Source organism: Eulemur rufifrons, chromosome 15 (genome assembly GCF_041146395.1).
Source record: "Eulemur rufifrons isolate Redbay chromosome 15, OSU_ERuf_1, whole genome shotgun sequence".
Lineage (NCBI taxonomy): Eukaryota > Metazoa > Chordata > Mammalia > Primates > Lemuridae > Eulemur > Eulemur rufifrons.
Window position 1 is genome coordinate 23,525,713 of NC_090997.1, and position 1,153,433 is coordinate 24,679,145.

General features: G+C 37.2%; 9 protein-coding genes across 24 annotated transcripts; 6 read left to right on the plus strand and 3 right to left on the minus strand.

Moving 5' to 3' along the window:
• Nucleotides 1–35,777: 35,777 nt before the first annotated feature.
• On the minus strand, nt 35,778–479,180 carry DST (dystonin). 11 transcript variants are annotated; one of them, XM_069487489.1, is made up of 104 exons: nt 478,758–478,938; nt 478,130–478,164; nt 427,918–428,118; nt 383,052–383,259; nt 288,947–289,008; nt 259,682–259,771; nt 259,037–259,135; nt 257,295–257,372; nt 255,489–255,581; nt 230,297–230,463; nt 212,759–212,871; nt 212,557–212,663; nt 210,258–210,377; nt 208,016–208,111; nt 207,792–207,919; nt 204,620–204,713; nt 204,154–204,308; nt 202,530–202,992; nt 202,315–202,443; nt 202,084–202,161; nt 201,814–201,975; nt 201,622–201,726; nt 199,543–199,638; nt 198,774–198,899; nt 197,997–198,149; nt 197,647–197,801; nt 197,323–197,449; nt 196,655–196,838; nt 195,303–195,460; nt 194,650–194,828; nt 194,003–194,141; nt 192,969–193,162; nt 192,558–192,720; nt 191,764–191,847; nt 189,293–189,400; nt 188,684–188,782; nt 178,702–178,830; nt 176,375–176,463; nt 175,302–175,437; nt 168,722–174,211; nt 168,443–168,592; nt 168,081–168,296; nt 167,754–167,903; nt 166,354–166,587; nt 164,971–165,123; nt 163,397–163,630; nt 162,666–162,932; nt 159,163–159,708; nt 157,958–158,134; nt 151,388–151,511; nt 146,872–147,080; nt 145,909–146,226; nt 145,252–145,418; nt 143,548–143,704; nt 142,490–142,616; nt 139,926–139,985; nt 139,094–139,335; nt 138,086–138,215; nt 134,920–135,119; nt 132,932–133,427; nt 129,712–131,183; nt 114,103–114,264; nt 112,408–112,578; nt 108,225–108,391; nt 105,866–106,025; nt 105,335–105,661; nt 104,715–104,799; nt 103,356–103,597; nt 102,235–102,441; nt 93,567–93,686; nt 93,260–93,367; nt 91,680–91,898; nt 87,601–87,804; nt 86,134–86,365; nt 85,035–85,261; nt 83,536–83,658; nt 83,304–83,405; nt 81,003–81,104; nt 78,169–78,342; nt 77,712–77,867; nt 74,616–74,813; nt 74,151–74,279; nt 71,266–71,436; nt 70,192–70,347; nt 69,785–69,991; nt 67,041–67,160; nt 64,427–64,596; nt 63,307–63,466; nt 60,103–60,297; nt 59,464–59,592; nt 55,843–55,986; nt 54,952–55,140; nt 53,311–53,440; nt 49,846–50,009; nt 48,916–49,078; nt 48,000–48,154; nt 47,753–47,827; nt 46,819–46,836; nt 43,921–44,038; nt 42,580–42,651; nt 41,455–41,654; nt 40,920–41,030; nt 37,951–38,074; nt 35,890–37,057 (listed from the first exon to the last, which is right to left on the minus strand). In XM_069487489.1, exons 1-104 carry the CDS (start codon nt 478,936–478,938, stop codon nt 36,795–36,797), a joined length of 23,451 nt encoding a protein of 7,816 aa, XP_069343590.1. In that variant the 3' UTR covers nt 35,890–36,794. The 11 variants fall into 11 exon arrangements, with proteins under 11 accessions (XP_069343595.1, XP_069343596.1, XP_069343597.1 ...); XM_069487492.1 differs by lacking the exon at nt 42,580–42,651; XM_069487491.1 differs by lacking the exon at nt 42,580–42,651 and having other exon boundaries at nt 478,103–478,164.
• Nucleotides 117,159–118,541, minus strand: LOC138395584 (uncharacterized). Its single transcript, XM_069488443.1, has one exon. The coding sequence runs from the start codon at nt 118,539–118,541 to the stop codon at nt 117,159–117,161; it is 1,383 nt and encodes a 460-aa protein (XP_069344544.1).
• A 277-nt stretch (nt 479,181–479,457) lies between the features above and the next one.
• BEND6 (BEN domain containing 6) lies at nt 479,458–535,806 on the plus strand. The gene is made up of 7 exons (XM_069488589.1): nt 479,458–479,811; nt 497,843–498,062; nt 503,233–503,410; nt 519,597–519,817; nt 521,158–521,350; nt 522,520–522,656; nt 534,540–535,806. The coding sequence occupies exons 2-6, from the start codon at nt 497,943–497,945 to the stop codon at nt 522,645–522,647; spliced, it is 840 nt and encodes a 279-aa protein (XP_069344690.1). The 5' UTR covers nt 479,458–479,811; nt 497,843–497,942; the 3' UTR covers nt 522,648–522,656; nt 534,540–535,806.
• Nucleotides 535,807–545,549: 9,743 nt separating this feature from the next.
• Nucleotides 545,550–553,709, plus strand: KIAA1586 (KIAA1586 ortholog). Of its 3 annotated transcripts, none has more exons than XM_069488204.1 (4): nt 545,550–545,767; nt 546,316–546,399; nt 549,892–549,972; nt 551,177–553,709. In XM_069488204.1, exons 1-4 carry the CDS (start codon nt 545,747–545,749, stop codon nt 553,349–553,351), a joined length of 2,361 nt encoding a protein of 786 aa, XP_069344305.1. In that variant the 5' UTR covers nt 545,550–545,746; the 3' UTR covers nt 553,352–553,709. The 3 variants fall into 3 exon arrangements, with proteins under 3 accessions (XP_069344305.1, XP_069344307.1, XP_069344306.1); XM_069488206.1 differs by having other exon boundaries at nt 546,338–546,399; XM_069488205.1 differs by lacking the exon at nt 549,892–549,972.
• Nucleotides 553,710–576,529: 22,820 nt separating this feature from the next.
• Nucleotides 576,530–647,740, plus strand: ZNF451 (zinc finger protein 451). Of its 3 annotated transcripts, XM_069489104.1 has the most exons (15): nt 576,530–576,610; nt 577,159–577,242; nt 583,219–583,299; nt 606,474–606,599; nt 611,222–611,333; nt 613,349–613,499; nt 614,592–614,718; nt 621,272–621,425; nt 621,919–622,066; nt 626,193–627,799; nt 629,666–629,809; nt 630,856–630,986; nt 631,881–632,067; nt 637,964–638,029; nt 645,846–647,740. In XM_069489104.1, exons 1-15 carry the CDS (start codon nt 576,590–576,592, stop codon nt 645,890–645,892), a joined length of 3,186 nt encoding a protein of 1,061 aa, XP_069345205.1. In that variant the 5' UTR covers nt 576,530–576,589; the 3' UTR covers nt 645,893–647,740. The 3 variants fall into 3 exon arrangements, with proteins under 3 accessions (XP_069345205.1, XP_069345206.1, XP_069345207.1); XM_069489105.1 differs by lacking the exon at nt 629,666–629,809; XM_069489106.1 differs by lacking the exons at nt 606,474–606,599; nt 611,222–611,333; nt 613,349–613,499; ... (7 more) ...; nt 637,964–638,029; nt 645,846–647,740 and adding an exon at nt 585,062–586,558 and having other exon boundaries at nt 576,556–576,610.
• A 2,108-nt stretch (nt 647,741–649,848) lies between these two features.
• BAG2 (BAG cochaperone 2) lies at nt 649,849–660,701 on the plus strand. The gene is made up of 3 exons (XM_069489107.1): nt 649,849–649,991; nt 658,149–658,258; nt 659,586–660,701. The coding sequence occupies exons 1-3, from the start codon at nt 649,879–649,881 to the stop codon at nt 659,996–659,998; spliced, it is 636 nt and encodes a 211-aa protein (XP_069345208.1). The 5' UTR covers nt 649,849–649,878; the 3' UTR covers nt 659,999–660,701.
• Nucleotides 660,702–667,745: 7,044 nt separating this feature from the next.
• RAB23 (RAB23, member RAS oncogene family) lies at nt 667,746–683,086 on the minus strand. The gene is made up of 6 exons (XM_069488414.1): nt 682,908–683,086; nt 680,393–680,478; nt 673,043–673,199; nt 671,371–671,453; nt 670,443–670,535; nt 667,746–667,885 (listed from the first exon to the last, which is right to left on the minus strand). Exons 1-6 carry the CDS (start codon nt 683,060–683,062, stop codon nt 667,746–667,748), a joined length of 714 nt encoding a protein of 237 aa, XP_069344515.1. The 5' UTR covers nt 683,063–683,086.
• Nucleotides 683,087–768,018: 84,932 nt separating this feature from the next.
• On the plus strand, nt 768,019–778,547 carry PRIM2 (DNA primase subunit 2). 2 transcript variants are annotated; one of them, XM_069487959.1, is made up of 5 exons: nt 768,019–768,131; nt 771,661–771,823; nt 773,998–774,101; nt 776,714–776,793; nt 778,116–778,547. In XM_069487959.1, the coding sequence occupies exons 2-5, from the start codon at nt 771,670–771,672 to the stop codon at nt 778,252–778,254; spliced, it is 477 nt and encodes a 158-aa protein (XP_069344060.1). In that variant the 5' UTR covers nt 768,019–768,131; nt 771,661–771,669; the 3' UTR covers nt 778,255–778,547. The 2 variants fall into 2 exon arrangements, with proteins under 2 accessions (XP_069344060.1, XP_069344059.1); XM_069487958.1 differs by lacking the exon at nt 768,019–768,131 and adding an exon at nt 770,848–770,919.
• A 189,004-nt stretch (nt 778,548–967,551) lies between these two features.
• On the plus strand, nt 967,552–1,043,733 carry LOC138395945 (DNA primase large subunit-like). Its single transcript, XM_069489062.1, has 7 exons — nt 967,552–967,753; nt 1,001,789–1,001,877; nt 1,005,452–1,005,604; nt 1,005,998–1,006,124; nt 1,012,349–1,012,431; nt 1,035,670–1,035,738; nt 1,043,166–1,043,733. The coding sequence occupies exons 1-7, from the start codon at nt 967,552–967,554 to the stop codon at nt 1,043,388–1,043,390; spliced, it is 948 nt and encodes a 315-aa protein (XP_069345163.1). The 3' UTR covers nt 1,043,391–1,043,733.
• Nucleotides 1,043,734–1,153,433: the final 109,700 nt, after the last annotated feature.

The window sequence follows — 1,153,433 nt, forward strand, 5'->3', positions numbered from 1 at the left end:
ACTCTCAAAACATCTATTACCCATGCGACATTTCTTGGGAAGTTTTCAGAGAATATGTTCTAATAAAACAAAATGAGCAAACTAAGATAGAGGAAGGCATAAGTCCATCAGGCACATGATCCAACCAGAAGAGAGATGGAAGGAATCCAAGGGTGATGATGGAAGCAAATCCCAGGACACAGGCACAGAGAACAGACCGGGAGGACAGAAGTCTCCAGGAGCCATTACCCAAGAAATAATGTTACTGATGGACAACCTGGTAGATCAGAATATTTTAAGAGAAGACCTACACATCTGGAGGAGAGTTGCAGGATAAATTAGAAAAGACACACCAAAAACTTATTTCGGGGTGTTTCTTTAGAATACAAAAAAAAATTATTAGCTCCAATTGAAATAAGAAATATATTCATAGTACACTGTGTGACCTAACTATGACTGAAATTTACATGGGAATAATTCTGTGAGCAATGAAGATTGAGTTAGCCAGATATTATATAAATATATTACACATGAGGAGGGGAAGTTGTGTGAATGTGTGTATATGCTTGTGAAAATATCTGCAATATCCTAGGCCTTTGAGAGAAATCTAAGAGAGCTAAATCCTCACCTTCTGTAAATGGTACTTCAGTAGATAATCGCTAACACTGCAAAAAGTAACACTAGCAATATAATCATGTTATTTAGAAAAACGGAGAGAAATAGTTAAATCAGTCGAAAATGGTCGCCTGCGTGAAGCAGAAACAGGGTTGGGGAGTGCTATACATTTATAATAAACATTATGGAGCTGTTTGACTAACCAAAAGTATAAAACTTCCTTAAAAGAGAGAAATGTAGCAAAAAGTATATTCAGAATTCACTTACTCCTCATTGCTATTTAGTATTCAGCTCTACACGGGAGAGAGAAATCTCACAAAAGAGGCTCAAAATATCTTGAATATGTATGTCATTAGGAAGTGGTAATGAACTTGTGTGGATGCCCATCCGTCATTCCTTTCAGAATCAGATGTATATTAAGGTCTCTCTACCAAGGAGACATGGACTCAAATTCCACAGAGTTCCACAGTCTTCCTGAAGCCCATTCACGGATGCTTTGGACGTCCAGAGATCACAGTTTAAGAGCCCTTCCTTGTTTGGGGGAAAATAATAAATATGCAGACATAATGTAAAAGCCTTGAGACGGGCCACATGAAAAGGGTTTTTTTACTTACCTGAGCGAGGTTCATAAAATTGGCTATGATCACATGGCAAGGGGTAAGCCGTTATGTCTTTTTCTACAAGTCCAAGCAGATCTCAAATAAAGCCAGACTCTGAGCCTCTGAAATTATTTCCTGTTCACAGTGGTTATAAGACCAGAGGGCAGTGTTTCTCCCAGGTATTAAATAGATGTCTTTGTGTCAAGAGGAAAAGAAGGCATGCCCTGGAGACTTGCATATGCAGGGTCCCCACACATTTTCTCTCCATTAGCAATGCTTTGTTTAGTTAGAAAATGTCGGTCCACAGTTTCATCTTCTGGACCCAATTTGGCCATAAAAGATTAAAGAAACCCAAACCACATTCTTTTCGCATTAAAAATGATGAAGGCCCCATGGAATTTGGTATATGAATGTTTGCAGTTAGCATAGAAAGTCTTCAAAACACTACTGAGACAAACCAGAATTGGCCAGGAAAACATATTTGCCAGATTTTGAGTCATTTGTGGGGGTCCATTTGGGGGTTTTTGAGACATATTATAGAAGACATGCACAGAAAAGAACTATATTAAGAAGCATTAGGCAAAGTACTAGTTTGGAGTGGCTTTGAACCAGTGAGCTTTTGCAGTTGTACAATGACTATCTGTTGAGTAAGACTTTACACCAATCACTCCCTTCAGTAATCTGTAATTCACATACAGCCTGGTGCCAGATTAAAAGGATGCCAAGTAACATTAGCTACAAAATGCAGTAAGTCTCTATCTTCTTTTTTTTATACTGGCAGCCCTCCCTACCTGAAAGAAAAAAAAAATTAAGATTTTGCCAGACACTCATAAGAAAGAAAAGAAACTTCATTTATTTTTCAGCCTTCTACGAACTGGTCAATTACAAAGCTACCCTCCCTCCCAATTTTTTTTTTTTTTTTTTTTGGAAAAATATAGAAAGCTACCTCAGAAAGTACTAATTTTCCATATTTAGGCCTTTATTCAATTGATTTTCCCTACAGCCCTCTCAGTTCCTTTGCTTTTTCCAAAAAAGGCCCTTGTGAACAGGAATATTTAATGAAACTATTTGTCACTAACAGTTAAGAGGCTTCCTTTACACGTTTTCCTTCAATGTAAAACAAAGAATCCCGAAGGATTTTAATAAGAAGAATTAAGAATAAAATGTGACAAATTGTATATGAATTGATCATATGTAATGAAATTGCAGGGACATGATAAAAGACAAACCAAATCATTTGCCATTTAAGAAGTGACTCCTCTAACAGCAGGGCAGAGGAGAGGGCCTTTAACCGTCCCCATAGCTGTAACCACCATGACCTTCAGAATTAGGGGCTAGTTAGTACCCAGCCATCTGTGTCTCCAGACCACCGCTCCAGCCCACTTCCCCTCCAACAGAGGCCAAATGACTTTAGATACCTAGTCACCTTCTAACTAATCTACCTCAGTACCCAAAATAGGACGATTTGCAAGTGGATGTTTAATAATATTCCTAAATAGTGGGGAATGGTGATTGGAAAAGTAGCTGAACTCTTTGTAACTCAGAAGCTCTGTTTTCACTGACTAGTTACTTACTGTTGCTAACCATAAGAGGGATCAGGCCATCAAAACTTTCAGAGTTAGAACTCTGCCCTGGATGGCACAGCCAAGGATATACATTTATTTTAGCCCCGTGTCCCCAATGCTTTAATGTCTTGTCTAATTCCGCTTTACTTGAAATATTTGAAAGACTACTTTGTGCCTTTTGGACCCACCCACCCCCACTTGGAACAAGTCAAGAGCCCAGTTTCCATTTCCTGCCTTTCACAAGTCTCCCCTTAATTGTCCTCCAGGGATACGGCAGAAGCCATCAGGTGCCTACACGAAAGCCATTGCTCTTGCTGTCCCCGATTTTATCTGTATAACCTGCTCCCTCCACAAAGCTGCAAGTGTCATCAACCTACCTTGGCAGCCCCATCCTGCTCGCTAGTGATTGGTTTAGGAATAGTCACGTGATGTAATTTTGGCCACTCACTCACAAGAGAGGTCTTCTGGGGTTACATGGGGAAAACATGCCCTGAAAAACAAAAAGGACCACACTTTCTCTGGGGCCATTGTGACGTCTGGAGGTAATGCCTGGGGTTGCGGCAGCCTCTCGTTACCAGAGCAAGGATAGAGCCAATGCTCAGAGGAGGGTAGGGCCACAGGGACCACAGAGAAGCAAAAACAGAGCTAACACCTCGTGCCTGGAACATGCCTTACCTCAGGACGTCCTGTGATGTGAAATAATGAATCAATCCTCTCATTGTTCAAGCCAGTTTGGCCCGGGGTTTTCTGATCCTTTTTAACAGACAGAGGGTAAATCCCTAGGAACTTCACCCAGAGGATATTTCTCTTCAGTCTCTGCTCTGTTCTTTGCTACTATTGCAACAATTCCCACCCCAGAGTGCCAATAAGCAGTGAAATAAACCAAAGTGGAAAAGATCCACGGGCCAGAACACTCATAAAATTTCCCATAACATCATCTTAAATAGGCCAGATTTCCTGAAAAAAATGTCAAGATATATCTTTGGAAAATTCTCGGAAACTAAGTTATAGTAATGACTATCGAAACAGAGCAGCATCCCTACAGAGCGAGCTTACGGGCAATAACCATTTGATCAATTATTTCTGTTCATGTTGGGGATTTAAAGAAAAAAGTGACAATTTATAAAACAAACAAACAAAAAGAACTATCTGGAAGTCACAGAAATAAGGATAAAGTTTGGAGGTATAAATTGAAAAAGAAAAAAAAGCAAGTATAATGCAAATATATAGTTCTCCCCAATTAAGAGAACTTTAATATAGTTTGTTTGAGAGATTTCACTTCTAAATAAATTATATTTTAAAGTCACCAACAGATAAAAGCAATAAAAACTTCATTATCAGTTACATGATGTAATGTTAGCATTAAGCCTGCACGTGGGCTACTGAGCACTATAAGGGTGTCCATAGAGAGCTAGGTATCCTCAACTTATATTGCAAACAAGGTTTCCAAAATGAACTAAATACATGGTAGGGCCCAACAGTCAGAGGCAGCGTGGAGCTGCCGTGGGCTTTAGCTAGTTGCTAGAAAAACACTCAACACGTCAAGTTAGGAGTAGAAGACAGTGATCCCACTGGTCTCTTGCACTTTCCTGGAACATCTGGGTGGATGTCATTCTGCTTTACTTCAAACAGGCAAAATTCACTCTTCAGATGGAATTGATAGAAAGCGAAAGACTGGGTCGAATGTGGTAAGGAGCTGTAAAAAGATTAGTAATGGCTTTTGGTGGAAAAACAATTATGTTGAATTACAAACACATCTGCCACATTCTCAGAAAACTATCAGAGAAGCCAGATTTTCTTCACATTTTACTTCTTGGACCCTTTTCAATTTTCAAACAGAATATAGTGCACTAGTTATTCTTTATGTGCATTTTCTTTAAATAAACTCAGAACAAAACTTCGCCTGATATTGTTTCGTACAGAACCTTTTTACTCTCTGACCACTCAGCTAGCAGGAAATAAAAGCAGCACTCTCTAATTCTGTAGTGCTTCACAATTTCAAAATTCTTTTATGGCACTCATTTGATAAAGAACATTCATTAATTCATTTACATTAATTCATTTGATAAAGAACAATAAATTTAGGCTTCTCACAGCTCCGTTGAGAGCAATTTTATAACGATGAAAGAGTGTGAATTCATGTCTGCTGTCTCCTTCATTCAATAAATATTTATGGCCTACTATGTGCCAGGCACTGTTCTAACCTCTAAGAATATGGAAGTGGGAAAAAGAAATAGACAAGATCCCTGTCCTCATGGTGCTTACGTCCTCATAAACACAGTAGAATTCTCTGACTTATCTCCATTTAATTATGGGTCCATTAATACCAAATAGCTTAGTATCTTAGTTTTTCTGTGCTGCGTTTAGCATGGGGGAGGTTGAAATAATTATTTGAAGGAGCAAGACCCAAAAACTAATAAATTGAGGTATATTATTGCTTTAGAGAATTGGGAAAGTTTATTAATTCATGATATCAAAATACTTTCCTTTGAAGTATTTCTCAGGTAAGAGAATAGATTTTTCCACTTACTGTAAGTCCAGAAAAGAACAACACACATCATGGTACTTCTTACATCCATTGTCACACACAGATTACTGATGAGTAGACCATATTACATTTATTTTCACTTGAATGCTCACATCAACTCCCAGAAAAGTATCCAATTTTCCTGATTAAAACACACACACACACACACACACACACACACACACACGAGACTCAGAGATGTAAAGTAATCCGCCCAGAGTCATAGGTTTTTGGCCCCTATGGTCGCAGACCTAGATTATTCTACTCTATCCTGCTATTTCTGAAGACCCATGACTCCCATGAACTTAAACTTCTCATTTTGAAGAAATTACCAGAAGGACTAATTCCTTTTCCACTGAGCTTCCAAAATATGTTTCCTGTGTACCCCCTGTGGCATTTATCACCCCAGTCTCATATTAGGTTTATTGACATTCTTGTCCTATGCCTTCCTCTGAACAGAAGGACTTGATGGTCATACAGTCTGGTTTATTGAATGAATATGACTGTGTTGTTTGCTTTTCTTATTAAATAAAACAGTGGATTCTTCTGTACATCTGCTCCCAACCAAGGGGAGCTGAAATTGCCTGAGCAACAGAAGATGGTCAGAGCAGAACCTTGAGGGGGGCAGGTCTTACAGGAAGACAGATCAATGATATTATTATTGAGCATCTACTGCATGCCAGGCACAGTTCTAGGTGTTTTGCATGTATTATATGGTAGAAGGTCAGCACCAAGGAGTGGTATGTGTAGTGTCAAGTGAGTGAGCTCTGGAACTAGGTCGCCTTTGTTTGATGACCAGCCCTGCCACCGGCTAGCTGAGTAGCTTTGGGCAAGTATTTAACCTTTCAGCAAATTAATTGATATAACGTACTTGAAACAGTGCCTGGCAAAGAATAAGCATTTGATAAATGTTACATGTTACTATTATTTCACCAGATTTCAGGATGAGAAAAGAGATCCCCATGGAGATAACTCACCCAAAGCTTACAAAGCTGGTGAGCACATATCTCCTCAGAGGGACTGAAGAGGGACCTGATCTCCCCCCAATACGGGTTGTCACATCCAGGCCATCCTGCACATTATGTAAGTAGAGAGCCACTGCTAGAGTACTGCCTCCATATCATGTTAAAATACACTTAACTTAGGTAAAAAAAAAAAATGGGGTAGGCGGCCCAGCACCCACTAATTGTATGCCTGTCCACTTGCTACTTTAGAAATGAGAAAAAAGGATTCTGAAAACATTGAACATAGAATGCTTCCTTTATGGGGACAGGGACAAGGTCACAGTGACAGACAGGCCTGGGTAGGGTGAAGTTCCACCACCCCCAGCAGCCAGGACAAGGCTAAGGGAACCAGGGCCTGGGAAACACCAAAGCCATATGCCTGCTTTGCAATTTGCCTGGAGTTGTCACTCTTCATAACATACCAGCCATACTTCCTGGGTGATAGAGACGAGGACAGTGACAGCAGAAAACTGCAGGGCTGTGTCACTCCTCATGTTCTATCCCTTTACTTGTGCACAGTTCATTGAAATCTACATGTGGAAGTGTCTAAGGTGATGGGGCACAGTTGAGGCCCAGGGAGAAAGGAAGAGAAATAAGAGTCCTCACTTTGGAAGAAAAAGTAGTCCCTATCCGGGTCAATTCAAATTAGTTATCTAAAAAAAAACAAAAACAAAAACAAAAAAAACAAAACTAATTTACTGTAGCACTCTCGTAAGTCTCTACTAGGCAAAACTTTTGTCAAATTATTATATGGTTTCCATTCTCTGAGGTTTGCTTTAATTACTAAAACATTACCCAATTTAATAGCATCCTCGTTAGTTGGCATTAAGGTCTTTACTTTTTTAGATTGAGCCTGCTAGATAATATTAATATAAGGAAGCTATTTTGGATACATTTTTGTTGAAAAGGCATCTCTTTCACGGCTCAGCAATCCAGTTTCCCTGGGATGATCCAAAAGCAGAGCGTGTTCACCCTTGCAGAAACCCTCTGGGCTACACTGTCCCCTCCGAAAGGCCTCGGAGGAAAGTGCTTTTCCTTGTTTGCAGCTGGGTCTGGGGTTACAGATGGAAATGATCAGAAGCTGAGCAGTGCCCTGTGGCTTCCCGGGGGCTGTTGGAACCCTCTTCACACTGGAGAGTCCCTTAGAGCTGTCATTTTGGCCTCTTGGACTGGTTGTTGTAAATTGTAGGTCAAAGTTCTATCTTTGTATATGGTCTGGCCATTGTCCATTTGTAGATTCAGTCTTTCATCTTCACGCTGGAAGGGCCACTAGAGTCTCCTCCTGAGAGCACTACAGGCTTAGGGCCTCTCCTGCTTCTCCAGCCTGTAGGCTCGTTTCCATCCCCTCTGAAAGCTGGAATGCTAGATAAGCTCTGGCTTTCGTTCCAACCCCTCCGGGATCCTAGAAAGCCAAGTGTGTGTGCCAAGCAGCCCTGACCTGCAGTATCCACCACAGACCCGGTTGCAACTGCCAGCCTTACGGTTTTAGAAAGGAATCCCACGAAGAGGCCAGAGAGAATCATCTGTGTCACACGGGATCGATTTATTGGCATAAAAGGCTAATGATAAGCGAAGACTTGCGAGATCTTCCTAACTGTTCTTTAAAAGATGCAAAAGTATTTAGCATCCTTTAAATGAAAAAAGCATACACAAAAGCTGAAAAGACTTTTGTCCTCTGTCTGTAAGTCCATCCCCAAGCCCAGGGAGGCCCATGAACTCTTCAGAGGACTGTGTTAGGCTAATAATTCTTCGGGAACAGGAGGTGACGGATGTGCTGAAACCTCCTCAAGAACCGTTTTCCCCCAACAGCCAGCAGTCAGGGAATAGCAGGGGCGAGTGAGGCGCCCTTGGCAGAGACAGGGAAGTCACACTGGATGCCGGGTTCAAGAGGAGGTCAAGAGCTGTGCAGCAAACACCACCCCATTATAATCTATTTGTGGAAAGTATAATATGTATTTTCGTGAAAGGACAATCATACACTGAGGAGAATTAAGTTGGCAGTCTTGTGTTCAAAGAATCCATATAATTGACAAATAAAGAGGAAAATTTCCCCAAAAAAATTTGACTTGAAGGAAGATGTGCTCAGATGACAGATAAAAAGCAACAATAGGCGGCATTTGCTTAGGTCAAAGTGCCCCAAATGACAGAAAGTCATACTGCTTTCTCAAGCTCTGAAAAACAGGGCCCTGCTCGAGCAATTCATTTACTATCCGGCCAACCACAGACTTGCCCAGCAAGGCATGAAATTGTGTCTGGAGGCCAAGCCCAGAAAGACACTTCATCACTTTCTGGAGTGACTTTTAAAAATTTAAAATAGGAAAGACACTCCGTGAAAAACTAGATACTTCATTGGATGCTGCATCTAGCTGGACTAATAAAATCGCACTGTTTAACTCTATTTACAGGACAAGAGTCAAAATGAGGATTATTTAAAAGAACCTCCAAAAATAATAATAAATTATCTAAGAGCATCTTTTCCCCGATGTTTTCAGATTGTGGCTTTGTGTAGCAAGGGGTTAGGTTGGTAAATGGCTAAAACATTGTGAGGTTATGTTTCCGTGCTTCCTAGAGAAGAAATATTAATACACGCAATCATAGAATTACCTCTGCTTCCTGAGAGCATCTAATCTAGGACAAAACTATGCTTCCTTGAACTCTCAAAAAAAAATCACCTAACACAAGCCCAAATCCAATAATGTCCTTCTAACACCCCCTTAACAAGACAGACCACAATTCCCCATGCAGTGAGATCACCCTCACCCAAAACCCAAATTCTCTTCCACTTACATGTGGATTCCTGGTGGTCTTTGACCAGAGAGCACTGACAATTTCACAATACACAAAAGTGCTGGTGCGATTTTACAGTTCAAACCGAGGTAGGTCCCTTCGGCTGTGTACACATCTATCAACAAAAAAGGTCATTGGTCAGGAAATTCAGTCAGACTCTTTTAAGAACCACCCCTATTCATTCATTAAAACGGGGTCAAAAGTCATTAGACAACGCATATTTGTAGCCCCTTTCCCTGCCTCTGCCTCTCCGGAGACTCCATTCTTCTTCCCTGCCTGCCCCATGTTCCCAAGCAGGAAAGACTCCAATGGGCTTGGTCAACTCTGGGCCATTCATTGTACAAAATCTCTGGAATGGGAGGACCAGCAGCAAGTGAGAGACTCGGGAGAGGTGAAATCAATCTACTTGATGAAGAGGTGACTGGGTAGATGGAGGAGAGAAAAGGGAGGGTCTGCTTCTACTGGATTTAGAGGGGCCGATTTTGGAGACGAGTTGGGTGTCAGCCAAGACAGAGACTTTGAAGCAGCTGCAGGAGTGGAGACATTGGATGTAAAAAAAGATGAGGAAGGAGAATTTTAAAGAGGTCCTCCTGTGCTTTACGAAAGTACCACATACCCCTCAACTCTCTCATTGTCCTATTCACCTCTTTCTTAAAAACAAAAACAAAACAACTTGGTATTTTGGGAGAGATGGTGGGAAAGATCTCAATTTCTTTTCATTATTTTGTGGCTGCTCGTCTAGGTTTTTTTTTTTTTTTTTTTTAACTGTGACCTCCCCAGTCACTGTGGCATGTGACAGTGGAGGTTTATACAAGTTTCTTTTAAAAGTTGTATCAGGAGACCATAGTTTCTGCCCCTTTCCTCACCCCACCCCTGCCTTCTGGTGTTTATATCCACTTCCAGCCAGAGAGGGCGGGGCAGAATGGCCCATATCAACCTGCTGTCATTTCTTAATTGTCAGGTCTGTCTTGCCTACTGACACATGGATTCCTTGAGGGCAGGGACTGGGTCCTATTGGTTCTACTGTCTGCAGGCAGCTCAGTCACTGGACATACTTTGTTTTCTCAGTAAGTGTCCTCTGGCTTTTGTTTTAGCCATCAGCACCCGGCCCTGTCACTGACAAAGCATTATAAGGTGCCCGTCTCAGGTCAACCAGCACTGACAAATCCCCTCCGAACACTTCTGCCATTTGTCATTTTCCTTCCCAGTTCAGGCTTTCTTTCAGAATAATAATGATGCATGCTGTTTATGGGCACTGTACTATTATTTCTATCATACTAATCCTCACAACAATTCTGTGAGGTAGGCATTGTTTTGCCCATTGTAAGGTTAGAAACCCGAGGCTTGGAGAGGTTCCATGACACCCCTAGGACACAGCTAGTAAGTAATGAAACTGGGGCCCAACCCAGCGCCCATGAGTTTCAGACCTTTCACTGTTGTGCTGTGAAGGACAAACAGAATCTCATGCAAAACCCTTCAATAAGGCCCTAACCTGTGTCATCAGACCTAGTTCCATCATCTCCCTAAATCCCAGCTCAATAGGACCACAGGGATTCTCTTCAAGTGTCCCCACAACTTTGCTTCTGTCGATACCCCCTCCGCATGTCCCCCTCACGTGGCACCATGTTCAGAGGCCAACTTAAATGTCTTCCCTGCCATAGGCCATCTCTGCTTTCTCTGCCTCTTATTTAGCTGTGATTTTTCTTCTCTCTCCCATTAATTTGAACTTCTCTGACAACACATATTATATTCTGCCTCCAGTTAGAGCTATTCTGATGTACATCTTTTACTTTGTCTTTCTTTACCTTCTCAACTAGGCACCATAATAGCAAACACATATGATGTTTACTAGGTGTGTGAGAATGGCCTAAGTACTTAACATATATTAAGTAACCAAGTTCTTATAGCAACTCCATGAGGTACGTGCTATGTATATTCATCCTCTCTATTTTGCAGATGAGAACACTGAGGCACAGAAAGATCAGTACACTTGCCTGGGATCATAAACCCATGAGCAGCAATGGCAGGGCTCACACCCAGGTGACGTGGCACCAGGGCCTGCGCCATGAACCATTAGGCCAGGTTGCCCGCACGTAGCAAGATCTGCTGAGTCAAAGAATGCATGAATGCACAACTGAATGAATGCAAGCCAGTCAAGTCACTGTAAAATGAACCAAGCCACTCTCCGTATTTTATTTATTTGACATCCACTTACCCCCAATTTTTGGCAGTGAAAAGAATTTTTATGTATTCATCATTCAGTTTTTGAATTCATTTAATAAATATCTTCTGAATACTAGATTCCAAACCTAGGGCTAGAAGCTGGATGAGTTTGTGTCCTCAAGAACTCACAATTATGCAGTGAGAGGAGCTTGCGGGTGTCAATCATTTGCAGAGAGGATTGGTTGTATAGAAATGCAGTATCTGGGACTTTATGATGATGCTTGGCTTTCTTCCTATTATGAACCATGGACTAAAGCAGTGGTGCCCCTCTCCCCATTTAACATCCTCTAGGGACATTTTTGGTGTCACAACTGGGGGTGTGAGTGGTCCTGGTATCAGCTAGTTAGAATCCAGGAATGGCAGCAAACACTCTATTATGCACAGGACAGCCCCTATGACAAAGAGTTATATGACCCCAAATGTCAAAAGGGCTGAGGCTGAGAAACCCTGTAGCAAAAATGTAAATAAAAAATCCCTATACCAAAACTCAAAGATGGACGAAAAGCTCCCATTGAGGGGTACCTTTCAGACTCCTTGAGGGAAAGGCGTGTGTAAAATTGAGAGGAATAAATTAAACCACAGCAGTGACAAAGAAACAAACAAAGGATACACAGCAAAATAAAATCAAGTATGAAAGCCTCCACGAATCCACAAGAGCATTTAGCAAATTAATCCAATTACTGGGAATTTTGCCAATGCTGGCAGTGGTGCTGGTGTGCTGGAAGGAGGAAGATTCAATTTCTAGCCTCCCCCGAAATTCACTTAGGAAAATCCATTAGTTAGCTATCTTTATGTGCCACAGGGCTGAGGTTCTAGAATGAGAAACTATCTCATCTAAGATGAAACGATGTCTAAACTTCAGGGGGACAGGAAGCCTGGCTCAGGAATACCCACTCTATTTTGGGTTAAATATGGGCCCAGAGCCCACATCCTGCAGATTAGCTCTCAGAGAGGTGGATGAGATGACTACCCCTTTCTTGGCTACACAGGCAAATTTGGGCTTTAAGAAGCTCCAAGGAGGGGTCTCTAAGGGATCCTGGGGGAAAATCCCCCCCACTCACCTTCTTTTGCCAAAATACTTCTACTCAACCCTAAATCTCAGTGGGGAAAGACATGCCCACTCTCACAGAGGACTAAAGGGAATGAGAATCATGGAATAGCACTGGAATGCCTGTGTTCAAGTCCCACCTCTACCACATACTAGCTGTGTTGACTTTGGATCAATTACTTAGCCTCTCTGTGCCTCAGTTTTGTCTTCTGCAAAACGGGAGATAACAACCCACCTCATTGGATTCTTAGGGGAATTAAAGAAATGAATGCAAGTAAAACACTTAGAACAGTTCCTTGCACACATTAACTGTAATGTAACCTTTGGTTATTATTATCATTAGAGTGTGACTCCATTGAAGGAAAAGAACATATCTCATTTTTATGGATTTCCCGTAGTATCCACGTGTTACTCCCACAATATATTACCGTAATTCAACTCCCAAGTGATTTGCTTTGGTTTGATATCAGTATTTTAGTGAAGTTGCCCTCTTATCAAGGTTGATATAATTTTGAGATTTTGCCAGGTCTGATTTAAAAAGAATATGTATCCTATAGTTTTGTGGTACTGACTTTTTTGTCTTTATTTGTTTTATCAGTTATGGAGAGAGGTATTTTTAAGTTTCTGTTATATATAGTTTAAGAATATATTATTAAATGCATATACATTTAGAATTATGTTTTTCTGTTGAATTGACTTTATTATTATGAAATGTCCCTCTTTATATCTCTAGTAATATGCCTTGTCTTAAAGGATATTTTGATTGTAACATAGCCATGCCAGCTTTCCTTTGGTTACAGTTAGCATGGTATATCTTTGCCTTATCTGTGTTCTTACATTTAATGTGTATCTTACAAAGAAGTATTTGAGATAATTTTTAAAATCCAATCCTGCAATCTTAGTCTCTCAATTGTCATGTTTAATCCACTTGCATTTAATGTACTGATATATTTGGGTACAAGTCTCCTATTTTTCTTTTTGTATCTATTTTTTTTTTATTTCAGCTTATTATGGGGGTACAAAAGTTCAGGTTATATATATTGCCCATGTCCCCCCACCCCCCCGAGTCTGAGCTTCAAGCGTGTCCATTCCCTAGACAGTGCACATCGCACTCATCACGTAGGTATGCACCCATTCCCTCCCCCCACAAATTATCTGGTTTTTCTTCCTTTGATCCTGCTTTCTTGACTTCTGTTTAATTAGCTTAATCACCTAATTAGCTAATTAGCTTAATTAGTATTTTTCAGTATTCCAATTTGCTTTCTCTGTTAGTTTTTTGTTAAGCATTTTTGAATTATACTTCTAGAGAATATAAAATGTAATCTAAGATTGTAATATGTATCTCAATCTACCTTAAATAAGTAGTTTTGCCACTTCATGAATAATGCAAGAATTTCAAAACAGTTTAACTCCATTTACTCTCCTCCTGCTTTTGTGCTATTATTTTTAAATATTTTAGTTTCACAAATATTATAACCCCCACAAGACATGATTATTGTTGTCACTTTAAGTAAACATAAGAGAGAAAATATTTAAAAAAAATTTTTTTTCACATTTACACATCCTGAGGAATCTTCTTACAGATTCCTGGGATCATTTTCTTTCAATCTGAAGAACTTACTTTAGGAATTTTTTTTATTGTAGGTCTGCTAATGACAACTTTGCTCAACTTGTAAGTGACTGAAAATGTCTCTGGTTTGCTATAATTTTTGAAAGACTTTTTTGGGACATAGAATTCTAGATTGGCAGGTTTTTCTCTTTCAGCACTTTAAAAATATCATTCCTTTGACTTTTGCTTTTATAATTTTTGTTGAAAAGTTGGCCATTTGTCTTAATGTTGCTCTTTGAAGAAGATCTGGTCTGAAGCACATGCTTCTTATATGTCTATAGTTTCCATCTCCCTCCTTCACATAATGTAAGCTGCTCAATGGCAGGGACCATGTGTAACTTGTTCATCACTAGCATCTAGAATTGTGCCTGGCACATCTATATTCGATGTATATTTTTGGAAAGAATTTACAAACGAATGAATGTTATGTCATGAGCACAGTGCAATGCCTAACACAAAACAGCCACTTAACAAAGAGTGAATGAATGAAGTCATTGTTCCTTGACAAGATCCCTACTGTTATTTCTAAGTTCACAGTACCATTCAGACTGTTGCATAGACCTCTAGCTTAAATTAAATTTCACCACTGTATAAACATTTCCTTAACCACTTCAGCAGTTTTGATCAACTCCACTTATATATTATATATCCTGATAATAACATCTGAAAATAACATTCTTTTTAGGCTATCTATTACATGGAAGATGAGCCAGGCCAAAATGTGTTCTTTGGAAATTAGCTTTCAGATACATTTACTTCATAATATGATCTTCAAAGAATGAAAATTTATTAGACACAGATATTAAAAGAAGTTCCAAGTGATTTTAACTAAGTAAAGATGGTGCTCATCCTCAGAAAGCATCATCCTTAACAACTATCAGAGCCAGACTTACAGACAGGTGAAATTTCTTCTCCTTCCTAAGGGAAGGAAGAGCCTGTATTTGAAAACAAACCAGTTTTGCAGTTTACTGTCAGTACTTGTTGCAGCCTCGGCACTTTCAGTGTTCTTGTCTATTTGCAAATGGCACAAAATCAACTTACGTTTCACCTGAGTGATTACTTGGATGACTTCTAGATTTTTTCTATATCACTTTACAACAAAGGAGGCAAGCCTTTGAAGCTCAAATGCTTATCCAACCTCTAGTTCTTTAATGACATGATAAATGCAGGCTGGGCATTAGTCATTGTGCCATATCCAATAAAGGATATAGAAAATTATGGGAAAATGGAAAAATTGACCATTTCTTTCTCAGTCAGATTTTTTAAATGTGGCTTTATCTTTTGAAATCCCCCAAACAACGATTTTCAAACAAGCACGAATGAGTGCTATAGAGTTTACTACATGATCTTTAGATGATCCACACTCTGGAACTTCTCTAATAATGCGAAGAGCTGAGACCTGGCTGTCTTTGTATTTTGAAACATCCATCTGAGACCAAGGGTTCTTAAAATCAAGAATAGCAATGAATACCTTATTAATTTGTTTATCCAACAAAAATTTACTGTTCACCTATTATGTGCTTATGGCTTGGGATAGAATGGTGAATAAGATAGTCAGAATCAAGGTGATCAAGCAGCTTGCATTCCATGGGGGAGCCTGAGGAGAGTGACAGCCAGGACAGTACGCTGTGATCAGGAAAGTGCCATGATCAGCAAAGGGCAGGATACAAAGCTGGCAAGAGTGAGATGCACAGGAGTTGGCCCGATGGTGGTGGGGCGGAGACTGTGGGGTGGAGACGGAGAGGGGGGTGGGTGGAGACAGGAACTCAAGAGCATTCACAAGGAGGCAAGTGATTTTCTAGGAACTAGGACATGGAGATATCAGAACTTCCTGGCTATGAACACATTCCCCACTCTAATGGGTGCCACGTGAGGCAGCCAAGCACCTATAAAGAGAAATAGAGCTACTGTTATTGATACTGGTTTCTTACAAGTACTTGTTAATAGGATAATACCGGCAACTATTTGTTGCATGCTTGCTCTGCAAAAGGCGTTGCACTGAGGGTTGTGGAGGCCATCGCATCTCATCCTCCACTAACCTAAGCTGGGCATTTTTTATCCATGTAATAGATATGGCCACAAAGCCTTGGAAAGAGTAATTTGCTCAAGTTCACAGAAATAATAAATTGTTGAGCCAAGGTATTAACCTGGGTCTGCCAGACAGCAGAACTGTTGTGTTTGGTAGAAGTCAAAATATGTGACTGAGTATCCAGAATTATTCAACAATTATTTATCCAGTACCCACCATGGGCCGGGAACTGTGCCAAAATCGTAGATCCAAGGGAACCTTAAACACATTCTGGCCCAATTCTCTCATTTTAGGTGTGAGAAAAACTGTGGCTCACAGAAGTTTGACAGACTTAGTAAAGTGCCATACTCTCTTTGTCAACTATGAATGGGAGAGAGAAGCTAAAAAGAATGGAAAGAAATGATAGATCTGTGGATTTTTATTTTAAAACACTTAAAAGATCAGGAGTATAAATTTTCCCTTAAAGTTGCCTCTCTTCAGTTAGTCATTCAGAATGAGTATGAATTAGAGGAAAGTTTAAATTAAAAAAAAATTAAATGACATTAATTTCCCCCCCAAAATACTTTCAGGGTGAAGACTGTGGCTTACATGCCTTCGTGCTTCTGCATTTTCACAGTATGCTCTTTGGTTTCCTTTCTGGAATTGTCCTTCAATATGTTTATAATGACTTGTATAGACTGGTTGGAGACTAGTCTAATTAAAAATGGCAACTGAAAGAAGCAGTACCTCCTCCACAAAGCACTCTTGGCTTTTAACTGGAGTCAGGAAGACTTTAAACATTCCCCACCAAACAGTTTTTGGCCCACCAAAAACTTGGAGTTTGCAGTTGCAGTGGCATTACATGAGATGCATTCACTGAATTGACATCTGGGTATGGTTATCAGTTTGTTTTCATCTGGAATATTTATTTGTAAAGTTTGGTCCACACTCCCCATTTATTTTTCAGAAGGTAAATGAGATTCCAAATACTTTAAACAACCATGGCACAGACATCAACATGGCTCAATTCTTGGTGAGCACATACAAGAGGAAAACCTCTATGAGCTAACTCACACCCCAGTAATTTGGGCAAATTGCAGTGGGTAAGGAGAGCAGGTTGATACTAATTACTAAGCAAGGGTGTTCTTTATATAAACCACAAAGGTAAACCTTAATCCAGGCCCAGGAACGCTCGTAGATTTCTAGTTATGTAGTCTGACTAATAGGCCATGATTTACCAGAGGGCCCTGGCCATGAGCCTTGTCTTTTCTAAGTGTGTTCCATGGAAAGATGATAGGAAATCAATGTGGGCGAAAAAATAACTTCAAAAAAAGGGTCTTGCATGCAAATAGATTTGGTAAACCAGGTAAAATCTGAGGGCAATGACAATGTTTCAGAATAGTCATCAGTCTATTGTGTATTGTGCCTCTTCAAACTTATTTGAAGACATCCCTTTTTTTGGCAGTCATCTCACCTTTATCTTTTCCTTGCTGTGTGTCCTCATGTCCTAGACCCAGTCCCTCACCACTGTAGCACACAGCTTTCTCATTTAAAAAATAGAATAACACTTTATATCATGGGGTTAATATGAGGATTAAGTAAAAGTTTACATACATGTAAAAAATTGCCCTGTAAATGATAAAGTATTATATAAATGTCTGTGTTTTTAGGCATTATTGCCATAACTTTGGTTGTAAAATTTAATACATACATCTATCTCATCACACTTTTTGCTCATTTAGACAGGTATATGGCCCTTCACAGCATAAAAGTATGAAAACTTTCTCTTTCTTGAGCAACCTCATCTCTGCTTAGGCTACTTTGACCTCTGTTTCTTGCAATTCTATCCACAGCCTCATTGTTGCATTTGTCCCTTCTGTTGCTAGTATACACGCATACACAGCATTTTCCAAGGTGCGAAATTTTGGGGAAACACAGTAGTAAACAATGTTCAACAGATATCACATGTTTCAGTTCAGCAAGATGTCTCAGAGCCTTCATTATGCATAACATCATTAGGCTCCAACAGGGAAATATGATTTGCAGCATATTTTCCAAATTTGTTTTACAATGGAATTCCTTTTGTCCTGGAGTATCTGTGAGTATCGATGGCTTACAGAACACACATTTGGAAAAGGTGCTATATAGGCCTGTAGAAATAATATGATTTCACTGCTAAAGACAAAGAATATCCCAGAGACTATATCCCCTAAAATCTCACAATGCCCATTGTTATTGATCTATAGTTTAGGTATGCCAGTTAAACTTAAGTATGAAATTATGAAAGTTAAATGTGCTAATTGCACCCAGTTTAATTACATTGCCATAAAAAAGTTTTGACAATGTTATAGTTAAACAGTTTCACAGATAGCAAAATCCTGAGTAAACCGAATTTCCCAGGGTATGAAGTACCTGAATATATTGAGTTTTCTGGTTAATTCAGATAAAATTTTAGGTTAAAAGTATTTATAAAATTTACAAGTATACTTTTTAGGCTTTGTCCATTCAATATTTATTTATTGAACATAATTGAAACATGTTTTGATGATTCAGGATCTTTAATTTGTGCAGGATGTTGATTTTATGCAGTAACTATTAGGTAACCCTACAGAAGTAGGGGGTTGTGGAGGTTTGGCTTGAATCTGTACTGATCCCCAACATATGCTAGAAGCCTTTTTGAAAAATTAATAAAAGCTTATTTTCTAGATATTTGTATCACATCTCAGAGTTTCAGCCATGCCAGTAATTATCATCTCATCTATATCCTATTATCAATAACCTACCACATGGACAGTCTTTGGGTAGGACAACTCTCTGTACCACATGATCCTCCTCTCCCAGCCCACCCTATAACCTCAGTCACAGATGACTGGACTGGCTACATAGTTGACCTGAGCTTGGCTCGTCAGATTCCTTCTCACTGAAATTTGAAAATGAAAACTAAAAGTCTGAGTCAGTTGGACAATGGTGAGTGCTTGTGATATAGATTTGGGGCCAAGGGAGGCCAAAGCTGCACAAGCCACTGAAAGTAAATGATTCATCTATTAGGACACAGATTCAACCACTGTATTAAAGATAAAAATAAAATGCCTGAAACAAGATAGGAGATCTTGATTTTCTCTCCCATATATAACCCAGACTCGATATAGCAACACCCCATTGCTGGGGACCTAGGCTCCTTTGATGTTGTGGCCTACCCACTCTTAGGGTTGAATAGCTCACTACCATATCCATATTCCAGACAGGAAGAGGGAGAGAGGCGCACGACCCCTCCCATGATCACAAAGTTACATGCACCACTTCCACATAAAACCAGAACTTGGTCATGTGGACACACTTAGCTGCAAGGGAGTCCAGAAAATGTAATCTTTAGCAGGAGGACATGTGTCTAGCTAAACAAAAGGGTTCTATTATTAAAGGAAGAAAGGGAGAAGGGATATTGGAGAACTAGAGGTCTCTACCACAGGATGTGAGTAAGCTGAGAAAAGGGGTGCTCAGAAAGAATCAGTAGAAAGGAGTCCACATGCTGTAAAAAATGACAGAGAGACAGAAACAGAGAGTCAGGTACTGGTTGTCTGTGACTTCTCAGTTTCTGGAGATCCATCTGTCTTTACTGCAAAAGAAACTGGCTTCTGTGAAATTCCTTTGTAGACTTTCAACAAGCCCCATTCTTTATTAAGCTAGATTGGGTCAGTTCATGTTTCTAATAACTGAAATAATGCAGATAACATTTATTGTAATTACTGAGCACTCACAATGTGCTAAGGGGTGTGCCAAGTGCTTGCATGGATTGTCTCATTTAAACCTCACAGCAATCCTATGAGGTAATTACTGTGCCTTCTCAATTTTTGCACCCAAGGAAAATGAGGCTTGGAAAAGTCTCACTGTTAGAAGGCAACAGAGCATAATTTGAACTTGATCCCTAAAGCTTTGCTCCACATGGATGCTCTTCACTGCTACCAAAGCCTGTGGATCTATAGCAGGATGAGGACAGGACAAGGCTGGGCCGGGGACTGGGCTGACTCACTAAAATTAGGCAAGTACTGAGGAGCCACACACAGTGATTATGTCCCTGGAAGAATCTCAGTTGGAGGTGGAAATTCAATGTCTGAGGACACACAGGTAAGCAGTTGAGTAGTTGAGTATATGTAAGCTGAACTGTTGGGGGTGTCTGTTATGCATAGTGATGGTGGATTCAGGAGGAGGCAGGAGGGCTGGCGGCAGGTGGGCAGCAGTGGGTAAGTTTATCAATAGGATTCCTGGACACTGACTGGTGAGGTCAGGACACTGAGAAGGGCTTCACAAAGGCATGGCAGGGACTGCAAAGTAGGAAGTTTCTGACAATCCTTTACTTCTAGGAAAAGGTAGCTCCAGTTACAGCAGGTTAATTGCATCTTGATTAATTGCAGTTTTTGCTGAGCCATGTTGACCTCTGACTCCTAGGAAAGTTCTAGTCCTATGACTTGTTGCCTAGAGGCTTGTCTATCATGACACCTTCTGTCTTTGTATGACCCACATTTTGTCTTTGCACAAAGCAGCTCATATGACTACACGGTAGAAACCACTGGAGAAAAAGTCTTCCTCCTAAGCAGATCTACATACACCTTAATTGATATGAAGAGAAAATGTTTACTGTGCTTAAATCTTCATAGTAGAATAATTGGATGACTTTCAATAACATCTTCAGTTTAAGGAATGAGGATTCTACCAGTCACAGATACTCAAAGTGGTGCGTAATGAGAGTGGTCGCATGAATTGACCTAAGAGCAAAAAGTTCTGAAGTTTCCTAAAAGAGATAAGTTGACTTAGTTGCTAAGCATTTCAGATTGTCAGTTTTCCCCCAGTATTATGTCTACCCATTTTGCTGCCAGACTCATACGTTTCTTGCCTTTCCAGGTGCATATGTGTCTTTAACATAATGTAGGTCAGTTAGGACGCCTTTAGATAATTTTCAGTGGAATTCTAGATCCATAGAAATCAGCCTCCAAAGGTTTTCCAACAAGCCTTGAACCTAATGTTTGCCAATGTATATTCCTGCTTGTAGAAGGAGTGGGAAAGGGAAGATATTTTCTTCTACCCTGTTTCCGACAGGCTAGAGATATGAAAGATAAAAAGAGGCACACTCCTTTTACAGTTAGAATAAGGAAAGGGGATTTGTGATTGGGTCAGAGAGGGAACCTGGAATGCAAAAGCTAATTAACAGAGGATAAAACATCAGAGAGCTAATTATGGTAGTTCCCCCAGGGACAGCCTAATCTGGGATACTATTGAGACAAGTCCCTTTAAGTCACAGATAAGGAGTAAATAAGATTTATTAATAACATTCGTTAATAAGATTAATTAATTGTTTCAAAAATTTAGATCAGTAATTCTCAACACTGGCTGCACATTAGAACCCAAATGCTCAGGCTACAATTGGAGCAATTCAGTAAAAACCTCTGGGGGTGGGAGCCAGACATCAGTCTCTTAAAAATCTGCCCAGCTGATGCCAGTGTGCAGCCAAAGTTGAGAACCACTGATTTGGGTACATTTGGGACAGAAAGATTGAGAAGGTCAGCACAAATTATTTGGAGTATTATCGGGTAGTTTCTGAGTGCAAGAGATGGTGAGGGTGGAAGAAGTATTGATCATCTACCAGGGAACGTGTCCAAGAAACGTCCTCCAGTGAAAGGTGCAGGTGAGGCCTGGCAGAGGATAAGGACAGATGCAGGCTTGCTGAGAGAAACTTCTTCAGTCCTCAGTTTTATAAACAATGAACGTTTTCAGAAGACCCAGGACTACTGACTTGTCTCTCCCTCACTACTCTGCCGCATAATGCAGAATCCGGGGAGTGTGTCAGAAGGAAAGTAAGTAAAGAGAGTTAAAGTCGTGAACACCAGATGATTCAGCCGTGTCTTTAGCTAGTAGAAACAGCAAGAACTAACCTCAGAAGCAGATGAAGATTTTAAACAGTTAGCTGAAAGAAGTAGGGAAATGAAACATTACGGGTATCCCCTACTACAGAGAAAGATGTGCCCTATAGAAGGGGGCCCAAACGTCTGTTGCTATGGAAGCTGGCAAGTTATGCAAGGCCTGGAATAGTCAAAGGCTGGGACAAAATGCTCACCAAGTACAGGAAATGATTCTTAACATCAATAATCATTAGGGACCTGCAGAACAAAACCACAAGGAGACCTCACACTGATTAGGATGTCTACTATTAATATCAAAACAAAACAAACAAACAAACAAAAAAAACCCACAGAAAATAACAAGTGCTATTTTGGAGAAAACTTGTGCACTGTTGGTGGGAATACAAAATGATGCATCCCCTGTGGAAAACAGTATGGAGGTTCTTCAAAAAAATTTTAAAAAGTTTATCATATGAGCCAATAATTTCACTTCTGGGTAGACATCCAAAAGAATTAAAAGAAGGGTCTCAAGGAAATCTTTGTATAGCCATGTTCAGGTCAGCATTATTCACAATAGGCAAGAGGTGAAAGCAACCCCAAAACCCCTCAACAGATGGATAACAAAATGTGTTGTATATAAAACAATGAAATATTATTGAATCTTAAAAAGGAAGAAAATTCTGATGCATGCAACAACATGGATGAGCCTTGAGGACATTACGCTAAGTGCAATAAGCCCATCACAAAAAGACAAACACTGTATGATCCTACTTATATAGGTACTTAGAGTAGTCAAATTTGGAAGGACGGAAAGTAGAATGGTAGTTACCAGGGGCTGGAGGGAGGGGAAACTGGGGAGTTAGTGTTTAATGGGCACACAGTTTCAGTTTTGCAAGATGAAAAGAATTATGGAGGTGGATGGTGGTGATGGTTGCACAACCATATGGGTGTATTTAATACCACTGAACTGTATCCTTGAAAATGGTTAAGCTGGTAAATTTTATGTTTTGTGTATTTTACCACAATTAAAATTTTAAAAATATATATGACCAGATATTTTTAGGTATAAAATCCAAAGTATAGTACAGTTTATATCATATTCAAACATTTCAGGGTAGGAAAAGGGGATAAAAGTTAGTACAATCTTTCTTATGCCTTACTGTATACACACACATACTTACACACACCCACACACATTCATGTCAAGAACCATCAGAAGAACAAATAGAAAATGAATAAAATGAGATGGAGGGGGTAGGACTGAGACATCTCACCGACATGTTACTTACAGTTTTGACTTTTGAATTATTGAAATGTATTGCACATTAAAAATAAAATTAAGATTTTTTTTCAAAAAGTTGAGTTTGGGGGAGAAGCTGGTGGAGCAAGGATTGATCCTCCCTGGCCTCCTGGCACATTAACGGTGACTTCATTCCAAGAGTTTGCAGCTCCCATTTGTAGCTGGATGAGGCAAATGTGAGATTACAGGGAAAATGCTCCTAGGAGACAGGGTGCCAGGGCCGAAGAATTCCAGAGCAGGAGGCAGTTGGAGCAGCCACCCTGGCACGGGGACAAACAGGGCCTGGCGTCTCACTGGGGATGGAAGAACAGGGAGGACTGCGGAGGGGGAGTGTGCTTGGAGCACTGCATGCTGTGTAGGGAGGGAAGCCTGGGCCCTGGAGGCGGGGAAGGCCATGTCCCCTGGAGGAGTAGGGAACACAGGGTCACAGGGGAAAGAGCAAAACATAGAGGAAGAATCCTGGAGGGTCTCAAATGCTGCTCTCTATGGGAGTCGTCAGTGTGATGGGAGCCCCTTCCCCCATTTGGAAATACAGTGTCCCAGCTGGCATCTTGATGGACCAGCTTTCTCAGTGGAAACTGTTGACAAACTGTCTCCTTGCTCTGGACTCCAGCTCTGCTTGACCAGCATCCTGGCAGGCTTGAAACCAGGGATACCTTCTCTACGCTCCGAGTTCCCTTCTCCTCCTTCCCAGGGGCAAAGCTATTTCACCACCTGGGTCTTTGGCTGGCAAAGCCATGTGGGTCTGAAGAGGGGAATATTTTTCCTAGATAATCATTCCGGGATAGCACACATGCTTACTGGATACATTTCCAGACGTAGTGCTGTCAGGTCAAAGGGTACGGGCACTTAAAGCTCTGACAGATATTGCCAAATTGTCTCCTGAAGAGGCCACTTCTATTTGCCCTCCCGGCAAGATTGGGAGGCCCGCACCCTCACATTCTTACCAACACGGTGTGTATAATCAGATTTTTCTATATTTGCCAAACTATCGGGGGAGAAATGTGATCTCATAACTCTTACATCCGAGTAGGAAGAGCCATTTATATCCTTCTAATGTGAATTTTATTTTTATGTCCATTAAGAAAATGTCCTTTTCCATTATTATGGAACTATGACCCCCAGTTTGCCTTTTGACTTTGTGGTATTTTTTTTTTTTTTTTTTTGATAGACAGACATTGATTCATCTTTCCTTCGTGGTTCTGGATATTTTGTCTTGCTTAGAAAAGCTTTCCCCACTCTAAGATTATATTTTTAACAAATTCTCTCCTCAGACTCTTTCAGTTTCAGCCTGGGTAGGAAACATTAACAGAAACTTATTTTGAGGGAAGGCCAGTTTCCACTAGTTAAAATTATGAAAACATTTCATAAAATTGGGTATTTTTCTTATATATTGGTTCCGTAAAGACATCGTGGCTTTGATCCCTGCCTCTGTAGGAGCATTTTTAAGTATTTCTCCTAATTGTAACCTAAAAGTATGGCTACAGAAACATTGCTACCACCAAACACACGCATGACTGATTTTTCATGCCTCGGGCGGCCTGCATTCTGTTCCGGCACCCAGACGGAGATTGTATTTACAGTCTTAACAACCGTCGCTAGTAAACAGATCACACTGCATGGGAGAACCGACTTTGAAAGGGTCCTCAGTTGAACTTTCATTTTTTGTCAATTATCATCATGGAGCCCTTCTTATGGATTACATGTGACAGGTCGTTGATACCATGTGCTCGAAGACATCCATTAAAAAAGAATTCCCCTGAAATGTTTTATTCAGAAACATTAAGAAATGTTTCCAAAGCAATGGTTTCATCAACTTTAAAATAGGGCCAACTTTTAACTTACCATCTAGTGTGATTTGGAGGATCTTCCAGAAGTTATTTATGCTAAATCCCATCTTTAGGGCAAAGACTCCCAAAGCATTATTCTTTGGGGAACAAGACATAAAATATATTGGATGTGCTGCATCTTGGTGGTGAAAATTTCAGAATTCCTGATAGGAACACAATCTTCCATATAAATGTGTTTCCAAGAATCTCCACCTAAAACACAGTTCAAGAAATCTTCATAAGGAGCAAAATGTTGTTCTCTTTTGTACCCTCCACTGTCCCGTGTACCTAGCAGGGGCTGGTGAGCAGCGAGATGATCCTGCCAAAGGAATAGCAAACAAATAACACGGAAAGAAAAACACAGAGAGCTACTGTGTCTCAAAGCCAAGAACTGTACAGTCATTCATTTTTCCCCAACACCTAGGCCAGCTCTGGACTCAAAAGACACATCCACGAAGAAGATGAAGTCTGGACTGCACTCTGCACACCCTCGACTCTACCCTCTGACTCTCAGATCCTCAACACCTCGTCTCCATGGGTCATGGGTGCTTTTGCTATCCAGCTACCTGGAAACACAATCTTTCCCATGTAGGGCTGACAGATTGAGCAAATAATATACAGGATGGCCAGTTACATTCAAATTTCAGATAAACAATGTATAATATTTAGCATAAGAATATTGTATGCAATATTCAGGACATATTTACACTAAAACTTTTGTTCAATGTTGATCTGAACTTCAAATTCAGCTGGGTGCCCTATATATTATCCGGCAACTCTACTTCCAAGGCAGCCACCTTAGGACGGGTGTAATGAATAAAAAGTTCTTCCTTAGGATGAAATAAAAATCTGTGTTCTACCCACTGGTGGCCCTTCAGATATTCAGAGACAGCTATGGAGTCATTAAAGTCAGACAGACTTACGTTAAGCTCTGTGACATGTGAACTTGGGCAGTTTATTTAACCTCTCTGTTTTCTCCTCTCTAAAATGAGACATTAAAACCTGCCTCACAGGGAAACCATTCTTATTACAGTCCTTATGAGCCCTGAGTAATCTCATTAGGCCTTGTTAAAATAGTAGCTGTAATCAGCCACAATTCTGAGTGATGTTCATGGCAATCTAGAAAAGACTGTTTTCACAAGGCTAAACCATTGAGATGGCTGTAATCCTTTCCTTGTGGGATGGGGAGAAATATGAGAGAAATGGTTAGAGGATGCCTATCTGCTGATTATTATGGAATTTAAGTTAACTGTATACATGGTCTGTATCTGGTCATTGTGAAGTCAGGTTCCTAAATCTGTCATCTGAAAAGTACAAAGAGCATTCCTGTAATACACAGAGGCTTTAAGAGTTATTTCTCAACTATGGTAACTGTAATCTTGAGACTATGTTTATTTGCTATAGAAAATGAATGCTAGTTGTAAAATAATTCTTGTTAAACTACTTAAATTTATTTACCAAAGTTGTGATAATTAACATGTTAATTGGATTTCATTGATGTTGCATTATAATTAAACAGTATATAAACTTTGTAAATACTCTTGCAAAATAGATTTCTTTGCAATAATTAAATTATTTATGTTAAAAATAACATGAAATCTTATTCCTCCACATTATGATGTCCATTTCCAATATGATACTGAGCTTCTCCCTGGCAAAGTACTTGTAGAAGCTGAGCAGCCGCCTTTATCCTACAATGAGGTACCACAGTGGAACAGAACTTTCTCCTTCTCCCTGTGCTGGATGCTGTATCTCTATTAATGCAGCTCAAGATCGTGTGACAGCCACATCACCAACTCACTTCCACTGAGCTGTCAACTACAACTGCTTTGTTTTTCTTATATAGTCCATGGCTAAATTTGTCTTACATCCTACATTTCGTTTTTTCATTCCCAAATGCATAAAACTTGTTAAATTTTACTGTTTTTTTAAAAATAGATTATCAATCTAGTTTTTGTACTCTTCTAAATCTTCATCTATCATCTGATTGTTTTTAAAATACTTCTTGATATAGAAAATAAGTTTTGCGGCAGGATGACTGAGGAATCTTTGTTTTAAAAACTAAAAGAGACCCCACTATGTAGAGTTACATTGGGATGAGGGATTTTTTTTCTTACCAGCAATTGTTTGGTAACCATCATTCAGGTGTGTTAACAGGCACCAAGGGGGACCAGATGGGTAATCACTCCAGCTGCCTGCCTCGCAGGGAGAGGATGGAGGGAAGGGAATGGACGCAGATGATAGCAGGTTTTTGCAGTATTCTGAGCTCAGTAGAAAAATAGATGAGATTTCCTTTACATCTTCAAACGTGTTCTAGAATGTGTACTCGAATCAGGTAATCATACTTCCCTAATGTTTTCCCACAAACCTGTTGGTAGGTGCGCATCACATACCACTGTGGCTCTGGCATTTACAGTCATCAATATGGTTTTGGAACAGCTTTCTAACTGGCAGCAGGGAAGAAAAAGGCACTTTCCTCCAAAGGCCATCCTTGATCTTAAGAGGCTCAAGCACCACGTATCAAAGAGATAAGAGGCAACTATAAGCCAAGATCACCGATTCTTGGCAGAGAGGATGGACTCCTCCACCCATTTGAAACCATAATTCAGTCTAATCCAAAACAGTGTTTATACATTATCTGCTAAAGCCAAGGATTTCTCTGCAAAGTCGAGCACAAATCAGTTGTGCATTTTGAATTTATATCACAATGCCAAAAGGCCCACATTTCTTGTTGCTTCCCAATGGCCCTGTTACATCTTTCTACTTCTCTTCTTAAATTTTTTTTTTCTGCCTTTCTCTTTCTAATCTCTTCCCACATTTAGCTCTCAGGTAAGTAATATATGCATACACTAAGTGAATTCCGTTTTTAAAAATATGTGCTTTCTTTTTGTTGGTGGTGGTGAAGCAGAATGGGGAATATATTTTTAGTTTTTTTTTTTTTTTTTTTAAGTTGCAAAGCACTATAAGGCAAGAAACTGATATGGGCTGAGACAGAAAATAAATCTAAAAAATAATTGCTTGCACAAGTAATATGGGATAGTAGAAAGACAGTGGGCTTTGGGGTTCAGCCAGAACTGGGCTATGAAACATGAACTTACCTACTTATTGAGTAGTCATGGGCATGGAATTCTCAGAGCCTCAGTTTCCTTATCAGCAATTTGGGATAACTCTAACCTCCAAGCATTGGCTGAGAATTAAGAAAACATGAACAGAGAGACCTGCAAGAATCCTAATTCCTTTCAGTTTCTGCCAACAGTATGTTTAGGTGGGAGGAAGGGAAGGGAGAAAAGAAGGGTCCCATTCTCCAAAATGGCTGCAGTATTCTTTTGGCTTTTCTCTAGAAGCAATAAAAACTGGAAATTAGCTCTGTCCCCTAAAAGCTGATGCATGTATATGGTATGAAAAATCCTATCTCAATTGCTTAATGATCTTTAACAATAATTTGTTGGCAAGCTGGCTCATGGCTGCTGTAAAAACTCTAACCAGTGTTGCTTCATTGTACATAAAAGCTCTTGGATAAACTTCAGTTCGAAGTCCACAAAATAGTGCCCTGCTCATGAGGTGTCTTGTGCACGTTAGTTTTCCAGAGAATACTATGAAGCAGTTCTTCTGAATATGAAAGTGATTTCACTGGCACAAACCAAATGTCAAACCATGCTGGAACACCCGTACAAGGAGGGAGAGGCCACAGGAGCACATTTTATCTGTTGCCAAACTTACTTCCTTTGCATCACAAGAGAATGGATCTTTTAACATGCATGTGCCACAAATGTGGGATCTCTTGGAAGAAAATTTAAATGCGATATTAACCCTGACCAGCGAATTAATTTCTGGGAGCTCCTAGGCCAAGAAAGGAACATTTAGGTGCCAATGACAACAGCATATATTCCCAGCCATGAGAATTAGGTGTCCCCCATAGAGAAAATTTAATGTCTCCATGTAACAGCAACCTAGAGCCCCCAGGGTAACAAAGGGAAGGAAGTTAATTGAAGAAGAATGAGGTAAGGTGACGTTTAACCAAGATGGGATGAGGTGGGTTCTAGTGAGTTCCCAACCTGAAAAGTCTTCACCCCATCAATCTTCTCACCTTATTTGAAGAATATTTGTTCAGTAACTTCCCTGTGCCTCCCTTTTAGGGAGTCATTGATGTCCATTTATACTCTAACCTTTTTTGTTTGTTGTTTTGAATGTTAGACAAACTCCTGTGGCTTGGGATAGACAAATGTTTCTGTTGCTCATTTCCAAATATTATAAGTAACTTCTTCAGTAAATGGAAGTTTTGAAGAAACATTCCTCTTCCAATCTAGACTGTGTTGAATCAGTAATTAAATTTTGATGCGTCATGCTTTAAACCACAGAATGACAGAAGAGACTTTAGAGATTTTGTTTTTTCCCCAAGATTTTTAAACCAGTCTCTTCATTACATAAAAAAGTTAAGGGATTAGAGTACAGCTTTTCTGATTTCGTATTGTGGCAGGCAGTTTTCCAAGATGGCTTTCAACAATCCCTGCTTCCTGGTAATCATGTTGTTATATAATTCCCTGTCCTTGAATGTGGACAGGACCTACTGACTTGCTTCTGACTAATAGAATATGGCAAAAGTGATAAGATGTCACTTTTATACTTAGGTTATGAAAGACTATGACTTCATCTTGCTAGACTCTACTGCCTTCTTGGCTTGAACACTTAGATAAAGCCAGCTGCCAAGCTGGAGGGGCCCATGTGGCGAGGAACTGAGGGGTGGCTTCCAGCCAACAGCCAGCAGAGACTGTGAAGTCCTTAGTCCAACAGCCCGTGAAGAATGGAATCTTGACAACAACCAACCAATGAGTGGACTTGGACCCCGTTGACCCAGATGAACCTTGAGATGACTGTGGCCCCTGGCTGGCACCTTGATTGCAGCCTCATAAGAGACTCTGAAGCAAAGGACCCAGTTAGGTCTGGCTCACCTTCCTGACTACAGAAGCTGTGAGATAATTTATTTGAAGTCATAAAATTTTAGGGCAATTTGTTGTCCAGCAATAGATAACAATATAAATATCACCCTATTTGCAGTTTTAAAGACTAAAATGATTACTAACAAATAACTTAACAGTGTCTTTGGCCGGTTGTAGCTTAAAAACATAACTGGGGATACTAAAACTATAGTATGACATTGAAAATTTAAAATGACAATCACCCCTAAATTTATCAATGATTTATTCTGAGTATTGGCATAACAAGTGATTTTATTTTCTTTTTAGTACTTTTATGTATTTTCTAAATTTTCTACAATTAACTAGTTTTAAAATCATAAATTGACAATAAAATGTATTACTGAATGTACAAAATAGTCTACTCTCAAAATGCAGTCAATAAAAAATCAAACAAATGGACTAAATAAAAATTCTTCACTGAATTCGCTACCTTTCAAACATGGTTTCACAAAAGTGAATGATTCGACATGGATATATGAAACTGATATTTAAAAGACACATTTTCAGAGGTGCATTAGAATAAGAGTGAACAAGAGAACACATGCATGAATGTACTAACATAATTTGAAATATATTTGGTGATAGAATCAGGATAAATGCCTGATTTATAGAACCACCTTATAAAGCACTGCACTCAAACTGGCCAAAATGAAGCAGGAAAATCTGAATGTACATTATTATTTATATATTTTTATTAGACCTTTTTTTGGTTAGGTGACATTATATATGTCTCCACACTTGAAATATATTTTTGGAAATCACTTGATTTAAAAATAATCCACTGAGACACACACAGTCAATGAAGAGTCCTAACATTTATATATATATTGTTGATGAACTTAAGCAAAAGGTAGAATATTCAAAAGTCTAATTCAAGTAAGTCATTTAGGATATTATTGGCAGCAGGGGAGGAGTCAGAGCTCTTTGATAGCTAAGTGATGACACAACTTTACAGGGGAACTCATTGTGCATCTTGTAATGGTTGAAGTGGGAAAGGTTGTTAAATATTAGCTGCCTCAAATCAGACCATGACTCAACAAACCAATTCTATCAGATTGCTACCTTCTGGAACCAGATAATTTGATGAAACATGAAACAATGGAACATAAGGCATTTCCAATACTCCACAGAAGAATCTAAAACTATCTTAATATGAAGTTTGCTACTCTGGAAAATCCAGATGTGGTATTGTCTCCTGAGAAAGGCCATGATCACATCTTCCTTATGAAGTTACCATCTTTAGAAAAGAATACATAGGCCCTGGTAAAATGGTGAGATGCAGTGGAATGATCATTGGTCTCAGCATGGAAATATCTATCTACTCAGTCATTTTCTAGCTGTGTGACCTTGGACAAATAACCACTTCTCTTGCTTCATTTAAATTATTCATGAAATTCAAATAATATCTATCTACTAATTCAATGACTGGTTGGGAACCTCATATAAGATACATATTTATGTTAAGAGCTTTATAAACTAAAATTGACACACAAATGTAAGACAAAAAAATCAACATGAGTGTAATCAAATATAGTAGCTAAGATACAAAAAGTCTCCCAGGAGAAACAACTCAAAATTAATCCATTGTCAGATATGGCACTGTAAAATCTAAGAAGACATTGCTTCAAACCTATTCTCTTCCTCTGACTTCAACGGTCAGTTCTCAAACACATATGCCGTGACTATTGACAAGAACATATGTCCATTGGCAGGTTATTTTTGAAACAAATTTTTCTGTACTGGATAATTAAAAACATAGCCTTGTACATTTGTCTACCTGGTTGGTTCTCCTTTCAGAAATGTAGTCTTTATGGTAATTCATTTTTAACTCATGCCTGGAGCTGTGTCTAATGAGTATATACTGAAATATTATACTCCTGGAGCCTGACGCTCCTGCCTTCTTGAAAAGCCAGAGCTACACACACATACCCCTCAGCCTACTCAGGGCTCTGACAGCTGAAAGGCAGCCTCTTCCACTCTCTCCCCCACCGCAGGGGGTGACTGTGATTGCTGTCTCCACTCAGAGTCTGTTGTAAGCATAATAAAAATCAATGAAGAATTGGAACAGCTGACACTAATTTTTAAAGAGATGCTAAGGCCCCCAAAACGTATGTTCTCACAACCTTCAGACAATGCCCCAAATATAAGTCCCTCTTGGACATACATTCGCTCCTGTGAGCTCATGCCTACTTCCCTAGCCTTCCACCACCCTGACCCAAACTCCCACCCACAGTGCGCCTTCCTCCCAAACCCTTTCCTCTGGGTACCCTACAACCTGATTCTGAGGTAGAAACCCATCCTAGGGCTCCTGCTTCCTTCCATTGCTTTACCTGTTGCGCCTGACTGAAAAACTCCAGCTCTAGATCAATTACCTTTCTGTCCCCTGCTCCTAAGCTAGGCTGCACCCTGGGGATCGGGGTAACCATAAATCCATGGCCTCAGCTATTTCAAACCTTCTCTGTTCAACTTAAGTATCTTAATCTCTGACCTTTTCCTTAACTCTAGGCAGGAAACCTTATCTTCTAATTTACTGAGAAATAAGGCAGGGCAGAGTAACTCCCTCGTCATCTCTCGTCACGTCTTACTCCTCCTTTCTTCCCGTCCTTCACATCACAGGGCATGTCCCTCCCCATAAGGCCAATTCCTCCCACCTGGTATCTGAGGACACTGGAAATGAAGAACTCAGCAGATGGTCGTTGTAGTCGCACGAGGGAGAGGTAACGGGGGCTGGAACTATAACTGTGGCTTTGGGAATGTTAGTATGTCCCCTCAGCCTCTCTCTACCGGAACAGGTGTGCATGCCCTTGCATGACTAGTATCAGGGCAGAAAGGAAGAGACTTCGTAGCATAATTCCACTCTCTGGAAAAAGATGGTTGAGAAGAGGTAGAAAGAAGAAAGTAGTATAGAACGATGAATTCTAAAATTGGATGTATGCAAGGTGACCTCATAGGATGTGGAAAGAAAATAAGACGTCTGTTTATGTTTACATTTCATCTAAAAGGAGGAGGAGGAAATTAACCTTCACTAACATTTACTACAGACTGACCCTGCTGCCATCTCTCCAGTGACACCCACAGTGCACTGTCCGTATCTGAGGTGACCCGAGGGCAGGGTGGAAGTCCCAACAGCCCTCAAACTCTTTGGTTTGCTTTCAGCAAGTGCAGCAAGCTGCAGTTTATCTATGTCAAGTTGGGTGAAAGTACACATTTTTGTTATGTCTTTTTCACTAAATAATCTTTATAAAAAATGGCCAAAACAGATCCCTGCAAAGTAACCATGGCTGTAAGACATTTATAATGCAAGAAACAAATAAGCAACAAGAAAAGGGCAGAGATGACACTTCTCTTCCTAGAACAAGTTCCTCATCAGCCACAGCATGAGTTAAACCAGAGACAGTCTCATCCGATTTGCAAAAACTTGGCCAAAAAAGTTGTCAAGACTATATAAGATATGGATGTACACCAATGTTGCTAAGATAAATCTCATTTTAAGACTATAGTGAGCCTTGAGAAATTAACTAATGATAAAGATAATGCAAATAATATCTTAGAAGAAATTAATGTACATTGGAGGTGTTTGCTCTTAAAACTTGTACTGATAGGAAGATGCCAACAAAGAAGTCTGGAGGCCATTGGCACAGAAGTCAGAGTCTAAGGCTCTGGGAACTAAATTTCTAGTCTTTGCCCTGGGGCAAAAATAGCTGTACTTTAAGATTAGTAACATTCTGAAAGAATGTTTTATTTTTATTTGGGAAAAACTTTTGAAAACTTCTCAATCTCTATTTTATTCTCATCTCCCATGCAGTCCTTAATATCCAATAATGGAGTACAATAAAAGTGTGAGTAAACCGATATGAAATTCCTTTGAACACACTTTGCTTTACATATATTCTTAACTTAGCACATCAGAAGCAGCAGCAGCATAAAAGATCTCCTATTTTTGTTGTCCTTCACCCTAACTAGATATTCAACTTCTACGTAGCCACAAGAGTTACATAAAATCAAGCAAAGTTGCACAGTTAGATAGGTTAAGTTAGATATTTTAAATACTCATACTAATTATTTCTCGTGTAAACACCTTGTCCCTGATTCTATTCACTTCCAAGTGATTCTGGTAACTGTCAAATCCATCTCCAACAGGACTAAAAGGACTTTAGTTACTAAAGTACTAAACGACAAAGCTAAAGTATCTTTGCCTTCTTTGGGGGCCCCAGGTGGCAGTGTCATCAGACACACACAGAGAAACAGCAGGCACTTGCAAATGTATTGTTGCTGGTATGAGATCACCCATTTGAAGAGAAAGTTGACACATTTCAAAGCACCTGCTCAAAAAGGAGTAGACAGCTGTATCTCCTTACAATTTCCCTTGTTACAAATATAGAGAACAAGTTTAAAATGACCCAAAAAAGAAAACAGGATCCTTTCTTCACCTCCTCCCCTCTTTTCATTTTATAGGTCAATCCGGGACAGCCCTGGGGGCCCTTCCCAAGCCCTCCCACCTGCGTCTGAGATTGGGCCAGGCCCATCCACTTCTGCACTGATGTCAAAGAGGATGCTCCGCTGTTTCGAAGGAAGGTAGCAGCACCTGACAAGAAGTAGTTTTGATTTTTAAGACAAAAAAAATTTATTGATTCCACTTCCCTTGTGCTTGAGAGCCAATCTTTCCAATTAAGATGTTTAGAGTTGAGGTTCATTCTAATGTTCTGTTTTTTAAAGAACAAAAGAAAACAAAAAAATAAAGAGGAGAATAAGAAAAGGAATAGAGAAGGACTGTTCAGAAATCAGCCTTGAGGCTCAAGACTATCAGCTTAAGAGGAGAAAAATGATCAGGCATCATGTGGAAGTTAGGAAATCTCCCCCTGAGAGCCAATGCTCATTAACTGGGAGCAGTTCCTTAAGACTTCTTGTATTAAACCACTTATCTTTTCCAAAAAGCTTCTTTTACCATTAAAAAGGCAAAATACTTAGCTCTTTAACAGGGGTAGTATTCAAACAGTTCGAGATAAAATCATTGCCTTAAATTTGTCTTTGAAATGGAAATGTGATCATATGCAAAGCACTAAAAGAGTAAAAACAATTTCAAGTGCCTTCTCAGCTGACATGTTTATAATTAAATGCATGAACCATACAGCATGTGATCCCATAGGTTAGAATTACCCTTTCCACCAAGGGTTCCCACCTGAGATCCATGCCTTGACAAAGAATGAATTATTATCACTCAAAAATGGCACCTAATTTATGCTGGTGGAAACTCCAGGCTCTTTGGTGTTGGCCTCCATTATAAAGGCCAAGCGGGAAAACATAATACTGTTCCCTTGAACCTGAACACCACCGCTGCCACTTGCTAAAATAATTTCACAAAGTTATGCAGAATGTTGGGTCTGTCATGCCCAAAAGGAACAATCTGCTATCCTTCTAATGATACCTGTGGCTATTTTCATATTTAGGAAAATTTGACAATTTGACTTTTAAATGCACACAGGCCAGGAGAATACCACTGTATTACCTTAATAAAATCAGTCACCCTGTCACACATCCTCTGCTTTCCGGTCATGTTTTTTAGTGATTTGTTTATTTGTTTACCCCTTGAATATAAGAGGGAAGGAGCCTGGTGGCCTCAGTGTCACTGACAGTGGCTAGCACAAGGCTGGCACTTAACAAAAATATTTGTCGAATGAATAGTTAACATTATTTTGACTAACTGTTTTTGATGTCCCCCCAATTTAGCCTATTTACTATTAATAAACATAAATATATAACCTTTATTTAAAACAAACAACAGAAAAATTCACTTTAAATAATCAGGTATTCCATGTATTCAAGTGAATATGTTTTATTAAATGCATACTAATCTTTCTATAGTATGTGAGTATACATAATAAATTAAAATGTATATATTTATTAAATATAGATAGATATAATACCAGAACATGATTATTTCAGATGAGAAATCAAAATAAACCCATTTTTAAGTATCTTTTGGTCACTCCAAATTGATATTTGCTCATAAAAAAATACACTAATTTTCCCTGGGGAAAAAAATTAATTCCGTAGCAATGCAGTTAAGGGACATGTTTTATTTCATAGCTTTCTGCAAGCAAAATTGCTTTGATACAAAATGAGTTCAATGATACAGGTGCTACTGTCCACTCAAAGCAAAAGAAAACCTCACATGTATATGAATGCACTTTATAATAATATTCTTACAGTATAATAGGTCTAATGTCCAGGATGCCTCTGGCCTCACTGAGAGCAATGGCACAGAAATGTTGCAAGGTACTTGAAGATCAGAGTCCCGGCAAGTGCTTGAAGTAACTTCCTGTGAGTTCTCTGTCAGATACTGCTTAAAGAATTGTGTGTGGATGTGTTTGTCTTTCTGTCTTGTGTCTTTTAGTTTACCATTACATCATCTTAAAATATATCCCCTGTGTGTGTCTTTCAGCTTTTCGGAGTTTCCATAAAAGGGAGAAAATGTCATGAGGTATCCTTAACGTTAGCGATGCACGTAGTGCTGTGGTTGTCAGAGAGGATGTAGACTTACCTGTAGGTACAGTAACTGATTTTAGTGTGTGCTCTACACGTTGCCGTGCAGAAATGTTAGTGCATGTTAAATTCTTTCTTCCCCCTCACATATCATGTGACTGTAACCCCTGAATATCTGACAAAAAAGAAATCATACAGATAAAATAAAAAGACAAATACACAAATAAGGCCATCTGCAGAATTTTAAACTCGCCTCTTACAATATTTCACAAGAATTTCTACATCGTATTTTACATTGTTCAAACTTAAATAATAAATGCTCGAGGAAGAATCTTGGTGGAGCCAATTGCACTATCTCTTTGAGGACTTGTCCAATTTGCTGGCAGGTGATTTCCTCTGCGGTGTGGGGATTTTGGAAGGCTTGGCTGTGGATGGCCGAGAACCTGCTCGGGGCGTAGGTCTGTGTGTCGGGGGGACAGTCTCCACGTCTGAGCACACGGACTGGATTTCTGAAATGTCAAAGTCTGATGCATCGCTGCCTCGGCGGCTGCTGGCCCTGCTGCCAGCTTTGCTTCCAGCTCGACTTCCTGGCCGGCTGGGAGTCTTCTTGGACTCTGAGGAGAGAAGGCAGGGATGGATGGGTCACCTTTATGACTGGGTCCATCTACAACTGATTCTTGAAACCCAATGGTGCCTTTAATCTCAACGTTTTTCCCTGACACCTAGTAGGCCTTCAGAAAATACTTGTGCATTTATGGCCTTTCCCTGTTATGAAAAGGTAGGTAGCTCTACTCTAAGTAGACACAATACAGCAAAGGCTAGATTTACATACAAAAGGTAAATTTGGGCTCACCTCACTTAAAATGCGATTCCATCTCTTACAAACAGACATAAGGAATATACCTATCATTTAAGATTATGCTTTCTAAAGTTCAGCATGTGCACCCAGGGATGTGTGCAGTGCAATGAAGGAGCAAACTTTTAGGTATAAATCTCGCCTGAGAACAGGTAACTCCAAGAATGTATGAATCTGAAATATGAGACTTGAAACTCTAAAGAAGCTTCATTCTTGCTGAGCTCAGGACCCAGGGGTTAGCAAGTTCACTGTTCTGTGAAGAAATGAGAGATGCACTGGTGGAAGGCTCGGTGTGGCTGAGTTTTTCCAACCACCCAAAACAGGGAGCTGCCTGCGCAATCTTCACGCAGGCAGAAGAGCCGAGACCTTCCACCTTGAAGGGGTCGAGTACTGTTGTATTTTTTCTTCTGTTCCACAGTAATTCTTCCATCTTTCTTTGGTACTTTCCAAAAGGGATTTTTTTTTAGTCACTTGCTACCATGACTCATTTATCCCCTACCTTTGCTGGAGGACAGGGACTACATGCCATTTTAAAAGAATACAGCAGTGTTGATTTGTAATTTCTTCCCCAGTGAGGGGGAAAAAAGGGACTTTAATCTTCAGAGGACCATGCTGCAAAAGTCATTAAAAAAAGAAATGCACCACACTCACCAGCAAATTGTGTTCGGACTCTGGCAGCCGCAGTTGTTATCAAGCCACTGTCCTCCCCAGAGTGGAAGCTTTTCCCTGATAAATATCCTGGGAGTCGGAGCTTGCTTCCTTGTATTGGTGTTCCCTGTGTTGAACCAGCGACAACACATTTCAAGATATTGCTCCTGTGCCATGATTTTCCACCAACACCACTTTACAAATGGGTGGAAACCCTCTGCTAGACCTCTTCAGGAAGTGAAGGGGGAAAAACTTTTCAATTAAACAGGGCATGAGGTTCTCATTTGCTTTCCCCCCATAATTTCTTATTCTCTCTCTAAGAATTCAAAGGAAACTTTCTAAAGAAAATTAATTGATGGTTAAAGAGAAAACAAAATGGAGATTCCCGATGGAGTACGAAAATGATGGCAAGGAGTGACAGACAAATTAAACAGTGAGTACATTAGTATCGTTCAGACTGTCAGTGAATATTGTAGAGTTAAGAAAGTTTTCCCAAAAAGATGGTGACTGCAGGGTGTAGAGAGAGCACCAGAGGCAATGAAGAATTGTGCTTGGATATTTTGCTGCCTCCAATGCTTTTAAGGAACTAGGCAGACATAAACAGAGATAGAATGACAAGTAAACAGATGATGCCTGGACAGCCATGATTTAAACAAACTGAACTGCAAAAAGAAAAAAAGAGTGACGTTTTATAACTCGGCACCATATCACTTCACTTCTTGGCTCTATCACCTTCTACAGTCTTTACATACAAGATACATAGGGCAACATTTGGGGAAAATTCTTTTAAAATACCACAGAATTTTGTTAAAAAAAAAAAAAAGTCTAAACAATCGTAAGTATGAGATTTTATTGTAAGGCTAAAATCACTGCATTTTTTCCAGATCACTACAACATTTTGAAAAGTCTCTCAAAATTAAAAAGATAAATAGATCTCTTGAGGAATATAAGGGATGCAATACTCCTCAATGAACACTCAATGAATAGAGCCAGGGATCTAATTGGAGGAAACGAATCTATACAAATTAGATGGGTGCATTTTGTAACAATTGATTTTACCTTTATTAGAGAGTTTAAAATGTTTAATAAAACATATGGAAGATCTTTTGAGACATCAAAGTTACATTTATTAATATTCATATCATTCATCTATATATACTAGACATATACTTAGGTATAGTATTTCTGTGTAATTTGTGTACATAGAATGCTCAAGTTTTCAAAATACTTTCACATTCATAACCATAATAATCCTCACATTCACTTAATTCACATCCTTTCTACAAATGTGAAAAATTAGGGCCCGTTTGCCCAAGATCTGACAACAATGATCTAGTTAAATTCCTAACTTAAACAGAATCCCAACAGTCCATGAGGGAGTGAGAACTCACAAATTATGAGACATATCACTCAAAGTAGCATTACCCTGAAAGACCAAAATCATTCTTCTCAGAATGCCTTTGATGGTTTTTATTTTATTGTCACAGACCCTTCCATAGAAACAAACTGGTTTTTTTTTTTTTTTGCGTGGTTGATTGTTTTTCATTTTATGAGGTTTTTTGAAATGAAACATAGTTTGCCATTAAAAAAATAACATACTTTGCCTTTAATTTGGGGGAGTTTCTACTATTTAAAAACTTAAACTAACATAGCCCTAAACATTTAAAACAAATGTTAATATTTCACTTGAGGTTCTTTAAACCTTTCTCTGTTTTTGCTACGGTAGTTCTACTAAGAAATGACAGATGTCTCTAGATGTAACGTATGATACTAACATTGCCCACTTGGTGGGAAGGGGTGGAAATGATGGGCTTGGGGGAATGAAGAGGAAGAAATAAGGAAATGCTGAAGAATGGGTTGTTTTGGTCCCAATTCTCCCACTTATCAGCAATGGGCTCTCCATGAAGTCATGAAAGTAAGGAACTTTTCTCTGTCTACCGCTTATTACTGATGTGAGGATTAAGTAATAGATAAGAAAGTGTTTGGAAAGCATGAAGGGCTGTGTACAGTTATTATATTACATTTTATACAAGGGTCCAGGTTGTTAAGTTACATTCTTGATCTTTAAGATGAAATACCTACTTAATTTCAAGAAAAAGGTACTTAGGGACTTTTTTCACCCTAATTACTACTATAATTCTAATGAAATAGGTGATATTTGTTTGGTGCCTGTGTTTGTCATTTCACAGAGAAGTTTTTTAGAAAGATATATGTTGACTTTCAATTGAATGTAAATGATCTATGAGTTAGTCTTGGTAAATTTTCTATCACCTAAATATTTTATCCCCATATATCATGCCATATTAGAAAGCTGGAGCATGCTTAAGTGATACTAGTTATTAGAATCTACAAAAGATATATTACTTTTTGAAAATGACAGATAACTTTCTGCACATCTAAGCTCACCTCACTGACCCCTGGGCTGATAAGTGACAGCTTATGTCATACCCACCCAGTATGTCATGCCCACCCAGTGTTTTCGGGCAGAAATGAACGGACTGTGACTCAGAAGAACCACGCCCACAGCGACAACTCAATACACATTCTCTTAGTTTAAGTGATTCTCTTGCAAATAATACTGCCTGTTACTCCCATCTAAAGGGATTTTTCTTCCCAAATTATATCCAGTAGCAAAAGCATACCATAAGCTTTAAAAGAAATTTTACTTAGGTCTGGATATAATCCCCTGTATTTCACTCTCCCAAGATATGAAGGTAGAATAGCGTGAGAACCAAAAAACAAAGGCGGTATAGTGCCTGCAGGTGTGACTATGCCAGGCTGACACTGTTCAAAAGGCTATAAACTGTCTTTTCTGTTAACCCCTTATTTTCATGTCTTCCGAGAACTGCCAGGTTGGTTCTTATTTTATGGAAGTCTATAAAAAGACATACAGGAGTGGTGAAGCCATGTTAGTGGGTGATAGTTTCAGTTAAAGAAGACTGTTAAGACCAGACTCTGGGGCCTTACAATACCTCTGCGGATGGCACGGCATAGTCTGAGCACTCTGCAGGTTTACAAGGAGTTGACATTTTGCTGTTTGTCAACCATGGTTTACCATAATTGCGTGTTAAAGGATGGAGAATCTGTATGGAACAATGGCAAATCAAATGTAAAGGACAGCAGATAAAAAACAAAGCCACAGAAAGAGATATTCATAGCAAAGAGTCACATTTCACAGTAAGAATAATAATAATAATCAAAAATAAGTGGAAAGATCTGATGGTAAATCATACACACCAAAACAAATAAATAAATAAAAGCAGCTTAAAAAAAAAAAAAAAAACAATCTGAAAGATAACGAAGTCCCTATACAGACCATCTGTATATGGGCCACTAGGCAAAAGCATATATATATTTTTTAAATCCTTCATTTCCCATATTGTGAGAAGGGACACAAAGGGAGACAGCTGGTCCTACAAATTCTAGGGACGTAAATAAAACACTCAAACGCATACCTAGGACAAAGACTGCATAGGAGGAGGAACAGATTTTACCCCCGAGTCCTACCTTGGGTGTGCTGGTGGCAGGGACCTGTGGGGAGGCCGCCTGCCCAGCCTGACTGGACACAGAGGCAGATCTGTTGGGGGAAGCTCCCCGTGACGAAGGCCGGGATCTTCGGCCCCGGGGTCGGAAAGCCGCCATGCCCTGACTGGCGCCATCTGCTAAAATGAACTTCTCACGCAGTTCCATGTTCGTTCTTCCTTTGGCTGGATTACACACACGCAACGATGCACATGAAGAAAAGAAGGAAAAGAAGAGGTACTCAATCGTTTATGAGAAGAACAACCACCCGGCACCAGAGATCACGCTGAGAATTTCAAGAACATCTTTTTGCCATGCCAACTCCAACTCAGCATAACAAAAAGTCAAATGCATTCCTTTACAATGCATTCCTTTTGGATACAAGTGAGTTGGGCAAGGAAAAAAAAAAAGTGTGCTTATTCTAACACTAGACACCAGCAAGAATAACCACTATTAAAGAAAGTGTCAGCATGAAAATGGAAAGCTCATGCTAAAATACTGTTAATCCACCAGCTACTGATGCCCACATGGTTTCACTTCCCTTCCACCACACTGCGAAGACAAGCCGGTAGGGCAGGGACTGTGTCTTTTGCATGTACTATTGAGGTCAGGAGAATGGCAGTATTTTAATACTGGGGTTAATTAAACGATAGAATTACACAGAATGAGAGATGGCTTGTTAGTCATGATGACAACATAGAAACTTCCAGATTTTGCACTTAAATGAGGCAGCTGGTATTTTCATGTGATGCCTTGAAAAACCGTTTTACCAACATGCAATAACAAACACCAGACCCAAGGATCCGTGGGCTCATCAGTGATGCAGCACCCATACAAACACATATGCACACGGAGAACACGCCACAAGAACCCGATGAGCAACGTGTTAGCATGTGTTCGATCACTTACACAACACCTGCCTTTGCAACACACCCAAAGGGTGTCAAATTTGCAGAATTTAAATTGGGAAGCACCAGCTCAGTTGGATATGAGTTAAGCCATACGCGATGGATGAAGCGTGTTACTTTAAAACAAATGATTAAAGCAAGAATGTAAAAAGTAGGAAAGAGAAAAGGAAAGAAGGGAGAGGCAAAGAGAGGGGTTGCCAACCTATAGTAGGCTGAGTAGTAGTAATTGAAGAGTTTGATTCCGAACGTAACATTTTACTCCCATGATGATGAACTAGAAAAAATGACACAGGATACCAATCACATTAAAGAATACTGTTAGCAGAAGAAGAAACAAAGTACAGCAGTTGAAAATGCAAAGGGTGCTCAGATCCGGCCTTTAGCACACATTTTAGAAGAAAAGTTGCATCAGGAAAAGAAGCACTCAAAAGTTTGACTCGATTAAAAAAATGTATCTGGAAGATTGTGCCACAGTCACACTAAGTTTCCTAAGCAACCCAAGAACACTACGCATTCTAATTTCTTCATTTCATAAATGGAACTGCAATTCACCTTAGGCTGCATTATTTTCAAAATATAAAACAAAATAGTTCCTAGTTTACTTCTTTGGCCAGCAGAAAGCAGGGCTACCGCATAAGGTTGTATAATAACCCCTGGTGGCCTTGGCAGAGAGGCCTGCTGACTCTGACCAAAAGGCCCTACTGGAGGAAGCCTGGCCTCCCACTAGGTAGGCTAAATAGGCAGCACTGGCACAAACATTTGTTGTTCGTTTGTTTAAAAGAACTAAAATGAGTTCACAGGTTAAAGAAAATCATAACAATTTTGTTGTTTTTCCCAAAGGTAGAAAAATGGATCTACTGAGTAAATGGTACCTAATTAGAAACTGCAATCAAGTGACCATTTGTAATGTATTAATAAATCAATTAAGAATTCAAACATTGACTACAGGATCGGAAGACAGGAAAACGAAAAGCTAACCTAGGACCCTTGGGCTGATAGATATGGAAAGAGCTACAGCATTATATGTTTACATTTTTAATGTTCTAATCTGCAACTTCAAAATAAGAGTCAACTTAGTGGAGTATTATTTCTAAAATGGTTCAGTATTATTTTCCTCACTTCCCCTTCATTTCATAAAAGCTTTGACTTTTAAACTTTTACTATCCAGTATTTTCAGGCTTTATCAACTCAATTTTCTTTCATTTTACTTTGCTGTTTAATGATGGACAAAATCCTTTCCAGGGTTGGTGTAATTGCTTTGAAAATCGCAGAGGGTCTCACTAAGAAAATCCATTCTAGTATTTCCTGCTCACCTGTCTCATATTTATCCAGAAGAAGTATAAAAAAAAAAAAAAACAATGAGAAGAACATGGTTTACATGACGCCACAAGTTCTCTGGGAACTTTAGGCTGACAGACCAATGTGAAACATTCACTATTGGAATAAATGACCGAAATTATGCCTGGTATGTTTTTGATGCTGGAAAGTACTACAATTGCTATTCTGTAATGATGCTGTTATCTTGACACAAGCATCTCCTTACCCCTGCAAGGATCATTTTTCACTAAGAACTCATCCAGAGCCATCCATCCACCTCCAACACGAACCATCACAGTACTTCGTAGGATCCGAACCAGTCGCAGTTGCTGGGAGTCTCCGAACTGTGCAGTGAAGACAGAAATAACCTCTAATTGTCAATAATAATTCTAAAATAAACAATGATCTGCAATCTGCAGTAGCTTAAGCAACGGACTCTAATTTCTTGCTTAGTTCATAGCGATTAGTAAAATCTCAGAAAAGGGGGTTTGTAATGATCTGCGTTAGACTGCTGCATGCTGATTTTAGCCCCAAAGAAACAGTTTGAAAAAAGATTACAAAGGTTATCAAGTATAATATTGAAGCTTTGGTCTAAAAATTATTTTTCTTTCTTGTGATAGAAACAATATTAGTAAGGTAGTAATTTTTAAATGTTTCCAGAAATTAAACACAGCCATGAAAATAAACACTGGTCCACTTGTCCAGGGCTTATACAAAAATAAGATGACTCTAAGGCAAATTTAATACACTTTGATTCCTCTTCATTAAAACTACCTTTTACACTAAAACTGTTTTCCACTAAAATATATGGGAGAAGCCGTCATAAGCTCATTTTGTTTTCTCTAAGAGCAGTTTTGACTTACAGAGAATAAAGTCGTGAATGAGTAAGACAAATAAAAATTTCACAGTCAACTAAAACTTTTGCATCCCTAATGATCTGGTAAACCAATTTGCTAAAGGCTGCATGAATATGCCATTTCAGATTACTGTAATATTAGAATGGCCATGGACACATTATTAATGATGCAGCTTCCACATCTAAAAGGGTTTCTCCCAAAGCCGTTGGTACCATAACGGTTGACACTGCCAAGCGATCATCCTTGTCTTGCCCTTTCAATGGATCGCCCATCACCTGGATATGCTAAAAATTCTCCAAGTCCTGGATAAATTTCTAGACTACAGGTAGTTCCTAATCATAGCTTTATTTGTTTTGAAAGCCTGTGAGAAATGATTTTATACTTTTAAATCATTTCTAATAGGCTCATGTCCAACTCATAAAAACTACCAGACTGAATTTCATGGTTGCCAACCCAGAAGATAACGAAGCAAAATGAGTAGTCAATTAAACATTAATAGATTCTCTTTAAAGCAGGTAAAATGTAATTGTGACTTTGACTATGTTGTTAAAATCATGATGGATAAACAGAAAACTCTAAAGTAGAAACAGTCTGTTACTTTTCAGTAGGTTTTGCCATTGAATTTCAGGAAGAGAACCCTAAAACAAAGCCAACCAAGTTCCATTCCGGATCCTCAAACTCAGAAGGACCTAGAAAGCACGTAAAATGCACCAGTAGGAACTCATGTGTTTACCATCAAACCTTGTTAAATCACTATTTCTAAGTCTGATTTTAAACATTGAGTCTCAGACTTTCCTATAATTGAAACTGTTCCTGAAATTTAAATGAGAATTTTAAAATAAAAAAGATATATTTATTTTGTTAGAAAACATTTGGTGCTGCTCATAAGCAAAGGGAAAGAAGGGGATTTAAAGAAAATTACCCTTAAGGAACCAGATAATTTTGGCCCAAGATTGTGCTCACAATGGAAGTGTTAAGGAAATCACTAAAAGTACTTTATAGAGATGATATTTCAATTCCAATAAACGTGAATAATTTTCAATTTTATTTTAAGTGGGCATTCTCCAGACAGCTAACATTGTCTTCAGAATTTCCCTAATTTTCCCAATAGCCAAATTGTGAGACAATAAAAGATAGACTAATATTGCTATTTGTGCTTTCAGTGAATAAAACCTTTTGAGGTAAGTATTTCTCTCATCCTCTCCACAAATAAACGAGGTTATCTCATTTGCTGACTCAGAAAATAACAAATATGGAAAAGTAACATGTTATGTATTACGGTATAACTAATGAAAGTTTTTAAAAAAAATCTATTCAAAGTAACCAAGTATTTCTATTTTAAATAAATTATTTGCTTGCAATAAATGGGAGTAATAGATAATTTGAAACCTGAGAGGTACTATGGCTTAAAAATGAAATAGCAGAGTAATATCTAATAGATATGGTCAGGTACTGTAAATAGCACGATTCTTTCCAAAAGCTTACAGTAAAAAGAATCTTCTTCTTGAACATGTTGAAATCAAAACAGTATTTCTTGTCTTTAGTTTCAAAATTCTGATCATGATTCAGTGCCACTAGACAGTTTATATTGCCTCAAAGGTCAATATAAACATTTGGTCAATATGGCATAAAATGTGACTTTCAGATTTTCTGTAAGTTACCTGTGATAACTTTCCTCAAAAGGAATGACATCATTTAAAACCTGCAGGGTTAATACTGCTACTCAGAGGATGCAAAGCCCTAAATCAATGATTTAGAATGAGTGGAAAATAGCTGTTGTGGAGAGAACATGTTACTTGTGGCTGAGTGCCAAGGAGACCTCTTAGTACTCTGCCTTCCCATGTCACTGCCAGATGCCAGTCATCCTCTGCTACCTGTATACCACAAGTCCTACATAGTCATACACCAATGAGGCTACACACAGAAGTGTGGAGAATCAAATTTGTATTCCAATGAGTATTTGCATAAAATATATGCTAACAGTATTATAAAATATGGGAATTGAAAATCGCATTTGAAACATGGTAGCCAAGCTACAATTCATTATCTGGTTTGCTTAAAAGTAATCTCCTCCTTCGAGACACAAGGCAAAAAGGAATCCTGGATCAAGGACCCTTATAGCGCTTACAGAGACACCACGCCAACCAACAATGTAGTAGCTAGGGAGACAGCATGGGGAAGATTGGCCATGGCAAGCTTTAATGACTATGAATTAAAGTTAAAAAAAAGTCATCAGGAACTTGAGAATACATTCCACTGGTTTATACCTGATTTCCCAGGAAGAACTGATAAAAAAAATGAAAAATGGAAGAAAGACACAATTAGTTCAACAGGAAACTTTCTATATGACTCTAGAACACACACACACATACTCACACTCTGGGCTTCTGGATGTAGTATCTAGTTTAGAGATGTGCAAGCACCCAGTTGTCCCAATTTCAAACCAAATAATCAGAAAATTTTCTCTAGGAAAATTTTTTGAAAATCTTAGTATTTCAAAATTTAAGTTAAAAATTTGAATATATAGATGAATATTTTTCAATATGGAAGCATACAAATATACAAATGAATAATGTTGCATTTACAAGTAACACACCGTATTAGGGAAACTCAGCACATTTCCTATCTAGCTACTACAGATACGAGATGTTCCGAAAAAGTGAAAAAAAAATAAAATAAAATAGAGGAAGAGTGATGAAGTCACACTGTTGTTCTGCTTTGAAGCGGGTGAACCAAGTTAATTGAGATTTTGAATAAAAGCAAAAATTACTGCACAAGTGGAATAAACATTGCCTCTTTTTCATATTTATAAAAATGAGTCAATATTTTTAACTTTGTGGTTCTGGTTTAGAAGAGCTTTGCTGTTAGAAATCTGAAAACTTACCTCTAATCATAATAAAATGTATTATAAAGTCATATGAAACAACCTAAATATTGATATTTGAGTGTTTTCTTGTGAATAATTTTCTACTTCAAAGTAATGTACATGTTGTAAATGTCAAAGATATGTCCTAATGTACAAAATGCAGGCTACCTTTATATAATTTAAAATGATAAAAGTCGAGAGTTTCATATACCATTAAATTTTCATATAAGGTAAAATAAATAATGAGGATTCCTGGAAAACAATGCAGATCAAATTGTACACAAATTTCAATTTATATCCTTTAAAGGAACTACAAAGTTATTTTGAAAACTTACCCTGTACTTGTTATCACCAATCTGTTCAACTTGAAATCGTTTTGCACATTTACACTTAGCTACCTGCCTTGTCACCTGCCAAAAACAACGATGAAATATTCACTTTAATGTTAATATTACGTAGTGGAATTCTTAAAACTTTGACACAACAACTAAAGTGGAAACAAATAAAATGGTTGCATGAATTGTGCATGATATCCTGGCAGAACACACTTATTGTCATAGGCAGTGGAAAGCTAATGAGTACCTCATCTTCAATTTTGTCAGCATCCGTGATAGGTTTATATGCATCTTTATTTGGGTGAAGGGCTGCTACAAATTCGTAGTAGTCAATATATCCATCACCATCTCTGTCAAAGATGTCTGCAACTGCACTCATCTCCAGGCGACTGGTTGGAAACTCTTAAAATATTCAAAACAAGAGTGAGTAGTATAACTTGTTAATTCTGCCTCAAGACATTCTTGACAGCACATTTTAATCTTGATGTGGCTGGTTAAATTATCAGGGTGATCAAACATGTCAAAATCATTTTTAAGAAACTGAATGGTAGCTATACATGTGATCCAAATTTATCTTTAATTACTATTTGGGTGAATCATATAAAAATGTTTTTGTGGGTTGAAAATGGTTTAGTATCAGCAATTTTAGATGGCTCAGCTACTACTGAAAAAATAATTAATATGAAATTGACTTTAAGAATGATGCCTAGTAACATCTGTCAGGAAAATCACAAATGACTGCACCATCAAACAAGAAGGTGGCTAATATCTTAAGAATTTTTATAGAGTTCTGACTTCCTATTAATAACAATGTTAGATCACAATGTGAATCAGAATGAAAAAGAAAGGGGCTTGCATTTACTGACCTATTATATGCTAGGCAACACAAAAACTAAAGAATCACATATTATTGACTCTACTATACTAATGAGGACACAGCGTCACTGGAGTGAAGGAACATGTCCGTGGCTACACAATTAGTAAGTGTGCCTGACTCCAGAGCCATAAATTTTACCAAAGACACTTTCGGTGGTGACTTCCTAGCCAACTTTAAAGACAACGTTGTATTAGTAACACAAATAAAATTGTGGCCCCACAATTTTAAACTGTGCTTATTTTCTTTAAAAATTACATTAGTTACAGTCACCTCTCTTGGGACTTACTTGAGGAAAGAATTCCATCGATAAATTCCTGTCGTGTGATTTTCCCATCCTGGTCTTTATCAATTCTCCTGAAGAAGTCCATCACTCGAGATTTCTTGTGATTCATCCACCGCATGTATTTTTTGCGCCAGATATCAAAATCGAAGTTAGCAAATTCCCTCAGCTAGAAAGGACAGAAGGTATTTTGGTCAATTCTGTGCTCAAATTATATCTTATACTATATGAATAAATTCTTTAAATGACTTTCTAGGTAATACAGGCATCTTTTCCATTTCAAAAAAAAGGTATGATCTTGCAAAGGGGATTCAGAAACAGCTTTTCTTTCAAGTTTATTACATTACCATCACTGATTTTTCTTTACAAATAAAACTCCTAAAAACTTAAACTGAAAATTTCTTATTAATGCTCATCACAAAGGCAGTCTATCCCAAAGTACTGCCACTGGTCACGCTCCCTCCTAGCGGGCCCAGCTCAACAGCACTCACCCAATCCCTCGCTCTCTCCCTCTCTGTACTATTAGCCTCTCTTAGCTCCCTAGACTTCTAAAAATTTCCCAATTTTGGAATCTAAAATTATGAATTTTAGGTCATAAGATATATATAATTAAAAAGTATAAATGATTATATTTGCCAGGTAGTACCACCAGCAAACATTATGCCAAGTTAGATCTTAAGGAATCAGCTTCTGATTATTAAAATATAATAGTTTTTTACTTTATTGATTCCCTAAATCCAAATCCCATATATCAGTTTTCCACAAAATCATACATACTTGTGGTATTCATTTTAGCAGTAAAACATGCACTCAGATAGCAAGAGTCTGCTTATCTATTATGAGAAAAGTTTTTTTAAAAAAATCAAGATTTTGGCAATGTGTTATGGTGAATGAGGGGAAATGACAATATGGTGACGAGTGTATAAGTTTCCTAACCTCCTCTAGCCTGTCCAAGGCATCGTTGAGCTTTCTCCTTCTTTCCAATGCGAGGAGCCAGACTTGCTGCCATTTGCTCACCAGTAAGTTTACCCTGGGATTCTTGGTTTCGATTTGTGTCTGTGATCCAGAGGGATATAAGCTTGACGCTGGGAAGCGTTTTCCTGTTAAAATATAACTTTAGTTAGGAAGGCAGTTTCCAGGGTCCTGAAATGTGGTTAAGGTTTGACCTTTTTCATTCCTAGCTAAGACCGAATCAACCTAATTATTGAGTATTACAAGTAAAAATATCCTAATTTAGATGAAGCATAATGTCAAGGTCCAAATCTGTTTTACTAGGCAGAATCAATATTGTTAAAATGTCTATACTACCCAAAATAATCTACAGATTCAATGCAATCCCTATTAAAATACAAACATCATTTTTTACAGATCTAGAAAAAATAATTCTACGCTTCATGTGGAACCAGAGAAGACCCTGTATAGCCAAAGCAACCTTAAGCAAAAAGAACAAATTGGGAGACATCAATTTATCAGACTTCCAGCTATACTTAATGGTTATAGTAACCAAAACAGCATGGTACTGGCACAAGAAAAGAGACATAGACCAATGGAATAGAATTGAGAACCCAGATATAAAACCATCCTCATTTAGCCATCTCATCTTTGACAAAGCAGACAAAAACATACACTGGGGAAAAGAATCCCTGTTCAATAAATGGTGCTAGGAAAACTGGATAGCCACATGTAGAAGACTGAAACTGGATCTGCACCTTTCATCTCTCACAAAAATCAAATCACAGTGGATAACAGACTTAAACCTAAGGCATGAAACCATAAGAATTCTAGAAGAAAATGTTGGAAAATCTCTTATAGACACTGGCCTAGGCAAAGAATTTATGGAGAAGACCTCAAAAGCAATCACAGCAGCAACAAAAATAAATAAATGGGACCTGATCAAATTAAAAAGCTTTTGCACAGCCAAGGAAACTATCATTAAAGCAAATAACCTACAGAATGGGAGCAAATATCTACATTGCTATACCTCTGATAAAGGGCTAATGAATCTATATAGAACTCAGGAAAATCAGGAAGAAAAAAATCAAACAACCCCATTAAAAAGTGGGCAAAGGACACGAATAGAAACTTTTCAAAAGAAGATAGACTTATGGCCAAAAAACATGAAAAAATGCTCAATATCTCTAGTCATCAAGGAAATGCACAATCAAAACCACAATGAGATATCACTTCACTTCAGTGAGAATGGTTTTTATCAAAAAGTCCCAAAACAACAAATGTTGGTATGGATGCGGAGAGATAGAAACACTCATGCACTTCTGATGGGACTGCAAACTAGTTCAACTTCTATGGAAAATAGTATGGTGATACCTCAGAGAACTAAAAGTAGAACTACCATTTGATCCAGCAATCCCACTACTGGATATCTATCTACCCAAAGGAAAAAAAGACATTCTATACAAAAGACATCTGTACTCAAATGTTTACAGCAGCACAATTCACAATAGCAAAGATATGGAAACAACCCAAGTGCCCATCAATACATGAGTGGATTAACAAAATGTGGTATATGTATACCATGGAGTACTACTCAGCCATAAAAAAAAAACAAACAAAACAAAACTGGTGAACTACCTATTGCATTATCCTGGGTGGAGCTGGAGCCCATTCTAAGTGAGGTATCACAAGAATGGAAAAACAAACACCACATGTACTCACCATTAAATTGGTACTAATTGATCAACACTAATGTGCACATATGGGAAGTAACATTTATACGGTGTTGGGCAGGTGGGCGGAGGAGGAGGGGATGGGTAAATTCACACCTAACCGATGCAGTGTACACTGTCTGGGGGATGGGCACGTTTGTAGCTCTGACTCGGCAGTGCAAAGGCAATTTATGTAACCAAAGCGTTTGTACCCCCATAATACTCTGAAATAAAAAAAATAAAAAGAAAGAAAGCAAACAAACAAAAAAACAATCTGTTTTACTTATTAAGGATCACACACTGTTCATGTAATTTAGAGAAATGTATCTTGACACGGACATTTAAATATTTGACATTTATGCTTAAAACATCTTCCAGCTTAAAATTCACGCCACTTCAATGACAATGAAGCATGCTGTGATCCTCATCTTTGTTAAGCCAAGATAAAATAAATCTCCCAGGGCATTGAGACAGACGTTAAAGTCAGTTACAACAAACTCAGCCACCCTTCTTAGAGAATAAGGCGGAAACGGGGAGCAGGTGAGGGCAGGAGACACTGGGCAGTGATTAGAGTCAGAGCAAGACGCTTTACAAATCCCAACTAAATATGAGAGTACACGTACAGGATCCCAGCTTTTGCTCAAGTCCATTTTCCACTGAGATCACGTGTTTCCTGTGCCTAGTCTCATACCCAAGTTTCCTGCCTTACTAAATTTTCTCCCACTTTCTGGCTGTTTTTCACAAGTTTCTATAACTTTACAAAACAATTATTTCAATGCATTTTCCTTATCTAACTAGATGGTTAAATGTGGGCCAGAAAAATCACTGCCCTAAGGTCACAGAGAATGTTAAGTATCCAAGCTGGGATTTATATCAATAACTAATATTTATTGAACATTTAACCTATAAGTATGTTAAGTACTTCATATGCATTTGCTCATTTAATTCTCACCACAGTCCAAGGAGGTTATAATTACCTGCTTTTACAGATGAGGAACCCAATGTTCAGAGAGAGTTTAAGTAATTTGTCCAAAGTTATGTTTCCCAGTTGGTAAGTGGTGGAGACAGCCAAGGAGTCTGACTCCAGGGTTCTTAATCAGTTTGTTACTTTGTCTCCTGGTGTAATACAGTAATTACAATAGCTCTGACACTAATCCTTTTTTAATTGAAAGAAAAACTAAGAAATATGCAAAACATATGACATAAATTGTGCTTCTTTTAAATCTTCTCTAAGCTATTGTTTTTAATGTTATTTCATTGGATTAACATAGTCCAGGAAGTAAATAGAGCTGAAGTCACATGAACATGGATAAAATCTGTCAGATTACTGGTCACTAATGAACAATTAGGTCATGAACTTTATATAGGTCATGGTCATTTTTGTTATTGTTCAGCTTTAACATTATTAATAATAGAAGAAAAATGAGACAATTCAAAGGAGGGTGATTTCTGTTCTTGCTGCAAATTTTTCCAATTTCTTCTAGTTAATCTGAAAGATTCACTTCAAGCAAATAAAGCTAAATACAGAAACCTGCATATATCTTTTTCTTTATTTTTAAACAAGTTGTTACAATACTTGAGCCCATGCAGTCTTTCAAGAAAATCTTTTATGATAGAGCACTCATGTAGAATCACCAACTGCTCTATCATTTTGAGAATCAAACAAGAACTCAAAATAAATGAAAACTATCTTCCTTGCTTAACCAGCTACATTTGAAAGAAACTGGCCACTGCTTACTTCCTGCTCGTCCCTTATCCAATACTGGAATATGGGATTGTAATGAGGACGGATCAGCTGCTCTCCTCTTATAGGTCTTGGTGACTTTATCCACATCAGGCTGTTTTCTGGTCATTTCCTCCATGAAGGTCTGAAATGAAAAAAAATGATGCCAATTAAATAAAAGTATACCAGAGAAAATCATCTTTAAAAATGAATTAAAAACAAAAAGATAAAAGAACCATACTATTATTTCTGAAGGAGAATAAATCATCAGGTTTTATCTTTAGGGGAAAAAAAATCTAAACCATTATCATACACAGCGTTTACTAACTTTTAAATATAACAAATCCAAAATGTTATAGCTAGTAAAGAGAGTAAATTTAAATTAAAAATAAAAGTAATTTGTTTCAGTTTGAAGACCACACGTGGAAGCAGTCATGTGAATGAAATAACCTGTGTACCAAAGAAGATCAAGCTTCCAAGCCCTTCTAGAGGAATCCTTAGTTAGCATTTCTTGGCAAAGGAACTAGTTAGCTAGGGTGTTCCCTGGGACTTTTCTGTGGCACATTTCACCTAAATATTTGAAAAATGTAAGATGGCTTTGACATACAGTGACACAATGCATTCACATTAAATGGGGATATATCAAAATACTCATAAATAAGATATTCCGAGGATGGTAGAAGTTATTTAGGTTAAAGTCTATTACAGTTATATTTAAAAGGTTTGACTATCTTGTCATTGCTTATTTTGTCTCTTTAGGCTTATTATTGGTGTTGTTATTGTTTCCTAGGTATCCCTATGTCTAGAATTTGTAGCAAAGGCTAAGGAAAGGCAGAAACTGTGAAAAGTGATGGGAAAAAGGAAAAGTAGACAAAAGTGCAAAGTGAAAGAATGCATTTCTGGAATATTTGTCACACTGGAGAACTCAGACCACTTCAATACGTCTGATCACAGGGAACGCGACAGGAAACTCTTAGGGATATTATAGACAGTGATACCTTAGACTTTTATTAAAATATAAAAACGGCAATGTGATCTGCTTACCCAACTGAGCTGACACTGTTTCTCTTTGTAAATGTGCATTAAACAAACTAACAAGCAATCACATACATCAGAGTGAGTGTGACACCCATCATTTGAGTTTAAAACAAGTAGGATATACCGGGGAAGAAACTTTTCTCAGAAAGGTCATGTGTTCCCTTTTACTTCTGATGTATCTGGAGTACCGGTGGTCATCTTGGGAAGCAGATGAATGTGCAAACACTGAGCAATAAAACAAGGTACCAGTTGAGGCCATGAGGGTGAGTGAGATCACCAAAAGCGGGAGCAGAGTGAGAGGAGTAGAGAGCTGGGGATAAAATGCAAGCAGTGAGGACAGCTGATGTTTAGAAGGTGAGAGGTAGGCAGGTGCCAGTGTGAGACAGTACATATGAGTATTAACTTCACAGGGGTCAAAGGAGAAGGTCACAGAGGGTTACTGTGAAGACAGGTTTTAGGACAGCTGTAGAATTTAAAATCTAGTTGCAAGGAGCAGAGGAATATATTTGAAGAAGTGGAAATAACAAGCACAAAGCAATGTTTTGAGAAGTACAGCACTGAAAGAAAGAAAATGTCTGAGATGATGGCTAACGGGGGTTAGGATTATATTTATTTTACCTGGTGTTCTGCAATGAGGGCTTTCACCTCTTCGATCTCCTGGGGGATGACTTCTTTATCCTTATCAGTAAGTGTAGTTTCAGCCCATTGCAACCAAGCTAGCAAAGCTTCCAACAATTCCTGTTTAGCAATGAGCCCAGCCAGAGCACTTGCCAATCTCTGCTGATGTTGTTTTGCCCAGGCCAGCACCTGTCAGAGAAGCAGAAATTTCTCTGAATTTCTCCAACATAGTAAATAATTGCATTGATATAAAATAAACAAATTTTAAATGTCAATTAGGATCATCCTCAGCTAGGCCCATAATGCTTCTAGTCTTTCCAGGTCCCCTTAGTGGCAGGGAGACCCAGCTTGAGGAGGATATGAGAGCCCTCTCTCTGATGTTCATCGCCTGCAGAATTTAAAGATGTATGTCAGTCATCCAGGCTTCCCTTTGCTTTCTAATTTAAAATTGAATATGCATTCTTTGCAGAATCAAGTATGCTTCCTCCATGTAGCAGAGTAGAAATAAAAAAAGCTAAGATTTTAACTAGAGAATTAATTTACTTTGTGTATACCAATTCACTCCACAAGTATATACTGCTCTGAAACATTATTCAACTGCTGGATTATTTAACAGACACAATGTGGAAATGGGACAAAATGTTATACAGTGAACCAAATATTTGCCTTTTAACATTCCATAGACAGAGCTGTAAAATTCCTTTAACTTTTTAACGAAAAGTGCATTTCAGAGACTGGTAATGCACATAAGAAGGGTATTTTAAAGAATATTATCTATGTAGAGGTCTCATTTTCCCTTGGTCGTTAAGTGCATCTCAATTGTTGAAATTTCCCACACCCCCCAACTCTCAAAGCTATTGCTCCTCTGAAGATCATCTGAGACGTACTGACCTCCTCAAACCTGGCCCGGATGATGGTTATCCAGTGCTTGATGGTGGTGATGGAATCAGGGTGGCAGATAGCCAGAACAGCGTCTCCCATGCTGGTGGCTTTATTCAGTTCAGCTCTTTTTTCTTCCAGTTTCTTCATGAATTCCTACAGCAGAAACAAAGACTCCAATTAGCTGTTGCTACTGGCTGAAAACAAGACGCTGGTGATGTTCGTTTGATTGTCAGAGTTAAACAAATAAAGAAGAACTTGAACTGGTTTCTTCACAGTGGAAATCATCCACTAATTGGGAAGGAAACGAGGATAAAATAGAAAATGTAGTACTTTCTATTACATATTTCAAAATACAAGTACAGTCATCCCTCAGTATCCGTGGGAGATTGGTTCCGGGACCCCAGTAGATACTAAAATCCACAGATGCTCACGTCCCTTATATAAAATGACATCGTATTTGCATATAATCTATACACATCCTCCTGTATATTTTAAATCATCTCTAGAGTACTAATAATACCTAATATAATTTAAATGCTATGTAAACAGTTATTATACTGTATTGCTTAGGGTATAATGACAAGAAAAACAGTCTGTGCATTTTCAGTACAGATGCAACCATCCATTTTTTTTTATTAATAATATTTTCCATCCAAGGTTGGTTTAACCCACAGCTATGGTAGAAGGCCAATTGTACAGGATGGTATCTCATGCTTTAAAAATGCATTATAAAAAAAAAATAAACCCTCCTAAATTTGGACATATTATGATGATATTACTAATGGACAGTAGGATTGAGAGAGACAGCATTGCTAGAGATAGAAAAAATGCTGATTGCAAAAAAAGTTCTAATAAATAAGATAAGGAGGCTAGTATTTAAAATAGCATTAATTGTGCCAGGAAAGATAGGAATATGTACAACTAAGTACCAAGAAGACAGAAGGCTGGGTAAGGAACTCTAAGTGTTTAGGGGTATGGGAGAGAGGGCCCCAAGGGTCTAGACAGTGAAGACTCAGGGGGAGGTTGGAGGGAGGGGGCCTGACAGCAGGCCAGCCTGTGAGAAAACTGTCCCTTAGAAAGCCATTAAGAGCCGCTCTCCCCTGTGCCGGCAGTTTTGGCACTTCTAGCCAGTCTCTGTGGGAGAGCAGGATGAGCAAAGCCTTGAACAAAGATCATCCTTGAACAAAGATCAAGGATGATCTTACGAATAACCTTTTTATAAATGTCTCACATCCATAATTATACTTTCTACCATCAGAACCATCCATAGATACATGGATCACAGAACTCCAAAAGTATAGTTAAAAAATGGGGATCTGTGCCCTAAAAAATGTGACATGCTTTCTCATCTGCAGACACCCCAATCTATCTGGACCCTGGCACTAAGAGAGATGACTCGATCACTCCGACAGTGAGTACCACAGGCTGCAGACATAGATGATACCCTTACTACTCCTGCCATGTGAACAGGGCGTTCATTTTAAAATGTGTACAGTATAATACATAGTGACCTTGTGTTTTTAAACTCTGTGAAGCAGCTCAGTTAAACACTTCCTACTCTAGCATTTTGCTATGTTATAATTGTTTACACACATGTCTACTAGACTTTAAGTCCACAAGATTAAAAGATTGTGTCATTCAGTTTTCCACTTCCAGTAACTGGCTCAAAAGAGTTTTGTGATTGATTGAATATATGCTTTTTAGCCCTTGTATTTACACATGTTTACTATCATGGAGTCAAGGTTCAATGAACAATATACTTTTATACCACCACCTACTTTTTCAATATCATAACCTATTTTTTGAAAGTCTTTTAATTTTTCCCAATACAGACCCTCTTAAATGAAAGAATTAACAAACCCCACTTTATTAGGAAAAGAAAAATGTACATTAACGTAAGAGCTGTGTTTCCCCAGAGAACAGCTGATACAGATCACATACTTTCAATCCCTTCTACCTCTAGAAGAGCCTAGGGTCATGCCCAGAATTTGGTAGCCTGGACTGTGAACTTCCCACCTCATTCTGTGCTTTTCCAATCTAGTCTGAATGTCCCCGTAGTGGTTTGTACTCGTGCAGGGAAGCTGGGTTATACTGAGAAGTCTCTAGTCCTGGTGCTAAGAAATTAAATTAAATATCCTGTTTTTCTTCAGTTGGTGAATGGTGAATGTGAGAAGGGAAGCAGAGGAAATGAAACAGAATGAATAATGTTACTACAAAATATTATTACTAAGAAGCACTTCATCAATTGCAGGTAATTTTATGCTGTTTGAAAATATTTAAAAATAATGTGTTGCAAAAACCACTACCCCTGCTCTGAATACTAGACTCCCAAGGGTTTCCTGGTCCTGCTGGGATGGTGGGGATGCCACGAATAGGCTCCTTTCTGTAGGGTGTTTGATATGCACTATGGGCTTCAAGGAACGTTCAGCAGATACTTTATTGCTACTCTGAGACCTAATCCCAAGTACATTAGTAGAACTGAATGCCGGCTGATGGTCAGCCCACAGTAATACAACATAAACTAGATTTTTGAAATATTAAGCTGAATTAAAAATTTACAATAAATTGGATGTAATTGTCCTATTCTTATATTCTAGCCTGAAATTTAAATGGTGTATATAGCATTTCATTTCTCTGGATAATGCTCTGCAAGCTTATATGACTTTTTTAATGACAAGGCAATATTTCATTGCCATAGGTTAGGCACTCTACCTTTGAGACAGGGTATTAATTAAAATAAAAAGTCTACAGATGATGTAATCCATACTGCAATGGAATTAATGATGTATTTCCAACTTGACCTTGAAAGATAGGGTTATTTAGTGGTGTTAAAAAGATCCCTTAAAGTTAACAGAAAATGCTGACATCAATACCACATTGAGTGTTACCATTTCAAATTCCTGACTTTTTGAGTCAAAGGTTAAAAACCATCTGTTAAGAGCTATCTGCATCACTCTTGTTCCATGCATTGCCACAGGAAAGCTCTTGACTTGAAAACTCAATGGCCGTACTTTTACTTGGTTAATTATTCAACAGTGTATCTACTGATGGAATTCATTTCTTAAATTTATAATTTATATTACAGGTTACTTCTAAAAAGCGTTTAAAAAGCTCTTCATTAAGAACAGAAGCAGCAAAGACTTAAAAATAAAATTTAAATATGAGTTATTAAATTACTTGCTTATCTTGCTTTACAAAGGTCAAAATTATTAATTTACAGTTCTACTGGTGTAATTTTATAAATGCCAAATGTTCATTAAGGAAGTTTCATTTTTTGAAACCCACATAAAAGTGCAACGAAATTGACCAATTTTGGTCAGAAGCCAAATAACCCTCTAGAAAAATCTATGTGCTTCCTAAAGACAGGAAAAAGAGTGACTAGTTTTAGAAAAACCCACTTCTCTAAAAAGAATGCATAAAAAGATAGCTACACATATGTGTGGGCAGGTGCATGGGGACACATGTATGTAATCAAGGAGGAGAGAGCTAAATTGGCAAACGTACTAGATGTTTAATTACTTCCCAGGAAGGGAAATATTTATGCAGTTGATATTTGTCATCATGAGTTTATTTTCTCCACTTTGTTTGACTTTCTCATTTAGTTTTACTTAGCATTTACATATTACTCACTTTATGCTGATCGATGAGAGTCCGGAGAGCATCCTCGTCGTCCGGGAGAACGCCATGGAAACGCAGGGTTTGCTCCGCCTCCGCCAGCCACTCCAGGAGCGCGTGTACCACTGAGTGAAATTCCTCTGCCTGTCAGTTCCCACACACACATCCCAAACAAAGATTCCCAAATATGTCTGTTAGCAAAATTTACAGAACTGCACAGTAGATTCTTCCCCTCCAAGAATAAAAATTTAAATTGATTACGTATATGCATTATTACTCTCATTCAAAAAATAAAGATATGCACATTTTATACATGTAAGAAAACATCTCATATATCAAAAAGGCCTATAGGAAGAATAACTCCCCCTTTTAACAACTTGATTTTAGATGAATGGCAGCCCATCATACTTTCAAGCTGAAAAATTACTCAAGCATTCCTTTTATGTGAAGATTAGAAAATCTCCCTCTGTGAGTAATTTAAATTCTTGAGGGAAGGCAGGGGGAGGATGAAGGCAATTATGCTACTAGAATTTCCTTTTCCATGACTGTCCGGGTTGAGAACCGAGGAGACTCATAGTTCTTTACGAGAGTAGCTCTTGCTGAGGTTTCAATACTTTCCCCATTACACCCAGCTATCATTTACATGGCTGTTACCTGGCGCAGGGCTGCCTCTAATCGTGTCTGCTTTGATATAGACAGTGCACACACGGTCTCCCAGCGTGTGCTCAGTTCCTGCATCTGGACCTTGACCCAGGAGGAGTCGTCCCGACTGCCTTCGATGAGCTCTCGGGCCGAGCGCTTCAGGGCCTGCACGCTGCTGGTCCGCTTCCCCAGCTCTTTCTGGAAGGCCTAAGAAGACCACATTTTTAAAAAAATTAATTTTTAGTTACAAAACCAAAACAGGAAAACATACTGTTTGAAATATGTATGTGTATATAACACCATATACAGACATCAAAGACTTAGAGTTTCATGACTATATTTTTGGCAGAATCTTCAGAAGATAAGAGATGACACACTGCTCCTATCTGAGCACTGTCAAAGACACAGTCTTGTATAAATTTGTTTAGTCTTGTAACATCCTCCAGAGGGAACAAGATACGATTAGATAGGGTCTTGTTCTGTCACCTGGGCTAGAGTGCAGTGGCATCATCATAGCTCGCTGCAACCTCAAACTCCTGGGCTCAAGCCATCCTCCTGCCTCAGCCTCCCTAGTAGCTGGGACTACAAGCATACCCCACCACACCTGGCTAAGTTTTCTATTTTTGGTAGAGATGGGGTCTCGCTCTTGCTCAAGCTGGTCTGAATTCCCGGGCTCAAGTGATCCTCCCATGTCAGCCTCCCAAAGTGCTAGGATAACAGGTATGAGCCACTGCGCCCAGCCCAATTACCTTATTTTTTAAATGACACATTGGATTTAAATAATGGCAGTCAGCCTTCTTAACTTCAATTCCATTAAGAAAATGCATAAAATTCTTTTTTTCCTATGATTTTTTTTAATATGGCATCCTAATCATTCTCAAATCATGAATGTGAGGGCCATGTGTGTGCTGGCTACCACACTACTATAAGAGACACAGCTAAGAGATTACCAGAGGACTAGGCAATCCTGGTGTCCGCCATCGGGGTCTCAGCATTATGGCAGGGAATCCCACAGGGACTTGGCATATGGTGCTTTCATTCTATGATATGCCTTGGTCTTTCACAACATTCTAGGTGCTAACTTACAATGTCAAATTTAGAGGCTTAAATCCCTACCTGTCATCTCAGAGAAAAAGTTTTTTGGAGTTTTTTTTTCACCCTGTCTAATTTTGATGAACTTCTGATGTGCCAAGAGTTACACTGGCTACTTTTGGCCACAGACTTAATCAAAGAAGTGAGCCCAGGATTCTTCATTTTTGATCCAAGCGTCCATATATGCAACTAGATATTTCAAATAATGAACATTCTGTCTATAATAAAATTAACTTATTTTTAAAAAATCATCATAAACTAATATTATCATTTGGCTATATCCATACTTTTCTATTCTGATACTCAGATCATTCATAAATGTGAGCCCATCACAAAAGTGATAAATTATTTGACTGATTTCACTCTAACAGCGTTAAATGAGATGTACCTGCAGATAGACAAACACACACACATACACACTAATACATATGTATGTACACAAAAACACATGTACAGAAGGTACGGTATGTTAATACTCCATCTATGATTGGATTAGTCCAATATATCCAAGGAGACTCTCCATTATACTTTGTATACTTGAACTTGAGTCTTTCAATTGTATTACTAATGCTAAATGAGTAATTCACTCTTGATGGCCTTCAATATATAAAAAATCTGGCAAGTGTTTAAGGCAGTAAATATTTAGACAGTGAGCTTACAAAAATGGTATTTATGTGAAAAGTAACATTACACTATTCATTACTCATTGAATGAATGCCAGGAAACAGCAAAGTTTGTATTAATCATGCACAAAACATTTGTTTCAATATATGCAAAGCAATGTAATTTTTAAAGTTTTTAATTTTTGTAGGCCTGATCAATGTTCTTTACTTATTCTTTTATTTTCTGTTAAATATTTAAGTTTAACAAACTCTTTATGGGTAATGACAGAATAGAAACAGAAAACGGAAAATAAATATGCAAAAGGACCAACTATTTTCAAAAGAACAGGTAAGATCAAACAGCATAATCAGTATAAAGAGAATGTTTTTAAATGAAATAAATTCTCTGAACTCAAAAATTATAAAGTAGAGAGGAAATACATCATGAATTCAAAAGCAGAGTGCTGTAAGATATTTATAAATAAAGTCAACTCTGATACAACCATTCTACATTGGTACTGTACTTGTTTCCAAGGTTAAGTTGTTTCATATCATTAGATCATAATTTAGAACCTTATACTTAGTGGGACACCTTGAATATTATTACCTTTGATTTGCATGACAGTTTAACATACATATCAGGAGATTGCAAGGAAACCAATTTTCCTGACGTAAATAATAATCAAATCTCTCATAGCACATGCTGCTGACTCATAAACAGCTATGAAGGGCAAGGTTAAAACAGTTTTATTTTGTTCTTTTGTTTTGTTTTGTTTTTTTAAAAAGCAGCTGGTCATGACCTCTCCATGGATCATGTCACAAATCTACCCACTCATGCAATGACTTAGTGTCAGGTCACTGAATGAATGATTTTAAATTTTATTACATAATTGTTTAAATGAAAAACTAGAGACAGTAAAACATTCACGACACATGTTTTAAAGTACCATGGGATGAAATCACTTTCCAAGTTCGAAAAAGGTTTTAGATCTGGTAATTAACACATTAACTGCCATGTGAGCTATACTTAACTCTTACTAGTTTTGGGCCCGGGGACTCATGAAGCATATATAACTATAGTTGGTTCATGAAAATCTTCCTTCTTGATGTTCTTATTTTACAATTAATATTGACAATTTAATCGCATATAACTCACACACAGAAAACAATAAAAAAATAACAAAATGTTCAGTAAATTAGGAAGGATCATTTTGTTTTCGAAATTTTTACACTATTTTCATAATAAAACACCGTGGCCCCAAGGAAAATTTTTTTTTCCAGTGTGGCAGTCAACGTGTTAAAAACAAAAGTATTTCACTGATACTAAAGTGATTTTGCTCCATTACTTTTAAAGTTGGCATCCTGATTCTGCTCAAACGAAAACACAGTTCAACAATAAAGACTATTATGTAGTATGATATATACTCTCCTGATTTTAAAAGACTACTTTAAGTGGTTTATATTTCCTTCCATACTCAGAATAATCACAGAAGATAAAATAAACTGCCCCAGATAACAATACCTTGTGATTATCGATCAGATTCATCACTAAATCAATGTCTCCATGGACAGGCTGGTCTTCCGCCAGCTGGGGTTCAACTCTATACAGCCAATCAATGAGGGCCTGCAGGGCATCAGTGAATTGTCCAGAAAATAACAGGGCTTCCTCCAGCTTGTTTTGTCTGGGGAACAAAAGGAGGAAAAATTGATCTGAGCAACAAAAAGCCATCCTTATATATCTGAATATCTGAAATTCATTTATGAAGGTTGTGTGGTATCAAGAAGACCTCCACCACCACACTGATACTCGTTGTTATTTCTCTGCTTTCTTTAGTAAATATCAAAACTTTTCTCAAATTTTCTTTTTTATTCCTTAAATACATGGCATCTGTTCCAGGAAAATTTCCTTACTACCACCGTTGGAAATCACTGACATTTAAGTCCCTTCATAAAAACAGATCTTTTTAATTTTTAAAATATTTTTTCCAATTTTTTTTTAAATTATCAGTTGACTTTCTTTGGTGTCCAGTTCTATGAATTTTAACACTTATATAAATTCATGTAATCATCCCCACAACCAAGACACAGAATAGTTCCTCCATCCGGGAAATCTCCTTCTTGCTCTCTCTTTATAGTCACATCTTCCCCCATCTCAAACCTCCGGCATTCACTGAACTGTTTGCTGGGACTGTAATTTTTTGTCTTGCACATCACAAAAAGAAGGCTTTATTTTATTTCATGTCCAGTAGTAAGTCCTTAAAGGGTATGAAGAACGGGAGTGACAAGATCTCATTTACATTTTTAAATAACCATCCTAGTGGTCATATAGAAATTAAGTTAAGGGAGGGATGAAAGTAGACCTGGGAAGACCCGTCAGGAGCATTTGGTGTAGTCAGGTGTGAGATGACAGAGGCTTGGAGAATGATACCACTTTTGATAGTAACGAATAGTTAAAAATAAAAAATAATGAACAGCTAAGCCTTCTCAATGCCAGTGCTGTGTGAATGGGGCATTTAGGATAAGCAGAAATTCCCCAGGCAAAGGAGGTGTTTAAGGTTCCTAAAATGTCCTTGCAAAACACCACTACTATGTATTACAAAGTGGTCTACAAAGTAACCAAAATGCTTTAAAGAATATTTTACCTTTCCACAGATTTTCCGCATATGGTATCCCATTTGTCTCTGAGCTCACTTAGCATGTCATCTAGTTTCAGGTTGTCATCAGCCAGGGAGGTTTTCTCCTTCAGAGAACGTCCAGTTCTGTTGGTGGTGTCGTAGACAGAATGCTTGGCTCCCAGTGATTTCTGAAACTCCTATATATTTAACAAAAAAATAATGTGCCTTTTTACTTGGGACTAATAAACAAATAGGTAAAAGGCATTAAAAGAGGCATTGCTAATAAATGGAGATTAAATACAGATGGTTCCCAACTTATAATGGTTTGACTTAAGATTTTTTGATTTTAAGGTGGTACAAAAGCATAGACATTGATTCAGTAAAAACTGCACTTCAGTATAGTAGTCAATAAGTTACATGAGATATTCAATACTTTATTATAAAAATAGTCTTTGTGTTAGATGATTTTGCCCTAGTGTTGGCTAATGTGAACGTTCTGAGCACAGTTAAGGTAGGCGAGGCTAAACTATAATGTTTATTAGGTGTATTAAATGCACTTTTGACTTATGATATTTTCAATTTATGATGAGCTCATCATGACACAGACCCATCATAAGTACAGGAGCATCTGCATATTCTTTCTACACAACTCAATTATAAGCTTTTATAGAGCAAAGAACGTTGTCTTTGTCGGCCTCTCATTACCATCTTAACAGCTTGTAAGTGTTTATAAATATTTAACAGAAAGAACAGAACAAATGAGACAATTGCTATTGAATAAACAACCTCAGGGATGAGAAGAAAGAAAGGTCAACTTAATGGGCAGCTTACAAGCTCATAAAATATCATGGAAACACTAATATAAACCTGATTCTCAAACCTGACAGCACATCAGAATCATCCCAGATAGTAAAATGCCATGCAAATGTACACTTTTCTAAAATAATCTCAACATTACCATTACCTAGTAAGTTTTACTTGTTTTAGAGAGATGAGGTCTCGCTATGTTGCCCAGCTTGAATTCCAACTCCTGGGCTCAAGGGATCCTCCCATCTCATCCTCCTGAGAAGCTGAGACTATAGGCTTTATTGTCTTTAAAACCTACACACTTTGAATGTTCTAATATGACTAAATTATTTATCTTGCCTTGTAATAGGAGGCATTCGCACCTGGAAATTTTTAAGTAATAAATACCACAATTACAATGTCATACTATTTCTACAGATTGTTATCTGTAAATATTTTTTTCATGTTCTTCTAAATAGAATGTTAGTTATTAGAGTCATGGCATTGACATAGATTTTATTCATGCAGCAGACACATAATAAACATTATGTCTGTATACAGGACAGATTAATGCTTTTTAAACACAATGGCACTCGAATGATGAATAGAAAATTGGCTTAATGAACTACCTTGAATTTGTATCTCAGAGAAATGGTGACTTTGCCAACAGGTCACAGGAAAAATAGAGACTCTAACAGGGTAGATATTGTTCACATATTCTTATTTCTATGATTCTCTAACTTTAATATGCAATATACCTTTGTAAGACTACATGATACAACATCTGCGTTCAAGTTCAAATAAGGCATTCTATTTTGAGAAGGCTCTCATTTTTCCATCACAGGGGAAGGACAGAAGGTGCTGCTCATTGTCACTGTGCTTCCAACATTGGATGTGGCAGCTCACAGGCAGAGGGTGCCAGCAGAACGAGCCAGTGACTGACCCTCATCTGGCCAAAGAACAGGTGCCAATATATTTCCTCCCATCATGACCTCCTGAGGTCAGACCCACTGAAGGAAGCAGCAACCTGCGTGAAGATGACCGCTAGAATTTCCTGATGATGATAAATTTTACATTGCCCCAATTTTTCCAGCCTTTTAAAATTATCATGTTTCAAGCACCACTTTATATGCAGATGCCTAAAATTATAAAACTATTTGCAGGAACCACTCTCCTTTGACCCACATCCTCACCCTGATGGCTGGCTGTCACTTCACAAACAGAATTTTAGAAAGACCCAAATTCAAAAGAGTTGGGGAAGGGGGAGGGAATGCTCTTTGAATGCCCTGTAGAAGGAATATAAAAGGTAGAAAATATAAAAAAAAGCAATGTTTCCACATGCTTTTCCAGTCTATAAAAAGAAGTCACTGATTATGTGTCTTTGAAGTCAGCGGTGGAATTTTATATACACACAAATAAAATACCAATTTAGGTACAGGCAACCAATTTTTATCACTCCACTGTTTAAAAGAATCTGTACTGAAAAATCTATATTAGTTTTTACTACAGAATTACCTTCAAGGTGGCGTTTGGTCTGTAAAAGAAATTATAAGACAGTTGTCATGAAAAACTGAAATGGCAATGTTCAAATTACTACAAATCCTTTACATGTTTTAGATTGTAGGAGACTTCCAGTTTCAATTTTGTATGTTTTTAATAATTAACCCTACAATCATTAATGAAATGGCCACTGGACAAGTAAAGACATTATTGTGACCTGACCAACATGAAGGGCAATTGCTTTTAATATAGGTTCACATTGTATAGTCTTTTTTATTCCACAGGATCAAGTAAGAATTTTAAAGTGATCTTGAAATACATAATGAGACAATATTGTTTAAAATTATAGCCTCACCTTATGTTGTGCAAGTTGTGTTTTTATTTTGTCTGGATCATTGGCAATTTCCAGTTCAGAATCCAAAGACTTTTCTGACTCTTCTAGCCACTCCATAAGTTTACTCCAAGCTTCATGGAACTGTAAAGGAAATTCACATCTTTGTCCGAAAAATTTTCAAGCATATAATATTTGAAATCTAGTATATTTTTACAACATAGATTAATACTAATTGCTAAAAATTGTTAATTCAAAATTTCTGCTGAAGAAGAAAAAAGTAAAGCTTTCATCAGCAAATTATAAAATGTCTTCATAATGCTCAGTATTTTGTGGTTGTGCCCCCTGGTCAATTTGTTATAACCCATTTAACACATCATCTCTAGCAAAAAATAGAAATGAGCCTAGAAACAGTAAAGTAGCTCCAGGGAGGACTTCCTTTCTTTCCTTCCTCCCTTTGCTTTCTTTTTGCTCAATAATTAACATAAACTCTCAGAAAATGTTTTATCTTTTTTATTTTTATTTTTGATCCACTGCTGGCTCTTGACAGATCTGGGTTTACTTCTAAAGTGTTTAATTCCTATATTAACAAAGAGGAATAAAAAGGAGGAGGTGGAAGTATAAAGCTTGCAAATTGGTTTTTAAAAGCAGCAAGAACAACAGGGGGCCATTTCATTCCTACGTAATACAAAGATATTTCAACATCTTTATTGCTGCCATCAAAACCCTCAAATTAATGCTTGTGCTTCACACTGGTTTTATATGTACGAGCATCTACAATACTTGAGTTCTAACAAAATATAATTCTCGTTGGCATCTAGTGCCTTGTAAATATTCTGGTGCTATGTATGTTTGATTTCAGTCACAGTTTCTTTTCTGTTTATCATAAAGAACCAGCGGGTACTATTTTTAGATACAATTGTGAAACTGGTTATAAATTATTTCTCACAATAAACTTAAGTGAACAGATACATAACAAAAACTTCAGTAATCAAAATAAAATCTGTTGTATACCAAAGCACATTAATAATGAAACAACAAAAAGGCATCTAACAATAAGAACAAAGGAAGAACACAGAATCACAAAGCTACGAGAGCTCACTAGAGATCATCGCATTACAAAGCTGCTCACCCTGCATTTCCCTGTCACGTGCTAATCAATTTCAACATGAAAAAAATAAAGGCCAGAACAGGTACATGAACGGCCAAAGTCAGAGAACTACGATCAATATCTGAGCCAAAAACTGAGATATTAGAATAAGAAAAAATAAAGAAACGTCTAGGCAAGGGGTTAGGTGGTTTGACTCCAAATAATACATAGGCTGTAATGGCTAGATGGTAAGTTCAGTGACATAAATGCACAGGTTCTAAGGCTGGTCCTACTTTCAAAACTATTTTTAAGCCACATAAACAGAAGGAATGCTATACATTTGCACTGAAAACAGTAGAAAATATTTATAAAGTTAATTAAACAAAATGAGAAAATAAAATTGATGAAATGGAGAAAGGAGGAGGAGAGTGAGCAACTGGCTACTGGTAGCCAAGAAACCTTTCCAAATTAGATGTTCACAACTCAAGAAATGCCTGTACTACAGATGGCGCTGTGCCACATAATGTGGAGAGAAAAATGTCAGGCTCAGAATAAACACTGTGTTTACGAAACATTAGAGACTGATTCCATCCCAGAGACTCAATCATAATACTGAACATTTCATACCTCCCACTCAATAAAAGATACATGGCATGTAGTCCTGTAATGACGCAATTTCTCATTTCTAAGGCCTGTAAAAATTCATACTGATAGATTTAAACATTGAAACACTTGACTCCCATGACAGCTTTTTGCATCACTCAACTGTGCCTAACTCCGCCAAACAGTGGGGTACAACACCAGGGCTAGGAAAATGCAACTGAATGGGGCAAAAAAGAGTAATTATAAAATCCTGCTGTAATATTATACTAAGTTTCTAGTGAAAATCAAAGATATTTAAAAAGAAGATATACAGCAAGCAAGGTAGGTACAGCTTGCTCTTCCACAGAGTACAAAGCAACAGACACAGAATTTTACCTCTTTTCTGTGTTCAGTCTAGAACAGAATGTTATTAACAGGTAAAGGGAATGAGGAAGTTCCTTATGAGATTCCTGAAATTCACTAGCTTTAATTTAAAAAGCAGCCCCAAAAGATTCAAATGATTAATTTCAAAGTGAGATGGAGTTGTACCAAAATGCTAGAGAAGAAATGAAGGCTTGTCAACAAGAGAGGTGGGGAGTGCCAACCAACTCAGACACAAAATATGCCTTTTCAGAAAGTTGTCTGCAGGGCTCCATGTTTGGCTCTCAGCTCTGATAGTCTGTGAAGAAAGTCTGGATTAGGAAGTAAACAAAAGGCAGCAGTACAATAAAGTATGATATCTCACTCAGTATGAGAGTGGAGGTTGAAAGGACAAAGGAAAAATAAACAAACTCAATAACAAACATTTTGAGCTGTTTTTTGGCCTTAATGATAACGGCCTGTCTATGAAGTCAAGCTATAATCAGTCTTTTCAAAATTAGTCCCCAGGGCCTGAAGTTGTTGCCAGGTCAAAAAGTGATGTCAGCATCGAAACTTAGGCCACAGCCCTTTTAGGAAATAAACACCTTGGCTCCATGCCCTAATTGTTGTACCTAACACAACCTGCAATAAAAGTACTTTAATATTATAACATTTATTTCAACAGCTACAAATGATTTATTGACAAGTTCAAAGAATTTTTGTAAAGGATTATTACCTGCTTGGCCCTCTTCCTTGCATCATCCAAAGATCTTCCTCTTTCTACTAACCGTTGAACCACTTTTTCCCACCGACTTTGTACACTGATAAGTAGATTCTTAATTAGGACAACATCCTGTTTCTGACTGAAATATTTCAGGTGAGTTCCAGTTTTGTCCAGCTCTATTATCTGCTCGCGGTGAGAATTTACTTCATTGGCAAAGACCTTTCCCGAAAAAAAGGACATGAGTAGAAACAAGTGAAAAACGGATCAACCTTAAAAATACTTAATACTTCTGGGGCCATAAAGCTGAAACTATTTTAAAGGACAAAAGATAGTTTTCACACAGACCAAATGCATGCTTTTGACATTAAAATGGGCCCGTGTTTGAAAAGAGAATGCTATCCATTTGAGTCACTACATACCTTGTGTTCATCAATTTGAAACAAGACTGTGTCCAAGATAAGACTTGGCCGAGAAGCTACATTTAGAGTCTGTTCAGCCTGGGTAAGCCAGTTGATGAAGTCTTGCAGAGAATTGTGGAATTCCATTGCCAAGTTGAGGGCCTCTTCCAGTTTAGTCTGCGAAGACAGATTATTTAGTATTTGATGTTTAAGGGTTTGGGTTAATTTGTTTGTTTCAGTTTAACCATCTCTGGCAGGTTCCTTTCCTATCTCCATTTTATTTATGTATATCTGTATTAACTAAAAATCTTATAAATGCATTGGGCCTTCACCAGAATACTTGCAGACCAAACCCCTTTAAGTTTAGTAAGAAGCATCTCCTTGCAAATAGAAAAAAATTTAATATACACTAAATTATGTTTTATGGCAATTAACCAAAGAGCACAATTACTAAACAGTATCTGTAGGAAGAAAAATTGGCATTCATACCATTAATTTTTGGGGTAAAAATACTATGACATACACTTTATGCACTATCAATGATGGCATATATAATCTAGTATTCCTAGCCTATTGTTTTTCTTACAGCATTAAACAGGAATATTGGGATTTCTTAGATTGCTTTTCTTGTGGTTTTTAAAAAAGTGACAAAAACATATTCATAATTTAACATAAATTTTAATCACTGCCTCATGTTTTTTTATGTAAGTGCACATAAAATATATATACAATCATCTCACTCTCTTGTTCTCCCTCCCCATTACAAACAGCCCCCTTGTTTAATAAGTGTTAGAATAGAATTATTTAACAACCCAGAATTTGAGTGGTTCACAACATTTAAAAATACCCCTGAGCAACACTTGATCTATGCTATATCGTTATCTATATTGACTGTAACCCTTTAACTCTGGTCACTGGTGTTAAAATAGAATACTATTTTCAACTGACCCCAGGAAACCTCCAAATGCATACAAAAGATTTTAAAAAGAAATCATTAAAAGTTATGCTCCTGATAGTTCTCCTCAAAAATAAGGCAAAATTCATGAAATAAAACAACTAAAATACTGGTTCTAGTATATCAATCAAAGCACATACTTTTCTTTCATTGAGCTTGGTTTCCACCGATTCCCATTTTTCTTTCAAGTTATTTATGTCTTGGTCAATATTTGTCTCTGCAGATTTGGGGCATCTTGCAAGCATCTGCTGGCCTTTCTGCATCAGACTCGTATATGTTTCTTCTTTAGCATCAAAGGCTGCACAGATTTCCTAAATTGAGATACCCCCAAGTTATATCAGCTTTAAGAGAATAAAATCTAAGAGTTCTATTTTTCCAGGCCATCAATCCCAAGCCCCCATCTTATATTCATCTTTCTTTGGCATACAGAGCAACCCCGACATATTTAAACTCTTCACTGTACTGAAACAACACCGAAACCTATAGTGATACCCTGTCTATTGAGAAATCTCAGAAATGGTGCTATCATTATCAATCCATTCTGGCAGGCTAAAGTTTGAAGTGATAGTTTACATGCTGTCAAGAAAGCTTTCACTGTACAGTAACTACAGCTCTGTGACCTTGGGCAAGTAACCTCTCTGAGCTTTAATTTCTTCCCCTTTAAAATGAGGAGCTCTCATACTCTGATAAAATGACTGCACTATCTTATTGGTAAAATTTAATTCTATATTCAGAAAATATGCAATGGGTAGAAAGTAAAGAACCAGTACAGTAAGACATTTAAGTTGATTATTCAGATATTGGAATTACAAGAGCCAAACTTGTGTTACTATGAAAATTATTCTCATTTATAACATTTGTTAAAGCTTCCAACTGGAATGCGGTAGGTACCTTCTATAGAGCATATAACACTGCTTCAACATATGTGACATTTAAAATCAATGAAACAACAGTTACATTACATTTTTTAAAAATTAAGACCAGTTTTATTCTATTTATCCAATTATGTGGGTTAAATCATAGTTCCCACTGAAAAATTATATATTCTATGTCTCACATTTTCAACTTTATAATTTTTAAAAATTGAGATATAATTCATATAGCATGAAATTTCAAAATGATTTAAAATTGTACAATTTGGTGTTTTTTAGGTTATTAACAAGGTTTTATAATCATTAATACTAACTACGGAATATTTTCATCACCTCAAAACTTTGATAATTTCTTAATCCTTTTTAAAAAATAGCCTCTTTCTAAACATATTTACAATATCACTTACTAAAAGTTTTAAATGCTAAAACAAAACTTTTATATATTAGCTAAAAACTCCGAAAACTAATATTACAGGTTTTGCACTTCTCTTCATTTCTAGCACAACCAAATCAAAAGACCCTTAACTAAAACAGTATTATAAATATCAATAACGCTTTAGAATTTTTTCAATCATAGAATTATTTCTATGGCCTATTAAATTATACAGGGTTATAGGAAATTCATTTTAAATATCCTATTCAAACCAAATAAGCTGATATTAAATATTTTTCTAAAAGTAAAGCATCTTAAAGATAAGCTCTTTGCTTTCAAGTTCTTATATTCTTCTAAATTAACATTTAAAAAATATTTATGTTATCAGAGAATAATTCCAAGCGTCGATTTGTTCAACAGTGCATTAAACTTACAATTAAAGGACTCTGTAAAAGCTATGCAAGTACTTGCAGGAAAGTAAGGAAGTCACTTGGGTTTTATGGAAAAGGAAGACAAGTACTCTCCAGCTATTATTTAGTTAATTACTTTCTCAGTGAAACAAATGGGTCTCTTGTGGGACCAAAAACCAATAACAACAAAAACCATACATACAATAATTTACAAAAATAATGAATATACCTTAAAGATTTACACAAAATTCTATACTGGATTAATAGGACTTATTTTAACTGTTCATGGCAATTGTGAAATGAATAGGATGTTACCTACTGTCATAGTCTATTTTATTTCTTCACAACACCTAAAAAGACGGTTACTTCCTTTCCAAATCACCAAATTCAAAATTATTTCCAAATAACTACAGTATTAGTAAGATCTTACAACAATGTAAGATATCTATTAAGGATCCTAGACTTTGATCCACAAAGGCCGATTTCTTTTACCAAATCTCTAAGTACTTCTACTTGTATTTTCAAAGATACTAATTATCAGTATTTAAATCTTCAAAATAAATTTCTGATGCAAATTCACAAGGGTAAAAATTAGAGGAATAGTTTTCAAAATCTGAAACACTGTTTTCTTTCAGAACTTTTAGAGCTGAATTGTAATGGAATATAAATAGAAAATGTCAGTAAATCAAAGGCAGTCTCAATTTAATTTGTCAGTCTATGTTTCCATGAAAGAAAGCCAGCCAAGGTTTCAAGTTTCATTATTCTTCCTCCTCCTTCTGAGTTGACAGTGCCACAGAATCTGGGTGGGAACTGCCCACAGGCAAAATGTTCCAGATTAGACAATTAAACAGAAGCTTCCTCCTCTCCATCATATCTGGTGTAGATGTGAACTTAAAGATAAAGCTCTATCACCATTAAAACAAACCAGTAACTTTCTTTTAACAGAACAAGAACATATTTTCCAGCCTTCCATGAAACCAGGTGAGAGTATCATGCTTGGAACAATATTTTTAAGTCAATTCTGATTATTTTGGAGATTTTTTTTTCTATACTTCAAGGCACAAGGGTTTATAATTTACACAAGTACCCATACAAGCTTATCATTTTGTGGGGGAAGATTTGCTTCTAAACAATGTCTAGAATTCTAAAACCTCTCTTCATAGACTGACACGCTAACCTTTGAAATAAAATAATAGGTCCTGACTTTAACCAATAAATGGTGGTGTTTATAGCACGTATACATAGTGATTTCTGCCATAAAACGGTGCATCCTTTAAAGCCTTCTCCCATGACTTCCGTATCACCAGGCCCCACACAAAATGGTCAGTTTGTTCATCTGAGGCTAGAGCTGTAGGAAATACCATCCTTACCATATGGGCATTAAGCTGCTCCTTGGCTGTTTCTGGTAAACCTCCCAGAGGTTTGGATGCCAACAGATGTCGCTCCGTGTCAGTCAGCCACTGCTGTAAATCCTCAATTTCGCCATGGAACCCTTTGGCCTGAAGTAATAAGAAGTTTTAAGTTGGGGCCGCAAACACTGTCAGTTGTAAGCAGAAAATAAGGTTCAGACAACCCCAGCCTCCTAAGCCTCTCTATGCATTCTTAAGAACAGCCAGGTACCACTGGATTTGCCTTGCCTTTCCTCATTAGGAGAGCTCTAGTAGATTAAGAGTATTATGCTAAGAACCAGAGAGCTGCGTTCTCTTCTGCTCTGTTCTTTATCCCACTTATTTTCACTCCTCTCCTAAAGGTATAAAAATTCAACATGAAAAGAATTCTATGCTATTTTGGTCTTGAACGCCATAGAAAGTTTCAGAATTTATTCTCTTATTCACCTGGCGCAAGGCACCATCCAGCTGCTGCTTCCTTTGTTCTGTTTTTTCCAAAACATTTTGCCAGCGTTGATTTAAAACCTCTAGCTTGTTCTGAAGGTTGCTTGCTTCTTCTCCTGCACTCGATTCAATTAGATCATTTCCTGCTTTATTAACAGCTTCCACTGTGGACTGGTGGGCTAATACATCATTTTGGAGCACCTGCGAATATTAAGATAACACCGTGTTTGCTAGTTTGTAATCACTTTTAATGCAACTGCTTTATTTCCTGGTTAGGAAACATTCTGAAACAAAAACGTCATATAGAATATGACGCATAGAATCTTAATATTGAGTTTTTAAATGATGAACTCCTTTCCCTCAACTTTGCAGCTTTCCTGGATATACCTTTAGTCTACCAACATACCCTTATATGATTGTGTAAAAACACTTTGCTAGTGATTCCCATTAGAAAGATCTTGTAATTGATGACACGAAGTATCCAGAGATTATAATTAAAAGATTCTAAAATTTCTTGTTTCAAGCTATATAATTATAATTTATGCAATAATTATTATAATTATCTTATAATTATAATTAATTGAACTTAATTCTCATGTCTTAAGTAATTAATTAAAAAGATATTTTTACCCCTATATATTCAATTTCAAATATAAAATGATCAAATCTCAGATATACAGTACCATATTTTACAACTAGCACTCTGAAAGGGAAAAAAAAAACCATAAATTATTCCTTTATCTTCTTTTGTTGGAAGAGGTCCTAGAATTAACTGCTACGTTGAAAGGAATCCAGGAAGGCCTGAACACTAAAGGGAAAGAGATTTCACTATGTATCAGGGACACTCAAGCCCAGCATTCCAAAGTTCAGCTGTTCTTTTACTAGAAAATACACATATGAAATGCTTACTGCAGATCCCAGTAAATAATGCCTTTCTATTATACAGTGGAAATACAAGCATAGACGAATAATGCTTAAATGCACTAAAATGGGACAAGAGTGGTAAGTACAGAAAGCAACCCAAAGGCTAAAAAGAAAATCAATTTCTTATTTGAAAAGAATTACACTTTAAAGAACAAGTGTAGCCTTAGTGATAGTTTCCTTTCAAAATGACTATGCTTACATTTGTGGAAACCAGAAGAAACCTCCCTCTAAAGTGAGTAGGAGTTGATCACAATCCTACCCTACACTCATTGACTCAGGGTTGGCAAAAATAAAGAAAAAGCACACGTCTCCCGGCCTGTGCACAACAGCACACATCTGGAGGCAAATCCAGCCCAGAGAGGATTTTCAGTGAAGAGCAGTAACCATCTGAGATCACTATTCCTCTCACTGTAGTCACTCATTTTCTGAGGCATCTGGTGAGGGAGTGTTTTTCAAAGGCTACAAAACCAACCGAGTAAGAAGTTATCCTTACAGAAATCACGGACTTTGATAGGTTAACAGTAGGGATCGCTCTCAAAATGAAAGAGTTAAATGCTCTCGTGGTCAAGATATAAAAGATAATTCTATAAAATTTATGCTTCCGAATGGCCTGGGTTCTAAAAGGCAGAGCTTGGGGCAGGAGAAGAAAGCAGGAGAGGGACAGAAACCTTCCCTCTCTAGTAGCTCTGCTGCGAATTCTAAGTCCTCTAACTTTTGATCTTTGAGAAATGTAAGAAAAAGAGAAAAGGAGCCGTTTCTAACTACTGAAAGACAGATAAACAAAACCAAAGGGTCCCTACCAAACCCCTGCTAAAATAACTGGATCAGGCCACCTCATTCTTCCACCTCTACCATATTGTGCACAGTTCCTACCACTGATGTATCCTACTTTTAAGACAATTGCTAGGTTTATAAGAAATGTAAATACAGCTATAAACTCACACTATGAGAATAAACAGATTTTATTTTTATGCACAGTCTCACCAGTCATTATTGCTCTAAGCAAAGGTAAAATGTAGACATTAAATAATGAAACAAGCTTCTATGTAAACACTAATTATGCAAAATAAACCTTAATTGCCTAATCAAATATGGCGGGGCAATGACTGTCAGTGCAGACAGAACCAGATAAAGGGGAAAGAAAATTTTAAATTAGAGAGCAATTACTCTCTAATTGTGGGGGAAAGTATAAAAGAAGAACTAAAGAATAGTCAAAAACTGTAAATCATGAACTTAAAGTGCTAAAAAAAATCCCCTACCCTTTATTCTAAAATTGTTAATAGACATGTAAAATAATCAAAAAATTTCTATTTGATAATCTAGGAAATTTATTTAAGGATAGGATTTAGGATTCTGAAGACAAAACTATTAATGTCAATGTTAAAGTCTATGAAAGACTGTTGAATTTCAGGATAAACTATACTGTGCATAACCTTTTACTCATTAAGTCTAGTGACTTAAGGGATAGGGAATGATCTATTAAGAATTGCCACAAAGGTGACAACAATACAAAATTGTTTTGCATATATCTCTTAAGACGAAAATTTTCAACTAATAAGCTTTAAATCAAGTATAGGACATATAAAAACTCTTTTAAACATAACACATATTTTTAAGAACTAATTCAGAAAGAAAGGGAATAAGACACAAAAATCCAGTCAAAGATAAGAGCAACACAGAGACAAAAGAACAAACCCCAACATAATAAGAGATGTACGGACATGGAGAAAACGTTAGCGTGCCAAACAAGCTGCAAGCGAGAGGGACATGGAGACATGGGCGACCAGAGGAGAAACACACAAAACCGGCAGCAGGATGACAATATCTTGAGCCTACGATTTTTTCGGGCTATCCCCAACAACTTTTAAAAATAGGTATAATTAGGGATTTAAATCTCTGGTGTTTGCCATGCAGCCCGAATAAAATTTAGCCACAAATTTTCCATCCTTGCTGTGTTGGACAATAATTGCCTTGAACAATGAGAAAAATATTTTGACCATAATCTTTTAAGAGGTGTGTTTTAAGTAATTGAACCTTTAGTTATAAATGTCAAATATAAACTTGTGTTAAAATCATAAACTTGAAACACACATAAGGAAGAAGCATACCGAAAAAAATCTGATGACACTAGAAATACACAGAGGAGAAACATAATATGCAATGACAGATACATACATGATGCTTAGCAAGTTCAATTTCAATGGCTTTAGGGTCTCCTCCAACAGGTTTCTGTTCACTTAGCAAGCCCTCGGTGTGGGTCAGCCACGCCAGGAGCTCATCCAGGGCATGTTGGAACTGGCCCAGTGCTAATAACGCACCCTCCAGCTTATGCTACAGAAAAAGTGGAGAGGAAGAAAATTCATTTACAAATTTAGTATTACAAATAACAGATATTTATAAAGCAAAGGCAGAAAATCAATTGTTTCATGCCGCATGAGTCCATAAGCATATCCAATGAAGCCTAATCGTCCTACTCTTCTACATCTTAAGTTTGACCATCTTTGCAGTTAAAAAAATGGCACATGAGAAGCGGGAAGTAGGAAGAGTCCTAATTTTATTTGAAATGATTATTCAACATTAATATCTGAAATTGAAAATGTACAGCTTCTTAACAAAAAGTCTTGGTATTTACCTGTCTGTTGATAATTCTCTCATCCAGACTATCCCATATCAATTTCAGTTCCATTAGTGGGTCTTGAACAGTGTGTTTGTCGCTCTCTTCTGTTACCTTCTTCAGCAAAAGTTCTGCCTGATGGTTCAGTCTTTCCATTTCTATCTGTTGTTGATAGGCCTCTGACTTAAATTGCTATTTACAAAAAGAGATACACAAGGAAAATATTGTAAAAATCAATAAAAAATTCTATCAGTTAGATATTTATCCTAATTTACATTTCTTATTGGAGGGAGGTGAAAAAAAATTAAAATCTAACATGGGGCTTACCAATGAAAGAATTATAGACAAAAAAAAAAAATAAGGGAAATCTTTTCTCTTTATTCAATATTTTTTGATGGAAAGATGTTTCTATTTATAAGTTTGACATTTCAGTTTTGTTCTCTACAATAAAAAGATTAAATTTCAAGACTGAACTTATTCCAATGCCTAATTATAAAAATATAATTTGTATTGACATATATGAAACCCAGAAAAGTGTTGAGAAACTCAAATTAATATTTCCTGCTCTAAAACATATACACATCTTCCATCCTCTGATAATTTTATGTTTTCTGTAGCTGTGCTATGTTCAATAACGTTTAGTTATTCCTATGCCTCACACATTGCTAATACAGAATAACATTATTCTCTCTCTTGGTGTTTTCTAAGTCACTGACATGTATTTAATAATCTTGGCTTTGCCAACCAACAGGTTAGCAGACAGTTGCTTGTAACAAAAAAAAATGCCCCTTCATAAAATATCTTCATAAAATATTCATTTTAATATGTAATAGTAAATAATTAATGGCTAAGCAGTACCTTAATTTTTAAAAGAATATAAAAATAATAACTAAGGTATAGCGAGCACTTGGTATGTTCAAGTTACTTTCAACTAACTTAAAAGGAAAATAATTTTATCTTTAATTGAAGCTTAGGACATAGGAGTGAAATCAGATAACTTTTCTAAGGTCATTTGGCTAGTAAGTGGATGAACTGGGACTTCAACTCAGACTACCTGATTTAAGAGTGAGCACTCCTAAACAAGCTGCTATACAAAAACCACTGAGATGTATGCAAGTATTCAAAATACATTCTCCTCCACAATTGTAATTGTACATAAAGTATATCATATGTTTGCTACATGACCAAGTTAAAAAAAAACCCTCTATCTAGTGATAGTACCAGTAAAATTCTCAAAAAAATTATTTCTAAATGAAATATTCGATGTCATACTTAGAGATGAAAACATAATAATTTTTTTTTTTTTTTTTTTTGAGACAGAGTCTCACTCTGTCGCCCGGGCTAGAGTGAGTGCCGTGGCGTCAGCCTAGCTCACAGCAACCTCAAACTCCTGGGCTTAAGCGATCCTCCTGCCTCAGCCTCCCGAGTGGCTGGGACTACAGACATGCACCACCATGCCCGGCTAATTTTTTCCTCTATATATTTTTAGTTGGCCATATAATTTCTTTCTATTTTTAGTAGAGACGGGGTCTCGCTCTTGCTCAGGCTGGTCTCGAACTCCTGACCTCGAGCAATCCACCCGCCTCGGCCTCCCAGAGTGCTAGGATTACAGACGTGAGCCACCGCGCCCGGCCTCGAAAACATAATAATTTTAAAGCCAGATAATAATTTCACATACAAATTTAGTAGAGTTCATTGCAAATGGTATGTTGTCTCTGTGTATGGAGACAAAGTTAGGAAGGAAATAGCTGATTCCACCTTGATAAATGATTATTGGTACAGAAGAATTCAAAGAGAAAACAGTCCAGCCATTTTCACAGCTGCAGATCAAGAACCACAAAAACAAAAATTATAGGGGAAAGTGATGGAAAACAACAAACATTCACAAAACAAACATTCTGGGAAACACTATTACACCATGGACGTGTATCTAGCCTGTTAACTAAATGAATTACTCAGAACACACTCAAAAGGTTGGGTGTGGTGGCTCACACCTGTAATCCTGGCACTTTAGGAGGCCGAGGTGGGAGGATTGATCACTTGAGCCCAGGAGTTCAGACCAGCCTGAGCAACATAGTGAGATCCCATCTGTACAAAATAATACAAAAATTAGCCAGGCATGATGGCTCATGCCTATAGTCCCAGCTACTCAGGAGGCTGAGGTGGGAGGATCATCTGAGCCCAAGAGTTTGAGGTTGCAGTGAGCTATGATAACACCACTGCACTGTAGCCCAGGCAAAAGGGAAACAAAAAAAAGAAAGAAAGAAAGGAAAAAAGAAAAGAAAGGAAAAGAAAAGAAAAGAAAAGGGAAAGAACACACTGAAGAAAATAAAAATGTTCCTGTAGTGTATGACAGTAATATACTACTGAATAATTGAATAAAACAAATTATAAAAATCCTTACAGTATGATCTAAATATGTCTCTCTGTCTCTGTCTCTGTCCACACACATCTCACACCCCTTCCTGTCCCTAACCGGAAGATTATCCCTAATGTGAAGATATCAGAAAGACAATAAATCAAATATTAAGAATGTTTGCCTTTTGGTACATAACATTTTGGTGACTTCAAAAAACTTGTTTTTTTCATTTTTTATTTGTATTTTCTGAGTTTTCTATAATGAACCGATATTAAATTAATAAAAAGAAAACCACTAGTATTGTATGCCTTTATTTAATGAGCATTTACATACTGCTTACTATGTGCAGGTACAATATATATATATTAAACTAGTTTTATAATCAAACTGTAATATTTCAATTAGGTAAAGTAAGTTTACGTAAAGAATTCTATGAATTCAGAACTTAAAAATGCAAGGAAGTCTTTGATAAATTAGTTGGCCCCACACATACCTTTAGTTCTTCAATCTGCTGCTTTACAGTTTCAAGATCTGTTCCGATGGGAGACATTGAAGCTAATTTACCACCTGCAATATCTACCCAGTCGAATATTGCCTGAAAGACACATTAGTCCTTGTGTTGTTGCAACAGTACATTTCAAATTGCTACAATATCTCAAGTGTTACAGAAAAGTGCAATCACAAATCTAAAAAGCTATAAAAGAATGAGCCTATTTTATAAAAAAGTAAGATGGTTCATCTAAATAAGTAAAAGCAGCAATATACCGAAACAGTTGTCCCAAATATGAAATAGATATAACCAATTCTACATCCAAATCTGCAAAAGAAATTCTTTCTTGAATAGATTCTTAGAACTTTCAAAAAAGTTCATCTGAAAAAATTTTTAGAAATTCAATCACATAAAATAAAATTCTCCATTTTATTTTGATTGCCTAAAAGTCAGCTTATATAAATATATTGAAAGGAAAAGATTCAAACCTATTTTTTATTCAAATAAGCAACAAGTTATTGTTTAGCACTGGAGCAAAATATTTGACTCAACCAAACACTTATGTATTATTTAGATTAGCATTAAAATCCTGTATGTATAAATGCTTAGTAGTAATACCATTATTCTCAATTGTAACATAGACTTCAGAATTTCCTTTTAGGTAACATAAACAGTCTAAAAAGGCTCAACTCACATTTCTTTTTAGGTACTGAATACATAACGAAATTATTTTGTACTTTAATGAAGTTGCCAGATCATACAGTAGCAGGAAAAATCTTGGAGTTTTAAGTTATCATTAATCAACCCTGACTAAGAACTTAAGCAACAACCTGGGAAATAAAATATATTTTACTTTACAATCAAACCTTGAAATCTCTGGGGCATCTGGAGCTTTTGACATCTAGCTACAGCTAGCTGCAGCTATTTAATAAATCAAGCTGCCCTTCATTACCAAAGGTGATGCTACCAACACGTGACCAACAGGATTTTTATGACGGGCCCTGCTTTTCTGGTAGTGATGGTGTCTTGCCTATGGCCTCCCCAATGTCTGCATGTGGTGGCATTGCCACCTCTAGTCATTCAAGAGAGCACAACTCAGTGATTTACCAATGATCTGGCCTCATAGAGGGCTGGAGCTCAATTTAGTTACTGGCCATTGATAACTAACTGATAAATTGTCACTTTGTTAAAAAAAAAAAAGAGAGAGCAGGGAGGAGGGGATGGGTGTATACATACATAATGAGTGCAATGCGCACCGTCTGGGGGATGGACACACTTGAAGCTCTGACTGGGGGGTGGGAAAGGGAGGCAAGGGCAATATACGTAATCTAAACATTTGTACCCCCATAATATGCTGAAATAAAAAAAAAGGAAGGGGGAATTATAATAAAGTGTTATTTGTAGTGAAATTTTTTCATATATTTCCAAAGTTCAAAAACTTTTCAGCTGGCATAAATCCTGGCTTGTGATATTTATTTTTATAAATATAGAAATGGAGTGGTGTAATGAAAAAGGAAAAGACGTTCTCATCTGAGCTTTAAAAATAATATTCACTTAGTGTTATGGAAATACTTAGAAAGGCTTTTTCCATATGGTCAGAGGGATGAAGGATTAAACTCCTGCCAGCCTGTTAGGAAATGGAACAAAGTTGAGGAAGGTAGGGAGAGAAATATCCCCGAGTTGGCCTCGACCGACAAGCGAACTGAATGAAAACCCTTAAGAGATGCGGAAAACAACTATTAAAAAGAAATTATATATAACGGAAAAGAAGAAAATACTTTTTACACACCAGATTATGACTTAATAAAACAGACATCTATTTTAGCGCACGGAGAACTCTGGCTCCAAATCAAATTTCTTTACTTCTAACTTTAGTGAAACTTGGTGATATTTTTAGATAGTGTTTACTTCTTTCATCTTATTCCACTCAACTTTAGAACAGAATTCAGATGCGGTTCCATTTCACTGTCTGGTGCGGAGCCATCTATGAAAAATACTGTGTGGGAACATTTACTTTCACGTAAAAAATAAAAAACATTAAAGTATGTCTTTTCAAAGTAAATTTCACTGAACGTGTGTATAAAAGTGTGTGTAGATGTGTATATAAATCTATATATATTTGAAAGGTCAGAAATAATCTTCTAAAAGACAAAACATGAACTGAAGTCCCCGTGGCAACTGCAGGACGACTTGCCCATGGTTACATGCACCCTTGCGGTCCTGGGGTCGTGCCAGCGTGTAGACGCCAGTTAGTGTGATGCCTCCTTCCAGCAGAGAGCAGCGGGCACACCGCAACCCTCTCACCTGCAGTCCATCCTGGTACTGAACAGCAGCCTGCATTGCCTCCTCCAGTTTGTCGACCCGGTCTTTCCAAGCTTTATTTAGAGAATCCCATGCTGAATTTAACTACAATATAAATGTTAGAGCTCTTTTAGCGCCTTATTTTACATTTTCAACTACTTTTAACAAATATATTTTAGTTAACTAAATTTTTAAAAGAGCATTCTGATAAGAGTAGAACATAAGCCAGCTGTACCTCATCTATACTCTTCTTGACAATGGGTTTATCAGGTTCCCCACACGCGGCAATGAGCTCAGAGCCCAGGTTAATAACTATATCCAGCTCTTCCTGTAGCCCATCTATTTCTTCTCTAATGGCCTAGAATAAGAAAATGACAGCCTTAGAATTTTAAGAAAAACCACACTGAAACTAAAAAGATATACACAAAGATATTAACGGTAGTTATTTCTGGGAAGTGCAATTACAACCGTTTTTATTTTCTTCTGTTTTCTAAGTTTCTACAACAAATTTTTCGACAAGGGGAGAAATATTTTAAAGGAAGAACAGCACCCTTTGAATAATAAATGCTAAATGTTTATGATCAAGACAGTATTTTAAAAATAAGAAATAAAAAATACTATAACAAATACTAAAACAATTTTAAATATCAACCACACTGTAAAGCATAGAAAGACTTTTTGTTTTCCAAACCAACAAGTTTGGCAATATACATTTAAAGTAGACATAAGTAAAATATGAGTTCAAAGACTGCACATCAATTAATGTATTTGTTAGTAGATCTAACTTGGGAGTTACATTTTATGTCATTACCGTCGATAGGACCTGTAAATTATAAAAATACTACAACAGAAATGCAGTTATCAGCCCTTTGCTTTCATCTTCTTGGTTAAATATATTAATTCATTCAACAAACATTAAATAAGCATGAACCAAGCCCTCCACTAGGCACTGGGGACACAAAGAAAAATAGGTACTGCCTATTTCCCTCCCAGGGTCCAGGGTCTAGTAGCAAAGACAGATGTCTGAGCAACCGTAAGTCATACGATGTGCAGAGTCCTTTGCATGAGGAAAGTACTATGAGAACACAGATGAACTAACTCTGCTAAGAACACAAGAAAAGACTACATGGTGCCTAGTAATTCAACTGAACATTGAAGCTCAGTTTCCAGAAGAGTGGCAGTGTGCAAAGGCTCAGATGCTAGGAAAGAGCAAAGCAGTTTTGGGGAAAGCCACTTTCTAACTCCTGGAAGAGAGGGAGCTTGGTAAAGGAGTGGAGGGAAAAATGACTTTGGGATCACAGGCAAGGGCTAGGCTGGGATGTAAAAGCTGCATGCCCTGTTCTAGGGAGGGAGTCTGAACTTTTTCCAGCGGGCAATGGATCTTTGAGGAGGATTAGGCAGCAAGACGGTAAGAGCAGATCTAGAGAGACGACTGGCAGCAAGGTTAGATGCCTGACAAGGAAAGACACTCTACACTTTGGATTACTTTGGAAGCCAAAAAAAGAGATAATGAGGCCCTAAAACAAGGCAGAAACAGTGGGGATGGAGAGAAATTATTCTAAACAAATAGTCTCCAAGTGAAATTTGTGGGTATACTCTATCTCCTGCTGTATCACTGCACATTCCACTTTTGAAACCAAATATAAATTTTAACAGAGTAATTCTGAATGTTTACCAAAGGAATCCAGGTTTCATTATGGCATAACTTATTTAAAAATGAGATTTTCTGCTTACCTCTGCTGCTTCTTGCTGCTGTTTTACTACTGAGGGATCAATTCCAGGATCTTCCAGGTCCCGGATGAAATCTTGAGTATCTTTAGTGGTAACTACCAGTGACATGTGATCACACCAGAACTTTTCTGCTAGTTCCATTACGTCTAGTAGTTTGGCTTCCCTTTCTTCCACCAGCGTGTGTATGTTCTCCCAAATGAAAACCATTTGGTCAAGCTTATCCTGAACAGCTAGGGAGCAAAACAATACCAACAAGGCTATGGGTTAGCCCCATGGAAGTAATACAGCCGAATGTTTTAGATTCAACTTGCTAAATATCTAAAACTGAGCCAAGTTTTGGTTGACCCCAGTCTAGTGGGTGTATCAGTGGGACCTATCCCAGACAATGCAAGGTCGCTGGGTCTCCACTCCTGCTGGACCAAGCTCTTCCTGACAAAAGTGGATGCTCAAAGCTAAGTGAGGTCACAGTACAAGGAAGTTTGTCAAGTTTCAAGTTCACTAAGGCTGGCCTTAATCCAAAAGAAAGTGTAATAATTACCTAAGTATATTTTTTATGCTCTCCAAATCAAGAATAAAATTGTCTGTTCAGTCTCAGGAATATGATGATGTAGGATATGTATTTTGGGCTTGTTTCTTAGAATACCCTTATCATGAATGTCTTCTATACACAACACATGCTCTTCCTTTTGATGCCCAGCGCATATTTCTAAGAGGGCTGGCTATGGCCATGGTTGCCATTTCTGTGGCTATGGCCTGGAGTAAGCATTCTACGTAAGCTAGTATAGTCAGTAGTGAAAAAAGGAAACGCCTGGGTTTAGCCTTATAAGCATTAAGCTTTAACTTACTGGTTTAAAAGGCCCGGAGAGCACACGATCTTTGTATAATGGCATACTTTGTATTTGAATGACTGATTTTACAAACACAGGAAGACATTAACAAGGGATAAGTGTACACAGTCCTTTACCCTAAACACATCACATTGATAATACCTTTTCTAAGATCTGGCATTTTGTTATGCAATTGAACCATCAGTAAACAGCATAAAATTTTGGAATTGTTTAAAGGGTAAAATTTAATTATTTCCTTATTCCAAAATTATTACCTTTGGCAGATATGTCTTTATCAGTGCCCCCAGATCTAGCAATCATTTCCTCTCCTCTCTGTTTGAGAGTTTCATACAATGGTTGTAGCTTTTCCATGTCTACTGACACATTCTTATTTTCACTGATCTGCTCCTTGATCTTCTCGACCTCCGCAGAAATAGATGGTGGCTGCCTCAAACGCTCCACAATGCGCTCCAGGCTCTCCAGAATCTGATCTGTCTTGTCATGGAACTAGTAGTAAAACAAAGGGATCAGATATGGGGAAAAAATCTGTAACACCGAAAGTAAAATTGAGATGAAAAAAATCAATTTATATCACAATTGAGAATTAAATCTTAGCCCCTTTATCAACATATCCATCCAAAGAGTTACATTCTAGCTGGTATATGAGGCATGATGAAAGTCATGATTTGTATGTACTGCCTATGTAGAATAGACTTAGTTTCTTATAAATAGTGTATTCATTAAGAGGGGTGTATGTTAAGGTATAACTGGACCACTGGACAGCAATATCTGCTTTACCTGTTGCTTCATTTTATTATCATAATTCAAATTAATTTTTAAAAATAAGTTCAGTAAGCTAGGTGTTCATTCATTGAAACTGATTGTTTTCCTTTTTAATGACTATTCTGGCACCTTAAAAAATTATATTAGTAAATGTGAAATTCATGAACAATTTTGATTAGATTCAAGGATTCCTTAGGTTATGCATTTCCTGAACTGAAAAATGTTAAAAAATTTAAACAAAACAAAAACTTCCCCAATGTTGTATCAGAAGTTTGTATTTAATTCATGGTCAAACACATAATCAGATACGTGGGAGAATTTTAAATTTGTGTTTGCAAAGATACCGCAGACAATTAAGCGAAGTTATAAAAACTTGTTCATTCACAGGTTCTACCCTATCCTCAAAGTTAAAGGAAACATCACGTAGGATTACAAAAAATGGACGACTCAAATGTCCTGTACCTAATGATAAAAACCATTATCACTGGAAATGGAAAAATCTATAGGTATTTCAAAATTTGACTTCTTGAAAAAAATTTTCAAAAAACAGAAAAAAATCAATTTCTAACTTCACATTCTTTTTCTTCTTAGTCAGCCTATTATTCTTTCTTCTTTTTGCCTTCTTGGGAGAATTTTATTAATAATGCTTTCTCTTATCTCTCCCAATGACAAATATCACATTTTACTCAGGATGGACACTTAGTTAAATATTTGGACAATGATGACAATTGCATATTTCTTAAGTCACTGAAAATTATTTTTTATTGTCCACAAGCAGGAAGAGAAATATAAGGGCAGGACCCAAGCAAACATCACTTCCAAGAGACAATGACATCACTACCCAGATTTAATGTAGTGAAATAATTTTAGTTGAAATTTAATCAGAAAATCCAGGAAAATGCCTTTCTGTGCTCTGCTGTTTGGCAGAACTCAATTCTATTTCTAGTGTAAATGATTACCTGAGTTGATTGAGAAATGGCTTCATCCAATGCCACAGCTCGCTTTTTGACATCTTCTTTAATTTGACTGTAAAGGGTGTCAGCTGCCACATACTTCTCTTGGATAGAAAAGCCTTCCCCTGGGCTCAATTCCAGTAACTGTGGCCCAGTTTTGTTCATCTTATCTATATGAGGCTTGTGTTCGGCTATCAACTCTCGCAGTTGCTATAACAAACCAAACAGCTTCTCAGTATCTCAGGGTCACACCTCCACATTACAGCTGTCTACACTCCCAATGCATCCAGCTGGAAAGAAACTCCAAACAAACACCCTCCCCATCACAAGGCATTTAACACACGAAGGCTCATACAACCCTTTGCCAGGAAGAGATGGCCCTGACACAAAGATTAAACAACAGTCTGGTCATGCCAAAGCCCCTTAAAGGGTACTCACAAAAATGCTGGCTGAGTAAAATAATGAATCCTAGTTCATAAGGCGTTTCATACCAAGAGCAGCACATTTTGCCAAGAGCATTTGACAATTGTATTTATATACGTGAGCCAACATAAAATGAATGCACACATATTGCATTATATATGTATGTATGATTTATTCTACACATATAGGATATAGACATACATGCATGGAGGAACCTATTTCTATTTATTATTTTAAAATGTTAAAGCTTACAAGGGTAATCAATCTATCAAATACACAGCTGTATACTGAGCATTATTTGTAAGGTGTATTTAAGGAAAAATGTGTGTCATATGAATATGTTGCATAATTTTGTCATCTAATCAAGAGATAGAATGATATGTACACTAATGAGTGGGTGTGGAATCCAAGTGGAGCCCATTCCCTCTAATGGAGAGGATATGTTGGGAACCTGAATAAAACTGGAACATCTACACACTTCACGGATCCCAGAGCTTCCACTGAGAAGTTTTTCTTGGGTCAAATCCAAAGCCATTCCCAAGGGGAGATGTCTTTGCCTGCAGGTTTCTCTGAGGCTAGCCTCCATGCAGTATTGAGGGGATCTTGCATTATTGATTAGGTTCCCTCATGAGCAGTTCCTTGTCCTCACCAGAATGTATAATTTCCAAACTGTTTGCTGTCCACCCCCTAAAAAAGCCATCTCTGAGATTAACTATCTCTAGACTGTCAGGAAAGACAGTCTAGAGATCAGCTACCAGTATCTTCCTGGAAACTTTAATTTCTATCATTCATCAAGAAGAATCACCAGGAGGGCCATAAACGTAGTTGTTATTGAAAGTGTTTACTAAAATCAATCATACAGATTATTTCGAGAACTTGCTGAGAAAATTGGTACATTACATCAACTATCCCCAGTGTAGCAAATTATTTTTTAAGTTTTTCAGAGGAATTCCCTAAAACACTTTTGGATAGGACTAAATAAACACAAATTCAATTTTAAAAAGGGAGGGGTCTAATCTAACATGTTGCACGTAAGAACATGGGAGGGCCACGTCTGTAATCTTGTGCCTGCATGTTCCGGGCTGAGGTTTTGTTATTTTTGTTTCATATAATTAGATCATATCTTCCTGCTGCTTTACCAAATGGAGGTTGTGATGGTAATATCAGCAATATACAATCTCATGGAAAAGGAAAAACTGTAGATGTCACACACATTCCAGTTTCAATATTCTAAAGGCACGCTTGGGTAACAAGCTTATACTCTGAGTTACCAAGAGGCTGTAACGTAAAATGCAAGAGCTCTGCTGAGATTTCTTGAGTTGCCTAGAGTCTAGGCAGATCTCATCTGTACAGCACCACCATGATGCAACTTGGCTTGAGGAGTAGCAAGATGAGCCAGTTTTAGACTGTTCCATGACAGGCAAGAGAACACCTATTGGATGTCCACTTGGGGGTATGTGTGTATGGGAAATAGGGCCAATAAGAGGTGCCTCTTGCCTCACATGTGACAAAATGATTCTTGGCAACATACTGTCATAGGAGTGCAGTCATGCTGGAGATTCCTAGTGTGACTTTAAGATTATCTATCACTCGGTAACATGGCCCTTGGAGCCATTTTTCATTCCTGGCTAGAATGAACTAGATCTTCCCGAAAACTAGACGGATAGGATGTTGTGGAGCTGGAGAAGAAATGCCATTGTGGGACACTACAAATATTCTGAAATGGCAAAGCTTTCAGTTTAAACAATTTGAAGACTTGGCTACAAAGTTCTGTACATATACAATCACAAATTTGTTTTGAGAGCTTAATGATATTGCAAAAAAGGAAAATTGACTTTGTAAATTTCAGCTCAATAATGAGCCTTTCCATACTATTTGATGTTATGCTAAAAACATAGCCATTCAAATCATCTGAAAATTGGTACAACCTCTATGGAAAACAGTATGGACATTCCTCGAAGAAATAAATGTAGACCTACCATTTGATCTAGCAACTCCCTGCTGGGTATCTACCCAAAGGAAATGAAGTCATTTTATCAAAAAGACACCTGCACTCGAATGTTTATTGCAGAATAATTCACAATTATAAAGATGTGGAATCAACCTAAGTGCCCTTCAATTCATGAGTGGATAAAGAAAATGTGGTGTATGTGTACCTCAGAGTACTACTCAGCTATAAAAACGAAAGATATAATGTCATTTGTACCAACATGGAGGGAACTGGAGACCATTATCCTAAGTGAAGTAACCCAGGAATGGAAAACCAAACACCATACGTTCTCACTAATAAGTGGGAGCTAATAGATGGATACACACAAGCACAAAGCAATATAAAGGACAGGAGAAACCAAGGAGGGGTAGGGCAGGAGGGTGGGTGTGAGATAAAAACTTACTTGTTGGGTACAGTGAACACTATTTACCAAAAGCCCTGACATAAGCATTGTACAAGATATCCATGTAATAAAAACCTGTACCCCCTTAATTAATATTTTGAAATAAAAAAATTTAAAAATTCCGTGGATTCAGGATTTCTACCACAAATAAACCTTTACACTAAAATTCAATTCAATTCTACATAGTTTGTCTTTCTCTCTCACTGAATGACTTAGATAGAACCTCATAAGATTTCTATTTTGCCCTAGTGGTCTCTAAAGCTCTCTTCTAAATAAATACTTCAGTTAGAGATAGTCTTCAGTGCCAATACATTAAAAAAGTAAGATTAACAAGTATGTCACATATTCCAAAAAGTGATGTAATATACCCTGAGTTAAACTGCTCTCTCTCTCTCTCTCTCACACACACACACACACACACACACACACAGACCATGATTAGTCTCAGAGTACCTCTTGTACAGATTTGGAAGAGCAATTAGGTTCACAAGTCCATAAATAGCAAGAACTCCAGGTTTTCTCCTGATAGTCTTGAACCCTCTCTCACCCAAACCGTTGCAAAACTTTAAGCCACATTAACAATTAAGCGACTGTTAAAATGAGGTCTTCATAATGCCATTTCATGTATGTTTAAAACTGATATAATTATAGTTGTAAAGGTATTCCCCAGTTTACTTATCGACACAGGAGCAAGAACTTAAAGAGTTCCAGGTACAGAAGATAAAAAAAAAAAAGAGAGAGAAACAACTTGTCTCTATTTCAGTATTTTTCCTGTTCACAGCTTTCACGATATTGCTACTTTGACGCATTCATTATATTGTACATTTTCTCCAAGCTCAATGGCCTTGTCTCTGGCTCATAGGGGTCCAAACAAGGCTGTTCCGTGTATTTCTATTCTTTATTTACATTCTAGATATATAAACTGAAAGCAATTTAATGTGTGTAAATTGAAAGAACTTCAAAAGCTTGTTTCTGTAACATTTTAAAATGAGAATTATTTTCTATCCAGATGGTTTATATTTCATACTATTTATAGCAGTTGTGATGTAATTAATGACATATACAATGTGGTCTATCTAAACAAGTCTTCCCACTGTAACCCTAGATAAGAAGGTAAGCAGTTATGAAGCAAGCAATTATGCAGACCAAAACACAACATTACTAAAACGTCCTATTCATGTGAGGTGTCTAACAGCATTCAGAAACACCATAAACATGATGATTCTTTTTTAACGGGGAGTAGAACATTCTCTTTCACACCAAGCTTACCCGATGTTCTTCCTGCTGTTGTCTTAGAGTTTCATATTCAAGGGCTGGGGCAGGAAGTTGCGAGATGATTCTTTGTGTTTCTGTCAGCCATGGCCAAAGTTCTTCATATGTTTCCCAGAACTGGTTAACCAGGGACTGTGCCCGTTCTAGCTGCAGATACCTCTCTGAGTTTATCTGGCAGATGGCATCATACTTCTTCAGTACCTTGTCCAGTTTTTTCTAGAAAATAAGATGATGAAATGTGTTTCATCGGTCAGGCCAAGTGGCACCCGTGCTCCAGAATGCTTTGTCCGGCACAGAGCAGGCGCTCAACAAATGTATGTTAAATAAATAAGTCCATAAAAGCTATTTAGATCTTAATCATTTCCATGTATAAAAGTTCATTTTAAATTAAAGGGCCTCAACTTATTTATAAACAAGGCACTGAGCTCTCCGAATATAATAAATAAAACTCTCCAGCCATTCTTACAATGTCTTCAAGGTTAGAAAACAAGTATGATATGATTCTAGTAACATTTACCTTATTTTCTAGAAAAAGAGAAAGACTATTTTTTGCAAATGAAATTGTAAGAAATTCTAGTCAACAAAATTAATTATATATATTAGAATTAACATAGAGCATTGTGCCATACACTGATTTTATGGGGCAGTCACAGTGATACAGATGATATAAATTCATAGCAAAAGCTAATAACAGCAGATAAAGCACAATAGCAACCCAACAAACCACAGAATAACAAAGAAATTATTTCATGATGATCTGTATTTTTCATGTCAGATTCTTTACAAAAATAACAAAGATTCAATTATAAATAAGCAAATTTCCATTGCAGAGCACAAATAAAAGAGAAAGTATCACTATATTGCGCATTCTGTTATTTTATCTATGGTATACCTTAAAAGCAATGAATACTCTTTAAAATGTGATTTTAGGCATAGAGAGCTATATGTATTTTTTGGCCATGAGATATTTTTCCTACCAGAAGCATTAATATATATTAATTTCTTTAGGCCGCTCAGATGTCTGAATACGAATTGAACATTTTTACTTGTGGCTGAGTTCCTACCAATTTAAAGAATCATTAAAGTAACACAAACTGGATGCTTCCTTAATTACTCAGCTCCTTTTTTCCCTGTATAGCTTACTATAACTTTATACAAAATGGATTTTAGCATTAGAGAGAACCACATATTTTGGTCTTTGTTTCAGTTCAAGAGGCCCAAATGTCCCTGAAGCATATAAACAATAGTTAAATATATACAAACAATAATTTATACCAATAATAATGGTAATAATACAGCTAACATTAATTAAATGCTTAATGTGTGTCAGTTAATCAAGGATTCAAACCTTAATAGCCTTTATGCCTATTAAAATGGATTGTGCTCATGGTAATTCCCTTAAGGAATATTTCTTTCACTGTTATTCTGTAAACTTGAAAAATGCCTTATTTAAAACTAACGATTTCACTGCTTAAATAGCAGCTGCAGATAAAGGAAAAGTGCTTTTCTAGGACTGAGAGCTTAACACATGCTGTTTCTTCAAGAGTCCCACCACCAGCCCCCAGACAAGATTATACCTTCATTGACTGCTTTTCCTCTTCACTGCATGTGGTCATGACTTTATGCCCGGATTTAACAAGTTCATCAATAATATCCTTGTGTCTCAAAATCTCCATGGTGAACGTCTATGATTTACCAAAATAAAGACAAAAACATTAAAAAAAAAAAAAGCATGTGACTAAAATGAAAACAATTAGGTGAAGTAGTTAAAAATAACAAGTAACATTAGAGGGGTCTTGAAAAGTAAATCATGCAAGCACATTTTATAGACTTGGAGCACACCAGCAAATAATTTAGATGGCAATTAGAAATGTATTTCTTCACCTTTTGAACCTGCAGCTGAGCAGAAGTCTGGTCTTGCTCAAGCCTGATGTCACCCAGAGACATCAATTTCTTTTCTGTTTCAGTAATCCAGGATAACTCAGCATCAGCTGCTTGGTCAAACTAAACAAAAGATAAATAATTAGGTCAGCAAGTTCCTGTAACTGGTGTCAGAAAAATACCTATCTACATTTCTTTTAAATATCCTCATTACACAAGTGGAAAATCTGAGCTTATCTCTTCAGGGCATCTTAAAATAATTCATGATAATGACTGAGTTATAAAGAAAGGAGAACTTTCCACAGAGTAATTAAGCACAAGCTCTTAAAACATGCTGAATTCATAACACTGCGTTAATGATTTTAAGACAGCTAGCACTGTTGCCTCCTTTTGTAGCAGTCTTAATAATTTGCTCCTTAGGAGTACTATCAAATATAACAGCTACAAAAGTCAACAGCTAGGTACCATCTTTTAATCATTTCACCCATCACCTCAACTCATATGATATGCAGATAGCATTCATGATTCCCAGCAAAAAGAATGAAACATTCCCATTTATTTATTATACCATTATGTATAAATGCATTTGTAAATATATGTCTCTATGTATGCAGCATGTACTCCCATATGATTCATGTATAATTTTTGAACATCTCATTTAATAATGGCAGAAAACACTTTCAAGAGCATTCATAAATATTTTAAGAAATTTTATCATCCTGATCATAACAGTAATTCATGAGCACAGTAGAAATTCATAAAGCACAGAAAAATATACAGGAGGAAATTAAAACATGGAGGTAATACTGTTGGTATTTTAGTGTATTTTCTTCCAGAAGTTGAAAGAGAAGATTTGTGAAGGTCTAGGATAACATTGTATAAACAGTTTCATATCCTGCTTTTTCATTTATTATGAACATTTCCCATGTCATATTCTTTTTAAATAACATCACTGTATTCTAGCATACCTGGATATTTTCATTTAGGCTTTCTGCATTTTTTGCTATTATATAAACAACCCTGTAATGACTATCCTTGTGCATAAGTTTCTGATGGCATCTCTAATTAGTTCCTTGGTGTAGATTCCTAGAAGTGACTGCAAAGTCAAAGAGCATGAACATTTTTAATGCCTTATATCAGATAAGCCCATTGCTTTCTGGGGCCAAGCAGTTACCATACGCGAATAAAGTGGGCATGTGACACCCCAAAGCACCAATGATGAATGATAACGAACAATGGCCTCCATTGGAAGAAACAAAGGAGAATGAACATTGTGGGTACTCTAGTCCAGTACTGGTAGATCTGCCAACTTTTCAAAAGAAGCTGGAAATCCAGATGTGGGTAGGGGAATAGCTAGGTTAGGGGAAAGATGGGTAGAGATAAGAAAGTAACTTAAAACATAATTCATACTTTTAAAACTCTATGCAACACTATGCCAACTAATGGGAAGATGGAGTAGATGAACTTTCCTCTGTTCTTCATGATAAGTATGCCTAAAAATCCTGGGCATTATATTATATATAGAACATACAAGAGAAGACACCACAAAAAGAAGAGAAGAGAGCAGAACTGCTATGGACCTTAGGCCCTGAGGGATAACATGGTGGTGAGTTCTCTGGGTTTTCTTTTTGCCTCACTTATCCAGGATTGGATACTAGAAAAACTGGCAACATCAATGTGTTTGAGAGCAGGTCTGCCTGGGGCTTTGTCAGACCTGCTCTCTTTAGCCAAAGGACCAGGAAAAAAGTAGCCTAGCAAGACAGAAAACTTTTAGACCGTAACTACTCTATTCCAACCAAACACCACAGAAAGAAAAAAACTGTGGCCCCAACCAGGCTCATGCCAAGGAAGGATGAAGGGGAAGCCTAGACTTCTACCCTCATGAGGCTATGACAAGGTCCCCAACACCCCTGCTGGGATGACGTTAGAGAAGGCCAATTAGGGAGCCAGAACCTTCATCCCCACTGGCCAAAAACAAGGCCCCACCCCACAGTGTCACTGGAGACCATGGGGAGAGCTGGAACTCCCACTCCCACCCAGAAGTGAGGAGCACACCCCCTCACTAGCAACAGAGGTTGCGTGGGGAACCTGGACTTCTACCTCTACCTGGTAGGACCCTCAGCTTCTTTTCCCAGAGTGGTATCAGAGAAAGGCAGTTAAAACAGAAAGTTTAAAATCCAAGACTCATAACATTATATAAGAACCGGACGATCTCAAACTGAATTAAAGAAGATGATCACACAGAAGACAATACCTAGATGGCAGAAATGCCAGAATTATCTGACAAAGATTTTAAAACAGCTGTGATAAAAATGCTTCAACAAGCATCTTTGAATGCTCATGGTTGAAACAAATAAAAAATTAGAAGGCCTCAGCAACAAAATACAATATCACATCAAAGAAATAGAATACACATAATAAAAGAAGACCCAAATGAAAATTTTAGAACTGAAAAATAATTGAAATAAAAATCTTAGTGGATCAGCTCAATGAAGGGGACAGAGGAAAGATTCACTAAAGTGGATGATAGAACAACAGAAACTACACAACCCAAACTGAATAATAGAAAAGAGACCAGAAAAAAAAAAAAAATCCAAGAGAGCCTCAAGAACCTGTGTACCCATAAAAGAAGATCTAATATTCATGTTATCATATTCCAAAACAGAATGGAAAAAGAGCTTGTGGCTGAAAAAGTACTCAAACATTTTTGAAATGATAAAAGTGTAGATGTGGAGACTAGATTTGTGGTTGACAGGAGTTTAGGAGAGGGTAGAGGTGGGAGGGAGTGGGCGTGGCTATAAAGGACAACATGAGTGATGGCCACGTTCTGTATCTTGGCTGCATCAATGTCAATATCCTGCTTGTGCTATTTTACTATAAAGATATTACCATGAGGGAAACTGAGTAAAGGGTAAAACAGGATCTCTCTGTATTATTTCTTACAGTTGCACGTGAATCTACAATGATCTTATAACAAGTTTAATTACAAAAAGAAAAAAGCAAAGCAATTCTGCGGGTAACATCTGACCTGGAAGTTCCTGTTTGCATTCTCTCCTTCAGATATATACTGTCAGATTGCCCTTCAGAGAGAATGTGTTACTTTATATTCTCACAAGCAGTTTTGCTGTACCCCCAACAATATGGGGTAGAATTTATTTTTTAATATTTGTCAAGCTTAGGGGCAGACTTTCTTTCATTATAAGGAATCCAAGAAACCGCTTGAAAAAGTCTATCTTAATCTGGCTCAGTAATTACAATATTTAAGTTTAAATGGAGCTACTCATTAGCAATTATTGGTTAATATGAAAACAAAAGAAAAATATTTCATCAATGAATTCAGCAGCTTTAGGTGTGGAGAAAGAATCCTCATGAAAAAGAAGTGAAAGAGTCTTCTAATGTGGATCATTAGCTTTCAAGGCATACACAATGAAGCTGCATATTTGATAGTTCAGGCCTTTCTACCTGAGTGTAAATGCTTCAAGATATTCGAATAAAATTTAACAGTCATGAATTTTTTTCTTCTGTTGTCCCTGAAAAAATAAAGTGATACATCACCCCTCTTGTTTGTGCACAGGCTGTTAAAAGTAAGACAGCATTAATATGACAGTTCTATTAATAATAAAGAAAGTCAGGCTGTTAAGAGTTAATATTCACTTAACACTATGTCTCCTCCCTTAAAAAAAAAAAAGTATCCAGTGAAAACCAGTATGATGATACCATCTAAGTTGCCAAAATGGAAAGCTGAAACTTAAACAATGTTTCTTTGACCAAGTCAAATATTTGTTCTGCTAAAAGAAAACAAGTCTTCAAGCAGAAATACTTCTCTTCTGCCATTTGAGAATAAATTTTTATTGAATTAGCAAACATTTATTGTTAAGCAACAAATGGAATAGCCACAGGGTCTACATGAAGCCATTTACAGGGAGGCAAGGCATTTTAGGTCTATGACTCATTCAAATGACTGGTTAATGTGTGTATTTGCAATGGACTATAAAAATGGCTCATTTTACATGTGAGCAACATGGTGAGCAATACTATTGGACCAAATTTTAATAATTTTGGTTACTGCTCATACAAGTAGCAAAATTTGACTTAAAATAAATTGTTGATAATCTCGGCATCCATAACTGCATTCTGGGAAGTATTTTAATAGGTAGCATCAGTGGAGTCTAACCATCAACCCTAGCTACTGTAACTCCTATTATAGCTGAACGAGCATTTCAGCAATTTCCTAAAAAGTTAGTGAAGATATAAATGGCTCTCTCTAAATATTCCTGAAAAACTCCCTAAAACAATAGCAGCCAGCATCTTACTGAACACATTGTTCTAAGTGCTTAACTTGCAATATCTCCTTTAATCCTGCCAACTGTATAATGTGGGTATTACCATTAACTCCACTTGCAGCTGAGAAAAATGGGGCAAAGGGAAGTTACCTACCTTACGAAAGATTATCCAGCTAGTAAACGCTGGACCTGAGAGTCTAACCAAGGTGGTCTGACTTTAGGACTGCACTCTTATTTGCCATGTTTACTGTTTGTGCTTGTATATAATTTGGGCTTCATGAATTAAAAATATTCATGTGATTTCACCAAAAATGGTTCAAATACCACAAGAGTCAATAAGTAATAGGTTTTAACCTAATATTTAAACATTTCGCCACTCTCCTACAAATTGAGTGGAAATAGAGGACTAAGACAAAGTGATATGCAAGCCTTAACCTCAAGGACATCCTTTCTACTCCCTTCCCCTGACGGGGATCTTATCACTTTCTTTTGATTAGCATTTCCTTCCACTTTGCTTCTGATTATTTATAATAGAGCCCGTGTTTTCCCACCCTCAACACCTGGAGGGTCTAAACAGATCTCATTTCCGTAGCGGATGTTTACTTCTGGTTCTTTAAAAGAAATAAACAGGTGGTATTTTTCTCCGAGGCTGATTCCTAATGACCCAATGAGCTGTTTGTTTTAATTGCACCCAAACCAACAATCCATGGGCCTTTATAACAGGGTTATTATGGGGCCCACTTACATAAGCCAAGCAATTAAAGCTGCCGAAGAATGCTTGGGATTCCCAAACCCAGCGAGATACACATATTTTAGCAACTTCTGACAATTGTACATTTGTAAGAGGCAAAGGATGATGAAGTGCCGAGGTTTAAACAAACAATCAGGGTAGTCTGAATTCAGGATACAAGTTTGTACACATCTTTCAAGCAAAAGTGCCCTTTCCACATTTCCACAGAGCTTGTAGAAAGAAAGCAACAAAGCTATGCTACTGTGTGTAGGTTTAAAATGCAAAAATATGTACAGTTTGTAACTCAGATAATGGCATGTATTGTGAGAGGAGGCAGTTTAGCTCAACATCATTATTTACTAAGCTGCCTCTCTCTGCTCAGATTTTTCCTAATGTAATGAATGGGCCCAATTCTTTTAAAAAAGAATATACTTTTCAAAACATCAATGCCTGCAAATCTGTAGAGTCAGATGTAGGAGCTTGTTAACGGGTAGCACCTAGCGCATATAGTCCTCAATCATTTGCCCATAACCAAGGCTGTTCAATTATTTCTGAAATAATAACAAATAGGGTCTGCGTCACTATGATATCAAAATTCAATAGCATATCCCTTCAAAACTATTATTATGACATAGGATTAACATGGAAATCTAACCATGTCAAATCAGAACATTTTTAAAAACTAAATGTATACAAGTTGGTTACAAAGTACATGCTAATTAGAAGATACCTCCACGCTCCCTTCTCTTTTTTCAAACTTTTAATTCTTTTCCATGTTTTTCTTTGCATCTCACACGTGATGTTTGGAAGTCAACACACTCTGTGACAGTGGCTTGCCAGTTTGCAAAGTGCTTATAATTTTGTTAAATTCCAAAAAGCAGGTTACAACATTATAAAAGAGGTATATCTGTATATAAACAACGTTAATACTGGGCAAAATATGAAATATCTTAAGAGAAATTTGCTTAGAAAACCCAGAACATCTAGCCATTTAAAATCTAATCTAACTTAGCAAGGTCATTCAGGGACAAAGCACTAAATCTATAACTTTTAAAATTATCAAGTATTGTTCGAGGCACACATCCTTACCCTATCACTTACGGGTGTGGGTATGTTGGAGGTAGAGGTCTGGGGAAGAGTCTCTCAGTTAATAAAACAAAGTGTGTGTGACTATAGATGTATTTTAAAAGGTGAACTGACGTCAGATCATGTCCATATTTCATATGGAGAAGAGACACAGAATGGTAGATAATTTATACAACATAAAACAGATAGTGTAAAATATGTGGCTAACATCCAGGTCCAAAGGTGTTTTTTTTTTTTGTTTTTTTTTTCCATCATTCCTTTTTACATTTCATGGATATATTATCATTGGGTAAAACAGAAAACACTTTATTACCAAACTGTACCCTGGTTCTAATTCCAAACATCTGTAAGTGGCCAAGCTTATAAAATAATTTCAGTGATATATTAGCTCCTTTATAAACTTGAAAATTATGAGTTTAGAAACTTATCTTTTAAGTGCAAAATCTCTGCCACACCAGAGAGACAGGTATCTACTATTCTGTTGTTAAACTTGCCTACACAATGATGTTCATGACTCTTTTAGCATTACATTCTCATGTTCCACAATCCTTATGGCTGGCAATATTTTCATTATATACTTCTGTTTTGCTCTAATAATGGCACCTTCCTTCAGATTAGTGAAGAATATTAAGGAAAAAATGCATCACCCCTCAGGGTTTTTCCTCTCTCTATAAGTTATAAGGAGGCACAGTAGTGAGGTAGAAGGAGATCTGGATTAAATTCTAGTTGCAACTCCACCACTTACTGGCCATGGGATCACAGGCAAGTTGCTTCTCTACATGTTGTACACTGTACATGGTCCTCCCAGTTATAGATACCTGTGTCTGTTTAGGCCTGCTGGAGGTATTTCATTGGACAGACTTGCAGGCATTTCAAAGACATGAAGATACACATACACATGTGAACAACCAGAAGGTATTAATGGCATTAATATTAGCTGATGACCTACCAGTAGTAAGACTTTTACTATATATATATTCATTCTCTCTCTCTCAAAAGAAAGGTGGGAAGAATATAGACCAAATTGCTTACATATTCTTTCTTTCATGAATTTTTCTGTATTTGTTCAGAAAAATCTCAAAATTTTCTATAAGAAATGATTATATCAGGAAAAAAAAACCCAAATAATTATTTTCCAGTAGGATGTATGAAGTATATGTTTTGGCGTTCTAGAAAACTTACACCGACCTGGTTATTTTCTTTCCCTTTGGAAAACAGCTGCAAAACCCTGAATAGAATTAGGCCACAGTCAATGACCTTGGCGCCTATCAGAGCTTACTAACCAAGTGAAACTCAGCCTGTGACCTTGCCCTTGTTACACTCTTACTTTATTGAGCTAATCAACCATAGTCAATTTCTCAAGAAAATCTTACTCCCAGGAGTACAGAATGCTTGTCTTACTATTTAGAGAAGTCTTCAGTGCTAGTTCTGAAATGTTCACATAATTTCCAGTGAAAAAAATTCAGTATTTAAATACTCGAATAAACTTCACAAATAAACACACTTATTTTCCTATAATAATAAGGCATATAAAGTCCTCTAAACTTGAAAAACATAGAAAATACATTCCTCAAGTGTGAATGCCCTCCCTCACAAAAATTTCTTAGGCAGGGCCTTTGGTATCATTGTATTTCATCAGCTTTTGTGATTGTCGAGCACAGCACTAAAATGAGGAGTGGAGCATTATGCTTCAGAACTATATAAATTACACTTTTACGGCAACATTAGAAAATTAATTTTGGATGCTCCCACAGAATCTGCTAGATTTGTGTTTCTTGCTTTTGGCTTGTACAAGTATAAGCTTAGTCACATCCCTTCCCAAGCTCTGCTCTCAAGTACAGAGTGATAGCACACTACCCCCACACATAAAGTTTATAATAAGTCTGATGACTTCATGTAAATATTCACAGAGATTTCAATAAAAGTTAATCAAACATGCATTATAAACTTCTTTTTCCAGGACCCCACTCATGGCCCACAGCACTCTGAGAGAGCTGTGGTAAAGGCTGGGTGACTAAAAACCTCTTGCAATATATACACTCTGTATGAGTTGCAGACAGGTCAGAAACTATAATTGTTTCCCCTTCAGTCATCTTCAGAAAAAAAAAAAACTCCACATTACCAACAAAATAGTTTCCATTTTAAAAAGAATACTTTCTCTTTGCCATAGTTTTCTGTAAATCAACAGTTAATACTGACTTACATGGTAACTCAAAACATTTACTCACATACAGGTCAGGCTTAGTCAAGGCATACAATTAATTTTAGCAATATGCATATACATAGACAAAAGCAGTTGGTTTGGAAAGCATTGATCTTCCTAGGGTCTGACTTGATAAGGACAAATCTCTGAAACAGGGAGGCAGATGGCTGTTAACAATGTACAGATTAGCCTGGCCCTGGCACTCAGACACCCAAGCAGCCCAGTCAAATTCTTTTCGAATCCACCCTTTCATTTTTGAAGCACAAGAAATGAATGGAAACACTATCCACAGGCGTCTTTGTTCAGGTAAAGGCTCTGGGAACAGCTGGAGAACATTGATTGCTTAGACAACAAACCACTTGTCCCTACCTGCTGTGATCTCAGAATGGCGGCATCGATCTCCTCCACTTTCTGAGTGATGGTGTCGCTCACTAATCGGTAGCGCTCGTTGTCCTCAGCTACCATTTTCTCAAGTCCTTCTCTTGCCCTCCATGGTACCAGTTCCAGCAAAGCACTGCTCACTTCGTTAAGGGAGTCCAGTAAGGCTTTGTTGTTCTTAGCTTCCTTCTGCAGTTCCTGAACACATACAAATATGTGGGTACCCCTTAAGAGTTTGGACAGAATTTTCCTTTAACTATTCTTGGGGCCAAAGTTCTGTGCAGGCCAATAATGTGACACTTCGGCCATCCCCTTAGTTTCAGTTAAGTTAAATAAACCTTTGTTATTTAAAGCTATTTTGCAAAAAGGAAAGTGTTTCCTGAGAAGTTCAAAGAACAAGTCATTTGTCGACATGGCAAGATTTTATCTTTGAAATTTAATATAAATATTTAAAATTTGGGAAACAATACCAAGCAAGTTAACATGTATTATTCTTTGCTTTCTGAGAACCTCTAAGTAATCAGGTAACAGAAAAGTTTAAAAAAAAAAAAAAAAAAAAGGAATTAAGCCAGAATTAAGTGAGCTTCAAAATGAGGACACACTGGCTTTCAATCATTCTAGCGGAATCATTACAGGCTCAGTGAGCCTGACCTCACCAACTCCCCTTCACCCATATGTGATCATATTTCAGGGATGATAAAAACAGAGACCGATATCTCTGAAAAGAAGAATGATTAGCATGGCAGTATGCTATTTTTGTCATATAATTAGATAGCCCACCCCATGCTAGTTTACAGAAATATTGTTATTCCAACAAAATTATGTGTATCTCTGAAACAATGATCATTTTCCTTTTTTTCCTGTTCTCATCATTCTGTCTCTTGTGTAATAAGTATAAGACTCTTAAAAGAAACCATAATATACTGTTTTCATCTTTGGGTTCCTGAAAGTTTAGACTGCTGATCGGCTGCCAATTTCTGTTGGGTCCCCGCCCACCAAGGCATCTTTCAGCATATTAGTAATGACACAAGACAAACACAATTTAATTCCTGTGTGAATAAGACTCCTTAAAAGATAATAAACTGATCCAAAATGTATAAATCAGAGCATACTTTTTGCCTCACTTGTGCTTGGCTTGCTGCTTCTCCTTGCAGAACCTGAGTTTCATAGGAAAGTAATTCCACCTCCACTCCGTCCAGCCAGGTGCACAGAGCCTCGTGCGTGGAGTGCAGCCGCCTTGCAAGCTGCAGTGCCTGGTCCAGAGTCTTGGCTACATCGGTGCTCAGTTTGGTAATGTCTTTGTACCTTGCTTTAATGGCTTCCAATTTATCTTGAATGATTAAAACTTCATCACCTACAATTTCAAAGGCATGTTATTTCTTATGAAAGGCCAAAGTTGGGGGAGGGGGCAGGTTCTTCAGATATTATGGCTCACTGATGACATTTTCTGGGGGGAAAAAAGAGACATTTTTCTAATGATGATCTGACCCAAGAGAAGCCCTTCTCTAGATTTTAATCTTTCCCAGGATTTCAGGCAACTCTAAACCATTCTGAAAATACAAATGTACATACTGGAAAGGGCTAAGTGCCTTTAGGTATGTGCAGGGCAGTACTTTTGTATCTATGTATGAGGCTTTCAGTTTTCAAAGAACAGGGGTTAAAAACCTCCTGAGTTCAGATAGTGACCTCATGCATGGCTTTAAAGGTGGGTTACTCTGGGCAAGATGCTTAACCTCTCTGCTCTTAGTTACTCATCATTACTCAACTGCACTATTCCAGCGGATCCTTAATTGCCTCTACCTCATTTTCAGATACACCGAGAAACTGCATCCTGAGCTTCAGACTTCTAACTCAAGGCTCTAGATATGATATTGAATTTCTCCAACTCATAATAAATGGTACTTGCCCCCACTCCATACATATTGCTGAACTGGACATAGGTACAGTAAAACTCCTATGGCCAAAGGAATCACTAAAACAAGTTAGTCTCTCTGAGTTGTTCTAAAATCTTCTCACGTAGATATTAAATCAAGCATTTGTTTTCTTAGTGATTCAAGCATGAAGAAATGAAGCCTATGTATAGCCATGCATATAACCATAATGTGTGTTACTGCAATGCGATCTATCTTAAAAAAAAAAAAAAAACTGTCTACAACCTATGTGTTCATCTGCATTCCACAAGTGGAAAACTAATGTAACTCTGTCGTGGGCTTCTCTGACTAGCTCCTGTGCCAAAGTGCTTTATGAGTAATACACACAACTTCCATCAAGAACTCAAGGGAGATCATGAGAAAAAGGTGAGATCATATTCTAAACCCCGCCTTGATTGGTCTTGAAAGCATTCTCCAGAATGAAGTCTTGGAACGGTCCCCAAATTATAAAGTGTTTTGCTTTGTTCCCCATCCCTAAAATATTTTGCAAACAATGCAAAATGCTGACTGCACGATTATTGGATTGGAAAGATATCTCACCTGTGGTTTGTTTAAGTAGTTCTAAACCATTTAGTAATGCCTGATCTACATTTTGTTTCCTGAGTAAGATGTCCTCTTGCAGAACCTAAAAACACAGGTACCGGTTTTTATGTAGGAGAGAAAAAATTAAATCAGCATTAGCATTAGTTAATCTCAGAGAATTTCAAGTAGGTTTCACAGAGCTATTTGAGTAGATACCTCACATTTTCAAATATTCATTATTGTTGCCATGTTTATGCCTCTTCTTTTCCCCACTATGCCCCATGTCCCATGTTCTTATAATTCACAGTATTCTCCCTTTCTGAAAATACTTAGGGCCTTATGGAAATGGGCTACGTGGAGGTACTGGGGTGCTGCTTAATGATGGGTCTTTGTATCCAGCAATAAAATAACAAAATGAAAAGTGAAAGATCCAGCCAACAGGATAAATTCAATGTCTTTTTAAAAAATGACTTCATTAAAAAAATCTGCATATACAGGCGAAGTCTTTTTTGAGTGCAGCGATTCATCTAAATTATAATGGATATAAAATAAATAACACAGAAACAAGGAAGACTGAGAAAATAATGACAACTGAAATGAAAAAAAAAAAAAAAACGAAATGAAATAAATCAAAATACCCGAAGTTCAGCCTGCTGCTTCCACAGCCCCTCGGGGCTGCACTCCTGGACTGAGAGCTTGCTCAGCTTGCCATGCACTTCGTTCAGCCAGTTCATCAGCTCAACTTCATCTTCCCCAAAAATCTTAGCATTACACAAGGCCTGTTGGAGGAGCTCAGACCTGCTGTGACTTTTCTCTTGAATCTCAATGTACCATACTTGAGAGGAGTCTAATTTATTCTGCACCATATCTTTATCCTCCCTGGAGCTCAAAACCTTTAAGGACTGGCCAATGCTAACAGCCTGGTGTAAATGTTTATTGTGATTGATGATGTCATCTTCTAAGGCCTAAATAAAGTTTAAGAAAAGAAAGGAGAAAAACAAAAAGAATGGACAAATAAAAATGAAAACATAAATAAAACTAAAGCATGACATTTGAAATGGATTTGGTTTGCAATAATGCATAAAACAACAATAGTATGTAACACAAATTTATGTCATAAAACCACAAAATAAAAACTGAATCTTACTAATGTGTGAGTTATATCTTACTTTGTGCTGTGCAATTTGTTCCTCAAGTTTAGCTGCTTGGGTTCCTATGGGTTCACAATTCACCAGCCTCTTTTCCACGGTTGTAAGCCACTCATTCAGCGGTTCTAAGGTTTCATGAAATTGCTGTGCTACCACCGAGATACCTTCCAACTGACGATTCCTACAAATGTGCCAAGATAAAGGTCATTTAGGGATGAAGAATGTGTGAAATATTCAACAAAAATCTTCAGTCATGCTCCTGAATTCTACTCTAAACACTTTTTGTAGAAACCATCGAGGTTAAAATTTAAATCTCTAATATTGAAAGAATATGTTAAAATAGTATTTCAATTAAATAAAATTGAAGTTGACCAACAGGTCTTCCTCAGGTGCCTGAATCTCATGAAAGTCTGAAGTAATCTTTTGTAATAATACTTCTAATAATTATAGCTATAATAATAGCAATGTTATAATAACAATGGCAATAATAATAATAGGTAATATTTATTGAATACATATTCTGTGCCAGGTCTTATTTTAAGTGCTTTATATATTAATTTTGATTGGAACACAAGTTCCTCAGATTGCTTTTAATCAAATGGTCAAAACTGGATTCAAATTTTGAAGAGCATACATATCTCCTTAGTGGAATGAATAGGGATTCCTACTTTAAAAAGTTCGGTGTCAGGAATATTTCCCAAAAGCAATAGTTAATATTTTATGGATCAAAATATCATGAACAGAAGAGAGATAATCCAAAATATTCCTTGGACTTTTACTTGTAGTTTGAAGTACTTTTAGAAAACACACAGTTTCTTCAATTGCAGAGGACTCATGTAAACTAAAACCAGCTTCCACTGTTCTCAGTGCTTACCTAGGGCAACTGATTGTATTGTGTTGATTTGTACACAGAATACCTGATTCAGTATCAAATCCTGTACATGATTTCTGCTAGGATCAAGAGCTGTTGTCTTAACTTCTTATCACATTTAATTCTTATGGAATTACGTGATTTGGGAAATTAGATTTTTATGGGGAAGAAGGGAATTATGGAAAATTGGCACAAGCTACTAAATACAATTTCTGTATCAATATCCCACAAACTATATATACATATATTTTTTAAAACTTTCAGTTGAAATACACTTGATCCTAAAAAAATGAATAAAATTACTATATTCTTTTTAACTTCTGGATTATCAGTATCTATGACTCTTGTTTTCTAAATTCAAATATCTAACAATATAGAATCAGTGGAAATAACTATTTCATGATTGGGTTTCATTTACTATGATTTAAATTGTGAACAATAAATCTGGGTGTGAATCGTAACTATTACCAACATCCCTCCATTTAACATCACTGTCAGGAAGGTTTTGGGAAAAGAAGACCAGTTATGGCAGTAAAGCAGAGATCCAGACATTCATTTATTTATTTAAAAAAAAAATTACTGAGAGTATCTTCCATCACAACCAAGGCACAACATCCTAGGGCATTACACAAAAGGGTTAATCCACTGACACACATTAAGGACAACATGAGACTTTCAGACTCCTTAGGAGCACCTCATTCTATGGTCCTAAAACTATATTTAATTATACTTCATAATTCAAAATTAGACAAACCTTTCTCTTCACCATTCTAGTTCCAAAAAAGGTAGAAATTTATGGAACATACTCATTCGATTCAATGGTTTATCTATTTTCAACCCAACCAGCCTAGATGGCTACTCTTCAATGTAGCTGCCACTTACTGCTGGTCAATGTGGCATCAAATGCAGAGAATGAAATAGGGGTTGAGATTTTGTAATAAGAAAACTGCTGAGAACAGCCTCCATGAAGTTAGAGCACCTTCTACCTGCTTTGTTTCCCAGCTAACCCCTGCTCCTCCTTTAAAACTTAACTTAGCTGTCATTCCCCTGCCCCCAGACTAGGTTTCCATAACATGCTCCCACAGCGCCTTGTATTTTTGCTTTGAAACATCACATTTGTCATTACTTCTCAATGGCTATAAACCTTCCTAGACTGTACCCTATCTGAAGGCAGAGATGCTCTGTCCAGCTCACTCCTGTAACTCAAGGCCTAACTCAGGGCCTGATGTAGCCATGGTAGACTAGGGAGTAACTATGTAATAAACAAAGGAATGAATCACCCTCAAGGAAATGTTTTTGTTAAAACAAAGAGTTGGGTTATAACTGGTGATTACAAGACATTAACATTAGAGGAATGAGGAAAGAGGCATTACGGTCTCTGCTATTTATGTCCACATACATGATAAACATAGGAATATGACGATTTGAAAAAAAGTATTACCAAAACACAAAATATCAGTATGAAGGCCAGTGCTACTCTTTGAAAAGAATCGGAAGTATGTAAGTTACCTTGTTTCAGCTTTATTAAGCAATGCCTCCCATCTACTATCCAAGAGACTCAGCTGTTTCAAAATCTTCACTTTATCTGCAGGCTCTGCTGTGGCAGCGATTTTTTCTCCTTCTCGTTTGATTACCTCCACAGTAGATTTGCGGTCGTCCAACAATCTTTGGAGAAGCTTGAGATGAAACATTAAATATTTTTTTTAAAGGCAAGGGAATAATTGTATAAACATAAAGTAAAATGTGCCCTAAGTACATCTGATCTGTGACAAAATATGTATTTTGTATGGATGCATATACAAAAGGATCTGAGAAGTAGAGTTTTACATTTTACTTAATGATTTATTACTACTGTGTCAGATACTGTGGTAGGGGCTTTACACAGTAGGCAAAACTAATATTGATAAGGCCACTAGACTCCCTATTGATTTTTTTTTTTTTTTTTTTTGGAGGCAGAGTCTTGCTTTGTTGCATGGGCTAGAGTGAGTGCCCTGGCATCAGCCTAGCTCACAGCAACCTCAAACTCCTGGGCTCAAGAGATCCTCCTGAGTAGCTGGGACTACAGGCATGGGCCACCATGCCTGGCTAATTTTTTTGTTTGTTTCTATTTTTAGTTGCCCGGCTAATTTTTTCTATTTTTAGTAGAGACAGGGTCTCGCTCTTGCTCAGGCTGGTCTCGAACTCATGACCTCAAATGATCCTCCTGCCTTGGCAAGACTCCCCATTAATTTTTAAATATAAAATAATAGCACAGAAGTGCTGCTTAGGATAACCTCACTGAATCATGAGAAAACTGCAAAATCTCCATTACTGTAATGAAATGGCAATGCCCTAAACAGTCAACAACTATCTGCCCTGTCGAGATACAAAAGATTCCTATAAATCATTAATGTTTTCAAAACCTTTTCCCACATTAAACAATACATTACAGATAAGGAAGTTAAGACTCAGACCAAGTTCACAAGTTAGCAAGGCTAAAACTAGAGGCTCTTGGCTCCTTTTACTAGGTGGGACTAGCTCCTAAAATACTTTAAAGATGAAGACTAAAAAAGCCTTTAAATATTATTCCCCAAAGGAAGATAGGGTAGAAGATGTCTAAAATCTCCAAAGCTGGCTAAATAAGACCAATACTTCAGGATTTAGCAGCAGAATTAAAATTCAATTTAATTCCAATTAAACATTTCAAGATGCCTGAAATGGAATGTTTGATATAGGGAGCAAGGACTCAGGATTACGTTGCTTTCATCTAATCTAAACAAATCGTTCATGAGCAACTGCTATGCACATACACTGTGTTAACAGCCACGAGGAAGGCACAGGTGCATAAAACACTAAATATTTCATTGGTTCCTTAATTGACCCTGACTGATAGCTAAGGATTAAAGATTTTACAGTTACCCAGAAGTAAAAAGCTAGAAGAGTATTTTGAGATCAAGACCACCAAGGAGGTAAGAGGAACTTATTTAAAAAGAAGGGAAAGAAACACAAACCATATTGACACAGGCTAAAGTCATTATACAGTCAAAGTTTAACAGGTGGTTTAGGCAGCAAAAAGAACTAATTAAGTGTATTATTTTTGATAAATTTTAATAACAAAGCGAGCAACTAAGAAAGTAAAATCAAAAAACAGGTTTTGTTAGCTAAGCATCATTTACTCTGGGAGTTAATTTTAAATTAAATTGTAAATGATAGCAGTTATGTTACTCAAAAATCCCATACATACAGTGTGTTTCCAGTTTTGTTTCCTAAATCCTCACCTTTAAATTTATTTCTAATGGGTAAAATTTCCCAATATGCTAAAGTTTTCAAAGAATTTTTAGAGAGTTATAAAGAATTCTTAACATCACTAATTATCAGGGAAATGCAAATTAAAATCACAATGAGATATCACTTTACCCCTGCCAGAACGGCTATTACTAAAAAGTGAAAAAACAATAGTGCTGGCATGGATGCAGAGAGAAAGGAATGCTTATATACTGTTGGTGGGACTCCATATTTCCTCTATGGAAAACAGTATGGAGCTTCCTCAAAGAACTAAAAGTAGACCTACCATTTGACCCAGCAATCCCACTACTAGGTATCTACATATAGGAAAAGAAGTCATTTTATCCAAAAGATACCTGCACTCAAAAGTTTATTGTAGCACAATTTACAATTGCAAAGATGTGGAATCAACCTAAGTGACCATCAATTCATGAGTGGATTAACAAAATGTGTGTGGGGGGTGTGTGTGTGTGTGTGTGTGTATACACTACAGTGTATACACACACACACACACACACACCATGGAGTACTACTCAGCCACAAAAAGAAATGAATTAATGTCTTTTGCAGCAATTTAGATGGAACTGGAGGCCATTATCCTAAGTGACATATCTCAGGAATGGAAAAGCAAACACCACATGTCCTCTCTGATAATATGGAACTAATCGATGGGCACAGAGAGAAGTCAAGTCATTGGAAATCAAGAAGGGGGGAGGACGAGTGGGGTATAAACCTATCTAACAGGTACAATGAACACTATTCAGGTGATGGGCACACTAACAGCCCTGACTTAAGTATTATAAAAGCTATCCATGTAACAAAAACATTTGGACCCCTGAATATTTTGAAATTAAAAAAATCAAATTAAAGCAAGCAGTAAGTTTTCAATTAAAAAACTTTTGAGATGAAATGTGGAATGTTCTGTTGTTTTTTCCCATTTTTAATTGACAAATAATAATTGTATACATTTATGAGGGACAATGCGATCCTTTGATATAGGTATACATTGTTGAATGACTAAAACAAGCTAATTAACATATCCATCACCTCACCTACTTACTTTTTGTGGTGAGAACCTTTAAAATGTATTCTTCTAGCAATTTTGAAACATATAGTATATTATTATTAACTCTGCTAACTGAATAAGCCAAACACAGAAAGATAAATTTTAAATGTTTTACATTTAAAAATGTTTAAATGTAAAAAAAAAAATTAATTACTTTAATTTTTAAATTAAAGTAATTAAAATAACCCAATTCCTTCTTTTTATAAGTTCTACATGGAAGAAACCTTACCAGTGTCCTCCATGCCACCACTTCCCACGTCATTTCAAGTCATGGCTGACAAACTACTGCTGAAAGCATCATTAAATACTTCATAACTGACCACTACCATCAGAAGCAAAAAAACTGTACATATGGTCCCAAGTAGTTATCATACCTCTAAAGATCATGTTTTCCCAACTTGGTCCCATTTTAGCAATGTCAAAAGACACTATTAAAGACTAGTACATTCCTCAGCACATATGAATCAAGTATTTGCCTCTTTAGTAATAGGTTGAACCACAAGAAACTGTCAATATTTAGTCTATTAAAAAGGCAATTTCATCTAGGTGTGGTGGCTCACACCTACAATCCCAACACCGAGGGCGAGGCAGAAAGATTGCTTGAAGCCAGGAGTTCGAGAACAGCCTGGGCAACACAGAGAGACTGCACCTCTACAAAAAAAATACAAAAATTAGCCAGGCATGGTGGCATGCGCCTGTAGTCCCAGCTACTCCAGAGGCTGAGGCAGGCGGATCACTTGAGGCCAGGAGCTTGAGGCTTCAGTGAGCTAGGATGATGCCACTGCATTCTAGCCTGGGTGATAGAGCAAGACTCTGCTTCAAAAAAGAAAAATTAACAAAAGGCAATTTCACATGGATCAACCTAGTATGTAAGGAAACAATGATATTGCCATCCAAATGTCATCCTGTCAAGGAAGCCTTCCTTGACTATGTGTTTAAAATTGCACACATGTCCCTTCCCTTGGAACACTTCCTGTTCCCCACCCTTGCTCCATCATGTCCTGATTCCTTTCCCCATCTCTGCTTTATTTATCACTTGCTAACTTATCACAATTCACTTATTTACTTTATTTATTGTCTCTCCCTCCTTGTCCCTCCCTCCCCACTAGACTTTAAACTCAATGAGAAACTTTTATCTTTTCTATTTAGGGACGTATCCCTAGCACCTGGAACAATGCCTGGCCCACAGCAGATGTTTAATAAATATTTGTTGAATGACTAAAACAAAATATTTTCTATAGCAGCAATAATCAGTTAACTAGGATATACTATTAATAAAAATAAAGAGAGTCACAAGGCAAATTTTTACTTTCATTATTAAGATTTAATATGAAACCCAATACAAAAGCATCGCTCACTTACCTTTTGCTCTTGTATCTGGGCCTTCACCACTTTGAACTCAGCCGACGGGGGTTTCTGATTGGCCACGAGCTCCTCAGTGTCCACCATCCAGCTGAGCAGGGACTCCAGGGCATCCTGGAACCTCCCACAGTGCAGCAAGGCCTCCTGCAGCTGGGCTGCTCGCTGAGCCACCTGCAAAGTGACAGTTGCTTCAACTTCTTATTTTGTACAATGAAATCTGCCCACAGGCCACTACGTTTCATGTTAATTTTCCCATACATTCACAAATTTCCTTTTCCTTTGCACTTAAAATTTACCCAAAGCATTGGCAGTGGGCAGGATCGGAGTGGAAAGGAGACAAACTTTAGCTAGCAAGCCATGAAAATAAGGTTACCATTACAAATAGTCAATGTAGAAGACTAAATCTTTGAGATTTTAGAAATATCCAATACATTTATGATTAGCAATGATTCAAATATTTTAAAGTTATTGTAAGAAACAATGCATAGTCATTTTTATCATTTTAATTTTTTATTTCCTACTGGTGAATATCAGGGATAATGATTTTTAAACGACTAAGATTAAAAGAAACTATTATGGCAGAATCACAGTGATACTTTGCTAGGCAAAATAACTACAATGTATCCAATTAAATTCTGCTAGCTCCAAGCTCTGAAGTCCTTTTTCAACAAACCGGGGCCTTTGTCTTCTAGTAAATGGACTCTCTGTGTCCTACATAGAGATATCCTATTGCCTTTCTCATAGATCTTTTCCTTTTGGACTGAAAAAGTAGTTGGCAAGACATTTTAAGCACCATGGAGTATATTTACACCTGACACTGCATTCTAATTGTGTTTAAAGGAGCACTATAATGTGAATCAGACTTTAAAGAATGATAAATGTAGTTTTAAGATCTGGCAACTACTTAAGATTTCAATGTAGGGAAAACAGCAACAAGAATCACCACACCACCGCCGCCAGATATGCACTGTCATCCCATGGCAATTTTCTGACAACTTATGTTAAGTGAAGAGACAGCTACCTGCCATTGTGTGTCAGCATTATCTCCCTAAGACATCAGAGCATTATTTCTTGCATTTTCCTTCATGAACACTTAGAAAAATGTGGGATTACATCTTATAAATAAAATAGTATTTGAAGATGATGGTCTATAGTAAGGATAGCAAACCCCTCGTCCAGGACTGACAGAGAAACACAGCCTCTTTCGCTAGTGTAGTGTTGACTTATACAGTGTAAAGTTAGTCACCAACACTTGAAAATTGGAAGGTTTCAGATACAAAGAGAGATTTCCATGTCCTTTTGAAAGTCAGTAAACTATTTGGCCACAGTGAGCCTATATCCCCGCATGTCAATGATTTGCTGAAACTAAGTAGCTACCTGTACTCTTAGAGGTGCATGTGATGCCCTCCACACAGAGCCACAAATCATGGCCATCTGCCATCATCCTGCAGCCATGTCTCTATCAAAGTCAAGAAAATAGCTGGGAAAAGCCCTATCTCACCCACCTCACTTCTTTCATTTATATTCCCTACCAGCTCCTGTGGGCATCTGAGTTTCAGCCATCCAGTTTATAGCAATATGAAAAAGTAGACATATTTAGAAACTTTTGGCTACTATAAATAGGATTCATGGGCACAATAAATGATTGTGAATAATGACCAACAAAAATGATAACGAAGGGGATGAGAAAATTACCTTCTTATTGAGAGTCTTCCACCGTGCATTGACATCGTCCAGGTCATGCTCCAACCCCTGAGTGCTGGTGCCTTTAGCAGCGCTCTGAATAAGGCCTTGACCTAACCAGTTTACATCCTGCTGTTTCACCTGCAAGGGTTCAATCTCTTCTTTCTGGAATATCTGCAGTTGAAAGAGCAATAATTACATGAATTATATTATCTAACAATCATCAAATACATAAACATTTCTGTGGTCATTAGGTTGTAGAAACTATCAATTATTTCAGAGATAAAGATAATTTTTGTTGCCTCTTCCTAGGTCGTAACTACTTTATGAGTGACAGTAAGAAAGTAAACTAAATATAAAGTCATAGCATATCAAAAGCATTCGGGAATATCAAAGAATGATAGTCTAAGTGCATTTAATCAGATTATTTATAAAATCAAGAAGAGAGTATATATGCCCTCTCTTTATTGCTTCATTGTTTAGCATGAAGAATTTCCTATTGTCCCAATTTAACTTTAGCAAAAGATTTACAGAAAATGCTAAGGAGTAAAATGATAAGTCAGGACCAAGATGAGCCTTACTGGGCAAGGAATCCTTACAGACTCTCCTAAGGATGGCTGCTGCTAGCTGGAAATTGAAGCCTGAGACTTAAATTGGAGATAGAGAATCATCAACAAGAAGATGAGGAGCCCAGTGGCCAAATACATGGCTTGCCAGGAGGGCCAAATTACAGAGATAGGAAAAGGAAAAAGACACAGGCATGTGCTACAGTAGCATGGATCCCTGGCACGTCTAGCCCCTCCATGCCTACCAGGACGCCCATGGGGTTGCAAGAAGTATGAAGACGACACCCCATGGATCTCATCACACACATCGCCAGCACAGCAACTCTTGGGTCACTGCCAGTGGTTTCCTAGCATTCTCTCCCCCACCGTCCATTCCATTCCTACTTACGGTCCTCCAGTTGTCTGTGACTAGCAACATGTTAGATTATAATACAAGCTCCATGAAAGGAGAAATATCTATCTTCCTTGTAAGTAGCTCTACACCCTGGGCCTACCATGGCACCCAGTATGCAATATGTACCCAATACTTACTTGCCAAATTAGTATCAGTATGGAAAAATTACATTTCTATCTTAGGTGGATGCATCAACCCCATAAAAGATAATACTAGGGGTAGATAGATATCATTTCTTTCATAGATAACATAAATGTTTTTAATACAGGGCTTGGAAGATGCTATAAGGAAAATCAATTATTTTAACTAAGGAAGGAAAGTTTCAGACAGATATTAAGGTAAATATTATTTGCAATTATGAATTATTATACTAAAGGACACTATATAAATATAGCAATGATTGGACAGTTAATCAGGATATATGGAAACATAATAAAGGCAAATATTAAAACAACACTTAAGAAAAAATTACAGGCACAATATGAAAAATAATTTTGAAAGATGTAGAGACTGCCTGAGGCAAACTCCCCAGACTCTGGTCCAAGGCCTCACATACAGGATACTCCTGTGTTTCTGTATAAATGAGTAAATTAAAGAAGAGCAAATAAATTAATAACCATTTCCTCTGAAGTCTCCTCCTAGCTAAAATCCCAAGCTGCTTCTTCCACAGAAAATCCATATAGACAACTTCCATAGTGGCTAATTGTTTCTATATAACAATACTCAATATAAAAAAATCAGTTACACATAATCAAATACATTTTAAGATTCTCCCAAATTAGTGAGAAAAAAAGAAGTTTTCAGAATTTTTCAAAAAGGTATAAGTCAATGGAAAGTTGCAACAGGTGGTGAAGACAGACTTTGGCATTGTAATTCTATTTCTTTTCTATACCACTAAGTTACTACTTCTAGAAACTAATAGCTTTAGATATGTTTTACTCCTTACCAAAAAGTAGGGACTATAAAGAAATTGCTACATTTTTAACTCCAGGAACTTATATGATAAATAAGAATTTAGAAAAAAGTTTTATTCTCACTCTCAGATAGTTTTCAGGACAAAAAACTAATAATAATAATGTTCTTGTAAACTGCCTTAATCTCTGATCTTGGCCTTAAATTAATTTTAGAGGTGTATATCAGAGCAGGTCTAGGTGAGTTTGGTAATTTTCCAAAGTGCCACAAAAAATATACTAAGAATTTACAAAAACAACTACTAAAGAGTATATATTTCTAAGATTTAATTACTTTCTACAAATAAACTGAAAAATCCTTTACAGGAAAAAAAGTCCTTTGCTAAGCTTTTAAATTGGCATGCCATTTGCCGTATGCATAGGGAAAAGGCATAACTCACAGGAGCAATTATTTCACAGATTGAGAAGAGGAACTTCTATGATATTGTCTAAATTCCTCATCTCTCAGCAGTAACAAAATACCTATGAAAAGAGACTCCCCCCCCCCAGTCTAGCCCATAACACACAAACACGAAGAGAAGCTTAAAATAAAATAAAATTACCTCTGAGGCAAAGTTTACCAGAAGAGTTTAGTAAAAGTACCAAAATAGCTGAACTTCAATCTGAGTGGGAAGAAAAAAATTACAGGCTTCACAAACAACCTCTACTTATTACCAAGGCTGCACCCTTTACTTTCTTACCTCATTCACCACTCAACAAAAAGTTAGGAGCTATAACGCCTGCAAAACACTGCATAATAACTCTACTCTCACGTGCAGAGCTCCTGAGAGAAGTTTTTCAGCACATTAAAAAAGTCCTTAATTTGGGTTAGGTACTTTGTGGACCACAACAATATAATATTGTGTTTGTACTTGCATGACTAAGCCTGTTCAAGCTTAATAAATCCAATATAACAGCCCTTAAATGGCACTGTCTTAAACCACAATTTGTATAAAAGCCTAACATTAACATAAATTCACAGTGGAGACATTCCAAACGACGGAGAATAGCCACCCTCTGCACAATCCATAGCAGGACCCTAAACAGCTGGGAATAATCAGTCCTCTCAAAACAGTCCCTAATTAATTTGTTATAATGATCAACTTATCAACAAGTGGCATCTTTGCGGGGTGCTAGTCAAACCCCCCAAAGAAAGGACTAAATGTGATCATTATTAGAAACACTAGTGGCCACTCTGAAACAGAACCACAAACTTTTGGCATTGCAGAGTTTCACATTTCCATTAATTACCTGAACCAACTGAAAGCCATTGCAGACTGTGTCCAATATGCCTGCTTGGGCCACTGCTTTTCTGGGCTCTGCTTTCTTTCTTACTGGTGTGAATTTCAGGGAGCACTTCATAGGGATCACCTCCATCTCCTGGTCAGAAAGGGGAGCCTCCACGTCTTTGGATGCTATGTTGAATTCTTCTGAATCATATTGTGTCAAGAGTGACACATTTTCTACTAAACTTGGGCTGCCACCATCTACATCATTATCCCCCAGATCTGTGTGGGAGAGATCTAAATCCCGAGGGGAATCTTTCATAAGTTCCCTACTTTGTGCTGTGAGTTGGGATTCTCCTGGTCCATATGTTTTCCCCTCTTCTCCAAGGTTAGAAATATGCTCGTTTTCTCCATTTCTTGGCATACTTAATGGATGATACTTAACAGTACTCTCTTTCAAATCATTCTGCAGGCAACAATTTTCATCATGGATTTCCCTTTGGCGATTCACACTTTTCATTTCCTCTAGTGGAGAAATATCATGTAAAATCATCTTGAAGTTTTCATCAGGGTGGACACTTCTACATGAAAGCAGTGGGATTTTCTGTTCACTAATGGAATTAACAGAAAAAAATGGCCTATATTGCTCTGTTATATGAATATCTTCAGCAGAAGACAAGCTTCTAATTCGTGACTGGTCTCCAGTTAAAATGCCCGGTTTTTCTTCCCTCTCTGCTGGAGGGCTACATAAACCGGAGTCATCCTCCTCCGAAGTTAGAGAATTAGTACCCCATCTGCACTTGCTGGCCTTGGCAACAGTATCTGACATATCAGTAGGTTCAACAAAAGAGCTTTCACTTTTGTTTGCATAATCCATAAAATTGGCTGGGACAAACATTCGCCATGACCGTCTATGCTCTTTCTTTTCTGCATGAGATTTGGCTTTGGGAAATCCTGTGGTTCGAATGATATCACTATTTAGTTTGAGTGCATCAAAGATCATCTTTTCATCTAGTTTGTTAGCTTCACGACCTCTCACCTCAAATACACTGGAAGAAGTAAGGGCACCATTAGAGCATAAAGAGCTAACATCCAGTGTTCTGTGACTGTAGGGCAAAGTCCGATCTGTAAAATGCCTGGAAGACAGGCTGCCTTTTGAACCAGAGTCTATCTGTTCATTTAGTCTAACAGTATCATAGATTGACCGCTGTGGGACATAACAGTCTTCGATATTTAGGTCCTCCTCTTCTTCACCCTTCCCTACACATGGGGGATTCTGACGTAAACAGTCTGGTCTGCTCAGTGGCTTCCCCATTTTGTAGATAGTTAAAACAAATATTGCAGCTCTTGATACAAAAAATAAGAAATAAGATAAAGCATCTTTCAAGAAAGTATACTTCTGAACAGAGTTATGAAGTGTCTTCAGCATAAAGACATATGCTCAAATAATATATGTCATATGAGGTGTTTAAGGTCATCAGCAGTGCATCAGTATAAATGCGACTATCCTTTTACCTGGTTGATTTTAGGACGATTTTAAAAAATAAAGTGCATCAAGAACAGAGAACAGAAATCTCCTTTGTCCACCTCCCCAGACCCCAAAGTTCCCTTTCACACACTCCAAAACACAGAAAAAAACAAACACACACTTAACAGTGGCTCAAACACTCAGAACATTCCATTGTCAGTCCATTTCCCTTTTTAGTCTAATTTTGCATCTGAGATTTCCAGATTAAAATTTCCAAATGAGCAAGCATTTTAACAGGCTGAATGTTAATTTCAGCAGAGCTCTGGTGAACTGTAATCCACTTAAAGATGGCTTGCAAAACTCCATCTCCTTTATAAATAAACCATGCTTCAGAAACTTAAAAGGCAAACACAGGGACCGTGTATTGTCCAGATCAAGGCACAGAACAAATCTTCAGAGAAAAATAAGTCTAATGTTGTAAGAAAGTTAAAATTTTCTTTTACTTTTTCTTAGGGGGTGAGTAGCTATAAATAATCTTGATTCAAAAGGCAGGTTTTCTTCCCATATTAAGCTTCTTCAAGGCAATTCAGAACTACCCAAAGGAAAAAAAAAAAAAAATTAGACTTTTGGACAAGCCAGGGCAGTACAATCCAGCAACCGTTTAAAGTAAACAGAAAGCATGGTGTACTATTAAGCTTCCCTTTAAAAAAAAAAAAAAGTCATTTCCAAAGATTCTTATCTGATCCTCCTTAAGAAGGCTTACTCCACCTGAAGCAATTGCAGCCACGAAGAGCTCCGCGGTTTCCTCTAAGGCACAGGCAGCGTAATTCACATTCAGATGAAAACCAAGAGACTACACTAGCCTTTGAAACTGACCAACTGCTGCGGCCGCAATTTGGCCTTCATTTCAGCTGGAGCTGGAGAGAGACAGAGGCGGCGGTGGAGGCGGCCGAAAGGGAACTCCAGCAGGGAGCTCCTGCGCTGTCCCCGGCTCCTCAGGGCAGCGTGGTCCCCGGCGGGCATCCTCTCCAGCCTGGGCGCTTCCAGCAACGCCCTCTCTCCTCGGGCAACATCTGCTACGTGCCTGGGCCCGCAGGGCGCCCCGGACCCGCGCGGCTCTCTCTTATCACTTCGGTGCTACGCCCTCCGGTGACTTAACTTCGCAGTCATCTTTTCTCTGACTCCTCGCCTCTTCCCCGGAGCCGCCGAGCGGTTTCAGGGGGAGGTACCTCGAAGCCGAAAGGCTGCCGTGCAACAGCCTGGCGGTGACATCAGCGCAAAGCAGGCCGAGTCCGGCAACTGGGGAGAGAGGCAGCTCGGGTTCAGAGATCGCTGAAACCCCACCGCCTGCTTCCACACGGGAAGGGATCCGAAGGGCTTGCGGAGGCAGAACCTGACACCGGGAGCTCCGCGAGGAAATCATTTTGTCAACGACCGCAGACTGCGCTCATTTGAATACTAAATGGGAAAAGGAGAGCTACACAGGTCCCTACGCTCAGTTGAAAGCACACTCCCTTACACTGAAGAGTCTGTTGTTTAAGCAGTATCTGTGTTGTTTAAGCAGTATCTGCGATGCACAATGCAGATCACTTTGAAGTTGAGAGAGTTTTGTCATTCCCTTTGAAAGTCCAAGTTCAAATCTAACTGTTCTCCAGAGTAAATTATTCCTACCATCACGGTGCTCTGAGCACTGCTGACATGAATATTTGTAGTTACTAATACCATGCAGTCCTCTTGAGGTTAATGCAAGGCCCAGGCAAAGATCAAGGGTAGTAACTCACTGGGGATATTTAATAAACAAAATCACATCCACAATGTTTACCTATTGAACCAACATCCTTTAAAAAATAGTTTGGAAATAAACTCAGTAAGCCAACTCTTAGCCTTTGTGGGAGAAATTAATAGCTTTATTTAAATAAAATCTATCCATTCTTTATTTTATGAAATAAGCAACATTGCCAGAGTAGCAGGCAGGCTTACAAATCAAGGTAGATGGTCTTTTTTTCAATCTCACACAATGATTGTTTGAACAAGAACCAAACTGTGCTGACCCCAAATGAAGAAGGCAGTTCTAGTAAAAACAATCTTATACTTTCTCTGATCATTTTACATAAAAGATGTAGGAGGAAACTTCTGTACCTTTAATGAGAAAACATTATCTCAAAATTATTTTTATAAACCCAAGGGCTACACCTTTAAAAAAAATCTTTTCATAACCAGAACTCTTTTTAGGTAATTCATCCATTTAGCAATCGTTAGATGCCACTCAGTAGGTGGCCATGATTAAGTTGAAAAATATATATACACATATAGTGTGTGTATATTATTAATATATATATGGCTAGGTATAAAAAAAAAGATATAAAAATACCCATCAACACCACAGAATCAATGCCCATTTTTCATGGTCAAGAAGTGAAATATTTCAACAAGTACCTGATTCTGTGGTGTTTGAGCACATAGGCTGTAATGAGGCACTGATACTAAAAGAAAGAAAAACATGCACATAGTGGCTATGCTTGAGCAATGGAGTATGTACTAGGCTGAGAAGTAGTAGAGACCAGGGGTCATATTCCCAACTGCCACTATCTTGACATGAAACCTCGAAAGCCACTTATTCAGGGTGATATTAATAATAAAGTTTTCACGAAATCTGTATGAGTGCCTTTCTCTGAACATGTGAAGATCCTTACAGAACTCTTCATGAGAAAGAATGGCTCTAATTCAGTCCACTGTAGACTGTAACTCTGAATCATTAACACAATATTATTCTAGCCTTATGAAAAGCTACGAAGAGCCACATGTAACCTCACATTTGAGGTGGGCAGTACGTTTTTTAAACTGCATGGATAATCCATTCATAAATTCAACATTCAACAAATAGTGCTCACTGTCTGCCAAACACCATGGTAAGCACTGGGTGAATGATGGTGCACAGGGACACAGCCACCGCTGTCCCTACACAACTCACAGTAGAGCGGGAGTGTGAATGGGAAAATGGGCACAATGCAGTTTGGAAGTGAGGAGTGCTCTGGAAAAAGGTAGATTATAATTGTTTACCTATGTGCCATTTATTTAACAACTGAATTCTTATTTTATTAAACTGATTTCAACTTCTTATATTCTGATTCAAGTTAAAATGTGTGCCATTATATTGGAATTTATGATGATAATGTACATGTATCTTTGTTACTTGAAATCACATTCCAAAGTCTTATCTGGATAACATACAAGGACTTATATAGAGAGCAGAATTGAATTGGTTTATCTTTTCCTCCCAAATTTGGTTTATACAGCTACTATAATGTCATAGTCTCTAATATTAATAAAATCAAAATATATTAAACTCTGTTAAATATTAATCATATCCAAATCTCTCACTTTTTCACAATGAGAGAAATATAACATGAATATGAGCAAAGTTTTCCTGAAAAATTGCCAACATTATTATTTCATATATACAGAAGTCATAACGCTAAATGTTTTCAAAATGTAATTTTACTTACTTTACATAGCCTACTAGATATAGTTCAGCTAAATTATCTACTAAAGCAGATGATTTGGGAAAAGAGTACAAATACTAACTGAATTATAAGCAAAATAATACCATTTTCTCATTTTACATTCCTAAAGTTTAATTAAATCTTTAAAAAGGAAAGTTCCTGAAAAATCTGACCACTAAGTGCAACAATTCACTTCACAGAAAAATTAAAGACTAATTCTATCGATTAAAACCTGGATTTTTTAGAGTTGAAAGACTGGAGGTATTAAGTTCCAATGTGTAGTTAAGTGGCAAGTGTCTGTGTAAATAAATGCAGTATTAACCATGAAAACTAACAAAAGTACCTTCCTGGCCCAATATCTCTTAAAATCTGGATTAGAAGTCAAACAAGAAATATGTGTTTTGTGCCACAAGTACGTAAACAGGCCATAAGAGCAACAATTTCTATTGTTCTTTCTAAAATAGATAAGCTATTGGCTAACGAAAACTAAAAGCATCCCTTATTTTTACTTTTCAAACTGATAAACTTCCTCACATAAATGACTAGAGGGTTTTCAAGGATATTCATCAGGTGAATACGCAATAGCTATTTATATCACAGAAATATAGTTTATATTTAAAAAAAAGTAGAATATTCAGACCCAACCACAAAAGTAAACAAATTTAGAAACATTTAATAGATTCAGTAACATTCTGATGGGACTTTATCTTGGTGTGAAGTTAGTATCTTTATTCTTCCTATAAGTTACTACAATACTAAGACTATGCCTTTCCCAAATCTTCAATGAGGTTTTCCAGGTGACAGTGGATAAAAAGTATTCTGTGTAACAGAAGATGATTCTATATATAAACCTTATTAATTGAAATATATACATATTTCATATATTTTAATACAGGTATATAATGTCTAAAAGTTCAAATTTTTTTTTAAAAGCCATCCAGCAAGCAAAACAAATGCACACGTTACTGACCCCAGGCAATTTCCTTCAGAGAAACAAAAACGAAACAAAATCTGAAAAATACTTTTTGTATTAAAACACTGACAAAAGACATAAACTAATCTTGCAATTAAGACAATTAAAATATCAGAAATAGGACATGTGAGTACAGACATTTTGGAGGTATCCCAATTCTTAAGCAGCTCCCAAAGATTTTCACTTAATTTACAATAGCAACATTTACCTCTCCTATGCTGATATTTAATGAATGATAAGAGACCTAAACATTTAAAAAGTAACATTTACTTGACAAGTCAAATTTTCTTATCAAGAAGCCAATGTATAATTTCCTACTACAAAGCAAATTCTTGTGTCTCTCTCTCTCTCACACACACAAACACACCTTTAAGCAACTTTCCACATTAGTAAAACAAATTATAGAGGTGTCTCTTTACCTAAGGGAGGCCTATGATAATGACAGTAGAAACTACAGTTTGGCTCTTGTTTTTGAACCACTTTAAAATGGTGATATAGGTTTATCCAGTTAAAAGCAAAACAACACAACTACCACCGAAATATCCTATGTTATAAAAAATCTCTGGCTGGAACTATCTTCAAAAGAACCTACTTTAATTTTCCAATCTTAAATGAAGCAACAGAAGTTAAGAGGGGCTAAGTGACATAAAGGGTCACAGCATGAGTCAGCAGCAAAACTGGAAAGAGAACCCATGTTGCCAAGTTCCCTTTTGACAATCCTTTCAGAGAAGTATGTATGGTACATTCCTCGTGTAATGTAGCAAAGAGGGCATCCATCCAAACTATGCCTAGTTTGTGTGGGTGAGAATATGAGGTATTAATAATACCACACAGCAGATCAGCTCCAACTCTTAACAGCTAGGTGTGGTCTCTGTTTTGTCAGGGTTTCTCTTTTGCCCAGCAGATGGGGTATTCTTTCTTCCTAAAAATCTTAAATGTCACCTTGATGTGGGCTGTTAAATAATGTGACCTTCCCATAAAAGCCCACGCATCTAGTTACAGTTTCTATAGTGAAAATGTTTTCACCTTTAAAAATACCAGAGGAAGGGATCATGCAACCCCTTTGCTAATGTAATCCCATTAACAAAAATCCAGTCTATTAAGAAATTTTCCCTAACGAAAACCTCTTCTGCAACAGCTTTATCTAATTTCCCTGTTCTCAACAAAAATGGAGAACAATTAGTCACTGACCTTTATATAACAACATGAATACACTTACAAACTACTATTAAAATATTCTTTGAATAGTTTAATTTTTTTTTTTTTTTTTTTTTTTTGAGACAGAGTCTCGCTTTGTTGCCCAGGCTAGAGTGAGTGCCGTGGCGTCAGCCTAGCTCACAGCAACCTCAAACTCCTGGGCTCAAGCAATCCTCCTGCCTCAGCCTCCCGAGTAGCTGGGACTACAGGCATGAGCCACCATGCCCGGCTAATTTTTTTTTTTTTCTATATATATTTTAGTTGGCCAGATAATTTCTTTCTATTTTTTTTAGTAGAGACAGGGTCTCGCTCTTGCTCAGGCTGGTCTCGAACTCCTGACCTTGAGCGATCCACCCGCCTCGGCCTCCCAGAGTGCTAGGATTACAGGCGTGAGCCACCGCGCCCGGCCTGAATAGTTTAATTTTATCTTTAAAACTATGGGGACCTCACAGAGGTTGTTTTTGGATAATTTAATAAATACCTTAATGAGAAATTTGTGTTCAAACCACCTGGCTTCTTTAGACCCATGATACTTGGCATTTTAGCTTACCCAATATTCAAGTAATGATACCTGGATTAAACAATGCGTTCACCTGGACCAGAGAAAATTTATTACAGTATAATTAGGCATGTGTTCTGGTTCTTGTCTCTGATTTCAACTTGGCTTAAAAATCCTCTGCTCTATGTAATATGTAATGCTATAATGCTATCTCCATTGTGCAAATAAAAAGAAATCTTCAGTTCAGAAAGACTTGCACTGGAGATGTGTTCATTTGTGGGGACAAAATGAATTATAATTGGGGCAGGAACAGAGAGGCCAGAAATAAACAGTAAGCAGGTTCTGAGGTAAGACTTTTTTTTAACCTACACAGCCTACATAGAGGTGGGGAGGGGAACAGATTTAGCTAGGATGTGACTATATATATTCACTAAAACATCAAGGTTCTTTGATCTTTATTGAAATTAAATCAATTCAATATGGTGATAATCATTCCTTCATGATGATCAGAAGACCTGATTGGCTGTTAATGACATCATGGAAATTACTGGGATGTGTCCCTGTACACATGTCTTTGATAAATAAAAACGTGGAAATATTAATGTTACTTAATAATGTACTTTAGATTTGAATTTAAATCTAAATTCAGGGATAGGGCGAACACCAAAGGGGCTTTTTTCCCTCCTGCCTAGAGATACACACAATCGCTCTGCTAGTCAATCTACCAATTTATGACAGTATACATAGAATTTAATTGTAATTAAATTACAACTAGAGAAGTATAAATAGAAAAATGGTTCTCTGACTTACCAACAGCATAGAAAATACCCCACTCTTCAGACATATTAGTCCAATGATTAGTATTTAGAAATAGGAAAACGTATGTAACAACAGAACTTATACAGTCAAAATAGTTAAAAAAAACTTGAAGCTAACTAACACAAAAGGTAACACCAATCTATTTTCAAAATTTCAGAATAGTTTTTACCGAGAATGAGTTGAGACATTTGGTTCAGAATAGCATTTGTTTTTAATCATTATGTTTGGGTTGGTATCTTAAACATGAATTTTGTCCTTTCAAGGAAACCTGAAGTAAATATTAATAGCTATTTCTCAGGTTAAATTTTAGGGGAAAGAAATGGACTCAGGGAAGTCTGTCTTACCTGGTTTAAATAATCTATTAAGCTCCCACTGAGTATAAAGCACCCCCTACTGAGTAACTGGGAAATAGCTATTATTAAGTTTCAGTCCTGCTCAGAAGGCAGTTTATTTTGTATTAAAAAGAAACTATTATAGAATTTTATCTGTCACATTAGGTTAAACTGAAGCTACCAGATAGATTAATGTCAAACTGGATTATATTTCAAAGTCGATAATGAAAAGAAACCCTTCCCTCTTCTTTTCTGTTACATTTTTAGAAATTACAACTAGCTTTTTCACTTTTTCACTCAAATTATTCCACTCAAAAAATAAAAAAAAAACTTTCTCAATATATTTTTAGTTTAACAAAAGTCTAAGGCCCAAAAAAAACTAAATTAAGTTCTGAATGTTAAGCAACTTAATTGACTGCTTTAATCAAGAAAGATACAATCACTAAGACAATGAAATGTTTGGTTCTGTCTCAGTAGTAGCAGTACGATAATCACTGTCATCATCCTCACCCTCATCATCATCATCATGATCACCACAGCATCCACATAACATCAGTTTCTAAGACAGTTCTACACACGTTTGTCTCACATTTGTCATAGCATCCAGTTTTATAGAACACTTCCCTTAAGTGAGTGTTGCTGGCGTTTTAGATTAAGGTGAACACTGGATGGTTATTCAGGCTGCCCAAATCAGGCTACGGCAATGATGATTTGAAAATTTCCCAGAGAAAATATCAGAAGTGAAACATGATGAATAAAGTTGACACAAAGCATTGCATTATTTCCGTCAAAACATTCAGGTTCTGACACTTACTACCTGCGAGACCCTGGGCAAGTCACTTAGTCTCCCAGGACCTTGGCTTTTTCACATTAAGCTGGGGACTAGTAATAGCATCTACTTCTTATGACTGTTAACAGGATTAATGCCAGAGAGTTTAAAATAGTGCCTGACACATAGTCGGCCCACAATAAATGTTAATTGTTGTAATCACTATTTTTTAGAATAGATACACAAATAAATAGAATTACTGGTTTTGTAAGCTACCATCTTTATTTACCATCATATTCTTGTTCTTTTTTTACCTGTGGCACTGGACTATATTACGTGCAGATTTGTCCACTGGAAAAAAAGTTGTTTTGAAGTCACTGGGTTTCCAGACACTAACAGTATGTCATGATACTCTTTATTGCTGAACTTCAATGAAATCAATTAACTCCTTCTAAGTAATCAGAATAACAAACAAACACAGCATGCTAAGTGGCTTCTTTTAGGACAAATGATCACTCTGTTTTTCTTCATAATCAAATAAGATAATTTCTGTAGCTATTAATGGTGATGTTGCTTATTTGGTGCTTTTTATAACAGTTTGCAAAACACTTCCAATGCAATGGTGAGAAAGCTCCTCCTAGCTCTTGCTTTCTCTTATTTCAACTCTCCACATGAAGAGCCACATTTTCTTCACTATACTCATGCTTGTGAACACAAAGGGAAAGCATCCACAAGTAACAGCATCAACATTATTACTTTTCCCCATTTTCTTACAAGTAGTTGAAGCAGCGAAGAGAAATAAAGGCGTACCCTTTTCTCCACACAAATTCACAGAAAACTAGAGAAATCATAATGTTTCATAAAAGCACTTAACATGGTTAAATTTCATTAGTACAAAGACTGCTTGATTACTGTCATTTAAGCTTTAAAGGTTTGTCAGGGTTTCATAGAAAATTTCAAACTTTATTGATGAAGGAAGAGTCACTCACAAGATCTCTCTGTCTTTGAAGCAGCAATTGCCTCAGAACTATGTTCTTCTAATAAAGGATTTGCTCAAAAATCTTTATTTTGCAAGTCAAAAATATGAAAATTTAACAGTAATGAAGGAAGTAAGATCAAAGGTAAGGTAGTTTCCTTCACCTTCAAGAAGTAAGATCTAGGCTGGGCATGGTGGCTCATGCCTCATTCCAGCATTCTGGGAGGCCAAGGCAGGAGAATCGCTTGAGGTCAGGAGTTTGAGACTAGCCTAAGCAAGAGGGAGATTCTGTCTCTACCAAAAATGGAAAAAATTAGCCAGGCAGGGTGGCTGGCACCTGCAGTCCCAGCTACTTAGGAGGCTGAGGCAAGAGGATCACTTGAGCCCAGGAGTTTAAGGTCACAGTGAGCTATGATGACGCCACTGCACTCTACCCAGGGCAACAGAGTGAGACTCTGTCTCAAAAAAAAAAAAAAAAAAAAATCAAGATCTAAAGAATCATAGATTTTTTAGCCTTGAAGAAAATAGGCTTCAAAGCCATTTAATAATTATGAAATAACCATAACAATAACAATAATACCAAGAAAAAGAAGTTACTTTTCAAAATTCAGTCACCTAAATAACATTATTAAAGATGAACAAAGCAAACAGTATATCAAATACAACAGCATAAAATTTGGAAGTCCATTTGATTTATATTCATTTCTCATGGAAACAGTTTGTAGTTTTACCGATTCTGTTTTTATTTGGTCTTAGTTTATCCTTTATGTGCTAATGGTACAATATACCTTCACCAGTAAAACACACCTCATACAACAAAACAGGGGCCTTGGCAACCCCAACGGTTTATACCAGTCCTATGTAGCAAATAGGACCCTCTTGATACTGAGGACCCTCTGTCTCTACAGATGAACCTATCTTTTTCTTCTGTAAAGATGCAACTTCTGCTCTCACTATCATAAATAAGGCCAAATCCAACCACACTGAAACTGGCCCACCATTTTTATCTAATGTTCCTTTCATTAAGTGTTACTGAGCGCTATCAAGTAGCAGCCATTTCTTGGCAGTGAGGAGTTTATACAGGCCAATCAAAAATAATTTACTCCTAATAACTCTAGGGCATGAGCCCAAGATCTTTGTTTTGTGAAACCAGGATTACAACATGGAACTCCACACTGCCTTTAAAAATATGAGCTTTTAGAAGAAAAAAGTTTGTAGAAGAAATTAAATTAAGAAGGATGAGAAGACTCTAGAAACTAGAGAAAGGGCAGGAAAAGATAATAATAATTCATGATTTAACACATTGACTGCCATGAAAGTTGTATTTAATTCACTCTAGTTTTGACCCTTGGGCCACGTGAAGCATATTTAAAATCTTACTTGTTGACATTCTTATTGTTACAATTAATATTGACAATTTAATTCTTAAAAAATGGATTAAATGAAGTCAATAAATTTCATTTTTCTGTTTACATTTACCTTTAAATTATACTCGAAGTTTTTATTCCATTTTTGTCGTAATAAAACACTGTGGCCCCAGGGAAAAGTTTCTGATTTTTTTGTGTGGCAGTCAATGTGTCTTAAAAATGCTGGGAGAAGAACATCTGCTGCGGGGTCAAAGCACAGCTCTCGTCACTACAGCTGGCAGTTGTGAATGACATCAGACACAGACTCCGTGATGTCAGTTTCAGGCTTGCCTGGAAACTTATCAAACACGCTTCTGACCTCATGATGTTATCTCAGGCCTTATCCCATGAGGGCTGAAATCACCCAGTAAGCCTGAAACTGCCCAACATTTCTGGATGTTACCCCCTATATGCTCATTCAGGCTCAAATACTGTGTGACGGTCATATTAGAAGGTTCTACAAAATACGCAATCTCCTTTCTGTATACAATTAGAAATTTCTTTTACAACAAACACACTTGGCAAAAACGAAGAATTACCTACCTTGAAGACATCGAGCTGCTGATTAATTGTCTCCGTTTCCATACCAACGGGACCTTGTGACTCTTCATGTTCTTCAGCTTTCTGAAGCAGAGTAGAAAAGTCTTTCAATTTGCTGTAGAATTCTTCAAGACGCTCAATTGTCCCTTCAACCTGCTCTTCTCTGGCTTGGGCTCGGTCCAGTAACTTGTTGCATTGTTTGCTTAAAGCCTCCAAGTCCCTTTTGATTCCAACGAGGTCAGGAGATGTTTCTTCTGTGGCCAGCATCATCTTGCAGGTTTTATTGGCATTGTCGTTGCTTGCTATGAGGGCTTCTAGTTTCTTCAGAAAAGCTTTTATAGCCTCCTTTTGCTTTTGCAATGTTTCTACATCTCTCCCTACCGGAGCCATGCTATCCAGTTCATCATCAAACTCTGCAAACTGAGAAAACATTTCTCGGATGGTATTCTGGAAATGCCCAATGCCTTGAAGCTTGGTTTCTAAGAATGAACACTTTTCATCAACCTGCTGACTTACTGCATTATGCTCTTGAGATAAAGTTTCTGCTTGTAACAAAATATCAGAGGTTCCCTTTGAGTCTGAGGTTTCCACCACAAGGTCCTGTGCAAGTCTTTTGGCCAAATCTACCTGGGGCTTCAAGGTCTGCAGTGATTTCTGCTGAGTCTGCAACATGGTCAGGTTTTTGTTACTGTAAGCCTGGGGTCCTAGGGAATCATGGATGTCCAGCTGTTCCTTTGCACACTGAAGCTGCCTTTGAGCTTCTTTGGAAACTTCTTGAAATTCCTTAAACTTCTGAGCCATATTCTCCAAAGAGAATTTCTTACTGTGAAGTTGTTCAGTGACCATGTCTACCTTCTGGATCAGTGATTTATTCTCATCTGTAACAACCTCTTTGTCTATCTCACAGACACTGAGCAGGCTATTGGCTGTGTTGTTCAGTAATTCTACCATACCAAAGTGTTGGTCCATTTCCTTCTGCAGAGACTTTAACTTGGCAATAGAATTCTCCGTTTCAGCAGGATCCAAGCAAAATTTTATTTCCTCCAGGTCGTTCTGACATTTGTCTATCCACGGCCGGAGAGTCTCCACATGCTCTTTATACTTGAGGGCTTTTTCCAATGAATCTTTTAACTTGTCTTCTCTTTCTTTCACCTGCTTATTAAATCCATCCCAGTTGGTTTTAATCGTGTTAAGCTGTAACTGTAAGGCTGCCTTCTCAGATCCTTGTGTTTTTAATAACAGATTTTCACCTTCTGCAATGGTTTTTTCATAAATATTAGACTGGGCCGTCAAGGTTTTACTAAAGTCCTTCTGATCTTTGATTAATGACTCTAAGACATCAAGTTTGGCTGATATTGGACGAGACTTGTTTTGCTCTTCTTTCTTCGTATCCAGCCAAGCCTGAAAATCTCTGGACATTTGCTGAAATTGATGAGAGCTTGCACAGGCTGACTGAAGGTGCTGGACGTGGTTCTCTAAAAATGAAATTACAGATATGTTCATTTTACATCAAAATGTTAATCTAATCTATGAAAAGTCAAAAGAAAAATCTCTAAATGAATGTCTGGAATTATCTGAAAGCAAGGGCTTTTACCACTGACTGTAGGAACTGCAAGTGTGCTTAAGTCATTGACAAAGGGGAAAAAGAAGCAAGAGGCAGGCACAACAAAAAGAAAAGAGACAGACAAGTCAAGAAGCAGGAAACAGATGAGAGGGGAAAACAAAGACTATGGGAATAAGTAAAAATGCATAAAGGTGCAGGGTGCAGTCACATCACACATAGCCTGCTGTGCTAGTGTCTTCTCCACTCCAGTGTGAGAAAGTGACAACTACAAAGTTCTAGGTTATATTGATAAATAATCCATCTCTTATCAATAGGACTTTTGCACTTCTATGACTTTTACATATCATGGAGGCCACATAACGTAGCATATAAGAACTGCATGAGTTTGTATCCTGGCTTCACCTCTTCAGAGCTGGAAGACCCTGGGAAAATGACTAAACCTCTTAGGCTCATTTCCCCAATTGTAAACTAGCAATGTTAACAGTAGCTGTTGTGAGGATTAAATGAAAAGTTCTTAGCTTAATGCCTATCACGTGAAAGTGTTCATACATTACGAATAATAATGATAATAACCTATCATTTTTATTATCAATATCATGTTAAACAAAGATGTATGAAATAGTTGCTGTGATCAATAAACAAATCCAATCAATCAAAAAACATAAATTGAATATTTACTAGGTACATGGCCTAGACACTAGTGTTACTTTCCTTTCTTTCTTTCTTTCTTTTTTTTTTTTTTTAGACAGAGTCTCGCTCTGTTGCCTAGGCTAGAGTGAGTGCTGTCAGCCTAGCTCACAGCAACCTCAAACTCCTGGGCTCAGGCAATCCTCCTGCCTCAGCCTCCCGAGTAGCTGGGACTACAGGCATGCGCCACCATGCCTGGCTAATTTTTTCTATATATATTTTTAGTTGGCCAGATAATTTCTTTCTATTTTTAGTAGAGACCGGGTCTCGCTCTTGCTCAGGCTGGTCTCGAACTCCTGACCTCGAACAATCCACCCGCCTCAGCCTCCCAGAGTGCTAGGGTTACAGGTGTGAGCCACCGCGCCCGGCCTAGTGTTACTTTTCCAACAGAATAAACAGAGCTACAAAATGTGCCTTTGTTTGTCAGGCCTTTCTGAATCCCAATAACTCATTACTGCTGCCTCTGACAAATAGGACGCCTGCCACAGAACGATGGCCGCAGTAGGTGAGAGAGGAAAATAGTGTCAGACGCTTCTCTTTCACACATTTCTCTAGACAAGTTTTCTGTGACAGAATTGTCACAGTAATAGCAGATGATAAAATGATACAAAGCCTTTTCAATAACTACTCATTTGGGGTTTTTTTCTGGGAAAATAAGACTACGGCACGCCACAAGAATGTTTACATCTTTTAAAAATCAATTTGGGATACCTGAAATTTTAATGAGCCTCCATTAAGTGGATTTTGCCAACAGAGCATCTCTGTATTATCTGCATAGAATTGCCCTGACACTGTGCGTGCCTGTGAACACAAAACTGCTCTTCGTGCTCCTGTGTTCAGCCTCGTCTTCACTTATGTTCTCAATGGGGGTGGGGGATTTCTTTAGGGTCCTGGATTACTGGCAACAGCTTGGAAATAGGCAATGTGTATCTATTTCGAACCAGGAAATATGTGTACTAAAAGAAGACAAACCTGCTTTTTGTTCAATATCTTTAAACGATTTTAAGATGCCATCTAGTTGCCTACTCAGTTCTGCTTTTAAGTACTCTTCTTTCACCAGCGCTGACAATTCCTCACAGAGTGCCTGGGCCACTTTTATCTGCTTCGTTTCCTGCTCTATTTCCTGCTTCATTTTTTGGGCTGTTTCCAACTGTTGGTTCATAGCATCAGGGTGCGTGCTCACGGCCAGACTGCTGCTGAGTTTATTATCGAAGTCACTCAGTTGATCAGAAAGGCTTCTCAGGAGGCTTTGATACTGTGTGCTTTTCACAATGGCTTGGTCAATCCAGTCGCATCTGTCACTCAATTGTCCTGTTAGGCTGTCCCATTTTTGGGTCACAGCTGCCAGTTGCTCTTTCACAATCCCATGTAAAGAAGGGTCTTCTCCAGGTCTGCTCAGAATGCCCTGGCCAGCTGCTGTTAGCTGTTCATACTGAGGTTTCCGAGTATCAAATTCTTGCAGCAGAATCTAAGGTAATGAGGACAAACACACAAATTATTATATAATTGATTATAGAAAACATAGCTTTAAGTATCCAAACAGACAGAAATGGTAATTATTTATCCAGTTTTTGTTTTTATTTTTTAAATTACCACTTTCCTAATTTTTATTTAAAGGGCAGTATAACTAACTTAAACAAATCCAAAGCATACTAGTGCTTTACAGAGATAATATCTTGTCTAAACTAATGACATTCTCCTAAAAGCAAAAAAGAATAGAATAAATATTTTTGGTAATGTGGGCAAAAGGAACAAAAATTCATGAACAAATTTGCATATACAAAGGGAAAACACTGCTATTGGACAAGTTCACACTGCACTAACACCAAATATGTATTTTCCTACTCAATTTTTTCTCTTTGTAGGATTTTTGGACTACTCTGGAGCATTTTACTTTAAAGAAAATCCACAGAGATAATAGTGATAGAACATATTAATTCATGATGCATTGATTTACAAAGGTTTTTTAACATAAGATTTAATGATGTTTATGGTCTTTATTATAAAGGTTTTAGCCAACAAATCATGCTGCTCAGAATGTATAGGCTCAACATGACTCTTGTTATAAAATGAATGATCCCAAAATTTCTTGTAGTATAATATTTTATCTATCTTTTATTTTCTATTTTTATCTATATTTTATCTATCTATTTCTGGGAGACTACCAAGATGAAAGGCAATTACTTATCCCCAGATATTTATTTTTATCTTTTGTTTTCATTCTCTTCATATTATGGATATGAACCAGAACATGTGACTCTTACCAAGACTTATTTGTATTTTCAGCTTATAGAATTAGCCTCCCTGCTCTAAAGCCAGTACTCTAACATAAGAAAAACGAACTGAAACCACAACGGAGCTTTTGCTATTACACCTGACTTAAATTTCATGATTTTTTTTTTTCCCCTTGTGGATTTCTCTGCTTTGTAAATACAGGAACATCTGACTAAGGCACTGGGTTTCGGGGTTCCCCTCTGCTTTCCTTATTCTTTGTCCCCTTCTTATTCTGTCTCTCTCCCTCTCAGGACCCTACTGCATGGGCTTTACAAGTTTCATTATCTACTACCACAATCAAAATGAATAAAACATCAAAGGAGTAATTTCTGAACAGTAAAGAGCATATACTAGCTTCTCATAAAAAAATTACTTAATCACATTAATACTTCAAAGAAAGCCCTTTTTAACAGGATCTGTACCACCCACGATATGACTGAAATAATTGGAGGACTTGGCCTACTCACAGGCTCACGGGGACTACTCTGGGATGCCTCATAGCTTTAGTTCTCTGAGGGTTTCCCAATAACCTCAGGATGGTACCTTATGGGCATCTGAAGCATTACAAATATACTTCAAAGCAGGTAACGCACACACTGCCCAGAGCTAATGTATTTATAATGAAAATGAAAACATTTGTTAAGTCAAGTTGCTGTGCATGAGGTAGGTTACTAGGTAATACTCACCTGCACCTGCTGCCTTTGCGTGTTCAGCATATTTGGGTCAATTGACAAGGGCCCAAGAACACTGACCATCAGTTCTTTTTCCACAAGCCACTGTTTTAACTGGGCCTCTATAGTCTGGAATTGGGTTAAGTTATTGGAGGATTCTTCCAGCTTTTGTTGTCTATCAATTGTTAATTGATTGAGTTCTTGCCACTTAGACTCTGAAAGAAAAAAGGATGAAACTGGTGTTTGGTTTTTATGCATTTTATATGAATATATCTAGGAAGACTGTATGATATCATTCAAAATGATATGTAATGGCTATCATTCCATTTTTATAACTCTTCTTACCTAGTTAAATAAAGGTCTAACCTAAGAGAATTAATTGCATTGAATGATACAGATTTTATGGACCTGGTAGTGTGTGTCAACTGAAGTATAAGAAAAGGAAAACAAATTTGAATCTGATTTTAGAAGATATTGTAGAATATGGAATAGTCCTTAGAGCAAACAGGATCCTGAGATCCCTCATTGCTTCTAGAAGTCCTGTAGAGTCTGTTTATTTAAGCATAACTAACCTACTACAACAATGAACATTAATTCTTTTCTTTAATATCAAATCTTCAGTTATCAGGTCTAGGTAAATGGCTCCCAAATTTGTCTATTTAGCCCCAATTACTCTCTCCTATTCAAATCACACATTAACAACCAGCTGCTGGAAAGTTACAGTAGGAAATCTTACCAACCCTTTAAACTCAACATGAAAAAATAAAATTTATTAGATCTCTCAAAACTGGTGGATTTTCTGACTTTTAGTTTTCTTTCAAAGGTTATCATCTCTCTCGTGCCACTGAGATGCAATAATTCAGAATGTTCTTTCATGAGTTTCCTAACTCTCTAATATTCTTGATCATAAAACCTTAAGCCCCTCCTTTACATTCCTTATGCTCTAATTCCATTTTGGCCCTCATCATATGTTGTTTTGTAAAACTTTTTTATTGCTACATAATAGATGTACATATTTTGGGGGCACATGTGATAATTTAATACGATCCCCCCAAGTGATGAGTTAACCTCACCATGTTTTGCCTGAACCAGCAGTTCTCAGACTTGAGCTGCATTAGAATCACCTGGAGGCATCCTTGGCACACACTGCTGGGCCCCACCCACAAAGTTTCTGATTCAGTAGGTCTGGAGTGGGGTCTGAAATTCTGTGTTTCTAAAAAGTTCCCAGGCGATGCTGTTGCTGCTGGTTCCAGGAGCACGCTTTGAGAACTACACATCTAGACTACCAGTCCTCTAACTGGTTCTCCATTATTAGCGTTTCTCAGCTGCTAACCATTTGTTTCTAAAATAATTTCCCTACAAAGAAAGATCACTTTTAAACACATCACTTCCCTGTTTAAATCCTTCAGTAACTAACTCTTCACCCCGTAGACGATAAAATCTGAAGACTTTTGCCTGACATTCAGGGCCTCCTGCAATCTGGCCCTAGTCTACTGCACACTTGATCTTAGCCACAAGGCCAAGAAGTGATGGCCCTAGTCTACTAATCTTGGAGAGTCTGTACTTTGAGATGAATCCTCTAATCCAGCCCTGCTGATACTATCATAACCATCCAAACAGGCTTTTTGCTCACGCTGGTCCCATGTCTGAGATGCTCTACCACCTGGTCACATATCCCAACCCTACCCTCCCTTCATAATTCCAACAGATCTTATCCTCTGTGAGGAAGTCTTTCCTGCTCTCACCACCCTCAAGACTGCACGCTCCCTGCAGCCAAGGGTTATTGCTCAGAGCACTTAGTCCAGCACTTGGATACATTAGTTGCTCAATAAATATTCATTGATGGTTATGTTTAGTTGATTTGAGAGATTTTTTTCACTTAGCATAATACACTAAAGGGATGATTTTCATACCACCTAATCCCTGAAACCTTATCTACTGACATCATTCTATATGGCATGTACTAGTCAAATGTAATCCGACAACAAAATAATGCAATCAGAGCAATCAATCAGGAAAGAGAAACATCAAAGTCATCAGGAAGCTTTTTTAAAATGCACATTCCTCATTCCTACCCCTATTCTAAAATGTCTTGATAACACTCTTCCCATGTAATTCTGATATCCCAAGGGAGAGCCACTCAATTAGGGCCAAATTAATTACAATGCAACAGGAGTCTCTATAGTTGCATTAAATATATCTTTGAACATTAATATCCCTTAGAGTAACCTTTTTCAAACTTAAACATACTTCCAGATTTCTAAATTTATCACAGCACACCTGACTCTAAAGGAAGGACAATATTTAGATAAATACAATAGAACAATGGAAAGTAAAATAATTATTATAATCACAATATATACCTAAATAGCACTTACTATGTGCCTGGTATTATTCATCTAAGCTATACACATACTAACTTACTGAGTTGTCCAAACAATACTATGAAGTAGGGAAAATTATTTTCCTTCTCTTATACTAGTTTTCCACATCATTATAAAAATTTTAAGACAATAGGGCTAGTGAAGAAAATTCTGCAACTGTGAGGAGCAGTTTGTACAGGCACAGTATAGAGGTGGGAAGATAATTCTAGTAAAGAATCAAAACTACCAGTCTTCAGTGATGGGCTACTTTTTAATACTGATTGGGAGAGAGAAGACAAGAGTAAAATATGGGTCTGGAGCAGTCCCAGGAATAAGTCCATAAAGAAGGGAGCCTACTTTTTCCAAACAAGTAAATGAAAGGAATATTTAAGCTAAAAAGATAATAAAACTTTAAAAAAATAATAAAGCACAAAGCACCATAAAACTAGTAAAAAAGTCAATAATCATTAATGAGTACAATGTTACTCAATGCACAGCATTTTACTAACTAGTATCTACCTTCTTCAGAAAAATAAATTTAGTTACTGTGTTTACCAAGAAAAACACAAGATAAGATATAAAACATAAGTATATAAAACTTAAGATAAGATACATATAAACATAAGCTATGCCAGTTCTCTGCACAATATAATTTGAAATGACACCTTTAAATATGGAAAAAATAGATTCTCAAACATTAAGGCAAATCCAAAAACGTGTGAGGCTGTTGGATGTTTTCTGATAAAGATTGTGATACAAATGAAAAATGAATGAATGAGCTTCTGTTCAAGGGCTTTCATGTAAGTAATACAACATACCTATTTCTGTCAACATCTGTTTCCATTTGGGGGCCTCAGGAGTATCTGGGTTCTCCTCCAATAGTTCTGTTAATTTGTCTTTCAACTCCTGTACTTTGTTTACATTTTGCTTCAGTTCAGCTTCAAATGACTAACAAGGAAAAAAAAAAAAGTAACGACATTAAAGTGTGCCAACAGCAAAAGACCAAAACACAATTATGATACAGCATTTTTTTTTCTCTAGCATGACCAAAAGAGGAAAAAATCCACTGCTAAATGATCAAGCTGGTGAGGACGTGGATTCAGTAGTTATTTTCCTTTCCTCTTCTCAGCCAGTCTTCAACTGTGTGACAAAGAAATCCCACAGAGGAGCACTCTACCTACGGAGATAATGACTCTCATCCCCATTACTGAGGAAGAATTTCATATTTTCAAAGCAACCACTTTGGAAAAAAGCAAGATGGCATCAAGATTGTAATTAATAAAAAAAAATCAGCCTTGATAAAGGCTGCTAGCATTTGAGAATCTACTAGTGAATAAGCAGTTTTTTGGACAACACATAAGAGTTCAATTACAGGTTACTTATAGAAATTTTTGCCGTCATTGCCGCCATGTAAAACCATTCTCCCAACCTTGACAACTATAGAAAGAAATGTTGCCTATTAAAGAAAGGGAAGGCATTAGTTACCCTATTTTACACTAGACAGAACAGATCCCTAATACTTTAGCCCTTAAATAAATCTTTTCCAATAGTTGGCTGGTTAATATCCCAGACTTCAACTGATTTAAAGGTGGTAAAAGTTGCTTATACCTAATAGTTTGCTCATCTTCATAATGTGGGTATGCAAAAAAAAAAAGTGACTATTATCATCAATCTCTACACAAAGGCACATTAAACAAAACTATCAAATTTTGTGCTGAAGGTTATAGAGCTAGAAAACAGAACAAAGCTGCTGACCACAAGGGCTCAGTTTTGAATGCTAATCTGTTTTCTTTCATGTCTTCAGTAGGTTCCCCCATAGAATATACCTTATTCTGCTCAACCTGAGTCTTCACAGCTTCAGTATCTGTAGGTGGGGGTGTCTCATGCCATTTTGTTGCAGTTTTGTTCATTTTCTGTAACCACTGCATCATTGCACTTGATTCTTCCTGAGCTTTTTGCAATTTGGAGAGTTTAGAATTCAATTCTGCTATTTTGTCCTTGAGTAAGAGGCCAAGATCTTCATAATCATGATTTATGTCAGTCATATCCTTTTTAATGGATGTTATACCTAAGAGGGAGAAAAAAAAGTTATACTGACACATTTTCAGGACATTTGGAGCAGAGGTCTAGAAATAAAAGTTTGTTTTACATAGTATACTCTTTTATTTTGTCACTATTAAGCCTACTACAATAAAGTCATAGACTTTTTAGAATTAAAAGGTTGGATCACCTTATAATGTATTTAATCACAAATAATTCAATAACATTGAATAATACAAGTGAAAGGAAAAAGGTATTTTAAATGGAATAAAAAACTCAAATGACAAAATGTTACTTACTAATTCCTCAGACACCAAACTCAATAAATTAGGTCAGATAATGTTATCTCAACTGACAAAATTTCTCAAATTAACCAAATAAAAAAGAAAACAAAATCAAGTGCCAAACTGAACTAGATTTTTACTAATTTCAGATGAACAAAAATGCATGGAATGTCATATAAATGATATTTATAGAGATTTGTGACTATTAGATTAAATACCATTTTAATTCAGGTTTGAAATTTCAAATATAACTACTGGTCGCCTCTAAGAAGGTTTTCTCTCTCAAAAAAATATCAAGTTACATTAATCAATAAACAATTAAAATTATTATTACCTTTATTTGCCAAAAATTCCTGAGTATTTGCAGCTGTTCCTTCACCATTTACTACTCCACCTGTAAAAATATTAAAACTGAAGTAATAGTAGATCTCCATATATTTCTATACATTAATAGTAGATAGCATTACATCAAATCCTATTAAACAGTAATCATTCAAAAATGTTATTACTACTTGGAAACACAAAATGATTCAACTTCAAAATCAAATGAAAATCTAAAATTTAAATATGAACTATATCCTCTCTCTTTTTTTTTTTTTGAGACAGAGTCTCACTCTGTTGCCCGGGCTAGAGTGCCGTGGCGTCAGCCCAGCTCACAGCAACCTCAAACTCCTGGGCTCAGGTGATTCTCCTGCCTCAGCCTCCCAAGTAGCTGGGACTACAGGCTTGAGCCACGATGCCGGGCTAATTTTTTCTATTTTTAGTAGAGACGGGGTCTTGCTCTTGCTCAGGCTGGTCTTGAACTCCTGACCTCAAGCAATCCTCCTGCCTTAGCCTCCCAGAGCACTAGAATTATAGGCGTGAGCCACCGCGCCTGGCCTTAATTATATCCTCTCTTCTATGTAAAATTTATTCTTAAAGTAGTAACATCATCTTAAATACTAGAGTTTCAATATGTTTATATTATTATAATATAAATTAATCATTAAATATTAATCCATAAAAAAATCTGTGACAAAGTTGCTTTATTGCTAATGTTATCTTAATGATAAAGGTCCTGAAGCTCAGAAGGTGCTCAACATAGAAGAGTGTTGAACACAGTATAAATCACTGACAAACCAAGGAGCATCTGTCTTACTTAGGGATTGAAAATTGGCTGGTGCAGTTACACGGTGTTGTCATGGGTTTAATGGAGGCAGAATGATTTTTTTAAAGACATAAAAAAACCTAAAAGTTAAAAAACAAACAACTCTATTACTAAACTGACACTACAGCAATGCTGAGAGAGAGAGAGAGAGAGAGAGAGAGCACGCACACAGTGGTTAGAAGTACCTGAGTCTTGGTGTGTGACGCACCCGAATTTAAATTCCAGCCCCACTAATTCCTAGCCATGTGACTGGACAAACTAATCAACCACACCGATGGGAATAACAATACCTAACTATGGGAACTAAAGACCACTGTGAGAACTCAAGACCCACTGTCTAGCAAACAGGAACTACTCAGTGAGTAGTCAACTAATATTTCTCTTTTATTATTAATCTATTACAATCTAGCGTTGGGATCTTTTCATAACCAGAATCTTAAAAAATCAATTAGACTTTCTCATACTAGAACCCATTGGCTACCTATTCAAAACACAAACTCATTTCCCAAATCAACCACACAAGAATAAGTATAAACACATATAATAGAAACATTTAAATATCTGAAACTTAACTTTTGTCCTTTAAAAAAAAATCACACACAATGGCATTTCAGATGGAAGTGGAAATACCCCATAGATGCTCAAGACTAATTCCTACCATGCTTGGTAGTTATCAAGAGTCAAAGAAATAAAAAAGAAACAAACAAACAAAAAACACACACACACACACAAAAACCCACTTGGTACTTATATTGCAAATATAAAGGGGACATAAAGAGCTAAAATAAATAAAACACAAGAGAACTCCTTTTCTTAAAATTAAAAACCAACTTGACACTTTAGGAAGTCTGATTAGAAGAGAAAGGAGAAATCATCACACCATATATAATATGAGCATTCCCTGAAATGGGATTAATAGAGTGGAATAAATGGTTGGTTGAGAAAGGCCCAGCTGGAACAAGAGTATCACAATAGAGACAGCTGGGGGCCTGATCGGACTAGATAAACCACAGAGGATACACAGAACTCTCAGAATAAAGATATGAGACTGCCTTCTGTCTATGCTCGGAGTTTTTTTTGTTTTTTTTTTATTTAATATTGCATGTTTTAAACTAAAAACTATACCCACAACTTACTTAATTTTAGAATCAGTATTTATATGCAACTCTCCCGTTTTGTTGAGAAGAGTGGCTCAACCATGACTTAGATTGTGATTTAGATATGCTGGCCAACATGTTGAATAATTGTTTTCTTTAGGAATAGTATACCGAATAAAGAGGATGGGAATAAAATAAGAGAGGGCCCCTCTGCAGAAAAGAGCCATTTCCTTCCCCCACTTCTTTCCCAGGAGCCCAGACTCATTTCTTCATTAAAGATTATAATGAGAATAGAAATATTTCAAATAGAATTTCAATATACTCATTTCATTAAGGTAAAAAACAAATAAATTTGAATTTGATCTGCCCCCTACCTCAATATAACACTCCTTACTCTTATATATTAATTCGGTTACATTTTAATTGTGGTCTATAATAAAAGGAAACATAAGAGGGATCTGAAATTTGACTAGTACAGATACTTTTCCATGGCAGGCTTTAGTGTATTTATAGATGCCATCTTTCTTGTCACTTTCACTTCGTTATTTCTGAGGTTATTTTATGCATTAATTAAAAAATAACAAACACACACACAAATGAAATTAACATGACTGATTCTTATAGTTTTTGCCAAAACGTAAATAAAGCACATACCTGATTTAACTGCTGCTATTGCCTTTGCAGGGGTAGTCACAGCACTTATTAGGTTACATAGTGAGATCCCACTGTTGTTCACTTTCTGAATCTCTGGTGTTTTTAAACTCCACTTTTCTTGTAATTTCTTGAGATATAAAAACACATTATTTTTCAGTCTTCTTAATAGTTTCAAAGTTGTACATTATAACTCAAGTTCTTAAACATATCTTAAAGCTGTAATAATTGTGGGCCCTGATTTTGGGGGGAGTTGAGGAAAGAAAAAGGCACCATCCCTATTTGTTCCCACAGCCAGGTGACTGTTAGCGCTGTTAGCAGTGAGAAGTAGGGTATGGCCCATTCTGCATTCTGCTCCTTGCCACAGTGGAAGTAAGGTTATTCCTAGCTGCTACGGGTTCCAAAGCAACTGTCAACTGTTAAGTCTGTAAAACTGTAGGTCACAGCCAAGTTACAGGACAAAACAAAATGTCTTAGGAACATTAAAAATAAATGGGAATTCAGAATTCTACTTTATAGCGTGTTTTAGTTATCAAAATTTCAATGAATTTTTAAAAACATACACCTCCACAAATTTGGAGTGGAAAATTGCCATAACTGGTCACAGGTGTCATAACTTGAGTCAGATAACAAAATACTTGTGCACTATTTATGCAGGAGATTCAAATAATTTCTATCTTCAAATATGGATTATAGTGACTTTTACAAGCTAGCATAAAATGCTGAGTGAAGAGAAAGATCTTTTACTAAATATCATGAGAAATGGTATCAAAAATAACTGAAACTAAGTAGAGATTTAGTAAGGAAAGAAACTTGGATCCTAGAGCTGTCAGCAACTCAATACATCTTTTTTAAAAAAGCAAATTAACTGAAAGTATACGTCCTTCCTCAAATGACCAGTTAACCCCATGTTATGATTTCCAAAGATCAACAAAATATACAGTATATAGATGAGGATCTAACTTACATTAGATATTAGATCAAAGAAAATCACCATTAGTCTTTTAACCTTTCGTTACTGACAGTCAAATGAAAAATTAGTATTAGATACAATCATTCACCTTAGTTTCTTCCAAAGATTTTCCTAAATCCTCTGCACCAAAAGAAGGCTGCACAATGGGAACTCTTTCTGTTGTTTCTTTTATCCATGATTTCAATGATTTCACATGGACTTGGAAAACATCCAACTGTTCTTGACAAGAAGTTACAGCTTCTTTTCTAGATAACAAAAGTCATAAAAATTTAAGCCACAGAAAGAAGATGCTCCAAAGGACTAATTACTAATAAATAAATTCTTATTCCCATCTCAGGCTTAATATTAAGAAAACATCTTCCACGTGCAATCTAGTCCTTTGATATAGGAGGAAAGCTATCATAGGTGGTAAGTGAAATCGGCTAAATAACTCTTTGTTCCTCAGGCAAGGTTCACAGATAAAGACAGCAGCAGTCAAGAATCTGTAACCCATATGTAATGGCACTCTGTAATGTTACATAAACTCTAAGACTACATAAACAGTTTTAACATTATTTAGATTCAATGAGCTTTGATCTGTCTACTTTATGTGATGCTTAATGCCAGCAGGCACAGACCCAGAGGGAAACATTTACAAATCACCGACTTGAGAAAAACCTAATGCCACCTAGTGGTTTGTACACGCCACTACAGGCATGTTAATGGACGGATAAACGAGTGCTTCGGGAGTACAGATTGAAGTCTCCCAAAATGAGATGTAACCTAGTGACTGGAGAGACTCAGGAAGCTCCATGATGAACCATATGGATCTTTTTGCACGCTGAGCACCACGGAGGGAGCATACACACCCAGCACGCAAACCACCACAAGGACAATCACATGGAGCATGTGGATGACATGTGCACACATGCAAGTGTGCAGACACATAGGCAAATAAGAATACACCACAGTGGGACTGATTACTGATGACTACATGGTTCTAAAGTTGGACCCATTTGAAAGAAAAAAACCTAGAGATTACCTAAGGAAACCAAGAACATTTCTGTGGCAATGTGAACCAAATATCCCATGACATGATGGAAAATACAGCTTTGTGAGAAGTACAGACATCACTCAAAAGTTTTAGGTAGAGAATTTTGAATAAAGAAAGAAGACTAGCTGAAAGAGAAATGACTATTTTCTATCTCTTGGGGGTCTTCTATATCAACTCCAGGAAAATCTGAGGTATATTCTAAAGCAACACAAGATTAAAAATACAAAAGTTAAGTCACAAGGCCCTGTATAGCATTTTGGCTCAACTTAGGTTCATTCTCTTATTTCTTGTTTTTTCATGGACTCATGTCTCATCTGCTACTCTTTAAAAAATAAACTATTACATAAAAAAGGCCACACTGAAATTGCACTTAGTTTATGAATTCAGCTCAGAAAGTAAAGAAACAAGAGCTGTCTTTCAAGGCTATTTCTGCCTTTGCAAATAAAAATGTGATATTTGCTAACGGCTTCAGATATAGCCAGTTTAGATCATTTTCAGAAATACACTATCACCACCATTGTTTATATAATGCTTTCTGCTTTATATAAGAAGTATTGAATTTTCCTCTTAAACATTTTAACAAATATACTTAAGTTTAATAGCAAAAAAATTATCAAAAAATACTTATAAAGTAGCTGTATGCTTATTCTTAAGTTTTCAAAATTGTTTCAGTTATCTATATAAGTAAAAAAAAAAAAAAGGAATTCATTCTAATTAGTATCGAGTAGAAGAAAACACAGTTTTTTAAGTGGTGCTTACTTTTCTTTGATGGTATCCTCCATTTCTTTGAATTTCTTTGACAAATTATTTGTTTTTTCAAAAACCAGAGCCTTATCACCTGGTAAGCCATGGCTGGATATCTCCTTCAGGAGACTATGCAAAACTTCAAGGTCTTTCTTATGTTCTAAGAATTCAGAAGTTGATTCCTACAAAGCATTTAGATACTCAGTCAATACAGATGTTGCTAGATCTTCAACTGACATTCCATCCAGACATATGTAAGGGATCAAAATAGCTCTATTCAGAATTTCACAGAAGAATAAGTCTGCCTATGATCAGTACTCTAAATATAACTAAACACAGATAGGCTATTTGAAAGAGAATACAGTAAACTTTATTTAATTTAAAAATGCATTCTATATTTTGTCTCTTTGTGGGTTCTGGCACATAAGATGATACTCATTACCATCTATGATATGTGTGATAAATAGTATTTATTTCTAATCAATGAGCAAAGGCTTTAAAGGAGAAGATAGGGTTTTGAGATTTTTAAAAAGAGAAAACATAGATCTTCATTAATCTGTAAGCAATTAAAATGACAATTACTAATTAATTATAATTCTGCCAATAAGCATATGAGTTTGTCTTAACTGTTAATCTACTTGATCAGCGTCATGAGGATTTAGGGAGACACACCTGCATATGCTGAGACAATTCAGTAACATCTTTTCCTGGCACATCTACTTCAGTAAGAGCCTGAGTTTTTGTTTCCAAAAATGTCTGGAGCTTTTCTGAGAGGTTCTCAAACAGTTCTACTTTGGTTTTTAGCTCCTCCATTTTGGCAAGTTTTTCTTTGTGTTTATGACTTGCTTCCGCAAACCGAACAGACAAGTCCTTCATTTTGGCTTGCAGTGAGGATGCGGTGGATGGGTCTGTTGTTTCCATAAATTTCTTTACTTTTTCACTCATGGCATTGATACTGCTCTGACGACCTGCAATATCCTGTTCCAACAACTGAAACAAATCAAGTATTGCACATGTTTTATAACGATGTTTACAAATAATGTGACAGAATTTTTTAAAAAAATGACTACTCATAACAACATAAATTTGAACCACCTGTGACTAAGAGGGTTAACAGTGGAAACTGAATGACAAGTTTGAGCTGTCCCTTGAGGAATCTCATCCCAAATCTCTTCAAGGGAGCGTGGATAACAGCTGGCTAGTTGCCTGAACGAAGCAGGAGGCTGCTGCTACTCAGCAAACCCCCAAGATCTAATGGAGCCTGGGGATTAGCCATGGTCCTAATTTTTAAAAGGCCAGACAACAACATGATTGATCTGATTAGCCTCATGTGCAGCTGGCTGAAGCAACGATAAACAAGATAAGACTCAATGTCTGTATAAGCCCTCCATAATGAATAATATTCAAGAAAAAGTACACAAAACCCTTTTCTATACTTCTTTACAGGAAAACAGTTTTATATACTTTATTTCCTGCAAGCACTACTTCCCATACTGTTATATTCAGGAAACATCTTTTTTTTTTTTTTTTTGTATCCTTAGATTTATCTTAAATCTACTTATTCTTTAAGCTTATAAAACTGTTTTTTTTTTTAACTGTAAGTGGGATTTTTTTTCTTTTTACAAAGTCACTTACAATGTTTTTACTGATGATATCCTGAAGAGCAGCAGAGTTTAAGGGCACTTGGCCTTGTTCTTTCAGAGAACTTTCCACACTCCCCATCCAGTCCAGCATTTCATCCAAGCCGTCCTGCACACTCAGCGAACGCGTCAGGGTTATCTGGAGTTTTTCATTTCGTTCATTAACAGACTTGGACAGATCGTCGTATCTCCCAACAATGTCATCTAATCCAAACAGATCAGGAAATGTTAACCACCCCAAGTTCTATTTGCCCTATTCCTTTTCAAAAATACACCAAGGTACACCAAAAATTTTCTACACAAAAATTTAAAACAGAAAAAAGTTTAAATGATAAACTCATAATGCATAATCAGGATACCACCTAAAACCTTAAGAAGTAAAGAAAGAAGAGAGCCTGATGGAAAATGAAAAATTGAAGTCTTAAAAAAAATATTATGTATATCATAATAACTGCATTTGAAACCAGATTTTTTGGATGCATAAACATTTGAATTATCCTAGATGAAAGAGCAGTCCAAACAGCAAACCTTTGGAATAAATATTGGTTCTCAATCTAACATTTCAAATTAGCCATCCTTATTGATAACTATTTGGAGGAAAAAAAAGTGACAGTCAATACACAGCTATCCTGAATAGACAATACACTGTTATATTTATCAAGAATTAACTTTTACATGTAAAAATTATCACTCTCCCTCTCTTCCTCCCTCATACACATATGCTAAGCTTTGTCATCCTTCACAACTTAAGCAAAGTACTCAAATACACAGCAATTGGCAGATACAAATGAATTGAGAAAATAATGAAAATCCACTTAGAGAAAATTGAGATTTGCTTCTAAAATAGACAAAAATTGAATTTATTTAAAAGTTTAATAGCAGGAAAAAGGGAAAAATAAACTTAACAGGCTAACTAACCTATCTCATATGAGATAAGCTTTACTTTCATTTCTAAAGATTTTAGATGGTAAAAAAAAAAAAAAAAAAAAACCCTTTCTGGCTTAGTTTTCATTTGACTACATTTTAACATCCTGCATTCTATATTGCAGACCAATAAGTAGTTCAAAGAACAATGGTTTTTCATGTATTCATCTCTCTGAAATACAATTTTTTAACCATGAATTTAATTCGTCATCTATTGTTCAAGAATTCAGAAAGTATTTGAATTATTTCTGAATGCTTTAGTCTGAAACATTGTAGAATGCTTCAAGAGGAGAAAGTTGTGACTTGAAACATCTCTATAAAAGAAATATCTTACATGCTGTGTTTTGTCCATGAAACATAATCCATATACCAAAACAATATTTCTTTTAGATTATTTTAATGCTACATCATGAGAAAACAGCTGGTCAAATTTTCACTGAATTGAGAGGTTAAGTTTAGATGATTTAAAGAGACAATCATGCTCCTCTGACTAAACACAATGAAGCCCACAAGAATGTTTGTGGGGAGGGCTAAGGCATTTAACATGCACCAAGATGCTATAAGCAGAGGAAACAAGCAGTGGGTTCAAATATGAGCCCTAATTTTAAAGTCACAAGAGCAGATGCTCTGAATTGCAGCTGGAGATTGGCAGGTTAGCTGCTACTCAGTTAGGCAACTCTGTGATCTGTTTAGCCATGGTAAGTGATTTTTCCAAACAAAGTCGGCTATTGTCATATAACAAACACACTTTAAGTGCTACTGTTTGCTATGGACTGAATGTCTGTGTCCCCCCAAATTTGTGTGTTGAAGCCTAACCCCCAATGTGATGGCATTTGGAAGTGGGGCCTTTGGAAGGCGTCCTATTATGATATAATAAGAAATATTAGGTCTCTGACCTCAGTTCCTGACACAGTTCCTGACACAGAGCTCCTAAGACCTTTGTGATTTCCTAAGTAATAAGGGCATCTGACACAGTTCCTAAATCCCTTGAATTTCCTGGGTGATAGGAGCATCTTTTGTTCTAAACAGGTAATGATCAGTGGACTCCTGGACAGTCTCAGGATGGGGGCTGGTTGACAGGGGAAGCAATCATGTCATCAAGAGTGTTGGAACTTTCAGTCTCATCCCCTAACCTCCAGGGAGTGTAGAGCATCTGAGAGCTGAGTTAATATATCCATGGTCAATGACGTAATCAGTCATGCCTATGTAATGATGTCTCCATAAAGGACTGGGCTCGGGGAACTTCCAGATAGCCGAACAAATGTTAGTGTCTGGAGGGTGGCTCAGAGAGGGCACAGAAACTCTGCTCCCCTTCTCCCATACCTCACCCTACTCATCTCTTCCATCTGGCCATTCATCTGTATCCTTTGTAATATCCTTTATAATAAATGGGTAAATGTAACTAAAGTGTTTCCCTAATTCTGTGAGCTACTTTAGCAAATTAATTGAACCCAAAAGGGTCATGGGAACCCTGATTTATAGCTGATCAGTCCAAAGTATAGGTCACAACCTAGGATTGGTGACTGGCCCCTGAAATGGGGGCAGTCTTGTGACACTGAGCCCTTAACTTTTAGCATGTGATGCTAACTTCAGGCAGATAGTATCAGAATTGAATTGCAGGACCCCCAGCTGGTAACCACTTGAGAATTGCTTGGAGTGGGGGGAAAACACCCCACACATCTGTTCATAGAAGTGTTCTTTGTTGTGCTGAATGGCATGAGAGAGGAGGAAAACCACAGGGTTTTCCTATCTCTCTGAGGAGGTAATGAGGTCCTGAGGGTGGAGCCCTTGTGAATGGGATGAGTGTCCTTATAAGAAGAGACGTGAGAGAGATGATCTCTCTCCATCACTCTCGACCATGTGGGGATACAGCAAGAAAGAAGCCATCCGTAAGCCAAGAGGAGGCCCTCACCAGGAATCTGACCACACTGGCACCCAGATCTCAGCCTTCCAGCATCCAAAACTATGAGAAATAAACGTTTGGTGTTTAAGTAACCCAGTCTAAAGTATTTTTGTTACAGCAGTCTGAATGAAAACACTGTTTATTCTATACTTCTTAGTGATAAAATATTGTCACTGAAGTAAATTCTTTTTCTAAAAATTATTTTAGAAAAGGTACAAAAAATCTACTGTAAGAATGTTATTTTTTTCAAAGTCATTGGTGTACTTAGAAGTCAGATATATCTTGGAGAAACTCCTCTATATCTTAAATACAGTTTCACATATTCCTAGAAAATTGTGCCAGAGAGTTTTAATGTCTTAAAATAATGTAACAAATGACTTTTAAAAAACTAAGAATGGAACTGTATACACTTAACAATGGGAAAATGTCAAAATGCTTCTTCAAATAACAAAAATATAAGTAAGATTAGTCTGTCTTTCTCCTTCAAATCCCTGTACCCAAGTAGGTCCTTACAGCAATGGCCTCCAGTATGGATACACAAGATGGTACATTGGGACAGGGAAACAATGTTAGAAATTCATTCATATTTTCATCTTATACTTTAAAATTCTATATTTTTGTGTTTTATAATTATAGTACATATAATATAATAGTATAGTAATATTACATATAATTTATGTGCATATATATGTGTACATTTGAGGGTACAGGCTGAAAATCATTTTTGATAAGGACACATGATCAAAAAAGTTTGGATGTCTGTAAGAATGAAAAAAAGCGTTTCCCTTCTACAGAGTGGTCTTAGAAAAGCAAAGTTCCATCCTTCCCTTCATATAAAATTTCTACCCAGATTTTAATTCATGCTCTGTCTGGGGTGAAACATATGTCTCATCATCTGCTGTGAAGGTTTTTATTTCACACATTCCCACATAGAAATATATAATAACCTCAACCCACACATTAAATATTATGAAAAGCAGCAAAGTAAATACAAAAATACATACAATAAGACAGTAAAAAACACTGAGATAATCCATTGTACATTTAGCATAAACTAAATACTGTGAGTAGATAAAAAGAATAATACCCAGTAGTTCTCTCAAGAAATACATTCACCTAATGCAAGAGGGCACAAAAGTATCACTATAACTACTAACAAATTTCTAGCATCACTGAAGAATTGGGGTAACAGGGACCCTAAGTTTGAGTGAGACCACTCAAAAACTTCCTGTAGAGCATAGAGAAGCACTGCTTTAAAGCATATCTCTCAACTCCTTAAACTCCCACTATTGATAAAGACCCTCAGAAAGTCTATTTTGAAAGTCTATCTCTAGGTTTGAAAGTCTATCTAGGTTGAAAGTCTATCCTCTGCCCAATCCCATCAACCAAGAGAATTTTGTAAAGTTCTACTTCTTGTGGTGGACATTACATAAAGAGTTTCTGTTACATTTTATAAATATAAAATTTAAATTTAAATATACTCATTTCACGAGACATAGCCCCACCCCTAAGACTCTAATATACTTGTCAAAGAAGGCATGCCTTTTCCCAGATTCAGCAACACCATTCCACAACGATCACAAACGACATAATAGATAGTCGTGAACATTTTCTCCCTATCTATCAGAACATCTTTATTTAGAATTCACCTGTGAGACAGGAAACAAGGCAATGAATATCTTACCAAGTGTTTTCTGGATATCATTCTTGGCTGGAAGTAAAGATCCCCTGGCATCTAAAAGCACTTCAGCTGTTTTTTTCAGTTTCTCTACAGCAACCTGCTGACTTGATATTTGTCCTTGCAGAGCCTGTAGGATTAAATGCTTTTCAATTATACTCAGTAGGACTAAATAATAGATTTCTAATATGGAAAAAAATGATTTAAAAGATAAAAGTTAAATTGGACAGAGTAAACTTTTCATCATATGAACTTTCACCATCATAAACTTATTCCATTGTTCTTAAAATAAAGCCAGTTATAAAGCAGCATTAGCAAAAGCATCAGACAAGCTGGATAATGCAAACTCAGTTTTACAATAAACCCCTGGGCATATGTTCATAATAATTTGCCTGATCTTACAACCCTCTAACTTTAGCCTGAGTTATCCCTCAGTCTCCACTTCTAGGCCTTGTGCAATATCCCAGCTACCACCAAAAAAAATGAAAAAGAAAGGAAAGGAAGGAAGGACAAAAAATAAAAACCTTCTGGACTATTTCTTACTTCAGGTAAAGAGATAATCAATGACGTCCCTATCAGTAGATCTTGACTCAATGCTGAGTCATGTTTATATCTGTTAATTCAATAAAAGTTGCCATCTTACTTCAATTAGAATGGACATTATTAAAAAATAAAAAAAATAGATTTTGGCAAGGAGGCGGTGAAAAGGGAATACTTATACACTGTTGTGGGAATGCAAATTAGTTTAAACTCTGTGGAGATGGGTACAGAGATTTCTCAAAGAACTAAAAGTAGATCTACCATTTGATCCTGCAATCACACTACTGGGTACCTACTCAGAGGAAAAGAAATCATTATATCAAAAAGATGCCTACACTCATGTTTATTACAGCACAATTCACAATCACAAAGATATGGAATCGACCTAAGTGCCCATCAACTGATGAGTGGATAAAGAAGATGTGGTATATATATATATATCACATATATATATGTATGTGTATAAGTACATATGTGTATATATACACATATATACACACACACATATGATGGAATACTACTCAGTGATAAGAAAGAATGAAATAAAGGCATCTGCAGTAACTTGGATGGAACTGGAGGCCATTATCCTTAGTGAAGTCACTCAGGAACAGAAAAATAAATGCTGCATGTTCTCACTTATAAGTGAGAGCTAAACTATGGCTACACAAGGGCACATAGTGTGGTATAATGGACACTGGAGACTCACATGAGGGGTGGTTGGGAGGGAGCGAGGGATGAAGAATTACCTATGAAGTACAATGTATACTACTCAGGTCATGGGTACACCAAAAGTCCACCACTATACGATATATACACATAACAGAATTCAACTTGTACCCCCTAAATCTATTAAAATAAAACAAACAAAAATAAATCAATAAAAGTTACTGAACATTTAAAAAATTCAAAAAGTCTTGCTATATTTGTGAAAATACAAAAACAAAACCAGACACAAAGCTAACCCACAGGGATCTTACACTCTAAGGCAGGAAGTGATAAGAGCCAACGGCGAGTAAGAAAAATGTTACTGGAAGTGCAGAGGAAGAAATATTCGGGAGGGAAATGAGGGGTCACCTCAATGGTGATGGGTCCTCAAGAAAAGTATGGATCTGGGAGAACATTTCCCTGCAAAACAAAAAGAGGACACCAAGATGGGTACAGAAAAATCACAGGAGAAGGGGAGAGTCCTACTAGTTTGAAAATATGTATGGGTGAAAAAACAAAAATAGGGCTGGAAAAGCCTCAAATGTCAGGCTAAGGAGTTTACATTTTTTCCCGTAGCAATGGGAATTATTCAAGGCTTTTGAGTAAGATGTTGACATGCTCAGGGGTGTCCGATAGCAGGGCTAATTTCCCACTGCATGGGAAAAAGTCAATGGGGAAGAAGCAAGGCAGAGATAGACACCAGTTGGGGGCAACTTCAGCAGTAACAAAGCAGTGAGGACCACTGAGGACTAAGGATAACTCTACTCCTCAGTCATCTGGATTAAGAAAGTGGAATTAGTTACAGAGTTGGGAAGAGTCCAAAGGAATTGGTAAAATGTTACCAAAATTGCCCAATATGGTAAGGACTAACAACGTGTGGCTTTTCAAATTTAAATTAGTTGAAATTGAATAAAATGAAAAATTCAATCCCTCAGTTGTACTAGCCACATTTCAAATGCTAAGAAGCCATGTGTGGTGACTAGTGCCTGCCTACCAGAATGGATAGAGCAATTATAGAACATTTCCATCATCATAGAACAGTCTATTAGACAGCACTGCTTGAAGGGGCAGGAACAAAGGACAAGAGGAGACAAGCTGAAAGAAGTATCCAAAGATTTTGAGCTAGACATTAGCAGAACTTGTAAACAAAAGTGAGAGCGAGTTTAGGAGAAAAGGAGAGGCTGTTTTGGAGTTCATGACTTTGAAAGTGGTCTTAGGACCCTCATATAGGAAAAAACAGCAAAGCTGGGAACTGAGGAGCCTCTGAACACAAGCTGGAGCTAAACAGAAAGAACCGGAGGCCAATATACATGACAAGACAATGAGACAGCACAGGAACACTAGAAAAGGAGATTTCAAAGAATCATGAAGAATGTTTATATTTAAATATAGAGAAAGAGATAGAACAAATGTGACCAGGGAGGTGGAAATGGGCCCAGAATAATTCTGTCCCCAAAGCTTAAAGGAAAAGGGAAAGGGAAAAAGGTTAACGGTGTCAATTGCTTCAGAAAGGATAATGTAAACCAAGACTAATGAGTCCTTGAATTTACTGAATAGAAGTCCCTGCTGATCTCTGAGTGAGCAGATGCAGTTCAACAGTGAGAATGAGGAGAAAAAAGGTAGAAGCAGGAGCCACAGATAAGTCTTCCAGAAGTTTGGCCCTACATTCCTAACACCGCTGACAGAGCCCTGCCCAAGTGGGCTGCCTGATCACACAGGTCCTATGCTTGGCTTTGATTTCACTCAAGGTACTAGCTCCGCTTCTACTCCTACATTCAGATTTCCCAGTCCCGTATGTTCAATTACGATGAACTCATTCCTGGCGATGGGCCCAGGTTTCCAACTGCCTCTTGAATGTTTCCATCTGGGTGTTTCCAACAGTCAACTCAAACTCAAAAAAGCTAAATCTGAACTCATCTTCTCATTCCCTATAGCTGTATTTCCTTCTGGGGTCAAATCTAATCACCCTAATAGTAAACCTGAAGCTCCTCCTAGACACCATCCTCTCTAAGGCTTCTTTTCCACATGCAAATCAACCATCAAGTCATGACTATTTTACCTGCTTAATATTTTTTTAAAACTAACTTTTGCTCTGATCAAAATTTCTGGATCACTGCAGTATAATTTCTCAGTTAGATTACTGCAGAAAGACTCCTACTGTGCTCCTGTCTCCAGCCACTTCTTTGCTATAGGTCCCAACATATTTTATCTAAAATATATATCTGACCATATATCACTCCCCTGTTTAAAATCCTTCAGTAGCTTCCCTTCATAATAAAGGCCAAGACTTGAGCATGCTGTAAAAGGTCCAATGAAATCTATTCCCTAATTCTATTTTCACTCTCATCTTTCTCTACTTCTTGTTCCAGAAAAATCCAACAACACAGCTATTTCTTAGCTACTTACTCCCACTGGACCCAATGCCTTAACTTCTCTACATATCAACCTTTTCATGCAACTGACCCCCTACCGTCCTGAACCTGGCTCTTATTCGCCCTTTAATACTCAGCTGGGAAACCTTCCCTAACTGTCTCCTCACTCCCAGTTTTGTGAAGTACTCTCCAGTAGGAGCTCCCATAAATACCTGGTGACTATTACTGAATTTATTTGTCTCTTCTATCAAACTATTATATCCCCGACTTGAGAACTAAGGAATGTCTCCTAGTCAGCTTTCTAATATCAGTGCCTAGACCAGTGCTTGACTGACCCATAGCAGGCTCCAGTAAAATTTTCTGGAATGAATGAGTAAGTAAATAAATGAAGATATTAAGTGCAAGCCCTAAATAGGGACTCTTCTATTTCAGTGGTATTTATTATTATTATTTTTAAAAAATGCTTAAAGCTAATGACAAAAATGTCCTCAACTAATCATAATCCAAGAAACAGTGACGACATGCAGGTACATGTCAAAAGGCCCACTATGTTCAACATGTCATCTGAATACCAGATCCTACAGTTGTGCCAAGAGACCAGAGAATCCTCATCAGAGTGGATCTGTTGGGAAATTCTCCTAGAGGTTTTGTTACAGAAAGTCTCAGAAATACCCCAGGATATGAATTTTATCTATAACCAAACTGAAGTCTAGGCTACAGGGACAGCTTATTCACATCACAAGTTTATTTAGGAGATGAAATAAAGTTAAAGGCACCCCCCACAAGAAAATTATTTTTCAGTGTGAGTTCACCAAGGGCAAAGGCAGAGTGTTCATATCATTGTGTCTTCACAAAACCCAGCACACAAATGTATATATATATGAATAAATGAATGTAAAAGTTATCACGGTTCTATAAAAACATCCAATGCCAAAGATGGTCCTGCCTATCACCTTCTAGCTTAGAAGTGAAACATAAAAGCAGCAGCTCCTCTTCACTTCTTTTCAAAACATTCTATGCCATTACTCTTGATAATTATATTTGATAGAGTTAATAGTTTTTAATTCCTAACCTGTATCAAGTTATAATTTAATGAAAATAGTGGTTTATAGTGCCACTTTGAAACAAAACTGCTACTTATAAGTACTCAAATAGGTACCCTTACATTGTTTTGAATGGATTTCAAGGAAATTACAACACGAAAGAAGCATTTCTGACAGGAAATACTCCAAGATTATGCCCTGGGTCTCCTTGCCTGGACCAGAAAAGAGTGAAATCTATAAAACTGTGGGCATTTGTCCAGTTAATCAAGGTTTCTGACTTTCACACCCTTCCAGGGATCGGTGCAAATCTGGAAGGTAGACATCGTCAGTCAACACGCTCTGACCCCAGGGCTGGTTTCAAACCCAGGCCTCTAGACTGGTCCCAGAATCCTGTCTTCTGTGCGTCTTATGCGGCTAAAATCTTGTTTTATCCACTGATGTCCCTGGAAGGGGATCTTGAGGAATGTTACAGCACAGCGGTATCAGACTACTGACAACAAAGTTCACAGTTCTTCGAATAATAATGTTAATAACACCATACTATTGGACAGAATTATTTCAAATAAACTAATTGGGTGTCCCAAAATTCCATTTATTATACAATAGAATCTAAGTAGGACATAGTATGTTAAATGTAGAAAGGAGTGATTTTTATAGTAGTCTTATGTATTTATGTTATGGTTAAAAGAAAAGTAATTGTAAAACGTTGTTAATAATAAAGAAAGAAATGGAGACAACCTAATCCTCATAAAAATTTATCCTTGATACATTCTGAGATCCCCTGCAACAAAGATGTATACATATGCCAGGAAGGACTTTATTATATATGTAATTTTTAAAATTATGCTGTGGCTTAATTAGAATTCATTTTCCTTTCAGATGTCTCTCTCCATTTTATATTCTTTAACTGCCTTAGGACTAGAGGAGTCTTCTTTTACGGCACTTGCCAAGTAAGTTCTTCTGTTTTAAAATTAATCCATGCATCTGTTTAATTAAAAAGTCATAGCATTCTAGCATTCTTTTGGATTTTTCTTTCTTTTTCTTTCCTCTAATTATATAAAAATTATTTTATACAGGATATAATCAATTACCTAATATAGATCTCACTTTAAACGTATTTCTATTTTATATATTTCCCATACTAAAAATATCGAATTTACTAACTAAATGTAATACAGGCAATCTTAATCATTTTAAACTACTGACATTTCCTACCAAAATAATGGCCTTAATGTCACAGTATCTCCTCTGCTCCCATTACATACACTGTCCGTGAACATACAATCAGGTGGGAACTGAAAACTTAATTAAAACAGATCTGTTTTTGTACTTGTGGAAAAGAAGAAGAAAAATAAAAACAAAGACAAAAATCCAGGCCAGGCACACTGACTATAATCCTAGCGCTCTGGGAGGACAAGGCAGGAGGATCACTTGAGGCCAGGAGTTGGAGAAAAGACAAAAATCCAGGACTGAAAACACACATCTGAAGGAAAGAGGCGATCCCTGGGAAGGCTTCATCCATCTGAGGGTGCTGACCTGGCCCAGGGAACCTCCCTGGTATCCACTGAGGTGGGAGCATAAACAATGAGAAAGATAAATAAGTGGCCTGGACAATATTCAGTTTTGTGTAGGGAGGAGGGGCTGTGGAACGCAGGTAACAAACCCTAACGGCAATGTCAAATCGGTTAAATAACAGAAGAGGGAAAAAAAAAAATGAATGGACTGTGGAGAAACAGAGTCATAACTCCCTCTGGAGGAAGAAGTATACTTTGCACATCATTTTTCCCCTACCCTAGGTGAAACTATCACAAAAGTATGGGAAACTGGAATCCTTTCAGTGAGACTATTGAAGGATTGGATCTCTCTCTTGTGCACACTCAATCTCTCTCTCTCTCTCTCTCTCTCTCTCTTTTTACCTTGGTCTCTTCCAATTGTCTTTGCAGATTTTTGGGGTCCACAGCAATAGGTTCAGATAAGTGTTTGCTCGCTGTGGCCTCACAGGCCTGGAGCCCGGAAATAAGTCCACAGGAAGCGTCTTCATAGTGTTGATATTTATCCACCAGATCCTTAAGATTATTTCCAAGAACATTGCACTAAAATTCAAAAGAGAAAAGGGGTAGGAGATTAAAACCCATTATTTTCATTTGCTTCAAGTAACTTTAGGACCTCTGAACTACGTAACTTGGAAAAAACGAGACTTCAACCAAAGTTAAGGAAAACTCTGTAGGGCTAAGATTTTCTCCTTCATATGAAGAAGCATTCTCTAAGAAGCCAAAAAGTAACCATAAAAATCAGGAGATAGTTCTAGATTTTACCAAGTCAAAAACATATTTACGAGGGCTGGGTCTTAACTCTGAATGAAGGATAAAGATATCAATCATCAGTGGAGGCAGATCTACAGGGCACATTCCCAGTGGGTTTTATACACCATGTGTATAGACATGCATTTGATGGGAAGGTTTTTAAGGTGCTTAATAAATTGTTTCCACATGTTGCACAAGATTAACACAAGGAAGGCAAATAGTCTATTTGAATGAAGTAACGCCCAAGAGCCAACGATGGTCTTCAAATCATTTATGCTACCTGGTAAGTCTGTTCAGTTTATGTTGCAAACAGAGAAATATATTCTAAGCTTTTCTTTTTAAACAGCACTCTTTTACTTGTCCACAGAAGAAAAAGAAGCAAACCAGTCTGCTAGTCATTAAGTATTGAAATAATATCCTGATCCAATATCTGTAAGACAAATACTTGTAGTATTTGTGAAGAGAATAATCTGAGACGAAATTTCTGTCCCCAAGCTTGAGAGGCAGCAGACTAGAAATACTCTCTTTGCTTAGCCAATACGTAAACGCCATCTGGTGGTCATATTGGATATTAGACCGTTTCAGAGAGAGAGCTTCCTGGAAATCACTCTCAAAACTAACTAACTTTAAGCACCTAATCTTTAAGCACATTTCTCAGAGGTAGAGAGTATGAATAAGACTGAAATGTGATAAAACTACCTTTTCTCTCTGCTTCGGTTTTTAGATTTCCTGCATCTAATTCCAAAACAAAGAGGACAGAGTGAAAATATCTATAATCACAGAATTATCTTTCCTTTAAAAAACAAAATTAAAATTACCTTAGAGTAGAGAGACCTGAACCGATCAGTAGCATGATCCAGTTTGCTCTGAACTTCTCTGTGGGTTGCAGAAGTGTCAATATTGGCCTTGTCAACCTTGCTGCCGTCTCTCTTGCTGCAAGATTTGGCAGCTTCTAACACTCTGTTTCCGGAAATGGTGATGTACCTCAAGTCACCTTTGTGAGAAATAACATCTTCTGAGAAACTCTTCTGCCTCTTCAATTTGGTCATTAAACCACTGAAGTCATCTGCACCTGCCTCCAGGTTTTCAAGTTCTTGCTCTGACTGCTGTAGCCAGTGCTCAAACTCGGCATAATCAGAGTCGAACTTTTCTAATTCTTCCTGCAGAGAGTGCGTTAACTTCATTTTCTTCTCTGACTCAGCCAGCGCAGTTTCATAATGTGCTTTCAGTTCTTTCATGTTCTTTTGCAGTTTCTCCTTCTCCTCAGGGGAGAGATAGTGACCCTGTTTCTCGAGCAAGGCTTGTGCAGACTGAGTGGCTATGATGACTGCTTGGTGCTGAGAGATGATCTTCTCATGTTGGGCCTATGTAGAAACAAATTCACTGTAACCTTCAAGCAGTGACAGGGTTACACTGTAGACAGCTCCCTGTTGCTTCAGGACTGGCAGGACTCAATGATCGACAGGGCTATAACTTGCTTCTCATTCCCCTTTTCAAGCTGCACAATATTCCCCTTTTATGCATGAATTTCAGAATAGGCAGAGCTGCATTTTGAGCACTCCAACCTTATTTTTAAGGAAGTTTGCAACCTTCTCTAGAAAGTATTTAGACAATCACATAGGACAGATATTGTTTTGGAGAAGTTTGGAAAAAATGTGATAAATTTCTACTCCAATTCTAACACAAGCATCTATAATCTGATCTCATTTTGCTCACTGCTTCCTTACAGTTACCCAGAAAGGACCGCTAATGTCTGTACCTAATTATTGAGCAAATAAGTACAAAATGTTTTTTATTAGGAAATGATCCTGGAAAAGCATTTAAATAGGAAAAAGAATCTGTAATTTTAAAGCTATAAAAACATTTCAACAATGATTAAGCAAGGACACTGTACATTCAGAGAAGCTCAGTGAAAGTTACAGGGACAGATAAGAGAGAATACGAGAGGGAGCTATCAGCTTCACTACGCCTCAGTTTCCTGCATGTGAAAATGGAGACAATAACTCCCACACATCACAGGTTTGCTGGAAGGAGTACATGAGATCACACACGCAGAGTACTTCCCGCAGAGCCTGGCACGTGCCAGAGATTCAAATCCACTCTGAAGGCAGGAAAGCCGGGCTCCCGGGCAGGCGTGCTGTGAGCAGGTCACAGGTATGAGCTACTGGTCCCCTCAGCCTCTAGGGCAGCAAGTGGGCCTCAGGTGGCTAGAGTCCCTTTCCCTCCAGCCATAAGCATCTTTTCCCATTCACCCCAATATGCCACACAAATGAGGCAGAAAGGAAAATAATCCTTTTGGGCAATTTTCTGTGTTTCTTATAATGGCTTACATGGAGCCAAATAACCTGATCCTGTTACCTCCTAGCTCCTTCTACTACCTCCAACCTCTTTGCTGCTCCCACCTCTACCGCCCTCCCCACCTTGGTAGACTTTAGGGTCTTTTTCTCTGTTGTTCTTTGTCTAGTAACACATCTTTCATCAGTCGTCTCCTTGAAGTCCTATTTAAACATGGAAAACTGGCCCCCAAACCCACGCTCAACCATCTTCACCTAACTCCTTAATGTCTCTCGCTTAGCACTCACCACCGTCTAACACACCGTCTAACTTAGTTATCGGGTGCTGTATCGCCCTCACCCCCCTAGCATGCAAGCACCAGGACAGGAACTTACTTTGCCCACTGGGGAGTCCCAAGCACCTAGAACAGTGCTGGCACATGGGGGCTGCGTACAAATGACTATATGCTGTGAAGTGAAAAGGACTTAGAAGCACTGCTACAGGGCAACCGTTCACTGATCCCCATTAGTCAGCTGAGAACAGGCTCATTAACATCAGGACCCTCATCTGTAACAATGCCTGCCGCATTGTGGGCGCATGATAAATATTTTTGACTAAATAACACTTCTTCCACCGACTGTCTTTGGTATTTGAATTATATTCATATGCTACACTCCAAAGAGCTTTGCACATAATATCATGGATAGATACATAGAATACCTTATAAATTATCAAATCCATCCCCTTCCTTTTACAGTGGAGGAATCTCAGCTTAAGGAGGAGAATGGCTTAGCTGAGGACATGTGGCACAAGTACTGAGAGCTAGAAATCTTGGTTCAGGCCCTTTGGCCATCTCTCCACTCCACCAGGAGATTAGGACTTCCTAAAACGCATTCAGATTCCTATATTCTTAGAGGTAAAAAGATCAGAAGGGAATTGTCATACTGTCGCTAAAAACAAGGGCTTTCCTGTGTGACATCTTTATTGTTTAAGTCCACCCACTGGTATTTGTCACTACTTTGGGCAAGTTACTAAACTTCCCTGACTTCTTTGTAACTGACTCATAAAGTTCCTTTAAGAATTCATCAGTTTTTTCCATTTTAAGAAATCTTATTTTTTATAGTAAGGTCCTATAATAGTCCCTTAATACTGGGACACAATAAATACTTCCACACTTCTTCTGGCATAATTTATATTTTCTGTAAGAACCTCACAGACAGCATCCTACTCTAAAGATTCCAAAGACAAATAGTGAAAGGAAAATAAACTGAACTGCAAAAATTTCTAAAGTCCAGTCATCCAACTACCAAAAGCCAAACATGGAAATAAAAGTATCAGTTACATGACACTTGAGAAATGGTTCTACGAAAGTTGCCCTTGTTCCTAGAGTACCATTAATGTTAGCTTTAATTTCCATCATGCAGTTAACTTTTAGAAGGACTTTTATACCTCTTCTTAAAAATAGCCTTCACCGTATAGATGAGCTGAGCTCAGGAAGAACTTAAATGAGCTCAGGATTGCACAGCAAGCTAGTCCATGAACATGGATTAGCATTTAGCAGAGCAACTGAGCACGTGGCCCAGTTTTAAATCCCAACTCTACCCCTTAGTAGATGTGTAACTTCAGAAAGCTCCTTTAATACTGTAAGTTACAGTTTCCCCATCTGTAAAATGAAAATAAAAACCTCAAAGAGTAACTGGGATGACTAAATGTGTTAGGATGGAAATTGCTTGGAAGAGTGCCTGGCCCACTGCAATTGCTCTAATAAATATTAACTATTATTATTTCTAAAATTAATTCCTTATAATTCGGCTTCACTTACATGGAGAATGCCATATCTAATGATTTATTTCTCATTACTTTTTTTTTACTTTCTTAGAAGTCTCACAATAATTTATATTTGACATAATGATGAATCTAGAAAAAAAAGGACTTTACTCTCCGTGGTCATTAAGATTTGAAAAGATAACTCATGTGCTAGGTTTTTTCCACCTTTACTGACCTGGAAATAGAATTTAACAATATCATTACATTTACAACAGCGTACCTTAACTTTCTGGTATTGCTGGTTCAGATTCTCCTCGGTGGTTCCAACTTGCCCATCAACATCAGTTTCCAGCAGGTTACCGTTAACTTCATCCTCTTCTCCCATCATCGACTTGCCATCACTTTCTTGAAAATGGGTCCCATTCTGCTCAATTACCTGTTTGTGTTTTGTCTCTGCCCTTTCTGAGTCTTTGTCGACATTGGACAACCAGTCTAAAAGGTTTTCTATCTTGGTTTTGCTTTCTTCCAGCTGCTTCACAGCTGCAACCTGGGCAGGGAAAGTTCACAAGAGGTCATCTGAACATGGGCTGAGGCAGTTTTAAGACATTCCAGAAGTGATCAGATCATTTTAAATTAGAACGAGGATGCTAAAAAACTGACACACATTGAAAACTTAGCTCATTGAAATTAAATGTGAGAGCAACAGGAAGTTACTTTGAAGTTTTCACTGTTCCTAAAAGTGCATTCCAAAATCTTATCATTGATGAGTGATCACATATTTCACAAGTGGAAAGTCTCACCGCCCCACTTACATTTTAAGAAAAAGTTAAGCAAAGCCAACTCGTCAAACCTTTTGTAATATTTGGTCAGTTCCATACCTAGAAACCCAGAATTCTAGCCCTTGGTGCTAATCATTACTTACTACCACCTGGTTTCCCTTAATAACTCAAGTAGCAGTTGAGCTAATCATTGTTGACATAGCAATAGTGTGCCACATATTTGAATAAAGACCTTTTCAGTTTCTTCCTTGATTGCTGTCGTCACAACTTTATCCAGCTCCTTTTTCGACTGTTCTGCTTTTAAATTAAGCTGTTCACACTTTATCTTAGCTTCATTAAGTTTCTGTTCAATCAAAGCCTTATCTTCTTGTGACAGCTTTTCACCATTCTCTTTCAAGAAGTTCTCTGTATTTTTCACTAGTTCTGCCAATGCCTGTGCACTTCCTTGTATATCATTCTGTAATTCCTTATAAAAAGAAAAAAATATTAAATTATTATCTATTTAACTCTTTCAGAGGTGTAATTGTAAAACGAGGAGAAAGCACAGAGATGAAAGTCTAGCCCACGTAGTTTGAAAAACAAATTCAATATGTTAACTTGAGTTGGTTTACTTAAATTATGATATTTAATATAATTTAAAATCTCAAACATTAAAGAAAAGCATGGCTTTTCATGTTTAACAAAAGAATGTAGTCTGTGAAATATTGAAAACACTGAAGCATTCATTATCTAATCTATACAAATTTGTACGCACCAGATTTTTAAGCTTGTAAATATATGATAATATTTATTGTTTCTAAACCTTTATTTTTAAATACATACCTACTGCTCAGGATAAAAACAAATAGTTTCCCCAGTGAACTAAGATACTTTCTTCATCTAAACACTAGCCTCTATAATATGTTATGTTTGCTTCCTTGCCCTGGCTGCTAGGAAGCTCAAGATTAAGATCTCTCTTCAGTAGTTATAGTGTTCCTCTGTCTAGATTTCTCTATGTAATTTTTCCTCTTCTTTTCTCCCTTTATTATGCATTTTAATTCCCTATATTATACTGTTTGAGTTTTAATATTATTTCTCTCCATACTTTATTTTAACCCTCAAATTTTTCTGAGAGGTATCTGAATCAAAAGAAATCCCATTAATTGAGCCATTAACATGTGACATTAACTGTGCTAGTGACTTACACAATATTTACTTAACTTCTACAATAAAATAGCAATGGAAGTATGACCAGTGAAGAAACTGAGAATCAGAGAGATTAAGTTATAAAGCTAACAATGTATAGAGTCTGGAATTTGAACCAAGAGCTATCTAGTTACAATGAGAATGTTTTCTCTCCTGATCCCAAAATAAAGATATCTTTATTTGTCATTTTCATTATTTTTTTCACCTTCCTTCAATACAAAGGAACAAATTGCAGAGAAAAAGTAAAGAAATATGAAGGAACTAAGAAAGAGAAAGAACTCAAACTGATGGCTATTATTCCTGATCTGCATGTGAGCAAGTTGGTCTTAAATCGACCCAAATTTTAATTCATCACGTGATATTTCCGTTATCAAATCTCCTTTATATCTCCTCCACTCAGCAACTCTCACCAAAAAAGTGAAGAAAATTTCCTGGCTTGCTTGAACTTGGAAATCTCACTTTTAATATGAAGTTTAAAGCTCAAGCTCGGGGCATCTAAGTATGCCTTGCTTCTGAAATGCTAAAATTACTGGTATTTTTCAATAATCCTAACTACCTTCCAAATGATAGTAATCAAACCTATCATCAACACAGGGCTGCTGATACAAAACCAAATTCTACCTCTTGCTTGGACTGGTACTTCTTTAACTCAACTGTGCCGTCTCCAATCACAAAGGCTTCTTGGTGACCAATCAGCCGGTTTTCAGTTTGGGTGAGGAGATCACAAATGCCCTGGAGTTTCTCTTTGTACTCCTGCTGACGCTCTGCCACAATCTAAAGTGAGGAAACACCAAAACATCTTAAATGTGTGGTCATAAATATCACTATCATGCACCATCATGATAGCTCTTTATTAGAACACATTTTCAAGTTTCCTCTAATAAGCTTTCACAAGTATGCTGTAAACATGATAGCAGTGGGGTACAAACTGAGCAAGGTGAGACAGAACGTGAGCTTGTCCCTTATAAAAGGAAAGAGACCATGTTTAGATGAAACTGCTCAACAGAATACTGGCCATGCATATGTGTAAGAGATGGAACTTCTGACCAACAGGAAGAAACATCCCGTTTTCTTAAGCTCTTGAAAACTGCGACACACAGAATTAATTCTGCAAAAGGACATCAAAAGAGAAGTTAGTCGTGATTTGTCAGTTAACATATTTGATATGTGTATATAGGTTATCATGCTAGAGACAATGCCTGGTGCTTCAAGAAATAATAAAAGGAACATTGCATGCAATATTTTTACTTAATCACTATGTCTAATTGCAATCCTACCTCTTTGCTCATTGTTGCTATTAGCACGCTAATACAATTCGTTAAATCTTCTAAAAGATTAACTTAAAAAAATCAGTACTAACAACCTGCATCTTTCATTTTCCTGTTATATATACACTAATTATTCATCTTATAGATCATGTTTACTAAAAGTCTAACACATGCTAGGCAAAGTACAAAGTGTTTTTCTTTTAAATATACGTTCTTTTATCAATGTTCACAACACTACCAGATAAGCACTATTACTATTTCCAATTTCCCAGTAAGATAACTGAGCTTAAGCGGCTTGCCCTGGGTCACACGAGTGAGTAGTACAGCTGGGATGTAAACTAAACTTGGCTTCAAAGCCATGCTCTGAACTGCTTTGCCATTTCACCTCCCAGAAGAAAAGGAAACTCCTAACCTTCTTTAGCCATACATTTATCAATTTATTCCTTGCAGTTTCTGAGTGCATACATATTTTCTAGTCTTAGGGGAAAATTCAAGACTCTCACCTGAAATGAGTATTTTTGAGAGTCATGAAAATTAAAATCAACTAAATTGCAACATCATTATGGAAAAAAAGAATCTTTAAGTATATTGTTATACGCTGTAGGATCTCTGTGCTATACGCTGTCCATTAATGCCTTTACAGAAAATCTTTCCCATCATGCTATAATCCCTGGGTATCTACACTACAGTTTCACACTAAAAGCAAAGAATTCCAACTCCACAAAGAAAGGCAAACCTTCTGATCATCAAGATCTTGTTCTAGCTGTAACTGAGTCTCTAAACGTTCCACCTGAGTAGTTACTGATTCCTGTACATCCAGAAAACACTTCTGAGTTGTGTTTAAGAGCCCCAGCAGTTGTTTGTTTTGGTTGGGAGACAGATCTTGTGCATATTCAGAAATGAAGAACTGCACATCAAAGGCAGTAGTTTCCAGCTGCATTTTGGTATGTCCAAGTTCTTTTATTACATTCTGTGGACAAAGCAGTACAAGTTACCAGTAGAGAGCTAAGCCATGATAAATTTTACATTAACAATAATATTTTTAAAATATGCTTCTTATATCAGTGACTGAAAGGTTTATTGACTTTTTTGTTATTCGTCAAAAATCTATTCATCATCTAGTAATAGACAATGATAATTAATTGTTTAAATACTATGGTAACTGGTCTTATATGAAAAGATATATAACCTCTAAGAAGGTTACATCACACTTAAAATGACAAAAGGCAAAGATCCAATTTAGGTACATTTAGCACATTGAAGGGAAACATCTGCATTAAAATGTTTCTTGCTAATATTTACAACATCCTTGAAACTGTGGTAACACATAAACAAGACTATGGGAAATCTGAAATATGAATTAAATGAGCCAGAATTTCAGTTTTCTGACTTCCCAGGCTGGAAGCCTAACCATGTTCATGAGGCATTCTGTTCAAATTAAGAACTTGGGAAAAAAATCCAGCACGCCAAAAGGGACTAACATATAAATACAGTCATGCATTGGATAACAATGTAACAATATTTCAGTCAACAATGAACCACATGTATGATGGTGGTCTCATAAGAGTATGATACCATATTTTTACTGTTCCTTTTCTATGTTTAGATATGTTTAGATACACAAATACATTATGTTACAGTTGCCGACAGTATTTAGTATCATAACATGCTCACAAGTTTATAGCATACAAGCAATAGGCTATACCATAGCTATACCTTCTAGGTTCTTATAATTACAGTCTATGATGTTCACACAGAGACAAAATTGCCTAATGACACATTTCTGAGATGTAGCCCCATCATTAAGTGATATATAACTTTACTACTTATACTATTACGTATTTCTATCCTTATTTTTATATGACTAACTACTACTGTTACCCATTTATGTAACTAACACATAAATACAAATCTCAACATGTCAGTGGTAGTAAGAGTTTGATAAGGCATTTGGCATAGCAGTAGAATGGCATCCATAAAGTTATGATTATATTATAGTTGTAAACAAACATCTCTAGAGACAAAGAAAGATAATAATCCCTTATAGCCTTAGCAAAGTCATATTTTCTAAACATTAATTGTATTAAATCCATAGGTTTTTTGAATATATTATGTCATATTTATTTTGATACTTGCCTTGAGAAACTCCAAATTCTTCTTCACATGTTCTGTATCTTGAACATTCACAATCTCAATATCCTTCACAGATTTGCTCTTCTCTGATATCCAGTCTGAGAATGACTTAAGTTTATGCAGAAATTCTTCATGGGAAACTGCTAGTTTAGACTAGAAAATAAAATTGTGCATTCATTTCTGTCTGTCCCCCAAATTTCAAATCTTTACAAATAGTGATTCTAGTGTAAGAGTTTAACCCTCTAAAAATAAAACACTTCATCTTATGACTAAATTCTCAAATAATCAAATTTTCTTCAAAAATCAGAATTTGACATTTTATATGCCTACCATTTCAGAGTCGATTGCAAGCATGATCTGTTTCCTTCTTTCTGAAGACATGTTGCTGAGGGAAGAGAAGGCGGTCTGCAAACTCTGGTGGCTTACACTTAATTGCTCAAGACATCCTCTGGGAAAGTCACTGGGAACAGACTTTAAGAAATCTTCTGCCAACTTCATATCTTTTCTTAAAATAACAGCAATTGGAGCCAATCCCAATTCAAATGTCTGCAAAGAAACTTATCTATTTAGATTTACTGTTTAGTGAAAAACACAAATATAAACATGAAACATAAAAGTAAAGGGCTCTGCTTCTTTTTCCAAACCTAACATCAGCTGACTACCATCTATAAATAGGCGCAGACAACTCTTACCTCTAACTGTTTAAACTGATTCTTCAAAGTTTCTAGATTGTTATCCAGAGACTCCTGGTTGTCTAGAGGGGGTTTCATATCTTGAAGCAAAGCCAAATACTCATGCATTTTTTCAGTGTGCTGTAAACACTGCTGCAACTCGCTGGAAAACTAAAAACAAATTTGGATATTTTACTTCAATAGCCTTTATGCAGATTTTTTAAGCAAATCAAATATATAAGATTATTCTCAAGTGTTTCATGCAGGTACTTCCATAAGAAAATGTGTAAGTCAACTTACTTGTTCCATTGAGCTATCTCCAGAAGTCATTCGTTTCGACTCTGAAATACATTCCAAATGGTTTGGGGAATCATTACATAGCTCCTCAAGCTTCTCATCTCTTTGCAATGCTGATGCACACACAGCAGAACTTTCTAGTCCAATTTCTTCTGTAGTTTGTAAATTAAGAGAACAGTGACTTCCTTCTTTGCTTTTAAGATCACCAAGAATGTGTGGCTTTTCTTCCCCCATCTCAGAAGAAGTACATGCTTTTTGATTCAAATCTCCAACCTGTTCTACTTTTTCTGAATATCCGCCAGCAAGCAGCTTGCAGAAAATATTTTCAAGTTGCAGTGGAAGGACTTTAGATGTAATACCTCTTTTGCTGAGGTCATACTCCATTTGAGTTAATTCTCTCATCAATTCAAATGCTCCTGGAATCTTTTGGCTATGTTGATTTTGCTTCAGTATAGCAAGGAGAAGTTGAGACTTAAGATTTGCAACAGGATCATCTCTACTCTCCGATTTTAGTTCCGATGAACTACTAATGGGGGAAACTCCAGTATGGTCACTGATTTTAGAGTCACTGGGTATATTAGATGCTTCATTTACCAACTGTGATGTGCTAACCCTTTTAATTAAGTTCTGAATTAAAATCCTAGTGTCTACACAGGCTGAAGATTCTTCAAACTCTTGAGGATTCCTATGACTTTCTTTCAACCTGCTTTTTAAGATACCCTTTACATCCTGAACAAATTCAGGAATCTGAGACTCCTTTTCTTGGGATCTTGGAGACAAGCCTTGCTCTTTTGGTGGCTGTTTCTCAATTCTTTCTTTCTCACTGTTAATTTCTAAGGATGAGTAGTCAGTATCTAAAGTGTTACTGGAGTTATCATTTCTTATTCCATTTCTACAGAGCTCTGATGGCACAAAATCAGTATTTTTTCCAAGGTCTTCCACATTTTTAAGAGGTAAGATTGAAAGTGTGGTTTCTTTATTTGCTGGTGTGAACTGAAGAATTTCTGTTCCTCCTTCTGAGATGCTTTCTTCAGTACAAAGATCATTACTTTGGACCATCTCATTTAGAGGCGAGTCTTCTTGGAAATGAGTTGACTTCTCTTCTGCATTATTAACTCCTAATTGTAAATGCTCTTTCATGGGAGGGGCAGCTATTAAAACACAGCTTGGGACATTTTCATATGATTTCGGCAGATCTTTTGCTTTTATATTTTTAGCACAATGTTTTAAATAAGTAAATAAATCAGCCTCTTTTTCAGGTCCATCAATGAGTGAATGTTTCTCAGTATGTGTACTCCCTTCAGAGGATGGGATGTCTGAAGTAATGTCATCACTGATAACTTTGGAAACTGATGTGTCAAATATTTCTTCAAGGTTCTCAAACTGAACAGGACTTTTACCAACTGTTGTTTGTAGATTCTCTGGTTCATCTTCAAGTGCCACAGTTGCTTTTTTAAGGCTTCCTTTCTGATTAAGTTCTTCAGTGTTTGTGATTTGTGGAAGTGGAAATGGACTATTAACCAGATCAAGACCATCCCTTGCACTTTTACTAGGCAAAAGTTTGAGATATTTATTTTCTCCTTCTACTCGACCCTCTACAAGCATTTTTCCTTTACCCAAGTATGTGTTCTGAATTGATGTTTCATCTTCTGTTGGTGCATCATTTTTTCCATCTCTCCCTTTAATAAGATCTCTTCCATTTCCTTCATGATCTTTGTCAGTGACAGAAGCTATGGATGAAAAATGGCTTCCCTCAGCAGGTTCTCCTATTAAATTAGGCTCAGAATAAATGATTTTATCCAAAGATGAGTCAATTTTAGGTGTTACATTCTCAAAATATTGATCTCTACCTTTCACAGAGTCAGTAGATTGTGGCTCTTGAATCATCTTAACCTCTGTGTTTGTTAGATTATCTAATTCAGAAGTTGAACTGATATTATTATTATATGAAATATCTACAGGGTCAAAGGTTTTTTCAGATTCAGCATCTTTAATGGTAGGCAACAATATGTCCTTAAGTGTTATCTCATCATTCAACAGATTTTCTTTGCTTTTTCCGACAATCTCAGTTGTATATTCTGGAACGTTGCTTCTTTCAGTAACTAAGCTACTCTTACCAGTTGATTCCATCTGTAAAACATTTGCACTTTGCTGTTTTTCTATAAAACTATAATCTTGGCTTTTATCCAGGAGAATCTTTTTATTAATACTTTGACTTTCATCTTCGTTTTCCTTTTCACTTACAATGGAGGAACACAACTGGATATCCGTATCTTCAGTCTCATCTTGGCACCTGGGCTTTCTGTTCTCATCTCCCACTCCTCCTCTTCCTTCTTCAACACCAACATCGACATCACCATCGCCATGGTCATCAGCACTACCATCATCATCGTCATCATCCTGATCATTACTGTCACATATATAATCCCCATAACTTTCTTCACTTTGCATAGAATCTAAATGATCAGTATCAGATTGAAATTCTTGTCCAGTTCCATACTCTTCTTTTCTTCCTCTCCAACAGCCAGTGTCATCAAATTTTAATGAAGCACCGAAGCTCTCTTCCTTTCCTACAATTTCATAATCAGTCAAAGAGTCAGACTCATCACCTTCAAGGGTATTTGTGCATTCCCTTTCTAATATAGTTTCCAGAGACCGTCCGTTCACTTTCTCTGAGCTAAATGAATTTAAATGTATTCCTTCACCAGAATCTAATTGAGCTTTCTCCACACCTGTGAGAAAATCCTGAAGACATTGTGCTTTGCCCCTCACACTTGAGCTACCAACTAGTCCCTCCTGGGGAACCACAGAATTTTCATTCCCTTTGGAAACCTCATAAAAAACATCATCCGGAGAAGTCATCCCATCATTTTCCTCTCGCAGTGTGTCATAGTCCTCAGGTTGCAGACCATCCCGATCATCACCTTCAAGCAGCAGAGAATCATGGTCATCATCTTCAAACAAGGGAGTATCGTAAAAGTCATCGTCACTATCAGTGTCTGTTCCCGTGTCGCTCTTCTGACCATCCAGCAGCGACGTTTCATAGTCACCAGCACTGACAGTTTCTTCAAGCAATAGCATCCCACAAATAGGAGCTGCACAGGGGTACTCTTCTAATTCAGCCTCATTTTGCTCATCTTCAGGTTTCCACTGAGAAGCAGTATGTATGTTTTCATCCTCACCAGAAGTATATGAAATGTATTTATCATTGTGATATTGTACTTGAGGATTATGACAACCAGTATTTAAAGCTTTCTGTCCAGAGTGCTCTCCCTGTAAACTAATGTTAATAGCTGCGATTCCCAGAAACTGGTCTTGAAATTTTTCTCCCATTCTATGACCCAGTAACGTGGTTTGGTCACTGAATGACAATGTAGAGGTGTCACATTTATTTCCACTACTGTCTGGTGTGTGTGCATCATTAAAACCTCCCTGACTGTGCCTCAATCTGTCATGAGTTAACAAGGCACTTAGTCTGGGTGAATAGTCAAAGATAAGTGAATCCTTGTTTATATTATCTTCATTCTCTGTTTCATTCAAATCACAGAATCTAGTCGTTTTTGATTTCACGATAGGATTTGTTATCAAATCACTTGCAAAGTTTTTAATGTCTTGAGAATGACTACATTCATTTGCATGTTCATTAGTTTCAACTTGAGTTTGATTTTCACAGTGTTTAAATATGTTTTCAGAGTCATGTCTAAGCATGCTAACTTCTGCAAGTTCAGTCTGTGTTAAGTATGATACGGGATTGGGAACGCACACACTGGAGGAACTGTTAACTTTATGATCAATTGGTATTATATTTGCTGGGCTTTCTGTCTGACAAAATTCACTATCGATAACATTATTTCCCATTTCATGAAATTCTTCATCTATGGCACAGTTTTTATTTTCAGGGGTCTCTTCATGTTCAGGCTCTCTGCAATGACATTGATCAAAACGACCTGGTGAAACTGTACATTCAACCTTTTCTTTACTTGAAGCATTATTAAGAAATACACCAGGGAAGCTTAAGACATCAAGACAATCCTTTATGGGTGTGTCCCCATCTAATTCTGTACTACAGCCTTCCAGTAGCATGCCAACAGCTTCACCCAAATCTCCATCGTACAGCAAAAGCCTTTGCCCTGTATTTGCATCCATATAGCTATTTATCATCAAATAAGATAGGAATAATTTTTTAGTTTGCTCTGAGCTCTGAGTTGCCACTGGCTCTTCTCCATCAAAAACATCCTCTTCTTGCCTATAATCATGAACTGTGGATGGCTGGAATTTACAAAAAGAGAGCCATCTTCTGGCATTTTTACAAGTTTCTAAATCTCCTAAATCTGGCATTTTATCAGGTAGTATTATATTTTTTAAAATCAATGCTGTGTTATTATCTATAATCCCCAGCTGTTTAGCAACATCCAAACCAATGACTTGAGAACTTTCTGGAATATAAAGAGCAGCTATTTTCTGCCTGCCATTCAGGATTTTGTAGGCCAGTTCATTCGTAATCAACTCTTGCTGCAAGGATGAAGATGTGGGAAATATTTCACCAGAGTGGGGCCAAATGAGTCCAACGTAGCCTCGCTGAGCCTCTAGTACCAGAAGAGCACTACTGGAAGTGATTAAGTCACACTGGACTGCTTCGTCTACGGTTAAACGTTTGGCAGGGTTCGAGTGGATGATTCCACCAGTCTGAACCTGGTAGGTGAGAACACTGCTGGCAGTGTCTCTGTCAATCACCCCTTCTGCCACAGCTTCTTCAACAGTCATTCTCTGACCAGAGTTGCCATTGATCAGCCCTCCAGAAAGAAGCTGTGCCCCTAATAACCTAAACATGGTTTCACGGTCTATGAGACCTTCATGAGCTGCCCTTAAAATGCTTATGTTTCTTCCACATTTTAATGTTATTCTACCTCCTTCCTGTGGTCTCACAGGTAGAAGCCACATTCCAGTGTTCTCTTGTAAAATACTTCTTTGTACCATATCTATTAAAGACACCTTCTCAGAGGTGCAGGGGTCAATAAGATCTTTGCACATATTTTGTCTTTCCAGGACTTTAGAAAATAATGTGGAGGAAATCAAGTTCTGTTGGAAAGCCTTCTGTAGGGTCAACTGTTCTCCTGTGGCTGGAATAACCAGAAAGCCTGTGGAAAGCAGTATCTCAAGAACTTTGATGGCCATGGATTCTGATATCACGCTTTGAGCCAGAGCATCCAGTACTGGAATTGTAGTAGATGACACAGCAGAAATAATCTCCTTAGCTTTATTTAGTTCTTGGAGTTGGCACAGAATTTGTTCATCAATAAGGCCATGACTTTCAGCATCTTTAAGATCAAAGCACTTTTTTAATTCTGGTGAAATTAGACCAGAAATCATTAGCTGTGTCTCAAGCAACCTAATTCCTGTGTCATAGTCAATGAGGCCTCTTAAAACTGCCTGAAAGATGGAAAGGACTTCTCCAGTTGTCTGATCAACGGTGCCTGCAATCACTTTATCCAGCTGAAAGGAAAATACAAAAAATTTCAGGTCAGTCTGTCATACGAGGGTGGGCAGAGTTTCATGCAACTTAGGTTTTTTTTTTTTTTAAAAATTAATAATACACTTCAACATAAAAATCCTCTACTTACCAAGGTGCAGCAATGCTGTGAATGTTAGGCAGCTCAAATGCACAAGTGATCTATGTCAGTGATCTATTCAACAGCACAGGATGTGATAAAAGCTTTGAAAACAACATGCATCTGTGAATTGAAAACTTAATATCGTGTATATTAACAAGGTTAGTGAAGACACACAGAGTAGATGATGACAGTGAGAAAACAGAACACATACCTAGAAGGCAAATCATGCTTTCTGCACTTGGGTGAGATTAGAGTCTAGTGGCATGAAAGAGAGTATCAAACCCCATGCTATTGATGTTTACAGCATATGGACTTCCTCAAAGACAGTAAAAAACTAAGAAACCAGAAAAATTGTTACGTACCCCCAAAACATGAAAAATTATGTGGAAAGTATTCCCGGGAGTAAAAAAATTAAATATAAAGATAACTTTTTGAATATTGAAAATTATGTTGGGCATGTTGATATGTACAGTCAAGTTCAGAAAGTTTAAGTACCACTCAAATTTTAAATGATTTGTTATATTTTAAGAAGATGCTAGGGCATCCTCACTATAACATATGGCCTTGTATTACTCAAATAACTCTCATGGCTATCTCTGAAAATCAAACAAACTCCATAACACATCAATGTCACCTTTAGAGATGACTCACAGGCTCTTTTAAAATATCATATTATATAATATCTAATATACTAGAAGAATGGCTTTTAAAGAGAAGAGTTAGAAAAATGAATGATATCTTTCTTTTACCATGCAAGGCAGAGATTAAGATGTCACAGAAACTGATGATCAGCATGTGTAAGACTGCATTTAATAAACACCAAGATCTCCAAACATTTAAATAAACTCCATTCATGTTTTATCCATGTACAAAATTCAGTTATATTTCTTTATTATTGACATATATTTCCACAGCCATGCAATAAGACTAAGCTTCTTGAAACAGCTTCACGTTTAAATAAACAACATTACCTTTTCCTCTACCTTTATATCTCCTGAGGTTTGTGATTCTTGCAGTTGTTTCAGAGATTCACTGAATAATAAATTATAACCTTCTTGGAGAGTTTTCATTTGTTTTTCCAGTTCATTTCTTTCTTCATCTGTCATTCTAAAATAACCAGAAAGTATGAAAAGGGTAGCACAAGTCTTCAAGTGATAAAGATGATATATTCGGTTCAATAACTTTGCCACATGATTACAAAATAAAATACAACCTCACATACATATTTCTCAGCTCTTGGTATGAATGTATAGGAGTCTTTGCCTTGCCTGAGAAAAGCACTGAAGGAAAAGATGTAAACTTTAATAATATATTGGCACTTCTCAAACATACAAATTTCCAGAATAACAATCGCTATTATCTGACAGAATGAAAGACTCCATTGTTAGTCCTAAAACGGAAAAGGGACAATAAGGTACCATTTCTCAAGATGAAATTTGTTTCAACTAAAGGATAAATAAAGAGGAAATTTACAAGGAAATTAACCTGACTCTCTAATACAAAGTCATTCTGGAATAATCCTAAAGAGGTCATCCAAAAAGGGTTTAAGAAAAGGACAAATTCCTTCCTTGACTGAGGCATTGGTTGAAATATATGAGGTGCCTTTTTGCAAAAAGTAGGACCAAAATATGAGAAATCAGGGTGCCATAGGTCTCAGCTAAGAAAATTAAGAAGATATTACACATATTTTCCAAAAGGTAAGTAAGTCTCATAGAGTGCTACTTAGCATTAAAACTTAACTTGGAGACCTTATTCTATCCTTCACTAGCTATTAAACCATAAAACCTTTCTGGGCCTGTTTCTTTATTAGTAATGTATGGGGATAACAGGTACATTTCAGAGTTGTGGTAAAGACTAAAAGTGGCAATTAATTAAATTGCTAAGTTTATATTCCTTATGTTACCATATTAAGCAAAATGTGATTAGTTTGAGTTCCATTTTAAAAATCTCAATGAAAATCTTCCATCTTCTGCTTTGCTGAATGTTTTTATTAATAACAACCCTTCCCCACTTTGACTCAAAGAGCTAATGACAACCAACATACTTGTCTCCATGTTTAGCCAAAAAAAGCTGCATGGTTTGAAGTGTTTCAGATAATTGTTCCTTCTTGGTTGATATTTCCTCACTGGATATCTGTAAGGTAAAGAAGTCACATTCAAACTCTCCCCTCAAAAGAACTAAACAACACTAGTTTTTAAAGAAACTAATCAAATTTTAATGAAGACCCAAATGATGGGCCTACTTTCTGGGTGACTCAAGTCAATAATCTATCAGTTATTAGTAATCTATAGGCCTGGATACAAAAAGAGTACTTTATTTACAATGCTTGTTTAAGGAAAGCTCCTCTCTCTATCCTTAATGCCATCATTTTCATTAGGAAATAAACATACAACATTATAACATTCTTAAATTTATACCAACCCAACCATTAATACAGGTGGCTTTAACACCCAGGTGGCCCGAGGTTCAGCACTGGCCCCACGTCATTCTTGTATTGATACATCATAGAATTCAAAAAGATACATGAATGTGGAACACGGCTTCCAAAGAGTATCTTCCTCTTCCTAGGTTCCTAGATACAATGCTCCTTTTGAAAAAATTATGGTGATCTGTAGGTATGCAGATCAAGAACAAATCATTTCTAATGCTAAGACCCTCCTTTGTTAAAGTTGCCCGTGAAGGTTAGAGAAATAAAATTCCTCTGTTTGAGGGAAAGCAATAGGTCTTAACACTTTCTCCTAATCTCTCAGTGTTTCACTTCTGAATTTCTCATTTCAGAAATTAATTGCCATTCTTTTAAATGAGCAGAAATAATGATCCAATGTAAAGATATATTTTTCCCCTGTGTATTCTATTTAGAGTCAACTTAAAATCTATTTTTCACAGTTACAGGTAATCATGAGGCCATACTGATTTTTGAAGAACACATTCACATCAAATTACCTTAAATTTCATTTAACAAGAGATAATCAAGGTTCTTAGAAAGTTATAATTAAGATCACTATCTGCATTAAAAAAGTATCTCTCTACTTTAATGTGGACCAGGTCTAAATCTGATCTAGTAATGTTTTGGAGCACTTAGAACCACAGAATGTGAAAATACCAAGGGTTTATAATCCACATTTCACAAAAGAAACTTGTTCTCCCAAGATATTTTTATAAAGGTTTATGTATTTATTTTAGTCGTCTTCTTATCTGATGAGAAAACAAAAGGGAATAATATATTTTAAATGAAATATATGCATTAAATTACTTTGAGGGTTTTTCGATTTAAAGCACCAAATGTAATTGCTTTCCAACTTCTCTTTTCTTCCACAATATAGCATATATAGTGTATGTAAGTCTATGAGCTAATACAACTTTATTTCAATTAAATAATATTTCAAGTACATACTCAGGTCTGTACATTTCACCAAAAAAGATTCCCAGATAATGTAGATTTGCCTGATCTCATAGACAAAATTAGACAAGACGTTGACATTTTCCCCTATTTACTCGTGTCAACAATGTCTGTTTTAACTGATGACAAGTATGTACTGATGCAGAGCTATAAGGGGGAGCTAAATATTGAAATTAGACGATAGCCCATGAAATTTCCAAATGTGAGGCAAGAGCAGGAAGGCAATAGAGGAAAAATATTCCTTGAGAAAAATGCTTATCTTAGTGGAAATTTATTTTTAAAAAATTCAGCAGCAGTTCCAGTGCTATCAACAGCAGCAGAAGTACTAGAATTTAAACCTTAACCACCAATGTGCTAAGAGCTTCAAGCATTGCAGTGCAATGGAGCACTAACATCTCACAAGCTGCAGCCTAATGCTAAGTAGTTGGGGAACAGAAGGTAGCTCATAGGACTAAAGAAATTCACTTGGGTAAGGGAAAGAAACTAGAATTTGCAGTGATTGACTGTAGATACTTCCTTATGAAATAGAAAAGATCCAGAAAAGCACAACTAATGTTAATACTCAAGAATGTTAATATCCCAGTTTGTATTTTCAATGTTCTTGAAACTTTGTTATGTTTACATCTTTATGATATGGAGTGCATGGATACTCAAACAGGATGACTCTGCTCTTCAGCAATTCTCATTATAATAATCAGGAAGCAGATATAACTATTAGGAAAAACAGTATACCATATTAGTTTACTAATAGTAGGGCCAATATATAGAGTTTAGGTTTGGGAATCAGAGATACCTTCTGCCACATACTAACTTTGATTCTTTGGGCAAGTTACTTAGCCTCTCTGATCTTCATTATAATTGCCAATAAAAATGGAGAAAATTAAGGTAAAGAATTAAACACTGTGTTAGGTGGACTATATCATCTCAGTAAAGTCTACCCACTATTATTAAACCACGACCTCTGTGGATACCTTTTGCTTAGAGAAGGGAGATTTTCCAGCCTTCTCTCCATCTTTCAATGTCTTGCTGATATTTGATACCCATTTCTGCAATTCTTTGGCTTTATCAACATGCTCTTTCTTTTCTTCTTCCAGTGACTTCTGACAAGTGTGAGTGGTTAAAAAAAAGATACATTCCAGTAAATGACTGTGCTATTAAACTGACCTCTCCATAGAAAACAAAAATGTCAAAATGTTTTTTCACCACACACAGGTTACTGAAATATTTTATTCATTCACTTAACCATGTTTACCATGTTATATAGCATATGTATCTCCAGAATGTTTATAGTAGCAAAAAAAGCTGTGACAAACACTCTTTAGTGATCGGTCCAACCTCCCAGCTGTTCCATCAATATGACAAATTTAAAAATTCAACTTTATTCATGAGGCACTAGAAGATCTTTGAATTGCTGCCTTTGCATTAGCATTACAGTCATGATTGTCTTAACAGAAAGGTATCAGAAAATGGGAAGAAGAAAGAATAGAAAATGTCTATAAACATAAGAAAAATACACAGAATGAAGAAAAATCCTTCCCTTCCTCAAACACACAATGCATTCATAATGTTAGTTTTTAATTCCAAAGTATTAACTAGAAATGAGAGATTGTGGTAAACATTTTAATATGTAAAGAAAGTCACTATCTACGGGAAAATTCAAAGCTTTTTCATTTTTGGAAGCAATCCAAAACCCTGCAGCCTCATGGATGTGGGAATGAATTATTACCTTTCTCTTGATTCCACGGTGCTTTGTGAAGTGCTCTTTCAGTGAGTGCAATGTAGTCTTTACTAAACGGGAAAACTAACACCAGGCTGGATCTACTCCGTGAAGGGGAATTTTAAAGAAATGATGCTGTGAACTTGTTGCAGTGCATCAAGCTTATGCCATATTCCAGGTAAAACATGTTTATTTCAGTGTGGGCAAGATTCAAAAAACTATTCTCAAAGCTACATGGAACCATTTTAAGGGCAGTAGAGCTTTTGCTATTTTAAATGTAAAAATTATTCTCTCTTCTGAGCACTAGGTAATTTCCAGCCCTCAAGAAGTAAACAGAGTATGTTACACACAATTCCCAGATGGCGTATTTAGCCGATGTCATCGTGCTCTGGACAGATAGCATGAATCAGCCGGCATCACCCCTTGCACGGAGTTTTTAAACATGTCCTATCAAGAAGAATAGTAGAGGCTAGAAATTCCTGTTATCAAGGGTTCTGACACTTCTAACAGTTTAAGTCCTGTGTGGAAATCAAAATCAGCTTTTTCTAAGGCTTCTTTATATGTCAACTTTCTTTTTGTCTGGGGACATATTATATTTCTGACGTAGGACTTTTGATCTTTGAGTTTGGTAGCGATGAGGACATCTATAATACCTACTTGGAGAGCCTCTTCTATTGACAACCGAGAGTGAACCTGCGGCTCTATCAACCCCCCTGTCAAGTACTGAAATTCCAGACATCGGATTCCCATTTCCTTACTTATGATATTTGCATTCACAGCTTCCAACACTGACATCACTTTCTTAGTGACGGGATGGCCAATCCCTGTGATTACTAATTCACACTGTCGCAGTTGCTGGGCAAACCCCTCATCCACTAGGCCTCTGTGTAAAGCTTCAGCCACCCGGTACTTTTTGCCAGTGAGAGGATCAATGATCCCCCCTGTACTGACTTGGGCTTCCAGGCATCTGAGTGCAGTAATCCGATCAACCAAATTTCTACGGGAGGCCTTTAGGACAGAGATCCTTTCCCCACTAGTAGTCAGCCAATACCCTGCAACAGGACTATGCAAATCCTTCTTGGGAACTACCCGACAGAGCAAAGAATCAGCAAGTTCTGTAAGTGTGATGAGGCCTTCCTGATACTTCTTGACCATGGCTTTGTCAACTGTTCCCTGCTCGATAGCCTCATTAATATTGAACTGTAATCCTGTTTTAGTATCAGTCAGCATATGGGAAGGATGCCCATAGGATTCAAAAAACGTGGCTTCCTTCCACTGATATTGCTGCCCTGAAAGTTCAAGATATATACTTTTTTCAATGAGGCTTCTCTGGAAAGCCTCATATGCAGTCAGTTCTGCTCCTGTTTTAATATCCACTACAGAAATTTTATGAGTTTTCTCTACATTGAGATTGGAAATGTTCCTCTCCCCAAATGGAAACAGAAGGCACTGGCAATCTATATCAAATACACACATTCGCAGTAATTCTGAGTAATACAGAGCTTGCCTGTTATTGGGATTAGGAAAAACTCTTGTGTTGCTGGAGGGCTCGTGTAAAAACTGTAAGATGGCATTATTTAATAGCCCTTGCTGCACAGCAATTTCTGGAGGAACACGGATGCCTCTCACAGGGTCAATGACGCCCCCACTGGCAATCTGCGCCTCCAAGATATGTTTGCCTTTTTGTCGGTCAAGCATTCTATTTTCCATAGCCTGAAACACGGACAACGTCTTAGAAGAATGTGAATACCCCACAGCTGCCTTCTCTGCCTCAAGAAGCCTAACTCTAAATTCAGAGTCAACAACTCCTTTCAGAACCGCATCTTCAACAGAGTGTGTCTGACCTGAAACGGGATCGATTATAAAACCTGTTGCAGCCTGAGCCTCTAAAAACGCCAAAGCCATCATTTTGTCTATTATGATTCTCTTGGCTGCGGAGGAAAATGAAATCTTTTCTTTTGTAGATTCCAGGTAAAGCCCTGCAATTGAGGTGGCTTTTGTCAAAAACTTGCTAAGAGTTCTCTGAACTTCTTCAACAGTCTTAAGACCAAGTCGCAGCTGCTCGATCGTTCTCATGTCCAGAAGCTTAGCTTCAACCAACTGCCTGGCAGTCACAGTGTGCCTGAGCCCCTGGAATGTAAACTCGTCATCCCTAACTGAACACGCATGATCGCCATCAAAGTTCTGGAACGTGTCTGGTTCTAAGCCTTTCTTAAGGAAATCTCTCTTGAGTCCACCAGACGCTCTGTACCCTTCAAGCATCCATTCTTCGGCACTCGGAACTGGATTCTTTTCTTGTTTTAAGATTGTGACTTCCGTATGCATCTCACACTGCTTGTTCTTAGCTATCTGTAACAGGAATTCGTAAGATGTTAAAAGTCACCTAAAGAACATTATTTCACTTCACCCATTCTCAATCCAAACATTCTTCCTTGGATTACAAAAATGAGATAAGTGAAGAGAAGAAAAACTTTCAAACCAAGGTGGGATCACGAATAATATTATTTTGAGAGACTGAAGTTTACTTTAGACAACAATGAAAGGTATTAAAATGGTATGTTGAAAAAAGATTGAGATGAAATTTAGCCACAGAATATGTTAGAAGTTAAAGTTAACTGCTTGGTTCTTCTAGCGTTTTTATAGTCATATTTTTCATAACGTATTTCCTCAGATAGAACAGTATACCCACTACATCCGTGTGTTTAATCTCAAATATTCAAAAATTAAAGAATGATAATTTGTAATAAGGATTCCGGTAAATCACTAGAAACATTACAATGTTATTTTCCTGTCGGAACTAGAAAGAGCCGATCACGTTAAAAATTGTGAAAAATTTAGTCTAGGAAAGAAAGGAAACAACAGAGGAAACCTGACATTAGGGAGCTGACAGGGGCTCAGAACACAGAGTATACCTCTAAGGGCGTCAAAAGCTTCACCAGTTCCATTTCACATTTGCTATCTTGATACTTAACAGGTGGTCTGGAATTGTGCAGGGCTTGATCTCTTATCTTCTCAATTTCTGATAGTCTTGTCATAGGGTTTGTCTCATCAAAAGTTATCTGTAATTCAGTGCTTGTTTGAGAAAAGTACTCGGAGTAACACTGCTGGCTTTTCTCTTTCTCAAGGGGAGCCCCGGGTGGCCAGAGTGGAACCTCTTTTGGTATTTGCTCCACAACCCGATGCTGCCATTTCTCCTCTAACTGCTTTGGTTCTTGAGTCCATCTCAACAGAGGAGTTGTGGCTGCTGGCTGAAGGTGTCCAGTGTTCCTAGAGGAGAGCTCTCCAGATTGTTGACACTCCTTCACTGTGGTCTCAAAATCTGGTTTGAAGGTACAGTCTTTGGCTGTGTTCTTTTTTTGGATTTCACACTGGAGCAAAACTAACTGATGCTCATGCTCCTTTACCTGTTGGTCCATTTTTTGCTTCAGGTGTTCAACTTCACGTTTCTGGGCTATCAGCTCATCCTCAAGCTTCCGACATTTTTGGTAATGGTTTGCTTCCACGTGCCGCCCTTGTTGCACTTGCTCACGATATTGTTGAAGCTGTTTTTCAAGTTCTTTAATATTTGTTTCACAAAGCTTAGCGTTCTCTTGAGCTCTGTAGTTTTCTTGCTGAAGAGACACAAAGTCAAGCTTAATGCCTGAAATATCATTTTCAGTGATGACTTTGGACTCCATTAATTTTTCCATCTTTTTCCGAAACTCCTCTGCTGAACGCTTGAATTTATCAGATTCTTCCTGAAACAGAACCATCTTTCTGTGAGTCATCTGCTCCTCTATGGTCTTTAAGTGCAATTCATCTTGTACCTTTTTCAACCTGTTGTTTAACTCTTGCACCTGAGCTTGTTGTAGCTGAACTTTCTGCTCTCCCCGTCGCTTTTCTTCTTTGGAAGCATTGAGCTCTGCATTCAGATTTCTCACTTCTTTCTCGGTATTCTGGATGATAATGTTCTGCTGGTCACACTTTTGCTTAAACTCACTTACTAAACTTTGACTTTTGGCCAGATCTTCTTCGAGGCATTTAATTCGTCTTTGGAAATCCTGTTCTGTTTTTGTCTGTTTATGCAAGTGTTCATTTGTGCTGCGTAGCTGATCTTTAAAACCATCTGCCTGAATTTTCAGTGTTTCACATCGTTGCTGGATAGCTTGTTTCTCCAAAACTACTTTCTCTGATTCTGCCTGAATTCTCTGCATCATTAATTTGGTTTCATTATTCTGCCTAGTCAGCTCATCCACTTTTTGTTTCATCAATTCTGCACACTGGTTACTTTTCTCTAAGTCTTCATTAAGCTTTTGGATTTTATCATTATTTTCTTTTTCAGCTTTAATATTTTGAAGCAACTGCTCGTGGCTTTTCTCAAATTGTTCTTTTAGATGATCTGATTTTCTCTGGCAGATTCGTACTCTTTCAAATTCCTTCTTATCCTGCAAAGAATGAACTTGTGAATTTAAATGCTGAATATCCCTCTCAGCTACAGCGTGTGCCCTAGTGATTCTGTCTACTTCTCTTTGCAGTTTCCCTTTTTCATGATGAAGAGATTCTAATTCTAACTGATAATTGTGCTTTATTTTCTTGAGATCATTCGCTTCTTGCATGGCTTCTTCAGCTTTACCTGTGGTTTGGTTTAACTGCCTACTAAGTTCTCGGAGTTGTTGAGAATACCCTTCCTCTACTTGATTCTTCCTTTCCAACTCCAACTTAAGGCACTTTAGTGTATTATTTGTTTCATCCAGTTTATCTTTTAGCAAACGAGCCTTTTCCTCAGACGACGTTTTTTCAAGCTGGAGGGCATCAAGTTCATACTTCAGCTCCCTCATGTCTTTTTCGGCCTTCCTGTTGGCGACTGTTAGTTCGTCTACCTGCTGTTTGAGTTCTTCTGCTTTCTGTTTGTCACGTTCTTTCTGAAGACCAGCTACTGCCCCGCATGACGTGGCCTGTGTGATCGCATAAGTTGGCAATGCAGTTTCTCTACATGCATATTGAATTTCAGTTATTTTTCTTCTTGCTTCCAATTCAATCTTCTGCTTTTCTTTCAACTGTTTCTCTGCTACCTGTTTTTGAAATGCAAGGTCTTTTTCCATCTGCTTTATCAGCTTTAAGAGTTCCTCCTCATTGTCTCTCTTTCTTCTTAGTTCTTCCACTAACTTATTTTTTTGTTGCTCCAGATCATTGAGGCTTAAATCTTTCCTTTTAAGATGATCTTCCAGTGTTCTTCTGGTAAAGGTGTTTTCCTCTAACTGACTCCGAAAATTCAGCAGGTTGTCTTCCACGGCCGCTCTTTTAGCCTCGGCCTCGATGGTGAGCTGTCTCACCCGCTCCAGCTCCCGTTCTGCAGCTTCCTTCTCTCTCACGATGGTCTCAAGTTCCCTGCGGTACTGCTTGGCTTCACTTTCAGCCCTTATCTTCTGCAGGGCAATGTCTTCTACGTTTCTCTGCTGCTTTCTCAATTCATTTTCTGCAGCCTCCTTGACCTTAGGAAGTTCTTCCTCGACTCGAGACTTTTGTCTCTTTAGTTCGGCTACCATTTTTTCCAGTTCGCTTATCTTCCCCGTGAGTTTGCTATTCTCAATCACTGTTGCCTTCTGACGCTGAAGCAGATCTGAGTATGCCCCATGTTCAGAAGTCTCCTTACACCTTTTCATCTACAAGAGATGTTTTGAGAGTGTCAAACCTGTTCTACTCAAATTTATCTTAACAAAATCGGAAGCAATGTTCATAAACGTACTTACAAAACCAAGTGAACCCAAATGCAGAACAAGCACTATCGCCACCACCAGCACCACCTTCTTCAGAGGAAGCTTCAGAAAGTTAGCAGGAGAAGACAAAAAACCCTTCATGACAGGCTTTCTGAAGAATTTCATTTTGTCTCTCAGAAATAATTTTATTTTACAAATTAGCTAGCTCAGGATTTTTTAGCAAGAAAGGAGACCTCACGAAACATATAGCATGACTCCAACCTTTTATAGATGAGGAAATGGACATACTGGAAGGTTAAATAATTTTGCAAACTCACAATGGGTGAGTGACAAAGTGGGAACTACAACTCTCACAATGGTGCTCTTTCTGCTCTTGCACACAACTTAGTCCTACGAGCTAAGAACAGACAACCTATAGGAACTGAAAGACACAAAAGAATTTAGTTTTCTTTATCTACCCTGATGGAAATTAAAAAATGGTATTTACATTCCCATATTTGATGGTAAAGGAAACAAAACAAAGAACTTTAGAACAGAGAGCCAAATTAAGAAATAATACTTGACATAGGGAAAAAAGAAAATGTATAAAAACTTGAAATTTCTAAAGTCAAATTCCTTACTTATTTATATTTGCCATATTATGACAATTATAATGATCAGAATTGCTAATGCAAAGGCAGGTACAGTCCCTGATGGCTTTAGAAAAGATATGCTTCATATACTCACAGATTTTGTTGCTGTTGATAATGACATGCCTCATATGAATCCACCTTGACAAGTACCTAATTTAGATACTCCATAAATATAAAGATATTTGTTAAATATAATAGCTTCTTTCAAATGTACTTAGGGATTCAGCTTCAATTTGTAGAATAAAATATCAAAAACCCTTTTTACTCCACTCATGATAGAATCAATCTCAGCTGGGAGGAGTACACTTTACATTAACTACACAACTACATGATCAAGGTTAGTTTATAATCACAATTTAATTTCTCTTTATTAATACCATAAGTTGTTAGTTTTGTATCATCAACTCAAAATAATTAGAAACAATTTAAAAAGTAGTACAGAAATTATTTTAGACAATAGATTTGTTTTCATTTTAAACCCTACGTCTTATTTTGTTTCCTCTGATTTCTTGGTCCTCAATAATTTTGATGAGAATTTGCTCTGCTAACCTAAATATGGTTTCTAATAATAATTCATACAGAAACAAAATCTCATCACAATCTGCTATGCTCAGGGCTCTATCTTCTTTATTTTGGTATCAAGGTCAACTCTTTGTGACACTGAGGCATTTTATCTATTGAAATATTGAGTTTTCAATATTTTTAGAAGATTATTTCTAAAAGGTTCATTTTCAGTTATCAAACCTCCTTTAAAACTTAGCTACTGCTAAGAGCCTTTAAGTCTTTTTTTCCCCCCGGTCATGTTTTCAGGTTTAAGAAAACAAAAATTCTCTCAGAAAAAAATATCTGTTGTTGAACCTTCAGTACCTTTTAATTACAGTTAAAATGATTTGTTAATAATCTCAGTTTCCTGGATAACTCTTGAATTTTTAACAAATGCAAAAAAATTACTAGGAATAATAGTCCAATGGCTGATTTGCCTTCTTGTAGATCTCAAACTTACTTACATAAAAATAACTTACTCAAGCTTTTCCTAAATGTTCTTCAATGTTGTCCTTTAATCTCAAAGATTAATATATAATAATATTTCATCTATTTTGCTCTGAACATAGACTACAGAATCTCTTTATCACATCTATGATCTATTATAGATAGTCTACCAACATTTCTCTAGCTAATTTGGTATTACTTCTGAAATTAATTTGCATCTATCTTTGATTTTATATTACGGAAAATTCTGTCTTAGACCAAGGTTTCTCATGTGGGTCTTTCAAGACTTAGTTTCAGAAACACTACGCCTTTGATTTTAAAAACTGAGCTATATGTCTTTTACAAGACAATATGTTCCTTAATGGCGGTTCTCTTTTCTATCTTTTAGTCTTTGCATGTTCATTCATAACTATATTGTTTTGCTTTTCAATTAACTATAAATCTTTAATATTTCAAAGAATGACAATAATAATTTATATATGTTTTAGGCCTTCTGAAATATCTTTTGTTTCTATCAATTGCTAGTATTTTGCCTCATCAGATAAACTGAGCAAAGTGATCCATACATATATAATCAGATATAAGAAAGGAAAAGGACTTAAATTATTTTATTTTACATTTAACTACTGTATAGACAATTTACAAGATCTGAATACCATTTAAAATGGTATCAGATCTCTCAAAAACTAAAAATGTAAAAAAAATGATGGATGTTCTTTCATAGACATTCTGGTTCTCCTTTTCAAGCACAGAGGAAGCTGGTTATAAAGTCTTGCAATTAGCTGTGTTAGTGCCTTTATTGCAGAAAACTTAACTTTGAACAGACTAAAATAGTTCACAAAGAAATCACATTTTTAGAACCTAAGAAAGTAACACCTAATAGACATTTACTAATATTCTGCTCTCTTATTATGTGAATGGAGTTGCACCAAGTATAATCATCTTCAGAATTTCAACAACAGTCTAATTTAAAATGGCTAATGTCACCCAATTTACTTATTTCAGCATTCAGTGTACTATTTTTGTCTGTTCTGAGGAATAGAAAGCATACTGAGATAATACAGCATAGCATAATCCCTTTAAGATTAGATACAATAGTCTTTTATGACAACTGATTTTTATAAGTAACTCCTTACTCTTCTCATTTCTGAATATAATTTTTAAATGCAGCATCAAGGCTGCAAAAGTCCTCCAAATCAGTATGGTACTTAAATAGTTTTATTACTACGCACCATTACCTTTTTGGCAAAAACAAAAACAAAACTAAAAAGTGCATCATTCTCAAAAAAATAATATTGTTTTGCACAAATACCTACTACTTCTAGGTTAATGTCTTTTTAATATATTTGTTATTTATAATAATTTTAATTTCTTGATGCTGTAAATCAATTTACAATACATAAAAAAATATGTCCATATAGTATCTCTGCAGACTTCATAATAGCAATAACTATACTTCAAAGAAATATATTTCTGAGCTGCATAATTTTAATTTCTTGACGCTGTAAATCAATTTACAATACATAAAAAAAATGTCCACATAGTATCTCTGCAGACTTCATAATGGCAATAACTATACTTCAAAGAAATATACTTCTGAGCTGTGAGAAAGATGAAAAAAATTCCACTAAACTGCCAACATTTCATAATTTAAACAGAACCATTTAAGACATTAACCCTATAGAGTCCTGAAGTGAAATTTTTAAAATGCCTTTCTATGTGAGAGAATCTAAAAAACAAACAAATATCCTAGGCCTTGACTTATTTTCACCGTAATTTTATAATTAAATAATTACTTGTGTATCCGCTATCAGCCACATAAATTTATCATGAAACCTTTTTTGCTTTCACAAACAATTTTGTAGCTTCTGCTCATATCTAGCTCCCTTTCATTTATCTGTTCATCGTTAACGATTACCTCCTCCTCTTCCAGCCTCTTCAATGAATCACCAGCAAATTTAACATATTGTGTCATGAGAGTGACCAGAGCAGTATACCGAGTCCTTAGATCCATGAACTGCAAGTAAGGAAAAAAATAATAAAAACATAATCTCCAGCTGCCCTTATTAAATTAAATGAACTTTGAGTAATAATTATAATACTTACTGGGCTTCGGAATAGTAAAGCTCACAACTCCCCAATAATAAATGGTAGGAATGAGCTTATTACTGCTATGCAAACCACACTAAATGATATTTCTCTTCTAAATTTAGCCATGCAGTACATTTATTTAGCTCTATAGTTAAAGATTTTTAAAGGTTTTTTAAAAACCATTAATAAAAAGGTATTGTTTGGGGTACATTCTGTCTGGGATGATAGAAAAGTTCTGGTAATGAATAGTGGTGATGGTTGCACAACACCGTGGTCTACTGAAATGCCATTAAATTATACCTTTAAAATGGTTAAAATGGTAACTTTTATATTATGTGTACTTTGCCACAATGAAAATAAATAAAATTGTTTTAAAAAGTGTTGTTTCTTTCTTTTATACTCCTTCCTCTCTCTCTCTCTCTCATACTCTTATTACCTCTTGAATAATGAGATCTGCTGAGCTCTGCATTCTTCGGCGTTTCACTGGAGACTTTTGTTGTGAATCTACCATGGCCCGGTAGGTCATTGTTTGTAACTCATAGTCCTATAGAATGGAGTTAATAAGATAAAATTAATTAAAGCAAAGCACTAAAGCTTCATGCTATCGTGATTTGATGCAGATAATTAGAATCTAGTGTCACTGAATGAATTTTAAATAAAGAAAATACAGTCATGTGCTGTAAAACAATGTTTTAGTCAAGGACAGACTTTATATATGACAGTGGTCTCAAAATATTATAATGGAGCTAAAAAATTCCTAGTGATACCATGGCATAACACATTATTCACATGTTTGTGGTGATGCTGGTATAAATAAATCTACTGTTCTGCCAGTCATATAAAAGTAGAGCACATACAATATATAATGTATTTGATAATGATAATAAATGACTAAGTTACTGGTTTATGTATTTACTATATTATACTTGTTATCATTATTTTAGAGTGCATTACTTCTACTTATTTAAAAAAAAAGAAAAAGAACTGGCCGGGTGCAGTGGCTCACGCCTATAATCCTAGCACTCTGGGAGGCTGAGGCAGGAGGATCATTTGAGCTTAGAAGTTCGAGACCAGCCTGAGCAAGAGCGAGATCCTACCTCTACTAAAAAAATAGAAAGAAGTTAGCTGGACAACTAAAAAATATATAGAAAAAATTAGCTGGGCGTGGTGGTACATGCCTGTAGTCCCAGCTACTCGGGAGGCTAAGGCAGGAGGATTGCTTGAGCCCAGGAGTTTGAGGTTGCTGTGAGCTAGGATGACACCACAGCACTCTAGCCCAGGCAACAGAGTGAGACTCTGTCTCGGGGGGGAAAAAAAAAAAAAAAAAAAGAATTAACCTCAGGCAGGTCCTTCAGGAGTGTTACTGTCCTGAAGACCTTCCAATGGGTCAAGATGCGGAGGTGGAAGACAGTGATGATGATCCTGACCCTGTGCATTTGGGTCTTAGTTTCTAACAAAGAAGTTTAAAAAGTAAAAAAAAAAAATTTTAATAGAAAATTTTAAAAAGCCGATAGAATAAAAATATAAAGAAAATATTTTTGTACAGTTGTACAATGTGTTTGTGTTTTAAACTGTGTTATTACAAAAGAGTAATACAGTTTAAAAAATTAAAGCACATATAAATCAAAAAGTTTAACAGTAAGCTAAGGCTAATTTATGATTGAAAAAAGAAAATTTCTTTCTTATCAATTAGTGTAGCCTAAGTGTACAGTGTTTATAAAGTCGACAGTAGTGTCCTAGGCCTTCACATTCACTCACCACTCAACTCATATAGAGCAACTTCCAGGCCTGCAAGCTCCATTCATGGTAAGTGCCCTATAAAGGTGTATTATTTTTATCTTTTATTCCCCACCTTTACTGTACCTTTTCTATGTTTAGATATGTTTACAAACACAAATACTTACCATTGTGTTATAATTGCCTACAGTATTCAGTACAGAAACATGCTATATAAGTTTGTAGCCTACGAGCAATGGGCTGTACTATACAGCCTAGGTGTGTAATAGACTATACCCTCGAGGTTAAAGTATACTCTATGATGTTTACACAAGGACAAAATCACCTGATGATGAATTTCTCAGAACATATCCCTGTTGTTAAGTGACACATGACTGTACTGCGAAACTACATTTGTAGCCAGACATGGAGGTGCATGCCTGTAGTCCCAGCTACTCAAGAAGCTGAGACAGGAGAACTCTTTGAGCCCAGGAGTTCCAGGTATCAGTGAGCTATGATTGTACCACTGCACTCCAGCCTGGGAAACAAAGTGGGACTCTGTCTGTCTCAAAAAAAAACAAAAATAAAAAACAAAACAAACAAACACACAAAAACCACACTACATTTTTAGAAATCTATCCAATCCTGGAGCTGTTTCCAAGGTGGTAATAAAATCAGAAACATGTAGCGTGGTTAGGTAATTTCCCAAGTCTGTCTGGAAGCTCATGAAAATAGTTATATGCAGCCTTCCTTTCCTCCAGCTAGGCAATGGAACTGTGGATCTGGAAGGCTAAAACTGAGAAGTTGTCAATGGTAAATTGAAAAGCATGAGAAATGTCCCCTAAATGAGAAACTTTGAATACTCTAGCAATGATAAAAAAGAAAGAGAAAGCAAAAAGTGATAAGAAACTAACTTGAGAGCTCTGTATTCATTCAGGTGTGTGTGGGTGTATGTGTTGGGGGGTGCCCACAAGCTCATGCACAGGTGTGACACAGAGAATATGAATGAATCAGGGCTGTTATTTGACTCAGATTTCACAAAGAATTATTAGATAAGTGTCAAAGAAGTTGTGAGTATTCCCTCTTTTTACTTTTTAACACTGTGTGAAATGACTTGTATGGCTTTAAAAGTATATTGTAGAATCACATACCTGAATATTAAATTTGCCTAGAGTAAATGAGTCTTCTTACCTTCACTGTAGCTGAGTACTGTTCCGCATATTTTTGACACTCATCCATTTTGCTCTGTTTCATTTCTATTTCGGACACCAGCATCTATAAATACATACAGTTTAGTTTAGAAGGAAAAAGCACAAAGAACTCTATGCTATTCCAGTATTTAAAATACTCAGGAACTAAGAAATATGCACATCATTTAACAATATATATCCTTAGCCCTTTGCACTTAATATGCAACTTACCTTATGGGTAAATAACAAATTTCAGCCGAAGCCACATAAATGACCCACCCTTATGGGGCTTCCAAAGCAGAAATTATTAAACCCCACAGGAATTATCCAAAAACAGACTTGATGCCCTTGGCCACCACCCATTCCTGATAAAAACAGAGCTAGAAATTACCAGCTCCTAAAGATAGAACAAAATTTTCAAAGAATTCAACTTTCTGTCAGACATGACTGTTTAATTTTCTACCACTAACCATTTTTATTTATTTAGGAACCCACAAGACTATTGTGGCCAGCAAAGTATCAAAGAGATTTCCAGACCTATCATTAAAAGATCATTAGGAATTTGAAAACTATCCCAACATGTTACTTTCTCATTACCTATACTTTCAAAAATGACTTCCAAGAAATCAAGATAAGTGATGTATGCAGGTTTGGGTAGCAGGATTTTAATATTTACGATATAATCCCCACCTTTCTCTAAAGAGTTGCTGACTTTTTCTTCTAATATAGGAAAATAAGGATCATGACTGACCAAATGCAGACACAATCTTAGTACAAGCAACTATTTTTACATACCTTCTGTTGATTCAGCTGTGTGGCTAGGGTTTTGCTATTTTCAGGTTGATTTTCCTGAATTTTTCTCTGAGTAGTTTCAACCTGCTGGATCCAATCATCTAAAAGGTGATAGGTATCTCTGTAGTACTTCAGCGATTTGCCAATGCCTTCTAAGTCTCGTAACCTAAGAGAATAGTAACAGAATAGTCATAGTTTCCAACAGTATCCATTAAGAGAGGGGAGGGTAGAGGAGGGAGATAAATGAAAAAATGCTTATTTGAGTTAAATGTCTTACTATTGTCTACTGTATAAGAAAGAAAGAACGAATGAACTGTGGAAGTAAAAAAAAAAAAGCCCAATAAATTTAGATTTTACCTAATACACAGATGGACATTAAATCTGTACTAAAACTAAACAGAAAAGGATACTAACCTGTTGTCAATCTGCGCGTGAACATTTTGCCATCTTTCAACTAATTGATCTGCTTTTTCTTTGTGCCAGTCAAAATCAAGGTCCCGTTCTTTATATGTTTTAAACATTTCATCACTGATGGCTTTAGCTTTCTGCAACTCATCCTCTAATGCATGGAATACCTCTCTCTTTTCATCTACTTCAGATCTCCATTGCTAAAATACATTAATTGATAGAAGTTATAAAAATGTCAAGTACTTGCTGGGTAAACACAACATTTACCTATTTTTAAAATTTATTTACAAATGACTGATATAAAATCAGATAAAGGAAAGACTATCTTTCATTTACAAGGTATTATATTAGGTTGAACCTTATGAAACTGCCAATATTTGACTATACTTTGATTTTTCCAAAATGACAATTTTGTAAAGTTCAACTTAACAGAATTTACACATCAATAAAATAAAATATATTCCATAAGCAAGATTTTTACATCAATAAGTAAAATAAGTCTTTTTTATTGTCTATTTTTCAATGCCTACTAATTCTGTTGTTAAAAAATGAACACATGCATGAAAAATCACTGAGATAACTTTTCACAATTGCTTTGCAATAGTTTTACTAAGTGTTTTATATATAGAAATATAGATACAGAGGAACACAATTACTAGTCTTTTTCTTTTCTTAGATTAAATGCTCTATTTACCTCCTTGATATTTTAAAATAAGTGCCACTTTTAGCAAGTGTATCTATTACAAATGATTTAATTTTTAGCTTCAACTCCTCTTTCTGCCAAGATGAACTGACTACCAAAAAGCTGCTGCCAAAAAAGTTTAAACTTCAAATGAGAAGAACTCTCCTCAAACTGAAGTGACTAGCCATACTTATTTACAGTAAGCCATGGAATTACAGAGACATGAAATGGAATAAATCCATTCAAAAATACCTTCAAAGTAAGATGCTTAATGCTTGATGTTTGAAGATCTGAACTAGTGCGAGAGAAATACTTGCAGATTATAATCTTGAAAAATAGCCAAAAGTGAGATTCATACCTTTAAAGTACTTATTAGATTCTCAATATTATTCTTGTCAGCTATAACTGCTTCTTCTTCACACAGTTTAGTTTCATAGAGTTTTACAAGGGCTTCTGCAGCTTGAGTGTTTTTTAACACCAAATTGACAGTTTTCAACCTGAAAGAGGGAGTTAAACAATAGTCACCTATTGTTAAATGTTTATTTCACATAATGCCGTCCTAAAGCACTGTTATGACATAGTATGTTCTTCATCTTGGAACACTGACACATTTACTATAAGATTAACATTTATCTGACTCTCTACTTAAAAGACAGCATGTGCTCCACCCCACGCCCTACCCTACAAGCGGTATTTAGCAAGAGATTCCAACACAAGACAGTTTCTTCCGGACCTTGTTTAGGCTAAGCATGAGAGGAAAATCCTGTAGGCTAGAGCAGCTGAGCTACCAAAACTACTGGGAGGATAATACATCATGCAATAATCTCTGAGGTATATCCCCTTTTAACATAGAGAAATGTCATAAACCCATAAAAAATTTAATGTATTTCTTTAGACAAAATAAAATTGAATATTTACATTCATAAAAATGAATTTTTAAATTAACAGCCTATAAAAATGACAGTTGTATGAAGCCACTTATATATTGAGGTAGCAGTTACATACTTATCTATGTAAGTGGAAGACATAGAGTAGACTTGGTTCATATTCTGAACGACCACACTGAGCTCAGACCGCAGGGTAGGAACTGAAGGAGAGGCTGCCGCTTGACTGAAAAATTCTTCACATTTATTTGTGATTGTTCCCAAATCATCTTTAAGTCGTTCCAGTTCTTTCTTTAGTTTCTATAAAACAGAGAACAAACATAAGAATTAGGCAATCACCTCAGATGAGGCATTTTTCTTAAAACAGTTTAAAAACACCCATTTCACATTATGACCATTGACTTAAAAATCTACATATTCTTTACTTTTTCTTTATCAAAGAGAATAATCCATGACATTAAAGTTTTAGAATCAATAATTCCCTTACTGCTCAGCCCCAAGATCTAACTTAGTGCTTTAGCATATAGCAGGTATATAATGACTCTCATTATGAGAAGCCTTTATAGCCTCCACTACAACAGGTGAGCAGGTACATGTTCCCGTGTTTACCTGAGTCAGAGATTGAACTGATTTACAGAATCCTAGTTTACAATCAGCAACAAATACATACTAAAACCTCACAACGTGACCAGTGTGGTCATGGTAGTTGATGCCTAAGGCCATTAAGACAGAAAAATTACCTTATTTTTTCCCCCAACACATTAGAACTCTCACCTCCTGCTCTGTGATTCTGAACACACTTTCATGCAAATCATCTCTTTCCAGGGGAGTTCGGATCTGTCTGATCAATCGATCTTCACAGTTCTCTAACCGAAGTCTGATGTTTCGAACTTCAGAGATATAGAGATTATAAATTGATTCCTCTTGCTCCTCTGTGAAAATAAATATAATGTTTAGCAAATACCTTGTTTTCTATCTTTTGGATGCTCTTTTTCATGTTTTAATATGGCAATTTTACTATTACTGGGACATAGCTAGTCAAACTAATGGTTCCTGATTTTATCACAAACCTATCCAAAACGTACAAACCTTGAAATATAAATTTTAAAATTTAAGAAGTGTTAATAAAATTTCCCTAATACCATTTCAAGTACCAATTTCTGATTAACAATGTCCAAAGAAAGTAATATATTGCTCTTTTATGTTCACAAAAATATGAATTATATTAGTTGCAGATTAATTATAAAAATCAAATTAAAAAGTAGGTAAAGAATGTGTTAATGGTTCAGATTTAAAGAAATAGAACATTTACTAATAAAATTTGTTTCTAATTAATATCACAAGATTTCAATATAAAATCTATATTTAACAAAAGTAAACCGGCCGGGCGCGGTGGCTCACGCCTGTAATCCTAGCACTCTGGGAGGCCGAGGTGGGCGGATCGTTTGAGCTCAGGAGTTCGAGACCAGCCTGAGCAAGAGCGAGACCCCGTCTCTACTAAAAATAGAAAGAAATTATCTGGCCAACTAAAAAAAATATATATAGAAAAAATTAGCCGGGCATGGTGGCGCATGCCTGTAGTCCCAGCTACTGGGGAGGCTGAGGCAGTAGGATTACTTAAGCCCAGGAGTTTGAGGTTGCTGTGAGCTAGGCTGACGCCACGGCACTCACTCTAGCCCGGGCAACAGAGCGAGACTCTGTCTCAAAAAAAAAAACAAAAAAAAAACAAAAAAACCAAAAGTAAACCACACAAAAACTTTTGCTTTAATTACGATATGAAATCACAGTTTAGTAAATGGGAAAATAATTGAATCTTTTCTGAAACTAAAGGATCACCATTCTGAACATTACATTGCAAAACGGTGAAAACACTGAAAAGTAGATGTAGTAAGAATGTTTGTCATACTATTTGGTTGGCACCTTTTTGTTAATTCATCATTTGGAAATAAATGAATCCCTCCTTGCATCTTTGTACCTCAAACACACTTTTAACGTTCCAGCAATTGTGTCTACGTATCATAGGCTGAGTGACACAATTCACCTAAGATTTAAATTCCCACTGAGAGCAAAAAATAGCCTGAGCTAAATACCTATGGAGAAAAAAGACAAGGATTCCCATGCTTTACCTCTTTCTGCAGATTTAAGAAGTTCTTGATAATACTGCTTACATACATTAACCTCTTTTTCCAGTTGTGTTATATCTGAGCCTGAAAATATTTGGGATTCCTGGCTGTCTTCTAGAAAATCTTCAAAACGAGACTGTAGATTACTCAGAACTTGCTGATGTTCACCAGGTAACATTGTCTTTATCTAAAGAAGACCAAAGGTACATGTAATTAAACAAGTATAGTACTAAGAGTTAAATTTGAATGGGACAGATCTCAATATGGTCTCATAGTATATGCAAGTTTAAATTAACAGTGATAAATAGAAGAACCATTTGAAATTAATTTTTTTCACTAAAAATTTCAGGTTTTAAAAGACAAGGAAAAACAAGTCTACAAAATTCAATAAATGAAATCAACTATACCTATCTTTGTATGTCCAAACACTGTCCTGTCTCCCTATCTCCCAGTAAGCACTGGAAGAAATCTGTGATCTCCAGACTTCCCCAATTCTTAGAAAGTGCCTAGTATACAGCAGGCATATAACAAATACTCATTTAATGAATGAATATTAGCATTGATTTGCTGGGCTCCATCCTATTCTAGAACAAATATAAACTCCTCCCTACACATGACACAGTGTCCCACATTTTAGGACACATTGGGTTGACATGTAGATTTATACTTACTGAAGCCACATTGCTAGCTCGAATTTTATCAATTTCATTGATGAGATAATGCCAGGATACTACACTCTTCATGTTTATGTGAGACTCATGCCAAAGACTCAGGACATTCTGGTACTGTTGCTCAATTCTGAAATATATGAAAGAAAAGACATTTACTCCCTCTGAAAACATGCTACTATAATTGTTTTTCTGTGTGAAATATCCCATGTTTATTAGTTCTAGAGCCTTTTGATTCTGCAGGGCCTTGATAAAGTAGTGATTTGTTTCTTCAATCTTCAGAGAGCCCCCAAAACAGCTGTATGTTTTTAGCTAATCCCTACAAACCTGTTTGCAAGGTCAACCGCTTCTTTGTTTGGTGGAGGAACGGTGAAGCACACGGATGGGACCATAGCCTCATTCCCAGTAGGACTAATGACCTTCCATTTAGCACGATGAGAGTTGTTCGCCAAAACACATTCATCATCTTTGTAAATGGTTATCTGGTTTTAAATGAAGAACAGAAAAACTAAATGAGGTCGTTGTTAACTAATCATTTTCCATACTTCACCTTGTTTTTTTTTTTTTTTTTGCTTTATCAAGTAGAAAAACTTTACCACTAATAAGCAATATGATCTCATTTTTTTAAATAGATGAGTAAAGACAGAAATAGGTCTATTCCAGGGAGTTACAAGTACCTCAATTTGTCTGTAGTCACAAATAGCTTTGATTGGAATAGAAGTTTTGAGTGGACAGTCGGAATTCCTTGGCTTCAGCTGAATTATTGTTTTCGCTTTCCCCATCAAGGTTGCCACTGTGCTTTTGTACTGCAGAAGTTCTTCTTTCTCTTCCTAAGTAATAAAAGCGATGGATTTTTAAAAATAAGGCTTGCACTCTCCATTCCTTCAGGGCTTTACACAAATGAAACTTCATCAGAAAAGTCTTCCCTGCCCACCTGGTCTAACCCTTCTATCACTCCCCTCCCCCTCTTGCATCCCTCTTTCTTTATTTTGTCTGTTTGGCTGTCTCTTTTCTCTTTAGCATTTACCACTATCTAACAGATTGCATATATTTTACTTATTTATCATGCTTATTGTCTAGCTCTCCCTCTAGCATATTAGCACCATCAGAGTACAGATTTTTATCTGCTTTGTTCCTGCTGTATCTTCAGAACCTAAAACAGTGCCTAGGCTATAGAAAGTACTTAAGAAGCATTTGTGGAATGAATGGCTAAACACCAACAGAGCACTGTGAAAGCATATCACAAGGCTATCAGATATCAAAGCTATCACGTAAAAAACATGATTGTTGTATTTGTTACCAAAAAAATACTAAAACTCAATGTTTAAATGCTTGACTGAGATAGAAATAGCAAGAGTGCCAATAAAATATAAAGTTCTATACACAAAAATATAATAAAAAACTAATCACTATTATACATTATTGATAAAATGCAGAAGTTTTTGTATGAGTACCATTGATTCCTGAACAAGGTCTTCCAGCTTGTGAATGCTGCTTGATCTATCACAGCTGTACTTCCGCTGAATAGCATCTTTGAGATTCCTTAAGTAATCAGTAGCTTCTTTGGCATCATTGAAAAACTAAGGAAAGAAGATAAAATCTGGCAGTTAAAGTGTGGTAAATGCCAGTAAAGCACAGAGTTGTCAAGTTCAGAAACCAGGGCCCTGTGTGTGCCCCCCATAAGTGAAAACAGAATAAAAACACAAGACAACTTGATAGCCCCATCCTTCCTTGACCCAGACAACAATCCTCGAATTCAGAGGGTTATGAATGAATAGTCAGTGTCCAAAGTTTATGTGTATATTATGTCCTGGCTCTATATTATTTTGATTAAACATCCGTTTTACTTTAGGGTTCAAACAATTTTTAAGTAGGGGTATAATTCCAGGAATAGTTTAAAAATTCATAAAAATAAAACAAAGAGCTCATTTGGTTAACTCTCTATGATGAAAACATTTCCTTAATAAGAGACACATTCGTAGAATAAAGATTTTGTGTTATCGGAAGGGATTTTTAAAGGATTTCTTCCTTAACAGAATGCTTCAATTCATCCTATAGACCATGAAACTAACCCTTATGTCCTACCAAGAAAACATTTCCATTTACTGCCCCTGCACATTACATATATGTTTACATATCCTAACAATAAACGATGAAGAAGATTTCTGCAAGTCAGCCAAAATCACAATACCATCTATTGAAGCTATGACTTCATTCACAGACCTCGAAATATGCGGTGTTCTCCTTTATGTGCTGCTCCACACACTGGCAGAGCTGTAAGATCCAGCTCCACTGCGTCTGCATTGCCGCTCTGTAGGCCTGGAAGACAGAACACAGCCATCGTGACTGGCTAGAGGGTAATAAGGTATGTATACATGGATTCTTTTAAACACTCAAATACTCTGCTATCTCAACAGATGATGACATTGAAAACAGTAAGACTTACACATCATGGTAATAAAATGCCCGTCTTATCTAAGAGTTCCTACTTGCACAAAGCCAGTCCTAAAGTTTAAATATAACATTTTTTAATCAGGCCAGTTTATTTCTTTCCAATTTTAAACTTCTTGAAATTTCTTCTTAAAATGTAAAGAAAAAGTTAACACTGGCTATTTTACATGAAAAAATATTTAACCCCCATTGAAATCAATGTAAGCTGTCCCTCCTATTGAGAAAAACCAACCCTCTACTCCTTTGCTACCCATCCTTATACCTGCTGTGCGGAATCCACATCTATGCTTTTCCTTCATGACTCTTTTTTTCTGAATTTTTATATTATTGGATCATGAAAGACACCTTCTAACACAGAAATATATGGTTCTGTAGTTTTCTCTTTGTTTTTGCTGGGGAAAGGTTTTGGGAGGTGGAAAAAGGAGTGCATGCCCTCCCAAACTAGGGTAATTCTGGAATTATAATGATGATAACACCAAGAATTTTTATTAAAAATTTCATTTGCTTAAACTTTTAATTTAATGCAGGGTATATCTTTCATGAGGGCAAAAAATATTGTAGAAAGGATATCAACTTCATTATGGAAACATGAAACTCCCTGTGTATTTAAGGTGCAATTCAATGACTTCCAGGAGAGGGCGCTCTAGATGCTTTAATGACTATTTTAAGCAAGCCTGTCATTTTTCCTCCTTTTGGAAAAACCAATTCCTGCTGAGCTATGCTCAGGCAGCCTTTCTGAACCGAATGTACAGTGCAGCATTGGAAATCTGGCAACATATCATGATCATATTATGTGTGCCCTCAAATTAAGCTACTTTGAGTAAACTGACCATAGGAGACATATCATTGTTAGATTACTAGTTACTTTTTTATATAAAAGATCAAAGTGTTGATAAATTAACTAAACATTATCCATGTACCCGAAACAAGACACAGAACAAGACAATAGCATCATAAAGATTACTAAGGATTCATTTTACCCCTTAAGAAACTTTTCGTTAATTGGATTATCATTTTACATACAAGTGATCAGACTAACATTCACATTTTCCCTTCCCATCAAAACTCTTAACCTACAATCCCATTTCCTAACAGCTTTCCTCTCTCTACCCTAAGGAACACTCTGTTTTTAGTTTATTATCATACAAAACTATATCCCAGACCCTGTATTATTCTACTTTCCTTTCCCTAGCAGTTCCCTGATCTTCTCTACATCTTTAACATTCATATGTGGCATTAAAGAAGGTCAAAATATAATATTCCCAAAACTTCCTAATGAGGCCTAGAGTTTTACTAATCTTTTGTCATGATGATTTCAGCAACGACTATCAGATTCCTTCCCTTAACTGTGAGTGAGTTTGAAGCATGTCATCTTTTATGCAAGGCATCATTTTTTTCCCCTAGCAATATGCCACATCCGTCTGTCCAGGAGTGCCACTCCCAGTCCTCTTATCTAACCTCCTTTCCCATTCAGAAAGTCACTAACTCTGCCTAGTAAATATCAGGCCTAAAAATTAAAAACACCACAACTGTACGAGTAACCTGATAAATCCCGTATCACTTATACACTTCTATATTTGAAAGGTTCACTGTACACCATGAAGCCTTGCCAGGATGCTGTTGCAATACACCTCACAAAACCATTTCATAAAACCAGATTGGAAAATTATTAAATTAAATAATAATTAATAACAGCTATTAAATTAAACTGTGAAATTAATCAAAGGCACCTGAGTCAGTGTAATAAAAGCTTGATGGTTTGTATTTGTCAATTTATCAGCAATAAAAGATTCTGAAGGACAATAATCACATGTCAGTATTCAACCAAGACCGTTACACTTTCTGACTTACTTCTATAGTTAGCCGGGCTGGGTGATTTTCTAGAAGTAACTGCTCTGCTATCTCCTGAACTGATTTAATATTTTCTTCCTTTTGATCGAGTTCTCTCATTAGCTCCTATGAAGAAAGAATTAAGAAATGTGTTAGAAAAAGATCTAAACTGGAAATACAACCTTAGTATGCAACGGCAGAGGTCACACTTACGGCATGGTATTCTTTTTTCCGAGCTATGTTAGTATTTCTCTCACTCCAGTCATAAGCAACTTCCTCTTCTTCTTTTTCATTCAGCCAAATAAGTTCATTAGTTGCACGACTCACAAAATTATGGAGTGTATCAAGGTGCCGTTCCTGATTCCTGGATGTATTCTTTATGAGGAAAATCATTACAAGAATTATATGTCTTTACCAAACATAGATAAAGGAACCAGCAGGTAAAAAAAAAAAGAAAAAAAGAAAGAAAGAAACACCACTTACCAAGAGTTTTGCATACTGACTCTCTAATCTGTGCAATTTTTCTGCATAAGTTAGTTTAAGAGGTGCTGTCATTTGAATCTATAACATGGAATAAAAAGACATCAAAATTAGGAATATGAAGGAATCCTGACTACACTTAACATATCTATTATTGAGTTACAAGGTCTTTATGTAAGGAGCAAACCAACAATAAACTAAAATGAAATATTCCCAAATTCAGAAGTCACATACCTCACTGATTTTAGCTTCTTTAAGGCTAGATTCAAATTCTTCAATAGCTTTGTGAACATTTTTATGATTTTCTAAATGGCTTTCAACACTTGGCAAATCTGAGCCCCACTCAGTGCGGTCCAGCTGTACCTTCAAACAGCAAAATACTAGGTTAAAAAAAGAAATTGATAGCAATAAAGACTGAAACACTCAGATAAAGTAAACTTTTTTTTTACCTGCATCTCATCAACCCAATTCAAAAGATCCTGAACAAATTTCATGTTGATTTCCTCTTCTGTTAAATTTTGATCCAGCAAAGAAGACTTTAGAAGGGGTTTTCGAATCTGCATCAACTTCAGAGTTTGCAATGAATTTGGCTCTACTCCTGAACTGAAATTTGAAACCACTCCTGATGGGAAACCAGGTGTATAAGCTGGAGTGACAGACGGAGTTAGGCGGGAAGTCATCCCTGATGACAGGCCAGAAGTCACACTAGAGGAGGTCAGGGAAGGTGTTAAACTCTGGGTCAACCCTGAGTTCAGACTGGGGTGTAAGGTCTGTGAAAATCCTGAGTTTAAACTCTGGGTGATTCCGGATATCATGAGCTTCGTCTGTTCTGTCGTCAGCAGGCGTCCTTTGCTGTACACAGAGGAACATTCATTCCTTAAGGCCATAATTTCATCACGTAGTTTTGCAACCCTGAAAAAAACCCAAAAAAGCATAAGGTACAATATAAAGGCACTGGCCACAAAAAGTGAACCCTAATGTAAACTATGGGCTTTAGTTAATAATAATGTTTCAATGTTGGCTTACCAATTATAACAAATGTACCACACTAAGGCAAGATATTAATAATTGGGGAAGAGGGAGGTATGGGGGACATATGGTAACTCTGTATTTTCCACTCAATTTTCCTGTAAACTTAAACTGCTCAAAAAAATAAAGCCTTTAAAAAAAAGAAGGTCATTGTAATCATATCAGTAAAATTGTGCATCATAATTTTTTTCAGGGAACATTGTCCTGTGAGGACTTTCCATATCATTAGTATTTATAACTATAATTTATAATGAATACTATTATAATGTGATCATTCTCCTATTATTTGACATTTAGGATAGTTCCAAACTTTTGTTATTATAAAATACTTCTGTCATGAACATAAAGCTTTTTTTCCTACATTTATTTATATATTTGCCATATTTAGAACTACTATAGATTCCTAAAAGTAAAATTACTGGGTCAAAGTATCATTTAAAAATTTTGCCTTTACATATAGATAGATGGATGGATGGATACAGAGAGAGAGTCTACAGCCTGAAAGGTTCCATACCTACTCCCAAACCCACTTCTCAGAGACATAAATTTTTATACACATATATTTTTTCCAAAATTTTGTTATAAATATTTTCATAAGATAAACAAAAAACTGAAAAATTGAATTAAAAATGACATTTTTCTTATATTTTTCCTCTTTTAAAATGTCACATATAAATACTTTAAGTGTATGTGTGTTACATATATGTACATATATACATTTAAAATGAATGCTTATATGTAAATGTATAAATGAATACATATATGAAACATATATACCTTTAAAGTATTCATTTTAATGAATATGTTAGTTACTGCAGCAGTAAATATTATATGCATCATAAAATATTTTTTCTATTACTAATCTTTGAAGAACAAATACCTATTTAACATACCAAAATATACCAGAATTAATGTGACACACATTTTCAACTGAAAAGAGCTAAGAAATATATTTCATTAAATTGTCATACTCTATATTCCTATTGCAAATGCCCATAAAACAGTAATACAAAAGGACAGGATAGGAATAAGTGGCACTCTTACCTCTGTACCAATTGATCTGCCTGGTAATATTTTCCATCAATAAGAATCTGTACATCAATTACATGCTGGCGTAAAAGGTTCTCACATTCAAGTATATACCCGGCAATTTCTGCTTCATTCTGAAATTGTACCCCTGATTCTAACCTTTTAGAATCCTGTATTTTAAAAGAACTCAATATTAATTCTGTGAAACAAGTTTCAAAATCATCCCTAAATATGAAACTCCAAATATTAGAACAGAAGCCCACTTGTGCTTTCCTTAGTTTTCCTTGTTGGTTCAAAAACATGTTTTCCCTTTGCTTATTGTCCCTCAAGAGAGCACACCGATCATAATCTTTAACAAACTTTAAGTTTTAGTGGACAAAATATACCAAGAATCAACCAAACATTACACAAAAGTTTTAGTTCATCCAAACCCGCACTGACCCCTCTACCACAACCTCAATGATTCCCAAAATTAACTTACAGACTGGAGAGCATTTCGGGCAAGAATCAGTTTGTCTTCACAGATGACACTGTCCCTCTGAACTCGGTTGGCAATCTGCTGCAACATTTCCAACCTAAAAGACGAGACAAAAAAAAAATAAAGCTTCTCCCTTTGAAGTCAAAGGCTTACCATTCCTGAAAAACGCTGCCCACTAAAAGTAATACACAATCCCACACCAATGATTCAATACCTTCGTCCACCAAAGGATTCATTGCCGAAGCTAATGCAGGAGTTGATCAATGTGGGACCACAATGAACCGAGAGAAGATTTTCATTTGAATCAAGACTAGTTCGAGTACTGGTGGTATTACTAAACACAGAATCACTGCTATGGTAACTATAACTACTACTGTGCATTTTTACTCCTGAAATGCTATTCTTTCTTTGACGATTCAAAGTAGACTTTTAGAAGGTCTAGGAAAAAAGCTCTACTTCTAACGGTGAAAAGCGGCAGCTGAATGTTACAGCTTTTAATGGCTCCTTAAATATGCTTCAACATGCATATGCAACACACAGCAAATAATATGCTGATAACTATTCAAAAGAATCTCGCCTAAAGCCATCGTTTGCTAGCTGAGGTTTGCCTTTTGTGGCTTGCATTAAAACCCTACAAGTACAGACAAAGCAGAGTGATTTGGGCGTCCCTGGAAAAGATATGCCAAATATTTTCACAAAGAGTCATCCAATTGCAACCACCTAAAAAACAACCCAGATGCCTCACAGAAGCCCAGGTACAGCAAGTAAAGATTATTCTGGCAATACAAACCATCGGCTACAAGAACACAAATATTCGATCATGGCCTGACTTCTGCAAAGGGCCAGGTCTGTGTTGGATAACATAACAAAGGCAAAAAGCTAGACATCATCGAGTACCTATAAACAAATGAATTTGATGAGAAACAAAATACATTTCCATTTTAATCACCATGTCATTTGTTTATTAGGTTAAATTAACTGGAAAATTATCCATTTACCTTTTTTTATGTAACATGTTCTCAGTAATGTTACTTCTAACTTACTATAGTTACATTACATTTTTAAAAGCCAAAGTACCAAGTAGAGTATTGATGCAAATTCAATTTGTCCTTGCTTGTTTTTCCTTTCTATAGGTTGTTACATGGCATAAGAACATTGGCTCTTTCCCATTTGTCTTTTACACAGTCCCGTGCCATGTAGCTATTATTTGTGATACATGGTCAATGCCAAAAAACCTGTTGCATCAAGAAAAATGGAGGTATTTATCCAAACAACCTCCTAAATATTTTCCTACCACCAAAACTAGAAAGCCGAACTGTTGCTTCTCCACGATAAGGAGAGAGATTTTTCTTTTCAGAAGTCAAGAAAGGGAAAATTTGAGAGTGCCATGTCAAATATAGTGAGTAAACAGAACAGCTCAAAACAACAACAGCAGCACCTAGCACTTATTAAGCAATTATTATGTGGAGGAAAGTAACTAATCATTCTACATATATTACCTCTCCTCATATTCATAACCACTAAATGTGGTAGGTATTATTAAAACCTGTTTCCAAATGAGGAAACTGAGGCTTCGAGAGTTAAAAAACTTGTCTAAGGTCACATAATTTGCAAGCTGACTCAAGATTGAGTGGATCCTGGGTCCTGAACTATCAACCATGCTCTGTATTCTTTTATTGACATATAATAAAATTCAGCTACTATTGTAATGACTAAAAATCTACTCTGTATCCTTTTTCCAGCATACTTCTCCACTATTCCAGATGATTAGCTTACTGTATCGTTTTAATCACTCTGAATTACCTCCTCCATAAAAGTTCTATTATGTGTATTTCAAGTTTGTTTTGCTTCTGATGTTCCAGTTAGGTGATATAACATTGTGCTCTAACAAAACTGTAATCAGTAATTTAGTAAAAGACTAACAAGTTAGACATGCTCCTGGATCTTCAACACATTATTTCATAGTCCAACAATGTTGAAGTCCATGTGGGAGGCACAAAGAACATGACCATACTGAGCACCTCTATTGTATACCAGGCACTGTGTTAAGCATCGGCAACACAAGGCACAGCAAAAACAAGATTTTTGTCTCCACCGTCCTGGAGTTCCCATCTGTGAAACAGGCAGCGCTTAAACAAGCAATTTCAGAAACAAATATAAAATAACTACTAAGATAAGTGCTACAAAGAAACAATACAGGTAAATACGAGAGTTCTAAGCAAGACATCTTAGCTAGCCTGAATGGGAAGTTTCTTGAGGAAGTTAACATTGGAGGTGAGATCTGAGAAGGATTAGGAATAGAGTTGGGAGCAAAGCAGTCAGTGTGGCTGCTCTGCAGACAGCCAAGGAGGCCAAAGAGGTGTGCCTGACCACACAGGCCTCGGGCTGCAAGGCCCGGGCGCTGTGGACCTCATGGCTGAGGAACACAGATCCCAATTCTCGTGTAGCACTCGCCAGGCTGTGAGGTAAGCACCACGACTGAGACAAAAGCTTCCTGAAGACTAAGCAACACCTTCCTGGGCAACTGGGTGTAACAGAGGAGAATGGTAAACAGCCAGTGATGATTTCGTGGAATAAATGCATTTGTAGAAGTGTGGCAGGAAGGAAATCTGAACTGAGTGTGTTCTAGATGCCATCCCATCCCCCTTTAAATGGAAAAGGGCTAGAATTGGTTTCCACTGCCCCATGGAAAGCGGGCCATAGCCAAAAGTGTAACAAGAAACAAAATAAGTTCATTGTTGACCTATGAGCTTCCAGATCCAGGCCCTGGTGAGTTAAGGCCTGTATGAGAAATTATGGGTAATTTCGACTGTCTTTAAAGCTATAACATATCATTAGATAAGACTTCACATACCAATCCAGCCTACCAGGTCCTTTATATGTGTATGTGTGCGTGTGTGTATATATATACATATATATATATGTGTGTGTGTGTGTGTGTGTGTATAAACTTCACTGAGTTATTCCTTAAAACCTTTTAAAGAGTTTCTAGATAAGAAAATTAAGGATCCTCAAGACTAAGTGCCTTATCCAAAGTCACACAGCCAAGTAAAGAGAAAAGGTAAATTTTGGTCCTGTGTCTGCCTGGCTCGAAAACTTAAGTTCTTTGCACAATAACAAAGACACTCTCCAATTCCCCCACCAAGATCCATAGCAGAAAACATCTCTGGCCCACCTTTCTACTTCTGGACGAAGGGCCTTCTCCCTCTCGAGCATGGCAATAATGAGTTTCCCCCACTCTTTTTCTATGTCATTTGGATGATAACCTTGAAGGAGTTTGATGCGTCCAAATTCTATCCAAATCTTGAGAAAACAAAAATATTTAATGTGAAGCAAAGATGTCAAAACAATATAACAACAAAAAATACACTTAACACTACAAAGCAAATTTCAGCTTACCTCTAATAATTTATATAGGCGTTTAATTTTTGATTTTTCTGTCTCCTTTGGTGGAATTTCTGTTTCCTTAAACTGTAAATACTGATTATAAAGTGCCTAAAATGAAAGGGAAAATAAATTAAGGGCCAAACTTCAAAGACCTATTTTTTTCATTATCTCACTAAGTCCCCATTTTCAAATGCTATTTAATGTGTCATACACATTCAGTGGAATTCCTTCATAAAATTCACAATCAAAAAGACAATACTGATTCCCAGCCAGTTGGTGACCTGGGTTATGTGAGATTTGATGAGAGTGTAATTATTGATGTGAGCCATGATTCAACACGTGCCACACAGGGATCTGGATAATAACAAACCATGGCAGTATTTACTATGGCTCTTCTAAAAATTTCTCATCACCCAAACAAGAAAACATATCCTTTAAAAGATGCACTTTCCAAATGCTGCTCTTTAGCTTTTAGTTTTTGTAAAAATAATTTGATGCAATTTCCATAAAGGATTTCATAGTTATATCCTTGAAAACAGGATTCTTGGCAGATAGATAGGGCTAAAATTTGGTTTCAATGTCCTATTGGCCAATTTAAACTTATTCTTTTCTTCTTTTTTTCCCTTTGGACTTCTGTAATAACTTGGAATAAACAGATTTTTTAATAAACGAAGGTAGATGCAATTAGTTGATGGTGCTATTATAGAAGTTTCAACCATATAATTAAATTATCTTCTAATTTGTAGATATTAATTTGAGAGCCTCTTACATATAATTTATTGTATTTATTAACAAAGACCTTCATAAAAAATTATGTAGATAAAACATCTCCACATTTAATAAGCATATACTAATTATTTCATCATAATTGATGCTGCTTTAAAACAAAGCCCTGTAAATCTTCAGGCAGACACATTTCTGAAGGATTCCATTCAAAGTTCTGCTAACACAACTATTTGGCACTTCTCATGATATATTTTCTTTCCTGTACTATGTCCTATCGTAGGAACCAGCAAGGAATCGGTGTGGTCACTCAAATTTCTTCCATAACTTTAGGAATCTTGCACTAATCAGAAGCCAGTACAAATTTACCCAAGGGTCTGGACAATAGCAATCCATTTGGAAATAAGTGTGTTTGAACATGAAATCTGAAATTGATTTGAGGTCAAAATGTGATGTTTTAGGACGTCTGTCGGTCACTAAGCACTTACTGCCACTATATGTTAAACACTGTTCGTGGTACCACGTGGTGGTAGAAGAGAAAGGCTTTCCTGCCCCCGAAGGTTTTACATCCATTTAGGGAGACATCGCACAAACAACATTAGAACACTTAAAAAGTTTCATATCATCAGATGCCAAATAACTCCGTGCCAAGGACACACTCCCTCTGGCAATGGGAATGAGAGCTGTTCCACAGATGTTCTTTATGGATGCAGAAACATAACAAATAACTCCAACAGGGCCCACCCTGGGTTACTACCGTTTTTTTTTTTTTTTTCAATTTCAGTTTGATCATGAAAACAAAGCTCACAAAGCTAGGAGTTAAGGCTTTGTAATCAATATTCACATTACTGGCTTCTAGAAATTAAAGTAGACTACTTTGCTACAACAAATCTAAATATGCAAAATGAAACAATTTATTCTTTGAGAAGTTTACATATCTACTACACCTTTTATATTTCTTTAATGTCTTTGCCTTAAAGAGCTTGACCTAAGTTTTTCAGTATTAGCAAATATTTTACCAAACCATGAATTCACTCGTACTAAAAGTCAGATATGTATTTTCAAATTCATGGTAAAATACAGTATGTACCTCTTGCTATACAAAAGAAGCCTCTGAGGCAGTTCTTAACAGGACTGAACCACAAGCATACTCCCAACCACATCACACTGTGTGCACTTCCAAGAGGACCTTCCTGCCAGCCACCCAGTGGGCTCCAAGCATTTCCCATACACCAAAAACAATGTCAGTTCTAGAGACTCTCTCAAATTAAACCTTTAAACACTGAATAAATCAAAGCTTAAGGACTACAAATTTCTCTGAGATGTTGCCGCTATTATGTTTTTCATTATCAATGTTTACCTCTATTTTCTCTGTATAACAGAGGGATGAATAAATAAAAATTTTTGTCTACTTATTAGTGGCTTGCTAAGGGCAAATTTTCTTGAACTTCTAAAATTACAAAATTTTTACAGCACTATTTAAAAGTTTACAATCAAATCAACCCTACTCAATTTCTGTAGTGACACTGACCTTTAGTTCCACAGGATTATTAGGAAATGTTCTCTCAGACATTGTGGTCACATGGTGTCTAATCCACTGGATGAGGTAGTTCACCATATTCTGGTATTCAATCCATTTGACTTCAACATCCTAGAACAATGACATGACAGAAAAGGTCCGTGTCGGTAGATAATAATGTTCTTATCTAACATGATTTAGTCGGAAGTCATTCGTGAATTTACACGTCTTGAAGCCTGACAGAGAGAACCAGCTAAATGTTTTCTTACTTTCTACCCAGCCCCAATGCCTTCCACATAAACAGCTTTAAAAACATGCTATTGACATTTGGCCACTAACAGTAGCCCAATGAGTGCCAATCCTGATCCAAAGATAGTGGCTGCCTATCAGTTGACAAGGCTTCTGAGGCTGTATCCAAGTATAGCAGAAAAAAAATCCATGGTCAATTCAGATATTTTCTAGGGCTCAAGAAAGGGAAAACAACAGCTTGTATATAAGCCAAGTTAGTTGCCATCTCTGCCAACCATTTTAGATCTAAGTCCACTGCATATCTGAAACTCAAAAGAGTTATATAATATGTAGGAAACCAGATAGGAATGAAAACTATAGGAAATATGTATGGTGGGATTATTCAAGTACTCAGTAAGTAAACTTTTTAAAAATGGAAGAAACTGGAAGGCTGCCAACTACTATGTTCAATTAAGTATTTGATGAATGCTTATTATGTTCAAAGACTGTGCTAAGTATTATAATAAAAAATAATACCTTGAGACATAATACCTATTGTCAAGAGCTACTGTCTAAATGGGGAGGCAAAAGAGATATATAAACATTTAAGCAAAATGAAAAGCAGTATTTAATTACATGTTGAAATAACTGAAACAGGTAGTATATGCTAGTCAAGATAAGAATCAAGTAAGTGTGTTTGGGCCTTGAAACAGTCACTAAAAGCTTCTTGGAAAAGGTCGTCTCTGAGCAGTTCTGCTATCATCAGTAAGTAATTGTTGGGGCGTGGGGTGGTGGAGAGAGTAGATAAAAGACAGGGGAGTCCCAAGTGAGACAGGACACAGACATGGAAATGCCCCAGCTGTCAGTAAATGGTTCATACTGGAAAATCATAGCTAAAAATGTAGGTGAGCAGAATAGTTAATATATGCAGAGTTTTGTTATATGTCAGAATATCTAGATTGGATTTAACCTTGCAACCAATATGTAGCCACTGAAAGTTTTCAAGCTAAAGACATCGGGTTTAATAAGATTAATTTGGCAATAATGTGCAGAGGTGGTGGGAAGAGGGAAAAAAAAATAGAGATGGAAAGCCGTAAGAAAGCTACCCTAGTTCCAGAGTGATAAGAGGCAGGAGTAGGGTGGAGGCAGTGAGAAGAGAAAGCAAGCGATGGCCAAAAGAAACATTCTGAAGCAAAACTCAACATTGAATCGTGAGGGGCAAGCGTGGGAACAAGTTAGTGAGAGATCCAAAGATGATAAGATCTTTAAAAGAAAGAACCCAAGGAAGAATACGGAAATAGGTCTAGCACACAGAGCTGGGATAAGAGACCAGAAAAGGGAGATCCTAATCCAAGGGAGCTAATCCAGGCTGAGCTCCTAAATCTTCAGAGTAACATGTAAAAAAAAAAGGCATCTGCACAGAGGAGAATAGAAGCCTGACTGAAGGGGATCATTCCGCAAAATACAGTGTTTCCTGTTCTCTTGCAGAAATGCATAAGCCCTTGTTAGCATGAGCACTACAAAATGCATGATTGAATTGAATAACAAACCTTTGAGAAACAGAGAACTAATAAAGAGCCCAAAGCTAAGTGTCAGAGACCTTGACCAGTTTACTAACTAGCTGTTAATCTGGCCAAATCCAATAACCTTCCTCTAGACTCCTCTTTTAAATCAGAAAAATAATATCTAGCTTACTTATTTCATGGGATCATATGAGTTAATAAACTTGAAATTCTTTCCAAAAGTGAGACATTCTATACACAGCAAACAGCAGTTGTAAAACAACAGCAAGCTAAAAATGAAAATCTCCAAATTTTAGGAGTTTACAGCTTTTATTCATAAAATGACCTATAACTCTAAATAGCCTGACAGAACAAATGTTTTAATTAGTTATATTTTAAATTTAATGGTGGAATGATGCCATGAAATACACAGAGTGTCAGTTTATTAAACAGCATATTAACGCAAATTCTTTAAAACATATTTTATATTTAAAAACTGCAAAAGTACTAATTATGAAAGGATTTGGTTAACTGGTCATTACTGAATCCACAACTTCTAGAATGGAAAAATCAATACTCACATTTGCACCAATGCCTTCACCACCTTCAGGGACTTTAGGAAATGCATCATAGAGAGATGAAACATAAGTTATTACTGATTTTTCATCAGGTGAGGAGACATCAACATCTAAAAACAGCAACATAAATTATTTTATGATGTTAATAGACTACTTTTGATCAGACTTTCACGCCTGTCCATATATAGTCAAGAAAATAACTCACCTTCAGGGTCCAGGAGTCTTATGACACCAATTTTTTCTGCTACATAAAAAGCGTGCTCTAAATTTGCAAGGTTGCTTTGAACAGCAACAGTATTCATGTCTATCAGGTCCGGCCTAGGAAAAAATTCACCATGTTAATTAAGTTTTCTCAAGTGCCAATTCAACATTGTATTTACAGGTGTACCTATTTATATAACAATGTCTGCAAATATTAATACTAAGCCTGTTTTAAAATAGAGATTTTCATCAAACATTTAATATTGCTTACTCCTCGCAGAAACTTTGGTGTGTCAAAAGCAAATATAACAAGGAAAATATAAAAATGTGAACACATGTAACTTTCAACAAAGTCTGCAAATGTCTCATAGTCAAAATATACATGAGTATCTGTCTCATTCAACTGATTTAAGCTCTACTACTCCAATAGCATCTTCCCAATCCAACCAGCACCCTCTCAATATTTCTCCCCAAACACAAAAAACTCTGTGCCCAGTTCAATGCCATGTCCATGGCATCCCTACTCTTGCATGTCCTTCCATGTCACTGCTGTCTTCTATAATCCTACTCAACCTTCCACAGAGAGATCAAGCCACACCTCCTCTGTGGGGCCTGGTTGATCTTCCCAGTCCCCATTTCTCTCTCTGTTCCCTACAGTCCTTACAGCTCCTGGCCTGTGCCACTCAATGTGGCACTTAGGATAATCTTATACTTCCTTGCCCTATTAAGTCACCGTTTTGTGTACATGAATATCTTGTTTCTCCCAACCAGTCAACTCCAAGATAGTAAGTACCATGTATTAATAAAATTTTCTATTTTATCCCTCTGCTGAGATAGTGACATATACAAAGTAGACCCTCAATAAATAACTACTGATTAATTGGTAAGTAGGCTGGTTAGTTAGTAATTTGAATCATAAATGAATGGCTAAAATAAACACTAATTTATATCTTCACAAGCACCCACGTGTGCATATATGTGCAGGCAGGCACGTACACACACACTCTGTCACTCTTTCTCACGTACCAGACGTCATTTGTGAGACTAACATGATACTCTAAACCATGGGGATACTTTGAAGCTAGCTCAATCTACGTGAGATGGGAAAAGACTCCTCAAATACTCCTTGTAGTGAAAGTGCAAAATATGGTAGTTGGAAGCGTCACTCAAGACCAGAAGCCAGTCAGGAAACTTTGATCTCAAAAACAAAGCATTAAAAGAACACAGAAACAAATGTGGAACTAGCAAAGCCTTCCAAAAAAGTGGCACTCACCCCCAAAAATCACTGAGTAAGAATCTGTTGATCACCTTACAAAAGCAGGGCTCTCTATAATCCCCCAGGCATTCTGGTTTGTTCAAAATAATTATTTGGGGAACCACAGAAAGAGTGGGAAGGTTCAGAGGCAGTGTGGGAGGAGTGAAATGCAAATTATTTTGAATACTACTTGGCAGGCTGCTTATATGAGAAACTCTTTGAAAACATACCATTAATCTTAGAAAGGTAAATGGCAATTTGTACTCTTATTGTTACAGTGACCTCCCAAGAAATCTACTTATAGTTTTATAGCATTTTGCACTGTTCATAACCTGGAAATGCAGCTACCATTACCTACATGCTCATATCCTGGGAAATTATTAGAAAATTCTTTAATGTTTTTCACGTGCTATCAATATGATCACTCAAAAGTGATCCTACATTTATTATATGAACAATAAACCCTTTGACAACAATAGAGGTAAATGACAGACCTCTAAAAATAACATTTTTAATTCACATACAAGCACATTGAAGAATCTGCCAACTTCAAGATTATTAAACAGGTAAGTATAATAGTGTAGACAAAAATGAATTTAGATTTTAGATTAAAATTCTTTCATTAAAGAAATTGCTTTGTTTCCATAAAGTTAACACATTTTGGAGGAATAAAAAGCAGGCTTTCTGCATCTGCCAAATCTCAGAACAAGAAATGGCATGTTAGTGAGAACCCTGCCATTAGCAAAGAAAGTAAACACTGACTAATCCCAGAGAGAATGAATCAAGTCATTGAAGAATCAAGTTTTTTAACTAACAGAATAAAACATAAGACTTACTTCAAAATGACATAGTCATTTTTGCACAAAAGCAGCTGTTATAATGCAATGAATTTGAATAAGTCACCTGTTCTAACATGATATTTAACACTTTAATGGCTTTTCTCCACTAAAAGACAGTACTGGATAAAGAAAATTAGTTAAGCAAAAATGGAAAAAGGGAAAACTTTAAAACCCACTAGGAACAAATAAAGCCTGTAAGTCTTCAAAATGTTATCCCTTCCCTAGCTCATCTCCTAACCGTGGTCATTTCCGTCGTTCAATCTTTCTTTCCTCTGTTTGCCTGGAGCATCCAGAAGAGGCCTGTGCTGTGTCTTCCTTACCTTCCTTCTTTCTATCTAGTCTCCCTGGGATAATATAACCTTTAACACGTCAGTAATTTTTCACATACAAAAGATATTTATTTTCATTCTAAAGGTTTCATTTCACTGTAACATATTTTTATGGAAGGTTAGCAAGAAATTTCATTTCTGTCTTGGGTATGACTAACCAAAGAGCACTAGACTATGTTGTAAGCACGTAGAAGGTAGTGGCCATGTTCCTGTATTAGATTTTAGATTAGTTGAACATTACCTATTCGAATTTCCCTATTTTATGGAAACTTTTCAAAAGCATATACTATAATCCTTCGCCCCCTAAAATAATACATACTAGTCCCTCTATGGAGAAAAGGACAATTTCTTACTTTTTTTTTTTTACCTTCTATGATAATGTAATCTTTTCTAAATGACTCAATCATCATGGATTGTAATTTTTTTAAACTTATATTTATAGCCCACCTTTTCTTTCATAAATGATTAAAAACAGCTTACAAAGAAATGAAAATCTAAGAAGATAACATAAATTTTAAATTTGAAGCATAAAACCAAGAGAAGGCCTTAAAATGAAGTTGTAAGTGCAAGCAAAAAGTATAAATCACTTATATACACACTTAGTGCCCTTAATTTGTTCCAAAAATATGGGGCAAAAGGTATCAAACACAGTGGTATCGCCAAAATACAAAATAATTTCTAGATAAAAAGAATGTTTATCTTTCATACAACACCCATCTCAAAAGAGTATCCTCCCTAGTTAAAACAGATATAATATATACCCATGTGCATATATACATAAATATGTATGTGGGCATTTATGCATATATAGGTGTGTGTATATGTATGGATATATGGATATAGTATAAGGGTATCATCACCTATACCAAGAGACTGCCAAAGACAGCTGAACATTAGAATTGTATAAGATACTTTTTGGTATAGATACCTCCAAAGTAACTTTCCAATCCTTACTCTATCGACATATTAGCTCACATGAGAATTTGATAGGATTATGTGAGAAAATCTGACTTATACAGTGTTATAAATGGCTGAGGATTAGCACAAGAGATTACCTAGGTAAGTTACCACATTATATCATGCAAACACCAATACACTCAATTACAAGCAGCATAAGACAAAGTCAAAATATTTGGAAAGCAAGTACTTAGAAGCATACTAGAGGGCACACTGATTAAAGTTGGCTAACAAAAAGGAAAGAAATGTTAGCTAAGAGAAGAGTACATTAAGACAGATACAAGATTACCAAATCCTGAACCAAAAATGTGACAACAGCTGAAAGGACAGATGTAAGAAATATCAACAGTCAAGGTTCAGATCGGGATTTTGTTTTTTAAAGTATGAAAAAAGTTAAGTGATTTAAATTCATACATTTGTTAGGTTGTGCTGGCTCTCAATCGGCACTTAAGAATTATCTAAGTAAATTTAAACAGTTAGGTTTTGGCTAAACCCCATCAGAACTCCTTTCCCATGTTTGAGAAATTTACCTTTCACGAGTCCTGGGAGAAGGAGAGGGGCAAATCCTGTTTTCCAATACAAAAACAAAAACACCGCAGGTTTTTCTTGCCTCTTTCCTTTGCTCAAGAACTGTCCACTGCGTACCTTGCCCCCATACACGACACTACCTGGCCAACTCAGATTCTCCCTGAGACTTGGTTTCACCATCATCTCTTCCAGGAAATATTTTCCTCTGTTCCCAAATGCTCTCTGCTATCTCTATGTCTAAATTTACCACATTTCATTAAAACTATACATTTGTCTGCCTCTCATGTTGGACCACGGGAAGGGCCTGTGTTTTGTCCATGTTTATAACCTCAGTATCTAGCATAATGCGTAGCACATGAACTTCTGAGGAGTGAATAAATAATAAAGAAATGAATGAGCAATAGGGGCTGGAAGGAATTAGTGATTCAAATTCTTGGAGACATTTTCCATCCTAGGTTTGGTCTTTTTCTCTTATTTTCACTAATTTCTACAGACAAAGCCACAATCTATCACCTCCAACCAAGATTTCAAATCCTTATCAAAGTCCACATGGAATAGGTACAATATCATACCTTCTTCATACTCTAAACAAGCACATACCCTTCTGAGGTTCCTAAAGGCTTTTCTCTGCTGAAAACAATTTGAAAAACAGGCATACAATGAAAACAATAAAAAGCATAAATTGTCACTTCTAGGTTTCCCCTCCCTTCTTATGCACTCCTGTGCCACCAACTTCAGCTTATGGTAAAATTGGCAATCGGGATGCCTTATAAAACAGTAACAATCACAAAACAACAACAGGGACTAATATATAGTGACACACAGTATGTGGTAGGCAATGCATTAAAGAATTTAAAGGCATTATATCTCATTTAATCCTCTCAACAACCCTAAGCAGTAGGTTGTGTTATTATCCTGAATTTGCAGATGAAAAAAAAAAAAAAAAATCAAAGCATAAGGAAGTTACATAATCTAACTAAGAACACAAATCTGGTGAGTGGCAGTCAGGATTTGAACCCGGTCTGTCTGAGTATGAAGCCTGAGTTCTTCACCACACTATCCTGGCATTATAAACCGTGAACTAACTAAAACAGTAACATCCAATATGAAGCTGAGAACTCCAAATAAAGAAAATAGAGAAGAAATCACGCTTCTGCTGTAAGAGAAAAGGATAATGATGATAATACCCACAAAGAAACACAAGAAAGCATGCGTGTGTATATATATATATGTGTGTGTGTGTATTGACATACTCAAAAAAATACGATGAAGTTCCAGATTGTTATCAAAACAGTACTCATCAATATATATTATACTATATCAATGTTTCTCATACTTGAAATGGCTTTAGGGCCCTAAGTCAAGTTAAGAACAGAAAGAAGGGCGTGGTTATCTGTATTTTAAAAAGTTTCTCCCCCTCCCCTTGGTGATTCCTATCAGGCAAGTCCAGGAACTAAACCATGTTAGAATTCCTCCTTTCTAATAATTCTTTAATTTTTTTTCCAAAATTATGAACATTTTGCATTGGCAAAAAAAAAAAAAAATACACAATACTATCAGATAATTATGTAACAATACAAAGCACATACAAACACAAAAATGCCTACTGCCATATACCCTCAGTAGGAGACAGTGAACCTTTTAACTCTTTTCAAGTGTTTATTTTTATTATTTAAAACTAGAAGAAAAGGATACATTTAGTGTTGGCAAGAGGAGTTGTTACATTTTGTGTTGGTCTAACTCTGCAGTACACTGTAAAATGACAAAGCCTGGAAGAGACCGCATTTGATCACAGAATTTCCTTTTGATCAGAATTTAAAACAAAACAAAACAAAACCATTTAAACTTTGTGATTTGAGCTACCAATCATCTGAAAGACACTGGGCAACAATTCACTTTCTCAATTCAAGAAAAAAGATATGACAGAAAGTAGAACGGTGGTTGCCAGGGGATGGGGGAGAAGGGAACAGGGAATTCACGTTTAATGGGTACAGAGTTTCAGTTACGCAAGATGAAAAGAGTTCTGGAGACAGATGGTGGTGACGGTTATACAAAATGTGGATGTACTTAACGCCACTTAACTGTACACTTAAAAATGGTTGAGATGGTAAATTTTATGTATATGTATCTTACCACAATTGATTTTTTTTTTAATTTTTAAAAGTTGATTTTTCATATATTTGAGAGAAAAGGTATATTGAAGTGGAACGAAAAAAAAAAAATCACAGAGCTGTGATTCAAGTGTCTTGTTGATTTAGTTGTAACTTGGTCTCTGTCTGGCTTTGGACACACATCCTGCAACCAGTGTCTCAGCTCCTCCCACAAGAAATGAAACTCAGAAATTACGTAAGTTAGAACAAAAATCACCTAGGGAGCATCTGGAAATGTGTGTGGGTATGGGAGGGAGGATGTTAAGGGCTGCTGCTGGCATGGGATTGGAAGAAAGAACTCAACTGATTTGCCAAAGGTCTCAAAAGAGGATTTATGGAAAGTAGCTGTGAAACTCAGCCTAAAGAGCAACGTACACAGGTTATTAAGAAGAGTCTATTGGCACAAAAATAATGTAACGAAAATGCAATCAGAGAAGATATAACTTGATGCTTTGGTATATTATTTATAAATAATTCTTCCCAGTCAACAAACTAGCAAGTTCACTCACTCATTCAGTCATTCACTCACTATTTAATATGCATCTACCACAAAAGGCAATGAGAATACAGTAATTGTGTCCATGGAGGGCTCAGAGCTCCAAAGGGAGCTCGGGAGTAAACCAGGAGAAAACCTGGTGGAAGAGCATCCAGGTGGAGGAAAAGCGTTGCACAGCCCTGTGGAGGGAGGGAGCATGACTAGAAGGAGACCAGTACACGGGTGAGGGGCCAACAGCGAGGGGAACACGGTGAGAGATAGGCTGGATGAGTGGCAAGGGACCAAGATGATGCAGCATCTCATAAACTTTTTAAAGGATTGTGAACTTCTTTCTAAGAACTATGGAAACCATTAAAATGCATTAAGGAGGATCATAAGAGATTAAATGATCCAATCTGGGGTCAGATGGAAAAGAAATTTAAAGTGGTGAAAGTACACTCAAAGGATCTGGGTAGGTGACCATGGTGGCTTGCAGAAGAATGTGGCAGCAGTGAGGAGAAATGGACAAGTCGGGAGATATTTAGAAGGCCAAATCTACAGAACTTACTTATATAACATTAGTTATAATACTCAAGGCTGTAGATGTGGACGAAAGACGATGTGGACGGAAAAGAGAAGGCACAACATGCAACCTTGCAAAACTCCAACATGTCCTGGCCTTGTGAAAGAGGCTGAGTCTGCCAAGACAACTGAGCAGGAGCAGCCCAAGAAATGGGAGAAAAACCCATGAGTATAGTGCCATAAAAGCTAAGGAAAAGAGTATTTTAAGAAGAAAAGAATGCTCAATAGAGCCAAATACTAAGAAGTAAGTGAAATGTGGCCTGGAAAAACCCCATCGGATTTAGTCACACGGAAGTCACTCGTGACGCTAGAAGAAGTGTTTTAGTGGATTACGGAACCAGAAAACAGATTAGCGTGGGTTGGGGAATAAATATGAAGTGAAAAAATGAAGATGGTGGATACAGACAACTCTTCTGAGGAGTCTGGCCTTGAAGAAAAGGAGTGATATAAGGTAGCTTGGGGAAAAAAGCATGGGGCTAACAAGAGTAGTTTTGTTTGTTGTTTTATTAAGGGGAGAGGCTTCAGGGTGCTTCAAATCCAAAGAACAAGATCTGTTGAAGGAAAAAGTTGAATATACACGAGAAAGGAGGTTTCTGAGGCAATGACTAAGAGGAGATCCAGGGCACAGCAGGAGGGGACAGGCTTTGGATAGATGGACAAAGGACTCCAGAGCTGAACAGGAGCACAGGGGTGAGGATGGATGCAAATGAGGTAGGTTTGTAACTTTGGTAGCAAAAAGAAAGATTTTCCACTTGTTGGCTTCAGTTTTCTCTATGAGCAGGAGTGGAGATCATCTGTTAACAGTGAGGAAAAGGTAGTTGGCGGAAGCTGATGTGAGGGAGAGAAGGAGTAAATAACAGGAACAGGAACAGACTGCGGGTCAGAACCATCTGAGGCTGGTGCTGATGAGTTCTAGCGAAATCAATCTACCCTGAAGTATGACTCTGCTGTGCTTCCCTGCTGGGTACACACACAGACAAGCACATGGCTGGGCTCATATGGGCTCAGTCTTCGCTGGGAAAACAGTGTATTGTATACTCAGCAGTTTGCAAGGAACTGGAAACGGATTCTGTGGAAGTTTAAAACAAACAAACAAAAACAAACCAAAAAAACCACTCCATTTACCTAAAGATCATTCTTAGAACACCCTCTATACTCCAGAACACAACCCACACACAGATGCGTAAAGCCACTTGGGCCACTTAACATCTGCTCTTCAAAAGATCACACGGTAAGAAGATGCATTCAGTATGCCTCACTTATCCTACGACACGAAAGCAGTTACCATAACAAATTCCTGAAGATGACTGTTTGGATGAAATCATGTTCAGGCTTAGCATATTCTTTCTGTTCTTACTGGTCTGAAAAGCACCTCAACTTGCACTCCTCCCCCAGGAAAAACCTGTAATATGGTCCTCCCCTCTCCCCCCGCAAATAAATACGAACACACAGAGGACCCATGCATAGTTGCATAACTGGGTGTAGGCATTCCTTTTTGCTCATATTTGGGCACAGATTACTGAAAGAAACAAAGCTAAGAACTCCAAGGTAGCAACAAGCTATGAAAGTAATCTTCCCTTATTCTCAAAACTAGATGCCTGGACAAGGTGAGTCAGCTCACGCTTGTAATCCTAGCACTTTGGGAGGCTGGGGCGGGAGGATGGCTTAAGGCCAGGAGTTCAAGACCAATCTGAGCAAGAGCCAGACCCCCATCTCTACAAAAACAACAGAAAAATTAGCCAGGTGTGGTAGTGTGCACCTGTCATCCCAGCTCAGGAGACTGAGGCAGGAGGATGGCTTGAGCCCAGGAGTTTGAGGTTGCTGTGAGCTATGATGATGTCACTGCACTCTAGCCCGGGTGACAGAGTGTGTGTTGTATAACAAAAATAAATAAATAAATAAATACACTAGATGCCTAAAAAACTAGATGTCCAAGTTTACTTTATATATTTTTCTTTTTTCCCCTACAAAGTGACTATTAATAGCAAGGCAGAGAGCAAAGAGGAGAAACACTACAATTTATAGCAAGCTTTGTTAGTACTTCAAGATTACAATCTAACAACTTCGATAACTGCAGGATACTTGATGAATTATGATTCTCACTTCACAAAGAACAATAGGCCCCATAATAGCCTCACAAACTTTAATACATACAGAGAATAATACTGATTTTGATAGAGGAGTATTCCTCCAGTGCCTATATTTTAGTGAACTGATAAAAGTTTAAGTAAACCTTAGTGACAAAGGGATAATTACTCCCTCCCCCAAAACGGGGGGCGGGGGGGGTCAACTTGTTTTTACTGTGGTAGAAAATTAAATCTTAAACTACTGCGTGTCATAGAATAAGATGCGAATGCGAAGAAACAAGTCAAAATTAAAGAATTTTGAAACAAATAGATGAGCCTATCAAAAAATAAATAAATGGCAAGACACATGCCAGCTGCTCCTGTAGTGTAAAAGAAATCTTAATATAAGAAAGAGGTAAGACTGGGAGGCCGAGTGGGCGGATCGTTTGAGTTCAGGAGTTTGAGACCAGCTTGAGCAAGAGCGAGACCCCGTCTCTACTAAAAATAGAAATTAGCTGGACAACTAAAAATACATATTAAAAAAATCAGCCGGGCATGGTGGCACATGCCTGTAGTCCCAGCTACTCGGGAGGCTGAGGCAGGAGGATTGCTTGAGCCCAGGAGTTTGAGGTTGCTGTGAGCTATGATGACTCCACGGCACTCCAGTCCTGGAAACACAACAGAGTGATATTCTCTCTCAAAAAAAAAAAAAAAGAAAGAAAGAAAGAGGTAAGAGAGTGCTGACAGGAAACAGGATAAAAGAAGGACAAGTTAGGTTTCAAAGCAAGGAAGTCTCCATCAAAGCCCATCTTCTCTTGAGCTCTACAGTCAGTGCTCTACTGTTAGCGGATCAGCAACAGTGTACTAGGGAGGAAGGGAAACTAATGTTTATTATGTACTTCCTAAGTCTCTGGCACAGTGATAGGCACTCTGTCATATGCTGTCTCAAGATAGCCCCCCTGCTGATATTGTAACTTTTTCAGTGATCACATCACTCTGAAATTTGCCAACTTACTTAGTCATTTTTTCCCCCAACACATGCATGTTTAGACTAACAGCTTGCACATCAAACAAAGGGAAACATGGGCCTGCAACTTCCGCTCTGGCACATCTATAAAAGCTGAAAATAAATCATTTTATGTGTAAAAGGGCAAAGTAAAAGAAGGAAGAATGGGCCAAGCACAGTGACTCACGCCTGTAATCCTAGCACTTTGGGAGGCCGAGGTGGGAGGATTGCTTGAGCCAGGAGTTTGAGACCAGCCTGAGCAAGAGCGATACCCTGTCTCCACAAAAAATAGAAAAATTAGCTGGGTGTAGTGGCACGTGACTGTAGTCCCAGCTACTCAGGTGGCTAAAGTAGGAGGATAGTTTGAGGGAGTTTGAGGTTGCTGTGAGCTATGATCATGCCACTGTTCTCATGCCCGGGCAACACAGAGAGACCCTGTCTCCAAAGAACAAAAGTAAATGAAATTAAATTTAAAAAGAAAGAAGAATAGAAAAAGAATGAGGTTGAGATCTGCTAAAATGCAATTAACAATCTAGGAAATGTTTCTTTCTCAATGGCATCATGGAGGGAAAACAGTGCATAAGGGCTATGTATCAGTATAACCCTTTCTGGCAGACAATTCAGAAATACGTCTTAAACTTTTAAAGGTAATACCTTTTGATCCAGCAGTTCTACTTCTACGACCTTATCCTATAGACACATTCACACATCTGCACAAAGACACATACGAAGTTTTAATAGCAAAAAACAATATAATGTCCATCAATAAGATACTATAAATAAATTATGTTACATTCATACAATGGAATACTATGTGGCATTTTAAAACATCACAGATACAAGAAAAAGTAGGACTTTGGCAAGGAGTGCCTACTGTAGAAACTGCTACCAGGTTCACCAGGCTTCCATGGAGAGGACGGCCAATGAGCCATCTTCCTATTATGGCTGTGTCACTTTTTCCGTTTTCTGGCTCAAAAATGAAAGTAGGAGAATGTGGGCTATATCTGACTTCATATCTAGAAAGATCTACTTTACATAGTAATGGGAGGTTTAGTATTACAGAGAATTTCTATAAATTGATCTGAGCAAGAGGGCCACAAACATGGAAAGAAAGAAATACATGCAGGTGTTTCTTTAAATATTTACATGCCAAATTACATCTAAAAATGTACAGACACAATAAAAATGGTCACTGGATGTGGGCACTGACTCCTACACCTCACTTGGACACAGATGCATTACATTATGAGCAGTGTACGTTAGCTTTTCAAGGATTTTAAAATGTAGTAATAGTTAGAAGTTACCCACTTCTGCTCTCAGACTTCAACCATTTTGAGTTCACTTGATAAGCACATAAACAATTCGATTTTGCCTCACAAACTGAAATACCAGTCTGCATACACACATACACATACACACATACACACACACACACACTCTCTCTCTCATACTTCTGGATTCTGCAGCTTGAAGGCTAAGGGACAAGAACCACCTAGTCAACATTAATCCAACTTCCTATGGAAACATTTCAAACCCTGAAGGGCCTCCTCCCAGTAGGAAACCAGTCCAGTCCAGTTTAGCTTCTACGGTGTGACTGAATCCTAGCATGTGACTGAGTCACCAGCCTCCAGGTCACACAAACAAGATGACTCTGACCACAACTTTACAGTCTAATCTTCCCAATTATAGCATCTTTAAACATGTAATATAGTGAAATATGATGGCCCCATTTTATTCTAATTCAAAATGCAAAGAAGGAACAAAATAATTGCTACCCAACTACATACTCAGACAAGTGAAAAGTTCCTGGCTGCTTAATTAGAAAACATTTAAGTAGTATGCTCCTGCATGCAACCTATTCGCAGAAGCTTGACTCTCATTCAGCTAATATATTTAAAACATGCCTAGGAAAAGAATGCCAGGAGCCTTAAAAGGAGATTTAAATAAATGAATGGGATAAATTAAAAACAAGAATAGGACAAGCAGAAACTAGTAAACAGAAATAATCTTTCTGCAAAACACACACCTCCCTAGCATTTCAGTCTTGACATACTTAGTGTCTTTCCATATCTCCACCTTAGATTTGCACAGCCCTCCTGCACATTTTGCACTGTTCTTTCTGGCCTGCAGGCACATATTCATGTTCATGCCTGCTCAAGCAGACATGTCTTCACATTGAGCAATGCTGGGTGCTGCTGTTTTGGAACTTGGCTATCGTCAGTGTTCTAGGGCAGATACCCACTTGGAGAGACTGACAGAAGTCAGACAAGTCATGGGCTGAACTTCAAGCTGAAAGTCAGAGCTTTATCACTCTCAGAAAGAAACAAGTCAAATTTACAGTGATTCCTGAGCACACCCATAAATAAGGGCATAGTTGAACTCCCTGCCCATAACATCTACCCCTGAAGAACATGCAGTACTGTCAAAAATTTCATTCTTCCCTATTGACCTAACTCTTAGTGATATATTAATCCACTAGTGTATAGAACATACTGCTGGGCTCCCTTGCCGATTGGCTCTTGGTTAATTCTACTTCATCCTCTCTTGCTTTTGAGCTACTTACTCATCAAATGTTTTTGTGACACCCTTTTGATCTAAGTTCATCAAATCCCGTATTCTTTGTTATTCTTTTGAATGAAAATTAAGGGTAGGTTAGGGGAAACAGTGAGGCTTATTTAGCTAAGATCCCTTACCAGTTGTGGTTTTCAGTAAAAAGATTTTATGCTGCTTTAAAGAAAACTGAAACTATACAAACAAAACAAGCAGAAACAAGCACAGATATGTGGTATATCTGAACTCCTTCTACTGAAGACTGAACATAACAAACAGAAGTTCCTAGAAGGAATTAGGAACAGAATTTTCTAACACAGACTTAATGGAAAAACATAATGTATTTTAACAATGACCTGTTTAAACAGAAGATGTAGAACTATCCCTTGTAATCTTCACCACTAAACCATACGACTTTATCATTCTTATTACCCATGACATAATCCAGGCTCTTCATCCTCTTTAGGATAATATGACATACTAAAACTACAGAACAGTTCATCTGCGATTTTGTTCTTACTCATTCTAAGTGACTTAATGTTCTTTTATCTACAATATTCCTTCCTTTCTTATGAGTTGCTGCTGATGCTGTTTTCATAGATGGCTAACTCTAAGTTTAGCAACTAATTTTGTCCCTAATTAATTTTTTGCAAGGGGCAAAGACTTCAGCTGGCAGATATATATGGCACTATTCATTTAGTCATTTCTGAAATTCATCCCATGTATCTTCGCTGAACATTGTTAGTCTTCAAGACTGCACTACCACAACTGTTCTGGTCAACAGTCCCATTTCTGAAATCTAGTTTTTGCCTAAAGGAAATTATATAAGAGTTACAGAGAAGTATATAAAGATGAGAATCCAGAACATTTACCTCCATTATTTTAAAAGTGTGTGATGTCTAACGTATGAGTCACCCTTTGAGCCTCAGTTTCTTTATTGACAAAAATGGAGTCACAATCTATTTCACAGGATTGTGGTAATTTTAAAAGCTAACACATGTTAAAACACAGGACAGAAACTGCTACATGATCAATATTCTACATATATTTCTTGGGTACCTATTTTGTGACAGTTACTTTCTTTTACCCTTATGGATCATTTTTATTCTATAAATGATCCTTATAAATGTCTCTTCATTTGTATTTCATATAATAGTTCTTTTAAGAAACATGAAAATTAGAAAATTAAGTTTTCTATGGAAAATTTTAGGATACAGAATTTTTAGTAAAAAAAAAAAAATACTGCTTACTGAGGTTAACATTCTTTTTATTTTGAAAAGTCATAGTCTATGTGGGAACACTTATAAAGATGTGCTCCAGTGGTCCCCAACCTTTTTGGCACCAGTGACTGGTTTCATGGCGGGGGCGGGGGGGGGGAGGGTGCGTAGGCAGAGCTCAGGCGGTGATGCGAGCGATGGGGAGCGGCTCTAAACACAGATAAAGTTTCACTGGCCCACCTGCCGCTCACCTCCTGCTGTACAGCCCCAGTTCCAAAGTTTCACGGAAAACAATTTTTACACAGACTGGGGGTTGCGGGGGCAGCAGAGTTCTGTGGCCCGGTCCATGGACCAAGGGTTGGGGAACCACAATCCAAAATAATGTATTTGATTAATAACTTTTAACAATACAATTTACACTAACAGAAAATATGAAGGATGCTGTTCCTGTTTCAGGTCAATATTTATAAATCTTTAGAAGATATTATGCATAAAAAAATCTTACCAAATCACTTATTACAAATAATACTGACTTACTTTTAAATGAAAACTGTGATATGTTTTCCTTCTGATCTCCAGAGAAATATTTCCTATGCTATACAGAGTGTGCAAACCTGCTGTATAAGGGTAGCCACAACCCTCTTTCCATCCATTGCAGCAATCAATCATGAGGTTCTAGCCTGTTAAGCCCTCACTCCCTCTTAGAATTCTTCTCAACAAAGTATTTCATGTGATTAGAATTTGTATTTGAGTAGAAACCAAACTCATTATGCCACCTCAGATAATTTTTATTATCGAAGCCAAATAAAATCCATATAGAAATAAAACTTTCTATCTAAATAAATACAAAAATAAATCCCAGTTAAATGGATATGTTTCTACGGCAAATCCAAATTATATCACAAAATTTATGGGAATAATAATCAAGTAAAAACAACTGTTAAATAAGGCGCTACTCTCTAAATGTGATTATTACTGTCCAATACCCAAAAATATGCTCACGGTGATAATTCAATTGTTTATAACTTTGTCTCTTTCGTCTTTAGAGCAAATCAAGGCACTCCCCAGTTAGAAACACCCTGCAGTTCAACCCTCTTCATTTAATTCTTACACATGCTAGAGGCAGAAAAGTACTCAACTGTATTTTTAAATAAAGAAAGGCCTAAGAACTTTAATTAAAAATACAGTTTAACAGATGAAAGGTTTCTTCTAGTGAAAGAAACCACAGTAATATTTTATGAGGCACAGAATAACTTCACAGAACTTCAGCAACAAAGAAATCTTGTAAGCATTTAAACCTGATAGGTGGTATTTTTACTGTGAATTCTAAAAAAGGAAAACAAAGCAAACTAGGAAAACCAGAGTTAAAGCTAAACGGTTTTCTGAAAAGATTTCTGCCAAAAGAAAAGTTCAAAACAAATAACATTCACTAGGTTCAAATTCTCACCTAAAGCAATAAGAGCCAGATAACATCAAACTCTCCTAGGAAATTTTAGGATCTTTGACACACAGTGAATTATTTAAGTACTTGGGAGAAAAATGCACAGCATATATACACCAATTTGTATTTGTAACCTTTCGTGAGTATCAAAGAGACAATACTCAAAGACTGTTGTTTTTAAAAGTAGATTATTTCAGAAGAATAGCTGGCTAGCTGCTTCTAAATGTTTTACTTCTGCCTAAAAACTTCAAAGAAGAGAACACAGCACACTCTCAAAGATGCATCATGACATAATTTCTTTAGGTATCACAATCGAAATATTTTAATTCAAAAGCCACAAAGATTTTATTATCTCAAGTACAGACATGTCCAGCCAAACAGCCTTCCTATGGCCTCATGTTTTAAGTCACCTGGGAAGTGCAGTGTGACCATGGCCATGTCTGTAACCATTAAACCTTCTTGGCACTGTTAAGAAGATCCGGTACTTTCCTTTAAACAAGTGTAGGCAAGTTGATCTTGGTTTTTCTTTTAAATTCAGCAACCTACACCACTTCTATTTAAATGTTGTTCCATAAAGTAAGAAGAATATTCCAGAGTGTAAAAATAGGGGCTATTGGGTGTGGATACATGGGGGATTCATTACAGTTTTGTAGATGTTGAAATTTCCAAAATAAAAAAAGAGAAAGAAAAGGAGAGAGACAAGAGGAATGAAAGGATGGAATAAGGGAAAGGAGAGGGAGAAAGGGAGAATGAGATGTGAAGCCACAAAGAGCAGGGTTTGAACCTTAGCTCTGTAACTTATTAGCAGTGTGACCTTGGTAAACCTAAGGTTTCTTCATCTGCAAAATTGAGATAATAACAGTTCCTGCTTTATGGGCTTGCCAGGAGATTTGAAGGAGATTATAGATAGATAGATTGATCAATCACTTAACAGAATGCCTCACATGTGGAAAACTATCAAACCATTAACTATTCTATATAATTATTGTTATTATAATCAAGTAAGTTTGTTAGTTTAACAAGTTTATAGTTTAGGCTTATTCTATTTAGGAATATATTCAGTTCTTCAACAATACGACACAATCTTTGTAAAACTAAGAAAAATAACTGAGAGCAAGAAGTACATAGTTTTCAATAAATATTTTCTGGGGCTTTAGCTTCTTATAAGGCAATAGGAACATGGACTCAAGGACTAGCCTGTCCTTTGAATTCCAAGTCTGCCACTTGCTGGTTGCATGACTTCAAGCAAGTATTTACTCAGTGTTGGCTCAGTTTCTGTCTGTCAACTGGGGATGACAATAGAGACATTGTGAAGATTAAATGAATTAGTATATGTAAACTGCTTAGAACGGTGCCTGGCGCTTAGTAAGTGCTATTTAAGTGTTAACATGAATTTCATTGTTAATTCTCACTAGGAGACTCTTTACCACCTCTAAATTGGCCAATGTTAAGCCCAACTACTCACTAGAGTACGAGACTAGGAGATATGATTTGGAAATTTGTGAGCTGTAAATCTGAACTAAAACTTTACCTTCCTACTCAGAAATACCTTAGAGACACAATCCTGGTCATCTACCTGCAGATGCTACATATCCAAGTCTATCTGCTAAGTTACTGGCAAAATCCAAAGATATTACAGCTATGTTTGTGTGTGTGTGTGCACTAAAGTATTTTTGGAGACAGAGTCTTGCTCTTTTGCCCTGGCTAGAGTGCCATGGCGTCAGCCTAGCTCACAGCAACCTCAAACTCCTGGGCTTATGCAATCCTTCTAACTCAGCCTCCAGAGTAGCTGAGACTACAGGCACGTGCCACCATGCCCGGCTAATTTTTCCTATCTATTTTTAGTTGTCCAGATAATTTCTTTCTATTTTTAGTAGAGATGGGGTCTCGCTCTTACTCAGGCTGGTCTCAAACTCCTGACCTCGTGAGATCCTCCTGCCTCAGCCTCTCAGAGTGCTAGGATTACAGGTGTGAGCCACCGCACCCGGCCAGACTATGATGTTTTCATTTTAATTTGTCTGTATTTTCCAATTTTCTGCCATGTAAATATATTGTTTCTATAACAATAAAAGGTTATTTTAAAATTTAGAAATGAAAGCAACATATCCCATACTTGTAAAAAGAAAACAACTCCACAAATTCCATACCTGTATTTATGAATGATGGCATTAAATAGTTTTCCATCTCTCCAGCAGGTAGTGAAATTTTCACATCGAATTCCAGCATAACCCTCTGTTGCCTGCTGTGTCCACAGTAGCAATCTCTCCTTTGCAGACATATCCTCTGACTCTCCAGTAACATGGATATCAGATATCTAAACATAATAGAAAGTTTTAAACACTTAGGAAGGAAAGAAGCTAACTCAGATTAAGAACCTACTATGTACAAAGCACTTTACAAGTGCTATTTTATTTAATCCTCATAACTCTCATTTATAAGCTAAATAAATTTCCCCATTTTACATATAAGAAAACCGAGTTTCAAAGAGATTAACAACAGATTTTAAAAGTCAGATTTTATTCATTTGTGTCCAATATAAAAGTATCTAATCCATTTTTACTACCCCAAGGCTTCACAGCGTTGAAAATTCTACAGTCTTCTTTGCTAATCAGATCTGCTAAACAACTTAAGCAAATGATTTTCCCAGTTGATCAGAAGTAAAACCTATAAATTAGTCTATACTATTGCCTGTAGAGCAGAATTTGATCCAGCAGGTATTCTGTGTAAAGAACAAAGAAATAGTACTCTCTCCTGTTAACTATATTATATAACCATTTGGCTGAAAAGTCCCTAATTCTCATGAGTCCTTGCTCAGCTTACTCAACATGAAACCTTTATCAACTGATTTTTCCCCCACACTTTATCTGTTTCCGTGAAGTTTTCTAAATGTCTCTTCCAATGAACAATAATAAAACAAGTCACCAGTTTGCCTGATTTATATTTTCCCCAAGAGTGCCTCCTTGATAAGGGTCCCACTTAATCTGCTGATAATTATATTAAGGCACAAAGTGACTTGAACAAGGGTCACACAGTAATTCCAAGCCGGGATTAATACCAGCAACAACTGTTCCTTCAATCAGTGCAGGACGCAAAGCCAAGGGATCAAGAAGCGAGGCCACAAGCCAGGATCAGGATGAGCAAGTAAAAGAGATGGGAAGTAAGACACAGGAGGAACAAATCATTCCATAACAGGAAAAAAAAAAATCACTAGAGTCATGAGAGAGGCTGCTAGACCTGGCCGCTAGTCCCGTAGCTTTGGATAATTCATTTCATGTCTGTGAGTCAACTTTCTCAACTGCAAAATGGGGAGGAGGTGGGAGGCAGAAGCAGATAATGTTTAAGGCCTTTTTCAGCCTAAGTCTTTACTAAGAGACTATAAATACGACACACAAATCAGAGGTCAAGATAGGCAGAGTCAGGCAACTGAACACGGAGAATAAAAAAACCCTAGAGTGAAGAAAATCTTTTCTATGTGGCAGCGCCAGGCTCAGACAGGAAGCCCTTTATTCCTCCCAGCTGCCACAGGGCCAGGGGCACAGCCAACCGAGGACCCGGGGCAGGAATGCAGCGGCAGTTGAAGCCCTCGCCAGGCCTGGCAGCCCCTCACAACACCACTTATTGGAGACGATGGCGGGGGCCTCACACACTCTTTCTCCAGTGTTCAGCAGAGGCAGCCATGCTCCAGGCCCTTCCCTCCCAGCCAGTCTGAGCCACTCTCCTTGACCAATGGCCAGCATTTGAAAGTGGAGCAAAGTGTCTCAATTTTAATCATCCTTCCTAGGAATCTGTGCTAATCTCTGTAGCATGGAAAAGAACTGTGTGAATGAACACACTCTATAGTACATATAGGAGGATTTTTTTTTTTATGTTGAAAAAAAAAAAGAGTGTAAAATTCACCAGTATTTTTCCACCCAACTTTCAATGATATGCTGGTTTAAAACTATGCCAGACTGCCTTTCTGGCACATCTCATGCGTTTAAATTCCATCTCCACCATTCACATGCTCAAGTTACTTAAATGCTTTAAAACCCATCATTCATTTGTAAAATAATGATAAGAATAATTATTATGCTGTGTTCCGAGAATTCAGCAACATCAGCACCGTGTAATGCCTGGCACGTAGTAAATGCATGCTCAATATAGGTTAGCTATTCTATTGTTGTGGTTACTGTTATTCTTTTTGACAAAGGGAGAAGCAAAAACTTGACTTTTTATTCTTCCATTCTCTTCCTGTAAAGAAGAGTAATAGAATATGTTTTTTTTTTTTTTTTTTTTCCAATTTGGTGCCTCAAACTAATCGAAATCTATGAACACAAGGGTTCAGAGAAACTAATCTAGGAAACTGTGAATGAAAAAGTTAAGCCTCTAGGTAAAATTTCCCAACAGGTCCCTGTAAGCCTATACAAATTATAAAATCAACTGCTTTGGGGAATGCTTACAATGCAGGAACTACATGGGTGGTGTTTATAGCAATATACAGAAAAAGCAGATAGCTGGGGAGAAGGGGGACTGTTTTTTGCTGATTCAAGGACATTCCATGTCAGTCTAGTTACAAAAGTAATTACCTATTAACTACAGTAGTCAGTAAATTTCAACTTTAAGGTACCAGTTTAGTAGGTTCAAGCGCTACACAGCATTTTTACCAGAGAAAGGATGTTAGAGGAGTTTAGAGGTCACAAAATGGTCCATATATCAACAAAGAGAAAACAATATTCTTATTACATAAGTTTCCAATAGATGATTTTCAGATCATTACACACACACACGATTTCAGACTGTTTTACGTACACATACTACATCAGACTTTTCATGATACTGTGCACCCAAAACTAAAAAGAAAAATAAATAAAATGCTAAAAATTGTAAGTCTGCAGTTGCCATTCATAATCCCTGATTTGAAGTTTGTGTATTCAGCGAAACAGCCTGAATCCTCCATCAATGACAGGTTAATGATGGTTCCACATTCAGGTCAGATTCTAGGAACCTCCCTTCAAAACCTGGAGGCAATACAGTGATGATTAGAGATGGTTTCAATTCATGCTGCCTGGATTTAAATCTCAACGTCAACAGCTAATGAAATGAATGACCCAGACTAGTCACATAATCTCTCTAAAATTCATTTTCTTCATCTTTAAAATTTAAATAACAAACCATCTAAAAAAGAAATCAAGGAAGAAATCTCATTTATAATAGCTACCAAAAAAAAATATTTAGTAATACATGTAAATAAGGAGGTAAAAGACCTTTACACTAAAAACTAAAATATTGATGAAAGAAATTAAAGACAACACGAATAAATGGAAAGATACCCCATGTGCATGAACTGAAAGAATGAATATTGTTAAAATGTCCATACTAGTCAAAACAATCTACAGATTCAATGTAACTCCCACTAAATTTCTCTCATTTTTTACAGAAATAGAAAAAGCAATCTTAAAATTCATAAGGAACCACAAAAGACCCAAAGCAAGCTTAAACAAAAAGAGAAAGCCTGGAGGCATCAAACTACCTGACTTCAAATTATACTACAAAACTATAGTAATGAAAGCAGCATGGTAATGGCATAAAAACAGACACATAGTTAAACAGAACAATAGAGAGGCCCGAACAAAATCTACACATTTCTGGTCAATTGATTTTGGACAAAAGTGCCAATGAAGAAAGGGCAGTCTCTTCAATAAATGCTGTAGGGAAATCTGGATGTCCATATGCAGAAGAACAAAGATCCCCATCTCACACCATATTAAAAAAATCAACTCAAAGTGAATTAAAGACTTAAAATTAAGACACAAAATTGAAAAACTACTAGAAGACATCATAGAAAAGCTTCTTGATGGTGGTCTGGGCAATGATTTTTTGTATATGACCCTAAAATCACAGGTAACAAAAGCAAAGATAGACAAACGAAATTACATCAAACTAAAAACCTTCTACACAGCCAAGGAAACAATCAACAGAGTGAAGAGACAACCTATAGAACAGGACAAAATGTTTGCACATCATTCATCTGATATTGAGTTAACATCCAAAATACATAAAGAACTCAAATAACTCAATAATAAGAAAGCAAATAACCCAGTTAAGAAATTGGCAAAGGATCTAAATAGACATTTTCAAAATAGGACATTCAAATGGCCAACAAGTATGAGAAAAAAATGCTCAACACCACTAAACATCAGAGAAATGCAAATTAAAACCACACTGTGATATCATCTCATATCTATTAGAATGGCTATTTTCAAAACGAGGAAAGATAAGTGTTGATGAGGATGTGGAGAAAAGGGAACCCTGGCACATTGTTAGTGGGAATGTAAATTAGTACAACCATTATGGAAAACAATATGGAGGTGCTCCCCAAATTAAAAACAGAACTATCATATGATCCAGCAACCCCACTACTGGGTATGTATCCAAAGGGAATGAAATCAGTATGTCAAAGAGATATCTGCACTCCCATGTTTATTGCAGGGTTATTCACTATAGCTATGATATGGAATCAACCTAGGTGTTCATCAACAGAAGAATGGATAAAGAAAATTTGATATATATACAGAATAGAATATTATTCAGCCTTAAAAAAAGAAGGAAATCCTGTCATTTGTGACAGTATGGATGATCCTGGAAGACATTAAGTGAAATCAATCAGGCACAGAGAGACAAATATTGATTGATCTTACTTATATGTGAAATTTAAAAAAGTTGAACTCATAGAAGTGGGAGAGGAGAATGGTGATTACCAGGGGTTAAGGGTAGACGATGGAGATAGGCTGGGAGATGATGGTCAAAGGATACAAAATTTCAGTTAGATAGGATGAATAATTTCAAGAGATATATTGAACACCATGGTGTCTGTAGCTAATAACAATGTATTGTATTTACAGTCTACTCTGTTAGATTTTAAGTGTTCTCACTGCAAAAAAATGACAATTATGTGAGGTAATGCACATGCTAATTAGCTTGAGTTAACCATTCCACAATGCACACATATTTCAAAACAACATGCTGTGCACAATAAATATATACAATTTTTGTCAATTTAAAAAAACTTAAATGATGATATTAATATAATAATGTCTAATTCCTTGGGTGGTTCTAAAGATTAAATGAAATAGTCAAGTGCCTGGTACATAGAAACTATAAATGTTAGCTTCTTCCACCACAATTTTATTACCTGTGTTAATACTTTACGAAGTATTTGCTTCTTAAAGTTCACCAACAATCTGTCCCTAGCATCAAAAACAAACATAATACTTTATACCAGAGTTCCTTTTGGAAACTTGAAGCTCTCATGCCTCACATCCTGGTCATTGCTGGCTACCACCCAAATTCAAGTTCTTCCTGTCACTGAGCCTCTCATGTCCATATTTCAACTGTGCTTCATCTCTCCTGACCCAGCTTGCTACCATCCCCAAACTTTCCAGAAATATCTACTCCATGGTAAACAAAGTCTCTTACATCTTCAATATCTTAAACTGCTTTTACCTTCTTACTGAACCCAAAGCCTCCCCCACTGTGTTAACTAAAATTCAGCCAAGTCCCAAAGGCAGGGCAGGCATATTCTCCCTCCCCAGTAATGCAAACCCAGTGGTTTTCAAACAATTATCCATACATACAAAAATGTCATTTTTTACATTGTAGGCCACCCTTACTCGTCTACCTCCTTCTTTCTCTACTACATTCTTCCTCTCCTCAAAATGATGCCCGCATCCCCACCAAGGTGTGACAACTAGATGAGTGTGTGCCTGTACTCCCAAACCCTGTCTCCATGTAGTACCCACTCTCAGTCCTTTGTCCTCCTCCCTTTCAGCCAGTCACACACCTGCGTCCTGGATCTCATCATCTTGAAATGGAATTAGTCCATCTCAGATATTTAACTCCTCACAGCAGTTTCCTGCTCTTCCAGCACTTTCATTAGCTAACTCTAGCTAAACCAATTATCTGACTTCATCAACATCTCACATTCCTTGACTTGCCCAATTTTTTTCCAATCTATGAGCTGCATGGGAGGAAAAGTAATGTTTTCCTCAACTCTCATAAGTTCTTAGTTGGAATGGACAAGAGAAAAACAAACAGAAGCTTATTTATAGGTATATTTCACATATACTTGGGGGGAAAAGGGAGACTCTGGGAGGCCAGAAGATGCCACCCTAAAATATGAAGGATTGTTTAGATGAAGACAATTAAAAAGAAGCAGATGCAGGGAAGCTCTCTGCCCTTCCTCTATCTTCCTAAAAGCAGGACATACATTTACAAAGAAAAAGGTATCTTTCCCCCTCTTAACCAAAGAGAACAAAAGTTAACCACTGAAGATAACTTTAGACCATGATGGGCCTAGAGATAGCACTAGAGGAATCCATATAAACAAGCTTTATTAACTAGCCTTTATCTGCAATCTATCTGTCTTCCCATAAATTGCTGCCCTAGAGACTAAAAGTTTTCTTTTGCCTTGTCACTTCTCTAAATATTAACTGCCCTTTGTTGAAGATGCTATATAAACTGGAATGCAAAGCCACCTCTTTGAGAACTGCTCATTCCCTGGGAACCTTATGTATATACAAAATATACATGTTAACAAACTTCTGTGTTTCTCTTGTTAATCTGTCTTTTGTTACAGGCATCCATTCTAACTAAGAATTTATGAGGATTGAAGAAAAATCATTTTTCTTCCCCAACAGGGCCCTCTTTTATCTTTACACCCTTCTCTGTCTTGTACTGCATTATCCATCACTTCCACCACTTTCTTGCTAATATCCTCAACTCCCTCACACCCTTGTTCTTACCCTGCAACCATGCAACCAAATCTCAGTCCTAATCAACCCAGCTGTGTATCTTCTCCGCTTTTGCCCTAAGCTATAAACCTCTACTAGAAAAAAGCCATACCACCATGCAGACTGAAGCACCACAAACTCCAGGTCTGCGATCTCAGCTAGGCACTCTAAGAAACTTGGCAATTCCCTTTGGTGTCCTAACTGGCCAGTTTTTCCACTCCTCACAATGCTTCTTTCAATTCTTTACTATTTTTCAATAACTGCCTACTCTACCACCTCTTCTTTTATGTTTAGCAAACAATCACTTTTTCATCTCCTTCTTTATACAGAAAATAGCCATCTGGGTGAGAGCTCCTTCACTTCCCTGTCAACCACAAACTTCGCTTCTACATGACCTTTCCTCTTGTGCTCTGAATCCTTTCACCTCCTGCTTCCTAGGACTCTCACTCCATCAGTTATCCCCTCTCACCTGGGTCTCTCAGTACTCAAAATTTTCCCAAGCCTCTTCCATCCTAAAATAAATAACCTTCATAAAATCAACTCCCTCTCTGCTTATGACCATCTCTCTCTCACATTCCTGTCAGTAAAGCTACCTTTAAAAAGTATTCTATGTTTTTGTCTTTACTAATGTCACTCCTCTACCTGTTGGGATCTGGCTTCCATCCCTATCACTCCAATAAAACAGAGTAGAAATGACCAGACAAGGAAATGAGGGAGTTCTTGTTCACAACTCTATTTTCCCAGGAAAGAAGGAAATTAAATTGTTTGCTAAACATAATAGATGCGGTAGGGAGGGGAATGCTGAAGAGTTGAAAGATACTGTGAAAGATCATCTATCATCTCCTCTTTCACAGTCTCCACTCATTCAGCAAACACTCATAAACATCTGCTTGTACCATTAATAGGAATTGGTTACAAAACCATCCTCATGGAGCTTACAGTCTAAGGATAGAAACACTACATGGAGAAGAGCTCGTGGGTTGTATTCCAATGGTTCCATTTTCTAATCCTGATCTCTCTGAGGCATCTGTCACTGGCAATCTTTCCTCTTTGGCTTCCATGATGTCACCCCTTCCTGGTTTTCCTCCTGCCTCTCTGGCCATTCCTTCTCAGTGCTCTTTAAAGGCTCCTTTGCTACCCAATTTTGTTTATTTATTTATTTTGAGACAGAATCTCACTCCGTCATCCAGGCTGGAGTGCAGTGATATCATCACAGCTCACAGCAACCTCAAACTTCTGGGCTCAAGTGACCCTCCTGCCTCAGGCTCCTGAGTAGCTGGGATGACAGGCACATGCCACGACACCTGGCTAATTTTTCTATTTTTTTGTAAAGATGGGATCTCGCTCTTGTTTGGGCTGGTCTCAAACTCCTGGCTTCAAGTCATTCTCCCACCTCGGCCTCCCAAAATGCTAGGATTACAGGTGTGAGCCACCATGCCTAGCCAGCCAGTTTTTAATGCCATTCCCAAGGGCCTGGACCTCAGTCACCCTCTCTTTTCACTCTCCCTAGATAATCTCCCTCTATTACAATGGCTTCAACTGCCTCCAACTCCCAAATCCCTATATCCCACCCCAAACATTACCCCTAAACTCACCCCAACTCCCTAACAAACACCTCTGTGGAAATAGTAAAACTAACCACATATTGAGCACTTAAATTAGCCAGACATTGTGCTTGAGCACTTCACAAGTATCTCTTACAATCCTTACAACATACAATCTCATTGTATAAATAACAGAGAAACATAAAGTGATTAGACAACTTGCTCAAGTTCACCCAAATTACTTACAGGTAGAAGTAAAATTTGAACTTGAATCTGTCTGGCTCCAAAGCTGCTCCTCTTAGCCACTGTGCTATACCTCACAACCTCTTCAAACTCAGTACATTGAAAACTGAATTTCTCTTCCTTCCTGCTCTTCCTTCTGTATTCCTAGTCCAGAGTATGGCCCCATCATTTACACAGTTGCCCCAAAATAAAAAACCCTGAAGTCATCCATGATGCCCTTTCAACCTCTGTACCCACATCCATCTGGTCACGTAGTCCTATGCAGCTTCATCTCTCCTTCCTCCCCTCTAACACCCACGCCAGAAAACTCCTCTGTGCTCCAGCCACACTAACTACTTCTAGTTCCCACAATAAGAATGCAGCTCCACAGGACACTACGCATTTACACGTGCCACCCCCTACCCACAGAATGCCCACACCAGCCCCCACCCCACACTACACTTCCCTCATCCCTCTCCTTGAGGAAGCTCCAGCTGATTCTGCCTCAGGGATCTCTGTGAGGGACCTCACTGTCCCCTGTGCTTTCGCAGCAACCCACACATATTGCTATGATAGCAGCACATGCTGTGTATCGTTATTGTCTTTTGATATATCTTCTCTACCTTCACTAAGACATGAGCAACACACACTGAATACAACACACACAATGTTGTATTCACCTTAGTATTACAGTGCCCAGCTCAGTCAGTACTTGGCACATAACAGACATTCAGTAAACACCCGATGAACAAATGACTTTATGATAGAGTCAGACACCTTTGGAATCTGCACATCAGATCAATGGCAACATGCATATTCTTGATCACCTCTGCTTTATCATATATTTCAAAGTCCCACATAGGAGAAGAGCCTTTGTTACCTACAAAGATATACAAACCCCAACCAACAAAACTGATCCACCTGTAAAAACCTCACTCAACCAAGTGGGTTTTATCTGCTTATTATTTACAAAATACAAATGACCTATTTGACAACATTTTTCAAAAAACTTATTTTGGCACTGTCTAAAAACAACCAAACTCTAGTGTTTCTCCTACAAATTGAAGGTAAGTGTAATGAGAGGAGGTCAACATGCCTGGATAATGTACCACTGTGTCATAAGTCCAAGTGAACTCCAGTGTCCATCCCAATTTAAGACTTAGTTATGATAAGCCTAGAATGATTGGACTCAGCACAGCTTCATCTTCTTCCAGACTGAGTCTCGATGTTAATGGAAATCAGAGAGAATGAACTGTCATGCCTCAGTCTGCCTCTCAGAAGCTTCCTATTTTACTTATTATCAAAATCATTATTTTGGCTTATTTTCTTTAACTTTTCATAACTAACTAAGCAACTTCACTAACCTTTTGGCTGGCTTATCTGTGAAATTTCAGTAAATAATTTATCACAGACTCTGCTTAAATTTATTTTTATTATCAGAGACAATTAGATTAACTCCCACATGAAAATGGCATTAAATTGGTTAAAGCAAATTAACACAAAAACACCCCAATCTTCATGTACTTTTTCTTACATATACACTGAATCAGCCAAATCTTTATTTCACTTGAATAACAATGAAAATATTATTTCCTCCCCATGGAATAAAACCCAAAATGTGGTGGTGCCACCACACAGCTCGAGCAAGAAAAGGCCAACCTGCCGTTTATCACTTATGTGGATTCCTTTTCCAAGATATTCCAAGCTTAAAGTAGAAAGAAGAATCTACAAGATTTTTGTGTCAACTGCAAATATTTTCCAGAGCCCTGACAAAAGCTGATTTACAGAGAACAGTTCTGGGTTATAAAAATACTCAACATGAAGCATTCTCAAAAACTGCCTGTACATGTTAGAAAACAAGTTCTCCAAAGGCAGATTCTAAAAGTATTGCTCCTGCTGGTAATAAATATTCAGATAATCTCGCTATTTAGATAAGAGGTCCTCAAACTCAGCTGAATTAGAAATTTGGCAGGTGGCTATATTTTTAGAAAAATAATTTTGGGCCCCCTAGGGCATAAAAGTATATCCAGATAACCAATATAGAAAGTCACTTTCATAGTTCAGGATTCTGGGCCTTGAGAATAAAGAAGTCGCCACTTCTATTTTACCTTTTCACTCCATATAAGCGAGCTCAAAAATGGAAATAAAAATACTAAAAACTAACTTTAGCCTAAAAAAAATCACTACCAACAACAAAAAACCCTCACACTCTTTTCTACATTCACTGCTCTTTCTCCCACAGTACCGCTAGTCTTTCACACAACACTGATACTTTACTCTGTATTTTCCCTTCTCCTTGGTAAAGCTGAGACAACATCCAATGATCGAAGCACCAATGACTGGAACTAAAAGAAGGTGGTGCAGGGGATGTAGGTGAGAATCTGGGGGAGAAGGGGGTGTGGGACGGGCAAAGTTCATATACAAAGAATAAAGTCTGACGCTAATTCACCATAGTTCCAACTGTGGAGTCACCAGACAGGCCTGCTCATGGTTAGTGAGGGTTGTAAAACAAAACGAGTTTTGTTTCAATGTGCAGGTCTGACCAAGTGCCTCTTGTAGCACAGTCAGCCAATGTGACCCACAGTCTCAACAAGCAGCTTAAGGACACAATAAATACCTGAGAACAAGCAGAATGTTTTGCTTCTGCAATCTGGGAACCAAAGCAACAAGTACTGAAGCTCTCAAAGCATAAAAGTATCCAACGTTTCAGACTCTTCCTCATGTATATTGGCTCATGCTGCCAAAAACTCATCTGCTCGTCTCCCACACCCTTAGGGAAGATAATATAAGCTCCTACTGATATGGATATGTTAACTGTCCTAAGATTTTTGCAGGCAGATTATCCCCATTTCCTCTCTTTTCCCACTTACAATTTGAGTTGAGACAGCTACTGTGTCTAGTCTGGACGGTTACCTCTAGTCTCCAAAGTCAGTACGAACATCTGTTAAAACATAGTCATGACAGGCCCAGAATAATACTGGGCTTCCACCTTCTTCTGGAACTAAGCCTCAGTGTCTGGATTAGTAACAGCCTCCTAACTAGTCTCGCTGCACCGAGTTTTGCACTACTCTCATTCCCAGTCCAATTTGTTCTTTACTCTTCAGCCACAGTAATCCAGTTCAGTCTTGGCTGCTCTCTCCAGATCCACACCATTCTCCTTGTGTGTGTGCAAACCATATGAACATCAAGCTATATGAACCACGCTCTCCCTCTCTCCTAGGATCTCCTAGGATCCTTTGTTCAAACTACTTCTCCCCTTGGAACATTCTCCCCATACTCTGCCCCACATGGCACATATTGGGTGCTCAATAACTATCTGCTGAATAATATCAGAGAAGAGTGAGAGAAAGAAAAGGAAGTCAGAAAGAAAGAAAAAGTACGAAAGATCAGAAACACGTTTCGTGTTTTCATTTGGTATGAATGAGTTTTAACCTGTCGTGTAAACTTTGTCATTTTAGAAAATTTAATGGTTTCCAATTAACCTCACTTTTCAATAATAACAGAATGCCCTCACCACTGCACAAAAGTGCCCAGCAGGGAGCACAAGTCCAGAGACCACTCAGTGAGAACCCAATGTCAAGTAGAGAAGCTGAGCTTCCTCTGAATCCTTTCTCTAAAAAAATTTCATAAACTTGACATGGTATATAGCCTCAAAATGTCTTTTCAATGAAAGAAAACAAGCCAACATATCCCATCTTATAGCACACTCTAATTTCATTCACAGTTTATTGCTAAATGACCCACTTACTGCTAAATGAATTGCAACAGCCTCACCCGTGTTAGTCAGCTGAACCTGTAAATGTGAAAGTCCTATGAGCAAAGTCAAGGCCACCAGACAACTGGGCAATAAGAATATCCTATTTTTACAGATGTTGTCATGGTCATGGCATGCACTGAGTATACAAGAACAGCCAACTCCAAAGTTGACTCAGATATTCCCTAAAAGCTAATTCCCATTTTTAAATATATGTAATGCATTATTCTATACAAGCAAATAAGGCAACTTTTATTTTAAAACATTTTAAATAATTATATAATTTGTTAAAAAGTATTATCAAATCTACCATCTAAATATTCTACATAATACAGTAGAAAAGGCAACATCTCTGTAGTTAAGAGAACAGAAATTTTTTAGCTTAGAGAAAGTTATAAATATAGTAAAGATTAAGAAATCATGGGAATTCAAACTGAAAGAAAGCAGAGCCATTTGGCGGATGCCCTCATTTCAGTAGTGAACAAGATGAAACTAAAAGAGGTGATGTCACTCGCCCAGGGTCTCACAGCACACTGGTAGGAGACCTAGGGTATGAACCCAGGAATCCTAAATCCTGGTTCAGATTTTACAAGAGGGTGAAATTTATCCTTTACATTTAGAAAAAAAGTCTATTGTTACAGCTCAGACTAATCTTTCCTCTGTGTCAGCAGCCACAGTGGATGCCACTAACCGGGCTTCCGTGTCAGTGCACTACCGCTGGGAAAATGGCTGCACAGATACGGGTCATGAAAGGGAATTCCCCAGCTTTGCCCCACCCCTAAACTCAAGAGCCTTTTCACTGCAGCTCCTCAGCCTCCATATTGGCAGAATAGTGGAGACAAAGAACACTACACATTTTCAGAGGAAGACACACTCCTGGATTTCCCACATGAACTGGATTGTCAGGGTTCATAAAAATTTTCCTCACTAGAACAGTCACACCTCTTTAACCAACAGCCTTTTCCCTCACAGAATAGCAGATTTGCCTCTGGCATTATATTCTCTTCTTCTCTCATGTCACGGTTACTCTCAATAATTCCTTTGAAATGTACTCCTACCTTACTAGTAGTATAAATAACCAAAATGAGCTTCAAAAATTGGTTCCTCCAAGGGGTATTTCCATTCCAACAGATTGACAAAGTTTTTTGCTAGCTATGGAATTTGAGGAATATAGTCAATACATTGTCTGAATCATAATAGGTATTCAGTAAATATTTGCTGCAGAAATGAGTGAGAAGACGAATGGAAGTGGGATTACAGGGAGAAGGAAGATAGCAGGTCACTCGGGTTATGCAGAATGCTCTACGTCCACAGGAGAGAAAGAAGTGTCCTGTTAAAAACAGTGAAAATTTATAGAACTATTCTATTCAGAGGGTGCTTACAAGACGTTTCCTCTTTTCTCCAGGAGCAGAAAACAGTAGAATAGAACGTATAAAGCACTTCAGTCTTCTAAGTCTTTTTTACATATATGACCTCATTTAATCCTCAAAACAAGAAACCACCCCATTTTTACAGATGTGGATAATAAAACCTGGGTTAAGTTGAAGTCTTCTGACTCAACATCTTGTAAGTTCTCTTCCTCTACTCCACCAATCTAAGGAACTCCCTACAGCACTGCAGAAGGAGCTTTACCTATCGATAAACCACCTCATTCCACAGAAGCAGAAACTGACTTGTGGGACACACAATGGATGCAGAAATGATGGCTGGTCAATTGTTCTTCCACACAGAACACAAAACCTCTATTGATTTAGAGGGCTAGATACAAAAAATATTATCAAGCGAAAATTCAGTTCCTTCATATGTTTTTATTAAAACAAAAAATAAAGATTATATTCTATTGAGAGAGTTTAGGTATTAATAAAAACGAAAGCCGCAGGTTGGAAAAGGTGGAGCTCAAGATTCTCCTCCTACCTCCCCAGTCTCAAGTTATTTCAAGAGTAAAAGTTTAACATTAGGAAGAAGATTGGTACAGAGCTGTGGAAGACAGTGACTGGCATTCAATTCCTGATCCCAGTAATCCAGAAGTCCTGTGACTTCTCTCTTGTAAATTGAGGATAACAATAGTACCTCCTCCATGTTGAGAGACTGAGGTGACATGAACATGGGGCTCAGAACTGTGAGTGAATGCACGTAACTGTTTAAGGGGGTGAATATCATACTGCTTAAACTCTTTTATCATATCACTTGACACTAGTCAAGCAAAAGCAAATTCCATATTGAATTTGTCAACACAAGCAAATATTTCCAAGCTAAGTTGTTTGCTTCCAAAAACAATTTCTTTAAAAATGTCTCAACTATTTTGGCAGAAACAAATGTAATCAACACATTTTAGCATCTGCTTCCAAGTTTTTTTTTAAAAAAAAAAAGTGTGAAAATGCTCCACAAAATATTTTTAACTGCAAAGATGGCACAAACATTTTGAAAATGCTAACTGGATAAAAACTGCCTACATAAAAGGAAGGGTTAAATGGAGGACAAAAGCACTTAAAAAGTTAATAAAGTTCAAATGTTAATGCTCTGAATAGATGACTACCTAGAGAAAATTCTCATCTATTTCTTATTCAAAGGGGGAGAAAAACTAGCATAAAAATAACTACCTTTTTTGTAGAGCAAAGGACTTTAAACTTTTGCAAGTCCTTCATTTAATTTAAAAGACAGAGGCATTATAATAATGCCAACATAGGGATCTAAGCCTCTATGCAATTATTTTAAAACTATATTTTCACAAACTGGTTATGAAATCTAAATGATTAGAAAAAGTCAAAAAAGTCCATAAATACATCTTCCTTTTAAGAAAAGAGATAAAATGTTCAGAACAAAATGAGTTAACCAGTCAACTACAGAAAAAGTGACATTTGTGTTCAAGATTTGTGGAGGAAAGTTATCATATAAAGAGAAAAACACATTTATATTTTATTATAGTCCTTGAATTCTAAGTGAATTCTGTAGGCTAAACTTCATAAAAGATTTGGCTAAAGAAAAAATAATGAAGAAATATATTTCAGGGAAGTTGACTATTGATGTATTCCTCTCATATTCTAAGATGGTCCTTAAAATTTTTTCAACTTTTTTTAATATAAAAGTCAATGTAATAAAAATATTCAACTCTTCATTATTCAGAGGCTGATAATATAATCTCTATAATATCCACGCTCCTATTTCTCCTCCTTCTCTCCTTGGCTTCTTTCCTTTAGGTCATTGCACTATCTATTAGCAATTCACCAAAGGATGGAAAGAAACATAAAAGTAGTTCAATTTTCATTAGTTAATACAGCCACATGATTTGGTGAGAAGTTAAAATTATTCATGATCATCATCCCAGAGTCCTAATTTTCAGATGACTAAGTTTACAGCCATGGTCCCTGTCATTTGTTATGAAGAAACAATGGGATACAATACGTACAAAAAAAGAGCTACGTTTTACTGATCTCAGAGTGGCTAGTTTTGGTTCAATACATAATGCATAATAAATGTTTGATACAGGAATAAAGGAAGAGAGGGGAAAAAGGAGGAGTAGAAACACTAAACAAGCAAAAAGGTACACTTATGTATATGGATTCACAGAAATTTGAAACTGGAACACATGTCCGTAGGAAAAATAGGGTAAATTACATCAGTTAAGAGTTCAGCTTGGTAGACAATTTTGGATCAAATCCAAGCTCTACCACTTACTGGTTAAGTGAATTGAGCAAGTTACTTAACTTTCCTAAGCCTCAGTTTCCTCATCTATAAAGATGGAGCTTACCCCTTCATCAGCTTGCTCTGAAGATCAAATAATATAATCAGGAAGTGCCTGACATACAGTAGGATCAACAAACAGCATAATTCGTAGTAATAGAATCTTGATCAAGTCCAAGATGCTCCTCTTACGGAAAATGAAACGAAGACCCAGAGAAATAAAGAAGACTGCCTAAGTCACACAGCTCTCTCCGGTGGCAAAGCCTGACTAGAAGAACTCAGACCTCCTGCCCTCTAGGCCCATAATCCACACTGCTTATCAGAAAACCTATGCTGAGAAGAAAATGAAACAGTAAATGCTAGGCTAAGGTGATACTGGTCTTCAAAATTTAGTGTTTTTAAAAATACACAAGACTGTGCCTAAAACACATGGAACATTCTCTCATGCCCCACCAGAAAATATTCCAAGTAAATTAAGTCTGGGGTAAGATGTCTTCACTAAGCATTCTAGATGATCCTCCTGCAGGGACCCTGGGGCCACACTTTAAGAAACACTGCTATAGAACAAGACTTTTAAAAAGCTCCCTATCCATAGTCTTGACCATCAGAATCACCTACTGAGCCCCACCCTGATCTATTACATTAGAATCACTGCGGGTGACATCTAGACACTGATCTTTTTGGAAATCTCCTCGGATAACCCTTATATGTGGTCAGGTTAGAGAACTCACTGGTCCATTGGTGGAGAAAACAACCATCTTTGCTAACATCAACTTAACAAGAATGGGAAGTGGTACGACTTGTGAAACTAAAGAAAGAAGAATGCTTTGTGGGAGGAGCTCAACGGCTAAGGTAGGAGGTGCAAGGTGAGTCTTAGACAAACAGGGGATCCCTGGAAAAGGTACGGACACTGAACTCATTACTGCCTGTCTCCTAACATGATCTACCCCTTGGCATCTCTGTTTATAACACTCATCCTTCATGAATGACCCTATAAATATAAACCCCTGCTCTGACCTCTCAGCAATTTCTTTTAGAACTTCCCTGACAACTAAATCAATGAGGATGTTGTGCCACAGTTTAACTCAGCTAATCCCATTTGCTATGTTGCCCTAAGGACTTATTTAACCTCTTTGAGTTTCCATTTTTTCATTTTATGTAAGAAGAACTGCCTATTTTGCCTATTTCATACAGTTGTTGGGATGATCAAAAGATACAATGTGTCTAAAAGCATTTTTCCAATTCCAAAGCAATATATAAATCTAAGATATTCTCTTTTTTTAGCCTATCTATCCTAATAAAGATGCAACATGCTTATGACATTTATATTCAGCAGAAGGGGCTGGCTAAGCTGCCTCCAGAGTCCACCTGAGCCCCGAGGGCCACTCACTGCAAGGATTTAAAGAGGAGGTAGGCTAGTAAACTGTACTGAGAATGACAGATGTCACAGGACCAGGGGAAATAAGGCAGGTAAAGATAAGCTCAAAGAATTGTACACTGTTCTACTTGGAAGTTAACTCAAACATAGAGTCCAACCCTACATATGACCAAGAGTAAGAATAGATCAAATAGGGAAGATATGAAAAAGAACTTGAAAGAACAGAGAAAGGAGATGTTGGCCAAAGGATCATTTCTGGGATGAAATACTAATGAAAGGGCCGGAAACTCTCATTTGCATCTAATTCTCCAGGGAAAAGTTTAGAATACAATGTAAGATAAAGAGCTCTGGGGTCAATTCTAACCAAAGATAATTAAGCAGAGTCACACACTTCCAAGGTAACAGGAAAAATGTCCTAAAAGGAATAGGTAAACTTTTGGTTCTAGCTCTTTGTATGCCACAGAATAAATAGTTTTATCTGAACTATAAGGATATGAGATGTCAAATTCCTCAGATAAAGTAAGGACTATCCCATTCAGCTTAGCCCTGGAAGCTGTCAGGCTTTGTTATATACCTCCACATCATAATTATTTAACAAATCAGATTGGCCAAAAATCATGAGATATACAAATTACAAAGAAGGGTAAAATCCTTGGTTTGAGAATAATACAAATTTTAAAAGGCTTATGAATCACTTAGGAAACAGATTTTAAGAATTTCCATTAATGAAAAAATGTACAGCTCACTTAAAGCCAAATTATGCAAAAAACAGTTGGAAAACCTATGTGAAAATAAAGCAAGTGCTTATATTCATAAACATGTAGCAGCCAAGTAGTTTTCCTTTGCACTGGCCTTTATGCCGGACTTACATGGGTAATGACATAGACTGGATGCTTTCTTTTTAAAATGTTAACCACAGTAAAATATAAACAGAACTGATGACTTAATATTGGCATGGTGTGGTGGTGTATATAAACAGGAAACCTTCAGGAGAACTCAGCTGCCAAGGTCAATGATCGTGATGCACACTAACCTTAGTAAAACCTCATTCTACCACTGTGCAAATGATCTCTGCCTAATCATACAATGACCTTGCCAAGAATGTTTAACATCACAAATACCATTTATGTCTAGATTCTTTGTTAAAAGATAAAGTTAAGAATAGCTTAAAGAAAAAACCATCAACTCCCAACTAGTAACATGCAGAAGTTATCTGGGTAATGTATTTCTCAGGCAAGTAAATAAACACATATCCAATTACACTTTAAAGGCAAGTAAAAACCCCAGATAAGTAACTTGTCTAAAGCTAAATATCCGTGTTAGGAATAAAGATCTCAACTTCCTGCCGTCTGTGTCATATTCAAATTCCTATGACATGCTACCCTAACGATTTCTGATTTTAGACTGAGGCCTGGGGAATAACTCACATAACAAACAGAACAGATTTGGGCAATTTCATCTGTGCCCCCACCCTCAGCACAAACACATACACAAAATTGAGAGCAATTATATGAATGTTTCTCATACATAAAAACTAACAGAGAACTAGAGTCTGGCTTTTCAAACTTAAGGATCAGCAAGTCAGTACTGAATGATATTTTACTGTGTCCTCTCTATGACTATTTTCCAATTTAACTTTTACCTACAGTACGGCTAAGTTTCTACAGGCTCTTCCATCATAAGCAAAGTCAAGAAACATGAACTAGAGAAATTCAACAGATATGCACTCTCTTAAACTAGAGCTTTTCTAAGTCTTCCATCAATAACAAAAACATACAGGATTTTTGAAATTAAAGCATGATTCAAGAATGTGGATAGCACAAAAAATAAAATCATAATAACCAAACCTAAGACTACAAATAAAATGCAACAAAAACTCTACAGCTTTCACATAAACTAATATAAAAATAACTTTTGTAAAAGACAAATTACAAAACTTCAGCTCTGTGTGAGCACCTGGAATAATTACACCTTAAACTCAGACCCCACATTTCACCTACCTCGTTTCCATTTGTGTCCTTGGAAACAGAGGACACATTAGCACAGAGAGAATGGCATCTCTTCTTTTTAAACTGAAAATGGTGTATTGCATGAGGGCAAAATCTCTCAGTGTTTTGCCTTTCTTGAACACTGCTATAACTTTTTGATGACTCTTCAGCAAACTCACTTTTTTCAAGTGATCTCTCTGTACCATAGTGAATAGAATGTAAGCTGGCTGCCTTTCGAAAAGAAAAAACATCAGTTTTTTCCTGGAATGTTATTTCTCTTGTGTTGACATCATCTAAATGTTTCTTCCTCCTTGCACAACATGGAGTGCTGTCTTTTTCTGTAATTCTTTCATCCACTTCACTAACTTTTACTGCTGTTTCACCGTCTTTAGCAGGAGAAATGTTCACATGGTAATAGCAACTGCTTGCAGCACTCGGCAGAAGTTTGTGTTTAACACTGTCAGCCACAACTTTAGTCTTCTCTTGCTGAATACTATCTTGCAGTCTGAGGTTTGGGGTAACGGATTCCTCCTGTACCAGTCCCCTGGATAAAAGAGCTGGCTGTTCTTTTGAAAGCTGAATGCTGCTCTTCTTCGTGCCTTCATTTTCATCGTTGGGCTCTACGGACTCTGTGTTACTTCCAATATTTTTGATCGGTTTTCTTCTGAAATATTTTCTTCCGGGAGAATATTCTTCAGGGCTCAAAGGAGTTTTGGCAGGATCTAAATACTGTTCTTCTTTCTCAGCTCTGACACATCCACAGACATTCCCCATCTGATCTGCAGGAGATCACAGCTCTACAAATTTGCTCATTTCAAAATCCAGGGCTTACTTAGATCTTCTCCATTAAGTTTGAAAACTCCACTCTGACCTCTAATGCCTCGCAGACTTTGTGACCATCCTCTTCAGTCTGAAGCCATTTTGCTTATGAGAAAGGCACACGCAAGAAATGCTGTGGCATCTTGCCCAGCCGGGTCCCTGTGTCTCATTAGACACTGTGGCTTATTTCTGGCCACCAATCCTCTTAGACAAACATTACTGTTCACTGTCAAATTACAACACTGATGAGCTTTCAAGGCAAACCCTTAGCTGTACTGTATGAGAAGATTATGACCCTCGCTTTAACTTTCTAACTGAAATGCAGACACACTACCAAAGTTTGCACTTAACCTTTGAAACTTGGTGATTCAATAAATCAGAGCAAACAGAAAGCAAATACCAGTCAGGTGAGACTTAGGAAAGTGCCTTTCAAACTTAGTTTCAAGGTGCCTTTCAAATTTACTTTCAGAGAGTCTCTACCCTCTACCAAATAATTTTTTTTCTTAAGAAACACCAACTAATTTTGGTACTTGCACACAAACAGTATGATTCAATAACAAGCCAATGGAGAGATAATAAATATTCAATCCTTCAAATAATCTAATAAAATTGTTTCTAAAATTAACGGTTTAAAATAGTTTGTAGTATTTTTTTTAAATTACGTAAATTTCCAAGTCATTGCCATTATCCAATTATTAGGACTTTCATATGAGCAAATAGATAAAATTTGTGATGAAACACTTAGCCAAAGGAAATATCCGTGCATTCTTATACATGAATTAAGGCAGTTAAACTTTATACATAACTTTTATAATTGTACCCTAGTTAAATATTATGCAGTTATACTAGGGCTCTATGGAAAAATAGTAAGTCAGCCTGAAACCTGATTAAGGTGTGCATATTTCTAACACTGAGTCATAGATATGATAAAAAGGAAATTAGTATGGCATTAAATGGACTTACACGTAAGCAGAAATCATGTGACTACTAGAAAAAATTAATAACTGCCTTTCTCCAAGTAGTCTTTATACTGATCAAAAGATGACACTCATCATATTTTGCTGAGTAAGAATATTCAATTAAATAGTCAATTTAGCACTGATGTTTCAGATGTTTGTCAGCAACAGACCCTGCCTTGTAAGGTTTACCTTAATCATTCAAAAAGAAAATTAAATATTCTCCAGTGGCAAAAACTGAACATCCTAGAAAACAAGATGGTAAAAATAAGGTCTTCGATTTGTTTTTTTTTAATTGACAAATAATAATTGCACATATTCATGTGGTACACAGTAATATTTTGATACATATGATGTACAGTGATCAGATCAGGATAAGTAGCATATCCATCATCTCACATATTTATCATTCCTTTGCAGTGGGAAATTTGATTTTCAATGTCTTCAAAGGCAATGGAACAGTATTCAAGAGAATTTAAAAGTATAATGGCTGATATTTGTGCTGACATGTTGGAAGGACAACCAGTGATTTGCATTCACCCTCTTCCCTCTAGCCCAGCCATGCTAAGCAGCTATCTCCATTTGCAGGCCATATACACTGCTCCCTCTCCCAGAAATGGCTCAACTTTAGTCTCTGCCTGGCAGCTGGCATTCATCTTGCAAAGCCTATCTCTAGTGTCTGTACAAATCTCCCTTATTCTCTAATGCCTTCCGAATCCTACACAAGGCTCCCTCCCCATACATTTCTATTTTTATATATACCACCAATGTTCATCATCCTAGATTATAGTTAATTTTGTGTAAATTCCTCCAATAAATAGAAAACATATATATTACCTTAGTATCTCTGGATCTAGCATATGGTGGAACTAATGATACAGGATTACTGTCATGGTAATGCCTACTTTCAGAAAGCCTAACTGAAAACAGATTCAACTTATGATGCCTATAACAAATATTTTTAAATAAAATAAATTGGTCTTCTGAATTGCCTTCATTATTTATGTAAAGTGTAGGGAAAAAAGCTCAGACACTCTACGTGGGAACGATTACCACTGTTATAAATATCCTTATATCTTGGAGTAAGATATTAGTTCTAATATTAAATTATCATAGTACTAAGAAAAGTTATTGCATTTAAATAAGAAGGAATATTTCCATTTTACTGAAACATAGATGTGTTCCATTTTAAAGAGACCTCAGTCTAATTTTCACTTTGGTGATAATTTATCAATCATAGCATCTTGTAATTCAAGCCCAAAAATACAATGGATTCTATAACATCATGCCACAGGATCATATTAGGAGAAAAACTTCTTTTGGTACTTTTGTGACTAGTTAGTTCTCCTTTCTCCTTGAAAGATGGCTGAACCCCAAAGGGCTCTCTTACTACATAAGTCTCTTTTGAATAAACTTTTGCCTTATTTTCTTCTAACAAAGCCCAGTGTGGTGGATCACACCTATAATCCCAGCACTTTGGGAGGCTGAGGTGGGAAGATCATTTGAGGTCAGGAGTTCAAGACTAGCCTGGGCAACATAGTGAAACCTCATCACTACAAAAGATAAAACAATTAGCCGGGTATGGTGGCACACGCTTGTAGTCCCAGCTACTTGAGACACTGAGGCAGGAGGATGGCCTAAGCCCAGGAGTTTAAGGCTGCAGTAAGATACTATACTCCAGCCTGGGTGGGTGACAGAGCAAGACAGAGCAAGATTCTATCTCTTAAAAAAAAAAAAAAAAATCCTCAAATATAGGAAATATATTTCTAAATACATTGCTTCTAATTCCTGACTCTCTACACTTGCACATTTCAATCTGTTATTTTCTAGCTTGCACATTTCAGTTTGTTTTCTTGTCTCTGCTCCCAGTACCTTGAGTCTCCAAGGTCTTCCTTCTAGGCAGAACATTAACCTGCACTCTGTCTTAAATTTCTCACAGTCTCTAGTGGAGTTTCATACTGCTCACTATTCCTTTCTGCTTGAAATTCTCTTCCCTTGGTTTCATCAATGCATTCTCCTGCTACGTCATCCATCTCTCCAAATGTTCGTTTTCTATCTTCTCAACAGAATCTCCTCCTATACCCATCATCATAGGCCTTCCCCAAATTTCTATTCCTTAGCTCCTGGCTCTTCTCCATTTGTGCTCTTCTGGATCCTCTGAAGATCCCTTCTTTCTGACAGAATCACTGACTACCCGTATAGCGCTGACTCCCAACTCTACTATCTGTACCTCTGACTGTCTCCAGCTGCTCAGCAGACAGATGTGCAGGATATCCCACCATCACATCAAACCCCTCCGGCCATGAGTTTCCCCCTTACCATCATCCCCATGTCTCCCAGAGGTCTACTGTTTTTTGATCTCCCAGGCTAAAAAATTTGGTTATTTATAACTAATACATCTCCTTCATCCTCTATGCCCTACATCTAAGTCCCTTTCTTTCTTCCTTCAAAATAGCAACTCTTGGATTCAATTTTTTCATTCCCAACTGCGTCTTGGACTTTATGACTCCACTCTGAGATCACCGCTTCAGGTTCCTAGCTTATCTCTCTAACTCTGGACTCTGCTCATTTCTATCTATTTTACTAGATTGATAGATTCTGTTTCCTAAAATACAATTTTTCAAGCTCAGAGTGGTAAAGTGACTTACCCGATGCCATCACAGCAATAAATGAAAGAGCCAAGACTAAAACTTAGTTCTGCCTCTCTCCAAAGCCTGGGTGCTTTCCACTGCCCCACCGTGGTCCTTAGTCTGACATTCCAAACTCAGACACACACTGCCCCACCAGCCCTGTGCTGATGAAGTGATTGGTTCTCTGCTCTGATAGGCCTCTGACTTTCCCATCGGGGGTTCCTGCAGTTTCAACCCTACTAAAAGCTCTGGGACCTGATCCATTTAGGGCTAATTAAAGGATCCTTGAAAAAGGCACTGAGGACCTCCACAAGCTATCAGTTTTTTGGCCAGTTCTACTTAGACTTTACCCAAATCTGATGACATGGTCTGGCTCTGTGCTCCATGCACAAATCCTTGCCTTGGTTTAGTGCTCAGTATCCTTGATCCCCTAAGGATGGATTCCTCCAGTAATGGGGACCCTCAGTCCTTTGGAGTCCTGACTTCCACTTACTGGCTCTCCCTGACATAAACAGCCCAGCTGAGTGGACATTCACCTATATAACTACTCTACAATCTGGCTACCTAACACCTTTCCTCTGCTTGCCTGGGTCTCCTCCACTTTCCTACTGCTGAAATTGTTCAGCTGCCTCTTCAGGCCCTAGAACCTACCTAGACTCTACTTCCTGTAGCTCCCTGCACTGTCAAATCTATCCTGTTCCCAAATGAGCCCCAGGTACATTATTTTCCACTGTTCCCCTACAAAACTTATATTTCAGCCAAATTTAAAACAAAGTCTTACTCCTCACAAGATTTGGTTCAAATTCCAGCTCCTTTCTGAAGCTGGCAAGGTATCTCCTGCTTCAAGGAGCGAGTGCAGAGTAATCAGTCAGTAAGAGGTACTGCATGCCTATTGCAGGTCAGGCTCTGTGCTGCACAGTACATTTCTTAAGCAGACCAGCAGTTAATAAACTAAAGCAAGTTCCGAAGTTAGGAGTCACCTTAAATCAAATGAGGGTGATTTTTTTAAATGCATCATTTCACAAAAACTAAATCAAAATCAGTCCTCTATCAGCACAGGTTTATTAGATAATAATTCATAGTCAATAAATTTGTACTTTCCTCAAATCTAGAGTGAGAAAGCACAGCTCTACACAAAACATGGATACTTTTCTTCTAATTCAGATCTCTTTATAATTTTACTGCCATCTAGTGTCTATCGAAGGAGAAAACGGTTGACATAGTTGAGAAACTGTATAAATAAAAACCATTCTACAGAAAGTCTGAGTCACAAAATCTTTACATATCTGTAACAGGTAATACTGTCCGATGAGCAAAAGAAATGTGTCTGCATTCAGTAAAAAGAAATCTCTGTCTTCCAACTCTGAGATTACAAACACTGTCCTTAAAATTCATTTAAATTCGGTAAGAACAGGAAAGGAGGAATTCACAAGCAGCATGTTACTTGAAAGAACGATTTAAATATATTGTTTCAGAAAAGAAGTCTGAAATTTTTTTTTCCCATAAGACATGAATGCATATCTTACCCTTCATATGAACCACCTGAAAACTAGCAATGAGAGACCAAAACAAGTGATAATTAAGAAATATTGGGCTTACCTGAAAGTGCAAAATTATTGTCCATATTAATCCCAAGGTCAATTTGGGATTTCCATCTGTTATGTCATCATTTCTAATGTTCACTAATTTCACCTGTTTTATATGTGAAGAAGAGATAAAACAAACTGTTTATCAAATCAGTAGATAAGTTATCTTTACCTACATAAAAGCAATTCTAAATTAAACAAAGAAAAAACGGAATGATTTAAATATCAGTAATACCCTAAATACTGTTTTACCCTTATCTTCAGTCATTTTAAATGATGAATTACAGGATAGCCACAAAGGAAAAACAGGTATTACTGTAGTTTTTTCTTTTAGAGTAAGTTTAAAGCAATCACTTGTCAAAACAAAAACAACTCAAGTGAGAAGTCCTAAATACTTGACATCTTATTATAAAATTAGAAATAACTTTGTCTTTTAAAAATAAGATTTATTTTACTCTTACATTAAGTAGAAAGCTGTCAGAACCATAAAATAATTTTAAAGATTTTTCTCACACATCCATCACAAAGTTTAAAAAAAAAAAACTAGCATTATTTTTCTATCAATTTACCATAAATAAATAAATAAGTCACTGGGCATTTGAAAAGCTGTTCAAATATTTTTTTAAAATATAATTCTCAGACATAAAGCTGATCAACTGTCAAACTGTATGTTCAGGTAAATAACTGCAAAGATGATCTCTGACATTTATGTCCTGGACAAAAGAGTTTAATATTATGAATTTACTGAGAATTATATACCATATTTAACATTTTACTTCCTGGACAAAACAATGGCAAAAACCATTTCAGACAAGGAGGCATAATTAATGATTAATCCTTCTGGAAACTTCCACTAGAAAGAATGATAATGAGGCAAACGCCAATAACATTTAAAATATTTAATCACTGAGAATTTGCTAGTATTTAATAACTAAAAGCATTTTCATATTTATGATAAAGTAAATGATGGGATAATAACAGCTAGTGTTTCCTTCTCCCCTTTCCTTTCTTTCTTTTTTTATACTCCATCAAAAAGCAAAACTGTTGCCACCTTTGATTTCTCACTGTTTTCAGTAATTTTCAACTCTTCTGCATTTCTTTACCTTCTTTTTTCTAATTTTTCTAATTTTCTAATTTTTAATTGAAAAATTACTAATATTTTGGTTTATGCCACCATAATACACAATGCCACCAGATCAAGATCATATCCAACATAGTGCTAATTCTTTTCCATAATTTCTCCTGAAACTTTAAGCTAACTTGGGATTATTGTCAGAAATGTTTTATTTTTCATTAAAAAATAAAACACCCATAAGTTATCCAATATTATCTAGTTATAAAAAAAATAAAATATTTTTTATCACTACTAAGTACTAAAAATGCTTACACTAAGTTAACAGTATTATATAAAATATTTTTATAAAAATAAAGTGTTTTTATATACTAAGTATAAAAAATAAAGTATTGCTTCCCCACAACCAAGAACGGTTCATTGGCATTCTTAACATTCTGTTGCTACTAAAATGTCACTAAATTCCTAGGCAAATGCATTCTGACTCAAACAGAAGGAAAATCAGCAGCTCTCATACAGATGGAAATGTAGCCACTTATAATTCCTCTGAGCTTACACCTACTATTAACTTCATTTTCTTGGAAGCAAATGTTTAAAAACATTTTTAAATATTTGCCTCACCAAAACACAAGCTTAATGATTATAATTCACAGCCAAATTTAACCTTGTCATTCCCTGACATGTTTCTATGTAGATATACTTAATCACATATGTTCATAGGATTACAGTCTTTGAAAAGCATCATACCTGGCGTCTTTTCAAATAGTCAAGTGCAATTTGTACATTCTGTAGTCTGTGAAAACGCATCCGACCTTTCTCTCTGGGCTAAGAATAGAAAAATGCAGGTATAAAAAACACCATAGTTTCTGATAGCACTGACCACGCTAATTTAAATATACTTTCTGCTCATCTTAATATATCAAAACAGTATTTACTATTTAGGTAAGGCTATAAAATTCTTCAAAAAGTTTTTAATTTCTTTGCCTTACCTGGGATTGAATTTAAATTACTAGGGATTTTTTCCAAACGTGTTTTTATTTAAACATATATTAATACTTTATTCCAAATGTCCATTTAAACCAAAGGAAAAAAGAAAATGTCATAGAACATACAGATTTTTTTTGTGTTTGCTAATATAACAATTCTGGCCTATAGTTTTTTAGCTATGGAGCCACAAAAATAACTAAATACTATTCCCCATTCTTAATAAACACTAACTATTAGCAAGAAGGTTTTTTATAATTATATATGGCATGTTAATGAAAATGAGGTAAAGTCGCATGCAGTTAGTATAAAAATCACCAAGAAGGAGAAAGAGAAGGTTTACTTAGCCATGATAGAGGAAGAGAGAAACACAATTGAAACCATATAGTATATGTTCCTCTTTATTCACAAAATTGGACTCTACAATAATCAGAAAGGACTCTCTACTAGTTTTACACTACTTGGGGATGGGCATGGTTATTTTCTCAGTGTCGGGAAAAGTGACAAACTAGAATCACTTTCCTTAATGCCGTTTCCCTTAAGAAACGTCCTAAGTCAGCAGAAGGAAAACAAAAGGAAACAGGGCTGAGAAATGTTTAACAAAAATACAAGGAATGGAGTTGAAATTTATCACATAACATCTTCCAAAGGGAAAAAAGAAAAAAGAAAATGGACAGCTTAGCTTCTTAAATATGAATAGGTTGCTGAAGCCCAAGCGCCATAATAAAACAGACAGCACACCACAGGAGGGAGAGTAAGTTTTCTATAACAAATAGAAACGATGTTGATAAATTCACCCACCGGATCCAACAAAAGCACAATTTTCAATGAAATCAGGGGGCACTAGGCATGTAGAAGACAAAATAAGGACATCTGCCTTGCAAAGGTGGGCTGCAGTCAAGTAAGAGTCACGGAGATTAAATAGCTCTGTGAGTTTTATCAGGACACTAGATTTTAAATCTTTCTCCCTTCTCAATACCATGAGACGTATTAAATAGTTAAAAAAAAAAAGTCCATCAAATACTTATTGCCAATAGGTATGATTTAAAGCAGAAACTTAAATACTAAATAAAATTTCCCTAAGTCCTTCAAAAAAAAAAGCAATAAATAGTTGTCCTATTTAAAATATCAATTCCAGAAGTGGAACAAATTCACACAAAATTAGCAGACTAGTTGTAAGATTTTTCCCTATTTATATACAACATATATAAAATCATTTAGCAAAAATTCCATCCATAAAATTTAGGCAAATATGTCCAATTACCATGCAGTGCACAGTAATGTAGAAATGATTCAATTGTTTTCATTCTCTGAAAATAAATTTAAAGAAAAAATATTTCCTTTGTCCTATTTTTTGGTACACACATGTCTGCCTCACTCTGGGTTTTCGTCCTTTCTATACTTTTCTCAAAAGGAGCCTGAACCTGGGAGTTACTTCTCTTGTCAGGTTAGCGCTCACCACACTGGAACGGCTAGGTTAGTCGAGTTACGGGGGCGACACCTACCCCCTTATCCTCATCCTCCACATCCTCATGCTGTTCATATTCGCATGCTTCTGTTGCACTCACCAATCGTAAGGTCTTCAAAAAATCTCGCTCCCTTGGCTAATGAATATAACAGACAGAAGATAGGACAGCAAAGACACAAGACAGACCAGAAATGAAAAGAAGAGCATGAACAGAACATAATGAAGGAGAACAGGTAACCAAGAAGGGGAGGTCATGTTCACAAAAAAGGAAATGACACCTGAGGAATGGGTTAGACCATTTTTCAGAAAGTGACATTTATTTCCTTGCTATTTGTGAGTCTTTTAATACGTGGTTGGTTAAATTATGCATTCAATTTCTGCTAAGCAAAAAAAAAAAAAAAAAAGCCACCAAAGATAAAAAAAGAAGCAAGAACAAAAATAGTATTTTAATTATAGAACTGATTATTTAAGCTAAGTAATCAAAGTGTTTCAATCTCTCAAATTCATATCATTTGAAATCTGAAAATGTTTAGGAATCTAACCAGAACTGTTTCTCAGGCAGAATTCACAGCTCAAAGGAGGAATGTTGCACAAATCTGAACAGTCTGTGTTGAAAACACACTGGTCATATACAGAAAAGATTGCATGTTCTTCAAAATAAAAGAAGAAATTTAAAACTTACCAAGGTATCTCCTGAAAGAACCTCTAAAAGAGAAATTAAATTGTGTCCATCCCTTAAGTCTTCATAGAGATCATTCACATGTTTTCGAACCTAGGTAGAGAAAAGCAAAACTTTTGGTTCTAGAACTCAGAATCATCCTTAACGTTCTTAAACACAAAAGAGGGCAAATAGAAACCATTCCTCATATGGTGTTCAGTCATGCAGCTATTTTTTTATTTTTTACTCTCTTATTACTTAAAAACTAAATTTAAACTTAAAAACTAAAACAGTGAATTTCAGAGTAATAATTCAAAAAGACAATTAGAACTATTACAATTTTAACACACTAGAAGTTTAGACTACTATGTGGGGTTACGATTTTTTAAATACAAGCCATGCCCTGATTTTATTCACGATTCCTGCTATAGCAACCAGAGCTACTTTAACAAGAGGTTAAGGTTTTTACCCCCCAGTTGGTCTACCTACTCTTTAGCCCACAACAGAATCAAATATGTACAGACACACACTCTACATTTTAAAAATTCATAGATGTAAGCTGGGCAAAGGGGTACATGAGACTCTATGTAGTATTTTTTGCCATTTCCTGTGAGCCTACAACTATTTTCAAAAAAAAAGTTTTAAAAAAATCTATGCATGTCAGGTGAGAAGGCCACTGTCCAAACCCTCATCTGCACAACATAAATTTTCTTATGGTAGAGGGTTTTCAAAACTAAATAACACTAGCACAAAATTAACACTCAACCTATAATAGCTTCCCCCATCCCAAAGGCCTGATTTAAGCCTGTGATTTTAGGACTCAAACCACCAATGATTTCCTAACTTTGTCCAGTCTGCCAAGTAGGGACAGCTCCTATAACTAGTGGGCCCACTACAAGGTTTGTGCTCAACAGACAAATGTCAAAGCAGGTTATTAAGATGGCTGCTCCACAGTGGGCTGGCCCATTTCCATTTTCTCACCTTGTAGGATTCTGGGCTGCTCCAATGAAAGGAGCTAAAGAAGTGGTCCAGAAAGAGGCAGGAAACAGAATCCCACCTACTTAACCCACAGCACAAGCCCTGCATGTTTGCCAATCTTTGGAGTAAACTATGAAGGTCTTGCAAATCTTACATGGTAAGTCTCTCATTCCCAAAAAGCAGTTTAAATGCCATTAAACTTTATTATCTTAGTTGACTAAGATATATATATATATATCTCCAGTGTTCTGGGACTTTTTACCTAAGTCACAAAAACTTTTCATATTCAATTGTTGATCTAGGCATCATTAGCCACAAATAACATAAGTATTAAACTTAGGCTCAATAGCTCTACCACAAAGTAACTGTTAATGTCAATAGTACCTATACCTACAAAATGGCCAGCAAAACTGAAAGAGAGTCAAATTATTATGCTTTTAACCAAATCTCCATCTTCACAAACTGATATTTTATTTTGATTTCCTTATTCCCAAGGAATGTCAATTGAATTTCTGGTGTCACAAGATTATACCACAGTAAGAAAAAGTTCAAAAATACTTCATTTCTTTTAAAAAAATTATAACACATTTTAGGCAATCCTTGTTTAGAAAATCTATAAATATCCAAATAGGCTATAAAGGAATTATCCATTCCATTAGAGTATTTACCTTGGGATATCATGAAATGACAATCCTCTCAAATTCTCAATTATATTTCAGAGATAAACCAATTTTCAAGGATCTTTTCAGGAACATATGTACTACATGTATGACATAATACACATGGAGATAAGCACTTAGTGAAATGAGTACGAACACTATAATTTTCTACTCACATATTAGAACACTATAAGAATTTACCCAATCGCATCCTGAGGCACAAACTTGAATTCATAAGGCTAAGACTGACTTAAAAACAAGGCAGAAAAGCTAAGCTTGCAAATGTCCAACACATTAATGCATCTAAATCTATAGGTACTTCTTAGTATATTTCCAGTGTCACCAGAAAGCAGCCTAACTCTAAAAGAGCCTGAACAAGAACACTAAGACATCGTGTTTATATAAACAATATTATACAGCTCGTGATCCTCAGCCTGCTGCTTAATCTCTCAAAATAAATGACTTTATTGTGCAGGTCTGACATCCTCAGCACACAGAAGGGCAGTGGAATCCAAGCACATGATCAGAATGGGGCCTCCCAGGACAGTGACTAACACACAGTGCTGAGAACTCTGTGCTCTCTGGTTCACTATGCCCTCACCCTGCCAAACTCACACTTCACTCCATACTCTACTTCCTATGTCTTTCTCACTGCAGGACAGTTAAAGATGGGGTGTGATTCTGAACACTTATTTCATAGGAAGGCAATTTCACAACCTGCCTTGCCAGATTGAACCAAACCCTCTACGTCAGGGAAACTTTCCAAAACCAGCTGTCATTTAACACCATGATATTTATGTGACAATAAAGAAAAATTAAATTAGGCATGTTTAGAGGAGAATAATAATATTATGCCACGCAAAACCAAATTAGGAAGGGAGCAAATCTGTGATAAGGGGAAAAGAATTAGGAGACCTGCATTTCAGGCCTGCTTCTGCCTCAGCCTCATGAACTTGAACCAACCACCTAAACTCTCTAGGCCTCAGTTTTCACATCTGCAAAATAAAAGTTTGCAAACAGAAGCTTTCTAATCCAATCTAAAGAACAAAAATCTATGATCTGAAAATAAAATTATCCTTAAAAAAAAATCAATGACCTACCAACTTAGAAAATGTGTAAAATGAAAAGCTACTGTTAAGACTTGTGGCTAAATATCTTAAGAACTTTAGAAGAAAATTCAGTTGACTAATTTAACTTCTATAATGCCTGAAAAAGTCCTTAAGCATTGGCTACCACGTAATACTGCCTGCTTTTCCTGTCTCAGGTGATTATTCTGAAGGTCCACAGAAATAATGTATATGGAAAATGTTCTACAAATATAAGATATTATCATCTCTATCATTCTTTGAAAAGAAAATGTCACCATTAACAATAATAAACAAAAATATACACACCATGAGTTATTACGAGATCCCTGATCCTGCGCTAAGTGCTTTATAATATTGGCTCAGTTTCCTCACCACAAACAGAATAAAAGAGAATGTTTATCAAAAATTTAAAATCAACATTATGGGGAAGAGGTGGTAGTGAATGAACTGAGGGGAAAAAATGGGGTTCTAGAATAATATCTGATCAAGTGAGCACTTCAAGGGAAAGAAAAGAAGGGAAAGTAAACAGTTAAGCCTACATAAAAAACCTTTTATGTTATTCCAAGCCTGAGTCATAGCCATTTGGCCTGGTAACTATCCTTCACAAATGACTGTACTGCCAATAGTCTTAACCTTCCATTTTCAATTTTTAATAAAACATTCCTTCTTCTCTTTTTTTGGATATTTTCTCCCTGTGGGACAAAAAACTGTCAGAATAAATAGTGCTAGCGGAAGTGGCAAGCAAAGTAAAAGCACTATGAGACACACTGGGATTAAATTATATAACTTGAATTACATAACAAGGGTGAAACAGCATTTTTGTGTTTCACACAATTCTTACAGAATTTTGCAGCGCTTTTTAAAAAGGTGTGTACAGCATTGCAGCTACAGTTTACCCCTAGGGGGCGCTAATCTTTTGCTTAAGAGAATATGCTAATGAAGAAAAATAAATAGACGAAAACATTCTGTGAGCAACAAAAATTCTAAACAAGGTACTCCTGATGATATAGACAATATTTTAAATTTATTTTGGAGAGAGAACAGAGTAGACCATGCATGCCAGATCTGTATTATCCAAATGGCTTAACTGATAAAAAATACTACACCAAAAATTTCAATTTGTTAACCTACAATTGTTTGGTTTTATGTAGACTAAATCAAATTCAACTTTGAAGAAAAGAGGATCATCCTATAGCTGCTTACTTAATGTTTAAACATCCTTTTTCACAAGTCTGACATTGTAGTGGTTGATGTTTATCTATACAAATTCCACAAAAATTCTACTTCCCATATTTAAATATATTGCTATCTATCATTTGGCTGTAGTTCAATTCAGGCCACTAAATATTTACTGAGCATACATCATATACCAGAGTATCCTTTAACTTCTAAGGACACAAAGATGAATAATAAGAGTACCACCTCTTGAAGCCTACAATCTGAAATGATAGAAATTTAGGGAGGAAATTTCAATATAAAGTGAATACACTCAGAGCATGCTCAGGAAGCTGTGAAGAGCTTTAATCCAGTTTGGGGTCCTCCCAGCAAAGATGGGAATATTCCAGGTGAAGAGAAGAGCAAGAACAAAGGAAAAAGGCAAGGACACACAAAATTGTATGTTCCAAGAAGGAAAGCAGTCGTGAAATCAATGAAGTATGTTGTGGAAGATAAGGCCAGAAAGGTAGGCCAGGAGATATGGTGGCTTTATATGCCAGGTTAAGAAGCTTGGACTTTTCCTAGGCAGAGAAAAACCATTAAAGGTTTTTAAACGGAATGTGGACATAATATCGCTGATCAATATAAAAGCACTCTTGTAAACTATTATCTTAAACACAAATCACAGGTAAAGCTGAGGGCCCAATGTGTGCACAATAATGAAGGAAAGGTCCCTCAAGAAAAAGCAAACTATAGTAGACATTAAATCAATGAACTTCAGGAAAAATGCATGCATCCTAGCATAGCAGCAGAGAGCAGAACATCAGCCACATAAAGGATTCACAGTCCTCTCTTAAAGAAGTTCTACTTCTAAAGGATACAGTATTCTGGGAAACAATTAGCTATCTTTAGGAACGTAAATAATGCAAGAAGGCTAGTGCCAAATGAGAGTGCCTCACTGCCTTACACTAACTGGGTAAAGAGAAGGGAACAGTCTGCTGTAGTGAAAACTATGAATTAAAATGTTTTTCAATGCAATTTTTCAGTTCAAACAAACATGTTCATGAAAAATAAGCTGTCAGCTTCTCCTGGGAGAGCTCCTTAGATGGTCTACTTGAAAAAATAAAATTTACATATGTATCAATATATTATATCCATTATTGATAAGAAAATTGATGCTTTTAAAATACACAGAAATGCTTAAAAACAACGTATTCTCGTAGGTAGCTGCCTTATCTGATCAGTTTTATTACAAATTTATTTCAGTACTACTTCTTTAAGAATTGTGAAAGAATAAAACTAGAATTCAGATTCTACCTAAATTTACCATAAATTTTAAATTGGTGCAGTTAAGTATAATGGGGAAATATCTTTATTTGGTATAGTGAAAAGATGGTATAGCTTTCTTTAGGCACTTTGTTAAGTCAGCATTAAGGTCACGTAATTCACCTTTTTTTGGTAAACTATAAATAAAGATGTTTGACATACATCTTAAAGCACCAATGAATAAAATAATGAAGAGTTTTAAACAAATCCATGTTGGCACTAGGCAGTACAAATAATCTGTCTACTTCATAAGATTAGTTCTTTGACAATGAATGTTTCTCTTTTAAGCTTTCGGGTTGATAATTTATAATCAATTAAAAAGCAAAACCAAAAATGTCTTTTCTAGTCTCTTACCACAAGGTGGAATGATAGGTAGTTAAAAAAAACAAAAGCATTTATATTTCTGATAAACACCTAAGATTTGGGGTATTTTAGTCACTGTTTCATCTAGGCATTTTTAATACAGTTTCACTATAGTTTTAGCAACCTTTTTAAAAGGCTATTTCAATTTAAAATTTTTTTTTAAAGTGTGTAACTCTTTACTATAACAGCTTGTTTGGGGTTTGGGTTGGATGGTCTGCTTTGGTTTGGGCTTGAGTCTTCTATCTTTCCTTCCAGCTCTTCCCTTTTATCAACAGGAAAACAGACAGAAATCTATTTTTTCTCATGTTTTCCCCTCACCCTGCAGATCTTTCATCTCTTGCATAGTTGTACATATCTTGGTGCAGAACAATTATATTGTAACTAAAAGGGAGAAATAAATTCAGAAATCAATATACTCTGCATAGTTAATACTACTTCTGGTATCTGTCCAGTTTCTTAAAGTTAGTTTTATTAAAAAGTTGTACCCTAGAGTAGTGGTCCCCAACCTTTTTGGCATCAGGGACTGGTTTCATGGACGACAATTTTTCCACAGACTGGGGCAGTGGGAGATGGTTTTGGGATGATTCAAGCGCATTTCATTTATTGTGCAGTCAAACCTCTCTGCTAATGATAATCTGTATTTGCAGCCGCTCCCCAGCGCCAGCATCACCGCTTCAGCTCCACCTCAGATCAGGCATCAGATTCTCACAAGGAGCATGCAACCAGGATCCCTCACGTGCACAGTTTACGGTAGGTTCGCACTCCTATGAGAATCTAATGCCCCTGCTGATCTGACAGGAGGCAGAGCTTATGCAGTGATGCAAGTGATGGGGAGCAGCTGTAAATACAGATGAAGCTTGGCGGCTCACTGCCTGCCCCGCCCGCCCACTGTTAACCTCCTGCTGTGCCGCCCAGTTCCTAACAGGCCACGGACTGGTACCAGTCCAGTCCACAGCCCAGGGGTTGAGGGCCGCAGTTCTAAACAACCTCCATACGAAAAAAGGCAAATAAATGAGCACTGGTTTGTAAAGGCATTAGCATTATCCACTCCATTTATGAGAAAGAGAAGAACGGCTAATAAATATTACTGTGCAGTCTTCTTAAAAGAGGGGGAGGTATTTTAGGTAACACCAAGGATGTTTCTGTCTAGTATTCTGTCACTAAAGGTAAAACTAAGCAATGTTTGGCAGGAGAATATGGATATAACCTTTTAAAAGTTTTTCAAATATCCTTCTACTTCATTTCTTACATAAATCTTTCTTTAAACCATTTATCATGTCAAAAAATCATGGTAAGTGCTACTATATCAAGACCAGTTTTTAACAATAGCATAAGGAAAAGTGGAGGAACCAATCAGTGGCATTGTTAAGCTCACCCCTTTCCTATTCCTCCCGATTTCTCACAATTTGAGTACCCTACACACACAAAAAAAGCTAGGGAAGCAGGGGTCATAATCACTCAACTAATGGGTAATTAATAAGCTACTCAATGGAACAAAATTTTGATATAAATGGATATCTGTGACCATAGTAATATAATGAGACAAATAACGACAAGTAACTAGAATGCTATAATAATAGCTAAGAACTACACAGCTCATATATGGCACGTCTTAAAAAATATAACTAGTGTGTCTAACAGTGCGTTTAACCCAGGTAGTCCATAACTACAGCATCACAGTCCTGCCCTTTACCACTGTTTTAAACAGACTCCACCATATTTTCAAATTCCAACTTTTACTAAAAAAGTTTGGAAACAGAACTGTGAGTATTTTTTGATAAAAATCATGTAGAAGTTATCTTAAAGAATTTTTAATTAGTTTTAAGTTATATTCATGACCAAAATTCACAACTAGTTCAAAAAAAATGCGTATTTCTTCAATAAATGCCCCACTCAATGACTCTCTGGTAATGTTACATCAAATTCATAAATCAGGTTCAAATTAATTGTTATAAATTAGAGATGCATTCGGGTAAATCCATACAGTTCTTTGAGGAGAAAGACAGCTCCTGGGATACAGCAACCTTTCAGTCATTTGCCTCTCAGTGCAAGGTGATTTTATCAGACTGACTTTCCTGTTTACAGTTACCTATCATCGGTTTCAAAGAAATCTTAGTCATAGTTGGCAGTCAGAGGGAATAACTTGCAGGGGAGAGGCACTGCAGCGTAGGGCATGGTATGATTCCAGAGTGAAAGGCAGCCTGAGGACCCTGGGCAGCCGGTGAGTGGCGAAGAGTCCAGGAAAGGAATACAGGGAAGTGGCAAATAAAAATTTCAACTACTTTGCAATTCTGATTAAAGTGCTGGTTGTGGCAACTGCCCTGAATACTTCTGAGCTGAATCATCTCTTCCAGGGCTTTTGTCCAGTGAGCTACAGGTTGTCAGTGCCTGACCTGTTACACAGAGATTCAACAATTAAATGGATCCTTGCCCCAAATAAGAACTGTTTTCTCTCCTTCTGGCACCATTTAAAACACCGAGCTTTTACAACATAGTTGTTTATAGAAAAAAAAAAAAAATAGCTACAATCTCAGCGCGTGCGTGCACACACACACACACACACACACACACAAGTCAAGGAACCACCTAAGCCCTCAAAAATTAACTTCCTCTACTTCCTGGGTGATGTCTAACATGGCTCGGTCTATCCTCAACCAGTGAGCCACTTGCTGGAACGGTTATAAATGAGTCAGGCTATAGGCTCAGAAGGACGCGAGGTCCTCAGAGAGAGATGTGTGCTAGGCAAGCAATGGAATCCGCTGCAGGAAAAGTGTAGCTGGGGAGAGCAGATATCTTCTGGTCATACCATCATGGGCACTTCCTGGTGTCCCTTTCAGAGTTTTATTTGCCGGGGTGAGAAGAACACCATGGGTAGGCATGACACAAGTGGTTGCTTCATCTATTTTAAAGTTTCAAGGACTGTAAAACATAGAGGTCTCTCAGCAGCAAATTTTATAGTTTTAAGGCCTTTATGATATCCTGATACTCTCTGACACTTTATATGCAAACCAATTCACTCTTCTTTAAACATAAGCCCATTTCCTCAAGTCCTTACAAATAAACAACTGAGAACAACTGGTTGCATCCCCTTCACTAACCTTTGAAAAAAACCAGGATTATGATCAAGACAACTGTCACAGGGAAAGGAACGCCAAAACTATTTTTAAAGACACCCCCAGATGATGAGATTCCACTGCCTCTGCTATGATCCATTCTGACGCTTCACGCCTCTTCCCTGTCAAAGAGCGTTTCCTTAAGTGCAGACAACACTCCAGGTCCCTAGTACCAAGATTCATATTTTTCTAAAATGAAACCACTGAAAATTCTATCTGGAGAACTGATATGCTTCCCAGATAAAGCAGGTTTATTATTTTAGTTACCTAATTCTTTTAAATACTTAATAAAAATTTCACAGATGCTATATACACTTTCGTCAAACTCCAAATCTCTGCAACTGCAAAACTGCAAAACTCTACAAAAGATATATTCTTTCTGTAGGATTAAAACTTTCAAACTAATCACTTCCTAAAAGACATTATAATTTTGCCAAATTTCCAGACTCCAGTCTGTTAGGTAGACAATGAGGGATTCCCGGTCTCCTAGGGACTAAAGTGGGTGCTGCTGTGATTCACCCCCTGGCAAACGGGCTTTCAGAGAAGCTCATGAGAGATCTGCATGTGCAGTAAGACTCAGGTCATATATCTCCCAACTGTCTAATCAAAGTGATTCCATGGTGACATCTGAACCACGAGGGAGGTCCCTATCCAAGCCCTCTTCCTAGGAATCCCATCAAATAACCAGGAAAGATTAACCACCCCAGAAGAGAAACGATTAAAAGTCCTCATCAGGCCCAGAGAATTTTGATGTATTTTTCTGAATTCAACTCCAAAAGATTACCTAAGAGACTTTACCTGCATAATAAGACAATCTTTGTTCACAGTGAAGTTCTGTCCCTCACCTTCTAGCCACCTTCCTCAGAGCTCAGAGGAACTTTGCCCCAGACCATTGTTCTCTGGGCTTATTCATCTCCCATGAAAATCATTTACTACCCTTCTAAAATTTTCCACAGCCCCCCACTTCCCTCTCCCCTATGGTTGAGGGTATACAATCCTCAACCATCTGGCCCTTCTTAGAGTCACATTTGCAGGACTCCCATGTCCATATAGAGGTAGATAAATTTATATGCCCTTTTTCTCCTATTGATCTGTCTATTGTAGACGCTTCAGTAAACCTTCAGAGAGGACAGAAGTGAAGCTTCCCCTATACCCCTACATTCCTTACCCATCTAAATTAGTCTGATAAATGACTGACAGGAAGAGATTCAGATAAATCAAATTTCTAGATTTAGTGATGAATCTTAAAAGAGAATGTTTTTACTAAAAATAGATATCTAGATCAATGGGACAGAATAGAGAGTCCAGAAACAGACACATATATTTACAGACAACTGGTTTTTAACAAAAGAACAAAGTCAGTTCAGGGGGAAAAGGATAGTTTTTTCAACAGATGATGCTAGGAAATTGAATATTCCCATGCAAAAGCATTCGTTTGAATCTTTTCCACAAAACGCATCATAGACTTAGATGTAATAGCTAGAACTATATAATTATAAGATAAAATCATAGCAGTAAATCTTTGTGACCTTGGGTCAGGCAAAGATTTCTTATATACGACACCAAAAGCATATGTGACAAAAGAAAACTGAATAATAAGAGCGTTTAAACCCAATTTTAAAATAGGCAAAGATATAAACAAAAATTTCACCAAAGAATGTACACAAATAGTCAATGAGTACATGAAAACATGCTCAGCATTATTGGTCACCAGAGAAATACAAATAAAAATTACAGTGAAATAGCACTTCACACCTACTAGGATAGCTAGAATCAAAGACAGACAATGACAAATGTCAGCAAGAATGTAAAGAAATTGGAACACTTGCACATTGCTAGAGGAAATGTGAAATGATGCAACCACTTTGGAAAACAGTTTCACAGTTTCTTAAAATACTAGTTTGAGACCAGCCTGAGCAAGAGCAAGACCCCGTCTCTACAAAAAATAGAAAGAAAATTAGCTGGACAACTAAAAATATATAGAAAAAATTAGCCGGGCATGGTGGCTCATGCCTGTAGTCCCAGCTACTCAGGAGGTTGAAACAAAAGGATTGCTTGAGCCCAGGAGTTTGAGGTGGCTGTGAGCTAGGCTGACGCCATGGCACTCTAGCCCAAGCAACAGAGCGAGACTCTGTCTCCAAAAAAAAAAAAAAAAAAAGTTAAACTAGATTTACAATATGACTTGAAACTTTTACTTCTAGGTAAACACCCAAAAGAAATGAAAACATATGTCTACACAAAGACTTGTACATTTATGTTTAGAGCAGCATTGTTCATAAGAGCCAACAAGTGGAAACAACCCAAATGTCCATCAACTGCTAAGCAGATAAACAAAATGTGATCTATCTACAGAAAGGAATACTACTTGACAATAAAAAGGAACGAAGATACATACTAAAACATGGATGAACCTCAAAAACATGCTAAGTGGAAGAAGCCAGACACAAATGAACACATATTACATGATTCTATTTATGTGACATATCCAGAAAAAACAAATCTATTGATACAGAAAGTTTATCAGTGGTAGGCTGGGAGTCGGGGGGAGCAAATGGGTACAAGTTTTCTTTTGGAGTTGATGGAAAAACTCTAAAATTAAACTACGTTAATGGCTGCACAATTCTATAAAGTTACTAAAAATTGTTCAATTATATGTGTAAAACATGAATTTTATGGTAAGGAAATTAAATCTCAATAAAGCTGTTTTTAAAAAATATTTTGGGCTGGGCGCAGTGACTTGCTTCTGTAATACTAGCACTTTGGGAGGCCAAGGCAGAAGGATTGCTTGAGGCCAGGAGTCCGAGACCACCTTAAGCAAGAGAAAGACTCCGTCTCTACAAAAAATAGAAAAATTAGCCGGGCATGGTGGTACACACCTGTGGTCTCAGCTTTTCGGGAGGCTGAGGCAGGAGGATCACGTGAGCCCAAGAGTTTGAGGTTGCAATGAGCTAGGATGACACCACCACATTCTAGTCTGGGTGACAGAGTGAGACCCTATCTCAAAAAAAAATAAAAATAAAAATAAAAAATATTTTAATCACGCTCCTTTTGAGAGCAATGTTTGCACAGAAGATATGTTTATATCCATCACAATTCAATAAGAATTAATAACAGTGCCCAGAATATAGGACAGGATGTCAGACTGTTCTGATATGGGTCAGTACACGCAACTGAAATACATTTAAAAGGATGAATGATTTATATGTATTGAAAAATTGTCTCAAAGATTATCAGTGAACAAATAGGCAAAAGGACTGACCCTAACACTAACAAATACAGAAAAGCTGTCAATCTAGACCACTTATAAAACCTTTAATCTATACCAAAAAGGAAGTATACATTAAGAGAGCAAAAAGCAAATGGAAAAGCCACGTGTAAAAGGTTGCCCAAGTGATCCAGTTAGGAACAGATCTAATGTGAGTGACAGAGGAAACATTTCCTCAGTTTTACATCAGCATAGACTGCAACCTCAACACTTACTTACTGAACTCTTACTTAAAGTGACATTTGGAATGACTATCACTCATGGCCACATCTTGACTCAAAGAGGATTACCACAGAAATAAAAATTTGCGTAAGTAGTAAAGCAATATACTGAATTGGCCTTTTCAAATACCTTTTGGTTAAATAAATCAAAGAGGCAAGTTCATTCAGAAAAGTAGCTATGGTAGAAAATTACATTCATAGAACCGTAACTAGTTTTACATACGGGAAAGGAAAGCTGTCTTCATAAAAGATTCAGGGGAAACATAAAAGGCCATTCCCTTTTTACTGTTTAAGTGAATATACACAAAACTTATCCTAAGACAGGGGTCAGAAAACTTTTTTAATAAAAGCCCAGATAGTAAATATCTTGGGCTTTGAGGACCATAAAATTTAATAATACATAAATGAATAAGTGTGGCTGAGTTTAATACAATTTTATTTATGAACATTGAATTTTGGATTTCATATAATTTTCATGTGACACAAAATATTCTTCTTTTGATTTGTTTTCAGTTATTTAAAAATGTAAAAAATACGCTTAGTTCACAGACTGTACCAAAATACAGACTGTGACTAGATTTGGCCCACAGGCCATAGTTGGCAGCCCCCTGCCCCAAGACTCCTTGGCTACAATGCAAATACCCTGAGGAGGAGTAGCACATTAGTCATTATCAGTCCTTAACTCCTTTAAAGGGGATGAATTATGCAATTGCCTTCCTTGCTGTGGCAAATTAAGAGTGGAAAAGACTAAGTTTTTACAAAATAGCATTATTTTGTTCTTTTTTGTTAGTAAAAGTAATACATGTTCTTTGTAGAAAAAAGTAGTTAAGACTAAAGGAATTATCCTACAATGCAGGCAGGCGAAAACACTGTAAAGGTAAGTAAATAGGTAAATTGCAATATGTGCAAAGGTAGGGAGGTGAAAGGTAGAAGATAATACAAATAGAGTTGAGATCATAATGTAGATTATGATCTAGTTCTATTATTAAGAACTTTTGCCTATGTTCTTATTGTATAGCTCAGAATAGTTGGCAAACTTTCATTCAATTCATTTCCTGTCCTCAACTCAATAATCTTAACAGTTTCAAATGTAAAAACTGAAACAGAACATGTTAGATAAAGAAAATTACAATTAAAAAAATCTTATCACATGAGAATAAAATAAAGGAAATGGAACTATTTGGTTGACAAATAAAAAAAAGTGGAAGAGTGGGGAACAAAATAGTTTCTTCAGATATTCAAGAGCCGCCATACATGTCTTGTATCATTCTGGCAGCTGGCCCAAGATAAGTGAGTGGAAGTTATAGTACGCAAATTTTAGACAATGAAAGAAATAACTCAGTTACAATTCAAGTGAACCAAAAGGATAAGTTGTCCATAAATTAGAAAATCAATGACCCGTTAAAAAGGGCTGTGAGAAAACATTTCTGCAATAACCAGCAAACTAACTAGATCTAATCCAAATCTGTAATTCAAATTACATAAAATTAATTAAATTTACTTAAAAGCAGTCACTTTAAAACTCTCCTGCAGGATTTCCCAAAGGGATATTAATAGATATTCTTTGTTAAAATGAATCCAAGAGCAAGTGAATTTGGGAAACAATAGATTACACATGGTTTCTCACCACAGAATTTTTCAGTCTTTAATATGGAAATGTGTACCATAAATCTCTTCAACCAGAAATGCTACTTTCCAAACCCTTTTGGTAAAGGAAACCTTTTTCCCTCCAGGGCATCTCACAATATTGGTGCCCCTGGGAATCTGATTTGAGAAATGCTGTTCCTCTTAAAAAAAAAAAAATCTTATCAACTCTGGAAAATGAATTTTAAAATTCAGCAAGAACATATTAATCAGAAATTAAATTTGAATTATATTTAACAACCTGGAAGAAATGTTAAAATTGTTCTATAATTTATACTTCTCAGTAAAATCAAAGTGTCTATAAATGTGGTTTCTTAAGTTTTTTTAATTTATGTAAAATTCAAGTTAAGTGTTTAAAATATTTGGGAACAATAACAAACTGTGAGGTAAAAGAAAGGACAATATTAAAACGTTAACTCAGACAACAGATCTATAGGAAACATTTCTACTTTTAGAACATTTAGAAACATCTATACTATTTTCTTCTAATATAACCTAAATCTAAGAGATGGAATTTTTACACTATTCTTCAAGTATTCAATAGGTAGTACTATTGAATCTCCAATCTTTTTGGACATTTCCGGGTTTTGGGGGTTTTTGGTTTAAAAAAAATAAGTACTGGAAAGCTGCTAATGCTCTTGTAGAAAACCTAAATGCCAGATTCTCTGCTCAGTAGGAGGCTGAAATGCCATGTTGTAGCTGTGGCTCTACTGGGCTATTACTCAGAATTATCTTATCTAGGCTAAACTCAACCAGTGATATCATGGCTCATAAATAATCCAAACAGTCCACTGCCATGCACTCACACCATCTCACCTCACACTGTCATATCCATGCAAGGGGAGAAAAAAGTGTTACAGTGGTTCTTGGCCAGACCATGAAAAACACATTCCTTATTTAGCATCCACTATTTAACTGGCATTCATTACTGTGATATTATGATAAAACTACTATAGCTGCACATTACGCCAGTCTCCTCTTTTCAATATATAGGCAATATCACATTCAAATCCATAAAAAAGCAAACATCAGGATCACAACTGCCACTGTTATGGAAGAGGACAAATCTGAAGTTCTTAGATGATTTTGAAGGTCTATAGATATAAAGATACGTAACAGCCTATTTTATATATATATATACACACACTTCTCTCTCTCTCTCTCTGACTACATTAACAAGCATGTTCAAAGCTTTATATGTACTATTTCATTTACTCTCTATTATAACTGTAGTAAGAGGGCATTATTCTCATCTTTCTTTCACAGATGAGAAAACTAAGGCTTAAGAAGGTTGAAGGTCATACCACTAGTAAATAGTTGAGGGGAGATGTGAGTCCAAGCAGCTCTGTCTTGTCCACAGCCTGTGCTCTTTTTTTTTTTTTTTTGAGACAGGGTCTCACTCTGTTGCCCAGGCTAGAGTGAGTGCCGTGGCGTCAGCCTAGCTCACAGCAACCTCAAACTCCTGAACTCAAGTGATCCTCCTGTCTCAGCCTCCCGAGTAGCTGGGACTACAGGCATGCGCCACCATGCCCGGCTAATTTTTTCTATATATATTTTTAGCTGTCCATATAATTTCTTTCTATTTTTAGTAGAGATGGGGTCTCGCTCTTGCTCAGGCTGGTCTCAAACTCCTGAGCTCAAACGATCCGCCCACCTCGGCCTCCCAGAGTGCTAGGATTACAGGGGTGAGCCACCGCGCCCGGCCCACAGCCTGTGCTCTTAACCACCACACTGTGCCACCTACCCTGGGTTCCAAAGTACAATGAGGGAAGATGCTACAGCTAACCAGACACCAGCATGACTAGGTTATTTCCATGCTGGCCTTCCTATGCACAGTTGACTTTTCTTATTGAATCTATTTGAAACTCCACCAGAGATTTATTTTCCAGCGGGATAGCTAAAGCTCTCTATCATTCACAGACTATGGTGAATTAGGTTGCCATCAGTCTTTCTTCCTGGACCTTACTGAAATCAGCTGCTCTGGGAGTCCAAGATGAAACATGAACACTTTGGAAAAGAGAGTGCCTCAGAACTCTGAACCCCTTGGGACAAGAGGGTGATTCTAAGGAATGGACGAAGAAATGGAGTTAGGTGGTTTGAAACTTAAATCTATTTGGGGATGAGGGGAAGGAACTACTCTTTCTCCTTTAGTGTATGGCTTATTGATGTCAGGACTTAAGCTCTTAACATGTGTAAAATAGGATATGCGTTAAATAAGATCTAGTGGGCTAGCCTGAGAACAAGACCAGTATTATAACAAATTTCACCCATTTAGGGAAATGCAATCTCAGGACTCTAAAAATGACTTACAGAAGTTCCCATTCCTATATTAAGGACTCTGTACATATGTAGTGGCAAAAACCAGCCTTATATTGAACGTCATGGTCTCCTTCAACTTTACTTGAAACCTAGTGGTATAATTTCAAAAGAGTTTTTTTTTTTTTAAATCACAAACAAGAATATTTGAAAAATTATGATAAAAATCCTTTAAGCAAACAACAGTGTCAGATTATGTGAGCACTGTACATCAACAGCACAGTTCCATCAGGCACAAATTTCAGCATTTTTAGAAGCAGGCAACACACTTCCCAGCTTTAAAAGCTTCCTTTTGAAGTCAGTCCTCCTTTCCTTTTTCGTAACACAGAAATTTCTTCTATACAGGCAGTCCCTGGATTATGGATGAGGTACATTTCTGAAAACGCCTTTAGGTCGGATTTGAATGTAACTTAGATACCTGATGAACAGTGCATATATGGTAATAATAATAATAACAACAATACTATAATGGCTCATATGTGGTAATAACAATACAGTATAATACTATAATAATAATAATACCCCTGTACTGTAATAATAAGTTACAGAAACTCTTGTGCTTTCTTTTAATTCCTAGGCTAATAGGAATGTTATGTTTATTTTGATCTTCTAACCAAATCAATAATAACCTTTCCACTTCAATAATTAATCCACTAAGCTGCTTAATAATAATTGATGCTTTCATTGGAACACTGCCTTTCACACATTCCATTATTCTCACTTTATGCTTTGTGATTGTTCCAATAGTCCAGTAACTGAAGCCTAATGCTCTCCCAGTGAATAATGGTGTCTGGCCTTTCTCCGAACACTTAATTATTAAGTATCTCTACTTTCATTTCCGTTGTAATCACCTTTCTCTTCGCTGCAGGCTCACTAGACTTGCAGTGGACTTTCACTTTGGAGGCAGAGGTCATAAGGGTAAACACAGACTCACAAAATTGAATTAAAACGTTAATATGAAAGTGATGCTGTTTGTAAGTGACCATAGGAACAATGAGACTAGCTGCTAGTGCAAAGGTGCTGCACCAAAGAGCCACTTGCACCATGTATAAACTATCCTTATGGGGAGCCTTGGGAGCCCATTCCTAAGGAAAGAATGTCATAAGTCAGGTGGTCAGTAACCTGGGGACTGTCTGCATTATATTAAGACCAAATGACTCTATTAGTTTCCAAACTCCTCAGCAAGTCCAAAGGACTCACTGCTACATTTGACACCCTGACCACTTTCATCATCAAATTCCCTCCCTGGAGACCACAGCCTTCTCACACCTCTCTGATTACAGGCTTCCATCTCCTCTGCTACTTGCCTTCCTCTCTCAGTCCCTTTTAAAACTAGTTTCTCAGTTCTCCCTCAGGTTTTCCATATAGCAAACGCTGACTAGAGCCTGGAAATGGGATTTTATATGTGATTCAGTGCAAAGGAATATCTTAGATCCTCAAAGAAACCTGACTACATCTGCAATAAGACTGTGGAAAATCTAGTAATTTTATTAATTTATTATTAGAGAATTTCCAAATGAGAAGAATCTAGTTCTAGCCAATGTTCTTCTAAATTCTGAACTGATGAAAGTAACAGTGGTTAACTATGGCAAAGCTAATTAGTAACCTTGGACAAATAACTTAATCTCACCTATGAGTATAAGTAAACCTCCCACTACCCAGCCACAAATGGAGAAACTGATTTATGCAGTGGACAGAACAGGAAAGAAGTCAGAAGAATGAATCCTAAGTTTGGCCCTACTGGTCATGACCTGTTGGACTTGGGGGTCTCAGTTTCTATACTTACGATGAAATAGGTCTTTTCAACTTTAAAGAAGGAAGCCACCATAAATTTATTTTTCCTGCAGACTAACTCTTACCTCACTCCTACCAAAATGACCCTTTTACTTCCCATCATAGTAGTTCTATATTATACACAAGTAGGGAAAAAAACATTTTATTTGGTTTCATATTCATTCATTAGGCAACAAATTCCTTAGTATGATCTGAGAAAAACTGCTGTATGTCAAACAAAATGCTAGGTGCTGGGATGCATTGTTTAATAAAACAGACATACCCCTATCCTCACGCAGCTTAGAGTCTAGCATTAAATAACAAACCAAGTCTTCTGCTTTAATCTACCTACTAAAGAATGCATACACTTCTGATGTGAAGGTCTGTGCATCATGATTTAGAATATGCTGGCACCACTGATCTAAGTGTAATTTTCTCTTCTTTGAAAATGCCCAGTTATTACCCTTCTCCAGCTAAAACAATGACCTTCAGAAAATCTGCTTGCCTTGTTTGTATACTTTTATCTATATCTCTAAACTCCTACAAAGTATGTTGATTAGAGAGGAATGCAAATAGAAGCTAATGGCCACCTAAAGAGGACAAGGCATACCAGCAAAGTATATGAGGAAACACTGAGAGAAATTAGAACAGAGTAAAGAAGGAATGTGTCCTAGCATATTGCTTTTTTTCCTACTTCTCTCTCTTCCTTTTCTTCTCTGTCTTCATTTCTTCTTCAAGAAGAAACAAAAGATGATATGGTCCCCTTTCCGTAGAGCCAGAAAGACCAAGGACTAAATCTCAGCTCTTCCAGGTACTAGCTACGTCATGTTGGGCAGATCACTTATCTTCCCTGAGCCTCAATTTCCTCACTGGCCAAATAAGGATTAAATCAAATAATATATACAATGTATCTAGTGCAGGGTCTGGCACATAGTAAGCACTCAATAAGTGATATTGATAGTGGTAGTAGTAATAATGATAATAATGAATAAGGAAGTCTAGAAGAAGAAAAATTATAATCGAACACAAGATAGAACTAAAGTTATTTGATGAAATTAGAATAAAATTTTGATGTTCTTAATTTGAAAAGATAGCTCACAATTTTATCAACAAACACTAAAATCTCTTGTAATTGCTTAAATTACCCTCATAGAAAAAAAGAAAAAGTGTGCTTTCTTGTCATAAAATAACTAATTAATTATATTTTGAACTTAATCTCCATTCTATATATTAATAAATAAACTCCTGTTCTGTAGTCTTCAAAAATGTCAATGTCATAAAAGCCTGTAAAAAGGTTGTAAAACTGGCCAGGTTCAGTGGCTCATGCCTGCAATTCTAGCACTATGGGAGGCTGAGACGGGAGGATGGCTCAAGACCAGGAGTTCGAGATTAGCCTGAGCAAAAGCGAGACCCCGTGTCTACTAAAAATAGAAAGAAATTAGCTGGACAACTAAAGATATAGAGAAAAAATTAGCCAGGCATGGTGGCGCATGCCTGTAGTCCCAGCTACTCGGGAGGCTGAGGCAGGAGGATCGCTTGAGCCCAGGAGTTTGAGGTTGCTGTGAGCTAGGCTGACGCCACAGCACTCTAGCCCAGGCAACAGAGTGAGATTCTGTCTCGGGAAAAAAAAAAAAAAAAAAGCTGTAAAACTGTTCCCAATTAAAGCAGGTCAAAGAGACATGACAACTACATGCAATACTTGATCCAAAAACTGGATCCTGCCCTGAGGGCAGGGTCGGGGTTAGGGGTTGCTATAAATGCTCAACCAAAAAAACTGTATGGACATTTAAGTACTGTACCATGGTAAATTTATGAAGTTGTTTACTATGTGGTTCCAAAAGAGAATATCGCTGTTCTTAGGAAATAAATACTGAGGTATTAGGGGTAAAGGACCATAGTGTATATAACTTACCCTTAAATGGTTCAGATGAAAAAGTATATGTGCACGTGCACACACACAGAGGATGTAGGGGGAATGATAACGCAAACTGGGTAAAATGCTAACAAAAGTTCAATCTGACTAAAATGTCCCCTGTACTATTTTTATTTGTGCAGATTTTTAAAGTTTAAAATTATTTCTAAACATACAGTTTAAAAACATAAAAAAAAATCTCTGGTCTATCCCTGCTAATTTGTATTTCACATATGTCATCTGTAAGAGTCATCTGATTATATAATCTTGCTCTTGTAAAGTATCTTAGACACCACCTAGTTCACCCTCTTACCAATGCACTAATCATTTCCATTCCATCTCTGATACATTATAGCTAAATCTGCACACAATTCTGGTGGAAATTCAGTGATGGCTAGGGAATGCCCTGTCCCATGAAGCTGTTGGTGAGGGTTTCATGTCACATGTCAGCCAGTTGTTATTGTTCATACGTGTCATACATAGGCTGAATGGTGGCCCCAAAGATATTAAGTCCTAATCCCTGGAAACTGTGAATGTTACCTTATTTGAAAAGGGATCTTTGTAGAGATGATTAAATTAAGGATCTTGTGATGGGGAGATTATCCTGAATTATGCCAGGGGGTCCTAAATCCAAACACATGTTCTTGTAAAAGAGAGGCAGAGGGAAATTTGATGCACAGAGAACGGGAGGAGGCAATGTGGCCACAGAGGCAGAGACTGGAATGGTGTGGCCATAAGTAAAGGAATGCCAGCAGCCACTGGAAGCTGGAAGAGGCAAGGAATAGATTCCCCCTGCAGCCTCTGGAGGCAACATGGCCTTGCTGACACCTTGATCTCAGCCCAGTGAAAATGATTTCAGTTTTATGCCTCCAGAACTGTGAGAAAATAAATTTCTCTTGGTTATAAATCACTGAGTTTGTGTAATTTGTCACAGCAGTCATAGGAAACTAATACCTTAGACCCTTGCTGTCCATCGGGAATTGGTTCCAAGACTCCCCGAGGATACAGAAATCCACAGATGTTCAAGTCCCTAACATGAAACGGTGCTGTATTTACATACAGGGTATTCTTCCCATCTGTAGATCTGATAAGCATGGCCTCTCTGACTTCATCCAAGTATCTGCTACAAAGCAGAGGGAAGAACTAAGAGAGAGTTCCCTAGGCTAAGCCAGCAGTCACTTCCCTGTAGGTGCACTCATTCAACAAGCACTTACGAGCTCTCATTATATGAAGACACAGTTAGTCATATCCTGGAATTCACAATGTAGTTACATTTAGTCCCTTAATGCTTATATATGAAAAGCAGGGTTCTTCCTAAAATGTCAGCATGTCACTCTTAGCCTCAAAAACTTCCAACAGCATCCTTGGCTAACTGATCACATCTGCTTCTTATCTGGCTTCACGTTTTCCTACCTACCTTTATTTCCTTCCAGCAAGATCTAGCAGTCTAACACACCAGGGTCCCTGTGTTCCCTGCCCTACGCCTCCTCTGTGCCTGCCCTAAGAAACCCTAAATATCGGAGCCGCCCCAAATCTCCAAGCTCTGACCTCTTAAAACCCAAGTTTGCTCACTCATTCTGGCACTTATCATATGCTGTCCAGCATGACTTTTTAATGGTTTCACAAATATATATTTTATATCACCAACAAAATGGCAAGGTGCAATGAAACAGAGAGCTTCCTAAACTGTATTTCAAATATAGCCCTAGTTATACAAGAAGTTCAATATATAGTCCTGTTGAAAGTAAGCACAGTGTTATTCTGGAAATTTTTTTATTGATTGAGGAATCTATCACCAAGAAATCATTATTCTTCATGACAAAAGACATTCAGAATTTCTTAATCCCAACGTACTATTTGTCTATAAGAAACCATTTCACCCTCTTCCATGTATCTCTTACAAGTCTGAAAATGTCAACTATTTTTTCACTTTCATAAAAACCTCATGTGCAAGATTTGCTCCTAAATTCCATGCTTTGGGCCTCTAACTATACATTTCTCCAAAAACCATTTAACCTTTCCTTGACTGTATACACTATTGTCTCTTATACTACAGCAGAAATAGCTTTAATGCCAATTCCTGTTTATAAAGGAATCAGACAATCCAGTTGTCAAGTTCAGCTTCCCCCCTGCCTTTACTTATAATCACCCAACTCTAAATTTATCCTCAAGAATTTAGTGTAGTAGAGACCACAAAGAATCTGTAGTCAGGCAGACCAGGGTGTAATTTTCACCTTGTCCTTAGACTTCTGTCCAGCCTCAGGAAACTAGGTGACCTCTCTTAGCCTTATTTTCCATACCAGTCCTGAGAATCACTAGCTGTATGACCTTGGGAAACTATGGAATCTCTCTGTGCATCAGTTTCATCATCTGTAACACAAGGATAATAGCAGTCAGGACCTGTCCGTAGGGATTGTAGCAAGAATTAAACATATTAAGGCACAAAAATGGCAGATACTGGGCCCATGGTTAGCTCTCAACCAATATTAGCTGTTTTAATTCTTAATATTGATAATAATATTGTAAAGTACTAAGCATACTGAGTAGGGGATCAATAAAAGATAGCTACTATTATTTTCTAAACCATATTATAACACTTATTGGTTGTGCCAAATGGAATTGATGGTTATTTACATTATTTATCCATTTACCCATGACAAGGAGTTCTCAAAGTATGGCCCCAGCTAGCAGCATCAGCATTTTGTTAGAAATACAAATTCCTGAAACTTGTTAGAAATGTCAATTTTCAGGCCCTTCCCCAGACCGAGTGAAGCAGAAGCTCTTGGGATGAGGCCCAGCAATCTTAACAAGCCCTCTAAGCGAGTGTCATACAGCTAATGTTTAGGAACTACTGACATAAATCTAAGGTCTTGAAAAAGGTATCTTATTTGCAGATTTTAAGAACCAAAACCACTATGCTCTAATAATCAGCATTTTTCTTTAGCCCTTTATAAAGTCGATACTGTAAAAATTCACCTATCTTATCTGTGCCCACAAATGTAAAATTACTCAATAACTTTGCAATGGTCAAGAACACAGAGCAAACAGATTTTTTCCTACTCTCTAAAAGATATTACTGTGTTCTCAGCGTGGGGATTTACATTTCCTTCTAGCCACCAAATCAGAAAATAAAGAATAGTGTGATTGATTCAGCAGAGTCATGAAGTCCTTGACTTTACTATGTGGGCAAAGGACATCTATACCATGAGTAAATTAAGCTTTCCAAAGACATGATGGAACAGATATAAAATGTGATAATCAAATGGGTGTCTCCTATGCAGTAACCATGGAAGTGACTAACAAACAGGGTTGGTTCAACATCGTCATCCAGGACCTCTTCCTCTCCAAATGCATTTATGTAACAATAAATTAAAATTTACAAAAAAGAAAAAAAAAATTTAGAGCAAATATCCCATTACATAATGTTAAGGAATAAATTTACATTGTAGCTGATCAGTGTTTAAGAATATATTTCCATTACAAATTGCCTATTAGCTGGATCTTTTGCAAGGGAAGCACATTATATGGACTTCTCCTGATTCCAGTCTTCTGCTTAAATCATTCATCCCCTTAAATTATTCCTCTTGAACACAGACTCTCGCTTATGGCATAAGTTTTAATTCTGAGCCCAAGTAAACAATGAAAAGGGATCTTCTAATCTTTGATAACTGTTCAAATGTTTCAGAAAATAAAGTACTTCCCTCTTTCTTGCCCTACCCCTACAGCTCGAGAAAGGCAAAAGCTAAATCCTGAATACTTAAATCTTAGGGGCCATTTCTTATGTTATTACCCTATGAAATTCCATACAACAAATTGCCTGTGATCAGTAACAACAAGTGGTTATATAAGACCCTCTAGTTTACATAGAGATAGTCCTTCGTGCCATAGATAGAATACACAGAAATAAATGCTGTAAATGATAAAGGAATGTCACCAATCATATATTTTAGAACAATTCTCCAGGTTAAATTTAGCTAACTGAAGTCACGGGTATTTTCGGTAACAACCAGCTCATAACCTACAGTTTAAATTATGCTAAAGAAAAATACATAACTATTCCTGACACTAATAGTTTAACTAGAAACCATGATTTTTCAAGGTAAATAATCTGGTCTACTCAGTGTGTAAAAAGACTTACAGGGGCAGCAGACATGAATGTGGTAACTGGACTTTATTCTTAAAAGTATTGTGAAGCATGATGAATCAAAAGGAAAACATTCTCGCCAGAACAATCACTTTAAGGACAGACTTAGTCATACAACTGACATACCAGAATGCTAAAACTTAAACACATTTGGAAAAGAGCCACAGATGTCTGCTCACCAATGAATACAAGTGTTAATTAACCAGCCTTTTTACTTTTAACAAATGTAATTTTAGCTCTGAAAAATATAAAATGAGGCTATATTCAATTTTTTTCTGGAGAAAAAGTTTTATTTTCAAAGTCCTTGCCAAATATCTTAAGGAAAAAATAGTTATACATATAGATGTAATAGTAAGTTAAGCGATCATTTAAAAGTTCCACTACGAGGTTTACTTTTCTCAGCCATGTAAATATTTTAAGAATTGACCATGCCAGAATCATCCCCAAGCAGTGGGTAGATGCTATTTTACAACTGCATATATCATCCTTCCTAAGTCAGAGGGATTTAATTAGCAAATAGTTCTAAGAAAAGTAAACACAGTCTCATGGTCCAGGGGGACCTGCTGGGGGACCTGCAACGGTGTCACAGTGCTCAAAGAAGGCAATCACTGGACACAGCACCTCATTCAAACTCGTAATCTCATTTCACAACTTCTAGTGCAACCCTACCAGCGAGCAGCTGCGGCGGGTTTCCCCTTCTGTTGAATGAGGGAACTGAACTGGGTGATGAGGAAGATGCCCTCCAACTGTGACCCTAAGTGAAACTGCCACTGAGGACCCAAAGCTGCCAATCTCTCAGAAGCATGATGAGTCTTCATTGGCTCCCTGTTCCTGAGGACAGTGAGTGGGAGAAGAGGAAAAGGGAAGTAGAAAGGACTTCAGGCCCCCAAATCAACCCTTTTTAAGTCTGTGGACAGGCAGGCAGCGGGCAGGGAAGTGCAGCTAACAGGATCACCTCAGGTAAGTGATTCTTCAGGGTCCCAGCAGGACTCCAAGGCAAAGAGGCAACAGACCAGTCTATCTCCTCAAGAGATTCTGAACCCAAAACCCCAGCTTTTTCTAAAACAAATAAACCAAAAGGGAAAGTACTTGAGGTAAGAAATGGGATGTGGACAAAGGTGGTAGAAAGGTACCCAAGGCAACTCACACTTTATAATTTTGTCTGACATCATTCAACTCAACCCACTCTTAAGGACCATACGCTCTCATTTATTGAGTGCTTAACAACATGCTAAGCACTATGCTTCATGCTTAGAATCCTCACACTAACCTGGAATCACCTCCATTTTACAGGTGAGGGCATAGGAAAGTTAAGTTGACACAAATAATAAATTGCAAAGCCTTGGACACACCCCCACTTGCCTGACCTCAAGGGCAGAGCTTCTGTCTGCCCCCCATGTTTGGCTCACATGTCACAGACAGATAACCCTGTAGGAGACATGTTCCTTTCAAAGATGATTAGCACAATATAGTATTTATGAAATGAAAAAAAAAAAATCCGAGCAAGAAAGGTCTGTTTGGGGACTAACCTCTCAAGCACCTCACTGTCCAATGGAGCAGAACGACCAAGAGCCGTTCTTCTCGGAATCATAAAGAGGGTGAAAAGACCAGGGTAAAATAATTAAAATAAAAATTTAGAAAAGGCAAAATTTTAAAGAATTATTTATAAGATGAGGACCACTTCCCTAGCCTGAATCAGTACTCCAGGCAGCTAATTCCAGTCTATGAAGCCAAGGCCAAGGGGTCTCCAAACCCTGGGCTCCTTCGGGCCACCCAATGCACAACTCCAGGCAGAGAAGAAACACCTTTGGTGCACAAAGCAGCCTTTCCCTCCCCTCCTTCCCTCTTTAACCTCCTCCTTTCCCTCTCTCTTCCCCATGGTTTAAGGACTATTTGTCACTACAGTTAAAACTGACAAAACAGAGAATATACATAGAAATATTTGGATTTTATCTGAATGATTTTACTACTATTTTTTTCTCTCTTGATTCATCAATTATGCTTTCATTTTATCGAATTATCTCTCATGGTCACCCTTTTCCTTAAACATTTATATAACATGATCCCATTTTATTAAAAGCTCTTTAAATAACATACTTTTCATTAATTAAAAAGGAATATGGGCCGGGCGCGGTGGCTCACGCCTGTAATCCTAGCACTCTGGGAGGCCAAGGTGGGTGGATCGTTTGAGCTCAGGAGTTCGAGACCAGCCTGAGCAAGAGCGAGACCCCATCTCTACTAAAAATAGAAAGAAATTATATGGACAGCTAAAAATATATGTAGAAAAAATTAGCCGGGCATGGTGGTGCATGCCTGTAGTCCCAACTACTTGGGAGGCTGAGACAGGAGGATCGCTTGAGCCCAGGAGTTTGAGGTTGCTGTGAGCTAGGCTGACGCCACGGCACTCACTCTAGCCTGGGTAACAGAGTGAGACTCTGTCTCAAAAAAAAAAAAAAGAATTGAATATTTAATAAAAAAAAATATAAAATAAAAAAAAAAGGTATATGGTAGGACAAGAAAGATATAGGACCTACTGTTCTCCTCTTTCTCCCTGAAGATATTCAACATTTCAAGTGAAGAATATAAAAAAATCAATACAGAAGAAATATCTAATTCAAGATTTTTTAATCTAAAATTCATATATTTAACTTTATATTGCTCACCAAATTGGATTATGACCAAATGGCCACCCAAAACAAAAGTATTCAACATTCCTTTTGGTGATACAAAATGAGGCTGACTATGCTAGTGCATCATTCCTTTCTTAAGATCTTAGGTAAAACATGGAAAAGACCACAAAAAGGCTAAATTTTCTCTGATTGACTAATGACACACAGACCTTAACAGCCTGGTGCCCCAGAATTATTTCAGGATATTTAATCATTTTTATACACTTGAGGTTAATCTGTAACTTCTAGACATGAAAGAATGAAAAATAAAAAGCTATGTTCTGACACACCTCGGTTTTGTGTCAGAAGTTTCAGTGCACAACTCTTAGAATTATAAGAAAAGTCCACTTTGAGCTGATACTAAAACAGAACAAGAACGTAAGCAGCTAACTGGCAGGGGAGTTAGCCAAGACTATATTGTCTAGCTTTCCCCCTCCCTAAAGTAGCTCCTCATTTAATAAGAGCTAAGTTTAAATTCTGACCTATAATAGACTTCAAGAAACAAATGAACTAATTTGCTTACAACCCTAAGCTGTTAGACTGGCATCTATCTATTGGCTGTTTTGCCTAAAATATTTACTTTTCCCAATTCTTAGTGTGTTGCAGCAGAAATAAGCCTTAAATCTTTGAGATGTGTCACTTTATCATTAAAAAAAGTTGCATATTCCAGGTAAATCAGGATTTGAACCCTTGCTGTCTGACTCTATAGACTATGTATGCGTAACCACTAAATTAAGCCACCTTGGAGGGTCTTTGGAAGGAGTAAATGATTTAATGTACGCAATGTGTGTTGCACATGGTGATAATATTCTCGCCAGGCACTACAATAGGGCCCAGGAATGAGTAATACAGCTTCTGTCCTCAACAGCTCAAATTGTATTTTGACACCCTTAGCAAAAGCAGCATCCTTTACTCGATCATCTAATTTATGAACCACTCATAAGACAAAAGGCCCAGTCCAACATGCCTAGCACATAGTAGGCCCCCAATAAATACCTGCCTAGTACCAGTGCTATGGTTCTACCACGAGGGTCATTCCCATTTTGTATCTACTTCTCTCTGTGCCCACTGCCAGCAGCTGTGACTTAATGACCAACTTGGAACCACAGCAGCTACAGAAGATAAGGGGTAACCCTCTGTGCCCCCCCCAACACGCCCACTCCCAGATCACCAAAGCTACAAAGACTGCTAGGCCAGCAGCAGCCACAGGGACACATCTGCATCCAAGAGCCTGCTTCCCTTGAAGCCACTTCAGAGACGGGAAAATCTCGCCGGAGCCTTCAGCTCCAAATTTCCACACCCCAAACTTCACCCCAGCCCATCTCGGTGGAGAAGGACCCATCTTGCTCCTTCTCCCACCAAGTGCATGGTTTGTACAGGATGAGACAAAAGCCTGGGAGAGGGCAGGTGAACTGCGGCATCCTTCAACAGAACGCACAATGTATTTCCTCACAAAAGCATCACAGAGCAGGGGGTCTCAAACTTTCATCCCTTGCCAGCACACCAGAGGATTCAGCTCCCAGTAGGAACAGAAGCTCCCTACAGACTCAAGTCTCATCTGGGTGGCATGCCTTCCCTGAGGGACATCATCAGAATCTGAGGAAGGGGTTATGTGAGCGGTGAGAGAGAGGGGACTGATAACCCTCTCCAGTGATTCTGATATGCCCCTGAAATAAAAACCACTTTTAAAGAAGGTGACTAGATGCCATTACATTATTGGTACCACTCCTAAGCTATATGACAGTTTAAACAAGATTTGTGGGCTAGCTTAAGAATACAATCACATATAAAATAATGTTTCTATGTAAAAAAATTATTTCCACAAGGAAACACTAACTATTTCCAACTTTAGAGTTCTCCATAAAAGGGGAGAAGAGTGACCAATAGTTAAATGTGAAGTCGTATGAGTTCTTTACCTGAAATTTATAGAAAGGCTTCAGTGGAGTCCAATGACTCCATGAAATTGTATGCACATTTTGTGTACATCTGTTTTTTTCCGGAGAGCTTATATCAGATTCTCAATGTGACCCACGGCACACAAATAAATGTTAATTTAAGAACCACAACTATTAACTGCTTCCAATCTCTGGATTATACTGAGTATGAGAAGTAAAATCATTTTTGTTTTTGTGTTTGTGTGTGTATGTGTTTTTCTTATAAAGACAATGCTAGCTATGTTACCCAGGTTGGACTCCAACTCCTGGACTCAAGAAAAGGAAGTAAAAATAGTCTGGACTTCTATCTCTACAATCCATTTTTATTCTCATCTAACCTTCTGCCATCCACATAAACCTGATGCCAGAACTTGCTTTGAATCATAAGAGAAAAAAAAATCCTACTGAGAAATGCAGCTTTTCCATGTACTAACATATAAATATTTACAGATCTCTTAAACTGTTAAAATTTTTTCGAGTCCAATAATAACAGGTTTTACTAATGTCACAGAATGCACTGTAATCACTGGGTACTTATCTTCCCACCTCCATCATTACCCACAGTCCACATACCAAATAATTATAGGTGTCCAAAATGCATGTGAAATGCTCTAGAAGTTAAACTTTCAAGTTGATATTCTGAAGCTGTGCTTTAGAGCTATACAATCACGGCACAATAAATTGAAGTGTGCAAAAGAATTCCAAGATGTGAAAGAAATAAAAACTGACCTTCATGAGATGCTGATTTATCCATTTTGTAAATGTTTTCTTTTGAACTTTGTCCCGTTCATCTGGAAGAAAAAGAAAGACATAAAATAAGATTGGTAAAATCTATAAATAGAAGATTTTAGTTGTGTAAACAAAAATAAGATACTGTACCCAGTGCATTCGAATTTTCTTGTTAAACTTTGGTAATTTTAGGCTCTGTGTAAGAAAGTGTTAAAGGGCTGTTTGCCATACTGGTCTCTTCCCAGTGCTGTATTTGCCAACATTCCTCCATTAAATAAATGCCCTCTGCCCATCTGTCCCATAACCCACTACCACCACCACCACAAAGTTGTCTAACCTGAACCTTACTAGCTTCCGGTGAACTCTTGCACTGAACTTCCCAAAGTACTTGACCACATATTATATCCCATTTGCTCTTCACAACCATAAGAAGGAAGACAGGTAGTATCATTCCCATTTTGCAGAAGAAGAAATCAAGACTTAGGTTAAAAAACTTATCCACGATTATCCAGCAGATAGTTTAAAGTCTTGACAAAAGGCAGGACCTAGATGGAGATTCTTTGGCTTGAAGTGGACTTTGCTTTAATTAAGTCATCAGAATGAATTATTATGCTTAATTATTCAGCAGAATTATGCTTAATTATTCAGCTTCTCTCCAGGATTCCCTGTGTTGAACTGTTTGATAACAAAGAAATGCCCCAACTAGATCTTCACTATGGAGAATGATCCTGCCTTGGTTACTACAGACACAGTGCAGAGAAGGCTTCTTCTGGTTTAAGGAGAAAGAACAACTGGAATTCTCTGGTTCATGTAAGTTATTATTTCAAAGGACAATCATGATCATCCAACACCTAGAGCTAACATTCAAAACTAAACTACCTTCTTCCTCCCCACTTCTAGACAGAAATTCCCTACTTTCTTGTTTCCTTCTTCCTTCCTTTCTGCATCTGGAGATAAGATACCTCTTTCTCTTTCCCTGATGGTCTTCCTTCCTTCCCACCACAATTCAGACGTTCTCCATCCTTTCTCTGGCAATAAAACATATCTCACTCTCTTTCTTCATCTCTTTTCCTCCTCATTCTTTAGCCCAAGACCCCTATAAGCTATTATAATGGAAGGGTTTCTTTGAAAATGCTTGTCTTATTTATTAAAAGAATTTATGTTCCCAACAATAATTTGAATATAAACAAAAATATAAAAAGCAAATCAACTGGGGAAAACATATGCAAAAAAAAAGACAAAGTTTACTAATATTAACACAGAAAAAAAAACAGAAGAAAGAAAAAGATAAACACTTTAATATACAATTGGGCAAAAGCAGACCAGTCATCTATTTTTAAAAATGTAATGCCCACAGGTATTCAACTTCACTAACAAATAATATAAAATAATAACACAGATAAAGCTTTCTAACCTATCAATTGCCAAGATTTTATGAAAAAAAATCATCTTGAAAAGGACATAGGGAACAGACGCTTTTATGTATTGTTAATGGAAATGTAATTTGACTTAAATCTTCTAGACCTACACTACACCGTTCAGTATTGTAGCCCTAGTCACAGATGGCTATTTAAATTTAAACCGAAATTAATTAAAGCAAAATAAAATTAACAACTCAGTGCCTTTGTTGTACTAGTCACAATTCAAGTGCTCAATAGTGACATGTAGCTAATGGCTAACATATTGGAAAGCACAGGTAAAGAGCAGTCCCATCATCACAGAAATTTCTATCCGACAGCACTGCTCTAGAACAAAGCTCTGTTAGACAGCCCTGCTCTAGGACAGTTTGCCAATATATATCAAAAGCCTTAAAAATATATACACCCTTTCCCAGCAAGTCTACTTCTAGAATTTATTCTAAAGTTATAATCATGGTGTGTACAAAATATATCTATGAGAATATAAATCGGAGTGTTCATAAAAGGAAAATACAAGTTTTAAAAAAACATAAATGTGCAATGATAAGGAAGTAGTTAAAGAAATTTCCGTACAGCAATCTAATGGTTTGTTCAGATTCAATTCTTTGCAAAGCGACTTGATGGCATATTACTTGGAGTTCTCCTACACTTTCATGCCAACAGGAAGGCGGTTGGGGGACCATATATCCTAGTATATATTTCATAAGCATTTCTTCTCCAAAGTAGCTCCTTGAAACTCCTTCCATTTCCTATCATTATCAGAGAGAAACAAACAGGTGCCTAAATACAGCCTATCATTTGGTTCTGCCTGTAACAAACCCCTTTTCAGTGCCCTAAACTTCTAGTCTACTTTTTTTTTTGATACAGAGTCTCGCTCTGTTGCCTGGGCTAGGGTGAGTGCCGTGGTGTCAGCCTAGCTCACAGCAACCTCAAACTCCTGGGCTTAAGCAATCCTTCTGTCTCAGCCTCCCGAGTAGCTGGGACTACAGGCATGCACCACCATGCCCAGCTAATTTTTTCTATATATATTTTTTTAGTTAGTCAGATAATTTCTTTCTATTTTAGTAGAGACGGGGTCTCACTCTTGCTCAGGCTGGTCTCAAACATCTCGAGCGATCCTCCCGCCTCGGCCTCCCAGAGTGCTAGGATTACAGGCGTGAGCCACCACACCCGGCCTACTTCTTGATTTAATATTGGGTATTAAAAAATGGGAGAAGAGGTTGCGAAAAGCTGACCTGGAAGGCAGGGGCTTGCTAAATTGTCAATATAAATGCTCAGAATTTTTTTTTTTAAGAGACAAGGTCTCGCTCTGTCATTCAGGCTGGAGGGCAGTGGTGTGATCCCAGCTCACTGCAGTCTCATACTCCCAGCCTCAAGACATCCTCCTAATTCAGCCTCTAGCCTAGGGTAGCTGGGACTATACAGGTGCACGCCACTACACCTGGCTAATTTTTTTTTTTTTTTTGTAGGAATGGGGTCTCCCTATGTTGCCCAGGCTTCTCAAACTCCTGGCCTCAAGTGATCCTCCTGCCTCAGCCTTTTGAATCGCTGGGATTACAGGTGTGAGCCACTATGCCCAGCCAGATTTTATATTTAGCTGGTTCCAAAAGTAAACTCTCCAGGTACTCTGCTCATAACTACTATATCAAGAATAATGATATTAATAATTATTAACCAACAATATCATCCACAAAATATTTAGTAATTCCTCTGTTGGGTCCTTAGGGGCATCATCTACACTTCATTCACCTTTGTCTACCTCATACTAGATGCCGCAATGCTTTTTGGCACTCAACAAATAGATACCCACTATGAGAATTAATTTTGTTTCAGAAAGGACAATTCAATTCAGGAAAACAATGCAGAATTACTTAAATACAGGAGTATATACAACTTTATCTCTTAAAGCAATAATGTTGTCTTAAATGTCTTTTTGCTTCACTATTCCTAAAAAGATCAGAATGAAACTAAATCACTGATTTGTATATAAGGCAAGAACAAAGAAGGAGAAACAATCTACTAGTCTTTCTTATTGATTAAATTTAGATTCTATATGTCCCTCGTTTACTCATTCATTCCAGCATCTTTCAGGTCCTTTGATAAGCCCAGTGCCACGGTGGTCCTGGGACCACAATGCTGGAGAGAAAGAGGACCGGCCTTGGACCCTGGAGCTCATCTCTGGAGAGAACACAGGACAGGAAGGCAGTGTGGCAGGCACACCAACTAAAAAAGACGTGGCACTCACCACAGAAGCAAGCACAGAAGAGAGAAGGACCAACAGAACCCTGCCCAGGGCAGCGAGGTGGGGCCTGAAGGAGAGGAAGTAGGGTGACAAGACAGAAGCCAGCCACGTGTAGATTTCTCCACCAAAAAGAAACCTTGATTTAATAATTAAACATTGAAAGAGCCATGGTTAGGACCCAAGTACTGTGATTCCCTCCAGAGTTGCTGCCAGTATCCCCAAGATACTGCCATCTCTCAGTGGAAGCACTCAGCACATCCCAATCCAATCACAGACAGGGCGCTGGGGAATCTGGGCCTGCTGTGTGAGATGAACTTTGGACAAGTGACTGCAAACAACCGAAGCTCTGTGCCAAAGTCTAGCACTCATATCACATTTTCAGCAGTGCTTTTCTAAGCATCCAACAAAAAGAAAACAGAATAAACAACAAAAAACTTATTTCCAAGATAATATCCATATTATTCCCATCCTATTAACAAGCTAGGACCCTGAGGTTAAATCCTCAAGAAAAAAAAAACAAACATTAAAATGTATCAATAATTTAAAATCTTTATAATTCCAGAATAGACAGTTTCTATATCAAGTTAAAAAATATAATATTAAGGCACTCCTGTTAACTATCCTCCAAAATTTTATTAATTTATCTAATCATCATGCAATAACATGAGCTCTCACAAATCTACTCTGTTCCATTAAATTTAATGTTACATTATGTGCATTATATAAACTCTTTTCCTCTTGCGTACATAAGAGTTAAAAAAATAGATTTCTTACTTTCTAAATTAATAAAAACTGGTCCTTTATTTTAAGGAACATGAAGGAGTAGAACATAGGTTCTAAAGATGAATTGGTTAATTTCTTACCCAAGTGATATATCGAGAAAGCAGACTTAATAAAATAATTTACCTCCAAGTATAAAGGAGAAATTCACTTAAATAATATAACTATAGAAAGGTTCCTTTGATCACTGAAGTTTTGTTGGTGGTTGTGCTAGAGGCTCAAATGCACTGCTAAGGACGTGAGATGGTGCTAAATATTTGGAAAGTAATACTCAGGTAGTATCTGGGAATTACGATCTACAACTAAAGTGCACGAGTAAGACACAAAGACTGATGCTAACTAAATAACACACATAATTCATAAATTCTGATATTGTTTCCTAACAGTAACATCCTCAACATTTTCTTTTAAACCATGATAAACTTTAGATGAGTCCCACTCAAGTACTGTTCCTAGAATGCTATAATAATGAGAAAAGAGTTCATGTGAATTTTCAGGGCCTCAACTCTCTTCAAGAGAACAACCCACAGTCGGGGAATAATCTAAGCCTGGGGAGACTTTGTAAATGATACCACTTTCCGTATGCATTATTTCAAAAGGGAGTTATTTCAAAAGGGAGTATCCCAGATTACACCATCTAATTTTCCAATTACAAATCTCATAATGGTTCTTTATTTCATTTCAGTCAGGGATGTCTAACACAGAGATTTATATTTAGGGCAATGTTGCTATGACAACAAAAAGAGAAAATCATTCCTGTGATTTTAACCAATTTTATTGGTTTTATAGACTACCCAGTTATTACTCTGAATGAAGTTTTATAACATTCCTCTATTGGAAAATCATTTCATTTACAAATGAAGTTTTAAATGCAAACATATATTTATGTCCACCTTATAAATTAACACATGGCTGAAAATATGTAATGACACCGAATGCAAAGAATCAAGAATTTAGGGGTGAAAACGAATGTGCAAAAAGAGCAGTGATTACTACAACCTAACGGACAGACGGGTTTTCAGGAAAATCCAATCAGAGCTAAACGCACTTAATATCACATACATAGTAAATATTGAGATTATATAAATACATATCCTATGTACAAAAATGGGGCGGGGGGAGTTCTAACAGGAAGCCTCGGCAGTTGTCCTGATTTCAGTCCGGATTTCTGAAAGGTGCCCCACAGTCTGCTAAACTCTCGCCATGCAAACCAAAGCAGGTAGTGTAACTTTCCCTTTCCAATTCTGAAAACATGAAAGTGATATTACAGGTAATACTACTAACCCATACAGCACATCAGTCCCACCAGCTTTGCGTTCCAGTCTTGATCATTTTTCATGAGCTGCCCCATCATTCTGCGGGAAATCTGTGCTATAGTTCCCTAAACTCTCTCCGTACAAACTCTGATGTGTCAGAGTCCTGTTAACTTTCTGTGTAGAAAGGAAAACACTGACTAGACACTCCTACTTGCAAGCTGAAATCTAGTCAACACCTCCTTTTAAACAAACATTAGCAAAGCCAGACTCCTCTATTATTTCCTAGGGAATACATACAACTGTTATTAAAAAGAAACTAAACTGTCTATTTCTCCTTTTAATCTTAAAGCTGTTCATAAGAAGTCCCTTAAAAAAGAGAGTTTTGATTCCCTTTTTTTGTTTTTTTGCAATGAAGCAAACCAATAGGATGTTAGAGTTCACAGCTGAACTAACTCATCACATTCTCTCTCTTCTAGCACCCCAGGCAGAATTCCCCTGAAATAAAAACAATACCCAGCCTAACTTGTTTAACTTATCCCTGATAAACGTATGCCAGGAACATGATTTGGAAAGCTCACCTTTATGGGCTAGACACATATCCTTCAAGGAGAATTCCACTCTCAGGCATTTCTGTTTTTTTTTTTTTGAGACAGAGTCTCACTTTGTTGCCCAGGCTAGAGTGAGTGCCGTGGCGTCAGCTTAGCTCACAGCAACCTCAGACTCCTCGGCTTAAGCGATCCTCCTGCCTCAGCCTCCCGAGTAGCTGGGACTACAGGCATGCGCCACTATGCCCGGCTAATTTTTTCTATATAGATTTTTAGTTGTCCATATAATTTCTTTCTATTTTTAGTAGGGACGGGGTCTCGTTCTTGCTCAGGCTGGTCAGGCATTTCTTTATGTATACTTCATAGATCAATTTTCATTTGGATTTCACAACAATTCTCTGAGTTGGGAGGTATTATCCTCATTTTAAAAACCGTAAAAACCAAGGTTTGGAAGGATTAAGAAACCAGGCTAAAATTGCACAGCCTAAGTGGGATCTTAAGTCAGATACCAAACCCACTGATTTTCTATGTCATCAAACAATAGAACCCCTAATCTAATAATGCAGGACAAAAAAAGGAGCCCCTAATATATGAGAACTTCACTTCTGAATATGAATAAATGAATAAAAAGATGTCAACAAATGAGAACCCTTGTTCTAAACAAGCAACAAACCAACCATCTTCAGCATTCCAATGTTTGTCTGAAACATTAGACAGACAGCATTCCTGAACAAAAACTGTGCACATAGTAACTCTAAAACAACAAACAAACAAACAAACAAAATGATCACTACTTATTTTCAGCAATAGAGAGCTATGTCAAGGGGAAAAGATGCTGTAATACTACTAGATTAACAGTTGCCAAGATGCCTTGAAGCACCTTTATATGATTTCTAACTCTATTCTAAATACACTATAAATGAATAAATTGTATCAGCTGCTGCTGAGAAGTATCTGTTCAGTAAGTATCCCTTTCCTTCCTTTTCCAACTATCCTTTTTGTTCCAGAGCCCCTGCGTCTACCCCAGAAAAGCCTGAGCCTGCCTATTTCACTAAAAACAGGATTATAATAATAGCAAACACTTAGCACTTAATATTTGCCAGGAATTATTCTCAGTTACACACACATGTAACACACATATACTGTATGTTATATTCATAACAGCCCTGTAAGATTATCCCCATTTGCAGATGAAGAAACCGAGATACTTAGAAGTTAACTTGCCAGATCACAAAAATATTAACAGCTAAGGAAGTAGTCTGCAAAAGCATACTCAATATTATAATGTCACACTTGGAAAACAAAATTTTAAGTTTTTAAAAATGAGTTTAAAAACATCAGTAGAAAGCAAACCTTGGCCAAATCGGCAGTGGTGGAGATACACAGAAGATGGAAATTACTTTCTGTAGACTAGCGATTCTGCAGAATGGAGGGAAGGGAATCACAACACTTTACTAAGAAGTTACATCAGAATTTAGGGCAGGGATGAGATTTCTGTGTTTATCAATAAGGATCAAGGATGAGATATGAATTTTAAAAGATAAACGCTTTGCAAAAGGCTGGGTCTCAAAAAACAAAAAAGAAGGAAAACACAAAGTGTTGAAGTTGTGTGGAAAAAATATGGGGGGGAGGTTGAGGAATCTAGTCAGTTTCCCCATCACTGCCTAGAAATAGCTCTATAGTGCAACACAGTGAACACACTGCAAGTGAACAGCTATGAGATTTTTGGCATTAAAGAAGAAAGAAAACTGGCAAGAAGAAGTACTTGGGCTCAGTGAAAAGACCAGTTCCTGAAAGTGATGGACAATGCACAGTGTTGAGTAGGGAACACACAGGGTGACAGTGGATCCAGAGGCTGCACATCACCACCCCACCCCTGCAGAGTCCCATCTCAAACCACCTGTGAGCTGGCAGCCGTCACCCCATCATCACAGGGCAGCCCTGCCTCATTCTAGTGACACCTCCCTTGCCCATCTGACTGGACCTTCAACCACAGAAGTCCCAGCCAACATTACCCCAGTACAACTGGAGGTTGTAGCTGCCAGGTAGATGAAATAGGCAAGAGGAAAGGAGTTTCCACTCACATTTCAGTTGAAAAATCTTACCAAATATTCCCACAGATCCATTGCTATGGTTTATTTCTATGAGTACAGGCCTACGACTGATGTTTATGGTCCAGTCAATCCCACTTTCCTCCATTGGTCTGTGTGACTCACCTCTGTGGGACTACAGACCTAGAGGAAGCTACTCAACATCTCTGAGCCTTAGCCATGACCCACTCCCCAATCACTGTCACCTCCCCACACACAGCTTTCCACCCCACTGTGTTAAAAATAAGGTTCTTATCAGGAAAATTACATCAAAGTTATGACATAAGATTGTTCATCATAGAAAAAAGCTTGCAAAATATTTCAGGACTGCATGGATGAAAGTTACTGTTGTTATTTCCCAGTAATTTCTGAGCTTAGGCACTACTGCAAAGTCTCGTATACACCAAGCCGAAAGCTGATCTCACAATAATAAATATTGTCTGCCTCAGCTATAATTACTTGTGGCAACAGCAGATTCTCATGCTTTTGCATGGTGCAAAGAAATATTTTAAGACTTTGATTGAGAGAGACTTTCTTCTTGCACATTTCCAGAAAAGCACAGAACTAACAGTGTATCTCAAACATACAGCTACAATAAAAACTTCAGATTTCTACTACTTGGCAGTACATAAAGAAATTATACAATATTAGAAATGAGAAATCTTAATAACAAAACTATTGAAAAACAATGTTTTTAAAAAAGTTGGGTAGGAAAAGTGCTTCAAAACAAACAAGACTATTGAAAAACAATGTTTTTAAAACAGTTGGGTAGGAAAAGTGCTTCAAAACAAGTTATTAAACCAAAAAAAGAAAAAACTAAACAAATAAAGCTAACACATTTGATGAACCACTGCTATATAGAAGACACTGTAAACAACGTTTAAAAAAAACTTCACTGGAAAAGAGTATCTGCTACATATACAGTACACACCAAGAATATCCAAAATAGATGAATAACGTCTATTAATCAGTAAGAAAAAAGGACACCTCCCCCTAAATTACAAATGACATAAGCATGCACTTCACAGAAGGAATGCAAATGGCAACTAAAGATAAGGGGAAATACAAAATCATCCTTCTAATCAGGAAATGCAAATGAAAACTATTTCATACTGGCATAAATTTAAAAGAGTGATAATGCCTAACGCAAAGAAATATCAATAGGTAGTCCCAAACTACTGTAATGTGGATGTGTAAAATGGCAAGACTTTTTTGAGGGCAATTTGGCCGTATCCATTACAAATTAAAATGTATATACTTTCTGAACCAACAATTACACTTGTAGGAAACACTAAAGAAATACTTGCTTCAAAACTGTTCCTTCAGTGGGTATGGTATCTCATATTTAATTCTACATATTTCTAGACTGAGTATTTGATTCTTTTACAAAGAGGATGTGTTTGTGTATTAATATTAATAACTGTGAGGGAAAAGTGTGTTTCAAGTTCTTTTATTCATTTATGTATTGAATACTCTGTCAGACTTGATAGAAAAAACCACCAAAACACAGGCCAGAGGACCCCCATTCAGGTCTGAAGGCAGAGCTAAGCACCCAGGTGTGACTGTCTGGGCTTGCTCCTAGGCTGATGGTTGCAGGAGGGGAAGGAAAAGGAAGGAGACAGGGGAGGGGAAGGGAAAAGAGGTGTTAATTACAACTAATAATACCTTTTGCAAGGGATGATTGCCCAGGCTGGGATACAAAATGTTGAGGCTGCAGAAAACCGAAAGGAGAATCAGTAACTGAGAATATAATCAGAAATCACCCTGCTTGGAGGGACTCCTTGTTCAAAGTTTAATTGCCACAGAACAAAATGCGTTATGGTTTTGCCTGGATTTGTCACGAATCCAGAAACAGGACATGGGTTGAATGGTAGAATGTGCTAGGTAAGCTTAGATGCAGAATAATAGATGCCACAAATCTCTCCCACAAATGCTTTTTTTGTGTCTCCTCCTCTGCTACCACCTGCCCTCTCCAATCAATTATCAGATCCCATGATTTCCTGTCAGTGCAGTTGCTGGGAGGCTGAGGATCAATAGCATTGTTGGCTGGGAACAGAGGGATCAGGTTCCGCTCTGAAAAGAAATTTACTGAAATCTATTCTCATGAATGGCCAAGAACTGAACATAAAACCCCTAGAATCTGTTTTTAATCTACTTTCTCCTACCTGAACATCCTAAAAACATACGAAGATAAAGAGACTTCTAATTATAGTTACACTGCTACAACATTTAAGTATAATACATGATCTAAATTCTGCTGATCTGAGTTGCTGTTAAGGTCAGAAAGCTTCTGCAACTCTTTATCTATATTATAATAACTTTAAGAAATTAGACTTTTAAGTTTCCAGTGTTGGCCTTTCTTTCCAGATTCAGAGATCTGGATAAGAATATATCCCAAAGCATACATATTATATCAATTGATGAAAATAAATTTAAATAAATATCATTTCTATATAAGATAAATCTATTATATTTATGAATACTTTAAATAATTTCGGGGTTTATTTTTCTTTCTTTTTTTTTTCTGAGACAGAGTCTCACTCTGTTGCTGGGGTAGAGTGCCGTGGCATAGAGTGGCGTCAGCCTAGCTCACAGCAACCTCAAACTCCTGGGTTCAAGTAATCCTTCTGCCTCAGCCTCCTGAGTAGCTGGGACTACAGGCATGCGCCATTATGCCAGGCTAATTTTTTCTATGTATTTTTAGCTGTCCAACTAATTTCTTTCCATTTTTTTAGTAGAGACAGGGTCTTGCTCTTGCTCAGGCTGGTCTCAAACTCCTGAGCTCAAACAATCCTCCCGCCTCAGCCTCTCAGAGTGCTAGGGCTACAGGCGTGAGCCACTGCGCCCAGCCTAATTTGGGGGTTTAAAGTTTTTATTTTTGAAAACTTTTAAAACTACTACTGTATATGTAAAGAAAACAGAATAGTTCACTTTAAAATTCAAATTAATACAGTATACCCTCAAAAATTACCAAAGTAGGACCTTAGTAGCTCAGATAAAAAGATAAGCAACAAATTATAGGGAATGTGTATAGTTTCTCAGGTTTCTTTGAAACTTTATGACTTCTTGGTTCTGAAAGAATCCTATTTCCTCTTACCTTTATATTATTTCTTGTCCCACCCAATACCCTACCTAGACAACATATGCCTATATACATTCACTAAATAAGTTCACTAGATAAGTAAATGCCTTTAGACTTTAGAATATAAAGGGGATTCCCCTTCTGTATGGTTTCACTAGACTCCATTTGGTAGGCCCCGGTTGGCAGCTCTGGTAGGGATAAAAAACAAGACTTAGGTACCAGGAGGAGGCAAGGAATCTACGCAGACCTGGGCTCAAATCTTAGCATCAACACTGGCTAGCAACTTCAGCTTGGGAAAATAATTTACCTTCTGTGAATCTCAAGTTTCCTCCTCGATAAAATAAAGTCATAGGTACTACTAGATACCTATCACATAGTATTGTTATAAGCACTACCTGTGTACAATGATATGGTATAAATAATACAGTAGGCCTTCAAGAAATACTGCTGGCTTCCTGCTCACTTCAATTGAATCAGCAAATATATATCAAGCACCTGCAATAAACATCGAAGTCACTACGCTATACTACAGAATTCTACATTATCTCACAACAATACTATTGCTGTATCTATGTATTATCATCCTCATCTTACTGATTTTTAAAAATGAAATGTCAAAGAACATAATCTAGCCCAAGGTCTCTGTAAGCCGGGAAGCAGCCGAGCTGGCATTTGTCCCAGATTTTCCAATATTCTTGATATTACACAAGAACAAGAGAGAAGGGGGAACTAAACTCATACAGTCTTTAATATCAAGGAACTAGGAAAGGGCATAACAACAATAGGTGCTTTAATTTTTTACTATACCGATTCCAAAGAAAGAAAAACCAAAATAAAATGTCCTTGGCTGTTGAGAAATCAATCCCTTCACTAAATAAAAACTGCATAAAATTCCTCTACATAGTATATTAGGAACAGGTATAGAGAAATTCTCCGTTCTTCTCAAGGTAATAGTGTAAATCAATATAAAGACAAAAACAAGAACTTGGGAGCGTTTGTCTCTCTCTGACACTAGACTGTAGGTTACTGCACAATGAAATGCTCTATTGCTGTTTATCCTGAATATAATCGGAGTCTTTCTTAATAAGTACTGACTGGTAGCATGAGTTTGTCACAGTGGCCTAAGGAATAAAACCAAATATACCTTAATATGTTGTCTAATACTCATCTAACAAATTTTATTTTTCATGAAATTAGTAACTCCGTTCATGTAATTATGGCCTCTTTTATTTTGACCAGAGGGTTTAAGAATATTTTCTCAGGCCTTGAGGCCACACTACTCAAGGCAACGGAAATTACAGGTATGATTCACATGCATGAGACTCTTCGCTCCTATAATACAATCAGGCCAGTCACAGAATGAGTCAGCACGGGTAAAAAGGGTGGGGAATACCAAAGACAACTGCTCTGAACCACTGGAAAAAATTTGCATTCTGGGCCTGTGTCATAATGAGATGGCTTCCCACCCAACGCTTCTTATTTAAAAGTAGTTTATAGATGGTGCAGACAACTGCCTTAGTTACAGGATCACCATGCATGCCCCAGTGGGCTTCAGAAGCCACACTCCAGGTGACCCAGCCCCATCCCAGAAAGGCCCTGCCTCCACCACCACCACCAGCACACCCCTCTCCCTGCAGCCACACCGTGAAAGCTAAGGAGCAAAAGGGAATTTTGCACACATGCTGCGTGAGTGTCTGGGGTGCCAGGAGACTTCTCTCTGAGGCTTCATCCCTCTTGGGGGAAAGGATCTTCAAACTTGTAGCCAGCGACTCATTCTCCCAATGAAAGTTTACCCAAAACATAATACATAATACAGATGAAGATAAAATATCTCTGGCTGAAGCTGGAGAAGAAAAGAGCTTCCTTTATGTTCACTCACTAGAACAGAGAATGTCACCTTAGGCTGATCATCTCCACACCTCAACCTTCTAGAGAACTCTTGTGTTGTCCACTCGCTTTTCTTAAAAACCAAAGGCAAATTTTGAAGAAGGGAATATTCTTTTCAGATCTCTTACTAGGTACTTTTATAATACTCTATACATCTTTATTACCTACTATTAGAATAGTGGTCTCAACCTTTCAAATTCCATGACCCCTCCTACCTATTTAATTGAAAGTAACAAGTCACCTTCTAGCCCCTAAAAAAAAAAAAAAAGAAAGAAAGAAAATATATAAAAGAAAAGAATAGTCAATGATTTTTCTTTATTTCCACACTTTTATTAATGAGTAGATAAATGAACAAAAATCAGGGCTAGGAGAGCAAAGAAGAATGACTGAATGATGACGTGCCAACAACAACAGATGCACATGAGGAAGTTTTGCTAATAGCTAATTCCCTGTGGTAAAAATAGGCACCCCGAGCTAGTGCTGGTGGCAGACTCCACTACTATAACCTTTCTGGAATTTGGCAATACTGACCACAAGCTTTTAAAATGTTCATAATGTTGTTGTGTTCTATAAGTATAATGTTTGACATTTACATGGCACTTACTATGTGCCACGCCCTATCCTAAGCATTTTACATCTTTCACAATGGAGAATTATTTTTTTTCTATTTCACTGAGACATTAGTAAGTTAAGTAGTTTGTTCATGGTCAGAAAATTAAATAAGTGGAAAATCTGGGATTCAAACCTAGGTTGTTGGCCCCGGAATCCATGCTCTTAACCCCTGATGCTTCAGCCTCTGGAGTAGATAGAGTCTAAAGAAAATCCAAAATTCAGACTAAGATTTATATTTAAAAATTTCATTTTTAACATTAAATATAATTCTTGCCTACTAACAAATGCTCAATATTTATTAGCCATTATTAATTAGCTCCTAGTAGAAAAATGTAGAAAATAATCTCAATATTCAGAAATAGAAAAATTATCAAGTCATTTATGATACAGCCACAAAAAAATATTATGCATTGATTAAATAAATACTGATGAAGAGTTCTGGTGATATAGAAAATGCCTATTATAATATGAATAGAGGAAAAATCCTTGAAAATGCTTAGGAGAAAAGATTATAAGAAAATACGCCAATATAATATAAGTAATTAAATCTAGGTGGTGAGATTATTAGTGATTTTTGTTTTCATCTTATTTCTTCCAATTTTTTCCTCAAGGAATTTATATAGTATTTTTTACAATAAGGGGAGGGGACAGCAGGCATTCTTATGATATTTTTGTTTTGAGAACCTCTCGATTTGTGTAATATTTTTAAAAAATGTCTTATACCTTCCTGGCTACCACTGGTGTCGTCTTGAACATGTGGAATTAATGCTGAAATCCCAGTCTCAGGCAGCCATTTAAAATGCTGAGGAATTTTTCCCAAGAGACATGTTACTGAGTTTCCTCAGAGAATACAGGACCCCACCATGTAGCCCAGTAGCTCCAGACAACTGTGCATTCAGCAACCTCTGTCTGACTACTTTATTTCAATAATGAAGTATTTTCAAGAGTCCTAAGGCAAGAAGTCTGACTCAGATATCTGCTCCAGTCCAAAACTATTCCAAAAGAAAAAGGGAGGGGAGAGGGTAAAGTAGAGAAATTATGGAATTTTAAACTTCAAGCATCACTGGACACCTATCTTAAAAACTCAAAGCAAATCACTAAAAATACACATACCCAGTATACATTTTGTTGGTATACAAATCTCTATAACCAAGTTCCTAATGGCATGAATTGCAACTCCTATGAAGCTTAGATTTCCACGCTCCTAAAGAGTATTAAATACACTGGTGGATGCCCACGATTTCCAAACCCACTATTATTTGTTAATGAGCCAACCTTTTTTGCAAGGTAGCATTCCATTCAGCCAACAAGCATCTCTTGAGAAGCCACTAAGCCCAGGCCAGTTGCTGAGCACTGGCAATACAAAAAGGAATGAGTCACACGTCCCGCCTTAGCCCAGCAGGAGACAGACTAGGAAGCCAGAATTTGCAAAACTGCGTGGTAAGCACTATGACAGAACCATGCAAAAGGAGCTTAACTCAATTTTGTTTTTTATTTTTTAAATCAAAGTACAACATAAAATAAGTAAATCCTAAGTGCTCAATTCAAAGAATTTTGACAATTGTTTGCATCCTGTAACCAGCACCCAAAACAAGACACAGAACATTTCCATCCCATAAGGAAGTTCCCTCGTGCCTCTTTGCACTGAATACCCACTCCCCTCCCACAAGCAACTTGATTGCTATCACTGTAGATTAGCTCTCCTTGTTCCAATGTTTCACGTAGGTAGAAGCATCTTTCACTCAGCATAATATTTTTGATACTCCTCTACATTGTTGCTGTTGTATGTATCAGTAATTTTTTTGTGTGTGATTACTGAGAGGTAGTTCATTGTATGGACATACTAATTTGTTTATTCATTCGCCTACTAATGGACATTTGGGCATTTTCAAATATAATAGCAGTGTGTACTACTATGAACAAGACTGAGTTTATCCGGTTTCATTTCATCTCTTCGATTTGTATTTGTGTGTTTTTAATGTAAGGAGCAGGGATGTGGGGAGTATAAGGTAGAAGGCGTAACCATGAGAGAACTGAAGGTGATTAGGCATGGATATAGTATACAACGCATAAAATAGTCATGGTGAGACTAGAATAAAAAGCCTACTAAAGATATGCCATGCTAAGGAGTTAGGACTGTATCAGGAAGGCAACAGAGAACAGTGAACACACCATTCAAATAGCTGCACAGAAGTATTTTCCTTACAACCTCAGCTTAGAAAGCACCAACTACAAAGGCAGAAAGATCAGGCCTCAAATACACTCTGCTACTAACTCTGCAGGCTGCTGCCAGTTAAGAAAACTCCCTAAAATTTATTTTCATCATCTGTAAAACTGGGATAATACCACCCATTTCAAACACTTGTGGAGAAGCTGAAAAGAAATAATGAATGTTACACAACTAAGAGAATACTCAGCATAAAATGGGAGTTCTTCTTAGTTCTATTTGATGTATTTTAAATGCACTCAACTCAAATATTTCCTGATGCAACATCAGAAGCATCCTTGATGGTGTCTGCTAATCTCAAACAAATTACTTTAGTAACTACAGATTTATCAATGGGACTCCTAGCAACCTATTTTTGAACAGGTTAACCAAATTTCTCTGGAGAAGATTTTTAAAAAAAATCAAAAGAGTGAGCACAAGTTCACAAAATGAGGTTTGGTAGTAACAACAGGACATGTATCATGAATGCACATTCATTAACTAGACACCTGTTCACAGTTATTGCTACCCTAAAAAACCCACGTCTGATTATCCAGCTACAGGAATAGCATAACAGCATAGCCAGTGAAATGCCCGTAATTCCAAAATGCAGCCTGGAGCAAAGAATACTGTAATGCTTCTTAAAACAGACTTGTTTACATGAACCAATTTGGAAATTCACTTAATACCATTGATAATGAAATTTTCAATTCTTAATACAAAAGAAATAAGACTTTCTATTTCTTTTAGCAATAGAAATAAAAAAGAAACTTAAGTATTATATAGTGCAATATGCCACTCCAAGTGATGTCTAGTGGAAATACAGTAACTTAGTCATAAAGTAAAACTTTTAAAAGGAAATCAATTAATTCAACAGAAGAAATACACAACTTATTTGTAGATGCTTTAAAAAGTGTAAACAAAATATACTGACATTCATAGCAAAGGCAGATTTTTGTCTGAATCTGTACAATTTTTTTGTAAAATATTTCTTCTGCCAAGAGAGTCTGTGTGACTGATTCTTTTTAAATTCTGTACTTTTAACTGAGAGATCGACACTTACTTTAACCAACTTTATCATGTCATCTACCACAGGGTCTTGACAGTAAGTGTGCTCAATTGATTCTGCATATATACCATCTCCATTACCACTAGTTTCCCTTACCTGGCAGCGTCATGAATACTTATTAGCAAAATGTACATGAAATCTGCTTAATTACAGAAACCACAGATATCACCCCTAATAAGATCCACGAGCTATCTATGTAAACACGGCCACCAAAATAATAATGTCACATATATTATCAGATCTGGATTCAAAAAATCAGCTAAAAAAAAGAAAAAAAAAAAACAACAACAACAAAAAACCTTTGAGCCATGAATATTTTAGTGTGGTAAAAAAATGACTTCATAGTTCCAGGACAAATTTCTAAAATCTAAAAATATTTTCTCACAGTCAAAACTAGACATGGATAAAGTATTTAAATTAAACATATGTTCTTTATTTCATCAGTGCTGAATAATTTCAGCTAGTTACAAGTTATTCAGAGGTTAACTACTTTTCAGAATCAGAAAGGGATGAGACAGAAAACAGGATTATAAAGGAGATATAATTGGATTAACCTTTCTATTTCACTAATTTATAGTAATACCAATTAATGTCTGTTTTTTTTCAGCTCCAAAGTGTGCTCCAGGATACCAGAAAATGTATGAAATATATAAAAGGTACATAAAGTATACTCCTTGCCATCAAAGCATTTCAAATCTAATGGAGAAAATAAAACAAAAAAATAAGACAGATACAAAATGGGAAACCTGTAGAATGGGAACTGAGGGAAGAGTGAGCAGTGTCACCCTGAGTACTCATGCCGACCTGCGGGAATGGAGGAGGAGCTGCACAGCTCAGGTAGATGCGACACACATGGGAATGAGCATTCACATGACACGAGAAAAGTATTAATTGTATTAACAAAATCACACTGAATTCTAGAGTTGGCAGAATGCTTTCACATAATCACCCCACTTTATATTCACATATACTTTGTGAGGCAGATACTTATATCTAGAGACAAAGAAACTGAGGTCCTAATAGATGAGAGCAAATTATCCAACATCACCTAGCTGGCAACTAGGACTTGAACACAGGTCTTCAGATTACCAAATCCCCTAGCCTTGCTAAACACTACCAGCTAAGTTTTAGCAGACCTTAAAGTAAGTATAATAACATAATATATTGAAGTTCATTCATATTTTCTCTTTTGGCATAAAGTGTTTATCAGCCTAAAAAGAGATTATAGAAATGCTACAAAAAGATGGGAGTAATCACTTCTGATTCGCAAAACAGGATTATTCAGCAAGACTAGCTTTGCTAGCCATTCTATTGTCTAGAGGAAATTTTCCAAATTGCTTTATTCCTGTCTCCCCTCTCTGCCTCCTTTTAATCAGGGGCCTGAACTACCTCTTCTCCAGGGTAGAAAAGATACCTCTTCCAGCTGTGACAGCTGAGCCACAGTGCTAGCTGAAAGGAGCATATGATATAGGTATATGTGGGAGAAAGGAGAGGGAGGAAGAAGCTAGACTCCCCTGTCCAGGCTTTGACCTTGAGAAGAAGAGATGCATTCAGTGAGTGAGAAGTGAAGAGGGAGTTGGAAGGGGGCTGTTGGCCCACTCCCTATTTGGGACCCTGGGAAGGAGTCCACCTTTGGTTCCACTTGGTACAGACTAGACACAGAAGCACCTGTGAGTGTGGCTGAGACACCTGCCAGAGGGGTCATCCTAGCAGGGAGAGGGGTTCTGTAGCTAGGGCTGCAGAGCAGATGACATGGGCCAGGAACAATCAAGCATCCCAGACAGACCTTAGATGGGTGTGGTGCACCAGCAGGAGCCAAGGTCAAGTCAAGTCAATGCAGGGCATGGCCTAAGTCGTAAGAATGGGCCAAAGTTCACTGGTCCCAGACTTGACATTCAGTGGCCCACACGGTGCCAGGCATCCAAGGCAGAAAAGGAGTGTAAGTCACCCAGGAGGAGCGGTACTAAAAGGCTGGATGAAAACACTGGGAGGCATGAGCACCGTGCTCTCCCCAGAAAGGCAAGGTCACGGAGGCCACATTTCTCCCCCTAGACACCCAGAGAAAAAGAGAGGGAGGAGAGGTTGCCTACAAACACCAAGCGTTTTTATCCAAGACAGAATGACAATCAGACAGGCTGTTCAATTTACCACATTAGACTATGCTTTAAAACAGATTCAATTTTAGTACATTTTCTCTACTTAATGAGAAGGTAGAATTCATAAAGATGACCAGATCAGCTACAAAAAGAAAGAAAATATTTTCTCCGCATTTCCAAGTTCAATCATGAATTAAATCTTTCAAGCCTACTACACAGGCAGAAACGTTTGTTATATACAGAGAACAACAAAGAGCCATGGTCTTTTCTCAAGAGAGGTATTAATAAGACAAAAGCTCTACAGCAACTGTACGTGATACTAGATGAATCAATGCCTTGCAACAAGGTCAGTCTCTTTCCAGAAAGGACTAAAGTATTCATTCAGACTATTTCAATTTTAAAGCAAAGGAATAGAAATGCTTCCAGGAAGAAAAAAAATACACTTTTAGAAAAGCAAGATCTCAAACAATGCAACTTTGGACAAATGAGAAACAGTGACAGATGGCCCTATTATTTGTATACTAGAAATGTTTTTTTTTTTTTTTTTCCAGGAAAGGCTTTGAGAGTTGAAGTCACTAAAACAGTGACAGTCAGTACATGGCATGTCATCTGCCAGTAAACATCAGATGTCCCTACAAACTCAAGTGTTTCTAATAATGGGGAAAGAATGGCTGAAAGTCTTATGTGAACACAAACGTAAATCAGATTCTTAAACTTACATGAAATTTCTAACCATTTTCTATTTAAGGTGCTATATACAATGTGTCCAAGTTCTGGCAAACCACGTAGTTCTTTTCAAACTAACAGTGTGTAGCAAAGTCTGCGGCTGCCTCATACCATATTCCTTAGTAATAAAAACTCTGATTTTGATGGGCACACATGGTTGCCTGAAATGAAACTATACTCCCCAGCCTTACTTTCAGCCAGATGTGGCCAAATGACAAGTTTCTGGTAAATGAAATGAAAGCAGAAGTGATATGTCAGCTTCCAGAAATTTTCTTTGAAAGACACCTGGTGTGGGTCCCTTGCCTCTTCTTCTCTCTTTTCTCCATTCTTCTGGCTGGGATGCAGACCTGATGGATGAAGCTCAAGCAGCCACCTTGGACCATGCGGCAGCAGCCTGAGGCTGCAGGAACAAGATAAAAGGAGCCTAGGTCACTGATGATGGTGGTTGTAACCATGGCAGCCCTGGACTGCCTCCTGCTGGACTTCTTTCACATGAAACAAAAGTGAACTTCATTCTCTTTAAGTCACTGTTGTTTCATTTTAATCTGCAAAATAGGATTATTATAGCTGATTCTAATCCTAATCAAAATACAATGTTTTCCAGCAAAGCTGCTACTACGAGCACTTTGAAATGGAAAATTTCCTAGGGGAGAAACAGCTACTACTTACAAGGCACAAAGTAAAGAACTTGGTATAATCAAACCCACACAACTACAGGAGAAACTGTGGCTTTACCCCACAATCCTTGTACTCTTCTCTCTCAAAGAAATAGATTCCCTAAATTTTAGCTAGGTGCACAGTCACCAGGAATAAATACACATTTCCTAGCCTTTCTTGAGCTAGATGTGGCCATGTTCTGGATACATTCTGGCCATTGAGTTGTGCACAGTAATGACTGTGCTACTTCTGGGGAGTACCCTTAAAGGTGAAGGCAGTGCTGCCTTCTGTCCTTCCTCAGTCCAAATGGTTAGAATGCAGATAGGTGATAAAACCTCCAAAACCATGTAAGGGCAAAAACCTTGGATGGCAAAGCAATATGACCGAAGGAACCTGGGTCCCTATTCCAGTTACTACTGTCATGTAACAAACCATCCTGGAATTTAACTATGTAAAACAACCGTTTCATTATGCTCACAAATTATGTAGGTCAAAAATGCAAAGCAGGCACAAGAGGGACAGCTTGTCTCTGTTCTGTGATATCTGGGCCTCAGCTGGTAACACTCTACAGCTGGGGTGGCTTGACCACTGGGGCTGGAGGGTGAATCATCTGGAGGCATCTTCACTCACATGGCTAGTGGTTGTTGCTCACTATTGGCTGGGACCTTATTTGGGGCAGTCAGCCACAACACCCACAGGTGGCCTCCACATGTGGCCTGGCTTCCTCACTGAATGGCAGCTTCGGGGTAGTCAAACTTCTTTTGTAGTAGTTCAAGGTTCCAAACGCAAGGGTTCCAGCAACAAGGCAGAGGCTGCATCACCTTTCCTGATCTAACTGCAGAAAGTCAGGTAGTATCACTAATCCCACATTCTATGGTTACAAGAGAGCCAACAGCCAGATTTGAGGGGGGTAGACAATGGGAAAAGCAGCAAAGAAATTGCAGATCTGTTTTAAAACCACCACCCTGAGCACCACACCAGCCCCGGCCGACCGCCTGGAGCTGAGCTGCATACCATCCTGGACTCCCCATGTCTGGACTGCTACAGGAGTGGCAGTAAAACTCATCATTTTAAGCCACTATTATTGTGGGAGTCAGTAGCAAATTTATGAAAAATACTTATGTATCCCAATGTTTTAAAATAAATCATCAAACCCAAGTAGCAAGAATGTCTCTCTCAAGAAACTGTTATAACTACTAGAATGACTGAGTAGTTATAATTTATTTGATAGTTATCAGCTGCTTGCATATTTTTCCATTCAAAAATTTTAATGAATATTGGAAAGCTCTAATATAATACAAATCCCTTTGTCAGTCATTCGCATGCTGCCAATTTCCCTTCCTGGTTTGGTGCACGACGGGATTTCTGAGCCCAGACAATAAAGATGCTGACATAGCCAAGGAACTGCAGTCTGAAAAACAAAGAGCTCCAGATGCACTGTGAGACTCTGACTGAATGCGCCCCAGAGCCTCTCGTGTCACAGCTATTCCCCTCAAAGACATTACTCCAGGCAAAGTAAAGCCCTCCTTCCACCTGCCGTTCTTGTCGTCTGTTTTTAACTAAGCAAAGTGAATCTTTGGAGAATCTAATAGTTGATAGACTCATTTCACAGTCAAACCATATAGTATGCATTGTATATGTCAATATCCTTTTATTTTTTAAATTAATGGATGATAGGATTTCTACCTCCTTATACCCATTCAGAGTATGTAAAAGGATCTTTGGCTCTCCCATGTCCCCCACAAAGCAAAAAAGAAAACAACTTCTAGAGCATACAAATTTAAAAGAAAACTGTGAAAGTCTGAACACTTCAGTACATTCGAACTCACATATCTAACTCTGAAATATGTCCCTATAGGCAAATCATTTAATGGCGAAATCTATGAATGTAGAATTCAGAAAAATAAGAGCTTTTCAAATAGAATTAGTTAAAATTCAAGTTCCACAACTGACCAGCTACATAACCTAAGGGAAGTTACTTACCCTCCCTTAGCCTTGGTATACAAAGAGCTGTTACGTGGAACCAACTGTTCAGAAATGCCACAGGGATCAAGCCATGTTTCAGAATAATGTGGGTAAGGATATTATACAGCTTTCACAATGAGTTATTAAAACACACCATTTAATATATCATAAACACAGTACATTTTATTTAAAATTAGTTTCCAACTTCTCTTAATCCTGCTTTATTCTTTGTATGTCTCCCCATCTGTATCAGCCACTAAATCCAAATAAGACCCATTGTGTAATGAAGCTCGATTTTCTTCCTCTTCAACCTCTAATGTCTATCAACTTTCAGACAGTTCTGAGCTCGAATCTTTTGGCCAGAATTTGGTTAAGTAAAAGGCAAATTGATCAGGCCATGAGCAAAGGCATTTGATACCAGTTGATTATAAATACAAGCAAGTATTATATTTCTCCCCCTGCTCTTACCTGTAAGGCTGCTGACAATGTATCACTGGTATAAGTCAGTGGTATAAGTCAGACAATATACCACTGGTATAAGAATTTGCCTTATTCTGCCAATATAGGAATAAATACCATGAACACTATGAAACATATCTTTAAAGTAATAAAATACAGAATTTTCTGGGCACCTATTTTTGGGATCTTTTTGGTTTGAGTTTTTATTGATACATAATAGTTTACATATTTATGGGGTATATGTGATAATTCATTGCATGCATAGAACGTGTAATGATCTAGGCAGGGTGTTTGGGGTATCTATCACCTTGAGTATTTATCATTTCTATTTGTTGGGAACATTTCAAGTTCTCTCTTCTAGCTACTTTGAAATATAAAACACATTGTTGCTAACTATAATCACCGTACTCTGCTATCAAACATTACAACTTAAACCTTCTATCTAACTGTATGTTTGTACCCATTGACCACCCTCTCTTCATTCCCCCTCTCACCCACACACCCTTCCCAGCATTTGCTATCAGTCATTCTACTCTCTGTCTCTATGAGGTCAACATTTTTAGTTCCCACATATGAGTGAGAACATGCAAAATTTGTCTTTCTGTGTCTGGCTTATTTCACTTAACATAATGACGTCCAGTTCCATCCATGTTGTTGCAAATGACATGATTTCATTCTTTTTTATGGCCAAATAATATTCCATTGTGCACACATACCACATTTTCTTTAGCCATTCATCTGCTGATGGACATTTAGATTGATTCTGTATGTTTGCTATTGTGAATAGTGCTTTAATAAACATGCAAGTGCAAGTATCCCTTTGATATAGTAATTTATTTTCCTTGTGATAAATACCCAATAGTGGGATTGCTGGATCATTTGGTAATTCTACTTTTAGCTTTCTGAGAAATCTCCATACCGTTTTCCATAGTGGCTCTCCTAATTTACATTCTTACCAACAACATGTAACAGTTCCCTTTTGTCCACATCCTCATGAGCGTCTGTTATATATATATTTTTTTTTGTCTTTTTTCTAACAGCCATTCTAACTAGGGTAAGATGATATCTCATTGTAGTTTTGATTTATATTTCCCTGATAATTAGTGATGTTGAGCATTTTTCACACACCTGTTGGCCATTTGTATGTCTTCTTTTGAGAAATGTCTATACATGTCCTTTGCCCACTTTTTAATGGGATTATTTGGGTTTTGGTTTTTTTATTGTTGAGTTGTTCAAGTTCTTTGTATATTCTTTAGTCCCTTGCCAGATGAACAGTTTGCAATTCAACAGGGTGTCTCTGCACTCTGTTGATTGTTTCCTGTGCTGATGAGCACTTATTATATGTCAGGAACAGTATTGAACACTTTTCATGCATTAAGTCATTGAATCCTTCAATAACAATATGAAGTGGGTATCATAATTAAATCTTCCTCTTATAGATGAGGAGACTTAGGTACAAAAACATTTAGTAAAACTCAACATACAACTTGTGTAGTGGTTTTAAAATATATCCACAAATGGACACTTCTCCCTTCAGAAGGTGGAGCTAATTTCAATCCCCATGAGTGCAGGGACTCTAATGGAATGTAACTGAAGTGACAGCGTTGGACTTTAGAGAGTATGTCATAAAAAGCAATGTGGCTTCTCTCTTGCTCTCTTGATCACTCACTCTCAGGGAAACCAGCTGCCATGTCTAGAAGACATTTAAACAGCACTGTGGGGAGGCCCAAGTGGCAAGGAACTGAGACCTCCAGCCCTCAGCCAGTGAGTGAGCCATGCTGGAAGCACATCCTCCAGCCCCAGTCAAGTCTGCAGACGGCTGCAGCCCTGGGCAACATCTTAACTTCAACCTGACTCTCACTTAAGCCACACCCGGCTCATGTCTGTAATCCTAGCACTCTGGGAGGACAAGGTGGGAGGATCACTTGAGCTCAGGAGTTTGAGATCAGCCTGAGCAAGAGTAAGACCCTGTCTCTATTAAAAACAGAAAGAAATGACCGGGACAGCTAAAAATATATAGAGAAAAAAAATTAGCCGGGCATGGTGGTGCATGCCTGTAGTCCCAGCTACCTGGGAGGCTGAGGCAGAAGGATTATTTGAGCCCACGAGTTTAAGGTTGCTGTGAGCTAGGCTGACGCCACAGCACTCTAGCCCAGGCAACAGAGAGAAACTGTTTCAAAAAAAAAAAAAAGTTTATAGGTTTAAGCTGCAAAACTGGGGGAAAATTCTTATGCAGCTAGAGATAACTAGCACAGCTAATAAGTGGCTGACCCACAGTCAAACCCAAGCAGTCCAGTACTTAAAGCTGCTACTCGTTTAGGGAAATGCATATCATATAGTTTGGAATTTAAATAAGCTTATAATTTTTCCAAACACCATTAATGTCTCCAAATCCCAACTACACAAATTGGACAGGCACAGTAAAGTGGTTCACAGCCTTGCTGAACATTAAAATCATTTGCGTGACTTTGAAAAAATACAGATGTCTGGGGTTCATCCTCAAAGATTAACTAGCCCTGGTGGCAGATCCTGGCATTTTAAGCCCAGATTAAGAACCCGTGGAAAACATAAGCTTGAATTTTCACAACTGTACTTAAACTTCCTTCTAACCACTAAGGCAAGGATCAGTTTTCACTCACTGATACTTCAAATCAAGAAAGATCTTACAACACAATCACTTTTTACCAAATAATTATATACAGAAACTTGATTTATGAACCTGAATACTGTTTTTCGCTTTCAGTATGCATTAACTATTATTTAATGCACCTTACAGCTGAGCATGCAAAACCCCAAAAGCAATTTCTATTCCTTAACCAAACTTTTGCCTACTCATGACACAGATGTCAACTTTAAGCAACACTCCAGAAATTTTAAAACAGACTCACATAACTTGAAAGTGAGAAGGAGCTTTATAAATCATCTTATGTGGCCTGCTCGCCTTCCCCCAGGCCCAGCAAAAATTTACATAGCGGAGGTGGGCTTCAAAAGCAGCTCTATGGCCATTAGTGGCTCATGCCTGTAATCCTGGCACTCTGGGAGGACAAGGTGGGAGGATCACTTGAGCTCAGGAGTTTGAGATCAGCCTGAGCAGGAGTGAGACCCCGTCTCTACCAAAAATAGAAAAAATTAGCTGGGAGTGTTGGTGCACACCTGTAGTCCCAGTCACTCGGGAGGCTGAGGCAGGAGAATCACTTGAGCACAGGAGTTTGAGGTTGCTGTGAGCTAGGCTGATGCCATAGCACTCTAGCCTGGGCAACAGAGCAAGACTCTGTCTCAAAAAAAAATAAAACAACAACAACAAAGCAGCTCTAGCACCCTTGAATGGTTACTTGCACTCACAATTAGTACTGTATCCCTATTACTATCTGTGTACTTCTGCCTCCCTCATTTGATTATGAACTTCTTGAAAGGCAGGAATCCTACTTTAACTCTTTTGTATTTCCCTTCTTTCACTGTCTATCCCAGTTTCATTTAAGAGTCACTCAACAGAACACTGTAAAAAATACTTGCACAACTACTTTTTGCTCATCTCTTTTTTCACCTCTATACATATTTTGGGGCTTAAAAATGTGGTTTTTTTGGCTTGATTAGTTATTGCATTCATTCAACAAGAACTTATTTTAACACGTACTGTGTACTGTGCCATAGGTAAAACAAATTTATGAGAATAACACCTTTATAGAAAGTAGTTCCCCCTTGTTTACCTTAGGAACTTGGCACACGGCCATATGTTCTAGTTTTGTTAGATATTCCAGGCATGCTCATATAAGTATTAATTCATGCCTCATCTTCCTGATCACTTACCTAGTAAGTCAAAGAGTTGCTTCTCTCTACCTGGATCAAGTCCAACAGATCCTAGCTTTTATCTGTGATCAATTAATTCAGAGACAGAGAGAGAGAGAGAGAGAGAGAGAGAGAGAAAGCAACTTCCCTGAAGGGTTCACCTAGCAAACTATCATTGATTTTAAGGAATGCTGGTCCAATCCCACAAGGAACTCTAGTGCTGTATCACCTACATTTTTCACTGTTTGAGAATGTACTTATATTAAGTACACAATTACATAAGGTTTGGAAATACTTTTGTTATCTAGTATGGAGAGTTCCCACCAATGAGACTAAACATTATAAATACACAGATTAGTATACAATAATCCAACCTAGCAGTAATTACAGTCCAGTAAATATGGCATTAAGAAGTGTCCAAAATCCATCTGCCTGTTCCTAAGCACCCTTCCTCACGGTCAAAACCTCTTACACACACACACACACACACACACACACACACACACACTCTCAGAGTCTCCGATGCCTTTGGAAGAAACACCAGCCCTGGTTTGATCACTTCTACCTAGGCAAGGCCTCTGTGAAATTCATTGCCAAGTTTTCCTGCGCCCCCCAGTGGCTAAATTGAAAAATGCAAGTCATCAACAAGTAAAGTAACAACCATATTCTCTAAGACCTTTTCTCTTCAAACCATTTTATTTTTTTTATTATTATTATTTTTTTTTTTTTTGAGACAGAGTCTCACTCTGTTGCCCAGGCTAGAGTGAGTGCCGTGGCGTCAGCCTAGCTCACAGCAACCTCAAACTCCTGGGCTCAAGCGATCCTCCTGTCTCAGCCTCCCGAGTAGCTGGGACTACAGGCATGCACCACCATGCCCGGCTAATTTTTTCTATGTATATTTTTAGCTGTCCATGTAATTTCTTTCTATTTTTTTTTTAGTAGAGATGGGGTCTCGCTCTTGCTCAGGCTGGTCTCGAACTCCTGAGCTCAAACGATCCGCCCACCTCGGCCTCCCAGAGTGCTAGGATTACAGGCGTGAGCCACCGCGCCCAGCCTTCAAACCATTTTAATTGCAACTACCATTTGCTATTCTGCTTGGCTAGAAGCCTTTTATTCCACCTCCTTGCGTCACCTTCAATATTCTGTAACTTCTGGTGCCTCACTGCGTACTACTTGACCTTCCATGCTCCTTCTGCACTAGTGGCCTGGGCTCCCCTGGCTGCCGGGTCAGGTACACACCCAGCTCCCTTCCTACTCGACTTGAGAGCAATGACCTTGTTTCATTTATCCTTTCATTCACAGCAAAGTACATTGCCCTCCAGAGAGAAGACATTTCAATATTTATGGAAAAGACGGAGGACAATTAGGAAAGAAAGAAGTTAGAAAAGGCATTAGGAAAAAGGATGTTAGAAAGGAGGTAGGAAAAGGAAGAAGCAAAAGACACTAACTGGAGGCTCAGGAAATCTGTATATGATTGCCTGCCACTTACTAGCTATAGAGCAGGGATAACCCATTCACTGGGCCCAGTTTCTTCATCTGTAAGATTACAGCCTATAACCTATGATCTCTAAAACCCCATAACCTATATATTTTAATATTTTATTGTTTTATACAAATGCTCACCATGCTTGTGATAATCATCACAACAAACACCTGTTTTCAATGAACTTTTCAAAAGCAAAGCCTCTGCCTCCTTTCCTACTCTCTGCAAATGCCATTGCCCCCCTAATTTTATGCTTCAAAATATTTTTTTAGAGCTTCATAAGCGATATAGATATTGAAATGCAAAATCTTAGAACTTGCAAGAGTTATCAAATTGCCATTTTAGAATTATGGTAAGAAGTCACTGCAGGAAGAAGTTAGGTGGGAACTGGAACTGTCAACAAAGAGAATGCCAACCAACCATCCTAGAAATAATACGGGGAACTTATGCATGCTGGGCCATCATAAAGGGGAAGATTATAGAACCAAAGTACAGCACAGAGGTCAGATATGTAAAAGAGATTGCTGTCTGCGTCTTGAGGTAGAGGTGATGAGAGGCAGCAGAATGCAATCTGTGCTTAGAGAGTGGAGATGTGAAGATGGATAGGGAAGTATGAATTGTGAGATATGACAGAAATCTTGAGGAAATGCCAGACAGACCCGAGCTAAAGCAATGACTGGTATCTGGAAGAAGCCTCCAAGGATTTGAATGTGACTTCAGTTCTTGATCCTTGACAACTACTAAGAGGAAAGCTATGGCAGCCTTCTCCTTCAACCTTCCTAAGCAGAAAGAAAGGCATCTCTCCCTTCTAAAAACACCTAAATTCTAAACATTCTAAAAACACCTAAGTAACGTTTCCTCTCAGGACTTACCAAGTTTGGTTTGGGGTTCACTATGTTTACTTGAACTGTATGCAGGCAAAGAGAATCTAAGTGAAAAGATTTGTCCTACTTAGCTAGGCACAAGCACAATTGAGCATTCTTATTTTTCAACCTCATGGGACGAAAAACCCAATCAATCCACCCTAACTGTGAAAGTTGAGCTTTATCTCTCAAATATTCTTTGACAGAAGCACTGATGAACGTTTTGTAAATTTAACTTGGCTGAGACTTTAAGTCAAAGACAATTTGCTTAATACAATTTCTATGATACAGTATGAAAAGCATGTTCTTATAAAACAAAGACATGTGAGTATACTCGCTCCCATGTTTCATGACATTTCCAGATCATGAATGTGACTGTGATTCACTGACAATACATTCTTTCAACAAGTACTTCCTGAGCACCTACTTTGTGCCAGGCACTCACCAGGCTAGATCTGGTTTGAAATCCTGGCTATCACATTGTTTAGGAAGACAGCACTACTGGCTTCCTAAAGTTTACAATCTCTCATCAGGCATACAGGGCCTTTCTCTGCAATTGTTGCAGTACCTTTAACAGTTCTGATTATACAGGGAAACCCCTAATTCGCTTAACCTAGAAACACAAGTGGACAACTTGCATTTTAAAAATCTAATGAGTCAGTGCCTTTTTTTTTTGTCTATTTTGACTTGGCTGATGTCCTTAAGCTACTCATAAATAACACAGTAAGGAAACCTATTTATACCACCAAAAGCAGCTGCAGCTTGTCAAAAATCAATGAATTTACTAAAAATATTATCTTGCTTTGGTTTCAATTTTGACTTCATCTTATAAGGTCCTGAGTTTAAAGATCAAGTAAGATATAATGAATCAGCATATCTGCACACACCTAATGTTCTGTCAGTCATCAACTCATTCATTCACTCACTTTTTTAAAAATTACTATTTATTGAAAACCTACTATGTTTTATGAGCTGAAGATACATGGGTGTACAAAGAGCCCTGCCATTGTGGAATTAAATTCTAGCAGAAGGAGAGAGACAATAAGTAATAATAATAAACATATCAAATAAGTAAGTATATAAAATGTTAAATGTAATCATGCCTTTGAAATACAATAGAGCAGATTATAAGAAATCGAGAGCAGGGAGGTTGAGGGACAGGTGGAAGGCAAGCTGGAATTTCAAATAAAATTATCAGAGAGTCCTCACTGAGAAGGTGGCATTTGAAAAAGACTTTAAAGAATTGAAGGAGTTAGCCACACAGATATCTGGGAGAAAGACATTCAAGGCAGAGGCAACAGTCATTGCAATCTAGGGACCTAAGACAAGGCATGCCTGGCGTATTCAAACAAGAGCAAGAAAGCCATTAGATGTGGAGTCAAGAGACCGCAGGGACGGGGGAGAGTATTAAGAGATGAAGCTGGAGAGGTAACAGAAGAGCAGGGTCCTGTAGAACCTTGTAAGCCATTTCTAGGGCATTCAATTTGATTCTCAATGAAATAGGAAGCCATTGGAGGGAGTTCTGCCAAAGGAATAACAGATCTCACTTGTGTTTTAAAAGATAACTGACTGCTGTACTGAAAAAGATTTTCACCACAGAATATTTATGAAGTGCTTATTTCTGAGGTATACAAAATTATTCCAGCTCAGAATAGACAACACAATACTGAAGAATAACAAGTAAAAGGACTAATACTACCCAACTCCAAGACCTCCTACAAAGCTACAGTAATCAAGACAATGTGGTTTGGCAAAAGAATAGGCAAATAGATCACTAGAGCAGAATAGAGAGCCCAGAAATAGACCCACACAAATGTAGTCAACTGATCTTTGACAAAAAAGCAAAGGCAATTGAATGCAGAATGGATAATCTTCTGAATAAATGGTGCTGGAACAACTGGACATCCATATGCAAAAAAATAAATCTAGTCATGGACCTTAAACCTTTCACAAAAATTAACTCAAAATGAATCAGAGACCTAAATGTAAAATTCAAAACTGTAAAACTTTTAGAAGATAAAAGAAAACCTAGATGACCATAGATTTGGTGATGATTTTTTATATGAAATACCAATATCATGATTCATGAAAGAAAAAAGTATCAAGTTGGACTTCATTAAAATTAAAAACTTCTGCTCTGCAAAAGACATTGTTAAGAAAATGAAAAAATAAGCCACAGACTGAGAGAAAATATGTGTAAATCACATATCTGACAAATGACTGGTATCCAAAAATATACAAAGAACTCTTAAAGAATTGATAATAAGAAAACAACTCAATTTAAAAGTGGGCAAAAGATCTAAACAGACAACTCACTAAACGAAATACACAGTTGGCAAATAAGCAAATGAAAAGATGTTCTACAGCATATGTTATTTAGGAAACTGAAAATTTAAACAATGAGATGCCACTACACATCTATTAGAATAGCTAAAATCTAAAAAGATTACAACATCAAATGCTAGCAAAGATGTGCAACAACAGAAACTCTCATTTATTAACGGTGGAAACGCAAAATGATACAGCTACTTTGGAAGATAGTTTCGCAGTTTCTTACAAAACTAAACATAGTCTTAGCACACAATACAGCAATTGCACTCCTCGGTATTAACCCAAATGACCTGAAAACTTATGTTCACACAAAACCTACACATGAATGTCCAAAGCAACTTTATTCAGAATTGCCAAATACTGGAAGCAACCAAGATATCTTTCAATATATGAATGGTTAAACAGACTGTGCGCTATTATTCAGAAATGAGCCATCAAGCCATGAAAAGACACAGAGGAACCTTAAATGTATATCGCTAAGTGAAAGAAGCCAATCTGAAAAGGCTACATACCGTATAATTCCAACTACAAGACCTTCTGGAAAAGACAAAATTATAGACACAGCAAAAAGATCAGTGGTGGCCAGGGTTTGAGAGGAGAGATAAATAGGTGGAACACGAAAGATTTCTAGGGCAGTGAAAGTATTCTGTATGATACTATGATGGTGGATACAGGACACTATGCACTTGTTGAAACCCATAGAACTATATAACACCCTAATGTAAATTACAGATCTTAGGAATAATGTATCAATATTGGCACCTCAATTGTAACCAATGTACCACACCAATGCATGATGTTAATAAGGAAAATCGTGAAGAAGAGGAAGATATGGGAACTCTCTGTACTTTCTGCCCAATTTTTCTTTAAACCTAAAACTACTCTAAAAGTCTATTAACTTAAAAACATTATTCCTGTTTCAAAAATCTTATACTCTTATTGCTTATTATCTATATCCCGCCCACTTCTAAAATGGAGTTAAGATACTATATACAGAAAGGATACTAAGGGTAGAAATAAAATATCAAAAACCATGTGTAAGAAAATCAATACAACTACACAAAAATTTTGGCCAAAGAGTCACTTATCAATGTTCCTTCACTGACCTCCTTTAGTCAAACCCCATTTTATGCTCTCATTGCCGATGACTCTGTCCTTCAGAACATCTACTCCAGTGTGATGATTTGATCCATGTCTGCCCCCATATTAGACTCCTAAGAGCAGATAATGGAGCTTAATTATACAATAGTAACCAAGAAACCATAAATTTGGTGAAGAAATTGAAGTACCGAGAAGTTAAACAAGTCACGGAAGGTCCCAGCTTAAAAATGGCATAACCAGGATTTCAACACCTGGTCTGTTTGACTCCCAGACCTCACGTTCTTGGTGTTACATCATAAAGTATGATATAATGACCCAGAGTGTGGAATGCCCTATTTTACTTCATGCATTCGCCCAGAGTTGGGGGCTCACGTCCACTACCGGATAAAGCAAAATTCTGACGTGCTTGGTCATATATTTGAGTGCTACAACATAATAATCCCAGTTGATGAACCAGGATTTATTCCAGACTAGCTTCTGCTACACCCTTAAAATACGACTCTTACAGTAAAACCTGCTGCCTTTAAACATGTAAACAAAGAAATAATCCAGCCAGGAATCTAAATTATCAGGGAATAAGGTAAGAGTTAGAGAAAGGAAAAAACCTACTTATAAAATTATCTCTTCTAATCATTATAAACACAACCTTAGAGCTACCACATCCCAAAATAACTTAGCTTTCAAAAAAAAAAAAAAAAACTCTGATCGTACAATTACTAGGAGGAATCATAACTGTATTCCTTTTAGATAGTAGAGTCTCTAGAAATAGGAATGGAATTATAAACATTACCCAGAAAACTATGTATTACTTTAGAAGTTCATAAATTCTTTAACATAGAGCCCTGGATTTAGGCTAATGCTAATCCTTTAGTATGTGACTAAAATTGTCTGCAAAGAGCAGTTGTCCAGCTGACATTCTGGATCTGTCTGTAATGTAATAGTTAAAGAATGTGGTGTCATTTAAGGAGACACTACAATTTCCTGTATTGAATGAAGAGTATTAAAATGTTGCTGTAAAATTATTTCCAACGTTTATAAATGTAAATTATCAGCAAATAAATACAAGAGTCCTACGTTAAAACATTTAAGTATATTTCTATTATTAACTATTTATAGGCAAAATGCTGAGCCTCCATTTCCCTATCCAAAACATTAGAAATATCAAAATACTGCCATGAACACAAACTGCACATATACAGAGCAAAATCAGTCACAACTACAAGGCAAAAATTACATCAAAGACTAGAAATCACTAACAGTTTTTGAATCATAGCTCTCTGCAAGAATTTGATGAAACCTTTGGCCTTTTTTTCCAAATGCACCTAGTACATATATACAAAATTCTACCTACCACCTTAGGAAGTACCTGACCCTTTAACCTCAGCTTAAAAACTTCTGACCTAGAGAAAATCCCATTATAAGGTTGCATTAAAGGGTTACTAGACTTGTACTTTGGCCTGTGAGACACTGGGATAGTGACTCATATATAAAGTATTAATACTCCAGTGGAAAAAAAAAACCACCATTATTATTAATAAAATGCACTCCAAAAGAGAAACTTCAATAAAAGTAGAGACGAGTAATACCCTAGTATGTGGGGTACAGGCTATTTTAGACAATAAGATTGAGGAATGCCAAGAAAGCTAACATGTCAAAATCTCTCTTACAATATATTTTTAGGCTTCTTTAGCAGACTTCTGTTATATAAGCACTTAATCATTTGGGAAAACCATGTGTCAAATTTATATATAAAAGTACATAAATGTTCCATATAATATCTTAATTATTTCATGTGATAGAAAATAAGAACAATAAATACAGAAGTAATTTGTTAGCTGAATCATAGGTATAAGTTACTTAAAGTAACATTTTTACTGTGACGATACTGTCCCTACGAGAGGAGTGTGGCAGGAGACCGCCTGGCAGAGCAGAAACAGCACTCGACTACAAGTCTTCAGCTTGGGCGCCCACCCTCCCTGGCTGCTGGATTTCTCATTCTGGGAAAAGCAAGCCTCCACGTTGTGAGCATGTTGTCGCTTCTGGCCAACAGCAAGCAAGGGACTGAGGCCTGCTGACAAGCACGTGAGTAAGCCTGGAAACAGATGCACCAGCCCAGCTGAGCCAAGATCACGGCAACAACTTACCTTCCACCTAATTGGGGACACTGAGCCAGAAACACCCAGCTAAGCCATTCCTAGATTCCTGACCCTCAAAAATTGTGGGAGATAGTAAATATTTGTTGTTTTAAGCTACTAGATTTTGGGATAATTTGTTACACAGCAATAGATAACTGATACAGTCATCTTTTTACTCTTTTCTTTTTTGTGACTCTTGGACCTTATAAGTTATTGATCACCAGATTTATTGAATTTCTTCTTTCACCTTGTCTTTTATATAACCACTTGCTATACATATACTTTTTTCATTTCCTCTACAACCATTTAGATTTGGGTACCTTGTATCTTACTGTTAATTACAAACACCACAAAAGCCTACACACTATACCTCTAAATCAGGAATCCCAAATTCAAATATATAAGAGATATTCAGGCACTGTCAAGGACTCAGGTAAAGCAAACCAGGCATAAGGTTGCAGGGAGGTTGGGGACAGTGGTGGATATTAGGACGTGTGAGCCTTCATAAGGGGCTGCCTTCTGCTTAGCCCCAGTCAATTGTCACCACATGAGTATGTGGGGCTCAGTGTGGCCACATTACCTACCTTCTCAGGAGGAACCTGAACTCTGAATTTTTATATGACACTTCTCAATTTTTAAATATTGGCTTAAAATTTTTACAGTACCTGGGACAAAATATATCTACAGTCTGGATTCAACCTGTGAGCTACCAATTTCCATCCTCTACTTTATATGAACCCTTTCTAGAATTTCTCTCAGATTTTGATTGCCCTGCTCAAACCTTTAATGGTAATCCATGGCCTAACTAAGACAGACTACTTCATCTGACATTCACATACCTTTTCGTTCTATACGACCCCAACTTACCTTTCCAGCCTTGTACTGGAATGTTCTATTACAGCACACTGGCCTATCCAACACCCTTCCAAAGAGTCTTGTATTTATTTCCCATCCACAATGTTCCAGCACTTGCCCCATCCACACCCTACCCACATCTTAAAACCAAAGCAAGTATCACTTCCTCAGGTAAGACTACGCTGACTGTCTCAGCCATGCTCTGAAGTCCTGCAACAAAGAACTGTTAAGACATTCACTTAGCCAGTCAGGGGCTGTTTTATTGCCACCTTAAACCTGATGTATTTATCTTTTCAAACATTTACACTGTTCACTAACTATTCTGTAATACTGTCTATGATACACTGAATTCAGTTCACTTCAAACCATAATTACAGAACACCCAGAAGTCGTCACTTACTATATTCCATGTTAAAGATTATACAGAGATGAAATACAATCCCTGACTTCAAGGAGTTCAAAGATTTTTGGGAAAGAAAGATGCAAAGAGCTTCAATAGCACAGTGTGATTGTGATAAAGGTTGAAGAAAAAGGATACAACAGTAATTGAACTCTTCCATGAAGGACAGAAAGAACACAGGGAAGAGATCACAGTTGAGCTGGGCCAGGAAGAATAAACAGTTCACCTAAATAAAGAAGCCTCTCCCACCCTCTTCAGCCAAGAGGGGTCCTCTAAACAACTCTAGTGGTCTCCGTCAACTCAAGCATAACTGCATCCACCGCCAGCATCATTCACTACTTTAAGCTGCATTCATGTACTTACGTACATTCGTAACTTTAAGCTGCTTTGTTTATTTAACTTTAAATATCTCCTTCTTATCTCTAAATGGAAGTGTAGTCATCATAATTATGCATACAACAGATGCCAACAACTATTTCACTTATTAAATGAAAATAGGTCTAAAGTTTTATAAGATATGATTTCAAAATAGCAGTACTACTCTTCGAAGTAGATGACAAAACATTTCAACAGCCCAGTGTTCATATATTGGTTTCTAATTCCAGCCTCCAATAACAGGAACCACAGCTCCTTGAAGAAATGGTTGATTCCAGGAGTGGGGCAGGAAACACAAAAGATGAGCCTGGAGCATCGTGTGATGTTAGAAAAGTAAGGAAGCCTTCAAAAATCAAAGCAATGGGGCATGTCAAAAGTATATAGGAGCCAATCTGAAAGAGCTCCCAATGGCCAAAGCTGGAATAATTTCAGCAACAAAACAAAAAACATGATATTGAGGGAGAAATTTTCCTCACAGAAGAATCCCAAATAATTTATGTAGAACTCTCCTCTCAAGGATGTGAAGCTTAACTCCCCATCCCAAAGCATGGGCTGCACTTGGTGATTTGCTTCCAAAGAATAGAGTAGGTAAGGATGCAGATGGAAAGAACCCTGGCAAACACTACCTCAGGTAACCAAGGCTAGCAGTTATAAGTCGTGTTGGTTTCATTTACCCTGGTTTCTCTATGCAAATAATAAATGGCATATAATTAAAGAAATACAAAGCATAGCACAAGGCTCTTATGTTTTAAGGAGGTCCAGCAAATAGGAAGCCCTGTTTCCTGTCCAAACTCTGAATCAACTGAGAAATGAGATCAAATAGATAAGAGAAATAAAAAGGCAAATGAAGGACCAAATACTACCTTTACTACCAATAAAGCCTAAATTAGAGAACATTACTTATTATAGGCAAGCAGGTGATTTCCATATACTGAACCCCACAATTGAACAGATTTACACCCACCCCCCGCCCAGTCACAGGCAGGGTAGGACAGCCTGTCCCTGTAAAATTTACAGCATGAGGGAACAGGCTGAACTGTGGGTAGGTTGTTCATGAAAGAAACAGGGAAAACAGAGCGAGCCACATAAACCCACTTTCTAATCTCAAACTCCCCAATCAGCATAAGTCACTTCGACTCCCCTAAAAGGGCACAGGAAGGCATAAATATTACACTAATGAGGTCTCTGCTACATGAAGCAAAACATTAGGAATGTTCCCTCCCCGACGAGGGAACAGTAAATCAACATTTACGTAGTCACATCATGTTAGATATTGTAAGGAATATTAATGCAAAAGAATATCTAAGAAAACTTGAATATGAATATGACTTGGCTTAGTTATTCCACTGTTGTAAATTTATAACATGATGTACAAGCATAATGCCTGAGTAAATCCAAAGAGTGCTTCTATTAGTTCAGTTCTTTAGGTCATCCGTATAAATGAGATCAAGGAATTGGGACCCTTTCATTCATCTCTGTCTATCTAAGCAGCACCATGAATTAGGATAAAAATAAAACAAAACTGTCCAGGGTGTCGTGGTGCAGAACTGAGGCAGGAGTATACCAAGAGGATTGTAGGTGTGAGGACCTGCTGGTGCTCATTCTTCCTTATTCTTGACCTTCCCTGTAACCTTGTTCCTTACACTTGAAGAAAGGTGAACAGCTAGGAGTTCCTCCATCTATATTCACATGTCAACATTATCACATCAATATTATCATTCTATAAAACTATCATTGTAGTATAGATAATTCTCTGAGGACTCATCTTCACATCCCTAGCACCTGAGGACCTATCCCCCAGGAGTAAAATTCCATGTGTCTGAGTGTGTGTGTGTGTGTGTGTGTGTGTGTGTCTTTAATATTTTTGAGGTGAAAAAACAGAGCCTGCTTACAGAGATGATCCATTCCCCCATCTCCAAGTCTTGGATTGTTACAACGTGTAGTCTTTATTACTTCCAGGTTCACCCCTATTTCTTAGACATCCCTTATGTTTGTTCTATTAGCAGATAGTAAGCCTGAATTCTTCGGAATTTAACATTAACCTTGTCTGGCCTTGTTCCAGAGTTTGAGTTCTTGACCGCTCCATAATAACAAGAGCCTAAGACCTGCTTGCTTATTCCTGTGTGTTTATCACCAACCCCTGTAGTTTCTGATTATTCCTTCCCTTGATAGCATGTTCCTAGCATCCCAGGCCCAGTGCACTTTTAACCCAAGATGAACCTAGAAATGCCCAAGTGTCCTGCACACTGATACCAAGGGACCATCAGTGACAGGACAGGAAATCACTCACCACCTGAGTGTGGGCCATGTACTGCCTTTTTAAATTAATGCAGTAGAGCTGCTGCCCCCAACCCCCAAGACATAGACAGATACCGGTCCACAGGCTGATAGGAATCAGGCTGCATAGGAGGAGGTGAGCCGTGGGCTTCATCTGTATTTACAGCCACTCCCCATCGCTCGAATCACCGCCTGAGCTCCACCTCCTGTCATAGAAGCATGAACCCTACTGTAAACTGCATATGCGAAGGATCTAGGTTGCATGCTCCTTATGAGAAGCTAATGCCTGATGATCTGAGGTGGAGCTGAGGTGGTGATACTAGCACTGGGGAGCGGCAGCAAATACAGATTATCATTAGCAGAGAGGTTTGACTGCACAATAAATGTAATGTGCTCAAATCATCCTGAAAACATCTCTCCACCCCTGGTCTGTGGAAAAATTGTCTTCCATGAAACTGGTTCCTGGTGCCAAAAAAGTTGGGGACCACTGCACTAGAGGATCTGACAGCAACTGCCATATCCACAAATGGCTGAGAAAATAGTTCCTCCAGAAGAGTTTATGGATATCACAATATTTAGGAGGAAGTAGTCTGAATTCTCAACCTCTTAGTCTACTAAAATGGGATACTAATTAGTTCCCTGGAAAAGCAGAATCTGAGATAATCATTAGCCAAAGTGTGAAATTTCCTTGAAATCCTGATTTGCTGCATAGAGAAAAATGTCTACAAATTTGACTGCTCTTATTTATTAAAATATTAGAAGGTATACATTATAAAGTGCTACCACATACTCTAAACTATGACATAGCAATAATTAACATTTATTGAATTATTAGCCACCATGTACCATGCACTGTTCCAAGAAATTTACATTCAAAGCCTCATTTCATCTCACGATAACCCTATGAAGCAGGTACAATCACTGTTCCCATTTTGTAAATGAGGAACTTGAGGCACAAGGATGTTCAAACCATCAAAGCACAAGAAAACTGAGAACCACGGAGGGAATGGGAATTCTTATGCTTGCTCCAGAGATAGTAACATAGACTCTGCATGCCTGGAAAGTATAGTAAAAACTTGCCTAAGGTAAATGCATATGGAATGAATAATATTCTATTCACAAAAATTAAGTATGTGTCTATTTATTATCACCTCTTCTTTTATTTTAAGTGAGTAAACTGAAGCTCAGAGAGATGAGGTAATTTAACCAAGGCCACTCAAACAGAAACCTGACTTCACTTGGAAGTTCAGGATCTAGTTCAACGAGTGAGACTAAATAGTCTACATTCCTAGACACTATACAAAATGATACAAAATAGCCTGAGGTATTTTGTGAGCTGAAGTACTTCATTATCTAAGACAGGCTATAATTCTCACCAGGATTAGCATGGAAAAATATGAAACAATGTAATACATACCAAAAAAGATAATACAGAGAATTCCACCCTTGAGAAATAAAACCAAACTTACAGAGAAACACAGTATTAAATAATTAACCATGGATAGTTCCTGATCATTGTAAGTTATGAATAACCAAATAAATGTCATACTTTGTTAAAAAGACCCATAACTATTAGATTCTAACATGGAATCATTTAATAACTTTCTTTATAAAACTACTGTAATGTTAACTTGATTAAATGATTCTTAGGCAAGAAGAAAAACACAACTTTCATGAAATACACACTATCTTAAAAATTAGACTCTGAACATTTAAATTTAATTATGACAGGTATAAAGAAAAGTATTAAGTTGTTCTTCCCTAAGGAACTCTGAGGATCAAAAGCTTATATAATACTGAACTATATAAGCAATATATACTTCTATTAGTTGGTTTCCAGCTTTTAAAAAGAGAGCTAGGATAATTTGCAAGAAAAATACTTTGTTACAGTGGCTACAGTACAACATGTAGCATTAAGAGACTTGAGTTCTATCATTTATACATAGGATGTACTTTTTTTCAAATATTAACAGAGTCTAGATATTTTTAATGTCAAGATATATTTCTGCAACACTCCAATGAGTTGATAGATGTACCATAATCTATTTAGCCAGTTCTCAATACTGAGAAATCATGATTGCTTTCAACTTTTCACCATTATCATAAATAGTACTGAGACCAATATACTTGTTAAATTTTTGTACATATTCATTTTTCCTTATGATAAATTCTTGAAAATGAAATTTCAGAGTCAATATGAATGTATACCTTGTCCTGCAGAAAGATTGTATCATTTTTAGTCTTAGTAGAAATACTGTTTGAAATAGCATAATATGAAAAACATGGGTATGAATTTTTAAATATTTGTATTTTATAACCATTAACATATATAATGATAGATATATCCATACACACACACACACACACAGACACACACACACCCTTCCATTATACAAATGATATCTTTTAAAATGCTGTTCTTATTTTTTATTTGGGTAAAAAATTCATAGCATAAAATTTACTATCTTAATCATGTCTAAGTACATAGTTCATTAGTGTTAAGTATATTCACATTGTTGTGCAACCAACACCCAGAACTTTTTCATCTTGCAAAACTGATACTCCATACTCATTAAAAAACAACTCCCAATTTCCCTCTCCCCTCAGCCCCCGGTAATCACCATTTACTTTCTGCTTCTATAAAATGACTACTCTAGATACTTCATATAAATGGAATAATATAGTATTTGCCTTTTTGTGACTGACTTAAGTCATTTAGCATAATGTCCATGAGGTTCATCCATGTTGTAATGTGTCTTAATTTCCTTCTTTATTAAGACAGAATAATATTCCATTGCATGTATAGATCACATTTGTTTATCCATTCATCACCCATCAATGGACACTTAGGTTGCTTCCACCTCTTGGCTATTGTGAATAATAGCTGCTATGTAAAATAACCATGCTTATTTACAAATGTTCATAAACATAATTAAACCCTATATTACGAGTTCTTGACACAAACAACTCCAATTCTTTCATCAAGGAGAGAGAATATTGCTACTTTACATGGTATACAACTTCACCCTACTGGCTACACCAGAGCTTGCCACTTGTAAGCACATTCAACACATTCTAGAAAGAAACGACACATTAGGCAAGAAAAAAATAACAGGGCAAGCGTAGTGGCTCACGTCTGTAATCCCAGCACTTTGGAAGGCAATGGCAGCACTTGAGGCCAGGAGTTCAAGACCAGCCTGGGCAACACAGCAAGACCCTTTCTCTACAAAAAATTTAAAAATTAGCCAGGTGTGGTGACATGTGCCTGCAGTCTCAGCCACTGAGGAGGCTGAAGCAAGAGGATTGCATGAGCCTGGCAGTGTATCCTATTAATGATGCAATAAGAAGTATACACCATCACCTGTGTTAATATCTTTGCCAAGAAATGTTTAACCTGAATCCAATCATGAGGAAATAAGACAAATCCAGATTGTGGGACATTCTATAAGACAACTGGTGAGGAAGGGGTCTGTCTGTTCTAGAATAAAAGAGACTACATACATATACACACACACCCCCCAACAAAATGCAATGTGTGATCCTTATTTGGATCTTGGAGTCCAGGAGTGCGGGGGAAGAGCAGGGAGTTAAAGGTTGGAGAAAATCAGGAAAGAATGGATATTATATGTTTGATGACATTATATAATAGAATTGTTTCTTAGGGTTGAACATGGTATTGTGATTATGTAAGGCAACATCCTTATTCTGACAACATGCATACTTAATTATTTAGGGACAAGATGTCACAACGTCCAAACTTAATTTTTAATGGTTCAGTAAAAATTCAGAATATAGAAAAAAGCAAAGCACAAATGCAGCAAAATGTGAACAATCAGTGAAATGAGGTGAAGAGCACACACAGAGTTTATATAACTATTCTTTCACCTTTTTTATAGAATAGTTTTTCAACATAAAATAGTTGAATAGCTTGGAGTTCTCTCAAACTATACACAGAGAATTCTAACAACAAAAGAATTTCTGAGATAGACAAGACCACTGTGCTTTTGAAGAGAAAAAAATTTTTTTTTTTTTTTTTGAGACAGAGTCTCACTCTTTTGCCCTGGCTAGAGTGCCGTGGCGTCAGCCTAGCTCACAGCAACCTCAAACTCCTGGGCTTAAGCAATCCTTCTGCCTCAGCCACCCGAGTCACTGGGACTACAGGCATGCACCACCATGCCCAGCTAATTTTTTCTATATGTTTTTAGGTGTCCAGATAAATCCTTTCTATTTTTTAGTAGAGACAAGTCTCGCTCTTGCTCAGGCTGGTCTCGAACTCCTAACCTCAAGCCATCCTCCCACCCCAGCCTCCCAGAGTGCTAGGATTACAGGCATGAGCCACCCCGCCCGGCCAAGAAAAAAATTTTTTTTAAAAATGGTTGTGGTAGTATAAAAATTTTAAATCTGACTTTTTCTTAGTCCAAGAAGTTCAGACTGGCTTTCTAAATTTATATGAATAGGTAGTGAAAAATGTACACACTGTCTCTGAAATATAAGTAATGATAATCAATTTGCAAAAAAACAGTATTTTTATTAAAAGTTTCTTAAAGTACTCTGTTATCAATTCCCTAGGGGAAGAAAAAGATCTTAAAATGAAACATTACATTGTAGAGTTTATATTTTAAATGTATAATAAAAGAATGGAAATGAGCTATAATTTCTAAATTTTCTTTGTGACATCTGGTTGAGTTGTAAATGGTACAGAGAAAACAATGTTTAACATGCTAATATAGTCATGACTGATTTAAGGAGAAAAATCAAGCTTTTTTGGCTGAAACCAACATAGCATTTTTAGGGTTTCTAAAGCAAACATTTTATTTTAATACAGGCTGTCAACCTACATTGCAACAGAAGAATTTAAATATCTTTTCCAAATTTAACTTTCAGTCCAACTGATCGCAGCATGATCCACCACTAAAGAACACAAAAAATGAGCTATTGTGAGGTTTCTGCAGACACACACCCCAAGTAATTTCACTGAAATTCAGAGCTGACGTACAAAATAGAATCATTATGACAATATGAGGTCTTTTATCATCTCTTTAGTTTTTATTTATCGCAATCACATTATTCAGTTCTGATTATACAGAGCAGATGAGCTCACAGCTTACCTTTTCTCTCCTGAAAACACACTACACTGACAGTAATAGGATTTGTTTTTAGCAAACATGCCTAAAAACAAGGAGACAAGAAAAGGAGTTGGTAAAAAGAATATTTGGGAGCTGGAAAGCCAGTGAACAAGTGGTACCTGACTTAACAGACAGGTGACTCCTAAGCCAGCAGCCAGGAAAGCTAAGGGAAGCAAGCTGACACCTTGAGAACCCCCCCAAACCCCACCAGAAATGGACAGCGCCAGGTGGCCATGAGAGCTGGGGTGGGGTGGGCCTTGATGCAGAAGACAAAAGTCTAAGAAGCAGATTCCCCTCCCTTAAAATTGCCCAACTCTCAGAAGGCTGGAGGTTTATTTTCTGGAGAGAGTAAAAGAGAGAGGGTCTCCAATCTGTGCGACAAGAGACACAAATGAGAAAGGCAAATTAAGCATACATTCACATACTGAAATTTAACATCTTCCAACCATCTCCTGCCCACTCAGCGCCCAAAGGTGGAGTTGAAAAGAGTATTCTCTGGGGAATCTGACCAGCCCAAGAAAAAAATGTCATACTACAAGATTCTGATACCAGGAGTTTCCCCACTGCAATGGCCCAGCCATATCATCCTATGGTAAAGGCTAAAGTTGACAAGTCCACCACACAGACAGCATCCATAATTAGCTTTTAAACATGACTAGGTACGTAGCCAAGGAAGGCTTCTGAAGAAAGCCCCTAATATGAAACTAGGAGACTAAAATAAATAATAGATTTTTTTAAAGTAATTTAGAGGAAACAGAGCTGGGAAGAGAGATAAAAACTTAACAAAAATTTTTTACTATCCTTAGAGAAGAGGGGAAATACTGCATCCATAAAATATACATATGATGCCATAAAAACAGAATAATCAGAGCATAAAAAATGAATTCTTAGAAAAATTAAAATATGATCATAGGAAAAGAAAAGTCAGTGGAATAGTTGGAAGATCAAACCAAGGAAATCACTTAGAAACCAAAACAAAAGGAAAAAGCTATAGAAAATTATAGCAGAGACAAGCAGAAGGCCTACAAATAGATTTAATAAATAACAGAATAATAGGAGAGCTGGAAGAAAGGAAATCAAAAACTTCCCAAAATTAAAGAATATAAACTTCCGGATTGATGGAACAATCAAGGGCCTAGCATGATGGATGAAAGCAGACCCACATTATAGCATGTCACCATGAAATTTCAGCACATTGGAGACAAAGAAAAGATCCTAAAACAGTGGTTCTCAATCACTAGTTATATAGCAGAATGACCTAGGAAGCTCATATATGTTTGGGCTCCACTTCAGAGCAATTACTTCAAAATCTCTCATACCAGGATGTGGTCAAAGTTCCCAGATCATTCTAAAGTGAAGCCAAGATTGAGAATCACTATCCTAAAACTGCCAAGAAGAGGGGTGGGGGGAAAGAGGAGGGAGAATCAATAGTGAAAACAGAAGAGAACAGATCAGCACTTTCAAAATCCTGAAGGAAAAATTATTTCCAACCTAGATATTACCAATTAAGTGTAAGGGCATCACTAAAAACTTTTTCAGAACACTGAGGTCTCACAAAATTTCTCTTCCATGCATCTTTCCTCACGCTGCTACCCGAGAAGCCAGTTCGCCAAGACAAGGTTGTAAACCGAGAAAGAGGAGGACAAGGGATCCAGCACAGGGATCTAGCACAGAAACAGGCAAATGGCATCCCCAGAACGATGGCTACCTGTGCCCCAGAAAAGAGCAGCTCAAAAGGTTCTGTGAGAATGAGATGCAAAAAGATAAAATAACTCATGTATTTGGATGTTTGTAGAGCAACTTTTAACCGGGGATGGATCTGTGCTAAGTACAGAAAACTAAGCAAAGAAGCAGGATAATCATTAACTCCAGAGAACACAAAAAGTTATGCAAGGAAGGCAAAGTCATTATACTGTACTCATGCCTCAGCCGTGAATAGCATTTACTAAGTCACAGAATACTGACGTAGACAAACGAATGCCACAACTACACTGGGAGGACAAAGAATGGGGAATATGACACGTCTGTTGGTAGAAGGGGTGAGAGAGAGCTAAACACTAACCTTGCAGAGAAGAAACCAGACAGTGCACAAAACATAAAATCAAAAAGTAAATCTAAAATACGTTATTTAGTGACACAATTTTTTTTACTCTGTACTTCAACGGATGCAAATATTTAATGATATGATTTAAATACCAAAAGAAACAGCCAAAAGTCTCAATTACTTGTCTCTGGGATGCAAGCAATGGTTGGGGGTAGCTGGGGTGAGTGGTTACAGATTTGATAAGCCTTGTAGAGCTATTTCACTCTTAAACTATGTGCATAAACAATCTGATAAAAACTGAAACTAAGTTACAAAAAAAAACTAAATTACAAAAAAAATTAAATATTGTTACATCCTATAGTAATGTAACAATATTAGAAAGAGAGAAAGAAAGGGGAGTACAAGCAGGGTAAATCTTCATCCACAACAACAGAAATTAATAGCAGATATCTGCAGTCAGCATATTTTTTTAAAATCACAGTATAAACATTTTATTTAGAGACAAGGAAGTCCAGGCCTACCTCACCTTATTGCACTTTGCTTTACTATGTTTTGCAGATACTGGACTTTTTACAAACTGAAGGTTTGTGGCAACTCTGAGTCAAACAAGTTTATTGGCTTCACTTTTCCAATAGCATGTGCTCACTTTGTGTCTACGTGTCACATTTTAGTAAGTCTCATAATATTCAAACTTTTCCATTATTATATTTGTTATGGCATTCTATGATCAGTAATCTTTGATGTTACTCTCATAATTGTTTTGGGGCACCACAAACCACACCCATACAGAATGGCAAACTTAATCAATAAATGTTGTGTTTTGTTCTGACTGCTCCACCCACTGGCCATTCCCCCATCTCTCTCCCCCTGCTGAGGCCTCCCTATTCCCTAGACAAAACAATACTGAAAATAGGCCAAATAATAACCCTACAATGGCCTCTAAGTGTTCAAGTGAAAGGAAGAGGCACACATCTCTCACTTTAAATCAAAAATTAGAAATGATTAAGCTTGGTGAGGAAGACATGTCAAAAGCCAAGACAGGCTGAAAGCTAGATCTCTTGCGCTAAAGAATTAGCCAAGTTGTGAAAGCAAAGGAAAAGTTCTTAAAAGTGCTACTCCAGTGAACACATGAAAGATAAGAAAGCAACATGGCCTTAATGCTGATATGGAGAAAGCTATAGTGATCTGGATAGAAGACCAAACCAGCCACAACATTCCCTTAAGCCAAAGTCTAATCCAGAGCAAGGCTCTAACTCTCTTCAATTCTGTGAAAGCTGAGAGAGGTGAGAAAGCTACAGAGGAAAAGTTTGAAGCTAGCAGAGGTAGGTTCATGGGATTTAAGAAAAGAAGCCACTTCCGTAACACAAAAGTGCAAGGTGAGAAAGCAAATGTTATAGAAAAGCTGCAGCAAATTATCCAGAAGATCCAGCTAAGATTATCTGATGAAAGTGGCTACACTAAACCACAGATTTGCAATGGAAACAAAACAGCCTTCTATTGGAAGAAGATACTATCTAGGACTTTCATAGAGATAAGTCAATGCCTGGCTTCTTATGGAATAGCTTCAAAGGACAGGTTGAGTCTCTTGTTAGGGTCTAACACAGCTGGTGACTTGAAGTTTGAAATCAATGCTCGTTTACTATTCCAAAAATCCTAGGGCCCTTAAGAATTATGCTAAATCTACCCTACCTGTTCTCTATAAATGGAACAACAAAGCCTGGATGACAGCACGTATGTTTACAGCAGGATTTACTGAATATTTTAAGCCCACTGTTAAGATCCACTGCTCAGAAAAAAAGATTCTTTTCAAAATATTACTGTTTATGATGTGCCCCATCACCCAAGAGCTCTGATGGAGATGAACAAGGAGATTAATGTTTTCACGCCTGTTAACACAACATCCATTCTGCAAGCCCGTAATTCAAGGAGTAATTATGAATTTCAAGTCTTCTTATTTAAGAAGTACATTTTGTAAGGCTATAGCTGCCAGAGATAGTAACTCCTCTGATGGATGTGGGCAAAGTAAATTGGAAACCTTCTGGGAAGGATTCACCAACCTAGATGTCATTAAAAACATTTGTGATTCATGGGAGAAGGCCAAATATCAACATTAACAGGAGTTCAGAAAAAGTTGATTCCAACCCTCACGGATGACTTTGAGGAGTTCAATATTTTGGTGAAGGAAGTCATTGCAGATGTGGTGAATATAACAAGAGAATTAGATGCAGAGCCAAAAGATGTAAGTGAATTGCTACAATCTCATGCTCTAACTTGGAATGGATAAGGACTTGCTTCTTATGGAATAGCAAAGAAAATGGTTTCTTGAGATGGAATCTACTCCTGGTGAAGATGCTGTGAACATTGTTGAAATGACAACAAAGGATTTAGAATACTATATAAATTTAGTTGAAAGCAGTGGCAGAGTTTGAGAAGATTTATTCCAATTTTTAAAGAAGTTCCACTGTGAGTAAAATGCTATCAAACAGCATTGCATGCTACAGAGAAAACTTTTGAGAAAGGAAGTCAATCAATGCAACAAACTTCACTGTTGTCTTATTTTAAGAAACTGCCACAGCCACCCCAACCCTCAGTAACCATCACCATGATCAGTCAGTAGCCATCAACATCAAAGCAAGACCCTCCACAGCAAAAAAATTATGACTCATTGAAGGTTCAGATGATCATTAGCATTATTTTTTGGCAATAAGGAATTTTTAAATTAAGGTATGTACATTTTTTAAACATAATGCCATTGCACACTTAATAAATTACAGCACAATATAAACATAAGTTTTATATGCACTGAGAAACCAAAAAATGTGTGTGACTCACTTTATTATGATATTTGCTTTACTGTAGAGGTCTGAAACCAAACCCACAGTATCTCCAAGATATGCCTTTAACCACCAGAAACATGATTCCAGATGGCTTTTAGGAACAGGGTAGGAAAAGGGAAGAAGGAGAACTGAAATTCTTCATTTTAATTATAAATCTTTCTGTACTGTTTAATTTTGTAATCACGTACATACAGTATAATATTTAAGTTTTTTGAAAATTATTCAAAGGTTTGTTTTTAATTGGTAACTTCCTTTATTTACTAACATGAACTTTTTTAGAGTTAACTGTTGATGCAATTCTAGTTCATTTTTCTTAACTGATATGCAATATTGATTGCCCAATTATATACAGTGATTTATCCATCTTAATATTGATATGCATGTAGGTTATTTCTTAAGTTTTTATATTAAAAGCAACAGTATGATTTTTAAAACCTCATATCCACTTCCACATGTGCAAAGTTTTCATCTGTTCAGTTGTCTTCAAACTTTTTACCTTATGTTTCCCCAAACAATTTTTAACCCTTTACATAGTTTTTTAAAAACTAAACCCCAGATTAATATGAATTTCACCAGTTTCTCCTTAATGTCCACTTTGTTCTAGGATCTAATCCAGTATGGCAAAACATTTTAACCTCTTTGATCCTCAGGTCCCTTTGCTGTAAAATGAGGAAATACCATTATCCGAGAAAATCTAATAAGATAATGATATGAAAGGGCCCTATAAACTTTATTTTCCACGCTGGAATATGTATTAATATTTGCTTGATATGTACTATTCACAAGCCAGGCAAGGGTCAGAAATGTCTTCTCTAATAAAATGCCCAAAGAAAATGTTTTAAAACCCTCTTTTCCCCAGAATATACAATTTCATCTTTATAATTACATGGAGAAACCAAAGATTCTTGACATGTTCACGTAGGATTTGTATATAACAAAATGTTTGAGAAGCCCCAGGGAAAAATATCATAATGGTAAGTCCAAAGAAGAAATGATATAGAATTTGCTAAATGTTCTAATCTTACTAATACTTGACACACAATAATTATTAAGGGAGAAACTAATGCTGATTTCTAATTCCTTAATATCTACTCCATTTCTACTTCTTGATTTTTTTGTTTCTTCATTAATCTATTTAACTTTTACATTTAAGAAATAATCAGAGAACAGGTTTGAAAACCAAGCATTACTAGTAGAATAAATGATGACATGAATTAATAACATGAGTAATGTATATTTAACTTTTATACTATAATTCTATAAATACTTAAAATTATATTTTCTGGTCTCCCTGGACAATGACCAAAACTTTTCTTAGCTTTATGGATTCAACTACCACTTTTCTTAAAATTCTTAGGGAAAAGATTTCAGTCAATCTTTTAAATGTCGTAATAGTAGGAAACTCCTTAGCCAATATCTCTTTAACAAAATGTAGCACGTAAAATTTTAATAAATATTTTTGTTTGGGTTTTAATACTATGAGTTGAGAATTTGAAACATCCTAGTAGGATTCAACTGCTGAGAATTATATCAAATATTGACCCTTAGTGCTAGCTAGACTCTAAAGGACCTCAAGACAAAGACATCTTTTAGGACAAAGCATGAGCTCATGGGAACATACTAATTTATCTTATACAGCACATTGCCCTACTTTTTAGTAGCAAGACCTTTCCCTTGCTCTACACACATAACACCCATTGATATTCATGGGAGCCTGATGCAGGAAAGGGGCACCATGTGGCCTCTTGTAAAGGGAAAAATTTATGTCTGCTTTTGAATGTTGTTTGCCACCTGGCTGCCAGCCAATCCAATATAAACATCCCCATTCAAAAAGCATTGGACAATTCCTTGTCTTCAGTAAATTCCAGACTTTTGAAAAGGTCAAAATTCAATTTGAGAAAAGGAAAATCATTATACTTAAGAAGGCCAGAACATAGAATATAGTACAGTAAAAGATAGTACAATGGTGACAAATGACCCAAAATACTCTACTGTAGCTGACATGAAAATCCATGCAATCCTAGCTGACATTTGGGGGCTGTTTGTAATGTGCTAAGCACTGAGCTAAATGCTTCACATGTGTCATCCCATTTGATTCTCACAAAAATCCTGTAAGTGGATATTATTGATGTTTTGCAGGTGAGGAGAGTGAAACTTAGAGAGGTCACCTGGCAGAGCCAAGATAGTAAAACCCTGTGCTCTTAAAACACAACGGCATACTCACCATTAACTCTAGAACACGGCAACAATATTAACTGTCTGGAAATAGCCTGTTCCTTTGGAAGTCACTTTTAAAATTTATGCTGCAATCTTATTTGATACCGTACTTTCCAGGAGAGTTTTCTTTTTTTTTTTCCTTTCCACCATTATAATCTCTATAATAGTGACACCACTGCTTAAATACACCCTCAGTTTCTTAAGTGTTCAGCAGACTGCAAAATGTAAAAAAGAATAATTTGTAGGATAGTCTTTAACGGAACAAGCTGAGTACAAACATCTTTTCTTTAAGCTAACTACTGCCATTTTCTTTTGATATAATGATCAAACTTTCATGCAATCACTGTCTGGACTGCCATAGGCAGAGCTCCCTTTCAATGAGAAAGCTGTGAGAAGATACTGTTCCATCTCCTACAGCCCCTAATACGAATCTCACAGGTAGACCAACCTGGCCAGCAAAGTCAAATTCAATTCTTTCATCCTAACCCACCAAGAGCTCAAACACTGTTTAATAGTGTGGCAACCTTGACCTTTAGGTTACTCTAAGATGCCTCCTGTTAAGGCTTTAAGACAGTTCCCTAGGATGCCCTGTCACAGGACTGTCTGTGGTTCATGGAAAAATCTGAACAGCACAGGTATAATTCCTTTGTAACTCAATCTCCTAAAGTGGGAATTAAGGTGTTAAAAATTAAGGCAGCTTTCTCATCACATACATTAAAGCAAAGAACAGAAGTCAAGGGTCACAACCTCATTTCACTGAATCTCCTATAGTCCTGAATACCAAACATATGACTAAATTCAGTCTTCCAAATTATGATGATTTAGTTTTTTTGTTTTTGTTTTTTTTACTGCATGGATTTGAATATATCATTTAAACTACGTTTCATTCATAAAATCAAGTTATCAAGATACAGGCTACACAAAGATATATATATTGCATAAGTAAGTAGCAAACATGCCAAGGGCTCTAACTACAATTAGATTTTTACCTTTAGGATTGAATGTATGGTAATTAGATAGATCATCTAAGAATGTTCAATCAGAAGAATTTAGACAACTTCCAAATTGTAAAAACCAGGTTATTGCAGTGACTTTGAAATATAGTTTTGGCAAAAGGTGTCATTAAGTAAGATAAAAAATAAATGTAAAAAATAAATTTAAGGTAATCATGACACTAGACACACACAGATAACTGTTTTGGCACCACTAAAATTACTCATTGATACTGTACACTATTTTAAACAGAAGGAAATAACACGAAATATTATATTGCTTGCTCCAAAAAATTCTCAATATATCTTAGTCTCTTTTGACAATTAAAATTTGATGATGCTAAATACAGGTTTACCTGAAATTCCACTGAAATAGTACAATTGTTTAGAAGAGACAGTGCTCTAACAACCACACTAAAGTAGTTCCATTAAACACATTTGCTCAGAGGAAATAAACATAACTGTTTTAAACTGTGATCCTCCCCAGATCTTGTTAGAGTAACAATTAGCAGTAATCCCTTACAAATAAGAACATTTTTCCCTCATGCCTGACAAAAAGTAGAATCAGCAAGTTTTGCTACTATATTTTTGCACATGAAAATTGAATTTTGGTTTCTACCTCATGGCCCTACATTTCCTTTTTGTTTTTTCTTTACAGGGATATTTTTTTCCAGCAGTATTTTATGTTGTTAACTTTTCCCCAAGTGCTATGGTCCTGAATGAACGTCCCTCTTATCATCATGTCTAAATGACATGGTTTGGGTGTTTGTAAGACTTTAAGTAAGCCAGGTCAATCATTTCTGGTTGAGACTGCTTAACTGATTTTGAATTCACCGTACAAAACTGTAAAATTATATTTATCCCTTTGAATTCTGAACTCTTTTTCACCAAATTTCCTTTGGGGTATGAAATTACGAAAGTTTTCATTACATAAATATCATTTCCATATTTTTTATTTTATATTTAATTTTAAACACTTAAATATATACTTATTCATAACTGAACATTTATTCATCAAAAATACTCAGATTATTTTTTTAAGTCTTTAAAATAAGGTCTAAAAATTGACAGAGTTCTTAAGCTAACTTAATACATAATTTAAAAATCATGTCCATCATGCAGTTTCTAAGGAAACTGGAGAAACAAACTAGACAGCCAAGAGTTTTGATTTCCTATGTGGCTGCTAGCAAATCAAATACCTTCCCTATGACTCAGTTAGTTTATATAGAAACAAGGTAAAACACAGGATCTTTGGAAAATCAGACTCAATATTTGAAAATAAAATTTCCATGTTAGCTTAAAAAATAAAACTGAACTTGATATAACCTATGATTTGAAATTAATATCACTACGGAGTCAATAGCCTATCTCTGAGCTATTATAGTAATTATACCAGCTCTTAAGTAAAACCAAGCAGATTCACATTTAAAAAAACAAAACAAAACAGTATTTCCTAATTAAGTAGAATGATTAAGGAATGAAACCGGTTAATCCATCAATTTGGCTAACTGGTTTTTATTGACTAAAGCAAGCATAGGATGTACCTCTTCAAACAACTAGAATAAAAGAAGCTGCTAACATTTATTGAGTACCTACCAAGTACCTACTGGCACTATTGTAAGAGTGAATTTAATTTACTCCTCCAGATAGATGAATACTAATGTAATACCCATTTCAGAAGCAAGGAAACTGAGGCACAGCTGGGATACATTCTTTGCCCAGATTTAAAGAGTTGGGAAATAGCATATTTTGTTCTGAAACCAATACTGAATAAAATGTAATGATTATTTGCTGATCCAGAAAAGAGCAGAATATTTAGTCCCAAATATTAATACAGAATACTCTTTCTAAAGCTAAATCATGACTGCACAAAAATGTGGACAACATATAGACACAGAAGTAAGTCCCAGATCTTCCCGTGGGAAACTACTCTGCATTTCCCTGAAGATCCCGAGTGGGAGAGTGCTGACAGCAAACCTCACAAGGACAGGGGTGAGGGTAAATGTTCTGATTTCAGAACATTGGACTTTCTGAATTCATAAGGGGGAGAGTAACACTATAACCACGAGCTGACTTAGACGATTATCAAATTATTTTACCTCATCTTTTAAAAATGTTTAAGTTAAAACAAAATATTACCCTGTTCCTCCCCATTTCCACATAAATAAGTCAAAATTTAAAAACATACATCCTGTGTAACCATTTAAAATACGCTACCCTAATATACCTAAGTTATTGCCTTATCTACAAAATCCTCAAATGGAAAAATGGGGTGATTGTGATACAGTCCCAAAACTCTGAAAGTTAAGCAAACATGTATAATAGGAGAGTTCAAACAGTGACAGATGAACACTCAGGAGAAAATCCTCCAAGCAAAAGCAGAAAGCGAGATTGGAAAATCAAAGGAAGACTGGATAGGATGAAAATGAAAGCTGTGCCCTCATCAATGGTATTACCACAATCCGAAAGAAGAATGTGTAAACAGCTACAGCCGGAGAATGGTCAGTGGGGAACAGGGAAAAGAGAGGCCCAAAGAGCAAGAGCTTGGCAGTGTTCATCAGCCATGTTGACCACAAAGGGAGCCCTCAGCAGCTGCTATAAACCATCTGGTCGCTGGGCAAGAATAACTATTTGGCAGAGATGGCTGTACCAGGCTATCATTGCTTCATGGTGAAGACAACAATGATGATGGTAATGACAACAGCTAACTTTCACTGTGCACTAAACTTTCTGCCAGGCACAATATTAGGCCCTTTATATATATTATTTCATTTTACCCTTACACAAAATCAAGGTATTGACCCTATTTTACAGACGAGGAAGTTGAGGCTCACAGAAGCTAACAAACTTGCCCAAGGTCACTTAGATAGTAAGTGACAGAGGCATGATTTGAACCTAGATCTGAGTTCAAGGTCTATGTTCTACTAATCATTAAAATAATATATCTATAAATATTGTGGAGAGAAATTAAAGGAGATCTAAATAAATACTATGCTCAGAAGACTTAATATGGTTAACATTTGAATTCTCCCCAACTGACACACAGATTCAACACAGTCATGATCAAAATCACAACATTTTTATAGAAATTGATAAGTTGATATAAGAAATTAGTTGGAAATAAAAAAGAATAGGATAGCCAACACAATTCCATAAAAGAATAAAACTGTAGGACTCACATTACCTGACTGCAACATTTAAAGCTATAATCATCAAGATGGTGTGGTAATGCCATAACATTAGACACATGGGCCAAAGGAACAGAACAGGGTCCAGCCAGACCCAACCATATATGGTCAATAGAGTCTTAACAGAAGCACCAAGGTAATTCAATGGGGGAAAGGACAGTCTTTTCAACAAATGGTGCTGGAACAACCAGATATTCATATGCAACTAGCATATGTACCTAGCACCATATACAAAAGTAAACTCAAAATGAACCATATTTCTAAATGTAAGAGATAAAACTATAAACTTCTAGAAGAAGATGTAGGTGAATATTTTTATAATCTTGGCTTAGGCAAAGACTTCTTAGATATGACATCAAAAGCATGAACCACAAAAGAAAAAAACTGATAAACTGGACTTCATCAAAATTAAAAATTTTTGCTCTTCAAAATGATCTATGAACTCCCACTTCCATGCACACCATGGCTTCTCAAATAGCTCCTCCAATGTGGAAAACGCACTAGTCTCCTACCCAGCATGAATGTCCAATCCACTTGGCTGTTTCATTCTTTTTACCATATGTTAATAAACTGACATTTTGGTTTACACATCAGGTACCTCAGAGTTTGTTTACCTAGAAAGGGTCACTCTCTCTGTGTGGGGTATACTAACAAGACTCAGTTTCTCCACCTACAAAACTAAGAACCAGACCCCAGGCTATGATTACTTCATATAAGTAACACCCCCAATGACTTCACTCAAACCCTAGCAAAGTTTCATAACTGTTATGGCTTCTTTTGAAAACCAATATTCTCTTTAAAAAAAAAATCAACTGAGATTGTCTGGCTGATTTTTTTCTCAAATATACAAAAAAATTTGTTTCAAGTCTTCAGTATTCTGTTGGAACAGTTAATTTTTGCTGCTAAATGCTCCAGCAGAAAGTTTGAAAACAGAAAGGGCTCAGAGACATGAATGATTTGAAATGAAAACCACAGTAATAAATTAATAAAACCTAATACAGCGGGGGGAAAAAAACTTAAAGTTCATGTTTTCCGTTCTTATAAAAAACTCATGGAGAAGGAAAAAAATTATCTACCATTTACCTAACATCCTGTGATCATTTCTAAATTAAAATAATGAAATTACACACAACTGAGTCTAACCAACCTTTTTTAATAAAGAAAATTATGTATGTGGCTACTTAGAATCAGCATAAAATATCATTCTATGTACTAATTGCTGTTCAAATTAAATTTGGTTTCTCATAACCAGTTAGACATAGTCTCCAATTTGTTTTCCCTTAGTAGGCTCCAATCGAGAGATTAAAATAAATGAACCAGTGATACTTTTATAATTAGCAGATGGAGCACGATCTAATAATAGAAACTGGACATTTTCTACCACCTGCTGGTAGTCTGTGTTTATTAGTCAGTGATGAGGATTTCCGTAATTTCTGAATTATGGTTAGTTGGCAGTTTTGTTGCACAAGACCTAATAGGATGGCGGATGAAGAGTATCTGATGTATCTGCTGCACAGCCTGCCCACTCCCCCGCTGCCCTCCAGAGGCCTGCAAAGGCAAATCACTCAGCATCTGATGGCAAAGGGAACAGCTGGGAGGCAGGATTGCGTGAGGACTGCCTACACTATTGACTCACTCCTCCCAAGTGTCCCCGCTCTCTCTTTTGCCCCATGATCTGTTTCTTTGTGCTCTCCCTTAAGTGTCCACGATACCACCCCACCCCAAATTCCTTCTCTCTCTCCCACTCCAAGTCAATCTCATCAGTCACAAGTATTCAAGGAATGGGGTTAGTACCAGGGAACAAATTTCAACTGCCCCTCCCTGAGTGAAGCATAACTTCTGGATGCTCGTAGCATCTTCTTCTGTCAGGGTGCTTCCTACAGTCTGATAAAAGGTATACAAACCTTTTGATACAATATTAAGCAACCGGGTTTGACAACCTAACCATTTGGGTGGTACCATAAATTAAATTTTAAAATGAATATTGCCATCTTACAAATACTGTATTTTTATGTAGTAAAATGTTGGAAACCAAAGAAATTAGAGCTCCAATGTATTATACTGTCCTTCAGAGCTCTAATTCAAAGAAAAAATTCAAATTATTAAAATATTTGATAAATTGCTTGTTGGCTGGTATCTACACACTTTTAGCTTAATCTCCCACCTTCCGCATGGATAGCTGATAAAATCATAGTAAATGTTCCCATCAATGACTCACTCTGTGGCAAAATACTTAGGAAAGTTCAGTTATGTCTACCACCTTGAATTAGGACAGGAAAAGAGATTGATATATTTTAGATAGAAATTAGACAGATTTTTAATCACAAGAGTATAATTTTTAAAAAATCTTCCTGCTTCATTTTCACCTAAGAAATTCCAATAAACCATTTAAATTTTGAAATGCAAATTTTTAGGAATGTTTAATATAGCAATTTTATTTATCCATATTACTTCATGTTCTTGTATGTTTGTTTCCCAGTAGCACTTAATGTTCCAGACTACAGAAAATAAAAGAATGACAACCTGTACTTTCAGTAAACTGCTAAAGAGCACATTTTGGGTATAACACGATACCACCCCCACCAGACATCATGGCATTTTGTTGGTAATACAAGATGGTAATATTCTTAACATATTCAATCACAAACATCTTAATTCTAAGGAGTTTCTTGTTCAACCACAGTTAAAGGTTTCTGTATTCCATGTAAAAAAATCTCATCTTTCTTACCCTTTAAGAACCTAATCATCTATCAACTCCCTTCTGAAATATGTGATCAATGCATATAGTGTTAAAGCAGTGAGGGACATCAGAGGTAATCTAATGCAACCTACTCAGCAGTTACACTAAACTCCTGCCACCACCACTACAAAACAAACAAACAAAAACAGGTGAGCGATTAGCCTAAGGTCTCACAGTAAAGAAATAGCAGCATCAGGCTAACTCCAGGTATTCTGACTCCATGTGTTTTATTCCTCCTACTACATCATGTTGTCTCCATCAAACAGAACAAGCAGCAGCCCCCCCTTCAGGCTTGAACACCTCAGGTTTGCGAGGGCTCCTGACCAGCAAGAAGCCCTGCCTCCCCCTGCAGCTGCCAGGGTGACCCAGCAGAGTGGCTCTCTGGGGGCAAAGAAAGCAGGATGGGAAGCATGTTCCCAGCCCCAACCTGAGAGAGGAAGCAGGAAGCACAAGGTAGGAAAAAGGAAGGCAGGGAAGTCTCAGCTGACACCAGGGAGGGATCCAGAGAAAAGCCAGCTCTTCTCCCCATGCTACCAGAAGGAAATGGGTCATGCATCCACGTGTCTGGATTTTCTGAATGGAAAGAAGGATATACTTTCCCCACAGGAACCATGGGATGCTGTAGTACCATCAATATGAAGCCTTGGCTGCCTCACAGAACGTGTTAAGGAAACATGCTATTATGAGGTCCAGAAAGGCAATTTAAAAAGAAACTTTGAAACAAATCCATTTGGAAATTGGATACCGTCCTTCATTTGAGATGGAGAGGAAAAAAAAAAAAACTTAATGTGAACTACCAGCTGATGATAAAACTGTGTCAGCCTCCTTCTCCCATCTGCCTGGTAAACACATGGTGACCTGTCAAAGGTCTTCCTCATTTTCAGCAAGCCACAGTCTGATATATCAAAGTCAAGGCTGTGTTGAAAACAAAAGAAAGCATTCGTGTCTTTACAAATGTATAATGTGATTAGAATTATAAGTTCCTTGGCAAGAAAAAAGCAAATATCATGTACTTCTTAATGATTACAGTAACTGATAGAAAGGTAAAACAAAAATTCTTAGCAGTTATATAATGTGGGTGACATGTCTTGTGAACAGTTTAATTTTAAATTAGGTTTTTCTTCTTTGTTTGAAACTAAAATTACTCTCTTAAAAATAAACTCAAATGTTTTTTAGCTGCTTAAAAAGACAGAAGAAGAAGAAACATCTTAATCATATCATAACTAATTCTAACTAAGATGAGAATGTACTAATAAATCTAAAATAAAACTTTTCAGGAAAAAAGTCTAAAAATAGTATATCTGAAACATAAACTATATGATACAGAAGAAGAAAATATCCTGAGGTAAATCTTATAAGGGACAATATGTTCCAAATGGGAGAGCTAAACTAATATCGATCTGCCAAGAAAATTGCCTTTAATATTGTGAAACATTTATGCTAAATAAAATGGACAAATGTTTTAAATGTGGGACATTATTAAAAACCCCAAATTCTGCTATAAAACATTGGATTGAAATAGTCACATGTTTGAGTATCTTCAAACCTCAGAGTAACATATATTAAATACTACCATATTATAACCCTAGATGAAGATATTCTCATTTTATTTGAAATGTTCACTTATAAAGCAAATACTTTTTAAAATTCTATTTTAATATATTTAATTCTTATGCTAAGAATTAGAAATACATATTTGCCTAAGGAAACTACAAAGAAATACTAAAAATATTCCAGCTCTCTTATCCTCCAATAATCAATGTTTTACTACATTACAAATGAAATAAATAAAACTAGTATCTTACTATTAAAAAAAGAAATTAAAATACAAATCTGGGAGATACTTTTCAGAAAAACAGTCATAATGCACAATTGGTTATAGGAAAGGAAGTAGGATGAAAATTCAAAGGTGAGACTAAGTTATCGTGGTTGGTCCTTATTATTTTATTATCTGTTTTTACAGTTCCATTCCTTCTGTGAAAAATTTTCCAATACATTATACTGGAGCTTCCTTATAATGTTGTTCTTGGGGATCCAAAACTACATACCCCAAAAGATTAAAACTTAAGTCATTAAGAACCTAAAATAGACCTATCTTATTTTAACCATGAAAGAAAATAAATGTTACCATCTAGCCAAATAAAATAAAATGAATAAAAATAAGTGTCTTTCATTACTCATTTAAAGAAATTACTAAGTCTAAACATGTTTTTTTGTATCATTAATTAGAAAATAAGCTGATTTTCCCCCAAAAAATAAATACATAACAATAAGAATGCAGTAATTGTGATGGTCCCATCATGCATACAAAATTAAACATTATCATTTATTATTACATTTATTACATAAACAAATATAGGTTCACATAGGGAAGGCATTCTTCTATATGACTTCATTGTTAAAATAAGAAACTCATATATGTGGAAAACAAGCTATTTTGCTTTGTTAAATTTTATTTTTACTATTACACAAGGTATTTTTGTATGAAATATGATGCTATGTCTCATGAAATAAATAAAAAGCAAAAACATTCTTTGATCAAAATCCTTCCACAAATGGAAGGATTGAGAGAATGACAGAATGCTTCTATTTGGGGATGTCACTGCATTAAAAATTAGCAGAGACCATCCTGGTGACAGAAATAGCACCTGCCACTAACAGTCCTTCAGAGCAGGATTTGACCTCCGATTAAGTCTATGACAGGCCAAAGAAAACTTAATTGAGGCATATCTCTTCCACCCTGCTCGTGATGCAGCCGTTTCCTCCAACAGCATTTGTCACAGAAACAGTTACAGCTGTGGCTTTCAGAAAAGAAAAAGCTAATTGCACCACCCAACAGAACTATCAAAAGCAAATACTCAAACACGGAAAATGAATTCTCTACTCTTAAGACGTTTGCTAGAATACAAGGGGACTCCAAAAGTAACTCTAGAGGTATATTTGGGTCAAGATATCTTATATCTTAGAAGTTTCATTGCTGAATCAAAATATTATTGCACAAAAAACATTAAAGGCAAAATATATGCTGAAGGGTTTTATCTGTTTATTGGCATTCCTACCATGTTTTAAAAATGATTTGAAGTCATTTACGAAATTACATCCAGATAAATTAGAAGTAGACAGTGGCAGTGACACGGGCAATACAGTGTAGACGAGATTTGAGGGAGCAAGGGCTGCAGACCCCAACAGCCTAGCAGAATCACAGCTCTGCCACTCACTATCCCTGTGTGGCCTTGGGCAAGTCGGTCATCCTCTCTGTGCACCCACTTCCTCATTAGTAAAATAGGAATTATGACACTTACCTCATAGGGTTATGACGTGGATTAATTTAATATGTGTAAAGCATTTAGGACAGTACTTGGCAAGCAGTAAGTTTCATTGAAATGTTAGCCTAAAAGGGAAAGGTAGTGAGGGGACTAAGATATGAATAGAAGATAGAAAATAGAAAATAGGCCAATGCACACAGCCCCCTATGATGTGTGGTATACATTAATACAAGACTTGTTTTCACTGTATAGATAATTGTCTATCACACCAAGGTATACAAGTGCAAATTTTAAATTTGGGACATTTATATCCATTTTATCTTTACAGGTCAGGACAGCTTTAGTATATTTATATCATGTCTGCACTGGGAAAATTAATTAAGCACTGTATTTATCTGGCATGAGTTTGTCACCTCTTTCCAAAAAGGAATATGACCGATTCAAGCAATTTTTAAATCATTGTAGAAGTGCTCCACTTTTAGAACTAGGTGAAAGGACTGTGCACACACCCTTTAAAGATGATACCCACAGAGGGGCACGGAAGATACCTCTGAAGCCCAAGCCCCAGCACCTCTGTCTTCCCTAAGTTCAGAGCTTGAGCCATTACGGAGGACACCAGGAGTGCAAATGAGGTCAAACTGGAACAGCTAACCCTGAAACTATATTATCAAATATTGTAAACATTTGATTTCCCACTCTTTCTAATTTAAATATTTCAGCCAATGATGACCCAAACAATATTATCAACTATATTAAATGAAAAGCACTGCAAGATTGTTATATGAAATGTATTTTACTAGCAGCTACTATTTTCTAGCATCTAAACAGACACAGGCATTTCAGACACAATGATTATTTCATACAATTTGGGTACTTACTAACAAAGTGATGAAAGTTCATGATCTCATGCCCTGATTCTGAAGAAAATTAGGACTGAGCAATTTATTTTGCTTTTCTTTCTTCCTCTGCTTTCCATGAGAATTTAGGATTCCAGTAATAAAATGTCTATACAGAGCATCTCCGAGTTTTGACTAAAGGGGCAACTTTAGGGTAAAGTAGTAAATACCCTAAAGAAAATTCCCTTGGATTCATTAATATCTTAGTCTCTTTCTCCCTAAGGATGCCTTAGTTCCAGTTTTATATCCCCATTTAATGAATTCAGTTAAATGACAAGGTAAACCCAAACTCACAGGGGTTAATGAGCTGGTGAAAATTTAAATACCTTGAGAAACTGCTCACCTGATATTTTTTTAGATTCCTGTAAAACCAAACTAATTCAAAAAGTACTTCGATACTCCTTCAGGAGAATAGTGAGACCTACAGTTTCTATAGCCCCTTTGATATAGCCCACTTTGCACACAGAGGGGGCTGCATTCACTTGCCACAGATTCAGCCAAGAAAGAGGGTTAGCAGAGCACCCTAAAGCTGTGGCATGTGTAAGGACACTTATCTTTGTCCCTAATGTATTATTACAGGCCTATGGTTCAACTGCATAGCAACAGCACTCTTGGAATCTCTCTGGTTGCTCATTATAAGCATCCTGGCAGTTTATTAACAAGCCTTATCTATGAAATAAACAGGACCAAAGGAATCCCCTATCGTGTGCAGGGCTGAGGTGATGGTAGTTAGCAAGAAACACTCACCAAGCCTCAAAATTTAGTCTGATTAGTCTACGTTTCCATTAATTTCAAATTTCCTACGTTCATAATTATAAGTAGAAGAAGAAAGATATTTTAAATAGGTTTAATTTTTTTTTTTTTTTGCTTTTTACATGTTTTTTAGGGTCTTTGTAAAGTATAATTTCTTAGTAATAATGCTCATATTTAACTTTAATATTCTCTCTTACCAAAGATCTTTGTAGTTTCTGCTTGATTCTAATTTCACACTGCTCTAAAAGCCAAGTACAAAAGCAGCCTTTGTGAAACCCTGGGCAGAGAACTCACCTACCAAGCAATGACCAGACTCCTGACACGTGGAAACTATGAGATAACAAATGGGTGTTGTTTTAAGCCACTTAAAAAAAGTCTAAGGAATAAACATATTTTTTAAGAAGGCGGGGGAGGGGGGGAAAGAGGTATTAAAAGTACTTACAAATATTAAATTGGAACTAACTGATGAGCACACACATGCACAGAGGGAAGTAAAACTCAGTGGAAATCAAGCAGGGGGGAGTGGGGAAGGGGATGGGCAAAAACCTACCTAATGGGTACGATGAACACTATCCAGGTGATGGGCACACTTATGGCCCTGACTCAAGCATCACAAAGCAATCCACATAACCAAAAACATTTGTACCCCATACTACTTTGAAATAAAAAAAAGAAAAGTTGTTGAATATTGAAAAAAAAAATACTTAAAATATTTTAACAAGGACTATCCCTTTTCACTGTAGCATCTCCCTTTCTTTCTAAAGATAGCTTCTCTTCAGGTAACCTTACTGATCTAATAATTTTCTTAAATGATTAAGAATTTAAATAGTTCTGAAGGCAACTTCACAACTTAAATCAACTGAGAAAATATCACAGCCTTTCCAAGAGAATCAGGGCTGTTTCATTTTATTTTTCGGATGAAATCAAAGGTGTTCTTTATGCAGGTTGGATATTTGAAAAGCAATTTGTGAAAATAACACTTTTGATGGATACGGTAGGAAAAATGTTTTTTGTTTTTTTCAATAGCCTTAGTATTTTATTACAAAACTCTATGGTAAAATATCAAGCCATATTTCCTTTGAATATTTCCCCTCTTTTTATTCAAAACAGTATAGTACAAATTAGCCAGACTTGTCATATTTTATTTTTTATTAAATCATATTCTGTGTTAAAATAAATCATGATGATTTTTTCAAAGGTTGTGGACACTATCTCTGGTCTCCATTATGATCAACTAATATGGAAAAAGTTGTTCTACCTGGTATTTTACCAGAAAGTTCTAAAAATGTCTGTGGCAGGCAGAATAATAGTTCCCCGAAGAAGTCCACATCCTAATCCACACAACCTAAGAACATGTGACCTTACGTGGCAAAGGAGACTCTACAAGTGATTAAGTTAAGGATCCTGAGACTGGGGAGACTATTCTGGATTATCCAGGTGGGCCTGGGCCCAATGTAATCACAAAGATCCTCATAAAAGGAGGCAGGAGGGTCAGAGTGAAAGAAAATGGGACAATGAAGCAGAGGTGGAAGTGATGGCCGTGAGCCAAGGAATGAGGCCTGTGTCTAGAAACCACAAAAGGCAAGCCAGTGGATTCTCCCCTACAATGTCCAGAAGGAACACAGTTTTGTTGACACACATGAGGTCCGTTTTGGACTGCTGACTTCCAGATCTCTAAGATAATAAATTTGTGTTGTTTCAGTCACTAAGTTTGTGGTAATTTGTTATAGCATCATTAGGAAACTAATGCAACTTCCTTCTGGAGAAAACTGTCAATTTTCTTTTTTTTAACAAGAACCACTGCCATTATGAAGGGAAGGGAGGGAGGGAGGAAAAATATTGAAGGAAGGAAATGGTTCTGCGCCTCCTAGAAGCTCAGCAAAGGAAACATGGGTACATGTTATGTAGGTAAACCACAGTGTTTTTATCCTTTAATAGAGTGATCTGGGGCAGCATGAGAAGTCATAAGACAGACCAAATGGGGCAATAATCATTAACCCTTTCAATAGTAAACACACTTGTACTCTATCTAGCACTGGACCCTGCATGGGTAGCATAATTTGAAGAATGTGTCATTTCCCAAATGAACTACTTTTAACAAATAATAATTAGTTTTCCTTTTTAATTAGTATAAGACACACTCCATTATCAGATAGGTTGATCAACATAAAACTCAGAATAGGTTAACATAACTTCAGCCAAAAATAGAATAACTCAATATTCTGGCCAACTTTATTTGGGATGTCTTTGGAATACAGAAGAGTCCTGACTCCAAAGTTTCAAGTACTCTGATATGTAATGACTGACATAGAGCAATATGATTACATTTTAGCAAACTTCATATTTCCCTATCACCTCTCCCTAACCTCTTTTTCCAAATTGCTGGATGAGAAAGCTTTTACTTTAATGATTAATGCATGTACACACTTAGCACCGGATCTGATGCTGGTTCATCACTGAATCAATGTTTACCCCTTTTTCTCTTCTTCCCCATTGCTGCCTTCTCTGTCTTCAGAAGCAAATACTAGGCAAGATCTTGATTATCCATACCAAAAGGTGACAAGTCTATTAACATAAATAAAACACTTCTTTCAAACCAATTTAGAAATCTCAAATTCCTAATCTCCAAAATTCAGCTGTCAGCACCAGAAACATCATTCTGATATGTTTCATTATTTCTCAAAGCAATTCACAACACCCATCAGAAGTATGTGTGACCTCTGACATGGCTAAAACAACATCTACCAGAGAAGAGGAAGAGATGACAAACCAGGAAAAGCTACAAAGGAAAATATGGGTCTCTAAACTGCCAGGGTACACAGTTTCTCAGAAGGGTTTGTAGACAAAACAGTTAAAGGCATTAAAACATCACCACCTATAACATAAAGGATCTAGAAATTACACAGAGATTTCTCCTAATTCCCTTAGGTCTCTTAAATTTAGGAATGTCAATTTTACCCAGTGAAACTATATAAAACAGCATATTGATTATTAATTAAGAAAAAGGTAATTTACTTGCCCTCCTTATCCTTGTTTGAAATTACAGGGTTTTAATAATAAAATATGTCTAATAATATAATCAGAAACACTTTTGTAAATTCAGTTTTTAACTAAAGGTAACATTAGAAAATAGCTTAGTATAAACAAAAGGACAAGAAATTTTTATATGTGCTTCATTAAAATGTGTACAAAATTAACAGGTACTGAAATAATATTTTAGAGCCCTGCTATGCGTCAGGCACCCTGCAAGGGTTGGATTAATATTGTGATGAACAAAATGGACACTGTCCTTGTTGGGTTAATATAGCGATGAACAAAATGGACACTGTCCCGGCCTTCAGTGTTTACAGGCCATTGTTAGTTCTTCTCTTATGAACTGCCTATTGAAGTCTCTGGTCTGTTTTTCTACCGAAGAGAAAAACCACTCTTCTTGTCCATTTTTATAAACATTTTGAACATTAAGGACAGTAACATTTTGTCACCAATAAAATTCAAATAAATTAAAACCCAAACAATTATTGAAACAAGTCATAAGATAATTCTGAAGCATGAGTAATTTAGTTAAAATGTATCATAACTACTACTTGCTTACACTCAAGAATATCTGTAACCTCAATAGGCAGTACGGAAAGGTGGCTAAGAGCACAGGCTCTAGAGACGGGTGGTCTAGTTTAGAATCCTAGCTCTGCCACTTCCAAACTGTGACCATGGGCAAGTTACTTAACCTCTAGGTAACTCAATTTTATCAACTGGGAAATGGCGATAATTTAAACACCTACTTAAATCATTTTCAGAAGGTTACTTTGAGGATGATATAATTCACAGAAAACAGACCATGCCTGGCAGGTAGCACATGCTCAGTAAGTGTTATTTATTTCCAGTGGTATTCTAGAGCCAGCTCAGAACAACTTGAGAGAGTTGACTATTGAATTTTCAGAACTGTGTTAGCCAGTTGTTAAAATCACTGTTAAAAATTAAATTGCATAAACATTCAACTGAATAAATGACATTAAAAACAAAGATAATAAATATTCAAAACTCATAGCTTAACTAATTGTTTTACTACATTTTACTGTTGTCTTTACTCTTGAGTTTATTTACAACTATTTATTGCATCTGTATGGTGGAAATACTATATAATGGTGCGCTACTGCGTATGTCTTCCCAACTCTACGTTCAGTGACGTCAACTTGGTAGCTTGACGTTGGCCATGGTACAAGTACTTACACCATGCAAATGAATAAGTGCTATAAATCAAGTTTTTTTTTTCCCTCGATAACTGGTTGTTAAATATTTACCAGCATATTACTGTCTATCATTACGGTGATTATTATAAGAAATCATCTTCAATTTCTTTCACCTTTAGTTTCTATCTTTTTCACAGTAAAAACAGAAAGGATGACCAATCAAAATGTTAGTTACCTTTACTTCTTGTCCCTACATGGTACTGTGTATACAAACTTGACTGCCAAGCTCAGGATCCTTTTCAAAACTGTGTCCCTAAAGGACCACAGACCTTTGTCTATAATTGCACCAGACAGTGGCCTTGCCTTTTCTGTACCACCAAAGCCCAACAGATTCAGTATTTTTTTAAAAATAACAATGCTAATCTGCCATGGTTCAATATGGAGGCCACCTTAAGGAGATAAAAGCTAAGTGCCAAACTGTCATCAGATACAGTCCACACATCTCTTAAAATTGTTTTGACCTCCTGACATTACTTAGCAACTCAAGTCAATATCAAACAGGCCCACAGTCACTCTAGCTGAAACATAAATATTAACTTTCAAAACAAGGGTCAAGGACTACAACCGCCTTCCAATTACTCATGGCATGTCTTGTGCTAGGACCCAGTGCAATATATGCACCGTGTGTTCAAAGATATCAGTTAAATATTTTGATTCATGTCAAAAGTGTGGCAGTGTTTATACAGCACAGAATGAAGCTTGCAAGAAAGCAGGCTGGCTGGGCCCTCAGGTTCCTGAACCCTACTTGCTCAGGACCAGGAGGAACAGGAAGTATAGCACATGTGTCTGGGTGCTTATTGAGTACAAGGACTTTCTTAGGTCAGCATGATTAAGTGGAAAAAGCATTAAACTAGAAATTAGAATACCCAGCCTTCAGTTCCACCTCTGGTACTAACTAGTTCTATGAGCTTAGTATTCCTGAGCCTAATTCTTCTCAGACATAAAATGTAGGAGCTAAATTATACAATCTCAGCATTACGATTCTGCTCCATTACTCAGAATAAATGTACTGCTACTACAAAAAGAATGCTTCCTCTCTGCCTGTCCAACTATAACATAGTTTTATTAAACTGACCCAAATTTAAATATCATATAGATAGAAACATTCACATTACTGGGAAAATATAGAAATCTTACTTATCACATCTTAACACTCCAGCTACACAACAACTTTTACATTTTTAAGATTAGCCTAACACAAAGGCAAATGCATGAACAAGAACCATACTTTTTTCCTTGCTGGTCTATCACCAAGCTCAGTTCAGAGCTTCCATCAAACAGAAAGAACTTAATAAACATGAAGATAAACTGTATATTAAGGGCTTAGAGGACTGCAAGTCTACAACATTTGTATAATCTATCTAATTCTAATAAAATAAAATTAATGTAAATTTTATATACATATGGGCCTTAAAGAGAAAAGGAGGACCTTCTACCTCTGGGCATAATAGTAACAGGGACTAGATATATTCTCTCACCTTAAATAATTAAAAATAGAAACAAGTTATGAAACCACAATTTTTGGACATTAGACAACAGGCAGCACAGGTGACAGTGATCTCTGAGAAAAGAAACAGAGAAGGTGAGTCCTACTGATACCCCAGCTTACTGCCAGGAGAAAGTTTCCCCAGGATACAGTGAGGGGTGGGAGGAAGGTTCAGGGGAAGGTTACAGTCTCCCTCAGGTGAAGAGACACAGTTCATTTGAGGAGGTCAAAACAACTAGAATTTGCAGCGCAGAGAACCAGAAAGAGCTGCACAAGAGCAAATTCCAGAGACCTGCAAGGGGTAATCTGAGTATCACGTATGTACATGTAAGGAAACTTTGATGCCAGGTAGAGAACTATCAGAAAGGAGCTGGGAGACTCAAAAGAGTATTACCGCTAAGGTAAAAAAAAAAAAAAAAAAAAAAGGAAAAGTTTGTAGCAGCAAAAATTTTCTAGATCCTTTAATCATTAAAATCAAAGAAAAGGTAGCATTAAACTTCCTGTTATCTGAAGCTACTATATTTGTGCTGACTTTAGCAATACACTTTTTATTTATTTTATTTTATTTTTTTAGAGACAGGGTCTTGCTCTGTTATCTAGGCTGGAGCACAGTGGCAGGATCATAGCTCACTATATCCTCCAACTCCTGGGCTCAAGCGATCCTCCTGCCTCAGCCTCTCAAGTAGCTGGAACTACCACCAGGCCTGGCTAATTTTTCTTTTTTCTTTTCTTTTCTTTTCTTTTTTTTTTTTGTACAGACAGGGACTTGCTATGTTCCCCAGGCTAGTTGGTCTCAAACTCCTGGGCTCAAGCAATTCTTCTGCCTTGGCCTCCTAAATTGCTGGGATTAGAGATGTGAGCCATGAAGCCCAGCCTACAATTACCTTTAGAACTTTTATATTTAAAGGTTCCAGAATTATAAACAGCTGCTTTAAAATGCTACAGTGTCTCTCAAGTAAACAAATAACACTGTGAGGCAACACAATTCTGAGTTCCCAACAAATTCAGTCTGTTATATCAGCCTGTCCATGAATTTTGCCATTGTTGTTTATGGGCACTCTCCTATTCTGAGCTTCCTCCACATGGTTCAGCATTATGTTACTTTTATCCAAATTGAACCTTATCTTCTCCATATAGTATTGCTTGTCATACACTATGGCAACAGTTCATTTTACCTATCTTCCTACAGAAAGAAATTATGTAGCACAAAGTAAGGTAATGTGTATACTTTTTGAAAATTACAAAGTTATTTCAAACTTCATCTGCTTGGCAGTTTTAGAACTGCTGGAAGAAAATTAGTTAAATTATTGTACTTAACTGGAACTATTACGTAAAGTGAGCTTGGTTAACAAACTGAATTCAGAAAATCTTAAAGCCCAGAACCCTCAGTAGAAATTCATTCATTCAATCTTTTGTTAAAATAATTATTGAACATTTATAGTATGCCAAGCACTATGATAAGCAGTAGAGGTATTAAAAAGACTTAAATGAAAAATATTTTCTACAATTTCCCTACTTGATCTTGTACACTTCAAAAGTATTCTATTTTCTGTTATTTGATAATACTATAAGCAAGTATTCAACTTGATTTTCCTTAATCTCCCTACTATATTTCCATATCATCATTTAGCATTAAGTACTTCCTTATAATCCTGGGGTTATTTTACATTCCAATTCACAGAAAAAGAAGTTGTACTATAAGAGCAGTCTACTAAAATCTCTTTATTCCTACCGTCAGAGAAATAAAACTTTAAGAAACAAGTGAATGGGTACAGAACACACTACCTCACCAGGTAGATGGTTTAAGAAAGTTACTCTTAGAGTACTTTATTCATACTGCATGTACAACACCTTAAATGCTCCATGATTCATCCAGACGGTTTTTCCCAACACATTGAGATCTCCTAAAGGAAGGCAACATTATCTTTTTTCATCTTTGTATATGTTATGGGCACTCAATAAAGTTTTATGTAATTTGTTAAATAAATGAATGGAAAAATTAAGTTAGGTAAGAAACAAATGGGTACTCTGGCTTAGGACAGCACTCCTTAGAAATCAGTGTAACATTTGTCTGACCTATTAAGTCAGTGTCTTCTCGCCCCACAGGACTTTGCCTAAGAAGACAGCCTGTAAGTATATGATCAAATCAGACACTGAAAATAATAGCTAGGGCCATAATGGACCACCTCGGCCATAAACGACCACACAAACAGTAAGTCTGTAAATTGTTTATGAAAGCACCAGATGGTCTATTAAGTCAATGTCACTTAATACCCACAATGTTACTTATAAATTATACCTGTCACAATCACATGGAGGAAGCTGTTCTCAAAAACCAGTAATATTTCATATTCATGCAAATATTTAATAATTTTCTTCTTTTAAACTTCCTACTTTATTTGTGGTGGTATTTTTATTTATTACAGAAGTAACAAATATGTGTTTTAAAATGTCAAACACAGAGATGGAAAAAAACTCACTTTTTAGAGGTAACCACTGTTAACAGTTTGGTTTCTGTCTTTTCCTAGCTCTCTCTTTTGTGTATAGAATTTTTTCTCTTTTTTTCTAATAAAAATGCCAAATATACTGTCCTCTGCCTTTTAATTTTCCTTAATAATATATGGGGGAAATGTTTTAGGTCAATGCTTAGCAATCTAACTCATATTCTTTATTAGTTGCTTAACATTCAAGTATCAAAATTTATTCAACTATTCCTTACTCATGGTCATTCAGGTTGTTTCTGGTATTTTGCTATTATAAATAATGTCACAATAAATATCCTTGCACTTAAATTCTACCTGTAGGAAAAACTGTGAAATATTGATGGGTCAAGGACTATACGTGACTTCAGCAGCAACCTCCTTTCCCAAAGGTGGTAACAAGTCACACTCTCATAAGCAGCCCAAGAGAGTACTGTTTCCCCACATTCTTGCCATTACTGGATGTTACCATGAACGCTTTTGGAAGATCAGAATAAAAATGGTTACTAACTTTAACAAAACCCTTATTTCAAAAAAAAAAAACAAAAAAAAACAAAAAAAAAACAAAAAAAAACAAAAAAAAAAACACCACTTATTTCTAGGTTTTTTTCCTAAGATCCTTTAAATTTCTTTCTAGACGTCCCCACAAAAATTTGCCAGCTATCTCCAATTAACCAATGAGTTGTGCTATAGAAATTCACTTATAAACTCCAAACAGCCAACTTATAACACATTTTGTCTTAAAAATGTGGGAGTTTAGGGGTTTGTTTGTTTTGTTTTGTTTTGTTTTTGAGACAGAGTCTCACTCTGTGCACTGGGCTGGAGTGCAGTGGTGTGATCATAGCCTCTCAGCAACCTCAAACTCCTGGGCTCAAGCAATCCTCCTGCCTCAGCTCCCAAAGTGCTAGGATTACAGGCGTGACCCACCAAGCCTGGTCAAAAAAATGCTCTTTAAATCTGCAGTCCCCCACCAGCGTGGTGGCTCATGCCTATAATCCCAGTACTGTGGGAGGCCGAGTCAGGAAGATTGCTTCAGGTCAGGAGTTTGTGACCAGCCTCAGCAATAGTGAGACCCCATCTCTACTATAATAGAAAAAATCAGCAGGGAGTGGTGGTGCCCGGCTAGAATCCCAGTTACTTGGGAGGCTGAGGCAGGAGGATCACTTGAGCCCAGGAGTTTGAGGTTGCTGTGAGCTAGGCTGACGTCATGGGCACTCTAGTAAGACTCTGTCTCTAAATAAACAAATAAATAAATAAATCTGCGGTCCCCAACCCCCAGTACCAGGGGTACCGGTCTGGGTCCACAGCCTGCTAGGGACCAGGTAGCAGAGTTCCGCCACCCACTCCCCTCCTGTCTTCCATGAAACTTGGGAAGGAGGTGGCGGCGATGGACAGCAGGAGGTGAGCCAGCAAATAAAGCATCATCTGTATTTACAGCCGCTCCCCATGGCTCACATATATCACTGCCTGAGCTCCTCCCCTCCCCCTACCCCACCATCCGTGGAAAAACTGTCCTCCATGAAACCGGTCCCTGGTGCCGAAAAGGTTGGGGACCACTGGTTTAAATGAAGGCTAGACAATCTAGGCTAATGCAAAGCTATATTTTTAATTTAAAAAATGGTAAAACATTATCAATGCACAATATATACTGACATTGTGTCGTCAATTTAGAATAATTAAAATATATAACATTAGATCCATAAAAATGTTTAATAAATATATACAACAGGTATGTTCATATTGGAAACACACTTTCCAGTTCACATCCTTCCCAACCATATACTTACATACTGTCACCATAGAGGAAACTGAGATTGAGACACCCAGATGAAACAGAACTGAGCAGGGGAGGAAGGGGGTGTGTATGTGTAAAACGCATGTGTGGAGACCCAAAAGATGAGGCATGGAGTCAGGCTACCATTCCCTTAAGAGCCTCTATCTCCCAAGTTCCCAGAAACAACAGGGCCCTCTCTCTCCTTTTCTCCCTGCTCCTTCCTCCTTCACATTCCCCCACATACACACACCATATGCCCATTTGAGATGAGAGCAAATTCAAACTTTTCATCACTTCCACTGCTGCCCCTGTTCTCTAAATGTGTTAGAATTGAGGCCACATAGCATCATATTTTCCTCTATTTAGTCCCCATCCAGAGGAGAATGGAAGGCTCTGGTTTCCAGCAGATCCTGGGAATGGGGGCCATGAGGAGGGGTGATGTATGGGGATGGTCAGTGGCCTGGATCTGCCTGCCTGGAGCCTGGATCTTACAGTTAACCAGGAAACAGCCAGACAGCCATAGACTGGTCCAAGCTACAGCCAAATTGTCATTCAATCCTTCAAAGTGCGGGACTATTTCATTGCATTATAACTCCAATTTATATTGGGCTTAATCAATGTCTTGAAGCCCCAGAACACTGATGAGCCTGCTGCATGCAATTTATCATCACTGACATAATGCAGTCTCTAAAATACATTAACATCATATGAAACGCTGAAACCTCAGCATTCCTCTCATGGTATGTAAAGAATAACACTGACATCACTACTTCTATTTCTGCTATTGCTTCACTTTTTCCACTCATTTCTTCTAGATTCTTGCCTTTACTACTTCTCTATAGTAATTCTTGGCTTTTTCATTGAGTTGGATATAGCCAGTGAAAGCACCCCTTCCATCCACCAGTAAGTAAAAAGGGAGACTGAGCAATGTGTAGAACTGGAAATCAGGAGACCTCAGTTTAGATCTTGCTTTTTCCTTTACAAACCCCACTTTTCAGGACTTCAGTTTTCTTGAGTATAAAATGAAATGACTGAAAATCAACCCACTCAATCACAAGTGATGGTAATTATCAAAGGATGGGCAGTTTAGAGATGGGAATCAGGATTAGATGCAGAACTACCCCACAGTTCTGTTAATGGGGGAAGGGAGAAAACAGAACAAGAGAAGGGAAAAACAAGTTTAAACAGCTTCAGCCTCCCCAGAATCAAGCCACCTCAAGGCTAAACATCACAATCACTAGTCCCCAGGCTGTAGCTCTACCTAGACTCAGAAAATCTTGGCTTAAAAATCTTGGGGAAAGAAATAGCCAACCAGAAATTGCTTATTCAGGTTCATTGCTAAAGCAAGGAATTAAAAGAACCATGAAAGAAATCTTCCATTTAACCAGAGATGAAAGAAGAAGACTTAGAGGGGACAGCATTTAAGCCCTCCCTCAAGACTGTATATGGTGATCATTTAACTAAACACACAAAAAAAACACTGACATAGACTTGCAGAACAACATATAGTGATAAAATGGACAATAATTTTAAAACTTCCAAAAAGAGGTCATTTGCCCACACTCAGTTTACATACCATTAGTGCACATAATGAGAGTGGAAAAACTTTTAAAAATGTGAATTTTTTTTCTAAGTTCTATTTCAGTCATTACAGATAAATCTAATCTCCCAAAGTACTCCTTGATTCAATGTCATTAATAAATAATACAGTCTTGAAGACTAGCATAAGTAATGAAATGCAAATACAATAAATGATTATGAACTATATCAAAAATCCAGAAGATATTTTAAAAGCATTTTCAAAAGGAATCAGTAATAGTTTCTCAAAAAAATTAAAACCATGAATAAGGTGATCATTTCCAAAATAAAAAATGAGGTGGATGCCACAAACAATAAATGGAAAGTATGTCAGAAAATGCCGTCAAGGATAACCAAACAGACCGTATCAGTATAAAGTCATACATTCATAATCCAACAAAAAATATAAAAGCCCACTCACCCTCTTATGTCTATCACTCTAAGGAGCTAACATACTCACTGACACATAAGAAACACTCAGGAAATAAATAAATGATGAAATAATTAATTAAGGCAGGTATTATAGGATGATTAGGAACCTTAGCAATTATTCATTTTAATTTATAGGCCATCCAAGACTAGCTAGTTAGTGTAAGAGCTAGGAATGGAAACCAGATCTGCTGATTATTAGTAATTGCTTCCTTTATTGTTGAATTTCTAGAATTCAGAGTGATTAGAATTTTTAAATTGGATATATAACTCAAGAATCTACTCAATCATGAATTAGGCAGCATCTTATGAATAGTTAATTGCTAAGTGGTTTATATAATCCACATGACTTCCTTCTTATCTTGAAAAAGTTTACTGAAGCTTGTAATTAGATGGAAAGATACCAGTGCAATAATATTAACCAAAAACTATCAGGACACAAAATTGCTTAAATGTTCCATGACAATGCTTGTCACCAATACATAATAGAATGCATGCATCATGCATTTAAAATGGTTTGAAACAATATTAAATTAGAAAATGCCATAATATATTAAGCGAATAAGCAGGATAAAGAACTTTATACACAGTGGTCCAAATTTTTAAGTCTTCTATATGAAGGAGTAAAGAGAAACAGAAACAGAAAAGGAGAAGGAAATATGTCAGCAAATTGATTAGTGTATTTGAATACTGGAATTACAGATTATTTTTCACTCATATTCTGTATAGTTTTTTATTTTCCAAGAGTGTTAGCAAATATGTGTCATAGCTTTTCTTTCCATGTTTCCCCAAGAACTTATAATAGTTCCTCCTTTGTCAGTGAGTACTACAGAAATTATATCTTTAGTCAATGGGATTGTTTTTCTGTCTAAATGTATAACTCTCTAATTTTAAGAGCTGCTTCAATTAACAACAGAAATAAGAGATAATGGAGTTTTTCCTTCAAGTAACTAAACCCTCTACAGTCAGCAATAGACTTTTTCACTAAAGTTTATGGATTATGGTAGCCCAAAACCACATTAAACAAAAAGTAAACCATACTTCTTCCTGGATATGGACCTCTACCAACAATTTCAGAAAGCATTCAATTGCTATTTACTTAAACAGTGACTACTCACTGCTCACCACATATATATTACTTATAGTCAATATTATTAATAACAACTTTGCATATACGGATGGACACAATAATCTATAGTAGAGTGTTCTCTGGACTGGTGATCAGAAAACCAGAATCCTAGTCCCCAGATGGCCAATCAGTCAGTGCAATCATGGAGGCCTGGTTTCCTTGGCTATAAAATAAGGTCACTGGCACCTATGTTACTTGACTCAGCTGTTAGAAGAATTAAATTGCATTATATATGTAAAAATATGATAAATATGTAAGATGCTAAAATTATTATGATCAGCAATCTAATTCAGAGTTTCCTATACCATGTCTCACTCTACATTTGCTGAACCTTATCTATAAATTATTTCTTACTACTAAACCCTTAGATTTGATAATATATTTATGTATAACAGAATTCTTATAACAGAAGAATTCTGTTTAACAGAATTCTGTATAACAGAAACGGAGGATAAAATTTTCAACTCAACATTGATTACCTATATAGCAAAATCTTTCTTGTTTATAAGAAAGTCCTAATGGAACCATTATGATAATGCTTTTCCTACAATGCAAAGAGTGAAACGCAAGGTAAGATCATCCAAATGAAATGGTAAGGTTGAGAAAACCCTCTGTCCACACCATCCACCCCCACACAAACAATACAAAGCCTGCCTGCCCCAAATGCAATTACACCTGTCTTCAAATGCCAACCCAGCTTGCGAAATCCCCAGATGCTCAGGGATCACTCCTCTTCCATAGCATTCACTTAAAATGAGTAGAGCTGGTCCACCTTCCTCACCACACTGTGCACAGAGAAACTACAAACCTATGTGTTCCTCTTCATTCTGTAGGCCCTGATTCCTTTGCATATTTTTTAAGTATAAGATGAATAAGTATTTACAATTAAACCACATGTTCCAATTTGGTGAAAATCTACTTCTCCTGGCCCCAAGTGCTTCATCTCTTCCCAGTTTTTCTAGGGAAAGGTTGAGTACGAGATATGATGGGAGTGGGAGAGCAAAGGATATATTGCATAGTACTTTGTTCACCTGAAGCATATAATCAATTAATTTCTGACTAGAAATATGAGAAAGGTTGGAAACAATGTTGCTTGAATGCTTCCAAAGGAATGCTAATTATAAAAGTATTTCATTCTATTTACAGTGTTTTATCATTTTAATTCCACTGAAGCACAAATTTAAATTTCTATATAGTTTTCTAAATGGAAAGGGATAGATATTAAGTACATCTCTGCCTGTCTTTCCAAAAGAAAACTAAAATATTCCTGCATCTTGCTTTCTATAATTTTAAATCCTTTAATTCTGCTTTAGACCCTCCAAAAACGTTCAAAGAAAAAGTATAAAGACTACAAATTATCTATAGCAGTTGTTATAGCTTCTGAGATTGCTTGAAGGACACATTCAAATATTACTGTAAAATGCCTTCATATGTATAAACTCTCACTTAAAGAGGTATAAAATTCATACTATATGAGAAAATAAAACTCTGAATTTCAATCTCTCAGCTTTTCACCTACCAAATATTTTCAATATTCTCTAGTTTCTGTTACACAGACAAGGTTATCACAAAGATCACAAAATGAACAACCAATACTCCTTTAATCACTCACTTTTTTCTAGTCAGTGGTGTTCCAGCATTCATAAATATTTAGAGGCTGTGGCTCTTGTAAAATATGCTAAAAGAAAATTCAAATAATCTTTCTCTAACTCAACTCATTTTAAAATTCACACATAACCATTTACATAAAAGCATTGTCTTAACTCTGAGGGGCAACAGTATAAAATCTTAGCTTCTTAGATACTATATATTAATACATACAGCATTACACCCAGGCTATAATCAAATCAGCATAACAAAAACTTTCTAAAAACTATAACAGACTACTTTCTATCCAACTCTACTTCTGATTGCATTCTAAAAGAAGCAATTCAATATCCTATGAGTTTAACTTTCACATATTTTACAGGACATGGACTACTAAGTTCAGTCTATCCTTAAAATAGAACAGTTCAACTAATTTTAGACTCAAGTGTTATGAAGCAACATAGCTGACAACTAACTGGATACCTGAACTGCAGTTGCAGCAGCATATGTAGATATACCAAAGCAAACTGTCAGATTGCTGAATTCTGAGCCACCACACAGGACTCTCCCAAATAGGTACAAGATACAGTGTACTTAGCCAAAACAAAATAGTACTTAAGAACACTATGATCATGTGAAAGAAAATAACGAGGCCCTTATTTATTTAAATAATATCTAAAATATGCAGTAGTTCAAAGGTGACAAAAGGAGGAAATGGTATAAAAAGGCTACTGATCATTTGCAAAACATATCTGATAAACCACAATACACAAAGAACTCAAAATTGAACAATAAGAAAACAACCTGATTTAAAAGTGGGCAAAAGATCTGAACAGATACCTCATCAAAGGAGATATACAGATGGCAAATAAGCATATAAAAAGATCCCCACATCATATGTGACTAGGGAATTGCAAATTAGAACTAGATGCCACTACACACGTACCAAAATGGGTAAAATCCAAACCAGTGACAATATCAAATGCTGAAAATGATGTGGAGCAACAGGAACTCTCACTTTTTGCTGGTAGAAATAAAAAATGGTACAACCACTTTGGAAGATAGTTTAACAGTTTCTTACACAGCTAAATATACCATATGATCCAGCATCATACTCCTTTACCCAAATAACTTGAAAACTTTTGTTTTGTTTTGTTTTGTTTAAGACAGAGACTTACTCTGCTGCCCTGAGTCAAGTGCCATGGCATTAGCCTAACTCACAACAACCTCAACCTCCTGGGCTCAAGTGACCCTCCTGCCTCAGCCTCTCCAGTAGCTGGGATTACAGGCACACACCACAACATCCGGCTAATTTTTCTATTTTTAGTAGAGATGGGGTCTCACTCTTGCTCAGGCTGGTCTCGAACTCCTGACCTCAAGGGATCCTCCCACCTCAGTCTCCCAGAGTGCTAGGATTACAGGCGTGAGCCACGGTGCCTGGCCAGTGACTTGAAAACGTATGTCCACACAAAAACCTGTACACCGCTGTTTACAGCAGCTTTATTCATAACTGCCAAAACTTAGGAACAACCAAAATGTCCTTCAGCAGGTGACTAGATAAATAAACTTTGGTACATTCACACAATGGACTATTATTCAGCAAAACAGATGAGCTATCAAGCCATGAAAATACATGGAGGAATCTTAAATGCATATTGCTAAGTGAAAGAAGCCAGTGGGAAAAGACTATATACTATAGGATTCCAACTATATGACATTCTGGAAAACACAAAATTATAGAGAGAGCAAAAAGATCAGGGATTGGGGGGACAATAGGTTGAACACAGAGAATCTGGTGAGCTGTAGAACTATTATGTATAATATAGATGACATTATGCATTTGTCAAAACCTATAGAACTATATACAGAGGGAACCCTAATGTAAACTATGGACCTTAGTTAATAATAATGTATCAATATTGGTTCATCAACTATAATAAATGTACCACACCAATACAAGATGTCAATAGGGGAAACTATAGAGAAAGGGGAGGGAATATATGGTAACTCTGTATTTTCTGCTCAATTTTGCTGTAAACCTAAAACCACTAAAAAAAATAGTCTATTAATTAAAAAAGAAAGGAAGAAAGAAAGAAAAAGCCTACTGGCCTAAGAAGAGTGAGAGGACTTGAGTTCTTAGGTCTACCTCATTCACTGATTACCTGTGCAATCTACACTGCTCAGAATATTTCATATGCCCTATCTTATCCCACGTTTATTAACCCAGTGTCTACCTCACTGAGTTAATAAAGATGGGGTTAAAATAAACTACCAAATAGTATTACTTCATGCCAAAAATCAAGAATACCAATTGTTCCATTGGCATGGATAGCATGGAGATCTGTAACACTGAATATAAGGGCATGTTTTTAATTCACTGGGACAACAGTATCTTTGTATAATATCTTTAATACCAAGATTCACTGGGAAATACTTTCACCCACTAGAGAAAAATCAAGACTTTGTCAACTCCCTGTCACGATTCTTTCCAGGAAACATTTTAGGCATGTATCAAAGCAGCCACATTCATTGGTGACATTTACAAAAACTTCATTCTTTTCAAAATCTCCTCAACCTAAATATACACTGGAAATGCTCATAGTAAAATTTTATTTCCTTTCATGGCTATCTAATCATTAGAATTTATAGTACAGCTGACAGTTCAACCTCCAAAATCTATTTAATATTTAAATTGAATAATCTTTATAAATGTTTAAGCTATTAATTTTGATTTCATGCATCCATTTAACACACCTCAAAAAGTTCTAATATTAATCAAAATCAGCATTCTAATAAACATATTCTCATAAAAACTATTTCTGCAGCATTTCCCAGTCAATATAATGACACTCATATAGTTTATGCCAAACATACACTTGATGTTCAAATGCCATTGCTAACACTTACAGCTATATGATTTCATGAAAATTAACTTCTCTCATCCTCAATTTCCTTATTTGTAAAACGGCAGTAGCTATAGAGTTATGCAAATTAGAAAGTACATATATATACATTTTTTTCCACAGGCAATACCCAGCACCATGCCTCGTATATAAGTAGGTAGGCATATAAATGGTAGTTGCTATTTTTATAATTTTAAGTTAAAAATTAAAGGCTTAATGCATAAATTCTAAGATAGCTGAGAACTTATATTAAATGAACATATAACCACTGAACTTCTTATATACCAATCCAAACTGACTCTACATATTTGCTGAAGTTTATGTAGGAAAAAATGAATAAATTAAGAGGCTTTGTGAAATCAAGTTTTTAAAATTATTGAAATATATTAAAATTTTTTTCATTTATACCTACTTTTAAAAAGCAATTATTTTATTTGCTTATAGAAAACAGATTCACTGCTCTACGATGCTACTAATCATGCTCAGAGGATTCCCAACAAGAAGACTGATAAGGTATTAGTTAAGGAGCTCTAAAGAATGTTAGCATGTTAACATTTAGAATGTTAAATAGAACATTCTAGTTTTCTAGGGCACACTACTTGCTGTATTTCCAAGGTCAAGCAAAATATTATTCACTCTATTTAACTACCAAGGAAGGTTTACTAATGATTAATATTAAAAATTTATTTCAGAAACATGCTTTCTAATAAACACATAATACAAATTTTTTAACAAATTATAAAGAAAACACCAAGCCTTCTTTGAACATAACTTCAACAACAAAATTGTTGCACCCCTTCCTGTTCCCACATATAGAACCAACCAATCAGCCAACCTGACAATTTCTGAAATTTCTTTTGAATCAGCCTTCTATTCCAACCACCATAATTTTGCAGTAGCCTCCTAACCTGTCTCCCTGCCTCCTGAGTCTTCCCTTCCACCCAATCCTCCATATTGCTGCTGCAGTTCTCTCTCTAAAATCTATCTGACATCCTGCTGAAGATCACCAGGAGTCCCCCGCCCTACCTACAGAATAAAGCTCAAACTCCGCCCTGGGCAAGGCATTTAAGACCTTTTCAATCTGGTAAAACATAACCCTCCATCACTCATCCATCTCCATCTTCTTATAACCTATAATCTATCCAATCTTATCCCTAAAACCTACTGTGCACTTCAGCTAAATATTCAAACTCAGTTCAGTGGTTATGCCAATGAAATGGAACAGTCATAGTTTTTCCTCTCTGAGTTGTCCTCGCTGGTACTTTTCACCTCCTCACAGGGTAAAATCCCATTTGATCCTAAATACAAGCTTTCCCCAACACTCAACCCAAGCAGAATTATTTGCTTCCTCTTTTGGAAGATACCCAAGTAGGGTGGAAAATAACAGCAAATGAAGTTGCAGTAAGGATAAGGAAGAAGGAGAAGAAGGTCTATTTGATCACTTACGGAAACAATGGCACACATGAGCAAATAGCTGGCTGATATCCTCTTTGGGAGTAGGTAGAATGTAATCCCTAAATTACTAAGAGCTGAGAAACACACACAAGTCTTTCCTGTTTTTTCCTCAAAGCAACCCATGCATGTAACAGAAGCTTCTGGGTTTCTTTTTAATTAATATGAAATAATCTTAAACATTCTGAACTACAAATCATCTTCTCACCCTCAATTTGTTCGGTTACATTTTATACATTTTTATGCTCGGCTGTGGAACTAAAACAGAAATGAACACATGATATTCCATCTTTTTGTCACCTCTATATCTTCAGATGTTTTCATAATATCCAATTTCATGAAGTCACTTTGGTTAAACACTCCGGCTCCTTACACAGCCAGGATCCTGAGGCACACATGACCCAAAGGCATAAAAACAAGCACTTCTTTGCCAGATTACAAAACAACATTAAGATAATAAATTGTTCTCTCCACCAGTCCTTACATTTATTACCTAAAATCGTTGTGGATCCAGAAAATAAGAATTTCCAAATTAAACAATAAAAAAAACTTAAAGTTTTAAAAAGCATAAAGCTTTTTTAAAGTTCCTGACTAAATTGACGAAATAAGTGTTGAGATAATAAGCCAGAACAAAAGAAACTAAAAAGAGTATCAGTATATTTGAAATTCAAAGTTAAATTCACTAACAGTATCTATCGATAATAATTGCTCACATTCCTGAACTGATGCATGCTCCTTATAGTGTGAGACAATAAAAAAAATTCTTCAGCCAATTTAAATCCTAAATATTTAGTGGAAATTACTTTTCAAACCCATGTTGTAACATTATAAAACATTCAGGCCAGATGCAGTGGCTCACACCTGTAACCCTAGCAGTTTGGGAGGCCAAGGTCAGAGAACTGCTCAAGGCCAGGAGTTCAAGACCAGCTTGGGCAACATAGCTAACCCCCATCTCTACAAAAAATACAAAAATTAGCTGAGTGGGGTGGTACACTTCGGTAGTCCCAACCACTGAGGAGGCTGAGGGAGGAGGATCGCTTGAGCCCAGGAGTTTGAGGTTGCAGTGAGCTATAACGACGCTACTGTACTTTAGCCTGGGTAACAGAGTAAGATCATAGCACCAAAAAAAAAAAAAAAAAAATTCGATTGTGTCATTCTGAAAATCCTCAGGGACTTCATGGAGCTCTGAGATATTCCCTCAAACTTTAGTGAAGGCAAATATATTGTGTTATGGTTATTAACATGTATCCAAACTTTAAGTTTCCAATTTCAGCATAGACACTTTACCCTTCACGTGCCAGACACTGCTGGTTGCAAAATGAATAGTCATGCTTTCCTTATTCTTTACAAACAGAACTTCAATTTTGTTCAGGGCACTAAATGGAGCCAGCTTAAAAAAATCTACCTTTCCTAGTCTGTTGGTAGACAGGGGTGGCCCCAAGAACATTTCTCAGTTACAACCGAGACGCAATGGTTGGAAAAGGAGCAGCCATGTTGTGATCACAAAACAACCACATGATACACTGTAAGTGGCTAAGCAGAAATAATTGGAGTGTGGCTCCCAATTAGCAAATGGGCGTCCGCTACAACCCAGGTCTGCCTACCCTGGACCTTCCCATACCTGAGAAAAAGAAAACATCCATTTGGTTAAGCATTATCACCTGTTTTCTGTTACAAACAGACAAACATAATCTTAACCAATATTCACCAGGTTAAGCCTGTTTCATTTTTAAAAGAAAAGGCTCAGACTAATGCTGTTGTAACTAGCTACAATATAACATTATCATGATGCAATACAGTTAAAGTCACTTATTGGGGGGAGGAGGAGAAGGGCAAAAACCCACCTAATGGGTACAGTGAACACGATTCGGGTGATGATGGGCACATTTACAGCTCTGACTCAAGCCACGTATCAAAAACATCTGTATCCTCTTTGTATTTTGAAATTTTAAAAAATAATTTTTTAAGTTCACTTATTACATAACTGACTATTAAACCATGAACACAGCATGAGCAGATGAAATCTGAAATCAAGGTTTTGCAGAATCCTGGGAGCCAACTCAAAACCACTGAGCAAAATCACCACTGTATGAAGGAGGAAGAAATTCCCTGAAACCTTTATACTCTAACTTTCAATTCAGCTGAATACCAGAGTTGGTTTAGAGTAAAATGACGAGATTTTTACCAATCACATATCTATAAAGGCCATAAAACTGAACTGAAAATGAGAATGAAAACTATGGTAGTCTTAGTTCCTTTTGTCATTGTGCACACAAGCAGAATTATATAACCCTAATGAGAGAAAGTACTAAGGCAAATACTCAAAAGTATGTGCGACATCTGCAGTTCCCAACTCCAGGGCGGGCAGACCCGGTCCCAGTTCATTAAGAACTGGCTCACACAGCAGGAAGTGAGCAGCAGGTGAGTGAGCAAAACTTCATATGTATTTACAGCAGCTCCCCATATCTTGCATCACTGCATAAGCTCTGCCTCCTGTCAGATCAGAAGCCACATTAGATTCTCATAGGAGCCAGAATTCTACTGTAAACTGCGAGTGTGAGGGATCTGCTTTGCATGCCCCTTATGAGACTCTAATGCCTGATGATCTGAGGTGGAGCAGAGGCAGTGATGCTAGCACTGGGGAGTGGCTACGAATATGGATTATCATTAGCAGAGAGGTTTGACTGCATAATAAATGTAATGCACTTGAATCATCCAGAAACCATCCCCCCACCCTACCCCCCATCTGTGGAAAAATTGTCTTCCATGAAACCAGTCCCTGGTGCCATAAAGGTTGGGGACCGCTGGTCTACATAATAGAAGAGTTTTTTTAAGTGATATTATAGATAAGTAACAAAATTGTCCATTTAGCTTACACAGAGAATGATAATGCAACACGCATTACAATTGTCTGGGGACAACAGATTAATTTCCAGATCAATAGAAAAATCACCATTTTGTTGGACCAAAATAATTTAATGTTTTTAATTAAATCTAAAATGTATAGAATAAAATTTGAGTTCACATTAATCATCTCATTTTCTCACTTATATAAAAAAATACAATGTGTTGGGAAAATAAAATCTCCCAATGACACTCAAACAGCAGAATTTCACAGATTTAAGTGACAGCTAACTAATCATTTATGATAACAGTATATGGGTTAATTTTCTTAGACTTGATAAGAAAAACAAGAGAAATCCCATGCTGTATCTTTTAAGCTAAGCTACTAAAAATGTTTTGTATCACATGGTAAATACACAGGATAATTTACTATAGATATATTAATAAAAGAAAGCCACTAAGGCAATTTCTAGCATAAACAATAATAAAGAATTATGTTTTATTCAAAAATAAATGTGTTTATTCACCCTGATTTTGGTATCAGCTGAAGTAGTATGATGTTTTTTAATCAGATGGCCCTGAATATTCTGACTATGAATATGTAAATTTTACAAGTAACAGGATTAGAATATAAATCAGAACAGTGCACTCTTCTCTGTAGCAAATAGCTCTTTCTGTGTTATTCTGATTCAGCAAACAGTTGCCTATTTTTGCTCAGAAGTAAAGGACCAGCGCAAGACACAAGAATAGACCACACCATAAATAATTAGGGCTCACTTGCCACTATTCTTGCTTTTCTACAGAGAGCTTGGTTTGAAGTCCTTCCAAGGCTGTGTGAAGACTAGGTCTAACAAAACTCTCACCTTCTAAATCTAATATTCGTAATTCCTAACATTATAGATTATTATTATTCCACATTTCCGACAACAGGCAGATTTTGAATTTCTTCCAGCTGACTCCACCACTTACACTACTCAACAGCTGGGATATATGATAACTTGGCAACCTGATAATATTCTAGATGAATGCAAACTCATTCTGTAACCAAGAAACTCTGTCAGAAGTAAAAATCAAAATAGCCTCTCTTAAGTTCAAATGAGAACATAAAATGTTTTGAACAATGCGTGATTTCAGAAAATGAGCAACTGTACTTTGAAAGTTTAGCGAACTGACACTCCCTATTCAAAGCCTACAATTCTTTTCTGATTAGATCAGTCCCCACAGCAAGTCATCAGGATAATAAGCACTGTAGTGAAGTCATCGTATTGGATACTGATGGGAAATCATAACTAGCTTCAAAACACATCAGAAAACAATGAGTTTTCCAGTTCTCTAGCTTTTCATGGGATACACAGCCCAACACTCTTACTTTCCTTTCCAAGACTAAATGAAACATAGAACATCTATAAACCCAAGCACAAATTGATGAACTAAATATTTTAAAATCACAAAGAAAATGAGGGAAATCTAGACAATATGTTTGAAGAAATATGTTTAAGAGCAATACTGATCATTTGGTTATGATTAAAGTATAGTGAGAAGCACAATGGCCTTCAGATCTTTAATTTCCTTTTATTTCCAAAGGCAAATAAAGAAAAGCTTTTAAACAATGTCTGCTTCAGCACTTATATGTCAATTCAGCACTTATTTCTGTTTTCAGTCACCTGAAATCAGTCATGTGTCACCGAGGTAAACCTTGATGTGACAGAAATTCATACAGCCATAATTTTTTCAAAAGTATAAAACACATACACTTTAGAACTTTCAGATTTTTTTCTTTCTGACTTTATAGAGCACAATTGTATTTCTTCAATAAGGTTTACTAGTCTATATTGCAATATTTCTCATTTTTAAAGTTCTGGAGACAATGCATTAAGAACCTTATTCTGGAAATGGAAAGATGGAGGTAAACATGAGTATATTTCACACACACACACACACACACACACACAAAATGCTACAAATATGCTTTAGCCTAAAATATCATTGCACTTGCTCAGTGGCTGTATTATACACAATAGAGTGTTGGCACAAAGGAATTCTGATTGTGCTGTTTACAAAATTCTACATGGATTGCAAGTTCAGTTATAAAACATATTCTAGAATGAGATAAAACATAATTGTGGATGAATTTTGAGCTTTTGGGAGATTTAGAATTTTATAATATTATTTCCAGATTTTATACTTCTTTCTACTAATAGAAAACTACATGCATTTTTAACCATATAATCCCATTCAATTTACAGAAATTGAGTTACTAACCCGAAAGCAAATATTCAAAGGATGCAAAACCATTCGAATACAACCTATGAAAATAGGCCACTATTCACTATTAAATAAGCCTCTGGAGCTACCGTTGGGTGTCGAGTGTTTTAGGAGTCACAATAAAGAGAATGCCTACATACACTTAAAAATGTATGTCCAGAGACAAAAAGACTCTTAAAATGGAGAGGTGCAATTTCTATTTTATTTAACATTATATTTAACTATAAAGTCAAAGTAAACACAATACTGAGACATCAACATCAAGTTAGCATAGAATTCTCTGAACATAAAGGGTAGGCATAAAAACATCTCCAAATATACTTTTTTATGTTTACATTTATAACAAACTCACTAAAGTCTTTCATCTATCATGCTATAAAATAATTTTTACAATACATCAGAATAAGTATATAGTCACAAACTTTTTTCAAATACATTAAGATCATTTTAAGAAAAATGATTTATTGATGCTTTCGGCGTTGAAAGAGTCCATGTATTTAAGAAGCTTTTTTATAGGGCTAACCAATACCCTATGCCAAGCAGGAGCAGCAATGCCTTAGTAATCTCATGAAGAATTAATCATTATCCACCCTCCCAGGAAGAATTATGATTATGCGTAATGCTTAAGAGCTTTTACCAAGCAGAGAAAACGCAATGTACTTCTTGGAAACCAAGCCCCTTCCCCCCAACTCTACTGCCCATCCAAGGGCGTCTCTGGACTGTCACCCACCCCATCGCCCTCCCTGCGTCGGGGTGCTGAATCCCATCCAAAAAGAACCTGGTCCATTCCCAAGATTGGTGCAGACACCTGTTTACTTGTGCCCAAGCAGTGGTGCCTCTGGTTAAGAAAAGGTAACGGTTGTCTCGCTGGTCCGTGCCAAGCCACGCAGCCCCAGCGCGGAGACATACCTTTGTACCTCTCCAGGACATCCTCGTAGGCCTGGAGGTACTCCTGCTCCTCCACGTACAGGTAAGCAGCAGGGGAGAGGTAACCCGCCATGCCGAAGTTTATCTAAGCGATGACTGGCCAATTCCCTCTCCCCCTCGTAACCCCAGGACAGTATCGTAGTCAGCAAGACGCAGCCTTGGGAACTGAAAATGAGGAAGGAGCAGCAGGCTGGGGGAAAGCGCTGAAGCCGGAGACGCAGAGCAGGGGCGCGAGGGGGCGGCAGCCGCCGGAGCCGGCAGAGGAAACGCCCAGGCCCCCTGGCTAGCCGCGGGTGGGCCGCCGGCTCCCGGGAGCCAGAGTCCCTCTCGGGTTTCAGCAGCGGCAAATCTCGGCGAGACCTGGGGCGGCGACAAGCAGCGCCACGCCACGCGCAGGAGCCGGGAGCGCGGCGGGGGCGGGAGGGGGCTGGCGGGCGCCCGGACCCTCTGCGGCCAGCGCCGCCGCTATCCTGGCCTTGCACGGGGTGCCTGCTCCGGGCCGGGCCGAGGCCGCGGCGGCTGTGCGGGAGGACCGGCGCGCTGCCTCCGCCCGGGATGCTGCGCGGCGCATCTGCGGCATTTCCTGGCCGCCGCGCTGCAGACACTCGCCCGCGCCCCCGGAGAGAGGGAGGGAGGAGGGGGGAGGACAGAAGGGAGGGGGAGAGCGCGGCGGTCAGCGCCCCGGCAGGCGCGGCTCCGGCCTCGGCGCCGCTCGGCCCCTCCCTGCCAGGCAGAGCCGCAGCTCCCCGGGCCCCCTCCCCAGGCCCGCCCACCCGGGTGGATCGTGCGGCCAAGCACGCCCACCCCCGGACACTGGCTGCCCGGGCACTGGCTGCCCCGGATCCCCAAGGGCGAGGTTTCTATTTGGGACCCACAACAGGTGCCTGGGAAACAAAGCCGCAGATGGTGGCCACCGACGTGCGCAGCCCCTGGCTTGGAGGACGGCGGCTCTCCCCAGGGAAAGGGCGATCGGGAGAAGAGTTGGAAATACTTTTTTCAACCCATCATATGACATAGGAGGACTCGGGTCACTATGGCAGTACAGGGCTGGGAGGGCACGGGGTCTGCGCCCAGGGGACATCCCGGGGACGGGGCGGGGCGGCCTCTGCAGGTGGCCTCGCGCATCAGGGCCTGACAGCCAGGCCATGCCTGCGCCTGCGCCTGCGCACCCGGCCTCCCGCGGCTGCCGGAGGACCAGCCCGCGGTCCCTCCCTGCTGCCCCCAAGAGCCCGCCTGGGCATCTGCTGCTGCGCTCCTCCGCGGGCCTGTCAGTTCATACACGCCACATATTACTTTGTCACCTCCCTCCTTCTCTCTACTTATTATTCATTCTACATAGTACTAGTAACCATTAAATTGAGTAAAATGGGTACCGTTTCCTTAAATTTGATAGACCTGTATCACATACTAAAGTGAGTTTAAGGGTCCACTGGAGGAACCAGTTGGTACCCAGGCATGTAAATGGATAAGTTTACGAGTAATGACTGAAGTCAGGCTGCCTTATATGGAATCCTGGCTCCGTACTGTGTGACATGAGCAAGTTACTTATCCTCTCTGAGCCTCTCTTCATCAATAGAGATAACAGTGCCTAACTCATAAGTTGCTATAGTAAGTGCTGTATGTTAGCTGTTACTACTGCTATCATTATTAGATAAACCAGCTCATTGTTCAACATATGACCTATATCACCTCACCTCTTGTCCAATTCTTCCCTATTTCCTCTTTTCATATATACTGACCTTTTGCCCCGATTAATTTTTTTTTCCTTTCTAGCATTGGGTGTTGTGAAATCTTTTCACTGGGTGTCGTGAAATCTTTTCATTAATGTTTAGAGGAGGATGAGTTTCTCTTGAAAAAATTGTATACTCTTGAAAAAACTAACTTGACTTAGAATTGGAACACTTAACTCCTCCTCGGCCATTGGTCTAATTTTGTTACTCCAAACAAAGCAAGATCACATCTCTCTCCTATTCTGACCACTGATTTATAATGAGTTTGATCCCTTGTCCCACTAAATCTTTAAGATCACTAGAGTTTTCTTGCAACTTGATAGGCATTTACGTGCACATGAGTTCATTAAGTAACAGATATCATATGGGACACCCGAAATGAAAGCATTAGCAATGAAATCCCTAAGGGTCATTCCATTTACAGACCACATATGTATAAACATAGGTCTTTCAAAGCTGTCTTATCTCCCTTGCAATGAGTAAGGACATTGAGGGCAAGTCTGAGTCTTCATCAGACACTAACACCCAATAGCATCCAGGTTTATGAATATAGTCAGCACACATTTAGTGATTTTAATTGTCCATTTAAGGAGCCAGTCAGAATGAGCAGAGGCAGCAATTGAGGTTGTTTGTAAAAACAGCCTTTGCCCCATGCATTCTTGGAATGGTAATATTGGGTCAATATACTAATAATAATAGTGTATTCTGTACAGAAGCAGCAAAAGCATTAGCAGTAAAAAGCTTGGCCTCTGGAGTCAAGACTGCTTGAATTTAGATCTTAGCTCCAATACTTCCTAGCCCTGTGACCTCAGGGAGTTTCTTTTCCTTCCTCAGCAGATTCTGAACTGAAAAATGGAAAAATAGTATCTACTTCATAGGGTTCTTGGGAGGCCTGAGGAGATAGCGTATTAAGTGTTTATTAATAGAAAAGAGCAACCAGACCATTTTCCATGCACCAAGGAGTTTGCAGAATGTTTTGCGTTCACTATTATATTTAATCACCACAACCATGACTCTTTGATAAAGAAACTGGAGCTAAGAAGATTCCATAAAATTTCCAAGTAAACACAACTAGTTAGTGACAGAGCAAGAATTAAAATCCAAGTTTGCCTGAGTTCAAAGTCTGACTCTGTTTTGATCCTTCAATTCCACCTTCAAAGAATTCAGATAGGACAAAAACATTTATTTTAAAATAGCATTATCACTGACAAACCAAGGTAATTTACCATTAAAAACCCAACTTACAAAATCCTGTAGCTAAGAACAGCAGATCTGTATTGTTTGTACATAAGAGGCATTTATACAATGGGTGTTACAAAGCCCCTGTCCTTACATTTTGTCATTTTATTCTCATATTGACTCTGAGAGACAAGGAGTGAATATACTAGTCTAAGATTTTAATATGATGAAACTACAGTAAGTGCAGAAGCACTTTTAAAAATATGAAGTGTCAGATGTGTTCTACCATCACCAATATGACTTTCTGAAAGCAAACCTAATTATGTCACTGAACTGCTTAAAAATCTTCAGTGGTTTCCCACCACTTACAGCATAGTCTAATTGTCTCAGTATTGTACGCAAGCACCTTTACAGTTTCTGCCATTCCCTCCCAAATCCCACTCTTAGCTACATACAGTACTTGCAGGTCCTATTTAAACACATCTCTCTACCTTTGTTCTTATGGTGCCATCCCTCTGAAGTGGCCTTCCCTTTCACCCTAATTCCATCAAGCTCTTTAAATCTCAGCTCAAGTGGCACTTCCTCTCAGAAACCTTTCAGGAACCTCCCATGCCTCCCTTTTCCCTCCAAGTTAATTAGACTCTCCTCTGGGTTCTTTTAATATTAGGTGCTTATTGACATTACAATTAATCTCTCACACCATGTTATAATTGTCTAACAACACATCCATTTATCATATTAGATTACCACTTTTCAAAGGCAGAACTTTGTGCTATTCTTTATTTTATCGCAGGGGCTCAATAAGTATTTGTTAAATGTGGATAAATTAAGGTATCCCACAGACCATATAGTTTTTTTGAGTCGATAGACATTTTCACACAATCAAGTCTATTTTTATGACCCTAAAAACAAATAAAAATAGTAAACGTTTAGCTCTTTTATTACTAAGTAATGAACACCACAGACATCCTCCACATCATTTCTGACCCTCACCCCATCTCTTAAAGGGGATGAATTTCAGAGAGGGGGTGAGTTTCAGGGAGAGTATAAAAATGTGTGATAACATTAGAAGTTAAAATTTTAATAGTGTGTTGTCAAACTATCCATGGCACCAAATTCTCTTAGATAACCCTTATCATCACACTGTGTGATCACCAGTCAATTTAATACATAATATATCTGAATCTCATAAGTTAGCCACATTATGAATTAAACAGATATTTGTGGACTGGCCCCCAAGTCCATCCTCCATGTATGATTATTATTTATGATTTGTGTAGCAAACAGCCAATTGACCAATATTTATTTAAAACACAATAGTATACTTCCATACTGTTTGTTGTTTCATTTTATTTTGTTTTGGTTTTGAAGAATTAGTATAATTGTAAAAGCATGTAGCTTTAGGGTCTCAGGATCTCCAGTGCATCAACTGCCACCGACTTTATAGCTATCCCCACAAACTCATGAACACTTTACAATAAATAAGACGTGGCCCCTGCTCTCAAGGAGCCCACAGTCTACTAACGTCATCAGCACCTGTGTGCACACAGCATCCCATGAAGGCCCCCATTTCTTCCCCACCTGCAGTGTACACTGATGGTCAGTACCACCAACTTCTGATGACTTCCTGCCTGGTAGAGTCTTTCCCAACTTATATAATCTCATTCCCCGTGACAAACACCTACCCTGTCCTTCTCTCATGACCTTCACTACCAAAAGCAAAATATCCATCTCTGTGACCACTATCAAAACTCTCAGACCAGAAGCACCTTGTCTTTCATAAAAATGCACAGCACAGGCATCCTGTTTTGATGCCCCAGGCCCCCAAAACTTCTCACACATACCCTCCTTTCATCTATCTTCCCTTTCTGTTGAGTCAAACATCTGGTATGGGCAATGTCACCTCCTCTCCCTTGAGCCTCAGGCCTGAGGGAGGGTTCTCAACAGGGCAAAGAGGCAGGCCGTAGTGACTAAACACTTTCTGGTACTCAGGAGGGCAAGGAGGGTGGTGAGAGCCAGGTCTGCCCTGGCTGTCCAAGGCCAACCCTGCTCACTCTCACTTGGCTCCCACACAGTCTCCATCCTCCATCCTCCCTCCTCCTCCCCTTTCTCACTCCACCCCTCCTTCTTCAAAGGCCTGGGTGAGACCAGCCAGCATCTCACAACAGAAGCCAGAAGAAGTTCAAGGCTGTTGCCCCAGAAACCCTGACTGGAGAATAGCTGGCTGGGCCCTGTTTGTTTTTCCCTTAATCAGAAAATCCCACTAGGGGGACACAAGGGGGGATCTCAGCTGCCTTGATGGTTGCAATCTGGGCTGATCCCCTCTAGCCCCCTAGAAGGAAGAAAAAGTACCAACTTTGCACTATAGTGGGAAGCAAAAGAAAACAGTGGCAGGGGGGCCCCCAGAGTTAAGAGTGGGGGAGGGGGGAGAAAAGGAGGTCTGGACTGCTGGTTGCAGAAACCAAGTCAAAAAACACCTGGCCTTTGGCCTTTGCAAGAGAGTCCTCAAGGACATCTCTGTCCTGCCCTATTAACGCTTCCAAAAGGAAAATATAATTATTGAGAGAATGGAAGAAACACCACCCCTGGAAGCAACTCTCATGCACAGAACATACACACACAAACCACACAGGCACTACAGGGTTGGAGGGCTGATTTCCACAGTGTTCTCAGCTTTCAGCTGGGTAAAACAAGCCATCACTTCTGGTTCAGCTTTTACAGCCAATGCAAGGGAACACCCGGTAACATAGAACAGAAACACTGGCACCTCCCATATATTAATTAATCAGGAATGCATGATGGCTAAACTAGGGACAAAAAACTGCTATGGACACAACGCTGACAAAGACGCTACATGAAAAAAATAATGACAGCATATTCCCAAGTTAACTGGAACACGCTCTGCAATCCTGGGTACCAAAAACCGTGAATCTCCTTGAGTTCAATCTGCGTAGCTCAGTGCCCCTGGGCAAAACTGAAAATGAAGACTGCTCTCTTGCCCCTTCCAGCAAACACACTAGAAATCACTGGACTTAATACTTTCAGGTTTTTGTGGTAGCTACTGCATGTAAACAGGAAAGTTTAATGCAGATGTCTAAACATTTCCTTGTATTTCAAAGGAATCAATTCATCCAACCACAAGGCAGGGCCAAACAGCTTAGTCACCAGCAGGCAGGGCAAGTCGCTCTATCGGTAAAACGAGGCATAAAGTAAACACGGTCATCCTCCTCCCCCACCTTGAGCACAGAGCATCAGCTCCCGCTATGGCCCCCAGGGAGCAGATGGGTGAATTTCCGTGACTCCCATCCCCAGCTCCATCCTCTTCCCCGGATGCTCTTACCCGCTATCCTAAGCACTGCCCTCTCGGCAGGGTCCAGCACCGAGCCCCCTTGAATCTTTCTTTTCGATCTCTCATGTTTAGGCAAATTCCAGGGTAAGGTGTCTCCCGGAGCTGGGGATGCCGAGCCGGATTTCTGGCTGAAATCATCTTCGTCGGAAAAATCCGCAGAGGAAGACATAGAGCAACGATAGGACGCGTTCCCGGAACTCTACAGAGGATGACACAGAAAAAAGCATTAACAGCAAAATATTCACATATGCTCTTCGATTTGAACACCTCCCCCCACCAACCCCCACCCCCGCCCCCAAACCGGGTCTGGCATCCTGCACCATCCTCAGAGCGGAGGGGATATACAGAAACAGAAATAACGAAACGCAGGGCTCACCATCTTTTCTTGGCCAAGTCTCTGATAATAGAAACAATACCCAGGCAGTCCCAATACATGAAGATTTGCACGGAAGAAGTGTGTGGCCTGAGGTCCGGCCACCAGCTCACAAATGACTGGCCCAACAATGAAGCCAGAATCAACAGCCTTCCTGTTACAAATCTATAGTATCTGGCTCCCCCTCCAGGACAGGAGAAACATTTTCCATTGCTAGACTGCTGGTTAATTCATTAATGCAACTAACTCGAAGTTTCAAAAACAAAGCACAAACGCAGGATGTTGGGTCCCAGCTCCTTTCCGTTTCAAGTCGTCTCACCGCTGGAGACTCCTTTCTGACCAATTGTGAGCCCCTTGTCCCCTTTATTTAATTTTCTTCGTCAAGACTGAAGCAGGTTCCCAGAAAAGAGCAAGGAGGGAGGAAGGGCTGATTCTGAGAAGAGCCTTTTCTTAAGACCCGGAGAACACAAAAGACTGTTTTCAGAAGCCTAAGGCAGCGCCAATAAACAAACATCTGAACTCAGTTTAGAGTTCGAGAAATAATTTAAACTTCTAGCAAAGTAACAGCTGCCAATAATGTAAATGAGAATGATGCAGTGCAGTGACAGGAAACAGAGCTCTTCTCGGCTCCTGGTCATTACACAGTGAAATGAGAAACAGGATGCTTTTACCAAAGCACTTTGCCTGAAGGTTAGTCCTCATTTCATCTAGCAGGAGCAAATCTGCTGGTCACGTCTTGCATAAAAGGAGAAGGAAAAGGCACAAGATGTTATTCCTTCCTTCTTTATTGGGTATTGCTTGTGAATATTGAGAGTCGCTGGCTTACTAATGAAACAAGGATGCTAACTATCTGTGCTACAAACAGGGTTATAAATAAAGTATCAAAGGGAAGTCTTCACTTTCTCACTGAGAATTCCACTTTACTGAGGCTCTTGGTAAAGATGCAAAACTGGTATAACTTGAATTCCTGAAATGTAAGTTGCAGCCACGGATTCCTAAGGAGCAAGTTGCAGGCAGGAATCAGTGAGGCGTACTCCAATTTGAGCAAAAACACTGGGCTGTTCACAAAAGCGGTGGCAACTGCAGCACAAACAGGCTGTGTGAGCCACATCCCAAAGCTCTCACCCAAGGCACGTGAAATAAACTATAACTGAATCAGGACCACTGACCTTACCTCAGTCTATTTAGGAATGTGGCTACACATGGTCAACACCATCATTTTAAAGGCTCACATAATATTTCCCACAAAATGAGGCATGTAAGACATTTTAGCTCTATTCCTCCCCAAAAGAGGAGTCTTTCATTTTACATAAAATTTCATCATCTTGGCTAATTTTTACATTTTCCTAGTGACAATAAGGTATCGGGCAAACTTGAGGCAAATAAGTACCTAAAATTGATTTTCTGTATTGCAGCTAAAGTCCATAGAGAGTTGTGAGTGGCATTAAGTCAGTCACAGTATGCTATTATCAACCCAATTTATTTTCCATGCTTTTCTGAAAATTCATCTTGAGCTCTGTGAGGTTTTGTTGTTGGCTGGCTCAGTGAAAAAGGGTGACATTCGTAAGGACTTTTAAAAGGGTATTAGGTTTCTTTGGTTGCTTTCTGTCTTCCTTAAAATGGCTTCCTACCTGTCCTTACAGTAAGGTCATTCTTTATCTGTGAGATTATATTTCTTGTCGCCTGCACTATTTTTCTGAGTATAGTAATTTGATTGTTTATCTTTACAGATAGACTTGGGGAATAACTGTTAACTGCTCTTTTCCAAAAATCACTGGTTATTGATTTTTGCAGAGTAAATTTTTTTCAATGGCCAGAGTCTCAGCTGATTGAACAACAGAATGTGATTTATGCCATGACATAAACACCATTAATCACAAGCAGCCAGATGGGAACAGTTACCATCCTGGGACCCAAGGTGTTGACTGGTGTAGCCTCTAATCTGGTAGTGTCATTGGTAAACAGATAAGAGATAAAAGGAAAAAAAGGCAATCAGCAACACTTCTTTTCAGCAATAAACCAGAGAAAAACATAGATCACACAGACACACACACACACACACACACACCCCATGAGGGAAATTATACATGTTTACATATGGTAAAGTCTCTCCCAGGCTACATGATTCAAGCATTTTAACAATTAAATTATTAGATTGTTTCCACAAACAATCCATAAATTCCTTTTAAAAATATAAGGTAAACCACACAAAATTGGGCCCAACTGAACCCAGAACATTGAGAATGGATTTAAATGAAGCTGCTTTGAAATGGATCAATCCTATTTTTTTTAAAAACCTATTATATTCTTTACAGATTTGAAATGATTTGTCAAGTCATGTCGAGATCTTGGGGCTTAAAGAAGAGGGTACGAGTACAGTTTTCTTTTGCTTGTTTTGGGGAAAGCAAACATATTCTCTGACCCAAAGTCCAGAGCTTAACCTTTGATGTGGGGCTTGGAAAAGTAGGACAAAGGAAGATGGCTCCTGTGACCAACAAAAGCCCCAGGTTCTATTATTCTACACTTGTGTAGCCTAGTGTTTGATTCTCGTTAAAATACAAATATAGTATCTATGTCCATCAATAGAAGATTGGTTAAATAAATTATAGTATATCGATACTGTGGGCTACTCAGCAGCAATTAAACAAAAATGTTGGTGCTCTACATTGAGCAAAGAAGAAAGAATTTATATAAAATGATTCCTTAAAATCTGTGTGTGTGTGTGTGTGTGTGTGTGTGTGAATGGATGGACAGCTAGTTAACAGTATGTAAATAGTAGTTATCTTTGGGTGATAACTAAGTCTTTGAATCGATTTAATTTTATTCCTTATAATTTTTTAATCCAATACAAATACATAAGAAGATTATGAAAAAGAAAACAACACTATGTCAAGGGTCAGAGAAAATATCAAAGACTCTCTGAAGAAGTAAGCCAGTACTTTTAAGTGTTTTGGGCTCATGGACACCCCTGAAAATTCAATGAAATCTATGGAAACCTCTCTCCATCATAAAGCACATAAGCAAATACCCACAAACTCTGCAAATCATTTATGAGATTCACTGACACACTGACCCCAGGTTAAGACCCAATTCACACCATCATTTTTCATCGCCATTTGGCATGTATGTTGAGAACAAGAGATACAGGAAAGAGCTGTGGAGTAAGCATACCAAAAAGGAAACAGGGTAATTATGGAAGTGAAGAAAAAGTTGGCCTAGGTCATAATATTTTTAACAGTTGGACTCTTTTTTATAAATGTCTATGAGTCACCTCTGGACTAATGGTGAACCTCTACAACCAAAAAGCACTAGGTTGTAAGAAACCAAAAACCTTGTACAATAAGTCCTCACTTAACGTCATCCATAAGTTCTTAGAAACTGCCACTTTAAGCAAAACCATGAATAAGGAAACCAATTTTACCATAGGCTAATTGATATAAACAAGACTTAACTACAGCATATTTCTAGTCACAAAAACATCACCAAACTTCTGAATAACCAAAACACTTTTAATATTAAACATTCAAACAAATGTGAGCTACACATACACTTAAGGAAAATTAATAAAAGCAAATAAGATAGTTATTTACTCAATTTTTGATGAATTAGTGAGTGATTGTGGTCGTAATGGTGGAGGATTAAATCAAGGAACAAATGTTGGGCAAAGTGAAAACTGTAAGGAGCACCTCTTCTCACCAGGCAGTTCAAAAATGGTAACAAATGCGGTGGACTCACTGAGTGCCTTCGCAATGCATCATTTATTGCCATGAATTTCTTTGATGCTGTAGACTTTACAAATTTTTGTTTTACAATAATTTATATTTATTCATTCATTCCTTTTCTAACCTGCTTATTCCAGGTCAGTGTCGAGGGTGGCTGGAGGCTGTCCCAGCAGCTCAGGATCCCACCCTAGACAGGAGGCCATTCCATAGCAGGGCACATAGCGGGGCACACCCACACACACTCATCCTGGGGCAGTGTAGACACGCCAAGTCACCTAACCCATGTACATCTTTGGATGTGGGAGGGAACTGGAGTACCCAGAGAAAACCCTCCCAGAAATGGGGAGAACATGCAAACTCTATACAGAGAGTAGCCCCCGCCAGGAATAATTTTTTTTTTCTCATCAACATTATAATGAAACAAAGTTATTCAAGGACCTGCTATATTGTGTCTTCTACAGTTATTAAGGCAGTTTTAACAATTGAATTAGATCACCAAAAGCTTTAAACTGACTTTCCTAATAGCCAATTCATCCACATGGTAGAAAAACGCCAATCTCCTAAAGCCAGGATAATTACATAATACAACATTTTTAGAAGGGGAACTGAACAATAACTTCTTTAATTGAAACGCCGGTGGGGGATCCGAGATAAGTACAATGGTGCAGCCTAAATTGGATGCCGCCCAAGCCCTAGCACCCTGATCTGCAGGAAAGTGCCAGGAAATTGTCTGGGCACTAGGCATTCTCTACAGGCAATGGAGAAACAAGTACAGAGATAAGGGTTTGTAAAATAGCTAGACTTTTAGAATCCCAGAGCCTGAAAAGTAAACTTTCACAAACCCACAGACTTATGATTTATGCACATTTCTGTACGAGTATTCCAAAATATTTACAAACAAAATTAAAAAGCACATGAGGCAATAATTAGACGGATTCTTCCAAAAGGTCAATGACATAAAATATGCACGCCCAAAAAGGAGGGACTATTCTAGATTTAAAAAGACAAAAGAGGCACCACAACAAATGCATGAACCTGGGTTGGATTCTGTATATTTTTTAAGCTAAAAAGACATTTTGGGGGAACATGAAACATGTATTGTTTATTAGATAATATTAGGAAATTATTGTTAATTTTCTAAAGTATGATAATAGTATTATGGTTATGCAGGAAAGTATCTTTATCCATAGGAGATGCAGGCTAAGAGAAGTCCAGATATCTGCACTTATTTTCAATTGTTTCAATAACAACAGAAAGAACCATTAAATGTAACAATAGGCTAACAATACCCATGCATTGGTCTACTCTTTCAACTTTTCTGTAAATCTGAATATTTTCAAAATGAAGAATTGAGGGGAAATACATAGCAAGTGTTTTTCAATTTTTTAAAGTGTGGCTTGGTCTAGGCCTGTTCTCACGAGATCAAGATTTTCAGGTTACAAGGACACGGTGATAGCTTTGATCTAAGAAATTTCTCATAACATTTTTTCATAAACACTTAGAGAAGCACTAGAAGCAGTGGCCTATGTTAACAAGTCACCATAGAAACATGATCTGCTTACCTCAGTCCTAAGCATAATTTTAGACTGAAAGATATAAAAGAAACCTCTGCCATTTATTTAATACATGGTCCAGTGAACACAAAGTAGGTTCAATATCACATAACGTTTGATATTTTATATAAACAAAAAAAGAATTTTTTTCTCTTCAAGATTTAGAAAAATCAAAGATCTGATTTCCTTTAAAATCCCTTTAATTAGGTAAGTACAAATACTAACTTCTTACATGTTATATTGTACTCACCATCAAATTGGCACTGACTGATCAACACTATGGTGCTCACACGGTAGTAATATTCTCCAGGGATTAGGGGTTGGGGAGGGGGTAAACTCACAACTACTGGATGCAGTGAGCATTGTCGAGGGGCAGGGCATCCTCTAATCCTCACTTGGGTGACGCAAAGACATAAAATGTAACCAAAATGTGTGTGCCCTCATAATATCCTGAAATAAAAATAAAATAAAATAAAAATACATGGTATGGCCCAAGACTATCCTTATATAATGAGTTTTTATATAGAAATAAGTCAAAAAGCAAGAGCACAATACCTGATTTTAGAGGTCCCAGGAAAAACAACCTCTACCACAAATACATGGATACAGGAGAAAACAGTAAAGGAAAATATGAGGAAGTGTGCTTCAGCTCTTGAAGACAAAATGAGATATGATAAGCTTTGGGGATCTCACGCTTGCTTTAGTTAAAAAAAATCTTTTCAGGCAAGGCATGGTGGCTCACACCTGTAATCCTAGCACTTTGGAAGGCCAAGACAGGAGGATCACTTGAGGCCAGAAGCTCAAGACCAGCCTGAGCAACATAGCGACCCCATCTCTACAAAAAATATAAAAGTTAGCTGGGCGTGACGGTGTGGGCCTGTAGTCCCAGCTACTCAGGAGGCTGAGGCAGGAGGATTGCTTGAACCTGGGAGTTAGAGGCTATAGTGAGCTATGACCCGGCCACTGCACTCCACCCTGGGCAAAAGTATGAGATCCTGTCTCAAAAAAAAGAAAAAATTCAAAACCAGTTGAACAATTCAAGTAAGTACTCTTTTATTAAATAAATAGCTCTTAATTAGTCTGTCACCTGGAAACCCCCTTTAATTAGTAAATGGGGGTGGGGGGTGTCTGATTTTGTGAGGCCTCAGCTGGCTGTCCCTCCTTTGAGAGGAGATTTGCAGGACCCCTTAACTCTGAGAGGCAGAGGAGCCTGGATGCAGTTGGAGAGGCAGGGGAGACCAGAGGGAGAGGAAACAGGAAGGTCACTGCTACGTTCTGACTCAAGGGAGGAGGCTTCAGGCAAAGAGTTAAGGAAGTCAAAGGTTTCTAGGTGGAGAGGCCCAGTTCACCGTCCTATTAAAGAACAGTGGAATTCAGGACATAAACTCTTTCTAGAGTATAATGATTATGCATTGGTTACAGTGTCCTTAATACTGTATTTCTAGGGAAACTGGGCTTGCTGAGGGGACACAGGAGGGAGAAAATTTCCATCATCATTTTCCCCTAGCTGTGTGGCCTCTCCCACAGCCATACAAGGTAAGTGTCAAAGATTCGTTTCCTTTTTTTAAGGCTCAGTAGGATTCCATTGTGTATATATACCACATTTTCTTTATCCATTCAATCGCTGATGGACACTTAGGTTGATTCCTTTCATCTTGGCTATCATGAATAATGCTGCAATGACCAGGGCAGTGCAGATATCTCTTCAGTATATTAATATCAGTTCCCAGTAGCAGCATGACTTCAAATTCTAGGCAATCATGGCTTAGCACTAAAACATTCTGCAAGACTGCCTTTCAATTTAACAAGTATATTCTAACCAGACATGTCTTTTATTGAGTGACTGTAATCAGGGACTATACTAAGCATTTTCATTCACTATCTCACTTAATACTTACTGTACTCCAAAAAGGAAACAGGTATTTGGGGAGGTTAAGTAACTTATCCACAGTCATTCTGTCAGTACAGTTGGAGCCAATATTTCCATCTAGGTCCTTTGGACTCTGAAGCCTGTGCTCTTGACCACAAAATACTAAGTATCCTGAAAATGCAGTACCAGGCACTAGAGGAACATGTAACATGCTCACAGCCCCCAAAGATCGTATCATTTATTTGGGGAGACCAAAAGGATTAGACTTGATCTGGGTTCAGTACTAGGCCCAAAGCATGGAAATGACCAGGACACGGGTATCATTTCAAAATAAAGAAAAACCATCCAAAAATACACACCTACAGTACTCACAAGGACTGCTTCGTGTGCAGTGGGCACCTTCCTATTCCAAGGGACCAAGCCTTCACTTACTCTATAGTCTCTTCCAACTCTAAGATTTGGTCCTATGGACTCCCACACCTCCACAAATCTCCCCAAATAGGTTACGAACAAAAGAAAAACCATGGAAAGGATCAAAATACCAAATTTTTCTAAAAACGTGAAAATCTTTCAAAAATTTCACAGATGTATTTTTTTGCAACTCCACCTCAATCCAATCATATTAAAATTGTACAAATAGAGACATCAAGAACTAGTTTGCATTTGAGTAGCCACAAATAGTCCTTCCAAACAGAGGGAGGACATTTTAAACAATTTGCCTAAAAGAAAAGCAAACGTATCTCTGAAAATAGCCTCACAAAACAGAAATACATTAAGAAGACAAACTCAAATAATGACAACATACCTTTAACTAGAAAACATTTAATCTTATAATTTAAATGGATATTTATGTATGTTAGTCAATGAAAGAATATCTTAAGCACCCACAGGCTTCTTCTTTGGAGGAACCTGAAATGTAACTGGGAAAGCAGAGGGGACAAAATAGCCAACTTGTCATTAAATACCATCATCTTATCTTCACGTATTAGGCTTAATAATATGGAATAGTACAAAAATACACATAAAAATATGGTTCAAAGTATAAAGTCAGTTAGGAGAGAGAGGCTGAGTCAAATAGACTAAAGCATCCACAGTCCCTTCAGAAGCCAGGATGGAGGTGCAGGCCCCCTTCCCGCCTCACTCTTCCGAGAGTATCCTACCTAAAACTGTCGACTGCTGATACGGCCATCATATAGATGCATTGTGCTTGGCCTAACCATTTTTAAAAATAAATTAATGGCAAACATTTAAAAATTGGGAAATTCCACATGAAAATTCAGACGAGGAACATTGGGCCTACTAGTGGTTTCCCCATATAAAGGACTTGTGCTCTCCAGTCTAACATAGTCCTTACCTGGCCCACTTTATTCACTTACGATACCTGACCCCTGTAGGCATAGGAGTTTGGGGCCCAGGCATAAATTAGGGGATGAGTGTGACATTGTTGCATTCACAGCGTCAAGGAAAGACAGAGGTGGGGGAGATAGGGATCATGATTATCAATAGAAAGGGGAAGAAATTTTTAAAAATAAGAAGAAAATTGGAGAAGGGGGGACAGAACGAAACAAAAAGAAGCCCATCAAACTATTTCAGTTCAATGAATGCGAAAGAAAAATAGGTAACGCCACGCTTCTACCGATGTCCAAGTGCTGATCTCATTCTGCTCTACCCGCAAGAACCCTGATTTACGTTTCAAATGGCCAGGAAATGGAAGAGAACCGTATGACTCATATAAATGCTGCCTCATGATGCCCACGCACCCAGCCAGACCCACACACCCATCACAACTGCCGCTGACCCCCTGCTGGGCTTTGCTCCTACCCTACCTATGGTCAACCTGCTCCACACATCTCTCTACCTCTTCCTGTATCATGACTCCAAGTACTCATAGCCAGGATATCATTATGACTTCTTTTGAAAGGAAGATGTGGGCCCTAAGGCAGCGGTCCCCAAACTTTTTAGCACCAGGGACCGGTCTCATGGAAGACAATTTTTCCACAGACCCGGGGTAGGAGGGGATAGTTTGGGGATGATTCAAGCACATTGCATTTATTGTGCACTTTATTTCTATTATTACTACATTGTAATATATAATGAAATAATTATACAATTCACCATAATGCAGAATCTAATGCCGCCACTGATCTGACAGGAGGCAGAGCTCAGGTGGTGATGGGAGCAATGGGGAGGGCTGCAAATACAGATGAAGCTTCCCTTGCTCACGCGCTGCTCACCTTCTGCCGTATGGCCCAGTTCCTAACAGGCCATGGACCAGTCTGTGGCCCAGGGGTTGGGCACTGCAGCCCTAAGGTATAAAACACAGGACCTTTGCAGAGACCAAACCCCAATTGCCATCTATGCTGTCTAGTCAGAAAGTTAAAGATATGTGCGTGTTATACCAAAGATTGAATGTTAGGTAAAAGCTATATGACCTTGGGAAAATTGCTTGGCTTCTCTGGGCTTTGGTTTTCTAGTCTAAGAAACAAGAAACATAATAGTATCTAATACATAGAGTCACAGTGGCAGAATAAATAATACATGAAAAATGCTTCGAGTAGAGCAATGCCCAACACACAGGAAGCATTAGTAAATTTTAGCTATTAGGTGACGTTACCTATTCACACGTGTTTGATCAGGGGTTGATAAATGACTACAGTTGAGCCATGACTGTCACTCCAGGAAACTTGAAACAACAGAGACACAGAAACTAGAAGTTACTGGAACTGGATCACCTTAATAACAGTTCTCAGAAGACAAAGTCTGTGAAGTTCCCATAATTTCCCATATTTATCCTTGCCAAGTTTGGTTGTTAAACCTTCAATTCTTTGGGATGCCCCTGTATCTTTCCAATATGTTATTCTTTTTTTTAATTTTAAATTCAGTGGGTTTTTTCTTTTAAATTCGTTGTCTCCATTGCTAAAGACAACAAAAACTGAGACAAACACATTACTATAAAAAAGCAATTATAGATATTCAATTTTTCCCTGTTAACACATAAGCAAGGTTATATCTTTCTACCTTCTTTGTGCTTCCATTTTCATTTTCTGTCTTCATTTATAAGACTTCAGAAAACTGCTTTTGATAATAGCTTTTACATTGTGATTCTTTCACTTCAAATAGTTACTACTTAAATTAAGCACAAGAATTACTTTTTCATTAAAAACAAAAGCTTTTATAATTGCACAGAAGCAGAGTCTACAAAACGTTAAGTACCTGGCATTCCCACTTCCCGTTTCTGAGGAAAGTAGGGCTATTCCATGTGCATGAAGTGAAAACAATTCTGCTACCTTAAGCCACACCTTAACAATTCTGCTACCTTAAGCCCTGATTGGATCAGGGATCAGTGCCTGGACACACAGAGCTGGCTTGGTGGAAAACTCTGCTCAGCTGGGATGCTTCGTACTGTATTGTACGGTGGCAAACCAGACCAACCACAGCCTCCCCTCTGGGGAATAAATGCTAAGTTCATTTCATGCCCTTAACTAATATTTGGGTCTTCCCTAAGATCTGCTGCGCATACCAGTCTTAGAACACCTGAGACCCACCCAGAACAACCATGTGGCTCAAGGCCCCTACATCTGCACTAAGGGCCATTGCAAGTTTCGTTTTATCTTTGCAATAGATCTCTCTTTCACAAGGTGATCTGGGCCTATCCCTTCCTTGCGTTAACCCTAGGGGAAGCTATGTAGCAGGGCAGGAAGCACAAGCAGCCTGCAAGAATATCTAACTTTTATTTTCCACAAGCCTAAGTCTGTTGAGGCTAGGGTTGCACAAAGGGACAGAGGTCTGGAGAAAAAGACATTCTCAGCCTTTAAAAAGGCCCCTTTGGGCTAAAGAAAGCATCTGTGAGTCCTGGAGCAGAGAACTTCTTAAATCCCAGAAGAGGACTCAGACAGAGATGGCCACCTGGTATGTCTAGGAGGACAGATCACAGGGTTAACCTTTAAAAGGATCCCTGTGTCCTGAGAATAACCCAGAAGCAGCCTGAAGGGCCCTGTGGGGCAGTCACAGGAGGCATGACAGCATAACCTGGAGGTACAAATATTCCCTCCAATTCACTGACACTTTGGCATGCATCTTATAGGGCCCCAGAATCTTAACACCACTCTGAGGGGAAGGAAATAAGGATCGCCAAGCCCAGCATTATGGAGATCTAAGAGTCAGGACCTGACTTGAGTTAGAAAAAAAACAAGAAAATGATATATCTTCCACCAGAGTTTATAGATAGACTGAGATTCAAATTCACTGTGTGGGCAGTGACTGTTCCTTATCTACTTTAGGATCTCAGTTCTTAGGAGTGGGCCCCCGCTGAACATCTGTTAAATGAATTCATTGGCTTGGCAGCTTGGCTTCGGCAGCTGGGTCCCATGAGAGTAGAGACTCAGAGAGGAAGCTCTGCCACAACAAGGCTAAAAATGCCCTGAATGTCTCTGTCTGTCTCTCTTTCTCTCTCACACACACACACAGAGAACCCCCCAACAGGATCGCCATGGCAGCTCCCTCCTCTTCCATCTCCCTCTTCCCCTAGCATCATTTTTCATTCTAAGGCTGCTTTGAATTACTCTAGATCCAGGGAAGAGGGAAATGTATTTGCTTGCTTCCTTATTGCCACCTTATTCCAAAACAGGTAATAAAGTAACCAACAAAAAGACAGCGGGGAGAAGATGTTGAGACCTGTGAGTTATCCAACCAGTATCCCAGAGTGAGAAGTGGGAAAAGCACAAGGTGCTTAGAAAGCATAAAGCGGACATGGCACAGATGAGGCAGGGGAAGCAGGTGGTAGATGGACATCATGGCAGGTCTTGCATAAAATGCCAGGGCCTAGGCTTCCTCTTGTAGGAGCTGGATTGTTGCTGAAGGGCTGTAAGTAGTTTGCTGCTATAGCTGGGTGACTAATGGACTGGAGAGGGCTCAACCTCAGACAAGATTAGTTGGCGGTGACTGCAACAGTCCTGCAATAAATGATGAGAGCCTGAACTAAATCACTGAAATTAGGGTTGGAGAGGAGAGGATGGATTTGAGAAATATTTAGAAACTAGAAAAAGAGAAGCCTAAAGGAAGGCTGGGCTGTGGCTGATAGGATAAGAAGTTAAGGCAGCTTACCACAAAGGTGAGAAGAAGGTAGGAAGTCAGGCGGAACTGTAATAACGGGAGCCAGAGAAGAGCAGTAGGAAAATGAGTAGGTACCAGGCAAGTCATACAAGGAGGGCTCGTGATGTCAAGGCTCTTTCTGATAAGCCACCCCAGTGCCTGATGACTCAGACTGATTTAAGGTACAAGGCTGGCTAGACATCAACCTGCAAGAAACCTGCGCTTCCCTCCAATTACAGCCCAGCCCCGGGCACTGCAGGGAGTGACCCCTGGAAACTCGCTCCTGAGACGAGCTGCAGCTGGTCAGCATCATGCAAGGATCCGATGAGACCGCAGCATACTGGGAACAAAGCGTTACTGAGCCACTCCGTCCTTTATGCACAGAGAGCAAGAGCGTATCAACCATCGTAGTCACTGTCCCCTTTCACACAGGAGTGGTATTGGAGCATATAACAGACATGCCATTTACACATATTTCTTGTAATATTTTATGAGCCAGGATATTATTCTACTTAAAAACACAAACATTACAATAGCCATATTTCTTCCGGCTTCTAATTGTCTACAAGCCATAGGTAAACTGTTCCCACTGCCCTTATAAAGCAAATTCACTCATTCTTTCACACTGCCACCACAGGGCTCTCTTCCTGTTGTCATCCCGTGCTCCAGCTTTGCAGCCCCACACCCTCCTCCTCCTTAGTGAGTCATGCATGATGTGCACTTAGGATCTGTGTGAATTCCAATCCCGACCTTCCTTCCCCTCCCAGCTGCCCTCCTGACCCTGAAATATTGCTTAAGGATTTTTTTTCTTCTCCCTTTCTCAACAGGGGCTTTCTCAGCCTAATAGTTTCCTCCAACAATAACATAAAACAAAGAAGAATTCTTTAAAATACGTATCTGTGTTCAGAAAACAATATGGTAAGTTCAATCAGAAACACACACACACACACACACACACACACACACTCACACATGCGAGCACAACCTAGAATACATGAACAGCTGTTCCCTTGTGCCATGCTTCATTCTTCTCCTGAACTGGCCCTGTGTTTGTGTCCAGCACACAGGAACCAGCTGGAGAGTTGTCAGGTGAAGAATCCAGGTACCTTCAAAAGTCCATTCAGTGAAAATCACTGTTTATTGGTGCGATGGTTAATTTTATGTATCAACTTGGCTAGGCCATGGTACCCAGTTTTTGGTAAAACATCAGTCTAGATGTTGCTGTGAAGGAATTTTTTAGAGATAGTAACATTTAAATCAGTAGACTTCACGTAAAGCAGATTACCCCCCCCCCATAGTGGGTAATCCAATTATAATAGTAGAAGGCCTTTAGAGCAAAGAGTAAGTTTTCCCAAAGAAGGCATTTTCCTCAATACTGCAACATAGAAATCCTGTCTGAGTTTTCAGCATGATGCCTCACAGAATTTGGACTCAATACTGCAATATCAATTCTTACCTGAATTTGCAGCCTGTTGGTCTGGTCTACAGATTTCAGATCTGCCAACCCCACAATTGCATGAACTAATTCCATAAAATAAATAAATCCCTCTGTGGGTGTGGGGGTATGTGTGTTATAACCAATATATCCTATTGGATCTGTTTCTCTGAAGAACCCTAATACAATTGGCTACCACATTACTTTATAAAAGGTTTATGACTCACCTTTACTACATTTCAGGGAAGTAGAAACACCTGCTAGAACTCACATTTTACAATTTCATGGGAAGAAAAAGTATGCAACACTTTTACCAGGCTAAGGTAGAAAACCACAGCTCCATAATTAACTACCCATACTACTATATAAGAGATTTATTTAACCTTTCTGACTTGCTCATGTTCTAAATATGGATAATCATACCTACTTTGCTAGATGTTAGTATTAAAATGAAAAAATGTATGTAAATCCTCTAATATGGTGCCTTCCCAGAATGTAATACTCAATACATTTTCAGAGCGTTTCATTCCAAGAGAAAAAGATAAAATGAAAACCAGGTATAAAGTACTTAGATAGCAGTAATTATAGTTATATTACCAAAAAGTGTATCATTGTGATGACTCGGAAAAAAACTTCCACCTCCCTTCACATCACCTGCACACCACTGCGTGAAATTCCAGTAAGAAAGATTCATCTAATTAAGTTTCTCATGGATGAAAAACAATAAGTGTTACTGTATTAGTCATTTATAATTCAGACTACGTCCTGCAGAAATGTTTTGAAAACAAGAAAAGGGAACACTGAGACTCCTAGAGGTAAAGAGAGATAAATGTTGCCCACTTCACAATTTTTCCTGGAGCCATTTCTGGCCATCACAGAGACAGAGATTCAAGGAGTCAAAACAGGCTTTCCTGACCGAAACCCAGCCTGGCCCAATTCAGAATACTACTCAAGAGAAATAAGGCCTGGAACATAGGCTTTTAATTTAACTGTGACAATCCACCCCTCTGCTTCCCTAGTCTAGAGGAAAAGCTCATCATTACTGCTCTGTTGAGTCACAGAGACAGATGGCCTTATTTCACCTGCCTTCCTGATTCTCCAGGGAGAATACAATCTTTGATGTGATCTGACGGGAGTCAGAAGATCTGCCACCAAAAACCGGTGCCACAATGTCTGAAGTGCTCCCATTAGAGAGTCACCCTTCAGTGTTCCTCTCCCTGTGATAGGCTTGTAAAATGCAAATACTTATAGAAGAGATAATAAAATATGCAAAGGCATCTTAAGCAATTAGTAACTTATCAGGCAATTTCCTCCAAAAAGGATGGTGTGGAAAATCTCAAAGCAATAAAAGCCAAGGGGAAAAAAAGGCAGAAAGGGGAAGAAGGGTAACATGTTTTATAATTTTTAAGTGCTTTGCCTTCCCATAATTAAGTATGGGACCCACGGATAAAATTCATGTCAGAATAGGGAGTACAGGAGGAATTCTGGGAAGTGTCAGGTATAATAGGAAGAACAATGGCTTTAAAATCAGATGAACAGGGCTTTAGTTCCCAATTCTGCCATTTACTGGCTAGGTGGCTTTGTTGTAAGTCACGACTTTTGTGGCCTTTGGATTTCTCATTTAAAAATGAGAATAATAGCTACTTATCAGAGTTGTTTCTAGATAAGAGTAATACATTTAAGGCACTTAAGACCACATCTAGCATGCAGGAGAACACCTTAAATGATGGCTGTCATTTTTAAAGAGCTGTGCCAAAACTGCCAATTTGATAGAGAGCTCCTACAGTCACAGCTGGGTAGCCTGATGCAAATTTCTAAGCTACCAGGAGCTTTCGTCCTATCATCTGCTGCACAGGGATAGCTAAATTCATCGGGATCACTGAAATGATTAGAAATCATATACACAAAATACATAGTAGGCATTCAATAAATAAGGGCTATGCTGTTCTTATTCCAAGTCACATTCACCTCTTGCCTGAATGATTATTGCAAAATGTCTTCCAACTGGTCACCTGGCTTCTCTCCTCATTCTCAACAGTCTGTTCTCCACAAAGAAGCTGGATTGAGTCTTCAAAAACTAAGTCAGAGCATATCATGCTTGTGCTCAAAACCTTCCTGAGGCTTCCCACTTCACCCAGGGTAAAATGCAAACCCTTTACCAGGACCTACAGGGCCTCATGATATGTAGTTAGGTTTCTGCTCAAATGCTGCTTTATAAAGAAAGTGCTTCCCTAACAACCTTATATAACTTTACTCTCCCTCCAATCACTCTGTCCCCCTTAACCTGCTTTAATTTCCCCTACAGCACTTATCATCACCTAACATGTTATAGATTTACTTGTTAATCTGCTTGTCATCTCTCTCCCCCACTGGAAACTAAACTTCAGAACTACAGGGACTTTGTTTCGTTCACTGCTGTATCCCCAGTTCCTAGCATGATGACAAACCCACAGCAGGTGCTCAGAAAATATCTGTGGAATGGAAAAATGAACAGTAAATGAATTTTGCAAAAGCAACTGTACTACCTAGCACATAGTAAATATGCACTCAGTAAGTACCAATTTCCTGCAATAAGTATTAGGTTGTTTCCTATTTATCCTACTTCCTCCCACAATCACTGCCTGCTGTACTTGCAGTGAAGCTTGTTCTGGAACACAGCACAACATAGTCTCGCAACCCACCGTTAAACTAACAAAGGAGACTGCTTTCAGCAAGCTAACTGGTGAAATAATAAAGAACTCAGGTGAGACAGGGCCCTGGAGTCTGGCAGAGAGATGGGTCTCCTAGCCCAGCTTCGCCACCTACTAGCTACAAGACTTTGGACAAGCTACTTACACTTTCTGAGCTTTGGTTTTCTTATCTATAAAGAAAATCTATGTCTTAGGATTCCTGTTAGGATTAAATGAGCCAATAATGCTCACTGCATAGCACAGTGCCTGACACACAAGAAGTGCTTCAGAAATGCCCACTACTGTTATTATTATTAAGTAGCATCAATAAAAATGTTGTTGATGTGAAATGCCTCAGAGTCTTTGTAATTCATTTCTTTTATAGTCTCATTTATGGTTATAGAGCTACAGAGAGCTGATGAAGTTCCCAAACAGTTTTGAGTAGGATTACAAAACAGGAAATAATGATAGTCATTTGTTTATAAAAAGCAGCATTCCTGTTTCTGAAAAAGCTATTTTTCACTTCCCCAGTATCCTGAAACGTCTACATCTCAGACTTCCTGATTCTTTTGCTCTAATAAACAGATGAGTTTGTCTTGGGTCATGGTGATTACCCATGTTCTAGAAATAAACTTGAGAAATCTGTATTGCCTGTTTAATACTCCCATAAATTCCAAAGATTATTAGGTATTTTTTTTAATTAAATGTCTGTGTTTTCTAAATCAATTTTAAACATGAGGGGTTAGGTTAGTTCATTTTACAAAACACATAAATGAGTTTTAAAATTTATAGATATAAAAAAATTTAAATGCCTAGCTAAATATGGCATATAAACAGGGAACCGATATAGCATAAAAGAGAGTGTGTTCAACTAGGAGGTCTTATTTACAATCATAGCTCTGAAAGTTTACTAGATATATAATGTTTGGCATCTCAGGTCACTTTTCTGGGCCTTGTTTCCTCAAAGTGACAACCCAGGGTGGATGATTTTTGAGGTTCCTAAATTGTCCACAAATCCATCATCTCTAAAGTTCTTTTGATATCCAAATTCCAATATCTTTACTGTGTCAACTTCTAACTTATGAAGAGCCTGTTTATATAGTTACCCTGAACTAAATTTAAAAGCTAATGAATTAGAGATATTACATATTGAATAACACATGTAAGGAAAAAAAACAGAAAATATCCTCTTCTTATCCCATAACTCACCCTCCCCCCCAAAAAATGTGTACCATGGACTATAACATTTTTTTGGTAATTTGTTAATTACCAAAAACAATAAATAAAAATCAATGAATGAAATAAATCAACAATAAAATAACTTGACAATCACAATTTCTATTTCATAATTTATCTGATATTTATCATAAAAATATTACATGAATATTTGAGGTTTTATGTTCAACTCCAAATTATAACAAAACATTAAGTGGTTAGGAAGTTGACTTGACTTAACTGAAATGACAAATAGGCGCTGAAATGTCAGACTTGAAAATAAGTGAGTCACTACAGGACTTCTCCATACCCTGTGTGAACAGGAATTCACCCTCTGCGGGAAATGAAGGTGCTGTGGTCATCAGCTTTAACACCAAGAGATGAGGAGCAATTGGCCAAACATGCTAACAGCCCTACATGAAAATGAAATTATTCTAGAAATCAGAACTAAAAGCAATGTCTTGGCATACAACAGCTGGTGTACTTTGACAATGATATATAGATTTTTTAACTTTTGGTGGCTCTAGGGATGGATGGATGTTAGAACTTTGGGGTACACGTGGCTCTGATTGGAGAGGACCCATTTTGGGAAACCTCTGGGTCATACAAAAGCAAGGCAAGGGTTTCTCAGATGTATTATAAACTTGATATCTACAAGCCTTCCTACTGCACAGTATCTAAAAATGCTGGATAAAATAACAATAATGTATTTTTAAATGCATCAGTGAAGAGGCAGTAAAGTAAGAAAAATCCTCAGAGGCTAGAGAGACAGAAAAGCAAAAGCACAAATACAGAAATGTTATGCTGACCCCCTCTGGCCTAACGCTTCGCTTGATGGCCAAGCACTTGCTCAGGGGACAGAAGACAAAGTCAAGGAACTGAAAAACCCGCAAGTAAAGCCAGGGAAAGCATGAACTAGAAAATCAAAACAAAAATACCCTGACATAACAAGGACACTTGCCTGTCTCAAGATTGTGGCTAAAGTAGGGAAAAAATATTTATAACCACAAGCTGGATCTCATGTGTATTTAGTGGCCCCAGTTCACATTACCTGTGCAGTATGAAAAACTCTGAAACTGAGAATATATTTTTAGATTTCCCTGGGTTAATAGAAGCCTGGCAAAAATAAAAGATCCTGCCAGGAGGAATGTACCTTCAATCCAAGCCCCAAAAATTACCACAGATAAAGTTCAATCAAACATAGCTCATGATAAAAAGTCACAAAGCTTACCACGAAACAAGGCCCCACTGGTGAAACTACAGAACAATAGGCACAAATCCACAGACAAAAACTTCAGGTATGTTAATATAAAATAAATACATTTTATATGTTTAAAGAAAGAGAAAAGGGTATCAAAAATAGGAGCTGGGAATAAGAGATTATCAAAAATAACCAAGCAATGAACAATATGATAATATAAATGAAAGCTCAGTTAACAAAAAATATATAAAGAACTTGTTCAAATCAATGAGAAAGGCACAAAGGGCAAATGAAGTGGACATTCTGCAGACGAGGAAACACATGTGGCTAACAAACATGAAAAGATGTTTGGCATCACTGGTGATCAGAGCAAAGCAAACCAAGCCCACAATGAGATTAATATCACATGTATTTATTTAATTGGAAAAATGTTAAAGTCTAATATTACTATGTGTTGAAAAAATATGGCTCCTCATGCTCACTAAGACATGGTTGATGAAAGTATAAATGGATTCAAGTATTCTGAAAAAGAGTTTGGCATTATCTCCTAAAGTTGAACTTTCATATATATCCTATGATCCAACAATCCAGCTAGGAATATACCCAAGAAAAACTCTTGCACCTGCACAGGAAGAGGCACATACAAGAAAACTTAGAATAGCACTCAAACCGTAAAGGCCTGGAAACAAATGCCGACTTACAAGAGAGTGAATAAACAAACTGTGGTACATTCACACAAAAGTCATAACGAATAAGCTACAACTATATGGATGAATATTAGCAATGGAATAACAAGTGACAAAAGTGAGTTCCAAACAATTACATAAAGCATGGTAATTTTTTTTTATTAAGTTAAAAAACAGACAAGAGAATGATGGAATGTGTTTCGGAATAATGGTTACCTTGAGTAGAAAGACTCAGGCCAATGGGAAGAGAAAGACCATATCCATAGACAAAGGTGACTGCTGAGATCCTAGCTTTTGTTTTGAATGGGGGGCTGTGGGTACACATCAGATAAACAAATAGATGATTGATTGATAGATAATAAATAAAAGTCGGTGGTGCGTGAGCCAATGATGAGTCATGAATCTACCACCTTACTTTCTTTTCATTCCTCTTAATCACCACCATGCTCCCTAAAATCCCTGTCAATCATAACTACATTTGTAGTGCATTTTATAGCCCATAAAACCTTGTCAAAAATAATATGTCATTTAATTCCTGCAACAATCTTATGAGGTTAATATTGCTATCATTCTCAGTGTACATAACAGGAAACTATGGCTCAAAGATGAAGTGACTTCCAGTTTAAACCTAGGTCTTAAAACTTCAAATTCTGTATTCTTTCCTACATAAACCTAAAGAATACCTATCCTTTCAAATCATGTGATATTTAAGAGATTCAAAGAAATAGTAAAATTAGGCCTCCAAATCACCAAAGGTAGATGCCAAAACTAATTCCCTTGAGAGGTAAGACTCCTCAGAATAATGGATCCCCTTCCCAGCCACCTGAACAGGGTCATATTAGAGGCCTGGTTATCATTAATATCACCTTCAATTGCACATAAACACATACCTTTTCTACAACTCCTTTTTTTAATTTTTTTTTTTTTTTATTTAAAAAGAGACGAGGTCTCACTTTTGTTCAGGCTAGTCTCAAACTCCTGAGCTCAAGGGATAGTCCCACCTCAGCCTCCCAGAGTGCTAGGATTATAGGTGTGAGCGACTGCACCCAGCCCAACTTCTGACTGAGGTTGGAACTTAAGCTAGAGATGTTCTGAGATGTTCGCATCTGTAAAAGTCCTATGCACTCTTTTACAGGCTCCATCCACATCACATCAGACGTATGATCAGACACATTCAATACATTTTTCTATTCAATGTTTGCAAGGGCTTTTATTATTTAAAAAATAAGTTTTGTTAAAAATAATTTTTGTGTAATTTTAAATTTCGTTTATGCACAATTATACAAAAGTTGAACTGCAACTGAACAAGTTGAAAAAAATGATACATTTTGTAGGCATTTAAAGATTGTTTTTAAAATTCATGCTCCAAAATTCTTACTTTTAAATCAATAATATATGTTTAGGTCTCAGTGACCCCAAAAGGCCTTTAAGAGCTCATGGGCCATAAGCATAGACTAGAGTGCCTAATGGACAGATGACCTGGTCAAGAGCAAAGGCTATAGACTATCAGTGTGGATGGCAGAGGGCTGTCTCTGCCTACCCCTGAGGACCATTCCCCCTAGAGTTGCTGATGAACCCACCCACTATGCTGCTTGTTCCTGCCATACTCATATAATGTCCCAAATTCAAGCCCTGTGGGCAACTCTCTTCTCAAAGATTATCATCCTTCTGCTACTCTGTACCTCCTCCACTGCTGCCCTCCCCTGCCAACTCTTTCTAGGTGCCCTTTGGAACCTTCATTTCATTGTCAACAAGCTCTACCTCCTCATAGAAAGTGCCATCTCCACTGCTTGTCTTACCTCAATCATTCCACGTGCATTTATTAAGAGCCCGCTTTCTATCCCTTGCATCCCTCCAGCAGAGGCTGCTCCTGCATGTCCCACCAAAATCCTGCCCCTCCCCGAGGCCAGACCCATCATCCAATGCCACTCTCTTCCACTCCCTGAACTGTCACTGTCTGACCTCTGGCCACACCCCCTCATTCACTGAGGACTTTGGAACATGACTCATTGCTACTTCTCCACTTCTTTGAGTGGTGTCATCATCTGGGAAGATTTCCATATTCACGTGGATGAACAATTCAACACCTCACCCACAAAGGTTCCTAACCTCCTGAACTCGAATGATCATCACCTTCTCTCCTCTTTTGCCAGCCACCCCTTGTCCCCATTCTGGATAATGACATCACCTGGAACTGAGCCCACTCTGAAACCTCTCATCCTAATCCAACAATGTGACCTCCAATTTCTGGCTCCCCAGCTTTCCCTCCTCTTCAAACTAATCCAGACCTCCAATCCTCTTTGTTCCTGGTCAGATCCATTACTGCTGATAAGATTTCCTGTTCTTCCTCATCCGGCCTCATGATGCACCATTTCAAGCATTTCCTTGGCATCAATATCCCAGCCAACTTCTCTAGAGCTATCAATTCCACCCTCCATCTTGGCTCAGTTGGAAACATTCACTTCAACTCCTAATCCTAAACTGCTGAAACCTGCTTTGAAAAATACTGAACAAGGCAGCTTGATCCCTCAACAAATGTACAAGTATCTAACATCAGCCAGGCCCTCAGCACTGTTCCTATGTGACAACCTCTAGCTATCCCAAAATGTATCTATTTCTACTATTACTCCACCTTCATTCTGTCCAGGCCCAAGATAGGCCCCCTTTCTTCTTCCTAAAACATCTCAAATATCTCCCATCTTAAGAGAGACCTTTCTGAATCCTATATCCTCCCTCGCTTACTGCCTAAATTCCTCAGTCCCTTCTTAGGCAAACTTCTTTAAACAGTAATTTACAAATGCTCTCTCAATGTCCTCATTTCTCATTCATTTTTTCCCCCATTCGTTTTTAAATTTTTTATTTTTATCAAAGTAAAACATGCCCATAAATTAAGATGCAAATAATGCTTAAGAGCATTTGACCTAAAAAACTCTTACCCAGAGACTTGGCTCTGTCACTGAACAGATCTCTGATCAGATGTCACCTTATCAAAGAATGTTCCCTGACTGTGCCATGTAAACCTGCAGCTTGCCATCCCACTCCCAACATGATCTTCCCCCTTACTTGAAGCATTTTTCTTCATACCACTTATCACCTCCCAACATAACATGTATTTAGGTATTTGATTATTATCTCTCTCCCCTTTCTAGAGTAGAAGATTTTTTATTTATTTATTTATTTATTTTAGAGACAAGGTCTCACTATGTTGCCCAGGCTGGACACAAACTCTTGGGCTTGGCTGAACACAGTGGCTCATGCCTGCAATCCTAGCACTCTGGGAGGCAGAGGCAGGAAGATAGCTTGAGCTCAAGAGTTCAAGACCAGCCTGAGCAAGAGGGAGACCCTGTCTCTACTAAAAATAGAAAAAATTAGCCAGGCATGGTGGTGCGTGCCTGTAGTACCAATATTTGGGAGGCTGAGGCAGGAGGATCGCTTGAGCCCAGGAGTTTGAGGTTGCTGTGAGCTAGGCTGACGCCATGGTACTCTCGCCCAGGCAACAGAGTGAGACTCTGTCTCAAAAAATAAATTAATCAATTAATTAATTTAAAAAAAAAAAACTCCTGGGCTCAAGCAATCCTCCTACCTCAGCCTCCCAAATAGCTGGGACTACAGGCACGTGCCCCCATGTCCATCTCAGAAGTTTTATTTTTATAGGATCAATGGCAGAGAGCAAACAATAAATAAATGTGGACTTAACGAAGATCTATTCTAATTATCATAGGATATTAAACCAGAACTTTTTTGGTTTCAGTTGATGTCCCAAAGGCCAGGAATGATACAATAAATGCCACTATTCCTCCAATCCTAAAGGAAAGTATTATAACAGGACAACTCAAAATATGCCCATGGACTGGTACCAGTCTGAGAATGGTTTTTACTGGTTTGCTACAAGATAACTACAGAAATTGGAAGTATTTAGAAATTTTTAGAATAATTTGGCATTGCCTTGGAAATGCAAATGGTCAGTAGACTTGCCTTGTTGAACAGAACATTTCAGGTGCTGCTGAACTCATGTGGTGAGTCACCTGTGATGCGAGCTAAAGACCAGTCATGCATTAAAGGGCCATGTGTGAACCTGCAATGGATTGGAAATTTAAAAAAACAAACCTTCCCCACAAATATATGAAAAGCACTGTGCTAGGTCATCTATGAAGGCCATGTTAATTGACTGTGACACCAATTAGAGAAACATGAGCTGAGCCTATCACCACTCTAAGAGAGACAGACAAAGCCAGAAAGGAAGAAAAAAGATTGTTTTGGAGAAAGCTACTGATGCCTTGAGCATTTCCTCCTGGAGGAGGAGTTGGTATGTTTACCCTGTACCTTAAAGAGACCAAGAGGTCAAGAAGACCTCTTGAAGGGCAAAGCATGTCTCCCCTGGAGTTTAGGGAACATATGATTGGAATATGACTCTCACCCAAAAGAATTTCAAGGTGAAGACGGTGGCTGGAGTAAAAGGCCTGCCTGGCACTGAGCTGCCCCTGGCAGCAAAGGCACATGCTTTTGGGAGGCCACATATGGACTCCAAGAGAGAGGAGGAGCTAGTGTAAGCTCCTATTCAAAGGGATCCTACCTGGGAGGCCTTTGTGGATGGAAGGAGGGACTGAACACAGGGGGTGAACCATCAGAAGCTCAGAGGCCCAAGGCAGGAATACACAAGCAAAAAAAAAACTTTCCCACATAAAGGGAACTACAGCACATTCAGGGGGCACCGATGCCAGATCACAACTACATGGGCTGCGCAAAACTAGGACCTTGGCTCCTGACCCCCCTCTCTCCTTAGGCCAATCCTAGAACAATCAGAAGCAACAACTGGGAAATATAGGAAAAAACGAGGGAGGAAAAGAGAAGAAGCCAACCACAGCCCTTGCCACTTCAGCCTGAATCTGGCTCAAGCTGAGGGAAGGGAAAAATATTAACTTTGAATACAAAGTCGCAATAATTCAAAAGGCCAGGCTGGAGTTATGTTATTATCAGACTGGGCTAAAAAGTGACCCAAGGACTTTCCATTATCTAAGAATGACCAGTAAAGTTATGGAACCTGTCCTGAATTTTTCCTTAGGAAGAGAAAGTGGGTTCAATGATAAGTGAGAAAGAATAAATTTGGTTTCCCTTTGCACCCTAATCAATAAATAAGATTACACCCAAAACTGTGGTGTCCTGGCTCTTCTTCCCATTTTCCTCAATACAACTACATTCAACTCTTTATTTCTTGTAGCATTTATCTTAATAGTTCTAAGTAATATACATACAGATTCATTAATTTTAGATATTACCTATTGAGTCCCTATTCTGATAGACAAAGATTACAGCTTTTTTACAAAATTTTTGCATGAATCCATATTCAGTGATGTCATGGTTAATTACATGCTAATATTATTCACTGCTGAATTAAGCAGTATATCATAATTAAATTTTCTTGCTTATGCAAATCTATAAATAGATTAAGCCACACAATAACATTATGACCCCCATTCTAAAGCTGAGGAATCTGAGCCACAGAGAAACCAAGTAACTCACTTGCCCAAAGACTCTAAGCTGGTAAGCACTGAAGCCAGAATTTAAACTCATGTTAGACTGTGTGGCTCGAGAATGCACAATCTTAGGCACTTCATTATACTGCTTGTGTTTGCTAAAAGGTTTCTGTTAAGTCTTAGTTCCAGCAAAATTAAACCAGGCCCAGGCCATTACTAAAGAGCATCAAGAAAGACATCTTTGGATATACGAAATACAACTTAACTTGGCTATTCATCACAACAGCTGAGCCTATGATTTTCCTCTTTTCTATTCCTTCTCACTCTGACTTCTGACTTTACAACTTTCTCTTACTCCATGAAAGCTAAGCAATAACTCTTTGGAAAAAGTAGACTAGAGATTCATTATTAAAAATTTATTGAAATCCCACAATTCCCTGGAGCTAAGGTTCAGAACACAAAGAACAGTCTCTTCCCTCTAAGGTGACATAACTCTTCTCATCATTAAAGTCAGAACAAGAGACAGAAGAACAGTGAAGAAATTACCTTGGAAAAATAATTTTAGTATGTTTCTTAGAAGGCAGTACTGTTTGTTTTTCAACTTACCTAATTCCATAGTTAATGAAAGAGATCTTTTAAAATATCAATTAATGAAATACTTATATGGTTCCTAAAAATATAAAAATAGTCTCTTTCTCAAAGCTATATATGCCTAAGGAAATAAAAGAACAAGTGAGAATAACTAAGAATATAAGACAAACAGTAAGAATATAAAACAAACAAACCGCCAAAAGAATCAGACAATGCGTGACATCCAATTGGTTGATCTTCCTATTCCACCTTCTACCTTAAGACCCAACAGTTTATCTTTATATTAAAAAAAATCTAGGTTTTTAAAAGCATAGCATGGGCCACAGAATTCTAAAACCCTCCAACCATACTCATTCTTTTACTCCGAAGAACATTTTATTGACAGCTCGGCACTTGTCCTTGAGGCGGCATCAGAAAAACAAAAACAAGTGGTCTGAGGAGAAGGAAAGAGAAGTTTATTAATTCCCCACAAACGAGGAGGATGCAGACAATTGTCTGAAAAATGCCATCGTTTTGGAGGGGCAACTACTCTGTTACATACAGGCAATTATACAACTCAAAAAATCAACAACCTGATATTTAATCCAAGGGATTTCTCTTTATTGGTAAAAATCACAATTTTTATAATTTGTCATCAGTGGAAGAAATCAAGCCTAAGTCAAGTTCACACTTTATTAAATGGATGGCTAATCTTCTGTTTCAGAGACAAGAAAACACCAAACAAAAAAGCAGGGGTGGGTGTGGAGGTGTCAAGAATCTTGGCTGATGATTTTTCAGACACTTCTGGTTTAAAACTCCAAAGGGCTGAATGAGCACAGAACTCTACTTTAAAGTATATGTTTAAGTTGAATGAATAATGTTTGTCCTTCTGAACTCCTGGACAAAGGTTTATGCTCAATAATGTTTAACCGTCTTGAAATGCAGAAGGAGGGGAAAAGTGTGAAAAAAATATGTCACAACTGATTATCACAGTCCAAAAGAAACGGTTATTCTGAGAGCCAAGAAAAATGGGCTCATGTTCAACGCTGATGCTGGCCACTTAAAAATAATTATTTTTCTGTGGCTGCAAGTTATGAAAATTAATAGCATGAAAGCACATGTCCTGTAAGGACCCCATTGCTTCTGAAAGTTACCCACATCCAGCTACCCAGTTTTAAAGAAGGTAAATGGGGTATTTTATTGCATGTGACAAAGCAGCTAAAAATTATACTCTGTTCTCAATTATCCATGCCTATTTCTAATAGGGCTCATTATATAATAAAACTTACATATAATTCTAAAGCATCCTAACTAACGACAGTTTCAAACTGTCTTAAGCTTTAAACAGAGCTAGAAATATGTAAATCATTGCTTTGCCTCCCTATTTGGCAACAGAAAAGTAGAAGTATGAGCAGCAAAATGAAAGCAAATAATCTACCACTGGAAAACCATCTCCTGAATACAGAGTCACATAATGGAATGTGATGTCAATATTAAAGATTAACTCAAATCGATTAGGCAACTCAATATCTTGCATTTTAGACATCATCAAAATTTCATGAGCTCTGTGAAAAGATATAAGTGTCATATGCTGGAATAAAGTAACACTGGAATGGAAGAATTCTACTTACTATGAAAAATTGTTAGACCAGGTTATCATTTGAATTTTATCAAGACAAAGTCAAGCAATGTGATGGCATGTTGCCTTTTGGGTCAGTTTTGTTTCAATAATAATTCTAGTCTCTTATAAATAGATGTGCAAAAAACAAAAATGGCAATCTTGGGAGAAAAGCCAGCTTTTAGATATTAAAAGAGAAGAATATGCCTATATAATTCTATATCTATACTATATTATTTAAGTTTTAAATATTATGCACATTTTATACACAATTCGCCAATGTGGGTTTTTTTTTAATATTATAAGCAAAAAGCCAACAAATAAGCAAACAGTTCTTTGTTAAAAGAAAAAAAGAAATAAAAAAAATCAAAAGATTGCCATGGGAATATTGCCCCCTTCTGTCTTTCTAAAAACCTTTTAATAACAAATATCTAAAATCTAGACGTGTTATTGATAAAAATTTAGGCTTATTCTATGGAAAACAAAAGCCAGAAGAGGGACCTGATAAAGCAAAGTGTTGAGGATGTAAAATTCCTCAAACAAAGGTTTGCTTCTGTTTTCTAATATTTTAAACCTTTCACTATGGAAAACTCCAAGCTTATACAGCAAAAGAAAAGTATAAAGAACTGCCAAGTACATAACATTCATCTTCAACAATTACCATCTCCTGCTCCATGCAATTCTGACTACATCCGTACCCACGTTTTCTCCCCCATCCCACTGGATTATTTCAAAGCCAATTTCAGGGATCTTACTTCATTATTAAATATTTAGTATGCATCTCTAAAAGATAAGGACTATTTTTAACAAAAATCAACATGCCATTATCAATCTGAAATATTTATACATTTCTTAATATCATCAAATATACAGGGTTCAAATTTCCCCAGTTTTCTCAAGAACTCTTTTTTTTTTTTATGTATATATTCAGTTTGTTCATCCAAACAAGGCACACACATTATATTTGGTTGGTAGGTCTCTTAAGTCTCTTTTCATGTGTAGGTTACCGCTCCTTTTTTTTTCTATAATTTATTTGTTAAAAGAACAGAGGTGTTTGTCCTAGACAGTCTGATTTTGCTAACTGTATCTTCACCATATCATTTAACATATTCCTCTGTCCCCTGTATTTTGTGTAAGTCTGTAATTAGACCTAACAGTTTGAACTGATTTAGGTCCCATTTTTTTTTTAGCAAGTACACTTCGTGAGTATAATTGTATACTTTGATCAGGAGGCACGTATGTGTGATTGTCTCTCTTTTGGGTGTTAGCAGTGATTGATGATCATTTTCTGGGTTAATTATTTTATTAGGGTTTGCAAAATGGTGACACTGGTCCTCTCTCCTTTCCTTTCAAAAAAAATGAAAAAGTAAAATAAAAATAAATTTTTAAAAAATGATGACATCGCAATTTCATCACTCTTTCTTCTGTCAACAATTATTCAATTACCATGCGGAATACTTCTTATAGCAAAGACAGGATAATGCTTGAATCTTTCCCTTTACCAAATATCAGAAAAGCAAGTTGGTTCCTTAGCATTCTTCAAAGGTCCTCAATGAGGTGGTTTTTAAAATATAGATTCCTGGATTTTAAATATATTGATGTGTATTAATCCACTGTGATCATTATTCTTAATTGGGCAATAGGAGCCTCTCCAAGTTTATTACTGGTCCTCCTGACAGCACCCCAGTAGTCTCTGATGCTTCCTAGCTTTCTGGTTTGACAAGATGTGCCAGGCTCATTCTACATTTCCTATAGTAGACAGAGGCAGCAAATACAAACTGCCCCTGACTTCAGATGATGGTTCAACTTAACAACGTATTACAAGTATGATGGGTTTACTGGGACATAACCCCATCATAAGTCAAGATAGCATCTGTACTTTCTTTTAATGAATTCATTGAGTTCAAACTGATATTTACAATTCAATTTTAGGATTACAGGGATTTCTTAACATGTCTGATTTTATATCTGCATCTCTTTTCTCTCCCACTGAAAATCCTAGCTCCTAATAACACCAACATATCTGTTTGCTAAATCGCTAAATAAAGTATCTGAACAGTTTTTTGACACAAGAACACAAACTGATCATGAAATAACATAGTCACTTATATTAATATTTAAGTTTATTTTGTTTTAGATTACTATTGTTTATTCCAAAGTATAATGCTGTAACTCATATGGCAAATGCATTATACAATACCCCTTAAAATCTCAACTAAGAGTTTACATTCTAGGTAGATTCTCTTTTTTAAGAGTAATGATACCAACTGCCATTTCATTCATATGAAATATGTCTTGCAATTTGATATTCAATCCACAGTCATGCCCATACTAGAAATATAAGAAAACATCCTCCAGGCCGGGCGCGGTGGCTCACGCCTGTAATCCTAGCACTCTAGGAGGCCGAGGCGGGTGGATCGCTCGAGGTCAGGAGTTCAAGACCAGCCTGAGCAAGAGTGAGACCCCGTCTCTACTAAAAATAGAAAGAAATTATATGGACAACTAAAAAATATATATATACAAAAAAAAAATTAGCCGGGCATGGTGGCACATGCCTGTAGTCCCAGCTACTCGGGAGGCTGATGCAGTAGGATCGCTTGAGCCCAGGAGTTTGAGGTTGCTGTGAGCTAGACTGACGCCACGGCACTCACTCTAGCCCGGGCAACAGAGTGAGACTCTGTCTCAAAAAAAAAAAAAGAAAACATCCTCCAGTTAGTAACTAAATCCTTTTCTTAGCATTTGCTACTTGTAATTACCTCTAGTTTACCTTGTGCCTCTCATACTTCATGATAGTTTTGTTTTAAAATTGCTAAGTGTATAGCTTCTCTCATGTTCTTACTACTTGGGGCCTTTATTATTATTTTGATGCCTCCCGGCCTGCAGTTGCTCTGTTTAAATTTAATTTTTTAATTGTGGTAAAATACGCATAAAATAAAATTTATCATCTTAAATATTTTTAAGTGTATAGGAGTGTTAAGTACATTCATATTGCCATGGAACCAATCTCTATAACTCTTTTCAGCTTGCAAAACTAAAACTCTATATCCATTAAACAAATCTCCTTTCTCCTCTCCCCAGAACCTCTGGCAACCACCATTCTACTTTCTGTTTCTAAGAATTTGACCACTCTAGATACCTCATATATGGAATCATACAGTATTTGTTTTTCCATAACTGGCTTATTTCACTCAGAAGAATGTCCTCAAAGTTTATACATATTGCAGCATGGGTCAGAATTTCCTTCCTTTTAAAGGTTGATAATGTTCCATAGTATGTATATATCATGTTTTGTTTATCCATTCATCTACTGATGGATACTTGGATTGCTTCCATCTTTTGGCTATTGTGAATAAAGCTGCTATGAACATGGGTGTCCAGTATTTCTTTGACAGCCTGCTTTCAGTTCTTTGGGGTTTATATCCAGAAGCAGAATTGTTGGCTCACAGGGCAATTCTATTTATTTTTAAGAGATGGGATCTTGCTCTGTTGTCCAGGCTGGAGTGCTATAACACAATAGCTCACTGCAGCCTCAGACTCCTGAGCTAAAGTGATCTTCCTGCCTCAGCCTCCCGAATGGCTGGGACTACAGGTTTATGCCACCACACCCAGCTAATTTTTTAAAATATTTTTTTTGTAGAGATGAGAGGTCTCACTATCTCACCCCAGCTGGTCTCGAGCTTTTGAGTTCAAGCAATCTTCCCACCCTGGCCTCCCAAAATGCTGGGATTACAGGCATGAACTACCATACCTCGCCCTCTATATTTAAATTTTTGAAGAACAGCCATATTGTTTTCCATAGCAGCTAAACCACTTTACATTCTACCACCAATGTGCAAGGATATTTAAATTTTAGCATCAAATTAACTTAGGTATCTGCTACAGTTTGAATGTTGTATCCCACATAAAATTCATGACTTGAAATATAATCCCCAGTGTGATAGTATTAAGACGTGGGGCCTTTTGGGAAGTGATTGAGTCATGGGGGCTATGCCCTGATGAAATGCATTAATGGCATTATAAAAGAGGCTTCAGAGAGCTACCTCACTCTCTTGCTCTCTTTCCCTTCCACCTTCCAGCACGTGAGGATGCAGAAACAAGGTGTCATCAGTGAGGAATGGCACTTTACCAAACACCAAACCTGCTAGCAACTTGATCTTGAACTTCCCAGACTCCAGAGAGTGAGAAAATGAATTTCTATTATTTATAAATTACCCAGTCTCAAGTATTCTGTTACAGCAGCACAGATGGTCTAAGACAGTATCTGACATCTTAGTAATGCTGAGCTGCATGTAGTGGAGGTCAGTGCAGACAAGCCAGTGGTGTTCCCCGGCATCAGAGTGGATTATCTACTGTAACAACTAATAACTAGGTAGGATGCATGGAGGCTACAGCATGAACTTGCCAGTTTTAGATCAGAGTGGACCTGCCAATATTTTGGTGCCCTGGGTGGCCAATACAGATAATGCAGGCTGTGAGCAGACCCTCAAAAATATAAAGCTACTCTCTGGGAATGAGTCACACTGAGAAGATGAATGATTCCTACAGCCAACTGGAACCTATATTCTTCTCCCTGAAAGTTCTCACCTATTTCCCTAAGCATTATCTGAGATAGAGAAACGTAAGATAAACACAGGAGATAACAGATTGCAAGGATGAGGGATGTCTGTCTCTACCTAGTTTTATGAACTTGGGCCAATCACTTACTGTCTGATAGTTAGTTTTGTCAAATTGAGTTAATAATATGTGTCCCTACCTAACGTTCAGATTAAATGAGATAATGAATATGAACACAATTTGAAAAATATGAAGTGCTACTTTACTACAAAGTGCTACTGCAAAGCAATAATGTTTCAGGAACGTTACTGCCATTTCCAGAACTGACTTCACCTCTCCCAAAGCACAAACTAAATTTTGTTTGGCTATGTTCAATTTCTGGATTGATTTTTTGAACACACTTATCATCTCACAACTAAAAAACAAAAACAAAAACCAGAGGCAATATTGAGAGAAATCAGATGGACCCTTACCACTCACTTGGAGGTGATTTAGAGCTGCAGTCCCCAACCAGTACAGTCCATGGCCTGTTAGGAAGCTGGGTGCACAGCAGGAGGTGAGCAGCAGGCAGGCAAGCAAAGCTTCATTTGAATTTACAGCCACTCCCCATCACTCGCATCACTGCATAAGCTCCGCCTCCTGTTAGATCACTGGCAGCATTAGATTCTCATAGGAGCACACCCTACTGTACACTGCACATGCTAGGGATCTAGGTTGCACGCTCCTTATGAGAATCTAATGCCTGATGATCAGAGCTGGAGCTGAGGCGGTGATGCTAGCCTTGGGGACCGGCTGCAAATACAGATTATCATTAGCAGAGAGGTTTGACCACACAATAAGTATAATGTGCTTGAAGCATCCTGAAACTATCCCCCTCCGCCCCTCACTCTGGTCTGTGGAAAAATTGTCTTCCATGAAACTTGTCCCTGGTGCCAAAAATGTTAGGGACTGCTGATTTAGAGGATTGCAACAAAGGTGATTTTGAAAAAATTAAGAATTCGACCTAGGAGAAAAGGTCCAAAGAGATGGAACCGTGAGCCTAGAAAAGAAACAGCTTATTGATTATTGAGTACAATTAACTTGCTCCTAATTACAGCTATCTAATGATGGGAGACCTTGTCACCAAAAATACTGAACCAGAGGGAAACCCAGCATCAGGAGAACTGTTGAGTCAGATAAGCTCTAAGATCCCCTCAAACTTTAACATTCTTTGATTCATAAAGACTGATAGTAACACAGTGGCGGGTGGGCTATGCTTCATCCTCTGCACAGAGGATACAACAATAGGAAATGGTCACAAATTATAATTCATGGGATTTAGAGCCAAGATCAAAAAAGTTGTCTCAGGCAAAGATGGCTGTTAAATTCCAAACTCAATTCTGAGGGAGGCTATGGTTGTGGTCTTTAAAATAAAGGAATTTATGCCCATATTCCCAGAACAATTTAAGGATTGTTCTAGTTGGAAGTAAAGTAATAAACAAGACCATATTTGAAGGGGCTTCCTTTTCAGTCCTTTGATCCACAGTTGTCCATGCAAACTTTGAAAGTATAAGTGGCTATATAAATGTTTTCTTTACGTTTCCTTTGCTTGGAGCTGAAAGAATTTAAGTGTGTGGTTTTTTTTGGTTTTTTTTTTTTTTTTTTTTTAAAGACAATAGGTGACTCTGAGTACAAGACAGAAACAAAAAGAATGGCAAGAGACTTTGCTGCAGTCAAAATACTGACCTCAAAAAGAATCATGAGTTAGAAAGATATGCTTGCCAGGCATGGTGGCTCACGCCTGTAATCCTAGCACCCTGGGAGGCCGAGGCAGGAGGATCGCTTGAGCTCAGGAGTTCGAGGTCAGCCTGAGCAAGAGTGAGACCCCATCTCTACTAAAAACAGAAAAATTAGCTAGGCATGGTGGCACATGCCTATAGTCCCAGGTACTCCAGAGGTTGAGGCAGGAGGATCGCCTGAGCCCAGGAGTTTGAGGTTGCCGTGAGCGAGGCTGACACCACGGCACTCTAGCCCTGGCAACAAAGTGAGACCATGTCTCCAAAAAAAAGAAAGAAAGAAAGAAAGAAATTTTTATTCTTCTCCAAGTAGAACACATGAATCCCTTTACCAAGTTAACCTTTGCTTCATAAGTTGTTTGACAGACTAAACACTATTTATGTTAGCACTGTTTATTCAGTATAGTCTACCTATGTTGCATGCTCCTGCATACCAATTATTCTTAAACCTTTTGATAACAAATTTATAATAAATGAAATCTTTTATAAGATTCCATTAATTAAGAACCTAAAAAGGGAGATATAGAAATGGGTAGCAAAGACTCAGTAAGTTCAATGGGTGTCATTCAATGAAATCCTTTTCATGCAGTTAGCAAAAGAAATTTGACTTTATTAATTCAATTCATTCTCTAGAATTCCAAAGAGGAAAAGGAAATAAACATTTCCTTTAAGAGCTTTGGATCTGCCAACTAATTAGCCAAAGTAAGGTATGAGCTGTACAGTCATGCCTTCCACAGAAGGGGAAGTGTCCTGAGGTTATGCAAATAAAGCTGCCTGGTCCTATATATTTGAAAAGGAAAGGGAAAGGGAAGACCATTTAATAATCTAAGCAGGAAAGGAACTGAGAAACACCCTGCTATATTTTCAATGAGATCAAGGATATATATTGTCTTTTCTACACTGCAGCAAGTTCCCAACTATGAAGATGATCTAAAATCTTGTTAACATTAACTTTAAACAATTAAAACCATGCAATCTTCCAAAATATGCTGCAGCCTTACAACAACATAAGCTGCAGTCAGAAAAGCAGAAAATGTCCCCAAGACTCAAAAACAGTAACCAACAACAGAAGGAAAAGAACGGTGAGGTCAAGGAAGTGGTTTAGTAGAGGAAAGTGCAGGGGAGGAAAAGAGAAATGAGTACATCTAAGAAATCCCTTTCTACTATTTTCTCCAGTAGAGACTAGAGAATGGCCTTGCCTACCTGAATGGCCTTTTCTTGGCCTAAAATGAGTATCCTTAACTGAAAGTCAAGAGCCCTGGACCCACCTCTGCTTAAGGCATCTATATTTCTGAGGGAAGTTATAAGGGAAGTTCAGTCCTTTTCCCAAACTCTTAACACTGGAGGACCCCAAGGTTCAGTCCTCAATTGTCCTCTCCTCTGTATCAACTTTCACTTCCTGGGTCATCCCATCCAGACTCACAGATTTAATAACATCTATAAGGCATTCATATATGCCAATAACAGTCAAACTGAGAACCAAATCAAAGACTCAATACCCTTCATGATAGCAACGAAGAAAATAAAGTACCTAGGAATACATTTAACTAAGGATGAAAAAGACCTCTACAGGGCACGGGCACGGTGGCTCATGCCTAGTAATCCTAGCACTCTGGGAGGCTGAGGTGGGTGGATCGCTCGAGGTCTGGAGTTCGAGACCAGCCTGAGCAAGAGCGAGACCCCATCTCTATGAAAAATAGAAAGAAATTATCTGGCCAACTAAAATATATATAGAAAAAATTAGCTGGGCATGGTGGCGCATGCCTGTAGTCCCAGCTACTCGGGAGGCTGAGGCAGTAGGATCGCTTAAGCCCAGGAGTTTGAGGTTGCTGTGAGCTAGGCTGACACCACGGCACTCATTCTAGCCTGGGCAACAAAGCAAGACTCTGTCTCAAAAAAAAAAAAAAAAAAAAAAAAAAAAAAAAAAAAAAACATAACCAGACCTCTACAGGGAGAACTATGAAACACTGAGGAAGGAAATCACAGAGCACGTAAACAGGTGGAAAACCATACCATGCTCATGGATCGGAAGAATCAACATTGTTAAAATGTCTATGCTACCCAAAGTGATTTACAGATTCAATGCAATCCCTATTAAATTACCAACATCATTTTTCACAGATACAGAAAAAATAATTTTACACTTTGTATGGAACCAGAGAAGACCCCATTTAGCAAAAGCAATTTTAAGTGATAAGAACAAAATGGGAGATATTCATTTACCAGACTTCAAATTATACTACAAGGCTGTCGTTATTAAAACAGCTTGGTACTGGCACAAGAACAGGGACACAGACCAGTGGAACAGACCGAGAATCCAGATATAAAACCATCCTCATATAGCCATCTAATCTTTTACAAAGCAGACAAAAACATACTCTGGGGAAAAGAATCCTTATTCAATAAATGGTGCTGGGAAAACTGGATAGCTACATGTAGAAGACTGAAACAGGACCCACACCTTTCACCTCTCACAAAAATCAAATCACAGTGGATAACAGACTTAAACCTTAGGAGTGAAGCTATTAGAATTCTAGAAGAAAATGTGGGAAAGACTCTTATAGACATTGGCCTAGGCAAAGAACTCATGAAGAAGACCCCAAAGGCAATCACAGCAACAACAAAAATAAATAAATGGGACCTGATTAAATTAAAAAGCTTCTGCACAGCCAAAGAAACAGTCACAAGAGTAAATAGACACCCTACAGAATGGGAAAAAAATTTTGCATGCTACACATCCGATAAAGGACTGATAACTAGAATCTATTTAGAACTCAGGAAAATCAGCAAGAAAAAAATCAAACAACCCTATCAAAAAGTGGGCAAAGGACATGAACAGAAATTTTTCAAAAGAAGACAGAAGAATGACCAACAAACATATGAAAAAATGCTCAACATCTCTAATCATCAGGGAAATGCAAATCAAAACCACAATGAGATATCACTTAACTCCAGTGAGAATGGCCTTTATCAAAAAGTCCGATAACAATACATGTTGGCATGGATGTGGAGAGACAGGAACACTCATACACTGCTGATGGGACTGCAAACTAGTGCAACCCCTGTGGAAAGCAATATGGAGATACCTTAAACAGATTCAAGTAGACTTACCATTTGATCCAGCAATCCCATTATTGGGCATCTACCCAAAAGAACAAAAGTCACTCTATAAAAAAGACATCTGCACCCAAATGTTTACAGCAGCACAATTCACAATTGCAAAGATGTGGAAACAACCCAAATGCCCATCAATACATGAGTGGATTAGTAAAATGTGGTATATGTATACCATGGAGTATTACTCAGATATAAGAAATAACGGTGATACAGAATCTCTTTTGTTCTCCTGGAGAGAGTTGGAACCCATTCTATTAAGTGAAGTATCCCAAGAATGGAAAAATAAGCACCACATGTACTCACCAGCAAATTGGTTTCCCTGATCATCACCTAAGTGCACATTTAGGAATAACACCAATTGGGTGTCAGACAGATGTGGGGGGTGGGGGGAGGGGATGGGTGTATACCTACATAATGAGTGCAATGCGCACTGTCTGGGGAATGGACACGCTTGAAGCTCTGACTCGGAGGGATGGAGGCAGGGCATGGGCAATATACATAACCTGAACTTTTGTACCCCCATAATAAGCTGAAATTAAAAAAAAAAAGTCCCATAACAACAAATGTTTGAGTGGATGTGGAGAGACAGGAACACTCATACACTGCTGGTGGAACTGCAAACTAGTGCAACCTCTGTGGAAAACAATATGGAAATACCTTAAACAGATACAAGTAGACCTACCATTTGATCCAGCAATCCCATTATTGGGCATCTACCCAAAAGAACAAAAGACATTCTATAACAAAGATATCTGCACCCAAATGTTTATAGCAGCACAATTCACAATTGTGAAGATGTGGAAACAACTCAAGTGCCTATCAATACATGAGTGGATTAATAAAATGTGGTATATGTATATAATGGAGTACTACTCAGCTATAAGAAACAATGGTGATATAGCACCTCTTGTATTTTCCTGGAAAGAGTTGGAACCCATTCTACTACGTGAAGTATCCCAAGAATAGAAAAATAAGCACCACATGTACTCACCATCAAATTGGTTTCACTGATCATCACCTAAGAGCACATTTAAGAATAACATTGATCAGGTGTCGGGCAGATGTGGGTGGGGGAGAGGATGGGCATATACATCCATAATGAGTGCGATGCCCACTGTCTAGGGGATGGACACGTTTGAAGCTCTGACTCGGGAGTTGGGGAGGCAAGGACAATATACATAACCTAAACATTTGTACCCCCACAAAATGCTGAAATAAGAATAAAAAAAAAGAACTATAAAAAAATAACATCTATGTACTAATAATTCCCAAATCCAAACCCATATCTTCCATGAAATCCATACATAAGAATATCCAATAGATATTTCAAACTTAACCTCTCCAACTTGGAAAATTTTATTTCTACCCCTCAGTCCAAACCTGCTTCTTTCTTCAAGTTTACCGTTTCAGAAAACAGGACCAATCACTTGTGCTAGGCCTGTCTGTCCTTGAACATCTGAGTCAAAATTGTCAGGCTCAGTAATCCAGTAGCTTGCTTATGCTTGGAGCCCAAACGTAAGAAAACTGAAGGTCACAGGCCAAGGTTTTGCCGGCAGGGAAGCAAGCTACAGCTTGGGCAATAACCTAGGAGCATTGCTTTTAATTAGATATTCTTTCAGCTCGGAGAGAAAGTCTCAGCTATTCTAAGTCACAAGGAAATGCAGACAATTCTGTTGAAGTGTGAAAAACTGGAGTCAGTGAAATGTAATAGGAATAGGCAGTGTGTTTGATTATTTTCTAGCGCTCTAAAACTTTTATTTCCCCATACCGCACCCTCGGCCACAAAACACATAAATTTTTCTTGGGCCTGAGAGTTATACATTAACAGGGTCATGTGAATAGGCAGTATGGCAAAATGACTTTTGCTACTTCCTAGGAGCTGTGCCACAGAAAGAGGTAGCCAACAAAATGCATAGCAAAAAAAAAAAAAAAAATGAGCTTTGGGGTTTATCTATGGTTTCTCAATACCATCTTGAAATAGGTTTTAATCGATTAATAGTTTAAAAAACAAAGATCTCAACTATATCTACCATCTAGGCAGTTAGGAAAACTGAGACTCAAAGTAATTCAAATACTTCAAGGAGGACTAATAAAGATAAACATCTGGCACTAGAATTGTAATCATTTGGAATTCTCCATTCTTTACTCAAACTTCTCAAGTTAAGAGTGCCTGGGTTTAAATGTTAGCTCCATTATCTACTAGCTGTGTGACCTTGACAAGTGTCTCCTCTGGAAAGTGAGCACCGACCCCAGAGAATTGCTGGGAAGATTAAGTGAGAAAAAAAACAGGGAAGAGGACAAGTAACAAGGCTCATGTATTGCCAATGAGGTAAGCATGCAGCAAATGCAAGAGCTCTTGTTAATGATGATGATGTTTAAAAATTCTAGGCTTCAGTAACGAAAAATTGCTTTGTAATGTCAAAATACTAAAGAACAAATGGACACGTGAATCTAATTATCTTTCTGCTCTAGCGTAGGAAAAAATTCCTAAGCATCTTAGTGACTTTTTCTTTTTTTTAAAAAAAAGAGACAGCGTCTCATTCTGTCACCCCAACTAGAGTGCAGTGGCATCATCATAGCTCACAGCAACCTCCAACTCCTGGGCTCCCGTGATCTTCCTGCCTCAGCTTCCCGTGTAGCTGGGACCACAGGTGCACGCCACCACACCTGGCTCATTTTTTTTATTTTTTATTTTTCGTAGAGATGGGGTCTTGTTCTTGCTCAGGCTGGTCTTGAACTCCTGACCTCAAGCAATCCTCCCACCTCGGCCTCCCAGAGTGCTAGGATTACAGGCATGAGCCACCATGCCCGGCCGACATATCTTAATATATAGTATAAATCCCAAGACATACATACTGAGAGAAAATCAGGATAGATTTTTAGTTTACTCACCCTCAGAAGCATCTAATTTTCCAAAAGAGTGAAATAAAAAACATACATATTATTAATTAAGTTTATATTAGTGACCTCCATTACAAATTCTTACAGGCACATTTGAGTATAACTTATAAAATCAGAATGAGTAAGTAGGTTAGAGCAGCCAAAGATGTTAAAGTATAATGTATTCCATGTGACACTTCATCAAGAGAATAGTCCTGCTGAAAGTGGCTGCAACTGCACAGTCACATTTTCTGATTCATCTTCTTTGCAGCTACTTCTGTTTCAGTCTCTCTTACTCATGAGCCTATGCCTTATTCAGACTGCCACTAGAAATGCCCAGAGTGCTTCATGTAAAGTCACTCAAATAATCCTGAATCACCATAGCTGATTTATTTTTATTCCATCTCCAACCCATAATCAGAGCTGCTTTCACAGCAACATGTGGTAACACTGATTTTTCTCCAAATGTGTAAGCTGGAAAAGATAAAGGCTTTGGGCACATGTTGAATAGGGTGACTCTAGCAGGTACTACTCACTGCACTTAACGCAAACCTAGAAGAGGACACAAAGCCTCAGTTCAAATCTACATATAGCATGAAAACAAGGAAATGTCAGCAGAGGCTGTAAGGTTCCAGAAGACTGCACAGGTATCAGGTGAGACAAGGAGCCAGCAGCCTCCTCACTACCAACTCTGACAATTTCCAATGTCCAAGACAACTGACAGGAGATGCAGTAATATGGTGGAAGTAAGTTGTATCTGCCCTAAAGAATACTCCCCAGAATGTTTTTTTGCCCCAAGCAACTGAGTAGGCTCCACTGCTGTTTGCCACCCTCTAATCTCTCTCTTTTCCAACTGACCCTTCAGGAGAGAGGGTGGGGCCGTTCTCAGATTCCCCATCATCATCAGAGAGTGCCAGGGAGCAGGCCCAAACTCTGGCCCTAATCCCCTCATTCCTGGACTGCTGCAGTTGCTACTGAACTGTCCCCTGTCCTACTCCCCTGACTCACCCTGGACATGTTTAATCTTCCTAAAATCATGCTTTGATTTTAGGAAGTGTAGCATAGAAAATAAAGTTTAAACCAGTGGTCATCTGAAATGTATTCTGGCCCCAATCTATTTTTCCAGCTTTTGCCTGTACTCTTCTCATATAAATCCCCACATCCAGTCAGTTCTCACTACTTTTGCTTACTCTACTTCCCAGCCCCAGCATCTACTGCCTAGCCAATCCCTGCCCGTATTTTAAAGCCCAACTCAATCCCAACTCTTCAATATAGTTATGCACTAGACACCCTACTGGGCAGTGGACTCCTCTCTGTTCTCACAATTCTTACAGTGCTTACTACTGATACCCCTCATTTCATAAACTGTATTTCATGTAAAGTATCATTCATTTATTCAATAAAATACATTCAGATGCCAGATGTCAGGAAACATTCTAACACCACATGCTGTGGCCCTCAAAGAACTCACAGTCCAGGGGAGGAGAGGAATGGAAGGTACAACCATCTATTGTTTATGCTAAGCAGGTCACCACCATGCAGTCTCTTTCCACACACCAGCTCAGTTCATCCTCACCACTCTATGAGGTAGCTCTTGTTATTATCACTTTATCATAAGGAAACTGAGTCTCAGAGTTAAAACAGCTTGGCAAAGGACACCAGGTATGATTTTATTCTCTGTTGTCCCTGTCCCTCTCTCAGATTCTCTGCCCATCTCTGCCTTGCTCAGCCCCTGGGAAGCTGGTGGCTACGATCTGCATCATCCAAGCTCCTTTGCCCTCAGCTTCCAGTTAGGTTGGGTCAGTGGGATGTACCAACAGGAGCTAAGAGAGCAGCATGGTTACTCCCCCTGCTCCCTCCTGACTCACTCAGTTCTGGCAGCGGCTGCATCCCTCTGCCACTGCCCCTATGAAGAGCTCGTCTAGGGCTCTAGCTCTTCCTACCAGGATCCAGTAAGACCACTCTTCTGCTGCCCCCTCGGGCCATGAGTGGGAGGGAGGTAGGCTCCACTTGGGGGTTGATGAAGCACCTTTGCCCTGCCCACACCTCTGCAAATACTGCCTTCATTAAACTCTCTTCAGTTAAACCCTCTTAGTGGGCCAACTGTTTCTTGCAGATATGCATAGCAGGATTTGAACTCACGTAGGTTATACTGAAGAGCTCTCCTTTCTCACTGCAATAACTGCTATGTTGGAGGTTCACACAAAGTGCTGAGTATCAAATGAAGGGCACCCCACTCTGATAGGAAGGATCAGACAAGATTTCACTGAACAAGTCATTTGAGCATGAGTCAGTCGTAAAAGGTGAATTGGAGTTCACCTGGCAAACAAAGAGTAAGGATAAGCATTCAAGGACAAAGTGAACAGTGTGTTTGAAGTCACAGAGGCATGAAGAATATGTCTTATTAACCAAGGCAGTTACGTAGAGGGCTCATGAGAGAATAATGATAGTTGAGGATTTCTAAACTTTGATAATAATCACTCACTTCTCTACCTTGATCCACACGGGGAGATTAGAAGAAGCAAAGAACTGGCTTGATTCTGAACAATAGAACCATTTCACCTATTCCCCACCTTCAACTGATCCCCATCTCAGAAGTCCAACTATTTAGCATAATATACAAATCCTTTATAATCTGGCCTCTACCTAACCCATCCAGTCTCATCTATAATGCCAGCACCACCTCAAGCTGTTCACCAAGTGTGCCATCCCCTCTCATGCCTCTGTGTCTTTGTGTATGTTCTTCTCATCTGGGATACCTACTTTTACTTTGCACTTAATAAACTCCTTCCAGGCCGGGCGCAGTGGCTCACGCCTGTAATCCTAGCACTCTGGGAGGCCGAGACGGGTGGATCGATCGAGGTCAGGAGTTTGAGACCAGCCTGAGCAAGAGCGAGACCCTGTCTCTACTAAAAAAATAGAAAGAAATCTGGACAACTAAAAATATATATAGAAAAAATTAGCCGGGCATGGTGGCGCATGCCTGTAGTCCCAGCTACTCGGGAGGCTGAGGCAGGAGGATCGCTTGAGCCCAGGAGTTTGAGGTTGCTGTGAGCTAGGCTGACGCCACGGCACTCACTCTAGCTCGGGTAACAAAAGGAGACTTTGTCTCAAAAAAATAAATAAATAAATAAACTCCTTCTTATTTTTCATGACTCATCTCAGGTGTTTGCTTATTTGTAAATATTTCTAGACATCCAAGATAATTCCATAGTGCTTTGTATATAATTCTACAATGGTACTCTCAAAGCACAGAACATTCATTATATTTACTTATTTGCATGTCTGTCAATTGACTCAACCGTGAGCTCATAGAAACAAGGTACTACAGGAAAATAACAGAGTGTAGAGGTAAATGCTTAGGCTCTGGAAGCAGGCTCCCTAGATCCAAATCCTAGACTCCACCCCAAACACCTAGGTGGTAACCTTGGGCAAGTTATTTAGCCTCTCTGCGCCTCAGTTTCCTTATTCATAAAAGGTGAATAATAACGTCCACCTCATAGGATTGTTAAGTGAGTGAGACAGAATAACACCTGTTACACACTAAGTCCTCAATAACTGTTAGTTATTAATACAGATCTGTATGTCCCTTATTGCCTGTATAAAAAAGCATATGATTGTTGAATGAATAAATTTTCCTACTTCGTATTTCTCTGCATAGACACCAAACTCTACCTTGAAAGCCTTTGTTTTATTAAATCATGAAAAGAAGACTCTCATCTTTAAATATGCACAGTTAACCCTTGAACAACATGGGCTTGAACTGAGCAGGTCCACTCATATGTGGCTTTTATTTCAGCCAAACATAGACTGAAAACATAGTATTCGTGGGATGCAAAATCCATGCATACAGAGAGCAGATCGGGGCTAACTGAGGGACTTGAGTATGTGAGGATTTTGCGGAGCAGGGGCCGGAACCAATCCCCCATGTATACCAGGGGACAACTACGTACTTATTTTGCAATTGGTTAAAGATAAATAGGTCCTTTCTGTAAAAGAATTTACCTTCTTGTCATCGCTGTTGGCCGGGTCACTGAGTCAGACATTCTCCTGGCCTTCTAACAATCTTCTCACGTACCCACCACACAGTTGCTCCCCACAGAAGGGCAGTTCTGTTTTAATAACTTACAAAGACTTATTATCAAGTCACATCTTGATGGCTTCCCTAGGTTGGCATGAGAAACAACAATAACAAGCTCCCCACAGCATAGGGATGAATCACACAGGCACTTTTTTTAATGCTAAAGCAGTGTACAATTTTTGCAGTCATGAAATACTTTAAAAGGTTTTAAAATGGCATTTTCTAAGCCCCAAATCCATAACTGTCACAGCCTTGGTAAAAAAGTTCTTGTGCCAGAACCCCAATGAAGAAAATAAAATCAGAGCACATAGAACAATGTGTGCAGGAAGTGACAAGGAGGTGAAGACCAGCTCCCAGGTGAGCCCCCAATTTCCCAGGACAGGCAGCACTGTAGCCAACAGAGATACAGGGCCCTTGGTTGGGAAAGGACAATGGTTTTGCCTTAGAACAATATAAAGGCCACACCTGAGAAAGCCAAGACCTTTATAGCCCAGCCGCCCTGGGCTGGCTGCAGAGGGAAGCACACGCCTTACTGGCTTGAGAGTCTCCGGAGAGGTTCAGTCGTGGCCCAGACTGCAGCCCCACCTCCCCTTCACTGCTTCTCCTATCCCGAAACCAGCTTGGTTGTTGCCCTCTTCACCAACTCTGATCTTTTCATTCCCACACTTCCACTTGTTGACTCTATGGCCCCTGTCCTCATTCTAGACCCCCAACCCCAATGGGGCTGGGAATTCACCCGTTTGTATATCAGCCTGCCTGACAGTGACCAACTCTTGCCTCTCTGACAGCTATCCGCCCTAGCACCTTCCAAGAAACCACGTTCCTTGCCAGAACTCATGGGAGTACTTGCTGGGGATAACAACAGGATAACCTAATTATTTAAAGTCAATCTGATAATGTTTTAAAACTAAGCATACAACCACACAATTTGATTATATGTTTAATATTCTTCTGAAGACAATTCTCTACTTACAGGCCTCCTGGTTGAAGCACCCTGAACAGACTGATAAAATTCTGGCTGGACTCGGCTACTTTTCTTGATTCTTCGTTTCCTCACTGAAGATTCTTGCTCACTCTGATGGTGAACTTCCACCAGGGGCTTCGCTTCTTCTAGACGGGCAGCTGCAGCCGCTGCAAGGCGTCTTCTAATATGGCGAGGGCTTGCTCTGAATCCCTGTGGTAGAAAACACAACCGAACAAATCCAGATTTGTATTGAGTTTGTTTGGAAGTTCTCTGGCGCCAGTTCTACCAAGAGCTCCAAAGTCACTACATTCAATGAGATAATTTACCTTTCCAAAGTGAGCAGGAGGCTCAACATGCAAGCACAGTGTATCCACAAGTGTTCTGTAAAGCTCCCCAGTGTTCAGGGCCCAGGGTTATTCTACATTAAGAAATGTGTTTAATCCAGTAAAGCCAGTCCAAAAAGAGAAAAGAAAAAAAAAAAGGCAGGTGAGCACACTGCTTTACTTAAGTATCAAGCAGACCATGTGTGGAGAAAGGTATTTCCACTTGGGCATGAAGCAGGGTGCAGAGAGCAGGACAGAATACCATTCCAGGGTAAAGAGCCACTTTACATTCCTGAGAGCAGGCTCTTTTTGAAGGAAGGAAAGCAGGAATGTGACATATCATTATAAAACACCATAAAGTGAAGATCCAGAACTAAAACAGAGGCAATGCAGAGGAATGAAGGGTATGGGTTTTGCCATCAGATGGGCCTGGGTCCAAACGTTGACTTGTTCATTATAGCTGCACAATTTATTAAACATTTCTGAGTCCAACCTTTCTAATCTAGAAAATGTATAACATTTCACTCACAGGGCTTTTCAATAAGATAACATGTGTAAAATCCCAAGCATGGTATCTGGCAAATAGGGGGTCTGTAATAAAATTGTCATTTTCCTTCTCTCTTAGAGTAAGGTGAGTATAAGAACAACTCATCAGGCCAGGTGAGGTGGCTCACACCTGTAATCCCAAGGCGGGAGGATTGCTTGAACTCAGGAGTTCAAGACCAGCCTGAGCAAGGGTGAGATCTTGCTAAAACTACCCAGGCATCATGGCATGAGCCTGTAGTCCCAGCTACTTGGGAGGCTGAGGTAGGAGGATCACTGGAGTCCAAGAGTTTGAGGTTGCAGTGAGCTATGATGACACCACTGCACTCTACCCAGGGTGACAGAGCGAGACTGTGTCTCAAAAAAAAAAAAAAGAATGACTCATCAGACAATCAGACAATGGGAACAAGCTTAGTTAAGCCATAGTATGCATCTGAGAATGTGCAAACAGTTTTGGAAAATATCAAAGAATTACATAAAATGATCTCTGTCCTCATGACTTACAATTTACTGGAGAGCAGAAGAAGAAATCTAACAGAGAGTCATGAACACACAGGAATGTGTAATTGAGTGTTAAAGTGGGCAGTTCAAAACTCAGTGCTAGCAGATCTCAAAGAAGGAAATCAATGAATGAAGCTGAGAATAGTCTACATGTGGCTTAGTTGAGTGGGTGGCAGTTAAGGAATGAACAGAATTTATATTACATGCAAGGGAAACAACATAAGAAATGAGTGAATAAGTAAAATGATTTATGAATGGGTGGAATATTTATGTAACAATAAGAAATATTATTTGATGATGTGCCAGGATGAGGGTACAAGCTTTGAATAGTGGAAAAAGAGAGGTGGGTAAGCAATAAGTGCTCCAAAGAAGGCTACTTGAGTTTGTGGATCATCTGAATTTTAAAAGATATATAAAAAACTTAAAGGTTGCAATGAAGGCATCAAGGATGGGAATTTAAGAATTTTGGGGGAGAAGCAGTATGAGAATAGGCCTGAGAATGATTCTGTGGGATACTGAAAGATTAATGCATACAGGGGATTTTCACTGAGGGACCTAGGACATGGGCTAGAGTCAGCCTGTACACCAGGCTGAAGGATATGAAGAAGGAGAGAAAATATAAAAGAAGAGGGTGACCCACAAAGTCAAAAGTAGCACTGAGATCAAAAGAAATCCCTGAGAAGGAAATGCAAATGGATCTGGCAAAACTGAGGCCATTGTTTGGGCTCTTCTCATCCCCAAACACATTAGTCTGTTCCCATCCCTCCCCTGTGTGCAAGCTCAGCTGGTCCTCTTCAACTCAAAATAGTCCCAGAAGATCCCCACCACTCCCACATAACCCAGGAGGTACTACCACAGCTGCTGGAGAACAGGATTAAGGAGAAGAGGGAACAGAGCCAACTGCTAAACTGCATTCTACAGCAGAGTTTGGACCAAACATGTCAGAACCAACAACCGTACAGGCTGCTTTTTAAATATGCATGTGCCTGGACATCCTCCATCACACACACGCACACATACACTTTCCTTCCTTCTGAATTAGACCCACTGGTGGTGATGCCAAGAACTTTATTTATTTACTTTTTTTTGTTTTGAGACACAGTCTCGCTCTGTCGCCCTGGCTAGAGTGCAGTGGCATCATCAGAGCTCACTGCAACCTCCAACTCCTGGGCTCAAGTGATCCTCCTGCCTCAGCCCCCTGAGTAGCTGGGACTACAGGCTCAGGCCACAATGCCGGGCTAATTTTTCTATTTTTTGTACAGACAGGGTCTCCCTCTTGCTCAGGCTGGCTTCACACTGCTGACCTCAAGCGATCCTCCCACCTCAGCCTCCCAGAGTGCTAGGATTACAGGAGTGAGCCAACATGCCTGGCTAACAATCTCATTTTTTAATAAGCTTCTCTGGCAGTTTTGTGCCCTTCGAAGATTGAGAACCTGTAGGAGCGAGAGTTTACTCTGACCACTAGGTGGCATTACCTCCCAGAGTCCCTGCAGGCATCCTAGTTCAGAATGTGTGTGCTGGTAGAATGAACAAGTTACTTGATGATGTACTAGCTTCTGCAATAGCAGAGTAAGTCGAGTACATTTCTTTGGTAAGAATTTATAATAGATTCTCCTTCTCTTATGAGTCATAAGCAACCAAATTTGCCTAACTTGTATTGTTACCAATAGTCTTCGGGGACCTACAAATTAAAACACTTAAGGGGAAAAAACTGCATAAAACTCCCTTAAAGTAACACAAAAAGACATTAAAACATGTTAGTACAACCATTCTGGAGAGTAATAACCCAGTGAATCCACGTCCCTGTATCTACCCTAGAGAAATTCTACCGAGAGTGCCCAAGAAAATCATCAATGTGGAATTATTTATGATACTAAAATTTTGAAGCAAATCAGTCTTTCCTAAACTTCAGTCATTTTCATTCCACTTTCACATTTTTCCCAGATCTAATTCTAAGCACCACTACATAGGCCTTAATGATTTATATCCAAATACACTTGTACTATTGTAAAATAACTTTTTATAAGCACAATAGTATAGTACACAGACTCTGCAGCCAGACTATCTGGGTTCAAATACTGCCCCTGTCATTTCCTAGTTATGTAATCTTGGATAGTTTCTTAACCATTTCCTCACCTGTAAAATGAGGGTGAAAAATAGCACTTACTTCATAGGGTTGCTGAAAAGAATAAATTAATTAATGTGTATAAAGTACTTAGCAGAGTGCCTGGAATGGAGTAGTACAATAAGCACTCACTATGATTACTATGTATATTACTTGTGTGAATATAATATATTCGTGCACACAAAAGCATGTCATTAATCAGATGTAAAAAGGGAGATGAGTCACACTGCTGGTGTGCCTCACGGATGGACACATGTGAGGTAGTGAGCATTAGGAAAGAGTTATCTGCTCAAGGGAGCCCCAGGTATTTACTCTCCAATGAGTCAAACTACCTGGGTTCACATACCAGCTCTATTACTAGGTGTGTGATCTTGGCTAAATTAATTCTCTGTGCCTCAGTTTTTTTATCTGTCAAATGCATATAATATTACCTCTCTCATAGGCTTATGATGCTGTTTAAATGACATAATCCATATGAGGTACTTAGAACAGTACACAACATATAAAAAGTAGTTATTGTGATAATAAATTGTTATCATTATTATTACTACTTTACTTCCTGGATCTTGCAGCAGCAATTTACACATCAACAGTTCAGAGCTATGATTACAAACACTACAAACAACAGGAGCCATCAATGGTCAGTCATCTTTATTTCCCTAAATCACTGCAAAGAATTATAGCTCCTTGGTTTATGACACTTGCTTGTCCTAAATACTATAAAAAATAAGCCGTGACTTTTAACAGAAGGACATTTTATTTTAAAACAGTAGGTGGTGCTATAGGCTCTTACAGTTGTTAATAATATTGATGGTGTCAGTATAAAGTCCATTTCTCTTTCTATTCATGTGATCTTGCCTGGATGCCATACCCTTTAACCATTAGGTGAGGGACACTTGGATGCCTCTTAGTAGTGGACTTCTGCCATTTTTAGGCCACCCGATTCATCAGCACCTTTTGGGTAATAATTTCTCAAGATGCGCAGTCTTGTGTGTCTATGTGTGTATGTTAAGAACACTTACCATGAGATCTACTCTCTTAAATTTTTAAGTGCACAATACAATCTTGTTAACTATAAGCACAATGTTGTACAGCAGATTCCCATCTCTCCCACTCTCTGGCCCCTAGCAACTACAATTCCACTCTTTGATTCTATGAATTTGACTATTACAGACACCTCAGTGGAATCTTGCTGTATCTGTATTTCTGTGGCTGGGTTATTTCACTTAGCATAATGCCCTCCAGGTTCATCCGTGCTGCTGCATATGGCAGGATCTCCTTTTTTAAGGCTAATAGTCCATTGTATGTGTATCCTGCATTTTCTTTATCCATTCATCTGTCAACATTTAGGTTATTCTCATATCCTGGCTATTGTGAAAAATGCTGCAATGAACATAGGAACTTGTATATCTCTTCAGGATCCTGATTCCAATTCTCGGATGTATACCCGGAGTGGGACTGCTGGATCATATGGTAATTCTATTTTTAATTTTTTGAGGAATCGCCATACTGTTTTCCACAGTGGCTACACCATTTTACATTACCACCAACAGTGTACAAAGGTTCCAATTTCCCTATATCCTCATGAACACTTGTTATCTTTTGTTTTTTGGGTGACAGCATCCTAATACATAATAAGCTATCTCATTATGGCTTTGATTTGCATTTTTCTGATGATTAGTGCTGTCTTGACACATAGTTAAGTCAAGGTGCTCCACAGCCCACTCTAGATCTTGCCTCTTAATAACCCAGCCCATCTCATGGGTGGGCCCATGGCAAAGGCTCAACGAATTAAAGTCTCTCTGCTTAGACTCTGAATATTAAATAGAGACATGTAAAGACTGAAAAAATCAGTAGGAACTCATTAGTTCCAGTAGCTATACCAAAGACCTTCTGAAGCTGCCTAGTTTCCTCTGTTCTAACCAGACATTGAGTCTTAATTGTGAGTTCTACCATCTATTTGTAATAGATTCTCTTTTGGTTTAAGTCACAGTCAGATTCTGTTGCCTGCAAACAAAAACCTCCAATGCATACACTTTCTGTTATGTTTTCAGATCGTTAGCTATTTTCCTTGGAGGTTAAATGCTCAGACTTAACCAGGCTGTTTGGCTGTGTAGCCTAGCATGAAAAGGGAGAAAATATTAATAGCAATAATTTACTAGGTGCCATTTAAGTGCGAAGCCTGTTATACCCACTGCAGAAATAAGCAAACTTGAGGCTTTTCAAGGTTAAGTAAAGGCTTACAATTAGAAAAGCACAGATTAGAACCCAGGTTTAACCCCAACCAGTGCCCTTCACCACTCTGCTCCTATGCAGGGAGATTATAAGGCAGTGATGCTTTCAGAACTAATCTACATATATTCACAGGACTGGGAAGTGCTCAGGTATATGTGTTGACTGATTAAAATAAGAAAAGTTCTATAAACAATTTAGATAAATCAGGCAGAAATTGAAAACATTAACATTTTCAGGTAGGCATTATTATTACATAAGGTCAAACTACCATCAAGTTTACTGATGAAGCATTTGAACAGATGGAAACTTAACAGATTGACTCACTGAGCATTTATGTAGAATTACTGTTGTTTGTGTTTTTTTTTTTTAAGGCTAGTCACGTGAAGCAGTGGGAATAGAAAGGAACAAATAAATATGCAATTGGTTGTAATCAGTTAGTTGTAAACACCACTGCACTCAGACCAGTCATATATAGAATTACTTTTGTGTTATTACTATAACTGAAAAACTGAGGTGTATAGGTAAACAAGATATAAATTTACTATATAAAAATATTATGAAGCTCAATAAACTGCCATTTGTAAAGCATATAAGGCCCCCCAGAAAGGAAAGGATTCCCCTCATCCCTGGCTAGAAATGTGTACAGCAGAAGCCCTTGGATCCATGGATGAAATTTCAGGGAGATGAGGAGGGCAGCCAATGTACCTAAATGGGGGAAAATTGTCTTTATTTTCATGAACCTCTAATTGAAATTTAGCATATGGTTCAATCACGAATGGAGGCCATAAACCTGGTATCAATAGCAGGTTTTGCCACAAAAGTAATCACAGATACTTAAATATTAAATTGCAGTGGCATGATATCTTGAAATACCATTTATACTTGTTACTTCAAAGTCACAGTAGTTAGTAAATCTGCCACTAGATCTTGTTATTTAATGCAGTAATAAAGAAGTACACATGTCTCTGTCAAAGATGTGTTTAGTAATTTATAATTATATTTCAATATAATTGGTTTCCTATATAATTCTATGTATTTTATTTTATGCATTTAAAAACATTCTGAGAATGAGTCCATGGGCTTCACCAGACTTCCAGAGGGGTTTATATAGTATAAAATAGGTGCAGAATACAGAGAATCTCGGAAATTTTCATAAGGGGGTTATGACAGAGACGGCTAGCTGGTCACCAAAATTCAAGTTTGCCTCTTTTTCTTGGTCACAAGCTAGACTACATTTCCCAGCCACCCTTGCTTTTAGATAAGGCCATGTGACTGGGTTCTAGCCAATGACATGTTGACATATGTGAGCCATTTCTGTAGCACAGCCACAGCGTGGGCTCTTCTCCTCTTTTGGCTGGGATGACCTTCGCAGCAACTGTGAAAGTCACATATTAAAGTTGGCAAGTGACTCTATCATATAACTACATGAAGGAGGCCACTCTGTCAACCTATTCACTCAACTGTACCTTTAAATGAGCAACAAATATATTTCTATTTTGTTAGAGCCAATGAGTGTGTACGTGGTGTATGAGTTTTCATTACCCTGATTCAGTGGCTCTCAAACTTTATCAAGCATCAGAACCACCTGAAAGGCTCATTAAAACACAGATTACTGGGCCCGCACTCTTGGAGTTTCTGATTAAGTCAGTTTGGGATGGGGCAGAGAATGTCATTTCTAACAAGCCCTCCAATGACGCGGATGCTACCATCATGTAACTACAGTCTGAGAAACGCTGTTCTCACTAACACTCAGTCCTGCCCTTACTGTGTGGTTGGTGAGTAATTTAGGTCATAATAACACTGTATCCCATAGTGCTGTGTGTCTCAGGATTAGAGCAATTTAGCCCTTAGTGGTTTCAATAGCCCTACATTAAAAGATTGGTCCTGGAAGCTGCCCTGTCAGCTGGAGAAAGAAAGTAATGTATCTAGAGCCACTTTTCTGTTTTCAGAAAGAACACATTCCCTGGCAAATAAGGGACAATGGGACAAAATATTACCTTTTTAAAGTCTTTTCTAACAATTAATTATTCTTTGGTTTAGAACATTGGTTCCTGAAGGTATGATGACAGCAAAAAGTCTGTTTTGGAAAAGTCTAAGGAATTGTACATTTATTTTAGATAAAATTTCACAGGTTAGTAATATGTTTCTTTTATATTGACTGATATTATATCAACTAATTATTAGTTCCTGCTGATCAGAAGCTCTGATTTGCAATCAGAGAGCCTGGATGTTTTTTAAATTGCAAATGAATTACAACCAAAATGCAGTTTTGTAAATGGAAATCTTTTAAAATCACTTAGTGATGTCAATCATTCCCTACTTGGACATAATGCCCTAACCACAGTCCCTGCTCCCTAAGGGAGCATGTTTTGTACACAGTGCCCCACCCCTCCAGTAACAGTTGCTGGGTCTTCACAGCACTGGGGCTGTGTCTATCAGAGTCCCTCCCTTGAGAGTTTGACAAATACTGAGAGTCTAGCCTGCTTAGCATAGAGGGAGGGAGGAAAGGAGGAAATGAAGGGAGGGAGAGAGAATGGGGGGGAGGGAATTCTGTAGACCATTGCTTCTCAAACTTTAGTATATATATGCATAATCTGGGAATCTTATTAAAATTCAGATTCTAATGCAGTGGGTCTGGGTGGGGCCTGAGATTCTGCATTTCTAACAGGCTGTGGGGATGAATTCCGATGTCAATGGCCTGCAGACCAAAATTTGAGTAACAAGAATGTAGAAAGATTGATGGAAGCTGTGTGGCCTTTGTACAGGGTGAGGATATCAGGATACAGAAATCCTAAGTGAAGGGAGAAAAAGGGAAAGCAGCAGCTAGTGGAACAGAGCTGAGTCACCCCTATGACATCTCACTACTGCAGGGAATCCACAACCAACTTCCAAGTCTTATCTCTGTGAAGCCAGACACCAGTATGGATCTTTTTCTTAGATTGCCATTAAATTATACATACAATATGCCCTAAAATATAGTTATGTCTCTGATTCTGCATCCAAATGAGCCTAAAGATAAACAAAACAAAGCCTCCATGGATAGGGGTTGGGTGAAGAATCAAAGGAGACTTTGAGGTTGAAACTACTTGAGATATGGCATCTCCTCCCTTAAAGAGCTTAAAGTGTTTTTAAATTATAAACGTTAGATTAGCCCAAGCAGGGCTCATCGGGTACACTCAGAAAACTACATTCTCCATTCTGGTTGTCCTTTCAAATCCACAATGAGGGGTTAGTTTTCTCTCAGCCCTACATAAAATTATATGTAGGTCCTATAATTTTTCTGGTTATTCTCAGATAATTAAAAACTCCTCCAACCACTTCTAGTCATGAAAAACGGTTCCATTCCAATGAGGTCGCATCATTCCTTCTGGTTTCCTCTTAGACAGGGTCTAAAGTGACTCCAGACTCTTTTCCCAAGAAATCCATAAGAAATACTCTTGTATCCTTTTGCCCTAACAAAGTCTGAGAGTAGGCTGTTCCCAGTGCACCCATTTCTGCTTGCTCCACCATGAGAATGTAACAGAAGGAAGGGCCCAAAGAAAAAAGTTTCTTTCTCTTTAAAACTTCCCCCACTCTTTTTGGGAACTGAAGCCCAGCCTGCATTCCTGAGGCAGGTTAAATCCTTTGTTAAAAGAGATAACTCAGCCATCCCAAGCTGCACCAACCCCCTAGGTGAGCGGCTGGCTAGTTAACAGGCTTTGTCTTCCAGAGATGGGACGATTAGAATAGTTAACCACGATAACCTAGAACTGAAAGGCCCTCCCTTTAAAAGCTCCGTATTTCTACTTATGTTCAGGAAATTTGGATTTTGAGATGAGAAGGTTTACCATTTTTCCTCCTTTGCCAGCAAAGTAATGAAACTTCTCTTTTTCCTCCTCCCCAAACCAATTGTTCTCCTTCTTCTGATGTGGCCTCCGGAACAAGTGCCGAGCTTTCAGAACAAGAACAGCCATCCAGCAACGGTCTCTGGCCCTTTGGAACTAGCATATGTGATCTAGCATCAGCCTGGCACACAGGTTCTGTGGACACACGTCAACCTTTCCCAGTGCTCCCCTTAATATCACTCTCACTAGGCTTAAGAAGGTGTGGGGTGGGGCTTGGGACACTGCCAAGAAATTTTCCAGTCTCTAACCTTGACCTGTCCAATAGGGTGACTACTAGCCATATATGACTATTTTCATTCATATTTTAATTAATTAAAATTAAATTAAAAATTCAGTTCTTCAGGCATACTAGCCACATTCTAAGTACTCAATAACACATGTGGCTAGTGGTGACCATATTGGATGATGCAGATAAAACATTTCTGCTCTCACAGAAAGTTTTATTGAACAGTACATCTCTAACCTCTCAAAGCTGAATCCTTAGGTATATGGATAAAACCATATAACTAAAACTGGTGATGGTTGACTACAACTGTCAGTGTAGGCTGTTGTTGCAAGCAACAGCAAAACTCGGTAACTAAACACAATAAAAGCTCATGCCTTGCTCATCACACAGTCACACATAGATCAGCAAATGGGAGAGATGCTCTGCTTGGCACAGTCATTCAGGACACCAGGCACCTTCCACCTGTGGCTCTTTAGGTCCTCAATGTCCTCTCCACTCTGTTGGCTTATGAAAAAAAGAGCCAGGAATATATGTGGATGGTTTCAGTGGGCAAGGCCTGTAAATGTCACACATCACTTCTTACATTTCACTAAGTAGAACTCAGTTACATGGCCATTACCTAATTGCAAGGGAAGCTAAAAAATTAGGCTACATGCCCAGAAGAAAAGAACACAGATATTGATGACCAACAGCAGACTCTACACAGAACTGGTGGCAAAACCAATTTCACAGCCACCTCCTTTGCAAGTCCTACATAGAGGTCTACTCTTTTCTCTGGAAATGTGAGCCTTTCTGACTAAAACTCTTGGGGCCTCAAACAAAACTAAGACAAAGAGTTCTATTTTCACATCTAATTACAAAGCCAAACATAAGTCTCATTTATCTAATACTTTTCCAGCACTGTTCAGCTGTTAACTACATCTAACTCTCTCTAATTCTTCACAGTTCCATAAACAATATAATTTCTAGTTATCAAGCCTATGTGTCAAACACTGTGCATGCATTATCTTACTATTTTTTGCCATATTCCTAGGAGGTAAAGACTATTTTAAAGCCCATTTTACAGATAAGGAAATGGACACTTAGAAGTTTGCCTAAGACATAGTAAATATCTGCTCTAGTATTGAAACTTAGGCAACCTGACCTGTGATCTCCATCAGGGTTCAGCAAACTATGGCCCTCAGGCCAAATCTGAACCACCATCTGTTTTTGCAAAGTTTCATTGGAACATAGCCATGTCCATTCATTTACATATTGTCTATGCTACCTCTGTGCTACAAAAGCAGAGTTGAGTAGTTGCAACAGAGATCATATGGCCTGCAAAGTCAAAAATACTGAACTTGCTATCTGGTCCTCTACAGAAAAATGTTGCCAACCCTTGCTCATAGACTGAAAAGTAATTTTGATTTGGTGTTTTGGTCTGCTAATCTGTACTGACAACAACCTAGTCTGTGAAATATAAGGTCAGTCTAATTTCCCTCTGGCAGCCATGTCTACTCCATCTGTTTGTAGTTTCTAGGCAGATTAAACAGCATCTGTTATATTGCTTCGTCAAACACATAGATGATACTACCAAAGCATGCACTTGAATTATTTTTCTAATCTGATGATTCTTTTTATATTTGGACTGTAACTACCAAGCAAAAGTTTGCACAAATTTTATCAACCCTACTGCTTTTGGTATAATAGGTTTCAACCCTTTACCCTTTCCACCTCCAACTTTGGTGTTTAGGGATAAAGTCATCAGCCACTAAGTGAAAGAGAATTGTTTATAGGCATTGGCTGTCCAGTAAAGCAGGGCTTATTTTATTGAAATTAGCCTGCACCCGGTTCTTCCTTAGACTGAATTCCTCAACTCTATATTTTTTACCAAAATGAACCATAAAAAGAAAATAAATATGCTTGACTTTTAAAAGACTTTTAGAGTAGGGAACCAACATGGCATTCATATTAAAATCAAGTTAAAAGTAGGGTAGAAATTGCACTATATGCAACACTATGACAAGAACGTTTTAATGGATGCTGTGGGGCACCACGCAGATCTCCCCTTCCTGAGCCAGACACTCATTTCCCCAGCAGCTGAGTGGCGGCAGCTGCTTTCAGCTGACTCCCTATCTGGGAATTGCCCTCAGCCTGATCCAGGGTCACACTCCCTACCCCAGGCCAATGCTGGTCCATGGGAAAGGGGGAGTGCTTGCTTGCCTCAATTAGGGACAACTCTGCAACTTCTCATGGGGTCTTGGGGCCTCTTGCATGTGCATCACTATTCAACTTCTCCCTTAGCCCGATCCTGCGTCCCTGGTGAGGGTGTCCTTCCTGAGGGCACTCCCCAGTACACCTCCTGCACATACGCTGGATCTCAACGTCAATTTCCCTGGGAAGCTGACCTGAAACAAAAATGAAGTCTGATTTCCTGCATAGTGCCATCCATGACACTTATGAACCACATTTAACATTCAACGACAGAAAAGATTCAGCAACAAAGAGCTTCTAGAGAATAGCAAATCCGTCAATACAAAAAATGAGAATAACAGCCAAACACTAGGCACTATATACATCACAAACAGGTGGCAACAGGATAGAGAGACAGTAGCCATATGAAAAAGCAAAGTGGGAGTAGACGAGCTCTAGAAAGAAACCGAAGCTCCATCCAAAGCTAAGGAGGGCAAGTGAGGAAGGCTGCCTGAGAAACAGGAGCAGCAGTCAGTGCAATCTGCTCTTGCGGCAGCCAGAGCTCAGCTCCTCTCAGCAACAGGCCCACAGCCCCAGGCACAGACAGTCATGCGCAATGACAGGCTCTATAAATAGCTGTGCAACCAGAAAATCATAACCCAGTCTTCATAATTACAGACCGAGGGGTCTTAGAGATGATTCTTTAAATGTGAGCACAGTCTGTTTGCACGCAGCCCTGAGATACCCACTCACAGACAGTATCACTAGTGACTATGTCTACAAACAGGGTCATAGTTTAAAAATGTGTACATCCAAGACAATGTCCTTTTCAAAATAAGAACCTAGGAAATATGAAATAAGGAGGCATGTTCTATGGAGTATTTTCAACTTCCCAAATGCAAATTCCGAGAGGCTAAATAGCACCCAAATAGCAAGATTTCTGAAATGGTAAAGAGTTACATGATTCAAAGACCACAGAGACCAGGCTTAAACAGAAGGCAGCATAGAGGGGCGTGAGGAGAAAAAAAGGACCAGAAAAAGAGCACGAGAAGTCAACTGAGATAGGTGAGGCTGTATCCCACTGAGTGTACGGGAGAATATAGGGGGGTGGGAGGGTGAAGATGCAGAAGGAAAGAAAGATAGAAAACATGAAAACAAGAAAAGAAAAAAAACTTGTGCTAATTTGCACCAAGTCACAGCAAAATCCTAATAAGCGGTCACTGGGTTTTTTTCAAGAGCATCCTTGGGTACCTCTCAATACTCACTACAAAATTAAGTCTTTAAGAAACAAAACTCAATTTATCAGACAGTGTATCAGAAACAACTCAAGACACAGCAGAGAACAATGGATTAAGATCAAGAAGACAGAATAAAGACCTACATGTACACACAAATTGAACTGCTGACATTTTACACAGGGGAAGAATGAGTGGTTAAACTAACCTGACAACTACAGCTGTATCAACGGTATCCCCAACAAGCTATTCTCAAGTAATAGCTTAGTCTTCAGGTCTAACTTTGTCCTAAAAAGATAGTGTTTCTATGAGAAATTTCAAATTGAAGCCAATTTTACCATGATTTAGGCAGACTCAGTATATTCCCTATCAAAATCAGTGGACAGGGCCTCACTAGTTCAGGTGGCAGACAGGTAACAGGGCGGGGGGGGGGGAGGAGGGGGGTGGGCGGGGAGTAGCAAGCCATTAAGAGTCACCAGTACGTACAGGCAAGAGCCCACGGGTCAGCACAGCCGGGAGAGGACCCAGGCATCAAATACTCAAAGCCAGGCAGACAGGCGCATGACTAGCTGATTAGTTCAAGCAAAGCAGGACCTGAGCAGCCATAAGGGGTAGAGGCCCTAAGACCCCTAAGTGTCCTATTGTATGTCCCCTCTCACGGACTCCTGAACCTCGCCCAGGATCTAGCAACTAAATAGCATCAGCCCTTCAGATGGTATCTGTTCTGGCTGGTCAGTGCCCACATTCTACTGGTCGTTAAATATTTTGAATATTGCCCCTGCCAATGTATGAAGTTAACAAAAGCTATTCAGGCTTTTGGGCTAGAGTTCAGGGCAGGATTTCAAGTCCCAAAGGTGGGCTATGGTACTAAAGCGAGAAAGCAGGGATCAGCATTTATTTACCAGCACAAACTGGGCTGATCAGAAATGTTTCAGAAACATCAACAGCCCCCACGGAAGATGCACACAGCAGGAAGGACTGACCATTCCTGCCCACTGTCTGGGGGCTGGACCTTTGCCCCTGTAGAGATTGAATGTGAATTTGGTCTGTGTTCAACTCTTAAATGCTTCTCTGGCAGTACACTCCCTCTCAAAATCTGCTTATGCTGAAGATACACTTATCACCAAGAAGGGAAAAACATGTTTTCATGACCTAAAATTCTTCTGATAATTTATACCGAGTAAAGAGAGAGAAAGGGGGCAGGGAGAGGTAACAGGACCAGGTGCCAAACAAAGATGGTTAGCCAGAGGTTTGGGAGAAATGTTTGCGCCTAGTCTATTTTGGGGGTAGCGATAGCATTTTTTTTTTTTAAGTGAGCAAACCTTTTATTTCAGAAGAGTCTTCCTTTTTTTTTTTTTTTTTGCGATAGCATTTTTTACTGTTTATTTCTGCTGTCTTTGACATGCATCACATGGACACCACCATAAATTATGCATTAGAAGTCACCTTGTACTGACTCCTTTTCCTAAGATGATGTTATTGAATCTAGTAGCTAAAAGCTTTGAAGAGATTTTGTTACTTTCTCTTGCTTCTCTTGTAGTTATCTGGGCAAGAGTTATGAACTTTTCAACCTGGATCATATAATTCCTGTTGACTTTTCCCAGCAGAATGATTCAAGTGGAGTTTATTTCAATGTGGCTTTTTCATAGCATTCATCACAGTTTGACTTATGAAATATGAGGGCAAAGACGTGCTTTTTTTTTTTTCATCTTTGTGTCCTTCATTTGCTCCTACTTATGTTTGGCACAAAGGAGATTCTCAATATGTTTGGGTTTCAATTTTTTCCTTTTTAAAGATCTATTTGTCTGAAAATTTCAGAAAACACAAATTAGAAACTTAAATCCACCTATAGTTGAAATGTTTTTCTTGAACTACACAAATAAGTGTGAATGTCCCTATTTTGTACCTCCAAACATATTCCTCCAGAGTAATCACTGTGAAGTTAATACATATCATTTTGATTTTTCCTGTACTTAGACAGATATTTATAGATACCAAAAAATAATTTAACAAAAATAGGATCTTGTTATACATATGTTTTGCACTTTGCTCTTTTCATTTAACAATAATACAGATAGCCTTTCAGGTACACATTCTTTTTAACAACTGAATGATTTTCCACTATATACATGTAACATACTTTAGTTAACTATTCTCCTATTGATTGAAACCAGGATATTTCAAATTTATTCTATTATAAACAGTGCAATAAATGAAATAAATATGTATCTTTAACTAAATCTTCTTTACTTAGAAGTGGAATTGCCAGGCCATAGAAAATGTTCGAGAGATACCACAGGTACCAAATGTGTCACTAAACATGTTGTACCAAATTACATTTCTAGCAACAGTATGAAACTGCCTTTTTAATCCTATCTCCATCAACACTGAATAGCATAAATCTTTATATCTGTTGCCAGACTGATGGGGAAAATTTGCATATATTTATTAATGAAGTTGTAAATATTTTTATATTTTCATAAGCCATTTTTTGTTTTCTTCTATAAATGGTTCACATCCTTTGCTCATCTGTGTACAACTTATAGATTTTATAGCTTTTTGTATAATATGAATAAAATTATTTGCTATATATGCAGCAAGTATTTTTGCCTAGGTTGCAACCTGTCTTTTCATTTTGTTATACAGAAGTTTAGAACTCTTTTATTCAAAACTGCCAATCTCTTTCTTTATGACTTTAAAATTTTTATTTTTCCCTAGAAATTTTCTCCCAACTGCAAGATTATAAAACATTCTCCTATATCTTCTTCTGTTTTTTAAATCCTTCAAATGTACATTTATAATCCATCTGGAATTAAAAGTATATTTTAAATCCATCTGAAATTAATTTTTTACTATGTGTGATGAACAACTAATTTTATTTCCTCCTAAGTAAGTAACATCATATACTGATCTATTCTTTCTCCAATGAGTTTATTTTATTCATTTTTTATTTTTTAAAATGTATTAATATTTTATTATAGAAAAATTTAAAAAAAAACGAAGACAGCAGGAAGATCACTTGAGCCCAGAAGTTTGAGGTCGCAGTGAGCTATGATGACGCCACTGCACTGTAGCCCAGGCAACAGAGTGAGACTCTGTCTCAAAAAAAAAAAAAAAAGAAAGAAAGAAAGAAGATAAAAGAGTATAAGTACCTATCACCCAACTTCAACAACTATCAATTCATCTCTACAGATTTAAAATGCCCACCTTTATCATCTACTGAACTTATCCATATATGTGGATATATATCTCAACATTCTGCTCTGGTTCCACTTTAATCCATGTGGTTATTTTTATGATGATTACACAAACACATACACATTTTTATAAAAACAATAAACAATAAAAAGACTCTTTACACTGTATTGTAATCAGATAAAAAGTGTAGTAAGATACAGGCTGACTGCTCTAACAAAGAGATCCAAAACTACAGTGACTCAAACAAGACAGGAATTCATTTTTCTTGGACACTTCATAGTTGGTAGAGGATTGATCCATGCGGTCCTCCAAGAACTCAGGATCCTACCCTATCACTGCTCTGCCTTCCGCTCAGGTAGTCCTTGTCACATGGTTGAAGACTGGCTCACCACCACAATTCCTTTCCAGGCATGAGAAGAAAGCAAGGGACTGTGGGAAGCAAGCAGCTCTTCTCTTCTGAGGACTTGACCTAGAATGTGCATCTACCATTGGCTTCTACTTATTGCCAATTGTCCAGAACTTAAGCCACATAGTCACACATAACTGCATGGAAGCCTGAAAAATGTAGTCTCTTGCTGCCTTGCCATGTGCCCAGCTACAATCAGGGTATTTCTATTACCAAAAAAAAAAAAAAAAGGAAAAATGGATTCTGAAGGAAAATTTATAGTCTCTACTACAGTGAGCAACTGTTAAAATTTTTTATGCCACATAGTTTCACTGGTTATCTATAAAAAGTACTTAAAAGAGTTGCCAACTTTAAAAATGAATTATGCATCCTTATTTTACAGAAAGACAAGAGTTCCAAAATTGCCAACTTTCACTGACAGCAAGATGCCATCAGCAGCAGGTACTTTCAAACAAATAAACCAAACCAATTAAGGTGATGTTTGAACAATGGATGAGAAAGTAACTGCTCTTTTAAATTTGTGGAATAGAAAAAATACTTTGAAAATGATGAAAATTTGAATATATTTCAAATAATATGTGATTTTGTTCCCCTACCCCAAAATGTAAGTTTGTTATCTAGACTAAAAGTTCTCATTTTTTAGGTTTTAAAATTGAAAATACAGTTCTCTGATGTGTTTTAAAACCCCCCAAATGAAGAATTTTTTCAGCCAGTTTTGTAATCATTTGTTAAGAGTATAAAAACCAACACCCTTGCCGCACGACTGGCCTAATCTGAAGGCATTGATTTTTATACTCTTTTTTTTTTTTGACATCTAATTTTAGTTTGTTCCTCTCGTTTAGTCAAAACAGGGATCAAACTTCTCTGACAGTTTTACAATGTCTATGGTCAGACTTATACTTCTCACTGAATCAAAATTTTGAAATATTTATTTATAAGGTTAATAACTATCTTTAAAGTCAGGCAGTTCACTGAGCAATCAAATATTTTTGCCCATAGACATTCAGATTGAATTACTGCTATAAATAAGATAGTTATAATCTCTGTGGTTTCAGTCTGAACATATAACTTGTAACAAGATGCAGATTCTAATACAGATTTTATACTCTCAACAAATGATTACAAAAATCACTGAAAATCGTCATTGGCATGGTTTTAAAACACATTAGAGAACTGTATTTAACATCTTTAGATTAGTTTATAAGAAAAGCAACTGACATGAAAGATGAACTTTTCATAATCAATGGATGAAACCAAAAAATGAATGTCATAATTAATAAGAGCAGCTATCAATGCATTTCTTCCATTTGAATCTTTTTTTGAGGCAATTTTTTTCAACTATAGCAATGACTAAAACCAAATATCAAAATAAATTGAGCTTAAAACCAGACATTTGAATTACTAAATCACAGTGTTAAACAAAGATTTTAAAAAATAATGAAGCATGTTTAACTGCACTTTTCTCACAATGACATTTGTTATAATGTACACAATGTATTAGAATAGGGATATATGTGTATAATTTGTAAATAAATATACATATTGAGCGTGCATGCTCAAATTTATTTCACTGGTGGGGTATGCAAGCAAAACTGTAAGGACTACTGGTAGAAAAGGATCCTTTTGTTATTCTGCATATTTATCTTTAACATATCAGAGAAAAAATCTAAATAGACCAATAATCATAGAAGATACTATAGAGGATTAGAGAAATATCTAACATGAAAAAAGGTACTGGGCACAAATTTACACACACAGCCTCCATTAAATGCCACCCCACACAGCACTGAATCATTATACTGCTGTTTGTTTCTGAAATAATTTCCTTACATAAATAATATGTATCCCTTTTACATATATCCCTTTTAAAATACACATGTAAGTTCCCATTACCATTAACTATTAAAACTTCTTTGTTTTCCCATGCACTGATTCAGTTGGCACTCCCATTTCCAAGAGCATATACCTTATGTTAAAAAGGGCTATGTATGTACAGTCAAGTTCTATCTAACCTTGCAACAGATAATTCTTGATTATTCAAATTATCCCAAGAAAGAGAAAAAGATGAAAATTTTCTCTATTCATTTTAAGATGCTAGCACAACCTAAAAACAAGACTTGATAAATTCAAGAGAAAAACAACCATAGACCAATCTAACATACGAATATAAATTTCAACGTTCTAAATAAAATCTTGTCAAAACTATAGCAGTGAGTTAAAATAATATTCCAAGATGAAATAAAATTTATTCCAAGAATTCAAGGCTGACTCAATAGAGAACTCATCACCATAATTTGTGACAGCTATAAATTAAAGGAAAAATAATTATATTAACAGGTACATCAAAAATTCCATTAAACTTTTTAAATTCAAGAGCAATTATTGTTTTAAAAACTGAATAAATTAAGAATAGAAGGACACTTCCTAAATATTAAAATGATTACCTATCAGGAAGTGCTTATTTGGAAATCCTTGATTTTTTTTTTTCCCTAGCTTAGATGGAGACAATGATCAGGAAATATTTATTTGGGAATCCTTGATCTTTGCCCTAAATTAGATGGAGACAGTGTGCGCTGATAAACCAGCTCTCTGAAAAACAAAACAAAACAAAAAGATCCCTGATGTAGAGTCTATCAGTCAGGGTTCTCCAGAGAAACAGAGCAGAGATTTATTATAAGCAATTGGCCACACGATTATGAAGGCTAATAAATACAAATCTGCAGGGTGGACCCACGTGCAGGAGACCCAGGAAGAGCTAACGTTTTATTCAAAGGCCATCAGGCAGGAAAAGCCAACGTTCCAGCTGAAGCCTGAAGGCAGTTGGGTGGATAATTCTCTCTCACTTGGGAGAGGGTCAGTCTTCTGGTCTATTCAAGCCTTTAGCTGATTGGATGAGGCTCACCCACCTTATGGAAGGCAATCTGTTTTACTCAAGTCCACCAATTTAAATGTCAGTCTCATCCAGAAACACCCTTACAGAAATACCCAGAATAATGTTTGGGCACTCCATGGCCCAGCCAAGTTGACACATAAAATTAACTACCATATGCTTCCCAGTATCCATGGTGTAAATACTCCCATCGTGGCCATGATATCACTGAATGCAGAGTTGAAAAAACATTGCTATAAATGGCTGTCCCCAGCTGATAGGAACCAGCTCCAGACCACCAATGGATGGAGATTGATGTTTCCTTTTTTTTTTATGTTTGTGTTTATATATATGTATATATACATACACACACAGTTTTTCCATGTTCAAAGATAGCTCGAGGACATTCTTAATATGCTTAAACAAGAAAATGTGAGAAGATGATATCTTGTTGATACAATTTATATTGGTTTCTTCTCATCTTTGGTTATCTTAGGTTTCCACCAATATTCTGTTATAGTGGAGGAAAATTTTACTAAAACAATAAATTAAACATATATAGAGAGCTAGACTGTTTTGGCATTGAAAATATACAAGCTCACCTTTTCTAATTTTCAAATATATATGTCACTTATTTTTACTTAATCATAAGAAGTATGAGCTACCTCCACAGTACATGGGAGGTCTCTCATTTCACCCTATTTTATGTACCCTAAAATGTTCCTAAATAACTTCTCATTCACCAGAAAAAATCAAAATAGGCTTAAATGAGAGGCTACTTTCTTGCACTATGGAAATGGACTTAATTCAGCCTACCCCTTTTATGGTTAAAACACCTACAACGAAATAGTGAAAACTACATTTCTAATAGTATTGTAGGAAATAGATGAAGGGTAGGATGACAGTAGAAATAAGTGAATCAAAAGAATTCATAAGGGATGATAAAAATAGATCTGTTGAGAGGTGAGATGACACCAAATTCTATATTTGGCCATTTGAGTTTAAAGAAAAATCCATATTACAAATGCTTACTTTAAAAATAGTATTGCTTTGTCTGGACGCAGTGGCTCACATCTGTAATCCTAGCACTTTGGGAGGCCAAGGAGGGAGGATTGCTTGAGGTCAGGAGTTCAAGATCAGTCTGAGCAACATAGCTAGAGCCTGTCTCTACCAAAAAAATAGAGGAATTAGCCAGACACGGTGACATGTGCCTGTGGTGTCAGCTACACTTGGGAGGCTGAAGCAGGAGGATCGCCTGAGTTTGAGGTTGCAGGAGCTATGATGATGCCACTGCCCTCATGCCTGGGCAACAGAGGGAGACCCTGTCTCCAAAAAAAAAAAACCCCCAAAAAACAAAACATACATACATATATATATATATATATATATATATGGTGCTTTAATTTGATAAGGTAAGAAGAGGAGGATCAGGACATTCCATTTCATGCCAAACTTTGATAGAGTTAGCTAACATCACCAGCGTTCTTTTTTTATAGGGATTAATGATCATGGATTTGGGCACCTTTATGGCTGGTTAATTTGAAAAGCTTTCTCAGCATAATGATGCTAGGCCAATAGGTTATTAAAAACACATACCTACAGTCAAAATAACATTAAGAAGAAGAGTATGACTTTCTCACCTAGACCCTAGGGAGATTGGCAAAGCCAGTAGTCAGGAGTAAAAGTTCACCTTACCCCTGGTAGAGACCGCAGCAATGGGGGAAATGAGAAAGACACTGACCTTCAGAGGATGCCTGATGCTGGGGGTGGTGGGGCAGAGTCCGGGACAAAGACAAAAAGAAAGCTCCTCCTCTGCTTAGGATGTAGAGAGCAGGAAAAAACAGAGACAAGTTAAAGAAGAAGAGAGATCTAAGAGCTTGGGCCACAAGGCCTGGCCCAGCTTTTGACAGCCCCTTGACCCAACCCGACCCTCTCCCTACCCCCATAGTTTTGGAGCATTCAGCTAAACCTTATACTACTACAATTCCTACTGGGATGTAATGTGTATTTATTTCAAGATAAGGAAGTGATGGTGGTCTCTAGACTGTACCCTTTGGAGAGGAGGAACAACTTCCTGGGAACAGGAAGGACATCCTGTACCTGTTTTCCCCACTCCACAAAGGCAAACAGAAACAAGCTCCATGGGAAAGAAATTAAGATGCTCATACTGATTTACAGGTAAGGAATAGCCTTCTTATATCTCAGTTGATATAACCAAATCATCTTACCAAAAGGAGTAAATACTTCTAGAGTAAGGTTATAAAATCAGCATATTTATACTGTCACCATCAAACAATTTTTCCCCATTTGGGGGTAATGTTAATCTCCTTAAAAAGATTAATTTTAACTATTAATGCAATTCAATAATTATCATAGATATGTATGCAAATCTCCAGAACTGTCCCTACATGATTCACCATGACTAAACATAGTTTAATGCACCCATAAGAAAAAACTAGAACATAAAATATCTACCGAGAGTGACAGAATACAGAACGCATAAATAAAGAAAGATATACTTTGGGCAGGTAACATTAGTGGAGCAGTAAGAAATGCATAGCAATGGCTAAAATGGTTCCAAAGAATTCTAAAATCCTTTCTTTGTCATCCAAACACAGCTTGCCAATTAAAATTTTCCCAGCAGCTCAATATGGGAAAACATTCAAGCTAAAACATAACCCAAGCTCTCTTTTATATTTATACTTTCCAAGAGAAAGAAGCATGGAAATAGCTTTTATTTCCCTCAAATCCCTCAATTTAATCTTCTGCTTTCAGGTCATCTCACCTCCCAACAGATCTATTTTTAGCAACCCTTATTAATCCCTTTGGTTCCCTTATCTCTACTATCATCATTTCCTGTAGCAGGACATAATTTCCTGACACAGGAAGGATAAACACAAATCTCCTCATTACAAAAGCTGAATTATTATAAAGGTACCAGTGGATTTTAGACTTTTGTAGCCTTGAAAACTGTCTTTCTAACTTATTCTGATATGTCTTCTGAGTAAGCAGAATGAGAAAATGAGTGTGTTGCCAAAAACACATCTGCAATATGAACATATATAAAATATAAATTAAATTCACTCAGAATGAAAAGATTATGTTTACTTTTCACACAGTGCAAGTGGATTTTTTTTAAAAGCCCTTTATAGTACCTAATGCATGGTATTAAAGTCCCTTCCGAGTCCCTTTGTCCATTTGCTACTAATCTTTCTTTTTCTCCACTTTTATTTGCATCTCGTTTATTTGATAATTCAACTAATATTTTTTGAGGGCTCCTACGTATGTAGTGCAGTGCTAAGCACTGGGAACAAAAAGAGAATAGACCTGAAATGCCTCCTCAGGGGCAACCAGTCCAGCGGGGGAGGCAGACTTACAAGCAAATAATGCAGTGATGGTGACATGATAGAAGTAAGCTCAGGAAACATTAAAGAGAAATTGACGAGGTGGTCAGTTCCTAGAGGGAAAGGGAAACCACTGTGTGAGGGAAGCCAGGGCTAAGGCTTCAAAAACCAGTAAGGATTCAGTAGAGACAAGGTCAAGGAAAGGCCTGCTGGTCAGAGAGAGGAGGACGCATGAAGGCACTTTTGAACTATTAATAAAATAAAATCTTAAGTGCCCCAGCTGACTGACTAAATGGATTCCCTCTTGGTCAAGGGGACTGCCCCTGCCCTCCCCCCAAAAATCTTAAAGCTGAGTTTCTGGCCATGAGGAGAAGGGAGGTCAGACATGCCTAGTTATGTCCTGTCCCTTTGGAGTTATTCTTTGTAACAATAAGGTACAAAATCATGAACATACCTAAGGCCATGTAAGACAAAGTTTAAATTACATCTGCAGATCATCATCAATTTACTTGCCAGATCACTTGAGTCTTGGTATATGTCCAATGGCTTGTCTACGATTAGTGGACTTCCTCATCTTAATTTAAAACATTCCAAACGTTTAGACAAAGCTTCATTTCTTTAACCAATTACAAATCAAAGAATCTTTAAACCCACCTATAACTTGTGGTTCCCCACTTCGAGATGTCCTGCTTTTTTGTGCCAAACCAATGTACCCTTTCCACGTATTGATTTATGACTTTACGTGTAATCCTGTCTCCCTAAAATGTACAAAACCAAACTATAGTCCAACCACAGTGAAACCACTTGTGCAAGGCTTCATGGGCATGGCTCTCTGGGCCAGTCGCACATATTCAGCTCACAATAAACTTCTTTAAATTATTTTACAGAGTTTGGGTTCTTTTCCTTTGACATACAGAAAATAAATGATGAGCTAGGAGGCTAGTGATGAGATCACAATAACCTTTTCCTTTACTCACTCTAAAGGCAGTTAGGTGGTGACCCTGATTTTTTAAAAGAGGAAGACTGGAGACTCCCTAAGGTTCCTGAGTGAACAGCCTGTTAAATCTGTGTAACTGGCCAATGGGAAGATAAGCCCTCCTCAAGCTGGCACATGCATGCTTCACCTCAGGCATAAGTGTACTTGGATAACTTAGAAGACAGAGGGGATACAAAACACAAAGTCCTAGGATCCAAGATTCTGCCAGGATCATATTCATAATTCTGCTATGAAAATGCAAACATTTCTATGCAGCATTCTGTCTCAAAAAATGGTACCAGTTAGTAGTAGGTAACCTACTCAGTGACTGGCAACAGAAAAGGAGAGAAAAGAGCAGCAGGTAAGAGGGGAAATTACTTAGAGACATATATACAATAATTGAAGGATAAACTGGGTACCAGAGACACACAGCCTATTTCACATTTTGGTTTGGACTAATGCTGGTACCCACAAAAACCTTGTTTGACTATCCCAGCTGATGCAGAATTGAAGAACATCATTTTACATGTTAGTCATTTCTGGATTCATTTAATGAAACAGATCTCCCATTACATGATACCAAACTAGCACCAGTCCCAGAATCTCATAAAGAAATGTTACCAAAACCTTAAAAAATAAAAACAAAACAACAAAAGCCATAAAAACAAAACAACAACAAAAGCGATAAAAACAAGACAAAACAACAACAAAAGCCTAAAAATGTTGATGTTAAATGCTATTTGAATGGTTGCAGAGCTTAGATAAAACATAGGAAATCCAAAATTTTTATAAAGCAAATACAACATTGAAATAAAAACCTGGCATAGATTGTCCCAAAAGAGAAAACTTCAGACCAATCTCAGGCATAAATATTTATGCAAAAATCCTAATTAAAATATCATCAAGTAGAATTAGCAGCCTACTAAAAGAATACAATACGATGAAGGAGGATTTGTTACAGAAATCCAGGAAGAGCCTAGTATTAGAAAAGCTATCATTATATTTCATAGGTCTAAAGAGCAAAACCATACAATCACCCCCTCTGACACAGAAAAAGCATGGGGGAAAAAAAATCAGCAAATGATCCTGATAAAAAATATTCAATAAAATAGGAACAGATGAGTCATTCAGGACTGGATCCCTTTAGGAAAACAGAAAGCACACTGGTTATTTCAACAGAGGAGACTTAATAAAGGAAATAGTTTAAATAGGTGTTGGAAGACTGTAACAGCCAAAACAGGACACTGAGGTAACCAAGAGATAATAAATGTCCCGCCTCTAGTGTTGGGGGGACAAAAGGGAAGAGATTAGGTTACAAGGTCATGAGAGCTCAAAGGAGGGGCCCCCATAAAGCTGGGGCTCAGACCTGTGGAGGGAGCACTGCCCAGCTGCTGTTAGTTCCTCAGGAGGCCAGAGGAGAGAATGTCTCTGAGTCGGGGCTCATACCTCTGAGGTGGAAGCACTGCTACCTGCTACTGGTACCTAGAAGGGATAGTGATGAAGCTGGTTCTGGCAATCAAGAAAAAGAAGACTAAAATAAGATACCTCTAGTGGGGCACCTCTGACAGGGAACAGCAAGAGACAGGAAGTGCTTCTCCCTCCTTCCACCTTCCAAGCCTCCTCTAGTGCCCCCTATTGGCAGAACCTACCAGCAGGCACTGTCAAAGCAAAGGAGTCTGGGAAAAGTAGTCTGCAGAGTCCCGACCCCAACACCAGAGTATAATATAGAAGAGCAAGGTGAAGTGGAGAGACCCAGAGTAAAACGACCACCACAGATCGATACTTTTTGAAACAATGAAATGTATTTATCTCAACCCAAAAGCCAGCTTGTGCTAAATAAGGAAACACCAGAAACATTCCCAGTAAGGCAGGAACAGGAAAAGGGTATCCACTCTTATTTCTATCATTTTACATTTTGCTTGATGTCCTAGCCAATACAATTATACAAGAGAAATAAATAGGAAATATAAAATTTGGAAAGGAAGATATACAATAATCACTATTTGCAGACAACATGTTAGTATACCAGGAAAATCTAAGAGATTCCACTAAAACTACTACAAACAGTAAGATGGTTTCATTATCTTGATCTTATAGTCTGCTAACTTAACCAAGTTTCACATACAGAAACTAAAAGCAAAAGATATATTGAAAAATAAGGCCCATTTTCAATAACAACAAAAAAACACTAGAAATAATCTCTACAAGAAATATGGAAGAACTACATGAAAAGGACTCTTCCATAGAAGAAGAGTTGAACAAACAGAAAAGCATACCTATTGATAGGAAAGCTTGAAATCATAAATATTCAATTCTCCTTTAATAAAATTCACATTTAACATCTTCAACAAAATACTGAGTTTTTTTCTTAGACTTAGACAACCTAATTCTAATATTCATATAGGAAAAAAAAGAATAGTCAAGCTAAAGAGTATCCCAATGAGGGAGGACTAGAACATATTATTAAGCCTTACTTAAAATAAACCATTATGGATGGCCATATGACAGTATTTATGAAAAATGAAATATATGAACCTTTGATACCATAATTTTCCTTCTGGGAGTCCATCCCACAGATAACATTTGCACACATGTAAAATGACTAAGTTTTACATTTTAACATTGTTTATAATAAGAAAAGATTAGAAAAATCTCAACTGCATTAATGGGGGGATAGTTAACTAAATTATGTTCATGTATCCAACAGAATACTATGCAGCTATAAAAAGAAGTAGCACACTCTCTCTGGAAAACTCTTCAAGATACATCAAGTGAATAAAACAAGGTGCAAAACAGTGTATATAGTACATTACTATCACAATTTAAAATGGAGAAAAATGAAATATATTTTTATTTCTTTGTATATGGAAAAATAAATAATGAAAGGATTCACAAAAATCTAAGAATAGTCATTACCTAGGAGAATTCTTGTTCCACAAATGAGGAACAAGAACGTGATAAAGAATTCTCACTGATATGTTTTTATATGTTTCAATTTCTGAATCATGTGAATGTGTTACTTTCTCAAAAATTAAACAAATAAATAAGCAATAACAGCAAATGCTGCCAAACTAAATTTTCAATCTCCCAATTCCATCACTAAAATCTTATGTGTAGAGTTAGGAAAAACAAACCAAAACATTAAAAAACCCAATTTGTACTTTAATTCTACACGAAAGGTGTAGAAAACTCTCAAGAAAATGCAAGCATAGCCAAAGAAGAGAAGAAAGTAAGCATCGACATTAAATTCAATGAATGATAAATTTCTTAACTGCTCACACCTGACTGCAAGATAAAGGAAATAAAAAAAGTTCCTCAAAGGTAGAGACAAGTCTTATTCAACTTAATCATATGTATTCCATTTAAGTTTCTGACAGACGCTGCTCTCTCAGTCAGTTGAGTTTGTATGACCAAGCCCTTCAGAACTAATGGCCCAGACCAAGCCGGCCTCCAGGATCTGGTAGTTCTGGATGGGTAAGGCCGCCCACAGGTAAGCAAGGTGGTGAGGGTCGGCAGGGCCTCTGGCCTCATCTTGTAGACCTCAGTGTCCAGCCAAGGGGCATATGCCATAGCCTGGTTTTGCAGGGCCCTAATCTTTGGATCTACTAAAGCAGTGGCAGAAAAGGTATTACCTAGATTCCAGCTGTTGAAAGGATCTAAACCAGCGGTCCCCAACCTTTTTGGCACCAGCGACCGGTTTCATGCAGGACAATTTTTCCATGGACGGGGTGGAGGGGCGGCAGGGATGGTTTCAGGATGATTCAAGCGCATTACATTTATTGTGCAAACCTCTCTGCTAATGATAACCTGTATTTGTCGCCGCTCCCCAGCGCCAGCATCACCGCTTCAGCTCCACCTCAGATCAGGCATTAGAGTCTCCTAAGGAGCGTGCAACGTAGATCCCCCACGTGCACAGTTTACTGTAGGGTTCCTGGTCCTATGAGAATCTAATGCCACCGCTGATGTGACAGGAGGAGGAGCTTATGCAGTGATGTGAGCAATGGGAAGTGGCGTAAATACAGATGAAGCTTCGCTTGCTCACCCCGCCCAGCCATTCATCTTCTGCCCTGTGGCCCAGTTCCTAACAGGCCACAGACCAGTACCACTCCACAGCCCAGGGGTTGGGGACCACAGATCTAAAGGATCCAAGGCAAGAATTAATAACATGTAAGAGGGGACAGCTTGAAGAAAACTCAGGCATGTTTTTCTCATCTTTTACAGGCAGCCCCTCTTCCGTACAAAATGTTTTCTTGAAAGCACAAAAGAAATGAAATGTGCATAAATCTCATGAGACACTTGGGTTTCGGGGCCCAGGAACTAAAATATAGGATTAAAAATCCTTAGATATATCTTCCCTTTTGTATATAGGCCTCATCGTATACAAATTGTATACAATAATAGTGTTCCACAACTCCATACATGTTCCTTGCTTCTGCTTTTTGTGCTACCCAATAATATAGTCTCTATATAGGCTTAAATTCAGACAGCATCCTCTTGAGGCTAAGAATTTCCCCTTTTAGCTCACCTAATGATTTTTTACATCTTTGTCTGAAACGAATTGCTATATGAGACCTAATTTCCTTATCATTAGCATTAGCAGTAATTTTTCCAATGTTCATTCGCTTATATAAGAAAAATACCAAAAAGCAATAAAATATTCAAATAGTTGCACAAACGCTGCTGAATAAAGGCAGCCATGTTGCTGAAACTGGTTAAAGGCAGGCAGTTCTCAAAATATTCCTTTGTCATGACTGAATGATATAATCCAAAATGCTGGCGTGAAAATATGTTTAGGATGGCATTAATATACTTTGTGAAAGAGAAGGTTATATACAGAGTCAGAAATTTGAACACAAAATCAACCACTTATACTGTGAAATTCAAAATTCAAACACTTCCTGCTGCCCCTCGTCAGTCATTTATAGCCTAGCATAAATTAAGTTGAAGTGATAATTCTCTAATTATATCTAGCTGCATTCTTCAGCATAGAAATGGCATTTTAATTGAAGTTGAGGGTAGAAGTTTGGGGAAAAAAGGCAAAGGGTATTTCGGAAGCTCAAAAGCACTTAGTTCTTCAGAGGCAAGCCTAGGTAAGGCCTTGAAGAAGGTGTTTTGGGAAGCCACAGAACAGGTATGAGAGCAACAGGTACCTAGCAGGGCAGGAAAAGCATGAGAAAGAGGGAAGAAGGAAAGCAGCAGAACTAAATTTCAACCACTTTGTGTTTTCTCAAATATGCCTGGCGACTCCAGTTATTTTACCCACTAAATTCCATTCATCCATTCATCAAATATTTACTCAACATCAAACATTCAACAAATAGTGAGTACCTTTCCCATGCCAGATGCCATAAAAGGCTATGGAAACAAAACAAAAATTACATAGTACCTGCCTGGGGAAGACAGATGTATAAATCCCATATCTGGTGCCCTCATCCAGTCCCAGAGGGGAGAATGTTTGGGAAGATTAAGGGAGGATTATGAGATAAAGGGTGGGAAGAGGTGATGTTCAATCTTCATTTTGAAGTAGAAAAGTTTGCCATGAAAAAAAGCTGGAGTAGAGGAATTTGAGCATGAGCAATGGCACAAAAACAGACAAAGACAAGGAACATCAAGTAGCTGAATCCAGGGTATGCATTAGAGGTATGTCGGAGCTGACACTGAGAAAGGGTATGCTAATCCTGTAAGCAACAGGAAGCTATTAAGCAAAGAAAAGCCATTAAGCAAAAGGAGTGGAAGATCAGATCTGATTATAGATAGCTAACTCTGCCAAGAACACAATAAAAGGTGAACTGAAAGCCAGAGCCAAGGAGAATCTATAACAGGCCATTGTAAGAGCCAGTTCCTATGTTGTCTCTGGCTTAAGGTCTTTTATATTTGTCACTACTACATTTATTTTTTTTATTTTTTTTATTTTGTAGAGCTGGGGTCTTATTGTGTTGCCCAGGCTGGTCTCGAACTCCTCCTGGCCTCACGTGATCCTCCCACCTCCTGAGTAGGGCATTTGATTTCATTAGATGCTACTCGTCTTTCCAGCTGTTGCCTCACCAGGTGACTGTGCAACTTTATCCTCCAAACAGAGATATTTTTTAAGATTGAACAACGGCACTTATCAGACAGGAAGCTAAAACAACAGGCATAAACTCAAATTCACCACACCCCTGCCACCCAAAAGGGGCAACAGAATCTGCCCATCACTGAGGGCTGGTAGCAATAACACATATTTTGATCTGAGAAAAATGGCAACTCTTCCCTTTCCATTTAGCTTTTGTTTTCTTAATGTGGAAAGCTAGCGATATATTAAATTACTTTTTGGTATGCCCTAAGCTTATAAATTCTAGTATGCTGGTTGTAAATGCTTCACTCGAGAAAGGAACAATTTACTAATTTGTTGATCATCAGCCCACCAGTGTACTTTACTGTGGCATAAAATATATATATGTGTGTGTGTGTGTGTGTGGAGAGAGAGAGAGAGGAAGAGAGAGAGCGAGCACACTAATGTCTCCGTTATCAAAATGGAGAGATTGTGGGCTATCAAAGGTTGGCTGCCCTCTGAAATTGAGGATGCCTCTAGGCTGGCCCTTACAATTATAAGTTAACATGTACTCAGAAAACACAAAATAATTTTAATATTTATCTTAAAAAACACAATTATTTCCTTAAAGAAAAAAATATAGCATATTCCAAAGCCAAATACTGATAGCCACTAAAAGAGTTTAGTACTGTTTCTTTGAACAATATAGATAACAAAGAGTTATCAAATATATCTAAAAAGAAAAAATTTTTTTAGTTTTCTGGATTATTCCCATATACCCTCCCTATCAATTGGCAGTATCTCTGTTTTTCTAAGCTACACACACTACTTCAGCTTTAATTAAAAGGCCCGTTGCCATAGTTTCTCAGAGAACAGCTCAAGGCATGCTTGAGTCCATTATTTTCTTGAGGCTTCTAGAGAAATTGTAACATAGCGGTAGCCAGCCAAAATTTCCCAATTTTATCTCCTACCCAGCACAGCTGATGATTCAGATATATAGCTAGGTATTCTAAATATTTTGAGGGAGTCTAAACAATTAAGAATGTTATTTAAAATTTGGCCTTTGGTTTTTTCTGTTCTGCCACCTCAGTGATGTAACCAGCAGACTGCAGCTTAGTCAAAGACAGCCGACCGAGGTGGAATTCAGCCTCTCAAATACACTGACTTCATCTGTGGCAAACACCAGCACATTTTTCTTTCTAATAACAATGGAGAAGATGCACCGTATTTGCATGTTATGATGATCATATGCCTCATATTTTCTAATGACTCAGAAATGTGAATTCTAGAATATGCTTGAAAAAGGAACTCTCAGAAAAGAGATTAAATAATAGAAATTCATTTCTTCAAGACTTTCAAAAATTAAGACGTGAAAGGCAGAGAATCTTATTTCTTAAAGCTAAAACTTGATCCCATTTGAGTCCTACCCTGCTTTCAGATGGCAATTACCGCTACCTCGAAATCCCGAAGAGCAAGCTCAAAGGTTGAGCTTTCAACATTAAAGAATGTGAATGACGTTGCTCCCTGCCACATGTGGAGAAGGCAAATGCCAGTTCAGCTACATGTAATTCAGCCCCACTTTTCTGCTTCTAGGTGGTTATGAGCACTGGCTGTGTAGACAAGAGGACCAGGGTTTGAGTGTCAGCTCTGGGAACCACGAGGCCTTGGGCAAGTGATAATTAAATGAGATAGAACATAGGGAAAGATGCCTGGTACAAAGGAAGCTCTCAGAAAATGGCACCTATTATCATTTCCCTATAACTAGGTCATCTCCAGGACAGGATGTGGGGCAGGATGGGATCTCACTATTTTCAGAAGAGCCTAAAATCATCCTGCTCCCATTCACTATCATTTTAAGAACTAATATAAACCACTTAATTACTGGTTTTTCCAACTTAAATACTTCACAAGTCATTTGACTTCTTTTTATTCTCTTATCACTCAACTTCCTTTTATTCTCTCTTTTCTATACAAGATGAATAGATTCTAAAAAGTATTTGAGAGATAGAAAGACCATATTTTCAGCCAGGCACAGAGGGTAGAGCAGGAACATAGGGAAATTGAAGATGCTCTATGCATGTTAGATTACAGGTATTTAATGAATGAATGCATGGTGAATGAACGAAGCTTCCATTTTGCCATAGCTAGTATGCTATGGATCCCTATAATATCTTTCAATTTAATTCATGTGGTCCAGTAACTGCAGCATAGAGAAGGCTGAGACACATCTCCCAAGGGAGTTTCTGTAGCCCCATTTGTTTCCTGAATATGCACTTCTTCACTATTAAAACAAACAAACCTGGAGTCCCTGGCCCTGAAAGGGAAAAGATCTGAGCTGGAATGTGTGGACTGTGGATTAGAGATGACTCTGTGAATTTATATTTCTCTGCATATCACAGGTAATTTACAGAACATTCTTACAACATCCCACACCTGAACCACAATGAAAACAGAGGCATTTCCCAGGACAGATTTTTACCTGGTAGAGATTTTCAAAAATGATACTGATCCTAGCTAGACAGGATCATCTTACTACAAGAGCTCTTCACTGGGGCCCATCTGTGCCCTACAAATCCATGGATGAGCATTATGAGGCCTCTGGAAGCATTTGAAAGTATATGCAAAAGTATATGTCTATGTATCACTATAAACTTTTCTAGAAATGTGGACCATAGCTCTCTCATCAGACTTTCAGAATACCCTCCAAACTTAAAATCCTGCAGAAGACTTCAGAACAGTAGTTATTAGGCCTCATTATGATTTAATTTGCAAAATTTTAAATTCCAATTTGTAATGTATCATTCAAAAAAAAAAAACTGGGAAATTTTATCAAATTTGGAGGATATATTTGAGATTAACTGTGGGATGTCCTATAACAGTTTTCGAAACAAGACGCAGTTACACTCTAGATCAGTCTGATATGAGCACAAATGCCTGCTGCCTCCTCCATGTAGCTCACTGCAGAGTGGGTAGTAGCAGGAATTTACTTATTTTATGTTTCTTTAATGATTCTCCCAGAGTTGGTCAGTTAATTATTTAAAACTTGTTAATGGTCTACTGGTTAATTACTTCCTTTTTTTTTTTTTTTTTTTTTTTGAGGCAAAGTCTCACTCTGTCACTTTGGCTAGAGTGCCGTGGCATCAGCCTAGCTCACAGCAACCTCAAACTCCTGGGCTCAAGCAATCCTTCTGCCTCAGCCTCCCAAGTAGCTGGAACTACAGACATGTGCCACCATGCCTGGCTAATTTTTTTCTATATATTTTTAGTTGTCCAGCTAATTTCTTTCTATTTTTTACTAGAGTCAGGGGTCTCACTCTTGCTTAGGCTGGTTTCGAACTCCTGAGCTCAAACGATCCGCCTGCCTCGGCCTCCCAGAGTGCCAGGATTATAGGCATGAGCCACCGCGCCCAGCCGGTTAATTACTTCTTAATGTGAGAGATCTACTCTCTTTGTAAGTTCATCAATAAACATGACGAAATATTATTTTCTCTAAAATCTGAAGATAGTTCTTAAATCTCAACCTAATTCCTTTTCAGAAGTTGGAGGGAGAGCAGGCACAGTGGCTCACACCTGTAATCCTAGCATTTTTGGGGGGAGGCTGAGGCAGGAGGATCGCTTTGAAGTCAGGAATTCGAGACCAAAATTTGGAAGGAAATTGAGAAAAAGTACAGAATAATGAAACTGGAAAAAAAAAAGCAGAAAAGAAACTTTTCCTAATGAAAAACATGTTGAGATTTGATTCCTAAAAATCTTGTATAATGATAAAATAAATGGAATCTTCAGGATTTCAATGAGTTATACATAGCCATACATATCTCTACCAACATCATCTTGCTAAATGTGAGAATGCTACAGGATTTTCCAAATGGTAAATAAATAAAAGAAAGCCATGCGCTTGAGGTGGCTGGAGGATAAACTAATTAAAAACAGATTGTGGTTCCAGTTACAATAAAATAGAATAAGCATGTGTCCCACTGAACCCAGCTAGAAAACTGAATGGAATGTATTGAGCAGCTATTTGAGGATTCTGAAAAGTAAACAGTAGCAGGCAGATTGAAGTACAAAGGCCAGAATTCAAAGTACATCAAGCCAGTGGTGGGTTTGCCATTTTTGACCTCCAGTATTCCCCAGACTGAATGCAATGCCTCAGCGCAGCCTGAAACTCAAAAGTGGGTACTGAGGTTCATATAGAGAGAACCCCAGGAGAAGCTCCCTAATTCTGGCTAGTGGAGTGAGAAAGGGAACACTTAAGACTGAGAGAAAATACAGAAATCCCTCATTTTTTTTCCTTCTCTGAGTTCTCTCAAGCCCAAGCCCCCAAGCAACCCGACAGGCAGCAATTATCAGAAGTCGCAAAAGAAATACACAGAGACTTAAACTTCCTCTCTCATCCCAAGACAGCAAGACAAACTCCCATCACTTTATTCTGTCTTTATCTTCCTGCCACTTGGCCCTGGGCATGAGCACAGTCACAGAAGTGTGCGAGAGAACAGGATAACAAAGCTCCAACTTTCCAACTAGATGAACAAAAAGGGAATCTGCAAGTACTACCAACCCTACAGAAATTAAAAGGAGTAAAAGGGAATAATATAAGCAACTTTAGGCCAAGAAATTAGACAACTTAGATGAAATGAACAATTCCTAAAAAGATGCAAATTACCAAAATGACTCAAGAAGAAAAAAAATCCAAATAGGCATAGAAAAAGTAAAGAAATTGGACTGGGAGCAATGGCTAACGCCTACAATCCTACCACATTGGGAGGCCAAGGCACGAGGATTGCTTGAGGTCAGGAGTTCCAGACCAGCCTGAGCAACATAGTGAAACCTCCATCTCTACAAAAAATACAAAAATTAGCTGAGCATGGTGGTATGAGACTGTAGTCCCAGCCACTAGGGAGGATGAGGCAGGAGGATCACTTGAGCCCAGGAGTTTGAGGTTGCAGCAAGCTATGATTGATGCCACTGCACTCTAATCCAGACAATACTGCAAGACCTTGTCCCAAAAATAAATAAAAATAAAATAAAATATAAAATAAAGAAATTGAATTGATAACTTAAAATCTTCCCACAAAGAAAACAGCAGCCCCAAATGGCTTCACTGGTGAACTCTTTTAAGTATTTTAAAAGAATTAATATCAGTAATTCATAAACTCAGAAAATAGAAAAAAATCTCAAAATTAATCACAGACTAAATATAAGAACCAAAACTAAAATTTCTAGAAAAAAAGTAGCAGAAAACTTTTATGACTTTGGATGAGGCAGAGTTTTTAGATATGACACCAAAAACACAATTCGAAAAGGAAAATAACTGATATATTGGTCTTACTAAAATTTTTAAATTTTTGCATTTAAAAAGACACCGTTAAGTAAATGAGAAGACAAACCACAGACCATAAGATAATATTTGCATATCATCTATCTGTTAAAGGACTTGTATCCGGAATGTATAAAGAACTCTTAAACTCAATGAGAAGACACTAAAGAAGTTAGTTATATGAACAGCTAGAAAGCACATGAAAAGATGCTCAACATCATTAGTTATTAGGTAAATGCAAATTAATACTACAGAGAGACCACTGTCAACACACTAGAATAGGTATAATCAAAAAGACAGACAATAACAAGTATTGCCAAGGATGTGGAGAAATTGGACTCCACATACACTGCTGGCAGTAATATTAAATTGTACAGACATTTTGGAAAATAATTTGATAATTTCTTTAAAAAAATTAAAGTTACCATACAGTGTAGAAATTCTACTCCTATATGCCCAAGAAAAAAAATAAATGTCCATGCAATGGTTTTAAGCAGATATTCATAGCATCATTATATATAACAGCTAAACATTGGGGGTAAACTTCAATGTTCATCAGCTGGTCCATGGAAAGCCATAGTATATTCACAGCATGAAATACTATTCAGCGATAAAAATGAATAAACTACCGAAGCATGCCACAACATGAATGAACCTCAAAAACACTAGGCTACTTGAAAGAAGTTGGACATAAAAGACTACATATTATATGATTCCACTTTATATGTAATGTCCAGAAAAGGCAAATCTATAGATAAGGAAAGCAGATGAGTGGTTGCATGGAGCTGGGTGTTGCAACAGGGACTGCAAACAGGCATGAAAAATCTTTTGGGGTGATGGAAATATTCTAAAATTGCAAATTATACCTCAATTTTTGAAAAACTATTCAAAATTTCAGGTGGAAGTAATTTTCACATATATGAAAGCCAAAAAATTGGAAAAGACTGTCCAGGGAAAACAAAAGCTTACAATGAGTGTTTTGGGGATAGTAGAAGGTAGCAAACCAGAAATAAATCAAAAGATTACCTATGGTAGTTGCAAAAGTGGCCACAATACTATAAAACAGCTCCTATCATGACCCTGTTTCCCCACTCCCTGTGACTTGCTTTGGCCAAACAACATTAGCAGGGACACTGTAGAAGCCCAGAACCTAGACCTCAAGAGGCCTTGTGCACTTCTACTCTTGCTGCATTTGGAACCCTAATCTAACCACATGTGAACCAACCTGAGTTAGCTTATTGGAAGAGGAGAAACCATGTGCAGGAAAACTGTGAGTCAGCCAGAAGCTGACCAAAGACACATGAGTGAGTTCCAGCTGTGATGAGCCAAGCCTGACTCAGACCAGCTGGGCACAGCCCAAATCGCCAACCCACAGAATTGTGAGCTAAATGATTAATGTCTAAGCCACTAAGTTTTAAGTGGTTTGTTGCAAAAAAAGAAACTAATTGATACACTACAAAAGACCAGTGATGACTGTTGGATAACACAATAAACCTAATAGATGGGTTTTGTGAAACTGTCCAATAAGGATAGGCACAAAAATCGAAAAACAGTCAGAGAGGTTCATCCAATCTGGGAGTTGGCAAAGCCACTGTGGCAGAACTAATTCTATGAGTGAAGTAAGAATAACAGTGAAAGTTTCTCTATACAGTTGATCTAAGGGTCTATACCAAGCATAATGGCAAATGAAGTTAAATCAGAAGGTCCTGACAGGCTGGAAAGATTTAGGTCATGATGGAGGTAAGGAGGAAACTCATTAGGAGCTCATGGTGAGGTGCAGAGGCAGAAGGATGTGTGATCAGAGAAGGATATTTCAGAATTCAAGATCTTGGAGTTAGAGCAGTTCTTGGATGAAATACAATCAAGAAGGAAGGAAGGATTGGATGGACGGGTGGATGGATGGATAGATGGATGGACAAACAGATGGGTGAATGGATAAATAGCTATAGATAGGTATAGATAAATAAATAATAAAAGTTATTTACAGAAAGCTTAGAAAGTTCCCCTTATATCTAGGGCAGCTTTCCTTACAAATTTTCCACTGTCCTTACTAATTAGTCAAACCATTTTCATTGTTATTGCATTTATTTTATAAATTTATTTTACTTTTATAGATGTGTACAGATGGCTCTTCCAATAAAAAAATTATATAAATAAGGCAGGGCACAGTGGTTCTTGTTGGTAATCCTAACACTTTAGGAGGCCAAGGCAGGAGGATCACTTGAGGTCAGGAGTTCAAGACCAGCGTGAGCAACATAGCAAGACCCCATCTCTACAAAAAATTTTAAAAATTAGCCAGGTGTGGTGGCATGTGCCTGTAGTTCTAGCTACTCTGGAGGCTGAGGCAGGAGGATCACTTTAGCCCTGGAATTTGAGGTTAGAGTGAGCAATGATGATGCCACTGCACTCCAGCCTGGGCAACAGAGCAAGACCTTGTCTTAAAAATAAATTATATAAATAAGTCTTTAAGAAATGGGATGACAAAACTTTTTTCAATCATACTATCAAAATGCCATAGTCTTAGATATACTGTCTGGCAGTGTTTTATATACTTAAAATGATAGAAACTTTTTAAAGAAAAATAAATTTCCATAGTCTCCGTGTATGTGTGTATGTGTGTGTGTGTGTATGTGTGTATGTGTATGTATATATGTATATTTTTTTCCAACTTTACTGAGATATAATATACATACAATAAACTGCATCCATCTAAAGCAGTAATTCTCAAAGTGTGGTCCACAAACCCCTGGGGTCCATGAAACTCTTTCAAGGATCCACAAGATTCTTTCAGGAGACCCCAAGGTAAAGAACTATTTTCAACTTAGTTCAACTAAGTCATCTCAGTATTGACATCTTGTGTCAATTTTGATAAGTTATATTTTTCAAAAAAAATTTCCATTTCATGAGAGGCCGAGGCGGGAGGAATGCTTGAGGCCAGGAGTTTGAGATCAGCCTGGGAAACACAGTGAGATGCCTTCTCTACAAAAAAATTTTTTTTAAAAGCCGGGCATGGTGGCACACTCCTGTAGTCCCAGCTACTCAGGAGGCCGAGGTGGGAGAACTGTTTGAGCCCAGGGTTTCAAGACAATAGTGAGCTATGAATGTACCACTGCACTCCAGCCTGAGCCCATCTCTTAAAAAAAAAAAATCCATTTCATCTAAGTTGTTGATTTTGTGGGCATAAAGTTGTATAGCATATTCTCTTACCCTTTCAATGTCTGAGGGTCCTATAGTTATAACCTCTCATTTATCATACCGGTGATTTGATCAGTCTAGCTAGAAGTTTATAAACTTTGTTGATCTTTTCAAAGAACTAACTGTAGTTTTGTTTTTTCTATTATGTCATTTCTCTATTACATCCTTGCCTGCTCTTACCTTTATTATTTCCTTCTTTCTACTTATTTTGTGTTTACTTTGCTTTTTCTTTTCCCCTAGTTTCTTAACGTTGAAGCTTTCTTAATTGATTTTAGACTTTTCTTCTTTTCTAAGATAAGCAGTTAAAACTATATGTTCTCCTCTGAACACTGCTTTGGCTGCACCCCACAATTTTGTTTTCATTATCACTCAGTTCAAAATACTTTCTAATTTCCTTTATGGTTTCTTTCTTGATATGTGAATTATTTAGAAGCATTTTATTTAATTTACAAATATTTGAGGTTTTCCTAGAGATATTATTACTGATTCCTATATAATCTGTGTTATTTTAATCCTTTAAATTTATTGACATGCTTTCTGGCCCACAATATAGTCTGTCTTTGTGAATTAATCATGGTAGTATGGTGTTATAACTATCAGGTCAAGACAGTTGATAGGGTTGTTTAGATCTTTACCTACATCTTTACTGATTTTCTGTGTGGATGTTCTATCAATTGCTGAGAGGGATGTTTATAAACTTTGTTGATCGCCAACTATGATTACAGCATGGTCCAATTCTCCATTTATGTTTGAAATGTTTATTCCATACATTTTGAGGCTCTGTATTAGGTATATATATATTTATGATTATGTCTTACTGAATGATTGACCTTTTCATCATGATGGAACATCCCTCTTTTTCTCTGTTAATACTATCTTCCTTGATATCTATTTTAACTGATATTAATATAGCCACTCTAAATATTCTTATGTTTATTGTTTGCATCGCTTATATTTTTCCATCCATTCACTTAAAGTGCATCTCTTGTAAATAGCATATAGTCAGGCCTTGCTGTTTATCCATTCTGATAATCTCTATCTCATAATTGGAGGGTTTATCCCATTAATATTTAATGTAGTTATTGATATGGTTGATTCAGGTCTACAATTTCATTATTTATTTTCAGTATGTCTCCTTTGGGTTTTTGTTTCTATATTCCTTCTTTCCTGCATTCTTCAAATCATTTGGTTATGTTTTAGAATTCTATTTGGGTTTATCCCTGCTTTGCATTAGTTTTTTATTGGTTGCTCTGGGGATTAAAATACGCATCCTTAACTTTTCATTTTACCCAAATTAATTTCCACTTCATATAAAATGTAGAAACTTTACAATCCTATAGGGAGTCCATTTACTCCCTTGCCATTCTTCACACTAAAGTTGTCAAACATCTATATACATTATAAACCCCATGAGACAATGTTATAATCTGTGCTTTAAACAATTATATGTATTTTAAAGAAATTAAGAGAAATAAAATGGTATTTTATATTTACCTTGATATTTGCCATTTCTGATGCCCTTCACACAAATATACCATCACATTTCTCAAACTGAGTTTAACAAATTACCAAAGCACATCATTTGGCCCTCATCTGGCTTGAACGCATAAATTACATGTAAAAATTGCCCAGCCTCTTTCCTCTTAAGCTCATGACAGTTAAAACAATACCACTTGGCACCAATGTGATTGTAAACAAAATATAAATTCAGGAATTGGATTTGGATGACAATCCTGGTTATCAGGTAAATTGGTTATAAGATAATTAAGAATATATTTATATGTATTTTTTAGATTACAAATTGAAATAAAAACATTAAATATTAAACTTCTACTCAAACTCTCAGATCAAAGTATGAAAATCTTTTCAATAAAAAAATGTCAACTCATTTTTTAAAGTATCTGAATCTGTATATCCTCAAAGTAAACACAGGGTAAGGCATAAATAAAGTATAACAGTATGTCTAAAATAAAAAGTGAAAGGCACCTGTCTCTTCCCTCTTAAGAGGAATACAGGATATTTGGAAAATTACAAAATCCATAAGAATTGAGAATTAAACTGACTTGTAGAAAATTTCAAATATTCATTCATTTATCCAACATTTACTAAGCTTCACTATGTGCCAGATACTAAGCCAAGAACTGGGAATATACACTGCCTTTAGTATTCTCACAATAACAAAAAACTCCATTGTTACTATGAAGAGAGAGTCAAGAAAGTTTCCTGAGGGAGATAACCTATGAACTGGGTTTAGAAGAAAGAACAAGAGTTAGCCTTCTGTGCTTAAGTACTTTTGCTTTTATTGGGGGTGGGGTGGGAAAAGAAAGGAAAGGAAGAAAAAGAGGCTTTCTCAGTTGGAAATAACATAGACAAGAACAATAATCCTAAAAAGTCATGGTCCATTGGAGAACTACAAATATGGACAAATGGTAGACTAGACCTTTCACAAGGACAAGAGTACAAGGATCCCTCTGATGTTATTTTAAGAAGGATGAACTTTGTTATCTTGAAAGAAGTGGGAAGCTACTGAAGGATTTTAAGTAGGGCAACATTAAGGAATATGGTTTACTCAACTCTTTCTTCTTTGCCTACCTCTACTACAGAGGCTAGGAAAGATGAAAGCTCCTGTCCCAAGCTTTCTTTGCAGTGAGAGATGACCCTGTGACAGTTCTAACCAGTGACAGTTAAGTAGAAATCTAACTGAAAAGGCTTCTGGAAAAGATACTGATTTTCTGATAATTATCCGTGGCTGGCTCTGCCCCTTCCCTCCTACCTTCCTTCCTTTGATTTGGGCATGATGTCTGGAACTGTGCCAGCCATCCTGCAACCAAGAGGAAAAGACCAAGATTATCCCAAGTATACCAGCAATAGCACAGTAGAACTGCTGAAGTGAAATCTAGCCATCTCTCGACTTCTTGCTATGACAGAATATAAATCCCTGTTTGTTAATAACTCATTCTAAGTTGGGTTTTCTATTACTTGAATCTGAAAGGTCTCCATGACTGATACAAGTTTTAATAATTAATTTGTATTTTGAAATGATCCTTATTAAATTAATGTGGATGGACTGGAGAGGGGGATGCAGAGAGAATTGTTCAGAGGCTTATAGCAAGGAAAAAGCAATGGGGATAGTAAAGAAGGCAGAGGGAGAAGACAAATAGAACAGCAAGGATGAGGAGGCAGTCTGTTATATCTTCTATATGTCTTGTCAGAGTGACTGCAGGCAGCAGGGGATGAGATAAAGGTAGTGTCATTCTCCAAAATGGGGGTATATGGTAAAGGACTGATGAATTCAGTTTTAGAAATGTTCACTTCGAGATACCTATGGGACATCTATGTGAAAATGACGAGAACATAGTTGAGCCTCTGGATCTAGAGGTCAAGAGTAAGGTCTGGGAGGCCGGGCGCGGTGGCTCACGCCTGTAATCCTAGCACTCTGGGAGGCCGAGGCGGGTGGATCGCTCAAGGTCAGGAGTTCGAGACCAGCCTGAGCGAGACCCCGTCTCTACTAAAAATAGAAAGACATTATATGGACAACTAAAAATCTATATAGAAAAAAATTAGCCGGGCATGGTGGCGCATGCCTGTAGTCCCAGCTACTCGGGAGGCTGAGGCAGTAGGATCGCTTAAGCCGAGGAGTCTGAGGTTGCTGTGAGCTAAGCTGACGCCACGGCACTCACTCTAGTCTGGGCAACAAAGTGAGACTCTGTCTCACCAAAAAAAAAAAAAAAAAAAAAAGAGTAAGGTCTGGGGCTGGGCACAGTGGCTTAATGCCTGTAATCCTAGTGCTTTGGGAGGCCGAGGCAGGAGGATTGTTTAAGGCCAGGAGTTAGCAAGACCCTATCTCTACAAAAAATAAAATTTAAAAAAGGTGAGGTCTGAATTCTAGATACAGATTTCAGAGTAACCATTACATAGGGGGTAAACTAAAACAGTTAAGTAGGGTGAGATTCCACATTTTAAAACCTGAACAGGCAAAAATGAGGCCCAGCAAATCTATGAAGACAAAAAGTAAATTAGTAGCTGCCTAGAGTTGAAGGGTAAAGGAGGGAGGGGAATGTGGAGTAATTGCTAATAGGTATGGGTTTCTTTTTGGGGTGATGAAAATGTTCTAAAATTAAACTGTGGTGATAGTTGAAAAACTTTGTGAGTATATTAATGCTAAACCCCACTTCATCATATACTTTAAATGAGTGAACTTTATGGTATAGAAATTATATCATAATAAAGCTGTTTTTTTAAAAAATTAGGCCTAAGACAGGGAATATCAACCTATAAGTAGGAAGAGGATCCAGTACAGAAACAGAGACAGCCAGAGCCAGGAAAAGGGGGTGGGGGAGATTAAGGGAGTGTCATCCAAATACCAGGATGAAAATTTTAAGAAGTAATCAATGGCCAACAGTATTAAATACTAGCTAGATCAATTAAGTTAAAGACTGAAACACTCACTTTAGCAATTTGGAAACCACTGATGAGCTAAGTGTGAGTAATTTTAAATAGCAGCATCAGAAACCAGATTATATTAAGGAGTAAATAAGAGATAAGGAATAGGGGGTAACAAACGAAGGGTCTTTTTCAGGAAACTTTTCTTACCAAGAGAAGAGCTGTTGGTACAGAGGAGTGTTGTGCTGTTGTTATTATTTTCAACAGGCAGCATGTATGATGTTTATATGTCAAGGAAAGGAGCCAGCAGAGAGGGAGAAATTGATGATAAAGGAGAGGAGGGGGTGACTAATAAAAAATTGCCCAAGAAACAGGAAGAAAGGAATTCACCACATAAGCATAAAATATCAGTATAGAGGACAGATGAGGTTTCCATTGGACTGAGAGAGAAGGTTAAGATGTCAGTTAGTTTGTAGGCACAAGAAGTTTAAGGAGCTATCACTTGATGCATTAATGTTCTCTGTGAGTTGGGAGATCAAGGTCACTGGCTGAGGGTAAGAGAGTAGGTTCACGGATCTGAAGGGGGGTAAGCATTTAGAATAATTATTATGGGAGAGGAATTTTCAAGGAAGAAGTTGAAAAGTCATTCTACACATTTCAAATACTTTTAAAATATGTAATATATTTCATAGCCAATAAAAATGGTCTTGTGCATAATGAATCACCTGCAAATTTATTATACTTTGCATTAGGATTTGTAATGACCACACTAAACACATGAGCAGGTTGCCACAAACCCCTGGACAAATGGTGTCTGCAGTCAAAATATAACCCAATGACACCTGGTCCTTGGACCTCAAAAACATGGTATCCTTCATAAGCTCAGCCTCAGAGTGACCAGAAAGGCCTAAAACTGGTCATTTTCTCAGGCCCTCTGCAGCAGAGAGGAAGAGAGTGATTGGTCTGTTTTATTATAGTTGCTGGAAAAGAAATCAAAAGGTGATTTTTTCCTTCTCTTGAGAGGGCTAATAGCAGGTGTCTTCCTAAGGTGCTCGAGTAAGATAATGTTATGTCAAAGCCTTTTTGTCAACTGTCAAGGAGTATACAAAAATTATTTTTATTGCAGCTAGCACCTACTAACATTTCCAGCTCTATATTCCTGTAGGCAATCTCAAGACCCTTTTGCTCTAATCATACAGGTGTACACTGAGCTCTGAAAACAGGCATGTGCTTTCCTAAATCTTTGTCTATTCTGCCTTCCTGGGAGGTTTACTCTCATTCCTTTTCAATCTACCCAGGTACACAGTCCCCACTAATTCATGAGTAATCCATTCCAAGACCCCAGTGGATGCCTGAAACCACAGCCAGGACCAAACCCTATATATACTATGTTTTTTCCTATACACACATACCTGTGATGTTTAATTTAATTAAGATGAAGTAAATCTGGTGCAACACGTTGCTGTTAATCAGAATACATTTCCTGTACATGTCTTCCATCCACAAATTTAATGCCTTTTCCATCTTAACTAAGCACTTATCACGCACTATGGCCCTAACTTTTGCAGTTTGAAGTGCGACAACAAAACTAACAAGAATTTCTTTTTCTGTCTTGACAATGTCATGGATAGAAGACTCTTTCTTACTATAGCTCTTAGCAACCTCAGCATACCATTTTTTTTCTTTCCTTATTAAGTTGAGAACTTTCACCTTTTAGCTTCAAGGAAGCACTTTTTGTCTTCTCTTTGGCACATCTGAATTGCCAGGATCACTGCACTTTGGAGCCATTATTAAGTAAAATAAGGGTTACTTGAATACAAGCACTGCAATACAGAAACAGTCAATCTGATACCTGGGGCAGCTACTAAGTGACTAACCAGGACAGACAGTGCGGATATGCTGGACAAAGGGCTGATTCACATCCTGGTCAGGACAGAGTGGGATGGAGCAGGACAGCTCGAGATTTTATCACGCTACTCAGAATGGCACGCAATTCCAAACTTATGAACTGTTTATTTCTAGAAGTTTCCATTTACTATTTCAGACCACAGTTGCCCATGGGTAAATCATGGAAAGCGAAACCTTGGCTAAGAGGGGACTACTGTAGTTACTATACAACCTTCATCCTTCAGCATAAATATTAACTCCTCTTGGAAGGCTTCTCTGATCACCCCAGCTAGAAGCAATCATTTCACCACCACTATTCCAATCATTCCTTTTCTATACATAAGTTTTATTTGGTATTTTTGCTAGCTATATTTTTTGCTTTAAGTGCCTTGAGCTCCTAGAAGGCAGGGATCATGTTTTCCATGATGCCTTTTCAGCATGATGCTTTGTACATAGAAACATGGCCTATTACTTCTGGAAGGAGCTTCAGAGATCATCCTCACGTTGCCAGTGAGAACACAAAATCTGTCTCAGAAACTGTAAGAAAGACTTGCCCAAGGCGATACAGTTATTGAGTGGCAGAGCTAGAACCCAAACCACAATTTTGAGCTCCCATTCCTGTATTCATTTCATTATACCAGTAATTGTTATTAGCCTAGGTCTATTTTGCAATCCCAATTTCAAAGAGAGTCATTCGTGAGCCTTACGGTTAGATAAAGACTCAAACTTCTCTGGAAAAGCTCTTGTTTCAATTTTAATCTAGATTGCATTCAATTGACTTGGTTGCATGAAAATAAAAAGTGGAAGTTTTTTCTTCCTTTTTTTTTTTTCTTTCAGCAATTCTGTTTTGTCACCATGTAGCTAAAGTAAGGGTTAATTATATGACAGTGTTCACTCCGGTGTAATAAGCTCTGTGAAAAGGATGAATTTGTCTTTTTTACATGTGTATTAGCTGTCCACTTATACACTGCAGCCTCTGATGCTCTCATCACATTTGTGATTCATAGTTGGAAACAGTGCAGCAGTTCAGTTACCACAACAGAAGAAACCAGTAACTATACAATTTCAGCACTGATATTGGGAGTGACCTAGAAGTCAATTATCAAGGGCAGCGGCTGTATCTCAGGCCCTTTGTTAGCCCTAGTGTCTAACATGGTAGCTCGTACAGAAAAAAAATATATGTGTTCATTTTGAAAATAATTAGGTGAAGCTAAATGAATGCTACATTATGTTACAACTTATGAATGACTTAATTAGTATAAATTAATTTAGTCCTAGAATTTATCTCTAGACAAAGAAATTTATAAATATTAATATAATTTAATTATAAAGAATAGCTCAGTAATAAACTATCATTTTCCCTAATCCACTAAATTGGGTAATTCTTAATGAAAGATGCAAATTTAATGAGAAGCTGTGAAATGTGGTTATTCTGCTGACCGTTCTCCCATGCTTTGGTGCAGAGATACTCTGGAAACACGATGAGGATAAGAGGACTACTGTTTCATCTATGGTAATTTGGATAATCACTGAAAAAAAAATTAAAGGATTTACTTATTCCATTTTATAAGAAATGTCCACTAAAAACTCAACTGAATTTCTCTCTTTCAGTGAAAATTTTGGGCATATTATTCTCTGGCCTGTGAAAGACACATTTAAACACTACAGGACAGACAAAATGTAGCTGGGGAATTCTTGTCTTACTCAGTCTTTATCTTGCTATGTGACTCTTCGGTAACTGCTTAACTCTTTTGATTCCTTTGCCTGAATTGGGAAGTGAAGACATTTACTCAAATCCTGATAGATAAAAAACACGCTCTTCCCCTTCCTTCTATCAAACAAGGCTTCCCTTATTCCACTGAGCTGATGAATAGGGATCATTTACCACTATTCACTCTGGGTATTCTCAAAGGGCATTATAATTGTCTTTATTCTACTGAAGTACTTCCAAGACTCTTTCTTATAATCTAATGGTACCTCAATTACCCATATTACTTTCTGAAATTTCCTTAAAATCAGCATTGTCACTGCCTTTCACCATAGAGAGGTGGGGTAACAGTCTACCACTGTTTAAAGTTTCAGCATAAAACATTATAAATCCTCAGGAAAAGTACACTTCTTAGATGTCAGAATTCTAGAAACCAGAATGAACACTTGGTTTCTAAACTGTCCTACATCAATGTGAAATCACTTCTCTTCACCAGCTGTTTAGGACAAAAAACTCATTGGATAAGTTTTTTTGTATGCATACACAAAACATGTATTTCTAATTGGGTCTTTTTATCTATCAGTGAAATGCAGTTACACTGTTCAGGCCATGCTAGATGGATGAATAATTTCACATTCTCATACGCTATTATTAAAATTTAGAGGACTACTAAAAAGCCAGTAAAGTTTGCAAGTATATGACAATAAAAAGGGATGTTGGCTATATGGTTCCAAAACATGTTATAACCATCTATATTATTTATTTCTAGCTTCATGAGGAAGAAAATAATGTCTTCATTATACACTTAGAGAGAAGAAAAAAAGTTGCAGCTCCTCAGATGAGAGAGATGACATTTTTCCAGACTACAGAACTTACCCACAACAAACTGAGTCCTGATTCCATGGTTTTTCCTCTTGGAGAAGTATTTCTCTGACTACCTGAGAGGGAACCGGCTAAAACTTCCTGTCCAACTGGACAAGGAAAGCATCAAAGTGCTCACCAAACTTCTTCTTCTGTTCAAGGGCTTTCCTGAAGCTCTTTCATATTTCAAAGTGAGTCAGCAGATCCTAAACTCATTTTCCTCATTTGACCACTATAGAAATGGTGGAAGCAAATTATCTATTTATTGAGATTGGAATGAGGGACAGAAAGTACTAACTTCTTAGTTCAATATGATTAAAACTTGTCAGAAAATCCAAAAATTTTCTTTGATAATTATTTTATAGTAGCTGTTCCTAAAAAGCAACAAGAAAATCCATCATGTCACTCAAATTCTATTTTTTAAATATGCTAGAATCCAAGTAAATTCAGAGGTATTTCTCAAGGAGAAAATCTTGCAACCTGATAGAAAGAGAAAAGAAAAAAAAATTCCCTGTGTTTTCCTTAAGGGAAAATGTTTTATTTATATAAACAAAGCACCGATGAAATATGACATTCTCATGCAACACAGTCTCAGGATTTGCACTTATAAAATAACATTCTTTGAATAATTTACCGAAGGAGCCTGTTGATGGGCTCCTTTGTTGATACCCTATCAACAAATTAAGCTAATATTGTACTTAATTTTCTCAGGAAAAAAATATTCTAATCAAATCCATTTTGTTTTAACTAGTGACTTACACTTTTAGTATAAACTCCAGGGAAAATTTTGACAGCCTGTAAAGATCAAATAAGAGTTAAGATTCAGCAAATGTTGAATTCTAAGCGATGTCCTAAGAATATGCATTTTCCTTTTCTGCCCAGCTCTCAGTTCTATTTGCCAGTTACAGGAACTAGCAACCACCACAGATTTTTTTTCATTCATTCACTCAGTAAACATTTATTAATAGCACACTATAAACAAGGCACTGGGTCAAGCAGTGGGGATACAGCCCTAAACAAGACACATGGTCCCTGCCCTCAAGGAGCTCACAATCTAGTAGCCAATATCAAAGGCCAATATCAAATACACACAAAGATGTCAAACTGTATCAGAAATCTTGTAAATAAGTTAAGGCATTAAACAACTGCCCCCAGCTCTCCTAACCAAACGCAAGCTCAGGACAAACATTCAACTGAGAGGTAACTAAACAAGACATAGTCCTGTATCATTTTTTTTTTTCTGTTTGTGCTTTAGCTGAAATGCCTGATGGCTAGCATAATAATCCATAATAAGGTTACTATTATGGTTCTATCATTTATGTGTGTGGAACTGTGGATATCTTTTTAAAATCAAAATCCTACATTTTGATGTTTGCACTCTTACCATTATGTACTTTCCGTCACATCTAAATGGGCTGTTCTATTGAATTAATCACATATTCAAAAACGGTTGCTTTACAATAGATATGGTTTGTTGTCTTCCATAAACTTGAATTAATTAATTTAATAAAGACTTGAAAATTTGCAAACATATCTTTTATTTTTATACATTTTAAAATTCAATTTTACAAAATATAATGATAGCTACCAAGTACTGAATACCTACTGTGAACTAAGTGAGTTTTTTTTTAACATAATTTCTTGTAATTCCCCACCCCCCACTCCCCATAATCCTGCAAAGTACTATTGGCCCTATTTTACAGATGGACAAACTGAGGTGCCCAGAGGTTAAAAGAGCCTTCCAGCACCACACAAACAGTTAATGTAAAGCCAGGAATGGAACCTCTGATTATCTGACTGGTTAACTTATTCTCTCAAGAATCCTAAATTTAGCACAGAGTTTTCACTCTCCAGCGCTATATGCAGTAGAATTACTCATGGTGCAACATTATAATGATATTATAATAATGCAGTTAAAGCTTTTAAGCAACTAGAACCCAAACATTAGGGTGTAATAAAACATCTGATTAACTGGTGAAATAGCTTCAGGTAAATGCAGGGTGTGAAAATATGACGTCTTTACTAAGATGAGTAAACTGTATCAAGCAGCAACCTCCAATCTCAACTGTGTGCAACTTTCCCAAAAAAGAGGGCAAATTATCTTACACGAAGTATGCTAAGTGGGAGTTGGCCCGAAAACTCCTAAAGAAATGCTGGGTCAGGGAGAGCTTGTGTCTTTTATTTTCTTTAAATCTTCAGTGGGGCTCCTCCTACAGCAGCTTCACCTGGGCACAGTGATTGGGTTGCCTGCTCTAGAGGTTCGGCCCACATTTAAGAGTGGACACTAGCGTAAGCATTTAAGCATACATCACCATCACTCTGCAAAAATCATCAGATGATCCCCAGCAAAACATGGAAAGCTTTATGAGAGAATAGGAATGTAAACTTGAAAAATCTAAAATAAAATGCATGTGGAGCAAAGTGTTCTGCACTAACCTCTTCGCTTATCCAAGTGCACACAACCACAGTCAGTTGACAGCACGCAGAAAAAGCTTCCACCGGCAAATTACAGATTGTAAACTAAGCTGGTATCAACCCCGTGACTATGTTTTCTAAGGTCTGCAGCGCTTTTAGGGGCTGCCGTTCCCCCTCTCGTACAGCTGCTCCACTGCACAAGAAATTCACTAAAACCCTGCGCTAAGCACTAACGTGGAATCACTTAAAAAGAAACGTGTCACTTTGGGCTTGGGGACCGCATGCTCGCCATTCAATGTCCTACTGGATTCTTAACACGCATATGATTAATATTGGTACTCAGGAAAGAGAACTTCTTCTGACCTTGAGCGTGCGCGCTAAATAAATTACCTCAGAACGAAAGTGGTGAGATCTCATAACAGCATCTGAGGAGAAAAGAGAAAAATAAGGCTTCGTTTAACTCCTTGTTCCTCACCTACCGAATTACTAAGGACTTACCTAGGAGACGAGGGTCGGAAAGGCACAGTCCAGACGCCTCGCACTCAGTGGGAACACCGTGGGGGAGGGAAGGGGAGTGCTGGGCCACCGGTCTCTAGGTGACTTCTTCGCGAGAAGTTGCCGAGAAAGTTCTGGGGGAGTTGGGGAGCCCCGAACTCTCCATGCCTTACTTTCTAACCCCTAAGCTCCAGCGAAGGATGGGCGAAGGCGAGGCTGCCGCAGCCCCGGACGACGCTGGAATTGCCCTTAGGGCTCTAGCAAACTGACACCAAGAATTTGAGTTCGTCCCTCCCCTCCCTGCCCTCCGCATCGCCGCGGTCCCCCAAACCCGGGAGACTGGAGGGCGGGGGTGAGGGCAAAAGGGGCAAGGGGCGTTAAATAAATAAATGTACTCAGCCTGGGGAGTGGGCAACGACGGGGACAGGGGCGGCAGCGGAGAAGGGAGGGAGCAGCGCATCACTCTCCAAATCGGCTTAAATGTTCCTCCCAGCCCGAAGAAGCCCGTCGCGGCGTGTCTTACCTCGGCTCCTAGAACGACCCGAAAAGACCGATTTCATCGGATGCCTCCCTTTCTGGAGCTTGCGGTGCCAGCAGCAGAAGAAGACGATGGTGGCGATAGTGCCCAGCAGAAGCAACAAGAGGAAGAGGGCACATTGGATGCTGTAGGGTCTCAGCAAGACGAGGAAAGCCGCGGCGATCATGGTGCGGGCGAGGCGGGGGCGACACGGCGGCGGGGCTGGAGGGCGGCGGCACAGGCACCCGCGCTGGGCGCACGCCGGGACGACGGGCACGGGCGAGCGCGGCTCAGCGCGTCATGCCCGGCGCTCGCGGCCCCGCGCCCAGCCCAATGGCTGCGCACCCCGCGCCAGCCGCGCTACGCGAGTGATCCAGGGCTGCGGAGAGCGCTTGCCATGACTCAGCAGACAGCGACGAGGCAGCGACTTGGCGGCGGGGAGCCTCCCCCCACCCTCCCCAGGCGCCCCCGCCCCCGTCCGTGCGCAGCCCCCGGGCGCAGCCCCGCCGGGGACGCGGCGAGTGGGGAGGAGCAGCGCCGCCGCCGCGACCGCTCGGGCCCACCGCATCGTCTTGTGGCCGCCGCCAGCCTCAGCATCCCCGAAGCCCGGCGCACGTGGGTCGGGGCGGGGACGCGGCGCCCCAGCTGCAGCCGCGGCGGCCTGCTGGGGGCGGGAATGGGGCGCCGCGGCGGGGGATCAGCTGATGACATCACGGCCGGGATGCTGCAGCGCGGGCGCGCGGACATGGCTGCGGCGGCTTCGGCGGCGGCCGCGGGCTGCGCTCGGGCCTGAGTGCCCAGCGCCCTCCCGCGGGGCCGCCCGCCAGTCCGCACCGTCCTCAGGTGCACTGGCCAGGCACCTCTTCGCTCCCCGGACACCTGGGGCTTACGCCTATCCAGCCTTCCTTGGCCGAATTGCTGGGGAGCCCGGCGTCAGGGGGCGCCAAGGAGCCAGGGGGAAAACTGTAAGCCGCTGGCTGGAGCCTCCAGGCGGTGCTACCCCCACCTCCCACCTCCCTGCGCCCCGCCCCGAGGCTGGGGCTTTGGAGGATGCGGCCCGGTGAGCTATTGCTTGTGGGGGGGTTCCTCGCACGCTGAAGCGCGAGCACCGGGAAGGGCCTTCCCTGGGAATTGGGATCCTCCAGGAACGGGAGGGCCACACCACTCCAAGCCGCTCTAAACTAGGAGCGCTCCGGAGTAGAACGCTCCGGTCTGCAGACGTGCACTGTTCCATCCCCAAACTTGATGCTATTTCGCAGCCGAGAAATGGGCACTTTTTAGATCCTCTTGTATCCATAAAGGCGTTTACGCTAAAACCCTGACTGACTCATTTAGTGCATTCGAAGGGAAGAGGAGATTTCAGATTTAGGAGACCTGGCACGTGAAGGAAGTTGGGGATTGGCTTGTAAATATTTGAGGGAGAAATGTTTTAGGGAGTATGAGGCAATAGTGATCTGTCACACTCGCGCCCACCCTCCCTCTGCCTTCCTTTCCTCCCTACCCCACATCCCTTCATAACCAGCAAAAAGTATATTGTAGTTAGTGGTCAGGGGATTTAACACTGGTGCAATGCCAAGGCAGAAGGGATGGCGGGAGCGCTGCAGTGTGCCTTCCTGCGGACCACAGCCACCTGGCCAGGAAGCGGCTGCTGCAGCAGTCAGTCTGCGGCATCTTGCGGCCTGGGCAGCCGGTGCTGTACCGCGTTCTGCTGCCCCCAAGGCAATGCTGGCTTTCCCTGTTCTGGGGCTGGATTGTTTGTATATATGTATATATATATTTTTTTTTTGGCTTTTTTTTTTCATTTACTCACATAAGGAAACTGCAATTATAGTGACAAGGTAACACATTACTGCATTTGTGGAGTTTCTAATAACGACTAGGTTGGACTCTTGTTTTGGAATACTTAAGAGACTGAAGAAATTGTGCCATAAAAATAATTTGTAAAATTTTGAAAAGCACATAAAGTATTGTTGAGAATACATAAGTTGTATTTGCTTGTAGGGATCTCAAAATCAGTGTTGTTTTCTAACTATAAAAAAAAAAACTAGCTGTACAGCTCTGCATAAAAGCTTAACTGTTGATGTTCTTAAGGCCAGTAACAAGTTACCATGTGTAAGTATTAAAAGAAACCTAAAAAGCCATTGCTTAATGCAGTCTCTTAAGGCCAGATTTCATAAACATGGAAAACAATGGATATGTTTTCTTATTTGCACTGGTTTCCTAAAACAAAATAAACCTTCAAATTGTTGACATGTTGCATCTGATTCATTCAGTTGTTTTGGGTTGAAGATGCAAGGGACCTTGCTTGCAGACAATGTGTAAGATGGGAATCTTGCATGGCAGTGTGTAGGCTGCACTGCATGCCAGGGTAGGCTTCCTAGGTTCCTGGCACTCAGAGGGTCTGACAGGTAGCACTGCATCGTATGCACATGGCTAAACGTTTCCTGATACCGCATCCCACTGCAGTGAGAAACTGTACTCCTGGCCATTATGCAGGGGTTATTGAAGAGAATCCTGAGAGCCTGCAATGTGTGGTACATCAGGAAAGGAAGAATTCTCTACCGCATTGACTCAACAATGGCATTGGTAGAGTAATTTAAAACAACAAAATAACTGAATTTACCTTTTGCAAACATTGGGTGAAAAAAACTAATAGAATTTAGGATGGTCATCTTTACTTTATGCTTCTCATTGTTTAAAATTTGTAAATGAGCTGAAATGGCCTACATATCCTTAAACAGAAACGTCAAAGACTACAGACACAGCATAGTAACTAAATTGCCCCAGATGCTGCATTTTTAATAACAGAAAGCAACTAAATAGCAATTATGGTTTTCTGAGCTATTACTTTAGCACAGTTGTTATCATCCTGAGTCTCGCTGTAGCCATTTATAAGTTTCAAGTGCACACAAGAACATCATTTATCTCTCTTAGCAGGCAAATGCTTAACTGCCATGCAGTAGAATTATAGACGTTTCTTTTTAGGTGCATTCATGTCTGTTCTTTGCATCAGTTATCTTAAGGATACTAATGATAAGCCAACCAAATTCTTGAAAGAATTTAGCATTTGGTTCCATTATTATTTTCTGATTTGTTTGTTACGAATTTATCGTTTCATTTTCCAAATAACAGCATATTATTAATTGCTTCTTTCTGTGTGTTTATGTAGGTGCGTAATGCATTGTGGAATTCCATAAATATTAAATCAGCCAATCGGTCCTTTTTGGAAGTTAATTTAGTGGAATTCATATCTTTTCTTCCTGCTAGCTTTTCATTTAAAAAAGAATAATTGATGTATAAAAATCACCCAAAAATTTAAAGTTTGAGAGTAGGGATACAGGAGGAGGACCATGGCAAAAATCTTTCATACCAAAAGATGAAAATCATAATGGAAAAGTATGTGTAACTTGTTGATTTTTTATGATAGTGAGTTAGCATTGTCACCCAAGAGAAGACAAAGGAGTTGGGGAAGATAGCTAAAATAGTTTAATATCAAGTATATACAAAGTGATCCATCATGCAGCCCTTCTTCCCTTTAGATTCTCAACCAAATTGGGAATAGACAAGAGGCACCAAAAGGAAATGAAAATACTATATTAACTTTATTCAGGGTAAAGTCAGATTGAAGAACATGGCTTAGAGTAAAGGCCAAAATGGGGCATCTTTTTCCTTTTCCCCTAACTCAGCATGCCCACCCAGTCACAGTTAAAGAATGGCAGCCCTCCCCAACCTGTACGAATTCCCACATAGAGACCAGAGGCTGAGAAGAGCCTGACACTTTCCAGTCCATGAGGCAAAAGCATGAGTGAGCAAGAGACAGGCCCATGTGTGACAAGGGATTTTTTTTTTTTTTTTTGCAATTTTATTTTTTTTTATTTCAGCATATTACAGGGGTACAAATGTTTAGGTTACATATATTGCCTTTGCCCCAGCCGAGTCAGAGAAGGGACTTTTATATATCAGCCCTGCCCATTAGTGGGCTGCCAGGCCCTCCCTGATTTTCCCCATCACTAAGTCTTCCCATCCTCCAAAGATGAGAGTGAGTAAAGGACTTTAATAAAATGCCAGAAACATCTTCCACAGTACTTTCCTAGAGGCGGGAAGTTGTGGCACAGTTCCTAGTTTATGGATCAGGAAGAAACATCAGAAAGAAAGAAAGTTTTCACCCTGAGTTATGTAGCAACCAACTTTGGAAAAGGGAGGAATTGAAGATGACCTTAAGTTTTGAGCTACGGTGGAGGAATAATTGTGAAGAGGAAGATGACAAACTGAGTTTGAGACCCACTGAGGTGGAGGTGTCAGCAAGCCCATGGAAATGTGGGTGGAGAGGTCAGAACCAGAAACAGCTGTGGAGTCATCAACATAGATTTTAGCTAGAGTCATGGAAATGGAAGAAATGAGCAAGGAAGAGAAGCTATAGAGAGAATTGGAATCAGAACTTTGGAGACAGCTTCCATTTGTGGACTGGAGAATAGCAAAGGGCAGGACAGGATGGCAGAAGCCAAGTGTTCCAATTTAGTGGCTTAATAGAACAGATGCACAAATGGGAGGTTAAGGAGGGCGAGAACTGAGGACTGATGACTAGGAGACCTCTGGAAACCTTCCAGAGAACTGATTCGTCATGGCAGGAGAGGCTAAAGCCAGACATTAATAAGTTAAAGAAGGAATAAGACATAAAAAAGAAGAGAGGGCTGCTGTCTACAATCTTTGAAGAAATTTAATTCTAAAGGGGATGAGTAGAAAATCAAAGCCTGAATAAGGTCAGTAATGATCCTTTTGTCAGGATAGGGGTATTTGAACAAGTTTCTAGAGAACTTGGGGGATGGAACTAGCAGTGAGAGAGGAAGAATTGAAAAGTGGGGAGAAGAAGACATTCTCCTGGGAATTTGTGATTTAGCAATTTGTTTCAACATACCTTGAGTCCCCCCAGCCACCACTGGTTCTTTCTGCTCTCAGACTGCTATTCTCTCTGAGGATTTAAAATTGAGCCTGACTAGTTAGATGGTTCTTTGCCCCTGGTCATCTCCTCCCCACCAACCCTGACTACTATACTCAGACCTATGTAGTGATTGTTAGGGAAAGATAAGGAATGTCTTGGAATGTAGCCTACATTGCCTGTGTTTATTACAAAACCATACGGAATTGAGCAAATCAGCCAACTGGTAATCACACAAGGACATTACATCGAAATATTTCCTCTTGAAAACAAAAAGTTCAGGTAAGAATGCCTCTAGTAATGAATTACTAGAAGTAAATCATACTAATTTTGAACTGGTAGCCCACTTGTTTCTAGGTAAAGTGTCTTATATGTGCTTGTGTTAAAAGATAAAGGAGCTACATCATCTAGAAGAACCTACCTGATCTAATATAATCTTGGAGGTGATTTCCAGCCACCAGAATCAGGAAAACCATCATATGGATGGATTACTATTATCTTTTTAATATTTGAGTTTTTGAAGGAAAAATTATAATTTACAGTAATATCAAATATTATTTTCAGCAAATATTCCCTGGGAAAGAACATTATATTTATCTTACCATAATAAAAACTTTTAAAATAACTTAAAAGTATCATTATAAGAGAAAATATTTCAAATGGAATCATTCCAGATTGTTCTTTTAACATTTTAGAAATTTTAGAGCCTAATTAGGATATGTTGTTCTATGGGTTGCCAGGCTGAAGAATCCACGATAATGCTGTGAAACAAAAATTGTTCTTTTTTGTGAGCATTATAGACTTTTCAAAAAAGTCTGCTGAGTTTGGGAGCTTAAAATCATCAATACAATTGAATTCATCTACTGTATAATGCTTTGCAGATAGTTTTTGAAAAATAATCACTTATTATCCACAAGCAAATAGAATTCATTTATATAGTTTCCACACTGAGTGTGGGATTAGTCATGCAGCAAAATACTGAGTCATTTGGCCAGAAAATTTACTCATAGTTGTACGAACTGCCAATGGAAAATTTGAGAGCTGTTCAGAAATCAAATATAAAGCTCTTAGAGTCATAAATCACTGAGCAGTACTCTTCATTATTATTCAGATAGTGTAAAATATTTCCACCATTTCTAAGAATAGGCAATTTACAAAGAAAGTTTGAAAGCTAAAGGTATTACTTTCTAGATCCAAGATGAGAGTTGCCATATAAGTTACAAGCATTTCTATGTTCTTAAGTGAAAAAAGAAAAAATGTAAGACAGGAGGTTTATAGTTGCATAGTTAACAACATGTTATGAGATGAATAAAATCTTGATCAATATTTATGAATTAAATTCCAGATTTCTTGATAATAAAACTACAGCAACATTGATTAGCTAGATGTCCCCTATTTCTTGCAATAATTCTTTGCATTTAGGATTTTTGCATTAAATATTTTGTGCTAATAGGTTTGTATGCTAATGCGTCAGTGTGCTGATGGCCTGAAAGAATAATGTCACTAAGAGAACAGAGGTACCAAGTGTACCGAGAAGAACAGAAAATTGTGATGAGTAACTGATGATTAATACAAGATGTTTCAATAACACATAATTCCAGAGGTTATTGAAATTATCCCAATGTAATGACATTCTATGAATTTAGGAACAGAAAGAAAAGTGCATCTTAAAATGTCTTTGTAGCCCCAAATACTTTATAGAATAAAATAGGGAAACAAATAGAAAACACACTAAATTATAATATATTAATAATAGAATTTATATTTCAAGAAAGAAAGCCTAAAACCTAAAACCTCTTCTTGCCGGTCCTATTTCTACTGTAGAAATTCTTAACCTGGAATTCATGAGTAAGTTTCTAAGGGACCTGAAATTGTGTGTAAGAATTTGTGTCTCTTTTGGGGAAGATGATCCATAGCTTTCATTAGGTTCTTAATGCGTTACCTCCATCTCCCGCCACCTCCATGAAAATCATCAGGACCATACAAATCCACGCAAATACTACGGCTTCTGAATGTATTATCAAATCATTCTTTTGGTTCATCAACATTGGCATCACATGGGTACTCCCGAGACTGGGAAAAGCATCTCAGGCACTCTCCTTCTAGGATGAGCAAACGAAACTTTCCATTCTGACCCATAAAAGTTTAGGGAAGTCTCCCAAATGCAGGTGAATACTGCCCACCCTAAGACTAAGTGGAGATGGTGTGCTGTGAGCTTCCTTGTCCTCTTGCAACTTCAAACGTATTGGGAGGAAGACAAGTGAGTTCCCTAAGGGACCTCCCATTGAGATGTCAATTCTAACCCTAAAAGGGTAAAAGACTGTATTAACTATCTAAGACTACTTCCACAGACTTCTGTCATGGGAAGAAGGGTTAATTTGATTCTCAGGCTGCCTACAGACCAATTAAGCACCCCAATCTATATATTTGAATACATAAGCCCATTCCAAGCCAACAGCACTGGTCCTAAAATCTAGTCTTGGGTTCAGAGTCTGCAAAGATTGCCAAAGTCTTAAGGCCTAAAAGAGGGACTAAAGGAGTTAGTACTAAGCTGCCAGAAACTACTCCTAGACATTCTGGTCCATGTAGCAACCACTCTTCCTAAATCTTGCTCCAAGCCACAGCTTATGAGGTTTTTCAACATTCAACAGCCTGCTGTGGAGTGTGCAGACCTGGTAACTGGGGGCCTCAATCGCATAAGGGTAATTCTGCACTCCGTGGTGAGAAAGCCGCCCATCCATACCAACTGCTCAGCTCCACCTGCTCATTATTTCTAGCTTCCCACCAGGTGCGGAATGCTATGGTTTAAATGTTTGTCCTCTCCAAAACTCATGTTGAAATTTGACTACTAGTGTGACAGTATTAGGAGATAGAACCTTCGAGAGGTGATTGGGCCATGAGGGCTCTGCCCTCATGAATGGATTAATGCTGCTCTCTTGGGAGTGAGTTCATCATAAAGGGGCTAATTTAGCCCCCTTCTCCCTTCTCTCTCTCTCTCTCACTCTCTATCTTCCACCCTGGGATGACACAGCAAGAAGGCCCTCTCCAGATGCCAGCACCTTGATATTGTACTTCCCAGTCTCTAGAACTGTGAGCCAATAAATTTCTGTCCATTCTAATTACTTAGTCTGTTGTATTCTATTACAGCAGCATAAAGCAGACTGAGAAACCACCCTTGTCATCCTTGTGGACCTCTGCTCTCTCCACAACACCACATTCCCAGGATTCTAGGTCTCAATGTCCCATCATCATGACCACATTTTGTCACAGTATGAGGCTGGTTATTTCATTATGTGACTCTCTCACTCTAATGGGCAGGTCCAGTTTCCTGAGGTATCCTGATCTCTCAGTCTGGCTAGTTCTGTTTCCTCCAAATTCCCTTCTCACCCTCTAGGCTGTGAAGGGTTTGGTGACACAACATTCATGCATTCCACACAGAAACAGACTTTGAATCAACATCATTTCCTGAGTGCCTCGGACCGCCTCTGGGTTTAGTGTGCACTGTTCTTTGCAGTTTCATTCTGTGGCCATTTGTAAGAAGCAGGAATCCACGTTGAGAGGATATTGCCAGACCCCCTCATGGTCTGCCATCTGGTGAGCTGTTCAAAAGTCTTGGCCTTAGTCCCTGGATTAAGGGGCACCGGCAGCATCCTGAAAGGTGGTTGTTATGATCATTATTCATTTATCCCCCTCACCCAAAAGGCATAGGACAACACGCTCTGGTCTTCCTCGTTATTGAATGGCTATCTTGGTATGGACAACCTAGTCATTTGTAGTAATAACAGTAATAATAGTTATTTAGTATCTACTCTGCTGGACTGCTGCTAAATGCTTCACAAAGAACACTCATTTAATTCTCATAGCAACCATGGGTAAGGTACTACTCTTATCCCTAGTTTAAAGATGAGCACCATGGGGCTTAGAGATGGAAGGAGTTCCCCCAAGATCACACAGCTAGCATGTGGCATAAATATTCTCCAGCACTTCAAAAACCATTTCTGCTGCATGTTTTTCGTTTGCACTGCCTCCCTGTCCACAGCAGCCCCTCCCCTAAAGGACTTCCTTTTAGTTGGGGCTTGCTGGGCAGCTAAACTTCCTCTCTTCTTACTCTCCGTAGGCTACTCCTCCCCAGATTAATGAGAACTAACCCAGCACTCCAGGAATATCAGATGTTTCCTGGCACACAAAATATGTGGTCCTTTCCTTTAGCCTATAAGGAGTTTACCTAGACCACTTCTCCTAATCCTTCAATCTAACAAGTCTCCGTTTATTAAAAAATTATAGTTTTCACTCCTCCTATTCCATTGCCATGTCTCCATCACTACCACTTGGGTAAATTTGACCCAAAACTTCCAGAAAGAAGCTTGTGGGGGTGAGGTGGGCAGGTATACTCTCACTTTGGAAAAGGCCTCTATTGGAAACCACCTGGCTATCCTTCATAAAAAGGACAGCAATAATAATTTTTTCTTTATATTTTTGCGTAAGATTGAGGTTTGTCTAATATAGCATCAGGCATCAAGGTTAATTTGCTATGTTTCTGGAAGCTCTCCCTGTTCCCCACTGTTGTAAACATCCCTCCTACACTTACATGTTTGATCTAAGCTTATATGAGTAGAATCTGGTTCTATTTCCTTCCATTAACAAGAAAAATACTACTATTAAAAATTAATATGCTACTAATTTACCTAATATATCAATATATCAACATAATGGAATACTGCTATTATTCCTGTTTCACAGATGGAGAAACAGAGGCACAAAAAATTTACATGGGTAGTAAGTATTGGAGCTAGGGTTATGGACCCAGACAATTTGGTCCTAGAACCTATGTTCATAACCACTTATTTGACCCTGCTTCACCATCTGATATATTTGGAAGAGATTCAGACTGGAAGGCTATCTCAAATTACCTACATAGCAAACATTTTCCTCTATCAGAAAAAAAAAGCACTAAGCTTTCTATCCTTTCATAGAAAGACAAGTTTAGTCTTCTCTTTCTGTGAACATGATATACAGGTTCTGTCTCCCCATGACTCTTTGAGCAACTTCTCTACCATAGAATCATGGGCTCACAACATTGTTGCAAAATGCCATGGTTGCTGAGTCCCCTGTTCTTCTCAGTCTCTGACACTCCTGAACCTCGAGGTTAGGTTGGGTACTTTGAACTCACTGTCTCCATCTATCCTTCCTTGCTTTTATTTAGCTTCCTGAGCCAAGGCAGCTTAAATAGTTCCATTTCATCTCCCTGGGCTTCCTTCTTTGATCAATACTTGCATTCTCCACCCTTAACTAGTTTCCTAGTTCTGACCAGCCCTACAGCTGCCCACACCCAGGCTTGTCAATACATATAACAGAGAGAAGAAGATGGCCTCTTCTATTCTCTTTCATTTTCATTACTCTATGACTTTATTGATAGCAAAATACTGTTTCTCATAAATATATTTGAACATACTTTTCAAAGTGACCTATATATAGGAGGTAGGGAAATAACTTGATAAAAATATGTAACATAGCTGACCATTCATTTTTTTTATTTTAATGTTGCTTCAAGGTGGTCCAAAAGAATATTAGAGTAAGAAGAGAACTGAATGGTAATAGGTGAGAGGCAAAAACCACTTAAGATAATTTATTAGGTAAATTGTCTGAAATACGTGATTCGGCACACTAATTATTTAGACCTAAACTTCTGACAGTATAAAAGTACAAAATTAATGAAAACATTGGTAAATTATAACCAGTTATTTTTTTAATATATGATATAATGAGATAGATATTTCAAAGAGAAATTAGCTTGTCTTTTCATGTTATCGTTGATTAGATAAATTAATATTTGAAAGTTGAATCCCTCCTGATTTTCATGCATAGGCATTGATTCTTGCATCAGAATTATTACATTTTGTGAATTTTAAAAATTGGCCTAAAAGTTATTAATGTTCTAGACTTCGTTTACTTAAAAAGTGTAATAGTCTCATCTTGCTCTCAACTTTCAAGATGATTAGGATGTTCTACATTAATCAAAACAGTGTGAAGTGGAAGACATTTTACATATAGTGATCCTAAAATAGAACTTTTAATTGATTTTACTCTTCTTTAGGCTTAACACTGTACCTGTGTTATTGATAAATGGAGGGGAAAGGCGTGTAATTATTGGGGGGACAATAGTAACAGAATAATAGCCAAGGAGAACATGTTTGGAGGCCTTAGAACCGTAGGAAAACTACATAGTCCCTCTGAGTTTTGCATATACTTTCTTGTGCAAACTTTCATAGGATTCTGCCCATGGCTGCAGCTTTTCGTTGACAATTGATGGGCATAAGTGACACTGTGAAAGAAGAGGTAAAGATCCATCTTCCACTGTTCCCAGCCTCTGATTTCTGTGCTATTACCTCTCTGCTGTATAAGTCTTCTTTGTGAACACATCAAGATGAAAGTAAGCCAGTCACACTGTTTAACTTAAGATAAAACAAAGCACTTAGCGCTTGGTTCTTTCGCCAGGTCAGTAGCACAGAGAGACTCTGGTACGGATGATGAAGCTAATGTTCATGGAGCCAATGGTACTAGCAATATCAGGGGTATTGATCCAGTGATAGAGATCTGAGTGCTTACACATGAAGAGAAGAACAAAAGATAGAGTTTTTCCCTCTTTTCTTTGAGCCCCTTTACCACTGGTAATAGAGCTTGATTAGTGGTAGGATGGATCATGTCAGAACATGGAAATCAGAAATACTAGCCTTATCCAATAGAACAGTAATACCCCGATAAACAAATCATGTAGGTCAAGGCACATTGTCCATATCAGATGTCCCCAGGGAGATAACAGGCGGAAGCACTGGCTGCAGAAGTTATCTACTGGCTGGCAATAAATAGACACCCAGGCAGTCAGGAGCTATGAGGAACCTCAGATGTTATATCAGTCAGGGTTCTGGCAAGAAACAGATGGCCCACTAAAATTAGGATGATGTGAGAAGGTTTTAACAAAGGGACTATTTAAGAAGGTATGGGCTGGGCATAGGGAAACCATGAGGGATAGCGTTGTATCTCAGGACTAGTCATAGTGGAAATGTTACTAGTCCTGGACCAAAGAGAGAGAGAAGGTCGTGGTTATCACAACCAGAAAGGAGACAATCGCATAGACAGGCCCACTGTGAAATCTGAGGTGACTCCACAGGAAGGGAGCCAGGAGGATAAATTCTCCTGACTCACTGTCCTTCTTCCCTCTGTCTCCTGTGTGGACACTCAGTGACTAAACTCAGCCGGGAAGAGGACAAGGGAGGACAAACAGGTCAACCTCCAGATTTAAAGAGTGGAATAGAGAAGTCTGGAGAAGTAGAGAAAGGATCTTCAGCACTGGTGTCTGAGCAGGACTATAGTCTTAAACACTTGATGAACAAGCCAAGACTCCAGTCTCTGGGGAATGGGACTACAAGGCAGGAACTTAGGCACGGAGGGCCAGGTCAGGGACTTATTCAAATGAAAAAAGCAAAACCCTAGTTAATGGAATTGACAACCTGTTGCAAAGCTGACTTGATGATTAGTTTCTCAGTTCTGGCTCAAGCCCTTCTTTAGCCTGTGGATGGGTTAGCAATTGGGAGCAGTTACCAGGGTCCACTGGGGACCTCAATTCTCTCATCTGTAAAGTGTGACTAATACTGTTATCTTCCACAGAGGACAGTATAAGTTAAATACATATATATTAAATACTCAGTAAATGTTAGCTATGTTTTTATTCTTAGTAAGTGAAGGAAACAGGATTTAGAAAGACCTGAAGGTGTCATATATAGGGCAGGACAGGTAGCTAAATTAATTCCTTTCCTAGAGAATGGTTACACGCATGACAACACATGATATCACTGCTTATTTATTCACTCAATTAGCTTCAGTAAAAGTACATCCACAAACTCTGGCCAGATAAAAATCTTTTTCTTTCCTTTCTCATCATGGAAAGTTTAAAATGATTCTGGTCGATAGCCCCTCAAATTTACTTAATGTTTCTTAGGCTCCTGCGTACTCTCCAATCCAGTCTGAGTAATACTGTCATAGTTTGGCAGCATTGTTGAACCATCCCAAAGTATATCGACCATCTTTTTAATCATGTTATTGCTGGAACAGTTTGGAAATTGAAAAGTTTTTATGTCATTTGAAAATGTAGGAAGTAAAAAGAGTAAGTAGAAATGCTCCCTAATAGACACTAGTCAAATCTAGTGATTTCCCTCCAGAAGTCAAGGACACTTTGATGAGAAAGCCATCCATACGTTTGTTTGGCTCAGTGGAGTGCTATCCGAGTGTTGGAATTCTCAGAATGTACCCAATTATGTAGAGCCATTCCAATCTTCATTTCTCATCCTCTAGTACATATGTAACTAAAAATAAATAATATGGACATCGCCCTCCACCGTGCCCCACCTTGCTAAGTGGCTAGGCTGAAACTAGTAGTCCATAGAGATCATTAAGCCAGCCACTGAGTACTTAGAATTACATTGGCACTATTTTCCTGGCACTTTGGGATTCATTTAGAGGTGAGTCTTCAGTTTATATTCTGACCTGAGTACTGCAAGGGGCCTTTGTGTCTATACATTCCAAAATTTATATGTATGAAAAGCAATCCAAAATTTTGAAACCTATGAAAAGGTATTTAGGTTTTATCGTAGTGCTATCCTTGCCTTTCAAAATTTTTATTTAATTTATATTTAAATACAAAGGCGGAGGAAACACTTGAATTGTATTTTGATATTCATTTAGTTTCCTTAAGTTCGGTGATTTTTTTTTTTTTTTTTTTTTGGAATGTCAGAGATGGCTTTTGAATTCCTGCATTAGTTGTGTTGTTGATTTATTAAAATTAAACATAAATGCATTGAGAATTTATATTTTATTAACTTTGTTTGCTTCATTGGTTACAAAGCTCCCCCTTTTCTACATCTTATTTCTTAGATATTGTGTTTTTCATTATTTAGTTTGCTTAGGACATTGTTTTTCAAACTATGCATTATAACTCATTAGTGGGTTGTGATTAATTTAATGTGCTATGGCCAGCACTTACAAAAATGAAATAAAATAGAGCAGATAGAATAGAAACTGAGAGAATACATTGCATGTAGTAAGAGTAGACAAGTTTCATGAAATTTTTAGTTGCATGTGTGTATTTTCTGGATCAAAATGTATTTTTTACTGTGAGCTGCATTCAAAAAAATATTGAAAGCCATTGGTTTGATTATGTATCTTAAGTGTAACCCTGGCTGTGGTTATGTCTCATCTCATCCCCTGCAACTATCTAGGGAATTAATGAAATGCTTTCTTTTACTAAATAAATAAATAGGGGGCAGATAGCAACGTGGTAATTTTTTTACTAGCTATCAGGAACTAGTAATATTTAATATATAGCCATATTCATAATATTCCTCCTGAATTTTCTAACTGGCAGGTAACATAAACAGTGAATCACATGTTTGCAGATGTTATAACAGAATATTGACCTAAAATCTACTGAAAAGTGGACATTTTAAATAAAGCCTGATATGTACATACCTGGATGGTCTTGAATGAAGTGTGTGTTTGTGAAGAAACTCGAGAATTTGCTCTTTAACAAAATTATATCAGCAGGAAAAAAGTTTCATACAATTAGGGCTAATACAAAAACTATGTTTTTATAAAATAATTTGGGATTTTTCCCAATTTTTTTGTTGTGGTGAAATACACATAACATAAAATTTGCCATCTTAGCCATTTTTAAATGTGTAGTTCAGTGGCATTAAGTATGTTCAAGTTGTTGTGCAACCATCACCATCTATCTCCAGGATACTTTTTATCTTGCAAAACTGAAACTCTGTACCCACTAAATAATAACTCCCCATTCCCGTCTACCCTCAGCCCCTGGCAATCATCATTCTACTTTCTGTTTCTATGAATTTACCACTCTAGGTACCTCATATAAGTGGTATCATACAGTATTTATATTTTTGGAACTGGCTTCTTTTAGTTAGCATAGTGTCATCAAGGTTCATCCATGTTGTAGCATGTGTCAGAATTTCTTTCCTTTTTAAGACTGAATAATATTACATTTGTATGTATATACCCCATTTTGCTTATTTATTCATCAATGGACACTTGAGTTGCTTCCCCCTTTTAGCTATTGTGAATAATGCTGCTATGAACATGGGTGTGCGAGTATCACTTCAAGAGCCTGCTTTCAATTCTTTTGAGTATATAACAAAAAGTGGAATGGCTGGACCATCTAGTAATATTATTTTTTTATTTTTTGAGGAACTACCATACTGTTTTCTACTGGTGGCTGCACCATTTCACATTACCACCAATAGTGCACAAGGATTCCAATTTCTCCGTAGCCTCACCAACACTTGTGATTTTGGTTTTTTGTTGCTAGTCATCCTAATGGCTGTGAAGTATAATAGTATCTCATTGTGATTTTGATTTGCATTTTCCTAATGATCAGTGATGCTGAGCATCTTTCCATGTGATATTGGCCATTTGTATATCTTCTATGGACAAAAATCTATTTAAGTCCTTTGCCCATTTTTGAATGACGTCCTGTGTTTTGTTGTTGTTGCTAAGTTTCAGTTCTTCTATACATCCTGGATATTAATCCTTTATCAGATACATGTTTGAAAATATTTTCTCACTTTCTGCAGGTTGCCATTTTTACTCTGTTAAAAGTGACTTTTGATGAATAAAACTTTAATTTTAATGAAGACCAATTTTCCCATATTTTTTCTTTTGTTGCCCATGCCATTTGGTGTCATAGCCAAGAAATCATTGACAAATCCAATGGCATAAAACTTTTGCCCTATGTTTTTTTCTAAATGTTTTATGACTAATTTGTTTTTAATAGTTTGCAAGCCTACAGTAACTTTTCAGCATGAATTTAACAAGTTTAAAGTAACAAAGTACAACTATTAAAACCCTAATTATTTATGTACTTGAAAGAGTATTGAAAAGAAAAATTTTATACTTTTATTTCATACACTCTCTATGTGTGATTTTTAATTTTATAATGAGCATTGCTACTTTTTAAATAAAACAAAGATTTCTCAATTATGTCACTTTCTATAGCACTGTCAGCACATAAGTTCTCAGTATGAAACTAACACTCTGTTTTGCAATAGAAGTGTATTAGTAAGCTAGGGCTGCCATAACAAATACCATAGACTGGGTAGCATAAAAAACAAAAATTTATTTCTCATAGTTCTGTAGGCTGGGAAGTCCAAGACCAAGGCCCAGCAGGGTTCAATTTCTAGTGAAGACTCTCTTCTTGGCTTGCACATAGCAGCCTTCTCTCTGTGTCCTCACATGGCAGAGGACATTAGAGCCCCAGCCTTATAACATCATTTAGCTTTAATTACCTCTTGAAGGCCCTGTATCCAAGCGCAGTCACATTCGGGGTTAAGACTTCAGCATATGAATTGGTGTGTAGTGGGGGAAAACAAGCAGTCCATACCAAGAATATTTTATTTCTTCTGAACAGGAAAACTTGTACAGTTGAGAAGAGGAGAAATCACACAAAAGATACGGGGGTACCATATAGTTTTATGGTAAAAATTGATTTTCCAGTGGTGTATTGATCTATCGTATAAAGCAAAAAGAAAGAAAAATCAGAAGGGCTTTATTTTACTGCCCTGGATTTACTGAAAGTGTGGTGATGCATCTGACACAACATAAAAACAAAAGGGAGGCAGTGGGATGTATGTTGACAGACTCCCCACCCGAGGAAAATAGTCTTAACTTTCAATTGTGCAGGAAAGAGATCTCCTCACACCCTGGGTTATTAGCAGCCTCAGTGAACTAGGATTCTGGCATCTGTCACCTTCACTGAATAGTACTTAACAGGTCCATATCAGTTAAATCTAGTAAAATTCAGTGTTATCAAATAATACTATGTTAAAGTTTAATTTAGAAATTAGGCACAGTAAGAGATTTAGCAACAATAACTAATAAAATAGGACAATTATAACAATATGCTGTATCAAAAGTTATGTGAATGTGGTCTCTTTCTCATACACTCTCTCTCATTCATCCTTTCTCTCTTTCTCTATCTCTCAAAATATCTTATTGTATTATACTTACATGTCTTTTTGTAATGATGTAAGATGATAACTGAGTTGCCTTGGTAAATACAAGGCAGTATACAGTGTGGATACACTGGACAAAAGGAAGATCCATGTCCCACACAAGCAGGATCGCACAAGATTTCATCACACTACAGTTTATATTTGGAATTTTCCATATACTATTTTCAGACTGCAATTGACCATGGGTAACCGAAATCAACAAAAGCAAAATCTCTGATAAGAGAGGACTATTTAATCTGCATATTATTCTTAATTTGTTAGTAATATGTGCAGTGAAGTAAGGCACTGGAGAGAAAGAATTAAAGCAGCTGGACTGCTCCCCAGAAAAAGAAATAAAGATGAAATAAAAGAAATCAGGTGATTCAATCTAAACTTGGGTTTGGCAAATTATGGCTTGTCTGCCTCTCATCTGTTTTTGTATAGCCTTTAAGGTAAGAATGTTTTTTATAGTTTCAAAGAGTTTTTGGAAAATCAGTATGAGAATAACATTTCATGATATTTGAAAATTATATAAAATTGAAGTTTCAGTCTCCATAAACAAAGTTTAGTTGGAACACAGCCACACTCAATGTGTTTACATATTGCCTATGGCTGCTTTCATATTATGAGAGCAGAGTTAAGTAGTTGTGACAGAGACCATATGAGGCAACCTCATTGCTTTGTAGTGTTGCTCAGTATACCACAAATCACAGCGATGTAGTTATAATAACTTGACAGCATTTTGAGTGGCATGCGTACTGTTGTACCATGGCATTTTATTTTATTGTTTTTATTACCAGTGCATGCCAATCATGCCAAACAAGAAAAAGAAGAGAAAGCTAGAGTTACTACTTTTAAAGCAGAGCGGAATGTGGATTATTTTGTTATCAAATTGGTTGGTAAACCATTGTGACACTGTAGCTGTGCTAAAAGAACATGAAATATGTCAACATTGCCAGACTAAGCACTCATCACAATATTTCCAACTCACAGGAAAGCAAGTCAGAAAAATTAGAAAATTTAAAATGGGATATCTCATATTTTATCAGACCAGAATTTATTCACAAAAATAAAACAATGAAGATGAGTCCACAACCAAAATAAGTTTCTTGGTGGCTCATCTGTTAGCCAAGCAAAGGAAGCCGTTTACTTAGAGTGAGTTAATTAAATCATGTTTAACTGCAGTAGGTGAAGGCTTGTATTCAGAAAAAAATAAACTGACTTAAGACAATTATCCTCTAAGCAAAAACAGTTGCTCAAAGATTTGGGGACATAGATAGCAACACAATAATCAATTAAAGAACAAGATGAGTAACTATGAGGTTTTCTTCTTTCTTTATCAGTCAACAGAGGTTACTGCTGAGTTGTTTTTTATTTGAGGAACAAATGCTGAGTTTGGAGTGACTGAAAAATTATCCTCTATAAATACTTGTGAAACAACTGTGGGCAAGAATATTTTCAAAGAAATTGAGAAAATACTGACTTAGTACAACCTGAAGTGGAATCTACTAAGATGTGTTACAACTGATGGTGGTTAAAATACGTGTGGAGCAGAAAAAGGCTTAGACAAATTTACAGAGCTTATGAAAACATGAGATGTTTAAAGCCTTTAGTTATTCATTTATTTATCTATCAGAAGGTACTTCACAGAAAATATTTGAACCTATTATGTATGTTTTTTTAAAAAAAAAATGAGCTTAATTGACGTATAATTCACATACCATGTAATTTATCCATTTAAAGTGTATATTTAATGGTTTTTGTATATTCACAGGGTTTTGCAACCATCATCATAATTCAATTTTTAAAACATTTTTTGTGCCTTCTAAAAGAAGCTTATAAAGACAAAAAAGTTTTGCACTATTTGATTTTGTAAGTGACAACTTATTGCATATCAAATCATGAACACATAAAAATCCTTATGATGATATTGAAATTGGAAGACTGTTGAACCGAATGGAAATGTATGCTAAATTGGTCAGTGGAAGAAAGAACAATAGGAAACATTTAGTGAAAGCAGTTTACCTAGCTAGCATCATTATGAAACATACAGTTGTAAATACATTATGTGTCCTTTTTTTGTTTTTGTTTTTAAGGAAAAACATTAACCTCTGAGTCACATCCAGAATAGAATCATCTACATGGGAATTTCCTCCACCTACAATTTCAGAAAACCTTTGATAACTAATTGAGAAAATGCAGAAGATCTTGCAGACAGATGAAATTAGCAATACTCAAGCTTTTCGAAAAGGAAAGAGGAAAAGGACAGACACGATGGACTCAGAAAATGCAAATAGTGACATGGATAAAGGACAGGTTGGTTTTCTGATGCCTGGATTCCATTTTATTATCTAGTTCAACCATAATTCCATGATTTTTTCCAGAATTTATTAGTGTTCTTCCCTCATCTATTATTTCATTCTTCCTTTTAATTCTTTACTCAAATGAGGGAATATAATTTTATGTTCTATTTTTAACGTTGGACACTTTGGCATAGAAACATAACATACTCAACAGACAACTTACCTGCTTCTCTATAAGTCTGACCAAATATGCCATTGCTCAAACTTTCCTTGATACTCTGGGAAATTAAAGATCAGCAATCTGTCAGAAAATATTTTTTCCTCCCCCAAAGTACTGGAGAAATTGAAATACCTCTTCTTTAAGACTTTTTATCCTTTTTAAAATTATTATTATATTTTACTTCCATACTCTCGACCATCCATGGAATCTTTAAGACTTATTGTTTGTTTTTATATCCCAGTTCTTGGCCCATCCTCATCACTGGTTTGGTCAGAACACCCTTACTTATTTTTATTTATTCATTTATTCCTTTTTCATCTGAATTATCCACCCCTATTCACCACCTATATTTTGAACAACCATCAATGTGTTTGTTCCATACCCTTTTATTTGTGTGTTTTTGTAATACATGTATTTGTGTATATCTTTGTAATATATGTAGAGTTTTGTGTTCATATATTCTTACTTAACTCTTTAAATAAATATTATATTCTTTTGGCTTAAAATTTCTTTAATAGTAAACAGTGAAAACTCTCCCTCACATCTTTGTCTCCCACCCACCCTGTTCCCACTCCACCCCCACTACAAGTAACCACATTAATTGCTTTCTTGTTTATCCTTCCAGTGTTTCTTTGTTCAAATAAAGCAAATTCTTGTCCCTCTTTTGGCATAAAATTAACTTACTGTATATACTGCCTTGTACTTTGTTTTTTTTTACTTAATGTATTTTTAAGATCTTTCCATTATTATATTGAGAGATTTCTCTTTTTTACAGTTCCGTAGTATTGCACTGTGTGTATGCATCATCCTTTATTTAACAGGTTCCCTATGATGGATATGAGTTGTTCCCAATCTTTTTTTTTATTACAAACCTCACTGCACTGTACAACCTTATGTATACATCATTTAGTAGTACATTGGTATTAAAATATAGACCTTCATCTGATTGTGATTTTTTAATCAGCACTGTTTTTAAAATAAATTTTATTATGTATATTTCATGTATACAACATGATGTTATGGGATTCAAATAGACAGTAAAATGGTTACTATAGTGAAACAAATTAACATATCCATCATCTCACATCGTTACTCACTTTTTAAAATTTTTGTGGCAACAGCGGCTAAAATCTACTCACTTAGCATGAATCCCAAATATAGTGCAATTTTATAAGTTATAGTCCTCATGTTGTATATCACTAGACTTGTTCATTCTACATAGCTGCTACTTTGTATTCTTTGACTTACATCTCCACATTTCCTCTCCCCTAAGCTCCAATGGCCCTGGGTAACCACTGTTTTGTTCTCTATCTCTGTATATTTGAAATGTTTTATTTTTTAGATTCCAGATATAAGTGAGATCAGGCAATATTGTTCTTTCTGTGTCTGGCTTATTTCACTTAACATAATATCCTCCAGGCTTATCTACATTGTGGCAAATAGCAAGATCTCATTCTTTTCAGGGCTGAATAATATTCCATTTATATATATACCATAGTTTCTTTACCCATTTGTCCACTGACAAACACTTTGGTTGTTTTCATACAATCAGCACTATTTTTAACATCTGTCTATATTGCTGTGTATACATCTGATCCATTGCCTCTAACTGCTGCATAGCACCATGTTTTATTAATATTTATCTTTTCCTCCAGTGATGAATAACTAGATTGCCTTCCAGCATCTTGCTACCACAAGCAATGACAAAATAAATATTCGTATAAGAATATTTAAGAAACAGTGTGAGAATTTCTCTGGGATAAATACATAAGAAGGTGATTTATGGCTTATAAGTTATGTGTTTATTTCTAGTTTATTTGACTAGATATTATAAGATTGCTTTCCAGAATGTTCACATCAATCTACATAGCAGCAGTGCCTAAGGGGTTCTTATATTCATACTTCCCTATGACCAGTTAGCATTAATATCCATATCTCTAATTTTTGCCAAATTGATGGGCAAAACTGATATCTCATTGTTTTAATTTGCTGGTACAGGTTTGGGGGAGCTCAGGGGTTGCTTGAAGAGTAAAATTGTCACATGCTCTTGTAGACCAGTATTGTGGTTTCTTTAGCAAAAAGTTAATAGCTTTCTAAACTACTTATTTATATTTGATTCAAACAAATAACTGTCTTGCTATTGACCTTAAAAACCATTTTTAAAACTAAAAGGTAAACTTGAATGCTTTTTTCTAAGCGAATTGCTCTCCACTTTCTCTGATGCAATAAACCCTCAAATTGGCCTCATACCATAGTCTCAACAGAAAGGCTATGAATGGGGAGTAGGGAGAGAAATGGAGAAAGGAGATGAATTATACAGGAAAACATATTGTATCCCAACACAATAATAATGATTATTAAATGCCACTATGTGCAATGCAATATGCTAGATGATCTCCCTCTATTGTCTCATATTGAGTTTTTTTATTAAAAAATATAATGAACTCCAATAAAGCTGATGTCTATTCCAAAACTTAAAACATTATCATGACTTACATCTACCTATGGACTCCTCCCCTTCCCCGTCCTCTGCCTGCCTCACTCTAGAGGTAATCATATTCAATTTGTGTGTAATTTACTTGTTTTTTAGTTTTATTAAAATATCTATATATACACACATCTAATTATACATTTCTATATAAGCATACATTATATATTATAGAATATATTTTATGTATAAAATATATGTATCTAAATAATATATCATTAGTTTTATTCTTAAACTTTACAAAATGTATACCATATTATATGTTTACTTCTGAAATTTGCTTTTTTCACTCAACATTTTACTAAAATTAATTCATTATGGCCATAATTTACTCTCTGTTAGTGATGTGTGAATAACTCATTGAGTGACTCTAACACAATTCATTTACCCATTGTCCTGTCAATGAGCATTTGGGTTGTTTTCAGGTTTTTGCCATTATGAACCATGTTGCCATTGAAAGTCTTGGACATATTTCCTTCCATACTAAAAGCTTTTCTTTTTATAGACCTAGGAATCAATTGCGAGATCAGAGGGTAGGTGATATTATCTTTACAAGATAATATCAAAATGTTTTCCAAAATAGTTATATCAAATTACATTCCCACCAGCAATATATAAGAAATTCTATTGATCCACGTCCACTCCATTACTAGTTTTGTCAAACTCCTTAATTTTTTGCCCAAAGTGATATGTCATTGTGATCTCTATTTTCTTTTCCCTGATTACTAATGAGATTGAACATCTCCTTGTATACTTATTAGCCATATGTGTTTTCTATTCTATAAAATGCTTGTTCATGTCATTTGGCGATTCTTCTGTTGAATTGCTAGTTTATTTTCCTTATTGATTTGTCAGTTCACAGTGTTGCAAATATCTTCCACCCATTGTGATGTATCTTTTACTTTCTTTAATGTGCCCTAAAGAACAAAGTTTCTTAATTTTAATTTAGTTGAATTTGTTACTCTTTTCTATTATGACCAGTAATTTTATGTCTAAGAAACTCTTTCCTGCTTCAAGTTCAATATACATTTATAATTTCTTGCAAAACTTAAAGTTTTGCTTTTGATATTTAAATTCTTAATCCCTCTGAAGGAGTGTATGTCTGTGTGTGTGTGTGTGTGTGTGTGTGTGTGTATAATGAAGGGTCTATTTTCTTTAATTTTTTTCCCAAATGGTTAATTTCTCCAGCTTCATTTGTTGAACAAATCCGATTTCCCCAGAGAGCTGCCTTGCCTCCTCTGTCATCTGTCAAAGTTCCTTATGTGCGTGCAGCTATTTTGGGCCTCTCTGTTCTGTTTCTTGGTCATGTTTTCTATCCCTGTACCAACACCATACTGTTTTAATTGCTCTAGATTTCTCATAAGCCTTTGTATTTGTGAAGAAAGAGCCTGTTTCTTATGCTTCTCCAGGATTGCTTTGATATTCTTGGCCTTTTGTTCTTCCATATAAATTTTAGAACCAATTTATTAAGTTACCAAAAAATCTTTTTGGATTTTTATTCGAAGTGTATTAATGCTACAGCTCAATTTTGGAACAGTTAATTCTTTTTAAACTAAGGCTTCTCATCCCTGAACATGATGTCTTCTTACATTAACTTAGAAACATCTTTGGCGTCTTTCAGTCAAGTTTTTTGACTTTTTTCATACAGAGCTCGCACATCTTTTGTTATGTGTTAATGGCATCTGTTCTTGGGGTTTAAACATAAATACAGAATATTTAGGCTCTAGAGATTGGAAACTGTCAAGAGAAGCTATAAAAATCTACTTTCTGGAGTTTTTCATTTTAAGAAGTGTAATATATATACACAAGAGTGCACATATCACAATGTACAGCTTGATGAATTATCACAATCTAAACATGCCCATATATAAAAATAGAACATCACAGCAGCCCAGAAGATTCCATCATGTCCCCTGTCAGCTACTACTTCACACTCCCCCCAGAGATAACTACTGTCCTGACTTTTAATAAATGGTGTCCTTTTGAATACATTACTAATTGTCTGTAGCTGGTATATAGTAGCAATAACTTTTCTATATCCTTCCATCTTCATAAGACTTCCTGTTTTTTAAAATAATTTTGTCTGTGTGTATTCAGAGATGAAAGAAGGTTCAGACGACAAAGAATTCTGTTGATCAGGCTGCATATCAGAGCAGCCCAGATTTGAATGATGGTCTTGTTAATTCTACTCTGTTATACCAATTTTCTACTTTGTATTTTTCACTGAAATCAAGCAGAAAGTCAGAATCCTGATTTCTGCTTCACAAGAGGCACACGTACATGAAACTTTGTTCTTCCCTACCCTGAGTTCCACCAGATGGTGGAAGACAAAGCTGGGGCTAGATCAGTAGCAGGAAGTGCCTGTGAGAACCAGAACTTGCAGGTCTGATTAAGTCTCTTCAACGTACAGAACATGGCATAAACCATTAAAGATGCTATGAAGCTTTTTTTTATTGTGCCTGCCTTGTATTTTAGAGAGACCCATATTCGGGAAATGCCTTTCTGCCTGGTGAGATCTCCAGTGAGGATGAAGAGCCTTTAGCAGAATTGTCGAAGGAGGAATTGTGCGCCAAAATAAAAAGCCTCAAAGAAAAACTAACAAACATCCGAAAAGAAAACAGCCGACTTCGACAGTCTTTGGTCATGCTTCAAGGTAAACTTTGAGAAAATTGACATTCTAGATGAAAGGGAAAGTATGTGATCAGTGAAAAGCATTGCAAATCAGCTATCAATGAAACAGAAAATCAATATCCCAAGAGAGCTCAAAAACCACATGATTTTTAGAAAAATCACATGATTATATAATTTAAATACAGAAGCACTCTATTGGAGCATCTAGTTATTGTTCAGAAAATCCTACAAAATACCAAATATTGCATTCATTTAATAATGTTCAACAGATATTTATTGAGCATTTAATATAGGCCACTGAGAGTGCCAGGCCCTAGAGAGAAAAGATTAGTAAAACAGAGCAAGTGTGTTAAGACACTCATGATGTACTGAATCTCACTCCTCTCTGCTAGGGAAAGTGCTAGAAAAGGGGGCTTGTTCTGATCCATTATGAAACCACTGGAATCAATGATTCCATATATTAGCTTTTAGCTTTTGTATTGGGAGGAGTGATTTGGGAAAATAATTGCATTCCATTGGAAACATAGAAAGTAGAAAGATCAGCATAAGCAAATTCAAAACCACTTGGCTTAATGCTTTTCTGTAGAATCCTATGCTGTGTTTAAGTGTTTATTTTTCAAAAATTATGCTTTCTGTTTGTGGTTAAGCACCACGCATTATTTTGTACAGCTGAATATTTGATACTTATGTCCTATGTTGAGCAGCACTCTGTTATAAAACAGCAAATACACAGAACATTTTGCGAATAGATCCCTCTGGCTGCTGTGTACAGGATGGGTATAAGTGATACAAGAAAGACAGTGAAGAAGAACCACCAGAGAGGTAGCGCCGTCATCCAGAACAACATGGTAGCAGCCTACACTGAAATAATGGCTATGAAGACAAAGAAAACAGTTTTGTGGTATTTTTGGAGACAGAATAATGACAGGAGGCAGCTAGAACATGGTGATGAGTGAGGCTGACAGAGTAATAATGGGCCACTTGATTTCCCAGGAGTATTTATTAAATTAAAGGTTTCATGGTTTTAAGTAAAAATAGCTACATGTAAGTGGAAAGATGTTTGTTCCATTGTTATTACCTCTTTATTTCTTCACTCTAAAATATTGCATATTAAAAACTGATGTTTTCTCCTGGTGAGGTTTTTATGATTTCCCAAGAACAGGTAATTTCTATTTTTATATAACCTGTTCCAGAACTTAGAGTAAGACGAAAAGCTAGTTTATAAAGTTAGTGTAAATTGCTGGTTAAAAGCATAGATCTTGGAGCTACTAATATAAAACCCAAACCTTTTTTGCATCTCAACTCTGCTTGCTAGCTTTATAACTTTGGCCATGTCATTTCTCTGTGCACTCACCCTGGCTGCAATTTCCTTATCTAGAAACTGAGGGCAATATATCATTTCCTTGTTCCTACGAGGATCAAATGAGATAATTAGAAGAAATGCTTTCCAGTGCCTGGCATCATTACTACTCAGTAATGGTAGTTATTATTGTTATCATCTCTGTTTTTATAACACCAGAGCCTGACACATAACCACCCGCACAAAAATTGTAGACCAATTTTTATTATAAATAAGGTGAGAAAATTCCAAATAAAGAGTACCAAATCACATCCTATTGCATATGAAAAGAATCACTTACTATGACCAGTTTCTTCTCTCCCACACTCCTGGATTGGCATTTCATTTTCTTCTCTCTGCCAACTCCTAACACCTCCTCCCTTATCTTTGCTCTCAGTTAATGACTTTGCTTCCTACTCCATTGAGAAATTGGAGGATATGAAGACATTGCCGTTTTCCTGCACCTGTGCTTGTATGATCCACTTTCTCTCCTGTTATTCATGAATGACCCAACCTTCTGGGTAGCCAAAGACAGTCTCTCCACAAGCGTACCAGGTCCCATCTCCTTTTGCCTAATCAAGGACATTGCTCCAGAGATTCTGCCCCTCTCTCCTACAAGATCAAATTTTCTTTTTCTAATGAATCATTCCTACTAGTCTCAGACATACTGTTCCTTTTCCCATTTAAAAAAAAAAAGACAAAACCTCTTTCAGGCTATTTGCTTCTCCACCTTCTGCCCTATTACTCTCTTTTTATAGAAAAACTCCTTAAAAGACTTGATTATACACACTGTCTTTTATTTCTCCCCCATTATTCTCTCTAGATCCTACTCCAATCAGGTCCTTTAAATTCCATCATAATCTCTCTTCTCATGATCATCAGTCGTCTCCATGTATTAGCTTGCTAGGGCTGCAGTGACAAAGTACCACAAACTGGGTGGCTTAAACAACAGAAATTTATTGTCTCACTTTTCAGGAGGCTGGACTTCCTCACTCAAGGTGTCAGCAGTGCCATGCTCCCTGTCAAAGGGCTAGGCAAGGATTGGTTCAGGCCTCTCCTAGCTTATGGTTGTTCCTTGGATAAGGCAGCATAACTCCAGTCTTCAGGTAGTGTTCTCCCCGTATGCTTGTCTCTCTCTCTGTCTAAACTCCTCACTTTTTATAAGGACACCAATAATACTATGTTAGGGCTTACCCCAATGACTTCATCTGAACCTGATTACATCTGTAAAGACCGTATCTCCACATAAGGTCACATTCTGAGGTACTAGAGGTTAGGACTCCAACATATCTGTTTTGGAGGGGACACAGTTCAGTGTATGAAATTCCATGCTGCTAACGTCAGTGGTCATTTCTCAACTGTCATCTTAAGTGCCTGCTACCAATATCTTGATGCATTTGAACAACTCTCTCCTTCCTTGAAAAAATTTCTTCACGTGGGTTCCAGGACACCACATTCACCAGTTTTCCTCCTACGTTGCTGGTCTTTTCATCTCAGTCCGCTTAGCTGATTCATCATGCCATCCTCTAAATATTTGGTGATGTCCCTTGGACTTCTTTCCTTTCTATCTGCATTGGCTCTTCCAATCATATGGTGTTAAGACCCATTGATGAGCTATGATCTCAGATTTCTATCTCTTGCCTGGACCTCTCCAACTTATGTTCTTGACATGATTGATAGGCATCTCGGACCAACATGTTCTAAGCCACATTCCTGAAATCCCTTAATCTGCTTCTTCCTTTCTTCCTCATCTTGATTAATGCTAACTTCATTGTTCAAGTTCCTAAAGCCAAAAACTATGATGCTCTCTTCTATTTCTATGTTTCTTTTACACTCCACACTCAGTCCATTAGCAAATCCTACTTGCTTTACCCTGAAAGCATTTCTGGAACTCAATCCCTTTCACCACACCTACAACTGCCACTCTGTTCCAAGCCACCATTATCTCTCACCTAGATAACAATGGTGGCATTCTAACTGGTGTCCCTACTTCTGCTCTTGCTCCTGTACAGTCTGTTCTCAACACAGCAGTAAGAATGATCCTGTTAGGCCGGGCGCGGTGGCTCACGCCTGTAATCCTAGCACTCTGGGAGGCCGAGGCGGGTGGATTGCTCAAGGTCAGGAGTTCGAGACCAGCCTGAGCGAGACCCCGTCTCTACTAAAAATAGAAACACATTATATGGACACCTAAAAATCTATATAGAAAAAATTAGCCGGGCATAGTGGCGCATGCCTGTAGTCCCAGCTACTCGGGAGGCTGAGGCAGTAGGATCGCTTAAGCCGAGGAGTCTGAGGTTGCTGTGAGCTAGGCTGACGCCACGGCACTCACTCTAGCCTGGGCAACAAAGTGAGACTCTGTCTCAACAAAAAAAAAAAAAAAAAAAAAAAAAAGAATGATCCTGTTAAACATAAGTCAGTTCATGTCCTCCTCTGCTGAAAACCTGTCACTGGACTCCCACTTCACTCAGGGTAAAAACTAAAGTCCTTTTATGATCTTTGAACCCTTACATGATCTGGCCACCTCCCCTCCACTTACCTCTCTGACCTTGTTTTCTAGTACTCTCCCTCTCCTTCTCTGAGATCCAGTCACACTGGGTCATTGCTTTCCCTCTGAAGACATCAGGCGTGATCTTAACTTCACTGTCTTCATACTTGCCATTCCCTCTGCCTAGAATGTTCTTTTAGTTGTCCATATGGCTTGAACCCTCACTTTCTGCAGGTCTTCACACCAAATTCATCTTTTCCCTGATCCTCCCTCATCTAAAATTTCAACCTCTTTCCTCCCAGCGTTTTTTATTTTTCTCCCTGCTTTGTTTTCTTTTTGGTCTTTACAACTGTATATAATCTATTATGTGTTTACTATTGTCTGCCTCCCCATCCCCCCCACTGCATAGACACATACTAAAATGTAGCCCTAGAAACCAAGTGGTAAAGTTGGCTATTGACTGGACTTCAGGCAATAGGAAAAGTCAGGAACCTCGTATTACCACTGTAGTGTTCATTTATGCATTTATTCATTCAGTAAATACTTATAAAGTGCCTACTATATGACAGGCACTGTTCTAAGTGCCTAGGAAAAAATCAATGCACAAAACAGACAAATATTCCTGCTTCCATGGAGCATAAATTCTAGTGTGTTGGAGAGGGGGAGGAGGAGAAGGTTAAAAACCATAAAAAATAATTAAGTAAATTATAGAATATGTTAGATGGTGATAAGAGCTATGGAAAAAAATAGGGGCTATAAAAAAGGATTGGGATTTGAGGGAGATGGGGTCGTTTACAATTTTAAATAGCATGGTCATAGGATGCCTCCTTGTGAAACTATAGTTGGGAACTGTGAAGATACTGGAAAGTTGAAATTTCGCATATAATCTTAATAAGAAAGAGGCCTGAGAGAAGACTGTGTGTTGGTTATTTCTCTTGTTTGTAGCAATGTTCCTAATAACTCTTTGAACTAAGATCAGGGTTGTTTCTCTATTTATAAAGCCTACTAAGAAAAATGGCAGGATATATATACACCATTCTAGACATTCAGAACAGCAGATGTGTGTGTGCTAGGTGCATGTGTGTTAAGCATCTGAAACATATCTTGAAGACTACAACTGACTAGCACAATAAGATGTAAAAGGAAATAGGTAATTATCTGTTGTATAGAAAGGTATAAAATTGTCATTATTTATAGAGAATGAATGTACACTTAGGAAAAACAAAGCATCAACCAAAAACTGACTCCTGTAACTAATAAGATTTTAGTAAAGAGTCAAAAATCAATAAGTTTTTAAACTCCTATTTCTCATCATAAAGAAAAATCAAATAAAAATGTATTAAAGACTTAAATCTAAGACCTGAAACCATAAAACTACTAGAAGAAAACATAGGGGAAATGCTTCATGACATTGGTCTGAGAAAGGATTTTTTGAATAAGACCTCAAAAGTACTGGCAACAAAAGCAAAAACAGACAAATAGGATTACATCAAACTAAAAAGCTGCACAGCAAGGGAAACAATCAACAAAGTGAAGAGACAACCTACAGGATAGGAGAAGACATTTGCAAACTATGCATCTGGCAGGGGGTTATCATTCAGAATATATAAGGAACTCAAACAACTTGATAGCAAAAAAACAAATAATCTGGCTAAAAATGGGCAGAATATCTAATGGACATTTCCCAAGAGAAGACATACAAATGGCTAAACAAGTATATGAAAAAATGCCCAACATCACTAATCATCAGAGAAGTGCAAATCAAAACCACAATGAGATATCTCCTCATTCCAGTTAGGGTGGCTATTTTCAAAAACAGTATAGAGGTTCCATAAAAAATTAAAAATAGAATTACCATATGATCCAGCAATCCCACTTCTGAGTGTATATCCAAAAGAAATGAAATCAGTATGTGGAAGAGATATCTGCACTCTTGTGTTTATTGCAGCACTATTTATAATAGCCAAGATGTGGAATCAACCTAAGTGTCCATCAGCGGACAAATGGATAAAGAAAACATGTTATACATACACAATGGAAGACTATTTCACCACAAAAAAGGATGAAATCCTGTCATTTTTGACAACATGGATGAACCCAGAGGACATTATGTTAAGCGAAATAAGCCAAGCACAGAAAGACAAATACCAAATGATCTCATTCATATGTGGAATCTAAAAAGCTGACCTCCTAAAATTAGAGAATAGAATAGTGGTTGGGGAGAGTAGAGGGAGAAGGGGATAGGGAGAGGTTGGTCAACAGATACAACTTTACAGTTAGATAGAAGGAATAAGTTCTGGTGTTCTATTACAGAGTAGGGTGACTGTAGTCAACAATAATGTATTGTATACTTCAAAATAGCTAGAAGAGGGAATTTTGAATGTTCTCACCACAAAGAAATGACAAATGAGGTGATTGATATACTAATTACCTGACTGATCAAGTCACAATGTGTATACATATTGAAACATAACTCTGTACCTTATAAATATGTATCATTATTAAGAGTCAATTATTTAATAAAAACAAAATAAAACTTATTAAAAAATAGGCTGAACTGACCAAAAAAAATCAGTAGGTTTTGCCCAAATTCATTTATGTATGTCAGACAGCTTAAGTTAAATATGTGTGAATCTCCCTCCTCTCTTGAAACCCAACAAAAATAAAATTAAAATGCATAAAATGACAAGGACCAGGAAAATTCAAGAGAAGACTACAACAGATAAAAGATGCCAAGAAAACTTCAGAAGCTGAAAAGCAGGATTGATGAGTAGTGACTGGCTAAATGTGAAAAAACTGAACATTCATTGTCTGTGATGGGGGTGGGCAGAGGACCGAGGCAGATAAATTAAAAAGAAAAAAATCAAATCACACCAACAGCAGAAAGCTTCAGGAATTGTACCTGTGAAACGGATTATGATAGTGCTGGTAGTGTGAAAGCTGAAGGAGTCATTGAAAGACCCTTTTGAACCGCAAATTCACAAACATGTTCTTCCAATGTAGCCTGCATCTGTCACCCCTTAACCACAGCAGAAGCCAGAGGTTTTCTCTCAGGAGAGGTTGAACCAAAGCTATGAACTCAGGGATACCGGGCAGAGCTGAGGTAACGGGTATGATTATTTGAGGAAATCCTCTAATATGGAAAAGATATTAAAACAAACAAACAGAAAAATAAGCTCAGAGGAAACAGAGATAAGGCAGAGAGCAGTATAAAACTCCACTAAGGGAAGATATTGTATCCATGAAACAAGAACAGGGTAATTTTAAAACAGGAATATTCAAATAATAAGGTCGGGAAAAAAACCTAGACATTTAATAGAATGTCTGGAAGTTAAAATTAAGGAAATTTTGTAGCCATTAGAACAAAAAAAAAATAAGAAATGAAAAAAAAGACATTAGAAAAATGGAGTATTTGTTCAGGAGGTTTAACATCCAACGACAAGAGGTCGTAAAAGAGAAAAGAAAGAAGAGGGTGGGGCCGGGCGCGGTGGCTCACGCCTGTAATCCTAGCACTCTGGGAGGCCGAGGCAGGAGGATCGCTCGAGGTCAGGAGTTCGAGAAAGAAGAGGGAGAAGTTATTTTAAAAAATCAATACAATAAACTTCTAGAACCAAAGGGCACAAACTTCTGGATTGAAAGACACCAATAAAAATGCAAATAAATTTATTTGCTGAGTGTTTAAAACATTAATGAATTTAATTGTATATATTTAAGGCATACAATATGATGTTTTGAAATATATATAGATAGTTAAATGGTTACTCTAGCCAAACAAATTAACATGTCCATCATCTCACGTAGTTATACTTTTTTTTATCCTTTTGTGGCAAGAGCTTAGCCTGAAAGCAATCAGTTGAGACTGAAAAAAATATAATCACCTCACTTTCAGATAAATATTCCTGTATTTTCCCACAGTAAATTATACCTTCGATTATGATTAGAAATTATGAATATTAGTGATTATTAAATATAATCAATCAGCTTTTATGTCTAAATTTATCAAGTGTACCATCAATAAAAGTTCCATAAATTTTTTTTAAAAAGATACCACCAAAAGTCCAGCATAATGAATGAAAAACAGCTTGTCCAAAGTATAACACTGTGAAATTTCAGAACACCAGAAGCAAAGGGAAGATCCAAAAGCTTTCAGAGAAAACAAGCATGTCACAGGCTAAGCATTAGGACACAGGATGGCATTGGACTTTTCATCAAAAATATTGGAAGCTCCAACATAATTAGTAATGCCTTTAAAATTCTGAAGGAGAATGATTTAAACCTAGAATTCTATGCCCAGTGAAGTTATCAACCAAGTGCACAGGTAGAATAATAGTACTTTCACACTTAGAAAGTCTCAAAAATGTTCTTCCCATGCTTTCTTTTTCAGAAGCTAATGGAGGATGTGCTCCTCCAAGACAAGAGAGTATATCTTGAAAGAGAAAGACATGGTACCCAGAAAACAAGTGATCCATTTCAGGAGAGAGACATGGGGAACCCATGGAACGATAGTGAAGGGAAGCCCCAGAATGACGTGTGTACAGTGGCCTGGAAGTAGCTAGTCCAGGTATGGAGGGATACGGGAGAGAGATCTCCAAGAAAAATGTGAAATTGGTAGATGATATGATGTATCCAAAGATACCAAAAAGAGATTTTATACCTCTGGTAGGAAGTTGAGAGATGTGTTACTGAAAGAAACAGTAAAAATAAATAAATAAATAAATAAACAAACAAACAAACAAACAAACTAAAAAATGAGACAATTTTTAACTCCAAGAAAAAAAAAATCATGCTTTAAAGGAAAGGAATTGTAAATAATATTTACAACACTACAATAATGTAAGTACAATAGTTATTGAACTAGCAACCTGTTATAGTATACTAGGATGATAGAAAAGGAGAAAAGTGGGTGTATGTTACCTGTGAGGACTGTGTGTGTGTATGTGTGTGTGTGTGTTTTTGTGTGGTTGAGGGAAGAGTTGAAAGAGAACTACAGGGGAATAGAGGTTAAAACTTACCTGTTGGGTACAATGAACACTGTCCTGGGGTCGGGCACATTGAAAGCCCTGACTTTAGCAGTATAGAATGTATCCATGTAACAAAAACTTTTGTACCCCCTTGATATTTTGAAATAAAAATAATTAAATAATTAATTAAATGATAGGAAAAAAAGAGAGCTACATTGTTGTATTATGTACTTGAAAGTCAATAAATAATTATTGAATTATTATTTCAATACTATAATAATATAGTATTATTATTATTGAATACTGAATCTGAAAAAAATCAAGAAATAGTTGTATATTATTATTTAAGGTATATTATCATTTATAATATTATTGTGTACATTATTATTTAAGACTATGAAGGTAAATACCAAAAGAAACAGATAAATGAATTGGAAGTGGAGGCCTCTAGGAGTGGTAATCACAGGTGAGTGATAGGGCAGAGGACTACTGTTTTTCATTATAGCCTTATTTTATTTAAAAAATAATAAATCCCTGGGACATAATAAATGCCCAATATCTGGTGGCTACCACTTTAAAAAATCAATAATTTCCTTATTTGTCAGAAACTTCTGGTTATATTCCTACAAGGAAAAAAAAAAGAATCCATTTACATTAATTTCAAACAACTATAAAATAGCTACTGATTACCCTAACAAAAATTGTGTGGGATCTGTGAAGAAAAATACAAAACTCAACTGAGAAATATACAAACCTAAACAAATAGAGAGACATGTCATATCCATAGATGGGAAGAGAAGATGCCAATTCATCCCAAAATAACTAATAGTTTGAATGTAATCCCAATCAAAATACCAGTTGTTGTTTTCTTTTTGTTTTTTTAGCAATTTGAAAAAAACTATTCCGAAATTCCCTGACTTGAGCATTATCCAATTATCCATGTAACAAAATACGTGTGCCCCATAAACCTATCGAAATTTAAAACAATTATTCTGAAGGTAACCTGAAAAAATAAACAAGATCAATTAAGAACATTCTGAAAAACAATATAAGTGTAAACCCTGTCCCCATTAAATCATATAAAGTTCCAATAATTAAAAGCAACTTGCAATAGTCAGCAGATCAATGGAACAGAAAGCATCCCCCCAAAACAGAGCCTAATATATGATGAAGAAACTATCCAGTATGGCATAGAGGTAAACAGTATGGATTTGGGGAGACAAATGACCTGAGTTCAAGCCCTGTGTCTGCCACCTACAATCTGTGTAACCTTGTGCAAGTTATACAGCCACTTGTGCCTCAGTTTTCTCTTCTCTAAAATGGAAATAATAAATGTATTCACCTGGGTGACAGGTAAAACATTCAGAACAGAGCCTGGCACATAGCAAACGCTAAGTATTTGCTGTTACGATGTTAGCTGTTGCAAGTCAACATGGCCAGCTTCATAAGTATGTGACCTGTGCAGTCACACAGGGCCCTGCTCTTAGGAGGACCCATATACTGGTTAAGGCTCTGCTGTCACCATCTTAAAATTCTTTAAAAGTTTTGAACAAGGGTCCCTACATTTTTATTTTGTACTGGACCCTGCAAATTATGTAGCAAGTCCTGCAAGTCAATCAGGAAAAAGATGAATTATTCAACAAATGGTGTTAGGAAAATTGATATTCCAAGTTAGGTTCTCATTTCACACCATGTGGCACAGTATAAACATAACTATACAGTTTAAATAAAAACTCCATGTTCTGAATTTGAATAGAAAGTACTGAATTGAACACATGATGAATTTCATCTTTAAAAAGTAATAATAGGCTGGGCACAGTGGCTCATGCCTGTAATCCCATCCCTTTGGATTACAAAGCAGAGGTGGGAGGATTGCTTGAGGCCTGGAGTTCAAGAGCAGCCTGGGCAACGTAGCAAGACCCCCCATCTTTGCAAAAAAAATTTTTGTTAAATTATTATAGCTAGCAATGGTGGCATGTGCCTGTAGTCTCAGCTACTCCAGAGGGTGAGGCAAGAAGACCAGTTGAGCTTGGGAGTTTGAGGTTATAGTGAGCTAGGATCATGCCACTGCACTCCAGCCTGGGCAACAGAGCAAGACCCTGTGTCTACAAAAGAAAAAGTAATAATATATATTTCCTAATACTGTTCCCTGAATAGACTAGAGACAAGAACTCAATAGCAAAGAGCACTCCTAGCAACTGGATGTAATCATGTAATATCATTTCCCATTGAAGGGAACTACGGTTATTTGGAGACATGGCTGATTTCAGGGCCTGCACAGAAAATGTACAAGATGAGACTTGTCAGAAGCCTTGAGCAGGATATTTACATGAACATCTTGTCATACCAGAAAGCGTGGAAATTAGCGAAGACTGTGGACATGTTAACTATAAGAGCTTCCCACTGGCCAAAGATGGCACAGTTTGAGCATCAATAAGAACAACAACCACAATAGGTAGAAACTTACCATATATGTTCAAATGCATGAATTCATAATGGCATTCAAAAAAGAAAAAACATAATAGTCATCCAAAAGAACTGACTCATCATTTTGAAAACTGGCGAATACAGACCAAAATCAAGCATTTAGCCTGCCATTACTATATGAAATTAACCTCCGGTTAATCAAATAGTTGAGGAGAGGAAGTTTCCCCACGTAGAAGAATTCCAGCTAATAAAGGAAGAAGAAAAAAAGTAGAATATCACAGTTTTACATACTTACGACATAATGAATCTAAGTGGTGATCATCCAGTGGCTGCTAAAGTCACAAAAAAGCTAGCCATGCGTTAAATGTAACTGATGGAAGTTAAAACACTACCTGAATCTGATCAAGCCTTGGGCTCTAACTACCAACCTACATCAAATACAGGGAACAGAAAGAAGAATATATCAAATACCATTTTAAGGAGGCAACAAACAAAATCTAGACTATGGGAAACTCTCCAGGACAAATGACCCAGTTTCTTCAACTAATAAATTTCAAGAAAAAAATTAGAAGAGGGACAGGAAATCTATAGTTTATATGAAAGAGACAGCAACCAGTTGTAATGTGTGATCCTTATTGGATTCTGATTCAAACTGTTAAAACAAAAAACAAAAAACACGAGACAATCAGGGAAATTTGAACATTGACTAGGTGTTGTCATGAAATTAAAGAACGATTGTTAATTATTTATGGCTGTGGCAATGGTGTTACAGTAATATTTTTAAATCTATTACCTTTAGAGATGCATATAGATATGTATACAGATAAAATGAGATGATGGTTGTGAATTGCATCAAGTGATTTTAGAGGAGAAAGTAAATGGGGGTATAGATGGAACAAGATTGGCCACAGATTCAAACTGGGGGAATTTACTATTTTTGTTTGTGTTTAAAATCTTCCATTAAAATTTGAAAAAAATCCAGAAAAAAAATTTATTTGTAAAAAGATATTTTAACTATACAACAGATATGAGTGAATATTTAGCTGATCTGAATGATTAATGACTTTCTAAGCACAAAATAAATGGATAATATACTAAGAAAAGACTGCTACTTTCAGCTAAAATAAAAACTAAAACTGTGTGTTTTTTAAATGTCATAAAATTAAAAGATATACACTCTGAGGAAAAATATTTGCAACTTAAGACAAATATAAAGTTAAAATGGGTGGGCTAGGCATGGTGACTCATGCTGTAATACTAGCACTTTGGGAGGCCAAGGCAGGAGGATTACTCAAGGCCAGGAGTTCAAGGTCAGCCTGGGCAACATAAAAAAAACAAAATTAGCTGGGGGATGCTGGCTCCCAGCTACTTGGGAGGCTAAGGCAGGAGGATCACTTGAGCCCAGGAGTTCAAGGTTATAGTGGGATGTGATCAGGCTACTGTACTCCAGTCTGGGTAACAGATCAAGAATCTGTATCTACAAGAAATAAAAAAAATAAATAAAAAAGATTAAAATGATTAATATATACAGGAGTCAATAACAGAACTAACACACTCAAATAATCCATAAACAAATATATATATAACTTCATAGTGGTTAAATAGTTGCAATTTAAAATGTACTAAGATTTTAACCTACAAAAAAAAGTGAAGATTGTTATTAATGATTGACACCTGCTGTTGTTGGTACAGTGAAATGGTGCATTTCCTACATTGCTAGTGGGAATGTAAGTTGGAAAAATCTTTCTGGAGAGCAATTCAGCAATATGGATTGAGTCTTGAAACCATTTATACCTTTGACCCTATTATTGTACTCTTAGAATTTATAGTACTGATGTGATCAGAGATTTATATGAAGGTGTTTGTGCTAGGAGCTTCATCAAGGTTGTGTTTGAAATAAAAAATTGGAAGCAACTTAATTTCCAAAAAGAAAAAAAGGAGCATTTAAATAAATGATAGAACACCAATATCTTGGAATATTAATGAACCATCAAAATCATGTTTTCAAATGGAAAATAACCTGTGGATGAATACATTAATCTTGGAGCAATGGAATACTAGTCAGCAACAAAAAGGAATGAATTATGTACACACAACAACATGAATGAATATTAAAATACTATAAAGAGGAAAAAAGGACCCAAAGAAAGGAGAATATACTGCTTGAGTCCATTTACATGGAATTCTAGAACAAGTGAAACTTACCTACAGCTAAAAAAGTTAGATGAGTGGTTGCCTCTGAGGCAAATGCAGGAATTAACTCAGAAGGGACATGAGGGAACTATCTGGAAGGATGAAAATATTCCATATCTTGATAAGGCACATATTAAATGAGTGTGTCCATTTCTCAAACTCATCCCCTTTGCTTACTTAATTTCTGCTCAGACTTCAAGTGTTCTTGTGCCCTTGGCTTTATGTAAATTAGACCTCAAAAAAATCATATTTTCCAAGAAGATTTACTAAAACAGGAAAATATTCACTCTACAGTTTTAATTGGGAATAAAATTCATGATACAATGCTATATATACAGTATGTTTCTACTTATGTAAAAGGATATACATTAATAAAATAGACATGCACAGGTAGAAATGACAGAAAGGATGTACGCCAATGAATATGTACAATGTTCATAATTAGAAAAAAATAGTCAAAATTCTTGTAGCCTCACTTCATACCAAATTGCCTTTTCTCCTTACATTCTAGGTTTGGCCTTCTTTCAGTCCCTCAAATAAAGAAGGTGCTTTTCCTATGACTGTAATGACCACCTCCCTATTCTCTTCAGTTCAGTAATTTAATTCCTACCCATCCTTTAACTCTCAGATCAATTTTGACCTCCTCAGAGAAGACCTTCTTGCCTCCCCCTGAGTCAAGCTCTCCCTTACCCTAGACTAGGTTAAGCATCTTATGCTTCTTCCTTGTGGCACTTAAGAATTGTAATTTTTCATTTCTTTGCATGTACCTCAAGTTAGCCAAACTGCAAAGTTAAGGGCACTGTCCTCTAGACTACCACGTCTACCCAAGACTTCGGACACCAACTGCAAATTTGGGGGTTTTCCAAAACCACCCTCATGTTCAATAATTTGCTAGAGCAACTCACAGAACTCACTGAAAGCTATAATACTCATGGTTATGTTTATTACAGGGAAAGGGTACAAATTAGAATCAGCCAAAGAAAAGGGGACAGAGTCTGGGAGGTTTCTGTGAAGCTTCTGTTGTCCTCAGGATACTTTATGCACCTATCATCTATGTACGACAATACCAAGAGTTTTTGTCTATCCAGGAAGCTTGCTAGAGCTCTGGTGTCCAAAGTTTTTATTGGAGCTTCCTTAGGTAGGCATGATTGATTGACTGATTGCCTGTGTGGTTCAATTTATTCTCTAAATCATACTGTTGGTCTTTCTGGATTTCTGGCTGTGGCTAGCTGCCACCTTAAGCCCACTGAGTGTGACCAGGCCCACCCTGAGTCACCCCATTAGCATAAACTATCAGGTGTGGTCCCAGGGGCTCACCATGAGTGACAAAGAAATTCCTATCACTCAGGAAATTCCAGGGATTTAGAGGTTACCTCCCAGGAACTGGGACTAAGGACAGATCTCTCCTTGAGCAGAAAAAAATTCTTACTACACAGCATGGTTATGTGAATAATGTCTCCTCTTCATCCCTCAGACACTAAGCTCCAAAAGGACACGGGTCCCACCTGGTTTTGCTCCCAGTATTTTCCCTGGCATCTAGGATAGTGGTTGGCAAATGTTGAGAGTCTGCATAACGTGGACTTGGGAGCCAGACAGCCTGAATTTGATTCTTGGCTCTTCTTTTCACTAACGAAATGACTCTGGACAAGTTACTTAACCTCTTCTTGCTTAATTGACTTCATCTGTAAATTGGGGGTAAAGATTATACCCATCTCAGAGTGAGTTGCAATGAGTATTGAATGAAAGAACATCAGTTAAGGTCTCAGAATAATGCCTGGCACAGAGTAAAAGCTTGATAAATATTTAATATTATTAAATGCTCAATAAATAATTACTGATGGAACAAGTGTCTGGCACATGAGAAGAACTTAGTAAATATTTTTTTGAAAGAACAGAAAATAAGATTTTCTTCTTTAGTAAATTTTCCTGTTAAGATAGTACCAGATGTATTAATTTGGACATGTCATTAATTACTCTAAAAATTATGACTCAATAATATGCTTAAGAAAAGTACAAAAAAAAGTTTCAGAGTTTTTTCACCTCTTCAGCAGGCAGTGCTTTCAATCATAGAGTGAGGAATTGAATTAGACAGGGTTCAAGGTCTCTTCCAACTCCAACAACATGTTATTTGTCCTTAGGAAACAAACTAGATATAACAACAGAGAAGACCATTTTACATGGAGGCATGAAACCTTTGAATGTGTAAGTTTCCACTAAAAAAAAGGAACAAAGAGAATGTTCCATTGATTACCAAAATTCGTCTTTAATATGTGACAACATAGGTTTGAATTGTGGCAGTGTATTTTTAGTAATTTAATGAAATTTGACTCCCTCATAAACTATACACAAAGGTCATAGAAAATTTAATCTGTGAGAAATGGCTAGTTTTATCTTGGCATTTAAACAGGCCTAATGTGAGCTTTTAGAAGGTGACTGATAATAGAATCAGTAATGTCTCCTACAAGAGATTCAACACCTTCAAATAATACTCCTAGCAATTAGAAGAAGAGAATCAGCTGTTTAAAATATGTTTTAGTTACAAAGTAATGCATATACATTTAAATACAATAGCCTAATGCTTTAAAATCGATTTATTATTATAATTGAGCAATTATTAAATTATTTAATAATAAAAAGTGAATATGTTCCAGACACCCTTCCTGCCATGTTTATTTTCCAAAGGTAGCAAATGTTAACAATTTGTTCCACATATTTCTATGCACATGCACTCAACAAAAAATATGTATATATGCATCTGTTATTAATGGTATTTGTAAAGTGTTACTTTTTCTTGCCCTTTTAGTGTTGCCACAGGCAGTCACCCAGTTTGAAGAGCTGGTTGGTATGGCAGAAGCCCTGCTTAAGGGTGGAGGAACCATGCCTACATCTGCGTCCACCCTCTGGAGAGCGACAAACAACTCCTCCCCAGATTCATTTGCTTCAACATGCAGTAACTCTAATTCTAATTCCAGTTCACCCATTTCCTTGAAGGCTGAGGAAGAGCATCATACGGATGAGAAACAGGTCAGTCGGAATACCTGCCCTGTTGTTCTTTGGAATATAGTTAAATACAAAAAGCAAAACAAGAGTAGAAAAAAATTTCTGTAGGTAAGTTTAGGTCACAACCATAATATTCCTATTGCACAAAACTATTTTCTTTTTACAATGAAAGCTAATATTTGTGAAACGAATACCCAGTTTAAAGGCAGATTTTTGACAGAGAGCAAGCTATTAAATTATATAATTCCTAAACCAGTGACAGAAGAATACCTGTGCTTTAAGGGCTATAAAATTTCATATCATTGAGAGGTTAAGTTTCAGCCTCAGCGTGCTGGCTGGCTGAACACAATTCTTTTTCTATTCTCCCAATTTCTCTTCGTAAACAAACCGAAGCTAAAAAGACAAGAATTGTGGAAGAATTGGATATCAGCCTCAGAAAACATACTGTCAAAAGTGAGAATTAAATATTAACTTAACATTCAGAGTATTTCAATCTTAGTGTATCAGTTCCCTATCGCTATGTAACAGATTACCGCAAATTTAGTGATTTCAAATAACACAAATTTATTACCTCAGAGTTCTATAGGTCTGAAGTCCTGTCAGGTCTCACTGGACTAAAACTAAGTTGTTGGCAGGTGCGTTCCTTCTGGAGGTTACAGGGGAGAGTCTGTTTCCTGCTCATTTAGGCTGTTATAGATCTCAATTTCTTGTGGTTGTAGAACTGACTCCCCGCTTTTCTTGCTGTCTGTAAACTGAGGGTCATTCCCACTTCTAAAGGCAATCATACTCCTTGGTTCATGGTCCATTTCCACCATCTTCCAAGCCGGCAATGGCAGGTCAAGTCCCTCTCTCTCTTCGAATTTTCCTTCTTTTTTCTGATCCACACTTCCGCCTCCCTCTTCTCCTTTTAAGGATGCATGTGATTAGAATTGCCCCTCCTGGATAATCTAGGATAATCTCCTGTCTCAAGCTACTTAACTTCAATCACAACCACAAAATTGTTTTTGTGCTGTGAGGTAACATATTACATGTTCTGGGGATTAGGATGTGGACTTCTTCAGAAAGTCATTATTCTGCCTACCACACTTAGTATGAAGTGTTGTGTATGGGACTAATTCTTAAAGCACCAAATCCATGACAAGAATTTGTATAGACCCTAGAACAAATACCTCATAAATATTGAGAGTTACCTCAAAGATAACATTTAACTCCAACCCCTGAAATGTAAAATATATGTTAAAAGTATAATACATCACCTTAAAGAGTATTGATATTGTTTTCTGGTATGTCTGAACTCAATTAGTAATACATTTCTGCAGATATCACTTTCTTTTTCCAATTTCAATTATTGTTTTATTTTTCAGTTCAAGATTGAAAAATGGCAGATTGCCCGTTGTAATAAGAGCAAGCCTCAGAAGTTTATTAATGATTTAATGCAAGTACTTTACACAAATGAATATATGGCCACACACAGCCTGACGGGGGCAAAATCCTCTACTTCACGTGACAAAGCCGTTAAACCAGCTATGAACCAGAATGAAGTTCAAGAAATCATAGGTGATAATACAATTGCATTATATTGTCCTATGAATTTAAAATTATGTTACAATTCAAGGTCAAGTTATTCTTTCATGGTCTTGTTTTTTTAAATTTATTTTTCTGTTAAAGAAAAATCTCGGGATAGTCTAAAGCTCTCCTTAAATATGGGCGATTTTATAGAAAAAATTTTTAAATGGTTTTTAAAATAAAACTAAATTTTATATTACCCAAAAGTTTGAATTCATAAAATTCATTGCTTTAGAAAAGTAAATTTTCAGACCAGGTGCAGTGGCTTATGTCTGTAATCCTAGCCCTCTGGGAGGCTGAGGCAGGAGGATCACTGGAGGTCAGGAGTTTGAGACCAGCCTGAGCAAGAGTGAATCCCCGTTTCTACCAAAAATAGAAAAAATTAGCTGGGCGTGGCAGCATACAACTGTAGTCCCAGCTATTTGGGAGGCTGAGGCAGGAGGATTGCTTGAGCCCAGGAGTTTGAGGTTACAATGAGCTATCATGACACATTGCACTCTACCCAGGACAACAGAGCAAGACTCTGTCTCCAAAAAAAATAAATAAATAAACTTTCAAAATCTTTTAAAGTAAAATTTCAATAACAGTTTATATCTTGTTTTCTCTTTCTTATCTTGGTTAAATTCCTCCTCTTTTATTCTAGAAAAATAGAGATGAATTTGACTATCTTATTTATGGTTAAAAAGTTAATGTCTCCTTAAATATAATCATCTAGATTATCCAATTAATTTTTTTTGCAAACGTCCAACAAATTTAGGGATTCTCTGAATCCCAGCTCTTAATATGTCATGTGTTTAGATGGAAAAGGATCATTCAGAACGTAGTTGTTTTGACTGATGTTGGGGATGAATAAAAATGAATTTATAACATTTTAGAGCAAGCAGAGAGGGTTCAAAGCAAGTGGTAAGGTTAAAATTAAGTGGTGCCACGAGAAGAAATAAATATGTATGCTCTCAGTTTCTAAAGTAGACCTTCTGTTATTTCTTGCTTTACTTTTAAAAACCTGCCTATATATTCATCCATTTAAATATCTCATGGGTGTTTGGGCTACTTTTGTAAAATGGAAACAAAATTATAATGTAGAATTTTTACCATAGTTCATGGCTTATGATGCAAAGGCTTCATAAAGTGTTCTTGTGTGTTATTATTGTTTTTTACAGGAGTAACTAAACAATTATTTCCCAATACGGATGATGTTTCAATTAGGAGAATGATAGGGCAAAAGCTAAACAACTGTACCAAGAAGCCAAATTTAAGCAAAAACCTTAACTCTCAGGATATTAAGTAGATCCTTTTGGTAAGTCTTTTAAATCTTCACAATCCTTTCAATGTGGTGAGAAAATATTCTCAGTGACCCAAGAAATGCTAATAGGTATTCCTGAGGGTCACGGTAGGAACTGGGAAGGGGATTGAAATTTGGGAAATGCTGAGTCCGGTTGCGTAGATTTTCCCTTCCCAGAACATCTCTGATATTTTGATACCCTTTTAATATGCCCATGTGCACCAGAAATCTGTAAGAAGGGAATTAAGTGTATAGTGTTTTCCAAATGTATTTTACTGAGGAAATTTTCTTCACAGAACTCTTGTTACCTTGAGGTTGGAGATAGAAAGGAGCCAAAGGAGGGACACATGACGATTTAGGAAGTGTTTCTCTAGAACAGAGGAGATTCCGTCCCTTGGGAAATCTCTGAGGCACATGGAGACTCTACTTATGGCTGTAAACAGTGGTCTCACGTGTGCACAAACTACTGGGTGGAAGTACTGAGGGGTCTTCACCATCCTCCATGTTGCTTCTTGTCATGGTTAAATCTTGAAATCAGTTGTTACAGTTTAATAAGGATTTTTACTAAGAGGCTTGTATTATACTAAGAAAAAAGAATAATTTGTTTTTAGTGTGAGTTCAGAAGGAAATACACTTTATAGTCAGGGCTTGTCCCAGGCAAAACTGTGAAGTAGGATTTTGTACCTGCTTTAGTATCCCACGGTCCTAGCCAGTTCACTTGTGCTCACCCTTCCTCTCTCTCCAGGAAAAATGGGTATGATTGTGTTATTAACATTTTCATTGATTAATAGAGGTATATGGGTAACACATGAGGGTAAGGCCCACTATAGAGATCCCTTTTCTTTCCTTCCATTTTCTTTACTTCTATCTTTGATTCCTACTTTGCCTGTTCTCTGCTTAATTCCAGCCACCTTTGAGACCATTTTACTTGTCTTCGTTTCTTCTATGTTTTAAATGGGATGTGGAACTGTAATCCTTCCTCTACGCATTGTTCACCACCACCCCCCACAATCCTCCTGAGGGTTCCTTATATTTATTTTGCTGTACAACCAAGGACAGCTCTGATGAGAGTCAACAATGTCTCTCTTCCCCAGATGTGGGGGGCAGGGGGAGGGGATGGGTGCATACCTACATAATGAGTGTGATGCATACTGTCTGGGGCATGGACACACTTGAAGCTCTGACTTGGGGGGGAGGGATTGGGGGGCATGGACAATATACATAACCTGAACTTTTGTACCCCCATAATAAGCTGAAATAAAAAAAAAGAAAATACCACTTATAACAACTGCAGTGAAATTCTTTCCCTGGGCTCACATGTACTGGTAGATGACTTAAAGAGTTATAGAAGATAAGGATATCTGTGTCCTTTTTCTCCCCCAAGTGATTATAAATTCCAGGTGATTGTGAATCTCACAAATTTCCAATTATAAGATAATGGCTTAAATGTGCTCTTAGACCCTCTCATTTTGACATGAAGTTACCCAGTTAGCCTGGTGTATAATGAGAAAGTTCTCTTTCTAGTGCTATATTACCAGACCTCCAAGTCATACGACTATCTTTTGGAATACGCTATTATATTTCAGAGCTCCAAAAAACATTTTAATATCCTAACCTTGGCCTTTTTAATGTCTCAGATTGCCCAGGGTAGGCGCAAAACTCATCTCGGACTATATCAGCCAGCAATGTGTAAAAGAAATGAAAGTGAAAAGATTTTATATAGGTTTTAATTGTTCTTGACAGTAGTAGTGTTGTTAAATCATCTGGCTAAGGCATTAATTAAAATCAAAACAAGGGACAGACCTTTTGCTATGAACTGGGCCTGAGGTTTGCTTTGTAGTGTCAATTGCTTAGACTAGAAATACATATATTTTGAATCAGGAGTGGAGATTAACACTAGAATGGAAATTTTTTAAAATCAGCAGATATCTTTCATTTGAAGCATAGCTAAATTCAAATTATTTCAAAAGGATTGAGAAAAATGTGCTGGGAAAGACAGGGTCACATAAAACCTCATTTGGACAAGTTTATTAGTCAGATATAGCACCATCTAGTGGAAGGAAGCTATATTTTTCTCTTCTGGGTTATTCAAATCACAGGAGCCTAAAGGTGACTTGCACTTATTCAGGAAAACCACACTGCTACCCTGCCTCCTGCCTTGCCACCAAAAGTACTCTTTGGAAAATAGCTTTCCTACCATTACTATTAACAAGGCAATATGTACTGCCAAATCATGTAGATGTCTGGAAATTCCTATGCATCCAAGAAGCCTTAGCCCAGCTAAGGCAACCCCGACCCTTGGTCCCTGTGGTAGATTGTGCTCTCTACCTGGTACTGAGCTCAGGTTGATCCTGGTGGCCTAAATCTAAAAGGACACCCATTTCCCAGCTAAGGCTCACTTCTGTGAGGGTAACCCCTAAATTCTTCTGACTGCCTTCCAGGTGCCTGTAGCTCTCTTATGCCAAGAGCTTGACGTTACAAATTTTTCTGGCCTTTCTCCATTTTTTCTTTTACTTCCTTCTTACAAGAGCTGAAGACAAATTTATGTATAAGAATTACAGAATATTAGGATATTACCTCTGTAATATCCCACTAAGTGATCGAACAGCCTTCTCCTGAAATTTCCAAAGCTGCCTCAGTATATATAATCTTTAACATAATATTACATATATATATAAAATAACTTAAAGATGATCTAATACAGTGGTGCTCTAAAGGTCGGGTGGTGATTTTTGCCCCTCCCTCTCATCAGGGGATATTTGGAAATGTCTGAAGATATTTTTGGTTGTCACAACTGGGTGGTACTACAGGCATCTAGTGGACAGAGGCCAGGGATGCTGCTAAACATCCTACAATGCATAGAAAATCCCTCCCACATTAAAGAATTACCCACTGCAAAATGTCAATAGAGCTGAGATTCTAGTATGATTTCCTTATTTTGGAGACAATGAAACTAAAGCCTAAAGAGGTTAAGTGAATTGACAAGGTAATACAATTAGTAACTAATAGACAGCCAACACTAGCACATAGTTCTTTGTGTTTCTTATTGTATTGATCATGGTTCTTCAGAGAAACAGAACCAATAGGATATATATGTGTGTATTACATATATACAGTATATATATATATATGCAATACATATATATGTATAGAGAGAGAGAGAGAAATTTATTTTCAGAAATTGGCTCATGCAACTGTAGGGGGTGGCAAGTCTGAAAATGTAAGGCAGGCTGGCAGGCTGGAGACCCAGGGAAGAGTTGATGTTGCAGTCTTGAGTTCAAAGGCAGTATAGAGGCAGAATTCCTTCTTTCAGTCTTTTGGTTTAAGGCCTTCGACTGATTAGAAGAGGCCCACCCACATTATGGATTGTAATCTGCTTTACTCAAAGTCCACTGATTTAAATGTCAATCACATCTAAAAATACTGTACCTTCACAGCAACATCTAGACTGGTATGTGACCATACAACTGGATATCATGGTCTGGGCAAGTTGACACAAAATTAGCCATTAAACTTATCTAATGTTTTAGGGATAGTAAGTCTGGTTTTAAAGTCTGATCTACCTTCTAATAACTGTGGGAACTTTGAAAATTACTTGACTTGTCTGAACTTCAATTTAAACAAGGATAATAATACTCTGTAACTCAGTGACAGATCCAGGATTTGTGGAACCAGAAGCTTTATAAAATTTGTAAAACCCTATTTAAGAAAGAAAATGCAAAATTATGAACACACAATCAGTTACAACTCTGCATATTAATTTAGAAGACAAAAATAAATCATGAAAACTACATAATGTTTAGAAGTTAACAGATTTCTCAAATATCACATAATGTAGTGAAAATTACATAATATTTTTATTAACAACTCTACAAGTTTTTTTTTTTTTTTTTTTGAGACAGGGTCTAACTCTGTTGCCCAGGCTAGAGTGCAGGGGTGTCACCATGGCTCATTTCAACCCCAAACTCAAGACTTCAAGCAATCCTCCTGCCTCAGCTTCCCAAAGTACTAGGATTATAATGTGAGCCACGGCACCCAGTCAACTCTATAATATTTTTATCTTCCTTTTTTTGGTTGCATACATGTTGATTGACTATTTGACAACACTTTTGTAGTAGCCATTTCTATAGAAAAAATAGAGAAATAATTTAGACTATCCTCTAGCATATTTGATGGAAAATTTCTTTTTTAAAAAATATTTTACAGAGGTTTCTGTCACATTCTCAACTCTACGTTAGTAACACTATGTAATTTTTAGGATTGTTATCAAATTTGAGAAAATGTCATTGAGTTTCTTTTATATCTGAACTATAAGATTTCAGGGGATTTCCTCTAGATTTTCTAGTTTGTGTGCATAGAAGTATTCATAGTAGTGTCAGATGATGTTTTATATTTCTGTGGTGTCAGTTATAATATCTCTTTTTTCATTTCTGATTGAGCTTATTTGAATCCTTTCTCTTCTTTTCTTAGTTAATCTAGCCAGTGGTCTATCAATTTTGTTTATCTTTTCAAAGAATCAACTTTTCATTTCATTGGTCCTTTGTATTATTTGTGGTTTCAATTTCATTTAATTTTCTCTGATCTTTGTTATATCTTGTTTTCTGCCAGCTTTGGATTTGGTTTGTTTTTGTTATGCTACTTCCTTGAGGTGTAACATTAGGTTGTTAGTTTGTGACATTTCTGTCTTTTTGACATAGGCATTTAGCACTATATACTTTCCTCTTAGCACTGCTTATACCATGTCCCAGAGATTTTGGTAATTTATGTCACCATTGTCATTCAATTCAAAGAATTTTGATTTCCATCTTGATTTTGTCATTGACCCAAAGATTGTTCAGCAGCAGGTTGTTTAATTTCTGGATATGCACAACCTCCTATGCTTGAATCAGGAAGAAATAGAAATCCTGAACAGGCAAATAATGAATAGCAAGATTGAATCAGTAATAAAAAATCTCCCAATAAAATATATCCTGAGACCAAATGGATTCACACCTAAATTTGACCACACCTACAAAGAAGAACTGGCACCTATACTACTGAAACTGTTCCAAAAGATCCAGAAGGAGAGAATCCTCCCTAACTCATTCTATGAAGCCAGTATCACCCTCATACGAAAGCAAGGAAAGAACACAACAAAAACAATATCCCTCATGAACATAAATATAAAAATCTTTAACAAAATACTAGCAAACCAAATCCAAAGGCACATCAAAAAGATAATTCACTATGATGAAGTGGTTTTCATCCCAGAGATGTAAAGGTGGTTCAACATACACAAACCAAAAAATGTGATTCACCACATAAGCAGAATTAAAAACAAAAACCATATGAAAGGAAAAAAATATACAATCATCTCAATAGATGCAAACATTTTTTTGATAAAATCCAGCATCCCTTCATGATAAAAACTCCCAAAAAACTAGGCATAGAAGGAAAATACCTCAAAATAATAAAAGCCATATATGACAAACTCACAGCCAACATCGTACTGAATGAAGAAAAGTTAAAAACACTCCCTATAAGAACCAGAACAAGACAAGGATGCCCACTTTCACCACTTCTATTCAACATAGTATTGGAAGTCCTGGCCAGAGCAATAAAGCAAAAGAAAGAAATAAAGCACACCCAAATAGGAAAAGAGGAGGTGAGGCTATCTGTGTTTACTGATGTTATGATCTTAAGTTTAGAAAACCCTGAAGACTTCTCCAGAAGACTCCTAGAATTGATAAATAGATTCAGTAAATTCTCAAGTTACAAAATTAATGTACACAAATCAGTAGCACTTCTATATGCTAATAACTATCTGAGAGTCAAATCAAGAACTCAGTACCACATACAATAGCTGCCAAAAAATAATAATAATAATACCTAGGAATATACTTAACCAAGGAAGTGAAAGATCTCTACAAGGAAAACTACAAAACACTGATAAAAGAAATCATAGATGATATAAACAAATGGAAAAACATCCCATGCTCATGGATTAGAAGAATCAATATTGTTAAAATGCCCATACTGCCCAAAGTGATTTACAGATTCAATGCAATTCCCATTAAAGTATCAATGTCATTTTTTGCAAAATTAGAAAAAACAATCCTAAATTTCATATGAAATCAAAAAAGAGCTCAAATAGCCAAAGCAATCCACAGCAAAAAGAACAAATCTGGAGGCATCATATTACCCAGCTTCAAATTATACTACAAGGCTATAGTAACCAAAACAACATAGTAATGGCATAAAAGTAGTCACATAGATCAATGGAACAGAATAGAGAACGCAGAAATAAAACCATATATCTACAACCAACTGATTTTCAACAAAGCAGACAACAGCATACGCTGGGGAAAGGCTTACCCCATTCAGTAATGGTGCTGGGAAAATTGGAGAGCATTTGATTCTTTATGTACAAGAATGAAACCGGATCCTTATCTCTTATCATATATGAAAATTAACTCAAGATGAATTAAAGACTTCAATGTAAGACCTGAAAGCATAAAAATTCTAGAAGAAAACCTAGAAAAACCTCTTCTGGACATTCCTAGGCAATGAATTTATGACTAAGATTCCAAAAGCAAATATGACAAAAACAAAAATAAATAAATGAAACTTAAACTACAAATCTTCTGTACAGCAAAATAAATTATCAACAGAGTAAACAGACAATCTACAAAAGGGGAGAAAATATTCACAGACCACACACCTAAGCAAGGACTAATATCTAGATTCTACAAGGAACTCAAACAAATCAGCAAGAAAAAAACCAAATAATGCCACAAAAAAGTGGGAAAAGACAAGAACAGACATTTTTCAAAGGAAAATATACAAATGACTAACAAATATATGAAATATGCTCAATATCATTAATTATACTGGAAATGCAAATTAAAACCACAATGAGATACCACATTACCCCTGTCAGAATGGCATTATTAAAAGGTCAAAAGGCAATAACTGTTGGCATGAATGCAGTGAAAAAGGAATGCTTATACTACATTGATGGGAATGTAAATTAATACAACTTCTGTGAATAACAGTATGGAGATTCCTCAAAGAACTAAAAGTAGACCTATCCTTTGATCCAGCAGTCCTACTGCTAGGTATCTACCCAAAGGAAATGAAGTCATTATATTAAAAAAAAGAAAGAAAAAGTCACACGAACTCATATGTTTATCACAGCAATTCACAATTGCAAAGATATGGAATCAAACTAAGTGCCCATCCACAGATTATTGGATAAAGAAAATGTGGTATGTGTTATAACATGGAATACTACTCAGTCATATGAAATAATGTCTTTTCAGAAATTTGAATGGAACTGGAGGCCATTATCCTAAGTGAAATGTCTCAGGAATGGAAAAACAAATGCTGCATCTTCTCACTTATAAATGGAAGCTAAGTAATGGCTATGCATAGTCATACAGAGTGGTATAATGGAAACTGGAGACTCAGAAGGGGGGAAGGAAGAGTGGGAGAGGGGTGAGGGTTGAAAAATTACCTATGAGGTACAATGTACACCATTTACATTATGGGAACAATAAAAGCCCTGACTTCACCACTATACAATTAATCCTTGTAACAAAAACCATTTGTACCCCCTAAATCTATTGAAATAAATTACTTAATCAAAAGATTTCAGGGCATTTCAAGTTTCCTATGGAGGGGCTACCCTTAAATATTCTTTGAATTGACCATATTCGGAGAATTCCCAAATGTTCCAAACTGAGATGGCCAGCAATAATGTAACTATACATGGAGGAGATTGCAAGGCACATAAATACATCCCAGTAAACTTTTAACAAGATCTCAGAAATGCCCACTGCCACTCCATGGTTACAACAGGATGGGAAAGTTCAAAGGAGAGGCAGTTGAAATGGAGTGACATAGCAGTCTTAACTGATTATGGGTGAAATATATAATTTTTGCAAATTTAACAAAATATGTAAACATGAAGATGTATTGCTATGGCCCCTTTTTTGAAAGGCACCCATGCAAGTAAGCTCTATTATCCCCACAGTAATTCTACCTCTGCCTGAGCTCATTTGGTTTTTCAGAGCATTGAAATAGATAAAGTGAGTTTGGGAAATTAATAAGCAATTAATAAATAATCAATACACATTACTGAAGAATGACAGAATCATTGATAATTTTTAAAGATGGTTGGTTGATGGGTATGTGGGGGTTGTTTATTTTACTTTGTGTGTTTTTTAATTTACTTAATAAAAAGTTTTTTAAAAGTCATTTGAGATAAATATAAATGTAAAATACTTTGACTTTTTTCTATGCTGGAATTTCTCCGAATAAATCATAAAATAATTCCTAAGCTACCTCAATAGTAATAGTTCTTATTAACAATTTATATTTTTTATAATTTTATTTTTTATTGAAACATAACTGATGTACATATTTTCAGGGTATATGTGATAATTTAATACATTCATAAAATTAGTAAAGATCAATTCAGCATAATTGAGATATCTATCACCTTAAATATTGTCTTTTCTTCATACTAGAAATATTCAAATTACTCTCGTCTAGCTATTTTGAAATATACAATAGATTATTATAAACTATAGCCACTCTACTGATCTATAAAACATAGGTCTTATTTCTTTTATCACACTGCATATTTGTACCCATTAATCAAACTTTCTTCATTCTTCTCTCCCTATTACCCTTCCCAGCTTCTGGTAACCACCAATCTCCTCTCCATCTTCATGAGATCCATTTTTTAAACCCCTGTATATGATTAAGAACATGCAATATTTTTCTTTCTGTGCTTGGCTTATTTCACTTAATGTAATGACCTCCAGTTCCATCCATGTTGCTGCAAATGACAGGATTTCATTCTTCTTTATGGCTGAATAATAATATTCCATTGTGTATGTATACCACATTATCCATTCAGCCATTGACACGTAGGCTGATTCTGTGTTTTGGCTATTGTGAATAAGTGCTGCAATAAACATGGAAGTGCAAGTATCTCTTTGATGTATTGATTTCCCTTCTTTTGGATATATAGTCAGTAGTGGAATTGCTGGATCATATGGTAGTTCTATTTTTAGTTTTCTGAGGAAACTCCATATAGTTTTCCATAGTGAATATACTAATTTTCATTCCTACCAACAGTGTACAAGGGTTCTTTCTCTACATCCTCACTAACATCTGCTACTCCCTGTCTTTTTAATAAAAGCCATTTTAACTTGGGAGAGGTGATATCTCATTGTGATTTGATTTGTTTTTGTATATGGTGAGAGATGGTGGCCTAGTTTCATTTTTCTGCCCATGGTTATACAGTTTTCCCAGCACCATTTATTGAAGAGACTATCCTTTTCCCCATTGTAGGTTCTTGATAGTTTTGTCAAAAATGAGTCTACTGTAGATGTATTGATTTATATCTGCGTTCTCTATTCTGTTTCATTAGTCTATGTGTCTGTTTTTATGCCAGTACCATGCTGCTTTGGTTACTATTGCTTTGTAGTATATTTTGAAGCCAAGTAGTGAGATGCCTCCAGCTTTGTTCTTTTTGTTCAGGATTGCTTTGGCAAGTTGGGGTCTTTTATAGTTTGATATAAATTTTAGGATTGATTTTTTTATTTCTGTGAAAAATGTCATTGGTATTTTGATAGGGATTACATTAAATCTGTAAATTGGTTTGCTTCATATTTTCATTTTAACATTATTAATTCTTCCAATCCATAAGAATGGAATATCTTTCCATTTTTTGTGTCCTCTTCAATTTCTTTCATCAGTGTTTTATAGTTTTCCTTGTATATATCTTTAACTTCTTTGGTTAAATTGATTTCTAGATAGTTTATATTCTTTCTAGCTATTGTAAATGGGATTGCTTTCTTGATTTCTTTTTGAGATTGTTTGTTGTTAGTGTATATACAAGCTACTGATTTTTATATGTTGATTTTGTATTCTGCAACTTTACTGAATTCATTTATCAATTCTAACAGCTTTTTGGTTGGAGTCTTTAGGCTTTTCTAAGTATATCTTTAGTAGTCTTATTTGGGTTGAATCTGCTTGGTGTTCTCTGACCTTCCCATACCAGGATATTTCTCTATTCCTCATGTTTTGGAAAGCTTTCTGTTATTATTTCTTTGAATAAGGTTTCTCTCCTTTGCTCTTGCTCAACTCCATCTTCAATACCAATGTTTACGATGTTTGGTCTTTTGACATAATTTTCTGTATCATGTAGGCTATTTTTTCCCTTTTCTTTCTTCTTTCTTTTTTTCCTCTGTGTATTTTCACATAGCCTGTCTTCAAGTTCACTGATTCTTTGATCCATTCTGCTTCTGAGAGTCTCTCATGAATCTTTCAGTTTTGCAAATGTATTTCTCAGTTTCAGGATTTCCAGTTTTTAAAATTTTAATATCTTTGTTAAATTTCTCTGATAAATTTCTGAATTGTTTTTCTGTGTTATCTTGAAGATCACTGAGTTTCCTTAAAACTGCTATTTTGAATTCTTAGAGATTTCACATACCACTGTCTCATCAGAGTCAGTCACTTGTTTCTTGCTTTGTTCATTTGAGGAAGTTATGGTTCTCTGTTTGCTGTTGCTTCTTGTGGATGTATATCTCTGTCTTTGCATTGAAGGACTATTTATTCCAGTCTTCCTGGTCTGGCTTGTTTTGGTTTTTATTGGATATGTTTGCTTAGAGATTCTAATTTACCACTTGATTTTCTTTCTTTTTTATCCCCCTGCTAAGTTGCTGCCTCCTTCTAGTACTAGATGGAACCTTAATCTAAGATTTGCCTCAATTCTAGGAAACCTCCTACAGCAGCAGTCCCCAACCATTTTGGCACCTGGGAGTGGTTTTATGGAAGAAAATTTTTCCATGGCCTGGGGGGCGGGAGAATGGTTTTGGGATGACTCAAGCACATTACATTTATTGTGCAGTCAAACCTCTCTGCTAATGATAATCTGTATTTGCCACCACTTCCCAGAACTAGCATCACTGCCTCAGCCCCATCTCAGATCATCAGCCATTAGATTCTCATAAGGAGCATATAATCTAGATCCCTCACATGTGCAGTTTACAGTAGGGTTCATGCTCCTATGAGAATATAATGCCGCCGCTGATCTGACAGGAGGCGGAGCTTACACAATGATACTAGCAATGGGGAGTGGCTGTAAATACAGATGAGGCCTCACTTGCTCACCTGCCACTCACCTTCTGCTGTGAGGCCAGGTTCCTAACAGGCCCTGGACTGATACCAATCCGTGGCCTGGGAGTTGGGGACCACAGTCCTACAGCATGGTGCTGCTGAACAGCTACTCTGATTTGGTGTCTCCTTTTGCCGAGTTACAGACCAGAGTTTCCAGGGCTGGGAATGGTGGTCCTGCCTCCTTCATTTGTCTCTGGCCGTCCTCAGGGATATTTTTCCCTTTAGGCACTCCTGATGCTTCCCATGGGTTGAGGCAGGGACAGGTCTCCTGCCAGGGAACCTAAGAAGGTTAGAGAAGCTGGTTGCCCAACTTGATCTTGCTTTTTCCAGTGTAGAAAGCAAGAGTTGCCCAGAAATTTTACTCATGCTTGGTGCTGGAGAGATTGGGAAGAGAGCTGTTATGGATATGGAAGTCTGATTCTCTTACTGTGTGCTCAGAGTTTGTTCACTTCTCTGTGGCCCCAGGAACTGTCTCATTCCTCATATTTGAGTTCTGGGATATTGCTGGTGATAATCTTGGCACTATATATTTGTTTTTGGTTTTCTGTGGGAGGGAGTAAAGCCAGCTTGCTTCTGTGCCACCATTTTGGAATCAGAAGTCCCTGAATAATTTGTATTTTTAATACAAATTTGTAGTAAATACAAAAATAAATCATATAACTGTTAAAAATACTATAAAACCTTTAACATAAGTTTTACTTATTTTTTGAAATTTGCTTTTTATAGGTAATACAGGTATCTGAAACAAAGCTCCTTCAGTTCTAAATCTAGCATTGGATTTTGTCGGAGAATCTGCAATCTTCCTGGCAATGAGCACAGAGAGATATATGCAGTGACAGACTGTAAGACATCTGTAACATTGCTGGGCTCCCTGAGGGACCAACAAGCTTGCTGAAGAAGCTGCATGTAGATTCCACCCTAAATACCAGTGATGCATCAAACCAGAGAATTTCTCTCAGCCAAATGAGCATGCAATATGGTTTTTTTGGAAATATGCATTTCCTGATCCCCAAATACTTCTCTGTACAGTTAACTTAACAGGATCGTCAGAGCTCTTATCATAGCAACAAAAACTTCAACCTTTAAGATTAGTTATTGTCCTAACCAATCATTGTACATTTATTATTACCTATGACTCCCCATTACAGTTTTTGGATCTTTACCATAAGCACATGTTTGGGAAAGTAAACAGTGAAATAATCAAGGTTCACAAATATGAGAGCAGCGAATTCAGCCTAAAATCGGATACTCATGACTAACTGAGTAACAATGTTTTAGCAATAAAATTACAGGAGTATTCTGTTACCTAAAAATGTATAAAATAGGAATACAAAAAATGCTGTCAGCAAGATTTTTTTATTTTAATATAACACTATTCTACCACACACCCAAAAAGCAAATAAACCCGTTTTGGGAACAGTTAAAACAATGCATCAATTTTCAGAATATTCTTTTTGTTTGTTTACCAGACATGTTTTAACTTTTTATTGCCCAAAGCATATTAACTACAGATGTGTAATACAAAACATCAATATCACCTAAAACATACTATACATGATACAACATCATGTATACTTGGTTAATTATATTGCTACACTGCTGAGTTTTAACTGGTTTATTTTCATTGTAGAAGAAGAATGAATTGAAAAAAAATCATACGGATTTGATAATCACACACACACAAAATCATTTTGGAAATCGACTGAAGATAAAACATTCTTCAACCCAAGGCTTCCTGCATAAAGTCCAATTGTCACACATGACAACTCTACAATGGGAAGCCAAGCTTCTTCAGTGCACAAAGTCACGTTTAAACTTGGAGAGGAGAATGCTACAATAGTTACAAAGTTCAGTATCCTGGACCCAGGGAACATTCCATAAATGTTGCTTGATGACAATGTGGTTGTTTAAAATAAATGTTCTTAAGGAAATAACTTATGTAACATTTGCTACTTTTACTTAAACATAAATAAATCCCATTGAAAAGACAAAAGGCATTTTCTTGTTTCTTTATTAATGTATAAAATTCAGGGGAAAATTTTTTTTGAGGATGATGGCTTCTTCACCCACATATTGGAATAGTATTATCAGAATTCGACTATTTGGCTCTAGGTTATTTTTCTTATAAAGTGTCATGCTATGTAGGATACATAGACAATGCTCAGGAAGGTACATAAATTTAATATTTTTATTGAAAATGGATAATCTTACTAAGATGTTGCTTTTAAAAAATGCTACTACATACTATAGGTTCTGCCTACTACTTATATTAATACAAAGGTAAATAGTCTTTGCAAAACATAACAGTATTATTCAACTGGAACTTGTATGGTCTTTCCTTAAAGTATTTTGAACTATGTTGATATCTTTATAGATAATAGAATAAACATATTTTTGATTCATCTTTGCATAGTGGTCTAAATGAGTTAGAAAATAAGAAAGCTAATAAAACCAGAGTGTCCAGAAAGCAATTTACATACATGTAAGCATATACATACACATATTATGTATTTGCATATATAAGACTTTAGAATATAATTAAAACAGAATCTTTAATAAGTAGGGAAAGGAAGATTTATTCAGTTAATGATTCTGCGACACTTGGTAGCTAGAAAAATGATTACATTCCTACTTCAAACCATGTTACATAAAGAATTTCAGATTATCAAAACCAAAAAATGGACTCAGATTAAAAAATTTAAATATGTTAATATTTTTATATTCTTGGAATGGGAAGGACCTTCTCAATCCAAAGGTAGCCCAACAAAAGTGCTAAAAAATGGCTTCCTGCTTGTGTGTTCTGTGGTTTTCCTGCATGGAGGTAATCATTTCATTAAGAATTTTACCCCCTGGTGGATGTGTGGTCAGCATTATCATCAGTTCTGCGACGACATTTTTCTTGTGAATGTTTTTCATGCATTCATCAATTTTGCAGCTCTTTCTCACATTTTTTTTCTTATAAAATCTTGTATTGATACTGTACCATAGCTTTCCTTGAACATCTCTTTTTTAATGACATGGATTTTCCTGGACCAGCAATTTGCAGGTGGATTCTCAGGTGGTGGGAGAGCTGGGGACTTCCTTTTAGGCTTCAAATCTTCCAAAGGCCTCTTTTTGCTGCCAAAGAGACCACTGATTCTGGTGGGTATGGCTTTTCTGGAAAACTTTTTTGTGTGTAGCCCAGCTCCCTCTGTTTCTCTGATCCACGCTGAAGGTGGAAGGGTTTCTCCATTCCCCAGGCCCTTCAGCAGCTGCAAAGGACAGGTGAGCCTTTTTAACCTTCAAGGAATATGTTTTTGCTGCACCTTTCTGAAATGTGCTGCTAAGAGCCCTCTAGGTACTCTGTGTCTTTTCTCTCTCCATCCCAACCTCGTGACTTCTGCTGAAGCTCAGCTTGAGACAGCCCTGTGCTCATTCAGTAGTTAGATTTGTTAAAGATTTTGCGTATCTGGGTGAGTTCTTCCTTTTCAGGAAGTATGATGTTCTCTGAGATCTACCACTCATGAGGCACCTCGACATTCCCTTTGCATTTTCTGCCCAATTTAACTTCTTGTAGTAACTTTAAAAAAAATCCTTGGATTCTGCAGATTTTCTGTCACTTACTTTGCTAAGCAGTGTTTTATTATTGTTGTTATTGTTGTCATGCTGTTTTTATTTCTCCTTCTTGTTTTTTTTGTTTTTTTTAATTTCTTAGAGGAAGAAAAAAGGTAAGTCTACTGACATATTCATATGCAAGAGGTAGATCTAGTTTTGCTACTGCAGGATTGCTGGATAAAATATGGATGCCCAGTTAAATCTGAATCAGACGAAATGTGAATATTTTTAGTATAAGTATATGCCATGTAATATTTGGGATATACTTACACTAAATAATTATTCATGCATGTGAAATTCAAATTTAACTGAGTATTCTGTATTTTTATTTGCTAAATCTGGCAACCCTATGCTACCATAAAGCCTAACGTCATTCTAATTATCATTCTGTTATTCAGAATGTGTTTATCCATTCTCCCTGAGGCCCTGTTAATTTTCTCTTTCCTTGATATACTAGAATTTGATGAAAATGTGCTTCGTTGTGTATCCATTTTTATTCATTGTGCTGGACACATGATAGGAGCTTTCAAACTAGATACTTATATCCTTTAATTCTGGAGAAAGATATAGATATAGATCTATTTCCAGTACTCCAATTAATTTGTGAATTTAATTATCATATATTCATCACCTAAGTCTCTTTACAATTTTCTTTGTTATATTTTATTTGTTTTTTTGAGATAGGGTCTTTTTGTGTTGCCTATGCTAGAGTGCAAAAGCAACATCATAGCTCACTGCAAGCTCAAACTCTTTGGCTCAAGTGATCTTCCTGCCTCAGCCTCCCAAGTAGCTGGGACTATAGGCATGCACCACCATGCCTGGCTAATTTTTCTATTTTTAGTAGAGATAGAGTAGTGCCATGTTGTTCAGGCTGGGCTCGGTCTCCTGGCCTCAAGCAATCCTCCTGCCTCAGCCTCCCAAAGTAGTGGGATTAATAGGCGTGAGCCACCAAGCCTGGCCTCCTTTCAGTTTTTAATCTCCTTGCTTCTTTCTTTTTTCTGCTTTCTGCAAGATTTTCTTTGTTATATATCCTCAAAATAATCTATTAAATTTTTAATTTCAACCATCAAAATTCTAATTCCTAAGAGTTGTTTTTTGTTCACACATTATTCTTTTATCACAGAATTATAGGCTTATAGTAATACGTACATGCTGTATTGCCATAGACTGATGTTTGTGTCCCACCCCCCACCACAAATTTATACGTTGAAACTTAATCCCTAATGTGAGGGTATTTGGACATGGAGCCTTTGGGAGGTAATTAGGTCGTGAGGGCAGAATAGAATTAGTGTCCTTATAAAAGAGGCCCCAGAGAGATCCCTCGCCCCTTCTGCCAAGTAAGGACACAGCAAAAAGATGGCTGTCTGTGTGGACTAGGAGGCAGACCGTAGCCAGACCTTGAATATGCTGGTACCTTCATCTTGGACATCCCAGCCTCCCCCAGAACTGGGAAAGATAAATTTCTGTTGTTTATAAGCCATCTAGTCTATGGTATTCTGTTATAGTAGCCCAAGCTGACTAAGATAACTATCTTTATCTCTCTGAAAATTTTAATTACTATTGTCCTGGATTAGGCTTTGGCTTAAGGGAATGTTGTCCTGGTTTGATCTTCTATCCAGACCACTATAGCTTTCTCCATCTCAGCAATAAGGCTGTTTCGCGTTTTTATCATTCACATGTTCCCTGGTGTGGCACTTTCAATTTCCTTCCAGAATTTTTCCTTTGCATTCACAACGTGGCTGTTTGGTGCAAGAGGCCTAACTTTTTGATTTAAAGTGATAGATGTGCAACTTTTCCTTTCACTTTAACCCTTAGAGGGTATTACACGGTTAATTTCAATATTGTTGTCTCTGAAGGGATACAGAGGCCCAAGAAGAGGGAGAGAGACAGGGAATGGCCGGTCGGTGGAGCAGTCAGAACATACACATTTATCGATTAAGTTTGCCATCTTACAGGAGCATGGTTTGTGGAGCCCCAAAATAATAAAAATAGTAATATCAGAGATTACTGACCACAGATCTCCATAACAGATATAGCAACATTGAAAAGTTTGAAATAATATGCGAATTACCAAAATGTGACACAGAGACATGAAGTAAGCATATGCTGGTGGGAAACAGTGCTGATGGACTTGCTTGATAGAGGGTTGCCACAAACCTTCAATTTGTAAAAAATGCAATATCTGTGAAGCACATAAAGGGAAGCACAATAAAATGAGATATGCCTATGCTAAAAAAATGCTCAGCTAATTGAATTACCTCCTTTAAAGTCTATATCACAAATCTTCCCAGCCAAAATAGACTAGAAACTGATTCATTCTTGTAAACAAATGTTAAGGGGAAGCCAATGGAGACTTAAAAGATCATCTAGTAATAATTTTTAGGCAATATTCTGGAGTGGATCCAAGTACAGATAACTCCACAGCATGTCCACCTACTTTATAAATGAATTTAAATGTGAAATTTTAAATTAACTGTGTAAACAAAAGATTGCGTGGCAGATTACTCCTTGATCTAAGTTACAACAAACCTCACAATCCTCTTTCAATGTCCTAGAGAAGAAAGGGGCTCGATTCAGAATAAATTAATGGCTGTGCAACAGCTCGGTGATAGTGAGTTCACTAACATTCAGCTCTTGGTTTCTAAATACCATTTAGAACTAAAACCAAATGGCTGATTTCAGGGCTGTGGCAAGGAAGGCACAAGATGTGTCTGGAACATTTTCTTATGCCAGAGAGTAAGAAACTGCTCAAAAAATTATGATCACATGAGCCAGAAAAAGGGACTCCAACTGGCCAAATCTGGGGCAAACCGAACATCAAAATAAATTAGGGCTGGGTGCAGTGGCTCATGCCTGTAATCCCAGTGCTTTGGGAGGCTGGGGTGAGAGGACCACTTGAGGCCAGGAGTTTGAGACAAGCGTAGGTAACATAGCAAGACACTGTCTCTATGAAAAAAAAAATTTTTTTGATTAGCCAGGCATGGTGGCACATGCCTGTAGTCCCAGCTACTTGGGAGGTTGAGGCAAGAGGATCACTTGTGCCCAGGAGTTCAAGGCTGCAGTGAGCTATGATCACGCCACTGCACTCCAGCCTGGGTGACAGAGTGAGACCTTGTCTCTAAAAAAATATTAATAATAAAATAAAATAAATTAGGACAGTAATGGATTATAACCCATTAAATTAAATAGAAATCCATAATGATAATGAATAGATAAATCCATAAGTGAGGAAGGGAAGATATTATACTAATTTATTATAGTATTATCAGAATGCCAACTGAATGTATTAGAAGAGTGGTAGAATTAGAAAATTATTATTTTTCAACTTTCATAGTAAAGATTTGTTCTACAAAGAATAATCAAAGGATACCAAATCTTGAAGTGTAAGTTTCATGAGAAGAGGATATTTACACGGTCTCAAAGTATTACCCTACACATTGCTTATAAGTTGCAAGGAGAAGCATATACCTATGCAGTGGAAAAATGGAAGAAAGTGGAAAATACCTTGACCAGATAAGTCCCTTATCGTCAGTAAGGCACAGACAGACATCACGTTTGAAGATGTGATTCCCTAAAAGCAACACACGATCACCTAAGCAGTCTTCTTCTCTCCAGAGGGGTATAACCTGAATTTGATAATGAGAAAACACTGACAATTTCAAACTGAGGAACATTCTATAAAATAACTGGTCTAAATTCTTCACAAATGTCAATCTCATGAAAGACAAGGAAAAGCTGAAAGACTTCTAGATTCAAAAAGAACAAAGAGTTATGAAAATAAAGTGTATTATGTGATAGTGGACTGGATCTTGTTCTGGAGGGAAAATACCTAAAGAATATTACTGGGACAATTGACAAAATGAAATATGGACTGTAAATTAAATAAAAGTATTATCTATTAAAAATTCATTATTTTGATAATTGTACTGTGCTTATATAACAGAATATTCTGTTTCTTAGGCAATATACAATGAAGTATTAAAGAGTAAAGGGGCATAATATACACAACCCACTCTTCAGGGTCAAAAAATGTGTGTGTATAAATGTGTGTCTATGTATCTATGTAAATAATATGTATCTCTAAATATAGAGACATAGAGAAAGAGAGATGAAGTGTGTAGGGAGGGATAATAATAAAGCAAATGCTATAAAATGTTAAACATTCAAGAAACTGTGAAATGTTTATGGGAATTCTTTGTATGAGTCTTGCAATTTTTCTATAAATGTGAAATCATAGATATTTCTGACTTCCACTTAGGATGTAGAAAGCTGGAGAGAGTATCACTCTCCCCCTTACAACAACAATAACAACAAGAAAGCCAGACTATCTCCAAATTTACAAATTTTCTTTAATTTATCTATTATAAGACCTGAGGTTTCAGGGCTACTAACTAACTGGACATCTAAAGAAAGACAGGCATCCCCAAGGAGAGACGAGATGTGAGCACTTGTTCACCTGGAGCAGAAGCTGCCGGACAGTGGTAAGAAGACTTCAGCTAAAGGTTTTAACAAATCACTAAAGGTTGAGTGTGGGCTAGAAAGAGAATATAGGACTCTTTGAGGCCATGATCACAAGGGGAATTCACAACCATTCACAGTCTCCTCTCCATGGACTTCCCTGGGTACTCACAAAAAAGATCGGAGGCAGAGTGACAGTTCTGAGAAAGCATCTCTTGTATGACAAATGGGGGTGGGGAGATGGTGGAGAAGGGTGGGAGAGAGGACAAGCTCCTGTCGAAAAGGCAAGAAGTCCCTTCAGTGGATCCCTCATCCTTCATATCTCCTATGAAACAAACATCTTCAGCTGCTGGGAAAAAGGCATAAAACTCTAACACCCTCAGGGCCTTGGTGAAGTCCTATTGCAGGTAAGAGAAAGAAAAAGGGAAAAAAAACCTCCACTTACCACGCAGGGAAATAAAGCATTTGTTGGGCTCATATCTATAGCTGGGGAGCAAAGCTGGATCACTGAGAAGTCCCCATCTATGAGACTCAGGGACATAGTTTACTGAAATAGTCTTAATTAGAACAGAGAATGCCACCTGTCTATATCCAATAACCAGGATAACAAGTATCAAATAACAGGCAACAGCAGTCTACTCCTAGACTGCTGGGAGAGGGGAAGACACTCTCTAACACATACCAATAGAGAAGACCTAAAGTTGAGGTTGGAGTAAACACTGAGATAAACCCTCTAAGAAACCAGCCCCCACCCTAAGCACAAGGTAAGGAATCTGAAGCCTGTTATCTACCGAGGGAGGAGCATGACAACAATAAATTTCACACCTTGCCCACCTCCTAATTAGATTGGCTCAACCACACACACTAAAGACCCACCAGAATGAAAGTACCCATTTCCAGGCAGAACAACTATTTCACTGAGATTACTGCTTTGGATCTAGATGAAATAATGGGGACTGGATTTACCCTCCCACCTGAAACAACTAAAACACTGTATAAAACATATGAAATAACAGCTCTCAAGATATTACATACCAAATATTGAAGGACAGTGATCCCTGGAAGACAGAAAACCTTACAGTTGCCTGTGCTTTCTGTTTAGAGAAAGTTTGCAGGCCAAGAAGTAGGGAGGTAAACCTAGTAAGTGCCTGCTGGTCTCCCTGAACTGAGGGGATGAACCCGGGAGTCCAGGGAAGCCGAGGGAGCTAGAGCACACAGAGAAGACCGCCAGAGAGGAGAGTGTCACAAAGAGAAAGAACTCCAGAGATCTGCAGAGGGTCCCCCTGGAGTATTCAGTTGATTCTGATCCGCACATGTGTGGGAGGAAAATACCCAAGCAAGAGCATACACTGCCCAGATTTCAGAAGATAACTGCCTGCCAGGTAATTCCTGCAGAAGGCTGCAAGTGCAGAAAAGCACATATGGCTTGGAGTCCTTCCCTGCCTCTCCCCCATCCCTCCATTGTTAGCTGCCTGAATCACGTCAGACTTTCACCCACCTCTTGGAGATACAGCATTGCTGCTGACTTTTTGTGTTTGGCTTTCTGGACTATTTGCAGTCTGACAGTGTGTCCCTTTCATAGCAGAAGTTACGCAACAATGAGCTAATAGCATGACTCTACGTCCCTTACTTTTCCCTGTTATACACTCCTTAGTAGTTTGCTCATTGTCTCCATAATAGGGTGTCTCTATAATAAGATTATCTTTACTAGGTTGCTGCTCGGAATGATCAACATGGCCTAGCTGCTGGCACCCTCTTCCCTTTCTTTGGAATGCCACTCCGTCTTTCTTTCCTCTCTCTCTCTCTCTCTTTCCTCTAAAAAGGATAAAATAAACTTTTTGCTTTTATCTATCTCAATTTCTGCATGAGAAGTCTTTCTCCACCCGTGCCATGAGCACCTACAAGGCTTTTCCACCCTAACAAAAAGATCTTAGCAGACACTATCAATGAAGATAATGCAATGGCAAATCAGCACACAAAATGATGCTCAACATTATGTTAATGCAAATTAAAATCATTATGAGGCATCACTACAAACCTCTGAATATCTAAAATGAAAAAGACTATCCCTGAAATAATTACAGAATCAAAGGGCATGAGCATATCTGGGCTCTAGCCACATAACAGTTATTTGTTTTCTAAGAGCTTCACTGAATATCTCTTACCTGCAACCAATGAAAGTAAATGTTCCACTGCCCTCTCACCAGCACATTAGGAAAATATTTTAAATGCAAGTTTCTCCTAGACATTTAAGGGATTTAGGAGTAGTTAATTACCATGAAACTTTGAGAGGGCTCATTTTGGCAAGTCCCTCTTGTTTTCTACTTTCATCTACAAGTATTTTTCTCAAATTGAGTTGGCAGAAAAGCAATTGTAGGTTTAGTGCACTTTGTGGAAATGTAAAAATAGAACAGGTTATTCAATACTAGCTACAAACAAAAGAAATCACATGGTATGTTCACATTTAGACCAGCAAAAACAGTCCTCAGAGTGAGAAAGTAGTTATCTACTGGGGCATTTATCAGAGGCTAAAATAACAGACAAAGATAAAGCCAGCTACAAAATTAACAAAAGACATTATTTCTCCCAAAGAAATATTGCACTTGTAAAGATGATTTTAAGTAACTATTGCTTTCTTACTGAGAAACTTCCTTCTCTAAAATCACAGACTATCAGAAACTTTGTTTGAAAATGTATCAGTAAGAATGAAATAACCCTCTTTTGGCTGGAGAAGCTATCACTTTGGCATAAAGACTGAGTTTCACATTCCAACCCTAGTGCACAGATGGCTACACATAAGGAAGGCCTTTCTGAACACAACATCCCCGTATCTATATTAACTTTGTAGTTCTCAGCAAGATCCTGGGTCCATTATGCAGTCCATACGTGATATTGAACCCTTTACACACAGCCCTAATCAACTTGGAATCTGTAAAACCACAGCTTTACTTAAATTTCACCAAGCTTCTACCTTTCCTAAAAAATTAGCCTGTTGGGGTGGCAGGCGCTTGTAGTCCCAGCTACTTGAGAGACTGAGGCAGGAGGATCGCTTGAGCTCAGGAGTTTAAGGTTGCAGTGAGCTCCGATGAGCCACTGCACTTTACCAGGGCCGACGCAGCCAGACTCAAAAACAAAGCAAAACAAAACAAACACAAACAGACAAAAAAAAACTTATAATAACTATTTTTTCCTTTGTATGGTGAGATGCCTCCAAAGTTCCCTGCTCTGCGATCTTGCTCATTGTAGGTCAGGGACAGAATGATACAGGTGAGTTTCTAGGACTACAGGTGGTCTTAGGCTGATAGGGCTAAAAAAACAAAAACTTTAAAAGATGTTCTCAATTAAAATGTTTTCATAAATTGCATCTGTTTACAATCGTTTGCGTATAAATATTGAATAGAAAAAGGTGGGCCATAATTTTGGCAAGGCAATATCTAAGAAAACCACACAAAAAAGCATTTTAACACCATTGCTCTATAGACCAATTATCTGGGTGTAAAAAGAGAGAGAAAGGTCAACTATTTTATTTCAGTAGAGCAATGGGCAAGAAGGACGCATGCGCCGTATCTCAGAGCCCGCTTCCCCTCGACCTATGGGGGGCGGTCTCGAGGCCGACCGGAACTACAATTCCCAGCATGCTGAGCGGCGCAGGGACTGGAGGCAGGGAGTGAGAGAAAGCGGCTCGAGTGCTACTGGGCGATTGAGTACAGCTTTTCCTTTTGAAGCGGTTTTGCACCTAGTCCTGCCTGACTCGTCGGTTCATCAGCGGGCTCGCAGGGGGAGCGAGGATTGAGGAGGAGTAGTGGCGACGACGGCGACAGGTACAGCAGCGACGGCGGTGGAGACGGCAGGAGCGGAGGTGCTGTCAGGCCGTCGGAGAAATGGGAGACCCGGGGCCGGAGGTGAGTAGTCAGCGTGGGGCCTGGCGTTCTCAGGGTCGAGCCACGAAGGGTTTTGTGTTTTCTGCGGTCTGAGGCCTAGTGCGCGGCCGCGGGCTCGGGCAATACCTCTTGGGCGTCCTGGGCCGAGCCCAGCCTTCGAGCCCGGTGCATGTCTGAGCGAGGAACCAGCAGCAACAATGGCCGCCCGGCCGTCCCCGAGCCCCTGCACGGGCCCGGGCGTTCCTTGCTGAGGCTGCTCTGCCAGTGGGAGCGACATTTTAAGACAGGATTGCCCTTCAGTAATGAGCCTGCACCCCTCCTTCTGGAGTAGGCAGGGGAATTCTGAGAGGGTGGTGACTCGCTTCGAACGTTCAGTCTCTGTGCAGCTCCACGTACGCCGTGGCAAAACCGGGCTCCATCGAGTTCTGTTCTTAGTGGGGTTTGCGTGAAATTGCGCTCGGTTAGTTTTCCTCGAGAGCCTTTGTTTGACTCGTTCCTTTTGGAAAAGAAAATCTCTTCCTACAAGTACGTGGCTTAATAGATAAGCATGTTTTGGCTTATTTTTATAGATAATAGAATCTGCCCCTCCAGCTGGGCCTGAGGCATCTGAATCAACAACGGATGAAAATGAAGATGACATTCAGTTTGTTAGTGTAAGTAGCAACTGATAATCGGTTTTTCCCAGAGTGAAAGACTGTGGTAAGCCATTATGTAATTATACCTCACCTGGTCATTCACCATTCAGCAAATATTTGTGAATGTCTGATATTTACCAGACACTGTGGAGCATGGCATAGCATTGGGGAATTCACCCCAAAACCTATCTGAGCCATCAGCATAGCCATCACAAAGAGGTTGGCCACACGTACGTGTGGTGCACGCAATCAGGCGTCTCAGGCCTTCATTTAGAGCCATTTTATACCTAAGACAAAATTCTGGTCTCAGACTCTGTTTTGAACTGGAGCAAGTGTGTCTTCTAACAGGTGACACGGAGGAAAGGGCTGCTTTTGATAAGGAAGGAGGTAGGAAACAAGAAGGGTTGCAAGAGCTCAAAATCTTAGCATTATGTTGCTTCACAAGATGAAGGCAAATAGGGTGAAGACTTTATTAAGCTCTGAGATGATTATGATTAGGCATAGTACAGCAGCTGATGCTCTTAATGAAGAATCCTGCACCACCAGGAACATGCTATATTTTTCTGATTTTATTCCTTGAGTTATTAATAGTCAGCTTTTAGGTATAAATAGGTATGGATTCCTGGGCTCCACTCCAGAATTTCAAGGTGGGGGCGGTGTGTGGTGGCTCACACCTGTTAATCCTAGCTCTTTGGGAGGTAGAGTCGGGAGGATCACTTGAGGCCAAGAGTTTGAGACCAGCCTGGGCAAAATACCAAGACCCCGTCTTTAAACAAAAAATTGTTTTTAAATTAGCCAGATGTGGTGGTTCACTCCTATTGTCCTACTTACTTAGGAGGCTTAGATGGCAGTATTGCTTGAGTCCAAGAGTTGGGTGTTACATTGAACTATGATCCCTCCACTGGAAAAAATAATAATAATTTAAAGATGGGTCCTAGTAGTCCTCATTTCGGAACACATCTGAGTATATGTGGATCTCTGAACACACTTTGTAAAGCATTGGTTTTAAAAACAGAAGGGAGTGTTACATTTTGGGATGATTTTTATCTATAACTGGTAAAGTTTTAGAAAGGCTCTGTTTCAAGTTGTGTCTCAACTAGCTAGAAGTACTTCTACTCCAAATCACTCAACTGATTTCTGTGATTAGTCGAGGTTTGGTATTAAAGCTGTGTAATTTTTCTTTAATAGAGTGCCTGTCTGATGTTTGTGTTTTTTAGTTTCTGTAAGTTTAGGGGTGACTGTGTAATTCACTTGTTTTTTAAATTAAACAAAATTTTCTCCTTAAACATTGTGATGTTACCGTCATTGTTTGTTGTTCTTTTAGATTTGTGTAAAAATTCTTTACAAGATCATTTTCTTGGTTTTTGCCATTAATAGTGTGTGTAGTTCTCTGTTCTTGACACCGGAACCTTTATAAATATTGAAGGTACCAAGAGAGGTTATGTGCTCACTCTACCTTCGCTGTTGAGATGAGTAAGTGATATAACTGTCGAAATTGACAAGCAATAATTTCTCTTTTTGTATTGAAAACATTTGGAAAGAGGATTTCATGGGACTTTAGGAAAAATAATTTTGTTTCCTTCTGACTGTAGTATAAAGACTGGAATTATTGGGACAGTATGGTCCTGATGGTGTTTTGTGCAATTGTAAGTAGGAGTGACACACATTCTCATTATGATCTGTGTGTCTTTGAGAACACAGAAGGAATCTACAAAATTAAGGTTAGAAAAATAAATAAGTATAAGTTTGTGTAATACCCTGTGGAATAAATAATTACATTGGCAGTTCTAAGTTAATATATAAGCTTCTGTTTAGCTGAGGTTTAAAACTCTTAATTTAAATTTTATTTTTTAATTCAATTTAATTTTTAAGATAGTTTCTCTCTGTCTTGCCAGGACTACAGTATAGTGGTGTCATCATAGCTTACTGTAACCTTAAACTCCTAGGCTCAAGTGATCTTCTTGCCTCAGCCTCCGGAGTAGCTGGGACTACACGTGTGCGCCACTGCACCTAGCTAGTTTTTTTTTTAATTTTTTGTAGAGATGGGGTCTTGCCATGTTGCCCTTCATTGTTGCCCAGACCCCTGGGCTCAAGTAATCTTCCTGCCTCCGCCTTCCAAAGTGCTAGGATTACAGGTGTGAACTGCAGCACCCAGCCTAAATTTTCTTTTAAATGTATAGAATTTTTTTTTTATGTCTTTTCACACAAAAGTTTTGTATATCTAGCTTGATAGAACTTCTTATATTTAACCTTGTTGCAAATAAAGGCTCAAACATTTGACAGCTCTATGTGGAGAAGTGAATTACATGCTCTCAAGGTAATTGCAGTGCCAGAAAGAACCTAGTAAAAACATTCTTACTGCATTTAAATGGTGCCATCTAACAGACAATGATGATTTAATTCTACCTTAAAATACATTTAGAGACAGAATCTGCTGCTTTCTACTGTAACCCCATCCTATACTGGGCTCTACCAGGATATGCTTATTTCGCTTTCTTTTTTATAGTACCATCCAGTAAAGATGAGATGCTCACAGGTATAGCTCTCTGCTTGAGGCTTCTCCAGATACAAAACAGGACCTTAGTATGATATCTCTTGATATATTCTGCTTTGGATTCCTTAGTGTTTTCATACAAGACTCAATTTTCCAGCCTCCTTCCTGTAGTGTGGCACAGCATCTTCTTTGTGTTCTGCCATGTATATTGCCCCCCCAAATAAACACAATATGCTGAAAGTAAGGAATGACAAAGATTTGGGGGTACAGAAAGAGCTCTTATCTTTGAGATAAATTTTATTGAAGTGTAGTGTACACACAGAAGTATACTTCCTTTTTGTTGTCCTTGTCATCACTCTATTTTAGGACTATGTTACCATTTGTCTGGGTTGATTATCTTGTTTGTATTCTTCCCACACTTTATACTCTCTTAGGTGATTAATCTTGAAACACAGCTCTGATAATGTCATTCCAATCTCAATTTTATTTATTGATTCCTTTGCCTGTAGAATAAAATCTAGGCTTTTGACTTTGATATTTATGGCCAGGTCTATGATAAAGGTAGTATGTGTGTAAAGAAAGGATCGAGAAGATTCAGAGTTTGATATTTGACTATATAGAGATATGGATGATAAAGCAGATTTATCGAAGAAATCCATTGCTTCACGTTTAGATACCTAAGATTATTAAATACCATCCCAGTTAAAAATACTATACCATGAAATCTGTATCTTTTTAATACTATCTCTGTATTATTTCCTATTCCCAAAGGAATGCACCATGGCTTTATTCCTCTATGTAGATTTAGGCTTTTCTTGTGTTTTGTAATTATGATACATTGAGATACTCTGAATCTTTTCCTCTGCCTCTTTTATTTCTAATTGTTCTGTGCCACTTGCAAGATTTCCTCTGAGGAATCCTTATCAATTCCAACCAAAAAAACCCCACTGATTGTAAATGCAAGTTTAATTTGAACAATTGCTCATAACTTGTAAATTTGCTCACTTCTTTTTTAGGAAGGACCATCGAGACCTATTCTTGAATACATTGATTTGGTTGGTGGTGACGATGAAGAGCCTAGCACTTATTATACTGATGTAAGCACATCATGTTTGTGTTTTTTCAATTCTATTATTAAGTGCAGTAGTGTGCTGGAGATGCCTTGAGTTGGGTTGCAAGAACAGATTGTTACATTTTCAGGAATTTTGTGGGCTGATTGTAAGCATAACAGTCATTAAAAATTGAAGTATATAAATGTATAAGTACATAAATTATCGTTACATTTAAGAAAATACTGAAACTCATTTCCTAATATCTATGCACTTGAGGTTATTTTCATCTGTTGTATCTGTATGTTAAAAATACTATATAATAGTGTGCTGCTGCAGCGTGGTGTTTGTATGTACCCCGGGTAATACAAATCGGGGCTTGATTTATTATTTGTTGGTTGTCTGAACTTAAGAAAATGAGGGATAAAATGGTAATGCAGATTAAACTAAAGGTGTGATGTGTCCCTGAGTGTTAGACTGTATACAATACAAAACATGGAAGAAATTGCCTTGCAGTATTGGAAAACTCTTCTTCATCAATTCAGCAAAGATGTTAACGTCACTGATGAAGAAGTGGAACTCTAATATATGTCTTCATTGTTTCAATTTCATCTAATTCATTAATGTAAATGAAAATATCACCCATCCTTTAATTTGGAACTGCAGTTGGCCCTTCATATCTGTGAGTTCTGCATCCATGAATTCAATCAATCACAGATCGAAAATATTCAGGGAAAAAAACAATAAAAAATAATACAACAGTAAAAAGTGCAAATGAAAAAATACTTTATAACAACTATTTTTATGGCATTTAACATTGTATTAGATATTACAAGTAATCTAGAAATGATTTTAAGTATACAGGAGGATATATATAGGTTATGTGCAATTATTATGCTATTTTATATAAGGGACTTGAATATCCAAAAATTTTGTTGAAGGTGGAGCTTAGATACCAAGAGACAACTGTATACTCATTTGCAGATCATATGACCAACCTTTTTGTTGAATTGGATAATATTTATAGTCAGATTTTGTGACATTGTTATTGGCTATAGAATTTTTAAAACTTACAGTAGGGTTTTCAAGAAATAGCAAGTCACATTGAAGTTATAAGTATAAATTGAAAATTAAGGTAACTAGTTTAAAATTTATTTCTAAAATTATATAAAGAAATCACTAAGAGAACTTTTACGTTAACCCTTAAAGTGTTGTCATAAGTTTTACTTAAATCTGTAAAATTATTTTTCAGATTCCGTTCCCTAAAATGTCAAAACGACAGGGTGATTTTTTACATTTGTCAAATGTGAAGAAGGTGAAGACGGAAACAGAAAGTAACAATAGGAACAAAAATCACTGTGGATTGTCTAAATCAAAGGAACCAAATTTTGAACAACCAATCATTGAAGAAAAGCCATTGTGTTTATTAAAGGAAGAAATAGACAATCTTGTGCTTCCAGATTGTTGGAATGAAAAACAAGCATTTATGTTTACAGAACAGTATAAATGGCTTGAAATAAAAGAAGGTAAATTAGGATGTAAGGATTGTTCAACAGTTCGACATTTGGGATCGAAAGCAGAAAAGCATGTCCATGTGTCCAAGGAATGGATTGCATATTTAGTAACCCCTAATGGTAGCAATAAAACTACGAGGCAAGCTTCTCTGCGGAAAAAAATTAGGGAACATGATGTTTCTAAAGCCCATGGTAAAATTCAGGATTTGTTAAAGGAATCAGTTAATGATTCAATTTCTAATTTGGTGCAGAAACAGAATAATAAAAATATTGATGCTACCATAAAAGTTTTTAATACTGTTTACAGTTTAGTAAAACATAATAGACCTTTATCCGATATTGAGGGGGCAATAGAATTACACGAAAAAAATGGAGAGGTCAATTGTTTAAATACACGCTACAGTGCAACAAGAATAGCAGAACATATTGCAAAAGAAATGAAGATGAAGATATTTAAGAATATTATAGAAGAGAATGCCAAAATCTGTATCATAATTGATGAGGCATCTACAGTTTCTCCAAAAAAAAGTGCCCTAGTGATTTATCTCCAGTGCACAGTTCAGTTAGCTCCTGCGCCTGTTATGTTATTTGTTGCTTTAAAAGAATTGGTGTCAACCAAGGCAGAGTGTATTTTCAATACGTTACTGACTACTTTAAATGATTGCGGCTTTACAAATGAATATTTGAAAGCAAATCTAATTGCATTTTGTTCTGATGGTGCTAATACAATACTGGGAAGAAAGTCTGGAGTAGCTACAAAGTTGTTAGAATATTTTCCTCAAATCATTATTTGGAACTGTTTAAACCATCGATTGCAATTGTCACTTGATGATTCAATATCTGAAATAAAACAAATTAATCATTTTAAAATATTTCTTGATAAAATTTATTCTATTTATCATCAACCTAATATAAATCAAAGCAAGCTTTTAGGAAATGTAGCTAAAGAACTTGAAATTGAAATTATTAAAATTGGGCGGGTAATGGGACCAAGTTGGGCGGCATGTAGTTTACAGGCTGCTACTGCTGTATGGCGTGCATATCCTGTATTATATATGCATTTTTCTCATTCTTATTCTGGTTTGGCAAAGAGGTTAGCTAACATTAATTTCTTACAAGACCTTGCTTTAATGATTGACATTCTTGAAGAATTTTCACTACTTTCGACTGCATTACAGTCAAGATCAACTAACATTCAGAAAGCACAAAAATTGATCAAACGTACCATTAAAGCTTTGGAAAATTTAAAAATTGGTACTGGAAAGTATGAATCTCAAATTGAAGAATTGATTAAGTCTGATAAGTTTAAAGATATTCCATTTAATAAAAATAATAAATTTAATGCTCTTCCTAGGAATATGTTACTGGAAAATATTATTCAGCACATGAACTTACGCCTTTTATCTGATAGAAACCATGATGATGAAAGTATTCTTAATTATTTTGATTTGCTAGAACCTTCTACATGGCCTTATGAAGAAATAACTTCACCATGGGTAGCTGGTGAAAAAAAATTATTTCATTTGTGTGAAATTTTAAAATATGAAATCAATTTGAATGATTTTCGGGAATTTGTAAATAATAATATAAAATCAAACAATGTTTCAATTCCTACAACTATCCAAAAAGCTAAAAAGATAGTTAGCACTATTGCAATCAATAGTGCTGAAGCTGAAAGAGGTTTCAATTTAATGAACATAATTTGTACAAGGGTGAGAAATAGTTTAACAATAGGTCATATATCAGATTTAATGACAATAAATTTATTGGGGAAAGAGTTAGCAGATTGGGATGCAACTCCATTTGTAAAATCTTGGTCAAATTGCAACCATAGGTTGGCTACAGACACAAGAGTTCGGCAGAAATCAACAAAAGCCTGTGAGAATCAATTGACTATATGGAACTTACAATAAAGAGTATCATATGTTTTTATTATCTGTAAATTGTGTACCACATATCCTTTATATACATAGAGTTTTTTTTGTAGGGGGGAAGCCACTTAAACTTTTATCAGCTTATTGCTGTTTAAAAGGCATTCTCTATAGAGAGAGTTGATGATTGGTTTCGGGAACTATAATTTTTTAGAGATTGGCCCATGTCTGCTAGAATGGGTCATAATATATATTCTAAGTAGTTCGGTACAGAACATCCAACCATTTCCACTTTTGTACTATTTTACTTTAAGGATGCAAAAAAAATAACATGACTCAGATCTAAGTTCCTAAGTTCTGGAGGTTATTTCAAATAAAAGAAACAGAATGAAAACTGTAAGCCTTTTGGCTCTTGTCTTTCTCATTTCCATATTTGTGCTGTCTAGTACAGTAGCCACGAGCTACATTGGCTAATTAGCTCAGTAAGACTAAGAAAGTAAAATTTTAATTTATTTAAATATAAAAACTGAAACTGTAAAATATTCTGTTTAACTTTACTGTTTCTTAGGAACATGTTTTAGTTTGTTACCTTGCATGAGATACAGTTGGTGTAGTGTGCCTATCAAAACTTGTGTGTCGGCAGGACTGGTGGCTCACGTCTGTAATCCTAACACTCTGGGAGGCTGAGGCAGGAGGATCCTTTGAGCTTAGGAATTAAGACCAACCTAAGCAAGAGCGAGACCCCATCTCAACTAAAAATAGAAAAATTAGCTGTGTATTGTGTGCACCTATAGTCCCAGCTACTAGGGAGGCTGAGGCAGGAGGATTGCTTGAGCCCAAGTGTTTGAGGTTTCTGTGAGCTACGCTGACACCATGGCAGTCTAGCCCAGGCAACAGAGTGAGACTGTGTCTGAAAAAAAAAAAAACGTGTCATTTCTAATATTACACATAAACAAATCACTGATTAAGTCCATGTCAACAAATGGATTCAATGTAAATTATTTTTTTATGAATTGATGTAACAAAGCTTGTTTATCTGAATATTTTATGCAACAACAGGAATTACAGTGATATGTTTGTAAATCGTAACTGGTAATTAAATTGAAATACTTGCTTTAATTATGATTAAATTATTTTTCTAGTTTACACATGAAAATGAACACATTTTAAAATTTAAAATGAAGGCATACTGAAAAAGAATCAAGTGGAAATGCAGAAGCTAGTGCAACAACTGGAACAGTAAACAAAAAGACTGGAAGAAGGTATGTTGCAGATTTCACAATGGCAATTGAAGTTTATTGTGGCAGAGCAGAACAAGGTGTTATTTAAGAAAAAATTAAAATGAGAAATATTGAGACAGTTTCAGCAAATGCAAAATGAATTGGATAAATTACCTTTCAAAGGTCAAAAAGAATGAAATTTAGTCACCTGAAATCCAAATAAAATATCTTAACAAAAAATTGAGATACCACTTATCTCCATTGAGAATGGCCTTTACCAAAAAATCCCAAAACAATTTTTTTTAACAATTTTAAAAGGATCTGAGGTTATACGTTTGGGCAGATATAAAACAGCTTGGATTCTGCATGAAGGAGAACTAATTTTAGATAAATGGTAAAATAAATCAGTTGTAGAAATTGTTAGAAAATTATGAGTAAAAGCCTAAAAAAGATATTTTATTAAAAATCAGTTAAAATGGTGACAGAGCACCTCTTGTATTATTCTGGATAGAGCTGGAACCCATTCTACTAAGTGAAGTATCCCAAGAATAGAAAAACAAGCACCACATGTACTCACCATCAAACTAGTATTTACTGATCAACTGATCAACACTTAAGTGCACATATAGTAATAGCATTCATTGGGTGTCGGGCAGGTGGGAGGAAGGGAATGGGTATATTCACACCTAATGGGTGCGGTGTGCACCGTCTGGGGGACAGACACACTTGAAGCTCTGACTCGGTGGGGCAAGGGCAATACACATAACCTAAATATTTGTACCCCCGTAATACGCTAATATAAAAAAAATCAGTTAAGTACCAAACAGTTGCTTTTAGAAAAGAGGACCTAACAATATCAAAGATTAATTGATTATAAATCTGAAAAATTGCAAGTACTTTTCTGTAGGTTTAGATGAGTTATGTAATATAAAAGATATTGCCCAACTAATTAATTAAGTTTTGTCTCATAGGACTTAAACATTATGAAGAAATAATATCAGTTCATGGCCTAAAATGTCAAGCTTGTACAGCTATTTAATCATTTACATATAACATATTTTCTATCGCATTAAATGGTACTCTAGGTTAGGTCAAAAATCAGATATCACTGAAATTTTAAAATGAAACTGATACTTCTTGGTGTGATGTGGTGGCTCACGCCTGTAATCCTAGCACTTTGGGAGGCTGAGGTGGGAGGGTGGTTTGATGCCAGGAGTTGAACACCAGCCTAGGCGACAAAAAATAGAAGTCTCTACAAAAAATAGAAAAGTTAGTGGGTTGTGATGGTGGGTACCTGTAGTCTCAGCTACTCAGTATGCTGAGGTGGGAGGATTGCTTAAGCCTAGGGGTTTAATGTTGCAAGTAAGCTATGATGATGCCATTGTACTCTACCCCGGGCGTGAAACCCTGTGTCAAAAGTAAGATGAATCTGATTTTTCTCTTATTTCTTCATTCCACTGTATGATACAGTTTGAAAATCTTTGTGCTCAGTTTTCTGAAACGGTCTGTACAACAAATGTCATGGGTACAATTAAGTGTTCATTATTTAAGTGCAAACGGTATGAATCAACACCAGCTTACGGGATTGTTGAAAGAATTAAAAGACAATGAATTTAGTATACTTTGCCAGTTGCTGGGACTGTCAAAGAGTTTTACAAAACTTTACTGTTAACTCCAGTTCAAGATTTTCTTGCAATAACAGGAATGCTAGCCAAAGACCAAAAAATGGCAGTTTGATTTTTTTCTCCCCAATATCACATGGCATATGAGTGATCTAAATTTGAAGCTGCAAGGATAGGAAAAAGCTTAATTGTGCGCTACCTAGACAAGGACTGGAGTTTATGTTCATAACCAACTTCTAAAAATAAAAATCAGAATAATTTTACATATTTTTCTAATGAATGAATATGCATGAGATTTTAATTGTATTTGACAGTATTATGTAAATTTACTGCAAAAACTACAAAAAAATTTAAAAAATACTGATAAATTTAGAGTTCTTTTTGATATACTCAGTAACTCTGAATTCAATGTTACCAATACTGAGCTGACATAAGATTTATTGAATTTACTTAGACAAATGGTTTCAAACTGATGTGCTTTTGGTCTGAAGTCAAATCAATTTTAAAAAGAGGAATGGGATTTTTTTCCAGTGTGAATGTGAAAAATAAAGGAAAATGATAATTGTGTTTTGAACAATATGGGTATGTGGGTCTACATTTTCACCTATGAGTTTTGTGAAAATTACATAAAATCAAATATTTATGATGAAAAAAGTATTCAGAGGAATTGAGACATGCCTTAAATGTAAAATACACATTGGATGTTAAAGACAACATGCAAATTGCATTAATATTAATAACTATATTGATAATATGTTGAAATAATATTTTGTACATATTGGGTTAAATAAAATATTAAAATAACTTTATCCACTTATTTTTATCTTTGAATTGTATGTGGCTTGCATTATAGTTCTGTTAGATAGCACTCCCCTGTATAATGATTACTTTCAAATCCAAGTTTCTCCAATCTAGACTTTACTCTTGACTTCAAGATCCAATCACCTGCCTTTTCATCATTTTCACATTGTTGTCCCATAGGCATCTCAAACTGAGTATGTCCAAAATTGAATTTATCAATCTCTCACTATAGGTGTTTTGGGCAATGGCTCAACCATTCATTTGTTGCTTAAACTAGAAACTTAGAAGATATTTGAAATTTCTCTTCATCAACTTGCCCTGTCTTTTCCCCTTCTCCCACTGTAATTATCTTAGTTCAAGGGCTTGTTTTTCTTGCTTAGAGTACTATAATAGCTTCCTAACAGGTCTCCCTGCCTTCATTCTTGCCCCTTCTTAATCCATCCTTCACACAAACTTAGGAATGACCATTCTAAAGAACATATTTATTCCTTTTTTTTTTTTACATTTATTCTTATAACTTTTATTAGTAAGGAAGACATTCAGACTCAACAGAAAACCCAACTTAAATCACTTAGATTTATAATCTTGTATAACAAGAAATCTGGAGATGGCTGCAGGCTTTACTTGAGTATCTCAATCTTGTCATCGTTGTGTTACCTGGGGTGATTTTGGTCTTTCCCAAATGGCTGCAGGATGGCTGGCACAGTTTTGAACATGTTTGATTCAGTGCAACATGGCAAGGGGTGGAGCAAGCCCTAGGTATTCATCAGGAAGTCAAAAGTTTTGCCAGAAGCTTTTCCAAATAGATTTATATTTCACTGGCCAGTACTGTGTCAGCATGGGCATCCTCACTGCAAGGGAGTCTTGGGATGTGAGCTTTTTTACCTTTCCTAGCTGCTGCTGCTGCTTCTTTTTTTTTTTTGTTGTTGTTGTTGAGACAGAGTGTCACTCTGTTGCCCAGGCTAGAGTGCCGTGGCATCAGCCTAGCTCACAGCAACCTCAAACTCCTGGCTCAAGCAATCCTTCTGCCTCAGCCTCCCGAGTAGCTGGGACCACAGGCATGTGCCACCATGCCCAGCTAATTTTTCTATATATATTTTTAGCTGTCCATATAATTTCTTTCTATTTTTAGTAGAGATGGGGTCTTGCTCTTGCTCAGGCTGGTCTCGAACTCCTGAGCTCAAATGATCCGCCCACCTCGGCCTCCCAGAGTGCTAGGATTACAGGCCTGAGCCACTGCGCCCAGCCCTTTCCTATCTTCTATGGTAGAGGTACGCAAGAGAAAAAAATTGAGACTGGATGGTGGGTTGGTCAGTCTATGAAGTCTACCATATTTCTCCTCTACCAAAAATCTTTTTAAAAAAATTGTTTTAGAGATAGGGTCTTGCTCTGTCGCCTAGGCTGGAGTGAAGTGGTGTTCTCACAGCTCACTGCAATATGGAACTCCTGGGCTCAAGTCATCTTCCTGTCTCAGCCTCCCAAGTAACTAGGACTATAGGAGTGTAACACCATGCCCAGCTAATTTTTTAAAAAATTTTGGTAGAGATGAGATCTCGCTGTGTTGCCCAGGCTGGTCTCAAACTCCTGGCCTCAGCTGATCCTCCTGCCTTGGCCTCCCAAAGTGCTGGGATTAGAGGTGTAAGCCACTGCACCTGGCTTTCTACTGAAAATCTTTCACTGGCTCCTCATTTCCCTCAAGATAGTTAAGTCTGACTTTTACTAAAGGGTTCTATTACAATAAGGAGTCTGTGCCCTCTACCCAGGTAGCTACCACTGGCCTAATGGTAAAAGGGCCAATTTAAAGATGATCTAATAGGATTTTTTTGTTTTGTATATAGTAAAATGAAGTTTCAAGAGGTTTAATGAATTTCTGTGGTCACAGTTTGCCATGAACAGATAACCAACACTATAGTATAGTTCTTTGTATTTACGATCTACTGTTTCAGGAAATGAAAATGTGATTTTTAAATCATGTTCCACCTTTTAATATCTAGGTGACCTTGCAGAGTTGATTGATATCTGTGAATGTCAATTTATTCATCTTTCAACAAGGATAATAATTGCATCATGAGTGGTTTTGGCACACTATAAGATAAAAAAGCCCTACAAAATTACGAATATACCATTAGATAGGATTTGAAAGATTTATTTAGACCAAGAAAATAAATCACTACAAGCTTTATAAGATTTAAAATTTCATAATATCACAAAATGTAGAGGGGAAAAAGAAAATATTTTGATTACAGCTCTATAATAATTTTTTCCTACTTTTGGTTGTATACACATTATCTCTTCATCTGACAATTTTGTAATATCCTTTTCTATAGAGCAATAAAAGGATAATTTAGAGTATCCTCTAGCATAGTTGATGGAAATTAGCTTTTTATTTTTAACAGTTTACAGAGGTTTCTTTCAGATTTTCAACTCTATTATTAATAACAGTGTAATTTTTAGGATTGTTATCAAATTTGGGGAAACATACTGAGTTTCTTTCATATCTAAGCTACAGGATTTCAGTGCACTACAATTTTCTTTGAAGTGACTGCTCTCAAATATTCTTTGAATTGACCATATTCAGAGCATTCCTAGATGTTGTTCCAAACTGAGATGGTCAGCAATAATATAACTATACATGGAAGAGATTTCAAAGCACAAAAATACATCCCAGTCAATCTTTAACAAAATCACATGAGGCCCCAGGCTCAAAACTAGCGTGAGTTAAATACAACTCACATGGCAGTTAATGTGTTAAGCAAAAAAAATTATAATAATAGTAGATACAAAAATAACATACAAGCATTAACAATACTATAAAATAATGCCATCAAAATTTGCCCTATTTTTTTTTTTTTTTTTTGAGACAGAGTCTCGCTTTGTTGCCCGGGCTAGAGTGAGTGCCGTGTGGCATCAGCCTAGCTCACAGCAACCTCAAACACCTGGGCTTAAGCGATCCTACTGCCTCAGCCTCCCAGGTAGCTGGGACTACAGGCATGTGCCACCATGCCCGGCTAATTTTTTCTATATATATTTTAGTTGGCCAGATAATTTCTTTCTATTTTTTTAGTAGAGACGGGGTCTCGCTGTTGGTCAGGCTGGTCTCGAACTCCTGACCTTGAGCAATCCACCGGCCTCGGCCTCCCAGAGTGCTAGGATTACAGGCATGAGCCACCACGCCCAGCCCAAAATTTGCCCTATTTTTAAAAATTTGCTTTGTAGGGTATTATAGGTAATGAAAAAAAAGCATGGTAAGACTACCTACTGATGTGTTCATACCAGTTCTAAATGTGTTCTAAATCTACCATTTGTTAGAGAATCTGCAACCTCCCTGGCAGTGAGCACAGAGAGACATGTGCAGTACAGACTGTAAGACATCTGTAACATTGCTGGGCTCTCCTGAGAGACCAAAAAGCTTGCTAAAAAAAAAAAAAAAAAAGCTACATGTAGATTCCACCTTAAATACCAGTGATGCATCTTACCAGAGAATTTCTACCAAATAAGCATGCAGTATGGTTTCTTTGGAGATATACATTTCCCCATCCCAAAATACAGGTGGGTGTATGGAAACAATTTAAGTTATATTCCTAACTCAAGCCAAATTCTAGCAAAAAATAAAGAATGGAGTAAAGAGTTGAAGTCATAAAAGAAAATTGAAGTCAGAAAAAAAAAATAAACATTGATGAATATTTTTATGTTCTCTGAATGGGAAGGGTATTCTCAATCCAAAGGTAATCTAGCAAAAGTGCTAAAAAAAAAACCCCAAAACAAACCCTTACTAATGTATGAGTTCCTGCATGTGTGTTCTGTGGTTTTTCTAAATGGAAGTGATTGTTAAATTAAGAATTTTACCCTGTGGTGGATTTGTGGTCAGCATTTTCATCAGTTTTGTGATGACATTTTTCTTGTTAATATTTTCATGCATTCATGAATTTTGCAGCTCTTTCTCACATTTTTTTCTTATAAAATCTTGTGTCTGTGCTGTGTCATAGCCTTTCTTGAACACCTGTTTCTAATGACATGGGTTTTCCTGGACCAGCAATTTGTAGAGGTGTTCATGGATGGTGGGAGGCCCCTGGGTTTCCCTCAGGCGTTAAGCCTTCCAAAGGCCTCTTTTTGCTGTCACAGAGACCACTGATTCTAGTGAGTATGGATTTTCTGAAATTTTTGGGTGTGTGTATGTAGCCCTGCTTCCTCTGTTTCTGTGATCCAAGCTGAATCTGTTACCAGCCCTGCATTCCCCAGGTCCTTCAGCAGCTGCAAAAAAAGGACAGAACCCTCACACTTCCAGGTGAGCCCTTTTCACCTTCAAGGACTGTTTTTGCAGCACCTTTCTGAAATGTGCTAAGAGCCCTCTAAGTACTCTGTGTCTTTGTTCTCTGCATCCCAACCTTGTGACTTCTGCTGGAAGCTCAGCTTGCCAGAGTCCTATTCTCACTCAGTTGTTAGATTTATGGGTTAAAGATTTTGCATTTTTCGGTTGAGTTCTTCTGTTTCAGAAAGTATACTTTTGCTGATGCTGAGATCTACCACTCATGAGGCACCTAGACATTCTCTTGCATTTTCATCTTGATTTTAATTGCTTTTCCTTTGGATTCTGGAGATTTTATGTCACCTACTTGCTTGAAAAAAATAGGGTAATATTTTTTTAATCACCATTTTGTTTCTAATTTTTCCTTCTTGCTTTGTTTGCTGTCGCAGAGGAAAAGGAGAAAGATAGTAAGAATATCTACTGATATGTTCATACCAGAGAAGTACATCCAGCTATTCAGAACCTAATAAAACTCAATCTCATTCTTTTATTCAGAAGCTGCCTCCCCATACTCCTCACAGTTATTTTAACCTTATTTTTCTCTGATATACTAGAATTTGATGAAAATGACTATTTTGTATCTTTTTCAATCATTGTGCTGGGTACATGATGGACTCTTTCAATCTGAATACTTGTATTCTTTAATTCTGGGAAAATTTATTTTATTACTTTTTATACAATTTTTGCATAATTTGCTCTCCTTTTCATCTCGTCTCTTTCTGGAATTCTAGCTGTTCTGGCAATTCAATTAGGGTCTGAATCTCTGTGTCCTATATTTTTCTGCAATTTTTTTTTTTTTTAATTTCTGTGCTTATTTCTTCTTCTGTTTCTGGGAGATTTCCTTGACTATATCACTCCTAGCCTTTTAAAATTTTAACTATCAAATTCTAATTTCCATGAGGTATTTCTTTTCTGATTGTTTATTTTTCATTAAATACTATGCTTATTTTTGGATGCCCTTTATTTATCTTCTAGAAAATCTTAGTTTTTTTCAAAAAATATTTCCTGGGCATTATTTGTTTCACTCAAGATCCCTTTTTCTTGTTATCTTAAATTTGCTTTCCTGGGCCTTTCTGTTTGACCCTTGAATGTTCTTTCTTATTTAATCTGTTACCTGGGAAGCTTTCTTAGGAGTCACTAGGTAGAAAGGCAGTTATTTTGTTGGGGTATTCTATTTATTAGTCTGATACTGAGTCTTTAGTTTGATGCTAAGTGGTTTTTCAGAAGTTTCTTTGGTACTCCTGGCTGATAATGTTTATATACAGGACAGAAAAAGGGGCTGGAAGTGATAATGTTAAAAAGAGACTTACATGAATTCTGTTTTCAGCTCTCACTTGTGCTCACAACTACACATGATGTCCTGGGCCATGAGTGAATCCTTTTAACTTAATGCAGAAAATGTCTTATGAGTAGACATGTGGAGATGTGTGGGAAGAGGGATTTACATTCCTGTGTGCAGTCTTTCAACTGTGTTTTTGTTATGTGGCACCTTACCTCCATCATTTATTGCATATGGTGTCATAGCTCTGAGTTCATCCTGGGTCCCCTGGGGCAAACCGATGCTTCATCCGCCCTCTGAAGTAAGTTACTACTTCTCCAACTACCTTTGTTTTCCAAAGCTTTCTCAACTGTCTGATGGAGATAATACTACATAATACCTACTTTATAAAGTTGTTATATGGATTAAATGAGTTTATGTATGTAATATGCATAGCATAGCACCTGGCATGGAATGATTATTCCATAAAGGTTAGTTATTGGTGTTATATAACTTCACAATATCTCAGACAGCCATAGGCATATTAATTCCCTGGATGATGATGCCAAAAGAAATCTCTATTGCTGCCTTTGGTGACTTATTGATTTCTTTTATATTCATTTTAGCAAACAAAGGGAGAGAAATGAATTCATGCTTTAACTCTGCCATTACAGCGTTTTAATTGCCAGAGACTTGTGACAAATTATAACAGCTGAAAGTTAACCACAAGTCAGTATTTTTCTTTTTCAAGAATATTTTGACATTTCATAATCCAGATGAGTTTTACAGTCATTTTGACTGGTCTTTCATAGTCTCCTCTTCTCCCAAAAAATAATCTTAAAATTTTGATTGGAATTACACTTAAGTAATTTTCAAATCTGGGGAGAAGTTATATCTTTACAAAACTGACTCTTCCAATTCAGGAACCAAGGTCAGCTTAACTGATAGGGTTTTTTTTTTTTCCCCAGTAAAGATCTTCATTTTTTTTCAAATAGTTCCTATACACTTATTAATTTAATTCTTACGTATTTCCTATTTTTATATCTTATATGTTGCTACTATAAAGGGGACATTATTTTATTCTTATAATTGGTCATTGCTTTATAGAAAAATATTGATATTTATGTTTTCCTTTTAAATATCCACATTACTTTTTTGATTCAAATGGATTTTCTTGGCAGGGGGAAACAGTTTCTTCTTTAAATAATGATCATCTCACCTCCTTTTTCTAATATTTTTTGCTACATTCTTTTCCTTATCTCATGGCATTGCTTATGAGTTCTAGAAATAGTGGTGGAAACAAACATGTTCATTTTATCCCTCACTTGAATAGGAATGTCTTTAGTGTTGTTATGTCTGATATTTGTTGTTAGTTGGACATACTGGGCCATTTTGTATTTGAATGTGGCAGGACCCAGAGGCAGAAAGAGGAGGAAAGGAAAAGAAAGTGGCCCTAGATCCTTAGAGTCACATGCCACACAAAACTGGTACCACTTGCAGAGTCATTTGCTTTTTACATAATTCCATTTTATGATTACACTAGCAGTGTATGAAGACTGTATCCCATAATTTTTTAAATAATCTGGCATTATTTTATTCTATCAGTATAAATTAAGCTGAATATGTGAACAGCAATTGCTATATCATAAGTTCAAAAGTTATTGAACAGGTAGCACTGCTTGCTCCTATGCCAGCTGGTCCTGACTGTATTACTTCTTTGGGTTCTTTCATGTATGTTTTTCATAATTTTCACTTTCCAACTGTTACCTTTTCCTGCAACTTTGAGCGTGCTTACTTCTAGTAAGCCTACTCTATCTCTACTAATCTGCTGCTTCTGATCATCTTGGACTCAAGAACACAATAAACCGGTTTTTAATGTAATTAAACCTAAAGAATAAATATGCTACAACATAAGGTCTGAGTATGACACCCATGATTAATGCAGAATGATTTTTATGTAGTGATAAAATTATTTTGGCTCCAGGGAGCTAATAAAAATTATTTAAGTTAATTCATTTTAAATGAGTAATGCATGCACATAGTGAAATATTTAAAACATCTAAATGGCTACACATTGAAAAATATTTTGTCTCTCATCTATACCCCAAATACTCCCAAGAGGCAGCCACTCCTACCACTTTCCTATCTATATTTCTAGATTATCTATGCATATACAACCATATACATATATTTTCACAAATGGTAGGATTTTTGAACTTTGATTTTTTTAGGTAGGAATTTATCTTAAAGATCATTGCATATGTCTATTTAAAGCTGCTTCATTTAAAATTGTTTTCTTGAAGTATAACATACATACAAAAAAGTGGATAAATTAGAAGTATACAGTATGATTTTTCATAAAGTGAATATACCTGTATAATGAGAACCTAGATCAAAGCATTGAACATTACTAGTATCCCAGAAGATCCCCTTGCATTCCCTTCCAGTCAATCATTCAGTCACTATTTTTCAAACGTAACCCCTAACCCCTATCCTAATTTCTAACAGGCAATTTTGAATGATTGTAACTGTTTCCATTGTATGAATGTGCCATAATTTATTTGAAAGTCCACTAATGGTGGATATCTAGGTGTTTCCAATTTGTTTATGGTTACAAACAACGCTGCTAGGAATATCCCTGTACATGTGCTATCTCAAACATTTGTAAGTACATCTGAAGGATAAATTCTTTTCCTACAAAATAGTATATTAAAAATTTTGACAGATTATTGCTAAACTGCATTGCATTAAGGTTGTACAAATTTAAAATTCCACTAGCAATCCTTTAAGATACTTCTTTCCCTATATCTTTGCTTGTACAGCGTTATTATTAAATTTAGTTTTAGTCTGCATTTCTTTTTATGCCTAAGCAGTTTCTTTATTTTTAAGAGACACTTGTATTTTCGTGTGAAATATGCTTTGCTTTTTAAGTTGTTTTTTTTTTCTTTTTCTTTTTTTAAGACAGAGTCTTGCTTTTTTGCCTGGGCTAGAGTGCTGTGGCATCACCCTAGCTCACAGCCACCTCAAACTCCTGGGCTCAAGCAATCCTCCTGCCTCAGCCTCCCGACTAGCTGGGACTACAGGCATGTGCCACCATACCTGGCTAATTTTTTCTATTTTTAGTAGAGACGGGGGTCTCACTCTTGCTCAGGTTGGTCTTGAACTCCTGACTTCAAGGAATCCTCCTGCCTCGGCCTCCCAGAGTGCTAGGATTACAGGTGTGAGCCACTGCACCTGGCTGCTTTTTAACTTAAAGTCATAGGATGTTAAGAGCAAGAAAGGACCCATTTCTTCATTTGACAAATATGGAAATTAATCCAGGAAAAGTTAAGTGTCAAGATTTGTGTTTCAGGCTGGGCGTGGTGGCTCACGCCTGTAATCCTAGCACTCTGGGAGGCCAAGGTGGGAGGATCGTTTGAGCTCAGGAGTTCGAGACCAGCCTGAGCAAGAGCAAGACCCCGTCTCTACTAAAAAAATAGAAAGAAATCATGCTGACAACTAAAAATATATAGAAAAAATTAGCCGGGCATGGTAGCGCATGCCTGTAGTCCCAGCTGCTTGGGAGGCTGAGGCAGGAGGATCGCTTGAACCCAGGAGTTTGAGGTTGCTGTGAGCTAGGCTGATGCCACGGCACTCTAGCCTGGGCAACAGAGTGAGACTCTGTCTCAAAAAATATATATATATATTAAAAAAATAAAAAAAGATTTGTGTTTCAGATATACTAATGGCTACCGGAATCATTATTTCTAGATAAATGAGGTGTGTCTCCACATGAATATAAAAAATGAGGCATAACGTAAATTAAGGGATTGAGAAATTAGCTGATGTACTCTTGAAGATTTTAACTCATAGACTACAATAACAGACCCAAGGCCCAAGTATCCCCTTTAAGATCTTAACTCATAGGCCACAATAATAGACTAAGGCCTAAGTAGAACCACAAGAAACATTTTCTCTTAGCCAAAAAGTTTTGCTTTGAGCCTGACCAAGGCAGGCTCAATTTTAAGAATAAAATGTTGAATTCTGATCAAGTAAATGGCTCTGAATTCTCCAACCCTACCTATTCCATGAGTTCCCCACATTACGGGAGATACATTAAAACCATTCAACTCAAGTAGTAATACTTGTTCAGAAGCTCTTCCTAACTTGCCTAGTTTAAGATTCTCCTAAGCTTTGCCCATAGTTGGGGGAGAGAGGTCTTTCCTGATGCCGTAAGCCAAATATATGTGGCTTATTGTGACATGGGCATATTGCTGTTGATCTTCCATTTGTGGGCTTTGACAGTTTGGAGGTCCCACAGAGGTTCTTTTAAGATACCTGTTACCATGAAGCCAGGACACTAAACATGGTAATTGTGTGCACATTTGAGACCACTTAAAGCCATCTTGCCTATAATGATCCGATTCACACTGAATCTGAATGCTTTCATAGAGTCTTTTAGCATAAATTTAGTTTTCTGCTCCTAGGATTAAGAATAAAGTGTTGAATTATGATCAGATTGTATTATTTTGTCTTTTGGTTCAGTTTGGCTTGTATCATTGTCTCTTGTTCCTTTTTACCTTTCATTTTGATGTCTTCTATATTGTTTTTCTATAAGGGAAAATCTATGAGAAGAGCCGTAGGCATAGGTCTGACGAGCCCATCATTTGAGTTGGTCCTGAAGACTAATGACATTTTTAGAATGACATCTTTCCAACACACTTTGCCTTGGGTCAACCTTATAAAAACTCTCCTGAGTATTATTTTTGTGTCCCTTAGAACCGATTTGACTATTTTCAGCTGTTTGAGTTGGGACTGTGGGCTATCAGGCCTATAGTTAACCATAGGCAGCCATTAGTTAGGATATGGACACAAAAAGTGCTAAAACAACACTTTATCTGTTTCAGTTTTCATGGGTAAGTCTCCCCTCCCCACTGTGATGGACACTTGCTTATATGTTTACTTATTACTGTCCTAATGCGTGCTTCTATCTTTCCAAATGGTACAATTTCACCAAGGATAATTGAGAACTACAAGATGGTGGAGAATCACTTGGAGAAGCCTTTAATTAAGATTAAAATTGTCCATTTCAGAGGGGCATATCAGAGATACATTTACTATTAACATATTCAGAGATAAATTTGATAATAAATTTTGAATCAACCTAGGGACTTAAAATCTTGGCTTCCCTGATTTATACCCATTAGTGTGTGTATTAGTACGCCCTCAGGAATTAAGGTTTTGTTAGAAAAAGTGGACACATAGTGAAGACAAAAAATAACCTAAATATTTTTGAAGTCCAAAGAACTCCAACCAAACACTACCCATGCCAGTAAATGCTGGGTGGGGAGACTAGACATACACCTTCCCCAAGGCATCCTCATCTTCATCTCTGCTTCCTGGCCAGGCTACAGAAGATAAGTCACATTACCATATGACTTGACTCAGAAAAAGCATTTGCCAAAATTTAGCACTCATTCATGACAAAAACTCTCCAAAACAACTACAAAAAACCTATAATTAACATTATACTTGATGATATAAAACTGAGTGCTTTCCCTCTCAGATCAGGAAGAAGGCAAGGGTGTCCACTCTCATCACTCATATTTAACATGGTGCTGACATTCTAGCCAGTGCATGAAGGCAAGAAAAGGAAATAAAAAGTATACAGAAAGGAAAAAATAAAATCTGTCCCTATTTACAGGTGCTATAACCTAGAATATCCCAAAGAATCTATAGAAAAATCACCTAAAACTAGTATGTGAGTTCAGCAAGGTCTCAAGAGACAAGATCAATATACAAAACTGAGCTATATTTTGATATACCACCAATGATCATATAGACACTGGAGTTAAAACTATTACTAAAAATACTATTTATCATTGGTCCAAAAAGTAAAAAAAGGAAAGAAATGCATAGGTGTAAAGCTAACAAAACATGTATAGGATTTGTATGCTGAAAAGTAGACAATGCTGATAAAAGTCACAGGAGACCTAAATAAATGGAAAGGTGCTGTGTTCATGGATTGGTATACTCAATACTCAACATAGTAAAGATGTCATTTCCCCCCAAATTGATACACAGATTTAATGCACTTCCAATAAAAATCCAAGCAATATTTTTGCAGATTTAGATAAGAATATTCTAAAATTATATGGAAATGCAAATGAACTAGAATAGCTAAAATTTTTAAAAGAAGAATAAAGTGAGAGTAATCAATGTACCCGGTTTCAAGATGTTATATAGCTATAGTAATTGAGACTGTGTGGTATTGTGGGCAGCTAAACATACAGATCAATGAAACAGAATAGAAAACCCAGAAATGGACCCATACAAGTATGTCCATCTGATAGTTGACAAAAGTGCAAAAACATCAATGGAGGAAAGATAGCCTTTTCAACAAACACTGCTGGAGGAAGTGAACATCCATAGCAAAAGAAAAAAGTGAACCTCAACCTCACATGTTATAAAAAAATCAACTCTAAATGGATCACAAACTGAAATGTAAAACTATAAATCTTTTAGAGAAAACATAGGAGAAAAATCTCTGTGATCAAAGGCTAGCAGAGTTCTTAGGGTTGACACCGAAAGTATGATCAATAAAGGGAAAATGGAAAAATAGACTTTTATCAAAATTAAAAAATTTTCTCTGTGAAATGCACTGTGGAGAGGATGAAAGACAAGCTACATACTAGGAGAAAATGTTTGCAAACCACATTATGCAAGAAGGGACTAATACCTAGAATATACAAAGAGCACGCAAACTCAACTGTAAAAAACAATCCAATTAGGAAATGGGCAAAAGACATGAAGAGACATTTCAACACACAAGATATACAAATAACAAATAAGTACATAAAAAGATGGTCAGCATCATTTACCATTACAAAAATAAAATTAAACCTATAATGAGAGATCACTAAACAATATACAACATGTTGCTGTCCAATTTTCCTAGCTCCATTTGTTGAAAAGAGTATTCTTTCCCATTGGATGGCCTTGACACCCTTGTCAAAAATGAGTTGACCATTGATGTGTGGGTTTATATCTGGACTCTCAGTTCTATTTCATTGATGTATATATCTGTCCTTGTGCCAGTACCACACTGTCTTGATTACAGTTGCTTTGTAATAAGTTTTAAAACTGGTGAGTTCTTCAATCTTTTATTAATAGAAGATTGTCTTGGCTATTCTGGGTCCCTTTGAGTTCCATGTGAATTTCAGAACCAGCTTGTCAATATCTATGAAGAAGTTATTCTGATAGGGATTCACATTGAATCTAGATCAATTTGGATAATATTGTAATAGAATGATATTAACTCCTCTGGTCCATGAACGTGGGATGTTTTTCCAGTTACCTTAGCTCTTTAATATCAATAATGTTTTGTAGTTTTTTAAAGTTTAAGTTTAGCACTTCTTAAATTTATCCCTAAGTAGTTTTTGATGCTATTGTGAGTAGAATTGTTTTATTAATTTCATTTCTGGATTATTCATTGTGACTGCATAGAAATACAATTGACTTTTGTATATTGATCTTGTGTACAGCAGCCTTGCTGAGCTTGTTTTTAGGTTTTAGTAGTTTTTTAAGTGGATTCTTTAAGGTTTTCTATATATAAAATTGTCATCTGTGCATAGAGGTAATTTTATTTTTTCCTTTCTATTGTAGATGCCTTTTATTTCTTTTTATTGTGTAATTTTCCAGGCTGTCACCTCCAGTACAATGTTAAATAGGAGTACCCAACATCCTGGTCTTGTGCCTAATCCCAGCAGGAAACCATCTAATTTTTCACCAGTAAGTATGTGGGTTTTTCATAGATGTCCTTTATCAGATTGAGGAAGTATCCTTCTATTCCCAGTTTATTGAGTGTTTTTATCATGAAAGGGTGTTGGAATTTGTCAGATGCTTTATATCTGGATCTATTAAGATGATCATGTAATTTTTAATGTTTTATTTTATTGATATACTGTATTACATTAATTGATTTTTGGATGCCAAACCAACCTTGCATTCCTGGGAGAAATCTCAATTGCTCATGGTGTACAATTCTTTTTATAAACTGCTGGCTTCAGTTTTATAGTGTTTTGTTAAGTATTTTTATATCTATATTCAGAAGAAATATTGGTTTGTAATTTTTTTCTTCTGATATCTTTTTCTAGTCTTGGTATCTGTGCAATAATGGCTTCATAAAATGAATTGGGAAATGTTCCTGCTCTTCAATTTTTTGGAAGTGTGTGTAAAGAATTGGTATTAATTTTTCATGAGATGTTTGGTAGAATTCAGCGGTGAAGCTATCTGAGCCTGGGCTTTTCTTTGTGGGTAGTTTTGTGGGTAGTAGATTGCTGATACAATTTCTACTTGTTAATAGCTCTATTAAGGTTTCTGTTTTTTCTTGAATCAGTTTTGATAGTTTGTGTTCTTTTTGGATTTGTCCATCTTATCCATCTAATTTGTTGATGTACAATTGTTCACTGTATTCCTTATAATCTTGTTTGTTTTTGTAAGGTTGATAAAAACTCTCTTTCTTTTCTGATTTAGTAATTTGAGTCTTCTGTTGTTCTTGGCCAGTTTAGCTAAAGGTTTGTCAATTTGTTGATCCTTTTAAAGAACCAGCTTTTGGTGTCATTGATTTTCTCTGTTACTTTTCTATTCGCTTATTAATTTCTACTCTACTCTTCATAATTTCCTTCCATTTGCTTCAGGTTTAGTTTGTTCTTCTTTTTTCCAGGGGTTTAGGGTGGAAGCTTAGGTTATTGATTTGGGTTTTTTTGGTCATTATTTTCTAAAACTATTTTTTAAATTGACAAAAATTACATGATCAATGAGTTCATACTTCTAATAAATTTTTAAAAATAAGGGACAAGGCAAGACTTTCTTACAGAGAAATACCAACTGAAAAATGTTGTGAGAAAGTGTTGGATAGTTACCATTTGCAACCATCATCGTAAAAATTGGTATAAGCAAAAATCATCAGAAGATACTGTATCAAAAGTTTCATGAGGACCATGATGTTTGCAGAGTATGAAAGTATATCCCCACAGATTGCTTATTAGTTTTAAGGGGAAAAATAATAACTATGTAGTAGTGATACTTGATGACACCTTGACCCAATGACTAAAACTAGTATCTTCAATGAGGGGCAGGTAGCTATCTTGTGCCTCTAGATGTGATAGTCTAAAACACTTCAATGTCACTTATAATATTTTGTCTGTTAACATATAAACTACATCTATTCATAAGGTAATTGTGTGACAAACCAAAATTGAGGAACATTTTATAAAATAAGTGGCCTTGCCCTTCAAAAAGATCAGTATCATAACGACAGGCTAAAAAAACAATTCCAAATTAAAGAATGAAGAAACATAATAACTAAATGCATTATGTGATCCTAGACTGGATATTGAATTTGGACCACTGACAAATGTGATAAGGACTGCAGATTAGAAAAAAGTATTTTATCAATGTTAAATTTACAGATTTTGATAATAGTACTATGGCTATGTCAAAGAAAATCCTGGTTCTTAGGAAATACACAATGAAATATTAAGGGATAAGAAGGCATGATACATTCAACCTATTCTCCAATGATTCAGAAAAAAATAGGTATACATATGTTGCTGTATGTGTAGACAGAGAATATAATAAAACAAATTTTATTCTTGGAATTTTTCTGTAAGTGTGAAATCATATTATGATATTATGGTATTATTTCTGCTTAGAATTTTTTATTCTTCTTTAGCTCATAGGAAGAAACAAATATTAGTTAACACCTGCCTTCAATTCCTCCTTAAGTGCTCTGTAGTAAATCAATTTTGACAACTATTCTAACATGTAGATTATTGTAAAAAAGTTTAGGTAGGTGTAACCTGCCATAAGATCATTATGATTATACCTACTTACCGTGCTACAGACCAGTTCCTTTAATGAATACAAACCAGTTGTAATACTTTTGGTTGTCCACAGTGTTTTCAAACCTCTCGTGATCCACCACAAATTGAAGCATTAGTAGTTTTGTTCAGTGGCCTGACATGGATGAATACTATTAATCTGATCCAAATATAGTAAACTGTGATCCTCCAAATATTTCTAGAGAGGGGACAGGAAGTTTTGCAAATTATTCACAACGTGTAATATAATAGCACCAAAAGCTACTGTCATCAGTTTACTCATAAAGGCAAATGCATTTTACCTGAAAGGGAGAATGTCCATATTCTAAAGTAATTATGGCAGCTTGCTCTAATGAGAAAAGCAGCTTATACTTATGAACAAACCAACTATACAAATGAGCCACCTTCTTTTGTCCTGTGATCTAACAGGCTTCTTTTCCTTATGGGCTAGTCCTTTATACTCTTTCAGAACCAAAATGCTCTGTGTTTTGTTGTCATAACTCCCAGGCAATGACTATGACATGTGATTCCTAAGAGCTCTTTTCTTCCCTGAAGAATATTCTGTTTTGGAATAAATGCCTACAGATCTATTTCTTATTTTATCAGAAATTGTTAGACTATTCCAGTTGCCACATCTTAAAACCAAAGCATTTAATACAAACCAAATATGGTTCTTCATAACAGAATTGCATTGGAAGTATTTGTGCTTTACTAAAGCATAATAAAATTTGGTGCTGTGTATACCTGAACTCTTCTGCCCATGTTGAATGTTCTTTAAATAAATTAGAGGCTCATGCTGGTCAGGTTGGAAATATCAATCCTGATACTTTCCCTTTTTTACATTTATAAGTATCAGATAATTATTCTTAATGGGGGTTTGAAACTTATTGATACATTTAACTTGCCTCTTGATCAAGCACCAGGTCTTCGGAGTCTTAAATGCTGCTGAGCATCTAATCTTCAGACAGATGGTTCTATAAATAATCATTCAATAAAAACAGTAAGAAAGTCAGTGGAGAACTGATAAAAACAGAACTAACGTTGAAGCCTAGACTTCTTTGATACATACTGAGTTGAAGGAAAAATATCAACATAATATTGCTGATGTACATCTAGAAAATCTATTATGATGTCACTTAGGACAAAGTCTAAGAGAATTAAATTAGTGGAGTTATCAAACCCAATGATGGGCTCTCCTCAAAAATCTTAATTCGTAAGGCAAAATAATGGATGCACAGCCCAAATAGGACATAAAAAAAATTCCTCAATCACACAAAAAACATTTCCCCATAGTTAAAAGTGTTCATTTTGAACCTTGAACCAATCAGCAAACAACTCTTCTGCTTCCAGTTCTAACCAGTTCCCTACTTCACAAGACTGGCCTTAAAATCACCCAACCCAATCTGTTCTTAACTTCTTAAAATTGAAAGATTCCTAAGTTTTGCTTATGTTTTTTTCCCTAAGCTGAATAAACTTGACTTTGTGGAACTACAAGCATGTCTGTAATCTTCCATTGGTGGGCTTGAAAGGATTTTCTTATAAATATATAGCCCAGCTACCCAGAAAAAAAAATCACTATTCATATTTAAGTAGGTTTCCTATTTCAGGTTTGTTTTGTTTAGTGGGTTTGACGTGGCTTCTAATGATCCAGTATATCTTTTGCATTTTTGAAAAATATGCTTTTAGAAATGGTTAGGTAAACATTTACAATGGAGATAAAACACGCCTGGCAGAGTAGGGAACCTGTGGCCTTCTGGATCCTTTAGGGAGGCCTTTTGACTGCCTCCAAATCTTATAGAATAAATCCTTTTAGTAAAGAGATTTGTTCTATGAAGTTTGGATTTGGTCAAGGGGCCACACTGGGTGATCTGGGGCGCCACATGTGGCTTTGTGGCCACAGGGTTCCCACCCCTGCCGGGATCTTGGTAGGGTACATACCAAAATTTAAACATTCCATTCCTCAGTCATTAGACATTTAAATGTTTTCCAACTTTTGCTATTATAAACAAACCTGTGGTATAATCTCAGGATAAATCCCTGCAACTACAATTACTTAATTGAATGGTATGAGCATTTTTCAGCTCTAGCCATCTACTGCTTATTTGTTTTCCAAGAGTTTTACCCATTACTTCTACCTGCAGCTGATTAAATGTTACATTAAACTGTCACCAGCGCATTAGAACAGTCTTTTAAATACAAATTGTGCCTACACATTTAAAAGTTTTAGAAATATTTCATTTACATACAGCTTTTGAAGAACTCACCAGTCAGGTCTCTCATTCTCAACTGACCTCCATAATTCCCAAACTTACTAGGTGGAAAAGCAACTGAAGTCATAAAGCACTTGATGGAAATGCAGGAAATATCCAATAATTAGCATAGGCATTGGCAATCAGATGGTAGTTTTCCACAGGCAAAAACAGGAATCTAAGATTTAAAAGAATTTTCTCACTTAAATTTTTTAAAAATTGTATTGACAACCACTGATGTGTTGTTTTTAAAAGCCTTATTTCTCTTTTTGTAGGGTATATTGAAAAAGTACAGGGAGTCCCCAGGTTACAGATGACCTGACTTATGGTGTTCTGTACTTAGGTACAGGCTCCCCATAAGAATAGTTTATAATTAATAATTTGGGAACTAGTTTCGTCTGCACATCTAAACAAATCCACATGGCATAAGAGGTTTGTTTGTACAGGATCTATATGCTACTGGCTAGTCTCACTGTTTATATGGTCACTTTTGCACAGCATCACTTTCATCTGAACTTGTTTTATTCTATTTTGTGAGTTTGTGTTTACCCTTATGACCATGCCTCCAAAGCAAAAGTCCACTGTAAGTCTAGGTGAGCCTGCAGTTAAGAAAAAGGTAATTACAACGGAAGTGACAGTAGAAATAATTAAGTGTTTGGAAAAAGGCCAGATGCCATCATTCATTGGGGAAGCAATCACTCGATTATTGGAACAATTATAAAGGATAAAGTGAGAATGGAACATCTGAAAGGCAGTGTGCCAATGAAAGGATCAATTATTACTAAGCAATGTAGTGGATTAATTATTGAAATGGAAAGATTTGGTTAGATCAGAATAAATGTAACATTCCTATTAGCCTAGCATTCATGCAACATTAGGTGTTAACTTATAATATTAAATTTAATGATTTACATTTCTCCTATCTACTAAACTTTTTCTACGAGTTTGTTTTTACGTTCTGTTTGTTTGAATTAAAAGAAACAGCACAAAAGTTTCTGTAACTTATTATTACAGTACAGGCGTATTGTTGTTTACCACATGAGCCATTATAGTATTGTTATTATTACTGTGTATGTGCTTTTCATCAGTAATCCGAGTTACTTAAATATCCTACCTAAAGACGTTCTCAGGAACGTACCTCTTTGTAACCCGGGGACCGCCTGTATATTTTAATATCACTGGTCTAAGGTTTAGTGATGAAGTTAGGTAGGCCTTGGCTCTTTTCCAATGGATCCTGGACTCTACCTTCGCCACTTTTCTGCAGACCAACGCCCGAGCTCCCTCAGTTTTCTTGCTCAGGCGCATTAATACTGGCTGTGGGAAGACTGAACCTGGGGAAGAAGTGAGGAATGTAAGGGCACTTTACATCATTTCCTGATTTTAGAATTGAGCTAGTCCCTCTCCTCGAACATAAATAAATACAAGAAAAAAGAAAAGAAAACAGAGAAATTAGTTCCCACCACCAGCCTTCAGGGCTAAAACAGAAAAATCAGTGAGCTTTGCTGCCACAACCTTACCAAAACCAACACAAGCCCCTCCACCATATCCCTCCTCCACCTGCCCTGCACATCCCTAGCAACAAGACCTGGCCTGCCCCTGCCTCGTGAACTGCAGCTGACGTCGGCCTGGCGGAACGCATGCGCCCTAGCTCGGGGTCCTTTTCCGCTCGTTTTTACACCGGCGCTGGGCGGTTTTGGGGCCGACCGGAACTACAATTCCCACTATCCTACGCGGTGCGGGGAGGGAAGGCTAAGAGTGCGCGAAAGAGGCTCCGGGGAATAGCGGGCCAGTGAGGGCAGTTCCTCCTTTTGAAGCGGTTTTGCGTCTCTCTGCCGGTGGCGTCGGTGCTCACGCAGGGGCGGGTCGCGGTAGCGCGAGGTGGTGCAGGGCGGGAAGGGGAGTCGTGGCGGTGACGGCGGCCGGGACAGCAGGAGCGGTGGTGCTGTCAGGCCGTCGGAGAAATGGGAGACCCGGGGCCGGAGGTGAGTAGTCAGCGTGGGGCCTGGCGTTCTCAGGGTCGAGCCACGAAGGGTTTTGTGTTTTCTGCGGTCTGAGGCCTAGTGCGCGGCCGCGGGCTCGGGCGATACCTCTTGGGCGTCGTGGGCCGAGCCCAGCTTTCGAGCCCGGTGCATGTCTGAGCGAGGAACCAGCAGCAACAATGGCCGCCCGGCCGTCCCCGACCCCCTGCACAGGCCCGGGCGTTCCTTGCTGAGGCTGCTCTGCCAGTGGGAGCGACATTTTAAGACAGGATTGCCCTTCAGTAATGAGCCTGCACCCCTCCTTCTGGAGTAGGTAGGGGAATTCTGAGAGGCTGGTGACTCGCTTCGAACGTTCGGTCTCTGTGCAGCTCCACGTACGCCGTGGCAAAACCGGGCTCCATCGAGTTCTGTTCTTAGTGGGGTTTGCGTGAAATTGCGCTCGGTTAGTTTTCCTCGAGAGCCTTTGTTTGACTCGTTCCTTTTGGAAAAGAAAATCTCTTCCTACAAGTACGTGGCTTAATAGATAAGCATGTTTTGGCTTATTTTTATAGATAATAGAATCTGCCCCTCCAGCTGGGCCTGAGGCATCTGAATCAACAACGGATGAAAATGAAGATGACATTCAGTTTGTTAGTGTAAGTAGCAACTGATAATCGGTTTTTCCCAGAGTGAAAGACTGTGGTAAGCCATTATGTAATTATACCTCACCTGGTCATTCACCATTCAGCAAATATTTGTGAATGTCTGATATTTACCAGACTCTGTGGAGCATGGCATAGCATTGGGGAATTCACCCCAAGACGTATCTGAGCCACCAGCATAGGCATCACAAAGAGGTTGGCCACACGTACGTGTGGTGCACGCAATCAGGCGTCTCAGGCCTTCATTTAGAGCCATTTTATACCTAAGACAAAATTCTGGTCTCAGACTCTGTTTTGAACTGGAGCAAGTGTGTCTTCTAACAGGTGACACGGAGGAAAGGGCTGTTTTTGATAAGGAAGGAGGTAGGAAACAAGAAGGGTTGCAAGAGCTCAAAATCTTAGCATTATGTTGCTTCACAAGATGAAGACAAATAACATGAAGACTTCACTAAACTGTGAGATGATTATGATTAGGCATAGTACAGCAGCTGATGCTCTTAATGAAGAATACTGCATCACGAGCAACATGGTGTATTTTTCTGTTTATTCCCCGCGTTAATAAGTATAAACAGGCAGATTCCTGGGCCCCACTCCAGACCTACTGAATCAGAATTTCTGTGTGGGGCCTAGGAATCTTCATTTTGTAACAAATGTAGATAACTATGGATTTGTAAACACAATTTGTAGAGTGTTGGTTTTAAAAACATAACTGGTAAAGTTTTAGAAAGGCTCTGCTTAAAGTGGTGTCTTTGCTAACTAGGGAATCTTCTGCCCCAAACTACTCTTTTGGAATCATGTAGTTAGTTGCAGTTTGATATTAAAGCTGTATATCTTTTTTTGAGTGTCCATCTGGTGTGTTATCTGTGGTTGTTTTGGGGCAACTATGTAAAACTGATTATTAAGCAATGTCATCACCAACATATCGTGGTGATACATTGTTGTATGATGTTTTAACGAGTTTGTGTAAAGGCCTTCACAAGATTTTCTTGGCTTTCTTCCCCACTGCCAGTGTATATTGTACTTGTTTTTAACTTTTAAGCATGTGGGGTGGATGGTGGGGTTGGATTTTATCCTGCTTCTTCCTTCACTGTCGACCTTCATGAAGTATGTTTGATAACAGGATTCTGTAGCTCTTTAGGGCAAGTACTTGAGGTTCTTCCTGAAGCTTTGTATGTTTGTGACTGGTATTTTTATTGATTATGTTTGTTGGAAATAAAAGGAATGACACACTTTATGAAGAATCATCCAGCTGAGATTTAAAAGTTGTCTTCTAATTTAAATTTTATTGTAAATGTGGAGAATAGGTTCTGTCTTTGGATCAAGAATAAGGAATGTACAATCAATGTATATTCAACTTGATACAACTTCTTATATTTATCCCTGTCCCAAATAAAGGTTCAAAGATTTGACAGCTCCAAATAGAGAAGTGAACTATATGCTTTAAGTGCAATCACAGTACCAGTAGAAACCTGTTAAAAATTTTGCTTTTGCCTTTTGGTGGTACCACTTAATTGACAATTAATGGTGGCTTAATTCTATTTTAAAATACATTCATAGGCACAGTCTTCTCCTCTCTTTAACTTAGTCCTATTACGTGACTCCTCCAAGTAATGCTTAGGCAGTACAAATGAAAAACAGTTCTATTCTTGAGTTCTTCAGGTACAAAAAGAGCACTATGATATCACTTTTTTGATTTACTAGAGTTTAGATATCTTAGCCCTTATTAATCTAATTTTCCTACCTTTAATCCACATGGTGGCATAGCAGTTACTTTGTGATTTGCCAAACAGAGCCTGAAACTAAACACGGTGTGCTGAAGTAAAGGAATGGTATAGATGTGGAGGTGCAAAAATGAGCCTTTTCATTTAAATTTTATTGAAATATAACATATAGAAGTACATATTCAAAAGTATATTGTTTAATCAATTTTTGCAATGTCAATCACCTGTGTAAATAGCACCCAAATCAAGAAACAGAATGTTACCCTAACAAAAATTTTTCATTTGTCTGTTACTCACATTTTCTGTTTAGTTTTATAAAATGAACCTTTATTCAGCTATCATCTTTATGTCTTTATTTGAAACTACAGATATTTTATCTGATTTATTTCTGAAAAGCTATTTTAGCTAATAGCTGATGATGTGATTGTTCAAAAAAACTTCTGAGGGAACCTGTCATAATCTTGATAGCACAGGAGAGCCAAGATTATTGATACGGTGTGGAATTGTTGCAAGTGTGGGAATAGTCAAGGAAATCAAGATAGAATTTCATATAACTTCAGGAGCACCTAAGTGGAGTATTAATATTGTAGCTACAGTAGAAGGGAGTCAGACAAAAAATGGGAGTGTCTTTTGGCACGATATCCTGGGGCTGTAATTTGTTCACTAAATAAAAGTAGTGTTGAGGCTCATAATATGAAACACCATGTTTTAAGTATCTTAGAGCTACTAAGATTAATTGGAAATACATCCTACTTTTAAGTATCAGTATTTTGGTGTGGATGGTGAGATAGGAGATGAGAAGTATGTAAATAGTTCTTATAGATAGTAGAAAGTTCTTTTATAAAAAGTACATAGTGTTATAAAAACAGGGCATAAGACTTACAGTTTATCATTCTCCTATAAGTAGTAGTTAGTATTTCTATGTGTTTAAAAGGGCATTTTGAGTAGCAGAAACTTCCTTGTTTCAAAGTGGGAAAGCAGAGTGGGTTATGTATATCTCTGGAAGATAAGGTGTTTTTTAAGTGGGAGAGGGAAGGATGTGCCAGATGGTATAGATCTTTAATGCTGGACTAAATTTGAACCATAAAGTAGGCAGTTAGGAACCATTTGAAATTTTTGAGCTGGGCAGGACCACAGAAGTAAAGTATGTCCCTTACTTCCCTAGATAGGAAGAAACATGAGTTATTTAGGGGTTTAGATTAGGTTTTTGGATTTATGTTCAAATCCGTATTCTTTGTTTTGGAGAATTCTTTGTAGTAAACTACTTTTTTTAATAGACCCTATTTGGTGTACTGATATTTCTTTCCAGTTAGTAGGAAATTCGTATTTTGGCTTTGAGAATTAGTTTTCTAAATAACAGGAATGGAAGCTTTTTATTTCATTAAAATTTATTTTTTAAACTTCGAATATTAATTCAATCGTGTTCCTAAACTGTCTTGCCATGCTTGTGCATGTGCCTGTGCCCCTAAATTGTGTGACATTGGGAGTGGAATCTTTGATTTTTTGTTATTGGTACAAGAGGGGAGGAGAATGATTGTTTACTAGTTGATGGATAGAGCAGATTCAAATAAAATCCCTTGTAATTGGAGGGCCACGTGCATTTATATTTGTTAAAGATAAAAGTTTTTTGTTTTTTCTTTATTTGTATTACGTAAACATTACTTCTTTTGAGGAATTGGTAACTTATTTTTGGTCAACATTAAGAAATATTCAGAGGTGGGGGCAGTGGCAGGCAGTCTTCTTTCTCTTATGGAAGGAAGAGAAAATGTGTTATCTCATAAACTTAGGTAATAATCATTGATTTGAAGATGGTATTTATACTTTTAACTACCTCAGAATTATAGTGACCACAGAGCCAATTATGTGTTTAGAGACCCAAGTTTATCTAATTCAGTTTTTTCATCTGTTAAACGGGAAAATAGTAATATTAATAATTCATATCTTACCTTGTAAAGCAATTGTGGGAATTAAATGAAATAATGTACATGAAAAGCTTAGCACAATGAATGGTACAGGGCTCAAGTAAATGTTATTGATTAGTAGTAAAATAAATGGTGTACTAAATGTTTTCATTCCTTAAATTCATTGTAGTGAAAGTTTTTTCATATCCACTGTGAAAATCAGCTAAAGTGCACACTACTTATGGATAAATGTTCTAAATGACTTTTGCTTTTCTCAGTTTTAGATGTTCTATCCTGATTCTTTTTTATTCTTAGTGTGTATCGTGGAGTTGTTCTTTTGTAGTTCAAAAATGGTTGCTTATCAGTCTGTTGATTTACCACAGTAGTAAATTTATGGTATTCTTGTCTCATCTGTTCATATTCCTGCCCTTTCTGCTATTTTTGCAGTTACTTTTTAATCGTATTTGTGACCATTTTCCTTATCATTATGCTTTTTCCTGCCCATTTTCCTTTTTGCCTTATGTCCTGTCACCTTCCTTATCTCCCTCTTTTCTTTACCTACTCTCTGTTTATGGGAACTCTGCCCCTGCTTCTGTTTATTTCTGGTTACCTGAAGGTTTTCTTGGTTTTCTATTTCTCTGGGCCTGTAATAGAGGTTCCTTAATGCACATTTCTTGAAGAGAGTAAACTAAAGTGATTGTATCAGCGTGAAAAGCTGTTACATTTTTATTTCCTTTACATTCTTCTTGGGTTGAACATAGGATTTTGACAATCTTAATAATAGGGGTAGTTTTTATTCTTAAAATAGGTGATTTAGCTCTATCTGAGCAGAGTATCTGTTTCCCTGTTCCTTTTTTTATTTCCATCTTTATAGCTTGAACAAAAATCCTGATACCTTTATTACAGATCCCTGCCCAGAAGTTTTGCCCTCTGGTTTTATCTTGGTGTCTAGATCACTACCCCTAAAGGATAGCAATTTCCTGGTTGGACAGAGGTCATAGCCTAGGGGAGAAAGAAGCTATTTTTTAGACTGGATGGCTCTTCTAGGGAAGGGGATCATTAATTAGGCCTTAGCTTTTGCCCCTTATAGTCAACTTTCCCCATCCTAAAAAATCTTTCCCTCAGCCATATCTCTTCTCCTGTGTTCCTTTCTTTTCATTTTCAACATACTAGATTTCCTGAAAGAATAATCTTTGCTAATAGCCTTTTCAACCTCATTCTCCACTTAATTTTTTAGAGCCTGGCTTCTATGCTCACTACTTTCTTGAAAATTGCTCTCTCAAAGGCATCTTAAAATGTCTGGTTGCCAAATTTGGTAGCATTTTCTTGGTGCTCATTGTTTTTGGTCACATTTGGCATTGACAGCTTTTTGTTGAGGCAATATCATAGTTTCAATTTAGTTCTAGAGTTTTGTAGTCATCTAGGGGAGCAACTCCCAAATCTGTATTTCCAGGTATGTTCATACTCTCAGATTACAGGCCTGGATTTCCAGCTGTCTGCTAGATACCTACTGTGTACCACTGATGTTTAAGCTCATTATGTCCAAAAGAATATCAGCTTTGTTTCTGTATTCCGAATTTATACTAATGGTATTAGTATTCTTCTAGTCACTCGAGTTTCAAACCTCTGAGACCACTGTGGCTCCTTGGTTTTGTTGTTTTTTAGTAGCCAGTCTTTTAGTTTTCCATTTTACCCATATTGTCTTGTATATGTATTACCATAGTCTTCTTGCCATCGCCACTATTAGTTCTTCATTATTATGTGTCTGTATTGATTGGTTATCCAACTTTCCCCATTCTCCATACTCTTCTGGGTGATTAATCTTCTTGAAGCACAGCTCTCATAATGTTATTCTTATCTTAGTATTATTTATTGATTTGTTTTTTCCTGTTGAATAAAATCTGGGCTTTTAAGCCTGGCATTGAAGGCCTGGTTTATGAGGAAATCAGCATGGATGGATGGAAAGAAAGAATGGAGAAGATTATTGACTCTGTAGGGGTGGGAGATGAAGCCAAACTGTTAATCAGACACCATGTTTTGAGCTTGGATAGCCATCCCAGCTGAAAAGAATTGGGAATAATATCTGTGTCCTTGTAGCACTGTTCCTATATTAATTTTCCTTTCCTAAGCAATTGGTGTGGCCCTAAGACTCTACAGGGGTTAGGGTCTTCCCTTTAGGCCTTAATATTTCTTATTTCTGAATGTTTTTTTTCTGGTTATTTTTCATAAGCCTCCCTCTTCAGAGAAATTCTTGCCAGTCTCAACCAAAACAAATACTAATTGCTTTAAATGCTAGTTTGGTTTGAATAAATGTTCATAACTCGTAAATTTGCTCAATTCTTTTATAGGAAGGACCATTAAGACCTGTTCTTGAATACATTGATCTGGTCAGCAGTGATGATGAAGAGCCTAGCACCTCACATAGTCATGTAAGTACATTACATTTGATTTGTATTTCTTTACTTGTATTGGTTAATAGATACTCTCTTAAGAGTTATCAAATCAATGATGACTGTGTTTAGGAGATATAGTGCTTTAGAGAATGGCCTATTTCTGTTAGAATGGGCCATAATAGCTAGTCCAAGCAGTCCTTCGCCCAGAACATCTACTTCCAATTTTGTTCCTCTTCTTTGAGAATGATAAGATAACTTTTAAGCCTGAAAGGTGATACCTGATAAAAGGGAAATGGAACAAAAACTGCAGGCTTTTTGGCTCCTCTTTTGTTTCTCCTTTCCTGTACTCTCCTCAGGTACCCTATAGAACTGGTTCCTTTTCATCCAGAACCATGTGGCCACAGAAATTTTGTTTTATCTTGAAAGAAATGATATGTAATGACCCTTTAGGAAATGGAATGTGGGGAAGGGTTTATAGGTGATGTATTACTTCAGTGATCATCCTTTTAACCTCCTCTTTCACCCCACATATTTGGAGTTATTTATCTCACCTTACTGGTTGTAGGTTTGGCCCTTAAACCAGTACTTACCTTACTCAGAGAATTGAACTAGTTGAGCCCTTTGTAGTAATCTTGCTTCTCATTTGTCTTTGCCTTGGCCCAAACTTCTATTGATGGGCTGTTTTCTTGTTGGATTAACACATTGACTGCCATACTGGGGAAAAAATTTTTTTTCCTTGGGGCCACGGTGTTTTATTATGAAAATAGAATAAAAACTTTGAAAACAAAACAATCCTTTCTAATTTAATGAAAAATTTGTTATTGACTTCTATTCATTTAATCCATGATTTTAGAATTAAATTGCCAATATTAATTATAACAATAGGAACATGAACAAGATTTTCACGAACCAACTGCAGGGTTTTTGCCTAGGTTTTGCTTCATGAGGCCCTGAACTCAAAACTAGCATGAGTTAAATACAACTCATATGGCAGTTAATGTGTTAAAGAACTCCTGGCTCTTGTTCAAGGTGGATAGAGAGCTTCTTGCTTGATGATATTGGGAATTGAGACTTGGACATGGAATCAAAATATCTGGATTTGAGTTCCAGCTTTACTCTTTATTAATTCTGTGACTTTGGATAAATTAACCTTTTAACTTCAGTTTTTTTAATCAAATAAGAATAATACCTACCTCACAGGGTTGTTGTGAGGATGAAATGAGGTAACAAATATGTAAGCTCCTTAATAACTACAAACTATGAAGTAGGACTGTAAAACTTGTTTTATTACTCATGGAGAGTGGATGACAGAATTTTTAAAGGGATTTAAAAATGAGTTTTAGATATTTTTTTCCTCTTAGTGGAATTTTCCTTAAGTTCTCTCTGCCATCACTAACATCCACTTGTTGACATACATATGTTGAATGGAATTTTTTTCTTTTATTAATTGTTATTACCAGTGGTTTCACCACCTTGTTCTTATCCTAGCATGGGACCAAACAGCAGGCCAGGATAGCACTACTTGAACTGAGCTTATTTTTACTTTCTCCTTTTTCATAAACAGAGTCCCAGACTAATGCCAGTAGTTGATATTGGGTCTTTGAGATAATGAAGCTTGTGGATTTGACTTCTGTGATTGCTTTGCTGACCTTTAGTGGATTGCATCTTTCACTGTTAATTATAATAATTTAAAAATTGAGTTCTACTTACTGGACATGCATCTCTGCACTTGAAAGTTAACATATTAAAAGCGTATTTTTTTTCTTCCTTGGTTTTCTTGTTCATGTGGATAACCCAGAGAATGCCTGAATCTAAGGTGCCATCCTCTGAGAATCATCGTCCAGAAATGTGCTCTAGCTGCAGTGTTCCTCTTCCCATTGGAGACAGCAGCTCCTCCTCTGGGAGTTGCTCCAGCAGTCCACAAAGGATAGTTTCTCAACCTTCCTCTGTTGAGAACCCATTGGAGAACCAGAAAAATGATCAAAATAATTCAGATATTAAGATCTCTGAGACAGAGACACTTAACTCATCACAAAATTATCAGACACTGCCTTCATCTCCACTACTGGTCCTCCATGAATCTTTGACCTCTTATGAGGTCAAGGAAGATTTACCTATAGAATCTTCTTCAGCTTCACAGAATGGACAGGATGCCATCCTCTATCTCCAGACACAAGTGGCTGAGATGTCCCGAGTGATACGTGATCTGCAGTCCAGGAGCTGTTTTAGATTTCATCATTCTAGGCCAAGTGAGAACTCTTCAGTTCCTTGGGACATCTCTACCTCTAAGGAAGAAAATTTATCCACAGTTGAAGAAGAAACAGATTGCAAATCTCCTTCAGCTGATGACAAAGGGCAGCCAGCTGATCCCAGCCAATCTAGTTTCACAGGTCTTTTGAAGAGAATGGAACAAAGAGGTGTTATAAAGAGAGTGACATTACAATCTGAAGCAGAATCATGTGAAGGGAAGCCTGATTGTGTAACCTCTAAAAAACGATTGGTTCCTCCATTGCATCCTCTTCTGAGAATTGCCACCACTGAGGTTTTTAAAGACCCTGCTGATTGCCATCCTTCTTCCTTCATGGGACATAGGGTATATCCTGTGGCAAAAGACACCTCTCCTTTTCAACCAAATCCACCAGCTGAGGGCCCCATTGTAGAAGCATTAGAACACAGTAAAAGAGGAAACACAACATCCCCTCTAGATTCTACCTCAAAAGAAATGGAGGTCATGGGTTGTAGGTTTTACCATGCTGCCTCCATTGCAGCCAGAGCTGCTAGCTACATGGCCTATATGACTCAATATCAGCGTAAACTCTGGGAAGACATGGAAGATCTGGTGCATGACCCAGAGTTTGATCGTGGAAAAGCAAGATGTATAATATCTGATGGTATGGATGCAGGCCTTTGGCAGCTTTGTACAACTAGGGACATAATGGACTCTGTAGTCAGAGTTATGGCCATGGCAATAGACTACAGAAGGCAGGCCTGGCTCCGACTTACATCTCTCACTAAGAAAACCCAGGAGAAGATTTCACACTTGCCCTTTGATGGTACATCTCTTTTTGGACAAGATGTGAAAGCTGTTATTGCAGAAGAAAACAGTATAAAAGAAAATGACTATAAAGATCACAATAAATACTATAACCAGCATCGATATTTTTATGGTCATGATCAGAAAGCACATTATCACAATAGGGGATACTCTAGAGGGGATTGGTACAAACCCCGAAACCACCCTTATAGATACAGAAAGAAGGGAGAGTCTCCAGAACGCCATGGGTACAAGAATTAGTAACCTGTTCATGTTCAGCAGACTAGTCATCCAAGATCTTAACTGTTTTACTTGTTCATTCACAAACAGGATCTGTAGGTAGGAGGTTATCTCAAAAACTGAATGCATGTCTGGAATGATCACAGCTGGTATTTGAATTCTAGACTTTTGGAATGAAGTATATGATAAAAAGACTTACACTTTCTTGGCCAAGTGAGCAGTGGAGACTTTTGTAAGGAGAGTTGGACAAAGATTTGTTCATTATTTCTGGTCCAAAATAAGTCCAGAGGAGGACACTCAGGAATCTAAATCCTCTTGTGATTAAAGAAAAATATATAGGTTTGTTCCTCAGGAAAATCTTACTGGCAAACTGAGGATTGGCAGATGCTGGATCTAGAAATAACCTACTACTGGATCTCTGTTTGCTAAGACTAGAGGTAAATCCTTCAATTTTTAGGTCATCAGTGCTTCCTTGTTATGGCTTCAGCTTCACAGATCTTCACAAAATGACAAATCTGTTAACAATCTCTTTATGTCAAGGTGATCAGCTCACCTAGAGTTCATACTATCAAGCTCTATGAGACTTCAGAATCAGCCATGAGGCTTTGTGTCAACTGGAATTCAAATAAAATTTTGCCAAATCCAGTTTGCTTCCACTGGGATTGGCTAGACATCACAGGTCTACTGTGGACACCAGCTGGAAAAAGACTTTCCTACTTGTGACATCTCTGTAGAAATTTTCACAGCAACTGTCTTCAGAAATCTGATGGGCCACCATACTGTCACCATTCATGAAGCTACATGTGAGAGAATTCTTTATTGTCATCAATCCTAATAATCTTTGACCTCTCAAGCTCTCGTATCAACAAGCTGTGAGACCCAGTGATGGTAGTCTCTCGCAGTGACCTGGGCCTTTCACCAAGATGGCCTTCTTAAACCTACCTTCTTAAACAGTTAATTCTTTTGAGCTTGATAATGCATCACACTCTAAATACAAAAAAGATGTGCACATCAGTGCCCTGGAAATAAAGGATGTTATTCACACCATCCAGGCATGCAAATCTGAACTGGCAAGAATTCCAAACATGCCTGACAATCTGGTCCCCTTATTGTAATAAATAGGGTGCCATCAATCTAGATTTTGTTGAGAAATCTTTAAGATTTAAAACATAACTGTGGATGTAGTGAAGAGAACTAGCCACATAGTTCAGTTTCTGGATATCTGTTCAATGATGATTATCCATTAATGATTCCTTGAAAGGCTGAAATCAAGACTTCAGTGACATGTTCTTGGTTAATTAGTCAGACTCTTAACATAAGAGACGGCTTATCTTTTTGCTCTCAATTGGTCCCAATAATAGTTTTCCATCATACTGGAACTGGCAGCAGATACCTCAATTATATATCCTGCAGTATCTTCTCTTTAATCTCAAGGTAGTGGCTGTATGGTATATCAGCCCTTAGATCCTTGTCTTTACAGCATGACTTCAGAAATGGAGAAAATGTCAAGTTTGAGGGGTCTGAATACATCACCTAAGTAGTATTTGCCTGACAGCCAAAAAAAAATTTTTTTAAATTGACAGACTTATAATTCTGTAACTTCTGCCTTTTTCCTTCTGCTTGATCAAGGTGTTTTGAGTATACTGTTAGTGTAATATAGCACTGTTGTAGGGTTTATGTGGTTTCTGTTCTTGCTGTAGTTCTTGCACAGTGGTGATTGATGTTTTCCCTTGTGCCCCATTTTTTAATAGTTTATTAGAAGCTCATTCCTTCTCCCCATCATAACCTTATCTTGCACTCTTTTTTAAATCTATTTTTCTTCCTCTTCCTATTTGTGCTATAGAGGTTGAAGGCACAAATTTCTTTCCTTGGAAGAAGTTATTTTATATTGTCAAATAATTTAAGGGTACTATATTGGTCCTGTTTGTCCTATTTGTAGATTGAACCTGAACTAGTCTTGATAAAGGAGATAATTTTGCAAATTTAGCCAAGTCATATCTAGAGGTAATATTTACCTTATTTTTCTATATTTTACACAAAATTTTATTTCCAATTCTTTGAGTCCATGCCAATGCTCTACAAAATGTCTTTCAAACTAACTCTAGAAGAATATCAGTTACCTGAAAAGAGCAAAGGCCTAAGAAATCATACATAGATTTTTGTAGCTCATAATGTGTACTGCACCAATCAAGCAGTACCATGTGCCCTTGACATTGGCACACTAGTTTTCTCTACTGGACTATCCAGTAGAGAACTCAATGAATAGAGAGACCTTGGAAAAATTTTATGTGGCTGCATGTAAGTGTTCCCGATTAGCTAAGGCAACTTCAAACTCTTCCCACTTTTCCATTTCTTCCCTTTACCTTCCCTGAATTAGATGCTATGTCACAAACTTGGTGATTTTTGAAATACCCTTATTCTCTAAAAAGTAAGGCAAAATAAATGATGCTTGAAAACATGATTCTCTGAAACTACTTTGGCACATCTGCTTAACATATTCCTCTTCCCCCACTTTTAAATTGTGGTTAAAAAACATAAAACTTAGTACCTTGACCATTTTTAAGTGTATGGTAGTGTTAACTGTATTCACATTGTTGTGCAGCTCCTATCTTAAATATTTCTAAGACAACATTACTATTCTCTTTTTCCTCTTGTGATGCTTATGTTACTCAATAATGAAGTAAAAATAACATTGCTTAACTACTCGAATTGATAATGCCCAAGCATCTCCAGAGAATTCAGTTTTCTTGAAAGTAAAACGGTATTGGAAAATCATCAAATTGGTGACCAAGTAGTTAATGTCTGAAAGGATTTGACAGTTGAGTTAAGGATGGGGGCAGAACGCAGTAGAGTGGGAACAGTTTGTAGCTATAGATTAGTTTCTTGATTGCAGAAGAAACAATATCCATAACATGTTTATTTTTCATTATTTTAAAATCTTTCTCTGGCATACTTGAATGATGATGGTGTTATAAAACTGAAAAGTGGGGACTTGGTCTGAGTATGGAACTCATAATTAGAGAATTAATATTGTAACTGCCACATGCAGAGGCTGCAACAAAACTCTCTATTAGACCAATCTCTGATGTTTAAATACCTCTAGGTTTTCTAGGAGGCATTGGAATAATTGCAAGCTTAATGAGTTGGTATTCTGAAAAGGCATGTGTGTAATGATCCTTTTTCTTCAAAATGTTATTTCTTGACTAGACATAAAATGTATATGGAGACAATATGATTTCTTATAATTACTATGTATAGAGAAATACAGTTTCCATTGTTATATGAAGTGCCTTTTTAAATTTCTCACTTTTGTTTAAAACTTAAATTTGATGTCTTGCATATATTGTTGGTGGTATTTATGTGAATTCTGTACTGTGGTTTAATCGTGTAGTTTGTTACTTTATCATCTGTACGATTGCACTATCTAAATGTACTCTCCTTCTGAATGTTAATTTGTTTATAGCACTGTTGGTTTATTTCAGAAGGTTGTAGAGTATACCTCCTTCCCCCTTATTTAATTAATTTCACAGTAGTTCTTTTTAGTTATTAGTAATTGGCCCAGTTTTCTGGGCATTAAAGCAGCTTTTTTTCCTATTTGTGTGTAGGTTTTCTGATTGAGTCATTTGTCTCTTATCTAACCTTGTTCTTAGCCGTGGTAACACAACTTATATTTGATAAGTAGATGTGTTTACTTGGTTAGAAGAAGCAAGGACATTAAAAAAAAAAAAGCAGTACATTTGCTGACACTTTATTGTTTTTTTTTAAAGACTGTGTGACAGTCCTTATTGGTATAATTATATTTAAACCCTTTTTTTAACTGTGTGGCAGCTTCTTTATCAGTATAATTCCATTTATTAGCCCTCAAAATGATATTTTGAGGGGAGCATAAACTCTTTCAGGCTACTTGGATACTATTTAGTACCATGTTAGTACTATACTAGTAATTTACTGAATGATACCTAAGTGACCTGATTGATAGTGTCCTTAAGGGCCCGATACATCCAGGAAAACCTCTCAGGTACTGTAAACAAGGAGGTTGAAAAAGACACATTCCAGAATCCCTTTTAGCTGTAAAACTGCATACTGATATGGATGAACATATAGAGTTCAGTGGCATTCATTATTCTTGAAGATGCAATTAATTGACTGGGATTCTGATAAAGGTTTAAAATTATGGATTAGATCTTTGTAGAAATAGTTTAAAGATTGCAATAACTGAAAACTTTTCTTTTTTTTAATATGAGGCATATTTTGTCCCAGTCTTGCACTATTTGTGTTTCCTTTTAAAATTTACCATTCTATACTTAGTGTTAGTGGCTAGTCCAATAATTGATGGTTACATCTGTATGCATCTTATGCATGTTATTCAATTGGCCAGATCCACTCTGTATGTTTTTTTATTAGTGGATGCACAAACCAATCAATCTTCATTTTTTTACTTAAGAAAATATATAGGTAGCAGTTCTCAGTAAACTGATGATGATTACTGTATTGACTGCAAATCTTTTTGTTATTTTTCCAGATATAAATGAGTTTTGTAAACCATTGAAACTATTCTTTTATGGAATTTCCCTTCCTGGATGAATGATGAGCATATCGTTTTATTAAATCTTATTTCTCTTATTAATTAGGGATGATATTTTTGTACTTCTTTGTCTTTTCATTTGCTTGATTTTATTGTACTGGAAACTTTTTTTAGTGTTTGGTACCATTGAGATATCTATTACTGGAAATTTTGTTCGCTTCGGTGGGATATATCTGGAATTGATCACAGTCCAACCATGTCCTTTTGATGTTAGCATATGAGTTATTTTATTCTTTGTATTAATCTTTTCTTCCCCTTTATACACCACCTCTTTCTAAAAGGATGTCTGATCTTCCCCTAACCCCTTTGATTATAGATTATATTTTTTATTCTACTAGTGTATACTAGCCAGGATTTTGATGTGGTTTTGTATTTGTATATTCAAATACCATGTCTTAGTCTTAAGCATTATTGTAGGAGATTTTCTAGTTTTTCCTAATGTTCTTTTTTGAAAAAATATAGCCAGTTTAGTCTCTCAAACTATACTTTCATCAGTTTTTAGTGTCTTATTTAATGTTAGTATTATTTTCTCATTTCTACATATTCTTCATACAAATGTATTCTTACATGTAGTTTATGGTCAGATGCATCTTACAAAAATTTTGAAGCCCATCACCATGGACTTGCTAGAGCTATAGTACAGCTCCAATATATTGTGTCTTAAAGTTAGCAATTTTCTCTAGGTTTTAAGGACTTTACTGGTTTTGTCGAAGTAACTGTTTCTGATGGTCTGTTGGATTTTCTGATGCTTTGTCAAGAATTCAACAAGATTTCTCAGGTTGTCTGTACTTTCTTTTAGGACTTTGGAGATCTTTCAAGTTGTATTGTTTTCTAGTATTCTGAGTATATTTGTTGGTAGAGTGAAAGTAAATGTTTTATATTTGGTGATGTTTTAAAAAATTCTATTTTGACCATAAATGCTTCAAGTATTATTGTGTTATAGGTGCAGTTGTCCTTTTGTAAAAGTAACTTTCACATGCTATTTTTCCCCATAAGCTATCACATGCTTTCCGTTTAATGACCTATAATCGTGGCTCTATCACAGCATTCAATTTTAAGGGCTACAATTAGACCTCTTGTTAACTTCCTCTTTTATCTGTGGTGGTATGTTTTCACACTATCTTGATTTATCATGTAGTAATACGTTAAATAACTACCATGTTTGTGGTCCCTTGTTACCTCTTTTACTTGGCAAGGCAACAGTGATGTGGATGATAGAACAAAAACATTTTTCCAAGTCACTAAACACAGTTTCAAGTTACCAATTCCGTTTTTTAACATATTTAATTTACATTAAACTTCCTGCTTTTAGATATGCAACCCATTCCTTTCTACCTTAGGTAGAATATAGTTGATAGATAAGTAGTCTCATTTAGGCTCTTAGCACAGTTACCTGTGTATTGATCTTTCTTTAATTGCTTATAACAGTTCCTATATACATTGCTGGGTCTTGCAAGCATCTTGATAGCCTTGTGTCTATCTTCTTCCTGCCTGGAAGGCAGTAGAAGAAAGAATCTACATTTATGGAGCCTAGATGTACTAGCTCAGTGTTAGTTGCAAGCTACTCTCGAAATAGAAATTCAGCCTTATTTTGCAGATGAGGAGGTGAAACTGAAGTCAATAAGCAACTTGCTTAGGTGGTATAACTGAGCTTTAAACATAGATTTCCTCCGCAGTCTCAGTTCAGCATTGTACTAGGCTGTCCATGTGTTTTTCAAAGCCCCACTCAAGTCTTAACCTCTATAATAAACTAATTTTACATACACTAATTTTTTTCTTTTCTGTACTTTGTATTTATGCTATACTCTCACCCTCTTGGTATTTGATGTCGTATATTAACTAATTCCTGGTTATTACACTTGTCACATCAGGAGCCCTATTCTCTTCTCTCATTGAGGGTTTTACTGTACTGGATAATTCTTGATTCATAGTCATTGCCTTCTGTTTCCATTCCTTTTCGTCACTGATTGTTTTAAGTCAATCTTACTGTTTTTTTCTTTGTTCTTCACTTTTTATTTGCTGCACTCATTCTGTTTCAGATATATACTTAAGTTTTTTTTACTGGCATCTTGAGGATATTGGCTTACTAGAAGGAAGATGGAATGGTGCAAAGCACATAGTATTTGAATTCCAAAGGCCTTGATTTCAGTATTACCAAGTCACTTATTCTTTGAGCCTCAGTTTTCCTACTCTCAAGATAATATCGAAAAGTACTTAGAAAACACTAAAGCCCAATACAGATTTCCTTTTTTCAGTAATTGTGCTGTTTCTGTTCACATTTATAGATTTCCTATAACTGTGGAATGGTATTGGCTATAGATAGATACATAAATTTTCAAATGTATTTAATAGCATGTAAATGTTCTTTTCATGCCAGGGAATCATGTTTCCCTTGTTTATAATTTTTTAAGGCATATACAAGCCTCACAATGAGCTAAGTCATTGAAAGACACATTTAAAGTAAAATAGTCTCTTTTCTCAAGTATAAGCTAAGAAATGCTCATAATAAACAATAAGGAAATAATAAAAGAAAATGTAGATGAAGACCTAGAGTGTGTAAGTATGTGTATATGATTTTTGATGGATGGCATGTTGTCATTTTATAGCTATGTTGGAAACAATCTTTTCATTTGTCAAACATCTTTTTCAGTATCTGCTGTGTGCCAGCAGGCACTGAGAAAGGTGTGGGAATACTGACAGTTAATGAGAGACAGTATATTCTCTTAAGAGAAACAAATACCAATACAGTGTAATAACTGTCCTGTTTAGAAGAATGCTTGTGGAGATGCTGGAACAAGAAAGAGGGCCATTTAGAGGAGTCAGGAAGGCTTTTCTTAAAAAGGACTTGAGCAGAGTTTTGGAGGATGATTAAGGAAAAATTAGTTGGTCTGGTAGAGAAACAGGAACCAGACATTCAGGTGAATCCTTGTGAGGAATATCATGAGGTGTGTCTGGTGTTAGAATTATAAGGAATATCCTTTAGGTGAGACAAATGAAGGTGACTAAGCAGAATAAAGAGGATAAGTTACCTGTGAATATGTATTGGTTCCTACATATTCAAAGTATACTAAGTTTGTATAGCCATTATGTAAGGTTATAGAAGTAGTCTGTCTAGAGATTGATTTGTATTTGTCCATTATGGACATCTAGAACAATTTTTTTCCCTGAACTGAGCCCAAGGAGGACTCCTAACAGTGCACCTGTGGCCCCAGGGCAGCTCCCAGTGATGAGAAATAACTGAGGCACTGGTAGAGAACAACTTTAAGGATAAACAGGATAATGCCCCTGAAGTGGCATGTGGCATCCCATCATAGGTATATGACTGCATACTTAAGGGTCACCTTCGGGCAGGTGTCTTCAGTGTAGATAAATGTGGCTAATTTCCCTGTCTGGTGACTTACAGATAATTTCTGGGTGGACGTGGGGAAAATGAAGATTCTTATAAAAATGTTGCTTCTTTGGCGTTTGGAGGTATTGTATTGAAGAAGGAACTGTGAACCTGTGCTAGTGGTATCTCTGGCAGCCCCAAAACACATTTTGTCAACCTCCTGTTTGTTTTTTCAATTGTTTAAGTTTCTTGCCTTGTTGCTGTTGCTGCTTTCACTTTTTGTCTTCTCTACAGTTCATCCTTTTTTTTCCCTGTGCCAGAGGTAGAGCGGAGACGCTCAGGGTTTGCTTTGTCACAACTTCATATTCAGAGATACTGTATTTTAAAATTCTGTTAAGTTTCAAAGTTGCATAACTTTTTTTTTTTTTTTTTTTGGTCCTGTACTGAAGGAGGATCAAAGTTGTTTTCCTAGAAGAGGATTTTTATAGAAATAGATATTGGCAATTTACCCAAAAGGAATACAGGAAGACTCTTATTTAACAGGTTTGGTGGTACTAGCCTTCTTAACTGAATAAAGTACTTTACAGAATGGGGTATATCTGTATGTATGTTTTAAAATTTGTTCATATAAAGCGGATGTTCTGTGTACTTTGTATTTGTAAACAACCAGTTGGGGTGGGAAGGAGATTGCTTTGTAAAAAGGGTTTCCTGGTTCCAAAGCTTTGCTGCTGGAGATGGTAAATAAATATTGTACTGCTTTGCTGTGTTAATCTCTTCTGCTTTATCTGTATTTGGATATAAAATTCTTGAGAAAATTTTTGCTTTTCAAAGTGTTATTTGGGATGTGGTTTGACTTACAAGTTGGGCAGAAGGGGATTTCTAGTAAATAATGACTCTGGGGGCTGCAAATTTCAGACCAAACTATAGACCAAAGCTTTAGGATGGGCAACAATAAGCAGGCTTTGAAATTGAGTTGTATGAAGTAATCCATTTGTTTCAGAAATTTTCTTCAAACCAAATGCACTAGTCAGATGGATAATGTAATGATTTTTGCAAAGTTAATTCATTGCACTTTTGCAGTTGGTTGCTCATTTGAGCTTTCTTTGAACTTTGGGGTTCCTTACATACAAGATAAAGATAATGGAGGAAATAGTCATTCACCAGTTGGTGCCCCTCTGGCTAATCAGTGCCAGCTGACACAGGGAGCTATAACAACAAATAAACCTCTCCCTTGGATTGTTCTATGTATCCTTCACCTTATTCTTCACATTTCTCTCTCCTACAAATTTTATCTTTCCTTATAACTGGCTTTTTCAGTAGCCGGAAGTTCCTTTGGTGAGTCAGATAGGAAACTGGATTGTTGTGGTCACTTCTTTGGGTAATAACTATTTTTGTAGTGTGCTTTCCTCCTCGGTTATATCATCTTGTGTGGTAGATGAAGCAGAATTATTCCATTTTACAGAGGTCCAGAAGACTGTATTCATATTTCCATAAAAGTGATTGTGTAGAAAATGCAAAATTTAATGTTTTGTTAGTTACTAAAGAACTAAAGTGTTTTTTAGAGATTAGTAGTAATGATTTAAAAATACATATTGCTTGTTCAATAAAAAGCCACAAACTAATAACAGTGCCATAAGCTATGGCAAAATGATTTCTTCTGTAAGGCCCTGCTTTTAAATACTGTATTCTAGAAATTGCTATGCAAAAGCAATCACTCCTTTAATTCTACATTTCCTTTGAGTTTATTTTGGCATACTTCTAAATAACTGATATAACTAGTTATGACAGCAAGAAGTGACTTCGAGGCTCAACTTTCGGGTGAGCTGGATGTATGAAGAGTAAAGTTGAAGATCTGCCAGAATTTTAATATTTGAGGAAATATATTCATAGGACCTTCTTTAAAAAGTTTTTATAAAACAAATAGTTTACAGTTTTGTATGGCACCTAGCTTCTTAAACCATAATACATTTCAGGATTAAGAGTGAATTGTTCAAGAAATAGGCATTTGTAGATGAATTTTAGAAGAAAGTTCATTTGGAAAGTGGTTTATGTAAACATTCATCTGGGACTAGTCAAGTAGAAATTCACCTTATAGTAAAAATTTCTTTTGGTGTGTAATTAGCTTTCTTTGAACAAATCTATTAAATTTACCTAAGAGAACTTATCTTTGTGATCAGAAAAGCTAAGAATCTTACTTTCTATATTTACATTCCACACAAATGGAATCAGCTGACTAAGCTAACATTTTTAAGTTTCAACTTTTAATTTGACTAGGTGTAACTTGAATATTTTAAATACATTTTAAAACATAAAATTAGTACATATACTTTGAGCTTTTTTTAAAAAAGTACTTGTCTAAGGAAAGAAAAATAACACATTTATGTTTCAGCGAAAGTTTTGCTTTGCAGTGTAATGGTATTTGGCCTTAAATTTGTGTAAAAGTATTTTCCCAGTAGCCATGCATGACTTGCCTTAATTACTGATTAATATGTTTTTGTTAGGTTTGTAATATCTAACAAACCCAATCATTATACCTCTAGGGACAAAAATCTGAAAAAGTTAAATACAGTTTACTAATAATGTTCCTTCTAGACACATTTCCATCTATATTTATGCAGAATAGATATTAAACATTTTTATAAGGCATAAATTAGTGGTTTAAACCAAATCTATTACGTTCCCAAACAACAAAAGATTGACCTTTGTTGTTAACACTTTCTGGCTTTATACAGTCTTGTTCACTAATAATTAAAATTTTAACAATTTTATTACATATGCTGATTACAGAAAAATTAGAAAATAGATATAAAGAAGGAAAAAACTCTCCAGACAAATAGCCACTATTTAATATTTTGATTTATAACCTTCTAGATTTTGCTTATAGATATTTACTGGATCATTTTCACTTAACAAATATAAGTGATAGGGAAAAGTCATTGAAATGTAAATTTAACATTATCACTTCCTTGATTAGTGGGATTTTGTGTCATGCTGTCATTGACTTGCCCGTTTAACGGTTTTGTACACTTTATTTCATAGTAGATCACAGTATCACAGCAATGTTAATATATTGTTTGGCCATTCTTCCCAGAAAAGCAATTGTTAAATTTTAGCTGTTTCCAGAAAGACTTTATACATTAAACTTTATTAGTAAATGACAGCATTAATTACTTTTGCTGAAAATTTTGTCTAAATAGTGGGATTCTCATTGGATGTGACTCCTGGTCTTTTATGATTGGGTTTTGTGGATTATACCTCAGTATTTGTGAGTTCATGGTCTGAACTGGTTTCTGTTGAAGTAGTTATTGGTCTGCAGCAAAAAGAGAAAAAAAGGACAGTGCAGCTAGTTTGTCACAAGGCTAAATTTGTTTGGTATAGGAGACTACTAAGGGAAACAGTGTTAGCCTCAGACTGTATCCTTATTCTTCTGATCAAATGATGTTAACACCATAGATATTAGTTGCTTTTTAAAAAATAACCTTACTTGACAAAATAAGGGAACTTTATGTCAGGCTTTCCTTTACCTCCTCACCCCTAGTTATATTGACCTACAACTCCTGCTACTAGATGTCATAAGAAAGCTCTCTTCTCGCCCAAGTTACATCCTATTTCTAGACTTGGAATTTTTGCTATAACTCAACCAAGCTACATTAAAAGATGAAACATTGTTCTTTAGAACAAAAGAATTCTTTTACCTATATATGCTTAACTTTCATGGACATGTGTACTCTGGTTTAACCAATATTCTGAATCTTGCTGTCATTTCTAGGATACATCCCAAGTTTGCTTTGTACATGTTTTACCTCAAGTTTTACATAATGTAAAGAAGTATATTTTAGAATATAAGAATTTCATATTCTAAATCAGAATCTGCCTTTTAACAACTTCTGGCTTTACAGCATCCTCCATAATGCTGTGTAGTTCTGGGTATGGAAGAAAACTGATACAGAGAGTGATCTAAAATATAGGCAAGTAGAGACTTGCATATCCCCAGTATTTCTCCTAAGGCTTTCCTGTGCTCCTCCCAAATAACTGAGTGGATAACACTGATAGCTTATTCACTATGAATATCATCTCTTTAATGCTATGTATCTTACAAAGAAGTTAGCCCAGGGTGACCATAGCAAGTACTTCAAGTAGGATGACCCTGAGGATCCTATAGCTGCTAATACTGTAAATGAAATTTAAAGCCCCTTATTCTTATCATGGATTCAGAGCCAATTCAATTCTTGCTTCAGAAGTTACATATCTGAAAGCTTGACTTTTATTAGAAAAGCTCCAAAGACCTAAATGGTAATTCAAGCTATAAGCTTTGGGGGAGATGGCAAATTCAGCCTAAGGAGAGCAGTTCTGGAATTTTATTTTATGATTTCACATTAAATTACAACTCAGCATTTTGGCATTAACAGAATGGTAGTAATTTCCAATGCTACGAATTGAGTGGCCCTTTTAACCAGCAATCTTGACCTCTCAATGGAAGATTTGTGATGGAAAAATATCATGACTATTCTGGTCTGCCTTATATACTTGTTTTTACCCAGTTTAACAGAAAACATCTTTTTTTAATACAGCAGTTTTCTCATTTTTAAAGTGTTAACTTCAAAATGGCAAAGGTTCCAAATTGAAGCCCTTGTTTTTTCTAACTACCATTCCTTTTCCTCTACTCCTAGTACATTTTCTCCCAAGTCAACTTTCAATATTGACAGCCAGAGTTCCTTTTTTTTTTCTTTTTAAGAAGGTAGAAACTTTCTCCATAGTGGGGAGGAAGAAGGAGCCTAAACTCAATTCTAAAATGTCTCCTGTTTCCAGCATCAGGGCTTATGAGTCTTTTTAGCCCTTCAAAGTCACGAAAGATAATAAACAGATGAGCAGAATTAGTAGAATAACAGAAACATTCTTTTTATTGAGACATAACCATATACTGGTTGAGTATCCTGTATCTGGAATGCCTGGGATGAGAAGTGTTTTGGATTTCAGATTTTTTCCAGATTTTGGAATATTTACATTATGCTTACCAGTTGAGCATCCCTAATCTGAAATCGGAAATGCTCCAAGAGCATTTCCTTTGAGCATGATGTCAGTGCTCAAAAAGTCTTGGATTTGGAGCATTTTGGATTTCAGATTTATGGGTTAGTAATGATCAATTTGTGGTTAAATAAAAGATAATGTAGGCTACTAATAGCTTAATATGAGGAAAATAATTTTAGTAAGTAATTTGACAATAGTACCAATAAGTTTACTTATTTAACCTTTAAAAGGTAATGGTAGGGCTGGAGATGAATTTTAGAATGAGGTTGAAGAGATCTAAACAAATTCTTAAACATTGTTTAAAGGGCTATACAACTAACCTTTCCTAGTGTTATGAATATGTTTTGGTAGCATATGAGTATGAGAAAGGGATACAATTTTGATCACACACTTATATTTTGTGACTAGTGGATGACTAAAAATTTTATTTGATATATAATTGCTATGTTTCTGAGTTTAATTTTCATTTAGCTTTGCGTCCGGATTATGTCTGTAATTTATAATATAAATTAGAGAATCATTAAGAATGCTTTAAACTTCAAGAAGAATAAATATTAAGTAAAGCTTTCCTGAATGAATATAACCTTAGAAATAATTCAAACTGATTGTTTTGTTGGGGAGTAGGAAAGAGTAAAATGATAGTGGAAGCATCAATTCAAGGGTAGCTCTTCCTGAGTTAGGATTGCCTTAATTTATCTAAAACATGGCTTTCATCCTGTTCCCAGAATATTCACATTGTTGGTTGTGAACATGAGGAACTAGAGACAAAAAATTCCATTTCCTAGTTGCAAATGAGACTGTATTTAATAATAAAATATTCATAATTTCTCCTTCCTGTCCCTTATATCATTGCTGTCATTCATTTCAGGTATATACATAAGCATAAATGAGTATTTTTATGTGTATATACAGGTTGAACATTCCTAATCAGAAATCCAAAGTCTAAAGTGCTCTAATATCCAAAACTTTTGAGGGCTGACATGACACCACAAGTGGGAAATTCCACACCTGACCTCATGTGAGATGGGTTGCAGTGCAGGTGTACAACACCATTTATTCAGTGTCTCCAAGGGAGAAAAAGACCCTTCTGCCCCCTTCAGCTGCAGTATATCTTCCCTCCCCACCCCGCCCCCCAATTCCCATATGAAAGCATGCTCACTAAGAGTAATAAAATGGCAGGAGTGTGGGCTGCACATATCAATGGCAGGTTCCCCATGTTTCCCCACATGGGGCAAAGACCTACGTGCATTATTCACTGTTTGTTTGTTTGTTTTCCAGTATTGTGTGGTGTAAAGATATTGTTGAAAATGTCAAAAAGGCCTGTAGATACCCCTATGCATAACAGGGATAAGAAAAAGAGATCTCACATATGTTTATGGCACAGAAAGTCAAGCTGTTGGAGAAACTGGACAGCAGTGTAAGTGTGGAACATCTTACAGAAGTCTATGGTGTTGGAACAACTACCATATATGACCTGAAGAAACAGAAGGGTAGACTGCTGGAGTTCTGTGCTGAAAGTGATGAAGAAAAGTTAACGTAAAGTAGAACAACACTATATAAAGCTAAAAATAAAGATCTTAGTTGTGAGTGGATCTGTCAGCATTGGAGTGAACACATGCCACTTAATGGTATGCTGGTCATGTAACAAGTAAGGATCTGTGATGATGAACTGAAAATTGAAGGGAACTATGAATATTCAACAGGCTGGTTGCAGAAATTTAAGACAAGAATTGAATTTTTAAAGATGTGTGGTGGTAAAGCATCTGCTGATCATGAAACAGAGAAATTCATTGACAAGTTTCCAAGGTCATTGCTGATGAAAATCTGATGCCAGAACAAGTCTATAATCCTAATGAAAAATCACTGTTTTGGTGTTATTGCCCCAGAAACAGCTGATGAGATGGCTTCTGCAGGAATGCAGGATGCCAAGTACAGAATAACTGCTGGGATGTACTAATGCAGCGAGCACGCATAAGTGTAAACTTGCTGTGCTGGGCAAAAGCCTCTGTCCTTGCTGTTTACAAGATTTCTTACCAGTCTCTTGTTAATGCTAACAGAAAGACACGGATTACTAGGGACATCTTTTCTGATGGGTTTCACAAATATTTTGTACCAGTGGCTTGTATTCAATGCAAGAAAGCTGTATTGGATGAGAATTGCAAGATTTGTTATTCCTTGACAACTGTTCTGCTCATCCTCCAGCTGAAATTCTTTTTTTTTTTTTATTTCAAAGTATTACAGGGGTACAAATATTTTTGGTTACATGGATCACTTTTATAATGCTTGAGTCATGGTTATAAGTGTTCCATCACCTACATAGTGTTCATTGTGCCCATTAAGTAAGTTATGGCCCATCCCCTCCTCTTCCTTCCCCTCTGAAATTCTTACAAAAATAATGTTTATGCCATGTACTTTCCCCTAAATTTGATTTCATTAATTTAACCATGTGACCAGGATATCCCTAGATTAATGAAAAGTAAATATCAAAACACCTTCTGGAACAGCATGCTAGCAGCAGTGAACAGAGGCATGGGTGTGGAAGGTATTCAAAAGGAGTTTAGCATGAACAATGCCATAGTGTTATTGCCAGTGCTTGGAACATAGTGACTAAAGACATAGTTGGACATGCCTGGCACAGCCTCTGGCCTGCATCTATTCAGTGATGATGAACAAGGTGGTGACTTTGAAGGATTCTGTGTGTCAAGTGAGAAAAAATGATGTCTGAAGTCCTTACATATGCAAAAAAGATACCTTCAGGGTCTGTCAATAAGCTGGAAAAAGTGAATTTTAGAGAGATGTTTTAACATTGATAATGAGGCTCCGGTTCATTCACTGAATGATGGTGAAATATTGACAATGGTTGTTAAGGTGATTGTGATAATAGTGATGATGAAGATGACATTAACACTGCATAAAAAGTATCTATAGGTGACATGGTAAAAATGTGTGATGGACTTAACTGAAGGATTAGCGCAGCCTGTATTCATAACAGAACAAGAAATCATGTCAGTTTATAAAATCAAAGAGAGACTGCTAAGTCAAAAGCTATTATTAATGAGGCAGATGACTCTGGAGGAAATATTTTTTTTTTTGAGACAGAGTCTCACTCTGTTGCCCAGGCTAGAGTGAGTGCCGTGGCGTCAGCCTAGCTCACAGCAACCTCAGACTCCTGGGCTCAAGCGATCCTCCTGCCTCAGCCTCCCGAGTAGCTGGGACTACAGGCATGCACCACCATGCCCGGCTAATTTTTTTTATATATATATATTTAGCTGTCCATATAATTTCTTTCTATTTTTAGTAGAGATGGGGTCTCGCTCTTGCTCAGGCTGGTCTCGAACTCCTGAGCTCAAACGATCCGCCCACCTCGGCCTCCCAGAGTGCTAGGATTACAGGCGTGAGCCACCACGCCCGGCCTGGAGGAAATATTTTTAAAAAGCCGTTTGGAAGAATGCCTCCTTATCCCTAGAGGACCCACTGTCTGGTTTCTCAACTGCTTCTGATGTTTCTTATCACCTAAAAACAAAACAAAACAAAACACTGTGTAGTAACCTTTTAATCAAAATACAGCATCATAAATAGAGACTGAAATCCTGCCGTTGTTTATTGTTGCTGTTAACAGCTGATACAGGTGTTCTGGTGATGCTACTGTGCTTAATAGCCTTGAACACATTATTTTTCCATTGTATTAATGATATGTCATATTTTTTTACTGTTAAATACTTCTGTTTGAAAAAATGTAAGAAAATGTTTATTGGTAACATACAAATTCAGAGTTGGGAGTGATGGTGATGCCAAATAACCACAGATTGTCCACATGGGTGGCTGAGACAGTGACACCTTTGCTTTCCAATGGTTTGATGTACACAAGCTTTCTTTCGTGTACAAAGTTATTAAAAATATCATGTAAAATTGCCTTTAGGCTATGTGTTTAAGATGTATAAGAAACATAAATGAATTTTGTTTTAGATTTGGGTCCCATGCCCAAGATATCTCATTATGTGTGTGCAGGTATTCTAAAATCTAAAAAAATTCAAAATCCAAAACATTTCTGCCCTAAGCATTTTAAACAAGGGATAATCAACATACACATGCACATATACACATATGCACAAACATAAGTATACATAATCAAATACATTATTGCTATTGTTATTTTGTACAAACTGTTATCTATTAGGTCAATTGAGAATACGAAAAAAGTTTTTCTTTTACATTTTACCTTTAATTATTCTTTCTCTAGTGCCCTTCTTTATGTAGATCTGAGTTTCTTTTCCTTTCTTTTCTTTTTTCTTTTTTTAAAGAGATGGGGTCTTGCTGTGTCTGTCGCCCACGCTGGAGTGCAGTGGCATGGTCGTAGTACACTGTAACCTTGAACTTGTGGACTCATAGGGGTCCTCCCGTCTCAGCCTCCTGAGTAGCTAGGACTACAGGTGTGCACCACCACATCCAGCTAATTTAAAAAATATCTTTTTTGTAGAGACGGGGTCTCACTGTGTTGCCCAGGCTGCTCTTGATCTTCTGGCCTCAAAAGATCCTCCCACCTTGGCCTCCTAAAGGGCTAGGATTAACAGGCGTGAGCCACATACCCACCCAGCCTTACATGGTTAAATTAATGAAGTCACATTTGGGGGAAAGTACATGGCATAAACATTATTTTTTATAAGAATTTCAGGGGGGAGGGAAGAGGGGGGATGGGCCATAACCTACTTAATGGGCACAATGAACACTATCTGGGTATGGGAACACTTATAACCATGACTCAAGCATTATAAAAGTGATCCCTGTAACCAAAAATATTTGTACCCCCATAATACTTTGAAATAAAAAAAGAAAAACAGAATTTTTGTCAAGAAATAACAAATCTTGTACCCTTTATCATTTTCCTTTTCCCTAAACAACTTCTTTTAACATTTTTGCAAGGAAGGTAGACTAGCAACAAATTCTCTCAATTTTTGTTTGTCTGAGAAAGTCTTTATATCACCTTCGCTTTTGAAGGATAGTTTCATAGGATACAGAATACTAAACTGGTGGGTTTTTTTCTCCTTAACACTTAAAATATTTTACTCCACTCTCTTCTTTCTTACATGGTTTCTGAGGAGAAGTCAGATGTAATTCTTAACTTTGTTCTTCTCTAGATAAGGGGTTATTCCCCCTCTGGCTTCTTTTAAGATTTTTAATTTTATCTTTGAATTTTTGCAGTTTGAATATGATATGCATATATTTAGTTTCTTTGGTATTTATCCTGCTTGGTATTCCCTGAGGTTCCTGGATCTATGGTTTGGTGTCTGAAATTGATCTGGGGAAATTCTCAGTCATTATTGTTTCAAGCATTTCTTCCTTTCTTTCTTCTCCTACTGATATTCCATTACATGCATGTTACACCTTTTGTACTTGCCCCACATTTCTTGGATATTCTGTTCTGTTTTTTTCAGTCTTTTTTTTTTTTTTTCTCTTTTCAGTTTTGGAAGTCTCTATTCACGTACCTGCAAGCTCAAAGACTTTTCCGTAGCTGTTTCCACTCTACTAATGAGCCTGTCAAAGGCATTCTTTGTGTCTGTTATTGTATTTTGATCTCTTGCATTTCTTTTTGATTCTTTCTTAGAATTTTCATTTCTCTCCTTACATTATCCATCTTTTGTTGCATGTCGTCTGCTTTAAACGTCCTTAGCATATTAATCATAGTTGTTTTAAATTCATGGTCCAATATTTCCAGCATCCCTGCCTTGTCTGGGTCTGGTTCTGACGATTGCTCTGTCTCTTCAGACCGTTTTGTGCCTTTTCTTAAGTATGCTTCATAATTTTTTGTTGAAAGTTGGACATGGTGTACTGGGTAAAAGGAACAGTGGTAAATAGGGCATTAATGATGTAGTGGTAAGGTGTAGGGGGAGAGTAGAGGGACATAGTCTATAGACCTGTGATTAGATCTCAGTCTTTAGGTGAATTTATGTCCCTGAACTGTGAACTTCACCAGCGCTTCTCAGTTTTCCCCCATTTAGATGGGACAGGATGGCTACAGGCAGCTGGAGTTAGGTATTTTCCTTCCCCCAGGTTAGTTAAGCACTGATAAAACCCCAGCAGGTTAGGCTCTGGTAAAATAGTTTCTCTTAGAGGCAGGTCTCATTAAGGAGAGCAAAATGCTCTGGGATATTTTAGTGTGGTTACTTGTCCCTTCCCCTCCCGGAAGCGTAAGGGGATTATTCTCTAATCTTCACTGTGAGAACCTGGTAGAGCTCCTGGAGGTAAGAACACACAAAAATGTGAGGGCCCCTCTATGGCTGGGTTCCCTGAAGTTTTTAACTCTCAGACTTGTCCACACTGAATATCCAGCAATTCATCCATTACAGTTCAGGTTTACTTACCCCAGTACTTGTTCCTGTGGAAGTTTCTGCTCTTGAGTTTCTGCTTCAATAAATTAGTGTTCTTTATTTGCCCCTCTCTCTCCAATTTTATGGAGCAGCTCTTTGCTTTATGATCTCACTTCTCTGATAGATCTCAAGATAGTTGATTTTTCAGTTTGTTCAACTTTTAACTTATCATTAGGATGAAGTGGCAAATTCTAAGCTCCTTATATTCCACGCAGGAAACCAGAAGTCACATCTACCTTTTTTAACGAATAATTTCTCCTAATATTATCCTGGCACTGCTAAAAAAAAAAAACAGAGCCAGAGATGTTTGTACTATTAGACCCCTTGGAGGGTGGACTTAATGGCTTGATGACATTACCTTATTGACTCAGATCAAAGCAACCCAAAACTTTTCAATATCCGGATGATTATACAGTGAATATAAATGTCCTAGCAGCTAGTTTGTCTAAAACCAAAGATGCTGGTGAATAATTGGCTGACTTACAAAATACCACATAAAATATACACAGCTAGGTTATTAAGAGAAGTATATGGTTCTTTAGTACCGTAGCTGTTTGGTAAATGGATATATGTTATCCAAATATTAATTTTGTTAATTAAAAGGAATGAAAGTTATTTCTTCCATTATAGGAGAGTGTTAAACGTAAAGACCATATTGACCATCAGAAGGATAAAGTCGCTTTAACTCTGGCTCGTCTAGCCCGCCATGTTGAAGTGGAGAAACAGCAGAAAGAAGAGAAGAATAGAGCATTCAGGGTATGTGACTATTTTAATTGGTATTTTACTGAATTATACAATTGTTCATAATAAAGCTGTAAAGAGAACCTTTACTCAAAAAAAGTATGATTTTTCCAAGGTTAGCATGTACCCTAGATAATTCATCAATTTAGTTGTAATTTATAATAGCTTGTTACATATCTGTTTTTAGTTTGTTGGATTCTTATCCTGTGTGTATTTAAGAAAAGAAAAAAATAGAATTAATTGAGGTAACTTTATTTTTGGGGAATTAAAAATCATGGAATTTCTCAAGTAAGCAATTAAGAGTTTCTGGTTTTTTTTTCCCACAACAGTAAAGTTTATCAGGGCTTTTATAGATATTAAGCTGTTAAAAGGTTATTTTGTACCAAATAGAGCCTGACCACTTTCTTAAACTTCAGTTTGTCCCACCAAATTAGATCCATTACTAAAAGGAAGAAATTTGAAGCAGAGTTGTAGAAGAACTGCTATGTGGAAAATGAGGTTTAATTTAGAATCTTGCATGATACAGATTTTTTCCTTGACTTGCTTTAGAAGGCCCCAAATGAAGTACTTAAAGAACTCTCTCAATACTGACAGATACCTGTTAGGAGTAGAATGTTGTTGCGTTGGGTAAGAAAACCTCTCCATCCTAGAAGTAAAAAAATGGAAATTTTAAATCATGGTTCTGCTAGCAGCTGTTTGGATTTTAGCTAGTCACTTAACTTTTATAGACTTTGGGTTTTATTCTATGAAGGGACAAATTAGAGTTGATCTTCCAGGTCAGGATAAACACTATGATTTTATAAATTTAACATCCATGTTTTCGATTCTTTGTTCTATTGGCTATTATAAAGGAATTTATGTATTTCTGTAGCCTCTGTTTTAATATTTCTTTTTTTTTTTTTTTTTTTTTTGTTGAAACAAAGTCTCACTATGTTGCCCAGGCTAGAGTGAGTGCCGTGGCGTCAGCTTAGCTCATAGCAACCTCAGACTCCTCAGCTTAAGCGATCCTACTGCCTCAGCCTCCCGAGTAGCTGGGACTACAGGCATGCGCCACTATGCCCGGCTAATTTTTTCTATATAGATTTTTAGTTGTCCATATAATTTCTTTCTATTTTTAGTAGAGACGGGGTCTCGCTCTTGCTCAGGCTGGTCTCGAACTCCTGACCTCAAGCGATCCACCCGCCTCGGCCTCCCAGAGAGCTAGGATTACAGGCGTGAGCCACCGCGCCCGGCCTGTTTTAATATTTCTTAATCTGATATAAAATAATCTTCTTTAAATTTAGAAGTAGGTTAGTTTGGGGACTTTAACTTTATGATATAATACCGCTTAAATTAGATCATAGTATTCTAATTTTATGTTTAAAATGCTTATTGCATAAAGATACACACACACACACACACACACACACACAATATTTATCCTGGTAGAAACACTATTCAATTTTAAGGAAGTTTCTTTTCCAAAACTTTGTTAAGTATCTTTTTTTAAAATGGGTCATGGAGAAAATCTTTTTGAGAGAGAGGTCTATTTGCAAACTATCTTACTTTTCCCTAGATTTCCTGAGTGATACTGGCTTCTTTTCCCAGGAGTGTTAATGGCCACATAGATAATAAAGCTTTTATGATGAGCTCAGAATCTGATATAGTCACTGTGCCACCTAAGGTTTTTCTCAAGGGTAGTTTTCGTTTCCACCCATATACATGTTCATGTATACTTTACATGGAAGACATTTTTTTTGAAATTGAAATTTTTAATATTTTGTTTAACCAGTTGTAAAGAATAAATTTGTCTAGATTTCATACTTTTTTAAGGAGGAAGGTGACTCACACAGGTGCTTTAGCCCATTTCTTGCTATCCATCCATGATTTTGTTTTTCTTATTTGATTCCCTTTACGGATAACTTGTTATTTAAAACTAGATTGCAAAAACCAAAAGCAAAAAATACCCAGAAAGGAAGATAGTGAAGCTGAAATAGAAATAATTTTTGAGGAATTCTAGTGAATGATAATTCTGGCTAAAAATAGTTACTGTAGTAAATGTCTTTCAACTCTTCTAAGCCTTTGTGAATTGTTGGTGTCTTCATTATTAAAGTAATTTATCTTTCTTTTGTGATGGAGAGGTTTTAAAGAAAAATAAGAAGATTCATTGAAGTCTTCACTGAATACTTTCAAAGATCATGTCCTGTGCTGACCAGTTGACCAGCTGCCAGATTCGCTTAGTGATATTCCAGGAGTTAAGATGAATTGCAAGAAAGGCGTAACCCTAAAGCTTGCGGAAGTTGCTTTGTGATAGAGAAAAGGGTGGCTAATTTGGGGATGATTTCAGTAAATGTTTTTGAGCATTGACTGTGCATGCTCATAAAGTTCAAATTTTATTGTAAGAAATGCCAGAGAATTTTTTTAAAAATTGTTTAATTTTAATTATTGGAAATGGTTTAAAATAAGTATGCTATTTAGCTACTATGTAGTAATATTTAATCTCAATTATATTACTTTAATTGAAGAGTTTTTATTGTAATGGATTCTTATAAGGACTATTATACCTAAGGATATACCTATGAGGGCCTATTGCTTTCTTTGGATAAACTAACTGATTATACTATTATTTGTTTCCTATAGCATGTTATTCAGAACACTGATCCTGTAGGATACACTTTGAAAAAAAAGTATTTGGTGATTTATTAAGTTGGAATACTGCATACTGTATGGAAAATCAAAGTGCACATTAGCACTTAGGACTTCAGAAATCCTACATGAAAGGATCTTTTAAAATTTTGTGTTAAAACAGTTTTCTATACTTACTTAATTTGATTAGAGAGAATTTTTAAAAACTTATATAATATATATAACATCCTTGAGAAATAGTATTCCATGGCAGTACTTTGAACAATGTTGTGTACATTTTCTTAAAATTAAAATCTTGATCCACTCTTTCCCCCACTCACCCTTCCTAATAGAAAATCCTGTTACATTACTAACTAGGCTATGCATTATTCTGGCCTATATCTTGCAAATCCAGTATTTTTGGATCTGTGATTTCTTTTTAAATACATATAAATCTTTTTGAGAGGCAGTATGATATTGTCATTCAGTGCAAGAATTCTAGAATCAGATTGCTAGAATTTGGATTCTGGCATTGTTATGTATCCTTCGGCAATTTATTTGACCTCTTTTTGCCTCAGCTTTTCCATCATAAGACAGGAACAATAGTAATACCTATCTCAGAGTGTTATTGTGAGAATTAAATCTAAAGTCCTTTTAAAACACGGTAAGGGGTCAATAAGTGTTAATTCACATGGTAAATGGTAAGTGTTAATTTTTATATACAGCATGATTATAGAGCATACGAATAGTTTTATGGGTAATATAACTAAAAAGATTTAGACTTGTAGCAGTCCAGAGCATCACTTCAGTGGTTAGCACTGGCCTGGGGCCTGTTGTAAATATTTATTGGAATACTGCCACACTCATTTGTTTACATATTGTCTATGACTGTTATTCTACAACCGCAGAGTTGAGTAGTTGCAATAGAAACTGTATGGCATGCAAAGCCTGAAATAATTGTTATCTGGCCCTTTGTGGAAAAAGTTTGCCAACCCTTTATCTAGATGGCAACAAATGCTTTATATTACCACATACTAAGTGCTAATGAATGTCTGCTTTTAGTATTATTCACTGAACAAATATTTATTAGGGTCCTTCTGTATATTTCAGACTACATAAGGAAAATTTGAAAAAAATGTGTAAAAGTTTAAAACTGAAAAAATCCTTTCATTTCCATTCCCAGAGTGAGCAATTAATGACATTTACTATATTTATTTTCAGCCTTTTTCCCCTCTGTAAATGTAGTTGTATATAGATTAAAATTAGTCTTTGTTTATATTTTGCCTCATTTGTTTAATACAATTTGGTGACCTACTTGATATCAAAAGTATAATCCCATATTATTGAAAAATTTTGGTGTTTCTAATGACTTCCATCAATTATACATACCATAATTTACTTAAATAATAGCCTGTTTTTAGAGATGTAGGTTGTTTTTTTTTTTTTTTTTTTTTTTTGTTTTGTTTTTTGTTTTGTTTTGTTTTGTTTTTTGTTGAGACAGAGTCTCACTTTGTTGCCCAGGCTAGAGTGAGTGCCCTGGCGTCAGCTTAGCTCACAGCAACCTCAGACTCCTCGGCTTAAGCGATCCTACTGCCTCAGCCTCCCGAGTAGCTGGGACTACAGGCATGCGCCACTATGCCCGGCTAATTTTTTCTATATAGATTTTTAGTTGTCCATATAATGTCTTTCTATTTTTAGTAGAGACGGGGTCTCGCTCAGGCTGGTCTCGAACTCCTGACCTTGAGCAATCCACCCGCCTCGGCCTCCCAGAGTGCTAGGATTACAGGCGTGAGCCACCGCGCCCGGCCTAGAGATGTAGGTTGTACTGAACTTTGTGCAAACAATAATTGAGATCACATCTTAGACCCTGAATTTTTATTTTTATGTATTTCTTTGGCATAGATTTCTAGATACGGAGTTCTGGGGATGAAAAGTAATTGGTATTTTCTGATAACTGATATGTCAAAATCCTTTTCTCAAGGAAACCAGCATAATAATCATAAGTTAATTTAGTTTTTTCTTAATATCTCTAGGAAAAAATAGATTTTCAGCATGCTCATGGGTTACAAGAATTGGAATTTATTCGAGGACATTCTGATACAGAAGCAGCAAGACTGTGTGTGGACCAATGGCTAAAAATGCCAGGTACTCTTTAGAGATTACACTAAGGTTACTGAGCTTCCCCAAAGCCTTAATGCAGAAAGTGTCTTTTTTTTCAGTTGCTAATAAGCTTATAAGGTATTGAAATTTAGTTTCAGTGATACTAATATCACCTCATAATGGCTTACTTTACCAATTAATTGTCCTCCTTCTTTGGCACAAGTATACTGAAGTATACTTGTGCAATATAGGTCATCCCTGAGCTTATTAGCTGTTACTCATTTATTTATTCATATATTTAATGTTTATTGCATGAACTAGTACATGTGTCTAGGGGAGGATGTACGATAGGTTTTTTGCAGTCAGGAAAGGCTTTGCTAAGGAAGTGGAATTTAAACTGAGAGCTAGAGGATTAGTGTTTACTTTTTCTACAGGCACATGCCACCACGTGCCACCAGGCTAATTTTTAAATTTTTTGTGTGAAGACAGGGTCTCGCTGAGTTGCTCAGGCTGGTCTTAAATTCCTGGCCTCAAGTGATCCTCCTGCCTCAGCCTCCCAAAGTGCTAGTGTTACAGGCATGAGCCACTGAACTCAGCCTAATAGCCTCTTCTGTGTTGTATCAAATATTCAGGGCATTTGAGTGAAACAGCCACAAGCTATTACTATTATTACTATTACAAAAGAGAGATAGTAATCAAACTATCTGTGTATCAGAATCCTGGCAATTCTTTTTTATACAGCATAACTCTATAAATTTTCCATCACATATTATGTGTTGGGATTTCCCTGAGAAAAAAATTTGGTCAGAGGGATTAGTTTACAAGAGTTGTGTGACTTTAAGACCAGGATTATAAAGAAAGAAAGGGATGAAGAATGGATCAGGATAAAGGATGATGAATTAAGAGAAGGTAATGGTGGGCAAACTGTTTTCTAGTTGGCAATTTAAAGGGAAAAAGAGAAGAGATGAAATAGAATAAATAGAAAGGGAAGAGATATCAACAATAAGTAAATCTCTGCTTTGTGTTCTATAAGTTTGTTATTAATTACACCTGCATTACCTGAGGTCCAGATTGGACCCAATTGATCTCAGTGGCTGGATTCATCAGAAAATAACACTCTTATTCTCCTTCCTTCCCTTCCCTCCTCACTCTGCCTTCTCCATCCCAGTTACAATGTTTAACATAATTTTCATAGAGCCCAGATAACTCAGCGGTCCCCAACCTTTTGCACCAGGGACCAATTTCATGGAAGACAAATTTTCCACGGGGGGATAGAGTAGGGGTTGGGGGATGAGGATGGTTTTGAGATGATTCAAGCACGTTACATGTATTGTGCATTTTATTTCTATTATTATTTAATATTACATTGTGCTAAATAATGAAATAATTATATAACTCACCATAACGCAGAATCAGTGCAAGCCCTGATTCTGAGCTTGTTTTCTTGCGACTAGACAGTCCCTTCAGGGCTGATGGGAGATAGTGACTGATGTGACAGGAGGCAGAGCTCAGGCAGCGATGTAAAGTGATGGGGCAGCTGTAAATACAGATGAAGCCTCACTGGCTAGCCCACTGTTCACCTCCTGCTGTACGGCCCGGTTCCTAACAGGCTAGGACTGGTACCGGGCCCTGCCTGGGGGTTGGGGACCACAGGTCTATAATATAACTAAACCTTATAATGCATTTAAGATGGTTAAAAGAGAAACTGAATTAGAAGAAAAGATCTTTGCCAATTTATATAAATGAAATGAGCGGAGTAGGGGCTTGACTTTCTAATGCATTTTATCTTTAACATTTCTTAGCTGTTGAACTTAAGAAAATGCATTTTTTTTTTTTTCCTCAAAACAGTGCTACTTGGAGATGTTAAGGGGTTTTTTGGTCACAACTATTTACTTTTACATTGTTATATCATTTATAAGAGAGGTTGTAAACAATTATAATTAGGCTCACCCAGTTGATGCTGTATCATAATTTTCATTGTTTTATCATAAGTTTGATCACCAGTCCAAAGGATAAGTATCTGAAATAGAAATTTAAGAATTTATATTCTGATGATGCAGGACTCAAAACAGGCACAATTAATTCTGGAATAAAAAGTTCATTCCGAAGAGGAGGCCAAATGCGGGTGTCTGGGAAACCAATTTTATGTCCTATAATGCACTGTAACAAGGAATTTGACAATGGGCACCTTCTCTTAGGACATTTGAAAAGGTAAGTAGGATATTCAGAATAGTGGATGCTAAAAGTGTGATATATCTCTGCCGTTATAATTAGAGCTTTGTATTCCAAACTCAAATTGTTACGTGCCATTATGATATAGTTATTTCTAATTTATATTTCTTAAATTTCCTAGAAGGCTTGATGAAATCTGATTTTTCTAGTGATATTCTGTCTTCTTTGTGAGTATAGTTTTTAAGTATGTGTTTTCCCCTAATATATCTTATAAAATTCTGAATAGATTTTTTACATTGAAATGCAGCTGGATCAGTTTTAGAGAAATCTAGCCCATAAATGTAAATTTCAAGAGACACAGAGCACTTAACAGATATTTGGTAAAACCCATTTTATCAATTTATTGAGGTTTTGGATAGTAGAGCTTGAGAAAGTAGATATCAAGGGAAGGTGGTATTAAAGGTATTAGACATTCTTTCCTCACAGTCTCTATAGTAACCACTGAAAGATGAGAACTTGAGAGTTTGGTGTGCTGAGCCATTGTCTTTTCCAGATCTCTCACTCTGCTTATTCCTTACCTTACCAAGAGAGGCTTCTAGAGGGAGTTGTAGCATTCTATAAATAAATGGGTAGCATACTATATCTATGTATTGTCTTCTAAGCAGTTTAAAATGATGCATATTTGTTAAATGGTTAAGAGGAAAATTAAAAGGATTTAAAAGCCATTTATAGGAAATAGAGGTGTGCCAGAAATCTTAACATGAGAGATTATTATTGCAGTGGTTCATTTAAATTTATTTATGAGTTTTATGGTAACCAAGGCAAGAAGTAAAATTATAATTTTCCAACTGGAAGTTCACCAGTTTGGCAAGAAACGCCTAAATCCATTTTGTTGGATCTTGAGTAATTTTATGAAATCTTGAGCTAACTTTTGGTCACTTTCTGAGGGGATTACCTGGCATATGGGAGCCACTTGATATTTCTTGAATATGAAAAACATTATTTAATTTTTGAGTAGAAAAGTGTAAAGTTCTGAATGTGTGTATATGTGTTTAGCTTCACAAGTGAAACAACATAGTTTGTCCCCTGGAATGTAAATTTTTCTAATGTTACCTCTCTCTTGCTGAGTAGGTTTGATCACTCTCCATGTGATCCAACAATTACACTACATGGACCTTTCTTCAGTTCCTTTGCTTGTGTAGTATGTTATCAAAAATTTGTTACTCAACAGCAATATAAAGATCACCTTTTTGCTAAGGTAAGAGCATGTCCTAAATTAAGAGTATTTTTTTTCTAGATAGTCATGGAGTTGGGTGTGTAGGTTTTTTCATGCTGCTCTTAAACTGGCAATCACCAGTGATACACATAAGGATCAAAATTGTGATTGTCTATTGAAATAAAATGATTTGGGCCATTGAATTATTGTTCACGGGTAAACTTGATGGCAAAAAGCTAGCAGTCCTAGAGATTATCATCAAAATCCTTCCTTTCATGGAGTTGCACCATGAAAGTTAAATTACCTTACTCTAGATGCTTTGTGAGCTAGTTAGATGAGAACTAAAAACCTATTCTCTTTTTTTTGAGACAGAGTCTCGTTCTGTTGCCCCCAGCTAGAGTGCAGTGGCATCAGCCTAGCTCACTACAACCTCAAACTCCTGGGCTCAAGCAATTCTCCTGCCTCAGTCTCCCGAGTAGCTGGGACTACAGGTGTGTGCCACCACACCTGGCTAACTTTTTCTATTTTTTAGTAGGGACAGGGTCTCGCTCTTGGCCAGGCTGGTGTTGAACTCCTCACCTTAAGTGATCCTTCCGCCTTGGTCTCCCATAGTGCTACGCTAGGATTGCAGGCGTGAGCCACAGTGCCCGGACTAAAAACTTGTTTTTAAGTCCACTACCTTTCACTGCTTGTTAAAATGTTGGAGCCATATAGTAAATAACAACTCCTTTATTAATGCTAGTATTAAGAAATAGAGCTAGTATTTAAAAAGCTGTGTCTCTTATTAAGTGTTAAATCTCAAGGGACATGAGTTGATTCATGGATATGTAAATTCATGTAATGTAGCACTCTAGTGAATTTTTACCACATTTGATAGTAGATATCTTCAGTGATTAACATTGTAAAAGTATTGCATGTTCATTGCAGAAAAATTTTAAAATATTAACCAAAACAAGTAAGAAATCATTCGTGGTCTCACAGAGATAACCACTTTTAATATGTTTTTACTGTTTCTGCATGTATAGATAAATATTTTTACATAAGATATCTAAATTGTTTTGTGATTAAAAACAGTAATGTGTTGCAAACATAAATGCTTAAATATTTGTTGAATCAGTACATACTTTTCTATATTTTAAATCAATGAATATTATTCTATATGAATATATTATAGTTTAATTTCCTATTAGATGTATTGTTTAATTTTTTTTCTATTGTTAAAAACGATACCACATTAAATATCTTGGTACCTAAAAACCTATGAGAAGATCCATATTTGATGTATTTACTGAGTAAATATTAGAAATTTTAAATAGTAAAGTAAGTCCAGAGGTCAGTGGGGTTTTTTAAGTAAAATTGAATTTTTAGAATTTATATCTAGAACTATACCTGAAAAGTAATCTACAGAATAGCTTGAATTCCATATAGGGTCACAGTAGAGAATTAAAGCTTGCATTACGATTATATCTGATTGAATTCTATAGTCATCCTACCCTCTGTCCTGGCTGGCACTAGAGAACATTCCCAGAACAGATGTGCATCTTGGAGCAGGTTTTGTTACATACTCAGTCATTAGTTTTTGAGAGCCTGCCTCTTGTTCAACAGTGACTAGGCACTGTGGTATAAGAGAAATCAACTATAGTTCTTACACACAGGGAGCTTGTGCTCTAGAATGAACAAGCCTTAATGCTACAACATAAGTGAAATAGGAGTTCAGAGAAAGGAGAGAAGTATCGGTTGGAGAATTTGGCAAAGCATTATGGAAGAGCAGAGGTCCTCCAGATTGTATTTGGACAAATAGAAAGTAAAAGTGGTGGAATTCTGGTGAGGTTGAAGAGCCTAAATAGAATAGTGACTATAGAAATAGGTAGTGTGCAGAAAGCAGTTAACATAACAAGAGCTTGCAATGTTGGCTCTTGGCTGGTATCTGGGAACTTGGGAGAGTTTCAGCCATTTTCTTGACTTGAGTGGCTTACTGTATGAACAATATGGTTTATGCTGAACACCAGCTTTCCTTATGGGAGTCTGGAATTTTCATACATGGTAGGCAGAGTCTGTCTCTGTGACCAGCTCTCATTGAAAACCGTGGACACAGAGTCTCTAATAAGCTTCCCTAGTAGACAGTAGTTTACATGTGTTGTCATAACTCATTGCTAGAGAAATTAAATGTGTCCTGTGTGACTTCCCTGGGAAAGGTTTCTTGGAATCTTTCACCTGGTTTCCTTTTGACTTAGCCTCTTGTGCTTTTTCCTTCTGCTGATTTTGGTTTGTATCTTTTCACTGTAGTAAGTCATGGCCATGAGTACAACAATATGCAGTGTCCTGTGAGTCCACCTAGCAAACCATTGAACCTGAGGGGAATCTTGGGGATTCCCAACACAGATAATACCTGATTGTAAAGGCACAAGATCTTGAACTTGATATTGGCAAGAGGGAACTATTATAGAACAGTGACGTAATGAAAGTAATGCATTATACCTTTAGAGCTAGAAGGACTTCTAATTATAGAACCCAATTCCTTCCCTTTTTCTAGGGACTCAAAAAGACTGAGTGGTATTAGAGTGGCAGTAGTTTTCAGAGTGCATTCAAGGATGTGGACAAAGAGACAAGTTTAGGTGACTTTTGTAGTAATTTAGCTTTGAGATGAGAGAAGTGTTTGACTTAGGTAATAGCATTTAGAATGAAGACCTTAAAATGAAACCAAAAGACATATTGAAGAAAAATGATAGGATTATCTATTGCCATGACAAATGGAAGGTTTAGAGAGAGAAGGAAAAAAGGGTATAAGGGAACTACCTTCCATTTTTTTTAGTGTTTGCAGTAGGTTACTAATAGTCTACATTTTTCAGAACTAGAGTTCTTTCGGGACATGTTTCCCTATTCCATGTTCTAAGTGTTTTCTCTATTGTAATGAGCATATTTATCTTTTTTCTTTAGTAAATTTGAATAGGTAGTTTAATCTCAAAATTAATTATTTCATTTGTTTTTTTCCTGTTTCATTAAATTAGTCCATTTTCTTTTTTCTGGGAATCACATATTCCATGCAGATTTGCCCTCTTCTTTGCTTTATATCTAGGAAGTAGATTTATGACATTCAGCCTTTTGAGAAGCAGTATGGTAAAATAGAGCAAAGGCTTTGATGGACCTGGATTCCTTCCACTGTCATTTTTATTAGCTACGTGTTCTTGGCAAGTTACTGAACCTGTGAGCTTAGTTTCTTCATCTGTAAAATGGTATTGTTATGAATGGTATTGTTAAGAAATGTAATACTTTATCTAGCACTTTGAGCCCGACCCACAGCCCTCAATAATTGCCCATTTTTTGGCATGTCTGTCACAAGGACTCTTTTAAAGGAAACAAGTGTTCATTAGGTTTAATTGGCCTCTCTTAAATCAACCAGAAGAGGTTGCTAGAGGATTGTATAAGGCTCATGTTTTTCATACCTATTCTGTTTTGTAAAGATGGCATTCTCTGAAGAAAGAGAGTCAATTTACATTGTTTTCCTTGCTTCCCTCCCCTTTTTATTTCTCAAATATCTTTCCTCTAGATTAGGCCTTCTCAAACTTTAATGTGCACATGAATCACTTGGGAATTTTGTTAAAATGAAGATTCTAACTCAGTAGGTCTGGGGTGGGGTCTTAGATTCACATTTCTAGAAAGCTTCTAGGTGATGCCATTGCTGCTGGTCCTTGGGTCACACTTTGAGTAGCGAGTTTCTGGTGACTTTTTACATTAAAGCCATCCAATGGGTATTATATCACCAGATAGCTTCCTGCTTTTTTCCCTTTTTTGTGATGGTGATGGTGGATATACTGTAAGCTCCTTTGTGCCTCAGTGTCACGTGTGAGTCAATAGGGCTTCCACTCTTTATTCTGTTTCTAAGGGTATTATATCATCTAAGGAGATTTTTCTCCTTTGCTAGCCCATTCTCCCCATCCCTAGGCAACCACTAAACTATTAATACTTTGTCAATAGATTTATCTCTTCTGGACATTTCATTTATAAATGGAATCAAACAATACGTGGTCCTTGTGACTAGATTGTTTCACTAGCCATAATGTTTCCAAGGTGTATCCAAGGTTTCATCATGTATAAGTAATTCATTCCTTTTTATTGCCAAATAATATTTCATTGTATGGATGTATGCCAAATTTTATTTATCAGTTCATCAGTTGATGGACATTTGAGTTGTTTCTACTTTTTGGCTATTACGAACAGGGCTTCTATAAACAAATATCCAAGTCTTTTTGTGGACATATGTTTTAACTTCTCTAATGCGTTAAATTGTTCAGTCATATGTTAACTCTTTAATTTTTTGAAGAACTGCCAAGCTGTTGTCCAGCACACTGCACCATTTTCCTTTCCCACCAGTAATGTATGCAGGTTTCAATTTCTCCACATCCTTGTCAACAGTGGTTATTACCTGTCTTTTTGAATTTAGCCATCCTAGTAGATGTAAAGTGGTATCTTACTGTGGTCTACTTTTTTTGATACACAAATTTATAATGGTGGATTTTATTTTAATGTAACCAGAAATATGGTAAAAAGGAGTTGAATAATTTACCAGATATCCTATTTCTCATTCCTTCCCCCAGTTTGTAGAAGGTATTTGCAAATATGCCATAGTTTTGTAATAGGTATGTTCTAACAAAATTTTATGTGGAATCACATTTTGGTTTTATTGAGAAAATCATTTAAACAAGCTTTATGTTGAATCCATTTATAATTCACAATTAAACTAAAAATGATTTTATTTACTTAGTTTAGGATTCTTCAAGTAGGAGAAACTTGTATGAATTGGTGGTTAGTAAATATCTTTATAGCTCTTATCATTTAGAACTTTCTAATTGGAATACAAAGTTGCTCCTGGTGATTATTTCTTCTGTGCGGCTCTCAAATTAAAACAGGAGTCGAGGAGGAGGGAGTAGTGAAAAGAGCATAGAATTCACAACCAAGATATAAAGCTGGATTTGAATGCTAGGATTATCTTTTCTAGGGGTACAATTTATATTTGGTGGAGAGGGTGGTAAGTTGGTCAATTTCAACTTTTCTCAGTTGTAAATAATGAAAATAGTACCACATGGATTTATTAAAAGGATTAAATGGATAAACATTCAGAACCCTAGTGTGGTGCTTGACTTGTGCTCAATATAAATGTAAATTTTCTGTCTCTTCTCTCTTGATATTATTCGCATTAAGAGTAGTAAATTTAAGAAGGCACAATATAATTTTAAGGCTATACCTCTAAAGATCATTAACAAGAAGTTAAATTATATTTATAACAAGCACACACATATATACATATATGAATATACACTTTTCTTTTTTAATTTCCAATATTAGAATAGAAGTACCTCTTAAACAGGTTTGGAAGACTAGATGCTAGAAAAGACATGCCTACTTGAGTATATCAAAATTTTAAAAGTGATCATAAACAAAATTAATAGATGTTTAGAAAAATATTTGTAAAATGGAGGATGAGACAAATAATTAATTTTGATAACAAAGGACTGATACAAATTGACCGGAAGGGGAGAGAACAAAAACAATTGAAAAATAAAGCTAAAAGATATGACTAAGAAATTCACAGAAGAACACATCCAACAGAAGAACAAATGTATAAATAAATGCTCAAACTCACAGACAGGAAATGACATTAAAGTAAAAATGAGTATCATCTGTCAGACTGGCAAAAATGAAAAAGATCCATAAAGTCTATGCCAGGCTCATTCAGTGCTATAGGATATGTGAATTGGTAGAGCCTTTTTGAAAAGCAATTATACAATATCTTTTAATCTTCAAATATGTGTACCCTTTAGCCCTATAAAGCCACTCTTGATAATGAGAGGAAAAAGCACCTATAAGTAAGGATATATATTCAAGGATGTTTACATCATCGTTGTTTTTAGTGAGGAAAGAAAGCCAAAACTAAAAAAAATCTAGAAATGAATGGCTGACTAAATTGAATAGATTCACACCGTGGCATAGTTTGCAACCATTAAGCTATACCAGTTGATTTTTAGGGATTTAGAATTAGAATTAGAACTATACTAGTTTTTAGGGATTTCATTTTCATTGTATATTATGGAATGAGAAAACTAATAGGCAAAAGAGTCTTTAAGATGATAATATTTGATAAAACAATGGCATTACCCTTATATGTTTATTTCTATATATCTTTGTAAATGATTAAGCATAGAGAAATGTTTGGGAGAATACATATTGTAAACAATGTTTACAGGGTAGAGTGAACAAAGCAAAACATTAGAAAAAGTATGTGTGGTGTGATTACATTTATGCACTTAAATAATGTTACATATGAATGTAAAAAATGAAAAATATATAGAAAGTAAATGTACTTGTATATTTATTACAGAAAGAGCTATAATTTATTTTTGAGGAAAAAAACTAAAAATTTTACATATGGGACCTTGTTTATGATAAAAGTTCCATAATCACATTAGGATAGAAAAGTTTTCATGTTAAAAATTGATACAGAATATTCTAAATAAATAATGGGAAATTTTGAAGTTGATTTTAAGAAGTTGAGTATTGATTTTAGTTGTTTGTAATACAGCTTTGCCTTATATTTTAGGAAACCACAGATGATGGACATAACAACAACCTTCTTCCTCAGATTATTCAGTGTTTTGCATGTCCAAGTTGCTTCTTTCTTTTTAGCAGCAAGGATGAGTGTTTGAAGCATATGTCTGGAAAGAATCATTTCCGTCAGAGTTTTAAACTGGGTGGTATGTTAATACTCTTCTTCTGAAAATTATTAAACTACTTTAATCTTTGCTGATTTACCATACTTCTCAGATCATTCTTGAGGTTACTTATCCTCATATTAGTTTTAGAACCATGGAAGTGAAAAATTGTTATCTCTATTTTTATTTTTTAAAAGATTGTCAATATGTATTTGTACTTAAATGAGTAAAGTTTACTTTGAGGAGTGAAGAGAAACTTGGGAAGAAAACATTTATTCAAGATAATGTTTTTGTTATATCCACAATATCTAGCAAGTTGGGTATTCCTCTGCATTTAAGACTCAAATTTTAATTTGAGTGTTAGGGCATCCTTTGTATTTAAGGCCAGAAAGTGGCTTCCCTTAGATGTTTTATTACATAAGTAACTGTCTTCTTTTACTTAAGCCAATTGGTGTTGTGAAAGACAAAGGAGAGAAAAGTTGGGTCACTCTGTACTCAGATGACTTTGCAAGTTATAGTTTATTTTGTCTTTCAGATGACAAGGGAACAGCACATCCAATATCATTTCCATCTTTTGCAAAGAAACTTTTGATCTCTCTATGCAAAGATGTTCCATTTCAAGTTAAGTGTGTGGCCTGCCACCAGACACTGCGTTCCCACATGGAGCTCACTGCCCATTTCAGGTTTGTACAGGTCTAGTCTTGGGCTGTGAGGCAATCCTAATGAGTTGTTTACTAGTGAGAGGATTCAACAAATACTTTTCTAGTTCATGTTTCTCTTCTTTTAAAATGAGAATATACATTTGCCTGGAAATTAACCAAATTTAGCATAATGAGAAAAGTTACAGATTTGGAAAAAGTGGATATATTGATACTGCTGTCTATGTAAGACAAGCTAACAGTTTCAAGTTTTTTCCTCTGTGTATTCTGTGATTGTGAGTAGGGGAAGGGAGGGGGTTAAAATAGAACCTTGGCTTTAAATCAACCAGAATGGAAAGTATATACATGTGAAAGATTAAATCTCAGTGAGAGGCCAAATTTGTCAAGTAATCAAGAAGGATTTTTTTTCTTTATCTTTACAATGGAAAATTTTAAGCAATATAGGAAAGTAGGGAGAATAGTATAATGAGCCCCAAAATACTTTTCACTCAGCTTCAGTAGTTATCAACACATGACAGTCATGTTTCATTTATATTCCTACTCTTCACGAGTTATTTTGAAGAAAATCCTAGACATCATATTATTTCATCTATAAATACTTCAGTAGGTACTGTAAACGATAAGGACTCTTTTTTTTTTTTTTAAATGTAACTGTAATACCATTATCACACCTTAAAAAAATGAATAGTTTCTTAATATCATCAGTTGACCCAAGTCAGTTTTCATATTTCCGTGATTATCTCATGAAGTTTTTAAAAGTTGGTTGGTTGGAATCATGATAAATCTGTAGTTTGCACTTAGATGCTATGTGTCTTAGGTCCCTTTTTTTTCTTTAATATACATTAAAAGTTTGTTTTCTACAAAGTGACACAATTGCATTTGTTTAAGTGGAACAGTTGTTTCCACAAACCTTCAAGTAAAATATGTTCTCAGTAAAACTGAGGCAGTAGAATATAATGGTTTACAGTCCTGGTGCTGACTTATGTTTCATGAGTTCAAATCCTGGTCCTGCCTTTTATTTTTATTTTTAATTTTTTATTATGAAAAATTTCAACTATAGAAGTTAACAGAATAGTATACTGAACACCTATGTACCCATCACCCAGCTTTAATAATTATCAGCACTGCCATTCTTGTTTTATTTATACTTCTATATATTCTCTACCCTCTTTAATTATTTTTAAGTTTTTTGTTTTTGAGATAAAATTTAAGTTCATAGAGGTCTATAGATCAACTTCTACAGTTTTTTTTTTTTTTTTTTTTTGAGACAGAGTCTCACTTTGTTGCCCAGGCTAGAGTGAGTGCCGTGGCGTCAGCCTAGCTCACAGCAACCTCAAACTCCTGAGTTCAAGGGATCCTCCTGTCTCAGCCTCCCGAGTAGCTGGGATTACAGGCATGTGCCACCATGCCCGGCTAATTTTTTCTATATATATTTTTAGCTGTCCATATAATTTCTTTCTATTTTTAGTAGAGATGGGGTCTCGCTCTTGCTCAGGCTGGTCTCGAACTCCTGAGCTCAAACGATCCGCCCACCTCGGCCTCCCAGAGTGCTAGGATTACAGGCGTGAGCCACCGCGCCCGGCCAACTTCTACAGTTTTGACAAGTGGATACACCTATTCAACCCACACTCTTATCCTGACACATATTGCTCCATTGTGTCCCTTCCTAATTATTTCCCACCCTCTCATCCATAGGCAATCTCTGTTCTGATATTTTTTGCACCTTACATCAGTTTTATCGCTTCAAGAACTTTCATGTAAATGGAATTATGTTTGTCATAATAATATCTGTGAGATTTATTGTTTAGTACATTGTTCCTTTTTAATCATAAGTAGTATTCTGTTGTATGACTGTAGCACAATTTGTTCATCCATTCTCATGTTGATGGACATTTGGGTTGTTTAAAATTTATAGCTACTGTGAATAAAGCTCTTACGAATATTTTGTACAAGTCTTTTTGTGGACATATGTTTTCATTTCTCTTGGATGAATATCTAAATGGAACTGCTGGTTGAAAAGTAGGTGTATATTTAACTTTAGAAGAAAGCACTAAACATTTTTCCAAAGTGGTTGTATCAGTTTACATTTTTTACCAGCAAGGTATGAGAGTTCTAGTTATACTTCATCCTTGCTAACATTTGATGTTGCTGGTCTTTTTCATTTTTCTTATTCTTGTGTCTCGTTGTGGTTTTTATATGCATTTTTCTTGATGAACAATGATGTTGAGCACTTTTTCATGTGCTTATTATGGGCCATTTGTTTATCTTTGTGAAATGCCTGCTCATGGCTTTTGCCTATTTTAAGAATTGGATTGTTTGCCTTTAGAATAGTAAGTTGAGATTCTTTTTTCATGATTATGCTGTATCCTGTCTGAGAAACCTTTGCCTGTTCTTGCTTCAAGAATACGTTATTTCATTTTTTAAAATTTAGCTTTGATTTTTTAGCTTTTTTTTAGATTTTATGTTTATTTCTATAATCTATCTCAAATTTCTGTTGACTTCTGAAACAACCAATGTTTGAGTCTCTGTTGTTTGCCCATTTTCTTTTTAATTAATTTCTGCTCAAAAAGATAATTTGCTTATCTTTTTCTAGCTTAGGGTGGAAGCTTTGACTTTGAATCTTCATTTTCAATATAAACATTTAAAAATATAAATTTTCCCTCTAAGTATTGTTTTACCTGCATCTCACAGATTTTGATAAGTTGTATTTTCATTTTTATTCAGTTAAAAATATTTTATGTTTTCATTCCTCAAATAATTTAACATAGAGTTACCATGTGACTCAGCAATTTCTACTCCTTGTTATACAGTTAAGAGAAATGAAAACATAAGTCCACACAAAGACTTGTATGTTTGTTTATAGCAGCATTATTCATAATAGCTGAAAAGTGGGAACAACCCAGATGTCCATCAGCTGACAAATGGATTAAAAAAATGTGTTACATCCATACAATGGAGTATTATTTGGCCATGAAAAGGAATGAAATACTGACACATGCTACAAATATGATGAACTTTGAAAACATCATGCCCAGTGAAATCAGCCAGTAACAAAATGTCCACTTATTATATGGTTCCATTCATATGAAATTCTAGAATAGGGAACTTTATAGAGACAGAAAGTAGTTGCTTAGGGCTCTGTAGTTACTTGGGGTTGAGAGTGAGCATAGGGGAAAAGGGAGGTGATAGCTAAAGGGTATGGGGTTTCTTTTTGACATGGTGCAGTATTCTAAAATTGAGAATAGTTATGATTGCACTTTTCTGTGAATATATGAAAAACCATTGAAATTGTACACCTTAAATGGGTGAATTATATGGTATGTGAATTATGTCTCAATAAGACACTGTTTAAAAAATGTTCTATAAAAACTTTATCTTTTCCCTTTTGATTTCTTCTTTGATCTATAGGTTTAATAGAAATATGTTAACTTCTAAAGATTTAGAAATTTTACATTTAGAGATTTAATTTCTAAACATTTAGGGCTTTTTTTATTCTCATTTTCAATTTAATTCCACTATAATTAGAAACTGTATTTTGTATAATTTTCCTCTTTTAGAATATATTAAAGGTAGCACGTCTTTCCTCTTTGGTGTTTAGTAATTAAGGGAAGATAGTTAAAGCACAGTTGTTCCATTTTTCATTTTCCCTAGAGAAGTCAATTTATTCTGAGTTAATTTGTGGAATAGTGTGTGGTTTTATTGAGCCTAGTTCTCTAGTGCAAAAGCAACTATGGGCATGACATTTTCCTGACAGAAAATTAATCAGTTCTTAAAGAATAGGTGCTAGGTTGTCTAGAATTACCATAGTGTTCCTTCATACGGTTTAATTACCATTAATAGTCTCATAATTTGCTTGTCTGATAAGGTCCTCTATCAGTGCATTTGATACAGATTTTAGTTTTGTAAAATTAGCCTGAAGTAAAGAAAAATCTTTTGAATCTAGTTTTACTTTTTGTATTTTTGTTAAAAGACAAAATATAGATAATACTCAGGTATTTTGAGATGATAGATATCATGTCATCTGCATATTTATTGAAAAACATCTTTTAGTGCTTATTTATACATTGGTTATTATATAATTCCTACAGTAAAATGCAGTGATGGTTTATTTTGACAGTACTTATGAAAGAGTTTTTTAAATCCAATTTAGAGTTCGTTGTCGAAATGCTGGTCCTGTGGCTGTAGCTGAGAAGAGTGTTACCCAGGTTGCAGAGAAATTCATATTAAGAGGTTATTGTCCTAATTGCAACCAAGTCTTTGTGGATGAAACCAGCACCCAAAATCACAAGCAGAATTCAGGACACAAAATCCGAGTCATTAACTCAGTGGAAGAATCAATCTTACTTTATTGCCACATCAGTGAAGGGAACAAACATCCTTCTGACTTGCATTTATTGTTAGACCAATCAAAATTTTCATCGCTTAAAAGAACTATGTCTATTAAAGAATCTAGCTCTCAGGACTGTAGTGCCATTCCAAAAAAGAAGATGAATTTAGAAGATAAAAGCAATGAAGGTGTAGTTTGTGTCCAGAAAGAAAAGCCAATGGTTAAAACCTGGTTTTGTGAATGCAATCAACGATTCCCAAGTGAAGATGCAGTAGAAAAACATGTTTTCTTAGCAAACACTATGTGTTATAAGTGTGTGGTCTGTGGAAAGGTGTGTGAAGATTCAGGGGTCATTCGTTTACACATGAGCCGGATTCATGGAGGGGCACATTTAAATAACTTTCTTTTCTGGTGTCGGACATGCAAAAAGGAGTTAACAAGGAAAGATACTATCATGGCACATGTGACTGAATTTCATAGTGGACACAGATATTTTTATGAGATGGATGAGGTAGAAGGTGAAACTTTGCCATCATCCTCTACAACTCTGGTGAGTAATTTGACTGCTAACAAGCCGCCTTCAACTGTTACTATTATCGATCATTCTCTGGAAAATAATCCTCCAAGGGGCAAATGGCAATGCCGAATTTGTGAAGACATGTTTGATTCCCAAGAATGTGTAAAACAGCACTGCAAGTCTTTGACAAGTCACAGGTTTCATAGATACAGTTGTGCCCATTGCAGAAAAACTTTTCATAAGATAGAAACATTACACCGCCATTGCCAAGATGAGCATGACAATGAGATAAAGATTAAATACTTTTGTGGGCTTTGTGATCTTATCTTTAATATAGAAGAAGCATTTTTGAATCATTATAAGGAGCATCACAGCATAGATTATGTGTTTGTGTCAGAAAAAACTGAAACTTCAATTAAAACTGAGGATGATTTTCCAGTAATAGAGACCAGTAATCAGTTAACGTGTGGTTGCCGTGAGAGTTACATCTGTAAAGTCAACCGAAAGGAAGATTATAGTAGATGTCTCCAAGTCATGCTGGATAAAGGTAAACTATGGTTTCGTTGCAGTTTGTGTTCAGCAACAGCACAGAATTTAACCGACATGAACACCCATATTCATCAAGTGCACAGAGAAGAAAAGAGTGATGAGGAGGAGCAGCAGTATGTAATCAAGTGTGGCACCTGCACAAAAGCATTTCATGATCCTACGAGTGCACAGCAGCACTTCCATAGAAAACATTGCTTCTTACAGAAACCCAGTGTGGCTCATTTTGGATCTGAAAAATCAAGCCCGTACAAGTTTACTGCCAGTGCCTCGCATACAGAGAGAAAACTGAAACCGTCAGTAAGCTGTCCGAAAAATTCAGACATGGAGAAAGGAGCTGAGAATGACCTAAGCTGTCAGAATATAGGTATGGCTTTACAACTCTGTGCAAATTTCACGTAATAATATGGAAACTTAAGTACAGTGTACCCATTTTTATAAAAATTAATAATTCAATTTTGAAGCAAGAAACAATGATATGTTAGTTGATTACTACAGCGTATACTTTTTAGGGATTTGTATTATTACTTCATTTATACACTTTCTAAACTTAAGGGAACAGAGGATATATGTTGGCTTGAAATATATGTATTTAGGATATCATTTGTTTTCTTTTACAAAAGATGTGGGGATTTTGAAGATGAAGGAAATTGATAGTCTTTTTGAAAGTCAGATTTGAAAGTTAATCCTGGACATTACTGTCATTTTTCATACATTTAGTTTCACTAAAAAGATAAATGAATTTTGTGGTTTCTATTTGGACTTATTCTTTAGTTTAAGAAATTAAAGGTCATTTAACCATTTATATATTTTTATTATGATCTACTTGGAAGTGAAGCTTTAACACACAGTTAAAATAAGAAATAGATGTAGAGTTAAAATTGGTGGCAAGAAATTAGGGGGAAAATTGTGGTATGAATTCCCTTGTTTGTGTTTATTCTGGACTTTCCTTCTTCCATATGGTAGGATTAAACAAGTCTGGAAGAGTGGTATGTTTTCATTTTCTTTAGAAGTATAATTTTTTAGAGTATAATTTTAAGTCTATATCCTTTTAAATAAATATTAACTCTTAGTGAGTTATACAGCGTAGTGTGGAGACAATGAGAATATGTGAACTTTTTAGCTAGTAAAATATTTTAATGAAACATTGAATTTTTACAGACTTGCTTTACAGCATATGTAGATCTCAACATCACCTTTGGTGATGGCATGTTTTAAGTGAGAAATGATTAAATTATGGACTATCTACTCAACTCTACTCCAAACAGTGAAATAGTGGTCACACCGTTTTATATTATTTTATGCTTTTCTTTTGCTCTTCTGATTACTTTTTGGGAATTTATGTTAGTCTATGTTTGATGAAAGATGACTGTAGTATCTAAATCTAGAATTATTGAACATATAGAGAAAAGATGTAAGGTACTTTGGAAATGGGAGGGGTAGTACATTTGAGGGAATCACTATTAGGCAGAGAGAAGCTATTCATTTTAAAAAATAATATAACACTTGAATGTTTGCATTGCTGTCACTAGAAACTTTAAGGTCTTGTCAAAGTGAAAAAGTATGAAACAAAGTAAAGGGTAGGGTGAAAGAGAGTTGAAGAATGGGGGAAGATGAAAGATATTTTTATGGTGCAGGTGCTCTCTAGGATGTTTAATCATGAAGCCTGAGGGCTACTAATAAATCGGTCTAGATTAGGAAAAGAACCAAATTCTGATGTCAAGAAGGTTCTTAATGGGTAACCTTGAAATTTTATATGGATAGTGCAAACTCTTGGTTATTTAGACTTAAAACTTGGCCTTCTAGTTCTTCCAGTACATTAATTTTTAAAAAAATTCCTTTCGTAAATGACTTTTAAACTTAGAATCAGTCACAGTGGTTCATGTCCATAATCTCTGCACTTTGGGAGGCCAAACCAGGAAGCTTGCTTGAGGCCAGGAGTTTGAAGGCTACTGCCACTAATCTGGGTGACAGAGCAAGACCTTGTCACTAAAAAAAAAAAAGCCTTAGGATCAATGGCAAATATTTGCAAAAACGATATAAAATCACATTTATGAAATATTCAGAATATTTTTTGTCTGATTTAAGTGTAAATTGAGTCTTATGAATTTGGATTTCACGAAAAGGTTTAAATGTAGATGAATAACTTGTAAGATTAATATCTTTTAGACTTGAGAAATTAGAATGATTTTAAGTTCCTACTGAATTCATGTTAATGTTTCTCTCTTCTCAGAGGAGGAAGTTGTTGAGCTTCCAGATTTGGATTACCTACGAACCATGACTCATATAGTCTTTGTAGATTTTGATAACTGGTCCAACTTTTTTGGTCATCTACCGGGGCATCTAAACCAAGGAACATTTATTTGGGGCTTTCAAGGTAGGGTTAATAAGAAAAACATTTACAAAAACCCCTCTTTCTGCCCCTAGAATATTATTCATTTAAAAAGGCTTAAACCCCCCTTAAATCTTCCTGAACAGAACATAAGAACATAATTGGAATATTGTTATTTTGCATTATAGTTACTCTGCTAGAATATTTTTCTCTTTTTGAGTCTCTATGGTAAATGTTAGCTTAGTTTTTTGACCTAGTTTATGGATCTTTTGATACAGACTGAAAAAGGCTTTATTCAACATCTACAATGTACTGGGCATTATTGATTGGTACTAACATGGTTACTGATTATTATGGTTTTCTTCCTTTTAAAATACAAAAAAGCAGGCTAATTTTATTTTTTTTTTTTTCAAAATTTTAAAATGAATAAATAGCAGTGTTAGCTTTTGAACTTTGGCCCCTTAGCTATAGAACTAGCATTATTTTCAACATGCCATACTGCCTCTTCATTCTTGCTATTTATAAGTGTGCAAATTCATCTAAGTCTCTTTACAAAGTGTTTACCAACCTGGAGGAGAGGCTTCTTTGGTTTACAGAGGTTTAATGTAATGAGCATGTGATATAGTTCATGTTTGATAGGAAATAGCATGTAAAGAGAAGATTGGGACTAAAGATAGAAACATACTGACCTGGATAAGTTAGCTAGTGTAATGTTTTAGTAAGTGTAGCTTTGCTGATTGCCCCAAATTTCTATCCACTAAACAGCCATGACATTTATAAAAACCACTAATGCTTGCATTCATATAGATTGATGCCATTCAAAGAATTTTCACACAAATTACTTCTGATTCTGCCTAATACCCCTGTGAGTTTTCACATGAATAGATAGATTCAGGGAAGTTGGTCTACCTTCCCAAGATTGTAGAGCAACAAGATGGTGATGCCAGTGCTAGGACTAAGTTTTCCCACATTCTAATCTAGTACTTTCCCTTCTAGAAAAAATTTTTCTAGTATGTGTTTTACCTTGATACAATTGTCAGCCTTTTCCTCCCCTGTTTAACTATCATTTATGTCTTTTCTGAAATTAATAGGAGGAAACACCAATTGGAAACCTCCACTCAACTGTAAGATCTATAATTACCTGAATAGGATTGGATGCTTCTTCCTTCATCCTCGCTGTAGTAAAAGAAAAGATGCTGCTGATTTTGCCATATGTATGCATGTGAGTCATTATTTTATTCAAAATCTAATGTGAGTCTAGGACCCACCTGGAACTTTTTTTTCCACTTGAATTTTAATGACAGTGTATAAATCATTCTTCAGTAGTATATTTTTATGTAAAACCTTCAGCATCAGGTTCTACTTATGACTACCATGAGGGCAGGAGCCCATAGCGTATTTATTTACTGCCTTAGCCCCAACTCCTAGCGGCCCTCAGCCATATATAGTAGACCTTCTTCAACTATTTATGAATAGTGATGGTACTGTATTTGGTATATGCTAAGACACTTTCACATTTTAACCTCTATGAAATTGAGAGGTGCCTGAACAATCACTGTCGACCTAGATATAATTTGCATTTGCTTCTGCCTCTGCCAGTTACCTAGAGAAACTACCAACCTGATACCCACTTTAAATGAAATTTTCTGCTTTAGGGCTTATGTGTCACACTGATAATGTGCATTTACTCTGCAAACTTGTTGACTGCTGTTTATGGTTTAAAGCACAAGAGAGTTCTTTTTTCCTCCATCCAGTGCCAAGATTGAATCATATAAATTACCTTGCTTACCTTTTCTCTATGGCGGATTTATTTCTTATTTACCCTTATATTGAACACATAGCCCTTTGGCATTCCAGCTTTATGTGGGAGCCCTCTATTGAACTTTTGTTTTGGCTTTATTTTTTTCCTTCATGGCACCTAAAATAGCTTATATAATTGATGGCATTTTGTATTTGATTAAATGTGGCATATTTCATTTATGAAGGAGATCCTTAACAGGGACTAGGGAGCAAGCTTAATATACCTTCCTAGGTATGTATTCATTGTGAAATAGATATAACTTGATTTGAAACTCATGCTGATTTTTATCAACCTATGCCATTTGTTCTAACTTAGGCTGGCCGTCTAGATGAACAACTACCCAAGCAAATTCCTTTCACCATCCTCTCAGGAGATCAAGGTTTTCTGGAGCTAGAGAATCAATTTAAGAAGACTCAGAGGCCAGCTCATATACTAAACCCTCACCACTTAGAGGGAGATATGATGTGTGCCTTATTAAATAGCATATCTGATACCACCAAAGGTATGCAGCTGCAATCACAGTGCAAACCGCCCAAGAGGAGGAGACTTCACTGCTAAGAGGAAACCAATAAACTGCTGTCCACTAGTGAACCATTGTTGCCTGCTCACTAAACCATTGTGCTCTCATACTTTTATCTTACTTATCTTTCCCTTATGTCACTTTCATTCTTTAGTGTTTTAGAAGGATGAGAATTCATAATAATTTTCTAGAGCCTTTTTTGATCTAGTAGATAAAAATCTATATTCATGTATATAAAATATATATTTATGCATTGAAATATGTTACTATTTTGAAAGCTCAGAATTCAGATTTACTTTTGTTTCACAATTCCAGGTTTACTGTCAGTTTTCTTTTCTTTTTTTTTTTTTTGTTCTGTTTTTGTAGAGAGAGGGGTCTTACTGTGTTTCTCAGGCTGGTTTCAAACTCTTGGCCTCAAGCAGTCCTCCCACCTCAGCCTCCCAAAGTGCTGGGATTTACTTTCTATTTTTTAGACAGCAATATGCTTATAGGTGAAAACCAGAAAGCAATAAATGATATATGGCAATGCAAAAAAAAAAAAAGATCATTTAAGAGGTTGACAGAGATAATGAAACCATGATAGGCCATTAGGTCTTGGAGAAGGGGTAGGTACCTCTTATCTTATTGCTGGAACTTGTACTCTCTTCTCTACCTTAGTGAGATTACTCAGTGAAAGGAGTCCTGATGTTCAGTTTCACTTCCCTGTATTTAAGAAAGGATGTAAATATAGAGATTCAGAATCTCAATGAAAAACAGTGGCTACTTTTTGGCATTTTTATGTGCCTTTGCATTTTCCAACTCTGCTTGCCTCCCAGATATTTTTTTCTTTCAATATATTTGAAACCACGTTGTGATTAAAAACCCATTCTGAAGAATTTTGCTGTAATCACTAATTACAGTGGATTAATTCACTTCTGCAAAGTTAGGAATCAGTGATCTGCCAGCCCTACTGCGGTCTTTAAAGCAGAATAATGATGCAAGATTATAAAGGAAAATTAACTCTGCATATTAATATCATGCCTTGGTACTGAATATTATCTTCCTATTCTGTAATTTGTGTTTTCATTCACTCTTTCTCTTTAGCTTTCCTTTAAAAAAAAAAAACTTCTTTTTCTTCTACTCTTTTGCTATCCCTTCCCCAATCCTTAATAACATCTACTTAATATACTGTAAAATACTTTTTACCTGTGTAGGCCAACCACCTTTCCTTCTCTTATGCTGCTGCTTTTGGGAACATTTGTTTTTTAATCATTTAGATTGTGAAAACTATTACAGATTTGCCTCTTATTTCAATTCTGTTTGGAATGAGAGTTGCATATGAGTAGGCCAGCATGGGTGTAGTAGGGTTGGAGGTAAGATACAGGTTACTAATATCTGCTAATTATGTCTTGTGAATCCCTATTATGCTCTGGGTATTTTTTCTTTTTATTTTTTGGTCATTCATTCGTCTTCAGTACTCACTTGAACTTATTACTCTTTGGAGACACACGTGTACTTTATTCTCAATTTTTCTGAAATGCAGAGATCATGCAGTGCATAAAGAAAGGCATGGGTTTTGATTCACATGGTAACTTTGCTGCTTCCTAGCTGTGTGATTTCAGGCAAGTTACTTAACTTTTTTAATCTGTAAGGTTGTAAGAATTAGTAATGTGTGTAAGTGTCTAGCACAGTATATAAAGCACTTTGGGTGCTCAATAAATAGTAGCTTTTTTTTTTATTACTACCATAAAAATAAAATATGATTCTTAGCCACTACATTTTTAAGGTAATGAAAATAATTAAGTGGCTAAAGACGTGTAGACTTTTTAAGTGAAGAGATTTTATCTTTATTTAGATTTAAGGATCTAATGAATAATATAATGCTTTTGTAACTCTACAATTAAAAAATATATATGGAATCTTTGTATGTTCAGATTTAGTTATCTGATTTAAGAAAAAATTTTTTCTTTATGGAAGACTTTTAAAGCATCAAGTTGTCTGGTAGTAAACTTTAATGGAATCAAAGAAAAATCAATTTCTTGGATAACCCTTTATTCCATCTCCTTTCTTTCGTGAATAGTAGAGTAATAGTTTCTGTTACGGAATGACATTTAACATATAATGGGACTTAGAAGATCTCTCAAAGTCCACTAATAATATGTTAATAATTCTTGTTGGGCCGTTAGGTAACTTTGGTTATTACAAGAATGCCAGAATAACTCCTTGCATATAGCTTAGCATGGTGTTCCTTCTTGTCTTCAGTTTTGACAATGAGTCAGTTTGTTAAAGCAGTATGGTTTTGGGGTTGAGGTCACTGGATATTTTTGAGAATTTGATGAAAGCTTTCTGTACCCAAATAAACATGTATTTGCAATATTACATACAATTTCAGGGGATTATGGTCTCAGTGTTGCCAGTTATGAGCCAACAAACTGAACTCTCATATTTATGATATAACAAAAGTTTATAGTCAGTAACACACAGTAAGAGGTTCTGTTGTATTTTGTCATTATTACTCAAGCAGTCTGGTGATTTTCAGGTTTTTAAATTTTCCACCAAAGTGTAGAAAAATGATTGTAAGTTTGAGTCTCTTATTCTTTATAACTTTTCAGAAATTCACCCACTTCGAGGATGAGAAAGTGGTTTTTATTAGAATGGAGATTCCTGTATAAACAGGAAGAATCTCTTGAATAGTTGCATGAGAATCAATGATCATATGGTGTCTTATACTTGGAGAATTTAGCGTTTGCCAGTTTTTTCAATTATTTGAAAGTCTTATAGGAGGTACTTATCTCAGTAAAAACATATTCAGAGTTCATATATCAATACACAGTCATTTGACTCTAACGCATTTCTTTTTTGGTTGGTGGGGAGGCGAAAGGTTAAATAGCTTTACTACTGGCACTTTTTTAGGTCTCTGACTTGGTTAGTTAGGGTAGGTCAGTTACTCTTTGTAGCCAGGTGAGCCTTTTAAGTTTGAGGTTTAAATGTGTCATCATTTTTGGCCTGTTCTCTCTTCTGAGCATCAGGGTTCCAGCACCAACATTTTAATTACAGCTATGATATATGTATAAATTCTTGTAGAGACATTTAAATAGCTCTATTAACCTGCCCTTAATTGGCCCCTTTGGTCCCCTTATGTTTCATCAATTCTATTTTATATTACACTCATCCTCTCTTTCTTAAACTTAACAAGATACAAGGATCCTTTCCAGTGATTCTAATCAGTGGGGCCAGATAGACTTTTTCTTTTAGACCTTTTACATTTTATTCTCAAATATATCTTTATTCTAACTTAAGCCTCATGTTTTAGAGATACAGATATAACTTGGCACCTAAATGTTTAGTTTTAAAGAAGAGAAAGGTGAACTAACCTTTATTGTATATGTATTATGTGCCAGCCACCATGCTGATTGCTTTTTATATTTGTAGCGTTTAAAGATGTTTAGACATGTTTAAAGAACTTCTTCCATGTTTTTTTAATTCTCTTTGCACACTATGAATTAGGATTGTTAGATTACCCCATTTATAGGTGAGGAAAGAAGCAAGAGTTTAACCTTTCTCTGGCCACACAACAAGTGCTTTTCTTTTCATCAGTATCAACTGCCAAGGGTGAGGTTTTTGCTGACACAAATACCTGACTTCATTATTTAGAGATAGCCACCCAATGTGAATTATTGGCTCTAACCATGTCTTTGAAGAATGAAGATAATGAGAGATGTTCTGCGGCAGTCTAACGACATGGCAAAATTATATATAAAGATATTAAATATGAGATTTTTTAAAAAAAATAACGTTTAAGAAGTTGCTTTTTTTGTCAGAAGATAAAAGGATTTGGTTGTGAGTTCTGGTGATTATGTACTGAACATAGCCAAGGAAAATGGTTAGCATTGTAATTTCTCTAGGATCTTTTGTCTCATAATTAAAGCAATAAGCACCATCTTTAGAGGTTCCTCATGATGTTGGCATAAGAAGTACAAGCACTGAAATGACCTTATTTGAGCACCGCAACATGCAATTTCTAAGAAATTCACTAGAAACGCCCTCCGATTGCTTTTTCCACCTTTCCTCTATTCAATGTAAATGTTTCAGGGTACGCAGAAGTTAGTATCTTCAGTGTTTTTCTTATTTGGACCAATATTTGTTCCCTTGAGAAGGAGGTATAATGCAAAAGATTTTACTACAAGGTAATTTTTGTTGAATCTGAATGCTGTTCTTAGATGGTCTGGTTTATGGATGTGAGATTTTGTTGTATCCATTTGATTATGGATGGAAGGATTGGAAACATTACTTGTTATTAGTGTCCATAGCATCAAACCAATTACACAGATTTTTAAAGTAATCTTAAAAATCAAGCATAAAAGTTCACCTGTGCCGTGCAAGTATGGATGATTGAAGCAGTATCATGGCCTATAGAATAGACATTACACAAAATAATTGTTGAACTTAATTCTAAAAGTCTATCTGCCTATTGTTTCTGCAGCCTGTTAATGAGACCATAGGTTGTTCCTTTGGATACCATTCTAAAAATCTATTTCATGAAATTAATTCTGTGCATGTGCAAAAGTACTGAAATAGGAAAGAATATTCATGATTTTTTCTGTTCTATGGATGGGATTGATTGAGGCAAAAGAAACCTTTTATAATTGTTGCAACTCAGTATCAAGTTATTAATAGTTCCTGTGATTCAAAGCTACATTTTTGCCTTAGGCCTCGCATGCAATGATGAATTGTTTAGGTCTTTTATGACATGTTGCTTTTGACTGACCTTGACTTTAAATAGTAATCACAGAAACCCCTCAGTATTTTCTCTTTGTCCTTAATGTTTAGAGACTTAATTTTGTTCTTTAGATTGTAAATGTAATGTTTTATTTCCCTTCAACATTGCTTGAAATATTTGAAGTATTTTGTTGGAATGAATGGCCAAAGATTAATAACTTGTAATGACAGATTTCTGCAGCAAAGGAATATAGTGAGATATAGTGATTTGATTTTTATTTCTAGACAATTATAAACCTTAATTTTTAACATATTAATATATTCTAAGTTTTTACATGTTTGCACAAAAGCAAATAAGTCCATGTGACTCATTCTGTTATTTAAATGCTGATATAATCACTGTGACATATATCACATATACTGATATATATAATATGTCAATATAAATTGATATATATTGATTTAAATGTAAACTGATAAACCAAATATTAGGTCATTGATAGTACTATGTTTAGGATTTTTTTAAGATAAACTTTTTTCAGAATAGTTTTATTTATATTTATAGAAAATTGTCAAGAAAATGCAGAGTTCCCATGTACCACATGCCCAGTTTTCCCTATTATTAATATCTTACATTAGCATGGTGCATTTGTCATAATTAAAGAACCAGTATTGACGCATTATTACTAAAGTCCAAACCTCATTTGGATTCCCTAATGTTCTTTTTCTGCCTGAGGACCCCATCTAGGATCCCACATGACATTTAGTCGTCGTGTCTTCTTAGGCTCCATAGTTCAAATTTTAAGTGACTTTTATAGTACCTGGTTAGTCACATCATTTAATAAAGCCTTCAGTGTCTCATTATCAAAGCATATAAGACATCAGGTAAGTGAGTTTGTACCATGCAAGAGGCATTTTTAATTAAATCCTATGATGTTATCTCTATAGAAATGAATGCGTATGATTTTCAAAACACAGAAGACTTTAATCTTTCACCATTTTTAATATTATTTGCTAAGCATTGGAATGAAAAACCTAGTGGGAAAGTAGTGTAATACTAACGAATTGTAACTAGTAAGTTTGGGTATGAGAGATGTTATTGAAAATAATATTTAAAGTACATAAATTATGGCATAATAACTTTTTCAGAAATACAGTTACCTTTATTTTTTCCTTACAGAATGTGACAGTGATGATAATGTTGGTGTAAAAAGTACTTCAATAGAAGAATTCAGATCCACAGAAGGTAACCTAATAGAGTTAATCGTTTCTCTACTTGAGTGTATCTGTATTTTTTTGTCCCTCTCTCATCCCTTAACCCCCATCCCACTCCCTTTTACCACAAAGTTAAAAAAAAAAAGTTTCTCAGTTTAAAGGATAGCTTGCATTTTCTCATGTAAGATCATTTAGAGGGCAATGCCAGTTTAGAAGGCTAAAACAGAGGTCAGCCAATTATGGCCCTAGGGCCAAATCCAGTCCACCACCTGGTTTTAGGAATAAAGTGTGAGGAATACAGCCACACTCTTGTTTACAAGTATTGTCTGTGCTATTGACTTCATAGTACAACAGCAAGGTTGAGTAGGTGTTAACACTGTAAATTCCCCTTCCCCTGCCAAAAAAAAAAAGCCCAATTAATTACTTTCTAAGCCTTTAAAAGAATTTTCTAATCTCTGGGCTAGAAGACGATTTGATATCCTAATTTTTATTTATCTTGAGTATTAAATTAAGAATATTAAAAGATATGCAGTGAAACTCCAAAAGCAGCACTTACACATAAATATTAGTGGACTGTTTCTATAAATTACACTTCTTTTACCCCCTTCTTAAAGGAAAACCTATTTTCTTCCATAGGTTAAAGAGAACTTTTTGTGTCAGTTGACATCAAATCATTTACTGAACGTACCACTATTTGGTTGTGTCATGTAATCATTTTTTACTTTGATTTTTTTTCTGTAACTGACTTCACTTTTTAATACCCTGGGGGAGATGAGATAATGGATCTTAGAAAATACTTTGCACTTGACTGGAGAAATTGAAAGTATTATATTATCATTTTTGACATTAAAGGAAAACAGTAGGAGTCTTCATGTACATTCCAATATGGTGTTTGTTGTTGGGGACTTGAGGGTGAGAATGTGGAAGCTGGAAAGTATGGATGGAAATATGGCTAAACACACACAATGTCACATAATGCCCAGCTGATTTGTTTTCTGTGCATTTGCTTGATCTCTTATATAATGCAATTAGTTTGACTAAGAACATACTAGAGCTTTGTGTTACTAGGAGTTTGGGAATTTGAGACTGGCAGTGGAATTGATGCATCCATTTGATGAAATAGAAAATACTGACCCTTTTTTCTCATAGCCAAAATTCACTGGTTAAAGTTGGCAATAAGTCTACAGCCTAATTGGAGGCGAGTTTTTCAACCAACTTGTTTTCCCAACATAGTCTTTCAAGATCTAGCCAATGCATAGATCTAGCTAATTCACATAAGAATCAATTAAATTAATGAAAAAACTTTAATGAGTTTAAACAAAAACTGCCAGCTAAGTTGTTTATCAAGTCCACTAAAAGATATACACCATTGAACATTTAAGGAATTCAGATTTTGCAACCTTTATTTGCCATCCCATGACCAATCCCATGGAAAATGCCAGGCAAAATTATAACTTTAAAATAACCACATTTTGGAAGCCTTCATAGTTTTGTGGCCTCCTAGCTAACCTAGGAAATTTGAGATGTGTATAACTGGGTATGTACCAGAATTTTGGCCATTTTGTTATCTATATAATACATTTTATGAGTTAAAGATTGAGATTTTACATTTTTGTGACTCTTTAGTTTGGAAAAAGACTTACTGTTAAAGGTTAAGAAAAGATAATTTAAATTTTTAACTAGTTGTCATATGAGGTGGGGATTATAATGCTTTAATTCCAAGAAAAATCAAAAGGGTGTGTATGTATGTGTTTTATTTCCTGATGCTTTATGTAAAAGAAGTGTGAGAAGCATACAGTGTTCCATGTAAGTTAAGGAATATCCTCTGCACTTTTCTCTGATACCCTTCTTTTTCCCCCTCCTCTTGAGCTCAGATGTCATCTCTTAGGTTGAGCCATATAGAATTAGCATTTTTGTAGGCAATTTTGTGTGGTCAATGCCTCTCCTACATTTTCCATCTTTAGATAGAGCTCACCACTGCTTCTTCTAGGTTCCCACTGTACCATACAAAGTAGATTAAAAACATTTCTGTCTACATCTCTCATCTCCACTAGATTGTGAGCTCCTCCAGGAGTAGGATCATGTTTTATTTAACTTCAGCGCCTAGCACAGTGTTTGACACTAAATGATAGCTGGTTGAATGAGTAAACATATAACAAATTTAAAACATGTTAGAGCCACCAGGACCCATCTTCCCATAACTGGATAAGGGAAATTAAGACAGAGGCCATTTGGCTTGGAAAATATTGGGTGATTTTGTTCACCTTGCGCCATGAAAGCAAAATAATGTTTTAGTCCAGACCTGATAGCAAAACTCCAAAAAGTTCTTCTCATGTCTCTTCTCATTCCTTCCTTTACCAACACCACACTGGCAATGTCTGACAAATGATGGCAAAAGACAGGATAAATTTGCTTGTGGCTTTTTGTCTTAGGGGAGGGCTAACCACTCTCACCGTGATTTGTCTCATTCTTTGTTGTTCTCCATAGACCAATATCAGACTCTGACCATCCAAGCTAGTCATAACAATACTATTTAATCTATTTTGTACACTAGACAGGGAAAATAGAGGCCACATAATGTGGTGGAGAGTTTAGAGTTTGGATTCAGACTGCCTAAGTTAAAACTAAGCTCTGCTGCTTACAAGTTGTGTAATATTGGACAAGCCACTTAATTTCATTGTGCTTCAGTTTCCTCATTTTAAAAATGGAAATACTAGTTTACCTACTGTACTAGAATAACATGGCACATGGTAAGCAGTATATGTATTGGTTGCTGCTATTGTTATTGTGATTATGATCATCGTTATACCGTTATTCACTTTTACCTTCATCTAAGGTCTAATCTGAAGCTATGCCTACTAAATAGAGATATTCTGACTCAAATCAATGAAAAAGAGACGGGGGACAGCATTATGTAGGTGGTTGCCCAGGCAAAACCATCTTTCTATAAATGTTAGCAATTTGCTTTACTCTTACAGTTCCTTCAATTAATAGCAATCATCTATATTTTTATTAATAGTATAACACAAATTCTAAAACTCCATATTGTGGCCAGTTTAAAGAACAAGCACAAAGAAGGGATGAAAGAGACTAGAATGTTCATTTTTAAAATTCAGTTAATGTTTGTGAACAAACTACTTTCAAAACTGCTCTTCATCTTAACAACTTGTGAGAGTCAGAATATTCTCTTCATTTTATGTAGAAACTGAGCCTTCTAAACATTAAGTAATTTGGCTTCAAATTCACAGCTTGAAAATGATTGGGGAACCATTTGTATATAAGTCTTCTAACTCCTACTACTGGGTTCTTTTTTATTCTGCCATCATTACCACTCTTAGTGAAACTAAGGCAGAGAGAAAGGAGAAAAAGAGGAACACAGATACTGCTGTAGACTATATAAACACTGTACAATTAGGCTATGCTAAATTTATTTAAAAATTTATTCTTTAGTAATCAACCTTAGTTTACTGTAAGTTTTTTACTGTATAAACTTTTAAAAATAGAAAATAGTTTATAGAATAAAGATATAAAGAAAATATTTTTGTATAACTGTACAATGTGTTTATGCTTTAAGTGTTATTACAAAAGAGTCAAAAAGTTAAAAAAAATTGAAAATTTTTATTTTATTACTTTTTAAACTTTTTTGTTAAAATCTAAGACACAAACACATTAGCCTAGTCCTACATAGGGCAGGATCATCAATATCATGTCTTCCACCTCTACATCTTGTCCCAAAAACTGGAAGGTTTTCAGGGGCAATAATACACATGGAGCTGTCATCTCCTATGATAACAAACCTTTCTTCTGGAATACTTCCTGAAGGACCTGATGCTGTTTTACAATTAACTTTTTTTTTAATAAGTAGTGGGAGTACATTCTAAAATAATTATAAAAAGTATAATATAGTCAATACATAAACCAGTACCATAGTCATTTATTATCATTATCAAGTATTATGTACTGTACATAATTGTATGTGCTATACTTTTATATGACTGGCAGCATAGTAGGTTTGTTTACACCAGCATCACCACAAACATGAGTAATGTGTTGTGCTGCAATGTTACAATGGCTATGACATCACTAGGCCATAGCAAGTTTTCAGCTCCATTATATTCTCATGGGACCACCATTGTATGCGGTCCATCATTGACTGAAGTTATCATGACCATCGTTTTGTTTTTTATCCAGTTTTTTAACTGGCAAGTTTAATTCATATAAGCTCACTATAGATATTGATATATTTGTACAGATGGTCCCCTATTTACGATGGTTGGTCCCAGGACTTTTTGACTTTACAATGGTGCAAAAGTGATACACACTTAGTATAAACCATACTTCAAATTTTGAATTTTGATTCAAATTCTTTATGACTTTATTATAAAATTGATTTTGTGTTAGATGATTTTGCCCAACTATAGGCTAAGCATGTTTAAGGTAGGCTAAGCCAAGCTATGATGTTTGGTAGATTACATGTATTAAATGCATTTCGACTTACAATATTTTCAACCTATCTGGACATCTCGCAAGTTGAAGAGCATCTGTATTTGTTTCTGCTGTTTCATTCTTAGATTCCTCTTTTTGTAAAATTGGTTTTAAGTTATATACTTTTTTTATTATTTTATGGTTACCTTGGAATTTTACCATATATGTATCTTAAGAGATTATGTGTGTGTGTGTGTGTGTGTGTGTGTATGTATGTGTATATATACATACATACACACACACACACATATCTTAAGGACCAAAATATACTTACATGTTGTCTGCTTCTCTGGGACAGTAAGAGGACTTCAGTGCACTTCAACTCTGGTCCTCTACGCCTGACTTACAGGCCAGTAGTCACCGTATTGGTTCTGTGTGTGTATATGTGTGTAGTATAATGCACACAAAAAATATACAAAACATCTCACAAAGTAGATAACTGCCTCTCAGGTTAAAAAAATAGATCACCACCAATGTATTAGTATCCTAGCACTACTATAACAAAGTACTACAAACTGGATGGTTTAAAACAATAGAAATTTATTATCTCACAGTTCTAGGGGCTAGACATCTAAAATCAAGCTGTTAACAAGGCCGTTCACATTCTCCTAACTTCTGGCAGTTACTGGCAATTCTAGGCATTCCTTGGCTTATAGATATATTGTTCCAATCGCTGCCTCCATCTTCATGTGGCCATCCATTCCCTGTGTGTCTGTCTTCATGTGGTATTTTCCTTTTCTTTTAAGGACACCAGTTATATTGGATTAAAGCTTACCCTAAGGACTTCATTTTAACTTGATTATACTTGCAAAGATGCTATTTCCAAATTAGGTCACATTCCCAGGTACCAGGAATTAGGACATATCTTTTGGGGCAGGGGGGACCCAATTCAACCCCTAACAACCAGTACTGTCGAAGTGAACCCCTCATGGCCTATTCAAATTACTTCCCCTGCCCTCCTTTCCAAAGGTTAGTAACCACTATTGTGATTTAAAACTCTGTAGTTTAGTAATGCTTGATTTTGAACTTTATCTAAATGGGATTATATAGACCATTACTGTCCAAGAGAACTTCCTGTGATGATGAAAATGTTCTGTATCTGCACTGTCCAATATGGTTGCCCCTAGTCATATATGGCTATTAAATACTTGAAATGTGGCTTGACTGAGGAAATGAATTTTAAATTTTATTTAAATTTAATTAATTTAAGTATAAATGGCCACATATAGTTAATGTCCATATTGGACAACACAAGTATTTGCTATATTCTTTTGTGTCTGATTTCCTTCAATTATTGTTTTAGAGGTTCATCTGTGATTTAGCATGTAGCTTTGGTTTATTTTCAGTACCTGTATTTAGTACCAGTATCCTATTCTATGTATATACCACAATCTACCTATTCTATTATTTATAGACATTGATTTGTTGTACTTTTGGCTATTACAAGTAAATTCTACTGTGAACATTCTCATATATGTCTCTTGATGCATGTACGTCCACATTTCTGGGATTATAGACCTAGGAGTGGAATTGCTTTTGTTCAGCATGAGTAGATAGTATCAGACTGTTTTTCCAAAGTGGCTGTGCCAATTTCATTAGTTCCAGTGGTGTACATGGGATCCCATTTACCTACATCCTCGGTAATCGCTGAAATTATTCAATCTTTTTAATTTTAGCTAGTCTGATGAGTGTGTACTAGCATTTCTTTGTGGTTTTAATTTATATTTTTCTGATGAATAATGTTTATTGGCCATTTAAACATCTTTTGTAAATGCCTTTTCAAATTTCTTAACATTTTTCTATTGGATTATCTTTTATTTTTTTAGGCTGAAAATCTTTCAGATCTTTCTGGGTACAAGTTCCATGTATGGCAAATATTTTCTCCCACTCTGTGACTTGCCTTTTTGATCATTGAATGGTGCCTTTTGATGGACAAAAGTAATTTTAATTCAGTCCAAGTTACGAGTCTTTTCCTTAATGTTTTTTTGAATCCTGTTTAATATCTCTCTCTCTACATTAAGATCATAAAGATATTCCCATTTCTTATCTTCTAGAAGCTCTTTTGTTTAGCCTTTCACAATTAGAAGATATACAGTATATCTGAAACTTATTTTTGTGTATTCCTTAAGGATAGGGCTAAAATTTTGTGTGTTTCTATCAGTTGACCTACCACCATTTATTAAAAAAAAAATCTTTTCCCACCATCTGTAGTGCTACCTTTGTCTTAAGTGTCCATATATGCCTGGGTCTATTTCTGAGCTGTCTGTGCTGTTCCTTTGGTCTACTTATCTATTCTTGCACTAGTACCACATTATTAATTACTGTAACTTTATAATAAGTTTTCATATCTTAGACAAGTCTTGTCACCTTGTTTTTCTTTGGTAAGAGTGTCTTGGCTTTTCTTTGCATTTCCTCATCCCTTTGAATTCATCTTAGGGCTACTCACTGACCCTAGAATGTGGCTGTAACTTAATACACAGTTTATAACAGCTTACGGTATTTTAAATTACAGACAGCATAACACCAATACCTTAACTTTAGAGGAATATGCAGTTGTATCTTAGAGAGGATCACTGGTACCTGTAAACCAAGTAGGCTCTGAGAGACTATGGACCAGATGGCATGGGATAAATCTGGTGTGAGACACTAATGAAGGCCAAGAAAGACACTGGGTTTTAGCATCATTCCCAGAAAAGAGATGGAAAAAAACCTGTGAACCCAGTAATTTCTGTCTTGTTCACTGTTGTATACCTATCCCTGGTATATAGTGGATAAGTATTTGTTAAATGAGTTTGCATACATCTGCATACAGTATATATTATATGCTTCTCAGGTGACATTTATATAGCCATCAATTTCATTCTTTGCCTTAGATGCTAGAAACTTAAAGTTCAGTTTTCCCCCAGCTTTATTGAGGTATAACTGACAAATAAAAAAGCTAAATTTTCAACAGCCTGTGAGATTTTGTCATTTCATGGTGCTGCTTTCCATGTCACCTCAAGCCTTTTAGGAAAAAAGTGATACAGATTTTTTTTTTTTAATATTGAAACAAGTGAATATCTGTCAATGATTCAAAAGGTTTGTTGACTTTCTGTTACTTCTAAATGAAAACAACTTGCAAGTTCCTTAGCACATTAAGTTCATACACATTTAAAGTTCAATTTGAAATCATATCTATAGATTCTCATATTTCAAAATACTCAACATTTTTGGTAGAGAAATTGCCAAGTTATCCTAAGTTTTTCCATTTTGATTTTCCTTTCCTTCCTGAAGAGATGAATATAGTTGATGAAACTTACATAAACCACATGTTGATTAGTTTTCTGCCCTAAGTATTAAAATTCTATATTTTTTTAATGCAGATGTGGAATTAGAAGAAGCTATTAGAAGAAGTCTTGAGGAAATGTAATTAAAGATATTACCACACAACATCAAGTGACCTTGAAGAGACTCAGGATAATGAACTCTTGAGTTTGTTTCCTAAAGGAGACCAGAAATCCACTAGTACAAATGTATTTGAAAACATGTTTTTGCTTTCATATGTTCAAAATCTGATATTTGCTTTGTATTTTTGTGCTATTGTTCAAAAATGTACAGAAGGAATAGAATACATGTTAATGCAAATATAAATCATGTATTCTAATATAGATATCACAGTTTCCCAGTTAACTTGAATTCATATATTTGTTAAAAGGATTTAAAAAAAAAAAAAAAGGAAAGCTCTTGACTATTGTTTATGTTTCCCAAGTAGCATTAGTTCTTTAATTTTATCTGTACTATACAGATGATTCTAGTCTCTTTTTTTAGGCATGAATATCAATATAAATAAAGGTGCCATTGGTCAATTTTCCCATAAATTCTACTTTTCATGTGGCACTAACATATGATACCCTTGAGATCTTTGTTTATGATTATTAGAAGAGGGTAATGGAAATTAATCATGGAAACAGATTAGAAATTTTATCAGTGATGTTTTTGGTGGGTATAACGCAGATGTATATTCTTGCTTTAATTAGAGCAGCACATGCTAAAATAAAAAATACACCTTAATTTTTAAAAAATAATTAAAATGAAACCTTTTCCATTCCTTTTACCTGCTTAGACTTTTATGTGACTTGTATGGTCTATTTAAAGGGAATGATGTCAAAATATTTGCATAAAATTAAACTTATTTTTTAATAATATTAGTCCTTTTTTATATATTTGTGTAAACATAGTCTTCAAAAAATGTTGACAGTCTACTCAGGAATAATCTTCCTTAACTCTTTAAAATTTTTATTTCGTATGGAATATCTTCAGTTTAGTTATTCATTCGTCAATTTCCTATATTTGGTATTACATATTTAATTCCTACATGTTGCCAGCCACATTGTGAATGATAAAAATTACTATTTAAGTAGAAGACTAAGAAGGGCTTGTCATACTATCTTTGCATATGTCTTATGTTTTTTGACCAGAAATCTTATCCCTAAAAATTTTGAGTAGTAATTATTTACCAAACTTAAAAATATTTCTAGAAATATAAAGCTTTTCTTCATATTTAAGACAAAAAGTTATCATGGCCAGAATTTTGTTCCTTTTATGCAACACTAGATTTTTTAGCATAAAACGGAATTACTTTTTTTTAATTACTGTAGTCTTTTCAGTCCACATTAGAAACCAACTTGTGTTTTTATTTCTTAAGATGTACTTATTTTCCTCCATGCTTGCATTTTCTAAAAAGTAGACATTGTAGCATGACAATTTACCAATCATCTTTCCAAAAAGACCACATTGTGCTTTTAATTTTTATGTTAAAGTGATCAAGCAAAGCTTTAGGAGGTAGTCATTGAGCTCGACCTTAATCACATCTGCAGGAGCTTGCTAAGAAATGAGGAGCCAAAATAGCATTCCAGAAAGAAGAGTGGTTAAGCAGATATGGGGCAAGAGGAGGCAGCACCTTTTTGCCAGAGATGTGATGTTCACTGGTGCTCTATTGAGAAGCTTTTGTGGTGTGTGTGGTAGAGAATAATTGAAGCCTTTGATACAACAGGAAAGGAATATTTCATCATGACCCTTAAAAAAAGGTAATTAGGTGGTTTAATGTTTTAATTAATAATTGTCACTGATTGTATTTCTATTTGTTAAATAATTAAAAATCATTTTAAAATTATTCCATAACTTGAACTTAATTTAGACACGAGGAGATGTAATCACTGTATGACATTAGAGAAAGTTATATAGATTATCAAAAGTAAATGTTTCCAACACTGACAAAGATGCGTATCTTTTAATTACATCATTCATTCATTCTTCACTCACAAATATTTATTTAGTACTTACCATGTGCCAGTGACTGTTCTAAGCATTGGGTACACTAGTGAACAAAACAAAGCCACCACCCCTTTATGGAGCATACGTTGGGGGAGAGATGAGGGTTGGACAGAGTGTTAATCAAGTAAATAAATAAAATAGCATATCTGATGGTGATAAGTGTAATAAAGGAAAACGAAGGGAAGGGAATAAATAGTGTGGGGATGAGGGTATTGGAGGGAGGCCTGCTATTTTTAATAGGGTGGTCAGGAACCATCTCACTGATTGATGAGTTTGAACAAAGACCTGAGGAAGGTGAGAGAATGAGCCATGCAAGTACATATATATAAAGAGGAGTTCCAGGTGGAGGAGGAGAAGGTCTAGAAGGGAACTTAGTACATTCAAGAGAAAGCAAGGCGGCCAGGATGGCTGCAGCAGGGTGAGCTAAGAGAGTAATAGATGAAGTCCTTGAGGTTTTTCTAAGGATTTTGGCTTCTGCTCTATGAGGGGCCATTGTAGATTTTTAAGAATAAGTGGTGTGATCTGCCTTATTTAGAAGCATTGCTATACTTGTCTTACCAAGACTACACATGAAAGGCCAGAGTCGAATAGGGAGACCAGAGAGGAGGGTATTGCAGTACTTCAGGTGCAAATTGACTGGGTGTCTTGGACTAGAGTGGGGGCAATGCAATTGGGAAGAATCTAGATATATAACAAAGATAGAATTGATGGGATTTACTAATGGATTGGATTTAGGATATGAGAGAAAAAGAGTCCAGGATGATTCTAAAGTCACCTGATAGACTTTCAGACCATTCACAAAATGTGTTTGGATTTTAAGTTTTATCCGACAAAATATTTTTAATGAAATCAAACAATCCCCTACAACAGTAGTTAAGTAGTATCAGTTCAGAGGTAAATAGAATCCAGGCTTGAGGGCCTCATCTCTGTTGAAGTAATTAAATAGCTTTGATCCCTAATTAAAAGTTGATTCAGCTTTAAACTGTTATGTATCATTTTCAGTGCCCTGTACATTTTCATGCTTGCAGTATGAGGCATAGAGCTATCATGAGAGGGCAGCAAAGCGCAACTTTTTAAATAGACAAATCTTTGTATTCCTAGCCCTACCCCATCTTTTACTGACCTTTATGGTGGCTAACCTAGGGGCCTACTGCATCTTTTTATTATAACAGAGGATTTATCGATGTGAAGTGGCCTTCTTACTACCAATTATTTCCCTCAAATTCCAACAGGAATAATTTTTTTCAATAGGAAAACAACTTAAAACCCCTTCATTAGAATGGGTAGAAACGTAAATTCACCTGGCTTCCCATATCTAGCTAGACGTGAAAGGATGGGGTAGCTTCCCCCCCCCCCCCCCCCCCCCCAATCTACAGCTTCAGTGATGTCCGGGCTTTCACTATTCTCACTCAGGGATGTGAGTGCCTGGTAACTGGACAGGCCAGGTAAGTACAGACTGCCTAGGAGCTGCTGCACTTACATGCTTCTGTTTCACAAAGGGACCTTTTCTCCCCATATCAAAGGACTCCTACAGTGTTGTTTTGGCTTTGATTTGTGGGTGCCGGGAGAAACTAAACGAAGCCATCACTGAGCAGTACGCCCACAGCCTACACACCATCAGGTGCCTTTGCGTGCGGGGAGTTGGTGACTTCTGGGCGGCGCGGCGAGGCGGGGCCTGGCGGGGCGGGGCCGGGCGTGTTCCGTGGGTCTCCACACCGGCTTCGGGCTGTTCCAGGGGCTGGGGAGCAGAAGGATAAGCCGACCACGTTGGCTCTGCCCCTCTCTGCGTGCGCCCCTCGCGGTGTGTCGGAGGCTTTGGTTTCTCGAGCCCCTGGTGGCCAGCGAGCCCCCTCCCAGGCCCCAGGCCCGGCGCCCCCGAGCCCCGCGGGCGCTGCGCCTGCCCTTGTTTGGCCACGCGGCAGCAGCGGCGGTGTCGGCGCGTCCTCCCGGGCCGCCCCCGCGGGCGTCAGAAGGGGGGCGGGCGCTCCGTGCGGTGACGGCGACGCTTGCAGCCCGGAGTGCTCCACTCGCTGTCGCTGGAGAGGCCGGTGACCTCTCGACCGCCCCGCCTCAGCGGCTTAGATGGCTCAGGCTAAGATCAACGCCAAAGCCAACGAGGGGCGCTTCTGCCGCTCCTCCTCCATGGCCGACCGCTCCAGCCGCCTGCTGGAGAGCCTGGACCAGCTGGAGCTCAGGTGAGCGGCCGGCGGGCGGGCGGTGCGCGGGGGCAGGCGGCGCGTGGCGGGCCGGGGCCTGGGGCACAGTCCCGGGACAGGCTGCGGCAAGGAAGTTGCTTGTTGAGATTTGTTGTGGAGGGACATGGTGCAGTTTTGTTTCTTGGTGGGTGTTCCTGTCCTGGTAGGAGAGAAAACGCATTTGTTTTAAACCTGGGAGCGCGTTATTGGTGGCCACATTCTCATTAACACACCTGGGCATTTGAGAGCGGGGAAAGAGAGGAGGAGATAAAAGTTACGGTGACATTACTTGAGATTAAGTAAGGACTGTGGTACTCTGGGCCTACAGAACTTCTAGAACGTTCTGGGTGGTCCCAAATGTTTTTACCTCTTCTTCCTGCTAAGCATTTTTAGGGGAGGCAGCAGTTTACCATGGCCCTCGATGTGAAAAGTTTTGTTCCAAAACATTTTAGAGCAAAAAGGAAAAAAAATCCAGGAATTCATCTGAGAGCAAGGATTAGAGAGTAGCAGGACGAATGAGGGGGCTGTGGGGCAAACGACAACTGTGCATTTCCTTAATGTAGGAAGACATTGCAGCTTTCCTTTCTCTCCTAACCCCCCATACCGGATTCAGGCATTCCGTTAGTCTCTCAGTATTTACTATGCACCCTCTTACGTAGAAGACACTGCTGACACCTTGGAAGTGCTAGTCACTGACCAGAAAGCATGAAAAGATAGCCACAGTTTTTCACTTTTACGTGCTTAAGATTTTATTAAGTAGTTAATACAGTAGTGGGCTTGTAAAGAATTTCTAAATAATATGAATGAATTTCGGAAAGACATTGTTCCTTTAACAGTGTACGATAACTTTTATGTGCTTCCTGTAAACGTGTATGTCTCTAACGTTTACTGTGTAAATGTTGTGTGCAGGTGTAGTTAAATGAAAGTCTTACTAAGGCGCCTACAGTCCCCTGAAACTACACACAGGATTTTGTTCCCTAGCTTTCGACAGGTTCTGGGATGCGCAAAGAAGTATGTAAACCAAAAAGTTTAAGAAGCATTGCATGTGTGTCTTTACCTCCCTCCATTAATACACCAAAACGTGAAGAAGCGTCTGTGTGCCAGAAAATTACATTAATAGCCACAGTATCTCTCAGCAAATTTATGATTATTACTATTGAGAAAAAAACCAGAAAGTGAAAATTCTCCTCCCACAACAATTTCATGGCTGGCAACAGATTGAGAAACCGAAGCCCTAAACCAGCTTCTGGGGTTCATGTGGGAATGAGACTAAGGGAATAGAGAAGTAATGTTAAAAAAAAAAAAAAAAAAAAGAGAAGTAATGTTTCCTCAGGGATTTTCACAAAACTAGCAAACCTGACCCATTCAGCTCCCAGTGGCAGTGGAGCAAAAGTAGACATTAGTGGCCTCAGCTACTTAAAGTCCCTCTAACTGATATTTGTTTTTGTGGAGCAGCATAATAGGTAACTCACACATCTCTCCGGGTCTTTGAAACTTTGAAGGCCTTCTCAGTCATTTCAGTCTCTCTCTCCCCAGGTCAGAAAGAAAAGATTTTTCTTAACAGAATAAGATTACCCGTCTTTCCTTCAAGCTGAGTCATTGTCCTCAAACTTGAATTAATGCCTCACTTGTGGTAGGTGCAAAAACAGTGTCAAGTGCTCCTCTTTAAAAGAAAACTTCTGGTTTTTAGTATTATTATATTCTAATGTTTGCTTAAGGTAAAATGAACTCTGATTGCTGCACCTAAGTGATTAAATTACAATTTGCTTAATTAGCACTTGAGCGGAGGAGGAAAGTCTGATTAATATGTGTCTAATTGTTCATTTCAAGGACTTTTCTGATAATTCTAGACTTTTGTGAGCTTTGTTTCTTCTTTTAAAAAAGTAATACTAGCTGAAAACTAAAGAAGTGTTGAGAAGGTAAGCAAAAATAGAGAAAAATGCTAATGCTGATCCTATTAATGTTTTTTTGAAACCACATGGGCAGCGTCACGGGGCACTACACTATTAAAATTAGAATCATACCTAGAAGAAGATAGATTTTTAAAAGAAAACATGAAACATGTAATTTGATTCTAATAGTTTGATTTCATATTAAGTGTGACTGATAAAGTAGTGTGTCGGGTAAATAGTAAAACGTTAAAGTTTGTACTTAGATGTGTTGTGCACTTACTATTCCCCCACCACACTGTCAGTTGCAAAACTGATAAGTTTCATATGAAAGTGAAAACAAAATAATACCAAATGCTTTCTGATCTGGAATATGAACTGGCCTACATGCTGTTTAAAATGTTTGGCATCAGTTCTACAAACTGGTAAAGAATTTCCATTTGTTTCTAATGCTTTATCATTACACTAGCTTTTGTTGATTGCTTCCTCCTTAAGAGGTGTTTCCTTTCTTTCCTGGTTTTCATGATTAATTCTAAATGGAGTCTGAATTTTGCATTTGTTAGTGGCTCAGGGCACCTTGCTTATTATTGTTACTTCTTAACAGTTACCATAATTTATAAATAATACACGTAAACATTTATTCATTTAATGAGTACGGACTATGTGCCAGGCCCCATGTCTTTGTGGAAGTTACTGTTACCTCCATTCTACAGATGGGAAATTAAGGCTTAGAGGCTTAAATGACTTGTCCAAGGTCACACAACTAGAGAGTGGTGGACTCCAGATTTGAGCACAGGAAGCCTGGCTCTCTAGGCTCTAACACTTTATGCCTGAATTTTCTTAAATATCTCATATTTCAAAGTCTAGGAATGATATATGGATGAATATATGATTTTACTGAAAGAGATGAAAATTCAATTTAAATTAGCCTTTAATTTAGTAAATATTGAACACCCACTGTGTGCCAGATATTAGGTGGCTCCTAGAAGGCTCAAGATGGTAATGAAGATATTTGGGGGGTAGGTTTTAGAGACTAGTAAAGGGAATGATAGGACTGTCACACATTTCCCAAAACTGATCATGTAGTGGCTCCTTCCCCCTCCTATCAGCCATTTGCTATGGCTTAACCTGCAGCCAGGAAATGAAGTGTTGGGGGGCAGGGGTATATGGATCATTTTTCTGACTCAAATTTTCTCATTAGGGTGTGCCTGTGTTCCAGGAATCACAAAACAAGATGACATCATAGTTAATATTGTATAACAGCCTGCAATTTAAAAGAGCGCTTTCATATACATTGTCATTTGAAACTTATAAAACTCCTTGAGGCAGGAGGAGGGCACATATTATCTCTTCTGGAAACGAGGGAACTGAGGTCCAAAGGGATTAGGTGGCTTGCCCAAGGACATACTACTGATGAGTAGCTCTTAACACTAAAAACACCGGTCCCTTTTATTACACCCAAGTGTCTTGATAGTAAGTGTAATTTAAAGTGTCTTGATAGTAAGTGTAATTTAAAATGTTGGTGTGATGATTAAGAAAGCCCTTCAAAATTTTACACAGCCTGAACTGTTAAGTGATCATTCGTAGCATTCTTTTGATACAAGAGTATGGAATAAGAAGACTCTGGGTTTAAGAACCTGTTTTAGAAATTCTTTCAAATAAATCCATGATATGAGCATTTTCCATTTTCCTTCCTTTTTATGAATGCACAAATTCTTGTTATTAATAAATAAGCCTACGTTCATGGTAAGTCTGTAACAACTACTATGAAGCTAAGGTATGCCAGCACCAATGCTGGGCGTGTTATGCATATTAACTCATGTATATATAATCTTTTTAGTCAGTGCTGGCAGTCACCATGAAACTTTTTATCTGCTTTACTTCATTCAGTCACAACTACCATTTCGTTATTATTCCTAATTCACAGATGAGGAAATTGAGGCTACGGGAGTAAACTACTCAAGGTCACACAGCCAGTACGTGGCAGCGCCAGTAGTTTCCACTGCATACTCTATTAGCTGATACATCAATAGTAGCTACAGTCTTGGTGAAACTGCTACTGTATCTGCTTCTCCTAAGTCTCCCAACAGTGTGTCCTTTTGATACCTAGGCTGCAGAGATTTGTAAGGTGCCCGAGACCTGGGGACTGGCTGAAGATGCAAGCACTCCAGTTTTGTCCCCGTGTGAATATTGTGACTAAAATTTCTTTTTGTCAAAGCCTACTCAGTTGTGACTTCATGCAGAGTTTTCCAGGAGCACAGCCCAGGCCAGCCTTGATGTGAGGATAAGTTCTTTCCCAATTTGGACATGTAGCTGCTTCCAAGGATCTGTTAGTGAAAACAGAACTACCCCTCTGTGGCAAGAGGAGTATTGTCGGATGAGATATTAAAAAACATGAAAGATAAAGTGAGATGGTGCAGCCTTTGTCTTAACCAGAGTTCCAGAAGAAAAATAATAGAATGGGAGACAGGGAATATTCAAAGATACAATGGCTAAGAATTTTCTAGAACTAATGGAAAAGTTGTAGACAAAAATTTATATATGAGTTTAAGCATAGCAATAACTGACAGACAGTACAAATATAACTTAAATAAACTAAATAGAGATCTAGGTTCAGCTTTTTAAAAGAAAAAATTAAAACTAAAATGTAGTCCATACACTAAACAGATGTACCATGGCAAAGGAAGCATTAATTGCCTTAAAGGAGAGGAAGGGGAAAGTTGTTAAGGAAACAGTTCCTGCCAAAGGGATTGGGGGGTGTTGTGTTGTTTTTTTTTTGTTTGTTTTGTTTTTTTGAGACAGAGTCTCACTCTGTTGCCCAGGCTAGAGTGCCGTGGCGTCAGCCTAGCTCACAGCAACCCCAAACTCCTGGGCTCAAGCAATCCTCCTGCCTCAGCCTCCCAAGTAGCTGGGACTACAGGTCTGTGCCACCATGCCTGGCTAATTTTTTCTATACATTTTTAGTTGTCCAGCCAATTTCTTTATATTTTTTTTAGTAGAGACAGGGTCCTGCTCTTGCTCAGGCTGGTCTCGAACTCCTGAGCTCAAACGATCCTCCCGCCTCGGCCTCCCAGAGTGCTAGGATTATAGGCGTGAGCCACTGTGCCCAGGTGCGATTGGGTTTTAAAATGGGTCAGGGAGAAAGAATGTTACAGGAAGAGAGAATACAAACGAAAACCTGAAATCTTTACATTGTGAAGGATGACATTTTACTGTGAATTGAATAGGGTATACATAAAAAATGTATATACAAGGTTCTATAAAAAATGAAATCTGATTTTCACAGGGAAAATAATGCCCTGGCAATTTCTATTATGTGTTTTAAAAAAACCTTTGTGGGAGGAAAAAAAAAAAAAAACCACAACACTTAGAAGTTCCATCTAATTTTATTTGGTCTCCTTTAATGGCAAAATATTCTCTTCATATGATAGGTTTATTATTTTTTTTTTTTTAGAATGACTCCTTTTAATCTATTTTGTTCACTCCATGAACTTACTATTGTAAGTTCATTGTGGTAAATGAAACCCTCCTAAAAAGGAGAACAGCATTCAGTTCTCTATATAGTCTTACAATTGAATACAATTGTTGAAAAATTAATCTCTTCTTTCAGCATCTTCTCATTTACCAATCACATGATTCATCTGTGTCATTTATCTAAATACTAGAGTCATGGTTTGTGTTTTTAACATAAACATTTCATATTAGTGCTAGCTCAATCTCTTTCATATGTTCTAGGCCCTAGTTTATCTAAGAGTTTGCTAGTATAAAATATTCAAGTAAATAGTGAAATGATACTGGAAGAGGGCCTGATATTGCATTACTACTACTTTGTAGAATATTGTATTTAATGGTATTCTCCAGCCAAATTTGTCACATGAGATTCTTACCAGCTCTTTTGTACTGACTCATAGAAACACAGAGTTCAACATATATCTAATGTCTTGAAGAATAAAGCCACTCTTGTGATTCTGCAGCCTATCAGTGCTATTTTTGGTTATAACAGGTGGGTGACGGAAGGGGAAAAGGCATATGTGTGATTGGAGTGAGGAAGGGGGATCCTTTTATGGAATTGACATGTGCTAAAACATTGGTGAGGTTGTTCCTTCTGTGCTTACTTAAGGCAGCAACCAGGATTAGATCTTTCAGGATCTTGTATTCTAGGACCATCCACATACTGGCCATAGGTCTGTCACTATTTCATTCTGTAAAAGTTGGCAACTTAGTTACTGCTGTAATCTACAATAAGAAAGTGCCCTGGAAATAAAGCACTTTAAATATACAAGGTATTTTTTTTTCTCTTCTTCTCGTGATTCTACAACCTAGTTATTTAATAACTGGGTATGTTTAAGTGTATGTGTAGTGAGTGCATGTGTGTGTAGTCGGAGGAGGTCGAGAAAGTAGTGCAATTATAGTTTGAGGCCAAAAAACTACAGAAGCTTTTCTTTAAGTTTGAGAAAAGACGAAAATGCCCCCATCACTGCCACTGTTACAGAACTGGAGGACCATAAAGAAAAAAATAAGAGGTATCGGATTGAAAACGAAGAGATAAAAACTATTGCAGATGATATGATCATCAACCTAGAAGAACCAATAGAATCAACACACTGACCGTTAAAATGAGTAAATGTAACTCAAAGTTGGCAGTTGCAAGAGGAACCTACAAAAACAGAATTTCTCAAACTAGCGATAGATTAGAAAATGTAATTAAAATTATTCACAATAACAACAGTATCCATAAAGTATCTAGAACTCTCAAGAGTCCACAAGACTACTATGAAGACTACTTCAAAACTCTAATAAGTATATAGAAGATCTAAAATAATGAAGAGATACATGCCTGTGAATGGAATGGCAACATTATAAAGATATCACATTCCTCCCAATTTTTTAAGAAACCCAATTAACTTACTCTAGAGTTTAATGGAGTAACAAAGGTCCATAAATAGCTAAGTTATCCTTAAAGATTGGGAGGCCTGCTTTACCAAATATTAAGGCATAGTACCAGGCCAGTGCTATTAAAAAAAAAAAAAAAGGTATTGGTGTAAGAACAGTGAAATATACTAATGTATGGAATAGAGATTTTAGAGGTAAATTTAATATACAGCTCATTGGGGAAAATGGCTTGCTGTTTGGAGAAAAAACAAATCCCTTAACTATTTAGTACATGTAAGGGTGGATTCTAGGTAGATTTAAGACATAACTATGATAAAGATAAAACTATAAAGTTAATAGAAGAAAATGTAGGAAAGTATCTTATGACATAGGGGTGAGGAAGACTTCAAAAGCATAAACCTTAAGGCAAAACAAACAAAAAAGATGAGTTTGATCACATCAAAATAAGGTTCTCTGTTCAGTGAAGATACATCCCAGACAAAGTTGATACATGAAAGATGAGAGATGGTTGCCTTTTGTAACCAATAAGGAATTAGTATCTTGAATATGCAAATCAGCAAGAGGATAGTAACTCCTGTTTAAACAAAGAAAAACAAAATAGGAAGTCTGTGAACAGGCTAACAAGAATATAGAAATGTCCAAAATTATTAATAATGAAAAATGCAAATTAAAGCGGACATATCAGTGTACATCTATTAGACTGGTAGCAAATAGAAAGTTGGAAAATGCTGAGTACTGGTAGGGATGTGGAGACTCCTTTGCTGTGGAGAGTGGGCTGGCACAGCCATTCTGGAAAATAATCACATCAAGTCAGATTCAGGGTACACATACCGTGTGTCTGAGCAATCCTGCCCTGGGATATATACTTAAGGAAATTCTTACCCAGGTCCTTAAGTGGACATGTATTCAATGAAGTGTTATTTATAGTAATGAGAAGTTGGTGAACAACCTGCGTGTCCATCTCTGGGAGAGTGGAGAGGTAAAGTCAAGTAGGGATACACATGGAGTTTTCAGCATTTAGAAGCATCTGACTAGATGTACACATGGGAATCTGGATGGTCTTTAATAAAGTAAGTGAAAAAAAAAACCAGAATGAGATATAAATTTAAAGTATGTAAACAGTACAGATTTTGTAAGAACAAATACAAATAGATAAACTTAAATAGAATGATTGCCTGATGGCAAAGGAGGAAAATGGGAGTGAGGCAAGTGGATAAAAAAAGAATAGAAAAATGAAAGAATTTTAAAACAGGGATGAAGAATTTTTGAGAAGTATTCCTACTGATCATTAAACTTGACTTGGATTCAGTGAAGATGAAGAAAATTAATAGGAAGAACATCCTTCAAATAACAACTGTTTTCCCAATTTCTGTAGGGTCGAAGCTTTGAGAGAAGCAGCAACTGCTGTTGAGCAAGAAAAAGAAATCCTCCTGGAAATGATCCACAGTATCCAAAACAGCCAGGACATGAGGCAGATCAGTGACGGTGAGAGCCACGTCCAAAAGGGAACTCGTCTTTGACGCCCCTTTACGGGGTTTATGATAAGTGTGGGTCAGTTGTTGCTTGACTTGTGGTATGCGGACTCCAGGCTGCAGTATTTAACGTGAGCTGCGGAGAACAGCTGCAGCTGTCAGTTGATTACAACCACCACTTGCTCAGAGATCATTCTTTCCAGGGCGCTCCCTACCCCCAGGTCAGGCTGGAGTGATAGGGAAAGGCCTGCCGGCTCCAGAAGAGCGAGCCCCAGGCAGTACGGCCATGTGTTTCACCTCAGGTTCACATTCCTAACTTCAGTTCTTTACAAGTTACTGGAGTGCAAGAGAGATAAAAGCAGAGGGAAAAGCTGAGAGTGAAAGCAGAGAAGTAAACACAACATAAAGAGAGGAAAGGGGGAAAATGAAGAGAAAATGAGGTAAATTATGGGACCAATAAAACCCGTTGATGTAAAAATGTGCTCTTCGTTTTCATATGAAGAGCATGACCACTGACTTTCTTTCATTGGCACCGGACGTCCTGATTAGGCTCCTTTGGTGCCCACAGGACAAGCTAGTGGGCCAGGCAGCTGGCAGGATGAGTGTGCAGTCTGACGCCAGACCAGAACGGTTACACATCCACAGCAGGTCATCATCTAGTCTGTTTCTTCCCCATCCTGGCCAAAGATCAATGAATTAGGAAGTAAGTTACGGAATAGGACCAGCAGGAGATTGCTGACTTTGTCATATAAGTAATGAAACGTTTACAGAGCTGCTTTTGCCATCATTGCCTCCTTGTATTTGCCAAGACCTGGACCACTGGCCTGCTTAAACCTATCTGGAGGAGATGAAGTCAGTGCCTAGTTTGGTGGCCAGCTTATCTTCTATAATGGCTACTGTTTCTCAGCCAAAATTTGGGGCAGTGTATAAACATACGTGCCCTTAAGAAGAGATCTGGGACATCTGATTTCTGAAGCTCTGCCCAGCACAAACGCTATGCTTACTGCTCGCCCTCTGTGTTAGGACTTGGTCTCCATCCCAGTTGCAAATGCAAAACTGCCCAAACTTTTGCAGATGTACTAACTTGAGCAGTCATCCGGTATCCCACATAATAAAGATTTTCAGGGAAAGGTATTTATTCTACCACCTCTCTCTGTAATCTAATACTCTTCATCAGTTAATCTTACATGCTATGGTTCTAGCTTTTACCTGTAAAAATTTCACAGCAGAAGTACTTACAGAAAATAATAAATTTGGCCACAAATTAATGCCTTAGTGTTCTTGACATAGATAAGTTTATGTCTCACACTGATTGATATTTCAAAACTTTTTATGTTTAGGAGAAAGAGAAGAATTAAATCTGACTGCAAACCGTTTGATGGGACGAACTCTCACTGTTGAAGTTTCAGTAGAAACAATTAGAAACCCCCAGCAGCAAGAATCCCTAAAGCATGCCACAAGGATTATTGACGAGGTAGTCAATAAGTTTCTGGATGATTTGGGAAATGCCAAGAGTCATTTAATGTCGCTCTACAGTGCATGTTCGTCTGAAGTGCCACCAGGGCCAGTTGATCAGAAGTTTCAATCCATAGTCATTGGATGTGCTCTTGAAGATCAGAAGAAAATTAAAAGAAGATTAGAGACTTTGCTTAGAAATATTGAAAACTCTGATAAGGCCATCAAGCTATTAGAGCACTCTAAAGGAGCTGGTTCCAAAAATCTGCAACAAAATGCTGAAAGCAAATTTAATTAGTGTTCAAAGCTAAGAGCACTTGCAAATAATGATGTGAAAATATTAAAATACTATTTTAAGTGAGAACTAGTTCTTTATGTTAGGCGTAACCACTTGTTTGATACTGACAGTTGTTTCAGATGAGGAAAATACTCCATCCAGTGTCATCACTTTTGTGAATAACAAAACTAGAAATATTTTAATTGTCTATCTAGAAGTTCTTAGATTGAATTCTTGTCTTGTACTAGGGTCTAGCACATTATATATATTTTACAATTCTGTGGGCGAGTACATAGTATGTGAGGAAAAATAAGTGCTCAGCTAGGAGCAAAAGCATCACTGTCCTTTCTGGGGCTTTCTCTGGTGTGGAAACACACATTCACCTAGGGCATTTAAGTTGACTAGAAATGCTTTACCCTAAGCAGCGCGTGCACTTAGTATACACATAGTGTTAAAGCATTGTGCTTAGAGGGATAAAAGAAATCACAAAACAAGAACCTTTTCCTATGTCCTCTCATTCAGCAATTTTTAAGGCATTGGTATCAAATGATTTTGAACTTAAGGATTCATGCATCTCATAATGCGAATGTATTTTTGATATTATGACCACGTGCTATAAAATGTGAGAAAATCACCCATGATTTTACCACTGTGAACAGTTATATATCCACTTCATCTTTTCTCAAATGCATCATTTCTCTAAAATTTCAATATTGTAACTTGCCTTTTTTTAAGTTAAACACTGCTATAAAGTCTGCTTAATTGTCAGTAAGCTCTATTTTGTATAATGATATAATTTATGTATCCATTTCCTCTTACTGGGTATTTAGGTTGTTTCCAACTTGTTGCTATTACTGCAACATATTTGTGTATATTGGGCTTTTTCCTTGGTTCTTTTTGTTTTTGTTTTTTATTTTCTTTGTATAAATTCCCAGCAGTGGGTTTATTGGGTCAAAGGGTATATGCATTTTCATGGCCTGATACATATTTCTAAATTTTTTTGTGTGAAAATTAATCAGTTTATACTGTCTTCATTAATTATAGTTCACGAAATCTTAACAGCATTGAGCATTAAATTTTACCTAACATTAGATATAAAACCTTAGTTGCATTTGATTTACTAACAAGGTTGACCAGTGTCATTGATTGTTCTTTTATCTAAGCTAAATGAAACCATAGAACACTTACCTGTTCAGTGTAACTAGTGCTATTGATATACAAAAACCTCAACAACTTCCCCAAATACTATTTCAAAATGAATATACCCAATGCAACTTTTATTAGAATGTAGGCGTTCTTTACACTGAAAAACAAGATCCAGGTTCATTTTATATATGTATCTCAATGCAACAATATTGAGCTTCATTTTCTGCACAAAAATGCCAAGTTAGTTTCTATTTATAAAAAGCAATTACAATCTGAGGATATTCATGGTTACTTCCTTTGCCAGCCCCAACTCTGCCTCATTTAAATCTTTTCATTTCATGGGAAACGTTAATTCCATCTGTGGCAAAGCCTCTTGGTTTGTTAGCAGACTCTGATTTGCTGTCATCACGGCTCACTGTCAGATGAAGATTTTCTTTTTGAGTCACCTTTTTTTTTTCTAACCAGCTTTTTGAAAATTAAATGGACAATCAAGTTTTCCTCAGGTTCTCAAATATTATCAGCATCTGTAAATCCCTTCCACTCTGGGAAATACTACATACACCCCTTGCCATTCACTCCACGTCAGTCCAGGACTTTTTCTACCACAAATTATGCTGGCTCTTTGACCTTTGTATTCTTTGCATTGTTTCTTTCCTGTTTTTTTGCAGTGGGGTTTTATTGGAGGCCATTCATTTCTTATCACGACTTGAAGAGCTGTGATCCACCATCTCCGAGCTGCTTGGGGTTCCTGGTCTGCAGTGTGTCCAGCCCTCTGTACCTCCAGCTTGGGCCACATCCAAGGGGCAGGGAACCCAATGTGTTGATCCTTAACATGTATTTATATGTATTTATAAGAATGGGGGTATAGTTTATTTTCAAATGATGAATTTCCCAAGAGTCGCATTTTACCCGCATTGAAACTATCATCTTTTGCACAGATAATAGAATTAGATCAGAAGGACATTTAGAGAGAGTATGTTTCGCCCTGTCCCAATTCCATACAGCCCCCTTGCCCTCCCTTGTTGGCACTGCTTCCCAGTGCCTTCTGCCTTCACCTTCAAGGACAGGCTCCCTGGAGTGTGACAGCAGGACCTGCAGAGGAGTTGACAGAAGTGCACTCAGAGTTCATCAACAAGGACAGAGTGAAAAATCCTTCCCAGCTAAAAGTATGACAAACATGGAATTGACCCTTGTGGTATTTTAATTTAGGGACCCTGACATTAAAAAAAAAAAAAAATCCCCAAGCTTTCAGCAGGGCGGGAAGGGGACTATGAATGTGAACTGGCAGCTTCCAGTGCTCGCTTCCTTCCCAGGACCAGCGCGCATCCTCCAGGGGGCACCATTCGCATCACATTCTTGTCAATAAATCCTTAGTCAAGTGAGGTGTTAAGCACAGGGACACAATGAATACACGCGTGGGGCTCAGTTCAGCACCCTGACTCAGAGTGCTTAGCGTTCACCCCAAAAAGGTGATCAACTAATGAAGAACTCTTCTCTAACATTTTAAAATTGGAAAGCATGAAATAATTTAACAACTATCAGAAGCAGCAGAGTAAGGATCTGGCAAACTAAAAAACATGCAACGATTTTTAAGTAGGAAACATCCATGTATTTTTGTCACTTTCAAATGAGTGATGATTGTGATAAATGCTGACACATTTGAAGATACATTACTTATTACTATTTTTGAAGGCTGGATTTTAGTTTTTTCAAAGACACAGATGAAAGTAAAAGCTGACAATCTTGGAAAAGAAAAAGAAACAGGGACATACAAGTGAACTTGAGCTTAGCCATTCTCTTATTTATTTATTTATTTTGTATGTCTACTCATATAACAAGCAGGCAAAATGAAAATGGACTTTCTGCATAGGGACATACCACATTCTTAAATTTTCAGTCATGAACTAAGAGTAAACAGATTGAACCTAGATCATGCCATCTTTTAATTATCTACCTCAGACTATTAAATATTGTTGCAAGTATGCTTCCCTTGCATATCGTGGGCATGCAGATCACTGTGAGGGTTGATTTCAGTAACTAGTCCAGCTTTAACATGCAGTGTTCCAGGGAAGACTAGGATATGTTAAGCTGGGCACAGTTACGCACAAGTTTGATAAAGGGTATCAGAAAAGATTGAAAACTCTGGCATTGGAAAATGGATCTAACATTCAGATCTGTGGAGTGTTATAAATACATCTCCAAACCTAATCATTACACCTCAGAGGTCTGATGATGATACAAGCCCTGGGACAAAACACACAGAGCATACACAGAGGACATGGCATGAGCTCCCAACCCCACCTCTAATCAGCAGAGAACCCCAGGACATATAATTTAGCTTCTGTAAGTCCCTGCCCTCCCAAATTGTAAAATCAAGGTACTAATGCTCCTGTAAGTTATGAAGTGTAAACCAGATACTGCGTGCAAGGTGCTGAGCATGGTGTCTGACACATAGCAGTTAAATAAATTTGAACTGTACCATTATTTTATACCACAATATAACGTGAATGCATATGTTATTGGGGGGGGGGCCAAAAGCCTCTAAACAAGACAAAATTTTTAAAACAGATACTAATAAAATTATAAAAGTTCCAAGGCAAAATTAAACCACAGCATTACTAAGTTGCATTAAATAACCACCATCAATAAAATGAGTATGTGAAACACGAATTATTTTTAGATTTTTAAAGAAGTCACATTATACCTTTCACTATTTAGTTCCACACTGTTGATAACCCATCACACATACACAAAATTTCAGTTGTGAAATTCATTTATTTTTTGATTATTGGAATTCATCTTTCATGAAATTTTTATCAAGTAGTGTATTTTGAATTACACTTGAGAGCATAACTGCAATCCAATAGCAATACATACAAGTGGTTTCCCATTTAAATTTACAAAAGCATTATTTATTAGTAACAAAAATATAGAAGGGGTTCGGTTTTCCTTTGAATCCAAAGTTTTAATTTTAGAAGACATTTACCAACATCCTACTATGGCTATTTCAAGAGTGAGACGAAAAGGGAGCACTACCTAATAAAGATTATTACAGCCAAATCATCCAGTTACCCAGGAGTTTGGTGATTGGGTATTTCAGATTCTAATGTAGGTTTTTTTTTTTTTTTTTTTTTGACAGAGTTTCACTGTGTTTCCCGGGCTAGAGTGCCATGGCATCAGCCTAGCTCACAGCAACCTCAAACTCCTGGGCTCGAGCAATCCTCCTGCCTCAGCCTCCCAAGTAGCTGGGATTACAGGCATGCACCACCATGCCTGGCTAATTTTTCTATATATTTTTAGCTGTCCATATAATTTCTTTCTATTTTCAGTAGAGACGGGGGTCACGCTCTTGCTCAGGCTGGTCTCGAACTCCTGAGCTCAAACAATCCACCCGCCTCGGCCTCCCAGAGTGCTAGGATTACAGGCGTGAGCCACTGCACCCGGCCTCCAGTGTAGTTTTAAATATTTCCTGTTAGCAAATAAATTCACTTGTGTGATAGATTTACATATTGTATAGGTGAAAACCTAAAGAGTGACAATAATACACATGAGAGTCATATCTAATAGTTAAAACTGAATAAATCCACTTATTCATTAGATAGGTGCCATGTGAGACAAGCTTTGACCCCATCAGTTCATTCTGTTTTCAAAGAAACAGACACACTACTGATACATTAATGGGAACATTTCAGCAGGTTACCAGTAACTATTTCAAAGGTTTTGAAAAGGATGCTAACAATAAGATCTTACATGAAGAGAGTACAGCACTCTAAGTTAGGACATTAGGTTCTAAGGCCAACTCCTCATTCTAGGATACTCAGAAAAGGTCTCAGTTCCTAAAAGTCACAGGTCCAATGCAGTACTCATTGCTGAGAGTTCTAAGCACTGCACTGCCAACTTCTGAAACAACCATCTAACTTCACTCCACAACGAGGGAAGTCATTCATCCCCTTTTTGGTAGTGTTAGCTTAACCTTATTTTGAAAAAGTACACGTGTGCTATCAACTTTGGGCAGATAAAAAACCATCTAACCTGGTTTTACTCAACTATATTGCCTTATGGGAGCTATTCTGTAGACTAATTCATAGGCAGAGACTGAAAAAGGAAAAGGAATCCTGAGGAACTCTTGAAATATGGCAATTATTCCACAGCTGTACATCTGCATAATAAAGATTAGCCATAAGGTAAAAAAGTAGATTAGAGCACAAATACACAATAACCTGGAATCTTGGACAAGTTTCTCTTTAGTATACATGGACTCATTAGATATTACTAATAAACTTATTTTATCAATTTTGAAACCTTTAGAAATTGAGAAATTAATATATCACTTGTGGCTGATTTTCAGGCCTACTTAATTATTTAAAATGACTAATTATGGTTAGGTTTAAAATACAGCAGTGCAAATTAAAAATTCAAATGTGTAACAAAGATTTCTCTTCAGTTCTTATTTTAAAGAAAGGATAAAGGCAGGAGGACCACTTGAGCCCAGAAATATGAGGTTGCAGCGAGCTATGATGACGCCACTGCACTCTAGCTGGGGCAACAAAGCGAGACTCTGTCTCAAAAAAAAAAAAAGAAAAGGAAAAAAAAGGATAAAACTAAGTACATAAAATTATATTACAAATATAGAGGAACCCCAACCATCAGAGATGACATTTTTTATATAGAAAAGTAACACACTTTTACCCATATGCATTTAATTAATATGAAATATAACTACAACACATTATATAATGATTTTTCTGCTAATAAAGACTGTAAGTATTTGCCGCAAAATATATTTTGTGCAAAAATTAAAGAGACTGTATTTCCAGAGAGTAGAAAAGACGAATCACTAGCAGGTATCCACTGTTAGGAACTAAGTTTCTCCCCCAGCGCTATCCCACTGCCAGCAATGGGAGTGGTAACAACTGGTGACATAAAAATAAACATTTTATATTACTTTGAAATAGATAAGGCCAGATCGATTTCAATATTGTGAAAAGTGAACATTTACTCTTGACCACTTAAGGACACACCCTAGGAAATTCTATTATGTTCGCAACATTAATCTAGGCAGGAGGATAAGGGTGGTACAGATGGAAGACTTAAAAAAATAAAGATAAAACATAAAAGAAGAATACATAGAACATCTAGTACAAATAATGAAAAATGACCTCATGACACATTTTCCAAAAAAGTTATTTTTACGTATTTTGAAATCCTGTAAAAACCAGATATATTGAAAGGGGTTATTTATAGGTTAAAAACAAAGCCATTGATGAATGATAATCAGTTTGAACAGAGTTTGTGCAATTATCTTAATTGGAAAGCTACTATCCCAAGTCACAAAATGTATGCTCTGACACGATTACATTATTAAATCATTTCTTAAATTATGTACGTGGTGCTGACAGAGCTCTTGAGAAAGTGCTATACAAACTAAAGGTTATAGAAATTTTAAGGGATAATCTTAAAATACAATACAAAAATGTGTACACAAAAGGATGCTTTAGAGTTGCAGGGTATTATAAAATCCATAATTTGGATTAGGACTAATCATCTTCTGTGCATTTTAAAAAATGGTTAGAATAATCTTGTAAGTTCATAGTCGGATTCTCAGCAGCAAAAGGTGCTAGATACAGCACCACAATTCACAGGACCTCCCGAATGACCACAGAGGTGCCATGGACCTTCCCAGGGACTCTGGGTAGCCTTACGACGGCAAGAGCTCACCATGCTTGGGGTGGCCACATGAGAACGGTTTTACAAGTCTCACCTAGGAGATGCTCTAGCCTTAAAATGTTCCCATTCCTCTTTTATCTACCCTGTCAGAAAGGAAAACTACTTTTAAAAGGTATTATAAACAATATAAATTCTGATAGTAAAGCACTATAAAAAGTAGGTATGATATTTTTGGCACAAAGCACTTTTTAAATTCACGCTCATTTTGCAAAATATATGTCTGGAATCTCTCGTTTGAAAATAAAAACATATACACAATGTGTAAATGGTTTTACAAATGAATTAATTAGAATCTACATTTCCTTAAATACTGCACATACCTTCAGTTCACTCCAGTACCAGATATCTGCGTGCACACCTCCACATTCTACATCATACAGATATTGCACAAGGAACATTGCCAACAGACACACTAATGCAGTCTGGCAGGATTTAGGGTTTACCTTTCTGTATTATTTTTTGTAAGTATTCAGATTCAATACTATTTTCCGGAAAAGCTAGATGACCCATTTCAGAAAAAGAATGCTTATTATCTTTCCTGGATCCATACTATTAAAATCTGTACCAATATATTTAGGCATTTCAGTGTGTTTTCCAGCATTTAAAATTCAGCAAAACCTGTTTTTGACATTTCTTACAGCATTCCCTCAAAAATAGGAGAGGTTTTTGTCTAATGTAAAAAAATGAAAATAAGTCCATAGGGCAGTAATTTTTCCACCAGGGGTCTCACTCTACATTCTGAAAAGCATTGTGGAGCTATATTTAAGTCTGTCAACTTTCAGAGACCCATTAGGTGCAAAGTCTGCTAAAAAAATTTGTAACATACCATGACAGCCAGATGGGTTTCTTACTGAATTGCACAATAGAATTCAATTTTTTTCTTCCCTAAAACATGTTAGGGTATGCTACAGCTGCTAAAAGGATTTCTGTTTTTCTTGGTCCTTTGTTTGTTGGGTCTAAGATTGATGACATCTCCACCATTAAGGGTACTTGAATTCTGACCCGAGTGACTTCCACCAGATGTATTAAAGACACCTGTATAAATTGAGGGAAAACACAGAGATTGACACTGATACTCCTCAGAGTTACCCACTGCATCCAGCTTGTTAGTAAAATCAGTAATATTTTCAAGTATTTGTAAATTTTTTCCATTTTTTTATTGTAGTAAAATACACAACAAAATTTACCATCCTGACCATTTTTAAGTATACAGTTAAGTAGTATTAAGTATATTCATAATGTTCTGCTATGATCACCACCATCCACTTCCATAACTCTTTTCATCTTTAAAACTGAAACTGTATACCCATTAAATAACAACTCCCCATTCCTCCTCTCCCCCATGCCCTGGCAACCACCATTCTATTTTCTGTCTCTGATTTTAACTACTCCACCTTCATTTAAATGGAATCATACATTTTTGTGACTTTCATGTGGCATGTCTTCGAGGTTCATCCATGTTGTAGCATACTGCAGAATCTCCTTCTTTCTTAAGGTTGACTAATAGTCCACTCTATGTATATACCACATATTGCTTATCCATTCACACATCGACAGACACTTAAGTACCGACAATTTTAAAGCTTTTGTCTTTGTTTCACTTATTTTTTAATAGCCAATATACAAGGTACGAAGTTCAAGGGGTACAAAAGAGGTCACACGCAAGTATCCTTTTCACCCTAATCCCTGTCCCTTGCCAGTTTTCCTCCCCTAACGCAAACATATTATCAGTTTTCCTATATATCCTTCCAGAAATATTTTATGCGTATACAGGAAAAAATGCATATGTATTCTTTTTCCCTCTCTTTTCTACTCAAACTATGGCATATTCTATACATTGTTCAGCATCTTTTCACTAACAATCTATTTTTGAAATTTGGAGTCAGTAAATACAATTTTAATAATTGACTTCATATCATATAACTTCCTAAAGAATACCTAATTTGTAGTTAACAACAGTATTCGTGAGATTTTATGTTAATAAAAACATTGCATATGTAAAAGCTGGTAGTAATATAAGTTTTTCCTACGTAGGCTAAAACAACAACAAGAAAGTGACATGGGCTAACAACAGCAAAAAAGTGGTCTATGGATAAAGTGACAGGTAGCTAAAAGAGATGAACTAAAGAAAAACTTTTAACTACTATAGTTTCCATTTTGAATTGTGCTGTTCACAAAACGAAATCTCCTATTTACGAACTATTTAGCATCCTGGTACACAAAACTCTGGGCCAGAGATACTCTCAGGGATACAAAGATGATTAAGATCAGTTTTTGCCCATAAGAAGTTTACAATCTAATAAGCAAGACAAGATAGTAAACAAGTATTTCTATAAGACATTATATGTTAAGTGTCATAAAACAGACACAAGATCCTACAGATTCAAAGGAAGGACTGACTGATTCATAAGAAAGGAAAAACTACCTGAAGAAGGCGGAACTGGACACTTGGCGATGCCCTGGACTTAGATCTCTGTTCTCTCAGAAGAGCATGGAGGCTGTAGCTTGAGCCAGATACATAGTTGAGAGAGCTTTCTAGATAGTCCTTGAGGAATGAATAGTTCTTCAAAAGAAGATGAGAAAGAGAGGTCATTCTCGATAGAAGAAACAAAAGGAGCAAAAGTGAAGAAGTAAGAAAGCCTGGGACATGCTCAGGAAAGATCAAGACCTCTCAGAGAACCAGTACCCAGGGTATGTATGTAACAGTGGGGCACAAGGCTACACAGAAGGATGGACAAAACTACCTTTAAATGTTGGAATGAAGAGAATCTTCATTTACCTTATTTCATTAAAGAGCTTTAATCAGTAGATTGAAGGAAGACAGGAGTGGGGCCACGGAGACTAGACCAGGCAGAGGCTTACTGCAAATGTCCTATGTTGTTTCACAAAGCATACGAGGTACCTGATGGCAGGAACTTATGCAATAAAAATGGCAAAGAAAAAAGAAGCCAGAACCCAGGAAAAAAAATCTAAGTTAAAACAGGTCCAAAAAATGCTGTGTGTGTTTATGTGTATGCAGTGGGTGGGATGGAATACACATATGAAGTCCTTAAGAGATTATACAGAAGACTTAGAACCAGCAAATTTGGCTCCCACATTCCTGGAAGCCAAAGCAAATAGGGAGACATGGTCAATCAGTTACTGTGAAAGAGAAGACAACACACTTGTTCTTCAGGGAATGCTAAAGATGTGCTAGCATAACGTAAAAAAAAAAATCATTAACAGGTAATAAGCAAGATGGTAAGAAAGGGAAAAGGTAAAAGCCAGTACAAGCACACAGTCAGAATAACAAGTATTATAAAGCTCCTTTATATAAAGGATAGGCCTTTATAAAAAGTCTTTATATTTCTGCTGTCTTTCATCTATCAAATGAATTTACAAAATTTAATGGTAAAAAAACAAAACTTTAACTCAATATACCTTTTAACAAGAGACTTGATGCTTGTAAGTTTAATCACTGATTTAACAGTTTTTAATCATATTTCTTAAAGAAATTACATATTATATATTTTTTTAAAATATATATTAATAATGAGTGGAAAATACATTTACCAAGTAAACATGAGCTATAATAGAATTTCCTGGTACTTACCAATTTTGTTACTACTTGAATGCATTCGTTCTGGATCCTCAGTTATTTGTTGTTTGAGTTTTTGAAGATATTTTTCAGCCAAATATTTAAAAACTGGAATAAACAACACCCCCCAACCAGGTCAATGTGATTTATATGTGTAAATCGGTTACTTTGCATTACTTTTAATATTTATACTTACTAAACAAATTCAAAGTTAGAATTAGAAGCATATAATCTAGTTAAATATTCGACTTTTAAAAATTATTTGGGTAATACTGAGAATTACAATGATAATACTAATAAACATATAGCGTATTTTACTAGTAAAAAAGTGAAATAATACCTGTAGATACTGGCTCTTTTGTTTTAAATATTTGAATAGTGACTAATATTCAGCAACACTAAACTGACTCAGTGTTAAAAAGATGTCTACTTTCTTCAGGTGAAGAAAAGTACCCAGAACAGATACCTGAGCAACAATCTAGTTGCAATCTAATAGGTGGCAATTCTAGAATGAGAAAAGTAACAATCACCTTTCTCTAATCTCACTTTCTTAAACTGGGAAATATTATTAAACAAATTAAGGTGATTGTAACTACCTAATGGAATATGTACTACAGTGTAGTTCTAAAACAATTCAGTCATTTTTAACAGGTATGCATTAAAAACACATATATGCATACACACACATAGATAGCTTAGATTTTTGAAGATGATAATAAAAACCCTAAACCCCACCAGAGTAACAAGTATTCAAGGACATTAGTAAATAATTAAGGACTCTAACTCAAAGAAGCAGAATGCCTTCAAATTTCACCTGATGTTGGGTGACAAAAAGAAAATTTTGTTCTCATTATAAATACAATTTCTAAACAAAACCACAGAAAAAGCATAGGAATAAGACAAACTTGTTGCAATGTGTTTTTTTTTTAAAAAGGCAGTTTACCTTCATTCACGTTTAGATCTTCTTTCACTGATGTTCTGTAGAATCTTAACTTTAACCTTTTTGCCAGCGCCTCAGCTTCCTCACTGCACGTCAATTAAAAAAATGCTTATAAAGGTACCTTCTGACAGCTTGTTTTAAAGTCACTTTTAATTACATTTACTGAATACAGTTTGGCAGGGACAGGTGAGAAGGTGGATCAGATCTTTCAGAAAATTTTCACATTTCTTTTAAAAGAAGCTTGATATTGATGCCCAGTTAAAACCAGCTGAAAGCTGTGTTCTCAGTGCTTAAACAGATTTTTAGTCTTCACTACTCTTGGGGGATAAACACTAACCATTACACTGTATCTGTACACAGAAGGCTTTCTATAAAGTCACTATCTCTAGCCCTAAAATAATGAAATATCACTTTTCTTTACATAATATTTTAATTTTCTCCTTATCTTTTTAAGAATATTTGGATTTAATTACACTCTGAAAATCTTACAGTGAATTATTTATTTTATTCTTGCTGGCCAAGAAACAACTTTGCTGCCAAAAGCCAAAGTCAGGATATTAATGACTGCGTCTACAAGAGTGGACTCCTAATTTTAGTTTTGTCAGGACTCCTGACTGTGGACTCTTGATACTGGTTTTATTAGTACTGTAGTAACCATGCTCTAAATGGCTCCAAAAGATCCCCCGTCTCCCGGTCTTCATGCCCTTGTGTAGTATCCTCTCACACTAGGTAATCTAGATTGGTCTGTGTGTCCAATAATATACAACAGAAGTGATAGTATGTGACTTCTGAGACACATACTGAGTCGTAAGAGACATTGTGGCTTCTGCCTTGTTCTCTCTTGGATCACCTGCTCTGGGGGACGCTATTATTTTGTGAAAAACACTCAAGCACCCTGAAGGAGAGGTCCCCATGCCAGGAAACTAAGGCCTCCTGCCAAGTGAGTAAGGAAAGGATGGTCGGGCCCACTCAAGCCTTTCTGTGACTCCAGGCCTAGCCAAAATCTTGACTGCAACTGTGAAAAACCACCCAGCTAAGCCACTCCCAAATTCTTGACCTACAGAAACTGATGTAACTACTAAGTTTTGGACTAATTTGTTATATAGCAACAGATGGCTAATATAAGAACACATAGGAAAAAACAAGGTAACAACCAAGCAAAGATTTTTAAAGCTAGCAAAAATACTAATAATGCAATGAGTAAATATTCATAGGCAGAAATTATCTGGATGCCCACAAATTTGAGCATAATAGTTTTAAATATAAAAAAATAGGAACCTGAACTCTTTATTTAAATTCATCAACATAGGGTAGCTACCTATTCTAGATATTAAAACATCTAGGGATGCTTTTCTTAACATTCTTACTATATCCAGGTTTAACTTAACATGAAGAATTGGATTTGTGGTACAAGGACCTGAAGTTGGAATTGTAAAAGAGCCCTAAAAATTTATTCCTTTAATTTACTCTACTTACGAATCTGTGAATTTTTTTTTAACCCAAACCAATCACATAGACTAGCTCACAGAAAATTTAAGTAAACTAAAAACTTTAATTAAAACCTTCAAACTATAATATAAAATCTTTCCTAAATTTTGGCATCCACGCAAAAATTAAAATATGTTTTAACTTTATAGAATTACTGTCCCTCCTCCCCCAAAAGTAGCCATCTTACTTCTTTATACAAGAATCATCCAAAAGATCAATCTTGTTTTGTACAAGTACAGTTGGTATATCTCCAACTTCAGCTACTACTTTCTCTCTCCAACTGGAAATGGCTTCAAAAGATTCCCTGTCTGTGGTAGAAAACACAAGCACGCAAGCCTGGGCTCCTGTAAGGTCACAACATAAAAATGTTATTTACATTAATGAAACAATCCTATGCAGGGTGGGGGCAAATTTTATCTATTCAAAACAACTTTTACATAAATAAATGTTGAACTCATCTTTGTAAATCTGCTTATTTTTCAACATATACTCTATTTTCTAACTCAGAGAACCAATTTTTATCAAGAACAATGGTTCTCAAATGTGTTCGCAAGTGTCAAGGTAGCCTTAAAGCCATGTACTTTTTTTTGAACATCAAAAATATATTTAATTCCATTGTATGAGCTAGATAGGATGGTGAACTAAAAATGAATGATAGGTTGTTTCCAAAATATTCTTGTTAATATTTGTCATTTGCTTAATTTCTTTCAGCACAAATTTAAGAAAAATTAATGAGAAAAAAATCATTTGCTCATTTTTTTCACTTTTTAAAAAAATTTGTATTATTTTATTTAGTAGAATATCAGTGATCGTAAGGAACATAATTTGAGAACCAATGCCAAAAGTAAAATATCCATTTATATACACATATACACACACACACACACACACACACGTATATATACAGTGTGTGTGTGGGGGGGGGAAGCTTAGTTTTTACCCTGTTCAACTGTATAATTCCTGTATTGGATCCATTTGACAATATTTTAACCATCAACTGTCACTTTGGGTTAATAATCCTTAAGATTAAAAATATGGCTGGGTGCCGTGGCTCACACCTATAGTCCCAGCTACTTGGGAGGCTGAGGTGGGAGGATCATTTGAACCCAGGAGTTCGAGACTACAGTGAGCTATGATCATGCCACTGCACTCCAGCCTGGTAACATAGCAAGACCCTGTTTCTAAATAAATAAGCAGCAAACTCTTGGAAGAAGCTGTTTCACAAATTATTAACTGTTGATTCAGGCGGCACGGTGATAAAAGCAGGTCTGTAAGCAACAAGAGAAAATCGTCCTGGAAGTCGAGAGGATTTCCTCAAATCAAGGCATACTTTCTTCCTGTTACTCCTCCCTTACAGATCCCTCAGGTATAAAAGTTTCCTACTAAGATTCAAGACATGCCTGGGCCACCTAAGACACCCTAGGGCCAAAAATAGTTTCTATATCACCAGAGGAATAATGTAGAAAGCAAAAAATCACAGAATAAAAAACAAAAGAAAAAAAGAAAAAAAAACACAGCAGTTTGCTATTACTGTAAAAGCAGAAAATTCATCTGGGAAAATCATCCCCACTATAAAAGCAGGTTTTAAATCAAATAATAAATTAATTATACAAACTGAAAGAGCGAGAAAGACACCGTGAGACTTTCTTAGAATTTGAAGAGAAATAAAACTGAAGAAATCACATTAGCATACTGATAAATAAATTTATATTTACTTGAACTCTAACATTCAGGGTTCAGGCTATGCTACCCCAAAATATGGCACCCTGGCACACTGAATGTTTTCAGCTGAAGGAGTTTGAGAAAGCAGCAGAAGCAGGAAGCTTCCCCACACCCTTCTCCTAAGACTCAGGATTTTCTGACTTCCCCCTGAAGCAGGTCATATGGCCCTTATGTGAGAGGTGTTCACCCTATACTGGGAAGACAGGAACATCCTTATTACCAAAGATGAAGGAACAAAAAGAAGAATCCAAGCAAACAGGCCTTGCTAAGTTCAATACACTTACCCCATTACTCTCTGTCCTATCATTTTCTCCACCACTCTCCAATCTCCATCAAATCTACTATAAAAACACTAAGGTTTAACTATTTCTTCAGTCTTCATTTCCTTATGAAGGCTTTCATGTCAAATAAAACTTAAATAAATTTGTGTGCTTTTTTCTTGTTAATCTGTCTTTTGCTATGCGGCCCCAGCCATGAACTAAGAACGGTAGAGGGAAAAGATACTTCTCGCTCCCTACACTAGCATGAGGCTAGTGATTTTAAATGTCCAGTAGGACCACTCAGCAGGTGACAGGAGCTCAGCATAAAGGAAGATGGAGGTAAAATGCTTGTGAAGAGAGGGTTCAGAATATGCCACTGTGGCATAAAAATTATTCTGAACATTTTAAATATTTTAAGAACATATTTGAGTCCTTAAAATCCCTTATCTGCCTAAAAGCAGAGCCTCCCAAAAGAACTCAATTATCATAAATCCCCAGGATGGGGAAGACTGACTCTTATCACCAGTACCACACCGAGAAACACATTGTCACAAACTGTCATATCTCCCATCTAGTCTCCTAAGGGCCCATTTATCTTTATCTTTCCAAAAAATCATTTATTTTCCCATAAATGCCTTTCTCCTCCTCCCCTTCCTCTATTTAAGATGGTATATAGGCCCCAAATTCTAACCCTCTCCTTGAGTTACATTTTTCTGTGAACTCCCACTTGTACAAGATTAAATTTGTCTTTTCTCTTACTAGTCTGTCTTTTGCCAGCATAATTCACAGCCCCCCCAGTGACTGAACCTAGGAGGGTAGAGGAAGTCTTTCTTCCTCTATACTTATTGCCCTGGGTCACAGAGGAAAACAGCAACTGCCAGAAGTGAGTATAGGTACCCAGAAGAAACACCCCCAAGAATGGGAAATTTGGAGGAATCCAGGACCATCACCTAGAGAAAGAATAATCTTCGAACATCTGCCATGGTACCCTTGCCTCTCCATTCCCTTTCCTCCTACGTCTGACCCAGGAGAAGGAAGAAACATCTCTTGTAAGCTAGGGAGAAGAATGGAGAAGGAATGAAGCAACCAACATCCCCTTCCTAGACCATGGCTACTGGCCTGTTAAAAGTCTCAGAGTGGGTAAGAGCTTTAATGCTAAATGACATTTGGAGTTTTGAATATTATACAGGACTACTGGCTATTCTAATTTCCAAATTGAGATTGTTTATGACTAGAACTATGAGGCAGTTGAAAAAAATTACTTGAAAGTGACCATAAAAGACATGAGCTAAAGGGAATTTTCATTTAAGGTCAAGGAAAGCACTTCTCCCTCCTCCTACTGCCCAGTAAAATGTAAGGGGATGGGGAGGGACAAAAACAAAAGTTGCATTTTCGTAACTTATGAGCTGTGCCTGTTCAACATACCAATTACCATAAATATTCTTAATTCAAAAATGACACTATATTGTGATCCTTTCTTTTTCTTCCTGTGATCTCAAGTTCTTTGTTGGTACCAGTTATCTTTAGCAAAGTTAATGCTTTAAATTTCTCTGTTCTAGTCATTTGGACATATCTTACAGTCTTGATATTTAAAGGCAGCTAGTGTTTTCACTTCATTTGACATCCCAAAGGCTTCCTAATATGATCTGTGCTCTGTTGTAACTTATTTAGAAGAAGGTCATGTTTCAACATGTCTTGACTACAATTAAGCCACCGTTCCAAGACCATAACGATGCCTTTGAACAATGTTTTTGGCATAATAGGTTTTTTAAATAAATTATAATAAAATTTCTTTAAAAATTTAAATTTGTTGATTTTTTATGCAGTATGAATCACATATTTCTAGGATTGAAACCAGTGAATCATAATTTTATAAGGCATAGTGTTTCTATCACTAAATTTGTATCTTAACTCATTCTTTCTAGCCCTTACCTTCTCTTCCTGATCTTTATTTCTATTAATTTACATATTACCTGACTCTACTAGTAGCAGATATTATCTGATTGCCTACGTGGCATCTCTTCCTAAAAACACCTCTCCCCCACCGTATAGTAGCCATATGGTTTAGGTGGACTAAACCTATCCTCTGTGGGGGTGGGGGTTACATGATTCTAGCCAATTAATCACATTTCCTCTGACAATCAAGTCAGGCGGAGTCTAATCAGAGAAAGGCTCAGGACTTCATTGTTGTGGGAAGTAATCTTCTCTCCCCAAGGATGTAAACACAGCATGTGGCTTTCATTGCTCCTGGCAGCAATCTTGCAACCAAGAGGAAAACCAGCATGAGGAGGTTCTCCACACAGGGAGGAGGCAAGGCCAGGAGAATCAGTAAGGTTACAGCCTGAACAAACCACAAGTAAAATCTATGCTACTTCCAGACTTTTCTATGAAATCAATAAACGTTCTTTGTAGTTTAAACCAGTGTGAAATTACTTTTCTGTTGTCAGCAACCAAAAGCATTCTGATAGAACCCCAAAGGAAAATACAGAAGAATGTTCAATATACCATTTTTCAAATTTATGTATAATTGCTAATTTTCTTCCTTAATTCAAATTGTATTATGATAAATGTTTATTTTTACAATTTAGAAAAAGAAGCTGAAATTCCAAAGACCTCAGTATCCCACCCTCTTTGCCATTTTAATATAGTTGGCTAAAAAAAAAAATTACACTATTAAGATAAGCTTTTAACAAACATCTATTTATAAGCTTAAGGCCACTTTAAAATGTTAAGTATAGAGAAACCAAAGCTATTTAAAGCCTTTTAGTTCAAAAAACACAGTAATTTAAATATCACCCATAGTAAATTAAGATGTAAATACTAATAATTATGGGCTCTCTTTTTAGTTTCTGGCAGAAAATGGTTTTTACATATATATTAAAGGAAAATGGTATGATTTGAGGAGATCTTAAAAGTACTAACCTATAATAAGAAGTACACAACAGGCTGGGTATGGTGGCTCATACCTATAATCTTAGCATTTTGGGGAGGCTGAGCCAGGAAGATTGCTTGAGGCTGGGAGTTTGAGACCAGCCTGGGCAACATACCGAGAGCCTGAGCAACATAACGAGACCCCATCTCTTTAAAAAAAAAAAAAAAAATGAGCCCAACATGGTGGCATGTGCCTGTAGTCCCAGCTACTTGGGAGGCTGAGACAGTATCGCTTGAACCCATGACTTGGACTTTCAACGCTGCAGTGAGCTATTGTGCCACCTCACTCCAGCCTGGGTGACAGAGCAAGATCCTCTCCCTAAATAATAAATTTTAAAAAAAGACAAGAAAGAAGGAATTTGGAGATTTCTCAAGGGTAAAGTGCACGTGAGGAATCAACGGATGAGGCTAGATATACAAGGAGAAACACAATTGCAATGTCCTGTACATATGATGCTAAAGTGCCTGACCTTCCTCAACCAAGAGAAAGTTACTTAAGAGTTTTAATCGGCCGGGTGTGGTGGCTCACGCCTGTAATCCTAGCACTCTGGGAGGCCGAGGCAGGAAGATTGCTCAAGGTCAGGAGTTCGAGACCAGCCTGACCAAGAGCGAGACCATCTCTACTAAAAATAGAAAGAAATGATCTGGACAGCTAAAAATATATATTGAAAAAAATTAGCCAGGCATGGTGGCACATGCCTGTAGTCCCAGCTACTAAGGAGGCAGAAGGATTGCTTAAGCCCAGGAGTTTGAGGTTGCTGTGAGCTAGGCTGACGCCAAGGCACTCCCTACTGGGCAACAGAGCGAGACTCTGCCTCAAAAAAAAAAAAAAAAAGTTTTAACCAAGGAAGTAATTTGATAGTGGGAAGAATAAAATAGTTTTCATTTGATTGCATCTATTTTCTCAAAGAAGAACAAAGAAGGAAATCAACTGAGAGTGGAGATGAGGAAGGGATCCTGAACATTAAGGCAAGAGAAAACATAAAATAGCTCTTTTGGAAAATGGTAAAAATACTTGAGTAAAGAAATGTATTAAAAGTGTCTGGCAGCATGGAATACTCATTAAAGTTACGTGATCATAACTTCAAAGTTCAGTCAAAATGGTTCTGTGTGATATTCTCAATAAGGTTCAAGTGCATGGATGCAGGTTAGTAGATACTTGGGTTTAACTGGATTGGGCATTTTGCTGAGCATGGAATATGCAGAGTGCAGGTTAGGACTTAAAGGTATTTGCAAGCAAATGTTTACAGGACTAGAAAAATTAATCTAAGTTTAGGAAGGAATGAAGTAAAGCCATGTGGAAGGTCATATTTAAAAAATGGCAGGGTAAGGTGAAAAGAAGTTCTCAGTGGTTTCAAGGACAGGTTAAGAGTCTGGGTATTAAAAGTTAGCAAGCTGGAATTAGGAAGTAGCGGTTAGAGAGCGGAAGGCTACAGAGGCTTAGATTTTACAGGTAATAAAAAAGACTGTTGGCCTTCAGAAGGACAAGGAAATGAAGAACAGGCTGAATTTTCAAAAAGTAATCTGAACAATTATGGAGAAGAAAATGAGCCAGATGCCAGTGTTATCAGGAAGGAGGCAGAAGTCCATGAACCATAGCAACTAGGGAGGATTAGCAGTAGGTAAAAGTCTCATGACTTGGACTTCCAAAATGCTAAAATTTTGGAAGACACCTTCTGTCCAATATCCTTCAGGTCTTCAAGAATGTGGGGATGTAGGTAAAAAGATGGCCACCACCAGAGAAGGCAGCAGGGGAAGTCATGTCTTTAAGAAACAATCAAGTTTTACTTACAACAAGAAGGTGAAAAGTTCCGAAAAGAGGGCTGTCAGAGAAGGGATAATCAGTGATTATCAGTCAACTGTGCCTTTATATTTCCCACAACATCTGGGAAACACAGAGTATTAAATGCTTGTCAATATGAATTATCAATTAATATTTGCTTGGCATCAACAGGCCATAATGTTACATGGTACTAGATCAAAATTTCAATTACTGTGTTCTTTCATTTCAATTATCATTGGCAGTGAGTTAGAGGAACAATGAAAATGGTATTTTAAATTCCAAAAGAAAAGGGTTAAATTTTTTTTAAAAAATGTTAAAAAGAAACTTTTAAGTTCTATTTAAAAGTTTAATTTAGGCTTTTCTTAAGGAATTTAAGCTCACATTGTAGAGCCTTAAGTTCTATAGTCATGCTTCCTTCCTCTCACAGGTATCTCACACTTCTGTGAATTCCTATAGCACCGTGTGTCATAACAAAATGCCATCTTATTTGCAGGCACTTTACTTTTTCATATGTTGGTTTCCACTCTCTGACTATGTGGTCATTTCCTTGGGATCAGAGTGGACATTTAACAGTAGACATTTCTGACTGATTTGGTCTGGGAATACCTAAACAAGTCAAATAATTCTAAGGCACAAACTGTCTACAGTACAAAATGTTACTTGCCACTCTACAAGATCTTTAGAAAAATGATGAACTGGGGAAAGTATTTAAAAAACACTTTGAAAGCATTTTAACTATTCTTAGAGAGAAACTCTTACATGGGAAACAAGGAAAACAAAGTTCTTTATTGAGCCAAAATAATATGCCCAAACAAAAAAATAAAGAAATCCTGCATTTTACCTCGATAGTAGGCCTTTGTAATTGCATCAAATTCCTCTTGACCTGCAGTATCCCATAACATTAGTCTGACATCTTCATCATTAACTCTGAAACAAGAGATAAATTTATTTCATATGTAAAGGAAAATATTTTTGGTAATATAGCTTTGTGTATATTTTTATTTTTCAAATCCAAAGGTACTAAAACTACATATGCTCCTCACCTTATGATAGGGTTACGTTCCAATAAGCCCATTTGGGGGTTATATCCTGATTAACCCATTGTAAGTTGAAAATAGTGTAAGTCAAAAATGCATGTAATATCCCAGTAAACCACCATAAAGTCAAAAATCATAAGTCGAACCATTCTAAGTCCAGCTGCTCCTTGATTTAAGATGGGGCTATGTCCTGATAAACCCATCGTAAAGTTGAAACTCAAAAGGTGAACCACCATAAATTGGGGACCAGCGGTGCATTGTCAGTTTCACTCTGAAAAAGTCTGAGTACTTTTAAGCTATAGCTTTACACATGATTTGGATTTACCTGCCATGTTTTTTCCTTTGACAACAGTCACAAGTAGTGGTGGCTCTGGGACCACCAGTATTGGGAAAGATCAGGGCTTGCTCTCCTCTCCCTACACCATCCTAATGGGTTCTGGTGCTTAAAGACAGAATGAGAATAAGAAGGGGAAAAAGCAGTTTACCTGCTTGGTTCCCCTTTAACTTAAAATCTACTCTACTTTGTCATACAGTTGATTCTCGTTATTCACAGTAGTTATGTTTTATAATGTCACAGTGAACACTGAATTAGCAAATACTGAACCACTGCTCTTAGGGGAAATACAGGGTCAGGTTCCTGAGAATCCCTGGTTACATTTCGTCAACTCATCAATACATAACCTTGTTTGGTGTTTCTATTTAAAGACACCTTATTACTATATATTGTAAATTCATTAACACTGAACTCATGACCAACTGCACTATAACTTATGTCTGAACAAAGCGTATCTAACACACACATTTTCTCCATAAGGTACATCACAGCTTTCCTGTACTCAAAAACACTAAACAGCACTTCAGCACTACCACTGGGGGCCTTTGTAAACATCAACAGAACACAAACAAGACACATGTCTACTGTCTGAGAGGTGAAGCAAGAAGGAAGAGTATCACCTTGTTTGACAAACTCAGCTGGCAAAGTCCATGTTGGACAACTTTAATTTTTTGCTGCTCTGTCATGTCCACAAAAGACCACAAAAGCATCTACAAATACTGATTTGGGGGGCTACAAATAAATTTTAGCAAGAATCTACAAATAATGATCAACTACGTATTAAAATAGTTATTTGGTTTCAGGTAAATATGGACGTATTTAAAAAAAAAAAAAAAAAAGAGGGTGGCTGGGCACAGTGGATCACACCTGTAATCCTAGCAATTTGGGAGGCTGAGGCAGGAGGATCACTTGAGGCCAGGAGTTTGAGACCAGCCTGAGTAACAGTGAGACCCCGTCTCTACCAAAAAAAGAAAAAAAATTAGCCAGGCACGGTGGCACATGCTTGTAATCCTACTCGGGAAAGGGATCACTTGAGCCCAGAAATTCAAGGTTACAGTGAGCTAGGATGGCACCACTGCACTCCAACCTCGGAGAGAACGTAAGACCCTATCTCTAAAAAAACACAAACAAACAAAAAAAAGGGTAATAAAATACAGATTAGAAATGAAACAATCTTTGAAACAATGAACACAATTATATTTGATGTTAAAGTTGGACCAGTACTTCAGATTTGTTTAATGTTTCTTATTTCCATAATACATTTAGTTTGTCTCCTACAGTTTAAAAAATCCTTAAAAGGTCTCAAGACTAATGACAAAAAGTATTACTCTGATGTGTTGTAGAGTCCAACTGGATTTCCTAAAGTAGGAGTTCCTCTTCATAGGTGAACTTAATCCTCCTAAATCTGTTTTCTCTTATTTCTTTAGAGTAAAAGCAAATTATAAATTCTCTATACAGTCTTCTATACAGTCTTGTACAGACTCTATACAATTTCTAGACAGTCTTGCCGTGTTTTAAAAAGAGACATTCTAAGCAAAAAGAGCCCGTAATATGAGACATGAAAACCTTAAGAGACGGGTAACTTGCATTCCAAATAAAATAGCAAACGAAAATCTCATTAGAGTCAAGCATCAGTTTGTGTTTAGAAAGAAGTGCCCAAGGTGTCACCAGTACATATAAAACATATATGAGATAAGAAAAAAGGTGGTTCCCTGGTAGTTTAGTGGTCAGGGGGAAAAAAAGGTGGAAGGGGAAGAGAAGAGTAGGAGAAAAAAGAAAAATGAGAGAGGAGGGAAAAGAAATGAAAGGAAAAAAAAGACAGAAGGATAAAGATACTTATGGTAATGAATACTTGAAAACAACCATCAAGTGCCACTACTTGCCTAACCTTGGACTGTACTGTAATTAGTTACTATTATTCCAATGAAAGTCTTAGACACAGTTCACAAATCAAAATCAAAGGGATAAAATGGCCAAGTACGTACTGTATTTGTCGCTCCAAAAAATCGACTCCAATGGTTTTCTTGTAGTCTTTTGTAAAAATGCCTTTGCAATATCGCTGAATCATACTTGATTTTCCAACTGCTCCATTCCCTACAACCACCATCTTGATGGCCACTTCCATATCTTCCTCCAACATTTTTGGAGTTGAAATGGTTTCTGTACCAACTCTAATTCCAGACAATTAGATCTTCTCTCTCAAATCTGTGGTTTAAAATGAAATTATTTTTTCATGACACAAAAATGGTACAAAATAAACTGTAATTGTTTTGTCAAGAAATAATCATATTGCATTGCAAGAACATGTTTCCATGAATGAGCCCCTCTCCCCGCCCCTTTTAGATAATGTAAATTCTTTGAAAGGTGAAACAATATCATTCATTTTTTAGTCCTTACCAATAGCATAATGCATAACAGTCATGTATCAATAAATGCCTAGATCTACATAGTTCTCCCTTTCATAGAGATGAAGACTACGGGCATTCGACTTGAGGCATAATTTAAAGCTACCACTTACTAGTTCTGTGCTCTTAATGAAGTTACTGCTTAACCTCTGTAAGCTTCCATTTCCTGGCAATAATATCTGCCTCACAGGGTTGTTAATCAATGACACATATAAAGTACTTGGCATAGTGAAAGTTAAGCATTCAAAAATTAATACAGGGTGAGCATCCTTAATCCAAAAATCCAAAATCTGAAATGCTCCAAAATCTGAAACTTTTTGAGCACTGACATGATGTAAGTAGAAAATTCCATACCTATGTGTAAGGGGTCATACTCAAAATGCAGTCAAAACATTTTTTCATGCACAAATTTAAAATATTGTATAAAATTACTTTCAGGCTATGTGCCTAAGGTATATATGAGACATAAATGAATTTCCTATTTAGACTTAGGTGCCATCCTCATGATACTTGCTCGTATCTCATTATATATAGACCAATATTTCAACATCCAAAAACATCCAAAATTGAAGACACTTCTGGTCTCAAGCATTTTGAATAAGAGATACTCAACGTGTAGTTTTATATAACATAATAAATCCTCCATAGTGTATTATCAAATGGGCAAAACATACAAAATCTGTGGAAACTGCTTTTCAACCTCACAGGTAATAATTAATATCCCTAGAAGAGCACCCCAAAGAAAGATTTTACATAATAACGTACAACCACGTGTCAGCATTGGGTTCTTATTTACACTGGTTTAGTGTTCAGGTTACAATAAATCCTGTACAAATAATTTATACCACACACTCTTGCTTTAGTTTCAGATTAGTTATAGTTGCTCACACAATGAAAGTAACGTGCACTGTTTGCATTTTAGACTGAAAAGACGAGAAAGTCATTTTCTTTTTAAAATTACTAGTTAGGCTCCTGCCCATTTAGGTATTAAATTCTAACTACCTTCGCTGAAAATCCATTTATACAATAACTACACCAAGCAAGTCTGAAATGTGAAAAACATTCCTTTCTTTGCCCCTAACAGAATCACAGCAATTGTCCCTAATACTTCACAAACTTGAATGATCGGATGAATTATCTAGGAGTACTTGTTAAAGTATGGGTTCTGGGTCTCTACCTCAGACATAATTAATCAGAAATCTCAGGGGAATGGCTTGGAGTCTCATTTTTAAAACAAGCACAGAAGTGCTGCTTAACTCTTCCTTCAAGAGCTGCCGGCTGGCAGTCTCCAGCTGCTACACCTTCAGGATCCGTGGCCCTGCCCACTCCCACTGAGGCCACACTCTGTCCAAGGTGAAGACTGAACAGGCGATGCCAGTTCAAGAGTCAGGCCAACTCTACCCAACATGAGACTCCTCTTTGCTCTGGGGCTCCCTATCAAACTGGTTGAGATCTTCTCAGAGCTGCACTGCAGGCTGGGGCTCTTTCCACCCAATCCTCCTTTCTCCTTTCACAGGTGTCAAACTGGCCATTGCAGCCTGAAGGCCTTCCTCTTTATCCATCACAGCCATTTCCCCCAATAAATCTCTTGTACTTCTAATTCCATCCTGATGTTTGCTTCCTGCAGAACCTGAATGGAACACACATCCCAAGTGATTTTATAATCAGGTAAATGTTAGAACCATTACCCCAGCCCAGTGACTCTCAATCTTGGCTACACACTGGAATCATCTAGAGAACTTTAAAAAATAAAGTACCTGGATTCTGTCCTCTGAGTATGTGATTTAAATGGTCTAGGGTACAGCCTGGACATCAAGTACCACCACCCTCCTACTCTACAGAAAGGTGTGGTCTTCATGACACTTATGGTTAAATCTAAAATTCTTTTTTTTTTTTTTTTTTTTGAGACAGAGTCTCACTCTGTCACTAGCCGTGCCATCAGCCTAACTCACAGAAACCTCAAACTCCTGGGCTCAAGCAATCCTGCCTCAGCCTCCTGAGTAGCTGGGACTATAGGTGCACATCACCACGGCCAGCTAATTTTTTCTATTCCTAGTAGAAACGAGGTCTCGCTTTTTCTCAGGCTGGTCTTGAACTCCTGAGCTCCAGCAATCTCCCACCTCGGCCTCCCAGAGTGCTAGATTACAGGCGTGAGCCACTGTGCCCGGCCTAAATCTAAAATTCTTAACATAATCTGACTCTTGCTCATCCAGCTGTAACTCACACTGGTTAGTTCTTAAAAAGCAGATCCCTTTTTTCTACCTAAACAATTCTTTACCCCAGAAGACTGTGAAATTCAAAAGCAACAACAAAAAACTTAATATATTTTATACTTTTAAAAATATATACTTCAGGGACTTTTGCTTCTGGAATGATAAAACAGACATACTTTTCCCTATTCCTTCCTCTATAACTAAAAATTCTGGACATTGTAATATAAAAATCATGAGACTCTGAAAAGTGGAAAGAAGGAAGAGTGGCTAGGGACCACAGGACACAAGAAACAACTACCGTGAGTTGTTTTCCTTCTGTTCTTTTTACCTTATATATCACATACTGTATTATGGACAAGCCAGTAACCAGGAAATGCCAACAAAAGAGGCCCCAACAAAAGCCTACTCTCTTGAGCCAAAGGACCAGGAAAGGACCAAGAAAGGAGCAACCTAGCAAGTAGCATGATAGAAAACACACCCTTGTGAGGATTATAATGATTGTGCCCCAACTTGCCCTGTGGTGTCAGAGAAGACCAATTAGGGAGCCAGGATTTTCAACCCCACTGGGAGGTAAGGAAGGGACCCCTCCATCATCACCAAGGTATCACTGGACACCACGTGGGAGCCTGGACTTCCACCTCATCCAGCAGTTCAGAGTCATCCCTCTCCCTCTTTACCTCCCCTTCCTTGCTGGGGTGGTATCAGAAGAAGCCATTAGAAAGCCTGGACTTTCACCATCCCTCAGTGGTAATGAGGTCATCCCCCCATTCCCTGCAGTGTCAGTGGGGACCACAGGTGGAAGAGTAATAAGGTGCCCCCCCTCCTCCCAGCCAGGGTGGTATTAGTGGAGCCTAGTGGAGGGCTATCATGCCTAGTCGTAAGAGGAGCCCCTCCCACTCTCAGTTACAATAGAAGACAAATATGGAACATAGAGTTTTACCCCCCAACACCTGGTAGTAAGGAGGTAGTGCCCACCTTTCCTCTGTTTAGAGCACTGTCCGAGGAAGCAAACTAAAAAAGATCCAGAAGATCATAACATAATAACCAAAATGTCCTGATTTCTATCAAAAATCACTCAGCACACCAAGAACTATGAAAAATCTTAACTTGAATCCAAAAGACAATCAACAGACACCAGCAACAAGATGACAGACATTAGAATTATCTAACAAGGATTTTAAAAATAAAAATAGTTAGCTGGCAGTCAAGGAGCAATTATGGACATACTTGAAACAAATGTAAAAAATAAAAAGTCCCATCAAAGAAACAGAAAATAAAAAGAAGAACTAAATGGAAAATTTAGAGCCAAAAATTAAAATAACCCACATAAAAAACTCAATGATAGGCTCAAGAGCAGAAGGGACAGATGAAAAAGCTTAGTGAACTTGAACATAGAACAACAGAGTATGCAAGCTGAACAATACAAAGCAAACAGACTGAAATAAAGGGCAGAGCCTCGGAGACCTGTGGAACTAACCAATATCAAGAATATTAATAAAATAGAGGACACCATACAGATTCTGCCGACTCAAAAGGATAATACAACAAACTGCACACATAAATTTGATGACCTACACAAAATGAACCAATTCCTTGAAAAGCATAAACTACCACAACTTACCCAGTATGAACTAGATTATTTGAATAACCCAATAATTATTAAATAAATTGAATTGTAACTTAAAAACTGAAAAGGAAATCTGCAGGCTCAAGTGGTTTCACTAGGGAATTCACCAAACATTTAAAGAATTAACACCAATGTACACAAACTCTTCCAGAATAGAGACAAGGAGGAAACACTTCCCAATTCATTTTATGAAGCAGCATTATATGGATACCAAAACCACACAAAGACAGTACAAAAAAGGAAACCCCCATAAACACAGATGCAAAACCATCAACAAAATTAGTAAAGTGAAGTCAGCAATATTTAAAAATAATAATAATACACCACAACCAAGTGGACTTTATTCTGGGAAGGCAAGGCTGGTTCAATCCTTGAAAATCAATCAAAATAATCCACCATATTAATAGACTTAAGAAGAAACACATCACAATGTCAATTGATGCAAAGGAAATATTTGAAAAAATTCAATATCCATTTGTGAGAAAAACTCTCGGCGAAATAGAATGGTACTTCTTCAACCTGATGAAGGCCACATAAAACCTACAGTTTAACATCATCCTCAGTTCTGAAAGACTGATTGTTTTCTCCTTAAACTGGGAGCAAGGTAAGGATGTCCACGCTGACTATTCCTATTAATCCTACACAAAGTCCTAGCCAGTGCAATGAGCAACAAAAATAAATAAAATAGAATCACACAAATACAGCCAACTGCTTTTTGACAAAGATGAAAAAGAAATCCAATGAAGATAGTCTTTTCAACAAATGGTGATGGAACAACTGGACATCTATATGCAAAAAAACGAACCTTCATCTAAACTTCACACCTTATACAATTAACTCAAAATGTACCACATATCTAGATGTAAAACTATAACTTTTAGAAGAATATTTTTCAAAAGAGGAAATCTTCTTGACCTGGAGTTAGGCAAAGAGTTCTTAGACATGAGAACCAAAAGATCCATAAGAGGAAAAACTGATAAACTGGACTTAATCAATTAAAGATATTTGCTCTCTGAAAGACACTGTGAAGAGAATGAAAAGACAAGCTACAGACTGGAAGAAATATTTGCAAAACATGTTTTTGGCATATAATTTGTATATAGAACATATAAAGAACTATCAAAATTCAACATAAGAAAACGATTCAAGGGGCCAGGTGCAGTGGCTCATGTCTGTAATCCTAGCAATTTTGGAAGCTTAGGTGGGAGGATCACTTGAGGCCAGGAGTTCAAGACCAGCCTGAGCAACATAGTAAGATTCCCCATCTCTACAAAAAATAAAAAATTAGCAGGGTATGGTGGCATGCACCTGTAGTCCCAGCTGCTCAGGAGGCTGACGCAGGAGGATCACTTGAGCCCAGGAGTTTGAGATTGCAGTGAGCTACAAAGATGCTGCTGCACTCTAGCCCAGGCAATAAAAAGAGACCCTGTCTCAAAAAAAAAAAAAAAAAAGAAGAAGAAGAAGAAAAGAAAGAAAGAAAAAGAAAAGAGAAGGAAAAAAAAGAAAGAAAAAGAAAAGAGAAGGAAAAAAAAAGAAAGAAAAAAACTCAGTTTAAAAATGGCAAAAGACTTGGCCAGATACCTCACAAAAGAATATATATGGCAAACGAACACATGAAAAGATATTCAACATCTCTGGCCATTAGTAAAAGGCCATTACGACCACAATGAGATACCACGACACAACTATTAGAATGGCTAAATTATAAAATGCTGACAATACAAAATGCTGAGGAGGATGTGGAGCAACTATAACTCTCACATATTGCTGGTGGGAATGCAAAATGATACGGTCACTCTGAAAAAGTTTTGACAGTTTTTAAAAAGTTAAACATGACCCTGAAATTCCACTCCTAGTAATATCCTAGAGAGATGAAAACATGTTTCACACAAAAACCTGTAGGTGATATTTATGGCAGTTCTATTCATAATCACCCAAAACTGAAAACAACCCAAATATCCTTCAGGAGGTGGATGTATAAACAAACTGTGGCACGTCCATGTAATAAAATACTACTCAGCAGTAAAGAAGGGGATTATCCATACATAAAAACACCTTGGAGGAATCTCAAAGGTATTATGCCGACTGAAAAGAAGCCAGTATCAAAATGTTACCTATTGTTATGATGCCATTTATATGATATTCTGGAAAAGGTCAATAATTGTCAGGGGTTAGGGGTAAGGGGTGTGATAGAACTGGGTAGCATGAGTTTTTTGAGGGTGATAGAACTGTTCTACATCCTGACTGTAGCGGTGGTTACGTGAATCTAAAATCCATAGAGCTGTATGTTCCCAAAAAGGTCAGTTTTACCGTAGATAATTTTTAAAATAATACAATTTAAAGAAAAAAGTAGAATCAAATTTTAACACAGGCAGTTTGACTCTTGTGATTCCCAGACATTACTCTATAGACTTAAGGCACTATATGAACAGTTAAATTCTCAGAAAATAAGCATAATGCTGAGTACAATAATTAAAAACTTTGACAGCAATACTTTTTATATAAAACCCTCCAAACTTAAATTTTAACATTTTGCTAACCAATGTAGCCTACTAAATTAGAAAAGGAAAGGATGAGTTAACTCATTGTTCAAATGGGTTTTTTTTTTATAACAGTCTTTACTTAAGTACAGATATATTTGTAACTTTTTAGGGTCAATGAAGTTATCTAGATTTCAGACCCTTCTGCCACTTCACTAGCTCCTGATAGTGAAGTTCTCACTCCCTTACACACTCTCAGGTTCCTACTCCGAGGAACTGCTGATGGCTCCTCGGATCTCCCAGTAAAGTTAATTCTGTGGCAACCAGTGTCAATGAAAAAGTGCAATCTGGCTCATTCATATTCTAGCAGTCTCTGAGCGAGAAACTAGGGAAGGGTGGGGCCGCGAGTAAAGAGGGGCCCCACTGCAGGGAGAAGAGGAATCTAAAAGCCAGGCTGGAGCTGAAGACCCTCTTCCCGACCAACCTAACTCGACCACTCAACGACTCTTGCTAGTATCTCGCCTGTCCCGGGTCGCCCCTTCCTCACTTGGGGCTGGGGGAGGGCAAAACCCCGGATGCTCTGCCGGGCCGAGGGCGCCAGCGCCTCGCCCCAGTTCCAGCCCGCTCTTTCCCGCCCACGGGCCAATTACAGGACCTACACCTAGAGACCGGACCGCAGCGAGCTGGGAGGGGGAGCCGGGCAGGCTGCCGCCCACCTCCTCCAGCTGGAAGTCGGGCTCCGTGCTCAGAGGCGGGGGAGCAGGCGCTCGGCTGTCCGAGCCGGGGGATGGGAGACCGGGCCTGGAGGCCCCTGTCCCCGACACCACTCCCCACTCCCCCCGGTAAGGCACATCCCGGGACCCTGGGGAGAGGCGGGACCTTCCCCGCGGAGCCCGAGGAACCCCCAGCTCCCAGAGAGGGCGAGTGAGCGCAGCGACGCTGCCCTGGAGCGCGAGCCGCTACTCACCGTCCCCCCGCCTGCCGCCGACCCGCGGCCGGGCGCGACCGGCTCCTCCTGGTCGCGGCGCAACCGCTGCCGCCGCTGCCTCTTCCCAACGCGCCAGTTTCCCCAGCGGGGCCGCCCGGCTGGCTTGCGCCCTCTTTCGCTCTTTTACGAATGATTATGATTTTTTTAAATGAACTTTATTGGTAACCAGGGTTCAGATCGAGCGGCTCAGCAGGAGCTGCGCCGGGGGTGGCGGAGCACAGGAGACTCGACTCCCCTCATCTGTGGACCCGCCGCGCTGCGGAGCATGCGCTGGGCTTCGCATGCGCATGCTCCGCGCCGATTTGGCCCCCGCCCCGCGCGTCTTCTGGCTGGCCGCGGAGAGGGTGGCTTCTCCGCGTTCCTTGTGGATCCCGGGAATTCCGGGTGTGCAGTGCGCAGACCAGAGTCAAGCAGGCGCGTCGTGGACTCTAGAAAAGACAAATCGGCCGAAGAAGGTCCGCGTAAGTTTCGCCTGCAGAATGATCAATCTTCCAGAGTCCTCAAAGGACTTGCCCCGCCTCGGACACACACCTTATTTTCTTGACCGGATGACACCTTAAGTGGCAGAATGAGCAAAAATGTTGAGCAAAGTCGAAAACGCACTCTCGCAGCCTACAGTATTTAGCTGGACAAAGGAGAAGCCTGAAATAGTTAATAATTCAGAGAGCCAAAGCAAAAACTGACACGTCCCTCAAAAAACAATCTTAACTTTGCTTCAGTTGTTTTTATGTTTTAAAATAAAATTGAAAGAAAAAAAGATGGAAAATAGCAAGTGTTTGCGAGGATGTGGGGTAACTGAATTTTTCTACCGTTCTGCTGCAGTGTAAACTGCAATAACTTCTTTGAAAAAGTTTGGCATTAACTGCAAAAGGTGCATACCCCTGTCACATAGCAGTTCCACGCCTACATATACAGCCAAGAGAAATGCATACTTATGGTGTACCCACAGACAGCTTTCAAGATGTTCATAGCTGCATTTGTTGGACTAGCTCCCAAATGGGAATAACCCAAAAGACTAATCAGCAATAGAATAAATTCATGTAAAGACCATCTGCAATTATAGGCAGTTCCTGGGTAACTGCAGAAACCTAAATTTGAGTGTAAAAGGTTACGATACAAAAGTACATACTGAGTAATTCCGTTTCTGTAAAGTACAAAAGCAGGAAAACTAAGCTACTGAAAGTTAGGATAATGGTTACCTTGGCAGGCAGAGGATAGTGACTGGAAGGGGTTAGCAATAAGAAGAGGGGCTTTGGAAGGGTAGTAAGGGATAGTAAGGTTCTCTCTGTTCATCTTGATGCTAGTTACACGTGTGTCCATTTGTGAAAATTCAAACTACTCTTACTCACATTTTTCTGTATATGGATTATACTTCGCATTTAATAATTTTAAAAATTAAAAATTTTAAATTTAAAAATTAAGTAGAGATTGTTCTACTTATAATAATATTATTTGTAGGAAAAAAAATTTTGAGATAGAGTCTCATTTTGTCACCCAGACTAGAGAGCAGTGATGCAATCATAGCTCACAGCAACCTTAAACTCCTGGATTCAAGTTCAAGCGATGCCCCCAACCTAAAGTGTTGGGATTACAGGGTGAGCCGTGATCCCTGAGCCCCACCATATTTGCAAGAAACTTAATGTCAAGTGGCCAACATAGTTATAGCTAGGATTTGATTGGTAATGGATATCTCTTAAACTTGAGTACTGTATTCACCCTCTTTCAAAGGAAAAAAAACTCAGTTAAGAAATGGAATGCACAAATGACTTCAACAGATATTTCTCCAGAGAAGATATATAAATAGTCAATAAGTACATGAAAAGAGATTCAGCATCACTAATCATTAGGGAAATGCAAATTAAAACCGTTAGGTGCCACTTCACATCCATTAGAATAGCTATTATAAAGAGTACAGAAAATAGGCCGGGCACGGTGGCTCACACCTGTAATCCTAGCACTCTGGGAGGCCGAGGCGGATGGATTGTTTGAGCTCAGGAGTTTGAGACCAGCCTGACCAACAGCGAGACCCCATCTCTACTAAAAATAGAAAGAAATTATCTGGCCAACTAAAAAAGATGTATAGAAAAAAAATTTAGCTGGGCATGGTGGCGCATGCCTGTAGTCCCAGCTACTTGGGAGGCTGAGGCAGTAGGATCGCTTAAGCCCAGGAGTTTGAGGTTGCTGTGAGCTAGGCTGACGCCATGGCACTCACTCTAGCCTGGGCAACAAAGCGAGACTCTGTCTCAAAAAAAAAAAAAAAGAAAGAAAAAAAAAGAATACAGAAAATAGCAAATGTTGGCAAGGATGTGGAGAAATTATAACCCTTGTATGCTGCTGGTGGGTATGCAAAATGGTACAGCCACTATAAAAAACAGTATGATTCATAAAAAAATGATCCAGCAATTCCACTCTGGGTATATACCCAAAAGAATTGAAAGCAGGGACTCAAAAAGATATTTGTACAACCACTTTTATGGCAGCATTATTCACAATAGCGAAAAGGTGGAAGCAACCCAAGTGTGCATCAATGGATGAATAAACAAAATGTAGTATATACATGCAATGAAATATTACTCAGCCTTAAAAAAAAGGGAAATTCTGACACATGCCACATGCAACATGAATGATCCTTGAAGACATTATGCTGAGTAAAATTAGCCAGTCACAAAAGGACAAAGCTGTATTATTCAACTTATGTAAGGTACCTAGAATGGTCAAATTCATAGAAACAAAGTACCATTACTTTGGTGTGGTTGCCAGAGGCTGGCGGAAGGGGTGAATGGGAAGTTAGTGTTTTATGTATATAGTTTCAGTTTTGCAAGATGAAAAAAGTTCTGGAGATGGACGGTGGTGATGGTTGCAAACAATGTGAATGCACTTAATGCCCCTGAACTGTACACTTAAAAATAGCTAAAATGGTAAATTTTATGTTTTATGATTTAATATATTGTACTGTAATTTTTAAGAAACAAGAGAGAAAAAGAAAAAATCCTAGAGAGTTTCAGAGAATATGTCTGAGGATCCAAATTTGAGGAAAATCTTCCTAAAGAAAGTCCTCCTAAATTTTTCCTGTCTTTTTCCCTCCCCCCTTTTCCATTTCCATGGGATTGTTGGACACTGAAGGGAATAAAAATATGGCACCCCAAAATATGACACTTTTGAGATAAAGGTTATTTTGAGCTGAAGACAATTAAGAAACAGCAGACACAGGAGAAACTCTGTGCTTTCTCCCTTTCTGCCTAAAATCAGGGCATAAATTTCCCTTTGTGAAAGCATCTCCTCTTCCTTCTTCCATACCATAAGGAGGAGACATCTCTTATCACTAGAGTACCAATTTGAGTCTATATTACAAAACCTTACTAAGTAACTCTTATCTTCCATTAGTTTCCCGCATATATTTACCGGTTCACAATTTACCACCTATAAAAACCCAAACCCATTTTCCTTAGAGACAGAATCTCGTTCTGTTGCCCAGGCCAGAGTGCAGTGGCATGATCATAGCTCACTGCAGCCTCTAACTCCTGGACCCAAGTGATCCTCCTGCCTCGGCCTCCTGAATAGCTAGACTACAGCCGCATACCACCACACCCGGCTAATTTTTAAAAATTTTTTGTAGAGACGGGGTCTCGTCATGTTGCCCAGGCTGGTCTCAAATTCCTTGGCTTAAGCAATCCTCCCACTTTGGTCTCCCAAAGTACTGGGATTACAGGTGTGAGCCACTGTGCCCAACCTATCACTTAAAAAAAAAAAAAAAAAGGTATGTAAATTCTCAAGCCTAACTGCTTTTTGGGATTTTCAGTTCTTTTGTGTGAACCACACAGCCCCCACCATTGTGCATACAAAATAAACCTTCTTTTCTGTTAATCTGTCATTTGTCAATTTAACTTGCAGGCCCCTGCTACTGAACTGAGGGTAGAGGAAAAAGTTTTTTTCTTCCCCTGCAGATATTCAGTGCAATTGAGATCTACCTTTTGTCTGACTCAGTGCTGCACTCAGTGACACAGCAGAGATTCTCATGCTCTCGTTAAAGGCGGTGAAGTAATGAAAACCTACCTGGAAACCTGGCTTATTAAATCACATGTGCTGTAGTAGAAATGGCAATAGAATTAGCTTGAAGGGCTTTGAGAGAAATTTTATCTCTGTGACTAGAAATGAGTTGCACAAAATTATTTTAGGGAAAACATTCTGCAAAGTTAATTTTTAAGTCATTAAATGATTGTTCAAATCTAGTGCCTTCACTGACCCAGCAAAAAAAGGTCCATTGTCCTTTGCTCTTTCTTTCACTGTTTCTGACGCTAATGAGCTGAATTGTTTCCAAGGATCACAAATGTTAGCTGAGTGGAAAGAAAAACATAAAAGAAAAATTAGAAAATGTTGTTAAGGAAGAAAGCTTTGAAAATGTTACCACTTACAGCACAACTCTGCATACATACGTGAATGCATATGTGGGCATCATTGGGTGCCCTTGGCTGTAATGAGTTATCCACCTTAGGGGGTCATTTATCCATTCAAAAAATATTTATTGTGCCAAGAACTGTGCTGAGCCTTGGGTATTCAGTGATGGACAAACAAGACTTGGTTTGGGTCCTCTGGAAGCTTATAGTCTGGTAAGGGAGACCAGAAAAAAAACTGTATAAATATACACATATGCACATATACACAAATAAATATACACTCTTACACATTATATGAAAGAAAATAACTTGTGTGATGAAAGTGTATAATAAGGAGCACTAATTTAAATTGGAGAGCCAGGGAATGCTTTTCTGACACAGAGACATTTAAACTGTTATCTGGAAGATAAATGAGTTAGCTAAGTAAAGAATAGACAGAAAAAGATTTTAAGCAGAGAAAACAGCAAGTATAATGGCCTGAGGCAGGAAACAGTGTGGTGAGTTTGAAGAATTGAATTAAACGGGAGCCAGTATGCAGGAGTGAGGTGGAAGGTGGGATTTATAAAATCAAGTTCAGTAGTGAGGGAGGCAGGGACCAGAGAGTGAAGACCGTGTAGGTCATATTAGGCGATCTGGGTTATATCTCGAGTACATTGGGAAGCCTTTGAAGGCTTTTTATTGTGAGAATAAAGAGAGCCACTGGAGAGTTTTAAAAGATGCCTCTGAGTGTTGTCTAGGGAAAGCGTAGAATAGACGAAATGGGAGAGCAGTGGAAGGGTGGCCCGGGTGAGAGATGATGGCAGGTTAGACTGAGGTAACAGGGGTGATACAGAAAAGCAGATGCATTTGTTTTTAACTTGGGAGGTATTTAATAGAATCTATAGGACTTGGCTATGGAGCTTGACAGAAAGGAATGTCAAAAATGACTGACAGGTTTCTTGGATGACTAATGGCTGAGATTGGTCACTAAGGAACTGGTTATAACCCCCGACAATGTAAGTCAAGGAATAATCTGTTCATTCTAGATTCCTTTTTGTTTTGTCCTAGATTGTTCTTGTCTCAAATGGGCTAGTCTGTGCCAGCATATACACTTCCAGATTTAGGGCCCTTACTAAAAAAGAATGATTAGAAATAAAAATCTTCTTGTTTTCTGTCCAGTGCCCAAGTCATTTTCTCATATATATATGAGATAGGTAGATAGATATATTTTTTACTATATATCTATCTCGTATATATGTTTACTTTTGTTGAAATATTCTTAGTGTACTGAGAAACCTCCTCTCTGATTGAAAGGGCTGGACTGGGCAATTCTCTTAACTTTTGTGACCTTCACTGATGATACATAAGAGTCTGTCTCTGTGATATTCTTCCTTGTACATCTATCGGGACATTTGTTTAGATATCACCTCAGTGATCTGGTAGTTAATGCATTTTCAAGAGCTTGTTCACAATCAGCGTTTTGTCATCGATTCCTTAATTTAAGTTCTTCTCAGTGCTCTCAAAAATTAAGTAGATTTTGTAAGGGCACTATATGATTACCCTATTTTTACATGCAAATGAAGTAGATAAAGGTCACATGCCCTACAGATAGATTAGGTACAAGAATCTAATTCTCGGCCGGGCGCGGTGGCTCACGCCTGTAATCCTAGCTCTCTGGGAGGCCGAGGTGGGCGGATCGTTTGAGCTCAGGAGTTCGAGACCAGCCTGAGCAAGAGCGAGACCCCATCTCTACTAAAAATAGAAAGAAATTATATGGACAGCTAAAAATATATATAGAAAAAATTAGCCGGGCATGGTGGTGCATGCCTGTAGTCCCAGCTACTCGGGAGGCTGAGACAGGAGGATCGCTTGAGCCCAGGAGTTTGAGGTTGCTGTGAGCTAGGCTGACGCCACGGCACTCACTCTAGCCTGGGCAACAGAGTGAGACTCTGTCTCAAAAAAAAAAAAAACAAACAAAAAAAAAAAGAATCTAATTCTCTTGATGGCAAATTATGAATTCAAACTCATCTAATTGTCCATTCCCTGGATTTGCAATTATTAAGTCACACAAAATGGTGGGGGAACGTTCTCCTTATGCTAATAATCAAATACGTGATGTCCACAACAGAGTATTTTTTCCTCTCAAGTACAGTCCTTTCCACATTAATCAGTAATTGAGGTTTCATGTCTGAAGCTATTTTCTTTTTTTTTTTTTCTTTTTTGGAACCATGGCTAATTCTTAATTTTTTAACCACTTCTACTCAACAAATATATGAAACGCATTCAATACTGATGCATCTCCTGGTTTGTTTGAGGTTTTTTCATCTTGTACAAGATCTATAAAACTAGAGTTGGAGGCCAGAAAGAAATTTCAAATAGTGATAGTAAAAATGTTCTGCCTTAACTCTGTGTTTTCAGTAATAGAATAGGGTAAACTCTTAGCATTACTTTTATGGACCTTCGCAGTCCAATATAAAACAATGTAAAAATAACATTGTTGTAGAGCCTTGATGTGTGTGACTGAATATTTTGGTGTACTCGAAAAAGGCAGATGAGTGCTTTCGTTTGAAATGTGTGAGACAGTTTGAGATGCAGCTTCTCGGGTGGTTTTGATTATTCCTTCATAGGCCTGGATGTCTGTTTGCTGCAGCAGAATTCTCATTTTATCCGATCAGAACGAGAAACACCTCATGAAGCTATTTTTTTATTTCAATAGATATAGGGGGTACAAGTTGTTTTTGGATACATGGATGTAAACACCAATTGTATAGTGGTGAAGTCAGGGCTTTTAGTGTACCTGTCAGCTGAATAGTGTACATTGTTCCCAATAGATAATTTTTGATCCCTCACACTCCTTCCATTTTCCCTCCTTTCAAGTCTCCAAAGTCCATTATACTACTCTGTATGACCCTGTGTACCCATCGTTCAGCTCCCACTTATAAGTGAGTGCATGCGGTATTTGCTTTTCTGTTCCTGAGATACTTCACTTGTAATAGGATAATGGCTTCCAGTTCCATCCAAGTTGCTATGAACAACATTCGTTCATTCTTTTTTATAGATGAGTAGCACTCCAAGGGGTGCGTGTGTGTGTGTGTGTGTGTATACACATAAACCACATTTTCTTTATCCACTCATCAGTTGATGGGCACTTAGGTTGATTCCATAGTTTTACAATTGTGAATTGTGCTGCAATAAACATATCAGTGCAGGTTTCTTTTTGACATAATGACTTCTTTTCCTTTGGGAAGATACCCGGCAGTAGAATAGCTGGATTGAATGGTAGGTCTACTTTTAGTTCTCTGAGGAATCTTCATACTGTTTTTCATAGAGGTTGTACTAATTTACATTCCCACCAACAGTGTATAAGTGTTCCTTTTTTTTTTTTTTTCCACGTCCACACTGCATATTGTTTTTTGACTTTTTAATAATGGTCATTTTGAGGTGGTATCTCATTGTGGTTTTAATTTGCATTTCCTTGATGATTAGTGATGTTGAGCATTTTTTCATATGTTTTTTGACCATTTATCTATCTTCTTTTGAAAAACGTTCACGTCTTTTGCTGACTTTTTAATGGGATTATTTTTTTCTTGCTGATTTATTTGAGTTTATTATAGATTCTGGATATGAGTCCTTTGTTGGATATATAAATTGCAAATATTTTTTCCCATTCTGTAGGTTGTCTATTTACTCTGTTGATTATTTATTTTGCTGTGCAAACTTTTTAGTTTAATTAAGTCTCATTTATTTATTTTTGCTTTTATTGTATTTGCTTTAGGGGTCTTAGTCACAAATTCTTTGCTTAGGTCACTGTCCAGAAGGGTTTTTCTTAAGTTTTCTTCTAGAATTTTGATGTGTCATGTCTTACATTTAAGTCTTTAATCCATCTTAATTTTTGTATATAATGAGAGATAGGGATCTATTAAATAGTTTCATTCTTCTGCATGTGGCTCTCCAACTTTCCCAACACCATTTATTGAATAGGGTGTCCTTTTGCCAGTGTATTTTGTTGTCAGCTTTGTGAAAGATCGGTTAGTTGTAGGTATATGGTTTTATTTCTGGGTTCCGTATTCTGTTACGTTGATCTATGTATCTACTTTTATACCAGCACCGTGCTGTTTTGATTACGATAGCCTTGTATTATAATTTGAAATCAGGTAATATGATGTCTCCAGATTTGTTCTTTGTGCTTAAGATTTCTTTGGCTATTCAGGCTGTTTTTTTATTCCATATGAAATTTAAGATTTTTTTTTGTAATTCTGTGAAAAATGATGTAGGTATAATGGCAGGAATTGCATTGAATCTGTAAATCACTTTGGGCAGTAAGGACATTTTAACAATATTGATTCTTCCAATCCATAAGCATGGGATGTTTTTCCATTTGTTTGTGTCATCAACTATTTCTTTCATCAGTGTTTTGTAGTTTTCCTTGTAGAGATCTTTCATCTCCTTGGTTACATATATTCTGAGGTATTTTAATTTTTTTGTGGCTATTGTAAATGGCATTGAGTTCTTGATTTGATTCTCAACTTCAATGTTATTAGTATATAGAAATGCTACTGATTTGTATACATTAATTCATGAAGCTCTTTTTAAAACTGAGTTGCTATCAACCTGAGAGACCAAAAGAAATGAATAGGGGGTGGAGAGTAGTTGGAATGAGCAGGGAATTGATTCAATGGTGATACATACATGTTAATGATGTAATGACACTTTGTGGGATACAGAAGGGTCCCAGGTAGAAAGGAGCTGGAATATGGATTACACTCATCCAGCTCACATTATTGGGCTCTTTGGAGCCACAATGCCGGGACTTGAATTCCAGCTCTACCATTTACTAGTTGTGTTACCTGAGACAAGTTACTTAAATCTCTCAGTGCCTCAGTTTCCTCATTTGTAAAGAGATAATAGTGCTTCCTAGGGTTGTTAGGAGAATTTAATGAGTTAACATATGTGAAAGCACTTAGAAAAGTGTAAGTCCTCAAGAAAAAGTTAGTAGTTATTAGTATATTAGAAAACCACTAGTTATATGACAATGGAATGCGCAAAAATATCTCTACATTGACACATCTCCAGGTAGTGAAATGTTAATGGCATTCCCAATGCTATATCTTTTTTTTTTCTGTTTGCTAAAGTTTTTCTTCAACTTTACTGTTCTGTAGTGTCTAAGGATAGATTGTTTTTATTTTGCCTACAGTATTTTGTGTGTTATTAAATACTTCAATTATGCCTTTCTTCAGTTCTAGAAAATTTTCAGCCTATCTCTTCAAATATTGCCTCTAACCCATTCTTTCTATTTTCTTTTTCTGGAACTCCTATTAAAAAAGATTGATTCTAAACCCCTCTTGTATTTTTCGTATCTTTAACTTTCTGGCTTTATTATATGTAATGACTCATCTTCCAATTCACTAGTTTCCTCTTGATCTATTTCTATTTTACAGTTCAAATTTATCCTTTGAGTTTATAATCTCAATGACTACTTTTTTAAATTTCCATATGTTCTCTGTTTTGTTAAAAATATGTATTTTTTTTTCCTGTAGTCAAATTATTTTCTTCATTAGGCCTTTAAATCTTTTTTTTGCATTGCTTTAATTATTTTGAACATAATTATTTTAGTCCCTGTGAGATTGTTCCATTATTTCTAATTCTTTTTAGTTGCATCTGATTATTCTCCCTCATCATGCCTCGTTGTGTGGTTTGTAATTCAGGAATATGAACTCATCTTCACTAGGACTGTGTTCTCTATGGGACTTCCATGTGCTCAGCCCCTGCACAAGGGTTTAATATCTGCTTTTGATATTTGCTATTCTCCAAGGCAGGGCTTCAGAATTTTCATGGATCTGGGACCAGCATTTATATTCAATTCTCATCTTGGAATTCCCACATAACATAGATAGTATAAATTCAGAAACCATACCCACCATGGTATACGTTTGGGGTTTTGATTCCTTCCAGAAACGTTTTCCCCATTTAGAACCCTGGGGGATGGCAAGCTTCCTAGTTACTTCTCTGTTCTTCTGGACAGAATTTTTCTAGTTCCCTTTTCATAGATTTGGTGGCTCTTCTAGTGCTTTGTCTTTATATGAACATCTCACTTTCAGCTTTCTCTTTCATCTAAACCAAGACATCTCTTCAATCCCTTGGGGGCATTAAACCTTCTGTTCTGAGCCTCAGGTGAGGCATTTGCCTGGCCTGACAAGGCCCCTGGGGATTCTCCTTTCTTTCTTTTGATTTAGGCTGTGTATCTTCATTGTTGTTGTCATTATGATTTCTCCTACTGTATGTATTTATCTAAGCTTATCAAGTCTATGTATATATAATGGGAAGGTGGATGTCAGCTCAGTCGCCTTGTTACAGGAACAGGAAGTCTTGCTGTATTTTCTACATCAAATTAATTCTGATCTGAGCCATCACTTGCCAGGGTTGTAAGATACCCAATATCAGTTTTTAAATTAGAGATTTCCTTCCCTTTTTCACAGTAAAACAGGAGTTAGCAGAGGCTTGCACAGGAAAACTTGGGGAAAGATCTCTGGTACTCAATTGTAATCATCACTGAGATGTGAATTGCCCATATTCTTTGAGTCTATTTGAATAACTCTACATCTTTCATCCAAGTTTGTTCATAAGTGTATTTTACCTCCACTCCCAGGGTTTTGGAGGTTAGTGTTCATGGCTCCAGCACCCACAAGCTGAAGTGCCATTAGAGGCTCTATTATATCTCCTTGTAAAGCTGAGGACAGATAACTATAGTTTTTGGAAACTACTACTTCTATCAATCTCTAGGAAGCTAATTCAGTCTTTTCAATTCTAAGGATTCACCTCTTGGAGAGAATGATCAGGACAGTTGAAAATGTATAGGTGTATTTTTTTTTTTATTATCTTAATGACTAGGATATACTATTGTTATTTAGTGCCTAGAAACCAGGAATATTAAATGAAGCTTACCAGAAAGGCCATTTGACTTTTCTTTGAGAAGCATTGTCTGTTCCATCCCAAGGTGCTAGGATTACAGGCTTCAGCCATGGCGCCTGGCCTGTTTATGTATATATTAACCTGCAGTGAGATAAATATCAAGCATGATAACCAGATCTGAAGCTTCCCTCATGAAACATCCTCTCTTGCTTACAAATAGCAGAAGCCTCCTTCTCTCCCATTGTTCTTCTTTTTCTTCTTTCCTGGTGAATATGTACACTTAAGACACCAAGTTGTAAGTCAGAAAGTTGCTGGGTAAGCATGAAATTAGAGCAAATGGAATTGGATGCTTTTTGAATGGATTTCCAGCAAACTGAGGAGGATAATGAATTGTTCTTCCACATTTTAGAGGCATTTCTTTCTAAAATGCTGGGTCACAGGTCAAGAATCAGAATACCCTTTTTCTGACCAGTGCAGGAGAAATACTGGCAAAGATATACTTTCTAATTCTTCTTTTTTTCATTTCCATGCAAACCATCATATTCTTCTGTATGAAATCATATCCCCACAGATATGTTGGAGTTTAGTATAGCCTATTTTACATTTGTTATGTTTTGGATTGATATCTCTGGCAAGAATTTCAGATATATCCTGGTCTTATTGCAATTTTGTCTCAAGGAAGTTTTCTGGCATGACTTTATATGGGCTAATTTCATGTATTTTATGTTGCTTTTTTCCCATGCCAGAGATAGAAATGATACGTTCACTTATTCATCCAAAATTTATTGAGTGCCATAATATGTCAAGCATTATGAGAGATACAAAGGTACATAAAACATTTTTCCTGAATATATTTAATCTTTGGCTTTTATCTAGACTATATACTATTTTAAAATTAAACTAGTTTTTATAATTATAAAAGTACAGCATGTACCTGGTAAAAGTTCAAACTCTACACAAAATGGCATAAAATAAACAATAAATATCTACCTCCTCCATACGCACTTGCCTGATTCCTGTCCTACTGTTAGAGGTAACATCTGTTAATAATTTTTTATGTATTCCTCCAGAAAATTTTTTGTGTGCAAATAAATATATATGTATGATTTTCTGCCAAATGCCATATATATATCTCCATATAATAAGTAATTCTTTTTTATTTGAAGAATAAACACATTCAAACACAGCCCTAGATCTTTAGATGGATGATTCATTAGGCAAGGGTGAGGGTAAAGGCTGGTCTAAGATCTCTGTAATGTGTCTGGATTCACAGAATTTCAGTGATGATACATATGAAAACATTATAAAGGGGAAAAAATAAAAAAGGTTATATTTTCCTTCTTGTACAGACCCAACATATTAAACACAAAAGGGTACCTACTCCAAAATGTTTTGTTTTAAGGTTTCAATATGAGCTCTTTGTACACAGAGCAAATTTAGCATTGTCATCATATTAGCATCCCTGTTGGTATTCTCCAGTGTATAAAATTTAAAGCTCCATATTAGAAAAGTTGAAAATTACAGCAACGAACTCAGGATCATTAACTTTATGGGTCTAATAATTTTAGTAACTTGTATCTGATGTCTTTTATTAATTTTTTGGAAATGACTGAGGTTCATCTGTAACAAATAGGTATCTATTCAAAATAAAGTGAAGACAATGTTAAGGTGTAGGATTTGATTCATGAAATTCAAAGATAATTGTCAAATATAATGTCACGTTAGTATCTGTGATGGTTACATAATTCCTCCATCACCCCACTGCCACAAAGATGAATGCATCTTATCCCCAAAATCTGTGATCGTGTTACTTTAAATGACAAAAAGGACTTTGTAGATATAGGTAAGTTAAGGATCATAAAATGGGAAGATTATCCTGGTTATGCAGGTGGGCCCAGTGTAATCACGAGAGGTCTTTATAAAAGGGAAGCCATTGGGTCAGAGTCAGAGAAGTAGATGTGACATGGAAGCAGAGGTCAGAAAGTGAGAACGGGAGAGAGAGAGAGATTTGAAGATGCTATGCCACTAGCTTTCAGCATGGAGAAAGAGGCTACAAGCCAAGGAATACAAGTAGTCTCCAAAAGCTGAAGAAAGCAAGAAAAAGGATTCTCCTTTAGAGCCTCCAAGAAGAACCCTCTGCTTCCATCGTGATTTTAGCCCAGTGTGACTGATTTTGGCCTTCTTACCTCTAGAATGATAAGATAATTAATTTGTGTTGTTTTAGGATACTAAGTTTGTGGTTATTGTTACAGCAAAAATAGGAGTTAATAGTATTCTATGATGATGACTTTTTCCAATGTTATTATTGCCATAAGAGTATGGTAGGAACTATACCAAGTGTCTTATAAATATCAATTTAATCTTTACAAAAGCCCCATGAATGTGAATATTACTATTTGATTTTTTATTCTGAATAGGGGAGAAAACTAAAGATTAGAGAGATTAAGTAAATTTGTCAAAGTCACAGACCAGTTAAGTGGCAAAGCCATTTTCTATTACATTTTGGAACTAGTATGTTCATACAATCTAGACCAAAAAAATCTTCTATCTTCCATCATACTTTATAATCTAGTATATAAGTAGATTTGATACTGCTTTATATATGCAGCTATATTTTATGGAGGAATTACTACTGCTTGAACATTTTTAGCATATAAATGTTCTAACATAACTGATTTTCTACTGATTTGATGCATTTGTTTTTAAAAACAAAATTAAAATAATAAAAGTTTTTATTTATTATCTCCCATCAAAAAAAAAAGCTCCAGACCAGATGAATTCACAATCAAATTCTACCAGATCTACAAAGAACTGGTACCTTAGCCTACAGAAATTATTCCATAACATTGAGGAGGGAATCCTCCCTAACTCATTCTATGAAACCATATTACCTTGATACCAAAGCCAGGAAAGGGCACAACAAAAAAAGAAAATTACAGACCAATATCCCTTATAAATACAGATGCAAAAATCCTCAACAAAATACTAGCAAACTGAATTCAACAGCATATTGAAGAGATGATCCACCATGATCAAGTGGGTTTCATCCCAGGGATGCAAGGATGGTTCAACATACGCAAATCAATAAATGTGATTCACCATTTAAACAGAAGCAAAAGCAAAGACCATATGATCATCTCAACAGATGCAGAAAAAGCGTTTGATAAAATCTAGCACCCTTTCATGATAAAAACACTCAACAAACTAGGCATAGGAGGAACATACCTCAAAATAATAAAAGCCATATATCACAAACCCACAGGCAACATCATACTGAATGAGGAAAAGCTGAAAGCATTTGCCTAAGAACTGAAACAAGACAAGGGTGCCCACTGTCACCACTTCTATTCTACATAGTAGTGGAAGTCCTGGCCAGAGCAATCAGGCAAGAGAAAGAAATAAAGGGTATCCAAATTGGGAAAGAGGAGGTCAAACTATCCCTTTTCATTGACAATGTGATCTTGTATCTAGAAAATCCTAAAGACTCCACCAAAAGACTCCTAGAATTGATAAATAAATTTAGCAAAGTCTCAAGTTATAAAATCAGTGTACACAAATCAATAGCATTTCTATATACTAATAACAGTCAAGTGGAGAGTCAAATCAAAGACTCAATACCATTCACAATAGCTACAAAGAAAATAAAATACCTAGGAATGTACTTAACTAAGGAAGTGAAACATCTCTACAAGAAGAACTACAAAATACTGATGAAAGAAATCACAGATAATACACACAGATGGAAAAACATCTAATGCTCATGATTAGTAGAATCAACGTTGTTAAAATGTCCATACTGCCCAAAGTGATTTACAGATTCAACACAATCCCCATGAAAATGCCAATGCCATATTTCACAGATCTAGAAAAAATAATTCTACACTTCATTTGGAACCAAATGACAAAAGAGCCCAAATAGCCAAAGCAATCTTAAGCAAAAAGAACAAATCTGGAGGCATAATATAACCAGACTTCAAATTATACTACAAGGCTCTAGTAATCAAAACAGCATGGTACTGATATAAAAGTAGAGATATAGGCCAATGGAACAGAATAGAGAACCCAGAAATAAAACTATCTACCTACAACCAACTGATATTTGATGAAGCAGACAACAGCATACACTGGGGAAAGGAGCTCTATTTAATAAATGGTGCTGGAAAAACTGGATAGCCACATGCAGAATAATGAAACAGGATCCCTATCTCTCATCATATACAAAATATAATTCAAGATGAATAAAAGACTTAATTATAAGGCATGCAACCAGAAAAATTCTAGAAGAAAACATAGGAAAAACTCTTCTACACATCAGCCTAGGCAAAGAATTTATGACTAAGACCCCAAAGGCAAATATGGCAACAACAAAAATAAATAAATGGAACTTCATTAAATTAAAAAGCTTCTGCACGGCAGAGGAAATAATCAACAGAGTAAATAGACAACCTACAGCATTGGAGAAAATATTCAAACTATACATCTGATAAAGGGCTAATATCCAGAATCTAAAAAAGAACTCAAACAAATTAGCAAGAAAAACAAACAAACAAACAAACAAAAAACCCAAACAACCCCATCAAAAAGTGGGCAAACGGCCGGGCGCGGTGGCTCACGCCTGTAATCCTAGCACTCTGGGAGGCCGAGGCGGGTGGATTGCTCAAGGTCAGGAGTTCGAGACCAGCCTGAGCGAGACCCCGTCTCTACTAAAAATAGAAAGACATTATATGGACACCTAAAAATCTATATAGAAAAAAATTAGCCGGGCATAGTGGCGCATGCCTGTAGTCCCAGCTACTCGGGAGGCTGAGGCAGTAGGATCGCTTAAGCCGAGGAGTCTGAGGTTGCTGTGAGCTAAGCTGACGCCACGGCACTCACTCTAGCCTGGGCAACAAAGTGAGACTCTGTCTCAAAAAAAAAAAAAAAAAAAAGTGGGCAAAGGACATGAACAGAAGTTTTTCCAAAGAAGATAGACCAAGGCCAACAAACATAGGAAAAAGTGCTCAACATCACTGATCATCAGGGAAATGCAAATTAAAACCACAATGAGGCTGGGCGCGGTGGCTCACGCCTGTAATCCTAGCACTCTGGGAGGCCGAGGCGGGCGGATTGTTTGAGCTCAGGAGTTCGAGACCAGCCTAAGCAAGAGCAAGACCCCATCTCTCCTAAAAATAGAAAGAAATTATATGGACAGCTAAAATATATATATATATAGAAAAATTAGCCGGGCATGGTGGTGCATGCCTGTAGTTCCAGCTACTCGGGAGGCTGAGGCAGGAGGATTGCTTGAGCCCAGGAGTTTGAGGTTGCTGTGAGCTAGGCTGACGCCAAGGCACTCTAGCCCAGGCAACAGAGTGAGACTCTGTCTCCAAAAAAAAAAAAGAAAAAAAAGCAACCACAATGAGGTACCACCTTACTTCTGTCAGAATGGCCATTATTAATAAATAAAAAAAAAAAATAGTTGCTTGTGTGGATGCAGAGAGAAAAGAACACTTATACACTGTTGGTGGGGCTGCAAATTAGTACAACCTCTATGGAAAACAATATGGAGATTCCTCAAAGAAATAAATGTAGACTTACATTCAACCCCACAATCCGACTACTGGGATATCTACACAAAGGTAAAGAAGTCATTTTCTCAAAAAGATACTCATATTCGAATGTTTATCACAGCACAGTTCACAATTGCAGAAATGTGGAATCAACCTAAATGCCCGTGAATTCATGAGTGGATTAAGAAAATGTGGTGTATATATACTGTGGAGCACTGCTCAGCCATAAAAAGTAATGAAATAATGTCTTTTGCAGCAACTTGGATGGAACTAGAAACCATTATCCTAAGCAAAGTATCTCAGGAATGGAAAAACAAACACTACATGTGCTCTCTAATAATTGGGAGCTAATCAATGGGCACAAAGAGATGTAAAGGTTATTGGAAATCAAGAAAGAGGGAGGGAGGATGGGGGATAAAAACTTACCTATCTGGTACAATGAACACTATTCATGTGATGGGCATAGTAAAAGCCCAGATTCAAGCATTATAAAAGGTATCCCTGTAACAAAAACATTTGTCTCCTTGATATTTTGAAATTTTTGAAAAACTCAAAAGAGAATTGTTATTTATTGTTTTTAATCAAAAGTCTAGTTTCTCTTCTGAAATTATCGTGAGGGAAGTATTCTAATAGACTAGCTTAGTCATGTTTTAGTGTATTCTTGTTCGATGGTACCACCCAAAAAATTAAAGAATTTTTAAAATTGAAAAAAACCTTTCCAATTGGGATTATGTACTTAGTTAAGAAAAAAAATCAACTACTTTCCAGTACATTATAAAGGACTTACAGAAAAGGAATTTTGGCCAGCCACTTTTAATTAAAATAGAAGATCAAAGTTGCAAGACTTAGCTTGGTTATGTTGATTATTAAATATTGAAATCATTTAATAAGATTAATGTTTAGGAAGTTGAGCAATTTTCATTAATGAAAGTAATAAATAATATATTCTTATCCATGCTGAATGCTAACTTAAAGACAGAAGTTGTCTTAGGAAGCTTTTGTATTTTCCAAATATTTTACATCTCTTAGAATTAGATTTTTCTTGTTATTTTAGTCACAGGCTCACTTAAATATATTTTAAATTTTTTAATTGATTAAGAAAAATCAAAGACTGAATTCCATTTCTTCTAGGTGTTTGTGTTGTACTATGTGTAAGTTCTCTATGCTCTTATTATATTCTGTCTTTTCACTATTATTAAATGTGCACATATTTAATCTCATCTAATTAAAAAATGTTACTCAAATTTTTTACTTCTAAAACAGTTATGAGGCTACTTTGATCCTCTATTGGATCACAGAGATTTTGAGAATAAAAACCATGTCATACCATTTTGAAATTTCATATTATTGTTTTTACACAGATTATAAATTATACTAAGTAGAATATATCCTAAAAGAAACAAACATTTAAAATCAAAATGTGATACTTATTGCAGAGAGAAATTAAAGAAGACTTAAATAAATGGAGAGATATATAATGAACATTGATTGGAGCATTCAATATTGTTTTGTTGTCAGTTTTTTCCAAATTGATCTATAGGTTCAATGCAATTCCAATCAAAATCACAGCAGAACTTTTTGTTGAAATTTTTAAGTTGATATAGAAGTTTACAGAAAATCTAGAATAGCCAAAACAATTTTGAAAAAGAACAAAGTTGAAGAATTGAGACACTCTGATTTTAAGTATTTCAATAAAGCTACAGTAAACAAGACACATAGATCATTGAAACAGAATAGAGTCCAGACATAGACCCATACATATATGGTCAATTGCTTTTCAACAGAGATTCAAAAATAATTCAATGGGGAAAGAGAAAATAGTGCTGGAATAACTCAATATTTGTATTAAAAAAAAAAAACAATCTCAGGCCTTACTTTATACCATATTCAAAAGTAATTTGTGGCCAGGCACAGTGCCTCCCACCTGTAATCCTAGCATTCTGGGAGGCCAAAGTGGGAGTATTGCTTGAAGTCAGGAGTTCGAGACCAACCTGAGCAAGTGTGAGTCCCCATCTCTACCAAACAAAAACCAAAACAAAACAAAACAAAACAAATTAGCTGGGCATGGTGGCATGTGCCTGTAGTCCCAGCTACTCTGGAGGGTGAGGCAGGAGGATCACTTGAGCACAGGACTTTGAGGTTGCAGTGAGCTATGATGATGCCACTGCACTCTACCCAGGGTGACGGAGTGAGATTCTCTCTCTCTCTCAAAAAAAAAATAAAAAGGTATCTGTGATGAATTATTAACATAAATGTAAAAGCAAAAACTGTAAGGCTCATAGAAGAAAACATGGGAGAACATCTCCATGATTTTGGAGTATGCAAATATTTTTTGACAGGACCCACAAAGCACTAACTGCCAAAGAGATGATTGGTATATTGTACATAAATTTTAAAAGTTCTAATTATTAAAACACATAGTTAGGAAATAGAACAAATAAACCACATACTGGGAGAAAGTATTTATTTATGTATTTATTTATTTAGAGACAGGGTCTCGCTTTGTCACCCAGGCTGGAGTACAGTGGTGTGATCTTAGCTCACTGCAGCCTCAAACTGCTGGGCTCAAGTGATCCTCCTGCTTCAGCCTCCCAAGCAGCTAGAACTATAAGCACATGCCACCACACCTGGCTAATGTTTTTTTTCTTTTTGTAGAGATGGGTGTCTCACTATATTGCCCAGGCTGGTCTTGAATTCCTGGCCTCAAGCAGTCCTCTCACCCTGGCCTCCCAAAGCACTAGGATTACAGGTATGAGCCACTGCACACAGTCTGGGAGAAAATATTTATAATAATCATGTCTAATAGATTTATATCCATGATATATTTTAAAAAACCCTACAATTCACATATAAAAATACAAACAACTCAATTAAAAAGGGGCAAAATATGCCCATTTTGAGATCTGCATATTTCACTGTATGTTAATTATATCTCAGTAAAAAATTAGAAAAATAATGTGCTTCTTTTCTAGGAAACACTAGTAATATGAGTTATATTTAAATTAAAAATTCTTAGAAATCCTAATTATGTTTTAGTAACCTGTTCTTAAAAGAAATTATTGTTTTACTCTGAGTTTAAAAGCATGAAAGAATATATTTTGAAAAAAAAATCTATTGTTCTTATGTGCAGTGGCTTTAAAAAGTGAAATAAATGATATGCATAAATTTCATAATCTAGGAAGACTATTTGCAACTAGGTTCAGATTTTTGATGTCAAGTATATGATCTTACTATTGTGTAAAAATGTGAGCAAGGGAGTGCCATGGTTAGATTGGTTTTTAATAAAGAATACTGTGAGAAAAAAATTAATTAAAAATTCTTTGGGACTACTTTTGAGGAGGGTGATGGCGTAAGCAATGATATTTGGATATCTTTTATGAAAACCAACCAAAAGGGACAAAGGAACATAAAACCAAGGAACAACCTCAGTAGTAGGTAGTCTCCAAAGATGGCCTCCAAACAACTCTGCCCCTCCCTGTACATGTATGCATTTCCTTCCATGAGGAAGGAGAGCTTATGACCCCTCCCCTTGACTCTGACGTGGGCCTATAACTGTTTTGTCCAGTTAAATGCAGGGGAATTAACATTTTGGGACTTTTGAGCCCAAGCATTGATAAGCCTTCTGCTTCCTTTCTCTGAATCCCAGAAGCCACGCTATGAGGAAACAAACAATCAAGTGGACAGGCCCATGTGACAAAGAATAAAGGCTCAGCCCCAGCTGAGTTCCCATGTGACAGCCAGTGTCATCCTGGAGCCATCTTGTAAATGGATCCTCCAGCCTCAGGTAAGCCAACCTCACTAGTGCCATGTGCAACAGAGATGAGTTGCTCCATTGAACCCTGCCCAAATTGCAAAATCCCAAGCAAATAGATGTTTTAAGTTACTAAATTTTTTGCTTCTGTGTTACATAGCAATTGCGATTTAAAACAACTTACATTAGTACTGGGACATGAAGAAAATACCATCCACATGCCACAGATTTCAAGGAATTTCTCTCTGATAGTATACATCGATCCAGATTGATGGAAGACATGCAGGGCTTGCTCATAATTCATTTCCTGAAAAAGGATTGCTGGATTCTAAAGAGTAAGTGGAGGAAATTATGGGAAAATGCTCCATACAATAACCCCTTTAGGATTGTGATTAGGATTGTGTAAACATTATAGATTAATTTGGGGTAAATTGTCATCTTTGTCATATTGTCTTACTATTCAGGAACATCATAGAATTGCTTTATTTACTCAAGTCTTTGTGAGTATGTGCGTGTGTGTGTGTGTGTGTGTGTGCATTTGTCAGTAAACATTTAACATTTCTTTTTTTTTTTTTTTTTTTGAGACAGAGTCTCACTCTGTTGCCCAGGCTAGAGTGAGTGCCGTGGCGTTAGCCTAGCTCACAGCAACCTCAAACTCCTGAGCTCAAGCGATCCTCCTGTCTCAGCCTCCCGAGTAGCTGGGACTACAGGCATGCACCACCATGCCCGGCTAATTTTTTCTATATATATATTTTTAGCTGTCCATATAATTTCTTTCTATTTTTAGTAGAGATGGGGTCTCGCTCTTGCTCAGGCTGGTCTCGAACTCCTGAGCTCAAACGATCCGCCCACCTCGGCCTCCCAGAGTGCTAGGATTACAGGCGTGAGCCACAGCGCCCGGCCAACATTTCTGTTTATCCTAACAGAGGGTATCTATATTGGTCCAGTATTGGGATTCAAAATGAGTTGCTTTGGAAATTATCTGGGTTCTTGTGCAAACCTTTTGATTCCAAAGAAGGGATAAAAGTTTATATTTTCTGTGATGATTTTGTAAGATCTAACGGCTCAATGACCTGTTTGAAGGAGGGAGGAAGCTATCTTAGAGAACTTCACTGATGGGCCAAATAGTTGCTTCTCAAGGTTTGTTCCTTGGCACTGCCCCTGTCCCACCTTCCCACACTCACCCTGGCAACAGGCACCAATCCTCTATTTTTAAGTCCATTGCATCAACCCCTTTCTGCTCCACTTTAAAAGGGTGGGCTGTGCTGTGTGATGCTGAGGCATCTGCTCTGGGTGTAAAGCTGGTGTCGTTGTGGTGGGGTCTCCTCTGACAACCTACAGCTCTGTTCCTTCTACTCACGGGGTGCAGGGTGAGTTCTGTCTTAAGCAGGTATAGGATCATAAGCAAATCTTAATAGCGCTCCATAAAATCTAAATGCCTCAGCTTAGTCTTCTAGGCTTCCCAAAGTTTCACTCCAGCCCGTCTTCCTACTCTGTGCTTCCACGTGTCTGATATTTTGACTGCGACAAGTCACACTTGCTACTTAATCTTGGGCCTTTTTCTGTCTTGAGCCTTTGTCATTGATTTTCCTGACTTGAAAAGTCCATTCATTTATCATATAGTTATTGAGTGCTTTCCATATGCTAAGCACTATAAATCAAGGGTCCCCAACCTATGGTGAGTTGTATAATTATTTTGTTATATATTGCAATGTAATAATAATCAAAATAAAGTGCACAATAAATGTAATGCACTTGAATCATCCTGAAACCATCCCTGTCCCCGCCCCTGCCCCACATCCCCCATCCATGGAAAAATTGTCTTCCATGAAAACGGTCCCTAGTGCAAAAAAGGTTGGGGACCACTACTGTAAATAGTAACATTTTAAAAAACAAATTATACTTAAAACCCTAGAAGAAAATATTTTATTTGATCAAAACCATGTTTCATTTAGATATTTAAACAAATTGAATTCTAAAACTGTGACAAAGCAACATGCAGAGTCCATTTTTTTGACATATGAACTGAGTTGGTGCAAGGAAGTGAACTGTCATCCTGAACCAAGTCATAGTGCCCTGGGAGGCGAGGGCACAAGCACATCAGCTAGCAATAAATTAAGAGTCGGGGTAATAACACCGAAGGAGTGTGTAGGTTTGTGATGAAGAATAATTCCATAAATAACCGGAAACAGACAGCATGACAAGAGATATGGTAGATTTTGTCTCCGTCAGAAGGTTCAATTATAGAGCAATCATAGATGTCAGGGAAAAATACTAAGCAGGCAGTCCTAAAGTCCCCTAAGCTGTCTATGAGCACAAGCTATAAACTTTCACAGGAGACTGACCAGTATAGCAGAACCAGGGCTCACCTGCCATGGACAGGGTGAACTGGGAAGAACCAAATTTCCTCAGCCTGGTTAACCTACAGGTGGTAAAGGAAGCATCCCCCCCGAAGCTAATAGGATAACTTAAACCAAAAGACACGACCTTTGTCCTTCAAGGGCGAGATCTGGAGAAACTCCAAGAGGGCTATGAGAGGAATTGCAAAATGAGTCCAGGAAAATCAGAAGTGGGAAATGTTTTCCTCTCAGAGATCAGATATAATATATTGCCAATAGGCAGTTACCCCAATTTGGGATTAGAAGTGGCTTTGTGACAGTATACTCTCCTGATTTTCCACTGAACACTTGGACTGTTCCTTCTCAGTCTCCTTACTGTCATCTTCTGCTGTCATCCTACTCTTAAGGTTCCTAGATGTTTTGTCCTAGGACTAAACTCTTCTCTTCTTACTCTATTATTCCTGAGCAACTTTTATCTATGCCCTTGGTTGAAAGTGTCTATTTGCTGGTGGATGACCTTTACATCCAAATGCCTAGTGTTCATACCTATTTCGATCCCCATAGACATTGTAAACTTAATATATCCTTACATATAAGGATAAACTTATCCCAAGCTTCCTGCCCCCTCTAGAGTTCACTGGTCCGTATTCTCTTCACTCATCTAGACAAGTGTAATGGTTCCCCGGTTGGTTTTCCTGCCCCTAGCCTACACCCCTCATCCGTCCTACACACTGCTGCCAGAATGATCTTTCTAAATTGTAAGATCTACTGCTTAAGAGACTTGAATGGCGGTTCATTGTCATATTATTGTCAAACTCCTTAGTATGACCTTGCCCTTGTCTTGCCCTATAGTCTCACCTCTCTCCGTATTCCTAAATGTGTTCCCTGTTATTCTGCTACATTGAATATGTTGTAGTTCCCAAAATGATCCTATTTTTTAATGTCTCTATGCCTTTGATCATGCTGTTTTCTCTCCTAGAATTCTTCTTCCCTCCTTCCTGGTCTTACTCTTTTATGTTTTTTAAGAACTTGTTTAAATGCCACCACCTTCAGGAAGTCCTCATGTTTTACCCCAAGCTGAATTAAGTGCCTTCACCTCTTCTCTTCTAATTCCACAGTTATATTTATATCATACTACTTCTTAATCTGCAATTTAAATTTTGGCTTGCTTCAGATAACTAATATTTTTGAGCACCTACAATGTTATCATACACCATGGTAAATCTAAGCAGTAAAGTGGTGATCGATAAAGGCACAGTTCTTGCCTGTGGAGCTCTGAGACTATAGGGAAGACAGACATTAAGCAAGCAATTATAAGTGCTCCAAAGAGAGGTTTAGATTCTATGGTAGGTAGAACAGGAGGACCTAGGGTAGGAGTCCCCAACCTTTTTGGCACCAGGGACCAGTTTCATGGATGACAATTTTTCCATGGGAGGGAGGAGCGGAGGGGTGGATGGTTTCAGGATGATTCAAGCACATTACATTTATTGTGCAGTCAAACCTCCCTGCTAATGATAGTCTGTATTTGCAGCCACTCCCCAGTGCTAGCATCACTGCCTCAGCTCCACCTCATGTCATCAGGCATTAGATTCTCATATGGAGTGTGCAACCTAAATTCCTGGCATGCGCAGTTTACAGTAGAGTTCGCGCTCCTATGAGAATCTAATGCTGCTACTGATCTAACAGGAGGCAGAGCTTATGCAGGATGCAAGCTATGGGAGCAGCTGTAAATACAGATGAAGTTTCACTTGCTCACGCCCTGCTCACCTCCTCCTGTGCGGCCCAGTTCCTAACAGGCCACAGACCAGTACCAGTCCATGGCCTGGGGGTTGGGGACCACAGACCTAGGGGATCAGGAATCTTTAGGCTCAGACACATCTGTCTCCCCAGGAGACCATGAGCAGCTTGAGATCAGGGAGGAAACTATGTTCATCCCAATGGGCACTCGATAGGGGTTTGTGGAATGAATATGTGAGTTCCACGATGGAAAACCCTTTATTTCTTAAGGCAGCAGATTCCATTGTGTGATTGCTGTAATTTTTTTTTCTTTCATTGAGTTGAAAATCTGTCTGTAATATTTCTATTCATTGTTCCTAGATATGGTTTCTGGAGAAGATTGGGATAAGTTTACACTTTCTTCCATAAGGTAGCTCTTCAAATGTTTTAAGATAGTGCTGTGGTCTGAATGTTGGTGTCCCCAAAATTCATATGTTGAAACCTAATACCCAATGTGATAGTATTAAGAGGTGGAGCCTTTGGGAAGTGATTAAGACGTGAGGGCTCCACCCTCATAAATGGGCTTAGTGAGGGCCCTTATAAAAGGGGCTCTAGTAAGCTCCCTTCCCCTTCTACCATGTGAGGACACAGATGGCCCATATATGAGGAACAGGCCCTCACCAGACACCAGTTCTATTGGCACCTTGAGCTTGAACTCACCAGCCTGTAGAACTGTGAGTGATAAACTTCTGTTGTTTATAAATTACCTAGTCTAAGGCATTTTGTTATATGAGCCTCAACAAACTAAGACTGATAGGTTACCGAGCCCTGTGCCTATCCTGTTTTTAGTGAGGGTAGGGTAGGGTGGGATGGTTAAATGTTCCCATTCCTTCAAAATAAGAAGGACAAGTTTTCTCTGGAAATCTAGGAAGCCCAAAAGAAAAGTCCCAAAGATACTGATAATTGGGGCATCTCCCCAAGAATCACGTCAATCAGATCACTCTATAATGAAGCCCACAGTTGATTTGCCTGGCCTATGCATACAGAGCTTCCGCTCCACTCATATAAATATGAGTGAACAGTCAAGAAGCCTCACACATTTGAGTAAAGCCTCCAACATCAAAGACAGGGACAAGCAAGCTCCAAGTGTAAACCAGAACTTGGAGAAAATAAAAAGTAAGAGAGAGGAGAAAAGGCTAAAAAGAAACCCAACTCATTCATATCTATAGGGATATAGGAAAAAAATAACATATCCATGGAGCAGAAATGGATAACATTAAAAAAAAGAAAATTATGAGAACACAAGAGAATTCTTGGAAACTTAAAATATGATAGTGAAAAATAAAAAATTCAGTCAAGAAATGAAAGACAAAGTTGAGGAAATCTCCCAGAAAGTGGAATAAAAATGGAAAAAGATATAAAATGAGAGAACAGATAAGAAAATTAGAGGATTAATCCAGTTCAAGCCAACATTCATAAGTAAGAGTTCCAGAATAGCTAGAGAAAGAGACTAGAAGTGAAGAAATCATAGAATAAATAATTCAAGACAAATTTCTAGAATGAAGGACCTGACGTCATAGCTTGAAAAGGCCCCCCCCGGGCCCCCCACCCCGTGCTCACAACACAACAGATGCAAAAAGACCTAAATCAAAGTACATCATAACGAAATTTCAGAACACTGAGGACAAAGAGATCTTAAAGACTTTCAGAAAGAAAAACTGGTCACACATAAGGGACCAGGGATGAGGATGGCAGCGGGCTTCTCCACAGAAGCAGCACAGGAAGTGAGAAGACAGTGGAGCCGGGTCTTCAAACCCCTGAAGATAAATGCTTCCTGACCCGGAACTCTTCCCTAGCTAATAAATGTGGGGGTAGAATCAAAACATTTTCAGACATGCAAGGTCTCAAACAATTTGTCGTCCATACACGCTCTCTCAGGAAGCTACTGGAGAAGATAAAATAAATGAAGGAGCAAAGAAAGAAAGAAGAATGTGCAGGATCCAGGACATGGAGACCCCAGCACAGCGGAGAGGTGAAGGAAGTCCCAGGACAGCGGCCGTGTAGGACAGAGAGAGCAAGTCCCCACTGGTAGAAAATGTAGAAAGCTCCAGAATGGCTGTCTCCGAAGAGATAAAATTGATAGAACACATATCTTGTTTGAAAAACATGTTGAGAGAAGATTTTCATTTCTAGAAGAGAGTTTAGGGTGAATTAATACAAGATACATAGAAAATTAAGCAAATAACAAAACAAATAAATACCAAGAAGACAAAAAGTTGTATGACAAAGGAAATATATGGCTCAGCAATGAAAACACTAGGACTATTTATTTAATCAAAAGATAAGATAATATGTTGTGGAGAGGGAGGAAACCAAGTTTATACGTGGGGGTGCGGTGGTGGGGTGTTAGTGAGCCACCAAATTCTCATTTCATAACAGGCAGCTGATAGATACGTAAAACTGAAAACTTTTAGAAATAGCAATATTAACAAGGTTAGAAATGGCCGTAAACCCAAAACAGAAAAAGGGTTGAAAGTTGGTCTTTGGAAATAAGAATTGGAGGGAAGGGCATGGGACTACTAGAATACTGTTTTCATAATAAACCTTGTAGAACTATTTAATTTTAAACTATGAATATGTAAATAGATAAAGATAAAATTTCATTAAAATTTTCTTTGTAAACTGCAAAGTGACCGATAAAGTCTCATTATTATAACATTAACAATAGTAAACTGTTCCTTCAGTTGATTTGATACAATATTTTGGTACAATGAAATGCAATCACACATCAATGGCTGGAACACTGCTTGGCATATAGTAAATGCTCAATAAATAATGATTTCTTTCTTCCAGTATCTCTAAATAAAAGTACCGAAAAACTTCCCTCATGTCAAAATAGGTTAGAAACCTCTAAGGAAGCATTACAATTTTTTGCCAATGAAATATAATGCTATATTCTGTTAAAAAAATTTTTTTTGAAAAGAGATAAGAGAGTAAAAGTGAGCTTTTTTGGGTCTACCAACAAATGTTTCATGAAGAAATTATTATAATATAAATTAGATTATTTTTAAGGAAAATAATCTAATACTGAAAAATATTATAGTTCTGTTGCTATAAAATGGAAATCAAATAACTTACAATTGACTTAAATTGTTTCATGTTTTCCCAAACCAATATGATGGTTACCAAGTCAGAAGGAAAAACATGCTAGTTAATCACAGTGTAAGCTTTTCTCCTAATATGGTATAAACAGTTTTAAAGTTCTTACTGTATGACATCTTAGGGTGTGTATTTTCTTAACTCTCAGAGGAAGATTAGTAACATATCATGTGCCTTTTTTTTTTTGTCTTAACCAATGTTGCTATCCAGACTTTATTTAGAGCCCTGAAAAGCCCAGGACTCTTACATTATAATTAAGCAATGATGTAATCTGATCTGGATTTACATCTGAGGTAATCATGGGCCATCTTACAGTGATTTTTGCCTTGATTTTTGTGTTTTAGGAATGAATTTTCATGGAGAGGAAGAATTTTCTAAAAATTTTCTTTAAATGTCTTTTGTGAATTTCATAGATATTCTCAAACAATATGCTATTGTTTGTTCCAATGCCCATGTTCCCCAATTTGGTATCAACTACCAGCACCATCTACCAAAGCCAGCTACCTATGAAGTACAAGGGGTTCTTAGAAGGTTCCTAATGTTCAATCTGTTCTCATCTGCAATCTATAATTCACCATTTCACATTTTACACATTCTGAATCTTGATATTCTATAACCTCTTCAAATGCAAATGGTGATGATCATTCACTACCTAAGATTTTTCCCTCAATAACTGCCTGGGATCAGGAAAAGGGAGTTTTAATGAGGAAGTGAGAAGGATGAGGAGTGTTTGTGTGTCAGTGGTGGTTGGTGGCTGTGAGAGCCTGACTACGGAATGGGATGCGGTGTACATACAGGAAAGGGGGAAGAAGGATGTGGAAAGGAATGGCACGGGTCTAAGATGAAGAGGGTACGTTAATAGGAATATTTGCACAGATGAAGAATTTCAATCCTGTTTTCAAACTGTGCAGAATGAGGCCTTGACTCAGTGTCCAGGCTCACAGTGGTTTCCTTTCTATATCATATGAATCTGGCTCATATAATGCGGAAACACAGATACCTCAATTGCCTACAAAGACCTTTCCTAATCTACCTCGTCCTCCCAATTATATTCTTTCCTTCCAAGCATTTATTGAGGTTGAATTTGACACATTTGTGTGATTCTTTTATTTTTTTATACTTACTCACTAGATTTTAAGTTCCCTAAGGAGCAGCACCTGGTGCTTTTTGGCTCACAGTTGTATCTCAATGTCTGGCAATGTGCTTAGCACATAGTAGATTCTCCATGAACAGTTATTGAATGAATCATCAAGTATACATTTTTTTTATTTAAAAAATTTTTTTTAGAGACAGGGACTTGCTCTATTGCCCAGGCTGTTCTGTAGTGGCATGATCATAGTTCACTGTAACTTCAAATTCCCGGTCTCAAGTGATCCTTCTTCCTCAGCGTCCCAAGTAGTGGGACTACAGGTGTGTGCCGCCACACCCAGCTAATTTTTAATTTTTTTGTAGAGATGGGGTCTTGCTATGTTGTCCAGGCTGGTCTCAAACTCTTGTCTGTAAGTGATCCTCCCAAAGTGCTAGGATTATAGGTGTGAGCACCTGGACAACAAGCGTACATTTTAATTGGAAAAGTCACCTCATCCCAACAGAAGTCACTGTCATGGACAAAAAAAAAAAAAAAAAGATTCTACCACCAAAAAGCCGTGCATGATGACTTTGGACTCCCTTGCCAAAAAGACTATTTGCCACAGAGCGGAGCAGGGTCAACCTGTGGCTAGTGCGCTTTGGTGAAAGAATTGTGTACAGGCTGATGAATGGGACTTTCTTGTTGCTCCAGAGATGGCACTAGGCCCACTGCCAAAACCAAAAGGTGCTAAGTACCCCATATCCTAAGGAGAGTTTCCACAACCGGAGTGTGCCACATGCACCCTGAGGACTAACTAGACATTGGCACAAAGACAACCAACTGTCTCACTTCATTCCCACCCACATAAGCAGAAGGCTGGGAAGAGGAAGAGAGGCATTGGGATTGGGGTGGCAGCCCAGTGAGGGTGAGGCTCTCAGACAGAGGCTCTCCTTCCACGGCAGGAAGGGGCTGCTCACTGTCTCCCCCAGACCAAGAGGTGGGAGTGCTAACAAGTGATTTGGAAAGATTGAGGAGGTTTACAAGCCAGGGAGGGGATTGTTCATCTGCCCTGTGCCTACTTGAATGAAGAGAGGGACGTGGAGATGAGTTTAGGGGAGGAGGGAGGGAACAGCAGAGACAACACCTCATGCTCAAAGCATTTAGTGTTGCAAGGATGCGTGGGTTAGCAAACAGCAGGTCAGGTGGACACTGCTGAGGATGGCTGAGCCGAAGACATGTTACTGGCACCCTGACCCCTGCACCCCCCAACACCAGAGGGCGGCTTGTGGATAAGGGAATTGTAGCAGCCAGACGTTGTAGGGACTGCAGTTTATGGCAGGTGGGGACATGCTAAGCTGGAGTTGGACCTCACACATCTGGGAACCCCTCTAGCTGGAGGCCCCTGGGACCCTACAAAGAACTTACTAGAGTGCCCAGTGAAAGCCAGCCCTGCCATACTGAAGATACAGACTTAAATCAGTGCTGGCCTGAGAAACAAGTTATTAAAAATCCAGGCTTCCAGTATCATATTCAGTTCAAATCTCATAAATCCTGAGAAGTAAGATTATGCAAACACAAAAGCAACTGTGGAATAAGCTTCTTGAAAATACAACTTGCCCTAGACCACTCTGGCATCCTCCTTAACATCCCTGTTGAGGACTTTACTACAAGGCACATTAACTCACCACCATGAAGAGCCAAGATTCTGTCCTCACCCATCCGGTGTGGCACGTGTACAGGTGTGCTTTGCTCCTGGCTATGGTTGTACTTAACAAATAACTGCTTGGAAACAAAATTTTATTAAATTATACCCTGATTTTGGTATAACATAGGATTTTTTTATTTAATGGAAACCTATAATGAATTCATTATTTAAAGTTTATATTAATCACCCTAAGATATTACCAAAGTTTGGATTTTCGTACATTTTATTATTTTTTAGTATGATAATCAGCACTAAGTGCATGGTGCATTCCTTTACAACTGGTCACTGGACTTGTTTCTTGTAACTGCTTTAAATTTCCCACCAATATTAGTGGAAAAGAAGTTGTTTTCGGGGGATAAATTGCCCTGAGTCCTGTTTTAGATATTTTATAAATCAAGATTTTTTGCTATAAGAAATAGATACCTACTCTGGTTGATTTAAGAAAAAAATTTTATTAAACAAATATTAGGTAGTTCTTAGAATCTCTAGGAGGGTGAGAATGGCTTGGAGACTATAAAACCAGGAACAAACCCCCAGATTATGCTATGGAATTGGTTTTTTGAAGATACCCCTCCCTGCTCCTGGGCAGACATTGCAACTTCCGCTGCTGTTCTCGTCAGGCCCCGGAACCGGATGCTGCTTTTAGCGCTGGTGCCACTGCTCACTTCAGAGTCCTGACCAACTGTGGCCACTACTGTTGCCACACTGGTTCCTAGAATGGACCCTGTGTGGACCCTGCTTCTAGATGCCATTAGCTACTGATTCAAAGTCTAGGGCTGTGGTCCCCAACCCCCTGGCCTCAGACGGGTCCTGGTACAGGTCAGTGGCCTGTTAGAAACCAGGCCACACAGCAAGAGGGAAGTGGCCATGATCAAGCGAAGCTTCGTCTATATTTACAGCCATTTCCCATCACTCACCATCCTCCCCACCCCTCAAGTCCATGGATAAATTGTCTTCCATGAAACCAAGCCCTGGTGCCAAAAAGGTTGGGGACTGCTGGTCTAGGGGAGGCAGGTCTGATTAGCAGAGCTGAGGTCTTATGCTTGTGCTCTTATGCTTATGCTCTAGTGACCTAGGCTGGAAAAGTGGGACTTAGCAGCCTTAGCTCCACAGTGGAAAGTGGCTCTGCCTTATGAGGGGTGGGGGACTTCCAAACCAGAAGGGGATCAGTGGAATATGGCAAAGTGGACCTGTTGGGGTTGAGATGCATATTGGAAATTCAAGCAGAGTTAGAGAATAGACAGTTGGATGTGTGAGTCTGGGACTCAGGAGAGAGGTGGGGGGAGTGTATTTGAGGGTCATCCTTGTAGAGATTGAAGTCATGGGACTGGGCCAGATCACCTAAGGATGTGTCAGATAGAGAGGACAGTCTAGAATGGAGTTCAGTTCTTAGGGACAAGAAAGGGAAACACCAAAGGACTCTGAGGAAGCGTCAAGTTGAGGCTGAGGAATACTAGGAGAGACTGGTGGGTCCAGGTCTCACATCTCGAGAGCTGTGGAAGCCACTTGAAGAGTTTCATGAGGGAGGAAATGATGGACAGTATCAAATGTTCGTGAAAAGAGAAATGACTGCCGGATTATTGACTAGAATAGGGTCAATGCCCCATTAGGACAGAGTCGCTCAGCTAGAAACCAAAGCTAGCGGCTCAACGGGCCTGCCTCATCTGTACTCCTGTAGATGTGACAGCCGACACGGACAACGTCTCCAGAATGTCTGGGACACATTCTGATCGATTGGAGCAATTTCCAGTAACTCAGAGAATGCTGCCACTTTGTGTGACGTTTCTCCCTTTATCTTGCAACATAGAGCCAAGTTCCATTTGCTCAATGACACAAGGCATTCAATTAATAGTGCACTTTTCTAGCCGGGAGGGTGGTGCTAAGGAATGATCTTGGAACACTGTGGCAGGAGTCTGAGGAAAAATGACACACTATTTAATGGATTTTTTTCCCATTTAATTAGAAAAGGTAATGAAGCTTTTTGTCTTGTTTCATTTTATAGACAGCAACCACTGAAATATTTGTCAAAGGGGCCACATTTGTAATAAGAAAATGAGGGAAAACAGAAAGAATCCATACAATCAATAATGTAAATTTAATATTATTAATATAATTAATAAATCATAAAAACGTATATTTTTAGCTTTCTTGTCTTTATGCATGGTCCACCCATTAGGTAAACATTTAGCTCTCTGATAATGAGAGTTCTTTCAAAGTTTTGGTGTTGATTAATGCTTCAAAAATGCTATATCCCTTTTTATAGTATAGAGGCATTTTCACTGAAGTTATGTGAAATAACAATCACATTTGGAATAAAATCCTCCAGAGGCTAGGACAGATACTCTGAGAGTCAAAAAAGAAAGGAAAATTCATACATAGCACATAAACATGGATTAGCTAAAATGTAAGTACAAGGAGAAAGCTGGGATCTAGAAAAAGTGTACAGGATACATAAATGAGGACAAAAAAGGACTTCCATATTGTTTTGGTTGTAATAACAGTATTTTTTGGCTAGTTGTCTACCGTTAACAAGAAGTCATTGATTCTGTTATTGTATATTTTTAGACTATTACTCATAGTTTATCATGAAGCTGCCAAACTTAACCAGTTTGTTGTTTCCCATCTGGCGACTTCACATCACAATAATCTTCCTTAAAGAGGAAGATAGACCATGTTGTACTTAATTACTGTGCCTTTTTGCTAGCTCTCAAATGACTTTTTTTAAAAAGAGATTCTTTGCACAGAATGTTTAACATGGCATTTCCCTCCTTCTTGTTTTTGTGAAAAATCACATGGAACCATACCTTGTCCCAATTCTGTTCTTCAGATTGTTTGAAATCTCTCAAGATTGATATTCATGGTAGAGAGAATTTTCTTTGGCCTTGTTTGGTTCCTCTTGTCCGCTGTGATCAGGAGACTATGGAAGAAATTAGTTTTTCTATATACATCAAAGCTTTAAGTCACATATTGATGAGGTTAAAAATCTAACAGGCTGGGTATGGTGGCTTATGTCTGTGGTCCTAGCACTTTGGGAGGCCAAGGTGAGAGGATCGCTTGAGGACAGGAGTTCAAGACCAGCCTGTGCAATAGTGAGAGACCCTGTCTCTATAAAGTAAAAATAAAATTAGTCAGCTGTGGTGGCACGTGCCTATAGTCCCAGCTACTCAGGAGGCTGGGGCAGGAGGATCCACTTGAGCCCAGAGTTGGAGGTTGCAGTGAGCTATGTTGATGCTATTGCACTCCAACCTGAACAACAGAGGGAGACCGTTTCAAAAAAAAAAATCTCTCTTGGGCAAACACTGTGATGGCTTTATAGATCTTAATATTTTTCTCCTTTTGATGAAATTGAACCCCCTTTATAGATTTTATTGGACAAATACTGTGAATGCTTTTAAATGCATGTCATCAGCACCCCTTTCAATATAGCTCTTCTGAAGTTTGGTAACATAGGACCACAAGGTCCATTTTCTCCTACCCTGATGGTTCTGGACCAACACCGCCCTCCCATTCCCTATCCATGTTCTCCCACTGACACGTGGCCGATCTTACAGAAGTATGAAGCACATTCAAACATAATTCTGATGCGTTAAGAGACTACGAGGTGGTGATCCCAGCTCCTACCTCGTAAGCACTTTCTTCCTTCCTGCGATTCGGTTCATAGGAACAGGAAGTCTGGTTTTGAAACTATGCAGGGGCAGAATCTGGTCATGGAAGGCCCTCCACAACAACATGGGGTAGGGAAAGTGGTGGCCTGGAGCCAGCTCCCTCCAATTCACAAAAGCTGGTTGTGTTCATTGACATCAGCTTGAAATCAGCTATGGTGGGAGTGTTTACACCATAGAAATGAGCAAACACTACAAATTAGGCTTTCTTTACTTTCAGAGAGCCAGTTGGGAAACATTTACCAGCACACGACTGCAGGGGGAGGCTCATTTTTTAAAGGAGGGGGCCGGTGGGAGGGGTACTAAGCAGATAGTCCTCTATACCTTCCCAAAAAGATTGAAATAATATTTAACAATACATACAAATGAATAAAATGAAAATGGTAAACATTAAGAATAGGGACAGAAAGTACGTCAAACTAACATGGTTACCATAATGAAACTTTATATTTTGGAATAAGATTTCTAGGACCCAATATAAAGGAAAAAGAACAATGATTCACCCTTTTTGATGTGCAGGTAGATAATTAGCTTCAAGTTTATGGAAGCAAGACAAGAGCTGACACTGATCCATCGTCCCTCGGGCTGCCCTATGTTCTAGCTTGTTTACTGGTACCTGGAAGCTAGGAAAGCTTGAGTGGGCGCACCTGTGGTTTTCCGCATCCACACCAAGCCACATGACATGGTAGATCCTCACCTCCACGTCCTCTTAAGTATTTTTAAAATGTACCTTATATTTTACACACTTTTGACATCATGACATGGAGTAAATATTCTGTTGAATTAAATATTAAATTTGATAATATCTATGAAAACAGAAGCATAATTGGCTTGATCAATCACTCTTCCATATTTTGAATATTAACTTGTGGGTTTTTTAAACCACCGATATGAATAAAGTCACCAGGAATGGAATTATGAATAAGCAGAGGGGGTGTTTAGCCACTTTCATGACTTGACTTTAGAGACACTGTGAAGGCTCTTCTGCTCCACTCCCTTTCAGAAGAAAAGAAAAATTATGCCCACATTCTGGGATGATGAGAACCATTAAATCATTAGAAGTCGAATTCTTTGGTTTAACCCTACCTCCAGGCTGGCTACACAACTGGCAGCACCCAGTGCAAAATAAAACTGTGGAGTCCTTTGTTCTAAAATGGAAAAGTGCCATTATAGAAACTAAAATGGAAACTTTTTCCTTTAAAAATGCTTTAATTACTTATGAAACATTTGGAATAATAGTGATATATATGAGTAACAGTATGAACTCTAAAATGTCAAAATATTTTTGACGTCATAATTTTACATAATACAATAAATAATACTTGATTAATGTGATATCCTGATTGATCATAAGAATTTTCTGGCTTGGATTTCTGCAAATTAATTCATTAGGTCCTCAAAACGTATACTTATAACAACTTCATTTTCAATTGATGTAACAGAAAGTAATGTCAGTCACACTTGGCAAATGCAAAATCCCCTAATATTTTTTATAATTTTTAATTTTGATATCTGCTGAAATAACTGTTACTGAAGCTCTAGGATACGACAGCATTAGGATAAATTTCTGATTATTTTGAAATATAAAATTTAGTATTGCTAGAGCTGATGATTCTCATGGAACAATTTTTCTAGAAAGATTTAATTCTTGACACAAATGCATTTGTGAAAATCTGAGTTGAATTTAATCTTCAGTGAAAATTTATGCCACAGCATTTTTAATGTTTCTTCTGACATTTCCTGTACAAGAAATATACAAGAAATATACTCAAAAGTAGCTTCATGATTTGTATGATTCAAAAGGCCTAATTATGCATTCTATTTCTGTATCTTCAACTGTAAGGAAAATTAATTTAAAAATTATCTTCCTCATTTTAATAATCGCTTCATTCAAAGCTTCCTATGAAAATAGTGTTCTTTTTCATTGAATATCACAATGTTTGCATTTAATTTCTTTTTTTCTTTGCATTTAATTTCTATTGTAAGCCTGTGGATATTTGCTCTGCAACATCTCAGCAGTTTTCAGAATCAAAGATTCTAAACTCCTAATTCTGAAAACTCCCTGAAACGCTTTATTGCAATGTGGTGTCTATGCTTTTGTCTTGTATTAATTACAGACAATGTTTACTAAGCTACTGCCTGAGCCCTGGCAGTTCCTGTCGCCGCGCTCAGGGCAGAGTTAATATTTGTGCAGATGGGCTCTGGGGATGGCCCCTGTCAGGCACGGCCCGGCAAGTGGCCCTCCCTCTGCGGGTCCCAGCGCTGCTACCACGAGGGCCGCCTTCTCTTGCCGCTTCTGCGGCTGCCTTTGCCCCAGCCAATCTAGGCAGAGGAGCAGGCCTGGCCACCTCAGGGCCTGTGGCGGCCTAGCCTGTCCCAAGGCACATATGTACACACTAGGTCACCAGGGTGCCAGGTTGCCCCGCTTCTGTGCTGCTCCCGAGCATGCGCCATTGTCCCATCATATTTTGCTAAAAACACAAGTTCAAAGATAAAATTATTAATTATTATTTCAAGACAGCACAGAGCTTTCCGAGGGTGCCCTACGCAAATGAACAGATCAAACACCCGCGAAGCATCCCCTGCCTACCTCTTAACTTTCTAGGTTAATTATATCCCTCATCTCTGGAGGTGCCAAGTAACCGGTAAATCACAGGGCAGCCCTTGCCTGGGGCCTGGTAACCAAATCACCACATTAGCTCAGGGAACTGCAACAAGGCTCCACTTTGCACCCTCTCAGGCGTTGCTCTCCTCCCTCTTCCAGGTTTCAGTTTTGCATGTTCTGAACCTACATTCTCTTTCTCTAACTCTTAGAGACCGGCCAATCCAGGCTCCAGGTTTGGCACAACTGCTGGCATCTTAGAGCTACCTCCCTTCCCTGAGAGGGGAGAGATCCAACAATAGCTCAGCAAGAACTTAATTATCAGATCTCAGGTCCTTGCAGATGTAGAGGTTCTGGTGCCAGAGTGTGGAGGTGCCAGGGCGTGGGAGTGGGGTGGCAGAGGGGATTTGTTGTGGGAAATAAGAACACAGGCACCCAGAGTACTTGATTACAAATGGAGGCAAAACATTGAATCTTGAATCCAAAATGACAATTTTCCAATTGTTGAGAAAGACGAGGTGATTATTTAGAGTATCACTCTAGTCATAGAAAACATACAAATCTAGTTCTGCTTTTGTGTCAAGAGAGTCCTATTATTTTAGTGGTCACTCACTTATCATATCCTATGTACATTCATCTACCTATATAGCTACATATCATATCTCAACACTGTCAAACATTTTAATTTCCTTAGAAATAAATTTTTATTTTCTTTATTTCTCTTATTCTCCGATTCCTTCAGGTAATTTATTTAAATGTTAACAAATGTGTTATAGAAACCCACGTCATTTGTTCTATAGGCCATTTATGGATGAAAAGATATTACGGGTGTTCTTGGTCTGTGTTTCAAAGGAATTAACTCTCTTTGTTCCTGTATAACTTCTTATATCTTGAAGAGAAAAACAATAGAAAACCATTTGATTTCCTTCCTCTCAGAGACCAATAGAAAATGGCTATGAAACTAGAGATAATGCTATTATTCTAGCTATGCTAATGTCTAGGTTGCCTAAGATGTTAATGAGATAAAGCTGGAGAAATGCTTTAACTGAGAAGAGAAAGTAACCCCGTCCAGGTTCTCTTCCAGCCCACCTCTTCCCAACAACTTCCCCTTTCCAAACTCCAGGAGGTAAGATATGCCTGAATCTTTTCTTTTGGCAATGGAGGAGCAGGAGTAAAAGGCAGAATGGTGTTGCACCAGCTCAGAAACCCGGAACACAAAGTTACCCTGAATGGTAACTTTGTCAGGGTGTAGGGTACTATGATTTACTCAGCCTGTTTAATAAATCCACACCTGTACCCCAGGTGGATGAGGAAGGGTGAGAGGAGAGAGAGCCCTTGCCAAAACCAACCAGCTCATACAGGGAAGGGCAGCTCATCATTGCAAGGAATGGTGGGCAAATGTCTACCGAAGTAACTATTCCTGCTCAGCTTCTCATCCGCCACTTTCTGTACCTGCCCGCATGTTCTCATGTGCTCCTTTCTGTCCCAGAGGACCTCCCTGGACTTTATCTCTTGAATGCTTAGACCTAGGGTATCCATCATCTCTTCTACTTTGCTAGACAACTACCCTTAACCTTTCCAGGCTAGCCTCTCCTTTGTTGTCATCGCATCCGGGGTGACATTGATTGAGTCGTATATGATTATTCATCATGTCTTTGGCCTGCATAGATTGTAATGAGTTTTAAGACTTGTCAAATTTCAAGGCTCTGTTTCATACCACACATAATGCTGAAAATTTAAAAAGTGCTTAATAATTACCCATCAATGAGTAAGCTTTGAAGGAAGATAAAACGTATTATGAAATAAATTGCAGAGTTATGATTGAGGCTTATTCAGAGCAAAATTATTTTTGGAATATTTTGAGCACCAGATAGATGTCAAAGGCATTGATGAGAAATAGCAAAAACTGCTGAAATAGCATAAATTCACATTTATAGCTGCTGCAGACGAGATGGAAATGTTCTATATGGGGTTGGTCTGTGTGAGGGAGTGTTTCATGGGACTATCAAAATTCTATCTTAGGTTGTCATTTTGGGTACTAAAAATTTTCAAGTAGTGATTTAAAGAATCTTGAGGTTTCCTTTTGACATGGCCTAGAAATCTTTGGCAACTAATTTCTGTATGACTCAAAGGATTTCCCCTAGAGGGGAATCCTACTATTGGGCTTTTAAATAATGAACTCTTGTCACTCTGGATGCATTTGTAGCCCTGCCTAGTGGGTGAGCATGATTTATTTCTGAAATCTCTAGGGAATAATGAGATTAAAGAAAAATTAAGACATTGGCTACACTACACTAGGCAACGAAGTATATAATTCAATCTCTGCTTTCGAATTTTGAATTTAACCAAAAAATAATTGAATCCATTACAGGTGCCAATGGTTGAATGGAGACAAGGTGGAGAATTAGATGTACATAAAAACTTGCATTGTATACATCATGCACAGTCATGTGGCATGACCAAATGTATCCAAGTGTACTTACATGTGACTTTGAATTGCAACTGCAAAGAATGGGTCAGGGAAGACTAGTACCCAGGCACCTGGCAAGTTAAGCACTGGAAACAGATGGTAGGAGCAGTTTGAAATTGAGCCAAGCTCTTTGGATTACAAAGCAATCTTCAAGTTCATTTTGCTATCCATGGAGAGAGATAAATCACACCTATTAACTTATCTAATTGTCCTTAGCTAGCGATATAGATTCAGCCTTGTACTCCTTTAACTTTCATTTCATAGCCGTTTGAGATGGAACACAATATTTGGAAAGGTACCTGACAGTGGGTTAGTGATTTCCATTCAATATCCTTAAGATATTACTTCAAAATAACAGAATTTATTGAATAATACATATGCCAATTTGCTCAGCACATCGTTCTCTGAAGAACTGATGGCCGCCTCCTTCCCCCAGCTTTGAAGCCATGTTAATATACTGGGGAAACAAACTCAGTTAGCTTTGAACAATGATCAAAGGACAATTATGAAAACGTGAATTTCAAATTCACATTTTTCACAAAATTCAAATTTTGTGAATTTGAAATTCACAAATTTCAAAATGTGAATTTGAAAGGCTAGAATATGACACCACAAATTTAAAAAATAATTGTCCTCCAAAAACGTTTGCAGCTTGAATGTGATATGCTCGGATATTACAAATGTGAACATTCTGTAGGGAGTGAAAATCTAAACTAGCTTTTCCTTTCCTTCCCTGCTTTTGCAAAAAGCATATTTTTCCCCACATATTTGCTGAGCAATTTTTCTTTATTATGAAAATTAGGTCAGCTGTGGAAGGAAGACGTCCTTTTCTAGTTGAATTACCTGCATAGAAGCTTAGGCCTCCTTAGATTGAGAGTAAGAATAGCACAAACCTGCCCAGTCTGAGTATGGCCAGGTTTGCCAAGATGGGATACAGGCTATCTAATGTGAAATAAGGAATACCTAGGTTAATGTGCTCGCCAAAGGTTTGGAGCCAAAAGGTTGGTCAGAGACTGGAGCTGGAAAACTGACTTTAAGAACCTAGGCCAGGGAAAGTCTTTGAATGGAATATTGTTAACTGCAGAGGTGGGGTGTTGCCCTATCATGGGCCTGACACTCCCAATTTTTTACTACATCCTGCCTGAATTAGTTCTTGGCCTTCCTGCTGTTGGGAAGACCAGTATGTAAAAGTCTATTTTTCCTGTTTTAGTGCAAATCCATTGTGGTTTATATCATTCATCTGGGACACACATCCTGAGAGATGAAGGAATGGAACTCGTGTTTGTTTATTGACGTGTTCCTATGTGCCTGGACACTATGCCAGGCAGTTGATATTCCCTGACTGACATTTCATTCCCTAAGTCTTTAATATTTGATTTTATAAATATTGCTATTTTTTCAATATATGAACACTAATTCAGACTATATATCATTCATCCAGTGCTTTGGATTTGAAATCTGGCAGTTCATTTATTCATTCACTTATGCAGCAAATATTTATTGGGTGTTTACTAGTGTCAGATACTGTGTTGAGCATTGGGCATAAAGGAGAAATAAAAGAGACGCGACTACTATCCTCATGATACTTACAATCCAGGGGGACAGACTGACTTTAAATAAATAAACATCTATAAATATATATAATTAAATGGTAAATTTTAATATATACTATGAAAGAAAAAATCAGAGGGGTATAATGACGAGGGGAACATAATTTAGATTAAGGAGTCAAGGAAAGCTGCTCTATGGAAGTGACATTTGAGCAGAGACCTGAGAATAGGTAAGAGTGAGTTGGCCACATGAAGAGAAGGGATAAGACAATTCCAGGCAGAAGGAAGGGCATGCGTAGATATCCTTAGGTGGGAAATGGCTTAGTGGGACCAAGGTACTGAAAGACAACTGAAACCTGGTGGGCACATGGAGAGTGGTGCAAGATCAAATAGTATTTGACTCTTCCTCTTTCTCACTCATCACACCCATTACAGGTACAGTTGTCCTTCAGTGTACTTGGGGGATTGGTCCCAGGGCTCTTGAGTATACCCAAACCCATGCATAGTCAAGTCCTAAAGTCTGCCCTATGGAACCTGCATATACAAGAAGTTAGCCCTCCCTATATGTGAGTTTCACATCCCACCAGTACGGTATTTTTGATCCTCTTTTGATTGGAAAAAATTCTCATATAAGTAGACCTGTGCACTCTTGTATTATTCTGGATAGAGTTGGAACCCATTCTACTAAGTGAAGTATCCCAAGAATGGAAAAATAAGCACCACATGTACTCACCGTCAAATTGGTTTCACTGATGATCACCTAAGAGCACATTTAGGAATAACATTAATTGGGTGTCAGGCAGATGGGGGCAGGGGAGGGGATGTGTGTATACATACGTAATGAGTGTAATGCGCACCGTCTAGGGGATGGACACTCTTAAAGCTCTGATTCGGGGGTGGAGGGCAAGGGCAATATACATAACATAAACTTTTGTACCCCCATAATACTCTGAAATAAAAAAAAACAGATAAACCATAAAAAAAAAAAGAAAAGAAAAAGAAAGTATATTAGTGGTTTCCAGGGGCTAAGGGAAGGAGGGAAGGGGTAATCAAAGCTAATGAGATTTCTTTCTAGGGTGATGGAAATATTTGAAAATTGATTAGGTGATGGTTATGCAATTCTGTGAATATACTAAAAAATCATTAAATTGTGCAGTTTAAGTGGGTGGATCGTATAGTATGTGAATTCAATCTCAATAAAACTGTTATTAAAGAAATAATCCCATGAGCTGAAGAAATAAGACAGATGGTAACAAGAATTCAAATATAACCGACAGCAAAATATTAAAAAAAAAAAATAGTAGACCTGTGCCATTTAAAGCTGTGTCATTGAAGGTTCAACTATCCTTGTTTAGATTTCTCTCTGTAGTCTTCCTCCCATCCAAATCTTTTCTGTTTTTTTCCCACCCCCAAACTCAGGCCCCTATTGTGTTGAATCTAAATTTCTGTGCCAGATTTATAACTGATCTCTCTGCTTCCATTTGTGTGCCCCCTTTGATCCACCTGCAGATCATTTATAGAGTAGATTTTTTTTAAAAAATCTTACTTTTATCAATAAATCTAAGAGATCGATGGGCTATTTAGAGGTGACATATTGTCGAACTTACTGCATTAGTTGAGGTAGGTGAACCACTGTTACAAATGACCCCCAAATCTCCGTGGCGTATCACAATAAAGGTTCATTTTTTGCTGTGTCACAGTCTAATGCAGGTTAGCAAGGATGTGCTCTGTCCATGCAGTCCTTTAGTGGCTCAGGTCTCTTGTATTTAGTGGGTTAGTCACCCCCTAGGGTTTTGACTCTTCTGCTGGATTAATCTCAAATAACTAGAAGAGAGAATCTGAGGGCCTGGCTTGTATCAGATGATTTCCCTTGGTCTGAGGCCAGAGAGGGGTAAGTTATGTTATTCAAACAGGGTGCAGTGGTTCTTCTTGTGGGTTGGGGCCATTTATGCAGAAGAGGAAGTGAGATATCATCAAACTATCTGGTATTCAGGCAGTCGTTTTTTACTTCACATGCTAGATCTTCATATATTTGAAGAAAATCATCCAATTCTCTTCTTTCCCACTAGATCATTCTTTTCTTATCAGATGAACTTCTCCTGCTTTCTCAGAGCCTGCACAAGTCAGGTTATTACACCAGCTCATCAACTTTCCTTCTAAAATTCAAATTATATGCTTCCTTCAAATTTCGCTTCCTCTGTGAAGAAGTCCTTAATTAATTCCACTCTTTATTAATTATTCCTTAGTTCTGAATTCCTGCAAGGCTTGATTCACTCAATCAAGCAAACAAACCTTAACTTTGCCTGTACAGTTGCCTGGCATTGATCTTTAGTTTTTAAGACTTCATGTCTTGCTCCATTGAGGATGAAGACCATGTCTTCTTCTCCCTTTGAATTCATGGCAACATAACGCTGACTATATTCCTTCCTGAATTCTATTCAAAGACTTAATAATCTCTCCTTCCTCAGGAGTACTTTTATGTTTCTAGAGGGAAACACTTATCATTTGATTCTGCATTGGGCATTGTCTTTACTTGGTCTACAGAATGTGTTATTCATTCCCAGGAAATGCAAACTTCAAGTTACCATTTATTGAGGTTCACCCTGTACTGAGAACTCTGCTATGCACTTTTATATGCATTATCATTTGATCTCACAACAAGCCTATGAGACAGTTACTATTATTATTTTCGAGATCACACAGCTGATCTAACTCTGGAATTCAAGTCTGTTAAATTTCCAAGTGCTCGCCTTAACCATAGCTCTACACTGACATGCATGTTAATAAATTGGCCAAACTGGCATTCTCACTGCAGCTCTGTTCTTTCTCAATCCTCATGCCTCTCATTATGGATGCCTCAACCCACTTTGTTGCCATTTCTGCTGTTGTATTGATCAGAAAGGAGATCTAATTTATTGAAGGCAAAAAATGTATTAGGTTTAGTAGTTTTGAGAAACAGGAGATGTTAGGTCAGTAGATTCAGGAGAGGAATTGGAAGAAACAGACAAGATAAAGAGGATGAGGTTCCCCAGTGTTTACATTCCTGTGACTCAAGAGGGAAGAGTGCCAAGAACAAAGCTGAGGTTTAGCCAGGAGGAGGAGAGGGTCCAACTACAATGAAATTCTGCAGGCACCAATCCCGGTTGTTTGGGTTTCAGGGTCCCTGCCTCAATTTCCTGAGAAAGACAACAGGAAAACTAAGGAAACAACAGTTGGGGGGAAGTAACCTGTGTAATTAGGGCCAAAGTGACTTATGGTATCTGTAAATGGTAGTTCCATTTAAAGAATAATCTCAAAGGTGATTGGTTGGGGCAGGGGGAGTTGGATCACAGCAAAAGGATGAGATCATGAGTGCAAGAAAGTACATACTAAATCTGTGAACTTTTATGCTGCTTGGGTCCTGTGGGCTTGTTGATATGCTACTGGACTGATTGTGGTCAGCTAGGGATAAGCTGAAAAATCATTAGTCCATGTGACCGTATGTGTTATGCAGACAGCTGCTCCCACCCTTCAGCACTGAGAGATTACAGAGCTTGTTTTTCTGGTGGTTTTTATGATTGATCCTGGATTAATAGCTACTAATTATATATAGTTATTAATAGCTATCAATAGTATAATTATGGTTATTATGAAATATTGATACTACATTAATAGTTATTAATGCAGCTAACCCCCTGTATACATACTCCTGTACCTAGTTTCTGTCAAGAAAGGCTGAGCTCACACAAGGGCTTAGGATAGGAGGAGAGTCAGCACTCGGGGCTGCCTCTGGAACCCTGGTGCTATTGTAAACAAACTTTATTCCGCCAGCCTTTCTCCGTAATGCTCCCTCCAGTTTTTGGCTTTAATTAAAATCCTAATCTCACAAGTGACCAAAGAAATGGTTGTTGGCCGGGTGTGGTGCCTCACACCTGTAATCCTAGCACTCTGGGAGGCCGAGGTGGGAGGATCACTTGAGGTCAGGAGTTTGAGACCAGCCTGAGCAAGAGTGAGACCCTGTCTCTACTAAAAGCAGAAAAATTAGCTGGGCGTGGTGGTGCTTGCCTGTAGTCCCAGCTACTTCGGAGACTGGGGCAGGAGGATCGCCTGAGCCCAGTAGTTTGAGGTTGCTGTGAGCTAGGCTGATACCATGGCACTCTAGCCCAAGTGACAGAGTGAGACTCTGTATCAAAAAAAAAAAAAAAGAAGAAGAAAAGAAAAGAAAGAAAGAAAGAAAAAGAAATGGTTGTGATGATGAATGGGTGGGTGATGACCTGTAGTTCAGCTCTCTCCACTACGACTCCTATATCGATGGCTGTCTAACTTTAGTGAGCATCACCATCATTTGGAGAACTTGGTAAAACACAGACTTCTGGGCATTGTCCTCGTTTCTGATTCAGCAGGTCTTGGGTAGGGCCTAGAGTTTGCATTTCTAACAAGTTCCTAGGTGATATTGATGCTGCTGGTCTGGCAACCACACTTTGGGAGCCACTGTGCGAAACCATCACTCTTCCGTTGGTGAAAATGCTCAACTTCTTTGCAACCCTTGCCAGTTGTCTATACCAGGCGCTCTCCAACTACTAACATCCCAGTCACCCATGTATGCACTCTTGGAAGATCTTATGGCACCAAGTCTATTGTTTTCCTTGCTATTCCAACTGCTGAATTTGTCCTAGAAGTTTCAACACCATGGGACCTTGTAGCACCTTAGGTTCCAGAATATATGTACCTCCTCAGTTCCACAGATTTTCACCTCTACTCCTAAATCCCATTTTCATTACCTCCTCTTAGAGTCATAACTTGAAACTTACCATCTCTCTGAACTTCACCACATACAATATAATTTTTACTTTTCTTCTTCTCTAACCCTAGCTTTCACTCCTTCCAATTCTCACACCTCCTCACCTCAACTTTACCTACTGTTTGAGCACAAGGAAGGTTTGATCACCTTGATCTCCTTATTTAACTCATCTTTCAATCCCTTCTTGCCTTCTAGCCCTTGTCAATGCGCTCTTGTACCCCTATATTCCCACCGCTCTTTCTGATGATCAGTACTGGATCATTGCCACAACCTGTCTTCTCCATTTTCACACCGGGGAGTGGAAGGCTGGTAGAGTTGATAAAATATAAACATAAATAACTATGGTATGCAGCAATGTCCCCTAAAAATCATAAGTCTACTACAGAAATCCATAAACTTGTAAAGGTAGGAAAGAGTACATCTAGTTAGGATTATCATAAAAGACTTCAAGGCTGGTATGGAAGTTACAGACATAAATAAGACGCTGCTAGACTCTTAAGCACTTTAAGTATAAGAACGGTGTAATTTATATTCATTTCACTGATAGTGTCTAGCACTTTTAAAAAAGGGAATTGATAAATTGTGTCTCCTCTGGCATGATTCTTCATTCATTACACAGTACAGTGAAATACCCTAAGGGGGCTGAAATGCTGACTGAAAAAATTTTAAAAGGCAATTTATGACTCTATATGTGTGTGTAGATACACACACGTATTTGTTGTATGAGCACAGAGAAATCTGGGGAGGATAAATACCGTCTTGCTTTATCCATCTGCAAACAGGTTACATTTGTGATAAAGTAAAATACCCCCTTTTGTAATTTAAACTTTTTCAGTAAAAATAAAAATTTTATTTGGGGGAACAAGGCAATTAATGTGTTTTTGGCAAAAAGTGATAGAAGTAGTAATACTTATTATATTTCTGGGGTCCTACCGTACATCAGGCATGTGCTGCCTCACTTCCCCCTCACCGTCACCCTGCAAGGCTGTTATTACGTATCTTCATTTTGCAAATGACACTCAGAATAGTTATAGTATTTAATGAATTATAAGATCGAGAATTTAAAAACACTTTCAATCTTTGAAGTTTGTATGAATATTGTCATTTATGGTATCTTAGATTTGCTATAGTAAGGTAACTCACACTGTTAGTAAGTATTAGATCTAATGTTTTAACTCTTGGTTTAATTGGCACTCAACTCTGTACTTTTCTTCTCATTGAATTGGATTATCTTTTCTAACAAAAAGCAGACTTTTGTTCCTCCTCCAAGTTTTTTTCTCTCTCCCTCTTAGACACACACACACACACACACACACACTCTCTCTCTCTCTCTCTGACAAGTTCTTACATCTTAGTCCAAACTAAAAATATCCTACTCATCAGACGTTCTGCCTCATGCTCAAGCCTTCTGCTTATTTTGAGTTTAGCCATGGTGAGCTTCATCTGTCTAATTGGTGTGCTAGTCTAGTCTCCTTTCTCCTGCTAAGCTTCTCAGTTATTCTATTTTGTTCAATTCCATTTGACCCATAACCTTTTAGCATCAGTTGCCTTGACATCAGAGAAGGAGCTAATCTTCTTTCTTATATATTTGGTTAGTTGGCCAAATTCATTGATAGATATGATATGGGTATTTTTTTATTTTTCATGGCAAGTTAGCCACTCTGGGCCAGTGCTTCCTGACTTGGGCACATCACAAGATACACTTGATGTATCTTCTTAAAGCAACAGTTTTACTTGAAGATTTACTTGAAGGGGAAGTAGAAGTGGAACATTGAAAAATGTGGATGAAAACCTTTGTTTTTCTTTTTTAGACAGAGTCTCACTCTGTTGCCCGGGCTAGAGTGCCATGGTGTCAGCCTCACTCACAGCAACCTCAAACTCCTGGGCTCAAGCAATCCTCCTGCCTCAGCCTCCCGAGTAGCTGGGACTACGGGCATGCGCCACCATGCCCAGCTAATTTTTTCTATATATTTTCAGCTGTCCGTATAATTTCTTTCTATTTTTAGTAGAGAGGGGGTCTTGCTCTTGCTCAGGCTGGTCTCAAACTCCTGAGCTCAAACAATCCGCCCGCCTCGGCCTCCCAGAGTGCTAGGATTACAGGCGTGAGCCACCGCGCCCGGCCGAAAACCTTTGAAATAATTGTTTTTTTATCCTAAAGGAAACAGGAAAATATTATAGAACAGAATGAAATAGGTATGTATTTTTACATATCTTGGCAGACTCCTACTCATGGTAACTTGTGGTGAAAACCATAGACTTTGAATTCTAGCTCCTCCCTCTTCTAGCAGTGTGTTCTTGAGCAAGTTGCTTAGCCTTTTTGTGTCTCAGTTTCTCAGTTTACTCATCTGTAAAGTGGGAATAATAATATCACCCTCCTCATAGGGTTATTATGAGAAATAAATGATTTAAATGACGAGTATACATTAAATGTTAGAATAGTGGCTGGGACATAGTGAACTCTCCCTAATGTTAGCTATTTTCATTTTTATTTATACTTCTAGATATCCTCAGTGCTATTCTTTTTTTATTCTCCTCTTTTGTTAAGCTGTCTTAGAGCAAAAGTTTGAGAAGTCCTCCTTCAGCCCTGCCCCGGGATTCTCTCCAGGATACTGCACTTGATTCTCTTCTGTTGCTCTTTTGTAATGTTTCAGGAATGCACTGTTTTCCTTTTTCTCTTCTCTTCTTTTTTTGCAGCACCATTAAAAACAAAGAGTAGCTGTTTTAGGAATTTGGGACGGGAAGGGGAATGACTGTTAGTTTTACCCACGTTTAAAATGAAATGACCTCATAACTGAGAATGGCATGCCACAGTTAAGATTTTGGAGGTAGAGAAGTGAAGATTTTCAAAGTCTCAGCTCCCTTTGGAACCATCGTCTGGACCCGTTGGTCATAAAATATGAAAGCTGTACTTAAAACTTTCTCTTGTAAGATGTGGGATATGTGCAGTCTCATCTAGTTATGGCTCATCTGGGAATGAATTTTCTGACGCAAATGAGGTTTAAAAAAAAAGCGTAGTGTCTCTTTATTTGGTTAACACTACTATTTCTGCACTCTGTTTTTCCTTGTCAGCTTTAAAATGAAGAGGAAAAAAAGTAAAGCATTCTGCCTAAACTTGGCAGTAGATTTTCAGTGAGTGAAAATTCTCCATCTACAGCAATGCTTGAAGTGGCTACAGAGTGAGCACCCACAGGCTATTCTTGACAGGTTAGAACACCCTCTCATGCGTAATTAACAAAGCCTGAGAGCCTAGAAGCCACAGAAGAAGACCAGTGTAAGACTAGGGGACACTTGTCCGCTGTTCTTTCTTCCCCCTTCCATCTGATACTATCTCTGGTTCAGTAGTGCAAGAACTCGGAGGGCAGGTACTCCAATTTGCCGTTGACGTTGCTGGACCCAACTCTGCCTTCTCCTCCACTCCCAGAACCCAATCACTTGGAGGGCAGAGAGCAGGATAGGAGCAGCCTAAAGGATTGGAGAGCAGTAGGGACTGACTGATCCATTGCTATTCCCCTTTGCCTGCCAATGTCTTTTAGGTTCCTGATTTTTGCACCTAGAAATGAAAGTATAATAATACTGACCATAACTCATAGTGATTGAGTGCTTCTAAGTTGCCATGTACCATGCTAAACACACATTATAGAGCAGACATTATTCCTTCTATGTCAAGGATGAATTGGAGACTTAAAAGAAACGTTGGGTAAATTGTTCAAGGTCACAAGCACGTCACAAGCCAGAAGTACCTGGCACTGGAAAAGACCTGACTCTGAGTTAGAGCCTGTTGTATTGACCTGCCATCAACACGTAACAAACCACATCATACAAAAACAATAATGTCTACAGGTCATCTTGGGAGTTGGCTGATCTAAGCTGGGCTGGGCTGGGTGGCTGAGGTGGCTCTGTTCTACATGGCTCTGATCTTCGTCCTGGGACCAGTAGGTTAGCCTGGAAATGTATAAGAAGGACACTGGAAATACACAAGATCTTTTAAGGCCTAGGCTTAGAACTGACACACTCATTTCTGTCTCATTCTATTGGTCAAGGCAAGTTACAAGGCCGAGCCCAATGTCAAAGAGCAAAGAAACAGACATATGTCACCTTTTTTTTTTTTTAAGAGACAGGGGTCTTGCTGTGATGCCCAAGTTGACCTCGAATTTCTGGGCTCAAGAGATCCTCCTGCATAGCTGGAACGATAGGTGCAGGCCACTGTGCTGGGCTGAGACATACGAGGTCTGCCTGGAAAGTATCCAGCCATTGTTAATATAAGGAGAATGTATTACATGGCTGGATACTTTCCAGACAGACCTTGTACTTCACCTTTATGGGATGTAGTGGATGCTAAGGTACACCTCAGGATCCTCTTTTAGAACCAAGGCACTTATTTTCTCAGCTGCTAGGAATGTTGCTTGCTGATGTTGGCTCACAGATAGCCCTCTCACCCCACGCCTGACTCCCATCCTCCCAATTCTGCCCTCACCCTGGATACCCCATTCCTGCCCACCAGGAATTGTCCTCAGCTGAAAGGCACTGCTTTGCCCAAGGGTGCAACCTACATCTAATGACTGGTCAGATCTGAGTACAAGGTCTGAGCCCTTGCCTCAGTCGAAGACATCTCTGAAGGGCCATCCCAGCTCCAGAGCTTCTCATGGGATTGGCTGAGGCCTTGGTTGTAATTAACTTCATCCTATTTTTCTCTTGGCCCCATCTTGCTTATCTTACTCCCTTAAAATTTCCAAGAGCCCTTCTCAAAAATTGCTCTATGCAAATCTAACCTGCAACATGGGAGGAACTCCAAAGTCAACGGCAAAGAGCATAGACACAGTATAGGAAGAATCAGAGCCAGTAATGCAATCTACTACACCTTTGCATTTACTAACTACATTAAACTGCATCCCAGCTTCAAACAATATACTGCATCCCAGTATATAGTGGAGCAAACACTGAATTTCTGTCTGAAATGTGCTAATATGCATTTAATCCATTGATATTGGACCTTGAAATATGTTTGAGATGGATCTCTGCAAAGACATGTGATCCTGAAGGGTTGTGGGCAAATGGAAACTTTTTAATGCATGCTGAAGGTTTGGTATTTTAAAGTGAAAATTGCAGTGAATTCTTTTATGAATAATTATTTAATATCTTACTGATTTTTCTATGTCAGGTTTTATATATCACCGATTTATTTCATTTTTATGAACCCATTCCACTTTTTTATAATTCCATGAATGTGAATTATAGATGATATCATACATTTATTTTTTGGCCTCTGGTTATTAATGGATTTCCTTTGCATCAGTTTTAAGTTGATATGAACCTGAGTGGATTCAAGGGATTCTGGGGAAAGGCATGGGTGCTTGATTATTGGAAATGGGCACCATGGATATGATTAACAGGGCGGACAAACATCCCAGTAGAAGAAATTTTGGCCAAGTAGTATTCCTTTGTCCAGTGAAAAAGCAGGAACAGTCTGGGTGTGGTGGCTAATGCCTGTAATCCCAGCACTTTGGGAGGTCAAGACAATAGGATTGCTTGAGTCCAGGAGTTGGAGGCTGCAGTGAGCTGTGAATGATCACACTGTACTTCAGTCTGGGCAACAGAATGAGATCCTCTAAAAAATATATACAGGAGCAGAGAAACTAGATAATTTGCTCTACCCAGGGATAAGGATTGATAAAATAGCAACAGCAGAAGGACAAGTCACCAGGGAAATCAAGAGTTCTAATAGAATATCACTGATAGGACTGTGTATGATCTCCAGAGTGTGAAGGGCAGGCCAGGCCAAAAACAGATCAGAACACTTGTGATCAAGGGACTCAAGGTCCCAGTGAGAAGAAGGAATAGCCTTGCAGTAGAGACAGATTCAACTAAAGTTTATTCTGTAAACTTGAGATATGCAAGTCATGTTTACATTCATTTCCCTCATGCTTTCCCAGGAAGGTTGAGGCAATGTTATTAATAGTTTCCTGTATCAGTCTGGATCTAGCAAATATTCTTGATATTTTAAACAAGGGATTTAATACAGGGATATGACAGGTAAGAAGCTTAAAGCTGGACAGTGAAAGGTCCCTGAGATTATCAAGAGCAGGAAGCTGCTGCCACTGCCTACAGCTTAAGGAACAAAAGGAGCCAGGTCACCAAGCAGAAGCTGGAACCATGGCAGGCCATGGGGCAAGAGCTGGGTCCATAGAAGAGACAGCCACTGCCAGAGACAATGCCTGAAGCAGAGTGGGGGGTAGGGGGGAGAAACACCCACACTTCTTTCTTTCTGTTCTCCCTTCAGGGCCTCCCATTACCTGAACTGACCCAGAAATCAGAGGGCAAAGGAACCTGGGGACAGTCACAGGGCAGAGTAGGGCAGGGAATAAATCTGAGAGCAAAACACAACAAGACTAGCACAAGGCCTCAACTTCCCAGCTGTCCATGGAAATGTCTTTCTCCTCTTCCGTTTCCCTGGGTGTCTGATTTCTGCCAACTGCCTCGCCCAGGCTCTTGACAGCTGGTTTCCAGTTAGGCAAAGCCAATGGGTGGCACTGGGAGGTGAAAGGAAAGGTCAGGTTATTTTCCCCCACTTCCTCCCTGCTTCAGAGCCACCTCTCTGGCAGGGGCAGTGTCCTTCATGACTACAGATCCAGCTGGTGGCCTCTCTTCGGGGCTCCAGGTCTCGCCAGGTTTCCCTAGGAGTGGCTTCCTTCCATTGCTGGTCCCTGGGTGTCTCAATATCCCTGGTTAATTCCCTTAATCCTGCCCACAGCTGTGTCAGTAGTATCTTTTTAAGAAAGATACTTTTTAAACAAAGTCTCTGCATTTGAACAAGGTGGCTTGAATTCTGTTTCCTGCCAGGATGCTGGCGGGTACCCTGACCTACTGCATTCTTTTCCAAACTCCTTGCAAGTTGTCACATTTTCCCCTTTCCCCAGATCAACAGTGTGGCATAGAAGAAAGAGTACTGCCCTAGTGGCAGACACACATGGTTTAATTTCTGGTTCAGTCACTCACTGACAGAATTACTGGCTGGGAGACTTTCTAACCTCCTAAGCCTCAGTTTTCTTGCCATTGAAGTGGAAAGTGAGGATAACGATGGTTTTAGCTGGATTATATTGGAAAACCTGTGCTTGGCAAGCGTGTTCCAGGCCTCATCAGCCTGTTGTCACAAAACAAGGTCTTTTTTATATTCCAATTTTAATGGCATGAATCCTCTTTCTATGTGACTGAAAGAAATTAACTCCCTTGAAAATATTTCCAGTTATTTCTAGAAGTTTCCAAAGAAGTCCCCTTGCAAACCACTATTCCTTTTGCAGTTGCCATGGCCTTCTGCCCTGTTATTTTTCTTCTCCCCCAGCTCACACGTGTCCAGCTTCTGCTTGCAAGGACACTTGCTGAGGCTTTGCCAAGGCTGAAATTTTTCCAGGGTCATTGTCCATCACAAGGACACAGCCCATGCCAAGGGGGTTGACTCTTAATGTTCCCAAAGAGTCTGGTCCTTGGGAGGCCCCCTGGGGCCCAGTTCTGTGGCGTGAAGAGGAGAATGGCCTCCCCTGGCTCTGAGCCATCTCGGCTCCATTTATGCTGGGCCTGTGCCTAGAGCTTCTCGGAGTCTCTTTGACTAGTCCCTCACCTCGTTTCACATGAAAACAAAACAACGCACAGAGGTTCTGGCACTTGCTTCCACCTTCTCTTCTGGAAGGAGATCATGGCCAGGGTCAGAAAGGGAACAGATGTTTTGCTGTCTGCTTCATCCTTCTCCCCTCCTTCCTCCACCACTCTCCCCATCCCAAACCCTCCCTCCTCTTCCATGTTCCAAACCAAAAATTTTAAACATATAAACCATTGTAGGACAGAAGAGGGAGGGCAGATCAGAGAGGTGAGGTCTAGATAGATGCCCTCTGTATATGTATATGAGCCAGAGTCCAGCCCAGCTATATAGGAATGATTCCTAGTGCAATACCTGGCACATGGTGGATTCTCAATAAATGGTAAATACTATCATCATATAAATGGGAAACTCCATTTCCTACCATTCAGATGCTATACATTCATCAAAGTTCAATTTCTATGTCACTTTTTTTTTAATATATCACTTCTTACCAGAAACCTGGCCCTAATCCCATTAGCATGAAGTAATCCTTGCCTCTGTATTAGTTTCTTAGGGTTGCAGTTACAAAGTACCAAAAACTAAGTAGCTCTAAAGCAACAAAAGTTTATTCTCTCACAGTTCCGGAGGCTGGAAGTTTGAAATCCAGGTATTGGCAGAGCCATCGTCTCTCTGACAGCTGTAGGGGAGAATCCTTCCTTGCCTCTTCCTGGCTTCTGGTGGCCCTCAGCAGTCCTTGGTGGTCCTTGGCTTGCAGCTGTATCACTCCTGTCTCTGCCTCTGTTGTTGTGTGGAGATATTCTCCATGTGTCTCTGTCTTCACATGGTGTTCTCTTCCCTTATAAGGGCACCCGTGGATTAGGGCCCACTCTAATGATCTCATTTTAACTTGATTATATCTCTAAAGACTGTATTCCCAAATAAGGTCACCTTCTGAAGTACTGGGGGTTAGGATTTCAACATATCTTCTTGGGGAACACAATTCAACCCACAGCACCCTGCAATAAGGTTCTAAAATTGAACAGCAACAATATTATTTCTCTTTTGACATCTATCACATCTAGCTCATTTTACAGTAATTTATCTTTTATCTCCCCCTATCACACCGAACACTCCAAGAACAGAATCTATTTCTGATTCACTTTTGTGGCCCTGACAATATCTACCTGCTCATAATAAGTCTGATAGTTAATAAATGACTAGAACAAAGCTTACGCCCTCCTTTCCTGACCCATGACCGATCCGTTAGATGAGAGTGTACTGCCTCCTGCCTGCTACGTGCATTTGTGAGTTCCTTGTGTTTCATCTCTTTGGTTGATTTCTTTTCTTGAAAGAATATGGATGAGGATGATGGGTTTGGCTAGCTGAATAGCTGGTGATAGCATGCCTCAAGGGTTAAATATTTATGTTTTCTGAGAGTGAGCAGTGGGCTTCACTCTACCAGGGAAACAATCTTGTTTGTCCCCAGTAAACAGCTATTTTTTCCTCTTTTACATTTTCAGCATCCTGATGATGTCCTTAGTGATAGTTGCCATGGAAGTATTTCATAGCAACTATGTTTCCTGCAGTGTTGGGTGGTGTGGTACCTGGAGCCCTCTTCAGTGCAGATTTATGATGATACCGAGCCATGCGTTTTGTTTTTGTGCTAGTTTTCTGGCCTAGTAACTGGTTGTCATCAGGGGAGTGATGTGCATTTATTTTGGCCCCCTGATTTATCACATTGATTTTTTTCCCCTTGTCATTGTTCCTGAAGTGCTTGTCATCATCTTAAACACACAACTTATTATTTCATAAAATATAATGGCAGAGCCAGCCCTATCATTCTGTCATTGAATAAACTGGTAAACGGATACAATCCCTGTGACACCAATGTGGTAAGGGGTGACCTAGGCTTGTTCAAGTCAAAATCTTTTAAGGACGCACAGTTTAGAGACAGAACTGAGTAATAGGTGGAGGAGAGAAAACTGGGCTACCTAGAGACTGGGACTCTGGTCTCTTCTATAAAATGGGAATAGAAATATTGTGCAGGTACATCCTCAGTCTTTCAAACGCAAGATTTGGCTTATCTTTCAAATTTTTTTTACAGCCATTTTTGTGAAACCATGGATAAGTAAAAACTTGTGTTATTTTTGAATATGAGTTCTGTCATGGAACCAGTGTAGCACAGACAGCTGGAAATATCAACGAAGTATTTGGGAAGGACGTGGATGTGAACACACAGTATGTTGGTGATTTGAGAAATTCTGTTCTGGTGATTTTAATCTTGAATATGAGCTATGTGGGCGACCTGAGACCAAGGTGGATTATGGTAAACTGAAAGCTGTAGTGGAAGTGAATCTATCTCAACCTATGCATGAATTTGACGTTACTGTTCTAACAATATTGGACATTTGAAACAAATCAGCAAGGTAAAGAAGCTGGGTAGATGGGTACCACATGAATTAAAAGAGCCTCAGCAGAGAAGTCATCTCTAAGCTTGCCTTTCTTTGCTGTCATGACATACAGGTGAACCATTTCTATACCATATTGTTACATGTGATGAAAAATGGATTCTTTTTGACAATCGCAAATGTTCAACACAATGGTTGGATAAAGATGAAGTGATGAAACACAGTCCAAAACCAAATATTCATCAAAAAAAACTAATGATGTCTGTTTGGTGGTCCAGCACTGTTTTATCCACTACAGCTTCATGAAACCTGGTCAGTGGATTACAGTGATGTCCTCTGCAATCGATTGAACAAAATGATGAGGATGCTTGTGATTAAACAGCTGAGATTGGTCACTAGAGACAGGCCAATCCTCTTGCAAGAAAATGCTCGACTACAGTGCTGCTCAAACTACAGAGGTTGGACTTGGAAACTCTTTGTCATCCACCATATTCACCAGACCTTGCACCAACTGACTACCACTTCTTCCAGGCTTTGGACCACTTCTTGCAAGGAAAAATATTCAATTCTCGACAAGCCATGGAAAACGCCTTTCTGAATTTTATTGCCACTCACTCTCCAGGCTTCTTTGCTGCTGGCATAAACAAGCTACCGTTAAAATGGCAAAACTGTGTCAATAGTTTAGGTGCATACTTTGATTAATTGTACTGCTTCTTATTTGAGATTATAAGAAACAACACTTTTGATTCAAAATCAGACATTTCATATTTAATGACCTATCGTACCATGTTCCACCTACTTGATAGGATTGTTATGAGGATCATGTGATTAATGTATGTAAAAGCAATTTGTAAGTTGTACAGTGCTATAAAATGCTCACAAATGTCATTGTTAATAACAACTAGAATCTTAAAAGTCCCGACTCTGCTTTTGACCTGCGTGACCAAGGGGAAGCAACTTAATCTCTGGTGAAGACCTGAGTTGGCCTTTTCACTGAGCCATCTGGGCAAATGCTCAGGCCATTATGCAGCATTTTCAAGGTCATCAGGTTCTGTGTGTTAACCTTTTCATTCTTCCTTCACCTTTATTTTGAGGAGGGTAGAGGAGGGGACAATATGACTTTACTATTAGGTTGAAGAGGAGGAGAAATCTTGATTTCTTAAATATATTTTTCAAGTTAGATCTTTAATCTATAGTCTCTCTGGTGCATCTGTTGCCGACTTGGCATGTTGGCATGTGCCATTGTAATTTTACTCCTCCAAAAAGTTTTTTTTTTTTTTTTTTTTTGCACACATGCATACATTTTGGTTTAGGGTGAACACTCAGCCACTTACTAGAACACATTTAGGCATGCAGACTTTGACAATTCTGGGGAAAAGTTCTGAATGCATTTAGTGATTTTGACTTACATATTTTAAAAATCTACCAATTTTTTCTAGAGCTGACCATATTCATGCTCCAGAAATTGATGTCATTGCCACTAAACAAAATTTGTTATAAAGAATTCCCTGCCTGACAACTCTAGATATATTTATTATGCAGCTTCTCTTGAAGCATTTTCAATTTGCTCATTTGGAGCAAATCTTGTATGTGAAATGCCGTCGGTTCCTAGATACTGACTCATTTTCCAAATCGGAGTATACTTTTTTCCCTCAATTGACTTTCCCCATGCCAGTATGTCGTTCAACTATTCTTTAATGTACTGTCAGAAAATGGTCAGCTCATCATTAACAGGAAACGGACTTCTTGCCCACTCTTACGAAAATAGAATGAAGTCAGATAATTTGATTTTTAAACTTATAAGAAAAGGAGAAGTGAAAAATGAACTGTCAGAAACATAACTAATTTCCAGGCTCAGGACTATTAGAATTAAGAGCCTGAACAAATGAGACACCCAGAAACAAAGGAAAATCTAAAATTTGCATGGTTTTGAGTAGAATACAGCATGATTTCCATTTTACTTTAAATATCAAGTAGCTGCAATCTGAGTCAATATAAATAAACCAAGGAACCAAGGCTTTATGGAAGACAACAGCAGTTTCATGTGGGCAGTTTCGTGTGTTTAAGCATCTCAACATGAAAATTTGGCCATATGCTCAAGATTGTTTCTCTGTATTTAGATTTTTGGAGCTCTAGGAAGCAAACTCCGAAGGCCTACATAGTCAGGAATGAAGAACTCATTTTACTAAAGTGCTAATAATGTCTGCTCTAAAAGTATCAAATTTTTCAATTTTACCTAATCAGATAATCAACTTGACAATTTTTGCAGCCACAGTTGCTTATGGGACTGACCAAAGTGACAATTTGTTGAAGACCAAGTTTGAGGTTAGTTAAACGTGTAACATTTAACTAACCATTTAACTAACCATAAATATAGCACAGATTTTATTTAGCCATGTGGATAATTCACTCCAAATATATTCTTCATGAATTGCTGTAGAAAGGAGTAATATTTGTTGCTGTTGAATTATACCTGCCCTGATCTCCCAGCTCACTTTGAGTGTGTGGGAGAAAGGAAAACTTCTCCTTTGCCCCCTGAAGGTTTGCTGAAAGATCAACTCACAATAAGGCAGATTAGTAAAAGAAAGAGATTACAACTTTATTTACCTTGCACATGGGGCGAATCACAGAGTGATTACTCAATTTCCCAGTGGGATCCAGAAGTTTATAGACCCTCATTTTAGAGGGGAAAGGGAGATGAGGAATACAGGTAATTCTATTTAGGGGCAATAAATGGTTACTAGGGAGAATGAATAGATAGTTGGGAGAGTGAACGGATGGGAGGAAACAGATCAACTTGTGAATGTTTCTCTTTGGAAATTAAATTAACCTGAGAGACAGGTATTATCTTAAAATGGGTTGGGCCAGGTCTGGTTGCATTCTTGGTCTTCTTTCCTGAAATATCTTGAGATAACAGAGAGGGGAAGGAAAGGCAATTGTTCCTTTTGATGGATCTGGTTTTATGAAGGTGGAGGGAAAGCCCCTTCTAAGAGCCTGTTGATCTCTAAGGATCTTTAATTCAAAATACTCTTTATACCAAAGAGTCATATTTTGGGGTGGAATTTTCTGAGCTCCTTCAGCATATATGTAGACTTTATTACAATAACATTTTATAGGGTAAAAATAATTTATGTTGCCACAGTTTCTCTCTACTTGCCAGTTCAAAGTTTGATTTTTGATTGGTACCAATTTGGACCCAGTCTCTTTAAGCCTCAGTTTCCTCATCTGAGGTGAGTATAATAGCACTTCTAAAATAATATAAGCGATTGTTGCAGTGATTAGTGGAATGGTGAAAAACACTTCACATAGGGCCTGGCATATAGTAAATGCTCAATAAGTCTTAATTATCTTTACTTTTACTATTAAAGATGTGACCTTGGAAGTCATTAAACCTTTTGTAGTCTAGTTCTTTAGGTATGAAAGACAAATATCTTGATCTAAGTCTGAAAATGCTCATAAAATGAATAAAGTGCCTTCATATGCAAAGTGATGTATAGAATTTAGGAAATAACCTTCACTAATCAAGATATTGTTTTACCTTATTGGTTGACATATGTTTTTGAGCAGAGCTTGATGCCCAAAGGTTCACTTTGCTTGGATATTATTTTTATTATCATTTTGCCTTTTAAAAAAAAATTCATTATGTACTATGTTGTGATAAGAATTTGGGTGCAAGTAGTTTTCTCGGGAGGTGATCCCAGGAGGCATGATCAGGGAATGGGAAAGTAAGACTGGCAAGAGAGGAAGACTATTAGAGGATATGTTGATAAGCAGTTTACTGCAGTGGGCAGGCGGGCTCAACCCCACTGGTGTGCTCTGAAAGACGGAATAAAACCTGTTGGCTTTGAGCAACGTTATCAATGTAGCCCAGTACTGTACTAATGAAACCATCCTTCATAAAATTATTAATATAATAAAGGGCCACAAGGTGGAAACTGTGGTGGGAGAAATATACATATATAACCAGGCATTGTTCCCTAGCTTGCTTTCCTATAATTGCTTACTACTTAGGAGTCATACAGCTGACTCCTAGCTTTCTTCATTGCTTCATAGATGACATCACTCTTGTGAAACCTAAGGCTAGTTTTTGAGGTATCTTCCAGGCCCTGCATTCTGGTGGAACAGCTGACTCACCCAGACCAGTGGCCCATACCAAGAGATTGACTCAACTTGCAACCCCTACCCAAGAACTGACTCAGCAAAGAAGACAATTTCTACACCCCTATAGTTCTGCCCTGATCCCAGCGAATTAGCAAATCTAATTGCCTAGCCCTTTGCTCACCAAACTATCTTTAAAAACTCTCCCAAATTCTCAGGGAGATGGATTTGAGAACTTCCTCCCATCTCCTTGGATGGTGCCTGTGATATTAAACTCTTCCTCTGCTGTAACCCCAGCTGTCTCAGTGTATTGGCTTCCTCTTGGCCTGTGGGCAACGAACCTGGTAAGGCTGTAACACTACAATTACCACTTTTCTTCGGGAGAAGGAAAACTTCCCCATTGCTCCCAGAGGTTTCACTGAAAGATCAACTTGCAATAAGGCAAATTAATAAAAGAAAGAGATTACAAATTTATTTACCATGTGCATGGGGAGAACCACAGAGTGGTTCAGCAGTATCCCAATGAGGTTCAGAAGTTTATATACCCTCATTTTAGAGGGGAGAGTGAGATGAATATAGGTAATTCTGTTGAGTGGCAATAAATGTTTATCAGGGAGGATGAATAGATACTTGGGAGAAGGAATGGTTGGGGGAGCCCAGGAGTTCAAGGCCAGCCTGGGCAACATAGTGAGACCCTGTCTCAAAAACAAAAATGGTTTTCATTTTCATTGTTAATCTTTACTTTTCTCTTATAAAATGTAAAAATTCTCACTGAAGAAAATTTAGAGGTAATAGGAAGGCATAAAGAGAAAATATAAAATCACCTTTAATTCCTCCACACACAGATAACCACTGCCAATTTTTGTATATTTAGTATATATCTTTTTTCATGTTTGGGGTCACTTTCTATATACAACTCTATGTCTTGCTTTTTTCCTTAACATTATTTCCTGGGCATTTACCTACTTTATATTCTTTTTAAAAAATAGATTTTAATTTTGAAATAATTTTAGACTTATAGAAGAATTGCCAAGACAGTGCAGAGAGTTCCTATGTGTCCTTCACCTAGCTTCCTCAAATGGTAACAACTTACTTTATGTCTTTCCAATCTCTCTGTCAAAATGTACCTACTTATATCATATTTTCTTTGGGATTCTAATGTGACCACTAACTAAACTGGAAAACTGACCCGTGGCACTGTGAGTTCATGGACATTCCCAGCCCGAAACATAATTGCCCTTGGACAGGGGCCTCCTGAAATCATGGTGCAGTAACCTGGAGGAGTGGGAATTCTGCACAACAGCAGTGTGCTGGGCAGAGAGGCTCTCCTGGGCGGGTGGGACTTTCAGGACCCTGCAGCTTAGCCTGGAGGTGGGAGCAGCCGTGGCATGACTTCCACGTAAATCCTCACTCACTAAGATATTCATACACGAGTTGCAGATGTTTTTCCTTATATTTGAAAAAGAAAACAAAAAACAAAAAACAAAACCATAAAGCAGAGTTTCTTTGTGATCTTGACCAGTTTTAACCCTAAGTCTGATCCAACATTTACTGATGTTGCTCAAAGCCAATACCAGTGATTTATGCTCAGGTCTAAAGTCGTGACTTAAATGAGTTGGTCCTCACAGGTCGTCTAAGGAAAGTATCTCGTACTGGCAAAAGTCACCACTAATGATAGAAACAAATTGTCCCCAAGGCTCAGTCCTAGCTTCTCTCCTTGTCCCTTTTTCACCATCCAATGTGACTTCTTTTTCTAAGCATCCTTACCACTAATTTGTCCTCTTTTCATTTTCATGTTCTGCCATTTATATGGTTGTGTCTGTGTATATTTCTTATTATATCGTACATTTCTTGAGCATAAGAGTATCTTCTTCCTTCTTATGTATTTCACAGTGCCGAGCACAGCACCTTACTATTCCATGCTAAACAAATATTTTCTCATTTGAGTTTGTTAATTCTCTACACTTTTTCTTTTGGAGGAGGCAAGGAGTCTCACAGCATCAACTAATATATTTTGGTACGTAAGTTTGTTGGGTATCACCGACTGCTTCCTAAATGGTTCTACTTCAACAACCTACTTTCATTGCAAATTCCATAAGGCTAAAGGCTGTCTCTTCCTGTTATGGGCTGAATTGTGTCCCCTCCCTGCAAATTCATATGTTGAAGTCCTGACTCTCTGAGTACTTCAGAATGTGACTGTGTTTAAAGATAGGGTCTTGGGCTGGGCGCGGTGGCTCACGCCTTTAATCCTAGCACTCTGGGAGGCTGAGGCAGGAGGATTGCTTGAGCTCAGGAGTTGGAGACCAGCCTGAGCAAGAGTGAGATCCCGTCTCTACTGAAAAAATAGGAAGAAATTAGCTGGACAACTAAAAATATATAGAAAAAATTAGCCGGGCATGGTGGTGCAGGCCTGTAGTCCCAGCTACTCGGGAGGCTGAGGCAGAAGGATTGCTTGAGCCCAGGAGTTTGAGGTTGCTGTGAGCTAGGCTGACGCCATGACACTCTTGCCCAGGCAACAGAGTGAGACTCTGTCTCAAAATAAATAAATATAGGGTCTTTAAAGGGGCAATTAAAAGTAAAATGAGGTCATATGGGTGGACTTTAATCCAATATGACTGCTTATCCGTACGAAAAGAGGACATTAGAACACAGACACACAGAAGACACAGAGAGAAGACAGCCATCTCTAAGCCGAAGAGAGAGGCCTCAAAAGAAACCAACCCTGCCAATACCTTGATGTTGGGCTTCTGGCCTCCAGAACTGTGAGGAAATACATTTCTGCTGTTTAAGCAGCCCAGTTGGTGGTACTTTGTTATGACAGCCCTAGCAAACGAATACACTTCCTTTACCTGACTTATAGATGGGCTTTTCCAAGGCACCTCCACGTTTCTGTTACTTACCAACATTCTCTCAGGCATGTAAATATTTGGAGGTCTCCTTTCCAACGCTCTCACTCCTCTCATCACTGTTAAATATTTGTTTTGCTTTTCCCCCTTCCCCTTATTGGCACTGCTTTTACTCCAGGTCACCTCAATTTTGATTCTTATTTCATAGCCCCAACACACTTCCCTCAAACAGCTTTATATCGATCTCTGGCTCTGATTTCTCTTCTGTGATACACTCCCATGTGCCTTCTGAGCACCACTCACACTGAATGACTGACAGTTGGACCATGCCTCTGCCCACATTATTGCCTGTGTTGGGTGTGCCCTTTCTTCTCTTTCCCAGAGCCTAGTAATCTGTGGATATGGACATATAACTATTAATACATGTCTTCTTACTGACCTCTTATATGATCTATACTTCTGAATTTGGCCTATGCCCTTGACTTCCCTAGTCTCCACCTCCAAAGCTGTCCCTCTGCTTTGCTCCTACACCAGTTCCGGTTTAAAATATTAAATTAACATTGAATACTCCTTGTAATCAAAGAGATACTTCTCCATATAGTTATATCACATATACAGGTGGAAGATTAACATTGGGTTAAGTTTGAGTTTTTAGTTTAGTCTCATTCTTTTATTATTAATAGCTTGGTGATGTTGGGAGAGTCCTAAAACTTTTTTCAGCGTGAACTCTAAAGGGAAGATGAAAATATTTAATTTTACTTGAGGATTATGAAGAAAAATAGAGTAAGTGTGAAAGATGTGTAAGGCATTCAGAAAGCAGTATCTGATATAATTTGTTGAGTTTGGCCTTTCTGATGTTTCCCGTATTGTCTTTTCTTGTCACTGGTCCTGTCTTCCCAGGCGCCTGATAAACACCTTGAGGGCCCAGATCATAGGTCCTATGTTCTTTCTGACTCCTGAAGTACCTAGTCATAGTTTAATAAATATCAAACGTTTTGAACAAAAGCTAGCCCCTAAAATCACAGTAGTTCAAAACCTTATAAATAGGGTGATTATTTAACCTACTTTGCATGAGATGGTTCTGACTTACCCTTGTCATCCAGCGTCATCATTGTAGCACCCCTTCTTACTCTCAGAATTGTCCTTAATTTGACAATATGGTCACCCTCTCTGTGAGTGGCCCTGCTTAAACAGAACCTTGGGAGTTCGTTTCATCAAGATAAAACGGACATAGAGCAAACTTTTCTGATGGCAAAGAAAAAAGCCTGAAAGAGAGAGTTGAGTCCAAAAGTAAGAGGTCTATGTGGAACACTATTTCAGCTAATGGAGATTATAAAGCCTGTGGGTGAATTTATTGTCCTTAATGTTTGGATGTCAGATAAGATAAACCAGCTGCACTTCACTGCGATATTGCCAAGTTCAGTCTTTGAGTTGAACTTTTAGCAGATATGCTTGGATGCTATGCAGGATGAAAAGCTATTAGTCAAACTGTTAAACTTTTTTTGTTAAAAGTTAAACGTGTATTCATGATGTATTCTATATTCTGATTTTAAGTAGTTTTTATTTATTTGTTTTTAATTACCCATGTAATACACATACATGGTTTCATTCTGTCTAGTTGAAGTAATAAAATATATACATTAAAAAAATCTCTCCCTCCATCATTCCTCACCCTTCATCCACCTAATCCTACTTTTTGATATGTCAACCGCTCTTAACCAAAAATAATACAAAATAAAGATTGAGTATGAATAAATTATAAATATTAAGACATTCTATAAAAGTAAAATTAGTAATTTTTAATAAATTAGTTTAACGTTTCTGTAAGAAAATTTGTCCAAATACATCAAAGTGTGAAACACACATGTTCTTTGACTCAGCAATTTCAATTCAAAGAAATAATTGGACAAGCATACAAGGCGGTATATATGTAAGGATAGTCACTGTAATGCATTCTGTAATATTGAAATCTAGGCTCAGCTTAATGTCTCATTAATAAGAAATTGCTTAAATATATTATGGTATAGTCATGCAATGGAATACTATAGAGCCATTCAAAATGATGATGTAGGCCAGGTGCGGTGGCTCATGCCTGTAATCCTAGCACTCTGGGAGGCCGAGGTGGGAGGATTGCTTGAGGTCAGGAGTTCAAGACCAGCCCGCACTAAAAAAAAAAAAAAAAAAAAAAAAAATAGAAAGAAAAAAGAGAGAGAGAGAAAGAGAAAGAAACAAACAAACAAAGAAAAATTATTGTTTGGCAAACATCACATTAATAATTGTTTCAGGCAATTATCATCAATGAGTCTTAAAGTAGTGATTAAAATATGATGAAAAATACAATATTTACATAGTATTGATTATGTCCCCTCAAGATCCTTAGAAATTACAAAGGGAAAAATAGTAATTTTTTGGTGGAGAAACTTAGCAGACCCCATCTTAACCAAGTGATAAAAGTTAGCATTACTGGTAATGAGACATAAGAACATCATATGCCTCCTGAAACAATGTACCAAGAAGAGCACAACATCTTCTCTTGGCAAAATATATAATCCTGCCAAATTGCACAATCCGAATTTAATCATGAGGAAACATGGGCAGTCTACAGAATTACCTGCTAGTACTCTTAAAAAGTAGCAAGGACGTGAAAGACAAAGAAAGGCTCATGAACGGTCCTATAAAGGAGACTAAGAAACTAAATGTAACGTGGGATCCTGGATCAGAAGAAAAGACACCAGTGGGACAAAGTCTGTGGGCACAGCTGAAGGTCAGTAGGTTGTTTTTGATGTCTTTTTTCACTTTTTAATATGGCTGAAATTATTTCAAAGTGAAAAGTAAAATAATTTAGACAACAGTTAGAAAAAAGTATACCAATTTGCAAACTGGTGCTTGGGGCTGAGGGAGTGACGACACCGGAGAGATAAGGAGTGGAAGGGCACAGCTGGCCTGGGAAGGCTGGACACATACAGGCCTTCGGGGAGATGCCTCTGGAAAGCAGGGCCAGAGTCAGAGGGGGAGGGGCGTACATGTCACACTGGAAAGCAAAGTGTTAACAGCCACACAACTGGACCCTCATGGGAAGCAGTGGATTCCCCTTCGTTCCCCTCCCCCTCCAAATATCGAAAAGCATTTGTTTCCTTTAAACAGTAAAAATTGTAGGCCAGGAGCAGTGGCTCATGCCTGTAATCCGAGCACTTTGGGGCTCTGGAAGGAGGATCACTTGAGGGCAAGAGTTTGAGACTAGCCTGAGCAATATAGCAAGACTCCCATCTCTACGAAAGATAAAAAAAAAAAAAAAAAAAAAAATTTAGCCAGGCATGGTGGCATGCACCTGTAGTCCCAGCTACTCGGGAGCCTGAGGTAGGAGAGTCACTTGTGCCCATGAGTTTGAAGCTGCAGTGAGCTATGATGGTGCCACTGCACTCTAGCCTGGGTGACAGAGCAAGATCCTGTCTCTAAATAAAATAAAATAAAATAAACAGCAAAAATTGCCATTTTATTAATTTATTTTCATTTGTGTAATGTCTGTCAAACCCAAACTGATGTTCTGCTACAGAAGTTCAAAATAGTGTAAAGAAAATGCATTTTAGAATAAAGTATAGATATAATAAGAAACCAAATCAAACCCAAACCTAAACCAAACAAAACCTGAATCATTTGATTCTGCATCCTCCTCCCTGCCTCCCTTGCCTTCCCTGCTTCCCCCACTGTATTCTCCCATATCCCATCTGTCACCAGACCCAGCCAATTCTATCTTCACAGTATTTCTTGCACTAGGATTGGAATCAAAAGGCCTGGGTTCTCATCCTTCCTTTATACTTACTGATCGTGCAATTGTGGACAATTCTTTTTGTGCCTGAGTTTCGGGGTGTGTGTGTGTGTGTGTGTGTGTGTGTGTCTGTGTGTGTGTGTATGTGTGTTTGAGGATGGGGCAGGATAGGATTCCAATGAGAATGCACATGGAAGGCCTTTATAAAGTGTAATGTACTTTAAAAATGTTAGGTTTTATTTAGGACTTTAATGTGTATTATCCTGATGAGTAGGTCCCAAATTTTATAATTTTGTGAAACTAAACGATTTGATTGACTGACCTAGAGTTTCCAACTTGATAAAGTAAATAAAGAAAATTTTCTTATTATATCATTTCATAAAAAGAAGGGCATTTTAACAGAAAAAGTGCTGGAAAGACGTACTCTTGGAATAGAAAACAATCCTTCGCAACCTGGCACTGACTTACATTTCTATACCATATGGTCTTTATTTTTCTCCCTTTTCTACAGACTGGCTCCAAACAATGGTTCTAGGATTGGTATTTGGGAATCATTGTCCTGGACCAAAATGTCCAAAGATAACTTCCTGAACTCCTTGTATCCCATATTGTCTTCTTTTCTAGCCCACCCTATGCTTGGCATCCAACAGTTTTTTGTTAAAGGAATCAATGAATAAATGGATAGATTTTTGGGCACAATGAGGAATTAAGCCTGATTCTTTTGTAGTGAGTTAAAGGGAGAAGATATAGGAGACAGATGATTATGAATACTTTTATATTTGGGTACAAAGAGGAGAGCCGAAAATCTGTTTTCCCCTCCTTTCCATATTCTCTGATCTTACTTACCTAAGACAAGGGTATATCTTTAAAGTAGCAGAACCTTGCTGGAGAGGTGCTCCTTAGGGCCAGATGGGTTTAGTTTATTCTGCAGGCAGTGAAAGTGGTGGTTCAGTGTGTGGCTCTCTTTCTTCTGCCAAGCACCACTTGGCAAACCCACAGAAGGGCTGATGTCCTTTCTCTGAAGGTTGAGGAAGAAGGGAGGGAGATGGAGCAGATACCCCATCCCCTGCCACATACACACATTTCATCACCCTGTTCACCCTGTACCTCTATATATGAAGTCCTTTACTGAAGGGTAAGGATAATTTCAAAAGAAACTTACAACATAGGAGGGACAAGTGTTAAAGTTTTAGCCAAGTTGGACTTGCCCTGCATCAGGAGCCAGGGCCTGCAGGTGCATGTCCATTTCAGACTTGGCTTTTCAGCCCTTACATTTGCATCTGCACCCAATACCCTCTCTATCCTCACAAGCACCTGGGGCTTCAAGTATCTTGGTCTGGCAACTTCAGCCCCTCTGGAGAAACTTCAGCCCCTCTGCATGAGAGGAGATCTGTATTCAGATAACACCCTGGGCTTCAGTTCTGAATGGGCAAGGGGTGCATGTGTAGGAAAATACACTTGCTGTTTGTTGCTGTCTTGTCTTGTGCGTGCATGTGCGTGCATGTGTGTGTGTGCGTGTGTGTGTGTGTGTGTGTGTGTTTATTGAGGGATATGAGGACTGAGTAGTGGATGGACTCCAGACCCTTGAGTATGGTTTAATGTGTGTCTTCTAGTTTGAGTTCAATCTTCTCATAGGTAGGAGTAATGAGGCTGATGGTTTCTTTATTAGTTGACCTGATCAGTGAGCATATTTTTCAAAGATAGACATTAATTTTTCTCGTGTAAATCTAGTTTAAGCTTGGATTGCTATTTTCCTTACTAGCATAGTTCTGGTTCTGTCTTTAGAAACAATAGTCCCCATCATGATGCTGAGATGCATTTTGTTCTTTCCAACTTTGCCCAAGGCAAGGGGCAAAGGAAGAGGACCCTTTAAAGGCTGCTCTCTGCCTCTTCTTGTTCAAGATACCAATTATATTAAAGTATCTTGATTCAAAGGGTTTCCCCCTTATCAAAAGGGGATAAGGAGAGTTAAATTTGCCATCCCACTATTAATGTTGGTGTGAGAAAAAGGCATTTTGGAGAAATAGGTAGTTGGTTTCAAACACATGATGTCTTAGGTCTTCTTTTTTTATTAAAGGTCTTTGTTGCAAAAAAATAGAAGTAAGATCTGACTATCCTAAGCACTGGATACCATAGCTTCAGTATCTAGCATAGAGAGGATCCTTTTTCTTCTGAGTTTTACCACTCTTCCCACCCCTCTTTTTAAAGACTGCTGCCAGAGCTGAAACCTAGGTTGGCCCTGAGCTCATTGTCAGTTATGATAGGTTCCAGAGTGAGAGAAATAGCCCTACAAGCTTCTTACCTGATGATTTGAAATGATTAGACGTCAGAACAGAGTGGGGAAAATCTGCCAGTTACAGTCTGATTCCTGCACATGGGCACTGCTAGGAAGGGACTTAAGCAAAAAGGCTTTTGTGGATTATTGACTATATGAGTATTGAAGTCAAGAATGAGTTAAGACTGAATCCTGATGCAATTTTTGTGCTGGTTTCCCTTGCTTTCTCCACGTCACCCACTCAGGACAGACACTTCAGAAGATATTCCCAGTTACTCGCTGGGAGGTCAAAAATTAAGACAAAATTTTCAGTCTCACCTTTAGGTGTCACAAGGTTTTGCTTTCAAATTTGAACTGGTTTCACTTCCAAATTTGAGCCCCACATGTGCCTTACCTGGGCCTTTTATGATGAAAATATAAAATGTGACTTAGGAAAAAAACAGACTTTAAATATGAATATCTGATGAATAATTTAGTTATTAGTTTAGTTTTTTGAGCAGAGTTACATTTCCATATGTATAAAATTTGGAATATATTTAGTATATATTTACATATTAATTTCAAGTTATTTAACTCTTGAATCATTAAGTGCTCCATTTATGTATTAATAAATACTTAAATCATTAGCAAGCATTTTTGGCTTTTCAATTTTTCCCCCCAGCACTTTTCCATGTGCTTCATTGATTTCAAGGTAGCTGTTGAAGTTTAAATTGTATGTTAAAAATTATGTGTCAAACAGAGATATCAAAATTGCTGCTTGGTTTGCCACATATGGCTAAGAGATACATATATAAAATGTCTTAGCAATGACATTTTATATATTTAACCTTAGCCTCTCAAAGGCACAACTACTAAAGCATATTTTTCTTCTTTAGTATTTTGTAACTCCATTAGTGTTAATGGATGTTCAAAACAACCTTGAGCTATTTGGAGGAGTGCTTTATATAACAACATTGTTTATCTTCCATAGAATAAACACTGCAAAGGCCTAGTACTTTTTCCCCTAAGCCAATGCCTTCTAGAAAGAACTCAGTCATAAAAGTTCATTATCTTTAATTCAAATAAAATAATTGTTGAAGCAGAAAGTAAAAATTGATTTTTAAAAGAAGATAGTTTTCTAAAATTTCTAAATTAAAACCATTTTAAGTTACCACAGGGAGCATCTATCCTATAAGTAGCATTATAAATCAAAAGATTTATTGTTAATCTATTTTATGATTAGACTACTAATTCTCAAACTTGAGTAATATAAAGAAGCCTTCAAAAGGAAGAAAATTACTGAAGATATCCAGAGTTTATGTATGTCATTTTTATGTCATTGTTATTATGAACATTTTTATATGCTTATAGTTAAAATATTTACATAAAAGCTAAATGCATTGACATATTAAACACAAACAAAATTATGACACTAATATAATTAAAATGAACAATATTAATTTAATTTGCTGGATGATGTTTTGCTGAAATTGAAGAGCATATGTTGAGGTTAATAATAGAAAGATTTAGTCACTTTTTTACATGATGTTTTTTATTTTCAGCACAGTAGATTATTATCTGAATCATTGTCATTACCATAGTTGGTTATTTATTTATTCATACTTTAAAAATAAATTTGTTTTTACCCACTACAACTGACTGGGGGGGCCAATCAATTTAATTGTTCACTCCAAAATATGAGTGAGAAAATTCAGCTGAAAATCCTTCATTGTCTATTTACTTTTATATATACTGCTTGTACATGATTGCAAGTTGATACATACAAAGACAGAATCAGAGAAATACTCTTGTGTTACCAATAGAGGACTGGCTGGATAGGCGGGGCAGGTTCTTTAGACTCACTTGTATCTTTTATTATATCCCCATGAAAACTTGTGCCCTGACACAAATCTCTATTCCAACTACTGTGAAATCTTTGATCAGTGAACTAAAGTATCATTTGTCGTATATGGCTCCAATGAAACCTTCTCATGTTTGAGTTTGCCTCTATTATGGTCTCAATTTAAAGAGTACTTTATTTTTCTACACTGGTTTGTTTTCATAATATTGAACCAAAGCTCAACTTATTAAATATCTTAAGAAAATAAAGGCTTATTCATGAGTATGGCTTGCAATTGCAAATTGTGGCTGCCAGTTTTGTCTTGATAACTGTGGGGAAAGAAATCCAAATTGAAAACAATGGTGGTGCAGGGTGATGGTTGACATTTTGACTTTAGAACCTGCAAATCTAAGATCAGCTAGACGTGCTTACCCATACATCTCAACCCAAACCATGTCATGCAGATGACCATGTGACACCAGTGGCATTGGTGTCACATACACTATCTGGCATATGGCTCTATTTGGAAAAACATAGTCTTCCAGATGACATAGGATATGCTTTTTATGAAACTTTTTAAGCTTATCATAAAAATGGAAGAAAAAAATAGAAAGAAAAAAAGGAAATTTTAATAGAACAAAGGGACCCTAGAGATTCAATTGGTTGCAGAAATCCTGGATTTGACTATATAAATGAAATTGCTTTGAAAACTATCATGTGCTCTACAAATGCCAATATTGCATCATTATTATTAGGAAACAAATATAATTGGAAAAATCTGGATTTAGTATACTATAAAAAGATTGGATTAACTCTACACAGCAGACAGAAAATTCCCACAGTGAGGGTCATTAATCAGAGTTTCTAGAAAAACAGCTGTTCCTATCATTCCACTGGAGAAAGCACAAAACAACCTTATTCCTTCGTAAATGTACTCTGGGGAAGACTGACCTTGGATCTAAGAGTCGCTTGTGTGGCCTGGTTATGTTGGCTTGGGTGAGGAGGGGGTGGTGCTGAGTCGGGAGGGGAAGGAGGCCTTCCCTGTACAAGGCTGGAGCATTTGATCTGGGACCTTTGCCTGGGGTCTTGTGGGGAAGAAAGTGTTGGAAAGAAAGCATTAGGTGAGAAGCTTGTTTAGGGTGGAGTCCCAAGTACGTACTCCACTGCTCTGGGGCACTGACCTTAAAATATTTAACCTCGTAGGAAAAAAATCCTGTTCCTCCTAGAAAGATGGAGTTTTTCCTACATAAGCCCTGACTGATAGATTACATTTTGTTGTTCAAAGAGAAGAAAATGCAGATAAGGTAATTAATTCCACACGTGTCAGGAAGGTCCCTTTCCTCTCTATACCCAGGATAGCTCTCAACATTGATCCTGAAGTGTTTAGATTAGTCGGAGCAAAGTTGATTTATTTTTATTCTCTAACTTCCATTTTCCAAAAAGTTCATATTGTTTTCTACCTGAAAACGCTAACTTTTGGACATGATTATCAGTGAGTTAGTCAAGTTGGAATTAAATCTTGGCATCATAACAGGATCATATTTACACCTACTTCAGTTTCCAACAATCAGCCAACTGAGAGAAAATATTTTGATCAGGAATTCGATGGGAAAGCCAAAATCTAGAGTGAAAACACATCTTCTGTGAAGGATTACATCATAAAGCGTATGAGAGCCCATCTGGAATTAGGGATAAATACAGCGAAGTTCAATTCAGTTCAGCAGACAGCTATGGAGTGTCTGTTCTGTGCCAGGGATGGGGTAGAGGTAAGGGTGCAGAAACTGATGAGATAGTCTGCTTGGTCTCAAGGAGCTCATGGTCTAATAACCAGTTTCATATTAAAAATTCAAATATTTAGAGTTGTTTGAGCTCAGAGAACAACTGATGTTACCAGGATCCAGTTGGATTCATGTGAAATAACCAATTCAGTTTAGAAGTTCTTGGGTTAGCAGGTTATACGGATAGGACATTGAAATATACCATTAATTACAGAGCATAAAGTGAAATTGTATTTGAGGGTAGTTCTTTGGTTACTTAGATTCTTTTCTTTGGCTCCCTTTCTTCAATTCAATTCTTTTAAACACAATTAAGATGATTCTAGGTAGACAGCTGTTGTATAGTGGATTATAGTCCAGTTTAAGGTTAAACAGGGAAGGAAAAATAAGGGATATTGTCGGGCACCAAATTGTGTTATATGCTCACTAAAAATAAGTATTTCTTATAATCTTTGGATGCCCTGAGCTGGTATGAATAAATTAGCACTGTAATTAAATAAATTCTGCCAAACAAGTTCATCTGACACAGAGCAATGAAATGCCTAAAGTTATAGTGCATAGGGTAATTATCCATAAATGATAAAGGGTACTTATAAATATCGGTATTTAAAATTATTTCCACATGGCTAAAACAGGGTCACATTTTCTTTTTCTATATTCTTTTTTAGTCCCCTGTATCTATAAATAGCACCAAAAGTGAAACGTTTTGCTGAATACCATATTCGGGGGAGAGTCATTTCGTTTCATTTCCCGCACCATATGGATAAACTTGAAGCAAAGGTATTGGGTTAAATTCCATATGGTTCCCATCCATGTCTCTTTCTCACACTCCAGGCCCAGACTCAGGATTCTGTGCCCAGCTCCACATGATGCTACCCAAGTAAAAGGGCCAAGCTGGTATATCCAGCTGCTTCCCACTACGGTCTCCCAGATGTATCTGGGGTGCTGAGAGGCTCCAGGTAGGAGGCTCAGGTGACCCACCCCCATCATTAAAAATGGGGGAGGGGTGGGAATTCATTATCAAGGGGGTTAAGAATTTAGGTGAGGGCGGTGACTCTCAGTAAAAAGGACCTTTGGATCTTGGCACCTGATAGCTTCAGACAATGGAGACAGACAAGGAGGAGGAACTATGTTGTCAGGGCTCCGTCCCTTCCCAGGGCCATGCTTGGGAGTGGCAGGGGACCTCATGAGTGTATTTGCATTGCAGGAAACGTCCTTACTAAGCCTTTAGCAGTCCATGCTCTGAAATCTGAGCCCCTATTACAATATTAGATCTATCTGGGTCTAATAGGGAGGGAAAGGAGAGGGCAGAAGGTCCCCACAAATGCATTCTCCTTCTCCCTAGAGTTAACCACTATCTTGAAGTTGATCATTTTCCACTTGCAGTATGTACCCTACTTATTTCACTTTTAGAAAAACCTTTTATATAAATGCTGAATTATATTGGTCAGGGTTCAACAAGAGACAGATAGCATGATCAAAATAGGCTAATTCAAGGTTTTTTTGTTTGTTTATTTTTTTGAGACAAGGTCTAACTCTGTGGCCCAGGCTGGATGGAGGGCTGGAGTGTAGTGACACAATCATAGCTTACTGCAGCCTTGAACTCCTGGGCTTAAGTGATCCCCTGAGTAGCTGGGACTACAGGCATGCAGCCACCATGCCCTGCTAATATACATACACATATATATATATTTTATTTTTTGTAGAGACGGGGGTCTCTATATTGCCCAGGCTGGTTCTGAACTCCTGGGCTCAAGCAATCCTCCTGCCTCAGCCTCCCAAGTTGCTGGGATTACAGGTGTGAGCTACTGCACCCAGGCTAATGTAAGTTTTTTTGCAGAGATTATTTACAAAGGTGTGGGAGTAGGGAACCACAAGGGACAGATAGTGCAGTGCAGGAGGACTTACTAGAAGTCAGTATGTTACCGTTTCTAGGCCTGAAAGGTAGAGGGACGGGAGGTGTTGCTAGACCCAGACTGAGTGATTTAGAGTCAGCTAGCTTGAGAATCACAATGACAGGCTGAGGGACACAGGCAGCCTTTCAGGGAGGCAGCTACGGGAAAAATACATTGATTTCACTTTCTTTTCTTCTTCCCATATCCTTTTGGGGCTCCTAATTTACTGAACCTAATTGGAAGCAGAAGGCACAAAAAAACTGTTTATATGGTCCATTCAATTCAGGAACAGAGAGGAGGGGAGAGGGCTAGAGTGGTTTTAGGTGAGGGGTGGAAAATATCCAGCATACACATGTATTCTCCTACAACTTGCTTTTTTAATGAACATTATGTTTTTACAACTCATTCATGTTGATGTGGTTACTTTAATTGTAGTTCATTTGCTTTCACTATTTTTTTTTTTTTTTTTTAATATTCCACTGGGTGTATAGACCACAATTTATTTACCCATTTCTGATGTCCGATAGTTTCCGGTGTTTGACTATTCTAATGTTGCCATGAATGCTCTTATTAATGTGTGTTGATGTCTGTGCAGACACATTTCTCTAGAGAATACACTTAGGGTAGAATTACTGTAGTGGGCAAAAGGTTATATGCCTTCAAATTTACCAGGTGATGCCACGTTGTTTTTCCAAGTAGTTATATCAATTAATACTTCTACCTACAGCATATGAGTTCCTTGTGGACACTCAATATTTTTAAACTTTACAATTTTGTCCATTTGATGCTTGGTAAATATCATCTCTTTGTGGTTTTAATTTGCATTTCCCCGATTACCAACGTGATTGGACATATTTTCATATATTTATTGGTCATTTATGTTGCCTCTGTTGTGAAATACCTGTTCAGTTCCCCTCCTGTTTTTATTGTTTTTATTTTTTGTCTTATTGATTATATTCTCATACTATTCCTGTGTTAATTATATCTTTTTTCAATTTGTGGATCATTAAAAAAACATATATTTATGTACTCTGGATACTGAAGTTCTTAATTTTTTTTTTTTTTTTTTTTGAGACAGAGTCTCCCTTTGTTGCCCAGGCTAGAGTGAGTGCCGTGGCGTCAGCTTAGCTCACAGCAACCTCAAACTCCTGGGCTTAAGCGATCCTACCGCCTCAGCCTCCTGAGTAGCTGGGACTACAGGCATGCGCCACCATGCCCGGCTAATTTTTTCTATATATATTTTAGTTGGCCAGATAATTTCTTTCTATTTTTAGTAGAGACAAGGTCTCACTCTTGCTCAGGCTGGTCTCGAACTCCTGACCTTGAGCGATCTACCCGCCTCGGCCTCCCAGAGTGCTAGGATTACAGGCGTGAGCCACCGCGCCCGGCCTGAAGTTCTTAATTTTAATGTAGTTAAAACTATCCATCTTTCCTTTTGTAGCTTGTGTGTGTTAAAAAATGTGTTTTTTACATATATAACACAAGAGTTACCATTTTAACCACTTTTAAGTGTACAGTTCAGTGGCATTAAGTACATTCGCTTTGCTTACAGTCATCACCACCTTCCAGCTCCAGAACTGCTTGTAGCTTTTACTTAATATCTTGTTTAAGAAATTCTTTGCTACATGAAGACCATAAAGACTATCTATATATTTGTTCTAAATCTTAAAATTCTGCTTTTCATATGTAAGTTCTCAAATCATCTGGAATTGATGGGAACAAATTTTACCCCCCATATAGATAGCCATTTGTTCCAGCACCACTTAGAATTGTCTCTCTTTTTTTCATTGATTTATACCATGGATCTGTCATATACTAGGTTTCCTCAAAGGTGTGGGACCATTTCTGGGTTTTCTGTTCTGTTCTGTTGCTTGATTTGTTTATTCCTGCACCAGTATCACATTGTCTTAAATACTATGGAATTATGATAAGCCTTCCATCTGCCTGAAATGCTATTCTCCTAAAGATACACATGACTAAAACCCTAATTTTCTCCTGGTTTCTGCCTCACGGTCACATTCTTAGCCAGCCTTTCCTGGCCATCCTTTCTAAAATTTCAATGCCTCCTCCAAAAACTTTACATCCTCCTTCTCTAGTTAATTTTTTCTGCTATGTAGTTATTATCTAACCTAGTAATGGATGTATTTATCTTGTTTATTGTCTCTCTTTCCCATTAGAATATAAGGTTTATGAGGGTAGGAATTTTTGACTCTTTTATCATTCTTCTATCCACAGCATAGAAAACATTGCCTGGCACTTAGTATGTGCTTAATTAATATTTCTGGAACAAATCAAATAATGCTGATATATGGAAGCGTAGCTTTCCATCCCTGCATTACCCTTTAAGAGTATTCTTTCTCTGTAGTTTGCTTGCACCTTGAGGTTAGACTAGCAAAAGCAATCTAAAACAAAGGGAGAATGATCAAGGTGCTTTCTTTAGGTTTCTTTCCTGGCTGACTCCAATAGGTGGGCAGTGAATTGGGAAGGAAAAAGGGGCCAGAGGTCGGCTCATTCAACATTAGCTTTTATGGGTCAGCTATCCTGCTGGAAATACCTCCTGCCCTTTGCTTTTCATGGCAAGCAGACCTGGCAGGAATAGAGTTTACAGCCTGCTCACTTGGTAGAGAAGCTTACCACGCCTTTGGTTTTTAGGGTGACACACCCTGCACAGGGGAGGAGTGAACACTCACTTTGATTTACCAAGCTTGGCAACTAAAAGCTCAGCTGTAAGTGTGACACAGTACAGGACAGAGGTCCTGGAGCCGTGGAGTCATCTAAGGGTGAATGCCCCATGGGGCAGTATGTTTGGGGCTGGGTAATGCAAGGGCAGGCGCTGAATTGTGCAGCGATGATTCATGGAAATTCTGCCAGAGAAGGTACTCTGTGCTGTGTTACAGGCTAAACTGGGGAGCCAAGTCATTCTGGAAGGAATGTGTATGAAGTTTTCAGATGAGGACTTGAAGTTTTATAGGTCGGAGTCACATTTGATTCAAACCATCTGTTTAATGGGAAGCTGAACCCAGCACTTTTTTCATACATCTCACACAGAATTCATCAATTCAGTCCATGGAGTGCCAGGCACTGTGGTTGTGATAATGAATGACACAGTTGTCTGTTTTTTAGATGTGTATGGTTCAGTAGAAGTAAAAATTATGTGTTTATATGTTTTCCTCCCCCTGATTGTGAGGTCAATGTGTATAATTTATAAAAATTTATAAAAATCTGGGTTGCCAGGGCTGAGCATTGTGTCAGTCCATTTTTACTGATGGAATGAATACAGGAAAGAACTTGCAGTGCTTTACCCAACATGGCTACTGAAATGCATAACATTATTGTGCATTGTTGCTACAGTGATATGCTGATTTGTATTGTAATTGCCTCTGGGTACAAAAAACATTCTTCACAATGAGGTAGTGACCAAAATTGTGGCATTAGAAAACAATAAAAATGCTGGAATAGCTGACCGACACAGGCTGTTTTGTTCCCTGAAGCTTAAAATAGGTTTCTAATATGATGAAAAGGCAGCTATTGTTCGACAAGGTTAGTAAGATGTTGGTAATGTTAAACATGAACATATTTTTCCAGTTCTTTCTGAGCTAGTCATAAAAATGACATTATTTACTTCATCTTTTAATTTGAAAGATATTATAGTAGGCACTTTGTGGATCATAAAGACAAATAAAAGGGCCTGACCAAAAAGAGCTTAAAATCTAGTAGTGCTGGTATTCTCAACCAGCCTTGCGTGGTGACCATGAACCTCTTGAAATAGTGTACAAAACTGATGTGCAGGTGCATTTTTCTGAGGAGAGCTTTCATCAAAGTGTCCAGTGGTTCATGTTCACAAAAGATTAAGAACCTCTAGAGTAGAGGGATAAAACTAGAGAAAATTATACCATATGGGAGTCATAAAGTGCCTTGGGGATTTAAACGAGGAGCAATGCAGGTAGCAACACTGAGTATTTTCATTGTGAAATCTTTGCCAATTTTGCAGGGGAAAATTCTTTGCTGCCAGAGACAAACATTTTGAAAACTTGGCTATTGATAGAATTAAACATAAGTGATAACTCTATCACTGGTTATTTTGTGTATGAGTTATCTGTTCCTTGTATTTTCCCATGTTTCAGTTTGTCTTGGGATTTTTTTGTTCCTAAAGAATTAGTTTTTGTGTCCTGATGGCATTAATATTTTTGATGTTATATTTTTGGTAAAACTTTTCCCCAGTTTGATGAATGCAAAACAATTCTGTGAATTTTTTAGATGCATAGTTTAATCTTTCTATAGCTAATTTTTTTATTCTTTTTTTTGTTTGTTTGTTTGTCCTCAACCACATTGGAATGCATATAGTTAATTTTTTTGATGTACTTATTTTTTTTAAGAGACAGAGTCTCTTTCTGTCACTCAGGCTGGGGTGGAGTGGCATGATCCTAGTTCACTGTAAACTTGAACCCCTGGGCTCACGTGATCCTCCTGCCTCAGCCTCCTGAGTAGCTAGGACTACAGATGCATGCCATCATGCTGGCTACTTTTTTATATTTTTTATGGAAATGGGGTCTTGCTTTGTTGCCCAGGCTAGTCTCAAACTCCAGGCTTCAAGTGATCCTGCTGCCTTGACCTCCCAAAGTGCTGAGATTATAGGCAGGAGCCACCACACACAGCCATATAGTCAAATCTTTAGTTTTTTTTCTTTTTAATTTATTATACTTGAATTCCTTCGCTATCCAGAGATCAGATATTCATATGCATATTCTTACGGTCTGTACTTCAGGTTTTTTCAGGCAGTTAACATGCTTTCAGGTGTCTTGTTTGGACCAAGTGATGTTAAATTATGTGTATGATACAAAGAGGAAGGAAATGTGGGAAAGCTCTGCTGTCACATTAGAGAAATTAGTAGTGAGATGGTAGCACTGTGGTGACAAATGTGGAGACATTTTTTGTGGGTTTGAACCTGGCTCTGACACTATGTGACTTTTTGAAGTCACTTCTCTGTTCTTCAGTTTCCTTATCTGTAAAATAGAGTTAATAATAGAATCTACCTCATGATTATGAGAATAAAATTGATATGTAAACTGCTTAAAACGGGTCCTGGTACAAAGTCAGTGCCAGCCACAGTTAAGTCCTTGCTGGGTAGGACTCTTCATTTCCAATGACTCCCTTTACCAGAGCCTCACTCCATAACTTTTGTGAGTGAGACACGCCTCCTGGAGGCCACAAGCGAAGTTTATTTCCAGTTCTTGAAAACCCTATAGACAGCACTAGGAGAGCTGGTGTGGCTCTCACGCGCCGCTCCTAAAAGTCTGCAGTCTGACATCTGGAAAGTACAACATTCATTCTCCCCAGCGCTTCCACTTCTTCGACCCTACCAGCTCTCTGAGCCTGATCTTTATTAATTCTTGCAGACCTGGAACAGTTTCTGCGAGTATGCATTCATTCACTCATTCCAGTTCATGCTACAGATATTTTGCTGAGCACTTACTATGTGGGAGGCATTGCGGGGGAGGGAGGAGTGACCTGAACTCGGAACCTGCCCCTATAGGGCTTGCCATCCAATAGGAAAATCAAAATGTGTATTGTACGTAGATGGGCAAACTAACAATTATGTTGCAGCTCCTGTATTCTCATCTGCAAAATGGGGGTAATACGACCCTACCTTGTAGGGTCGCTGAAATTAGATTAAACGAGGAAAAAAAGAGCTCCTAATAGTGAACCAGGTGCAAAAAGGATCTTAGTGCCCGTTCTTTCTCCATTCCTTCCCCAGACGAAACTGATGAGTTCCAGCCCTGCGGCTTAAAGCGCCACATTATCTTCAATCTGTGGACTCTTTGTTAGCGTCCCAAACGAAGTTACATAGGTTCAATTTTCGGTGTGTTGCAGTTTTCGCTGCTAGCATTCCTGCATCCTAGTTTCAACCGTCAAAAGCTCCTGACTTCACATACAGGAGGTGCCGCTTAAAATTTGGGGGAAAAACCAAACCCGAAAACACTCATACTCAAATTTATTTCAGCTGGCAAAGCGGGTGAACTACCGAGGCCGCAAAGACACCCAGTGAGCATTCGCAGGGCCCTAGAGGAGTGGGCGGGACCCTGGGAGGGCGGGCCTTCTCCGCCGCTCACTTCCGCTTCCTGTTACATACAAACTCTCCCGCCACCCGGGAAAAGCGGCTGCCGGCGTTTGTGATTTTCCGCGTTTGTGTGCTTGCAAGTAAGAGAAACTCCTGCGAATTTAGGGTGGAAAGCAATCCTGGTGTTGAGGCTTGGAAGTCGAGAGGAAAGGGAAATCACTTTGCGGGCGGGGGGAGGCAGAAGGATTGCCTTGGCAGGATGGGAGTTTTGGGAACTGGTTGGTTGTTTGGGGTAGAGACCCAGGTGCCAGGGAGGAGTTGAGGGGCAGATAGCTTTGCCGGAGGACTGGGATAGGGGCGGGGATCGGGAGTGGAACATTTATAAGGCACTTGTAGTGCTCCCTAAAAGGAGTTCGTTCCAGGGACTGGATCCGAAAGACAGTTCTTCTGTTTCCCAGGGTCATAAGTAACTGGACCCAGTCCATTAAGTTTCTCATCTAGGCAGAATCTCGTGCGCTTTCCTCTTAGTTCAGGTTTGCAGCCTATATAATACCCCATCTTAACTCTTGGGATTGCTGAGATCCAAAGGCCGTGACACACAGGCCTATAGTGAGGAGGCAACATCACCTGACTTTCATGTTGCTGAAAGTTAGGACCATCACCTGCAGCTATTCTAGTACCTTCTGCCATCACAAAATGGTTACAGGTGTGTTGCAGAAAATCTGGAAGTTACAGAAGGAAATCACCCAGGGGTAATCACTGTTAACATTTTGTTAACTTCAATGTTATTTTCTATGTATGTGGAATTATTTTTTTGGTTTTTGTTTTCTTTTCAACTTCATTTTTCATTATTTTAACCGTTTTATGTGCTTCCCTCCAAGGTGACCAAGATGCAGTTTTCTGGAGGAAAGAGGAGGAAGCTGAGATTGGCAGGTGATCAGAGAAATGCTTCCTACCCTCATTGCCTTCAGTTTTACTTGGAACCACCTTCTGAAAACATATCTTTGACAGAGTTTGAAACTTTGGCTATTGATAGAGTTAAATGTAAGTGATATTTAAATTAGAATGCATATATTCTTGAAAAGCTCATTTATCCTTTGTGAGAATTAAGGTAATTTATATCCTTCATTCAGCGATCCATTCAACAAATATTAATTGAAGATTTGCTGTGGAGAATCTGGTATTCATTTATTGTACAATGAATATTTGTTAAGTGCTGCTATGTTCTAAGTGGCAAGGATTTTGAGACAAATAATGTAATTCTTATCTTCACTGAAGCTGTATTCTATTGCAAAGAGACAGACTTCCAAAATAATAGTCATAATTCAGTATTTTAACTGCTTTAGTATGAATAGAAGTAAATATTAGTGCTGTTGAAATGAAGAAGTGGGAGTGACTGACTGAATCTGATTATGTAAGACTTAGAGAAGTTGAAATAATGACCCAGACTTTGAAGGATGAGTAGAAATGTTCCAACAAAGAAATGAAGGGTTTTTCCAAGCTGAGATGAGAGCCTGTGCAAAGTCTTGGAGGCATGAAAGAATGTCACGTTTGAGAAAACAGTGACAAGTTCAGGGTGGATGGAGAAGTGTGGATAACCAAGGACGTTTTGTGCCATGCTAATGGTGTAACAATGGGGTATAAGAAGGATATGGCCACTGTCCTGGGAACCTACTTCTCTTCAATGTGTTGATGGAAGAAAGGAATGAACTAGATATGAACCGAAACAGAAATACTTGTACTATCTTCAGAATTTATGTTCTTTGTGGGAAAATCAGATGAAGAGGTGAAATACCGTTAATCATTCTTAGAGGAGAAGGGTAAGAACTGCTAATACATGTTTGTTGAATGAAAGAGTGAAAGCAAGGGAGAAAATGGTTTTAGAAAGCTTAGCAGTGTCACATGCTTCATAAAGATTAAGATGATGTTTGAAAAGTATCCTTGGGTTTGGTACTTAAGAGGTGAATTGGTAAGGGCCTGAACTAAGCTAGTGACAGTAGCAATGATAGGAAGGGAGAGATTTAAGGGATACTGAAAAGGTATCATTGATAGGATTTGGCAACTGGGGTGGCTGAAGTTCCTACTTGGATGATCCCGTGGGTAGAAACTCTGCTGATGGAGACAGGGGTGTCAGAAAGAGGAGTAGGAATAAGGGGAAGATAATTAGTTTGGTTTGGCTACCATAATAAGGAGGTGCCTGTATGCTATGGGTTTATGTTCAGGAGGCAATTTAGAAGTTTTTCATTCTTTTTTTTTTTTTTTTTTTTTTTGAGACAGAGTCTCACTCTGTTGCCCAGGCTAGAGTGAGTGCCGTGGCGTCAGCCTAGCTCACAGCAACCTCAAACTCCTGAGCTCAAGTGATCCTCCTGTCTCAGCCTCCCGAGTAGCTGGGACTACAGGCATGAGCCACCATGCCTGGCTAATTTTTTCTATGTATATTTTTAGCTGTCCATATAATTTCTTTCTATTTTTAGTAGAGATGGGGTCTCGCTCTTGCTCAGGCTGGTCTCGAACTCCTGAGCTCAAACGATCCGCCCACCTCGGCCTCCCAGAGTGCTAGGATTACAGGCGTGAGCCACCACGCCCGGCCAAGTTTTTCATTCTTGAACTCAGAAATGGCTTGAGAGAGGAATTCATCTGAGGAAAGGTTGGTAAAGGGCTTTAGGAACCTTTGAACAATATGTAACACCTGTTCAGGATAGTTCATTTGGCTGATTGGATGGCCCTGTTTCTTCACTGTTGTGTCTTCTTTCTTTCAACACAGGAAAGGTGGTGTTTTTTTTTTTTTTTTTTTTTTTTTTTTTCCTGATGGGTCAATGCTGAGTAAATTAAGCAAACTGCCTAACAGGCAGCTCCACATGAAGGATGCTAACAAGGGATGCTTAGTTGTTTTTTTTTTTTCATATTGCCACGTTTTTCCATTCATCAGCAATAGTGGCTCAATATAGCAATGATTGTCCATCGTCCGTCCCTCTTCCCTGATTGAGAATCTCAGATTAGATTACGCTGTGGGACATGGATATTTTCTGCACATAGATGGACATTATCCTCTTACAAACATATGTAGTTTACATAATATGCTTGCAGAAAATAAAATGGTTATAACTAGTCATGTTCTGTAAATAAATAATTATAGAATTGCTATCCGTAGATTTTGTCTCAGGTTTCGCTTTTTAAAATTATCTTGCATTTATACCTTTTCTTTTTCTTTTTTTCAGTGCTAAAATCAGTTGAAAATCTTGGTGTGAGCTATCTGAAAGGAACTGAGGAATACCAGAGTAGGTTGGAAGCTGAGCTTCGAAAGCTTAAGTTTTCCTACAGAGTAAGTAAAAAAGGAAAGAAAGGAAAGTTCCTTCAGTTTGTGTATATTCATGTACTGAGTGTCAGTCATGGGAAATGGCTTATATTAGGCACAGGGCTTTTATAAAAACCAATATAACTCTGCTTGAAGGTTCCTACAGTCTATTAGGGGTGATTGACATGTAGTCAGATGAATATAATACAGCAGGGTTTCTCAGCCTTGGGACTATCATCATTTTGGGCCTAATAATTCCTGTTGCAAGAACTGTCCTGTGCATTGTAGGATGCTCAGTAGCATCTGTAGCTTCTCCCCACTAGACATCTCCAAACATTGCCAGATGTATCTGGTGAAATACATGATGATGAATACTGTTATTAGATGTGTGCTCTAGGAACTCCGAGAGCACATATAATTACCCAGCTCAAACTGGGGAGATTTGGGAAGGCTTTCTAGAGGAGGTAGTGCTGGACATGCATCTTGACAGATGTGATCAGATTTTTATTTTGGGAAGATGACTGCCAGCAGCACATTGACAGGGTCATGTCTGATAGGAGGGAAAGTAGTTAGGAGCCTGGAAATGATAAGAGTCTGAATTAAAAGGAAGGAGGGGACTGACTGAAGAGATTAAAAAGGTAGAATCAGAAGTTTTAATGACTGATTGCAGGGGGAGAAAAGAGAGAAGAGTTATATGAATGACACCCAGGTTTCCATTAATAGGGCAATTAGGTGAGTGATGGTAATATTTTGAGATGTGATATACGGGAGGGGAAGCAAGTCTTAGAAGGACATTGTAGAGTTTAGTTCTTTACACGAATTTGAGATGCCTGTGGAGATGTCTGTGGACATTTAGACATATAGATGTGGACTTAGAAGACGTCTGTAGTTGGAGTGTAGATTTAGGGCAAAGTTGGAATCATCCGGAGTAGGTGAGAGCACCCTAGGAAGATATTTGAGTGAGAAGAGAAGATGATAGAGGACAAGATGTAAGGAATACCATTATTTAAGGTGAAGTAGAATTAGAGGAGTCTGGGAAGGAGGTTGAGAAGGAGCTTTCTGAGAAGTAGGAAATGAACCAGGATAGTAGTGCATAGAAGCCAAGGAAGGCTGGGGTTTCAGTAATAATGACCATGATATTAATGATAATAGGGAATAGCAACAGCAAACATTTATATTATGCCCTATGTACCAGATTTTCTTTGGGCTCATAAGATGGCAAATGGTGGAGCCAAGATTTGAATCTGGACATTTTGTTTTGGTGGTGGTGCTCTTAACCACAATAGTTTCAAAAGCTTAAGACAGATCATGTAAGATGAGTTGTATGGTATCCATTGGATTTAGCAGCTGGATGGGCCATTTATAGCTAGAGGCAAAAGCCAGAACAATGACAGTGGTTGGAGGAGGAAGGTGAAAAAGTGGATATGGAATATATACTCTTTTAAGGTGTTTAGCAGAGGAGAAATAGGGCAGAATATAGAGAATGTTTTAGGGAAAAGAGAAGATGCACACACACACACATTTGGATATAAAAAAATACATATATGACAGGAGATAAACATGTTCATAAGCTGAACAGAAGAACTGGAATAGAAAGAAGAGGGGAGCTTGAAGATACTTTGAGAGACAAGAGCAAATAGGTTGGAGGATTTTGGTGCAGGGATTAGCTTTACCTACGAGGAAGGAGAGATGCTTTGTCCACAGAGATGCAAGGGAAGACAAAACACATGGATGTAGAAGTTGGGGGTTGAAGGAAGGAGTCTGCCTGGTGACCTTTATTTTCTGTAAATGAGATGAAGTCATCTGTTGAGAGAGAAGGGAAAGGCGCTGTGGGAGGGGACTTGGAGCAACTGGTGAAGTCTAAAGATTTTCAAAGAAGTGAGGAAGGGGATGATTATGTGTCAGATCCCAACTCTGCTGCTTACTTTGGGCAAACTTTGTGACCGTGGACAAGTTATATAACCTTTCTGTGCCTCGGTTTCCTCATCTTTAAAATAAAGATATAGTAATGCTACCTCATAGGGTTTTTAAAAAAGGATTAAATGGGATAATGTTAATGTATTAAAAACGCTTAGAACAGTGCTTGGTACCTAGTAAGTGCTCAAGACATATTTACTCTTACTATTTTGGACTTAAATAAATATTCCATGGCATTGGTAAGGGTCCAGTTGAGATTATAGGCCATGATTTTTTATATTCCAAATTCCCATAGTTGGTATTTTTTTGTCCAGAGATTCTTAGCATTTTGGGAACAGGACTACAGAGTACAGCTGTAGATTAATTTAAAATATAGGTTTTGCCACATGGTTCAAGTTAGAGAAGCTGAGGGTTGATGTAAGAAGAGGTTGAAGTGGTGAATACTCTGGATATAGGCTGGATAAGAAAGAAAGTTAAGAAAAAGGGGTTACTAGGAAGAAAACAGTGGGGTTCAAACCCAGGGGATTTTGTTGAGACCAGTTTGCTTGTTAGTTTCACCTGATTGATAGCTTAAGTAAAATGATAATTATCCTGGAAAGCATATTAAGAAATGTGTTTTTGAAACTTTTACATTACCATTGGCTTAAGCTGACTCAGGATTTCTTTACACCTCTTGTCATTCTAATGCATTTATTATTTATTGATGTGTCATTATTTTTAAGGAAAACTTAGAAGATGAATATGAACCACGAAGAAAAGATCATATTTCTCACTTTATTTTGCGCCTCGCTTATTGCCAGTCGTGAGTATACATTTATATGCTCAAATCTGGTGTGTTGGGTTATACATTAGTATATGGGAAGTTGATATGTTGTGCTGAATGTAGGAAGACTCAGAATAACATCAGGAACCGGTTGGTCACGGATTGAGCACTGTTGCAGTGAATTGTTTGAAACAAGTTGTTTGCTGAAAAAATACTGAAAAAAATTTCTGTTGCAAAATTTTGCCTGATGAAATACTTTTTAGCTTTATGGAGAGACTCTTCATTTGGGATTTAAAATTGGGAAGGATTCTGTTAGGATGAAGGACTTGTGATACTTTCCTGAAAAAAAGTAGTAATATTTTTAAGAAACACTGTATCAAACCCATCCTTGAATTTGATACAGGTTTTTAGAATTTGAGATGTTGGGCCTATTAGAGAGCTAAGATATTTGTTTGGTCATTGGGTTCTTGTAAGTCAATAGTGCCACCCAGAGGGAGAAGTTGTTAGTTGCCTTTTTTTTAAATCATGTTTTTCCCTCCATATTAATTTTGGCCAAATAATATAGTTACAGCTGTTTCTTTTTATTAATAGGCTGATCACATTGAGACTCTTGAAATATTTACCAAGATTCAAAATAATAGTTGAGAAATTACTCCCCAGCTTTGATCCTAGAATTTTTCTTTTGTAAAAAAGCATATGTGATTTATGTAATTTACAGAGTAAATGAATTGCTGACAGTCTGTGAAAGTCACCACAAAAAATGAAATCATATTTTACATGCAGTAGGGTAATTATTATATAACGGTAATGCCCATTATATATCTGCCTTATAAATTAATATATTTTCATGGATTTCAAATATTGTGATATGTACATATTAAATTTTGTGAAATTATAAACTGTAAAGCTGTAGGCAAAGTTTCCTTTGCAAAGTTCATCTGATCATAATCTATTCAGAGATAAAGTTACCTTTAAAAAATTTAGTGTTTATTTGGCATTGATGAAACCACCTCAGGCCAGAGGAGTGCCCCATTTTCTAATATAAGTGACTATTTTGCAGTTACATTAAATGCAATGAACTAATTTATGTTATTCAGTAGTAATACAGCTAGGCTTGAAGCATTTTATATTTAATCCTTTAAATTTTATAACACCCCTTTACCTCATACTCAGCACATCCTTGGAAGATTGTGTGTGGTGTGTGCTATTCGTATTCTCCTTGTAATAGAGGACTTGCATGTTTTTAACTACAGTCTGCTGGCATCTTGCTTAAGTTTGAATATTGTTTTATTAAAACTTCTTAGACTTACTAATTATTGTATTTTTAATTTATACTCGTAATTTCCCTGTCTCCATTTCAGCGAAGATCTCAGACGCTGGTTCATTCAACAAGAAATGGATCTCCTTCGATTTCGATTCGGTATTTTACCTAAGGACAAAATTCAAGATTTCTTAAAAGATAGCCACTTGCAGTTTGAGGCAGTAAGTATATTTTCGTAGTTATTTCCAGTTGTTTTCACCATTCATCTCTCCCTTTTGCCTTAAGTGTTGGTACTAATATGTGGAGTTCATTCTCTTCCTAATTTCCTGTCTGATACAGTAGCTAGCGTACAACAATGAACCTCTCCTCCTCTGTGACCAGAGGAAAAGGGGCTCCTTAGTAACAAAGCCTCACATTTAGTTGCTCTATTAAATATGTGATTTATTAAAGTACAAAAAGGTTTAGTTTATAAAAGTTCCTCTGTAATTAAAAACTTTATGTAAGTCAAAATTTTAAGGCTAATAATGTATTACAGAAAACAGACAAGTGATAGTTATTTGCAAGAGTGAAGTTTAGGGAAGGTAATATGATATTTTAAAAGTCAGTTGTCAGTAAGAGTTGTCTGATTAGTTTTAAAAAATAGTTTTGCAGACAAATCTGAATGATTTACGTATTGTAATTATATAAAAAGAAAAAAGGGACATACTTAGCAGGGATAAGTATTGGGAGTGGAAATAGAATTTAAGTCTTTTAGATAGATCTGTGCCTCAGTGAGAAGGTAGAAAAATTCTGTTTTGGTAGATTTAGAGCAGTTGGATGGTAGCAGGACTGGTTGAGACTTTATTTTGGTGTTGTAATCGGTGGCTTGAGGCCAAATAAAAAAGTAGAAGTTGCAGTAGGTGAAAGACATTGTGCTGACAAGTGGAAGAGGTACTCACTGTAGCAAGGAATACTATGGGTTATATGAGTTGGTAGAAAGAGATTACATGAAAGTAAGTGAACAAACATTTAGTAGATATTTAGTGTCTATTATGTGCTAGGTGGGTGTTGTATTGTTGAGTTTTATTTCTCCCTCCACACATACCAGTGTTGGGAAAAATTCCTATATGAGTCTCTTATACTCCTGCACATCTTGCTGGGTAAGTCAAGAATGAATGGTCATGACCACTCTATCTAGGCCATTTCTTACAACTGTGTTTTTAGCAAGCAGCTTTGAAGGATGAAGTGTTATCTTCCTTAAAGCTGTCAGTTCTCAGTGTTCCTTAGTTGTAGTATAAACCCACACATAGACCACTGATCTGGGCTGTACCGTGTTGCCCCCGCGGCACTGAGAGCAAGGAGAATGACAAACATGTTGGTTCTCTTGCTGCTTCCTGTGACATGAGTGCTGAAGTTCTTTGTCACTGATGCAGGAGTCTTGTGCCTTCTGTCAGTGTCTCATAAACAGTAACAGGCTATCTTATTGGCTCAGAAGTAGGGTAAAAATAAATTCCAGACTTGACAATTAGCTATGTTATTTTGGATAAATTTTCTAATCTGTACTTCAGTTTCCTCATCTTCAAAATGGGGATAATAACAATCCCTACCTCAGCTTTGTGAGGTTTAAATGAGAAGTGTGTACAGAGTGCCTGGTATGGGCCTGGCTTATATGTTAACTGGTAGTATTACAGGGGATACGGAAGCAGCAGATGCCTGTATTTTGGAGAAGTCTGGAGTCAGTTAGATTGAAATTAAACTGTTTTGGGTCTTTTTGTTTTAGGAAATTGGAGTTTATGGGACATGTAGGCATAGTTTTAACAAGTGTGTTGGAAGTCGGTATGGTTTTTAATATTACTCTAGTTGCTTCTGGTCTGTTTGCTATAATTAATTAATTAATAGCCTGTTTCACTCTGTAGGTCATTTGAGGTTCATTATAATAAACATATACATTAAAGTAAGATGGAGAAATATGGATAAATTTGAAAAATTGAAAGGAAAATTAATATCCATATGTGTACATCCCACGGTGGTCTTATACAGTTTCTAAAGGGAGCAGTAACTTTAGATTCTTGTGTGACTGTTTTGGTTTTTCTAGCTCAATGATTCTCAGTGGGGGGATAGGAAAAGGAGGTGTAGTCCTTGTAGGGGGTTATCAGAACGTGGGTGGAGGTGTGTAGAGTGTGGAAAACATTATGCCTTGTGTTTTTGAGATACAAACCGGAGAATGTAAAGCTTGATTGTGTTTGTGGCTGGTGGGGATTCGTGGAAGATAGAATAAGAAAGTATTCAGAGGGCTTGGCAGAAAAACCATTCCTGTGATAGATTGCATTTACTTTCCTGGCACAGACCTTTTGCCCTTTTCTTCTGGTGCTGGTAATTCCCAGCACATGGCATCTGATACTGATAATTAAGGCACTTGAGTTCAGGTGCTCTTGATTAGCTTGGCCCCAGGGCCCTGTAAGCTCTTCACATTTCATTTTAGGCTTTCCCAACTTTTACCACTTCATTAATAGGAATGTGTGCAGTTTCTTCACTTTGGTTAGAATATTTAGTTTACGTCTGAAAGCTATTATACTAAATCAGGTGTTGGTGATGCTTTTAGACTCAAGACAAAGCAAGGGTTGGGGCAAAGTTATTAGCATTTGTTGTATAAGGTGGTCTCTGATACGTGACCTGCTGTGTAAGTCAAGGTCCTGCTGCCTAAGTTGAGGCAGAAGGAAATGGTATGGGGTGGGAAGCCATGGGGCCAGCTTGGTTTCCTTGTCCCAGAAGCTGAATTGCTCCCACACATATCTTAGAGTCTATCCGGACTTAAAGTCCTTGTGTGATATGTTTGTATGCATTTCACTGTCTTTTCAGTTTCTTTAATGCTGCAGTGGCTTTTATATTGATCTGCTTATGTAAAATAGATATATTTTTATGTTAGTAGGAGATGCAGTGTTATAACTAAATTGCATTATGTTTTCTTTGATGGAGAAATATGTACAGAAAAATGGATCATTAATTCTTGGCATTCTACTTCTGACTTGGGCAGTATGTTGATAATTTTTTAGTTTATACTTGGGTTTCTAGTGGATAGTACATTCTGAATCTTTATGACATAGAAAAAAAAAAGCCTTAATGTGAAGTGTTCAAAAAGGAAAAATGGATATTTTTCATTCTTTGACTTGTATGTAAATAACTTGGATTTTAAATCTGAAATTTCTAAGAAGGATTAGCAATGAATAAATATTGCTGTCCATGGGGACCATTTTGGATCTCCAATTGCTGAGCTGATTGACTGAACCTTGGGTCACATTAAAGGTGAATGTGGATAAGGTTAAACAGATTCTGTTAATGCTTCTTCAGTTGGCCAGTTGGAGAAAGGTCAAGCTTTGGCAGCTGTCAGCCTTATAGACAAAGAGTTTCTGTGCTGTTGCATCCAGAGCCTGATAGCAACTTATTATTTATTTGGGTGTTTTTAAAAACCTCCTTAGCACAGTCAAAAAATATTTTTTGTTTGTTTTGAAATACCAGTGGACCTATGGCACGATGCTTTTCGTTAGAATAGTACAGAATGGCAGGGACAGTAAAGTTGAGCATCCTTAAAGATGTGGAGAATATTCTCTATGTCATAATTGAAAACTCCACTGCATATTAAGAACTAATATTGTTCACTTGTCGTTTATGTTCAAGGAGGTGAGGGCTTTTGAGTGAAGGCAGGTGAGGTTGGTAACTTCATTGCTTGGCTCACTGAAAACAAGTACATGAAAACTTTGAATGGTTTATTTTTGTTTATTCTAAAATAGCTTTTCTTATCCTGAACATGACATTTAAAATTTCTCATCCCTTGTAGTTTAAAACCCTAATTTCTTTTATTTTTGGAAATTATTTCCTGTCATTCTTGGCTGGTAACTTCTTTTTAGTGAACATAAATTAAAGTTTAATTTGTCCTTTGTTATTGAAAATGTCAGTTATGAATTTATTAGGAACTTTTGGATGCTCTTCTTCCATTAAAATTGGAACATTGAGTTTGCATTGATTTAATAGTTTTATGTGTATAGAATTTAAAAATACTTTTAGTATTTTACTTGTTTAGCATTATTTCTGAGACGTTTATAAATTGGCCTTGAGGTAGTCATGGTTTTCTGATCATTTTGGCCCTTATATTGTTTTCATTGTTGATTGGTATAATTTGGGTTGTTGTATCTCTTTTGGAATGTGCCTTCATCATTGTGGCCTGTTCCATTGCTGTCACTCTAAATATGAAAATGCCATTCACAAATACACGTTACTCTTTTTATACCTACCCTCTGGGATCTCCAGTTATCATAAGCCTATTAATAAGTTGCCATAAGTTTTTTTTGTTGTTGTTGTCATACAAGATTTATTCTCCAGCACTCACGCACCCACCCACCCACCCTCAATTCACAGTGGAGGACTAAGGAGATTCAGCAGGACATGCAGTAGTCTAGAGAACACATGTGTTTGATAAGCTTGGAGGTTTTGCATAGGACTTCTCATGAGCCATTGACTATGACAGAAGTGGAAATGGAGCCTGGAGAAGAGTGAAGTGGGTTGGTAAGACACACACTCTCAACACTCTTGGTGGAAATTCCAGACCTAAAAGGAACTGAAGAGGGAAGGGTTAATAATCAGATGAAGGGTATTGAAGAAAAAATTTATTCATGTTACTTGTTAAAGACAGTAAGGAAGACTTTATTCAAGGGAGGCTACTAATAGGGTTTTGTAGCAGGGAGAGAGATATTTGGAATATTATAGGAACAAGTGGGGACTTACAGCAGGATTGAGTGGATGGAAAATTACTAAGAGGTAGGATAATTCTTTGCCAAACTGACCTAAGGAACTTTGCTGAAGGCAGAACAGAGTGATAAGATATTGAGGATGATCAGACCAAGGATGGGGGATTTTTCCTAAACTGACGCAGCAGGATTCTTGCTAAAACTGAATTAGTGGACCCTGGTCAAAAAGAGTTTTGAGGAGCCTGACTAGTTAGGTCAAGGAGAGAGTCTTTGTCAAGGGGCACAAACTTATCTTCTGAATGGGGAAATAAATTGTTTCATGTTCCAAGACTGGGAAGTAGGCAAGATTTCTGGTTCCAACAGTGTGTTGTCTGCGTGTTGAGTGAATGTTTGAATTAATTTCTAGAGAAAATAGTAGCCAGGTTCAAAAGATTTGTCTTTATTCTGTTTCATGAACACTAGACATCTTTAAGATGAGTATAGTAACATGGAGTACTTACATTTTCTCAGGGTTACATATTAGGTGATAGGTATATGTTGTGTATGAAATGAGCTTTTTCCATGGAACTAGATTTGAGGGATTATGCTGGTTAGCAAACTTCAATTTGTTATGTCTCTAAATTGTAAATTTTATGATTTAGACAGAGCTCTTTGTGCGTTTCTGGTATAATTGTATACCTTTGACTTCTTTCCAAATGATTTATATGAGGGCATTAACACAGGACTTCCTTTTTATAAGTAAACTCTATAAATATAATACTTTTGTTTTTATAGTGGTTTTTGACATCAAATAATTATGGAAACCAACCTTATTTTATGTATGTTTATTGGGCAACTATAGTAAAATATTGATACATTTTATATTTGGAAAATAGGGAAAAAGTTCATTGAATTTTCTAGTCAGTTGAGGCCTAACCATTTATGCGTATCGTTGTAAAAATACACCATAGCAGATGGTCTTTAGTAGCAATATTTTAGAGTTCACAGAATCTGGGTTTTTCTAATCAAGCTACAAAATTAGATTCTGCTCATGATAAGATAGTTTAAGCTTAGAGATGCTATGGCTAAATGTGAAACTTCAAGCTGAATTACCCTTGAAGGCTGAAATTAACATATGCAAAAATTTTCAAAATAACTTACGAAAGTCCTTTCTCTTTTTTAAAGTTTTCATATAGCTTTTGGAGATAGAATATCTTATATTCTCATTGTTGATAACTCTTCATGCCTGTGACTTTGCCCTTGAAAGAATGTATGACTTTAAAGTAGCTGAATTTCCCACATACGGAGCTATGTCTTTAACTGTCTTATAATCTTTTATATATGTATACACACACATATATATTTAGATCCTAAAAGAAGGAAATTAATTTTACTAAATATCTCTAGTGTTAAATATTCTCTGTAATTAAACATTTACATTATGAAGTGTTACTCATGTTTTCTGAAGGTGTTCTGAATAATGCATACATTATTTTTCCATTCCATAATCTTCCTAACCTTTCCCTTTTCCCTCCAAGTTCCCTGAAAATTTAATCCTTTTTGGTTGAAGTCCTATTTCATGGTCTAGTTCAGGTTTCATGGTCTAGGTCAGATTGCATTTTCCTAGGTCTTTTTGATGAAAGTAAGAACCAGGGATACTGAAGTCTTAGGGATTTGTAAAAAAACAATCATTTTGTGTTCTCAGTCATTGAGTGGCTAAACCTGAGTTACAAGGGCAGGAGCAGTTTCAATAACCGTTATCCATTTAGCCCAGGCCGTTAATGAATATACCCATTCTGCTACTCCCACCCCTCAGAAGACATACAAGGACAGAGCCGTTAATATCCCTACTCTGGACTTGTCTCTGTTTATTCTCTACCTGCTTCTGGTTGTTAATCTCCCTGGCTTTCAGATACCTTGTGCCATACTTCAGCTACTAATACCTGACTCCTCTCTGGCTTTTTTTCCTGTTTATCTCTTGTCAAAGTGTGCTCTCCCTGTTCCCATGTCCCGTGAAGCTTTTGGGCAAGAGAATCCTTCTGTTTTCTATATTGGAGCTTAATAGTCAAATATATTCCAGTTCCCTTTAGTTGATCCAAGAAGTTAGGCTTCTGTATGAATATTAGAAAATCCAGAGGACTATTCCCAAACTTGCATGGGGTCCTTGTTTCCTAAAGAAGCAATATTGATTGACGACTGAATGAGCAGTGGATTTATTAAGGTTGGAATCTGCCCAGTGATATAAGAAGACAGAGGAGAAAAGTTAATCACTAATAGCTAACATCTGTTATGTGTTTGCTGGGTGCCAGGCACTTTGCTAAATGTTTTACATGGGTTATATAATTTAATCCTCATAACAGCTCCATCAAGAAACTAAAGCTCAGGTTAAGTAACTTCCCCGAAAGTCAGACTTCTAGATATTTTGAAATGTATAAATCACAAAGCATGTTACTAAATATATGAGCAGGTTTCTTCACAGCTAGTCCTGAGCTAGCACTGAAATGAAGTGGAGTAGAGGCTAACATTTAAGGTGACAGGGCCCATCAAAAGTGATTGACAAACACAGGTGTGAGTTTAGAGATTTACATTAATGTAGGAATTTAAAGCATTAATTATAATTTTACTAAGATGTTTTATTTTAGCTGACAGTTCTTAGCAGAAATGGAAACCAAATATATTAAATATACCATAAGCTTTCCCCATATGTGTGCTATCTCTGGAGAAAACATTATATTCACACTACTTAGTTGTTGAGGGGTTCATTATCTAGCCCCTGGCTTTTCTTTACCCTTTATATTTTTCTTCTCTGCTACCTTTTATTTCTCTTTTTTAAAACATTTTTTGGATCACATTGTATGTTTTGTTCATGTTCAACAATTGACTCATCTAATATTCAAAGATAAGTATTACTATAAATCAAAATCCAAGCAATAGATTTTGTGCTTGAGATGGGAAAAATTTAATAGATCAGGAAAAGAAAAGTTACTGATTTGAGTAGATTTTCTTGTTGGCTCACAAGAAAGAGACATGTCATAGAGGGAGGCCTGCTGATTATTTCAGACTGGACCTTTCAGGAGAATGACATGTTGATTCAGTCCAGGGGTTCTGGACTATACAGCTGTCATCTCCCCTATTAGATATTCTGGATATCTTTGTGGTATTTTTGGTGAGTGTAACAATGACTGGCAGGTACCACAGGCATTTAGTAGACGGGAGATAGGGATGTTGGAACATCCATAATGCAGTGGATAGTCCTGTACAACAATGAATTTTCTCACATTCTTCTTGACTGTTGCTATTTATGTGAACAACAACAACAACAAAACCCCAAACCAAAAAACTAAACTGTTTCTAATGGTCAGAATCTAGAACTACACACTGTTTTATAAATCAATACAAATTTTTTTCCCCATGTATTTTTTTATACCCTAATTATTCCTGGACTATAGCTATTCTGTGAATTAATGGAAGATAATACTTTGTTTTGTTTCTGTGAGTTGTTCACTGTTTTGAAAAAGCACATCACTGATGTGGTATTTGAGGCACCAACACACACTCTATGCCGGTCTGCATTGGAAGGTGGTATATTCACAGTGTTTCTACAAATGGGTCCAATATCTAACTACTTGATTGTGTCTTCCAGTGCACTGTGTCTGATCAATTATGGATACCAATATTTTGTTTTAAATTACTTTGCTTTTATTTTTCTTTGATATTTTAGTCATAGACTACTATTGATCAAAAAAACTGTGTGTAACTAGATTATCTCTAAATTTTATTTCAGGATAGTACTGTAGGTATTGTAACATATTTTAAATATTAAAATATTTAAAGAAGGGTAGCAATGGGTCTGATAGGGTTGTGAACCACTAGCTCCATCCAGGGCGTGGTCCTTAGCTTTGCAGGTCCCCAAGGATGGTTCTGTTAAGTTCTTGCCTGTAGTGTTGTTAGCACTGACTGTAGCAGATTTCTTATTTTTTCTTTTTGGAAGATTTAAGGTAGTTTTGGTTTACAGTTTTACATCTTTTCCTTTTAAATGTTTTTTTCTCTTTTTTAAAAAAATATTGTTTACCTTGCTAATACTAAAGTAGCTGTCATCCCAGACACATTGTTTTCATAACTAAAGTTATATCTGGATGTTTTTCTATTATTTTGTAAAAAAAAAAAAATAATCTTCTTAAATTAAACCCTCAGTATCACATACTTCCAGTCCCCATAAGAACTTATGAGCATAGCAGATGAAGGAAGGAAAAAGCCAGAAGCAGCATAACAATAATACTTCTTTGTAGTCTCTTTCATAAACAGAGTTCAAAGCTCTTCGTCTTTTGTGAACGCAGAGCTCCCCAGAATCCCAGTGGAATAGGGCAAGCTGACTTCTCAGATCAGAAGGATTAAGACTGGCTGCTCACACATTTTTTGGTGGGATATTCAGTTCTTTCTGTTCCCCTTGGAGATGTCTTCATAGAGCAGATAGTGAAGGTGTCTTTTTCCTAGGCTTGTGCTATTTTTATAGTAGGTTTCTGGTCTTTGGATTTCTATTGTATAGATCCTAGAAATCATCAATTTATGATTATGGTTTGAAATAGCCAGTCTTGAGGAATGTTAATTATAAAAAGAATTCTGATTTTTCAAAATTAATTTCCTTTTTTAAGAGACAGGGTCTTGCTCTGTTGCCAATGCTGAAGTGCAGTGGCATGGTCATAGCTCACTGCAGTCTCGAACCCCTGGGCTCACGGGATCCTCTCACCTCAGCCTCCTGAGTAGCTGGGACTACAGGTGCATGCCACCACAACCAGCTATTTTTAGTGGAGACGGGGCCTCGCTATGCTGTCCAGACTCGAACTCCTGGCCTGAAAGGCTCAAACTCCTGGCGTGAAGCTGTCCTCTTGCCTTAGCCTCCCAAAGTGCCGGAATTACAGGTGTGAGCCACCAAGCCTGGCCTCACATTAGTTTTATTTATTTATTTACATTTTAATAATGATGATGGTGATAGTGTAACAAAACCGTAGAGGAATTTCAAGCCATTGAGAGAACTTTGCCTTTAGATTAGGGGACCTCTGAAATTTTACTTGTCAGTCTTCAGGCCCTGAAGATAAATAAACCTGAGGGACGTGTAGGGATGGTTTGGGATGAGACCAGTGGGTTAGAGTGATCTCTTTCTCTTTCTCCTTCGAGAAGGCTAAGTGGCTGCTGGAGCTCTATTCTGAGGACCAGCCTTTTTCCAGCAACAGCAGCCTTCTCTTCCTTAGTGCAGTGTGCTGCTTTCTCTCCTTTTCAGCTTGAACACAGACATAGTTCCATTATCTCATTTTTCCTAGCCGTAGTATAACCTCTACCTCTCTGGAGGTCTCCTAGATATCACACGCTCTCTTTTTTTTAAACATTATTTTAATGATACCATCTTCTTTTTTATTTCAAGGAAATACATTCATGTATTTTCTGCATTAATCTTGGTTCTGATTTTCCATTTTTGTGACAAGAAAGTTTGTCATTAAATTATGGGAAAGAGTGGAAGGATGAGACTAGCAAGATAGGAGAAAGGCAGGAGGGAATTGTTGAAGGTTTTTGAGGAGTAGGGTGACATCTTATAATCTGGTATGATGAAGATAACTGCAACAGCTCAGTGAATAAGGAAGTGGAGAGTTGTGACATAAATTGAGACATCAGGTTGCCAAGTAGTACAGGTTGAATATCCCTTATCCAAAATACTTGGCACCAGAAATGTTTCAGATTTCGGATTTTTTCAGATTTTGGAATATTTGTATTATATACTTGTTGAGCATCTGAAAATCCAGAATCCGAAGTGCTCCAGTGAGCATTTCCTTTGAGCATCACGTTGGTGCTCAAAAAGCTTTGGATTTTGAAGCATTTTGGATTCTGGATTTTCAGATTTGGGATGCTCAACCTGTTGAATGTTGAGACTTATGGCAGAGTCCTCTTAGAAGGATATTGGCCAGTGTCTGTGTTAATGATAAGGAGAATTATTGAGTGATTCGCTAAATGAAGTACCTGAATGAGGGTCTGACCTATCCAGTAGTGGCTGTGAGAATGGAAAGAAATGGGCAGATACGGAAGACATTATGGAAATAGCTCGAAGAAGATTTGATGACTAATGGAATGTGAAGTAGGTACATCTCCAAACTATCCAATATAGAGGATAAGAGTAGTGTAATATTAGTAATGATAGTGAGTATAAAAATGGAAGTTTGTTTTTGGGCTAGGGTAGTACATTTAGTTGTGAAACTATTGCTTGTGAGTGCTAGTGGGCCAATGGAGATAGGCAATGGACAATTCAAAATGTTAGGCTGCGTTCAGGAGGTCATGGTTGAAAATATATAATCAAAACACCACAAAAATGGTATTTGAAACTGTGGAAAAGAAGCTTGCTAAGAGAAAGAGGATGAATGAGAAGACCTGGGAAAATCAATCTCATAGTGGATCCTTATGACCCTGTTACCTAAGATTAAAAGATTAGTTATTTAATCTTTTAATGCCTTGTTTTCTTCTACTATAAAATGGGAAAAATCATAGTGTCTCCCTCATAGGATTGTTGTGAAATTGAATGAAATCATCTCTGTAAGTTGCACAGTGCTTGGCAGGCATGTAGTAAAAACTCACTAAAGGTTAGTTATTATTAAGCACTTTGGTTATGCGTCTAAAAAATGAACTGATTCTAATACTTCTAACTCTGTTTAAAATTAAACAAGTAGTCTCATTAGCAGTGATATTCTTATTTCTTAAATTAGAACTTTCTGGCTTTTGAAGGTCTGGTCAGTTGTAATCTTGGAGCTAGTTTTTATGATAAATATCTAATTCACTTAGGTGTTTTATATAAAGCCCTCACTTCTCTGGACGTCCTATATTGTTGCAGACTTCACTACAATGGTTTCACCTTCACTTTTCTCCTCTGTTTCTTATTTATAGAATTCCTTCACTTTTTGGGACTTAGATATAAACTCTTGGTTGAATAGTTTTTCTTTGATTAGTTTGAGAGTATGATAAATGAGGGGTGATGATACTAAAACTGAATCGAGTACTTCACAGATTTCTTCCAATGAAGATGGGCTACGAGGATCCCAGTTGTGTTTGGTATCTGTTTCTTTTCTCTGTGACAGGATTATTATGCCCTAGAAGTGTCATTTGGGGGAGCCAAAGCACTGTACTATAACTTCTACCAGTCCATTCAGTGTAGAAGGGAAAAAAATAATGTCATGAATTGAAGTTTGTGCTTTGCAGGTGTTTGTATGTTTCTTCCTTCTGCTTTAGCAGTAAGTGGTTAGAGGGGTTTGTTAAATAGTAAATGAATAAAACTAAATGTTAAGCACATATTTACCTAGAGTTTTCACTTTGTACATTGGTGTTTTAGTTGTCCTGTTGATATTTTAAGAGTTGAGAGAAATTAGCATTTTCAGTTGACTATGTGTCATATCACTTCAAAGATGTGGTTATTCCAACTGTCGATTCCGTGTCTGAGACTCACGATGAGATGCCTAAAAAGAAAGCAGCCTTTGGATTTTTCTGGTCTATGAACCTTACTAATATTTTCTGAGTGCCTGTAGATACAAAGCACTGCAAATTATATTAAAAATATTGCCACTTGAGTAAGTCCTTAAAGGAACAATTTTGGAACTGTTTGGTTGATTAGCGTACATCAGAGCTATTGTTTGGGCTCTCTAGATAGAGGTTGTTCAGGGATGTAATAGGCTCTGCATACAAATGGATTGGAATTTAGATTTAGAAAGGATAGCTTGTTTATTCTATCGGTTTTGGTTTTCATTTTTTTTTTTTTTGTATACCATTTAAAATGGATTAGAATTCATTTTCTTACCCCTTTTAAAAATAACCTTGGCATGATTATTTTTCTTTTCTTTTTATTTACCACTCCCTTTGAGACACAGGTGCATGGGCATGCACACACACAGAAAAGAAGATCCACGGTTTCGGTAGTATTTATAGCAGGATAACGACATAATTTATTTGAAGTTTTTAGTAGGTTGCTATCTGTCGTCGTGAGAAAAGTCTACTTTTGAATTTTGCTGCCTCTTTTGTAAAAAGTTGGATTCTAGAACAGAGATGCTGTCTCTGTGACCACGTTTTCATCAGAAACTGGGATCTAATATATGTTAGAAATGGCATATTCTTCCTTTGTCATCCCTTAAGCTCTTGATATTTATTACCTGACCTTTGTTTATCAAATCCCAGAGTTGCTTGCTTTCTTTTGTAAGCTAATGGGGATGTTTTGGGTAGGTTAAGAGAAGAAATACTTTTTTAAAAAGTCACCATCATTCTGTGTGAAAGAGAATGTGATTCCTGTAGAAAAAAGTAATCAATTAGCCTGGTGTGTTGTAATGGTAGCTTTGCTGTTTTATTGTCCTGTGCTTTCTCTTTCTTTTTCTCGCAAAGAAAACCGACAGGCCACTTAGCTTTCTATGAGTGCTTTTATTTAAAACCATATGATTGAGTGCCTAGCGAAACTAACCTTGGCTTCAGCAGTACTGAAGGGTGAAAGTGGAAAGAAGCTCCTGCTTTCCTTCCTTTTTTCCTTCTTTCTTCCTGTTCTTTAAAAAGTGCTATTTTAATCTAGTTTGGGTAAAGTTGACCTCTTGGGAGTTGAAGCAAAAACTGAAATGAAATATTTTTCTTCTTTTATGAGTATTGTGTGAACTTGCCCCAAATGACAGAATTAGCCTAAATGTAGGGAAGTGCTAGGTTTCAGCAAACAAAATTGAACTTAATTTATATTTCTCTATTTTTACTGTATGTGTGGTAAAATTAGGTAATTAATAAAGGTTTAAAGAAATTCTAACTGATAAATTCACCCCGTTTGACCTTCTTAAACCTAAGAAACATAATTTGCCTAAATCATGCAAAATGCTAATTAAAGGATTTAATTTGCTAATCATCTCAGTTTGATTAGAGGCAGATGCTGATTATCTGTACAATTCTAAATGGACCTTTCTAAGATGGCTTTCATTATTTAAAATCAACTTGTCAAACTAATTAAGACATAAACTTAAGGAATAACAAATACCAGCAGTTACCTATATATTTTTGGTGTAATGCAGGGCAAGGTAATTCATAAATGCAGTGTACCAAAGACTTGGTGTATACAATGTCGTTATGAATTTCAGTAATCCCAAAGTTTAAGAGTTGAACTTTGTTTGGCTTTTTACTGAGCTCATTAGATTCTCTAGTCATACCATTTCTGGGTCTCTGACTTTTTTTCTGGCTCCTTTTTCTTCCTGCTGAGTCAGACAGCACAAGGAAGCAGAGACAATCTTATGTATGTGGGCTCAAACCATGCATAGAAATGGACAGAATGTATCACAGACTGGTATGCCAGGCTCCCCTTATAGGTGACCAAACCTTCCTCTTACAAATCTAAGAGATATGGCAGGAAATAGACAACAGGTGTAGGTCAGTGTTAATGCCAGGGAGCAGGGGGAGCATCTTAGTTCAATAACTGAGGAAGAATTTGGATCCATGCACCCAGCCTTTGTATTCTTCCTGGCTTGTCTTTTTCTCAGAGCAAAGGCAGAAAACTATTTATAGACTGGTCAAGTGTCTGTGGTTGATTTAGGGTTAAGATTAGGGAAATCAAGGCAAAAATTGCATTACTCCTAATCCAAGTCAGATACAAATGGCCCAGTATCAAAATGTTTAGGGTTTTGCATTCCAGACTTAGGGTGTTAGGATAAGGGATCTGAGGCATAGACCTATGAATCTTGCCTTGACCTGCACCAAGAGCAAAGGTAGTAGGATGAAGTAGCATGCTCTCTAAGCGGGGATACTCCAGAGAGGTCATCTAGCTTGCGGGTGAAAAGCACAGGCTCTGGTGCTGTAATTTCTGGGGTTGAACACTGTTGCTACCACTTACTGGTTGTTTCTCCTCTCTGATTTGGTTTCCTTATCTACAAAATAGAGAATGCAATAGTACTACCTCATAAGGTTGGGAGACTTTGGTGAGTTAGTACATTTTGTAAAATACTTAGAATAGTGCCTGGCACATAGTAAACATACAGTACATGTTAAATATTGTTTGTTACCATTCCAGCTTTTGCTTGAAATTTGCAAATCTTGGTGTATATGGAGAACATTGGATTCCATCCCCCAGTACCCCCTTGAATCATTTAAATATGCTACCAATATATGTATAATAAGAAATTACGAGAACTTGAGTTGTATAAGCTAATAGAATTTGAAATACTAGGGTCTTATTAAAATGAATAAGCTCAGATTTGAGTCCAAATATTGCTTCATTTCATGTAGTGTGAAGGGATTAGGGATATTATAAATGGTTGGCAAACTGACAACAGGATGATTGGAAGAGCTTGATCATGAGCACTTTTTACATTTCAATTCTAAGGATAAAAGGGGAGGCTATTTTAAATTTAGTTATTTTCTAGCTCTTAAAAGATTAAAACAGGTTACTATGTAATAGGATAAGGGGTAATAGAGTGGTGTGGATTCTTATCCTGGCTAAGGTTAACAGAGAAGTTTTGTCAGTTCTATGCCTAAATGTCTCTAGAATCTATCCATCTCCTTTTTGTTTCACTCGTACTATTCTAGCTTGGGCTACCATGGTTACTTACTCAATCCATTCTTCACCCTGAACCAAGAGTGCAGATATGATTATAGACATCAGTACTGCAGCCTCTCTCCAACCCTTCAGTAATTTCCTATCAGTATAACATTAATGTTCAAAATTCTTAACAAGTTACCTCAAGCTCTGATTCCTGTTTACCTCTCTAGCCTCATCTCTTACCACTGTTTCTGTAAACTCTATGGACCGACCATATGAATGTTTTTTAGTTTTGAAAACATGTTTTGCTCCCTTGACCTTGAAGATTCTTCCCTCCATTTCACCTAATTCTGACTCATTCATCATGTCTCAGCTTAGACAGATTTTCTTTCTGGGATACTTCCCCAAGTTTGGCTTAGAAACCCATCCTCAGTGTTCTTCTTTTGTCAGACCACTTATACTGGAGGGTCATCACCAGCCTATCTTGCAGTGGGCTCTAAGTCTCCTGAAAGCAAAGGACCCTCAATGTCTTATTCACTACCTAACAAAAAGTCTAGCGTGTAGGAGGTGCTTAATGTATGTTGCTTGAATGAAGGAGGATTAAATAAATGAATTAGCCACCTGAAGATGTTCTCCAGAAGGTACATTACCTGAGCTCTCTAGAAACTTTTTGGCCTTCTGAATGTTTATTATAGAGCTTAAATACTTAGTAGTTTGTTCTATGTGTCTCAGTTTGTGCTAACAGTTGTATAAAATGGATAGATCAAGCAATGATATATGATTAGTAAACTGAGTCTACAAACTCAAGATTTAAATCATTTTTTGCTAATTGTATACTTATGGAAGTCAGATTGATCTTGTATTAAAACTTATTAGGCAGACTTTGGGAAAATAAATGTCTTGATTCAGTAGATGTTGGAGAAGGGTAAAGGATAGAAAAATCTGTAGATTGATCAGATTTCTAAGATTTGGTATGTGCTATCTCTCGGAAGTTCAGAAGCCTTCTAGAGGGTTGCTAGTTTTTGTGGGTTTCAGAACAGAAGGAATGTTTAACACCTAGCACAGCTGCAGGCTAGATTGTCTGGAATTTGCAAAGTAGGTTTTTCAATTTTATCTCATCTTGAAGCTTTCATGTGGGCTTAACAATTTCTCCATGTGATTGAAGTAAATGTAGCTAAAATTGCATATTATTTTTGAAATGTTAAGAATGAAAAAATAATTTCTCTTCCTAAAGAATGAATATCTGATATTTCATATTCTGTATTGGAGGTATAGTGAAAATTAATTTGTAACATAGTAGACAAGTATTATGTAGATAGTAAAGATATTTAGGAGAGTATATATATGCTTATAGCTAATGAATATTTTGCTTTCTAGATCACCTTAGCTGGTATAGTGGATTAAAGATAGCCATGGATTACTTGATGCTTTCTCATTAAAAGATGGGATCTTTGTCACCTCCCCTTGATTATGAGTGGGTTTAAAAAATTATGGTTTACTATGCATAACATGATATTTACCATTTTAACCATTTTTAATTGTACAGTTCTATGGCGTTAAGTATATTCACATTGTTGTGCAACCATCACCACCATCCATCTCCAGAACTTTTTCCTCTTCCCCAAACTGAAACTTAGTACCCATTGAACAATAACTCCCCATTCTCTCTTCCCCCTACCCTTTGGCTTGAGTGGTTTTGACAAGTAGAATATGCTAGAAGTGACACTGTACCAGTTTCTGGGTACAGACCCTAAGAAACCGGCAGCTTCTACTTCTTGTCTCTATAGTATTCTCTTTAGACTTGCTGAGACAGACCTACTGGAGAAGTCTGTTCTGAAACTTGGTATGAACCAGCAACTGCCTTGCTGGAGAGACCACGTTGACAGTCCCAGCTGAGCCCAGCCTTCTAGGCATCCCCATCAAGGTGCCATACATGTGAGGGGAGGCATCTTGGACCTTTCAGATCAATCTATTCACCAGCTCAATACCCCTAGTGACCTCATTTGATGCCACATACAGTATATGAATTGCTAGCAGCAATTCAGCACCCTTTCTCAATACCTACCTGGCCACCAAAATTGGGAGCTAATAATAAGTAATAAAATGGTTGTTTTAAGCTGCTAAGTTTTGGGGTAGTTTGTTATGCAGTAATAGATAATTGGAACTGGTAGTTAAGCTAGAGCTTCTGGCTTCTTGAATTTGAGCTTAAAACAACAAACAGTGTACCCCAAATATCCCAAAATAACTGTCCCATGATTTGAAAAGACTTTATGAAATGTAATAAATGATAATGTAACTCAAGACTGTTGTTAATAGTGTGGAAGATGAAATTCTGATAATTAGGTGAGTGGAGAAGATAATTCTGAGGAAGCTCATACTACTTAGAAGGGGCAGAAATGGGGAAAATTGTTGTTGATAATGCTTTCATCTTCCAGAAATTTGATTGGTGAATCTACTTAAAAAGAGTTAGCTGAGTTTATGGCTTTTTCGTTTTGAAGAGGAGATTTGCAGGAGTCTGAGAGTCTTTGAGGTCTTTATTTCCAAAGACAGTTTATTATGTTTTAGAACTCTGAGAAGTGAGGTAATAAGGTATAAAGGATGAGGTAATAAGGTTGATGTTTTTATAGGGTGCTCTTAGCCCCTTAGGGTTTGCCAAAATTTAAAGTAGACCAAATTAATGAGTTTATTTCATAAGAGTAGCTTGTGGATAGTCTATCTGCTTGCTAATTTCAAGTTAGCTAAGACATGGTGAATACCCAGTATGTTCAGGGTACTACGTAGGTGCTATGGGGGATTTAAAAAGCACTTTCTTAAATAGAAAGGAGTATAAATAAATGAATAAAAGCAATCATAAGTTACCTATAAACACTAAATCATACAGAGTTCTTATTTTTTTTGTGCCCTTTCAAAATGGTTGCAGATTTTTTTTCTTTTTTCTTTTTAGTATTTGACGCTTAATATGGGCTCTTGATATATGGAATTTGGATTATGGTAGGTAAGGGGGAAATTTTAATTCATATGGAAAATCTATGGACATTATTTCTTATTGAAAAACTGAAAATAGATTAAAAAAAAAAAAAAAACCCACACTATTTCATAAGACCAGGGGAGCAGGACAGTTGAGGCCTAATAAAACCTCTTGTGTTGGCAGACACATTTGCTGCTATTATGACAATTTGCTTAGAGAACAGGAGAATCATGGATAAATGCAAACACATACACAGCTGTTTGAATTTGCTGCTCAGCTTTCTGGATTCCTTAAACTGTATTACTTTTGGATTATAATGATTTTACTGGAGGCAAGAAACAAAGTGAACAAGATACAGCATGAAAATTCTCTTTTAAGTTTCCCAAGGTTGCTTTTATGTATTTCTACAAAGTAGAAATAATAATTTTGCCTTTTTTTTTTTAGTACTCAAAACAGTAGCAAGGAAAGTATAGATTAGAACAAGTGACTGATATTTTGAGTAAGAGATGAATGTCAAGATCATTACAGAGAAACAATAGAATTCATCTAGAATGTATGAATTCAGTGTTTTCTCTCTCCTTTTGTAGTTTTGGGGGCATAGAATGAAAATGGCCACATCTTGGTGGGGTAGGAGAACAGGCTTTAGAAGGAGGAAGATATTTTATTACAATGTGAATGAAATATACATCTAGAACATTACAAGAATGATCGCTGATACTGGGAGGTTCACATTAATGTTGTGGACTCCTCAAGGCTGATATGAGCTCTTATTTCATCTGTCTGACGTAGAAGAATAGAAGGGAATGAAGTCGTGGATTGATGAGACACAGAGGAGTACAGTGGGCTGTGTAGGTAGTGCTGCTTTTAGTGTTACAGTGCTTGTGAACTGGATGTCCCTTCTGAGGACACTGACCCTTCTGAGTGGCATCATGGCTTCTTCCTCTATTTGAACCTGTATCTTAAGTGCAGATGAAGCACTTGAACATTGTTAGACTGTAAGTAGGGATAGCTCTCTAACTTGGGGTAGGAGTAGAACAAAGGGGAAGAAGCTACTGATGGACTTGGAAGTAAAATAAACGTATGAGTGGCTTCTTTCTCTTCCTTGATGCAGGGCACATGGATGAGATGGTGGCGGAGCATTTTTCTAAATCCCTCTGAATGTCAAGAAATGGCTTGGATGGAAGGGCTTTAATTTATCAGCTTTTTCCCCACCGAAGTACCCCAAGTTAATACACAATTTATAAAAAGTGTGCTTGCTATGCAAATGTATCTTTAAAATAAGTCCCCTAGCAGAATCCTATTCCTCAGTGCATCCTACATAAGAAATTCTGAACCACTGTTCTTCATATTACTTTATAGCTAATATTTAATATATGCTTTATATGTATCCAGCATTATGTTGTGGAAGGTCTGCATTAACATGTTTATAGTTGGGGAGAGTACGAAAAGACTATTTTCAGGAAACAGAACAAGGTAAAATAATCTGGTGCCAGAATGTTTAGTATGGTCTTTAAGAGTTATGGAAAAGAAAAGAGGGTATTGCTGTGGGCTGGATTAATGTGGGAAGCTGACAGCATTTGAACAGCATCTTAAAAGATAAGAAGGCAGTAAGGTAGCAGAGATATTCTGATGGTTGGACTATCATGTGCCAACTGTAACCTCAAATGTCTGAATAACTTTCTGAGGAACTAAAAATATTGAATTGGGTCAACAACTGGGACAACTTTGTGAAAGACATAAAGCTGACTTCTAATATTTTCAGTTATAAATATATGTATTTGAGCATCTGTTAAATATCTCCTTTCCCTTCACCCCAGGCATGAAAAATAGCTAGTGTTCCAGCATCCATTTGAATTTGAAATATATGGTAGAGATATAAATTTAATAACACCTGACTTATTAAAACTTAATTGCCAAAGATTTGGTTTCATATGGTCTATAAGAGAAAATTAACAAATCAATTTATTTTTCTGATCTTATTTTTCCTTATTCTTTTATTTCATTCGTCATATGCTTGAATAAACATGGCTGCACCAATGGTCCATGTGAACTGAAGTAAGTTTCTACCTTTCCTCCCAGCTAAGGAAAGCCATATTTTTGTAATACACTATTGTTAGCTTCCTTGGAAGACTTTAGTCATCATCATATCTTCCATGAATCAGAGTTTGGCTGCCTTTCTTCCAGTGACCTTGAAAATGTCCAAGATGTATTTTAAAAACTTGGGACCAAGTTAAGTTGAACAGTTTTCTACTGGGCTAAATTGTAAAAATGGGAAAGGAAAATTACTCCTTTTTTTTTTGAAAGACATTTGCCAGTTGGAGCCTCAAAGAAGATTGAGTTTGAGAGGCCTTTAATTGTGCACCAAAAGGTTATTGCGGAAGACAACATAAGGGAGATGTCATAAAGAAGAAAATTTGAAGCTCAGTAACAGAAAGCTGTGTGAAGAAATAGGCATTCTGCCAATTAACTGGGTGCTTGAAATAAATAGTTTGGAATTAAAGAAACAGTTACAGATTTCAAAGACTTGATGAACTTAGTGCATAGGGAAACTGGGGTGGTGCTGGTGGGTACAAACTTCAGGTTACTTTAATTATAAAGCAAACTTACCCTTCATTAAAGTTTTGCTTCAAAATATTTACTGATTATAAAGTTTAATGATGTAAGATCAGAGGGTTTGTTAATCTAATATTTTATGTTAAACCATTGAAATAAAGTTCCAAGTACATTTGTGTAAAAATGATTTATGATCATAGGAATTTGGTCTTAAACTATTGACAGTATTGGCAGTTAACAAATATTTCCCAAATTGAGCAAAGTATGGGTATGAGTGTGTATTGGGGAGATCCAACAAAGCATATAAGTGGTCCATCACCCTTGGGTCTTCTTATTTTCTAAAGAACCATGACATAATTATGTAAGTAACCAATTAGAAATAAAAATACCATATGTTTATAAGTATAAAGGAGATATACAGGAAAACATTGAATGTTCATCTTTCCATAAATGTCCAGCTGTCCTCATGTTGCATTAGTTTGAAGTATATTTTTTTTTATGTTTTATTACGATATTCTTTTGTTTGGGTAAAAAGGTATTTGGGTGAAAATATCTTTTTACCCAAACAGACAATAAGAAAAGAGATTGCATTCTTTATTGGAAGATATTTTTGCTGGATGTAGAATTCTAGGTTGGCAAGTACTTTCCTTCAGCACATTAAGATATATCATTCTGTTGTCTTCTTCACTCTTGCTATGGAGAAGTCAGCCGTGTAGTCTAGCTGTAGCTCCTTTGCAGGTAAGTTTCTTTTTAAGATATTCTATTTGATTTTAAAATTCTCAGTTTGGCTAGGAGTAGAATTCTTTTTGCTTATCCTGCTTGGGTTTCACTAGGCTTCTTGAGTTTGTAGGTTGGTGTCTCGTATTAATTCTGGAAAATTCACAGCCATTTTTGCTTTTAAACTTCCTTCTACCTATTCTTTCTTCTCTCTGTCTTGGACTCAGTCAACTGTATTTTAGACCTTTTAGTCTTTCACATGTCATTCTCAGGTCAGCGTTTCCTTCTTTTTTGTTCTTTCTCTGCTGAAGTACAGATATGTCTTCTGAACTGTTTCCTACTTTGTTATTTTCTCTGTTTTGTTTATTCTGACCCCATTGGGTTTTTAATTTTGATTTTTGCCATTCTTAGAAGTCTTATTTGGTTCTTTTTCAAATCTGATATGTTACTTTTTATGGATACCTATTCCTTGCAGATATTTTAATATTTGGTTTTCTTTTTCAAGTTTGTTGTATGTTGCTTTTTATGATAAGTCTAAGATTTAAAATCTGTGTGGTCTGTTCCTGCTATTGTTTTTGCTTGTTTCTCACTCGTTTTGCCTTGTTTCCTTGTGTGCCTGGTTATCTTTGACTGATTATTGCTTTCACACAGTTTTTTTTTAGGGAATTCCTGGGATGAACATGCTCTCCTCTGAGAGGTACTGTGTTTGCTTCTGCCAGGGGTCTGGGGGTATTACCATAAATCAGGGACTCTTTTAAAACCACCTTTAGGATTATGGCTCCCTGGCCCATCTGCACTGTGTATACTTGGGGTGTCCATAGCTTCTCAAAAACTTTGTTTTTTCTACCTTTTTCTTTTTCTGCTTTGCTCATTGCCAAAACAGCTTGCTTTTCATTATCATGTGTTTGGGAGAGAGATGGCGAGTCAGTTTTAGTTCACTCTTCCCCTGAGAATGTCATCCTTTGGGGTCCCAGTTCAACATAAGGAGGGTCTCCTGTAGGATCCCTATGTTTGGTAGGCCCTAATCCTGGTCTTTTGCCACCTTGCCCCTTGAAGCTGAGGATTTGAAGTACAAGGGGATGGCATTGGCTAATGTCCTCAGAGAAAAAGCGATTTTTATTTCTCCTGGGTGTAGATTTGCCTCAAGATTTGACCTGGCAGTTCCCTCTGTGGTTTTACTTTTTTATTGACCTCGAGCTAATTTAAAAAAATGTTTTGTGTAGCATTTTTTTTTTTTTTTTTTTCCAGTGGGACTTAGATCTGAGTAACTTAAGAAATCAGAAACTGCTAATGGCTCCAGGGCTGGAGTCCATCTGCTTGCTGTGCTGTTGGAGATGTTGTTGCAAACCCTTCCCTCCTCCCCTCCTCCCCTCCTCCCCTTCTCCCCTCCTCCCCTCAACACGTTCTTTTCAGCCTTGTCAAGACAGGGTACTGGCCTGGAGAGAGGACGGTCTTAAGATTTAAAAAAAATTTTTAAAAATTTAAGATAAAATAGTTTCTTAAATTATTATATCAAACTAATAGAAATAGTAATATTTCTTTAATTTGTTTAACCACCTGTGTGCTCATCTGGAGAAACTGTGTCAGACAGAACTATTTTTATGAAAGATACTGTTACTCTTACATTTACCCAGGCACGATTCTGTCATCTTTAACTTCTTTGTTCTTTCCTTTCCATCTTTCTTAATTGCTTACTTTTCCTCCATTTCTATCACATTACCCTAATTCTAGGATTACCTTCCTAATGCTTGTTGGTCTACTGTGTAACCTTGTACCTGTTCTTTAATTACTAGCAGAATTGAAAATCATTTTGTGTGTATGAATTTTTGTGTCCTCTTGTGAATTAATCTGTTTTCATTATTTGATGAATTATTGTATGCTCTCATTAATAATTTTTAGTCTTTTGGCATTTTCATTATACAGAATATTTATTTTTGGTTCTCTTATTCTGTATTTTTCTGTATTTCTTCAGTTTGAATATTGTCACCTTCCATAGTTTGTATATTTCCATCAGTATACATTTCATCAGGTATTGTGGTAAGAACTGAGAATATAATAAGTGTAACACATTTATCTGTGCTTAGGTTCATATTCTAGTGAGGGAGACGTAAATGCTCATAGTATAGCACATAAATTCTATAATACTGTATCTTTAAGCACACAAGTATTTCTAAACATAGAAAAGGGAATAAATGTGATTGAGGAAATCTGGGAAAACTTTGCAGAGTTAATATGTTAGCTACATAGACATTTTCCAGTAGAAACACAGGGTATAGAAGGGTATTTGAGATATGTGTAAAGTCATAGAGGTAAAAGGCATGCGATTCTACAAGAAGTAGGTTGGTATAATTGGAGGATAAAGTATTTTGGGGGAAGAAAATTGAAACTAGGGAGAGTTTAAAGGCCTGGGGAAAAGGGGGACTTTAATGGACCCAAAGAGCCTATGAAGTGAGGATAGTGGAGTGAGTGAGCAGGAAGGATAAGGAGATAGGGTTGGGGAAATGTGTGAGGGTGGGGATAGGAGGGTGCTCGGGAACTGTGCTGTGACTGTGGGAGTGACCGGCAGACGTAGAGTGTGAGAGGGGCAGAGTGTGCCAGGGACCATGACACTAGTGTTGACTGCATCTTCCATATGGATGTAGCAGTCACTTTGGACGGTGGCAAGAAGGTGGATGTCATGATGTTGACAGGATTTGGATTTAGACTGTGTCTGTTCTAGTTTTAGCACTGAAAGTCCCACATCCTGAGAAGGCTCTTAATCCTGGGCAGACTGAGATGGTGGGTCACTGGAGTGAGATTTCAGAAGGGTTTGATGAGTTTGAGGCATTGAATAATGAGGCACATAATAATCCGTAAGGCGGGAGGTGCTGGCCGGAGTGGAGGGAATAAGTTTATGTTAATTTATACTAGGGCAGTGTTCTCATTAGACAGCAAGGAGACAGAAGAACATTTAGAAAAGAGGTTGAGCATGTGTGAGTGGAGTCTGGTTCATAAAGGACAACATGGAAAGTATTTTGGAATGAATTCAGCAGAGGGAATATACAAGTGAGTGAGGTAGATAGGGGTCCAGGCTGAGTGAAGTGACAATGGCTATAGGAGCAATGCTGGGGCTCCAGAGGGATCTATATTTTGAGCACTGACTGAGGACAAGGATGAGAGACATAAGTGGAAATAATTGAACAAAAGATTCATTGAGAACTTTGGTTTAAAGTTGTTTTAGTTGTGACTCCAGGAATCTAACAGGCTTTTAGTCTCCTGGTTGGCATAGAATGATGCATGTATTTATGAATTCTAGTCCCTTCCCACCCTGTACTCCCCACTTATTTCCCTAAGATTTGATACTTTTATATTTAACCCATTGTCTTTTGTAATATATTTTTACATTTGGTCTCAGGAGTAAATTTTCTTAATATTGCTATTTATATGTCTGACACTCATTTATTACATAATGTTTTGTTTACTCATTGTTACTTTACGTATTGCTATATTACTGGCATTTTTCTAGGCTTTGTCAGTCTGGGGCTGACGGCCTATAAATTGAAAGGGGAGGGAGAGAGACGGATAGGCAGATATAGGTATAGATATATTGGTTGATCAGAAGTGACTTACTTCCATCTTCTGTGTCCCACATGGGCTTCCTAGATTTCTGGGCCCCTGAGGTGGCATCAAGCTGTTCTTAAGGTGTTCTGTAAACCTCAGCCAAAGCCACTGCCCTAGCCGTGCTTGCCATTGGTGACTTTTTAGCTTGGTTTATCTATGGTGGTATGAATAGTCGCTTGGCTGGGCTCTGAAATTAGGTTCCTGGGATAGATCAGCTTGTTGCTTCTCTTCTGCTGTAACTAGTGTGCTTTCCTTCGTTCTGCCCATCTCTAATTCACGTAAGCAAGGCTAAGCCCCAGGCGAGGGGCATTCTGACTCTTGTTTGGGCCGTTTTCTCTCTTCTTATCCCTGGTATACTCAGGAATGTGCTCTCTTTCTCTACCTCCACTCTCCCTAGGCCTGGTGGGCATTCAGGTCCTCACAGAGCTTTACTGTTTTTCACTTGCATTCTGGAAACAGGGTTTTTTTCCCCTTGTGAGTGACTGCTTCTTTGAGATTTCATTGTTAGTGGAGTCAGCCTGTCTCTCTTTCTTGTTACAACTTGAAACAAGAGACTTAAGACAAATCTAAGCTTTTGCTATGGTTAAATAATATTGTAGTCGATTTATGAAGTAAGTAGTATCTTGCTTTTGTTTGTGTTATCTGTCAGCAATCTACCTGGCTCACAGAAGGTGCTGAACAAATGTTTGTTGAATGGGATAGAATGGAATGCATATCTTTTGTGTCCATTCAGATTGTAGGGTTCTAACTTGTATTTGGTCATATCATACTTGAGCTGAGGAATTACTGCTATTTTGATTTATTGAGGAGACTTAAGAAGAGCTCTTATGTAAATTCAATATTTTTAAAATAAGAGATTTATTTTCTTATAGAAGAAGTGTGTTGAATATAAGTAATTAATCTTTCCTTTTTAGTGTAAATTTTAGTATATTCCAAATAGCATCTATGCTATTAAAAAAGCAGTAATAAAGTAACCAGACAATTGATTTTTATATTGATTAGCTTGGCAGGATTACTGAGACATCAACATACTAATTAGAATGTCAGGATATTAAATTATCATTCATTTTCTAACTTTTAATGTTTTGGATGATTATAAATGACACAGAAATTTGTGAGTGAAGTACCATACCATCCCATCAATTTTAGTTAATTAACATAGCCACACAGTGGTAATTATTTTTTTTATTTTCTGTTTTTGTTTCTTTGCTAAAGATTTTCCAATTAAAATTTTTCCCCTGTAATATGGCTCTCTTTTATAAATTTAAATGAGGAAAGTATGTTGTAAGAATTGTAAATAGAGGCCGGGCGCGGTGGCTCATGCCTGTAATCCTAGCACTCTGGGAGGCCGAGGCGGGCGGATTGTTTGAGCTCAGGAGTTCAAGACCAGCCTGAGCAAGAGTGAGACCCCGTCTCTACTAAAAATAGAAAGAAATTATCTGGCCAACTAAAATATATATGTATAGAAAAAATTAGCCGGGCATGGTGGCGCATGCCTGTAGTCCCAGCTACTCGGGAGGCTGAGGCAGTAGGATTGCTTAAGCCCAGGAGTTTGAGGTTGCTGTGAGCTAGGCTGATGCCACGGCACTCACTCTAGCCCGGGCAACAAAGCGAGACTCTGTCTCAAAAAAAAAAAAAAAAAAAAAAAAAAAAAGAATTGTAAATAGAAAAGTTTATTTTTTAGAGACAGGGTCTTGCTTTGTCATCCAGACTGGAATGCAGTGGGGTGATCATAGCTCACTGCACCCTCAAATTCCTGGGCTCGAGTGATCCTCCCGCTTCAGCCTCCTGAGTGGCTGGGACTACAGGCACGAACTACCACACCCAGCTAATTAAAAAAATTTTTTTTGTAGAGATGAGGTCTCACTATGTTGCCCAGGCTGGTCTCAAAGTTCTGGGCTCTAGCAATCCTCCCACCTCAGCCTCCCAAAGTGCTGGGATTATAGGTGTGAACCACCACCATGCCTGGCCAGAAAAAATGTTTAAAACATTTATTTTAGGTTGATAAGCATTCTGGTTATTTATTTCTATGTCACAAATAGCCCTACACCTAAAACAACATTCTACAATGCAACATTAAAACTTAAAACCCAAACTTAATCCTAAAACTTAAAACAATATTCGTTTTATTAAATCTCACAATTTTGAAAGCCAGGGATTCAGACTGGACTCAACAGGGCAATTTTTCTGTTCCACATGGTGTCATATGGGGTTACTTGGTTGGCAGCTAGTCCGGTCTAGGATGTCCAAGACAGCTTCACACACATACCCAGTGCCTAGGTGAGGACTTTTAGAAGGCTGGACTCTGTCGAGATCCTTTCCATGAGGTCCTTGAAACAAGTGATTGGGTTTCTTACGTGGTGATTAGGACTCCAAGGGAACAAGGCAGAAGCTACTAGTCCTCTCAAAGACTAGGCCTAGAGCTGGCGTGGTGTCACTCGTACCTGGTCAAAGTAGTCACAGGCCAGGCCAGATTTAAGCGGAGGGCAAATAAATCCCAGCTTTTTTTTTTTTTTTTTTTGAGACAGAGTCTCACTTTGTTGCCCAGGCTAGAGTGAGTGCCATGGCGTCAGCCTAGCTCACAGCAACCTCAAACTCCTGAGCTCAAGGGATCCTCCTGTCTCAGCCTCCCGAGTAGTTGGGACTACAGGCATGCACCACCATGCCCGGCTAATTTTTTCTATATATATTTTTAGCTGTCCATATAATTTCTTTCTATTTTTAGTAGAGATGGGATCTCGCTCTTGCTCAGGCTGGTCTCGAACTCCTGAGCTCAAACGATCCGCCCACCTCGGCCTCCCAGAGTGCTAGGATTACAGGCGTGAGCCACCGCACCCGGCCTAAATCCCAGCTCTTAATGAAAGAAGTGTCAAAGAATTTATAGCCATCTTTAACCCCCACGGTAAGATTAATGATTAGGTCACAGTGCATTTGGGAAACAAATTGCCTTTTATTGAACATAATACTTACTACCAATATAGAACTTATATTTATTAGAAATAGTAATAACAATGTTACAAAATCATTTTGTTTTAGCATTTGCTTCATTAATAAATTTTTAGTTTCATTACAAAAGATGATTTCTAATTATTTCATTGTTTTAAACAATTTTCCCATTAATACTTTGTTTTAATTATTGTTTTATAATAATAATGTTGGAATTGGTAACATGTCTTTTTACCTGATAGTAGAGATGTGTTTTACTTTAAGAAAAACTGGTACTTGAAATCATTTATTCATGCCATGCTCTTTTTCACAAAGGATTTGAGGCAACTTGCAACAAGACAGAATCGTATAGACATGAAATAAATAGTAGAGGATAATCAGAATCCAGAAATGCATTCAGTAAAGGGTATCACTATCTGCCCCGTGATTAAAGCCTCAGACCCCTTCTGAGTCTGTGATACCTCTGAAATATGTCCCAAATCTGTGTGCTTTTGTTTTTCACCAGTGTTTCCCTAGTTCAGGCCCCATCATCTTTCTCCTAAATTCCCAGGTTAGCATCTTAAGTAGGTCTCTTTCTTCTACTCTAATTCCTTGTACAATTCAGTTTCCATTTAGCACAAGTGTGGTCTTTTAAAAATCACAGGGTAAATCAGATCTTAACTTTAACCTGCCTAAACCTCTGTTCAGTGTCCGTTAGGAGTCTTAGGTTAAAAGTCTATCTCACCTAGGCCTGAGGCCTCTGTCTACCTCTAACCACCTCTCCAACCTCCCACCTGCCACTGCTCTCCATCGGCCTTGTTTCCTGCAACCTGCCAGCCTTTTTTCTCTTAGGACCTTTGCACTAGTTGCTGTTACCTCCACTTGGGATGCTCTTGCCTCAGATTTTGCGTGGCTGCCTTCTTTTCATTCAAGTTTCCATTTAAATGTCACTTCTTCAGAGAGGCTTTAACTGACCTCACAACTGAAAGTATAAATGCATCCATTTATAGCCCTACTCCGTTTTATTTTCATTGTAGATTGCTACCTGATAATTTCTTATTCCTTGTTTTTTTTTTGTGCTTTTATTTATTTTTATTTTTTTATTATTATTTCAGCATATTGTGGGGATACAAAAATTTAGGTTACGTATATTGCCCTTACCCCCCCACCCCCCAAGTCAGAGCTTCAAACATGTCCATCCCCCAGACAGTGCACATCGCACTCATTATGTATGTATACACCCATCCACTCCCCCACCCACATCTGCCCGACACCCGATTAATGTTACTCCTGAATGTGCTCTTAGGAGATGATCAGTGAAACCAATTTGATGGTGAGTACATGTGGTGCTTATTTTTCCATTCTTGGGATACTTCACTTAGTAGAATGGTTACCAACTCTATCCAGGAGAACATAAGAGATTCTCTATCCCCATTATTTCTTATAGCTGAGTAATACTCCATGGTATACATCTACCACATTTTATTAATCCACTCATGTATTGATGGGCACTTGGGTTGTTTCCACATCTTTGCAATTGTGAATTGTGCTGCTATAAACATTCGGGTACAGATGTCTTTTTTATAGAATGTCTTTTGTTCTTTTGGGTAGATGCCCAATAATGGGCTTATTTCTTGTTTATTGTCAGTCTCACCCTATTAAAATGAGAGCAGTTTTTTTTTTTGTATGTGTATGCTTGTTTATAGCTAGATCTCATCTGCTGGAAATAGTGGTTGGTACATAGTGGGTCCTCAGTGTTTTAGAAAGAATGGATGATATATGTATATCTAGAGCAGGATTATTGGTAGTTCTATCTTTAGTTTTTTGAGGAGCCTCCATACTCTTCTCCATAGTGGTTGCACTAATTTACATTCCCACTAGCAGTGTATGAGGGTTCCCCTTTCTCCACGTCTTCTCTAGCATTTGTTATTACCTGTCTTTTGAATAAAAGTCATTTTAACTGAGGTAAGATGTAGTTTTGATTTGTATTTCTCTGATGACTAATGATGAACATTTTTTCATATAGCTTTTGGCCACTTGCATATCTTCTTTTGAGAAATGTCTATTCAGATTCTTTGTCCATTTTTTAATCGGATTACTTGATTTTTTCCTTTTGAGTTGTTGGAGCTCCTTATATATTCTACTTATTCATCCCTTGTCACATGGGTAGTTTGCAAATATTCTCTCCCATTGTGTGGGTTGTCTCTTCACTTTGTTGATTGTTTCCTTTGCTGTGCAAAAGCTTTTTAGCTTGATGTGTTCCCATTTGTCCATTTTTACTTTGATTGCTTGTGCTTTCAAGGTATTACTCAAGAAATCGTTGCCCAGACCAATGTCCCGGAGAGTTTCCCTAATGTTTTCTTTTAGTAGTTTTGTATTTTCAGGTCTTAGATTTAAGTCTTGTTTTTTTTTTTTTTTTTTAATGAGACAGGGTCTTGCTCTGTAACCCCCCTAGAGTACAATAGGGTCATCATAGCTCACTGCAACCTCAAACTCCTGGGCTCAAGCGATCTTCCTGCCTCAGCCTCCCAAGTAGCTGGGACTACAGGTGTGCACTACCACACCTAGCTAATTTTTGTACTTTTGTAGAGACTGTGTCTCACTCTTGCTCAGGTCGGTCTTGAACTCCTGGCCTCAAGCAATCCTCCCACCTTGCCTCCCAAAGTGCTAGGATATGGGAGTGAGCCACTGTTCCCAACCTAGATTTAAGTCTGTAATCCATTTTCATTGGATTTTTGTACATGGCAAGAGGTAGGGGGTCTAGTTTCATTCTTCTGGATGTGGATGTCCAGTTTTCCCAGTACTGTTCATTGAAGGGACTGTTTTTTCCCCCAATGTGTGTTCTTGGCATCTTTGTTGAAAATAAGTCCATTGTAGATGTGTGGATTTATTTCTGGGTTCTCTATTCTGTTTCAGATCTGGTCTATGTGTCTGCAATCCCACTGCTAGGTATATATCCAAGAGAAAGGAAATCAGTATATTAAAGAGATATCTGCACTCCATGTTCATTGCAGCGCCATTCACAATAGCTAAGATATGGAATCAACCTAAGTGTCTAGCAACGGATGAATGGATAAAGAAAATGTGGTACTTAATAGAATATTATTTGGCCATAAAAAAGAATGAAATCTTGTCATTTGAAACAACATGGGTGGAAGTGAAGGACATTATGTTAAGTGAAATAAGCCAGGCACAGAAAGACAAATACTGCATGATCTCATTCATATGTGGGAGCTAAACATTGAAACAATTGAACTCATGGAGATAGAGAGAATAATGGTTACCAGAGGCTGAGAAGAATAGTGGGGAGTGGGGGATAAAGTAGTGGTAGCTAATGGGTACCAAAATACAATTAGATAGAATGAATATAAGGTCTAGTATTTGATAGCATAACAGGGTGACTGTAGTCAACAGTAATTTATTGTGTATTTTAAAATAACCAAAAGAGTGAAATTAGAATGTTCCTAACACAAAGAAATAACAAATGCTTGAGGTGCTGGATACCCCAATTGCCCTAATTAGGTGATTACATGTTGTATGCTTGTATCACAATATCCCTGTACTCCATAAATATACACACCTATTATGTACCTATAATAATTAAAAATAAAAACTTTAAAAAGGATGAATTATAATAAAATAATCAAATGCTAGAAGAGATAGTGGTATTTCTAGGACATCATAAGTTTATTTTAGAAAAGAGGATTCTTTTCCTGGGATACACTCTTTAGACCAGTGATGTATGTCAGAACCACTAATAACCTTTTAAAAAAACATATACCTCAGGGCTTCAGTCTGTAGGTCTGGGTAGCACCAGGAATCTGTAATTTTTAAAAGCCTCGCTGGCAAATTATGTGCATACTTGTTTAAGGACCAGGGCCTAAGAGAGCTGTGTGGATTCAAATAGAAAACTCCTGTCCAAACTATTTATAAATATGATTGAGTGTTGATTGGAAGCTTATAGAAGCTTAAATCTCTTGGAAGCTTTATTTATATCTTTACATTAGAGGCTAGAGCAATAGACTAGTGTTCTAAAGCAGTGTGCCCAAGATTATCATTTGGGAGTGTGGGAAGGAAATAAATAATACAACATACATACTTTGAATCTCGTCTCTTCTACATTTTGGGTGTGTTGCTAGAGCATGTTTTAAGTACAGAATGTACAGTAATATATGCATGTAATTTGTAAATAAATATACATATATTAGAAGTATGTACTCAAAACATTTTATAGATGAGAATGTGTGATGTGAAGATAGAGATCACTATCCCAGTCAGAATAGGTTGTACATTGCTAACAAATGACCACCAAACCTTAGTGACTTATTTTGCTTCTTGATCGTGCTCTATGTCTTCACGGGCCAGCTACAGCCCTGCTCTGTGTCATTTTGACCCTGGGACTCAGGCTGATTGAATAGTCTCTGTAAACTGGAACTTCATCAATTACTGTGGCAGAAGGAGGAGAAAACTGGGTAAACCCCATGCTCATAAAGCTTTTGCTTGGGAGTGGCACATGTCACTTCTGCTCAGATTTCCCTGGCCACTGCAGATTGAAAATTAGGGTGAGAGTCAAGACTCTCTGGAATAGTAATATAAGTCATTCAGAAAATGTGATTCCATCTAGAGCAGTTTGTTTATATACCTCTTTTCAGGAGGATGTTCATTTTATAAAGCATAATACACTTTGATTGTAAGATGTTGCAGTGATAACCTAGTTTGCTTTTATCAGTTATTTTGAATACCCTCTAAAGACCATGTTGTGTGTTAGTTTAATAAAATGACAAGTTTATAGAAACTGCATTAGTTGTAGTAAACATTTCACTTTATTACTTGGGAGAAAAAGCCTGGAAAACAGAAACTAATAAGAATGTACATTATAGATAGCAATAATAAGTGTTTACCATTTAAAGGCATGCTGTGAGGCCTGTTTTGGACACTTTACATACTTTATTTAATCCAGACAAAATCTACATGAGGTAGGTATTATTTTCTTCATTTTATCACTGAAGAAACTGAGGTGTGAAGTGGTTAACTAACTTAAGATTTGAAGCCAGGTGTTTGTAATTATAAGAACTACATTCTTTCTACTCTGTTACTCTGCTTTTATAATTGTTCCACTATATCTGTTTTTACTCACATTCTCTGTTAGTAGAAGCAGGAAGACATTTAATCTTGTCTTGCTGTTTCATAGGAGGAGTATTTTTTAGGTATGCAGCAGGTAACCTCATGTAGGAGAACCTAAGAAGATGAAACATAAACCTGTTTTCTCCAGTAGTTTTTAAGGAGAAAGCAGGAGAAAAGAGACTACTCAAGATTATTTTAGGAATTTGAATGAAGTCAATAGCAGTTTACACTAATTATAAAGTTTCAGATAGTCATGTTACATTTTTCAGTGAGAATTCTCTTACATTGGCCATTCAATTTTGATTATAACTAAGTATATAAATGAAGATTTAGAAGCTTAGAATGCGTTTGACAAATGGATAAACTTTTTAATTCACTAAGGAAGAACAGGATATTTACTCATAGTCTATAAAGCAGGAAATGACATGAATTTTAGATCAAATATGCATGATTTGGAGTATACTTGGTTACTTTGTGTGAAAGGTTTAGAAACACGTTGAATTCCTTAGAATTTTATTTGTAATTTCTAATCTAAGCAAGACTATATAACTTTTTGGGGGGGTGTAGATGTCAATGAAAGGAAATCTTATTGTATTCTTTAATAACCTACTCTAGTTTTTATTTACATTCTCAAGGTTTTTTGTTTTTGTTTTTTTTTTAATTGTATCTTGGCTATATTTTTAAGGCAGAAGACTATTTGGACAAGTAAAGTCTCTTGTAGCCATTCTATTGTGTGGCAGTTTTAAATGAACATCTAATCTAAATATAAAAATATATTTAAATGTGGGTGGGCTTCCCCTGCTTCCTGGACATTTACTTAATAAGCAGTTAATTGCTTAGAAATAAGTGTGGCATTGTTAATACAAATACTTGAATTTAGGGAAAGATGAGATACCATATTATACTAGATGAAGCATTAGAAGTACTTAAGTATTGATATGGGATTTGTTTAGTTAGAACCTACAGTAATATTAGGACAAACATCTGTATGTTCAAAGATAATGATTTCTTTGTTGCTGTGTTTCAGTGATTATAAAAAGGCCATGGCAGGTTCACACATTTGGCCTCAACTTCAGTTTTGCTATCAAAGTCAAAAGTAATTGGGCAAAAAACAATACAGGCAATCAATTAGAATTATTTGTATATTAATGTGGGGAACACAGGCATATATATTAAAATTTTATTTATCAGATAAGTGTTCACTGAGAAAATTTGAAATATATTTTTATATTTAAATTGGATATTCACTTAAAAAATAATGAAAGACTATTGTGAAGACATGAAAATTTCTAAAACATAGCTGCCTCTTCTCAGATATCTCTCAAGTATGTGTCTGCTTGCATATTTGAGTTTCAAAGGATTTCCCTTATGGAATACAAAGAGGTAAATAGTCAATTAAGGAGAAAAGTTACTGTCAACAGAGATATATGTAAACAAAGAAAATGCTAAAGCAAAATTAACATGGTGTTAGCTCTTAGAGAAATATTTGCTATTACTAACCCTTAATTTAAACACTCTAGAATGAGTGTTGGTTATATGTAATTTGTGCTTTGACACCCTTTTAAATTTTTACCCCTAAGACTTCTTATGGCATCTAGTTGTATTACATTTTGGTTTCTTTATCTTTGTCTTGTTCATTACAGAAAAGGAACTGAGGTTCAAATTTCCAATTGTTGACCTTGTCTTTTATTGCTTTTGATGTTATATTTGTTCTTCTCTCCTGAATAATAATATCTCTTTATTTATTTGGATACCTCATGGCCTAATGGGCTTTACTGTTGGATAGACTTTGGTTGGAAATCTAGTTTGATTTCTACTCATATTAATCAGTGGTAAAACTACAGTAACATCTACCTTGTAGGGTTGTTGGTAGGATTAAATGAGATACTATAAGTAAAATGGTTAGTATAGTAAGTAGCAGATAGTATGCATGGATCTCAACCGTCATCAACTTTTGAGTAATCTGCAGGTTCACATGTCTAAACTTGCTTCCTCTATGCTGTATGCCATATTTCAACTTTCTTATAACAGCTGGTGAGCAAACATTTTGAGCCGTCACACAGTGGTGAGATATGTCAGCCAACCAGCTATTCTGTTTCAGGGCTGTTGCCATCATTGTCTTCATGTATTGTTTGTATAGTTACTTAACTATCTTGTAGGAGTTTTTCTGACTGTGCTCTTGGGACTGGAGTGACAAAAAAGTAGGGATGACATAGTAGTAGGCTGAATGGCCGGTGCTTTGGGCCCCAGTCTTTCCTCAACCAGAGTACTTTTCTTTAAAAAAAAAAAAAATCTGAAACATAATATTCTTCTAGGTAAGGTTTCCTTTGAAGGAAGGTTTTTGTTAAAAATACATTCGAAAACCAATTTTCCATTGGATTTTTACCTTCTGTGGAAACATGGAGAAAGAAGTGCTTAACCTGTACTAGTGGTAAGAAGCGTAAGTCTTAGACTCAATAGATTTGAACAAATGTAAAAATCATTAGCTGTGCCAAAAGTGGTGAGTCCACAGTGTCAATCTAATACTTATTGGACAAAATTAAACAGTGTCTTTAATTTTGAAGTAACAGAACAAAATAAAAGAATGTACAAGAAAACAATAATTAGAAATTGAAATAAATGCTATTTATAACATCTAGAACATGAAATTTCTACGGGAAAAATTTAATAAAATTCGTACAAATAAAAATTATCTGTATTCTTTTTACTGAGTCAGACAGTGATATTTTAGTATAGACTTTTTCCCATGTGGAAATTTACAGACAAACACACTCTCTTAAAGATTTATTTTAGGCCAGTGGTGCACACCTGTAGTCCCAGCTACTTGGGAGGCGAAGGTGGGAGGATTGCTTGAGTCCAGCCTGGGCAACATAGTGAGATCCTGTCTCTTAAAGAAAAGGTTTATTTCAATTTGTCTTCATCTAACTGTATTAATTGCCTTCACCTCATAGTATTTCAAAGATATCTTTCTATGACAACCATAAATCTCTATAATTTTAAAAAGAATTTTATTGGCTGCATAATATCCCATGATATGTTATAGCATAATTCATTTACTTTTATTTCACTTTTTTAAAACATTTTAAAAATTAGTATTATACATGTCTAGAAAACTACATAAAGCTAAAACGTATATACTTTAGTAGCTTATTACTAAGTGAACATTAATCTGTCATCCAGGTGAGGAAATAAAACATTACTTTTACCCTTGAAATCTCTCCTTGTGCTTTTTCTCATCCATCCCTTTCCCTCTCTCTCCTAGAGAAAACTACTACTCTGACCTTATGGTAAACACTTCTTTGCTTTCTTTTCCTTTTAGTTGACCATCTGAGTATTCCTCCCTACACAATACAATTTTCTTTATTAAAATAAAACTTTATATAGATGGAATAATTAAGTATATTTTGTGTCTGGATAATTTTGCTTAATACATTTTTAAGATTTATGTACATTGTATGAATTTGTATCTTGTTTATTTTTGTTGCTATGATTCATTGTACACTATGAGTATACTAATTCTGCTTTTGATGCATATTTGGGCTTCTACTTTTTGGCCATTGTAAATAACATTGCTGTATGCTTATATCAATAATGCTTGTTGGTGTCTCCTGGTATGTATGTTTCTTAAGTGGTCTGAGAGCTGCAATGTTCCCAGCATTTGGAAACGTGTTAGAAATGCATATTCTCGGGACATCCTAGACCCGATGAATCAGAAACTCCAGGAATGGGGCCCAGCAATCTGTGTTGTAACAAGCCTTCCAGGTGATTCTCATTAATGTTATAGTTTTAAATCCATTGCTCTAGAGTGAGTCAGCAAATTGTGGCCACTGTTTTCACATGGTCTGTGAGCTGAGAATAGTTTTTAACGTTTTTAAGTAGTTGAAAAGAAATCAAAAGAAGAATAAAATTTCTTGACACAGGAAAATTATATGAAATATAGATTTCAGAGCCCATAAATAAAGTTACATTTGTAACACAGCTATGGCCATTTTTTCATATATTGTCTATTTTCTTGCTACAATGGCAAACTAAGTAGTCATGGGTCGCTTAAGGATGGGAGTACATTCAGAGAAATGTATCATTAGGTAATTTCATTGTTGTGGGAACATAGAGTGTATTTACGCAAATCTAGATGGTATAGCCTACTACGCTCCTAGGCTATGTGGTATAGCCTATTGCTCCTAGGCTGCAAAACTGTATAGCATGTTACTGTACTAAATACTATAGGCAATTGTAATATTATGGTAAGTATTTTTGTATCTAAACATAGGAAAGGTACAGTAAAAATATAGTAATTATAATCTTTTTTAAAATTTTTAATTATTTGTACTTAATAGTTGTATATCTTTATAGGGTACATGCTATATAGGCATACGATGTGAATTAATCAAATCAGGGTAATTAGGGTATCCATCACCTCAGGTATTTATCATTACTTTGTGTTAGGAACATTCCAATTTCACCCTTTTAGTTATTTTAAAGTATACCCTACCTTATTATTGATTACAGTCACTTTGTTGTGCTATCAAACATTGTTCATTCTGTCTAACTGTATTTTTGCATCTATTAACCATTCCCACTTTATTCTCCTCTCCCTGCTACCCTTCCCATCCTTTGGTAACTGTCATTCTATTCTCTGTCTCCATGAAATCAATTGTTTTTAATATTTAACTCCTACATATGAGTGAGAAGATGCAAGATTTGTCTTTCTGTGCTTGGCTTATTTCACTTAACATAATTTTCCAGTTCCATCCTTGTTGTTACAAATGACAGGATTTCATTCTATTTTGTGGCTATATAATATTCCATTGTGTACATATACCATAGGCTCTTTATCCATTCATCCATTGATGGACACATAGGTTGATTCCAGATCTTGGCTCTTGTGAATAGTGTGGCAATAAACATGAGAGTGCAGATATCTTTTTGATATAGTGTTCGCTTCCTTTGGATATATTCCCAGCAGTAGGATTGCTGGGTCATATGGTAGTTATGTTTTTACTTTTTTGAGGAACCTTCATTTTGTTTTCCATTGTGGTTGCTCTAATTTACATTCCCCCAACAGTGTAAGAGGGTTCCCCTTTCTCCACATCTCACCAGCATTCGTTATTGCCTGTCTTTTTGATAAAAGGCATTTTTATCTCATTGTAGTTTTGATTTGCATTTCTCTGTTGACTAATGTTGAGCATTTTTTAATATACCTATTGGCAATTTGCATATCTTCTTTTGAGAAGTGTCTATTCAGATTCTTTGTCCATTTTTTAATCAGATTACTTGATTTTTTCCTATTGAGTTGTTGGAGCTCCTTATATAGTCTAATAATTAATGCCTTCTCAGATGGGTAGTTTGCAAATATTTTCTTCCATTTTGTGGGCTGTCTCTTCATTTTGTTGATTGTTTCCTTTGCTGTGCAGAAGCTTTTTAGCTTGATGTGTTCCCATTTGTCTAATTTTGCTTTGGTTGCCTGTGTTTTGGGGGTATTACTCAAGGAGTCCTCGCTCAGACCAATGTTCTCAAGTGTTTCTCCAATGGTTTCTTTTAGTAGTTTCATAGTTTCAGGTCTTAGATTTAAGTCTTTAATTTATTTTGATTTGATTTTTGTATATGGTGAGAGATAAGGGTCTAGTTTCATTCTTCTGCAAATGGATATCCAGTTTTCCCAGCGCCATTTATTGAAGAGACTGTCCTTTCCCCACTGTATGTTCTTGGCACCCTTGTTGAAGATAAGTTTACTACAGATGTGTGGGTTTATGTCTGGGTTCTCTATTCTGTTCCATTGATCTATGTGTCTGTTTTTATGCCAGTATCATGCTGTTTGAGTTACTGCAGCTCTGTATAGAATTTCAAGTCAAGTAATGTGATGCTTTTAGTTTTGTTCTTTTTGCTCAGGATCGCTTTTGCTATTCTGGGTCTTTTGTGGTTCCATATAAATTTTAGGATCATTTTTTCTATGTTTGTGAAGAATGTTTTGATGGAAATTGCATTGAATCTGTAGATTGCCTTCGGTAGAGTGGATATTTTAACAACATTGATTCTTCCAATCCATGAGCATGGAATATCTTTCCAATATTATAATTTTATGGGGCCACTGTTGTATATGCAGTCTGTTGTTAACTGAAATGTCATGTGGCACATGACTGTACTTGTAATAGAGACCATATAGCTTACAAAGCTTAAAATATTAACTATTTGGTCTTTTCTAGGAAAAGTTTGCTTATCTCTGCTCCAGGGTATATACTTAGGAGTAAAATTGCCAGGTTATATGGTATGTTTACCTCTAACTCATGAGATATGTCAAATTTTTTGTTGTGGTTATACCAGTTTACACTCCTGTCGGTAGGGTAAGAGAGTTCCCATTGCTCTATATTCTCATGCATATTTTCTGACTTAATTTCAGCTGTCCTGGTAGATGTGAAGTAGCATCTTCATTGTGTTATTTTGCCCCCAAAATTGTAATATGAAAATTTTCAAACATACAGAAAAGTTGCAAGAATTTTAAAGTAAAAATCCACCTGTACTCATCACTTAGATTCTACAATTTACATTTTACTATATTTGTTTTATCATATATTATCTATTTCTCTATCCACCCACCAGTCCATTTCAAGGTAAGTTTGCAGAAATCAGTATACTTCCTATGAAATACTAAGAGCATGCATTATTATTAACTAGTGTTCTACATTTGTTAACAGTTGTTTTTTTATTAAGGCAAAATTTACATACCATGAAGTGCATCGATCTTAAGTGTACCCATTCATGAGTTCTGACAAATGCAATAACCTTGTGCAACCCAAACTCTTACTAAGATACAGAACATTACCATCAGCCCAGAAAGTTTCCTCATGCACCATCCCAGTAAATCCCTGTCTTTGCCCCTGCAAGAGGCAACTTCTATTGAAATCTTTTTCTACCATAGATAAGTTTCACTTGTTCTGGAAGTTCATATAAATGGGACCATATAAGTCTTTTTGAGGGGGTCATATATTTTCATTTTTCCCAGCCTGGGAATGGAATTACTAGGTCATAGGGGCAGATTTTCTTAGTCATGTAAGAAACTGCCAAATATTTTTTCAAAGTAGCTGTACTATTTTTATTCCCATCAACAATATATGACAGTTCCTATACCTCTACACTCTCACCAACATTTTTTTTCATTTTTATATTTTAACCATCCCAGTGGTTGTGCAGTGGTGTGTCACTGAGATTCACTATGGTTTTTATTTATACTACCCTGATAACTAAGGAGGTTGAGCATGTTTTCACATATTTTTGGCCCTTTGAATTTTTCATTTGTAAAGTGCCTGTTCATTTCTCTGCTCATTTTTCTATTGGATTGACTATCTTTTTCTTATTTCTGTCTTGGCTGGTCTTGGCCCCTTCCGTGTCCATTTAGAACCAGCTTGTAAATGTCCACACACACAAGCTATCGTGATTTTGTTTGGGATTGTATTGAATCTGTAGGATTTTTTTTGAAGAGAATAGCAACATTTATAATAAGTTTTCTGGTTTGTGTCTGAGTGTATCTCTGTTATTTAGATTTTCTCCAGGTTCTCTCAGTAAGATTTTGTAGTTTCTTTGTGGAGACCTTGCACATCTTTTGTTAGATTTATTCCTAGGTCCTTGATAGTTTCGATTCCTTTGTAAATGGTAGCTTTAAAAAAAATTCCATTATTGAACTTTGGTGCTGGTATATAGAAATACAATTGGTTTTTCTGTTTTCGAATCCAGAAACTTTGCTTAATTAGGCCAGTAGTTCTAATAATTTATCTGTGGATCCTTCTGAATTTTTTAAGTATACTAATTATATAACCTGGGAATAAAGAGAGGTTTGCTGCTTCTTTTCCTATTATACTTTTTTTGCCTTACATATCTTGTTTTCATTTCTGGTGTGCTTTGTTATCTTTGTAAGCTAGAGATTGTATTTGGAAGGTTATTTTGAGGAGTATTTTGAGGTCTAGCAGGACTATATCTTTCTCCAGAAGGGTTTTCATTTGTTTCTTTCATGAGCCCGGGGTCACTGCTAGTCCAGAACAATTTTAATTCACATCTCTCAGGTGGAGCACCTGTGGCTTTGGAGCCATGTGTGGACTTCTGGATCCTTGACTGTAGCCTTTTGACTGAATCCAGATTTTACAGAACAAATCGGGGAGGGCTGCTTAAGTTCTGGTTTACCCCTAGAAGTAATTGTAAGGGTTTTTTGTTTTTTTTTTTTTGTCTAGAGTGCTGTGGCATCAGCCTAGCTCACAGCAACCTCAAACACCTGGACTCAAGTGATCCTCCTGCCTCAGCCTCTGGAGTAGCTGGGACTGCAGGCACTTGCCACAAGGCCCAGCTAATTTTTCTATTTTTTGTAGCATTTTGTAGTGCTCTTGCTCAGGCTGGTCTCAAACTCCTGACCTCAAAGTGATCCTCCTGCCTCAGCCTCCCAGAGTGCTAGGATTGTAGGCCTGACCCACAGTGCCTGGCCTAAGGTGTTTCTTTATGATTCCCTTGAGTTCTTAATTTCTGTTTCTAAATTTTTTTGCCTGCTTCTAGAAATTCTTTTTTTTTAAATCACTTTTTATAGTGTCCCATTCATATCGATATCATTGGGCTTGTATCTTTTATTTCTTTACACATAGTAGCATTATTATCTGCTACTTTGTTATTATCTGTATCCTTTATGAGTTTTCTGTTGTTTTTGCTCATGAAGTATAGTTTTATTGTATGCCTTGTTACAAAATGTGCTTGACATTGTATTTGAAAATTTATTTGTAGAGTACTTTGAGGCACTGTAAAGGTACTTTTCTCCAGAGAGGATTTGAGTTTGCTTCTGCCAGGTGCCTGGGGCATTTGAATCAGGGACTACCTTAAAACAGTTTCAAGGCTTGGGATTCCCTGATGATCCACATCATTTGAGCAGAAGGGTCTCTTGTTAGATACCCACTTTGTGTGGACCTGACTTTGTATATTAACCTTCTGTGCTGCAAAGATGATGTTTTAAAATTTTATCAATGTTTTTGTTTTCTGTAAGAGGTTGACCTGAATAATGTAGGCCTGCTTTGCTGAAACAGCAAGTTCTATTGCAATTCATTTAACCAGATATTTGTTGGACATTTAGGTGTTTTTTTTTTTTTTTATAAGTAACTCTGTGATGAAGAAACATTGTTCCTATTTGCATACTTGTTCTGTTATTTACTTCAGATTAATCTGGAAATAAAATTGTTAGGGTCTGCATTTTTTAAGGCTATTTGATATGTATATTGCCAAAGTGCCCTGCACAAAGATTGTCCCAACATTGTATATTCTAAATCTTTTTAACTTTCACATTTTAATGGGTAGAAATAGTATACATTATTACTTTAATTTACCATTTATTACTTTTATGAATATAGGCTATTCATGTTTTACTACTTATGGGTTGCTAGTACTTGTGTACTAGTACCTAGGGCTTATTGAGGGTGATTCAGGTGTCATGTAAATATTTCTTTCAGTTTGTCATTTATATTTCATCTTCATTTACAGATATGTATATATTTTTTGGTACAGAAGTTTAAAGCTTATATCTGGTCAGATCTGTCAGTCTTTTCTAAGGCCATAATCAGTCTGAGATAATAAATTTATAGTTGTTCCTAGCAAAACTAATGTTTTAAGTCTGAGATTGTCTTATGTGCGTAGAAAATTGAGAAATAGTTAAACCAGTCTAACCTCAAATAGGTATTTTAATAAATTAACGTAACTTTTGAATTGGAGTAATGCTCCTCTTTAGTCTTAAATTAACCTGAATTTTTATTATATATTTTTTTCTTTTTATTATTATAATACTTTCTGCTGCTCTGCTGCTGTTCTTTTGGTGTACTTCTTTAGAAATTAGGAGAGTTAAAATTTGAAAGAATATTGAATTTAGATTTTCTTGCATATTCTGTCTTCTTTACTCATAATGATTTACTAATCGTATTAGGAATGGTTTGAGATATCAAGGTTTATGATTTTTTATTAACATATAGATTATTCACTGGAACAGGAAAGCATTTTATTGAAACTGAATGAGGACTTTAAATTTTTTAAATGGTTTAAAATTGTTTTTAAGATAAGTGACGACGAGAGGACTTCCCGAGAAAAGGAGATTATTGCCTCATCACCAAGTTTAAATGGGGCCATCTTGGAGACAGAGTCGGTTTATAAGGTATGTAAACAGTTAAAATATTTCCTATGTTTTGTTAAATTTGTCACATTAAGCTTCATGTGTATGTTTACTTAACCCATTTGTATAGCCTCTCATCACCACAGCTGCTCCCTCTCCTGCACAGACAGCGTCCTCATGGTACTAAGGGTGTGCCAGCATTCTGTGCTTGGCTGTCCCCTCACACAGATGCCCTCCTAACTCTGCTTGGGCTTTGACCACCTACCGCAGGCCATTTTCTTAAAAGAATACTCTCCTTGAATCTTTTAGGCTTCTGTGCCCTGGGCTGGGTTGTCCCCTGCAAGGATACTCTCATCCCTTGGCTCTAACACCCTATTTGGATCACTGCCTTGCATGGAAGCCCCCTTCACTGGTCTTGGCCTTTGGTGCCATGCTTTGGACTGCTCCCCACAACATCTCCTCCCTCTCTCATTTTTCTTGGGCTCTGACACTGTAAGCCTACTTGTTCTTCAGTGGGAATGCCTTCCTTAACCTTCTCAGATTCCAGCATCCTGTGCTGGGCTGCCTCAGTTTCCCCCCACCCCTCAGCATAGGCAACTGTTTTGCATGAACCCACCAAATAAATGGTTTTGGGACTGAATAGTTCGAGAAGGGAAGTAAGGAGAGCTGAAATTCGTTTTTTACAACCTCAATCCCACATTTCCTTTGGAAAGAACGTGCTGATTATTGTGGGTGCGTGCCAGTAGTTTAAAATCCTGCCCCCATATCAGCTCCCCATTCCTGCTTGTTGGGCCATCATTCAGTCAGCCTTTGAAGCTTAGAGTGTGGGAATCAATATTTATTCCTCTCACACCACACATTTCCTGTTACTTTGCCCTCATATCATCTTTTGCTTCTGGTTGGGCATTTTTATTTCCGCTGTGACCACCTTAATAAGCTAGAATCATGGAATATTATAGCTAAAGAACCCCTAAGGGTCATTTAGCCCATTCTCTTCCTCCTCTCTCTCAGTTTCACAGATCTGGCTATTGAGGTTTAGAGAACATTCATTAAATTTACTGAATCATAAGTCTAGTCAGTAGCAGAGTTTGGACTAGAACTCACGTTTCCAAAGTTCTGTCTCCTTTTGTTGCCTGTATGATAGCAGTAAACCCTCTTACCTGCTCCTCCAGTAAGTGCTGTGTAAACTACCTGTTGGGTGCAATATCACACAGTACTGCCCTGCAGGGCTGTCTGACTTTCTACGTGTGTCTGTCTTGTTTTTAGAACTAAGTATTGAACTCCTTGAGGGCAAGAACTGTGACTGTCATAGAAATCAGTTAATCAAAAGCTATTTGTTAAAACCACATGATCTGTTTATGGTATGTGGTGTCATTGGGTATACAGAAGAATTGTAGGCATACAGATTTGACTCTTCCCTAAAACTTGGATGAACAGGCAATTTGGGGATCATTTTTTCATCTAACTTTTTTTACCTCATTTTTGAAAAGGAGAAAAACTCTTATTGGAGAGTGAGGATAATTTTTACAGTTTATCAATATCATATTCTGCTCATCTCTTAGAATTCTAGAATAGTTCATAGGATTTTAAAAATCTAAGTAGAATATATTTTTTAAATAAATACTCATGGCGAATACTTATTTTAATAGCAAAACTGAATGTTTATTATTTCCATTTCCTGGTATCAAGGTTAGCTTAGCTTTTCCGATATGTTTCTTTAGAGTAAGAATGGAAACTTGGAAGAAATTGGAATTATTTTACTTACATGTAATTTTTGGCACTGAATATGTTGAATACAAATTAGGATTTTATTTGATTCAGAATAAAATGTGGGGAATGTTATATGAGGTGAATGCAATATGCTTAAAGGTCTTGAGTTAGGAGTTTGAAATTCTGGGGATTATAATTTGTAAAGGCAAAGGTTAAAGATAAAAAGAAAGTATTCCAACTTCGCTTTTTAGTATTGTTATTATTTTTCAAAGCATCTACCCTGAAATGAACATTGTATTATACTGCTGCTCCTTAATGCTATCTGTTTAGTTTTAAGGAGTATAAATTGATCTTTTTGCTTTTCTTTTGTGTGTGCTACCACTAATGAATTTCTTTGTTTAGACTAATACATATGAAGATTTAGGAGGATGTCTTAATGTCAGGTGCTGATTTATTTTCACTGTTTTACTCTGAATTCAGATCCCTTTTGCTGATGCTCTGGAGTTGTTCCGAGGAAGGAAAGTCTACTTGGAAGGTGGCTTTGCCTATGTACCACTTAAGGATATTGTGGCAATCATCCTGAACGAATTTAGAGCCAAACTGTCCAAGGCTTTGGCAGTAAGTATTTCACTTTATTTCTGTATTTGACATGTTCACACTTTCAATGATATACTCTTGGTTTTATTCTTAGTTTTATTAGTTTTACTTAGTTTTATTCTGTGCTTTTGTAGGAAATAATTTTCATAATGGTATTCGGATTGCTTATGATGTTGTGCTATCAATTCTAGATCTCCTTGGTTGTTACCTGTTACTACTCATAGTTGATTTTTTGATTTATTCTTTCTCCTACCGATACTCATGGTGAGCTGATTAATTTTGTGGGTGGCCTCTGTGGGTTTTATTAAGGTCATGTCTTTTTTTCTTGGAGATGGACTTTAAATATGGCTCCTAACAATTAGTGTGGCCTGTGGTGGTTATAACCTCTAGATTTCTGTTCTTAATTAGTATTTAGTATCAGTAGAGGGCAATATAGAAGAAAGTCTTAATACTCATGTACTTAAAATAGTGATGCAATATTTTTTGTGTCACTTTTTTGCAATATTAAGACATGAGTCTTAATACTCATGTACTTAAAATAGTGATGCAATAAACAGCCCAGTACTGGGTGAAATTGGAGGTAGTTGTGTTGAACAAATGACATGATCAGTGCTTTTAAAGTAGTTTGTTGAAAACATGACTCTTAAGTGGTGATATCTTAAAACTATACACATCTTATAGTGTTTTGTCTTTTAATCTGGGTCTAGTTTTTTAATACTTTTTTGTACTTAAATTTAGGAGGGGACTATTAAGTTATATGATGTGGCTTTTAAAAACTATACTGGTTATAGTGTAAGCATGTACCAAGCTTTCCTTTTGAGTTAAAAATTATAGTATTTTCTGGTATAAATAATTTTTATTGATTCTCTGGGGTTACCTAAACATTTATTTAGCTACTTCAGCATTTGTGAAGACTAAGATATTAACTCTGTTTTTATTAAATGAAGCAATTTATGAAAACACTTAGTATGGTTGGTATTTAATATGTTAATATTATTCTTCCATCCCTAATCCTCTGTTGTTGATTCTCATTCAGGTTGGTGCTTCTAAATTGTTTCTTTAGTTATCTGTCACTTACAGTGTACTATAATCTATTTATAGATAAGAATAATATCTTTTACCACTGTGAACTTCTGTAGGAGACACTGATATTTGTCTGATTATTGGCCATTTCCCTTCTTTTATTATTCTTGGTTTTATTCACCATTTTTCTCTCTGTTGACATTTTGGACAGCACTTCTTTGTGTGAAAAAGCCATATACTTTTCAGCACATTGGACATGCCTCGCTGTTACCATTAAATACCAATAGTGAACCTTGGTCTCCATGACAACGAAAAACATCACCATACATTTTAGAAAGCTTCTGGGGTGTTGATACTACTTTTAAGCTGATCATGGTGGTTTCCTTCTCCTTTCCAAATTATTGATCTGTGCATGTGACACAGTGTAATTGTGGCTGAAAAATATGAGTTTGTTGTTTGGGGGCTCCTGAAAAAAGTTTTCCTTGCTAAAAAAATGGGTATATGGATGAAATAGTCCTTTTATCCCTCTGGATGTTGTTGTATCTGAATGCGATGCCTGGGATAGCTACAGCCATCTTGAGATAAGGTGGGTAACTTGAAGACAACACAGTTTGCTGAAGATAGGCATGTAGAGAGATGGAAAGAATCTGAATCCTTGTTGAGATCATCAAGTTGCTGAATCAATCCACCCTGGAACCACCAAAACTTATTATATGGTATAATGGATAATGAGGTTTCAATGTTTTGAGGAACTATTAATAATTTAGGGACTCATTTGAGTGGAATTCTGTTGCTGGTACCTAGCTCAGTGTCTGTGTTAGTGTTTTCTTTTCCAGTTGCAGGTAATAGAAAACCAACCTGTGCTATCTTAACCAATAAATGGAATCTGCTAGCTCATAAAATTGAGAAGTCCAGCTGTAGTATGAGCTTTAGACATAACCCGATGAATGTTCTAGCTAGTTCCCTGCAGTTGTCTTTACCCTTATATATATGCTTTGTCCTAGTCTGGTTTCTCTCATGGTAGCAACAGTGGCTGCAACTGGATCAGGCTTTACATTTATACTGCATAACATTCAAAAGAGTTTCTTTGTCCCAGAATTTTTGTTTTTAGTCTTAATATTTACTGTACTTGAATTGGCTTAAGTCACATGCTACATTAGTTTCCTATAGCGCCATAGCAAAGTACTACAAACTGGTTGTCTTACAACAACAGAAATTTATTGTCTCACAGTTCTGGAGGGCAGAAGTTTGAAATCAAGGTGTCAGCATGGCCATATTCGTTCTAAAGTGCTAGGAAAAGATACATTCCAGGTCTCTCTTCTAGCTTCTGGTAGTTCCTTGACTTGGGACAGCGTAGCTCCAGTCTTCACATGATATTCTCCTGGTGTGTCCCAAGTTTCTACTTTTTATAAGGATACCAGTCATATTGGATTAGGGGCCCCCCTACTCTACTCCAGTGTGACCTCATTTTAGCTAAATATATCTTTAATGATCCTATTTCTAAATAAGGTCACATTCTGAGGTACTAAGGGTTAGGACTTTTAGGGGACACAAGTCAACCTGTATCACATGCCTATCACTAAACCAATTATGTGGTTGAAGGGATTGCCTCGCATAAGGTCATGTGTCTACCCCTTTAGCTGGAGGATTGTGGGAGCTGAGAGGCAGCATGTTCCTGAAACCACAGTATCCCCAACAGAAATGGGTGACTGTTAGGAAGAGGGAGAGGAGAGAATGATGCTGGGGAGGCAAACAACAATTGTCTGCTACCTAGTGAACACTTAATGTGTATTAAAAGTAAGAAGATTTTCACTTTGTAATTTCTATGTAAGCCAAGTTGCCCAATGCCTAAGTAATCTAATCATGACTATGAAAATGAATTTGAAATTCTTTTACTTCTGGGGCTTCAAAGCTACTTCTGACCTTATGTATTATAAGGCTTAAATAAATTTTTAATAAATTTTAACTGTTTAATAAATTTGCCTTGAGAGTAACTTTTTTTTTTTACATTTTTCTTTGAGATAATTGAAGGTATTCTATATTTGCTGTTCAGTTTATCTTCCTAATAATCCAGTGTACAAAGAAGGGTATGTGGCAGATTTTTGCAAAAATTTTCTAATTCATTTCTATTTTCTGGTTAGATCTAAATATACGGAGAGAAAAGACAAAACTATGAATTCCAGAGTTTGTAATACAATAACTTTTTCTCTAAACCATTTGAGAATAAGTTCTCAGCCTGATATCCTATCACTCAAAATATTTTAGTGTGTAATTCCTACAAACAGGATATTTTCCATATAACCATAATTCAGCTGTCAAAATAAGGAAATGAATATTGATATGTTGTTACCATCTAATCCTTAGGCCCCATAAGGACCCAGACCTATATCACATGTGTTATTTACTGGTCATGTCTCTTTAGTCTCTTTCCGTCTGGAACAGATTCTTGGTTTCTCCTTGACTTTTATGGACTTTGTTACTTTTGAAGATTATTGGCTAGTTATTTTGTAGAGTATCTTTTACTTTGGTTTTGTGTGATGTTTCTGCATGTTTAGATTCAAGTTATACATTTTAAGCAAGAATATCATAGAAGTGATGCTATGTTCTTTTCATTGCATTCTGTCAGATGACATGATTTTGATTCATCTCAATTCTGATTAGCTTTATCCAAATTTATTTTCCCATTCTATTGTTGATGGGCATTTGGATTTTCTTTTTTTCATTTTTTTTTTTTTTTTCTTTTTTGGTTATTACTAATACTGCTGCTCTGAACATTTTAGTACATCTTTTGGCAAACACATTTCTGTTGATTATATGCCCAGGAGTGGAATTGTGGTGCATAGGGCATATCTGTGTTTAGCTTTAATGGATTCAGATTTACTTTAAAAGAATTCGTCCTGGTTACCTGTGGATTGAGTTCTGGCCTCAGTGTCTTGGATTTGATAGAAGAGGGGCAGTGACTTGCTATGTGAGGCAATGCTTGGCTTTCTCCTGGGTGAGTCAAGGCCAACCCTGGTTGAGATGAAGTCCAGAGAGCATTTTGCTTCATCATGCAGGAGAGTGGACGGGGTATGTTTCCTGGGAACCTGTCCTGACAGCCATGGAAAGGAGCAGGAAGGAAGCAAAGGAGTTTGTTTTAGGGATGTGGTGAAGCAGAAATCTAAACCTATTGCTATGGTCTCTCTCTCTCTCTCTTTTTTTTTTTGCTATGGTCTCTTTATTACTATCCTTTCTAGTGAGGAAGGTTTTGACCTTGCAGTATGTAATTGAAAATTGTCAGCTTTATAAATGGAAATATTCTTGTAGGATGAGAAAAAGTGCCCCAAAGTAGATTTTAAAAAAGTATCTTAATTAGTGGCAGAGGATGAAGTAACTGGTTCTGGGGGGAGTTGTAAATCGATGGAAGAGTTTTACTCCAGTTGATGTCTGAAAGCTGCTTCTTAATCTGTGATCATGGGATTTTTAAAATGTAACCAATTTGGCTTTTGAACATACTTTAGGACTAGTAAAATTTTGACATTACCTTCTCCTTTGATAAGAACTCTGTGGCCCTACATGCTCCAGGGACATCCTCCACATATCTCCTTTGTGCTCCCATAGCACGCTGCTCACTACCAAACTACTCTGAAATTGTCCTCATTATGTATTCCCCCCCACCCCCCCGAAACTAAAACATAAGCTCTTTGAGAGTTAGGGCTCTCTCTTAGTTCAAATTTTCTAGTGTAGCATCTGGTACACAGAGACAGTGCTCAGTAAAATTTTGTTGAATTGACAGATATTGAATAATAGTGTGAACTTGCTTTGGTTTATAGTTTACAGTTTATGCATACTGTTGATCCTCACTATAACCCTCTAAGACAGACAGGGATTATAATTAGCATTATACAGATGAGAAAAATGCAGCTCAGAGAGGCTAGGTAATTTGTCCAAGGTTATGTTGGCTAATAATTGCTGGAGCCATGACTGGATCTCTGGTTTTTCTGATTGTATCTTAGGGTCTTTTCATGATAACTGTGCTTTTGTAAGGAGTTGTATAACCTGGGATTTAGGTCTTCATAGTCTGCGAAAATACTGAAAAGTAAGTATATCAGTGTCCAATTATGAAACTGGCAAAAGGGGTGAATTTGTAGCTATGATGCAATAGATTGGCAACCAGTTAGGGAAAAGAATGAGGGAAAAATATATATATTTCTTTGCTTCACATAACAATTTTAGGTGTATATAGTTCTTTGATTTAATGGTTTATTTTTAAACAACTTTTTATTTGTTTATCTGTGCATTGTTTTGAGTACTAGAGATACTGTATTTAACAAGATGAAAAATTTTCTCTTACAAAGCCTGTATTCTAGTAGGAGATAGATAGTTACCAAAGAAATAAACAATAGCAATATTATATATGACATGAAGGAGCTGGCGGAACAAACATAGAGGAAAGTGCATTCCAGGCAGGGAAAGTCACTAATGCATAGGTCCCAAGGAGGGAATTTTGACATTTTTTCAGAATAAAAAAGGCCAGTGTAGCTAGATCATAGTGAGCTAGGGGAGAGTGGTACAAGATGAGACTGCAGTGTCTAGATGCAGGACTTTACTCTGTTTATTCAAAGTCCTATAGAGTTTGATTTTTTTTAGCCTGTTGTAGTGGAAAGCCATCGGATGATTTTGAACAAGGGAGTGATATGATGTGATTTATGCTTTACATAGATTACTGTGGCTACAGCTTGAAAACCACTTTGGAGGACAGAAAGAATGGATGCAGGAGGACCAGTATGGAAGTTTATCACATTAATCTAGATGGTGGCTTTTAAATCTAGCTGGCAGCTTGGTTGTGGTGATGCGACTGAGAGAAGTCAGTGAATTTCAGTTATGTTTTTGAAGCATTGTTGACATGGTGGATTGGGTATGAGAGAAAAGAGGAATCAGAATAATAGTAATGATGATGATAGCTTAAACTTAATGAAAATTTAATATTCATCAAGTGCTGTTCTACATGCTTATATGAATTAACACATTTAATCTTTATAGTAACCCTATTAGGTGGGTACCATTATCACTTTTTAGTGATATGGGTAGTAAGGAACAGAGGCAGGATCTGAATCCATGCAACCTGGCTTTAGAGTCTGTGTTCCTGACCACTATGTTACACTGTCTAGACTTTTGGCTTGAATAATGGATTAGAGGGTGATGACTTTTACCAAGATGTGGAAGGCTATGAGAAAAATACATAAAATAAAATCAAGAGTCTTGTTCTGACCCTGGGAAGTGGGAATTGCTTATTGGCTATACAAATGGAGATGGCAAGTATGAAGTTGGATTTAGGAGTCTGGATTTATGGGGAGGAGGATGTGAAGCCATGAGACTGTACTAAACCACAGGAAGAGTATGGAATGCCAGTGAAGAGGAGAAGGAGAGTCCACAACTGAGTTTGGTGTTCACACAACACTACTCCATGTCATTAGCAGTGAACTAACTTACTTCCCTAACTAAACTAAACTAACTAACTTCCTTCCTTCCTTCCTCTAGAATTAATTTTTTAATTTTTATTTATATTTTGATAGATTTAGGGGTACAAGTGGTTTTGGGTTACATAGATGAATTATATTGTGATATCTGGGTTTTAGTGTACCTATCACCTGAATAGTATACATTATACCCAATAGGTGGTTTTTCTTCCCTCCCTCCCTTCTTCCCCACCGCCTTCCTCCCTGCTTCTGAGTCTCTAATGTTCATTATACCACTCTGTATACCCCTGTGTGGCTGTAGCTTAGCTCTGACTTATAAGTGGGAACATGTGGTATTTGGTTTTGCATTCCTGCATTACTTCACTTAGGATAATGGCCTCTAGTTCCATTCAAGTTGCTGCAAAAGATGTTATTTCATCCTTTTTAATGGTTGAGTAGTATTCCATGGTGTGTGTGTGTGTGTGTGTGTGTGTGTGTGTGTGTGTATGTATGTATACACACACCTCATTTTCTTTATCCACTCCTTAGTTGATGGGTACTTAGGTTAATCTTTGCAATTGTGAATTATGTTGTTATAAAAATACAATTGCAGGTATCTTTTTGATGTAATGACTTCTTTTCCTTTGGATAGATACCCAGGAGTGGGATTGCTGGGCTGAATGATAGATCTACTTTTAGTTTTTTGAGAAATCTCCATACTGTTTTCCATAAAAGTTGTATTAATTTGCATTCCTCCCAACAGCATGTAAGTGAAGAACTCTCTTTCTAGTAGGGGGAGCTGAGATGTACATAAAGGATTCAATCAGTGATGAAATACAAGAGAGGAGTGGCCTGAGAATTGTATCAACTAAGCTCAGAGAATTTTGAGAAAAGATAGAATTGATGCTGGCTTTAAATAATTTGGCTATGGAGACATGAGCAGCTTGTAAAGAGTAGTAGAAGTAAATTGTTAGGTACTGGAAAACATGGGCTACGTTTAGCAAATGGTTAGTGATGTATGATTTATGAGATTTAATATCTATGAAGAAGAAGCAGAAGCTCATATTCTAACAGTGGGTATCACCAAGCTAATGAGTTTATGTTAGTGGTTTCCAAACTTTTTTGATTGTGTTCACTCAGTTAAAATATCACACTCCTGATGTACAGATGTAGCCATTGTAAAATGGGAATTTTAAACAGGATAAGGAAAAGAAAATAGAAATAGATATGAGTAATTTTTTTCCCCATATCAGTAGGTCATCTTGTGTACATCCAGCTTGGAATCATTGTTGTGAACTGCTGATGTTATTGTTGGAGATGTGTTTTAGCAATCGGAAGTGAGACAGCTATTTGTGAGAGAGAATGATTTTGATATTGGGTAGGTTGAGACTATAAGATTAACAGGACATTCTGATAAATTTGGGTTGGAACTTGGAAGAGTGCTTAGAGATTCAGAGATAGATTTAGGAGTCACCCACATGGTTGTGAAATTTAAAGCCAAACTAGTGGATGCAATTTCCAAGAAGTAGCATGTAAAGAAAGAAGAGTACCAAATACCTAACTGCATATATTTTAAGAATGGTTGTGGAGATCAGGGGAATGAGAAGTCATTACAAGTAAGTTTTGGCATTTCTCTCTCTCTCTCTCTCTCTCTGTGTGTGTGTATATATATATATATATATATATACACATGTAGATATAGGTATATTTATAGATATATAAATACAGAGATATGCTTGCTTTTCCTGTTAAGTATGGTAGTGCCTACAGGCTTTCTTTTATAAGAGGCTCTCCATACAACTTACCAATCAGGCCTGTTCATTTTGTCCGTGAAAATTTAGCCCCAGAAAGGTTGAGTGGCTTACCAAAACTCATGCAGATCATTAGTGAAGGACCTGGGTGAGGACCTGGATGACTATAGTTCGTCATTAGTGAAGTGTTTCAGTCCTTTGCTTTAGTTCTCCCAAAACTCCTTAAGTTCTGTGCTGGTTTTACTATACTTTGTTGCCTCTCCCCAGGCCCAGTCAAATACCTCTGCTCCTCTACTGCTTTCTCTGATTCACTGTCAATCGGGTGTTTCCTTTGCATATTTTAAATACTTCAGCAGCTCCAGGGTAGAGGTTGTGCCATATTCAACTTAGTTATCTCTGATGCCTAGCACAGTGCCTGGTGAAGAGTCAGCGCTCAGGATCTGATGAATTACCTGTGAGAGCTGCATGTTCACGTTTTCCCGATTTCTTGATAAAACTAAAATTACATAGAGTTGCACTAAAGTGTACTGTTTATAAAAAGAAAAGTGAATTATGTACCTGATAATACGTGCAAAGTGCTAAACATGCAGAATATTTCTAAAATCTAAATTGCAAATGTTTCTGAGCTCAGAATACTTCTGAAGAACTACCGCGGTTGGCTGTAGAAATTAAAATTGTCACTCTTTTGACAGTTTTTCACTGGAGTATGTAGGTGTGAATTTTATATTTTGCCTCAGAATTTATGATGCAGCATAAACCAGGTTTAAACTCTAGCTACCTTGAGAGTAGCAGCTTCATTCTTCATGGTTGAACTCTCCAGAGTAATCCTTAGGTTACTACTTTTGCCGTCATCGTTGTGGTTTTTTCTCCTCCCTTGTTCACAGAAAAGGTAAGATTCTCCTCACACTCCTTTATAAACATATCCATTTTTCAGATCATTTATCATATTTAAGAATTATAATTACCCGTTTTAAAGCCCTAGCCTAAATTGGCTAGAAGATACTTAATAGTTTTACACATCATTTACACTTTATTTTTTTTCACTGAGCTGTACTGCTTTTATTGACACCTGAGTGCACTGAAACACAGATTTTATCCCTATTACCTACTTGTGATGAGAAAATATCAGCAGATTCTGTTGCTAGGAAACAGTTGAATACTGAAATAGTTTTTTTGGGGGGGGTACTTGTAAATTCAATTCTTTGACAGTTCTACTCTCACAGAGCAAAAATTTGTTCAGTCACTACAAAGAAAGATGCATCACCTGTTAGTTTTCCAATTTAAAAATTTTGCACAGGGGGAGATGAGAATACGTAAAATGTTACAGGATTGATTAAGTGTTGAGAGTGTAATTTTTAGCAGTGACTGGACATTGAAAAATAATGATTCTGTGTATGCCTTTGAGTTTCAGTTTTCTTAAAATTTTATGATTCATTGTTATTGAGAAAGTGAGAGCAAGAACAAGAGAGAGACATATACATACACCTGACACATAGGAATTTAAACCAAAGTGAAATGCTGCATTAATTAAACCAACTTCCTCATAGGAATAGTATTGCCTACATCCTATATTAAATCACCCGGGTCTGCTCTTTTACCTATAATGTTCCAGAGAAAGAATAAATATTAAAAAAGAATGCGGTTATAATCAGTTTTCTGATTGTCATTTAGTTTTGTCATAGTTGTATAAGGTTTAGAAAAAAGATTTTTACTCCAATCTGTAACTTTTCTTGAGTATCTACTATGTGCCAGGCAAAAACTGGAGACACAGGTATGATTAAGCTTTCAGGGTGCTCAGAATGTGCGAGACGGAGCAGCAATGGAGGAGACGTGTAAATGATCTTCATACATGTGGTCAATAAGTAGAAAAGTGTGCACTAGGTAATGAGGCAGCGCAAAGAAGAGGGTGATGAACTTAGTCTGGGGATTGCAGAGAGAGCTTGAAAGATGTCAGCTCTTAGCAGGGTTTTGCAAGGCTCTTTCTTAAATGTGAACAATCCCTTGACGTGTCTTTTCTGGGGGGTAGGGAGTGGGAATAAGAACTCTGGTTTTAAAAATTGTTATTAAGTTCCCCGTTGTTTCTTCTTTGTTCATATCCTTGGCTGGTAATGAGCCTAGACATTTATTTTCTCACCAGATCCACTCAGGCAGGTGAGAACTGTCCATATACCAGTTTCTAATTCTGTACCTTCCAGTTTCACTGCTTGTCTATTTAATTGCACATATACATTTAGGAATTAGTCAGGGAGTGCAGAATCCATCTTCTGATTTACATGCATTGAGAATATTGTGTGTCAGAAATAAAAAATCTTAATAAGGCTTTATGTCTTCATCCAAGTGACAGAGAGAACCCAAGTAGGCAGTGTATATACTAAAATTGGAGTAGTACAGAAATTGTTATCTGAAATGTTGTAGGAGAGTAATGTGTAAGTTAAAAACAAAAATATAACAAAAAATGAAAATTGTCTGAGGCTAGTTGACACTAGAAATAATCAAAGAATGATAGAATTGAGAATAACAGCCTTGGTTTCCCTTGAATTTTTAAGGTGGTAATAAGAGTAGAAGGAAGTGTTTAATGATATTCTTGCTGTTTTGCATAAAATCTTATTTTTTATAATTTTATATCTTAGAGTATGTTTTAAAATACGGTATTAGATGAATTTCATCTTACATTTTAAAAGAGAAACCTAACATATAGTTATGAGATGTTAGAAATATCATGGAAAATACTTAAGCTCTGGTTTAAAAAAAATTATAGTTGTCCTTTGTGACACTGTGAGTTTGTTCATATACAAGATTATATTTGTTGAGTTGCAAAACATCCAGGTGAGCAATGTCAACGAGCTTACTAAATTGAGGTGTGAATGGGGTAATGATCTAGAAAATAGAGAATTGAACTTGGAAGAAGATACAGAAGATAGATTACTTGCTCATAAATTTGAAAAAGAAGAATAGTGAGCAAGATTAGTAGCCAGAATGTTATGTTCTATAACCATTTCATCAGAAACTCCACAGTTATCACAATGACGATTAAAGGCTAAAATAAAGGAAAGAAAATGAAATAATGTTCAATCTTTGAGGAAAAAACAAACTAATATAGCTTTGGATTTTGGCAGGGCAGCTATAATCCCAAAGAAAGAGAATAACAATTTGCATTTATAGTCTTTTCTTCCAAGTAGCTTAAAGCTTCATAAGTACATTTTCATAAATCCTTTGGACTACTTTTGAGTTTTGTTTAAAATATTAAGAAGGAAATCATCTCTACTTCTTGCAGATGGCTGAAAAAAATGACATACTGAAAGTCATAGAGATTATTCCTTTACCTTCATGGCTCCAGTGTTTATGTTTCCATTGTTATTTCTTAACAATTTGGCTAGGGAATTTATCCTTCAGCAGATATTTTTCAGTTGCATACTGTGGGTTAGACTTGAGGCTGTGTACACACACACACAAACACACACATACATGTGCACACGTAGCTTCATGGTAGGGGAGGGAGTGGAGAGAGAGATAAAGAAAATTTGAAACTGTTTTCTCTTTCAGTTTCATGTGGCTCTGAATCATTCTTTTGAGGTCAAGAGCTACTGATTTTAGCTGAAGAATTGGCCTGCTGGGTGATGGTGGTGGTGGTAATGGTGGATGGAGGCAGGTTTCTAATTTTTTAATAAGTACATGCAGTGTACCAGATGCTATTAAATTTGTTATACATATTGTGGATTTAATCCTGTTGGCAACATTATGAAATGGTTATTTGCATGATTTTGGAGATGAGGAAACTTTGAAAAGTTGAGTAACTTATTCAAGGTCACAGTGTTAGTTGCCGTGCCAGAATTCTAGGCTGGTGCACCTGAATCCATAGTTTCTCTACTCTCGATCTTTAGCAATGTCTTTCTCTTCTTTGTGAAAAGTAGGCATGAATATTCCTTTTTCAGTTTCTCTTTGGATCAGTGTTGCTGAGCATAAATCTGTTAATCAGCATCTTGGGAATTTTACCAGTGATACATATCTTAAATAAGTAGTTGAAAAGTGGCTTAAACAAATAGGGGTGATTTTTTTCACCCAGCCTGAGATAGGTATTTGCTTAAAGTACTGTTGTGGCTCAGTAATGTCAGGGCATTCCTGACATTCCTTTTATGCTTTCCCTTATGAGTACTGCTTCTCAGTTGCAGGATATGTACACTGCTTAGCTTCAGTTATCATGCCCACATTGGGAAGATAAGCTACCTCTGTTCCTCTTCATCAGGGGAGCAAATGCTTTCTTGGAATAGCTGCCCCTTATTCCTCTTCTTCAGCAAAATCCTGTTTATGTCTCTTTAGCCAGAACTGTGACATAACCTCCCTTGTTTGGGAGAGCATATATTTTATTTCATCAGCCACTTTTGATAGAGGCAGGCCAGGGTGTATGAGGATGAGAGTCAGCTACCCTGAGTGTTTGCCACAAGAGTGATCAGTGCTTTGCTGAATTCCAGGTGAGATGAAATGCACTTAAATGCAGATAGATTGGAAGAGAATTTTCTTAATGTGCATATTCCACAGTGAATGGTAGTATTAGGAGGTGTTAGTATTGCTGATGAGTTAATGGAACATACCTTAATGTTCAGCTAAATGGGCTGTTGATCCCTAGCAAGTTGAGAAGAAAGTATAATCAGCTCCATGTGTTACTGAAAACTTGGCACTTGTCCACAAGGCTGAATCAGAAGAACGAGGACAAGTGTTTGGGGGATGAGGAAAGAGATTTTACTTTGCAAAGGAGGAAAAATGGTAGACATTCTCATTTCAAAATCCAAATTTCCTGAACATAGGCAGAAATACAGAGCTTTTAAAGGGAGGGTTCTCAGCTTTAGGCAATTACTGAGGTTAACTATTGTAATCTTCTCATCTCTGCCAAAGACAAAAGCCTATGAACTCTGCCCGCCACCTGGGAGTTTTAACAAAAGACTTAACCTGCCTCAGGGATGCAGGCCAGGCTGCAGTTCCCAAAAAGAGTGGGGAAGTTTTGAAGAGATAGAACAGAAAATCTTGTGTTTTTTTTTTTCTTCCCAGGCCAGTCCCTATTACATATTCCCCACTCTCAATGGGGAGGAAGGGTGATTACTCTGTTACACATGAACAAATTTCAATGAACCCTATATGATTTTTATAATCCTGTCCTTTAACTAACGACTTGACCTTTTGAGTTATTTCCCAGAAATGGTGGGTTTTCTGCAAGACAAAGGAGTTGAAAGTCTGAAGGCCCCTGGGTAGACTTCCTGATGCCAAAGCCCCACCATCCCCCACAACCTGCCCCCAATGCACGTGGCCGCTCCTTAAAAAGTCCATGATCTACTTGAATTGGGGAGATGGGTTTGAGGCAGCTTCTCTGGTTCTCCTGACAAGATGTCTTTTGTATTAAAAAATCTTTGGCAATCCTTGTTGTCCCAATAATTGGATCTTTGTGCAGTGAGCAAGTGGACCTAGGCCAAAACCCCCTTGTGGTTTCAATAACAAAAGGAAGAGGGTGTTGAGAGAAAAGGAAATTATTTTTGAGAGAAACTAGATTGAGAGAAAGAAATTAAAATCATGAATGTGTTGAAGCCATGTGAGCCTTGTGTGTTTCAGGGGCTCAATAATAAATGGCTAGTTGGACTTTTTTTTTCCTTCTGTTTTTAGAAAGTGTTTTTGAAATGATCAGATTGATCTTATCACGTTAATTACTAAATCCAGATTGATTAATCTCTTGAGTGATGGAATAAGAGTTGTGATACTATTCCTGGTATTCTTGGGGGTGAATTGTCTCTGATACTTCCTGTTCTCATGTCTCAAGGTGCCAAGTTTGTCTGTAGAAGGTAGCAAGGGAAGGTGGAAAAGCATCCTCTCTGTATAACTTAGGGCCCTCTGAGTTTGCTCAGGCCTTACCAGTCTGAAGGAAAAGTCTGTAGACAGTGAATGCTATTGCAGCAAATACAAGTTTATTGTTGTCATCCACTCTGTTGGGCTGGGTGCCTGGCAGGTTGGTGAGGTAGTTCTTATCTGCATAAGTTACCCATTTAGCATATGCTCATTTAAAAATATGAAATTCCTTTCTTCATGATTCCTTCAAGATAGGTTGCTCTGTTGACTGAGGCCCATCAATTAATTGTTTTAGAACCAGGGACCTAGTAGTATCTTTGAATAAACAGTGCTTATAACATATCTTCTTTATCAAGTCTTAATATATAAGAAAGCCTAATGTTCTTTCCCCTAATATTAGTCTAACATGTATTCTTTAGAAATGCACTTTTCTCTTTTCGTCCATCTTAACTCTTTAGCCGTATTTTCTAATTGTGTTTCTTCCCTTTTTCATCTTTTTTTGTTTGTTTGTTTTTAACTCTTAGTGATAAAGCAAGGCAAGGCATGGAAGGGATGGGAAAGTGAGGGAGGAGGAATTTATTAGTAAATAACGCTTAGTTTTGAATTGAGTAAAATGATGTGATTACGTTAATAGCTTAATGAAAATACCATGAGAAATAAATTGCACAGTATTTTTAAAGAATTGTTACTAGGCTTTATCCTGCTATATTTTGTTTTGAGATTCTGTATTGCACTAATTTGTTTACATGTCTGTTCCATACCACAGTTATCCATAATTGTCTTTATGTCCTTAGTGCTTCCTAGTATAGTAGTTTATGCATAGAGGATACTTGGAAAATGTTCACCTGAACATTCACCCTTCAGTTTTCCTCAAATTTCTTGGATTTACCTTGAAGGAAATATTAATTTTATATATTATAATAGTTACATATTATATGTAATATATAATGTATATTAATATATTAAAATTATATACCAATAAATATACCACTAATTATGTAAGAATATATATTAATAAGTATATTATTAATATTTATTAAAAGAAATATCAATATAGTAAAGCCTGCCTTAGAAGAAAGAGTGACCAGTATTTCTTGATGGTTTTAAGTTTGGCACAATAAAGTATGCTATTTAGTTAAGGTGGTAAAAAGCAGTGACATTGCAGATAAAATTGCATAATAAATGCTATGAGAAAGTGGATTAAAGGTATGGAGTAAATTGATAAATCAGAAGATTTTTATTGTACTTTTGTCAAAGTGTAAAGGGAGAAGAAAAGTTATTACTTATAATACCCCAATATATTTTAAGCTACTGAAAGATGTAATTGACTTTTGAAAACTTCGCAGTTTCAAAAGTGGGCAAGTGGAGCTTGGTTCTGATGTCAGTGGGAAGTGAATGTTCTGTGAGGAAAGCTCTTGTGTACTGATTTACATCTGTGGGAACCCACATGGGTTCCCCCACCCCCGTTTCTGATAATGAACCACAGTTGTAGTTTTTATTGCTTGATTACAGCTTTTTTTATTGTGTTTTTGTGGCCATATATAATTCATAATTCCTCCAATTGAAGCTGTAATTCCTGCTTGTACCATTGCTGAAAGTACATAATTCATGAATGATTAAAAAAAAAATCTTTGAGTCTTGCTTGTTATTATACTAGCTAATAGTTTGACATTTATTTTACCTTCAGTAAGTTCTCAGCTTCTGAGAATATCATATATTTGAACTCATCATTTTATTTAGAAAGACAAGTCAGTGTTAAATAGAATATTGTAAATATCTTTTTTAAAAATATGACTGTGGGACTTTTAAGGTTTCAGATTATAATGTCTTAAACTATTCTGTTGTACTCTTGATTCATTATTATGTTACTAGAATACTTCCACATGTTTTAGACTTTTCATAATTCGGGTTAATAGACAGGACTTATACCACCTATCTTTTTTATAAAATCTTAATATATAAAAAAACCTAATGTTATTTCCCCTCATATGAGTCTAACATGTATTTTATGTGTAGACATGAATCCATGGACTTGAATCCATAGTTCATAACTCAGTGTGTTTTGGATATGAATCCGTGGTTTAGTGTGCAAACCCACATACATTTACATACCCTGTTCATTATTTTTCTTTCTTTTTTTTTTACTTTTCCCCGCATGACTTTGCTGATATGTCACAATATTATGGTAAGAAAGATGAACAACTTCTGGGAAGATGCAACTAGGCAACAATAGGCAATCTAATTTAAAGTAGTGTAGACCTAATGGACAGGCTTTTCTTCAGTTTGGATAATGCCTTGTTTTATGTAAATATGTGATTCCTCACTAAAAAAGAATAAATGTCGATTATATATTAGTTTTTGGTAGAAAACAGTTTAAGAATTATGAGAAATCTGAATGCCACAGTTCAAAGTATATACCCTATTGCTTCCACGTTAAGCCTTGTTAATAGGGAGCTGTTCTGGCCTTTATGGGCACTGCAGACTAATTCTCTTTTTGTTGGTCCCCCTTTGGATATTGTTAAAACTCCTGTTCCCAGTTGTATGTGAGAGTGTGTATATCTGTGTGAGTGAACAATGGAATAAGGAACAATGTCAATTATCTTCTTTCCCCTTGTTAGCCTGTTTGCTTTAACTGTGCTTTTTAGTATTTCACTTTAAGGCTGTGCTTGGCATCTGAAGCATTGAAACTGGCATTTTGTTAAGAAATGCCTCTCGATGGGGCTTCCTTTTCAGCAGCTGGGCCCCAGCTCACTTAAGAATCTCTCACTCCTGGTGTCACAATCTGCTTCCTTAAGAACCAGATAAACTCTTCCCATGACTATCAAACGGAAGTCATTAAACAGAATAGAAGCTATTTGAAATAAGAGTATATAGGTGTTTTTTTATTTATTACAGATTTGTAGCATATCTTTGGGGACTAATATAGTGAAGATTAAAATTACGTATAGCCACATTATACCTTAGATTAATAAAGTAAGTTTTTTATGTTTAGCTCTATTTTTTCTTTTTAATATTAATTGTTTCTTTTGTTTTCTTTTGATAATATGATCTTGTACTATGCTTTTTATTATGTCTTTGAATTTTAAAAACAGCTTTATTGCGGTATATAAGTTCCATACAATAAAATTCACCAATTTTAACTGTAGAATTGAATGAGTTTTGACATATGTATATGGCTGTATAACCATCACCACAATAAGATATGTTACATTTCCATCACCCCCCAAATTCCCTTGTGCTGTTTAGCAGTTAATTCCCTAACCCCATCCCTGGCCCTGGGCAAATACTTTTATCTATTAATATTTTAGAATTCCATACAAATTGAATCGTATAGTATTATTCTTCTGTGTTTGGCTTTTTTGATCCACATTATTTTTTTAATTTATTATTTTTTTTAAATTCAGGATATTGTAGGGCTATAAACATTTTGGTTACATGATGCCTTTGCCTTGCCCAAGCCAGGGCTACGAGTGTGCCCTTCCCCCATACAGTGTGTTCTGCTTCCACTAGTTGTGGGTTTACCTCCCCACCCCCACCTGACTGGCACCCAGTGTGTATTACCACCATGTGAGCACCTCAGTGTTGATCAGTTAGTACCAATTTCATGGCGAGTGCATTATGTTTTTGATATTTACCTATGTTTTTTTCATATATTAGTAGTCCATTATTTTTTATTGTTATGTAGTATTCCATTGTATGAGTGTACCATAATTTGTTTATCCAGTCCCCACTTGGTGGACATTTAGATTGTTTTCAATGTTTGGCTATTATGAATAAAACTGCTGTGAATATTTGGATAAATACCTATGAGTGGTATTGGCTAGGGTGCATTATAACTATGTTTAAAGTAGGTTTAACTTTATGAGAAATTGCCAAAATATTTCCAGAGTGGCAAGATGGGTTCCCACCAGTAGTATGTGAGTTCTAGTTACTCTACAACCTTGCCAAAAGTTGGTATTGTCAGAATTTTAAATTTTTATCAGTCTAGTGGGTGTATCTTATTGTGCTTTTAATTTCCATATCCCTAATGACTAATGATGTTGAACATCTTTTCAGTTCTTATTTGTGATGCTTATATATCTTCATTATTAAAGTGTCTGTTCATATCCTTTGCCCATTTAAAAAATTGTTATTAATATCTTTTTGTTATTGGGTTTTATGAGATCTCTCTATATTCTATAGATTAAGGGTGTGTATATATGTATTCACACACAAATATATACACACACATAAATATGGATGTGTGTGTATATATGTGTGCATATCTTGCAAATAGGTAGTCTGTGACTTGCCTTTTTATTGTTTTAAAAATATCTTTTGAAGAGCAAAAGTTTTAAGTTTTGAGTAAGTCCATTTTATCAATCTTTTTTCTTTTGTGGTTCTCTTTATTTTCCATCTTAGAAATATTTGCCTGACTCTAGAGCATAAAGAATTGTTATTTTTTTGAAATTTTATAGTCTTAGCTCTTACGTTTAGCTCTAAGATTCATTTTTGGTTTATTTCAAAATATAGTGTGAGGTAAAGGTCAATGTTCATTTTTTTTTCGATATTGATTTCCAGTTGTTTCAGCACTACTAGTAGAAAAGACTGTTCTTTTCCCATTGGATTTCCCATTTCTCACCTTGTAAAGAATAATTTGATCATGGTATGTTTCTGTACTTTATTCTGTTCCACTGAAATATGTGTCTGTCCTGTAACAATACCATTCTGTCTTGATAGCTGTAGCTTTAGAGTGTGTTTTGAAATCAGGTAGAGTAAATGTTTCAACTTTCATCTTTTTCAAAAATTGTTTTAGCTCTTCTAGTTCTTTGCATTTCCATATATATTTTAGTATCAGCTTGTCAATTTCTACAAAGAACCCTGCCAGAATTTTGACTGGGATCGCATCAAATCTATAGGTCAATTAGTATTTTTTACATAGATGACCATGTAGTCTGTGAATAAAGATAGTTTTACATACTTCTTTCCAACTGTATGCCTTTTATTTATTTTTATTGCCAATTACACTGGCTAGGACTTCTACTACAATATTGAACAGAAGTAGTAGTAAGAATGTGCACATCCTTGCCATGTTCCTGATCTTAGGGGAGGATGCATTTAGTCTTTCACCATTACGTATGATATTAGCTATAGATTTTTTTTTTTTTTTTGAGACAGGGTTTTGCTCTGTTGCTGAGGCTAGAATGCAGTGGCATCATCATAGCTCACTGCAGCCTCAAACTCCAGGGATCAAGCTATCCTCTTGCCTCAGCCTCCCAAGTAGCTGGGACTATATGTGCGCCATTCCCCTACCCCCACCAGCTATTTTTTCCTATTTTTTGTAGAGATGGGGTCTCGCTCTAGCTCAGGCTGGTTTCACACTCCTGACCTCAAATAATCCTCCCACCTCAGCCTTCCAGAGTGCTAGGATTACAGGCATGAGTCATTGTGCTCAGCCCTCTAGGTTTTTCATAGATGCCTTTTTATCAGGTTAAGGAAACTTCCTTCTTTTTCCAATTTACTGAGGTTTTATTGTTTTTATTTTTGTGATGAATGGGTGTTGAATTTTCTCTAATGATTTGATTATTTGTTCATCTATTGAGATGACAGTGTGGTTTTAAAATTTTTTAGTGTGTTAATGTGTTTCATTACATCACTTTCTAAAAAAAATTAAATCAAGTTTACATTCCTGGGATAAACCTACTATTCAAGATGTATTTTTTAATATAAGTATACTACTAATTTTTAAGACATTTGGGTTTTTTGTAGAAAGTTTGGAAAGTGTAAGAATGTGTGAAGACAATTACATAGCTTATATTTTTGAGATAATATGGTATTTCACATTTGGAACCCATTTTCTTAATATTCTTTTGCAAACATTCCCTCAATATTATAATTTTTATTAATAGTATTTTAATGATTATTTAATCATATGGATTTACAATAATTTACTTATCCATCCCATTGATATTGGACTTTTATCATTTCTAATTTTTTGCCATCAACATAATACTGTGATGAGCACCTCTTATGTAAGCCTTTGTTTTTGTTTCTTTAGATAGACTGAGAAATTAAATTATTCAGAGAGTCTAAATATTTTTAATTTTTGATACATTTATGGAACTGCTTTTCTGTATTCTACTTCAGTTTGTATTTCCTGAAACAATGTATAACAATATCTGTGGTCAGGCATGGTGACTCATTCCTGTAATCCCAGCACTTTGGGTAGGAGGATTGCTTGAGGCCAGGAGTTCCAGACCAGACTGGGCAATGTAGTAAGACCCCATCTCTACAAAAGAAAAAATCAGCTAGGTTTGGTGACACATGCCTGTAGTGCCAGCTATTTGGGAGGCTAAGGCAGGAGAATCACCTGAGCCTAGGAGTTTGAGGCTGCAGTGAACTATGATGGTACCTACCACTGCACTCTGGCCTGGGTAGCAGTGTCTCAAAAAAAAAGTCTGGTTCAACTCTTCAACTATATGGGATTTTACAATTAAAAGTCTTGGCTAATAGGCTACCATAATAGGTAAAAGTAGTATCTTATTGCCTTTGTTGTTGTTGTTATTGTTGTTGCTGAAATAATGTATTACTCTGTTGTCCAGGCTAGAGTACAGTGGTGTCTTCATAGCTTACTGCAGCCTTGAACTCCTGGATGCAAGTGATCCTCCTGTCTCAGCCTCCTGAATAGCTGGGGCTACAGGTGCATGCCACCATACGTGGCTAATTTTTTAAAAAATTTTTTGTAGACACAGGGTCTCACTATATTGCCCAGGCTGGTCTTGAATTCCTGGCCTCAAATGATCCTCCTGCATTGGTCTCTCAGTGTGCTAGGATTACAGGCATGAACTACTGTGCCTTTTATTTTATTATAAATAAATTACTAATATTGCTTTTAATTTCCATTTCTTTAATTACTTGGGAAATATTTTTAAATATCTCTTGAAGATTTTGACACAAGTCACTCAGAAGAGTTATACAGCATAAGTATTAAGGGGAAATAAATACATGGGAAAAACAATTTCCTGAAGTGAAAGAAACAGAAATGGAAAAACAAAAGCATAAGGCTATAGAATTTATATACTATAAAGAAAGGGAAAGTAATTTTAGCTTGTATTAAATGGTTTCATTACCTTACTGGGAAATGGAAAGAATGACATAGATTGTAAGAGTCATAGGTCTTACGTTCTCATTTCTTCAAAACATGCCAACCCTTCATAAACTTAATGAAAGAACCTTAGTTCTTATAAATTTGATTTTTATGGCTTATATCACTGATGAAAGTTTTTGGGGAATAGCTACCTGTTTACCTAAAAATAGGTAAATAGAGCATGGAGAAAGAGACCATGTTTAGCCTTGCAACCATGATATTGATCCACTTAAAAGCAGTAATTTGAAAGAAATCAAAGAAAATAGCGATGAAACTCAAACAATGTGAAGGAATAGGCAGGAAATTTGGTCTTTACAATTTGATAGAAATACAATTTAAGAACATGAATGACTGACAAAAAACTTAGGGGAGAAGGAAAATTGGAGGGGAATAAGTTTGAATAGAAGTATGTTTTGGTGGATAAAAGAAAATGTGAACTTTGGAATAGAAACTTGGTGTATGTCTTTTCCATAGTAGGTAAATTCATTTATAACCTGTTTGTTTCCATAAAACATCTGAGGCAGCTTATAACAAAACAAATTGTTGGAAATAATAAAAGAAAAAGAAAATTAGAACTTATGAACAGCTCATAACTCTTACATATCACGTATCAGTATGAATGCTGTGATTGGGCTTCATATTTGGCCATAAACTTCCTGGGAGAAAAGGCAGAAAGGAAACCAATCATTTAAAGGAAGGGCTGTCCTAAGACTTAAAGACTGCTGTGCCAGTTAAATAAAAATTATTACTGATGGAGGATATATGAATTAATATAAAAATAAATAAATAATCAAAGTAGTCAAGTCTTCCAATTTATTGAGACTCTTGTTAAACACTATAGCAAACGTATATGATTTGAACTCTTATCTGTATATCCTGGTAATTATGTATTTATCTCATTTATGTAGTGTTTATTGGGAAGCTACTATACACTCAGCATGGTTACCTTTTGAAGGATGCAGATGTACTTAATGTAGTCCCCACATCATGAAATCTCAGTGCTAAATAGGAAGGCAAATGAACAACAGGAAACACTTAGAAAACAACTATGTGTAAAGTCAAAGTACTTGCTGTAAATACATTGATGTGTGTACTAGGCAAAATACTTGATCTGGGTCAAGAAACATTTGGTTAAGTAGTGAATAAATCATGGGATAGGAAGTAGCTCTGTTGGAGATCTGCCGTGGCAAGGATTGAGGTGCACCTGGGCGTCATCTTTTGAATTCGGTTCAGACCCCAAATAACATTAGAGAATGTTGAGGCCACTTTTCATACTCTCTGCAAAGGATCATCACAAGTCATACCTATTTGAAGAACATGAATATTTCTATGACAGTTGAGAAGCATTGACCCAATGGAATAGGTAGTAGTTCTTTTTCCATCTTGGCATTCCTAGTGCTTACCATACTGCTTTGCATATTATAAAGGTCCAGTAAGTGTTTATTGGATGAACAACAAAAAAAGAGCAAATGGGAGAGGTATTCTCAATTTGTAAGAGATATAAATAATCAAGTATAGAATAGAAATCTTTTTAAAGGAGTTTTAAAAAAAGGATTGGGTGAGGAGAGTTGTTTATTTTTTTAATATAGTTATGGAGACAATGTGTCTATATTTTTATTAGAATCTAGTTTATCTTCCGTATTTAGGTGAAATAATACTAATTTATAGAATATTATATGTACTTACAAAATAATTCCATATATTGAATCTTTTGTCACTAGCCTGGTAAAGAAATACAGATTTTGGTTCTTTTCTTTCTTTCTTTCTTTTTTTTTTTTTTTTTTTTTTTTGAGACAGAGTCTCACCGTGTTGCCTGGGCTAGAGTGCTGTGGCGTCAGCCTAGCTCACAGCAACCTCAAACTCCTGGGCTTACGCAACCCTCCTGCCTCAGCCTCCTGAGTAGCTGGGACTACAGGCATGTGCCACCATGCCCGGCTCATTTTTTCTATATATATTTTTAATTGTCTGGCTAATTTCTTTCTATTTTTAGTAGAGACGGGGTCTCGCTCTTGCTCTTGCTCGGGCTGGTCTCAAACTCCTGACCTGGAGTGATCCTCCCGCCTCGGCCTCCCAGAGTGCTAGGATTACAGGCGTGAGCCACTGCACCCAGCCAAGAAATACAACTTTTGAATAGCTAGATAATAATAGCTGGTGAAGCATTGCTTCTTAATTATCAAAGCTCTTTGATTACCTTATTTATTGTCAATCAGCGTGCTAGACTGTTTACATATATATATATATACATATATGATATTTCTGTCATCAAGCATAATATCCAACTTGATATTTGTGGAATCTGTGAACAAATGTTTCTTAAGTGCTTTCTGCATATGAAGGATAGAATAGAAGTGGTTTATGACAGGATCCTTGATGCGAGTAGCTTATATACTATGCTAGTTGACATGAACAAATAAACAGATAACAATTTGTGTAGTATAAAAAAAATTTGCTCAGTAGCTAAGAGATATTCCAGTTCAGAGAAGAAAGGGATCTCTAATTTGTTAAACACTAAGAAGGCAACACTGATTAATCTCGAAAACAAAAATAGAAGTTCATTAATTTATTCAATCACTTTTCACGAAAAGGAATTATAGGCATACCTCAGAGAATATTGCAGGTTCTATTCTGTACCACTGCAATAAAGTGAGTCAAACAAATTTTTGCTTCCCATTGCATATAAAAGTTATGTTAACACTATACTGTAGTCTGTTTAGTGTCTAAAAAACAATGTACATACCTTAATTAAAAACTTCATTGCTAAAAATTGCTAATGATCGTCTGAACCTTCTCACTTTGCTGGTGAAGGGTCTTGCTTTGACGTTAATGGCTGTTGACTGATCAGGGTGGTGGTTGCTGAAGGTTGGGGTGGCTGTGCTAATTTCTTAAGACAGCCATAGAGTGTGCCACATCCATTGACTCATCCTTTCACAAAAGATTTTTCTGTAGCATGTGATGCTATTTGATAGTATTTATCCACAGTAGAATATCTTTCAGAATTAGAGTCAATTCTCTTAAACCCTACTGCTGCTTTTTCAACTAAGTTTACATACTGTTCTAAAACCTTTGTTGTCATTTCAACACGGTTCACAGCATCTTCACCAGGAGTAGATTCCATCTAAAGAAACCACTGTCTTTGCTCATCTGTGAGAAGCAACTCCTCATCCATTAAAGTTTGATCATAGGATTGTAGCAATTCAGTCACATTTTCAGGCTCCACTTCTAATTCTAGTTCTCTTGTTATTTCCACACATCTACAGTGACTTCCTCCACTGAAGTCTTAAACCCCCTCAAAGTCATCCATGAAGGTTGGAATCGGCTTCTTTCAAACTCTTGTTCGTGGTTGATATTTTGACCTCCTCTCATAAACCATGAATGTTCTTCATGGCATCTTGAATGGTGAATCCTTTCCAAAAGTTTTCAATTTATTTTGCCCAGATCCATCAAAGGAATTACTATCTATGGCAGTTCTAGTCTTATAAAATGTATTGCTTAAATAGTAAGTTGTGAAAGTCAAAATTACTCCTTGATCCATGGGCAGCAGATAGATATATTGTGACAGCAGGCATGAAAACAACATTAATCTCCTTGTACATCTCCATCAAAGCTTTTGGATGAATAGGTGCTTTGTCAGTGAGCATTAATATTTTGAAAATCTTTTTTTTCTGAGCAGTGGGTCTCAACAGTGGGCTTAAACTATCCAGTAAACCATAAACAGATGTGCTGTCCTCCATGTTTTTTTTTCCATTTCTGGAGCACAGATGGAGTAGATCTATTATAATTCTTAAGGGCCCTAGGATTTTTGGAATGGTAAGTGAGCATTGGTTTCAACTTCAAGTCACTAGCTACATTAGCCCCTAATAAGAGTTAGCCTGTCCTTTGAAACTTTGAAGCCAGGTATTGACCTCTCTCTAGCTATGAAAGTCCTAGATGGCATCTTCTTCCAATATAAGGCTGTTTCATCTGCATTAAAAATCTGGTGTTTAGTGCAGCCACCTTCATTGATTAGCTTGGCTAGATCTTCTGATTACTTTGCCACAGCTTCTCCATCAGCATATGCTGCATCACCTTGTACTCTATGTTACCAACCTCTGCTGGCTTCCACCTTTTCTTGTGCAGCTTCCTCACCTCTCTCAGCCTTCCTATAATTGAAGAGAGTTAGGGCTTTGCTCTGGATTAGGCTTTGGCTTAAGGGAATGTTGTGGTTGGTTTGATCTTCTCTCCAGACCGTTCAAACGTTCTCCATAGCAGCAATAAGGCTACTTTGCTTTCTTATCATTCGTGTGTTCACTGGAGTAGCACTTTTAATTTCCTTCATGAACTTCTCCTCTGCATTCACAACTTGGCTAACTGGCACAAGAGGTCTAGCTTTCAACCTATCTCAGTTTTTGGCGTGCCTTCCTCACTGAACTTAATCATTTCTAGCTTTTTATTTAAAGTGAGAAACATGGGACTCTTTCTTTCCCTTGAATATGTAGAGGCCATTGTAGGGTGATTAATTGTCTTTTTTTTTTTTTTTTTTTTGAGACAGAGTCTCACTCTGTTGCCCAGGCTAGAGTGAGTGCCGTGGCGTCAGCCTAGCTCACAGCAACCTCAAACTCCTGAGCTTAAGTGATCCTCCTGTCTCAGCCTCCCGAGTAGCTGGGACTACAGGCATGCACCACCATGCCCGGCTAATTTTTTCTATATATATTTTTAGCTGTCCATATAATTTCTTTCTATTCTTAGTAGAGATGGGGTCTCGCTCTTGCTCAGGCTGGTCTCGAACTCCTGAGCTCAAACAATCCGCCCACCTCGGCCTCCCAGAGTGCTAGGATTACAGGCGTGAGCCACCACGCCCGGCCGATTAATTGTCTTAATTTCAATATTATTGTGTCTCGGGGACTAGGGAGGCCTGAAGAGAAGGGAGAGAGATGAGGGAACAGCAAATCTTTGAGCAGTCAGAACAAATACACAATTTGTTGATTAAGTTTGCCTTCTTATGGTGGTGCAGTTTTTGGTGCCCCAAAACAATTACAAGAGTAACATCAAAGAGCACTGATCACAGATCACCACAACAGATACAATAATAATGAAAATTTTGAAATATTGTGGGAATTATCAAAATGTGACACAGACATAACACGAGCACATGCTGTTGGAAAAATGGCACTGATGCAGGGTTGACAAACCTTCAGTTTGTAAAAAAATGGAATATTTGCAAAGTGCAGTAAAGTGAGGCACAGTAAAACAAGGTATGCTTATATGCATTTCCCTTTTTTTTTTTTTTTGAGACAGTCTCGCTCTTTTGCCCCTGCTGGACTGCAGTGGCATCGTCATAGCTCACTGCAACCTCAAACTCCTGGGTTCAAGTGATCCTCCTGCCTCAGCCTATCCAGTAGCTGGGACTACAGGCACATGCCACCATGCCTGGCTAATTTTTCTGTTTTTTTCTAGAAACAGGGTTTTGCTCTTGCTCAGGCTAGTCTTGCATTTCCCTTCTTTTGATAAGTGTGTGTGCAGTCATCAGGGTCCTTGCTAATCTATTAGAACACAAAGATTATAAATAATTTTAACAAGAATTTATCCTTATAGCAAATATGTGAATATTTATAGCAGAAGGTTGCTACAAGGCACCTGTGAGGAAAGTTGTAGTATAAAACACATACTAAAAAAAAAGCCTCCTCAAACAAAGGAGAATAGGAGGTATTTATAAATAGAAAGCCTTAAGAGTTGCCATATAAAAATGCCATAACAGTAAGATTAAATGGAGAAAATCACTAGGCAGAGGACCACAAAATATAGGGTAAGTTTTAGGGAGGAAATGTACATAGGAAAAGTTTATGTTAGTCAAGAGATTTTTAAAAAAGAAGCCTAGAACTGAATTAAAAAGATAAAGGATCAAGAAGGACTAAATTTCCAGGTTGTGATGGGATAAGGTTGTATTTCCTATGTTTTTATATTCCTATTAATTCATTAAATATTTCATGATTGCCTCCTCAGTCCACAGTCTGTAAAGAGGAACTTAGGAAATATTTTTCATATTTTAGTTTTGTTATGTCAGAAAAGAAATTAGTTATTTGTTTACCAAACCTGGTTATCTTTTGGATGAAGAACCTGTTGTAGATCTCTTTTCTTCTAGGAGTGTACTTTAGGACACTGAGATTTAATTATTTTGGAGTACATTTTTCATAGTACTTTCTGTATTTACTTTTACTTTTTTGAGTTGTTCAGTCTTCCAAGAATTAAATATGTGATGTGAATTGTATATGCATGTGTGATTGTGGTTGTGGTGTAAGGGGGACTGTGGTGTAGAAGAGTTTGTTGGGACACTGTTGCAGGGTTCACATAGGAAGTTATGATGGACACTGTTGCAGGGTTTACATAGGAAGTTATGATGACTCAGGCTGGAATGGTAGCAGTGAGTATAGAAGGAAGGGGATGAGTGTGGGAGATGTGCCCTGGAATCTTGGTGGCCATTGATGGGGAAGGACTAACCTAGGAGAAGGGGTGGGGAGAGTATGGGGAGTTGCCATCCATATCTTAGTGTTTAAAGGGTATGTTGGACTGAGGCCTACTCTAGGTTTGTTTGGATGCCAGTAGGGTTCACTTTGGTGTATAGGAGACAGTGACAAGAGTTTCTTGCTGCTATCACTGTGTAAAGTCTGTGGTGGCATTGATGTGGTTTTTGGTGGTCTGCCTTGTGTGGAGGAGGAACTAGCTGTGGCTGAGGGAGGGGGTATTTATTAGTCTTAGGAGCAAGGTGTGGTCTCCCAGGGTATAGTGACTGGCCATACTCAGGCAGGGAATTTGGGCCCCAACCAAGTGATCTGGGCTACAGACTGAGCCCAGTTCCAGTAAGCGTAATGACTTGTGTTCTCCAAACTCTAGTAGGATCTTGGATGTTTCCATTACAGTAGGTAGGAAGGTGGGCAGGGAGGAGAGGTGGTATGTAGTAGTAGTTGCATTCATATTTAACAATCAGTTTTTGAGTAGTCTTTTACATTTGGGAAAATTTTCATAAGTGTAGTCTTGCTAATGTAGGAGTCAGTCTCGTCAACGTAGAAGGCAGTATTCAAATTCTTATTCTCTTTTGTAGCCGGATCATAGGCACATGACTTAGACTTCATTGATTAGACTCACCCCTGCACAGGACTTTGATTTGGAACCGAGGAAACAGAATCTGCATAGAGCTTTCATTTTGATGGTAGAGGTGGTGAATATTAGCAGAGGCTTTCTGCCTTTGGTGGCAGCAGTGTCTTCCCAGTGGTTGCAAGATTGATTTTCAACAGTACCGTGGTTTTCTTTAGCTCTCTGTGGGATGCTAAACAGCAGTGGTGGCCATTTTCTAATTAGTCCTGCTTCGTGGCATGGTTTCTTGCTTGATTTGTTCCTGGAATCTTAATTTTGAGCACAGTTCTTCATCTTCCCAACAATTCTGTGAGATGCCCGGTAGCCTTTTAATTAACTGCTTTTCTACTAATTAGCCAGGGTCAGTTTCTTTTGTGTTCAACCAAGAACCTTAGCTGGTCCTGGGTCGATTAGGAGATAAAGCTTTTTGATGCCCACTAGGTGTTATCAGCGTCTACTTAGTAAGTGGTTTCTGCCAAGCCGCTGGTGCTAGACATTTAGTGCCTGCTGCTGAGTAAGAGTGAAGATGGGTAGGGATTGATCCAAATCCACAGGGACTCAGCATCAGATTGTACTTTGGAGTGAAGTGGAGGAAGAAAGAAAAATAACTGTGGTGATAATAAGTCTGTTTAGGTGTTGGAGGGTATGGCACAATGATTTTAATTTTTTGACGTTTGGTTTGAGATGCCACAGAAGTGTTCACCTGTGGAGATATCTGGCATGTAATTGAAAGTGCAATTCTTTTAATAACATTCAAAGAAGAGATTGGGGATAGTAACAGCTATTCAGGGTTGTGTTGAAATTGGATTAGAGTGCTAAGGGTAGCAACATGGAATGGGGAGAGAGAGGAGTTGAGGGTAGACTCTTAGAGGATGTTCATAATTAAAGTCAGATGGAGGAAGAAGGGAGTGATGAAATCTGAAAAGGAATGTTCTAGAAGGATGGAAGAGACCTCAGAGGGTATACTATTTGAGAAGCTCAAAGAACGTAGGGAGTTCCAAGGAGCATATAATGAAGAGTATCAAATCCTACAGAGGAGATAAAGACTGAGAAGAGGCCATTGTACTTCAGTGACTGAGGAAAGTGGTAGAAAATAGCACAAAACCTTACAGTAGTGAGCCAAGGACTGAGGTAATATCTGGAACAAAAGGGATCAAATGGAGATTCTGTTCAAATTTTATTAGACAGATTTGGAATCTAAATCCCAAAATAAAGTCTGGAACTAGAGATACAGCCCCTATCTTTTTCCTTGAGAGATTTTTATCAGGCTGGTTGTTAAGTTTGTCTGTTTGAGTAACTGCACTGATACATCAAATTCTTTTGTTTTAATGAGACAACAGCTCTCTAGTGTGGAAAACTTGGGAAAATATTTTGCTTTACAATTTTAGTGTTCATTAAGCATTATTATGTAAGCTGTAAGCAAATGTTGGAGAATTTAAATGTTTGTGACATCTGTGTTTTTATTGTGAATGTGAGAAGTTTTCTTTTGCAAGTATTATAATGATCATTGTTAACAGTTTGACCTTGCTTTACATTTTTGCCAGACTATTCAATGATAGCTATTTGCATTCTGTCTTTCCTTCCTTTTATGCTAGCCTTTTCCTCCGTCCCTCATAAATAGTAACTTTATTATTGCCAAATGAGAAGCTTGACTACTGATAGTTAGAGCCTCTGCCTCTCAAGATTTTCATTTTTCTGTATTTTGAAGTGCTGTCTTTTTACATTTTCATTTTCTCTGTTTAAAGACCTGTCTCTTTACATTTGATATTCTGATAGAATTTATCTGCTGAAAATGAAAGCCTGTGCTCCTTGAATTCTGGCTTCAAAATAATCATCTAGAATAGATATAAGATACTAGAACAAGATGAAAGATGCAAAGATGCCAGTCTTAATTTACAAGAGTCTATTATCTACAAAACTAGATCTTGACTTGTACTAGTCTTAAAAATGTTTCTTGCATTATAATTTGAGCTATGGTAGTTCATCAAATATACAGTTGAAATTTATAGAACTCTTTTTTTTGCATTACTTTATGTAGTCAAACAGAATACATTAAATTCAAAAAATATTTCTTAAAGAATTGTTTATATTTTCTCTGATTACTTTTGTGCAGAGTATTTTTAAATTAATTGCAGTTTACTTTCAATTTATAGAAAGTGATGATCTGAATATTGTTAACATATCAGAGAACCTTAGGTAACTCTCCTTTATAACGTGATTCCCTTATGTAAGTGAAAGTTTAAAGTATCTTTTAGTTATTGGTTTTATCTATGACATAATCCCAGGCAGCATATAAAGTAAGTACAGTCTTATTTGATCCTAGTGTTAGAACGTTACTCCTATCCCTAAAAGATGAAGAAAATGAGATTCAGTGAGATTGACTTGCATCTGGTCAGCTGTCTGGTGAAGAATGTATATGTACTAGGGATTTTGAATTTTTAGCCTGATATTTATTTACTAATATTTACTAATATTTATATTATATTTTTGAGACAGGGTCTCTCTCCGTTGCCCTGGCTAGAGTGCATGGCTTCATCAGCATAGCTGACTGTAACCTTAAACTCCTGGGCTCAAGTATTCCTCCTGCCTTGGCCTCCCAAAGTGCTAGGATAACAGGCATGAGCCACTGCACCCAGACCTTTATTTTGTTTTAATACACAACTTTGACAGAAATGTTTATAAGATGATTCATGTAGTCTAAAAATTAAATTTCTCTTCTGAGTAGCTAGATTGACTATACTGACCACTGAAATTTAGAATTTTGCTTAGATACCAAGTTACTATACAAAAAAAAAAACCCCTTTAGAAAAACTTTATTAGAGGAAACATGTCAGAATTTCAATGGCAATAATACTATTTACATTTTTTTGATAGAATTCTTTTTTTCCACATGGTATGGCTAGTGTACACAAATGGCAGTATTTTATGCTAAACAGTTTTTTTCCTATGTGCAGCTGAAATCTGTTTATACTGTGACCTTTCAGAAAAAATTGGCAAGCATGTCAGATGCTAAGTGCTAAGAAGGGATGGAAAAATGTAGTATTTTGCAGGTGAATCTTTGGGATGCCCTATTTACTTGAAATTTTAAACAATGAGGTAAAAGACTTTGTTGAACCTGAATGTTTCAAAATGATGATTAGTGAGGAGGCTGCTACTTGGAATTCACTTCAAGTACTATGTTTCCAATGTTAGCTCAAAGTAATTCCTTGTAACACAAATGGATGATTTTTATAATGCACACATACAAGGTTAGTATAGTGTGGTGATTACTTAGCAACACAACAAAAACCTAATGCCCTTTGCCTTTTTACACTTCGAAGGTGAATTGTTAGGCTATTGGAAAGCATATTTTTATTTCTTCATTAGAATTATACCTTGGCTATTTTTCTGAACATTTATGGCCTTTTTTTTTTTTTTTTTTTTTTATCTCGAGAAGTTCCAGGCTTAGGGCTTAGGAACATGTTTTAATAGACTGTTGCATGCTTTTAGATAGTCCCTTTAAGTTTCCATCACTTTTCAAATAAGCATGTATATAAGCTTCATTTTAGGCCAGAATACTGTGAATGACAATATGTAAAATTAATCAGAGTCAAGCAGTTGAAGGTTAACATGAAAGAAATCTAGAAGACTCCAGTGCAAGGTGTGAGACAACACAAACTTTACATAAGACCCATTTCTCTGAATGGATTGGAGGGATGGGGACCTTGACAGTTGGAGTGAGATGAGTGCAGTGGATGAGGCTGTGGCAAAGTCAGGAAGCTTGGGGACAGAAGAATTAGCAAAATGTCAGCAATTACTAGGCAGTAGGATTTAAGTTAAAGGTTCAGGGCCTAAAACATGGTCATTGTTATGTCCTTCTGAGGTATTTATGGTGAAGTAGCAAACTAAACTTGGTATGTGCAAAGCCAAGGGGAGCTTCATAATTCCTTAATAAACATCTCTGACTAATTTAATACTGAAGGATCCAGGACTATCTGGTGGGATAGCTCCTGAGTAGTACTCACTATGATTGAGGGTATTGTGTGTTTTTTGTTTTTTTTTTTTGAGACAGGGTCTTGCTCTGTCACCCAGGGCTAGAGTGCTGTCACTGCAATGATTGAGGGTACGTGTTAGTTCAATAACTGATCCCCATGAGGTGGTGAAACATCCAGTCAGTGCAAGAGTTTTAAGGGTCCCTGTTTGAAGGTGGAGTTACACCTTTGACACTATCTGAAGCTCCCTCTTGAGCGTACCTGCATATGTGTGTGTGTGTGTGTGTGTGTGTGTGTGTGTATACGTATGTACCACAAGGTTTCAGCTTGATTGAAGCCCAGTTAATATCTGTTCAAGCTATGTCTCAAACATTTTCTCTTTAACAACTTATTTCTTAGGAATGGCATTTTTGCCTTTAGCTTTGGGCTGACCAAAATCTTTGCCTGTAAAGCCAGTGGTGGGTGGAGGGTGAGGATGGGCACAGTTTAGCTAGCATGGGTTGTGAAAAAAGCACATTTATTTCAGTAAATTATGAGAAAAACAAAGCAATGACTTAATTTAAACATCAGATACTTCCAGAAGGTAGAAATTCTTTGTCTGTTTATTCACTCTTGGTCAGCTCTCTGGGCTTAACTAATAGACCGAGATGAGCTAAATTCTTGTTTGTCACAGCCACATCTTATGGTGCTTGAAGTAATGTACTTTATTAACATGGAGAGAGTAAATTTCTAGCCAAATTAGAGGATTTAGGGTAAAGTTCTTTAAGTTGTATCAAGGGAGAGATTAAAGAAAATTGGGAGTCTGGGCAAAGAAAAACAACCAGATTTTAAATATTTAGTTAATTATTTGAGAACAGATGCAAAAGATATGAGCAAGTGCCTGACTCCAGAAGATAACACGAGTAAGAGCTGAAATAAAGGTGTTTAAACTCATGTGGTAATTGGTAAACAGCATATCAAGAATGGAGATCTTTGCAATAGCTTCATTAAAAGACTTTATCAAATTTGGGAAACTTCTAGATTAAGAAGATTAAATTACCATTAAATCAAAGGAATGCTTAAAAAACAATATTGGTCTGTAATTTAAGGGGATCTTATTTATGTAGAATAATACATTAAAAAGACATCGAGTTGGATAATTCAAATGGGAGAAATTGGAATGTACATGTGTATTTCTGACTTCAGTTATTGCACCCGGAGCTAGAAATACCTTTTTTGATTAGCAAAGTATTTATAAAAAAGTTACTATTAATCTTGATGCAGTTTGCATAATCTGAGACAACTAAAATATTAATTATTAAATGAACTAACAAGAATCATTGTAGATCTTTTATAAATATATAAATAAATACTGTTCAAATAAAATAAGTCAAAAATAACCTTGATGGTGTTCCCTCAAGTATAGGGTAGAGGAATACTGAATGAATGAATGAATGAATGAACAAACATACACATATAATTTTTTTTGTTACTTAGATAACTACAGAGTATTATACTTAGTAAAGGCTTTGACTTTACAAATTTTCCTCACTTAAAATGTATACTGTGTCTACCTAGTTTTTATTGTGTAACTGTGTATTTAAATTATATTTTCAGTTCTTTTCCTTTTTGAACAAATTATTAAGATTTGTTTATTTGATTTTGATTCTAAACACATTTTTTCACAGAATTATTTAAAACTATTCAAAATTATTCATAGCATGGCCTAATTTATAACAACATTAGATATTTGAAATGTTACTCAAGGATTGATTAGAAATCTCTCAGTCATATGAAACATTTGGTCAACCTAAGTTTAATGGCCTCTTTATAGACTAGATAAATAATTTTCAGAGGCCAGAAATCATGAATAGCTGAGTAACGATGAGGGTAATTTTAGGAATACAATTCCAAGGTACTTTCAGGACGCCAAGGATTTGAGAGACAGCGGTAGAGACAGCAGTAATCACACCTCTCAGAAATAGTGTATCTTTGTATTAATTCATTTTCTCAGTGATCAGTTGAAGTCTTGTAGTCTTTTAGTCAAATTGTAGTCTTTTAGTCTAATACGTATCTGTTTGTATCCAGAAGGGACCCTGAACATAGACTTCAGAGTCAGGTATAAGTTTTCTATTATGAAGATGTTTTAAAACTTAAGTATATGTGGACAGCTAATATTAATAACTCAGTGTTTCTTTTTACACAAGAAATATAATTCAAATATATTTGAAGATATGTTAAGTAACTCATGCGTTGTTTACTCAGATATACTTTACATGTAATAAACTGCACAGATTTTAAATACATAGGTCTCAATACACAGGACTGTGATGTTTGGCAAAGGTATACACTCATGTGAGTATTATCCCAAACAAGATAGAGAACATTTCCATCTTCCCAGAAAGTAACCTTGTGCTCTTTGTAATCAGTCTTCTCAAACTCTCTGCCCCGGTCAACCACTGAGTGATTTTGAATATCATAGATAAATTTTGCCTATTTTGTAGTTTTATGTAAGCAGCCTCCTGTACAGTACATACTCTTTTGTGTCTGGTTTCTTTTGCTCAGCTAGATCTCTGTACAGTTTATCATTTGTTGTGTTTTCTTTCTTTTTATTTCTCAGTAGCATTCCACTACGCGAATATCCCAAAATGAGGAAAAGATTTGAACATTTTACAAAGACAGATAGACTAATGCCCTTATGTGTGTGAAAAAGATGCTCAGTATCATAGGTCATCAAGGAAATGCAAATTAAAGCCACAGTGAAATACAACTATATAATATACCCATTAGAATGGCTAAAATTTAAAAAACTGGTAATACCTAATGTTGGTGACCAAGTTGTATTGTCATGCTGCTGTTGGGGGTATAGAATAGTGCAAACACTTTGCAAAATAATTTGGCAGTTTCTTATAAAGTTAAACATACACTTAGCATATGATGCAGCAGTCCCATTCCTAGATATTTAGCAAAAATAAATGAAAATACATCTATATGTAGACTTGTTCATGAATAGTCACAGCAGCTTTATTCATAATAGCCCCAAACTAGAAACAACCCAAATGTCCATCATCAGGTGACTACATAAATATATTTTGCTTTAGTTTTGATTTTGTTCTTGTACCTGAGATTTATCCTTGGCTAATGTAGAAATGGGTAAAATTTTCAGAAATTTTGATGTGGTAGGATTCTTGAAAAAAATAGCCATGTCTTTGTTAAGCTAAAAACCATGATAGAATCCTATTTTATTTTATTTTTAATATGTTAAAAAGCAGTGAAATTCTGCATTCTCTTTGTGACCTAGAATAAGCTAGTAGAACATGATTGAAAACGTTGCCCAGCCATGTTCTGCCTGTCTGAAAATAGCTGCCTACTGAAATTTCCCTTCTCCTAAGTTACAGCTGAATCATCTAGAAAATGGAATGGACTTCTGCATCACCCTGGCACAGATTGGCATAAACAATAAAGCAGTTTGTTTTAATTCCTCCCTGATTTTTTCAGTCTTAGTTTTTGTGTTATAAATTTTTTTATTTGCCACATTTCATAAGTATTTAATGAGAATTGGGGAATGAGAGTGTCAACAACTATTAGCCAGATTGTATTTTAAACCAAAAACTTTTTTGGAATTATATTTTAACCCTGTTATTTGATTCTCAACCACATCGAAAAGTGAATTTATATCAGTGTTGTTTGTATCATAGTCATAGTTTTTGGGGGAGTTTGTGGGCTATTTATAAATGAGATTGAACTATATTGTGTGAATATGTTAACGAAAATGAATTAAGGGACCGATGAGCAATACTTACTGAGATGGGAAGAAAATTGATAAGAAGTCAGAATTCCTGAATTCTTTATGCATGGTTTATTGCTGCTTTTTATAGTATTCTTGAAATAAGAATACTGTAAATTTGAACCTTATTTCTATAAATGAAACTTGGAAGATTAACTGCAAGTTTCAAGCGGTTTCAAATTGATTTAAATTTGTATAAAAAACTCAGATAGTGATTGTTTACTAAGGGGACTCTAGGAATCTTGTGGTTATATATAGACAGGAGAGATGCTAGATTAAAAACTAACTTAAAAAAAAAGGATTATAGTAGGTATGTGATTTAATTTTAGACACTTAGAATTGATATTTTTTTCTTTTTTATTTTTTTTCTTTTTATTTTTTTTTCAAGTTTCCATTTCTTTTTTTCTTTTTTTGATATTTTTTTCTTTAAAAATAAATAAAAGGTTTATCTATATCCTGGAAAGTATTTTTTTTTTTTAATTTATACATACCAAGAAATGTGTTAAGTCTGTCCTTGTCTTATTGCTGAAATGTAATCATTTTTGAGGCAACTCTCCAGTAAATTGAGTATGAATCAATATCAAGATATAAAGTTGTTTACTTTTCCTTTTCCATCTCACTTCATTGTTTCCAGAATTAAATCTAGGAAGAATAAAATTAACAAATAGAAATCAATGTGAAATTGCTTTTAAATCTTTGACTATGTATATTTCAGGGTAAATTATTCAAGTCCTTGTTTAAGGATACTTGGAAGGGCCGGGCGCGGTGGCTCACGCCTGTAATCCTAGCACTCTGGGAGGCCGAGGCGGGTGGATTGCTCAAGGTCAGGAGTTCGAGACCAGCCTGAGCGAGACCCCGTCTCTACTAAAAATGGAAAGACATTATATGGACAACTAAAAATCTATATAGAAAAAATTAGCCGGGCATAGTGGCGCATGCCTGTAGTCCCAGCTACTCGGGAGGCTGAGGCAGTAGGATCGCTTAAGCCCAGGAGTCTGAGGTTGCTGTGAGCTAAGCTGACGCCACGGCACTCACTCTAGCCTGGGTAACAAAGTGAGACTCTGTCTCAACAAAAAAAAAAAAAAAGGATACTTGGAAGAAAGAGATAATATAACTATCGATAATCTTTGCCAAAAACACTGATTCTCAAATATTTTTCATTAGGCTTCCTGCTCAAGCTTTCTCAAGCCCTTGACAGCATACCCACCAGCATTGTGGTGGGACATGTGTGTTTGGGGTAGGGGATGACATGGTATTATAATTGTTCCTTTTTGTGGGGGAGGTGTGAAAGGAGGGCATTGTGCCTGGCAGCATGGCCCCTAAATATGGTTCTCTGAGCTATAAAGAAATTTCTTTAACTTTTTATTTGAAAATGATTTTAGACTCACATAGAAGTTGTAAAAATAGTACAGAGTTTCCATTGTACCCCTCATTCAGCTTTCCTCAATAACATCTTACATAATCATAGTACTTTTGTTAACTAAACTACAGACTTTATTCAGATTTCACCAAGTTTTATGTGCATTCTTTGTACGTATCTGTGTGTATGTTCTTTGAAATTTTACTGCATGCATTGATACTTGTAATCACCACCACAATCAGGGTATAGAACTTTTCCATCACTCAAGAGAAACTTTCTCATGCCACCCCTTTATAGTAACACATTCTCTCCAACCCTAGCAACCACTACACTGTTCTTCATCACTATAATTTTGTCATATTGAGAATGTTATATAAATGGAGTCATACTGTTGTTAAAGAAAAAAAATCATTCACTTATTAAAGACAGTGAGGCCAGACTTTATTTAGGAGGACTACTACCTTGAGGTTTTGTAGTAGAGGAGAGAGATTGGGCTCTACTCCAAAAATAACAAAAACAAGTAGAGATTGATAGCCAAGGAATAGGGTGAGGAACATTGGATGGAAAATTACTAAGAGAAAACATAAAGGCTGCATGAACTCCTGCTAGACCAACTCAACAGGATTCTTGCGGAAGGCAGGCTAGGGTGATAAAATATTGAGGATAGGGGATTTTCAATAAATTGACTCAGGAGGATTCTTGCTTTAATTGGGCTCAGTGGACCAACGACAGAGCCCAAGGTCAGGAGCCAGTCAGAAAGCGGACCCAGGCGAGCCTGACTCGAGTTTGGTCAGGGAGAGAATCTTTGTCACTGTTATGAGCAGCATTGTGCCCTCCCCAAATTCATATGTTGAAGCCTTAGCCTCTGGTACCTCAGAATGTGACTGTATTTGGAGATAGGGTGGTTAAAGAGGCCATTAAGTTGAAATGAGGCCCTTGGGGTGGGCCCTAATCCAATCTGATGAATGTCCTGGTAAGAAGAGGAAACTGGGAGACACAGAGAGACACCAGGGCCATGAGCACAGAGGAAAGACCATGTGAGGTCATAGCCAGAAGGTAGCTGTCTTAGTCTGTTTGGGCTGCTGTAACAAAAATTCCACAAACTGGGTGGCTTATAAATAATACAAATTTATTTCTCACAGTTCTAGGGGCTGGCAAATTCAAGTTGAAGATCAAAGTGCCAGCAGATTTGGTGTCTGATGAGAGCCCACTTCCTGGTTCATATAGCGCCTTCTTGCTGTATCCTCACATGGCGGAAGGGGTGAGAGGTGTTTTGGGGGTCTCTTTTATCAGGGCACTAATCACACACACAAGGGCTCCACCCTCATAACCTAATCATCTCCCAAAGGCCCTACCTTCTTTTTTTTTTTTTTTTTTTTTTTTTTTTTTGAGACAGAGTCTCACTTTGTTGCCGGGGCTAGAGTGAGTGCCGTGGCGTCAGCCTAGCTCACAGCAACCTCAAACTCCTGGGCTTAAGCGATCCTACTGCCTCAGCCTCCCGAGTAGCTGGGACTACAGGCATGCGCCACCATGCCCGGCTGATTTTTTCTATATGTATTTTAGTTGGCCAGATAATTTCTTTCTATTTTTAGTAGAGACGGGGTCTCACTCTTGCTCAGGCTGGTCTTGAACTCCTGACCTTGAGCGATCCACCCGCCTCGGCCTCCCAGAGTGCTAGGATGACAGGCGTGAGCCACCGTGCCTGGCCAAGGCCCTACCTTCTAATACCCTCACCCCCTTCTAATACCCTAACCCCCCTTGAGGGTTAGGATTTCAACATATGAATTTTGGGGAGATGTAAACATTTAGTCCATTGCAGCAGCCACCTGCAAGCCAACAAGAGATGCCTGAGAAGAAGAAACCAAACTTGCTGACACCTTGATCTTGGATTTTTAGTCTCCAGAACTATAAGAAAATAAATTCCTGTTGTTTTAGCCACCCAGTCTGTGGTGTTTTATTGTGCTCTAGCAAACTAATGCACATATACTCTGTAACCTTTTAAGATTTTTTTTTTTTTTTTTTTTTTTTTTGCTTAAAACTCAGCATAATTCTCCATCCAATAGTATCAATAATTTCTTTTCATTGCTGAGTGGCATTCCACTTTGTGGATATACCCCAGCTTGTTTATATACATATAACCCATTCATTAAAGGAAATTTGGACATTTGGGTGGTTTCTAGTTTTTGGCTAATATGAATAGAGCTGCTATGAACATTCATGTGCGGATTTTTGTGTGAACATAAGTGTTTATTTCTCTAGGGTAAAAAGTTGAAATAAGATTGTTGGGTCAGATGGCAAGCTTAACTTTATAAGAAACTGTCAGGCTGGTTTCCAGAGTGGCTGAACCATGTTACATTTCTGCTGGCAATATGTGAGAGTTCCAGTTCTGCATTTTTGCCAGCACTTGGTATTGCCAATATTTTTTATTATAGTCATTCTAATAGGTATATCTAATACTGTTGCTATCTCATCGTGGCTTTAATTTGCATTTCTGGAATGGCTAATGCTGTTGAGCATTTTTTCATTTGCATATTTGCCATCCCAATATCCTCACTGGCGAAGTAATTGTTTCTTATTTTAATTCAGATATAGAGCATTGTAAGCCTAGATCCAGGGCTAAGAAACTGAAATTGGGGATGGGGATAAGGGTCATTTAGCATTAGGGGAGGTGAGATACTTCAGGGACAGGTGAATTGTTAGTTTAGCCACAAACAGCCCTTTGAATTGAGCTCTGCAATTGGCATCTGTCCTCAGTGTTGTGCTTTGTGTTGTGTTAAGAAGAATCCGTGCTTGAGTGACACATACATTTTGCTAGAGACTATTAAAATAATACATGAATATTATTCATAAAGGCTAATAGGTGAACTAATTTCTACCCCTTTACACATTCGCTTATACTATTATATGGATTAGGTGGTAAGTAGCTAGTAAAAACCAGAATCCTCAAGACATTGGATTAAAGGCTGAGTCTATAAATAAGTGATGAAAAACAGAAAGCAATTTTGTATGAAATGTTAGCTTTGTACAGGAGTTTCTCAAATCTTGAAAAGCTGTTGATAGAAGCAAATGAGGCTAAAGGACTAAGTAATACACATAATTAAATCCTTTAATGTAGGCTTTGTAGATTATTTGGATAATGAACAATTTTTAAATATATCCTCTATTGACTTCAGGCATTTTCTTCAAATAATCTTATCCTGGTTTTAATGGGACCAATAGCAGAAAACAAAAACAGAAAAGCTTGCATGTTTTTGAAGCTATATCATCATTTCATATCAGACCACTTTTTCACATAGCATTTATAACTGTGTGTGTATTTGTAGATGGCAGTTTTAGGGCGAGTTTTAAGAGCAAATGTGTAGTACACACACACACACACACACACACACACACACACACGCAGGCAATCCTTGTTCAGTCCCTTTGGATTTGACATTTCCCCTCATCTGTTCCATCTCTTCTTTTTTAACGTGTCCACATAGAAACTTGTGAAGTACTATTCTTAGGGCTGAGTACTCTGTAGCACAATGGAGAGCGCACTCAGAGAAGCATTGCCTTTTCTCAGGTAGTCGTATAACCAAACCATCTTTCTTCACTTTATTTAACAACTGTGGAACTACCTCAGCTCTGTGAAATGTGCTTCCTAAAAATTAGGTAACATTGGTCTGTTTCACATTTCAGTGAACTAGACTGCCCTCAAATGCTTTGAAGGAAAATTTGAGCTGGTTATTTGTGTGGTTTTTTTTTTTTTTTGAGACAGGGTCTCACTCTGTTGCCGGGGCTGGAGTGCAGTGGTGTCATCATAGCTCACTGCAACCTGGAACTCCTAGGCTCAAGAGATCCTCTTGCCTCAGCCTCCTGAGTAGCTGGGACTACAGTAATGTGCCACCATGCCTGGCTAATTTTTAAAAAGTTTTTTGTAGAGACAGGGGTCTTGCTACTTTGTTCAGGCTAGACTTGAACTTCTGGCCTCAAGCCATCTTCCCACCTCAGCCTCCCGTAGTGCTAGGATTACAGGGGTGAGCCACCGCACCTGGCCAGAGCTGTTCACTTTTGAGAGATAAACCTAGGGATTGTTTAGTCATCATGTATCTAATGATACTTTCATATAATGCTGCTAAATGTGTGCTGCTATTGTGGCCTGGATCTATCTTTGATAACTTCAATGTGCTTATCTTATCTCCCTTCCTTCACTCATGAATATAATATCATTTCATTCTTACCAGATTTCCTCAGACACACACATACACAAGTGTGTATGTTTTATTTCTCTCTATATTTTGAACTTAATAGAAGTGCACGAGTGGTTGTGGCTGAAATGCAGCAAGACTGAAGCAGTCTTCTTGGATCACTTCAGCATTTTGGTTTACCATAAGAATTGTGAGATATTGAAGACATTTATTTTCTTCCTTAATATAGATGTAGTCTATTCCAAGTAATATGTTATCACCAACTTAGCCTTTGTATAAGTAAAATGAATGAAATACTGGCATTTGAGATTCCTTTTTTGTGAAAAGGACTGGAAGTAAGATTATAAATTTGCCAATGATTGGACTAAATGAACTTGGAACTAAAATGAGAAAAGCTTTCATTTTTGGTGGTTGGTTATATTACTATAATTGCTTTCATGAAAGAAATTTGTTTAGAGTCTAGTAAAAAATAGCAAAGTAGGACAATTTCAAAACTTAGAATTGTATGCTAAATACTAAGAATTGTATTCATACTATTTGTAAAGCAGGAAGACCAAAAGACATTGAATGAGGAATCTGGGAGGCCAGAGTTCTATTCTGTTCTACTTGTTCTGTGATGAGGGCTATTAAGGCTGAAGAGAGTAGCTTCTTAGAAAACGAACAAAAAGAAACCTGTTTGCCTTGATTATAGGCAATTAGCAAGTAAAATGTTGCACTTTTAAAAAATTCCATAAATAGTTTTATAATGGCATTAAAATAAAATTTTCATTTTTTTCATTTTATTCTTAAGAGTATGACAGTTAATAGTTTTGAGAGATTTCTATAATTCACAGGTGCATATAATAATAATTTCCCACGCCATAACCTAAACAGGAACATTTATTAGAAGTAGTTAGGAATTTTAGTTGACAATACAACTAATACAACTTTTCCTAAATCCTTTTACCATTAGTAGTACCAGCTAAATCAAGAGTTGGCACACTAACGTCCTGCAGGCCAAGTAGAGCCAGCTGCTCATTTTATCAATAAAGTTTTATTGGACCACAGTCATGCCCATTCATTAGATATTGTCTATGGCTTCAGTGGCAGAGTTGAATAATTGTGACAGAGGCCCTGTGGCCTTCACAGCTTGAAATAATTTACTGTCAGATTTTTGACCTTAGTGTTAAATAATGGCATGAAAAAAATATATATCAGTCTTTGTTCAGTTTTAAATTGTACTGAAAGACTAGAACTCTTTCCTGCTTAAAAAAGCAAACTATTTGCCTATATGGAAGGGAAGCAGGGCACATGTGTTGTCAACTTTGGGTTACCTCAGGGAGCAGTTTGTTCTCTGAGTATGAAGCAGAAATCACTAAGCTTTAATTCACAATTACATATAACCTTAAACAGCTGGTCAAAAGTTTTACTGGCTGAATAAAGGTGAAAAACCAGTGTCTTTAGAGAAGTTAACAGTTAAATTATACAAGACACTCAAAGTATGTTTAGAACCCTTTCTTTTCATATTTTATTTTGTTTGCTTCATAGTTTATATAACAACTCATCTCATTTGTCTTATGATATAAACATTAATTTTAAATTTTTTCTTAAAGCTTGAGTGATTCCATCACATGGCATACCTAGAGAGACCTGGGTTTGAATCCTGCTTTTTCACTTAATAGTTGTGTGAACAAGTTAACTTCTCTGTGCCCTAGTTTTCTTATCTGTAAAATAAGACCCACTTCATAGGGTTGTTGGGCTAATACATTTAAAGTACTTAGAACAGTGCCTTGTGTGTTATAAATGCTTGATACGTGTTACTATCAGTATGGTTTGCTTTGATAATGCTGTATTGCAGCTCCTCTAGTCACAAGGCAGCAGCTTTTGTTATTGAAAGCCATGTAGTTTGGATGAAGGTTAAAAAAAAAAAAAAAAAATCACAAGAATTTGCCCTGAAGAGCCTCAGCACTTTCTGTAACAGCAATAACTGACAAATGATACCATTCCGATGAGGTATCAGAGTTGAAAACTAATCAAGGAGGCTACATTTCTGAAGTAACACGGAGGTTACCCATGTAGTACAATCAGTTTTAATTGTTGGGTAAAAATTAACTGAAGCATGTGGGTTTTTTTTTTTTAATCCCTTGATTTTTTTCTTTCTATTGCCTGCTTTCTGCTATTTAACTATTTTTCTCCACCATCTTTGGTTTCTGAAAGTGTGGTGTACTTTTTTAGTGTATCAGATTCCTGGGTCTCTGCTCTGATCGTTCTGAATCAAAGATCCCTGGGGATGGATGCTAGGTAATTCATAGGCACACTGAAATCTGAGAACCAGGTATGGGAAATAAAATGATTAGAAATGCAAACCATTAAATTCTGTGACTTTTTCGGTATTTTTGGTAAGAGGCTGGATGGTGGAGGAGATGAAAACTATTGACTAGAAATGGATTTCTGTCAGCATCACAGAATTTGCTGAGGTTTCTTAGGGACTGTGGAGGAAGAACTTTCAGGAAGGACAGGATGTAAGAAGTGTGTAACCATTCCTGCCTTTCTTGCTGTCTTCTCTCTGGGTCTCCCTTCCTTCACTTAGATTACTCCTTCCCCTTTTAATCCCTATCCTAAACTGCTTACACTGAACTCACCCTGTTAAGGCAGCCTGATTATTCCATAAGAACTTTTGAAACTAAAGAGAAAACAAATACTGAAAGAAGAAACATTGTAAAAGTGTGCTTCTGAAATATGGGCTTCTGCTCCTAAGAATCCTATTGAAGGGACTGAAGAACTTTATCGAGCTCAGATCTTTCTTCTAATACTTGATGAGCTCGTATAACTTTCCTGGCTGAACTTTGCCTCCAGTCTTTATCTCATGAGTACCTTCTTTTTTATTGCCATATTGAGGCCATCTGTCAAAGATAAACACAGCCAGTCAGTCACTAAAGTGGTAAAAACAGATTTTATTCAGTAACTACTGACAATAGGAGAAAGAGCTGAGCTCCATTCTGATTTGTGCAGAGGTGGTTTGGGTATTTTAAAGGGTGTTTGTTTGTTTTTTTTAAAGAATCAATGGGCTATATTATATTTTTTGGGTAAAGTGACTGGTCTTTTTTTAAGTAATTAATTAATTTTTATTTTTTTATTTTTTTGAGACAGAGTGTCACTCTGTTGCCTGGGCTAGAGTGCCATGGCATCAGCCTAGCTCACAGCATCCTCAAACTCCTGGACTCAAGCAATCCTTCTGCCTCAGCCTCCCGAGTAGCTGGGACTACAGGCATGCACCACCATGCCCGGCTAATTTGTTTTTTTTCTATATATATTTTTAGCTGTCCATATAATTTCTTTCTATTTCTAGTAGAGACCAGTCTCGCTCTTGCTCAGGCTGGTCTCGAACTCCTGAGCTCAAACTATCTACCCACCTCGGCCTCCCAGAGTGCTAGGATTACAGGCGTGAGCCACCGCGCCCAGCTGTTTTTTTAAGTTTAGAATTCTCTGGATCTGCTGCTTGATTCTCCTTTTAGCATTTGGCAAATTACATTCAGAGTCTAGCAAGATTGTGCCATCTTCTTTTCATTAATAAAGTTAGTTCTAAGTTTAGCTTGTAAGTTTTAAATACTTTTTCTCCCATCTTCTCCTTTTGTTCTGTCCTCATCTTATCTGTTCGTGTTTATCTCTACCTTGGATTCACTCCCTCCTCTCTCATGTATTAGAATGAGGAGGGTAATAGATTTTAGGGCTTTTGCTGAGTTTGCCAACAGTGGTTTTGACTGGGTTGTAATTTTTAAAGACCATGGGGACAACTTTATTTTAGATGAAGAGGATTTGAATGAGGAAAGGTATGAAAAACTACATCCTATCTTATAAATCCTTATAAGGTCTCTAAGTCTGCCTCAGAACATAATGCGATTTGTCAGTTGTCACACTTTGTGAACTGCAGGTGCCATTAATCATGAGACAGAAAAATTCCTATTTAAATGTTTGATCATTTGTCTTCAGAAAAATGTGATTTTCAACTTTTTTAGAGTCACAAACCTTATAAGCAATAATGAGTTGGATTCCCATTGGTAGTATCAACCACTGGGGAGTGTTCATGAGTGAAATACAGACTGACTTGACTTAGATTGGATGTAGCTTACCAAGTCCTTAGGGCCTCTGAGTTGTGCACTAGGCTTGGATGTTGATATGCAAAGGAACTGTAATGAAATATATTTCTGTTTGGTGCATTTCATGTAAAGGTTTAACCCTTTTTTGTGGTTGTGATAAACAGATTTATTTTACTGCTGGCCAAGAACATGAATGAAAGAATAAAGTTATGGCTATTTCCTCTGTAGATTCTTTTCTTTTATTTAATTAAATTGCACAAGCCCTGTGATTCTCATGGGTATGTGTGTATACTTAATAAAAATTATCATTTTGTGATTGGTTTTGAAATTGGAACAAAGTGCTTACTACTTTAAGATTCTCTATTTCTTGTTATTGCAGTGTTTATAGCAAATAATTACACCCCTTATAACTATTAGGTATTTTATTTTATTTTTGTGCTTAGGGGTAAGGCTTTGGGATACTATCATTTTCTCCCACCTTTATTCACTCATTATGTCTTCTTCAGTTACTCTGCTTTTACTCCCTTGACCCTTCATGTGTTCTTGCTTAGGCTTTCTTTTCTACCTTTTGCCTAACACAGAGGTCAAGTGGCAGAGGTACAAAACTTTTTTGGAGGGGAGGGATAAAACCTAGATTTTCAGTGTAGAATTTTATGAGAGAAAGATTGAAAGAGAGATTAGCCACTAACAAAAATCCTTGGGAAGGATTCTTAAGTATCTTCTTCCTCCCACACCACTTCGCATTAAAATGGTTATTGCTAATCCCTAAAAAGGGAAATTAAATTTTTCCTAACAGCATTTTAAAATTGGTTTAAAAAATCAGCTTTCAACTTTGAAACATATGTAGTCTTTTGTTTAAAAGCATCAAAAATTCAGTTAAATTAAAAATGAGTTATTTTTCTAAACTATATCATTTGTCCTTTTAGATTTGTTTTTCAAAACCTCAAAGAATGCAAGATTCAGTTTTTAATATTGTGTATAGTGATGAGTTTTCCTTGCAGAAATGTTCAATTTTACAAACTGCTGCTTTCAAACAAAAAGTACTTCAAGGAATTGTTGTTTGGGGCTGGGTTCAAATGCTCTTGAATCTTCGGGACTGTATGAGGGAAATGAAGAGAAAGAAAATTGTTGCTAAAAATAATATGTAGGAAGTGCTTTACTGGCTCCTAAAACTCCAATAAAGAGGTGATGGTCTCTAAAATTACCAGCTTGATGAATGTGAACATACTTAAAATTAAGATATTTCAAAAATGATCCTAAATCTGGATATTGGTATATAGAAGTTATATTACCTCCAGCATTAAGGGAAATGGAATATATTTAAATGCTCTTTAAGAGATTCAGTTTAAAATGATCAGTTACTGAAACTTGGAGGATTTTATGGAGTCTATTTAAAGGCAATGTTTATTTATGTGGGTAGAAAACTATACTATGGGGGGAGGTGGTCCCTGGTTCTCTGGTTTATTCCCTAAGTTAATGAACTGTGCGTCTCGCTTTTCAGCTTTTTAAGAAAATGTTGCATCTTCAGATGGAAATTACTTAGTCACTATTGTTTTTTTGAGGGAGTTCAGCACCTTAACTTGGATTTATTACATTGTTTAGATCAGACTCCTTTTATTTCAAAAAAAATTTTAGTCGTGGCTACTTTGGATTTGTGGTTGAAGGCTTTAGGTATTTTGTCTCTTAAGTGGAATTGGCAGTATTGTTTGGGAAGAATACATATTTATTTTAACTTTTTAAAATTTAATTGAGTCTAAACTAGGCAAACCTTTCTATTTTTCATAGAGTTCTCTCTATCCTGGCCAGTAGTCTGAGTTATTTTACTACCTTGGCCCTGTGTTGAGAGAGGGTTAGACTCTCATGAACTTTGGGTAGGAACACTCTTTTTTTCGTGTGAAAACTATGTAAATTCTATCACTTCATGTGTTTTATTTCAGTTTATGTAAAATATGTTTAAAGCAAATGCCAAAATTTTAATTTTTATACATCAAACTTGTAGTTGACATTTTGGAATTTTTTGAAGCATGTTTTAAAACTAATAACTACATTATCAATTCAAAATTCAGGCTTATTTCTCAAATTATTTTAAAGTGGAAGACTTTTGAATGGTTACTGCTCATTTAAAAATATTTTAAATTGTTTATATGCATATAAATACATATAGGTATTTATTTATTTGCTTTTTTCTGATGGCTAGGGTAACATATGTTCCCTTTGGAAATTTCAGAAAATACAGAAAACACCCATAAAAAAATCCCATCCCATAGAAATAACCACAATTTACATTCTGGTAAATAGCTGTTCATTACTTTTTCTAGCTCAAATTATATTTTATCTTTAGGACAAACTTATAAATCCACATTTCCACCCAAGGATCCTTTAAACAGTCTTGATTATTTCTTGATAGCAAGGGAGAAATGTGAGAAAAAGAATTAGAGATCAGTACTTGGTTTTGGATGATATTCTCCTTTAATTGCCTCTTTTGAGAAAGTAATTGTAGTTGTTTATAGACAGCTGATTAACTTTGAAGCATATATGTGCATTCCTCTGTGCCCTAGACTCAAGAGTTTTCTCTGAGTTTCAGGGTATCCAGTATTCTGATTAATCCAGTCTTCATGAAGTCTTTGACATTGAGGGGAATACCTTTGACTTTTGACTGGCAGCATTTTGAATGATTCCGTGTTTGCAGTAACTGTCTTTGTTGACCAAATTCAGTTGCTTCTCAGTAGCCTTGTCTGTTTGTTCTTGGTGAAGCTCATTCTATCTAAATCTTTTCCTTAGAGAAATTCCTACAGAAAAATCTTAAAAGTAAGACCTTTCCATTTGCCATTTAATAACAAAATTCAAATAATGCCCCTGTGCAAAATAAATATGGCAGAACAGAAATCATGCTGGTTTGGCATAAACAGTATCAGATTGTCTCACTGAGCCAACATCACGAAATGTCTGCATCTCTGATTTAGCATCTGTAAAAGCCATTAAATTACAGGCTACTATTTATTGTTTGCTGAAGTTAAGTAATTGTCATTTAATAAGAGTCAGTGATATGGTGCTCATTGCAGCTGGGTAGGTTGCTTATCAGCCATGTACTTGTATAGATTTCTCCACATCTCTAGGTAGTCTTCTATTCTCAAGCATAATTTCAAGAGAAACTCAGTCAAGAAGAGAATCCCCCTCCCAGCTGCCAGAGCTATAGCTCTCTTGTGTATGACTTGTTTATTCTGCCAGACTTAATGGTCAAGACTCCACCCCCCAGCTTTTCTGAACTTACTAGGGAAATTGTAATAAACTCAATGGGAAGAAATGAACCATTACATTAAAAATTAAGTTTTTGCTTTTTCATACTGAAAATAATGATTCTTTTAAGGGAGGCAATAGCATATGATAGTATGTAAATGGTTTTGATTTTCATCAGTATTTTGTTTGAACTAAGCAGTTAACAAATGGTGATTGCATACATACTCCCACCATTATTCTGTATAGACTTGGTTTCTGCTTTTACAAGTGTTAAATGATAATCTTCAAAAAGGCAAAATCATGTGTTCAAGATTTTATTTAACTTAGGAAATTAATGAAGAAATCAGTAAGATGTTATGACTGGCTTACAGAACATTTGAAAAGTTAGGCATACATAAGCAATTTATCAAGAAATGTTTCTGGGTTAGAAAGAAAATTGGTTAATGCCCCACAGAGCCATCAATCTTTGTGGTTATTTATTCCATCAGACAAATTATTTGCATCTCAATTGGATGAAAATCTACAAGTTAGCAAGTGACTTCACTAAGTCTGGGACTTTAATCAGGAGTAAACAGTGACTTGTATTGGAGTGCCTTTTGCCTCTCCATGTAATATTACAAAGATGTGCCCAGCTACTTTCTGTATTTCCAAGTTTGGGATACTTTTTCTAATATAAACAGGAAAAGAAAAAAGTAGGACATGATGTTTGCCTTTACAAATAAGAAAACGAAGGAAGAGAAACAGATTAGGAAAAAAGAGGATGGATTAGGCAAGAAATTTTTACTTTGATAATGTTTCATGTAAATAACCAAACACGTTTCATATTACTTCTATAATAAACAACTTCTTCCTTTCTCTTCTGGTCTATAATGTACGTGTTTCTCCAAAAACCAGTGGAAAATCTTTTTTTTTTTTTTTTTTTTTTTTTTTTTTGTTGATACAGAGTCTCACTTTGTTGCCCAGGCTAGAGTGAGTGCCGTGGCGTCAGCTTAGCTCACAGCAACCTCAAACTCCTGGGCTCAAGCGATCCTACTGCCTCAGCCTCCCGAGTAGCTGGGACTACAGGCATGCGCCACTATGCCCGGCTAATTTTTTCTATATAGATTTTTAGGTGTCCATATAATGTCTTTCTATTTTTAGTAGAGACGGGGTCTCGCTCAGGCTGGTCTCGAACTCCTGACCTTGAGCAATCCACCCGCCTCGGCCTCCCAGAGTGCTAGGATTACAGGCGTGAGCCACCGCGCCCGGCCACGAAAATCTTAACTTTGTTGACTTCACGTTCTAGGACCCGTGTTTGTCTCACAAACGAGTGGAATGACCTCTTAGTAGAACTGTATCTAGTTAACATTTTAGCAGTTGACTTACTGAGTCATTTTGTATTTTGATTCATTTGTGAGACACACCTCTGTGAGAACTTTGGGTGTTAAATGGTCATGTAATTTTGCTAATAATACTAAATAATCTTTGTATTAACTCCGTGACTTGGAATCTTAGGCTTTTAGAGCTGGGAAGGACTGTAGAGACCATTTCTTTATATGGATGAGGAACTTAACTAAGGCCGAGAGGAGGTAAGGGACTTATTGGGCTAATTCTGGGCAGAATGAGAACTAAAATCCATGCTGCTTTCTTCTGATCAAGCACTGTGGCCTGTTTAATACATGCATAATTGTGAAGCATAGCACTTAGAAAACTAATCCTTTTTGAATATTTACTGTATGCCTATTATTTTGATAACTATGTACAAGGTATTACATTTAAAGTACAAAAGAGATAATACACAGTTCCTACTCTTGAAGAACGTAAGATCTAGCTGAAGAGACTGAACGTCATTAATATTTTTAAGAACGCACAACATATGAAAGGATATACAAAGTATTCAATGAGTGATTGATGGAAATGCTATAGGAATTTACAAGAGGAAGTGGACTGAGGTGAAGATGCTATACAAGTAAATAATTACTCAAAATAGCATATGGGTAAAGACCCACAAGGCTTGAGAATTATGATCACGAAGCATTTGTTTTTTCCAGGGAGGCAAACTTGGTATAGGAAAAAGCCTAATTTTGTCACCTCATTTAATCCTGGTGATATCACTTTGGTTCTGCCATTGGTGTAATAATTTTATTTGGTGATGCTGTTAAAAGTTAATTTAAATTGAATTTTTAAATTGTAAATTAACGGTTTATAATCATATAAATTTATGGAGTACAAAGTTATCTTATACTCTATGAATAGTATGTGGAATAATTAAGTCAAGTTAGTTAACATATCCACCACCACAAATACTTAACATTTTTTGGTGAGAACATTTGAAATGTACTCTCTAGCAATTTTGAACTGTACAGTACTCTGTGATTCACTATATTCACCACACCATGCAAGAGAACTCGAAGAAAGAAAGAAAGCATTCCTCCTGAGATTTTTTACGCTTTGACGATTATCTCCCCATGACTCTCACTCCCCAGCTTCTATAACTCTCTGCTTCTGAGTTGGGTTGTTTTAAACTCCACATATAAGTGAGAACATGCAATATTTGTCTTTTTGTACCTTACTTATTTCACTTAGCATAATGTTCTCCAGTTCCATCCTTGTTGTCACAAATGACAGGATTTCCTTATTTTTGTTTAAGGCTAAATAGTATTCCATTGTGTATATACCAAGTTTTCTTTATTCATTCATCTGTTGATGGACATTTAGGTTGATTTCATAATTTGGCTATTGTGAATAGTGGTGCAATGAACATGGGAGTGCAGAAATCTCTTGGACATACTGACTTCAAATTCTGGGTAAATACCCAGAAGTAGGATTGCTGGATCACATGGTAATTCTATTTTTAGTTTTTTGAGAAACCTCCGTACTGTTTTTCATAATGGCTCTATTAATGTAATTCCCACCAGCAGTGTGCGAGGGTTGCCTTTTCTCCATACCCTTGCCAAGACTAGTCTTTTATCTTTTTATAAACGTCATTCTGACAGTTGTGAGATGGTATCTCATTTTGATTTTGATTTTCATTTCCCTAGTGATTAGTAATGTTGAGCATATTTTTCATTTATCTTTTGGCCATTTGTATTTCTTCTCTTGAGAAATGTCTATTCTGGTCACTTGCCCATTTTTAAATTGGATGTTTTTGTTTTCTTGCTGTTGAGTTGTTTGAGCTCCTTATATATTTTGGATATTAACCCCTTATCAGATGTTTGACTTGCACATGTATTCTCTCAATTCATAGGTTGTCTCTGCACATTGTTATTTGTTCCTTTTGCTGTGCAGAAGCTTTTCAGTTTGATGTAATCTCATTTGTCTCTTTTTGCTTTTGTTGCCCTATGCTTCTGAGGTCAAATCCAAAAAAATCATTGTGTAGACCAATGTCATGTAGTTTTCCCCTTATGTTTTCTTCTAGTAGTTTCAAAATTTCTGGTCTTAAATTTAAATCTCTAATTCATTTCTAGTTGATTTTTGATTAATATATGGTTTAGGATAACGGCCCAATTTCATTCTTCTGCATGTGGAAATTCAGTTTCCCCAGCACTATTTATTGAAGAGATTGTCCTTTGTCCATTGTTTATTCTTGGTACCTTTTTTGAAAATCATTCAACTGTACATGTGTGGGTTTGTTTATTTCCTAAAAGAATGATTGAGTAGAATAAGAATTATGGTATTATGGTGTCGAATGTTAAATTTGTTTCTATTACTTGTGGGAGTGGCAAAGTTGTAAAAAAGCAGTGGAAGAGTTAGTTCATAGATACATACTTCTGTACAAGGGCAGAAAGGTTAACATTTTGATTGATGTATTTATCAAGGTCATCAGCAAAAGCTAAAATTAATATTTCACAATTCTAATTGCTTTTTGGCTCCTCTCTGCATGTTATGTATTCTGGTTTTTAAATATTTAAAATTTCATCTCTAGTGTAAAGTGGAAATGAAATAACTTGGGGTGGAGATTTTTGTCAATGATAGGCCTCCTTTTTGTTAAGCAGAGTAATATTCATGTTCTGTCTCTCTAGCATTAAGAAAAATTATTTGCTGAGATGACAAATTGTCTAAGCACTAACAACATCTAGAGAATGAACATTTATAGTGTGCTACTTGTATTGTATGATAGATATAATCAGTAATTCTGCTTTGTCCTGTTGAATATCTAATTTCTAACTCTCATGATGTATGTCTTTCTGAAGTATTATTTTGGGTAGGTTTAGGCAGATTGCAGAAAGGCAGGTATCTTTGTTTTTGCCAACATTATAATGTAATCATAGGATAGAGGTGGAGGGGATTCAGGATGAATCTAGGGTATCCCTGCATTTTTGTAACTGAAGAAACTGAGACCCTACCCAGGGACAGAGTTAGGAGATATGTGTGTGTATATGTGTATAATAAAGTGATGGGTTCATACTGCCATGTTTAGTTCTAAACCCAGTATCTTGGAGTTGTTTGTAAATACCTTCTCTAGCAATGAGAAACACAGCACTCATTATCCTCAATATATTTTCTTATTTGCACAATTGAAAATAATTTGCTGTATGCAGCCCTCCCAATCACACTGCTGTCTCTGCTGCTTACCACCTCTAGGCCACCCTTGCTCACCTGCCACTGCCCCTGTTGCCCTGGGCCTCTGTATAGACCTCTACTCCCCCACCCCCAACTGTTACTCACCGCCCTTGTCCTTAGCATGTCAGCCACTGTGCTGACTCCTCTATGCTTGAGACAAAAGTGCAGGCAGGATGGAAAGGGAAGGGCAGGCTGTAATTCTTTAATAAGTCACATTGATTACCCTTAGCCCTGCCATATTTTCATGAGAATTTTTTTTATTTTCAAGATTCCTCTCTATATAGTAGCTTGAGACTCCCCTGGTGTTTACTCATTCCTAGAGTTGGCCCTGGGTACTGTTTTCAAAGAAGAGAAATATGATGCCCTCATTATTTGACCAAAAGGAGTTGTTTCCTGCAGCCCAGTGCAGTCTTTGTCCACTAGAGCGAAGAACATGGTTCTCCTAGCAGCCTGAAACACCACAGTAATGTATGTGTACACTGTCAGGGCTGGTCCAGCATTTATTTCTAATGGTGGAGTGAGGTTCAGCCATGGTCTTTCTAGCTCTTTAGTTACATCTTCTTTGGAATGCATAGGCACACAAAGCCATTTCCTGGTATTCATTCTCGCAGAGCCAGGGGCTTGGTCAGGAGGAGTTTGCAGCCCTAGACAGCATTGTGTCTGAAAACACCTGTGTAAAACTTTAGCATTCTGGCCCTTGAGGGTAGGAGAGGTTTTCTGTTCTCAAATCTATGGTCTTACACTTTTTCCTATCTCAGGTTGCTGAGTAACATTCTTTTTTTGTTACAGGTAGTAGAAAACTTGCCTCAAAAAAGCTTAAACAAGAAAGGAAATGTATCTGTTCATATAACCTAACTCTCATAAAGTACTAGAATTCAGAGGCAGGGTGAGCATAGGCCTGTCAGACTCCAGCTCCTTTTTTCCCCCAATTCTCTTGGCTCTGTTCTCTCTCTGTCTCCTTTGGCTTTGAGTGGCTTCCCTTATAACACAATGGCTAAAGTGGTACCTGGCCTTACATCCATATACCACATGGTCCAGAGGGAAGAAGAATTAAAGTATTGGTTTTATGCTGATTAGACCAACTCAGGTCACATGTTTAGTGTTGAATCAAAGACTGTTGCAAGGGGATGAGATTATGCTGATCGGTTGAGGCCAGTTTGGACCCACCCTTAGAGCTGAGGGTGAAGTTAATTTCATCCAGAAGAGCAGAGGTGTTGCAAAATAAAGTAAAACTCATGAAATAGTGATTATAACTAATGCTTTCATAGCATTTAGGATTATATATGTATTCATTAAAATATCCTTAAGAAAGTTTTGTTTTTTAAATACTTAGATAAAAAATGTTGAATTGTGTAGTTCTTAAGCTTATTTCTTTGCCAGTATTTTTAATATTCAGTTCCAGGGGCTATCCTATTTTTTGCATAATAATTATAACCCATATAAAGTGGACAGTAACCATTTAAGCTGGAGAATAGACAAAATGGAGGCTAAGATCAGAGATTTTATCAATTACTTTTATATGTAATTTCATGAAAATATGTTTGAAATTGGAATTCTGAAAGGTAAATAATAGAAAAATGTTAAGTGGAGGGTAGATATGTCTGTTCCTACGGAGATAAAAAATAAAATACAATCCCTCATTAGGGTTTATAGGGGTGCTGTTTTCCTGGATACAGGCAACTATGTGGATAGGTGAGAAATATCCATGCAGTTATTGGTGGGGATTGGCTTTCAGGGCTGTTGGTTAAGGAGCCTTTAAACTTTAAATTTCTACAAAAGAAGGTGGGTGTTCCGGTGTAGGCACTTGGAAATGGGATCTGCTAACTCCTCCCTCAAGGTGAATTGAGAGTCAGCTGGCCACTTCCATCTCCCAGTCTACCATCTGCTAAAGGGAGGTCAGAAGTTGGGGTGGAAAGAAATGTTGGTCCAGTATGGGGACATTTACCCTCTTGGTACCTGCAGGGAGCAGGAAGGTCCAGGCCATAGGGCCCTCCACTGAGAATTCTTGGAGGCCCACCTCAGTTGAGGCCTCACTCTTAGTGCTTCCATGAGATGCAGGTCCGGAAGAGCTTCTACTGCCCTGGCCCAGCACATTGGCAGTGCCACCCAACAATTGCTGGAAATCATCTTTCCACCAAATTCCGTAATGTGTAAAAATGTATGATCTGTGAAAATTGAGAGTGGCTTTAATGATTTTGCTGTAAGTCTGCATGTATTTGCCTTTATTAAGCTCTGGAGGCTGACATGCTAAATTCAGATGTGAAAGTGCAGATTTACTGAGATATTGGTCCTGGGTTAATGTGAGATGCTAAACCTGTTTCCCATAGTTCTTAAGGAGCTGCTCACTGATTTGACACACATATGAAACAATTGAAGAGCATAGTAACACCTATGTGACAATAAGTTTCTAGAGATTCAAAGGAGAGTTAGATACTTATGGCCCAAAGCTAAGAGATGGATGCTAAACCTAAAGATGGGTTGAATATAGGTAGCTGGAGACGAAAAAGAAAGCAGGCGGGCAGGAGGGTGTGATGAATAAAATGAACACTGGAAAGTAATTATCACATTGGTTTAACTGAAGCAAAGAGTCTATTAGGAGTATAGATGGAAATAAAGTTGATTGGGTGAGACGCTCTAACAGAAGGCTGTAGAAGCAGGGGAGAGTGGAGTTTTTATTGAGAATATGGTATTTTGGGGGCTGTTAAAATTAAGCGTGTCAGCAGTAGCTTCTTTAAATATAGAAAGAAATTATCTTTCAAATGATTCATTCCAAACTGAAGAAATGTTAGAGAATTAGGAAAACCTTCTACCTTCTCATTAAAATGACCAAAACTACAAAAATATTTATATGTTTTGACAAAATTGTTTTATATATTAATCATTGAAGGAAAATATTATAGTTGGAATGCATAACCTTTTGTTTTTAATGTTACTCTAATAGAAAAATATTCCTAGGCCAGGCGCAGTGGCTCACGCCTATAATCCTAGCACTCTGGGAGGCCGAGGTGGGAGGATCACTTGAGGTCAGGGGTTCAAGACCAGCCTGAGCAACAGCGAGACCCCGTCTCTACTAAAAATAGAAAGAAATTATTTGGCCAACTAAAAAAATATATAGAAAAAATTAGCTGGGCATGGTGGCGCATGCCTGTAGTCCCAGCTACTCGGGAGGCTGAGGCAGGAGGATTGCTTGAGCCCAGGAGTTTGAGGTTGCTGTGAGCTGGGCTGACGCCATGTCACTCTAGCCCGGGCAACAGAGCGAGACCTTGTCTCAAAAAAAAAACAAAGAAAAAAAAGAAAAATATTCCTAGTTTTCCAAGAATAAATTTGAGGATAATTTGGAAGTGTTCATGACTATTTATTTCATTTACTTCTGAGAAATGAAATAACCAAATCATCATTCAGTTTTATGAAGTGAATTTGAAAGAATATAAAAATACTACCTCCAGGGCTGGGTCCAGTGGCTAATGCCTACAATCCTAGCACTTTGGGAGGCCCTGGTGGGAGAATCGCTTGAGGCCACAAGTTTGTGGTTGCAGTGAGCTATGATGGCACCACTGCACTCTAGCCTGGGAGAGAGAGCAACAGCCTGTCTCAAAAAACAAAACAAAAACCCCCCAAACAACAACAAAAACTCCCTTCAAATGAATAGAAGCACTTTCTAAATTGGAAATCTCCAAGACTATTTATTGAGAAAATGTTATATAGAAAATTTTCGAGAAAAATATGTTTATCAAGGAGTGTTCCTGAGAAGTGATTTTATTCAAAATAGACTAATTTAAAATCTAATCATTTTTAAATCAACAAGAGTTTCCACAGTGTCATATAATGAAAATAGAATGTTCCTTTAAAGTTTATAGTTTTTTAAGGGATCGGTGTAGTTTTTGAGGGTGGGGATGGGGTGGGCAGCGGGAGAGGGAGTTCAAAGGAATGCACTTTTGTCTAACAACATTTTGGACAATATATTGTTAATTGGGGATTATGTAAAACGTTTTAAAAACCATCTTTAAATGAAATTGAGTTTTATGTTTTCATTTTGATCAACAGGGATTAATTTGGAAAGTACACAATAATGGGCTGATATACATGTAAATTTCTGTCCAAGAGATGAGTAGCCCTAGGTGCTGAATTTGAATCAAAGATTATGATCAAATAATTTCTCATTAAATTTGCAAACATTTGCTAGGAAATGTCTTTAAACAGTTCTCTTGAACAATTAAAATTACTTTATTGTTGTTCTTATGTCTGACTCTAAACTGAAAGAAGTAAATCTTCTCATTGTAAGAAGAATAAAATGGCAAAATGTGTCAAGATTATTCAATTATTTTACGTAAATACAAACCCATTTACTTTGAAGAGACCCGTCATACCTTTTAAAATGAGATAAATCAACACCTTTCTTAGAATTGCTTTCATTGAGCTAATGAATAGGTATGTTTATTCTTGAAATATTACATTTTTATTCTCCTTATTAATGGCTTTCCCTGTGTATGAGAAAATAAATCATCAGGCTGCTAGTAGTTCTAAGTGCTTTTCAAAGAGCATTTAAGTGCTTGTAATCACTAGGCAAAGGAGTACTATAGATTAAATGTGTTGTAAACCACACATGAAAGCAATGTCTTTTTTATTATCTGTAACTTTAATGGAAAGAAAATGTTAATTTAGGGTAATGAAATAGACCTCCAAGTATGATCGGTGACTAGACCATTAGGTTAATTAAAATGAGGATATGTATCACTGCTGTGGTGGAACTACCATTGTGGAGGAGACAGATTCATTTAGTGCTTCAATAGTAAAATTCAGAATGTGTCACTCTCAACCTAGATTTACGACACAAAAGGAACAAGATGAATGACAAGGGTAATTTGGTTTTGTTTCATTTACTTTTTACCTGTCACATTACTTGTCATTCTAGAGAGCCTGTCACTTAAAGGTGAAAATTTATCCAATCTTTTAAAAAATCACTTAAGTGTAAATTTTGTCACTTTCCTATCTGTTCATTATCGTAGATGAATTAAATATAAAAACAAGATTTAAGTAATAGTAAAGTGTGCAGATTTTGTAATATAACGCTGAAAAAACTAGCAACTTTAAATTTATTGACTTGTAAAAAGGCAACTGAAATGACCACTGAAACTTCTTAGTTATTAGTTCTTTTTGGTGTCTAATTCTCAGAAACCTGTTGGAAACTAATTTTGTGTATTTTTTTAATTCACTTGGCCAGTTTCTATTTGAATTAACCAAAAAATTCATTGCTTCAGTACTGTGCTATAGATTATCAAAGATTTTTTGAGTGCCCTTTGATTCTTTCCTATGAAGAATCTTAGCTCAGCATGTGTTTAAACAAATATCAAGTACAATATGCTCTTGAGCTATTCAGTTTCCCCCATTATATAGCTAATTTAACATATTAATTTCTATTCAGATTTTAGATCTAGAATTATAGCATCTGGCCTGGAAACCAACCTAATCATCACCAATAGCTTTTTGTCTGCAATCTGAAGTATGAGTGTATGTACTAAGTGATTTATTAAAGCACGTGCTTTCCCTGATGATTTGTATGATTAATCAGTCAACTAAGTACTTATTGAATTCTAGTTTTGAGTTGTAGATACTTTTATGTGCTTAAGGCTTTCCTTGGGAGATTGTACAGGAATCTACTGAGTGTATAAAATAATCAACTTCTTTCCTTAGCTTTACAAATAAGAAAACATTTTAAGAATGTGAGATTCTCTTTCTCTTTTGCTTTAGCCTCTTGGTTCTGGAAAAGTCTTTTCTTATTCTTGCCTTCTCTATTTTCCTGAAATTTACCTAGATGATAATTTAGTAGGATATATTTAATGAGCTTATGTAAGTATATGTATATATACTTAATATTTTTGATATGTGAATGTTACCTTAACTAAATTGGATATAGTAAAATTTTAATGCTTATGTTAGAAAGTGAAGTCTTTACTCTGTAATTGGATTCACTGTAGAATTTTTCTAAATAATTGACTTAGATCATTTAACAGATGGCATTTTGTCCTTCTTTTTTCATTTAAGGCTCATTTAGGCTATTTAAAGAAAAGGAATGAATTTTAAAAATTTATTCAGCCTGAACAGAGCCAGAAAGCTGTAACAATGAAGGCAGCTCTAGAGTTTGGGAACTCTCATGAATGTACTCATAAACCACATGATCTCTTGTGACATGTCTGTTTCTTTCTTTTTGTCTGTTCTGTTTTTTTCTACCTACATACTGCCTTCTTCCTTTTTTACTTTGTCTCTGTATTTTTCCGTCTCATAGCTTCTGCTTACTCATAATTTAGTTTTGGCTTGTTACCAAGTGTCTTAGATTTAGCCTTGGCATTTGTCATCCATTACTCATTACCCAATTCTTTCCCTTTCTTAGTTCACATTCCTGAGGAAAAGAATCTGTTTGAGTTCTGTCAGTCAAAATAAGCTAATTTATGTTGCAATAACAGAAATGACCACATAGTTATTTATCATTCATCCTACCTGTTCATCATGGGTTGAGTTGGGGGCTCTGTTCCATATTGTCTTCATTCCAGGACCCAGACTACCATCATCACTTGAAGCATTGCCAGGAAAAAAAAAAAAAAATGGTGCCCAATCATGCACTGGCTTATATAGCTCCCAACCAAAAGTGACATATCACTTTGGCTCATATTTCATTGACCACAGCAAGTTACCTGGCTCTAGAGGACATTAATGGGAAAAGAAGTATAGTCCTTCCGTGTGCCTTGGAAGAAAATTATTATTATTTGGTGGGCAATGCTAATAACTATTGCAGTTAGCCCCTCTGGCTACCAGATACTCACTTCACTTTCTTCCTATATGGAATACACACTCTGTGTTCATAGGGGACAATTAAAAATCTTATGAGAGGAATTATGTTTCCACACCCTAAGGCATGTGACTTCCCGTGATTCCAAGGAAACAGAGTACTTTTCCCCCAGAATAAGGCTTGTTATGTGACTTGCAAATGAAGGTAATCATGCCTACCTCACAGTTCGGATGTGAGGATTAAATTGGAAGATTTTTGTAAAATATTTAGGGATAGCACTCAACACATGAGAAGAGTTCAATAAATGTCATTTCCCTTTACTTCCCACCTTGCTGTCCCTGTTAATATAGTTATTCGAGTGCATGGTTACTTGTTAAAAATTTCCTAAAAAGGAATCAATTGTGAGATTAGGAATTGGATAAAATGGTTTTCTTAGGTGGACCTTTTTAGTCCAAATTTAAGAATTTCCTTCTGAAGAGAATCCAAGATGCTCTTATAACTGATCCTTTTCACAAATGATAGGATCCTGCACAGTGATAACTTAATTAGGTTTTTGGCTGAGCTAATAACTAAGCCCCATTACATTGTGCCTACCAAACCTACAATGCTTCTAAGAGAAAGTCCTCTGCCTATTGAATAGTCACCACCAACAAACTCCTCCACGGAGGTTAATCTAATGCATTAGAAGCAAGAACAGTTAATTTAATAGCTGGTCAGTAACCTATGATTTGTCCTAGGTCAAGAAGATGAGACACCTGTGAAGAGATCATGTACCTAATGAACTTGTAGGGGAAGAGAGAAAACAAAACAGAATGCTAATGGTGTGTATGTTGGCTTCTGTTAAAAAATGAGATGAACTGTCCAGTTCATAAGTACAAATTAAAAAGTATCCAGGGAGTCTATACATTTAAAGACTTGTAGGGTAGTTAAGAAATAAACTGCTTCTCAGTCCCAATAATAAGAATAAAACTGAGAGAGACAAAAAACAATTAAAGCTCAGCCTTGTGGCAGGCATCAAGAGTATGGTTTCACAACTTACAGTGGTTCTAAAATAAGTCTAAAACCTCTTTGATACTCTTCCGTTCAACAGGTGGAGCCCACTTCCCTTCAGCTGGAGTGTGGGCTACACCTAGTAATTTACATTTAATGCACAGAACGTGGCCGAAGTGATGTCATGGTACTTCCCAGATGAGATCATGATGGGCATTGTGGTATCCTCTTTGCTCTTGCTCTTGGATTGCTCCCTCAGAGAGAAACCAGCTGCAATGTTGTGAGGAAGCTCAAGCAGCCTTTTGGAGATGTATATGAGGGGAAGACCTGATGCCACCTGCCACTAGCTAGGAGAAACTGAGGCCACTAGCCAACATGAATGAGACATCTTGGTCACATACCTCCAGCTCTCACTGCCCTAGTCAAGTCTTCAGATGATTGCAGCCTTTGCCACCAGCTTGCATGCAACTTAGTGGGAGACCCTGAGCCAGGACCACCTAGCTAAGCCATGTCTGCATTCCTGACCCGCAGAATTATATGAGATACCACATTTTAGAATACTCTATTACACAGCAATAGATAACTAATACTCGGTGAAATCTCAGAATATTTAAAGTATCTTTTCAGGGACCCTCAATATAGCCTTTCAGCCAGATAAAATGACTCAAAAGTTGTCACATCTATAATTTGTTTCATTTGTTGTTGTTTAAAAACTATGTTTTTAGTAAAATGCTGAAAGAGGTTTAGGGATGGAAAAGCGTGGCCTAATTTGGAAAGAAAAGGTATAAAGCATTATACTTTTTTCTCATCTGAACACTTTTATTGTTAATGTTTCCTCTTGTTTGATTTTCTGCTCTGGAGATTTTCCAAATATTTCCTGAGCCTGATACTTAAAACAGGTTGTATCTGTCAGGGTTCTCCAGAGAAACAGAACTAATAGGAGACATATATGGAGAGAAAGATTGATTTTAAGGAATAGGCTTATGCAGTGTGGGGGGCGGGGGGTTGTCAAGGCTGAAAACTGTAGGGCTAGCTGGAAACTGAAGGAAGAGTTGAAGTTAAAGTCTTGAGCCTGAAATTAGTAGGGAAGGCCTCCATGCTGGAAACTCAGTCAGGATTTCTGTGTTGCAATCTGGAGACAGAATTAATTCCTCCTTCAAGAAATTTGTTTTTGCTTTTAAAGCTTTCAACTGATTGCATGAGGCCCACCCATATTATCAAGAGTTCTCTCCATTACTTAAAGTCAACTGATTGTAAACATTAATCATATCTACAAAATACCTTCACAGCAACACCTAGATTAGTGTTTAACCAAACAAATGGGCATCATAGTCTAACCAAACTGACACATAAAATTAATCTTCCTACAGGTGAAAAGGGATTCCCTGTGGTAAAAGCAAGTGTAAGGGCACAGAGACCCAGAGACAACCTCCTTCACCTAGTCATAAAATATTGGAGATTGTGACAGCCTTGTTCTCCATGTTTTTCCAGGACATTTGATGCCATATGCTGGAGGCAGGAACATATAAACCAGTGTGAATGGCTTTTGTTGTAGTCTCCATACTGTTTGAGGGCTCTGCTTTCTCAATTTTCTTTCTTTTGAAAGAAAAGTAGAACATTTTATTCATAACTAGAGTTTCAAGTGGTTTGTTAGATATCAGAGGGAGGATGGGGCTAGGAAAAAATCTCCTCCTGCTGGCCAGTTCCTACCAACAGAAAAGTTAGGAACATGTTTAATTTGTTGGAGTGCTTAATTTAGTGATAGTTTTTGAGGGGCTTTTGTAGAGCTTTTCTAGGAATTTAGGCATATGCCTGAGTCTCAGTAAGCTTCTCCTTTGAGAATTGAACAGCCTCTGCAGTTTCACAGAAGGCAATATTTCTGAAAACCATCAAAAGGATACTGTTTGGTAATGCATGTTAAGTTCTGCCTTTAGCAGATTAAGTATGATGTCTACTGGATTTTAAACCTCTGCCATTCTAAAGAGTGTCTTTTAAGAGTTTACTGATTTAAGTCTTTTGATAGGCCTGGCTTATGGCTGTCATCTTAATTTTACTTTAAGAAAATGCCTTTAAATTGAACTTTAAGGTTGACTACTAGTTATAACTTCCGAAGTCTCTCTATGGGTTTGATTTACTGCAAAAGTAATATTATTAATTTTATAAGACGGCTTCTAAGCTGTGTTTTCCTTGCTCTTGGATTTTCCCTACGAAAAATGAAGAAGGACTCCTTAACCAAGTTTTATTGAGGTAAGATCAATTTTATGAAGCCTGACGACTTCTTATTCTAAATTTTACCTGAGCGATGTTCCAGCTTAACTGAATGGCTCATAATATTGAATGACTCTCTCATCAGCTCCTTTATTGATTAATGACACAGATAAGAAAGATGTACCTTGTTGCAGGGGGATTAGAGTCAAGGAACCTAGAAGTCCCTCATCTCAAGACAGATGAAAGTCTGTATTTAAGGATGATATGATCCATGAAAGAGAAGCAAAAGTCAGGGTTTAGTTAAGCACTGTGGAGATGAGAGGAGGGGTAGGGAAAGAGAAAGCTTGTGCAGTGATATAGTTTTGAAAATAACTTGTGGGAATGAGAGGGACCATCATCTAAGCAGCCAGTGAGACATTACATAAAACCTTGATAAGTAAGTGGCTTTGCCAACATGGTAGAAAGATGAGCGGTGTTACTGATTGTCTTGTTGTTTAGCTGTCAGAGAAGATTGTGCCGCTTCCTACATCTGCTCTCACATGCTACTTCACCTGCTCCATCTTACTGAGATGGATAGACCTTACAGTTCAGGACTGTCAAGGGCACCGCAATTAGTACTAAATCATTCTCGCTCTGACAAGTTCTGGCAACAGAAGCTTCTGGCAGATGTGTGAGTGCATTTTCAGTGTTTCCGAGTGTCTGAAGGCACAGCAGAGCTCTCAACATGCTGGGTAGCCTAATCCAGGAGTGAATTCAATGTATGTCAGCTTATAGGAGAGGAGAAATAATGGAAATCAAGGTGTGCTGTTGTCTTTTGCTAGTCACGGTCATCTTTGGTTAATTTTGAGCATATATACCTTTAACAAGGTAATGGGGAATTCATGTTTCATCTTGAAACACTGAAAAGAATTTGTATATAAAAATGTTGGTATACCTCAGATGCTGGTATACCTCACATACTTCAGTTCTTTACAGAACTGAATGAGCTAGTTCTGGACTGGCATATAAATATAATAATGATAGTGACAAAAATCAATTTACATAGATAGTAGCTAGAATATAAGAAAAGATAACCAAGGAATTAAAACATTAAGGATTAAAAAGTGTTGGTCTGACATGAAAGACAGCTATAGTGTAGTAGCTAAAAATTCTGGCTCTGGGACCAGGCTATGTGGATTCAGTGCTTTCTCTTTTACTATTTAAGCCTCCAAACTGCCATTGCTTTTTCTGCAACCCTAGGATAGTAATAGATAGGCAGAGGATTAAATGAGATGTGAAGTAAAAAGGTGCTTGACACATACGCCTGTTCAGTGCATGTTAGTTGTCTTTTGATGGTGGTGAAGATGACGACTTCCATTCTCCATGCTCAAATAAGTGCAGAAAGCTGGATAAACATAGATTGTTTGTGACCATTTTGGCAAAAAACGAGAGGAGAGTGTGTTAAAAGATGAGAATATAACCTAAGGAGGTATAAAAAGATGAATGTAGTAGAAATCCCTCTCTGAAAATCAGGGGAAGGTAGAAAAAGTATTATTAATTTGTGGACTTTCATAATAACTCATTTGTTAGCATTTTCAGTTCTATCCTTTTGAATATGGTTTTAGATTCACCAAACTATTGTCTTGAAATCTTTGAATTAATGTTATAATTATGTACTAGCGTTTCTTCCTGTTTGACGGAAGTCCAAAGATCTTCATGGACACTAGAAAAATGAGATTGTTGGCCTCTTTGTTACCAGTTGTAAGAACTATAAATAATCTTTTCATGTGTCTGACCCAACCCTGATGTTGGATTTGGTCAGGACATGTGTAGTTTTGTTCTCTGTGGCCCCAGTTTTATGTTGCTATAGTAAAAGAACTCTGTTGTAGGGAGTTTTTCTTTTGCCGTTTAAGAGAACCCCACTTTCCTGGAGCTGCTTTCTTGACTATGTCATCTTTCCATGATGAAGTTAATGTAAGAGAGCCACCCAGCATGCTATGGAAGTTTTTATGATTGTTTTTAACAAAACTATTGTGTCCATTTTTTGCTTATCATTTGATTCCTCTTGAAAGTGGAGTCTTTAACCAAAAAAAAAAAAAAAAAAGTTGCCAGTTAATCAAGATTTAACTGCTTTGGAGAAAATCTGACAACTGTTAAACAAACGCAGTCTGACATCCCCTGCTATGTGCTACTTTTTAGTTTCTGGTTCATTATGTCACATGTTAGTATTGTTTATATCAAGGCAGGCTTGTGCTCAGCAGTGAGAAGTGAGCTAGCTATCTCAGAGTGTTAAGACAGTTTTGGCTTTTGTGCAGATTAAAGGTGGCAGATTTTCTGAACAGCAGAAGAGTAATGGGAAAAGCACTGGATTGAGCTCCACTTCTGGTTTTGTCATTGACTGCTACTAGCATGATTTCCTCAAATGAGGGTGATTAGGTAGATAATATCTCTGGTTCTTTGTATATTTAATTTATCCTCTGGTTCTATGATTCAAAGTACTCTTTAAGGACATGGAAGGCAGGGGAAGTGCCACCAAATGTCTTTTAAATCATCTTCATAGATTTCAAAACTGTTCAGGCCTTCTTTATATCAGTGCACTGAAACACATGGAAGTAACTATTAAGAGATATTAACAATATCTTAAACCCACACAAGCTATCTGCCTCACAGAAAGGCTCCCATCTTCAGGTGGTAGTGATGTCATCCCAGAGTGGGTTAGTTGGCTGGTTAAAGAAGAGAAATGTGGTACTGTTGCCCCACTCACTGGTCTTGGGATCAGATTAGCATCCCATACATGGTTTGAAGGTCTTTTCATAATCTGGTCCCTGCCTCTTCCTCTCTAGTCACACTGGCCTTCTTTTAGTACCTATAATGCAGATTGCTTCCTCCTGACACAGGATCTTCTTCATATTTGCTACTCTCTTTGCCAGGAATAGTACCCTTTGCTGTTCCACCTCCCTCAGTGGTATGCTCTTTGCTGTGTTACCATTCTGTTAGCTAACTCCTACTCACTCTCCGGGTCTTTCTTCAAGCACCACTTAAAAAGGGCCATTCTCCTGACTGCCTGACTTCGTCACTTGTCCTTATTATGCACACTCTCGGTGTCATGTAATAATGTCACATTTATTTGTATGGTTACTTGATTAATCAGTTTCTTCCCCAGTATATTGTAAGCTCCATGAGAACGCACATCATGCCCATTTTTGCTGTCTTTTGTATTTCTACTGTCTAACTCAGTGACTGGAACATAGTATGTGTTCAGTTGATATTTGTTGAGTGAATAAATGACCGAGAGCTACAGGAACCTCTTTACTTGGAATAAATAATGGCAATAATAGTAACAACCATCACAGTAAGAGCAGCCATTTGTTGTGTACTTCCTGTGTACCAGGCACTGTTCTCGTGCTTTATTCCTGTCCCCATCATCATCATTTGCAAAATCATCACTACCACCATTCTTGAGTAGTAATATATTCCACACACTGGGCAAAGTACTTCATGTGTTATTTCATTTTATTTTAACAGTATACTTTAAGGTAAGTACTGTTATCTCTATTTTTCAGATAAGGAAATGGAGCCTCACAGGTTTAATAACTGGCCTGTTATTTTAACTCAGGCATGGTTCCTAGAATCCACATCTTTGGCCTCTGTGCTTTACAGTTGGAAATATTATAGGAAAAAGATCAAAAACTTTCTGTAGCGTTTGTTACTCAGATCAGTGTAACGCAATGTAACATCAGTTGGGTCCACCACAACCATCAGAGTCACTTATTTTGGTTACTAAGCATCTGATTCTCTGGGCAATTCCTGTGTGTGGAAATCCTTCTTTCCCATGAAGGCAGAATGTACTTACTATTAATAAGCTGAAAATGTCAGATACTTGTTTTCCAAGCTTTTCTTGTAGCCATGATATGGGTATGTGGTACATTTGTCCCAGTTTCTGAATCAGGTGCTAATGACACAAAGAAGGTACGAGGGAAAGAATCCTTTCTGCCGAGAATTAGGCAGAAGTAGCTGTACTGGGTTTCCAGAAACAGCACTGTCAGCCATTCTAGCGACAGCAGCCAGGGCCCAGTTTGTGGTACAAACGGTAGAGTTTGTGCCCTGAAACAGGGAAGTGTCTTTCATGTGGAACCTCTTCTAAGGCAGATTTTGGACTTTGTTCCTGACCTGGATGTCTGAGAGGCAGCCTAGAGCATGACTCTGGTGCCAGAGTGGGTTCACCTCTCAGCTTGAATCCAGCACCAGTCTTGTAACCTTGCTTGAGGAGTGTAGTTAACTACCGTCTTCATGCCTCAGTTCCTTCAAATGTAAAGAGGGGAAATAATAGCATGTACCTGATAGGATCAATATGAGGATTAGATGAGTTAATTAAAGTAAAACTCTTAGAACAGTGCAATGTACATTAGTGTTTTCTATTATTGTATTTTACCTTCTGGATATTCTCTAAGTACATTTTTTTCACAAATATTTTTTCTGATTAAATTGATCAGTTAGTGTATATCATTTACAAACTTAGAACCCAGACTGATATATACAGCACACATTTTCTGAATGAAAACTATGTGTAGGGTATGGTATAATCATGGGTTTCTTTTAAAGAGGGCATTTATATATAGAACCATTTCTTCATGAATGTCCAGGGCCAAGTCTTATGTTATTTTTATTAAAATCCTCAACTCATTTGCTCTCTAGTTTCTTTCAGATTGACTGACTTCATTCAAGACCTTAGGCTTTGAATGCAGGGTTATTGCAATTTTTGTTAATAAACCCAGAAACAGAGATTCTCCCTGAGAGTGAAATAGTTATGAAGAGAGCTTCTCACGTTAGGAGGTACTGGCTGGTGTCAGGCAGTGATTTCCTTATCATCACTGTTGGGATTATGTTGGCATACATTCATTGCTGATAATTGGTATTCTCTATGAAGAGCCTTTTTAACTTACCTCTCATCCTAAATGAAGGGTCATCCAGAGCCTGAGTTTCCCTCTGGAACCCTCTTTGTGTTGCTGAGGAGCACAGTGCCTCCTGGAACATTAGCTTTCAGTCTGTGAAAGCAAATACTTTCAAATGGGAAAATGTCATGCAAGGTGAACTATTGGTATTTTCACAGCAGGCAAATTCTTACCACCCTTAGTATAAAAACACTACTGAATCACATTTATGGTTTTGTCACCATTACAATGAGAACAGATAGTGACATTTAAACTTAGGAAAATTCAACTGCTGATATTGACTGTTAATGTGGGAAACTTGAAAAAGCAGGTAGAACACTGTGACCTTATGATGTGAATTCTCTAATCAGAGCATACACATCAGTCAAATATTTGACTTATTGATTTTTGGAGAACCAAGCTATTTTGTATGCAAGGCATAAGAATAGTAGGAGTTTTTGCCCTTGATTTAGAACAAGCAATGAGAGTCAGGGTCTTAGGCAGTAGATTTGAGTTTATGTTAAGTAGTGTATACTTTTAATATTTTTTAACAGTGGGAATAATCAGTTTTCTCATATATATAAATATAGCTACATATTTAAAACACATTGCCATTTGTATTTTTATTTTAATTTCTGTTTTAAAATGGTATTAATTTATTAATAAAGATGTACTATTATTAAGAACCTAGCATAATATTCTGAATTTTAAAAAGATATCAGCCACACAGGATTATAAACTTTCCCTGCCCCCATTTGAACATACTTTATTGCATTCTCATCTCTCTAAACTTTGCTCTTTTGTAAAATTACCCATTTAGAGTTTTATCTCTCAATTTCTAGTACTTTGGAGGCTAAAAATACAGGACGTTGAGTTACCCTGACCTGTTAAAGGAGCCTTCTTCCATTTTAACTTAAGTTCATCTTAAGAAATGATTGTCTTTGGACAAATAGTGTTCAGTGAATTCTGCTTCCTAAAACAATAGTGTAGGTAAAATTAGTCTTTGAACATTGTGGCATTTTATCAGAATGATTTCAATTTTCCCTTAATCTCTTCAATCACATCTTACAAATATTTGAAAACACTTACTTCCTTACTCTGGATAACCCTTTTGTCCTGCAAGCTCTTGTCCTTGCAACCTTCTTTTCTCCTTGGTGCTGTGTTCTGTAGCTGGCTCTTCATTGAAATTCCATCACAAATTAGTTGGCTTGGATTTTTAGTGTGCTAGTTCTTTCAGTAAAATGAGGGGGTGATTTTTGTTCTGATAGGGTTTTTTTGGCAAAAGGGTAATCTTTAGGCAGTTTCTAGCAAAGCTTAAGACCTGGTGCATTGCTGCTTTGGTAAAATAATATGTAGAGAGTAAATAAGAACTCTCATATTTTAGAATGACTTTGGGAAAGCTAAAATCCCAGAATTCTGCTTTAATCTTTAAAATGCCATTGAGATTTTATACCGAAAAGTGTATCTCTATTAAGTAATAATACATAGCCTTTTGTTAGCAGATACTCATTTTAATTTGGTAGGATTAAAATATATTGTCTTTTAAAAGCTTACAGATTTCAGTTACAGCTAGCTTTAATTATAGCTTATTATCTTGTGCTTTCATTTTTATGGTTCAAATAGTGCCTGGATTTCAGATTTTCTTGAAAACCACACTTTCTTCTCAGTGTTTGGCACTTCAGTTGTTCCTCCCTGCTATCTGCCCTCTCCTCATGTTAATTTGAAAGATTAAACATGAGAAAGCAAGCCAGAGTGAGTCCTGGTAGTAGATTCTAAGGCACAGCTACAGAGATGAGTAAAGCCACTTACTTAATCCTGTAAGATCAGAATCTCATTCATCTCTGCTTCATTTTTGAGAAAGTATTGATGGGAAATTATAATTATAGCCGTAGCTAAATTGGCCCTGTGTGACACAGATTTATAGTGTTAGATATTAGGGACATTTATTTTTTCCATCAGTCTAGTTTTCCTAGCTCCTTTTTAATTTTAGATCTTGCCTTTCTTTGGGGAGCACCTGGTTTGGGAAAGGTACGTGGACAGTGAGTTGTGCTATGGGCTTGTGGAAAGGAGCCAGGACAGGGTGTTAGCGAAACTCCAAGGGGGTTTCAGCCTAGGTCCTGTTACTACACAAAGATCCAGTTATTGAGACAATGAGAATTGCCAAGGAAGAAAGAAATTTTTTAATATGAAAGACATCTGGTCAGGAGAAGGGGAGAAGCTGCCTCAAATCTGTCTCCCTAACAGAGATCATGGGGCCATGTGCATTAAGGCAGGTTGTGGTGTGACTAACCAGAGGCTGTGTGCAATGGGGATAGGTTGTGGGGGATGGTAGTCTTGTCATCAGGAAGCCTGCCCAGGGGCCTTCAGAATCTCTATTCCCTTGTCTTCTAGAAATTCCATTATTTATGGAAAACAACTCAGAAAGATCATCAAGCCCCTACTAGCCTGAGAATCTGAAACATGAGAGGGAGAGGATTATAAAAAACCTATAGGGATCATTGAAATTTGTTCATAGAGCTGGTTACAAGGGCACTAAACAAATAGTGGGGAGAATGGCTAAGGTAGAGGTAAGAGCAAGAGAGCCAAGGGAAGGAGTTAATAGGACAAGAAGAAAAAAAGGGGTGTTTGACGGAGAAGGTAGCATGGAGAAAAGGAAGAGATTGAAGAGAGAGAATCCAGAGGAAAATTAGTGGTGTAAAAAGAATGGAGATAGAATGGGTTCAATGTAAGGCAAACAAATTAGTAATAAAAGAGCAATTAAAGGAGAGTGGGAGATACAGAGTAGGGGAAGGTGAGAAAAATACGAAAGACGGTGAGGAAGTGGCACACGCCTGTAATCCTAGCACTCTGGGAGGTGGAGGTGGAAGAATTACTTGACCTCAGGAGTTCGAGACCACCCTGGGCCAGGAGTGAGACCCTGTCTCTACTAAAAAGAGAAAAATTAGCCGGGTGTTGTAGTCTCAGCTTCTCGCAAGGCTGAGGCAGAAGAATCACTTGGGCCCAGGAGGTTGACGTAGTGAGCTGCAGTGATGCCGCGGCACTCTAGCTGGGGCGACAGAGCAAGACTCAGTCTCAAAAAACAACAAAAAAAGATGGTGAGGAAGGAAGAAAGGGATTGACTTCTATATTTAGTGTTCTGTTAACATAGGTAGCAGTCTCTGCTCATGGCTAGTTGGTCCATTTATGTTGAAGGTGAAATCACAGCAGTGTAGGGCAGATCAAGTGGTTGTTTAATGCTTCATAGTTCCTGAATGTGAGTAGATAACGAATGATTCACATCTTTTTACTTTTGCAGAGTCATAAGGTTAAACTGAACTAGGTGGATCATCGAATTACTATACTTTCCTTTGAAAAAAATTAAGTATATGCTTTGATAAGAGAATTTCTTTGTGTAACAATAAAGGTTTATTACATACATGAGAAGTTGAATTTTACATATTTATTATATTCAAGATGACGAGAAAAAAGAAAACTTAAGCTAAAGCTTTTGAAAGATGCAGGGTATTATAAAGCAGACTTTGGTAGCATTTATTGTGGAGCATTTGTTTTGAGATAGCTGTTTTTCTGGAGAACTGTCATTGTTGACCGGGTAATATTTAAAACTGGAATCAAGGCCCTTTTTTTTAACCTGGAGTTGTTCTGGAGTCAGCTGCCATTTAGATGCCTTTGATGTGGGGTAGAGGAAGCTGTAGGTATGAAATTTGCCACGGAGAGCAAGGAGGGCAGACAAGGTCCTCTGAAGAGTCCCCTCCTGTGTAGAGCAAAGTTCTGCCTAGGGTTGATCCTTTCTAAGGGAAGGTCTGGTGTGCAGTAGAGATCACTCTCCTACTGCAGTCAGTTATCCTGGCAGGGTACTCCTGATGCTTGTTACATCGCAAGAATGGTATCTTTCCAATCCTTCTGAATTTGCATTTTTATAGTGGGGCAGTTTTACCTTACTACATCATTCTTTTCCGAGAATAGAGGAAAAACTTAATCAGTGTGAATTCTTAGAATGTTCACGCATCAGAATCACTAATTAAATATATAATAGGCAATTGTGAAAGTTTGGCCTCACTAGTCTATTAGATTGAATATAAAAAGGAACAACTGAAGAAAAATTTATTTTGCTCAAAATAAAAGCATAGTTTTAAAAAGTTTGCTTTGGAGAGCAGGAAGCAATTGTATTGTAAGTATATGTAATTATCTGCATTCCTTTCCAACCTCTTTGGGATCAAATTGGTTTTCTCCAAGAAAAGCAATTATATGCGGGAGGCCACTTTTTGTTGAATTACTGTGTGTTGCATGCAGTGCATCCCACAAACCTGAAATCAGAGATGTACTGCTATGATTTATAATACCCATTAATTACAGCTTTGTATTAAAGGCTCTTAGTTTTCTGCTTCAGTAAACCTAAATTCTCCTTTTGAAGAAGAATTGCTTACAGTAGTGAATCCTGTCTTTTAGAATCTCATCAAAGGTACTTGATGCAGCGAGAACTTCACAGTTGGCCTAAATGTGCTTTGCTGAAGCTGTTTAACATTGTAGGGTGATGAGATAACTGGAAGAGACTCTGGTTTTGTGATGAGGAGGTGGTACACAACGTGATTCAAAGCATTAATCAAAAAGTATTTATCTACCAGATGTTTATCATCCCTACAGCACCATGCCAGACTTTGTACTGTATCTGGTGCACACTCTTCCCCACGAGCTCAGTGGTTCTCAGCCCCAGCTGTGCTTTAGATTCACCTGGGGAACTTTTTAAAAAGTATCTAATTCTTCGGTTCCACCCCAGAAGAATTAAATACTAGGCATGGATCTTTTTAAAGGGCTCCTTGTTGAATGTAATGTACAGCCTAGACTGAAAACATAAGTCTGTTTAGTCCTTCTTGGTGGCTTTTCACTTGATTTCCTCTTCCCTTTTGTTTTCAGCTTCATATTCCTTCTGGAAGTAAAGAATATGACCAGTGACCAAGCAAAAAAAAAAAATAAAACTAGGTTGCATTATTTTTTTCTGGGGCTTCTGTAGTAGTCTCATTCTGTACTTGGGGACAAATATTTCCCTAGCACCTCCCTTGAGTTTTGTAACTTCACTTTTTTTTCCCCAAGAATGTCTACTCTCAGGTATCTTTGCGAAACTCAACTATTTTATTTTATTTTATTTTATTTTATTTTTTTTTTGAGACAGAGTCTCACTTTGTTGCCCAGGCTAGAGTGAGTGCCGTGGCGTCAGCCTAGCTCACAGCAACCTCAAACTCCTGAGCTCAAGGGATCCTCCTGTCTCAGCCTCCCGAGTAGCTGGGACTACAGGCATGCACCACCATGCCCGGCTAATTTTTTTGATATATATTTTTAGCTGTCCATATGATTTCTTTCTATTTTTAGTAGAGATGGGGTCTCGCTCTTGCTCAGGCTGGTCTCGAACTCCTGGAAACTCAACTATTTTATAACCTTATCAGAGACCTGCTTTTCTGTGGGACATTGCCATTTTTTTCCCCCCTCTGTGAAAATTTAAAATCACCTTTTGACTTAGAAAAGTTCTAAAATTAGGATTATAGTGTTTTCCATTATATCTTCTTTTTGTTTTGTTTTCTGCAAATTACTCATTAAACTTCATTTTGTTTAGATTTCATATGCCTGAGGAATTTAGGGGTATCATCCATTCATTTTTTAAGGAAAGGAGCACATTAAGTATAGATTGATCTTGCAAAGCATCAGGTTGTCCATTTGAAAATGGGCTTAGTGTTTGCTACCTACTTCTACTACTATGCTATCTTTTGTTTGAATGTATTTGAAAGTAATAATCTACTTGTGGCAGGTGTTCCTAAATGATGATGTAAGAAATTCTGAAGAGGAGGAATAATACTACTGCTTCTCTCCAAAGTTCAGGTGCTGCCCATGTGATACTATTAAGAGGTAGGGCTTTTATGAGGTGATTCGGCCGTGAGGGCTCCTCCCATGTGAATAGGATTAGGTGGAGAGAGGCTTAATGGAGGGAGTTGATCCTATATTACCCTTCTGTCTTCCACCATGTGAGGACACAATGTTCCTCCCCTCTGGAGGATGCAGCTCCTGCTACACCCTAAATGCCAGTGCCTTGATCTTGAACTTCCAGCATCCATAACTATGAGAAATAAATTTTTGTTCTTTGTAAATTACCTAGTCTCAGGTATTTTGTTGTAGCAGTGCAAAATCAGCTACAGTTTTTTGAAAGCTTACTTGTTGCTAACCAGTTATAAATGCTCCACATGCATTGGTCATTTGACGCTTCACACCAGTGTTATGTGGTGTTTATACTGGTATGATCCATATTTTATAGGTGAGAAGAAAGTGGAGGCTAGTGTGTGGAAGAGCCCAGATTTGCCAGACACCAGAGCCAGGCTACATCTCTTTACTGCACTGCTGACACATTCTAGCATAGAACTTCTGCTGAAACACCCTTTTCTTCCAGAGGAGCACATTGACTTGAGCTGCCTCAGACTCTTTGTTTTCTTTCCTGCCAACCTTGAGCATCAGACAGCTGGCTACTTTTGGCATCCTTTATTCACATGTTGTGGACTAGGCACTGGGAAGGGCAGGCATGCTTTGGGGCTTGGCAGAGTGAAGGGGAGCCAGAGGGCCTGTGGAAAGCATTTAATGTTTCCCTCACAGACGTAAGTACTGTTTGGTGGCTGTATTCTTTTCTACTTCTCCTCCCTCTCCTCTCCTTTTCTTGCCATTGGCTTTTTGATGTAATTTACATACCATACAATTTACCCATTTAAAGTATACAAGTCAGTCGTTTTTATATATTCACTGAAAAGAAACCCTGTAACCTTCAGCTTTCATCCCCAATCCACTCATCCCCTCAGATGTAGGCAAACACTAATCTACTTTCTCACTTTATAGATTTGCCTATTCTGGGCATTTCATATAAATGGGATCATATGCGGTCTGTTGTGAATGGCTTCTTTCATGTAGCATAAATGACTTCAAGGTTCATCCATGTTGTAGCATGTATCAGTATTCCATTCCTTTTTGTTGCTGAATGATACTCCATTGTTGCATATACCAGAGTGGTGACTGTATTCTGGCTTGTACGTCTCACTTCTCTGACTCCCAGCATTGTTTTGACTTCGACAGTGAAGGCCACGCCCCTGAGTAATGCAGGAAAGAACAAGCCCAGGGCATGTACGGGAATTTTCAAAGTTGCACAGCTAACTAGGGGTAAAATGAACTATTCATTTTGTGCACACACCACATTTTTATTGAGTGCCTAATCTGTGTAAAACACTATGCTAGATTTTATGGTATATACAAACTTAAAAGACGTGGCCTATTTCCTTTAGGAACTTGAGATCTTCTAGGGATGTTAAGACATGAAGTAATCTGTGTCTGTGCCTTAAGTGTGTTATAAGCAAAGTTAGGCTCAGGGGAAGATGAGAATTGTTTCTGTTTTTCTATTTGTGGCTGTCAGTTCTCCTGGCTCCTAGGGTCAGTGTTTTTCATCATTACCTTATCTCTCACTTATGTGGCTCTGGGCCTCCTAGATACACTCTATATTCCACAAGTTTATTCCCACACCCCTTCCTATGAGCTTAAATATTAAACATGAGTATTTTGGGAATTTTTCTAGTTTTAAACTGATAAAAGTAAAATTTTTATTAGAATCTTGAAGGTCATGAGTCATAATGGATTTTAAAAAACTTAGAATGTCAGTACCAGGTTATGCAGAAATGTTCAAAATGGTAAAAATACATTCAGCCACCAAAATTGCACAGAGATGATATCTTGTTTAATTCGGCTGGAATTTAAGTTAAAGGCAGTTTTAATGGATGGGAAACTGTACAGCTTCTGCATACCCTGATAAGCTCTGCATAAATACCAGTTGTAGCCACTTGAGTGAACTACAGATCCAGAAGAGAAATTCTCTTTAGGATATTTTGAAATACCATTCATCTGCTTCAGTTAGGTATTTTAGAAAGCATGTCATCCTTTTCTATTTATTAATGTTATTTAATATTATATAAAAGTATTAACAATGTAACCATCATTGTATTTGTAGTATAGCACAATCAGCTGTGAAAGATGAATGTTCAGATGTATACTTACGGTACTCTTTGCAAAAAAATTCTGTAGACTGTCCTGATCCGTGGTTCAAATATTGTATAGTGAAAGTAATTTGATTATGTGATTTAAAACTTCATAATATAACTGTTAAGAAACTGGGAAGAGATTTTACTAATTTTGTGAACCAGTTGGATATTGAGAGTTTTATGAAATTTAGTTCCTAGTTTTTGAAGATAAGTTAGCTATTGCTTACAAATAGTACTGAATATTAATAGTTACAGTCTGGAGCATATGTATTCATTTAAAAGTAGCATAAAGTTATCTTTAGAATTAGCATTAAATATCAAGAATATTTTATTAAAACTCAAAATCCCTAGAAAATAGCCTTTCTTTCACTCTTGAAACTAAAATGCTTTCCATTTGTATAGCATGTGATGTTTAAAAGTCTTAAATGAACATTTGTTTTTATGCCACATTGACATATGATTTTGTAACTGGCTCTATGAAAAAATTTCTATAACCCCTAAATGTTTTTTCATAATCCTTTCCCTCTCATCTTTTAGATTCTCAGGCCAGAAGGGCTTGATGATCTTTCTGAGTTATTTCCCAGAAATGACGGAATTTCTGGAAGACAAAGCAGTGGAGATTCTGAAGGCCCCTGGGCAGACTTCCTGATGCCAAGACTCACCACCCCTCACTAACTTGCTCCGATGCACATAGCCCCTTATAATTTCAACACGACCTGCCCCAAAGGATGTGCCCCTTCTTAAAAAGCTCATACTCTCCATTAGTTGGGGAGATGGTTTCAGGCAGCTTTTCTTGTTCTGACAAGACATTCTTTCATATTAAAAAAAAAATTCCTTTTTTCCTTGGCAATTCCTGTTGTCTCAATAATTGGATATTTGTGTGGTAAGCAACTGGACCTAGGCGGAAACCCTCTTGTGGTTTTCATAACATTTTTTTTTCCACATTCAGATATGCCCAAGCTGTGTACTACTACTATTAACAACACTATCAGTAATAGATATTTTAGTTAAATAGTAAAAGAGTATAGATTATTAAGGGTAGACTAAGACACAGCAAGCTATAATAGTAGGAGTGAGTGGTAATAGGGGATTGGAGACCCTACTGAGGAAAGACATTTGTTTAAAACCAGATAAGAAACTGTGGAGTATAAAGCAAAATATGTGTATATGATTATGAGGAAAGTTCTATGAAAGTGAGGATTATAACTCCCATTTTTGTGTAAACTGTTTGCTTCTTGTATAGCATAGTATTCCTTGCAGATAACAGATAATAGTGTGTCAGTGATAATTCAGAATCACACACTGTACTAAAGTATAAATAATGAAATAACAATAGTAATAGCTAATGTTGATTGTTTACTTATAAGTCAGATACTGTATGTATGTTTAACACCCACAATCCCATCAGGTGTAGGAATTTCTCACTTTACAGATAGAGAAACGGAGGCACCGAAATGTTAAGTAATTTGCCCGTGTTCCCTTAAATTTAACTAATCCCATTTAGTATCTGTCTTCTTGACCACTGCTGTACTGCTTTTTGTTTTTGTTACATTCTATTGGATTCCTTTTCTTAGGAAATAACTGTATATTTCTTGTAGCAAGTTCAACAAGTAAGAGGTATGTTGCCTCTTTCATGTACTTTTCTTGATACCTACAAAAACACATGAGATATTTAGAGATTAATATACTCTACTAATATTATTTAATGAATGTAACTTTTTCTTAGCTGGAAATTTGCAAGTGAACCTAGGTTGACAGGTGCACTAGAATTTGTATCAACTTTGGAGTTAGACCTGGTTTCCAATCTTGGCCTGCCAGCTTACCATGTTCCCTTAGACAATGCTCTTTAACATCACTGGGGCTAAGCTTCCTCATCTGTGAAGTCGTTACTGTTATTTCCAGGGTTCTATTACTGGTTCTATTAATATTACTGTCTTAGAGAGTAAAGAAAATCAATTAAGCTGTATTCTAGGTTAAACATTTATTACAGTATTTCCATATAATTTTTAGTCACTGGCCTAAAAATGGAAAGAAATCTCATAAATTAAGAATAGGTCATCTGAACCGATTGGAGTGTGGTTGATAATTCTGAGAACTAACTGGTTGGGTTGCCTTTCTTATGCAGTAATGAATTTGAAATTGTTGATTGGCCATAATTACTTGGTTGATGTGTTGTGGATTACTCAAAAAAATGCATCAAAATTTAAAACAATTCTTTCAAGAGTAATAGGAATAGGGAAAGTTACACGTAGACTGCCTTTTATTCATAGCCTTTTATCATTCATCTTGCTTCTCGGGTCTTGAGTAGAGAGAACTAATGATTCTTCCTGTGTGAGTAAGGGATAATTTGCAGCTGTTCCTTGGAGACTTTTAAAAGATACATTTTTAAGTATAATCTAAAATGTTCTCATTACTGTCTTACAGAGGAAAAAAGGCTTGCTCTTTTGCAGCCGGATGTATTGTCCCATATACATGTGGCTTTTAAAGAACATTCAAGTGCACCACTGTCCTCATTATGGGGGTCAGATGGCTGAGGGAATAGTGGGTAAAGACCTGGCAACATTTTTAAGGGGATGTGTGTGGTAGTTTTTTCTTTTCTTTGATTTGTAAAACACTTTGCCTGTTGAAAATCCAACCATTATGTATTGCAAGGTCACCAGCTAGATGCTACACAAGATGAAAAGAATCATAATATAGCCATGAACGTGAAGAACCATGAAGTCTGAAGGGAAGCTAAAACAAGTAGCTACAATATCAGGCAGAATATGGCAATTTCCATATTGAATAAGAAGTTGTGGTGTTCAGATGAAAGGAGTGATAATGTCTGGATGAAGGAAGCAGAGAAGGCAATTTAAAATGCACTTGAGTGATGAGTAGGAGTCTCAAAATGGAGATGGGGTGGAAAGAGATAGTTAGGTGGATACTCCACGTAGAGAGAAACTTGTGGGCTACCAGCTGGAGTCATAAACTCATGACATGTGTTTAGGGTATAGCAAGGGTTCACTTGGAAATGAGAGGAGGTGAAGACAATGCAAAGAACTTGAAGTCTGAATACATTTTTACATAATTCAGTAGGCAGTGGAAACCATCTATGACTTTTTAAATTGAGTTTTTTCTTCTTTCTTTTTATTATTTTTAAAAACTTTATTTTGAAATAATTTTACATACATAGGAAGTTGACAAAGAAATGAACAGAGGAGTCTGATGTATCTTTCACCCAGTTTCCTCCAATGCAAACATCTTGCATAACTTTAGTACAATATCAAAACTAGGAAATTGACATTGACACACACACAGCTGTTCAGATTTCCTCAGTTTTACATGCACTAGTGTGTGTGTGTATGTGTATGAGATTCTGTCATATATATAGATTTGTGTAACCATCACCACAAAACTTCCCTTTATCTATGTTCACTCTGTCTACCCTCAACCCCCATGCCTAGCAGCCACTAATTGTTCTCCATTTCTGTGATTTTGTTATGTTAGTGTTTTTATTTTTGCCATTCAGATCGGTGTGTAGTGCTATGCCATAATGGTTTTAACTTGCTTTTCCCTAATGGCTAGTGATGTTGAACTTTTTTTTCCCGCCATCAAAGACTTTTTGAATTAGAAATGGACATGTTTTAGGAAGATTGTTTTCTGGCTGTACAGGTGGGGCAAAAAATAAGAAGATAGGAAATTAAGTTGGAAACTATTGAATTAGTCTAGGTGGGAACCTCAGAAGGCTTCTTGGGTGGCCAAAGTGAGAGCAGAAAGAATAATGGGGGTGTCTGGATGGGGATGGGAAGGATAATGGAGTGAAAAGTAAAATGAAAGTTTGGGTATTGATGCTTGGTGACTGAATGGTCAGGATACTGTTGACAAAAATAAATAATTCAGAGTTTTCTTTTTAATTTAGGGGAAAATGATGAGTTTGGTTTGTAGTATAGTCATTCTGAATTCAGATGAGTTATTTAGATCGAGGTGTCCAGAAAGAAGTTATAAATCTAAGTGTGTAGCTTAGAAAGGTTATGACTAGAACTATTTGAAAGTCAAATATAGAGGGATGATAATTCACATTTTACTTGGGGATGGGCAGTAGTAAGTAAAAGAAATATACGAGGGCTGTCTGAAAAGTATCCAGCCATTGTTAATGTAACGGGAATGGTTACATGGCTGGATGCTTTCCGGACAGCCTTCATATAAATCAAAGATTGAAAAGAAAACCTAGGAGAGACCAATTTAATAGATATTAGTGATCAGCAGAGTCACCTCTTGTAGAAGATTGAGGAAGATAAGGATAGAAGAAAGGTGTTGAAGGGATTTCAGTCCATTGGTACATGTAAAGGCCAAATCTAAAGGGACTAAGGTGTAAATATGAACAATACATTTGGGGATTTTTTTTTTTTTAAACACCGAAGAAATAAGCATGTTTATATAAAGAGAGAAGACCAGTAGGACCATGAAAGATTTAAGATGCATGTGAGAGCAAATTATCTCAAAGCTGCAGAGCAAAGGTACTTGATAAAAGCAAGGTGTGAGCAGCATATTAGGGATAGCATTAAGAGATAGGATACATATTTTATGGACCCAAGAGGGAAGGAAGAGAAAGGTACACCAAACACAGAGGGTTTTTTTCAGGAGGAAGGCGGAGGACCAGCATCAGATGGCCTCCTTGACCCTCTTAGGAAATATATTGTTCATTATAAGATGTTTTGGATGATTCGTTGTTTATGTTTAAAACTATGGCTTTGATTAAAGCCTCAGGATATGAGCACAATACAGTCTTTCTTGAAATGTTTAAATAGCAGCAACAGCACAAACGAAATGCCAGCAGCATAAAAAATATGTCTTATAGTCATATCAGTGGTTGTTTTAAAAGAGTCACACACATATCTACCCATATATCTTGTCAGAAAGAAATTATTTTTAAAAATATTATGGTGAACATGAAAACACACTACTCACGTAAGACAGTTAAAACCCACTCATACCAAAATTTATGAGTCTTGGATAACCGGAAGCTAGTATTTTTCAGTGATGCAGAATAGATGAAGGGATCACTGGGCAAGTTAATACTGACTGTTAATTAAGTGTAGGTTATGAAGTTCTGTAGGCTTAGGGAATATAAGAAGAAAAAGACTTGTGTATTGTGTAGCAGGAAGAGAATGGGAATAGTGAAGGAAGACACTATTTGTTGTACTATGTGTAGGGTTTTTAATTAGGAGATGGGGTAGTTGTTAGTGTTGATATTGCATCATCAATCACTAAGACCTGGTATTTCATATACCAAAAGTACCTTTATTGTAAAATGAAATATTTATTTCCTTTGAAATGTAAGGTTACATAACTTACAATGAAATGTGAGCCAGTATCTAAACTAAACAAAAGCACCAGAAGGCAATTTAATTGTGATATAGAAAAGTAGTTAAAAAAGTAAATAAAGTGGCCTGGGTTTGGTCCTAAAATGATTAAGACATTAAATAGTTCTGATGTTCTTAAAACAATACTAGGCTTTATATCATTTTACTCAGTGATTTAATAATACCATGTGCTATTTCAAATACTTGGTTCTGTGATTTTGGTTACTAATGACAGTTAAAATTTATTTACTTTATTCTGCTTATTCACAAATATTATTTTGACCTGGCTTGAGCTTTATAATTTAAAAGCTTTAGCATATGGGAAATAAAAATCCTGCTTTTCACTTGAGTGATTGCACAAAATCTTTTTTATAACAGATTCTAAAGGCTGATACATGATAGTATTTACACAGATGTTCAAAAAGTAAATTATAGAGATAAAGATCGTTGTAGGGATTATGCCATCATTAGCCATTTTAATTGCTTTCTTTTCTCTCTCAGAGTAGAATAAGAAGGCACAACTTAAATTTCAACCGAAAGCAGTTTGCTTGAAATGAGAAGAAACTCACATGGTTTCTTGTCACAGTCAGAATAAAAAATTCCAATTCCTAACCACGCATGGTCCAAAGGCATGCTCTGGTTCCTGTCTGTCTAATTTCATTTTTAAAAACTACTTCACTCTTTACTAGTCATATCATTTTGTTCTTGTTTCAGGGCCTTTGTGTTTGTTCTTCCTTCACCATGGACCATTCCTTTTCCTTTTTTTTTCGTGGTCCCTCAAACACCGGTGCCTTAGGCCCTTTGTATTTGCTTTTCCTTCATCCTACAGTCTTTCCTCCTCCAGATATGTGCATGATTTGTGCCCTTTACTTTATACAGGTCTCTCTCCTCAAATGTCATCTTCTCAGAGAAATTTTTCCTATCTATATAGCCTTTTGCCCCCAACCCTCCCTCATCACTCCCCTTCCCCTTCCCAGATAGTTTTCGTTACAGCACTTAATTGTACTTGACATTATGTTTTGCATTTATTTCCACCATTAGAAGGCAGGAAGTTTGCCTTGTTGGTGCCTCTATCCTTAGCATCCAGAATGGTGACTGTCAAGGAGTAGGTAGTACTTAAATACGTACTGATGAATGGATAAATACTTGCCTCATTAAGTTGTAAAGGCAAGTTCCCATGGAGCTGTTATTTTGGAGCCATCTGAATAGTGGGTTAGCTATATGGGGTGATGAGCTATATGGAGGTGGAGATTCTGCAAACGTGACAGGCTGGGAAACCATAGTTTCGTATTCTTCTGGCCACAGGAGTTAGTCTAGGACATCTTGACCCAAATTGAATTGATGGGCAGAGTACCTGGCTTTATTCTGTGAGACCCTGGCACTGCCCTGTTTATTGTAACTCTTCCTTAGATTCTGTGAGCTACTCCAACCTGGAATCCATTTAACAATTGCTGTTTTTCCCCTTGGGTGGTTTGAGTTTGGTTTCTGTTCCTTGTCCCTGTGAGAGTTCTGCCTCATATTGGTGGGTAGTGGTAGGTCATGTAAATTAGTTCAGAGTTTGATATTTGTAGCTGCTAACATTAGACCTGAACAGGTATTGGTCTGTGGAAAGGGCTGATGAGTATAGAGCTGCATTTTCTTATCCTTTTAATTTTAGGTCTCCAAGACAGAGTAGAGGTTAGGAAAAAAAAATTACATCCATATTTTGAGAGCTCTTAGGTTATAGGAAATAGGAGCATCTGAAGTGGTCCATGTATCATTACCAATGACTAGGAATCTATTCATTTATTCAGTAGATATTTAATGAGTGTGTACTTTTTCCTCACATAAAAAGGTAAGTTAATCCAATCGACAGAGACATTCATTGAGTGAAAACTCCATGCTATGCTTTATGGGGTCAGAGATGAACAAGCCCTGGCCTCAGCACTAAAGGAGCTTTCAGTCCAGGAGAAGGAGCACGACAAGCAAACGGATTTGTGCGAAGCAGTGAAGGAGCAAGTGTTGCAGGGCTGCCAAGGAGGGATGCCATCAGCTCTAAGGTTAAGATAGGTGAAGTCTTGTAAGGGATGGAAAAGAGGAATAGATGTTTGGCAGAGAGGAGATGGAGTATGCGTGTGGAAGGAGAACTGAAATTCCAAAGAGCAGAGGCATGGAACTACTGGACCAGTGGGAAGAGCTGCATTTCAGAATGGCAGGAGCATGTAGCCTGAGGGGAAGAAGGGTTGGGTGAGGGATGGGACTGAAGAGGAGGCTGAAACAGGGAGAACAGGCTAAGTGGGTTGGGACTGTAGGGAGTCACTTCAGGGACACATTCAAGGGAATAGCAGAGCATATTTGTACTTTAGCAAGATCCCTGGCACGACAAAGTGGAGAATGGGCTGGAAGTGTACAAGATTGGAGACAGGAAGACCACGGAGAGCAGATAATCTGAAGCCTCATGTTCTTAAATACAGATCAGTCCCTAGGGAGCCAGAGATCTTACCTGAGCAGAGGCTTTAGAAATTCTAGTTCAGCCTCAGGAAGGTGTTGAGCACAATAGATACATTCCTGATATGTCCAGTATATATGGCATGTTTGACTCCTCTACCAGGTGTATTATCTTCATAACTCAGTCATATTTTACGTTAAACAACAAACCTATGCATCAGAAATGAGATCTTGGAAAACAGCTAGATGATTAGCATTGATGTAGTATTTATTATGAAGCAACTTGGCTTGGTGAGATGGATGGCTTGGGAAAATGGATGAAAATTGAGTAGACACTCAACAAATATTTCTGTGGTTACTTACTTATACAGAAGGCTTAATCTCCTCGTCCCCCTACATAGAGTGTACATTTGATTTCTTCTAGTATGAAGCATAAGGATTTTGTTCATATTCAAAAAATAGTTCGGAAAAACTTGTATGCAGAGTGACAAATGCATTTAATGTTTATTTTTGGTGACTTTTATATAGCTCTTGAATTTTTATAGTCACTGTTATATCAGGAAAACAATTTAAGAGATCACTAGTCAAGCTTTAACAATTCCCCTAGAAAGTTACAACAAAGAAATGACTTCTAATAAGCTTGTTTAATATTAAATTTTAATTGGAATTAGCACTCAGCTTGGTTTTGAATCAGTGTCTTCAAGTCTACCCTCTTTATGAAATATTCATGTAAGGTAAAAACAGACAAAAAGGTAGAAATATGTAAAAAAGACATACATCTAACTGAGTTTCAAGGTGTGTATTTTTTATATATGAATGTATATATTATGTTTCTTTAAGAACTGTCTACTTTTGAGATGATATTGTGGTAACAATATAGCAGTGCATACCATATTTGGGGATGAGTTTATTTGATCAATGAAATTGGGAACCTAAAATTATTTTGTAAATAATAAGCAAACTCATTTAACTTGTAGAAGGAATATTTTACTAAAAACCGTATGGTAATAAATAGTTTTCATTTTTTTAAGAAGCAAATTGGACCCACTGGGAATTGAAATAATATAGGAATTCTGTAAATGTGCTCTTAGGGTATTGTCTCAAGGGTAAGCGTATTAATTGTGAGTGAAGTTCAGTCAATTGATTTGAAATAGTAGGAGTGATAATAATGGCAATGGTGGTAGTTTTAGTAGTGGTTAGTACTAGCAGCACCCACTAGCTCTTAGCACAGAGTCCATTGTTTTACACAATACATATTTGCTGAATATATAGTTGAAGGCATATGGTCTATATGTTGGTTTCATTTATTAATTTTAGTTCTTACAATGGCCATGTAAAATAGGGACTAGTATCCTCATTTACAGATGAGGAAGTTGAGGCACTAAATAATTAAGTAATTACTTCAAGGTCATTAGTAAGAGCCAGGGTTTGAATCGAGGCATGTCTGACTTGAAGCTCAGGTTTGCACTGATTGTTACTATGTTCTTTCCACCTGATTTCTAATTTGTTCTTTCAGTCTTACATGTATTAAAATCCTAGTGTGTGTAATCCCTGACTGCAATAAGAGCATGTGCAGTGTTGATTTTGCATTGGAAGTGGTTGGAAAAGGGGAATCCCATTAGAATAGATGGCCAATAATGATACAGCGTTCGCTGATGGTATTACTTGGAATCTCAGTAATGAGATTTCCCAGGATTATTGCCTCGGCAGCATTTCCTGCCCCTCTCCCCTACCATCTGCAATGTAATGTGCACCAGGAGCAGTGTTCCTGGGAAAACTTGAGCGTCTGTACACTAGGGTTACAAAACCGTCTCTTTGACAGTAGAAACTGTGTAATTAGTTCAAAAGTAGAATGTAGGTTAAACAGTCACTTGGAATTTCACTGAGAAATCTGTGGTTCTGAGAATGTTTTTGTACTTGTTAAGCAAGCGAGACCTGCTACCACCTTCAAGGGAGGAGTCCCACTGCCTGGAGGGGAGCAAGGGGCATAGTAACACCTTCCACCAGGAGCAGCAGTCCCAGGATGTCAGTCTACTGCATCGTTTGCAGGTGTTGGGGTCATCAAGAAAGACATGACTTGCATAGGCACTGGGTGGAACAACGCTTTACGCACATGGAGAAGAGGCAACAAAATCAGCTTTAGTATTGAGAGCTGGTCCCTATGGCCCATCCTGCCCCCAACGGAGGCGGAGTAGTCTGCACACCCCACCTTGTGCTGCAGGTGAAAGACCCTGTTCCCTTTTTGCCAGATGCAGCAGTGAGGTTGGCCAGGTACTGCATGATGCACATGCTTAAGCAGAACAAAGACATAAACACCAATCCAGGAACAGGGAAAAAAAACTCCCTAAAGGGTATGCCCAATGCAGGCTGTTTAAAGCTCTTTATTTCTTTGCAAGGAAATGTTGCAGCCCCAAGTCATACTCTTATGTGGCTGTTCAAGGAGTGACAAGCTGCACGTGACTGTCCTTTTCAATGGTACTTAAGTTGTATCGGAAACATCTCATGGTTAGGAGTTGTGTAACAGAGTTCTCCTCTCTTTTAAGAATTATTCTTACTTGTTAGTTATTAGTCTAACAATTAGATTAGAGATGTTTATATTTTTAAGAATGTGGTGTTTTAAAGGTGTTAGATTACTTAGACTCAGTGTCATCAATGAATCCTTACAGGTAGTCATATTTTCTAATACTTTACTAGTGTTCTACACTGTAGCGCAGAGAACTATTCTTTTGTTGTTTGGGATTCTGTCAAGATGGAGAGTTAATGGGCTTCGGGCTCCTTTTCCCAAAACTAACCCTGGAGAAATCACGGAAGTAAGAGGAAAGCAGGCATCTGAGAAAATACCGAAAATAACTATGAAAAATTCTAGGGGTGACTGAAGCTGTTGCAAATTGGGGTGTGTGTGTGTGTGTGTGTGTGTGTGTGTGTGTGTGTAGGTGGTTCAGCTCAGGGTGCAGGATGGCCTGAGGCATCAGGAGAAGCAAAATTAAGTTTTTTTCTTTTGTTTTTGATCTGACTTTGTCCAATTGCTTTGAGACAATAATTGCCTGCCCCTCTGCTACAGGAATTTGTGTCAGTAGGGGTATGTCAGGGGCAGCACGAAAGGCTGCTGGGGTGAGGAGCTGATGCCAACAGGCACAAGCCAACTAGCTACCCCAGGGCACTCACCCCTCCCAGAGCTTGCAGATTATACCCTACTGAGATTGCTTTCTCCCAGTGCTGCTGCTTTCTAAGACTTTACAAGCTAATCCTTTAAAAGAGTTACCCTTTAAAGGACTTACCTTCTAAAGGAGTTACCTGGTAGTAGGCAGCAAACAGAAGTGGTCACAAGGGATTATTTGGTACCAGTGGCTCATCCCCTCCATCCTTCTCAAATTCACCATGAGGGACTTCTGTTTTGGCCGTTTTTTCCATATATGTTTCTAGACCTAGTGTCTCCTAGTTTTTGGTGAATATGACCTCACAGGCCAAAATAATTAGAGATATGGAAAGTACAGCCACTGTTGAAAACATAAAGATATGAACTCAATAGCATTATAGACCTCATTAAGCAGAATTATTAGAACTGAATGATCAATAATTTAAAAGAAATATAATTGCACACAAGGGATAATAGTAGTAGTATTAAGGAACAAGTCATAAGAACAAAGTAGGAATATTAGCTATGACTTTATTAATTAAAGAACTTAATCAGATAAATAGGGCAGATATAGGTAAAAATATATTATTGAACTTGAATATCATATTGAGGACCTCTGAAGGCGGAAGGAAAAGTAGAGAGGGAAAATATTGACGAAAGCTAAGGAATGTGGAGGAGAGAAGTAGTAGTGCCAACATTCAAATAATAGAATTCCCAGAAGGAAGAAAAATTGGAGGAGAGAAAAATATTCAAAGAAATAACAGTGGTAAATTCCTCAGAATTAAGAAAGAAGAACAGACTTCAGATTGAAAGGGCTAATAGTACACCATGCAGGAAAGATAAGAAAAACCCACATCTTGGTAGACTATAGTGAAATTAAGGAATATCAACACCAAAGAAATCTAAAAAATTTTAGAGTGAAAGAATAGATTATCCACAAAGGAACATGAATCAGATCTTTTTAGCTCTGAGGGTTCTCAGTTATTTTGCATATTTGAGGTGAGGAAAACAGTCTATATAATGTGTAATTCAGAACTTTGTAGAATAAATTCATAAATTCATACTGCATTTGATAAAGTATTTCTCAATGTAATAAGGGATCTGTTTTCTTTATAATCTTCCTGATTGAAAAAATATATAGGGTGACAGGTTATGTTACATAATTTTATAGCTTTATATAAATATTAGGGAGAAGTTACTGTCATTTAAGAGGTAGATTTCTCTTTACTTTTTGGGTATGTGTTTGCTGTTCTCTTTGATCTCACATTGGAGTATGTATTTTTTAGAGATGTGTTTTTGCATCCACAGACACGAAATAGATGATTTTCTAACAGTAACATATGACACAAGTGATTTTTAATCGCACTTCTTTATGCTCATAGATTTTAATTGATTTATTATTAATAAATAGTATGTTATTGCTGTGTGTGTACCAGACAGAAGAACATCTTTGGTTCAGAAATCCTGTAGAAATATGATGCAAGCCATATATGTAATTAAAAATTTTCTGGTATCTACATTTAAAAAGTTTTAAACCCAATATATGCAAAGTATTATAATGTATAAGTAGCAGACAAAATTGTTGAGATGTTTTGCATTTATTTCCCTATGCTAAGTCTGAAATTTGGTGTATATTTTACAGCATATCTCAATTTGTAGTAGCCACATTTCAAGAATTCAGTAGCTAGTGGGTTGTCAGTACCTCCCTAAGGCAAATGATTATTCAGTATTTTGAGAATCGTTGGGCAACTTAAGATCTGCCTTAAAGACTTCCAATTTTATAAGGTATTGTAGAACTAGATAATTCTGTAGCACGTGATACTTGTATCCATTAATTATAGCTTAAAATAAAAAGGAGCACCAAGACTGCAGACATTATTTGTTTGCACTAGTTTCAGGGTAGAAAGTGTGTTAAAGCACAAAAATCTAGAGAAAGTTATGAGGTTGACTGAATGATTTTTACAGTTTTATTTCTTAAGTCCAGATAGTTCTGCCTGGATGTCTAACAGCAGTTCAGACTTAACATGGACAAAACTGTTTTCCTTCCAAATTTGTTCTTGCTCATATTAGCGAAGAGCATGTTCATCCTTCCCTTGCACAGTGGCCAAAAAAGCATTTGTCTTTGACTTCCAGCTAACATGTTGGTGAAAAGTCACAGTCTGCTCTTGCAAATGTCCAGTTTCCTGAAGTCCCTTATTGCCCATATGTTTACTTGATGTGTCTTTAATTAAAAATGTCTACTGAACCTTTAGGTAATGTTAATGTAATTTAAAAAAATCCTCAGTGGTGATTTATGGCAAATAATATGTTTTTTAGTAGTTGACTTTAAATTCTGTGAACTGTTTGACAGTTCACGTGAAAACATTGTTGAAACATCTTAGTTGGACAGATTTTAGTTCATGCTGGCATTCATTTATATGTGATTAAAATGAACAAACTGAGGAGGAAATAAATCAGGCACAAATAGCAGAACAGGAAGAATCAAGCTTTCCATTTGGTGTACTGTGCTTTATCCAGGGGATCTTGTGATCATTCACTCAAAACATTTTATTAGAGAAAGCAAAATTTAACTAAGAAATGCTAGGTGCAAATCTCTCCTTCTTCCCTATTTTATAAACTATTGATGATTCGGTAGTTGCAACAAAGTGCATTTTTATTTAAAGATGGTGGCTGCTTCAAAGTAATACAATTTGGGGCTTCCTGGGTTTTTGTTTCCTTTCCCTTTTCCTGAGATATGTAATAAAACATGAAGACGTCAGATATAAAAGATGGCGATTGCTCAGACTTGTCCTTTGCTTGTCTGGTTATCCATCAAACACTATCAACGCGATTGTGCCAGAAAGTATGAAATAATGTCATTGGAAAGCAATCCGTCAACTGTATGTCAAGGTCTTTGAAAAGTCTCAACTAGCTGTTCTGATATCAAAGGATGTTTTACAAAAAGGATATGCTAAAATGATTTTTCTTAGGAAGAGCATCTCTAAACATGCTTACTTTACCCCCTCTTGATTTTATACGTTGGTGCTTGGAGTCAGATGTGGTACTAGAATCCAGACCTTTTCAGCTTGTAGTAAGATACTAGCTAGAGTCCATTCCATCACTAAAATGGTAGCTCATAATTTTAGACAGAACAATAGGCAGTTGTTATAATAGACACATTATTTTTTTAAAAACCTAAGCAATCAGGTAAGGATTTTTTTCACTTTTCAGACCAGCATCTCCTCTTTACCATGGAATCTAGTTATTGTCTTTAACCTAAAAAACAATAGAAAAAAGTCATAACAAAGGAAATAACTACTGTGAAAAATATCTACTTTTCTTAAGAAAATGGAATTTTACATGTAATTTTGGTTTACTAAGGTGACCCACATTAAGAGTGAACTGATTTATTCTTTTATTGGTACAATACATTAAATTCAGGGGCTTGGGTCTGTGTTCTTAAAGAGACTGTATGTTATTTGAGACTTCTGTGAGTTTAGAAATGAGAAGACATCAGTGATCCAGGTAGCTACTTGTGATAATTCCTAATTTTGCTTTAAAAAAAAAAAAAAGAAGAAGAAAGAAAAGGATTTGGGGTAACCCCAATGTGTTTGTTGAAGCATTTCAAAATATGTCTAATTCATTTTATTACTTCTTCAGTCATATTAAATGATTTTTGTCTCTAAATTTGTGATGAATTAAAACCTTTGTGAAAATACATATTATCTACTATTAGATCAGAATGCTGAGGTGAAATGTCTAGTTGACATTGTTTGTGTCCTTATCACAGTAAAGACATTATACTTTTCTATTTTTATTTCATAATGAATGGTTGTTATTGATTTTTGTGTTCTAGGAATGGAAGTTATTTATTTTTCCTGTTTTGATTTGCCTTAAATATAATCAGAAAAGTTTTATAATTAGTCACAAGGCTCTAGTTTTAATAGGCAAAACATGCTTCTGTATGTATAATGGAAAGTTAGTCAAATATTTTAAGATGTTCCTTTCAGAAGGGCTTAAAAACAGAAATTCTTTAGTAGAGGAACAAAATTATATAATAGTCTTATTTGTTTTTAAAAAAAAACTGTAGCACTACTTCATGTATACAGAAAGTAGCTTACATTTCAACTAAACTGAATGAATCCAAATATAGTGCAATATCTAATTTCATGTTAGAGAAACAGTGAGTGAGGTATGGAGACACATTGGGCTGTTGCATACTTAACTAAAAACATTTTCTACGTCTACAAAGTCAAGGTCTCTGTCAAGGAAGACATCACTGTGCTCTGAGACAGCAGGGAAAATTAAGTCACAGAGGCAAGGAAAGCAGCTGAAGTACTAAACAAATGAATACTTTGTGTAGCATCTGTTGACATAAACATTAGAGTTATGTTGTTAGCCATCTGGGGATACCATCCTAGCATTATACATTTGGATCCGTGGTTTGAGGCTCAGCTGTGGGGGAAATGGAAATCTATATGTATTCTTGTCAATTACTTGTTTTTAATCACCGAAGGCCCTTCAGTTCTCCAAGTGCATTTCCAAGGACTATGCTTTTTTTACATAATTGTCACCCAGACATTAATAAAAATCTTGTCTACCTCCTTCACTCCCCATTGTTCCACCTCTACTCTGAAGTGTTAATAAAAGTTCAAATCAGGGGAAAAAGAGTTCTTGTAGAAAAATGAAAGTGTATACTTACACATATCTCTTCTGTATCTCTTTACTTTGGTAATTAAATATTATTGTGAATCCTTTGACATTGCTTTCAGATTATTTAATAAAGAATGTGTTAATATTTAAGTGTAGCCAGAATAGATTATGTTTAAAGTTTCCAACATTGCAAGTGGTACACTGTGTAGTAATAGCTTTAGATAAGATTGCTAGCGTAATAGGCAGTTTACATGCCTGGCATTCATAACAGTGAATGTATTCAGCAGGAAGTTAAAAGAATCATGGCCTATACTGCTTATCGAAGATAAACAACATGCACTGTGAAGGCCACTATTCTGTCTGGGCAGTCTTTTAAGCATTTACTAGAAGCCGGTAGATAAAGTTGGCAACTCCAGTGCACATAGTAGAATTTATGTGCATATTTAGGAAGTTTTATGAGAAACTTCCACATAATAAGATTTTGCTCAAGATTCATGTGTACAATAAACAGTAAAGGAACAGTTTGGTTCTGGAAAACCCAGATAAGGTTTTTTTTCTTACATTAAATAAGAAATTGACAAATGTATATTTAGGTAAATATGGTATAGGTGTTTTAGAAGACAAAAATGATGAATGAAAATACAATAATAATGAATAAGGAACTTTAGAACTTCAGTTATTGCCTCACAAATTTATTAAATGAATGAAAAATCTAGGAATTTAAATAGTTTTTAGAGTCTTTGCATATAAAGATTTTTGGCTGAAACAAACGTCAGGTCTGTCTGTCTGAATTGTGGTGGTCACATGAAATGACACAGTGAAAAGACCCAGAATCATCTCAGCCAACTCCCAAACCCAATTGTATCACCACATACTTCTCTCAGGGAGGCTGTAAGGAGTAAAAATGTAGTAATATGTTTTCTAAAGTAAGAAGGTGGCCAAATATATGGGGCTAAATATACTAGCGAATATGTAAAACCATAGGATAATAATGGCACTGTTTTACTCAATGGTAAAATAATTAAACATTATTTTTATGTTGAAACCAAGAACATGTTTGTATACATTTCTTTAGATAATTACATGAGACCAAAGGAAGTTGATGATTAGGGCATAAAGGTCATCTGTTTACTCTCCTTGTCTGTTGCAGGTACCTTCAGCCTAACAGTTTGATAAACCCTGGGGAGTAGGGTAGTATCACAATTAGGGATATTGTGAGGATTAGAGTCTATTTAGAACTCTTGCATGTGAGGGATGCTAGCTGTGTTGCTGCACCCTTAGACCCTAAGAGCAATCCTTTAGGAGGCCAAACAAAAGGTTGACGGACAGTTCAGTCTCTTGGGTGCCAACATGAAAAACAAAAAAAAAAACCACATTGCATTCCACTTGCCAGATCTTTGTTTTACTTATGATAAATCTAATTGTGAAACTGCTTGCTATAGTAGCTTAAGAATTTTGAACCAAAAATTATCAGAGTATTCTAAAAGTAAAATGATTTTATGGGTGCTTTACTCCAAGGGAGAAAATTCAGTGATCCATGTACATCTATCACTGCATATCTCTCAATACCTTTTTATTTCCTTGCTCAAGCAATTGTTTTACATTTCTAAATAATGTAGAGCATCAGTAAGGTGCTTAGGTTAGCCTTTGAATAACAAGCTGCTTTTCACACCATAGGTTTCATGATCAAAAATCAGCACTGGGATGTCTGCTCGCACTGTTCCCAGGTTTGCTTCCTCAGTTCTTCATATCATCCAGACCCCTGAACTGGAAATATCTTGTTAACTCTGCACTGTTTAATATTCTTTGGAAATTAAACTACTTGGGCATGTTTAGAGCTCAAATGGAATCTATGCGTTTTGCTTGACAAGGTCGTTGGTCGGTCTTTAAAGCTTACATATTGAAAATCATGTTTGTAGCCAGCTGATAGAGAAATTTCTGTGTACTGAAGCATTGTACTAACGAAACCACCTCTGTCGTGAAGATCAAGTGAGATAATGTGTGTGAGAGCCCTATGAAAACCGAAAAGTGCTGCGGGCATCTGAGGACCAGACTGTTATGATTAGTGATGAACAGCATCTCAGCCTGCCAAGGGAGAACATGAAACTGGAGAACAAATTTGGTTCCAGGAGCAAGGGGAAATGTAATGGGGAATCTCACAGTTTGGGGTTTGTAATTGGGGCCCATTGCTGTTATAAGAAAATGTAGTTCAAAAAGACACAGGATTTTCTGTTGTTAAAATCGATGAAGTTAAAAGAGCAGCTGCTTGTAAAAGTTAATTTTATTTGACATCTGCGTTGGTCCCAGTAATAAAAAAGATAGTTCTGTTGAACAACCTGTTCTCTCTAAAGCTGTATCTTTCTGTTACCATGAGGTCTGTTTAAATAAATTGTTGCCATTTGGTTTTAAAAAATTATTTTCTCAATATATAAATTGTTTGTCTCTTAGAATACATGCATAAATATAATCTATGCATTTTTAACTCAGTAGAAAAGGGTTGGCATTGTTGATTTTGAGTTGGTACTCTTAAAGAGTTATAACATGCAGTAGGCGCCATCTCAAATCTTATATGAAATGAGGAGAATGTAAAGACATTTTGAAAAATATTCCGTTTGTTTTTCACTTAAAAAAACCCCTAAATTTTGCTCTTTGTCATTTTAAATAACTAATATTTATTTATGTATCTCTGTCATTTGTAAATAATAAGCACCACTGCCCTAAAATCACTGAGAATACTGTTGTGCTTCTTTGAGTAGAACAATATTATATAAAAAGAAGGGACCTAAATTGTGCTGATTACCTACCTTAGATTTCTTTTAAGGTACAACTTTGATATTAGTGGATATTGTCATTCCTTTTGAGTTTTGGGAGGAAGTGAAGTGAGTGGTAGAGTGTAAAAACACCAGAGAACAAAATTGAGCAATATTTTCCAAGTGAGCATTGTTTTCCTGTCATTTTTATGTGTTTTAATTTAGCCAGTGTTGGGTGAGCAATTCAGAGAGAAGGGATTTATTATTTTAAGAAGCCACCCTCTTGTTCTTCATTTTCAACTGATTGAGCCACCTTTGTTTTCAAAATGTCTATTGACTCTTTAAGGACCATTTACCGTATTTGCTGATGTATTTACCTCCTCCTGTATTCTTGTTCCCTCCCTTCATGCCCATCATTTGAAGAAGAAAATCACGAAAAATATTTTCTTCCTACAGGCCCCTTATCAATCCCTCTAAAAAATTTCTGCTTCAAAATAGCAACTGGCTGACAGCAAAATCTCCTTTAGGGGTTTTAAGAGCAATAGCTTCGTAGCTGGAGGCAGAGTGCTTTCCTCAGGGAACATTTTTTCACAAAATGAAATTCATTTATTCTAGGTGTGCAACAAAAGAGTTAAAGGAGCTACTGGTTGTGCTCTCTTTCTAATCTGTAGTTGCTTAAAAGCAGTGTTACAAAACTTTTAAGTCTATTGACAAAATTCCTTATTTCTCTTATTACCTTGCACCAACTAAGGATGGCACATACCTGGCACATTCCTTTAATCTCCCATTTCTTCTCCATAGCAAACAATGATGATTAATCCTGTACTGTTCTTGGACATGGCTTAGAACTGATAGGGCTTAGGACATGCTACTCCACAACATAGCACCTTGGCGTTTGAGGAAACAACAGAAGCAGGGTGGTTACACTCGGGTCACTCTGACCTTCTCACCCCTTCTGCCCTGAAGCAGGCCATAAAACCTGGCTGATCTCCTGAAATAGGTCATAAAACCCTCATTACTGAGGTGCCCTCCCTACCCTGGAGGAAAGAATATCCTTATCTCTGAAGAGACAGGAACACAAAGAAGAATCTGAACAAATAGATCTTTTTGTCCCTCAGGTCTGCATGATTGTTCATAAAAACATGCAGGGTTCCCTGTTTCTTTTGGTCTTCATTTCTGAGGGCTCCCATGTCATGTGAAACTTACATTAAATAAATTTGTATGCTTTTCTCTTGTTAATTTATCTTTTGTTATAAGGGGTCTCAGTCATGAATCTAGTGATGGGAAGGAAAGGTAATACTTTTTCTCCCCTATGGAATGTACCCTCAACATAGCTTTAATAAGCTACTACTAGTCCACGACAGTTGGTCATCCATGCTTTATTCCTATTCTCTGCTTTATGCATATAATATGGGAAGTTTTAGCCAGTGCATGGCTTTATCTGCTACTTATTTGCCGATAACACTTAAATCCAAATCTTTAGCTTCATATCGTCTCCTGGGCTCTTAGATCCATGTATTTGTATTCAGTTGCCTTTTGAATATTCAAAATACCTCAAATTCAGCATGTCTAAAACTAAACTTATAATTTTCCCTCTTCCTCTCAACTTCCTCTTCTATAGCCACTATCTTGCAATTAATAGAACTATCTACCTACCTGCATGTCCTCTATATCTTCTCCTCCTCTTTTAGTCACAAAGTTCTGTGGACTCTGCCTCCTTCATATTTCTCATGATCATGTCTTCCTTTCTGTCATTTCTGACTCCACCGTAATTTGGTTCTTCATCTGAATCCCTGGATCACTGCATGTACCATCCCCTTAATTGATCTCCTTGCCTCTATTTAGCTTGCCCTCCTCCAAACCATTCCTCACACTACTTGAGAATCAGTCAGTCCTCCCTTCTTCTCTTGAACTACTTCAAACACTAAATGCGTGCAAAGTTGTATAACATACATTCATGTATTTATCTCCAGGAATTAACCCAATGTTAACATATTGTCCTATTTGCTTCAAAACATTTTGTTTCAGTTTAAGAAAAGGGAGAAACTATCACTAATAAAATCGAAGTTTTCATTGTTCTTAGTTTCCTTTCCTTTTGCTTTTCCTAGAAATCACTAAAATTGATTCTTACCCCAATTTTTAAGTAATACTGAATAAAGAATATAATTCTAAAAATCACTTTTCCATGCTAATCAAGTTTATTTTTAGCTACATTAAAGATATATAATTTAAGTGAAAAGTCTGAGAGGCAAGTATTTTCTGTGTTTGCTTTACTCTTGAGAAGATAAGAGAACCAAGCATGCTTTATGTCTAGATTTTTCCATCCTTGTGTAGGTTAATCTTCCAATTACTATTTAGATTTCAAATTTCTTAAAACTTCATGTCCTTTTGGGGTGGGGGTGTTTTGAGACAAATAGTTTGGACTCTCTTTCAAAATAACTAACCTACCAGAAACTGCAACTTATTTATTTATAAATAATATCTTGAAAGGTGTTTAAACACACACTCTGATTTTAGCATTATGATTTAAATGACAAAGCCTGTTTCTTTACATTGGTCTGAGTCTTATTTGAATAGAGTCACATTTATGTCTGTTCCTTATTTACTTCCTATAAATTTTTGAAGCAGTCTCAGTCTTGGCAGGTTAGGTTTTTTTATGGGTGTTCACTGTAACACCCATAAAAAAGTTCACACTGGGCCGGGCGCGGTGGCTCACGCCTGTAATCCTAGCACTCTGGGAGGCCGAGGTGGGCGGATCGTTTGAGCTCAGGAGTTCGAGACCAGCCTGAGCAAGAGCGAGACCCCATCTCTACTAAAAATAGAAAGAAATTATATGGACAGCTAAAAATATATATAGAAAAAAATTAGCCGGGCATGGTGGCGCATGCCTGTAGTCCCAGCTACTCGGGAGGCTGAGACAGGAGGATTGCTTGAGCTCAGGAGTTTGAGGTTGCTGTGAGCTAGGCTGACGCCACGGCACTCACTCTAGCCTGGGCAACAGAGTGAGACTCTGTCTCAAAAAAAAAAAAAGTTCACACTGAACTTTGTGTGTTTAGAATTTTTAATGTTGGAAAATCATATATTCAGTTGCTATTTCTACTTTATTTGTAGCTATCATTTAGTACCCCTCACCAAAAAGACATAGATTAGAAGGAAGGAACTATGTCGTGGTTACTTTTTTGATAGTGCCAGTTATAATATATCCCTAGGGTTTTGGACTGCTAGTTTTGGGCTACTTGTTTCCTTTGAACTAGGGAGTCCCTGTTTCAACTGCATTGCATGGTGGAGCACTTGACCTTTTAATGGAAGGACTTGAATATTCCATTTAGCTGGAGATGAAAGGAGAAATGTGTTTGACCTGTGTAGTTGGTAGGTCACATTTACTAATGAAAACATTAGAAATGCAAGACTAAAAGAATCAGTGTCTAGATTACACCTTTCTAAATTCATGACTCTGTTGGAAATATTTGAGAGTGGTGAACCTTACATTCACTCTGCAGTATTTATTGAGTGCCTACTGTATGCTATACCACATGCTGTTCAAAATAGTTGGGGGGGGGGGAGTGGTGGCAAGACAGAAAAGGTTCCTGCCCTGATGGAGCTTATATTCTTGTGAGGAGAGAAACACACAACTGAGAAAATTAATAAGATAATTTTAGGTAGTGATAAATGTTGTGAGATACCTGAGTAATAGAAGACCAGCTGCTTTGTCAAGGGTAATTAGGGAAGGCCTCTGTGAGGAAGTGACATTTGAGCCAAATCTCAAATGATGTGAAGCAACCTTTCATGCAAAAGTTTGGGAATCTTTACAAAGTTGATGGGTGAAGTGAATCTTGAAGAGTGCTTTTCTGTTTTGAGAAGCGAGGGAATAAAAGGAGACAGAAACCCTCTGGAATCAGGCAAAGGCTTCTGGCCAGTTCACATGCATAGGATGGAGTGCTTTGAATGGTAGTGTGGCAGGGGAAAGTGTCCTGTACATGGGTCCAGATCTCAGCTGCTAGCATGGGCTCTGTGTGCATGCCAGCAACTCGCTGCTTGTGGCCTGAGGAACCCAGTTTCCTCGTGCATAAAATGACAAGGTTGGACCAGGCACCTCCAGCCTCTCTTTTCTCTCTTGTGACTTTGAATTTATCTGATATTTATTGGCATTTAAAGGAGGATTATTAGTTGGTAAAATGCATTATTATTTTTGTGCCCAAATATATGTCAAAATGAAAGATTTACTCAATGATACTAATCTTTAAAATGAGATTTATTTAAGAGTTAGTAATCTGTTATACTTGTCTGAAAACAGCACAAACTCTGTATTGGTTAATTCAGTGTGCTAGATGTATTCTTAATAATGAAAGGACATCTTAACTCACCTCTAACCTCTCAACGATCATAAGAAATGAGCTATAAGTTATGCCAACTTTTATGATGGTTCCCATGAAATAGCCCTAACTCAAACAAGCCATTTAGGTGTCATAGATGTAAACTGTGATAGATCTTCTTTCTTGGTGATTTGTGTGTCAAGGACATTGTTGTGTTTTCTGTAAAAAGAAAAAAAGTACTAAAACATATTTGGAAGCCATAGTCTATTTAACCTATATAGAGAGTTCTTTCAGGTTGTAGAGGAAATGCTAAAAATATTTAATGCTAAAAATCTTGTTATGATAGTGTATTGCTTTCTTGGAAGGCTGATAACTGATTTAGTTTAGTTTTGATTTAGATTTCGTTTTGCTCAAAGCAGGAATTTGAAAAGCTTTAACTATGAAACATAGACATACACTTTCATTTTTATCAATGCATGAAATTACACAGTTTCAAGTTCTTGGATTCGTCACACATTCAGTAAATACTTATTAAAAGCATCTGTTACGTTGCCAGCGTTGGGGATGCCGTTGCCCCTCAATAGTCCAGTGGATGTAAGTAGTAACTGCATTAGCTCAGAGAGAAATTTCAGAAGAAACAATGGAGCCAGCAGTCCCTAAAATGAAGTTCACATTCTGTCAGCAAAAGGTTAGCAGATGGGTTTGCCACTTTAAAGAGCTTTGGAATAGCTTTATTACTTCATGTCTTTAACGTGAAGAGATACATGTTCTTTTTGAAATGCTAATTGTTTTAACAGCTGAAAACAAAACCTTTGGAAAACTCAAAATCTTCCTTGAAATAATTTTGTTCAGAGCATTGATCCCTGGTTTAGGAATCAGTCTTGCCAGAGTTTCAAACTTGAAAGTAGGTTGGAAGGGGTGAGGATGGGGAGGGACTCAAATCGCTGAGCACGTGTGTTCCAGAGATTGAGGTACGGCAAATTTCTACCTGATTATGCTCCCATTGTGTCTTGTGGAACTGGCAGAAGCTGTGTAGGCAGGCACTCATTCTATGCCTACTGTTTCAATAATGCAACTGCAAAGGAATATTTTAAGAAAACGTCTGGTGAAAGACCAATGTAATAACTTTAGCCTGAGAGCCTAAGAGAATTATTAGATGATTTTAATTATGGGAGTGATTAATGCTCGTTTTGAAAATTTTACTCTTTTTTTTTTTTTTTTTTGTTGAGACAGAGTCTCACTCTGTTGCCCAGGCTAGAGTGAGTGCCGTGGCGTCAGCTTAGCTCACAGCAACCTCAAACTCCTCGGCTTAAGCGATCCTACTGCCTCAGCCTCCCGAGTAGCTGGGACTACAGGCATGCGCCACTATGCCCGGCTAATTTTTTCTATATAGATTTTTAGTTGTCCATATAATGTCTTTCTATTTTTAGTAGAGATGGGGTCTCGCTCTTGCTCAGGCTGGTCTCGAACTCCTGACCTTGAGCAATCCACCCGCCTCGGCCTCCCAGAGTGCTAGGATTACAGGCGTGAGCCACCGCTCCCGGCCGAAAATTTTACTCTTGACCTTGGTATAGAGAAATAAATTATGGAAAGGTCAAGAATGGAGGCAGAAATAACAGTGGAGATGTATTAATAGTTTAGGAAAAAGGAAATGAAGGCAGAGGTTACAATGAACGGGTAGATTTGAAAAAATGTTTCCTATATGGAATGAACAGATGTTTAGAAATATTTTGCTGTTACTGAGGTGTTTTGGTTTGCTTTTGTTTAGAAAAGACAGTTTGATTAGAAAGCGTGCTATGTAGATTGACAAAAGTGACTGAAAAAGCCCAGTCTGCTCTGTTTTCAGAGAATTGACTTTTGGAATATCTAGATGAATCATTTTAATCTTTTTAGACCATAGCTTTGGTTCCGAGACTTGAAATCTCTTGAACAGTGAGAATGACATTTTGTAATGTGATTTGACATTAACAGATACAGGGAGTATTAAAGTATTACAGTGCTTTGTTTATAAAACTTGATAACCTTGATAACATTTTATATGTTATGAAATACTAGACTTAACATTTCTCAGCGATACTGAAAGTCTGGTTGTGCTAAAATTGCAGCAGACTAATTTTCTCACTTTATCGTATTTTAAATTAGTCAATAACTGTTGACATGTGTTGGCTGTTGGACAAAATTGGGAAAGTTTCTCCAATGTTATTAGATATAACACAAATGACTTCATATATGGCATTTTGATCAACATTTTTTCACAAATATTAGGTATTTTGAAATGATTTTAGTTTTATTTGCATAATATCAAAAATTAGGTTTGTTGAGTTAAATGTCTGTTTTCCATTATGAGGAAATTTTAAATAACATAAAAAAACTAGAGAGGGAGGATATCCTCTATATATCCTCTATATAACCAAAGGATATCTTTCAGTATGTGGCTTAAGGTTCTCTTTCATGAATTGTCAACTGATTGATTAGTAGAATCCAAGAACTATTTTGATCATAATTGAATCCAGGAGAGATTTATCTTTTATTTTTGTTTTGATGTTTTAAGTTTACCTCAAGCTATCTGATTACTTTGAATGAATGTCTTTAATTTCTGTGTGTCAAATTTTTATAAGAGAGCATTCTCTTAAGAACAGAGAGGAAAATAGAGATATGTAGAGGTAACATTATTGCAATAAAATATATCAGAAGCTCACATTTTCATGATAGTCTGTCATCTTGATGCACAGTATTTAAGGATAAGGCCTTGGCTCTCACTTTTTATTTCCTAGGTCATATCTCAATATTAAATACTTTGGATTGCTTTTGTATATTTAATGGATGTTCTTGGTTCTTTATAGTAATGTGGTTGTCAAAATGGAGGAATACACACACGCACTTCTGCACATAACCAGGGTCACAGTATTTTAGCTATAAATGAAAGTCCCTCTCCCCAATTTCTTCATCATCTTGGGATTCAGTGCTATAAGGTTGGTTGTTATGCATTTAACATTTAGAAATTTTTTTCATTTTTATTTACAAAGATAATATTTTCATGAGCAGAGGCTTTTTCATGAACTTGGATGGACACTCCTCTTATTCTTCTTACTCTTTGGCTTACCTTTTTCTTCTAAACTCAGTGACATACCCTGTGTCCTTGGAGCCATGTAATGAGCTTTAAATCATATAGTATATCAGCTCTTTATATACTTTTTTGATTTTAAAAAAGAGAAACATTTTCTTACATTTTAAGTAAGACTTCCGTGTCTCTGCCCCTGCCCCTGTTGTGCATTTAGCATTCAAATATGTTCAGTGTTTGGCCTTTGCTGTTTTTATTAACTCTCTTCTCTGCTTTTAGTTAACAGCCAGGTCTTTGCCTGCTGTGCAGTCTGATGAAAGACTTCAGCCTCTGCTCAACCACCTCAGGTAATATAAAGCAACAGTCTTGTTATGCTTATAAATCCAGTGCATTAAAGTGACTAAAGTATATCAAAGTGAAAACTCCTTTAATTACTAAAAACTTAAAAAAAAAATTTCTTGCTTTAATTCTGTTATTCAAACTGAAGCTCTTAATACAATATACTTGTTACTCTTAGCATTAGAGTAACGTATCACATATGGCCAAAAAGCTCTTTTAATTCAACAACAATGTGCAGAACTACTTGTTAAGTTTAAGTTAAAATTGGTAGAGATGTTGAACTTTACAGAAAGATCTCAAATGAATGAGCTGTTAACTTAAATACAAAGCCAAGGTATACTTTTATTGGGGATAGATGAAATGGGTGAAGTTTTGTTTTCTAAATACAAAAATAATGTAGCCTGATTATTAAAAAAGAAACAAACAAAAAACAGAAAATAGAGGAGAGGAAAAGGAAAAACCCATTATTACTATTCAAAAGTAATATTTCTCCTCTCTATGCTTTTAAAACCCAGTGTTGAAATTATACTTTATATGATTTACTACTTTTCCCATTTTTTATAAACATTATAAGATTTTTTTCCTATTATTAAAATCTTTCTAAAAACATTATTGTTAGTGACTACATGATAATTTCTTGTATGGCTGTACTATAATATATTCATCTCCATTTGGGAGGCATCTACACCATTTGCAATTCTTTTCCCTACCATAAACAGTGTTGTATATAAACCTTTATCTGTATTTTAGATAATTTCCTTGGGATAGGTTTTCAGAATTGGAATTACTTTTTCAAAGGATGTGAATCATTTTACAGATTTAAGTGTGCATGTGTGTACAAAATATATGTGTGTATATATTTTTCTTTTTCAAAAGCAAAACTTTATTCTACTTAGACTATCATACCATATAAGACTGGCATGTTATTATACCCTGGACAAGATAGGACAGCCAAAACAGTTGCTAATAGGTTAGTCATAGAGATACTATTGTGATCATATGCATTTCATTGATTATTATTAAGAATGATTTTTGGACATTTTATTATCCATTCTTATTTTGGGGTGGGATTAACTATCTGTATTCTTTGCTCATTTATTGGTATCATCTCCTGATTTTATTTGGTCTTATGGGCTGTAGATGTAAAGGATAGTAACACTTTGTTTTATTTGTTACAAACTTTTTTTCCAAATTTTATTACGTTATATTAGTATTTGTGGGGGGGGGGGAAGGAAAGGAGGGGGTCCAGACTAATATTTCAGCAGGGACTGAGTAGCATACATATTGTACACATAATTGTTAAATTTCCCTAGAGCTCTGTGTTAGTGAGTTAAGAAACCCAGAAATCATGTTTGAGTCCCTGGCCCAACGCCTCCCCGACACCCATTCAAATCTGTTGGTGATTTTATCTCTTGAGTATCTCTCTTGCTGTAATAACATCTTGTCTGTTCTCCTTGACTCCTGCTTTGCCCTTTCTAATATATTGCACATCATTGCTATATGTGATTATATTATTCCTCAGCTTAAAACCCATCTCTACCTCCCCAATTTCATTCTAGCCTGGCATATGAAGTTCTTCTGCAAGGGGCCTGGCCTGTCTGTCTCTCTGGACTTTCAGCATGGGGACGCTAACTTCACTAAATGCCACGAAGTTCCTCTAATACTTGCTTGCTTGCTTCTACATCCTTGCAAATATTTTTCCTTCTGCCACTTCTGTTTTTGATGTGTGTGTGTGTATGTATTTTAAATATATATACATATAAGTTTACATCTAAATATAATTTTAAAATAAATATTTAAATGTATTTAATATAAATATATATTATATATTTAAAAATATACATTTAAAGTATATCTAAAATGTATGTAAATATGCTCATACGTTTTTATATGTCCAAATATAGATAAAATATATTTTTGTATTCTCCCTATCTCCTATAACATGACTAACTTTTGCTTGTCCTTTAAGACTTGGCTCAAGTGTTAGCTCCTCTGATAAATTTTCCCTGACCATTCAGGTCCCTCCCCACCAGTCTGAATTGGATACCTTTTATAGGTGTTTTCATAATATCCCATATCTATCTCTGTATTGCAGAATGTATGATATTGTTTGTTTACTGTCTGATTTCTCCATTATAGTGTGAACTACTTGAGAGCTTATGAAGTGACTTTCTTATTTGTATTTCCAGTAGCTGGGACTGTATCTAGTGCACGATAGGTATTTGTTTATATATTTTGTTGATGGAATGAATGCAAGTTATATTAGTGATATTTTGTTGTTTATCTCTGTATAAGGTTTTTGTAATTTATCAATCATATTGTCACAGTTTTTTTTCCCTAAAAAACTACTGGTTCAAAAGGTATAAACCTAAAGGGTGGAATCTCAACTCTAGTTAATCTCACAGTTGATTCTGTGAGATAATGATGGATTTTCCTTCCTCCATCTCAGTATGGTAATTACCAACTAGAATTTAGATTACTGACACCTCTCTTTGAGTCCTTGAAACTTGCACAAACTGTACATTCGTTTAGGGCTTTTATTCTCTGTGGAGTTCACTCATGACTGGTTGCTAGGCAACCAGGGCTAGATGCTACATGTAATATGCACCAACTGATGTTGCTTTTTTATTATTATTAAACCAAATGGTTTCTCATTTTATTACCACGTCAGAGACATCTGTATGTAGGGTGGCAGCTGATGTGCATAGTTTGACACTTCCTGTTCTACAAAGTAACCTTGAAACATATTGAATATTCCTTTGAAACATATTGAATTGTCTCTTTTTGGCTGTAATGTACATCCTCTTTTTAGATGTAATGTTTTTCTTCTGTTTTCCTTTTGCTTAGGCCAAAATAGGAAAGAATATTGTTTGGTTTGAGAGATTCTAGTGATAATCTTGTTAGGAAAAATAATCATTGATTTGTATGAACTGTGTAATTTAAATGTTACTTAGAGGGGGATGGACATTAGGAGGTTGAGATTGAGATCATTATTAGGTCTCATTTTGTTTAGTGCCTCTAATGATGAAAGAGGAACGATGAGTAGCATTTTAATTAAATTTGTCAATAAAACTAATTTAGAAGATGATACAAATACCTGTAAAACTTGAAATAGCTCAGCCATAGGTCTGACTGAAAGAACAAAAAAATTAAATTTAGCAATACAGAGAAATTCTCAAATAATTTTACAGGACTTACACTCTCAAAGAGAATTAGCATGACACTTTGCCAACCTAATAATCTAGAATATTGCTTAACAATATATATTATTTTGAGAATGCAGAAGTAATGTGTCTAGATTTTCTTAGTTAAATCCAGTTCTCTAGTTAAATTAAGCACAGAAAAACATTTTGCTTCAGTATCTTCTGGCAGTACAAGTTTATTATTATTCATTAGTAACATCCATCCACTCATCAGTTACTGACTACCAATTATGCGCCTGGAATAAAAAAATAAGACACAATCTCTGTTCTCAAAGAGTTAGCAGGTTTGATTTCATTTGAGAGGCACTTGAATAAGTTACAAAATTTGTAAACTTTCAATCAGAATTAAACACAAAGTACATATTTTATTGAACTGTCTCCCACATGGAATTATTTCCTTAAATAATGAGGCCATGATTTACTTGTTTTGGTTTCCATACATTCTAGCACAGTAGTGGCTCTCAGTGGGTGCTCAGATTAGACTGAACTTTAATCTTCCTTGGGGAATGATGTTCCAGTAACTAAGAAGGAGAATAAAGAAAGGAAGACAAGGGGATTAGGAAATGAATATGGTTGCTTAGATGGTTTTGGTAGTTTCAGCAATTTTAAGCTTGAGATGCCTGTGGAACAAATGTGGGGAATATTTAGTAAGTAGTGGAAGAGTGAGATTTATACCAGGGAGACATTTGCTAATCATCACTGTGTAGGCGGTGGTTAAAATCAGGAGAATGGTTGAAATCACTTAGGGAGAGAGTATAGAGAGACAAAAAAAAGGGGACATGGCCCCTAATGGAACCCACAGAATATCAGTGTTTAAGTGACTTGTGATGGGCAGCGGGGGAGAAGTGGGTGATGAATTAAAAGAGAAACCAGTAAAAATACCAGAGAGGAATCTTGAATGAAAAAGGAACACAACAAAAGGATAGTGGCATCAAAGATGCAAAGGGAAGGATTTCAAAAAGGGATGGCAAACGCTGTAAAATGCACTAGGGAAGTCAGGTCAGAACTACACAATGCCAGTTGGATTAGGCATCAGGGTGCCACTGGAGGCTTAGCCTCAACATTGTAATGGTAGGGGTGCGATTCTGAGTCCTGTGAGGAGTTGAGGAATACGTGAGAAATGAGGCTATGGAGATACAGTGAGTATGGGCTACTCTTGATAGAACGGAATTCTAAGGGCAGGGAAGGAAAGAAGACTTCATCCATGAGCTTCATGGTTCAAGAATGTGTTTTATTTTTACTTAAGATTGGAAAGATGAACATATTTACAGGTTAAGGGGGAAATGAGGACTATGGGAATAAAAGGGAATAATGGAAGGAGCAAAGTTAGAAGGGTAGGAGGGGATGGGACCAAGAAATCACTGGTTGGAGTTTACAAAGTACTTTCCAACCTAGCTTTTTGGTTCATACTCAGAACAACCCAATGAGGGTGGTAAATGGTCGTGTATCATTAACCCTATTTCAAACATTGGCGATGGAGCCTCAGGAATTTCTCATTAGGAAAATCTGATTTTTCTAATGAAAACTATTGCCCTTCCCTCCTCTCAAAAGAGATGAATGAATTATTTCATAAGACTTAACAATTTTTCAAAATCCGTACTAGGACCTCTTCAGTTGAAAGAAATAAACTTGCTTGGACTTACAAAAGAATGTCAAATTCCAGAATGCTGGAGAGAATTTGTGTAAATCATTATTTCTGCTTTCCCCAAATCTCATATCAATAGTTACGTTACGTAGTGAGCCTACATCTCACTGTGACTTTCCTGTTATCCTCATGGTTATAAGTCATTGTGTTTTCTAGGGTGAATTATATAGTGTAGTGATTTTTTAGTTTGGAGATGTATAAAGGTCTTGGGACATGTTCTATCCATGTAAGTTTACTGTAAATAAGTACCTTTACTATCCTAATGATGGTACTCTTGGGATAATATTTATAAAATGATATTAGGCTAGCAAGAGTATATGTTAAAGATTATTATTTTTATTTGTTATCTCACTTACAAATGTAAAGTATAAACAGATGAGACTAGAGAGGAAAACTTGCAGCCCATATTCTACATATGATAACTTGATAACTTGAATTGTGTGACTAAGATTGTTTTTTCCCTTAAAGATAATGCCTGTTTCTCCACGGTGTGTGCGTCTTCCTCCTTCATCCCTTCACTTCAACATATGAAGTGAATGGGGGACAGCATATTATAAATCACCTTAATAGTTGCTCTTATTTAATATGTTGTCCTTAATTAAAGAATAACATGTATTTGTTATCATTTTTCTTCTCATTTTATTAGCACGTTTCAACACAATTAGAGATCAACTAAAGGTAAAACAAGCTAGCAAAGAGAAGCATTGCTTACAGTAAATACTTAGACTGTATCATTTGGATTAACTTGTAATGCAGCCTCAATTTGTAAGCAGGTGTTTATAATGACTTTTATTTTAAAATCATCAAAATATTGTCAGCATGTTCCTTCAGTTGGTATTATCATAGGCTACTTTTGTAAATTTCCTTTTCCTAATGCAGTACATTTGGTTAATATGTGCATGTTTCTGTTTATTCCTCTAAAGAATATGCTGTCACAAATTTTATATCAGACATGCAACCTCTGTAAGAAAACTTTTCCTAGCATCCATAGTCGTACAGTTCTCAGTGTTTTCTTTTTAAATTAGCACTCATTTTGAAATTAGAAAATTGTGTGGGCATTCATGTGTCTATTGAGGTAAATATGAAAATAAATGCTAGAAAATGGTTTAGTAGATAGGGGCTTCCATCAATTGAGGGCAGAAATGAAAGCCTCATTAACATGGGCCACATGCTTCAGTTGTTTGTTAGCTCTGTTCTCGTCACCTGTTTCCAGTCCCTGGAACTGTTTATTTCCTTCTCTACATGCAGCAGCACAAGCTTTTAGTTCAGTGATTATTGTGACGGTTTTCCAGGTGCCGAGTAAGATATTAGTAAATTAGAATATGTTCTTTTCCACTATTTATCACCTTCGAATTATAATTTTTTTCATGTCTGTATGGAAAGTATTCATGCCTTCTTAGAGTTGTACTTGTCGAGAGTTAGCATTTTGTTAGAATCAGCCCATTGTGTTCAGGGCACTATTATATGATAGATACTCTGATTATATGCAAAGGAGCTAAGAGATGTGGTCCCTTAACTCAAGAAGTTTATTTTTTCACGGAGAAAGAGGACCAAAATTTATAAACACATACCCACCCACGCACCCATACACACACTCCCCAGGCTGCACTGGAATATTCGCTGCAGCTTAGTCAAGTAGGTAGTAAAGAGAAAGAAAGTCTTATGAGAGACAGTATATGCGTATGGATTATGTTACCAATGTAATGTTATTTAATGTTTTTGGTAAAATATATAATCACAAAATATAAAATTTGGAAGAAAAAAATAAATCCTACCTCCCTGATACAACCACTGTTAAGCTTTTTTTTTTTTTTTTTTCTTTTTCTTTTTTGGGCTACATGGCCAGGAGTCAAATCTGGCCTCTTGCATGACGGGCAAGAATTGTACCACTGAACCACGCACGTACCTGCCAAGCTTTTGTTGTAATCTCCATGCATATTTTTTGTAATTATAATTAAAGTGGTCAAACTTCTTAAAAATTCTTTCACTTAATAAGTCATAACTATGTAAGGTAGTAGAAAATTGATTTTCATGACTCTAATTTTAAATGTCTGTATAATATTCAATCAAGGGTAGATATATCTATTTTTAGTTAACCATTCCCATTTGATTGGATATTTAGACTTTTTTGGTTGAATAAACCTGTGAATAAAAATTGTAGAATGTAAGCAATTTTTATGCAATCAGGCAAGGTAAACTGGGGAAAAGAAATGCTGGTAATAACTTTGTGAAGAAGGCATTGCAGCATAGATGTCTTCCAGCAGATGGAGATAAGAACAAAGAACAGCAGCAAACTAGGTGGTGTATAGCTTTGCAGATACAGGAGAGTTCATTAGTCTAAAGTTGTCGTGTTGCCCAGGTGAGAAAGTGGCAGAGTTCTTAACAAGTAAACCAGTGACTTGGAAAAAATCGGAATTCAGGAAGCTGAATTCTAAACCTTATTAGTGTGTCTAGATTTGAACCTTTATAGCCATCTTATCAAACTGTCCTTTATAATTTAAAAAATCCCACACACATGTGTTATTATGTCTGTGTGTAAGTATAATAAATACATGTGTGTATAAATATCCTTGGTATTTAGAAATGACACTAGCATTTTGTGTATGGGTAAAATAAAAAGTGGTGAGTGTATTCGTTTTTTCTTGCAGCCATAACCACCACAAAGCTAGTGTATTAAAACAATGCCCATTTATTATCTCACGGTTCTATAGGTTAGAAATCTGACATGGGTCTCGTCAGGCCAAAATCAAGGTTCAGCAGGGGTTGTATTCCTTACCACAGGCTCTGGGGAAGAATCTGCCTCCAAGCTTATTTATGTTATTGGCCAAGTTTAGTTCTTCAGTTGTAAGACGGGGATCCTCTTTTTCATGCAGGCTGTCAGCTGGTGCCTGGTCTTTGTTCCTAAAGCTGACTACCTTCCTTCTCATGCTTTCCAGGAGCTCCTAGAGGCCTCTGTGGTCCCTGTGCATGGGACCCATCTCAGAGCCTTCCCATTCTTCACACATCTCTAATTTCTCCTGCTGGTGCATCGCTCTGCCTCCAACCTGAGAAAGATTTTGCTTTTAAGGGCCCATGGTATTAGATCAGACCACAGGGATATCCAGGATGATGTCTTCATTAATTAATGCCTTATCCTTAATTATATGTGTGAAGCCCCTTTTGCCATGTAACCTAATGTATCATAGGTTCCAGGGATTAGGGTACGGACATATTTGCAGAGCCATCAGTTTAGCCTGTTACAGTGGGGCTTTTCTTTGGGGGTGGGAGTGAAGGGTGAAAACAGTTTTTTGCATCACTTTTTATCAGTTTTACAAGTAATTCATCACTCTTAATTTATACAGAATACTAAAGTTTCCTAGGGTTTTGCAGTTAATTTACTTTGCTAGCTTATCATGTCTTCAAGTTGGAAAAAGGGTTAAAAAATGATTTCTTAACAGCACTATAAATAAGTTACTGATTTTCTTTTTAATGATATAGAAAGAAAATAAAAAATCTTTCCTGTCTCATCAACCAGCTACCTAACCAAGGCAAATACGTACCTTTGTCAATAGTAGACTTTGTAATGTGGTTGTGCATAGTGGCTGTGACTTATGGCAGTACTTCATGTGACAGCTATTTAGTAATACATGCTCATACACCTTTTAGTATCCTAAGAGTTTATTTTATTTATTGTTTATTGAACACATTAAGGGAACTTACTAGGTGCCTGACATGGTGTTAGGCTCTAGGGATATGTATTTATTTCTGCCTTTTTAGGACTTAGTATTTATTAGAAAAAAGAATTTTAACTATAGTAATTACAGTAAATCGTGATGATTGATGGCATAGTGGAGATAAACGCGAGTCTGTGGGAGCACACAGCATTATGGAAATAACAAAGCTTTGCATGTCATAGTGCTCTGGTAGCTTAGCCCCAACTAGACATTTTAGATTTCTTTTAGCTCTGTGACTCCAGGTCTTCTTAGGAATTGTTAACGCTGGTGGTCTTCCTGGAAAGCAAACTTTATGATTTCTTATGCTTTTCTGCAGCTATGAAATTTCCTATTCTTCACTCATTGGGTTTTTTTAAAACATTGATTGCCTTCTAGTTAAGTAATAAAGAAAATTATTTGTTTTACACTGTGTTAGTCATAATGCACTAACAAAGTACAAAATGATAATAATGTTATGGGAAATAACTTTCTTAAAAAGCTACAGAAAGCATTGTAGTCTCACATTGTTACTGTGCTATATTAGCAGCTAAAAAGTACCTTGTTAAGTGCTATGTAATAGAACTTTATGAGATGATGGAAATGTTCTATACTTATGCTATTTAATCCAGTAGCCAGTATAGTTGTTGACTGCTTGAAACATGGCTAGTGCGACTGAAAAACTAAATTCTAAATTTAAATTTCAATAACCAGTTGTAAGTAATGGTTACTGTATTGGACAGTGTAGTTCCACATCACATTTGAAACACATTTAAATAATTACATATTTTTAAAAAATCATAATATTGGGGCCTGGAGTTCCAAACCTGGTGGCCCTGGAAAAGCTGTACCTGTGGAGTTGTTATAAGAAAATGTGGCTGCTGTGGGACATCAGGCTCCTAAGTCAGGGCTGCTCTCATACCTGCTGGTGTGGAATTTGCCTCTTGCACCTGAGCTGCCCACCTGTGCAGGACTGTGGCGAGGACTCCATAGAAGAGGAATACTTGAAACTGCCCAGCAGGCAAGCTGTGATTCCTGTTCTGGATCTTTCTGAGTAGACGACTCAAAAAGTAGACTGATGCCACAGTGGCCTCTGGAAGTCTTGTGCATCTAAATGTTAACCTAAGAACACCCGCTGGCGTTCCAGAACCAATTAACCTTTATTCACTTGGAGTAATAACAAAACAAAATACGATAAATTGGGCTGAGGAAAGACAGATTACCAAGTCTCACCAAAAGTTTAATGCCCTCTCTGTTGTTTCAAATTGCTTCTTAGAAAGTAGTGCTCTAAAAGATAATAAAAGATAAAATAGAAACGCCCACTTCTAATAGAGCTACCTTGGTTCTTGACTTACTGCATACATACAATCTAAAGGTGGCTACTAGGAACAGCCATCTAACATGTATAGCAGACTGAGGTCTGCCCCTAATCACCCAATTTAAAGTCACCCCCCCCAAGTGATTTATAGTATTATCTCACTATGTTTTCTACATAGCAACACTACTGACTAAAATGATCATTTTTATTTATTCATTTGTTTGTTTGATGTTTATTTTCCTAGAATGTAAGCTCCAGGAGAGGAAGGAATTTGTCCATTTTCTTTCCTGCTGTCTCTTCATTACTTGTAACAATGGGTAGCATTAATAGTACCTCAGTAAACACTTGAATGAATGAATGAATGAATGGGTAAGTGGAGTGAATGATAGAAAACACTTTCAGTTGAAACATTTTACCTTTAGTTCAGTTTTTCAAGGTGCTAAATGTTGAGACTGAATGAGATGGTAATTCGGACAAATAGCTAATGGATTTTCTGTCATTTCCAAGGGAAAACTCTGATAAAGAAATGCTCCTTACCTTTGTAGAAGTTTAGTGCTGTTTTTGTCTTTTGTTGTGGGACATGGCATTCTTCATGGAATCGGGAACTAATCATGGAGGTCCAAGAGCACTTTCTATTCCTCTACATGATCTCAGAAGAGAAGACCCCCCTACACACACACACATTTTTCCTCCAGTGACTTATTCAAATGTTGAAGACTTGTATTTTAAAAAGAACAAAATCAAGGCTATCTCATACCTCACTTTTTTGATCCGTGAAACGAAACCCTTAAACGTTATAAGACATCATCATTGGCTGTTTAAGATGAAAGGGACAGATGGGGGAGGTATGTAATGGGATTGCTGGACTGTGGCTTTTATTAATAGTCCTCATTAGCTGTCCGTATCATCCCTTCTCCTTATACCAAAACTCCCCAAACTGGGTCCCTGGTCCTCTGCTGTTATTGGGGAGCAAACGTGAGGGGGTAATCTTAGAATGCCATAAACATGTGATAGCCACTCTCAGAAGCATTCCACACTCTGTAAATTATTTGCGGGGGAAAGGAAAGATGTCCATCATTTTAATGTATTAATTCTGCTGGATGTTTGAACTTTATTCCCTTAGTCCCTCACATTTTCATTACTACCCTCTCAGGGATCCTTTCTTTACTGCAATCATTTGACTATCCTGAGCCCAAGCCAAAAACGAAACAGCTTCTATTAGGGTTCATTATATTACCAGAATATACTCTAAGAATACAGAATAAAAGAATATGAAAAATTTACTCGTGAAAATAGGGATATTTGTTGGGGGCCTTAAATGTATATGATGAAAATACCTACATACATATTACAGGGGTGTATGTGTGTATATTAATATTTTACTTTTAAAATCAATTTTATTGAGGTATAATTTATATACAAAGAAATCCACCCATTTTAAGGTACAGTTTGATGACTCTTGACAAATGTAAGGTACAGCTATTTTTAGTAGAAATATGAGATGCAACTTTCACTTCTCTTGTAGTTCATTGGATTATTGAGATTATAAGTTAGAATAAATAGGAAAATATGGGCCATCTGGGGAAGGATGAGGCCAACTTAAAGTAGCAGTTTGTACTATTTATAGTTCTTACCCAATATGAAAAACCTATGTGGTCCTGATTTTTATGGCTATGTGAAACTCTTGGAATCATATAATTTCTCCCAGTTATACAGAAATATAGATCATTATACTACATATTGTCTGCTGGTAGTTTTCTGGGGAGATTTTGTTTTTAAACAAAATTGAGTAAAATGCATGCTTGTGGAAAAATAATTTACATTCAGCCAATTTAAAACAGAATTTTATTGATTGTGTTCTCATTTGTGATAACTGCAGGAAAAAATCACCTGGGCTACTACAAGTTGGATACCATTTAGTAGGGATTTAGCTGGGGGAAAAAAACTTCATTTCAATTTCAGTGGTGACAGCTGTTGAGTGAATTTTCCTGTGATATCCTTCGCAGCAGGAAATGATACATTGTAACTTTAGTTCCCTTGATTTCCTACCCACCCAACAAATCCAAACTGTGGGAATTGTGCTTTCTAAATGTCTGAATGGCCTAGTTTATGTAGACAGAGTATTTTTTTTTAATGTCCAAAGTGGGTAAAATTGTGATTGCAAAAATAGATATATGGATAATGTACAGAAACATTTGTTTCCTCTTCCTGAAATTGTTTTTCCATTTGTGCCATGATTACACTTGGCTTTATGTGAAAAGGTTGTATTGGAACTTGGTGTACTTTTATAGAATGATGTAGGAGATTATAGTTCATTTTGAAAGATGTATTAGCTTACTTTTTAATGGTCCAAATAAATATGTTTCCTCCATGCAGAGATCAGTTTTGATTACTTGTGATGTTTTCTTCACCGCTTTTTTATTTTATGCCAGTTTTAAAAATATGATAAACTATAGCCTGCCAGATAGAAAGGAGTAAATAGTGTTAACCTTTTTAGGTTTGAGAGTACTGGGAAATGCTTGACAAAGAAAGGAAATATGTTTTATATGTTATTGTTTTATGAACCTCAGATTCTCTATCTGTTGGTGGGCAGGGAGGGCAGAGAGGCACTCCCTGAGGGTGGGAGAGGAAATCTTTCCACTGTGCTTTAGGATCTTGCTGTAATCCACATTCACATCCTGCCTAGCATGGCTTCTGAGGAATGAGAGAAGAATGGACAGTTGCAATTAGGTGCTGAGGTAGGCCAGGCAGCCCCAAAGATTCCCAAATAGAAATGTGTCCCAGCTTTATTTGTCCCCAAAGAAACAATTCAGATTACCTCCAAACTAATCAGAATTGAATATTGTTTCCCTAATGGCAAACTATGGCTTACATTTAAAAAGTTGATTCCCAAGTAAAATGTTGTAAAAACAAGCACATTTACAGTAGACTTGAGGCACTTCCTTTAGCTTACCCAGTTGCAGTTTATATTCTGCTTGTGACTGACAGAGATTGATCTTAATTTGGCAACTAAAAGTCAGGGTAGGTCTGTTGTCTATTCTACAGTTCTACCTAGTCCTCTAGAGAATCATTTGATTGTCTCATGTCATTGTGTCCCCACTGTACAACAGTATTGTCCAGTAGAATCATAATGAGAACAATAAATGTGAGCCACATGTGTAATTTAAAATTACTTAAGTGATATTAATTTTTTTTTTTTTTTTTTGGAGACAGAGTCTCGCTCTGTTGCCCAGGCTAGAGTGCTGTGGCATCAACTTAGCGTACAGCAACCTCAAACTCCTGAGCCTTCTGTTTCTATGTGTTTTTAGTTGTCCAGCTAATTTCTTTCTATTTTTTTAGTAGATATGAGGCTCTCACTCTTGCTCAGGCTGGTCTTGAACTCCTTACCTCAAGCGATCCTCCTACCTAGGCCTCCCAGAGTGCTAGGATTACAGGCACGAGCCACCATGCCCGGGCTGATACTAATTTTAATAACGTCTTATTTAACTCATATTCAGAATATTTTAACATGTAATTGATATGAAAAATTATTAATGAAATATTTTACATTATTTTTTCATACTAAGTCTTTGAAATCCAGTGTGTACTTTATACTTACTGAACATCTCAATTTAGGCTGAGCTACGTTTCAAGCGCTCAATAGCACATTTGGCTAGTGGATCCTATATTGAACAGTGCTGCTCTACAAAATTGGATTCCATTTAAATCTCCAGTGTTTAAGGTTGAATTTTCGTCCTTGGGAAACTTCCTAAAGGTGTAAGTATAGGCTACAAGGATAGACTCACAAAACCTTCCAGATATCAGGTTATTCAAGGACATCAAAATTCTTCTACTTCAAAGTTAAATATTTTATGTGGTAATTATAAAGAAGGTAGAAGAGAAATTATTTTTTTCCCTAGTATTCACAGGAAGAAATTGGTGAATGTTAAGAATAGAGAAAAGCCATATCCAAAATGTCTAAGTGTAATAAATTTAGGCCTAGATGTTGATATTACAATTTTAGTGAAAAATAGTGTGGTAAACTCTATGGACATTTCATTTGATCCTCACAACAATTCTTTGAGGGCAGTGCTTTTGTGATCCTTTTTGTAATCCCTATTTTACCAGTGATTAAACTGAAAGCGATTAGGAGAGTGTTGCAAAGTCATCCAGATACTGAGAGTATGCAAACCTATGAGGAATGGATCCTGAAACCTATGCTCTTAATCACTCTTCTCTGCTTACTCCCTTGTTCTTTTATGCCTCCATGATTGCCTTGGGCAAGCTGGACTTGGAAAAATTATGCAAATGAAGAGGAGTTTCAGCTAAGCTAAACTGTTGCAACTATTCCACTACTTCCTGCTTATTCCCTTAAATTTTCACCTATGGTCTGAAAAGGAGAAAATGATCCCAGATGTAATCACCCTGGAAAAGCTGACTTTTGCCCTCTCATTTTGTCCGTTACGCCTGGTGGCATTTATGTCACAGTAGTGGAGCTCATGAATACCACTCTTGGAGCTGACCTGTGATGATCCATCTTCTGCTAAGGATCAGTGCCACAGCGTGAAAAGATTTTTTTTTTTTTTCCTTAACCAGCTAATCTTGTCTTGAGACTCACAAATCCACTTTCATGTAATTTTTGCTTTTTGTTTTCAACTCTCAGTTTCAACACTCATAAACAATTCCCTGTTGAGTACCTAAGTGCTTATATTGATATTCGTGGTGCATTGAACAGGACTTAAATTTCTGTTGTTTATACAAAGTCCAGAAGTAGGCTGCCTTTCACTTATAATTCACAGATCAGATGTGTGCAGATGTATCTGTTTCAGATTTATCTTTTTGTATATCCATGGTATTTGTATTCTGTACATTAAATGTTTGTGTGACAGTGTTTTGGGAAAATTCTAGTTCATTGTGAATGTGTTCAATTCTATCTTCCTCGGTCGATCATCCCCCAATATTGGATTGATTTATTGGATTCAAAAGTACGGTCGTTTAGAAATATGTGTTTTGGATGTTTTGAAAGTCTTACTTTCTTTCAGCTTATAAATTATTGAAGCTCTGTTAGCTTTACAATGATCTGTTTACTGTGATTTTAAACTATATTGGAAAACTAGGCGTGCTTACCTCTTACAGTTTAATGAGCAAGATAACATGGGAGGAAAAAGTTCCTCAGATGTGACCGAGTTTTAATTAAGTCGTATGTAAGTTTTTTGAACAAATGCTACAAGTAAAAAGATCCTTTTACATATTTTGTATATCATTAGTTCTCTTACAGTAGATTACATAATTTAGGACCATCACCTGAAAACAAAACAAAAAATAAGAACAAACACCGAATTATTTCTAAGCAGAGAGGTTTTTATACATGATTGCAAAATCCTGTTTTCTTAGAAAATGGTATTTTGCATCTGGTTAGGTTTTTAAAAACTTGACAAAAGCCTCAAATTTCCATTAAAATGGAGACTTGGCACTGTGTCATTACCAAAGGAAATAGGATGTGAAGTCTGTTTTTTATTTTAATGGTCTTTGTTTAGAAACCTACATCTCAGGACCTACCTAATTTCAGTTCTTCCCCACCCCCCCCCTTGCCTTTGCTCGTCTTTTTGTCTAACCTAACTTCTTCATCCGCAATTTGCAATTTGGAAATTGCCTTGGTTTTGCTTATCCCTCTGCTCGTCCATGCGATAGGGGCTAACTCTCCAGATCCTGAGAAAAATAAGACTTAGTTATAACAAAATGCCACCTCCTTTATAACATGCTAACTTAAAAACTCTTCAACAGCCTTAATCGACTCAAATCACATACTTTTATGAACCTGGTCAAAATTTCAGAATATTTTAATGCATACAGAATTGTTAATCTGCAAATGGTAAAAATGCTAAAAAACCAGGCCTTTGACTTTTTTGTGATCATCACATCATACTTCTAAGCCTCCAAACTTATTTTCTGACTGCATTCTCTAGTTCTTGCACTTTACTCCCCAATTCCTCATTCCCACTGATTGTCATCTTGCCTTCATCCTAGGGAATTTTGTGACCCATAAAAATGTTTTTTGGTTTGCTATATCCAAAAAAATGGCATTTGTGCCATCTCACTTTATTCTTTTATGAAAGGTTAGTAGAAAAGCTTTTATGCCTATTGAATCTCCCTTGTTAAAAAAATGTACATAGGTGAGAGTATTTCTCAAAATAAAACTGATTATTTTTAAAGGACAGAAAACAGTATTTTCTCCTGGATTTGCCTGTGTTTATAGACACACACACACACATATCTTGAACCAATTAAAAATGGTTTTTGCTGTTAAAAATTAATACTACTATTTGTGTTTCCCCACTATAATAATCACTAAGAAATGTTCATTCATAAAATTGATCTTTTATTTAAATCTCAAAAATAAAAACATATTTTGACAATTCATTAATGTAGCAGCTGTGTCCATTTGGAAGTAGTGTGGTATAAAGCCGACACTGAGCTCTGAATGTGGTAAAAAGGTGATTTACTTTTCCTCTTTCGTGAATCTCCTTTAGAAACATCCCCTGACACTTCCAAGTAAAAGCCATAGGTCCAGTTTCATGAGCTAATGTGAATTGTTCTTAAAGATTTTTATTCTTTTATGGCAGCATTATTTGTTTCTTTTTCTTGTATCTTGATTCTTGAGCTTCTGTCAGTATTTTATTATTATGAAGAAAAACAATCTGCCTGGAAACATTCTAATGACTTAAGAAATTTATAATTTTATAATTTCTTTGAAAGTTATTCCTGAATTGAAGTTTTACTGTTTAGCTAAATAGGTTTTATCTTGTGTGTAACAGTATCTTGGAAGCATTCAGTCAGGCTAGAAATTTACGTGTTATTCTTGACTCTTCTACTTCCTTCATCAAGGTGTATCCATTCTTTTCCCAAAAATCTGAATTCATCTGTTGCCTTCCTTTCTCCACCTGTTGCCAATACTTTACTGCAGGCTCTGACTTTCTCTTGCCTGAATGTAACACCGACCATAATATTCTTTCTCTTTCTAGTCATTTCTCCACATTGCTTTCTTTCTCCAGTGTAAACCTGATTATGTTCTTGCCTCAAATCTTTTCATGGTTTTTCATTGCCTGCAGAGTGTGGGATACAAGGCTTCTTTCTCATGACCTGCCTTTCTTGTGCTGTTTCTAACGATCCCTGCCCCCTTGCCCCCACACCACCTCAGGTACATCTATCCATAACTAGTTCAAATATGTATTAAATAGCTGTGGTGTTTATTAATTATCATCAACTCCTCTAACCAAGACATAAGTAAGCCCTTCTGATCATAGATGAGTAGAGGAGAAATCCTATTCCTCATTCTGATGCTTAACATCTTCATTTCCAGCCTACTCCCCCTTTCCCACCCCCCGACCCATGGGTTCCATGCTTGCCAGCACCGAGCTGGTGGCCTTCTTCCTTTCTGTTAATAATATTTTTAGAAGTTTGATGTCTGTACAGTTTACTTATATTCTCTCTGAAGGTGTTTATATCTAATAAAGTCTTCGCATTAATCATTGTTACCATTCTCTTGCTTTTTTAGTTTTTTCCTTGGAATTTAGCCCTTTTGTATATTCTATCGGAGTGTTGAGGAACAAGCACTTTATACTGTCATTCAGGTAAATACGTGTGTCCTCTTTATACGTCTTCTCTTTATACTTAGTATGCTACGTTAATCTAGGTCGAGAACAACTTTCTTATGGCATAGTAATCATTTGGTCCCATTTACTCAATAACTATAATCATGTTTATATGTCATTTAACCATTTATAAAGGACTTTCATATTTGTTAATTTATTTGATCTGAACAATCCTGTTAGATCATTGAAATCACCACCTTCAATTTGTAGAGTAAGACGCAGAGGCTTATGGGGTCAGTGGCACGGCCTGGTCCCTCCCAGCTGGGTGATGGCTCTTCTGCTGGATGGTGCTGTCTTCCTTACCATCCTATTATTTCTGCACTTAGTGGTCAAGACTGCACTTGCTCTGTGTACTGGAATATGCATTACTGATTTTAATTAGCACTTTGAACAAATTATTTCATTTGATTTCCCCAGTATTCCTGTTAATTAGATAGGCCTGACATTATGAGTGCCATTTTAAAAATGAGGATGTGCACATCAGGAAGGTCAAGTGACTTGCCCCAGTTTGCAGAACTAGTGATTTGAAAAATAAAAAACAAGAAGAGGTCATCAGACTCCTAGCCTACTGCTGTTCTCTTTGCTCCACACTACCTCCTTGCTCTACTGTAAGACATATTGGAAAGTTAAATATGTTTTTGTTCTTGGGATTCCACTGAAACAACTCTCTGGTTATGCTCTGTATCAAAGTATAAAGCTCTAAAGTTCAATGGCAGCTGTTGGTTTAACTTTACAGGAGTTTTGTATGCCATGGTTCTACGATTAATGGAATGTATGGAATCCAGTGATACATTATTAGAAATTTGTTGTTCAAGGGAAAATAATACAGAGGCAAGGAGATGTGTTTCAGAATATGGGATTGTAGGGAAAAATAATAACTTTTTTCTTCAACCCCCGTAGGTTCTTAGTTGGAATGGACCCCAGTAGCAAAAGATGGATTAATAACAGAGTAACAAACAGAAGTTTATTAACACGTGTTAGTTAGGAACTTCTGTCTTATAGTTATGGCGGCTGGAAATTCCAAGGTTGAGGGGGCACATCTGGTGAGAGCCTTCTTGCTGGTGGGGATTCTGTGAGGAGTCCTGAGGCCGTGCAGGGGATCATAGGGCGAGGGGGATGAGCATGCTAACATGCCAGCTCATCTCTGTCTTCCTCATCTTAGGAAGCCACCAGTTCTCCTCCGGTGATAACTCATTAATTCATTAACCCTTTCATCCATTAATCCATGAATAGATTAATCTGCTCAAGAGGGCAGAGCCCTCAGGATCCATCATCCTTTAAAGGCCCCGCCTCTCAATACTGCTACATTGGGGATTAAGTTTCAACATGAATTTTGGAGGGGACAGATATTCAGACCATACGTTGCACCATGTATATTTCACACATGCATGGAAGACGCCAGGGAATGAGTAGTTTCCAAAAAGATAGATTTGAATTCTAGTTTATATAGCATCTTCAACTGACAACAGTAAATTTTTAGAGAAGTGACAAGACAAAGGAAAAGGACTTTGAGTCTCTGGGGGCAGCAACTTGTTGGAGGCAAATAAATGGCAGATAAAGGCTAGTTATTAAAGCTTGTTCATGTTCCTGTGGCTTCATCTCCAGACGATAAGGGCCTGAAGTTGTCTTCACTGATTAACCTTTGTTCTCCCTGGTGGAAGGGGGTAGGATCCCTTTTGTCTTTGCAAATCTGTCTTGCTTTTTAGGCAAATAGGGGGAGAGCAGAGCTTTCCTGAATCTGCTTCTTCTTAAATTACCTTCAGCTCAACACTCGTTTGTATCTTGGGGTGGCATCTTCTGGTTTCCCTCAATATCATTCTACCCATCCTGCTTTCAGAGTAATTCTCAGGCCCTAGCTCCTGCAAGGACTAGGGGAGGGGAAATGTGTATTTACTTCTCACAGTCTCCTAGCTAGTAGCTTTAGCATCCCAAGATAGTACTGTAGTTTTGCCTCATAATCTATACCCATTGCTGATTATGGAAACGTCATCCCCTCTACAGAGCATATGGAGTGCATATGTGGTTCAGCAGGAAGAATCTGTCCTGAGCAGGTAGAAAGTTAGAAATTCTGGAAATCTTTATGATTGTAATGACACTTCATTGCAGCAGGATTTCCCTTTAATTGTGCTGTCTGTATAAATCTTGGTTTGACTGTGGTTGTCTATGTAATCTAGCATAGGTTGTTTGGGGGGGTGGCGGGGTTGTTTTTTTTTTTTTGCTTTGTCACACCTGAATCTGTGTTCATGGAGTTGGCCATGGGTAGTGTGTTGTATCAAGGAGATGAAAAATTACAAAGGCAGATGGCTTTAGGTGGTATATACCAAGTTATGTTTTCTAATTATTTGTAAATAATACTACAAGAAAATTTATCACAGGGAGGATGATGGCATGGTATAGTGAAGAAACAAGGAATTAAGGGTCAAAAGGTTTGAGTTCCCACTGCACTGCTGACTTGCTTTCTTATCCTGAAAATTTTCTACCTCCTCTGAGCCTCCATTTTCTCATTTGTCAAATATAAAATAAAAACACTTTCTCAGGGTGATTATGAGGATCTAATTGGAGACTATAGATGAAGACTCTTTGCACACTGTAAAGTGCTATTCAGATATGGTTTATTTTAGGAAACAGCGATTACTGTATGTCAGGCTCTTTAACAAAAATGATTTCAATTCAGACCTCCTATCAACACTGCAAAGCAGGCGTTTTATCTCCATTTGACACATAAGGAACCTGGGATACAGAGTCCAGTAACTTGCTCAGGGACCTACTACTATTAAGTGATAGTTCCTGATTTAAGTTCCATTTTCTTTTTCTCAATGTTGTTATGCTGTTAATAAAAGGATTAAATAGTAGAGGTTTGAACTTTAACAACAATTTGTATTATGCTTCTAAGAAATGGAGATGCCCTAGACTGGGAATCAGGAGATCCAGACTGTCACTATGTTTTTGTATTATTTTGGAGTAAGTTACTTAAATGTATTTAATGAAATATTAAATGCATTTAAAATACTTGGTTATGTTTCTGCTAAGGTTTATATCTAAAATGTTTTCTTATTCTGACTTAATCATTACCAGAATCAAAAATTCCTTTGAAGTGATCCAAAGTATTTTACAAATCCCATGTTAATATTTTATTCTTTTTTCTTTTTAGTAATTCCTACACTGGCCAAGATTACAGTACACAGGGAAATGTTGGAAAGATTTCTTTAGATCAGATTGATTCGGTAAGCATCACATCCTTTTAAACTTAGAACTTTGTCAATGGAGGAAACACAAATTTTCTTCAACCAAAGATTTTTGGGTGAGGAGATGTGAGAGAATGTTATTTCATTGCCGATAATTTTTAAAGAAAATCCCATGTCCTATACATATGATTTTTTTAAATCATAGGAAACCCAAACTTAATCAGGAAATTATCTGTACTTTGATAAAAGAAGAATTTAATCAATTATTCCAAAAGGGAATTCTTTTAAGTTATGATAGCTAAATGGAGTTTATATTTAAATACCATATACATTTAATAAAGGAGAAATGGAAAATACTAAGGGTATTAGTTTATAGGGCTGTCATAACAAAATACCACAAACTGGTGGCTTAAACAACAGAATTTTATTTTCTCACAGTCTGGAAGCTAGAAATCCAAAATCAGTGTGACAGCAGGTTTGATTTCTTCTGGGGCTGTTTTTCTTGTCTTACAGATGGCTGCCTTCTTGTTCTGTCCTCATGTGGTTTTTCCACTGCTTGCATATGTCCCTGTTGTCTCTTCCTCCTCTTATAAGGTCACTGGTCATATTGGAGTAGGGCCCCACCCCAGCGGCCTCATTTAGCCTTCATTCCCTTTTTAAAGGCCCTGTCTCCATATTGAGGTACTGGGGCTTAGGACTTAAACATATAAATTTGGGGGAGATATAGTGTGTCTCATAATACGAAGTGTAGGCTACCATCTTTTAGGTTGCCATTAGAATAACACATACCTCATTTCAGCTTAATTTCACTTTGTAATTCCACAGCAGAGTGGAAGAGTAGTATACTGTGCTATACTTTAATTTATAGGATTTCTACCCCTGTACGATTTGTGTTTATATTATGAGAATAATTGAAGGTTAATTCTGTTCCTAGTTCTGGCTAGATATTTTCCCATTCACAAGCTAGTGTGAACTTGGTTGGATACTGTGGGAGTATAATCATTAATTCATTTAGTGAATATATATTGAGCCTATCAATTATGTACCAGCCACTGTGCTGTGGTTACAAAGGTAAGGAAAACAAAAAATGTCCCTACCTTCATGGATCTTACTTAGGGGAGAGAGACAACACAGTAAATAATAAATGAGCTAAATAATGCTGAGTTACAGTAAGTGTTATGATGATGATCCTATTGGGGGTCTGTGCCTGAGACTCCGTGCTGAGTATACAGATGTATTTTTATTTGGACTGTTTCCTAATTCTGTATCTATATTGCCTGATCTTAACAGCAGCATGTCATTTGCATATCCCTTGATATTTGCATCTCTTCTCCAAATGTTTTCTTTAGATTTTTCTTGTAACTGAAATCTGGCTCCCTCAACAGTATTTGCCCTGTGGTCCTCTCCAAGTAGAGGCTGCTTCCCCCTCCCACATTCTATGTAGGTATGGGGGTGTCTTCCTTGGTCCAAATTACAACTTCCAAACCATTTCTCTGCCTTCTATTGTTAAAGCACCAGCTCCTTTAAAGCCCTTGTGATCATATTATACCACCTGATGCCTCCCTTCTTGCTGCTACCTCCCATACCCTTATTTATTGATGATTTTAGCACCCACCTAATGGTCTTTTGCATTAACAGTACTCCTGTTACTGTTCTTGGCCTCTGCAAGATCCATGTTGATAATTCACCCTGTTTTCTGGCCTTATAATTCTTTTGTTTGCTCAGTTTCCACAATCCCTTTTCTATCTCATTATGGCCAACCCTGTACCCTATGTTTTTTATTTCTATTATTTGGACTACTGCCAAAGCCTCAGGAGTATTCATCCTGCTTCCATTCTTGCTTTCATAATAGTCTTTTCACTACATAACAGCCAGAGTTCTTTTTGTTTATCAGATCATATTGGTCTTCTGGTCAAAACCTCTAGTGGGTTTCCATCATATTTAGACAAAAATCCAAACTCGTTTTATGGCCTATAAAGCCATATGTGCTCATCATTTCAATTTTGTCTTCTCCATTCTGGCTCACTCACTGTGCTCTAGCCACATGGACCTTCTGCTGTCTCTCAGCATACCAAGTCCATTCCTCCTCAGGATCTCTGTTTTTATTCTCTTTATATGACCAGTACTCCTGGATCTTCATTTGACTTAAGGTATATGTCTTAGCTGAAATGCCATCTTCTCAGAGTGGCTTCACTGGCCACCTAAATTCAAGTACCTCTTTCCTAGTCATACTTGATTCTATTCCTCTATTTTTTTTTTCCGGTGCTTTGGTATCAGATGTTATCTTTTTTTATATCTGTGTTCATTGTCCATCTCCTCCCATTAGAATGTAAGCTCTTTGAGGACAGGGTTTTTGATTCCTTTGTTCACTGCTGGTTCACCAGGACTACACACATAGTAAGTGTTCAATAAATATTCTGTGATTGAATGAGTAGAAAGTAACCAAGGGATGTGCCAAAGAGAGTTGAAGTTGAATTGGGTCTTGAAGAATGGCTCAGCTTTGGCTAGATGGCACGGGAGTGGGAAGGGTACACCAGGCAGGGTCAGCAAAGTGAGAAAAATGAGAGGGTACAAAATATGACTATGTGTTTATGAGAGAATGAATAACCCAGCTGACTGGAGCAGAGGAGTCATGTTGTTACAGTAACAAACTGGGCTTTCCCCCACTCCCTGTCCTAGTGCTTCCATCACACCTGATTTGTGTATGCCCTTGTTGGAGCCCTCATGATATCATTTATTGTATGAGTTTAACTTATGTAATAGTGAATATAATAATTACTGTGTCTTTTTCCTTTATTTAACTGTATTAAAGGGAAAAATTACGTCTTTTCATCTTGTTTTCCAAAAGAGCTAATATTCTGTTATGTATAATTGAAAAGTAGTTAGTTATTAGATATAGAGAGAACCTTGCATACTCATAGTAAGGATTTGATCATTCATTGATTTGTTTGGATTAGAATCATGTTTAAGAAGACATAATCAGGTAACAGTGTGAAGGAACAAATGATCAGGTGAAGATGAGGTGGAAGGCTTTCCAGTAGTCTTGCCAAGGGAGGATATAGATGAATGAACTAGGCTGGGGATGGAAGAATTTAGAACAGAAACTGGATGGTCACTAGAGGGAGCAGCAAAGTTGAGGAAAGTAAGAAATGCTTTTTCTTATAGACAAAGTGAATTTGCCAAGGAATATGTGAGACAGTGAGAATTTAAATCTTAGGAGGAGGAGATTTAAGGAAGTCCCGAGAGAATACATTTGAGACCATAAGTGAAAAAGTTGAATTAAAAGTGGGCAATGATATTTCATTTTTGACACTAAAGGAAAGACTTGCACTGCTTTTGCTTTTAACTATTGATTTCTCTAAGACATTTATTTGTATTTTCCTTTTGAGAACAATTTCTCCTATTTTTGTATTCTCTTTTGTATTTGAGATATCTTAAAAGTTCATCTGCTACTAAGCAATTGTACTTTTGAACATTTATCTCAGGGAAATGAAATCTTATGTGCACATAAAAACCTTTTCTAGAATGTTCATGACAGCTTTATTTGAAATAGCCCCAAACTGTAAACAACCGAAGTGTTCTTCAGTGAGTGAATGGTTAAACAATTTGTGGTATAAAAAAAGAAATGAACTTAGATACAGTTTAGATGAAGCTTGAGAAAATTATGCTGAGTAAAAAAAAGCTAGTCCCAGAACATTACATACTATATGATTCTATTATATAATACTCTTGAAATGACAAAACTATAGAGATGAAAAACAGATTAGTGGTTGCCAATGTTTAGGGAACTGGGAAAGGACAGGGGGCAGATGGTAGGTGGGGGTGCTTATAAAAGGGAAACACGAGGAATCCTTGTTGATGATGGAACTGTTCCATATCTTGACTGTGGTGGTGGATGAATGTGATAAAATTGCATAAAGTTAAACACCCACACAAGAAATAAGTGCATGAGTACAAAGCAAGGAAATTCAAATAAGACTAGTGGATTATATCAATGTTAATATCCTGTTTGTGATAATGTACTATAGTTTTGCAAGATTTTATCTTTGAGGGGAGCTGGGTATATGATATTTCTTTGTATTATTTTTTATAACTGCATGTGAATCTACAGTTATCCCCAAAGAAAAAGTTTAATTAAAAATTTTTTTAAAAAGAAACAGGTGAAATAAATTTAAATATCTTATTTAACCCAAAGTATTCAAAATATTATGTTAACATGTAACAATATAAAAATATTAATAAGAAAAAGCTCACACTGTAATCATAGTAGTATAGTAATACTGTCTCATGGTTTTTATTCCAATTAGAATGAATTTACAACCACAACAAATATTATGGAGGAACTGGTGCGTTTTCCACATAACTAAAAACTGTTTTTTTCTTGCAGCTTTCTACCAAATCCTTCCCACCTTGCATGCGTCAGTTACATAAAGCCTTGCGGGAAAATCACCATCTTCGTCATGGAGGCCGAATGCAGTATGGGCTCTTCCTGAAGGGCATTGGTTTAACGCTGGAGCAGGCATTGCAGTTCTGGAAGCAAGAATTTATCAAAGGAAAGATGGATCCAGACAAGGTAATTTTGAAACATCAGAGCGATAACTTAAATTTTAAGTCTTGTTTTTTGAATATGCTCCCTGAAATGTAGTTGAAAATTCTAAATGATAAATGTGTGTACAATTTAGTTTAGGTAAAAAGAAACTCATGTGTTAATCTATGTACTAAACAAATGACTGGAAAAGGAGTCTTCGTCTTTGTAGGTGTACTGCCAGTAGTAATTGTAAGACTGGAATGCTTTTGGAGTTACATTTCTATAGGAATGTATATGTATCTGTATATGATATATGATATAAAAAGGCCTCATGTGGCCTTTTTCTCTGTGCGTGTGCTTCCCTGCTGTCTTTTCCTTTCCATGTAAATACACCAAGCATTTTGGATTAGGGCCCCCACCCATTTCATCTTGTTTAACCTTAATTACCCTTTTAAAGGCCCTGTCTCCAAACACCATTAGGGCTTCAACATACGAATTTTAAGAGAACACAATTCAGTCCATAACATATGTATCTGTATATGCACATATACATACATACGCACATAATGATGTTTTAAGGACTAGGAGATATTGTGAACGAATAAAGTGAAAATAATTTAAAATGTTTTCTATTATGCAGAGTCTTTCATAGAACATTTTTAGATAGATAATCATCACATTAACCTGAGCAACTGCTTTAAAGCCTATCCTTAGTACTCAGATTCCCAATCCTACTTATTTTTTTTTTAAATAGTGTTAGCTAAAAACATTTTATTTGAAAATACAGTGTCTTGCCCCTTCTATGCCATGGCACTGTGGTATAAAGTAAATTTGTTACTGTTTATTTCTTGGTTTATTTCCTCTTAAAAAAAAAAAAAAAGGTAAATTAGGACAAATAATATTTACCAAATAAATTTAATAACATTTTATTATGTCTCATATTATTTTGCTAGGGTTGCCATAACAAAATACCACAGACTGGTTGGCTTAAACAACAGAAGTTTATTTCCTCACACTTTTAGAGGCTAGAAGTCCAAGATTAAGGTGTTGGCAGATTTCATTTCTCCTGAGGCCTGTCTCCTTGGCTTGCAGAGGGCCTCATGTGGCCTTTTTCTCTGTGCGTGTGCTTCCCTGCTGTCTTTTCCTTTCCATGTAAATACACCAAGCATTTTGGATTAGGGCCCCCACCCATTTCATCTTGTTTAACCTTAATTACCCTTTTAAAGGCCCTGTCTCCAAACACCATTAGGGCTTCAACATACGAATTTTAAGAGAACACAATTCAGTCCATAACACATCTCTAGTTATATACTTTATATTGAAAAGCTAGATCTTTTTATAAAATATTATAAAAGGCTCTTACAGTTTTTACAGATTTGTTTTACAGACTGTCTTTACTGATAATTGTCCATACAATCTTAAATAAGTCATTAAATAGGATTTTCTTTGGATGTTGGATGTTTTTTAGATCTCTATTATATTTCTTTTATTTTAAATATATATTCTGATTATAGAAAATATGAAAAGTACAGAAAAATTTACCTGTCATACCCTAATTCAGAAATAATTACTGTCAACATTGTTGCCTTTTGCTCTAGTCTATATAACTAGATACCATTATGTTTTCCCCCATTTAAAAAATGGACTTTGTATTGATGATTTTTCCATGTTTTTGACAAATCTCTGAAAATATACTAGTTATATAATATTAATCCTTTGAAAGTGATATAATTCATTTAATCATTCCTCTATTGTTGGTTTTGTCTAATTTAACTCTGTCATAAATGTTATTACAACTAATATCCTGAGGACATAAATCATTAATTATAGTTTTGATTATGTCCTTCATGTAACTATCTACACATACATTTCGCCAGAAATAAAATTACCTGATAAGAAACTATACACGGTTTTAAAGTTTTGAGACATACTATGAAATGACTGTTCAGAAAGGTTTTAAATTAGACCCCCCCTCAGGCTCTGTAATAATTTTGCTCTGCCATTGACATCATTGTGCATTATTGCTTTAAAACGCTTTTTGATCTTTTTATTAGGAATTTGATGTATTACTATTAAGTAACTAGGTGTGTTAGGGTTCTCCAGAGAAACAGAGCCACATGTGTGTGCGTCTCCCTGTCTCTCTCTCTCACATACAGAGAGGGAGCGAGCGAGAGAGCGAATGATTGATTTATTATAAAAAAAAATGGCTCACATGATTATGGAAGTTGACAAGTCCTAAGGCAACTAGGAAACCAGTTGGCAAGTTGGAGATCCAGGGGAACCAATGGTGCGGTTCTAGTATGAATACAAAGGCCTGAAAACCAGGAGATTAATGGTGTACAGTTGACTGTTGAACATGGATTTGAACTGTGTAGGTCCACTTAAATGTGGATTTTTTTCCAGTAAGTATATTGGAACATTTTTTTGGAGATTTGTAACAATTTGAAAAAATTCACAGATGGACCATGTAGCCTAGAAATATTGAAAAAATTAAGAAAAAGGGATGTCATAAATGCATAAAATATGTATAGATACTAGTCTATTTTATCATTTAATACCAGAAGACATGCACAAATCAATTATACAGCATCAAAATTTATCAAAACTTACACACCTAAAAACCATACATGGTGGCCAGGCACGGTGGCTCACGCCTGTAATCCTAGCACTCTGGGAGACCGAGGTGGGAGGATCGCTCGAGATCAGAAGTTTGAGACCAGCCTGAGCAAGAGCGAGACTCTGTCTCTATTAAAAAATAGAAAGAAATTAACTGGACAACTAAAAATATATAGAAAAGTTAGCCGGGCATGGTGGCGCATGCCTGTAGTCCCAGCTACTCGGGAGGCTGAGGCAGGAGGATTGCTTGAGCCCAGGGGTTTGAGGTTGCTGTGAGCTAGGCTGGCGCCACAGCACTCTAGCCCATGCAACAGAGTGAGACTCTGTCTCAAAAAAAAAAAAAAAAAAAAAAAGCCATATATGGTGCCATTTGCAGTTGAGAAAATGTAAAAAAATGTAAAGATGCAGTATTAAATTGTAACTGCGTAAAATTAACTGTAACATACTGTACTACTGTAGTGATTTTAAAGCTATGTCCTGTTGCTATTGTGGTGAGCTTAAGTGTTGTGAGTATCAACTTAAAATGTGGTGTGATGCTAATCATCTCAGCATGAGTAGTTTGTCCCTCCAGTAAATTGTGTATCGTATCATAGTAAAAAGTGATCTCTGTCGGTTCTCATGTATTTTTCATCATGTTTAATGCAATATCATGATCCTTGAATAACACCATGGGACCCATGTGAAGTGCCTCTAGTGATGCCGGAAGTGCTTCCAAGAAGCAGAGAAAAGTCATGACATTACAAGAAAAAGTTGAATTGCGTGATATGTACTGTCGTTGAGGTCTGCAGCTGTGGTTGGCAGCCATTTCAGTCTGTCAGTTCATCTTGCAAACAGATGGTGTAAACTTACAGTATCAGTAAATATAGTGCAGTACTGTACATGTATTTTCTCTTCCTTCTAATTTTCTTAATAATATTTTCTTTTCTCTAGCTTACTTTATTATAAGAATACATTATATTTTACATGCAATACACAAAATATGTGTTAATCCACTGTTGATGTTATAGGTAGGGCTTCTCGTCAACAGTAGGCTATTAGTAGCTAAGGTTTTGAGGAGTCAAAAGTTATGTATGGATTTTCAACTGCTTGGGGGCATGATTGGCACCACTAACCTTCACATTGTTCAAGGGTCCACTGTCGTTCCAGTTCAAATGCTGCAGGAAGAGTCAGCATTTCAGTTTGAGTAAGGCAGGGTAAAAAGAGGTACCAGTTTAAGGCAGTCAGACAGAAGGAATTTCCCTCCTGCTGACCGGAGGGTCAGCCTTTTTGTTCTATTCCAGTCTTCAACTGATTGGATGAGAATTACACGCATTAGGAAGGGCAATCTGCTTTACTGTGACTACCAGTTGAAATATTAATCTCATCCAGAAACACCTTCACAGACACATCTGGAATAATGTTTGACCAAATGTCTGGGCACCTTTTGGCCCAATCAAGTTAACATAAAATTAACCATCACAGTAGGTAAATACTTGTGAGCTGGGTTGATTTGCAGCGGAAAGAGAGAGAAGTTGAGCTGGCATTTTAGTTTGGTTTGTGTGTAAACTAAGAGAGGAAAGAGAAAAGAAGAAAGAAGGGGAAACTAGTCATGCCACTCAATGTGGACACTTGCTCTGAGTACTAGGTCTTTGGTTTGGACACCTGTTCACTGCCCTGCCTTCTTTAATGTACATCTGGGATGGCCTATGTAGCAATGTCATCAGTATTTAGGTTTTCTTCCCTTAACCTGTGTTTTAAAATTTTTATGGGAGTTTTATTTTATTAATACAATGTAAAAGTAGTTTTTTCCAAAAATTATTATAAGAGAAAATCAGTTTTTTAGCTTTCTAGATAATATATAGCAGCCTGTATTTTTATTGGCTTATTGATTACAGCAGGTGTATCATTTTGACTAAAAGATTATAAGATACACTTACGACTTACTATGACTGGTGTTCTGTTGTTACACTGTATATGTAAATAAATATTCATTTTTTTAAATTATATCTTCTCATATTTTTGCAATATGTAATGAACTAAGGTATATTAAAGTATAATATTCTCTTCAGTTTGATAATTGAACATATTTGTTAAAAAGTATAATCTCTTCAGTTTGATAATTGAACATATTTGTTAAGTGATATATACAAATAAAAATTTTCTTAAGTGGTATAAAAAATTGTTGGCTTAAAGTACTATTCATAGAATATAGAATGATTAGGGAGGATGGTAGAAATTTTTTATGGCACTCTAATTAAAGGACCTAGGTTTTGAACCTGGCTTAAAAGATTTGAAATAATAACTTCTGTTTGGGTAGCTTATTTCCTGACAGTGCAAGAAAAATGATGTGGTAACAGAGTCAGTTTCAGTCAGAATTCACCTTTGCTGTTGCTTCCCAAATAATCATAATGTCTGATTTCTTTATGTTTGTGTCCTCATTTGTAATGTATTTGAGATACATTGCTATGTGCATCTGTGCAAAAATTTATAGATACTTAGCCTTTACATTTGAGGCAACAGAAAAGGCTGTAGTATCTCTAAAGCTTTCTAGCTGTAATGCTGCTACGACTAGCTTCAGTAGATACACTGCCTAAAACCAAATATTTCTTTACCTCAGCTCCTTTCTAATGCAGCTCTGTTCTTGAACTTGACTGCCTAATCAGTGTCTGTCTCTTCCTCCCATCTTCCTTTGCTTGTGCTTGTTGCAGGCATTTTAGAAATACTTTTAAATTTAATGTTGTACTAATGTTAGAAGGGAATTTGTTGTCAGCATTCTAAAATAATCTGAAACTGCATATATTAGTGTTTGTAACTGTCATCCAGAGTATAAATATTGAAGTATCATGTCTCTCAATACCTTTGAATTAAGGTTAAGAAGTTTTTGTTTATAGCATACAAAATTTCTGTTTTCTGTTATAAACATTTTTGAATAGCAATAATGTGATTGTGTTTCTTCTGATAATCACTGTTATTTTTAATTAGGAATTTGATATATTAAGTCAGTTCCTCTATACATGTAAAAAGTAACTGTCTATAAGATGTTTATTCAGAGTTGTTAGTTTGGATTGGTTATTTTTCTATTTTTTAAAAACTATTTTCAGACTGGCATATATACTCCAGTAAATGGTATTAGTAATAATATTACAGAAGTGCCACTTTTTTTGTAGCTCCTGGTTACTTGATACCAGATTATGCTCTTATAATTTTGGGCACTTATCACTACCTTACATTTGTTGTTTATCATTTTCTACCTATATTCTACAACTACAGAATAAGCTATATAAAAGCAGATATCCTGTCTTTCTTGTTCACTGCTGCATGTTCAGACACCTAGAACAATGCCTGGCTTATAGTAGGTACTCAGTATTTATTGAATAAACTAATACACGGACATTTTCATATAATTTCCATAGAAATTTTCATAGATACTGTTTATTTATATGTGTGTGTATATATTGCTGAATATATAGTAAATTCTACCAAAACTTTAAAAATTGGCTTTTGGTATGAGAAAAAAATCTTAATCAGTTTTGGTTCTTTTTTAGATAGTTATATTTCTAACAAGTTATAGAATATTAAATAATTTTAGTTGCTAGCCAAATTTGTTATCTTTCATGTATTTTTCTAAATCAAAATATGGATTGGAAGAATATACAACTATACAAATATTTAATACAGTGTCTCTATCAAAAGTACAGAGAAATATACATATGTGTGTATGTATCTACATACATGTCTACATATTCCATCTACTATGTATAGATCATTCAGCAGATTCTTACTCAGTGTTCACCATGGACAGCTGCTGTTCTGAAGATACTGCAATAAAAGAAATAGCCCTTATTTATGAGGACTTTACTGTATCCTGGAAAAAACAGAAATTTACAAATATGTAGCCAGAGAAGAAGGAAATTCCACTTTAAGGGGCAGCCTTTCAAAGGACCTTAAAGTGTCACCCATCCTACAGGTGGTAAGGAACCTGAAGTATACCAGTGTGATTGTGGCAAGAGATGAGTCTAGAATCATAGGTTTTTTACCTAATTACCCCAAATAGAGGGCTTGATAGGCCAATAGGAACTGGTCTTGTCGAGTAGGTAGCTGCCAACAGGGATCAGGTCAGCAGCTGTATGGGGTCAGTTTGTAACTGTAATTTATTAAGTGGGTGCAAAAATAATTGTGGTTTTGGACCATGAATTTTAAATCATTGTAACTAGTCTCAAACACATCCTTATTAATCAAAATAGGAACCATTATAATCAACACATTTTTGCCGAGAAATAAATTTGTTTACTCGTGTAGTGTAAAAATCTGTGCTTTGGGATTCGACGAACTCTGTTGGAAAGCATTTTCTGCATCCTGCTGGTTGTGGAAGCATTTTCCCTGCAAAAAGTTGTGGAGATGCTTGAAGAAGTGGTAGTCAGTTGGCGAGCGGTCAAGTGAATATGGCAGATGAGGCAAAACTTTGTAGCCCAATTTGTTCAACTTTTGAAGCATTGGTTGTGCGGTTTGGTGCTCTTGTGGAGAAGAATTGGGCCCTTTCTGTTGACCAATGCCGGCTGCAGGCGTTGCAGTTTTCAGTGCATCTCATCAATTTGCTGAACATACTTCTCAGATGTAATGGTTTCACCGGGATTCAGAAAGCTGTAGTGGATCAGACTGACAGCAGACCGCCACACAGTGACCATGACCCTTTTTGGGTGCAAGTTTGGCTTTGGGAAATGCTTTGGAGCTGCTTCTCGGTCCAACTATTGGGCTGGTCATCGTAGGTTGCCATATAAAATCCACTTTTTGTCACAATCCAATCGAGAACTGGTTCGTTGTTGCATACAAGAAGAGAAGATGACACTTCAAAACGACAATTTTTTTGATGTTTGGTCAGCTCGTGAGGCACTCACTGATCAAGCTTTTTCATCTTTCTAATTTGCTTCAAATGCTGAATGACTGTAGAGCATTCTACATTGAGTACTTTGACAAGTTCTTGTGTAGTTGGAAGAGGATCAGCTTCGATGATTGCTCCCAATTGGTTGTTGTCAACTTCCGATGGCTGGCCACTGTGCTCCTCATCTTCAAGGCTCTCGTCTCCTTTGGAAAACTTCTTGAACCACCAGTGACTGCACTGAAAACTTGTTAGCAGTTTCTGGGCCAAATGCATTGTTGATGTTGTGAGTTGTCTCTGCTGCTTTAGGACAACCCCTTTCTGAACTCGAATAAGAAAATTGCTCGAATTTGCTTTTTGCCTAACATTATTTCCATAGTCTAAAATATAAAATAAACAGTAGGTAATAAGTCATTAGCAAAAAATCATAAAGTGAGAAATGCGCATTAAAATGATGTGTAACATAGCCACATTTATTTAAGAATGTATTCAATATCAAATGGCAAATTTCAACAATGCTAAAACCTCAATTATTTTTGTACCAACCTAATAGTTAAATATACATAACTACATGACTTTGAATATTTACTTAAATTTTTATAATGGATCTGGGATGTTATGAAGGTATATTGAAAAAAAGCAAATTGTATGAATAAAGTTTCCACTTGGTTCAAATTAATTTGGCCTCTCTAGATAAGGATTTCTTTTCTTTTTTTTTTTTTTGAAACAGAGTCTTGCTCTGTCATCCTGGGTAGAGGGCAGTGGTATCATCCTAACTCACTGCAACCTCAAACTCCTGGGCTCAAGCGATTCTCCGGCCTCAGCCTCCCGATTAGCTGGGACTACAGGTGTGTGCCAGTACACCCAGCTAATTTTTAGTAGAGACGGGGTCTTACTCTTGCTCAGGCTGGTCTCCAACTCCTGAGCTCAAGCAATCTTCCCACCTTAGCCTTCCAGAGTGAGCCACCGCACGCAATGTAAATATGGATTTCTGATCATATGGGCCAACGTTGATTTTTTTTTTTTTATTTCAACAAACATTGATTTTTTTTAAAAAACCCCTTTGCTTGAAGATTTTAATCTACTTGGTAATAGGTCGAAATGAGAGAGGTAGAAGTAACAAGACATGATAACGAAATAATTAGAAAACATGATGGTAAGAAAGAAAGTATTGTTGAGGTAATGTGGAGTAAGAAAATTATTAGGGTAGATCATGTTAGAGAAAATCAATCTTGAATTAGGATTTGAAGGAAGTGAATGACATGGATTAGCAGAGAGAGAGCTGAGAACAAGAAAACGCAGTGAACAAGGAATGAGGGGAAAGTAAGGAAAACATTGTTCACTTTTCCATTATTTGCTTTTCTAATTTTTTAAAAATAATTTTATAATTCTTCCATTATTTATTCATTCACAGAGGCTTCTTTGTTAGCTGGTTTGGGGATTGTTGTGGTTTTGGTTGTTGTCATTTAGAAATCTGTTTCTAGACTTCTCCTTGGATTTTACCTTCTCAGTATATTCTAATGCTGTCTTATTTAGATGCATATTATACTGGAGGATAAGGGATTTTAATATTAAAACATCAACCATTTCCAAGAAAACATTCTGTTGTTATGAATGATCTTGTAGCAAACCAATTGCTTTACACAGTATACCTCACTCCAGAAATATTGGTTTCATAATGTAGGGTTTTTATTCTTACATTTAATTTTTGAATATGAATATTTATGATAAGTTAAAATTTAAAAAATAAAGCCCTTTCAGTTAACCTTTGACAGTGGAGGGTAGGGACATTTGCAGTTAGGTGTCAAATGGGATTCTTTGGGTTTGTGAATGAGTCTACAAGAAGTATTCAAAGTTTTAAATGTCTTATTCCTCAAATAATTTCCTAATTCTTGAAATAAATGCACCTGTGCTTTATGCAAATAAAATGTATTTAATTAATCATAGTAAAGTTTTGCACACATTTTTCTTAGTTCTAATTATAATTTACATGCCAGTCTACCTGAAAAAAGCCTCACTCTGTGTGCAGGAGATAAAATTCCTCAAACTTCAATTTAAAGCATGAAAAAACATACCATTAAAATATTCTTTCACTTGGTACTTGGATATTAAATCACTTCAGCTACTAGTTTTGTTAAGAATTAAATTGGACTGGATAATTCGTCTAATAAATTCACAGCAATGTGTCCTCTCAATCAGATTGCTTATAGTGTTGTTGTCCTGAATTGCTTTAACCCAGCTCTATTGGGTATTAAACACAACATAGATCATGTACATTTTATATAGCTAGAATTTCTGTCCCTGATGATAGCATACTTAAGGTGCACTACATGTAGTTATAATTGGATTGGATCAAGGAACATTTAGTGCTATTTAAAAAGTTTATGTTTTGTCCCAGAATCCAGCTTGTACCATGAATAGGACAGACTTACATTGTTAAAAATTGGCTACCAAAGGATTAAATATGTGGTGGGGTGTAAGTACAGGAAGCATATTTAATGTTAGGACTTTTTTCCAAAGACCAGTGGATCTCAGCATTAGCATCATGTGGGAATTTGTTAGAAATGCAAATTCTCTGAATCAAGTTCTAGGGGTAGGGCCCACAATTTGTGGTTTAACAAGTCTTCCAGGTAAAACTGAGGCACACTACAGATTGAGAACCACTGTTTTAGATATTACCCTGTCTTAGTCCATTTACTATTGCTTATAACAGAATATTTGAAACTGGATAATTTATAAAGAAATTTATTTTTTGTAGTTACGGAGGCTGAGAAGTTCCAGTTGAGGGGCTGCATCTGGTGAGAGCCTTCTTGCTGGTGGGGACTCTCAATGTCTCTAATCATCAGGGAAATGCAAATGAAAACCAAAATGAGATATCACCCAACTCCAGTGAGAATAGCTTTTATCAAAAAGTCCCAAACAACAGATGCTGGAGTGGAGGTGGAATGAAAGGAACACTTATACATTGCTGGTGGGACTGCAAACTAGCACAACCTCCATGAAAAGTAGTCTGGAGATACCTCAAAGAACTAAAAGTAGACCTACAATTTGATCCAGCAATCCCACTATTGGGTATTTACCCAAAGGAAAAAAAGACATTTTATAAAAAAGACACTTGCACTTGAATGTTTATGGCAGCACAATTCACAATCGCAAAGATGTAGAAACAACCCAAGTGCCCGTCAGTACATAAGTGGATCAATAAAATGTGGTATATGTATACCACGGAGTACTACTCAGCCATAAAAAGTGAACATTTTGTAATAACCTGGATGGAGCCGGAGACCATCCTCATAAGTGAAGTCTCACAAGAATGGAAGAACAAAAACCATATGTACTCACTACTAAATTGAAACTTATAAATCAATGTTCATGGGCACATATGGTAGTAAAATTTAACAGAACTCAAGCTGGTGGGAGGGGGGAGGAGGGGATGGGTAAATTCACACCTAACGGGTACAGTGCAACTATCTGGTGATGGACACATTTCTAACTTTGACTCAAATTGTACAAAAGCAATTCATGTAACCAAAATGTTTGTATCCCTGTAATATTCTGGAAAACAAAATAAAGATGGAGGCAGCACAGGCTGTCACATGGCAAGGGGGCTGAATGTGCTAATATGCGGCTCAGTTCTCTCTTCCTCATTTTATTAAGCTACCAGTTCCCCCTCCCATAATAACCCATTAATCCATGAATTGACTAATCCATCTTAAAGGCCCCATCTCTCAGTACTGCCACATTGGGGATTAAATTTCAACATGTGTTTTTGGAGGGGACAGATACTCAAACCATAGCACCTTTATCGAAATATAAATTGTTTATTGGCTTATCAAAAATATAGGCATTGAAATTCTTTAGCTGTTATTGGTTCTGTCTGCTTTTGTTGGCAATTTGAGCATAATATGTTGTCCTTTGTCAATAATCCACACATATATTTAAACCCCTACTACATGCCAGGTACTAGTAAATACTAAATGAAAATGTATAACAGAGTTTTTCAGCTGGTGTACTGATGAATTTCTCATATACTCCAATATTGATCCCATAAGCCCTTGGGGAAGCTAGGCTGGGCCTGGGGAACTAAAAGCTAATTGCCTTTGTGAGCAGCTTCTTCCGTTTATCCAACAGTGCTTTATATATATCATTGTATATATGCTCAGTGACATGAAAAGAACTGATGTAGCACACAGGCTTGGAATCAGTTCAGATTTGGTTCCATTATATACAAGTTGTGTGACCTTAGGCAAATTACCTGACATGTCCTCATCTATAAAATATGGATGATAACATATATACATATGTAGATATGTCTCTTTTTATCTATCCATCCATCCATCTACTTTTTCAGATTCTGATGTGTAGTAAGTTCTATTCTTAGTAGGTGTTCATAGGAAAGAGAGATTAGCTTGGCCTGGAGTAATCAGTAAAGTTTCCACAAGTAGAATAAAATTTGTGCTGGCTCATTAAAGGATTTCGTATAACCTGGAATGGAGAATAAGTTTAAGGGCAAAGAAGGGAAATAGGGACTGAATTCCAGCACAGATACTTTGTTTTAGGAAATGTTCAAGGGATATGGCATAATGGAAGGGATTTCAGGCTGTTCTTGGGAGCTCTTGAGTTTCACAGCAAAGGGAGCAGGAATTGACAGGGGAGATTGAGTTTTCTGGTTTCTGGCCTTCCTTTAACAAGTGTAATTATATCTTCACCTACTTTTATGTGTTGGGAGTTCTGTGTAAGATTTCATTTAAAAGGATTTTGCTACTTAAAAATGGTCAAAAAATACTATTCTGGTTTATTGGTAGTATAGAATTTAGGGAAGTGGGAGATGAGGAGTAAAGAAGAGAAAGAGAGTTATTAGTGCCAGAATATAGTTGCTTTAAATGAACTTTGTCTTTCAGTTAGGAGAAAGCCATGAGTGAATTTTAAGCCAGGGGAGAAAATATGATTATATTTTCAGGAGATTAATATGGAAGTGGTGTGAAGAATTGAAATGGGGAGAGACTAGAAATGGGATAAATAATAGACCAGGTTTGGTCTTACTGTGATAGTGATAAGAACAAAGGGGAAAGGGTGGATTCAAGAAATGTTTTGAGGAGTAATTTATAGGACAGCATGAAGAAAGTATTAAATCTAATTCAAGTGGTGAGCCTAAGTAATAGAAAGGTTAGAAACTCCATTAGCACAAGTAATGGGCAGGGTGCTGAATTGTCTGGGATTGGAGTGGAGGTGAAATGGATCATGAATTTGATTTCTCTTTGGTTCTGACTTTGAGGAATACCCACTGTTTAGAACAGAAATGTGGAGGAAACTAAAGTGAAAACAGAATTATCAGAAAAATTAGATAAGAGAGAAAACAGCAGTCTGGGTTCCTAGGCACTAATAAAGAGGAGAATTTCAAAAGTAGGAGGTAGTTGGTACTTTGAGAACTGAGAAAGGCATGCATATTGTTGTTAGGAAGTCATTTTTAAGAAAAGGATGGAACGAGAGCCAGGTTTCCTGGTATTACCACACAAACAAATGGAGGCAATGGGAACAATGGGAGTATTTGTTCCAGAAGTTTGGGAAGTCAGGAAGGAAAGAAATAGCTATTTGGCATAGTTACCCTCTGTTAGGGTGACCGTGCCAAACAAAGACCATTTTCGAGCTGGGATGGACAGAAGCAGTGAAACTCATGGGAATGGAAGAGGTTCTGGGAACACTTGAGGAAATAGGCCTAAGGAGATGGAAAGATAATCTTAAACATATATTTGTCATATATTTATTATATAGTATGATATACTATATGTATAGTATTATATATACTCTTTGTCCTATGCGATGTTCCCCAAGTATAGGGTCCATTTCTTTCTTACCGTCATACACCCTGCACTTGACACAGTACCTGATAGGTTTAGATGTTCAGTGAAATTTGTTGAGTGAATGAATGAGTGAATTGCATACAGTGTTTCGTCAGCGTCCCTATTTGTCTGACACCTGACAGATAGGTGAGAGATGATGAATTGGTGAAGGAATTTTTTAAAGGTAGAAGGAAGGACTGTGGAAGCCGATGCCCACTGCCCATCTTTCCAGAAAAGTAGGCAGGGAGATTGCTTATCAGAAGGATTTGGTACAATAAGGGCTTAAGGAAAGTTGAAGAGAGTGTAGAATAACACCTTCCGTAAGTATGCTAACATGTTAACCAATGATAAATAAAAGGGTCACTAAGCTACAGAATGGTTCCAGTCTGACCACTTGCTGAGTGCCCGGCATATGCCAGGCACTATAATTAATACTTTACATACACCATCTTATGGAATTCTTAAAACAGTCCTAGGAGATGAGCATTATTTATATCCAGTTTACTAATGAGAAAACAGTACTAGCCCATAAATCTGTAATTGGCCAAGTCAGCACTATTACACTGCTTTCTCTAGCAATGTCTTCTGGCCTTAGAGCAGAAGCAGAGAGGGCATAAGGTAAAGTTTATTCATGTTTAGGAACTGGCAAAGCAAGCATGCTGCTTTAAATCCTTCTGTGTTTCTTATTTAATTTAATCTCACACCCCACCATGAGGTACACATTATCCTCCTTTTATGGAGAGTTTAATGAGTTTTCCCCAGGCAGCAAAGGTTGTACATGATCAAACCTGGCTTAAGACCCAGGTCTATTTTATTCCAAACCCTATACTTTTCTCAGTACTCTCAGGAGGAAGACTAGGCGTGTTGTTTAGCTTAACACTGATAGGATAACTGTGTAAACTTCAGAGGACACAATTTAGAGTAGAGGTTTTCAGTTCTTGGGAACAATAGTAATGCCTGCTAACCTGTTGCAAAGAATTAAGTATATATGTGAAGTACTATGTAATCTATAAAGTATTAAACCAGTATTTTAAAATGTTGATAAATGGGTTATACTGTAATCATTCACGTTTTCTCAATATATTATCAACCTGTTTACTTGCAGACACAGTCCTTAGCTTACAAATTGGTTATGTTTAGGTTTTTCTTTCAGAGAAAACTTTGTTTTACTTTCATATTCATGTTAGCAATATCCTAGGAAAATAATTTGAATGTAATAAAAAATAGTTTCTTGCAAAAGTAGTCTAACTTGGTTATTATTGGTCTAGGGCAGCAATTTTAAAGGTACACTTAACAGCTCTCTAGTCATCTAGAGCATATATTTTTAAGTTTTATTGTAATAAAATTTCTGTTATATTCTCTCTTCTAAATATTTTAATGTATAATAAAGATTTATGTATGTTAAGACTTTAACTCTTCTCTGCATGCCTTCCATGGCATTTAGAATACTAATTCGAGATTACACAGTATAAGAATTAATATTTAAACATTGACTTGAGCAGGTTGGACTTGCTTTCATGAATTGTCAAGAGACTAGCTATTCAAATTTTCAGTTAAATTATGTATTGGGTTAAGTCTATCATTAGAATAAAACAGGTGTTACTGTCCTCCTCCTAACACTATTCTGCTAAAAATTAGCTTTAATAAATTTAATTACTTTTGGTCTTCTCTCCAAATACTTTTCAACTCTTAAATTATAGAAATAAGATAAAAAGTACAAGACTTCAACTTTAATAATTCGTTTATAAATGTCATTTTTCCAGTGATACCTTATGGATTATGCTGACATTAAAATAACATTGTATCCAACATTTTAAAAGCTGGGTCAAATTTTTGTTACTAATATATGTGGTGCTCTTTAGGGAAAGTGACAATAGAATATGTATCTTCTTAAGAAGGTGCCAGTTTAAGATTTCAGGAATATGTCTTAATTGGCCATGCCTTGGTGATAAACTGTCTCTGGATAAATTAGATATTGCATAAGTTTCAAAATGGGTCAGACTTCTGAGACTCAGGGCTTTTTCTTTGGAAGATGTATCAATGTTTGAAATACCAGGGGCTTGAGTTGTGGGGAAGGTATATTCTTGGTTTTCTATAACAACCTATTGTGGTTATGGTTTATCACCCATCATTTGCCTACAAATCTTTCTTGAATTTATTTTTTGTTTTTGCTTTTAAAAAAATTACTTTGTACCATCTTTCCAGTAGTTTACTTCTGTATAAAGTAGGCTTTTTTTTTTAAATGACTAAACAGCTATTTTGCACTTGCCTATCTCCAGGTGCACTATGTACTCTGTATAGTAAGAGAATATAAGTTTCCACGGTTGTGGGGACTAAGAGAATAATTATGCTTTAATGGTGTGATGTTGTTGTATGTAACTCAATCAAAAAGCAGGAATCCTAACCAGGTGAAAGCTAGAGGATGTTTACTTAAGGGGAGGTGTGGTTGATTACTGTTTCGTACTGATAAGGGTGTCAGCTTTTAAGTAAAGCAAGACTTTTAAGTGAGAATAGGTTCAGAGAAGAATGACATACAGAAACTCTGGTTAAATAAATTTTAGTGATGAGGATGATATTGGTGAGTTACCCTAAGAAATAGATTGCTTTTTGAATTTGATCCCTAGAATAAGCTTTTTATTTTCTTTTGTACTATCTCAGACATACCCAACCTAACCTGTCTTTTCCTAGTGGGCTATTTAAAGAGTGTGTTTCATTCAACAAATATTTATTGAGTATCTACTATGTCCTAGGTAGTCTTCTAGATACTAGAGGTATGGTTGTGAACAATATAGACAAAAATATCAATACTCTGGAGTTTACATTCTGGTGAGGGAGAGATAGTAAGCAAGTAAGTGAATTATATGCTATATTAGTTGGTGATAAGTGCTATGAAGAAAATTTTTCAGGGAGATGAAAGGGAATGCTGGGTGCCTGGGTGTGGTTTTAAATAGGGTAGTCAGGGAAGACATAAACAAAAACATGACATTTTAACCACAACTTGAGTTTTATACAAGAGCCCTAGGCTTGGCGTTATTATTTATCATATCTTAGTGGGATATGAATAGTAGGTATCAGTGTTCATCATTTTGCAATGAAGACAACTTGAGACAAGGAAAACTGTCTAAATGTACCCGGAAATAACAGACACTGGATCTCAGAACTCTTCGATATTGTGGTTTGGGTCTATGGAGCATGAGTTGCAATGCAGCCAGATCCATCTAAAAAGTCACGATTCAGAGAGGCCAGCGGAGGCAATGGAAGCACCATTAGAAGTTGAGGCCGATCGATGCCCAGTCCTAAAGCTTGGGCAAATGCAGCACGAATCAGGTGAGAAGCCATGGCTTGGTGGCCTGGGTGTGCACAAGGCCTACACTAAGCTTATTGTATCTCTGCTTTCAGTGAGCAAGGTGGTTTCAGACCCTTCGTTTTGGAGAGATTATGGTTTAAAATGAGGTGCCAAGCTTGGTCTGTGACTTTAAGACTGATTAGGGCTGACTTTCTTGCTCTCAGACCTTTGATCCCTGTCGCCTGTAGGATGAGTAAAGCAAGATTGTCTTAATCATGCCTTGACCCAAGGATCCTGAGATTTAGTCAAGTTCCTAAAGTTTGGGAGAGGAAAAGGTAAAGGATTTCCTACTAAAAATCTCAAAAGATTTCCTGGCTATCATTTATTCCCCACTGGACAGATGCTCCAAAGGAAATGATTGATGTCTACAGTATGATGTATGGGTCTTGAGCTCCATTAATTGTTTTAGCTACTATATGTTTTAATTTGTCTCCACATCTTTGGACCTCAAGGCCTTTCATTTCAACCTTCCATTTCTCCTTTTCCTTTGGATTGGTTGAGACATACTGTCTCTTACATTTCCTCCACTCTCCAGATAGATTCCTATATGCCATCCTCAGCCTCTGAATTTTCACATAAGCCTCAAAAAAGTAAATACTGGCACACACTGAAGTCGTAGCCCTGTGTCTGGCAGATCAACTTTGTCATCTCCATGCAGAAAGTCCAACTTTCTCTCCACCCAGCTGTCTCCTCTGCCCCTTCCTTTGGTAGCCTTTGGTCAGAAGTTCTTTTATGAATAAATTCTTGTTTTCCACTGCCTTTCAAAATGAAAACTATGATGAACATTCATCTCAGATATTCTCCATTGTAATATTAAAAAGTCTGCAAATAAATTGTATTTTATCCTATTAGATTTATTTAGACAGTGCAGTGGAAAACAACATTTGTCAGAATAAGTAAATATTTATGAAATAATACATCACTGTCATTAGCTTAGGTAGTGGTTAAGTCATATTGTTCAGTTATGCATATGTAAGGATAAAGTCAGAATGGTGAAAACTGACATCCCACAGGAAATGTGTAGATTAAAGACATTTTTGTTTAAATATAGTTACTTTGTAATTTAGATAAATGATAATACTGTTAAACTCATTTGAAGATGAGTTGTGCTTTCTACTTTGATGTTTTTAGATTATATTATAGATGTGATGTTTCTTCGTGAACAAAGGAAAAATGTATATTGCTTAATTCTCTTGGATATGACAATTATGCTTTTATTTCTATCTTCAGTTTAACAAATATTTAAAATTGCCCCTTGAAAATCTCTATTATAAAAAAAAAAGTCCAGGACATAGTCATTTTAATTAGTATATTTTAATATAATATTCACTAAATGAGATTAATCTCACTCAAGCTAATTCAAGAAGAGATCATGAAATCTTACCCTTTCTTTTCCAGGAAATGTCCCCTTTTTTTCTGTCTTTAAAGGTAGACCTGGTCCTTCCTTTTTTTTTTTTTTTTCCTGCCAATGTTCCATGTACTTTGGTTGCCCTTTCTCTTACTTTGTGGTGTGCCTGCATTTAACTTACCATGAAAACCTTGAGGCTCCATTACTTGCTTTGAGGTTTGGTATTCTCATTCTTTACTGACATCGTGACTGCAGAAACACTGCAGTGTGGTCCTTAGAGTTTCAAGAGTGTCATCGTACTTAAGACTACTTTTTGTCCTTCATTCTTGCTTCCTTATGCCTTGCAAAGTGTTACCTTGGCCACACATGACTTCAGGCCGTATGTTTCTGCAGTTTCCAAACAGTACCTTACGTAAGGGATTCTCTGTCTCTCACTGTTGTTATCCAATTTATGGACCTTCTAGGAATAGTACGAAATAAATCTATCTTTATTAATGGGCCCTTTATGACAAGCCAACACTTAAACATTATTTTAACACAATTTTATGATGATGATTATCTGCTACGGTTTTATGAATTTTAATTATTAACTTATTGATTGTGCCTCAAGGCCTTTTACATAAAGGATGCAATTTGAATAATGCTGTGATAAAGCCATTTAATCTCTATTTACAACAGTATTATATTTCATTCCACCCAGTAATGATAACTCCTTTCTATGGATAACGTAGCACATACTGTTTACATGTAAATATTGTTTTAAAAGCTCTATTTTGTTAAACTTAGATGTTCACATTCAAGGTCATACATAAAGCTTTATGGTTTTTTAAAAGATAATTTTAATTTACCTGTGGTTTGCATAAATTTATTTTTCTCCAAGAGGAAAGGAGGAAATTGTAGTTTCTCATGGGGGGAGAGAATTCTGAATAATCAAGGGGCAGCTAGAACACTGGGGATGGACTAGATTTAGTTTAAGCCACTTGTTTATCACATAAGGCCCAGACCTGTGTTAACCCTTTCCTGAATACTGTAGCCAGCAGTGACTTTCTCCCTTAATACCTCTTTTAATCCCAACTAGATTTTGTATCTAAATAACAGATACTCTATCTTAAGGTTTTTATATTCTCCCTACCTGCCTCATTGCCTAGGGGAGAATGCTCTGAACTTTGTCTTTCCTTAATAGGTGTATTCGTTGGTTAAAAGTGGACCTATATGTGCCAAGCCATTTTATTTTACGTAAAATGCCTGGCACTCTATGAAATATTCTTATTTAAGCTTCAGGAACTCATTATATGACAGTAGGCATTATTATTATCTGAATTTTGCAAAGAAATATCCTGAATATCATTGAATTTCTTACTAAGTTGAAACTCTGGAATTCATATGATCTTTCTGTCTGTTAGGCCATACCACAAACTATAGAAATGCTTTGATGTTATTGTCTTCATTTAGAAAGATGAAAAATAAAAACAAAATTGAAAGAAAGACATAGACATTGCTGAATCTACTCACGTGCTTTAAGTGGGGCCAGAAAAAGCCCATGATCCTCATTTTTGGAAAGAAATATAATTTTATTGGATAAGAAGAGCTTACATATTCATATTAATTAAACTCTCTATATAAACCAATGTTTTAGGAACTGTGAGTGAAAAAGAATATGCACGAGGTATGACTTCTGACCTCAAAGAACACAGTCTATACTAGAAGGATATAACTTCCATTTCATTACAATACAACTGTTGAATTACCTTCCGATTAATTATAAGCTCTTTGAGGAGCAGAGACCATGTTTTGTAGGGTAACATTTCAAGTAACATGTATTGGATACTTGTAAATTTTTCACAAAACTTAATAAACAAACATGAGTCTCCTGAGTAGGTCAGTTCAACCTGTTTTGGAAGGCAGTGTGGTGGGGAGAATATAGACTTTAGAATCAGACCAGAGCTCAGCTCTTAGGTGTCTAGGTACATTGTCACTGAGTATTACTATTTTGAAAGGAATCCTTTTTCTGAGTAGTAAATCTCAACAGTGGGATTAAACTATTCAGTAAGCTATGCTATAAACAGATGTGCTCTCATCCATGTTTTGTTCTTCCATTTGTAGAGCACAGGTGAGTAGATTTAGCATAATTCATAAGGGCCTTAGGATTTTCAGTTTGCTAAATGAGCATTGGCTTAAATTTACAACCACCAGCTGTGTTAGCCCCTAGCAAGAGAGCCTGTCTTTTGAAACCAAGGCATTGACTTCTCATCTTTAGCTATGAAAGCCCTAGATGGCATCTTCTTCCAAAAGAAGGCTGTTTCATCTACAACGAAAATCTGGTGTTTAGTGTAGCCACCTTCATCAATGATCTTAGCTAGATCTTCTGGATAACTTGTCGCGGCTTCTCCATCACCACTTGCGTCATCTTATGCTTTTATGTTATGGAGACAGCTTCTTTCAATAAGCCTCAGGGACCAACCTGTGCCAGCTTTAGACTTCTCTTCTGCAGCTCCTCACCTCTCTCAGACTTCATAGAAGTGAAGAGAGTTAGGGCCTTGTCTGGATTAGGCTTAAAGGAATATTATTGCTGGTTTGATCTCCTATCCAGAGCACTCAAACTTTCTTCATATCAGCAATAAGCCTGCTTTGTTGTGTTCACTGGAGTAGCATTTTTAATTTCCTTCAAGCACTTTTTCTTTGCATCCACAGTTCGGCTAACTAGCGCAAAAAGCCTAGCTTTCACCTCATCTGTCTTTGGATGTGTCGTCTTCACTAAACTTAAACATTTCTAGCTTTTGATTTAAAGTGAGAGATGGGTGTCTCTTCCTTTCACTTGAACACTTAGGAGCCATTGTAGGGTTACTGGTTATTAATTGTCCTAATTTTAACATTGTGCTTAGGGAATAGGAAGGCCCAAAGAAAGACTAGTGTATGGCTGGTTGGTGGAGGAGTCAGACAAACACATTTATTAAGTTTGCCATCTTATATGGATGTGGTTTGTGACCCGCCCCCCCCATTACAATAGTTAACATCAAAGATCACTGATTATAGATCACCAAAACAGATATAATAATAATGAGAAAGTTTGAAATGTTGGAAGAATTACTGAAATGTGACACAGAGACACGAAATGAGCACCTGCTGTTTGAAAAACGGCAGTGATAGACTTGCTCTATGCAGGTTGCCACACACCTTCAATTTGTGTGAAAGACAGTATCTGCAAAGTGCAGTAAAGGAAACACAATACAATGAGGCATGTGTGCGTTATATTCTTCTTGGATGGTTTAGTGCCCAAGGACACATCTTAGTCTTTTATTTTATATTCATACTCCTTAGGTGATCTCACCTTTTATGGCTTTATACATATCTGTAAGCTGATTAATCTTAATTGTATATTTTTCAGCCTAACCATCTCCTTGAGCCCCAGACCCAGATATCCAAGTGCCTATTTATGATGTACATTCTAGATTATACAAACACAATAATGTTTTTGAGGCATCTCATGCTTAAAGTGTTTAAAACTGAGCGCCTCATCTAGTATCCTGCTTCAAACCAACTCCTTATACAGTCTTTCCCATCTCAGATAATGGCACTTCAACTGTTTCAGTTGCTCAGATCCAAAACCTTGACGTGTGTGGTCTTTGACTCCTTTCTCTCATACCTGTATTGTCATTGTCTTGTCCCTTTTGCCACAATACTGGTCCACACCATCACCATCTCTTGTGTGGATTATTGCCATAGTTTTCTAATTGCTCTTCCAGCTTCTGTCTCAGGGCATTTGATCAGTGTCATTAGACACAGGAAGTAGAAGAGCCACTATTTGGGCCAATATTTTTTCTAAAAGGGGATTTAAAATTCCTTTAAGCCCTAGGACAGAATCTCTAATACCCCCTGGAGTTTTATGCCCCAAATTTTGAAAGAAGTGATCCCCCCCCATGTATGATCAATTGACCATAATATAAGAGCTTTTCCTTATAGCTCCTATAAATGTCTGATTTTGAGTAGAATGACCTCTTGATGGACAGTTGCCCTACATATCCTAAATAATATAGTCTTAAAATATGAGACTATAATGAAGTGCACTCACCACCGAAAGTATACTGAACATAATTTCATCTTTTTAATGATTTAGAATGAACTTCAGGATTTGGAACTGCTTCAGGCTGATCATTAGGAACATCAGTTATCATTGCATAGTAAAGGAAGTGCTGGTTAGTAGACATTTCCAGTTGAGTAAGTGTCAAAAAAGTAGCTTTCTCTCCTCTAAAATTAAAAATAGTTTGTTAAACCTTTCTGGTTATTTTCCCCTCTGAAATTTGGGTCATGAGGTCACCTACTGTTACTATAGTATTTTGTTTCAGACTCACTAGCAACGATGGTTGAGTGGTAGATTTTATATATTGCTTTTGAAAAGGGAAGCTCACTCATTGAATTTTACAAACATTTTATCTGATTTGTATATACCTTATCGTCTTAATTTTATATTTATTTCCCAACCATGTAGACATGAGGCCATTTCTGGTTTAGTGGCAAAGTAAAAGATACTAATGAGAATGTCTTTGGGACATAATTATGTAGATTTAAAGGAATGATGTAGTTTTAATTATGCCCTTTAGCTAGTGTACTTGCATATTAAACTCTGTCATGTCTCCATTTCCCTCTGAAACATTGCTTTTCTCAGGTCTTAAATTACTAATCAGCTCATGGATGTACCTGAAGGTTATGTAAGTTAAGTTGAAGGCTGCCAAAGAATGTGTTTAAACTATTAATCCAAAACATACAGAAGTTTACAGGTAGAAAAAGTGGCCTGCGGGTTTACAGTGGTTTTTGCTGGATTGGTGATGGAGGAAATCTGAGCCTTGTATCTAACTCCTTTCTCTCATACCTGTGCCATCATCGTCTTGCCCCTATTGCCACAATACTGGTCCACACCATCACCTTCTTCTCTCCCCAAATAAACACATCCCTTCATTGAAATATGTTGAAACATGTTATATATTGTTTCCTTTGAGCTATTTTGTTAAAATTCAGGGAACTTGAAGCAAAATATTAATAATAGTAATGTGAAATTATAATTTTCTTTTTTTCCTATTTGCCTTTTTGACTTGTTTACTTTTATTATAGGCTTATAGATTTAGCAGAAAAGTAACTACCTTGAAGCTGTGAAATGATTTATTCACTTTAGGGAAAACATTATAAGGCTACCAGATCCTACTTTGTGTGTGTGGTTTTGTTTTTATTTGTGAGAAGCTACACTAGAGAAAATCCTTGGCAAATGTTAAAAAGAAAGGCTGTGAAAATCTTTTGAAGCTAAATTTCCTCTCAAATATAGTCAAAGTGTAGAATTTATAATAGGAGTCCAGTAAACCTTTAAAGAACCAAATAGTGAATATTTTTGGTTTTGGGCACTGGCTCTCTCTCACTCGCTCGCTCTCTCCCGCCCCACCCCCCAATCTCCTATTTATTGTGTTTCTGGAGAACCCTGACAAGGGTTCACATGACCTAGTCTGGAACATACAGCATCACATGACCTAGTCTGGAACTTGCTTTTAAAAATTCATCTAAAACACAAAGAATAAAAAGGGATAAATGTAGAAAAATACTGATAATTGTTTAGTATGGTGATGGCTATATGAGGATTTGTGCCTGTATACATTTGAAATTTTTCAAAATGTTAAAATTTTAAGAATCTTCTCCACCTGTTTCATAAGCTATTGTGATGATCATCGATAAAAAGCGTATAAAAGTTAGCTAAAGCACCTATGAGGTATTTGATGAATGTCAGTTTAAAAAAATGAACAAAGAAAAAATTTAAGGAATCCATGTTCTAATTTAGGAGTTGGCAAAACACGGCCAGCCCGCAGGCCAAATCCAGACAGCTGCCTTTTTTTGTTGATAACACGGCCATGTCCATTTGTTTATGGTTGTTCTCGTGCTACAACAACAGAGGAAGTGCAACAGAAACCATATCATCCAGAAAGCCAAGAATATTTACTATCTGGCTCTTTAAAGAAAATTTACTGACCCCAATTATAAGTTCTACATTATTATTATTATTATTTGAGAGGAAATTTAGCCTCAAAAGATTTTTGCAGCCTTTCTTTTTAACATTTGCCAAGGATTTTCTCTAGTGTAGCTTCTCACAAATAAAAACAAAACCACACACAAAGTAGGGTCTGGTAGCCTTGTAATGTTTTCCCTAAAGTGAATAAATCATTTCATAGCTTCAAGGTAGTTACTTTTCTGCTAAATGCAAAAGCCTATAATGAAAGTAAACAAGCCAAAAAAAAAGGGAGGTAAAAAAAATTATAATTTCATATTATTATTGTTATTTTGCTTCAAGTTCCCTGAGTTTTAATAAAATAGCTCAAGGGAAACAATATATTACATGTTTCAACACATTACAACCAAGGGATGTTTTTTATTTGGAGAAAGGAGGAGGAGGGAATACATAAGCATACAAGGCTGGAATTTCCTCCATAGCAACCCAGCAAAGAACACTGTATGTAAAGAGATTTATTATGAGGAATTGGCTCATGTGATTATAAAGGCTGAGAAGTCCCACAATCTGCCGTCTGCAAGCTGGAGACTTAGGAAAGCCAGTGATGTAGTTCAATCTGGGTCCAAAGGCCTGAGAACCAGGGGAGCCAGTGGTGTAAATCCCAGTCTGAGAGTGGAACACCAAAGTCTCAGCAGTCAGGCAGAAAGGGTGAATTCTCCACTTTTTATTCTCCCTTCCTTTTATTCTATTCAGGTGCTCAACAGATTGGATGATGCCCATCCACATTGGAGAGGGCAGTTTGCTTTATTGAGCCTACTGACTGAAATATGACTCTCATCTGGAAATACCTGGACACCCAGAAATAATGTTTAACTAAATATCTCCACCCCCCACTGTGTTATCTAGTCAAGTTGACAGATATCAAATTAAACATCACAGAGGCCTATTTACTTCAATATGCACCCCTAGAAAAACATAGACACTTTTCTTTCATAATTATAATACCATTATCTTACCACTTGGCAAAATTAAAAATAAATTTGGGTAACATGTCATACCCAGGCCATGTTCCGATTTCCCCAATTGCCTAACAAATGTTTTGTTTTTGTTTTTACATGAGGCCACATGTTGCATTTTGCTATTGTGTCATAAATCTCTTAATAATAATGCCTTACTCACCTCCCCTTTTTTGTTTTTGTTTATTCAGCCCATTAACTTCTTGAAGAAATGAGCCAGTTTTATAAAATGTTTCACATTCTGGATTTATTTGTTTGCTTTCTTGTGTCATTTAATTTGTTACTGTATATCCCAGTTTTCCTGTAAATGGCTCTAAAGACTTATGTAGATTCAGGTTCAACCTCTTTGGCAAGAATCCTTCATAAGTGGCACTTTGTTTTGGACATTATGTCCCATCAGGAGGCATATTGGGTAGCAGGAGCCTGAACCCTCCTTTGTAAAGTTCCTCATCAGCTTTCCCTCTAATAGTTTATCCACTGAATGATCTTTCTTAAATCATTTATTTTCATTTATAAATTTATTAGCTGGAATTCTTCTGTAAAGCACATTCCCTAATCATCTTGAGTGTTTGGTTTCCCCAGAAATGTATTTAATAAAGGAAGCAGTATTTTTGAATCTCATTTTATAGATTGGGATTGAGTCTCAAAAAGGTTAAATGAATTATAAACCCTGTACCTTCTATAACTCAAAAGCAAACCCCAGTTTTTGATACCAGTTCTCATTATCTCATATGCAGTGCCAAGGGGAGTCAGTGAATTGACATCCTAACAAGTTGCTCTTTGTTGTTATATGGCTTTGTAAGTTAAAGGATGAGAAATAGGATGATTTAGGAAAAGCCCCTTTCCTTTCTGTTTTGTTTTCACACTAAATTCAGGAAAGAGTAGTTTTTATTGGATGAACTATAGAGATGGTTTTTCAGAGCAATTAAGTGCTTGGAAATCAAATTGCTTGGATTCAAATTCCTGCCTTACCACTTGTGACCTGACTTTTGGCAAGTTACTTAACCTTTCCATGCTCCAGTTTCCTCATCTGAGACACGAGGATTTTAATAGTATTTATCTTAATGGGTTGTTGTGAGGATTAAATGAAGTTAATATAAAGAAGGTGCTTAGAACAGTGTCTTGCATATAATAAATACTCAATGCCATTTAGCTTTTCAGAAATAAAATTCTACCAGTTATCCAGACCAAACATTAGAAATACTGTAGTAATTGTGAACTTGTGGATATTGGTTGAAAAGATGTATGAAATTTGAATGTTTGTAGTTTAGATGTTTTATGTTTGAATTTCTTGATGGTTTGATTTATGATTTTTCAACTTTATACATGTATATATGTGATGTGAAATCATTCTGTTTTTCACTTTCCCTACAGTATTCAATAACTTAATGAGATATTCAACACTTTATTATAAGATAGGCTTTGTGTGAGGTGATTTTGCCCAACTGTAGCCTAATGTAAGTGTTCTGAGCATGTTTAAGGTAGTCTAGGCTAAGCTATGATGTTTGGTAGGTTAGGTGTATGAAATGTATTTTCGACTTAGGGTAGTTTCAACTTATGAAGGGTTTATCGGCACATAGCCCCATCATAAATCGAGGAGCATCTGTACTTCTCTTTGGAGTCCTAAAGCTTTGCCCTAAGTGCAGTAGGAAAAGCTGTTAATTGTATTGTCAGATATTCAACAGGACATGAAATACTTTGTTGTGTAGTGTGTGAGAAAACAAAATGCCCTCTGCCTTTTTTCCCAGTCTTCAGTTACCTACTTGCTAGAATGATAGATGGTATCATTTCATTTAAATTGTGTTTATAATCATATCTTAGGCATATTTGGGGAGATCTTTTTATACATATATTTTAAAAGATTGTTTTAGGAGGGCATTTTTCATCATTTATAAAGCAAGGGGAATCATATTTTTCCAGATGTACTCCAGAAGTCTGCCTATAACTATCATTTTGCATTATTTTTTCATGGCTAGTGCCTTAAGATACGATCAAAGGTATGTGTATGCATTTAGTTTGATCATAGACTGTTCCTATTTGTTCATAGGCATTTCTTAGGCTTTTCACTATATATTTCCTGAGTTGTCAAAAAGTGTCTGACTTTTTGAGTGTGGCTCAAAAAGTATCTTTTGAGCCATATTCCAAAGGATAGTTGTATTGTAAGTATATGGATTATATCATTTAAAATTTTTCTGAGTATTTGAAAGTGCTGTGTATTTGGCCATGTGAATCAGAATGGATGTACTTAGTCCAGTTTTCTAGGTAGGCAAGTTATATGGGTGTGTAACCAATAATTCAATTTCTTACGATATGACCTAAATGCAGTGAGTAACTTGGTTTTGATTCTAACTATTCTTTTATTGGGTCTTTTCCTCTCATTATTTATGTGAGGTTATATCACCTGACCCAAGGTAGGAAGAGATACCGTGTACAGAACTGCAGGTTTGCAGGCCTATGTATAAATATTTTATGGAAAAACAAAAAACTGTTAATTCCCTATTTATTCTTTGAACTGACTTTTCAGTATTATTTATTCACTACACACCCCAATATTTTTGTATTTGAGAATGAAACACCATTGTAGAAAGTTCAGATAGAATAAAATTAGGAGCAATAAACACAGCTTTTCCATTTTAACAGTTTTGATTGTCAAATAAAGGAAAATGTATAGAGAATTCTATTTTTATAAAAATATTAAGCGAATAATAAAATGGTAAGTAACTGTGATTAAATGTGAAGGTCCGAGAGATACTAAACTCTGCAAGGAGTGTGCTGTCCAGGTAGTTTGCTACTAATATCCTTTCAACTATACTGGCAAAGCCTGAATGTTGGAAAGAGCACTGGATGTAGAGGCTGAAGGCCACAGGCCAGACCCTTGTATCCACCTTGGAAGCTCTGAAAAGCTATTTGCCTTTTGGGGCCTCTGTTTTCTCCTCAACAACAGGAAGAGTATAATACCTGCTTTTTTGTGAGGATCAAGAATTAATTATGTTTCCTGGAAGCGGAAATTCTTTCTACAGTACAGATTGCTATTGCACCAAAGTTAGGATGAGTTGTATTGGTTATGAGGGAGTACAGTGATGATTGGGTCTATTAAGATTTGACTTTGTTCATTTTCTGATCTTGGTCAAGATATTTACCTTCACCAAGGTCTGTCTTGTGCCCTCGTTTGTGTTAATATGTAGCAATAATCATCTCTTTTGTGTGGGTTCTTGTGAGGAACAGGGATATGATGTCTGTCGGGTGCCTAGCACACTGTCCAGCACATACAGGCACTCTATGCATGGCAGCTGTTATTTACTTTTAAAAAGTTATTATTAGTTAGCAAATACTCATTTTGTGCATATTAATGTAAAAGAAAGTGAATGAACCCTTTTGGTAGGAGGAGAAAGTTATAAATATTAACAATATGTGGCATTTGTGGATAGTATCATCTTCTAATAATTTTTTTAAGGTAATGGGATTAGTTTTAAAAAAAATCAGTGTTGCAAAATTAAGTAAACAATGTTTTGTTTTTTGTTTTTTGGTTTTTTTTGAGACAGAGTCTTGCTTTGTTGCCTGGGCTAGAGTGAGTGCCGTGGCGTCAGCCTAGCTCACAGCAACCTCAAACTCCTGGGCTTTAAGCGATCCTACTGCCTCAGCCTCCCGAGTAGCTCGACTACAGGCATGCGCCACCATGAACGGCTAATAAATTTTCTATATATATTTTAGTTGCCCAGATAATTTCTTTCTATTTTTTTTTTTTTTTTTTTAGTAGAGATGGGGTCTCGCTCTTGCTCAGGCTGGTCTCGAACTCCTGACCTTGAGCGATCCACCCGCCTCAGCCTCCCAGAGTGCTAGGATTACAGGCGTGAGCCACCGCGCCCGGCCAACAATGTTGATTTTTCTTGAAACCAAAACATTGATAACTACAATAAGTAAGGAAGTTCTAAGCCTAGATTTCATTTATACTTAGGATCTTTCCTTTTTCCCTGAATGCTTTCATCTACTATATTCATTACTCAAACTTTTTTGAAAATAGATTTTGAACATAAAGTTGTAGAAGTAAAATTATAATTGAATGAGAAAAACATTGAAGTTTATATTCTGCCTGTGAATTCGAAGGTGAATTTATCAACCTTCAGTTTTTATTTCAGTTCTCACTCCTTACTTTGGTTAACTTTATTAGTTATTTTTGCCCATTATTTTCTTGTGAATGTGGAAATGAATTGTGTGTGCATAAGAAACCATCTTTTTACTTCATTAACTCATTATGGCAGCTGCTGAGCCATGGCAACATCTTTAAGAAAGGTAATAGAAACACTTGTCTAAGAAAATGTTAGGAATCGAAGTTAACTGATATAAAAGAGGTGTGAATAAGCCTTTCTAAAATTGTGCTGTTTTATATAGGTTTATAATAAAAGCCAAATGCCTTTGTTTTAACTTTTTGGTTTCATGCTTTGTCAGTGTCATAGAACAGGAAATGATTTTTTCTTTCTTTTGTGATCACCTAATTAGCAAATGTTTTAATTTCCTTTTAGAATTCATGAACTTGATCTTATTTTCCCACTCACTGTCAATAATCTTAGCTATCCCAATTCTCTAAATTCTGCTGGCTTTCTCTTAGAAAAACAATGCTGTTTATAGATACTAACATTAAGATAATTTTTCTGATTGTAAGGGTGTAAAATACTTAGGTACTTAACATTGAAAAGATAGATCTTTTTCTGGGGATTCTAATGAAAAAGTATTACATGGCTTTCCAGGATGTCCTGCATAAACTATAAAGGTTCTTGTCAGCCGAGTTCCTGTAAAACTGCAGTTCTATTAGGGGGAAAATAAACTATGACATTCAACATATTTTCAAGAATTAAATTAATTGCATGATTAGAATTAAAGCATTGAGATTTTTGTTTGAAAGAAGAAAATGTCGGCCGGGCGCGGTGGCTCACGCCTGTAATCCTAGCACTCTGGGAGGCCGAGGTGGGCGGATCGTTTGAGCTCAGCAGTTCGAGACCAGCCTAAGCAAGAGCGACACCCCGTCTCTACTAAAAATAGAAAGAAATTATCTGGACAGCTAAAAATATATATAGAAAAAAAAAATTAGTCGGGCATGGTGGCGCATGCCTGTAGTCCCAGCTACTCGGGAGGCTGAGGCAGGAGGATCCCTTGAGCTCAGGAGTTTGAGGTTGCTGTGAGCTAGGCTGATGCCATGGCACTCACTCTAGCCTGGGCAACAGAGTGAGACTCTGTCTCAAAAAAAAAAAAAAAAAAGAAGAAGAAGAAAATGTCTTGTCCTTTGTGATAATTAAGAGCTAAATGTGCCACCATGACTGTATTTCATATTCTATAATTCACAGTAACTACTTATTACACTCTCAGAATGTCAAATCTCATCACAGTTTTTGCAGAATGTTGTGAAATGTTGTAGGTGTTTCTGTTAGCAAAATTGATTTAACTTTTTATTTACACAAAATAGATCCAATCTTAGAACAAAACATAACTTTTGGTATATTCACACTGTAAACAATGTATGTACGTTTCGGATAGAATAGTATGATCTAGAAAAAAATAAGTGACTATGATGTCTATTTTTTAATCTGGGAAAATAGGAGGAACAATCATACTTTGAGAATATTGTTAGGTGCTAGTTAAATTTTATATTTGTAAAACACTAATTTGATTAAAAAATAACATTTCAGAGCAGGTGCTTTAGTTACTGAGACCTGAATTCAGATCTCAGTTTCACCAGCAACTGGCTGTGCAGCCTCCATTAAGCAAGTTGCTTTATTTCTCCGAGCCTTAGTTCTCCAACCTGTAAAATGGGACTGAGGCTGTTTTTATAGTTATTAGGACTTAAGCAAAACAAAAAAATGTAAAGCAGTAATAATATATGTAAAACAGTGCCTAGAACAGAGTGAGCACTCAATAAATACCTGTTATTATGGTGAGAAAATAACTTTTCTTTTTTCCAGACAGTAAACCATAAATTTTGAATTGTGAATTCAAGGTTATTTGCTTAATTTGAATTTTAGAATTTCTGTTTCATGACTGATGAGAAGGTAAATTTCTATTGGTCACCAGTTTTTAGTGAGAGACTTTAGAAAAATGTGTAAAGTTTCTTACTCTTCAAGTTGTAAGCTAAGGAGCTTTTTTTTATTGAAGTTACCATCAAATTGGTGTCATTCCTGTAATCATTTTGCCCTCAAGATATGCACATTGATAATTTACACATAGAATTTTATTGGAAAAGAAAATCTATTTGATTTACATAATGATAAAGCAATAAGGAATGCCTATGTTTCTGTACTTTCCTTGTATTAAGGTATCAAAAACCCATATCAAAAATACATGAAAAACATTTTTCTCATCTTTTCTTTCTTTCAATCATTTCCCTTTAGAACACCTGTCATTTCTGTCAAAAGATTTTGCATAAACTTAGAATTTTATGGCATTATTATTTTGAGTTTTAAGATGGCAAAATTAGAAATGACATATCTTCTTTAAATTATTATCAAAGCAAAGTTCCTACATATCAATAAGGTAATGAATAAGAATTATGTATTTTCCTCATGATCTCCCTACCCTGCTTGTTATTAGAATGAAAACAGAATTGAATGTGTTCTCTTCTTATGTAAGTAACACGATGGAAGTCAGGCTCACAAAAACAAAAATTGTTTTTGAGGGTTCCAGCAAATTAGATTATTAACTAGGTTTATAATCTCTAGTATAGACTTCAATTCATAAACCCCATCTCCTTAGTGGCTGAGAGAAAATGGGCAGTGCACACGAACTCTTTCAGTCATCCAAATGAAGCTGTCTTGATTTGTACAGAATCTGTGAGAAGGGCCCCAACTCAACTCCTGGTCCTGCCTCTATGTCAATTCCTGTATGTGTTAAATTCTTACCACCTTGCTTTGTGTTTTTTGAAATATTTCTATTCGTTTTATCATTCATGAATATTTTGCATCTCTAGAATTTTAAAATCTTGATTTTTTTAAGTCATGCCTTTTATTTCTTGCCTCCTTCCTCCAGTGTCCAATATAGTACTCCACAGTCTATTTCTTTAAGGAAAAAAAGTTTAATTAATGAACAAGATGCTGTCAGTGAAGTCTAGCAAAAAAAGAAAAGAAAAAAGAGATAGATTAAAGCTCCTTTTTATTTTGCTTTGTTCAATCCCCAGTTGAATGGAATAGTGTTGAGCAGCAGCCAAAACCATGGAATTTGACATTACTTGTTTCAATATTGAATGAAGGCTCAGCTGAGAGAGATGAGTTTTAGTGCATTTTTTTTTCCCCTTAGTGGAATTAAGGTGACTTTCCTTTGCACATTGTGTCACCTCAATTTAAGAGCTAAACAGCTTGTGCTTGTTGGTCGGTTAGCTTAATTTGGCAGGTTTGCGGGACATGATGTTTTCATAACAGAAGGGAAGAGTAGATAATGATCCTCTGAACCTTTAAGGAACTGAGATTTAACAGTTCATTATACATTTATATGCAATTTTGTGTGCATACCTGTGGAATTTAATTTATAAATTTTGAAGATCCTCACTATCCAGGATAGTGGGCATAAGGCAGAGAGATTTAAGGGAATAAGAAATGTCTCTGCCATCACTGTCTGAGTTGGGTTTAATATAGCTAAGGAAGAACAGCCTAAACCATGTGAGGGGTACATTCATCGTTTACACAAGTCAGAGCAGCAAATTTTGTGAAATGGGAATTGCTTGGTATTATAAAACAAAACTTCTCTCAGCCTTTTTACAAATCATGTAATGTTGTAGCTGCTCGGTGAAAGGGCTGTCATTATCTACCACTGCTTAAGTTTCAAAAGTTATATTGTGCTTTTATTTCTTTAGAAATGAGTGTATCAACTTGATGTGGGATTATTAGTATTCAGCTACTTACTCTTTAAAGGCACACATCAAAATATTATTATTCCTGTAATTTTATGTGTGTTGTTTTTCTCATTATTGTCTGCTATACAGGACATCGGAGGCAGCTTTTGAATTTTAAAGAAAATAAATCTATATATGAAGTGGCTAGTAGACTTGTGATCCTAGAAGTTACCATATCTGAGTGCCATGCTTAGATCTGCATAGCTGTCCCTAGCTTTCTTTTTTTGTTGCTATCTTTCTGTTTAAATGATTAAGTTTGAATTAATATATACTAAGAGGTCTTACATCAGGAACAGCTTTTTTTTTGTAAAACAACAGAAAATCATTTCTAGCAAATGCTCAATTTATAAGATAACAAAACAAAAAAGATGACTACAGAAATTTTCTACAACAATATGGTAATTTAAAGCATTATTCATATATGTTTTTAAAAATTATGTGTGTATGTATGTGTGTTTCTGGAGGACAAGTGCTTTGCATGATAATCTATTCAGGTAAACTATCCAGGTAAAATTATAAGCAATTGGATTTTTCTTCAGAAGGTTCTAAATGTGACATAGCATAGAAAAACAATTAAATTGAGGGTAGGGAATCCTTTAATGTAATTAAATAGCATAGGAGCAGACCTGTTACCCATATACATATGTAATATTTCTGTATAGTTGGTGACAGAGACAAGTAGTGATGAATTTAGCACAAAACTGAACTTGGGGGCCAGGCGTGGTGGCTCACGCCTTTAATCCTAGCTCTCTGGGAGGCTGAGGCTGGTGGATCACTCGAGGTCAGGAGTTCGAGACCAGCCTGAGCAAGAGCGAGACCCCGTCTCTACTAAAAATAGAAATTATCTGGCCAACTAAAAATATATATAGAAAAAAATTAGCCGGGCATGGTGGCGCATGCCTGTAGTCCCAGCTACTCGGGAGGCTGAGGCAGGAGGATCGCTTAAGCCCAGGAGTTTGAGGTTGCTGTGAGCTAGGCTGACACCACAGCACTCACTCTAGCCCAGGCAACAAAGCAAGACTCTGTCTCAAAAAAAAAAAAAAACACCTGAATTTGGGGACTTTAAGTTTATTTACCTATTCTTCTGCTGTGGCTTTGGAGAAATAATCCTATTAGTTATTTTTGCTATAAAATAGTGATTTTAGTACTGAGAAAGGTATTGTAAATGTATTTAAAGTCAACTGCTTATATAATTTGCAAGTGGCTATTCTTGATTTTCTAATAATTACTTATAGGAAATAGTAGGAAAAGATAATTTCTGTCATCACCACCAACAATAAGTGTTTATTCAATGGCTATAATGCACTGGGCAGGAAAGAGGGAGACTGAGACCCAAGAGGTCCAAAAAGGAGCAAGGACCACCCTCAGGATCCTCCACTCACTCTGTTCTACTCTTTTTCTAGAAAAACAGTGTTTTTTCTAGCTCAGGCCCAGAGAGAGGCTGTGAAATGAAGAATTACAATTTGTCATTCATTCAACAAGTATTAGGTAGAATCATAGGAAATTGCTATTAATATTTATGAAAATCAAAGTAGTATGATGTTATGGCAATTCCATGTGGTTCCATCTAATATTTATAGAACTATTGGTATGTGCCAGGCATTGTTGTAGTAACTGAAAAGCACAGAATTTAACAAATAGAGAAAATCCCTGTTTTTATGGAGTTTGCGTTCTCATGGAGTCTCTAGCCAGACCTCTCTCCTTACTCTAGGGTCATGTATATCCAGCTGCCTACTCTGTCTCCCCTTGGATGCCGAATAGGCTCTTCAAACATGACGTGTCCAAAACCAGTCTCCTGGTGGATAAACAATGCACGGAGATTTTACCTACCTTGTGGATAAAAATCAGGGGTAGGACAATGAACGTATGACCTAGCCCAAGTTCAGTCTCCTCTTCTCTCTGTGTCTGTCAAGATAATACAATCAATAAGTAAGGCAGTAATTTCTCTAGCGCCAAATCATGATTTTTATCTGTTGAAATGTACACAGACATGAAAATGGAGTGGTGCTAAACACAACTATGATGTATTTAGTCTTTCTAATACATTGAAGCAAGCTATTCTGTAACCTTCACTACACATGGTAAATAGCTGAAAGGTGTAGGATTCAATGAATGAGTTCTGGATAGGGAATCAACAGACCTAGGTTAGAGTTTCAGATTTGCTCTTGAGGACCTCTGTTACACGGGTATCCATCAGCAAATACAAATAAGTTAACTACTCCTACAAACTTCAATATTGTGAAAATAAGTGAGATAATTACAAAGTGGTTTGAAAATTCACTCTTGAGGGGTGAGAACTGACATAAAATATAGATAACTTTAATGTTCTTAGTTTAATGCAATCTATGTCTTTTGTTTGCTTTTGTTTTTATTTGTCTTGATTAATGGAATTACAGACTTCAAAACTTTGCTACACTTTAAAGTGTATCTAATTATCTGATTTAGTCTGTGCTCAGCAGGCAGCTTGTTCTTCCCGACTGTTCTTTTGACCATGTTCATTATAATATATCACTAATATTTTAATTTTTAAGTTAACCTATGAATGAATATACGAGAGTTTTGTTAAGCTATTTAAAGCATCTTCTAACATTTAAAAATATGTGCTTTAAAAATTATTAGGTTGATGGAATTGAAAAAAGTGTGTTTTCCTGGTTTGTTTTGTTATCTTTTTCTATTAGCATGTCCCCAGTGTATAGTTAATTCAAAAGAATACTGTGGCGAAATAAATTCTGTTTCTTAATGAGAAATCACATTGAACTTGAGAAGAAAACAGATAACCTGAAGCCAGACAAGGAAGTTCACACAGCCCTCCCCTGGTAGAGCCAATCTTCCTGCACTGCTGAGAACACAATCCATCAATAATTTAATTCAGTTACATTTGCTTATAAGAAAGCAACCACTTTGTTTCGAGGCTTTAATTCTGATTCTTTATCATAATTCACAAGATGAAGTAACCTATCATTATGGCAGTGCTAGTAACATCACTAAAAGGGAAAAGGGGGACATATTTCTCTTCTGTCATGAACATTTTATTATTTCTCAGATATTTCTCTAGGGTTTTATATGCTGTTCTTTTGTATTAAATAATATTTATATGTAAATGGTATAATGCTGCAAATTGCTAGGAAAAAAACCCACTAAGACAATTCTGAAAATTCACTTAAGTTTTCTGTACTGGATATCTTTGGACAATATAATAAAAAACCTATGCCTGTTGAAGTTAAATGACCTTTGTTACAAATTAACCTTTTTTATACTTCATATTGGGAAGCATAGCAGTGTTGTAATTTGTATAGTTCTGCAAGACTTGCTGGATGTCACAGTAAGCTAAAATGGCTTTACTTAAATATATAGTAGTTTGCCCATTATTATTATAAGACAGAAAACCTTATTTGTTCCCCCCCAAACAAATAAGGTTGTTTTAAGCAAATTGAAAATTTCCACTAGGTTCTAAAAATAGTGTCTACTGTTTTTTAGTATTGTTATCACTTTAAAATTTTCCTCTAGTTTCAGAAAAGATCACTTGTGTTTCTTGGGTGGAGAAATGGATATGCATGTGCTCATGATAACATGGTAGAAAGAACACAGACTTGGAATAAGTCCTAGTAAGATTTTAGTCCTGACACGGTATCTCATCATGTGCATTTTACTTAATCTTTCCAACTTTCAATTTCCCAGGCTGTAAAATAGGGATAATCACACTACTTTGCACAGTTGTTACGAGAATCAAATGAGGAAATTCTTATCTATTGCCTAGTATATAAATTTTTTATTGTGAAAAAAAGCTTAGACTAATAGAAAAGTTGCAAAAATAGTAGAGTTCCATATACTTTTCACCCAGTTTTTCCTAATAATTCACACGTTGCACAATGATTATAAAGTTGTCAAAATCAACAAATTAACATTGGTTCAATACTGTTAACTACAGACTTTATTAATAACATTTCAGCTGTTTTCTCACTAATGTCCCTCTACTGTTCTAAGATCTAATCCAGGATTCCACGTTGCATTTAGTTGTCAGGTCTCCTCAGTCTCTTCTAGTCTGTGACCATTTCTCAGTCTTTCCTTGTCTTTTCATGACCTAGATACTTTGAAAGGTACTGGTCAGTTTTTTGTAGATTGTCTCTCACTCTGGGTTTGTCTGAGGTTTTCCCGTGATTAGATTGAGGTTGTGCAGTTTTGGCAAGAATATCACAGGTATGATTATCAACACAACTTGTTACTGCTGATATTAATCTTGATCTCTTGGTTAAGATGATATCTGCTGGGTTTCTCCACTCTAGAGTTGCTATTTTTTCACAAAATACCTCGGGGCAGGTATTTTAGACTGTGTAAATATCCTCTTTCCCCACTAATGTTGGCATCCCTCAGTGGATCTTGCCTGCTAGTATTATTGCTAAGGTGTTCTGATGGTTATTTTCTAATATTTTATTTATTCCTTCTACTTTTATTGTTGGAATTCTTCTGTAAGGAAAAGTTGTCCTTTCTCCCTCATTTATTTATTCAGTTATTTATGTCAAGATACATTCGTGGTTATGTATTTCATTTCATGGGTTATCATCCAGTACTACTGTTTTTGACTTTGTTGTTCAAATTGTTCCAGCTTTGGCTGTTGGGAGCTTGTTCAGGTTGGTTGCAGTGCGCTTTGGACATGCCTCCTTCCTCTTTTCAAGCACATCCTTTGTCTCTGGCACCACAAGATGCTCCAGACTCATCTTGTATTTTCCCTACCTTAGTCCCAGAATCATCAACCACTTCTCCAAAAGGCCTTGTAAAGTCCCTTAAAAAAAATAAATTAGCCATTTGTCACCTACCCTACATTTTTTCTAACTCTCTATAGTTTTTTGTGAGGGAGGGATACATTTCTCTTTTGATCTCCTTCAGAGGTAGTTTTTAGAAAAGCAACTAACACTTGCCTACAATAGAAGGCTACAGATCCATATTCTCTTTGCCCCTGAAATTGTATAGGAACAGTCTGGCTTGTCACTGAAATTCAATCACTGAAATTCAAAACTTTATCTCATGACATTTTTCATTTCAGGGGATGATATATTTTTCTATCATTTATTGATAGATTTTAAAATAATAAGTAATTTTTTCGTTTGGTCGTCTGTTATGTAGCCAAGCTCAGATGACTAGAAGATAACATATACTATCTTACTTTATTGTTGTGACTTTGGGAAAATCATTTAATCCTTTAGCAGTTCAGTTTCAGAGTTATTTTAGAGCTGATTTTATTAATATAATTATGATAGAAGTAAAAGTGTGCTAAAGATCTTGTCTTTTGTAGAGTCTGATTCATTTTTGATGTTGACAGGAAAATGTGTATTTTAATTTGCTATGAGTAACCACTAGGGGACGTTCATGGGTAACTAATTACCCATTTGCTATTTATTTAAGATGTTCGGACACTAAAATATCGAAAATACAGTGGAGGGGTAAGGTGCAGATACCAGCAAGTGGAATAAATAAAATACTTGGAATGACAATATCATACAAAATGCAGTACAAAGAGAAAAGTATCAATATTAAAATTAATATTAAAATATTAAGTTATATTTTTATATGTGATGAAAGATGTAGTCTAGGAATATAATTCTGAACCTTCATGCACTCAGAAACATATCATTGAAATATATCAATATATAAGTATTTAAATGTTTATATTAAAATATTAACTGTTTCTTACCTTTTATAGGATTAAAGGGTTATATTTTGCAGTTATCTTGGTAGCTCTTCAAAACCTTAGACTTGTTGCCATATTTGTAGTAGGTTATGAATAACGTAGGGGAGAAAAGATAACTATTTTTCTCACCCATCGCTAGGTTTATGGCTGAGGCCCTATAACACAAGACAGATTAACAAGAGAAAAGCATACAAATTTATTTAAGTTTTATGTGACATGGGAACCTTCATATGGAAATGAAAACTGAAAGACACAGGGAAAACTATTTTTATGCTTAGGATTCATAAAAAGTAGACAGTCTTGGGGAAGTATGATTGGATAAAGGGGGTATAATCTGATGATAATAAACTAGGGGGAAACTTAGCAAGGCCTGTTTGTTCATATTCTTCTGTGTATTCCTGTGTCTTCAGAGATAAGGACATTTCTTCCTTAAAGCCATCTCTGGAATGGCCTTATTCAGAGGGAGGCCAGAGAATTTTTTCTAGGTTTTATGACCTGTTTCAGGGGGAAAAGGATAAGGGGGTAGTCAGAGTGATTTTCCTCCGTTTGTTGTTTTCTGAAATACTTGGGATAGCATGTCCTGAACCCCATTAATAGTATCTTTAGACATCTTTTTGATGATCAAGCTAGATCTTTAAAATTCTATCCAAATAGTATTAGAAAATCCTCACTGTGTGTTAAAGTGGCCAGATAGGGAAATCTAGAAAAGTAAACCACGGAAAAAAAAATCGACAAAAAATTAATCTGGGCAAATAAGTAAATAGGATGAAACTAGTCTGGCAGAAGTTAAATAAATTTGCATTTAATTCAAAATGATTTTAAAAATCATAATTCCTTTATCTGTGAAGAAGAGCAAGCCTCTCCCTAGGAAATTAGAAGCTCTGATCATCCAACTTTTGTGCAGTCTCTGGCTGTAGACTTGGATCGTGTTTGTAGTTTCCTTCTCTTGTTTCCTGCGAGCAAAAAGACCAATTTATTCAAGCTGAGCCAACTCATGCTGGACTAGCGAATTCCACACCAGTCAGCCCGCTCCTGTGGTTTTCTGGTGATTATTTGTTTTATGTCGGCTCTTTTTCTACCAGTGAGGTGGAGACTAAGTTGACCACCTTCTAAGGGTTACTAAATTTAGTCTTTAGGCTGGAAGCATGTGATTGAGTAAATGTTTTATTTCAGTGAGTGAAGGGTTACCTGTAGTTTCTGTCTTCAAATTTTGGGGAATTACGTTTTGAATTCTAATAAAGTTTTATTACTGTTATGTCAGTGGTATTTATGTCAGTGAATAAAGTAGACTTTTCTAAAACAAGGGTGCCAAGTGAGATGCTGGAAATTCCACCTTTAATGTATTCTTCCCTTAATACCAGGCATACTTGTCTGAACAGTTAACCAATTAAGATTACCCAGCACACAACTCCCCCCAGATCATCTCCTCCAGGTTGAATTATTGAAGACTTCTATTTAAATAGTATGTTAAGTGATAGTATTTAGCAATAGGAATTTGCTCAATCTCTTTTGTCACTGAAAGTTAAGAAATAAATCATAAGATTAGCTTTCAGTCCTCTGGTAGGGACGTCATTATGAACATACAGTACAAAAAAAAAAAAATGCTTAACAGTTCAGCCCAATAAACATTTGAGGTGCAGTTTGCTAGGCTTTGTGCTACACACAGGGTTTACAGACGTGAACAAGAGGGGCATGAACTATGCCATGCAGGGACTCCAGTTCTTTCCCTAAGTCGCCCTGCAGTTTAGGGTTATGCCCGCTGGACCTTATTTTGCTGTGTAATAATGGCTGTACGAGGTGATGTCTGAAGCCTGTTTCAGTTCTTAAATTCTGGTTGTAACTGATAAGAGAGCTAACTGTGCTAAAGCTTCAGATCAAGTTGCCAGTTTAATAAGCGATAGTGTGTTCTGCATCCTTTCCTCTCCATTTTTCATACTCCCTTTTCTCTGATTTTCTACTCCAATTCCTCGTCGTGTCCCCAACTAGAAAATTATAGGAGGTTGGAATCTGCAGAAAGCTGGCAATTTGAAAGCATGCTGAAACACTATTTAATATTTTTCAGTTTGGACTTTTAACTTCAAGTTTGCCACATTTTATTATTCTAAAATCCCAGTAAATTAGAAACCAAATAAATGCTATGTGAGTGACTTATTAGTTACTGTTTCTTTAGAGAGCAGATACTTTTCTCAGGTTTTCACTGGAATCAGAGACATTTGTTTCACTGTGGTTAGGTGTGACTTTCAGATGACCCTGAAGCAACAGAATGACAGTGGGGTGTCAGCCCACAGTTGAATGTTTGCTGTGGATAACTGATGGTCGGTTATATGTGTTTATTTCTTTTCTCCATTTAAAATTTTGCAGTATTCAGTTGACCTCTGGAAACCTTAGTTTCCTCATTTATAAATAGGATATCTAACTTGCATAATTTGCAGATAGTAAAGAGTTCGGAAAGAATCATCTTGATAAATACCAAAGTTCTATAGAAATGTAAGCTGTTATTACTGAAACATCACTAAGTGTTACTGTTTTTTTAATTGCTAATAATGGTAGTCTATTTGTGCTAAGTTTCCCATTAGGAATGTAGAAATGACGTTTTTTTATTTAATATCTGACTGTGTAGATACAGTTAGAATTATGTAGATCTCACAGCCCCAGGTGACAGTGACCCTCAAATCTTGTTTTCTGAGTCTATTTGTGTATAGTCCTTGTAGAAGAATATGGAAAAGACAAAACAAACCCACTGGCCCACCTACCACCTGTATTCCAGAACAGATAGCTCTCCATTTTCCTCTGATGATTAAATCGGTAGGATTTTTTGATACGCAGCTGAGCTTTCTTTTGATCTGCTGACATCCCTGAAACTGGTCTGCTTAATCAGTTTCTTCATCAGATTACTTACGATTATTCCATTTAGTCCTTATTTTGTGAATTTTTGACATTTCACTATTTCCTGAAAACAATGGGATCAATCAAAATTTAGAAACTTTGACTTGACCTTGCCCCAAGGGAAATTTAATGAAAGAAAATGTGTATACTCCGAGGCCTAGAAAGAAATGTTCTTCATGGTTTCAGGGGAGGGGATTAGGACACGAAGATGGAGGACATATGTCCTGCTTTTTTTATAATTTGTGGTCAACACTCTTCAAGGGAACTCCCATGAGTATTCAGAGATACATTTGCATATAAAATGGAACTTAGTTTTTTCATTTCACAAACCAGTTTGTACATATTTTATACAAATAATTGTAGCACATAATTATAATATATACTTAGCATTTTATAGTTTACAACGTGATTTTACATTGACCGAAGGACGGGTCTCATTATGACAATCTTAAAAAAGAGGAAAAAAGACTGAGATAACTTATAATTGCCTAACATTATACAGCTATTAGGTGGCAGAGTTAGAACCAAAATCTGTGTTATCTCTATAACACTGTAAGCTTCATAAGCCTGTGAAAAGTTCTCACCAAAGAGAAATGAATTAACTCTTACAGAGCAGAAAAAGAAATATTTAATATACCGTAGGACGTAATTTGCTGAATTATAGTAATAGCAGCAATGTTTTCCAGCTGTGTTATAGTCTTCAAATTGCTGAAATGATTTTTTTTAAGGTCCTATAAGGAGGTAGAGGGAGGAACTAGATTCAGGTTTTTCTAATGAGGAAATTGGAAGCAAAACATTTAAGTAAATTAAGGAATATTAAATAACACACCAGGTCCAACCTACTCAAAATAGCTTTTTCTAGTTTAATAATAAAACCGACAACTTGGTGTAATGATAGTTACTCTAAAGCTGTAGTCCCCAGCCCTGGGCCTGGGCCTAGTACCAGTCCGCAGCCTGTTAGGAATCAGGCCGCACGTCACAGCCTAAGCTCTGTGCACCCCACTCTCCACTGGTGGAAAAAGTGTCTTCCATGAAACTAGTCCTTAGTGCCAAAAAGGTTGGGGACTACTGCTCTAAAGAACTCTAGAGCAGGACATAAAGTGGTACAAACAGATTTTATCCAGAAACTATTACAATAGGGGAAGAGAGACTTTGGTATAGAACTGGACAAGTGGGGATTTATAACCAAGCAGCAAGATGGATGAAAAATTACTGAGAGGAAAGAAACATCAGGGGTAGGGGGATTGTGGTTAAACAGACCTAGCAGAATTCTTACCGAAAGCAGGCCAGGGTGATCAGGTACCAAGGGTGGGAGGTGAGGAATTTGATCAGATATTGAGGGTGGAAAGTTCTCTCACCTGAGAGATTCTGGCTATAACTGGACTATTCTGTGGGTGAAATAGTCTTGCTGAAAGGTAGGGAAAAGGGTGGGAATGTGGGAGAAGAAGGAACTCCTAAACTTAGGGACAGAAAAATGAATGAGAAGACTAATCTCATGTGAGGAAAAGTCATAGTGAAGGCAGACAGTAACTGGGAAGTCCATGAGTGGGTGGTGAGAGTAGAGAGAGCCTTAATGTTCTTGAAAGTGTCTTTGGTTAGAGGATCCCAAACTAGTGGGTCTGGGATGACTTCCTAATCATGACATAGAGGGGTGAGGCAATCATAGAGGACTTAGGTGTCCATGTCTCCCAATATCCCACAAGATGGAGAAACCTCTCAGTTGTCATTTTGTTTCAAGGGAGAGGAAAATGTTGAATAGTAGAGGCTCAGTCTGTGAAGATAATTTTATCTGCACCTGAATTATCATGACCCAGATATTGAACACACAGTGAACATAATTGAATTTTGTCTCTAGAAACCCTCAGCCCTTTCTTGCTGTTGCCTTAAGAAGCTATTCAGTGTCCAAAAGGGAATCGTTACAACTGTCAGAGCATAGAAGGAGGTTATCTACATAGTGGATTACAGTGGAGTCTCCTGGGAATTTTAAGTTCATTAAATAGGCATTTAGGGTACATGAGAAGTAGGTAGGGCCTCAGTAAATCCTGGGGGCATAACGGTCCAGGTGTATTGTTTATTTTCCCAGGTGAAGACAAACAAGTATTGGAATTCTTTATGAAGGGAATTGCTAAAAAATGTCAGAACTCAAGCTGATGACTATGAAATATCACATGTTGGAAGAGATAACAGAGAGGATGGTATTAGGATTAGCACCAAGGGAAATCGAGTTTGACAGTTTTGTTGGGAAGTCTCAGATCTTGGACTGATCTCCTTTCTCTTTCCCATTTGGCTTTTTAATGGCATTGTTCGGGGGAGCCCTTCAAGTTCTTACGGTTTTAAATGATATTGGGGAATCCTGGGAAAAGGCATAGAAGGGTCTATTTCTTCTACCTTATATGGGTTCTGTATCCCATACATGTCTAATATTGGTGGAGTCTTTTGCCCATAAAGGAGAGGAATTGTCTAACAGTTGATTTAAATCTTTAATTAAGTAGGTGATAGGTTGAAGGAGGCAAAGAAATCCCCCCTTGAAGGAAATCAGACAAAACCATTTGGGGACATAGACCTGAAGGAGAAGACTCAGGGACCTATGGAGGGAGTCCTGCAGGAATTGTTACACCCCAGTTCATGAGAACACACCTTCTTAATAGGTTTACTGGGGTAGTAGAGTTGAGAAGAAAGTTGTGTTGACCAAGAGGTCGCATAGAAAGGTAAATTATCAAAACCCATTGCTGGCAAAGTTGGGTGACTCTGGGGAAACGGTGCAGGAAATGAGGTGATGTTAAGGGTAGAATGTATTGCCCTGGTATGGATGAGAAACATAGTGGGGTGCCCTTCAACTTGTAGCATCATTTCTTCTTGTAAGTCTAGTGGTAGTTGTGGGCATTGAACATATACTTTCCCAGAGGAAAATCGACAATTCTCCAGTAAGGAGGAGACTTAGGGTTTTTCCCTCCTTTTGAGGGCCAGGCAGTTCTGGGTCCGGCATCCTTTTTCCTCATAATATCAGCACGTGTCTAGATCAATGGGAGCCCTCAGTGGTGGAGCTTGCTGTGAGTTAAATTTTTCAGATCTTTCCAACTGTTTTAATTGTAAGGCTATAAGCTTGCATTATGTATTTTCTATTTTTTTTTTTTTGAAATATTAATACTATCTTCATAATGCTGGGCTAATGTCTGGAGCCCAGACATGTATACATTTTGCCAGTTAATATTATTTTCTGTAATGTGTCATGGAACTGCAGCCTGAGACTATTTACAAAGGTTGTGTGGCCAGAACAGAAGCTGTCTTGGAAGTCAGTTGGAGCCCTGAATGATCTTTACATGTTGTCTCTAATTGATGGTCATAGACACAAACAATTTCATTCCATTGTTTTTTATAATTTTGGATACATGACCAATCAATTTGACGAGAGAGGTCTCAGGAATGGCTCCTAGTGATTTCTCTCTTACTCCTCTTTAGAGAATTAGGGATAGTCTGAGACCCTTGAAGATCTTCAGGAATAGTAGTCCATTTGGCTTTTTTAAACCAAGGGGAGGCATCTCCAGGCACATACAATATGTAATCAGCAAATCCCAGAGAATATGCTCCAAGAATGATTCTAAATTGTTCGACAAATCTTTCCCCTTCCTTCCTGGGGTTAGGAAAGTCTTTGACAATGGAATAATTACAATGGAGTCTCCTGGGAATTTTAAGTTCATTAAATAGGCATTTAGGGTGCATGAGAAGTATGTAGGGCCCCAGGCTTTAGACGAAGGCTTAAATGCTTTCTCCTTTGTTGGCCTCACTTGGGGATGGGTACTGGCCGACCCTGAGCTTCATGTGTAGCAGATGGGGGCCCCGGGAAACTTATAGTTACAGGTAGTTGAGGGGCTGAGGGTAGAGATGATGAGGACATTCTCGGAGAGAAGGATCTGAGGGGAGCTGGGAAGGGAATATGGAGGTGCTTTGGTGAGCTTTTGGTGGTTTACATTTTTTAAGAGCCACAGTAGTTTGAGGGACATTTGAATTGCCTTTTTTTTTTTTTTTTAGCTGCTTCATACCAAGTGAAATAAGCAGACCACTGTGCACCCAAAAGTTTTATTCCTTTTTGTTCTAGGGCTCTTCTTACATGGACCAATTTAGGGATATCCCAGGAACCCCAGAAGGGCCGCCGTAGCTGAAGAGAGTTTTTAGTAAGGTTTTTCCAGTGAGAAAGAAAGCAGACAGTATTTGGGACTGTAGTGGCAAAGCATATACTCAGCAGGGGTTTGAGCAGAGGGTATTTCAGTTGACTGAGAAGTTCCCACGAGAGAAGCAGGATTAAATAGAGAGAACAGAGAGGCCTCATAAAGAGCCAGGGACGAGATTTCCAACTTGGGAGTCAGGGAATGAATCCCTGCGTGAAACAACAGAACTGGAAAGAAAGACTTCCAGCCCACTAGGTGCCTTTCAAACAAAGAAGTCTGGGCCTCTAACCCAGCTTCAGACTGTGTGATCAGAATCTGAAGAATCAAAATCTGTCCTTAGTGTGCTTCAATGGACATTTATCTAGAGCACTGGATTGTGGAGTCACACTCTCCACCAGATACCCACACGAGCACGTAGACTGGAGACAAAGTTCTCCATGTGTGCTGAGAGTTGGTCATTGTATCTGACGGTCCAGTGGTGGTTCGGATCCAGATCCAAATCATGGACCAAAACCTGCTAAAGAAAAACCAGAGCTGACCAACAGTTAAAGCAGTAAAAACAGATTTTAGAACTGGGCTCAATTCCAAATACAGCTTGGACAAGTGGGGATTTACAGCCAAGGAGCAGGGTAGGGGTCAGTGGATACAAAATTACTAAGAGGAAGGAAACATCAGTGGGGGGGTCAGGGGGAAGGATTCTGGTTGAACAGACCTTATAGGTCTCTTGCTGCAGGCAGGGCAGGGTGATCAGATACCAAGGGTGAGGGATGAGGAATTTGATCAGTAGTGGAGGAAGGTTTCTCTCAAAACTGACTCAGCAAGATTCTTGCCACAACTGGGTGATGCTAAGAGGAACACAAAAGGCTGAGGCCCAGTTGAGAAGAGGATTCAGAAGAGTCTGACTAAAGTTTAGTCAAGGAGGGCGTCTTATCAGCGTGCACCAGACACTATAACAAATGCTTGATGAAAATGGGCTAATTTAATCCCCACCCAACCCTATGTGATAGATATAACTCCTTTTTTATATAAGGGAACTGCTGCAGAAAGGTTAAGTAACCTGCTCAAGGTCACCCAGCCAGCAGGTAGCACAGACAAGATTTAAACTTGGGTATCTGACTTTAAAGCCCTTGGCTTAACCATTAGGCTTTACTGCCTCCTGGACCCTTTTGGAGCCTCCAGGTCTGCTTCAGTTGATGTTTGTTAGAATATGTGTGATGTTCCAGGGACCTCTAAGAATTAAACTGTGGTTCAAGTTAAGAGTTAAAGGGGAGTATTTGGAATCAATAGGTGGCTGATTGCAAAATTAGTTTTACAGACAGTAATTGAGTAATTTAGCACATAAACATTTAAAAGGGAGGCACTACATATTAAATGCCTATAGCATGCAGTCTGGTTATTAAAATTATAAGTAAAACTTTTAAGGTAGCGACCCAAGAAATAATCAATGGATCAAAAAATTATAGCAAGGATATGTGCTAAGAAAAGGCCACAGGATGATTTCATGCTCTTTTCCAGGGGCAGGTTCATTTATGTGTGTGACCCTGACGCTGAGCTTGAGTTCCTGTTATTATTTATGGTAGCTAATCTTCCTGGGACCTCTTCTAATGATTTTGGTATGCCAAGTTCTGGGCATTGCTGAGTAATAGTGAGGGCACTTTATATAATAGTACAGCAGACCCTCCCTTTTTAAATATGTAAATTAGCGTTCCAAATTCTTGAGGGTAAGAAATAACTGTCACTAAAAAAGAAGGGTTGAAAATGTCTTCCTTAAAAAATGCCATATTCTGGGGGGAAAAAAAAAAGCAAAGCCATATTCTTACAACCTCATCTCTGCCCATATGTAGTTAGCTGTTTTGCCTCATTTAGGTCAAGAAGACTTTCTCATTTGAATATAAATCTCTTTCGGAAGGGTACTTACTTTTTAACCATTCTCACTTATTGTCCACGTTGAGCTTCACCATAATAAATAGCAGTTTCTGTTACTTTGAAAATAAAAGTACTATTTGGTCTTGGGTATTTTTTTGGTGAGAAAGACTTTATTCTGAGAAAAAGACCTTGCACTGTCCTTCTAAGCAAACCATAGTGTTTGAGTAGATGTGGGCATAGATACTTTTAAAAGTGTGATTAGAAGCTAGGCACAGTGGCTCATGCCTGTAGTCCCAGCACTTTGGGAGGCTGAGGTAGGAGGATTACTGGAGGCCAGGAGTTCAAGACCAGCCTGGGTGACATAGTGAGACCCCATCTACAAAAAAATAAAATAAAAATAGCCAGGCATGGTGGCACACACCTGTAGTCCCAGCTACTTGGGAAGCTGAGGCAGGAGGACCACTTGAACTCAGTAGTTTGAGGTCACAGTGAGCTATGATTGTGCCACTGCACTCCACTCTGGGCAACAGAGTGAGGTCCTGGCTCCTAAAAATAATTAATTAATTAATTAATTAATTAAAAAGTATAATAAGATAAGGTCTGTAGACCCCGAGTGGGACTGGGAAAGAAGGCAAAGTTGTGAGAGAGACTCTGAGAGATGGTGTTGAAGCAGGATAATGGTGTGCCTGCTTTGTAATTTTTCTTGCGTTCAATTGGTAACAAAATGCTATTGAAAATAATTTACTGCTGTCTTTGGCAGAAATGCATATTGATGTGTTGCCAGTGGCTCAGCCAGGATGTTGGGACTAATTTGGAAGGTTGCAGACTGCCACTCACCCACTTTCAGACCTGTCTTGACTTTCTGGCTTTTCCCAACACTGAATAGAGTGGGAGGAGCCAAGACAGAAAAGTGTGTTGTCCCTTTAGTTCTCCCCACCTCTTCCCATATGAATACTGAAAGATTTCCCTTTGAGTTGTGGATATGAAGACCTAGAAAATATTTTCTTAAAAATACCTCCCAATTCATACACCTTGTTTACAATATTTCTTGGGTTTGCCAATTTGAAAACTAGAGAGGAAAATTTGTGTGATAAATACATGGATAGTTTGAAAGCTTAGTAAGATCCAAATTTTAACCATCCACGTACAAAGGCAGGAAATAAATTGGAAAGAAGAGGGAGCTAAAAGGTAATAATTTTAGCTTTTCTCTTTTAGAGAGAATAGATTTCCATTACTTTAAACAGAATAGCTACCAAAAAGTTCCTTTGCTATTTTCTAGTGAACATACAGAAATCTTGCATCTAATTAAATTCAATTCATACCTGAAAGTTTGCACAAAAAGATTGATTATAGTTAATGTTTGTGACTAAAGAAACAAACGGAAGTTGTTTATAAAGGGTTTGCTGGAGCCAGGCGCAGTGACTCACACCTGTAATCCTAGCACTTTGGGAGGCCAAGGTGAGAGGATCGCTTGAGGCCAGGAGTTTGAGACCAGCCTGAGCAAGAGTGAGATCCCATCTCTACAACAAATAGAGAAATTAGCTAGGCATGGTGATGCATGCCTGTAGTCCCAGCTACTCGGGAGGCTGAAGCAGGAGGATCACTTAATCCCAGGAGTTTGAGGTTGCTGTGAGCTAGGCTGACGCCACGGCACTTTAGCCTGGGCAACAGAGCGAGACCTTGTCTCAAAAAAAAAAAAAAAAAAAAAATTGAAAAAAAGATTTACTGGAAAATTTAATATTCTCAGTAAAATTTATTGATGACTTGAAAGTCTTTCTTTTTTGAAAATTTTCTTTTAGTTGAAATGCCATTTGTTTTGAAATGCCAATTGATTATTGGTTGCTTATGGTCAGAGAGCTAGTTGTGAAGCCATAAACTACAGATTGTTGAAAATTCCAGCAGTCTCTTTTTAATAGAATTTGGCAAGCTGATTCTAAAATTTATATATAAAAAGAACAAAGTGGGAGGACTTACATCATCTGACTTTGAAACTTACTCTAAAGCTATTGTAATCAAGGCAGTGTGGTATTGGAAAAAGGACAGGCATATAGCTCAATGGAATAGAAGAGTCCAAAAATAGACCCTCACATATGTAGTCAAATGTGACAAGGATGCCAAAGCAATGTAATGGGGAAACAAAGGTGTCTTCCATATATGGTGTTAGGAAAAGTGTTTAATTTACATGGGGAATAACAAAGAACTTTGATTCCTCTCTTACACCACGGACAAAAATTAACTTGAGATGAATCAAGACCTAGACTTAAAAGCTAAAACATTGCAGCTTCTAAAGGATAACATCTTTGCAATTTATCTTAGGACACAGAGAGTACTACCATTAAAAAATTGATAAATTGGGCTTCATCAAAAATAAAAGCATCTGCTCATCAGAAGATAATGTCAAGAAAATAAACAGGCAAGCCACAGACTGTGAGAAAAATATTTCTAATGCCTATGTTTGAAAAAGGGTGGCTTGTATCCGGAATATATTAAGAAGTCCTACAATTAATAATTAAAAGGTGGCAATCTAATTTTTAAGATGGGCAAAAGATTTGAAGAGAGACTTCACAAAATAAGGTATATCTGGTCAAAAAGCACATAAAAAAGTGCTCATCATCATTAGTTATCAGGGAAATGCAACATGAGATACCACTGCCTACCCATCAAGATAGCTAAAATGAACAAGATTGATAACATTGAATGTCAGGGAGAATATGGAACTCTCATTTATTGCTGGTGGGGGTATAAAACAATACAACTACTCTGGAAAATCGTTGGCAGTAACTCCACCCTATGTATGTATCCCAGAGAAATGAAAATATATGTCCACAAAGTTGTATGCAAGACTGTTCATAGCAGCTTCATTGAGAAGAGCCCAAAAGTAGAAAATGCTAGTGTGTATGATAGGAAAAAACAAACTAGCAGTTTTCTCATACTATACTGTCAACACAGACCATTCTGCGACCAGATGTGGGGATTTTCTGACACCAGCTGGGTGACCTACAATTCAATTTAATTCTGACACTAACCAGAGTTAGTGCAGTCAGACCCCTCATAGGTTAAGGGCTCAGTCTCACAAGACTACCCCTACTTTAGACACCAACTGTAGGTTCCCAGGTTACTCACAACTTCTGTCCAGCTTGGCTAGAAATTGGAGGTTACCATAACCCCTTCTTAGGTTCGATAATTTGCTAGAGCAGCTCACAGAACACAGGAAAACACTATGTTTATCGGTTATTAAAAAGAGTATTTTAAAGGATCCAGATGAACAGCCAGATGAAGAGGTACTGTGGGCTAAGTATGTGGGAAAGGGTGCAGAGCTTCCATGCCCTCTCTGGGTGTGCCGCCCTCCCCGCATCTCAATGTGTTCAGCAACCCAGAAGCTCCCCAAATCCTTTAGCGCAGGGATTTTTATGGAGGCTTCGTGGAGTGGGCATAATCGATTATTAGCTCAATTTCCAGCCCCTCTCCCCTTCCCGGAAGATGGGGGAATAGAGCTGAATGTTCTAAGCTTCTAATCATGTCTTGGTCTTTCCGGTAACCCACCCATCAAGAGTTGCCTCATTAGAAGAAAAGATACTCCTAGTACCCAGGAAATTCCAAAGGATTAGGAGCTCTGTGTCAGGAACTGGGGCCAAAGACCAAATATTAGGACAAAAGATGCATCTAGCACCCTATCATTCAGGAAATTACAACGATTTTGGGAGCTCGTGTCAGGAACTAGGGCAGAGACCAAATATATATTTCTTATTATATCACAATATCACACCCAAATGTCCATCAGCAAGAACCTAGATAAACGATCTGGTCTATCCATATGCTAGAACACTACTCAGTGGTAAAAAGGAACAAACTACTGTTACATGTATTGGCATAGATAAATCTCAAAAGCATTAAAAGACATGAAAGAAGACAGACACAAAACACTTTATACTGTATGATTTTGTTTATATAAAGTTACAGAATAGCTAAAGCTAATCTATGGTGACAATCAGATCAGTAGTTGCTTGTGGGTGTGGAGGGAGGGGAAGAATGTTGACTTAGGCAAGAGGGAGCTCTATGGGCTGATGGAAATGTTTTACCTTTTGATAGGGGTGTAGGTTAAATGTTAATGTTTGTAGTCATTTGCCAAAACCAATCAAACTACAGACTTGAGATCTGTACATTTTACTACATATAAATTATAACCTCAAATTTAAAAATCTCACAAGATTTAGCATAGTATTTTCCTATCTCTTATTCTGATTCTCTTTTCTACTTTCCTTGAAGCATTAGCTCAGTCTCACTATACTGAGCAGATTTTTGAAAGTAAAGTAAAATTAATTTCATTATCTTCTGATATGTCCACTATACTCAATAGAGGGCATCATTTGAATTCATCAATCTTTACTGTTGTTACAGTGAAGAAGAAAAGCCATCAAGAAGAACAAAATAGCATAGCAATGTGAACTTGCAATGATTTGGCAATTTTTTGAAGTTATTTAATCCTGATAAATTAAAATCTCTTGAAGTATATTTATTCATTCATCCTTTCAGCCCTCTACTTATTTGCTCTTTCATTCGAGTGAAGGTTATTGAGCACCTCCTGTGAGTAGATGTCTGACACTGAATGGGCTGGCTGAGTCCACAACCGAGTCCCTGCGCTTAGGATATTCACAGTTTAGAAGTGATAAATGCAAAAATAAGTTCTAACGCAACAAGAAATGTACAGCACTGTACAAACCGCCACTGTGTGTTCTTTTGAAGAAGCAATATCCTTTTCCTGGGGTGCCTATGGGAAGGTTTTATACATTCAGGAAATGATATTGAAGCCAGGTCTGTAAGAATAGTTTATCGGAGTTGTGGATGGGAGTTGGAAGAAGGGAGCACATTTTAAGCTGATGACTAGAAATTTAATTAAAGAGTTCAATGAGTCTTTTATCCTCCCTTTATGTGAAGATTCTGTTAATATCTATTGATGATAGAAGCCTTAATCATTGGCATAAATGTTTAAATTTGGACACCAAAATATTTATCTTTTTCTTACCAATAACAAGCTAATATCTACCGAGAAAAAAGGATGTAGCAGGCATGCTGCTTAATGTTTTAATTTAATTTAATTTTCACAGCAACTCAGTGCATTAATACTAATGTCCCTATAGATTAGGAAAATTGAGGGCTGAAGTCACACCCTTTGTAAGTGGCTGGGCTGGGGATTCTTTCCCAGGTCTCTCTGCCTTCAAAGCCTAAGAAAGAGAGCAAAGGGCAACTCTGCCATACTGAGGTGCCTGGGGTCACTTAAAATAGGAGAGATTTAGCTGTTTTCCAAAATATGGCCTGTCCACTTTTTGCATTCCTTTTAAGTTTCAATTCAATAGCACTATTATTTATAAACTCAAAACAATCTGTTTATTTGTATTCCTAACTACATAATACTTTTTAGTATTATGTTTAGTTATTTGATGTATGGAAATTTGCTGATTAATCATTATCTAAGCTTTCTAGAGTATCCATTTTATAAGTTAAATTTAAAGAATCATGGAAGTAAAAACTATAACCTCTTTATTGCCATTTTGATCTTAATGATTAGATTTAGAATCTTGGAGATTTTTGCCCTTTCAAAATGACTTGTTATGTAGGCGCTCAGGCTTCTCGGGACTTAACAGGCATTGCTTAAGGTGTCAGGTGGGAACCTTTGATGTGCTCCACGGCCATTCACAGCTTCTCATAGTTCAGTTTTTGAAAGCGTTGGGAGATCTCTGCGCAGTAAAAGCAGGTGGTAATCTAAGATCGTACTCCACTATAAATATGGCAAAGCTTTTCTTTTAAACAAACATGTATTTTTCAGAGTAGAAGATAAATTTTTGAGTAAATCTGTGATTTGTCATAGTCTAAACTTCCTTTTAGAAACTTGGTTTCTGGTCTATAGTTTTTGCCCAGTGATCACTTGACGTGGGCTACTCACCCTAGCCTCCACCTCCTTCCCAGGAAAGGTTGGATTTTTGTCTGAGATTCCACCAGTATTGAATATTTCCTCTTGCCAAACATCTTGTCAGAGGTACATTGTCTGCCTTTGGGACCAACAGGGTACGGATTATGCCAAATGGCTATCACCTAATAGTGGAATTAGAAAATTGCTAGCCATCAGACACTGGAAAACATTTAGTGGAAGCAGGATAATGGGACGGTACCCTTTCAAATGCTATAGTAGACCAAGGAGTACTTTACATTCAAGCAATACATTTTTCATGCATGTTAATACTGAGCTGGGTACAAAGATCTAATAGACAGATCTTACCTCAAGGAGCTTATGGTCCAGGAGGAGCTAATCACCTATGTGAAGAGGTGCTTAATAGAAAATAGACTGATAATATGTCATAAGAGAGGTACAGTTAAGTGCCATAAAGATAAAATGTTAGTAAAGATAAATCTACAGAGGAGTAAGTATAGATAAAATCCTATTGAAGTCTGGAGGAAGACGAGATTACTTCTGATTTTGGGTTTCCAGATGAAATAGGGTCTGAAAGAAATAAGCTGTGTCCTAAAAGGATTTAATTGGAACCTATGATTTTAAAATATCTTATTAAGAAAGTCTAGTATTATGAAAAGAACATGGGCTTTGGAATCAGACTTGCCTGTACATGATCTTTGAACTCTGCCTTTTATTTACAGCTGTCTTACATCACGTTGCTTCATTTCTTTGAACATCAGTTTTCTCTTGTGTAACATCACAGGGAGGTTGTGATGATTTAAATGATAAAATGGGATTATATTTTTTAAAGCACCCAGCAAAATGCCTGGCACCTAATTGCCTTTCAATAGATGTTAGTTCCTTTTGTTCTCCTATCTGACCCATTTCAGTCGCTTCCATGGCATTAGCTTGTTTTACAAACACAAAGTCAGGGATTCCAGGTAGGCGGCGATTCCAGTAATTCGTTTATTCATCAAGCATTTGCTGACTACTTGCTTTGTATGGTGGAAATGCAGAGGAAGGGATTAATGATTTTAAGAGGCACTTCAGAAGTAGAATGGGTAGGATGTGGGAATTCAGGGAAAATCAGGGAATAGAGAAAGGGCTAAACTGATTGCATCTAGTATAATCTCTGGAATCAAACTAAGAAAGGGCAAATTGAATACTTTTCTCAGGAAAGGATTATCCTCAACTTTAAACTTATAAGGTATAATAACATTAGCTGTTTTCTACGTGAAAAAATTTGTTTTCTATAAGTTTTGCACCTTTTTAAAATAATTGTTTGTGTCATAAAGGACCCAAATGATATCTTTGACATGAATATACATCTGCCCTTGAATGCTGAATTTGTTCTAGAAAGTATCACTTTGCACTCTGATTCTAGCTGGAATTGCTGACATCACTAGTATAATTATTGGCTGACTTTGTCTCTTCTTTCTTTTTCTCCCAATCAGTTTGATAAAGGTTACTCTTACAACATCCGTCATAGCTTTGGAAAGGAAGGCAAGAGGACAGACTATACACCTTTCAGTTGCCTGAAGATTATTCTAACCAATCCACCAAGCCAAGGGGATTATCACGGTAAGTGCTTCCACTGGGTATGAGGGCGAAGTACAGAAACCAAGGAGCTCTGTAGGAAACACTGAAACAGTGTCATGGCTCTTTGCATTACTGACCGGACCTAGTTTGTAGCTTCTGTCAGTCATCAGTGTCAAGCTAGAGCTCCATCACTCTTAGAGCGATTTGTCTTATTACCGAACTAGGTCAGGCAAGAGGAATTCACTGAGCTGCACTCCGGTTTGTGCTGGACTGGGCTTCTCAGTTCTGTTTCTGCCTTCGCCTGCTGTTCTTTCTTTCTCATGTTCTGCAAGTGTCTTAGAAGACTCATACAAGTTTTTTTTTAAAGCTTTTTGAAGTTGGAAAACTCTAATTTTAGAATAGTAGATTTATTAATTCCAAAAGGCTAACTGCTAAGGAAAAGCATGTTTTATTCTCATTACTATCATCTGATTAACAAAGATTTATCGAACAATTGAACAAGTTATGGTATCAGACGTATCTATCGTTTGCCTGAGTCGTTAGTTTTTTTGTTTGTTTGTTTGTTTGTTTTTAACTATGTCAAACTATTCTCTGTGTAGACTTCTAGTTCAACAACTTTTTTCCTAAAATAATTTTCTGAGCATACCTTGAAAAGTACTTGTCTGGCATGTCAAAGAGTGATTTAATAAATCATACTAGTAAATTTTCTAGATTACCAAAGCTTAAAACTTTTTTGTTTTAAAATCTTAAGTGAAATACAGTTCAAAACAAACAAACAAACAAACAAACCACATACTTTCAGGCTGTTAAAGATCAAATAATCACAAACAACATTTTTAGAAAAATGTTCCACATGTCCAGAACATTAAAAAATGCCTACACATTCATTAGTTAATAAAGAGGTGGCCAATACTGGTAATATACATTGAGTGGTTCTTATCACTGTGTCATTCCCTTGAGGTCCTTTAAGAAATGCAGGTTCTCAGTCCCCACCCATAGACAGATAAAATCAGACTATATTTGCCAGTTCCCTGGGTGATCTTTATATCTTCTGAAGTTTGGAAACTCTGGGCCTGATGCTTGCTCAGTGTCTTCAAACTGAACTTCACTACTGCTTCACAACCCTACAACCCTCCACCCCCACCTTAGGTGGGACAGGATGGCTAGAGGGGACTAGAATTGGATATTTCCCTCCCCCTAAGTAGATGAGGCTCTGGTAGAATAGTTTCTCCCGAGGGCAGACCTTGGCAAGAAGAACACAGTGCTCTAGTACTGCAGTCCCCAACCCCCTGGGCTACAGATGGGCCTGTTAAGAACCAGGCTGCACAGCAGGTGGTGAGCTAGGTGAGTGGTGGGCTAGGAGAGAAGCTTCATCTGTATTTGTAGCCACTCCGTATCACTGTCTGAGCTCTGCCTCTCGTCAGATCAGCAGCGGCATTAGGAGCTCTCATAGGAGCGAGAACCCTACTATAAACTACGCATGCGAGGGATCCAGGTTGCGTGATTCTTATGAGACTCTAATGCCTGATGATCTGAGGTGGAGCTGGGAGTGGCTGTAAATACAGATTATCATTAGCAGTGAGGTTTGACTGCACAGAGACCATAGTAAATCAATTGCTTGCAGACTCATATCAAAACCCTATCAGTGAGTGGCAAGTGACATTTAAGCTGCATCTGGTGGCAGGCTTTATAGTGGCAAATGAGTTGATGTACTTTAATTGTACAGCTGCATCTGGTGGCAGGCTTTAAGTCAGAATCTGACACTTATTTTAGTCCACACATGGCCCATCCATTATTTTATTTACCACTTCAGTCGACGCCTCTTTCCCACACTGCGCACTTTGTCTCAGTCACAGTTTTGGGAAGCCCACAAGCTAACCCTAGCAAAAATGAGTAAAAAACAAACATCGCTGGAGAACTTCTTTGAAAAGGGGGAAAGATCCAACAATGAGACAGCAAAAGACTCTAAGACTGCCAACAAAATAAAAGCTGCATTTAAAAGAAAAAACCAAGAGGCCTTCTTAAATTACAGGTTCATTGCAACAGGTGATTCACATTCTCCAAGCCTGCTTTGTATATGTGGAGACCAGCCATCCAACGAAGCCACAAAACCTTCAAAACTGCTTCGCCACATGGAGACCAAGCACCCTGCATTAAAAGACAAGCCTTTGGGGTTTTCCAAAAGAAAAAAATGTGAACACAAATAACAGAAGCAATCATTGAAAGCCACCACCTCATCAAATACATCTGCACTAACAGCATCATTCTTAGTGGCTAGCCATATTGCTAAAACTAAGAAGCCCTTTACTACTGGTGAAGAGTTGATCCTGCCTGCTGCTAAGGACATTTGCCATGAACTTTTAGGAGAGGCTGCAGTTCAAAAGGTGGCACGTGTTCCTCTTTTGGCTAGCACCATAACTAGACGAGTTGATGAAATAGCACAGGATATTGAAGCACAGTTGTTAGAGAGGATTAATGAGTTACCATGGTATACAATCCAGGTTGATGAGTCTACCAGTGTTGACAAGCAAGGCAACAATGCTTGTTTTTGTGCAATGTATTTTTCAGGAAGATGTGCATGAGAATATGTGTACTTTTGTTGCCAGCCGACATCACAGCTGCAGAACTATTCAAGTCTTTGAATGGTTACACATCAGGAAAACTGAATTGGTGATTTTGTGCTGGTGTATACACGGACGGAGCAGCTGCCATGACTGGATGGCTTTCTGGTTTCATTACTCGGGTCAAGGAAGTCTCTTCTGAACGTGAGTCTATGCACTGTGTCATCGTAGAGAAATGCTGGCTGAAAAATGTCACCTGAACTAAAGAACATTTTGCAGGATGTGATTAAAATTATCATCCACATTAAAGTACATGCCCTTAACTCATGTGTTTGTGTAGCTCATGAGGAGATGGACGCAGAGCACACACACCTCTTATACTCAGAAGTGAGGTGGCTTTCTAAAGGTAGATCACTGGCCAGAGTTTTTGAGTTACGAGAGCCGCTCCAGAGATTTCTTTTAGAAAAACAGTCACCACTGGCAGCACATTTCAGTGACACAGAATGGGTTGCAAAACTTGCTTACTTGTGTGACACAGTCAACTTGCTCAACGAACTCAATCTGTCACTTCAGGGGAGAATGACAACTGTGTTCAAATTGGCAGATAAAGTGGCTAAATTCAAAGCCAAACTGGGATTATGGGGGCAACGAGCGAACATTGGGATTTTTGACATGTTTCAAACATTAGCAGAGATTTTAAAACAGACTGAGCCAGGGCCCTCTTTCTCCCAGCTGGTGCATGATCACCCATCTCAGCTTTCAAAAGAGTTTGAACATTACTCCCCAACCACAAAAGCCCCCCCAAACTGGGAAGGAATGGATCCGTGACCCATTCGTGAATAAGCCAGGTGAATCGATTTTGTCCATGCTAGAAGAGGATCAACTGCTTGAGATCGCAAATGATGGTGGCCTTAAAAGTATGTTTGAGACAACTTCAAATTTCTATACAGAACACCAAGGTGGAAAATCCTGAGATTGCCACAAAAGCACTGAAAAGCCTGCTTCCATTTCCAACGTCCTATCTTTGTGAAGCAGGGTTTTCGGCAGTGACAGCAACTAAAATGAGATTACAGAGTAGACTGGACATAAGCAACACACTTTGGGTGTCGCTGTCTCCCATCACTCCCAGAGGGGACCGTCTAGTTGCAGGAAAATGAGCTCAGGGTCCCCACTGATTCTGCATTATGGTGAATTGTATAATTATTTCATTATATATTACAGTGTAATAATAATAGAAATAAAGTACACAATAAATGTCGCTTGAATCATCCCAAAACCATCCCTCCCACCCGGATCCATGGAATAATTGTCTTCCATGAAACCAGTCCCTGGTGCCAAAAAGGCTGGGGACCGGTGCTCTAGTATATTTTGAAATGTTTCATTTTCCCCTCTTCCTGCCAGAGGCATGAGGATATTTTCTCTACTGTTTACTATAAGGTAGAGCTCTTGGAAGTAAAACTCATAAAAGTATGGGGGCCCCCCTGTGATGGGGGCCCCCTGGAGTTTTTAACTCTCAGACATGTCCACACTGAGACTCCAGCAATTTGTCAAGTATAGTTTAGGTTTTCCTACCCTGGTCCTGGTTCCACGGAGATTCTACTTGTGGGTTTCTGCTCTAGTAAGTTGTAATTCTCTGTATTTGCTTGTCTTTCTCTCCAATTCTGGGGGACTTGGCTTGCTCTGTTGGATCTAAGAAGAATTGTTGATTTTTCAATTTGTGCATTTTTTTTTCTTGTTTAGGATGGAGTGGCAACTTCTAAGCTCTTTATTTGCCCAACCAGAATCTGGAAGTTAGTCTATCCTTTTTTGTTTTATGGTATTTGCAAAACATTTGCATCGCTTAGGTTGACATTATTTCGTTAACCAACACTACCTGAAACAGTTCTTCAACCAGTTATGAATCTACATAGGTATAACTATATTCTGGCCTATGTTTAGTCATTTCTTTTGTAAATGTATATTGGGAAGCTTTGCCAAACAGTTAGCTGTAATCAGTGTTAGTTGTATACGCATTCACCTCATCTTCTGTTATCTTGTTAGTTCAACTCTTTCTAATTTGAAAATCATGCTCTTTGATGTGGCAGATAGAAGCAAGGTAGGTGTTGACAAGTTCTATTTTCTTTCTATCATCTGTTAAAGTAACACCAGCTTCTCTGTTTCTTCTGTTTTCTTCTAATACTGAGCATAGTTTCATAAGACCTTTTTGTGGTCAGTAGCACTTCGGCAATCTTCAGTTTCTTCTTGGCTTTGTCCTTTCTGACCTTTCGTACAAGTCTAGCCATTATTTAAAGTGTAATTTGGATAATTCAGGTTAGTCTGTCTCCTTTTTTTGCCCTTTAATAATTCTGGGCTTAACCAAGAATTCTTTGTGTACTCTCATTTCTATCTCATTGGGACCCTTTGGAATTTTATCAGATTTTTTAAGAATAATAATAGCTACCACATGTTGAGTGCTTACTATGTGCTGGAAGCATGTAAGAGCTTTATATTCCACTCTCATAGGAAATTTGTGACGTGGGTGCTATTATTTCCCTCACTTGACAGGAACTAAAGCCTTCTCAAGAAAAAGATAAAAAATTGGCATAAGGTCTTCCAACTATTAATACTAAGTGGTAATCAGATTCAAACCCAGGCACTATAGCTCCAGATTCTGTGTATTATACAGTTTCTTAAGATGTTTTCTTTTACTAAAAATTATTAGTTTTAATCTGAATAAAGTATATACTATACATAATATAAATTTCATAGTTAGTAGGACTCCATAGTGTTATAATGGATGTTTTTATGTATAGTTAAGATTTTTAGTAAATACATTTGTTTGGCATCTTGGCTCTTTTCTTATTTTATCATCAACCAATTTCCCATTGATTTCATTAAAAATGCACAATTGTTTATGATTAACTTACAGATTCCTCATTTGTATGACAAAAAATTAATCAGACTTTCCTGTATTTTCAAATAAATATTTTGATTTACCATTGCAGTTTCTTATTAAAATATCTAAAATTTTCTAGATTTTGGCCTAAAACAGTTTTTACATTTTAATTCTTCTGTATTCTTATTTATGCAAATATTTCTAGTAGTCCATCTTTATTTTTCTCATGAAATAATAGAGATGATCTATATCATCTAAGTTATTTTTCATATAAGTTTTCTATGAAACAATTTCTTATTTGTGCATCTCATTTCCTTCTGTGATTCCTTGAAATTTATACAGATTCTACTCTACAAGAAATAGGCATAGAATTTACATTTGAAAATGATGTGGAATTTTTATATTTCTCAGAGTTTGTACATTTTTCTTTTTATTATCTATCTCCCTTCCCTCATCTGCCTTTCATGTAAATTTTTAGATTAGAAAAAATGTGAGATTGTTTAAAGTTTTTTAGCTTTTTATGATTATTTGTGCTTGTTAGCAAATATTATAATTAAAGCTGTTTTCTTCTACCTAATGGATGGACATCTTAGCCTGGGAATGTGGCAATGTTTTATGTCACTCTTCAGCCTGTAGAACCCTGATAACCATACAGCTAAGTCGTCATTTATAGAAAGAGAGGAAAGCAGTTGCACCCATGGGCAATTAACTTTTTTATTAATAAGCTGTTAGACAATTAAGGAGAGCTTAGACGGTCTCTCAAGTGTGGTATTGTACTAAGTTCTGGGTAAATAACCTTGTTTCTGTGCTGGCTTATTTTTTGTTGTCAGGGTGCCCATTCCGTCACAGTGATCCAGAGCTGCTGAAGCAGAAGTTGCAGTCATACAAGATCTCTCCCGGAGGCATAAGCCAGGTAGGTCAGATTCTGCTCCGCATCCTCAGTAATGAGGCGTCCGACAGACCCTCCAGTGTTATTGAATGTTCTTGCATTGGTGCTGTGTCCTGCTTGTCAGGCCTCACACCAGACGTTCTGTCTTCAAGATGAATTAAGCTAAAGCCTGGACTTCTCTGGTTTAGAATCTTTGGAAATTCTAGTTCTTCTGTCTGCTAGGCTACATTTTTATTTTTTCTTAGTAGAAAAGGAAGCTGGAAACCTTCTCCCCTTGCCGCCTTAATTTGTTTTACCATCTTAATTGAGGACCGCATTTTAAAAGATAAATTTTTAGAACAATGCATTGAAGCTTTTTAATGAAGCTGAAAATTAATAATGGCATATTTCATTTTGGGAAATTGTTTTCTGAGCAGACGATAATGTAGTGCACACTGGCTGAATGTTCTGATAGGGATCAGTTGTTGCCGCGTTTAGTCTACACTTCTGATGGTAGTTCATTAGGTCTAATAGTCAAAACGCTTTGTCTTATGAACAGTTTAAATAAAAAGGAAATGCTCAAATTGTAAACCAAATCTGTAGGAAAACATCTTTTAGTAAGTCTGCCTTTACCACAAAATAAATATTGTGACATTGCAAAGACTGTTATCTATAGTGTCCTTTGAAGTTGACTGGGATTTTGATGGAGTTGAGGAGGAGCTTCTGCTTCCTTAGCTTAAGAGGAACACTATGTATTTTAGAGCCGGAACATCTAATCATCATTTATCCTTAAAAAGTACTGTTACTTAAGGAAATAATCTTGTTTACGTTGTTACTCTAGAAAACTTCACTGCTTCTTCTGTGTCCAAAGTTCAGATTGAGTTTAGTTAATTCAAATCTTACAATGTTTTTCAGTACTTTGAGCAGTGCTTGCGGTACCAGGGGTATGCAAAGAAGATTCAGATATAAATCCTGCTCCCACAGAACCAGGGTCTAGAGGAAAACATAAGCCAAGTGTTATGAGAGGTACACATAGAGTGTCTTGGGTCTTTTGATGAGGAAGAGACTATAACCATCTGGGGAGGCCAGGGGACACTTTCTGGAAGAGATCCTTTTTGAATTTTTAGGCCTTGAGGCAAGCCTGGGAATTAGGAAGACTGAACGCACAAATAAAAGGCAGAAAATGTATAGAACGATTAGGATTTCAAGCTTAGGATAATGGTGGCACCGATACATAAACACTAATAGGCAACGTAAGGGAAGTAGTTGGTTTAGGAGATTTAGTTTTTAGTGGTTCGAAACTGCCACTAACAAATTTGATAGGGAATCTAGAAAAAGAAAATTACAAGCTTTTGTAGCAATTATAAAGAATCACCATTTTTTAAAAAATGGGCTATTAACATATCTATATTAACATTTAAATGCATTAATGTGGATTTGGGGCCTTTTAGGAGTTAAGACTAGAAATTTGATATTCTTTCCAGTTAGAATTGTAGAACCATGGGATTGGAAAGAACATTCGAAAGCCATTTCTTTTTTTATGGGGTCCCAGGATGGGACATGGTATGGGTGCATAGCTAGTAAGTTAGTGGTAGAACCAAAAATTGAAATCAGGACTTCCAACGGTTAAGATTTTTTTTCTCAACCTCACTCTACTTTAAGAGCTGATTATAATGCATTTGCTGGAGGAGAGAGGAGGCAAGGAGTCAAAAGCCATGTTTCAAATGGAATCTTGGCTAATGTTTCTCTTTGTCAGGCACTAACTCCTAGGAGGTGGCATCAGTGAAGACTGAACAGATAATGGGAGGAGAGGGGGAATACATTAGGGAAGTGATGTATCGCAAAAGTCAAGGAGAAAATTTTGAGAACAGGGTAAAGTCCACAGAGTCCCTTGTAGCAGAGAAACTGTTTAAGATAAGGACTGGGAAAAGGTGACTGGATGTGCTGCGTGGATTACTCAACTTTGGCTTTGGTGAGAGGTGTCAATATTATGGTAGAAACCAAAAGCAACATTATACTTAAAAGATGAAGGGATAAGAGACAATGAGTAACCTTTTAAAAAAATGTGCTAGTAAAGGGCTGTTAGAATTGTATTAGCTTAAAGATCATGGGATTGTTTATTTGTTGGTGTAAGACTATAGGAGACCTGAGTCTGTCTGTAGGCAGTGGAGAAAAAATCCACCTGAGAGGGTAGGCTTGACAAAGATATAAAATAAAGAAAATCTCTCTCAAACTGAGCAGAGTTAAGCTCTCTTTCCTTTATACTGCAACTATGTTGTACATGCCTTTGCTTTAACACTTATTACCCTAGAACATAATTATTTGTTTACCTGTTCCTCTTTCCCCCACTAGTTTGTGAGTTTCCTGAAAGGAGGAATATTTAACTTTCTGTCTCATTGTCATCCAGCGACTTATACTTGGTAGATGCTTTACAAATGCTGGAAGAATGAGTGGGCATATTTAGGTAAGAGGAGGATCCTAGAGTATGCTTGGTGGTGTGCAGAGAGAAGCAAATACAAACTGAAAGACACAAGTGAAAAAGTAACTTATTGAAGGAAGGAGGGTCAGAGATAGGCATGCCCCCCCAGCCAATAGAGAAAAAGTTTTGAGATAAAGCAAAGGGAATTTGATGGAGTGTATCAGCTGGTTTTACTCTTACTTGTGAAGTAAGAGGTGTGTTCATGAGCTGAGAATAAAGGGTTTGGGAATGGTGTTCTGGATAAAGAAAAGGTTAGGAACTGCCACCAACGTATTTGATAGGGAATCTAGTCGAAGAGAATATAGAGGCTTTTTTAGCAGTCATAAAAAATCACCTTTTTAAAAAAGGCTATTAACATATCATATTAACATTATCTTGAGAAGATTAATGTTTATAGTTATGGTAATGACTATGTTTGTATACTCTTTGCTTTTGACTCCACCGTATCCCTCCATTTACCCTTGATCCATATGTGTATCCTTTACTCAGCTGAAGCCATTTAGTAATTTTTATCTCGTCCTTTGGACCTGCATTGTAACCTTTTGTCTGAGATGAACACAGATGTGCAGTGCACGTGGGCAAGCTGTAAATAATATTTTGCTTTTATTTGATGTATTTATTGAGTAGATCTCAGTAGAGTGAAACAGCTGGTGGACTGTATTCTAAAGGGCAGAGAGTTGATGAAAAATCCATGTAAAACATCTTGATAAGGTTGCATTTTGGAGCTTGGCCTAAGCACAAATTAGATCTGGAAAACTCCAAGTGCACATTAAAATGTTGTATGAAAGTCAAGAACAACATCATTAAAATATGTGTGAGGTAAAATCAATGTAGGTATTTTTATCTCAGGGGAAAACTACTTGAAAAAGATACCTTCGACAAGAGAAAATAGATGTTTTAAATAACCAGAATTTTGATGATCAGAAGAGAGATTATTGCGTTTTAGCTGGGATCACCTACTTTTTTTTTAAAGCATACTTATCGGATCACATTTCACTTTCTTTTTTTTTTTTTTTTGAGACAGAGTCTCACTCTGTTGCCTGGGCTAGAGTGAGTGCCGTGGCGTCAGTCTAGCTCACAGCAACCTCAAACTCCTGGGCTTAAGCAATCCTCCTGCCTCAGCCTCCCGAGTAGCTGGGACTACAGGCATGCGCCACCATGCCTGGCTAATTTTTTTCTATATATATTTTTAGTTGTCCATATAATTTCTTTCTATTTTTAGTAGAGACGGGCTCTCGCTCTTGCTCAGGCTGGTCTCGAACTCCTGACCTCAAGCGATCCACCCGCCTCGGCCTCCCAGAGTGCTAGGATTACAGGCGTGAGCCACCGCGCCTGGCCTTTCACTTTCTTTTTGATTAGCCTTAATAGTGTTACAAAGTCACCGAAGATTAATAAGCTTGGTGTATCTAGTTTAAGAGGACAGCAATTGAACAACAAAATATGGCCAAAGAAAATGGGCAGTCTGACATTAATTCTTCTCTCCTCTCCTCCCAAAAGAGGAAAACATGGTGATCAATTCACCAACAAGACATAAAAATTCTAAATGTTTATATGCCAACATGACTTCAAAATACATGAAATAATAACAGAGAACTGAAAGAAAAACTAGATAAATCCACAATTATATTTGTAGATTTCAGCACTGTTCTCAAATGATTAACAGAACAAGTAGACAGAAAATCAGTAAGGATGTAGAAGCCTTGAACAACACTGTCAACCAGCTTCACCTGATCGACATCAATAGAACATTTTACCCGACAACAGGAGAATACACTTTTTTTTATGTGTGTGTGAAACATTAATTCAGATAGGTCACAGTCTGGGTCTTTAAAAATCCATCACAAATTTAAATGAATTGAATCACATAAAGTATGATTCAAAGATAATGACCATAACCAGGGCAATAAAGCAAGAAAAAGAAATACAAGCAGATTAGAAAGGAAGAAACAAAACCTTTCACTATTCTTCGAAAAAGTGATTATGTAAATAATTTCAAAGAACCCACCAAAATGCTACTATAACTAGTAGGTGGCAGGATACTAAGTCAATATATAAAAATCAATTATATTTATTACAATGAACAATTGAGAAACATTTTTTAAAGTACCATATGCAGTAGTACTAAAAAGATAAAAATATGTGCAAGATCTTTACGCTGAAACACTAGTGAAAAGAATCAAAGAACAAAGTTGGAGGCACATACTACCTGAATTCAAGATTTTCTATAAAGCTATTTCAATTAAGACAGTGTGATATTAGAGAAATGATAGAGATCAATTAGACAAAATAAAGAGTTCAGCAATAGACCCACATACATATGGGCAACTGATTTTATACAAACGTAGAAGAGCAATTCAATAGGGAAACAATAGTCTAGAGTTCTAGAACACCTCGATAGTATTCTACAACAAGTAGTTCTAGAACAATTGGATGTCCATAGCAAAAACTTGAAAACCCTAGACGCATACCTCACGCCTTATATAAAAATTAATGTGAAATGGTCATAGAACTAAATGTAAAACTTCCAGAAGAAAACAGAATCTCTGCGTGACCTTGGGTTTGGCACACACTATGAAAGAAAATAGTAATACATTAGAATTTATCAAAATGGAAATTTTTGCTTTGTTAAAGACTATGTTAAAAAAATGGGTAAGATAAGCCACAGACTAGAAGAAAATATTTCAAATCATATATTTCAATTTTCAATTTTCAAATCATATATTTCATAAAAGACTTGAATCCCAAAGATATAAAGAACTCTCAAAACTCAGTAATCAGAAAACAACTTTTTAAATAGGCAAAACATTTGAAGACATTTCACCAAAGGAAAAATGTGAATGGTAAATAAACACATGATGGAAAATGCTCATTAGTGAAATGCAGTTTAAAACTCCAATGAGTACTATGATATGCCAATTAGAATCTGTCTAATAAAAAAACAATCTGACAGTACCACGTGCTCGTAAGGATGTAGAGTGACCAAAAGTCTCATACAATAGTGGAGGAAATGCAAGCAGTGGGGCTACTTTGAAAAGGAGTTTGGCAATTTCTTATAAAGTTAAACTTACACACATGCTGTATGAAAGAATCACTGATACCACTACTACGTATTTATTTATACAATTAAAATAAAATCATAGATTCACACAAAAACCTATACATAAATGTTTATAGTGGCTTTACTCATAATTGCCCCAAGGTGGAAACAACCCAAACGTCCTCCAACATGTGGCTGGAGGAGCAAATTGTGGTATAGTCAAACAGTGGATAACTACTCAGCAATAAAAAGGAACAAACTACTGGTACGCCAAACACCGTGTATGGTTCTAAAAAGCATTATGCTAAGTGAAAGAAGTCAGACTCAAAAGCTCCATACTATATGATTCCAATATATGATATTCCAGAAAAGACAAATCTATAGGTACAGAAAACACAGTGGTTGCTGGCAGGGAGGTGTTCATGCAAAGGGATGGGGGAAATATTTTTGGGTGATAAGACTGTTCCATTTTGATTGTGGTGGTGATATCATGGCTGAATTTGTCAAATTTTGCAGAACTATTGTAAAAGGGATATATTTTATTGTATGAAAATTATTTTTTAAAATAGGATAAAAAGAGAGTGAATGGAAAGTAGCATAATGAGCCAAATATTTATCTTTCATAGCCGAAATTCAATATGGTTAATAAATCAAGAACTCAAAGTATAAGAATGTAATTTAGAGTGATGCAGGCAACATCCTATATAACCAAAAATGGAAATGGTTAAAGTATGAGCCTCTTGGGAGCAGACCAAGCAATAGGAAGAAATGTGATGTGGGAGCTGTTGATGCTGATAATAGCCATACTGTACTTAAAATAATTTGTTTTCACTTCTACAAGTATTAGTTTGATTAAAGGTTGAAAAAATGTTTCATCTTATATATGAAGTTTAAGTGGTCATGTGCCTAATGGATAGTAGATGGTAATAGCAGTCATGATAGATGGCTATGAGATCTTTGTGTATGATTTTAACCTTTATCCCTCAGAGCTCCCAGCACCTAGCATAGTTATCTGGTCCAATATTAGGAACTGTGAAGGGTGTGAGACTGTACCTTACTTGTAAGCTAAGAACTTAGCTGCCACAGTTGCATGAATGTTGGCAGACGACATGACAGTTCTAGTAAGAGCAGCATATCATACTTTCTCACAGTAGTGCCTTGAGCCCCAGTTTCCACAGAGCAACATGGGGAGGGCCAGGTACCTACTACATGTGCAGTGATTTGTGTTGGAGGAGAGAGACCTGAGTTTAGGGGATCTGAATCTTTTATAATGGACAATAAACATGTCTACACATTCATTCAGTGGAAGGCACTATATCTTTCAATTGAACAGCCTTGAAAAAATGGTCTGGAACACAGGTCCTTATTGCCTCTGCTTGCAAAATGTTCAGAAACTTGAGACTCCTGGGAAAGTCTCTCTCAACAGTACATAGGTGGTGCCCACTGAATAAATAATATATTAGTTTACAAGCTATATTGGTCAATTTTTTATTGGTACCTTAGTTTTCCTTAAAATATTGGTATGCATTTTAATCTCAATTTACTTTCATTAACATATCTTTTAAAAAATTTCAATGAGTTAAAAATCTTTTCAATGCTTTGTTAGTTTGTTTAGTTAACCATATCTCTCCATAGTTCCTGCCTAATTTAGTATCTGAATTTTCTAATTATTCTAAAGATGGTTTTATTTTGGTTTTTATCTTTTGTTTTATTTTTAGCCTTTTCTTTATATAACCTGTAATTTCATGATAGACATATATTTCAAGATACAGTAATTTTAAGAATGTGTTCAAAATATTGAGAATAAAATCTTTTATTGGTCTTAAATGATTGTCTTTCTCGGAAAGATTTTTTCCGATTATGAAAAGGTATACATGACATTTTCAAATTGCAGTTTTGTTTTTTTTTTTCACTAAGCCCATAACAGTGTGCTGTGTCCTATTAGAATAGGAAAATTGTCTTTTTGCTATACTAAATCACATATGGCATATCTTGAACTCTCACAAAGCTTAATCAATAAACAACAATAATTGCTGCCTACAGACTAAAGTTGGTAGTTCACTGTAATATATGCCACAGTAAAGTTGACATCTTTTGTTGTAATCTTTGAATGCTTTTACTCCTTAGTATTCTTTCTTTCTTACTGTGTAGTGGTGAGTGGTGTGATTGCTCTGTCATTGGAAATAGAACAATTTGAAGCCACCTTATTTATATTTTTAAATTTTTTTTTTTTTTTTTGCATACTGTGTGCCAAGCCCTGTGATGGAGGCTATACACAAATAAACTGTATCTTATTTGATTCCCACCACAATATGATCTCTGTTTTATAGATGAGAAAGCTGAGGTTTGGAGAAGGTAAAAAACTGCTCAAAACCATAAAGCTGACATACGATAAGGCCAGGATTAACACCTGTGCCTGACACTGGAGCTAAAGTTCCTTCCACTGCATTGTTCTGCTCCTCTGTAGTATTTTTCTATTTTAAATTCAGTTGAAATTCTTTTTTGTTTCTTTTCCCATGGAAAGCCATTACTGTGACGTGACTAGTGATTTTTATGCACCTAAATTTAGAAATATGTGTAATACATTATTTAAACACTGGCAAATATGAAATAAAGATGAGAATAATTCACAAAATTTAAATTATAGGTGGTAATAGGGTTTCAAAAGATCTGGTTGCTTTTTTTATTGAGGTGAAATTTACGTGATATTAAACCATTTTAAAGTGTACAGTTTAGTGCATCCATAATCTAGTACATCCATAATCCATACACAAATGTCCAAACATTGTCATCACCCCCCAGAAAACTTCATGCCCATTAAGCAATCACTGCCCAGCCCCTGCCAACCAGTACTCTCCTTTCTGTCTGTATAGATTTACCTATTCTGAATGTTTTATATAAATAGAGTCATCCACTATGTGACCTTTTGTGTTTGGCTTATTTCATATAGCATGTTTTTGAGTTTCATCCATGTTTTGTAGCATGTTTCATTCAGTACTTATCCCTTTTAATGGCTGAATAATATTCCATCATATATCCACGCCACATTTTGTTTATCCATTCATTCATCAGTGGGCACTGTATTATTTCCACCAACTAGGTAGCTTAAAAGAATTTTCCCTGCGTGTCTTCTCACTATCTTCCTTCTGGTGAGTTCTGTCTCTGTGTCCAGTTCCCTCATTTTATAAGGATACCAGTCATACTGGATGAGGACCCACCTTAATGACCACATTTTAATTACCTCTATAAATACCCTGTTTCCAAATAAGATCACATTCTGAGGTAGTGGGGGTCAGGACTTCAACCTATCTTTGCGAGACAAAATTCAACCCATAATACCATCCTAACAGGTGTGAAGTAGGTGAAGTGGTACCTCATTGTGGTTTGATTTGTATTTCTCTAATGATTAATGATGTTGAGCATCTTTTCATATGCTTTTTGGCCATTTGCATATCTTCTTTGAAGAAATGTCTATCCAGTTCATTTGCTCATTTTTGAACTGGGTTGTCTTTTTGTTATTAAGTTTTTAAAATAGTTTGGATACGAGACTATTGTCAGATATATGACTTGCAAATATATCTCCCATTCTGTACGTTTTCTTATCAACATCTTCTTGATAATGTCTTTTGATGGACAAAAGTTTTTAATTTTGAAGTCTAATGTTTTCTTTTATTGCTTTTGCTTTTGATGTCATATCTAAAAATCCATCGCCAAGTTCAAGATCATAAAGATTGACACATTTTCTTATAAGAGTTTTATAGTTCTAGCTTTTATATTTAGGTCACTGATCCATTTTGAGTAATTTTTGTATATGGTATGATGTAAGGGTCAAACTTCATTTTTTATATGTGAATATCCAGTTGTCCAGCACTATTTGAAGAGACTATTTCCCAGTTGATGGTCATGAGCCCTTGTCAAAACTCGATTAGATATAGATGTATGGGATGATTTCTGGACTCTCAATTCTATTGCATTGGTCTATATGTCTATCCTTATGCTATGGCCATGCTGTTTTGATTACTGTAGCTTTGTAGTGAGTTTTGAAATCAAGAAGTATGAATTCTTTAATTTTGTTCTTTTCTAATATTGCTTTGGCTCTTAGGATCTCCTTGCAATTCCATTTGAATTTAAGGGATTAGCTTTTCTAATTCTGTGAAAACAGCCATTAGAACTTTGATAGAGATTGCATTGAATCTGTGTGTAGATTGCTTTGGTTAAATTGACATCTTAACAATATTGTCTTCTGACCCATGCACACAGGATTTCTGTCCTTTATTTAGGTCTTTAATTCCTTTCCTCAAAGTTTGGTATTTTTTAGCTTACACATCTTTCACCTTGTGGGCTAAATTTATTCCTAGGTATTTATTCTTTTGGATATAAATTGAACCATTTTCTTGATTTTCTTTTCTGATTGTTCATTGCTAGTGTTAGAGATACAACTGATTTTTGCATGTTGTTCTTGTATCCTTTGACTTTGCTGAATCTGTTTATTAGCTCTATTAGTTGTGGGATTTTTTTTTTAAATAGATTCATTAGGATTTTTCTGTATATAAGAGCAGTCATCTGTGAATAGGTATAGTTTTATTTCATTTCCATTTAGATGCCATTTATTTCTTGCCTAATTGCTCTTGCTAAAATGTGGAATAGCAGTGCTGAACACTGGCTTGTCTCATTTCTCATCTTAGGGGAAAAACATTCAATCCTTCACTATTGAGTATGATGTCAGCTATAGATTTTTTATAAATGCCCACGTTAAGGAAGTTCATTTTTATTCCTAAAGTGGTTTTTTTTGTTTTTGTTTCTTTTTAATTGTGAAAGAGTATTTGATGTTGTCAGATGCTTTTCTGGCATCAGTTGAGAGGATGATCGTGTGGGGGTTTTCCTTCATTCTATCTATTAATGTGGTATATTGTATCAATTGATTTTCCTATGTTGAACCATCCTGGCATTACTGGGATAAATCCCACTTGGCCATGGTTTACAATCCTTTTATGTGCTGCTGGATTTGGTTTGCTAGCATTTTGTTGAGGATTTTTGCATCTATAGTTATAAGGAATATTGGTCTATAGTTTTTTTTGTGATGTCTTTGTTTAACCTTGCTATCTGGGTCATGCTGGCCTCATAGAATAAGTTAGGAAGTATTGACTCCTCTTCTGTTTTTGGAAGAGTTTGAGAAGCATTGGTGTTAATTCTTTAAATGTTTCATTGCATTATTGAAAAAGCAAGTCTCCTATTAGGTAGGAATAGAACTATCTATTTCTACCTTCAGTTCCTTTCAGTGTTTGCTTCCTGTATTTGAGGTGTCTGTCTTTAGTTGCATATACATTTATAATTGTTACATCTTCTTGATGGATTGACTTTTCATTGTTAATATAATGCCTTTTTTTGTCTTGCAACAATTTTTGACTAAAAGTTTGTTTTTTTCTGATACTGGTATATCTGTCCCACCTCTCATTTGGTTGTTCTTCATGGGATATCTTTTTCTGTCCTTTCACTTTCAACCTTTTTGAGCCTTTGGAACTAAAGTTAGTTTCTTTTGGGGGGCATATAGTCTGACCTTGTATTTTTATCCATTCTTCCAATCATTGCCTTTTGATTAGAGAGTTTAATATATTTACAATTAAAATAAGTACTGATAGGAAGGATTCATTTTTGTCATTTTGCTCATTGTTTTTGATATGCCTTTTACTTTGGTCCCTCAATTTCTCCATTAGTACCTTGTTTTGCATTTAAGTGTTGTTTCTTTTTTTTTTTTTTATAGTGAATTTAGTCATTTTGTGCTGTTATAACAGATTGGGTAGTTTATAAAGAGCAGAAATTTATTTTTCACACTTCTGGAGGCTGGAAAGTCCAAGGCTGAGGGCCTACATCTGGTCTGGTGAGGGCTTTCTTCTTGCTTAGTCCTTACATCCCAGAAGGCAGAAGGATGAGAGAGCTAGCTGGCCAGCCAACCCAAGGCTACTTGAAGCTTCTTTCATAAGGGCCTTAATCCCATAGAGGAACAAGCCCTCATGCCCTAATCACCTTTTAAAGGCCTCACCTCTTACTACTATTACATGGAAGCACTTGAAATTTGGAGCGGACACATTCAAACCGTAGCATTACCATTTTGATTCCCTTCTCATTTTCTGTTCTGTATTATGTTTTATTTTCTTAATGGTTTTCCTAGGGATTACAATTAACTTCTTAAGCGTATAACAATTTTTATTTAATACCAACATAGCATCTATTGTATATAAAAAATGCACTTCTGTATAGCTCTGTCCCTCCCTCTTTATGTTGTTGTCACAGAGTACATCTTCATACATTGATACATCTTGATACAATGTTAATAAGTCCTTAACATCGACTTATTGCTTTATGCATCTGTCTTTTAAATCATATTGGGAAAAAAAGAGGAGTTACAAATCAAAAATATAATGGATTTTTATATATCTATGTGGTTATCTTTACAGTGTTCTTTCTCTTTGTATGGCTTGAGTTACTAGTGCTTTTTCATTTCTGTCTCAAGGACTACCTCTAGTATTTCTTGTTGGGCGGGTCCAGTAACCATAAACTCCCTCAGCTTTTGTTTATCTGGTAATGCCTTCATTTTGCCTTCATTTTTGAAGGATAGTTTTGTCAGATATAGGAATCTTGGTTGGCAGTTGTGGTCTTACAGCAAAATGTTTTATCCCACTGCCTTCTGGCCTTCTTGGTTTCTGCTGAGAAATCATTAATGTTATTGAGTATCTCTTGTATATGATGAGTCATTTCTCTCTTGCTGCTTTCAAGATTCTCTCTTTGGCTTTTGACAGTTTGTTTATAATGTATTTCAGTGTGGATCTCTTTGTGTTTATCCTTTTGGAGTTTGTTGAGCTTCTCAGATGTGTAAATTTGTGTATTTTTCCAATGTGGGAAGTTTTCAGCCATTATTTTTTCAAATAGTCTTTCTGAGTGTTCCATTATCTGTATGTAGGGTACACACAATGGTGTTCTGCATGCTGCATTGGTTCTGTTAATTTTTCTTCATTCTTTCTGCTCTTTAGATTAAATAATCTCAATTGACCTATCTTCAAGTTTGCTGATTACTTTTTCTTTCTGCTGAAACTGCTGTTGAAACTCTCTTGTGTACTTTTCATTTTAGTTGTCTTAGTTTTTAGCTCGAGAATTTCTGTCTGGTTCCTTTTTATTGTTTAATTCCCTTTATTGCTATTTTCTATTAAGACATTGTTCCCTTGATTTCCTTTACCTTTTATCTGTGGTTTCTTTTAGCTCTTTGAAGATATTGACAGTTGATTTAAAGTCTTTGTCTAGTAAGTATATGCTGTGCTTTCTCAGGGACAGTTTGTGTTAATTTCTTTTAATGGGCCATACTTTTTTTCCTTGGATACTTCATAATGTTTTATAGAAAACTGGACATTTTGAATATTATAAATTGCTAACTCTGGAAGTCTGATTCTTTTTATATAACCTGTCTGCATTATCCAGTGTAATACCCACTGGCTCCGTGTGCCTTTTTAGCATTTGAAATGTGGCTGGTCCAAACAGAGATGTATTGAAGGCAGTGGTGTGTTGGTAAAGTAGATCTCGGCTGATTTCTGTAGTGTAAATATTCCTACTGTGGCCATTGTCCAGCTAACAATGTGATGTTGCTGAGCCCTGTTGGGAAGAGAGTTGGGAGTAGATGTGCACAGTCAGCACTCACAAGCCAGTTTGAGTCAGCTCCAGTACACCACTTGCTTAAGTGTAAAATATATACCAGGTTTCAAAGAATTTGTGTATTATTTTAAAAAAGAACATTGTAAAATATCTCAGTAGTATTTTTATATTGATATGTTGAAATGACAATATTTTGGAAACATTGGTTTAAAATACTACTAAAAGTAATTTTATCTGTTTGTTTTTACCTTTTTAATTGTGGCTGTAGAAAATTTAAAATTTAAAATCATAGCTGTGGCACACATTTCTGTTGCAGAGCACTGTTCTAAGTAGTTACAGGTGACTATTGAGAACCTGAGACTATTGAGCATTATAATGATTAGATTCTATTTCCACATTGTATTTTAATGTTTGCTTCTGGTGAACAATTGTATTTGACCTGTTAAAACCAATATTTACTTTTGTATATTGACTCAAAAGTATACATAAGGCTACTAGTCATTTTTCAAATTGTTTGATTGAAATAAGGTATTATTTTACAAACGTGTTTTGTACTAATGTTTTTGAAATTTTTCTCATTTTATTAATAGTTTTTTCAATAGGGAAAGGAAATGTGTTATAGAATTTTGACTCAGCATATTTTTAAAGCAGATCTAATTGGTACTTACAAGAAACTTAATAGTGATATTAAAACCATGAAATATGAATATGAAAAAAGTATGCTCTTATTACTTCTTGGGAGGTTGATTAACCTCTGCTTTTCATAGTCCAAAAGTTCTCAAGAAGTTAGTGGCCATATTAAGTCTAAAACTGGTAAATGCCTTTTAATGAAGAAATCTTTCAAAAGGGACAGTTTAAAAGACTTAAAAGTAACTCTATGTCAAGAAGATTTTATGGCAGAGATAAATCTCAATGACTTCTTACTTAATGTTCATATAAATCTAAACTACCTAAAAACTCCTATGATTTTCTTAGGTAAGAAGTACTTGTCAATGGATGGTAGTATTCAGTCTGTCCATTACTTTACGAACAGTAACTGCTTTTAAGAGCAGCTTTTGTGTCTATTTCATCTCCAGGAGCATCTCTTCTGATTTATGAGAACAGTACTTTGATTGCTACACTTAGCTTCGCTTTTCTTAGTGTCATAGTTGAAAATGTGCATTGTTCTTGGTAAATCCCAGAACTACATTAAGGAAAAGATGAGAAGTTAAGCATTAGAATTGGTGTCAGCAGGCCATGGTTGTATTTTTGGCTTTATCATAAAGATCACTGAACATCTAACTTGATTTCTGGGTTTAGCCTTCCTTTCTTATGTTGTGAAAGGTGATTCAAAGAAAAATCACTTTGGAAGTCAAGTAACATATACCATTCTCAGCTAAACCTATTAATTAAAACTTAAATTCATTAAAATTGTATTAAAATGGAAAGCATTCTTAAGACATATTAGTACTCTGTTTATAGTTGTGCATCTTTCTATAATTATTTTTTTTTCATTATATGAGAAACGACTGATATCTACAGGAGAATTTTATTCAGTGGCATACAATACTGTCATTTATGATAGGATACTATATAAAATCCAACCTGTCTACCTATAGTCATAAAACTATTCTCCTAGCTTAGTTCTATTTCTTGATCAATTTTATAAAGTGTACTCCCAAAGGCACCCTCCCCTTTTTTGGAGCAGCAAACTTCAAGTACCCAAAAAATTAAATATCCAACTTTAGTTCATAAAACAAATACTTTGGATTTTTAGTCTGCTTAGCTTTAAGCCATTTCAGACTTCTTGGTGGTGTTTACCATCAATTTACAATACATTAAAGGTTATTAAGTATGGAATGTCTGATTTCTTTAAGTACTAAGTTCGACAGCTGATAATCTCTGACAATTCACCTTGATACTTCTTGGGTTTTTTTGTTTTTGTTTTTTACTGTGAAAGTACAACCTCATTCTTTCAAATGCACGTTTGGTTTGTGATTATCTTTCAAAAATTTTTTTAGAGCAATTTTTGTGAAACCATGGATAAGTTAAAAATGCATGTTATTTTTTAATATGTGTTCCATCGTGGAACCAATGCAGTGCAGACAGCTTGAAATATCAATGAAGTGTTTGGGAAGGATGTGGCCAGTGAACGCACGGTAAGTCAGTGGTTTGAGGTTTCATTCTGGTAATTTTAATCTTGAAAATGAGCCACGTGGGCAACCTGAGACCAAGGTGGATAATGATGAGCTGAAAGCTGTAGTAGAAGCAAATCCATCTCAACCTATGTATGAATTAGCAGCAAGGTTTGATGCTACTATTCCAACAATATTGGACCATTTGAAACAAATAGGCAAGGTAAAGAAGCTGGATAGATGCATACCACAGGATTTCTCTTATGGTGCTCGTTTAATTCATCTTGAAGCTTGCCTTTGCTGTCACGACACAAAGGTGAACTATTTCTACATCATATTGTTACATGTGATGAAAAATGGATTCTTTTTGACAATCGCAAGCATTCAGCACAATGGCTGGATAAAGATGAAGTGCCAAAACACAGTCCAAAACTGAATATTCATCAAAAAAAAAATAAAAAGCTAATGGTGTCTGTTTGGTGGTCCAGTGCTGGCATTATCCACTACAGCCTCATGAAACCTGGTCAGATGTTTACAGCGGATGTCCACTGCAACCAATTGGATGAAACGATGAGGATGCTTGCCATTAAGTAGGCAAGATTGGTCAGTAGAGACAGGCCAATCCTTTTGCAAGACCACATGTCACAAAAAACAATGCTGCTCAAACTACAGAAGCTAGACTTGGAAACTCTCTGTCATCCACTGTATTCACCAGACCTTGACCAACTTATTACCATTTCTCCCAGGCTTTGGACCACTTCTTGCATGGAAAAATATTCAATTTTCAACAAGCTGTGGAAAACACCTCTTACTATTTCATTGCCACTTGCTCTCCAGGCTTCTTTGCTGCTGGCATAAGCAATCTACCATAAGCAAAGTGGAAAAACTGTGTTGATACTTTAGACACACACTTCGATTAATTGTACTGCTTCTTGTTTGAAATAGAATAAACTACACTTTTGATTCAAAATCAGACATTTCATATTTAATGACCTAAATATTTCTTATTAGCTAGTTTCTATCTCTGAATTTATATTATTATTTTTCTTTTGTAATCCTCTAGTCCTTGGAAAAACCTTTAAGTGACAGGTTTTCGATTTAGCTTCTGTTTTCAATAGCATATCAAGGAGATATGATACATCTCTTTTTAAAGTAATATCTTTGAAAATAATTATTAAATCAATATAAATGCTTTTCATCATGTTCATAAAGATCATAGGGCATAGTGATTCTGAACTGGCTGGTTTTTATAGTAGGTAAAATAACAGAAAACTCAAAGCACAGTACCAGTAACTGAACTGTGGAGCTGAGGGTTGGCAGTACTTTCTCCATGTCTCTAAGTGGGCCTTACACATATATTCTCATTTGCCGCCCCTCCTCTTCCTTTTCTTTCTTTCCCTCCTCCATTCGAAGTTCACTTAGTTGTTGATGTTCCCTAAAAGCTTAAATCCTTTAATCCAAAATGTTGGTATTAATGTACACTGAGAAAATAAATATTTTGGGTAGGAGTTTAAATTGCTTTGCAAGAATCATTTTCTTGGTGCCCATTTAATTACAATAAAGTAGAAGTGCTTTAATAATTAACTATAATAAAGTATAAGTACTTTAGTAAAAATATATTCACACTGTGAGTTGCAGAATCAGAGGGGAAAGACCTTCTGTTGAGGAGAGAGTGGAAGGGAATTCTGCACCTAGGAAGTGACATTTGACTGGGGTTTGAAAGTTGAGTAGGAATTTCCCTCATGGAGAGAAGTGAGGCGTATTAGACAAAAGGAACCACATTCATTGAACACCAGCAGATATTTGGGTGATGACTGTATTCCAGTTACTGTTCAAGGCACTAGGGATATGTGATAAATAAAACTGGTGAGACTCCTGCCTTCATGGAGCCGATCTTCCAGTGGGGGTGACAAACAAGTAGTGAAAGAAAACAACACCAGGATAAGGAAGTAGAATGAGACTTGCCAGATTTAGATAAGGTTGTCAGGATGTGTTTCCAGGAACCCTAGTCCTGGGATATCTATGAAAAATGAGTTCTGGGGACAAACTGTTACAGTTTGAGAAACACCACCCTGATCAGTCCTGCCATAAAGATCCTTAAATAATTCTAGATTAAACCAAGTCAAAGAACATGTGAGGCAAGAAAATACCCTGATCACACTAGGATTTTAGGAGCTAAAATTCCATGGAACACACTGCAGAAGAAGCTGGACTAGAGTGCGAGGGCCCCTTCCCGCCCCGCCATGGCCGGGTGGGTGGGGCAAGACAGGAGCCCAGAGAGGGAAATGGACCATGACGAAAAGTTTGTGCCCCATCCACAGCTGGGAACCGACAGTGCTAGAATTAGCTTTGGCTTTTAGAAAAGTTACTTTGGTGGCAATATGGAAGCTGTCTTAAGTGAGGAAGGGATAAATCAAGAAGTTTGCGATAAAAAAGAGAATGATGAGGGGCTGAACGATGGAGTGGAAAAGGTAGGTTTTAAAGACATTTGGAGGGAGAATTGACTCAGTCTGATCACTTTGTTTATAGACAATAAAGAGTCAGAAAAATTCTTGACATCGAATGTTTCAAATGAATGAAAGTGCATTTTCAGGAGAGGGAAACTTGGCCCTGATCGGACAGTACGTGAAGGAAGGTCACAGCAGGGGTGTGAGGCAGCAGCAGGCTAAGCTGTGCTGAGTTTGTGAGAAACGGGAGCAAGGAGTGTGTTCGAAAGTGAGCCAGACTTGGCATCGCCACCGCATTTTTCTTTCACCTTCGAAGTAGGGAAGGTTAGAAATGGAGTGGAGAAACGGAGTGGTCTAATTTTGAAAGGTTGAGCTTTTTAGGAAGAAGCAAGCTTGTTATCACGTTTAAATTAAGACACAATTATGACCTTGAATTAGAGACAAATCAGCTGCATGTCTCATCGGCGAGGGCAGCATACCTCTATGTACAGCACTCTACTCACCAAAGCCAAGCACGGGCAGGTGGCTGTATTCTGCTGCCAGGTAATCATCCGAACCTCGTTGGCAGGCACTGAAGCAAAAGGCAGAGAGGAATTTGCAGCTGGCAGGAAATATTAGAGAATTATTAGGAAAAGAGAAGGAAATGTGGTTCGAAGTTATAAAATGTATATATATAGAGAGAGAGAGTTCTATTTTTGCATATATAGTTCTATTTTAAAATATATCTATGTGTATGTAGCATTTCCAACCAGTGTTTTTGTATATGTTCATCAAGTGAATATGCTCTATCACTGATCAGATTAGAAAAATATCTCCTTATTTGCTCTTTGTTCCTCAACTGCAAAGAATCATGGTTAGCCACTTCATTAGAATACTCTCACAGAAAAAAACAAAAACAAAACAGCAATTCACCTTGAGGGTGAAATAGATTTTGGCAAAATGCTTTTGCCAAACTTAGCAAATATTAATATGATAAATTTGTTTTGTGAAGATGATAAACTGCATTGTTTTATTTTTAGTCAACTGGTAAAGAACAGTTAAAAATAAAAAGAGAAAAAGCCAAAGAATATGAATTACCAAAGTATAGTAGTTTGATATCACTACTAATTTTTTCTCAGCCTTTTGATTACTGATGAACTGGGTTAGAATAATAAATGGATTGTTACACTTGACATTTTGTACTTTAGTCTGGAAATATTGGCATTAAAAACTAAAAGTTGTACTGCCATTTGAGCAATATTTTTAGATCTTCATAGAAATTTTTTCTTTAAGTAAAAATTTTACAGTTTTCAAATGCCTTTGTTTGATATGATTCTTCAATTTGATATGTTTTTCTAAAGAAAAATTAGGAAACTTCTAGCTCAGGCATCAGAGTTGGCCCTTGATTTGATTTCCTCTGACCTTTGGTGTTAATGCTGTATGTAGGAGGAAATCATGATGTGCTCTCGTTCTTCTAGAATGGAACATGAAAACTGGAGACTCAGTTAAACATCTTTTTATGAGCTGTGGGTTACACTTTGATGTTTACAAACCACATAAATTGCAAGATACGAACTCCATGTCACTTATCCCATTTATCTGGCTTTTCACTTTTTTCTTCTACCTGTTTCTTTCTTTCTTCCTGTTTGCTTCCTTTTTGTCCCCTTATATTTCTTCCTCTCGGTGGGTTTCCACCTCTGTGCAATCTGTGTTCCCCTGCCCCACTCTGTTTCTGACCCTTGCTCAGGGCCAGTCCCTCGCTGCCAGCCTTGAAGAGCTATCTCTGTAACAAGGGCCAAGGTCAGTTTGAAGGAGAAACGTCTGGGTCTTCAGATGCTGTGCTGAGGGAAACATGTCAAATAGTTGCCCTGACTACACCTTCATTCTGACTTCTTTCCCTTGTGGAGCGTTTTGATTTTGACCCCAATTCTGTTCCACAGAGTCCACCTCAGGCATCTGTCCTTGGATTTTGGCGTTTGTTTGCCAGGTTTCTAATTTTGCTTCTATATCACAAACTGAATTTTAGTGTCTTGCTCATACCTTAACTCTTCCTTCCTGTTCCCTGATTTTCAGCTTTGTATTTCCTGCCTTGAAGTCATCCAGCCCATCAGCAAGATGTATTAGCACCATCCTCAAAATAGAGACACCTGCAGAATAGTTAATATAATGCTTACCGGTGATGTTCATTTCAGAAAAATTTAACAAAATGAGGTACAGAAAAAGTCTCAAGTTGCATTCCATATACAAATGCTAGAACATCAGAATCACTTGTGAAAATTTTGCAGTCAGCAAATCGGGTGTGGATCTACGATGTTGCTAACACTAAAAGAGACTTGAGGTGTCGTACTAATGTTACTGCACAGAAAGCAAATGTTGGCTAATCATGTTGTTTAGTGGCTAGTGAGTGCTATTTTTGGTATTTCACATTTATTTTATGTGATAGTTTGTTTCTTATATATTGGCATTTTCCTGAGTTTTACAACGAGTTAGTTTTATTTAGGAAATCAGTCAGGCTGAGCAGGAGGAGGAGGTAGGGTTGCACGTAATGCATTAATTTAAGACACTGGGTTTTGGTGGATGGGTAATACTGTTAAATAGAAGGAAAAAGTTCTAGTGTTCAATAGTTCAATAGGGCAACTATAGTTACAATAATTTATTATATTTCAGAATAGCTAGAAGTTTTCAAATGTTCCCAACATAAAGCAATGATAAATGTTTCAGGTCAATCATGTCCCAATTACCCTAATTTGATCATTACATGTTATATGCTTGTATTAAAATATAACATTTACTCCATGAATATGTATAATTATGTATCAATAAAGAATTAAAAAAAAAACCACTGGGGAACAGATTCCGATTGAGCATTTTCATGCTGAACATGTGATTTTTCAGAAACAGTTTATGACAGTTAAGTGGGAAATGATTCTGTCTCCAAATCTGACCACTTTTCACCACCACTGCTGTTACCACCCTGGTCCCAGGACTGATCATTTATTCCCTGGATTCTTGTAATGAGCTCCCTGTTTCTACACCTGCCCTTTCCGATCTGTTCCCAGTGCAGCAGGCAGAATGATCCTGTTGAAAACGTAAGTCAGTTCCCTTTACTCCTGTGCTTAGCACAGTGCTGTCGCTCCCCACTGTACTCAGAGAGAAAACCAAACTTCAGTCATTGGGCCACAAGAACTTCTCTTTTTTTTTTTTTTTTTTTTTGCTTTTCCTATATCTCTGTAATACAGATCACGATCTTAAATTAAAATATTTATTTTTATTAGTTGGATTAAGTCTTTCTGTGGTAAATGGCCCCTATGAGACAGACACCTTAAGAAGATATATTTCTTCATCTCTGAAATGAAGACAACATCTACCATTAATACCTGCTCACCTCAAAGCAGTCTTTTTCTTGGATTTCTTATTAGCTCATTTTTCGGTCCTCTGTATTTCTGTTACTTGGTATTCTCTCTTCTCTTCCTCTCTACCTCATCCCCATAGGCCTAAATTTGTGTCTGTCTTTGAACAGCGTTTGTGGCCAAAGGGGGAAAAAACCCTCTACTGTCTTTTCTTCTCATCACACCTTTACATATGTACAGAAACTTTCATTCACCTCAAATATGCTGCGACATGACTGGTGAAGTTAAGGATAGATGGTTGGGTGATGTATTTGTAGATGGTAGGCAAATTTCCAATAAAAATTCTTCCTAAAATGATAAAGGAAACAGTCAATTATTTTTGTTAAGGAAGAGCCCTCCCTGGGAGTGGAGTGGGGGGGGAGGTGGAGATTGTTGTGCGATTAATCTAAATTTAATTTTTTTTATAGAACCTAAAATTTCCAGTAAATCTCCTTTTCTCACACTCTGTGGCTTGTGTGTCAGTTGTCCTTAATAACGTTTTTACATATTTGACTATCAGGCAACTATTTTTATTAATGTTTCTTCATAGCATGTTTCCCAAACATATATATTAGTTTGTATGTACATAATGTTACATATTTCCTTTGCAAGGAAGATATTCAAAGGTATTACTTCTGTTTTACATACATAGAACAAGAAATTTATATACATAGAATGTTAGATTCATTGTTTTGTTTTTACGTAAAAGGAACTTACTACATAGTTGAACTTTTTTATTTCTATGAATTAATTTTCTCTTCAGGTAATTTATGACATGATTTAAAGCTTAAATTTATGTTTGAAGTCTTTACTTCTCCAAAATTCTAATTCACAGATATTAATATATTGTTATTATTGATGTTTGTCAATAATTATTTGCATGTTTATTTCCATACAATTTAAAAATCTGTGTAAAAGCATGAGAGAATAGGAGCTACGGTGTTAGCATTACTTGGAAAACTTGATACTTTCTTCATTTTAAAATTTGTCATTCATTTCAAATTGATGTATTTTTAATTTTTGCTCTAATAATTCAAGAAAAGTAGACAGGTCAAATGAATTCTGTGATTGGTTGGCATTTACACAGGTCTTCCATAAGATTTAATAACAGGTGACATCAAATCAGAAAAGTAATCTATAAGACAATCAGAAAAACAATCTTTTAAGCACATTCTTGTCAGTATGGTGTGGTGCCCATTCTGCAACTGTAATCTCTTTGTGTATCTGTCAAAAGATGTAAAGCTATATTGAATAATGAGGATGGCAGGAATTTGAGACTTCGTGTTCATTTCTTTTTGTGACAGGAAGTTCAGCCTTTTGAAAAGGGATAGAAATTAACATTTCTCCAGAATTATGTTTCCCTTTATTTGAGGTTCTCTCTTAATTCCAGCATTTTACTGTGTTTGATAAATAGGCCAAATATATATTTTCTTTATTTGGGGATGTGGGGCGGTGATGAAACTTCACAGATTTCAACTGGCATTGCACTCTGCTGATAAGGGTGGGAGTTCGCACCACTCTAAAGAGATTACATGAAGTAGAATTGGAAAGCAAATCGTATTTACAAAAGATAGGATGATGCTCCTAATAGGTGTTCAGAATAGACTATTCACTCTTGTATTCTGCTGAGCTTTACCAGAAATAACTTCATTTCAAAAAGGACAAATCTGATTGATGGTAAAAGCATTCCCTCTTCACAGATACTCATCCAAAGGGTTTCCATTAAATTTTCCTGATGGGCACACAGCAGTATTTTATGCTGTATCTGTATAAACTAGTAATGTGGAAAATAAAAATCTAAATAGTAAGCTTGATTGCTTCATGCACCAACCATTAGATTGCTAGATTTATATCTACAATTTTGGAAGAGATGTTGCAATATGATGTTCTGACAATAACTGTCAAAGTCATAATGCCAGGATCTATTTTCATCTTGTTGTCGAGGTAAAGTTATTAAAATGCACAGTTGGTAGGTCAGAAAGATCACTTACTATCTCTTGTCCTCTGTCGTTTAATGCTGACCTAAACCACTACTGTATAATGTCAGAATTATCACAGTGTCCGGGCTGCAGAAGTACAACATGCTACATGATTTATTGCATTTCCTGTCTGGAATGAAGATTACAAAAATGCCAAGCTACAGTGGCTTAGAAGAAACTTAATTTCTAATTTTTCTCTTTTTCCTCCTTTATTTTAGATTCTGGATTTAGTAAAGGGTACACATTACCACATAGCCTGTCAGAAATACTTTGAGATGACACATAATGTAAGTAAATTTTTTTACTTTATAACCTATTCTTTGTCTTTTGTTACTCTCTATCTCATTCAGGGTTTTTAGTTGCAGCAATGGAAACCACTGTAGGTAGCTATTTTCAGCAGAACGAGATTTATTACATGGTATTAAGTAACTTAAAAAATTTATAGAAGGGCCAGAGAACTAAGCTTGGATGCTGCAGAACCAGGAATATTGGAACTAGAAGAAGCTACATCATGAGAAAACCTTACTTTACTGCAGCTGCCACCTACCACTCCGTATCTAGGGATGAGACCAAGGGTCCGTAAACTTTTTCTGTAAAGAACCAATTTGTAAAAAATTTAGGCTTTGTGGTCCAACCTTGCCATTGTAGTGAAAAAGCAGCCACAGAAAATATGTAAATGAATAGGTGTGACTCTAACCCAGTAGAGGGTTGTTTATAAAAATAGATAGGGTCCAGATTTGACCCACAGGCTTTAATGTGCCAATCCCTGGACTAAATCTAGAACCTTTGCCACAGCTTCCCGGAAGAACCAAAGGTTTTTGCCACCTTCCATTCAGAAAATCTTGATCCTTCAACCTCATGTTGTTGTAATCTAACTTCCAAGTCTCATATTTATCTGCATGGCAGAACCTAAATTACATGTGGACCCCAAACTGTAAGGGAGTCAGGGAAATGTATTTGGTTCTTATCTTACCAGCCTCCTTAATACAAAAAGGCCTGCTAGGTTATTGGAGTGAGTGCTGAATGACCCAGTCTGTCTCAAAGTAGGTTCTGAAATGTGTAAAGCAGGGGTCACAAACTCAGGCCTACAGAGATCAGGCAAGTAACCCAAAAAAGTGAAGCTGGCTGAGATTAATACCAGAGAGTAAGGTAGAACTGTGGTACACTGACGAGGTTATGCCATTACAGGCATTCCCACTGACACATTTTAAGGCCTTCTGCAGGCCAACAGAACACATCTGCAGGTCAGATTCAGCCCACTCGGCCCCACTTTGCAACCACTGATCCTGAGCGTGGATGCCTAACCTGGGACAGACATCCAAGAATGGACTTGGGAGGTCCGTGCTCCTCTTGCTGAAACATTTTGTCTCTGAATGCATATGTGCATTTTTGTGGAGTCTGTGGTATTTATCAGGGATCCAAGACCCTCCCAAAAAGATGTTGCATTTATTGAATTCATCATCAGTTACTATGCTAAGTTTTACAATTATTTTTATGTTTCTGTTTAGTTATCACAAAATAATTTGTCTATACTGGTTATATCATTGCAGAATTTCTTGATAAAATATTTCATAGGAAAAGCATATTCTATAACATACCAATAATAATTAAAATAATAATAGTAATACCTGCCAGTATCTATAGAACTCTTAATGTGTGCTAGGCACAGCACTAAATTCTTTGAACCTATTAGCTCTTTTAATTCACACTACAACAAGGTACTATATATATCCCCATTTATGAATAGAACGTAGGCTGAGCAACCAGTGTGAGGTCGTATTGCTAAGAGGGGATGGAACTTGGGTTTGAACCCAGGCTGTCTAACTCATCTGAAAGCTTGTGCTGTTTCATGGTATTTGGTATTGGATTTGCACTGATGACTGGGGAGGTGATTAGCATTTTCCTGTGTAGATTCATAGAATAATAAACATGGAGGGACTTTAGAGGTCATCTGATCCAACCTTTATCGTTCATGTTGTAAAACAAAGGAGGCCTGCCGATTCTAAGTGACTTGCCCTACACACCACAGCTGGTTAATGGACAACCTGGAGCCAGAGCCCCGGTCCGCTGTGGGTCCAGTCCTCTTCTTCTACACCTAACTTGAAAATATTATTCATATTTTAAAACATATTTATGTTTATAAAATTTAAAGGACCAAACATCAAGAAAATAGTAAGCAACAGCAAAATCTCACTAGTTTTATTACAATTGCAATCACACCAGATAAGCCAGCACGAGTTTTGTATGACTCACTCCTCCAAGACCACATTCCTTAATTCGCTGGCTCAGCTTCAGAGTTTTAATTTCATATATGTTCTTAATCATTTGCAGACACTTGTAACTAAGAGGCCCCAGAACTTTCACAAATTGAAGTCTATTATCCAACCTCTTTCCTATTTTAAATAAGATAGAAAAATTAGAGTTAAACATTGAGTTTGTGACATAATCACTGAAAAAGCAGTGTTTTTTTTTACTTCTCAAATCTGCTTTTGTAATAGCTTTCTATTGATTATTCCCATAAGAGTATTGCTATAACACTATTGCTAATTTTTAAGACTTGCCTTAGATGAATGAAGATATTGAAAAAACATGTATCTCAATCCTGCCACGTGTAGAAGTAATCTAATTTAAACCACATATAAATCAATGAAGTAAAAGGCTGTTTGTATTCACTAGCTGTCTCATTATAGGTTCTTTAAATGTATCTTCCTTCATTTATTACCTTTTCTAATGTAAAAATAGAATCTATTTTTGTCAGGTTTCTGCCTTCCTGTGCCCCCCCCCCCCCCACCAAATAAAACCCTATGTTTATTTTCCTGAGGCCTCTGTGATCAAACTCGCTTAAATGAAAGTTTTGAAAATGAACCAGTTAATTGATACCATTTGCAGCAGCACTGTGATAGTTCCATATGGCTGTTTTGGTAATACCAGCTGCCTCATTATAAGCTGTCATTGCAAAACCTCTTGATTAAAACCCAAATATCCCATAGGTAAAACAATATTGCTTTCATTCCTTCAAAATCTACATTTGCAGTGGCAGAAATATGAGATCCATGTTTGTGTGAAGGTCATTGTGTGCAAAATGTGCTGATTCCAAGCAAATGTCTGAGAGATATTCATTTAGTATATGTCAAAAGCTGGCCTGCTTAAAACCGGTTTTCCTCAGTATTTTTAGGGATCAGTGTTTAAAATAATTTTATACTGTAGTACATTCTTTACTTTCTCTGTGCTCCATATATAAATGAAAATACTAGGCCTTGTGTAGATTAATCTCTGACTTTTAATTGCAAATAATGTTTTCAGAAATAAACTTGTTTGGACACAGAGTAATTGTGGACACTTATTTTCTAAATAGCTGAGCATAATTTTTCCCCACCATATAAATCTCTACAGAAATCTTGTTAAAACCTATCAAACATTTTCCTGCCATCTTAAACAGGATATATGAAAAACAATTAAGGCTTTTTATAACAACAACTCAGGGTCATCATTATGGATATCAGTTAGAATGCTGGGCCAGCAGCCACCATCATCTCACTTGGATCACTGCGGTAGCTTCCTAACTCATTTCCCAGCTTCTACACATGCCCCGTTCCAATTCTTTCTCCTCCACACAGCTGCTGGGGTGACCTTTAAAATAGAGGAATCTGATCATTTCAGGAACCTGCTTTAAAAAAGCCTTATTAAATGGCCTCTACTTCTCTCAAGATGAAATCTAAAATTTATCACACAGCCTATTAAGGCCTCCAGTCCAGCCCCTCTGCCTCTGGACTCCAGCTAGACTAATCTTGTTTCAGACCCTTTACAGTACTTTGGCTCTTCCAAGCTTAATACGGCAGAATGAAAATGCATCACAGAATTTGCCTTAAAAATCATCAACCACAAAGAAAAATGTCACCAATAGCAACCAAACAAGAAAGGGAGCAAGGAAAGAACCAGAAGATTCATAGTAGACAAAAATCAGGAAAATACTCACTTAATATTTCCAAATGAGAAGTAAATAGCTGCTGGCTCTTGAGCAGAAATAAGCAAAATGGGGGATTTAGATGTAGATACTTCTCTTTCTCTATTCTTTTTCCCAGTTTGGTTTTAAAGGTCTATTTTCATTCTGTTTAGTTTATGCTCTTCTCTTTCCCCCAAAAACCCCTAAGTTTTTTCTTTTTCCCTTGAGAGAGATAAAAAGAAACTTAATGGCAACTATATATACTTTCTTAGAAATAACAGTGAAAGAAAGAATCAAAAGACAAAGAACCCATCCTAAAAGAAAACACAATTCAGTAAAAAGGAAACTGTTCATAATTTCATCTTGCCATCAAGCAACTTAATAGATCACAATGAGCTTAACAAAATAGTTAGGAAAAGCAATTGCAGGCCGAAGAGAGAAAGTTGAGAAACATAACATCATATAGAGCCAAGGTACAAACCCTCATGTCAAGGCCCTAGGCACTGTTTTAGTTGGTTAATAAAAAATATTAATTAAAATAAGGATTCATAAAAAATGCATATGTTCCTTAAATATTACATTTTAACGTTAAGACATTTAAATGTCATTCATTTGCTAATCTTTTGATGTAAGGGCAAGGTCTTTTGTTTAAGTATAGCTTAGTGATTGGAATTCTATTTCATCTGTCTTTCATAAACCATAGCCATAATATGCCATCAATAGTTTCCAGTGTGGGCTTCTTTAAAGTGGAAAAGGAACTTAATAATATATACAAAGCAATATGATCTTATGCCCTGTTCTTCTGGGAATTCAACTTTTTTTTAAAGTGACTTGCCTTTCTTGAGCCTTTCTACATTTAATTTAGATTTCGCAGAACCAACAGCTCTTTCTTTTAACATTCATATTTCTTTAGTTTTCCCATAGCAACCCTATCATATAGCACTATTATCTTCATTTCACGGAAGAAACTTGAGACTTAAAAAGATTATCATATTTCATTTTGTCCACACTGAAGTCTAATAATTCAGAGTTGTCTTCTGTGATAGAGGTATTGAAAACTTTAACAACTTGAAGCAAGATGTAGAAAATCCCCAATGTGTTATTATAGCACAAGGTATTAGATTCTTTTTGCATGAAATACTATATTTTTTATAATCTTTAAAGCCTAGTTTAGCTCTAGAAATAATTATAATGAAGAGATCATTGTCAATTTATTTGACTTAGCATAAAACCTGTTATAACAGCTTTCAGAGCAACTAAATGATCTAGTCAAAAGGCCTGACTTTTAATTCAGACAAAACCAGTTACTAGTTCTAGGACTTTGAGTAAACCATGTATTCTCTTTAGGCCTCAGTTTCCTAATCTGCATGGAGGAGGTTCAATTTAACAGATCCCAAGGATCTCCTAACCTCTAATTTTTTCTATTTATAAAATGTAAAGCCTTCTGATTGAAATGTCTTAGGGAATAAACTTACTTTTTGTGGAACACTTTGCAAAATGCAAAGTTTATATCAGATCTCCCAGTTTTTAATGAATTGGGTGAAAATCAAATATAATATAAAAGTTCACAAATGACTCCATTGTTAACAAAAATTATAGATGTATCCTAAACATTCAGGAAACATTTTGAAATTAAGCAACCAAGTTTAAAAAAAAAAAGTAAAGCAAAGAGAAACGTTTTTTAGTGTACAGACTGATTTTAAGAGACTTAGATCACTATCTGTTACACACTAAAGTTACTATAAAATTATTGGCCCAACATATATTAACTTATTAAAGAGAATCAGAGAATCTTGGGGTGCTGAAATATTACCAGAAAAGACCCTGTTTCTGTTTATTGATGAACCCATCAGGAGGGTTCATTCTGGACCATAACAACAACTCCTTTTCCCCCTGCCAATTCATTTTAATCTACCAGAAGAGTATGCATAGCTCTAATCACACCACCTCCCTTCTTAAGGATTTTTACTGACTCCCTGTTGCCTAGCGAATTGAGTCTACACTACTTACCCTGGTTTTCAAGGCTCTCAGAGGTCTGGTCCCTGCTTGTCTTTCCAACCTCATTTCCTATTCCCTTTTCTGTGCTTTTTGCACCAGGCCATGTGAACTACTTGCTTTCCCAGGACATTTCCTCTTTGCCTTGCTCCTGTGGTCCCACTGTTCGCATTACCGTTTCCCTCATTGTCCCAGCTTTTCACTGTCTCCATCTTTCCAGACTCAACTTGAATAGCACTTCCCTTACAAAGCTTCCTTGATCTCTGCAGCTGGAATTTCTCTCTACTGTGGAGTCTGATGGGCCTTTATCTGTGACCCTTATCACTTCTCCATTCTTGGCAGAGGTTTTTAAATATATGACTTACTGGGCTGGAAATTTCTTGAGTTAGTCTTAGTCAAATGCATTCTTATATTCTGCAAATAAATTAGCTTATAACATGGGCTTGTACTTAGTAAGTCTTCAATTAACATGTGAAATGTGTGACTGGTGTACACTGGCTATTTCGGGGCCCAATTCACCAAACATTTATTAGATACCTACTGTGTGCAAGTCACTTCATACAAAAAGTGAGATGTAAAAAGATTGGTAAATATAAGGTAGATGGACAGAAGAAGTGTAATGGCTTCTTAGTTTCCAAAAAAATATAAAGTGAAAATACCACCCAAAAAACCACAACAAAGTAACTAACAAGAAAAATGATTTGTCAGTGCCACATGCAGGAGGCAGGAAGGCAGGGATTTGAAACCGCCGAAAGCAAAAACCTCAGATAAGGGGAAATTAGTGTAATGCATAATTTGAAATGATACTTAAAAGTTTTGTGGTAGTGTTTGAGAAAAGAAATAGCATAATACTATGAACGTAGGCATGTTAGTATTAAGTCACAGAAAAAATTAAAAGAAAAAAAATTCTATAAAAAGACCAGGGAAAGCTCAAGATTACAATGAAGAAATTACATTGAATTAGGTTGCTTTTTCAGAGTTTATAGTATACTAAATGAGATTACATATGCCAGACTATAAATAAGCTCTAAAATATGAATGGTCTCAGGGACCAGTATCAGAATGTTCAAAAGTGATTTTAAGATCACTTTTCTTTAAACAAATAATTATTGGCCTACAATGTGCTAGACCTTTTGCTTGGAACTGGGGATACAACAATGAATCACACAGGTCCCTAACCTGTGCATCACGGATACACAATGTGGCACACATATGCACACACCCAGGCTTGTTTCCCAAACATACGTTTATTACTTTCTTCCAATTTTTTCTTTTGAGGTAATCGTCGACCAGAATTGGTAATGGTTTGGATATTGCCAGAGTTGAGGGCATGGTGTGGATGGGAGGTAGGGTGCTGGGGAGGTGAGAGACAGGTGTCCAGTGTGCCCCCAAAATGGATGGTGATACCAGCGCCTGAGAGCAAAGGGCAGGGGCGAGGAGAAAGGATTAGTTTCATATTGAGTGTGAGCGGCCTTGGAGCCGTCCTAGATGTTTGAGTAGGCACTGCATGTGGAACTCAAGCTGGACAGGAACTAGAAACAAGTGCAGAGGTTTGGGCTGAAAATATAAACGGCAGGAGTCATTAATGTCCAGGTATTAGTTGAAACTCCTTCTGAATGAAACGGTGCAAGTAGTAGATTGAGTATTATGGACTAGAACAGTTAGGATCGATGTTTTCGGTATTAAGTTTTGAATGAAGGCTGGGACAGATTTTGAAACTCCTGTATTTATAGCTTTGCTGTGTATTAATGTGTGTAAATTTGCTTCCTTGTACAGGTGGATGATTGTGGCTTTTCTTTGAATCATCCTAATCAGTTCTTTTATGAGAGTCAACGTATTCTAAACGGAGGTAAAGACATCAAGAAGGAAGCTGTCCAACCAGAAACCCCTCAACACAAACCAAATGTCCAGAAAACCAAGGATGCATCATCTGCTCTGGCCTCTTTAAATTCCTCTCTGGAAACGGAAATGGAAGGAATAGAAGATTACTTTAGCGAATGATTCTCGAGCAGTTTAGCAACCCCTTTCCTCTCTAGCCTTCATTACTACTTTTATGATTCTGCCTTTTTCTTTTTTAACTTTAACTTCTCCCTTTACCCCTCCCCAGTCCATTCACATATATACACACGCATTAGGAAACCATGCTTGCGGGTAAAAACACAGAACCCCACTATGTTTTGCTTTGACAAAAGGGAGGACGAAGAGTTTCTGTTAAATTCTGTCACTTGAATGGTATGATTTAAGTTCTATTTTAGGAGATAAAAACAGCATTCTGAACTGATTAAAGTCCAGAAATACAGCTAAAACCACTTTTATTTTAACCCTTATCACTTTGTCATTTTGACCCATTCGTTTGCCCATTTTTGTTAATAAATATCAAAATGTACCTGACTGTGTCTGTGTGTAACTGGGAGAATCTTATTGTGTCTTAAGATTGGACATGGCCTCAGTTTTTAAAGTAGCACTTTGGGAGATTGTTTGGAGGTTCTAGCAGGGGAGCGCAGCTACTCGTATACCCTCGGCCGAAAAAGGGTCCTCTTCTATCCCTCTATCAGGGAAGGTCGTCCTCTTCCAGCGATGGAGCGACCGAGCACGCAGCTCTGGGAGGGACGCACATGGAGCGGTGAGGGAGGAAGGGGACACCCGCCTAGCCAGCCAGATCAGCCGAATCAACCCTGGCGATCAATGGGGTGACAGATGTCGCAGCCAGATCGCCCTCACATCCTTAAAGTGGCACTTTGGAACATCCAACACACTGCTAATCACCACTGAAAATTTTAAATTGTTTCCTTTTTTTTTTTTTTTTGATTATTGTTTTTTTAGCTGACTTATTTGTGGTAATTCTACATCAGCAAGGAAAACTTTGGCCCCTTTGGGTAGCAACAAACTCTACTGAAATGAATTGTGACTTAGGAATTAAAAAAACAGAATTTGTATAGGCAGTTATATTTATTACAGAAGAGGAGTTTTTTTAATGTAAAATAATGACACTTCTTATCTGCTGTCATGTTTTCATTCACTCTGGGGGCAGGTTCATGAAGACTAGACAATTTCTGAAGCAAGAAGTTCCTACGTCTAGCATGTTTATTTATTATACCCTCCGCTTCCATGTCTGATTACTTCTGTGGTTGCTGTGAATTACCAAATAGGTTTGGTAACCTCATTAGCTTCGGGAATGAGTACGCTGATATTCATAGTACCCCGCCCCCCTCCTTTCAGTGCCAGCAGCAGAATTTAGTAAATGCTGCGGAGGACTGTACATACAAGATGAATGCCCTGCTCGGTTTGCCTGCTTTTGGCAAGGAGGGAAGGTTGGGGTGGATCACCCTGGCACTTCATGCCTTGCAGAGCAGTGTCACTGTGGATGCCCCTATCTGACTTCCTCCCAGGCTCTCTACTCACTCACCCAGAGTTTGGGCGGCTCTTAGGAACCCCATTTTGAAACGTAACTCTTCCTCACTTGTTACCTTGGAATATGTGAAAAATATTGGTCTATTTCTGTCCTCTTTTCCTGGTACAGAGGGGTAGAGGGGTCCTTTTCCTTTATCCTTTTGAATCAGACATGTAACTAAATTAAAAAGAGGATGTTTTCAGAAAACTGAACTATTAGAAAAGCCACATTTTTAATCCTGTGATGAACTACATCAATATGAAAGATTTAAACATGATCAGATCATCAGAACCTAAAAATGTCAACTGTATCGGGTTTTTATTTTACGCTTCTGAGTCAAAGATTTCATGGAATATTTAGTAACGTACAATTAAATGAAATACTATCTGAACTTTTACTTGTCTTGGTGAATTATCATCACCTAGTTTGGAAAATAGTATTATTCCACTACAAATTACCCCTATAAATCTCTCCCTTCTGAAACCATCTGCTGCTCCCTTCATCATTTGTAGTTCTCAACAGGCATCTGGTGATTGCCTACCACTTTATCCATGAACTGCAAAACCACAAGTCTTTTTTTTTTTTTTTTAATTAAGAACAAGTGCTACACGGAGCTGTTTTAACCACAGAATTAAGTTAGCCAAGCACAGAAATGCAAGTCTCTGTTGTATTAAAAGAAGGAACGTATTAGACGCACTCTCTGCTGTAGTTCAATGAGAAATCTTATGACATGATGTTTCATATCTGGCAACATTTTGCAAGGCTGTCTTTTTCTACTGCCTCATGCTCTCCTTTTATGGAGCCTGTGCTCCCACCAGCTAAAAGGACAGAGCCATTAACAGCATGGCAGATGTGCCTTAGTGGACTATTTATTTTATACTGGCAGCCCCAAGAATTTGTGTCATCCTACTTGAATGTTTTATAAGTGTCTAGCCAAACTCCAAAATAACACTAGTTTAAATGTGAGTTCTATTACAGGTTCAATTTCTTCATAATAAGGTTTGATCTCCTGTCATGTGTTATACAGAAGAATATAGAAACATTTTGTGAAGTGTATAGATTAGAGGATAGGGAATAGAGGTGTATAAAAGAAGATAAAAATTAATGCTTTTTTGGTGCTTTTTGGAGTTAGAAAAAGCAATTTATTTTTCATGCTTCACAGATCTTGACAATTTTGATTTGTTTTCTTTGAGAGCAGACCTGTTTGAATTGGATGATGTAGGAAGAACCCAAAAGCAAAATCAAAAGCCAACAGCCTCTTTTCAAAACAGTAGCCAGTGAAAAAGAATATGAATCTTCCAGATCTTTTAACTTTTAGTCTTTTATTACCTCTTCGAGGAAGAGAGGCTGTGTGATTATCAAAGACAAAAAAAGAAACAGCAGAAGAAAGAACCTAGGTTGGATAGTTGTAGCTGGTTGAAGCAATGACATTGTTAGCAGAGATTCTGTCATACTTCTTTTATGTTTCTCCATAATGTTTTTCACTCTGCCCATACAGTACAAAACTCTTAATTGCTGTGTGCATAAAAGAACACTAGGAAGGTTTTAAGTAAACTTTTTAGGACTGCTTATAATATTATAGAGTCATTAAAGTGAATAGTTATAGATTTTGAATGAGCTGGGAATGGAATAAAGCAATGGGAAGGATCTTTAATTCACATAGAATTTTAATAAGCTGAGGGATTTCTTGTCTCTCTAAAAGCATACAGGGTGTTTTGCTTGTTACACTTTGCTGTCTTACTGATACTAAGGATCTTTGCAAGCAAACTTCTGTAATTCTTTACAGAGAAGAAAAGAAAACTTCTGGGATTTCAGCTTGAAAGGCGAAATGAGACAACTCTAAAGTTCTGGTTCGGTTAGAGTCTACTGTTTGCAAATTTAATCAAGGTCTTCCACAGGCATCAGCTTGACATTAAATTTAAGTGCCCATTAAAGTGAGAGTTTGACAGCAGTTCTGAATGTGAAGCTCAGTCTGAGGACATCTTTACAGCTGGAAGGGAAAAAAAAAAAGTTGAGAAGCCTCAAACCACTGTGGTAATTAGATCCATTTGTTAACTTCTCTTCTAATGTTGGCAAAGGGAGGGGGAGAAAAGGTTGCCAGGCTGGAATCAGGCGGGCAGTCCAGCGTCCCTGCAGAAATGGGGCACGCACAGGGTCCTGCCTTGCAGAGAGCACGGTCAACATCCTCTCTGACAGATAAGTAAGATGGGGCAATTATTTCAAGAACTCTATTCAGTTTTTCTCCCTTTTAACACAGACAGAAGCAGTGTGTGGAAGTTGTGTTTAGACTACGTGTGCCAGTTTGGTTATAAGGTACCTTGGAAGACACATTATTTGAGAGTGGACCTCTAGTGGTACACTGTTGGCCTGAAGAGTTAGTGTTTCTCACAAAGATATCAAACTTACTACATTCAGGTGATTACTTATTTACCCAAAGCATCTGGCTGCCTTTTCGGTATTGGGTTCCTTCGTGATAGATAGCTATTGCCCTAGTCTAAGGCCTCTCACCATAATTGGCATGTAGGCAATTAACTTTGTGGCTATGAAAATCATGTCACTTGTAGGAAATTATCTTCTGACTTCATCTGACTCTCCTGCCAAAAATGATACCATTTCCTGTTATTGGATTTGCTTTCTATCCGGTAAGCTCTTTTTGTCCATTGCTTCATGATTTTATTTTTTTCAAGAATTAGCACTGCAGAACCTTATCAAAGTCTAAAGAATATGTCTGTATATAAATCTACAGTATTTCCCTTGAGCCTTCGATTGTAGTACTGTTTTTGAACGTTGATGAAAAAGTAGTGAAACAACATTGCTAATAAATGTATGATGGATTTTTCAATTCAGACTTGGCATTTCTAGATATACTCATTCACCGTAATAGAACTATGAGGCTCCTTACGGTTTTGTTCTGTTTGGTTTTGCAGTGAAAGAACAGAGAGAAAATAAATTCAACAAATACTGCATTTAATTTAAGATTATTTCTAATGTGGAAACTAACCATCTCGTGCAAATTTTCCAGATTCCCCACGCCCACCATTTTTTAAGAAATTTGTGCTTTCATTTGGGTCATAGAGGATACCAAGGTCTTCATTACTGATTAAAAAGGACATAGTGATACATGCTTCTTTTTTATCTTCCCTTTCATCACCAAGGATTTAATCATGATTTAAACAATTCTCTAGCACCCTTAATACTTGGCTGTCCATAGAGTTTCTGTCTGGTCCTCTTCTCACTCCACGCGTCTCCTTGAGTGATCTCATCCACTCCCATGATATTGCTTTCCATCTATATACAAATAATTTCCAACTGAGAACTACCTCTTGGACAAACCCATCCATCCAGCTACCTCTTGGACCTCTTCATTAGGATGTCCCACTAGTATCTCAAATTTAACGTGTCCAAAATCAAACCTGTTCTCTTTCTTTGTTAACCTTGATGACTTCCTTTCCTACCTTCCCCACACATCCAAGTTCAATTGATTCTGTTTTAATACTAGCATGTCTAAACCAGTGGGACTCAACTGGGGGCAATTTTGCCCTGCAGGAGACATTTGGCAATGTCTGAAGACATTACTGGTTATCACAACAGGAGGGCGGGGAGGGGCTGTTCTTGGCATCCAGTGGACAAAGGCTGAGGATGCTACTAAACAAACTATAGTGCACAGGACAGCCCCCCACAACAAAGAAATGTCTGGCTCACAATGTCAGTACTGCTGAGGTTGAGAGATACTGTTCAAGAGTTTTCTCTCCTCCTTTCTTTGCTTGTACTATGTTAAATTACCCTCTCAGCACTTCTGGTCACAGTGATCTCTTAACTTACTATCCTCATCTCCACTTGCCTACCCTGAACCCTATCCCACATTCTTCTTCAAAATGTAACCCAAGTACTTTATTTCCCCAAAACGTGGCTCTCCATTACCCATATGAGGAAGTCTAGCTGCCTATTATATTGTGTATGAGACCCTCCCCATGACCTGACCCCTGCCTACTTCCCAAGTTCCCTCCATTGCCGTTCACCCCCCCCCCCATTCTATAATCCAATGCAGTGATTCAGCCATTCTGAGCACGGTTTCCCCTGCACATTCACTATGCGCTCTCTCCCCTCTGTTACCCTTACTCTTCCTGCCCTTCCATCCCTTGCCCTGCTAAATATTATTTCTCCTCTAAGGCTCAGATTAGGTACACATTCTTTCAGCCTTCTCTGATGACCCCAGCATGGGTGCATTGTCCCTTTTAGGCCATCTAACGTATGCCATAGATGTTATCATCAAATGATGCCTATAGTCACCCAGTACTTATGCTTACAATCATCTATTTATATATATTTCCCTTCATTATGCTGTAAAACCCTTGAGGACAGGAACTATATCACTTTCTTATTTGAATCCCTAATAATTAGCATTGTCTCTAGTTCTTAGCATGATGCATGACAATCTTGGGCACTCAGTAAACGTGTGGAGTGAATGAATGGTTACTTGCTTATTATCCCACAGGAATCTCAAATTTAAGGTTTCTAAAACCTACCAACAAGGTGTGGAATGGATTCTGGGCGCACCCCGGACCAACCACTTACTATGTGACCTTGGGCAAGCTCCTTAATTTCCCTGTGCTTCATTTGCTTCATGTTTGACATGCGGATGATAATTGCACCTACTTCAATGTGATTCTGTTAGGCACTATTCCATCTACAGCAGGCAGAACACTGTCTGGCACAGGGAAACAGTAAGTATTAGATGTTGCTATCTGACAGCCAACTCTTCCAACAAATGTACCACACGGGTCCTCCCTGTTGGAGGGGTACCATTCTGAGGATCCCTTACCTGGAGTGATCTTCTTATGTGCACCATACTGTGGTAGAGAAAGAAAAGCCACCAAACAAGGTTTTAGCAAAAAGAAATGTCAGTGGACCTACTCCTTTACTGACATACCTTTGTCACCTTTGTGGCCAGGCAAGGTAGATGGAGAGTTGCAAACTATGAAACTGGAGGATTTCCTAGGTATGGCATATACTGTGGTATGAAAAGTTGCTGAAATGGTGTCACAGAGCACTGAGAACTGAGGCAACCTGAGCGTTGGTACATAGAAAGCATGGTAAAATTTTCTCTCTTAGGGTGGTGATATATCAGTGGGCTTACCTATGACTCCCTATGAAAATGATGCCTGTGTGGTACCTGGTCTCCAAGGACCTACAAAGTACTTTTAGGCAGATCAAACCAGGTGCCACCATGGCACTTCTAGAATTGGGTAAGAATAGTAATCATCTGCATTTTCCCTAACAAGGACACTGAAAGGTTAAATTCCACGTGCTGGCTCACAGACTCTGCTCAAATGCGGTGCCGCGACTCCCTGGCTGCGCACTTTCTTCTCCATCATTGGTTTTCACGCCGACGGCCTTAGGACTATCCTTCATGGATGAGCAGCCCAAACTGCAGGCCCCAACTAGACCAACTCTTTTCTATTATCTTTGGCAGGGTAATTAACCCTCTTGCTTCAGTTTCTTCATCTGTAAAATTAGGATAGTAACATTACCTACATCATAGAATTGGTGTGAGATTAAACGAGATGGCCAGTGTCGATTGTTTTGTGCACAGTCTGACACACGGTAAGTCGCTAAGTAATTGTTGGCTATTACTATGCAAAGGTTCTACTATATTTTGTCTTAAATAAAGGCTTATCCAAATAAAATTTAGAAGCTATAATAAATAGAATATTTTGCGTATTAAAGGGTAAGAATTATGTTTTAATTTTCTTTTACAGAATAAAAATTCTAGAACCCTTAGCCCTTCAGATAAAACTATAGAATCTCAGAATTATAAGGGGGTTTCTCTACCAAGATTTCTCCTAACTGTGGTTTCCTTGGCATTATGAAATAATCTAGAAAGAGTAGAGCCAGACCCTCATACAAAGTCATGGGAAGTTTTATATATATGCCTTGTGTTGCCTACCAGTTTCTCAAGAATATGTAACATCATCTCCTGCTTTGGTTAGAGGAGTACATTTTTTTTATTTCAGCTTATTATGGGGGTACAAAAGTTTAGGTTATGTATATTGCCCATGCCCCCTTACCCCCCCGAGTCAGAGCTTCAAGCATGTCCATTTCCCAGACAGTGCCCATCGCACTCATCATGTAGGTATACACCCATCCCCACCCCCTACACATCTGCCCGACACCCAATTGGTGTTATTCCCAAATGTGCACTTAAGTGATGATCAGGGAAACCAATTTGCTGGTGAGTACATGTGGTACTTATTTTTCCATTCTTGGGATACTTCACTTAGTAGAATGGGTTCCAACTCTTTCCAGGAGAACATGAGAGATTCTATATCACCGTTATTTCTTATAGCTGAGTAATACTCCATGGTATACATATACCACATTTTACTAATCCAGGAGTACACTTTTATTCTGTAGTCTACACCATGGTATCTTCCCTGTCATCTCAATTAAATCCCCCTTCTTAAACTATAACAACCTATCTTCCATAAAAAGTGATCTGGGTAGTCAGTCCTAGAGATCAAAGAAAGAAGCTTTAGATTTTTCTGTTTTGGTGTCTTACCCAGCCACTGGTGCTATTATGGTAGATGTCTCCCTGTCAATATCCCTGTTGAGAAGCTAGGAGCTTTGGGGCACATCCAGCGTTTTGGAACTTCGCACACCACTTAAATCTATACACACCTTCCCTAATAATTAGATCTATATATCAAAATAAGATACGCACTAGGTTTATATATACAGCTTCTATCCATACCCATATTGCAGGCGATAAAAAGCACCAAGGCAGAAGAGAATACAGAATACCTCTGTGTAACCTTACCCTTACTGGGGAAAAACAGCCTATTTGTGAAGGTGTTATCCATTGTTCAGCAGAATAAAGTTGCTGAGAAAGGCTCTCTGCAGATTCCTGCCACTTAGACTGGGAGAATACAGCTCACCCCGGATCCATTTGTATAATCCCTCCTTGTAAGCCTGCCTATAGCAGGCTCTTTAGAAGTTTTCTAATTCAATCTCTAAACCAACACAGTAGTTTCACTTATCTGCGGGGGATACATTCCCACGGCCCAGTGGATGCTTGAAACTGTGGGTGTTTCTGAATCCTGTATATACTACATTTTTTTGATCTGATAACTGAGATGGCTACTAGGTGATTAACAGGTAGGTACAGTGTGAATATGCTGGACAAAGGGATGATTCATGTTACAGGCAGGACAGAGCAGGACAGTTTGAGATTTCATCATGCTACTCAGAATGGTGCACAAATTAAAACTTATAAATCGTTTACTTTTGGAATTTTCCATTGAATATTTTCAGACCACTGTTGACTTCAGGTAACTGAAACCTTTGAAAGTGAAACTGTAGATAAGGGGGAAATACTGTTTAGTTAGTATTTTCGGCTTATGGGCCCTGTGGTCTCTGCTGCAACTACTCAACTCTCTTATGATAGTGGAAAAGCAGTGTAGACAATACATAAATAAATGACTATGACTAGATTTGGCCTGAAATGAGCCAGATTTGACCTGTGGGCACAGTTTGCCAATCTGTGACCTAAATGAAAGGGGCAAAATCTTTGAAGGATACAAATTACCAAAACCGACTCAGAAAAGAAGCAGAATACCTGAATATCCCTATATCAATTAAAAGTATAATTTGTAACTTAAAACTTTTCCACACAAAAAATTTCTAGATCCAGATGGCTTCAATGATAAATCCTATCTAATATTGAAAAATATAATGCCAATCCCACACAAACTGTTTTAGAAACTACAGGAGGACAAAACATTTTTCAATTCATTTGGAAATGAGTTGGTTATGAGGCTAGCACTGCCCTGAAACCAAAACCACACAATCACATTACAAGAAAAAAATTATAGACCAATATCTCTCATGAACATAGTGGCAAAAATCCTTAATAAAATATTAGTGATTAAAATCAAGCAATATCTATAAAAAGGGCAATACATTATAACCAAGTGGGGTTTATCCCAAGATTGTAAGGTCAGTTTAACATCCAATAATCAATCAATGTAATTTACCATGTTAACAAAATAAAAGAAAAAATGATCCTTTCAATAGATGCAGAAAAAGCATTTTGCAAAATTCAACATCTATTCATGACAAAAACCCTCAGTAAATAAGCAACAAAGGAAACTTCCTTAATCTGAAAGGGCATCTGTGAAACTCCTAGAGGTAACAATCAAGCTGAATGCTCTTTCCTTTTAAGATCTGGAACAAGACGAGGATATCTATTTTTTTACCACTTCTATTCAACATTGTACTGGAGATCCTAGCTAATGCAGTAGGCAAAAAAAAAAAAAAAAAAAAAAAGAAAGAAGAAAAGAAAGAACAAGAAAAGGAAAGAAAGAAATGAAAGGCATATAGTTTGGAAAAGAAAGAAAGCTATTTTCATTCACCAGTGATGTTGTATATTGAGAAAATCTTATGAAATCTTCAGAAATGTTGCTAGAATGAATAAGTGAGTTTACTAAGATCACAGGAGATAAGGCAATCTACAACAATTACTTAATATATCTTCTATATACTGACAACAAGAAAATAGAAATTGAGAATTTTAAAAACACCATTTAGATAGCATCTAAAACATGAGATACTTAGAAGTAAATATAATATGTGTAAGATCTATAACCAAATACTATAAAACACAGCTGAAAGAAATTAAATAAGACCTAAATAAACGGAAAGATATGCCATGTTCATGGATTAGAAATCTCAATATTGTTTACATCTCAATTTTCTCCAAATTGATCTATAGAGTCAAAGTAATTCCAACCAAAATCCCTACAAAGTTTTTTTTTCTGTACAAATTAGCAAGCTGATACTAAAATCTATTTGAAAAAGCAAAGGATCCAGCAAAGCCAAAACAATTTTGAAAAATAAAAACAAGGTTGGAAGTCTTCCCTCATTGATTTCAAGACTTACTATAAAGCTACAATAATCAAAACAGTTTGGTAGAAGGATAGACATATGATCAAAGATACAGCGAATCTTCCTTACTCATTTTCCTTCTTTTGCTTTAAGTGCAAAAGTAACAGAAAATTCGTACTCAGCTAAAGTCCATTTCCATGTTCTAGCTTCTCTTTGAACCTACTTGCACACACATTAGGAGATAGTTGAAATCTTGAAGTTCTTTGTAACGTTATATATTAATTCAATAAAGCATGCACTATTGTAATTTTCTTCTTAAACTACAGAAGATAACTTAAATTTTTTCAATTACTAGCCAATTACTCAGGCTTATTTTCACAATTTGCCTCTTTATTCAATCATACTGTCTGTCATTTCCTTTCTTTTGTATCTGATAAAAATTTCATTCATAGACTTTCCCATTGTGATCTCATGATCTTTAAATTTCCCATAAATTGTAGAATTCTGATTAAACTATCTCAAGGCATTTTTCAATTTAAGACTCAAATCATGCATAATTCATGTCCATGAACATATAAAGTTAATGATGGCTTGAAAAATTTGCTGTGACCAAACAGCTGCTTTTGCTGCTTTGGAGCTCTGTGACTATTTGCTTTCCAAATCACTCACCACTGTGGTTTCATATACTTTGGGAAACAATGCCCTAGAGATCAGCGAAGGAGGGGATGGTAGCGGGGACATGGGAGGATGAGAGTGGTTCCGCTCTATCTCTCTGGTTCTACACCCTCTGAGAACACCAATACAGGGCGCTCAATACTGAGGTGGCGATTCCAACTCTGGGAACTTTGTCAAGGACTCCCCTATCTCTTGATGGTTCTTTCATTGATCCTTTGGTTTCTTTGTTTTACTAAGAATGTTATTTCATTTAACCTGCTATAGCTTGTATCCTATTTAAATTGTTTTTCTGGTAATTTTATCCCATTTTACTATCTTCCCACTATCTAAGCATCACGCTTTGACATGCTTCCTCTTTTCACATATCAATGTGCTTTTTAATTGAATATAAAATATATACAGAAAAGTGTATGAAACACAAATGGACAAACTCTCACAAATTGAACTCATCCCCATAACACAACCCAGATTAAGAAATTGAATCCCACCAGCTCTCCGGAAGGCCCCTTCATGCCACCTTCCAGTCACCCGCCCCTTCCTCTCCAAAGGCAATCACTTATTCCAACTTCTACCACCATAGTTTGGTTTTCCCTGTGTTTGAACTGTCATATATAGTATGCACTCTTATGTGTACGACTCATCTTTTTTGTTGCATGTAACAGTAGTTCCTTTTTTTAATGTGTAGTATTTCATTGCATTAATATATCATGATTTATTTAATTCTAATAGACATTTGCATTGTTACTAGTTTTTGTCCATTACAAATGATGCTACTGTGAACATTTTGGAACATATTTCTTGGTGTACATGCGTATGCATTTCTGTTGGGCATATACGTAGAAGTGAAGTTGCTAGTGTGCCATTTGCTCAGCCTTAGCAGATCCCACTTACGGCAGGCAGTTTCCAAGATGGCCCTCGATGATCACTGCCCTCCTGGCATTCACACCCTTGTATTAATCCTCTCCCCTGAGGGTAGACTAGGCTTATTGAATCACTCGTAACAAGTAGAATATGGCAGAGGTGATGGGATGCCATTTTCAGAATGAAGTTATAAAAAGATTGTGGCTTCTGTTTTGAGTGCTCTCTCTCAATATTTTTTGGATGTTTCATTCTAGAGAAAGCCAGGTACCCTATGGAGAGGAAGCCCTAAGAGGAGACTCTTGAAAGTGGGTCTTCCGTGGCTACCAACAGCCATGTGAATGAAGTGGATCCTCCCCAAACTGAGCCTTGAGATGACTGTAGCTCCAGTCAATATCTTCATTGCTACCTTTTGAGATACTGAATCACAACTACCTGGCTCCCAGGTGTGTGATCCACAGAAACTGTGAGATACTAGAAGTTTGTTGCTTCCAGCTCCTAAGTTTTTAGGCAACTTGTTATGCAGTAACAGATAATGATATGCATGTAATAAGCACATAGCCAAACAGGTTTTCAAATGGCTGTATCAATTTGCATTAACAACACAAGCAGTTCCTACTGTTTCACATTCTTGCCAACTCTTTGTCATGTTACTTATTGTGCTGGGTTTTTTTCTGGTTTGTTTTTTATTTTGTTTAGTCATTCCAGTGGTTGAGTAGTAGTGGTTTGGCATTGTGGCTTTATTTTGCTTTCTTTTTTTTTTTTTTTTTTTTTTTTAAGACCTTTAATTAACAGGTGCTTGCAGTTTGTTGACTTTTTTTTTTTTTAAAAATCAAGTAAAATTTTATTACAAATTAAAAAGGAAGTTTTAAAAAATCTCAACCAGATATGAAACAATTTAAAAACTGTTAAAGGTATATTGAGAAAAACCAGGCTCTTTAAAGTAAAACACATTTATTATTACCAAAAAATCTGTCTTTAGGTAAAAAGAATAAAAACCCCGTGCTATGTACATAATACAGATAGTTCTAGTTATCTGGTCAACTGGCAAAAAGCAAGCACTTAAGGCCTTTGGTTTCACTCTTCTGTTCATTTCTTATTGCTGGAATTTCATATGCCTTTCTTCTTGCAGGATGACCACACGGATGATGGCAGAGATGGTAACCCTGCCTTTACACAGCCTGGCCCTGCACGGCTTCCAGAGTGGACCAAATTCTCAGCTGGTGGATCAGCTGCTTTTGTCTCTCCATCCTCTTCATTGCCATCCTCTCTGGGGTGTCTTTGGCGAGGAGGGCCTCTGTCTCACTGGTCTGCCTTGTGCCCCTGTGCCCTGCTTCTCAGCGCCCTCCAGCGCTTCTCCCTCAACAGGAGGGTTGGAACACTGGTCGAGGCCAAGGGGTCTCCGCATGTAGTAAGGTGAGAACCTTCCCTTGCGGTAGGGCCCTGCTGTTGGGCCTGGCCTTGGAGCGCTCTCGGATCCCTGGTTGTGTTCCCCACTCTTTCTGTTCTGGCAATTCCGCGGGTCATTGAGTGGAGGACCCCTGCGACGTGGATGGCGTCTTTAATGGCTATATGGTCTGCTGCGCGTTTACTGCCTTGCACTGGAACTCCACCAGAGCCCGTGACATTCGCTGCCACGCACCGTTTTCTCCTTCAACAACCTCAAACTCCGCAGTCTCTCCATCTCCTACACTGTGAAGGCGTTGCTGGGGTTCTTTGTGGCAGCCTGGTGTACAAATACATCTTCCTTGGTGTCACTCCTGTTGATGAAACCACATCCATTTCTTACATTGAACCATTTTATTGTTCCCAAAACCTTCGTTGCGATGACCTTTACGTCCCCACTGGCAGGTGCTGCCATGCGACGCCACCCAGGCCCCAGTTCCCTGCCTGCTCCCTGTGGTGCCAGGCGTGGTGTCCCCAGCCCTGAGGGGGGCGGAGTCAGGGGCAGCGGCTGTGACTGCCGGGGCTGTGGCAGCTGCGGCTCGTCCAGAGGTGTAAGGGTGACTAGGCGGGCGGCGGCGGCGCTGCTCGGAGTTCTCTGGGGTCTGCTCCTCTCCCGCCAATCGAACTTGCTTCCTTGTTCTGATGAGATTGAATACTTTTCATTGTGTACCACCCTTTGGATATCTTCTTTTGTGAAAAGTCCAATCTTACGCCCAATTTAAAAAATTGGGTTCTCTTTTTTTTTCTTATTGATTTATAATTCTTTACATATTCTGAATCCTTTACCAGTTATATTGATTTCAAATATTGTCTCCCACTCCATGTATCTCTCTTGTTTTCCTCCCCTTAGTATCTTTTGATGAACAGCCATTCTTAATTTTAATATAGCCCAATTCATTACTTTTTAAAATGGCTGCTTTTTGGGTCTAAGAATGTGATTACTTTAACTTCCACACTTAAATTCTACAACCCACCTGGACTGATATTTTGAGTTTGATATTAGGTAAAGGTCAATATTTATTTTTTTCCTATATGGATAGACATTTGGCCCAACTCCTTTCCTTCAACTCTGTAGTGTCACTTTTGTCATAAATCAAGTGCTTGTGTATAAGTAGGGATGTTTAGAGACTAGTGCATTGGTCTATTTGTCAATATCAAACTCTCTTAATTTTCATAACTTTATAATGTCCTGATATCCAATAGCATAATGTCTCCAACTTTCTTTTGCAAGATTGTCTTACCTATTCTTGTCTCTTTGAATTTCTATGTTAATTTAGAAGTTAATTTATCAATGTATAAGCACAAAAAACATCCTGGGAAATTTATTGGATATATATTGAATCTATTTATCAATTTTAGAAGAATGGACATTTTTACAGTATCAAGTCTTCATTTATCTAAGTTGTCTTTAATATCTTTTAATAACACTTTGTAGTTTTTGGTGCAGAAGCTTTGCACATTTTTAAATTTTTTCCTTGGAATTTAATGTTTTCCTTGATATTATAAATGCCATAATTTTTAAACTTAATTTTCTGATAATTGCTGGTACATAAGTACTTTTCTTAGTGCATTGATTTTGTATCCAACACCGACTTTTTATGTGTATTAACCTTGTATTAGGTTCATGATGTATTAGCCTATTTTGATACCACCGGTTCAGCTGGCTAATATTTTATAAATGTTTTACATCTATTTCAACCAGTTATTTAGAAGAGTGTTTTAAAATTATTAAAATCTCTATGCTTGCAGATTGGTTTATTTCTCCTTTGGGGTCTGTCAACTTATGCTTTATGTAGGTTTAGGCTACGTCACTAATCCATGCATCCAAATCAATGCATGCAAATTTAGAATTATTGTCTGGTAGATTCACCTTTTATTAATAATCATTATGAAATATCCTTTATTTCTGGTAATGTTTCCTTGTCTTTTTAAAGTCTACTTTGTCTGATATTTCTACAGTTACACATTTGTTTTCTTTTGGGTTAATGTTTGTGTGGGATATACTTTGCCATAATTTTATTTTTAAACTTTCTATATTCTTGGCTGGGCACGGTGGCTCACGCCTGTAATTCTAGCACTCTGGGAGGCGGAGGCAGGAGGATCGCTTGAGGTCAGGAGTTTGAGACCAGCCTGAGCAAGAGCGAGACCCCGTCTCTACTAAAAATAGAAAGAAATTAGCTGGACAACTAAAAACTATATATAGAAAAAATTAGCCAGGATGGTGGCACATGCCTGTAGTCCCAGCTACTCGGGAGGCTGAGGTTGTAGGATCACTTAAGCCCAGGAGTTTGAGGTTGCTGTGAGCTAGGCTGACACCACGGCACTCACTCTAGCCCGGGCAACAAAGCGAGACTCTGTCTCAAAAAAAAACAAAAACAAAAACAAAATCAAAAACAAATAAACAAACAAAAAAACCTTTTGTTTGTTTATTTGTATATTCTTATACTTGTTTATTTCATAAAAGCAGCATAAAATTTAGTCTTTGCTTTTTCATATAATCTGGTAATCTTTGTCTTTAATCTGCATATTAATTTCATTTATATCAAATGTAATCACTGATATATTTGGTTTTAAATCTACCACTTATGTCTTCTATTTGTTTCTTCTGTGATATTCATTTTCTCTCTTTTCTTGATCCCTTTTAGATTACTTATTATTTTGTTTTGGCCTTATATTTGCTTATTATACACTATTTTACTATTCTTTTACTGGTTATCCTAGAAAATATGACAAGAATCTTTAACTTATTAAAGTCTCATATAAATTAGTACTTAATTTACTACTTTCCAGACGATGCAAGCACCTTTATTTTCATATATCTTTCTCTTACCTTATGTTAATATTTAATTCTTCATATATTTTAAACTCTTAATTCTCCATATATTTTAAATAATGTATTATTGTTTTAAACAATCATTGTTCATTTTGCTCTATCTATGTATTTACCCTTTTCATTACTCTTTATTCCTTCCTGCATTTCCATCTGAGATTATTTATTTTCTTCCTACCTGAAGAATTTTAGTATTTCCTTTAGTGTGGATCAGCTGATGACATCTTCTCTTAGTTTTTGTTTGCTGATAATTTCTTTATTTGATATTCATTTTTGAAGGTTATTTTTACTATGTATAAAATTCTAGGATGTCACCTAAGTGTCCACTGACAGATGAATAATCAAAATGTAGCGCATATATATGAGGAAATATTATTCAGCCTTTAAAAGGAAGGAAATTCTGATACATGCTGCAACATAGATGGACTTTGAGGACATTATACTAAGTGAAACAAGCTACTCACAAAAAGATGAATACTGTATGATTCTACTTATACAAGGTATCTAGGGTACTCAAATTTATAGAAACAGAAAGTAGAATGGTCATTCCCAGGGGTATAGGGGAAGGGAAGATGAGGAGTTTTTGTTTAATGGTATTATGGACTGAATATCTGTTTACCCCAAATCTATACATTGAAACCCTAATCCCCATTGTGATGGTGGCTGGAGGTGGGACATTTGGGAAGTAGTTAGGTTGTGAGGGTGGAGACCTCATGATTAGCATTAGTGTGCCCTTATAAGAAGAGACATGAGAGAGATGGGCTCTCTCTCCACATCATGTGAGGATACAGCAAGAAGACAGCCATTTGCAAACCAAGAAGAGGGTTCACACCAGATGCCAAATCTGTAGGCACTTTGACCTTGGTCTTTTTAACCTCCAGAACTGTAAGAAATAAAGGTTTGTTGTTTAAGCCACTCAGTTTATGGTATTTTGTTATAGCAGCCTGAACTAAGACAAATGGGTATAGAGTTTCAGTCCTGCAAAACAAAAAAATTCTGGAGATTGGTTGTACAACAATGCAAATATACTTAACCATTTTTAAGAGTAAAGTTTGGTAGTGTTAAGATGGTAAATTTTATATTATATGTATCTTATCACAGTTAAATTTTTTTAAATAAAAAGTCTAGGTTTGCAGTTTTTTCTCTATCACTTTAAATGTTATTTTGTTGTCTTTTGGCTTCCATTGTTTCTGTTTAGAAATTAGCTGTCAGTCTTATAATTGCTCCTTACATCTTTTGTTTCTCAATGCTTTTATGCTTTTTTCTGTTTTTAATTTTCAACAGTTTGATTATAATATACACAAGGTAGTTTTGTTTTATATTCTGTAGGTGGTGTGTGGTACTTCTAAAATCCAAAACTTGGTATCTTCAGTTTTGGAAAATTTCCTGCCATTATCTCTTCAAATATCACTTCTTCCCTATTTTCTCTTTCTTCTATTTCTAGAGACTATCTTTTCACTTTCTGTTCTTCTTTTTTTTTTTTTTTTTTTTTTTTTGAGACAGAGTCTTGCTTTGTTGCCCGGGCTAGAGTGAGTGCTGTGGCGTCAGCCTAGCTCACAGCAACCTCAAACTCCTGGGCTTAAACGATCCTACTGCCTCAGCCTCCCGAGTAGCTGCGACTACAGGTATGTGCCACCATGCCTGGCTAATTTTTTCTATATATATTTTAGTTGGCCAGATAATTTCTTTCTATTTTTAGTAGAGACGGGGTCTCGCTCTTGCTCAGGCTGGTCTCGAACTCCTGAGTTCAAACAATCCACCCGCCTCGGCCTCCCAGAGTGCTAGGATTACAGGCGTGAGCCACCGCGCCCGGCTCACTTTCTGTTCTTTATCAGATATTTTTACTAGGGAACAATTCTCCATGACATTTCTACACATTTTGTAAGATCTTTTTAAGAATGTTTGCATAGCAAATCACCTGGATAGAAGTAGTATTTCCTTCCAGGGAAAAGGGTAGCTTTGTTTCCTCACCAGCATATTAAAGATAATGTCTCCCTCTGAAACAAAGATGCCCATAAGTCCCTTGTAAGATTGGGGATTTCCTAAGCTTGGGGTTCCTCAGCTGTGACACAGACTTACTATGTCCACAGCCTCCTCTTAGGCCCACCTCTGTGTCACCCCTGTGGGACTGGGGGTGGGAAGTGGGTTAAAGGGGAACTGATGCCAACAAGAAGCTTTGACTAATAAAGACTTTTGTCTCTTACTCAGGAGTCTGTTTTCTTCCAGCATCTATGAAACTGTGGCAGCCTAACTTGTTAGCTTGCAAGTAGTGTAAAATCTCAGACCCTTCAGAGTTCCTGACAGTTTCCTACCGATTATTTTTAAGCTCACTAATGCTCTCTTTATTGTGTGTCCAATCTGCTGTTAAATGTATTTATTGAGACTTTAATTTCTGTTAGTGCATTTTTTAGTTCTGGAATATCCACTTGGTTCTTCTGTATAGCTTCCAGTTCTCTGTTAAGATTCCCCATCTAATTCCTAATTTTTTTAAAAACTTTCACAGTTATTTTAAAGCGCTTGTTTAACTTTAATATCTCGATTGCCTGTGGGTTTATTTCTATTGTTTGATTTTTTCCCCTTGGTTTTTGATGAGTTTATTTCCATGTTTATCTTATAATTTTTGGTTGAATGTCAGGAATAGTGTATGAAAAACTGTAGAGATAATTTAAGGCTCTGGCTGATGTTGTCTTCTTTCAGAAATGATTTACTTTTGCATCTGCCAGGCAGTTAGGCAGTAGCATATCATCTCAATCCAATCAGGGATTGAAGCTGCTTGAGGCATGATTATAGCCTTTATGAGGGCTGGTCTGTTTTTCACTTTTCACATCCTCCTAGATTGTAGTCTTTCAGGAGTCCCAGGTGGAAACCTTGGGTGTTTATCAAGGCCAGTACTCCTTGGAAAGCCTGGAACTCCAAATTTGGTCTTCCCCAACTTGATGAGTCTGCCGTAAGCTCCGCTCAGCTTTGCAGCCTCTCGGTGGCAGTTTAGGCTAGAAGCAGACTAGCACAATCCAAACAGGGATGGGTATCATTCAAGACTAGGTTTTAGTCTTTGTGATGATTTGCCTTTTCCTGGTTTATTTTATTCAGAGGCACACCTTTTGAGAGGTCTAAAATGAAAGCACAGGGTGTTTAGGAGGACTCTCTATCTTTCTGGGCCTTGAAAGGTTGACTAACTTCTTCGAGTTTGTCTGGGACTTTCTTTTTTTTTTTTTTTTTGAGACAGAGTCTCACTCTGTTGCCCAGGCTAGAGTGAGTGCCGTGGCATCAGCCTAGCTCACAGCAACCTCAAACTCCTGAGCTCAGGCGATCCTCCTGTCTCAGCCTCCCAAGTAGCTGGGACTACAGGCATGCGCCACCATGCCCGGCTAATTTTTTCTATATATATTTTTAGCTGTCCATATAATTTCTTTCTATTTTTAGTAGAGGTGGGGTCTCGCTCTTGCTCAGGCTGGTCTCGAACTCCTGAGCTCAAACGATCCGCCCACCTCGGCCTCCCAGAGTGCTAGGATTACAGGCGTGAGCCACCGCGCCCGGCCTATGTCTGGGACTTTCTTAATTGTGGCACTGAAAGTCCTGAGAAACCCCTCAGTCCCATGAAAACTGGACAGTCAGTCATCCTAGCCTTGAACTCCAATGTTTATCTCAATTTTTATTTCAAATGGCTCAAACCACCGATCAGCTTCTTGGTCTTTTGGCTGGTGAATCAGCAAATGCCTAATGGGTTAAGAGGATGCCCAGTGTCCCCATATACATCAAGGCATTTCCATTGTCAGGTCTTTGAACTTGCTTTTCCCTTTCTTGGCCACTTCTACTAACTCTTCCTGCAACTATCAACATTCATGGCTTAGCTCAAATATCATTTCCTAAGAACAACTTACATAAAGTGGCCCCATTTTTAGGGAAGTTTCTGTCCTAATGCTCTATTATATGTTCTTTACAGCTCTTATCACTATCCCAGATTATTTATTTGATTACATATTTATCACCTAAGCATATATTCCAGGAAATAAGTTCCATAAATCTGGGACCTTGTCTATCTAGTTTGCTTCTGTGTTCTAGTTTGCTTCTGGAACAGTTCCTGAAACTTAGTAGGGCCTCAATAAATGCCTGTTGAATAAATACATGAATGAAAGAATGTCTCCTGCTGAATTGCATTTCCAAAGTTTCTCAAGACCTTAAGGCTGCCTCACTGCAAGTTTGCCACAGTTAATAATTCCTTGACTATTTGGACTCCCTCCCCAGTAGACTGATATTGAGTTGTTTTATAGGGCTCACTTGTCCAATTGGTTTTTCATTTAAACAAATGCTATAGTTTCAATGTCCCCTGTAAAACTCATGTTGAAATTCAGTTGTCATTGTGATGGTATTAGGAGGTGGGACCTTTAAGAGGTGATTAGGTCATGAGGGCTCTCCCCTCATAAATGGATGAATGCCATTATCAAGGGGGTAGGTTAGTTTTCTTGGGAGTCAGTTCCTTGATAAAAAGGATGAGTTGAGCCCAATTTCTCTCTTGCATGGGTGCTCCTTATGGCTGGGATGTGATGCCTTCTGCCATGTTACAATACAGCAAGGAGGCCCTCACCAGATGGAGCCCCTCAGTCTTGGACTTCCCAGCCTCTAGAGCTACGAGACAAATCTCCTTTCTTTATAAGCTACTCAGTCTGTGGTATTCTATTATAGCAGCAGTAAACAGACTAAGACAACCAAAGAGCACCCTACAAGATTCCCCGAAGTTTAACACACAGAATAATTTAAATTCTCTAAGAAATCCATGGCTTAACATCCCATGAACATCTTCATAAGTCCTTCAGAAAAGTCATGCAGGAGTGGCTTTATGTTAATGATCAGTCTGTCAAAGCGAAATGCAAATGATTATGAGTCACTTTGTCGAGTGAGTGTACTGGTGCCGTGGACTATTGATGAGCCCAAGGGAAGAGGTCATGCACTAGCAAACTCATGCTGTGGCAAAGATCCTCATCAGTGTTAGATCTCTGAGAGCTCTTGCCAGCCAATAAGGCTCTAAAGCAAAAATAAAGAAAACCAGAACTGGAGGCTGACTTTGGGAGAATGATTGTGCTGCTATTGTGATGTTGCTCATGAAGTACTTCCCTGACAATAAATGACAGCATTCCTAAAATCTAATTCCCTTGGGATACCTTATTCAGTAAGCTGGAGAATATGTCATCCATGGAGCAGTGGTATGAAGATCTGATGTGGGAAAAACATTTTTATTGCATGCTTACAGAAACCAGGTTAAGAAAGATGTATAAACATAAGTATACAAAAATAATAATAGCTACCATTTTTTGAGAGAACTGAAATCTTTGGAGCTAGCTTCAACCTCTTCAATCTTCTTATATTCTATATTCAGTCCTCCTACAAATTCTGTTGCCTCTACCATTAAAATATATCCACAATGTGATCATTTCCTACCACCTGAACTATTGCCACTCTATTTCAAGGTCTTATCAATTGTTGCCTGAATTATTGCAATAACCTTTAATGGGTATAATCCATTTCTAAATTAGTTGAACATCTAATGATGGCTTGAACAAAAAACAGTATTTTAAAATTTGTTCATGAACAATAAGGTACACAAAATTGAAACAGCTGTTTTTCTAAGCTTATGCAAACAGGGGAAAAGCTATTGGGGATGGGGGTGGGGCAGATGCAAACTACAGCCAATTCTAACTTGCTGCCTGTTTTTATAAATAAAGTTCTATTGGAACAAAACCATGCCCATTCATTTATGTACCATCTATGGCTGTTAGCACTAAAATGGCAGGGTTGAGCAGTCCAGAGACTGTATAGCTTTCAAAGCTTAAAATATTTACTATTTGGCCTTTAAAGAAAGAGCCTGCCAATTCCTAAACTGTAGGTTATATCTCATGTTCTTGTAGAACCATTATAATATGTTTATTTTCCTTAAGTATCTACATACATTACTCTTAAACTTCCAGAATATTTATGTAAAGAAATTTTGTCAAAAGTCCAACTAGATAAAGTTGCCTTCCCTAACACAACCCTAGTGTTTCCAGGAAATGTGAAGCTCAGTTCCAATGATCTAGAAACCAATATTCTGTCAATTGAAGTAATTAAAGTCCTTGGGCCACCACCATTTAAAATTAGTGCTCTGCCAAATTGCCAAAAATGTTCTATATGGCTCCATTTTTTTGTTGTGTTTCTTGTTGGATTTTTTTCACTGAAGTGGACCAATTTGTGGAAGAACATCATGCTATTCTGGAAACTTCCTATAAGGCACATGTTCATTAATTGCATGACATGAAATGCTTGCAATTAATGGATTATCTACATTCCCATGGCTTTAATACCATATATAAAGTACATATGCTCATAGACCTCAACTTACACCACCTTCATCTGCTCACTTGACATTTCCCTGTATCTTATATTTGTCCAAAGCTGAACTTTCAATCTAACCAGCATCCCCTGCCCCCACCCAGACCTGCTTCACCTTCTCTTTAGCCAACTCCATCTAGTTATGGCAGCTCCACCCTTCTAGTCTCTCAGGCTAAATAACTTGGGCTCATCCTTAGACTTCTCTCTCACACATTGTATATCTAAACTGTCAGATAATCCTATCACCTTCTAAATAGATCCTGAATCTTGTCACTTCTCATCATCTCCATAGCTACCACCTGAGCTTAAGCCACCATCATCTCCCACCTGGACCACTATCGTGGCCTCCCTGCTCCTGCCCCTTACAGTCTATTCCAGACACAGCAGCAGAGTGATCCTGTCAAAACTCAAGTCTGGTCACATCACTCCTGTGCTAGAAACCCTCTGATGGCATCCTGACAGGCTCAGAGTAAAATTGGAAATCCCTACAGTGACCTAGAAGGTCTAGGTAGCTTTGACCTCTCTGGCCTCATCTCCTGACTCCCCTGTGCACCTGCTCTTCCCTCTCTCCACCTGGAGTAGACTTTCCCCAGGTAACCCATGTAGCTTAGCCCCTCTCTTCAAATCTCTGCTCAACTATCACTTTATCAAAAAACCCTTTGCTGACCACCTTATAAAATAGCATCCCTGCCCCACCATCGCTCTCTGTCTAGAATATCCTTATCCTTTATCCTAGCACCTGTCACCATCTGATATATACTTCTTTCACTTTTAGGGTCTCAGAATAGGGATTTTGTTTTATTCACTGCTGTAAGCCCAGTATCTAATGTAGTGCTTAGTACTTAGATTCTTAATACACATGTCTTGAATGAATGAATGAATGAATGGGCACTTCACTACGTTCCAGGCTGTGTTAAATTTTTTATGTACATTTTTTATTGAACCCTCATGGCAAAAAAAGGGCCCATGTTGTTACCTCCTTTTAATGCTGAGGGGTAACTTTCCTAAAGTCACACAGACAGGAAGTGCATCAAGATGAGCTGGCTCAGGGTTGCTAAGCTTTACCACCATCTCTCCTGCTTCTTATGAGAGTTTCATAAGAAACTTATAAAAATATCACTAATGCTATAAGATGTTAAAGATTGAACCACAGGTATTTCTTGAACACAGGAATGGAATAGATCTATGCCAGCAATGAGGAGTTATATTTCCATCTCAGAGGTGCCTGAGGGTCTAAGACAGTAGATACTAACCATCTCCGCATTCCAAACTCTGTAGCACCCGCATATTTAATGGGCAGAAATAAGTTTCCTCACTGTTAGCTATTCTTTCATAGTGTGGGGGGAAAAGGGTTGTGGTTTAATTGTCCAAAGGGTTGAAGCTTTAGACAGATTTGGTGCCTGCCATAGTAGAGGTGGAGAGATTTACCTCAAGGCTAATGAGAGAGTTTAATGAAAGGACTCTTTACAAAGATACAGCAAGGATGTAGGGAAACTTCAAGGCATGCTTCAGCACTCTGGAACTTGGATCATCTGGGTGCTTTTACCACTTCTAGGTCTGGAAGAGCCATGGGGGCAGAGAATGGAGCTGGAAAGGTGAGTGCAAGATTTCCAGCACAGCAGTGGGGAGAGGGCCCCTGAGTTTTCCAGATACCCAGACAGATTCAAATTGCAATGCTATAAAAGAGTCTTGCTGCAAGTACCTGAGGGGTCTCTCTGGTCTCAGGAGGAAGCTTGGGCCCTTGCAGAAAAAGCTGAAAGTGCCAGAGGAATTAACATCCCTGGAGCCACCCTCAGCCAATGATGAACATGAGGTGATGGACAGCTATGCAGGTGTCCTCTTTTTTTGAGGAGGACAACTCTGTAGCCTGTTCTCTACCATCCCCCAGAGGGTCCTGACGGGATTGAGTTCCAGTAGCCTCCAGCAGTAACTTGCTCATCAACACTCCTTCTCGTGGCCTCTTTTCCTTTCCTGCCTCACTTTCTCACTGGTGTTTCTCCTCTCAAACGAACTGCTTGCCTTCCAATCCTAATCTCAGGGTCCACTCTGGAGAACCCAACCCTAACAGAGACCTTGACAAAAATCTATGATCTTTGATAAGCTGGAGTTCAGGAATAGTTAACATCCAAGCAGAACTGCATAGTTCTGGAATCTATGATGATCGGGCAAATTTTTCTGCCAGGATTGATGGGAAGGTTTCCCAATTTCTGAATGCCAAGTGCAAGTGGGGGGGTCCTTCCCAAGAGGAATCCTCGGCAGACAAACTGTACTATACTGTACTGTACTGTACTGAAGAGAGAACAAAAAGGGACAGTCAGAGGAAATTCAAAAGAAAAGAACCCTCTGTGCAGTCACATTCCATAGGGCCATCACCAGCGCATCTCTTGCTGATATAATAGCCAAGCAAAGTCAGAAACCTGAAGTTAGAAAGGCTCAAGAGAACAAGCTACCAGGACTACAAAGGAAGCAAAAAAGGCTAAGCAAGCATCTAAAAACACTGCAGTGGCTGCTGCTAAGGCACCCACAAAGGCAGCACCTAAGCAAAAGACTGTGAAGCCCCGTGAAAGTTTCTGCTTCCTAAGTTGGTGGAAGATGCTAAGTTGGCAGATCAGATTTTTAAACAAAGATGCAACTCTTAAAAAAAAAAAAAATTCTGCTGACCTCTGCCCTAGAAGGGAAGACTGGGCAAGAAGCAAAGTGGAGCCAAAAGCACTGGGAACCACAGGCTTTGTGTTCTTGGATCCTTTGAGTGGCCTTGGGAGGCAAGGGAGGGAGGGAAGGAGCCGTTATTAACCCTGGGTTTACCAAGTACCAGCATCAGGCTGGGCAGCTCGCAGGCAGTCTTGCCTAACTGTTGTCCAGGAGGAGTGACTGAGCAGCCCCCTCCCAGGCCCTCTGTGTTCTCATTTACCTGGGTGAGGGTAGCACGAGAAGTGAGGAGCTCCAAACATATTTAGGCAGAACTAATTAATTCATTTGCTGAATGTTGACTGACCATGATGAAATGCCAGGTAAGATGCTAATCATTATGCAAGTTGCATTCACTAATGAATAGTGAATGCAACCTTAGTGAATGCAACCTTACAAAATAAATTCAATTTAATTTAATTCATAAGAATTAAATTCAAATATGACAGGTTACTAAATGACCAAACTTAACCATTTATTTTCCAGGCTGCTTTCTGTAGGACATTATTTAGAACTTTACACATTGTAGATGAAAACAATTTTGTTAGAGATGGTATATGTATATATATTTAAATTTTCTTTTTATCCAAATTTTATCAGTCTGTGAAACCATTTTGTAAAGACCAGAAATATATTTAAATATCACAATTTTAACTAAACTTTATTTGTCAAATTCACATTGGTCTCTGTAAGTCATGTATCATTATCCATCTTTATATTTTATACTCCGGTTTAAAAAAAAATTTTTTAGCTTAGCTCTTAAAACATTCTAAGCTATCTTTCTTTTTCAACCATAGCATATATGGTTCAGTAAAATCATATTGTACCTATCCTAGTATATAAATTTTATGTACAGACTATTGATTCTTAAACATATTTTATTATACCATCTTTTCTTAGATTTCCAATTATAAGTAGGTGTTTGCCTAATTTGAAGAAATTAGCTTTTCTCTCCAAAATGTATTTCTTTATGATCTGAACTCCCAACTCTCATTTTTCAACCTGACATCTCTTTTATTTTAGGAACACATTTAAAGAACAGATTTCATAATTATAGAACTAAAATAACCTTTAAAAACACATGCATCCTTCCCCCCCCCATAGAAAGTCCACTTTCCATGGCATTAAATCTTTTTTATATTAAATATCATGAGATGCATTATTGAATTCCATGCTAGATTTTCACTGGGCCTACCGAGTGCCTAAGCCATTCTACGTTATATCTTAACTTTCATTGTTTTATATGTGGTGTGTATAAATATGTATTTTATATCTAAACACACACACACAATATTTTGAACTTCATTTTCAGTTGTCTCACTTTCTCTCTCAGGTGTTCATTCTTTAAAAGTCCTTTCCCTCCTCACCTTGCCTGTCTCAGGGGTAGGTGCACTTTATTTATGGGTTTGACTCTTTGGGTGACCATGCACAGGGCTGATATGTAATGTGTGACATTACTCTATTTAGGTAGTCATTGAACCGCATCCTTCCAGGGAAGGCCAATGGGTGCTCGGTGGGGATGTGGGTTACGTGCAAGAGGTGACAGCAGCCACGTTCCCATCCCCCTTCTGAAATATAATTTACTCGTTGCTTTGATGAGTGGCTTCAGCTTTACTTGAAAATACAAAACTGCTTGAGAATAGTTGAGGGCACATAACCGAGTTGTGTTTCTCGTTTTGTGTGTTTCTCGTTTTGCCACTGCAATTGACCTTAGGCAGGCAACAGAAGAACATCTCTCTACTTTGTTTTGGCAGCGTGAGAAATGAGAATAATAATGCTGCCCACTTTACGGGGTGAGCCTTAATGAATTTTACTTTTGTGCAGCACTGTGAGGTCCCGAGGCGAGGCGAGGGGTGCCGGGAGGGGCTGGGCTGCTCCAGAAATCTAAAAATGCCATGACTCTCCGTATTTCAAAGCCATTCTCTCGGAGCGACTGCAGTCTCTCACCACTGAGCTTTTGAATTGTTGTGAGTGACAAGTGGAATCTAGTAGGAAGGAACTGGAAATCTTGAGCTAAATTTTTATCTTTGGCCTAAACCTGAGCTTTCTCTATACCTGTGTGATTTTCTAAAATTAATCAGCTTGGTTATTCCCTGTAAAAACAAAAACAGAACTGGAAATGACATCTGCCACACCCCTAACAAAACAATACAGTGGCACCCAGATGTCCACAGTTCAGACAAGGCCAGCAGCAGAGGGAAGAGGAGGAGGATGGCAACACGGACAGCCAGCCCCATTCTGGGAGACTTTGCTGTGGACGTGGGTTGTAACAGGCACGGTGGCCTACCATGCCTTTCTGTAATGAACTGTGTTGCTTTAGGACTGTCGCATTGGCCTAGAGATTCAGCTTAATCCCATTTGGACTCCTGGAAAGTTTTTCTGTACTTCTGTATCCATGGCTGATCAGATCAAAAGGAGGCGGTCAGGACAATGGATGTGTAAATACAATTTAGCGCTTTCAGCCAGCAAGTGGTCATCTGTTCTGCAGGAGCCTCTCCTGTGCTTTCCCTTCTGCCAGCTTTTCCTTGGGGTTTTCCATCCTCCACGCTGCTGCCAGCACATTTTCCTCCTGGAAACAAATCTAATTCTCTCTCCCTTTCTCTTTCCCTCTCTCCGCTGTAATCCTGTGCCCTAAAATCCAGCTTCAGTAAATTTTCCAGCATTTCTTTAAACAGTAGTTCCCTTTGGTCTGCCTTACCCAAACCGAAAACTCTATCTGCCCATGACCACCTTACAAATGCTCGTCCTTTACACTGTGCTCAAAGGCTGTGCAGCCTTCCCTGGGTCATCCCTCCCTTGGGTCTCCCCAGCCCATGGAACACATCTCCTCTCTACCACTCAGAGTTACAGTTGCCTCTGCTCCCCTGAACGTAAGGACTATGCCTTCCACCTTTTTACCCCCAGCTCTAACCCTAGAGCCGGCATTTGTACTACAGCATTTGTACTTTAGTGAGTGAACTAGGTGTGTTGTGAAGACTCGTGGGAGATGCAGCTTCCAAAACAGCTCAAGTGGATCCTTGTTTTAAGTGATAGCTTTAGAGGAGTTACTGGGCTCTCATGGGCTCCTCCTGCCCCACTCAGACAGGGTCCCAGTGGACTCACGTTTTGTCTCACTGAGTCCCATGCAAGGCAGGTGGCAGTAAGGTGAGGCTCTGGTCAGGAGATGCTCAGTACTGTCTATTGTAGGGTGCTAGAGCTGGAAGGGCCTCAGAGAGGTCTCCAGTTCAATAGATAAGAAAATTGAGGCTAGAAAAAGTTGGGCAATGCTCAAGGTAACACAACAAGCTAGTATCAGAGCTGAAATTTGCACAACGCCAGGCTACTGCTCTTTATGTCCAGCCCTAGCTCTGCAAAGGCACTTTCTCTTCCACTCAGCAAGCCCAGGGGCTCAGGCAAGGAGGCGACATGCTAAGACTCTCTTACTTCAAACGAGAGCAATCAGATATGGAACGAAAATTGACCATGATATTTTTTATAAATTGTGAGTCTACTGTAGCAGCCTGACTCTCCTTCCACTTCTTCTGGGGAGCTGCTCTGATCTACTTAGACCAAGCAAGGGCCTGGTTAGAACCTGAGTCTTTCCTTGGCTCCTACCCTTCCTTCTACCCTTGGATTCTCACATGTGCTTTCCATAGATTGGCTTTTTCTTTTCTCCATCCCACTACTGCTTGCTTCCTTAGCATGTGGGCATCTCAGGATCAAGGATTTAATGTGTTTCCCCCCTAATGCTTACTCAGGGAAAGTCATTGCATTAGAGCTTTACAGAGGCAAGGTGCAAAGGAAATCAAATAATCTATAATAAGCACCCTGTATAACTGTCACATTGGATAGTCACGCACAAGTGTATATGTACAGAAGTTTTAAATAGGGGCATTTGTTTATGCCAGCAAATGGGTATGAAATGCCAGCAAATGAGTATGAAATGAGGTATGAAATAAAATTAGGATGCAGGAATCTGTTGAACTAGAAGGTCTGTAAAGCTATTTCCAGGAGAAAATTCTGTGATTCTTTTAAGTGATGGAATCCAGGAGGAAAAAGCTCAAAAGTTTCCACTAGAGCAGTTTGTTGGTATTCCCCTTGGTTAAAATGGAAATAAAAACTCAGCCGACCACAATTAACTTTTCTTTTGAGTGCATGGGCCCTGGATGCCCATCGCTTTGTGCATGACAGAGCCAGTCAGGTTCTCTCTCAGTCTCTTATAAACATGCCCCACGGTTACTCATCAGCATGTTATAAAGGGCCTCCAGTGAGAAGCCTGCCCTTTGATCTCTGGCATAGAGAGCTCCCCTAGCACTCCTCACACAGAGGGAACCTGGTAATACCCTCTGTGATCCTGGGTTCTCTTCCCTGGTCCTCAGCAGGACCCAGCATTAAAGGCAACAGAACACATTTCCAGCATGTACATTTAGGTGTCCAAAATAAGTGTCATAACTGAATGTACTTTAGTGATAAGATCAAATGTTGCAGTAGATATAATAACTGATTATAATTACATATCACTACGGTGTTCAAACTGGCTATGAAGTATTTAAAAGGTTCAAAAAGAAAATAGAAAAAAGTCAGCTATAAGGATATCAAACAGTCCCATGATTTACACAAGATTACACATTTGATAAGCACTTAATAGAAATGTCCTTTGAATATTGAAATATCCTTTAAAGTTTTAATTATGACACTACAAAAGAACATAGGAAGGGTTAAAAATTTTCATAAAATTGCAGAGATAGGCAAAAATAAAAACAGCACGTAAACAGTTATACATTCAGAGTGGCACTAAAATGTCAACAATCTGATTGATTTGAGCATCAGGTGAATGGGTTTTAGGAGGAAAGGCTTGACTGAGCATTGCTGGAAAAACCCACTCAAGTGTACAGACTCAAAGCTACAAACATATTGTTACTGACCTCCATTTGACCATTCTCCTACTTGTCTTTGTCTGTTCTCCTTTGCATTTCCCATAAGGCAAACCGTCACCATCGTCTATACCCACTACCCACCTGCACCTATCCCCAGACTAAACAGATACCTTTACCACTTCATCAAGAAATGAACTTGACTGTTTACTCTCAAACTACAAGATGATTTATTCTCTTACCCATGCATTTCTTTTTTTTTTTCCCAAGCTCAGAAAACAAAATGTCTTCCTGTTCAAGATCAAGGAGTTAAACAGGTGGGGTAAGAGTGGTGCAAAGGAAGCATACACCTGGCAGAGGTAACAGCATTTAAGACGATCTGGACATGGGAAGCAACAGGACAAATTCAAGGTAGTAGAAAAAGCTTAGCATGTTTGGAGTGGAGGGGGCTTGATCCTGAGGGCAGTGAGGAGCCACTGACACGTTTTAATCAGGAAAGTGACGTGATGAGATTTGTGTTTGAGAAAGATCACTCTGGCTACAGTGGGGGATCAGGTGGAGAGGACGGAAGGAGGTGTCAAAATTGGAAGCAGAAAGACCAGAAATCTAGGCAAGAAATGATGGTGGTTCAAATTTGGGAAGTGGCCATGTGGATGACTCAGGATACATTTAGGAGGCACAACTGACAGAACATGATAATTGATATGGTTTGGATGTTTGATCCCTCCAAATCTCAGGTTGAAATTTAATCCCCAGTGTTGTATATGGGGCCTGGTGGGAGGTATTTGGGTCATGACAGCAGATGCCTCATGAACAGCTTGGTGCCTTTCCAGCAATAATCAGTGGGTTCTTGCTCTATATTATAGTTTACATGAAAGCTGGTTGTTGAGAAGAGCCTGGAACCACCTCCTCCCTCTTTTTGTTTTGCTCCTTCCCTCTCCATGTGACACACCTGTTCCCCCTTCTCCTTCCATCTTGATTGGAAGCTTCCTGAAGCTCTCAGCAGTAGCAGATGCTGGTGCCATGCTTCTCATACAGTCTACAGAACCGTGAGCCGAATAAACATCTTTTTCAAATAAATTACCCAGCCTCAGCCATTTCTTGATAGCAGCACAAAAATGGACTAGCACAATGATTATTGATGAGGATGGAAAGGATGATATTCAGAGTTTTGGCTTGTTCAACCAGGTGATTGGTGTGTCATTTACTAAGATGGACAATATGAGAGGTAAAGTATATTAAACCAAGGGATCAAATAATAAATTCTGTTTTTAGTATGTTAAAATTGAAGTTCAGTCAATAGTAGAATATGTGCATCTGAAGCTCAGGATACCAGTCTGACTGGAGAGGTGGATTTGGGAGCAATTTGTCTATAGATGATAATTAAGCTATGGAACTGCCTAGGGACAATGTGCAGAATTATAACAGGTTCATAACAGGACTCCAAAGAACAGTAAAATGTCTAGATGAGGCACCAGGCAGGAGCCCATACAGGAGACTGGAAACACCTGGCAGAGAGGTAGCAAGAAATCCAGGAGTGTGGGGCCACAGAAAGCAAGAGAATCAAGAGTTTCAAGATGAAGACATTGGTCAACATTGTGTCACATGCTGTTAACAAAAGACAAGAACAAAAATATGGCCTTTGAATTTAATGAGAAAGCTCATTGATTACAATGGGGGAAATGGTTTTAAGAATGAAAGCCAAAGAAAGTAAATAATAAACAAAAAAGCTATTTCAAGTTGTTTGGCTATAAAGATGCAGAGAGAAATTGGCATTGTCTGGAGAGTTCAATGTAGGGAGTTCAAAATGGAGAGAAAGTCTTTAAATGATTTTTGTTATTTATTCATTTATGCACAAAAAATAGGCCACATGGTGAATAAAACAGGTATATTCTCTAATCCTGAGGAAGAAACAAGTAAATAAGATTTAATAATGTATAGATAAAAAGAGAATAACTGATACCATGTGGCACCAGAGAATTAAGAAATGGATGGGAATTAGAGCAGTCATTGTGATAGGCAGAATGACAGCCCCCGAAAAATGTCCACACTATAATCCCTGACCCCATGAATGTGTCAGATTATGTTATGGCAAAGGGGAATTAAGGTTGCAGATAGAATTAAGATTGCTAATAAACTTATTTTGAGAAGGGAAGATTATCCTGGATTATCTGGGTGGGCCCATTATAATCACATGGTCCTTATAAGTGGGAGGGGGAGGTAGGTTAAGAGAAAACCACAGAGATGGCATCATGGAAAGGATTTAGCTTGATGTTGCCTGCTTTGAAGGAATGTGGTCACGAGCCAAGAAGCGTAGGTGGCTCTGAAGCTGGAAAAGCAAGAAAATGAATTCTCTTCTAGATCCCCCATGAAGAAATACAGACCTGCCAACATTTTGATTTGAACCCAGTGAAACCCATGTGAGACTTCTGACTTACAGAACTGTAAAATAAATGTGTATTAAGTCACTACATTCACGGTAACTTGTTACAGTAGCAAAAGAAAACAAATATAGTGTTCTTCAAATAGTTTTGTTCAGATAAGTCAAATTTTTAAAAAACTACATCCTCTCTCACAAATTTTCAGGGAAACATCTAATAAGTTTAAATAGTTGAAAAGGATATGATTTTTGGTGCATGTATATATTGCATTTAAAAACAAAACTGAAAAGAAAAAGGAATGAAAAGGAATCCAGAAAGTTTATGATATTTATGGAAAATGTCAAAAGAACAAATATTTGAGTTATAGCAGTTAAAGTAGGAGAAGAGAAAGACAAAGGGTTTATTTACAAAAATAGAAAACATTCCAAATCTGGGAAAAAATTTAATATAAATAATCAGGTACAGGAAATACAAAGGTCTCCTGTTAGATTCAGTCCAAACAAGACTATGCCAAGACATATCATAATCAAATTATCAAAAATCAAAGACAAAGTGAGAATCCTGAAAGCAGCAAAAGAAAAGAAGCAAATCACACACAAGAGAGTTCCAATAAGACTAGGAGCAGACTTCTCAACAGAAACCTTACAGGCTAAGAGAGAGTAGGATGATATATTCAAAGCACTGAAGGAAAAAAAAAAAAAAAAAAACCTACCAAAAATACTATTTCCAGCAAAACTATCCTTTGGAAATGAAGGTGATATAAAGACTTTCCCAGACAAACAAAAGCTGAGGGAGTTCATTATCTCTAGATGTGTCTTTCAAGAAATGTTAGAGGGAGTACTTCAAGCTGAAAGAAGAAGATGCTAATGAGTGCAACAAAAACATTGAAAAGTATAAAACTCACTGGTAAAAGTGCACAAATTCATAATGCTCTAATACTGTAATGTTGGTATGTAAGTCACTTATCTTTAGTATAAAGGTTAAAAAATAAAACTACTAAAATTAATAATAGCTATGATAATTTGTTAAGGGATACACAACAAACATAAAAGATGTAAATTATGACATCAAAAACATAAAATGTGTGCTGGGTTGATGTAAAAATATTGAGTTTTTAAATACAGTTATTATTTTAAAATAGCCTGTTACAACTATAAGATGTTTTATTAAGCCTCATGGTAACCACAAAGCAAAAACTTATAGTAGGGAGAAGATGGTGGACAAGGAGCAGCCCACCTGCACGACTGTCAAGGAGAGGACCGAAAGTTGCAGGCAGATGCCTACTTATAGATAGCTCTTCTTGGAAAGAACTTTTTAAAACTCCAGAGAACTGATGGGGGACATTCACAGTGAAGGAGAAGGTGACAGGATGAGTCATTTGGCAAGATCGAGGGGAAATTTGGGGAGGCATCCACACTTGAGGAGGGTAAAGAGGAGAGAGCCCTGGGGCTCCACGTTCACCCCATGGACTCTGTGGCCTGAGTAATGAGGGGGCCCCCACCACCACTGCAGACCTCTGGACAGACTGGGGAGCTGCTTGGAGTCTTTGCAGAGATCCTGCACCAGAGGGCGGGTCATAGCAGGGATTTGATGGCTACCAATCCTGGGTTTCTGCAACTGATGCCATTCTGACCTCTCAGGTACAGGGCACCAGTTCTACCTGGGGCTTGGCTTTGCAACAGCAGCCTCCGTAGAGCCCCCACATAACTGGGGAAGGAGCAGGTAGAGTGGATGCTCTCCCATGCCTTTACCTGTGACTAAGTGCCAAGCACCTCTCCACCCAAAATGCAGGGTCTGAGCAGAGGGGGTGCCTCAGGTGCCAGAGACAGCACCTGAAAAGCCTTGAAGCTCAGCCTGCACAGTCTCAGTACCATCAGATCAGCCCCCTGCCTATGTCGCTCCACCTCCACAGTCCCCATGCCACTGGAGCCACCCCCTGCCTACCTGCTGAACTTCTGCAGTTCCCACACTGTGGTCTGACCCCAGGGCCCCATCCACATAGTTCTTGCCACAGTTCTGGCTTAGATGCTCCCACTGTGCCTGGGCCTGAGGCTCTGCCCCCGAGGCTTCACCACAGCTGCTGGGACTGTGAACTTTGCCCCTGGGAACACAGAATCACCCCAAAGTCTAACACTCTTCCAGGGACCACGCAGCCTCAAACTGACATCACACCTGGACCTGGTTCAAGTAAATACCTATAAGCCTGACATCCATGACCACTGCCTCACCCAACTGACACTGTCACCTCTGGGGAGACCCCAGGCAGAACAAGTCCCACAAGACCAGCCTCCATGGAGACAGTCTCATCTAGCCCCAAACTCAAGTTTTCAACAAGGATGTGGTGAACAGCCTACCACCCCATGTGAAGATCATCTATCACTAGCTTGTACTGTGATAATCGCAGGGGAAAAGGGCACAACAGCACAGCTGCACTACAGGCTTTCAGTGTACCCACCCCTCCACTGCTGAGTCACCATTCCAGAGTAGGACACAGAAGTGCCAACTAGAGACCTCCCTCTATTCTAAGTAGAAGAGTCCCAGCAAAGAACATGTGCCCTGCAAACCTATCATCCCTAAGCTGAGAGAAGAGGATTCAGATGAGAAGAAATGAGCAAAAGAACTCTGGCATCATGAAAAAAACAAAACTGTTTGACACCCCCAAGGGATCACGATGGAGCTACAGTAGTGGATTCTAACCAAAAGGAAACTGTCAAAATGCCAGAATTGGAATTCAGAATATGAATGACAAATAAGATGAATGGAACTGGAGAGAAAGTTGAAAACCAACAAAAAGAAGCCAAAAAAATATTTCAGGAAATCAATGAAAAAGTCACTAAAGAGCAAGACAACATAAGAAGGGATATAGTAGAACTTAAACAAGTGAAACCCATTTAGGGAATTTCAAAATACAGCAGAAAGCTTCAACAACAGGCTAAACCAGGTAGAAGAAGGACTCTCAGAGCTTGAAGACAAGGCTCTCAAGCTAACCTAGTCATTCAGTCTTTTTAATGTTGTTTTCTGCATCTTTGAACAATCACTAGGAGAAATATGGGACTATGTAAAGTAAGCTAATATACGAATTATAGTTATCCCTGAGAGAGAAGGAGGAGGAGCAAAAAACATGGAAAATCTATTCAAGGGAATTATTGAGGAAAACTGTCCTGGTATTGCCAGAGATTCAGACATCCAAATACAAGGTGATCATCGGACATCCAGAAGATTCATAGCAAATAGGACATTGCTAAAACATAGTAATAAACCTGGCCAAAGTAAAAATGAAGGAGAAAATTCTACAAACAGCAAGATGAAAGCAACAAGTAACCTACAAAGGAAAATCCATCAGGCTAACAGCAGACTTCTCAGTGGTGATCTTACAAAGCCAGAAGGGATTGGGGCCCTATCTTTGGTTTTGTATCCTATAAAACTAAGTTTCATAAATGATGGAGAAAAAGACTTTCCCAGACAAGCAAACACTGAGGGAATTTGTCATGACCAGACCTGCCCTAACGGAAGTACTCAGAACTGCATTATACATGGATCAGCTCAACAGATACCCACCAGTGTAAAATCACCCTAAAGATCACAGGTAATACAAAACAATAGCACAAGAGAAGAAAAAAGCAATGAGGTATAACCAGCATGATGAACAGAACAGCATCCCACATATCATTACTATCACTCAATGAAAGCAGTATAAATGCTCCACTGAAAAGATAGAGACTGGGTGAAGGGATGAAAAAATAACTTCCAAGTATCTGCTGTCTCCAGGACACATCTAACCCACAAGGATTCACAGAGGCTCAAGGTGAAGGGGTTGAAAAAAATATGCTATGCAAATGGAAACCAAAACAGAACAGATGTAGCCATTCTCATATCAGATAAAATTGACTTTAAATTAACAATGGTAAAGAAAGACAAAGATGGTCATTATATAATGATAAAGGGAGCAATTCAACAAGAATATAACAATCCTAAATATATATGCATATAACACAAGAGCTCCCAGATTCATAAAACAAATTCTGCTAGATCTAAGCAAAGAAATAAATAGTCCACTGTAATTGCCAGGGACTTTAATACCTCACTGATAGAGCTGGATGGATCATTGGAGCAAAAAATAAGTGAAATACACTGGAATTAAATAGTACTGTAGAATGCAAGGACCTAACAGACGTTTACAAAACATTCTACCCCCAAACCAGTGAATATACATTCTTCTTATCAGCACATGGGACATTCTCCAAGATTGATCATATCTTAGGCCACAAAACACGTCTCAAAAAATTTAAAAATATTAAAATCATATCCTGTATCTTCTCAGACTACAGTGGAATAAAATGAACAATGAATCACAAGAGAAACAAACCTACACAAAGTCATAGAAACTAAACTACCTGCTGCTGAACAATCCTTGGGTCAATGATGAGATTAATATAGAAATCAAAAGATTCCTCACACTGAATGACAAAGGGGACACAAGCTATCAAAATCTATGGGATTCAGCAAAAGCAGTCCTAAGGGGAAAATTCATATCTTAAAACCTACATCAAAAAGACAGAAAGATCACAAATTAAAAATGTCTCATCTCAAGGAACTAGAAAAGGAAGAGCAAACCAATGCCAGTAGAAGAAAAGAAATAACAAAGCTCAGAGCAGAACTAAACAAAATGGAAAATAAAAAAACATAGGAGATCAATGAAACAAAAAGCTGGCTGTTTGAAAAGATAAACAAAATCGATTGAGTTCTTGTTAGGTTAACAAGGAATAGAATAAGCTAATCAGAAATGTAATAGGAGATATTACAACTGATACCACAGAAATACAAAGCATCATCCATGAATACTATGCAAATCTCTATGCACATAAACTAGAAAATGTTGAGGAAATGGAAAAATTCCTGGAAACACACAACCTCCCAAGACTTAATCAGGTTGAAACAGAAGTCCTGAACAAATCAATAAGGAGAGGCGAGATTGAAGCAGTAACAAAAAATTTCCCAAGAAAGAAAAGCCCCAGATCAGATGAATTCACAGCCGAATTCTACCAGATCTACGAAGAACTGGTACCCATACTACAGAAATTATTCTATAACACTGAGGAGAGAATCCTCCCTAACTCATTATGAATACAGATGTAAAATACTCAATAAAATTCTAACAAACTGAATTCATCAGCACATTAAAAAAATAATCCACCATGACCAAGTGGGCTTCATCCCAGGGATGCAAGGATGGTTCAACATACATAAATCCATAAAGGTGATTCACCACATAAATAGACAAAAACAAAGATCATGTGATCATCTCGATAAAGAAAAAGCATTTGACAAAATCTAGCACCCTTTCATGATAAAAAGCCTCAACAAAACAGGCATAGAGAGCACATACCTCAAATTATAAAAGCCATATATGACAAACCCACAGCCATACTGAATCATACTGAATGGGGAAATGTTGAAAACATTCCCTGTAAGAACTGGAATAAGACAAGGGTGCCCACTGTCACCGATTCTATTCAACATAGTACTGGAAGTCCTAGCTACAGCAATTCACACATGAGAAAGAAATAAAGGGTATCCAAATTGGGAAAAAGGTCAAACTATTTATTTTCACTGATAATGTGATCTCTTATTTTAAATATAAGATTTTTAAAAAATCCCAAGACTCCACCAAGAAATTCCTGGAATTGATAAATAAATTCAGCAAAGTCTAAGGTTACAAAATCAATGCAATCAAATCAGTAGTATTTGTACATACCAATAACAGTCAAGCAGAAAGTCAAACCAAAGTCTCAATACCATTCACAATAGCCACAAAGAAAATAAAATATGTGGGAATATACTTAACCAAGGAGGTGAAAGATCTCTATAAGGAGAACTATGAAACACTGAGGAAAGAAATTTCAGATGACACAACCAAATGGAAAAACATATCATGCTCACGGATTGGGAGAATCAACTTTGTTAAAATGTCCATATTGTCTAAAGCAATCTACAGATTCAACACAATCTCTATCAAAATACCAACATCATATTTCACAGATCTAGATAAAATAACCCCAAGCTTCATTTGGAACCAAAAAAGAGCCAGAATAGCCAAAGCAATCTTAAGCAAAAAGTACAAGTCTGGAAGTGTTACACTATCAGACTTCATATTTTATTACAAGGCTACGGTAACCAACGTGACATGGTATTTATATATAAGTAGAGACCAATGGGACAGAACAGGGAACCCAGATATAACACCATTTACCTACAACCAACTTATCTTTGACAAAGCAGACAACAACATATACTGGGGAAAGAAAGCCCTATTCAATACATGGTGCTGGCAAAACTGGATAGCCACATTCAGAAGAATGAAACAGGACTCAAATCTCTTGCATATACAAAAATTAATTCAAGATACACAAAATACTTAAATGTAAGGCATGAAACCATAAAAATTCTAGAAGAAAATGTAGGAAAAACTCTTCTAGACATTGGCCTGGACAAAGAGTTAATGATTAAGACTTCAAAGGCAATTATAGCAACAATATAAATAAATAAATGGGACATAATTAAATTAAAAAACTTCTGCACAGCAAAGGAAATAATCAACAGAGCAGATAGACAACCAAGAAAATGGGAGAAAATATTCGCAAACTACACATCTGATAAAGGGCTAATATCCAGAATCTACAAAGAACTCAAACAAACCAGCAAGGGAAAAAACCAACCACCCCATTAAAATGTGGGCAAAAGACATGAACAGAAGTTTTTCAAGAGAAGATAAGTAAATGACCAAAAAAATATGGAAAAACATTCAACATCACTAATCATCAGGGAAATGCAAATTAAAACTATAATACAATAAGTTATCACTTTACCTCTGTCAGAATGGCCATTATTACAAAGTCAAAAAACAATAGATGCTGGCATGGATGCATAGAGAAAGGAATGCTTACACGCTGCTGATGGCACTGCAAGTTAGTACAACCTCTGTGGAAAATAGTATGGAGATTCCTCAAAGAAATAAATACAGACTTACTATTCGACCCAGCAATCCCAATACTGGTATATCTACCCAAAGGAAAAGAAGTCATTTTATCAAAAGGACACCTGCACTCAAATGTTTATTGCAGCACAATTCACAATCACAAAAATGTGGAACCAGCTTCACTGCCCATCAATTTATGAGTGGATTAACAAAATGTGGTACATATATACCATGGAGTAGTATTCAACCATAAAAAGGAATGAATTAATGTCTTTTACAGCCATTTGAATGGAACTGGAGACCATTATCCTGAGTGAAGTATCTCAGGAATGGAAAAACAAATACCATATGTACTCTTTAATAATTTGCAACTAATTAATGGGCACACAGAGAAGTACGTGTCATTTGAAATCAAAAAGGGAGAGGGGAAAGGTGGGGAGGAGTAAAAAGCTACCTATCAGGTACAATGAACACCATGCAGATGATAGGCACACTAATTGCCCTGACTTATACATTGTAAAAGCTATCCATGTAACAAAAACATTTGTACCCCCTTAATATTTTGAAATAAAAAAACCCCTATAATAGATACATAAAACATAAAAAGTAAGGAATCAAAGCAGACCACTGGAGAAATTCATCTAATCACAAAGGAAGACAATAAGAGAGGAAGAAAGGATCTACAAAACCACCAGCAAATAGTTAACAAAATGACAGTAGTAAGTCCTTAACCTATCAATAATTATCTTGAATGTAAATGAATTAAATTTTCCAATCAAAAGACACAGAATGACTGGATTTAAAGAAAAAACATAAAGCAAGACCCATATATATACTGCTTACAGAAGACAACCTTTGACTTTAAGTGCACACATAGACTAAGAGTGAAGGGATAGAAAAAGATATTTCATGCAAATGGAAAACAAAAGAGCAGGAGGTAACTATACTTAGATAAAATAGACTAATTCAAAAACTGTAAAAAGAGAAAAGGAAGATCATTATGTAATGATAAAAAGGTCATTTCCTTCAAAGAAGATACAGTAATTGTAAATATATATGTACCTAATATTGGAGCACCCAAATATACATAGCAAATATTAATAGGTCTGAAGGAAGAGAGACTGCAATAAAATAATAGTAGGAAACTTCAACATCCCACCTTCAGCAATAGATCTAGATAGAAAAATCAATAAGGAAACATTGAACTTAAATGATATTATAGACCAAATGGACCTAATGGACTTATATAAAACATCCACCAAACAACTGCAGAAAACATATTCTTTTCATCTGACATGGAACATTCTCCAGGTCAGATCATATGTTAGGTCACAAAAAATGTCTTAACAAATTTTAAAAGACTGAAATCACATCAAGCAACTTTTCTGACCATACTGATATGAAACTAGAAATCACTGAGAGGAGGAATTTTGGAAAATTCACAAATACATGGAAATTAAACAACATAATCCTGAATAACTAATTGGTCAAAGAAGAAATTAAACAGAAATTTAAAACTATCTTGAGAACAATGAAAATATACATACAACATACCAAACTTATGGAATACAGCAAAAGCAGTCCTTAGAAGGAAGTTTATAACAATAAATGCCTACATCAAAAAAGAAGGATGATCTCAAATAAAAAATGTAACCTTACACCTCAAGGATCTAGAAGAAGAGCAAACTAAGTCTCAAAAAATTAACAGAAGGAAGAAAATAATAATGGTCAGAGCAGAAATAAATGAAATAGAGATTAGAAAAATGATAGAAAAGGTCAATGAAGATAAGAGTTGATTTTTTTAAAAAAGATAAAGTTGATAAATCTTTAACTAGATTAAGGAAAAAAATGACTAAAAATCAGAAATGAGAGAGGGGAGATTAGAATGTATACCACAGAAATACAAAGGAGAAATGGCTAAATTCCTAGACACATTCAACCTATTAAGAAATAGAAATCCGAACAGACCAATAGCAAGTAAGGAAACTGAATCAGTAATAAAAAGTTTTCCATCAAAGAAAAGTCTTGGCCGGACGCGGTGGCTCACGCCTGTAATCCTAGCACTCTGGGAGGCCGAGGTGGGCGGATCGTTTGAGCTCAGGAGTTCAAGACCAGCCTGAGCAAGAGCGAGACCTCACCTCTACTAAAAATAGAAAGAAATTATATGGACAGCTAAAAATATATATAGAAAAAATTAGCTGGGCATGGTGGCGCATGCCTGTAGTCCCAGCTACTCGGGAGGCTGAGACAGGAGGATCGCTTGAGCTCAGGAGTTTGAGGTTGCTGTGAGCTAGGCTGACGCCACGGCACTCACTCTAGCCTGGGCAACAGAGTGAGACTCTGTCTCAAAAAAAAAAAAAAAAAACAAAAAACAAAAAACAAACAAAAAAAAAAAACAAAGAAAAGTCTTCAGACTCTGCTGAACCTACTGCTGAATTCTACCAAACACTTAAAGGAAAACCAATCTTTCTTGAACTCTTCCAAAATACTGAGGAAGATTCAAACTCCTTATACAAGGCCAAAGACACCAAAATAAAATAAAAGAAAATTACAAGCCAGTATCCCTGATAAACATAACTGCAAAAATCTTCACCAAAATACTAGAAAAACATATTCAATGGCACATTAAAAGGATTATTCACCATGATCAAATAGTATTTACCCCAAGAATACAAGGATGGTTTGTATACAAAAAATAAATGATACACCACATTCATGAAACAAAGTACAAAAACCACATGATCTCAATAGATGCAAAAAAAGCATTTGACAAAATTCAACAACCTTTCATGATTAAAAAAAAATTCAGCTATTAGGTATAGAAGGAATGTACCTCAACACAATAAAGGCCATATATGACAAGCTCATAGCTAACATTATATTCAATGGTGAAGAGTTGAAAGTTTTTCCTCTAATATCAGGAACAAGACAAGGATTTCCACTCTTGCTTCTTTTCAACATACTATTGAAAGTCCTAGCCCTAGCAATTAGACAAGAGAATGAAATAAAAGGCATCTAAATTGGAAAGGAACAGGTAAATTGTTCCTGTTTGCTGATGACATGATTTTATATATAGAAAACTGTAAAGACTCTACTAAAAAACTGTTAGAATAAATGAATTCAGTAACATTGCAGGATACAAAGTTAACGTACAAAAAATCAGTAGCATTTCTATATACTAACAATGAATTATCAAAAAATAAAAAAAGAGTAAGAAAACAATCCCATTTGTAATAGCTACCAAAAATACTTAGGAATAAATTTATTCAAGGAGATGAAAGATCTATACACTGAAAACTATATAACATTGATGAAAGAAATTGAAGAAGATACAAATAAATGGAAAGCTATCCTTTATTCATGGAATTGAAGAATGTTGTTAAAATATCTATACTACTCAAAGTGATCTACAGAGTCAATGCAATCCCTGTCAAAAATCCAATAACATTTTTCATAGAAATAGAAAAAACAATTCTAAAATTTGTGTGGAATCACAAAAGACAACGAATAACCAAAGTAATCTTGAACAAAAAGAACAAAGCTGTAGATGTCTGACTTCAAAATATACTACAAAGCTATAGTAATCAAAACAACATGGTACTGGCATAAAAACAGACATATAGACCAACAGAACACAATAGCAAGCACAGTAATAAACCTACACATTTCCAGTGAATTGAATTTTGACAACAGTGCCAAGAACACACAATGGGAAAAAGTCTCTTCAATAAATGGAGCTGGGAAAACTGGATAACCATATGCAGGAGAATGAAATTAGACTCTTCATACTATATACAAAAATTGACTCAGAATGGATTAAGGACTTATAGGTAATACCTGAAAATGTAAAATTATTTGAAGAAAACAGGCAAAAAATCTCATGTCATTGGTCTAGGCAAAAAAAAAAAAAATATATATATATATATGTGTGTGTGTGTGTGTGTGTGTGTATATATATATATATATATAATTGACATGACCCCAAAAGCATAGGCAGCAAAAGTGAAAATAGACAAATGAGATTACATCAAACTAAAAGGCTTCTGTACAAACAAGGAAACAGTCAACAGAGTGAAGAGACAACCTATGGAGTTGGGAGAAAATATTTGCAAATATACATCTAATAAGAGGTTAATATCCAAAATACATAAAGAACTCAACTCCACAGCAAGAAAACAAATAATACAATTAAAAATGGGCAAACAGTTTTTAAATGAACAGACATTTCCCAAAAGATGATGCACAAAAATGGCCAACAGGTACATGAAAGAATACTCAATATTACTAATCATCAAGAAAATGCAGATTAAAACCATGAGATATCACCTCACACCTGTTAGAATGGCTGTTACCAAAAAGACAAAAGAGAATTGTTGCCAAGTATGTGGAGCAAAGGGAACCTTTGTACACTATTGGTGGAAATGTAAATTAGTACAGCCATTATGGAAAACAGTATAGAAGTTCCTCGGAAAATTATAAATAGAACTACCATATGTTCCAGCAATCCCACTACTGGGCTTATATCCAAAGGATATGAAATAAGTATGTTGTAGAGATATCCGTACTCCCATGTTCATTGCAGCATTATTCAAAATAGTTGGGCCAGGCGCCGTGGCTCACGCCTGTAATCCGAGCACTCTGGGAGGCCGAGGCGGGTGGATCGCTCGAGGTCAGGAGTTCAAGACCAGCCTGAGCAAGAGTGAGACCCCGTCTCTACTAAAAATAGAAAGAAATTATATGGACAACTAAAATATATATATACAAAAAATTAGCCGGGCATGGTGGCACATGCCTGTAGTCCCAGCTACTCGGGAGGCTGAGGCAGTAGGATCGCTTAAGCCCAGGAGTTTGAGGTTGCTGTGAGCTAGACTGACGCCACGGCACTCACTCTAGCCCGGGCAACAGAGTGAGACTCTGTCTCAAAAAAAAAAAAAAAAAAAAAAATAGTTAAGATATGGAATCAACCTAAGTGTCCATCAGTGGATGAATGGATAAAGAATATGTGATATATATACACAATGGGATACTATTCAGCCTTAAAAAGAATGAAATCCTGTCATTTTCGACAACATGGATGAATCCGGAGGATGTTGAAATAAGCCAGGCACAGAGAGACAAACACTACATGATCTCACTCACCTGGAATCTAAAAAAGCAGAACTCACAGAAACAGAGTAGAATGGTGGTTACCAGGAACTGGGGTGGAGGGGATTATAGAGATGTTGGTCAAAGGGTACACAATTTCAGTTAAATAAGAGGAATAAATTCAACAGGTCTATTGTACAATCTGGTGACTATAGTTAATAACAATGTATTGTTTTCTTGAAAATCACTGAGAGTAGATTCTCACCACAAAAACTGAAAAACACATGAGGCAATGCATACATTAATTAGCTCTATTTAGCCATTCCATAATATATACATATTTCAAAACATCATGTTGGACACAAGAAATATATATGATTGAAAAATAAATTGAGGGGCAAAACTCCCCCCAAATTGTTATATCACTCTTTAAAATGTAAATGAGGAAATCTAAATTTCATAACTAGATTCAATATTCACCATTATCTATTAAAAATACATATTTGAGCTTTTTAATAGATACAAAATCTCTATCATTACCTTTTCTTCTTGAAAAGTTTCCCCTCAGAATTGTATCCTAATTTTATGCTTAAATGTCTTATTCTATCAAACTTCTGTGATACAAATATGTATATAAATGGAAATTATTTTTCTCAAAGATAAGGCTGTATGTCTTAGTGTAAGTTATAATTAATAATACATGATTATCAAATGAATATAAATGTTATAGAAAGTGATAATTATTAAACCTAGAAGTTAAAATTTTATGAGAATGGCATTGCTTTGTGAGATGGTCAGTTTTCTCTTCTTAATTAAATCATTTATCCACAGATAAATTGGACTTATTGCTAGAATGAGACAGGATTCAATATTAACTATATTTCTATTCTTATATATGCTGAGAAACATTATTTAAATAGTAAATAAAAGGAAATGGAGTAATTTTTATAACATCATTCAATTCTTGAAAATTATTTCAAGATATGTACTCAAACTCATAGTGATATGTTACCAAAAATCATATTTAAAAATCTAGCTATTGACCACCATTATATCTACCTTTAATTTTGTTGAAGGCAAAAATTAGAAACGTACTGACTTACCAAAGGATTTTTTATTAACCTAGCTTTTATTAAATAGAATCATTAACTTCCTCATTTTCTGAGAAATACACCAACAAGGCTTTATCAAGTCTTACCAAATGCCTCTTAATTATACCTGTTATACTTTCATTTATAGGCACTTTGTTTATAGAGCTTAGATTTTGACTGAGTACAAACTAACCCCACAAAATTAGAAATTATGAACTTTTAGGATTTTTCCCATTGGCAGTGAATGGAGACATATATTCATCTAAATTTTAATTTTCTAGATAATTTCAAAGTGCCTTAGAAAGATGTGAGGCCAGAGAGTCACATTCTTGAGTATTATCATACGTAGACTGGTAATTTCATATTATAGTTTAAGATAATAGTTCACAAATTTGAGAGAATTAAACAGGGTATCTGCATCAGAGAAGGAGGAGGAATTAATACTAATTTAATACAGTGACTGTTCCAAATTTCAAGGCATTACATCCTAGATATATTTGGGAACATTTTATCCTATTTCCATACACAAGGAAATGTTTTGCTTTAAAGGTGAAGTTTGATCTGCTTTGTGCAATTTTATAGCCAAAAAAAGGAAAAAACAAAAACAAACAAACAAACAAAAAGAACTTAGTGGGCCACCAGTAAGTGTGAAACTTATAAGAGGTGAATTTACGACTTTTAACTATTTACAATAGAATCAATGATATATTTCTACTAAATTAATCTAAACCTGATACATACGTAATAGAAATGAATAAAAGACCCGAGAAGTGATTGACAAGTGGCGGCAAACAGGAGACTCGCAACTCACTTCAACAACATTTTAGCAACAAGTTAATGAAATCGTTTCTCCTACATGGCTGAATAAATGTTCAAGATAATAAAAAACGCTAACTTACCTTCAGTATCCGTTCCTTTTTCTTGAAGCTGTGCCGTAACCCTTACCGGTTCAGGAACTTTTTCTACTCCGTCCTTGAAATCATGACGCCGTAAATGAAGCCGCAGCTGAATTGAGTTCTCACCATGCTCTTTTCATTAAAAACAATGCAGAGAGGTGCACCTTATAGCCGACTGGATTTGCCAATGTGCCTACCACGTATCTCGAATATTCTATCCTAGCACAGGTAGAAGGGTAAGCCCCAGAGTCTTGCCTTGCATGTGTCACCTGGGTAAAATAAGGCACGGCAGCACTCCGTATTCTTCCCGTGCTCTCTCTCACTGCGTGCTAAGGTGACACCTTAGCAGAAATGGAAGGGAGGAAGTTGGTAAGCTGTTACTCCTTCTGCCCCGTCCTGCAAAATATCTGAATTCAGAGCACCCCAACTTTCTTAGCCTGGGTCCCCGCAAGGCAGAGCCTGAGACAAAGGCTTGCACAGGGAGCGGTGAGATAGGAGAGCGAAGGAGGAAGGGGGAGAACCGAAGAAGGCAGCTTTATCCTGTTGGCCATTAACATAGAAGACTGGCAGCTGGATACAAGAGGATCATCTGAGAAGCTCAGAGAAATGTGTGTCGGGACCATCTCTCGGTGAACAGAGGGGAAAGCCTTTACCTACCTGCTTGCCAGGGCTCCAGGATTATGCTGCAGAGACTTAACTTCCCCGCACAGCCGGGTTGCACCTGTGCGAGCTCCCAGTCACTCCACTGCATCAGGGAAGCTGAGGTCAGCAACTTCTAGATTGTACCCACGTGAAGCTGGTTAAAGCTTGCACAGAACTCGACATGAGAATAAGAGGTGAGATGAGAGGATTGGAAGAGGCCACAGAAGTTGATGGATACGGAATACAGGATTTTAGAGCTATGCTGTGCCCTTAACAGAAATACAGAGGACAAGGAAAGACACCAGGCTCATCACATGTTTCCTGTGCCTTACTTGATTCAAGAAGGCTTTGCTAAGAATAAAATCTTGAATTGTTTCTTTGACTCTGTGGAGGTTTTTATACCCTAGGGAAATGTATCTGACTACAATTAGGAATATGTAAGGAGAATGGCTTTCTTTTGTGAAGAGAAAAGAAAATGATTGCTAGTGGGGAAGTGGGAAAGGAGAATTTTCCTAATGCCTGGACCTAAAGCATATTCTTGAGTAGGGGTTCATGTAGAATTTGAGGATCAGGAAATTGATCCCCTTAAGATTTTTCTTGATAACAGATCAATGTTCTTCATGGGTTTATATGTTCACTTTCGAAGTCATCTGAAACCCAGGTGGAGAAATCGGCCTTTGGGAGGTAGAGGCGTTTCTCAACCATACCTAGTACAAGGAAGGGCAGAGGGTTTGTGCTGATGGCTTCGAGCTCTCAGGCTTAATGGCCTGAAGTGGCCTTCCACTATCTCCAGATTCTTCTGCCACATCTCCACCCACATCTCCACAGTCTTCTTGGAGGGATCTTCTTTGGTGGCTCCCATTCAGTGTGGTGATCCCAGAGTTCCAATCTTGGTTCTCTTCTCTCCTTAATCTCCAGTCTCCACAATCTCCAAGGAGATCTCCTTCACTTCCATGGTTTTAATCACCAGTTAACAATGGATGAACACCAAAAACTTACCTTTCTTTAGCTTTGAATTTCCACCCAGAGCTACAGACTTATTTATCCACCTTTCTCATGGATATGCTCCCCAGGGGTGTCACAAGTAAGACTGGAATTCAACTTGCTTTAACTGTTTATCTTCCCTGCCACTCCTAAACCTGCACTTCCCTATAATTCCCCATCACAGTGATTGCAATCATTATCCACCCATCCCACCAAGCTAGAAACCTGAAAGGCATCCTGGACTTCCTTCTGCACTTTGCATATCAGACTCCTGTTGATTATATTTCCTAAATAATTTTGCATTCATCTACTTTTCTTCATTCTCAGTGCTGCTAGTCCAGGACTTCATTATCTCTTGCCTAGATCATTGCAAAAACCTCCAAACTGGTCTTACTACTTCCATTCACTTCAACCCTTTATTCTATTCCCCAAGTTGCTCCCCAAGAGTGATCTCACTAAAATGTAAATCAAATCATGTTACTCCCTTGCTTAAAATTCAATGACCTTCAATTGCCAACAGGATAAAATTCCAACTGCTTAGCATGACTTATAAGGCCCTTCATGATTTAACTCTGACTACTAGTGTTACCCAAAATAAGCAATTATGCAAATACAGTTTTCTCCACCTGGAATGCCTTTGTAAATATAATTGAGCCTCATTAATATCACACTGTGTTAAGGGGACTGTTTATCTGATTTTCCCCCACTTTGGGGAACAGAATCCTTTTTTTTTATTATGAAACATTTCAAGCTCATAGGAAAGCAGAGAAACATCAAAAATTACCACAAAGCCTTGTCAAATCTTGAAACCTTCCTTCAGATATATTTTCTTTTTTAAGAAATAAGTCATCGCAGATACAGTTGAAGCCGCTCAGTCCCCCCTTTTCCTCCATCTCCAGTGGTAACCACTCCACTGGATTTGGTGTTTATCATTTTATACTTTTACTATATTTCTTATGTATAAATTATATACTGTATTATGTTGCACACTTTTGAGCTTTATGGAGCAGTGTTACATGGTATGTATTCTGCAACTTGTCCATTTGTTCAACAATGCTTTTGAGATTTATCAAAATTGATACACAAGGCTCTAACTAATTTTCCCCTATTACAAATAATGCTGCAATAAACATTTTGTGTACATCTCTCCTGTACACATGTGGGAGGGTTTTCCTAGTTTATATACATACATAGGATGGAATTCCTAGTATTTTTTTTTTTTTTTTGAGAAAGAGTCTCACTCTGTTGCCTGGGCTAGAGTGAGTGTTGTGGTGTCAGCCTAGCTCACAGCAACCTCAAACTCCTGGGCTTAAGCGATCCTAATGTCTCAGCCTCCCGAGTAGCTGGGACTATAGGCATGTGCCACCATGCCCAGCTAATCTTTTCTATATATATTTTTAGTTGGCCAGATAATTTCTTTCTATTTTTAGTAGAGACAGGGTCTCGCTCTTGCTCAGGCTGGTCTCGAACTCCTGACCTCCAGCGATCCACCCACCTCGCCTCCCAGAGTGCTAGGATTACAGGCGTGAGTCACCGCACCTGGCCGGAATTCCTAGTATTAATAGAAGGATGTGTACATCTTAAACTTCTGTTCCTATTTTTCTCCAAAAATTCTTCAAGAAAAATGTTAGTATAAATTTTTCTCTCCAGGCAGTAGACACTTGACCCTACTAATCATATAATGTCCAAGTACAAATCTAGTCCAAGTATAAATATATAACCATACTTAAAGTTCTTAAATTAGAAACTTTATAAAGTTTATGAGTGCCTTATAATGATTTTATATTCAAATATGAGAATTTTAGCACCTACTGTGTGTGTGTATGTGAATGTGTGTTTGTGCATTTTGTTTGTATAAGCAAGAAAGGAATTATGATGTTTCTGGTATCAGTCTCTAGCTCTTTTCTTGAGGAGCTAGTGCTAATGGCCTTTAGAAGAAGTGGCTTTTTTCTGAGTGCTTAGGTGCTAGGAGCCATTTGTGTTCATTCATGTAGTTAGTTAATAAATACTTTATGGGTGCCTACCACATAACTGGCACTATTCTAGATGCCGGGGGTACACAAGTGAACACAGCAGGCAAAGTCCTGGCCCTCAAGAACTTATCTTCTGGTGGGGGTAGACAGGCAAATAAATACACACATAAACATGTAATATGTCAGCTGGTAATAAGTGTAACTTACTCTGACTTGGATGGGACATCATTGGAGGGATTTGGGTGGAGGAATGCCATAATCTAAGCTTGTGAACAATCACTCTGATTTTTCAGGACAGGAGCAAGGAGACCCATTGTGAAGACTACTACAGTATTCCTGGTAAGAGAGGATTGTAGCTTGGACCAGGATTTTGGCAGGAGAGGTGCTAAGAAGGGGTCAGATTCTGGATATATTTTGAAAAAGGAGCCATCAAGATTTGGTGTTGGATTGGATATGGGATGTAAGTGAAAAAGAGGACTCATGGGTGACACCAAGATTTCTGGCATGAATAATGGAAAAGTGGATATCATTTGAGATGGAGAAGATTAGGGTAGAAACAGGTTCGGGAGGAGTAAAGAGTTTCTTTTAGGATACCTTCAGGCTGCAATTTCTATGGCACTCACAAGTAAAAATCTTTAGTAGATAGTGAGATATATGAACTTGGAATTCATGGTTGAGATCTGGGTCAGGGGTATATGAATTTTGGATTCATCAGCTTTTTAAAAGTGTGTTTTTTAAGATGCTTTTTAAAAGTATGAGACTGGATAAGGTTTCCTAGGAAGTTAGTTTGAATAGAGCAAAGAAGAGGTCTAAGGGCTGAGTCTTGGGGCCCTCCAACATTTAGAGCACAAGGAAATGAGGGGAAACTGCAGGCGAGACCTAAGGGGCTGTCTTTCAAATAGGAGGAGAAACAAGAGACTGTGCTGTCCCAGGAGCCACAGGAAGAAAGCTCCAGAAAGAGGATGTGGTATATTTTCTCAAATGTTGCTGGTAGATCAAATTTGTAAGGACTGAAAATTGATTTTGAATTTAGCAACAGAAAGATTACTGGTGACCTTGGCAAAAACTATTTTAGTGGAGTGGTGGACTCAAATGCCTGTTTGGAGCAGGTTCAAGGGAAAATGTGAAGAGAGGAATTGGAGAGAAAGGAAATAACTTTCAAGAGAACATTTTGTTGAGACGTCTCTGTTAATACTGAGGGTCTAAACTTGAAGGGCACCCACAGTGGACAGCAACTTGACCCTTGGTGTATCATGCCCTTTGGTGTTCCTCGGCAATAGTGATTCTGGATATCCACTCCAGTTCCTTCATTCTTAGGGTCAGGTGGCTATGGCCTTTCCTGGCTCATATGCATAGTTAATTCATATCCACACTTCAAAATCATGCTTAAGCATCGCTGCATGTATGAATTATTTTTGGCCTTTCAGACAGAACAAATTATTCTGGGTTTTATATATGTTTTTAGCATAACCCAACTGTGGTATTATAACTTATCCTCCCTAGACAATAACTTCATGAAAACAAGTGTGACTTTCCCAGGCTCCCCAGTGCTAATTCAGTGTCTGCCCAGCACCTGGTAATGTTCAGTTAATGTTTGTTGAACTAAACTGAATTATTGTAAAGAAACGTAGGGCCTACGCCTTCTCTTCCATTTCCAAGTGGAATGCCCTACCATTTCTGTAGGGGAGGAGCAATATTATTCATCTCCAGGTGAGCCTGAAACAGGATTCTTGTGGGGAGTTTGGCAAAGCCCCTGTTTTTATATTTGCTTTTCTTATCCTGAGTACTTCCAGTTGAAGTCGGGGGGTGGCGGGAGGGAGAGGTTGCTGATGTGTACAACCAGGGTGCCCGCGTGGCATCACTGGTGTGTTCTGTTATGTTGATTTGTGGTGGCACTGAAGTGGGTGACCCTGCAATGGACTTTTCCCCACGCATCGTTAGGCCAACGTGAAGGCTCCGTTAGTTTTTCACTTGAGCAACTGTGTTTTCCTAATGTGCCTTCACCAAGTGCTGACATCATTTCATTCCCAGAGTCATTTCAGTTACCTATGAAACAGTCTTTTATTGCACTTTGGAAGCCTTTTGAAATGACGAATTATTTATTTCTATAATCAATTGGTGGTTCTTTTCTTTCTCTGGCTCTTCACCGTTGAAATTCCCTGTGTTTTATTTTGTGTGTTATTTGGCCAGAGGGCAGTTGTCTGAAATATCTTTCAACATCATTCCTAAAGAATACAACTCTTTTGCATTTATTCTCTGTTTACTCCTGAGTTTCTACTATTAATTAGCAAATTAATTTGCTAAATTTGCTAAAATTTCCTGATAGCCACAATAAGGTTGGAATAAATGTACCCAGCTAGGTATCCAGCAAAGCCCAATGTGTTGAGTGGTAACAAGAGACCAATTCCATTTTGATAAACACCATTAAAAGGAAAAGATAAATTAAATCTTATAGCCTTAGTCAGCAAGTTTTATTCTACAAGAGGAATCTAAGCTGAACCACAGCTGTAATTTGGAGTCTTAGCTCAAAGCGACTGCTTTGTATTTTTCTCAAGGGTTGGAAAATTGAATCTGTATTCTGCTAGTCAGGCACACCGTAAAGAGTGTCACCTTCACCTGGGTTGTTTGGAAGACCCATAAGTCTTGGTAACTTGGTGGATTTTGATGCACAGCCATGAGTTCCACAGGGCATTAATTCTGCTCTGTCGCTTGTCCATTTGAACTAAAAAGTGTTGGTGAATACATTATACTTGGGAGCCTCCAAATCCCACTTGAGTTCATTGTCATTCTTGAGGTCACTGATCTCCTTTGCTATCTTTCAGTATACAGAGCACATTTGAAGTTGGTCGCTATTGTGTTCTTTTTCTTTTATCTTTGACAACTGCATCAGCTCTTATTCTCGAGGAAGTTAACATTGCCTTTTGTTCACAAAGCAAGATTATGTGGAAAGGTCAATGTGTGTGGCATAGCAGTCTGTTATATTTCTACAGAGAAATATATCTGCTATATTACAGTGATGCCTTGGGTTAAAGGCTAGCTTATGTATGATGAATACCCATGTAGAAATGATCACTGTAAATTCATTTGTTATTTGAAAGGAACTACTTTCATTTAGAAGATTTTATGAGTGGATCTATTAAAGGAAATGTAACCACACCATTGCTACAGAGCTGGCTCTGTGGAGCTTGTGGAAGCCATGCTTGTCTTCATCTGGTTGTCCTCAGGATGTCCTTCTTGAGTGGGAAAGTCACTGTTTGCAATCCACCTAGGGAGTTAGCCAAAAAAATATTTTTTTTTCATTTTTATTAGATATTTCCATTTCAGAGATTTGGGCTAAACCATGCTAAATCTATTGTATTTCCTTCTACTTTTTGTCATAGTGGATATTATTTTTATGCTATTGATATTACAATGCTTAGGTTTGAATAAAAATTATGAAGGATGGAATTTTATAACCATGAAAAATAAAAAAGAAATAATGCAGTAACTCCTGAGGGTCGACAGAGGTATATAGAAATGAAGCTGGAGGATGTGAAAAATCATGTTTTCAGCAAGAAGCATCTAAATTATATCAGTAGGAGATCATCTGATCAAAAATTTGTATGTGTAAGAGGTGCATGAATGTTTTATTGAGAAAAATGATGGGTCCGGGGTTGGCATATGAATAGCAGATACAAATCAAGTATATAGGCTTTATTAATATCTACTCATTTTCATTTTGTCAGAATTCCTTCCTAATGCTTTGGTTATATGATATAATTTTAGGAGAATTAAACTTAACAGCTCAAACTTATAGAATTAATTGAATTTAGCCTCAACTCCAATACTGATTTATTAGTCTTTTAATAGTTTGTGGTACAATGGCACAGGGAGGCTGGTTAGGCCACAGGAGTCTGCTAGTTCATGAATGCTAGCTAATGTGGGCAAAATTCCTTCTGCGGTATTCTGATGAAAGCTGGTCTTCATCTGGTCTACAAACAAGGTAAACACATAATTTATCATCTAAAGTAGGAGAATTTTGAAAGTAAACATTGCTGCTAATAATTAAATTAAGCAAAGGGAACCTCACATTGTCAGATTTTATTGGAAATGAAATGTCTCTAAAATGTTCTTATGAAAAGATCTCTGTTCTTGTATAGTTTTGGCTTAAAATTTTTGTTTGTTTGTTTTTTTATAGAGATAGGGTCTCATTATATTGCCCAGCTGGTCTTGAACTCGGTCTTAAGTGATCTTCCCACTTTGCCCTCCTGAAGTACTGGAATTACATGTATACAGGTGTGAGCTACTGCACCTTGTTCTTATATAATTTGTAGCAGAAATTTGAATTCACCTACCATAAGCTTGGCAAAAAATAAAGTAGTTGTAGAAGAAACTGGAAAAGTGTTTATCTTGGACCAATAAATGTTGGGCTATGGAAAGAAACACTTACTTTGATTTTATCTTAATAGGCTTAAGTCTAAGCCTACTAAACCAGATTGGAAGAAAGAGAGACAGAAGCCTGTTTTTCCCTACTAACATGACAGTTATTCAGAATGTATCATAGACTGGAGCAGGAAAGAGAAGCCATTGAAAGACTGCCCACAGAAACTGCAGGAGTTTTTTAATCCAGCAAATTAAGAGCCTATGGAAAAAAGTACAAGTTGAGCATACGAAGAAGCAGTCAACATGGCAGCATAGAGATGAAAGGAAGCACTATTTCTCTCTTTTGTTTTCTTTTGAAGACATGGAACAAGTCAATCACAAGATTGACTTTTCTGTGGGTTCTGGAAGATCTGGAAATGCTGCCCTTAGGAGAGGCCAGGGGGTTTCTTCAGTCCACTGGGTGACGTAAAAAACATCTATCAATTGGATTTTGATGGCAGAGAGTATAAAATTATTCACTTGATATCCTTTATGTGCCTTTCCTTGTTTATTATATATATTTTTTTTTTTTAAATTAACTGGTAGAAAAAATGCCTGACTTGTATGTCAGATATTTTCAGGAGTACAGGTTGGAGACTGGAAATTGGATAGGCCTTTTAAGGGGAGAGGTTAGGCAGCCAGTTTCAACCCTACCTGAATATTAAAATCACCTCAGGAGCCCAAAATTCTACTCCGTGTGAATCTTAGTTGCTCTGGAGTAGAACCTGGATAACTCTACTTTTAAAAAGTTTCTCACATAGTTCTAATGTGTAGGCAGGGTTGGGAACCCCTGAATTAGAGTATACGACAATATAGCAATAGTCCATGAAATTAATTCGCTGGGGAAACTGAGAATGTTAAGCCTGCATAGCTTTACTTGAAGGTCTGTAGTTCATTACCTTAGTTAAGGGCAGCAGTGCTGGTGAAATTCTCTCAGCTTTTATTGATCTGAACAACTTTATTTTGCTTTCACTTTTAGAGGATATTCAGTCCTTGGGTATAATCTAAGTTTCCTCTTCATCCCATTAAAGATATTATTCCATTGTCATCTGGTCTTCATGGTTTCCATTTAGAAGTCAGCTGTTATTATCTTTGTCTTCCTGTAACGTGAGATTTTTCTTCTTTTCTAGACTTGTTTTAGATTTTTTCTTTATCACTTAGTTTCAGCGATTTGATTATGATGTGCTTTGTTTTTATTCTGTTTGTTTTTAAAGTGTTTCTTCTTTATTACCTAAAGACAAAGAATTGTCATATTAATAGAATGTTTCTTGATGACATCAGATCAACATATGGCTAAAAGTTTAAATAGTTGGCATTTTTATCAAGGAAACTAAAACTAAACAGAAAATATTCATTACCCTATCAAAGTATTAATATTTTCACCTGAAATCTGAAAGATCATAGTCAATTCTGAGGTATCTTAAGAAAAATATAGTAGATTAAGATTTGATGAATAAATATGTATATTTGGCTTCTGGTGATAATATCTGCCACATAACACTGAAGTAGAATGTGATTAAAGTTTACAAATTAAACAATGTATAAGGTGACACATGACCTTCAAACTGAAGGAACAGTGTGGCATTCTTTAAAACTTGTTCCTACATGTAGGTAAATGAAGGAAGTAGTTGTGGAAGATGTTGGGAGCTTAATAATAGAGGAAGTTGTAAGTGAATTCAAGGATAATTTGAATGAATTTATGAAAGGTAAATCTATGAGGGATAGGAAAAGAAGCTGGAATATGAATATATGAATGCATGCATGTGTGCACACACACACTATCACAGCATGTCATTTGGAGCCATTTGATGCAACACAATATTGGATCATATCGTCCTGTTTGACAATTGCCATATTTTGATGTTGAAGTGAGAAAATGAAAAAGTATTTTGGAGCAGATATCAAGATAATCACACTCTAGTGTTGGGACTTGAGCTAATCCTGAAAGAGTAATTGAAAGGAGGCTAGAGCATGGAGGGAATAAGATATTTCAAGATAAATGGCAGACAGTGGGGAAAAAAGGCAAGGGGATTGAAGTTAGCCAGTTTGAGTAAGAGAGCCTTGTTACTGCATGACCACTGAATTGAAACCTTCCAGAGAGTTGGGATAGTGCAGAAGCTGAGAGGATAGGCTCTTGACCAGTGGGTCCAATAAAAATATAATGTGAACCCTATCTGTACTTTTAAATTTCCTCAAACAAAAGAAATAGGTGACATTAATTGTAATGTGTTTTTATTGAACCCAATATATCCAAAATAGTTCAACATATGGTCAGTATGAAAAATTATCAATGAGATATTTTACATTCTTATGTATAACAGGTCTTCAAAAGCTGATGTGTATTTATACTTACAGCATGTTTTAGTTTGGAAACTAAATTTACATCAGAAACACTTAATCTGTATTTAGATTTCATAAATTTTATAGTTGAAAAGTATATTTACATACTCAATAACTAAATTAACTTTTTGTTTTTTTAGGGACAGGGTCTCACTCTGTTACCCAGGTTGGAGTACAATGTCATGATCATAGCTTACTGTAGCCTTGAACTCCTGGGCCCTTGGCTCAAGTGATCCTCCTGCCTCAGCCTCCTGAATAGCTAGGACTACAGGTGTGCACCACCACATCTGGCTCATTTTTTAAATTTTTTGTAGAGATAGGGTATCATTATGTTGCCCAGGCTGGTCTCAAACTCCTGGCCTCCCCAAATACTGGGATTACAGGTGTGATCTTTGAGCCACCATGCATGGGCAACTATTGGTTTTTAAAATTAAATTTAAATTAGTTAAATAAAATTAAAAATTTAGTTTCTCAGTTGCATTAGCCATATTTCAAATGTTCCATAGCTATATGTGGCTATAGGACAGTGCAGCTCCAGAGTGTAATTTTTCAAAACCTGCCTGCATCTATCACTTTCTAGCTATTTGGGCTAATTATTTAAATTTTTAAGTCTGGTTTCCTTATTTGTAAAAGAACTAGTATTATCTAGTTCATAGGACTATTTTGAAGTTTAAATCAGGTAATCTGTGTAATGCCTTGCACATAGTAAGAGCTCATTGCTGGTTATTATTTGACAATTAGGAATTTAGCGATGAGAACCAGGATGGGCTTGGGAATAATGGAGAATCTGTCTTGAATATCCTGACTTTGAGGTGAAGATGGAGAATTGAACTGAATAAGTGGATTAGAATTTAGGTGAAGGGTCTAGGCCCAGAGAAAGCATAGCACAATAACACCTCATGGATGTTCTTTTGACTGCTATAGCACTGATCATGAATTTTTCTCTCTTTCCCACCAGACTGCGAACCATTTGCTGTGTCCTCACTAGTGCAACTTACAGACTCAATTTTAAGTGCCTGGAATTGTACCTGCACATAGTAGGCATTTAAAAATGCCTATTGAGCAAAGATATGAAATCAATCTAAGTTTCCATCAATGGAAGATTGGATTAAAAATGTGATATATATATATATATTTGCACAATGGAATACTCTTCAGCTATAAAAAAGAATGACATCATGTCTTTTGCAGCAGCATGGATGGAACTGGATGCCACTATCTTAAGTGAAACAACTCAGACACAGAAAGACAAACACTACATGTTCCTACTTAAAAGTAGGAGCTAAAGAATGTGTACACATAGAAGCAGAGTGCAGAATGATAGGCAGTGGAGACTTGGAGGGTGAGGGGCTGGAAGAGGGGTGGATAATGGGAGGTTGCTTGATAAGTACAATGTGCATTGCTTTAGTGATGGATGCACTGAAGATGCTGACTTCACCACAATGCAATGTATCAATGTAGCAAAATTACACTTGTATTTCATGAATATATACAAATAATAAATGGGGAAAAATAAAAGAAAAAAAAAGAAATGCCTATTGAATGAACAAACTGAAATCACCAATGGACTAATTATAACAAGAGAATAGAAAATTGAATACTTAAAATAAATATTTTAGAGGATTTTGGCCAAGTACTATCTGAGTATATGCTTCTAAAGTAAAGACAGTTCAAATGAACACGTCGGCATACTCTTAGGTATATATCTTTTGAAATTAGTAAAAACCATCACTTTTGAGCCAAAAGTCTGGTGTATAAAAGCTACTCCAAGAAATAAAATTCTTCATCCTCAAAAAGGTACTGTTTAATTCAAATTAATACAGCCTTTTTGGCTGTTGTTTTTCTCATTAGTTGCATTTTTAAGCCCATCTTTATGCTTTTGAGAGTTTGAAGACTACGAAAGTCATATGAAAGGTACAAAAGCGATTACCCAGCACTCCTCCCTCCTCACAAATCTTTCTCTCTCAACAGGTACATGTCAGAAAATTCTATTAGTGGACAACAAAGAGGCAATCTAGTTAGTGTGACGTCCCTTCCCTATGTGGTGACACTTTTCTATAGCATTCTTCAGGCTATCTCGTTTGACACTGTGGAACAGCTGCCAAGTCCTTTCCTGCTCCCTGTAAACAAGGCTGTCACTCACAGAGCATTCCCTTTACCTCGAGTAGGGAATGGAGGTTAATGACTTTGGAAATGGAAAACAGAACCACCATCAAAAGGACTTTTAATACCAGGAGAATTATAGGAGAATAATTGAATCAAATAAAATAAGAATATAAATAGACCATGTTACAAGCTGCATTTGTTAAAAGGTTTCATATCAGTTGAAGTTTTGTGTTACTTAGGAAGAGTAATAAAAAGAAATAAAATATATTGAAAATGGTTACCCTTGAGAAGCTATTTCTGACTTTTCGGCAGGATTCCCCTGTGGCTACTGATGCCCATAGAGTGTGTCTCATTCCTACTTTCTTTTCAACTTCAGTTCTGCTTTACAAGTGAGACTTCTGATAGTTTTTTCCCCCCCATTTGAGTGTCTTTGATTTATCATTTAGTTTAGTGGTTAAAGAGATGAGGCAAACCTCTGTATCTGGGGAAACGCTGACATTTTTCGGCTTCTGATAGGTGACCTTTTAATGTCAAATACTGTAAAAGGAATCAAGAGCATTTTTTTTGGACAGATTCAATCTGAATCAGAAGGTACTAGAAGCAGGAATTAGAAGAGTAGAGAAGGACTTTTAAGAAAGAAACACAACCTCATACATATAATACATACACAAATATTAATATGTAGCTGATGGAGATGGGAATAGAGAGATTTTGCATTGTTGTGTTTAATAAGCTTCTTAAATACAAGGCATAATGATGAAATATACCCTTTACAAAAGATTGGCAAGTTTGCTTATAAAGGTCTTTTAATTTTGTAGCTCTTAAACTAAATATTCTTTATGAGTCTCATATAGCATTATTATTATTAATTCAACAAATAGTAATAATGGCTTAATATATCCAAAGTATTGTTCTAGATACTGGGTTTAGAATGAAGAACTGAAAAAGACATGGTGATTTGCTTACAGAGTTTACAGCCTGGTAGGGTTAGTTATGTGACTGACACATTTACAACAATAAACTGTAAAAAAAATTATAAAAAGAGAGAAGAAGAGAAGAGGGAATCTGGTCAGGGAATTATGTATTATTGGTTACTACTCCAGTAAAGAGCCTGGTAGGTGGGACAGGGTGGGGGCTTACTTTAGGCAGAGAGAAATTAGAGAAATTTGTTATGCAACAATAGTTAACTAATATACCATTATGTTCTTCCTAAGCTGCCTCTTATCTGGGAGCTGTTAAATAATTACAATTTATAATGGTAATTATGAAGGTCCAAGGTAGGAAGAACTATGATTCCTAGGTCCAGCACTCTAGGAAATGAAAAGTCCATGTTGTTATAGTTCATGAGTGAACAGTGGCTCTGGCTCTGCATGAGAGGTAGGCAGAGGAGTTGTGAGTTTGTTATGTGTCATCTTTTTAGATAATTTTTTTTTCTGGCTACTGTGTGGGGAATGGATTGGAGTAAAGCAAAGTGAAAGAAGGAAATATTACAATATTACAGGTGAAAGATGGTGGTGGCTTGTACTGGGTTGGTAGCACTGAACATAGAGTTAGGAACATGAATTCAAGGCACATTTTGGAGGTAGACTCTAGGGATCTTGCTGTTGGGTTAAATATGAATAGAGGTCAAGGGAGAAGAATCATGGATAATACCCCGGTTAGTTTCAAGCTGGAGTATGTAGGTGCATGAGGCTGCCAGGGAGAATAATTTGTTTGGGAATGAAGAGTTCTGTTGTAAGTTTAATATATATGTATGGCAAATGGAGATCTCTGTTGACAGTTGGATATATGAATCTAGATGCTTTAGTGTGGGATTCTTTTTTTTTTTGGCATTTATATAAACTTTCATGTGTTGGAAGCAACTTGAAGGAGATGAAAGAGATGTTATTGGACTGAATCCTGAGAAGCGGTTTGGAAAGCAGGCATAAGAGGAAGAGTCAGGAAAGGAGACCAAGCAAAAGTAGCCAGAGAGGTAGGAGGAAGACTGCGATAGTGGGGTGTCTGAGGAACGAAGGGAGGAGAGTATTTCATAAGGAAGGAGTGACCACTTGATTGGATGTGAGATTGAGTAAATTGAAGATAGGAAAATGTCCACTGGAAATGGCAAAATATGGCATTTATTACTGATTGATAAATGTAACATTAGCAGAGCAATGGTATCAAAACCCAGTTAGAATGGGTTAAGGCAAAAATGAAAAATGGAAAAACAGAGACATAAAAAATCAACATCTGCTTTGACAGGGCATTGCCCAGGAAAGGAGATCAGAGACATGGAATTAAGGTAGGGTATTTTCAGAGTGGTGGTATCAAAGCATATTGACAAGTTTCTGAGAGTGCTATAAAGACAGGGAGAACTGATGATATAGGAAAAAGAGAGTGGAAAATATTGGAATTAAGATCCTTGAGCAGTTGAGAAGGATGGAGTGTGAAGCGTTGACCAAAGAGAGGAACACGGATAGGACTTCCATTGTGGATACAGACGCAGATTGGTTGGAGGGTTTGGTGGTAGAAGAGTGAAGAAGTCCTTGTTTGATTGTATCTGTTTTCTTAGTGAGGTCACTGATGGTGATGGCAGAATAAAAGGAACAAGGAGACTGAGAGCCAGATACTAGAGTCTTTAGCAAATGAGGGGAAAAGTCCAGGAGCACAGTGGATGTCAGTAATAATAAACTTTTTTGTGAATATATTTCTCTTCTTGTATATTTTGCTTTCACAGTGTAGAGGATATATGCTGATTTCTTTTTCTCCATGTTTTTCCTCCTGTCAGGCTCCTTGTTTGTTATTAGCAACATTGGAAGAATCTTGGAAAGTCTGACCAGAATACATGGAGAAACATGGGTGGACTTGTTTATAGTTAGCATAGACAGAAGGCTGAAGGTAGTGTCCACAGTATCACTCTGTTTCAGCGAGTCTTTGGAGGCTCCACCATAAGGTGCATGATATGATTAGATTGTCTTGATAGCAAAAACAGGGATAATTTGCCTGAGAAGTTATCCTACTTTAAAATGCTATACCTTTCTTTTATGGAGTTTCAAAAACAAACAAATAACAAAGCAAAACAAAACACACACATACACACACACCACTCCCCCTTCCTCATCAGAGTTAGGAGGAAAAAGAATGACAAAAATATGTGATATTAAATTTTTCTCTTCTTAAATGGAGAAATAAAATCAAAGTTATACCCACAAAGAATGATCGGTGTTTGAATTTTTACCCGTGCAGCCTGGAAAATAATTGTAAATATTTAACAGTACCCACATAAGAGGCAGCTTTTCAGAGTATAAAGAGCAAAAATGTGTATTAGTTACATATTACTGCATAATAAATTTACCCAAACCTGCAGCTTAAAGTAATTTATTATATCACTATTTCTGTGGGTCAGGAATTCAGGAACATCTTAGCTGGATGGGTCTGGCTCTTGGTCTCTCATGAGGTTTAATCAGACTGTCATCTGGGGCTGCAGTCTCATCTGAAAGCTCAACTAGGGGAGGACATGTATCCAAGCTCACTCATGGGGTTGGTAGCAGTTCCTGGCCACAAAGTCCTCTTCATAGCCTTCTTGAATGTCATCATGATGTTCAGCTAGTTTCCCAAGAATGAGTGATGGGAGAGGGAGAGAAGGGGAGGAGGGGACTACATGAGGATGTGAATACCAGGAGATGGGAATCACTGGGGCGATTGTGGAGACTGGCTGTCACAGTGGTGTGCTAGGTGTCCACAATAAACAATATCCTCATCATTTGGCTGTGTGATTTTGGAAAAGTCAGTTAACATTTTTGAGATGCTATTTTCTCACCTGTTGGCTCCTAGTAAATCTCTAGTAACCCTTCTTGCTCTAAAAAGTCAGCCTATTTCACTAAACACTGTTTACAAAGGTGGTTAAAAAGTGAAATTGCAGTTCTCATCTATCTTCTTAACTGTGTATTTTTCACTGTTGATGGGCAATTTTGGCAAGATTTTTGAAGATTCCTAAGGAAATATAGATTAGTCAATCAGCCATAGAGAAGAGTTGCCAAATTTTGCGAAGATATTTTAAAGCAGAAGATTCATATTGGTATTTGAGAATAATTAAACTGCTAGACATTGGTCACATTTACGCTACCCATTACTTTTTTTTTCCCTAAAAAATAGCAGCTTTATTGAGATATAATTCACATACCATATAATTGACCTGTTTGAAGTATACAATCTAATGGTTTTTAATACACCCACAGGCTTGTACAACCATCCTCACAGTCAATTTTAGAACATTTTCGTCTTCCAAAAAGAAACCTCATGCACATTAGCAGTCACTCATTATCACAAATAATCCCCCAATAGGCACAATGTCTCCCACCCAATTATTAATCTTTTGTCTCTGTAGATTTATATATTCTGAACATTTCTTATAAATTTGAATAATATAATAGATGTTCTTTGTGTCTAACTTCTTTCAGTTAGCACGTTTTAAAGATTCATCTACATTCTAGTATGTATTGGTACTTAATTCTTTTTATTACTGAATAATACTCCAGTGCATGAATGCACCACATTTTATTTATCCATTCAACAGTTTCCATATCTTGGTTGTGAATAATGTTGCTAGGAACATTCATACACAAATTTTTGTGTGGATGTGTGTTTTCATTTCTCCAGCTTATGTATCTAGGAGTGGAATTGCTGGTTCATGTGGTAACTCTGTGTTTAACATTTTGAGAAACTGCCAAACTATTTTCCAAAGCAGCTGCACCATTTTGCATTCCTCCCAGCAATGTGTGAGGCTCCAGTTTTGCCACATCCTTGTCAATTTTTTTGGCCTTTTTTTTTTTTTTTTGAGACAGAATTTTACTCTGTTACCCAGGCTAGAGTGCAATGGCATATCATAGCTCACTGCAACCTTAAATTCCTGGGCTGAAGCAATCTCCTGCCTCAGCCTCCAGAGTACTGGGACTACAGGCATGTGCCACCGTGCCTGGCTATTTTTTTCTGTTTTTTGTAGAGATGGGGTCTCATGCTTGCTCAGGCTGGTCTGGAACTCATGGCCTCAAGCAGTCCTCCAGTCTCAGCCTCCCAAAGTACTAGGATTACAGGCATGAGCCACTGTGCCTGGCCTTTTTGATCACAGTCAAACTAGTGGATGTGAAGTGGTATCTCCTTGCATTTCCCTAATGGCTAATAATGTTGAGCATCTTTTTGTGTGCTTATTGACTATTTGTATTTCTTACCTGGAGATATGTCTTTTGAAACCCTTTGCCCATTTTCTTTCTATTTTGTTTAGAATATCTCTTTGTATAGTTTTCTTTTTTAATTCTTTAAATAAATTTTATTGTGTATATTTAAGGTATACAATATGTTATGGAATACATATTAGATAGTAAAGAGGTTACTATAGTGAAGCAAATTAACATATCCATCACTCACATAGTTATCCTTTTCTTCTTTCATGGTTAGAGCAGCTAAAATCTATTCATTTAGCGTCAGACCCATATACAGTACAACTTGTAATCCTCATGTTCTATATTAGATCTCTAGACCTGTTCATCCTACATATCTGCTACTTTTTATCCTCGGATCTACATCTCTCCATTTCCTTTCCCCACCCCTGGTAACTGCCGTTTCATTCTCTGTCTCTGGATATTTGAATTGTTTTTTTTAGATTCCATATATACATGAGATCATGCTATATTTTTCTTTCTTTGCTTGGCTTATTTCACTTAGCATAATTTCCTCTAGGCTTATCCATGTTATGGCAAATGGCACAATCTTGTCCTCTTTTAACACAGTTTCTTTATCCATTTGTCCATTGATAGACTCTTCGGTTGTTTACATATCTATGCAATGACATGGGAGTACAGCTGTCTTTATGAGGTGGTGATTTCATTTCCTTTGGGTATATGACCACAAGAAGCATTGCTGGGTCATGTGGTCATTCTATTTTTAATTTCTTTAGTAATTTACATTTTTTTTTTTTTTTGAGACAGAATCTTACTCTGTTGCCCAGGCTAGAGTGCCATGGCATCAGCCTAGCTCACAGCAACCTCAAACTCCTGGGCTCAAGCGATCCTCCCGCCTCAGCCTCCCAAGTAGCTGGGACTACAGGCATGCACCACCATGCCTGGCTAATTTTTTTCTATATATATATTTTTTAACTGTCCATATAATTTCTTTATATTTTTAGTAGAGACGGGGTCTCGCTCTTGCTCAGGCTGGTCTCGAACTCCTGAGCTCAAACAATCCACCCGCCTCAGCCTCCCAGAGTGCTAGGATTACAGACATGAGCCACCATGCCCGGCCTACATATTTTTATAATAGCTGTACCAATCTACATTTCCACCAATAGTGTTCTCTTTTCTCTGTACTCTCACCAAGATTTGTTATCTTTTGACTTTTTGATAATAGCTATCCTAACAGGTATAAAGTGGTATCTCATAGTGGTTCTGATTTGCATTTTCCTGATGATTAAAGATATGGAGCACATTTTCATATACCTATTGGCTATTTTTATATCTTCTTAGAAAATTGTCTATTTATGTCCTTTGCCCATTTTTAATTGAGTTATCTATTTTTCCACTATTGAGTTGTATGAGTTTTTAATAAATTTTGGATATTAACCCCTTATCAGATATATGGCTTATAATTTTTTTCCCAATCTGTAGGCTACCATTTCATTTTGTTGATTGTTTCTTTTGCTGTACAGAAGCTCATGCAAAGCCGGTTTAACATACACAAATCAATCAACATGATACAGCACATTAACAGAATGAAAGATAAAAACCACCTAATCCTCTTAGTTGGCATGGAAAAAACAATTGACAAAGTCCAACATCCTTTCTTGATAACAACTCTTAATAGTTTAGGTATAGAAGGAAATTTCCTCAATATAATAAAGGCCGTTTATGAAAAATCCAGAGCTGACATATTTTAGTCAATGAGGAAAAACTGAAAGCTTTTCTACTAAGATCTGATGCAAGGCAAGGATGCCCACTCTTGCCACTTCTATCCAACACAGTACTAGAAGTATTAGCAAGAGCAATCAGACAAGAAAAAGAAATAAAAGGCATCCAAATCAGAAAGTAAGTTGTAAAATTATGTCATTATCATGTAGTGCAGATGACATGACCCTATATATACAAACCCCTAAAGATTCCACACAAAAAACCTGTTAGAGCTAATAAGTGAATTCAGTAAATTTTCAAGACACAAAATCAACATACAAAAAGCCATAGCCTTTTAATACCCAGATAAAAACCTAACTGAAAAAGAAATAAAGAAAACAATCCCATTTTTAATAGCATAAAAAAATAAACTTAGAAATAAATTTAACCAAAGAGGTAAGAGATATGTACATTGAAAACTATAAAACTTTTTGAAAGAAATTGAAGACAAAAATAAATGGAAAGATATCCTGTGCTTGTGGATAAGATGAATTAATATCACTAAAATGTTCATATTATCTAAAGCAATATACAGATTCAATGCAATCCTTACCAAAATCCGAATGGCATTCTTCACAGAAATAGAAAAAAACAATCCTAAAATCCATACGGAATCACAAAAGACCTTGACTAGCCAAAACAATTCTGAGAAAGAAGAACAAAGTTGGAATATCACACTTCCTGATTTAAAATTCGATTACAAAGCTATAGGTAATCAAAACAGTAAGCTATTAGCATAAAAACAGACACATAGACCTGTGGAGCAGAATAGAGAGTCCAGAAATAAGCTCAAATATATGTGGTCAACTAATTTTTAAAAAGGGCACAATGGGAAAAAAATAGTATCTTCAATAAACAGTGCTGGGAAAACTGAATTTTCATGTGTGAAAGAATGAAATTGGACCCTTATTTTATAACATATACAAAAATCAATTCAAAATGAATAAAAGACCTAAATATAAGACCAGAAACTATAAAACTCCTAGAAGAGAACATGGGAGATGAGCTCTCACCCCAAAAGCTCAGGCCACAAAAGCAAAAATAAATAAATAGTACTATGTCAAACCTCTACCATTTAAAAATTATATTATTTGTATTTTTATTGTTGAATTGTAAGTTTTAAAAAATATATTCTGGATATAAGTCTCTTATAAGATATGGTAGTACAAGATATAAAATTAAGGTTCAATATTAAGTGCTGCCTTGACATCTGGAAAAATTGAAAGAGTCTTGAATGGCCTAACTACAAGTTCTCTTCCCCATTCTGCTCCCATAGGTAAGATGCCCCAGCTAAGTAACTTCCTTACTGAATGGGCCAGATGAGGTTACTGACTATTCATGAGTAGCAGGTTTCAATTCTCTGCAGCCCATAAAATTATTCAAATAAGTATATCCCATGCTCTCATGGGAACCAGGGGACAATGTATCCTCTTGGTAGTACAAAGTCAGCCTCCCTCAGCTCCTGGTTGTCCACTCTGTTCCTGAGTACAACCTCTATATGGACCTACGTGGCATAGTGTCCTCCTGCCCTGAGGTGTGAGTGTATGTGACTCATAAACTGCTGTTGATCTCATCTGTTCTGTGTTAGATATTGTGTGTTGGGCCATCCCCACACCTCTAGGGTGAGAACCCCTCCCTCACCAATTGGATGAAGAGGAAGCAATCAAAACAGACATATGATTTGCAAATATTTTCCCCCATTCTGTATGTGATCTTATACTTTCTTGATAATATCGTTTGAAGCACAAAACTTTTAAATTTTGATGAAGTCTTATTTATCTTTTTGTTTTCTTTCATTTTGTTCACTTGTGCTTCTGGTCCCATATCTAAGAAGGTTTTGCTGAACCCGAGATCACAAAAATGCACCCTTACACTTTCTTCTAAGAGTTTTATAGTTTTAGCTCTTACATTTAGGTCTATGATCCATTTGGAGTTAATTTTTGCAGGTTGTGTAGAGAATGGTTCCAGCTTCATTCTTCCACATGTGGATAGGCAGTTGTTCAACACCATTTGTTGAAAAGAGTATTTTCCCCCATTGAATTATCTTGGCACCTCTGTTAAAAGTTGCCCATTACCTTTTGAATAGTTTTTATGTATTTTGAGAAGTTTCTATGTTTGAGTTCCACATTCCCAGGGTAGAGTCAAAACTCAAATTTAGAGACTCTTTTACAGCTAAAATATAGGCATGTGTCTAAGGATTCAGCCATCTGGTATACCCACGGGAGGCTCAGAGAGGAGAGCAATATGAGCAAATGGGCTCTAGGTGGAGCCTCCTGCTTGCTGGTGCAGTAGTGGCAATGGCCACATTGGTTTCCTCTACTCTTTGGTGGGACCGTGGAAGTTTAGGTTGTTTCTTCAACTTGCCAGCTGCACAAAGGTTTTTGGCACTGTAAACAAGCTTATTGTTGGCTGTGATTCTCCAGGCCTCCCAACAAACACTTCTGTGGATTACTAGGTATTTTTTTTTTTCTTTTTTCTTCATTAGTCAGTGTCAACTTCTGTTGCTTACAATCAAGAGCCTGACTGATACACATTCTATGAAGAGATAAAGTAGAATTTAAGGCAATAAATTGCCCTTTAGTTTTGCATAGAACATAGATCTGACATTTCTAACTGGCTTTTGTGATGGGGGTTTAGGTAAAAAGTAGTAGCATCTGTTTTAGTTATTAAATAGTTTCAGTTACTAAATAGTTGCATGACAGTCAGATGCAACTGCCTGCTGCCAAATTAAACATAAGCAGTGGACTCCCCAATCAAATTTGCATAGGTGCTTCATATTTTCATCTCTGACCAGTTCTGTTCCAGTTCTTTCCCTGCTTCCGATTCTTAGCTCCATCCCATAGTTAGGCCTGTTTGACATTCTTGGACCTGGTTGTGTAATTAGACTCCCTGGTTTGACTCACATCTCTTCCTTGAGGACGGGGACCCAGACCAACCTCTCTGGTTGTTCATATCTGAATTGTCAACCTGTTCATCAGACTCTTAGGACATAATCCTTGGCTCCAGTTAGGTTGGCAGGTTAAAGGTTGGACCTGCCTAGCCAAACTCAATCTATTTTACACCAGTTTTATGGATTCAACGGCATGCCAATTGCTACATCGTACTTCTCACTACAGAGAAGTTGTATCTTATAGGAAACATGGTATGAAAGAAGTAGAATTCCTACATTTGAGGGGAGATACCAGCTATAATGATCCAATTGAAGAGGGTGAGAGAGCAGCAGTAAGTCACCTGGCACTACCAGTCCCTCCTCCTGGGTTCTCTTTGAGAGAGACTCCCGTTTCTATACCTACTACTTTCTCCCAGAAAGTTTTTGGTAAACAGACAGGTGGTTTGCTTCTTCATGGAGGTGCAAATCCTTAAGAAACAGAGCCCACTATTTGTTAACTGATTCAGACATTGGCCTTTTTTAGTCTTGTCTATGAGTGCCTTAGACTAAATATATGTTACCAGAATCCCCTCTCCTATAGAAATTACATATTCCACGTTTCCTACTTCTCCTTGCCAGTAAATTGACACTTCAGGGCCCTGAAGCTACTTATATTGGCAACCTCAATAGCTATAAAGAACGGTCTGGGAATAAGTTGAGGGGGAGGATGGAAGAGGAGAATTCTTCAAGGATCTTGTGAAGCTGTCAAGACTGTCTCCTTTACCTATTGTAGTGGTTGCTGGGTAATGCAATACTGATGGTTCCTAACATGGAGATGTATTGCATGTTCTCTATCTATCCTGGAGAATTGAATTCTACCGTCATTTTCTTTTTACCTCATAGACAATCAGCTTAAATCTTTGCCTGTGTTGTTAAAAACCAGAATCAGTGTGAACAGTGTCATTGGAAAAAGTTAGACAGTTTTGAGAGCATGAGCCAAGAAAAATAGATTGGCAAAAGTAATGTGAAATGGTCTCTATCAAAGTCATTATGTTTGATAGGTTTTTCTAAGGCATTAACCTCAGAGGTGTCTTCAAGAGATGGTTTCGAGGTATAACACTCTTATAAAAGAAGACAGCAGTCAGTGGGCTAAAAAATAGACTAGGACCTAGAGGGATTGTTTTTGAAATTCCATTTCACTACTGAAATCTCTGAGGTACAGTGTCAAAGTGACTTAGCCCAACACTACTTCAGTCTTGCTATCTGTAAATGGGAACAATAGCTTCTTATGTAGTTTAATAGCTTATAATTTTTTCATATTAGAGAAGCATTATACATTTATTCATGAAAAAAATTCAGCTGGGCAGAAAGAATGCAAAATATATCTTCAATCTTCCTTCTCCAACCCAAAGGAAGTAATTACTTCACTTTGGTGCATATCCTTTGGGATTTCCAGATTAACTTCTTTGTACCCTTAGTTTCAAGACCCATTCCTCAGCAATAACTGATGTACATTAAAGATTCAATCAAATTTCAACATATGCCACTCTATTACCCCCCCTTCTCTCCTTGAAGTAAAATAAGTTCAGTCATACCAAAAGATCAATAAAATCAATATAAGAAACAGACTATATCACAAAATTGTTATTTTGTATCACGTGAAGCAGGTAAAATTTCAAACACATGTATATGCCTAGGGCAGTGCCTAATGGCAAACACTGATCTTGTATAATCTTCTAGGTATTCATAAATGGTTCTAATCAACAGCACATGGGAGAATAATAGTTGTCAATGTGGAGACGCAGGGAGGGGTAGGGCAAGTCCCTTTGCTGATGGAAAAACCCTCCTAAGGTGGGAGCCACAGTTCAAGGACTGAGAAAGACCCTGATATCTTTGTGATGCTGCATAAGTCAGCCAGTGATGACCATGGTGATCCAGCGACCACACAGGGGCTGGTTAGTTCAATTAAGCCTTTGTCGTCTTCACAGAAGGGTGTATTTTCCTAACATGCTCAGAGATTCAGGCTGATTTTTAGGGCCCTTGACCCAGAGGGCCCCTGTGGAACAGTTTGTTTGTAAGGGGTTTTTTTGTGTGTGTGTGTGAAGAGATAAAATGGGAGTCCTTCAAATATCATTACCTCAGCACAGGCAGGAAGAGAATGAAGTCTAGATCTTCTGAGATGGCGTCTCTTCATAGCACTGATGACTCATGACTAGGGAACTAATTGCCTGGAGAAGAGAGAAGGAAGAGAAATTTTACATAGTACATACTTTTTTTGTACATTTGACTTTCATTTTATACCATGTATGACTATTATCTATTCTAAAAACAAAGGCAAATTAACATTTTTTAAAAAAATGACCAAAAAATCAGGCATTTTAGGTATAGGTTAAATTGCTGTGTGGAATTTAAAAAACCTGTATGCAGTTTAGTTCTCTTGGAAGCATCAAAAGAATATGACAAAATATTTGCATGAAGAAAATACTACTTCCAATACTATCCTGGATTAATTTAAAAAATCGAGAAGGGATGTTGCTTATAGCTATTCCAACATAGGAGCTGTGGCTATAGGATTCAAATCACCCTATCTAAACCCACCAAGCATACGGAAGGATATTCTCCTACTCACACATGAACTAAGTAAATCATGCTGCAGTCCTCCTCCACTGAGCAAAACTTGTTTTATGTTATCTTCTCCACAACAGAGAACGTTTTCAAATCTTAACCATGTTTGGTTATTTTTTTAGCTTTATAATGAGTTTTTGGGCTAATGAATAATTTTTGAGACTCCCTAAGAGACAGTTTTTGTCCCTTGGTTTTATTAGGCTATTCATAATAGCATTTGGAATGTCTTTTATTGCACAAATAGGTAATTTATGTAATCTATTTGTACGGTTTGAATGCAAGTAGTGGCGCTAGATTTGAGTTTGTGATTCTTCTGCGCAGTAGATTACATAGTTACTGAATAAACTATTAATGTGACCACATTGAAATAGGCTACATTCATCCTAGGACCCTGTTTTTATTTCCTAATATTTTGTATTGTACTTTAAATTTGGACAAGGAATGAGCTGGTCTGCTAGAAAACACACTTAACATAGACTCTATTCTGTTAACTTGACCTTTGTTTAGAAATTTCTTTGATAGTTTGGACAAGTAGATGTTTTGACTTTTCTACCTACCCATTTTATTGAGATATCATGAGGATGATCAGGAAATTAATAACTAAAATAACTTATCAAATGAAATTGTCTCTATGGTAATAACTGAAGGCCACATGTAACTATACATTTGTTGTGTGTCCTTTTTGTATCCAGCTACCTTTGCAACACTAAAAATAACTTGGTTTTGTATACTTCTGATCGATCTTTTCCTTTTCATTGTCATTGTGCCCCTCTTGTTTAAGTTCGCCATCTCTCTTTCTCTGTCTTCTTGCTTTTCCTTCTATTCTCTGGACCAACTAAATCAACTGGAGCCTTGTAAACTGATAACCCAGGTTAAATCTCACTGCAATTACAGGATACAGAATTCTCAACACTCCTGATTTCTGCTTTTCTCTCCAAAATGTATGAGTCTGATTAAATTATGCACTTGACATCTATGTTCTTAAAACAGAAGCAGATTTAATGGAATGCGGCAATCAAATAAAATTTTCCCTGTATTTTATTTTTTTTCTGAGCTGTTTTTATGGTGAAAAACAGTAAACACAGCAAAATTGCATAAAACATAAATATACCTCTTAATAAATCTTATAAGGCAAAGAGAATTTAACCATCACCCAGGTAAATATATAGACTATTGGCAACACCTGAGAATTTCCTCCATCTTTCTCTTGTTCTCCTCACAAATTAACCACTATCCTTACTTTCTTGGTAATTACTTCCTTCCTTTTCTCTATAATTTCACGACCTATGTATGCATTTTCCCAAACTGGAGTTTTGTTTTGTCTATTTTTAAAATGTTATATGAAGGTAGCTTGTAAATTTTAGGGTCTGGTTTTGTACGAGTCAGGAAACAAACAGCATATTCAAAAAGAGAATTGAAAAGAGTTTCACAAAGAGACCACATACAAGTTGTATGCAAGCCTAAAAGAAATCAGCAGGGGATGTTGTAACACCGCAGAGCTAGCAACAGCTGGGGAGCAGGGACCCTTTGCTACCTCTGGACCTGAAGGGCCTAGGGGAGGTGCAGGCAATCTCAGGAACTCTGTGTCTGCTATTGCTGTACAGGAGAGCAGGTTAACAGCAAATGCGGCCTTCCATAGAGGAGAGCAGCCATTTTCAACTATGAGCTGTCAGAGGGAGTACAAAGGGATGAATACCCTGGCCTCTTGCCCTCTGATCTGCCTCTTGTTGGCTGTATCGGAAAAAAGCCAGAGTGCAAGCCTGTTTGGAGACGTCCATACTGGCCAGGCCCAAGGCACAGAGAGGGGTGGAGAGTGGATCTGGAAGGGCAAATGGACCATGTCCTAAACAGACTTCTTTTGATTGACCTTATTTTGAGAGAGGTCAATTATATACATTGTTGTATATAGCTGTATTTTGTTTATTCCCACTGCTGTATAGTGCTCTATTATGGAAACATTTCATTATAGATTTTATTGTTGATGGACATTTGGGTTATATCTTGTTTTTGACTGTCATAATTAACGTATACCTGTTGAGTCACATAGGTATATTTTCTATTGGGTGTATATCAAGCAGCAGAATTACTGGAAAATATGGTATGTATGTATTTAGCTTTAGTGAATAATGTCAAAGTATTTTCCAGAGTTGTTGCGGTAATTTACACTCCCACCAGCAGTTTATGAAATTTCTGTTTTTCCATATGACAATATGAAAATCTTGCATATTGTCAATCTTTTTAATTTTAGCCATACTGGTGTGGGGTATAATGTTATTCAATTCACATTTCCATCATTAGTAATAAGGCCACATGTTATAAACTTTCATTAGCCATTTGGAAAACCTTTATGTTCCAGTTTCTTGTCCTATTGCATGGTCTGTCTTTTCCTTATTTATATGTAGGAAGATTTAAAAATATAAATCTGGTTACTAGTTCTTTGTTGGATCACACACACACCTTCTTACCTTATGCTTTATTTCTTATTCCCTGTCTTAATCATGTATGTTGATAAATAAAAGCTTTCTAAATTTATTATAGCTTAATTTATCAATCTTGTCTTTTATAATTAGTGCTTGTGTCTTTTATATTAAAAGTAATTCCCTATCCATTAATTTAGATTCTCTCCAATTTTTCTTAAGTGTTTTACAGTTTTCTGAGTAAAGGCCTTACATATCTTTTATTAGTTTTATTTCTAGGTATTTTAAATTTTTTACACTATTGCACATAGTATGTTTTTAAACTTCATTTTTTAATTGTTTATTGCTAGAGAAATAAAAATTTTTATATAGCAATTTTATTTTCCAACCAGGAAAACAGAGACTATTCTAAGCATTTTGTATGGAGGGTAGTTAATATAACGGATTTATAACAGAAATGATAGAGTAACTGAGACTCCAAAGAGGAGAAGTAATGGGGCAACCCGGAAGTTACCAAAAAGCAGTAAGCTGCTTCCACTTCTAGACTAGGGAGACCAAGAAAGGAGTTGGCATTACTGAAGCTCAGAGACCAGCATCATTCAGCAGACATGGAACCCCAGGGAGCCTGGGTAACAGGAGCTTGAATCAGGAGTTACCTGAGATGCTACAGAAAACAGAGAGAGAGGGAAATACCCTGCCTTTTCCTCTCTCCCCTGCCTGCTAATATTCATCCAGTTCCTTCCACTGGCTGAATGTATGTAGAATCCAGAGGCAAAGGAGACTGAAATATTGTTCCCTTGAATACAGTGTAGAAGAAGGGAAAAATGAAGGATAGATCTGAGATAAATAGATAGCTGACTGCACATTGCTTATTCTGATAATTTATCTTCCCCCATCTACCTTTTTATTTATATTTGAATATACACAACTATATCTTCCATAAATGACAGGTTTTTTCTTTTTCTATTTTGTTTTTTTTTTTGGTCCCTTGGACAACACCCAAATATAAATGAGTTTTATTACTTCCTTTTCAATCCTTATAACTTTTATTCATTTTTCCTGCCTTATTGTATTAGCTAGACGTAGGCAGAATCATAAGCTCCAGAGACTGCCAAAGCATTCTGAGTGGCCCTGAAGTCTGCCTGGATCTATCTGCAGGATCTTCCTGGACAGTTTAAGCCTATTTGATAGGTATCACTCTGCCTAAGTCATTTTTAGAATTATAGCCTTACAGAATTTCAGAACTGGGAAGGATCTAAAAGGTCAACTAGTCCAGGAGTTGGCAAACTACGGTCTTTGGGCCAAATCTGGCTGCTGCCTGTCATTGTAAATAAAGCTTTCTTGGAATACAGCCACATTTCTTTGTTTGTATAATACCTGTGGTTGCCTTTGTGCTACAATGGCAGAGTTGAGTACTTGGAGAGAGAGCACGTGGCCCTCAAAGCCCAAAATATTTATTATCTGGCTCTTTACAGAATAAGTTGGCCTACTCCTGATCTAGTTCATCCTCCTCATTTGACAGGTGAGGAGATTGGTCACCACCCATTGTCATACAGCAGTTAGTGGCAGAGTGTGGATGGGATCGCAGATCTCCAGACTCATGAACTAGTGTTTTTATCGCTGCACCATATGATCAAAAGCCTCTCTCTGCTCCAACATGAAAGTCTGTATCATAGGATGGGGCTTGTCCTGGGCAAGATGGAGATGATCAGGGCCCTGGCAGATGGGAGGTCAGCTCAGCCTCGGTGGGACCACCCGCCTGTCTGTCACCACCTTTCTCTCTATCATGCATAAGACTCTGACAATCATAGCTCTCTTTCACCCTTGAGTAATAAAGAAAGGAAAAAACACACACAATAAGCTGCTTCTCTTCTTGTCCACAGCCTTCTCTTCCACATGCTGTACCAGTTGACGTTAGGTAATGTTTAGTGAAAGTTCCAGGCAATTTAAATTTGTTAATTTCAACTCGGAAGTATTGCATTACTGTTTACTTGAAAGTTAAGAATTCCAAAGCACCTTGAATTATTATTTACTGTCCTTGTTGCCATTGTTCACAGCTTCCTAAGCATAAAAACATTCAGTTCAATTTTCAAACAGTGCTGTCTGGCGATGGAGACAGGGAGAATTTCTATTGAAAAAGGAATGACCTCAAAGCCACTTTTTTTCAATATTGAGGCCTAGGCTTTCTTCTATTTGAAAAGGCATAGCAATTATTAAAGAACGTGTTAAATTATTTTACATTCTTTCTTTCTCATGCTCTTTATCTCCCACTTTCTCACGATTTGTGATAAAACACGGTCGTCTTCAGATGGAAAGACTGATTCTGAGCTTTAAGCATGTCCTTGTCTTCTTATTTACCGCTGTGTTGCTTCTGAGCGGCACGTGCCGATTATCATAAAAGACGTTTTACTTAACTAGACATTTCTATAAATAAGGACCTTTTAGTAAGAGTGATAAGGAACTTAATTTGGTTTTTATTAACCTAAGCTTGTGATTCTTCTTTTACTACTCTGTGGGATAATTCTCTTTTTAAAGTTCACTTCAAGTCCTTCCTGCTTTGAATTTCTTTGCAAAGCTATAACTTTAGTTGGACAATTTTAGAACCAAAACACTGAATTTAAATTTTTGTTTTTATTTATTTATAGAGTTGCAGGAATTGTTGTTGCTGTTTTTTTTTTTTTTTTTTTCCTTCTTTCCGTCTGTGCTTTGTTTCAGCTCTGGTCTTGATTGCTCTATGTTTTCCCCTAGACAAACCATGGGGAAGTGTCTTAGTAACACGGAGGTAGTTGCAAACAGGACACCTGCACCGTTTCACAGAATTCCCATTACATGATTTTACCATGCTTTGACCCATTTTCCCCAGAGAGATTTCTCAGGGAAGAGACATGAGAAGAGACAGTCTGGGTTGATTGCTTTGTGGTTGTTTTCTCAACTGTGGAATTAGAAGTTCCACATTATGTGAGACCTTTCATTACACCATAGTTCTAAAACAGGGTGGATACTTGCCTCAAACGTGGGATGGGGGAGGGAACCAGGTAATATTAAGTTGAGCATGAAATCTAGTGTCATCTCCTCCTTTTTTTGACATGAGTTCCCTAGAGCTAACAATCTGAATATTTGATTCCCTATTGACTGTGCAATGGGAAAGTCTCAGGTTTTGCCCCCCTATTAATAAATGAGACTACAGTTATAGTAAAACACAAATCTCGGTCCCTTAAGGTTCTACCTCCTTTACCAAAGACCATTAGTTGGTTTCTTCCCCCAGTGTTCTCCCTGTTAATTTCTGAGAACCTCGGTGGCTCCTATGCCTCCACAATTTAGTTCTGGGCGCTGCTCACCGCTGTTGCTTGCAAGGTAGGTTGTCATAGTATCTCTATTGCAGAACTCACAAGTATTCTTAATCCTACAGCCCTACATCATCAGAGGCTTTCTTCTCCCAGCACTGGTTCTGCTGGTGTCTCAAATCTTTGCTAAAGCCAAGCATTTATAGCAGTGGTCCCCAATCTTTTCAGCACCAGGGACTAGTTTCACGGAAGATAATTTTTCCATGGAAGATGGGGGAAGGGAGGGAGGGTTTCGGGATGATTCAATCTCATTACATTTATTGTGCAGTCAAACTTCTCTGCTAATGATAACCTGTATTTGCAGCCATTCCCCAGCACTAGCATCACCGCCTCAGCTCCACCTCAGATCATCTGGCATTAGATTCTCATAAAGAGCACACAACCTGGATCCCTCACATGCTCAGTTTATAGTAGGGTTCATGCTCCTATGAGAATCCAATGTTGCTGCTGATCTGACAGGAGGCGGAGCTTATGCAGAGATGCAAGCAATGGGGAGTGGCGGTAAACACAGATGAAGCTTCGCTTGCTAGCTGCTCACCTCCTGCTGTGCTGCCTGGTTCCTAGCCATGGACGGTTACCGGCCTGTGGCCCGGCGGTTGGGGACTGCAGATCCAACGAGCCCAATACCACTTTGCTACTCAGTTGCAGGACCACAGATTTGTAAGTGGACATATGCAAATGGAAAAGGACAATGCTCCTTTTATGCCGTGCACCCATACCAGCTGTACATGGGCTCCTCCAGTGTTATATTTCTACCACGTGGTGTCTTGATCTGGCAATTAGCTTTTGGGCAGGAAGCTTTAGTTAAGATCTTGTTGGCTTCATGGAGGATCTCAGCCAATTTTTCCACATGATCATGATACTGTAAAGTGAGAGAACACTCCTTCTCTGAGTGATGTTTGGTCAGAGCCCTTAAGTGTCAAAGTTCTTAATGATACAGCTCTTCCAATTCATAAATTGCTATTTCCTCACCCTGATCTCTCCACCCAGGAGGGCTGACATGTACCCAGAGTGGTTGGGGAGAAGCAAGTATAATTATTAATTGCTTCAGAGACATAGTCAGTGAAGTCTGGGGCTAGGCTGGGCAAAAAGGCAGGGCTAGGACCTTGGATTTAGAGAGAAGCAAATGCTTTAAAAGATGCTGTTTTTGATTTCTTTCTCTCTGCTTCTCAAGATCCTGTATTCCTATCGATTCTTTTCATGTCTTTTCATCACAGTTTTAGAAAGGGTTGCATCAACATACTACCTTAAAAAAATGGCATCACTTTTGGAGACTATGCTTAGAGGGCAACTGGTTCCCCTTCTCATCCCCCACCCCAGTTACCTTTGGACTACTTTACTGTATTCAGAGCAAACTCCCCTCTATTTATGAAGTTTGGTGCTGAGTCTAACTTTTAGACCAAATTCCTTACTCCTGTATGACTATATATTTTTTAGTACAATAGACTTCTCTGGCAGTCTGAAGCCTGTGGACCTTTCTCAGGATAATGTATTCAAATGGCATAAAATACATAGGATTATAAAGGAGGCTAATTAGAGGGAAGTACAATTAACCAAATACATTTAAACATTTTTTGCTTCTTCATTTACACAGTTGATAACAAGGTCTAGTGATGGGTCTAATAGCCAATTTTGAAATGGTGATGATATGATTTTTTGAATTAACTGCAACAACTGTAATATTATATGAAAACACCTGTGTTTTCTATTGGTGACAAAGTTACAGATATTGCTAACACTGCTCTGGTTTGTAATAGAAGAAAATGCTATGTTGTAGTTGAATATTAGTAAAACTAAATTTTTTCCCCCATTCAAGTTCATGGACTTCTGAATTTGGAGTTCATGGACCTCTGGTAAATAAGGTAAGCTCTGGGCAGGGTCCTCATAGTTCTTTCTGTAATTTGGTCTTGGTCAGGGTTGATATGGTCCATTTGATATGCTGTGATATCTTTGTCCCTTGAAGGAAATCAGAGTTTCTGGACCCCCTGATTCAAGTAGAAGTTTTATCCCTTGGGGAACAGGAAGATATTAATATTAATAGGTATGTGGCAACGGGGTCCTACTCAGCCACACGGCTAAAGAGAATCCAACCCTCAGGGACAAATGGGACCTGGGGCAATGTGAGGAGGACTGTTATCTGCTTCTTTCTTCAGCAGCCTCTTAACCCAGTTCCCTGTTAGGACCTTTAGGTTGAGGTGGGAGAATCACTTAAGCACAGGAGTTTAAGACCAGCCTGAGCAAAGTAGTGAAATCTCATTTCTACAAAAAAATTTAAAAATTTAGTCAGCTAGGGTGTTGAGTGCCTATTGTTCCAGCTACTCTGGAGGCTGAAGTAGGAGGATCACTTAAGCCCAGGAGTTTGGGGTCGCAGTGAGCTATGATGAGGCTACTGGACTCCAGCCTGGGCAACAAAGAAAAAGAGTTTGGATCTGGTGGGACCGTGGGTGATTTGTTTTATTTCTTTTCCTTCATTAAAACGCCTCTTCTCCCCTCTCCCCACAACCTCCGGTAGAATAGCTACTGTTTATGTTGTGAGCATGCAATACTCTGATTATGGAAAAATATGCAATATTTATTTTAAACCATTTTGCCAATCTTTTCAGTTCTCATTCAAATCCAGCTACTTCCTTGGGGCTTCTCCTGATATTGTCAGTTTCCAAGGGACTCCCGACCCGAACTTTCATTGCCTCCTCACATGCTTCTCATTAGTGAATGAATTGCTTATTGAATGAATTGCTCCTCCTGTCTTTTCTTCCAGACTGTAAGTCTTTTGAAAATAGTGCTCACGTGCTTATTCATAGCCATATTCCTCCAGCACCTAGCCTAATATTTTGCACATAATAGCCTTTTTTATCATATTCTAATTAGCTAATTATTTAATATGTCACATGGTAAGTACTTAAGAAAACACTTGTGGACACATTCTGAATGTAAGTGATGATCAGTCACACTTTGGTTGAATTAATAAAAGTTGCTTTGAAAAGGCCACTATTTGCTGAAACAAGAGCTGTTTGTTAGGAGGGTGACATTTCCACTCATCTTTTTGTATCAGACTGGCCTCAGCCCAATCCTCTTCTAGCTGCATTCAACCAAGGAAGGATTTTTTGTTAATCAGATTGGTCAGGCCCTTTGTTGGGTTACATGTTAGGAAGAAAGGCATTTCCTTTGATTCTGACTCTTCTATTTTATTTTGCATATCATTTCCTCAGTTCAGATTTTCTCAGGGAGGATGGGTGAACAGACAGGAACTATTTCTGGGTTTCTGTCCATAGCGATAGATGTCATCAAAATTTTGCCAAAATCTCCCATCTAATTTAAACGTCACAGAAAAGAGCTACGATGGGAAGTTGACTTCATTCTGTTTATTATATAGGCAGCTGTGGTTCTGTATTTATTTAGGATTTTAGAACATCGTGAAAAATTACCCCATTTCACAATCTGGATGGTAGGAAGTACTGTTTGCTGGCTGCAGACCCTCATGGTAGGTTTGGGCCAGATTTTGAGATTTGTGCAGTGAGGGGAGATCCAGAGGACATAAACTTTTTGTGGTGGTAAGTCTCACCCATGTTTGGTAATGAAGGAGAGCAGATTGGCTCACCAGGGTGGGTTTGCAGTAGCCTGAGGGGATGGGAAGAAACCCTGAGCAGAGCTGCAAGTTTTGCATCCAGCTCTACAGCTGGCAGCCACGGTGTCATGGTGGTGTTTCCAGGCGCCTCCGCTCTTGGTGTACACCTCCCTTATATGCCATACACTCTGTGTTATTTCTCAATTTATGTTTCTTTTTGCTGGAGCTGTGGCCTGGTTTCACAAATTATTTCCCTGTGTTAGAAACAATATGGATGAAAACCTACTAACATCACAGAAAAATGCAAGTACAGAGTGCCGGTGGCATGGTTTTATAATACCTCAAATGTTTATAATGTAAACATTTTATACTGTAACCCATATTTTGCAGTTTCTACCTCTTTATAATGTTGTCTCTTCAGCAGTAGGCAATAGTCATGGAAGTTGGAGGGCAGGTTAACCAGCTAGCACATTCTAGGGTTGTTACCACATCTTTGCAATTGTGAATTGTGCTGCTATAAACATTCGAGTGCAGATGTCTTTTTTATAGGATGTCTTTTGTTCTTTTGGGTAGATGCCCAGTAATGGGATTGCTGGATCAAATGGTAATTCTACTTGTAGCTCTTTGAGGTATCTCCATATTACTTTCCACAGAGGTTGTACTAGTTTGCAGTCCCACCATCAGTGTATGAGTGTTCCTATCTCTCTGCATCCATGCCAACATTTATTGTTTTGGGACTTTTTGATAGAAGCCATTCTCACTGGAGATAAGTGATATCTCACCATGGCTTTGATTTGCATTTCCCTGACGATTACAGGTGAGCATTTTTTCATATGTTTTTTGGCCATTCGTCTATCTTCTTTTCTTTTTGTTTTTGGAGACAGAGTCTCACTCTGTTGCTTGGGCTAGAGTGCCGTGGCATCAGCCTAGCTCACAGCAACCTCAAACTTGTGGGCTCAAGCAATCCTTCTGCCTCAGCCTCCCGAGTAGCTGGGACTACAGGCACGGACCATCATGCCCAGCTAATTTTTTTCTATATATATTTTTAGTTGTCCATATAATTTCTTTCCATTTTTAGTAGAGACAGGGTCTTGCTCTTGCTCAGGCTGGTCTCGAACTCCTGAGCTCAAATGATCCACCCGCCTCGGCCTCCCAGAGTGCTAGGATTACAGGCGTGAGCCACTGCGCCTGGCCAGAAAGTGGTTTCTTGAGATGGAAACTACTCCTGGCGGTTTCTCCCAGGCTTCTGTCAGCAGGCAGGACCTCAAGCCAGCAGATCTCCCTTCACTGTGATGCGGTCTGGGAGGTTCCCTGCCCAGGATCTCAGCCTGAGCTGAGATCACAGCGTTCCAATGGGAGGAGGGTTGCCCCTCAAGCATGCTGATCTGCCCCTGAAGGCACACACACCTCAGTAGGCTTGTTCACAAATATCCCTGGTCAGTGCGATCGAGACCTGGGTATACGGAATCTGGTCTGTAGGCCTGTCCCCTGGGCCCTGGAGATCAATCCCTGACCCTGCTGTAAGGCGGTGGTGGACACTCCTCCCCTTCCTCTCCCCTCCTTAGGACAAAAAAAGCCCACAGGGCTCACCATAAATAACTGGCAGGCCCAGCTAAGTTAAAGATAACCACACCCAGATAAGAATCTCCTTCCTGGAGCCCACACATACCACCAGCCCCTCCTATTTCTCAATATCCGCCCTAAAACTGCAACGGAAAATTCCTTGCTCTCCCTGCCATAAATCTTTCCGCCAAAGAAACCCCCATCCCCCAGCCCTAAAAAACATATATAAACCCACTCAAAACTTCTGCGTGGGGCGACTTCTCGGGTCTCTCTCCCAGGACGGGAACCTTGCCTGGCCCTTGGGATCCTTTACCCTCACCCGCGAGCGCTCCAATAAAGCCTCGTTACTTAACGCTTTCAACTCTGCTCGTCTTTCTTTCTCTGGCGCCCACTATCCAAAAACCTTACACCTGCCAGGGAGAAGAGTGCTGGTCTCAATTTACCCATGGGGTGCCCAAACTGGATCAATGTCTCTCTGCCTCGGGGTTTGCCCCACTCTGCTGGAGTCACCAGGCAAGCAGTACCTGGGAGGGCTGGCGGGGAGGGAGCTCACAGTCTGAGTACCCCTCAGTCCGCAGCAGGGCCCCAAACGGAAAGGTCTCGTTCCCTGCAGATGCCTCCAGGTGGTGGCTAAATTGTCTCTTGCAGCCACCAGTAGGGGAGGGGAAGGGGAGAATGAAGCAATATGGCGCCTGCCAATCGTCTGGGGTCTGCGGGCCGGGAGGTGCCCGGGTGCCATGTCCACAAGAGGCCCACCGCTCACTGGCAGCAGCCATCTATGGGCTGGGGTTAGCGGGTCTCTCCACCCGCTCAGGAGCCCACCCGCAGTCTGAGACGCAAGGGAGGGGAAATTTAATCACATCACCTACCCTTGTCGCTGGTCTCCAAGCTGCTGGGCCCTTTCTCCTTCCAGTTCTCCTCTGCAACTTCTTCCTGTGGAGTCTCCTGTAGTTTCAGGCATCCTTCCTTCTGACCCTCATTTGATCTGTGTTTGTCTGCCTGTTTATTTTTTTTTTTCACTTTCTTCTAAATTCTATCTTTCTTGCAGAGACACTCTAGCTGGCAGTTTTTCTCGTCCGCCATCTTGCCCCTCCCTCAAAGGCTCAAATTTCTTAAATATTTTATGGACCAATTTTGTTTCCCCCAGAATGCATTGTAGGATTCAAGTGAAACAAACAAACAAACAAAAAAAGAGATTGTGGTCAGTTGAAGAGAAGACATTCCTCTCCAAGGACATAATTTTCTTCACCTGTAATGTTTTGTTTTAAAGTTAAAGCACTTTTATTTAAATTCATGTGCCTAGTATTTACTCCTAGGGAAAAATATATTTTGTTGAATTTCTGTTCTGGCTCTTTTTTTCCAACGTGAAATGACAAGAGGTTTTCAGAATTCTGGTGAAACTAGAGAATCAAATAGAGTGCTGGAAATAAATGGGCTTGTTCCCACGAGCTATTGTTCAGTAAGAAAACATATTATTTGCCCACACTGGAAATGACTAAGTGGGACAATAAGGGACATTTGCACTGAGCTCTACATAAAGGTAGCCACAGGGCTCCAGACTTGTATATTCAATTGCCTTTTTAATGTTTCCTCTTGGCTATCTCAAAAGCATCACAATTCATAATACCAGAAAACAGACTTGTGGTCTCCTGCCTTAAACCTAGTCATTGCTCTTCTTAGCTCAGTGAATGGTACCACTCTACGTCCAGTGAAGTGTGGCAGAATAATTGTATTAAAAGCTAAAAATGTACTTATTCATTTAAAAACAATGTCACTCTGTCACATTGTAAGAGTCTCTTTGTGTGATTCTAAGCCTTAGGGATCTTGGCTGGGCCTTGAGTCTAGGCCTGGTCTTTACAGAAAGGGGAGTTGAGAGAGGAAGGCTTTTGATGAAGAAAGAGGAATGAGAGTACCCCAACTAGGAAGGGAAGCAAGAAGCCCGAGAGAATCTCTGGGGGGGACCTGTGTGGTCCTCCCATGGCTGTGTCCCTGGGAGGTGACCACCCCCCCAGGGAAATGACTGTACAGACACTGTACAGCGTCTGTAGGGAGGCTGCATGCAGCCTCATTAAAGGTTCCTGTAACCTGGCAGTAGTAATACTGCAGGAGCCAAAGGGTTGGAGGAGACTGGAACAGTGGCCAGCTCAATGGTAATGGTGGGCAGACAACCACTGAACCAGGAGGAAGACTGCCTGAAACTTGACACAACCTGGAGAAGAGGCAGAGGGAGGAAATCTTAGCAGGCTGGCAGGATGGGGTCTTAGAACTGGAATTTAATTTAAGAAAGTTATACAGTGATTTTTCTTATATACCTGATTGGTGGAGTAAAGTTCATACTGCTACACAGACAAGCCACATCCTTTTTACCACTTTCCTCACTCTTATGTCTCATATCAAATGTGCCACCCAAACTTGTGTATTTCACCTTCTGAGTCTGTTGACTTCTTTTCATACCTACTACCACCACCCTAGTCAAATTTTCCATAAGTTCAAGGCTTACTATTTTAATTGTTATTTTTGTGTGTGTGTCAAATGTTGTTCCCTTTAATGGTGGACATGTCATTATACATTTGTCAAAACCCATAGAATGTATAATACCAAGAATGAACCCTGATGTAAACTGTGGGGTTTTGGTGACAATGATGTGCCAGTGCAGGTTCATCAGCTGTCCTAATTGGACCACTCTGCTGGGGAATGTTGATAATGGGATGGGCTGTACACATCTGAGGGCAAGAGGTATATGGGAACTCTCTGTGCTTGCTGTGCAAATTTGCTGTGATCTTGAAAGTGCTCTATAAAATAAAGTCTATTATTTAAAAAAAATTTTGTTCTTTCCCAATCCACATATATCTTTTTAAAACACATATCCGATCATGCAAACTCTTGAATGGATTCCCAATATTATTAGAATAAAGGCCAAATTCTTTAACCTAGGCCATGAGGTTCTGTATGGATTGCTTCCTGCCTACCTTTCAAGCCGCCTCTCTTATCATGGTTACCCCCAGTTTCTCAGCTCCAGCAACTGCGAACCCCAGGACCTTTTCATAGCCTGTTCCTTCCACTTGGAATACTTTTTCTAGTCCTTGCTGACTGATTAACTCCTGCGCGTTATATCTTTCTCAGGAAAGTCTTCCTGGCCTCTCTGGTTATACCAGATCTTTTACTATCTTATTATATGCCTCATGGCATCATGACCTTCTTCATAGTACTTATTGCACTTGTATTTTATTTTGTTGTGTAATCATTTGATTCAAGTCTGTTATCAATAGTCTTATAGACTCTAGGAAGGTATGGATATTGCAAATCTAGTACTTAAATCATGTACCTGGTTCTGTGTTAGGGGTCTCCAAGATCACTGCTAGGTTCAGTGATTCTCTAGAGAAACTCACAGGACTCAGGGTATAATCATACTCACCTATGATTTATTATGGTGAAAAGATACAAATTAAAATCAGCTAAGGAAAAAGGCACAATGGAGTCAAGTTTGGAAAAAGTCAAGCACAAGCTTCCCAGAGTCCTACCCCAATGGAGTCACAAAGATGCATTCAATTCTTCTACTGGTGAGTGTGAAGTATTGCCTACCAAAGAAACTCATTAGAGACTCAGTGCTAAGGTCTCTACTGGGGCTGGTCACATACGCATGAATTCAAATCCCAGAGTCCCAGAAGGAAAGAGACTGTTCTGTACAAACCTCACTCTTTGTACAGTTTAGATACAATGAACCACTTTTCTCATTTAGGGAAAGTTTTATATCACTGTAGGGAAATATTTACCAGCCATCTTCCTAGATGCCAGCCCAAGGCAAATCATATAAGCAGAATTTTCTAAGGGTAGGCAGTCTCCAGCCTGCAATGTTAACTCTTTTCTACACATAAATATTTGCCCCCTTTTTTTTTTTTTTACAAATATTTGTTGAATAAGTGCACTTAACATCAGTGAGAATTTGCCATGCATTAACAAAATACAGAGTTAAATCAGCCCTATGAAGTCTTCCCTGATTAATTGCAGCTGCCAGTCCACCTGCCCCTACTTTCCTTCTTTTCTTTTAGACGGAGTTTATTGTACGTGAGGCACTTTGCTAAATTAGTAAGAGTGAATAAGACATTGTTCCTGCCACCAACGTGTCACCACACACTTATGTTCTTACTGCATAGAGTTTGTATTTCAAGTTTTACTTTCCAGTTGATGATATACCACTTGAAATATAATTAATATAAATCCTCTTCATGTAAAATGTGTTTTAACTGAGTAAAACAAGCGTTTTGATCCCTGAAATGAATCTTGCCTTTCTTAAGTTTTTCACCTATAATGGCAATGAAGATTAAAAAAAACATGATCCAAAATTTATTAAATTAATTTCCACCACTGCATTACAAGGCTCTTAGGCTGTGGATCCCTTGACTCCCTCTGCTGCCCCATCAAGGCTTTTAGAAAGCTGCTTTCCCGGTGCTAAGGAGCAGGGCCCTTTCTCCCTCTGACGGTCTCTTTGTTGCGCTACCTCTTCTGTCGGTGGCCAAATATGGAGCACTGTCTAGGCCTGCGGTTGATTCCTCAGCACTGTGGGGAACCTCACGAGAAAATGGTGAAGAGCTGTTACCGTAAAACTAATAAAGTTACTCGTGGTGTATTTTGCGCTCTGCAACTATGTAACTCACAGGGAGTCGTCTGCTCAAGTGTCATTCTCTACTGCTTCTTTCCTAAGTGTCATCTGCATTCGTCTCAGGATGCCTGTCTGGCTTCGTTAAATTTCTTGAGGTCTTTGAATCACTTAAAAGTGTATGATTATCTAATACATGTATAATTTTTAAAGTTGTTGGATGTAAGATGTCCCTTTGTGAAGAAGAAAGCAGTGTCCGTTTTCCCCTTGGCATCTTGTGATGTCTTAGCAATGTGAGGACCTACCCAGGGCTCCTTGCTTCTGTCGTCCCAGTCTCTGCAGCTGGGGACTCTTGAGTCTTGACTCTCCCGTGTACTTGGCTTTGTCCTGGGCCCTCGGCCAGTTACGTCCTAAAGGAGAACTGAAGATTAGGTGCACAGAAGCTTAGACACTCAGGTCAGCTGGCTGCCCTTGTTCAGAGTGGCATACCTTCTAACTTCTAACACCTCAACTTCTGCCTCACTCTGGAGCCAGGAACTATCATAAGCTAGACAAGAATTTGTTCTCATCAGACTTAGAGTCTAGCCAAGAAAACAGATGATGGCTAGTAAATATTGAATTAATTACCATCTCAAGATCCTTAATTGAATCACATCTACCTACAAAAATCCCATCTTTTTTTGCTATATAAGGTAACACTCACAGATTCCAAGGTTTAATATGTGGATACCTTGGCTTACTATGTGCCAAATACTGTTCCAAGCACTTTGCTCATTTAATTCTGTTAACAATCTTATGTGGCAAGTGCTATTAATATCCCTTTTTAATAGTTAAGTGTATCTTAGGCACAGACAGATTAAGTAAGTTGGTCATGGTCACTACTGTAAAATTTCTAGGTGTATTAGATTCTGCTGTAACAAATGACCACAAGTTTGGTGGCTTAAAATAGCAGAAATTTATCCTCTCATAGTCCTGGAGGCCAAAATTTCAAAATCAGTATCACTGGGCTGAGATCAAGGTGACGGCAAGACCACTCTCCTTCCAGAGGCTTTAGGGGGAATCTGTTCCTTGCCTATTCCACCTTCTGGTGGCTGTTGGCATTCCTTGATTTGTGGCCACATCACCTCTATTTCTGTCTCTGTGGTCACATTGCCTTTTCCTCTTGTGCGTGTAAAAAATCTTACTTTACCTCCCTCTTGTAAGGAAATATGTGATTACATTTAGGGCCCACTCAGATAGTCCAGTATAATCTGCCCATCTCAAGATCCTTAATTTAATCACATCTGCCTACAAAAGTTCCCCTTTTTGGCCACACAAGGTGACATTCCAAAGATTCCAAGGATTACTATGTGGCTACTTTGGAGGGGCATTTTCAAACCACCATGCTAGTGCTTGTCCATAGCTCGTTCTCCCCGTCTACCTAGCCATGCGGAGGACTGTACCTGTCATGGTCAGGGAAGTCATGTGACTAATTCTAGATAATAAAATGTGAGCGGAAAGGAGGTGCATCCCTTTTGGCAGAGACTGTAAAGCACCTGTCCCTGTCTGCTCTTGCATCTTTTTTCTGGCCATGATGGTTACTTGATGCTGAGATGGAGGAACCGCAGTTGAAAGCATTCTGGATTGCTGGACCACCACACTGAAGACAGTGCTCTTGGAGAGTGGACTTTATGGGTAAGACATCAGCTTTCGTTGGGTCAAATCATTGTGATTTTCCAGTTAATTTGGTGCCACGGCCTGCCCTCAGTAACACAGCACACAACTATTAAGTTCCAGAGCCAGAATTCAAACCCAAGCAGTCTGACCGCAGAACCACGTTCTAAAATTATTCATAAATTTGATTAATTGCAATTAAATATTGTAATTATTGAGAGCATATACCACAGGACCTGAATTTAGTTCTGGGAAGACGTGGGTTGACTTTCTCTTAGAGTTTTAATGAGTGGGAGATGTTGGGGGAGGAAAAGAGTCTGAATGGAGGAGAGCTGGCAGTCTGGTCCCCTTTGTCCCTCTCCCTGGAAGGCAGCCTGCCTGGAATGTCCAAGTTCTGAGAACATACACTTCCCCTGGGACCCACCAGTCCCCTGTGGCCACCGCAGTGTGGGCAGAAGTTAGGAAATGTTTGTGTGGGGACCAGTGACAGGAAAACTGAAAGGCTGAAGCATCCTGGGGAGGACAAAGGCACACGATGTGTGGAGAAGCAGTATGGTGCCTGTTGCCTCAGCTTGGGTCTGTGGTGACAGGGAGTGACCCAAGGGGACTGGCAGCATGTTGTTTTGTTTTCAAGAAGCACCCAGTTCACTGGCAGCAGCAGCTTTTGGGCTCGTGAGGGCAGAGAAGTTTTCCAGCAGCTTGGGAGCCTGCTGACTACCAGAGGTGTAAGAGGAGGAGAAACAAAACCCCCACCAACCCTTTCCATGGGACTCCAAGTTCCTCGGGGTTGATCTCTGCTGATATCTTGCTCGTTCTTATTCTGCTCTGCAACTTCTTCCCATGGAATGTCTGGTAGGTTCTGGTACTTTCCTCTCAGAATTACATCTGAGCTATGTTTTTTCCATCTAAAACTTTTCCTTTTTTTCTGATATGATCTGGTGACTGATGTCTCTAGTCAGTCATCTTTCCTCACCCTCCAGCCTAGAGTTTTAATCTGTGTCTTGGAGGATGTCAGGATTGGCCAGGTTACAGGTAATGGTGCTGGAGGTGGTGAGGGCCAGGGCATTTCAAGCAAAGGGAACAGCAGTTGCAAATGACCTTATTTAATGTGTATGAAAATAAGTCAATGTGGCGGGAGGGGAAAAGCAAGATGGAGAGTGGTGCAAGATAAAACAGAGAAGCAGGAAGCAATCTTTATACACAGGCCAGCCGTGAGATTAATAATTAGCATATAGGCTTCTGGAAACAAGAATGCTAGGTCGATTTCATCAGTCACCCCTCCAGGGAAATAGTTTTCTGCCTGAAGCTGCATGCCATGGAGTCTTCTTACTGACTCCTGTCCTCCTGGTCTCCCTCTCTCTGCTCCTCCTTTCCTTTCTTCCTTTCATTTAATTAAGCATGACCACAATTGAAATTCTAAATTTACAGGGAACAGCAAAGGAGCTAAAATTGCCAAAATGAAATTTTAAAACATGTTTTTAATTGGAAGACTCTAGGACAGGATTTTAGTGTTTTAAGATTTACTATAAAAGTATAACAGTCAAAATAATGTGGTACTGGTGAAAAGATAGACACAAAGATCAATGGAACAGAATAGAGAGTTTAGATAAATAGGCCCACACATATACACTCAACTGAGTTTCAACCATATCACCATGGTGATAATGTAGTGTAGATTGGATAATCTTTTCAACAAATTCTGCTGGAACAGTTGGGCAGCCATATGCCAAAACATGAACTCCAACCCATACTTACTTCACACGTTATACAGAAATTAGCCGGAAATGGATGACAGACCTAAACGTAAAACCTAAGACTAAAACTTCTGGAACAAAACACAGGGGAAAATATTTGTGACTTTGGGTCAAGCAAAGACTTTCTTGGAAATGACACAAAGGTCACAAAATATAGAAGAACAAATTTTTGCATTAGACTTCATCAAAATTAAAAATGTCTTCAAAGAAACAGTTAAAAGAATAAAAGGACAAGTCAAAGATTGGGAGAAATGTTTTCATATCACATTTCTAACAAAGGATTTGTATCCATAACTTTCTTTAATAATAAGAGACCAAACAACCTAATAAAAAAATTTGCAAAAGATCTGAACAGATACTTCTCTGAAGAAAATCTGCATGTGGCAAATAAACCCATAAAATATGCAAGCAGGAAATGCAAATTATATGGTACTGTTAGTAGCCTATTGCAAGAGTTATACATATTTTTTAAAAAGCCTAATCCCAATTGCTTGCAAGCATGTGGAGCAACTAGAATTGACATACACTACTGGTGGGAATGCAAAATGGTTTGCCCACCTTGAAAAACAATTTAATGATTTCTTATAAAATTAAACGTGTCCTCACAACTCAGCAATCCTACCCCAGGTATATACAAAAAAAAAAAAATTACATAAGTTTTAGACTCCACAAAACCTGGAATTTTTTCTGGTTCTATATGAAGAACTTTTTCCATTTTGATGAGAGGTGGAGCCATCATTCTTACTATGTTTTTTAAAAAGTACAACTTGTTGCTTGTGTTCACAATCTTATGTCCCTCCACATGAGCAGGCAGCTTTCATTTTAACGCTAATGATACTTATATTTCAATGCTTCTTCACCTGGGGATCTCCCTGTAAGAACAAAAACTAGTTTTTTAAAAAATATGCAAGCAACTGATGAAAATCTTTTTGTTGTTAAACATTATAAAACCTGAATATCCTTTTCAGAACTTACCCTCATCCAATTCTACTCCCCAAAGAAAACCACTATTAACCATTTGTGTTTAACTTTCCAGCCCTTTCTCTTCATTTGCATATGTGTATACTTAAAACATTTTAAACTATTGTATATTGTGTTCATAAATAATCACAGTATGTATATCGTTCTGCAAATTTTTTATTTAACAATATATGTAGCATATCTTTACAGCCAATACATATAGATTTGCCTCATTCTTTTTGACTCTTAGATACTTTTCATGGATCTGTCATTTAATTAGCCATTCACTAATTGATAATATTCAGGTTATTTCTCATTTTTACCACTACAAATAATACTGTAACAAATATATACATATATAGATTTGTTTTGGTATGTGTATAAATATTTCTGTGAGATAGGTTCTTAAGAATAGAATGGAAGGAATTCATTTGATACTGACAAGTTATTGTCTTTAATTCTGTATGAATTATATTCCCATTAATAATAATTTCTGTTGAATATATTACCATGAGTGGAATAGTCCTAGTTATACATATAAATGTTTAAATTTATAAATATTACTAAACAGTATTCCCAAGTGGTTGTGCCAGTTTACATTATACATTATCATTATACTGCACCTTATTAATTCTGATCCAGGGAGAGAATGAAGTGTTTTTGTGCCATAATTTGCAGGTCACTGATGTATGCAATTCTAAGGATCACTAATACTCTTTTGGTTGTTGGTATATGCCAAACACTTAGCACTTTGCCTCATACATACTTAACAGCATTCCTGCCAGGAAGATGATAGAGGTTAAGCAATTTTCCTACATTTTCACAAAGTAGGGATTCAACAACAGGTCTGTTTGTCTCCTAGGACTGTGCTCTTAACCTCTTTTTAAGCAAAGGATTTCTTGAACTAGAGCTCCCTGTATAATCCATAGGTTTGGGAATATTCATTGTAGATGTGAACAATACCTGATTAGGATCAAAGATGGCCTAATTCTGCATTCCAGAATAGTTGAAAATGGAACCGTTCTATACCAGTTGGATCTCTGATCTCCCTGGATAGAATTTATAATTGCTTCAGAATGCAATTCTTAGCTCTTCCCTGATTGGCCGGCATGTCTGCAGTGAGGTATCATACCTATGTGCACATCTGCTCAGCCATCTGCAGTGTAAAATGTTGTCAATCACTCTTACCTGGGGGAAACCATGAGATTTTAGCTTTGTAAAATTACTGTCCTATGGAAGGATAAAGCAGGATGCCAGTGGTAAAGATATTTTAACATCATCTCTTACTTTAGATGAATTCCTGGATATATGGATTGTAGACTTAGAATTTTAAAGTACATAAATAATCTCTCAGCCTATGAAAGCAGTTCATTTTATGCCTCTTGGATTACTAGGTCATAAGTTTTCTTCCCTGAAACAGACTGTATTATCAATTCTGACAGTCAAGGTATCTCAGACCAAACGAAACCAAAGTGTCGTTGGGGTATAATAAATTATTCAAACTCACTGTTTGGTCACTCTGTCAGTTCTCTGGTTTTGGTAGCTGTGATCGTGGTAGGAATGGGTTGGTGGTAGAGTGAGGTATAATGAACCATAATCCTGCTGGTAATTCAGCAGTTTCTCAAAAAGGCCACCAGTTCAGTGATGTGATAAGTCTACTAGATGATGATTTATTCTTTCAACAAAGCCTGAAATTCTTACACATACTTTCAGTCCACACAACCTCTACTGTCACCAAGCCAAAAACTTTGAACAACTTTGACTTTCTTATATATCCAATCAACACAGACTGACTTTTCAGATTTATTTGAACCCTATATCACCTTTGCAAAAATGTTGAGGGTAAGTGTCTAGAGTGAGGTTTTATTTTAACTTCTAGTGATGGCTCTAAATTGAAGGAACTGGACGAGGTTGTCAGGAGACCTAGGGCTATTTCTCACTCCAGATTTGCAGTTTGGGCTCATTTGGATATTTTTTCATTGCCTCCTGTTATCTTTGTTGAAAGAATTCACAGATTGTGGTTATATAAATAGAAACTACTTTTGGTGACATGATGTGACCTTCCTCCTCAAACCTGGCCTCTTTCCCATTCTCAATGAATGGGGCTGTCATCTGCCCAGTGGCTTATGCCAACAACCTAGGAGCTATCCTGATACCACCCTCTCTCCCTGGCTATGTTCAATCCATCACCCAGTCCTTCTATTTAGTTCTGGAACAGACCCTTAAATGGCCTCCCTTGTATCCTCTTGCTCCCCTTCCAATCAGTATTCTCCACACTATACCCAGAGTGATATTCTCGAAAGTTATCTATTCATGTATTAACTATATTTTCGAATATTTTTAGTGCCTACTGTGTGTGTATGGGATACGGTGGAGAATAAGATAAAGTTCTTTCTTCATGAAAAAGCAAAACAAATTGTGTCAGGCTCCTACCCCCATCTTCTATTGTCATAAGAAGTTTTATTCACAGCCTAAGTTAATGTTAGCCAATATAGCTCTGTACTACACAAGATATGAAAGGAACAAGAACCTTCTTGTCTTCTTCCCAAGTCCTGTGAAGGGGTGATTCTGACATCCGAGGCACATTAGCACAATGCACTGATCGGGCTTCAGTCTTCAGCTCTATAGAGGCTATAAGAGTCTTTCTATGCTTTTCGAGAGCTAGGCCCAAGTTAGGGTCTCAGTACATTATTTGGCTTGTCCATTCATTCATTCAGACATCAAATATTTGTCCATTATGCACTATGGAGCAGGCACTGCTCTAGGTTCTTGGGGTGCATCAATAAACTAAGTAGCTGAGCTTTACTGAAATCATTTTCTCTTATTTCTGAGCACTTCTCTCTCTGCTGGAGAGGCAGTCATATTTCCAGTTGTCATTTCAACCTCAATATCTTTTTGGCTTTTGGGGAGATTCTATATTTGGTGGGGAGACTTACAGTAAACATGGGCATTTTCCTTAGTTTCAAATGCTTGTAAAGACAAATAAAAATGGCTCTTTTATGATATTTTATGGTCAGAAATTTGGTCATGATCAGTCATGGATCATTTCATTATCTCATCTGGGCAGGCACTTCTTCTCTAGGCCAGCTGCTCTGGAGTGTAGGGATGGAGAGGTCATGTAGTGACAGCCAAGGTGGCAGGCCACCATCCCAGACAGCTCACCAAGGACATGTAGGCAGCATGGTTTTCACTCCTTTAGGTTCAAGTGCTGGTCGGCTTTTTGTTTTGTTTTCTTTTTTTTTTTTTTTTTTTGAGACAGAGTCTCTCTCTGTTGCCCAGGCTGGAGTGCCATGGCACAGTCACAGCTCTGTGTAGCCTTTTCACAAATATCCCCTCTGTGCCCCCAGGCACCATGACTGAGACCTGGGGATACGGGATTTAGCCTGCGGGCCTGTCCCTGGGGCGCCAGAGATCAATCCCTGACCATGCTAGGGAGAAGTGCCCTGGTCCCGAGCTGCCCACAGGATGCCCAAGCAGGTTCGATGTCCCTCTGCCTCAGGGTGTGCCTGCTCTGATGGGGTTGCTGGGCAAGCAGCACCAAGAGGGCTGGCAGTCAGGGAGCTCACAGTCTGGGCAACCCTTAGTCCACTGCAGGACCCCAAAGGAAAGGCCTGAGCCCCATTCTCTATGGAAGCCTCCATGTGGCAGCTCAATTGTCTCTCACAGCAGCTGTGGGTGGGGGAGAGGACGGGGAGAATAAGAGTCTAGGTGGAGGAAAGTCTTCACTCTGGTCATCTCAGACCCTCTCTCCAGGAGGCAGTCTGCTCAGAATGACCAGGTTCTGGAGTCACGCAGATCACCTGGGACCCACTGGACCCCTGTGGCTCCTGCAGTCTGGGCCAGAGTTGGGAAATGTCTGTGTGGGAACGAGCAAGATGAAACCTGAGGAGTTGAAGCCTTGGGGAGGACAAAGGTGCATGGTGCGTAGAGAAACAATATGGTGCTTTCCGTCTGGGCTCAGGTCTGTGGGGCAAGAAGTGCCCCAGCAGGGCTGGGAGCCTGGTGCCCTGTCAGAACGAAGTTCCCAGCTCACTGGCTACAGCAGTCTCTGCCCTTGTGTGTGTAGAAAGTCTCTCCAGCAGCTCAGAAACCCACCAACTGTCAGGGATGCAAGGGAGGGAGAAATAAACTGCTCTACCTATACTTCTCGCTGGTCTCCAAGCCTCTTGGGGGTTAATCTCTGTTGATACCTTTCTCATTCAGATGGTCCCTTTTTGTGGAGGCATAGGCACCAGGCACCTCTAGTCAGCCATCTCGAACTTGGCTGTATTCTTGTTTATAGATTTTCAATAACTCTCAGAAATAAATACTTTTGAAAAGAAATTTAAAGTTATAATATTAGGAAAAACATTGATCACTGATAAGCAGTAAGAATTAAAAGTAACAATCTTCGAGGTAATTTTTAAAAAACTTAAGAAATGGTAGTGAGTTCCCAGAAATTTGATATTTTCTCAGATGGCTTTATTTGCTACCTTAAGGAGTACCTATAGTAAATTATTCCATGTGTTGACACATCTGCTTTAGCTTAAGTTATGGCTAAATATTGCAAAAGCTGGTTCCTTCTTCCATTGTAAACAAACTCGAGAAACATCCCTTCCTGATGGCCTCATCTTCCATGGACACTCTTTTCTCTTGTCTTGGGAATTTTTAAGCAGAATCTAATGCTTGTGCTTGGGCAGTACAGAATAAACACAGACAAATCCTTGTGGATTGATCGATCATTCCTGAAATCTCTAATGTAGTCAGGAGAATAATTGTGCTCTGCATTTAGGTTCAATGATTACTAAGACTAGTTCATGACTTTGAAACACTTGTTTCCTATTTAGATTCTTAGCCCAATTTACTAGAGCAGAGCATCTCAAACTTCAAGTACACAGGAACCACTTGGGGGCCTTGTTAAAATGCAGGTTCTGACTTAGCAGGTCTGGGGTGGGGCTTGAGACTTTGCATTTGTGACAAGGACCACACTTTGAGTAGCCAGGGCCCAGATTCTGACAGGGGAAATATGCCAACAGTGGTGTTGTGAAGAACTGGGACAGGTTACCAAGGGGACTTGTGGATCCTCCTTCCCTGGAGAATGTATACGTTGGATATATAACAGACCGGTTTATTATTCTCTCTGTAGTTCTGTGATTAGATTACAGAATACTGTGTGGTATGATATTCAATTCCATAAACATTCAAGTGTCCATATGGTACACAACATTCTACCAGGTTGCAGAATAAATTGCAAATCAATAGATTTCCATTATTCTAACTTTTGTTTTTTTGCTACAAGTTTACTGTGATATTAATGGACTGAGTGGAAGATAAAAGTTCTTTTTTGTGTGTGATTTTGTTTGACAGTAACATTTGTTTGATATTAAAATTTGACTATAGTATAGTAAAAACAAACAAAGTATGTTTTTAGATGTAAAGTAGCCATGGCATGTAAAAATATTGATGCATATCTATTTTTTTAGCTTTTTTTTTTTTTTTTTGAGACAGAGTCTCTGTTGCCTGGGCTAGAGTGCCGTGGCGTCAGCCCAGCTCACAGCAACCTCAGACTCCTGAGCTCAAGTGATCCTTCTGTCTCAGCCTCCCAAGTAGCTGGGACTACAGGCATGCACCACCATGCCCAGCTAATTTTTTCTATATGTTTTTAGTTTTCCAGATATCTCCTTTCTATTTTTTTAGTAGAGACGGGGTCTTGCTTTTGCTCAGGCTGGTTTCGAACTCCTGAGCTCAAACGATCCACCCGCTTCGGCCTCCCAGAGTGCTAGGATTACAGGCATGAGCCACCGTGCCTGGCCTTTTCTTAGCATTGTGATTGGCACAGAGGCAAAATGTCCCAGAGCAGACTCTTGAAAGAATCAAACAGAAAATGGCATTACGTATGCAAGTCTATAGTAGAATTAACAGTAGGGCAATATATAGCTGCTCGCTGTCAGTGACCTCTCTTACCCCTTCCCAATTAAATCTCTTTATCCTCCCTCAACCTAATTTATCCAGAATCAGGGTATTCCAAAAAGCTGAGACAAGACAATTCCAGCTTTCATAATTAATGAATAGTATTGATGATGGAGGAGTATAGTGGTATAGGAAGAGGATAAATCCTTTTCCTCCTTAGGAGTTTCAAATCACGTTAGAGAGAATACTCTCTTGCATTAAACCATTAGTGAACAATTCAAGATACTACAGTACAGTGATTTTCACACTTTGGTCAGTATCAGAATCACCCGGGGAACTAGTAGACATGCAAAAACCCAGGCCCTCTCCTACTTCAAAGAGCCTGTGTTCTTGATGAGCCCTCCAGGTAGGCTCTGATACCAAACTGTGACCCACTGGTATAATATATACTTGGTAGCTAATTTAGAAGGCAATAGAGATTCCAGAGAGAGATAGGCTGGGATAATGGGAAGAGACATCATGGAGAAGGTGTGGGCTAAGAGGAGACCTGGAGTGAGTATGAAGAGGTATGGAGAGTCAGGGAAGGCTTTTTTGAGGAAGTGTCATGAGTTTAGAGTTGATGGGACTGTAAGGATTAGCTGGAGGAAGACAAGGGATGAAATGAGACATACCATTCAAGGGAACAGTATGGAAGCAAGAAGAAGCCCAACTTGTTAGGAAAAGAAAAATCTAAATGTCTGGACCAAAAGGTTCAGGTGAGAAAAGGAAAGAGACGGGATGAGAGAGATGGGCCAGAGAGTGAAGGGTGTGGTGTGAAGCTCAGAAGTTTGGAGTTCTTCCTGGGTGATGTGGAGTCATTGCAAACTCTTAGGCAGAAGAATTACATGATCTTATCTGCAAGGTAGAATGACTGCTGTGTCATTTTGTGCCTAGAAACAGGGAGCCAGGCTAATATGCTCTGGATACTGCTTGGGCAAGAAAGAATGCCATCCTGAATGAACCAAGGCTGTGAGAAGGGAAGATAAAAAGGAGTCAATGCAGTATGATGGGAAAGTGCACAGGTTCCCAAGTCAGGCAGACCTGAATTCAAATCCTTTCCTTGTTAAAAATGAACTGAGTGGCTTTGGGCAAGTTGTTGAACCCCTTTGAAGTTCTCTCCTCATATTTAAAATTGGCATAATAATCATTGCAACATTCCTAGAATGTAGAGGTTCATGAGATAATGTATTTAAAAGAGCCAACGCAGTACACAACATGTAGGATTTGTTCAGGAAATGGTATCTGCTATTACAAGAAAAAATATAAATAGGAGCCCATGGATGGAGCATAAATAAGACAGAAGAAACAGGATGGTTTTAAGCCAGTGGTTCTCAGATGAGGACGATTCCCACCGCCACACCCCCATGGGACATTTGGCAATGACTGGAGACATCTTGGTTGTCACAGCTTGGGAGTTGGATAATATTACTGGCATCTAGTGGGCAGCAGACCGGAATGTTGCTAAACATTCTATAATACAAAGGTCAGTCCCCACAGTGAAAGTTATCCAGCCCTGACTGTCAGTGGTGCTGATGTTGAGAAACTGCTGTAAGGTTTCTGTCATAGATTATGAAATTGATGGGGGAACGTTGTACTGATAGAGAAACCAGGAAGCAAAACAAGTTAAGGGAGAAAATGATGGCTTTGGTTTTGTACATGTTGAATTTGTGGTACTTGTAGGACTGAGTTGGCTCTTCAGATCCTTGTTCTTCATCACTATCCCTGTATCTAGTGCCTGTTTATAGATGAAAAGCAATGGCTGAGGAACTGGAAGAGCTGAATACAGTTGAAGAATAGGTATATTTGGGAGGGTGGGAGGGAGAGAGAGAGGGAGAGAGACCGAGATGAACACACAGCTAACTGAGAGGAAGAGCAGGAGGCTTTGAGAAGACTGTTGGTGCTGGAAAGTGCAAAGGCGGAATGCTCCTGTTGATGACCTGTTCAGCATGTGACACTGGCAGGGGGTTGCTGAAGTGGAGGTAAGTTAAGGTGGCTGGAGTTGAACATTAAAGAGCTGAAGTAGCTTGTGGGGCTATAGTTCATCTTCTTGAACACTGAAATCATCCTAGATAATGTCTGGACCAGGGGGCAAGAGAAAGACAGTAATCTGGTGTCATCTGCCTTTCTCCCCACACCAGGCTTGCCTCTTTCCACAATCCATCTTCCAACTACCCTTAAGGGGGGAACAATTGCTAATTTAACTGAGTAGACATTCAGCATGCCATGTTTTAACTGAGAGTCACAAACCTGTGCAATTTCCCACACCCTGCCTCCGTGAGATAAGCAAACCTAAGCCAATCTCTCTTTTTCTTCAGTTTTATGTGGCTGGCTGGGAAAGTCAGATATCCTACTAGATTTAGGCTGAGACTAATACATCTTCACTCCACCTGGCTCCTCCTCTTAGTTTTAATTCCAAATTTTCCCACCACAATTTACACAGTTCTTAGGATACCTGGCTTTCCCAGTTGATTCTTAGTACAACCTCACAGGTGAGATGCACATTTGAGGACTGCAAATTTTTGCATCCATTCTGGGTGGCTTTTGGTGTTTTCCAGTTGAAATCCCATTGCTGACCCATCATCTCACCACATTGCATCTTACTTCTCAGGAAAAAAATCCCATTACTCTCCCATTGTACCCATCTTCTTTAAGGGAATAACAGGCAAATATTATTTCTATGGCTGTTTTTCTATTTTCTTCATTGGTTTGGCCTCCTGCTTTTCTTCCTTGATGTGTTCTAAACTCAATTAATTCCTGACCCTCTGATGTTAATCTCCATAGCCTGTATGTTGAGGATTTAGAAGATGTTCAAATTTTTAAACTTAAGTCTCAGATTCAGCTCTCTAGACCTGATCTCTGATTTGAGCTCCATTAAACTACTTATTGAGCAGTTAACTACATAACAAAGGTTGTTTCACATGCAAGATTTAATTTGATCCTGATTATACAATGTGTCTCTCATCATTTGATTTCTATCATACACTGTCTTATTTTTCTAGTTGTCTTGTTGTCTTGTTATGTGCCCAACAACTTGTAAAGAATCTTTTATAGATCTGAGAAAATTTCCCTTGCCTGCAGCCCAATTTCTTGGCCAAACACTTGCTGATCTTATAAATTAACTCAATTCTAAATCAGAGGCAATAAGAGAAGAGAGAGATGAAGGAGTAGAGATAGAAAGCATATTAAGTGTCTATAAATGAATCTCAGCTAAATGCCTTATTTTAATTTATTTTGAAATACAGATATTCAAGCAACTGTGCAGTTCCTTTCCTTCTCCTGTCCTCTTTCAGTTTTTCTTAATACTAAAAATAAAAGACATGCTTTAAGCATTCCATTCAAAGTAAAAGTGCAATTACATTTAAAAAATGTGTCCTTTACCTTGCATTTACAGAAATCATAGCAGTAAATGATTTTATCCAATAAAATGATTTGCAGGAATTTCAATGGATTGCAAAGCTGAAAAAAATTCATTAACATCTCCTTTATCGTGTTTGTATTCACTGGGGAATTTAAGGGAAAGAAAAAACTTTTGGAGAAAGCCTATTGATTTTTGCTTAATAATACAAGAGAAATGAAGGTGGATTGCCAGGTACAAATTTCTCTGACAATTATGAAGGGATAAAAAAAATTACACCAGCACAATGTTGAAACATATCCAGTAGCGATTATTGATTTATAAATGTAAGTCCAAATCAAAACTATTAGAAACTGTAATTACTCTCTGACAGTTTTTTTTCATATACATTGTACAAACAAACAGCATTACACTTGCCTTATAAAGCTTTGTTTTTAAGCAGTTTCTGGCCTTGCTATAATAACTGTTGGTTTTTACCCAATTTATCAGCTGGCTTATTTCTGCTAAAAAAACTAAAAAAATGTATTGTGTAATTTGTGAATTAGTCAGGTTTAAGTAGAAACATGTACAACAGACTTTCAAGGCCAAAATTTTGTTCTGACAAAAGTCTACAAGTCAATTGCTGAAGGCTTTGTCATAGTTTTTTTTTTTTTTTTTTAAATGGAATTGAGTTTTTATGAAGGGCGTTGGTATTTGATGGTTTATACAAGCTTTTTGAAAGTCGTGTAGTACAAAAAGAGAAATTGTATATGGGATACTCATCCAAAAGTGCACAAGCTGAACTGATTTAGAAAGTCAGTGGAGAACTTAAGCAAACATAGGTCACATACACCGTATCACTTTGATATAAAGGGAGATGACTGCTATGTTCAATTATTACTATGCTGTCAATTTAGTCTGTTCAGTGTTTAGTGTTTAAAAAAAGAAAGAAAAAGAAAACCTAGGCAATGTAATGCAAACAATAAGTTAATCCAAGTATTTGACCAGCTTTTAAATTTTTAATAAGCTATCTAATTATAATAATCAATTTGGTTATACTGTCTAGAAAAAATTTAAATAAATGCTTCAAGTTTATGTGATGAGAAAGCCAGGTTAAATGTGCCAGTTTCATTTCTTTTCTTTACACACATATTCCCCCTTCCCCCCATCGATAATATTAGCTGCTAGGCTGATTTTTTGTTATATATAGAAATATAATGAAAGTTTACATATTTGCCTTTCTTAAATAGGTAACTTACAGTTGATCAGATTCAGATCTATTATTCAGTATTTCCCTAATCCAAACTCTCATGATAGGAACTTAGAACTTTTATTACCTAATTAGATAAAGAGTAAATTTTCCTGTTTTCTGAATAGAGTACACTGTGGTTTCTTAGTGCCAAAGAATTCAAATATTTAACTCAGTGAATGTCACAATGTTGGAAAAATTCCGAGTTCAGAAAAAGTTATTTCTAAGCTAAAACTGAATTAGAATCTGGGTGATGCTCTGTGAAGACGGTAGTGAACACCTGGGTGCTATTTTTTTTCCAGTAAAAAAGGAAGTGAAGTCTGTCTTCAATAGCAGCTGGTGAAATGATTAAGGTTTAGAAGGGCAGTTGAACTAGAAGCCTTGTACAGAGATAATTAGTGTGATTGTGAGGATATGACTGGCCATGGTTTAATTTCCAAAATGGAGTCTATGCTTTATTTAAAAACTAAAACAACACATTCTGCTTTGCTGTGAAGAAGAGAATTTAAGGTCCGGTTACCATGTCGTGCTCTCACCTTGCATTTCAATGAAACTCAAGAGGGGAAGATTGGGTGGTCAGGCAGAGAGATGGTGCAGGTGCCTGGGATCCAAAATCAGATTCAACTGGACAGGCCTGCGTTTGAGAGACGAGAGAAAGTCTTCAAGTGAATTCTTTCCCTTTGAGATTTTGATAAAGCACAATATAATTGTGCAATGGAATAGCTACCGAGGAGAAACACATTTTTTTAAAGGCAGAGATGATTCTAGCTGCTACTCAAAATATTTAAAGTATAAGACATTTCAAACATAATAAAAACCTATAGAAAGTTATATAGCTATCCACATGCTCGTCACTGAGATTATATACATATTTCTTGCCAAATTTGCTTAATATCTCTTATTTTGTTATAAATAAATACAATTTGTATAGATGACTAAAACCCAGCCATTCCACCCCTTCTTGACCCTTCTCTTCTCAAGTTAACTTCTTTCCTGAATTTGGTCTGTAGCATTCCCATGCATGTTACTTAGTATTTATTGTATATATAGTTATGCATGTTAAAACAATATTTGGGCCGGGCGCGGTGGCTCACGCCTGTAATCCTAGCACTCTGGGAGGCCGAGGCGGGTGGATCGCTCAAGGTCAGGAGTTCGAGACCAGCCTGAGCAAGAGCGAGACCCCGTCTCTACTAAAAATAGAAAGAAATTATATGGACAACTAAAAAAAAATCTATATAGAAAAAATTAGCCGGGCATGGTGGCGCATGCCTGTAGTCCCAGCTACACGGGAGGCTGAGACAGGAGGATCGCTTGAGCCCAGGAGTTTGAGGTTGCTGTGAGCTAGGCTGACGCCATGGCACTCACTCTAGCCCGGGCAACAAAGTGAGACTCTGTCTTAAAAAAAAAAAAAAAAAAATATTTGCTTATTTTTGAAAATTGGCATAAGCAGTGTCATATTGCATATAATCTTTTTTACAGTTTCATTTTCTCCCCTCCTAACATTATTTTTAAAGATTTAGCTATGTAGGTCCTGCATTCATTTAAATTGCTGCACAATATTCATTATATAGACATGTCAGTTCATTCAGCTGCTTTCCTACTGAAGGACAGTTAGATTGTTTCCAAATCTTACCAACAGTGCTCCAATGAACATCTGTGTCTGCATCATCTTGTACGTGTGTGAGAGTTTATTCATAGGATATGCCCATATTCAACTTTTCTACATATTGTCAAATTGCTTCATGAAGTAATTGTATTAAGTTTGGCACCTCATATTAATGTACAAAAGAAATCATTTCTTAACATCTCTGATACTGCTTTGGGTTATCAAATTTAAAATTTTTCCCCAACCAAGTTGGTTTAAAATGGCATCTCCTTGATTTGTATTTTCCTGATTACTGATGAAGTATGTGTTTACTGGGACATTAATTACCCACAAATAAATCTATTTTAATATGTATATAAAAGATAGCCTAAAAAAAGATCTATGGATATGTGGAAGTTATCACTGTGCTGATGCCATGCTGTTTAACTTACTGTAGCATTATGAACATTTTAATATATGCGGGTGACAACTCCTCTATTTACTTTTCTTCAAAATTATTTTGCCTAGTCTTGACCTTTTCCTCTTATGAATTTTAGAAAAATGTAGCCAAGATTTTGGAAAAAGCCTTTTGAATTTATAACATTTAATCTATAGATGAATTTGCAGAGAATTGCCATCTTTAAGTGTCATTTCTGATATGATATATTTTTCTATTAATTTAGGTCTTCTTTTATGTTCTTCAGTAATAAAGTTTTATAATTTTCTCACATTTTTAGATTCATTTGTACATATCTAATAGTTTTTATATTGGGTATATAGGAACTAATATTTTTATATGTTTTACTATAAGTGGTAGTTTTTTAAATATTTTAAGCATTTGTGCATGGTGGATAGAAATATTTTACTTTTTGATTATGATCTTGCATCCAGAAAACTTGCTGAATTCTATTATTAGTTCTGCTAATTTGTCAAAAGATTTTCATAGATATTTCTATATAGGTAACCATATTGCTTATTCATTTCCTTTGTGTATGTGCTCAAAAGCAGAATTGCTAGATGCAAAGAGTACATAAATCTTTAGCTTTAGTTAAAAGGTACTACCAGTTTTCCAAAGTAGTTGTACCAATTTACATTCTATCTGGCAATCTAAGAGAGTTACAGCTGCTTTTCATCCTTGCTAACATTTTGTGGGGTCAGTGTTTTAAATTTTAGATGTTTCAGTAGGTGCACGATATCTCCTTATCATTTTATTTTTCTTTTAGATACAGAGTCTTTCTCTGTCACTCAGGCTGGAGTGCAGTGGCACGATCATAGCTCACTGCAGCTTTGGACTCCTGGGCTCAAGAAATCCTCCTGCCTCAGCCTCTCAAGTAGCTGGGACTACAGGTGCAGCTAATTTTTCTTATGTTTTGTAGAGAGGAGGTCTTACTATGTTGCCCAGGCTGGTCTTGAATTCCTGGCTTCAAGTGATTGTCCCACTTCAGCCTCCCAAAGTGCTGGGAATACAGGTGTGAGCCACCACACCCAGCCCTCTCCTTGTCATTTTAATTAGCATTTCTCTGATTAGTAATGATGTTTGAGTATCATTAATATGTTTATTGCTTATACAGTGTATTGATATTCTTTTCTATGAAGTGTCTACTGACATATTTTCCCCATTTTAAAATTGGATTTTCTGCTTCGTAGATAATTGAAAATATAATTATAGTATACAAATACAATTGATTTGTAGGATACAAATCCTTTGATGTCAGTTTTTCCTAGCATGTAGTTTTCTTATCTTCTTAATGGTATCTTTTGGTGAACAGATGTTCTTTATTTAACGAAATCCAATTTATTACTCTTTTCTTTTATGATTATTATATGTTGTGTCTTAAGAAATTCTTGTCTATCTCCAAATTGAGAAGATATTCTCTTATGTTTCTTTTAGAAACTTGATTGTTTTGGTTTTCATATTTAGGTCGATAACTATTTCCAATTTAATTTTCTCTATGATTATAATATTTATAGATATAGCTGATTGCTTCATTATCATTTATTGAAAATATCACCCTTTTTAACTAAGTTGAATTGGCAACTTTGTTATAAATCAGATGACTATGAGTGTGTCACCAATTTTGAGATGCTCTATTTCATTGTTATCTGGCTCTAAATTTTTCTGCCACCCATTATGATGTCTTTCTTTGAGTTATGTTTTAAAATTTTCAAATGTTTCCTTTTTGAAATTATTTTTGTTTTTACTTTAAATATTTAAAGTTGTGTTGTTAGATGCATGTAAGTTCAGAAGCATCATATCTTCTAGGTGAATTAAGTCCTTCATTCACTTAACACATTTTATTGAGTATCACATTGTTTCAAGGGCCTAGGGATACAGCAGTGAGCAAAAGAAGAAGAATCTGTTTACATGGGTCCTACATTATACTGACTAGAGAGTGACAATAAACAATGTAAAGTATATGTATGTGTATATCTATGCACACATGCATGCATATATGTACACATGTATGTCTGTATACACATTCATGTACACATATGCTTGCATATATATATATATATATGTTACATGGTGTTAAGTGTATTATGGAGAAAAATTGCTGGGAATGGTGGCAGAGTATGTTGGAGGGTGATACTTGTGATTTTAAATAGGGTGAACAGTGAAGGCCTCACTTACATGGTGACAGTTCAGCAAAGCCTTAAAGCAGGTAAGGGTAAGCAGGTAAGCAGTCATGAAAATATCTGAAGGTAGGAGATTCTAGGTGGAGGGTACAACAAGCACAAATGCCCTGTGTAACATATTCTAAGAATAGGAAGAAGGCCAGTGGGGTTAGATGAGAGTGAGTGCAAAAGAAAGCAGTTAAGAGACAAGTCATGGAAGTAACAGGGCAGACATACTGAGTAGTGCCTTGAGAGCCGTTGTAATGCCTTTGGATTTTTATTTTGAGTGAAATGAGAATCCACTGGGAGGCTTTGAGCAGAGAAGGGATGTAATATTGCTTCTGTTTTAACAGGATCACTTTGGCTACTGTGATGAGGATAGACAGAAGGTGAGTGAGGGCAGAAGTAGGAGACCATCAGGAGGCTATTGTCATAATAGAGGGGAAAGATTATGGCTTGGAGGAAGATGAGAGGGGTGGGGGTAGTGAGAAGTGGTCTAGCTCTGCAAAGTTCTTTTAAAGACAGAGCCAAAAGAATTCATGGTGGTTTGGATTTATAATTCAAAAGCACAAAATGTCAAGGTTGTCTTCAGGTTTTTGGTCCAAGCAAGTTTTATGTCCTGTTGTATCCTTAATAATTTGTGTTTTCCTTAAAATCTATTCTAAATAACATTAATGCTGTTAAGTATTTTAAGTATTGGCCCTTTATATTCGACCTTTTTGTGGCCTCTTTAATCACCATATAGTGGGATTTCCTTTTTAAAATCCATACTTAGATCTTCTAAATTTTACCAGGTTTAGTATATTTAGATTTGCAGTTAATAGTGGTATTTATTTCTACCACCTTATTTTGTGCTTTCTATATTTTATTGTGCTGATTACTTTATTCTCTTGTTCTCTCTTTAGTGTTTTGCAAGTTATCTATTTTATATTTATTATTTTAGTAGTTATCTGTAAATTTGTAACATACCCTTCTTGATTTAACAAAGTCTAAAGAGTACTTCTCTACTCCTCCCACAACATATCAGAACAGAAAATTCTTGGACTCTAATCTTCCCTTCCATTTCATAAATTATTGTTTTCAGTATTTTATCTTAAACTTTTCATAATTTTCACAAAAGCATAGAAAAAAGTATAATGAACCCCATATACTCTTCACTCAGCTTCATTATACCAGTATATTCCCATTCTATTTCATCTGTATCTCATTTCTCCTCACCCCTTCCACTTATCATTGGATATTTGAAAGCAAAGCCAAAGATTTTAGGTATAAATAATTGTATATATTCTCTAAGAGGGAAATGGTACACTCTTTTAGTTCCATTTTGTTTGTATCCCCTTGAATTAGTTATTGCACTTGTATTAGTTTTACACAGTGGTACCTATTTAGATTTACCCACGCATTTACCAATTTTATTGCTCATCTTTGCATTTTGCATCTCATTCATTAATTTGGGCTTTAGTTCCCTTCTTCCTAAACTATATGTTTTTAGTAGTTCTTTCAGCAAAAGTAAATGTCTGTGACTCCTTGTGAATTCTTCCAGTCTTTGTCTCATTTTTTTTTAATTTGTACTGCCTATTGAATACTTACCTGGGAATAAAATACTTGGCCGACAGTTATTTTTCATAACATGTTGAAGTTATTCCCCATTGCCTTCTAATCCTACTGTGGCTTTTGTGAAATCAGCTATCAATCTAGTTGTTGTCTAGTTCATGTTCTATCAATTGTGTGTGGCTGTGCATTTTTAGCTTGTTTATCTCAGACTTTTTGAAGCTGAGAATTTTTGGATGTCATCAATTCTGAAAACATTCACTGTTGTCTCTTTAAATTGCCCCTCTCCATTCTTTCAATTCTCTTTTGGAAATTCTTATTTTAAAAATATTGGACTTTCTTAGTTGATTTTCCATGATTTTTAACTTTTTTTTTTAATGATTTCTGTGTCTGGGCTGCAGTAATATTCTCAGATTTATCTTTCAGTTCTCTAATTTTCTTTTCAACTGTAGATTTCATTTCTCAAAGCTCCATTGATCTCTACACAGTGACTGATTACTTATTTATTTTCTTAATGTCTTACCTTTTGGGTTAGGGTGATTAATTCCTTCTCTTATCACTTTAAAAATGCTTCTTTTACATTCTCTTTCACATTGTCTTTCAGTTATTTCACATTCTTGCGGCTCTAATCCTCTTGTTTGTGTCTATTGACTCTTTCCCATGGCGGATTCATCCCTAAGTGATTGTGACTCATTTTTAGAGGAGATTCGTTTGTTGCTTTCTTTTTTTGGAGGAAAATCTACTCCTTGAAGGCTAGGATGTGAAAGAATTTCTCCAGAGCAGTTTGGCATTCCTCCTGCTATGTTATACACGGGCATCACTGATTTAGAATGGTTTATTTTTGGTAATTTCTCAGTTTAGAGTTCCCCAGACCACAAAAATAGATGAAATTAAGATTACAAATCTGTGAGATTTATAAACCTGGAGTTTAAATTTATCAGAAATACCTTTCTTTTCTTTTTTTTTTTTTCATTATTGTGAGCTTATCCAGAGTTAGATGTTTCCCTGTTGTCATACTAGGCAGATTTTAAAATAAATGAATTTCTAGAATTCCTAGACTATTGTAATATACTACAAAAGAAATTTATATTTATTGTAGTAAATGTGGAAAGACTAGAAAATGCATGATGAATAAAATAAAAATTACCTATTAGTCTACCACCACCAGACTGATGACCACTTTAACATGCTGATATTCGTAAAGTTCTATTTTTTGTAAACAGATTCATTTTTTCAAAAATAGAATTAGACTATATAGTACATTTCATTTTATAACCACTTTTCACTTAAAAATCATATTTATTCAAAATAGTATTTATTTATGTAACATTTAGTATTTATCAAAGTAATATTTAAATTTTATTTCACTTAAAGTAATATAAAAACTTTGCATATCTTTAAATATTTTTCTACAACAGGTTTTCAGCGAGGATGATTTTGCTCATTTGGGGGACATTCAGCAATGCCTGGGGGCATTTTTGATTGTCATTGACAGTGAGTGCTACTGGCATATGGTAGGCAGAGGCTAAGGAAGCTGCTAAGCATCCTACGATACACAGGATGCCCCCTACCACAAAGAACGAAAGCTCTTCTTTCGTAGAGAGACAATGTAGGGTGTTGGAATATGCTTGGACCTGTCATCGAATTCAGACTCTGTTCCTTAGTAGTTTCTGTGACCTGGACCTGTGTTTTTCTAGCCTCAGTCTCAGTATCTGTACTATCAGCATATTAACACTTGACTTGCAGAGTTTTTGTTAGAGTTTGAGAGCGTGTGGGTACAATGCCTGGTAATGGTAGGTAATTAACAGTTGTTATTACAGTGATAGAAGATGTGTCTTGTTGGGCAGCCATATGTGGAATATCTTGCCCAATATTTAGCTTCCAGTGGACCAGTAAAAAGCAGGCATTACTGAGTCAGACTCTACTAGGCTGTAAAACAATTCCTTTGGAGTGAATTGTTTCCTTCAGGGAATCGTAGTCCCTTCCTGAGACAACTGGGACACCATTCAGTGCACACAAGCAGTAATTGACTAGTAGCCTGAAAGCAGTACTAAATGAATATAACATAGCAGCATGTCATAGGATTTGAAATTATTGGGCAAGATACCTTTATGATAAAAATCACTTAACAGGGGTGGCCTTGAGCAATATTGCGAAACAGGCAGGTTGCTCTTTGTTTCTCTCCATCCACACCACTCAATGCCAAGCTTTACAGCCACTCCTGGGCAGCTGCCCTGCACCTTGTTCCTGGAGAATGTTATTCTTTGCCAGCTGTCACAGCAGAAATACCGGCTGATCAGAATTCCCTCTACATGTCAGCTAACAGAAACACCAGTGGTAAGTGCACTTTAATAGCAGCCTTCTAAAGACCAAAAAGACTTTAGAACTAAAATTTAGGGGGGAATTATAGGTAATGGAGAAGATAGTAAGAGGTGTGGGAAACTTTCCAGCACCTCCAAAACTGTATTTCCATATACTGCTGCTTTCTCCTAAGACTGATTAGGCTTTTGAGATTTAGGTAGAAATTCTGAGGATCACTTTGAAGAACTGTAAAGTACTTGCAGGTACTATATATTTATTTTGATTTATTGAGCATCTCACATGTGGGATACTGTGCTTGTCAGTCTTGCATACATTAGTACCTCAGCAGATATT

Bases quoted from the DNA above. Each gene is read 5' to 3' on its own strand.
- DST (XM_069487489.1), bottom strand. From the start codon at position 478,938: ATGATCGCCGCGGCTTTCCTCGTCTTGCTGAGACCCTACAGCATCCAA. The intron at 201,976-202,083 runs GTAAGTGGTGTT...TTCCTCATAAAG, and splicing joins GTCAGTATGCAAAACTCTTG to AATACATCCAGGAATCAGGA. The intron at 37,058-37,950 runs GTGAGTGTGGTG...TTCTCTCCTCAG, and splicing joins AGTCCGAACACAATTTGCTG to AGTCCAAGAAGACTCCCAGC.
- ZNF451 (XM_069489104.1), top strand. From the start codon at position 576,590: ATGGGAGACCCGGGGCCGGAG. The intron at 611,334-613,348 runs GTACTCTTTAGA...CTGATGATGCAG, and splicing joins CCAATGGCTAAAAATGCCAG to GACTCAAAACAGGCACAATT. The intron at 630,987-631,880 runs GTGAGTCATTAT...GTTCTAACTTAG, and splicing joins ATTTTGCCATATGTATGCAT to GCTGGCCGTCTAGATGAACA.
- LOC138395945 (XM_069489062.1), top strand. From the start codon at position 967,552: ATGTACCCGGAAATAACAGACACTGGATCTCAGAACTCTTCGATATTG. The intron at 1,005,605-1,005,997 runs GTAGGATGTGGG...TCTCCCAATCAG, and splicing joins GCACTTCAGAAGTAGAATGG to TTTGATAAAGGTTACTCTTA. The intron at 1,012,432-1,035,669 runs GTAGGTCAGATT...CCTTTATTTTAG, and splicing joins CTCCCGGAGGCATAAGCCAG to ATTCTGGATTTAGTAAAGGG.
- KIAA1586 (XM_069488204.1), top strand. From the start codon at position 545,747: ATGGGAGACCCGGGGCCGGAG. The intron at 545,768-546,315 runs GTGAGTAGTCAG...TTATTTTTATAG, and splicing joins TGGGAGACCCGGGGCCGGAG to ATAATAGAATCTGCCCCTCC. The intron at 549,973-551,176 runs GTAAGCACATCA...ATTATTTTTCAG, and splicing joins CTAGCACTTATTATACTGAT to ATTCCGTTCCCTAAAATGTC.
- PRIM2 (XM_069487959.1), top strand. From the start codon at position 771,670: ATGCAGTTTTCTGGAGGAAAGAGGAGGAAGCTGAGATTGGCAGGTGAT. The intron at 774,102-776,713 runs GTAAGTAAAAAA...ATTATTTTTAAG, and splicing joins AGCTTAAGTTTTCCTACAGA to GAAAACTTAGAAGATGAATA. The intron at 776,794-778,115 runs GTGAGTATACAT...TCTCCATTTCAG, and splicing joins CGCCTCGCTTATTGCCAGTC to CGAAGATCTCAGACGCTGGT.
- LOC138395584 (XM_069488443.1), bottom strand. From the start codon at position 118,541: ATGGGGAAGCCACTGAGCAGACCAGACTGTTTACGTCAGAATCCCCCA.
- BEND6 (XM_069488589.1), top strand. From the start codon at position 497,943: ATGCAGAAGATCTTGCAGACAGATGAAATTAGCAATACTCAAGCTTTT. The intron at 503,411-519,596 runs GTAAACTTTGAG...TTGCCCTTTTAG, and splicing joins GTCTTTGGTCATGCTTCAAG to TGTTGCCACAGGCAGTCACC. The intron at 521,351-522,519 runs GTGATAATACAA...TGTTTTTTACAG, and splicing joins TGAAGTTCAAGAAATCATAG to GAGTAACTAAACAATTATTT.
- BAG2 (XM_069489107.1), top strand. From the start codon at position 649,879: ATGGCTCAGGCTAAGATCAACGCCAAAGCCAACGAGGGGCGCTTCTGC. The intron at 649,992-658,148 runs GTGAGCGGCCGG...CAATTTCTGTAG, and splicing joins CTGGACCAGCTGGAGCTCAG to GGTCGAAGCTTTGAGAGAAG. The intron at 658,259-659,585 runs GTGAGAGCCACG...TTTTATGTTTAG, and splicing joins CATGAGGCAGATCAGTGACG to GAGAAAGAGAAGAATTAAAT.
- RAB23 (XM_069488414.1), bottom strand. From the start codon at position 683,062: ATGTTGGAGGAAGATATGGAAGTGGCCATCAAGATGGTGGTTGTAGGG. The intron at 673,200-680,392 runs GTAAAATGCAGG...GTGACCTTACAG, and splicing joins TACAAAGGCCTACTATCGAG to GAGCCCAGGCTTGCGTGCTT. The intron at 670,536-671,370 runs GTAAACTGCCTT...TGTTTATTCCAG, and splicing joins AGATCTAAACGTGAATGAAG to TTTTTAAATATTTGGCTGAA.